The sequence below is a fragment of the Tursiops truncatus genome, chromosome 13, assembly GCF_011762595.2.
Source record: "Tursiops truncatus isolate mTurTru1 chromosome 13, mTurTru1.mat.Y, whole genome shotgun sequence".
Classification (NCBI taxonomy): domain Eukaryota; kingdom Metazoa; phylum Chordata; class Mammalia; order Artiodactyla; family Delphinidae; genus Tursiops; species Tursiops truncatus.
This window is the reverse complement of record NC_047046.1, coordinates 27,006,950-27,917,008: the sequence shown is the minus strand read 5'-3', so window position 1 is coordinate 27,917,008 and position 910,059 is coordinate 27,006,950. Positions and strand designations below refer to the sequence as shown.

General features: G+C 46.3%; 12 protein-coding genes, 3 long non-coding RNA genes, 2 other non-coding genes and 2 pseudogenes across 58 annotated transcripts; 11 read left to right on the top strand and 8 right to left on the bottom strand.

The window, feature by feature from the left end:
- Window positions 1-10,095: 10,095 nt before the first annotated feature.
- Window positions 10,096-28,618, bottom strand: CEP76 (centrosomal protein 76). 4 transcript variants are annotated; one of them, XM_004320375.4, is made up of 12 exons: window positions 28,358-28,618; window positions 27,514-27,669; window positions 26,373-26,454; window positions 25,525-25,749; window positions 24,219-24,404; window positions 22,241-22,338; window positions 21,516-21,644; window positions 19,253-19,441; window positions 16,298-16,464; window positions 14,928-15,261; window positions 12,628-12,845; window positions 10,096-11,847 (listed from the first exon to the last, which is right to left on the bottom strand). In XM_004320375.4, exons 1-12 carry the CDS (start codon window positions 28,418-28,420, stop codon window positions 11,709-11,711), a joined length of 1,986 nt encoding a protein of 661 aa, XP_004320423.3. In that variant the 5' UTR covers window positions 28,421-28,618; the 3' UTR covers window positions 10,096-11,708. The 4 variants fall into 4 exon arrangements, with proteins under 4 accessions (XP_004320423.3, XP_033693409.1, XP_019776328.1 ...); XM_033837518.2 differs by lacking the exon at window positions 28,358-28,618 and adding an exon at window positions 28,079-28,334; XM_019920769.3 differs by lacking the exon at window positions 12,628-12,845.
- Window positions 28,619-28,740: 122 nt separating this feature from the next.
- On the top strand, window positions 28,741-46,042 carry PSMG2 (proteasome assembly chaperone 2). Its single transcript, XM_004320377.4, has 7 exons — window positions 28,741-28,912; window positions 30,365-30,536; window positions 33,224-33,282; window positions 41,211-41,329; window positions 42,187-42,360; window positions 44,790-44,910; window positions 45,743-46,042. The coding sequence occupies exons 1-7, from the start codon at window positions 28,856-28,858 to the stop codon at window positions 45,833-45,835; spliced, it is 795 nt and encodes a 264-aa protein (XP_004320425.1). The 5' UTR covers window positions 28,741-28,855; the 3' UTR covers window positions 45,836-46,042.
- Window positions 46,043-56,156: 10,114 nt separating this feature from the next.
- TRNAK-UUU (transfer RNA lysine (anticodon UUU)) lies at window positions 56,157-56,229 on the bottom strand. Its single transcript has one exon. It is a non-coding gene; the product is annotated as a tRNA-Lys (tRNA).
- Window positions 56,230-68,307: 12,078 nt separating this feature from the next.
- PTPN2 (protein tyrosine phosphatase non-receptor type 2) lies at window positions 68,308-145,300 on the bottom strand. 5 transcript variants are annotated; one of them, XM_019920753.2, is made up of 11 exons: window positions 145,116-145,293; window positions 119,082-119,172; window positions 103,422-103,522; window positions 96,809-96,907; window positions 92,263-92,400; window positions 85,105-85,314; window positions 83,767-83,919; window positions 78,650-78,831; window positions 75,126-75,227; window positions 74,255-74,339; window positions 68,308-68,675 (listed from the first exon to the last, which is right to left on the bottom strand). In XM_019920753.2, exons 1-11 carry the CDS (start codon window positions 145,275-145,277, stop codon window positions 68,613-68,615), a joined length of 1,386 nt encoding a protein of 461 aa, XP_019776312.1. In that variant the 5' UTR covers window positions 145,278-145,293; the 3' UTR covers window positions 68,308-68,612. The 5 variants fall into 5 exon arrangements, with proteins under 5 accessions (XP_019776312.1, XP_019776313.1, XP_019776311.1 ...); XM_019920752.3 differs by lacking the exon at window positions 68,308-68,675 and adding an exon at window positions 69,306-71,129 and having other exon boundaries at window positions 145,116-145,300; XM_073790475.1 differs by lacking the exons at window positions 68,308-68,675; window positions 145,116-145,293 and adding exons at window positions 69,306-71,129; window positions 138,832-138,978.
- LOC101331186 (prefoldin subunit 4 pseudogene) lies at window positions 75,794-76,198 on the top strand (annotated as a pseudogene).
- LOC141276169 (uncharacterized) lies at window positions 145,198-146,863 on the top strand. The gene is made up of 2 exons (XR_012325291.1): window positions 145,198-145,333; window positions 145,507-146,863. It is a non-coding gene; the product is annotated as an uncharacterized lncRNA (long non-coding RNA).
- Window positions 146,864-185,923: 39,060 nt separating this feature from the next.
- Window positions 185,924-207,271, top strand: SEH1L (SEH1 like nucleoporin). Of its 2 annotated transcripts, none has more exons than XM_019920760.3 (9): window positions 185,924-186,165; window positions 188,707-188,757; window positions 191,856-192,002; window positions 194,811-195,022; window positions 199,585-199,683; window positions 201,193-201,333; window positions 202,206-202,363; window positions 203,584-203,734; window positions 206,585-207,271. In XM_019920760.3, the coding sequence occupies exons 1-9, from the start codon at window positions 186,055-186,057 to the stop codon at window positions 206,787-206,789; spliced, it is 1,275 nt and encodes a 424-aa protein (XP_019776319.2). In that variant the 5' UTR covers window positions 185,924-186,054; the 3' UTR covers window positions 206,790-207,271. The 2 variants fall into 2 exon arrangements, with proteins under 2 accessions (XP_019776319.2, XP_019776318.2); XM_019920759.3 differs by lacking the exon at window positions 206,585-207,271 and adding an exon at window positions 204,985-206,458 and having other exon boundaries at window positions 185,925-186,165.
- Window positions 207,272-209,758: 2,487 nt separating this feature from the next.
- LOC141276168 (uncharacterized) lies at window positions 209,759-210,451 on the bottom strand. The gene is made up of 2 exons (XR_012325290.1): window positions 210,147-210,451; window positions 209,759-210,067 (listed from the first exon to the last, which is right to left on the bottom strand). It is a non-coding gene; the product is annotated as an uncharacterized lncRNA (long non-coding RNA).
- Window positions 210,452-210,579: 128 nt separating this feature from the next.
- CEP192 (centrosomal protein 192) lies at window positions 210,580-304,577 on the top strand. Of its 10 annotated transcripts, XM_033837514.2 has the most exons (45): window positions 210,582-210,688; window positions 210,960-211,128; window positions 216,835-217,005; window positions 217,690-217,815; window positions 225,774-225,949; window positions 228,496-228,545; window positions 230,634-230,754; window positions 232,236-232,384; window positions 236,224-236,584; window positions 237,013-237,156; window positions 242,981-243,045; window positions 243,612-243,821; window positions 246,006-246,132; window positions 246,739-246,857; window positions 250,695-251,520; window positions 251,610-251,736; window positions 257,568-257,739; window positions 258,769-259,642; window positions 260,594-260,742; window positions 262,170-262,400; window positions 263,763-263,888; window positions 264,081-264,224; window positions 264,326-264,389; window positions 264,811-264,950; window positions 265,050-265,142; window positions 265,695-265,813; window positions 266,736-266,912; window positions 268,208-268,298; window positions 268,491-268,667; window positions 271,752-272,012; window positions 272,270-272,385; window positions 273,912-274,021; window positions 276,689-276,839; window positions 280,944-281,119; window positions 281,733-281,856; window positions 283,290-283,395; window positions 283,833-284,040; window positions 286,269-286,348; window positions 287,440-287,535; window positions 294,470-294,589; window positions 294,982-295,103; window positions 296,549-296,678; window positions 297,112-297,170; window positions 303,519-303,700; window positions 304,130-304,266. In XM_033837514.2, the coding sequence occupies exons 3-44, from the start codon at window positions 216,839-216,841 to the stop codon at window positions 303,688-303,690; spliced, it is 7,356 nt and encodes a 2,451-aa protein (XP_033693405.1). In that variant the 5' UTR covers window positions 210,582-210,688; window positions 210,960-211,128; window positions 216,835-216,838; the 3' UTR covers window positions 303,691-303,700; window positions 304,130-304,266. The 10 variants fall into 10 exon arrangements, with proteins under 10 accessions (XP_073646575.1, XP_033693405.1, XP_019776317.2 ...); XM_019920758.3 differs by lacking the exon at window positions 303,519-303,700 and having other exon boundaries at window positions 296,552-296,678; window positions 304,130-304,577; XM_033837516.2 differs by having other exon boundaries at window positions 296,552-296,678; window positions 303,519-304,272.
- TRNAV-UAC (transfer RNA valine (anticodon UAC)) lies at window positions 269,801-269,873 on the bottom strand. Its single transcript has one exon. It is a non-coding gene; the product is annotated as a tRNA-Val (tRNA).
- A 16,593-nt stretch (window positions 304,578-321,170) lies between the features above and the next one.
- On the top strand, window positions 321,171-632,996 carry LDLRAD4 (low density lipoprotein receptor class A domain containing 4). The gene is given in 8 exon segments (XM_019920721.3): window positions 321,171-321,613; window positions 365,305-365,396; window positions 470,061-470,523; window positions 511,214-511,354; window positions 612,186-612,337; window positions 625,037-625,087; window positions 626,176-626,643; window positions 626,645-632,996. Coding segments are annotated over 6 exon segments (969 nt in total). The 5' UTR covers window positions 321,171-321,613; window positions 365,305-365,396; window positions 470,061-470,426; the 3' UTR covers window positions 626,705-632,996.
- Window positions 623,012-676,535, bottom strand: FAM210A (family with sequence similarity 210 member A). 23 transcript variants are annotated; one of them, XM_073790463.1, is made up of 10 exons: window positions 676,314-676,535; window positions 658,227-658,285; window positions 650,855-651,368; window positions 644,545-644,656; window positions 642,297-642,592; window positions 637,578-637,726; window positions 637,261-637,357; window positions 629,887-630,594; window positions 626,718-628,372; window positions 623,012-623,911 (listed from the first exon to the last, which is right to left on the bottom strand). In XM_073790463.1, exons 3-5 carry the CDS (start codon window positions 651,325-651,327, stop codon window positions 642,359-642,361), a joined length of 819 nt encoding a protein of 272 aa, XP_073646564.1. In that variant the 5' UTR covers window positions 651,328-651,368; window positions 658,227-658,285; window positions 676,314-676,535; the 3' UTR covers window positions 623,012-623,911; window positions 626,718-628,372; window positions 629,887-630,594; window positions 637,261-637,357; window positions 637,578-637,726; window positions 642,297-642,358. The 23 variants fall into 23 exon arrangements, with proteins under 23 accessions (XP_073646564.1, XP_073646565.1, XP_073646566.1 ...); XM_073790464.1 differs by lacking the exon at window positions 658,227-658,285 and adding an exon at window positions 654,517-654,696; XM_073790465.1 differs by having other exon boundaries at window positions 676,322-676,535.
- A 202-nt stretch (window positions 676,536-676,737) lies between these two features.
- On the top strand, window positions 676,738-702,800 carry RNMT (RNA guanine-7 methyltransferase). The gene is given in 12 exon segments (XM_073790449.1): window positions 676,738-677,036; window positions 678,878-679,336; window positions 681,733-681,868; window positions 684,970-684,995; window positions 684,997-685,096; window positions 687,559-687,674; window positions 688,721-688,902; window positions 689,429-689,593; window positions 692,572-692,689; window positions 694,068-694,169; window positions 695,097-695,130; window positions 698,260-702,800. Coding segments are annotated over 11 exon segments (1,434 nt in total). The 5' UTR covers window positions 676,738-677,036; window positions 678,878-678,919; the 3' UTR covers window positions 698,298-702,800.
- Window positions 702,801-709,453: 6,653 nt separating this feature from the next.
- MC2R (melanocortin 2 receptor) lies at window positions 709,454-710,450 on the bottom strand. Its single transcript, XM_019920793.3, has one exon. It carries the CDS (start codon window positions 710,448-710,450, stop codon window positions 709,557-709,559), a length of 894 nt encoding a protein of 297 aa, XP_019776352.2. The 3' UTR covers window positions 709,454-709,556.
- Window positions 710,451-715,500: 5,050 nt separating this feature from the next.
- On the top strand, window positions 715,501-716,795 carry LOC117307679 (PRELI domain-containing protein 1, mitochondrial pseudogene; annotated as a pseudogene).
- A 34,679-nt stretch (window positions 716,796-751,474) lies between these two features.
- LOC117307678 (uncharacterized) lies at window positions 751,475-762,664 on the top strand. Its single transcript, XR_012325289.1, has 3 exons — window positions 751,475-751,681; window positions 761,333-761,545; window positions 762,517-762,664. It is a non-coding gene; the product is annotated as an uncharacterized lncRNA (long non-coding RNA).
- Window positions 762,665-771,352: 8,688 nt separating this feature from the next.
- LOC101321828 (DiGeorge syndrome critical region gene 6 like) lies at window positions 771,353-779,812 on the top strand. The gene is made up of 5 exons (XM_033837506.2): window positions 771,353-771,510; window positions 771,597-771,757; window positions 777,699-777,799; window positions 778,666-778,806; window positions 779,338-779,812. Exons 1-5 carry the CDS (start codon window positions 771,401-771,403, stop codon window positions 779,419-779,421), a joined length of 597 nt encoding a protein of 198 aa, XP_033693397.1. The 5' UTR covers window positions 771,353-771,400; the 3' UTR covers window positions 779,422-779,812.
- Window positions 775,988-799,402, bottom strand: PRODH (proline dehydrogenase 1). Of its 3 annotated transcripts, XM_033837503.2 has the most exons (14): window positions 799,120-799,402; window positions 795,231-795,439; window positions 791,467-791,501; window positions 790,943-791,092; window positions 789,068-789,132; window positions 788,752-788,868; window positions 788,251-788,330; window positions 787,621-787,702; window positions 786,448-786,540; window positions 786,214-786,360; window positions 785,511-785,686; window positions 784,820-784,918; window positions 780,993-781,081; window positions 775,988-780,914 (listed from the first exon to the last, which is right to left on the bottom strand). In XM_033837503.2, exons 1-14 carry the CDS (start codon window positions 799,390-799,392, stop codon window positions 780,727-780,729), a joined length of 1,803 nt encoding a protein of 600 aa, XP_033693394.1. In that variant the 5' UTR covers window positions 799,393-799,402; the 3' UTR covers window positions 775,988-780,726. The 3 variants fall into 3 exon arrangements, with proteins under 3 accessions (XP_033693394.1, XP_073646549.1, XP_033693395.1); XM_073790448.1 differs by having other exon boundaries at window positions 775,988-781,081; XM_033837504.2 differs by lacking the exon at window positions 799,120-799,402 and adding an exon at window positions 798,415-799,034 and having other exon boundaries at window positions 775,988-781,081.
- A 26,655-nt stretch (window positions 799,403-826,057) lies between these two features.
- On the top strand, window positions 826,058-850,384 carry RTN4R (reticulon 4 receptor). The gene is made up of 2 exons (XM_033837502.2): window positions 826,058-826,332; window positions 848,681-850,384. The coding sequence occupies exons 1-2, from the start codon at window positions 826,311-826,313 to the stop codon at window positions 850,102-850,104; spliced, it is 1,446 nt and encodes a 481-aa protein (XP_033693393.1). The 5' UTR covers window positions 826,058-826,310; the 3' UTR covers window positions 850,105-850,384.
- Window positions 850,385-910,059: the final 59,675 nt, after the last annotated feature.

Here is a 910,059-nt window from a genome sequence, read left to right as displayed (position 1 = left end):
GGTCTTTTCGGGTTTTGCTCACTGGCTTCTCCCAAGCGCACAGATCAGGGCCTGGGGTACAAGCTTGTTGCAAACAATCTGCAGACGTTCCCTCGGATTCGCTTGTGACGTTTGTACAACTCTTCACCAAGATGATGTTCCCAGTGACCACACGCCTCGTAGCCCAGTTAACCCAGTCTATTCATACCTCATAGAACCGATAGGACAGGGGCAAAACTGAACTGGGGCATTCAGCCATAGAATAAAAGAAGTCCTCCTAGGCCTGGGCCTCGCTGAACTCATTAAGTGCACAATAAAACACATAATTCTTAGATAAAAAAATCGCTCATTGGCAAATAAGTTTAACTGGTAACATTCCACTCTGAGACTAGTCCAGTATGAGAACCTTAGAGTTGAAAGCATCAACCAAGTAAGAAATGGATCTATACTAAGTACCAATAAACCTTCTAAGGCAGTTTTATGTGCAGTATTAATATTGCACTCTCAACAACTGCATCTTGCCATAGAAATTACAACGGTCATTGTAATGCCTAAGACACCACAGTACATACAGCAGGAGCGGGGAGAAGAGAGGAAAGCAGAAGGATATAAGAGTAAGAAATTGAAAGACGGGAGGAAAAAGTTTCTCCCTAGGCACCCTATTATAATTTCATTACAAGAGATACAAAAAAACCCTTTAAAGTAACATCACTTAATTATGTGTTCATAATCCAATTTGTGAAAATGCATATGTGTGCCACATACCTGACGAGAAAAGGTCTAATGCCTTATATGATATAGATAGAATAGATAGATATAGATATACAAAACCTCTTGATTAAAAACATAGAAACAATTACTAAATTTTTCTAGTTTGCTTAGGCCCTGTGTGAATTTTGAAAATACAAACGGCTTTAAAATACTGACTTTTTTTGGCATCTTAGTGCCCCGACCAGGGATAGAACCCGAGCCCCCTGCAGTGGAAGAACGGAGTCTTAACCACAGGACCGCCAGAGAAGTCCTTAAAATACTAGTTTGAACAATGTAGTAAAACAGCGGGTCTACTTTTATAGACAATAGCACCATCTTCTGGCCTTATGGGATATTGCTGCAGTGTTGCGCTTGGACAACAACAGCCAAAAATCACTAACATTTTTGTCCTTTCCTCACCCCTCAAAAGACAAGCAAATGATTTAATCAGCTGAGCAATCCATGAGCCAGACACCTGCTACCCCTGGCACAGGGCAGCAAGTAAATCTCAAGTAAAGATAACGATGACAGGAAGAAGGAAGGGAGTGGAAGTGAGGAAAAGAAGCCCAAATTTTATCTCAAATGTTATCTTTAAAACCAATTCACAACAGAAGGATGTTTTTCCCTTCGTAAGTGATAATTTTTTTAAATATGAATACATTTTAGTAAGAAAAATACTTTGGTACTGACTCACAGGAATATACAATATTACATACAACAAAACGGCTTTTGTTTTGTTTTTGCCAAACACAAATTCATGACTAATATACTGTGTTTAAAGTAAACTTCTTGCCTTTGTGAGCTTATATGGAATTAAGTTGAGGCAATATGACAAGTTAAATGTTTGATCCCTCTGTATACAGTAAAAATAAAAGGTAAATCCTTAAAAAATCCTAGCTATCTTCTATTATATTGATAAATCTAGTCAATGTATACCCTGAACCCTTGATGCTTTTTTATACAAAGACAGTATAATTGTACTAATATTTATATGATTTTCAGAACCCTTTATAATTTTGATAAGCCTCACTGTCCACCACCACCACCACCCCCAGGACTCTTAGAAAGTGACTGCTGACAGCTCAAAGGCTCTCAGAGGCTGACACGATCTCTGCAGGTCCAAGCAACACTGTGGGATAACCCGGGACCTCCCCATTTTCTCATTTTCAACTCAAAATCGAAGATTCAAATACCTTTATGTACAGTATACTTTGTTCCAATTTCTGTCATTGATTTTGTTTTTGTATCCTGTGGCTTCACCACCCTTAAAAAATTGCTCTGTGTAGTTAAAATATCTGAACAACTCAAATTAACGTTTGAATGCTGTCTTCAAAGTGCCGTGAGGTCTGTGAAAAGTCTGAATATGACTTTAGTTTTCGTTGATTTTATTGTTGTATTTATTTAAAAAACAGAACCCTTGAAATGTTGTCTTATATTTAATTATCATTTTTGCAGAATAAATGTACTTCATGCTTCACACTCTTGATGTGCCAGCTGAGCTGCTCCGAGTCTTTCGGGGAGCACACTGCCTGTGCAGCCCAAGCTTATCCCAGACACTCCCAGACAATTGCTCCTAAGAGGCACATTCACCTAGAAAAGTGCACCAAAAAGGAAAAAATAGAACAGCATATTTTTTTCAGTGTTATAACCTAGATTTTTCACTGCCTACAATTATAATACCTTATAACTTTACAGTGATATTTTATACTTTCAAAGTGCTTTCTTCAGTTATACAACTTGAAGATCAGATATTATTTATCTCACAGATGACATCGTACAGATGACAAAATACAGGGCTGGTAATGAAAGATGTAGACTGGGATCCAGGCCTCCTGATCAGCCCAGCTCTTTCTGCTACACTAAAACGTCTCTCAACTAGCCCAGAACAATTTAAAAAGTCCTCACACTTCATCTCATCCTGTACCAAGCAGGAGTACAGTAAAAAGCAGATGCTTTAAAATTTGTACATACCAATATGATCGATTAAACTTCTGATAGTTTAAACACTTTAAATAAATGATGTGATGCCCCATCTCCCTTGATTGGTCCTTGTGAATTCATTAGCACTTAAGTTTCACCCCAGCAGTTATCTCCCCACAGTAGTACTCATCTTCAAAGCAATCTATATGACTTCATCCCCATCAAAGGGCTGTAAATGATCACTCCTCTAAGGAGGTGAATTCCATCAACAATCCTAAATGCAATTTGAAACTCATCTCTTGTAATCAGTTATCAGATTGAATATTAACCAAAATCTTTAAAATCTGTCATGAAAATTAGCATGTAACCTTATATGCAGAACTAGAAGTACATAGGCCAGATAAGAACACAACAGAATTGGTTTCCTCAAGTCTATAAACTTGTAAAGAATTAGCTTTTTTCTTATGGCAAGGATACATGTTTATTGGAAAACATTTAGTAAATATCCATTAATGCCCTTTTACTAAGTTATAACCTAAACCAGTGTTTTTCCACATTTTCATTCTGCATCATCTAATATGTAAGTTTACCTATCCTACCTTGATTAGATAAATTTATATACCTATTGATAAAAATTGAGGAAAAGTAGAGGAATGAGGTAAAACATATGAAGAGTAGCATATCGGTATGTCCATGGGGGACTCTGGAAAATCATAGGCCAAACAATAGTCATGTTTCAACTTCTTAATGTGATTCTCCTTTGAAACAATTATTTTAAAACCAACAAGGAGAGATGGTATTCTCATCCTGAATATAAGTAAAATTATTAGCTTCAATTAGTTAAGAAGATTTGATTTGGAAAAATCTCATAGATCTAAATTTTAAGCCAAGCCACTATTTTACTCTTAGAGAAATTTGAGTCTGCAGGAGATATGTGATTTACTTTAAATTACTGCTAGTCGCCGAAAGTAATTCAAATATACTTCCTATAACATAAGCTTTCCAGATGCTCTTTTTTAGCCATATTGCCTAGTTCTCATTGGATTTCAAAAGTTAGGATAAGCAGTAGTTTACTTCTTAATTCCAATGGGAAATAGAAAATAACATAAGGCACAAATATATCATAGAAAAATGTTGATGTTTAACAATAATTGCTTGAAAATATAGATTCTCAATAAAACTTTTAAGAGACCAGAGTTTTGGGTTGTTTAAGGTAAAGAGACAATCCATTTTCAGGCCAAACTCATACCTTATTGATGAGACAAAGCTAAACTATTTTTTTCAAACCTCTGTTAATTTCTTTTTATCTTTATACCAAAAAAAGAAAATGAAAAATGGCCCTTTCTTTTTGCTCAAAAAACCTTGTCTTTTTCCCCTAACGTACACAGGTAGAAGTCTAGAGCTGCTCTCACATATAGAATTCTACTCCGACCCTGTGAAAGGCTCATTTCTCTTCCAAAGTCAACATGTAACCAACACACATGTGGCTCACCTTCTAATTAAATAAGCAATGAATTAAGCACCTTCTAGTTAACCTCTAAGGCTTGCCTTGGTAATTTTTGTGGAAGGTTATAGGTACGGCTGTACTCATATTTATTCACTCACTGTTCTGTGAACCTGAATTCCTGTGGCCTCTTGATCCTTTCTCAAGAGTCATTCATGGAGCACATCTTTCTCCTATTTGTTATGCATGCTCATTCCTCTCAAGAATTGAAAGTTGTAACCCTTGCTCCTACTTTCTGCCTAGTCATCATAATCCTTCTAAAGAGAAGAAAATCATTGACATTGAAATTCATAAAGACATGACTCCCAGATTTCAACCTGAAGCTCTACAATATTTTAAACAAACTTCCTCACTATTCTTTTAATGGTATTATTATTCCCTTGCAAGATTTGGTAAGTAATGGTCATTCTTCAACTGTAATACTTTCATAATGCCACTGACATTTTCAGTTTTAACTAAATTATATACATTTTTTTCTTTTTAGCAGAAGCAAATTTTAATTTTACTTATGTTACAGGATTATAAATATTGGGCCAACTTTCCTCAACCACAGCAGGGCACCGAAGTAACCACCCAGATAATGTAGGCCAACTATTCACAACTTTTATTCTGATTTAACACATAAGATAGAAGGCATTCATTTATATAACAATCCTACAAGCATATCTAGGGATATTTGAAATTCTCAGCCACCTACCTATTTATACTTCCACCGATTTCTCTCCACTCAAGAAAGCATGTCATTATGCAAGACAATGAACATGACAAAACTAAACACCTAACAGCATAGGCTTAGCACCTTAAGTTTGCCTTAATTATTCTACAGTAAATTAACACATTAATATTTAAATGAAATTCTTTCAAAGCACCTAAAAATGTGTAAAATAACTAAGAAGAACTTATAAAGTAATAGAAGTGTATTAAAAGAGATTACCCACAACTCCAGGCAGGTCCCCTCTCATAATCTCATTTTACAAACAGGCAAATGAGGCCTGGCCCAGAAAGATCAGCCTGCTGCAGTCCTGTCGTTATCAACTCAGATATAAGACCGCAGCTGGCCATCAACTTTTACCTGTACAGACCACAACACGAAAACTAGCATTTTTCAGTGATTAAGTAAAGTACGAACTGATTGGAATCTCTATTATACATATTTTAGAACAATAATATAACATGTGAAGACATTCAATATCTCAAAAAGACTTTAATTAATTCTGAATAAGTCTTTGAAAAAGAACCTAATATTGCCAGGGAAAATTAAAAATAAGTAACTGGGCTTCCCTGGTGGTGCAGTGGTTGAGAGTCCGCCTGCCGATGCAGGGGACACGGGTTCGTGCCCCGGTCCGGGAGGATCCCACGTGCTGCAGAGTGGCTGGGCCCGTGAGCCATGGCCGCTGAGCCTGCACGTCCGGAGCCTGTGCTCCGCAATGGGAGAGGCCACAGAAGTGAGAGGCCCGCGTACCGCAAAAAAAAAAAAAAGAAGCAAAAAGAAGTAACTACTGAATTAATTTCATCTACCATATTTAAAACAACCTCTACTTGTAATATACAAGCTATTTAACCAATTCTTACAATCAGGTTTATTAAAAACTGAAGGTTCCAATTTAACATGTTTTACCTAATCCAAAGACACTAGTTTTAGTAATATAATGCCAGAAAAAAGTAATCAAGTTTGATTTGAAACATTATTTACAACTTTAGTTTAAAAAATTAAAAATTCCATATATTTAACAATCCAGTCAAAAGGCAGAGTGTAAAAAAAAAACAAGATTCTACTATATGCCATCCATGGGAGATACACTTTATGTTGAAAGATACAGATTACTTGAAAGTTAAAGGATGGAAGAAGATACAATCATGCAGACAGCAACCATAAGAAAGCAAAACAGAGTTTAAAACAAAAATATTATTATACATAAATAAAAATATTATTAGAGATAAAGGGATATATGCGTATAACAATTATAAATATATATAACAGAGCACCAAAATACATGAAGCAAAAACTGACAGGAATGGAGACTTCCCTCGTGGTCCAGTGGTTAGGGCTCTGCACTTTCACTGCTGTGAGCCTGGGTTCAATTCCTGGTCAGGAAACTAAGATCCTGTAAGTGGCATGGAATGGCAAAAAAGAAAAAACCTGACAGGAATGAAGGGAGAAATAGGCAATTCAACAATAACAGTTGTTGACTTCAATATTCCACTTTCATTAGTGATTGAACAACTAGGTTAGAACCACTAATGGACAGATCAGCAAGGAAATATTTGAACAACACTATGCCCAGCAGGCATCTAGAGAACACTCCACCCAACAACAGAATATACATTTTTCCCAAGTGCACATGTGAACATTCTCCAGGATAAGCAGTATATTATAAAACAAACCTCAATAAATGTAAAAGGATAGAAATAATACAGAGTATGTTCCCCAACCACAATAAAATGAAATTAGAAATTAATGTAGCAGGGGAAAAAATTGGGTAACTCACAAATACATGGAAATCAACACATTCCTAAATAGCCAATGGGTTAAAGAAGAAATCAAATGGGAAATCAGAAAATACTTTGAGATGGAGGAAAATGAAGAACAACATACCAAAACTTATGGGATGCACCTAAAACAGTGCTTAGAGGAAAATTTATAGCTGTAAATGACTATATTAAGAACAATCTCAAATCAATAACCTGTGTACCTTACACTAGAAAAAGAAGAGCAACTAAACCTAAAGCAAGAAGGACACAAATAACAAAGATCAGGGTGGAAATTAATGAAATAGGGAATAGAAAAACAAAGAAAAATCAATAAAACCAAAACCCAATTCTTTGAAAAGATCAACAAAATTGACAAACCCTTAGCTAGACTGACCAAGAAAAAAAAAAGGGAGAGAGAGCAGACTCCAATTACTAGAATAAGAAATGAAAGAGAGGACATTACCATTGACCTTATAGGAATAAAAAGGTATAAAGGAATACTATGAACAATTGTATTATACATCAAAATTAGATAACTTAGATGAAATGGACAAATTCCTATAGAGACACAAACTACCAAAACTGCCTTAAGAAAAAAAATAGACAATCTGGATAGACCTATAACACCTGAAGAGATTGACTTAGTAATCAAAAAACTACACAACGTAACACCCAGGCCCAGATGGCTTCCAAATTCTACCAGTTAAAGTGAGAAATGACAAAAATTTTTCACAAACTCTTCCCCAAAAATAGAAGCAGCGGGCGGGGGGCGGGGAACACTTCCAACTCATTTTGTGAGACCAGTTACTCTGATACCAAAATCAAAGACATCACAAGGAAAGTAAACTACAAACCAGTATCGCTTATGAATATGGACACAAAAATCCTCAACAAAATAGTACTAGCGAACTGAACATAGCAACATATAAAAAGAATTATACACCTTGACCAAGTACAATTTGTCCCAGAAATTCACGGTTGGTTTAACATTTGGTAATTAATTCATGTAATATGCCATATCAATAGAATAAGAAACAAAAATCACATAATCGTCTTAATAGACACAGAAAGAGTATTTGACAAAACCCAGTACCCTTTTGTGATTAAAAATTTTTTAAAGGAGGAGTAAAATGGAACTCCCTCAACCTAATAAAGGGCATCAATGAAAAAACCAGTTAACATCACAGTTAATGGTGAAAGACTAGATGATTTCCCCTGAGATCATGAATAAGACAAGGACGTCCGCTTTCATCACTTCTATTCAACATTGTGCTTGGGGGTACCAGCCAGGGTAATTAGGCAAATAAGTGAATGAATAAGTAAATACATCCAGATCAGAAAAGAAGTAAAACTATCTCTCCTTGCAGATAACTTGATTGTGTATAAAGAAAATCCTAAGGAATCCATCAAAAGAAAAAAACTATTAGAACAAATAAGTGAGTTCAGCAAGGTTGCAGGATACATTAATATACAGAAATCAATTGTATTTCTGTACACCTTCAATGAACAATGCAAAAATAAAATTAAGGGAAAAAATCCATTTACAATAGCATCAAAAATAATGATAGGAATAAATTTAACAAAAAAAAGTACAAAACTTACACTCTGAACACTACATTGTTGAAGGAAATTAAAGATTTAAAATAAATGTGAAAACAACCCAAGCTCATGAATCATAAGGTTTAGCATCATTAAGATGGTGATACTACCCAAAGCAAGACACAAATTCAAGGCAACCTAGAATCCTGCCTGCCTTTTTGTAGAAATTGACAAGCTGATTCTAAAATTCATATGAAATTGCAAAGGACCCAGAATAGCCAAAACAATCTTGAAAAAGGACAAAGTTGGAAGACTCTCACACTTCCCAATTTCAAAACTTACAACAAAGTAGTGATAATCAAAATGTATGGTACCAGCACAACAGAAGAGACCAGGACAACAGGAACATGCATTTGTAATTATAACTGAAGTTGTGCTCTAGATGCAGAATATGCTATAAACTATATGTTAAGGTTCTTCGAAATTGGATGGCTTCTAGTTCATGTGTTTGGTTATTTTGTTAAGATTTTACATACGCTTTGGCTAGTCTCAAATGATTTCTTAACTACCAACTGCTGGAAAGCAATGCTACTTTCATTGATATAACAGGTAGGTGCATGTTAAAAAACAGATCTAACTCCTATACTTATCTACTTAAGTAGAAAGTAAAAAATTGTTATCTGAGTTAAAAAAAAATTATGAAACTGCAAACTGTAGTCTAACCTAAGCTATTTTCTTGTTTAGTAGAGCATGAAACCAGAAGTTTGAATTAGTTTAAGCAATTCATGGTTCATAACTAATGTCTTCCAATGGTGAGATATCTGGCACAGGATACTACTTTATGAGATATATTATTTTCAGATATAAGCCTTCAGTTCATTTGGCTCAACTCTTATCTTTGTTAAGAAGTAGAAAAATGGGTTTCAAATGTGTGTACCTTCCAGAACTGCCAGGTTATAGATGCTTTTGCAGATCATAGCTAAACATGTATACCTCAATACTAGAAAATATCTTAAAGGCACCTGGAGTGTTCAGTTAGTTGAAACTGAATTTAGTTAAGTTTTATTCAACAAGTTCATGCTTGACTAATGAAGCTTCTAGGTTTCTGATATTCTATGAAATAAATATACCTATTATATATTACATATGTAGAGAGAACTATGTTAGTGTACATATTGTCAAAAAGAACACATTAGGGACTTCCCTGGTGGTGCAGTGGTTAAGATTCTGCGCTCCCAATGCAGGGGGCCGGGGCCTGGGTTCAATCCCTGGCCAGGGAACTAGATCCCACATGCATACATACCATAACTAAGAGTTCGCATGCCACAACTAAGGAGCCTGCCTGCTGCAACTAAGGTGCCAGCGAGTTGCAACTAAAGGAGCCCACCTCCTGCAACTTAAGACCCAGCACGGGACAAAGTGAGAGAGTGGCATGGACTTATATATACTACCAAATATAAAATAGATAGCTAGTGGGAAGCAGCCGCATAGCACAGGGAGATCAGCTCGGTGCTTTGTGACCAACTAGAGGGGTAGGATAGGGAGGGTGGGAGGAAGACACAAGAGGAAGGAGATATGGGGATATATGTATAGCTGATTCACTTTGTTATAAAGCAGAAACTAACACACCACTGTAAAGCAATTATACTCCAATAAAGATATTAAAAAAAAAACAACCCAGCACAACCAAATAAATATATAAATATTTTTTTAAAAAGAACACAATATAAGCATTATATTTTAAAAAGTTTACAATTTTAATAGAAAAACAATTTTTATGACAGAGCTAAATATACAAGGTAAATTTAATTTTTAAAAAGAAAAATTAGTAAGAAGAATAGCAGAATTCTAGTGATAAAAGGACTGAAATAATATTTGGAAATAAACCATCTTTAAAGGAAAATATTAATTCATGCCAGACTCTATTAAAGTGCATAAAAAGGAAATTTATTTTAGAATTTACACCAAAGGCGCATTACAAGTACCTGTGTTACTCTGGCACAATAAGGTAGAAAGCCCAGCCTCAAAGATAACACGGCCTTGATCTCATATATTATACAGTCTGCCTCTTAGTACGTGCCTCATAAAGAGTTTGTTCCAGAAGTTGCAAACTACAAGCCAATTTCTCTGTCAATAGCTTTGTGAGTAATTCCAGCAACAGAGTAAAAGTCTAACTCATATCTCTCTAATCCTCTAAAGTCATGTCAATCTCTCAAGAAACTCCTGATTGTTTTCAATAAAAATTGATACAGGAGAGATATTTTCAGATTTTTTAAATAAGTGAAATCATAAATAGTTATCATATGTAAAAATAAAACAAAAAGTAAATTTTAGGATATCTTTAATTTTTAAAACATTAAATCATCTTATTTGTTATGGTGAATTAAAGTGATGAAAAGAATAACTTGCACAGCCAACAGTACACAGTCACTTTCCTAAGAAGCCCGGCGGGAGAAGGAACTGAACCGAGAGCTGTGCAGAGAGGCTGACGGACCTGCAAAGTAATCCGTCAGGCAGCTTCTTACAGTCAAACTGCTACAGCCTCTTTCTTCAACGCTCACTGTGCTCAATTTAAAATCAAACATCGGCATGGAGGCGCTCACAGAGGCTTATTTTTCAGTGGCCTCACACACAATTCTGATTTAGATTTATCACATATACATCGATGTTTTTACCACAAAGGGAAAAAGAAAGAAAGAAAAACTGTGGTTTCAGAAGACGGACTCCATGAGAGGCTAGTAATGAATCCTCTGACCACAGAAAATCAGCCAGCAACAGACTGCCAATATTAATTACAGAAAACAATTTCTCAACATCATAACAAAAGGGTATGATAAATTTTTTCTAAAATACCCAATTCACTTTTATAATGAATCAAACTAACAAATATTTATAAATTATTTGTGTACTTTCAAGTGCAGTTTGTTTTGTTACTAATATTTATGCTTTTCTGGTACTAGTTTTTTCCCTGCTCCTGCATCCATATCTTCCCATAACTCTCTGGAAAGCCACAAATATCCCTATGGTTATGGGTAAACCACAAAAGTGGTAAACTCATCAAAATGTATTTTCATCTATGTAATAAATAAATCTGTTGTGAAGTTAAAGTCTCCTAACTTATATAAAATAATCCCATTAATCTATGAAAAATAATAATCATATTAATTTTACTATGGCTCAAACCCTTAGACAAATAACGTTCTGATTACCTGCTAATGTAAAGAAAACTGAGTAAATTTTATATTCATATTTAAACTACTGACTACCTATAAACAAAGTAGCATTTATTAAAATAGGATACACACTTAATTTATACTAACTTCCACTCAGATTTATATAAGTTTTTCATCCTTAATTTTTAAATACACACATCATGATTTTTTTCAAACATTATTAGTCAGGTATATACAAAAGTGAAATATGACATCCAAGCCAGACTGTGATTTTTAAAATAATGAACCTCTAAACAGCTAGTAATGTATCAATACAACGTGTAAAATTCCAATAAAATACAGGTATATTCTTATAGAAATGTTAGTTAGTCCTATAGTACTGAGCGATATTTACAAGCAAACATGATCCAAACAGCACATGCAGATTCAGGGTAAGTAAACACTCGGACACGAACTGCCAGTCGCACCTGGTCTCCACGGCAACAGATTATTTCTTCACAGAAAGGAGACCTACAGAAGAAAGAAAATGTATTCAATTAAGAAATGAATTTAGGTTTTACTTTCTTATTCCCAAGAAAGTCAGTATTTAAAATGATTTTTAGGGATAGGGAGGGTGGGAGGGAGACGCAAGAGGGAGGAGATACGGGGATATATGTATACGTATAGCTGATTCACCCTGTTATACAGCAGAAACTAACACACCATTGTAAAGCAATTATACTCCAATAAAGATGTTAAAAAAAAAGATTTTTAAAAATCCTGTCTCTGGGGCTTCCCTGGTGGCGCAGTGGCTGAGAGTCCGCCTGCCGATGCAGGGGACGTGGGTTCGTGCCCTGGTCCGGGAAGATCCCACATGCCGTGGAGCGGGTGGGCCCGTGAGCCATGGCCGCTGAGCCTGCGTGTCCGGAGCCTGTGCTCCGCAACGGGAGAGGCCACAACAGTGAGAGGCCCATGTACCACAAAAAAAAAAAAAAAAAAAAATCCTGTCTCTGCTACCAATGGCTCTATAATTTTGGTAAAACTATTCAAATTATAAACTATTTCCTAATGGTCTATAAATTTTTAAAGTGACGCTATATAAAATCAGTGATCCTCAACTAAATTGCACCAAAACCATTGGGAAAATTATCCCGAACTCTCTAGAGCTACATTCCGGTCCTAATGAATCACAACCTGTGGCAGAAGGATGTATCATAAGAGCTGCCTGTGTGACTCTGAACTCATTCCTAAATGAGAACCATACTGATGGCTGAGATTAAGTCAGAAACATCTATGTTACAATCCACCTACCGAAGACATGTGGCAAAGGTGCGCCGCGCATTTCTATACACAAAGTGTATCGGGAACCCTTTAAATGTGTGACCATCAGGTACAGCCCTCCTGATGGCGTCCTGAAATTCTTCATTGCCCGCAGATATACTGGTTGTACGCTCAAATTCATAAGATGCCAGAGCCGGTGATAAGAGATAGGAAAGCTGGTCTTCCCAAACAGTAGTGAGGCCAAGATCCTACAGCAATCGAAAGGGAAATTGATTATTTTATTGATTTTAATAATTGATTATTTTACTGTATGCCAAGACATTTTTAAAACCTGTCATAATTTTCTTAGCTTCCTATTATTATAAGGATACACAGAAGTAAAAATTATAAAAGGAACCTCAGGTATCAGGTTTTACTTCTTAGAGAAACAACAAAAATCGGCCAATGCAATGTTAGTGAAGGCTCCAAATCCTGTACTTCCTTAATATCCACAAGACCATAAGGAATCATCCTACCGCGGAAGACAGAGTGTCACTGAATTCTGAGGTCACATTTTTTTTTTTTTTTTTTTTTTTTTTTTTTTGCGGTACGCGGGCCTCTCACTGCTGTGGCCTCTCCCATTGCGGAGCACAGGCTCCAGACACGCAGGCTCAGTGGCCATGGCTCACGGGCCCAGCCGCTCCACGGCATGTGGGATCTTCCCGGACCGGGGCACGAACCCATGTCTCCTGCATTGGCAGGCGGACTCTCAACCACTGAGCCACCAGGGAAGCCCCCTGAGGTCACATTTTATTTAACTTTAAAGAGTTTAGCAAGGTTGAATCTGCTTAATTTGATTGCTCCCACCATAAATTCAACTGTAGTATGGGAAAAAAGTCAACAAACAATTGCATATATAATTAAGCTCAAATATTTACCAAGCATTTATTCTGTAAAAGGTACCGAAGAGCACAGGCTTTAGGCCCTCAGGGAACTTAAAGCATGTTGAAGGCAATTCTAATGTCATTTATAATATCAAATGAACTATTGCTATCTAGACACGTGATTTTTTTTTAATGTTACAAACAAACTCAAAATTCTAAATATTTTGATTATCATAACAGATCTAATTTCACATTCAGTTACAACTGGTTTCAAGTGATTCCAAGGTCTATGATCACCTATACTTTTCCTCCGAATCCCACTTGCCGGTTTACAGACACCATTAACTTAGCTAGTGATCATCAATGGCATCCAGCTCAGTTTTGTTTTCTTTTTCTATACAAAGTAACTCTTACAATGTAATAAAATATCGGTTTCATTTGTGAACAGGAGCTAAGAAAACTAAAAGGCAATACAAGCAATGGAGGGCACAAGTCAGGGGCTTTGGCTTCCAGCAGTGCAGTGAGCTGGGGCCCTGACCCACCTATTGCTGCAAACACACTACAGATGCCACATTAAATACTTCCCAAAACATATTCCTAAATGCTTTGAGGAGTTGGCAAGTAGGTAAGATTTTAGAGGCCAAAGCTAAGAGTAATTGGGAGCCCAGAGAACATGCTTGATAATCAGCTTGCCTTTGATGGTCTCAAGGAACATGAGTATCAGGGCTCACCCAAGGTGGGGAGTCTACTAGGGAATCCCAAAAGGTGAATTAGAAATCAATCTTCTGTAGAAGTTTTGGACTCTAGTCTTTTGTTGGTTATATGTGTGGCAAATAACTTTTCCCACTCCAAGGCTGCTTTTTCACTCTCTTAATGATTTCTTTTGACGAACATAAGTTCTTAAAATAAGTTCTTAAAATATACTAATCTTTTCCTTTATGATTAGTTCTTTTTATGTTTCCTTTAAGGCCCTTTACAAAAGAAATCTAAATGACTAATAAGAAACTTGATCTCATCAGCAATCAGGGAAATGCAAATTAAAGACACAACGAGGATACCATCTTACATCTACCTACTTTAATGTAATAGAAAAACAAAACAAACTAAACAAACCTGGAAAAAAATGAATATGAAAAAAATTAACCCAATATTTTCAATGGGGAATGATGTGAGTAAGTACTTTAAAAAGAGGAAATCCAAATTCACAAAAGTCTGAACAAGTCCACCGTTCTTCATTTCTAGAAGGAAGCAATAAATTCTCGAAGTATTGGTGAGTTTAGAAATTTTTGAATCTCAGAACTTTATTCTCATGATTTTCAAAACTACAAGCTTCATAAAGGAAGGGATTGAATTTGCTTTGTTTAGGGCTAGAATATTGATTGGCACTATTTTACATGCCCCCCAAATTATTAAATACATAAACAAATGAAAAAACTGCAGGAAAGCACAAACATCAGTGTTAATTACCTTCCTGTGTTCCGACACCAGTAGCCTGAGCTGCATTTCAATTTCATTGCTTGTTACCGAAGCATCGATCGTGGACGCACACAGCGGAGGGAAGGGAGGGAGGGACGTGGTGGCCCCTGGAGCACAAACGGATTTAATTGCTTCCTCACTCATGGGTTTCCATTTGGACTCATCATTCAAATCAAATACACAGCTTTCTACTGAGTCAGAGGGCTGACAGTTTCCCAGGAACATCTGATGATTGAAAACACAACCGATTGTTCTATACGGGTACAACGGTTTGGGCTGTTCAGCAGCTGAAGGCTCATCAGGACTCGTAGGTTTGTGGAGGTACCTAAAAAAGGTTAATCATAATTTTATATAATAAGAACTTAAAAAATAAGACAACAGCAGCTTATTGAGGAAAAAAATTATTCTAACACTTAAGGTCATAACTATTTCCCAAGAGTACAGTTTAATACTTGTTTTTCTTTCTTCTATTTCCACAATTTGATTACTCTATGTTAACTGTATGGCACATCTTATGATATAGAACCAATTTTATTCCTTTAACACAAGAACATATTCTGTGTATAGCATTAAGATCAAAAACATTTATCATATAACAAAATAATTTAGTTACACATTTTTAGGTACAACTAATTAAAATGATTATCAACCAAGAAAAAAGAAAACCCAGGAAAATGAGAAGAGGGCCCAGGGCTGTGCCTTCAGGAATTCTCACATTTGAAGATAAAATGAAGGAAAACAGAGAACAGCCAAAGAGGAATAATGAAAACTGAAACACAGTGCTACGAGAGAAGCTAAGGAAGAGAATGTTCCAGGAAGGAGGGAACATTTCGCTCTTTCAAAATCTGATGACACTGAAAAAAAGTACAGTGGATTTACCAACACAGAGTTGGTAACCACATCAAATTTTCAAAAGAAATGATTTACAACTTGTATTTATTTTTAGGCTTAGGGACGATCATCAGGAAAAACATATGCCAGGACATCCCTGGTGGTCCAGTGGTTAAGACTCCACACTTCCACTGCAGGGGGCGCGGTTTAATCCCTTCTCGGGGAACTAAGATCCCGCATGCCACGTGGCACGCACGGCCAAAAAGAAAAGAAAAGAAGAAACATAAGCCAATTACACAAAATTAAAAATAAACATAATTCATTTTTTATTAATATCATGTTGGTAAAGAACATTTTAGGTGTACAAATTTTCTTAGAGTTTAGTTCCTAGCTATCTTACTTGAAGTAATTTTTTACATAACCAAAATTATCAATACGTGTCTTTGAGTATCATCAATACAAAAAAAGAACCTATAGTTTACAACATTTACACCCTCATGTTAATATCCTTATAAACTTAGTTGACAAACCTGTGTCCTGTTAAACTCTCCCAAAAAGTGATGGTTCCATCAGTCCCACACGTCATAACCCACGCGTGGGACACTCCCTTGGCCTTTGTCCCGACACAGACAAAGGCTTCCAGCCCATATCCGAGAAGGAGGCTGCACAGGAGGTTGGCATGGTCTTCACAGTCTCCCTGGAAATGAAAGGAAGTAAAATTAACTATTTACTCCTTCATATTGTTTCCTCTTTAAATACAAAATTGCAAATAAAAAGTATTATTAAATTTTCACTTTTAATCATTAGTCCAGTGTTAAGCTAAAACAATGAGGGAAAAAAAGAACATACAAATTTTAAAAGCACCTGTTTTACAAAGTCAGTGCCTACAAATCTGATAGTCATCAATATGTACACTCTAAGATTCCAAAGTTTATAAAAAACTCATACAACATAGAAGGAAAGCAGTAAGAATTTAAAGATAAATAGCTAAAGGGCATGAACACACAAGCTGACAAATCATATAGTAGGAAATGAAAATAAACAGGAAAATACTCAAACTTAAATTAAAACAATGAATTAAAGTATCTATACATGATCGTTTTAAGGAAATACATACATAGAAAAAAATGATTGGATAAAAGAACAACAGAACACCAACAATAGCTACAATTAGCGTAGATTATATATATATAGTTTCCCCTTCTCTTGTCTAAACTCTCTTTGATAATGTTATATTACTTTCACAATTTTAAAAAATTATGAAACAACAAAAATAATAGAAAATATCTGATATTTTCTGTGAAAAAAGTATTAAAATTAATTAAACAGTAAGGCTATAATTATATGAAAATATTTAAGTGTAGGACTACAGGTAATATACAAAAGCAAAAATAACTATTGAGGTCAGTGTTAGAATGAGGGATGATTTCTTTCCCCCCAAATTTTGCATTAGTGGCTCTACACTGCTGTCTTTTAATTAACAATAATAAAACAAATAGCACCTTATAATTGTTAAATTGACTTTTGAAAAATATAATATCCAACCTTTTAGACCCAGTTATTTCTATACATGAGATTTTGTATTAGAAAAAAATTTCAGAAGAAAAATAACAATATAACCAAAGACATTCAATGCAAAAATTCATTCGCAGTGATATCAAAAAAATTGGAAGCAAGCCTAACTTAGCCAAAAGAAACAGTTCCTATGATGGCAAAACAGATCCTATGACAACAAAACAGTTAAGTAGATTTTGTATATCAACTCATGAAAACTTTATTCAGCCATTAAAAGATGGAGATCATAATGACTGTAGCAACACATAGGAAAATGTTCAAAACATAATGCTAATTTATAAAAGCAGGGCACAAAATTTTATTTATATCAATTATAATTATGGAAAAATCATATATACACAGGAGAGAAACATAAAAATATAAAATAGATGAAAAATAGAATTATGGGTGAAATTTCACCTTTACTGTTGTAAAGCTATTGTTTGTGCAAGAAAAATATTTTAAATAATTTTCAAACTTCTAAGTCAAGCTGTGCTATCTCTTCAAATAAACTCAGGTAAAGAAAATAAAACAGAGAATCAAAGGGGGTGATTATTTGTTTTACAAAAGAATTATTTAGATAATAATTTAAAATATGTACCATTCCTACTATATTTGAAATTTTTATTTTAAGTTTAAATCCATACATACAACTTCTGGGAACTACAACTTGGGAATAAATCAAAATAATTTTTTTGATAAGTAATGTTTAACTGTTTTCAATTGTCTTTAAAAAGCTTTCCAATTGACAAATCAATCTCTAATCTAAATGGTTTCTTCCAATGTATAAGCTTTGCCTTGTGAATACCCATATGTACTATTTACACAACTTCAAACTAAAAATTATTTCAAAACAATAATACATTAAAGAAATTTATTTTTTCTGTTGTGTTTCAACAGAGTTGGAATGCTAAAGATAGTCTTGTTTTCATAATATCATCAAAATTTTAGAACACAGAAAATTAGAAAATATACCATAATATATAAAACTAGTTTACTGAAATCATTTACGTTCAACATCAATATATATACACAAATTCTTAAATATATACTTATATTTGGAACTAAATACCGTGCAATCCAACATTTTTTTTTCCATATTCAATTTGTAACTGCCATTTTCTCTTTAAAAAAAAAAAAAGTACCGGGCTTCCCTGGTGGCGCAGTGGTTGAGAGTCCGCCTGCCGATGCAGGGGACACGGGTTCGTGCCCCGGTCCGGGAAGATCCCACATGCCGCGGAGCGGCTGGGCCCGTGAGCCATGGCCGCTGAGCCTGCGCGTCTGGAGCCTGTGCTCCGCAATGGGAGAGGCCCGCGTACCGCAAAAAAAAAAAAAATAAAGTACCATCTAAGCAAATTTTAACCCATAAATAGTACTAAAAGACCATGGTTCTGGTCTTGGTGCTATATCTAATTCACTGTTTACCTCTCCACCTTGGTTTCTGACACTATAGTGCTTGTAGGTCCCTACACCTCACAAAAATCACATTATGTTAAATAAGAAATTACTTGAGAAAATAAAGATGTGAAGTTTTTTTTTGTTTTTTTGTTTTTTTGCAGTACACGGGCCTCTCACCGCTGTGGCCTCTCCCGTTGCGGAGCACAGGCTCTGGACGCGCAGGCTCAGCGGCCATGGCTCACGGGCCCAGCCGCTCCGCGGCATGTGGGATCCTCCCGGACCAGGGCACAAACCCACGTCCTCTGCATCGGCAGGCCGACTCTCAACCACTGCACCACCAGGGAATCCCGTGAAGTTTTTTTTTTTTAATGTACTGACATTTAAATGTTAAGGAAAATGATGAAAACAAGATCGTGACTTGTTCAAATTGACAATACGTACTTTTTTCCGAAGTTAATTCTTTTACAAATATACCATAAACTCACAATAACTATGATGTACTGGTTTTTAGTTCTATTATGTGTGTAGGATACCTTGTTTCTACAGAGAAAGGCCAGCAGAGTGCACCACTGTTCCTGTTTACCTCCTCCTCCGATAACAGGGGCTCTTTCATAACCAAGGACATTAACAAATCTTGCTGCTTGCCTTGGAGTATCCAGAAGCCTCCCAGCTCGAAGTGGTTTAACGTAAGAACAGACTGGTCTATTTATCCCATTTTCATCCTGGAGGAGAAGGGGAAAACATTATCTGTAATGACAGGTTAATCATTCCCAATTTTAACACTTTTTCTTAGAATACATTAATAAGAGGAAGTAATTCTGGACACCACTTCTTGAGTGCTCACCTGACATGCAGCACTAGGCTACTGAGTGTTGTGCCTGCAATTTTTCTTTTAATCCTCATAACATCTCTTATTATTTTCATTTCATCAATAAAGAAACTGAAGCTACATGCAGAGCAACTAAGCCCATGTGCCACAACTACTGAGCCCTCGTGCCACAACTACTGAGCCCTCATGCCACAACTACTTAAGCCCACACACCTAGAGCCCATGCTCTGCAACTAGAGAAGCCACCACAATGAGAAGCCCACACACTGCAACGAAGAATAGCCTCCGCTCGCTGCAACTAGAGAAAGCTGGCGCACAGCAACAAAGACCTGACGCAGCCAAAAATAAATAAATACAATAATAAATAAATAAAGTTAAAGAAACTGAAGCTACAGCTATTACACAACAGAGCCAGGATTCAAACAATGAGCCATGTGACTCCAAAGCCTGTGACAGTAAGAACTTAAACCATCGTACGACCCAGCAATCCGACTCCTGGATGTACATCCAAAGCTACTGAAATCAGCATCTCAAAGAGATACCTACACACCCATCCCAGGTCACTGCAGCATTATTCGTAACGGCCAAGTTATGGAAACACCTAAGTGTCCATCAAGGGGTGAATGGATAAAGAAGGTGTGGTGTGTATGTATACACAACAGGACATTATTCAGTTCTTCCCTGTGTCATTTCTCTGATCCACTTCCTCCCTCCCTCCCTGTGCAGGTCCCCCCTCTGGTCCGGGATTCACAGGGCAGTGAATAACCGCACCCTAGACTATATAGACAGCAGGGAGCCAGTTATACCTCAACTGGTTTCTCTTCACCCTTGTCCTGACGTCACCTGCCCAGTCATTCAACGTATAGACAACGCTATTGGAAAGTCAGAAGCCACTTCCCGCATTTCCACCACCAGTCAACTAGGTTTCCCATTCTCAAGCTCCTCACCTAGAAACTGAACCATTTTTAGTCTGTTCTAAAATCTAGGGAATGTAGGTTAAAGCTAGACAAATGTATAGGATCTGAGAAATACTACCCAAAATACACTATACTCCTATGAAAGCACCTACTCGAGGCTGAATACATATAAAATATTTGAATGGTTCCTCAGAAGCTGTAAAAAAAAAAAAATGGATGTGATCATTTATCTTATGTTGGTTCATTAATAAGAGAAAATGGGCTTAGGATACAGAAAAAGTAGCGGCAGAGGGACTTCCCTGGTGGTCCAGCATTTAAGACTCTGCGCTCCCAATGCAGAGGGCCCAGGTTCGATCCCTGGTTAGGGAACTAGATCCCACATGCTGCAACTAAAGATCCCGCGTGCCCAACTAAGACCTGGCACAGCCAAATAAAAATAAATAAATATTTTTAAATTATAATAAAAATAAACAACAGAGGCAGAGATACATAACAAAATTGCTGTAAAATATTGCTGATCACCAGCTTAGAGATATGGGTTAAATAAAATTATTACATGCAATATTGTTTGCCTTAAAAAAGTACCCTAACAAAAAAATACATGCCTACACTCCCAATTCTGCACATGAAAGTTGAATTTATATATAAATTGCAAAGTGTCCCAGTACTTAATTATTTAGTACAAAGTATCTATCAAGGACACACTCCAAGTTAAACAAAATGAGTTTTCATCTAATTTAAATCAAATATATTCAAAAAAGGTTTAGAAAAACAATTGAAAAAGAAAACCAAAATAAAACAAAGATGTGTTATGTCACTCACCTACTTACTACTGTAAGAGAGTACTACAAATTCAGCATTCTATTTTATAAATAAACTTTCATTTGTCTGGAATAAATACATTTTACAAATTCAAGTTAAATGAAATTTACATTTACAACAGTAAATCTCAAATAAATACATTTTACAAATTCAAGTTAAATGAAATTTACATTTACAACAGTAAATCTCAAATACAGGTGTGAAGCTTTTCTCATACAACTTACAAACCTGTGCAAAAATCTTAACCAGCCGTGAATTGTGTGAGGGTCGAATTTGCAAATATTCTCTCCACCACTGCTTAGCATACACAAGAAATAAACGCTCTTTCTCTGCAGTTTTCTGACGTTCCAAAGCAAGCTTGAAATTTAAAAAATATATATCAATTTATATTCATTCTGCTTAATTAATTACTTCAAATATGTAACAAATCTCTGCATTTCCTCCATCGTTACCAGTACCCTAATCGAAGACACCACCATCGCTTGTCTGTAAGGGCCTCCTAACTGGTCTCCCTGTTCTCACACTTCCCAGGACAATCCAGTCTCCATACAGTAGTCAGAGCCACCATTTTTTTTTTTTTTTTGAGGTATGCGGGCCTCTCACTGTTGTGGCCTCTCCCGCTGCGGAGCACAGGCTCCGGACGTGCAGGCTCAGCGGCCATGGCTCACAGGCCCAGCTTCTCCACGGCATGTGGGATCCTCCCCGACCGGGGCACGAACCCATGTCCCCTGCATCGGCAGGCGGACTCTCAACCACTGCGCCACGAGGGAAGCCCCAGAGCCACCATTTTTGACCCCAGACAAAAATTTTTAAATAATGATTCATATTGTCCTTCTCTTGCTTAAAACTAACAAATGATAATTTTCTAAAAAGAGAACACTTTCTACAATTAACAGGTAAATATACTACTATGAAAACACACACACAAAGAAGAGAAATTCAGGATTATTTACCTGTGTGTTCACTACTTCCTGAGATAATGTTTGATTGAGTGGTGGGTACATCTCAAGTTTTATATTTAAAATTCCCACAGAAACTTTTGATTCTGTGCCTGTAAATGTAAATAAATGTAACTTCAGAAGTTTTAATACTATATATATTTAGTCAATCAAAGTTCAACCAAAATAATTTAAGAATTTTTGTACTTTACCATTTACATGAAATAAAGATAATATTTAATGTCATCTTTAATATTCATATTAAAAATGAACCAAATCAAATTAGTTTTTATTTTGTTCAAAGGCCTTTACCTAGTTATAAGGAGATTACCTATTTTCTTAGCTTCCAAATCACATTTTAAAGGACTTTCCAGACCTAAAGAATTTATGATTCTTGATTTTTATCTTCATTAAAAACAAAGTCAAAGCAACTGGGTTTTTTTTCTTCTTCTTTTTTTTAGTATCAATAATGTATATGTGTCAATCCCAGTCTCCCAATTCTTCCCACCCCCCCCCCCGCCTTGGTATCCATACATTTGTTCTCAACATCTGTGTCTCTATTTCTGCTTTGCAAATAAGATCATCTGTACCATTTTTCTAGATTCTGCATATATGCATTATTACACGGTATTTGTTTTCCTCTTTCTGGCTTACTTCACTCTGTATGACACTCCCTAGGTCCATCCACGTCTCTACAAATGACCCAATTTCATTCCTTTTCATGGCTGAGTACAAAGCAATTGTTAACACCTCATTCTCAGAAAATATTTATACATTTTGTCACATACAGTAAATTTCCATTTATCCCTTCCCATTTTTCACATTACATGTGCATACAAATTTTTAATCCATGCCTGGATCTAAAGAATTAGAAAACAAATATACTTCATACCAGAACTATTTAATATTTCTTTGATGAATCAGAAATTTCCAGGTCATTCTATTACTATTGTGTTAGGTCTATATTTGAAAACAAATAATAGGTATCTCTTTTGAGAATAAATATCCTGGGACTTCCCTGGTGGTCCAGTGGTTAAGACTCTGCACTCCTAATGCAAGGGCCCCGGGTTCAATCCTTGCTCAGGGAACTAGATCCCGCACGCTGCAACTAAGACCCAGCGCAGCCAAATAAATAAATAGATATATATTTTTTTAAATCTCCTACATAGAGCTTTCTCCCTACTATTTACTTATGGAAAAACGTATTCTGGGTTCTAACTTATCAAAATCTAAATTACTAAAGCTCTATTGTCCACTGGCCAAGTTTAACTCTGTAACCAAATTTCAATACCACAAGTATTGGGTCGGCCAAAAGGTTCGTCCAGGTTTTTCCATAAGATCTTTTTGATCAACCCAGTAATTGCATAATATGTAGTGTTTAAAACAGTGCAGGTTTTATTTTGTTTTTCATTCCACTAGCAAATATGTATTACGTATCAGGTAGCATGCAAGAGTCCAGGAAAACAATGGTGACAAGACAGGTACCATCTCCGTTCTCAAACAATACTACAATTGATACTGACATTGAGCAAATTAGCCCTTCTTTGAGCCCCTTTCCCACCTGTAAAAGGGTAGAAGAATACCTACTCCATGTTCTGCAAGAACCGCTGGTACAGGAAGGCCCTGGCACTGATGGGATGCGCAGTACTCTGGGCTGTGCTAGGATGGAGGTTGTCACGTATGGGTGAGTGCGTTCGTGTGTGTGTGAAGAATCTTAACTTTCTTTATAGCAAATAAATTTGGAGGAAAAAAACCGTCAAGATTTCTTTATGCATCTCACAGAAAAAAAATTTTTTTCCTTTAGACAAGGCCAGAGTGACTGTGAAGTTCTGTAACTGTAATTATAGAACTGTAATTACAGAACCACTGTAATTCCAATGAAACTCTTTTTACATGTTTCCCCCTTGGCTTACAAAGGCATTTTTAAAATGTAAAATGTATTTACAAACCAACTGTGGCTATAAAAAGGTAACAGTGATATTAATCATCATACCTACACCCATAAGTTCCACAGTAAGATTGGTCACTCCATTTTCTGAGCCCAAAACCGATCGCCATTCAAGAAAATAGGATGCTACTAAAGTGGTCTCGGCAAATATGTCTGTTTTGATTAGCACCATATGAACTGGGTCACTTATTGATAACATTGTTGTTGAATCAGCCATTCTAGTTCCATCACCTAGTAACATAAACAAAAAAATTACACCACATTACATATCCAGTTAGACCAATGTAAAAGAATACATTCATTGAAAAGGATACTAATAATAAACAAATAAAATCAAACAGAGCAAGTTGGCAATGCCTCAGGAAGCATGCTACACAGACTGGGAATAAAAGTACAGTCCTATTTGTATCACTAACTTTTGAGAGGACTGGGGGAACTGTGACAAGTTACTTAGTTACTTAATGCATATTGGTGTTTTCTGACCTCTAAGAGGTAAGTCTGCTCTTCAAAAGTACATAAATAATATATGCTACCACAATAAAAGGCCTTCAAATATGTCAACATTCCCCTTTAATATTTCCCTTTAATAAAGGTACCATTATACCATTATTCCCCTTTAATAAAGGTATTTTAGGAATAAAATACCTTTATCCCAAAGCCTCTAGAAACAACCACTGTATTACCTACACAAAACTGAAATATCCAGCACCTTGGAGCTAGCAATTTAAGCCATTAACTGCCTTATTAAGGTAACATTTTTCACCGGGTAAAAAGTAACAAAATTTTAGTAGTGCATTAGCCATCTCAGTAATCTAAAATTCTGAACGTATAATTATAAAACTGTTAAGTTTACAAATATGTTATAAGGATTTTGATACTGACAACTAAAATATGTAAGATACCTTTACAGAAAGAAACAATGTAAAATAATTACAGTAATCAAGCATCATAATTTTAAAGTCATAAAAATGAGTAATAGATTCACATCTAAACTTTGATTGTAAAAGTTATGTGACATCATAAATCTAGCCATCTTTCATAAATGAGAAGGATCCTGTCTCATTCTCCACCTAACAAGCATTTAAATTTTTATTACTAAAGAACCAACCATTAAAACAGTCAAAAAATAATATTCAGGGAAAACTAATTTGCAAAAAATAAAGCAAGAAGGTAGGTGTAAGTAGTTTAAGTAGAAAAAAGCAGCGAGGGAAAAAAAATAAAACAAAAGACTGGGAGATTCATCCATTATAAATCTCTCCTTAAGCAGAAGTTGTTTATTGCAGAAGTTGTACTGCAATAAAACCTAACAAAGATTTACAAAATTAAATGGCAATTTATTATTGCTCCTTACCTAAATTTTCTCTGTGTACTTCAAGTAAAAAGCCATCATGAAAATCTGGTTCACAGGCACATGGAACAGGTTTAGAACGAAAACGTTGGTTTCGAAAATGTAAACATAAAGTAAAGGTTGAACAAGCTTGTCCTGGTAAAGGCTCAGGTTCTTGCAGATGTTCCAAGAAAGCTTTTCCACCCAAAACCTGAAGGTAAAGATACCTCCGTGTTGGATCAATATTAGCTGTAAAGTGTAGCAATATATATGAGGAAACTGCCAATTAACTTAAGCAATGTGATCAAGACAATAGGAAATAATAACTTGACAGAAATAAAACCAAAGACTAAATAAAGAGTAACATATTTACTAGATACCAGGCCCCTGTGTACCCCGCGAAGAAAAGATACCCAATACGATATCTTTTTCTGAATTTACACTCTGGCTACTTTCTCCCAGCTAGAAAGGAGTCAGAGCCAAGGTTTAGGATACCTTTATTTTTTAGTTGATTATCCAACATTCCTTCACCTCCACAAAGCAATTCAGTCAATTACCAACTCAGCTAGTATACTTGTTAGATAATTACATTGCCATTAAAAAAGCAAGGCTGTACAATTTATAAGATATATCAATAAAATATGAGAAACAGGTGGTCCTGTTTTTGCTTCCACCCAGCTATACATTAAATCTTCTGATATACTTCATGCAAAATAGAATCTAAGTTTTTTGGATGATTAATCACAAAAATATAAGTATCTCATTCTGGAAAAAAAAAATCGAAATGTTTTCTATCAAATACCAAACAGTACAGCCCATCAATATGCAGTACTATCCACAACTAAATTAATGTTAAAAAGAAATATACATACTTTTTTTTAACAACGTTGATTGTCTGTCAGTAAAGCCAACAGGTTGTTTTGGAGAGGAAGGGAGTTCTTGATCAACATTATCCTAGAATGGCAGAAAAAAATCAAAACAAATTAGAAAACAAAAATTATAGTTAAGCAAGGAAATGCCAATAATGGGACTAAGAACTGAACCAAAAGTAGATAGGATAAAATCCCCTCAAAATGTCCTTACTTTCCTAGCATAGTTAAAATAATGAAAAGCCTGCCAAAACAGTAATGCAACTGGTCACTCCTAAAGTCTAACACGAAGGAATTAATGTTCAAGCCATGTCCACAGAATGCTAAAACAAATTCTTAACACTTTACAAAAGGTTAAATTTTCTCCAAACCTCATATAACATCCGGCTTGTGATTCCACCAGGACCAGAACTGATTTTAATAAGGAAGTGACACATTCACACAGCAGAAGCTGTTACTAGGTCAATTTTTATAACAAATGAGTTTATAAACCTCAAAAACCAAAAAAGGATGCTGTACTAAAACACTTATTCCCTGGTGTATTATGAAGTCCATCCAATTTTCACAATATATTACCTAGGTATTGAGGTCACAGTCTCTCATTATTGCCTCAGTTTCAAAAGAAGACCTACTTACTAATTTGTGTACTGAGAGGCTATCACCTCACTACTGACCTATTTGTATGAAAAGATTTGAAGGTTCTTATGCAGACAATTATTTTCTTAAAGAAACTGATAATTTGTTCATCTTAGAAAACACAGTGCCAAAAGAATGTGTTTATTTTAAAAATAAGCTTAATCTAGAAAAATTATAGAATATTAGTAAAAAAGAATTAGGTTGGAGTGAACTAATTTGACTAATATATATACTTAAAGTTACAGACCTAGAAAATAACAAGAGAAAACTCTCACCGCAAAGGGAATAATCAGGTCCATAACTCCAATTTCACTGAGGCATAATCCTACCTGCTCCATTCAAGAGTAGAGTAGCTCATACTTGAGACAAGGATATTACTAGACAAAATGGTCTTATTTAAAAAGTAGTTTTACTAAAAGGAGAGGCCCCAAATATGGACCCTACGAGCAGCAGTAAGCATGAGAATATACTTAGACTCTCAAATTTTTTCCTCTAAAAGATTACTCACAGTAACAAAATTAAGTTCTTTCATCACATCATCAATGATTCCCCGGCGTCTAAGGGCTTTGATCAAATCTTCCGTTGATAACTGTTGTTGATCAGGTGCCAGTTCTTCCCGTATGGTCTCAGCAAGGATTTCTCTTATCCTGCCATGGACATCCATCTATGCAGAAAACTCGCATTACGGCTTACAACGTTACAAATCAATCAAAGATTGCCAACTAGCTAACCTCTTTCTAAAATACTGACCCGCCCCCCAAAAAATAATCATAATGAGAGTGTAGACTAAATTTAGAAAGACCTCTAAAGTAACAATAAATGTGAAACTGTCACCGAAATTCACTGAGAATAAAGATAACGTTTTTAAAAGGAAAAACACGTTTAAAGATGAATTTTTTAGTACGAATTCTAAAAATAAGCTCTACTCCTTATCTATTACCTTTGCTAGCATTTCCCCACAAATAACACTCAACCGAAACCAATTTTTTGAGAGCAGAGACCTGCAGGAGACGATCAAAGGCTAAGTGTCAGCTTTCAACTTTTTAGATGTGACCGTGAGTTAACTGACTGACCCTTTATGAATCTGGGGGACACAATGCCGAGTCAAGACCACGGCGGGGCTGAAAGACGCCGACACTCGGCACAGGCACGCGGCGGGCGGGAGGCGGCTGCTGCGGGGCCCCAGCTGAGCCCCAAGGACCGGCAACACTTCCACTCCAGAGCACCGGCAGCCCCTCCGCCGCCACCTCCCCGGTGAAGCGACGGCCTGCTGCCCCACAGCTGTGCTCGACGCGACTCCGCAGAGCTTGCCTCTCGCCCCAGCCCGGCCCCCGCCGCCCGCCCCGCCTCGCCTTGCTCAGCTGCTGGTGGATGAGCTGCTTCAGCTCGGACGCCTTCTCCGGAGGCAGCGACATGCTGGGCTCCCCTTCGGGCTCCCCGGCCGCCGCAGCGTCTCCGCGGCGGAGCGAGAGCCCGCGACCGCTCGACTCGCGCGCTCCCGGGCCGCCGCGTCTGGCCGGCGGGGAAACCTGGCGGCGCCAACTGCAGTTTCCAAACGGCGGCCGGGCTGCCCCCGCGCCGCCTGTCAGTCATCTCGGCCAGCGCCCCCCGGTCGGCCCCGCCCGCCGCCTCCGCGCGGTGCCCGCCGGCTCCCTGCGGCGCCGCCCCTGCCACCGCGCCTCCACGCAGGCCCTGTCGCACGCCGCCTCGGCAGGCGGTGGCACGGGCACCTCAGGACCCCGTGCCGTAGGCCTCGAAGAACCCCGCGCCGAAGGTCTCGTAGGACCCCGCGCACCGCCTGTCCGCATTTCCGGCCGCAGGCTTTTCCCGCTGTAGCAGCCGTCTAGACCATGTTTGTCCCCTGCGGGGACTCTGTCCCCGACCTCGCGGGGTGCACGCTCCTGATGGTGAGTCCGGCCCCGAGGGAGGGGGCGGAGTGGGGGTCCGAGCGGCGGTCCCCGAACGCGCGCGGGTCTACGGCCCCGAGTCCTGGTGGCTGAGAGCGGAACGTGCTGGGGAGTGACCTGTGCTTGGCTAGTGTCGTGCGGGCCACTCGCTTTACATTTCATCCTGGAAAACCTTTTCTCAGTTAGTTCGGGAGTCAGGTTCAAGCTAGCGAATCGTTGTCATTAGCCAGGAAACTACAGACGGGTTGCTAAAGACTTTGGCTCACTCAGTGAGCGTTCTGTGGTGTCAAAATGTGACAAAAAAGACTAGATTCCTCAAGGATTTTGCAGTTTAGTTGGAAACACATGTATATAAATAAGGTTAGAACGTTGAAAAAGGTACAGAAAGGCCCTAGGATTTATTGGGAGGGGGAGGGACACAAGGACCTCTTAAGAAAAGCTTCATATTTGGAATTAAAAAAACAAACAAAAACTTATAGATACAGAGAATGGATTGGTGCTTGCCAGCAGGGGTGGATAAAATGGGAGAAGGGGGTCAAAAGTACAAATCTCTAGTCAAAAATAAGTCCCGGGATGTAACTCAAAGCATGATGACTATAGTTAATACTGTATTGTACATTTGAAAGTTGTTAACATGAGTAGATCTTAAAAAGTTCTCATCACAAGAAAAAAAGGTTTTTCTGACTGTGTGGCATTGGTTACTAACTAGACCTGTTGAGGTGATCATATTGCAGTATGTACAGATGTCGAATCACAATGTTGTACAACTGAAATTAATATAATGTTATATGTCAATTATATTTCAGTTTTTAAAAAGGATGATGGTAATAGAAAAGTTACTTTTTGATAATTTTCATCATAATAGTGCACACAAGAAATATTAATGGGGACTTCCCTGGTGGTCCAGTGGTTAGGACTTCACCCTTCCACTGCAGGGGGCACGGGTTTGATCCCTGGTCCAGGAACTAAGATCTCGCATGCTGCGTGGCCAAAAAAGAAATAAAATGTCAATAAATGCTTAAATTAGCATGTGATAGTGTACTGAGAAAGGAAATTAGACTTCATTTCAAAGTATCTCCCTGAAAAATATTTATTAATCACAAAAAACAAGAAGTGTTTTTGCAGGAGATACCTGGCAAAAAAAAAAAGAAAAAGAAAAATGTCATAGAGAAAGTAATGTCCAAAAGATACTAGGGGTACCCTTGACAGTGGAGTGGTGAAGAGGGAAGCCATGTTAGGTTGAAGAAATGGAAGATTCATTCCATTGGGGTATTTAGTAAGTGTTCAATCAGTAGTCTGAAAGGTGGAGCTAATGAAGGGGTCAGAATCCAGCTGTGATTCACCTGAGCGTAAGCGTGCAGTACCAGTGCTGTGATTGTTGTCTTCTGACTAAACTTTTTAAAGTGCTGCTAATTTGGTTGACTTAATGAATATATTATTTTACTGTTTCAGCCAGCAGTATCTGTTGGAAATGTTGGCCAGCTTGCAATAGATCTGATTATTTCTACACTGAATATGTATAAGATTGGTTACTTCTATACTGATTGTCTTGTGCCGATGGTTGGAAACAATCCATATGCAACTGCAGAAGAAAATTCAACAGAACTCAGTATAAATGCTGAAGGTGTGTTATATTCTCCTACAAGGTAGAGTTGTTTTAAATCAGAACCAGACCCTCCCAGTATGTCCTGCAGCACCTGGCACCGGCTCTGTGCAGAGTTCAGGACACTGTGTTCTCCTCTCCTGCATACACCCTGGTTTAGTCCTTAGCCTTTCCTAAATGGCAGCTCCCTTGAGAGATGTGGTTGTATTTGTATCCTTGGATGGAATTTGAGATACCTATTTGTTTAACGTGGGGTTTTTCCCCTTTTATCCTCAGTTTTATTTTCTCTCCTTACTGGCATGGGTAAGCATCACTAATATCAGGGAGAGAGAATTCCACTGGGCTCAGTCCCGTATGTTTAATATACGCTACCTCACACAGTCCTCTGCCATCCTGTCACGTTGTAGAATCCGTCGTAACACTGACGAGGCTCAGAGAGGCCGAGTTTCCTAACACTGCAGTAGGTGTGGGCTCTTCCCACGCCGTACGTCTCCACAGTTCCTTGTTGGACTGTCAAGCTGGGTTAGTTGGGGCACACAGTTTACAGCCCCCAACCACTGTGTTCATGATGAGACTGCCCCTCGGGAGGAGAGGAAAACAAAGGGGCCTCCAGTTACTTCGCGTGATGGGCAGCTGCTGCCTTGGCCTCTCAGTCTTCGGTTTAGAAGCCAAAGGTGACAGGAGCATGAAAGACCGTAGGTGGACCGAGAAACAAGTGAGGAAGCATTTTGGGTTTTGTCAGTCTTACTAACCATGTCATTAGCTTGCAATAATGAAAAACACTTTAGAAAGATGGTTTTATTAACACTAGATAATTTCAAGTATTGCCTTGAAGGACAAAGGACTATAAATGGTAGAACTAGAATTTTTATATTTAGACTAATGATAACAACTGTCATTTGTTGAGTATCTCCTCTGAGCTGAACACTGTGCATTTACATGTGTTAATTCACTTAATGCTCACAACTACTCCATGGGTGGTTTTATAGATCAGGGAACCAGTGCACAGGGAATCATGGTCCCATGATTAATCGAGGCAGCCTGACCCAGAGACCTGCCTCCCCGTCACCTGCTAATGCACCTTCGCTCCAGCAGAAGACCCACTGGCTTTTTCCTCTGACACAAACTGGCAGCAGGTCCATTGGAGACAGTTCTTTAATCCACTTTTTTATTTTTTAAGATGAGGTGTCTTTTTGAAATAAATTATAGACATCACAACATTCCACCCCCAAATATGTAAGTATGCACCTCTTATAGTACATTTTCTTACATAGCTAAAACACCATTGCATTTAACAAAATTAGCAATATCTTCCTATACCCTATCCAGAGAGGCCCAGTTTACCCAAAACTGTCCTTTAAAGTTAGTTTGTCCAGACCAGGCCATAGTACTTCTGATTATCGTGCCTTTGAAATCTCTTACCCTGCATAATCTCTTTTCCTTCTTTGCAAAACTGATTTATTGAAGGAAAAAACTGGACACATTGTCCTATAGAATGTCCCACCTTCTACGTTTGTCTGATTGCTTCCTGTGGTGTCATTTGCCACGTTCCTCTAGTTTCTGTATTTTCTGAAACTGGAGTTAGGAATAAAGGCTTGATTATTTAAAAGTAAATATTTTTAGCCAGAATATGTGAAAGGCGATGTTACATCACCTGACAAGAAAAAGGATCTGGAAAACAGGGTCTTAACAACAAAAAAAAGACCTTCGTGATACACTGGTGGAGAACACAAGTGTTGCTGTTGTAGAAAGTGGTACATCTTATATTTTAAAGCTCAGCCTGCCCTTTTCCCTAATTCCTAGACCTGCTCTAGCCTCCTTTGCCCCACACATACCTGGTGGTCAGCAGACTCGCTGATGGAGTACAGCCGTGGCCACCCCACATGCACCAGTCCAATGAGACAACCCCGAAAAGACCTGTATAATAGGAGAGACGTGATCCACCAAAGGCTGTGCCCAAGTCTAGGGTTATTTGTAATCTTTTTACAGTAACTGAAAGCTTACCCCTTGGCACAGTGGCCTAATCACGTGTCCTCAGGCACTCTGTATTTTGTCCTTGGGTCATTTTGGAGCATCTCATTCTTGGAGGTGAAGTTGGGCAGGACTTCTTAAGCGTCAGTAAAGTAGGCCCCTTGTAGAATCTGATGAAAATTGTGGATCCTTTTTGCAGAAAAAATTCACACACGTCGACTCACAAAAATTTTTGCATGTTATTTCAGGTCTTTCAAAAACTCCTAAAGAACACATGTACCTATTGCAGGTATTTTATTGCCCAGCTAACATTCGCTGCATTTTATTCTTCCTTGTTCTAATCCCAATGACTGTTGCCGTTCTCTAGAGAAAAGAGGAAAGAATATCAGAAACCAAAAACGATCTTAAGAATGATGTCATTTGTCATAATGCTAGAAATTTCCAGGGGAATACTTCTCTGGATTTACAGTCAAAGAAGAGAAATAATTTTTGATAATTTTCTTACAGTTAACTTTTCAGCACTGAATGTATTCTGTAGAATAAAGCCCACAGGTGAATTCTGAGGTATTAAAGTGTTTTGTTTTAACTAAATGATACAGTGCATATGTTCTATATTTTAACTATCGAAAACATTTAGATACAGAAGTTCTCCTAGTTCAGCTTTTTATCATTATAACTTCACTTGTATGACTCCTTCAATTTAACTATCATTTGGTTTCATTTTCTTGGACTTGCAGTGTATGCATCGCCTTCAAAGAAACTAGTGGCTCTTCAGTTAAGATCCATTTTTATTAAGGTTAGTATGTTATTTTTGCCTTCTTAAGTTTATTAAAGTGCAATATAATGAGAAAATACTGAGTCATTATCATTAAGACTCAAAAATCATTTCTTTGTTTATGTTTATACAGTTAAGCAAGGTCTGATTCTATAGAGAAATACTCATAAAATTTCAGAGTTGTTAGTATTGTTTCATGAATATATTGAAAGGAATTGGGACATATAGCTTGGGTCTTATATATTCCTGATTCAGGTAGCATTGGTGAAAAACTTTAAGCATATAAATATTACAGGTTTATTCTATTTGAGTTACATTTCAAACCAGTGGCATCTACATAAAAATTATATATATATGAAAATATTTTCTGAATCCAACTTCTTTCGTCTTCTGCTGCCACCACTCCAGTCCAGCCACCCCCTCCCTCATGCCCTGATTCTGCTCCTGCACCACCCGCCCCGCAGACAGCTCTACCCGTGATCCTTTAAATCTTAATCAAAGCACGTCACTTCTGCCTTCCAAACCCGCCAGTAGCTTCCCATCTCAAAGCGAGTTCACAGCCCTCACCACGGCCCGACAGGCCCTACATCTCTGATGTGGCAGCCACTAGACACATGTAGCTGTTTAAATTTTGACTCATTCATTAAAAGTAAGTAAAATTAAAAATTCAGTTCCTCTGTCCCAGTAGCCACATTGCAAGTTCTCCACAGCCATGCGTGGCGAGCAGCTGCCATAAAGAGCATTTGGTTACCATGGAGCATCTGCGGGGCAGCTCTGTCCCTGGCCCCACGTCCAGCTGTCCTGCATGCCTGTCCCCTGCTCCCGCTCTTGATTGCCCTGCTCCAGCCACACTGGCCACCCTGTGCTGTTCAAACACATTAAGCTCATCCTGTCTCAGTCCTCACAGTAGTTTCTCTGCCTGGACCACTTCTCCACTGGACACCTGAATGGCTCACTTCCTTTAGTCTTTGCTTAGCTGTCCCTCATCAGAAAGACCTCCCCCCAGCATCCTTTCTCTTATCTTATCCTGAGCTAGTTTTCTTCACGACTCCTCACTTCCCACCTGATAGAATGGAAGTTCCTTGAGAAAAGTGACAAGGTGTCATTCACTCCTGTATCCTCGGCTTCTAGACAGAGCCTTGGTGTAGAGTGGATTGAGGTACCACCTGTTCAGGGGGGCAGAAAGGTCTCCCCTTCCCGGGGGCCCCTCCACACACACCCACAGTCACCATGTTGTAGGAGCAGGATCTCACGGGTGCACTTCACGTCTGGCCTCCTTTACTCCACATTCTGTCTGCTAGGTGCTTCCACATTGTTGCAGGTAGAGGTAGTTACTTCCTTCTCACCTCTGTGCATGAATCTGTTGTGTAAATAAACCATGATTTACCCATACTGTTGATGGAGCATTTGATTTTTTTCCAATTTGAGGCTATCATGAATGGAGCTATGGTTATTTTAATATTTATTACTCTTTCCTTAGTTAACAATATCACACAAAAAGTTTGGCAGTGAGAGTTGCTAGCAGTTTTACATTGTGCCACGTGGCTTTTTTGTTCTCTTCCTAATATCTGTAAGTTCGAGAAGTAAGATGGACAATTCAGACACTTCTAAACGAATTTTTAAAAATTAATTAATTAATTAATTTATTTATTGGCTGTGTTGGGTCTTCGTTGCTGCATGTGGGCTTTCTCTAGTTGTGGCGGGCAGGGGCTACTCTTGGTTGCGGTGCACAGGCTTTGGGCGGGGGCTGCTCGGCTTCTCATTGCAGTGGCTTCTCTTGTTGCAGGGCGCGGGCTCTAGGCGCACAGGCTTTGGTAGTTGCGGCACACAGGCTCAGTAGTTGTGGCTTGCGGGCTCTAGAACACAGGCTCAGTAGTTGTGGCGCACGGGCTTAGTTGCTCCACAGCATGTGGGATCTTCCCGGACCAGGGCTTGAACCCATGTCCCCTGCATTGGCAGGCAGATTCTTAACCACTGCGCCACCAGGGAAGTCCCTGAAATTGTTGATAGATGTAAATAAAGAGTGATTTCAAAGTAGCAAACATTTTTTGAGCATAGATTCTTTGCACCAGTAATACTCTAAATACTTCAAGCATGTTGCTCTACTCAGTCCTCACAACAATCCTAGGAGGCAGATGCTAATTATCTTAATTTTACAAGTGAGAAATCGGAAACACAGAAGCTCAGGCAGCTTGCTCAAGCCGTGTGGTTCATGGGTGGAGCCAGCATTCTAGACCCGGCAGCCTGTCTCTGGAGCTGGCCTCTCTTAACCACGACACAAACTGCCCTTCTGTTTTTAAAAGGTAGCCATTTCTTACCTGCATTTTATATTTTATTGAATAATTATTTTATTAACAGTCTCTGAAAAGAGTTTCCATAAAATGGGTTTTCCCCCCAAATTTTATGACCCAGATCAGTCATCTGTTCACATCTTGCCACACCTGCCTGATTCTCTTTGCACAAGTACACGCAGTTTCCTCCTGCCAAACAGTCCAAAAGGAGGCTGCTGACATCATGCTGCTCACTCCATACAAGAAGGAGACTCTCCTTCACACACAACCTCACAACCACAACACTGCCACACACCTAGAAAGTCAGCATTTAGTGAATTATTAAGTACTAGCATTCGGCATATTCAAATTCCCCAGTTGTTCCCCAAATATCCTTCAATTCTGGATCCAGGCAAGGTTTGTGTGTTGCCTTAGGCTGTTATATCTTTTCAGTTGGGGTTCAGTGTAGAGCTGCCCTCCTCCTTCTGTGATTCACAATATTGACTCCTCTGAGGGACCCAGGCCAGATGTTCAGCCTTCTGGATTCACCTGTTTCTTTCTGATCAGATTTAGGGCAGAAATTTCTGGCAAGACGTCTCATAGATAACCGCATGGTGGTTTTTGAGTAACAATAGATCACTGAAGTACAGAACTGGGAAACTGAAATCTAGATTCCTCACACTTAGCTTATCTCTAGTTGTAAAGATAAAATAAACAGTCATTGTGGGGTGCCTTCAAGATGGTGGAGGAGTAAGACGTGGTGATCACCTTCCTCCCCACAAATACATCAAAACTACATCACTACATCTACATGTGGAACAACTCCTACAGAACACCTACTGAATGCTGGCAGAAGACCTCAGACTTCCCAAAAGGCAAGAAACTCCCCATGTACCTGGGTAGGGCAAAAGAAAAAAGGAAAAACAGAGAGAAAAGAATAGGGACGGGACCTGCACCTCCGGGAGGGAGCTGTGAAGGAGGAAAAGTTTCCACACACTGGGAAGCCCCTTCACTGGCGGAGACGGGGGGTGGCTGGGGGGAAGCTTTGGAGCCACAGAGGAGAGCGCAGCAAGAGGGGTGCAGAGGGCAAAGTGGAGAGATTCCCGCACTGAGCATCGGTGCCGACCAGCACTCACCAGCCCGAGAGGCTTGTCTGCTCACCCGACGGGGCGCATGGGGGCTGGGAGCTGAGGCTCGGGCGTCAGAGGTCAGATCCCAGGGAGAGGACTGGGGTTGGCTGCGTGAAGACAGCCTGAAGGGGGTTAATGTGCCACAGCTAACAGGGAGGGAGTCCAGGGAAAACTCTGGACCTGCCTAAAATGCAAGAGACCATTGTTTTGGGATGCACAAGGAGAGGGGATTCAGAGCACCACCTAAACAACCTCCAGAGACGGGCGTGAGCTGCGTCTATCAGTGCGGTCCCCAGAGACAGGCATGAGATGCTAAGGCTGCTGCTGCAGCCACCAAGAAGCCTGTGTGTAAGCCCAGGTCACTATCCACACCTCCCCTCCCAGGAGCCTGTGCGACCCACCACTGCCAGAGTCCTTTGATCCAGGGACAGCTTCCCCGGGAGAACACATGGCACGCCTCAGGCTGTTACAATGTCACGCCAGCCTCTGCCACCACAGGCTCGCCCCACATTATGTACCCCTCCCTCCCCCCAGCTTGAGTGAGCCAGAGCCCCCTAAGCAGCCACTTCTTTAACCCTGTCCTATTTGGGTGGGGAAGAGATGCCCTCACACAACCTACACGCAGAAGCAGGGCCAAATCCAAAGCTGAACCCCAGGAGCTGTGTGAACAAAGAAGAGAAAGGGAGATCTCTCCCAGCAGCCTCAGGAGCAGTGGATTAAATCTCCACAATCAACTTGATGTACCTGCATCTATGGAATACCTGAATAGACAAGGAATCATCCCAAAATTGAAGCAGTGGACTGGTAGCAACTGTAGACTTGCAGTTTGCTTTCTGCATCTAATTTGTTTCTGGTTTTATGTTTATCTTAGTTTAGTATTTAGAGCTTATTATCATTGGTAGATTTATTTATTGATTTGGTTGCTCTCTTTTTTTATTTTTATATATATATATATTTTTTTTTTCCTTTTTCTCTTTTTGTGAGTGTGTATGTGTATGCTTCTTTGTGTGATTTTGTCTGTATAGCTTTGCTTTTGCCATTTGTCCTAGGGTTCTGACAGCGTTTTTTGGTTTTGGGGTTTTTTTTTTAGTATAGTTTTTAGCGCTTGTTATCATTGGTGGATTTGTGTTTTGGTTTGGTTGCTCATGAGAGATTACTAAAAGCACCTATATGCCAATAAAAGGGACAACCTGGAAGAAATGGACAAATTCTTAGAAAAGCACAACCTTTCGAGACTGAACCAGGAAGAAATAGAAAATATAAACAGACCAATTACAAGCACTGAAATTGAAACTGTCATTAAAAATCTTCCAACAAACAAAAGCCCAGGGCCAGATGGCTTCACAGGCGAATTCTATCAAACATTTAGAGAAGAGCTAACACCTATCCTTCGCAAACTCTTAGAAAATATAGCAGAAAGAGGAACACTCCCAAACTCATTCTACGAGGCCACCATCACCCTGATACCAAAACCAGACAAAGATGCCACAAAAAAAGAAAGCTACAGGCCAATATCACTGATGAACATAGATGCAAAAGTCCTGAACAAAATACTAGCTAACAGAATCCAACAGCACATTAAAAGGATCATACACCATGATCAAGTGGGGTTCATCCCAGGAATGCAAGGATTCTTCAGTATACACAAATCAATCAATGTGATAAACCATGTTAACAATTTGAAGGAGAAAAACCATATAATCATCTCATTAGATGCAGAAACGGTTTCGACAAAATTCAACACCCGTTTATGATAAAAACCCTCCAGAAGGTAGGCATAGAGGGAACTTACCTCAACATAATAAAGGCCATATATGACAAACCCACAGCCAACATCATTCTCAGTGGTGAAAAACTGAAACCATTTCCACTAAGATCAGGAACAAGGCAAGGTTGCCCACTCTCACCACTATTATTCAACATAGTTTTGGAAATTTTAGCCACAGCAATCAGAGAAGAAAAAGAAAAAGAAGGAATCCAAATCGGAAAAGAAGTAAAACCGTCACTGTTTGCAGATGACATACTATACATAGAGAATCCTAAAGATGCTACAAGAAAACTACTAGAGCTAATCAATGAATTTGGTAAAGTAGCAGGATACAAAATTAATGCACAGAAATCTCTTGCATTCCTATACACTAATGATGAATAATCTGAAAGAGAAATTAAGGAAACACTCCCATTTACCACTGCAACAAAAAGAATAAAATACCTAGGAATAAACCTACCTAAGGAGACAAAACACCTGTATGCAGAAAACTATAAGACACTGATGAAAGAAATTAAAGATGATACAGACATATGGAGAGATATACCATGTTCTTGGATTGGAAGAATCAACATTGTGAAAATGACTCTACTACCCAAAGCAATCTACAGATTCAGTGCAATCCCTATCAAACTACCAATGGCATTTTTCACAGAACTAGAACAAAAAATTTCAGTTTGCATGGAAACACAAAAGACCCTGAATAGCCAAAGCAGTCTTGAGAAGGAAAAATGGAGCTGGAGGAATCAGTCTCCCTGACTTCAGACTATACTACAAAGCTACAGTAATCAAGACAGTATGGTACTGGCACAAAAACAGAAATATAGATCAACAGAACAGGATAGAGAGCCCAGAGATAAACCCATCCACCTATGGTCACCTTATCTTTGATAAAGGAGGCAAGAATATACAGTGAACAGCCTCTTCAGTAAGTGGTGCTGGGAAAACTGGACAGCTACATGTAAAAGAATGAAATTAGCACAGTCCCTAACACCATACACAAAAGTAAACTCAAAATGGATTAAAGACCTAAATGTAAGGCCAGAAACTATCAAACTCTTAGAGGAAAACATAGGCAGAGGAAAACATAGGCAGAACACTCCATGACATAATAAATCACAACAGATCTTTTTGACCCACCTCCTGGAGAAATGGAAATAAAAACAAAAATAAACAAATGGGACTAATGAAAGTTAAAAGCTTTTGCACAGCAAAGGAAACCATAAGATGAAAAGACAAACCTCAGAATGGGAGAAAATATTTGCAAAGGAAGCAACTGACAAAGCATTAATCTCCAAAATATACAAGCAGCTCATGCAGCTCAATAGCAAAAAAAAAAAAAATCCAATCCAAAAATGGGCAGAAGACCGAAATAGACATTTCTCCAAAGAAGATATACAGATTGCCAACAAACACATGAAAGGATGCTCAACATTACTAATCATTAGAGAAATGCAAATCAAACTACAATGAGGTATCACCTCACACCAGTCAGAATAGCCATCATCAAAAACTCTACAAACAACAAGTGCTGGAGAGGGTGTGAAGAAAAGGGAACCCTCTTGCATTGTTGGTGGGAATGTAAATTGATACAGCTGCTATGGATAACAGTATGGAGGTTCCTTAAAAAACTAAAAAGGACTTCCCTGGTGGCGCAGTGGTTGAGAGTTCGTCTGCTGATGCAGGGGACACAGGTTCGTGCCCCGGTCCAGGAAGATCCCACATGCCGCAGAGCGACTGGGCCCATGAGCCATGGCCGCTGAGCCTGCGCTTCCGGAGCCTGTGCTCTGCAATGGGAGAGGCCATAACAGTGAGAGGCCCGCATACCGCAAAAAAAAAAAAAAAAAACTAAAAATAGAACTAGGATATGACCCAGCAATCCCACTATATATATACATATATATATGTGTGTATATATACACCTTGAGAAAACCATAATTCAAAAGAGTCATGTGCCACAATGTTCTATGCAGCTCTATTTTCAATACCCAGGACTTGGAAGCAACGTAAGTGTCCATCGACAGATGAATGGATAAAGAAGAAGATGTGGCACATATATACAATGGAATATTACTCAGCCATAAAAAGAAACAAAATTGAGTCATTTGTAGTGAGGTGGATGGACCTAGAGTCTGTCATACAGAGTGGAGTAAGTCAGAAAGAGAAAAACAAATACCGTATGCTAACACATATATATAGAATCTAAAAATACAAAAAAAAGTGGTCACAAAGAACCTAGGGGCAAGACGGGAATAAAGACAAAGACCTACTTGAGAATGGACTTGAGGATACGGGGAGGGTGAAGAGTAAGCTGGGACAAAGTGAGAGAGTTGTGTGGACATATATACTCTACCAAATGGAAAGTAGATAGCTAGTGGGAAGCAGCCGCATAGCACGGGGAGATCAGCTCGGTGCTTTGTGACCACCCTGAGGGGTGGGATAGGGAGGGTGGGAGGGAGACGCAAGAGGTAGGAGATATGGGGATATATGTATATGTATAACTGATTCACTTTGTTATAAAGCAGAAACTAACGCACCATTGTAAAGCAATTCTACTCCAATAAAGATGTTAAAAAATAAAAATAAAAAAATAGTCATTGCTCCTCATCTTTCACCTTCAGTCTAAGGATGGTAAGTAGATGTAAAAATAATTATAATTTTAGTATATATAAACTATATATCATCACATAACGTGGGTGAAATACTATATAGACTACTCTTATTGTAACTCTAGGATCTAACTTTTCTGTTTTTGTTTTATTCTTTGAATGGTATACAAAGTATAAATCAAAGTCATTCTGTGAGAAACTGCTTTTCTGGGTGAAAAGCAGCAACTGTGCCAAAGTTGTTGTTCTTTCAAGCAGCCACTCGTATCACCGTAATGACTTCCAGCTCCGCAGGTATGTCTGTGTCTTTGGAAAAGTATTTTGCTATGATTTATACAGTTATTAGGATGATTTCTCTATTAAAAGGTTAAAATAAAATTTTAAAGCCATGCATATCCTTTCCTGTCCTCCCTGCAATTTAGAAAGAAGGAGGTAAAGAACATGAGCTAGGAGGAGTAGAGGTGGGGGGCCCTTGACATTCCCAGGGCTGCGGCACTGGGATCCTAGGATAAAGGTGGGAATGGTTCTGGGGCTGTGCTCTGTTGTGTGGTATCACGTGCCTGGCAGCGCCACAAACCTCAGCTGATGAAGGGAAAGAAGAAAGGGTACCTGATGTTTATTGGTTGATCGTTTTTCAAAGACTGGATTGATGTTTCTATTTATTTCCATATATTCAACCATTTGTATTTGCAGAAATACAGTTGCCTTTAAGTATAGCTCCCAGGCATGTCAGATTGAATTCTTAGGTAGAAGACAAAGTATCCAAGACTTAGAAATCTAAACTAGTTTATTGCATTATCATTTCTTCACCTGTAAAATTCTGACGAAATTATTAGCCAAGAGTAACCTTTCAAGACTAGACTTAGTTTCTGGGATTCTCACAGTGGGCCTGGTGGGAGCGTGGCTGTGGACATCTTCACGCTGGCCTGGCCTTGGGTTAAGTTTTCCTGTCTCTCCGCTCTCCCCTAAATTTGTAAATAGCAAGTCAGAGCAATATTTTTACATGTTGCTCTTCCATAGACTGCTGAAACACGTGTTTTGCTTTGTGCAGCAGAATATATGGAGAACAAGATAATTTTTGCTAAAAGAACTGTTAATTGTCTTAATGTACGTATTTGTGAGTTTTTAGTTAATTATATGAGTGTTTCCAGTACTCCCTTCAGGTACCTACTTACACCTTCCACGAAAAAAAGTGTTCAGAATAAAATACAGAGCCTTAACTGGGAAGAAATGGAAAAAAGCCCATGCATTCCTGAAATAGACGATTCTGAGTTTTGTGTCCGTATTCCTGGAGGAGGTATCACAAAAACACTCTATGACGAAGGGTGAGCTTACCTGTATATTTGCTGCGCATCTTATCTGAAAATGAAAGTAAGATAACTGGGATAGTGTTTGGAGTACTTACTGGAACTCTGAAAATGTCTTCATTAAATAGGTACCGTGTTACATTCAGGGGAAAGATTGAAATGTGGTTATAGAATTGGTTCCTGAAAAGCCATATTTAATGCTTTAGTATGTGTGTCATGTTAGGGGTCCTGATACATATTCTGTGCAACCTCTGCAGTCAGTCCTCTTTGCAGTGGTGGTGGTGGTGAGGTGTACATAACATTAAATTAACCATTTTTAAGTGTACAGTTAAGTGACATTCAGTACATTCATTGTTGTGTACCCATCACCACCATCCACTTTCAGAACTTTGTCATCGTTCTAAACAGAAGATCTGTACTCATTAAATAACTCCTGTTTTATACCTGAAAATCTATGCTCTTATTAAAACCATCATTTCCTTCAACTTTTCTTTTTTTCGTAGTCTATCTTCCATTCGTGTTTTCACTTCTTTCCCTGTCTAGCTTATGCCCTTTAGTATATTATTTCACCTCTTTTCTTACCACAGCCTAGAAGCCCTGGCCACCTGGTTATTCTCCACACCTGCCCTGCAAACCACCAGCTTTGAATCATTCTCTCGCTCCATTCAGGCCACATCACCCGTGGCCTGCACTTCTGTCAGACCATAGACTGCGGGGCTTAAACAACAGAAATGTATTTGCTCACAGCTCTGGAGGCTGGAGGTCAGGGTGCTGGCCTGGTCGGGTTCTGGGGAGGGCCCTCTTCCTGGCCTGCAGACGGCCACCTCTGGCTGTGTCCTCACGCAGCAGAGAGAGAGCTCCTTCTCTCCTTGTAAGGCCATGGTCCCATCGGATTAGGGCCCCCTCCTGTGACCTTTCACTGAATTACCTCCTAAACCTCCTGCCTCCAGATACAGTCGCCTGTGGGTGAGGCTTCCACTTGTAGACCCTGGAGGGACACAGTCCAGGCAATAGCAGCTGCTGTCAGGGTCTCTTGATCGATCGCCTACTGTCTCATTCTGACCTGCCCTGACCACCTCAGCAGCAATGCTGGAATTAACTTTCTAAAATGCAAAACTGATCACAAGACTCCCTGAGTAAAAATCCATCAGCAGTTTTACTTGCCTTTTGCGGAATCTGGTTCATCCTCCGCAATGTGCCATCCAGAGCCCTCCAGGCCCCTCTGGCCTGGCCCCCTGGGTGCGCTCTGCACAGATGCTGGCCTCCTGGCCCTCACAGTGTCCCCAGAGCTGTCGCATTCTTCCTTGCTTTTTTTCCCTCTCCTTTTCTCCTCGTCTCCTTTGCAACAACCTGCCCAGTTTGCCAGAGTCCTACGTCGCTTCCTGTTTGTCCTTGCTGGTCTCGCCCTTCTCCGCAGGGGGAGGGGGATTCTGCTGTCTTCGCACTCCCCCCGCACTCTGCCCCTTCAAACTGACTTCTTGCTTCTTTGCAAGTCAGTCTCCTAGCTTTGCTTCTGACCGTGTCAGAGTAGCTGATAGCAGACCTGCCCTCCTGCCATAAACAATGGGAAACTGGACAACATTAATGAAACAGCTGTTCATCAGACATTGGACACCATGCAGCACACAGCTGTGAAGCCTGGGAGAAAGCAGTAGAGTCCTGCTATTGCCCCAGCTTCCTGCAGGACTGCAGCATGGGGTGGGGGGACCCAGGCAGAGTGCAGCCGTCTTGCTAAGTCGAGGGGACTGGAAACCAGAGTTGGGGTGGCTGACACAGCTGGAGAGTATGAGGCAGAGAACCAGAGGGACACAGCTGCTGGGAGAAGAGCCCTGGGGCCTGCCTGAACCCTCCTCAACCCTGAGCTCACAAGTATAGGGTGAAACCGTGAGGGCAGAGAACAACCTCTGGGCAGCTGTTAACTTTGCCCACAAAGTTAGCAACACTAGACAAAATACTATGAAAGACATGTTCCTCATAGAACATTTTGAAAATGTAGAATAGTCAAAAGAAACAATATTTTAAATATTGACTTCTGTCACCCAGAAGAAACTACCACTACTAATTTCTTGGTCTGTTTTCTGTTTTGAATTAAATTCTGTTTTGAATTAAACATTTTGAATTAAATGTTTGTATCTGCAAGATACTGCAACTCTACCATCTGTAGCTTTAAAATTCATGCTATTTACAGATATTTCTCACAAAATTGATGTTCTTTTAATTTTCCAGCACAAATCTTGGTGTGGGGCAGGAACATTCATGTGCCCAGGGTGGGTGTTACATGGCTCCTAGTTTTGTCCCTACAAATAGAAGGTACATAAGTGATCTTGTGATGTGACATCTCCTTGCCTAAAACCTGGCAGATTATCTCAGCTATAAAAACAGGCACACTGGAACCATCATCTTGTATCAGTAGAAGAATATCTAATTATTCTTTTTAATTGTTGTAGCTGTTCTAAAGAAATCCCAATGGTGATTCTGCTGAAATTCGTTTCGGAAGGAGACAATATCCCAGATGCCTTAGGTCTTGTTGAATATCTTAATGAATGGCTTCAGATAATCAAACCATGTGTAAGTTTCACTAAAGCTTAAGTCTCTGATTTCTCTGGTTATGTATTCATCAACTTGCATTTTTACATACTATATAAGTAGACCAAGTAAGTGAAAGTTTATGTTAAATTTAGACGTCTTTATATAAAATTTAAGTTAGCTGAACTTTTCAAAAGAAGACAGCTAAGCAACCTGTTGTCTGCAGTTGTTTCATTAAGGCTGATTTTCAAAAAAAAAAGGAAAATCTTAAATACTTCGTTGTATTCATTCTTAGTGTTGCATTAATTATACCAGGCAGCTTTTTATAAGGATAAACAAGTCCTCTTTGGAATTCAGGTTTTTCTTTTACTTTTAAGCAAAAGGTATAGCTTTGTGAGCAGTACTTTAGCTATCAATATGCATTATAATTAAAATACTTTTCTCTATTATGAAATAAGAGCATGACACCTGGGGAAATCAGTTAGCCTTTAGGCATAACAAAAGTAACCTAAGCCTACTTACAAGGTAGGTGACTGTCTTTTTAATTCATGCTTTTTTGAAGAACAAATTGATACAAATCACACAGCATTGATTTTTTTTTTAACCACTGTTTCTTTTGAATTTGATTTTGCTCCATGGACTCTATTTATAGCCTTTCTGGTTCGTATCTTTATGGCTTGGAAATTGAGGAAATTTATCTTCAGCTGATATAAAGACACAGAAATGTATTACTTTGTTTTTTCCTTACAATAAATCACAGCTAGAAGTGTCAAAACCAAAAGGAACAACAACAAAGGGAGAGTTTTATAATACGTGTTAAAAAGAGATTTAGTGATAAAGTTGAAGGATTACATATTTTGTTCTTCAATTGCAGTGTGATGACCCCTCAGCGTCTGCCTTGCCATGGAAAATGCCGAGTTCCTGGAGGTTACTCTTTGGCAGTGGTCTTCCCCCTGCACTTTTCTGATCCGTTTTCAGTTTTATACCTTATGTCCCAAGACACTTATTACCAACACAACTGTTAAACAACTATATAAAAAGAATGTATTAGGAAATCTTTACTTTTCACAGAAAAATCGCGAAGAAAAATGGATTAACAAAAGGTTGTTTTTGCCATGCTTTTCATCATATACAACAGATGTAAATTTTGTGCAATAAAGTGTTTCCTAAGTAATTTTATCTGAATGTATTTTTTTTTTAACTCAGACTTCTATATTAGTTTCCTATGTCTGCTGTAACAAATTACCAGAAACTTAGTGGCTTAAGACAAAATAAATCTATTATCTTAGAATTCTGGAAGTCAGAATTCCAGAATAGGTCTCACTGGGCTAAGTCAAGGTGCTGGCAGGGCTGCGTTTTCTCTGGAGGGTCTTGGAAGAATCCGTTTCCTACCCCTTTCCAGCTTCTAGAAGCTGCAGCATTCATTGGTTCACGGCTCCTTCCTCCATCCAGAATAATTTCCCGATCTCAAAAGAGTTTGAGTATAAGAGAAAAGGTTTTCATTTTTGAGTGCCTACTACATACCAGTCACTTTTTACCTGCTATTTTGTTGTGTTACGTCTGTGCCTTGGCTTTCTCATCTGTAAAACGAGGGCTTATAATATTAAGGGGTACACCCTACTCCATAGCACTCAGTAAATGATTTATTTCTGATAAATTATTCTGGGTTCTATAGCCTGATGTGTTTCCCTTTGGGAAACTATTGTCGGGTCGGGATGTCAGCCAGATGATGGGATAGGAAGTCCTAGCCCTTGACCCAACAGAGACACCACTTACAAATCAAAATACCTTTATGGGAAGCAGAAACCAGTTAAAGAGTTCCAGTTCCCCAGGCAAGTCCAGAGTTGAGAACAGCTGCACTGAAAACAGAAGAGCGGTTTCACTTTACCCCCAACTGTCCCTCCCTCAAGCCAACAGCTCAGCATGTTGGGAGAAAGTCACCAGCTCGAGGCTTCTGGGCGAATGGAGGGGTAGGGAAGAGGGGACTGCATCCAACGGGTTGGCTTTTTGCAGGGCCGCTGGAGTGGCTGGTTTCTGCCTCGACTGACTTGGAGTCCTGATGAAACTGGCAGAGTTTAGATGCAGGGGGGCCACTGAAAGCAAAGGTGGGGTTGGGGGGTGGCAGGAGTGGTGTGCTGCAGCCCCAGAGAGCCTGCAGTGCCACAGACAGGCCAGTAACATCTCTACACAGTCCAAAGGCACCCAATTGGAGCGAAAGAGAAGAATAAAGTGTGGGTCCAACAGTCCAGCTTCTCAGAGGGCTGTTGAGGGCCCAGTATCTGTCTCACCTGACTCAGGATGCTGATGGGGAGACAGCATACTTTGGATGCCTGGGGACTGCTGAGGACAAAGGGGAGAGTGGCACCTTGCTGCTGCAGCACCAGAGAACAAGCCTTGGACACCACAGGGAGCAAGAGATGACAAGCACCTGAAAAAGAAACCTGCAATTCGAACTGGGAAATTACATGCACAAGCCCAGAGAAATTACGTCCTCCAAAAAGGATTTCTGAGGCCCCCAGACTCTCCAGCTAGCCCAACTGGTGAAGGTCTTCCCTGTAAGAAGACTGAGAGAGGTGGCTGTTTTATCAAATACATAAAACTCAACAACAACCACAAAATCATGAGGCACAAGAATAAACAGAAACATAGCTCAATCAAAAGAACAAAAGAAACCAATCTCCAGAAACCAATCCCAAGGACACAGAAATCTATGAATTATATGACAAAGAATTCAAATTAATTGTCTTAAAGAAGCACAGTGATCTAAAAGAGCACAGACAACCAAGTGGATTAAGAACAATGCACGAACAAAATGAGAATATCAACAAAGAGAAACTATTTTTTAAAAGAACCATACAAAAATTCTGGAGCTGAAGAATATAATAACTAAATTGAAATATTCACTAGAGGGGTTCAACAGCAGACTTGATCAGGCAGAAGAAAGAATCAGCAATTCTGATGATTGAAATTAACCAAGTCAGAGGTATAAAAAAAAAAGTGATGAAAAATGGACAAAGCCTAAGGGACCTATAAAACAGCATAAAATGGACCAATATGTATTATGAGAGTCCAAGAAGGAGCAAAGAGAGACAAAGCATATTTAAAAAAATAATAATAGGGACTTCCCTGTTGGTCCAGTGATTAAGACTGTGCTTCCAATGCAGGGGGAATGGGTTTGATCCCTGGTCAGGGAACTAAGATCCCACATGCCAGGTGGCACTGCAAAAAAAAAAAAGGCTTTTCTAATCTGAGAAAGGAAATGGATTTGAGAAGCTCAAAAGACTCCAAATAGGATGAACCTAAACAGCCCCCACCTAAGACACCTTTTAATCAAAAAACTGTCAAAAATCAAAGACAGACAGAATCTTGAAAGTAGCAAGAGAAAAGCAACTCATCACAAGTGAGTTCCCGTAAGATAATAAGCAGATATCTCAGCAGAAAACTTAGAGGCCGGAAGGGAGTGGGATGATATATTGAAAATGCTGAAAGGAAAAAAAATGTGCCAGTCAAGGATATTATCCTGAGGCTTCCCTGGTGGCGCAGTGGTTAAGAATCCACCTGCCAATGCAGGGAACACGGGTTCAAGCCCTGGTTCAGGAAGATCCCACATGCCTTGGAGCAACTAAGCCCATGCACTACAACTACTGAGCCTGCGTGCCACAACTGCTAAAGCCCGTGTGCCTAGAGCCTGTGCTCTGCAACAAGAGAAGCCACTGCAATGAGAAGCCTGTGCACTGCAACAAAGAGGAGCTCCCGCTCACTGCAACTAGAGAAAGCCCACGCACAGCAACGAAGACCCAACGCAACCAAAAATAAATAAAATAAATAAATTTTAAAAACTTAAAAAAAAAAAAGGATGCTATCCAGCAAAACTGTCCTTCACAAATTAAGAAATAAAGACTTTCCCTGGTGAACAAAACCTGAGGGAGTTCATCACCACTAGATGTGACTTACAGTAAGTGCTAAAGCAAGTCCTGCAAGTTGAAACAAAAAGATGTTAGACAGCAACGTGAAAGCATATAAAGATATAAAGCGCTCTGGTAAAATTAAATAGACAAATACAGACTCTAGTAATGGTGTAAAGGTGGTGTGTAAAGCACTTTTAATTCTGGTATAGAATTTAAAAGATAAAAGCATAAAAATGACTATAAAACTATTAATGGATAAATAATATATAAAGATGTAAACAAAGTGAAGGTGGAGAGATATAAAAGAATGGAGTTTTTGTAGATTCAAGTTGTTATCAAAATAGAATAGATTGTTACAAGATCTTATGTAAGCCTCACAGTAACCACAAAGTAAATATCTATAGAAGATATACAAAAGAAAATGAGGAAAAAATTAAAGCATGTCAACACACACAAAAAAATCAATGAAACACAAAGAAAGGCAGCAAGAGGAAAAGAGGGACCAAAAAAAAAAAGCCTAACAAAATAACAAAGTGCCAATAGTAAGTGCTATCATCTGAATGTTCCCATCCCCCAAAAGTCATATGTTGAAATCCTCATCCCCAAAGTAATGGTATCAGGAGGTAGGGCCTGTGGGAAGTGGTTAGGTCATGAAGATGGAGCCCTCATGAATGGGATTACTGCTCTCATAAAAGAGCCTACAGAGAGCAAGCTTGCCCTTTCCCACCACATGAGGGCACAGCAAGAAGGCACCATCTATGAGGAAGCAGGTGCTCATCAGACATCAAATCTGCCAACACCATGATCTTGGACTTCCCAGCTTATAGAATTGTGAGAAATAAATTGTTGTTTATAAGCCACTTTGTTTATGGTATTGCATAGTAGTTCAAACAGACTAAAACAGTAAGTCCTTCACTATCAGTAATTAATTGTAAATGTATTAAATTCCCCAAACAAAAGACATAGAGTGGCTGAATGGACTAAAAAAAATGCAATTATATACAGTCTACAAGAGACTCACCTTACATATAAAGACACACACAGGCTGAAAATGAAAGGATAGGAAAGGATTCCACATAAATAATAACCAGAAGAGAGCAGGGGTGGCTATACTAATATCAGACAAAACAGACTTTAAGTCAAAAACTCTCACTAGAGAAAAAGAAGGACATTTTACAAGATAAAAGTGTCAATACACAAGGATAATATAACAATTATTAATATATATGCTCCCAACATCAGAGCACCCAAATATACAAAGCAAACACTGACAAAATTGAAGAGAGAAATAGACAATAACACAATAATAGTAGGAGTTATCAATACTCCATTTTCAATAATGGATAGAACAACCAGATAGAAGACCAGTAAGGAAACAGAGGACTTGAAAAACACTATAGATTGATTGTACCTAACAGACACATGCAGAATACTCCACGCAACAGCAGCAGAATACATGCTCTTCTCAAGTACACATGGAATATTCTCCAGGATATATCACGTTAGGCCAAAAAAAAAAGTCTTAACAAATTCAAGAACATTGAAATCATACCAAGTATCTTTTCTGACTAATACAGGATGAAACTATAACAAATAAGTGGAAATTAAACAACATATTTTTGAACAATGAATGGGTCAAAGAACAACTGACAAGTGAAACTAGGAAATATCTTCAGACAAATGAAAATGAAAGCACAACATATGCAAACTTATGGGATGCAGTACTAAGAAAGAAGTTTATAATAGTAAACACCTACATTAAAATAGAAGAAATTTCTCAAATCAACAATCTCACATTATACCTCAGGGAAGTAGAACAACTTTAACCCAAAGTTAGCAGAAAGAAGAAAACAACAAATATTAGAGAAGAAATAAAATAAAGAATAGGGAGGGGCTTCCCTGATGGTGCAGTGGTTGAGAATCCGCCTGCCAATGCAGGGGACATGGGTTCAAGCCCTAGTCCGGGAAGATCCCACATGCCGTGGAGAAACTAAGCCCGTGCACCACAACTACTGAGCCTGAGCTCTAGAGCCCGTGAGCCACAACTACTGAAGCCCGCATGCCACAACTACTGAAGCTTGCATGCCTAGAGCCTGTGCTTCTCAACAAGAGAAGCCATCGTAATGAGAAGCCTGCACAGTGCAACAAGAAGTAGCTCCTGCTCACTGCAACTAGAGAAAGCTGCATGCAGCAATGAAGACCCAATGCAGCCAATAAATAAATAAAATATATTTTAAAAAATAAAGAATAGGGAATTCCCTGGTGGTCCAGTGGTTAGGACTCTACAGTTTCACTGCCAAGGGCCCAGTTCACTCCCTGCTTGGGGAACTAAGATCCTGAAAGCTGTGTGGTGTGGTCAAATAAATAAATAAATAACTTTAAAGATAAAATAAAATAAAGACTAGAAAAAAGTCAATGAAAGAGTTGGTTTTTTGAAAAGACAAACAAAATTGACAAAACTTTAGCTAGACTAAGAAGAAAAGAGAAGAAGACTCAAATAACTAAAATCACAAATGAAAAAGAGACTACAGCTGATGCCACAGGAATGAAACAGATTATAAGAAACTATGATGAACAATTATATGCCAACAAATTGGATAATCTAGAAGAAATGAATAAATTCCTAGAAACATACAAGCTAGTAAGACTGAACCATGAAGAAATAGAAAATTTGAAAAGCCTATTTCAAAAGAAGGTTGAATCAATCAGTTATCAAAAACCACCCAACAAAGAAAAGCTCAGGGACTTCCCTGGTGGCGCAGTGGTTGAGGGTCCGCCTGCCAATGCAGGGGACGCGGGTTTGTGCCCTGGTCTGGGAGCATCTGCGGCTGGGCCCGTGAGCCATGGCCGCTGAGCCTGCGCGTCCGGAGCCTGTGCTCTGCAACGGGAGAGGCCACAGCAGTGAGAGGCCCGCGTACCGCAAAAAAAAAAAAAAAAAAAAAAAAAAAAAAGAATCCGCCTGCCAGTGCAGGGGACATGGGTTCAAACCCTGGTCTGGGAAGATCCCACATGTCGCAGAGCAACTAAGTCTGAGCACCGCAGCTACTGAGCCCGTGTGCTACAACTACTGAAGTCCATGTGCCTAGAGCCCATGCTCTGCGACAAGAGAAGCCACTGCAATGAGAAGCTCGTGAACCGCAATGAAAAGTAGCCCCCGCTTGCTGCAACTAGAGAAAGCCTGTGTGCAGCAACGAAGACTCAATGCAGCCAAAAATAAAAAGAAATTAAAAAAAGAAAAAAGAAAAGCCTAGGACCTGACTGCTTCATTGGAGCATTCTACCAAATATTTAAGGAAAAATTAATACCAATCCTTCTCAAATTCTTCCCAAAACTTGAAGAGGAGAAAACACTTCCTAACACATTTTATGAATCCAGCATTACTCTGATACCAAGCCAAAGATACAAAGAAAAAAACAACAACAAAAACAACTATAAACCAATATCCCTGATGAATATAGATGCAAAAGTCCTCAACAAAATACTAGCACTTTAAAAAGATTATACACCATGAAAAAGTGGGATTTATCCCTGGAATGCAAGGATAGTTCAACTTAAGAAAATCTATACATGTTAATACAACACATTAACAAAAAATACAAAAATCACATGATCACCTCAATTGATGCAGGAAAAGGTCTCGACAAAATTCAACACCCTTTCATGATAAAAAACACTCAAGAAACTAGGAACATAAGGAAACTACCTAAATGAAGGTAATTTCATAATGAAGGTCATATATGAAAATCTCACAGCTAACATCATACCCAACAGGGGGAAAAAAAGCTTTTCCTCCACAATTAGGAACGAGGCAAGGATGCCCACTATTGCCACTTCTATTCAACATAGTCCTGAAAGTTCTAACCAGGGAAATTGGGCAACAGAAAATAATGGTATCCAAACTGGGAAGAAGAAGTAAAATTATCTGTTAGCAGATGACATGGTCTTATATGTAGAAATCCCACGTGTGTGAACACGTGTCCTTCTGTGTGAGCATGCCCACATACGCTTATGTAGAGTGTAAAGGTAAGGTGACACACTCAGTTTTGAGCATTCAGGCATGTCTGGTTCTGTGCTGAATGACCCGTTTTCACAAGCAGGTCCGGCACGTGGAGTGGCCATCCCATCCGCACTGGCCTTATTTGGTTGAAAAGCATGGGTGGCTCCCGGACGGGAGCCAGTGCTGAGGCGTCTCCCCACCCTGTTCATCCACCCAGGGGGATTCCCACTCCCTTCAGTGTAAAATGAGGCCACCCAGCATCACTGTGCCAGCACATCCCAACCAGACCATCTTCTCCTCCATCTTCTCCTCTATCACGGCCTTCTTAGAAGTCAGATGAATTTCAATAGAGAGAAATTCATTCTTATGTTTCAATATTTCACTTCTCAGTAATTGGTATTTTTGGTGTTGAGACAAGTTTGAAAATAGTAATAGTCAGTAAATATTTAGTGAGCACCTACTATGTGCCAGGCACGGTTCCAGCACTGCAGACCCCTGCCCTCTTGGGAGTTAACATGGATGAACAGGCCATGAACAGGAAGCACTGTAAAAACGTATCGCGTACTGTATGTGGAAAGGCAGGGGCACGACAGGAAAGGAAGATTGGCCCGGGGTGCAGTCAGGGCCAGCGCAGTTTTTAACGTCCCTGTCTTACTCTCACACTAAACATCTCTGGTACCTCCCTAAGTGTGTCACCCAAGCCTCTGTCCTCTCCCGGCCCACATCCCGCCTCAACCAGGCCGTCTGTGCACATGCAGGCCTGGACCCTCACTGGCTTCCCCGCCTCCCAGGCCCCAAGCCAGGCTCCAACTCCGTCTGACTCGCGGACGGTGTGCCCACCTCTCAGGGGTGGCCCGCTTCCCAAAGGCTTTGGGGACCGTCTTGTGGTCCTCTGAACTCCCTGGTGTTTGCCAACCACTGCCCATATTGAGGCCCTGGACCACGGGCCTCCCTGAGTTGCTGCTGAACCACATCAGTCCTGGAGGGTGAGCATCACCTCAGGATTTAACTCAGCTGCTTTATGGGTACATGATAGGCCCCAGAAAAACCCCTGCTGTTGAATAAGTGAAGTACAAACCACTAAGGAGAGACATGCACACAACTTCTAGATGGTACCAGACCTCCTCCCTGCTCTTAGAGGAGTGAAAGGAAGGATGGAGGCGGTTCTGTCAACCTCTCTGCCAAACACTGGTTTTCAATCTTTGAGCAATTGTTTATAAAACTGATTTGACGTAAGACATCATATTTTCAAGCCACTTATATTTTCTATTACTCTCCGGAACTGTTCTGTGAAAGATTTTTGGTTGCTTGCTTATAAAACTCTAAATTATGGCCTGCCTGGTTGGTAAGCAGTCAGAATCCCATTCAATCAACTCTCTGCCGTTGATGTCAAGTCCAGCAGATTCTGTGTACTGTGCCCAGCCATAGCCAATGCCATACAATAACTCTGAACGTGGTCACGACAATTCACATCCCAAGAAGCTCTTTTTCAAGAGGCGGGAAATGTCAGCAGGCATTTGAGAACATTTCTTCCAGGAATTGCTTTTCGGTGACTGTGTCCATGAAGGACACAGAGGACAGACTCTGCAAAAGGCCGCAGGTGTCTGGCAGGGTCCACATCTGCTCTGGGGCCCCTGGACTGGCACAAGGAAAACGCAGCCCTAGCCCTAAGGTTTTATTGACAGCACCTGCTGGAAACTGCCCTGAACTTGAACACAAGCCAAATATAATTAAAGCACAAATTGATGAGGTTTTAAAAAAAGGTTAAAACCGATCATTTGGAAGCTCCTAGGAGCCAAGTGGACAAAGAATGTTGTCAAAGGCCGAAGTCCACAGAGAGGTCCAGCCTCAGCCCAAACACCGTAAACTCAGGCGAAATGGGGCAAGTGAAACCCTTGAGACTTGGTTAGTAGGACTTACGCACACCGTAGCCTCGTAGGCTCTGTCTCCACCGCTGGTCTGTCCTCCTTCTTCTTCCCTGGACTCCTCATCTTCTTCACCTTCTGACCCTGACCTGCTGTCACTTATTCCAGGGGAATTTGGAGATGGGCTTGGGGTAAACATGAAGCCTGGCTCTGGCGAGTCAGGGGAGGCCTCACGCCAACGGCCTCACTCTTCACACCTCCTGGAGTCTGAGCCCCTGGAGCCCAGGACAGACCCCCTGTGCGTCCAGGCTGCACCGACCCACCTCCCTCTCCGCTTTGGGTCTTTCTTCCCCTCCCCAGGCCGCAGGCCACCGTCTCTCTTCCTGAGTTCCTCCCTGGGCGCCCTCTTCTCCCCGCCAAGGTGGGGAGTCTGCGGGGGGAGCGGGTAGGAGAGCCCATCCCCGGGCGGGTGCGCCTGGACGCAAAGAGCCATCAATCACCAATGAAGAGGAACAACTGAAAATTCTTAGCCTGTGAAGCTTCACCTTAAGAGTGAAGCCCCAATCCACCCTCGCTCTGGTGTTTGGCCCAACACAAGGGACACCTGGTGTGAAACTAGCCAGGCCGACAGGTTCCCTAGCGGGTGGCTGCCAGGTTGTGCCCACCCACCTCGAGCTCCAGGACGCCGGAAAGCAGTCAAATAGAAACCCTCAGGCAAACACAGGGGAGGGGTCTTTGACTCGCCAGCGAGTACGACCAACCAAGGGATTTCTAGAGAATGATTGACACTGATAGGGTTTACTGTATTTTAACTTTGGCATGTGAGTATAGCAGAGTGGAGTGTAAGTGTAATGACAGAGAGCTCAAAATGGCTTAAGAGAATAAAAGAAAATTTTGAGTCAGTAACAGGAAGGCAATCTACACATTTAATGACGTCAGCTGGACTCTGTCCCGCTCCATTTTTTTTTCCTTTTTAACCAAACCGCCTTCATTTCTTAACTGCTTTCTGCTGTGTTGGACTCTTGGCGCCCCCGACCCTTTCCAGTGGGGGTGGGGCATCCCAGCAAGCCCAGGCCAACACCCGCCAGGCTTCAAGTCCAGTGGAAATGCTCCCCTTCTCCACGGGGCCTAATAAAGCCCGGAAACGGGAGCCACACCCTGAACTAATGACTGTGTGTGGGGTTGGTCAGGTAACGCACTTGAGAGATGGGACTTGGCCCCATCAACCCCGCCAAGTACATATGCGAGGGCTGTGCTGTGTAGGACATTTTCTATATTTTTTCAGAATTGTATAATGAAGTATTTAGCAGCACATATATGATGTATGTAATTTATTTCACAATGTTTTACTAAAAACAGATAAAGCAAATATGGAAAAAATAATCCTTATATCTAGCTAGTTGATGGGTATATATTTATACTATTCTCTCTACTTTTCTCTGTAGTACGTAAATATTTCTTTTCGTTTCTTTTCTTTTTTTGTGAGGGTGCTGTGCCGTGAAGCTTGTGGGATCTTAGTTCCCTGACCAGGGATTGAACCTGGGCCCTCAGCAGTAAAAGCACTGAGTCCTAACAACTGGACCTCCAGGGAATTCCCTTAACTATTGCATAAGTTAAAAAAATAAATGCCCACACAATTATTTTCAAGTAAGTATTTTCAAAAATGATTTTTTAAATAAAATCATAACATTTCTACATGAAATTCTGCTAGAACTATAAGGTATCATAGTTTTTCCTTTTTTTAATATATTTATTTATTTATTTTTGGCTGTGTTGGGTCTTTGTTGCTGTACGCAGGCTTTCTCCAGTTGTGGCGAGCGGGGGCTACTCTTTGTTGCGGCGCCTGTGCTTCTCATTGCGGTGGCTTCTCTTGTTGCGGAGCACGGGCTCTAGGTGCGCGGACTTCAGTAGTTGTGGCGCACGGGCTCAGTAGTTGGGGCTCACGGGCTCTAGAGCGCAGGCTCAGTAGTTGTGGTGCACGGGCTTAGTTCCTCCGCGGCATGTGGGATCTTCCTGGACCAGGGATCAAACCCGTGTTCCCTGCATTGGCAGGTGGATTCTTAACCACTGCGCCACCAGGGAAGCCCTCTTATACAGTTTTATCAAAACTTTAAAAATTAAAAACCAGACATTATGCATTCATTTCTTAGAGCTGTGAAAACAAATTATCATAAACTGGATGGCCTAAGATCACAGACATTTTGTCTCTCACAGTTCTGGGGGCAGAAGTTGGAAACCCAGTTGTCCACAAGGCCGTGCTCTCTGAAGGCTCTGGGGAGTATGTTTCCCTGCCTCTTCCAGCCTGCGGTGGTGGCTGGCCACCCTCAGTGATCCTTGGTTTGTAGACTGGTCACTTCAGTGCCTGTGTCCATCTTCACATGGCTTCCCCTGTGTCTCTTCTCCTCTTTTCATAACACCACCAGTCTTGTTGGATTAGGGCCCACTTACTCCAGGGTGACTTCATTTTTGCTTAACTCATTACACCTGCAGTGACTCTAGTTCTAATTAGGGGTCTGGGAGGGACATGAATTTGGGGGGACACTAATCAACCTCAAGAGGTTTATACATTTGCCTGTGGACCTGTTTGGCCAGATTGTGCCAGGGGGTCATTCCTAGCTGTGTTTAGAGTTCCTGAAGGGCAAAGTTGTCCCCAGAAGTACTGAAATAAGGTGCAAACCAATGGCTCAGTGTAGGACCAGAGATGCAGGTTCCAGTTTGCATCAGGTGTAGCTGAAGGTAATCTCTGAATACACTTCTTTCCCTCTTCATATCGGTGTTCTAAGACAAGAAAGCTTAGAGGTTTTATAGTTTTTAAAATACAAAGTATTTTGGTTTCAGAATTTATTTGCTTAGCTACTTCGGAAGGAGTTAATGTCATGTCATCCCCGGGACTAGGTAAGACAGAGCAGATTACACAGTGCACAAATATTTGGTTTTAGGACTGGGAAAAATGGTCCATTTGAGAAACTGAATATGAAACTGTTTGCTCTCAAGTACACAAATGTCCTCTGTGAAATATGACTGCATGGCCACAATTATTAAAATATTATTTCCCTGGATTTTGAGTTTGTCACTGAGTTTCTTGGTTATTTATTTTATATCAGATTTATAAGGTCCAGGAATTTTATTTAATGCAAAGGATTATCTCTGGTTTCATTTAGGTGAACCAAAATGGAATGATAATATGCACACACAACCAGGAGGGTATATAGCTGTCAGCAGATGTCCCCACCTCCCTGCAACTCACTCTCCCAACTGGCTCTTCTCCATGGAACCACGGCTAATCCTGTGATGTCTTTCCCTTCAGACCTTTAACATGAATATTGAAACTACTTATATGTTTCTGTAAGTGAATGTGTGTAGTTGTTTATTTATACATAAGTTGAATTAGATCACATGTATTTTGGATTTTGAGACAACTTGTTATTTTTCTTAACTAAGCTATCCACCGTGGACACACTGACACATCCCGTGTCAGTATATGGTGTTCCATTCTGCATCAATAACCATTTATTTAGTCCACGCCCCTCTCGATGGACATTTAAGTGTCTCCAATTTTGGAAAGCCTCATTTTTACAGGGAGTTTTCAGCTGACAGTACCCTTTTGTTAGCAATAGCTTTGGTTCAGCTCTTTAAAGGAATCTGGGGAAATAAAACACGTTGGGATGCAGCAACAAAGGACAGTTTCTCCATCATCAGTTTTATTGTTGCCACTAACATTAACCAAATATTAAAGAGTGAAAAGCAAAGAGGACTTCTGGTTTCCAGCCCAGCATGGAAGGTGCCTTGGAAGTGGTTACTGTCCTAACAAGTAAAAGTTGAACAAACTGAAAAATTAACAACTCTTCTTAGATGCAGTGGGGTCATAGGGAAAACGGCTGCCCCCCCCAAATTAGAGAGACGGCCAGGCAGATACAGAGAATCACAACTTATCGGGGCAAAAACCCATGAGCAAAAGTTCCCGGAGCAGGAAAACCTGAAGTGTGACCGACAAATTGCTGGAGGCTCGGTGTGGACAGGCCTGAAAGTGAAAAAGCCCAGGGGCCCCAGTCGGGGTAGGGGGGCCATATATTTGTGAGTTTTATCTCCAGGAGCTCTACCAGTGAATATCAGAGAAAAAAATATCAGAGCAAAAAAATCCTCATGTTTCTGACAGGGGGAGGGGAAAACAAGCATTCTGAAGTTCACCAGAGTGTTCTGTTCTTAACAAGGTCTGTCCTCAGGAGGAACTATTTCCCCAGAGCCTAATGTGCTGGGGTTTTATCAGAGCCTACACTCTAGGCTCCTGTCTTTCCTGAGGCCATGGAGGTGGGGCATGAGGGGGGCAGGGAATAAGAATGAGAATCACGTGTGAAGGACACAGTCCCGTCTAAGATCAAGACTTAATCACAGGACTGCAGGACGCTTCCCTATCCCCTCATCTTACTGCCACATCACTAAAGGCCTATTTATACCAGTTCCTTTTACCCAGTACATCATATCCTGCTACACAGAAAAAATTAGAAGGCATACCGAAGGCAAAACACACAATTTGAAGAGATGGGGCCAGCTTTAGAATCAGACATGGCAGGAGTGTTGAAATTTTTAGACCAAGAACTTAAGACAACTATGATTAATATAAAGGCTCTAAGGGATAAAGTATACAGCATCCAAGAACAGAGGGGCAATGTAATGGAGATGGAAATCCTTAGAAAGAATCAAAAAGGAATGCTAGAGCTCAGAAACACTGACAGAAACAAAGGATGCCTTGGATGGGCTTGTTAGTAGACCGGAAACAGCTGAGGAAAGAATCTCTGAGATTGAGGCTATGTCCATAGAAACTTCCAAAACTGAAAAGTAAAGAGAAAAAAGAATAAAAAAAAAAAAAAAAAGAATAGAAAGTCCAAGGATTGGGAGAAATAAGTGAAGGGGGTTAAGAGGTACAAATTTCCAGGAAGTTGCCTGGTGGTCTAGTGGTTAGGTTTCTGGGCTCTCACTGCTGAGGGCCTGGGTTCAATCCCTGGTCGGAGAACTGAGGTCCCCCCAAGCCATGCGGTGCAGCCAAAAAAAAAAATCGTATGGAGGGAAAAGAGGTACAAACTTCCAGTTATAAAATAAATAAGTCACAGGGATGTAATGTATAGCACAGGGAATACAGTCAATAATATTACAATAATGCTGTATGGCGACTGATGGTTTTTAGACTTACCATTTCGATAAATTTGTAACGTATATAAATGTCAAATCACTATGAAACTAATATAATATTGTATGTCAACTACACTTCAGTGAAAAAAAAAGTTTTTTTCAAGAAAATCCAAGAAATGTGAGACAACTACAAAAGGTATAATATATGCATAGTGGGAATACCAGAAAGTGAAGAAAGAGAAAAAAGGAAAAGAAGAAATATTTGAAGCAATAATGATTACAAATTTCCCCCAAATTAATATCAGACAGGGGGATATCTGACAGGGGGAGGGGAAAACAACCATTCTGAAGTTCACCAGAGCGTTCCAAACCACAGGTCCAGGAAGCTCAGAGAACACAAAGTATGGGAAATGCCAAAAAACTACACCTGGGCATATCATTTTCAAACTACAAAAAATCAATGATAAATAAAAAGTTTTAAAAGAAGTCAGGAGGAAAAGTATTTTATCTATAAAAGAGGAAAGATAAAAATTACATCCAGGGCTTCCCTGATGGCAGTGGTTAAGAATCTGCCTGCCAATGCAGGAGACACAGGTTCGAGCCCTGGTCCGGGAAGATCCCACATGCCATGGAGGAACTACTAAGCCCCTGTGCCACAACTACTGAGCCTGCACTCTAGAGCCTGCAAGCCACAACTACTGAGCCCACGTGCCACAACTACTGAAGCCCATGCTCCTACACCCTGTGCTCTGCAACAAGAGAAGCCACCACAATGAGGAGCCCGCGCACCGCAATGAAGAGTAGCCCCTGCTCACCGCAACTAGAGAAAAGCCTGCGCGCAGCAACAAAGACCCAACACAGCCAAAAATAAATAAATTTATATTAAAAAAATTACATCCAAATTCTCAAAAAGCATGCAAGAAAAGCGTTGAATAAAATATTTAAAGTGTTGAGAGAAAAAACACCAATTTAGAATTCTGTTTCCTGTTAAACTATTCTTCAAAAGTGAAGAAGAGGACTCTGGGAAGATGGTAGAACAGGGAGCACCAGGAATCTGTCTCCCCACCCAGACAGCGCTGCACTGGCAGAACCTGCCTGATGTAACTAGTCTGGAACTTGAGTCCATTGAAGGCTTCCAACTTCACCCCACACCCCCAGTTCCCCTGCCCAGAAGTGGCCATGCTTTTTGAGTTTTCCTTTTTGGTGAATCCACCAAAGACACAATCCGCTATCAGATATTAACTGAAGTTCCCTCAGATCCTCCTGCAAGTTACACAGTGACCCTGATGACCCCTTGGGTCAGACACATCCAGTGCTCTGAGAGGAAGGGAACAAGGAAGACCCAAGCTTACTGTGAGACTTAAAAGCCAGGTTTCCGAGACCCACAGCATCATCGCGAAAGCAAACATTTTTTGCTAGCAATGGTTGGGTTGTTTTTATTAAAAAAAAAAAAATTGAGTAATAACATACAGATAGTAAAGTGCACAAATCTTAAATTTACAGCTTGATTTTTACTTATTTATTTAAATTTATTTATTATATTTATTTTTGGCTGTGTTGGGTCTTTGTTGCTGTGCTGTGCATGGGCTTTTCTCTAGTTGTGGTGAGTGGGGGCTACTCTTCATTGCGGTGCGTGGGCTTCTCATTGCGGTGGCTTCTCTTGTTGTGGAGCACAGGCTCTAAGTGCGCGGGCCTCAGCAGTCGTGGCACTCAGGCTCAGTAGTTGTGGCTCACGGGCTTATCTGCTCCACGGCATGTGGGATCTCCCCAGACTAGGGCTCGAACCCGTGTCCCCTGCATTGGCAGGCAGATTCTCAACCACTGTGCCACCAGGGAAGCCCCTACAGCTTGATTTTTAAATATGTGAAAACCCATGGAACCCATCCCCAGACATCCAGAAAGGAGTCAGGCTTTTGAGAAAAAAATGGCATTTTTGAATTCCAAAAGGCTAAGAACCCAAAGGAATTAAAGCACAGAGTTTATACATTAAAATGTCTTCAAAAAGAGATAAAATGTTATTACCTAGGAGAAAAAAAATTGTTTCTCAGAAGACATCCTGCTTCCCACTGAGGCCAAGAATGGGGTTGGTAGGTGTTATGGACCGAATTGTGTCCCCAGATTCATATGTTGAAGCCCTAACCTCCAACATGACTGTTTGAGGAGACAGGGCTTTTCGGGAGGCACTTAGGTTAAATGAGGTCACTAGGGTGGCCCTGGTCTGATAGGGCTGGTTATGTGTTTTGGGGAGGAAGACCACAGAGGAAAAGTGCCCTTCTCATCATATGGTGCTAAGAGTATATACTATCAACACGACTTATCTCTGCTGACTTTGACCTTGATCATCTGGCTGAAGGCCTAATGCATTTTTTATTGCGGTATAAGCAACACATCCTTTAGGTAACAGTAACGTTGATATTAGTGAATATTTAAGAGCTGGCAACTGCGCTAAGCATTTTAGATTCCTTTACGCCTCTCAACAACCCTGAAATACAGATACTATTATTCCCACTTCACAGACGAATAATTAGGGAGAACATTCCCACAACACACACACACACATAATTGTGCTAAAAATACATAAAATTTACCATTTTCATCTGCACAATTGTGACATTAAGCACATTCACATTGTTATGCAGCCACTACCACCACCATCTCCAGAACTTTCCAACTTCCCAATATTATACATTTCTTACCCTTGTTGAGCATCACCAGTCTTTTGGTCTTTCAAAGGTTCAAACGTCTCCAGTTTATCAGGCCCACCTTGAACATTCCTGTGGGTGGAGAGTAGCTCATGTTGGTGCTTCCAACTTGACTTCATCTTTACCTTTTTTTTATAGCTTTACTGAGCTATAACTGACAAATAAAATTGTAAGATATTTAGGGCTTCCCTGGTGGCGCAGTGGTTGAGAGTCTGCCTGCTGATGCAGGGGACATGGGTTCATGCCCCGGTCCAGGAAGATCCCACATGCCACGGAGCGGCTGGGCCCGTGAGCCATGGCTGCTGAGCCTGCGCGTCCAGAGCCTGTGCTCCGCAACGGGAGAGGCCACAACAGTGAGAGGCCCGCGTACCGCAAAAAAAAAAAAAAAAAAAAAGTAAGATATTTAAAGTGTATGCCGTGATTATCTGATGCATGTCTATGTTGAGATCTTTACTTCTTTTGCTCTGAAACGCGAGCATGCTGGACTTGGTGGCATCATGGACGTCAGCCACGCATGCTGTGCTCGGCTGCCTGCTGTGATGTGGCACCACCACCGCTCCCCTCTGAAGCCGAGAACACATTTCCCAGGACCTTCATCCCTGGGTAGTTCCGGTTTAGAGGCTGCAAAGGAGAGAAACACGCACCGAATTTTGTTGTCTCAGCTTCCTTCCTGTGCACCAGACCCTCAGAAGCACTGGGATGTGGGAGTGAGGGGTCCCTCAACTACCCCGTGTCTCAGGCCACACACTGTCCTGGCTCCATCCGGGAGGAGTCAGCTCACTCCTTGGTTTCCCAATTCTCTGTCCCAAGTCTGATCCCAGTGGAGGGGTTTTCACATCCATCCTATTTTAGAGTAGCTGCAGCATTTCAGGTGGGCTAAGAATTGTCAGGAAGAGACCCATCCAAAGACTCACAGGTTACATTAAATTCCTGATTCAACTAAGATAAACTTTTATCAAAAGTAGGTGATCACAAAGGACAGTGGCAGATACAGCTTATTTCAGAGGAGCTTCCCTTGGCCTCCAGAAGCCTCGGAGTGATGTGCCCCTGACTGTCAGAGACCACCGGGTAGGGTCTCACCAGATCTGGAAACTTTGATCCTTGCTTTGATGCTGCCCTTTCCAAACGGGCTCACATCAGCATTCGGAAAGAACACAGGCTAGCAATCTACGCACTGCGCTTTAACCCAACACCTTCAAACACTGGACTCTTCGTATCTTGAGCCAAACTTCTTGTAAGGCCACATCCTTATCCAAGTAGAGCAGCAGAGTGAGGACCCAGAGCTCCTGAACGATGTCTCTGCTTCTGCTTTCCCAAAGCCCGTTTCTTCACATCTAACCCGGTACCTTTTCACTTCCACCATAGTGCTTACCACTAGTTTTAACAGCATGTGTATTTGCTTATTTACATGTGTGCTGTTTGACTTTCCCACAAGACTGCAGCAGACCACAACCACGTTCCCCTCGTCACTGAATATGCAATGCCTAGTACAGCGCCTAGCACGTGTTCAATAAACATTCATCCAACAAATGAATGAACAAGGAATATTCCACTAATTCCAAATGTTTTGGCACAGTTGCAACTTGTGTGCCCATTAAGGAAGACAGGGCGTCACACCTAAAGCACAAGCAACAAAATAAAAAATAAACAAGTGGGACATCAAACTAAAAAACTTCTGCACAGCAAAAAAAGCCATCAACAAAGTAAAAAGACAGCCTACTGAATGGGAGGAAATATTTGCAAACCATATGTCTGATAAGGGGTTAATATCCAAAAATATATAGAGAATTTATACAACAGCAAAATACCAAATAACCCAGTTAAAAAGATGGGCAAAGAACCTGTACAGACATTTTTCCAAAGAAGACATACAGATGGCCAAGAGGTACATGAAAAGATGCTCAATATTGCTTGTCATTAGGGAAATGCAAATCAAAACCACGAGATATCACCTCACACCTGTCAGAATGGCTATTATCCAAAGGACAAGAAATAACATGTTGACAAGGAGGTGGAGAAAAGGGGACACTTGTGCACTGTTGGTGGGAATGTAAGTTGGTGTAGCTACTATGGAAAACAGCACAGAGGTTCCTCAAAAAATTAAAAGTAGAACTACCATATGACCCAGCAATTCCACTTCTGGGTATTTATTTGAAGAAAATGAAAACTCTTAATTCAAAAAGATATCTGCATCCCCATGTTTACAACAGCCAAGATACAAAAATAACCTAAGTGCTATCAATTGATAAATGGATAATGAAAATGTGCTATGCATACAATGGAATATTATTCACCCCCAAAAATGAACAAAATCTTGCCATTTGCAACAATATGGATGGATAGTGAGAGCATGATGCTGAGTGAAATAAATCAAAGAAAAAGAACATATACTGTGTGATTTCGCAAATATGTGGAATCTAAAATATCAAAACTCCAAACTCAGAGAAAGAGAGATTAGATTTGTAGATACCGGGGTGGGTGGGTGGGTGCAGTGGGGCAGGGGAGGGACTGGAGGAAGGTTGTCAAAAGGTGCAGACATCCAGTTCCAGTAAGTCCTAGGGATGTGATGTGATGTACAGCACAGTGACTGCAGCAAACACCGCCGTATGATACGCAGGAATGTTAAGACAGCAGATCCCAAGAGTTCTCATCACAAGGACGAATTTCCTTTTTTTATTGTATCTGTGTAAGATGATGGATGTTAACCATACTTACTGTGCTAATCATTTCACATTATGGTTGACCCTTGAACAACACAGGGCTTATTGGTGCCCACCCTCCAAGTAGCAGAAAATCCTTGTATAACTTAGTTGGCCCTCTGTATCCACGGTTCCACATCCATGGATTCAACCAACCGTGTCATGTAGGACTGTAGTATTTACTACTGAAAAAATTCTGTGCCTAAGTGCACCTGCACGGTTCAAGGGTCAACCGTATCAGAAAATCAAACCATCGTGTTGTACAACTTATACAGTGATGTATGTCAATTATTTCTCAATAAAACTGGGGAAAAAGAAATATATAAATGGACACACAGCAGCCAAAAAGATGAAATGGTGCAAACAGCATGCTGGGGGCTTTGGGGTTTAAAATGGAGGCAAATTTTTCTAAGGTGGCATCAGAGAATTTTAAGGAGGGTAAAACCAGATCTTTACTTTAAATCACTTGTGAGGCAGAGTGGAATGGCAGGAAAGCCTGCTGCCATCCCCCCCACATGCAATGAAGGTGTAAGCTAAAGCGAGGCAGTGGGAGAGATTTGGTGAGCTGACTGGATGTGGAGCCTAAGTGGAGGAACTGAGAATGAACTTCAGGTTTCTGGCACATGCTACCGAATAACCAGGTAAACACGGGAGGAAGATGAGATGGGGATGAGAGAGACCACACTCAGGTTTGGAGCTGAAGCAATTAATGCAATGACCATTCATGGACCTAGATGTATGGGTACAACTCAGCGGTGATGTCTGGCCTGGAGTCGAAGAAGTTGCATGTAGTCAGCACAGAGGTTTTAGATAAAGACTTGGGCAAAGATGAGATCCTCCAATGCTGAAATCAAAGGCCCAAAGACGAGACCTTGGGAATTCCAATATACGAGTCAGGCAGGAGAGAAACAGAGTGAAAAGGCAACCTACTGAATGGGAGAAAATATGTGTAAGCCATGTATCTGATATTAGTCTCCAAATATATAAGGAACTCCTACAACTCAACAGCAAAAAAACTAACCCAGTTAAAGAGTAAAGGACTTACTTAAATAGATACTTCTCCAAAGAGTACATACAAATGGCCAACAGGTATATGAAAAAATGTTCAACATCACTAATCATCAGGGAAATGCAAATGAATACCACAATGAGATATCACCTTATAACAGTAAGGATGCTATTATCAAAAAAAAAACAGAAGACAACAAGTGATGGGGAGGATAAGGTGAAACTGGAGCCCTCATGTACTGTTGGTGGCAGTGCAAAATGGTACAGCTGCTGTGGAAAACAGTATGGAAGTTCCTCAAGAAATTAAAAATACAACCACCACATGATCCAGCAATCCAACTTCTGGGTATCTATCCAAAAGAACTGAAGTCAGGATCTTAAAGACATATTAGCACTCCCAGGTTCACTACAGCACTATTCACAATAGTCAGTATGTGGAAACAACCTAAAGGTCCATTGACAGGAATGGATTAAAAAGTGTAGTATAAAAAAAAAAAAAAAAAAGTGTAGTATATACAGACAATGGAATACTGCTCAGCCTTAAAAAACACGCATGAGCCTTGAGAACGTTACGCTAAGTGAAACAAGCTAGTCAGTCACAGAAAGCCAAACACTGGATATTCCTCTACATAAAAGTATCTAAAAGAGTCTAATTCGTAGAGTCAAAGACTGGAATGGTGGTTGCCAGGGGCTGGTGGGAGGGGGAGTGGGTAGATACTAATCAACAGGCATAAAGTTTCGGTTAAGCAAGATGAGAACAGTCTAATGTCTGCTGGACAGCACTGTAGCTACAGTCAACAGTACCATAAATGTGTCGTATACTTAAAAAGTTAAGAGGGTAGGTCTCGTGTGGTATTCTTGCCACAATAAAAAATAAAATTAAAATTAAAAAAAAAGAGGAAGAGGAGGAGTCAGGCAGGACTGAGAAAACCCAGAGAGAAGTCTTACTTGAGTCTACGGAGAAGCTTCAAAGGAGTTCATTCTGCTGTCGAGAAGTCATTCGAGGGAAGAATTGAAGAGTGTCAACTGCATTTGGTACAGCATGAGCTAAGACAACCTTTACGGGCCATTTTTGGAGTGATGCAAGAGAAAGTCATAATCTTCGGGGACAGTATCGGGAAGTCAGGAAATAGAGGTAACTGAGTGCAGAGAACGCTTTCAAGAAGCTTTGTCGACACACTGGAGGATTATCTTGCTGTACTTTGTGGTACAACAAACTTTCCATGCATGCTTTAGGAAAGATTTAATAGGGATTAATAACGTTTGCTTACTCCTAAAATAGACTAAAACCCCATGGACAACAACGCAAAAAGGAAAAGGGGAGTCATTAAATTTGTTAAAGATGATATAGATTATTCAATGAACGGTGTTACAAAACTTTCACAGTTGTCAAAACAAAAACAACAGTGAGTTGTCACACATTACCGTGATGCTACATGACGTAGACGTGAGTGTCTCTGGATGAGTATCACCAGGACTGAGGACTGAGTGGATTCAGAGCCCAAACCAAGCACATGGTCGGGAAATTAGACAGTCAAGAGGCCAAATGCCGCCGCAGGAAGGAACCTTTGGTCTCTTTACAACAGGCGGTGTTTGGGGAAAGCACAACCTCCAAGGACAGAGTAACACTGTGATTTAAAAACTGCACTGAGGGGGCTTCCCTGGTGGCGCAGTGGTTGAGAGTCCGCCTGCCGATGCAGGGGACACGGGTTCATGCCCTGGTCTGGGAAGATCCCACATGCCGCGGAGCTGGCCGCTGAGCCTGCGCGTCCGGAGCCTGTGCTCCGCAACGGGAGAGGCCACAACAGTGAGAGGCCCGTGTACCACTAAAAAAAAAAAAAAAACCGCACTGAATTGCTGTCCTTATCTAAAATTGATTTAATACCATTATCCATATTAATATTTTTCCAGGTAACAAAAGGGATATTATAACTTTTCTTTTGTTGCATTCACCTAACCTATATTGATAGGGTAACTAAATAAACATCTTAAAAAACCAAGGGGCCAATGTTTTGAATCAATTTCAATTTAAATGTCAGTTGCTAGTTATAAAAACTTGAGAGCAAACCCTTAGGAAAACATTCATTATTTGAAGCAGAGCTGTCCTAAGATAATGCACACAAACCAACACAGTCTATTTAAGAAAAATATTTAATGCTGCCAAAAAGTATAAAAATACAGTAGGAATGGCAGTACAATACAAAGTAGTCTTTCCTAATTTATTTCTTTTACATCTCTCTACATTTCACACACGCATTAAAAAACTTAACAATGCATCAAATGAAAGGGCTCTGCAAAGTCTTCTGCTGGTGGTGCTCTTCGTTCCCTGGATGTAAGGTTTACTTTGTAAACAGACAAATGTGAGGCAATCTACAGGCTTATCAAGCCTCACTTAGTTTCCGGAGTGGGCTCCAGGTCTTGCTTTGCACATCAATGGTTCAAAATTTATAGCTGCAGAATATTCTCAAGTCATGAATATTTAGGTGTCTGTCAATCTTGGCCTAAAATATAAAATAAGAAGTCATCTATTCAATTCATATTTACCAAACACACAGACATACACAGATACACACAAACATAAAAGGACTAACAATGAACTAAAACGGCAACCAAAAAACATTCCAACACATCACACTCAATCACACTGAGTGCTTTGCTGTTACCTTGGTAAAACTGCTTATGTGCTTGATTTTCAAACAGAATTGGTGGTGTGAGGTAGACTCATGTTAAAGCACCGTAACTCTCACTCTTTTACAAGAATTAACAACTATGAATTTTTTTAGGTCATCCTGTATTACTCAAGAAATGACCTCCATGTGAGCTATACTGACAGACAGACAGTTAAAAAAAAAAAGTACCCACAACAGTTTAGCAAGATTTTATGGTATGTGCTAGACTTACCAATACTTTGGAATTCAATGCAAAAGTCTAATCCAATTTGCACCTCCACTGTATCATACTGCTAAAAATATTATGAATGTAATGTATGAACATAAAGTTGGCTTATATCCTTAACTCACGGACTGTTAGCAGCATGCTTTTTGTCCTGAAGGGTAATACTAATGATCACAGAAATACAGAACTGAAGTGACATGATTTAAGTATTAAAAGAAAACACAGACATAAAATAATTGATAGATTTATTGTACTTTAATGCCAAAAAGTAAAGATAAATGAGAGTTTAAACAAGTGATAGAGAGATGAAATAACAACTAATTTAAGGGCAGGTGAGTTTTTAATGTTATTTCACAATATTTGCAAATAGTTGAACTTCTGAGGTGGTAACTGGTATTTCCCCTCAACTTCCCTTGCTCTGACAAAAAAAAAAACCCCCAGATCTAAATACTTGTCATTATTGTGCCTCCACGTGTATAAATAGGAGATATAAACCACACCCACACATTTATCCAAAACATTTAGTCAAAACCCCCAATACTACGAGTTGGCTTCTTCCTGACTGCTGGCTCCTTGGTGTCTCATTTCCAGCACTGACAGAGAAATGTCCAGACACCAAGGAAGCATTCTTGTTAGGTGCCTGTGGTCACAGAAACTGCCACAGGTGCTTCTTGCAGGGACCTGAGAAGCCTGAACCAAAGTGGCTGATGTGAGGAAAGGAGCTTCTGACTGACCCTGAGTGCTGCAAAATATGCATGTGTTTCCCACACCTTCAGAAGTCCCCTTGTTAAAACCAAGGAACTGATCCAGTCAGAGTGAATGAAATAATGGTTTGGTTTAGAGAGTGCTCTGATGTTCCAGTATTACTCTGGCTCAGTGGTAGTTCAAACTGTTCCACAAAATTTTTTGGAGGGGAAAACTTTGATTTGTTTCACTTAAAAAATAAAAAGAGGGTTATTTTGGATTTTAATGGGTAACAGTAGCTGTCTAATGCTTTTCCATTTAAATATTCCATAAAAACAGGTTGCGTGTGACATAATGGGAAAGCGCGAGGCCTGGAGTTACTGGGATTCTACAGACTGGAGTTCAAATCTCAGCTCTGTCATGATCTAGATGTACAACCTTGGGCAAGTTACTTATTCTTTGACTCAGTTTTCTCGTCTGAAAATCGGGTAACAGGATGCACTTTGGAGAGGTGTATCTACTGACTGGCAGAACCGGCAGGTGTTGCCTCCCCAGCAGTGTGTTAAAGACACACTCAGCAAGGATGAACTACCCCTTAGAACAACTAAAAGGTCTTGACAGGGGCTGGCTCCACACCGAAGTAGTTCCTGCCACCGGACACTCATCCTTGCTTTACTGAAAAGAGTCCCACACACTTCTCTGCGGTGAGCAAGGCACTCACTGCCTTACAGACAACATCAATTTACCCAGTGGGAAAATCCCGAATTCACCAAACTCAAAATAACTTCAGGTTTTTTATAGTAGTAATTTGAAATATCAACATCATCATATGTCTAAAAAATCTATGCCAAATTAGAGCAACAATAAAGAATTGATGCTTTTCTTTAAAAAATGGTCTCCATAAAGAAAAAAATTCCCATTCCATTCTCCTTATAGCTCCCCCAATATACCATGTGATGGAAAACCAGACAATAGTATTAAAGTAGACTCTGCAAGTAATATCCTCCCTAAATCCTAAAATTCCCATATTCCACTCTAAATTATAAAACCCAAACAGAAAGAGTACCAATGATTGGATTTTTCATTCTGCCACTGGACTGCACAGAGACGGTCATGGCGTTTGAGAATTCTCGTTGTCAGGTTGTTACTGATAAAGACAATCACTCGACCCAACTAAAAGCCCCTCGGGCTGAGTCACTGCTTAGCCGGGGCAGTACTCTGCAACATGACATCACTCATCCACATTCAGCAGAACAAGAGGACACCTGGCATTTCTAACTTATCTGCTGTTGTAGGGGCTGTGGGTGCTGCTGTCCCAGAAACAGTGCTTTGAAGACAGATACAAGGAAAGATGGAATCAAATCCAAACCAATGAACTAGGGAAAAGATGAAAGACACAGGTCAACTCCAGAATAAATCATCCAGGGGACGACCAAGACCTGTATTTTAAGTCAAAAGAACTTAATTTTATTATGTGAAAAAATACTGAATTTCTGTTTTTCAAAACTTTATTTATAAGATGACTACCATCTAGATAAGTCAACGCCAAACAAGGGTTTCCTGAAGTAAGAGAGACTTGAATAGCTGTGATGTAGAAATGGGAGCCCAGAACACGCCATCCCTGCCAGGCACTCAGCTCCAGCAGGGGATGGACATGGGAGTCCTAACCTCAGCCACCCCGCCCTTGTCCACGCTTTCTACCCCACTAACAAACCCACAGGGACCTGCTGGAACCAGAAATAAGTCAGTGCTGACGGAAGGTGTGATTCTTAGAATCTTGCCTGGGAGAAACGGATGATAGACATAATGGCATTAGGCTTACAATATACTGCATTTTAAAAGTCTCTGTAAGACTCGTCTCTGAAAGTAAAAATCAAGGCAGACTAGATTTTAAAATCTGTACAATAACCAGGCAGTCACTCTGGAAATGTACTCACTAAAAGAGAGTATACAACGGTCAATAAAATATTTCTAACATAATCAGGTTCTAGCCTGTGTCTGTTCACACAGAATCTAGTCAGAGATATTTTTCTAAGAGGGGAACGACTTTCAGAAGTTAAATCTTTCTTTGAGAATTTAATTCTAAAATACACTCTACATGAGAGTCAACAAGAGAGAAGGTAGAAAGGTCAAGTCTCAGGCTGACTCTGGCTCAGCAACACCACCACCTGCTGCATGGGCTTGTTGTGAGGTTACCAGGAGAACACGTGGGAAGCCCCAGCACAATGCCCGGCACCACGGAAATGACCTCTAAGTGGGAACAACCATCAGTGTCAAGGACGCTGAAAGCAAAGACGGAATTGATACGAAGCTGGAGGACTGCTCCATGCCAGAAACTACTTTTTAAACCAGGATCTATTTTTTTTATTCAAACCATCAATTCTAGTTTATTTGAAACAAAGGGGACACACACAAGTGTACATAAAATTAACTTAAGGTCACAATTCCTTCCTCTGATGCACCTGTTATTTAAAAAAAAAATCAACTTTTTAACTTCCTTTCTCTTTTTTTTTCATTCCTTGGTAGAAATACTAATACATAATGAAATGGACCAAAAATATAGAAGAGGATAAGGACTGAGCAAATATATAAAACATCTAAACATGGAAGTGGTCTGTACATTACCAAAGTTCTCTATGCACTTTTACAACATTTTTATGCTACATATGGATAAACTAAATATGGAGAACTGTATTTGTAGATATTCTACACATGCAAGCATAGATAAAAATCAGTAGTAGGATGGCATAAAATGCTTGGCTGCACGTGGAAATGAGTACGGAGCCCATTGGTACAGCCAGAAAAGACGGTGCTGAATCAGGGGTGCTGTCCGTTTATCGGCAGGAGCACATACAAACACAAATGAACTAGGTATTAATCCAGATAGTCTTTCTTAAAAATAATAAAGCTTCTGGCTTTTTTATTAAGAAAATACCAGCACCTCATCGAAGTCAAACCGTACAACTGATTTTCAGCATCTGTTCTAATTAGAAAACATCACGAAGACCTAGAGACACAAGTTCTGGGAAGATGCACACCCACCGTGGTTGCCGACTCCTCTGCTGTTCCCTGAGGGCAGGACCCCGCCTGGCCTGCCCCTCTGACTAGATGCCTTCTTTAATAAAGGTCAGGCACGTGGCCACGCATTTTCAGTAATTAGTATAGGGCACCCACCAAAAACACAATCCCTGGTAAAAATTAACACACTCTCCTCAGGGATGTGCTTGGAAGAGGAAAGATGACTAACGTTTGCAGCAGCAGAAGTTTATCAACAAGTGTCTGCTACACCGGACACTTAAAAATCACCGGATGTGATTTTAAAAATACATTATGGCAAAAAAAAAAAAATAATAAAATACATTATGGCAAACATCTCCAGAAGGACGGGAAGCAAAGAGCAAAGCTGAAGCACTGAGCCCCACGAAGCACGTCCACCCTGCCCGGGGACAAGGGTATCATTATCAGCTTGTGTTTCCCATAAAGTCTTTGCCTTTTATTGAAAGCAAGGCGACCCACGGTTGGAACTGAATAGGTCTACCTGTATTTGACTTGCAGAGTAATATACTGTATTTTAGCAAAGATAAACCACAGCAAATTGGAAAGAAAGATTTTAAACCAATAACGACCTAAAATGTAAGGGTCATGGTGCCTGAACACAGGGGTGATGCAGGCAGACACAGCAACATCCTTCTTACCTCCTTCCATATAAAGGTTACAGGACACAGTGGTGCTGAGCAGGGCGTGGGCACATGTGACACAAACTGTCCTCTACACACAGCACCACCTGTGTCCTGCTCTCATACTCTCAGCATAACTCAACCCACTCGAGAAGGCTATTCGAACCAATTAAAAAGTCTATCTATACCGAAGGTTTTCAAACTGTTGTTTAAATGATCACTGCCCGCTGAAAATAATTAAACCTCGTGCAGCAATAGTACCTAGTACGTAAAGTGGATAAAGCAGAGACAGCCTACTTTATCTGCTGGAAGTAAAGGTTGGCAGCTTGGGGTCCTTCCTACCACCTCCTGGTGACCCCTTAGAAATCCAACAAGCAAAGTTTGAAAACCACTGAAATAATGTGATTTCATTATTTCAGCAGATAAATTTATAACAACTATTTAAAGTTTAAGTAAAACAAGTTAAACACTGAAAGGAATGTTACAATCTGAAGAAAGCTAGCACTCAAATGAGCAGTTAGATCCATTAAACAATATGCTCTAAAAATACCCATTAAGAAGTTAAAGGGACAGTGTAGGTTTGAACATCATTATACTATTTATTGAAGTAGAAGAACTTAAAAAAGTTTTTACTGCAAAACTTCAGTCTAATAAACTGAAATCATGGATGATAAAATGCTGCTTGTTATTTTTATTTCCTAAATTATGGTTTACCCCAATTATAAATTAGGGTAATTACATTGAAATTTTCCTGAAAAATAAACAGTATTAATAATGGGCTTTACAGAAACCAGTTTCTTTACAAAGTCTTGACCAACTGTTACCTGACTACGCCAGTAAGGAGAATTTTCCTTCAAAGATATTTTTAGAGAAAATTTTTGTTTCTTTTTCTTTTTAAAATTGGGAAAACTGTAAAACATAAAAGAAATGCAAATATATAGTAAAAATTGCTTATTCAGAGTCCTACCTGCTCATATCAAACTTTTCTTTAGGAAAATGTATCCAGTACAATTGAATCAACATACACTTTATTATTTTTTTGTGGTAACAGATTTTTTTTCAAATTGAGCTTTTATAAAGTACATTTAACTACAAAAGTAAGATTAAATAGGTACTTATAAAATATATTTACCCTGCAATGGTTAAGAATATAAAATGTTGATGCCCATGTGAACAAGTACATTTATACATTACACACATTACTTAAAGGTCATTTTCTTTCCAGTAATAATGTCCATAAAACCACAATATTTATTGCTTATATCAAGTGCAGGTTAAAATCCAGACAGCCTCCAAAAACGAATCCTCATGATAAAGGACTTCTCAGTCTGGTCAGGTGAAACACTTAACATGTATGAATACAGTTGAAAATGTACCAGTTCTTAAGAAGCATTCAAGTCTTTATTTTAGGGAGCGGGTACAGTGTGGGCAGCGCCTTGGGGGTGCTGAGGTGACTGCACACCCCAATTCTCTGTGGGTGTCTAGTCAACTGCACCGTCTGGTGTCTGAGGAGTTTGCTAACAGATGAACCCCTGTGATTCACGCAACACTGTCAGCTACCAGTGCTGAAGCTTGCGGGGCAAAATTATTTATAGGGCATTTTGTTGAAAAAACAGTGTCCAGCCAACAAAAGCGCCAACCAAAATGACGGACACAAACCCCATCTTAGTGAGAATAGGTTGCCAATATAACCACCTTTTCCTTTTTCGTTCGGTCTCGTTCAGCCTCTGCTTCATCTGCTGCACCTTCTGAGCTGTGCTGGCTTTCCTGTCCTCCCGAAGGCGCTTCCGCAGAGCACTGTCAACAAACAAGAGCACATCAGCAGGGCTGGGCTCAACCACGCAGGCAGAGCACAGCCCCCCCGCCCCCCGCCCACTCCACCCCACTTCTCAACTCATTCAGACTCTGGAACAAAAAGGGGAAAAGCTTCAATACTCTAAATGGTCCAGAGATGCACTCAGGTAATTCAATGACAATTGCTCGTACAGTTTTATGTAAATGAATATTTTTAGTAGGACCTGAAAAGAAGCATGGTATCAGTATTTTTTTCTTTCTTTGCTAGCCAGCCAGCAGGAGAGGGAAGACAGAGGGTCCCCAGGCATCTGATCCCCTTTGGAGCTCATATTTGATTTTTCACAAAGGCCCCTATACTCAACATTTCCTTGAATATTCTGCTGTGCGAGTGCCTACTGCTGTCTGCCCATCCCTTTTCTAGCTCCCATTTTCCTATTCAATACAGAATTTTTGTTCCAAAGGAAGCTCTTTGACTCTGGGACCATGGTCCCGGAACAACACAAAGAATGGCTGAAGGCAACATGAAAACTACTATTTTTTTCCCTTGAAAAAAATCTCACAAGCCTAAGATGGCGGCCACCATGAAGAAGACAGCAGCAGAAGATGTCAATGTTACTTTTGCAAATCAACAAAAGACATACAGATTTGCATGGAATACAAGCAGAATCACAGAGCTGAAGGAAGAAACAGAAGTAAAAAAGAAACAACTCCCAAACTTAGAAGATGCTTGTTAGGACATCATGCTTGCAGACGAGGACCGCTTAATGACACCTCATCAGACTGGTGATGTTTTCATTAGCCATTCTCAAGAAGAAACATGAGAAATGCTAGAAGAAGCAAAGAAAAACTTGCAAGAAGAAACTGACGCCTTACCATCCAGAGTGGAATCAACTCAGTGGGTGCTAGCAGATTTGAGAGTTCAGTTATATGAAAAATTGGGGAGCAACACAAACCCTGAAGCTGATGAAAGCTAAACATTTTATAACACCAAATGATATGGAAAGCAAAACTTAAAAATTTTTTTCACTTATTTAATGGAAACATGCCTATTTCACATCTTGCTTATTTATGTTTTTAAAAGAAGACCGTATTCATCTATGTATTTTGCATAACAATTATATAAAGTGTAGGGGTTTTATGTCATGTTATTAAAATCAGTTAATAAAAAAAAAAATCTCACAAAATCCATCTCCTCTTTTCACTTACTGCTTATATTACAGCAAAAGCCTAACCAGTTTCCATGCCTTCAGAGTAAATACACCCCAGTAATTATTCTGAAGCACAGCTCTGATGGTATGGCTTGATTAAAAATCTTGAATGCCTTTTCAGCATCTACTACATTAAGAGGCAGCTTTTTTCCTGGCCCAAATGTTTAACCTATATCTAATAGTGAAAAACAATCAGAGGAATCCAGATTGTGAGGCATCCTAAAAGGCAACTCATCTATAAGCTGCAATGTCCAGCAACGGGGGAAAACTAAAGGTGGTGGACAGTCCCAGGTTAAAGGAGACTAAAGAACCACATCAACCAAATACAATGCATGATCCTGGATCAGATCTTGAATTATTTTTTTAAATAGTTATAGACTGGGATCATAAAAATGTTCCAAAATTACATTATGGCGATGGCCACAAAACTCTGTACATATACTCAATCCAGTAAACTGTACGCTCTAAATTTTGTGAACTCTATGGTATATAAATTATATCTCAGTACAGTTATTTTCTGTAAAGCTTCAAGGTGGATTTTTTTTTATAATTAGAGAACTCTGAATATGGACTACATATCAGATTATTTTATCAACGTTAAATTACGTGGGAATATTGGCACCTTCAGACATCGCTAGTGGGAAGGTGAAGTGATGCAGCTGCTTAGAAAACTGGCCAAAAAATGCTCAACACGGAGTGGCCACGTGTGGCCCAGCAATCCCACTCCTAGTTACACACCCAAGAGACAAGAGCACGTGTTCTCCCGCCATGTACAACCTCGTTCTTGCCCAAATGTTTTTCTTTTTTTCTGTTCTCCAAGTTTGTTTCCTTCTAAACTAAGAAACCTCTTCTCTCTGGTTCTCTCACCCTCTAGAGCCCTTCTATTCTCATCCTACGGCATTTCATTTATAGTAAATAATTTATGTTGCTCGTCTGGGTTCTCGTTTTGTCCCTTAAGTGTATTAGCAACCTGGGGACTATATTTTGCTCATATCCATATGCTTTGCAGTCTTCCTAATGTCTTTTTCACTTTAACTTATCACACACCCAGGTATCTCTGGCTGTGTGAACTCTACCTGAATACTTCCTACAATGACTTGCAAAAATTATTACTCAGAATTCACTCTCTAGACTGAAAATTCACTATAACAAGTATGTGTGTACCTTCCAATAAAACAAATTACACTGTAGTCAAGATCAGGCAAAACATATATAAAATATATAAAAGGATACAGAGCTCCCAGTATTATTTCCTGACTTAAAACTAGTAAATCTAACGTAGAAGAAGAAACAACTTTATGCTTTAACTTGTAGTCTAAACCACTGAAGCCACACACAAGGAGTAGCACTGCTAAGTCATAATAAACTCTTCAATATGATATATAGCAACTTACTATGTACTGTAATACGCTACCTTTTATAAAATTTCAGGCAATTTTTATATTGGGGAAATACAGAACTGAAGCTATAATGTATAGGAGACCTTAACGATTTTCACAGCACATCCCAAGATCCCACTGTAACAAATATGACTACAGCATAAAATTTTCCACAAGAAAAAGCATATCTGACAAAAAGAAAAGAAAAAAAGTCTTTCAGAGATATTGAAGAGAGGGAGTAAAAGAGCTCATTCACTTTTCTGAGAGACTCACACCTCAGGACACCAGCTTCGTAATGTGTGAGATATTTGGAGCCTGAGAAACGTAATTTTTCAAATTTAAAAACTTGAAGAGTTTACACATTCATATGGATTCAAAACTCAAAAAGTATAGGGCATTTTATGTGATTTTTTTTGAAAAATATTTTTTTCTTCCAATAACAGAATTAAGTTGAAATATTCACTTAATTATTTCATAATGGTATTAAAGGCATATTATCAATTACATTGTAACAGTAGCGTGAACACTATATAACTGTACAAATGGCAGGTATTCATACTCTGTTTTCTGCATCATGCTACACATTTTAGCATCTAATTATACTAACTCTTACACTCAATAAGTGTTGTGTTAAACCATTTTCCAACAGGTTTCCGTCTTTAAGTATTAGCTTCTTTGAGATCAATGATGTCATTACATACTACTTAAATGCCCTTAAGTAATAAATAAATAGTTACATTAATTCAATACACTAAGGGTCTATATATTAGTTCCCATCCACAGAACTTATTAAAATAAAAGTCTCTCTTTTCAAGCATTGTTATTGCAGTAACCTTACCTCTCGCTGTTTTCCTCCAGAGTATCTTGCATTTTAGAGGACAGTCCTGTATACCTGTCACTTGTCAGTTTTTCTTCTTCTAGGCCTATCCTGTTTCCGTTGTATATTTCAGTCATTATTTTGGTTGGTGAATGATCAAAAACAGGACATACATCTTCCTTAGAAAGTTCTTTCCACCGTTTCTAAGTAGGGAAATGAGAAACAAATGCAAACACTAAAGTTTTGACTTTTCTTAAATAAAATTTATGAAACTGAAATTCTATATTTAACTTAAGAAAACCCTGTGATGCTAACATATGAATGAAAAAGAAAAACGTGTTTTGTCATACCACTTCTAGCTACGTCTATTTTAAGTTGAATATTTAATAATAATAAAGTATTTTTAATAAATCTATCTATCTTAGTTGCGTTGGGTCTTCATTGCTGCACGTGGGCTTTCTCTAGTTGCGGTGAGTGGGGGCTACTCTTCGTTGTGGTGCATGGGCTTCTCAACGCAGTGGTTTCTCTTGTTGTGGAGCACAGGCTCTAGGCACACGGGTTTCAGTAGTTGTGGCACGTGGGCTCAGAAGTTGTGACTCGTGGGCTCTAGAGCACAGGCTCAGTAGTTGTGGCACACGGGCTTAGCTGCTCTGCGGCATGTGGGATCCTCCCGGACCAGGGCTTGAACCCGTGTCCCCTGCATTAGCAGGAGGATTCTGAACCACTGCGCCACCAGGGAAGTCCCAATAATAAAGCATTTAATATTGATGCACATCAGTATGTAGTTGAATACAATAATCTTAATAAAATGTAGTGACTTTGACCTCACCAAAATATTGGTCTTAGTAAGAAGATCTTCGCCAAAGTCAGACTGTGCCGTCTCCTAATCCAGAGGCATGTGCCTCTGGAAAAGTGACCAAGATGGCCCTTGAACGTGACCCAGTGTGCCCTGCTCATTGCCACTGTCCAGTTTAGCAGAGAACCAATGGTGAGACCTCCCAGCAGGTTCCTGCAGTGCCAGAGGCCTTCAAGTTGACTGTCCCCACCAGGTACACCAGCAGCCCAGGCAGTTGGCTGGACACTGGGTTGGGAAGACTCCTCAGCACGCCTGGACTTCAGATCAGGCAGGATTCAGACCAAGATGAAGAGACAGCCTATCTTCCTCCAATGAAACAGGACTGTCACCTGCCTTGGGACTTGTTGTGACTAATGAGATGACAAGCTAACGAGTAGCAGAGTCGGAATTTGAACCCCTCACAAGGCTCTGTATCTCGGAAATAATCATCAGTGTCAGACACCAGATAGTTTAAGTATCCAACAAAAATGTTAACTGTCTCCAGAATGCATGCTGGTCAATTCTTCATTGAGATCTAGTTACAGCAACTTGGCCTTATACTTGGACAAAACTCAACAATGTCAATAAACAAGATGATGCCAAAAACCAAGTCTTACTGGACCACTTCCCAGAATATGCAACAAATCCAGAATCTGTCAACAAGAAGAGTCAGCAGGAGGGTGGGGGAGAAAGAGAGATTTAATGCTAGTGAATTTTAAAAAGAAAAAACAAAGGGCAATGTCATTTTGCCAGGTCTCTGGGCAGCAAACTCACTCAACTTTGCCTCCCCTGTGACAAGCAGGCTCCAGGCTCACCTGCCTCGGCGGTGCTGCCGGTGCTGCCGACTGCGAGGCCGGGGACCCAGCACTGCCCCCGGCTCCCATTTGGAGCAGACGGGGCTGCTCACCTCCCCCGACTGCACACTCAGCTGAACCGCACTCACAGACCAATGCCCCCACACCATCCGCAACCCCACCCCCATTTCTCACTGAAGAAAGCCCCTCGAAGGAGCTGTAAAGTGATGTATTTAAACTCGAAACCCACTGTAATTTGTTAAAAGTATATATTTACTTATAACTTTATTAGTTGTGTATTATATGTGATTATCATCACAAACACAGTTACTGGTTTCAGATAACAGTCACTTTATTTTTTATTTTTTTTTTGTGGTACGCAGGCCTCTCACTGTTGTGCCTCTCCTGTTGCGGAGCACAGGCTCCGGACGTGCAGGCTCAGCGGCCATGGCTCATGGGCCCAGCCACTCCGCAGCATGTGGGATCTTCCCGAACCGGGGCACGAACCCGTGTCCCCTGTATCATCGGCAGGCGGACTCTCAACCACTGCGCCACCAGGGAAGCCCAACAGTCACTTTAGATGTGAATATTAACAGCTCTTCTTTGTCCTGGCAGGTTCTAAATCATTTTAAATCCACATATGCCAGAAATCTTCACAGGAAAACTAACATGAAACTGTAGCCAATAATGAAAACACCACTTGTATCCCGTAAATCTAGATTAAGACTGAAGGTGAAGACAGAGGCCCCCTTTAGGAAAAAGAACCAGAGATGAAGCTTGCACAGCATGGGTGCTTCTGGAAAGATGGCATCCCTCACCCCACTGCCATCAACTCACACTCGAAAAGCTTCCTTCTTTCTTCTTACAAATATTAATTTTCCCCAAAAATCAGAGGCAAAGGGGAGGAGGCAGATGTATGGAGAGAAAGACAGGTCCATAAACTGCCTATCACATCCTTGTATGTCCTATGAGACACTTTTTGGGACATGGGACAGAGTCATGCAGTTTGGGGTATCCACATTAACAAAGTAACTCTAGATCTTTGTAACAATAAAGTTTTATGATTTAAGATTTCAGGGAAATTTATTTCTCTGAGACTTCTGGTCTAAGCTAAGGTTCTAGTATAGCACTGTCCAATGAAATGTAATGCGAGCCACATATATAACTTTAAAAATGTCTAACAGCCACGTTTTAAAAAAAGATGAATTTTGACAAGATGTTTTATTTAATTCAACATTTAAAAATATTGTTATTTGAACATATAATCAACATTTTTTAAATTATTGAGATATTTTATACTTTTTCTCCCTATATTTGTACATCTTATACTTTAAGCAGAACTTGATTCAGACTGGCTACATCTCAACACTCAACAGAACACGTGGCTCCAGCATTAGACAGCAGGGTTCCAGAAGGAGAAAATATCTACATAAAATAAACAAGCCCATATGCATAAATACGCAGTCCTGGAAGAATACACACAGGCCTCAATGGTTACATATTTGGGGGGTGAGTTAGCGAGGACTTCTACTTTGTAAATGATATACTTTCACATTCTCTGAATTCTTTTATACTCAATATGTACTAATCAATTATCTAAAATTTTAAAAATTTCACAGCACCATATAAATTATTAGAGCCTTGCTAAGATCATTTCTGTGGAAACTGAGCCCTCCGAAAGGGTAACAGGCTTTCTGATCCTGAGCACTTGAAAAATACAGACATTTCCAACATCCCATCTGGACGGAGGCAGAGGACGCCTGGGTCTGTCTGAATGAGGGATAAAGGTGCTGAGTCAGAGATCTGATGGCCACACCGCACCAGATAAACTGGGGGAGAAAAAGTTCTTCCGAGCCACAAACTGCACTGTCACAACAATAGGGACCACACAAAAGCCCGTCCATAGAACTCACCTCTGTGGGGAAAACGATCTGCACAGGAAGCACATATATATTCTAAAACTAAAGGAACAAAACTTGAAAAAACATTAAGGTGGAGCAAGGGATAGTATCCAAAGGACAGCACACATTCCATAGAGTTAGTCTGTAAGAACAGCCAGGAAATTAGCAAGGAAGCAACAGAAGTGTGTGGGGAAAACCTCTGCATGTAAACTGGCAGACACAAGCCGAGATTAAAGAGAGACCTGTTCCTAATCCTGAACATCTGAGGTAACGTCGGAAGAGGGTCTCGTGCTTCACATACCAAGCACTTCACAGACTGACGTTTCTCTTCATTAAAAATTATTCTTTAGAGGGCTTCCTTGGTGGCGCAGTGGTTAAAAATCCACCTGCCAATGCAGGGGACACGGGTTCAAGCCCTGGTCTGGGAAGATCCCACATGCCACGGAGCAACTAAGCCCGTGAGCCACAACTACTGAACCTACGTGCCACAACTACTGAAGCCCGTGCGCCTAGAGCCCATGCTCTGCAACAGAGAAGCCACCGCAATGAAAAGCCCAAAGAAGAGTAGCCCCGGCTTGCCGCAACTAGAGAAAGCCCAGGCGCAGCAACGAAGACCCAACGCAGCCAAAAATAAATAAATAAATAATCTAATTAATTAAAAAAAATTATTCTATAATGCTAAAGATTTGGGGGGGAACCTTTTAAATAAAACTTAAAATTTTTATTGATAAATACAATAGATTGTCTTGAATAGTTAAAATAACACCAATGATCAGAACAAAAAAGTCAGCTGATAAATAAAATTTCTTAAGAATATTTAAATGTCTGTGTAATCCATACAACACTTAACTACTTATATCTCATTCCATCTTGACAGATGGTGTGATCTCAGTTATAAAGGAGAGCTTATTCAGAATATTCCTGCTTTGGCTAGTAATCACAGAAGCTGAAGAGGAAGCAAATGGTTCATGTAAGAGAAAAATAAAGAATTCCACCTGCTTATGTCCAATTCCATATGATCAGTTCAGACAAGAAACGGGTGTCTGTTGTTACTTCTGTTTCTATTTCACATGTTACGTTAGTACATAAACACAGATTTCTGATAATCAGTCTTTTAACTTAGCTTTTACAAATGTGGAATAAAAATACCTTCATGAGAATACAGCCACCAACCAGAGAAAAATAACATTCTCCTGAAATTTCATTACGTTTGCTGCAAGTACTCAAGTTGCTTGCTCATTGTTATAAAAGATGAAATACCTATGATATAAACTAAGTGTTCTTGTATAACTCCAGATCAGGTTTTTAATGGGGCAAAAGTAGCTAAATTTTCTGGTTATTTTAATGATGAAATGCTTAAACCCTCCTTTACAAGGAACCTTACTTTCTTTAATGAAATTGTGTCCCCACTCGGGCTTCTGAGTAACAGGCAGGATTTAACATGAGGCTGGGGTACACAGGAGGAGGGGGGCATACATTTTACAATCTTAGGGGCCAGCTGGATTCACCACATTAATGTAAACATGCTTTTTTGGAAGGAAGGGAGAAGACACATGCATAAACAGAGTGCAGCTATGTGATGCAAATCGTATTTGATACACAGTTTACCTGTATACTTGAATCTCCCTTTATAAACTTTGCTCCTTCTATTATAGTCATGTATGAAAATCTGAGTTGATCTGGTGTCTGAATCAGCCCCATTCGGTATTTTCTCATATTCAGTAACAGTTGTTTAATATTAATATTGTCTCCTTTTTCCATCTGCAAGAAAGGTAAACATTGTTCAAGCCTTTTGTTGTTAGGAGTCCAGGAAAGAGAAGCAGTACAGGAAAACCGCTAAGAGCAAGTTAGGACAGGTTGCCCGTCTGCCCCATCCAGGCAGCAGAGGGAGGACTCCTGGCCCTTCAGCTAACTCACAGCTGGCTCCAACCAACAGGAATCTCATTCACTCTGGCTAGTGGTTGGTCGAAGGGAGGATTTATGGCCCATTCTGGCTTAATGTAAGGATAAATACATCGAGATTAGTGCCTTTCTTTTTTAAGAACGTCTTGGCAGGAGTAAATCTTTTCGTTCGGCGCCTTCACGTCTGTGTGTGGCAGCCACTTGAGGGTGCTGGAGCAGAAAGGCGGAAACAGCCAGACCCACAAGGACACCGTGGGGCCGCTGCACCAGCTGGGGCTGGATCCACACACCCCCACCCCAACCAGAAAAGAGAACAGCTGTTGAAGTTAAATTTGGCAGGGAACAGGGAAACACACGATCCAGTTTTAGTATTTACCATTAACAGAACAGATGCTTAGAGTTCTTAAACACGTCAAAGTTAACATAACAAGCCGCTTTTGACTGAAGTATAGGATATTAGGCAGAGTGGTAACACAGTAGACGTGCTAAGATACCCTCCCATCAACCTAAAGGGAGGAAAGGCACAGGCCGGTACCCAGGCTGGGGCTGGGAAGGCTGGTGGAGAAAGAACACAGCCCTCAGGCACAACAGGAACCTCAGGGAATGATATTAAAACCCACACTCACCGAGGGCTTAGAAAGTGTTCTAAATGCACTCATCCACTTAATTCTTATGACAGTCCTGGGAGGAGAATACTCTCACTCTCTGCAGTTTGTAAATAAGGAAACTAAGGCAAGAAAGAATTCAATATTATCTACCAACTGATGTTTGAAAAATAAGAAGGGCGGGGGAGAGAACCCATCATTTAGGTAACAAAAGCTACCAGGAAAAGTCTCCTTCGAGAGCTCTAGAATTATCTTGGATGCAGCCCCACCAGTCACAGCAAGAGGCAGCTGAAAAGATGTGAATGAGAGTTTTTGGTTTTTCTAAAAGAAGGCAGAAGTTCAAGTTTGAAAAACACAGTTCTGGGATCCTGACAGTCGAGCTTACTTCTGCCAGTGGAAACAATAAAAAGGTACAGAAGACTGAAACGAGGTCACTTACCAGAACAAGACAAGTGTCCACCAGAGAAAAGGTGCCTGACCGCCCGATGCCGGCACTACAGTGGATCACCGCAGGCCCGTGTTCAGGATTCAAAGAGCCAGACTCTCGCACTTTAAATAAGAAATTGAGAAATGAAGCTGGTGATTCAGGGACTCCGAAATCTGGCCAGGTAGTATAATGAAAGTGAGATATTGTTCTGGTTTCACCACTCTAAAAAGTGAAAATCAAGGGGGGAAATGTTAGTTCTGAGTTTTTTCTTTTAACAGCCTACTGCAGAAAGATGTGTTTTGTGTAATGTACCATGATTTTTCATTTGGTTTTTGATAATCACATACACAAGTATGGGAAGATTTTCTTTAGGAGAATTTGGAATATATTAATAATAACTAACACTTCTGTAACACTTATTATTTTATAAGCATGTTTTAGGCTTTTTATGTATTAACTCAACCCATACAACAATCCTATTAAAACCTATTTTCCAGATGAGAAAACTGAGGCGAAGGGTTAAGTAATGCACCCAAGGTCACACATCAGAAAATGGCAGAGGCAGGATTAGAGCAGCACTTGGGTTCCCAACCACTGACCTGCACCATACATGCTGCCAGGATTTTCTTTAATTCATACATCATGATGAGTGGATTCTATTCTATTTTTTAAAATCTCTACCAGTTTAATTTTACATTCTTTAATGGTTTCTTTTTTAAGAATTTCAAAGTTTTAAAAAATATAATGTTCCCCATTATATGAGTTATCTTTTAGATTCTGCTATCCAGGCACAGAGGAACAACTCAAGAATTAATTTAAAGAAACAATCTTTACATTTTTAACTGAAATTGCTCTCCTAATTGCTGCTTTTCCCCATGGTAACAATTTCCAATCCTAGAACTGCTGACACGGCTTTGCTGATGTGCGAACATGATTTACCAACATGCTAAGTGTTTCCTGTCTCGTAAAGCCTGCCTGGCACTCACCACCACTTCCTGGACATTCTCAACGACCTTTATTTCTGACTAACTCATTATGAAAACGTTCCTTGGCTTTTGCCAAAGGCCCTCTGCCCCCAGGAGCACTTCTCTGCCTTCTGCTCTTCATTCACAGAGGGAGCGGCAACCGCTAACACATCTTTGCACAATGTTTCAGCTTTAATTACAGGACTATTTTGGAAGAAGGAGCCACAGAAGCAGCATAAAAAACCCTGATTTTTTTAACGGTTACTTTTACAGCATCTACCTTTCAATACAAATTTACAAAATTAAACTTAGCTTTCTTTTTTTAAAAAACAGTATTTCCCTTTTTTCAGTACAGATTAAGACTCCTAAGTCCCAGACTCAGTTATATGAGGTACAGCACTGATAAAATACAGTGCAGAAGTTAAAAAAAATTTTTAATTATACGCATTTAGTGACTAATTTTTCTTGACATCCAGCTTTCATAATTCCAAGTACACTGTGATCCATAGGTTCTCAGTACACTGAAGGCACTAGAAGATTTCTTATTACTAATTAAAATGCTCATTGCGATTATTAAAATTCAAAACATTTCCTTTTAAATTCCAAATTAATTATGCTAAGTGAAAGCAACAGACTCTAAAGGCTGTATACTGTACGATTCCATTTACATGACAGCATGGAAAAGACAAAATTATAGGAATTGAAACCAGCCCAGTGGTAGCCAGGAGCTGAGAGTGGGGCCGGGCTGACTGTACACAGGCAGCATGAGGAACGTGCGCATGCGCATGCATGCGCGTGTGTATCTAGGGGATGGTGACAGAACTGTTCTTTATTTTGACTGGGCAGGTGGTGACACGAATGCACTGTCAAAACTCAGACCTATACATCAAAAAGATTGTATCTTACTGTATGTAAAAACAGCGTTTAAAACATTCCAAATTAAGGAGGCTAAACTGTAGCTTCCTTCTAGAAAACCGTAAATGGCAGCCATCTGATACCCACACAGGACTGGGGTCCTAAGTCCTTTCCTCCAACAGCCCAGGCACACGGTTAACTCAACCGCATCTTCCTTTAAATGGGGCCTCAGATTCCAGTGGGTGTCTTTAACCCTCTCCCCCGACAGCAGCCCTGCTGCAGTCCTCAGCCACCACGCTGTGCTGACCATACACAGAGGCCCAGCCCTGGTCCACATGGGCCTCAGCCAGGTCCAGGTGGACCTGCTGGAGGTCCCAGGCCTAGGAGGGGTGGTGCCAGGGCCCTGCTCCCAGGGAAGTGTTCCCTAGGGTGTGGCCTATACAATGTAGGTTCAACTATGCATCACCTCCTGGCCCAAAACCTACAGTTACCCCACAATCCTGGGCAACTACTTGCTTTTTCTTTGCTTATATGGTTTTGGCTCAAGACTAGTGGCCTCTATTTCTTTCAAATTCAGGTCACACTGTCTGGGATGCTCAAAGCCAGTTTCCAGAAATGCTCACCACTGTATAATACAGTCTTTCTCATGAATAGATTTTTGAAAATCCATCTTTTTCTTCCGTGTAGGACCAGACTAAATAACTTCTTAGAGGTTAATTTTGTATTAATTCACTCCTACTGAAACAAGATTCAAAAAACTTAGTTCACAAAAATCACATAATTCCCAAAGGGCCACAGAAGTAATAAGATCCATATGTTTACTACTCTGGTATAAAAAAAAGTTTATATGGGGCTTCCCTGGTGGCGCAGTGGTTGAGAGTTCATCTGCTGATGCAGGGGACACGGGTTCATGCCCCGGTCCGGGAAGATCCCACGTGCCGCGGAGCGGCTAGGCCCATGAGCCATGGCCGCTGAGCCTGCGCATCCGGAGTCTGTGCTCCACAGCGGGAGAGGCCCGCGTACCGCAAGAAAAAAAAAAGTTTATATGAAGGATTGGATACCTTTTCCCTCTTTTTCATGCTTGAAAAAAAACGAGAATGGGGGGGAAAGGGTTCCAAAGCATACAGAGCTAAAACAAAATTCATCTTTATTCCGAACAGTCTCTACATTTAGACTCTACAGTTTCTGACAAACTCCTAGTTTCAAACAGCAGACTCACCCTTCCCTCCTGCTCGGTCACCAAGCCCCTCAGTCCTGCTGTGACAACCAGTCAGCTCCGTCCCTTCTCACTGCCAACCCTCACACCCCACTCCAGCCGGTCTGCACACACCTGCCCAGTTTTCTCCATAAGGCACTACATCATGGACACCACCCTCTGCACAAAGATGTCAGCAGTTCACCATTCTTCTTAGGGCAAAATCTCATTTACATTTATTTGAAGAATTTTAAATGTAACGTCTTTGAATCAGATGACAAGCTCATGGTCCATGGAGGCCAGGAAGCTAAACTATGAGCTGAGTAGGTACAAGAGCTGAGAGCCTGGGGGTAATTTAAGTGTGCGCTGTCTAGAGCCATTCAAATGCAAGTTAACTATAATTGTTATCAATATGAGTAAGACTATAAATGTTCTAATTATTACTTAAAAATCTATACAGCTCTACAGCCCTAGGCCCAATTTTCACACTTTAGGCACAGAAAGAAGGTAGCAAGATTGTTTCCAAGAATTTCACAAGCCCCAGTTCCATCACCTGTAAATGGGGTTTAAGAAAGTACTGATCTCACAAGGCTGCTGTGAAGGGTAAACAAGGCAACACCTGCACGTGGTGGCATGTGAAGAGATGCGGTGATCTCTGACACAATGACACACTCGCTGCTGCCTTTACCGCGGCCCCTGATCCGCTCCCATCAACTGTAACCTCTCCACATTTCCAACCTCCTCACCTGTGTTTCCGCTCCACCTGGAGAGAAGCAAGCTTGTCGACCCCGCCTCCCTTGAGGTCACTGCCCTAGTTCAGTCCCTCACCAGCTCCTGCAGGATCCCGTACTGGCCGTGTTAAATACGTGGTCACCATAACTCACTCTGGAAGATGACCGGAACTCCCAGGTGGGGAGGGGAGGAGAGCACCAGGGCAGGGGGCAAGGGGCTTGGGTTCTAAGCAGGGGGCAGGGCAACGCCCAAGGCATGGTCGCGAGAGGCAAGCCGCGGGCCGGCCGGGGACTCCTGTACTGGCCACGGGAGGGCTTCCCAGACCCCGGTGGAAGGACCAAGCCGTGTTTCAGGACAAGCACTCAGGTGTGGGGTGGTGAACAGGGTACTTGGTGCAAATGCAGAGGGGGTACAAGGGCAACAGGTAAGGACCCTGCCCATGGGGAGCTGAAAACCTTGTTATGACGTCAAAATGTACACATGCGCAAGTGCTGCACAAGCTGGGAAATGGTAAAATTTAAATTATGAAGAGAAGCATAAGAAGATCCTAGCTGTTAGGAGTGAATGCATCACAGGTACATTAAGTGACTGAAGTGAGAAATGGGCACAAGCTGGACAGAAGAGTGCACAGGACATAAACAGACAGGAGAGGAGGACACCCGGGTGGCATCTAACCCTGCTCTGGGCAAATCTAGAGGCAGAGAAACAGAACTCAGCATGAAAACAGCCTTCCTGGAACTTGATACACATAAAGCTGGTCGAGGACACTACTGAAAATGGTGAAGGCCAACTAAACAGAAAAGCCCAAAAGACAAGTTCTCCAGATGACCTGGGATTTTAAAAGCCCCTCAAAACTATCTTCATAGCTTAAGCCACAAGGCCCCTTTTAAAAGCAGACATGGAATCTCTTCACGTGGGGCCAGAAGTTCAAACTCTGAGCTCTCATCACGACGCTGGAAAGGGCAGCTGGTGCTTTACTGCCCACCAGACATGAAGTCTCTATGGAGCAGGGCCTGACAGGAGGCAGCTCTGGCCCCAGATCTGTTAAAAGGCACAGCCAGACTCCTTTAGAAGCAACCTGGTCCTCTGAAACTCAGGAACCTCCACCCAGACCTGCAGGTGAGGCCGGCTGTCCCTCCCCTACTTCATCATCAACTTCTCTCCTGCAGCGCGTCCTCCGCTGCCCTGGCTCCTGCAGCCCTTCCCAACTCCAAGGGAGCCGCTGACAACAGGAGACCCCACACTGAGTCTGAGGCACTGTCAGAGCATTAATTCACTCGATCATCGTAACAACCCTACAAGGCAGGTGCGTCATCATCCTCGTTTTGCAGATGAGAAAACGGAGGCACAGAGGTTAAATAATGGGACCAGTCACACAGCCAGGAGTGGTAGAGCTCGGATTTAAACTCAGGCCACATGGTTCCTGAGTCTAAATACTTAACCAAATGCAATTCTGTCTCTCCTACTGAAACGCTACTTTATTCTTCTAACACAACCAAATGCAATTCTGTCTTTCCTACTGAAACATTACTTTATTCTTCTAACACTCCTAGCTTTTACTAAAGATTGTAAAATAGAACATAAACTGTTGCTATTTAATTATGGTGTACTCTGAACCCAGGGCAGTAAGAAATCACACAATTGCCAGCAATTAAAACGTAGGGGTTGGCCTGCTCCCAGGGCGGCCTCAACTTCAGAAACTTTAGAACCAAGGATCTTCCTTTACAACAATCAGCATCTTTTTCAAAAGACTTGGTCACATCTCATTAGAAGTTAGGAGATCTGGATTTGAGTTCTGGTTTTTCACTTATTAACTGAGTAATCTATTTATGGAAAAAAATCCATTAACCTCATGGATTTTCAGGTTATTTTTTTTTTAAGTATGAAAACCAGGGATATTAAGAATATTTACTCTGTCCACATTTTAGGAAGACTGTAGGACAAATGATACATATGTGAAAATACTTTGCAAAGTGATAAAGAAAATACAAAAGTTATTCTATCTTATTATTTGAGGTGTAATCAATGCTCAGGACAGAGAAAAACACCTATGCCCACCTCCTTCTAAATCAATTTTAATGCCACAAGCAGAGGAGGTACCTGGGATCAGTAAACACCATGAGAAGATGATTCCAAGACCCATGAGAACTTTATGGAAACGCAGCTCTGTTTCTGGGAATTAGCACTGGACAACCCAGGACCAAGTAGTAGCTGATGTATTTCAATGCAGCTTAAGATACATGCAAATGTATGTATGTTTGTATGTATGTTTGGAATCACTGGTGCAAAATAAATACAGTGAGGAGATTCATAAAGAAGCCTCCTCCCTGGATGACCTAAGAGATCCCATAATAAGCTTAGCTATGAAAGTCATGGAAGCTGGACCTGGCCCGAAGCACTCGGCACACATCTGTACTTATAGTACGTAATAAAAAACAGAGAGGTGTTTCAGGAGATCAACCATAAAAGGTACTTCTGCATATCTAAAAAGTGTATATATCTCCCTTCGCTACAAAGCTTTTTTTTTTTTGGTTAATGATCACACGTTAATCACTCAATTCACTTAATAGTTAACTAAAACAGTATCTCACTTTAGACTAGATACATTCCCGAAGCCATTTTTGGGCAAACATTTTCCTATTTTGTAGTTTTTCTAGTTTCTGAGAGCATCTCAGAATCACTCTTATTTCATATTTTCTAGGCAAAGACGTAAGTGGGAAGAGGGAAGAAGTATCTCAATCTTCAGCCTGACAACAGCAGGCTCACAACCCACCCTGTACCTGTATCTCAACCAAGTACCAGGAACGAGTCTTATATTTCTGGAAAAAAATCCAAGTAAATGTTCTTGAGACCATATGGTAAATTTACTTCACCATTTTCACCAGTTCAATAAAGACAAATTTCCGTGTGACTAATCCCTTGAATTAACAACACTCTCAACAGTAGTAAGTATCAGAGCTGGCGTTTACAGGGTACCTGGTCTGTGTTAGTGCCTCTGCACACACACCCTCACCCGACCCCACAACGGCCCTGAGAGGGAGGCACCACCATCTCCATCCCGCAGATGAGGACAGACTTCAGGAGGTCTGGGAGCAGATACACTAAGTAGCAGAGCTGGATGTGAATCCAGGTTGGCCTGATTCTAAAGCCCTCTCTCTTAATCCCCGACTAATTTTAGTAAGTTATTCTGAATCCTCAAATATTTACCTGAACTTTAAAATTCTTAGTTTCTAAGGTTTCTTGAGAGTCCTCAGAGAGCTACCACATACAGGAACAAAATCTATAAGGAAAAGGTTATGGCTGTACACTATTATAGGTTATTATTGAAATGAATGGACTGCCGCAAACTTCATATCTAAGAACAAGGAATAATCCTTAAAATCATCATATAAAGCCCCATAGTTTGGGCATGAAAAGTCTTACATTGGTGTTTCCTAACTGCAGCAGATGGACTGTATAATAGGACTTCACATCTTCCGACAGGAACTTCACACTGAAGCCTGTTTCCTTAAACAGCATCTCTCGGTCATCCTTTGTCGGCCAGTACTGTGCACATTTAACCTAAATTTAAGAATTTAGGTTAATGCATATGACTTTTTTTAGTTTATAGACATAATGAAACCATAAAAAGCTGGAAAGGAAAACAAACTACACACATGCTATATATTTTTCAAGTACCCAAATCTAAGAACAGTCACACTACGTTTGATGTTTAATGTATTTTAATAAGATTGACATCTTACAAAAGCAGGTTTGTAAAATGTTCCTCTAACTTATACACTAAAAAAAAACCCATAAACAGATATCATGTTCATAAAATGAAAATCAATTAGTCATTTCTAAAGCAGGGTAACGTATATTTTATCATCATACTGGCATTCACACTATTTTTCTATAAATATCAAACTCTTACAAGAATCTTATCTTCAATCAGTATTGAAAAGGCTTTATTTTACAAGTATTTTCCATAAATACCCGTTAATCTGCTACTAAATACTACTACATATCTAGAAATAACATTACATACCTATTTACTAAAATTAAGTCGGGGAAAGAATTAGAAGATAAGCTCCCTTTACCTAGAGTTGTTACCTTTTGGCAGAACTATTGACATGGAATTTGTATTTGTGACAATAAAAACATCTTCCCAAAAGCCAAATTATGAGGCCAGCAGGCTGAGGTAAGGTGAGCTAGAGTCATTTCATTAGGAAAAAACACCAGAAAAACATCCTTGTAAAATATGGCCATTTCTCCTTTTCGAAATCACAAATAGCTACAAATAACAAACAATAAAAATGCTTCCAAAACAAATGAATACTATGAGCTGACACTTCAAAAGGTCAGCTTAAAGACATTTAAAAAATGGCACAAGAAGTGAAAGAGCATAAATTTGAACAACTCAGAAATGAGGTGACAGAAAAGAAAAAAGATTCAGAAATAACAGAACACATTTCATCAACAAAGACTAATTAATTAAACTAGGGAAAAGAGATGTGACTAAGCACAACAGATGATGCCTTAAGAGAAAAAGGAGGACATTTTTAAAATAAAAAAAGAAATGAAGAGAGAGACAAATAGGATTAGAGAAAATGTGACAACCATAAAAAATAAGCAAGAAAATCTAACACATGTACAATAGGAGGACCCAAGAAAAGAACACCAAAGCAAGCAAGGGAACAGAATAAATGTCAATGAGTATAATTAAATAAATTTTTCTTTAAAGAAAGAAAAAATGTCTGAAATCACATACTGAAAAAGCACTCTATGCCCCTGGACAAACTGACCCAGAACGACCAACACAGAAATATTTTGGTAAAATTATTGGGATTTGAAGGAAAAAAATCCTTTGGGTAACATAGGTAAAAAGAATAAGTGATTAATAAAGGAAATAAAGATGTCCATTTGACTTTGACAGTAATTTGTAATGCCAGAAGAAAATGGAGTAATACATTTAAGTTGTTCAAAGAAAAGCAAATATGAGCCAAAGATTTTATATTCTGCCAAACTGACTGTTAAGCACTGAGCCAGCAGATGAACTGTCATTGGCACGTAAGACATCAGGGACTATGGTGCCCATGAGTCCTTCCTCAGGATCCTCTGGAGTATAACCTACAGACAAAATGACTGGAGAGACACCTCAACATATACAGACTTACACAAAAGGGACATAAGGGACAGAGTATAATGTGCTATAAACTCTGACAATGTACATAAAGTACAACTTTAAAAAAAACAGAATGGGAAAAACAAAACATTTTAAACTTTTTTTCAGTAGTTATTTTGGTGATGGAGTTGATTTTGTTATTATGACTATTTTCTGTGTGCAATATCAGACAAAGTAAAAGAGTCACTATAAGATATTTGATATCACTAGTGTCTTTGAGAACCAGAATTCATGGTATGGAAAACACTGTAACAGATATAAAGGATAGAAAGGCTTGGGCCAACCCCTATAGGCCTAAATTTGAATCAGAAATATCAGTATGATATTTCTAGCGCTGTGTTATCTTAACACAGAAACGTATTTTTCCTTAGCTCTGTTCACTGAAAAGACCAACCCAGTGGCAACAAACATCCCTATTTTTGTTGTGACCCTGAAATACCACTGACCACTGAAAGAAATTAAGGCCTCTTAAAGAAATGGCTGATTCTTACACAAGAGTTTAAGATGAGCCTGCAATAATGGAGTCATTCCAGACAGCAAGTAGCTATGAAGATTCTTGGGTCTGTGTAAAAGAACTCAGGGCCCAACTTGAAGAGCTTCCTGCTGGCCAGTGAAGGAGCAATCTGACTACAAATAAGGATAATAACTGCCATGGAGTGAAATGAATCAAAGATGTTTGAATCCGTGACTTCACAGTACCTGATGCCCTCCCGCCCTGCCCCCACACCAAGAAAACCTAAGTGGTCACATGTTGAGGACACTAGGGAATCAACTTCTTTTGAAAACTGCTTTTCCTATTTAAAAGTGGCCAAGGGGCTTCCCCGGTGGCACAGTGGCTGGGAGTCTGCCTGCCAACACAGGGGATGCGGGTTCGAGCCCTGGTTCGGGAGGATCCCACATGCCGTGGAGCAACTAGGCCTGTGCGCCACAGCTGCTGAGCCTGCGCTCTGGAGCCTGTGAGCTACAACTACTGAGCCTGCGTGCCACAACTGCTGAAGCCCGCGTGCCTGGAGCCCGTGCTCTGCAACGGGAGAAGCCACTGCAGTGAGAATCCTGCACACCGCAAAGAAGCATAGCCCCCGCTCGCTGCAGCTAAAGCCTGTGAACAGCAATGAAGACCCAACGCATCCATAAATAAATAAATAAACAAATTAATTAATTAATTAAAAAAAAATAAATAAAAGTGGCCAAGTAACAAGAGTGGGAGGTTGTGTTTTTTTTTTAATAGAAGTATTCCAACAAGAGATCCTGGAATATCACTATTTTATATCCCCTAATTAAGGAGCTAAACACCGACCAGCAACAGCTGCCACCATCATTACGCTGACAAACATGTCCCCACCCACAAGGTGACCTTCCCCCAGACAATTAAATCTGACTCTAGATCCAACCACCGTAAATATGATTTCTGGTGGAAGTCTTTTTTTTTTTTTTTTTTTTGCAGTACGTGGGCCTCTCACTGTTGCGGCCTCTCCCACTGCGGAGCACAGGCTCCGGACGCGCAGGCTCAGCGGCCATGGCTCATGGGCCTAGCCGCTCCACGGCATGTGGGATCTTCCCGGACCGGGGCACGAACCCATGTCCCCTGCATTGGCAGGCGGACTCTCAACCACTGCGCCACCAGGGAAGCCCTGTCTTATCTTTTTATTATACTAATTATACTGCAGAATGAGGGATGACATTTATAATCCTCTAGTTGGCAACGCTGCTCAAAATGTCCCAACTGATAGAGCCCCCATCACTTGAAGCACGAAAACCAGTGTAAACGACTACGCTGACATTGCTGGATACTCTGGTATGTTAACGCCACTTCAGATCTGAAACAGACTAGAAAAACCTTCACCACCATTGAAAACTGGCAACTATTAATTTAGAAAAAAGGAAGAGGGATTTCCCTGGTGGTGCAGTGGATAGGAATCCGCCTGCCAATGCAGGGGACACGGGTTCGATCCCTGGTCTGGGAAGATCCTGCATGCTGCGGAGTAACTAGGCCCATGTGCCACAACTACTGAGCCTGTGTTCTAGAGCCCATGTGCCACAACTACTGAGCCCATGTGCCACAACTACTGAGCTCGCAGGGCTAGAGCCCATGCTCCACAACAAGAGAAGCCCCCACTCGACTAGAGAAAGCTCGTGCGCAGCAACGAAGACTCAATGCAGCCAAAAATCAATAAAATTAAATCTTTTTTTTTTTTTAAAAAAGGAAGAATCAGGAACCTGAAAAGCAGAGTAGTCTAAGACCTCAGGGCTGAAAGAGACCTGACAGACAATACTTTCCAATTTGCATGTTTGACAGAAGAGGACCCTAAAGCCACAGAAGCTGAAAGACTTACCCAACGTCACACCACTAATTAGCACTGGGTTTAGACTGCACTTCAAATGTCAATGAATTTATACATTTCCATACTTACTGCCTTGTGACCTAAGAGCCAATGGTAATTTATAAAGGTTTTAGAAACCTGTCACTTTAATCTTTCATAAAATTTCCAGGATTTTGATAATAATAAATTGTAAAGATTGTGATAAAGCCTACAGATTCCAAAGATCTAAATACCACTACTAGCCAATACTGGCTCCATTATACTTATATTTTGGAGGGTAGTGGTCCGCAATTGTTATTTAAATATTTAAGGTAAAAAAGGAAAAGGATACATTAGCTCTTCTGGTCAGAATCACCCTGACCACTAGCCTTTAGCAATTAAAGGCCAAAACTAATGAATGAATATCCCAAAAGAAATAAGAAAATATTTATAAGTTAACAATTACAGGCAGTACACTAAGTTGTAAATATCAAGTATTACTCACCGATTCTTTCTCCACAATTCGGTTTAGCATGACAACTGCTTTGGTCTTTTGCTGCCAAACCATGAGCCAGAAATGACAACCTGTATTAGGAAGTGGACCCTGTAAGAACAGAGAAGGGAAAGTGGGTAAGAGAAAGGGGACAGAGTAAGGCTCCGAGGAAACTCCTTCAGGGAAGCTTCTCGTCTGAGAACAGTGTATCGGATCATAAAGAGTAAATCGAGACTTTAAATCCACTTGAACTAAAAACAGGTCTGTGCTAGTTAGGATTACTGATTATCAACGATCAAAACTGACTTTTATTTACTTAGGCAGAAAAGAAAAATTTTCAGGCTCTCAGGTGACTTTCAGAGTTGAGGGCTGGAGAACCAGGCTTGGGTAGGAACAAACGTCAAGACAAGATTTTGTCCAAAGAGGAGTGGGCTTGGGACAGTACTCCCAACCTGTCACTAACATCACCTGCTTTGCTGGTACTGCCATCCTAAGGTGGCTGTAGTACTCATGCACAACCTGTAAGCAAACCAGGGTCAAAATCGCAGGCACCAAGTTCTACGGGTTGTATTCTAGCTGTAAAGGAGGCAGGCAAAGGCGATTTCTGTCCCCTCCAGTCTCTGCCGCAGAAAGAGAGGCCCTGCCTTCCATGATGAGGGCAGCCCTGCAAAGGAGGAAGTCTGTGCCAGCACTGGCCTGCAACCAACCCAAGTTAGTTACAAAGAGAATTCCAGAAAAAGCGGAAATTTCAAAGCACCTGAACCACTATGAAACTGTTAATCTACAAAACCAGAGAATGTGTAACCTCAAGAGCAGAGTTAAAAGGGGTAACGGTGCATATCACAATACTGCCATGGGGAAAAAAAATCAAATCATATTATGAATTTCCAATTACCTTCACATTTTGATTAATGGGTAGCACAGGGCAGAATAAAGGGCAAACAAGAGATGAGAAGGCCATGCCCAAACTTTAACTATTTTAAGTGAGTAAAGATTAACATCAACAAGGTTTGACTGTACCTCCAGTAACTCAACAAGCATTCACCTTGCAGGACACTGGGAGGCCAGATCTGACTAGAGTTTCAGCTCCACATGGAAAATAAGGCAATTCAAGTGGTGCTACACTGAAAGCAGCTTTAGGGCAGTTGTATCCCTGGTGTGTAGTGGGTGTTGGGTAAATATTATTTGAACTAATAAACTCTAAGCTCTAAGTTATACAAATGCTAGAAAGGGATTGGGAATCCTGAGGAGCTGCACCCTCAGGTTTGAGGGACTGTTCCCCTCCTTTGGTGCATGTTATCCAATGCTTGAGTTACTTCCAAAACCAAACAGTGTGAAGGTAAAAACAGCAATGAGAAGAACCCCAGTAAAATGAATGCTGTTTCTTTTGTCTAAAAAAATGGACAGATCAGTTCACCAACGAAGTTGCTCCTTAGTGTGTTCACGCACATGCACGCGTGCGCGCACAGACACACACATACACACAGACACACACACACACACACACGCACATTCTGTTAGTGGTTCTGAAATGGGAGAGGGTTTCTCAGCCCTTCCACTTACCAGCAATACTACCTATTTTTCTTGTGCAAAATGGAGATCTATACCAAGGGACTGATATATACGTTTTTAGTTTTCATAAAACTCAGAGGGAAAAGATGACAAAAATAATAAGCAACAAAGGAAAACGAGAACAACTGCAGTTTTAATAAACACTTAGCATCTCTGGTTTTCTCTATCTTTTGAAATATTTTCTGTGCGTGTTCTCTGTTCCAACGTACTAGATACAAAGGCAAAAGCAGTCTCAGATGTCAAAGAGCTTACGACAGAGGCAAGGAACGGAAACACATCAAGCACCACAACAGTAAGGGGTAAACCATCAGGTCTGCAGGAGTAGGAAGGATACTGGCGCAGAGCCTTAAAAATGAGGAGGGCACTGACATGGGGGAAGGAAGGGTAGGGAATCAGGATCCATTCCCAGCATAAGGCAAGGCATGTGCAAGTTTAGGAGACATCTGGGAAAAGACAGTTAGATTGCTGAGGGCAACATGGAGGTACATGGTAGGAAACTGCACCTGCAGAACGGGAGGGTCTCGAATCCAAGAAATAGTCACCGAACTCTTCTTTAAGGAGTAAAGGGATACGACCAGATCCGTATGTCACAAAAAGTAAGTCTGGTGGAATTGTTAAAGATGGATTAGGGAGGACGGACTGGTGACAAGGAAATAAGTTAAGAAGCTACCACTTTGGTGCAGATAAAATTCAAGAGAGCTCTGAAGAAGGGCAGGACAGCAGAACAAAGGAAAGCAGAACAAAGGACACATGAGGAGGACAGCTTTAACCCATATGAGAAAAATAGGAAGGCGGCTGGCATGGTTTAAAAAAAAAGAAAGAGTTTGACATAGAAAATGCAGAATTTGTGACATCAATTGGTCACGTGGGTAAAAACACCCATATGGATGTTGAAAAATATAAGGCAGGGGGTGGAGGCAGGGGTGGGACTCTGTCAGGACACAAAGAAGCTCTCCAACATGGACAGGAGGTTTAAATGAGATCACTAGGGTATGAGTCAGGCATTTTCTTTTACGTGATGAGATTTATAATGTTTTATAAAAGGGTTATTACTATCATTACTACTACCAATAAAAAGCAGTAACAAATGCCACAATAAATACTCCATGGACTACTCACCATAGTACCAGGCACTATATGAGTTTTTATCAGCATTGTTCTATAGATAATAGAGATATATATCAATAATATAGGTACACAATTGACTCTTGACGGGTTTGAACTGCGGGGGTCCACATATAGGCAGATTTTTTTCAATAAATATACAGTTGGCCCTCTTATCCATGGGTTCCGCATCTGCAGAATCAACCAACCTCAGATGGCAAACTTAATACATGATCCGTGATTGGTGGAATCTGTATATGTGGAATCCCAAGGACAGAGAAGGACAACTATGCACTTGAGCACCCATGGGTTGTGGCATCTGCAGAGGATCCTGGAGGCAAACCCCCCACAGATACCAAGGGACGACAGTACAGGCTTGGGGAATAAGTAATGTGTCCAAGGTCACACAGTAGTTTCAAGGCAGCAGATCTGAATAATTAAGAGCAGAACCATGCAGTCTATGGAGACCGTGTAGCTTCACATCCTGGCCTCATCCCACTTGTTGCATGGCCTTGGTAAAGTTTTTTGAAGTTCCTTTGTCTTTTTAGGTGATTCCTCGTGTTAACATAAGGATAACAATAGTATTTACCACAGAGGGTTATCCTGAGGCTTAAATTATACAAAACATAAAATATAGAACAGTGTTAAAAACTGCTAGCTGTTACTATTTACAACAGCCAAGACATGGAAGACATCTAAGTGACCATCTACAGATGAACGGATAAAGATGTGGTACATATATACAATGGAATACTGCTCAGCCATAAAAAATAATGAAATAATTCCATTTGCAGCAACATGGATGGACCTAGAGATTATCATTCTAAGTAATTCAGACAAAGACAAATACTATATGATATCACTTACATGTGGAATCTAAAATATGATACAAAAGAAATTATTAAAACAGAAACAGACTCACAGACAGAAAACATACTTACCGTTACCAAAGGGGAAAGGGGAGAAGGGATAAATTAGGAGTTTGGGATTCACAAATACACACTACCATCTATAAAATAACAGGATTTACTGTGTAGCTCAGGGAACTATATTCAGTAACTTGTAATAACCTACAACAGCAAAGAGTCTGAAAAAGAAGAGATATAGATGTATGTGTGTGTATATAACTGAATCACTTTTTGTACACCTGAAACTAACACAGTACGGTAAATCAACTATAGTTCAATAAAATAATAAATAAAAGATTGCTAGGCCGGGGACTTCCCTGGTGGCACAGTAATTAAGAATCCGCCTGCCAATGAAGGGAACACGGGTTTGAGCCCTGGTCTGGGAAGATCCCACATGCCATGAAGCAACTAAGCTCGTGCGCCACAACTACTGAGCCTGCGCTCTAGAGCCCGTGAGCCACAACTACTGAGCCCATGTGCCAAAACTACTGAAGCCCGCATGCCTAGAGCCCATGCTCAACAACAAGAGAAGCCACCACAATGAGAAGCCTGCGCACTGCAACAAAGAGTAGCCCCCGCTCTCTGCAACTACAGAAAGCCCACGTGCAGCAACAAAGACCCAACACAGCCAAAAATAAATATATATATATAAATTAATTAATTAAAAAAAGATTGCTAGCTGTTAATTTTACTTCCCACTAGGATGTGAAGTTCATAATGGCACTTTTTTTTTTTTCTTTTTTGCAGTACGCAGGCCTCTCACTCTTGTGGCTTCTCCCATTGCGGAGCACAGGCTCCGGACGTGCAGGCTCAGTGGCCATGGCTCACGGGCCCAGCTGCTCCACAGCATGTGGGATCTTCCTGGACCGGGACACGAACCCACATCCCCTGCATCGGCAGGCGGACTCTCAACCACTGCGCCACCAGGGAAGCCCCCATAATGGCAGTTTTATGAATGGCTGTTTTATTCAAACGATGCTGCCACAAAGTAGGTACTCAAAGCTTTGCTGGATGAATGAACATCCAACGAAGCAGCCAGACTGGGATTCAAATACAGATACCATGAATCCAGAGTTTACCCTCTTTCTTAAGATACAAAGGTTCAAAATGTGGTCCCAGGGAGTTGAAGTGATGAGTGTAGACTGGATGGAGGAAAAAACCTAAGTCAGAATCTTGAGAAACAACTGCATTTTTAGAGACTAAAGATGAGAAAGAGGAATGGATAAAAAAAGACTTGAAAAAAAGAGAGAAAGAAAGGGTGTGATAAGGAATCTAGGTTAATTATTCTTTTCTGTTTTTTTATCATTATGGCTTTTCCAAATAGAAAGTAAATGTTTTTAACTCTAAAAATGAGTTTATTAAAAACATGAATGCACATAATACTTCAAATATTACAGAAAATGGGAAATTAAAGTCTCTCTTTTTTCCTAATTTCCAGAAATAATCAGTAAGAAGAGCACATGTATAATTTATTTAGCCAGCCCCTTGCAGACTGCTTCAATTCTACTATTTCTGGCCCTATGCTATTAAAATGAAGTTGTAACAAACATCCTCACATGTATCTTTCTGTCTTTACGTATTAGACCCCTGAGTATTATAAACTTTTAAATCTCTGCTGATCTGACAGGAGAAAAGTGGTAACCGATTGCTGGTTTAAATTTATATTCCCTAATTACTAGAAAAGTTGAGCATCTCTTCATATGTATATTGTCTATCTTTATTTCTTTTCTTTGAACTGTGAATTTATGTTCTTTGCCAGTTTTTTTCATGGACTGTTTCTCTTTTTCTTTTTGATTTACAGGAGCTGCTTTACTTCAAGTAAAAAAGAGTGATTAGGGCTTCCCTGGTGGCGCAGTGGTTGAGAGTCCGCCTGCCGATGCAGGGGACACGGGTTTGTGCACTGGTCCGGGAGGATCCCACATGCCGCGGAGCGGCTGGGCCCGTGAGCCATGGCCGCTGAGCCTGCGCGTCTGGAGCCTGTGCTCCGCAACGGGAGAGGCCACAACAGTGAGAGGCCCACGTACCGCAAAAAAAAAAAAAAAAAAAGAGTAATTAATTCTTGTTTCCTGTGAATTAGAAATAGTCTAACAGTTCATAGTTACATTAATTTGAATATCTTCTTACCATTTTCAATGGTTTTCACTTTCAGTAACAGGTTATTCTGATCTGAAATGGGTTCTTTAAAAATCTCAAACATTATAAATATACAGCTTATCTTTTTTAAAATTTAAGTATAGCTGATTTACAATACTGTGTTAGTTACAGGTGTACAGCAAAGTGATTCAGTTACATACATATATTTTTTCAGATTATGCTCCATTATAGGTGACTGCAAGATACTGAATAATACAGCTTATCTTTTGAATATTTAAAATTCATTAACTGAGGGAAATGAGAGCACTGTTAATTAAATCTATTATTAGATAAACAAAAGGTAGCTGGTGTGGATAAACCAAAATCATTTCTGCTATCTCAGAGTGGAAGAAAAGTGCTCCTGGAACATGGGTGTGGCTGGTGTGCTGAGACGCAATCGGGCAGGAGGCCAAAGGGGCAGCAGGCTCTTGGGCCGCCCTGTTGGTTGTCTGGGCACCTGGCTCACACCCTCACCTGCCCTGACATCCAAGGGCTGTCCACATTCTGAAAATACACGCCAGGGCGGGGCAGAGAAGAGCTTTCAAAGGGCCTCTCTTTCTGATTCAAGTGATGTAAAGAGAAGCAGAAAGTAACAAAGCATCAACAAACCAAGGCTTTGTACCAAATATTCAATATAAAGCAAGGAGGACAACTGGCCAGAAGAGAACCGGCCTAGCCAAATTTCATGAACAACTTTCTTTCAGAGAACGTGTAACATTGAAGATTACTTTTATCTGAAATATACACAGCTGCAAAACATTATAACACCATTCATTACATAACAACAGAAAAAACTGAAATAGCGTTTCATCTCCAAAAGAAGTCAGGACACACTTTTTGCTGGTGTTTTAAAGAAGGCCAATCACAAGAATGGCGGTCAGGCATCGGCTGCACATCACACCACTTGCCTGTGTTAAGATGTAACTCCTCTGCGCCTCTTCTATGTCAACTAAGCTGGCATTAATATAATCATTTTCAGCATTTTGCAGTTTAACACGACTGTGATCATCTGAAACAGAGCATGACAAATCATACCGTCATTTCAAACTTGCATTTCTTTTTTATTTTAATATTAATTTTCTGGATATTTATAAAATGATAGAAGAGACAAAGAAAAATAAATTGGCACCCCAGTAGAGTCAAATCCCAAATTACTCCCCTTTTTACTATTTTTTAAAAAGATTATTTATTATTTTTGGCTGCCTCAGGTCTTAGTTGCGGCACACGGGATCTTTGTTGAGGCATGCAGAATCTTTCATTGCAGTGCACGGGCTTCTCTCTAGTTGTGGCACGCAGGCTCCAGGGTACATGGGCTCTGTAGTTTGCGGCACACAGGCTCTCTAGTTGACGCACGTGAGCTCAGTAGTTGTGGTACATGGGCTTAGTTGCCCCGCAGCATGTAGGATCTTAGTTGCTTGACCAGGGATCGAACCTGCGTGCCCTGCATTGTAAAGCGGATTCTTTACCACTGGACCCCCAGGGAAGTCCCCCAAATTACTCCCTTTTTTAAAAGAAAGTACAAAGATGAAATCCTTTTGTTTGTTACTGTGTGTTAGAAGGAAGTGCTTCTGTTAGTGGTAGTTTAGCTGTTGTTTAACTAGAAAAATTGACCAAAGAGTAAAACATAGTAAAAGAAATAAAGCACCTATCTTCCTAAAAGTAAAAGGATGGTTAAGCTTCTTGATGCCTAAGAACTAATAAGTCTACCTACAAAAAACAATGGCCTTGGGCTTCCCTGGCGGTGCAGTGGTTGAGAGTCCGCCTGACGATGCACAGGACGTGGGTTCGTGCCCCAGTCCAGGAAGATCCCACATGCCGCAGAGCGGCTAGGCCCATGAGCCATGGCCGCTGAGCCTGCGCGTCCAGAGCCTGTGCTCCGCAATGCGAGAGGCCACAACAGTGAGAGGCCAGCGTATCGCAAAAAAAAACCAACAACAATGGCCTCAAATAAATAAGACCAGATCCCCACAGTAACTACATTTCATTTTCTTCATTCAACAGATGTGCATTCAACTATATATAAATAATTTTTAGCACTTAATTATATAATTAGATCAAGTGCTAAACTATATTTAACACACTTGGAATATTCCAATTCTTTAAAAGACAACTAAAGATACTTCATTACTTAGATTGTGTTATAACATTTTAGATATACTAGTTTTTTAAAGTGAAAATCTCACAGATTTAGAATTGATGCTAATTTAAATACGTGGAGCACAAAACTTTACCTATATCATTTTGGAGGGAAGGGAAGAGAAGACACTGCGAGAGGAAGCACACGTATAATAACAGAACTAGTGTTAACTCAGAATTCTAAATATATGACAGGCAGAGGCATATGACTGAATTATAACCTACATGCATGTTTGATGTCTAACTAGAGAAAACGTTCTATTGTAAACTGCTCCCCTCAAGGCAATACCAAACAACCATTCTCTCCCCCACTTTTAAAGTAAAAAAACTGTTCACCTTACCTCCATGTGAAAGAAAATGTTAAATGGCTTTAGTTCCACACATCAATTTATGTGAGATGTTTCTGCTGGATTGAACCCAAGACCTCTGTAAATATTACACGTCATGTGCAAACAGGAAAAGCGAAGGTCTTGTTATAGTAAATCACTTATACTAGTGTTCTCGGAAAGATGATGTCAACAGTCACTTTTTTTTTTAACAGTCATTTTTTTTTAACAGTTTGATCACTCTTTAACTGTTACGTGAGAGAGTAAAAAAGTCAGCTACATAATTAACAAAATAAAGACCATACACCTCCTAGATAACACTTATCAGAAGAATAATGCATGCTTTCAGAATGCTACACAATCCCTAAAATTCAAGTTCCGCCAAAATATAATACTAAAGGAACGTATTTCCTCATGCTGTAATCACAGAAAGAACAGAAACCCCGGAGACTAATCATATCTATCTCACAAGTGAAAAAAGCAATTTGGCAAAAGAAGCAAGAATCCATAGGCACTGGGAAGGTTCCCCTACAGGGCGCTGGGAATTCAGTTATCCGGCAAGTCATCCAGACCCTTCCATAAGCCTGGAGAAAGACCTCAGGGGTGTTTTAAGGGTATCTGACACCCTGCCTTCAGGACTTTGAACTGGGTTCACTGTTATTTTCTCTCCAGTGTTAACATCTATACCTGGTGTCACTCCAGCTCATTAAAAACATGAATCACACACCCCCAGACCCGTTCCCTGGAGCCCGCGTGCTGACCAGTAGGGGAGCAGGGTGTTACCTGAAAGGCACCCCCCAAAAGGAAGGTAATCCTTGGGAAAAGTCTATCTATTTAGAACTGGCTACAAGTGTTGGCTGAACCTATGTTTTCTCCTCAGGACTGATATTTTTAAACTTTCAGCTACATCTAACATCATTTTAATTCTTCTGTTCCATTAAGAAGATTAATAAAAAATGCAAAGCATGTAACTTTTTGATTCAGAAGAGAATCTGTGTAGAGTAAAAAACGTAAGAGTTTCTTGTGTTAAATAAAACATATCACTTTAACACTATCTACCAAGTTAAGTATAAACATTTCAGGAAGTGAAACTATCAAAGCCTTTTTATGAGTAATTGTGACTTAATGATTTATATTCTCTGGCAATGATAACAAAGAGAGACAAAGCCTCTTTTCCCACGAAGAACCACTTACTGTCTGGTCTGAAATATCTGTGAGGGTGACATGGGTCCCCTTAACACTTGAGGTCAAGTGTCTCCTCTCCCTGCCCGTCACGACTGGTCAGCCCCAAACCTGTGAACGGTTCACTCCAAACCAAACTTCCGACTTATGAGTTAGAAAAAAACCCAGGAAGTTACAAGCTTTCTCCTCTCCCCAAAGCAGTTGATCCTGCCTAAGAATCTCTGAAAATGAGACTACCAGATCAGAGTCCCACAACATCGGGGCCATCAGCACTTTATCATCATTCTAAGTGTATGGTTATCCCCCTCTTCCTTATCTTTTAAAGGATGCAGCAAAGGGAGAAAATGAAGATGATTCAAACTGCATTGCAGGAGAGGCCAAAAAAGCAGCCAAACCACAACTCACAGGAAATCTGATTTCTCAACATCTAATAACACCACCAGCAGGACGATCAAGAATGCATACTTTTCTCCACAGTGGCATCATCGGGGTGAGGGAAGAAATGCACACCCCATGGACTGTGGCAATGAGCTGGATTAGGCAAACTTCCAACCATGAGTCCCCGCACCTCCCACCCGCAAACAGCCTGTTTTCTGAGAAATGGCTTCATCTGTCAAGAAATGACTGGCTCTAGCTGTGGCCTGAGCTGACAACACAGATTAGCTTCCTCTTTCAATACTGTCACAATGAGCTTTTTTCCCCCATCCCACCCCCCCAGCCCCCCAGTTTCACGTTTTTTCATTATTGTAAAGACATCTCCTTATGGAAAGTCTCCCAGGTCAAACAGGAAGGGCTCACATTTATGCCAAGGCAGAGATCAAGAACAATGAACAGAAACTGGGCAGAAGACTGACTATCAGCACAGCTTTAACAGACTTCCTGCTTCAGGCTCCATTCTCAATGGGGGACAGTAAGCGTTCGGCACTGATTTCCACACCATGTGGCGCTTCCCAGCCAAGAATGTAAGCATCTGACAGATGTGTCAACTCTCTTTAATTCTACAAGTAGATACTGGAGGCACAAATAACACGAATTTTCTCTCATAAATCAAGCAATGAGCCAGAAGCAAAGCTAGGGCTAAACCCCCGTCTCAGCATTGGCGTGGCCATGTCAGTGGAGAAGCAACAAGCCATCGTGCAGAGGGTCAGCATCTCAGCTGTCTCCTCAGCAAAGTAAAACCATACGAGCTGAACGGTTCCTTTTCTGACGACATAACCAACCACAACGGCTGTGCAGGACTTTTCACTCCTGGGACGTGTCAGGTGCTCGCTGATCTCCATCCTCACCCCTCATACCCTGAGTCGTGTTGTGCACGTTTTGCTGACACTCGGGCCAGTCAAGTCATCAGCCTCGATCACACCCTAGAGAAGCAGCAGCAGAGGCCCAGAGACGCCCCAGATCCTCCCCGGCATCGCCGCCCACCCTGCTCTTTGCCTCAGGGATGACTTCCACCTCCATCTCTTCACACACACCTCACCTCTTGAAGGCCTGGCCCAGGACTTCCCTTCTCTGATGGAAGCCCCCCTCCTGCACATCCCGCCCACCAGACGATGTGCTCTTTAAACTGACCACCTTCCACACTTGGTCAACACATACATGCCAGGAGCCAGGCAACCAGGACAGAGAGATAAGACATTATTTGTTTCAAGCTTTTTAAAAGAAAAAAAATCCTATCGGGAAATAAGTCCTAGTGCCGTACCGTGCTGCGCTGAGTATGGTGGGAGCAGGCCAGGGTAAGAGGAGGGGAGGGGGCTTCCAGCAGGAGGAGCAGCAGGAAGAGGAGCACAGGGGCTGCTGAGAAGGACCAGGAGGAGGAGAGGCCCTGGCAACTCCGCACGAGCACCTGAGCTTCGAGGAAAGAACGAGCAGCGGACAGAGGACGGGCTGGAACGAGGAGGACGGCCTGACACTCAGGCAGTCCCATCCATCCGGGCCCGTGGCACAGCCGCATGGACCGGCCACCAACAATGCTGTGTGGAGCGCACAAGTGGGCTCAGCCTCCTCCAAACGAGGGGCCAGCTGCCTGCACATGTCCATCTCTCTGAATCCATCATGATTCCAAGTTCCTAAACTTGACAGGACAGTGTTAACTGGTTAAATTCTGCCTCCACACATCCCCAAACTGAAAAGGGCACCTTGAACCCACCCCAGAGTCTCTGAGATGGAAAGACTGGGAGGTGTCCTTACAAAACGGGTAAAAGTCACCACTGTCGCTTGAACACGGACACATTTCCTCTTCGACAACATCTATAAAACAAGACATGGGACTTCCCTGGTGGCGCAGTGGTTAAGAATCTGCCTGCCAATGCAGGGGACACAGGTTCGAGCCCTGGTCCGGAAAGATCCCACATGTCGTGGAGCAACTAAGCCGGTGCACCACAACTACTGAGCCTGTGCACTAGAGCCCGCGAGCCACAACTACTGAGCCCGCGAGCCACAACTACTGAGCCCGTGCTCTAGAGCCCACGAGCCACAACTACTGAAGGCCGTGCACCTAGAGCCTGTGCTCTGCAATAAGAGAAGCCACCACAATGAGAAGCCCATGCACCACAGTAAAGAGTAGCCCCTGCTCGCCGCCAACTAGAGAAAGCCCACTTGCAGCAATGAAGACCCAATGCAGCCAAAAATAAATAAATAAATAAATAAATTAAAAAACAAGACACACCACGCTTTGGTCTCACACAATCAGTGAGCAGCTCACCACTTTCCTTGAAGCTCAGATCTCTCCTTCTAGGAGAAAGGAAGGGAGAGGGGGTTGGGGGACGAATGGTATTTCCCTTTCATCCACAAACCCAGGCCCCTGGAACCCATCCACACTCCTGGGGAGCTTACCTTCTCGCAAGGGAGACAGCAATAAGCAAAATAATTAAGTATTTTTATCACGTTATACAGTAATAAACCCTATGGGAAAAAAGAGCAGAGTAAAGGGCAGCTGTGCTGGGAAGGGGGGCAGGTTGCAATTCTAAACAGGTGGTCAGGTTGGGCCTCACTGTGACAGTGACACTGAAGCAAAGACTTAGAGGAGGTCAGCCACATGTATATTTGGGTCAAGAGTGTGCCACGCACAGAGAAGAGTGAAGGCTTTATGATGGGTACGTGCCTCACGTCTGGGGATGGCGACTGCGGCACAAGCCCCGTGAACGAAGGAAAGAGAAGCGCCTGAAACTTAGGTTCAGAGTTGAGAGATCCTGTACTGATTCATTAGTCTAAACTCCTAAATCCAACTATCAGAGAATAGAGGCTTCTACTTCCGTGTTCTCGTAGCACCTACCAGCACGGTGTCATAACAATTTAGGCTAGCAAGTGGTCAAGAATTGTTTATACAATGAATTCCAGAAAATGTTCATATTCAAACTGTTAAGCTGTGGTAGAATTTTTTTAGAATGACATGTCACTATTAAAACACTCTAAATGTCAACAGGAGATGAAACTACAACTGACTTGAGGAGTAAAGTAATTCAGCAAAAAACAAGAGCTCAGAAAGCTTCAGGACTTTTTAGTAGGGGCAACTGGAATCATGTGGCCAGATGAGAGAGAACAGTGAGGGAGGCGAAGGGGCGTGGGCGTGGCCCTGGGGTCTGCTCTGGCTCCATTGGTCCCCATGGCCGAAGAAGCCGCTGTGACCTGCACGGAGCAGGGCGGCCCCCGGAGGTGCGGGCCCAGGACCCGAAACCCAGCACTGGTCTCCTGGGCCTCTTTCTCATCCGTTAAGAGGAAACAGCCAGACTACACTCGTCCTTCACCACTATTTCTACTGACTGACCCTCATTTATACCCTAAGCGTGTCAAGTACAGAACTCCTCAAAAAGTCCTATTTTATCTTAAAAATTTACAGAAACTTAAAAATTCTACTTTGCTATGTATCTGTATTTTAATATATCAACCACTCCTTCCCCCAATGCCCGTTCTGAGTACAATGGATGGTCCTGGAGGATGTGCCCGGCTTCCTCACTGACTTAAGGGCTCTCCCTGCAGCCCCGGCGCAGCTCCAACACCAGAGCTGTCCACATGACGCGGTGGCTACAGGTGGGGCCTGCCGTGACGAGGCTCCAGCCCGCTCAGCGCCCAGGCCTCAGCCATCGGCATGGCCAGGGACCCTGACAAGTTCACTGCATCCCACCCCCGCCTCGCACAGTGCCCTACCCAGGACCCGATTCAGGAAGGCTGTGAAATCCAGAAACCTGGAAAAACACTGGAATAACCCTCAGACCTGATCCCCGTCTCTTCTTTTGCAGGCATCACTCGTGTGGAGCGGTTTTATCGCGTGTGCAAACTCATGCACCCACCACCACAAGCTCCTCTGTGCCCCCTTCAGAGTCTCTCTTCCCCGGCCCCATCCTGACCCAGTGATCTGCCCTCTCCCGTAACGGCGGCACCATTCCCAGAACACTGTATAAATGGAATCACGCAGGAGGTAACCTTGAGACTGGACTCTGCTCAGTGGGAGTCCTCTGGGGCCCACCCAAGCTGCTGCAGGGCACAGGGAGCTTCCCACGGCAGGAACAAAAGAATCACGGTGTGTTGACCACTTACCCACTGATGGACACTTGGGTCGTTTCCAATTTGGAGCTCTTACAAACAAAGCTGCTCTGAACACCCATGTTCACATTTCTGTGTGGACATAAGATCGCAATTCTCGGAGATAAATGTCCAGTAGTGCAGCGGCTGCGTCATATAAGGTAATCAAGAAGCTGCCACACCATGTTCCAGAGCAGCCGCACCATCCACCGTCCTCTGTTCTCCCCGCTGTGTAGGAGATCCAGCTTCTCCACATCCTTGGAGTCTGCAGCCCTGTCATTTCAACTCCTCTAGTATGTGTGTCACAATCACTCACCACCATGGTTTTAATTTGCTTTTCCCTAATGGTTAGTGATGTTTTTCGTGTGCTTATGTGCCATCTACGTTCATCATCTTCTGCCCATTTCTGAACTGGACTGTTGTGGATTTTTACTGCTGTATTTTCAAAGTTCTGTATATATTCTAGATATGAGTTCTTTGTGGTTTATAAATATTTTCTCCCACTCTGTCCTCGTCTCTCCATCCTACTAACGGGGTCTTTCACAAAGCAAAAGTTTTAAATTTTGGTTTAGTCCAATTTGTTGATATTTTTTCTTTTATGGATTGTGCTTTTGATATCATGTTAAGAACTCTTCACCAAAAACTAAAAACGGAGATAGAACCAAAGGTCAAAATCCTAACAGTTAATGAGAAAACTTTTAAGTAAAAGAGCTGTCTACACAATGGATTTTGAGAATAAGTGCATTTAGTCTTTATTTTTTAATGACTTTTTAAAAATTAATTAATTAATTAATCAGTTTATTTATTTACGGCTGCGTTGGGTCTTCATTGCTATGCGAGGACCTTCTCTAGTTGTGGTGAGCGGAGGCTATTCTTCCTTGCAATGCATGGGCTTCTCATTGCAGTGGCTTCTCTTGTTGTGGAGCATGGGCTCTAGGCACACGGGCTCCAGGAGTTGTGGCACTCAGGCTCCAGTAGTCGTGGCACACGGGCTCAGTAGTTGTGGCGCATGAACTCAGCTGCTCTGTGGCATGTGGGATCTTCCTGAACCAGGGCTCGAACCCATGTCCCCTGCACTGGCAGGCACCAGGGAAGTCCCACTCTTTATTTTTAAACTTTAGATGTGATGAGGAAGAATGTTAGCAAATATTTACAGAACAGTTACCATAACATTTAAGTTATATCTATACTTATTCTGATTACTATTATACAATAGTTTTTATCTAAGTGTGCTTAGCAAGAAAGATGACAAACACATTCTTGTCATGTATAAAAATCTGTTTTCATAAATTGAAAGTCTATTGTCTTGTAATTCTGAGACTATCAAAATGTTTATTAATTACTTGTCTGTGAATTTTCTGGATTATCTATGAAGAAAAAAACCATATAATTCATAACTGTAGTGGTTTTGAAACATGCCCACAGTTCTTTGTGACAACTCTCCCCTCTTGAACCCGGATGACGTGGTACCTCGCCCTAATGAACAGAATGTGGTGCAGGTGATGTGTGACTTCAAAGGAGAGGTGACACAGGCAGTGCAGCTCCCGGCTAGACTCCAAGGATGCTCACTCCTGCAACTCAGGGGCTACCGGTGAGGAAGTCCAGGTCACATGGAGATGCCATGTGCAGGTGTTGCAGCTGACGGTTTACCACTGGGTGAGGGTCCAGGCGACCCAGCCCGGCCACCACCTGAGCTATGCTGCCTGGGAGATGGTGAGCAAGACCTGCCTGCGTCCAGTCAGCCTCCCGATTCCAGACGTGGCGAGTGACTGTTAGGGTCTGAGGGGGTTAGTTAGACAGCAGCAGTTTCCAATCCTTATGCCTTCGTTTCTTATTCTTCTCTTACTGTAGTGTCTGGGACCCAAAGTACAATGTCAAGTGGAAGTGGTACTTGTGGGCACCCTTGCCTTCTCCTCGAGTTTTAAGAATGTTTGTAACACATTATCATTAAGAGTGATGTGACTGTAGGTGTCCTCTCATGTTAGTTACAGAAGTTTCCTTCTGTTTCTAGTTTAATACGTTATTTGTTTTTAATCAGGAGCAAGAACTGACTTTAAATAATCTTTTTGCATCTATCGAGATATTCATATGGCTTTTTCTCCTTTGCCTTGTTACTAAGGTTAATTACATTTATAAGACTGTCTAATTCTAAGCCACCCTTACATTGCTAAAATAAACTTAATACAGACACTACTGTATTCAGTTTTCTAACCTTTCTTTAGGATTTTTACATCTACATTCATGACGTAGATACGCCTGTAACTTTTATTCCTCTCACTAAACTTTTCTGGTTTGGACATCCAAATTATCTAATAGCCTCACAAAAGGAATTGAGGCGTATTCTCTTTTTCTGTTCTCGGGAAGAGTTTTTATTATTATTAAGACACGCCTGTTGGGACTTCCCTGATGGTGCAGTGGTTAAGAATCCGCCTGCCAGTGCAGGGGACACGGGTTCGAGCCCTGGTCCAGGAAGATCCCACACACTGCGGAGCAACTAAGCCCGTGGACCACAACTACTGAAGCCTGCGTGCCTAAGAGCCTGTGCTCTGCAACAAGAGAAGCCACTGCAATGAGAAGCCCGCGCACCGCAATGGAGAGCAGCCCCCGCTTGCCGCAACGCAACTTACAGAAAGTGCCGCGCAGCAACAAAGACCCAACGCAGTCAAAAATAAATAAAATAAATAAATAAATTTATTTTAAAAAGACACACCTGTTAAAGCATCTAGTCCCAGTGTTTTCTTAGTGGAAACATTTTTTTAATTAATTTAATTTATTTAGCTGTCACAGGTCTACTTAGACTCTACTTCTCCTTTAATCTGTGTTGGTAAATTCTATTTTTCCAAGAGTCTGTTCCATTTCTTCTAACTGATCACATTTATTGCCATAATTGTTTGCAGTACTCTAGCTTTTTAATTCCTTTTACATCTGTATTGATGTTTCCCTTTTTTCTCCTAATGCTGTTTATATGCACCTGTCTCTGTCTTTCTGGGGTTTCTGTTTTGTTTTTAAATATTTACTGTATGTATGTATGTATGTGTTTGTTTATTTATTTAGCTGCGCTGGGTCTTAGTTGTGGCATGCAGGATCTTTGTTGTGGAATGTGGGATTTTTTTAGTTGAGGCATGTGGAATCTTTTTAGTTGAGGCATGCGGGATCTAGTTTTCTGACCAGGGATTGAACCCGGGCCACCTGCATTGGGAGCATGGAGTCTTAGCCACTGGACCACCAGGGAAGTCCCTGTCTCTCTGGTTTCTATGTTTGTTTTATTTTTCTTGCCCAATCATGCCAGTTTATTAGTCTTATCAAGGAACTAATAATTTGGTTTTGTTTGGTCCTTTGATTTCTATTCTTCTTTTATTTTTGTATTATTTCCTTTCTGCTGTTTTTGGGGGGAGGTGGTTTTATTCTGTTACTTTTACTCTAAATTGGGTTAGACACTTAGCACTTTAATTTTCAGCCTTTTGTTTTAATACAAACATTTAAGACAGCATATTTTTTTGCAGTACTCTTTTTGCTGCTTTATGCAAGTTCTGATAAGTAGAATTTTACCTATTGTTCACTTTTAAGTTTCCATTATGATTTCTTCTTAACCCATGAATCATTTAGAAATCTTTACATCTCCAAATTTATAGGAATTTTTATCTTTTTATTAATAATCTATAATTTAATTGCATTACGGTCAAAGAACATGGCCTGTAAGACAGTAATTCTTAAACTGTTTTAAGAGTTACTTCCACAGCCTAGTCAATTACAAATATTCCATGTAAGTCCTAGAAGAATGTGAATTCTCTAATTGTTGGAGAATAGGTTCTATATATAACGTCTTATATATTTTTCTTATTAAATAAAGCTTAACTGTGTGGTCCAAATCTTCTACTTCTTTACTAATATTTTGCCTTAAGAAGTCTGTGAACGGGCTTCCCTGGTGGCCCAGTGGTTAAGAAACCGCCTGCCAATGTAGGGGACTCAGGTTCAAGCCCTGGTCCAGGAAGATCCCACATGCCGCGGAGAAACTAAGCCCGTGCGCCCCAACTACTGAACCTGCGCTCTAGAGTCCGCGAGTCACAACTACTGAGCCCACGCACCACAACTACTGAAGCCTGCGCGCCTAGAGCCTGTGCTCCGCAACAAGAGAAGCCACCGCATTAAGAAGCCTGCACACTGCAACGAAGAGCAGCCCCCACTCGCCGCATCTAGAGAAAGCCCACGCGCAGCAACGAAGACACAACACAGCCAAAAATAAAAATAAATTAACCAAATAAATGAAAAAAAGTCTGTGAATATAGAATTGTCAATTTATTTCTGTAATTCTATTCATTTTTGCCTTATATACCTTGAGACTATTTTATTAGGTGAATACAAATGTCACAGCTGATACTGCCATGTGTATTCAGAGTAGCTCTGCCATTTGCTGAAATCTTTTTTTAGGAGGTGGGGAGCACAGAAAGCCTGAATGTCTTCCTTACTTCCTCCCCACCTAGCAATTTATTTAAAAAGTGTGTTTATTGAGAATCTTCTTGTTTTGTGGCAGTAAGAAACTATGGACTATCTAACCTGCCACATTACTGGAATCAGAAGTCCATGTGTTACTTTAAACACTGATGGATGAACCTTGAGGGCATTATGCTATGTGAAAGAAGCCAATCACAAAAGAAACACTATATGATTCCATTTCTATGAGGCACCCGAAGTGATCAGACTCTGAGAAAGAGGAAGTAGAATGGTGACTGCCAGGGGCTAGGGGAGGGGGGTAGGGTTTCAGTCACACAAGATGACAAGAGCTGTCATACAACAATTGTGCATACAGCCAACAACACCGTGATGGACACCTAAAAACTGTTAAAAGGGTAAATTTATGGTATGTGTTTTTACCACAAAAACAAAACAAAAAACTACTCTTTCACCTCCTTTTAGATCAAATAGTAAACTGGGATTTCTACGTGCAAAGCAAATATAGTAAGGAATATTTCAAACTCTGGCAGCTGTCTCTAACAGTACAAATACAATTCTCAAAGTGATGACTACAACCTTTCTTTTCTCAACCAACCACCTTCTGGCCAATCTCTTCTACAATTACCTCATGGTTAAGTGAGACAAATAAGGCATCTTTTCAGTCATGGCAATTATACAAAGACCGTAGACTTCTTAAAATTCTTTCTATTTCAAAATACCCCTCTTTGGGACCTGCCTGGCTATCCAGAGAGTTAAGACTCTTGAGCTCCCAATGCAGGGGGCCTGGGTTCAATCCCTGGTCAGGGAACTAGATCCTGCATGCATGCCACAGCTAAGAAGCCCACACACCACAATGAAGATCCTGTGAGCAGCAACTAAGACCCGGCACAGCCAAAATAAATAAATAAATAAATAAATATTAGAGGAAAATAACACCCCACAAAATACCCCTCTTTGAATATGTACCTCATATTCATACCTTCAAATGTAGTTTCAAGCTGGGCATATAAGAATCACGTAAGGAGTTTGTTTAAAAATATATTTCCAGACTTGATGAATCAAAATCTAGAAAGATCTGTGATTCTGAATTAAAAACAAACAAACGAAAAACAATTCCTTTTGATTGCTTGCAAACATGTCATTGTCTGCTTTGCACTCAGTATTATCTATGTTTATTTCCTGTATGGATGTTTAGAAATTCTTTATATGAAAAATAACTGCTGGTTTAAAAGACTATTTTAATAAAGTAAAAAAAAAAAAAATTATCTTAAAAGCCGCCCCTAACTCCTTAAGCAGAGCTGAGTGCCTCTTCTCGGCTCCACCAGCACTGTGCCATCTCCTGACACACAAAGCACAGCAGGCACGTACACACACACACACCCCGCCCCACACTGCACGTATGTTGTTGGCAGGCAGGGCGTGTGGACTCACAGTCCTCTCAGGCACAGCACAATGGCGGACATGCAGCTAGTTTTCAATACACGTTTTCTGAACCAAGCCAACAACTGTACAGGACTCTGTATGGAAATGATCTAACGACTCTCAATCAAGAAAGGTATACCAGCATCACCTCAGGAACTTTGAAAAAATACCTATTCCCAGGTTCACCTGGATTTAGTGGAAGTCACCAGCTCCATGACCTCCTCTCCTGTATGAGGATAACACCCCGGGAAGTGGTTGTTTAGATGGTATTTGGGGGAAGAGGACTTTGAGTGAAGTCGGTCAAAGAGAGAGGAAACCTATTCCAAACGGGAATGACATTCGAAAACTGTTAAAAACAGGGCATGTTGGTGCCAAGTGAGTCACCAAAACAAACAATTTGTAGGAAAATGGCTACAAAAGGCCTTGTGTGGTAACGCTAAAGCACTTTAACTTTTCATAAAACTGAGGAGCATGACTGAAGACAGGAGTGGAGGACAGACTTGCATCACACAAAGATTGCTCTGGATACCGTGTGGGGTTCGGACTGAGGTGGGAACAGAATAGAGACCAGTTAAGAGGCTGCTGTAATAACCCAGGCCTGAACCAAGCCAGTATGAACAGAGAACAGATTTGAAATATACTGTGGAAATGGAATTATAATTACTTAGTCACCAACCAGATGTGGGAGCTGAATGAGGGAAGAGAGGTCTGAGTTTCTAGCTGCAGCAAGTGTGCGGCTAGTGGTAGCCCTTATGAACATGGGGATAAAGCAGAAAGAACAGATTAGGGCTGGGACTGAGGGACTGTGGGGAAGGAATTCTGAGCCTGAGGTGGCTACAGCACATCAAGACAGAGAAGTGCGTAAGTGGGTCTGTAGCTGAGAATAGAGACGTAGGCTGCAGATGAGATCTGGGGTCAGAAGCAGAGAGATGGCAACTGAACTCACAGAAAATGAGGCCATTCACACAAGTAGAAGAGGGGGAGACACAGGCAGAGACAGAGCCCTGAAGACAAAGGCAACTGAGGAAGAGAAGTTCTGAAAAGGCGTGATCAGCCAGAGAAGTAACAGCAAACTCAAGAAAAATATGGACTTAGGGAAGGAAGGCACGGTTGACAATGTCGGAAGTCACAGAGGGCTAAGAAAAAACACCGATGGAAAGTCCCTCATTGCATTAGAAAACTAGAAAGCGCACAGTACTTTAGAATAAAAGTCTCAGTGGGGAGGCTGGGGTAGAACCACGGCTGAAGAACGCGTGGGTGATGAGAGTGGAGAGAGACAGGGTGGTGCACGCTTCTAAGATTCTGTGTGTGTGTGTGTGTGTGTGTGTGTGTGTGTGTGTGTGTGTGTGTGTATGTGTGTGTGTGTGTATGTGTGTGTGTGTGTGTGCGCGTGCACATGCCTGTGTCTGTGTAGGTGACAAAGCGATAGCTGGAGTGCGATATGGGGGTTGAGGTCGGAAGAGATTGGAGCACATCTGAATAATAAGGGAAGAGAGTTATTAGAAAGAGGTTGAAGCTATGAAGAAGAGAGGTGATAGTGGAGCGTGAGGCCCATGAGGAAGCACCTGGCATCGAACACAAATGCAGCACACCAGCAGCCCTAAAGAGGATGCCTACGCTCACCCACTGAAACCAAACATGCGAATCCTCTGAGCAGTAAGGCAGCCTAATTCAATATCTGAAGGTGGGATCGATCAGAACAAAAATAAAATCACTTGATGAACACATTTTTAAAGCCCTGGTGTTATAACTGTTCACAAAACCCTGTGTGTGTGTGTGTGTGTGTGTGTGTGTGTGTGTGCGCACGCGCGCACGCGCATGCACATACATGCACACGCACAGCAGAATCTAAGTCCAACCACAGGGAACTGTTACATAAAGATTGACCTGCCCAAAGCCACTGTGGAAGCCACTAAAAGACTGTTAAGGACAGGAAACGTCTACAACATGCAACCACACGGGAGAAAAGCTGCAGGTCAGTGCGTGCAGGATTCCAGCTGAATTTAAAAGAATGTACATACACATTTACACAGACAAATACCAAAAGAATATAAACCCAATAGTATTTGCTTGTTTTTAAATGATGAGAGTTTTTTCTTTACACATTTCTATGTTTTAAAACTTTTAAAACTTTTCAAGTAGTAGTGAATACACACTACTTTTGTAATTCGGGGGAAAAGAATTACACCAATAAATATTTTAAGTAATACTTATAAAAGCTATGGAATAATATGAAAAGAAGTAGATATATATGACTACACATATATGATTACAATTATTTTGAAAAGAGAAAAATCGTGTGTAAGAAAAAAGGCTGGTAAGAAATACATCAATTAATGTGTTGGAGGAGGAAATAATTATGGGCAATTTTCCTTCCTTCTACTATTTTATGCCTTGAAAATTTTCTTTAAAGAACATATATTACATTAGTATGAAAAAAAAATCACCATACTTACCAACCCCGACCCCAACCTTTTCCACCATGTCCCGCCTCCGACGACACACACACCCACACCCCCCACAAGTACTTACATGGGCTTACATCTCTGTATCTGTTTCGATTTCTGTTTTCTGGAAACTTGGCCACTCTATGAGGATAGTCATGGGACTCACTGCGAATTTCCTTAAAATAACAAAAATATATTTTAATATTTCTCTTAAATTTTATATAGCAAAACAGATACTTTCCCAGCCAGTATAAAATAACTTTCGGGCTTCCCTGGTGGCGCAGTGGTTGAGAGTCCACCTGCTGATGCAGGGGACACAGGTTCGTGCCCTGGTCCGGGAGGATCCCGCATGCCGCGGAGTTGCTGGGGCTGTGAGCCATGGCCACCGAGCCTGCGCATCCGGAGCCTGTGCTCCGCAGCGGAGAGGCCACAGCAGTGAGAGGCCCAGTACCGCAAAAATAAATAAATAAATAAATAAATGAATGAATGAATGAATGAATGAATGAATAACTTTCACTGAGCACTTAGTATAGGTCAAGTACTATGCAAAGCACATCATCGACGTGACCTCATTCAGTTCTCATAACACCAGTGGGAAAGATTATCTTCCCCATTTTGTATGTCAGGGGTGACAGGCTTTCAGGAGTTAAATGATCTACCAAAGGTCCCACAGCTAGTGAGTGTGAGACCCCAGGACTGAACCAAGGTCCTTCAAGCAGAAGGCTCTGCTCTCATACACGTTCACTGCCCTGCCATGTTCAACACCTACAGCAACGTTAACAGTTCATGTGACAACTGATGCAAAGGAGGAAGCTAAGGTTACCACATCATACTCAAATTTCCAACTAAACTCTCTGAATATTATCTACCTATATTTCAGAGCTTCTATCTTAAAATTTTAATCTATTTCTTTATCTTCATGCCATATAACTGTTACTTTATTCTGAGCCCCGGTATTCTCAAATTTTATTTCTAGAGCTACAAATGCTCATTTTAGGACCCTTATGGTTCTTGGTATTCCACTACAGAAGAACTTCTGTGCCAGTATGCCTGCACTAGGCACTCAGCTACTTGCTGTATCCATCATGACCAGCTTTTTCTCCCAAATGGAACATTATTCTAAGAATTCAGATAAAAACAGAAACAGGGGCTTCCCTGGTGGCGCAGTGGTTGAGAGTCTGCCTGCCGATGCAGGGGACACGGGTTCGTGCCCCGGTCCGGGAGGATCCCACATGTGGAGCGGCTGGGCCGCTGAGCCTGCGCGTCCGGAGCCTGTGCTCCGCAATGGGAGAGGCCACAACAGTGAGAGGCCTGCATAACGCAAAAACAAAAACAAAAACATAAACATACCAAAAAAAAGAGTATGCATTAACAGCATACCCCATATGCATACCCCATATGCATACCCCATATGCATTAACAGCATACCCATACCCCAAAGAGTATGCATTAACAGCAAAAATTAATTTGGGCTTTTGCTCACACTACCATGTCTGGAGAAACAGTATTTTAAAAGTTAGGCACCAAGACTTCCCTGGTGGTGCAGTGGTTAAGAATCCATCTGCCAATGCAGGGGACACAGGTTCAAGCCCTGGGTCCAGGAAGATCCCACATGCCGCAGAGCAATGAAACCTGTGTGCCACAACTACTGAGCCTGCGCTCTAGAGCCCGTGAGCCACAACTACTGAGCCCACGTGCTACAACTACTGAAGCCTGCGTGCCTAGAGCCCGTGCTCCGCAACAAGAGAAGCCACCGCAATGAGAAGCCCGCGCACTGCAATGAAGAGTAGCCCCTGCTCGCTGCAACTAGAGAAAGCCCGTGCACAGCAACAAAGAGCCAACTCAGCCAAAAATAAAATTAAATAAATAAATAAACCCATTAAAAAAAAAGTTAGGCACCAGGTAATTTTATAAATTAAGCATAAATAAGTTATTCAGGTAATTTTCCTACCGTCCTGCCTGCCACCACCCAACAGCCCTAGGACAGGTAACTTTCTAGCTCATATTTTTACCCAATGGGCCTTCCAATACCCAAGAGTAGGGAACAGAGACCACCTCTCGGCGCAAGAAATCACAGCCTCTTTGTGCAAAGAGCATGGGGGTTCAACATATGTTGGTGCAGTCCTTTTGGAAAATGCAATCTGCCACACACACAGGAACAGAAACACACACATACACATGTTACAATTGTTGCTACTGACTTTTTTTTAAATTTTTTTTTATTTATTTATTTTTTTGCGTTACGCAGGCCTCTCACCGTTGTGGCCTCTCCCGTTGCGGAGCACAGGCTCCTGACGCGCAGGCTCAGCGGCCATGGCTCACAGTCTCAGCCGCTCCGCAGCACGTGGGATCTTCCCGGACCGGGGCACGAACCCGCGTCCCCTGCATTGGCAGGCGGACTCTCAACCACTGCGCCACCAGGGAAGCCCGCTACTGACTTTTTAATGCTACTCTCACACCCAGCAATCTTGCTAAGCTCTCTAACATTTGGTAGCTGGTTCTGAATCTCTCGATACCAGCAAACAGTGATAATTCTGTCTCCCTTATACTTCGTATTTCTCATTCATACCTCTTATTTCTTTTTCTTATCTAATTGCATTGGCTAGGACCTCTTATTCAATCTCAAATAGAAATATTTTTTCCCTGATTTTGAAAGAACTGCTTCTAAGGTTTAACCACTAAGTGTAATATTTGCTTTAGGTTTCTGGTGGATACCCTTTTCAGGTTAAGAAGGTTCCCCTCAGTAACTTCTAGTTTACTAAATGTTTCTTTCATCATGAATGGGTGTTGAATTTTACTCAATGTTTACCCTGCATTCATGGATATTTAACTTTTCTCCTTTAATCTGGTAATGTATTGAATTACAATAATAGATTTTCATTTAGATATGCATTTAAGGTTCCTCCATGTCTTTTCACGGCTTGATAGCTCATTTCTTTTTAGTGCTGAATGATATTCTATTGTTTGGGTGTACCACCATTATTTTAAGATGTATGTATCTACATTTTTAAGTTGAATTGACCTCTAATTTTCTTGTCCCATACAATTTATTCAGTTTTAGTATCAAAGCTCTACTAGCCTCATACAATAAGTTGGACAGAAATATTACCTTTTAGCTTCAAATACTTTTCCATGAAAGCATATCATAACAAATTACTGTGACTGGATGAAAAAATAAATAAAGCTTCATTTCCACTGATTAATTATAGAAGTTTTTAAGTGTCAAATAATAAGTTTTATAGGTAAAGTCAAACACATTCAGGTCTTGGCTTTTATCTGTATAATCTCAAACACTTCAGAGTCGAAACACTACAGAGTTCAAGTAATTTTATATTCCAAGTTAATAATTGATATAAAAGAAAAACATTAATTTAAAACAATACTAAAACATGCATGTTGAGAGATCTTCTGCATCAAATGCAGAGAAAATAATTGACAAGAATAAGAAATTCTAAGAACATCAGGCAGGTGAGGAGAGTGAAGAAGTGCTCCAACACTTTGCTGCAGAGCGCATACTGCTGTAATGTTTCTGTGAGAACAATTTGATAAGGTTATAAGTTTGAGCCACCAATTTTGCCTCCAGGAATTTATATCGCATACAGCCATATACCTGTGTGTACCAGGATGTTCACTGTACGTAACAGTGGAAAACTGGCAGCAACCTCAGTGCCCTGCAGGAGTAAAGCAGAGGTGAGGGGAAGCTAGGGGGACAGGAGGGAACCAGGAAAGGGACACAAGTGCTGCAAACACTTGTGTGGGCTGGTCTCAAGGACACACTGTGAAAAAGGTATGAAAGACGTTGAGTAGCTCCCAACTCCATCCACTCAAACATAACTATGCCTGAGAACACAATGAATAATTCTAGAAGGAGTCAAAATACTAGTAACTTGTGGGGCAGAAGACTGGGGGACTGAACATCTAGGGGAGGGTAGAAATTTATATAACTAAAAATTTGCTTTAATTATAAAATATTTCAAACAAAAAAATATAGATAATAGGACACCCCATGTTCCCACCAGTGAGATTAAACATGTTACCACTTTTGCCATATTTGTTTCAAATTTCTTCTCTTAGAAAAGGTATAAAGTACATCAGACACAGCTTTTCTCTACCCTGCTCCTCTCTGCTTTCCAAAGTAACCTTCTGTCATTCTAACTGCTTTTTATTGGAAACCTTTTGTGCCATTTAAATTTTAAACCATACATTCACATATTCTTTAGTTTATATACTACTTAAAAATAAACTAGCTAAAATAGTAATAAATACTAGTGTAATATCAGTCTTAATGCTAATAAGTAGTTTTAAAATCACATCAAAAAGTTGTTGCAACACACAGATTGTGAGAAAACAGTTGCAAATCATATATCTGATAAGGGATTAATATCCAGAATATACTTTTTTAAAAAACTCCTACAACTAAAATATAAAACAATTTTTAAAAGGGCATTAAACAAGCCCTTCTTCAGTACTCCTGTTATGCTTATACACCCATTTTCCACAGTTAAGTCCAACTGTTGGTTGCTGTTTCCAATTTTTAGCCTAAAAAACATTTTTTTTAATGTACAATATAACTAATCATTACTGATATTGCAGAAAAAGAATAGGGCAGGGCCCCAAGTATTGGGGTAGGGAAAAGATCTTAATTTACAACACCATAAAACAGATACATTTTCTCAGTTACTTTTTTTTAAAAGAGAGAATTCTTACAGAGTTCATTTTCTCAAATTTCTAATGTTATCATTATTATTTGTTCTCCTTTACCTTTCTTTAATTTCAGTGCATTTAGGAAGAACCCCAGTACTTTAGAAAGTGGCTCCAGAGCTACGTACTAGTTGCCTATTCCAACATCGATTCTTTCTTACTAAAGGTTTCTGAATGTATTTTCTGACTTACAAAGAGCCCAACTAAGAGCCTGTATTTCCCAGCCTCTTGTACAACTAAGAACAGTCATGGGACACAGTTCTGGCCAATAATGGGAATAAGCAGAAATCACTAGGTTGGGATGCAGGAGAGCTTTGATCAAAAGGGCTGGCTCAGTTGAATACAGGCTCTGATGTGGGGGGCGAGGGGTGGGAAAGGGCAGGAGCTGTCTGGTGACCCCAAGGTAAAAGCACATCCTGAGGAAGGCCAAGCAGAAATAGAGTAGACTGGGTCATCTATGACTTGATGGAGCCACAGTAACAGCTCTGGACTCCTATCTCCAGAATTCTCATCACATGAGAAATGGAAGTCCCTGTTTGTTGTTGCCTGATTTTCTTTCCAAGCAGCTAAATGCAGGTCTCTAATACACACAGTAGAGCCAAATCTCAACAATAACTAGATCTGACACTGATGAGGCATTTTCAGGACCACCCAAGACACAAAAATAAACAATTTTATAAGCACTTTATGTGAGCAATAAAATACAAGGTGTTTCTCAAAATGGGGATGGGAAAGGCAAGCGTTGAACTATTCCCTAGGTCTATCATATTCGGCAAAATAAGGCTCTACTGATGTTCTGATGCTGAAATGTTCCCCTCCTATAGCAGAGAGAACCCATAAACACTGGCCCTAAATACACAAAGGATGTCTCTGTTAGCAGTAAAACCTGTCAACCTCAGCAATGCTGACATTTGGGCTAGATAACTAACATTGTTGCGGGCCCTCTTGTGCCTGGCAGGATGTTTAACAGCAGCGCCAGGTCTCTACTTGTTAGATTGGCAGTAGCACCCCCTCTCCCAGATGTGACCACCAAAATTCTCTTCTGACATGTCCCCGGACAGCAAAATCTACCACCAATACACCCCACCAACACCCAGCTGAGAACCACTGTTCTAATCTAGTGCCCACTCCCACCTTTAATTAAAGCTAAATTTAAACGGGGAAGATCTTTGTTTTAAAAAATAATTTAACCAAAATAAAAATTTTAATCCTATTGATTTTTATATGATTTTTGCTCAAAAAAGCTAGGAATAATTGACTCACTAGTTATTTCTTTCTTAGTGGCAATGATCCAAAACGTAGCTAACTCATGCACAAGTGTCTTTCATGGAGTTATTTATGACACTGAAAGGCTAGAAATAACCTAAATGTTCAATGTCAGGGAAAAGACTGGTTGTACAAATCATGGTGCATCCAAATGAATACTGTACAGTCATTTAAATGAAAGGCACTCATGCCAGTGGTCGCATAAACTCATACAGTCTCCTGGAATGGTAATATATGACATAAACAAAGGCATTAACAAACCAATAAATGGAACTGAGCTGCTATTTGGGAGAATAATTCATTCAGCTCCTCAGCTGTATTTGAAATTTACATACATGTGTGAGGTGACTATATTATGATTGCCCAACACCTCCTTTTCCTAAGGATCTGGAAAGGAACTCATGCAAATCTGACTTGTTCTTCCCTAAAGATAACTTCTCTTGCTTTTTCTTTACCCTGAATACTTAGAAAACTCATCAGGGGCTTCCCTGGTGGCGCAGTGGTTGAGAGTCCGCCTGCCGATGCAGGGGACACGGGTTCGTGCCCCAGTCCGGGAAGATCCCACATGCCACGGGGCGGCTGGGCCGGTAAGCCATGGCCACTGAGTTTGCACGTCCGGAGCCTCTGCTCCGCAACGGGAGAGGCCACAACAGTGAGAGGCCCGCATACCACAAAAAAAAAAAAAAAAAAAAAAAAAAAAAAAAAAACTCATCAGAACGCATCCTGGTTTTTATGCTTTTCAAATATATTCCTGGTGGAGACTCTGACCTTGAGACTCAAGGTGTTCCTCAGCTCAGAGATGTTCTTCCACTATTACTTCAGTTATTGCTTCATCTGCCTCTGCTCTCTCTTCCAGGAACTCCGATCACAGATTTGAGACCTTCCTGCGTTTTTTGTTTTTTTTTTTTGCGGTACGCGGGCCTCTCACTGTTGTGGCCTCTCCCGTTGTGGAGCACAGGCTCCGGATGCGCAGGCTCAGCGGCCACAGCTCACGGGCCTAGCCGCTCTGCGGCATGTGGGACCTTCCCGGACCGGGGCACGAACCCATGTCCCCTGCATCGCCAGGCGGACTCTCAACCACTGTGCCACCAGGGAAGCCCCCTTCCTGTGTTTTAAATGCTCTCTTACTATTCATTTAAAGTACCTTTTTCCTAAATTCTGCAAGGTTTTTTCCCAAGCTAACTTGGTATTGTGCACTATCTATTCTGATAGTGAGTCCTGAATTTTTTAACACATTCTATAACTTCAAGAACTCTTTCCTGTTCTCAGCTTATTTTATTTTTACAATCTGCACTTGTCATATTGGGAATCTGAATTCCACTTTTCTCTCTTTTTTATACTATTTGGCATACTCTAAATGATACAGTCTCATTTTCTTCAAGTGCTGAGTTTTTCGTATGTCTAGCATTTGTTTGTTCATCTTTACAGAAAGGATCAGCCCTTACCCAAGGTTTTGTGGATGCTCATACTGTTTACTATCAAAATCCTCTGAGTCTCAAATATGTGGGTGGGACCCTTCTCTATAGTGTCAAATAATAATGTGGATTTTTTCTTATTACTGTGTTTTGGGCATTTCAGTGATCAATAAGAACAACAAAAAAGCTTCTACTGCATGGAATTAAAGACCTAGAAAATTATATCTTTTTCTCATTTTCTATTACTTTTCTTGCTGCCAATTTTTACTACTATTTGCACAATTGTCTCTGACAATTTTCTCTTTAAAATCAGACCTCAGAATTTTCCTTGGAACTATCAAGGAGCCAGTCTAATAAGTGGCATAAGAAAAACATGCTCACATTTAAAGTAAACACAGGAAGAGAATTTATTTTTGCCTGAGGGCATAACAGTGCATGAACAGACCTGAAGGATGAGCAAGCAGATGTCAGGTCAACAAGCTAGGAAAGATGGGTCCAAGCAGAAAAAGAGCTGTGCAAAGCCAGAAAGATGTGAATGTATGTAACAAATGAATGAAAGAATGATTAACTGATGTCTTGCAAGAAGTATATAAGCAACACAAGACTTGTGGTACATGAGAGACGGAAATGCAAGACATGAGGATGAACAGGTGGAGAGAAATCAGATTATGCAGGCATTTGTTCATGCTTCACTCACCCAACACACATACAAGGATTCTGCAAATTATGAAGATGGTGTTGCAAATGGAGGGGCAGGGGGAAGGAAAGATGGATTATTCTACAAACAGTAGGATAAAAGCAAGCAGTTATTTAGGAAAAAAAATTAACTGATCAGGAACAAGACAAGGATTCCCACTTTCACCACTTCTATTCAACATAGTACTGGAAGTTCTACCTGAGCAATCAGGCCAAAAAAACCCAGTAGGCATCCAAGTTGGTAAGAAAGTTGTTAAACTATTTCTATTTACAAATGAAGTGATCTCATGTGTAGAAAACCCTAAAGAATCCACAAAACGACTGTTACAGCTAATAAACAAATTCAGCAAAGTTGCAAAACACAAAATCAACACACAAAAATCAGTTGTGTTTCTATACACTAGCAATGAGCAATTCAAAAAAAAATGAGATTAAGAAAGCAATCCCATTTACAATAGAATCAAGAATACTTAAAAATAAACTTAACCAAAAAGGTGAAAGACTTGTACTCTAAAAACTATAAAACGTGGCTGAAAGAAATTAAAGACAACCTAAATAAATAGAAAGGTATCTCATGTTCGTGGATTGGAAGACTTAATATTAAGATGATAGAGCTACCCAAAGTGTTATACTGATTCAATGTAATCCCTATCAAAATTCCAATGACAATTTTACAGTAACGGAAAAACTCATCCCAAAATTCATATGAAAAGTCAAGGGACCCTGAAAAGCCAAACAATATTGAAAAAGAATAACAAAGTTGGAGGAATCACACTTCCTGATTACAAAACTTACAGAGCTAGAGTAATCAAACGCATATGGTATGGCATAAAGATAGACACAGATCGATGGAATACAACAGAGTTCAGAAATAAACCCTCAGAGGGACTTCCCTGGTGGTGCAGTGGTTGAGACTCCATGCTACCAATACAGGGGGCCCAGGTTCGATCCCTGGTCAGGAAACCAGATCCCACATGCGTGCTGCAACCAAGAGTTCGCATGCCACAACACAGGAACCGGCGAGCCACAATTAAAGAGCCTACGAGCTACAACTAAGGAACCCACCTGCCACAACTAAGACCAGGTGCAACCAAATAAATAAATAAATATTTTTTAAAAAAATAAAGAAAGAAACCCTCAGATCTATGGTCAACTGATTTTCAACAAGGGGGCCAAGACCATCCAATGTGGAAAGGACAGTCTTTTCAACAAATGGTGTTGGGAAAATGAGACATCCACATGCAAAATAATGAAGTTGCACTATTACAATACACCTTACACAAAAATTAACTAAAAATGGATCAAAGACCTAAATGTAAGAGCTAAAACTATAAGAAACTCTTAGAAGAAAACATAGGGATTGAAAATCTTCATGATCTTGAATTTGGCAATGGTTTCTTAAATTATGATACCAAAAGCACAGGCAACAAAAGAAAAATAGATAAATTGGACTTCATCCAAATTAAAGACTTACATGCATAAAATGACACTATCTAAAGAGTGAAAAGAAAACTCACAGATTGGGAGAAAATATTTATATACCGTGTATCTGACAAGATATTAATAACCAGGATATCTAAAGAACTGCTACAATTCAACAACAAAAGGACAATTAAAAAATAGGCAAAGACACTTGGGACTTCCCTGGTGGTCCAGTGGTTAAGATTCCATGCTCCCAGTGCAGGGGGCCTGGATTCAATCCCTGGTCAGAATCCGCATGCCACAACTAAAACCCCGCATGCTGCAACTAAGACCCGGTACAGCCAAAGAAATAAATATTTTTTAAAAAAAGATAGGCAAAGACACTTTATGAATGGCCAAAATCTAAAACACTGACAACATCAAATGATAACAAGGATGTAGAGCAACAGTAACTCTCATCCTCTGCTGGTGGGAATACAAAATGGTCTAGCCATTCTGGAAGACAGTTTGGTGCTTTCTTACAAAACTGCACATACAATCCAGCAATCATGCTCCTTGGTGTTTACCCAAAGGAGCTGAAGACTTATGTCCACATAAAAATCTACACATGGATGTTTATATCAGCTTTATTCATAATTGCCAAAACTTGGAAGCAACAAATGTGTCCTTCAAGGGTTGACTGGATACATAAATTGTGACACATCCAGACAATGGAATATTAATCAGTGTGAAAAAGAAATGAGCTATCAAGCCATGAAAAGACATGGAAGAACTTTAAATGCATATTACTAAGTTAAAGAAGCCAGTCTGAAAAGGCTACATACTGTATGACTCCAACTATATAACATTCTGGAAAAAAAAAAAACTACTGAAACAGTAAAAGATCAGTGGTTGTCAGGGGTTGGAGGGATGACAAGGTGGAGCATAGAGGATTTGTAAAAATACTCTGTATTATGCCATAGTGATGGATACATATCATATAATACATCAGTCCAAACCCACTGAATATACAACACCAAGAGTGAAACTTAATGTAAACTACGGATTTTGGTGATTATTATCTGTCAGTGTAGGTTCATGGGTTGAAACAAATGTGTCACTCTGGTGTGGGGTCAGGGGGTATATAAGAAATCTGCCTCTCAATTGTGCTGTGAATGTGAAACCACTCTAGAAAAGTAAAGTCTTAATTAAACACAAACCAAAAAAAGGCAAAGGACTTGAATAGTTATTTCTCCAAAGATTCAAAAATGGTCAATAGCACATGAAAAAGATGCTCAACATTCTTAGTCATTAGGGAAATGCAAATCTAAACCACAGTGACATACCTACTACGCAGGACCATAATTTTTTTTTTTTTTTTTTTTTTTTTCAGTACGTGGGCCTCTCACTGTTGTGGCCTCTCCCGTTGCGGAGCACAGGCTCCAGATGCGCAAGCTCAGCAGCCATGGCTCACGGGCCCAGCTGCTCCGCGGCATGTGGGATCTTCCTGGACCGGGGCACGAACCCGTGTTCCCTGCATCGGCAGCCGGACTCTCAACCACTGCGCCACCAGGGAAGCCCGACCATAATTTTAAAAATGGTAAATAACAAGTGTTAGAATGTGAGAAAAGCAGAAACCTCAAACACTGCTGGCGGTAATGTAAAACGTTGCAGCCACTGTGGAAAACAGTTTAGCAGTTCCTCCAATGCTAAACACAGAACTACCATATTATCCAGCAATTCCACTTCTAGGTCCAAACCAAAAGAATTAAAACCAGGGACTCCAATGAACACTTGCACAGCAATGTTCATAGCAGTATTATTCACAATAGCCAAAAGGTGGAAACAATCCAAACGTTCATTACCAGAGAAAAAAAATATGGCATACCCATACAAAAAAAAATATCAGTCAGCCATAAAAAAGGAATAAGGTTGTTACAGACGACAACATGGCTCAACGTTAAAAACATTATGTTAGGTGAAATTATCAGGACACAAAGGAACAAATATTGTATGTTTCCACTTGTATGAGGTACCTAGAAGAGGCAAATTCATAGAGCTAGAAAGTAAAGCACAGGTTATCAGGGGCTGGGGGAGGAGGGAATAGGGAGTTATTGCTTAATGGGTACAGAGTTTCTATTTGGGGTGCTGAAGGGGTTTGGGAAATGGTGGTGATGGTTGCACAACACTGTAAATGGAATAAATGACACTGCAGAGAGGGCAGACAGCAGAAGCAGAAAGAACTACAATTCTGCAGCCTGTGGAATGAAAACCACATTCACAGAAAGAAAGACAAAAGGAAAAGGTAGAAAACTATGTACCAGATGAAGGAACAAGATAAAACCCCAGAAAAACAACTAAATGAAGTGGAGATGGGCAACCTTCCAGAAAAAGAATTCAGAATAATGATAGTGAGGATGATACAGGACCTCAGAAAAACAATACAGGCAAAGATCAAGAAAATGCAAGAAATGTTTAACAAAGACCTAGAAGAATTAAAGAACAAACACCTAGAAGACTTAAATAACAAACAAAAAGAGATGAACAATACAATAACTGAAATGAAAAATACACCAGAAGGAATCAATAGCAGAATAATTGAGGCAGAAGAACAGGTAAGTGACCTGAAAGACAGAATGGTGGAATTCACTGCTGTGGAACAAAGAAAAAAGAATGAAAAGAAATGTAGACAGACTAGGACAACATTAAACACACCAACATTTGCATTATAGGGCGTCCCAGAAGGAGAAGAGAGACAGAAAGAACCCAAGGAAATAGTTGAAGAGATTATAGTCAAAAACTTCCTTAACATGGGAAAGGAAATAGACACCCAAGTCCAGGAAGTACAGAGAGTCCCAGGCAGGATAAACCTAGTGAGAAACACACTGAGACACACAGTAATCAAATTGACAACAATTAAAGACAAAGAAAAAAATTTTAAAGCAACAAGGGATAAATGACAAATAACATACAAGGGAACTCCCATAAGGTTAACAGCTGATTTCTCAGCAGAAACTCTACATGCCAGAAGGAAGTTGCATGATATACTGAAAGTGATGAAAGGGAAGAACCTACAACCAAGATTACTCTACCCGGCAAGTACCTCATTCAGAATCGATTGAGAAATCAAAAGCTTTACAGACAAGCAGAAGCTAAGAGAATTCAGCACCACCAAACCAGCTCTACAACAAATGCTAAAGGAACTTCTATAAGTGGGAAACACAGATAAGAAAAGGACCTACAAAAACAAACCCAAAACAATTAAGAAAATGGTAATAGAAGCATACATATTGATAATTACCTTCAATGTGAATGGATTAAAATGCTCCAACCAAAAGACACAGGCTCGCTGAATGGAAACAAAAACAAGACCCATATATATGCTGTCTACAAGAGACCCACTTCAGACCTAGGGACACATACAGACTGAAAGTGAGGGGATAGAAAAAGATATTCCATGCAAGTGGAAATCAAAAGAAAGCTGGAGTACCAATACTCATATCAGATAAAACAGACTTTACAGAATGTTACAAGAAACAAGAAAGGACACTACGTAATGATCAAGGGATCAATCCAAGAAGAAGAGATAACAATTATAAATATATATGCACCCAACACAGAAGCACCCCAATACATAAAGCAAATGCTAACAGCCATAAAAGAAGAAATTGACAGTAACATAATAACAGACGCGGACTTCAACACCTCACTTACACCAATGAACAGATCATCCAAAATGAAAATTAATAAGGAAACAAAACCTTTAAATGACACCATAGACCAGAGAGATTTAATTGATATTTATAGGACGTTCCATTCGAAAACAGCAGATTACACTTTCTTCTCAAGTGCACACGGAAGCTATTCTCCTGGATCTATTCTCCAGGATAGATCACAACTTGGGTCACAAATCAAGCCTCGGTAAATTTAAGAAAATTGAAATCATATAGAGCATCTTTTCCGAACACAGCGCTATGAGATTACAAATCAATTACAGGTAAAAAAAAATGTAAGAAACACAAACACATGGAAGCTAAACAATACATTACTAAGTAACCAAGAGATCACTGAAGTCAAAGAGGAAATCAAAGAATACCTAGAGACAAATGACAACGAAAACACAACAATCCAAAACCTACGGGATGCAGCAAAAGCAGTTCTAAGAAGGAAGTTTATAGCAATACAAGCCTACCTCAAGAAACAAGAAAAATCTCAAATAAACAATGTAAACTTACACCTAAAGAAACTAGAGAAAGAAGAACAAGCAAAACCCAAAGTTAGTAAAGGAAAGAAATCATAAAGATCAGAGTAGAAATAAATGAAATAGAAGCAAAGAAAACAATAGCAAAGATCAATAAAACTAAAAGCTGGTTCTTCGAGAAGATGAACAAAATTGATAAACCTTTAGCCAGACTCATCAAGAAAAAGAGGGAGAAGACTCAAATCAATAAAATTAGAAATGAAAAAGAAGTTACAACGGACACTGCAGAAATACAAAGCATAAGAGACTGCTACAAGCAACTCTACACCAACAAAATGGACAACCTGGAAGAAATGGACAAATTCTTAGAAAGATATAACCTTCAAAGACTGAACCAGGAAGAAATAGAAAATATGAACTGACCAATCACAAATAATGAAATTGAAACTGCGATTAAAAATCTTCCAACAAACAAAAGTCCAGTACCAGGTGGCTTCACAGGTGAATTCTATCAAACATTTAGAGAAAAGCTAACACCCGTTCTTCTCAATTCTTCCAAAAAATTGCAGAGGAAGGAACACTCCCAAACTCTTTCTATGAGGCCACCATCACCCTGATACCAAAACAAGACAAAGATACTACAAAAAAAAGAAAATTACAGACCAATATCACTGATGAACATAGATGCAAAACTCCTCAACAAAATACTAGCCATCAAAATCCAACAACACATTAAAAGGATCATATACCATGATCAAGTGGGATTCATCCCAGGGATGCAAGGATTCTTCAATATGCAAATCAATCAATGTGATACACCATATTAACAAATTGAAGAATAAGAACCATATGATCATCTCAAAAGATGCAGAAAAAGCTTTTGACAAAATTCAACACCCGTTTGTGATAAAAACTCTCCAGAAAATGGGCATAGAGGGAACCAACCTCAACATAATAAAGGCCATATACGACAAACCCAAAGCAAACATCATTCTCAATTGTGAAAAACTGAAAGCATTTCCTCTAAGATCAGGAACAAGACGAGGATGTCCACTCTCGCCATTATTATTCAACATAGTTTTGGAAGTCCTAGCCACTGCAATCAGAGCAGAAAAAGAAATAAAAGGGATACAAATTGGAAAAAAAGTAACAGTCACTGTTTGCAGATGACATACTATACATAGATAACCCTAAAGATGCCAATAGAAAACTACTAGACCTAATCAATGAATTTGGTAAAGTTGCAAGATACAAAATTAATTCACAGAAATCTCTTGCATTCCTATACACTAAAAACAAAAGACCAGAAAGAGAAATTAAGGAAACAATCCCATTCACCATTGCACCAAAAAGAATAAAATACCTAGGAATAAACCTACCTAAGGAGGTAAAAGACCTGTACTCAGAAAGCTATAAGACACTGATGAAAGAAATCAAAGATGACACAAACAGATGGGAGAGATATACCATATTCTTGGATTGACTTGAAAATGACTATACTATCCAGAGCAGTCTACAGATTCAACACAATCCCTATCAAATTACCAATGTCATCTTCTACAGAACGAGAACAAAAAGTCTTAAAATTTGTATGGGGACACAAAAGATCCCGAATAGCCAAAGCAGTCTTCAGGGGAAAAAAAGGAGCTGGAGGAATCAGACTCCCTGACTTCAGACAATACTACAAAGCTACAGTAATCAAGACAATATGGTACTGGGACAAAAACAGAAATATAGAACAATGGAACAGGATAGAAAGCCCAGAGAGAAACCCACGCACCTATGGTCAACCAATCTATGACAAAGGATGCAAGGATATACAATGGAGAAAAGATAGTGTCTTCAATAAGTGGTGCTGGGAAAACTGGACAGCTACATGTAAAAGAATGAAATTAGAACACTACCTAACTCTATACAGAAAAACAAACGCAAAAGGGATTAAAGACCTAAGTGTAAGACTGGACACTATAAAACTCTCAGAGGAAAACATAGGAAGAACACTCTTTGACATAAATCACAGCAAGATGTTTTTTGACCCACCTCCTAGAGTAATGAAAATAAAAACAAAAATAAACAAATGAAACCTTAAAAAATTTAAAAGCTTTTGCACAGCAAAGGAAACTATCAACAAGACAAAAAGACAACCCTCAGAATGGGAGAAAATATGTGCAAATGAATCAATGGACAAAGGATTAATCTCCAAAATATATAAACAGCTCATGCAGTTCAATATGAAAAAAACAAACAACCCAATCAAAAATTGGACAGAAGACCTAAACAGACATCTCACCAAAGACATATAGATGGCCAAGAGGCACATGAAAAGCTGCTCAACATCTCTAATTATTAGAGAAATGCAAATGAAAACTACAATGAGGTATCACCTCACACCAGTTAGAATGGACATCATCAGAAAATACCATAAAACTGTTGAAAAATACCGGAGAAAATTTTTTGTAATCATAGAGAAGCTCTCTCTGAGCCATGGCACAAAAAGTTAGAAAAAGTTGATAAATCTGACTTCATAAATATTTAAAATTTCTACATGAAAAACCATCATAAACGAGGTCAAAAGATAATCCATAAATTGAAAAAGTATTTAAATATATGACAAACACTTAACTTCCTTAATATGTAAAGAGCTCTTACATATCAGAAAGAGAAAGGAAATACAAATGACTTTTAAAAATAAAAACTGTTAAACTTCATTCACAATAAGAGAACTGCAAAATATAACAAGAGTAAGACCATTTTCCACCTATCAGACAAAGATTAAAAAACTAGGTAAAGGTGTAGGGAAACAGGCACTTTCTTATACTATTTATTGATGGACATGTACAACTTCTTTGGAAGGTTATTCACTGCAGCATTGCTTACCATAGCTAAAGACTAGAAACAACCCACATGTCCATTATAGATGAGTGCTTAAATAATGAATACCATTCAACTGTTAAAATGAACACATGAGATCTAAAAGGAAGGATTTTCAAAATATAAGTGAAAAAAGCAAGGTGCAATACAGTATGCTGTTTGTTTCACAGGGTTTGGATAAAGAGAGAGGGAGTGAGAAGGGAGAGAGGAGAGTGATCACCTACAGGGAAGGAATGAGGGAGCATGGGGGCAGTGACTTACTTTTCCACTACACACCCTTCTGTACTGTTCTCATTTTTGCCATGTTCATGTAATCCTAACCAAATTACTTATTTGTGTATTAAACCACAAGCTCTGGGAGTTCTCTGGTGGTGCAGTGGTTAAGAATCCGCCTGCCAATGCTGGGAACACGGGTTCGAGCCCTGGTCTGGGAAGATCCTACATGCCGCGGAGCAACTAAGCCCGTGCACCACAACTATTAAGCCTGCGCTCTAGAGCCCGTGAGCCACAACTACTGAGCCACGGAACGAAGAGTGGCCCTCGCTCGCCACAACTAGAGGGGGCCCGCACGCAGCAACAAAGACCCAACGCAGCCAAAAATAAATAAATAAATTTATTTTTAAAAAAAAAGAATAAAATAGCATATCTTGACTAAACTCTTACTTTGTATCACGCAAATGCTATTTAACTCATTTGTAGGTGGCTACAAATGAGAAAACAGAGATTCAACTTTTCCAAATTTATACTGCAGTTAAGCAGTAGATCCAGATAGGAATCCAGGACTGAATTTTAGAGCTTGTGTTTGTTTGTTTGTTTATTTATTTATTTATTTATTTCTGCATTGGGTCTTCCTTGCTGTGTGCAGGCTTTTTCTAGTTGCAGCGAGCGGGGCTACTCTTCGTTGCGGTGCGTGGGCTTCGCATTGCGGTGGCCTCTCTTTGTTGCGGAGCACGGGCCCTAGAATGCGCGGGCTTCAGTAGTTGTGGCACGCGGGCTCAGTGGTTGTGGCTCACAGGCTCTAGAGTGCAGGCTCAGTAGTTGTGGCACACAGGCTTAGTCGCTCCGCGGCACGTGGGATCTTCCCGGACCAGGGCTCGAACCCATGTCCCCTGCATTGGCAGGCGGATTCCCAACCACTGCACCACCAGGGAAGTCCCTATTTTATTCTTATCAAAGTCTTCTCCTCACAGAGGAGGGCCTCTCAGAAAGAAGTGTGATACATAGCAGAACTTATTCCACCAGGAATCTTATCTCCCCAACCAGCGATGGGTATAATACGAAGGACCATGACCAACTGAACACCCTGACACATGCAACATATTTAGCTTCCTACTTCACTGTGTCCATCCACAGGATCTTTATACAGAGTATATACACAAAGATTTGACTAATAAAACAAAGTGAACACTTAACCATCATATAATTGAGGATTCACTTAGGGACCTTAAGTATAAAGAAAGAAATTTCAGTATTTCTCCCATAAGTAGAAACTATCAATTTGGGATTACCTTAAAGTCCTACTTTTTTCTTATAAAATTAATATCTCTTTTCCAATTTCCTAAATTCTTATTTGCTGTTCCATCACAACAGTTCGAGGTAGAATATTCTAAAGTACAACAAGGATATAACGTTTTCTGTGTACTATATAGAACAAAGCTATGTACCAAACACTAAAGTATTATTTAATATTATATCATACTAAAGTGTTATAACTATCTCACCCTGACAATGTTACAGTAATAGAGATTTAAAAAAATAAAAACTTAAGATTTGAAATGTGAAACTATGTTTTCACTGGTTGAGGCATAAATCAGTTCCCGCTGTCGTGGAGTACCACCTGGATGGTCTAAGGTCCCAGCCTTGACTAGGAGGAGTGGGCCACCCCTGGGAACTTTACCCCAGACTGCCTCAAGAATTCCTGGAAGCACTACTAAGTAACCTGTCAGAGGAAATGATAGCTTTCAGAGTATAAGGTTGTTTGAATACAGTGAAAGAAGAAACAAAATAATTTAGTATGAGATTTTCTTTAGAGGAAGGAAGGCAGTTTAACACAAAGTTATCAGTGATCAGTGACATGACCCAAATGAACTAGGTGACAGAACAAAGAGCACATTAAATCAGAGTCCTGGGTTGTGAAAGGAATAGGAGCACATAAAAACAAACAAACCTCCCAAACTGAAAAAGATACCAGAAATCCACAGATACAAGCTTCCTGGAGGTCATCAACCTCAACAGTCCTTAGGGATCTATGATACCCTTCAAATCACATGCCAAATGTGGGGGAATTGTATGTATGTGGGCATGTCTCTTGTTCACAGGTTTCATCTTAAAGGTGTCTAAAGGTGTCCACAATCTTTAAAAGCAAGGATTTCACTGTTAAGTCAAAACAGCTTCCTGAAACATTACTACTACTGTACCATAAATAGAACATTAAATTAGCACTACATTAAATATATTTAAAATAACACTACACTCACTTCAGACAACAGCCCAGCAAGGTACAACAGCATTCCAACTAAGAATGTAACAGAAAAGTTTACTATTCCACTCAGAACAGCAGAGTCAGAACTTATATGCTTTAACACTTAGCCTGCTGAACTGTATCTGTTCCTTAGTTATCAGCTGCTATGTTTTAAGTTTATATGCTAAGTTGACTTAGTATACGGTTAGTCACTATTATCCAAAGTAACAAAGGGTATTATCCAAAGTTCTAAATTACTAGTTGGTTTAAATATTCTCTGCCCCTAACAGTTCACCAATAAGAAATCATTTTAATGGCACCACCAACAGGGAACAGAGCACGGAGAATCTAGATAAGAATTTGCAGAGGAAACAAATCATATGAATGCTTATCTGAGAAAGTGAAGAGCACACTTATGTTAATTTTAATTCTGCTCTCCTAGATCTTATCTGTCCATATCTCTGGTTTACTCTTTGGAAGAGTGAACAGAGTAAGAAAGCAAAGCAACCAGACAGGGTGTCTGAACCGCAGGAGACTGCAAGAGCTGTGATAGTTCTCCAACTGGGAACAGAGAATTCTTGTGGATACTAATGATCTGGGAGAAGCCAAAAAGGGCTATTGGAGATTCTGGTTAAAATAAAAAAACTGAACAAGAGGCAAGCTAGAAAGAGTAGGGGACAACACAGCTATCTGGATTTCCATGATTATAGGTATCAGTAACCTACAGAACCTGTCAAAGGCAAAACAGTATTATTTCGAGTTCTATATTCTTCACTGGAGAATCATTCCCCCAGCTGCTTTTCCTTAAAGCAGTGGTTCTTACCTTCTGAGGAATCACAGAGCTCCATTTAAGAATCTGACCAAAGCTGTACTTCCCTGGTGGCGCAGTGGTTAAGAATCCGCCTGCCAATGCAGGGGACACGGGTTCGAGCCCTGGTCCAGGAAGATCCCACATGCTGCGGAGCAACTTAAGCCCGTGCGCCCCAACTACCGAACCTCCACTCTAGAGCCTGCGAGCCACAACTACTAAGCCAGCATGCCACAACTACTGAAGCCCACACACCTAGAGCCCGTGCTCTGCATCAAGAGAAGCCACGGCAATGAGAAGCCCACGCACCGCAATGAAGAGCAGCCCCCGCTCGCCACAACTAGAGAAAGCCTGTGTGCAGCAATGAAGACCCAATGCAGCCAAAAATAAATAAATAAAATAATTTTTTTAAAAAAGAAAGAATCTGACCAAAGCTATGGAATCCCCCAGAAACTACATCCCCTAGGGCATTCATACAAGTTAGCACAGTTTCAGGGGACTTGAAAATCCCTTTCCAGTCTGATCCATGGATCCCAGATGCTGTTTTAAAGGCCTCCAGTCCCAAAATGACCCAACCTATTATAACATATTCTACTCTCTTCTTGCCGTCAAAAGTGTAAATGATTCTCTCAGTACCATTAATCTCAAGTAGATCATAAGAAGAAAGCAAATAGGCTGTCATGCTGGTCAAGCAGGACAGTGCTGCAGTGAGAATCACAAGGACAGGATTTAGGTCCCTGCTGTATCACTAATGGATATGGTAACCTTACAGAAGTCACAACCTCGTGCTGGACGGTGTCTCCTCAGCTGTGAGTGAGGGGTTGGAATAAACCAAGGTGCTGACATCTTACAAAGGGAGCAGTACTCTTGTTTAGAGAATACTAACTGAGCATCTAACACACTGCAGGCCTACAGGCAGATGGTGGGGAAACAAAGGAAAATGAGGCAGCCCTCAAGGAGCCAGACAGACAAGTAGACAGTTATGAAGCAATGTGACTGGACTTCCCTGGTGGCGCAGTGGTTAAGAATCTGCCTGCCAATACAGGGAACATGGGTTTGAGCCCTGTCCGGAAAGATCCCACATGCCTCGGAGCAACTAAGCCCGCCTGCCACAGTTACTCAAGCCCGTGCCTAGAGACTGTGCTCCACAACAAGAGAAGCCACCGCAATGAGAAGCCCACACACCTCAATGAAGAGTAGCCCCTGCTCACCACAACTAGAGAAAACCCACATGCAGCAACAAAGACCCAACATAGCCAAAAATAAATAAATAAATAAATTTATTTTAAAAATAAAACAATGTGACTTATACTCTAAATAAAAGAATATAGAGGGTTCAGGAATCAGAGAAGGAGCATATAACTAAAGTCTAGTCTTGCAGACACTTCCCAGAAAATAACGTAGACACAGATTATGTCCAACATGTGCAAAGACTCCAAGGTGTGAGAAAGCAGGTGATTCTCAAGGAAATTCAAGGAGTTTAATATGGCAAGCACTGAGAACTTAAATTAAAGGCTGGCAGGAGAACGTGCAACAGACACTGCAAGGGAAGTGTTTTACAATAAGATAGCTTTGATTTATCCTCCACACTGACTGCTCACTGTAAGTACTAGAATAGAGTTCATTTGATATTTAACTTCTAAAAATTAGTTGAATCACAAATGGTAAAAACTGCTCTTACTCTGACAATATTTGAACTACGAATTTCTAATAAAGAAAAATGACCAGTCAGTTAAGAGTTCCACAAAGTCTGATTAATCAACCAAATTCCTTCTGAGCTACCACTTACTAGAAACATTATTCCATGACTTAGCTTTTGCCATTTCCCTACAGTTTTACTCTCTTCCCCGAACGGCTCACAGTACTCCATTCCTTTCCTCTGCCCTTCTAATGCCCCAGCCTGATTCAGACAACAATCATCAGCAACAAAGGAAAAGCAAAAAGCAATCATGAACATTTCTCAAAAAGCCAGAATTAACCTCAGACTACATTAATGTTATTAGTCTGTCGCTCAGACAAATTAGACTTTTCCAGCAATCTCACTTCTGCCAACCATGCCCGTTCAAGGCAAGTCTTCTGCCGTGTGCTCCTGATCCCATCAGCTCCTGCTTCCTGAGGTTTCTGGCTCCAATAACCTTCCCTTCTCTTTCTTCAATCTCCAATCTCTTTAGGCTTCCCCCCTCCCCAATCATGTGGACACATCAAGTCACCCATTTGTGGTAGGAAGTCATGTTCAGCAAACACATATCAAGTGCCCACTAGGTGCCTGAATCTGCACAAGGCGTTGGCACAGCCTGCAGGAAGGCTAATGAGGCCAAGAAAAGATAAAGAGTCAGCTCCAATCCAGTCATTCATTCCCAGAAACCTCCCATTTCAAAAGTTATGTTATAAGAGCAACTGTTCAAAGGGGGTAAAAAGAGTAAGGGGCCAGGGCTTCCCTGGTGACAACAGTGGTTAAGAATCTGCCTAGCAATGCAAGGGACAGGGGTTGGAGCCCTGGTCTGGGAAGATCCCACATGCCACAGAGCAACTAAGCCCATGTGCCACAACTGCTGAGCCTGTGCTCTAGAGCCCTCAAGCCACAACTACTGAGCCCATGTGCCACAACTACTGAAGCCCACGTGCCTAGAGCCCATGCTCCGCAACAAGAGAAACCACGACAATGAGAAGCCTGCACACTGCAATGAAGAGTAGCCCCCACTCACCGCCAACTACAGAAAGCCTGCGCACAGCAACAAAGACCCAATGCGGCCAAAAATAAAAACAAATAAATAAGAAATTTTTTTTAAAAAAAGGGTAAGGGGCCAGAGTATCAGTCTCAAAATAATACATTCCCTTTTCCTACATGACTTTGAATAATAAGGTATAAAGCAAAAGTCCTCACACCACTAAGCAAGTCTAGCTCTTAGTTATATTTAGCTTTTTTGCTCAGGAGCAAAACCTTTCTTTTCCTAGTCAAATTTGTATCGCCAAAAAAAGCATACCTCTTCTCAAATGTTATCATCAATATACCCACTGCTGTGACCTACAAAGAAGAAAGCCCACTGTAACACTTTTTCCTACTCAAAGGATAGTGGTTTGCTTAACAGAAACTGTGGTCTCAAAGTCCTGTGCTGCTGTATCACATCCAATGCCCTGCCTTGAAAGGGGAGGCCATGGGACACTATGGGTACATACCAGGGAATTCAACCCTGCAAGGGAGGGCCGGGAAGCTCCTCCCACCGCCTCACCCTGAGGAAGTGAGACTCCAGGAATGAGGAGGTAGTTAAGCAAAGGGGGAAAGAAAAAGGGAAAGAAAAGTTGTGCTCAGGCAAAGAGAACTATATCTACAAAGGCCTTAAGGGAAGGACAGACAGCACATTTCAAGGAACAGAAGAACCCAATGACAAAGAGGGAAGAAAGTCATATGGGGAGGCAGGACCTGTGGTCTTGTGAGCAGTGGCAGGGGTTTGAAGTCTACATGGTGAGCAATGGGAAACCACTGAAGGTTTAAAGTAGGGAAGTCACATACTCATGCTTCATTTCAGCCACCATTCCCCACTCCATCCCACATCTGACTTCCGTATTCCTCTCAACTTGCTCTTTGCAAGGAATCTGTTGATCTTCTAGCCATTAATTTAACGGGCACTTTCGGTTTTGACCTTGGTGCCCCTGCAGCACGTGCCTGCTGAGCATCAGCTCCCTCCACACCCACCACCAATTTTCCCCCCACTTCTATGGCTATTCCTCTCTAGCCTTTCTTTTTGCAAGCTCCTCTTTCTCTACCTATGCCCTTAAACATTGTTATCTGTCAAGACTTTGTCCTTGGCTTTCGGCATTTCCAAACCCTCTCTGTTTTCCCTAAGTGATCTCACCTGCATCTAGGACCTCAAATACCATCTGCATGCTCATGATGTCCAAAATCATTTACAACTCAGACCTCTCCTGAACTCCAAATTTACATATTAAACTATTCCCATTTCGATGTCTTACAGGAAGCAAATTGAACAGTTTCAAAACCAAACAAATCTATTCCCTTAGCATTTCAAATCTGTATCTCCCCTTCATTCTTCCTGCCACTGCCTGAGTTCAAGAGCTCAACATCTCTCCTTAGGTTGACTCCCAAAGAGCCCCCCTCCCTGTACCAGCTGCCCACAGTTAGCCACACCCAACCCACAGCTAGAATGGTCTTGCTAAAGAGTGAAGAGAATATGATTGTGGTACTTCCAAGCATCAAATTCCACAGTGGGTGCTATCTACTAGCTCACAGTCCTCAGACTGATCTACAAGGGCCCACGGGCTCTGTCTTACTGTCTGGCCTTGTCCCCCTGGCACCTCAACGTCACACCGCACTCTGCACCAGGCTCAGCCGTTGGCAATTCTCTTGGTCTTCTATGCTCTGTGTCTCCGCACACATTTCTTCTTCCTCTGAACACTAATTCTCTCCCTCCCTCATTCTCCTCCCCTGGCCGACTTGTTCTTCAAGACTCAGGCAAGGCCCTACCTCCTCCAGGAAGCTGTGCCAGGACTCCCAGATGCATCCTGTGGGGGATGCACAGCACACTGTGCTTAACACGAGCTTCTGCGTTCTTACTCTCATGTTCTCATCTGCTTCCCTAGTTACCACTCCCCACTTGGCTGGATCCTGGAGAGCAGGGACTCCGTCTAACATTGGCACATTTTAAGGTGTTACAAGTGAGTAAATGAAAATATGGAATTGTGATGAGGCCTTCAAGAGACCAAGTCCCAGAAAGTGAGTGCCTCAGGAGCAGGAACCTGGTCAGCGGCTCTCTGATGAATCCCCAAGGCTCAGGGCAGGGTGCACAGCACAATCTGTAGAATGGCTGAGTGGATGTTTAGAGTCAAAAGAAAACACTCAGAGTCAAAACTCTTTCTGGACTTGCTTTCCATTTTTCCTGGTTTGTGACCAACTTTAAACAAAACACCAGTGTATATTGCATGATTTGCACTGACCGAACAAATGCTCTTGTTCTTCCACTAGGAAAAAAAATAATAAGAGCTTTGACCAATCCAGTAAAGGATTCCTAGGCAGAAGCCCATGGAAAGATTTCCTGAACTCTATGAAACTGAATGCAATTTTCAGTGGATATAAATGCATTTTTCTGGTGAGATGGATTACACTTTTCACTGAATGTTCATGGATATTAATGATAACCAAAAAAGCCAAACTACTTAATCAAAATGTCAAGCTGAATTAAGCTGTAGCATGCATCGTTTCCTCTCAAACCTGTATTTTGATAAACCACTCGCAACCTGGGGACAGCAGCCTCTCCTAAAACAAATGCAACTGGAGAAGACACAGCTGGCAGGCTCTCACACAGAGCTTCCTACGAGAATTTGCATTTAAAACTTTCTATAATTGGGAAAGTCCTTACCAGCATTCTCTGAAGTTAGTACCCTATTCTAACACACTCTGACCCACGTGAATCAGGGTATTTATTACACGTCCTGCTAATGTGCTCAAGAAGAAAACGTTACATTACGAACATAATGACAAGAGGAACTGTCATCTAATTAAACGGGAAGGGGAAAAGCCCGGGAGCATCTAGATTTACAGGAAAGCCCTTTTTTTGTCGTTTTACTGTACACAGAGCGACCTGACAGCGGGAGCAGCATTTAGCTCACAACCACTCACTGCAATCCTGGAAATAACATGCAATAATTAGCAGTAGGAAGCAGACAACTAGGTCACTTTAAAAGAGATAAAATTAAGTTCTGCTCGATCGAAAGGCTCCATGGTTGACCCAGGAGACCGTCCCAGGGCGCGTCTCCACGAGGCGACCAGAAATCACGCCGGGCGCCCGCGTTCGGGGAGCTGCCTCACGACGCCCGGAGACCCGAGCCCCTCAGGCCGGGCCCCGGGGCGTGGACGACCCCTCGGCGCCTACCCTGACTCACCGAGCTCCTTCCAGAAAGCTCTGAGGGGGCGACGGCGTACCGGGGACGCTCGGGCCGCGAGTGTCCGGACGCCCCACCGCGGCTCGGCGACCCTCCCCGGCCCCCCCGACCCCCCGACCCCCCGACCCGCCAGCCGCCCCCTGTACCGTCGCGTCCACGCCCACGCCCGCCCCCCGGCACCGCCCCCCGGAGCCCACTGCGCCTGCGCGCACGCGGCCGCCCCAACCCCGAGCGCCCGAGCGCCGAGGCCCGGGCGGCGCACGCGCGCCCTGAGGCGGCCCGCGCGCCGCCACTTCCGCCCCAGCGGGAGGCGGCGGAGGCGGCGAGTGCCGGAGGGCACCGGCGTGCGCAAGCCAGGTCCTCGGAGGGGGCGGCGGCGGCTGCGCGAGCCCGCCACTCACCAGGTACAGCTGCTGCCAGCGATTCTGAGCGTCCAACTCATCAAACTCCCGTTCGATGGCGGCCGACATGGCGGCGGCCGCGAGCTGGCGCGAGGGAGCCTGCGCCGGCGGAGAGGCTCGGGCCCCGCACGATCCGGGCAGCGCGCAGCCGCTGCTGCGCATGCGTGCTCCAGGCCCGCCACGCCCCCACGCCGCCCCGGCCGCAGGGAAAGTACCTGGTTCGTGACGTCAGCGCGCCGGCTGCGCCGTGCGGGGCGGGCGGCGGGGGAGTCGTGGTCCAGGCGGTGCCCAGGTGGAGGGGGCGGGGCCTGGCGGCGCCAGAGGCAGGACTCCGGGGAGACCAGCAGGTTGAGTGCTTGGGGGTTTGATTTTTATTTTGAACCTTCTCTAGGTCAGCTTAACGGCCTGTGCCCCACTTTCTCCTCTCGGAAAATGTAAACCAGGACTGATGCCCGCTTCTGGGCGCCCGCGGGTTTTGTGCCAAATAAACCGCTGCAGCAAAAGGAGAAGCAACCTCTCCTGGAGGTTGGAGTCTACAGCTTGTTAAGTAAACGTTACACAACTTAAAAGTTAGTGTTACCTGTAAAAAGAGCAAATCGTCTGTTACCAAACAAACGTGCTGATTATGGAAATCATCTCGCTTCACATAGGGAAACTCATGTGCTTAGGACACCTTATAATCTTCAGGAAGAAATGTGAAGGGTTAGAAAAACGTTAGTGTGCTGTCCAACACTGAAATTTAAATTTTACTTAAAATTAAATGAAATGACAAAGATTCTCTCCTTGACCAAACTCTACTCAGGATCCTCTGAGCTCTTTTTCAGCTAAGTCTCAACTTTTGGGCTGCCCTGTTTCTCTCTGCATTGTCGAATTTTAGCAAGAATCCTGGTAAGTCAGTTAACCAGAATCCCCCATTCTCAGTATCTGGTTACTCTTAATTTTTCTTTTCTTTTTTTCTCTTTTTGGCCACACCTCACGGCATGCAGAACTTCCCTGGACCAGGAATCGAACCTGCACGCCCTGTAGTGAAAGCATGGCGTCTTAACCCCTGGACCACCAGGGAAGTCTGTGATCACTCTTGATATTTAACCAGGTTCTGCATCTTCTGCCGTCCCCCGGGGTGACATCTGATATCCGTGGCCTGCCTTCAGCTAGAATCCTATTAGGCTTACCCAGAACCCCCCGTGCTTCCTCTGTTAAAAACAAGACTATAGGTCTTCCCTGGTGGCGCAGTGGTTGAGAGTCCGCCTGCCGATGCAGGGGACGCGGGTTCGTGCCCTGGTCTGGGAGGATCCCACGTGCCGCAGAGCGCCTGGGCCCATGAGCCGTGGCCGCTGGGCCTGCGCGTCCGGAGCCTGTGCTCCGCGGCGGGAGAGGCCACAGCAGTGAGAGGCCCGCGTACCGCAAATAAAACAAAACAAAAAAAAAAAGACTACAGGCCCAAAATGAAGTCGCTTGGGAAGCCCCGTGTCACCAAACCTAAACTTGATGGTAGTTTCAGCTCTCACAGAAATGGAACTTAAAGGAGTAAATCAAGAATCACTAATCACCACTGGTTAGGTGATCTGCCTGATAGACCCCTGCCCTTGACCCTGCAGTAACCAGTTCACTTCTCTGCCTGGGATAACTCCCTTGTTCCAACTCCCTACTGCCTGTAAGTCTTTAGTTTTGTGTAGCTTCTTGGAGCTCCTGTCCATCTGCCCAATACATGAATCGTTTAATAAAGGCAATAAGATCTTTAAATTTTACTCAGTTGAATTTCATTTTTTAACACCTCTTAGTAATTTTCCATCCACTGACACCCCCCCCTTCCCCCAGCTTGGCTATAAATTCCCACTTCCCATTCTGAATTTGGAGTTGAGCCCAATCTCTCCCCCACTACAAGACCCATTGCCATTGTCCCTATACCTGTCACAGTAGTCGCCCCACACACACCTGAATAAAGTCTTCCTTACCTCATCATCTTCTATAAGTGTCAGGAATAATTTTTTTCTTTAACAGAAATTGAGAATTCAGTTCCACAGTTGAATTAGCCACATTTCAAATGCTCAATAGCCACATGAGCTAGTGGCTGAAGTATTGCAGAGCATACAAATCATCAAAGTTCTGTGGAACAGAGCTACATGAGGGGTTTAAAATACTTGGGGAAAAAAAAGTGTCCTTACATAAAATAATGAAAACACTGATCAGAAAAAACCAGTAAGCTGTGGGAGCAAGAAGAAACTGTAATAAAGAAAATTAAGCAGCCAATCAGCCTTTCTACTTACAGAGTATAATTGAGGAATATATAAGATCTCCCTCCAGAAGTGCCCCACAATCTAATTGTCCTGGTTTCTGAAGTTCTGTCCTTGAAACTGATTATTTAGATTAAAGGCATGGTATCTCCTGGGATACCCCATGATTCTTAGCATCAATCACCTCATCAAATCTTGATCTCAAAGCAACAGTTCTTGTCACCAGATGCACACCATCCTTCAGGAACTCACTTGCCAACCCCCAGTTGGGGAAGCAGCGCTGGCCCTCTAACAGTTTGTCCTAGTTTGCTGCAAGCAGCTAGGATTCTAAGGCAGTGGTTCTCACCCCAGCAGCATCTGCATTGACTGCGAGCCATGAAATGAACAGAGATGAACTACATTCCCCACGTGGCACCGTCTACCTCATTCCATGGGGGAGATGGGTTGCCCTGGACCCTCCAGTCTCCCTAGAGAGGCTCAGCATGGCCTCCAGCGGTTGGTACTCCTGATGGTATCTTTCAGTTGTGAGACACATGGGAGGGGCAGAGAGCAGAGGAGGAAATGAATGGAGAGAGAAGCACGGTGGTGGGAGAATTACTGCTTCAGAGACAATGAGGAGGTATTTTTATGACCACAGGAAATTTGAGAAGAAGGAGCAATGTCTACAGAGGATTTCTGGGATGTTTCTGGGGTATATCCTGTGAAAACTCCTGAAACAAGACTTGAAGAAAACTGATAAGAAAGATCTAAAGTATTCTTCAAAGCTTGTGTAGTTGGATTTTTGTTTCTTTTGAGTGAAAGTTCATGCAGACAGGAGTCCAGGAGCCTGGCTTGTAGAGTCAAGTGGCATGAGGGTCCACAGACGTTAAATAATGTTGAAGCAATCTAGTAAAGCTCAAACTCAACTTATTCAAATCTGAACTCAAGACCTTATTGTTGAGACCTGCTTCTTTTTCTGCACTCTCTCTCCCATCACCCATTTACCCAAGCTAGAAACCTGGACGATATCCTCACCGTCTCCCCATCCTTTCTCTTCTGTGTCTAACAGGTCACTTGGTTCTGTTGATTCTTCCTTCTAAGGACTCTCTCTCTCTGCTCCACTCTGTCCCCCACTGCTGCTCCCTTAGTTGAGGTTTCATCATCTTCCTGCCTTGTCTCCTGTCCCATCTAACTGTATGATGTTCCATTTGCGAATCCCACGTCCAGCATAGTGCCTGGAATACAGTAGATGAAAAACAAATGTGACTGAATGGATCTCTGTTGGACATTTAGATTGTTTCCAATTTTCCTGCCATATAAAAATGCTGCAGGGCTGCCCTGGTGGCGCAGTGGTTGAGAATCTGCCTGCCAATGCAGGGGACATAGGTTCGAGCCCTGGTCTGGGAAGATCCCACATGCCGCGGAGCAACTGGGCCTGTGAGCCACAATTACTGAGCCTGCGTGTGTGTCTGGAGCCTGTGCTCCGCAGCAAGAGAGGCGGCGGTAGTGAGAGGCCTGCACACGGCGATGAAGAGTGGCCCCCTCTTGCCACAACTAGAGAAGGCCCTCGTACAGAAACGAAGACCCAACACAGCCATAAATAAATAAATTAATTAATTTTTTAAAAAAATGCTGCAATATCCTTTTTGGATATAACTCCTCCCTCCTTTTTAAGGATTATTTCCTTTGGATAAATACCCAGAAGTGGAATTATTGGGCAAAAAGGTATCACTGTTATCTCCATTTAGATTTTCCCAGAAGCAAGCCCTGAGAAGGAGATTTGAGTGCAAGTATGTTATGTGGGAGGTGATGCCAGGAAACCCTGGTGAAAGAGTGTGGAAGGGAGGCAGGGACAGGGAGGAAGGAAGCCGTAAAGGGTTTGTTAACAACCCGTTACCGCTGTAGGCAACTGGACCTGGTTCCCCTGGAGAGCTCCAAGAGGAAGTCCAGAACTACTGCTGAGCTATCCAAACCGAAAGGCAAGGAAGCTGGGGTGTTACCACGAACTCCCCACTTGTTATGGTTTGAAGAAAGCTTCTAGAGGCTCTTGGTGCTCTGGCACTCCAGCTTGCCCTGGTGTAAGCTGAGCGTGTTCCTGCTGTGGATGCGTGTCTACTTCTCCCCCTGATTCACATGTTGAAATGGAGGGGACCTTTGGGAAGCAATTTCGTCACAACGGTGGAGCCTCATTAAAAGAAACCTCAGCGAGTTCTATTGCTCCTTTACTGCTGCACAGGGGGAAAAGGCAAGAAGAAAAAAAGACGGCTATCCATGAGCCAGAAAGCTGGCTCTCATTAGACACTACATCTACTGGCATTTGATCTTGGACTTCCCAGCCTCCAGAACTGTGAGAAATAAATGCTTGAGCCAGCACATCTATGGGATTTTGATTATAGCAGCCCAAATGGACAGTTCCCATGGCCAGAACATCTTTAAGCAGAAAATAACCTCTAAGAGTACAGGTGGCTGTTGAGGGGATATGGGCAGGGCACTTAGAGAATCTACTAAAGATATTTTTGTAGCTTTTGAAATGCAATACTAATTTGCTTTATGAAGGAAGAAAACCAATGTATACTACAGGTAGACATCTAAAACTATATGAGTTTACCCACATCCCTAGTAACATTAGCAATTATCATTATTCTTAAGAAACTTAGCATATTTGAATGCACTGCATTTTTTTCCTTTTGCTTTTTGTTTATCTACAGCTGCTCCCCACTTCCTATTATTTTATGCTTGTGTGTAAATTGGGCTGCAATTTACACTTGAATTACAACTAAGTTAATATAAAAACACAAAGGAATTGTTGTTGCAAAAAGCTTTTTCTGCCAGGTGGAACAGAGGCTCTACACAGTTTTAATTAATATTTTTTTATTAAAAATTGTTTATGAAGTATGTTTTTGCTATGGAAAACACATTCAAATCCCCAGATCTTAATCAGGTGCACTCAGCGTCATAGCAGTATGAATTCTGTCTTTGAGCACCTCTCCCTTCTTGCCCTGGGGTTTCTCTGATGCTGACGCATGGCACACCCTAAAGAACCCACTGTTCCCCCAAACACGCCTAACTCAGAAGGTCAGGGAAGTTAGCACGGGTGGAGTCACCCTTGACCAATGATGATTTCTTCTTTTACCCCCAGGCACATGGTCCTGAGATACATTTCTTAAGGTTTCTTGTGGGGCCCCAGTGGCAATGAGCACCATTTGTCCCTAGTGGTGGCCAACATGATAAGGCATCCTACCGTCAGCATTGTCTCCTTACCTGTTCCACACCCCAATCCTATACCATTGCCCCCTAGAAGCACTTTCCCAGATTCCTGCACATGAGCCTTTGTCTCAGACTCTGCTTTCAGGGATTCCAGCTAAGATATTTAGTCTCAGAAGTGGTCCTAAAAACAGACTTTCCAGATGGGATTTTGGAGCCGTGGCACACAGCAATCCGGAACACATTGCTGGAGGTGAGTGGCTGGCGGTAACATCACAATTGCTAAGCATCTCACCTGCGGTGCTTGGGATGAGGTGCAGCTGGGAGGATGAAACATGGGGCTGCATGGTGGCTCTAGCACCTAAATGGATAAAGATACTGGAGGTGGCTGGACTTGTCAAATGCTTTGGAAGACTTGAACAAGGTAAAAGACAGGTTTTGATCGCCATCTATCAACTCGAGTCAAGTCGTGGAGGCAGCGGAGCCCCTATGACCATGTTCAAGGAGACAGCTCCTTAGTCCCAAGAGTGTGCTGGATGAAAATCAGGCACCAAACCTGTTGTAATGAAAACAGAGATGCAAAGGGGAATAAATGCATGGCCATAAAAGTTCTCATCATCAAAATCAGAGACACAAGAAATATTTGGGTGCATGACCCTGAGAATCTTGCAACTCCAGATCTTTTGGACCCTCCAGGCACACCCCTCATTCTGGCTAGATTTGCCTGAAGAGGTGTCCCAAAATGGTGCTTCTACTTCTCCAGATTTACCCTGCACCATGTGTTGCCTCTTAACTGATAATCAGGGTCCACTCTCAGTGCAGCTTGAGTTGGGAAAAACAGTTCATACTTCAGGAAGAAAGCTTATACAATCAAAAGAATTGAAAGGCCTGGCTCATATGCACCAATAGAAAGGAGAAGAAAATGGGCAATTGTAAATTTTAAGGTGTTGAATGGAGAAGGAGGGAAGTATGAGGATGGGTAGAGGACAATTTATTGATACAGGAACACTTTGGTGATTTGGGAGTCCTTGTGATGACACCTGCATCCACTCCTAAATCACTGCTAGAATAGCTTCTCAAAGCGCAGACAGGATGATGATCCACAGTGAATGAGGTGAAGTTTGAACTTCGTTGGCAGAGTACTAGAAAAGCTCAGGAAGCTTATGTTAGAATGGCTCCACTCTGTGGGAGCAGAGACCCTACCGCCTGGCTGTGTTCCTTGGAGACTTGAGAGGAGTTCCCTTCCTAAAGCACAAGGAGTGCACTGGTGAGGGAGGCACGGTCATCTCTGAGAGGCTGGCGGGACACGTCCTTTGTGGGCCAGAGCTGACCAGTGGAACGTGCTGCCGACGGGGTCCTGGAATAGCGGTGGAGGGAGAGATGCACCAGATGAAATGGCCAGAGTAAAAGTTCCTGGACCTGTGAAGTTGTGCCCTGGTGACCAATAGATCCAGGGGCTCTGCTCTGGGGGTGAGAGACAGCAGCTGGCCAACTAGGGTCCAAGTGTTGGAAAGCTGAAGTTTGAAATTAGCCACAGCAATGGAAAGTCACAATCTCTCATTCACTGTCCAAAGCCAAATCAAATCACAGACCTGAAAGCACAATGATTGAAGGGAAGGCTGCCAAGGCTTCCCCTTGATGAAGGACGCTGCAACACCACTACAATGGTAAAAATGATAAACATGACCCACCCCTTCCCCAGAGGAACCTACAGCCACATGTCAGGATAATGGTGCCCAAGCAAATGGGTAGAGAATCTGGGTTGAACTGAAATACTGTCATGTTCCTGCAGTTAGTTGGGCTTATGAAGGCAGGTGAGGATTGGAGTTCCGATCCAAGAACACCCTGCAGCGGGTCCACTGGGTCCACTGGGGACCTGCCTGGGGTTATTTCCCAGTTCCACATATATAGTTGGGATGATACATAGTAGTTCGCAGAATCCTTACAAGGATTTCCTGACATGTAGAATAAGAGCCATGGGGAGAAGTCACTGAAACTGCCCCCAACCCATCAAGATAAAAGTTAGGAGCAATCCTAGGAGGAATTGCTGAGAGTAATAACCAGAAGGGACATCAGGATGGAGGATGGTGGTCTTCATCAAAAGCCAGAAGGATCGTGGAAGGTAAGGGTGGATGCGTGTAAACTGAACTAAGTAGTAACCCAATCATAGGTGCCTGGCCCAACGCAGTGCTAACTGAGCAATCAGTGGTTTCCAGCACTTATTACATGGCTGTTTTCCTCAACATCCATCAATAAAGGGGGTCAGGGCTTCCCTGGTGGCGCAGTGGTTGAGAGTCCGCCTGCCGATGCAGGGGACATGGGTTCGTGCCCTGGTCCGGGAAGATCCCACATGCCACAGAGTGGCTGGGCCCGTGAGCCATGGCCGCTGAGCCTGCGCGTCCGGAGCCTGTGCTCTGCAACAGGAGAGGCCACAACAGTGAGAGGCCCGCGTACCGCAAATAAATAAATAAATAAATAAAAAATAAAGGGGGTCAGAAGCAAGCTCTCACTATCTTTCCCAGGACTTTGACTTCCTGTCATAGTGTGGTCCTCTGGGATCGCGATCTTCTTGGCATCTGCACTGGTTCACTATTTGAGCTGCTCATCCCAGGTGAATCTACTTTTGATTCTCTTTGTGGATCCTCCTCATTGGCATAGATGGCTGACTTCGGAAAATACACATATGTATTTTCTTGAGGCCCCACTTGAAATTAAGACTTCTGTATCACTTTTTAAATTGGTAATATTTTATTTTTAAAACTTATATTAAGTAAAATATGACATGATGTTCATATTTGTTCATTCCAGGTGGTAGCTACATGGATATTTGTCTTATTATTGTGTTGTTTTGTTTTGTTTTGGGTATCTTTTTTAATGTGGTAAAATACAACACAGAATTTACCTTTTTAATGTGTATAATTCAGTGATGTAAAGTACATTCACCATGTCTGTCACCACCACCATTTCTAGACTTTTTCATCACCCTGGACGAAATCCCCATACCTTAAATTATTTTTATAAATAAACAAATTATAAAGGTTAATAAATAATTTTTAATTTATTTTTATGTTTTTTTATTGACATAGTTGGATTGCAGTGCTGTGTCAATTACTGCTGTACAGCAAAGTGATTCAGTTATACATTCTTTTTCATTTCTTTTCTGTTATGGTTTATCACAGGATATTGAATATAGTTCCCTGTGCTATACAGTAGGACCTTGTTGTTAAATAATTTTTTAAAATATTTATTTATTTATTTAGGCTGCCGGGTCTTAGTTGCGGCACAGGGGATCTTTGTTTCGACATGCGGCATGCGGGATCTAGCTCCCCCACCAGGGATCAAACTGGCCCCCTGCATTGGGAGCGGGAGTCTTACCCACTGGACCACCAGGGAAGTCCCCTTAAATAATTTTTTTTTTTTTCGGTACGCGGGCCTCTCAATGTTGTGTGGCCTCTCCCATTGCGGAGCACAGGCTCCAGATGCGCAGGCTCAGCGGCCATGGCTCACGGACCCAGCCGCTCTGTGGCATGTGGGATCTTTCTGGACCGGGGCACGAACCCGTGTCCCCTGCATCGGCAGGCGGACTCTCAACCACTGTGCCACCAGGGAAGACCCCCTTAAATAATTTTTAAGAACGGAAACCGGAGCAGAGTTTTTCTTGGAGGATGTCAACCGTCGGCTCAGCAGGGAGAGGGGTGGGGCGCATAGGCCACAGTGTGGTACCCAGAGGCCTTCACCATCTGAGTCACACTGAGACCAGAGCCCCGTGAGCTCCGTCATCCCATCACCTGCTGCTCCCTCCCTTTCAGGTCTCCTCGTTTCTCTGGGAAGTCGGTCCTGTGCTTTCAGAGTGAGCGGTACGTCCCTCCTGTGCTGTGAGCGGCCCCAGCGATGCCACCTGGCACCTGTTACAATTTCCTGCTGGTCTCGCCTCTCAGGTGGCAGCTCCTCGGGGACGCGGCTGCAGGACTCCATCCTCCTGCTGCCACCAGCACCGGCCCAGCTCTGAGAATGCTCCTCCTTCCCTTGTTCCCATGCAATCGCAGGGACGCAGCCCTGAGCTGGCATCTCTGCGGGCAGATGGCAGGGTGGACACCTGCGGACGCCAGAAGGAAACTTTCACACGACTACCTACTGGAAATCATGTTGCCTTATGCTGAGTCTCATGAAAAGAAAGTAAATTCCCTTAATTTAAATTTAGAAATACAACAGCTGACCTTCAGGCTTCAGTTTAATTTTCATAGTTCCATTGAAATGTCTCACTACAATTTGTTGAATCAATCCTCTACTTTTGGGCATTTAGGTTGTTTCCAACTTTTCACTATTATAAATAACAGTAAAATAATGCGTGTTGCCACAGTTCCCTCTAGAGACGCCATCCTAATTCCCTTCCCCTGTGTGACCAAAGCCCGGGAGCCTGGAAATACGAATTGGCTGTGAAAATCCAGGATGTGAGGTGCCCTAGACAAATGGATACAACTTGTCTTAAAACAAATGTATGCACAGCTCGTTTTAAGAATATATTACAGGGGTCTTCCGTGGTGGTCCAGTGGTAAAGAGTCTGCCTTCCAATGCAGGGGACGCAGGTTCCATCCCTGGTCAACGAACTAAGATCCCACATGCTGCGGGGCAACTTAGCCCGCGGGCCACAACTACTGAGCTCTTCGCCTCAACTAGAGCCCACATGCTGCAAACTACAGAGACCATGCGCCACAGCTGGAGAGAAGCCAGCCGGTGCATAACGAAAGATCCCGCCTGCAGCAACTAAGAACAATACAGCCATAAATAAATAAATAAATGATAAATAAATCTTTTCCAAAAAATGAATGTATTACAAAATTCATACATAGGTCTGTGTGATGTAAATGGATTTATTGATAAAGATTTAAAATAGCGGCCAGAGAAGAGACACGTCCACACCTGTTTGCTGTCCATCAGGGCCTGTGAAGGTTCTCTGTGGTGTCCTGGCTTCCATTTGAGAGAAAGCAGCCACGTGGTGGCTGCTTGCAGTGCGTGGCCCTGGCACCTGTCAGTGCTGCCCAGTGGGGACCGTCCTGCCACTGCGCACCATCGCCTCAGGGGCTGCAGCATGGGGTCTGCACACGGGGGTCTGTGCCCTGGCTTCCATGGGGCCCCTGCGCTCCACCGCTGTGCCCCCCGCCACGGTTACCCAGAGTGAGCAGGAGCATGCAGGCGAAAGTTCGTTTTCTGGGGGTGAAGGTACTGTTTGGAATCTTACGGCACAAAGTAGAACAACCTCCCAATCACGTCTTTTCTTGTCCTCTTTAAGCTATAATCACCACACTCTTAGAATGTGATTCCCTCCAGGATCGACTCCACCCTGGCTTCCCCACCTACCACCAGCTGGGGGGGCTTGGTGTCGATAAGGAGAGGTTCATCCTGAAGGACTTGAGACTGACCAGGTAAAGCAAGACATCATCACAGTGATCGGAGGCAAGAGGCCATCAGTGGAGGTCCTGCCTGGATTGGAGAGCAGAGGTCATGCAGGCCCCCAGAGGTAGGTGTGTTGTGGCCACTTTGGGTGTCAGCCCTCTGCCCTCAGGGGCTGTGGCCAAAGCAGCATCCAACCCAGATAGGCCACGTGGAGCCGCACACATGGACCAAAGTGATGGAGAGTCGCCCAAACCTGTGTGTTAGCACCGCTGTGGACCCCATCTCTCAAGCCTCTCTGGGAAAGAAAGATTGTACCAGCAAGGGGTTGTGGTCCCCTTGTCGCCGCCCCCCCGAATTACCCCACCAACAGAGACCTGGGTCCCTCCCTCCTCCCCTCTACCCCTGCCAGCTCGTTGGGACTAGAGCAGAGAGTCCATGTGTGCCCTGAAGGACAGGGCTGGGCTGTGAGATTCTGAGTGACCTGGCCTGGGACTAGTGTGCCCACCCAGGTGGCCCCGCCTCAGGGGGAGGCAGAAGATGTTGAGAAATGCAGGACGCAGGGAGCTTCTGGCTCCAGATCCCCCATCTAAAGGCATAGCCCAGGCTACCACCCACAGCAGTAACTGAATGATGGCTTTTGCAGTATATTCACTGAGAGGGAGGATTATTTTTATTGCCACTGTCAGTGGTGAGTCTAATACCAGCCAAGCAAATGTGGAAAGTCTCATGCCCTCCAGTCAGGGGCACCCCCGTGCTCTGTTTAGCCAGATTGTTGGAAAATGTACAGGAATAGCTTATAAAGGAAGGGAGGCAAGTATGGGGACACATAGTTCTTATCAACTAAAGATAACTTCTCATGCTGATTTTTTAGTATTCCTCTTCCAGCTACAAGTCTGCTTCATAGGCTATTGGATCCCTTACTCTCTTTAGCTAGGCTTCCAGACTAACTTTTGTTAAAGTGTCATTGCAAGGAAGCCTAATGTTTTCACAGAGCCTGCCAAAATAGATAGGAATGACTTAAAAAAAAAAAAAAAAGTTCCAGGAAACAAGTAATAACCTTTTTAAAACAAAGATTCAGAGTTTGGATTTGTGAAAAATGCTGTATCAACTCTCCTTTTAATATTCCGGGGATTATTTTAAAGCAAAAGTAAGGGTTTAATTAACAAAAATATGTGGCTTAAAAGACTGTGGGAGTTTGGGGAATTTTTTTAAACTAATTTTTAATCTTTTATGGGCTGGTAAGAACCTTCCTTGTATTGTGAGAGTGAATAATTTTTTCTTCATTGCATAGATTTTAAACTTGGTGAAACTTTTAGTCTTTAACCATCCTGCATTCTCTAGGATGTCACATTAGCTTTCAAATGAAAAATTTACATAAGTAGTTCTGCCTTTTTGATTCTCTTCCAGGGAAGAAAGAAAAGAAGAAAGGGAGGGAGGGAGACAGGAAGGAGAGGAAAGAAGTGGGGGGAAAGAGAGGAAGAGAGAGAGAGAGAGAAAAGGAAGGAAGGAAGGGAGGGAGGGAGGAAGAAAGGGAGGGAGGGAGAAAGAGAGAGAGAGAAGATAGAAACTTCTGGGTTCACAGTTAATGGGCCATCCATCTAATGACATCCATTTGTGTCTATGTTTGAAGGTCATTACCAGCAGACAGTCCCTTCCCCCTGAATTCTCAGTAGTGCCCCCTTGCAAAGCCAACCTGTTGTATTTATCTCTGGTCTACATGACTAGGTTGTTTGGGGGCAGGGGTTGATTAGAATCGTTTTGGAAAACTGACTTCTCTCATTCAGATATAGCTTTTCCGGAGCAGAGTATTTTCAGAACACTTACTGGCAGCATAACATAGATGATATCACAGAAGTAATTCCCGCACTGCTGAGCTGCTCAATTCCCCAGTTAAACACTGCTCTGATGTCACCAGCCTCCCGCCAGGAGGGCTGCCAAAGTCGTGTACACTTAAAACGCCTTCTCACCACCCCAGGAAAGCTGCTATTCACTAATATTAATTGCAAATAGCAATTTTTTCAAAAAATAAATTTATTCATTTATTTTTTTATTTTTGGCTGCATTCGGTCTTCGTTGCTGTGCATGGGCTTTCTCTAGTTGTGGCGAGCGGGGGGCTACTCTTCATTGCACTGTGAGGGCTTCTCATTGCGGTGGCTTCTCTTATTCCAGAGCAGGGGCTCTAGGCACACAGGCTTCAGTAGTTGTGGCACGCGAGCTCAGTAGCTGTGGCTCCCAGGCTCCAGAGCACAGGCTCAGTAGTTGGGGCGCATGGGCTTTGTTGCTCCGCGGCATGTGGGATCTTCCCAGACCAGGGCTCAAACCCATGTCCCCTGCATTGGCAGGCGGATTCTTAACCACTGTGTCACCAGGGAAGTCCATAATTCTTTTACCTAATCGATACTTTGTGTATTTTAAGTATACAGATTTAGACATACTTAATTTGTTGTAGAGATATGCAAATTTTAACCAAAAATTTAAAATTTCAAGTGATTGAGTCTGATCCTCACAGTACACCAGCATCACAGAGTCAGGGATATGAAAAGATATGAAGTTGCGGTTTCTATATGTTTGCTACACCTTTGTCCCAGGCAATAGGTGGCATAAAAATACAGAAAAACCAGGAACATTGGCATGGTGCAGGAATGCATAGTCCCTGCTCACAGAAAGACGTCTACAAAAGATGTCTAATCCTCTTGTGTTCTTGGTCCCAAGTTTGGACGCCTGCAGGATGTAAAATGGCGTTTGCATGATGACCTCTCTGCCCTTTGTAGCTCTGTTATTCTAGGAACCCATCGATGCACCAATGCGGAGAATTCCTGCTTCTGCGAAGGAGGGAGGTGAGCAGCCAGGGAAAGCCTCACGCCCTCACAGTCCGGCTCCTGTCCTGCTGTCGCCCCTCAGAGATGTGTGAGGCCGCAGGGGCTCTGTGGTCACCGGGTTGAAGAGGACTGGCACCGGCTCAGTTAACCAACCCCAACAAGCGTTATAGTCATATCCCCACAAATCACAAAGCAGAGGGCACCATGGCTGGGATCCCAAAGAGGTCCCCCAGGGATGCTGAGGGCCCAAGACTCATAATAGCAGGAAGCTAAGTGGCCCGAGCCTGTGTGTGTCGGGCTGGCCCCCGCCCTGGCCCCAGCCCTGGCCCCAGCTCAGATCACACTGCCCACCAGGGGAGCCAGGCCACCAGCTCACCTAAGCCAGCCAGACATTCCTTCTCAGGAAATGGGACTTTGCAGACAGAGACCAAGCCAGTCATACAGAGGGAGACCCTACAGCTCTAAGACCCTGGGGAGCTGCAACCAGTTGAAGGCAGAAGCCCAGCGCATCACGGAGGAATCTGGTCTGGAGAGAGGAGGGTCCATACAGAGCCGTGGAAAGTGAAGACCTCGTGGCCCCAGAAACACAGAGAGAGGCGGCCTCTCGGATGGCTTTGAATCCCCAGTGTGGCCCAGATGCATTCTTTCCAGTCCTTAGTCATCAGGGACTTAGGGCACTTACACCCGCTTAAAGAGACCAAAAGTTTCCTGAGACACCACTAAACATTCAGCTAGTTTGTGAAGCCTGCAACATGTTTCATTTTATGAGTTAAACCAAGCATAGCTTATTTATAAATTCCCCATTGTTTCCAATATTTTGCATTAGAAGCATCCTTGTAGTTGAATCTCTGAATACATCCACATTTTTTTTCTAGAGCTGAATTCCAAGAAGTGTAATTGCTGGACTGTGTGGATATTTTAATGTGTATTGCGTATTGCCTTCAACTAACTTGTATTTGGACGAGCAGTGTATGGCAGTCCCTGTTTAAATCCATCCCCCCAAAACTTACTATTTTTTGTCATTCTTATTTTTTTTGTCCATGCCAATATGTTGGGTTGAAAATAAGTCCTTCATTTAAAATTTTCATTTTATTGATTGAACTTTTTCTCAGATATTGATGGGCACTAATATTTGTGTGTGTCCATGTGTATGTGTGTATGCACGCACCTTGAGTTCATGACCTTTGCTTATTTTCCGTTGCTGTGGTCAACATTTTCTTATTGATCTGTAAGAGATTTTCAAGTTAACCCATTATCTGTCACCATGGCTTAAATTTTTTCTGGTTTATTGTTTGATTTTAAAATTTTGTTTGTGCTTTTTTTTTTTGCAGTATGCGGGCCTCTCACTGTTGTGGCCTCTCCCGTTGCGGAGCACAGGCTCCGGACGCGCAGGCTCCGCGGCCATGGTTCACGGGCCCAGCCGCTTCACGGCATGTGGGATCTTCCCGGACCGGGGCACGAACCCGTGTCCCTGGCATCAGCAGGCGGACTCTCAACCACTGTGCCACCAGGGAAGCCCTATTCTGTTGTTTTAAATATAACTTATACACATATAATTACTGTTCTCATTTTTTAAAAATTATTAATTATATAAAATTATAATTAGACTGTGATGGTCTAAGATAAAAAGAAGTGAGAGGTGTCAAATATGGCATGAATTTCTGTGGTGCTGCACTCTTAAAACTTTTATCTTGGAGTCAGCATCTTCATCATTATGTGTCATTTTACTACAGTTTGAGACAGGGAGGTGTGATGTTGTCTGAAGGTGGCTTCTGAATCCATGAGTTTATGAATGTTTTATTTGATTCTCGAAAAACGTTAATTAATTTTTCAGTGTAGTGAGAATAATATCTCAAAAGAACATTATATGGACTACTGCCCTGCCCCGAAAGTATTTCCCTTTACCTTTTTTTTTTTTTTTTTGTGGTACGCAAGCCTCTTACCGTTGTGGCCTCTCCCGTTGCAGAGCACAGGCTCTAGACGCGCAGGCCCAGTGGCCATGGCCCACGGGCCCAGCCGCTCTGCGGCATGTGGGACCCTCCTGGACCGTGGCACGAACCCGTATCCCCTGCATCGGCAGGCGGACTCTCAACCACTGCGCCACCAGAGAAGCCCCTCCCTCTACTTTTAAAGTCTATGTTAAGCTGTACGAAGGCTTTATTTCAAGCTGTCTCATAAACCTTACCCTTCTCATTAAAAAAAAAAAAAAATTTTCCGTGCTCAACTTGAATTAACTCTGTCAGTACCCAGGTAGAAATTAGGTTACTATCCAAAACAGAAAATAACAATGGTTGGTGAGGATGCAGAGAAATTCAAACACTTTTTCACTGTTGGCGGAATGTAAAATGGTGTAGCCACTGTGGAAAACACTATGGAGGTTCCTCAAAAATTTAAAAATAGAATTCCACTTCTGGGTACATAACCAAAAGAATTAAAAGCTGGGTCTTGAATAGACATTTGTACACCCATGTTCATGGCAGCATTTTCACAATACTAAAACATGGATGCAACCGAAGTGTCCATTGACTGATGAACGGATAAACAACATGTGGAATATTCATACAACTGAATATTATTCCATCTTAAAAAGGAAGGAAGTTCTGCAATATGTTACAACATGGACAAATCTTGAGGACTTAAGTGAAATAAGCCAGTCACAAAAAAGACAAACACTATATGATTCCACTTTTATGAAATACTCAAGTAGTCAAAATCAAAGACAGAAGGTATTACAGTGGTTGCCAGGGGCTTAGGGGAGGAGATAATGGGGAATTAATGCTTAATAGGTATAGAGTTTCAGATTTATAAGGTAAAAAGAGTTATGGGAATGGGTGGCAGTGATGGCTGCACAACAATATGAATACCACTGAACTGCACACTTAGAAATGGTTAAGGTGGTAAACTTTGTTATGTGCATTTTAATACAATACAAAAATTAGAATTAAAAAATTTTTAAAGATTTAGAATCTACCAGTCATTTAAGTTATTTTACTTTATATAGATACATAGGAAAGGTTGATCTTACTGAATTAAGGCAGGTCCTTCTGTGTAGATAGAAAGCCTGAATGTAGCCAATGGTATTTCCAATCCACCTCTGTTGAGAATAACTTAATAGCCTTCAGTTTAGTATATGCTTGTAAAGTTTGTTAAATTTAGATAAAGAAATTTAACTCTTTGGTTTTGGAAATTCATGCACACACACTACTAATGTAGAGAAAGGGGCAATGATCTATGATAATATAAAATGTTACCGTAAAGAACCATTCTTTTATAAATTTAATGGCTTTTAGTAAAAGCGCCTGAGATCACCCTGACTCCATAATGAAAGAGGTGATGTGTCCCTCATGCCCATTTGTGAGCTTTGTGCCAAACTAAATTTTAACAAGAGCCATAAAGAAAAGTCTTGCTGCCAAACCACAAACTACGCTCAAAAAACACAAAACAGCAAAGAAATAAGAAGTTAAACAAAAACAAACAAGTGTAGGGCTTTGTGAGGCCAGAATAAACCACATGTCATAGAAAAGTCATCATAGACAGGGAATGTCAAGGGATGGGGAGTCTTGGGTCTCAGTCTCAGGGGATGCCATCCCCCTGACATCTCTCACGGCACCCAGAGTCTCCCTGCAGCTGCGGTGGCCTCTGCATCGTCAACGAAGATCATCCAAGTAACCGACTGCTCAAGCAACTTCGCCAAATCACGTTTATGGGGCACTTGATACATAGAGGTTTATTATTTTCCAACTGGATAGCACTGATTAGGAAAGGAGGAAAAGACTCCATTTCAACATCAAGCTGCCTCTTTTAGAAAAGTCTTTTAAACATTTTAACAGCAAATAGCCTGGTATTTACCTAAAAGCTCTTTTAAGCATGTGAAATGTCACATTTTAGCTGCTTAAGAAAAAGATTCTTACCTAAGGGACACTTTGTGAACCATAAATATTTTGTTTTAATGGCTGTTTTTCATCATTCAGGGGAATGAAGTTTAGTATTAAACAGTTCAGGATCAGATTTTTTAAATCCATACTTAAATAAATTCTACTCATGAAAAACATGATGTCAATAAGCTTAGTAAAGAGGGGGACTTTCCTGGTGGTCCAGTGGTTAAGAATCTGCCTTCCAATGCAGGGGATGCAAGTTAGATCCCTGGTCAGGGAACTAGATCCCGCATGCTGCGGGGCAACAAAGCCGGTATGCTGCAACTACTGAGCCCCCATGCTCTAGAGCCTGCATGCCACGACTAGAGAGCCCTTGTGCAGCAACTAGAGAGCCTGCGTGCGGCAACTACTGAGCCCATGCACCACAACTAGAGAAGCCTGTGTGCCACAATAAAGATCCCGTGTGCCGCAACTAAGACCCGACACAGCCAAATAATAATAATATTAATAATAATAATAAGCTTAGTAAAGAAGTGTGCATTGAAAAAGTACTCAAGAAAGTTGGGCTGTTCTGTGCAAACCCACTGTTCAGGGCAGGGAAGTAACACAGGTAATTCCAGCTGTGCACCAACGGGTCAATACTGTCTTATTTACATGTGAGCGCAGTATTGTCATTGAAAGATCGCTGAATTGCTACATTCTACCAAATTGTTCCAGCTTTGGCCCTGGGAGCTCTTCCAATTGGCTCCTGTGTCCTTTGAGGATGATACTAGAAACCAAGATCTGCCTCAGGTCCTGCTCAGCTGACAGAGCAAGGAAACGTGTGCTTACTAATATCTAGAAATATTTCAAAACATAAAAATCTGTATCTGTATTAAGCAATAGTGGAGTTCATACTGACGTTTCCAACTCTACTTCATTACCATAAAAATCATTCTAACCTTGCCCCTTTTCTTTCTGTCTTTTTTTTTTTTTAATTTATTTATTTGGCTGTGCTGGGTCTTAGTTGTGGCACGCGGGATCTTCGTTGTGGCATACAGGATCTTTAGTTGTGGCATGCAAACTCAGTTGCAGCATGAGGGATCTATTTCCCTGACCAGGGATTGAACCCGTGCCCCCTACATTGCGTGCGCAGAGTCTTAGCCACTGGACCACCAGGGAAGTACCACTCCACGCCTTTTCTTATCTGTGACCTCCTATTTCAACATTGAGGAACGTGGTTCCCACCAAATATCTTCCATTTACTAAATTGTTCAATATATGTGTAGCAGTTTCACAATTGTTGACCTGAATCCCTTAAAAGGAATTTTGAGGCAGGGTAGAGCAACTAGAGAAAAAAGAGGTTGGAGAGGAGCCAGAGGGGCCAACAATCCAATGGGACTGGGGAGTAAGGGGGCCAGGAGAACGTTTCTGGTGACAGAGTTCCAGACTTACAAGAACAAAGAGGTCTCCAGCAAATGTGGAGAGATGTACTTCCTCACTTAGAAGGCGAGAAATGCAGAGTTAAGCAGTAAGGCCACTGTTATTTATCACGCAAGGAAAAATGGAAAAGCACAATGATACTCCAGGACTTCCAGAGGGTATGGGGATGTTGCTGGTGAGGCTATGACCGAGGCGACATTGCAAAGGGTCCATCCAGTCAGAGCTCACAGTGCACCTGCTCTGTGACCCAGTGGCTTCACCAGGATGCTCATTATGCACTGTGTGTAAAGCAACAAACTGGACCCAAGTGTCCACCAGTGGGAGACTGGTCACAATGCCCGGCACATATAAATGCTCACTAAATGTTTATTGAATGAATGAATGCATATGTACATGCATAAAATGAAACATTTAGAGCATGTTAAATATATATATATACATATATATATATATATGCACATACACATATACCTAAAAGAGGGCCAAGATATAATGTTGAGTGAAAAAAGCAAATCACAAAGTAATCTTATTTATAATAGGATCCAATTTTTGAAAAAATGTATGTGCGTAATAAATTTCTGGAAGAATACATTTTAAAAAACATAATTCTGGTTATTTCTGGAAAGCAGAAAAGGAAGAAGGGAGAAAGTGCTAAAGGGGTATTTATCTTTCCCTTTGTTTTTTGAATTTTAAAATCATGACCGTTTAATACTTTTATATAATAAAAAGAGTAAACAATCTCATTTCCACATGACTTCCTTTGTGTTTATATAGCTTTTTGTCTGTGTTGCTATTTAGAGTAAATTGTTTATACAAAGGTTAAACAAAATCAAAGGACAAATATGTCTGGTATTCAATTTTAAATGGTATTTATGTGATGTATATGTCCTCCATAACCCCAACGCTTCACTGAACTTTGCCAGTGACTTAGATATTTTGTGTGAATTTATTTTAGGGAACTTAATCAACACAGCAAAGGAACCCGGGTGCGACAGAGGTTGAGGATTCATGGCAGCCGAATTTGGAAACAAGGTGACTGGGAGGAACGTCAAGCCCCAGTGAACAGCGTAGGACTTTTGAGGGGGGGCCCAGGGTAGCTGTGTCAGCCGTCCTATAGGGATCTTAGTTTGAGCCATATTTCATTTACCTTTGAAAGAAAGGCTGACCCACTGAGACTTAGGTTGCAAGTTTACCTTTGAAAGAAAGGCTGACCCACTGAGACTTAGGTTGCAAGGCTGTGAACCACGGCTTCTGGGAGCACAGAGGAGAGAGTGGCTGTCATCTGTGTCCATGTAGCTGGGAAACTTCACAAAGGACAGGATGCTTATGCTGCACTATGAAGTGAATAGGAAAGTTTGCTAGGAGGAGGGGTGGCAGAGGAGCACTTCAGGAATAGGACAAACTATCCTCCTGGCAGCCTTGTAGTTAGCCAGTGACCAGTTCTGTCTGTTGAGGAAAAATTCATCAATAGTCAATCTAAGAAAGAAATGGAGAAATTTATTCAGCCAACCTGAGGATTATAACCTGGGAGACAGTCTTTCAGAAAGCTCCGAGGACTGTTCTGCCCATTAGAAGTCAAAGCACAGTTATACACATTTTTGAGGCAAAGGGTTATACATCAAATGACGTATTGACAATTTACCTAGTCCAGTTCTGCACATACAAAGTGAGTAGTGAGTCATTGTGATACCTTAAAGCATTAGGAAGGAATGTTATCTCCTAAGGAGGTCTGGTTAATGCAGGTGCACAACACACACGAAAGGGGAGGAAGGAGGCACAAACAGGCAGAGAAAATTTTTATGTTTAAATTTTTCTTGTCTTGCCATAAAATATGTATTTTACGTTATCACGTCCAATGGGTCATGAAAGAAAGTGATGCATGTCAGTTGCAGATTGAGGCAATGAGATGTCCTTCCAGCCCTCGAGCTCTCCCTGAACCTCCCTGAGATAGCCTGGGAGCTGCAGGAGGTAAGTGGACTGACGCCCCGAGTCCCTACGTGGACAGGAGCTGTCCCAGGGAGCACTGGCCTGAGGACCATTGAGGAAGCAAGAAACGTATCCTGATCAATTGACACATGCTATCTTCTTGGTAACACGCAGCTGCCTTGTGTGCACCAAACCGTTCCTATGGCCTCAGCTTTGCTACAGTTTCTGCTGCCTCCAAAACTCCAGGTCCCGCCTATTTTCCAGGTTGGATCGTCTAGCCTCCTGTCGGTTCTGTGGACCCCAATATCTCTCCATAAATGCTGCTTATGTTTAAGGTGGCAACCAAGAAACCCAATGGATATACACTAAATGCGGTAAAAAACCAAATTAACTTTATACCAAATGCCATTTACAGTAAACAGTACAATATTTCAGTTCCAGCATAATTATAAAAGTACAGATTTTGAATCAGTTTGCTCATTTTCTGATATACCAAATCCCAATTCAGCCCATAAGTGGTTTAATAAAATGAGATCCTATCACTTGACATGCAACGCAGCACAGGAATTTGGACGGCTTCTGGGAGATCATGAATTTCCCACATGAACAAAGATGCACGATGGTGGCGACAGTTGAGGCGCACAAGTCTGGGCGCAGCAAGTAGGTCAGCCGAGCAGGACACAAAGAAACTGCAGAAACACAGGGGTCAAGACGAATGGACAGGAGCTGTCTACTGCAGGGCTCAGGACGTCATGGGGAGGAGGGAGAGCCCCGACTGTACTGAGGGGAGAACAGGTACAGCAGGAACATGATGCATTACAAAATGCTGTTGTCTAAATAACCTGTATTGAATCTTCAAAGAACCCTCTAAGGGGGGGTATTACCCCATTTTGAAAATGGGGAAACCAAGCCTCAATCAAAGGAATCCATTTTTGCCTGGAAGGCCCAGAAGGCAGAGCCTGGGGCAAAGGGTCAAGTGCTCCATTTTTCAGGGGTGCAGCTGCAGGGAGCAGAGGTCAAGGCCGAGGAACCAAACCAGAAGGAAGAAGAGCTGGCTGGAGACAGCGGTTTGGAGACAGCGGCTTGGAGTCAGCACTGCTGAGTGCAGGCGACCATCCCTGGGACAGTCCTGCAAGCGGCTGAATAACTGGACCTCAGAACAGCCGCCAGCTCCAGCATCCTGGGCAGAAGATCACCTCACAGGGAGTTAACGCCCACATAGCACATGGGCACTGAGGGTGAGTCCACTCATCCCATGCCTCCTTGTCAACTGAGAGCCTGGGCAGGAGGCCAGAGGGACAGACGGAAGCCAAGTGCCGTGAGATGGCACCTGCCTGAGGTCAGTGGGAAGCAGAGACAAGCACTTGGAGAAGACCAGAGGTATCTGGCGGCTGTTGGTCTGGACTTGGAATTTGTTCCAGGCCTTCTGTTACAGTGAGTGAGTGAGCAGAGGTAAGTGAAGGTGGGACTTAAGTTACATCCCAAGTTGTAGACAGTCCGAGACCCTAGGGGCTTATTTAGTTTATGAGAATCCCAGGAATATATTTAGTATGATGTAGAACTTTCTGTTAGTCTTACAGGCAGAAACAGCGTAAATTGTTCATGGATATGAGTATGATTTAAAATTTTAGCATGAAAGAATATATGGAGCTGATTTTCATTTGTTTACAATTTGAACAAATACATTTGCGCCTGCCAATGTATTAATCATTCATTCCAGGTGGACAAACTATGATCTAGGTATAGCGAGTAATGAAATACCTTGGCAGTCAGTGCTCCTTGTTTCCCAGAGATGGGAAAATTGTTTCTAGGTGAGAGTTCCTTATTCCAAATCTCTCACCTGGAAGTAAACTTCTATGGATATAAAATTTCCCATCTCACTCCTGTCTTCCAGCCGTAGTATAAATAAGGCTCCCCCATTAAAAAACACTGTGGATGTGATGTGAGAAACGGAATCAATATAATGATGGATGAATCACAAACATTTATGTAGACTGAGGTTTGTTTTTGAATTGGATTTCATTGTTACTTCAGATTATTCAACGGATACTGAGTTATTACTAGCAAGTTCTATTAGTTGCCTGGAAAGCATCCGTCACCAGGTGGTGCAGCCCTGACCAACGGGAATAGATGCAGAAGAACCATGACGTCGTCCTCCAGCATCTGCAGAGGAAATGTCCATCTGCTAATTCACTGAGAAGGTCTGCGCTCAACAAGGACTTTATAAATAGCAATGTCAGCATATCCATTCATCAAATACAGTGGCTAATATGTGTTTTTCAAGCAGCTTTCTAAGAATTAGCATTTACTCAGATAGAAAACTGTCGTTTACTCTTGTTGAAGTTCTCATCTATAATCATAAAAATCAATAATTTCATTTGAATTTGCTTGCTTTTCTTACCATCATGTAAATCATTATTAAATGAAACCAAATGATAAGCTTTTACTCTCTAAGTGGAAGTGCACATGCAGTTTATTTTAAAACATTTTGCAAAGCAACATCACTTTCCGAAGACAGTAATTGCCTGGCAAGTTATTCTCTGATGGCCCAGTGCTATTCTTGTCACATTCAGGAGCTTCTTGATGCAGGAAAGCCTCAGGGGACAGAATAAGCAACGTCCTTGCTGCTCTAAAGATGGGTCAAAGGGAAAGAGGCCCAGACTCCTTACTCTCTCCAAACTGAGGGGTTAAGTGAGCTCAGGTCCTGGCTCTCTGAGCACATGTGTGGCACAGACACAGAAATGAGAGGCTGATGGCAGCAGGAGCCCAGGTACAGGTATGGCTCTGCCCGCAAAGCCTGTGCTGAGCTTGACCCTCCCTGGTCCCCCTTGAGAGCTGCTTGTACTTCTGCATCCCCAGGCCCAGAGGAGGCATGAGAAATGTGGAAGAGCCAGGATGGACGCCCATCCGCAGGCTGAATGGGGGCTTCCCAGTGAACCGTCTGCCCTGCTCGAACTCCCGCCCTCCTCTGGCCCCTTGATGTTTCCAGGTACAAAAGAGTAGGCAGAACATTCCAGGAGATGTGGCCTTGGGAAGGAGATGTGGGAGCTGTGTTCTGATCTGGACCAAACCAGGGTAGGAATGTTATCGAACCCAAGTCCATGTGCCTGATGCACTGAACGTTGGAGCTTGGAACAGAGAAAGGTTTATTGCAAGGCCAAGCAGGGAGAATGGGCAGCTTGTGCGCAAAAGACCTGAACTCCCTGATGGTTTCTGGGGAAGAGTTTTTTTGTTTTTTTTTAAATAAATTTATTTATTTATTTATTTTCGGCTGCTTTGGGTCTTCGCTGCTACTCGTGGGCTTTCTCTAGTTGTGGCAAGCGGGGGCTACTTTTCATTGTAGAGGGGGCTACCCTTCATTGCAGTGTGTGGGCTTCTCATTGTAGTGGCTTCCCTTGTTGCAGAGCACAGGTTCTAGGCATGCGGGCTCAGTAGTTGTGGCACGCGGGCTTCAGTAGTTGTGGCTCGCAGGTTCTAGAGCACAGGCTCAGTAGTTGTGGTGCACAGGCTTAGTTGCTCTGCGGCATGTGGGATCTTCCCGGACCAGGGCTTGAACCCGTGGCGATTCTTAACCACTGTGCCAAGAGGGAAGCCCCTGGGGAAGAGTTTTTATAGGCAAAATCCGGGGGGAGGTCTGCAGGGTGTGTGGCCTTCCTCTGATTGGTTGATGGGGAGGTATTGAGTGATGTTCCAGGAATCTCAATCATCAGCCTTCTGGTTCCAACCAGTCTAGGGTCCACATGCTTGTGCTTGGCTTGAAGTGACCATCCTCCACCTGGGTGTGGGCCTTAGTTGCTATAGAAAGTCTCAGAGATCTATATCAGATGGTTACATGCATCCCTTAAGGGGGAACCAGGACCCTGCCCCATCCTGCTCTATGTCTGTGAGTGCTCCTCCTTTGTTTCTGCCTCCCCTCACTTCTCTAATTGGTAACTGAATCTGCCCCTTGGAACTCAGGGAAGGTCTAGGAGGCTGAAGCTTTTTTCCCACAAGTGAGAAACAGAGGACTTGGAAAGGCTTTTGTACCGGGGAGGCCCCACAGGGTCCTCTCGGTTTCAACCCCCCTTTTGAAACTCCTCAGTCTTGAGGGGAACAGGTGTTGGAATCATAAATTCAGCAGAGGAACTCAGTTTTAGGGAGACCGGGTTTCAGGAGGAGCCTCACGGAAAACAGCAGGAAAAAGGTGAAATGCCAAGAAAGGGGAATAAAAAAGGAACAGGGACACACACAGGCACCTGCTGGTGGGACAGCCATCAGGGACTCCTTGGATCCCGCCTGGGTCCTGCCAGGTAGTGGGACAGTGGCCGGGCAGTAAGGGCGCTGGGCTTCCAGGGACCATCAGGAGCATTCAGAGGGCATAGGCCCCTCAGGACGTCCAAACGGTCTCCCTGTGCCTGACATGCCCTCTTCCATGAGCAAGTTTTAGTGGCAGCTGCATGTCCCAGGAGGATTCAGGAGTTCTGGGACCCGCATGTCCAGCCAGGGGTACAGGGGGCAGAGGCCACGTTATTTCCTCCTCTGTGTCACCTTCTTGGTGTGGAAAAGTCTCTGTGTCCTTTGCTTTTAGAGAAAACTATGCCTTTTTATTTTGTTTGCATCTTTTTATTAATTCCTGCCTGTTTTGACACCAACATACATCCTCACACATTCGCAGGAAGATTCCAGAATGAGAATGGTAACCTGCATGCACTTCTGGCCACAGGTCACATCTTCTCTACCATTTCCCACTTCCTCCCAGACAGAGCTCCTGTGAGGAGTGAGGCCCTCTCCTGCCCCCTCTCCAGGCAGAGCTCTTGGCAAAGTTTAGGGTGACACGTTTGTGGCACAAGGAGCTTTTCATCACCTGGATATGTCCTCTTGCTTTATTCCCCTAGTTCATCCCAGAAAAGGAGGAGCACAGCTAAGGGAAAACTACAGTGGTTTGGTGATTAGTGAGGCTCCCCCTTGGATGGTGGTCCTGGCTGGAAGCTAACCTCCATGAGTCTGCTTAGAGGGCAGCAGCATGGGACCATGGCTTCTGGACATGCTGACTCCTTGAACGAAGGGTGGTGTCATGCCTGCCAATCAAATATGGTCCGGGGGTCAGTGTCACCATCACCTGCGAGTTTATCAGAAATAAAGAACCTGGTCCCACCCAGGCCCCCTGAGCCAGAATCTGCAGTTCTCAGACCTCTAGGCGACACACCTTAGAGTTTGGGAAACCCTGGTGAAGGGGGCAAGGCCCTGGGCTTGGAACTGGAAAACCCGAGCTCTGGTGCCAGGTCTGAGTTTTACCAGCTGCGTGACCTCCGAGTCCAGCTCCTTGTGTGCAGCTGCAGACAGCATGCCATTCCTTTCCATCCCTTCCACAAGAGTATCGCAGTCAGTTAACCTAACATAAAAACAAAAGAGCATTCTCTAAAGTGTGCACACTGACTAAAGCTGCTTCGTCTGTGTGTCAAGGCTCACGCAGTGCCGGGTAGACATGAGCCTTGGTCGTGAGATTGACCTGGTTCAGCTCTATGAATCGTTGACATGCACAGTGTCACCTTCAGTCTTGGAATTTTGCATTTAGAAAAAACCTGCAAAGCCAGACTCTGTGTGACTGCCAGCCGCTGCCGCCTCCTTTCCTGTCCACTGTCAATTGGAGAATCTGATGCACAGGTGTTTGGAAACCAAATACGCAGTGGAGACATTATTTTCAAGGATTTCCTTATGTATCTAAAGCGTTATAACCGTCCCCTCCTCCCTCACCAGGCTTTCACGCAGGGTGAATATTGGTGACCTGGAAATTTTGCCTAAGATTCTGCGTAAATATGAGAAATTCTGATCTGAAGCCCTGACACTGTCCCGAGAGCCAGTTAGCACCAAGGGTTCTGCATTTGATTGCCTTTAATTATTGCCACACTCTTCCTAGTGCTATTATTAACTCCATTGTAGTGGTGAGAAGAGGAGGTACAGAGCTATTAATTGACTGGTAAAGTAATTAAACACGGAGGCTGACAGACTGGATGGCTGCAATGCCTTGGCAGCCCACATGAGCAAACCCACACCAAAGCCAGAGTCAGGGCATCGAATCCCAGAGGACGAAGCATCAGAACAACCACAGACAGTTCAACTCTCCCAAATAGAGCCCCGGCGTAAGCTGCAGCCAAGCAAATAATTCCCTCGCTTTGTTTCTGCGTCTTCTCTATAAAAACCTGACCTCGCTCCGGCTGTGGAGGGCTCCTAACCACATTCCAACTCATGCACTCAAATAAACTCTTGAAATGTTTAATGTGCCTCATTTTATCATTTAACAGGATTTGCCGAAGTTCACGAGGCAGGCTGGGGTCGAAGCCACGTCAACACCAGGCCTTCTGACTCCAAGCCCTGCCCCATGGACGCTGATCTCGTCCTCCAGAAAACAAAGGAAACAAGCACCAAGTGAGTGGTCTCAACCTTGGCATCACCTGGGCATCGTAGGGAGATTAAAAAGTAATAATGTCACATAGACCTGGGGGGGAGGGGTGTAAATATCCCCAGGTCATTTGTCTGAAAAAAGCATTGCATCCAGAATATATAAGGACTTCTCACAAATGAAGAACAAAAAGACAAATAATCCACTGTTTAAAAATAGACAAAAGACTTGAACAGATGCTTCACAAAAGTAGACTCTTGAATAGCCAATAAGCACATGAAAAGGGGCTCAACACCAACAGCAACAAAAGGACTGAAAACCAAAGGACAATGAGTGTCCTTTCACACCCACTGGGGCGGGGTGGGGGTGGGGGTGGGGGCTAACAGCAGAGTGACAGCACCAAACGTTGAGCAAGGATGTGGAGCAACCTGGTACATCACTGTTGGGTGTGTAAGTAGCCCAGTAACATTGGACAATGTTAGCAGATTCATATAAAGTCACAAACCCATCTAATCTTCAATGTAGCAATTCCACCCCGACATACTTAATGGAGAGAAATGAATGACTAGGTTCCCAAAAGAGACTTTTCCAAGCCTTGTTCCAGTAATCCAGTGTGACTGAAAAACCACCCCCAAAGCCAGCAGCGTATAACCACCATTGCTCATGCTCATGGATTCCATGGTCAGGAGTTGAGAGGGATACAGCTCCCCCACCACCCCCCACCCATGGCCAGGCCTGGCAGAGCCACCCACATGGCTCCTCACTCTCTCCTGGCCCTGGAGCAGGGCTGGCTGAAGTCTGGGCTCAGCCATTGTCCACGGTAGCCTTTCAGGCAGGGTGGGCACAGCATAGCCAGACTGCTTCCATGGCAGCCTGGGCTCAGAGGCAAGTGTTCCCCGAGAAATGTCCCAGCTTTGCAAAGCTGTGTGGCCTCTCATTTATAGCCTCAGAAGTAACGTAATGTCTGTGATAGTCTGCTCAGACCGCCAGAACAAAATACTGCAGGCTGGATGGCTTAAACAACAGACATTTATTTTCTCACAGTTCTGAAAGCTGGAAAGTCCAAGATCAAAGACTGGTGTTCAGTGAGGGCTCTCTTCCTGGCTTGCAGATGACCACCTTCTCACCATGTCCTCATGAAGCCTTTCTTCTGTACACAGAGAGAGAGAACTCTGGTCTCTCTTCCTCTTTTTATAAGAACACCAGACCTATCAGATCAGGGTCCCTCCTCACAACCTCATTTAACCTTAATTACTCCCTATAGGCCCTATCTCCAAATACAGTCACATGGAGGGGGGAGGTTAGGGCTTCAACATATGAATTTGGGAACACAACTCAGTCTAGAACAATCTCACTTCCACTGTCTTTATTAGTCGAAGTAGCTCCAGCAGGAGGGGATGTGAGGACCACTTTGTGACCATCCTTTAAAATCACTATGTAATTGTTCATAATAACCCCAAACCGTAAACAATCCAAAAATCCATCAACATCAAAATGGATAAATTGCAAATATTCATATAATCAAATACTATTAAGCAATAAAAATGAATGTACAACCACATAGATGAATCTCAAAAACATTGTTTTGAAAAAAAGAAGCCACACCACCAAAAAATACACACTGTGTGATTCCACTTATATGAAGTCCAAGAACAGGCAAAACTCACTATGGTGATATGGTGATAAAAGTCAGAAAGTGGTTGCCTCGGCGTGGGGAGTGGTCAGAATTCACTACAGAGGGGTGATCTCACTTTCTGTTGTGATGGGAATTTTCTGTATCTTGTCTTGGGTGGTGGATACATGGGTGTGTACAATTGTGAAAATGCTTTGAGCTGAACACTTAAGATATGGACATTTTGTTGTCATGCGGACTATTTCTCTATTTAAAGAAAAAAGTGATGCTGCTGCTGCCTGGGTGCTGGTACTGCCAGAGATTGTGGCTCAGTTAATCTGGGGCTTCAAAAGTTCCCCATGTGATTCCAGCATAAAGCAAAGATGGGGGCATCTGCACCAGGCCCGAGTCTGTCCTTGAGGGGAGGGAAAGGCTTGTGTAATTCCCTTCGATAGAACCCAGTGCTTGCGCTGTGTGTGTTTCCTACGGCTGCTGTAGCAAATTACCATAAATTTTGTAGCTTAAAACAACCCAAACTTATCCTCTTACAGTTCTGGAGGCCAGTAGTTCAAAATGAGTCTTAAGGGGCTAAAACCAAGGGCTTGTTCCTTCTGGAGGGTCCAGGAGAGCATCTGCTTCCAGAGGCGCCCACATTCCCTGGCTCTCAGTCACTTCACACTAGACTCTGCCCCTCATCACATAACCTTTTCCTTTGATGTTGACCCTCCTGCATCCCCTTTAGAAGGACTATATTGATTTCATCAGGCCCTCCTGGATAATCCAGGGTAATCTCCCCATCTCAAGACCCTTAACTTAATCACATCTGCCCAGTTCCTTTACCATGTAAGGCAACCTCTTCACAGGCCCTGGGGATTAGGACACAGACCTGAGGGACCTTTAACCGGCTACTCAAAATGCAGTTTTTCAGATGTCGGAGGGAGACCTGACCCCTCGTCTGGAATCTTGGAATGCAAAGGGCTTGGGAATTTTCCACAGCCATCTCCAACGATTCTGAAAAGTGACCTGCAAAAGACTTCCCCATCTCCCTAGGCTCCTCAGCACTGCGCATCAGCATCCCAAATAACCAGCTGGGCAGTGATAGCATGAACAGAAAACTCCACTTTCTTTATCAGGTCCCAGGACAAGCCCCATGATGACATGAGAACTTGAAGACAGGACCTGCCCTGCGTTCCAAGCGGAGAGAAGTTACAACGTTACTCGAGAGAGGGGGAGAGTTAGAGAGAGACGGGGGACACAGAAGCTCAGCCCCGCCTCTCCCTCGGCCTGAGGACTGAGTGGAGACCAGCTGCTTCTTAGAGTAGCGTGTGCCGGGACCCGTTGTGAGGTGCCCCCTCCCACTCTCTTTCCTCCTCACTCTCACCCTCTCCCTCTCTCATTTTGTTGCCTAAATTCCTGACAAGGAACATCAGAGAGTATCCTTCCTTCACATCCCAGTTGAGGACTCCGAGGCCGCCGGGTCCCGTCCACACTGGCTCCATCCTCTGGTCACCCCTCCACCTCCCACCCGGCCACGCCCAGCCACACCAACCTCCTTTCGCCCAAACTCCCCAGACCCGTCTGTTCTGCTTGATCCCTGTCAAATGACAAACATCCTAAGGGTCAGATGTGTCTGCTGGCAGAGGGCTGGGCCCCTGGAGCCCAGCCATGGATACCAGTTAGGAAACTACTGGTCTGGGCCCTCTCTGAAGTCCTTTCCACCAGTAGAAGTCCATTATCCTGTAATTTTACTCCTACTGTGTCCTTTTAATATGTAATACAAATTAGAGTGGGAAGAACAGCTCCTGGGGGTGTGCTTTCCTTACACCCAGCAACGCAGCCACCCTGGTCCTGAAGCACAGAGCCTTCTTGGCAGTTCAGTCCAAAGCTGCCCTCTGAACCCTGTGCAGGAAGGAGGCTGCGTCCTTCATCCCAGCCCCAAATGCTCTTGCTTCTACACCAAGAGGGAGGCTCAAATGGCAAGGGTTTCCCTCTGAAACCTGGCCGGTGTTCTGGAAACAGGCTCTGTTCTCACCGTACCTTAGCTGGGCCCTCCAGGCTTATCTCCCTCTGCCCTGCTCAGCACGGCTGTTGCTCTGCTCTCCTTCTGCCCCAACCGAAAGGAAAGCTCGCCCTGGGCTCTCTGCCCCTGGATTAGCTGGGCTCCCCTTTCCCAGGGTCAGGGGCTAGAGAAGCAGAGGACACCCGCCTGCAGGACCGCTTTCTCCCTAAGGTGCTGCAGAGAGATGGAGGGAGGAGGCCACCTCTCAGATGCTCAGGAGGGGACACATAGAAGGCCACACCCAGCCAGCATCTCTCCTCAGATGGCAGCCTTTGGCCCCGAGGACTGAGGATGTCGTGCTTGGAAGCCACCTGTGAGTCCAGAGGTGCCCCTCTTTCTCCTTCACCCAGCCTCCCACGGGTGACGCCATCTCTCGCCCCCACGCCCCTCCTGTCGGAGCTGATTTTCCATGGGTCTTACTTTTCTGTGTGTCTTGCAAGCAAGGCACTGGCTTCCCTTTGTTTTGCTTTATTTTTTTGATAACATTTGTACAGTGAGCAGCCTTTCTTCAGAGAAAAGGCAGTGTGCCCACACCCTTGGAAGGTAGAGAATAAGCAGACTCCCTGCTCGTCATCAGATATCCAGGGTCCCCGGGCTCAGAGATTCTTCTGAATCGGGACTCCCGGTGCTCCTGTGACCCCTGGCCGGGTGGTGTCAGGGCTCCGGGAGGTGGTGCAGGAGGATGCAGGTGCTCTCGCTGCTGTTATTGTTGTGGGTGATAACAGGTTCCTCCCAGCAGGAGACCCAGGGCCACTGAACCCAAGAGCCTGCAGGACCCTTCCCAGTCGTGGCCCCCTCCCTGGGGCTGGCCTCAGGGCAGCTGTGCCCCGGCCTCTGAGTCCTGAGCTCTTCAAGTGTATTCAGTCAATGAGCACTGAATTTAGAAACAGGAAGATTTCATTTCCAATTTGGTTATATGCTGTCTGCTCTATTATAAACCATGGAACATTTCAGACGTTGCCAACAGCTAGGAATCTGCACAGTTGCCATGCATTTCAAAGTTCTGCATGAGGTGTTTTAGTGCCACCTACAGGTCACTGTCTCAGGAGGCGCTGCAGACGGACAGGTGGTGTACCCCACAGCCCACCCAATGCAGTGGGGGACCATGCAGAGCAGCGGTGAAGCTCACCAATATAATGCAGAGAGAAAGAAGCTAGATGAAAAAAGTACATATTGTACAATTTACAAAACTACAAAACCAGGTGGAACTAATTGTATTAGAGTTTTACAGAGAAATAGAACCAATAGAATATATATTATTTAAATCCCTTTTATATAAAATAATATATAATAATTTATATAAAATAAGTCCCTATATGTAGGCATGGAGAACACCAATATATATTTTTATATAATTTATATTTAAAGGGATTTATTTAAAGGAATCAGCTCACGTGACTGTGGGAGCTGGCAAGTCTGACGTCTATAGGACTGGCTGTCAGGCTGGAGACTCAGGCAGGATTTCTGTGCTACAGTCTTGAGGCAGAATTCCTTCTTCCTTGGGAAACCTCCATCTTTGCTCTTAAGGCTTACAACGGTATGGATGGGGCCCATCTGCGTTCTCTAGCATCTGCCTCGCATGATACAACGAACAACCTGGGAACAGGGATACAACAAACATCCTGGGAACAACCGAAAAACGCACTGACTCTTTCCCCAGGAGAGGATGCAAAGTCCTGGAGTGATGTTTACTCCTCTTGATGTCTCATAATTCTATGATGTAAATTAATACTGTACTCTTATGTCATATAATAAGGGAATAAGAGGGGAAGAAGACAAAGCTATTTACCAGATAGATCTATCTATCTATATCTATATCTATATATCTTTATTTGTAACCAAATAAGGAAGAAATATTCATGTAACCACTACATGTAACCACCACATCCTCAATTCCGCAACTGATCACTGGTGGTTGTAACACACCTTCCCCCACTACCCATCCTGTATTCCCTTTGCCCTTAGTAAGCACCTTAGCCGGTCATGGTTCTTTCCTTGGTGGTGTGACATAAACCTTCATTCCTGCCATTAGTAGTCCTGCCTGGATTGGGTTGTGGTCCTCCCCTGGTTTTAATCACAGGGCATGGTAATTCTAAGAGACAGCTTAAGGGCTCTCCTGTATTCCAGACATACTCTTCCTTAGCTCCACTGAGGAGAAGCAGCCCAATCTCGCCTTGGGAATCAGGCCCAGTCACCCCAGACAGCACAGTAACTCCTTCTTTGCCTGCTGATTCACAAGAATGAGGAACCTGAAGTGGATGAGAAGCAGTCTTAACTTCCAATTCAATGGACTCATTGTTGTGTCTCCTGATGGAATTAGGACCTTCAGGCCAGCAGAGCAGAGGCAGAGCAGGAACAGGAAGCAAAAATGTCGCTGTGGGTCACTAGGGGCAATGGTGAGTGGTGGCCCTCCCATTTCTACCCCTTGATTCCTGACTTTGAGAAAAACAGCACCATGTATTGGAGAACCCTGCCCCAGCCCTGCAAGGGACTGCCACCTAGCTGTCACTGTAACAGAGTCTTTCAAAAGGCCATTCCACCATTCTATCACGACTGCTGCTTCAGGACCGTGGGGAACAGAGTAAGACCAGTGAATTCCATGGGCAGGGGCCCACTGCCATACTTCATTTGCTGTGATGAGAGTTCCTTGATCAGAAGCAATGCTGTGTGGACTCCATGATGGCAATCTGTAAGTCCATGGATGGGAGTTTTGGAAGAAGCACTGCATGAGGGAAGGTAAGTCCATACCCAGAGTAAATGTGTCTTCCAGGAAGGACAGAATACTGCCCCTTCCATGATGGAAGTGGTCCAACGTAATCAACCTGCCACCAGGTAGCTGGCTGGTCACCTGGGGAATGATGCCATACTGGGGACTCAGTGCTGGTGTCTGCTGCTTCAGACTGGGCACTCAGTGGTGGCCATAGCCAGGTGAGCCTTGGGTGAGTGGAAATCCATGTGTAACCCCCACCCCTGCCCCTGTAGCCACGTTCATGAGCCCACTGGGTGATGACAGGGGTGGCTGGGCGGTGTCCATACAACGGGTCATCCTATCCACTTGAATATTGAAATCCTCCTCTGCTGAGGTCACTCTTTGGTGAGCATTCACATGGGACACACATATCTTCATGTTTTTTGCTTGTTTTATAGGGAGGTCTATACACATATCTCTCCCCAAATTTCCTTGTCACCAACTTTCCAGTCATGTTCCTTCCAAGTCCTTGACCATCAAGTCACAGCCCAGGGTTCGGTGTACAGTTGTACTTCTGACCATTTCTCTTTCGAGGAACAACCAGGTGTACTGCTGGAAGTTCTGCCCACCAGGAGGGCTTCTGCTCACCGCTGTCCTTTGAGGGTGTCCCAGAGATGGGCGGCAGTGCTGCAGCTGGTGCCTGCAGGCCAGGCAGAACCGTCTGTCTATCTGGCCTGAGTTTTCTCTTCCTCAGTCAACTGATTGAGGGCAATGCCCCATGAGGCCACAGGCAGGGACTGAAACAGAGAAGATAGTGTGGTCGGGGGGCAAGGACTCCACTCACAACTAGCAGTTTTCTGTGTCACTTGGTAAATGGGCTGGAGTAGCACTCAAGTGAAGAATATGTTGCCTTCAAAGTCCAAAGAGGCCACCAGGCATTGTGCCTCTTTTTTGGTTGCAGGAGGGGCCTTGGAAGGGCTATCTTGACATGCCCCACACCACTGGAGCCCTAGAAATTCCACTGAGGCAGACGGCCCATGAATTTTTGTCAGATTTATTTCCCACCCTCTGACACACAAATGTTTTGCTAGTAAGTTTGGCATAGTTGCTACTTCTCGCTGACTAGATCCAATCAGCATAATGGGCTGATTATGGAATAATGGGCGAGTGTGGTATCTTGTGGAAGAGTAAGGCAATCAGGACCCCTGTGAACTAAATTATGACACAGGGCTGGAGAGCTGATACACCCCTGAGGTAGGTCAGTGAAGGTACAGTGCTGGCCTTGCCAGATGAAAGCAAACTGCTTCTAGTGGTCTTTACTGACAGGTACGGCAAGAAAGGCGTTTGTCAGGTCAATAGCTGTATACTAGGTGCCAGGGGATGTGTAAGTTGCTCAAGCAATGAAGCCACATCTGGTACAGCAGCCGCAATTGGAGACACCACCACAGTGGGCGTTAGGGCTTCAACAGATGAATTTGGGGACCCAGCATGACTGTATTTGGAGATAGGGCCTGTAGGGAGGGAGGGAGGTTAAATAAGGTCAAAGGGTGGGACCTAATCTGGTAAGACTGGTGTCCTTGTAAAAAGAGGAAGAGATGTCAGAGATCTCTCTCCTGCACACAGAGGAGAGGCTGTGTGGGGACACAGTGAGAAGGTGGATGTCTGCCAGCCAGGAAGAGTGCTCCCACCTGAAATGAAATCTGCCGACACCTCGATCCAGGACTTCCAACCTCCAGGACTGTGAGAGAATACATTTCTGTTGTTTAAGCCACTCAGTCTGCGGTATTTTATTGTGGCAGCCCAAGCTGACCAAGACAACTGTGAAAGTGCATGGCTGGCCAAGGTTGCTGAAAGCAAACTGTTTCTGGTGGAAATGGTAATTAGCAAGTATTGAGGAAAAAGCATTTGTCAGACCAACAGCTGCAAACCAGCTCCCACGGGATGTGTTCATTTGCTTGAGCAATGAAACTGCATCTGTAACAGCAACTGCAATTGCAGTGACTGTCTGGATAAATATACGATAACCCACTGTCAATTCTCCAGGATCCACCTGTTTTCTGCACAGGCCAAGTAGGTGAGCTGAATTGGGATGTGATGGGAATCACCATTCCTGCATCCTTCAAGCGTTTGTTGGTGGCACTAATCTCTGCAGTATTGCTTTTGGTTTACTACTTTCCTCAGTAGAGGCAGTTCTAGTGGCTTCCACTTGGCCTTTCCCAAAAAATAGCCCTCCCTCCACAGGTCAGGGAACCAACGTGAGGATTCTGCCAGCTGCCTACCTCAACCACATCCCAGAACTGGGGAAATAACCACAGCATTGGCTTGGGGACCCGAGACACATGAGCTAAAACTCCTCTGGTCAGCTGACCTCCACAAGGCCTACTCTGACTGGTGGACCACAATGATGCTCTGGGTCATCTTGAATTAGGGTCAGTTCGGAGCTAGTGTTCAGTAATTCTTGAAAAGTCTAATTATTTCCTTTTCCTCAGAGCATAATCACTGTGGTAAAAGGCCCCAGACCCCGAGGGAAGGCTGGGAGGAAGATTCAGTGTCTGTTTTTGCCAGCACAGCAGGGTCTTTCCTCAAGGGGATCTGGCCTCCCCTTTATTCAAGTGTTTTTGGGTCTGTAAACTGGGTCAAGTCTGACGTTGACTGTAAGGCCGTATGACACAAGTTTGTGCACTTGACCTAGAACTCTTCCTGTGACACAGAACAAGTAAGAATTTAGTAGACTGCCCACCTCTTTTCTTCTAGGGACACCATGATCAAACTGGTCAGTGCCATAGGTCTCTGCCAATAAGACTATGCTAATTACTGCTTTGAATCTGCTGTACATTACGGTACCTGGCTCCACCTTGTTTTTGGCAATTATCCTGCTCTCCTTGGATCCAATTATTCCCATTTAAGAATCCCAGTTTGGTGGCAGTTCCCACTGTAATTTTGTGCCTACAGGAAGGAGTGACCACAGGAGTTCTTCAAGGATGCTCGGGCTCCCTCACAAATGTATTTCTCACAGTCATGGTGCAAGGTGTGTCCTCCGGGCCCTCCTGGAGTGGGTGAGCAGGTCCTACATGATAAATCCACTCTCACACTCCAACCTTCCTAGGCCTTTTGGGTGTATCCTCATGATAGACCAAGGCAGGTCTGGCATGTCTTCATTTAGTGTGGGTTACCTTTTGGTCAGTGTCTCACCTCCCCAAACGAGCCCTTTCTAACCCCGTGAGTTACAACACTATATCCAGAATCTCTGCTTAGTGGGTTCATATCAGTAAATTCAGCCTGATCCTACTTTATTTACTTTCCACCATTATCCCACACTCTTTACTTATTTGGCTGTGGCGGGTCTTAGTTGCAGCATGTGGGATCTAGTTCCCTGACCAGGGATTGAACCCTGGCCCCCTGCATTCAGAGCGTGGAGTCTTAACTACTGGACCACCAGGGAAGTCCCCTATCCCACACTCTTAATATCCATTCCCACAGATATTCCCCAGAATTATGTCTGCATAAGTTAGAAAAGTAACACTTCTTTTGGAGCATAGTACACCTCCTCATGGGTCAAACTTTGTGCCTCACCCTTTGGGCTTACTGGGACATGTTTTGCTATGGGTCTGGAAGTAAAGAGGGGTGCCCTTGGCCAGTCTTGAGGATGATCAGCAGTATCTTTCAAGGCAGTATCTTACAGGCTCCTCAGGCAAAGCAGGATCACTGTCCTCAGATGGAATGGAAGGGTTGCTTCTACTGGCACTCACAGAATTTAGGCCTCAGCGTCCCCAACTTCATCAGGACCTGCCCCTATGTCCCCATTCCAACTGTTTCTTTTCCCAATCCATGCCCTTTAATAGCAGAGGTTGCCTGTGAGGCTGGGTTTCAATCTGTGCTGTAATGCAACCACTTGTAGATGCCATAAGCTGGGATGTCGCTGTTGCAGCAGGGGCTCCAGGAACCTCGGTTGTGCAGAGCTTGTATCCCTTGCTCCTTTGGCTGTGGCTACTGCTGGACACTGGCAGGGTCATCCGGGGTGCTGGCTCCCAGCTTCCTGCCAGTTGGTGGTGAACATTCCAGCACCAGCAGCCCGAGGGTCAGTAATGCCAGGCCCTATTTTCCCTTTCACTCTTCCTGCCCTGGTAGGGGGACTGTTTCCTGCAGTTATTAATCTCTGGGTAACCTCACGTGTTCCCTTTATGCTCTTAATTTTTGCTTCCAACATATTTATAATAATAATTATAATTTCCTGTGTTAAATTCCCTGTTTCAAATACTTGTAGTGGATACTATTTTTGTGATCGAATGCTGACTGATAGAAAATATCTGTAACTCATTATTAGCAGCTCGTATGATTTTTAACCCAAGAGAGTCAATGTAGAAGCTAAGTGAATTGAGTCCATTAAGGGAACAGACACAAAATAAATATAGCAACATAGCTGTCTTACAAACAATATAGAAAAACAGCCCTTCACAATAGTATTAAAAACTATTAAAACTTTTAATAAACCTAATACATGTAAAATTGTATGAAGAAAACCTTTAGAACTATAAAAAAGCACATATAATAAAACCTATATGAACAAAGAAATAAAGCATGCCTATGGTGATCTTTACAGGTTAGTACATTAGCAGGAGAATGGTTAATAAACCACAATTGGTCCGTATTCGGGAATGTATATGTTAAAAAGGGTGAAAGAGGGCTTCCCTGGTGGCACAGTGGTTAAGAATCCGCCTGCCAATGCAGGGGACATGGGTTCGAGCCCTGGTCCGGGAAGATCCCACATGTCACGGAGCAACTAAGCCCGTGCGCCACAACTACTGAGCCTGCGCTCTAGAGCCCGCGAACCACAACTACTGAAGCCCATGCGCCACAACTACTGAAGCCCGCGCGCCTAGAGCCTGTGCTCTGCAACGAGAAGCCACCACAATGAGAAGTCTGAGCCCCACAACAAAGAGTAGCCCCTGCTCACTGCAATTAGAGAAAGCCCGCGTGCAGCAGCAAAGATCCAATGCAGCCAAAAATTAAATAAATGAATAAATATTTTTTTTTAAAAAGTGAAAGAATGAACTAGACCCATGTGGAAAGGTGTCTAAGACATACGAGACACTTTTTAAAAAGCAAAAGCTAGTAAATTTACTTTAAAAAATCCAAACAAACTTTCTGATACTAGGTACACATGTATGCTTTGTATTCTATAATCCCACAGAAAATGTGTGGAGGCATACACAGCAACAATCATATTCTTTAGGCAGGGAGATTAGATTGTGGGGTGAATGGGGACTTTAACTTTTTCCTTTGTATGTTCCTGTACTGTAAAACATTTCTTACAGTAAACAGCCTAATAATTATGTAATAATTATGTAATTTTAAGAAATGGTCAAGAGGAGAAGACACATCACAGACTGGGAGAAAATATTTGCGAAAAACAACAACAAAAAACTTCTGATAAAGGACTGTTATCCAATATATACAAAGAACGCTTAAAACACAACAGTAAGAAAATAAAACCACCTGATTTAAAAATGTGCCAAAGACCTTAACAGATACCAAAGAAGATATACAGATGGCAAATAAGCATATAAAAAGATGTTCTATATCATGACATGAGGGAGATGAAAATTAAAACAAACAACTATGAGATACCACTACATGTCTCTTAGAATGGCCAAAATCTGGAACACTGATAACACCAAATGCTGGTGAGGAACTCTAATTCATTGCTGGTGGGAATGTAAAATGATTCAGCCACTATGGAAGACAGTCTGGAGGGTTTTTACAAAACTAAACATATACTTGCCATATGAGGAGGCTATCATGGTCCTTGGTATCTACCCAAAGGAGTTGAAAATTTATCTCCACACAAAAACCTGCAAATGGATGTTTGTATCAGCTTTATTCTTAATTGCCAAAACTTGGAAGCAAACAATGGGTCCTTCAGACGTTGAATGGATAAACTTTGATACATCCAGTCAATGGAACATTAATCAGGGTGAAAAAGAAATGAGCTATCAAGCCGTGAAAAGACATGGAAGAACTTTAAACGCATATTACTCAGTGAAAGTCACCAATCTGAAAAGGTTACATACTGTATGATTCCAACTATATAGCACATTCTGGAAAAGGCAAAACTATGGAGACAGTGAAAAGATCAGTGTTTGCCCAAGACTGAGGGATGGGGGTAGGGGAGGATGACTAGGTGGAGCACAGAGGATTTTTAGAGCAGTGAACCCATTCCGTACAACCCTACCACGGTGAATACATGTCCCTATGCATTTGTCAAAATGCACGGAATGTACAACACTGAGAGCAAACCCCAAGGTAAACTATGGACTTTGGGTGATAGTAATATGCTATGTAACAAATGTACGACTGCGCTGCTAATACTGAGTGGGGAGGGTAGTTGCCTATATGAGACCTCTATGTATTTTCTGATCAGCTTTTGCAATGAACTTAAAATTTCTCTAAAAAAATGAAGTCTCTTAAAAAAAAAAATCCCTCCTATTCAACCTCTCACCCGGATAATCTCTGGCAACAACCGCTGTGTTTACTGTCTCTAAACTTCACTTATACAAAGTTTTTTAAGGTTTCGAGCTTTTATAAATCTATCAAACCTTCACAGATAGTGAGTACTTTCTCTGGAAATGAGTGTCTTTGACCTCAGAGCAGTTACAGTAGTTCTTAGTTATCATACCTGCAGCTCACAGGTTTGGGAGTTTGCCTCTGAAAGTACCAATAAAATCTTACTATTTTTAGTGGGGGGCGCAGGGGGGAAGGCAAGTGAAGGAACTAACAGCAAGGCTAAGCCATTTCCGCACCTCCCGGGGTTGGTGTGGGGGGCGGGAAACGGCCGGGGCCACCCGCTACGTCTGGGAGCCTGCGCTCCGGCCGCCCGGAACAGCCCCGGACACACGCCCCGTCCGCACTGCCCACTCTCCGCGCCCACTCCCGCCCGGCCCGCCCCGTCTCCCGGGGACACACGCCCAAACACGGACGAGACTGACTCAGGGCCGAGGCCCGCAGACGACAGTCTTAACCTTCGCATTCTCCCCAATTTCCACACTTGGTCAGAGAGTCCTCTAACTCTCCTCAGGGTACAGGCAGCGCCGCATCCAAGAGACTGACCGGCGTCCCAAGTAGTCCAGTAGCCACGGCCGCGCGGGGTATGACGGGGCGGGGGCGGGGTCCCGCAGGGTATGATGGGCCGGGGGGCGGGGCGCGCCGCAGCCGGGGCGCGCCGCAGCCGGGGCGCGCGAGCGGCCCGCGGGAAGCACAGCGGTGCGCGCCCCGGAGCCAGGTCCGGGTGGGCTGTGGTCCGCGCGCCGCCGCGCCGTCCTGTTGGAGGAGGGAGGGGCTGGCGCAGCCATGTTCGTGGCGCGCAGCATCGCGGCGGACCACAAAGATCTCATCCACGATGTGTCTTTCGACTTCCACGGACGGCGGATGGCCACCTGCTCCAGTGACCAGAGCGTCAAGGTGCGCGCGGGGCCGAGCCCGGAAGGAGGCGGGAGGGTGCGCGGCCCGCTGTCCGAGCGGAGGGGCGCGTGGAGAGTGGACTCTTCCCGACTTGAGGCGCGCTGCGGACACGAGGTCCGGAGCCCAGGCCGATTGGCGGGCGCCCTCCTCCTAGTTATTGTGGAGTCAAGGCCGCCTGGGCCGCCTCCGCGCGGCTGCGGGGGCGTGCGTGCGTCACGGGGGCGTGCGTGCGTCATGGCGGCGTGCGCGTTCCTGTCGCGGGGGAGGCCGAACGCGCGGGGCAGGTAGACTCGCCAGGGCCGCCCGGCTGGGCCCCGGGTGCCATGGCATTGCTCTTCGTTGGTCAGGCTGGGACCCGGGTCGCGGGGGCGCCGGCACAGTGGGTGGGGTGAGCCGGCCCCCGCGCACCGCGGCCCCTCCATCCGGAGCGGGGTCCCGGGACCCCTCCCCGCCGTCCGCCCGCTCCTCACAGAAGTGCCGGGGCGGGGGGAGCCGCACGGCCGGTCTGCTCCGTACGCGACGTCCTCGCGGGCGGATCGGAATCCACTTCCCGGGCTGCAAGTGTTGCGAGGCCCAGGTTTTCTCACCCACCCCTCCGCCCGCCCCGCCGTGGGAGTGTCGCAATAATTAGCGTCCGTTAACCGAGTGGGTTTCCTTATCCGAGTAGAACTCAGCCTCCAAGTCACTAGGACCTAGTGGGTCGTCCAGTACGGAGCTTTTGTCTGTCGTGGTGTTGCAGTGAAAATCTTCGTTAACCCAGCTTTTTATGTTTTCTGGATGATTTCCTTAGGCTCATTACAGTAGAGAAATTAGTGAATATTTTAAAAGTTTTTGAGAGTAATTGGCAAATTAGCTTTTTGCAGGTTTGTACTATGTTACAATACTGCTGGTGAAGAGTATCAGTGTGATAGTTGTCCGTGTCGGGCATTATCATTGCAGTTTTTTTTCTTTAATTATTTTTTATTGTGGTAAGGTACACGTAACAGAATTTATTACCTTAACCATTTTTAAGCGTACAGCTCAGGGGTATTAAGTATGTTCATATCTTTGCCTCCATCTCCAGAACCTTCTCATTTCTTACTGTCCCCGTTAAACATAACTAGCCGGTCCCTCCGGCCCCCGCCCCTGGCAGCCACCCTTGTACTTTCTGTCTCTGAATGTGGCTATTCTAGCGGCCTCATTTAAGTGGGATCTTACAGGATTTGTCTTTTTTGTGACTGGCTGATTTCACTTAGGATAATGTTTTGAAGTTCATACATGTAGCATATGTCATAATTTCCTTTGTGAAAAAGGGAATGTTTAAACTTAAAAACTTTTTTAAAAGGCTAAAAATATATATTGCATATACCGCATTTTACTTATCACTCATCTGTCAGTGAAGTTGGGTTTCTTCTACATTTTAGTTGTGAATAATGCTGGTATAAATGTGGGTGAACAAATATCTCCTTGAGGCCCTGCTTTCAACTCTTTGGGGTGCAGACCCAGAAGTGGAATTGCTGGATCACATGGCAATTCTATTTTTATTCGAAGTTTTTTGAGGAGCCACCATACTGTTTATCATTACACTTTTTTAACACAGGTTAAAATGTCTTATTGTAATCTGTATTTTTTGTTGGTAGTAATGTTGAATGTTTTGTTTTTGTTTGTTATATATACAATTGATCCTCATTATTTGCAAATATTGTATTTGTGAATTTGCTTATTCTTTAAAATTTATTTGTAACCCCAAAATCAATGCTTATGGTTGTTTGTTGACATGAGCTGGGTAGCAAAAAATATTATAGAGTTGTCGGATGTGCATTCCCAGCTGAGGTTGGACAGGTGACACTCTGCCTTATGATTCAGGCTTTCATAATGTAAACAAGCATCCTTCTCATTGTCTATTTAGTGTCACATTTTTCACATTTTTGTTCTTTTTTTGGTGATTTCCACTGTCTGAAGTGGTCCCCAAGTGTAGTGCTGCATAGAGTTCCCACAAGCAAGAAGGCTGTGATGTGCCCAATGGAGAAAGTGTGTGTTAGGGAAGCTTCATTCAGACGTGAGTTATGCTACTGTTGGCAGTGAGTTCAGTGTTATTGAATCAATAATGTATACCAAATACGGTGTTTTTAAACATACACACATAAAACAAGGTTATGTATCGATTGGTTGACAAACATATTGTGACCAGATGCTCCTGTGAATCTCACCTATCAGTATTTTCCTCAGGAGGAGTGGTTTGGTATTCGCCAATTTACTGCTTACAGTGACATTCTAGGACATAACTAGGACATAATGGCTATAAGTAACCAGACTTGACTGTAACTGATATTGTCTCCATTAACTAGTAGAGCAAAGGTTCCTTGACCCCAGTGCTCAGCACAGTGCCTGACGTATCCAAGTTTCTCAATAAATATTTTGTTGAATGAGTGAATGTTTACTTACTGATTGTTTTCTTTTGTGAATTTATGTTCCCCTCCTTTGCCCTCATAGTGACTAATGTTTATGTTTTTCATATTAATTTGTAGGAATTCTTGGTATAAAATATCTTTTTTCTTACAGGTCTGGGATAAAAGTGAAAGTGGGGATTGGCATTGCACTGCTAGCTGGAAGGTTAGTATTTATTTTTACAGTGATTTGAAAGAATTGAAACATTTACTATTTAGTAGCATTAGTGACTTGCTGTTCAGCTTTGAGAGAATTGTAAAATTTATATCTTTTACTTACATTTTTTTCACTATTAAAGTAACAAATACACTTCAGAATATTTAAGAATAAGAAATTTGAAATTCTGTATCATTCTAACCTAATTATTTTTTGCATCTCAGTATTTCTTACCTTTTTCCTTTATATATTTTTTAATAGTTGTGATGTTTTGTACATAGTTTTATTTCTTGTATTTTAGAAGTAATAGCTTTACCCAGGTACATTTTTATGTATCTTGAGAATCATCAATTTTAAATGTACAGTTCAACGAGTATTAGTAAATTTACACGGTTATGCAACCATAACCATAATCTAATTTTAGAACACTTCCGTCAACCCTGAAGTTTCCCTTGTGCCTTTTGGGGTCAATCCTCGTTCCCTCGTACTCCCCAAGTAACCACTGAACTATTTGTATAGTTTTACTTTTTCTAGACATTTCATATAAATGGAATTCTACAGTATGTAGTTCTTTGTTTCTGCCTACTTTCCTTAGCATGTTTTTGAGGTTCATTGATGTTGTGGCATGTGTCAGTGGTTCGATCCTTTGTAACGCTGAGTAGTATTCCCTTGTATAGATGAAGCCACATTTTATTTATTCATTCACTATTTGATGGACAATTTGATTGTTTTTAGTTTTTGGCACTTATGAATAATGCTGTTATGAACATGCCATACAAGTCTTTGTGTGGACAAACGTTTTCAATTCTCTTAGATATGTAGGAATAGAATTGCTGGGCTGTGTATGTTTTAACTTTCTTGAAAACTGCCAGACTCTTTTCCAGAGTGCCTGCACCATTTTATATTCCACCATCAATGTATGAGGGTTCCAGTCTGTCTTTTTGATTATAGCCATCTTAGTGGGTGTGAAGTGGTGTCTCACTGGGTTTCAATTTGTATGCCCTTAATGATTAATTATGTTGATAGTGTTTTCATGTGCGTATTTGCCATTCATTTATCTTCTTTGGTGAAGTGTCTATTCAAATCTTTTGTCCTCTCCCCGTTTTTTAAATTGAGGTGAGAGTCACACAACGTAAAATTAGCCATTTCAAGTAAACAAATAAATGTGAATGCATTTATTACATTCACAATGTTGTACAATTACTACCTCTGTCTAGTTCCAAAACTTATTTTTATCACTCCAAAAGGAGACTCGTATTTCTTGCTTTTTAGTTTAACAGCATGTTTCATAAGTACTTTGGTTTGTTTTTAAACATAACTATAGCAACAAAACAAATATAACAACAAATATACCCTATTTTGTTTAGCTGATGGATATTTAAGTTGTTTCCTTTTTATTGTTATGAACACCTTTGTGCAATCCTTATTCTTTAGTTAGATTGTGCTTTACTGGGAATCTAACATTTAGCAGAATCTCAGTGCCCTAGTGCATCTTTTACTTAATAGCCTGTAAAAATAAGAAAGGTGAAATGAAAAAGACTGGACAGAACAAAGGATAAAAAATAAGGGTGCAGGGGCTTCCCTGGTGGTTGGGAGTCTGCCTGCCGATGCAGGGGACGCGGGTTTGTGCCCCGGTCCGGGAGGGTCCCACGTGCCGCGGAGTGTCTGGGCCCATGAGCCGTGGCCGCTGGGCCGGTGCATCTGGAGCCTGTGCTCCGCGGCGGGAGAGGCCACAATGGTGAGAGGCCCACGTACCGCAAAAAAAATAAAATAAGGGTGCAGGGACTTCCCTGGTGGTCCAGTGGTTAAGACTCTGTGCTTCCACTGCAGGGAGCATGGGTTAATCCCTGGTCGGGGAACAAAGATCCTGCATGCCGCATGGCACGGCCAAAAAAAAAAGGGGGGCGGTGCAAAGTTTACCATTGGATGATGACACTGTTACCATGTAGAAATTATTGGATTATGAAAGTGTTCTGAGATTATTGAGTATAAAAGTGTTAGATTGAAACAGATTTTGTAAGCATCATTGGTGGACTGGTGCTTGTTGTCATACATTATTTTTACTGGAAAGCACAAATGAATTCTGTTGATGTGAAATGCTTTAAGACTTTTCTGCCTTTTTTTTTGTCAACAAAAAGTTGGATAATAGAAATTTGAACTAATTTGACATTTTTCATCTAAAAGATAATGCTATTGAACTTTAAATTATTTCCTCAGAATACAAGGATTTGGACTTCTCTATATTTGTTCTCATTGCCTCTTTTCCTAGAATAGTCCATTGTCTAGCCAGACATCAGAATCATTTAAGCATTTTGTTGCTATGGTTTCTTATACTGTTAGGCTTTTGGAGCATATAATTTTTTTATTTTATTTATTTATTTATTTTGCGGTACGCAGGCCTCTCACTGTTGTGGCCTCTCCCGTTGCGGAGCACAGGCTCCGGGACGCACAGGCTCAGCGGCTATGGCGTACGGGCCCAGCCACTCCGCAGCATGTGGGATCTTCCTGGACCGGGGCACAAACCTGTGTCCCCTGCATCGGCAGGCGGACTTTCAACCACTGCACCACCAGGGAAGCCCTGAAGCATATAATTTTGATTACTCTTATTTATCAGGTGGATGTTTCCTATAGAGGAAATTTGCAAGTAAAAAAAAAAACAGTGGACTGATAGAATCTCTGTTTAAAAGCTTTGTTAGGCTAAACTCTGAACCAAGTCTCCAACTATCATTAGCACGGAAAGAGGTCAACTTTATCCAGCTGGATTTTTCTTTATTAGTAAAATGTTAGAAGAATTTGACTCTAGAAGGGCTGCAATCTTAAGTACAGAGTATCTTCTAAACGTTAAACGTGCTAGAATTGAACTTTTTTTTGGCTGCGCTGCACAGCATGCAGGCTCTTAGTTCCCCGGCCAGGGATCAAACCCATGCCCCCTGAAGTGGAAGAGTGGAGTCCTAACCACTGGACCACCAGGGAATTCCCTAGAATTTAACTTTTTAAATGTTAAATTGAATAGCTTTCTCCTTTTGTTGAAGTAAAAATACCTGTATTCTGTTTCTTCAAGTGACTAAACTCAGCTTTTTTCATTTTTTGCTTTTTTAATTCCTCAGACACATAGTGGATCTGTGTGGCGTGTGACATGGGCCCATCCTGAATTTGGACAGGTTTTGGCTTCCTGTTCTTTTGACCGAACAGCTGCTGTCTGGGAAGAAATAGTAGGAGAATCAAATGATAAACTGCGTGGACAGAGCCATTGGGTGAGACATTTGTTAGTGGTGGGTTGGTGGGTGGGGAACATGAGCACCCGAGGAGCAGTGGTCTTTCCAAGAACACTTCGGGGTGGTAAGATTTTCAGTCCCACCCACCCTGACCTCCAGGGAGGAGAGAGGCGCTGGGGATTGATGTAGTCACCAATGGCCAATGAGGTAGTCATTCACGCCTGTGTAATGATGTCTCCATAAAACCCCTATAGCAGCTGTCCTCAACCTTTTTGGCACCAGGGACCCGTTTCGTGGAAGATGGTTTTTCCACGGGGAGGGCAAAGGGGAATGGTTTCGGGATGATTCAAGCACGTTACATTTGTTGTGCACTTTATTTCTATTACTATTACATTGTAATAATAAAATAATGAAATAATTATACAACTCAGCGTAATGCTGACAGGAGGCGGAGCTCAGGTGGTAATGTGAGCAACGGAGAGCGGTTGTAAATACAGACGAAACTTCACTCGCTTGCCTGCTGCTCACCTCCTGCTGTGCGCCCCGGTTCCTAACAGCCCACAGACCGGGACTGGTCCATGGCCCAGGGGTTGGGGACCCCTTCCCTAGAGGACAGGGTTCGGAGGCTTCTGGACTGGTGAACACCTGGAGATTTGGGGAGAGTGGTGCCTGGAGGGGGCGTGGAAGCTCCACACCTGTCCCCAGCCTTGGGTACCTGTCCCCAGCCTGTGCGTCTCTTCCATGTGACTGTCCCTGAGTTACACCAGTCAGTCAGAAGCACAGATAACAACCTGGGTTTTCGACTGGCATCTGAAGAAGGGTGGTCTTGTGGGACTGAACTCTGAGCTCGTGGAATCTGACGCTATCTCCGGGTAGTTAGTGTCAAAATTGAGTTGAATTCTCCTTGGACACCCTGCTGGTGTCAGAATTATGTGGGGAACAGCCTCTACCCCCCACCCCCACCGGAATTGGAATTGTTACCAGAAACTTTTACTTCTTTAGGGAAATGTCTCTTCAAGTCCTTTGCCCATTTTTTTTTTTGTTGAGTTGTAGGTAGGGGTTCTTTAAGTATTCTGGATATTAATTCCTTAAGAGATATATGATTTCCAAATATTTCCTCCCATTCTGTGATTTGCCTTTTCACTCTCTTGATAGTGTCCGTAGGTGCACAAAATTTTCATGAAGTCCAGTTTATTTTTTTCTTTTGTTTCCTTGTGTTTCTGGTATCATAAATCATAGACAAATTCATTGTAATGGAGACTTTTCCCCAAAGTTTTCTTTTAAGAGTGTTGTAATTTTAGTTCTCATGTTTAGGTCTTTGATTCATATTGAGTTAATGTTTGTACGCGGTATAAGGTAAGTATCTAACTTCATTCTTTTACATGTCAATATCCAGTTTTCTAACACCTTTTATTGAAAAGATTGCCTTTTCCCCATTGAATGATTTTGACATCCTTGTTGAAAATCAAGTGACCATATATGGAGAGTTTATTTCTGGACTCTATTCCATTGGTGTCTGTCTATTCTTAGGCCATAACAAATTGTTTTAATTACTGTAGGTTTGTAGCTTGCATACTATTCATATTGTTTGACATTTTTTTTTTCAAATGATGGGAGGGGTTGGCCTCATTGCCCTTGCACCGGGGCCTTCCTCAGGCAAACAGTTGCTTAAGGGCAGGGGAGCAGAGACATTTCTTGAATAGAAAGGATTTTTCTAGCAGTCAGTCTGAGATGGATCAGTTAGCATCCTATAGGTTGGGTTTAGGAGTGGTGGCATAGAAAGGATTTTTCTTCGAACTTAATTATTTGTCTTTAGTTAAATCCACTGTCATTAATACATTTAATATTTCAGCATTCGTGTTATTAATTATTCAGTGGTGTTTTTAGACAAAAGTTTGCAAAGATGCTCTGCTATCTTTGAAGTTTGATATTCTTTTGATATTCAGACACCTTAAGATGTATTTTAGTAACCATAGACAGTAAACTCTTGATTTCTAAATTTTATTGACATTTTCAGTCAAAAATCATCTCATCTAGGTGCCAGACAGTAACTGGTACATGCTATGCTGGGATTCTCTAATTACCAGAATGCCAGCTTCGTACCATTCGCTTGGTCTCTACTACATGCCTTCTTTTAAAAGTGGATGGTAGCGGTCTGAGTAGGACTAACACTTACATTTGATGGAAGAAGTTTCACACCTTCCATTCTGCTGTTAAAGAATCTTAATTCTTTTACTTTGCGGCCTGCTTTGTATGACAAAACTGCTCATATGAAAATTCTAACATTTTCTGGTTTACTGACCTATCTGCTTAAGAAGAGAGTACTTAACCTAATTTAATAAAGTTAGACTTCGTAAGGCCTTCTTTCTTCTGCCATAGAGGGAGTAATTGATTATAGGTCACTGGTTTGTTACTGATTGCTAGCTGTGTATGTGGTACTTTGTTAAGTGCTTTGGAGGAAATTGAGGCCCACACAGGTTTTGAATACCTTATTCAAGGTTATATACCTAGTAAGTGGCAGAGGAGTTCTGTGTGATTTCAGAGCCTGTGTTCCTTCCACTCTGCCATCCTTTTTTTTTGTATTTAATTTATTTATTTTAAGATGTAATTTATTTTTTTTAAATTTTTGGCTGTGTTGGGTCTTTGTTGCTGCGCGAGGGCTTTCTCTAGTTGTGGCGAGCAGGGCTACTCTTCCTTGTGGTGTGCAGGCTTAGTTGCTCCGCGGCATGTGGGATCTTCCCAGACTAGGGATCGAACCCGTATCCCCTGCATTGGCAGGTGTGTTCTTATCCACTGCGCCACCAGGGAAGTCCCTGTATTTAATTTAAATTGTTAATTTTTTTTCAGGTCAAGAGGACAACACTAGTGGACAGCAGAACATCTGTTACCGACGTGAAATTTGCTCCTAAGCATATGGGTCTTATGTTAGCAACCTGCTCAGCAGATGGTATAGTCAGAATCTACGAGGCACCAGACGTCATGAATCTCAGCCAGTGGTCTCTGCAACATGAGATCTCATGCAAGCTAAGCTGTAGTTGTATTTCTTGGAACCCTTCAAGGTATGCTTACACAGCAATCCTCTGGTGATATAAGCCTAGTAATTATTACACTTAGCATCAGATGGTTTATTTTTTTTGAAAATGCTTTTCTTAAGTAGTCTTGTTCATTATTTTTTAAAATGTATATTATGTAGAATAAAAATTCTCCTTTCTCCACCCTGTCATGTGTCTTCTACCCCTATTTCTACTCCACAGAAGAAGCCAACCACTGTAAATATTCTGGTGCGCCTTCTGGACTTTTTCCATGTATATAAAATAAATATTTAATAACAAATATTTAATTTGTGTGTTTATAAACACACAAATATATGCAAATACAGGTATATGCTATCATGTACAAGTGGACACAAAACACACAGACATGTTTAGACATAACATTTTCCTTTCATGCAATTTGCCTTTTTCACTTACAGATACATCATGGGCATTTTCCCATGTGTTAGTATAATTAGTTCTTCCTTACTCCTTTAACTGCTGTATAGAGTATGATTCTAAGACTGTATCATAGTTGATTTTTATTAAACTTTTTAAAATTAAAAGAGTAATGAGTCACCTGATAAAAAAATTCAAATAATCTAGAAGAGTACAAAATGAGAGGTAAAAGTTCCCTTACTCCCTAAAAACAAATGCTGTTAGTAGTTTTGTTTTTAGATTTTAATTCTGGTAGTCACTATTTTATTTTTAAATGATTTATTTATACCTTTGGTTCTTGCTGTGTTATCTTTAGACAGTATTTATACTCATTCTGTGAAAGATGACTTCAGCACATTTACAAAGCTTTCCACTTGTGAAGGTATGACAAGGTATTTTATTTGTGGAAGTGTTAATAGTTGTTTAGTTGTATTGGTAATTATCTTAATTTTAAATATTTATTTCTCTAGTGATTTATCAATTTTTAGACTATATATTGACTCACCTCTCTTTTAAAAAAGGGGAAATCAGCTTTTTTTTGCTTCTACCACACATTCACCCTCCCATTTCCTAATATTTTGTTATATTGCTTATACAGTGACAAGATTTACAATGTTTGTATTTATGTTTTGTAAACATTTAATAATATTAAGTTATATGTGTTAAGTACACATATAAGTACTTTATCTTTTGACTACAAGTTGATTCTAAATATTAAGTAGCAACCAAATTTATAAGACTAGATTATGTAAATATTCATTACAGACATAAATGTAATCTGTTTCATGAAAACTTTCGTTCACACAGAATAATATGGCATTAACTCCTGATGGGTGCTCTTTTCTCTTTACTGATTCCTTTACTTTTGGGTTATACTTGGCTGTCACAATTTTCGTATCACAAGTTGCCTTTGGATTTTTTGTTTTCATTTTGGTCACATACCTCTTAAAGTAACTTTTTTTCCTATATGGGATGGATGGCAAGCTTTCTGAATTCTGGCATACCCAGAAATGTCTTAATTTTTCTCCATGCTTAATTATAGTTTGACTAGTTTTAGAACTTCGGCCAAGTTCCAAATGTAAGAATTTCAAATTACTATTCTTCAATCTTTTAAACTTTAGGTGGTGAGATGTCTGAGGTCAGTCTGATACTGGATCTTTTGTAGGAAGACTAGTCTTTCTGGAAGATTTTAGGATTTTGCATTACTACTTTGAGTTGCAAGTATATTCTCCGAGTTTGTGGTTTGTCATTTTGACACTATCATGACTTTTGATAGTCTGCAGAAAGTTCTGAATTTTAATATAGCCACACTTAACAGTCTTTCTATATTTGTTATAGTGCTTTTTGTTTTTTTATTTGAAAAATTCCCCACCTTGATGTTGTCAAGTGTATTCTGAAAGGTTTTTGGTTTTGCCTTTCACACTTGGGTCATTAAAACTCCTGGAATTGCTTTGTATGGTTTAAGGTAGTAGAATTCTAAAATTTATATACCAGGATGTTTTTTTTTTGCGGTACACGGGCCTCTCACCGCTGTGGCCTCTCCAGTTGCGGAGCACAGGCTCCAGACGCGCAGGCCCAGCGGCCACGGCCCGTGGGCCCAGCTGTTCCACGGCACGTGGCATCCCCCCAGACCGGGGCATGAACCTGTGCCCCCTGCATCGGCAGGCGGACTCCCAACCACTGCGCCAGCAGGGAAGCTTGGGGGTCATTTTAAACAGTGAAATCATCAACACAAAGAACAAAAATGCAGAAAACATGATGGTAAATAGAGTGCAAAGCAGGCACTGGTTTTTCAGCATAAAGCTGAAACAGGAAGGCCCATGAATGCCCCAAGTATTGGATTTTTGGTTTTGCAAATAAATTTTAGCAAGTAGGTCAGTTTACAAATGTAGAATCTGCATATGATGTGGACTGTAGGCTGTTTTATATTTTCTCAAAGATCTATTTCCTCAAAGAACTGTTTGTATGCCTTGGTCTTTAACTGTCACACTCCTTCTTTTTCTCAAGTGCATGTTAGTCTTTGCTCATGTATTTGTGAACAGGAGACTGTGATGGCTGCTAGAGAGAACTGGTGTTGGTATTTTTCTCCTGTTAGATGCTGTTTTCTTAACAGCTCATTCTCTTACTTAGGGGGTTGGCTGAGTTTTGACTAAGTAGGTGGAGTGGTTTGGCAGGGTTTCCTTGTAGGGCGACCAAGACGGAGCTGGCAGGTGGGCATTACCCCCAAATTGCCAAAGTCAGGAGGTTTTGACTTGGGGGATAGAGCACTTTAATGTATTTTCTTCTTTCTTGTCCCTCTCCCTGCCGGCTTTGCAGTGCTACTTTATTTCAAGTTCATATCTCTCCTCATAAGTTCTAATCATCTCACTAGGATCCTTCTCAGATTTTATTTAGCCTAGAGCAGAGTCAGCTGCCAGCCATGGGGGTCTTCTGATTGCAGATTATTAAATGAATCAATTCATGATTGCCCCATTACTCATTACTATTGGTTGATTGATTGATTCGTTATTTACTTATTGATTAGAGGTTGGAGCTGCTAGAATTTCCTCCTTAATGATAGTTGTTGAGCTCTTTTTCCCTTAGCATTTTAACTGTCTGATCTCCTTTTGCTTCCTGGAATCCTCCAGATTTCATGATTTCTGATGGCACATTCTGATTTCTGCACTGTTACAGTGTTATTTTTTCATCATTTCCATGGAGGCGTAGGAAGGAGATGCAGGTGATCAGTCTCCTGTATTCAGTCAGAGTTGGATGGTTTTGCTCACTGTTTAATTATGAGTCATATTTGGAAAATGGTTTAAATGTGATCATCTTATTTATGGATATACAAATGAGATAATCCTTAATTCAGGTTGTTATCTGGATGTTTCACAATTTAATTTTTAGAATATTTTAAAAATTTATATTTTCAGTAATTTTAGAATATATTACTATAAATGTACTTGTCCTTGATCAAATAAATCCATTTGTGGAACATTGAAAAAAGAAATTTTGTGAGATATAGAAATTACTATAATTTACATCCCTTTGAATAGCCAAGAATTATAATAAGTAACTTGTAATTTTATTTTATTACTATAGGACTTTGTAGTTTACCTGGTATTTTTTTTTTTTTTAATTAAAAAAAATGTTTGTTTATTTGTGGCCGTGTCGGGTCTTAGTTGCAGCACTTGGGCTTCTCTCTAATTGTGGCGTGCAGGCTCCAGAGCACGTGGGCTAGTTGCCCCAAGGCATGTGGGATCTTAGTTCCCCAACCAGGGATCGAACCTGTGTCCCCTGCATTGGAAGGTGGATTCTTAACCACTGGACCGCCAGGGAAGTCCCTACCTGGTTTTTTCCTTATATTAGGTGATGTCGTTATCAGATGCTTTAGTAATAAACACCTAAACGTTTTTTTTTAATTATCGCATTTTGTTTTCAGCTTTATGAAATTGGCAGATCACAATATCAAGATCAAAGGTTAAACAATACCTCTATGTCATGTTCATAGAGGTATTACTTAATCTGGATGGGGGAGGCAAAGGAAATCAATATCTAGGACATTAGACATAGAAATGAAAAAAAAAGATTCAACCTAGAGTCAACGTCAGTGGAGTTCACTCTCTTATTGCTTATCTTTTGCCTTTGTCAAAACGCAGTTGACCACAAATGAGTCTGGAGACTAGAGAATGACAGGCATGCCTTCCTGAGGGTGGTCTTTTTCTACTTTTCCTTCTCCGTCGGGGTGGGGTTCTTTTTGTACGAAGCATGTAAAAATCTTTTTGCCATGAATTTGGTCACCGTAAAATTACTTTTCATTCTATAGTTAATGACCAGATCTTTTAGAAAGAAAAATTCTAACGCCTCTTAAGTGTCTTTAAAAAAAAAATCTATTGACTGCTTGAAGCCTTTTGTTTTGGGAAAAGGACTACTTTCTAAGCCATAAGAAAATGTGGTTAAAAACAAGGTGAAAGCCCAGTGTCCTCAGTCCCCAGGCTGAGAACTCAGGGGTACCCCTCCTGGGTGTGTGGTGCCGGGCGTGGCAGGGGTCTAGTCCGCAGTGACACGCTGACTGGTGGGTTGCATGGCTGCTGAACGCATTTTTAATTCTCTGAACTAAATGTGCATTAACTTTATAATTATGTAAAATATCTTTTACTTTTCCTTTCTAGCTCTCGTGCTCATTCCCCCATGATCGCTGTAGGAAGTGATGACAGCAGCCCAAACGCAATGGCCAAGGTTCAGATTTTCGAATATAATGAAAACACCAGGTCAGTACTGCTTTGGTTAAGTTATTGTTCTGAATTGCATTTAATTTTTTAAAATGTTATTTCTTTATTCATTAACTCAGTTACGCATTATTTGTCACATATTTACTGATTTCCTATGATACGCTAAGTTCTCTGCTCTGGTAATATAAAATTGAGTGGTGTAGAGGAAAAGGTAATTGATCTCCCAGTATGTACCGTCATGAAGGGAAAACAAACAAACAAAAAAAAGGTGAAAAATGGTGATGAATTTTATAAACTGGGAGAATCAGGATGTTCAGAGATTATGCCTAGGGGGAGGGGGCCAGGAAGATTCATTCAAAAGGAGACCCATAGGGCTTCCCTGGTGGCACAGTAGTTGAGAGTCCGCCTGCTGATGCAGGGGACATGGGTTCGTGCCCCGGTCCGGGAGGATCCCACATGCCGTGGAGCGGCTGAGCCCATGAACCATGGCCGCCGAGCCTGCGTGTCTGGAGCCTGTGCTCCGCAACAGGAGAGGCCACAACAGTGAGAGGCCCGCGTATCGCAAAAAAAAAAAAAAAAAAAAAAAAATGGAGACCCATAGAATGAGTAGAAATTAGCCAGACAAAGAGGGCAAAACATTCCAGATGGAGAAAACTGCATGTGTTGAGAGAGAGCCAATATATTTTCGCTGTGTTTGGAACATAATAGGTAAAAGGGAGTGTGATGAGAAATCTGGAAGGCTTATACCTGCAAGACCTACTGTTCAACGTTTAATTTTTATCTTAAGGGTAATGTGAAGCCATTGAAAGACTTCTCAGTTGGAGAATAACAGGATCAGATGGTAGTTTAACACTCCCGAGGTGTGGAAATAGACTTTGTTGTAGCTTCCTTTATCATCACTTAAAAAACTCAATTCTTGCTGTTGTCAGCTTAACTTTTTTCTTTACACTCAAATTTTAGGGAATTCAGGTACCCTTTTTCTTAAAAAAGATGTTAATGGCTAACAAATCAAGATCTCATTCTAATTAAGTTTTAGTTACTCTGTTTTAAGCTAAACTTAAAAAAAAAATTAAAGGAAGAAACCTGGGAGGTTATATTACATTCCTAGGGCTGTCAAAGCAAATTACTACAAACTGGTGGCTTAAAAGAGATGTTTCTTTTCAGAGTTCTGGAGGCCAGAAATCTGAAATCAACGTGTTGTCAGGGCTGTGCTGCTTTCAGACTCTTTCCTTGTCTCTTCCAGCTTCTGGAGGCTCCAGGAGTTCCGTGGCTGAGCTGCATCACTCCAATCTCTGCCTGTGTCTTCACATGGCTTCTTCTCTAATGTCTGTTTCTCTCTCATCCTGAGATCCTTAATTGTATCTGCAAAGGCCCTTTCCGATAGGTCACATTCACAGTTTCTGGGGATTGGGGCTGGACATATTATATATTGCAGAGATAAACGCTACTTCATTGTGAGCAAGATGGAGAAAATGGAGATACCTAGACATGTGGATTTTTAAAATTTTCATTTCTGATAATTCTAACGTAAATTGTTTTTTCATTTAGGAAATATGCAAAAGCTGAAACCCTCCTGACAGTCACGGATCCTGTCCACGATATTGCCTTTGCTCCAAACTTGGGACGGTCTTTCCACATTCTTGCCATAGCAACCAAAGACGTGAGAATTTTTACATTAAAGCCTGTGAGGTGAGTTTTTGAAACAATTACTAATTTGAAAGTTCTCTTACCTCTTGCTTATTTTCATTTGTGGAGGAGAGTGTAGAGGCAACAGTGATCTGAAGAATGGATTCTTTTTTTTTGGCGGTTCGCGGGCCTCTCACTGCTGTGGCCTCTCCCGTTGCGGAGCACAGGCTCCAGACGCGCAGGCTCAGCGGCCATGGCTCACGGGCCCAGCCGCTCCGCGGTATGTGGGATCTTCCCGGACCGGGGCACGAACCCATGTTCCCTGCATCGGCAGGCAGACTCTGAACCACTGCGCCACCAGGGAAGCCCAAGAGAGGAGATTTATGTTTTCTTAGTTGTGTTTTATTTAGGCAGATACTAAAATGAATTGGATCCTCTGAATATAATTGCACTCTATAAATGTTTGAAGGAATGAGAGGTGGCAGTCTACTTAGGGAAAATTAAATTAGAACTGAGACATTCTTGTGAATAATCTATTTAGCTTTAACTTTGGAATTGTGAGTTTCTGTTCTTTTTCTTTTCTTTTTTCCTTCTTCTCTCCTCCTATTCTTCCCTTCCTACTACTTTTTCTTTTGAAATTAATCATTGTCATCTCTTTTATTCCTCAACTTTTTGGGGGGAATAAAATCCTCTTTAGTCACTTAATATCTTTTATGTGGTAGGATCATGCCAGGTACTGGGGAATCAAGTGAAAGTGACATGGCCCATCTCTCAGTAAGCTATGGAGGTTGGGGGGCAGGTATGGATATGACATTGATATGGCGTGTATGTGAGACCATTTGTATTTTTTAATTTAGAACGGTGAGTGTGTGTGTGTGTGTGTGTGTGTGTGTGTGTACACTCAGAATTCCTCAGGAAAATTTTTTTATTAACAGGAAAGAACTTACTTCCTCTGGTGGGCCAACAAAATTTGAAATCCATATAGTGGCTCAGTTTGATAATCATAATTCTCAGGTCTGGCGAGTAAGTTGGAATATAACAGGGACAGTGCTGGCATCTTCAGGAGATGATGGCTGTGTCAGGTTGTGGAAAGGTAAGATTTCATTGGAGGAATTGTTGCTTTATGATGCTACTTTAGAATTTTCACTTAGAAATGTAAACTCTGAAGTATTTTGAAAAAAATTATCTTTCTACAGTTACTTTTAAATTAATGTCTCATATTGTGTTGAATCTTTATTATTCTACCTAGTTCATAGCAGTAATTGACTAATTGAATTGTTTACGTTTCCATGTGGAACAAAGTAAAACTAACTGTAACAGAATATACACTACCTCCAAAGATACCATTTGCTATGTGTGTAACTTGTGGGACTTCTCTACAAACCCAGGATATAGTCATCTCTTATTTGATTAAACAATTGCTTTAGCCAACAAGCCCTTAAGAGAAGAAAAATCCAGTATCTTCCCCACTTCTTCTCTACAGCTCCCAAAAGTTAGAGAATCTTGAGGCCACTGATTCTAAAAGTTTCTTACAAATGCCAAGCAGAGGAAGTGGTCTGGACGGTCGACACAGACTGTGGGTGCTGTGGCGTGGTCTGCACTTCTCCACGGATGTTTATCCACTGGCTCTGTGTACCACTCTAGTCGGTGGCGTCCCATCTTTAGGATTCGAAGTTACAGCTTCGTTCATTTCCCCTGAGGAGTTACTGTTCCCAAACTGCAGTTTGGCTGAGTCTCCTGTGGTCAGCTTTAGGCTGTGGTAGAACCAGCCCAGGTGTCCCTTTCCTCAGGGTCTTTGCTGCCCCGTCCTACCTAACTTGGATTTCCTGAGCTCAGTGTCTGCAGTGACCAGTTTTGCATCCAAACAATTAGGCCAAGTTGGATAAGCCACTCAAACCCCAGAGGTTCTGTTACCTACATCCATGAGGACTTGACTTGTACTCGCTGAACTGAGAAGGTGACTCCGTTACCCACACATCAGAACTGAAATTCATTATAATGAAGACAGAATTTTATTTTGATATTAACTTAATGTAATAATGTGGTAGCTTAGAGAATTGTCTCTGTTAATATTTATCTAGTAAGGAAAGGAAATGGGTGGTGAGAGCTTTGTTTTTAAATTAGTATTTCTTTAAAAACTTCAAAAAATAATTGTTAAAATTGAGATATATGTGTTTCATTTAAAAAAATGTCTTTACCATTTATCCTGAGAGATATGTAGCCTGTAGGTCTCTTTTATTTCTTTAATTGTAGATTTGTGCCCTGGAACATAGGTATTAGTCATGTTAATGAGTTTGACCATTTTCCTTTCAGCTAATTATATGGACAACTGGAAGTGTACTGGTATTCTGAAAGGTAATGGGAGCCCTGTCAATGGGAGCTCTCAGCAGGGAAACTCAAATCCTTCTCTAGGTTCAAATATACCAAATCTTCAGAATTCATTAAATGGATCTTCTGCTGGCAGGTAGGCTGTTTTGTGAGAAAACTAGAAATTATCTTCTTCTTAAATCATTCTGGTAGCCATACTGAAGGTGTGTTATTTCATGGATTTTAAGATTGAATCAAGAAATTCACACGTAACTGTGGCACTAGAAGAGAAGGAGGCACTTTGGTAGCTCTGTATTTGGCTTATTACTTGGTCATAATATTTACAGGTAGGTTCTGAGGCCGTTAAACAAACTCAATTATATGCTGAAATTTAGTGGTCTTCCAGAAACATATATAACTTTGAAGTAATGAGATGAAGAGGAAGTTTGGGACAGTACTGAGGATCGTAGTCCCAGATGAGCATTAGTGTTGCTAGTGCTGGTAGGGTGGCCTTTGAGTCAGGTTAAGCTGAAATTTTAAATAAAACACACAAACTAAAGCTTTGTAAAAGTGAGTAAATTAAATGTTTTTTGTGTGTGTGTTTAAAATTTTCATGGAGATTGTAAGAGGATATGGTAAATTCTGAGTTCTTGATTTTTAGAATTTTTAGTATATTTTAGATTCTCAAAGAATGTTTAATGTTATCTAAAGAGTTGTCCTTTTGTTTTCATATTCAAATTTCAATTTGTAAGGTAAAATTATTTTAATATGCCTTTGTGAATAATTTGGAATACTATTTAGGAAACTTCAAAGCATAGCCTTAACAAACTGTCACGTGGTTGTCCTGTTGTCAACTTAAATGAAAGAAGAGAATTGTATTTTAAATTTCCTCAACTATTTTTTTTTTTTTGCGATATGCGGGCCTCCCACTGTGGTGGCCTTTCCCGTTGCGGAGCACAGGCTCCGGACGCACAGGCTCAGCGGCCATGGCTCACGGGCCCAGCTGCTCCGCGACATGTGGGATCTTCCCGGACCGGGGCATGAACCCGTGTCCCCTGCATCAGCAGGCGGACTCTCAACCACTGCGCCACCAGGGAAGCCCTCCTTAATTATTTTTGTATTGTTATATTTTTATAAAGGAGTCCTGCTTTTTGATTTTTAAGTATTTGCATGAAAACAACTTCAGGTCACCATAGAAGATATCAGATTATAAAGATTATTCCATGAAGCAAAGATACTAGTGTTAATTTTTTTTAAAAAAATCTGGTTTTTGGTTGCTGCCTGTACTGCACACTTTCTTTTGTAAAGAGCTTTGAAGTTTTGATGTGTTCTTATTGTGCCAATAACCATGTGTGTTAGATCTGTGATGCATTTTCCCTTCTCCATTTGTATTATGTCCTTTAACAGAAAGCACAGCTGAGTACCAGCTAACTGGAGTAACTTTGCTGTTTTGCTGCTTGTTGCATGCACACAGGAATGGGAAGCAAGCTCCTTTTCCCCTTCCCCAGCGCCGTTTGACCTCTCCCAAGATACACCAACAGCCTGCTTACTACTAAACGCAGTCCAAAAGGCCTTTAAAAATACAGTGTATATCATTTTTTTTGTGCTAGCCAGTTTATTGACATTATTTGAAACTTTTGAAATATAAATGGAGAGGCTTTTTGTTGAGACATTGTCACCAAAACAATTTTTTGAAATGTTTCTGAAATGAACATGGGTTTTAAAATTAAAGGATTGTTACCATCCTCATTGCTAGTTGGGAGGAGGGAAAATATCACTCTATTCCATCTGGAGACTATATATAGACTTATGTCTTTTATTTTCTAAAACAGTAAGCTAAAATGAATTTTTATAATTTTAATTTGAAGATTGAATATTTTTCATAAAGATTGTTTTGAGTGCTAATTTGTTTACCTTTTGTAGAATTGGTTTATACATGATATTATTCAGTACAACTCTGTTATTTCTTTGTAATGTTTAAAAAGTATTAGTGAAGGAGTGAGAGAAGTAGTAGTGAAAGTAACTTGACTGTACAGTTTGTAGCCGAACAACATTTGGTATTGCTTCATTTATAATTTAGAAGTAAAATGAAAACATCTTTGTAAGTTTTCAGTTCATATTCACTAAAGAGATAAATGTTTCTAATATGTGCTTGTATATTTTTATGGTGTGATTTCATGGCTTAAGGTTTCCTTCAAGTCAAAATTTGGAAACATAGTATAAGAAGCAGATAAAACTCTGCTAAAATTGTGCATGCATGTTAACCTCCACATTCCATGTCCCAGGATTTTCTTAATTTTGTTGGCTGCTTCATTTAGTTCATATCCTCTGATAACAAAGCTATAAATCTTTTTTTGAGAAAATGCTAAAGTATTACGGGTAAGTTTTAAAATGGCAGAAGAATAACAATAGGACATATTTTTGAGCCCTTTTACTTATCAAAATTTTGTACTAGTCTTTTTGCAGAAAAACATCTAAGTACATTCAAAGATTGTGTTTCTTCAAAAGTATGTTGCAATAGCTGGCCATACTATGTGAAAGTCTATCTGAATTGGTCCTCAGTATCATGTATGCACTAAAAAATGTGCTGCTGCTACAAGTGAAGTGTTGCTTAAAGAAAAAGCTTACTTGATTTGTAAATTACAGGAGAGCATCAATATGTTTCTGAGAGACTAGAAAATGTTTTAAATTATAAAATTAATGTCTTTTTTGTAACATTCATACTGATAATTTTTTTTAACATTTTAAGTTTAACAGATTGTATTTCTTTTTTCAAGTTTCTATACTTGCTTAAATGAGCCTGATTTGAGTAAGGGTCTTGATTTTGCTATTATGTTCCGTTAGTTTTGGCATGAATATAGTAAAGCTTTTTTTTCTAGCATGTGTTTTTTCCTCTTTGGTTCTCTTTGTATTTACTATTTTTCTCTTTTTCTTCTGTTTTTTCTTTTTTTTTTTTCTGTTGTTTTTGTTTTGTTTTGGTGTTTTGTTCCTGTCTTCATTGTTTCAGGTATTTCTTTCCCCCTCTGGATTCCCCACGGGCTGGATCGAGATGGTCCAGTTATGCCCAGCTCCTTCCTCCTCCTCCTCCTCCTCCTCCTCCTCTGATAGAGCACTCTTGCGATGCTGACACTGCCAGCCTCCAGTATCCTCACCCTCGCAGACGATCTCTCTCTCGGCCTCTTAATCCCTTACCTGAGAATGAAGGGGTTTAAAAAACACTGATTTAACACTTAAAGGCCTTATTCAAGTGCTTGTAAATGCTTTCATTCCTGGCTTTTTGTTTTTCTTCATTTTCTTTCAGAAGATTTTTCTAATTTAGGGTCTGTCTTGCATGTATTACAACCAGAACATGGTGTTTGGAACCTAAATGTGTTTGTGCTTCTGCATCAAAGGAATATTTGCTTCATTGGTTGATAACCTTTGATGAAATATGAGATGTGTACACATAACATTAACTGTGAGAGTTACACACAATAGCTGACTTCAAAGTGCCTGTTCTGTACATTTTATTTTGAACTGTTATGGCGTTAAGTTTCTTATGGTTTGTCATACTGGTTAATGTGAAAGCATATCGTTATAGAGTTAACTTTGCCTTTGAGACATGATAAAAAATGTTTTTGATTTTTACAGGCTAATGTTGCAACTGACTAGTTTGTAAAATAAATCATTCCTGTGTATAAAGCAGCAAAACATATTATGGACTGGTCTTTTTTTTTTTTTCTTTTAAAGGAAACTGCCTTTCACTACTTGGAATTATTGTTTAAAGCTTTTGTAATTATTCTCCAAGTAGATTATTTAATAAAATATATTTTTAAAGATATGAATCTGTTGCCATATAAAAATAGAATGTAGTTTATTTGATGGTTGGTAAAGCTTATTTATATCTCCTTAAAATATCATATTGCTAAAAAAAGATCCAAACAATCAGAAATTAGGGGATGATCATGGCATTTGTTTAGAAGGTAGAAAGTTAGTATGCAGACTAACATCTAGAATCAACAAATGTCTACTTGACATTTGAACTGCTATTTGAACAGCGTTTCGTGTGTCTATCAGCTGATCACAAAGATGGTATAGTCGTTATAAATATATATTATAACTTATAATCTAATTTTCAAAGACACTCTCCTATCAATAGACACTTTCCTGTCAAACCCCTAGAGCTTCTTAACATGCAAGGGATAAAGAGCTTATAAAGTATATTGTATTTTAATTTAAGGCAAGGTCTTCCTTCTGTTAAAGGACTTGTTTTAGACCGGTAGACTAGTCGAGTTTCAAAGCAAGAGGTCTCACTTTAAGTCTGGATCTAGCTCAGAATTAAGAATTCAGGTCTTTTAGATTTCAATCATTATCAAGGTACGTGGGGTAGGATGGGGTAATGAATTGAGACAGGCCCTCCCATTTAGTGAACATTGGGCATCTTCTATATGCAAGATACTGTGCTAAACACTTTGGGATATGTAAAAAAAAAAACAGAAAGGTAGTCGGCACACATTCATTCTAGTGGGAGAAGGCATTTACAGAATTTACAAAGGGTAGTGAGGATTCAGCTTCATAAAAAAGGTTGAACGGTACAGGAGGCATTAAAGAAAGTGATTTATATGTCAGCAGGATTTGGAAGGGATGTGGGATTGTGACATGTTGGAGTACTTAAAGTGGAAGAGGGCGGAGTCCAGGGTGATGGCCCAAATGTAGAAGAGAACAGGGCGTGTGCAGGCAGAGGATTAAGTTTTAGTCCAATGAAAGAACAAGGTTCATTTGGGGAGCTAGTGGGAGATTAACCTGGACGCATACCTTGTGGTCACACTGTAGAAGGTGCTGGATATTGGAGGTTGAGGTGTTACCACTCAGAGCAGTTGGTAAAGGGAAGCCATGTGAGACGTCCGCCTTTCCTAACTGGACGGGTGTCTCTTCTAATTCCCCGGAAGGTACCCTTGGCCATGGGGCCACTTCAAGCTCTTCCTGGAATTGGAGATTTGGAATTCACTACTTCTTCCTTTTCAGTTGGTCAGATAATAGCTAATGTTGCTGAGTGCCTCCACGTGCCAGTGCTCTTCTAGATGCAAGTTAACTGACTTCATCCTCACAGCAAACTCTGAGGCAAGTGCTCTGATTATCCCCGTTTTACAGATGAGGACACCTGCAGGTTTAAGCTCTTTGTGCGAGGCTGCACAGTTAGGAAGTGAGAGCATTGAGATTTGGGCAGTCTGGCATCTCAGTGAAGGCTCTTTTCCTGCAAATACTTTGGAGTGTAGATCCCTGTCACTGTCAGGTTGCTGGGTGCCATGGGGAGACCTCCAGTCACTCGATCTTTATGAAGGAAGGACAGTGAGTTGGGTTCAAGGGATTCAGGGTGAGTGACAGTCTGGAACAGTGGACACATTCCAGCAGTTCACTGCCAGCGTGTGGCCATGGTGTAGGCAGAGCGTTGCTCATTACACTCAAATAGCATCCTTTCAGCTCTAGAGCTAAGGATTTGATTTGTTTCTCAAGATTCAGAAAATATTGAGATTTTCGCCATTTAATCTGTGTTCATTGAGTTTGGACACAGGTAGAACAGGCGTGGTTAAATGCCAAGGCTGGAAGGTTTCAAGAAGAGATGTCAAGATAACTGCGGAGACATCACTGAGTTTGATGGGAGGCCAGTCCTGATAAACTAAAACAAGTGTGGAAGTAGTACTCAGGGCCAAGCCAGAAACAGAATGAGTGACAATGAGGTGTGAAAGGAGGCAGTTAAGGATAGGAGAGACAGAGTGGTCTTTGTGTGATAAAATGGAATCAAGGAAGGGTGCGTGTCTTATTCATTTTTAAGAAAATTTATTTGTTTTATTTATTTATTTTTGGCTGCATTGGGTCTTTGTTGCTACGCGTGGGCTTTTCTCTAGTTGCAGAGAGCATAGGCTACTCTTCGTTGCGGTGTGCAGGCTTCTCATTGCGGTGGCTTCTCGTTGCAGAGCACGGGCTCTAGGCGCGCGGGCTTCAGTAGTTGTGGCTCGTGGCCTCTAGAGCGCAGGCTCAATAGTTGTGGCGCATGGGCATAGTTGCTCCGCGGCATGTGGGATCTTCCTGGACCAGGGCTCGAACCCTTGTCCGCTGCATTGGCAGGCAGATTCTTAACCACTGAGCCACCAGGGAAGCCAGGGTGTTTTATTTTTTGCAGAGAGATGCAGAGTTTCCAAAGGCAGAAAGGAAGAGAGTGAAGAGGGCATCCAGGAATGATTGTTGAGCAATATTTTGGAGGAGGTAGAAAGTTGTGATAAGCAGATGTCTTTTCCTACCAGGCTAAAATGAGGAGTAGGGACTGCTGAAGTCCCAAGTGTGCATCGTCAACATTCAACAGCTATTCTATGGATGCAGTTAAAGAGTTAACTTTGTTAAAGAGGAACTGTAGGGAAGAAATTCTGAGATCAAGAAAAGTGAAAGGTGTGGTTTCAGTAAAGCAGTAGTTAGGACCTCGTGGTGAGCAGGCGTTGGTGATGGGACTCGTGGCCTAAGGAGAACGGGAAATAGAGGAAGATAATTAGGGACGTACCGTCTCATCTCCTCGCCCCTCTTCACCCGGAACCAACCTTACTGCGCCCCATGGGCGACTTGGTGTAGCGCGGACCCCGGGGATGACTTCCTAACCGCAGCACTGTCAGTGTAAACGTGCGGCAGGTGACCACACGTCAGCATCCGCTCCCGTAGGGACAGTGCCAACACTTCCGAACTCGGGGTGTGTCAGATGCCTGGTCCACCCGAAGTAGTTCTCTGTGCTCTAGGCGAGTGCCGCTGCTCTGCAGCACCAGGTAAGAGAGGCGTGGCGTCCTCCAGTGGGCGAGGCGCCAGGCGCGGCGCCTCCGGGCCGGGCGCGGCTTCCCGCTTCAAATCCGGGATGCCCGCCCTCGTCCAATCAGCGGGCTCGTCCCTTCGCGCCGTCCAATCCAAAGCTGGCTTGGAGTCCCCGCCCCTCGGTCCGTGTGGCGAACCGACGTAAACCCCAGGGGCGCACCGTACGGCCGGCCGCCTTTTGGGGACGCGCGCACGCGCACTGGCAGAGGCGCTGGACGCCGGACCTCTCTTTCGCGGACTTTCTGCCGGCTGGGCGCTCGCGGCCGGCGTCGCGGGCTCGGTGAGGGGTCGCCGGGGGGCGGGGCGGGCGAGTCGGGCTGCCGTGAGAGCGGGGCCTCCGGGACTCGGGTCTTTTGTCCGGGTCCTGGTCCCTGTCTCCCCAACGCGGCGCTCCCCGCTCGCGGGCCGGGCCAGGCGGGGGTGACGCGCTGCTGACCGGCGGATGCGGCCGCGTCACCGTGGCTCCCGGCCTCTTGCGGGTCGTTTCACGGAAAAACGGGAAAGGTGACAGTGTTTGAGGTCGCTTTGCTTTTGTTTTTTCCCGACGGCAGACTTTGTTCGCTGAAGCATGAGGTCCCTTTCGAGGCCGTCGCCTGGAGGACAGCTGTTTTCATGACAGTGTTTTCACTCGCTGTTATCATTTTGAGGTCATTCGACTGGAGTTTTTACTGCTCCAAGGTCAACTTTTTCTCCGGATTCCAGTTTTTAGGGCAGTTTACGGTAAGCTTTGAAAACTGTTATGCTAGATGCCTACCTAATGGTAAAGCGTATCTTAGAACGTTGGGGAAGTTTGACTTTGGCTTTTTCCCACAGCTCATACTTTTAAGTGTGTTCAGTTGTGCACGTAGGCTTCCAGTCGACAACTACAGCAGATGATATTTTATGTATCCAGGCATGAAATTAAAGCAATTAAATATCAGTAAACTCGAGCAGGATGTTTTGAAGTTACTGCTTTAAGGACATACCAAGAGGAATCCCAAAGCTGGCTGCTTAGTTCAAGTGCAGTAAAAGGAAAGATAATATTGTATTGTCCTCATTTTAGATGAGGAGGAGGGCTGGGTAATGCAATAGGGATGGAAGTTAGGGCATCTTCCCTTCTAGGAAAACTTTAGGAATGTGGCATGTCCATAGATGGCTTAGAACAAGTGTAGTCCTTTCTGGAAAAGAGAGACTGGGCGGTAGATTACATCTGGAGGAATCTTCCCCTGGATTGTGTTACTGTTGCACCCACAGCAAAGCTCTATTCCTGCACTTAGTACTGTATCATAGTGGGTAGGGATTGTCAGCTTTCTGAGGGGAGCCACCTTATTTATTGTTGCTTCACACAGCCAGGCAGAGTGTCTTTCACCATTTGTTTTTGATAATGATTGTTGCATGAATGATCTTTGCTTGATATCTGGATTTTCTTAGATGTGATTCTTTCTAAGTGGAGATAACCCTTAAAGAGATGGTATACATTTTGATGTGGTATTATATATTTTTAAGTGAATGAGTAACTTAGTAACTACAAGACTAGATGTGGGGAGGCTACTTGGAAGACTTGTGTAGGAATTTATTTTATTTTATTTTATTTTTTATTAATTTATTGTTTTTGCTGTGTTGGGTCTTCATTTCTATGCGTGGGCTTTCTCTAGTTGTGGCAAGCAGGGGCCACTCTTCATCGCGGTGCACGGGCCTCTCACTATCGCAGCCTCTCTTGTTGCGGAGCACAAGCTCCAGATACGCCGGCTTAGTAGTTGTGGCTTACGGGCCTAGTTGTTCCGCGGCATGTGGGATCTTCCCAGACCAGGGCTCGAACCTGTGTCCCCTGCATTGGCAGGCAGATTCTCAACCACTGCACCACCGGGGAAGCCCTATTTCATTTTTTAAAAATATTTATTTATTTATATATTTAGCTTCACCAGGTCATAGTTGCAGCATGCGGGATCTAGTTCCCTGACCAGGGATCAAACCCGGGCCTCCTGCATTTAGAGTGCAGAGTCTTAGCCACTGGACCACCAGGGAAGTCCCCTGTGCAGGAGTTTAAAGATTGATGGAAAGATAGGCAAAGTTTCTGCTCTTAGGGAGAAATCTTTTTAGTGGAAGAAGACAGACAAATACAAAAACAGACAGTGATCAGTGCTGGCAGAAATAAAAATGACCATGGACTCTAGGGTACATTTGACTTCACGATAAGGGATCAACTCTCTTAGAAGGTGAGCTTTGAATTGAGGTGAATGTCAGGAAGGAGCTAGCTGTACAGACATCTAGAATAGTATTCTAGGCCCCGAGGTGGGGATGGGCTTCAGTATTATAGGAACAGAAAAGCCGTTATGTGGTGAGTGAGGCTGGGGTGTGCAGATGAGGTGGCTCACTGAAGTTTTCAGGAAGAGTATGGTACTTGGCTTATGGTTTACGATCCCTTTGATTGCCATGTGGAGAATTAATTGTAGAGTGGCAAGAATTGGACTGTGGAGACTGGTTAGGAGGTTTTTCAGTAGGGTAGGATGGTAGTAGAGTCAGAAAGATGTAGAATGACTCAGGGATTGTTTTAGACAAGGCCTGTTTTGCCTTTAGGAATAGACTCCACTAGATGTGTTTTGATTGGCAACAGTGTTTTTACTGTGTTTAGATGGGTTCAGGTGGAGTCTGTATTTTCCTGTTGTCTGACGGTGCGTGTTCCTGAAGGCATTTGAGTTTGAGATTTGTCTGTATAAGATGTGCACTGCGTGATGGAGCTGAGGTCAGGATCCTGGGTGTCTCTAACATGGAAGGGGAGGCTGTCAGGTGAGATGCTTGGCTGTGAAAAGGAGGTGAGAAGGTGGTGCAGGGGTGCAAAGGAAGGGTGGGGATAGGTTTTCCACCTCCTGTGTCCTGGTGTGAGAGAGTTTGAAAGTGTTTGTAGAAATCGAGAAGAGGAAATGTAGATAGTTAGACATGTCAAAGAGAGGAAAACACTGGGCTGTGGTCTGAGAGGATGGTGCTTACGTGATAGCTGGTGATAAGTTTGCTGGGTTTGACCCAGTTTGAAAATCTTCATTCATTCAGCAAATTTATTGAGGGTCTACTCTGTGCAAGGCACTGCTCTAGATTCACTGGTAAAACAGGTCAAGTCCCTGCCCTCATGGCACTTAAATTCTAACGTGGTGTGGGGAATATAGTTAAACTGGTGAACTATATAGCACTACAGAAAAAAGGAAGCAGGGCAAGGAGATTGGCATGCTGAGCCTGACTGTACACGCTGGTGGGAAAGTGGACATTTACACAAAGACCTGAAAGAATTGAAGGCACAGGAGCCTCCGTGGGTTCCAGGGACGGCAGCAAGGTCAGAGTGGCTGGGGTGGAAGGCGCAAAGGAGAGGAGCAGGAGGTCCCAGGTCAGAGTTACTCAGTCCCCCGTTGCCAGCAAGACTGACTTTCTCAGTGCGATGGGAAGCCAGTGGAGTGTTCTGAGCTAAGCAGTGAGTGTTTGGCGTGTTTGACTGGGTAACCTGAGTGTGTGGAGGGTAGTCTGGGGAGGAAGATAGAGGGTCTTGCAGGGAGGGTCCCGGTCGGAGAGGGTGTGTCTTGACCATGGCGGTAGCAACCAGGAGTCGTGAGAAATGGCAGGTTCTGGTTATATGGTTGTGGTGTAGCCATTGGGATTTGCTGAGGGATTGCACACTGATGGTTTGATCTGAGCAACTAGAGAATGGACTTGTCGTTTTCTCTGTGGGGAAGATTGAAGAGCAGGCTTTTCTTGAGGGGGTTGCAGTGAGATGGAATCAAGATTGATGTTTTAGGTGCTTGTTAGATACCTAAGTGAAAATGTCAGGTAGGTAGTTGAACATCTGAGGTTCAGGGGAGAGACCCAGGCTGGAATACAAGTTTCATATGGGATTTAAAACTTTCAAACTGAGGGCACTCATCCAGAGAGGCTGGGTAGATGGAGGAGACCCAGGAGCCAGCCCTGGAGCCCTCGCTGTGTGGAGGTCCAGGAGAGAAGGAGGAGGAAGAGCCGACAGCGGTGCTTTGGAAACCAGGTGAAGAAAGTACTTCTGTGAGGGAGGAGTATGAATTCGATTCTGTTAGGTCCAAGACAAGGAGGACTGAAAATTGACCGTGGGGTTATGGGTTTGGCAACAGGGAGATCAGTGGTGATGTTGACAAGCCCTTGGTGGGGCGGTGGGACGGAAGCCAGCTGGGAGTGGGCTTGGATGAGGGGTGGAGCTGGGTGGCCGGTAGTGACTCGTATTGGAGGTCTGGGTGGTAGAGGTAGTGCGGATATAGGTGGCAGTAGCTGTGGGGGGTTTGCAGGGCTGAGGTCAAGGAAGGCTTCTTGTGCTCATGGGGAGGACTGCCCCGAGAGATGCAGCAGTGTCGAGGAGGCGAGGTGGGTGTTGGAATGGGAGGGCTTGGCTTCTACCAGAAGTGTGGATCCTTCATCTGTGATCAGGTAAGTTTAGTAGGTTTCTAGTGGTCTTAAGGCTTTTCCTACTTTGTAGAGTAAATTAGCCCATAATGTCTAAACTCACACGTCAGTGATTTGCCACTGACCCCAGCACAGTCCTGCGTTGTTGTCTGTCTCATCAGTAGTGGCAGCTCTTAGAATATCTGTCCAGGCACTAAGCCCTCTCCCTTCTTCTGCTTTCAGCTGATGGGATCAGGCCAGACTTCCTAATACACCATTTAAGGCTTGTAGGATCTGGCTCTGTGGTTTTACTCACCCGTTGCCCGAATATGGTGGAGCACCTGCTATGGCCACCACACCCTCAGCACTTAGAGCAGAGTTTGGAGTCATACCTGGGCGCGAATCTTACTAATTGCACAAACTTGGGTCAGTTTAGCTAGTTTAGTCTCTGAGTTTGTTTCTTCTTTTGTAAAATGAGGATAAGTGAGTTAAGGTAGTAGGTATGCAATAAATTTTAATTTTCCACCATTGCTTACGTTTATTTGTCACCTTTAAAAGCCCTCTTATCTCATACTTTGCCTGAAATGTCCTGCTCATTCTTCAAGGTATAGGGCCAATATCCTCTCATTTCTTGAGTCTTTCCTGATTTAATTATTTTCTTCACTGAATTCCACACAGCCCTTACATGATAAGCACTCTGAAATATTTTTAAAATTGAGTAATGTGTCCTGAGTTCTGAGATCAGGGTCCATTGAATGAGTGGCCAGCATGCACTGTAGGTTCTCTATTAGTAGTACAGACTGTGCCAGTGTTTTCCAGACTTAGCCTTTGTGCTCCACTTTTACCATTTTTGCCTTGTCCATATGCCAAATATACCTTATTTTTATCTTTATTTATTTATTTTTGGCTGCGTTGGGTCTTCTTTGCTACGTGTGGGCTTTCTCTAGTTGCGCAGGCGGGGGCTACTCTTCATCATGGTGGCTTGTCTCCTTGTGGAGCACTGGCTCTAGGTGCGTGGGGTTTAGTAGTTGTGGCATGCAGGCTCAGTAGTTGTGGTACATGGGCTTAGTTGCTCCACGGCATGTGGGATCTTCCCAGACCAGGATTGAACCCTTGTCCCCTGTGTTGGCAGGCGGATTCTTAACTACTGTGCCACCAGTGAAGTCCCCAAATATACTTTATGTAACTTAAATTTTTTCTTTGAACAGACTCACTTTTTTTTTGGTGGTGTTGGCTGCACCACACAGCTTAGTTCTTAGTTCCCTGGCCAGGGAGATCTTAGTTCCCTGGCCAGGGATTGAACCCGGGCCCTTGGCAGTGAAAGCACCGAGTCCTAACCACTGGACCACCAGGGAATGCTGTAGACTCACTTTATTTATTTGTTTGTTGAATTTTTTGGCTGCGTCAGGTTTTCGTTGCTGCGTGCAGGCTTTCTCTAGTTTCGGCGAGCAGGGGCTACTCTTCGTTGTGGTGCAGGGCTTCTCATTGCAGTGGCTTCTCTTGTTGTGTAGCATGGGCTCAGTAGTTGCAGCACTCGGGCTCAGTAGTTGTGGCATGTGGGCTTAGTTGCTTCAAGGCATGTGGGATCTTCCCCGGCCAGAGATTGAACTCATGTCCCATGCATTGACAGCCGGATTCTTAACAACTGCGCCATCAGGGAAGTCCCTAGATTCACTTTTTAAACCATTTACTCATCCTTAATCTTTGAAATCAGGGACTAGATTTTGCTAGTTCTATTTATTCTATTCCCTGTTAGAATGTGTGCCCAGCTTGTATGACGTCCAGAAATTGTCTGTATATGCCATTAGTGTGTGCCTTCTTCGATTCTTTATTCGATAAATTCAGAATCCAAGAGTAAATTAAGCTGTTGTTTCATTATTATGTTAATTATAAGAAGATAGTTTGATGTTTATATTCTCAGCTATAGTATCCCCTCTTAGAGCTGTTCCAAAAAAAGGATTTTATCAATTTTCTAAGATTTATGGGACTTGTACTCTTAATCGTTTGAAAAAGTTTTATGGTAATATATGATTTATAAGAATACTTTTATTGTTGCAGTGAGATGGAAGATTTTCGAGGTATAGCTGATGAGTCATTTCCAAGCTTTTTAACCAATTCATTACTTGGTGGTAATAGTGAGATTTTGGAAAATGTCACTCTTTCTTCCAATCTTGGCTTGCCTGTTGCTGTTTCAACGCTTGCTAGAAATAGATCCAGCACTGATAACAGGTAAGAATTGTTTGAACAGATGATTTTTTTTAGATTCTTAAAGCCTACTATATACTGATACTTCTGTGAAATTTTTCAGCCAAGCTTGAGCTTTAGCTTTATCTGAGGCAGATGACCATTTATATAAAATCAGCATAGAAGATAAAACCATCTCTTTCCTGTTCAGTCGCTTATCAGTGGTGGGTGGGTAGGTTTGGGATTGAACGCCAGTGACCTTTTGGCTTACCAATGGTCTTTCTGTCCGTGGTATATTGGCTTTTATTAGTTCAGACTCCTGGTGGCTGGTGATTTGAGCTACACCCCCAAATGTGATGTGTATAGTTCACTCATCTTGTGTAACTTGTAAAGTTTATCTATGCCTGAATATCTAACCACTTTCCCGTCCTCCTAACCTAAACATTCTGTATGGAGCACCATCTTTACCTTTGGAATGAAGGGGTTGGATTAACTCTTTAAAAACTTTTGGCTTTAAGATTTCCACAACTCTCTTGTTTAATACACACATTCTGCTGCTGCACAGGTTTTCAGTGCTTTGCACATAAGGTGATGGTTTTGAACATTGGGGACCCTATTTGTTTTTACCCCCTGGTGGTTGGTTTTACAGTCATACAGTCCTATGTCATGGTGAATTTTAAATGTGTATAATTTAGTTATTAACAATTAAAACAAAATTTTTGTGTGTAGGAATTCTGATGTCCAGGCGTCTTATTTAGTGGAAGGGAAGTTTTCAATTCCATCAGAGTCGTCTCCCAGTAGCCAGAGTGAAGCTGAACCAAGAGAGAGGTTACAGCTTGTCTTCCCGGATGATGAGTGAGTTCTTACTTCATCTTGCTTTCACTGTGTTAAGAGCGAGTCTCACGTAGTCTTGTGGAAAAAGAACACGTGATTGTGTCTCTGATCGTTTATAAAAATTTTAACAGTTTTCTTTGTATGATATTAATCGCAAACAGTTTTAGTCTTTCAAAATCTTTTTCTGATTCCAAGAGTAATACATGCTCATTGAAAAAATTATAAAATACAAGCAATTATAAGGCAGACAACAAAGCCCTGTCATCCCAGTAAGACATTGATTATCTTTTTATTTAGTCTGCTAGACTATTTTCTATGCACATGTACATATGTATTAATTTTTTAACAATAATAGGATTAAACTGTACATACTGTTTATAACTTTTAAATATTAATGATTGTGTCATCTTTCCATTACAATTAATGTAGGTATGTATCATAATGTTAATGGCTGCACCATGTTAGGCACTTAGATGATTGGAATTTTACTATTATAAATTTAGTGAACTTCCTTATTTATACATACATTTTGCATCTAGTAGGTTATTTTATTCAGATAAAATCCTAGGATCAAAATAGCTGAGTTAAGAATATTTAATTTTAAACACCACTGCGGATTACCACATTGCTCTTTGGAAGGTTTGTACCAGTTTGCATTCCCGTTAGAAGATGTGCATGAGAATGCCTGCTTCTCTGAGCCCTCCCTGACATTTGGTGGTGTTATTTTGTATCCTCAATTTTTAATTAATTAATTAATTAATTTCTTCCTTTTCTTTCTTTCTTCCTTTCTTCCTCCTTCCGTCCCTCCCTCCCTCCCTCTCTCCCTCCTTCCTTCATTGGGTCCTTGTTGCTGGGCTTTCTTTAGTTTCAGCGAGTGGGGGCTACTTTTCTTTGTGGTGCATGGGCTTCTCATTGTGGTGGCTTCTCTTGTTGCGGAGCATGGGCTCTAGGTGCACGGACTTCAGTAGTTGTGGTTCGCGGGCTCTAAAGCACAGCCTCAGTAGTTGTGGCACACGGACTTAGTTGCTCTGCGGCATGTGGGATCTTCCCCAACCAGGGCTCAAACCCATGTCTCTTGCATTAACAGGCAGATTCTTAACCACTATGCCACCAGGGAAGCCCCTGATCCTCAATTTTAGAAGTAAAAGAATTTATACACATGCCTAAGTGAATAGAAGAAAGTCTGGAAGGCTTTACACCAAAATGTAAATGGTGGTTATGTCTCGATGGCGGTATTACAGGCAGTCTTAAAGTATTCTGTTTGAATTCATAATCGAGGATTTATGGGATCGAACATAATTTAATGTTTATTCATTACTTATATTTTTGTTGTGAATTACCTCTTGATGACGTTTAGATATAAGCACTTTCTGTATGTTAAAGTTGTTAACTCTGTGTATTCATTTTCTCAACGTGTGTTTTTTGTTTTCGTTTTATTTATTTTTAACATCTTTATTGGAGTATAATTGCTTTACAGTGTTGTGTTAGTTTCTGCTGTATAACAAAATGAATCAGCTATATGCATATGTATATCCCCATATCCCCTCCCTCTTGCATCTTCCTCCCACCCTCTTATCCCACCCCTCTAGGTGGTCGTGAAGTACCAAGCTGATCTCCTTGAGCCATGCAGCTGCTTCCTACTAGCTATCTATTTTATATTTGGTAGTGTATATATGTCAATGCTACTCTCTCACTTCGTCCCAGCTTACCCTTCCCTCTCCCCATGTCCTCAAGTCCAGTCTCTACATCTGTGTCTTTATTCCTGTCCTGCCCCTAGGTTCATTAGAACCATTTTTTTTTTTTTAGATTCCGTATATATGTGTTAGCATACGGTATTTGTTTTTCTCTTTCTGACTTACTTCACTCTGTATGACAGACTCTAGGTCCATCCACCTCACTACAAGTAACTCAGTTTTGTTTCTTTTTATGGCTGAGTAATATTCCATTGTGTATATGTGCCACATCTTCTTTATCCATTCATCTGTCGATGGACACTTAGGTTGCTTCCATGTCCTGGCTATTGTAGATAGAGCTGCAGTGAACGTTGTGGTACATGACTCTTTTTGAATTATGGTTTTCTCAGGGTATATGCCCAGTAATGGGATTTCTGGGTCATATGGTAGTTTTATTTTTAGTTTTTTAAGGAACCTCCATACTGTTCTTCATAATGGCTGTATCAATTTACATTCCCACCAACAGTGCAAGAGGGTTCACACCCTCTCCAGCATTTATTGTTTGTAGATTTTTTGATTATGGCCATTTTGACTGGTGTGAGGTAATACCTCATTGTAGTTTTGATTTGCATTTGTCTAATGATTAGTGATGTTGAGCATCCTTTCATGTGTTTGTTGGCAATCTGTATATCTTCATTGGAGAAATGTCTGTTTAGGTCTTCTGTCCATTTTTGGATTGGGTTGTTGGTTTTTTTTGATATTGAGCTGCATGTATATTTTGGAGATTAACCTTTTGTCAGTTGCTTCATTTGCCAATATTTTCTCCCATTCTGAGGGCTGTCTTTTTGTCTTGCTATGGTCTCCTTTGCTTTAGGTCTTTAATCCATTTGGAGTTTATTTTTGTGTATGGTGTTAGGGAGTGTTCTAATTTCATTCTTTTACATGTAGCTGTCCAGTTTTCCCAGCACCACTTATTGAGGGGGCTGTCTTTTCTCCATTGTCTATTCTTGCCTCCTTTATCAAAGATAAGGTGACCATAGGTGCGTGGGTTTATCTCTGGGCTTTCTGTCCTGTTCCATTGATCTTTATTTCTGTTTTTGTGCCAGTACCATACTGTCTTGATTACTGTAGCTTTGTAGTATAGTCTGAAGTCCGGGAGCCTGATTCCTCCAGTTCTGTTTTTCTTTCTCAAGATTGTTTTGGCTATTCGGGGTCTTTGTGTTTCCATGCAAATTGTGCAATTTTTTGTTCTAGTTCTGTGAAAAATGCCATTGGTGGTTTGATAGGGATTGCATTGAATCTGTAGATTGTTTTGGGTAGTATAGTCATTTTCACAATGTTGATTCTTCCAATCCAAGGGCATAGTATAACTCTCCATCTGTTTGTATCATCTTTAATTTCTTTCATCAGTGTCTTTTAGTTTTCTGCATACAGGTCTTTTGTCTCCTTAGGTAGGTTTATTCCTAGGTGTTTTATTCTTTTTGTTGCAATGGTAAATGGGAGTGTTTCCTTAATTTCACTTTCAGATTTTTCATCATTAGTGTGTAAGAATGCAGGAGATTTCTGTGCATTAATTTTGCATCCTGCTACTCTACCAAATTAATTGATTAGTAGTTTTCTGGTAGCATCTGTAGGGTTCTTTGTGTATAGTATTACGTCATCTGCAGTGACAGTTTTACTTCTTCTTTTCCAATTTGTATTCCTTGTTTTTCTTTTTCTTCTCTGATTGCTGTGGCTAAAACTTCCAAAACTATGTTGAATTACAGTGGTGAGAGTGGCAATCTTGTCTTGTTCCTGATCTTAGAGGAAATGGTTTTAGTTTTTCACCATTGAGAATGATGTTGGCTGTGGGTTTGTCATATATGACCCTTATTATGTTGAGGTAGGTTCCCTCTATGCCTAATTTCTGGAAAGTTTTTATCATAAATGGGTATTGAATTTTGTCAAAAGCTCTTTCCTGATCTGTTGAGATCATCATATGGTTTTTATCCTTCAATTTGTTAATATGGTGTATCACATTGATTGACTTGCATATATTGAAGAATCCTTGCATTCCTGGGATAAACCCCACTTGATCATGGTGTATGATCCTTTTAATGTGCTGTTGGATTCTGTTTGCTAGTATTTTGTTCAGGACTTTTGCATCTCTGTTCATCAGCGATATTGGCCTGTAGTTTTCTTTTTTGTGAGATCTTCATCTGGTTTTGGTATCAGGGTGATGGTGGCCTCGTATAATGAGTTTGGGAGTGTTCCTCCCTTTGCTGTATTTTGGAAGAGTTTGGGAAGCATAGGTGTTAGCTTTTCTCTAAAAGTTTGATAGAATTCGCCTGTGGAGCCATCTGGTCCTGGGCTTTTGTTTGTTAGAAGATTGTTAATCACAGTTTCAATTTCAGTCAACATGTGTTTTTGACTGAGTGCCTGCTGTGTGCCAGCTACCTCTCCAAGGGCTTGGGAAATAGCAGTGGACAAAACAGACATTACACAAAAAGACACCAAAATACACCAGTTTTACAGTATATTAGAAGAGAAAAAGTGATAGGAAAAAACAGAACATGATAAGGAGGGAAGTTAGGAGGGATGAAAGGTGTTGTCATTGTGAGTCTCCTTGAGGAGGTGTGAGTTCAGAGCAGAGACTTGAAGGAGATAGTCAGCCCAGTTGGCCTCAGGAGGAGGAGGGTGCAGCAGCGGGAGGGCACTGAGTGAGAGCATCCTTGGTGTGTCCATGAGCAGGAAGGAGCATGGGGTGGTCAAAGCTTCTGACTCCGGGTGAGGTGGGAAACCCACCAAGGGTTCCATCTCAACTCTGATATGATTAGCCCCCTCTGGCTACCAGTGAAGAATAGACTGCTGGGAAGCAAGACTGTAAGCATGATGACCACTTGGGAAGGCGGGTTCTCAAGGGGCCGGTAGGTGGAGGAGAGGAGGGGAGAGGAGAGGAGAGGAGAGGAGTGGAGGAACAGAGATCAGAGGTGGGGAGCACACAGCCTGGCGGGCAGGCTGGGGTCTTTGGTAAGTGCCAGGTGTTCAGTGTGGTGTTCTTGGCCACTCTACTCTGCACAGGCGTTTCTTAGGCCTTAATCTGGAGAAGAGCCTTCTTCCTGGGTGCACAGGGTCGTGTTGGCACTGCTGATGTACGTGGGTGGGTTGGGGAGCAGAAGTGGAGGGCTGTCTGGGATGGTTGCCTGAAAGACTTTTGCTTAAGATTTAATTTGAAAAATGTTGATGGGCCAGTAAAAACAATGATAGCTGTAGGTTTGAGGAAGTCGAGTTTTGAGGGGGAGTGATGGTGGTGGTTAATTTAGAGTGCCCTCAACTGTCTCTGTTGTCCTAAAGTTTTAATGGTCACACTACATGTCTTTCGAGGGGTGGGGAGTGGCAGGGGGAGGTTTAAGATATGAAAATTAACTAAATGTCCTGACTTCTTTATTTCATTTTACCATCTTGCTTCCCCTACCAGCACCCCTTTTCTTAAAAATATGTTACATAGAGACCTTTATTGTCTTTTTGTTTCCTCATATTCTCATTTTATTTATTTATTTGCGATATAATTGACATGTAACATTATATTAGTTTTAGGTGTACAGCTTAATTTGATGTTGGTATACATTTGGGAAATGTCACCACCATATGTCTCGTTAACATGTCACCTTACGGAGTTACAAAAAAATTTTTTTTCTTGTGAGGAGAGCTTTTAAGATCTACTCTCTTAGCAACTTTCAAATGTACAATACAGTATTAACTACAGTCACCATGCTGTACATTACATCCTTCAGGACTTATTTTATAACTGGAAGTTTATACCTTTTTTCCCCCTTTACCCATTTCTCCCCCCACCCCTGCCTCTGGGAACCACCAGTTTGCTCTCTGTATCTATGAGCTTGGTTTTTTTGTTTGTGTGTTTTTAGATTCCACTTATAAACAAGATCGTACAGTATCTATCTTTCTCTGTCTGACTTACTTCACTAAGCTTAATACCCTCTAGATTCATCTGTTGTGAATGACAAGATTTCATTTTTTTTATGGCCAAGTGCTATTCCATTGTGTGTGTGTACACACACACACACACACACACACACACACACACACACACACTACATTTTCCTTGTTCATCTGTTGATGGGCACTTAGGTTGCTTCCATATCTTGGCAATTGTAAATAGTGCTCCAGTGAACATAGAGGTGCATGTATCTTTTCCAATTAGTGTTTTCATTTTTGGATAAATACCCAGGAGTGGAATTGCTGTATCATATAGTAGTTCTATTTTTAATTTTTTGAGGAACCTTCTTGCTGTTTTCTATAGCGGCTGCACCAATTTACATTCCCACAACAGTGTAGGAGGGTTCCCTTTTCTCCACATCCTCATCAACACTTGCTGTTTGTTGTCTTTTTGATGATAGCCATTCTGACAGGTGTGAGGTGATACTCATTGTGGTTTTATTTATTTATTTATTTTTAATTATTTATCTATTGGCTGCGTCGGGTCTTCTTTGCTGTGCACGGGCTTTTTCTCTAGTTGCGGCGAGCGGGGGCTACTCTTCGTTGTGGCGCGCGGGCTTCTTATTTTGGTGACTTCTCTTGTTGCAGAGCACGGGCTCTAGAGTGCAGGCTCAGTAGTTGTGGCTCACAGGCTTAGTTGCTCCGCAGCATGTGGGATCTTCCCAGACCAGGGCTCGAACTCGTGTCCCCTGCATTGGCAGGCAGATTCTTAACCATTGTGCCACCAGGGTAGTCCGTCATTGTGGTTTTGATTTGCATTTCCCTGGTGATTAGCAGTGTTGAGCATCTTTTCATGTACCTGTTGGCCAGCTCCATGTCTTTGGAAAACTGTCTATTCAGGTCTTTAGCCCATTTTTTAATCAGGTTGTTTGTGTTTTTGCTATTGAGTTGTATGAGTTCTTTGTATATTTTGGAAGTTAGTCCCTTATTAGGTATATGACTGACAGATATCTTCTCCCATTCAGTAGGCTGCCTTTTCATCCTGTCGTTTCCTTTGCTGTGTACCACCCCACCACACCTCTTTTTCTGTTTCCTCTACCACGTGACTTTGTATCCATTTATAGCCTTTCCACCCGCCCCTGGCTTTTGTCTTTTGTTTTTTTAAAAAAATTAATTTATTTATTTTATTTTTGGATGCGTTGGGTCTTCAGTTGCTTTGCGCGGGCTTCCTCTAGTTGTGGCGAGCAGGGGCTACTCTTCATTGCGGTGCGCGGGCTTCTCATTGCAGTGGCTTTTCTTATTGCGGAGCATGGGCTGTAGGCGCACGGGCTCAGTAGTTGTGGCTCGCAGGTGCTATAGCACAGGCTCAGTAGTTGTGGCACATGGATTCAGTAGTTGTGGCTCACGCACTCTAGAGCACAGGCTCAGTAGTTGTGGCACACGGGCTTAGTTATTGTGCGGCATGTGGCATCTTCCTGGGCCTTGGCTTGAACCTGTGTCCCCTGCATTGGCAGGCGGATTCTTAACCACTGCGCCACCAGGGAAGTCCCCTCTGCCCTCTGTTTTACTTACTTCTGTTTGATTGGGGTGAAGCTTTCCTATACCTGCCTGCATATGCACCTTTGGATTAAGTGATTGACTCTCTGTGTATTACAGCCGCAATAAAGAGGTGGAGAAACTGGGAGGAAAGTTAGAGTTTGCCTCAGGGGCAGAGGGTTAGGACTTGGAGTCTGTGTAAGAGCCATTTTCATTTAATTCATCCTGGCCAGATTGAAGTCTGGCCCTGGGTTTGTCACATGATGAATTTGTTGCATTTAGCAGCTTTTTCCTGAAGTTCCATCTGCTGGTGAAATGGCTGTGGTGAGCGGGGACAGACTCAAGAGCTTTTGCAGTAGGTTGGGTGGAAAGTTGCCTTTAAGGAAGAACCTTTCCATCCATAGAAACAACAGAGGCAAATGGAAGATGATGATAGAACAGTGGCAGGGGCTAAAGTACAGCTTCAAAGCGTTTGTAGTTCCGAGCAGTAGCTATTTGGCAAATATACAGTAGTATCCTTTAAGTCTGTCTTGTTTTTTGAAAAGCCGAGGTTTTCTCTAGATGTGGTAGATTCACAGATACTTACTTGGGAAAGAAGAAAACTCTGCCTCTTATCACTTGAGAGGCAGAGTAGCAATATATTTGACTTCGGTAGATGTACATCACTGGACCCAAAATGATGGTATTGTTCGCAGGACGCCTGGCTGGTCCCAGAAATGTTTCTTTTCACTCTATCCATTTTTTCTTTTTAAGAAATAACTGATTAAAGGATATTTTATAGATACACCTAAGATAACTAATATTTCATTATTATTCTGTTTCCTAATTTAAAAGTTCTATCTCTAAGAAAAAGAATCAGACAGAAGGTCGACATTTGTCAGGTGCTGTCCTCAAAGAGTCAGCTTTTCAAAGTGATAGAGGAAGAACGGAAGAGGAGCATGTTAGAGCTGCAAAACCTTTTCAGAGCCAAGATCCTTCTGATGGGATTTCACCACTGGAGCAGGAGCGAGGTACTAAACTATTAGAAATCATTCCTTATTGTATATATTTTAATTTCCTTTTTAAAAATCTTTTTATAATTGAAGTATAGTTGATGTACAAAATTACAGAAGTTACAGGTGTGTAGTATGGTGATTCACAATTTTTAAAGGTTATACTCCATTTATTATAAAATATTATAAATATTGGCTATATTCCCCATGTTGTACAATATATTTTTGTAGCTTATTTTATACCTAATAGTTTGTTCCTCTTAATCCCCTACTCCTGTAATGCCCCTCCCCTTCCTCTCTCCCCACCGGTAACCACTAGTTTTTTTCTCTTTGTGAGTCTGCTTCTTTTTTGTTATATTCATTAGTTTGTTGTATTTTTTAGATTCCACATATAAGTGATATCGTACAGTTTTAATCTCCTTTCTTATCTTTTGGTCTTTGGACCAGTGTTTATCTTAAACTATGATACTATAAACTGAAAATGCTTTGGTTTGGCACTTACCTATTAATGCCATGTTTATAATACTTTTATAGGAAAGGATCTCTTAATCAATCTCTTAATTATCCATACTGATTAAGCTGAAATCTCCTTTCCTGTGGAAACCATGCTGTCTGATGGTCACAGCACACTTCATGTTCAAGACAAGGAGGCTGTTTCTAATACACCTGTCATATTTCCCCTACCAATTACTTTGTATTCTTGTCAGCAGTCATTTTTGTTCCTAAGTTAAAATTTTTACGGGATGTTTGTATTTCTCTTGATGAAAAATGTACATGTATGAAAGTAGACTAGATTAACTCCTCACACAAGAAATGAAAGAAAGTAAGACAAATTGGGCTTATTCAAAATTGAAAACTTCTGTGCTTCAAAAGACACTTTTGAGACAGTGAAAAGACAACCCAAAGATGGGAGAATATGTTTGCAAATCATATGTATATGATCAGGGAGCAGCATCCAGAATATGTACAGAAGTGTTATAGCTCAATAAAAAGACAAATAACCCAGTACTGTAAATGGCAGAGGCTGTTCAGTAGACATTTCTATAAAGAAGTTGTACAGATGGCCAATAGACACATGAGAAGATGCCCAACAGCTGTAATCATCAGGGAAATTCAAAACCAGGAGAGATCAATTCACACCCACTGGAATTACTAGAATCAAGGAGATGGGAAATAGCAAGTATTGGTTGGAAACTGTGACGCTCATCCATTGCTCGTCGGGATGTAAAATGGTGCTGCTGCTGTGGAAGATAGTTTGACGGTTCCTCAAAACATTAAACGTAGCATTACCCTATGACTCAGCAAGTCCTAGGCATACACCTAAGAGAAATGAAAACGTGTGTCAACACTAAAACTTGTGTACATGAATGTTCATAGCAGCATTAGTCAGAGTAGCCAGAAAGTGGAGACAACTCAGATCGCCATCAGCTGATATATGGATAAATAAAATGCAGTATGTCCATACAGTGGAGTGTTGTTCAGCCATAAAAAGGAGTGAAGTACTGATACCTGTTGTAATAGGATGACCCTTGAAAGCATGCTGAGTGAAAGAAGACAGACTCAGAAAGCCACATTTATCTGAAGGTGAATCCATTTGTCCATTTATCTGAAGGTGAATCTGTAGGTACAGAACAGGCAAGTCCACTGAGACAAAGTAGATTAGTGGTGCTAGGGCCTGGGGGGCAGGGAGAATGGGGAGTAACTGTTTATGGGTACAGGATTTCTTTCTGGTATGATGAAAATATTGTGGAATTAGTGATAATGGTTGAACAGCTTTGTAAATATACTAAAACCCACTGAATTGTATACTTTAAAAGGGTGATTTTATGGTATGTAAGTTTTATATCAGTTAAAAAAAAAACTTCCCCATATACCTCTCTCACAGTTTCAGTTAGTATAAGATTTGTCACACTTGCTTAATCTCTTCTGTTTTTCTATTACCTTTTTTCCTGATATTAAAAAATTCCAGACATCATTTTATTCCTACATATTTTAGCTTGCAAATATGGGCATTTGCCCGTAAAAATACGGGCATTTTCCTACATAACCATAGTGATGTTAATACTGTTAACCAACAATTCTGTTATTATCGTATAGTACTCTGGCCCATATTCAGTTTACTAATTATCTTGGTTGGTTTGCTTGGATTGGGGTCCAAGGAGGGTTCCATTGTATTTTGCTCCATCTGTCGTGGTGTCTCTTAGGTCTGTCATTCTGGAGCTGTCCTGCTGTTTGGCATTGTCTGTTTGATCACTCATGGTGTCATTTTTCTTCTCTCTTCCCCACATCCTCTGTAAAGCAGAAGTTAGCTTTAAAGCCTTGTCAGATTCCTATTCAGGTGTTTTTGGCATATGTATAATTTTTTAAGCTTCCCCACCCTAACAGGTTTTTAATTTAACTGACCAGTGATGGGCTCCTATACCATCATTTAAAAGTGCTCTATTCTATTAAAAGGGAAAAAAATGTATAGTTCATTAATTTGCTATTTTTGAGTGTTATTGGGTATTTAGTTGATAAAATATTAATAATTTGGTCTTAGTTTTTGTTTTTGTTTACTTTAACAGACTCGCCTATTGATTTTTGTTCACGATCCTGGATGAATAAGGAGAACAAGGTAATCTTTTATATGTTATCAATTTCTAGTATTAGGAGAGTGAAAGTACCTACTTCACAAATATGAATGAAGTAGTATTAATATTACCTAGAAGTCTTCTATTTGTAAATAGGAGAAATCCACCTTACTGCTATGAGTAACCGGGAAGCTGACAGTAGGGCTGGTCTGGGGCTTCCTGTGTCTCCAGGGCTGTCTGCACCTCTGCTCTGCTTCACTCCACGCCGACTCCTCTGGAATGTTGGTTCCGTGGAGTGAGGGTTTCTCTTTGTTTCGTGTGTTGCATCCTGAGTGTCCAGCACATAGCTGGCACTTGATAATCTGTTGAATGATAGGGAAGCTGAATTCATTTGTAGGCAACCCAAGTGTTGTGATCAAAAAAACAAGAACATGAAAAAAAAAAAAAAGCACAATTCTAATGCGCTCACTTGGGTCCATCCTCCCCTCTGTAAATCACTGTGCCAACGGATGGGTTGGGATAAAACTCTGATTTATGAGGCTGGACCCTACGTCCACTTCTGTGTGTGTGTGCATGCGTGTGCATCAGTGCATATATGTGCATAGATAGAGGGATGTGACTGAAACCACCCACACCCCACCCCCCGGACCACATGAAGTGAAAAGAGAAGGGCTCCTCAGAGGACAGGCACTGAGCAGATAAGCAGTTTGTGTTCAACATAAACCGTCTCATGAGAGTTGTTTATAAAGTATGAACCAAGTATTGATACTTTTAAACTTAAAAAAAGGAAATGCAATTTTTATTTTATTTTACTTTCGTAAGAATTTTTAACATTATTTTGTAAAATGATTAAAAGAGGTCTAAAGTAAGAGTTGTTTCCGTGTGCCAGGGGTTGGCACACTCTAGCTCATTGCCCACATCCAACCTGCTGCCTGTTTTTGTGAAGTTTTATCGGAAAGTAGCCGTGTCCATTTGTTTCTTTATTGTTTATGGCTGCTTTTGTGCCACAACAGCTGAGTTGAGAAGTTGTGACAGAGACTGCATGGCTAGCAGACCCTGAAATGTTTACTGTCTGGCCCTTTGCAGAGAACGTTTATTGACCCCTGCTCTGTACACTTGCTTCCTCTATGTAACCACTAGTAACTTACATATGTGAGTGATGCTTTTTAGAGGAACTTCAGGTGTAGTCAACTTGAAATTCAGTCAGAAGGCTTGATTTCTTGAACACTGAGAAAAATGGTTTCTAAGAGAGAGATCATAACTTTTTCTGTGATACGTAATTTTATTTCCCTAGGATGGTTGGAGAATTAACTTCCTAAAAGTATTAGAAATCATTGATAACAAAGAGAAGGACCATAAAACTAGAAAGCAGGAAGACAAGTATAGACACATGAGATACTTGATACAAAAGGTGAAGAAGTAAGAGCAGGGGGAAAATAAATACACTAGATAACCTAGACCAGTGGGGCCACCACTGCATTGGCCTTGGGTTTAGCATGAGCTGTCCTGGCAGCCATGGCAGCGATTGTCCAAACTGAGTGCATAACTCAGCACTGTGCTCTACAAGTGTGTAAATGGGTTGAGAGCCCGTGTTTTTCCCCAAAATGTTAGTGCGCATTTTGCAGTCTAATTCTTGAGATGGTATTATTTGATACATATTTAATATGATGGTGAAATAAGATTGACACTTGAGGAACTTCACATTTTATTCTGGGTCTTGAAGTGTCCTAGCAAACTGCCATGTGCCTTGTGGCCCCTAGTTGGAGCAGGGATGTCCACTGCCCAGGGTGGGCTGCAGAGTCCAGCTTTGCTGTTACCTGCACCTCCTGTCCAGGCCTTGAGCTGCCCCAGTTCATTTGTGTGTTAGTACACGAACTATATTACCAGGTCCTTTGAGCGTGTGCACACAGTGTGAAACCTTGAACTTTAAGGATGTCTCATTGGGTGGGTCAAGGGAGGGGGGTGACATGGGGGCAGGAAGAAAGTTATTAATATGTGTAAAACAGCTAGCCCTTCATTGCCTGAACTGTGAACCACAGACCTTGAGCACATTGATGGGCCTTTCTGCAGCCTGTGCTGTGGTCTTCGCAGTAGTGAGTGTGCTGCTCTCATTGCAGTTTTATTTCTTATAGGTTGTTGTTCCTGATGCTGGAAAACATTTTGAAGAGAGGAATCCAAACAATGACTTAAGCCATACTAGTTTCCTAGAAAATGAGAAACTGATGTCACTTGCCAGCTTGGAAGATTCTTCTGGTAGCATCACAAAGCTCAACTGGTGTTTTCCTTGTCCTGACCTTGCCACTCCGCGTATCTCTGCTGCTTTGTTGCCGTAGTTATTATGCACCTTTTTGTTTCTCTGCCTTCTCCTTTACCTCTTACTTACGAGCACTCAAGTGGCCACTTGTGTTAAGTGATGGGATTTTAGACTTATTTCTCTATAGCAATCCTGATAGGATTATGCTTATCCCTCAGTTGAGTATCATTAAGGTATAAAGTATAAAGCACTGTGTTAAGAAATTAGGGGACAGTGAACTATTTAGCCCCTGCTCTCTGAAAGGACTGCATGTGGCAAGAGAGATGCATAGTTGACCTCCGATTGTGAGAAGTGTATCTCAACGGTACAAGTTGTGTGGGAGTCATAGGAGGGTGACAAGTTAATTCTGACTGAGGAAGGTATCTGTGAGGCTTTATTGAAAGAGGATACAATTCTTCCTTCTTGAAAAGGAGGCCCGTGATAGGCCCTAATGTAGATACCAGAAGAGAAGTACATTCAAAAAGCAGGAACAGCTTCAGCAAAGACACTAAGGTGGGGCATATAGACCATGTTTGGAGAATAGCCAGTGCTTTTGTGTGGCAGGTTTATAGCACCTGTAGGACTATGAATTGGGGAATAAACCCAGAAAATAGGCAGAGACCAAATTATACATGGCTTTGAAGGCCAGGCTGGTGAGCCAAGTGGGATAGATAGAAGCTATAAAATCAGGGCAGGTTTTGCTGCTAGTTTTTAGGTATTTTTAGATTATGGAATTGTTGATGAGGAATTGTTGACCTGAATTTATGCAGATCCTTGTTTTAGTAGGCTAGATTCTCAGAGATGATTGGAAAATTATCCTCTTGAAAAGGCTTACAATACCGTTATAAGTGATTGAGTGTTCTAATTTTGTCCTCCCTTGCTCGGCTGGGTGTTAGAACAATGAAAAGCACTGCCATTATTGTTTTATTTGTCTATTTGCAACTTTTTGGTTTTAGTGGAGGTGGAAAAAATTTTTATCATATCTGTGAGTATTCAGCTTTGTTATATCTTTCTTTGTTTCTTCATTTTCAAGATCAGATACTGTTTGAGGTTTCATTTTACAATTAATTATTAATTCACCTGGAATTTGGTTTTACTTCTATGGCAGGCTTATCTTTTCTTTTTTGACTCACTTGCCACAGTACTTTCTGAATAATCTGCCCTTTTCCATTGCCACACTTACTATATTCTAACTTTTGATGTATGCCAGGACTTGCTTCTGTGCTGTCTTCTCAATGAAGGTTAAATATTAGTTTATATTAGAATGCTCATGATGACTTATAGACTGAAATTACAATGGTTTTTTTCATGTCAAATGTTAAGGCAAAATCATGTAGACTATTGACCCATGTGTTTTATCAACCTTTTTGATTATATATTATTTACAGTTCAGTCACTACTTTAAAGCCTGTCCTATTTTCTCCTCCATTTTACCAATTAGATGATGATATCGATGATGAAGAGTTTTATGATGATCATTTGGAGGCTTATTTTGAGCAACTGGCAATTCCCGGAATGATGTATGAAGGCCTAGAAGGACAGGAATCTTCAGAAAATTATTTTAAGTTACCTGCAAGTGATCCTAGTCAGGTATATTCCAAACTTTTTGGTTTTTCAGAAATTTGACATTAGAAAATCATTACTGGACTCAATGGATATTAATAAAACTTAAGCTTTTGGTTTTCTTTGGATTCTGTTTTCCCCAGATACAAACTGATGAGAAATACCTTTCCTGTCCTTTCCTGCTACTGCTTACCTTTCCCTCACCTATAGAAAAATTAAAAGAATGGTGCACTGAACATCTGTATACCCTTGTCCAGATTAGCCAGTTGTGAACATTTTTTTTTGCCATCTTTGTGTTTTCTTTGTCCCTCCATAAGTACTTTTTTACTGAGTCATTTAAAAGTAAGTTGCAGGGCTTCCCTAGTGGCACAGTGGTTGGGAGTCCTCCTGCCAATGCAGGGGACATGGGTTCGAGCCCTGGTCCGGGAAGATCCCACATGCCGCGGAGCAACTGGGCCTGTGTGCCACAGCTGCTGAGCCTGCGCCCTAGAGCCCGTGTGCCACAACGGCTGAAGCCCGCGTGCCTGGAGCGCGTGCTCCACAACGGGAGAGGGCACCACGGTGAGAAGCCTGGGTGCCGCAGCAGGAAGTGGCCCCCGCTTGCCACGGCTGTGGAAAGCCCACGCACAGCAACAAGGACCCAACACAGCCAAAACTAAATAAATAAAATAAATTTATTTTTTAAAGTAAGTTGCAGATATTATGACATTTCACCCTAATACATCTGCATTTACCTCCTGTGAATAAGGACTTTTTCCTACATAATCACAATTCTCTTATCTAACTTTGATATTGTGATTTAAATTAATATACAGTTCATATTCAAATTTATCCACTTGTCTCCAAATGTCCTTTACTTTTGTTGTTTTTGATCCAGGCTTTAATCAGGGATTACACTTGTATTTGGTTGCCATGACTTGGAGTTCTTTCATGTCATTAAACTTTTTGTAAAATCTAGGCCTGTTGTTTTGTAAAATGACCCATATGGTAGATATAGCTGACTGCTTTCCTCCTCCTGATTAGATTGAACATTTTCCCCTTGAACAGATTGACTCTAAACATAAGCATTGTTGTATACTCTGTGTCCCATTGGGAGGCCTGTCAGCCCACTTGTCTCCTGTTGGTGATGCTGTTGGACCATCTTGATGAATATGGTGTTGGCCAGATGCCTCCTTGACCCCCTTTGTTATCAGGAAGTAGTCTGTGGGATTTCAGTTACTTTCGTTGCCTCCTCCTGAAACCCCACCTCCTAAGAGACCTTTGGATTGCTTTTATTTTTCCCCTTCTCCTCACATTTCCTAACTCTCAAGTTTTGCTGAGTTACACTGTCCAAGTGTAGACAGAGACCTATTTTTATTTTTTTTAATTTATTTATTTGGGTGTGCCAGGTCTTTGTTGTTGTTGCGTGTGGGATCTTCCTTGCAGCATGTGGGATCTCTAGTTGTGGCACTTAGGATCTTTAGTTGCAGCATGGGAACTCTTAGTTGCAGCATGTGGAATGTAGTTCTCTGACCAGGGATCGAACCTGGGCCCCCTGCATCGGGAGCGTGGAGTTCTAGCCACTGGACCACCAGGGAAGTCCCAACAGAGACCTATTTTGTGTTGAGGTTTCAAAACTATCAGAGCAGCTGTATACCCCCGACTCGCCCCCCTCCGCTTTTTTTTGCACAAACCCTTGTGACTTTCAATAGCAGCGAGGGAGCTGCTCTGCTCCGTAGGAAACCCTTACCTGGAATTGGTCACCAACCAGTGGCTTCACTTCAGGTTTCCTCTGCCTCCACCTGGGAGGGTTGTCGCATGGCCATGGTCAGTCACAGTCCCACAGGTGGTAGCTTCGCCCTGTTGGCCTGCAGAGCACATGGATTGTCTGCATTCTTTATTCAGTGTTTTCAGGTGCTTTGCAGAGGAGAGAGCTGGTTTCCTATGTTCTGGTTCTTTTTAGTCTTTGTTAGTATCCTATGTGAAAAATAGTTGTCTAATTTAAATGTCAGTTCTTTGTCTCCTTTGTCTTTTTTTCTATTGGGATATTCATATTTTAACTCTTGTTTTTATAAGCTTTCTGTGTTAAGGAGATATTTTGATCTTTATTTTTTTATTTTGATTTTTGGCTCGGACAGGAGACATATATCTCCTCACAGTTCTGGAGGCTGGGAGTCCGGATCTAGGTATGGGCAGGGCTGGTTCCTCCTGAGGCTTCTCTCCTTGGCCTGGAGACGGCAGCTTCTCCCTGCGTCCTCACAGGGTCTCCCTTTCCTGGTCCTCATGTATTTCAGGCTTTAGTGTTTTTGTTAGTTTCCTAGGCCTGCCAGAACAAATTACCAGAATTTTGCTAGCTTAAAACAACAGAAATTTATTTTCTCACAATTCTTGAGGCCAGAGTCTGAAAACAAGGTGTTGAAAGGGCTAAGCTCCCACCAGAGGCTCCTTCCTGCCTCTTGCAGCCTCTGGGGCTCTGGTGTTCCTTAGTTCAGGGCAGCGTCACTCCAGTATCCACCTCCATTTTCATGTGGCCTGTCCCTCTCTCTCTGTGTCCCTCTGAGGTCTTCCTCATGGGGTTTAAGGCCTGCCCCAAATCCAAGATGATCTCAAGATCTTTAACTTAATTGCATCTGCAAAGACCCTGTTTCTGAATAAGGTCACAATTTGCAGGTATCACCTGGGGGTAAGACTTGGACACATCTTTTTTGGGAGATTCAATTTAACCCACAGAAATTTTATACTACGAAGATATTATTCACTGAAGAATATAAAGCTATCCATCTGTATTTCCTCCTAGTACTTTTACATGTAAATCTTTAAGTCATCTGGAGTTTTATTTTGAGATAAGGTAGAGATTGTTTATTTTTTGTATAACGTTGTTGCAAAATCACCCGGTTAATAAATGGTGGCACTGGAATTTAAATGTATGATCTTATTTCAAAGTCTGTGTCTTGTCTTTTATATAGAACTACCTCCTTTTAGTATCCTAACTTTGAAAAACCTTGCCTATGAGGCTGTTTTTGTTGTTAATACATCTTCTAGCAGAAAAGACTGCTGTTTTAAGGCTTCATTGGCACTTGAGATAGTGGTGGCTGAGTGTCTGAGAAGAGGGTTGTGGGCATGCAAGTCCCTTTCAGCAGTTGTTATTTTAGGAAAGAGTGAGCAGTGCCCTTTGGGAAGGTATGTTGGAGAGCGTGGTTTTGAGGCACTGGCTTAATCTGCCGTGTTTGAGGCAGTTGTTCTTGAACTCCTCAGGGTTGTTTGTAGTATTTGCTGTTTTACTCCTATTAAAAGTTATTAAGGGACTTACCTGGTGGTCCAGTGGTTACGACTTCATGGTCCCAATGCAGTGGGCCCGGGTGCGATCCCCGGTCAGGGAACTAAGATCCCACATACCACAGCTAAGCCCGCGTGCTGCAACTAGAGAAACCTATGCACCACAACGAAGAGCCTGCGCAGCCAAAAATGAATGAATGAATAAATAAAATAAAAATAACTTAAAGTTATTAATATTTGTGTTTTCAGAGTCTGTTAATAATATTAATTTTATGAGTCTGGCCACACTGATGGGCTTCCCATCCTTTTAGAGACTTTCAGTGATAATTACAAAAGTTAAACTGACATTTCTAACATCCTGTGCCGTAGTGAGCATATTGGCCCCACTTTTGGTATCTGAATCTGTTGGTGTGTGTTTGCCATGACCACATTTTGAATTTTGGTTTTGGTAAGTTCCTTACGATTGGTCCACATATAGTCTGGAAGAATATTGTGTAGTCTGTTCCTTTCTAGAATAAATACATTATGTCAACTGTATAACTTTTTTGGTTGTTTTGGAACGAGTTATGAAAAACAAAACTTATTTCTGGTCTGTTATTTAATTTTTAAAGGAAAGCGGAAGAGAAGAAGTTCTGGCGAAGACTCTCAGGGCTGCTAATGCAAAACTTAACCTGGTTTACTTTCACGACACAAATGCCAGTAAAGGTGATTTTGGATTGATAGACCCTTTAAAGCTGGATGCAGGATCTCCTCATCAGAATAAGCATTTGGCGTCAGACTCAGAAACAGTTTTGCCTGTGGATAGATTTTTAGACACTGAGATGCCTCAAGTGTCCATTCAAAAAAATGTGGATGTAGCATCTTTGAAGTCTGTTAGTGACAATGCATTTAATTCCGCTGACGCTCTGTGGTCACCCACTAGTGAAAGGCAAACGTGTGAATGTTATGAATCCGTTGGAAAGAGCAAGGACCGTAAGTGGGCCTTTTTTTTTTTCCAAAATAAAAGTAAGAAATATGTAAAAATGCTTATACACATTTTGAATAGGATATATTTCCAAGTGAAACTTCCCTAATCTTTCATATTAAAATATTTAAGTGTTCTGTGGATTAAAAAATGGTGTCTTTACTCACAGATCTGGTGGAAATGTGCCTTCCTAACTATTAGTCATCTTTTCCTTCCTCCCTCTCCTCCATGATGGACTTTTACTGTGATTAAGGCTGGATTTTTCACCATCAGAGAGATACTTTTCTTTTGGGGAAATGGATTTTCCTTTAATTAGTTTTGGGCAGATTTCAGTACTGTTGATAATTAAGATAAGTCAACTAAATAAAATTAAGAATATTGTATCATTTTATTTGTTGCATGTGTCATTGGATGTCTCTGGAATTTTATTTTCTAGAAACGGATCTATCACAGAGTGTGGTCTATCAGAATGAGGAGGGCAGATGGGTCACTGATCTTGCCTATTACACCGCTTTTGATAAAGAACAAGATGTAAATGTGTCTCTAAGTGATGAGATGAATGAAGACTTCAGATCTGGCTGTAAGTGTATTGATAGCCTCTGCTCTGAACCATTTTCATTTTCTGACGGTGTTCTGAGATTACCATGTACATCTTGGTCGGCCGCATCAAATCCCTTCTGGATACGTACTTAGCACTTCACTTGTTTCTCTAGGAACAGAGGCTTGAGTCAGTCATTGCTAATCACTGGACTGAGCCGAGCCTTTCCCTAAGTAAGGACAGTGAGTCACTTTAGAGCATGTGTGTTGCAGTTAGTAGCACCTTAGGCTTTACTTTCTCACTTTATAAATTGTCTTGAACTATTTATAGTTCTATTAGTTCTATATATTGAGAACTATAATAGTTCTATTAGAACTATTATAGTTCTCAATAGTTCTAAAAGAACTATTCTGATAAATGAGCAGTAACAAAAGCCAATCCATTTTAGAGTAAAAGCTCAGTAATGAAGAAATGGGAGAAAAGTGTCGAGAAAGATAAATGAAATCTCAGAGGATGAGAGCATTAGGAACCTCAGTTAGATTTGTTAATTAGCAGAATCTCTGACCGTGAAAGGAAAACGCTGCAGAACGCACAGCATTGTGAGCCTTGGCCTGTGGACATTTGCTGTGCCACTGAGGCCTCTAGGGCCTGAGCGCCTCTAAACCTGGAATGAGGAAAGACAACAAGGAGCCTGTCAAGCCCAGTCGTACTTTTTTTTTTTTTTTTTTGCGGTACGTGGGCCTCTCACTGTTGTGGCCTCTCCCGTTGTGGAGCACAGGCTCCGGACGCGCAGGCTCAGCGGCCATGGCTCACGGGCCCAGCCGCTCCGTGGCATGTGGGATCTTCCCAGACCGGAGCACGAACCCGTGTCCCTTGCATCGGCAGGCGGACTCTCAACCACTGCACCACCAGGGAAGCCTCCCTCAGTCTTATTTTTAATAGGCTCAGAAGGTGCCAGAGGAAGAAGTTACTCTAACAGCTGCTTGTACTAAGCTGTTCCTAATGTCCATTGATGTGGAAGTACAGAGATCAGTCGATAAGGCATGTTTCCAGCCCTTAGGAAACTGTCCATCAGCTAAGAGGGATAAGATGAGAATACAGAACAACAGCATCGTTTGGAGTTGAGAGGAGGAATAACTTTTGCATGAGTGGGTAGCAGAGGATTTTATATAGGAAGTGGATTCTGAGGTAGAGTTTCAACAGGTAAATATTTTGGGCATGAGAAGTTCCAAGTGGATAGAAAACCCAAAGAAAGAGGATGAGATGAGGAAGCATGGGCGTGTCTTGAGAATGGTAAATAACCCAGCGTGGCTGGCATTTACGGCAAGACATGGGAAGGGGAGAGTAACGCGACATGGTGAGATGAAGCCAGAGTGGTAAGACTGGGCCAGGGATCGGGTGGGGCTGGACTGCATGCTGAGCCGTGCCTGGTGGGCACTTGGGAGCCTCTGAAGATGCTTGTCCAGCTTGCTTTGTGAGTCTCCCTCTGGCCTCGATGGTCGGTTAAATGGTAGGTTCCTTAGGGTGTTGTAGAAATCGGGGTGTCACAGTGAGAATGAGAAGAAAATAGCTCATGAGGGACGTGGAGATAAAATTGCTAGGATTTGGTGACTGGATTTCAGCAGATAGTAGAGAGGTAAGTAAAGATGGGGGTTTGGGGTCTAAGTTATTTTGAGAAAATGGCAGTACCATTAACTGAGATGGGAAAAATCAGAAGACATGGTAAAATTTTGGATGATTGTGGTTTGAGGTGGGGATATTCAGTAGTTGGAAATATGAGTCAGAAATTGGAGGTTAAGTTATAGTTGTCAGTGATATCTTGATTTACAAAGGACAGTAGTCACAGGCTGGACACTGGTTAGGGACCCTGTCACTTGAAAAGTCATCAGTTGTGGAATTTTCATGTGTTGCTGGTGAGAGTGTGAATTGATAAAACCATTTGGAACTTGTTTGGCAGTATCTTATGAAGGTGAACTTCACGAACTTCATAGTTTATGACCCAATAATTCTACACCCAAGTATATACCCAGTGTTCAGGGTGTATATATTCACCAAAAGACATACACTAAAATGTTTGTAGCAGCACTATGTGTATTAGTCTCAAACTAGAAACTCCCAAATTCCCATTGACCTTGGAATGGATTGTGTTTATACCTACTTTGGAATGCTGTGTAGCAATGGGAATGAAGGATGTGTAGCTACTTGCGGCAGCGTGATGAATTTCACAAACATGTTGAATGAGATAAGGCTGACTAGCAATATATGCCGTGTATGTAGCCAGCTCTGTGGAGTAAGAAGCAAGGATAGTGGCTACCCTCGGGTTGGCATGCCATGACAGGAGGCAAGCTCAGGGGGCGTTTTGGGTGCTGGCATGTTTTCTTTCTTGATCTGGGGTGTTGATCTGGCAACACAGATGTGTTCAGATTGTGAGAATTCATTGAGTTGCACACTTATGTACACTTTCTAATGTATATTATACTTTGGTAAAAAGTTTTTAAAAGTTAGTGATGAAGCTGAGAAAAAAATTTGCAATTCATATTACAGAGTGAGGACCCATTTCCCAAATATGTAAATTGTGCTAATAAACAAGAAAAAGACCAACTACTCAGTGTAGAACTGGGCAAAGGGTGTAAACAGCTTATAGAAAAGGAAATTAAAAGTCAGTTCCCCTGGGAACTATTCTTCAGCTACACCTGCACAGATATATAGGATGTGTGTGTACATTGTTCATCATCACAGAAGGTTGGAAGCAACGTGGATGTACAAAACAGGGACTAATTAGATAAGGTACATCCATACGAGGGGGTACCCTGTGGCCGTAATAAAAGGAAACGGAGCTCTTTAGGTACTGGTAAGGGAAAGATCACCAAAATAAATTATTTAAAATCTTATTCCAACATTTGCATAAAGAGGTGGAAGAAGGGAAGACATACATATTTGTAAATACATACAGTGGAAAGATTAAAAAAAAGAAACTAATTACAGGGCTCCCTAGCTACTTGTAGAACTCAAAGGTCAGTAGGTTCTCAACTAGTGAGGGGTTTCACGGGGTGCTGCATATGTTGGTTGCTTCTGGAGGTATGGGAAGTGGGGCCAGTGATGAGGGAGACTTGCAGTATTGTATTCTGTTACGTCTTTTGGTTAATTTCTAAGAACTCTTTTTTTTTGCGGTACGTGGGCCTCTCTTGTGGCCTCTCCCATTGCGGAGCACAGGCTCTGGACGCGCAGGCTCAGTGGCCATGGCTCACAGGCCCAGCCACTCCATGGCATGTGGGATCTTCCCGGACCGGGGCATGAACCCGCGTCCCCTGCATCGGTAGGCAGACTCTCAACCGCTTTGCCACCAGGGAAGCCCTAAGAACTCTTTATTGAAGCAGAATGTACCTATGCCTTCTGCATTTAGAACTATGTGGGCATGTTACTATTAAAGGAGAAATATGATAAAATAGATAGTGGAGGAATTTCATGAAACCATCTGTGTGGTTAGGGAATGAACAGAAGCTGAGTAGGAAAGGATGACTAGCACTGGTGGTGAGGAAATGGAGAAGATGATTATTGAAAACTATGGAAAAGTTTGATGGGAGGAACAAAGGATGAAGTAGTCAAGGGGAATTGGGCTGGGGGAGCGTGAATGGAATGGGAGACTTTATACGACGGGAAAAGAAATGTTGAAAATGTAAGAGGAGATACTCAGAAGAGGAAGCTTGGACCAAGGGCATAATTTTATAATAACAAGGCAGTTTTATTTATTTATAAATGAATAATTTAATTTTTTGGCTGTGCCGTGCAGCTTGTGGGTTTTAGTTCCCTGACCAGGGATCGAGCCCATGCCCCCTGCAGTGGAAGCACGGAGTCCTAACCACTGGACCTCCAGGGAAGTCCTCAAAGTAGTTTTGAATGAAACTTAAAACTTCCCCATTCCCACTTCCCCATTTCTGCCTCCCCCTCTCTGACAGCTCAGCCATGTGAGCTGCCACTTCTGCTTGTGGCCTAGGATTTAAACATCGGGCAGGGGATGGGGAACGGTATTGCTGCTTCAGAATTTAACAACAAAAGCGTTCAGGTGGCACTGGAGAGGACTGTGGTTGCAGATTTGGCAAAAAATTGGGCAGAGATTCTTGTAAGAAATGAAGTTCTGCTTTTTTATAATCTGTGAGTGATTTCTGATGAGCATACATGGTAACAATGTCACTGTAGACTTTTCTTTAATTGAAGAGTCTTAAAGTCCAGAGAAAAAGTACTCAGGAGTATAATAAAATAGCATTTGGAGCTGTTTACTTAATGATTTTAAAAATACAATATTTTAACTCATTGAAGTAAATTAAGTTTTTCTGGGTTACCTTCTTACGATCTGATTTCCTATTTACCCTCTCCTGGCTTTTAGATTTGGTTGGTTGATACTTTTCACACTTTAGAGCAGTGGTTTTTAACACTTTGAGTCATGGACCCCACAGAGAATCTTCATAGAAAAATATTTCCTGTGGAAGAAGGAAATATTGTGACTTCTGGAGCTTCCTGGCTCTCCCGATGCTCGTTCATAGACTTGTAGGCTCAGAACGTGTTTATGTGGGAGGTGGTGGGATCGCAAAGTAAGGAACCAGCACTGCCCTGACAAGTCAGAATCCTGAGCTACTTCTGGTGGGTGTTCTCCTCTCCCTGCTGGAAACAGCCTCCTGTGTCTGTTCTCATTTTGTCTCTCAAGGTGTTAGTGTTGGGCCCTCAGGGCTTCCAGAAGGGTAGTTTGGATTGGGTTAGAGTAGGGACATCTATCTTGTTTGGGCCACGAGTGGACTGTCCCTTCTGGGTTGCTGTTCACTCCTCCCCTTCCAGCCACTGTCTGGAAGCACCAGGCAGAGGTAGAATGGGTAGCAGATGGGAAGTCCAGAGTCTAACCTGCAGACTTTTCTGATTCAGCCAACATGTTTAAAATCCTTTTAAATTCGAATGCCTTGAGCAGGATCATTTGCTGTTCAGCCTGCCTCTGTCCTCTCTCCCCATTGTGTTACACCTGGCCCTCTGCTCACTTACCACAGCCTTGTGGCCTTGGCCTAGAGATGGAGGGCTGCGTGCCCATTGGTTTCCCTAAGGTGAACTGAGTTGCTCATTCGGAACTTTGAGGGCAGACACTGGGTGAACACTTGTTCCTGTTTGCCTAGGCTATGGGGTTTGCTGGGATGTGGGATATTTCCTTTCAAAAACTAGGACAGGGGCTTCCCTGGTGGCGCAGTGGTTGAGAGTCCGCCTGCCGATGCAGGGGACACGGGTTCATGCCCCGGTCCGGGAAGATCCCACATGCCGCGGAGCGGCTGGGCCCGTGAGCCATGGCCGCTGAGCCTGCGCGTCCGGAGCCTGTGCTCCGCAACGGGAGAGGCCACAACAGTGAGAGGCCCGCATACCGCAAAAAACAAAAACAAAAACTAGGACAGTCCTGGGTGCTGGGACAAACAGGTAGTTGGCACCCCAGCAGACATCTTCATGACAAATTTACATAGTGGCTTGTCCATCTGATGTTCCAGATGAAATTCCATGGGTATTCATGGGCAGGTACCTTAACTCATGTGTGCCAAACTGCAAGGCTGAAGTTAATGTGAATCTTTTATAAAAAGCTTACATTATAAAGCCCCATTAGTAAGTTAGGACAAGTTAATACCTGATGAAATCAATCACAGTAGGGTGTTTATTACCAAAAGTTTCAGAACCACATGCTCTTATTGTGCTTAATACAGATGCATCAGTTCTGTGATGGAAGTACTTCTTTCAGTTTTATTTCTTTAATATTTCATTTTCCTAACTATGTTATATTTATATGCTAGTATTTAATTAGGCATCAGTGCAATATAATTATAAAACTTATTCTTTTTTTAAGCTGATGCATTGGATTTGATTGCACAAGATGAAGAAGAATTTAATAAAGAGCATCAGTTTATGCAGGTTTGTATTTTATTGACATTAACCAAAGTTTAGAGTTTTTCTTGTATTTAAATGTAGGCAAAATGTTCATTTCTTTCTGAAAAGATACATAGTGAGTATAGAATTATATCTTGATTTTTCTCATGTTTAGACAATTTCTGCCTTTTCCTTCAGACTCTAAATTATTAATTGAGAAAAAGCTGGCATACTGAAATAGTGTTTATTAGTTCACTTAAAATTGCCTTAATAGGCTTCAAAGATATTGTTTTTTACCATGTTTTAAAATGAGGGAATTTAGTGCTATTCGTTTTTATTTGAAGATGTACTCCTTTCTAAAGATTTGTATTAATGACAATCAGTCTTTGACTTAAGCAATATGTTAAAACAATGCATATCATAACTCAGGTATTAAAAAATTTCTCTTTTTCTGGACTTTATTACCTTTATTAGCTGCTTAAGCTTGAATTTGTCCACATTTTAAAAAATTTTAAATATTTAAATTTCCTTAGTGAAATTTGTATTTTTATATATTAGAAAAACAGAAGGCTTGCTGGAGAAATGAAATGAAATGATGACTTTCTTCCTAGGAAGAAAATATAGATGCCCAGAACACTTCAGTTGCCCTAGGGGATACATCGTGGGGAACTTCAGTCAATTATGGTCTGTTGAGGAGATCACTTAGCACATCAGATTTGGACAAAGACGATGCCACTTATTTACGTCTGTCTTTAGGAGAGTTCTTTGCTCAAAGGTCTGAAGCTCTCGGTTGCCTTGGTGGTGGTTACAATGTGAAAAGAGTAAGTACCATGTGTTCTAGAAGTGGTTAAATTCACTTGCCCTTATGTTTTGAAGGTTATGATGGTGTAGCTAGATCAGAGTATCTTTAAAGCAGAGATAGGATAGGGACTGCATGGTGGAATAGTGGTAAAGAGCTTCAGTTTTTTAGTGGCTGTACCCTGACTGCAGTCCTAGCTCTGTCCTTTAACTAGTTCTGTGGCATGGAACAATGTATTTAACTCCTCTGTGCCTTGATTTTCCAATTTCTAGAATGGAATACTGCCTTATAGAGTTTTGGGGGGGGATACTGTGATAGTGCGCGTACAGTGTTTAGCACGGCCTCAAGTGCATTAAGTACTCCATCCCTGTTAGTTGCTGTTTCATTGGTTGCTGATGTTATATCATTGGTTGTGGGAAGAATTCAAAGATTCATTTTTTAAACCTCTGGTCTAAAAACATGTTTTGAAATATAGGAGTGTTTTGGTTTTTTAAAATGTACATGTAAAAAGTTTTAAATGCAAGTGATAGTGGTAGATTGTATGAAGGAGTGAGGAGAAGCTGTGTCGCCTGTGAGGGTCAGAGTGGTGTCTGAGGAGGGGCACTGGGGTGGTGCCCGAATGGTGGGGAGGAGGCAGCGTGTTCCCAGAAAAGTCTTGGAGGTGGGAGCTGGAGGGTATATCGGAGAAGCAGAGAGTAGGCCCACAGCTCGTGTGAGTGGGCTTCGGGTCGGTGGTCTGATGGCAGAAGTAGACAAGGGCCAGGTCATGAGGGGCCCTTGCAGGGCTCGGGTTCATCTCAAGGAAACTTGCTTGGAGGCAGGGTGCCTGGCCCATCTCCAGGTGTGACAGGAGCCGGGTGGAGGAGGTTCCTGAGCTTCAGAGGAGGAGAAGCAGGCAGAGGCTTAGCACGTGGCGGAGATGCCATGAAGGCCGAGGCCTAGGATGGCAGTACGGAAACAAAAGTTCTAGGGTTCAGGATTTCCTCTGGAGGTAGAGTCGAAGGACCTGTTGGTGAATTTCATGGAGGGACATAGTGCTGTCGGAGGGAGTGTGTATTAAAGTAGGATTTCACTAAGAGTATAATTTTAAACAGCTAGGGTGTTAGAAGTTGACTTACAGGAAAATTTGAAACTGAACTGCGGGTCCTGTCTATGCAGTGAATTAAAGAATGAGAGTAAATACTTAGGCAGATTTTTCTGCCTGGATGGATTGGTTTTGACATTATAAGAGAAGTTGAAGCATAACTGAATTCCTTTCTGAACAGCTGGACAAAACACCATACAGTGGAAAGATGGATCTGTCATTTTGTATTAGTTATGAAATGTTACTTGGTTCAAGTTGCTGGATCAAGGGAGGAAATCCTCGAGTGAAGATTGATCAAAAATTGAGTGCATTAGTGAATTTGCTTTTCAGGTCTATCATGAGAGCTCTGGAAGGAAGCCAGGTGGGAATTCCCTGCCCTTGAGCAAGGTCCGTGAATGTGACCTTCTGAACGCTCATCTAGGGCAGTAGGAATGTATCTCATCTTAATACAGATTTTCAAGGACATACTTATTGTGTAAAATAAAATACGCTTGTAAGTACTGTAAGTTCCAGGAAGGCAGGAAGTTTTATATCTTTTTTCTCACTGACATGTCACTGATGATTATTACCAGTGCCTGACACATAGCAGGTGCTCAGTAACAATTACTGGAGGAACAAAGTATCATTTCTGGGTTGTTTTAATTTGGATTTCTTAGTAAGGGCAAATTATTTGATAATATTCATTCTGATGATTAAAGATAGCTAGCAGTAAGGAAATAAAAGGTCCTGTCTGGACTTGTAAAGTTCATTTCTAGTAATTTATGTTATTTTGTGTTTTTTTGTTTGTTTGTTTTTGGCTGCGTCGGGTCTTGACTGCAGTGCGCGGGCTTCTCTCTAGTTGCGGCATGTGGGCTCAGTAGTTGTGGTGTGGGGTCTTAGTTGCCCCATGGCATGTGAGATCTTAGTTCCCTGACCAGGGATCGAACCCGTGTCCCCTGCATTGGAAGGTGGATTCTTAACCACTGGACCACCAGAGAAGTCCCAACATACGTTTAAATGGAAAAATCAGAATCATTTTGTTGAAATCAATTTTAGCTAGGTTACCACTATTAGGATAAAATAGTCTAGAATTTCTCAAAGCAGTTGAAAACTAAGGAAATAATTGGCATGTTTATTTTGTAGCCATCATTTGGTTATTTTATTAGATCACCAGAGAAGAGAGAACCTATTGCTCTAATAAGAAAATCAGATGTATCAAGAAGTAATTTGGAGAAAGAAATGGCTCATCTTAACCATGGTCTATTTTCAGGTAATGGATTAAATGAAGTTTTTTTTTAACCTGTAAGTTAGTGGTTGTGTGATCATGTTCTTTATGTGGAAGAAAGTAATGTATATACCACTTTGAATTTTTTGAGTATTAGTTACAGATTTGATTTTTATATAACTTCACATTGCCTTTTCAATCTAAAGTAGAAACAAGTCAGCCAAAATTCACCTAAATCCTTTTGTAAAAACAAAAGTAAATGAAATACAATCTGTTCAAGTGGTTGGGTTAACTTTGGCCTATTAAACTGCTGAGTTAATGAATTTTAGCTATTATATTTATTATTTAGGTGGACTTTTAAAGAGAAGTTCTCAGATTTGGACTGTGATAGTATAAATATGATAAATATTGTGATGAATATTTAAAATCAGACTTTCTTGGTTAACATAACAATTATCAAGCAGCTACTTTTTGCTAGTATAATGCCTCGTGCATTGTATCATGAAATTGTATAAAATGTGCTTTAGTCCTTAAAGAGCCTATATTCCAGTGGGGGGTGGGGGGGTTGGGATATTTAGTGGTCCTTATCCCACGGATTGTTTCTGTGAGATAGTATATAGATGTAAGTTGAATATTACATATTTTCTACAGGAGATTTAAAGGCACAGCTAAGTGAAGGATCAGTTACACTTCAGGCTGAAGAACTGGAGAGTATTTCACAAGTGGATGAAAATGATGTGACATTAACTGCCAATAAAGGGAAAACAGAGGTATTTTAAGCCTTTCATGAAGGAAAGCTAAAACCTCACTGTCATAATTCTCATACAAGATCAAGATAAAGTCACATGTAAAAAATGCATAACATTTTTCTTACTCAATTTTATTACAAGTATCCTTTAAATATTATCAGTGTACAATAAATGTACGAAGAGTTTATAAAACAAACTTACAGTCAGTGAGTTATCACAGCTTATACACCCATGTACACCCCAGGTCAGGAAAGAGAGCGTTGCCCACAGCCCAGGAGCCATTTTTTTGTTCCTCCTGAACACTACTTCCTCCTGTCTGACCTATGACACTGTATCAGTTTCACCCGTTTGTGAACTTTATACACAAGAAATCATGTAGTAGCATATATATATATTTTTTAAATATAAATTTATTTATTTGTTTATTTTTGGCTGCGTTGGGTCTTTGTTGCTGCGTGCGGGCTTTTCTGTAGTTGCAGTGAGTGGGGGCCACTCTTCGTTGTGGTGAGCGGGGGCTACTCTTTGTTGCGGTGCATGGGCTCCTCATTGCATTGTGGTGGCTTCTCTTGTTGTGGAGCACAGGTTCTAGGCACGTGGGCTTCAGTAGTTGTGGCTTGTGGGCTCTAGAGCGCAGGCTCAGTAGTTGTGGCGCACAGGCTTAGTTGCTCCGTGGCATGTGGGATCTTCCCAGACCAGGGATCGAACCTGTGTCCCCTGCATTGGCAGGCAGATTCTTAATCACTGTGCCACCAGGGAAGTCCCAGTAGCATATATTTGTCTTCGTTTTTTTCCACTTAGGTTTGCAAGATGCAACTGTGATAAGTATAATAGTTAATTTTCATTGCTGTATTGTATTCTATTACGAATATTCTGTCATTGATATATTCACCCTACTGTTGATGGATATTTGGGATCTGTCTTATGTCAATATGACACTGTTAAAATAGTGTAGTTTTATAGTAGGTCTTGATATCTAGCAGAATAAGTCTTCCCCTCTTATTTTTCTTTAAAAGTATCTTGGCTGTTCTTGTTCTTTACATTCCCATATATATTTTGAAGTCAGATTGTCACCTTTCACAACCAACTAGCAACCCTGCTGAGCTTTAAGTTGGGATTGTGTTTAATCTGTAGAACGGTGAAACTGACATCTTTATAATATTGAATCTTCTAATCCAAGAAGATTACAGGTCCCTCCATTTAAGTTCTAATTCCTCTCTGTATTTTTTTTTTTTTTTTTTTTTTTTTGAGGTACGCGGGCCTCTCACTGTTGTGGCCTCTCCCGTTGCGGAGCACAGGCTCCGGACACGCAGGCTCAGCAGCCATGGCTCACTGGCCTAGCCGCTCCGTGGCATGTGAGATCTTCCTGGACCGGGGCACGAACCCGTGTCCCCTGCATCGGCAGGCGGACTCTCAGCCACTGCGCCACCAGGGAAGCCCTCCTCTCAGTATTTTATGGGGCTTTTTTTGTGCAGAGATTTTAACACATCATTTGTTAGATTTCTTTCTGAATTGTTTGAAGTGGTGTTTTAATATTATCTTTCTGAACTTAATTTTCCCTTTGTTGTGGCTAAACAGAAATACGTGTTTTTTAATATACTTACCTTATATCCAGCAAGCGTGCTAAATTCATTTTTATTTATGGATTCTTTGGATTTTTTCTGTATATGCACTTACATTATCTGAGAATACCAACAGTTTTGTTCCTTTCTAATTTTTATACCTTCATTTCTTTGTCTGGCCTTACTTGACTGCATCTTAGAACAGTGAATAGAAGTGGTGATGTTGGGTTTCCCTGACTCAGAGGGAAAATTTTCAATAGTATTTTGTCTTTAAATTTGATGGATGCTCTAGGTTTTTATTTATCATCAGGTTTTTTAAATTCCCTTCTAATATTTGTTTGCTAGTTTTATTTTAATTGATAAGGAGGTTGAATTTTGTCCAGTGCTGTTTTGCATCTATCTAGGTGAACATGAGTTTTCTTTTGGTGATGTGGTGAGTTACATGACATGGTTTTGAATATTAAAGCTGCTCTTCTCCACTTGGGTCATGATACATTATCATTTTTATAGATGGTTGGATTCAGTTTGATAATAATTTATTTAGAATTTTGCATATGTGTTCACAAGTGGGTTGATGCTCTTTCTTACCATGTGCTTGTTTGGTTTTGGTACCAAGGTTTTGCTGGTCTCATTTTTCTTATTTTCTGGAAGGTTTTTGTAAGACATACTAATTTTTTTTAATTAATTAATTATTTTTGGCTGTGTTGGTTCTTCGTTGCTGCACGCTGGCTTTCTCTGGTTGCGTTGAGCAGGGACTACTCTTCGTTGTGTGCGGGCTTCTCCTTGTGGTGGCTTCTCTTGTTGCAGAGCATGGGCTCTAAGCACGCGGGCTTCAGTAGTTGTGACACGTGGGCTCAGTAGTTGTGGCTCGGGGGCTCTAGAGCATGGGCTCTAGAGTGCAGGCTCAGTACTTGTGGCGCATGGGCTTAGTTGCTCCGCAGCATGTGGGATCTTCCCAGACCAGGGCTCTAACCCGTGTCCCCTGCATTGGCAGATGGATTCTTAACCACTGTGCCACCAGGGAACCCCCTGTCCATTGGATTCTTAATTTTTCATTGTATTTTTTAATTATAGAATTTACATTTAGTTCTTTCTTGATAATTTCTAGTCTTCCGTTGAGTTCTTAATGTTGTTTTTAATTCCTTAAGTATGTTTTAGATTTAGATGTGTTTTAGACTCTGATAATCCACTGTCTGCAAGCCCCACAGTTGTGTTTTTCTGTGATGTGGGCCACATTACCTTGGAACATTGTGTGTCATTCATTGATAGAGGAGTGGACTTTTACAGGAAAAGTTGCTGAAATATTTGAGGCCATGGGAGATCTTCCAGGCAGGATTTTTGGCTGCTTCTGAGCGAGGAACAGTAGCAGTCTCAGGTTGCTTTAATTCAGCTATTGGGATTGAGCTGATTGGAGCTTGGCCTCCAGTCCCCCTGAGGGCCACCTTTACTCCTAGGGAGTAGCCCTCTGTGGTCTCGTCCTAAAGCATGGATGTTTACCATGGTCACCGCCTTCCCCTCATCACTGGCAAACTCTGAACCTGATTTTTGTACCCTTACTCCCATAGAGCAGCTTTTCTTAGCTTCTTTTTAAAAAATTATTGTTTCAAAAAAGATTTTCTTAGCTTCTTAAGCTTCCTGATGTCTTAGCAGTAGCTTCTTCCTAAAGCAGCTACCCTGGGGTGGAGCATCCCTGGGACTGGGCTCACCTCTATGGGATGGTCTCTTCTCTTGGATTTTGGCCCCATAGTTTTTTATTCCTTTTTTGGCTCTCCAGCGCCTTCTAAGAGATGTTTTCGGATATGCTGTCTAGTTGCTGTCAGCAAGAGTTGGTTTGCATCACTTAGTCTGCTATTACTAGAGGCAGAAGTCTTAATTTGCATTTTTTAATATTGCTTTGCTGTTGGTTCCATTTCATTATTTTACCCCTGGTTTCTATTTATGTCTTGCTTATAAATCTAACAATTGAATGAGATTACCAATAATCATAATTGCAGTCACTGTGGCTCAATGGCTTCTCAATTTCAGTATTTCAATTTTTTGGTTTTAAATTATTTTCTGATTCAGTTTTAGCATTTCTTTAACTCCTGAAGGGTTTTTTTTGAACAACTGATGAACCGACTTTGTAAGTGACCGAGTACTCTACAAATCAAGTTGATAGCAGCTATCTTTTTTCATTAGGAGGTTTAACTGGTATACCATTAATTTCTTGTTGCCGTCAGATCTTATGTAGCACTTACAAATAAAGCTTAAACTAATATGTGCTTGTCCATGGAACTGATGTGAACTTTCTCATTTCTAGGACACTTTCCTCATCAACAGCAAACCCCAGAGACGCACAGGCGAACTGCCTAGCGGTGGTGATTCTGTGCTGAGGATAAGCACCATTGCTTCTGCCATCGCAGATGCATCAGTGAACGCTGACCCCTCCCAGCTCGCTGCCATGATCAAGGCACTTTCAAATAAAACCCGAGAGAAGACTTCTCAGGACGATGGTAAACAAAAGCACTGTTCGGCTGTGTCTCATTTCTTACCTAATGAGCTGGAAAAAAGTAATGGATCCAACGCATTTGATATGGAGAAATACCTTAAAAAAACAGAAATTAGTAGATATGAAAGTGGAATGGACTTTTCAAGAGCTGGTGTGTCTGATGCTTGGGATTTATCTTTGTCCAAAGAACGGACTACACATGACATCCATGCAGTGGACCTGGGTGCTACTAGCATAAGTGTAAGGGAGCCAGAAGAAGACACAGCAGCTGGTTTTTATGGTGAAAATGGAGAGAGCGTGGACCAGGCATCACTGAGAACGATAAACTCTTCAAATTCAGTTCTTACAAATATGGGAGAGAGAGAGGGTACAGGGGTTGATGTGAAGACACATTCCATTGACCATAAATCACCAGATTCTGGTGATGGTGAAAAAGCTGCCTCCGTATCCATTCCAGCCCTTGATAGCTCATTAGTCAGGAACCCCAGGGTAGTATCCCTCTGGCTGTCAGAAGAGCATGAAGACACACAGAATAGTAGAAAATATCAGAGGCAAAATGAGTATGATAGTGAGACAAGTAACAGTGAAAAGCATGTGACTTTTGAAAACCATTCCATAATCTCACCTAAAAGTGTTGGTAAGTGTCAGAGTAATTGGTCACATTCAAAAAATTACACAGAGTGTTTTTTTTTTCTGTTCTCATTGGAAAATACACCTTTCTGGTAGATTTGAAAAATCCCTCTCCTGAGTGTGGTGGACGTGGCTCGGAGGATGACCAGGATAGCTTCCGACCTTCCACTTCTCCACTGAGTCATTCTTCTCCTAGTGAGATTTCTGGAAATAGTTTATCAGGGTAGGTGCTTAACCTTTTTTTTTTTTTTTTAAGTAATAAAATACATGCTCAGTGTAGGAAAATTGGAACAAAGTGTAAAGAAAATTAGTTATCTATAGCTTCGTCTCTCAGAAGTAACTGTTATAAATATTTTGTGAACTTCTTTCAAGATAGTTTTCTTTGCAAATTTTCATACCCTGCTTTTTTCACTTATTAAAATAATTCCTACATTTAAAAGAAAATTAATGTTATAGACTGCATAATGAATCTGTCACATTTTATTTGGTGCTTCTGGTCGATACTGGTGATACTATATTTTACCTTTTTTGTTTGTTTGCCATTTTAATGATACTGAGATGAACAGCTTTGCTTATAAAATTTTTCCTGTGTTTTAACTGATTTCCTCAGAAGTGAAATTACCAAGTCAGGGATAAGAATATTTTCAGGCTCTCTGGATTAGCAAACTATTTTCTAAAAGAGTCTTAAAGACTTGCACTCTTACCATCTTTGTTTGTTGAAGGTGTGCTGTTTTCTTATCAGCATTTTAAATAACTTTTAATTTTGGATTTTTTTTTATCTTACAGTATTATTTGTGTTTTTAATACTAATGAGATTGATAAGTGCTTTTTCAAAGGTTAGGATAAGAATCCTAATATTTTACATGTTTTAGCACAACCTGTAGGGTAACTTAAGCTTCAAGTTATAAGATCTTTTTAGTTTTTCAAAAATGCCTTAAGTCAACATTGTTTCAAAAGTTTACACATACACAGGTATATGTGTGTGTCCATAGAACTTTGAACAGTGTGAATGTAATGCTTCATCAGATGTGTTTGTGTATTTGTGTATAAATGTGCACGTGTGTGTGTTTCCCTCCATTAAGCTCATTGTCTGCCTCGTTCTCCAGTCCTCTAACCAGGAGCTGCTATTGCTGGTTTCTTAGGTTTCCTTCTGGTCTTTGTTTGTGCACATACACAGATATGAGTGTATATTCTTATTTTCATCCCTCTTTATAGTCAATAGAGGATCCTTTACACACTTCTTATGTTTTGCTACACAAGGTTACTTATCCCAGCCTTATCTGTATTACTTTGCACGCATGCAGATGTATTACAGGATAAATTCTTGGAAATGAGATTGTTGGGTCGAAGAGTATATGCATTCACGTTCCTATTTAAATTAGTACAACCCTCTGTAGAGGTTGTGTTAGTTTAATTTTCCACCAACAGTTTAGGAAAGAGCTTGTTTCCCACAACCTCACCAACAGAATGTTTATCAAACTTTTTGTTGACAGTCTGATAGGTGAAAAAAAACTATTTCAGTATAACTTTAAATCATGAGTGATGATGAGCATCTTTTCCTTTATATTTCCTTTTGTATCATATATCTATTCATGTTTGTTGCCCATTTTTCTCATGAACTGTTAGTCTCTTTTGTCTCCATTTCTCGGAGCCCTTGACGTATTAGGGAAAGTGGGTAGCCCTTTGTTTGTGACATGAGTTATACAGTTCCTAGTCTTTAGAAAGTTTTTTCCTTTCTTGTATTTTTTGCTCTCCCGGATACTTAGCTCTAGCTTACCCACACCATTTCTGATGAATATGCAAAATCCAGGAGCATCTTGGGAAACACATAATAGGTAACTTGGATATCAAATATAATTTCAATTTGTTTCAAACTATTGAACATTTATGATAATTTCACTGCTTAGGTAAAATTTTCTGCTTATTAAAATCTTTCCATAGAGGAACATATAAAAGATCTTTTATAAAGCCATAAAAGAAAAAATCCATAGATTTAATAAAATAAACTTTCTGTATGGCAACAGTTTTTGCCTCAGAATTGACTTGATCTTTTTGTAAGCTTTATGCCAAAGATGCTTTCAAGTCTAATAAGATCTTTCAAGTCTAGTAACCTTGTTAGGCTATGTCTCTATGTTGACCTCATGGCCACCTTGCCCTGTCACACAGCACCCTTTCAGTATGTGGAGTCAAGCATTCTTTTATTTAGGAAAGGTTTTTTTTTTAAATTACTTATTAAGATATTGGTCCTGACCCCAGGAACTCTAGTCTTGCATATGTGGGATCTGCATTTATTTTGTTTGTAATCCTTTCTTTAAGAACTTATTTTAGAATAATTGTAGATCCACGGGAAGTTGCAAAGATAGTATAGAGAGACCCCATGTCCCTCCCCAGCTCCCCCAGATGCTGCACAGAATCACCACTTGTGCAATCACTTGTCCTGGGCAGGGCAAGTGGGTAGAATTGTGTCATTTTATCACAGGTGTGAATGTGTGTAACCACCTCCACAATCAGAGACATAGAACTTTGCCATCACCACAGTGACCTGCCTCTTTCTTACTTTTTCATTTTGTTTGCATTTCACATTTCTGATTTCTAGATTCCTTGTAGTATTTTCTTTTTTGTTTCTTAACCCCCGTGTACTTTCCAGTTTCATCTTGTTTTCTATGATCTTGACATTTTAAAAAATTGTATATGAAGGCATTTAATAACAACTGTAAGTGCTCTATAAAGACATATTGTTATGATTTTTTTTCCTTCACCTGCCCTTTACTGCATGATCAGAGACAGAATGCTGGGCTGGATGGTCTCAGTTTTGGACCCACCTGTTTTTTCTTTTGCCCCTAAGAAAATACACTTATTCATTAAGTGTAGGAAACATATCTTAGGGGGATACTGAACTTTCTCATGAACTTGGTCAGATATTTTGAATGAGAGCGTCACGTTGACCTTTCTAAAGTGACTGTTGGTGGGCTTCCTTCTCCCTACGGGTCAGCCACCTGCACCCACACCCCCACCTCTCAGCCACGGCCAGACTGCAGCCTTAGGGGGAAAGAAACTGGACACCAGCAGATTCTGAGGTTCGTTCTCCTGTCCCTTCTCCTGCTGCATGATAGGCGTTCCTGCCGAGGCCGAGCATCCAGCTCCATTTTATCTTCCTGCTTTCGCTCATCTCCTTTTTTTCTCATCAGCTTAAATGAACATGCTGGCGTCTTGTGGCTGATTTTCCTGCGCACAGTTCTCTCTTCCACTGAGGAGACTTTGTTTCCTGTTGCCTGTGACTCCCTCCTCCTCCTGCACCCAGCAGCTGGTACTGCCTCTCTGGGCATCCATGCTTGTTTTCTTTTTCCTCATCTTTGTGCTTTTTTTTTTTTTTTTTGGTCTGTTTGTTTAAATTTTTTTATTATTTTATTTTCTGGCTGAGTTGGGTCTTCGTTGCGGCACGCAGGATCTTTTGTTTTACCGTGCAGGCTCTTTATTGCGGCGTACGGGCTTCTCTCTAGTTGTGGCGGGCAGCTTTTCTCACTCTAGTTATCTCGCGCGGGCTCGCATGGGCTCTGTAGTTTGCGGCACATGGGCTGTCTGGTTGAGGCACACAGGCTCAATAGTTGTGGCGCACAGGCTTAGTTGCCCCGAGGCATGTGAAATCTTGGTTCCCCGACCAGGGATCGAACCCACATCCCCTGCATTGGAAGGCGGATTCTTTACCACTGGACCACCAGGGAAGTCCCTCATCTTCGTTTCTTTATGTGTTCTCCCTGTGTTGCGGGGTAGCCGAGCTGTTCAAGTGTTTATCCTTTATATCACTGATTTTCTGTAGCATCAGCTATGCTTTCATGGCTTCCAATGTGGACATTCATTTTGTATTCATTTCTTTTTATTGAAATCCTTCTTGTACTTTTGTATTATGGTAAAATGAGTTTCATGGGTTTTTTTCAGGTTTTTCCAGTTCATTAAGTTTTTTATGTAATTTTTTAAAATATTTATTTATTTATTTGATTCTGCCGGGTCTTAGTTGCGGCAGGTGGGCTCCTTAGTTGTGACATGCGAGCTCTTAGTTGCAGCATGTGGGATGTAGTTCCCTGACCAGGGATCGAACCTGGGCCCCCTGCATTGGAAGTGTGGAGTCTTAACGACTGTGCCACCAGGGAAGTCCCATACTCATTAAGTTTCTTAATATTCACGGTGAAATGTTGGTCAGAATGTTGATCTGTTGAGTGGCCACATCTTTCTGGTGAGAGCCCTTTATCTACTGAGTTTGCTGCTCACCAGTTTTCCTGCTGGCTGGTCTTCCAGCGTCCAGCCAGCTTCCAGCAGGTCCATAGTGCTGATTTAGAGCTTCTAATTCCAGAATTGCCTTGAGGTTCTGTGTGGCTGGCACCTTGGCAGTTTTTGGCTTCCTTTGGAGTCTGACATCTGGACTGAAATTTCTCTTCTTTTGTTTGTGTGTTCTTACAGTTCACTTCTCATTGCTTGAAGTAATACAACCTAAATGCATTCGTTCATTTCGACCAAAGGAGCTAGACTCAGCACGTACCCCAGTACCCAGAACTCTTTTCCTGCTGCCCCATGGTGTCTGTGTGAGTATGTGTGTGCATGTGTGTGTGCGCATGTGCATACAGAACCCACGCAGGTGCATGTAATTCAGTGACTAAAGAGGACCTGAAGCAATTTGGTTAATATTTTGTCTCCATTGGTTAGAGATTCACTAACTAGTATTGTGTCAGGGCTGTCTTGATTTGGTCCTTTTAAAAATCCAGAATTCAAAATAGGATTTTCTCTCTGTGTCCGCTGGCCACCTGAGTATTCTGAACTTTGTGCACAAAAATGATGGGTAAAATTCAGTCAGATTAAGGGCTGACTTGAAACTAAATGGCAGAGTATTCAGGGGATGCGGCAGCTGTTTCCAGAGGCGGCTGTGACGGTGTTTCCCACCCAGTGTGATTTTGCACTCTGCCTTGAGGGGCAGCTTGGCCCTCTCCTCTGTTGGGCTGGCCTGGCCCTGTGCTGGGGACTACCTGACAGAATATGGCACATGTATTAAATAGATGCAGGAGCTTATTATTTATTGCTTTATAACTTTTTTTTTACTTAATATATTCTGAACATCTTTCTGAGTCAATGGTTAGTAGTCAACAGCATGATTTAAAACAGCTACATAGTGTTTTATTGTGTGTCTGTGCCATAATTTCAATAGCCTCCTTTCTCCTACATGACGTTTAAGATTGCCTACGTTTTATTGATAGTGATATATGATGTATCCTTTTAGCGAATCTTTATAATTAGCACTAATTTTTTTCTTAGGATTAATCTCTAGATGTATAACACCTGAGTCAAGGGGCTTTTGCTATGCATGCTTGATAGCTCAGCCGAGAGTTGCACTGCTCCTATTCCTGCCCGTGGTGTGGCTCTTCCCATCTCTTTGATTGTTTTCATCTTTGCTCTTTTTTTTTTTTTTTAACAATCTGTATCAAAGATCTTTATTTATTTTTGCGGTACATGGGCCTCTCACTGTTGTGGCTTCTCCTGTTGCGGAGCACAGGCTCCAGATGCACAGGCTCAGCGGCCATGGCTCACGGGCCTAGCCGCTCCGTGGCATGTGGGATCTTCCCGGGCCGGGGCATGAACCTGTGTCCCCTGCATCGGCAGGTGGACTCTCAGCCACTGCGCCACCAGGGAAGCCCCATCTTTGCTCTTTGAGGGCAGGAATTGGCGAGTGCTCTGCTCATTGCTCTATATCAGGTATTCAGTAAACTTTTGCTGAATGAACAGCTAACAATGTTATGTGACTGTATATGAAATTTATTAATGAAACTGCCAAACATTTTTCTTTTTCAGTAGCTTACCAGATACTTCATTCAGTAGGACTATGATTTACAGTTTTAGATAATTAAGGGTGAAAAGAATTGAGTCTAGGGTTGAGTTGTATATGGCAGCTGGGACAGACGGTAGTGCAGGTTGACAGGGTTGTAGGCAAGCAGGAAGGGCTTTCTGCCAGTGTAGACGATGTTAAGTGAAGGGATGGACAAGTCCAGGCACAGGTGTTCTCTCTTCCAGGTGTGCCCTGGAGTCTTTCAGTTCAGCAGCTCACCTGCAAAAGCACCCCTGTGAGAGGGAGTCATCCCAGCTGACGAGTCCACAGGCCAGCATCAGCAGGCTGACTTACATGTCTGAACGAGAGAGCACCTGTCCCGCCACGGCCTCAGATCGTGGCCTTAAGGACCACCAGGTGGGAGCACTTTTGTTATTTCTTTACTCAGGCTTCTGGAGCCGAAGTCTTACTGATGTAGGACTCAGACTTGAGTTCAGGCCTAATTTCTGTTGCTCTTTTAACTTTAAAATAAGTGTGTGTGTGTGTTTTGCTCGTGCTGGGTAGGCACTACAAGTACAAATATTTTAGCATCTGCCATCAAAAAGCTCTCAGTCTGGTGGAGGCCGTGCAAGACATGCCGTGTAGTGAAATGCACTGTGAGAGATTCAGGAGGCGACTGATAATCTGACCAGGTGGCGAGTCCAGTGAAGCTTGGTGGGAGGACTGTCTGGAATCAGGCATGGGGGAGGCAGGGAATTGCAAAACACGCTGCATTTGAGAGCCCCCAAGAAGTTTGGAATGGCTTCGGTGAATCATCTACATGGAGGAGGGGAGGCCAGACCACGACATCGTGGATGTAACATTTGGGAGTTTGAAGGCTCTTAAGTAGGACACAGACCTGCTCTGTGTTGTTTTGAAAGCTCCTTGCAGTGGAGGAGGCACTGAGGGGTGAGGTTAGAACCAGGAGGATTTGACACCAGACGGCCGGAGTTGTCAGGCGAGGGGCAGCACAGGCTCAGGCCAGGGTCATGGCCATGGGGGTGGGAGGGAAGCAGAGAGGTCTGAGAGATTTGTGTGGGAGAAGCTAGAATTTTACTACCTAGGTGTGTTTCGTGAACGTGACAGTGTTCAGTTTGTAATGAGCTGCGTATGACTTGCGGTGTGCAGTGCAGGCCTCCTCCGCTAAGCTGTGCCTAAACCTACCCACTAAGTTACTAAACAAAACCACTCGTTTCTTGTCCTGTAAATTAGGAAGAACAATGAATGCAGATTTTCTAACTTTTAATCCTGCATTTCACAGCCACTGAAGTACTTTGTATAAGCCGTCCTTTTTTCGGAGAGGTAACATCATGTAGATCTCTATTCTTTGAGAGTATATCAGCATGGTTTGCATTTGTAGTACTCACTTTATCTGTGGATAATTTCTAAACATTTTTTGTCACACAGAGTGATGTCCCCAGTACGTTGAGCACCACAATTATTCAGGCCAGTCCAGTTCCATCTCAGGAGCAGGCTCCGGATAAGTTGAGAGAAAAAAGTCCATTTCAAAGTAGAGGAAAAGGAGCGTTACCGTATATTATCCAGAAGAACTTGGACACAGAAAAAGAAACTGAAACTGCTTCTCTGAGTAGTGAACTTGAAGATGTAAAACCGAACTTTAGATCGAGAAGAGAGCTTTCCTCCAAAAGCGAAGATCTGTCAGAAACCACTGTGGCAGGTGTGACCTCAAATCCCAGTGAACTGGACCAGGTCAGCCTGGCTCTGCCAAGGGAGTTGGGCCTTGGCCAGTGGGCCCTGCCAGCCACACCGTGCCTCCCCGTGTCCCGCCAGGGGCCTGTGCCCGACAGTGGACGTGTGACTCCTGTAGACACGTCTGCTGCCGACAGTGCGTTCGTTGGCCAGGGCCCTCCCCAGACCTTCCCCAGCACCGAGGACTGCGGCCCTGCTCCCTCAAGGCAGCACGTGCCCACCTCGGGCCCCGCGCTCTCAGCACGCCGTCCCCTCCCAATGGCTCCCTGTGCCCAGCTGAGCTCAGGAGCACTGCCTCGGTGCCAGGCCGGCGGCGCCACAGCCTGTGGGCTTCCGGGAAACTGTCATCCTGCTGTCGTCACAGCAGAGCACATCCAGAACTCTGTGGCCATGGGCTTTTGTCTTGGACAGAACATCAGCTCGGAGTTGTTGGCTGCCTCTTCCCTTTGTAACCCGTATTCTAACGCCTTCAATCAGAGTCTTCTAAGTACAGCCAAACCTTTTACTGTGCAGTCTCTTGGTCCAAACTGTGGAATTGATCCATGGGATTCAGGAGTGATGTCAGGATTTGGTAAGATGCTTTCTTCTCTGCTACTGCTTGTTGGTTGCTGCTATTTAAAAACTGAATTTTCTCAATTGGGACCATAAAACTAGTTTGTTTTAAGGAGATACTGATTAGCCTGAATTGCTTGTAAACTTTTCTCTTTATCCTGAATTTGGAACACAGACCATAACGTATTTCTGTGCAAGGGTCCCTGAGTGGCCTTAGAAAAACATAAAAACTTAACGCGGGTAAAACTCCCACTGCCTTTGTCTTTCTGTTTCTCTCTTGTGCTCCAAACTTGGAATTCTATTGTTGGTTCAACTAGGAAACGTCTAGTATAGAATCACCCCCCTGAAGGAGGGAGTCTCCTGCCAGTTTTTAAGTCTTCAGGGGTGACTCGTGTGGGAGTGAGAGGCAGCACCCTTCCACTCCCGCCTGTAGTGGCTGAGCTGCCTGTGCTCGTGCTGATGGTCACTCTTGGGAGCAGAGCTTGGTGCTGTGCTTTCCTGACACGGTGCTCATGGCCACTGCAGCACGATCAGTTTTGCCTTCTTTTTCTTCTGAAGGAAATTCCACAGTCACCCCATAAGAATGGTGAAAAGCTTGGTCATCATGTTAAAAATCAGTTAGAGCCTCCATCATTTCTCATTAGGTTAGGCAGTGGCTTATATTTATAGGAGAAAAAGGGAAGAGATTACTGATAGCAATAACATCTAAGAGTTGATTAGCTGTAAATTTTTTAGTTTGATCAATTTTGATTGTTTTTCTTCATGGGCTGGTTGCCTCAGGAGAAAATTAGTGACCAGTCTCTGCTGAGGCGTATGCAGTGTTGGGGACTCCTATTTAGATCTGGGGCACTTTATAAAACCATAGCTCTCGGTGTCAACAGGTCGTCTTCTGTAAAAATTTCCATTTAACCAGTTGTGCTTTTGATGGGGTGTTGGGTATGCATTTTGACTCTGCTTTAACTCTACCCAGGGAAAGTAAGAGTGCCTGAGGAATTGAAGTTTCCTCATGCTTGCTGTATTGGCATCGCGTCACAAACCTACCTTAGTGTCCTGAATCCCGCCGACCGCTGGCTGCAGGTCAGCATCGGGGTCCTCAGTGTTAGTGTCAACGGTGAAAAGGTGAGCTTTCTGTGTCTTTCTCCTCTGACTTAGCGATTGCAGTACAATTAATGCTGAAGCTCTCCTTTGCCTAGTATTAGTACTTCCTTTTATACCAGGGAGCATGTCCACCACCATATACTTTGCACAGAATCGTTGGAATCGTATCTTTTTCTTGGTTCCCCTTTTGTTGCAGTACTTCCAGTGAAAGTGAAATCTGAATGTGTTTCTCAGATTTCATCAGGTGTTACTATTTATTTATTAACCGTTATGTTTCATTGTTACTTGTTTATAAAATCATGTAAATGTGCTTTTTGTGCTGTCGGCTTAAACCACTGACTGGAGCTCCAAGTTTCTGGTCTCTATGCGTTGTTTTTGTTAAATGTGATTGAGTATAAGTTATTGTCGTTTATTCCAAAGGAAAAAAAAAAAGAAACAAGTTACTCTTGCAACCTGTGCCTTCATTTAGTAAGTTAATTTATCTGATCATGTTCTTACATGATCTTTTGAAATACCTGGAAACACAGTTTTAACATTAGAGCAGGCGTCTCTTGCATGATCAGTTAAAGCTGCTGAGGTTCTAGACTCTAGACCCTGTGGGCCTTGGTGAGTAGGGAGAGTGGGAAAGAAGGTCAGCAGCTTCTTGCAGACAAACATTGGTGGACGGGTTTACTCTCCCCTCTTACGTCCTAGTGATAACCTTGATTTACTTGATAAAATAAGACTGTCTTCTCTCCCTCTCCCTTTCCCCAGCTTTTCCCCTCTGATCCTGAGGGTAGAGGAAAGGCAGGTGGTTGGAGGAAAGGGTTGAGGGTGAAAGGTGGTGAGATTGGAGGCCTTTTTAGGAGTATGTAGGAAGTAATGATGTCTCTGGAAGTGGGAGTAGAAAAGAAGATCCCTGTTCACAGTGAGGAGGGAGAGATTGGAGTGAGTCAGAATCGTAGACTTGGAGGCCTGACAGTGAACCTTGGAGATCAGTCTAACCCCCTACGTTACACAGCTGCAGAGACCAGGTCCCAGGTGATGTCCAGGGTGGGAGACAGGTCCCAGGGTGATGTCCAAGGCTGGAGGTGCTGCCATTTTCAGCACCCTTTTCAAAAAAAGTGAAGGTAAAAATAACGTATCTTCAAAAGTCCTTATGGGAGTTCCCTCGTGGTCCAGTGGTTAGGACTTGGTGCTTTCACTGCTGTGGTCCAGGTTCAGTCCCTGGTTGGGAACTAAGATCCCACAAGCTGTGTGGCATGGCCCAAAAAAAAAATTCCTTATAATTTTGACTAACTGTATTTTCCAGGTAATGAGTTATGAGGCCTGGGTATTTTTCAAGAGCTAACATATCTAGATTTGGTAGTTTGAGTGACTATGAAAAGGGATCTTAAACTAGTTGGTTCTTCTTCCTGATTTTCATTGTGAAGTTATTTCTTAACGGACCATGTGGCTCTTCTTTTAAGGTGGATCTTTCAGCTTATCCTTGTTTAGTTTTCAAGAATAAAGTCATCATAAGACCTCATGCCACAGAAGAGATAAAAGTGCTCTTCATACCGTCTGATCCTGGGATTTTCCGATGTATATTCAGCATTGCTTCTTGGCCGTTTTCAGCTGACGCAGAGACAGTGGCACAGGCAGAAGCACTGGCAAGCAGGGTTGTCCTCACCGCCATTGCCGAGACCCCCGTGATCGAGGTGACTGTTTGTAAGCAGGTCTTTGTCATACCTGGCATTTTAATGAGGCTGTTCAACCTTAGAAGTAAAATTTGGGTAAAATGAATTTGTGGATGAATGTGCCAAAAGTTATAATTGAGCTAAACATTACTCTTAATATTTTCTTATTCCAAAATTTAAAATTATTTCTGGAATTCCCTGGCGGTCCAGTGGTTAGGACTCTGCGCTTATACTGCCGAGGGTGCGGGTTCAGTCCCTGGTCAGGGAACTAAGATCCGGCAAGCCGCACAGCGAGGCCAAAAAAATTAAGATTATTTCTTTTGTTTTATAGAAGCACAGATATGCTCGCTAAGATGTTTGTAAGCAAAGTATAACGTTAAACCCTATTTTCCAGCTGGTTTCCATCATATAGTTTGATGTGTGTGGAGGAAAACACCACATTCAGATTATCCTCTTTTCTGTACCTGAAGACTGCTCACTGAAAAATTTCCTCTTGTACAGTTGCTCATTTTCTGGAAGTGAAAGAAATTGGGTCTAGCCAGGTTGGGGCAACAAAATGCTTGTGGGATTGCAGGCCTCTTTAGGACACTGGCTGTCAGCCCTGGCTGCACATCGGAATAACTGGGGTTTGTTTTTTAAAAAAATTTTAATTAATTAATTTATTTTTTGGCTGCATTGGGTCTTTGTTGCTGTGCGCAGGCTTTCTCTAGTTGCAGTGAGCGGGGGCTACTCTTCGTTGTGGTGTGTGGGCTTCTCATTGTGATGGGTTCTCTTGTTGCGGAGCATGGGCTCTAGGCGTGCAGGATTCAGAAGTTGTGGCACAACAGGCTCAGTAGTTGTGGCTCTCGGGCTCTAGAGCACAGGCTCAGTAGTTGTGGCACATGGGCTTAGTTGCTCCGAGGCATGTGGCATCTTCCCGGACCAGGGCTCGAACCCGTGTCCCTTGCATTGGCAGGCGGATTCTTAACCGCTGCGCCACCAGCGAAGTCCCTAGATATTATTGTAAACATTTTCAGTGTTGTCAGAGTTTGGACTAAATCCAAAAATGCCCACATATGTTTTGGAGGGAATTGAGAAGTCGGTAGTATAACAGTAGAGCTAGTGGAAGGGAGGCTGTGTGTTTTGTAAAGTTGTCAGTTTGTCTTCTCACAGTAACGCAGCTAAGCTGTTGCTTTGTTCTGTAGTGTATTTGGGTACGTGGACTACCTCAGAAAAATAATTTACTTGTGTTGAAAATAGGAATTGTAAAATAGCCCCAGGAGTCTTAGGTAAGTTTACCTGTAATGTTGACTATTTGTGGCTGGAAAGGGCAGTGATGTGAACATAAGCTGTGATATTTATTAATATATTGTTTTTATAAATCCCTTTTTTCCCATAATTTAGGTAGAAACAGAAAAGAAAGATGTTCTTGATTTTGGTGACTTGACTTATGGAAGCTGGAAAGCTCTGCCTTTAAAGCTGGTAAACAAGACGCACGCCAACATCCCAATTAGACTCATTATTAATGCTGTAAGTACTGTGCTTGGGGAGGAAACCTTTACAGAGCACACTGACTTAGAGTTGTAGATGCAGCTAGTAGAATCCTTGGCTAACTTCTCTTAGGAAAGTAGATATTTTTGTTAAGGATCTTTGAACAAATTTAGCATCACACCAACATGACACCATTGGCTCTACTGAAGCGGCTTCTCCTGTTTCTGACAGAACGCCATAGCCTGGCGCTGCTTCACCTTTTCCAAGGAGCCCATCCACACAGCTCTGAAAGCTGTTCCTTATGCCCATGCGATTGCTCAGCTGGCCGCCCCCTCGGTGATCAACCATCTGATGCCTGCCAGCGATGACGGACAGGTGAGCTGGGGGATTGAAGGACTGATTTAGAATTAAGGAGGAAGTTAAGTTTCCAACTACTTTTCTTTCACTGTGTATGAAAATATTTTTTTATTTTACAGGATCCAGAATTTCTGATAATTTGGGTTCTTTTCCATAGTCCAAAGAAACAGATGACTTCTTCAGGTATCATGTTTACGTTTTATGGGATTTTCTTTACTCCGTAGCTAAATAAACTACAAAGTTGAGGCTTATTTCTCCTGTCAGTAAATTGTCAAATATTTATTGTAATTTGTCAGATATTTTATGTTGTTTTCAAGCTGGGCAGAGAGCATGCTGTTTTGGGTCAAACCCATCCAATTCTGGATAATCCAAGCAAGTACCACTGAAAACGTTTTGGGGTCTTTTCTGTTAATTGATGTTACCTCCTCTACCAATTAGATGTTTTCTTCCTTTTTCTCCTCCACTCATTTCTGTTCCTCTCTGAGTTCTTTAAACAGTCATTTTAAGATTTTTTTGTGCCCCCTGATGGCATAGTGTTGGGCCATGTGTGGCATTTAGAATTAAATAACTCTGGTGTCTGAACTAAAAGAATGACCTTTTACAGAGATTCTAGACTCAGCAGAAGAATTCTTGGCAAGAGTTGATATAGAAGTTGATAGTCCAAACCCTACACCAGTCATTAAAAGTATCAATCTTCGAGCAAGAACAGGAATAGCCAGGATACACGCTCCGAGAGACCTACAGGTACCCTAAACTCCTCACTTTGCTGTTACTTTATGTTCAGGTTGATTTCATTCCAAGTGTGACATTTTTAAAACATGCCTGTTTTACCCCATCCTCTAGACTATGCACTTGTTTGCCAGTGTGGCTTCCTCAACAAGGCAGTACTTACCTTTGAAAAATGCTGGGAATATTGATGTCCACTTGGACATCAAGGTAAGAATTTGTGTCTGAGGCTGTAACTTATTTCCTCGGGCTGAGACTGTGAGTGTCTCCTTGGGTTCTGAAGGTTGCTCTGCTGTTGACCTTGTTCAAGGGCTGGGGGCATTGGCAGGGGTGGTCAGACAGAAGAATCTGAGCCCGGGCTTTCAGAGCTGGTGTTACACGAGCATAAAACAGATGGTTAGGAAGTTCAGCTGGGATGTCTAATGTAATAGGTACAAGAACCAAGCTCTAGATTAGTTCCTGAAGACCGAGTCATCCTGTGGCTGGGTGGAGGAGAGGGAGCCACATGTGTAGACATCATTTCTGAGTTGTGTGGCTGAGTGAGGGGGTGTTGGTGGCCAGGAATTAGGGATGGGACAGGGGATAGTTTGTTATGGAAGAGAAGAAAGATATATCCTTTCCAAGAAAGTAAGATGGCGGGGCATTGCTGGGCAGGGAGGGAGTAGAATACCCAGTTGTGGTCAGTGAGAGAGACAAGGCACGTGAGTGTGTGAAAGCCATGTCTGCAGGTCAGCGTTGACTTATAATTATGTAAATACTTAGATCCCAGATCAAGGAAGTCACTTTTCAGTGGATCCAGAGAAACTATTCCTTAAACCTGGAGAAGAGCACGAAGTTATAGTTTCATTTTCTCCAAAGGATCCCAAAGCCTGTGAGGAAAGGTAACGTAGGACTGTTGATCATGGCGAATTTGTGCTTATTTAGGTGTGCTCCGGTCCACAGCCTGAGGGACAGAGTACACGCCTCACCTCGCCTATACAGCACCGCTTCACCTCTTTCCTTTAGCCTCAGATCTTTCTGCTTACTGAAAATCTCCTTTTAAACCAGCTAGCTGACTAGAAAGTAAGAAATCACTATTTTCAAGTATATTCTAACAAAAGTAAATAATAACACGTCAATCTTGATGTTTCTCACTAACTTCTTCTCTCTCACCAAGGAAATCTTCAGTTGACCTTGTCAGTTGTTAAAGATACAACTGACAGTTGTATCTTTTCCAGGCCAGTGACTTTTTGGCACCCAAATCATAAGTGAATATCACTTTACAGTGGTCGGAGCACCCTTGTCACCAGCTTTTGAACTTGCTTGATAAATGTAGCTTAGCCCGCTGTCCTCAGACGCACGTGGCCCATCCCCTGCCTGATTGCCGAGCCCCCTGCCTGATTGCTGAGCCCCCTGACTGGTTCCTGAGCCCCCGAGTGCCTCACTGTCCTCCGCCTGCTTGGCCCTGGGTGCAGAGGTGCTGGCTGCTCGGACGCGAACACTTGTGCCGGGAGGACTCGCCTGCACCTGCCCACCGGGGTAGCACCCCCACCCAGGAGGCTTTCCTCATCCCTTCCCAGATCCCTCCCTGTCTCCTGTGACCCATACACTTCTCTCCCGCTGTGCTCATGGCATGGGCCTGTGGCATGTACCCGTCTCCTTCTCTGTCTGTTTTCTCCTCTGGAATGTAAGCTGTGAGGGTGAGAATGCAGTGTAGCCTCAGCACCGACCAGCTCAGTCTCTTGGACGAAGGAAGCGCATAGGACAATAGTTGTCAAAAGAATTGAATTCTGAATATTGAACTTAGATGGTTTTCTTTGTTAGGATCTTGAAAATATTTGTGCAGTCGTTTGGCCCTCAGTATGAAGTGATGTTAAAAGGTGAAGTAGTTTCTTCAGGAAACAAGCCTCTGACGCCTGCATCTTGCTGCTCAGATATTCCTTTGATTTTATCCAACAAGCAGTTTCTGGCGTGGGGAGGTGTCCCCCTGGGCAGGACACAGTGAGTATACACTGTAGCTGTTATCACATAATGCTAGTCTTCCCTGTGTTGATGATGACCATGTTAATGTTTTTAGAATTGAAATAAAACTATCATATTCATTATTCATCCCATCATGAATACAAATTTTTTAGTAAATTTTTAACCTATTTTTAAAATACAAGCCAAAAAAATTAGGTTTCAGTTTTCTTAAGCTCTGGTGAATTCTGTGCTGATGACCAAACTTAGGCAATTAAGTGTGTCTTGGTTCCTTCTCTGGAAAGCCCTGGGGACTGGTGGGAAGAAGAAATAATCAGAGACGTTGCATCTATTTAAGGAGTTAGAGTCTAGTTGATGAAGGGGCATGTGTTCTTTACGCAGCTCTCAGTGAAGACCCCTCTCAGCTAGGCTCCTGAAATGTCCTGCATGGCCGTGAGTTTGAGGAACTGTGCCCTCCTCAGTAGCTCCTATGCCCGTGCAGTCAGTCCATCTTTAAACATTGTACTTGGTTTTAATTGGCTTTGTTTTTATGAAAAAAATATTTTTCAGAAAGTCTTTCCCAACCATTGTACTCAGGTGTGCTGATAACCAAAGGTCTTTGATTTTATTCTGAGGTTAAACTCAGCAACCTTTCCCTTTTAACACAAATGCACAAGGCATAGACCACAGCTTAAATAATTTAACTGCCAGTCTTCAAAATTTGAGTAAAATGGAGATTTATTCATGTATTCTGTATTCTCTAATGAAGAGAGGATTCATATATTTTCAAAGACTGAAGGATTTTCATCCTGTGAGCCAGTTGCTATTCATACATCCATTCTACTTGCACTGTAAGTTTTTTTAAAGTAAGATTAGTTCAGTATGCTGTTTAAAAGACTACTTTGTGCAAATGAGTCTCTTAAAGTAAAAAATCTGAGCAATGTGCTTAGGACCCTTGTTTCCACGAAAGATAGGTTTTGGAGCTGAGGATGGTATTGACTTTAATGACTTAATGAATTTGGTAATCTGAATTTTCATTGATTACTATTTTATAAGACAGATAATTCCTATACATAGAGAATGAATAATAAGGGCAGCTAAGGAGCTATAACAGGAGAGAGACTAAACCCAAAATCTTCTCTGATAAGGTGAGTCTTGAGCATACGTTCTCACAAATGTAGAGTTCTGGGACTGTGGAGGCACTTCCAGGCTGCTCAAGGGGCCTGTGCAGTCAGTCCATCTCCAAACACTGCAGTCAGTTTTAATTGGCTTTGTTTTTATGATTGTAGCAATATCCATGGAGGAAAACCACATTTAAGTTGTGTCATTGTTTCTAGGCTTCAGAAACTAGCTTTAAGAAATAATTCCACATCTTCAGCCCAACATTTACGACTGCTCATTAGAGGACAAGACCAGGACTGCTTTCAGGTTTGTGGAGTGCATGGCTCTGTTCTGTTTCACGTTCTCTCTAGATCCAGGACACTTAACACTTAACATCTAGATACATGACACTTAATGTAGGCCATCTTGTGTTCTTAATCTTCGAGGAGTTCATGTTAATGGTATGTTTTATTTGTGCTGCTGCTCTGTTTAATGCAGAGATTTTTTTTTTAATTGTAGTTTCAGCACACTTTTGGTTCAGAAGAGCGATTGACCAGTAACTGTGAGATCAGGATTCGTCCAAAAGAAGACATTTACATCTCTGTGTTGTTTGCACCTACTCGATTATCTTGTATGTTGGCCAAACTAGAAATTAAACAACTTGGAATTCGATCACAACCAGGCTTTAAGTTCACGGTAAGATAATTTTATAGCTTTTTTTTCCCTCCCATGGAGTTTATGACATGTTGTAACTATTGGTTAAATATTGGTAAATTACATATACTCTGCTTTTTATAAGTCAAAATATGTGATTACCTAGATTTACAAACAAGTTAGGGAGTAATTATATACCTTGTAGGATTACCCTATTTTAAAAGTAGCCACCAGAGTATTCCTGTAAGTAATGGTCTTGTCTAATGCTTGTAAGTTTCATTTCGGTTTGAAAATTTTGAAATGTACTCAACTTTTCAGAAATCCATTTTTTGGTAAATCCAGATGGAAATGTTTAAGATGTTGACTTTCCAAGTAAATTTTATTCTTTCAATTCAGCAAAGTATCTATTGACGTCATTTGTTAGACTCTGTTCCGTACACCAGGGATACAAAGACAAGAGCTTTTCTATTTTGTTTCTTCCCAGCATAATTTCAAAAGATTTCAAGTCATTTCTTCAGCTAGATTCAGGGCACTAAGAGAGAAAAATGATGAATCCTGGAGGAGAGGAAAGAAGGATAGGGTAGTCGGATGAAGCCTGAGCTCCCTGAAAGTAGCTAACATCCAAGCAATTAGTTGGCAGTGGGGCTGGGACTACGATGTTGGTCGTTTCCTAGTGTCAGAGTGGATGTGTGATAAATTACAAGATTAACAACACCTAGAAGTTTTTTTTAAAAAGGATGGATATTTATGGCAAATTTACCTTTATTTGATGCTGGAGCTGGACACGCTCTCTGTGGAGCTCTTCACATGGCCCCATGAGCTTTGGTGGGGAGAGGTGTTAAAAGGTGTAAATGGCCATTTTCAGAATGAGGCCTGCAGAGCAGCGGTTCTCAACCAGAGACTGTTTCACCATCCAGGGGATACTTGGTAATTTCTGGAGACATTTGTGGTTGTCACACTGGAAGTGGGAAAAGATACAACTGGCACCTGGTGAGTAGAGGCCAGGGGTGCAGCCAGACACACACACTGCACAGGGCTCCCCATGTCTAATGGCGCAGCCCAAGGGCCATTGTGCCGAGGCTCAGAACCCTGCTCTAGATGGATTTTATTTTATTTTATTTATTTTTATTATTTTATTTTATTTATGTTACGTTACGAGGCTTGCGGGATCTTAGTTCCCAGACCAGGGATTGAACCCGGGCCCCCGGCAGTGTAAGTGCAGAGTCCTAACCACTGGACCACCAGGGAAGTCCCTGAGAAGTCTGCTCTAGAGCAGCAGTTTCTCTGGTTGAAACTTTGGGTCAGTGGGCATTAGTCAAATTTCATTTTATTTAATCATTCTTTTTTTTTTTTTTTTTTTTTTTTTTTTTTTGCGGCACACGGGCCTCTCACTGCTGCGGCCTCTCCCGTTGCAGAGCACAGGCTCCGGACGCGGAGGCTCAGTGGCCATGGCTCACGGGCCCAGCCGCTCCGCGGCATGTGGGATCCCCCCGGACCGGGGCACGAACCCTTGTCCCCTGCATTGGCAGGTGGACTCTCAACCACTGCACCACCAGGGAAGCCCTAATCATTCTTTTTCTTAACCTTTTAGTCAGTAATTATTTGTGACTCCCTTAGACTTTTTTTTTTTAATTTATTTATTTGTTTGTTTTTATTTTTGGCTGTGTTGGGTTGTCGTTGCTGTGCGCGGGGCTTTCTCTAGTTGTGGCAAGGGGGTGCTGCTCTCGTTGTGGAGCACGGGCTCTAGGCGCACAGGTTTCAGTAGTCGTGGCACGTGGGCTCAGTAGTTGTGGCTTGCGGGCTCTTTAGCGCAGGCTCGGTACTTGTGGCGCATGGGCTTAGTTGCTTCGCAGCATGTGGGATCTTCCCGGCCTAGGGATCGAACCCATGTCCCCTGCATTAGCAGGCAGATTCTTAACAACTGCGCCAACAGGGAAGCCCCCTCCTTAGACTTTGAAAATATAGGAAGAACACTGATTTTGAATTTTTTCAAAAGCTGACTTTCTCTGTTACTTTCTATTTTCTTGCCTAAGATTTACTTGCAAATCTCTGTGGGAAAAGAAAAATTAGAAACACTTTTGGCTCTTGGAACTAGCAGAGCTCACCCTGAATGAGGTGGGATTTGCAGGAACTTCACATCTGAAGCCCTTTAAAAATGCTGTTAATTTGTACTAAGGGGCAAGCAATACTGATTTTTGATCAGCCTGAATTTAATTTTTCAAAATGTTACTTAGTACATAACAACTTGAAATAAGCTACTGATGTTTTTAAGTTTGCAAAGGATTCTTTGGAACTTATTTCAATAATTAGGAATGAAAGCTCATTTTTAAGGGAATGCATGTCAAAGGGTATGAAACGTTTGTTTCCTAGCAGGGTACCTATTTCTTACATTCCTATTCATAGAGTTTGTTCTGTGAATCCTTGTTTCCTGGTAGTGCTGAGCCCCCTGGGAGCCTTGTAGCTCAAGGGTGGCCCTGGTCAGCACTGGAGCCTCCACTCTGCCCCTCGCTACCGGGTTGGCTGTGCTCTGAGGCTTGTTTGAGTTCTGGGCTTCTCTTTGGTCCCTTTGGTACAGTCCTCTGACTCTGCTAGACCGGAAGTTAACAGGATTATATGCTCATAGATATTTCTGCCCCCAAAACTTTTCATATTGAAAATTCACAATTATTGGGTATTTGAAAGAATTACATGGTGAACACTTGCATGCCCTACCACTTAGATTCTACAGTTAACATTGTGCTATATTTCTTTTATCACATATTTAACCGTCTATCAATTTATCTTATTTTATGCATTTCAGAGTAAATTATAAATACCAGTGTCTTTCATGCTGAACACTGCTTAAGCAAACATATCAATATTAATCTTTTTATTGTTCTTTTATCATCTAAGCTTGGCATATTGGAAGGTAAATAATTTTGTAGCTCATTGATTTGTTTTTCCCTTAAAACATAGTCCTTACTATAAGGCTAGAGATTGACTGTGGGGAAGCTACTAGCCAAAGTACACAAAGCTTAATAATTTTAATTGTAGTAAATCTGTTTTTATTGTCTTCTCTGTCCGTAATTTAATCTATTTTCTGCTTACATAAAAATAATTTTGGATGTATGTGTTCTGTATTTTTAGATACCTTTGTCTGGATATGGAGGCACAAGTAACCTGATTTTGGAAGATGTTAAAAAGTTATCTGACAGTTACCTGGTAACAGTGAATGACTTAGTGCCTGGCAAAGAAAGTAGAATTGTTTTTTCTGTTCGTAACACTGGCTCTCGAGCAGCTTTTGTTAAAGCTGTAGGTTTTAAGGATTCTCAGAAAAAAGTTTTGCTGAATCCTCGAGTATTAAGGATTTTTCCAGACAAATTTGTGCTCAAGGAAAGAACACAAGAAGTAAGTATGAAAGTCTCTGCACTAAAAATATGAGCTTATTTTTAGGTTAAAGTAATAATTATGTATTTTATGGTGGAGAGCTAAAATCATATTTGAAAGGAACGTAGGAGTGGAAGGACTTATCTGATCTTGGAAATACTCTTCATGTGCATCTTTGTCTATAGTGACTGTTTGTGCTCCTGTGACAGTTTATTCAGAGTGAAATGACTTACTCAGAAATATTTAATATTCACTCCTGATTTTTTTCTTGGCATCAGGATGTTACTATAATATATAATCCATCAGACAGAGAAAACAATTGTAAAAACACCACAGAACTGTCAACTATATACTTTTTTGGTGGAGATGAAATTTCAAGACAGCAGTACCGAAGGTGGGTCACTTACCTTACATGATGGTGGGGACCATTCAGTGGAAATAAAGAGGCTGTGACAGTGGTTTGGGATTTGGAATTTATAGAAGATGTTTCACTACTTTTAGTGAACTGGCAGATGAAAAATCTTGGTAAAATTTGTGTGACCGATAAGCTACCTGTAGGAGAAATACAGGTAGAAATACCTGTAGGAAACTCGTCTGCAGGTTTCCTTGCAGTATCCTTTTCTGGACGTATATAGGGGCCTCTGCTCCTTTGCTCAGAGAGGACCTTGGACTTCATCGTAGGACGGTCTTTGTAATGATGGCAGATCAGTTTCAGAAAAGATTTAAGAACTACTGAAAAGAGTATATTGTGTAAACGCACCTGACTTGGAACATTTCTGGGAGTGTTGAGAATCATTTCAGAGGATCAAGCCATATTTTAGACATGTGTAGGGTGTCTAACTCTAGCTACTTAAGCTTGTACTTGTAAAAAATTTGGTACATCTGATCTAAATGTAGTTTAATATGCTGGAATGTTATCAACTTTATATTTAGGTCTAGGTGTGATTTAGACATTCTGTGTGTTGAATTCAGAGTTCTTGTGTCACAAAATCTTGTTTCCTAGCCTAAAGCTGAGTATGAGGTAAGTGAAGCTCCTGCCAGTTCATGGTTCGCAGGAAGTCATTGCCTCCCGGGAGGGCGGGCGTGTGTGTTGGCCAGTCTTTCCTTCTTCCAGTCCTTTGTGCTCTGCTGTGTTTTATTCTGATACACAGTTCAGGAAACTGTTTTATTTTTAATCTGTGAAAGACTGTTAGAATATTTAAGAAGAGTTTAGTGATGAGTTGCTACATGATGATAGCACAGACCTGAAGTGAAGAGCTCAACTTTGAATGTGGTTTTTTCTCTCAGTTGAGTATTTTAGAAATAGAAACTGGCATTTAGAGAAATTAGATCACAAGTTTTTTGGTTTTTTTCCTTTCTTTCTACTGGGATATAGAAATCAGCGTACTCCTTTATAACTCCTCTTTGCCATTAATTTATAGTAATGAGATTTCTTTCGTTTGTGAACATCTGTGTTTTATAGAGAAATTTACTTTTTAGTTCTCTCACCTCAAAATTCTCTAGAAGAGGTCAAAGTAACAGAATTACATGGTAATTTAAATATTCCCTTCTGATGTTTTATTTGTATCATTTTCTTGGCTTATTTTTTCTGAGACAAATTTCTAACTGACCAAATTTTCACAAATAATGAAAATGTATGACCCGAAAAGAATCTAATTTTATCTTTTTTCTACTCTTCTGTTAGGAAGTGGTTGATTTGATGTGTTTAACTGAAACTGATGATTGTACTACCATGTATAACTTTTAAGGGAATTTCCAAAACAAGGGTTTTTTTTTTTCAATTACTTATATTGGGATTTAGGACATAATACCTATGAAGTAATGTATCATGTTAGTGGGATTTTCCAGATGCATGAATAAAATCTAATTAAGGTTATTTTGTATGTATAAACGACTTCTGAATAAAATCTCTACTGGCAGAGCCATGCTGCACACACCAGGGGTGAGGAAGCAGGTCCTTCCCACCCAGAGCATGCTGCAGAACATCGACTTCGCGGAAGCATTTCAGGACGAGCTGCTCGTAACTGAAGGTAGGAATTTCAACGTATTTTAAATCTTCTGGGTCCAGTGTGTGAGGAGGAAGAGTGTTAGCTTAGATGTGGTATCAGGCTGAATTTGAGTCACAGCTTTACTCTATGACTTTGGACAGATTACATCACTGAAATTCAGTTTCCTTAGCTGTAAAATGAGAGGAATAATGTCTGTGTTCTCTACACAGAGTTCTTGTGAAGATCAGATGAGAGGGCTTTGCCTTGTAAATGTTAGATGTTATTAATATGTTATTGCACCTAGTCTTTGGGTGGACTTGTGAATAGAGGAGGAGAACGGTTATGATTAAACTCAAGTTATTACGTTTAAGATTTCATGATTGCAAACTTACACTCATTTTGAGATTTCTCTGCTCTTGTGACTGCTGTGCAATTTATGGAGGATGTGATAGTGGTAGTGTGACTCTAATCTAGATGTTTAGCCCTATTTGAGCTGAGCAATTCAGGTATTTAATGGTATCTATGACTCATACAAAATATAAGAATGGAAACATGCAAATTGTGTAAAAGTATGTGTACAGATTCTCACCACAGTATTGTTTATAATAGGAAGAAATTAGAAGTAACCTAAAGGCCCAAGAGTAGGGGATCGTTTAATTATGCAATAGAATATCTTCAAGGCATTCAGACAATATGATTCTATATCAAGTGACATGGAAAGCTCCTCAATTTATTAAGAAAAGAATTATTTTAAAATTTTGCATATAAGATCACCTGTCTCCCCCTTGGCCTGTGAGCCCCTAGAGGCAAGGGCTGCACCTTCTACCCCTGTGACTCATGCCCTGCACTCCCCACCAGCTCATTTGGTAAAAATAATTTAATGTCTTATTTATAGTTACCTAGGTAAAATTGCAGGAGTATACACACCAAAATATTAACAGTGGTTATATTCTGGTGGTAGAATTTCAGGTGGTAGTATCTTTTCCCCCCATTTTTATTTTCTAGTTTTTTAATGATGAAATACACACTCCTGAAGTGGGAAATGATAAAGGAAAAAGATATTTATGCCTATGTACAGGTGATATAGAATAGTTTATGATCTTTTCAGCAAATTGGGAGTCTAGATCATCTGCTTCAAGGGTGGGTTAGTTAAAAATAATGAAAAGATTTGAAATGGTTGGAAAGAACGTTGGATTTGGAGCTGAACCTCAGTTCATAGCCCATCTCTGCTACCTCAGCTCCTCCGAGCTTCACCTTCCATATCCCTTCCTCAGAGGAAGGATCCACGTGAAAGAGTTAACCTGAACTGTGCCATGGAGATGGACCCAGACACGTAGCAGCAGCAGTGAAGTCTAATGAGAACTAGGCAGCATGAGTGTGCAGCCCTCGCAGCTTCACGACTCTATGGCTGAGTGGACTTGGTGGGGAGTGCAGGGCACGAGTCACAGGGGAAGAAGGTGCCGCCCTTGCCTCTAGGGGCTTACAGGCCAAGGAGGAGACAGGTGATCGAAGTATAGCATGAAAGTGCTGTGACAGAACTGTCCTTAGGGACCTGGGGGCCGCGGAGAAGTGGCACTCTGCTGAGAAAGCGGGGAGGGGGTTGACAAGGAGGAGAAGGTGTGGACCAGGGTGGGGGAGGGTATTCAGGCAGAGGGAGCTGCATGTGCAAACATTCAGGAAGTGGGTGTGTTAAGGGTTATGTTGACAAACCTGACCAAGCGCTCAGGTGACCTGCTGAGACCCCCCTGTGATGGGGTTGAGTGGGGGCTTCAGGTGGGTCCTTGGGGCCAGGTTGCACATCAGGGAGTATTGGGCTCCTGGAGGTGGTGTGCATGCTGTCCAGGTGAGGGGAGGAAGCAGCCCCACTTGGTCTTGTGCTGGTTGGTGTAATGGATCCCTATAAGAATGTTGCGGTTGAACTTTTTACATGATGATTTTGAAAAACATTTGAGCGTATTGCTATTAAGCATTCATAGCGATCTTACTTTTGTAAAATGTATAATTACTGTGGCAAATAATTTCACAATTAAACTTTTATAGTCAGATGTATTTAATATAAATTTTAATTTACACTTCCTGTGTTCTTTCTGAGTTTCCATCTTAAAAATACTTAATTCTTAATATCTAATTTATATGTAGAATACAAGCATGTTCTCTAAAATTTCTTGTATATATAAATTCAGGTAGGTTTATCTTTGGATAAACCTCGAGCACTGTCTGATCAATCTAAATACATGTAGTTATACTAATACTGCCTGTTTCTGGATTTACTTAAGTTTTTATGAGACTGCCGCTTATGAAGTGTGTGCTCTCAGCCTCTGTGTTTTGGCCCCTCATTTGGGGTGGAGGTGATGATGCCTCGGAGAGCTGTGGAAACTGACCAGGTTGGTTTATGTTGGGGGTCAGAACAGTGCCCACAGCCCTGAGAGAGGTTGTTACTCGTACTTCCCGTGAGGAGACTGAGGCTCGGACTGGTGAAGGAAGCTGCCAGAGGTCCCAGGCTGAGCGTTGGCGTGGCTGTAATCCAAATCCAGGGCCAGAGCCTGAGCTGCCAGTCATTGATGCTAATCCGTAGTGTTAAAAATCCAAATGTCACCTACCCCCAACTAAGAAGATACAAGAAAATATGTAAATATATGAGTGCCTCTGTTACTTGGTGGTGTGATTATGTGAAGATTCATGTATTTCAAACATTATTTTCTATTTCAGTATATGACCTTCCCCAGCGGCCCAATGACGTCCAGCTCTTTTATGGAAACATGCGTAAAATTATACTTTCAGTAATTGGAGAATTTAGAGATTCTGTTTCTAACAGAGAGTTTCTTCCACCTTCTTCCAGACCTAGCTTGGAATCTAAAAGGTAAAACTAACAAAACATCTTTTATCTGAGTTGAAGATTATTTGATTCACACTGGAGCTGATCTTTTACCTGTGCTTTGTTGGGTTTTTGTCTCAAACTGTTTATTTCATCTTTATTTTTAAGTTGAAAGAATTCCAAATTTACAGAAAAGTTTAAAAACAATACAGAGGGACTTCCCTGGTGGCGCAGTGGTTAAGAATCCGCCTGCCAATGCAGGGGACAAGGGTTCGATCCCTGGTCTGGGAAGTTCCCACGTGTTGCAGAACAACTAAGCCTGTGCCACAACTACTGAGCCTGCACTCTAGAGCCTGCGTGCCACAACTACTGAACCCATGTGCCACAACTGCTGAAGCTTGCGTGCCTAGAGCCCATGCTACACAGCAAGAGAAGCCACTGCAATGAGAAGCCCGTGCACGGCAATGAAGAGTAGCCCCCACTCGCTGCAACTAGAGAAAAGCCCATGTGCAGCAATGAAGACCCGACGCAGCCAGAAACAAATAAATTAATTAAGTTACTTTTATAGAGAACTCCCATACGCTATCTGCACCGAGATTTCGCAGTTGGTAATGTTTTACCACATCTGCCTTATGGTCTTTCATGTATATACAGGTTTTTCTGAACCATTTAGGAGTGACTTGCAGACATGATGACCAGTAGCCCTGAACTGGCTGTAGATGCTCCCCCTCATAGGCACGGCAAGCCCGTCAAGGTTAGGACACTGATGCGGCGATACAGGACCACCATCTGGTCCACGGAGTCTCCCGGTGGTGTCCTGTGTAGTTAAGGCAAACAGCAAACAAGAAACTGCCTCTTTCCACTTCCTCTTTGGTCCAGAATCTAATCTGAGATCACACGTGCGTTTGGTTGGCTTGTCCATTTACTCTCTTTCAATAAAGAGAGTTCCTCAGTCTTTCACAACAGAGAAAACACACAAGGTTTGCTTATCAAGTACGATCCACAGAATCAAAGGTATTTTCCAGAATGAAGCTTCAGTACTAATTTGGGGTGAAACACAGAGAAACCTGGGGTTGCCCATGGTACTTTCTAGATCTACTTTGTAACATCAGCACTCCCCTCTGGCTTAGATTTAACACAAGGTCCATAAGTTGTGGGTGTGTTGTGTCACACAAGAGACTATTTTGATCATGAAAGGTATTTTATGCTTTGATAACTATGTAACTTATGTGATGCTTTTCAAACAGCTGTGCCACATAAATTCGTAAGTTTCAGATTTCTTTACCACAAGCAATGTGAGACAGACCAGGTGCTGCCTGTTTTAAGGACCCCAGTGCATTTGCTGTGGTATCCGGCATTTGCAAGATTACAAGGTGATTTAACCAACCCATCTTTCTTTTTTTTCTCTGGTCGTTTCTGGTAAAAAGGGAAAAGTAGGCTGCAGGCCAGCTGCTAACTCTTTCTTACCAGGTACCTTGATGTTTTTATACAATACAGGCCAGTTACTTTGTAAAATATTCTCGATTTCAGTTCACAGCTTCAGGACCTGCAGAATGATGCTGTTGGTCTCTCAGTGAAGCTTCCTCAGTGGTGAACAGTGCTGATTTGTCCTGTTACTAGCAGTATTTTTATCACTTTGTTTAAGTGGTGTTTGCCAGGTTTCTCTGCTGTAAAGTTAATAAATATCTTGAAGGGATATTATAATACACAACTTGGAGACAATGAATGATCTTGTTTCTCGTGAGACTTTGAGTACCCAGTGAGGATTGCTTCCTGAATCATATTATGTCTGTCTTGGTTACTAAATGGTGATTTTCTTATCCCATCTTTCTGCATTTATTAGTTATCTTTCTACTTTGAGGAAGGAATTTCCTTTTTCTTCTTATTCACATATATTAGGACCGACTCGTGGATTCAAGATTAATCCTTGTTGTCATTATTTAGTCCCCTGACCTGCTCCTTGGTCCTTTGCCTGTGCCCACAACACCTCTGGGCACCTCCTTATTCACAGGTACAGCAGGATGGTCGAGGCTCGTCCTTCACTTGCCTGTCCAGCCTGGAAACGAGGACACGGGCAGCAACGTGCTCATTGCTATTGAGGTGTCCTTGCTTCTAGGCCCGCTCAGTGGACAGAGCTAGGAAATATATGAGTTTATATACAAATCCACGTGCAATTTATATCTACTTCTGTTTATAAATGTGTTAAAATCTTGAGTTTACACTGATACCTCCAATTCTAATCTAACATAGCACATGGATTCCTTTCCTCCTTCCCATAATTGTACCTTTTTTCTCCAGTACTGAGAAGCCTGGCCCCATTATTTTCAATATGTTTACGTTTTACTCAGTCTCCCTGTTTTCAGCCAATCTTGTCTTCACATGGTCTGTCTCCCTGGGCCCAGTGTTGCCAACTCACACCAGCAAGTCTTAGTGGCACCACTTGAGGGCTGACTCCCCCCATCACCATCACCCTAGTGCCTCTGACTCACGCCAGCTTGGTTTCTTTAATCCTTATGCTGTTCGTGTTAATTTTTTTTCTAAGATAGTTAAAGATAGTATTAACATGTATTAAAAATTACCTTGAGGGCTTCCCTGGTGGCGCAGTGGTTGAAAGTCCTCCTGCCAATGCAGGGGACACCGGTTTGAGCCCTGGTCCGGGAGCCGTGGCCGCTGAGCCTGCGCGTCCGGAGCCTGTGCTCCGCAACGGGAGAGGCCACAACAGTGAGAGGCCCGCATACCGCAAAAAAAAAAAAAAAAAAAAAAAAAAAAAAAAAAATTACCTTGACAGTTACTTCAGTTGTGAGGAACTTGTTCTTAGGAAGCTAAACAAACAGTAATCAACTTTGTTTTTTAAATTGTTTTCTGATGTTTGGCTGGTGCCCCCTTTGTTTCTCTGGGGCGGTATAGGTCTGATTGGAAAGGGGGGTGGTCAGAGGGCAGTGAATTAGCGGTGAAGAGAGGGATTTCTCTCTGTCCGCCAAGTGTTGACTGGAGTCCAGGTGTAGCCCTGCTGTGTGGTAGGTGAACTTGGTCACCGCACCAGTGAACTTCAGTTGTCATGTGTTCACGTGATTACGAAATTTAGTTGAATTACAATTTTTTAGTAATCTAAGGCTTATTAGAAAACCCAATTTCAACACTTAGTAAAAAAAACTTCCTAAACTTTATTAGCATTTCTTAACTGTAGTTTTTTGCCAAGAAGATTTTGTTTTAAAGTTTTTTGGTGTTAGCGTTGTAAAGCCAGTTATCATTATTCAGTTATAGATACTTGAAGAGTTTTGTTGTTTTTCTTAAATTCTTAATATTGGGTAGGTTATTTTTGTTTTTTTTTTTTAAGGAAGGAAATTCTTTTTATTTATTTTTTGGCTGTGTTGGGTCTTTGTTGCTGCGCGCGGGCTTTTCTCTAGTTGCGGCGAGCAGGGGCTACTGTTTGTTGCGGTGCGCGGGCTTCTCATTTGCAGTGGCTTCTCTTGTTGCAGAGCACAGGCTCTAGGCGCGCGGGCTTCAGTAGTTGTGGCACGTGGGCTCAGTAGTTGTGGCTCACGGGCTCTAAAGCCCAGGCTCACTAGTTGTGGCGCATGGGCTTAGTTGCTCCGAGGCATGTGGGATCTTCCCGGACCAGGACTCGAACCTGTGTCCCCTGCATTAGCAAGTGGATCCTTAACGACTGTGCCACCAGGGAAGCCCTGGGTAGTTTTCTAGTAAATCTTCTTTAAAAAACATTTATTTATTTGGCTGTGCTGTGTCTTAGTTACGGCACGCCGGATCTTTAGTTGTGGCATGAGGGATCTAGTTCCCTGACCAGGGATCGAACCCGGGCCCCCTGCACTGGGAGCACGGAGTCTTAGCCACTGGACCACCAGGGAAGTCCCTCTAGTAAATCTTTTAAGAGACCTCAGATGGCAGCAGAAGTCAAGGCAGGAAACAAATCATTGCAGATTCTAATTAAAGATTAGTAACATTTAACCTATACTGTACTTTACTTTTTATACACTTCTTTAAGAAAACCCCAATGTGAAGGATTCTTATTCACTGAAAAATATATAATGCACTTTTATTTTTATGTTTTCAGATTTATGAATAATTAATATAAAAATGTGACACAGTCTGCTTTATCATTTTAAATTTCTTTTCTCTCTCTCTCTCTAGTGAATCTGGCAGTTGTGGGACACATGGTGGTAACATTTCTTTGGATGTTTTACCAGTGAAAGGTCCTCAGGGGTCTCCACTTCTTTCACAAGCTGTTCGCCCACCTCAAGATAAATCGGCCTCGGAAGAAGTGTGGGCTGTCCAGCCTGAACACTTGATTTTAGTCGCCCCTTCTTGTGAGTATGCCCCCAATGACAGGACAGAAAGTCCCTCTGGGGCCCGGGCTGTACTTGCTCTGTCCTCAGGGCTCTCGTAGGACAGACCTGGGCTCCATGCAGATGTGGCTGGTGGCTTGCCCAGGCCTCCCCTGCCTGCTACAGACCCAGCCAGAGTGTCATCCTGACACGAGGCCTCGGACCCCAGGCCAAGCTCCTGTGTGGCAGAGCTGCCCATCCGGGGGTCTTGATTCCTGCCCCCCACGCCCCCATCCCCCACTGAGAATGCAGTTGGCACTTGGCCTCTTTTACCCTTAACGTTGATACCCTTGGTCCAGAGTAGGAACAAATCTAGTACCTATGTCTGTGCCCAAGACAGGGAGTAACAATTACCAGATTTCCTTTTTCTTCTTTGTTCACTACTAAACTTTGTTCAGTGTCTTTGTAGTTTCCAAGAGTAAATGAAGGTCTTGCTTTACCAGGAATTTGAAATTTCTGTAATTGGGCAGTTGGGAAAACAAAATGAGTTAGTATGGTAGTGTTTTTATTTAGGATTTATTTTTACTATTTATTACCCTTCGTCTTTTTCACAAATGCTAAATGTAAGTAACATTTTATTTATCTGCTGTCATAGGTGATATGGCAAAAACTGGACATTTCAAGATTTTAAACAATTCTGTTAGGTTACTGAAATTTGAGCTGTACTGGCCAGCACACTGTCTTACAGTGACACCACAACATGGGTTTATCGCACCAGAGTAAGTATGACCTCCCTTTCCCCTGGGTGTTATTTAGATGCTTTAGCATGGTGACTTTTTAAGGATCAAGTAATAGGCCATTTTAATTTATTCAGTAGAATTTTGCAGTGTGCTGACTCTGTAAAGAGCACCATGCATGGTTCTGTGGGACCACAGTGAGTTCAAGACTCATGCTTCTTAGCGGGTGGAGACCATGTCCACAGCCAGTTTACGGTATCAGCCTAACAGGGTGGAGAGACGTGTGAGGCGGGGGAGAGTTGCTGATGTAGCTCTGCCTACAGAATTACAGCACAGGGATGTGGCTGTGCACATGATGAGGGTACTGGTCTCCAAAGCTCCGGTGGTCTTGCCTTTGTCACCTTGGGTCTAGCAGCTTATTCTGCTGGTTTTCTCTAAGGACATTTTACAGACACAGATTCCTGGCTTCTGATATGTCTGAGCCATAATCTAGTTTGCCGTTTTCTACAAAGGATATTTTAAGGTAAAAAGAAGTCTTTGGGGGCCAGATGGTGATGAGCAACTGCCCTCTCTGTGCAGCTTAATTATTGGGATATAGCCTCAGCTCTGCAGCTTCTCAGGGACTGTGTCTGGGTTGGCACAGAATACGCACATCTGAAAGTTGCTTCACATTTGGGAATAGCAACTTTGCACAAGAGCAACATGAAGTTTATTTGCTTTTGCAAAATGATGGCATATGCGTTTCAGGAGAGTTGATTTGACCAAGACCGGGTTAAGGTATGGTTGGGGACACTCCAGAGAAAGGTTCCTAGGACCAAAGCAGTCAATTAAATGTTTGTCTGTTAATGGGTGAAAAGCTGGGAGACGACTGGACAGGTTATTCAGAGACTTGTCCATCACCCTGCACCTTGAGCTTTTAGCAGTGGGAGGTCATCTTGGCCATTTTGGACGTGGGTACTGACCTCTCTTTATAACTGGTGGTTTCTCTTAAGTCACAAATCCAGTTACATCGTCCACATTTACGTCTTTGACATCCCATAGCTCTTGAAGAGAACAGTGAGCACAGAAAACCTGACTGACCCCCTTTCCCACCCTCTCTTCCCTTCCAGTTACGCTGTGTGACCGTGACGGCTCGTTCTTTATCAGTGGCGGCTCAGAGCCTTTGTGTTACTGGTCTTTTGCTCCAGAAATGTTTAACTTGAATTGCTGTTTAGATGGCATTTCAGTGATGTGGTCCATTTTCATATGAGCTTTGCCCTTAGGTTCTTGGGTTCACACCACTCAGCTTTTTGTCAGCCACTGGGTTGGGGTTGAGGCCAAATCAGATGCGCCTGGTAGCTTACCTCTGTTCTCTGCTCTTTCTGAGCAGTGAGGAAATAGTTGGTGACTGACAGGACAGTGTTTGTAACTCTTGTGGTTACTGCTGTTCCAGTACAGGGTATTCTTGGTTCTCAGTGTTCAATTCTTCTTTCAAGGAGCAACCTACAAATTCTTGTGAGTCCTAATTCCTCCTTATCCACAAAACATTCAATGTTCCCATGGAGTGGCTTGATCTATATACACTGTGACAATGGACAGAAGGTAATTTTTTAAACTTTTTTTTGATCAACATTTCTCTTTTTTTGCAGTTTAAGTTTTGTAATCCTCACTGATAGCACTTAACATTTCAGAAATCGAATTGAGGTGTCCTTTCAGCCCAAATAGACTTAATTAAATAGAGTAGTTAGTGCAGAGTTTTTCCACTAGTGAGCTGAACAAGTGTCCTGGGTGGGCAGCAGTGGAGAGTGGGGCCTGGAAGCCATCATTAACTTGAAGATTTTGCTTTGGAAAAAAGAGGGGAGTTGGGAGAAAGGATAAAGTCGAAGAGCTACTTTGGGATCTGAATGGACTTTAAATTCACCAGTGTTTCATTTGTTTGGCATTACTTTTCTCTACCATAATTTAAAAATAGGAATTTTTTTTAAAAAAAAAAACAACAGCTTCACTTGCATCTTATCCCTTTGTTTGGGTCATTTCAGAAAATTGTGAAGGTTCAAATTCGAGAAGACTTGACCCAAGAAGAACTTTTCACTTGTTTGACCTCCAGCCCATTTAGAATCCTTTCCCCAGAAACAGAGCCTTCAGTTAATCATCTGGTAAAACCAGTGACAAAACCACCTTCCACAAGAGTTGAGATAAGGAATAAGACTGTTACTTTTCCTACAACAGAACCTGGCGAGACTTCAGGTATTGTATCACAAGGTTACGTAATTCAGACTTCTGCTAGTACGTTGGATCTAACGCTCTTAGTTAACTGTAGTTTGTGATAGGTGCAGATTTCCCGCTACTTCAAGAGAAAATCAATTAGTCACTGGAAATCTTTTCAGTTATGAGCTGGATTTGCAGATGCTTAAAAATTGTACCGTGTTGAATTTAGGCCTTTAATAACTCTCTGTTCCAGGAGGCTTAGATTTTCTTATCAGAACCATCCCTCCCTGACTCTCAATAGGTCTTTGACCAGAGTTGCTACTAAGTTAGTGGCTGAAGAGGAGAGGAAGGTGGGTGGAGCCTGGCTCTGTCAGTTACTCTTCGACTACAGGCTCCAAACTTGCCCAGCCTCCCCAGCTGTGATTAACACCCACCACCCAGGGCCTGGGGATGGTGATGCAGTGTGTGAAGCACCTCTGAGCTTCCTTGGGCCGGAGTAGTGCTTTCTGCCCTGTGGGCACTCTCCCTGCGGCCTCGGGGTCTAGGATTGCACATGGACAACTTAGATAGGGTTTGGGGCCACCTGTTGCCTGGCCCCCCAGCTCCTCAACTCTCGCGGGCTGTCTTCCACTGCAGGTCAGTCTCCTGCCCTCAGGGTCCCTCCTGGATCTCATCGGCACCAGGATCTGTACCGTGTTTTCACTCAGTTTCAAGCCTGTCACTTCTGCCCATCACCCCCTCTGGCTCTTCCCAGCTCACTTACTCCAGGGGTCAGCAGTTGCCTGACCACATTCAGACCTCCAGGCCTTTCCCCTGCCCATCGCCCCACCCACAACGCACTTCTCCCCTATCCCTCCTCGACTTCTGTGCTCTGTCCCTGTAACCCCTCACAAACACTCGTGACTGCCTTGTGCCCCTCACCCTCTGCATTCCCGTCTGGCAGAATCCCAGCCCTGGTTAAACCTGACTGTCTCCCCGGCCCTGTCTCTGCCCCTGAGTGCTGCGCAACTTGGGCCCCTAGACGCCCTGAGCACAGGCTTCCCCAGCGGCCCTTGCAGCCCTCCTCCCTGCTTGCCCCCGCCCCCAGCAGCTGAGGCTTCTCTGCCGCAGCCCCCGCTGCCCCCTCCTCCCTGCTCCTGCTCTTTCCGGCTCTTGCCTTTGCCTCACACATGGTTGAAAATCTAGAGATCATCCCAGGTGACTCTTGCGCTGGGAACCTGGGCCCACCTGCTCCTGCCATCTCAGGCAGGGCTTCCTCGGGCCCTCCTACCCCCTTGTCAGCATTTCTTCCTCTTTGCCAAAGCGTCTCCATCAGGACGCAGCATGCGTGCCGTCACTCATGGACAGGGTGCCCTCGGCCCCTCGCCTTGCTGCGGCTGCCCTCCTCCCTGGCCCCTTCCTGCCAGGGTTGTGCTCCCACCCTCGCTTCTGCTGCCACCAACCAGGCCCTGAACTTGCTCCCATCAAGGTCACTAGAAAGCTTGATTTTGCCAAATCCAGGGCATCTTTTGTGTGTCTGTGTCAGTTTGACCTTAGCACTGGCAGCCACTCCTTCCCCCTTGGAGCAGCTCTCGGGGCTCACCTTGCCTCAGGGCCCCTCCTGAGCCTGTGCTGCTCCCTCCTCCTCTTCCGGCTCCTAACGCCTGCATCCCGTTCCTTCTCTCTGCTCGCCCTGAGCCCCAGATGTGCACCCCACACATCCACGAAACCTGCTTCTCCAGCCTTTCCCATGTTAGCAGTGGCACCACTGCTTGTGCACTTGGTTGAGCCAAATCCCTACAGTTGATGTCTCTTCCCTTCTGTTCACCTGTCCCGTCCGTCAGCACGTCCTTTGCAGTCTGTCTTCAGAATAAACCCCACATCTGCCCGCGGACTTTCCTCCCTTGGCCATCACCAGGCCTGATGCATGCAGGTCACCCTGTGCGGCATCTCGGCCGAGGGCCGCAGTGACATGGGCCAGGCTCTGCCCGCACTCTGACCCCGTGCAGCCTCTTAACCTGTGCAGCACCAGGGGTTCATGCATGGTGAAGACCCTGCTGTAGTTCTTCAGTAGCTTTTTGCATTGCACTTCCATTAAATACAAGATAGGGCATCTGTCTGACAGGACTTCGTTAGAAAATAATGTTATTCCTGTTGGACTCCAAGGGATCTAAGTGTATTTTTTCCCTGTGATGAGGTCAACACAGTATTTTCCACAAATTATCCCACGAATCTGCTTGTTTATTTACCCCTCAAAGAGTTTGAGTTGTTAAATGTGTTCCTTTTAGGAAGTTACCTGGAACTTGAGAATCACGGTGACACAGAAGTGAGGTGGCACCTGTCATCCTTAGCCCCACCTTACGTCAAGGTCAGTAATAATTGCCTCAGATATACTCATTTTAATGTTTAACTTTATGCAGGATGTTTCAAAATCTGAATTATGAGCATATGTTGAGATTACTGGTTTTTGTTCCCCTGCTTCATTTACTTAATTATGTTTGTAAGTGGGGCTAACCTGCCCAGTTGTGTTCACAAGGTGGTTTTGAGAGTCAAGTTAGAGAATGTATGTGAAAATACGTGCTTGCTCTGTTTCATGCTCTCTCCTGCAACTCTGCTTTTTATCTGAAATAACTATTTTGAAAAATATATATAAGTTTTATACCAGGGCATTGTGTGTGTGCTTTTCTATCCTGAGTTCCAAGTGCTGCTGTGTGTTTTCACCTAGTGGGAGCGAGTGCAGAGACGGGATTGAACCTTCCTTGCCAGTGAATCTTAGCCTGTGTGCCCTGCAAGTGGTGTCCGCCACTGGGCACCACCCGAGCCAAGTGTGTGGTCACGTGTGATGTGGCCGCTCTGCCCTTTTCTTGGTTTGACCATCGTGGTTATGAGCCATAATGTTAACAAGACATGTGTAAAAGATAGTGCTGGGGGCTTCCCTGGTGGTGCAGTGGTTGAGAGTCCGCCTGCCGATGCAGGGGACGCGGGTTCGTACCCCGGTCTGGGAGGATCCCACATGCTGCGGAGCGGCTGGACCCGTGAGCCATGGCCGCTGGACCTGTGCATCTGGAGGCTGTGCTCCGCAACGGGAGATGCCACAGCAGTGAGAGGCCCATGTACCGCAAAAAAAAAAAAGATAGTGCTGGGCCCACTGACAAAAAATGAAGCACAGGTATCGTATGGAGTGTTGAAACACATGCTCAGCAGGGTCTTCAGGGTCTTTGAGGAAATGGCAGTCCTCCGATGCGGGAGCAGCCTCCTCTCCTACAGAGCACTGCCGCCAGTGGTGGGATGAGGGTCTGCGTCAGGTGAGGCCTGGTGTGAGCCAAGCCCAGGGTGCTCCTGGCCCACCATGAAACAGGCTGGTTTGACCTCAATGACCGTGAAGGCAATGGTGTCACTGGAATAGATCCGCTTACTTTTTTGTTTTTTTATTTGATTGTTTAAACGGTGTCTTTGTAGGGAGTTGATGAAAGTGGAGATGTTTTTAGAGCTACCTATGCAGCATTCAGATGTTCTCCTATTTCTGGTGTACTGGAAAGCCATGGAGTCCAGAAGGTGAGTTCTGACACCTTTTCACAGCCGTCTGGTAAGAACACAGTGTTGGCTGGCCAGGAGTGCCTCATTGTTTCCACCCAGAAGAGTTCACTCCACCTGGACCAGTGCTGCTCACAGCCAGGCTGCTGCAGGAGCAGCTGCAGCACAGGTCAGCGCTCTGCTTCTTCAGCGGGACATCTTGTATGAAACAAAACACCGTGCTTGGTGGTGCGGTTGGTTTACATTCTGGTGTAAGCACTTCAAGTGGCCTCAGGTTGCCAGTGCTTAGAACACGCTTCTGGTAGCGTTGATCTAGACAGTGGTTTTGTTCACCAGCTGTAGTCAGAAAACTCTACCAGTGTTGCAGACCACTCAGTGTTCATGTGGGGTCAACAGTGTGTCTTCAGGGGCAAGTGTGACAGGTCCCTTTAGTACCACTGCCCTGGTAAGTTCTGTTTTGTTTGTAGCCCTGACCTGGCCCCTTCATGTATCTCGCAGGGATGCTAGTTGTTCACGTGGCCTCAGTAATACACTTTTCCTTTTTCATTCTGATAGCCAAAACTCATTTAAACTATAGCATTTACTTGATATGGGTCCAGTTCCTCAGAGATTCAAACTTGTAATAAGGTTTATTAGAACATAGTTGTGAGCTTGCAACTGACCATGAGAGAATTTTTGAGCAATGACAGAGTCACAAACTCTGTGTGCTTCACTGGGTCTGTGTAACAGGTTTCCAGAGGGTTTCTGACTTTCTTGTAAAGACACAGAGTTCTACCAGCGTAGTTTATTTCACTTCCCAGACCACAAGCAGCTGAGCAGGGAGCACACGTTGCTCAGCAGAAGTTCTGCATCTGAAAGGAAGGTGCAGAGAAGCCCCAGCAGGAAAGTCGTGAGCTGTGCGTGGATCAGAAGACCTGATGGTATTAAAACAGCAGTGCTCCCTAAACTCATCTACAGGTCCCAATGAAAATCCCAGCTTGTTTTTAAGAGATTGACAGGCTGGTCCTAAAATTCATGTGGGTGTGCAAGGGACCCAGAATAACCAAAACAATCTTAGAAAAGGATAAAGTTGGAGGTTTCACACTTCCCATTTTCAAAACCTACAAAGCTACTGTAATCAAAACAGTGTGGTATTGACATAAAGATAGACCTATAAAATATGTGATGTAGATGTGAAAGTCCCAAAATAAATCCTCATATTTATGGTCAGCTGATTTTTCAATAAGGGACAATTCAACAGGGAAAGAATGTTTTTCAACAGTGGTGCTGGGACAGCTGGATATCCATGTGCAAAAGAATTAAGTTCAACCCTTATCTCACACTATATATAAAAATTAACTTGAAGTGGACCATAGACCTACGTGTAAGAGCTAAAGCTGTAAAACTGCTAGAAGGTAACTGTTGATCTTCACCACTTTGGGTTAAGCATCGGTTTGTTAGATGTAACACCAATAAATCTCAAGTAACAAAAGGAAAAATAGATGAATTATCAAAGTGTAAAACTTTGTGCATCAAAGGACACGATTAAGAGTGTGAAAAGAAAACCCAGAGTATGGGAGAAAACATTTACAAATCATGTATTTGACAAAGTACTTGTATCCAGAGTGCATCAAGTGTATCCAGAGTGCATCAAAGTACTTGTATCCAGAGTGCAACAACTCAATAATATAAAGACAAATACCCAGTTTAAAAAATGGGCAGAAACTCTGAATAGACATTTTTCCAAAGAAGATATACCAGTGGCCAGTAAAGACATGAAAAGATGCTTAGAATCACTAGTCATTGGGGAAATGCAAATCAAAACCACAGTGAGATCACTTCATACTCACTAGGATGACTGTGATTTTAAAATAATAATAATAGTAATATCAAGTGTTGACAAGGATGTGGGGAAATTGGAACCCTTATACACTGCTGGTGGGAATGGAAAAGGGTGCAGCCACAGTGAAACCAGTTTGACAGTTCCTCAGTAAGTTAAAGGTAGAGTTACTATATGGTCCAACAATCACACTTCTGGATAAATACTCAAAAAAATTCAAAACCAGTGTTCAAACTTGTACACAAATGTTCATAGCAGCCTTGTTTACAATAGCTCAAAAAGGTAGAAATAACCCAAGTGTCTATCGACTGATAAGCAAAATGTGGTGTGTCCATACAATGAAATTTTATTTGGCAATAAAAGGAATGAAGTACTAATAACATGCTATCACGTGGATGAACATGCCAAGTGAAACCACAAAAGGCCAGATATTGTAAAGTTCAATTTATGGGAAATATCTAAAATGGTAAATCTGTAGAGGCAGAAAGTAGATTAGTGGTTGCTGGGGCTGGGAGTGAGGGTGGAGAATGGTGGGCAACTGCTCATGGCATGGGATTTCTTTTGGGATTGTTGTGAGTATTTTAAATTAGATTGTGGGCATGGTTGCACAGTTCTGGAGATACACTAAAAACCACTGACTACACCTAAAATGGGTGAATTACGTGGTATGTGAACAAAGCTGTAAAAAAAAAAAGAAAAATGAGGACTAGATTGTCTCCCAGGAATTTCTCCTCTTATAATAGTTGACATGGAAATGTAACCTCCGTGAGGTCTCTGGTTTTTGTTTTGTGCGTCACTGTGTATCCTGGACTGAAGTCGCTGCTCACCACATTGTCAGATCACATCTCTCAAATGCACTCTAGGTCTGGATACTTAATTTATGTGCACAGCACATCCCTCTGGGACCCTTTAGGGAAGTATTACCAAAGAGCACAATTGTGGTTGTATAGAGTACTGATCCAGAAGGAAAAAACAATTAGTTCGTTATGACTGAGACACCATAATTGTGTGAAACGTTGGTCAGTGTGAGATGAGACTAAATGAGCCTAAGGCATGTTAGGGCTTGTTGTAGAACATGCAGTAGTAGTGGGTTTTCCCTCCTCTGTTTTTTATTCATTGGTGTTAGAGGAAGTGTAAGTGGGGTTTGTAGGAAGTGTGGTGCTGTGGTTCCAGTGGCTCCAGATGGTTGTGTGCTTGCACCATTCAGGGCATGGTTGTATCCATCCTTTCTGAATCCTCCCATTGCCCTGTCATCCATGTCCCCCACCCCGGTAGCTCCTGCCTCTGTGCTCCCAGCCTGCAGGCCCAGTTGTTTCTTAGATTCCGTGTCCACAGAAATTAGGTCAATGAAGCATTTTAATGTTAAGTCCAGACTCAAAGATACTGATTTATTGTTACCCTAACTAGGAATCAGTATTTTTAACACTAAACATTTAATTAAAAAGCTCTTAACGCTGGTAAAATTTATAAAGTACTGTTTTAAAATACTTCAACTTCCTCATTGTTGACCTTTGACATGCTGCACACAAAGATTTCGTGTGTTTGACTTGGAGCTGTGTGGTCGGGGTGATGTTCTGAAGTGAGTTAGGGTAAGAGCTGCTCTGGTGGGCACAGCATCCTGGCTCCTCTGCCTCTGCTCCCACACCCACCCCTTCCTTCCTGTGGACCCTCTCGTCCCCTGCAGTCAGTGAGGTGTGAGGCCTTAGTCCTTCACCACTTGGCCAGCAGTGGGTCCCATAAGCATTTCCATGGAAGTCTGCATTGTATTTTGGGGGGTGTCAGACCTTCCTCATTTAGGTCTTGTACTCTAGAATTTTTTAATAACTTTTTTTAAGAGTTTGCATTATTTTAACATTTTATTTCTATTTTTTGAAATATTGTTGTACAATAGCATATGTTACAGGTGTACAATATAATGATTCACAATTTTTAAAGGTTATACTCCATTTGTTATTGTGCAATATTGGCTATATTCCCCATGTTGTACAATATATCCTTGTAGCTTATTTATACCTAAAGAGTTAGTACCTCTTAATCCACTACCCCTATGTTGCCCCTCCCTGCTTCCTTTTCCCCACTGGTAACCACTAGTTTGTTGCCTACATCTGTGAGTCTGCTTATTTTTTATTTGTTGCATTTTTTAGATTCCATAGATAAGTGATATCATACAGTATTTGTCTTTCTTTCTCTGACTTTTTTCACTTAGTAAAATGCTTTCCAAATCCATGTTGCTACAAATGGCATGATTTTATTCTTTTTCATGGATGAGTAATATTCCATTGTGTGTATATGTATGTGTGTGTATATGTATACATATATATATATACACATATATATATATACACATATACACACACATGTATATTACTACATCTTCTCTATCCATTCATCTATTGATGGACACTTACATTCCTTCCATGTCTTGGCAGTTGTAAGTAGTGCTTCTGTGAACATTGGGGTGCATGTATCTTTTCAAATTAGTGTTTTTAGTTTTTAATTTTTTGGGTAAATACTCAGGAGTGGAATCACTGCATCATATGGCAGTTCTATTTTTAGTTTTTTGAGAAACCTCCATACTTTTCTCCATAGTGGCTGCACTAGTTTACATTTCCACCAACAGTGTACTAGGGTTTCCTTTTCTCTACATTCTCGCCAATATTTGTTATTTGTGTTCTTTTTTTGATGATAGCCATTCTAACAGGTGTGAGGTGATATCTCATTGTGGTTTTGATTTGCATTTCCCTGGTGATTAGTGATGTTGAGCATCTTTTCATGTGCCTGTTGGCCATCTGCATTTCCTCTTTGAATAAATGTCTATTCAGTTCTTCTGCCCATTTTTTAATCAGTTGTTTGATTTTTTTGATGTTGAGTTGTGTGAGGTTTTTATATATGTTGGATATTAACTCCTTACTGGTCATATCATTTGCAAATATTTTCTCCCTTTAGTAGGTTGTCTTTTCATTTTGTTGATGGTTTCCTTTGCTGTGCAAAAGCTTTTAAGTTTAATTAGGTCCTATTTGTTTATTTTTGCTTTTATTTCCTTTACCTTAGGAGACAGATCCAAAAAAAGTACTGCTATGATTAATGTCAAAGAGTGTTCTGCCTTTGTTTTCCTGTAGCAGTTTTATGGTTTCTGGTCTTTAATCCATCTTGAGTTTATTTTTGTATATGGTGTTAAAGAATGTTCCAATTTCATTCTCTTACATGTAGCTGTCCAGTTTTCCCAGAACCACTTACTGAGGAGACTGTCCTTTCTCCATTTTATACTCTTACCTCCTTTGTTGTAGATAATTGACCATAGATGGGTGGTTTTATTTCTGAGCTTTTTGTCCTGTTCCATAGATCTATGTGTCTGTTTTGGAGCCAGTACCATGCTGTTTTTGATTACTGTAGCTTTGTGGTATAGTGAATTCTACCAAACATTTAGAGAAGAGTTAACACCTCTCCCTCTCAAACTATTCCAAAAAATTGCAGAGGAAAGAACACTTTGTAATTCATTCTATGAGGCCATCATCACCCTGTTATCAAAACCAGGCAAAGATATCACACAAAGAAGAAAATTACAGACTAATATCACTGGTGAACATAGATGCAAAAATCCTCAAAAAAGTACTAGCAAACTGAATCCAACAATACATTAAAAGGATCATACACCATGATCAAGTGGGATTTATCCCAGGGATGCAAGGATTTTTCAATATCTGTAAATCAGTCAGTGTGATACACCACATCAACACATTGAAGAATAAAAACCATATGATCAGGGACTTCCCTGGCAGCGCAGTGGTTAAGAATCCGCCTGCCATTGCAGGGGACACGGGTTTGATCCCGGGTCTGGGAAGATCCCACATGCCGTGGAGCAACTAACTAAGCCTGTGCGCCACAACTACTGAAGCCCACGTGCCTAGAGCCTGTGCTCCGCAACAAGAGAAGCAACCGCAATGAGAAGCCCGTGCACCACAACAAAGAGTAGCCCCTGCTCGCCGCAACTAGAGAAAGCTTGCGCACAGCAACGAAGACCCAAAGCAGCCAAAATAATTAATTGATCAATCAATTAATTAAAAACAAAAAATATATATGATCATCTCAATAGATGTAGAAAAAGCTTTTGATAAAATTCAACATCCGTTTATGATTTAAAACTCTTCAGAAAGTGGGAACATACCTCAACATTATAAATGCCGTATTTGACAAACCCACAGGTAACATCATACTCAACGGTGAAAAGTTGAAAGCATTCCCTCTTAGGTCAGAAACAAGACAAGAATGTCCACTCTCGCTACTATTATTCAACATAGTTTTGGAAGTCCTAGCCACGGTAATCAGAGAAGAAAGAGAGATAAAATGGATCCAAATTGGAAAAGAAGTAAAACTCACTGTTTCCATATGATACGATACTATGCTTAGAAAATCCTGAAGATTTTCTATACCAGAAAACTAGAACTTATTAATGAATTTGCTAAAGTTGCAGGATACAAAATTAACATACAGAAATCTGTTACATTTCTGTACAGTAACAACAAACTATCAGAAAGGGAAAAGGAAACAATCCCATTTACCATTGCATCAAGAAGAATAAAATACTTAGGAATAAACCTACCTAAGGAGGCAAAAGACCTGTACTCAGAAAACTGTAAGACACTGATGAAAGAAATTAAAGATGACAACAGATGTACTGTGTTCTTGGATTGGAAGAATTAATATTATTAAAATGACCATACTACCCAAGGCAATCTATAGATTCAGTGCAATCCCTATCAAAATAACAATGGCATTTTTCACAGAACTAGTACAAAAAATTTTTAAATTTGATTGGAAACACAAAAGACCCCAGATAGCCAAAGCAGTCTTGAGAAAGAAAGATGGAGCTGGAGCAGTCAGGCTTCCTGACTTTAGACTGTACTACAGAGCTACAGTAATTAATAACTTTTTTTTAATTAAAAAATTTACATTTTGAGGAATATGTTACTTAAAGCCTTAAAGAAAAGTATACTTGGATCTGATTAGTGGCAGAATTAGCCAAAGCAAAGACATTTTTCCCTTCAATTTTTTCATACCACACTTTGAATTGGTAATCTAACTGCATGTGTGTAAGGTTCCGTGTCTGAATTTCTCTCCTGGATGTGTTGTTTGTAGGTCTCCATCACGTTTTTGCCCAGAGATAGAGGGGACTATGCCCAGTTTTGGGACGTTGAGTGTCACCCTCTTAAAGAGCCTCACCTGAAGCACACCTTGAGATTCCAGCTCTCTGGACACGTGAGTGTTACACTGAATTTAAGTAAATTATTGGGTGTGTTTTTTTAAAGACACCAAGGGAAACTGACATGAAAAACTGGCCTGTTGTTTTTGGTATTATTGTTATCCCATTAATTCTGTTATAGATTCTTATCATCTTAGTTTTCTTATGTGTCTTTATTGATTGGCTCTATGAAATTTGTTTGCCTTAATTAGGTAAGATTGTGTGTTTGTGTGTGTGTGTGAGAAAGAGAGAGAGAAAGAAACAGTGCAAGATAAAGCATTTTGTGATTAAAGGAATTTAGAAATCTTAAATCTCCTTTTTAAAAATTAGGAAGGAAGTAGTAGAATTCAAATAGGTAAGTGTCCACATGTTTATTTCTCCTCCTCCACCCTGTGATTTTTTTATACAGAGTGTCAAAGCAGAACGTGAGCTTGAAAATTCACGCATTTCCACAAATAGCCTCATTAAAATAGATAATTTACTTAAGCCCCGAAGACAACCTGTATCAGAGGCGTCTGCTCTCATACCTGGGTATGTTGTTTCTGTCATTCTCATGAATTTTTCCCAGGGCTTTATTGAGGTATAATTACATTCGGTAAAATGCCCAGTGGCTTACCTGTGATTGACGTACGTCACCCCCACTGCAGCCAGGTAGAGACCGTTTCTCTCTCCTGGAGCGTCCTCACATGCATGCCTCTCTGCAGCCACCCACACCCTCACCCAGGATTTGTTCTGTTCCTGTGTGTTGCCATAGTTTTGTGGAATTTCATGCACATGTGCACTCAAGTTGTGTCTGGCTTTCACTTAACGTAGTGATTTCGGGATCATCCGTGTTGGTGAGTGTACCTATGGTTTGTTCCTTTTGTTGTTGAGTTCTCGTGCCCCATCATAGGAGCACATCACGATTGTTTCATTTTCCTTTTAGCATTTGGTGGCTTCTGACTTGGAGCCCTTGTGAATGTGAAGGTGCAGTGAATATTATTATATGTGTATTTCTGTGGACATATTTTTTCATTTCTTTTGGGTAAAAATATCTAAGAGTAGAATTGTTGGGTCATACGGTAGAAATTTATTTAACCTTAAACTGCCAAAGAATGTTCCCAAAGTAGCTGTTCCAATTTACATTCCAAAACACAGTGTATGAAAGTAGATTCTTAAAAACTTCGAAAAATGTATGTTATACCAGCAGCTTACAAAGCTTTAATGATAGTATATAAATGTTTTACCTAATGAAAAAAAAAAATTTTTTTTTCAGGGATATGTTTCTTTTTTTTAACTTTTTTTAAATTGAAGTATAGTTGATTTACAGTGTTGTATTAATTCCTGCTGCACAGCAAAGCAATTCAGTTATACATACATATACATTCTTTTTTTAATATTCTTCTCCATTATGGTTTATTACAGGATATTGAATATAGTTCCCTGTGCTATACAGTAGGACCTTGTTGTTTATCCATTCTCTCTATAAAAGCTTACATCTGCTAACCCCAACCTCCCACTCCATCTTCCCCCACCCCCCTCCCTCTTGGCAACCTCCAGTCTGTTCTCTATGTCCATGAGTCTGTTTCTGTTTCTTAGATATGATCATGTGTGTCGTATTTTAGATTCCACATATAAGTGATATCATATGGTATTTGTCTTTTTCTTTCTGACTTACATGAAAATGTTTCTTACAATCTTTAGTTAACTAACATTTAGGTCTAACTTAGTTGTGGAGGAAGGTGCTTGTAAGGAAAATATGTTAAGTTCCTCTCAGGGAGGAGGAAGCGCTGCTGCTGTCTCAGCTGCTTCCCCGCACCCCTGGACACTTCCTGCCGCCAGCAGTTTGTCTTAACACACATTAGTCAGTCGCCTTTACAGAGCTACTTTAACTGAGTTGCGGGAGAAAACAAAGCCACACTTCATAATGTAATATATACAAATAGTTTAAGTTACTATGGATTTTAAATAGTTAACCTTCAGGCCTATCTCCATAGCAGGCAGCGTGACCTCACCCACCGTGGAGTTTATGCCCCAGAAGATGTGTATCGGTTTCTGCCAACGAGAGTTGGGGAGTCAAGGACGTTGAAAGTCAATTTGCGAAATAATTCTTTTATTACACACTTGGTAAGTTGGAAATCTTGCTGTGGGTTTTGGAAAAGTAAGTGTATTCTACTATTTGATAAACATTTTCCTGATAATTAGAAGCTTGTTTTATAGATTAAGTTATAATAGTTAAGTTTTAAAATGCCTTAATACTGTTATTTGAAAAGAAACTCAAGGGAATTTCATGATCCTTTACCTGAAAATTGAAAATTATTTAGTATTTGTTTTCATATTTTCATTTTTCCTCTTGTTTTCTTCTGTACTATCACACCAACATATTTCTGGATAACATTTACTCCAGTTAGAACTAGAATAAACTCATTAAACTTCCCCTAAGTGTTTTCATGAGCATTTATCGTTTTACCTCATTTTGTGGCTATACGGTATGTTGATTTAAGTATGCACAAATATCTAACTTGTATAACTTCATAAAATGTTTCATATTAAATTCCAGCTCAAGTTTTTAAGTCCCAGAGAACCTTTCTACGTCAAACATTCAAAATATTCTTTGAGGTGAGTTTATCATAAATCAAAATGTTCTCATCCTAGTGCAGGTCTTTGTGTTCAGGAGCCTGAGATTGCTCTTGGGGGTTAGGACTGTGAGGTCTCTCTCTGTTGCAACCCCTCATCCTCCTCACCAACACCACTGAGCACCAAGCACGTGGTGAAGGAGACAAGGAACCTGCTAGGGAAACAGTCCGTGACCTATGGGTACGTGTGGCGAGTAGCAACTCAAACTTGCGCAGTGTTTGGACTTAGTGCGTGACTCCTGTTTCCCAGTATTTTGACAGCCATATACTTACATAGAACCTTAATTATCTTGTGATTAACTTTAGAGTGATTTCTGTGTCACATGTTATTTTCACTACACTGAGAATCAGGGATTTAAATTTTAACTAATTAGGACAAAAACCTTCCCAGATTAATTGGGAAAATTTTATTATCTTATTTTCCAGTTGTTATTCTTCAAATAACCCTGTATTGTTCTTAAATCAGGGCTACATTTTCTTGTCATCCTTGCTTATTTTCTTTTTTTTAAAATGTGTTTGTTTTTATTTATTTTTAAGGTGTATGTATGTATATACTTTCAGTTTTATTGACATAATTGGCATACAGCACTGTGTAAGTTTGAGGTATACAGCATAATGATTTGACTTACATACATGATGAAATGATTATCACAATAAGTTTTGTGAACACCATCATCTCATATAGATACAAAATTAAAGACATAGAAAAAATTTTTTTTCCTGCGATGTGAACTGTTAGGATTTATTCTCTTAACAACTTTCATATATAATGTACAACATGTTCAGTATATTTATCGTGTTGTACATCACATCCCTGGTAGGTACTTAACCTTACAACTGGAAGTTTGTACTTTTTGACTGTCTCATCATCCAGTTCTCCCTCCCCCAACCCCCTGCCTCTGGTAACCACAAATCTGATCTTTTCTATGCATTTGTTTTTGAAGTATAATTGACCTACAACACTGTTAATTCCTGTATTTCTATATGTTTTTATTTCTATACGTTTGAAACTGATCACCACACTAAATCTAGGATGATACATTACCACACAAAGATATTACATAGTTATTGACTATATTCCCCACGCTGTACATTTCATACGTGTGATTCATTTATTTTGGAACTGTGGACGTTTGTATCTCTTAATCTCCCTCACCTATTTCTTTCTTCCTCCTACCCCCATCCCCTCTGGCAACCACCTGTTTTGTCTTTGTATCTATGACTCTATTTCTGTTTTGTTATGTTTGTTCATTTGTTTTGTTTTTTAGATTCCACATGGAAGTGAAATCATACAGTATTTGTCTCTCTCTGACTTATTTCACTTAGCATAATATCCTCCAGGTCCATTCATGTTATTGCAAATGGCAAGATTTCACTCTTCTTTATGGCTGAGTAGTATTCCACTGTGTATCTACACCACATCTTTATCCGTTCATCTGTTGATGGGCACTTGGGTTGCTTCCATATAATACCTTTTTCCATCCTCTCACTGTCAGTCTATGAGTGTCTTTGGATCTTAAGTGACTTTTGTAGCAGCATATATACGGGCCTTGTTTTTGTATCCATTCAGCTGCTCTTTTTTTTTTTTTTTTTTTTTAAAGAAGATGTTGGGGGTAGGAGTTTATTAATTAATTAATTTATTTTTGCTGTGTTGGGTCTTCATTTCTGTGCGAGGGCTTTCTCTAGTTGTGGCAAGCGGGGGCGACTCTTCATCGCTGTGCGCGGGCCTCTCACTGTCGCGGCCCCTCTTGTTGCAGAGCACAGGCTGCAGACACGCAGGCTCAGTAGTTGTGGCTCACGGGCCCAGTCGCTCCGCGGCATGTGGGATCCTCCCAGACCAGGGCCCGAACCCGTGTCCCCTGCATTGGCAGGCAGACTCTCAACCACTGCGCCACCAGGGAAGCCCTCAGCTGCTCTTTTGACTGGAGCATTGAATCCATTTACATGTAAAGTAATTATTGATAGGTATGTACTTACTGCCATTTTGTTAATTGTTTTAGGGTCTTGCTAATTTTCTTTTTCCATATGATGTACATAAAGGCTGAAATCTCAAACTGGGTTGTCACTGTTATTTAGAATTTTAACAGTAGAGTTCTGTTGCACTTAATACTGAAAAATAATTTTATCTTCATCTTTGAATCTTTAATTAAACAATTTAGTTATTATAAGATCTTTCATTTTAGCATCAAGAGGCTGTCCCAGAAACATGTTATATTTTGTGAAAACTTGGCCCACTTGCAGGCATTCAAGGACTGTCTCTGAGTTACTAGCCCAGGAGCACTGACTCAGAAGCTTATACTTACCTCTAGATACTGGAAGATGAGTCGTGGGGACCGTTCTCTCCACCTCTCGTCCTTTCTTCCCCTTCTCGTCCCCCCTCCCCCATCCCATGTGCTATGAAACCTGCCTCTCAGGAGCCCAACCTAAAGGCACGAGTTGTGCAGAGTCAGCAATGAATATACCTAGAAAGCTACCATGGACTTAACTTCTCTGAGCCTCAGTTTCCTAATTTGTGAAATGGAGATGAAAAGCCACTGGCAGCCTGGACTCGTTACAGGAGTATGTGAGAGGTGGTCCTGGGGAGCCCCAGCAGGACCCACAATGTCGGTAGAGCATCACGGTTTCTGTCGGTGCTTTCCCAGCCAGTCCCTTCAGTGAGAACATGGATGAGGGGGGCCTGGGTTTACAGCACTCCTAAGGCTGAGCTTTCCCGCTTTTCTGCCTTGAGCTCTTGTCTGTGGGTCCCTCCCATGACGGCCTGAGACTGGCGACATTCCACAGTCAGTAGAGTAGGTTGGCTCTGCTGAACTGAGGCAGAGCTGCAGAAACAATTCACCTATTTAAAAATAGGTTGTTTAAATTCCCAATTGTGACACTTTTTAGTAACAGAGTACAAATTGATACTGAGTAAGTGATCTGTCCTGAACACCGTTATTATCTGAATTTGAACTTTATCATAACGGCCTTATTAACTCTGCTTCCCGTTTACTCTGTGTCTCGTTCACATCCCTGAGCTTGGTCAGCGTTTTGCAGGTGTGTGTCTTTAAACGTGAAGCAGAGGGGGTGGAATACTTATGTGTAGACCAGTGTATACCTGTCACAGCTTACTGGATGGGCTTCAGATTTTTGTTTCAAGGAGCTTTTATCTTTAAAAAAGTCTTTTTAAAAAAAGTTCAAGAAACCTTCAGATTTAAAAAAAATTCCCTTGAAGAGCCTAGCAGCTTTTTAAAAAACACTGTTTGCATTCAGCTCATCTACAGTTTTGGTAAGGACTCATTACTTACAATAACTTGTTAAATTACTTGGCTTTATGTCACTTGCCCATTTTATGGCTGAAGGATGATGCAGTCAACTTACCTGGAGATAAACATTCCTTTTCCAGCTTTCATCATTAAATACACTGTAGTTTCAAATTCTCTTCTGATGTTATGTTCTTTGCTTAATTTGCTTTCACAGATTTTTAAAAATTGAATTATATTTTAGCTGAAATTTGTAAATCAGCTCCTTCTTGATCCTTTGTAGAAAAAGAACCTGTTTGTGTTCGATCCCAATAGCATTACATGCGGCAGCCTCTGGCCTAGCAGGGCTGTAGGGACCAGCCAGCTGAGTGAGGCCCACAGGCAGTTTGTGGTCACCAGTGAGCTGTTAGACCTTCACAGGAGACCACACGACCTAAATTGAAATGTAATTTTGGCAGTTAACATGTCAGAGTATTTTCATAATTGCCACCTTCAGTTTCCTCCTCCTACCCCTGTGACCAGCGGGTAGTGTCCTCCTTCCTCGTGCGCCTGGGTGCCCATCTCGTGTCCCAGCAGCACTTCCTCCTCCTCATCACGCACAGCTCCCTGCAGTGCTGTTGACATGACAGGCGTGATGCTTAAAGCATTCCTAACAAGGAACCTTTATAAATGAGATGGCGTTTTGCTTAGTTTCAACTTGTCTAAAAACCAATTTTAAAATATAAAATGTGTTCATTCTAGTAATCTAAAAGTAGACATTTTTATAGAGTTGAACTTGGTGACTTGCCATTCCAGTGCTAGAACATTTTAAGCTGTCCTGAATTAGACACTCAGTGCTTTTCTCTGCAGCCTAGGTCATGTCACAACATCTAAGAGAACTTAGAAACATGAGAAACTATTTTGTAATTAAGCAAAATTCGGGCAGTTTACATAAGCTAGCATTTAAAATAGCATCACAAGATACATTTTGTTTGCTTATACTCTTCAAACATATTATTTTAAAATGTTTTTAACTTTTTATACTTTGCAAAGAAATTTAAATAAGGTAATTTTATACTTTATTGGTGGCAGGTAAAGTTATTCTGATGCATTTCATTATGGAACTTAGGATAAATATATAATGTTACAGATTCCAGCATCAACTTTAATAATTAGCAACTCAGTGTAAACTTGATGAAATATGAATAAGAAAACCATGCGTGCAAAGCAGTAACTTTGATCTGTTCAACAAGGTGAAGTAAACTCTAAGTCGTAGAAAAGTCTTCTCTCATGACATGTCCGTAGGCTTAAGTCTTAAGTCTTACGTAAAGGAAGGTGGGAAAGCTGGTTTTTTCATATGTAAGAATGACTTCTTTCTATTTCGGAGAAGTAGCGGTTTGTCAGCTCTCTTCAGTGTCCACTCTCCTAAAGTGGAGCTCACCTGAGAATTCTTCCGCAAACTGAGGCAGGGGCTGCTGTCAGTGCAGGCGCGGAGGGCTTTGTACCTGCCCCGAGAACGAGACTGTTGGACCCTGGACGGGCTCATGAGCTGTAGGGGGCCGGTATGGCGAGGCTGGCCTCGGCAGGTAGACAGTCTGTGGCGGGTAGACAGTCTGTGCCGAGGATCCTGGGGAGCCCCTCCCTGTCCCCTGTGGTCACGTTCTCTTCCTCAGGGGCCGCTTGCCCTGGGACCCGTGAACCCCACTCCCCAAGTAGTAGCGCGGCTTCCGTCACCTCGGGTACGCCCTCCCAGGAGGCCCCTCTCCCGGGCTGTCCTCATGCGGTGGGGACTGTCAGCTGACTGCAGATCAGTAGGCGGGAGCCCCGCACGTCCTGGGGGTTTTGCCTTAGGCGGATGTGCTGGGGGAGGGTGTGTGTTGGGCAGGTTTATGTCATCCACGGAAAGCGGTAGATTGTGAAGGAGCTAATGGAAAAGGAGCATTAATGAGCAGTTTTTTGGTAAAGGTTCTGTCTTGGGCTCTAGGTGATCATCTCTTTCTCATGTCTTTTTAAGAAGAATTTGTTGTGTTTCCACTTACCCCCGAAAGCATCCTCTGTTAACTTTGTTCAAGTCTAATCTCTGCTGAGACATTGCAGCTAAGGCCCCGTCTGCTGGGCTCACAGCAGCGCATGCAGGTCCTGGTGAGCCAGCCCCTGCGGCTGAGCGGCCAGGCCCTGCTGTGTCCTTCAGAGTGAAGCCAGGGAGCAGCAAAGTGCTCGTTTTAAGTTAAAGAAAAAGAAAAATTACGGTTGCTGTAATTTGTAGGTTCATGGGCATGAGGGGTGAGGGGGTTCCGGGCACCCCGCCGGCCCTGCCTCTGTACCTCCTGCTGCTTGCTCTGGAGCCTCTGCTGCAAAATTCGTCATTGGATGGTAGGAGGTTTTGAACTAGATCTCTGTGTTGTGTCTATGTGCTTTCCTATTACGTGTTCCCGTGTGTGTGTGTGTGTGTGTGTGTGTGTGCGCAGTGTGTTTATATGTGTGTGGTGTGTGTATGTGAGTGTGTGTGAGTGTGCATGTGTGTGGGGTGTGAGTGTGTGCTGTGGGGGGGTGGGAGTGTGCATGTGTATGTGAGTGTGCATGTGTGTGGAGAGAGCGTAAAGCCCTCTTGGTAACAGCACAGTCACTGCTTCGCCGCACTGCTGGTGCTGGAGTTGTGTGAATCCGTGGTTCTTTTTAAGTTGCACCCCCCATTTATTCAGTGTCTGTAAATCTAAAGCAGGGGATACATGTTTGTCATAATATGTTTTTCAAAACCCTTCCTCAGTTAAATATGGGTTTCTTTATTCCATGTTAATAATGAGATCCTCTAGAGATTTACTTGGGGTATTTTAATGCTTTTAGTAATTCATAAGTTAAAAAAGCCTCTTAGGTTGGCAGATTGTACTACGTCATTCTGAGGATTGAGATGCTAACATAAAAGAGAAAATTGTCCTTTGTCAGTGCCATCGAAAGGTACCAGTTTTTTTAAAGGCACCTTAACTTTGATGTGGGGAAATGAGGTAAATGCATTGGGGGAAAATGACCCAGACTTTAAATATGTATATTCTGCGTTATCAGTTACGTGCAGGAAAAGGGCTTTGAAATACTTAGACTGTTTTCTGAATTTCTAGCCCACTGTGCTGGGTTCATCAGGAAACATGCTGGAAACAAAAGCACAGGTCAGATCCAATGGCTGATCCTGAACACGTGTGGTTGAGATCAAGGGCGGGGCCCCTGCCCTCTGAGGAGAGTCTGAAAGCTGTAAAGTTTCACTCAAAAATGATGAAGACAGAAAGTTGGTGACATCACACAGGTGTGGGAAAGTGCCTTTGTCTCATTCCCTGGGAATAAAGGTGTATTTTTGAAGCTTTTGGGACCTCGTTTTATGAGCAAAAACAACCCCCCGCCCATGTACTACTTTTAAGTACAGGGCATTCATTACCTGCTTGGATAGAATCTGAAAATAAATTTTCAAGAAGACTTTTGGAAGGTTTCATATGAAATTTGGAGCAAAACCCACCAGCCCTGTAAATGTTGGTCCTGCTGCCCCGGGGGCGGTTGGTGGCACGTGCTCCCTGACCTTTCGGGGGCCGGTGGCCTCCTGCTTCTACAGATGCAGCACCAGGCCCTGGGCCTCTTGGCTCCTGCTTACTTGACCGTGTTTGCTCTCCGCCAGGCATCGTGAGGCTGGAGGGGCTCCGTGTACCGTGGCCTTGGTGTTGACACCCCTTTCTCTCTGCAGAGCCCAGCACTACATCAACATGCCTGTGCAGTTCAAGCCCAGGTCTGTGGGCAAGTTTGAAGCTTTGCTCGTTGTTCAAACCGACGAAGGCAAGAGTGTCGCCGTTCGACTCATTGGTGAAGCTCTTGGGAAAAGTTAACTAGAGTCCACTTTGTGTAAAGTAAATGACATAAGTTATATTTTGGTAACTTCATTTTTTTCTATACTACAGTTACGCCTTTGTATATATTTTGTATGATAAATTGGATGTCTATAACTATAGATTTGTTCTTTTGAGAAGCTAATACTGAAGACCTGACTAAAATAATCATGTAACTATCCTACAGTATTGTATTTAACTTTTACAGGGGAGAAGAGAGTTCTATTTTTGCATTGATTATGATATTCTGAATAAATATGGCATATATTTTAGTTGGTATATCCAGAAATAAACTTAATTTCCATTGAATTTGGTGGTTTTTTATATGCTGTCATGTAGACATTAGAATATCACTTTATTCTGCTAATTATTTCCAAGCGCCTTGGTCTGTTCTGTGATTTTTCTCCTCCATTACAGTTCTGTTTCCCTTAAGAAATTCCTTCTTGGTTCCTTTGTCTTTTAGCTAATTGCCCAGAGTAGAAAGGAAAGCTTCCTTTCAAAGAAATTGTCTTTCTCCGGAGTGGGGCAGGCTCCACGTTCTGTGCAGACACATTGGAGAGGTTGATGGTATATTTTAAGAGAGCGTTTATTGAAATTAAAGCTGGATGGGACAACTCCAGAATCCGGTGTAGAAGGGCACTGCCATCAGGTACCAGAGGGACCCGGGGCACAGGGAGTGAGGGCAGTGAGCCGCCCGAGGGGACGGAGTGCTCTCCTGCTGTGATGTTCCCTGGTTCTACCAGGAGAGACGTGAGTATTAATTGCTCTGTGGCCATTGCTGGTGAGTGGTTGTGCAGCAGCATGGGGGTCGCAGCCGGGTATTATCGATGGAGCAGAAGGACCTCGGAGGGTGTGCAGAGCTGCCAGGAGGGCTCTAACCCCCAGCATTTACAACCGCGACAGAGAAACACTCTCCTTCCTGAGCACAGATTTAAGACAGTCTTATACGTATGTCTGCCACATGGGTCAGTAATCACAGGTGAAGGGTAGAGGCAGTCCCACAACTGTTGATCCCTCTGTGATTAAAACTGCTCTCCTTCAGTGTCAGCTCTCTTCAATGTCCACACTCCTAAAGTGGACACTTCCCTGTTTTGTTTCCTCTTCAGATTTTTCATTTCATGCCCAGGGAAAGATCTGGGACAGGGGATCCTGTAAGTCTTTAACTGCGCCCTGAGCCCACTGAGCACTGGGCCGTGTTCCCATCTCTGACGCCCATGGACGCTCGTGCAGACAGGAGGGGTGCGGCGGGGACGCCCCGCAGGGGCAGGCACGACCTCGGAGCAGCACGGGCTGTGACACGAGGTGAGGAGAGGCCGGTGGTGAGAGTGTGGCTGGAAACGCAATCCTCCCAGGGGTGTTATAACCATTACTTCTCCTGCGCCCGGTGCTGACCCCAGAAGATGCACGGACGCATGTGGAGGTGATTGTGTGTTTGCTCCATGAGCAAGGCTGACCCAGGCCCAGGGCCACTGTTGTGCTGACCTGCCCTCAGGTCGGTGGGAAGCCCCACGCTGTTCGCTTGAGGAGGTCCTCCCTGCGTTTGGGATGACCCACAAAATGGCTGTTCTGTGGGGTCGGCCTGAGGAAATGCCACCTTGTGGACTTGGCTGCATGTGAGACTTGCTCCCTGAGAGCTGTGAGGCCAGCAGGCACAACGCAGACCCCGCCATGCCAGATGCCAGGGCGCCACCCACAGCTGCCACCATTGCCCTTGTGCTTTCGGGCACAAGGGCGACTCTGCGTCAGCTTCTCTGGAGCCATCTTCCTAAACTCAGGGGAGACCCGTGTGCCACCAGAGCCGGGCCAGCTCGGATCCTCCTCCTTGGCCTGGTCCCCCCTCCCTTGTGCTTCCACAGGCCTGTCCTTCTTGGTAGGGGAGGGGCACCTCCCAGCACTGCCCCTCCATGGGGCACCTTCCCTACCTGCCTTCCAGGTGCTCGAGGAAGGTGCCCAGCTGACTGATGGGCACCTATGCCGAAGGCGGTTCACCTCTGAAGCCTCAGTGGGTAAAGTATGGGGGTGTGGGGGAGAGGGTTCATGCTTTGAACAAGTGGATGCATCCACTGAGCTTCTGTGTCTAAGTATTTCCATGGAAATATCAAGAGCATATGGATAATATACTATCTTACAAATGGATGACAGGTTGCTTCACACAATAATGTTTTTATATCTCAAGTCAAAAGCAGGTTGTGCGAATGGAGAAACGCTGGAAGGGCTGGTCAGGAGCAGGCCGGGACTGCTCAGCCCACTGCTGTATGAGGCATGGCCCTGGGGGCTGCCCAGCGGCCAGTGAGATAGACAGGGAGGAGGCGAAACGCACAGGACAGTGATGTAATTGTCGACCTGGGATTCCAAGAGGGTTTCCTTTAAAGATCATAAAAAGAATTCGGTAATGTGACTGGATTACATGACTGATACACAAAAGTCAACAGTTTTTCTATATAAGAAAATAGTCATGGAAAAAATAAAACCCCTATGAATAAACGTATAAAGAAATGTAAAATTTACGTGAAGAAAACTTTAAAATCTCACTGGAGGTTACAACAGGTTTGGGCAGGGGGTAACGTGTCCACATTGCTGCCGGGTGCTCCTCTGTAGCACGAATACCCCTTGAGATCTTACTAACGACAGGACTGCAAGTAGCTGGGTGAGACTAGCATGTGCAGGATGAATCCGAAAGCCCCAAATACATACAGAAATTCAGTTCAAGGTAAAAGTGGCACCTCAGTGGGGAAAAGATGGGTTATCCCAGATTAGCTTCCGGGTGAATCATAGGTTAACAATGAAAGTATAAAAGTCCCAGGAGAAAATATGGAAAACAATATCAGTTATTAATTTCTAATTTTGGAATAAAAACTGACAGTCACATAAGAAAGAGATCAACTCAATGACATACAAATTAAAATTTTCTGGGTGGAAAAAGCATAACCAAAATCAAAAGATAAATGACAAACTGGGAGTCTTAATGGACACATTGGCCATTTCAGTCTTTCTGCTGCAAACAGTGACACAGACTCTCCATCTGCAGCTGTCACTTCATGTATTTCCAAGGACACCTGTCGGGTAAAGCACTGCAGCATGGACAGCGGGTGGAAGGCAGGGCAGGGGCAGTATAATTTGAGTGGACATTGCTGACTCGTCTCCTGCCTGTTTTTCTACATCCTTGCCAAAACAACGTTAGCAAACTAACTTTTCCTACTCTAGTAAGTGAGTAATTGCGTCTGGTCTGATGTGCGCTGGCTCTGACTCTGTGGGCAGAGCCCACCTAGGCAGGTGCAACGGGTGGCTGCCAGGAGCCACCCTTCCCCTGCTTCTTTTGGGAGCCTCCAGCAAAGAGGGTGGACCTGCTCAAGGCCGCTTTCTTGGGGTCCCCTGCAGCTGAGCCCTGAGGAGACCCCTGTGGAGGGGACCCACCTTCCTGTGGACACCAAATGTGGACAGCAGATGGCTCTGGGAGTGGCAGGCAGAGGGTGACGCCCGGGCCCCCTGGGCTCTGTCCTCACAACCCTGCCCTGAGGCGGGAGGAGGCCTGCCTTCCACTGGCCTGTCTCCACTTCCCACCAGGTTCAACTATTAACTGTTTTTGTAATAAAAAATGTTTTAAAGAGGTAAACATAACAAAGGAATTGTTTTAATAAGAGATTTAAAAATCCGAATATCACTTTTTCTGCCAATATTCAGTAAACTTAATGGAATATCACTTATTAATTAGGGTATTGACAGTAGTCTTTCTCAGAAGGTTTTGAAGTGACACCTCACAGTAAAGTTCTACCTTTCCTTCTGAAGAAGCTCAGGCGTGGAGACCCTCGAGGTCCTTACAGGTGTCGCGGCCTCTCAGCAGATGCTCCTCCTCGGCTTTGCTGTGACGTGTGTTTCAGTTTGGTGTCCAGGAAGCAGGGCCGGTCCCCCAGGGGGCCTTTGTGGAGTAGGTGCCAGCGGGTCTGAGGTCTGAAGGTTTCCCGTCAGCCTCACCTGTAGGGCTGCCGCCCGCACCTGCCCTGCCTCTGGGAGGAGGAGGGTTAACCAATCCTGTGCCTTCTGTTCACTTGGGATCACTTGGTCCCACTACAAGTTTGCTTTCCCCTTTGTTATTTAATGTTGATGTTAAAGCCACTAAGAGGGTTGCCTGTTTCTACGCCGAAGTCACTGGACATGAAGAGAGCCCATTTTTATATTTTATATAAAATATATAACATAAATATGTATTTCTGTATTTTATAGGTTTATTTAAGTATATTTTAAAATTTCTATATATACACATATCAGGATAAAGCAAATAGATTGAGGTTGTTAGCAACCAAGGTTTTTAGTAGAAGACAAATGTGATGTTATAATTCAAAGATAAGTCAAGATATTAAGTCCCTTTGAAGTTAAATTTAAATCAGAAATGTTAGCTTGCACTCATGATTTTTAAAAAATCCATATTTCCATCCTTCTGCACTGAAAATGCCCAAAACAGTCTTAGCTCATTGGCAGTAGCGCCCCTGGAAAGAGACATGGGACACGTGTGCCGTGGCCACACGCCTACAGTTGTATTATTTTAATTCTAATCTTGTTCTGTTAAACTATGAAATGAAGAAAATTAAAACATGAGGTTAATATTCAAGAGTGATTATGTTGTATATACAATATAAAAATTGATCTGTTGTAAGTTAGTGAAAGTAAATAATCCAAGACTCAACACTCATTTTTTTGCGGTACGCGGGCCTCTCACTGTTGTGGCCTCCCCTGTTGCGAAGCACAGGCTCTGGACGCGCAGGCTCAGTGGCCATGGCTCACGGGCCCAGCCGCTCCGCGGCATGTGGGATCTTCCCGGATCGGGGCATGAACCCGTGCCCCCTGCATCGGCAGGCGGACTCTCAACCACTGCGCCACCAGGGAAGCCCAACACTCATTTTTTATCATTCATACTGATTAATTGGCAAAACTCAACTTCATTTTGGTTACGTAAGTGCAGACTTTAAGGAAAATACTCTTCATCATCTGTTTGGAAGAGTGCAAGTTAATTATCTAAAGGATAACTTCACTGGACATGATTTAATTTATGTATGTATATGTTTGTTTATTTCCCTAAGAAGAGTGATTAGAAGTCCTCTATCAATTATAGAAATCTCATAGTCTGCTCAGAGAAAATAACTTGTTGACTTTGGTAGAAAAACAGCAATTTCTAGTTATTACATAAAAATAAAGTCAGAAAATAGATGTAGTAATGGAAATAAGGAGAAATATCAAAATGGTATAATTGACAAACAGCTGGAATACCACTACCTCATACCATATGTACAAGTAAATTCCAGATGGATTGAAAATTTTAATGTAAAACCTATAAGATTAAACTGTATTAGATTTTATATGTCCGTAACTTTGGATGGGAGTGAACTTCCTAAGCAGGAAAGGAAACCCAGAAGTTATAAGGGAAAGTCAGATAAATTTCTTTTAATTGTTGTAAAATATGCACAACATAAAATTTACCATCTTAACCGTTTTTAAGTGTACAATTCAGTGGCATTAAGCACATTCACATTGTTGTGCAGCCATCACCACCATCCATCTCCAGGGCTTTTCCATCTTCCCAACAGATGTATTTTAACACACAAGTTTAACATATTGAACAGCAAAAAGACACCATAAATAAAGACAAGAGACAAACCATATGTTGGGCAAAGACGTTTAACAACACTTTATTTCTAGCACCCCGAGTGCTAGAAATCCTATAAATTGGTAGGGAAAGGCAATCCAATAGAAATGTGGATAAAAGAACATAAATAGACATTTCACAGAATGATAATTTTAGATGGCTAGTAGACATCTGAAAATTGGTTGAGAAAATGCAAATGAAAGCAAGAATGAAATACTCTTTTTTTTTAATCCATGAGATTGAAAATTAAAATGTGCCATGCATCCCTACATTGCTGGTGAGTGAATTGCTGGAAATTGGTATGGGAAATGCTAATTATAGTAATAAATATCATTTTTTTAAACTCATCAAATTGACAAAAATTAAAACGAATAAGAAATATCCTTTGCTGGTAGGAATGCAACTGCTAAAACTTTTGGGGGATGTAATCTACAAATACCTACTAAAAATTAAAATCCTTTCACCCAGCAATCAACCTTTGGGAGTCTATTTTATAAAAATGAAAGCACCATTACATATAGCTATACGTATGTATACATATACATATATGTATGTACGTTAATACCACGTAAGAGATGCAAATACAGTATCCTGAAAACATCCTACCGTGAGAAGCTGTGGAGGTTAAGAGCCCTGTCGGGAGAGAGAGGCCACAGGCCCTGCAGTGCCAACAGGTGAGCAAGAAACTGTCTTGCACCTGGGTCATCCTGGCTGAGTGCTCCCCAGATTCCTGGCCCACGCAAATGTGCACAAAATAATGTTTTAGGGTACTTTGTTATGCAGCAATCTTGGTTTCTATAAGGAAAAAGTCTCTTTCTGCTATTCCCTCACATCATTTAGTTCCTTTTTATAGAACATGTTAAGGTACTTTTTTTAAACCAAAAATCTCTCTCTATTTACTAATGGAGTCAAATAAGCAATTTACATTAGGAAACAAAGGAAAAAGTTATTAAGTTTTATGTAAAAAGTATTATAGTATTGATATTTGGGGAAAAAAACTCATAACCAGAGGCAACAATCTTCTTTTTGCAAAATAAGCTACATGGCCTATTTGGTAGGCAGTACATTGTAATTGCTTTGTTTTTATTATCCCTTTACATGTTTTAAAACTTTGCCAGTAAAGCTTTTCTAATAGTGCTGAAGAGACGTTTTTCCTGCTTACTTGGCAAAGTTTGCTCTGAATAAAATAAAAAGCAAAAGTTGTGTTGATTCTCCTCCTCTCTCCTCTTGCTCCTCACTCTTCCTCTTTCTTTTTCCCTCCTTACCTCTCTGCTTTCCCCAGAATCAATCAACCAGAGTTCTCATTTGCCAGCAACAGGACTCCACGCCGCACTCAACACAGCGGGGATTTGTTGGTGCATGTTCTCGTTGGCGGAGCCAGAACTAGGCTTGGACACAGACAGGGGGCCTGGGCACAGGGAACACAGCTGGGGCCCAGCAGACCTGCCCCTTCTGTGATGAACTGGACATCCAGTTGTGTCCACTTCCTTAAACCCGCATGTAAGCCCCATGGGAGCATCTGATTTGCCTCACCTGGGGTAAGTGTCGCCCCCATGGTGAATGGGGTGGGAAGGGAAGATCTCCAGCAGCAGGCATGATGAAAGAATATCCAAAAAGGAGATGGGGCTGCCGGTAGGAAGGCACACAGATGGCCACTAAAAACGTAATTTCATCAAGGTTCTGCTTAGAAAAAAGCAACCAGAAATTGAAGATGAACATAACTTAAGACCCAGAAATCCCATTCTAAATGTCTATATACTGCGTGTCTAAACACTAAGAAGTCTCCCACCTGTGTGCAAAGAGACATTAACAAGGATGTTGATTGTAGTAATGGAGTAAGAGTGGAAAAAAATGGCAACTCTTAAATGTCATCAAGAAGAATGTGATCTATTCACGTAGTGAAATACTATTACCAGTTAAATGAACTAAAACGATGTGTCAACTTGAATTTTTTTTTTTTTTTTTTTTGCGATACATGGGCCTCTCACTGTTGTGGCCTCTCCCATTGCGAGGCACAGGCTCCAGACGCATAGGCTCAGCGGCCATGGCTCACGGGCCTAGCCGCTCCGCGGCATGTGGGATCTTCCCGGACCGGGGCACGAACCTGTGTCCCCTGACATCAGCAGGCGGACTCTCAACCACTGCGCCACCAGGGAAGCCCAACTTGAATAAATTTTGACTGCGTAAATGAGTGAAAAGGTCAAATGTACACTATGATAGCATTTATATAAAGTTTAGAAACATACAAAGCCATATAAGCATGTATATAGTTTCAGAATATGTTTATATGCAGCATAGGTATAAAAACCTGGATGGAGAGGAATGGACCGATGTCCAGAGACAGTTCTCTGACTTTCTACATGTCAGCACATCTTGCAGGCGAGGCCCTGCCTGCCTTGTGTTCTGCACTATCTTTAGAAGGATGTTCATGTAGGTAACAGACTTGCCAGACAGAGATGTGTCTCCTTCAGCTCCTCTCCTGTAACACAGCCCACTGTGCTGGCAGGTGCCATCTGGCCCTCTTGGCATGGCCCTGTGAGAATTGGGGCTCAGAATATTGGTGCAAAAATGCTAATACTGCTATTGCTGTGGGCAATGAATGGTCCCTTGTCTCTGACCCTGGAGTTGCATGCCTTCTGCCAGCATCCAAGAAACTGTAACAGGCGATAGTATCAGCTTACAAATGGGGTAAAATTTCAGATTCTTCATAACTGTTGACAATTACCTTCAGGCTAAGAGTTGTCTCTAGGAAGGGAGGAAGGGGCGTGGAATAAGAGGGGTCAAAGGGAGGTTGTACATTTCATTTCTCAAGAAAAAGCTCTGAAACAAACATGGCCATGTGATAGTATATATGCCCTTCTTATATTCTCTATATTTTTTGGTATGTCTGAAATATTAAATTAAAAAGTGAACTTACATTTTAAAAATCCCAGAGAAATGAGATTTTTTAAACAATAATGAGTTTTCTTTCTTAAACTTGTAATCTATAGATTGGATCTCCTTTCTTTTTTCCTTCGAATTACTTTTCATCATGTTCATCTCTGTGTTTTTTCCTCTACTTTAAAAAAATTTTGCTTCAATTTTCTTGTTGAGATGAAATTTACATAAGATTAGCCATTTTAAAGGGAACAATTTAGTGGCATTTGGCACATTCACAATGTTGTGCAACCATTACCTCTATCTAGTTCCAAACTATTTTCATCTTTCCAGAAGAAAACACTACTTACTAAGCAGTTACTCTTCTCCCCTTCCCTCAGCTCCTGGAAACTACCAATATGCTTTCTGTTTCCATGAATTTAACTACTTTGGATACGTTTTAAAACAGCATCATGCAATATGTGACCTTTTGTGTCAGGCTTTTTCCATTTAACATAATGTTTTCAAGGTTTAGTCACATTGTGGGTTTGAATTTCTGTCTGGGGTCATTTGCTTTTAGTCTGAAGAAATTCTTTTATTATTTCTTGTAAGGTGGGTCAGCTGCAACAAATTCTCTCAGTTTTTGTTTATCTGGAAATGTCCTATTTCATCATCAGTTCTGAAGGATAGCTTTGCTGGACATAGAATTCTTGGTTGACAGTTTTCCTTTTGAGCCCTTTGACTATGTTATCTCACTCCCTCTGGCCTCCATTGTTTCTGCTGATAAGTTAGCTGTCGATCTCATTGGGGCTCCCTTGTAAGTGAAGAGTCGCTTTTCTCTGGCTGCTTTCAATATTTTCTCCTTGTTTTTGACTTTCAGCATTCTTGCTATAATGTGTCAGTTTGTGGATCTCTTTGAGCTTATCCTACTTGGAGTTTGTTGAGTTTCCTGGGTGTTCAGTGTTTTTTTTTTAATACATTTGGAAATATTCAGCTCTTTATTTCTTCAAATATTTTCCACTCTTTCTGATACTCCCATTATGCATAAGTGGTTTGCTTAATGCTGTCCCATATTCTTCTTAGGCTCTGTTCATTTTTCCTCATTTTTTTTCCTCTCCATTCTTCAGATTACTAATCTCTATGAACCTACTTTCAAGTTTGCTAATTCTCTGTTTTACCAGCTCAAATCTACTGTTAAGCCCCTCCAGTGAAAGTTTCATCTCAGTTATTGTACTTTTCAACTCTAGAATTTCCATTTGGTTGCTTTTCTTAATATATAATTTCTATCTGTTTATTGGTATTTTCTATTTGATATGACAATGGCATCATACCCTTCTTTACTTCTTTTTTTAATTAATTTATTTACTTTTGGTTGTGTTGGGTCTTCGTTGCTGTACACGGCCTTTCTCTAGTTGCGGCGAGTGGGGCTACTCTTTGTTGCAGTGCATGGGCTTCTCATTGCGGTAGCTTCTCTTGTTGCGGAGCATGGGGTCTAGGCACGTGGGCTTCAGGAGCTGTGGCACGCGGGCTCAGTAGTTGTGGTTCACAGGCTCTAGAGCACAGGCTCAGTAGTTGTGACACATGGGCTTAGTTGCTCCACAGCATGTGGGATCTTCCCGGACCAGGGCTTGAACCTGTGTCCCCTGCATCGGCAGGCGGACTCTCAACCACTGTGCCACCAGGGAAGCCCCTGCTTTCATTTTTAATCTCTTTCCACATCCAGTGCAACACGTCCTCAGGACCGTGTGAGGGAACATCTTTATGGTCCTACTGTGCTGACTCTTCTAGAAGCCCCCAAATGTCAGTGCCCCCATCAGGCTGCCCGGGGGCCTCGTCCTCCTTTTGCATCACTCTCCAGATCCCATCCTGCTGCCCTACACGAAGTTGTTGTGGACACATCAAGGCTTTGAATTGGTTTCTGTCAAAAAGGCTTGCCTGCAGAGTTCAGAGAAAGGAAATCTTCACTTTGTTAAAGGCCACTGGGTCTCCTGGGCCAGCAGCTCGAGCCCCTGGCCCTCCTCTAAGCTGAGCAGCTTTGGGGCTGCACTCTGGATGCGGGGGGAGCGGCGGTGAGGTCCCAGCATCGCCCTGGGGCTCCTCTCACACCCTACATCCGATCAGAAGGACCTTGGAGTGGCATAGTGAGTCCTCGGGCATCCGTTGTAGCTTGTGCTTCCCGCCCAGTGTCCACCAGCTGGGTCTGAGCTCCAGCCTCCCTGCCTGGGCCTCTCACAGTGACCTGGCCCAGCTATTTGTCGGCCCCTCTCCTGGTGGCTCTCAAACACTCGGCCGCATTCCCCCGGCCCCAGCCCCGCCCAGCAGCCTGAGCCCGGATGGTGCCGGTTCCTGGGCACCTGGGTCAGCTGACAGCAAACCAATCTCTGTGTTGGGACGAGTGTGTGAAGAGTACAACACAAGGCGGGTGAGGACAGGGGTGAGGGTGCCAGGGGAACAGGAGAGGGGACTGGGCAAGAGCAGCCTGGCTCCGGAGCCAGAGGCCAGGGTGCCGGGCTGGGGGCAGGACTTTGGGTTGGGTCCCAGGAGATGGGAGCCCCCGGAGCTCCTAGTATGGCCTGGTCAGGCTGCCCATGGGGACTGAGCACAGAGAGGAGGGGGAGGTTCGGGGCTGCTGGTGGGAGAGTCGGTGGCTTGGACGAGGGAGATGGGGGTTGCTGCTGAGGAGCACGCGGATTCTGGATGTAGCCACCTGAGTTTCCATCCAAACTAAGTCCACAATCCAGCCAGGGGAAACTTTTAAAACTCAGAAAAATAAAACCTGAATCATTGCACATCACTTCCTCGTTTAAAACTGGGCAGGAGACTGGGGTGTGGGGAACCCCACCCACAGGGCAGCAGCAGTCAGCTCTGGCCCTGCCGCCGCTGGGAATGAAAGGTTGAGGAGCTAGGTCTTCGCATTTCTCCGGAGAAGCAGAAATTTGAAATCTTTAGGTGAAATCTTCCTACTTTTACCCTTTAAAATAATGGAGGTCAAATGACACATGTTTTGAGGATTTGACTTCTGCTCATAGGAGGCAGTCACGAAGTTTGCTGGATGGAAAAACTGATACTCCTACAGCTTAGGTATCTTTATTATTATTGTTGGTCTTCAGACTTTCCCCCTTGACACAGCGGACGGAAAGTATATGGCAGTGGTGGTGGTTATGAGGGGAGGGGTGACGGGGAGGGAGGTGGGGACGACCCCAGGGTGGGGGATGCTTCAGATCCTCTGCCATGGGCTCCTTGCTCCGTCTGCAGTCGCTGGGCCCTGTCCATGCCTGACTCTAGGAGGTGAGGATGGGGAAGGGGTGGTGGTGAGGGCAAATGACTCTGGAGGGACTGGACTTGCAGCCCGGGCTCTAAAATGATGGGCTCAGAAGATGTTCCTGCTCCTGGCCCCAATCTGGAATCAGACACTGCTCGTTGTGAATGACCAATACTGAAGCATCCACAGTGGTTTCAGCAGCAAGTTATTTTATTGGTTTTAACCGCTTTTTCTTCCAATAACATTATGCTACATGTGTGTGTGTGAGGGGAAAGTGATACCCCAGCGTTGGAGACGCCAGGATGGGCAGCCACTATGGACGGCTGTCTTCCAGCCGTGGTGTGGCAGAAGGACCGAGGCCCAGCTCCCCGGACGTGGTGGTCATGTGATTTGACACATCATTTAATATACGTGAGATCCAAGGTTTGCTTTAAGGATGAAATAAGTATGTAACTTCTGGTCGGGGTGCCTCTGTGCTCAACAGAGGGCATCGGCACAGAATTATTTTAACATAATGGACCTATTTCTTCCTCTTGTACAACAAAGACTCTTACCAGAATTCCCAAATTCTACTTTGATTTCGCACTGATACTTTGATATACTGTAAATAATATGCTGTCAGCCATTGAAATATGAACCTCTCAGCCTACAATTCACCCTGTCCTGAGTATTTATAGGACTAAGATGAATTTTAGGACTGCTTCAGAAGGGCAGCTGCTCATGCCCAGTGATTACGGGAACATGAGGAAGTTTGCCGAAGAACCTTTCCAATCAGTTTACTGACACCTGAAAGGTCAGAAGGAGAGATTAATTTATTTTTGTTTCCTGTTAATCAGTCTCCTTGGATTAAACTTTGCAGTCATTTAAAACCTTTCATTATGGTTTTAATTTACATTTCCCTAATGAGAGAGTACCTTTTCACGTGTTTACTGGCTATTTCATACCTTCTTTTGTAAAGTACCTTTCAAATAGTTTGACTGTTTTGGGGGGACACCTTTCCTTAAAGAAGCTAGATTGGGGGTTATGTTCTCCACAAACAGTTGATCTCTGGCTGAGACGGGGAGATACCCTGGCCCACGATTCTGTGTCAGTCAGGGTTGGATCACGAAAGCAGAACATTTGTAAGTGACACGGAGTCGGTACTTACTACAGGCAGTAGTGGTAGTGAGCAGCGCACGGAAGGGCACTGAATCAGGGCCTGGCAGGACTGGCAGGTGGGCAGGAAAACTGGCTGTGAAGGGGGGGCAGGGATAGACGGGCACTCACAGCACCACTTGGGCCCACAGAGCAAACAAACCCTGTCTGTCTTTTGTCCCTTCAGCCTAAAGGACACAGGCGACTGGCAGAAGGTGCTGGCGTCCTTCGCCACAAGGCTGTGAACGCACCCCTGACCCAAGACAAGGGGACGAGGGGACACAGGGAGAGCAGGTCAGGGGTGTGCGGGCTGCTTGGTGCCTGGCGCCCTGCGTTCCTGGCAGGTCCTGGCCACTGCTCGACCCCTCCTTCCGCGTCGCCCACAACTTTCTCTATGGCATCCCTAACCTGCCTTAGAAAAAGACTAAAGAGGACAATTCAGGTAATACAAACTTTAATGTTTTATGAAGTGGACCTTTTAAATTGCAAAATGGGGCAGAAGGCAAGAAGCTCTCACAGGATAAAGAATAGAGAACGAAGAAGAGACAAAGAGGAAGCACGCAATCAGTGGGGGCTGCAGAGCCCGCCTTGTTTGGGGTGAGGAGGCCCAGAGCTAGTAGTGCATCTGGGGACGGCTGGCTGGATGCCCTGCATTTCTGGTCAAACGAGTGCTTGTAGGACATGAAAGTCATCTACGTTTCGGTGTGCTGACAGGTCACCCCAGGCATGAGTGTCTCCATCTTCGGCCTAGAAATTTATTTCAACACTTGCAACCCCAAGGAAGGGAATTCCGGGGAGCACGGACCCCTGTGGCTAAGTTGACCCAGTACAAAGTCACCGGAGAGCCTGTCCTTGCTGGCAAGGATGAGAAAGGGTGAAGGAAGCTGATAGTTACTGAGGACATTTTGGGCCAGGTTCTGTGCTGAACACTGAACTCACTGACCATTTGTACCCCGCTGACTGACCGTGTGTCAGAAAGCAGTGTGCTAGGGTGGGGGCTGCAGCAGCCACCTTCTACCCAGCTGCTGGTCACTGCAACGGAGAGCAGGCCCCAAACTCAGCAAGGGACCAGCCAGCCCTGAGGGGCTCTGCTGGACATGGGGGAAGTGGACGGGGGTCACCACGGCACCAGAGGAGGCAGAAGCTGTGAACTGTTGTGGCTTTAACAGACCAAGGAAACTTCACTACACTTTACTATCTGCAGGTGGTTTGAAAATAACGTTCATCGCTCAGGAGTTGTTCCATCATTTTTGATAACTGATGCGTAGCAGCCACACCTAAGTGCATCTGGATGGACAGTCTTTGAGGTGATTGTTTACATCTTTTACTTGCCGTATTCTTCCTTTTCCTATACCCGCTCCCCTTCAAAGAGAGAGAACAGATGTTTTTTGTTTCGCCCAAGGAGAGTATTGCAGCAAGGCTGAAAGCAGAAGTCGCCTGCAAAATATTTTCCTTTCTGTCTTTGGTGATTTAAAATCTACACTCATAGAGGGGGGAGTGAGGTTTGTGGGTCCTGGAGCAGTGGGGGCAGCCAGATCCCAGAGCGGGTATTTGCATGGAGATGCGGACATGGCCAACCTCACAGCAGATCAGGTGAGGAGGGAATTGTTATCTACAGTTTACAGATTGGACACTGAGACAGTTTGATGGTGCAGACAGCACAACAAAATGTGCCCGTGACACGGCTGAGACACACGGGACAGAGGCCTCCCTCCTGGAGCTGAGCTCATCCGTGTCCCGTCCCGTGTATTTATCTGGATGGGGTTTCGCTTCCCCAGCAGAATTACCCTCAATGCAAGCATCTCTCACTTCTTCTCCATTTCTTATTAATTTAAAAGGTACAGCGAGTAGGGTGGATCTTTTTTGGATAGCTTGAGTCCCATCCAAATGTTATACATGAGATCCAAATAACTGAATTATATTCTCCGATTCACATTTATCTTGCGGTTGGTTGGGGCCCTCAGAATCTTTTTTCAACATTTGCTCATGGTTACCCTTGTATTTTTGTCTCCTTGGATGACTGACCTTCTTCTGTAGACTAAGTACAGTCGGGATTTAATGGACACCAGGTAAACTGCAGTGGATTTATACTGAGAAAGAATGTTTCTCACATCCCACTCCTTGAAACCATTTTCAGTTGATTTCCACCCAGTTTAGTGATATTTTACCTCAATATTATTTCTTGTCCATCACAATACGAGGCTCCATTCATTTCCCCGATCTCTCTGGGGCCCTTCCTAAGCAGCAGGTGCAGTTCTGGCCGCCACGGACACATGTGCTCCACTCTTCGGAGCAGAAGCAAGTGCTGCTCTCCTGGCCTCTGCCTGGGCCCTTGGCATGAACACAAGAGGTTACTAACGGTCAGGTGAGCTGGCGGATTTTACAGAGAGCAAACGTGCATCCAGACGCCTCTGGCTCTGCCACTGCTGTGGCGAGTGTGTGTGTGTGTGCAGGGCTGTGGGAGGGGGCAGCTGAAATGCAGAACAAATATGAGGACAGCGTTCCTCCCATAGCTGTTTTCCAGAAATAGAGACCTGCACTTTCTAGTTATAAATTAGGGAAGACAGCAAGAAATGGGAATGCAGAATGAATTAAGATTCATCATAAATGGTAAAGCTGAGGCTAAGATGTAAAATTCGGGTCTCAATTTAAGAGGGTTAAATCGTACGCAAGGAAATGATGCCCAAGTGAAATAGAAGAACAAATTGTTTCCTGTTCTTGGAAAAAACATTTTCTCCACTGTCCATGGGCAGTTTCAGGTTTAGAAGGAAAACGCCATTTCTCTGTTGACCTCAAGAGGGCAAGAAAACAGTTTCTCCAACCCCATAGCTGCTGTTAGTTGGCACATTAAATATAGGCTAGCAAGTAGATGCTTGTCAAGATTCAGATTACCTGTATTAAGCACTGATTAGCTCACTTCTCATTTAAAGAAGTTTTCCGTGGAGGCCAGATTCAAAGCTGTCCCACTGCTGTAGACACTCCTCATTTGCCTGGGGCCTGGGACTCCCTGGGAGCTGGGCTGAGCTGAGCAGGAGGGATGTCAGCGCGGCTGTAGGTGGCAGTATGGTTCAGCTCCAGCACTGTGCATAGCCAGTTCGGGATTTTGTGGTCTGGAGACAAGTTAATCTTTCACAGCCTCAACTTTCTCATCTGTGTAATGGGGAAGACTAGCTGCCACAGTTGTCCTGAGGATTGAATTAGATAATCTCCGTAAAATTCCTAGCACAGGGCCTGGCACAATAAATGGTAGTTAATATTGTATCACCTATGAGCACTGATCAAATCCTACACAGCAGTTACCATCATAGCTGAGGACAGCTGAGGACTGTTTAAAGGAAGTTGAATTAAGCTAACATTTCACTAACTAAAATGTTACTGATAAGTTAATGTAGATTTCAAAAGATTCTTTTCTCTGATATTATGGAAGCATGAGCTGGTCAACTTTTGGCGGGGAGGTGGAGACATTGAAAATTAGCTGCTTTAATTAGCTGCCCTTCTGTTATACCAGGCCTGAAACCCCAGACTGGTATATTTTGATATGTCTGCTGGGGAGTTAATTTTGGCAATTAATTTGTCTAATTTTGGTGGCTGTAATAAAGCTGGGTTAAAATGCCCGTATGCTGTGGCAGTGACCAAACCCCTATCAAACACAGTCAGGTTGGCCAGTGTGAATGCTAGTACTTCTGGAAGACAACATGTATACTGTCCGCACTCAAGTGGAGTTTAAGTCCCAAAGGCCTTCCTAGGAGAGATGTAGGTCCTCCAAGGAGAAAGGGTCGCAGTGGTAAGAATCCACCTGAACTCCCCATCTGGGAAGGGGCTGACTAGGTGGGGATAGAAGGATTCATCCGTCCCACTAAAGGCCCTGCAGCCCTACTGTGCATCTCAGCTAGTGCCAGAAGGCCGGCTGCCCGCGGCGCAACCCCACCCCCCACCCCCCGCCGCCGTCGTCTCCCGGCTCCGGGATGGAGTTCCCCGTCCGGCCGGCGGTGGGCGCACGCCCAGCGAGGCCGAGCCGAGCCGCGTGCGCAGCCGGGGGTCCCGCGGCCCGGGCGCCCGCTCGCCCAGCTCGGTGCCCGCGGCCCGCGGAGGTCAGCGCGGCCCGCGCGGGGTCCGGCCAGCCCACCCCGCCCCCGCCCGGCCGCCGCCGGTCCAGCTTGGAGGGGGATGGGGAGAGCGGAGAGGCCGGCGGACAGCGAGGCAGACGGCGCGGAGGCGGAGGCGGCACCCGCGGCACCGTCTCCCGCTTCCCTGCTCGGCGCAGCGGGCCGGCCGGCCGGCCGGGCCGGGAATCTCCTGCGAACGGGGGGGGAGCTGCCGCCGCCAGGCCGGCTGAGCGTCCGGGGAGCGTGGAAGGGGAAGAGGAACGCGGGGAGCCGGGGCCGATCCCGGCCCTTAAAGCAGCCCCCCCGCGCCCTGCGCGCCGGCAGCCTCACTACAGAGCCGCGGCCGCAGGTGAGTGCCGACCCAGAGCTCCGGCGTCCGGCCAAGTTCGGTGCCGCGCGGACCGGGGGCGCGAGCGGCAGGACTGGGCGCCGGAACTGGACGTCCGCGAGCCAAGCCGTCGGCGGGCCGCCCCCCACCCCCGCGAGTCCCGGCGGCGTCGCGGTGGGCACGGCGGCGCCCGGGGCGCTCCCGGGGGCGGGCGCAGGAGGGCGGTCCCCACCGCACAGTCTGCTTCCCGGTGCCCTGCACGGTTGTGCGCCACCGCGGCGGGGGACGGCGTCTGCGGGCAGGTTGTGCGGGCATTGCCAGAGTTTGCGGGGAGGGAGGCGCAGAGCGGCGGGACCCTGGACCCCGCGTCCCGGGCACCCCGCGTCCCGGGCACCGCGCGCGCTGAGCAGGGCGCGGGCCGCAGGGGCTCCAGCGGCGGCTGGGAAGCAGCTTGTCCCGGCGCCGCTGGCCCTCAGGCTGAGCCCCGAGCCCGCAGGAAGCGGGCGTGGGCAGAATTTCTGTGACCCTCACGGCGGAATAAACAGGAAGCGACGAGCACCCAGCCCAGCCGCCCTGCCTTTGTTGTGCGGTCTGCGGGGCGCAGCGCAGAGGACGCCTCCCGGGACCCCCGCCGGCCCCCCGGGGGCTAGGCGCGCCCCGTAAGTGCGTCGCCCGAGACCTGGGCTCGGTGCTGGGCAGCTCGCCGCGCTGGCCCCGAGGGCAAATCCTTGGTTTTAAACTTTTTTTTTTTTTTTTAACTGGTAAAGGAGGAGGCTTCCGATTAGGCGGAGGTTTCTGGAGGACGACGGGGACCGCGGCGGGGTGGGTGGCACCTGGAGAAGGCGGCTAGGTCGGGCCGCTTCCCGGGTGAGCGCGCGCGGGTTGGCACAGCGGGAAACTCGTAGCGAGCTGGGACCCAGACGCAGGAGTGATTACTGAGTGCTGGTGGACACATAAACTAGCGTAATTTTTGTTTTCCCCAGAGACTCTTTTAATTAACTAAAATTGGATAATCCTGATTTGCTTCTTTTCTCTTTCTCTGTGTTCCATCTACTCCCTTCTCCTTCTCCTTTCTAATTTTTTTTTTGGCAACTTCTCATTCCTGGACCCTTCGCTTGTAGTTCAGTGCTGCTTTCTAAATGTTAGTTATGATGGTGGTAATATTTTTGGATGACCTACTGTGTGTAGGTGTTGTGGGATGAGGTGAGGTAAGCTGCACCGTGTTGATTCCAGAGCTGCTGTTCGTAGGCTTCTCGCAGTGGAGGTGGGTGGCGATGGTGAGCCACCCTGGCTCTTGGAAATATGTGGTCCTGTGGCTGGCATGGAGGTTGGTGCAGCCCTGGGGGCTAGACCAGGAAGATTCCTTTTAAAATGGTCCTTCCGCCTGTTTGGCTAGCTAAGAGGGTGTTCTCCTAGTCTGTCTCCCCTGAAGCTGCAGGACAGTGTGAGTTACAGGACAGGTCCTGGAGGATCTGCACTGAGAAACTGCCATTGCATCCAGTCAGGTCTGCATTTGCATAGGAGTGTTTAGTCTTACCAGGACTTATATTGCTTCTACTGTCACCTGTACATTTGCCCTTGTACTCTGCACTGTTCTCTTGAACATGTTCTTTATGTTCAGTGAAGGGTCATGTCAAATTTGAGTCATTGTACAAAGGAGTAGATCTGATTATTATCCATGTACATGTATTGAATTATAATAGTTGGTTTCCTATCCTTGGATGCTCTTTGATGGCTCTTGCAAAGAAGTGCTTTTTAAAACATGGGGGTATATTCCTCATTATCTTTGAGAGCTTAATTCTTTTAAGAGCTTCACTTTGCTATTGACATTGAGCACACTGTTAGGAATTAGGGCTGAGACTGTAAGTGCCAGTAAGGGATTTGCTGCAATGGACTTGTAGCTGCCTTCCTCCCTTATTTTAAAAGCCCCCTCTAATTTCTTAACATTCTGCTGTTACCCTCGAAAGAGTCTTTGCTGTGGTTCTAGTTTGTGGAGGCTTGTATTTACGATGGAGAAGGCTTTTCCCAGCAGGTATTAGGGCTGTCTCTAGAATCCTCTCTGGGGCCCTTTGCATGACCACAGTCCTGCAGAGGAACCCAGCCAGTGCCAGCTGCTTATTAAGGGATTTTGTGCCCATTTGTTGGCGTATTGTTTGAGTCAAAGTCTCCTGCCCCCACTTGCCAGAGTATATAGACAAATATTTATTCCCACCCCCCCAATGCTGACAGTGCTCTAAGAATAGTTTTCTTGCCTGGCGCTGGGAGCAGGACCCGCCCGCCTGCAGAGGTGTTTACAGTTTGGGCCTGGGCTGCAGTGTGGGTTGACTTAGCAGCCTGGCATAGCGGCCCGCATCTCCTGGGACGTGCTTGGCTTTTCCTCAGGGCTGTTGGAGGGTTGCCTCCCAGCCTGACAGGAGCATAGGGAGGTGACGGTGACTTAGTGCCCTGGGTGCGGTTCCTTGCCTGTGGTCCAGCAGAAACCCCTAAGCTTGTCCAGATCCCTGTGCAGTCACCCCCATGGTCTGGGCAGGAGGTCATGGCTTTTTGTCATCACGTAAAACCAACCACTCAGCGCTCAGGGCAGGGACACTGGCAACTGTGACTGTTCAGATCTTCCTGGCGGCCCTTTGCAAGTTTATTCCTATCTTTCTTCTGTGTCTGGGCTTATGGCGTCTCTGTGATGTGTCTGTTCTTTTGGGTGAGAGTTAATAGAGAAGGAAGAAAGAAATGAAAAGATCATTCCATGTTAACCTGGAAAATTTTTAGAAACGTTTGACGTACTTCATATAGATTTGTGGCTATTCAATGTAAACGGTGTGGAATGCTACGGGGTCCCCAGTGCCCTCTCTCCCTGCTTCCACCCCCTCCTTTTTTAGGTCACAGAACACTCTCCTGGAAGCCAGTATTTTCTCATGTCAAAGTGACTTTCTGCCTACATGGGATTTGTTAGCTTAGAGTTACACCGTGACCTATACCATGGGTGTGATGGAAAGTGAATCTTCAGTTTTTAAATAGCAATGTATAGCTTCTGACTCCATCTGAAAATTTAGGCCACAAGACCTGCCATGTATTAGGGAGATTTTTTGGTGGCGTTATTAGCTTTATTTTTAGGCAGCTAGGGGACACAGGTGAGCACCTGTACTATTAATTGCTGTAGAAATATTGGGTTTGTATTTCCCATTAATACTGTTTTTCTCTCTATCATAGGAGGACTTGAAAATAATGTTTGTGTTGTCTCCTATCCATGTGATTTGAGTATGGATTGTTTTTCTTTGAATTTCCACTAAAAATGGTACTTTGGCCTTTTAAGCTGTTTTTGTAAGGACTTTTCTTTCCACCAGGCTTGTTTTCCAGATAGGTCTTGGAAATTACGAAGAACATAGCTATAATTTCTCCCTTGATTGGCAGCAGAGCGCTTTCCCGGACAAAAATAAGGCTGCTCTGTGCCAAATGGTTGACTTTTCTAGAATAAAAACTCTAAAGGGTTTGCAAAGAGTCCTCTGGTTAATATATTGGCATTCCCAGAACCCACTAAAACCCCGGCAGCCTGCCAGACACCACTTAATGAGGACGCAGAGTGTCTGGCTCAAATCCCCACGAGCAGAAGCGGGTGGAGGCTGCTGTCCACACCCTTTATTAATTTTTAATGACCGTACTTTTGTTTTGCAGATTTTGCTCTGCACCCCCTCAAGACCAACAGACACGGGTGCCACCCCTCCCCCACTCATTTACTCATTTCCTTGGCATTGGAAAAGTGTTGAGACTTTCAAGGTTTAGAATCCTGCTGAGGGATCATTTCTGTTTGCATGAGTTCTTTTGTGGTTGGCTTTCTTTTTTTCCCATTCTTTCTCCCCCAGCCCTGCCCCCACCCGCCTTTATTTTGGAAGAGGAAGAGAGAAAAGGAACAGAAAAGGAGATAACTTTTTTTCTTATGATGCTTTATTGTCTGCTGGAAAAAAGAAGCACTTATGAAACTTTAAGTTTGTCAGACAGTTTATATGACAGTGCAAGTTGGTGCTTGCCAAGCTTCAGACAGATTGCTAACGTTACATGACGGGGATAAATAAATTACCGCTGTGAGCGGTGGGCAGGGCCTTGGGCACCCAGGAGCATGCAGGATGTGCAGTACGTGGGTGTGTGGAAGGTCTCTGCGCGCTGCCTGGAATTCTGTGACTTGCTTTGGAAGCGAAAAGGGTGTGTCTCTTGCTTTTATTTTCGCCAGGGCTGCAGGCGGCAGAATCCAGGGAGCAGCTCTGTATTTTTCCCGGCCTGGTGGCCCTGCCTCTCGATGGCCCCTTACCCCCATGTCTCCCCTCCTCTGCATCAGGGGACATGGCACCTCGTCTTCCATCCAGGGTCCAGCTTCCGATGAAACTAAACTTTGGCTGCTGTTCTTTCTGCAGGTGCAGGCATTGAGAACAAATTGTCTGACATAAGTGTGTGAGCTGCCTGGGAGGGGGCTGGGTGACACTCCTTGGGCACAGTGTACTTTCATCCCTGGCGTGTGGATAGTCAGCTGGCAGAGTGACAGGTGTAATGAACTTAATGGTCTTGCTCTAGTTGCTGGCGGACACACTGCTTGTATTACAAAGCCACCTCCTAAGTTGGGCCCTGGCCAAATGACTCGCAGGATCTTCTCTGTGCAGACAGGATTCAGAGCCTGGACTGGCTAGGAATTGGGTGGGTGTGAGCGACATGGTCCCTAAATGGACCTAGAATTTCTCTTTAAAGTAAGCCTGGGGGCTTACCTGCTGGCGCAGTGGTTGAGAAGTCCGCCTGCCGATGCAGGGGACGCGGGCTCGTGCCCCGGTCTGGGAAGATCCCACATGCCGCAGAGCGGCTGGGCCCGTGAGCCATGGCCACTGAGCCTGCGCGTCCGGAGCCTGCGCGTCCGGAGCCTGTGCTCCGCGACGGGAGAGGCCACGACAGTGAGAGGCCCGCGTAACGCAAACAAACAAAAAAGAAGTAAGCCTGCTCTGTCCAATTTGCAAAAAGGCCCCATCCCATCCTCCCCCCCCACCCTGCTATCCAGCCATATTGTGGGGTGTGGCAAGGTGCCCCCCCATCCCTGGGGTTGTGGATTGCAGGCTCCCAGTGCTGCCTCCTTGGTTCCCCAGAAGTGGACTGGGCCTCTGGTGGCCGGTCCATGGCCCTGGGACCAGCAGCCTCTGCACAGAGTTGGGAGGGAATTTCGAGAGTGAAATCCCACTGTTCCAAAGGCGGAAGGCCAGGCCGTGCTCGGGAGGGCTCCCCCGGGCAGTGGTCAGAGCGACAGCAGCACCGCCCCTGTGCCAGGCTGTCCTTAGCGTTATATTAGCTGATTGAAGCCCCCCAGCAGCCCTGGGACGTGGGCACCGCCACCATGCCATTGGCACACAGGCAGCAAGAAGCCTGAAATGCCGGAGTGAAGAATTGCTGTCTCGTGAGCAAAGGTGGAGGTGGCCATGTCACGCTGGGGCCTGGGCTGTGACCCTGGGGCTGGCCCTTCCTCAGGGACCACTCACAGCGGGCGGAGGGAGACCAAGTCTCTCCTCGTCCCAAGCAGGGCCCAGGGCTCCTCCTTCTTTCCTACCTTTGTCCATGGCTCTGATTTACACCCCACCTCCTGGCCCCACCCCCATTTCTAAACCCTGCTCCTGTGCCTGTCCTGCCTGTGCTCACAGCCTTGGTTTCAAGAATTGGGCCATTGGTGGCTCTGTTTTGTCCATGTTGAACCTCGTCATCCCAGGAGGAATCAGCCAGAGAGTTGATGCCTGTGGTCCTGGGCTCTGTGGAACCACCTCCGCTGGTCTTCTCTGGGTGAGGTTTGTCGGATGCCGGTCCTGTCTTCCGAGGGGTACCCGAGGCCTGCGGGGCTGGACTGAGGTAGCCCAGGCCCTCCCAGCGCAGCAGGATTCAGCAAGTCCCTGAAAGTGGGGTGAAATGAAAAGATGATACATCTCTCAGATTCTCTGTCTCACTCCGAGGGGGCGTGGATTAATCAACCACATGTATCTGCGTGCAGTTCTTGTGTTCATCCCAGACAGACCTAAGTGTTTGAGGTTATGGGGCCTGAAGTGAGGCCGCAGGAGGTGCGGATGTCCAGGGTCCTGCAAGACGGCTCCCCAGCCCTTTGCAAACCTTCCCACGGCAGCAGGTGGGACCTGGCCTCTTCACACCCCTGAGTGGCTGCGTGATGCCGTCCCCTCTGAGGGGATTGTGGTGGCCACACACTGTGGGGCCTGGTGGGCCTCTGTCTAATTTGGTCCCTGGGGTGGGGTTGGACGGGTGCTCTTTTGCGTTGGGGGCTGCACTGGCCTGGGAGAGTTCCTGTCTGGTCCCCCTGTCAGGCATATAGGGGCCCGGGTTGGCCCTAGACCGGGTTCCACCCTCTATTTGAACCTGACTTTATTCCAGAGATTCTTTCAGGCCTGGCTGAAACCAGTGTCATGGATCTAGTCTCTGAAATCCTTTTTTTTCCTGATTATATACTTATTGAAGATAATTAGGAAACTATGAAACGAAGAGGAAAAAAAAAAAGAAACAAGAAGAAAATAAAAATGACTACAATTACCTATAATTCCACTACCTTTAGAGATGACCTCTATTTACAGTTTTGTAGATTCTTTCCAGACTTAATTATAAAATCATGCATCAAACTTGTATACTTTTTATAAACTTAACGTTCCATCCTGAACATATTTTCATGTAATTTAAATATTCTCCAAAAATACCACTGCTGATGACTATTAAATTCTACTCTGTGGTTATATTGTTTTTTTTTTTTCTAAGCCCGTTTTGGGACGCTGAGGCTGTTAGCAGTTTTCCCTATTATAAATAATTCTGCACTGGACATTCTGATTACGTCCTTTGGATAGCTTCCTCAAGGAGGAGGTGGTGGGTATAACTTTTAGAGGCTCCTCCAGAAGTATTACCAGTTGCTTCTCAGAAAGGCTGGGACACTGCACACGGACACGGGGGTGACTGTAGTCTTGCCAGTGCTGAATATTGTTATGAAAAAAATCTTTTCAAGTTTGGCAATGAAATGGTATGTTTAAATTTTTCTTCCCATTCTTCTGTTGTGAAAATCAGGGCGTGGCATCTGGGGATACACAGGTGAAGAGAGTTTTGCTGTTGCTAGAGCTTTGATGTGGGCAGATGCAGTGATTTTAGTGGATGCTTCCAGCATGGAGATAAGACCTTTGTGCTGTTTTAAATTCGAATTAAATGTACTCAAGAACTTTGTGCTATTTTAAATTGGAATTAAACCTGCTCAGGTAGGTTAAGGGCACGAAACAGTCTAATAATACATTTTAAAATAAAATTACGGGATTTTATGGCCAAAGACTATGCTTGGTCTTTCCCCAACATCCTCACCCTAACCGGCTGGGTAACGTGGGCCCCGGGTGGAGGGATGAGGTGGGGGAGGGGTGGCTCGGCAGCAGCTGCTTGAGGAGCTGTGTGACACTTCCCTCAGTCCTTCCTCTCCCTTCTCAGCGATCGCTTTTTGAGATCAAACTCTTCCCTGGCCTTTTGCCCAAGGATACCAACATAAAATTCATTTTCTTACTGTTTCACTCGATGGCTGACGGGAGACACCTGGCCTGGATGCCCTCTGCTGGGAGCCTCTCCCTTGGTCCCCTCTATGCTTTCGCAGACTTCTGTTTCCAGCCTGAGGGTGTTGGCGCCCACGCTGGCTGCTCTGGAAGCTCCAGAGAAGGAAAACCATCTCAGTATCTTCAGTATGTTGCAGTTAACTAAAGTTGGTTTTGTTTTCCTCGAAAGGCAGCCTTTTTGGCTGAAAGGTTGGGAACAGCTGGAGGGAGCAAGACATGACACCTGCATCTTGAGGTAATTGAGCCCCAATTAGCTTGTTCTGGTCACACACACCTTCGTGCGTCGGTGCTGGGGCAGGTGTGGGTGCTTACCACGCCCCGGGGTGCATGCTGGGAGCGCCCGGCACTGTCGGGCGTGGCCTGGTGAGCAGAGAGTATGGTCCGAGGGGCCCAGGTGGGCGCTGGTGCTTGGGTGAGTGACCCCGGCCCTCCAGGCACAGCCTGTGGGGAGCACCCTGGCCGTTGTCTTGTCTGCTTGGTCCCCCTGCTGGCCATGTGGGCAGCCACACCACGCTTTCCAGGTGCAAACACACCCTGCACGTGGCTAGCAGGGCAGACGGGGCCAAAGCCCTGGAGGTGGAGCGAGCAGAGGAGTTCCCAGGGAGTTGGTCATGGAATAGATGTCATGGAATAGGTTGCTGACACCCCTTGTGTCCCTCCGCGTTGTTTGCTGCTGGCTCGTGTGTGCGCGGCTCACACACTTGGGTTTAATCCAACCTGGTGTGCTCCTTCAGCAGGATGATAGAATGCTGGAATCTTCCAGTTGGAACAGAGGGCCTTTCTGGACATAATGCAGCATGATTTCAAGGTTGGGTAATGTTTACAGCTGGATGGCTTGGTTGAACTATTATATTTCTATTACTTTGTCTATTAAGATAAATATTGCCCCCTTCAGAACTTAGCTTTCATCCTACTGGTATTTAAATATAAGAGTCACAATTTTTTACTTCCAAACTAGAGGTAGGTCCTGGGATTTAACTTTTTTTTTAATCTGAAGAGTAATGTAAAAATAATAAATATATATACACAGTCATAACTATATCACTTATGTAGTAAATTTAGTCCAGAGAAAACATAGTGTTTATTTCTGATAAAAGAAGTTGGCTGTTCCGTGGATTGGAGATTTTGTTATTTGATGGACCTCTGTACTGAGTGCTTCGTGTGAATGTTCACGCTTTTATTGTTATAACGTGGTTCATACAATGGATTTTAGGAATTGGGGCACATTTATGTGCCTGAGGGAACGGCTCCCGTTGTGTCCTTGGCCACCCAAAGAAGCAGCATCAGGGCCGTAGTGTGGGCCTGAGCCGCCCAAGGGGATTTGTTGTTCATAGCGCGCATACGCATCACCTCCTGGTTTTGAGGAAAGTTTTGCTGTAAGGGGGTTGCTTTTGTCTGTGGCTCACAGCCCCCCTGCCCAGCCAAGCCCCTGGAAGGCTTGTGACCTTGGGGAGGTCAGTTTGCCCTTCCCTAAAACAGCCATTTTCCTGCCTCTTAGGTTTGCAGGGGATCAAACGAGATAAGGCTCATGTAGACCAGCAGGGAGGGGCCCAGCGCTGCCTCAGTGAGAGCTCGGTAAAGTGTGGCTGCCTCCAGTCAAAGGAGCATTTGGGAAGCACCCACCCAGCCTGTGAGGCGGGGACCCCGCTCCTTCCCCCAGGACTCAAGGAGCAAGTAGTCTGGCACAGGAAGCAGCCAGCAGTGAGGACAGGCACTTGTAGCCAAGCCCTGGGTTTAAGAGCGGGAAATGCCATCTGAGCCGTTCGTTCATCGGGAAAGATTGTGTACCTGGGGGAGGGGGGGGCAAAGGCCGCTGGGCCTATGAGCTCTGACGGCCTCACGCGCCCTCCCTCCCCTCGTCCTCTGCTCCACGGGGCCCCGCGATGTCCGAGCACACGGTCCGCTCTGGGCAACCTAGGAGACTTCAGGGAGAGGCTGGCTTTGGGCTGAGAGGTGGCCAGAGACCGGTTTGCGGGGCAGACAGCAGGGAGAGGGTTCCCCTGTCCAGGGCTCTCAGAGCTGTGCACGCTGGGGTCTAGAAGGCACAGACAAGGGCGTAAACCTCAGTACAGTGTGTGCGGGGCCCTGCTTCCGTCCTCACGTGTGTAGTTTATAATCAAGTATGCATGACCTGTGTGTGCTGCCCACACTTCTTTGCTCATAGGAGGACGTGTGTGAACAGTTGGGGCCACTGTTGGCAGCGGGACCGCGTGTTCAGGACCTGCCGCGAGGGAGCAGCTGTGGTGGGGAGGGCTGGCACCGCGGGTCCACAGTGACCATGTGGCTCCTGTGTTTAGGGCTCTAACGCACCCCTGCGGGAGGGCGCAGGGAACCCTATGCGGTGGTTCGTGTGTAAGGGCTGGCGACACAAACTCCATGGCCCCTCCCCCAACTTTGCAGCCCTGGCTCCTGTGTGTGGCCCCTTTTCCTGAGTCTCCAGGCGGTGGGAGCCGGGCGGATTTTGACGCGATTTGGTAATGTGCAGTGCCGGCAGGACAGATTTGTCGAGAGCTGACCGTCCAGAAGGTGAGATGATTTACTCAGTGGAGCAGGTCAGTGAGTACATTGGGTTGTAAGGCCGAGAAACGCTGGTTCTCGTCCTGCCCAAGCAGAACGTGGGTTGTGGCTGGAGCTTTGCTGGTGAGACCCCATCTGGACAGGCGGCGGGAGTGGGTTTGGGCTGATGTGGCGGTAGAGGGGGCTTTCGGGGGAGGGGCACAGGTGGTGGGAAGAAGTGGCACTTGACCCGTGACCGTGATCTGCGTGGTGGAGGGTGGAGAGGCAGGAAGAGGGCTTGCGGATGAGCATGAGCAGAGGTGGGACTCGGAGGCGTGTGCGGCGAGGCGCCGTCACTGTCACCAGTGGGGACAGTCGTGGTGCTGCGGAGAGGTTGGCAGACTGAGTCTCTTGCAAAGTTTCTGCCCATCTTTGCTGAAAACCGAATCAACCAGCCATGTCGGTGAAGAGAAATGGGTCCCTCGGGACACCTGATTGTTTGCCCTGGGGGCCCTGTCCTGGCCTCAGCTCTCCAGTACTGGGTACTTGTTCACATTTCACAAAATGCGAAAATGTTCGTGCTCCACGCAGCTCACACCAGGGGGCCAGGCTTGTCACTTTCATATGGTGACAGTAGTGGCTTCTATTTGCAAAACACTAACTTTTTAAAGCTCTTCACAGACAGCATCTAATTTCATGATCCTTGGCTTTAAGGAACAAACAAATAATGAAGCGCATGTGGAAGTGTAGTTGATCTCTAATGCGGCTGTTTGCTGAATGTGGGATTCAAATCAGAGTGTATCTTAATGTGCAAAACCTCCTGGGAAGAGGTGGCTGGCAGTCGTTCAGGCCGCACGGCGGGTGGTTTTTTGAAGGGACAAGGCTTTGCAGCTTGCTGGATGGGCAGGAACCTGGGCAGCATGATTTTGAGAGGTTAGGGCAAAACACTAGTCAGACTCAGAAGTACAAGGCCATTTGAGGGCTGTGCTGAGCAGTCGTTTCCCCGTGGTTGTGCAGAAAAAGACATGGGGTGAGGCGAGGTGCGTGGGGCAGCCGCTCTCACCTCTGTTCTTAGAGGAAGGTGTGCTGGTGGCCCTTTGTGGCACTTAAACTACAGCAGGTCCTGGCAAACCTGGAGTGTCGCCCGGCGGTCGCAGTGGAGCCGACGTCCAGCAGTGTGTCCAGTGTCCTTCAGCCCTGGCTTCTTTTCCCTAACATGGCGTGGCTGCTGTCCTGGTGTCCGTCTGTTCAGCTGTGGATGCAAGTTACTGCCGGTTCTGTCTCTCCGCTTCTAGCAGAGTAGTTTTCGTGCTGCGTTGGGGCCCTTTTCAGGTGACATAAGGCAGCCCCAGCCCTCACGGTGCCCGGCCTCCCCTGTGCCTCGGCCTCCGGCAGTTCTTCTCCACTCAGTTCTCCTCTTCTATGGGCACCATGCGTCCTGTCCCCTTCTTGGACCCCAGGCGGAAGCCACGCTTGCTCTGCAGTCTTCTGCTCTCTCGTCTGCAGTTCCCAGAGGTGCCATGTTTCTCCCCGAGTCCAAGTGTGTCCCAAGCTGGTGATGGAGGCAGAGGCTGCAGGGTCTCCTGCTTGGACACCCACTAAACCACTAATGAGGGGTAGGTGTCGCTCAAAGGTTTAGGCAGGAAGGAAGTGCTTTCCGCCCTCCTTGGGGTACTGAGTCTGTGGGATCAGTAACTACTGCAGAGGGTCAGCAGCCCACGGGGCATTTGGGGGACGGCCCGACCCTGAAGGATGGTGCGGGCAAGATGGCCCCTCCTTGCTGAGCCAGGCGCTTGTCTCCTGTGTTGTTTGGATGTTCTCTGCTGTTGGGTGGAGTAGTGACTGTGGAGAGAAGGGGGCAGGCGGTTGGCGGGCGTGACGGGGACAGTGAGCAGAGCCTGGCGAGCCGGCGGGGGGACCGAGTGCCCCTTATCTGAGCCCTCCTTTCTTTGACTCTGCCACTGACTCTGGCGTGGTTTTATTAACAACTGCCTTGTGACAAGACGTGGTTGGGTGCTTGGTGATGTGGCCAGGAGTTGGGGTTGGTGTCAGAGTGGCCCTCAGTGCGGTCCCCCCCTCATCTGTCAGTGGGGAAGCTTTCTGACCCCAGAACCTCCCACCCACGCCTGGAAAGCTTAGAATTCTGTTGTGTGGATTGAAGTGGGCTCTGTATTATGTGGAGGCTCTTGCCCCAGACTCTGACTTCACACTCATGCCCGACTGCCCAGTGGGGATCTCCAAGCCTGTGTCTAGAGCCATGTACTTTCCCCTCCCCACCCAGTGATTAACACACACATCTTGGAGCCCTCCTGGGCTCCCCCAAATCTGGTCACTTGTCACCGTCGCTAGTAGCTCAGTGTGTCCCTTCCATGGCCTCATGCGGGGCCTCCCGACTGGCCACTCGCCTCCCTGCCACACAGTCTGCTTTCAGCCCAGCGGCCGTGTGAACCGGGCCAGGGAACCTGGGATTCGGCTGCTCCGCCTGGCCCGGGGGTCTGGCCGCCATCCCCTGAGGCTACTCACCATCCAGCTTCACCCACAGGACCTTGTGGTTGCTGCTGAAACCCACCCGCCAGGGCTGTGTGTCTGTCTCTCACTTCATTCAGGCGTCTGTTGGGCATCCTGCCCATACGCTGTCCTGGTTTCCTCTGTTTGTGCAGGGGGAGGTGCCCAGGACCGTGAGTGCAGGACTGGGGAGCGCGTGCTGGACGCGGCAGGACGGCAACTCCTGGGGGCCAGTGTGGGCACCGGGGGTCCCACCACAGTCGTCAGGGGTCAGGCCGGGCCTCCCTGCAAACACACGGTCCTGCCGGAAAGGCTGAAGCAGAGCTGCAGGCTGGGGGGTTGAGTGGGGTCTGGCACAGCTCAGCATCCACATTGTCCCCCTCCCCTCGCCCCTCAGGTGTTTCCTCACCTACATTAACTTTTATTTTACCATTTTCCCCCAAAGTGACCTACCCGAGAGAGAAGCGATTGTTTGCCTGACCTGATCTCGCTCCCCTACCCGCCCTCCCCGCCAGTTTAACCCGCTGGCCAGATAAACTGCAGACGAATGAAATATTATCTATTTGTTTCAAGCAAATTAATCAAACTATAAAAGATCATCAGACTTGTTAACTTTATTAAGATCATCATAGGTAGAGATTTTCCCTTTAGACAAAGTGTCTTTATTATTTTCTTGGTTCTCCTTAGCTGTCTTCTTCTGTTCTTGGGATCCGGAAAAGTTCAAAGTAGAGAAAATTATCATCTGTGCGTTGTTTTTCCATCTTTTCAAAGAAGACTAAGTCCTTGACAGGTACTTGGGAGCCTGACTCATCCTCCAGACACCTGACTGTGCTTTTATTCTGGTGTTAGATACGTCTTCTTGAGTTGTGTTTTGTTGCCTTGGATTTAAAATCCACAAGGATGTGAAAACTAAGTATTTAGTGGAACAAGGAAAAAATCCTGAATAAGACAAATTCCAGTTAGTGGCAAGTAACACTGTGGTTCATTTCCGCTGATGGATTTCAGCCCGTGTGATGTGTCACCACACACTAGCTGTGCCTATGGTGAGGTGGGGGTCTCCCCACGTCCAGGGGACACAGCTGCGGTCCTGCCCCGACCAGCGGGGGTGGGTTGTCTCGAGTACCGATCTCCACTTTCTGCCTCCATTAGGAATCTGGTTGGACTGATGCGGGCACACGTGCCTTCCTCTGGAAAACAGGCTGCAGGGAGATGCACCAGGACCTTAAAAATGGATGTCTCCATTGTAGCCCCGAGGGAGATTTTGAAATCCCATCTTTTTACCTTTTCCGTATTTGCTACAATGATCTTTTTTATAGCAAGAAAATCACCAGTGAACTTGATTTCTTCAGGCCATGGAACAAAAAGTCAGTTTCTGAAAAACTGTGGAAAACAATGTGATGTGTGTCTTTTTAAGCATCTTGGAAGCATGGAGGGAGTTGCTATGGGGACGGTGAGGTTTACTCTAACGGAGAGCGGCTCCATCTGGCACCACACGTGCCCCCAGCGCCCTACGTACAGCGGACTTTCTCCTTGATGTGAAAACAATTACATGCAGAATCATGATTCCATCTTTTTCCCTCAAATCACCATTTGGCTTTGATCTAAGAGCAGCCTCTGCCTGCTCTGTGCCTGGGGTCAACTGGGGTCACCTGCGAGACCGCCCTGCCTGCCGTCTGAGACTCCATCTTCGCTGCTGGAGCGTCCTGACTGGGTGCCCAGCGTCCGGTGTGGGTAGAATTAGCTGCTGCTTCTGCCCCCGTGCTGGCATCTGCACCCCTCTCGCAGCTGCTCAGAACCAACATGGTCCCACCTTGATCTAGAGAGATGGTTGTAAGTGTCTGTCCTGGGTCACGGTGGGGACGTCGTGACTCGAGCAGTAAAGTTGTTTCCTGTTTGAGGGAGAGCAAGGCAGAGCGACACAGAGAAGGGGGAGGGGCGTCCACAGCTGCCCCAGAGGAAGAGGCTAATGAGCAGGTTGGAGGCGGGGGTCCTAGAGCCCCGGTGGGGGACTCCCTGCCCCCCTGTGTTGGGGCTGTGCTTGCTGTCCATGTGGGGTGTGGTCTTAGGTCCGGCTGAGTTCCGGTTCCCCCTCCTGGAAGGTGGGGTGATCGTGACCCTCAGGCGTCTGCTTCAGGGACTGGGGACTGGGCTTGTGGGAGGCGCCTTGCCCCATGTCCTGCCATCGACTGGTCCTGTGCTTCCGCAGTGTCCTCCCCATGCAGATGCCCTGGTGGCACCCACTCCTCTCGTCTAGACGCCATCTACAAAGGAAGGCCGTGGTGACCGACGGGCTGGGGCAGGGACTGGCCAGCATGCCCTGTCCTCCTGCCTTGGAGACGCCGTGGTAACTTCCTTTGGAGCCGCAGGGTCTGGTGGAACGAGGGTGATTCTGCTTTAATGGGAAAAGCAACTGGAAGACATTCAGGAAATGTGGCTTCTTGCTCCCAGCCCCTTCCTTCAGTGGACACTATTGCTCGACCACCCTGGGTCAGGCACCAGTCACTCAAGACCTCTGGCCTCAGTTTCCCCACTGAGAGCCCCGTGCCAGCCTCCCCCCAGCACTCCCCACACAGGATTTCTCTTGATGGATTTTGTTCATTTGTGGGGCTGCGTTGTGTGACGATCATTCGCATTTTACAGATGAGGGCACTGAGGCCCAGAGAACGTTAGCAACTTGTCGAAGGTCACATGTTGTTAAGATCTGTCTCCAAAATGAGCGGCTGCCGTGGAGTCTGGTGCTCCCCGGGGAGCCTGCTTCCTCAGAGCCCCGGTTCCTGGGCTGTTTATGTAGGAAAAACGGGTGTCGGGGCGGAGCTGCTCGTGCTCCATCCTTGCCCGTGCAGCACGTGCTCTGGAAACCCACCCAAACCCCAGGAACTGCTGGGAGGTGCAGACATGACAAGGCTCCCAGTATCTGCCTTTCCCGAGTTGGAGGGGCTTCTGGTCACGTTTACACTCAAGCACGGGATGGATCCAGGGTTTCTGTCATTATCTGGGGCAGAGACCAGAGGCAGAACTCTGAGGACGCCTGCTGAGTTCACAGAGAGGCAGAGACTCCGCTGTCTGGCTCATCCCCAAATGTGTCACGTCCTGTCGGTACCTCCTTTGCTCACCTGGGAGGACACTGGAGTTGCCTTGCCTGCAGTCCTGGATGTCCGTCTCTGAAGCTCCTTTGGATGGAACCGAGTTCTTTATTTGGGTGGCAGATTTTCACACAAGAGGAAGACTTCTGTATCTTTGCTGAGTTTCCGTGATAAACTGGGATGTTTCAGAGTTGGTGGTTAGTCAAGAGCAAAGGTGAGTGAGAGAGACCTTGAACCAGCGGGCAGTGCGAGGGGGCGGCGCGGGGCCCACCGACCAGGTTCCCGTCTGTGGAAATGCACACCCAAGGTGCGGTACTTTAAGGGTCCTGCAGAGACCGAACAAGAAGACCTCTGGGGTGGGGCTGAGACCGAGCCTGTACTAGGAGTGTGGACCCAGCGCTGCCCAGCACAGCTCCTGAGTGTGGATGAAAGGTGTGTGTCCTCGACTGGCTGGCTGGCGGGGGGGCCTGGGGGAGGGGAGCAGGGACTGGAAATGTTGACGCAGCTAATCCAGTGAGAACAGCCTCCTGGGCTATGGGATTTGAGGGAATAAAGAGTATTGATGGGACCACTTAGAAGTTTAAACAGACTCAGTTCTCCTTTTCCCCCATGTTTTGTGTAAGGATTTTGGTGGCTTCTAAATGAGCTGCCCTGAATGGCATTGACGCCCTTGTAAATTCTAATTAGCTGGTGAATTACTTAGTATGAATTTTGATTAGTTAGGATGAATTATAGGTATTAATGAGCAAATGAAAGTTCTGGTGTCCAGTGGGCTTTGAATAGTCTCAGAAAGGCTGCGCTCTCTTTGCACACTGCGTTCTTTACCCTTAGAACCCAGCGTGGGGTGGGGATGCCTCCCTCTCCTTGCTGGTTTGCGGGGCTCCAGAGCCCTGTGTGCCCCCCGCCCCCCAGTGTGCCGCGTTGGGGGGCTGCTTCTAGTGGGCTGGTGAGGAGAGCTCAGAGGGTATCAATCTTCCTTCGGCCTCGCCATGTTCCAGACAGCCTTGCCCTGTGTTTAAAGAGGAGTGGTTTGAAAGACCCGACCCAGACCCATTTCAGTGATGGAGACGGGTCCCATGCGTGGCCAAGGAAGGAGTTCTAGGAGGTCAAAGGTTCATTTACACGCAGAGCAGCTGGGGCGGCCTTGTGTGGTCCAGTTGCAGGTGCTGGGGGCGCAGGCTCCTTGGCCCGGCCCCTCCCACGTGCCCTCTGCAGGCTCTCACTCCCCCCCACCGCCCCGCCTTCCTTTGCGTTCTCTGGGAGGTGCTGCCTCCCCGCCCCTTCCCATGAGGTGCCCCATGTCAGCATCCCAGGCCGGCATGTCCCCGCCCTCCCCTGTGCTCAGAGTTTGACCATAGTGTGTGTGTGCACGCCTGCTCACACCGTTGTTTCCCACTTGACTGTTCTCATACCTGCCTTCCGCACAGACCACGACCTCTGAGCCCTCTTCTATATTCCAAGTACCCGACGCAGGGCCTGGCGCGTAGTGTGTTTGCAGAGATGCTGGAGAACAGATGGAGGAGACACGGCCAGCGCTGGGGATCAAGGCAAATGGTGGTTTTCTCGTGATTTCTGCCAAAGAAAGCATCAGCCTTGCTTCAGGCAGACCTGGTCCGCACTCCTTCCTTCGTAACCCTGTTCACACCTCACATGTGTAGTGACCCGAGGACAGTAAAGTTCCATGGGGGCCACAGCGGGTCCTGTGTAATTTCCCGCCGTCTGTGGTTGGCGAGCTCATCCTGAGTGCTCCTCAGGGGTGAGTCCCAGCAGGTGTCACATCCAGCATCAACCTGACGAAGAGGTTCTGATACTTAGAGAATTCAGATGGGGCAGAGATCCCACCCAGGGATGGAGGTGGCAAAACCTTGGCAAAATTGACTTCCTTGTGGTCAGACGGTGTCTCAGGAGCAGAGCAAGCAGCCGGTGGATTCAGGCCCTGAGGGCTTCCTGCCAAAAGTCTCTGGGTCTTGATGGTCAGCCAGCCTTGCAGCTTCTCACCCCAACCGACTGGTGGGCAGGTGCAGGGGCGACCCTCGGAACCTTGGGGTCCCTTCGAAGTCGGTGCCAGCAGGGGCAGTTCCTTCAGATGCCTTGCTCCATCCTGGCCCCCGTTCCCCTCACACCGGGCCTCCAGAGGCTGGTATCCTGGGACCTTACTGAGCACTCTCACTGGGGGCCCAGGTTACAGAGATGATCACCTGCTGTCTGCTGTGTCTCCGTATTTTACTGTCATTTAACATGAATGTTGCAGGGGTCATGATTCAGACTCTCATGTCCACAGAGGTAGGCTGGGCTCTGGGGACATGGATGGGTATACACGTCCCGTCCGCTACCTGCAGGAGACAGATGTCCGGAAAGGCTCCCGTGGCCTGCCGCCCTCTGATGTGGGCATAGGGCTCAGACCCTGCAGTCTAGCTGGGGAGTAGCTCGTGTCGTGTCTCTAGAGGATGCATTGCGGAGGTCTTGGCCTGTCCCTCTTGCACTGGTGGCATTCTGTTGATTTCCTTGTGCACGCCCAGCTTCTGCTAGGAGTGATTTAAAGATAGCTACAAAAATACGCATAAACTTAAAATCGTAACAAAAGATGGAAGGTTTTAGGGAAGAGAAAATATGAGTTTGAATAAGCAAAGTACTTCAGACATGTTGACTTGCAGGAACCCTTTATTTATGACTGTCTGGGAAAGTCCATTGAAACAATTCTGTTTAGGATTTTGGTATTTCAAGTTTTACTCAAGAGAAGGAAATGTCAGGTCACCGCAGCACCAGTTCACATTTCTTCTACAGTTTAGGAATTGAGGTTTGAGATGCAGAGGCCGTTTAATTCCTTCTGGTGTTGTGGTTTCAGGCCTGGAACTGTTTGGGTGATTAGTGATGTCTGATCATGATGGGTGGGGGCACAGAGAGGCAGGCAGGAGCTTCATAACTTTATTCAGATGCAGAAGCACCTTCAAGCACTTCCTAATGATTTTCATTGAGAAATGGATCTTTCAGAACAATGATACAGAGATTGTTAGTATTTTACCTTTAAAATATGGTAGTTGTGGCAGAGATGTCTTTTATGTGGTAGGTAGAAGAAGTGTTTTACTTGACTCTAATAAAAGCAGCTTTCCAAGTCGTTTAGTTCAGTCTCTGGCCTTTCACTTGGCTTGATACCCGGTCGGAGCCCCGGTCGCCCCCCTTTGCTCAGGGAGCAGCAGCCCCAGCCCCCATCCCCGAGTGAGGCCTCGTCTGCCGTCTGGCGGCCCCTCTTCCGAACCCTTCACCTTTGTGTCTTTGTCCCCACACCCCTTGTTCTGAAGCCCCTCTTTGAGCGGCTTGGGGCTGCCCTTTACATCTGAGCACTTTGTGTCTGATCCCAGCAGCTCATAATTTCCCAACCACTTTACACCTGGACTTTCTAAGGGGCGAGGCCGCCTTGCTGAGGGCCAACTGTCCTGGCTTCTGCCACCTTCTGGCTCTTAACCTTGGGTGCACTACTAACTGTCCACTGGGCATAAAACCATCTCTCAGACAGTGTGGAGGAACAATGAGACAAAATATGGGCACAGCCCTTGACACTATGTCAGCATCCATCCATCCAGTCCACCCACTTAGCTAGCTATCGCTTATTAAACTTAACTGCCATAAATTAAATTAATGTTATGGTAAAGGCCCCAGTTTTCTCTATTACCTGCCCATTCTCCTCTTTTTGTTATTATAGTTACTAATTGACCTTTGAAATCTTTAAAAATTATTTATTGGTCCACATGGAGTGTATTGTGGTTAATACAATCACTTTTACACCTTCAGGAGTTGCCATCAAAAGCTTAGGGGTGTCTTCCTGATACACACGTACACACACATGCAGACGCATACATTCATGTGTATGTTTAGATTCACACACACATACACACACACACAGTTGCGCACACGCACAGCAAGCCTTATGTGTGAGTGCTCCTGTGTGGAGTTTGTACTTCTTGCAGAGCTCACGGGTGGACCCTGTGGTTGGGATTCTGTAGAACTGGTTGGAGTGTTCATTTAAGGTTACATTTAATAAGTTTTTAGAAAGCATGTATCATATGCCTCACTAGCAATTTTGTTAGGCATCCTGGGGAAACAAAAGAATGAAAGCTCATGAATTATCCGTGTCCCCTGGACCTTCTCATTTTGGGGGCTTTCCTCTCATGCACACGAGGTGCTGGGGCGGTGCTGTCGCTGGCTCACCTCCGTGGACCCCCCCCCACTTTATTGGGTGGACTCTGGGGGTCCCGTAAGTGGAGCTGTGCCCGAGTCAGGGCCTCAGGGGAGGTGTGGGTAAGGGTGTTGGGCGTTTACTTCCCTGCCCAGGAAGAGCCCCGTGTTGTACCCGCCCCCCTGCAGTTCCACACCCTGCAGGGCTGACTGTACTATGGCCCCACCACGGGAGGGGGCCAGCCTGATTCTACCCAGCCCACCCCTGGTGGGTCCTCGGTCAGTGCCAGTCTCTGTGGGAGGTTTCAGGTAAGACAGGCCAGTGAGGGAGACAGGCCCACGCGTTGGATTTAAGCCATGTCAGTTTTGGGGCCACCTGAGTTTTTTGCTGAGTTTCTTCTGGCAGGAAGTACTACTACCCCTAATTAACATTCACACGGGCCTTGGCCAAATGCTTACTGCACGGGTAGCAAGTGTCGTTATCCTTGCTTCCAAATGAGGAAACTGAGGCTCAGGCTGAGTGCCTGCCCCATCTGCCCTGCCTGCCTCCCGAGGAGGGATGTTCAGCAGAGTTCCTGCAGGTGGGATGGGAGCCAGGCTCCCACAGGGGCTGAGGGACCGAGCCCTGACAGCTCTGCCTAGGGTGCGTGGGGCTGGCTGGGAGGACCGGGAAGGGGCCCAGAACCCAGGAGCTGTGGCTATTCTGCCACAGAGTAGTTCTGCCTGGATTACGAGGTAGGTGCCTGCAGTTGTATAAGTAGATGCTCAAGAGCGAATTAAAAATGCGTTGTTGAAAATGGGTTCAAGTGTGAACAAAGATGGGCATGAAGGTCGGTCCCTGTATTTTTAGAGGCTAATTAAAGTGCGTGAACAACGATAAATCCAGATAACCCATATCGTCTAAAATCACCGTTAAGCATTCACTGAAGAACTCACTGCATAGGACACTGTGCTGGTGACCCGCAGAGAGTCCTGAGGTCGTGGCCGTCATGGCCATCAAGCCCTGCATGCTTTTGCCCATGCTGAGAGCAGACTGTGTCCAACAGCTGGCCCCGGGGATCTTCGCTTCCCACACTCGTGCATTTCTGCAGCCCTGTGTTGGGACACGTGTGGGCTCTCCCATGGCCGTGTCTGAACCACTTGCAGAAATCTGTGGTCAGGTGTCTGTAAGGTATTCCCTTCAGTCCCCCACATAATGCAAAACACAAATGCCTCAGCCCCCGCTGGACAGCTGGCCGCTGCTGACTGGCTGGCTTAGGCGTAAGAGCGGGCTGGGTTCTGTAAAGAAACGTGATCCACAGTGACAGAATCCCCGTTTTTGTCAGTGACTTGGAAAATTGGCCTCTGGAGCTGAGCCGTGGAGGGAGCTGTGTTAGGGACTGTCGTCTCCTAGTGCAGTGTTTGGCCAGTTTGTTCGGAGGCCCAGGTGCACTCCTGATGTTCTGTTAGTCACACTTAGAAATGAAAACATTTGCACTTAACCCTCAGGGTTAAACAGTCCTGCAGGTAGATCACAAGTGATGTCGAGATTTTAAAAACTAGGTTAGCTTTGTTCCTGAAAGTCTGTGATGCCTTTTTATCCACAAGCTCTTAAAAATTTTTCCTAACAGCAACTGCTTATTCATTGCAGGCAGGTACAGTGATGACAAACTCAGGATGAAAAAGGCCCAGGGAAACCCAAGGTCTCCAAACATCGTAACTGGAAACACATCCATTCTCACCACACAGACTTTCAGATTCCAACCTGGGCAGCTTTTTTTTTAAGATTTTTTTTTTTTTTGATGTGGACCATTTTTAAAGTCTTAATTGAATTTGTTACAATATTGCTTCTGTTTTATGTTTTGGTTTTTTGGCCAGGAGGCATGTGGGATCTTAGCTCCCTGACCAGAGATGGAACCCACACCCCCTGCGTTGGAAGGTGAAGCCTTAACTACTGGACCACCAGGGAAGTCCCCAACCTGGGGCAGCCTTTTAGGTGCCAGGAGGTAGTAGGAATTATGGGTTATGTTTTTAGGATGGCTGCAGGGTTTTAAAAGCCACATCCCTTCCCTTTCTACCATTACGCCTCTGCTTTTTTTTTTTTTTTAAAGCTTTCTATCAATGACTTTGCAGTAATTGTATATTTACAGAGGAGTTGCGAAGGCGATGCAGAGTTCCTCTGTACCCTTCACCCAGCTCCCCTCAATGTTGGTGCCTGATACCACATCAGGCCATGGTGATTGCGTCACAAGGCACAAAGCGGCACAGGCTTACTTGGGTCTTAACCACTTCTTCTACTAAACCCTCTCTGTTCCCAGACTCAGTCCCATATGTGTGTGGCATTCAGCCACTGCTGTTTTTCATTCTTCCAACCGTCTTATTTTCAACTTCTTACTACGGTAAAATTTCAAACTGAATGTAGAGAAGAGCAGTGAGTCCGAGTTGGTCCCCTTTCTCAACTGCGATCGGCATGTGGTTTATCTCACTTCTGTCCCCATCAGTAATCATGTCCTGCTGGACGAGCTGGCCTCAAGCGAGTGACTGTGACCTCAGGGGTGCCCTTCCCGTGTGTGCGCAGGAGGCCTGTGGAGTCTGTGCCTGGCCGCATGCTCCTCGTGTGTCATCACGGGGCCCCTTCCTGATGCTCTGCAGTTGCTCCTGAAACACCTTGAAGTGAGAACCGGGTCGGATCCTTCCCTGCTTTCAGCTAGTTTCCAGGAAGAATGCTCTGAATGGGAGGGACGAGCAGCACGGTTTGCAGGCAGACACCCTCACTCCAGAGCCTTTGCCACGTTCAGTTTACGTTTGTTGTTCGGCGTGAGCACCCCCAGCTCCACGTCACTCCACTGTCTCAAGTTGTGTGATTGTAGGCGCCAGACCTCAGCGCAGAGAGGAGAGGTTCTCTCTTTAACGGGAGAACCGTGGCCTGGCTTCTGTGCCCACCTTCACCAGGTGCCGGGGATCCCTAAGTCACCCTGATGCCCTTGCTCCGATGTGCTCCTTTTTTCTTGTGCTTTTCCCCAGTTATTGGCTGGTGCCTGACACAGACATCTCCCCCATTAGCATTATCTGGTAATTGTTTGTTGAGTGAATGAATGAACTATCAGCCTATCAGTAAATAGGTCTATAGGTTTAACTGCTAAGCTACTTCACACCAAGGTGGTAATAGCGATAGTGTTATCAATGTTGATCCCTTGGGGTTATTTACATTTTAAGGAGATGTAACAGTTCCTTTACCCAGTTGTGGAATTCCAGACCTTGTGCCCAGTGCCTGGAGGAGGCCAGACGCTTTTCTTACTGGTCTTTAAGGCAAGTTAGTGTTTGTATGAAAACTCAGCCCTGGTGACCAAAGAAGGCAAATTGAAAAGAATGCTTTTCTTGTGGATCCATAGAAATCGGATAGTCTGAAGGGGACTTGGGTCTTCCAGCAGGGAACAGTGCGTGTTGATGGAGTAATAGGTCTGCTGTTGTGAATGAAGTTTGACGAAAAGCTGATGTCATTGCTGAAGCTCATCTGCAGATGTGCGTTCGTCCCTGCTGTGGTCACTTACTGTGCTGGGGACCTGGGCAGCACCCCAGCCCTGTGCTGACTGGGGGACTGGCCTCGGGGGCCTTGGATGCCCACCGTGCGCTTTTGCAGGCCCTGCTGATGTTGCAACTGTGGGTGGAAACCCAACCTGGTGGGTCCTAGTGCATCAGGAAGGGGGCGACAAGGCCCGGCGTCTACACTTAATCATCTGAAGTGTCAGGAGTTCCTTATGGGTAGATGCTGAAGCATCTGTCACATAAGTGTGGGTCACACTGTCCTCATGGGACCGGGTCCACACCCCACAGGGTGGAGCCTTGGACGATCATGAGGCGTGTGGCAACCACTGAACTACATGGGGCAAGGAACTGCGATGCCATGGGCTGGTGTGTGAGTCAGGCGGGGTTGGGGGGGGCCCTGCATGGGGGGTGGGGGTCTGCAGGGGGGTCTGTGGAGGGGCTGTCCTTGCTCCTGGCATTGTGTCGTGTAGTCCTGTCAGGCTTTTCTTCTGTTTATTTTGTGTCTTGGCATTTTGCTCATTTTCCAAACCTCTGCCTGGGCCTCGAGGCCTCAGGGCACAGATGGTGTAAGACCAATGTGCACCCGGGGGTCCAGGGCCCAGGGTCCTGGCCTGCACGCTCCTGGCCACCGCCTCTTCTGGCCTGGGCCCCATCCCAGAGGGGTACCGCCTGGATGCACTGTCGGTGCCATAGGAGAAGGACGGAAGGAAGGAAGAAGCGATGGGCATTGCAGCCTCGTGGACTCAGGGAGCTGCCATCCTGGGGAAGTGGCCTCCCCTGACCGGAGGCAGCCTCTGTGGGGGAGGCAGACAGCCTCCTGTGTCTTCTGCCATCTCAGCAGGAACACGCTCAGGTCTTCACTGACGGTGTCATTTCCTCCATTTCTTTTTAGAGACTAATGTGGATCTAGAAAGAGGGATATTTAAAGCCCTTTCTTTCTTCTCCTTTTCCCCACTCTGTGAAGGAATTCCCAAGCCTGCAGGGTAAACTGGCATCAGGGTGTCTGAGACATCTTTCTTGTGACTGATTTGTTTTCAGCAGGCAGATTCCTCTGGGTTGATTATGACTGGTAAGGGGAGGTGTGGTGTGTTGCCCTGTAAATCCTGCAGGCAGGAAGGAAAGAGGAATGGATTCATCGAAAACAGAACACCCTGGAATTCAGAATAGTCTTTCTAATATTCTCCTAAAGCCCTGCTGATCAGAATCTATCATGTTTTCATTTTCTGTAGGAATGAGCACACTTTCTTGACTGGGCACAGGGCTGTACCTGTCCCTTTACGCTCTGTGAGCTCAGCCTGCCTCAGAGCTGACCGTCAGGTGGGGGGGCGTGGTGACCAGGCAGTACTGTGAGTAAAGGTGGACCTGCCCCTTGGGAGAGCCGGGAGGGCATGAACATGGGAGGGGTCCCCTGGTTCCCTGGGAGGGATGTGCAGTGGGGGAGAGCTGCCTGGGTGCCGGGCTGGCTAAGGGTTTCCCCTCCTGAGACTGTGCAGTGGATGATGAACTGTTTTCTCTTGGCCGCAGTGGGGAGACTGGCAGGGGGTGTGGGGAGGCTCTCCCGGGCACAGAAGAGGGAGGCCGGGTGCAGACAGGGCCAGGCTGCTTGGGGGCCGCTCGGCTGCCTGGGGCAGAGCCGGGCCTAGAACTCCAGCCGTGGAGTTTGCTCTCGCAGCCACGTCCAAAATTGTCTTTCCATTCGTGGCTGGGATGGAACAGGATGTGCGCTACTCTAGCCAGAGTGACCTGAACCAGCAAACATGCTCACAGGTAACGAGATGAGAACAGAACATTTAGAAGAAAACCCCCTGATTCTTTTAACTTCAAAACCTCTACTGTTAAACATAAGGTGGGTTTCCATGGCTGGGGGTCAGGGCAGGCCTCCTCAGTGAGGCGGCATTTGAGCAGGGACCCCTGAGCGGCCCAGATGGCATTTGGGAAGATCCTAGGCCGAGGGAGCTCTGTGCAAAGGCCTGGAGGCCAAAGCTTGTCTGAGTGTTGCAGGTTGTGCTACGGGAGAGGAGCCGGGAGGGCGCCCAGGTGCGCGTGTGCAGGCATGTGTGTGTGCATGTTTGTACGTGTGCACTTGTGCATGCATAGTCCTGGATGGCCCCCAGGGCTCTGTGGAAGGAGCCGGTCCAGGCTTTGGGACAGCAGTGTCTTGTCTTAGGACTCACGGGGCCTCTGGGTGATGTCGGGACAAGGGAGAGGAGGCTGTCACAGTCTCAAGTCCAGGAAAAGGGCGCCATGTTCCCACACAGCTCCAGAGCCCTGCGTGCTGTTGGAATTAGAGCAGCGGTTATGTGTCAATGGGACAGAGATCCGGGAAGCGCCCCGAACAGCAGCGGGAGGCTGGGTGGATCTAAGTCTGCTTCCTTCCTCTGGAACCTCCTTCTCTGTTTGAGGTGGGGCCTCTCTGTGTTGGGAGTAGAAATCGCTCCTCTTAAATTCAGGCCCCTTTCCTGCCTCTGTTATCTGAGTCACTGATTAGAAATGCACATTGGTCCCCACCCCTACCCACGGTCAGAATCTACCTCCTAACAGGGTCCCGGGGACTGGAGGGGCTGAGTGAGGCAAGTCCTGCTTCGGGGCAGTATCTCCCCAGGGATCCAGGCTTAAATCCCCTGGATGCCAGCGGGTCGTAGGGCTGCTGTGAGCAGGGACCCCCACGGCATCTCTGGTGGCCTGGCAGCCACAGATGCTTTGAGCCTGGTGAGCCGGAATGGGTGTTGGCACGCTGGAGGGAGCCCTCTCTCCTCTACGGAAAGGGTCAGGAGGGGGACTGCCCAGGGGGAGCCCAGGTGTTGGCACCTGTGTCGCAGCTGCACCTGCTGGGGTGAGAGGAAATTGCTGAAATGCAATAGCTGTTTGACGAGTGTTGGTGCGCTTATTTGGAAAACCTTGCCCATAGATCTCAGAACTGTTTGTTGCGCTTTCCTTAAACGTTTCTCTTGTCAGAATGATGAGAAAATTGCCTGTGTGGGAGCTCAGAAGTGCAAATTTGTTAATACCTCCTTTGACAGTGGTTTGTGTTCAGAGCTGTTTATGAGCTGTCACAAATCATTTCTAGTTAAAGGTGCTTCTGCTAAGTGCAGGAGCAGCGGGGAGCTGTGGGTGGGGTGCGGGTGACCTGCCGGCCAGGGGCCGGGCCCCAGGCCTCGAGGCCTAGTGAATTGAATGGTAAAGAGTGAAGAGGCCTGGCTCCTGTGGAAAAGGACTGTTTTGAAAATCTCCCTTTTAGCGGTCCCCAGAAGCCCGGTGTGAAGGCATGCATTTGAGATGCAGCCCTTCTTCTGATGGCCAGAGAGGAATCCCACGCCTGCCTTTGTTCCTTTATGGCCGCGTGTGTTAGACTGGCCTTTGGTAGAAGGTGCCACTCATGGTGGTGGATTTGCCCTGACCCACCCACCTGTTCATGGCAGGCATCTGCAAGATAACGTCCTGGGGTCCAGAGTGCAGCCTGGGGCCTCGAATGGTGAGAAACTAAGCATCATGAGGGGTGCTTTTTGTGGCTCTGGAGGCTTTATAACACAGATCCTACTGGAGGCGATTTTCCCTCCCCGTGTCAGGAGGACATCTTTGGTTGTCGTAACTGGTAGTCGGGACGTGTTCCTGGCATCTGGTGGGTAGAGACCAGGGAGCCTGCAAACGTCCTACAGTGCACAGGACACACCCACAACAAGGAATTATCCAGCCCCAGATGTTAGTACTGCCGAGGCTGGGAAACCCTGCTCCAGTGCTGGTGGCAGTTTTGACAGATGATAGCGAGTAAAAGTTAGCACACACTGGGCTTCCCTGGTGGCGCAGTGGTTGAGAGTCCGCCTGCCGATGCAGGGGACACGGGTTTGTGCCCCGGTCTGGGAAGATCCCACATGCTGCAGAGCGGCTGGGCCCGTGAGCCATGGCCGCTGAGCCTGCGCGTCCGGAGCCTGTGCTCTGCAACGGGAGAGGCCACAGCGGTGAGAGGCCCACGTACCGCAAAAAAAAAAAAAAAAAAAAAAAAAAAAAAGGTAGCATACATACATTGGCCAGGTAGCAGCTGAAAAGATGTGAGAGCTCCAGTGTCTGCTTCTATTCCTTGTTGTTTACTTAATATTCAGAAAAGAAATTCCATTGTCCGAAACCCATCTTTCTTTTTAATTTTAAAAATTTTTATACAATTTTTAAAGGTTACACTCCATTTACAGTTATTATAAAAATAATTAGCTATATTCCCGGTGTTGTACAATACATCCTTGTAGCCTGTCTTATACCCAATAGTTTGTACCTCCCACTTCCCCACCCCTGTGTTGCCCCACTCCCAAGCTGGTAACCAGTCACTAGTCTGTTCTCTATATCTGGGAGCCTGCTTCTTTTTTTGTCATATGCACTAGTTTGTTGTATTTTTTTACATTCCACATATAAGTGAGATCATATAGTATTTGTCTTCCTCTGTCTGACTTTACACAAATGTTTAAACATGACTAGAGGGAAGTTCAGGGTATGGACTCTGTCACGGGCGCCCTCAAGGTTAAATTCTTTCTCACAATTGCCTTTCCTTTCTTTTACCAGGTCCCTTAAAAGCTTTTGTGATCTGATTACACCTCATAGAAGTTTGCAGTTGATAAATTTGTTGTTCATCAATTCAGTATTTAGGCCAATAATATTTCTTTCTAGCCTGTTACTAAGGCCGTGGTTTGGTCTGTCCAGAGGCGTATTTCCTCTTTCCTTAGCTGGATACGATAGTGTTCAAAGGAGGCAGAGAAAGGATTGGGTCAGAACCACTGGCCTTTTAACCTCTGTAAAACAAGGTCCCAGAAAATGCTCTCTGAAGGAGACTCACAATTTTGTGCAGAAAGGGCAGGTCTGCCGCTGTTCACCCCTAGACACAGACAAGTGACCCCTGGGGCAGGGGGGTTGCAGTTTGTCATATTATCCTCAGATCAGGATGACCGTGTGTTCCTGAAATGTACTCTGGTTTTGGAGGCTGTTGTTTTCCTGGAGTGCTTGTATAATCCCATAACACCTCCTTCAATGAAAGGTGAATTTGCATCGTTTGTGGGTACTTCCTAATTTCTAATTGACTTTTGGGTAAAATGAACCTTAATACTGAAACGTCCCACAGTTGTAGCTCTTAGAGGGGCACTAAGTGAAAGGAACCACAAGCCTTAGAATGTTCTGTTAAGTGTGTCCTATGTTGTTATACACTTTTGATTCATTTTCTTCCAGTTGTTTCTTTAGCTTGTTTTCTGATTTTATATCTAAGTCATCTTTATCATCTATTTATATCCACCTTCTGTCTGTTTATCTATCAATCATCTCTATCATCTTTATCTGTTATTTATATCTATTTCTGTCTACTTATCCTGCCTGTCTGTGCTGTTCACACAACTCAGGGGGTACTCATTCCATCTTCCCCTCTAAGAGAAAAGGCTATACTTTATTTTTGAATAACCTCCTGAGAGCACATGCTGATTTTTATTGAAGGTCATTGCTTGGCCGTTGAGCGGCCCCTGTACTACAGCCGGTAGATGTGTCTTTGCTGCCTCAGCTTCTTTTTTTTTTTTTTTTTTTAATAAGGCTTTTTTGTGTGTGTGTGTGGCTGCTTTGGGTTTTTGTTGCTGTGTGCGGACTTTCTCTAGTTGCAGTGAGCGGGCTACTCTTTGTTGCGGTGCGCAGTGACGCGGTGGCTTCTCCTGTTGCGGAGCACGGGCTCTAGGTGCGTGGGTTTCAGTAGTTGTGGCACGCAAGCTCAGCAGTTGTGGCGCACAGGCTTGGTTGCTCCGTGGCATGTAGTTTCTTCCCAGACCAGGGCTCGAACCTGTGTCCCTTGCGTTGGCAGGCAGATTCTTAACCACTGCGCCACTAGGGAAGCCCCTCAGCTTCTTTTGAGCACAACAGCTAACGTTTTCTCCTGGCTGACGCCCCTGGATGTCTGTGAACAGGGCACGCCCCCAGCTCTTCTTTGCCCAGGACCCAGGCTTGGTCATAAATGGCTAACATGGATTAGAGCACTTGGCAAATCTTTCTCAAATTTGCTTGACGAATGGCTGAGTAGTAGTGGTTTTACACAAACTTGTTACACAAACACAAATTTGCACATGACAATAGTGGCAAATGGCGAGATGCTCCGTGTAGCATCTTGGACTTGGCCGATTATTTGTTGCTGCTCTTCTTTCTCCCACGATTTCCTTCCCTCTGCAAAGATGTCTTTCTCTCCAGGACTTGCCTTGTCTTTTTTGACCTTCTGCCTCATGGACAGGAGTCGTCACCTGCACCATCAGTGTGACGTCCCTCTGTCCTGTCACTTGACTAAAAGGAGCCCTCCAGCCATGGCTGGAACCTCCCTGCCGATGGGGAGCTCATCACCTCAAACACCGCCCCTTCAAGGCCAGTGCAGATGGGTTGAAACGTGCCTGTGATTCAGAGCAGGTTGGCTTTCCTTCCACGTGGGTCCCACAGCCGTTTGCAGGCACCACTGAGGCCCCAGTGAGCCTCCTCTTCTGGGCTGGGTGGCTTGCCCTCCCCGTTCCTTCTCTGGCTTCCTGACGGCCCTGCGAGCTCTCTTCATGGATGGCTGCGCTCACAGATAGTGGGCCTCCAGCCAGGCGTACTGCGGCTCAGCATGGCGGGCACAGTGAGGAGGAGGCAGGCCTTATGGTCCTGCTGGTCCCAGCTAAGCCGCCGAGGGAAGGATGCGGCCTGGAGACTGGATGGCTTCCCAGCTCCCTGGAGTCACATCCTCAGAGTGGGCCTTGCTCCTCTTCAGAAAGAGAATATTCAGAACATTAGACACACCCAAATTTAATGATAAGTGTAAAATCATTTTATAAAGCCAGAAATGAATGATTTTTGAAGTATTTGCCATTGTTCAGTTACACAGTGTCCTTCATGAGTGTAGCTAATTAAGAATGGACGTTTTTTATACATATCCTGAGCCCAATAACTTGGGTAAATGACATTCTTGGGCAGAGAAGCCTTTAACATGTGTTTTGTATTAGACAATGTGCTGTTTCCTTTCTATTCAGAATTAGGGTGAGTGTCAAGCATTGTTTCCTACTTTTCTCTGCAAGTGGCTACACTTGGATTGTGTGAAGTTCTGTAGCCTTTCTCTTCTTCCAAGACTGAATCTGGATTGATTTCTGTTTATGAAGCTTCTCGAGATCCTTGCTGGAGAATGTAGCTGGAGAAGACACCTGAGTGCGTGTCACACCTGTGCTGTTGTATAAAAGCATTTAAAGTACAATCTTCCTGAATCTGGAGGATCCCAAGGTGGCTTGTAACAGACTTGAGTATTTCAAAGTTGAGGCAGACGTTGGCAGGACTTGTCTGTGCAATGACATAAAAGCTTTCTTTTCTTTGGCCTGACCTAAAGCTGGGTACCCTAGCCAGGCTCTGCCCCCTCCTCCCTGCACGTCTAGTCTATCTCCGTGTCACCAAGTCCTGTGGTTTTACTTCTGAGTATTTTTTCACCTGACCATTTCCATTCTTACTCGTTACTGCCTTCGAGTCCCAGTGTTTCTTGCTTGGACTTTCGCAACAGCCTCGGGACAGACCACTGTGCCTTTTTTTTTTTTTTTAATTAATTAATTAATTTTTGGCTGCGTTGTGTCATTGTCGCTGTGCGTGGGCTTTCTCTAGTTGTGGCGAGCGGGGGCTATTCTTCATTGCGGTGCGCGGGCTTCTCACTGCGGTGGCTTCTCTTGTTGGGAGCACGGGCTCTAGGCACGTGGGCTTCAGTAGTTGTGGCTCACGGGCTCTAGAGCGCAGGCTCAGTTGTTGTGGCACATGGGCTTAGTTGCTCCACGGCATGTGGGATCTTCCCAGACCAGGGCTTGAACCTGTGTCCCCTGTATTGGCAGGCAGATTCTTAACCACTACGCCACCAGGGAGGTTCCAAGACCGCTGTGCCTTTGACCTCTAGTTTTTCTCTCCCCTCCTTGAGTGTCTTTTATGTGCTTTAGCGAGAGGATCTCAGATTTCAGTGTGTGTCAGAATCACCTGGAGGGCTCCTTAAAATGCAGTTTCTGAATTGGCAGGTGGCGAGTGGAGCTTGAGACTTTGTTCTCATGTGTTTCCCAGGGAAGCTGATGCTCCTGGTCTGGGACCCCCAGAGCGACACTCAGCTGACCATGCGGTCACAGTGGCCTGGCTTGGGGCTCTTTCTCTGGGCCCCGCTCCCTCTGCAGCCTGTGGCACCCTGTTTCTCTAGCGCCACCCAACGGACCACACCCTTCCTGGCCCCTCTGTCTGGAGGCCACCCTCCTTGGCTGTGCAGCCGCATGTCGCCTGGAGAGGAGCGTGCTCCTCTAGGCTCATCTTCAGCGGCTGGAATGAGCTGCTCCAGACACTCAGGGCAGGGCAGGCCTCTTCTCTGTTTTTCCAGAGCAGTTACATCACCAGGAAAGGTAAGAGGGCCTCCCTCAGTCATTTGGGGATGGAGTGTGTACCCAGGATGTGAACTCCCCCCTCCCCAGTGGCTTCCTCGGTCTTTTGTGGGTCCTGGGGTCACCCAGGCGGGGTGGCTCGGTGTCAGTCCTCACTCAGCTGCCCCGAGCCCCGCATCTCCTCCCACCTCTGACTGCTAAGCTGCCTGCCTCCCTCCCTCCCTCAGGTCAGTTTAATTTGGGTTTAGACCTCTGTTTTCCACATGTCGGTATGTTGATGAATTATTTGGTGAGCTTGTTGAAATTCAGATTCCTAGAGATTCTGACTCAGGGGAGCTGAGACAGTGCCCAGGAGGTGGGGTCCGGGCCGGAGGGAGTAGCACTTGCCCAGACCCCACCCCCTTCTGGGTCCCTTTGGACCCAGAAGCATAAAAGGCCATTTTGCTACAAAGTGTTAAATCTTCCTGCTACTGGCTGGAGGCTGGAGACTCCCAAGCAGATGGTGGGCTCCCTGAGGGCAGGACATTTGCTTTATTCTTCTGCTCAGATAGTCTGGGCAGTGCATGCCACAGACTGAGGAAGGCCACACACTGGGGCTTTCGCCTTTTCTTTTCTTTCCTGCGTGATGGTGCTGTGTCCAGAGGCCGGAAGAATTATGAGGGTCTGCGGTGGCTGCCGACTCCAGGTCTGGGCTTCTGCTGGGCGTGGCTGAGAATGAGATGTTTTTAAATTGCCAAACAGTGGTCTTAGATCAAAGGAAAGCTGCCGAAGTGATGTTCACATTGAGATGGTAGCTGGCGACAGCTTGTACATGGAAAGCAGGGAGCTGCTTTAAAGTACACTCAGCCGGGAGGTCCTGCAGGGCTCCTGGCCCCTCCCTTCTTGGGGTTGCCTTCCGGCATTATCTACAGTTTCATCCCAACCCCAATGGGTGGGAGTCACTGACTTGGTTGTAGAATTGACATGAACGGAATTCTGAGTAAGAGCAAATCTGACTGCAATTGTTCTGTTTCAGTGAGATTGAAAATCTTCTGTGCTTACTGCCCAATAAATCCTCTTGCACATGGAATAACCTCATCTCCCGAGTCCTGGCCGAGGTCTTGGCCGCAGTCAGCAGGGTGCCTGTGGCAAGCGGGAGGCTAGTAGAAGCTCCTCGGACTGCAAGTCTGAGTTACAGAGATGACTTCTGAAATTGAGTCACGGTCTTCAGTTATACCTGTATTTGCAAAAAGACCCCAATAATTAAGTGTATTTGAAACAGCTTCTGCATGTGATCATGTAGAGTCATGCACTTTTAAATTATCAAAGAAATGTTTGTTACTTTTGGAAACTGTACTTGCAGCCCCTGGAGGCGTGTGCGCACACACAGGCCTGCAGCACAACAGTCACCAGAAGGTGGTCTGTCTCGCTTGTTTGGAAGCAGCAGCACCAGTCCCCCTTCACACGTGGTGGGATTTGAGCAGAACAGGGACAGTTTTCTCAGGAATTGTGGAGGTTTCCAGGGGCAGCCTACGCATGATAATTCACTTTCTAAAAACAACCTGTGCAGCTCACATGCCTGGGATGCTTCCCTGCGCTCAGACCTGGCTCCTGTTGCCTTGTAGCTTGAGACCAGCCACCCTCCCTTCAGACGTGGGTGCCCCTCAGCCTCGTCCCCGTTCATCCTCGTTGTCTGTCAGCTCTCGGGAGGTTGGGGCCACCCCTGTGCGAGCAGCAGCGTCCAGCGGCAGTGCTGGGGCCCAGGTAGTGGCTTGCTTTGGATTGTGAGTCACTAACTGTCGGTTTTTTGTTTTGTGTTTTTTCATTAAAATATAGGTGACTTACAGTATTGTGTTAGTTTCAGATGTACAGCACAGTACTTCGGTTTTGTTTTTGTGGTGTTTTTGTAGGTTATATTCCATTATAGGTTATTACAAGACGGTGGCTACAATTCCCTGTGCTAATACAGTAAATCCTTGTTGCTTACCTATTTTATGTATGGCAGATTGTAACAAATTTATGGATGTCAAAGGGAAGAGGGAGGTGGCGAAGTATGGGATTAATGGATGTAAACTAACTGTCCTTTCTGAGTTTGGGTTTAAGTCTCGTGCAGACCAGGGCATTCTTTCACCAGACTTTTTATTCTCGTGCTTTTCAAGCTGAGCCCCCAGCGTCACGATGATTTCTGTGATCTTCGTCAGTGGCAGAATACTTTGTGCCTCTGGGGATGGGTGCAGACAGGGCTGACTCCTGGCCTTTCCCCTCAGTCTGTTCCTCTCCCTATGCCTCAGTTTTCTCCAAATGGGGGCATCTGGTCCCTTTCCTGTGGCTTTCTGCTCTTGGCTTGGCCCTCCCTTCCTCTCCCCTCTCCCTCCTGGTCCTGGCAGCCACTGTAACTGGGAAGTTGGCCAGTCGTTTTGTGTGTTAAGGTCTTGTGGTTGTAATGATTTTCCTTCTCACAAAAATTCCAATTATTTGAATTTCTCAGCTGTTTGGGTTCTGGCTAAGTGGATTTAATTTCATCTGAGGATCTGAAAACTTGGTGCTTATCTGAGTTTACTGTTGAAGACGCTGAGGAAGGGAGATTTTTGATAAGTCAGTGGATGCAAAATGTTATGCTTTCAAAACTACTCTTCCTTCTGGTACTTCGCAGCTGAAGCATCCCGCACACATCGCATCCTGCCCTTGGCTTGATTCTCTGTAACTAGCGTTGCTGTGCTAAAGTCACTTCCTGCTTTCCCTTCTCCCCTCCCCTCACCTATGTCATTCATCTTAGCTTGTACTGCTTTGTTAAAGGCTAAAGTAATGCACAGAGTAAAACTCTAAAACGTTTAGAAGCTATGCAGTATTATATTGTAAACCTGTATAAATTCTTAACAAAGTTAGTGGTTTGGAAGGATTTTCAGGAGAACTCCTTCAGCTAAAAGGTAGTAAATTCCTTAAAATAACTGAACTTTGGCTTATAACAAGGTCATTGTTTGGCAGTGTTCATGTTTTTAAAGCTTTCCAGAACTCAGAGGAGGAAATGATCTGAGACAATGTAGTGATTAAAATAATAAAGGTAATAAATTAACATTTGCATTATTTGCCAACGATTGATTTCCTTTCTTCCAACTTTTTACCCCACATTCTGAATAAATTGGACCATGTGAAGAACTAGAAGATTAGCTTTACTTTTTTTTCTGGTTGAAATCGGTTTTGCAGAAGTGGAAATTTGGCAGCAAGTATGGAAACTAGCAAATCAGTTTACAGTGTCCTGTGCTTAGTTTAATGAAACCCGCAAGAACGATGAAAGACTCCATGGCCTCAAATAAGAGAAGGCTGAATTGTGTAGGTTTTCTGGAATTTTATTTTTATCCTTATTAATTCAGTAGCATGTAGAACAGTATGTCCAGGCTCTAGTTGGTTAATAGTTGCTTCCAAGTGGGTAGAATTTCAACTTCAATAGTTATTTTTTGATGATCTCATGGAGAAAATGTTGGGAAATATTTTCTAAGAATAGTCTAAAATGAAGAGGAGTGTGGTAATTTTTTAAGAAAAAACTGTGACCTAATGGAATATAAGCAATTGGCTGATGACCAACCAGTCTTTACCACCAGACGTTGACCTCTAACGAACTTGACCTCTAATGAGGTAGTAGAACCATGTATCTATTTTCAATTAAAATGATTGATTAACATGGGAGTATTGGGAGCATCTGTATTTCTTTCACATAAAATGGGGTAGATGGTCGTTTCTTTGAACAATGGTTTCATCATCAGCATACGTTTTCCAGCTGCTGCAGCTCTCGCGAGCCCATCTGATGGAACGTGGCTCACGTGTAGTGTATCCGAGTTGTTGTGTCTGAGTTACTTACAAACAGATGTCTCTTTTCATTCTTGGGCGGTTTATAGGTTTCTGCACTGGGCCTGGCCCTGCATTCTTTCACTCCCTCACCTGGGTGCTGACCTCCACTCTGGCCAGGTGGCCCTTCCATCACCGTCAGTGGTGCTCCCGTCACCTGAAGCCAACATGAACATGCTGTGGGTGTCACCTGAATACCTGCCTTCAAGCAGGTGCTCTCTGCTGAGGGGTCCGCTGTGCAATGAACACATATTATTAGGGGGCTAAGGGGGGATCTTGACCTGACAACGACCAGGGCTGTCTAGTGCTTTGTTACTGGGTCACCGCAGTGGGACCCCTGGGAGCTTGTAAGAAATACAGACTCTTGGGGCTCACTGCAGACCAACTGAGTGTGAATCTGTCCTGTTCTAGGGTACAAAGTAGTGCCCATGCTGGGCCTATTTTAATGACCATTTACAAGTTTATCGAAGCATTGAAAGCCAAAGGCAAAGATCCTTTAGCAGTAGAATGTGTTTTCATTAAGTTATTTCAGGATACTGGATCCCAGACTTTATGTGAAGAGCTTATGCACAGATTATGCAGATGGGTGACTTCTGTTTGGCTCCTTTTTGCTTTCTGGTTAGTCTGCAGGGCTGTGCTGTGAGGGATGGTTCTTCAGGATACCCTAAAGTTTTCCTGGTAGACTGGAGTTTGCTCTTCTCTGTGGGTTGGGAGGGTAGGGGGGACAGGAGGGGACAGCTGATGTTGTGATGAACATGGGGTTATTAATTCATTAATAGTCATTAATTAAGTGCCTTAGTTATTTAAGTGCCCAACCAGGGTTTGAGAACTACCTCCCAACTAATTGGCAGGTCATGAACTCATTAGTTCACAACCAGCAATTAAAAAAAGTGACTTGCAGTGGAAGGTGGAATGTAGGTCACATAGTAAGGCTGAGTAGTTTCAGAAACTTTTAAGCTATACATGTGATAAGTATATATAAATATTTACTATCACATATATATGCATGTGTATTTATATATTATGCATGTGTATATAGGTGTGTATGCATATACATGCACACATATATTGCATTAAAAATGAAAGTACAACGTGACTAATATTATGGAGGGGTTATGGAGGAAGTATTACAAGATATAGTCTATGTAGTTTAATGAAGGAGAAAGACCAAGCATAGATGTTTATTATTGGCTCAATTTACCAAAATGACAAATTCGTATCTAGATAGCAGTGAACAGTAAACATTTTTTTGCTGTTCAGAAATGTTGGGAAATAGGATGTTATGATTTTCAAACCTTTGTAGTTAATATAGAACTAGCATAACTACCGTTGATAGACTTAAATATTTAGAATTCAGTTAGGTATAGTCAAGACTAAAATGATCTTGAACTTAATTTGCTTCATGCTGATTTGGACACCTTTAGGACCTCCTGTATCTCTGGTTGCGGTGAAGGCTCAGCATCTGTATGAGTAAAGGGTGGAGAGGAGCCAACAGGATGCTGGCTCCCAGGCCCCCACTACTCAGCCCACTGAATAGAGACCGTAGCCGCCACTAAGGGTGGAAGAGCCTGATTTTGCCTCTTCCCGTGGCCTCAGCCATCTGGCCCAGGGCCCGGTTGTTGAGGTGTGGAAGCCCTTGTGGAATGACGGCTCCTCCTTCCTCTCCAGTCAAAGCCAGTCCCTACGACTGCATACGAGCCCCGGGCCCACGGCCTCTCCGACTTCATCTCCGGTACCTTCGTCTGCGTTCAGTCTGATCAGCACCTGTCCTTGTTCTGGAACCTCGTCCCAAGACCCCCCGTCAACCTCTGGCCTCCTTCCAGCCTTGCGGGGATGCGCCCGCTCACCCCGCCTGCACGGGCGCCTCCACAGCCTGGCCACCTCCACCCCCAGGTGCCCGGGGGTGGGAGTGAGGCTGAGTCGCATCTGGCACTCGTGCACCTGCCTGCCTGATGCTGGTCCAGGGGTTCGGGTGGGTTTGGACGCGCTTGGGTTGCTGCTTCCCGCCTCCCGTCTCTTCCTGGTGTTGAGCATCCGCTCCCTCCCAGGACCAGGGACCTGGCTCATAGGAACAGCTCTCTACCAAGAACTGGGTTTGTTTTGGATGTTAACTATTAACAGAGGTCGGTAAAAAGTGGAGGACAGTTTTTATCTCTGGCTTATGAAAACCGGTCTTGACATTTTATTATGACAGCACAGGCTTGCTTGTGTCTGTCCTGCTTCCCGTTACATTTTGGGTTATCAGGGGAATGACAACCTAGGTTTTCCTTATTTTCTGAGAGCACGTTGCAGGAAGTTTGGGACATAAGAGGTCTTCAAAATGCCGCTGCTTCCCCAGCCTGGGTTGAGCCTGCTGTGGCCCCAACCCCACCCAGCCTTTGGGGGTCAGGACTCTGGCCCACCCACGTGGTCCACAGCATCTGCATTTGGATGTGTGCAAGGCCTCTTGTACAGAGGACAGCTGGACGAGAGGTCCTTCCAGGAGGCCCGGACACCAGACAGCACGGCTCCAGATCAGAGAAGGACCTTGACGTCCTGCGGTCCTCGTCACACTTTCGTTCAAGTGCTTGGTGATCTTTTGTGGAGGCGTCGGGCTTTGCCTTTCTTCTTCCCTTGAGTTTGGAAATCAAGCTTCTGGGGTTGGGGTGCCAACCCGCGAACTACCCCCGAAACAAAGGGATGGACGGGTAACGGCCCAAGGGCAGGAAGATGAACAGTTTGAGTGGAATCAGGACTCGGACCCTCCTCCTTTTGATTCCTCACGCTGTGACCTCTACTCCAACACAGATTTTCCCCCACACTTAGTGACCTTAAAGATCTGTAAAGAGGAAGCTGGAAAAAAACCCCACATTTGAGGGGACCTGCCGCTCAAACCCCTGTTGTTCAAGGGTCAGTTGTAAGCAGGAAGCTAACCCCCTTGGACCAGAACATCACTTAAAGGAAACCAGCATCTTTTTTGATGTTTCCTTAAGGTGCTCTTTCTGGCTTTGCTGAAAACTTTTGTTCTTCTGGCTTCGGAACGTTTACGTATGGCTTTTGGGATCTGGAAGGCTCCGCCCTAAGGGCTTTTAAGACCCTGCTGCGTGTGCGCAAATGCGTGCGCGCCCCCGTGTGCGCGCTCCCCTGGGGGCGTGCGTGTGCTTGCGTGCTTGCGCGCTTGCGCACGCCTCAGAAGCACCGCACGGCTGCCATGTCGGCCATGGTGTGGCTTCGCAGTGCAGCGTTTCCCTGGTGGCCATGGCCTGGTTCCCTAACGGGTGGTTCTGGCCTGTGTAAGGTTGGGCGATGGAGCTTCTGAACAGCTCAAGGCAGTCGGTCCGGAGCGGAACGGAGACAGGACACCATCCTGTGCAGTTTCGCCTCAGGTGACCGGCTGTTTGCTCTGAGAAGGCCCGACATTTCTCTGGAGGCAGCTCCGGCTGTGGGCCCGGCCTGTGCAGGGGCTGCCCTGGGCTCGGCTTGGCTCCTAGGAGGCCGGCACCACCTCTGTCCATTTGCTCTGGAACAGCTTGGCCCCAGGGAGAAAACGACCCTTGCGTGGTCAGAGGACCGGATGCGGCCTGCGCCTGGTCCTGCGTCCGTTCGGGCCGTGCCACTGGCCGCCTCTGCCTTCCGCGACAGTTTAGGTAGGAGAGGCCTTCTGTTTCCCTCATCTCTCCGTAACTGAAGTCCACACCTACGGCTTCGTGCTCGTCCCCGTCCCACAGACCGGCGGCCCATGGCGGAGACCCTGCCCTTGTACCCGGGGACGTCATGTTCTCAGGGGCCCCTCGTCCTGGGGCCCAGGATCCGCGGCCGGGCTTCTCTCCCAACCTCAGTATTCTGTTACCTTAGAGAAAGCGAGGAGGTTGTGAGGGTTAAGAAGGATCGTGCCTCACTTTCCCCGTGAGTTCAGCCTTCTGCCCCTCGTGTGGGCCCCTCCCGTGCGAGGGGCTCTGTCCGCGTGCTCCTCAGCAGGGATACCAGCGCCCCGCCGCTTCTCGCCCTGCTTCTTACCGGCTCCCCAGCTGTAGCCACTGACTGCTGGAAACGGGTCAGGAGGTGGCTTTCAGGAGGCGGTTTGGGGCTGGTGATATCCTCAGCCCCGCAGGACCACATGCAGGTGATCGGAGCACGGGGCATGGTACAGGAGGACCGCCGCCAGCTCCTTGTATGAGCGCCTGTGCTTACTAATTCTCTTGAGTGAACCACTCTCGCAAAGGCTTAGTTTCCTGGGTGTGGGCGTAATATTCTTGCGCAGTTTTCTTTCTCTGAAGCATTGGGCTTTGTGTGGAGCTGTGCTTTGTGAGATGATGGAAAAGGCCTGCACTTAACTAGAGATGAGTGTGGAGGGAACTGGGTGGGTTCTGTCCTCTGGGCCTGTTTCTTCCTCTGCCTGGGGAGGGGTTGCTCAGTGACCCCTCCTGTTCCCTGCTGTGGGTCATTGGCTATTTTCACACATAGAGATGGGCCCAAGAGAGTTAAAATTATGCCGAGAAGTGGTGAGTTTATTGAAATTCTCTGCCTCATATGTCATGGAACTGGTGTTTTTAGTTTTTCTTGGCTTGAGTGTGAGCATTCTGCTGCCTGAGAGGCTGAGCACCAAGGGGTAAACGTTGGAGATAATGTTCAGGTTTATTGAGTGATTTATGAGGGAGTAGGAATATATAATAAGATTTCTTTTTTATAATAAGATCTTGAATATAGATTTTAAGAGAGTATGGTGTGCTTCTGTAATGAATGGAGTTTTTATTTTGTACTCCCTTCAGTAATTTAACTGATTTGAATATTTTAAAATCTCTCTTTTATTATACTAGTTCTTTTGACATCTAAAATAGACACAACTTGAGTTGCAATATTCTTTGTAATTAAAAAACCAATAATTTATCTCTCGAGGATAGCAAAAACTGGATGATTTATGCATTCAACTTTTATTTTAAGCAGAGCTTAAATAAAATCTTGCTTAAAAGAATTACAAATCAGCAGTTTAAAAATAAAAAATCTTAAAGAACCTTTGAAATAGGTTGTCATGAAGTTGACGTTAGCATTTTGTTTCAGAATTAGAGTCAGGGGATTTGACCTACACAGGTTTTTCTGTTGTGGTTGGGAATGAATTATCAATACAAATGGAAAATTAAGAGTGATTCACATGGGCTTCCCTGGGGGCGCAGAGGTTAAGAATCTGCCTGCCATTGCAGGGGATACGGGTTCAGGCCCTGGTCCGGGAAGATCCCACATGCCGCGGCGCAACTAAGCCCGTGCGCCACAACTACTGAGCCTGCACTCAAGACCCGGCAAGCCACAACTGCTGAAGCCCGCACGCCACAACTGCTGAAACCCACGCTCCACAACTACTGAAGCCCGTGCTCTGCAACAAGAGAAGCCACCGCAGTGAGAAAAGCCCGCGCACCGCAACGAGGAGCAGCCCCCGCTCGCCGCAACTAGAGAAAGCCAGCGCGCAGCAACGAAAACCAATGTAGCCAAAAATAAATAAATAAAAATAAATTTATTTTTTAAAAAAGAGTGATTCACACATTTTTACTTCGGAAATTTTCTTAGGGAATTTTTTTGTTTTTAACCTTCAGCTGATAGCTAAATGCCCAAGAAGGGGCAAGGATATTTGGCTAACGTGGTAACTGCAGAGCAGAATTTCTAGGCAGTGACTCAGGTTCACAGGTAAAATGACATAACCAGTCCCGGAGAAATTGTCCATTCATCATTTGGGGGTAGAATATGAGGCTTAGTATCTTCCACCTATTTTGACATTAATTTTGTGGCTCTGAGCTCTGCTTTGAAGGATTGCACAAATTCTATTGTTTTGGCCTTATTGCAGTAATGAGAGATTGACAAATCATAACTTTTTTTTTTTTTTTTTTTTTTTGCGGTATGCGGGCCTCTCACTGCTGTGGCCTCTCCCGTTGCGGAGCACAGGCTCCGGACGCGCAGGCTCAGCGGCCATGGCTCACGGGCCCAGCCGCTCCGCGGCATGTGGGATCTTTCCAGACCGGGGCACGAACCCGTGTCCCCTGCATCAGTAGGCGGACTCTCAACCACTGCGCCACCAGGGAAGCCCCATAACTCTTTTAATTTGGCTTATTTAAAAAATATATTAAGGGCATCCCACGTGCCACATACTCTTCACAGTCTTGGTGATGCCAGGGTCATGGTGATGTTGGTTCTTGCCCACAGAGAGCTCATAGTCAAGTAGGAGAAATGAGTTTTTGCTTATGGATGGATGAGGCAGGTAGGGAGGGCTGTTTTGATGTGTTAGTTATGTGTGCATTTAATATATACATATGTGTTTTATATACTCCTATATTTAATTAATTGCCAAATTAAATTTATTTGCCATTGCTGCAAAACAAATGACCAAAAACTTAATAGCTTAAACCAATACTCACATATTATCTTAACAGTTTCCATGGGTTGGGAGTGTGGGAATGGCTTAGTTGGTTCTCTGCTCAGGATTTCAGAAGGCTGCAGACAAACTCTCAGCCCGGTTGTGTTCTCTTCTGGAGGTGTGAGTGTGGTAAGAATCCACTTCTAAGCTCATTTAAGTGGGTAGAATTCAGTTCCTTGTAGCTGTAGGTCTGATGTCCCTGTTTCCTTGCTGCTGTCAGCTGGGGACTGTTCTTGGCTCCTAGAGGCCCTTGCACTTCCTTGCCATGTGGCCTCCAGGCCCTTCAGACATGGTCGCTCACTTCTTTAAAGCCAGAAAGGGAGTCCCTCACTTTCTAGTAGGCTGACGTGGAGTCTTACATAGCGTAACCTGATCAAGGGGATGGCATCCCATTACTTTTGTCATGTTCTTTTGGTTCATCCCTTTACTTTTGTCATGTTCTTTTGGTTCTGCCTGCACTCAACAGGAGGGAATTATGCAAAGGTGTGGCCCCACTGGGGGTCACCTTAGAATTCTATCGACTACATACATTTCTGGTTATTCCACTGACTTCTGTTCCCTCAAAATCAGCATTTGAATCTCAGGAAGACTGATGAGAGTAGTCCCAGTTGAATAATAAAACTATCATCCGGAAAGTCAGAAGTGGGTTGTTTTCTTCTCTCAGTATAGGTAAAAGTCAGGAGGACAAAGTAATGTCTGTAGGTTCACCACTTTGGTAGGAAGGAGTTATATAAAAACAGTGGGGTGTCTGGCTCATATGTTTGGGGTGGATGTCCACAGGAATTTCACAGGGGTCCTCTGGCTAGACGCAGTCATTTTTTATCTGAATGTCTTAGCATTGGCTGATCACTCAGGAGTGACATATGGCAGGAACATGCTTCGGGGGGGCAAGTCTCCTGGAGAGTACATTGCAGCACACAAACTAGACAGATGGTGGCTTATTCACCCTTGGACCAGAGTGTAATCCTGCACATTGGCCAGCTGGGTGCTGAGAGGTGCTTGTGCCATCTGAGGCAGAGCCAACTGAGTTTACCTGGAACTGCTTTGTCAGGCATGAGGCGGTCACCTGACATGACCTGGAGTGGCGAGAAGGACAGTGTACTCATCAGGCTGAGAGGAGGATGCTGGTGACAGGTTGTGTGAACTGGAACCAAACAGAGTCGGGAGGACGTCCTGCCAACGGGGTGGAGGGCAGGGGTTAAGATAGCCTAGCAGACACAATCACGGAAGTTGTCACCTTAGCTAGGTCTTCACTAAGCAGGGGTCACTGTTGCTCCCACAAAATTAAACATGTGTTTCAGGGGAGGAAAAAGTGCTGCTGGGCCTGCCTCCCTTTATAGTTAAGGATCGGTGGATCCATGTGGTCGACAAGATACTTTGGGTTCTTAAGACAGCCATATTTAGGATGTCTATAATTTAAAAAATCCCTAATCCAATAAAGACATTGTCAATTACATGTTCATGACCCCTCGTTGAAGAAAAAGCGTGTGACTTTGAAGGAACAAGTGTGTGTCCTTTGATTGGAAGCTGAGAACCTGTGGCCCTCTGGCTGCTGGAGAATTTATCCCCAGTTCAGTCATACCCCGTACCCAGATTGTGTGCTGGGGGTCTTCTCTCTTCTGTTTATTATATGATGCTTATTTTATTCATTTTGGTATCTGTGCCTTTTATTGTGACAGTCCTCAAGTATTTTTCAGAACTTGGAGAAGGGGATGGTACACTTAAAGAAACCAAGAAATGGTTCACTGGAATTCTTTATTTTTCCTTTCAGCAGTTCAAGCTCTATATCTGTAACATCAAAGTGCCGTCTCCTGATTGGACCGTTTTCAGGAACTCGCATCAGTTTTCATAACAGCTTAAAAGGTGAGTAGAGCTTGCGACTCTTCTCTTTGATAATGTTTGTGAAGCAGAGCTTGTCACAGCACTGACTGTTCTGAGATTGTGTCCCTCTCAAGAAAGGGGTCCCAACTCCAAGGTGCAAAAACTATCTTCCCAATGTAACTTTTTCTGATTGGAGGAAAGTTGCATGATATCAGATTAAATGTGACTTTTCTTTTTTGTTTAATACCCAAGTGTATTCATAGTGGGCTGTGAATGTATATAAAATACATATTTCTAGATTTACTAGAATATCTGAAGGAAAATAATCTTACTATTCAATTTCTATTTATTGCTGAGCCTGAGCATTTAATACCCAGATGTTTAAAAACATTTAAGATTGGTGAGAAACGGGATTCTTTCTTTCTCATTCTAAATTTTTTGTTCTGCTTGGCTTCCAACTTCATAAAATGGGAATAATCACGGGATTGCCGTGGGACGTGATGAGCCACCATGCTTCATACAGCACCTGGCATGTAGTGCACACTGAACGGATGTCAGCTTCTCTCTCTCCTGGCTGTTGTAACAGCAAGTGAGCAGGTTTTCCTCTCTGTGTGTTGGTAGCACACGTGATCTGTACTGTAGGGGAGCGTTGACCTCCTAATTTGCTGTGTTTGTGTTCCTGTGTGTTTCTTCTTGAAGGGTGGGGAGTAAGTGGCCTGGGGTATAAATTTCAGGGTATCTGGAAGTAGAAGCTTAGATGACACACATGTTTTGGTCACCTCTGCGCATCCTCAGACCCAAAGCCCAATTCAGAGCCAGCCCCAGTTGGGGACAGTTAGTGAAGGTGCCTGGCGGGGGGTGGTACCAGGAGCATCCTACCTGCCTCAGCTTACCTGCCCAGCTTTACCCTTTAGCATGTCTCTTCACCTCTCTTTGCTTCTATTTTGTCAACTCTTAAGTATTTTAGTGATTCCTGTCCTGCCTAATTGCCAGGCTGTGGAGAACATCAAATGAAGAAATATATGAGAGTCTTCAGCAAAGTAAAAACATTCTATACAACATAAGGTTCTTTTCCCCTAAATTTTTAAAAAATTTATTTATTTTCTTTATTATTTTTGGCTGTGTTGGGTCTTCGTTGCTGTGCGCGGCTTTCTCTAGTTGTGGAGAGTGGAGGCTACTTCTTGTTGTGGTGTGCTGACTTCTCATTGCGGTGGCTTATCTTGTTGCGGAGCACGGGCTCTAGGTGCGCGGGCTTCAGTAGTTGCGGCACGCGGGCTCAGTAGCTGTGGCTTGCGGGCTCTAGAGCGCAGGCTCAGTAGCTGTGGCGTACGGACTTAATTGCTACAGGGCATGTGGGATCTTCCCAGGCCAGGGCTCGAACCCATGTCCCCTGCATTGGCAGAGGGGTTCTTAACCACTGCACCACCAGGGAAGTCCCTTCCCTAAATTTTTAATGTGCCAGGCATGACTCATTGTTTATGCCATATTCCTTACTAGAATGTAAGCTTTATAAGGGCAAGAATGTCCCTCCCTCCCACTTGTTTTTTCCTCCAGGGCTTGAAACAGTGCCTGCTAACTAGGAGGAGTTCAATGAGACTTTTGTCAGAGGAAATGATTGATGGAGATCCCCCGGAGGCTTTCAGAGCTTACCCAAGCCTTTTTATTCATGGTGGTTGTTGGAAATAGATGAGGCAGTTGGAGAATCACGAGGGATTTAATGTGCTTCCTCACTAAGGCACACAGACCCTTGAACTTATGTGGACTTTTCACAGGTTGGAAGCTTCCTGAAATTGTAGGTGCTCAGAACCATGCTGTACTTAACAGACTCCCTGAGTCACTGTTGGGTGCAGTTCCTACGTAGTTCTTTCCTGAGTGGATTTCACAGTCAGGGATATGCAAATGTGGAGCCCATTCAGTAGGGTCTCACAGGGTCGGTGGTAAGCTTCTGTGGGGGGCACTCAGGCCGCACGCCTCGCCAGTGGTCAGTGACTGATGGAACACTTTTCGTTCACATGGTTCTTCATTACCTGACAGGACAGTGTGATGTTTGAGAATCCCTTACCTTCCCAGACATGGTATTGCTGAGGTGCGCCATTTTTCTTCCATAAATTGGCATACCCACCACCAGCTTGAAGCAGGAGGTGGCAGCTTGTCTACACCAGAGCCAGAGAGAGTGTGGGCACAGCGTGGTTTCTCATCATCATCTCAGATGTAGTCCTCTTTGACTTTGCCCACCACAAACTAGAACTGTCTTCATGTAGAATTCTACTGGGTAACTGAACACACCACTGATTCTGCCCCTAAGGACTATGCAGCTTGATTTGCAGAATTTTGACAGAAGTAGAAATCTTGCAAATTACATAACTACCCTATTCTCTCCCGTATATGGAGTTACCTCATTCTGTCAGCTATTTTAAGCAACTTTCAGAATTGGTAATGGAAAACTTTTTCTTGACTACATTACTGTATATGGATTTTAAATTAAAAGTAAAGTGCATTGCTCCTTCTGAACATAACAGTGGTTAAGAACAGATTCCTTTCTGCAGAACTGCATGTCACCTGGTACAGTACAGGTCATTTCCAGGTACATACTTGGGTTCAGAGGTGTTGTAAGAGCTTTCGCACCTCTAAGATAGGTTCTTACAGCTGATTGTCCTGGAATTTATATTTGTTCCGTTACTTGTAAAATTCTGTCCCTTAAAGCTCACAGCTGGACCGGGAGACATTCCTACATGCTGATAGGACAGACTGGAGGCATTACCACTCTGCTCTGTCTGCTGGGATGGGAAGGCCCAAGGAATTCTGGGCTTTTTGTTAACTGCAGAATGTGCCTGTCTTACTGTACAGTGGATTTTTTTGGACTTGGTTTTAAAATCGGGTTGGGTCCCCATGTCTAGGTTGTTATTAAGTGTATTTCAAAAATTTGACCTCCTTGATAAATATGAAGACAGGTCCCTCTTTGCCTTATCATATCTGTAAGGTATATTTGGAAACATGGCCTTTGGCCCGAATTCTGTGCTTTTACTCACTTTGTTACTCTGGCAAGTCCTAACCTCCTCTGAGTCTCAGGTTTTCTCATCTTTAAGTAGGATAGTAATTGTTTTGTGGAATTGTTGTGAAGATGCCTAACTTAGCATTCAGTGCGTAGTAGGAGCTTGATGAAATGTCAGTTATTGTTTTCCATCGAAATGCCAGCTCTTACCCAAGGACCATGGCTGGCTGGATCCGAGGAAGAGAGCAGGGGCGGAGCTTTCTGTCCTCTTGCAGGACTAAGGAGGTTTGCTGAGTAATTTCATGGGGCATCTTGCTGGAGTCAGGTGGGTGGAGTGCCTGTGCCCTGGCCAAGCACAAAGCGGCTGGGATGGAGGTAAACAAACCATTAATTAGAGCTTTTTGCACCTTTTCCTGTCCTCTTTGTGAGACTTAGACCCGGTTGGCTCTCAGCACAGATGTGAAAGGTTCAATGGGGAAAGTCCCATCTCTTTTTTTGGTTTCCTTCAATGTCCTTAAGGGATCTGAAGTGGATGGTGAGGACCAGGGAGCCAAGTGGGACTCCCGCATTGTGAGACCTGTGGTCCCAGTGGGGAGATGCTCTAGCAGTCAAAAAATAACCGTAGATACAGGTGATGCAACCTGACCTGAACTTCTGTCTTCGTGTTAAATTTAAACTTTCAAGGTACATCACAGAGGATCAGTAGTGTTGCGAGAAGCATAACCTCTGAGTGTAGGTCTCTGCTGTCTACACTGTCTACAGGAATGCTTATTTTCTCCAAATGTATTTTTGCCAGTGTCCAGTAAAGTCGATTAAACCATGAAAGGTTTGTGTTGGGAGTTCCCTAACTTGAAGGAGGATTTAAACTCTGCCTCACAGTTAGGTTGGGGTCATTCAGAGGCTGCACCAAGACATACTGGCTGTGTGAGAAGCTGGGCAGTGGTGGGTTGGTGCCTCTCTGGCCTTCCAGGTTGTCATCAAGGAAGTCAAGGTGAGCACATTGAAACCAAGGTGACACCAAGGTTTCCAGTGGGAGGGGTCCTGGGACAGATCCCAGGTAGACTAGTTCCAGGGTCCCTCTTGGCTTGTGATAGAGTTTCTGGGTTCTCTAGGCCTCATTCAGGCCCTTCCACCTCCTGCTTCCTCTCTCTTCTCCTCCTCCTCCCTTCCTCCTGCCCACCCCATGTCTGTGCAGCGTCAGGGGATTCAGATCTGAGCCCCATCTCACTGCTTTTCCCTCATTCTTCCACTTTAAGGTTAAGAGTGGCACTGAGAAAAATTGGAACTCAGCAAGGGCATCAGGGATGCCATGTGCTGTGTTTGAGTTAGGAAAACCCAGCAATGCAAAGAGGAAGGCCAGCAGGCAGGACACCACTTAGAGGCTGGGAAGAGAACCTCGTTACCTCTGCTGTTTCTGCCTGTGGCCTGGGAACTTGGGAATTTTCTCTGCCTGTGTGTTGGACGCTGTCCTTCTATTGTTAGACTATATTATTTTGTTATTAAGTAGACATTCAGAGTTGTATTAGAGAAACACCTTTATGTTTCGCTTTAAACTGAAACACAGCAACTTCATCAGTCAGTGCCTAGCACAGCGTTAAACTGCTAAAAAGCTAGCAAATTTTCCACCTAAAAATTTTGTCGGGGAGGTAAAGGTGGGGGGCATGGGGGAGAGTATAAAAATAAATCTTTCAGAGATCCTGGGTTGCTTGGTGGCGTGTGTATTTTTCCATGGTGCAGGAGGTTAGAAATAGCATTGCTTTTTATGGGATTCTCAGCAGCAGCTCAAAAATGTGGCTTCGTGGGCTCAATCTGTGTGTGTGGGTGAGACGGCTCCTGCAGCCCGTGGGGTGGGGGCAGCGCCTATCTGTCTTCCTGCCCGTCCGCCCCGGCGGGTGTCACCCGGGTGAATGGCGCTCACGTGTGAATGTGCTCGCCAAGGTCAGGCTCTTGTGAGGATGTGCCTGTGGCAGCGGATGCCAGCTGTAGCAGACGGAGCCTCAGTGATCCCCACAAAGTCACACTGGTGCACGTGCGAGGGCAGGTGCCAGGCACAGGGGTCGTGATCTGGGAGGGCGTCCTCCAAGGCTTCTGAGTGTCTGACTGGCTGGGCCTCCTGAATCTCTGTGAGATGGCCTCCCCTTCGAGCCTTAATACCAGCAGGTTTGGTGGGCCACCCCTTCAAAAGGAGTCCTGAAGGATTCTTGACATTTGTTATAGTTACATAATTCTTACAGATGGAGGTCGGTTGCCCAGTGTTTCTCAGATTCAATGCAGGAAGGAAATGGAAGGAGGCAACCACTGGGCAGAGGCTTTTAACCCCCACGGGACCCAGGACATATGTGAATTCCTGGAAATTGTGCCTGTTCCTGCAGAGAAGGCCAGGGCTTTGATGGGATTCTCGGTAAGATTTTGACCTCCAGAAAGGTTAAGAGCTTTTGCAATAGAGCATAAGGTAAAGTTCATTTAACTCGGGAAAATCATTTTGGAAGCATAGTGAGTGTCGGGAGAGGGAGGTGTTGGCAGGATTGAAGAGGACGGGCAGAGGAGGAGAGGGGTCCGCTTAGTAAATTGTGTGACAACACAAGAGGGGACCCCATCTGCTGGGGGTTTTCTTTGTGGGCTTTCTTCTTGAACTTCCTGTAATATTGTGTTGGGGATGGTTCCTGCCGAAGGCCGCTTGCCAGTGCTTGGTTACCTTCGCAAGCTTGGTGCTTGGAAGGGGGGCCGGCTGCTCGCAGGTCATCTGGGGTCTGTGTGGATTCAGCCCAGCATTTAATCAGCAGTTTCCCCCTCTTTCCCTGGATCTGCTGTGCCTTGTTCTCTACAGTTTTTCTGGCGACTTGCTTGGGGGTGATTATGATAGGCCAGCAGCTGTCCAGAGGACAGTGGAGGAAACCTCAGGCAACGAGTGCTTCACCTCCTCATCCACAGCTCGCCGTGACTTTGGTGCTACTCAGTGGTGCCCACTTCAGTGCCTTCTGTCTGAGTGGCCAGTCGCCTTTGGGGGACAGGATCGCTGGATAAGTGTGCAGATCACTTGCAAACACAAAGCGTTACAGCTGCCCGAAGACCATGTGGGCGAGAGTGCCTCAGCCAGGTCAGGGGTGGTGCCCCTGCTGCCTGGGCCTCACGGTCCACCAGGGGCAGAAATGTTTCTCTTGAGTCCTCGGGTGGAGCCGGAGGAGCCAGGAAGGTTACCCAGGCACCTCTCTTTCGGAGCAGGATGTCAGGGGTGCCCTGGAGCCAGAGCGAATTAGAGCAGGGAGGACTCGTCCCAAACACGACCTGTGTCTACTTTTGCTTTTTAAAAGTTCCAAAGTTGCTACCTGATATGCAGGTTCTGTTCTGTTGTAATATTTCACCTATGCAGTTATATTCCAAGAATAATGATGCTTTTGGCTTTCTTTATTTCTCTGCTTGGATTGATCCATGTTTGCCCAGTGCAATGACTGGGCAGGGAGTTCTGCTTCCTGTGGTGCTAGTCTGGCAGCTGCCACATGTCCTGTCACCTCAGTCCCTATCTCTCGGTACCCCTGTTGACTTCATAAAAATAAGAGAATGTGCTGAGATTCTTCAGTCATTTGAGAAAATTTGTTTTACAGGTTCAGGTGGGTTTGTGAAGTATTTTTTAGTACTTTGCAAGATAGAAGGATGCTTTTGAGTCATCATTAAAAGAACTTTTTACCACTTAGTATTGTGGTATTTAAATCAGTTGTCTATTATTTGATCTTTAATTGGTTCTCAAACATCCTGCTGCTCCCCTTTTTCAAAAAGTGTGGTGGAAAATATATAACAGAGAATTTGGAACCCTGTTGGTGGTTATGAAAGGTAGTGTTGCTGTGGAAAACAGTATGTTTTAACCATTTTAAAGTGTACAGTTTAGTGGCATTAAGTACATTCACATTGTTGTGCAATCATCACCTCCATCCATCCCCAGAACTATTTTCATCTTGAAAAACTTGAACTCTATTCCCATTAAACACTAATGCCCATTCCCCCCACTCCCAGCCCCTGGCAACCACTTCTACTTTCTGTCTCCAGGAATTTGACTGCTCAAGACCTGATACAAGTGGGATCATAGAGTATTTGTCCTTTTGTGACTGGCTCACTTTACTTAGCATAGTGTCCTCAAGGCTCATCCATGTTATTGCAAGTGTCAGAATTTCCTTCCTTTTTAAGACTGAATAATATTCCATGGTCTATATAGACCACATTTCGTTTATCCATTTGTCCGTCAGTGGACACTTGGGTAGCTTCCACCTTTTGGCTGTTGTGCTAAACATGGGTGTCCAAATATCTCTTCAAGTCCTTGCTTTCAGTTCTTTGGGTATCCTCATTTAAAAAAAATACTCCCCAAACTTATTTTTAAAAGCACACTCTCGATTAGACACCATTAGGAATCCAAAAGAAAGATATGCTGAAGTATGGAGGTGATCTTAAAATTACAAGATTTGAAAATGTGAACTAATTAAAGGGAAGTGAAAGAATAGAATTGAGAACTATCCTTTCCTATAGAGGTAATAAATATTATTCGGGCCAGCAGGCCTCTTGTACATGTTCTGAGTGAAGCATTATTCCTTACACAAGACTCCAGGTAGGGCCAACTTCCAGGAACAACGCACTCGGCCTGCATGTTGCTCTTGTGTTGTCAGGGGTGCTGATGGGGAGACAGACAGGAAATGTGAAAAAAAAGGAAAAACGGGAGAATTTCTGGTCAGACTCTTGTTTTTCCTGAGAATTGGAAAAATTTTAAATTGTGACCTTTTATGGATAACAGTACATTATTTGTGATAAGAATTCCACAAGACTTTTACTGGAATGACTTCTAGAATCCTGTGCAGTGGGAAGGTTTTCTACAGTGTTAGCGCCGTCTGTGTGCATGGTGGGAGCCTCACCCTCCCTCCTGCGCCTCCATTGTCTTTAGAGCATGAATTGCCTGGTCAAATCAAGAAAGAAAGCTAACAGGTGAGAGGATAGGGAAGTTCGTCTCAATCTGGGCAAACCTTGGCTTTCAAAAGTGTGGGAAGACAGAGAAGCTGTTATTGGAAGAGGAGCAGTGGGACAATGAGCAGGGTCACCACCAGCTGTTGGTGATAAAGTTTATCTTTAACCCACATCAGAGCTCCAGCTGTGTGCTGGCCCTCTGGGGGGCTTGAGCACAAAGATGACTGGGAAACAGGCCCTGCCTCACAGAGGGACTCGTGATCTGATGGAGGAGACCCACAACATGTCCCTGGTCACAGTCCACAGTGACTTGCGCTCAACACGTGGTGCCGAAGGGGCCCAGGGCAGAGAGGGCCGTGTACACCCTACTGGGAAGGTTTGTGGATACACTCACGGAGGTGGTGACGTGTGAAGTGGGTCTTAAAGCACCCATTGTAGTCTGCAGGTGGGCAGATTAAACATTTCTGGGTGTGTCTGTGAGAGTGTTTCCAGATGAGTCAGACTCAGTAGATGGCCTCCCCAGTGTGGGTGGACATCGTCCAGTCCGTTGAAGGCCTGCATAGAACAGAAGGCGGAGAAAAGGGGAATTTGGCCCTCTTGCTTCCTGCCTGCCTGCTTCAGGTGTGACATCCTGCCCTCGGACTGGGGTTTACACCGTCAGCTCGCCTGTTCTCAGGCCTTTGACACCACTGGCTTCCCTGGATCTGCAGCTTGCAGACGGCAGATCGAGGGACTTCTCAGGCACCATAATTGTGTGAGCCAGCTCCTCATGATAAATCTCTCTCTCTCCTCTCTCTTTGTGTGTGTGTGTGTGTGTGTGTGTGTGTGTGTGTGTGTGTGTCCGTCCTTTTGGTCCTGTTTCTCTGGAGAATTTTCAGCAGCTTCTTCATTAATCTGATTATGTTTATATTCTAAGTCTTCTCCTACTATCTCAACATCTACTTCTTCGCATATCTAACTTATTTTGGATAAAATAATCCTGAAGCCATTAGAATACTATCCAAACTTGGCTTGGCTAGAATTGATAACTAATAAAGATTCTATTTATTTGCTTTCTACAGTTTTATCATTTTCTTTATTTATTCTCCAGGTAAGTATTCTTAAAAAAAAAAGAAAAGGGTTTGTTTTAGGCATCTTTTTATGCCTTATTTCTGTATGACTGTGTGTGTATTTTCTTTTTTGATAAGAAGCAAAAATCACAGTATCTTGAAAGAGTTCTGTTGTCTACCATCAGATGTGTGACCTACTGCTTATTCGTGGGCAGCAGCAAAGCACTTAGTGAGATATAAAACTAAGTAAAAGTCAAATGCTGTGTATATTCTAAGAAGTTACAGTATACCACACAAATGAAAAAGTCTCTTATTCCTAAATTTAAACCGTAGCTGATTTATACCAAACCTTTGCCTCTAAGGTAGGCCTGTAAGAATATAAGAGGGTACAGTCACTGGCATAAGGACTGTCACTGCTAGCATCAGTGGGCAAATCGGAGGCCTCGCTCTGCACTGCGGCCCCCTGAGAAAGTCAGCCCACGCAGGGGCCACATCTGGACCTGTTGTGACACACAGGGATTTTAATTTCCTGAGGCTAACTAAATTCTGAAGTATTTTCTCAGTTTCCAGGCAATAAGAACCTAAACAAAACTGAAAGGGACCGTGTATCAAGCCTGGATGGAGTTTGGGCCCCTCCAGGGAGTATGTGTGAGCAGGTGCGTGAACACCCTGCTCCTCCTCCTACCCCAGCCAGTCTGTGTTCACAGAAGTCCTCACACCTCGCAACTCAGGCTCAGCCTCTTGTGCTCCAGCAAACAGAATGATGAACAGTATAATCGGCAGCAGAGCACCTCTGCCACCAGGAAAGGCATCTGAAGGCAAAATCGGCTGTTAGTTTTTTCATTCTTTTTATATGTTCACTCATGCATTCACTCAGCAAATAATTACTGCGTACTTGATTGAAACCATACAGTATTAGTCCTGGCAAAGGCCTTTTACAAATGGAATGAAGTGGTTAGAGAGGCTGTGGCTCCGGCAGGTGCAGCGATTTGCTCACGGCCACAGCGCCCTCGAATGGAGCTGCAGGGACCTGGCTCAGGTATCTGGGGCCCTCGGGCATCTTTTGCCTCACCTCAGGCTCAGCCCTTCTTTCTCCCACAGAAGACCCTGTAGACTGGCCTGGTCTGAATCGCAGCTGCTCTGTTCCAAACCTTAGCCACTAAGATCTTAGGATTCTTGGGAACAGTGAGCATCACATTCAATGTAAATGTGGTTTATCTTTAAGAATTACTGAATTTTGACAAAGCAGTGTTTCTGAGGAATAGAAATGTGTCATCTCATGGCCAGTGTAATTTTCTATTCCATTTCTCTTACAATTCTGTTTTTGAAAATCGTGCTTTTTATGCTTGAGGTGGACAGGGTGTCGCCAAGTAGAGGCCACAGCATAGGGCATTTCCTGTTTACCAGGGAAATATTGCCCCAAGATCTGTTGGTCTAGCTGATTATGGTACTTTTGAGCCAATCAGATGAAATTTTGGAAAATATCCAGTAAAATAAAACTTTCCCTTCTAGGGTACCAAAAAGAAATGCTCAGCGTTGGGTGTTTTAGTTTAGTCAGTCCTCATGCACTAGTTGTGTGCCATCAAGGGCTCAGCAGGTGATAAGGAAGTGCGGTGGGGTTCAGAAGTTTCCGGGCCTCAGGGAGCTATTTGGCTGCTGTTTGGCTGGATGGTAGAGTGGATAGAGAGAATAATGCAGCATTTCTGAAGGCCTGATGTTTTCCTTGGCTCATTGTCTTCGGTGTTTCAAAAGCAGATGGCAAACAGTAACAACAGTGTTGGGTGCGAACATAGGTGATCCGTGAGTAGGCTGCTGACATTATTCCTGGGTGTGTTCTGTGTGTATTTGTGATTCTGTGACCCATACTCTATTCCTGTTGTTTTCGCCAGCCACTTCAGGTGATCATATGGCTTGAGATGAGTATAGATGATGGAAACTTGAGTTATAAAACATTTTTAGCATCTAGAAATGTCCTTAGACATTTGACTTAGGATCAACAGTCTTGATCTAAGATTTTTTCTTTGCTACCCCTTTGCTTGTTCCCTGATCATTCCGGGGTACAAAGACCACTGGAGAGAGATCTGGGATCTTTCCAATTCAGGGGCCACTTGGGAATGGGATGACAGTGGAGGCAGTGTGGACTCTAGGAGGTCAATTCTGGGCATTGGTGGGGTGGCTCCTGAGGCAGATGCTTTGGTTCCTGGGCATTGGTGAGGTGGCTCCTGAGGCAGATGCCATATGTGCTTTGGTTCTGGGGCTTGGGCACCCCATCAAAGGAATACTGTGAACCTTCATTGCTGACTTCTTTTAAGGTAGACACATAATGAAAATGTGAACCTGAAATCACTGGTTTAGGTCTTGGCAAAGTTACGTATTTTTTGACAAGTTGGCATGGGTTGGCATTTCTTGTAATTCAATTTTACATCCTTTCTATGGTCTCTGTAGAAGTAATCAGTTTTCCAGTTCTGGAAACCTGGTCTTTTTGTGGACAGAGTAATTTGGTGGAGAGAAGACATTATTTCTAGGTTGCTGCTGGGAAGCTGTTGCCATGTAGACTACAAACTGTAGCTGATCCTATATGTTGGTGTATGTGTGTGTGCATTTTCTCTAAGTCGGCAGTAGTTTGTGGCATTTTACAGATATGGAAATTATTTAATTAAATTTAGATGCATGGGGACTTCCATGGTGGTCCGGGGGTAAGAATCCGTGCTCCCAATGCAGGGAACCCGGGTTCGATCCCTGGTCGGGGAACTAGATCTCACATGCATGCTGCAACTAAGAGTCCGCATGCTGCAACGAAGACCCAGTGCAGCCTAAATAAATAAATATCTTAAAAAATACTTAAAAAAATTTAGATGCATGACGAGAACACCTACTCATGCAGAAGTTATGCAAATACATGCAAATCCTGTACAAATGAGCTGGCTTGGCTGGACTGGAATATTGTTTCACACCAGTCCTTCATTGTATCACAGAAGAAGAAATATGGGAGTACAGTTATCTTATGGTTCACTTTTGGATTAAATCATAACTTTAGGATACTTTTTCTTTTAAAAAGTGACTGCCTAACTAAGTAAGAAGTCTTAGATGGATGTCACCTTCCTTCTTCATTTTTTTCACATTGCATGTGAATTTTCAGGTGTCAGTATTACCTCGTTAGTCATTGTCATCTCTCCTGATCACCTTTGAAGCTACTTTTAAAATTTCCTTTTAAGCATTTTTAAAAATTGCATTTTACCTTGCTTTCAGTCCCAGAAAATCACATGTAAATTGTTGGAAGCTTGCTTCCACGTGCACTGTTGGAAGCTTGTCCCATCCTTCTTAGGGATCTTGGAGGAGTCAGGCTCACAGGCTGGGGGCTGGAGGAGTCCTTTAGAACAAGTTCATTGCTAGCTCTTTCTCAGTTTACACTAAATGATTTCTGAGGTTGGAATGACAGATTTGTCCTAGTGGCTCTACTTTTAACCTCTGGCTATTTAATTCTATGAAGTAAGCTGAGGAATATACATGTTAAACACTAGTTTCTGCCCATGCTGAAAGGGCTGATGATGGTCAAGGTGACTGTCACTTTGAGGCTCTAGGCTGGGAGCACATCAGAAGGATTGGACCAGAAATGGCTTAAATAGGAGATAATTATGACAGATGGTCTCTTAAAGAGTCTTAATAACTCAATCTAAATACATAGCAAGAGATTTTTCTCATCAGAAGGATGAGGTCTGTGGTATTATTATTAACTGGAAAGGAAGTTATGTCTTTTTCTTTAGAGGGAAAGAGACCACAGCTATCATATGTATTCAGAAACTTCATTTACAAGTAAGGAAGTGGAAGTCACAGACCTTAAGTGACTTGCCTAAGGTCAGACCCTTAGTAAGTGGTGGAGTAAGCCTTGACGTGAGAGGCTTCATTGCAGCCTCTGCCCTTGTAGACCCCATCCTACACTGGAGGATATGGATGGAGGATGTTGTAAGGCCAGCTGAAAATGGTATTTTTTTTTTTTTTTTTTTTTTTGGGTTCGCGGGCCTCTCACTGCTGTGGCCTCTCCCGTTGCGGAGCACGGGCTCCGGACGCGCAGGCTCAGCGGCCATGGCTCACGGGCCCAGCCGCTCTGCGGCATGTGGGATCCTCCCGGACCGGGGCACGAACCCGTGTCCCCTGCATCGGCAGGCAGACTCTCAGCCACTGCGCCACCAGGGAAGCCCTGAAAATGGTATTTTTAATGGTTGCTAGGAAAATTCTGGTTACACTCTTTTTTACATTGTAATTGACGTTAGAACAGCCTACCTACTTGTCTGCGTGCCAGCCCATTGTTTAGAGTAGTCAAAAATGTGTATCTTTTTAGTTTGGTCTTACATGGAATAGCTGTGAGATTGTCAGTACTCTCAAGGGATATAAAAGTGAATTCTGTCAGATTTGTTCATTAGTTATTAGAAAATGCTTAGGAGCAAAGAGCATTTTGGTAACTGGCTGGTCAGATTTGGGACATGCATAAAAATATAGTAATCAAGCACAGTGAAAATCAAGCATTTGATTTGTAGGTAAACCTTCCTTCCCTTAAAGAAATGAGCTGTGCAATCTTTGTTTGCAACTGAGGAGTTAAACACCAACGCTTTTCTAAGGGAAGTGGCTTCGACAGAAGCATCAGCAGTAGTGAAGCCCCTGTTGGCATCTGGACTTTGTAGAAGCTCGAGACATTTACTCTCTCGCTTGGAATTTTCCCTCATACAGGGGACCTTCCCTCAGCACCTGTGACCTTGCGTAATGTGCCCAACATCCTGGGGAGCTGTGATGAACCTGGTGACTGGGGAAACCTAGAAGTTGACCCTTCTGTAGACTCATCCCCCCGGAGGTGCCCGAGCCCTACCCAGGAAAAACCAGCGGCTCCTGCCTCTGGAGTCCAAGTGTGGGCACAGGGCAGCCTGTAGCTGGGATTTCACTCAACATGAAACATAGCTCCAGATGGCTTGTATGTGAGCTTAGACCTGTAGAAGTAGAATGAATTTTAAAGGATCAGCTGACACCTTGAAGTGGTCAGCACTGTATACTTAGTACACTGTGGAGGGGTGGGGGTCTGCTGGCTTCTAAGTGGGTAGAGAATCTTTATACTGTTGTTTCGGGTGATACCTGTTCTTGAATATCTGGAACAAAGGGCATAGCCACTGTTGTTTAATATACATATTCTTATGAGGCTCTAAGACTTCCCCAGTAAAAGTGAACTCTAATGTATATTTTGGTGTGTGTGCTTTTAATGATTGTACAAAAAGAGTTTAATTTGTGTTTGTGTGGAAGATTGAGCACTGCACACACTGACAAAGGCAGACATTATAAAATTAAAGTTTCAGAACTTGAAGTAACTGTGAAGGTCACCGATTCCATCTTTTGCATTGTACAAAGAAGAAAACCTGAAGCCTAGAGAGGCTGAGTGAGAACTCCATCTGATCAACACATTTCCACGGCTGAACACCTCTTCTAATCAGAGATGGATGTGGCAAGGAACAAAGTGTGGTGGACTGGCAGCTGGCCACTAGTTTGAGCTCTGAGACCAGCCAGTAATTATCTGCATGGCTTTGAGCCGCTCACCCCTCAGAGTCTCAGAATCCTCAGCCGTGAGTGCCTGGAGGCCCGTTTGTCTTCTCCATTTTTGTGTCCTCAGCAGCCACTGTGTGCCTGGCTGGAATGGGTGCTCAGCAGATGTTTGCTCGGCAGTGAAGGTGGCTGGAGAGCGTGTGGCACTCAGAGGAGTACTGGTCTCAGGAGGTGGCAAAGAGAAAAGATTTCTAGTCCATCAAGTTTATAAAAGTTGCCTGTTAGATCTCCTTCCTGGAGATTCTTAACGTACCTTTAGCATATTAGAGGCTCGGAGAAGTTTGATGGAAAAGAAAGCTGTAGTGTTGTTTAACCCAGAATCTCCTAAATTTCTCTCTCTCTCTCTTTTTTTTTTTGCTGCACTGCGTGGCATGTGGGATCTTAGTTCCCCAACCAGGGATGGAACCTGCGCCCCCTGCATTGGAAGTGCAGAGTCTTAACCCCTGAACCGCCAGGGAAGTCCCTCTCCTAAACATTTTTGACCCAAGAACACTCTTCCTATGGCTTTGTTAAACCTGGGGGAACTTTTGCTGGAAGAGATGAGCTTGAAGGAGACTTCCTGCTGGAACATTCTGAAATTTGAGAGCCGGGGTGGGAGGATGGGACATATTTAGAGGCATAAGGAGGTGGCAGTAGGTTTGGGGCAGGGGTGGGTTGGTCTCTAAACAGGGCTCAGACTCCAAATTCTGCAGTTAAACCTGTAGGCTCTGCATCCATAGCACAAATAGGAATCTGGGGTGAGGTGTTCATCCCTTGAGTTGCACTCACACAGGGAGAGGTGTGCATCTTGTCCTTAGGGAACCGAGGGCAGTGGCATGAAATGACCATGTTTCTGTTGTGCTCTTGCACTTTCTCCTGTTTTTCTCTTTAGCAGATTGTTTCTTGAAAGCAGGACTCTAATCTAAATTCTGTAAAACTCGCTAGGCACCATTGCTGCTCATCCACCTACCACTCGGAGTAAGTGCTGAAAGTGCTGAGACACTTTGTCGAGATGTGGTTACCTTTGCCCCCCTCCTTTCTCCATATGATCTGAGATGGGCTCCACTGAGAGAGCAAGCAGGAGGGTCCCTCTCTGTCAGCCACACTGTTGGTGGGTTTGGTGATGCCGGTAGACGTGCCTAATCACGGCTGGTCAGCTCTCCCCTGGCCCCCACTGCTGTCTCTGGGGACCCATGCCCCAGCCCCCAAGGTTTGTCTCCACCTACTCCCCCTCCCAGATAAGTACATATAAATGTGATCATGTTTAGAAGCTGAAGCATTTGAATAAATCAGATGCTTTTGCCCAGCCCTAGAATAAAGGCTGTAGTTATTTTAACAACAACAACAGCAAAAATCCTGCAGTCTTCAGCTATTTCTGGAAGTAGACTGGTAATTAGCATGCCATTTGTAATTCATTGCTGTCTCCCTGCTGTTTGTTTCCTTGTTCCAATGCAGCCCAGTTTGGGAGACTGGGTTTATTTCATTTGGAAATGCGATTTTGTTGAGACCTCCAAATGCCATAACGAGATTAATGGTTTTCTGGAGCCGAAGTTTGCCAAACCTGGTGTTGGCAGCTTGGGGACTCGTTTCCAGCAGCTCTGCGGAGGGGAGTAACAGCTTGCTTGGGTGGTATTGACTTTCCAAGAAAACTGTTAGAAGCAACTGCTTCAGGATGGTTTGATGCTACCTGAGGAGAGTGATTCTTGAGGAGGAGAACAGGTAATTTGGGGGTAGGGTAAAGAGGCTTACATTGTTTTATTTGCTGCACTGTTATTCCTGGGAGATGTTTCACATTTGTAGTTTATATATTTACTGATGTTCGTGGAGGCCAAATGCAGATGAGTGCCTTTTGGGATTTTGTTCTCTGGAGTGAAAGGAAAATGTTTGCAGTGGTTCCTTGGAAAGGGGCAGGCGGGCAAGAGGCTCCTGCGGGGCCCCTGTGGCCTCTCCCTCCGGACTTCATGCTAGCCCTCCAGCTGCAGAGGGAAAAGAGGAAAATATGAAGTGACCGTTTCTATTTTGGAGTGCTGGGATCTGACTATAAGAGAACTCAGCCATGGTCCCAAAGGAAAGCTTTTGGTTCCTTCTTTTTAGAAGATTTGTTGGGGTAGTCTTTAATGAATAAAGGGGTTCTCTGGATTTCTCCAGGGTGTGTGCTGTCTTACTCTGCCTGCTCTGTTGACCCCAGATTTGCCAACAGGACAGACGGGCGGGAGTAGAGCACAGAGCGAGCATGCCTTAGGCCCAGCTGTCTTGGGGGTTCCCATTTGTCTTCTCCTTTCCACTGAGAGGGAAATAAAGTAACTTTGCCCTCTGAGGACTTAATTCCTTTTTTCATTCATCAAAAGCTATTTTATGCATGAGCTAAATCTTTCTAAACTGACCCTCCTGCCCTTACTCTCCCCGACTCTACAAAAGAGGGAGTAAGTTAAAAAACAAACAAAACTCTCTTGTGAAAGGGATGCATATGTATTGTTCTGTGCAGCTCTTGATAAAACGGTTTAGATGTATGGGCGCTAGGCTCTAATAGTAAAAGAATTAAAATGGTCCTAGTTGTTCTGTAGGATACGATGATAAGAAGGAGCTAGCTTAGATTGTACAGAGGCCATAGGCAAAAACTATGGCCTGAAGTGTTGTTAGACAGTGCAGTTTGCCAGCAGGGAGAGTAGTTTCTGGGTTTTTAAGTAAAGGTGAATAGTTGGAAAGGTTTGAGTGCAGTTCTGTGGTGTGGGGGAAGATGTAGGCACCTGCGTCCTGGTGGTCGTCGTGGACCCCAGTGCAGAGGCTCTCCCACTAGGGGTGTGGATGGCTTCCAGGTTTCTGTGCTCAGCTCCAGTCTTGGTTGACATTGTTCAAGGCATTGGACCTTACATGTCCCTGAAGGTCAGCACGGTGCAGGCTGTGGGTTAGAGCTCCTGGAAAAGTTCTGGGTAGGATGGGTGTCTCTCAGACTCACTCAGTGTAAGGAGATCAGCCAGCTGCTCTCACGATTAACCCAAGAGGGTTCAGCTCTTTCAGGTTTACCTGGTGCAGGCTTAGGAAAAGGGATTCCTTCTGTTTTAGTTTCAAATTATGATATTCAAGAATAATTTATGTTTTCTGAAAATCCTTGTCATAGAAACAGACTTGAGGATAGAGGACTGGCAAACCAAGTACTGTGAAAGGATGTTAAGGGTCCCCTGCGGATGGGGGGCTGTAAACAATGTGGGAGACAGAGGGTCGTCTGAGGAAGGTGGACTCATTCGTTTGAGCCGCAGCTTGCTGATGTGGAGTCTGGGTTGAAAGACAGCTATCATGTCATGTGTAAAAAACTATTATTATTATTTCATTTTCAATTAGGCAATATCATCTCATGGTTCAAAAATAAAATCAGTTGTCAAAAGGTATTGATTTGGGACTTCCCTGGTGGTCCAGTGGTTAAGACTTCGCCTTCCAATGCGGGGGGTACGGGTTCGATCCCTGGTCAGGGAGCTAAGATCCCACATGCCTCACGGCCAAAAAACCAAAACATAAAAAAAAAAAAAGCCAGGAGCAATATTGTAACAATATTGTAACAATATTGTACAATATTATAACAATATTGTAACAAATTCAATAAAGACTTAAAAAGTATTGATTCAAAGGTCTACTCTGTCCACTCTGTGCCTGTCCTGTCCCACAATCACTGTCATTAGTTTCTTACGTATCTTTCTAGAATCATTTTAATCATTCATGACAGACTTGAAAGTGTGTTGACCATCACCACCTCTGTTTATCTAGAACGTGTCACACCCATTTTCCTGCACCGCTTTTTATACTTAACATGGTTTGGAGACCCTTCACATCAGCACACAGAAAGCTTCCTTCCTCTCCTCTCTCCTCCTTTCCCCTCCCCTCCCTTTCCCCCTATTTACAGCTGTCTGGTGTCCCATTTAATAGATGCACCATAATTTATTGAACCAGTTCTTTATTGATGAACGTTTGACTTATTTCCAAATTGCTTATACAAACAAAATACAGTAAATATTTTATTTTGCTTAATTTCATTGTACTTAATTATGTGCAAGTGTACCTTTAGGATAAGTTACCAGAACTGGAATTGTCAAGTCGAAGAGCAGGTGCATTTGTGGTTTTGGTTGACATTGCCAGTCAAGCTCCCTGAGGTGGCACTAGCACACCCCATCACTCAGCAGTGGATGAGGGTGCCTGTTTTACCACATCCTCAGGAATAGAGCATGTTACCACGGTTTTGGAGTTTACCAACCTGTTAGGTGGAAAATGTGATCTAAATGTACTTTTAACTTACATTTCTATTTTTATGAGTGAGTGTGCATCTTTCATATGAGTTTTAGAGCCGTTTGTATTTGTGGGTTGTTGTACTTTTTTTTCTCTCTTGGATTTCTAGGAGCGTTTTATATGTTAGAGAAGTAGATTTTGTGATGAAATTTGCAAATACTGTTTCCAAGTTTTTGTCATTTAACTTTGATTTTTACCAGGCTGAAGTTTTTGATGTTTATGTGGTTATATTATCAATCTTTTGTGGCTTCTGGATTTTGAGTTATCGTTAGGAAGGAATTTCCAATATGGCTGTAGAACCACCCTGTTGTTTAGGATTAGCTGGTTTTAGATATTTTGTTGGTTTCCCCAAAATAAGACAGGTTATTCAAGTTATATTTGCTTTTTGTTTCCTGTATACTTTGCTTTTGTCCTCTCTGCTAGACTTTATTTAATATAGTAAGATATCTTTGCTGCATTTTTCCATTCCCCATAACTGGAAAGAGATTGTAGTTGCCACCCAGAGTAGAAACGCTCTCAGTCTGGTGGATTAGACTTGTTGGTGTACGTGGCCAGGAGGCCTGTGAGTGACTCGCCCTGCCCTCCATGTGCCCCCTGGCGTGGACAGTGCAGTGTCACTGGAGAGACCGTCAGCTCTGCTGGGGAGTAGGCTCTCAATGTGGCTCTTGAGGCCTCAGAATGCTGGTAACAAATACCTAACAAGTGGCTTTGGGAATTGATAAGTTGGATGAGGATGATTTGCCAATGAAAATCTAATTCCAGGTATGTTGTTCTCTGTGCAGTCTGGTTCCAGTTTCTCTTGCAAGTACTTATTAGATGTGCCAGCCTGTTATGTTTATTACTTATAATTTTAGTTTTCTCTCTGTGAGTTAACTGAGGACTTGGGAGTTGCTTTGTGGGGATGAGTCTCATAGGACATAGCACCCCACCTCCAGCAGGCTCTCAGCACTCTTTATACTATGTATTAAAGATGTTAAGGACCTTAAAAAACAAATTAACATCAGTCGGAAAACTGTTTAGATCTTGACCACTTAAAATAAGATCTTATGTAGGATCTGTCTCTGTGGAGTAAGCATTTTCTGCGACTTGGAATGTTAGATGAGAGTTGGGTCTCAGGGACACAGGGAGGGATGTGGGAGAGATGGGAGAGATGGACTTTGGGATGATTGTATTTAAGACTTGAAAAACACTGGGTGGTCCCGTGCCTGCCTTTTTGAAGAATGATCTGTTGAGGACTCAGCTTGTCCTTGCTGGGGCTCCTGTCAGCCTGTCCTGGGCACTGTTGTGTCACCTGTAGTGAGGTTCTCTTGCTGTGCTTGTCTGTTAGCAGGCGGCCCTTTTAACTGTATATCATTTAACCAAATACAATGACAAAGCAACAGAAGGTTGTTTCTCAGTGTTAGGCTTTGAATTCCTACCACAGGACAGCCAGAACTAAATTTGTACACGGTTGAATGTCAGCCGTGTGGTGCAGTTACACGGGTGTAGTTGAGCAAGCCTCTGGTCCATCCTCTCCTGCTTCCTCCTTCTCTCACTCCCTTCTTCCTGCTGTCCAGGTAGCATTTCTCCACTGGTGAGCAAATTTAGGTAAAGTCAGTAAAATTCAGCAAGGATGATTTTGCTGAGGACAGCACTCCAGGCAGCAGCAAATTTTAGGGGCTCGGTGGAGGAAAGATGCTGGTGAGGGTGTCAGAGACGCGGATGATCAGAGGGAGGCGACATGGAGTCCTGGTGACTGTGGAGGGCCGGGCAGGTGCTGTCAGCGCATGAGGTGCTTCTGAGAGGCACAGGCGACGGGGACCTGATGAGGCTCTTTGGGTTTGGAGTTTCGGAGGGTGCCAGAGAGCTTTGCCAGAGCACTTCCAGAAGCCTGGCTGTGGGATGAAGGCTGAACATCCTGCTCAGTTTCATGATTTCCTGCCTCACAGACACTGTTGAAAGGAAAGGCTGACCCGTGGAGGCCATCGTTCATTCAAGAGTGTCCGTGCCTGCGAACTACTCCGTCAGTGCTCACAAAGTTGTCATTGGGTCTGCTGGTGGAATGTACAGTTCCCATGTGATTTACCTCCAACCAACTGCCAAACATGGAGTTTAAAAAAATAGCTTCTATTTGAGATTTATGAGGACACCCAGGAGTGAATTTGGGTGGATTATTGCCCTTTGTCATGGCCTTCACTCTACAGGATGTATATTCTCCAGAGAAGCCCATCACTGAACTTTAAACCATTGATAAAATGATGACAGGTCTCTGAATGATGCATCAGGACACGTCACAGAGCTAGATAAATGGCCAAGATGATAGTGTTTGTGGTCTTCAGACTGGCATTACCCACTTCTTTACTATCAGAATGGAGAGAGGAGCTGAGGGTAGGCCCACTTGGGCTTGCGGTCAGGGCAGAGGGAAGAGCAGGACTGTGTTTGCTCTAATAACCAAAAGAAAGCATAACCCTTTCAGTTGCCAGCGAGCACTTCAGGTCTTTCTTGCTTTTACTTTATTCGATTTGCTTACAGAGTTCACCATTCATTTATTCATTTGCTAATTCTAATCCAACTGTTTTTGAACATTTGTGATATGTACAGTGTGGTGATAGATCTGGTCAGAAAAAATATATAGGTAGAAGACACAGTTCTTACCCTCAGAGATTTTACAGTCTGATTTGATCAGAGAGGCCATGGGCACTGGTGTGGACCGATCAGTAAATTCTCCCTCAGGGAGGGTGGGCGGAGGCAGCCTTAGCCATGCTCCTTTCTCATCCCCTAGATTCTTCCTCTTCATTCGCCCAGACCTGAGTTCTTCCTCACTGGGCCTGAGGTTTCCAGGCTTCAGTTGCTGTTTCCATCTGGAATAACAGCTTCCAGATGGGCTTTTTTTTTGTGTGTGTGGTACGCAGGCCTCTTACTGTTGTGGCCTCTCCCGTTGCGGAGCACAGGCTCCAGACGCGCAGGCTCAGCGACCATGGCTCACGGGCCCAGCCGCTCCGCGGCACGTGGGATCTTCCCGGACCAGGGCACGAACCTGTGTCCCCTGCAACGGCAGGAGGACTCCCAACCACTGCACCACCAGGGAAGTCTCCCAGATGGGTTTTGATCTAAGTTTTGTGTTTTGACATGTTTTGGTTTATATTATTTACAGTGGACAGTATGAGAAATATTTTTTATTCTGAAATGAACATATTTACTTTGCTTATTCTTTTGTTTTACTTGGGAAACTTTGCAGAGTCATACTTTCATTAAGACGATTTGGTATATTGGAAAGGTGCAGGTTTTGGAACTAGAGAGATATAAATTCACATTTGTGTTCTACCCCGTAGCATTACTGTGGCCTTAGACAAATTATGTAACTCACTGAACCTCAGTCCCCTGCTCCACAAAATGGGGAGAGCAGTGCCTACCAGGAGGGCTATTGTCAAGATCGGAACAAATTAAAAGCTATGACTATATTTTCGGGGAAGGCAGAGGGTCCACATGACCTTTCCTGTTTTACATTTCAAATCCATTCATTCATTTATCCATTTTACTGTTGAGTCAGAGTTTATGGGGAGCTTCCTATATGCCAGGATCTGTGATGGGTGGGACACAAACACAAATGAAATTCCCACTGACAAATAGATACTCAGGGGACTGACTTCAGTCTTGTCAGCGTGGGTCAGTGGAGTCCCCTCCGGGCCCTGAGACACTCTCTACCTGTAGAACCCTCCTTCATGGGGGAGGGTCCTTGTGTGTCCTGGTGACAACACCAGGCAGGGTGGCGGCGGCGAGAAGCTCTGATGTCCATCAATTCTCGTTATTCTTCCCGGTCATAGGTGGCACTCCTTGCATTGGCCAGCGGAGGTGACTTTTACTCCAGTGTCATCCTCAGGAATGCAAACCACTGAATGGAATGCTGTTTTCAGTTGGTTATTACAGTGTTCTCAGGGGAGATTTCAGAATAACCTTTATGGAGGTCTTCAAAAGCTGACTGTGTTGGCGCAGTGACAACTGGCAGTGTGTCTGGTTTCCTTGTCACACTCTGTAGGGAAGGTGGTGGATTAGCCTGGTGGTGGAGGAAGTGCTCACAGGCCTGTCCAGAGGGAGTCCTGCATGGTCAGGTTGCTGTGAAAAAATCCTCCTAGTCGTTCAGGCTGCCTGGGCTAACCTGAAAATAAAAGTCCATAGGAATAGCTGTGTACTTAAAGGAGCTATGGGAGAGCATCATTTTAAAAAATTAGTTCAGGGGCTTCCCTGGTGGTGCAGTGGTTAAGAACCTGCCTGCCAATGCAGGGGACATGGGTTCGAGCCCTGGTCCGGGAAGATCCCACATGCTGCAGAGCAGCTAAGCCCATGTGCCACAACTACTGAGCCTGGGCTCTAGAGCCTGCGAGCCACAACTACTGAAGCCCAGGTGCCTAGAGCCTGTGCTCTGCAACAAGAGAAGCCACCACAATGAGAAGCCCGTGCACCACAACGAAGAGTAGCCCCTGCTCGCCGCAACTAGAGAAAGCGCGCGTGCAGCAATGAAGACCCAACGCAGCCCAAAATAAATAATAAATAAATTTTAAAAAATGAGTTCAGGGTTAAAGATAACACTGCATAAGTTTCCCATTACATTTATATGAATGAGATATCTTAAATAATCATAAAACCACTGGGGAAAACTCTAAGCCTCAGTTGCATTATATGTGTCTTATAAGACATTTTTTTTCTGCGGTATGCGGGCCTCTCACTGTTGTGGCCTCTCCCGTTGTGAAGCACAGACTCCGGACGCGCAGGCCCAGCGGCCATTGCTCATGGGCCCAGCCGCTCCGTGGCATGTGGGATCTTCCCATACCGGGGCACGAACCTGTGTCCCCTGCATCGGCAGGCGGACTCCCAACCACTGCGCCACCAGGGAAGCCCACAAGACGTTTTTTGACTGTTTAAGCCTAGAGCTTGAAAAAGATGGTAATAAAATAACACAAAATTCTGTTTGTGTTTTTCATTTTTGTTTTTTACCTATGATCTTTTTACTGACTTGGTTAACAATGGTGGGGGTTGGTCTGCTTTGCATTCAGCTGCAGGGCTTGGTCTACACAGGGAAGGATTTTTGAAGGCTAAGTGCTAAAGAGGGCCACGTGCCTCATAGAATTTTGGGGCCACTGGAAGGGATCTGTTACTGTGTTCATTTTACACCACCTCTAGTCTCTGGAGGGAAGGACAAGCTTGCAAAGCTTTTTGTGTCCTTATTTGCACAGAGACTGAGTGAGTCAGCGTGTGGTGTCCGGCCTTTCTGTTTGGGTTAGGACGCTTGCCTTGCTAGCCTGGCAGCAGAGACTGGAGTCAGTTATTCCAGATTCTTACTGTGCCATAAACAGCCAGCTAGCAGGCAGCTTACTGAGTCCCCCGGGCCTCAGCTGTGCAGTGAAAAGGAGGTGGATGTGGGCTGCAAGTACCGTTCAGACGTGGCCTTGAGCCGTTTTCTTCCTGTGTCAAGAGTGCAAATTTGGGGTGTTTCCATCTCTGGGTGACCCTGATTTCCCCGAGGTAAACAGCTGTTTAAAGGACTGCCTTCTTCCCTGTCGGGGAGCATGAACTTAGTTTCCTTGGCACTCTTGTGTGCATTTCATTTGAACAGGAACATTTTGCACCTGTTGATGTACTGCTTTTTAATTGTTCACAGCTGTTTTCTTTGAATTTTTTTCCTCTCCTAAACCACAAGGACTTTGAGGACAGTGACGGTTTGTGACGGTTTCATGCCAGTCTGCATGGCCGTGTTCTTAACCCAGCTGCGTGCTGGGGTGGCCCGCTCCTCTCCTCCCTGCATATTTCAGTGCTTGGGTTCAGGAGAGTTGTTTCTTTTTCCAGTTTTTATGTCTGAGAAATCAGAAAGGGAGGAAAGCAAGAGAAATCATAATTGTTTTACTGTGAACTAAATGCAACCAAAAAATGTCTTTCCACTGCTCTCTACCCATGCTTTAGTAATGTGGCCTGAAGAGATTCAGCCCAAAGTCAGTATTTAAATGTCTGTTATCAGGTGAAGAAGCAACACCTTCAGGTCTTCTCTGTAATGATTTTGGGAATCAGTGGGGCTGAACGGGAAATATCTTGGGTTTTGTTGCATTTTCTAATGGCTTTGGATTTCTCAGTCACCAGTGGTTTGTCCCAAGGGACACTTTAAAAGAGACTGTTTTGACCTGACTCAGTGGAATGTTTTATGAATTAGAGGTAGCAAAGAGCTGTGAGTTGTTTTCTGGAAAAGTTCTAAGTAATTGTTTTTATATTGTTCAACCATGCCAAATAATTTATTTTAAAAGTGCTCTCTTAATTTTAACATTTCTGTGACATGGCTGTTACTCTTATAATAATATATATGTATGTGTGAGGAATAAAAATTACTTAACTGTATTTTTTTAAATTTAATTTTGTTTTTATACAGCAGGTTCTTATTATTTTATACATATTAGTGTATATATGTCAATCCAAATCTCCCAATTCATCCCACCACCCCCACCCCCACCCATCCCCCCACTGCTTTCCCCTCTTGGTGTCCATACGTTTGTTCTCTACATCTGTGTCTCTATTTCTGCCTTGAAAACCAGTTCATCTGTACCATTTTTCTAGATTCCACATATATGCGTTAATATACGATATTTGTTTTTCTCTTTCTGACTTACTTCACTCTGTATGACAGGCTCTAGGTCCATCCACGTCTCTACAAATGACCCAGTTTTGTTCCTTTTTATGGCTGAGTAATATTCCATTGTATATATGTACCACATCATCTTTATCCATTCATCTGTTGATGTGCATTTAGGTTGCTTCCATGACCTGGCTATTGTAAATAGTGCTGCAATGAACATTGGGGTGCATGTGTCTTTTTGAATTATGGTTTTCTCTGGGTATAATATGCCCAGTAGTGGGATTGCTCGGTCATATAGTAGTTCTATTTTTAGTTTTTTACGGAACCTCCATATTGCTCTCCATAGTGGCTGTATCAATTTACATTCCCACCAACCGTGCAAGAGGGTTCCCTTTTCTCCACACCCTCTCTAGCATTTGTTGTTTGTAGATTTTCTGATGATGCCCATTCTAACCAGTGTGAGGTGATAGCTCATTGTAGTTTTGATTTACATTTCTCTAATAATCAGAGATGTTGAGTAGCTTTTCATGTGCCTCTTGGCCATCTGTATGTCATCTGTATGTCTTCTTTGGAGAGATGTCTATTTAGGTCTTCTGCCCATTTTTGGGGGGTTGTTTTTTTTTTTCATATTGAGCTGCATAAGCTGTTAATATATTTTGGAGATGAATCCTTTGTCCATTGATTCTTTTGCAAATATTTTCTCCCATTCTGAGGTTGTTTTTTCGTCTTGTGTATAGTTTCCTTTGCTGTGCAAAAGCTTTTAAGTTTCATTAGGTCCCATTTGTTTATTTTTGTTTTTATTTCCATTACTTTAGGAGGTGGGTCAAAAAAGATCTTACTGTGATTATGTCAAAGAGTGTCCTTCCTATGTTTTCCTCTAAGAGTTTTATAGTGTCCAGTCTTGCACTTAGATCTTTAATCCATTTTGTGTTTACTTTTGTGTATGGATATAGGGAGGGTTCTAATTTCATTCTTTTACATGTAACTGTCCAGTTTTCCCAGCACCACTTATTGAAGAGACTGTCTTTTCTCCATTGTATATTTTTGTGCCGGTACCATATTTTCTTGATTACTGTAGCTTTGTAGTATAGTCTGAAGTCAGGGAGTCTGATTCCTCCAGCTCTGTTTTTTCCCCTCAAGATTGCTTTGGCTCTTCGGGGTCTTTTGTATCTCCATTACAAAATTTAAGATTTTTTTGTTCTACTTCTGTAAAAATTGCCATTGGTAGTTTGATAGGGATTGCATTGAATCTGTAGATTGCTTTGGGTAGTAGAGTCATTTTCACAATATTGATTATTCCAATCCAAGAACATGGTATATCTCTACATCCGTTTGTGTCATCTTTGATTTCTTTCATCAGTGTCTTATAGTTTTCTGAGTACAGGTCTTTTACCTCCTTAGGTAGGTTTATTCCTAGGTATTTTATTCTTTTTGTTGCAGTGGTGAATGAGATTGTTTCCTTAATTTATCTTTCTGATCTTTTGTTGTTAGTGTATAGGAATGCAAGAGATTTCTGTGCATTAATTCTGTATCCTGCAACTTTACCACATTCATTGATTAGCTCTAGTAGTTTTCTGGTGGCATCTTTAGGATTCTCTATGTATAGTATCATGTCATCTGCAAACAGTGACAGTTTTACTTCTTCTTTTCCAATTTGTATTTCTTTTTCTTCTCTGATTGCTGTGGCTAGGACTTCCAAAACTATGTTGAATAATAGTGGTGAGAGTGGACATCCTTGTCTTGTTCCTGATCTTAGAGGAAATGCTTTCAGTTTTTCACCATTGAGAATGATGTTTGCTGTGGGTTTGTTGTATATGGCGTTTATTTTGTTGAGGTAGGTTCCCTCTGTGCCCACTTTCTGGAGAGTTTTATCATAAATGGGTGTTGAATTTTGTCAAAAGCCTTTTCTGCATCTATTTAGATGATCATATGGTTTTTATTCTTCAGTTTGTTAATATGGTGTATCACATTGATTGATTTGCGTATATTGAAGAATCCTTGCATCCCTGGGATAATCCCACTTGATCATGGTGTATGATCCTTTTACTGTGTTGTTGGATTCTGTTTGCTAGTATTTTGTTGAGGATTTTTGCATCTATATTCATCAGTGATAGTGGTCAGTAATATTCTTTTTCTTGTAGTATCTTTGTCTGGTTTTGGTATCAGGGTGATGGTGGCCTCCTAGAATGAGTTTGGGAGTGTTCCTTCCTCTGCTGTTTTTTGGAAGATTTTGAGAAGGATGGGTGTTAGCTGTTCTCTAAATGTTTGATAGAATTCACCTGTGAAGCCACCTGGTCCTGGGCTTCTGTTTGTTGCAAGATTTTTAATCACAGTTTCAGTTTCATTACTTGTGATTGGTCTGTTCATATTTTCTGTTTTGTCCTGGTTCAGTCTTGGAAAGTTATACCTTTCTAAGAATTTGTCCATTTCTTCCAGGTTGGCCATTTTATTGGCATAGAGTTGCTTGTAGTAGTCTCTTAGGATGCTTTGTATTTGTGCGGTGTCCATTGTAACTTCTCCTTTTTCCTTTCTCATTTTATTGATTTGAGTCCTCTGCCTCTTTTTCTTGATGAGTCTGGCTAAAGGTTTATCAATTTTGTTTATCTTCTCAAAGAGCCAGCTTTTAGTTTTATTGATCTTTGCTCTTGTTTTCTTTGTTTCTTATTTCATTTATTTCTGCTCTGATCTTTATGATTTCTTTCCTTCTACTAACTTTGGGTTCTGTTTGTTCTTCTTTCTCTAGTTCCTTTAGGTGTAAGGTTAGATTGTTATTTGAGATTTTTCTTGTTTCTTGAGGTAGGATTGTATTGCTATAAACTTCCCACTTAGAACTGCTTTTGCTGCATCCCATAGGTTTTGGATCATCATGTTTTCATTGGCATTTGTCTCTAGGTATTTTTTTTTTTTTTTGTCTAGGTATTTTTTGATTTCCTCTTTGACTTCTTTAGTGATCTCTTGGTTATTTAGTAACGTATTGTTTAGCCTCCATGTGATTGTGTTTTTTACGATTTTTTCCCTGTAATTGGTTTCTAATCTCATTGCATTGTGGTCAGAAAAGATGCTTGATACGATTTCAATTTTCTTAAATTTACTGAGGCTTGATTTGAGACCCAAGATGTGATCTGTCCTGGAGAATGTTCCATGTGCACTTGAGAAGAAAGTGTAATCTGCTGTTTTCGGATGGAATGTCCTGTAAATATCAATTAAATTTATCTGGTTTGTTGTGTCATTTAAAGCTTGTGTTTCCTTATTAATTTTCTCTCTGGATGATCTGTCCATTGGTGTAAGTGAGGTGTTAAAGTCCCCCACTGTTATTGTGTTACTGTCAATTTCCTCTTTTATAGCTGTTAGCATTTGCTTTATGTATTGAGGTGCTCTTATGTTGGGTGCATATATATTTGTAATTGTTATATCTTCTTCTTGGATTGATCGCTTGATCATTATGTAGTGTCCTTCCTTGTCTCTTGTAACATTCTTTATTTTAAAGTCTATTTTATCTGATATGAATATTGCTACTTCAGCCTTCTTTTGATTTCCATTTGCATGGAATATCTTTTTCCATCCTCTCGCTTTCAGTCTGTATGTGTCCCTAGATCTGAAGTGGAGCTCTTGTAGACAGCATATATATGGGTCTTGTTTTTGTATCCATTCAGTGAGCCTGTGTCTTTTGGTTGGAGCATTCAGTCCATTCACATTTAAGGTAATAATCGAGATGTATATTTCTATTACCATTTTCTTAATTGTTTTTTTTTTTTTTTTTTTTTTTTGTGATACATGGGCCTTTCACTGTTGTGGCCTCTCCCGCTGCAGAGCACAGGCTCCGGACGCTCAGGCTCAGTAGCCATGGCTCATGGGCCCAGCCGCTCTGTGGCATGTGGGATCTTCCCGGACCGGGTCACGGACCCATGTCCCCTGCATTGGCAGGCAGACTCTCAACCGCTGCGCCACCAGGGAAGCCCTCTTAATTGATATGGGTTTGTTTTTCTAGGTCCTTTTTTTTTCCCTTATGTTTCCCACATAGCGAAGTTCCTTTAGCATTTCTTGTAGAGCTGGTTTGGTGGTTCTGAATTCTCTTAGCTTTTGCTTGTCTGTAAAGCTTTTGATTTCTCCATCAAATCTGAATGAGATCCTTGATGGCTAGAGTAATCTCGGTTGTAGGTTCTTCCCTTTCGTCACTTTAAGTATATCATGCCACTCCCTTTTGGCTTGTAGAGTTTCTGCTGAGAAATCAGCTGTTAACCTTATGGGAGTGCCTCTGTATGTTATTTGTCATTTTTCTCTTGTTGCTTTTAATAATTTTTCTTTGTCTTTAATTTTTGTCAGTTTGATTACTGTGTGTCTCAGCGTGTTTCTCCTTGAGTTTATCCTGCCTGGGACTCTCTGCGCTTCCTGGACTTGAGTGGCTATTTCCTTTCCCATGTTAGGGAAGTTGTCAACTATAATCTCTTCATATAGTTTCTTGAGTCCTTTCTCTTTCTGTTATCCTTCTGGGACCCCTATAATGTGAATGTTGGTGCATTTAATGTTGTTCCAGAGGTCTCTTAGGCTGTCTTCATTTCTTTTCATTCTTGTTTCTTTATTTTGTTTCACAGCAGTGAATTCTGCCATTCTGTCTTCCAGGTCACTTATCCGTTCTTCTGCCTCAGTTATTCTGCTATTGATTCCTTCTAGTGTATTTTTCATTTAGTTATTGTATTATTCATCTCTGTTTGTTTGTTCTTTAATTCTTTTAGGTGTTTGTTGTTTAATTCTTCTAAGTCTTTGTTACGTATTTCTTGCATCTTGATCTTTGCCTGCATTCTGTTTCTGAGGTCCTGGATCATCTTCACTGTCATCATTCTGAATTCTTTTTCTGGAAGGTTGCCTATCTGCACTTAATTTAGTTGTTTTTCTGGAGTTTTATTTTGTTCCTTCATCTGGTACATAGTGCTCTGCCTTTCCATTTTGTCTGTCTTTCTGTGAATGTGGTTTTCCTTCCACAGGCTGCAGGATTGTAGTTCTCCTTGCTTCTGCTGTCTGCCCTCTGGGGGATAAGGCTATCTAAGCGGCTTGTGCAAGTTTCCTGAAGGGAGGGAGTGGTGGTGGGTAGAGCTGGGTGTTGCTCTGGTGGGTGGAGCTCAGTAAAACTTTAATCCTCTTGTCTTCTGATGGGTGGGGCTGAGTTCCCTTCCTCTTGGTTGTTTGGCCTGAGGCGACCCAGCACTGGAGGCTACAGGCTCTTTGGTGGGGCTAATGGCAGACTTCGGGAGGTCTCATGCCAAGGAGCACTTCCCAGAACTTCTGTTGCCAGTGTCCTTGTCCCTGCAGTGAGCCACAGCCACCCCCACCCTCTGCAGGAGACCCTCCAACACTAGCAAGTAGGTCTGGTTCAGTCTCCTGTGGGGTCACTGCTCCTTCCGCCTGGGTCCTGATGCACACACTACTTTGTGTATGCCCTCCAAGAGTGGAGTCTCTGTTTCCCCCTGTCCTGTTGAGGTCCTGCAGTCAAATTCCACTAGCCTTCAAAGTCTAATTCTCTGGGAATTTCTCCTTGTGTTGCCAGACCCCCAGTTTGGGAAGCCTGACAGGGGGCTCAGAACCTTCACTCCAGTGGGTGGACTTTTGTGGTATAAGTGTTCTCCAGTTTGTGAGTCACCCACCCAGCGGTTATGGGGTTTGATTTTATTGTGATTGTGTCCCCCCCCCCATCTTATTGTGGCTTCTCCTTTGTCTTTGGATGTGGGGTATCTTTTTTGGTGAGTTGCAGTGTCCTCTTGTCAGTGATTGTTCAGCAGTTAGTTGTGATTCCGGTGCTCTCGCAAGAGGGAGTCTTAACTACATTTTAAAAATTAACATAGGGCTTCCCTAGTGGCGCAGTGGTTAAGAACCCGCCTGCCAATGCAGGGGACATGGGTTCGAGCCCTGGTCTGGGAAGATCCCACATGCTGTGGAGCAACTAAGCCCATGTGCTGCAACTACTGAGCCTGTGCTCTAGAGCCCACGAGCCATGATTACTGAACTCAAGTCCCGCAACTACTGAAGCCTGCACGCCTAGAGCCTGTGCTCCGCAAGAAGAGAAGCCACCACAGTGAGAAGCCCGCGCAGTGCAGCGAAGAGTAGCCCCTGTTCGCTGCAACTAGAGAAAGCCTGCATGCAGCAACAAAGACCCAATGCAACCAAAAATAAATAAATAAATAAATAAATAAATAAATAAATAAATAAATAAACAAACATAAAACCCCATATATTTGATGGAAAAGTGTCATGAACTGTCGGCCCAGTGCACTTTAGAGCTGCTTGAATGGTAGCTCATCGTGTTGGGTGCACGTCACAGAGATGACCGTGAAATCAGCTGTTCAACTTCCCATCAGAACGTTGTGCCCTCTGCGTCTAGGCAGCAGAACTTTGCTAAGTGGGGCACAGACTGGCTCTGTGTGACCCAGCAGAGCTGCTCACCTTCCTGGAGGATCTCACAGCGTCTTAGCTCACTGGCTTGGATAAAGCAAGCTTCACCGATTTTTTCTTGTGTATTTTCTTCAGGCCATAAGAGTTACTAATGAGGCACCAAGCCTTCAAAATACGAGTCTGCTGACTCCCAAAGTCCCATAGAACTCCTGTTTCTGTGATGTGTAAGGCAGGCTTTGTAGCCAAGTGTGTGCACTAGTGTATGTGTAGCACAGTGGGTTCACTAGCAGAGGGAATGGTGCTTGGAGCAATGGACCACAGGCTTGTGTGCCTTGGAGTCCATGGGGAAGAAGAGACCTGCTTGAGGGGTGTAAACAGGTCACTGCTGCTCCCCACCCCTCCCAACATTGAATTCATAGGAACACGTTCTCTGAGGCTTCTAGGTGGGTAGCCAGAGTCTGGAGTCGTGCGAAGTGTCCACAGCCTCCCTCAGGGGGAGGCTGTGGACCCTTTAGCTCCCAAGCTCTGAGACATTTCTCTTGCCAGGAGCTTTTTCACCTGGCCAGAAGGGAGTTGGATTCATATTCAGTTTTAGTTCCTTCCCTTTCCAGTGTTCCACGTGTGAATGTGGACCAGGAAATGCATTAAAAAATTCTCACTGTTGTCTTATGTCTCAGGGCTCCCCCAAATCTTCCCTTGGGATTCCTTCTCCTTTGCTTTTTCAACAACTTCAGAACTGGGGCCATATCTGCCTTCCCTGGCAGGTGGTGGTTAAACTTTGAAGACCTTCTTCCTTCCCTCATCTTTGGGGTTGATGTTAATTTAATGGTACGGCTGTTAGGAGGCTCTGAATGACTTTCAGAAGGTGTTTTGCTATTTGTCCAGTCAGCTCCGACTTTAGCCATCTGGGCCTTAAAATAATCCAGTGGCTGTCGTCTTCCAGATATCTTCCTGCATTTTGACCCTATCTGTAGGTAATTTTTGTTTTTCCTTTGGAATCCTCTCAGTACACACATCTCTTAGGCGGAGGGTTGTCGATTCACTTACCACATAGATGGTGACCTTGGGTACTAAGGGTGTCAGGGCAGCAGTTGTGTCCACTGATTTATAGAAAGTAAACATTGTCAAGTCCTTAGGAATAATGTCCTCAGAAACATTTCATAGATAAAGAGGCAGCGATGTGCTCAAAGTGATAAGATCAGTGACAACTGCTCAGCACAACTTGTTGATTAGAAAGATCCCTTCTTGGGTCAGAATTCAGAGGAGCTTCTTACCTTTGAGTAAATGTTTTCAGCCTATGGCTGACCTACCAGTGCTATTGTGTTGGGAAGTGAAATAGGTCGTATCGCAGTATATTGTCTGTCACGAGCCTTTCTTATCAAATTTGGATTGTGGTCTTTGGAGAAATAGGAATGTGTTTTCTCTTATTTTACCCAAACCTCAATCCACAGTACCTAGTAAAATAATGATATACTCTGATTCTGTTTTTAAAGGTGTTTAAATTGATTGCAGAGCAAAGTCAAGACAAACAAATCGCCAGTTTTGTGATAGTGTGGCCTCGTTTATGTTATACAATAAGTACCTTCAAGTATGCACACCTTACCAACAAGGGATTTCTGTGTACACAGAGGAGAACCTTCATGTGTCAGACTGAGATGCAGATTGTGATTAACTTTGCTTAATTTCAGATTAGTGAGGGGCACCAGCCTTACCACAGAAAAAGGGAGAGAGAAGTCCTGGGCATAGTTGGCAAAAGGTCGGTTCCAGGAACGTACGCAAATAAGACCCTCAGAGAGCTTATTTTATTCTCCTTCCCTTCACCTCTACCTGTATATATAGCAGCCTGGAAGGACTCTCACTTGAGAATCACCCTTGCTTAAAGGATCCTGTGACCCTGTGATCCACCTATATAGACCTCAGGCTGCGGTTGTAGCCTTCTCAGTGCAGCCAGCATGACGAAGTGGCCTGCACATTTGCCAGCAGCGGCAGCCTGCTCCTTGCACCCTGGGGAGGTGACACCATGTCACAGCAACTCTGAGGAGTTCCTCTGACAAAGGCCCTTGTCCCCAGACAACTTTGTGATATTGAGGACCTAAAGCCAACTTGAATCCTTGGGCCTTAGGGATGAAAGTCAGTCCATCAAGTTATTCCCATATGTGTAAATGAGGATTTCTGCCGTGGTGGAGGACAGAATCGTGCTGAAACGACTGCTGACTCCCTTAAGTTCAGCTTCCTGAGCAGTTTATGAGAAGACCCCCCCAGGTGTGGGATACACTGAAAAAGTCCAGTCTTGAAAAACAAAGAAAATAAGGATTAAATTTCTCCATTTATTAGAAAATGGCATAGTCTGCCTGTTAGATATAAATGGGAAAAATTTGGCAAACCTTAGAACACAGTTGCTATGTAATATATGGGTTAAAATATTTTTGTATGTTAAATATTACTGGTGCTAAAATCAGTGTTATTTAATAAGCATCAACTGTGTAGTATATTATGCAAAATATGAAAGCACATATTTTCTAGGCTCAAAAATGCCTTCATTCTTAAGACAAAAGTATAAATATATTTGTTTTTATATTATATATGGTAGGGGGAAAATACAAGATTATTTTTATCTGGCTCTGGAATGCTCATGTTTTTTTGGAGGGAAAATGTAGTGACTTTTTCAGTTTATAGTTAATGTTAAAATTAATTTGTGTTTCTTTTTATACCCCAGTTGTTAGAGTCTTTCATTTTCTTGGTGAATGGCAGCCAGAGGGAAAAAACACACATTATCTTAAAGAGGCTATTATAAGACTGACAGCTGACATTTCAGAAAAAATCAGAAGACAATGAAATGATTAATCTTTTAAAAATTTGATGTATATTTGACTTAAAATATATTAGTTTCAGATGTAAAACAGTGATTTGATATTTTTATAGATTATTCACTGTACAAAGTTATTATAATATTATGACTGTATTCCCTTTGCTGTGCATTACATCCCTATGACTTATTTTTTTAATAACCGGTAGTTGGGACCTGTTAATCCCCTTCACCTATTTCACTCATTTCTCTTCCACTCACCCCTCTGGAGACCATTGATTTGTTCTCTGTATCTTTGAATCTGTTTCTGTTTTGTTTACTCATTTGTTTTGTTTTTTTAAGATTCAACATATAAATGAAAACACACAGCATTCGTCTTTCTCTGGCTTAGTTTAGTTAGCATAATACTCTCTAGGTCTGTCCATGTTATTGCAAATGACAAGATTTCATTCTTTTTATGATTGAGTAATATTCCATTGTATATATATATATATATATGTATATGTATATATATACCACATCTTCTTTAGCCATTTATCTATTGGTGAGCACTTGGGTTGCTTCCATATCTTGGCTGTTGTAAATGATGCTGCAGTGAACATAGGGATGTATGTATCTTTTCTAGTTAGTGTTTTTGTTTTCTTCCGATAAATGCCCAGGAGTGGAATTGCTTGGTCATATGGTAATTCTGTGTTTAGTTTTTTGAGGAACCTCCATACTATTTTCTATAGTAGCTGCACCAATTTACATTCCCACCAAAAGTGCATGAGGGTTCCCATTTCTCCACGTTCTTGCCAACTCTTGTTATTTCTTGTCTTTTTGATAATAACCATTCTGAGAGGTGTGAGGTAATATCTCACTGTGTTTTTTATTTGCATTTCTCTGATGATTAGTGATGTTGAGCATCTTCTCATGATGTGTCTGTTGGCCATCTGTATGTCTTCTTTGGAAAAATGTGTAGTCAGATCCTCTGCCCATTTTTTAATTGGGTTGTTTGTTTTTTGATACTGAGTTGTGTGAGTTCTTTATATATTTTCAGTATTAACCCTTTATTGCATATATTGCTTGTAAACATCTTCTCCCATTCAGTACGTGGCCTTTTCATTTTGTTGATAGGTTCCTTTGCTGTGCCAAAGCTTTTTAATTTGATGTGGTCCCATTTGTTTATTTTTGCTTTTTGTTGCCCTTGCCTGAGGAGATAGACCCGAAAACAATATTGCTAAGACTGATGTCAAAGAGCATACTTCCTAAGTTTTGTTCTAGGAGTTTTATGATTTCAGGTCCTACGTTTACGGCTTTAATACATTTTGAGTTTATTTTTGTATATGGTCTGAGAGAGTAGTCCAGTTTGATTCTTTCGCAGGTAGCTGTCCAGTTTTCCCAACGCCATTTGTTGAAGAGGCTGTCTTTTCCCCATTGTATATTCTTGCCTCCTTTGTTGTAGATTAACTGACTATATAAGTGTGGGTTCATTTTTGGGCTTACTATTCTGTTCCATTGATCTATGTGTCTGTTTTTGTGCCAGTACCATACTGTTTTGATGACCATAGCTATGTAGAATGGTCTGAAGTCAAGAAGCATGATTCTTCCAGCTCTGCTCTTCTTTCTCAAGACTGTTTTAGGGTATTCAGGGTCTTTTGTGTTTCCATATAAATTGTAGAATTATTTGTTCTAGTTCTGTGAAAAATGCCACTGGTGGTTTTTGTTTTGTTTTTGTTTTTGTTTTTGTTTTTTGTGGTACGCAGGTCTCTCACTGCAGTGGCCTCTCCCGCCGTGGAGCACAGGCTCTGGACACGCAGGCCCAGCGGCCACGGCTCACGGGCCCAGCTGCTCCGCAGCATGTGGGATCTTCCCGGACCGGGGCACGATCCCGCGCCCCCTGCATCGGCAGGCAGACTCCCAACCACTGCACCACCAGGGAAGCCCGCCACTGGTGTTTTGATAGAGATTGCATTGAATCTGTAGATTGCCTTGGGTAGTATGGTCATTTTAATGGTATTAATTCCTCCAGTCCAAGAACATGGTATCTCTTCCCACCTGTTTGTATTGACTTCAATTTGTTTCATCAGTGTCTTATAGTTTTCTGAGTACTGGTCTTTTACCTCCTTAGGCAAGTTTATTCCTAGGTATTTTATTCTTTTTGATGTGATGGTAAATAGGATTGTTTCCTTAATTTCTCTTTCTGATAGTTCATCATGAAAAAGAACACAAATAACAAATGTTGGCAAGGATGTGGAGAAATGGAAACCCTCGTACACTGTTGGTGGGAATGTAAATCGGTGCAGCTACTGTGGAAAACAGTATGGAGGTTTCTCAAAAAACTAAAAACAGAACTACTATATGACCCAGCAATTCCACTCCTGGGTATATATCCTGAAAAAATGAAAACACTAATTTGAAGTGATACATGCACCTCAGTGTTCACAGCAGAATTATTTACAATTGCCAGGATATGGAAAGCAAGCAAGTGTCCATCAACAGATGAATGGATAAAGAAGATGACACACACATGTATACAATGGAATACTACTCAGCCATAAAAAGAAAGAGATTTTGCCACTTGCAACATGGATGGACTTGGAGGGTATTATGCTAAGTGAAATAAGTTAGATAGAGAAAGACAAAGACTGTATGGTAACACTTATTTGTGAAATCTAAAAAATACAACAAACTAGTGAATGTAACAAAAAAGAAACAGACTTACAGATAAAGAGAACAAACTAGTGGTTACCAGTGGGGAGAGGGGATGGGAGAGGGGTGGGAGAGGAGGTGGGAGAGGGGGTGGGAGAGGGGGTGGGAGAGGGGGTGGGAGAGAGGGTGGGAGAGGGATGAGAGAGGGATGAGAGGGGATGGGAGAGCGGGTGCGAGAGGGGCTGGGAGAGGGGTGGGAGAGTGGGTGGGAACATATAGGGGTAGTAGATTCAGAGGCGCAAACTGTTACATATAAAAGAAGCTACCAGGATACATTATACAGCACAGGGAATATAGTGAATATTTTATAATAACTGTAAATGGAGTATAACCTTTAAAAATTGTGAATCACTGTATTGTACACCTGTAACTTTTATAATATTGTACATCAACTACAAAAAAATTTTTTTTTAAATCAGACAATAACCTTATGGAGTTTACCTTGTATGTGACTGTTTGTTTTTCTCTTACTGCCTTTAAAATTCCATTTCTATGTTTCACTTTTGCCATTTTAATTATGATTTGTCTTGTATCTCGTTGGTTCATCTTGTTTGGGATTTTTTGTGTTTTCTGGACCTGGAAATCTGTTTCCTTCCCCAGGTTAGGGAACTTTTCAGCCATTATTTCCTCAGATATGTTTTCTGCCCCCTTTTCTCTCTCTTCTCCTTCTGGGATCCCTGTAACGTGAATGTTAGTATTCTTGGTGTTGTCTGAGAGGTCCCTTAAGGTAATTTAAAAAATTCTTTTCTATTTTTGGTGTTTTGATTGGGTGATTTCCACTATTCTGTCTTCCATATTGCTTATGCATTATTCTGTATCACCTAGTCTGCTGTTGACTCCCTCTAGTGTACTTTTCTAATTTCAGTTATTGTATTCTTCACCTCTGATTCGTTCTTTTTTGTGTTTTCTAATTCTTTGTTGAAGTTCTCACTAGTGTTCCTGTGTTCTCCTGAGCTCATTGAACATTTTTTTTTTAATTTATATTTTTATTGATGTATAGTTGATTTACAATGTTTCAAGTGTATAGCAAAGTGATTTAGTTACACATACATACATATATATATGCATATACATATATACACACACACTTTTTCAGATTCTTTTCCATTGCAGGTTATTATAAGATATTGAATATAGTTCCCTGTGGTATACAGTAGGTCCTTGTTGTTTATTTAGTTTATATATATGTGTATATATATATATATATATGTAGTGTCTTTTTTTTTGGCTGCGTTGGGTCTTTGTTGCTATGCGTGGGCTTTTCTCAAGTTGAGGCAAGTGGGAGCTACTCTTCATTGTGGTGCACAGGCTTCTTATTGTGGTGACTTCTCTTGTTGCAGTGCGTGGGCTTCAGTAGTTGCAGTATGTGGGCTCAGTAGTTGCAGCACGCGGGCCCTAGAGCACGCGGACTTAAGTAGTTGCAGTGTGTGGGCTCAGTAGTTGTGGTGCACAGGCTGTAGGGCACGCAGGCTTCAGTAGTTGTGGCATGCAGGCTCTAGAGAGCAGGCTTATCAGTTTTGGTGCACAGGCTTAGTTGCTCCGCGGCATGTGAGATCTTCCCGGACCAGGGATTGAACCCATATCCCCTGCATTGGCAGGCAGATTCTTAACCACTGTGCCACCAGGGAAGTCCTTATGTATAGTATCTTTTAATCCCAAATTCCTAACTTATCTCCCCCCTACCCCTTTGGTAACCATAAGTTTGTTTTCTGTGTTGGTGAGTCTCTTTCTGTTTTGTAAATAAGTTCATTTGTATCACTTTTTTAATGGTAAGTGATATAATATTTGTCCTTTGTCTGACTTACTTCACTTAGTATGATAATCTCTTGGTCCATCTGTGTTGCTGCAAATGGCATAATTCCATTCTTTTTTATGGCTGAGTAATATTCCATTATATATATATCTATATATCTATATCTATCTATCTATCTATATATATATACCACATCTGTTTTATCCATTCATCTGTAGATGGACATTTAGGTTGCTTCCATGTCTTGGCTATTGTAAATAGTGCTGCAGTGAACATTGGGGTGCATGTATCTTTTTGAATTAGAGTTTTCATCTTTTCTGGATATATGATATGACCAGGAGTGGGATTGCTGGATCATATGGTAACTCTAGTTTTAGTTTTTAAGGGATCTCCATGCTCTTCTCCTTAGTGGCTGCACCAATTTACATTTCCACCAACAGTGTAGGAGAGTTCACTTTTTTTTGTTTGTTTGTTTGTTTTTTTTGTGGTACGCAGGCCTCTCACTGTTGTGGCCTCTCCCGTTGTGGAACACAGGCTCCGGACGCACAGGCTCAGTGGCCATGGCTCACGGTCCTAGCCGCTCCGCGGCATGTGGGATCTTCCCGGACCAGGGCACGAACCCGTGTCCCCTGCATCGGCAGGCGGACTCTCAACCACTGCGCCACCAGGGAAGCCCGAGAGTTCACTTTTTGATGAGCATTTTTATGCCTGTTGCTTTGAACTCTTTATTAGGTAAACTATCTCAGTTTCATTAGGGTTCCCCTGCCCCCCGTAGGTGTTTTTTTTTTGAGGTATAGTTGATTTACGATATAAGTTTCAGGTGTACAACAGAGTGATTCACAATTTTTAAAGGTTATACACTCCTTTTATAATTTTTTTCATTTATAATTATTATAAAATATTGGCTATATTCCTTGGGCTATACCATATATTCTTGTAGATTATTTTATCCTAATAGTTTGTACCTCTTAATCCCCTACCTACTTTCCTTGTTCTTTCATTTCAAACACATTGTTCTGAAATGATTAACCTTTAAAGTGATGAAGAAAGTGTCAACTTAGAATTCACTTCCTTCTGAAAATATCTTTAAAAAATGAAGGCAGGACTTCGCTTGTGGTCCAGTGGTTAAGAATCTGTCTTGCAATGCAGGGGACGCTGGTTCGATCCCTGGTTGGGGAACTAAGATCCCACATGCCGCAAGGCAACTAAGCACCGCCACAACTACAGAGCCCACGTGGTCTGGAATCCACTCACCACAACTAGAGAGAAGACTGTGCCCATGCACCACAACTAGAGAGAAGCCCGTGCACTGTCATGCAACTAAAAAGACCTGACGCAGATGAAAATAAATAATTAATTTAAAAAAATAAATCAAAATAAAAAATGAAGGCAACTGAAGGCCATTTTCATACAAACAAAGGCAGAGAGAATTTTCAGAAGACCTGTGGGAAAAGACATACTAAAGAAAATTCTTCAGACAGAGGGAAAAATGGTCCTAAATGGATGCATCGAAATGAAGGAAGAAATGAACAGTAACACAAACAATAAATATGTGGATAATTCTGCATGAATATTGAACATAGAACAACAACTGCTATAATGTCTTGTGGGGGTGTAATATGTATGTAGACTTAAAATACTTGATAATAGCATAAAAGATGAGAGTGGAGTTGAAGGCACTTCCATTGTTAAGAGAAGTTGTTAATGTTGTAATCTCCATCGTAATCACTATGATAATCATGTATAATTAAGGTAGTAATAGAAGGGAAATTGAAATGGTAGAAAGTACTTAATCAATTCAAAGAAAGTAAGAAAGGAGAGATAGAGAAACAAATAGTGTGACTGAACAGAAAACAAATAGCAGCATGGTCCATTTTCACTCAGACATGAAATGCATTTGGACTAGATACTTTGTTTACTTGACAAAGATTGTAGATCTGGGTATTTAAACAAGCGATTGTTGTTTAGTATAGGTATACCTTAAATAAAAGGTATTTGACACAGAAGGATTTGACAGTAAAAGGATGGAAAAAGATACACTATGCCAGTACACCAGCCAAAACAATGTTATAGCTGTACACTAATGCCAGATGAGGTAGACTTTAAGGCAGTGAACATTGCTAAAGATAGAGACATTTTATAATGATAGAAGGTGAATTCCCAAGGAAGATAATTTAACCTAAAGGCAGGATCTGTAGCCACAAAAGGATAGTCCTTAAATTTCTCCCAGATATACCCAGCTCTTAGGGACAGTTTCAGTCAGTAAAGGCTCCCAACTTCTTCAGCCTTAGGCATAATGCACACATCCCTAAAGGCAATTTGGATAGAAGAGACTTGCCTGCTCAGCTATTGAGATTATTTATTTATTTTTTTTAAAGGAGAAAGAGTGTTTCAAGTGTGTCTGAATTCATTTTGATGGATTTACAAACAGCATTTCTTCACTGGGAGGCATGTATCACTTAAAAAAAGTTAACAATTGAAATTGGTTATCCTCTATCTTTTTAATAAATTCACAACAATTAGAGATTGGTTGAGTAAACCTGTGTCTGTTCTGTGGCACCGCTAGAAAGACCTTACAGTATTGTTGATGTGTAATCTTTGAACATGGAAAATGTTAAAAAAAAAAAAAAAGCAAGTTACAACACAGTATGTACACTGTGATCCCACTTGAGTTAAAAATGTGTCTGTTATATTCATGTAGAAAAAAATCTGGGAGAATGCACCAAAATAGAAATAATGTTTCTCTCTGAATGAAAAGATTATGGGTGATTTTATCTTCCCTGTTTTCTGTACTTTTATATTTTTTCCAACAAACATTTATTACTCAGGTATTAAATATAAAAATTATTTGAGAAAAAAACACTTTATTATATGACACCAGCTATTTCTACCAGGAGAATCTGTCTTCTTTTAATCTTTATTAATGTACATAGTTAGATTTCACATTGTGTTAAATATTTTTCTGTTAATGTCATTTGGAAAAATAGAATATTTTGTATTACCACATAGTTGAATATCTGCTGTTTTGAATGAATTGACCCATTTGTACAATGTACCTGACCTTTCCTCATGTCCCTTGCTAAGTGGCTTGTTCCTTTAGCTGTCAGTGTTAGGAGTTTTCTCTGACACAGGAGTGGAGCCCCTCAGAGGTGAGGCTATGCCCTTGTCTGTAGCTCCCAGTTTATAGCACCACTCCTGCCTTCCCTTCTGCCTGTGGCCATCTGCGTTTTGAGGCATGGAGCTTTAATTCTTGGTGGATCTTCAGTGTGTCCTCAAAAATTAGAATAAATGCCCATCAGTAAGGCTAAAAGTTCTTATTTTTTCTTCATCTGACTGTTAAATGGACCTGGATGAAAATGGGAAGCTTCGTGCTACTTTTTTTTTTTTTTGCAGTATGCGGGCCTCTCACTGCTGTGGCCTCTCACGTTGCGGAGCACAGGCTCCGGACGCACAGGCTCAGCGGCTATGGCCCATGGACCCAGCCGCTCCACAGCATGTGGGATCCTCCCGGACCAGGGCACGAACCCGCGTCCCCTGCATCGGCAGGCGGACTCCCAACCACTGCGCCACCAGGGAAGCCCTGTGCTACTTTTAATATGATGTTAGGTGTTCCAGTGATTCCAAACCAATGTGGTGATGTGGTGTCACAAAGGCCACAGACCCAAGGAGGATGCTGCGTCCTGAGTTGTTGCTGGAGTTGTTGTCAAGTGGACTCGTGGGTGAACATGGGCAGTGCTATTGCCACCCAGGTTAGAAAAGCCCTCTTGCTTCGGACTAAATCAGGTTTCTTCTCCATCAAGGATAGTGGTCCCCTCTTTTCTCTGGATTCAGTGTCCCCGTTTATCTCTGGGGGGACATCAGAAGCTTGTTTTTCCTGGTTCTGGTTACTGGTTCTGGGTGCAGCTCCCCTGCAATCGCATCTCCTCCGGGCAGCTGGAGTTCCACACTTTCTCCCGAAGAGCTCAGTTTGTATGCAGAGAGAGATGGCTGAAGGAACGTCTCTTCATTTGAGCATTAACGGCTTTATTGATTCCTTAGCCTGGCCCTGGCCCTAACAGTCACCCATCTTGGCTTGGAGTTGGAGGAGGACTTGACTATTGCACAAAGTTCTCAGGGTCTAAATGAGGAAAGCCCAGAACTAATAGGGAAAAATGCTTGCAAGAATTGTTGGTGGACTCGGGTCCTACTGCATCTGTAACACATCAAACTTATTAGTGTGTGAGGTCATTCACTGGTTGGATTTTTTAAAATGCTGTTGCTGCTCTTATTCTTCATAAAGCCCTTAATGTTGGTTAAATACTTTACATGTATCGATTAATCTGTTGCTACTCCTCTCTGCAGCACCACCTTTTGTTTGTGTGGGCTTTATGGTTTATAAAAGCATGAATTGATCCTCACAATGAACAACAGCCCTGTGAAGTAGCGATGGGAGGTGTTATTAGTCCCAGTTCACTGACAGGAAACAGGTGTGCGGGGGTAGAATGGCTTGTCCAGGGTCCTACAGCCAGGAGTAGAGCCTGAGTTTTCTAGTTTTGGTCTGATGATACTTTGTTTACAGATATCAAGCTGCTTCTGGACCCCCGGTGGATCGGGAAAGCTGGAGTGTTAGAGGTTGAAGGAAGCAGGAATTGAACGCTCTCCCTGCAGAGAAGCCAAGTTCATTATTCATTTGAGACACTTGTTAACATTCAGTTTAAGTGTTTCTTCCTAAAAGTTATTACTGGATTTTTTTTTAATTAATTAATTTTTTTTTGGCTGTGTTGGGTCTTCGTTTCTGTGCGAGGGCTTTCTCCAGTTGCGGCGAGCAGGGGCCACTCTTCATTGCAGTGCATGGGCCTCTCACTATCGCATCCTCTCGCTGCGGAGCACAGGCTCCAGATGAGCAGGCTCAGTAGTCGTGGTTCACGGGCCCAGTTGCTCCATGGCATGTGTGATCTTCCCAGACCAGGGCTCGAACCTGTGACCCCTGCATCAGCAGGCAGACTCTCAACCACTGCGCCATCAGGGAAGCCCTACTGGATTATTTTTTTCATTGTTATCTATTTTTAGATTTGCTTTTAATTTATGACTGGTGATACTGGATTTCTGTTTATGGTACTGATAGACAGCTCCCTTTTTTTGGTTTTGCAGCCAAGATCTTTAATAGAAACTAAATGAGGAAAATGTCTCCCTATGCGTACCCTGCCCTCCCCAGGATTAGTGGTTGGTGAGGATGGTTCTGAGCAGTCCTCAAGTCACAGGCAAACCCAGTGGTCACTGCTTCTCTGCTCCTGGCATAGGAAGTTCTTAGGGGTATGGTTGGAAGAGCTTGACTTCCTGTGTGGACTCAAAGCTGTACTTTCCTAGGAGCTCAGGATGAGAAGTCCTGTCCTTGACATCCTTCTTGAAGCAGATGCAGCTGCTTCCGAAAGAGGGGTTCAGCCTTCACGGGTGCGTCTGTGCTCACTGGGGTGCGTAATTCACGCAGGGCTTGAGGCTGAAGCCAGTCAGCTAGGGCACCACTAGCTCCGGGAACAAGAACTCTTCTTTTACATAATCTTATTTTCAGCCAGAAAGCGATTAGATTTATAGTAAATAGTACAGTTGGTCTGTAGCTATTGTAGAAACAGAAAAGAGGGCACCCAAGTGACTCAAATTTTGGGAACCTTGAATGAAATGACCTCTCACTGTATGTATTTCAGGACGTGGTTGGTTTCTGGCTCTAAAACTGATGTGGTTTAATGCTCAGATCAGGAGGCATTACTCAGGATCACTATGTTGAATTGTTACTATTTTTTTAATGATAATTTTACAAATAAAAGAATTCTTGACTTATATTCCCCAGTGAAAGAGGGGATGAAGAAGAAAACAAGACCAAAAGAGCTGTATATGGCTAATTCATGGGCCATAAAAAAAAATATATATATATATATTTTTTTTAAATTTGGTCGCACTGCGTAGTTTGCAGGATCTTAGTTCCCTGACCAGGGATTGAACTTTTGCCCTTGGCAGTGAAAGCATGGAGTCCTGACCAGTGGACTGTTAGGGAATTCCTGAAATATTTTTGTTTTGACTTGAAACAGTGGTGTCCACATTGTTGCAGAATCAGTGTTACTTCTTATGCTATCCTGGGATATCCTGTCCGTGACACGTGATTCTTACCCAAAGTCCTTAGTTTACATTACGGTCCACTCTTGGTTTTGTACATTCTGTGGGTTTTGATAAAAGTATAATGACACGTGTCCACCATTATAGTACCATACAGAATAGTTCTACTACCCTAAAAATGTTCTGTGCTCTGCCTATTCATTCATTCCTCTCACCAATCCTTGGTAACAACTGATTCTTTCATTGTCTCCATAGTTTTGTCTTTTCCAGAAAGTCATAAAGTTAGAATCATACAATATGTAGTCTGTTCAGATTGGCTTCTTTCACTTAATAATACACATTTAAGGTTCTTCCATGTCTTTTCATGACTTGATAGCTCATTTCTTTTTAGTGCTGAATAATATTCCATTGTGCAGATGTACCACAGTTTATCCATTTATCTACTGAAGGACGTCTTGGTTGCTTTCAAATTTTGGTAATGTTGTATAAAGTGGCTGTAAGCATACATGTGCAGGTTTTTGTGTGGATATAAGATTTCAACTCATTTGAGTATATACTAAAGAGTGCAATTGCTGGATCATATGGTAAGAGTATGTTTAATTTTGTAAGAAACTACCAAACTGTCTTCTAGAATATTGTACCATTTAGCATTCCCACCAGCAATAAATGAATGTTCCTATTTCTCTACATCCTCACCAGCAGTTGGTGTTGTCAGTGTTTTGGGTTTTGGCTATTCTAATAGATGTTTAGTGATATCTCATTGTTGTTTTAATTTCTAATTCCCTAATGACATATGATGTCGAGCATCTTTTCATATGCTTATTTGCCATCTGTATATTTTCTTTGGTGAGGTATCTGCTCAGGTCTTTTGCCCATTTTTTAGTCAAGCTGTTCATTTCTTACTGTTAAATTTTAGGAGTTCGTTGTATATTTTGGATAATAGTCCTTTATTAGATATGTTTTTTACAAATATTTCCTCCCAGTGTCTGGCTTGTCTTCTCATTCTTTTAACAGTGTCTTTCACAGAGAGAAGTTCTAAATTTTAGCAGAGTCTAGCTTCTCAATTATTTCTTTCATGGATCATGACTTTGGTGTTTTGTTAAAAACTCATCACCATACCCAATGTCATTTAGATTTTCTCCTATGTTATCTTCTAGGAGTTTTATGGTTTTGCATTTTATATTTAGGTCTATAGGCCAATTTGAGCTAGTTTTTATGGAAGGTGTGAGGTCTGGATCTAGATTTATTTTTTGCATATGGGTGTTCAGTTGTTCCAGCATCATTTGTTGAAAAGAGTATTTTTTCCCCTCCGTTGTATTGTGTTTGCTCCTTTGTTAAAGGCCAGCTAACTGTATTTATGTGGGTCTATCTGGGCTGTTTATTCTGTCCTGTTGATCTGTCTGTTTTTTCTTTAATCAGTATCACACTGTCTTGAGTACTATAGCTTTATAGTAAATCTTGAAGTCAGGTAGTGTCTATTCTCTGACTTTGTCCTTCTCCTTCAATATCATGTTGGTTATTCTAGTTCTTTTACCTCTCCATATAAACTTTAGAATCAGTTTGTTGATGTCCACAGAATAACTTGCTGTGATTTTGACTGAGCTTTAATTGACTCCTTAGACTGAGCTGGAAAGAACTGACATCTTGACAATATTGAGTCTTCCTTTCCAGGAGTATGGACTATCTCTCCATTTATCTAGTTTTTAAAAATTTCATTCATGAGAGTTTTATAGTTTCACTCAAATAGATTTTGTACATATTTTGTTAGATTTATTCCTAAGTTTTTTATTTTGGGGGTGCTAATCTAAATGATATTGTTTTTAATTTCAAATTCTACTTGCTTATTGCTGGCACTAGGCAAGTGATTGACTTTTATATATTAACCTTATGTCCTGCCACCTTGCTATAATTGCTTATCAGTTTTCAAGAGTTTTTCATCTTTTTTTTTTTTTAATTTTCTACATAGACAATTTTATTTCTTCTGTCCCAATCTGTTGACCTTCCCCCCCCCTTTTTTTTGGTCTTAGTAAATTAGCTAGAACTTGCAGTACAATGTTGAAAAGGAGTGATGAGAGAGGACATCCTTGCCTTGTTCCTGATCTTAGCAGGAAAGCTAGTTTCTCACCATTAAGTATGATGTTAGCTGTAGGTTTCTTCTAGATGTTCTGTATTAAGTTGAGGAAGTTCCCCTCTATTCCTAGTTTGGTGAGAATGAGTTGAATTTTGCTTCATGGCCTCATCTGAAAAAATTTTAAATTGGTGAATTAAGTTTATTTACTTTGTATTTAAGTTCATTATTGATATGATAGGTATATTTGGTTTAAATTCTGTTCCATTATATGTTTTTATGGTTTTCTTTAAGTCGTTTTCATGTGACCTATTTATTTATGCATATATGTTTGGCCTGAGTTCTGTCGTGCTATTTTATGTTTTCTGTTAAGAAAATTTTAAGTCTCTTGTTATGGGGTCTTTTTAAAATCTATGTTTTATTTTTTGATATTTACAGTTGTTTGTATCTTTTTCTAGTAGTAACTTTTTTGATTATAACTTAATTAAATGCCATCACTCCTCTCTTTTGGAGAGAAACTCCTACTATGAGCAATGACGTTTAGCACCTGTCTTCCTCCTTCTTGTCCTATCTGTCCCCTTCTGTGCTTGATGTTAGTCAATTATATTATCTTATTAGTATTTATTTTCATATTGTTACCTATGCTTATCTGTCTATTACTTTTTTGTCAAATTTAAATATCTTTTGATTCTCAGCCACTAGGCAGTGGCATTACCGTGTCTCCTACCATCTTTCACTGCTCTCCTACACTGTCATAATTTTTGTTTGTTGTATCATTTTTACATTATCACACATTGTAAAATTTACATTTGGCTTATCACTTTAATCTTTATATTTGTTTTAATCTTAGTTCTACAGTGAAGTGAATTCAGTTGCCGGTTCTTTTGTCTTTGCTTCCCCAGTTGTCTTTTGGGTTCAAGGGGACAATAGTTTCTGAGTTCCAGTGTGTTCAAAACTATTAGTCTGTGGTCTTTATACTTGAAGGAATACCAGGCTGGATATGAAATCCTTGGCTCACACTTTATTTTCTTAAGTATCAATATTTTAAGAATTTTGAAGATTTATTCTACTGATATATGGCATTGTATATTACTGTGAAGAAGTATGAAGCCAGATTAATGCATTTACCTCTGATAGGTGACTTGATTTCTTTCTTTTTGCCCAGCTGCCCCAAGGAGTTGTTTCTTATTTTGGAAGTCCAAGCTTAATAAGTCCAATTTTACTAGAATATGTCTGGATCAGTTAAATTATTCTGGGTCAGTTTCCTTGTCACATGGGATGTCCTGTGTGCCCTTTCATTACATGGATTTAAGTCTCCTAGTTCCATTGAAAATGAAGTTTGAGGGCTTGCCTGGTGGCGCAGTGGTTGAGAGTCTGCCTGCTGATGCAGGGGACGTGGGTTTGTGCCCCGGTCCGGGAGGATCCCGCATGCCGCAGAGCGGCTGGGCCCGTGAGTCATGGCCGCTGGGCCTGCGCGTCTGGAGCCTGTGCTCCGCAGCGGAAGAGGCCACAGCGGTGAGGGGCCCGCGTACCGCAAAAAAAAAAAAAAAAAAGAAAGAAAATGGAGTTTGAAATTTCATACAACTTTTTTTCATTGTCTTTTTCATATTCAGACGAAATAGGAAACAGTTTTGTTTCTTTTATTCTGGATAAGGAAAGTAGTTTCACAAACATTAAGTAACTTGATCCTTTCAGCCAGCAAAAGGCAGAGTGAGGATTCAAAACTGAGTTTAAAAGCTTATGCTCTGTTACTGTACCATGGTGTTTCTTTAGGACTGGAAATATAGTCATAGAAGAGAGCAGTTATATGGTCAAAGGAACCTTAGTCTCATTGGATATTTGTCACAGAGGTAGATGCATCTAAGTAGCAAGTGATGGTCCTGGAACATTTTTGAAATTTCATTTAGTGGACCACTGAGAACTTCATGGTCTTCTATAGCTTCAAGTTTCCTCTCCTCTCACCACCCGCCCCCACCCCCACTTTCATTTTTTCGTTCCTTCTGTGTGACCCAAAAAGGAGACTATAGGTAGATAAAGCTCATTCATTCTCATCTTCTATTTTTTTTTGATTTTTCCTTTTTCAAACTGGACTCATTAATATGTGTTCTCCCTTTGATTTGTTAAAGGGGAACTCCAGTCAGACTTTCTGTGGAGCTGCGGGATGAGTGGGTAATATCAGATTTCTTTTCTTGTCTGATTTCACAAGTTTAGAGTGGTTGAGCTTCCTGAAACAGAGAGATCTAAAAAGAGTAACTGCTGCTGTTGACTCTGACAGGCTTCTCAGCCCTGAACATTGCTGTGCCCTTCTTAAATACAGTGCTGGTGGATTTGTTTGTGAATGTTTCTGAGAGTATAAAGGTTACTCTCACACATATGTTTACTCTGTAAAGATAAGGTTCTGGTGAAAATAGAATTGGACTGTGCCATGTTCTCCATCTTAGTATTTCTGTGAAGAACAGTCTAGTTTTCAGAGACTATTGGTGGTTGTTACTCTATTTTAAGAAAAAAAGGCTTAATTGCTAACACTTAGGGTCATTGTAGGATCAGACTTAGTTAGTTGTACGTACGGGTCCTGTATACAAATTTTGGCTTGTGTGTTTTTTTGTTTTTAGCTGGGTAGATTTGTGAGAGACTCAGGGTGGACAGTAGACAGAGAAGATGATGGTGTTTCAAAACCATGCTTTCCATTGACTTTGTTTCCTCTGAAGAGGACAGAGGTGAGTCTAGGGTGTTATTATTTTTTGTGGGTATGAGTCTGTTTTGGGACTGGACGAGGGAAAAGACACAATTTTTAAGAATTCATAAAATAATTTAAAATTTTGTTTATGCTTAATTTATAATACTTATGACATAGCTGCATATATCGGTAGGTAAGAGGGAAACATTTGATAGTTTTATTTCCCATATATCGGGGACTGCTTTCCATTGCAGCTGAGAATAACATTCACTGATGAAAATAATGGGTTTTTAAAAATTAATGCATTATATGGTGAGCATGCCATCTCTTTAAATCTGTTTTCCTTTTATATATCTATTTCTTAATTTTGTGCCCTTTTCGTATATAATGGTAAAAAGTTAGCATAAAAACATAAGTAAAGGGTTTCCCTGGTGGCGCAGTGGTTAAGAATCCACCTGCCAGTGCAGGGGACACAGGATTGAGCCCTGGTCTGGGAAGATCCCACATACCACGGAGCAACTAAGCCTGTGCGCCACAACTACTGAGCCTGCTCTCTAGAACCCGCGAGCCACAACTACTGAGCCCGCGTGCCACAGCTACTGAAGTCCGTGTGCCTAGAGACCATGCTCTGCAACAAGAGAAGCCACCGTAGTGAGAAACCCACACACCGCAACGAAGAGTAGCCCCCGCTCGCTCCAACTAGAGAAAGCCTGCGCGCAGCAATGAAGACCCATTGCGGCCAATAAATAAATTAAATAAATTAAAAAAATAAAACTACATATGGCTAGAAAAGATACAGTGCCAAAGTGTAATGCTGAAATTTTTTTTTTTTTTTTTTTGCGGTACGCGGGCCTCTCACCGTTGTGGCCTCTCCCATTGCGGAGCACAGGCTCTGGACACGCAGGTTCAGCGGCCATGGCTCACGGGCCTAGCCGCTCTGCAGCATGTGGGATCCTCCCAGACCGGGGCACAAACCCGTGTCCCCTGCATCGGCAGGCGGACTCTCAACCGCTGCACCACCAGGGAAGCCCTGAAATTGTTTTTTAAAAAGCAATGAAACAAAACAAACAAAAAAAAAAAAATGAAGAAACAAACAAAGAAAAAAGCAATGAAACAAGAAGGTTTTTTCTTTTATTAAGATGATAATAAAAGATTATGAAAACATTTTGAAAATAGAAATAAACGATTTTAAAAAGGAAATAATCTTACTTCTTGGAGGTAACCATCAATGTTTTTTAAATTGTTAATTTTTTAACATTGTGATTAAATATACATAACAAAATTTACCATTTTAACTTATTTTATTTTTATTTTATTATTTATTTTTGCGGTACGCGGGCCTCTCACTGTTGTGGCCTCTCCCGTTGTGGAGCACAGGCTCCGGACGCGCAGGCTCAGCGGCCATGGCTCACGGGCCCAGCAGCTCCATGGCATGTGGGATCTTCCCGGACCGGGGCACGAACCCGTGTCTCCTGCATTGGCAGGCGGACTCTCAACCACTGCGCCACCAGGGAAGCCCCATTTTAACTATTTTTAAAAATATTTATTTAATTAATTTATTTTCCTTATTATTTATTTTTTTGTTTGTGTGTTGGGTCTTATTGGTGGCACTCGGCACATGGGATCTTTGTTGACGCATGTGGGATCTTTTTTTTTAAATTCTATTATGGTTCACGGTCTGCTCAGGTTTCTCTCTAGTTGTGGCGTGTGGGTTTTCTCTCTCAAGTTGTGGTGCGTGGGCTCCAGGGTGTGTGGGCTCTGTAGTTGTGGCGCATGGACTCCAGAGTGCATGGGCTCTGCAGTTTGTGGCACGTGGACTCTCTAGTTGTGTCTCATGGGCTTAGTTGCCCCGCAGCATGTGGGATCTTAGTTCCCAGACCAGGGATCTCACCCATGTCCCCTGTGTTGGAAGGTGGATTCTTTACCACTGGACCACCAGGGGAATCCCCCATTTTAACTATTTTTAATTGTATAGCTCCATGACATTTAAGTACATTCTCAGTGTTGTGCAAATACCACCACCATCCATCTCCAGGACTTTTTCTTCTTCCCAAACTGAAACACAGTTTCCATTAAACACTAAGTCCTCCTTTCCGCCTCCACTAACCCCTTGGCAAACACCATTCTTCTTTGTCTCTATGAATTTGACTACTCCAGGGACCTCATCTGAGTGGAATCAGGTAGTATTTGTCCTTTTGTGTTTGGATGTTTTACTTAGCATACTGTCTTCAAGGTTCATCCATGTTGTACCAAATGTCAGAATTTCCTTCTTTTTCTAAGGGTGAATAATACTCCGTTGTATGTATATACTATGTTTTGTGTATCCATTCATACTTTGAAGGACACTTGAGTTGTTTCTACCATTTGGTTACTGTGAATAATGCTGCTATGAACCTTGGTGTAGATATATCTGTTCAAGTTTCTGCTTTCAGTTCTTTTAGTTATATACCCAGAAGTCAAATTTCTGGAGCATATGGTAATTCTGTTTAATTTTTGTTTTTAATAGATTTTATTTATTTATTTATTTATTGGCTGCATTGGGTCTTCCGTTGCTGTGTGCAGTCTTTCTCTACTTGCCACAAGTGGGGGCTACTCTTTGTTGTGGTGCAACGGCTTCTCATTGCAGTGGCTTCTCTTATTGTGGAGCACAGGCTCGAGGCACACAGGCTTCAGTACTTGTGGCATACGGGCTTCAGTAGTTGTGGCGCACAGGCTTAGTTGCTCCATGGCATGTGAGATCTTCCCAGACCAGGGCTCGAACCCGTGTCCCCTGCACTGGCAAGTGGATTCTTAACCACTGTACCACCAAGGGAGCCCCTATTTAATTTTTTGAGGAATTGCCAGACTGTTTTCCACAGCTGTACCATTATTCATCCCTACCAGCAATGCACAAGTGTTCCTATTTCTCCATGTCCTTGTCCACACTTGTTACTTTCTGTTTCATTGTTTTCTCTTTTTTTTAACATCTTTATTGGAGTATAATTGCTTTACAATGGTGTGTTAGTTTCTGCTTTATAACAAAGTGAATCAGCTATACATATACATATATCCCCATATCTCCTCCCTCTTGTGTCTCCCTCCCATCCTCCCTATTCCACCCCTCTAGGTGGTCACAGAGCAATGAGCTGACCTCCCTGTACTATGCGGCTGCTTTCCACTAGCTATCTATTTTACATTTGGTAGTGTATATATGTCCATGCCACTCTCTCACTTCGTCCCAGCTTACCCTTCACCCTCCCCATGTCCTCAAGTCCATTCTTTACATCTGCATCTTTATTCCTGTCCTGCCCCTACGTTCTTCAGAGCCATTATTTTTTTTTTAATTCCATATATATGTGTTAGCATTCGGTATTTGTTTTTCTCTTTCTGACTAACTTCACTCTGTATGACAGACTCTAGGTCTATCCACCTACTACAAATAACTCAGTTTCGTTTCTTTTTATGGCTGAGTAATAATCCATTGTGTATATGTGCCACATCTTCTTTATCCATTCATCTGTTGATGGACACTTAGGTTGCATCCATGTCCTGGCTATTGTATATCTCTTTTTTTTTTTTTTTAACATCTTTATTGGAGTATAATTGCTTTACAATGGTATGTTAGTTTCAGCTTCACAACAAAATGAATCAGTTATATATATACATATATTCCCATATCTCTTCCCGCTTGCGTCTCCCTCCCTCCCACCCTCCCTATCCCACCCCTCCAGGCGGTCACAAAGCACCGAGCTGATCTCCCTGTGCTATGCGGCTGCTTCCCACTAGCTATCTACCTTACGTTTGGTAGTGTATATATGTCCATGCCTCTTTATCGCTTTGTCACCGTTTACCCTTCCCCCTCCCCATAGCCTCAAGTCCATTCTCTAGTAAGTCTGTGTCTTTATTCCTGTTTCACCCCTAGGTTTTTCATGTCATTTTTTTTTTTTAAATTCCATATATATGTGTTAGCATACGGTATTTGTCTCTCTCTTTCTGACTTACTTCACTCTGTATGACAGACTCTAGGTCTATCCACCTCATTACAAATAGCTCAATTTCGTTTCTTTTTATGGCTGAGTAATATTCCATTGTATATATGTGCCACATCTTCTTTATCCATTCATCCGATGATGGACACTTAGGTTGTTTCCATCTCTGGGCTATTGTAAATAGAGCTGCAATGAACATTTTGGTACATGACTCTTTTTGAATTATGGTTTTCTCAGGGTATATGCCCAGTAGTGGGATTGCTGGGTCATATGGTAGTTCTATTTGTAGCTTTTTAAGGAACCTCCATACTGTTCTCCACAGTGGCTGTATCAATTTGCATTCCCACCAACAGTGTAAGAGGGTTCCCTTTTCTCCACACCCTCTCCAGCATTTATTGTTTCTAGATTTTTTGATGATGGCCATTCTGACTGGTGTGAGATGGTATCTCATTGTAGTTTTGATTTGCATTTCTCTAATGATTAGTGATGTTGAGCATTCTTTCATGTGTTTGTTGGCGCTCTGTATATCTTCTTTGGAGAAATGTCTATTTAGGTCTTCTGCCCATTTTTGGATTGGGTTGTTTGTTGTTTTTGTTATTAAGCTGCATGAGCTGCTTATAAATTTTGGAGATTAATCCTTTGTCAGTTGCTTCATTTGCAAATATTTTCTCCCATTCTGAGGGTTGTCTTTTGGTCTTCTTTATGGTTTCCTTTGCTGCGCAAAAGCTTTTAAGTTTCATTAGGTCCCGTTTGTTTACTTTTGTTTTTATTTCCATTTCTCTATGAGGTGGGTCAAAAAGGACCTTGCTGTGATTTATGTCATAGAGTGTTCTGCCTATGTTTTCCTCTAAGAGTTTGATAGTTTCTGGCCTTACATTTAGGTCTTTAATCCATTTTGAGCTTATTTTTGTGTATGGTGTTAGGGAGTGATCTAATCTCATACTTTTACATGTAGCTGTCCAGTTTTCCCAGCACCACTTATTGAATAGGCTGTCCTTTCTCCACTGTACATTTCTGCCTCCTTTGTCAAAGATAAGGTGACCATATGTGTGTGGGTTTATCTCTGGGCTTTCTATCCTGTTCCATTGATCTCTCTTTCTGTTTTTGTGCCAGTACCATACCGTCTTGATAACTGTAGCTTTGTAGTATAGTCTGAAGTCAGGGAGCCTGATTCCTCCAGTTCCTTCTTTCGTTCTCAAGATTGCTTTGGCTATTCGGGGTCTTTTGTGTTTCCATACAAATTGCAAAATTTTTTGTTCTAGTTCTGTAAAAATGCCAGTGGTAGTTTGATAGGGATTGCATTGAATCTATAGATTGCTTTGGGTAGTAGAGTCATTTTCACAATGTCGATTCTTCCAATCCAAGAACATGGTATATCTCTCCATCTATTTGTATCATCTTTAATTTCTTTCATCAGTGTCTTGTAATTTTCTGCATACAGATCTTTTGTCTCCTTAGGTAGGTTTATTCCTAGATATTTTATTCTTTTTGTTGCAGTGGTAAATGGGAGTGTTTTCTTGATTTCACTTTCAGATTTTTCATCATTAGTATATAGGAATTGTCCTGGCTATTGTAAATAGAGCTGCAATGAACATTGTGGTACATGACTCTTTTTGAATTACGGTTTTCTCAGGGTATATGTGCAGTAATGGAATTGCTGGGTCATATGGTAGTTCTATTTTTAGTTTTCTAAGGAACCTCCATACTGTTCTCCATAATGGCTGTATCAATTTACATTCCCACCGACACTGCAAGAGGGTTCCTTTTTCTCCATACCCTCTCCAGCATTTACTGTTTGTAGAGTTTTTGATGATGGGCATTCTGACTGGTATGAGGTAATACCTCATTGTAGTTTTTTTTTTTTTTTTTTTTTTTTTGTGGTACGCGGGCCTCTCACTGTTGTGGCCTCTCCCGTCGTGGAGCACAGGCTCTGGACACACAGCCTCAGCGGCCATGGCTGACAGGCCCAGCCGTTCCGCGGCATGTGGGATCTTCCCAGACCAGGGCAGGACCCGTGTCCCCTGCATCATCAGGCTGACTCTCAACCACTGCGCCACCAGGGAAGCCCCTCATTGTAGTTTTGATTTGCATTTGTCTAATGATTAGTGATGTTGAGCATCCTTTCATGTGTTTGTTGGCAGTCTATATCTTCATTGAAGAAATGTCTATTTAGGTCTTCTGCCCGTTTTTGGATTGGGTTGTTTGTTTTTCTGATATTGAGCTGCATGAGCTGCTTATAAATTTTGGAGATTAATCCTTTGTCAGTTGCTTCATCTGCAAATATTTTCTCCCATTCTGAGGGTTATCTTTTCGTCTTGTTTATGTTTTCCTTTGCTGTGCAAAAGCTTTTAAGTTTCATTAGGTCCCATTTATTTATTTTTGTTTTTATGTCCATTTCTGTAGGAGGTGGGTCAAAAAGGATATTGCTGTGATTTCTGTCATAGAGTGTTCTGCCTTTCTTTTCCTCTAAGAGTTTTATAGTGTCTGGCCTTACATTTAGGTTTTTAATCCATTTGGAGTTTATTTTTGTGTATGGTGTTACGGAGTGTTCTAATTTCATTCTTTTACATGTGGCTGTCCAGTTTTCCCAGCACCACTTATTGAAGAGGCTCTCTTTTCTCCATTATATGTGTTTGCCTCCTTTATCAAAAATAAGGTGACCATATGTGCGTGGGTTTATCTCTGCACTTTCTGTCCTGTTCCATTGATCTATATTTCTGTTTTTGTGCCACTACCATAGTGTCTTGATTACTGTAGCTTTGTAGTATAGTCTGTAGTCAGGGAGCCTGATTCCTCCAGCTCTGATTTTCTTTCTCAAGATTGCTTTGGCTATTCGGAGTCTTTTGTGTTTCCATACAAATTGTGAAATTTTTCTTTCTAGTTCTGTGAAAAATGCCATTGATAGTTTGATAGGGATTGCATTGAATCTGTAGATTGCTTTGGGTAGTATAGTCATTTTCACAGTGTTGATTCTTCCAATCTAGGAACATGGTATATCTCTCCATTTGTTTGTATCATCTTTAATTTCTTTCATCAGTGTCTTATAGTTTTCTGTGTACAGGTCTTTCGTCTTCTTAGGTAGGTTTATTCCTAGGTATTTTATTCTTTTTGTTGCAGTGGTAAAAGGGAGTGTTTCCTTAATTTCTTTTTCAGATTATTCATCATTAGTGTATAAGAATGTAAGAGACTTCTGTGCATTAATTTTATATCTTGCTACCTTACCAAATTCATTGACTAGCTCTAGTAGTTTTCTGGTAGCATCTTCAGGATTCTGTGTGCATAGTATTGTGTCATCTACAAACAGTGACGGCTTCACTTTTTCTTTTCCAGTTTGGATTCCTTTTATTTCTTTTTCTTCTCTGATTGCTGTGGCTAAAACTTCCAAAACAGTGTTGAATGATAGTGGTGAGAGTGGACAACCTTATCTTGTTCCTGATCTTAGACGAAATGGTTTCAGTTTTTCACCATTGAGAATGATGTTGGCTGTGGGTTTGTCATTTATGGCCTTTATTATGTTGAGGTAAGGTCCCTCTGTGCCTACTTTCTGGAAGGTTTTTATCATAAATGGGTGTTGAATTTTGTCGAAAGTTTTTTCTGCGTCTATTGAGATGATCATGTGGTTTTTCTCCTTCAGTTTGTTTATATGGTTTATCACAGTGATTGATTTGCATATGTTGAAGAATCCTTGCATTCCTGGGGTAAACCCCACTTGGTCATGGTGTATGATCCTATTAATGTGCTGTTGGATTCTGTTTGCTAGTATTTTGTTGAGGATTTTTGCATCTATATTCGTCAGTAATAGTGGTTGGTAGTTTTCTTTTTTTTTTTGTAGTTTCTTTGTCTGGTTTTGGTATCAGGGTGATGGTGGCCTCATAGAATGAGTTTGGGAATGTTCCTCCCTCTGCTATATTTTGGAAAAGTTTGAGAAAGATAGGTGTTAGCTCTTCTCTAAATGTTTGATAGAAGTCGCCAGTGAAGCCATCTAGTCCTGGGCTTTTGTTGGTTGGAAGATTTTTAGTCACAGTTTCAATTTCAGTGCTTGTGATTGGTCTGTTCATATTTTCTTTTTCTTCCCGATCCAGTCTTGGCAGATTGTGCCTTTCTAAGAATTTGTCCATTTCTTCCAGGTTGTCCATTTTACTGGCATAGAGTTGCTTGTAGTAATCTCTCATGATCTTTTGTATTTCTGCAGTGTCAGTTGTTACTTCTCCTTTTTCATTTCTAATTCTATTGATTTGAGTCTTCTCCCTTTTTTTCTTGATGAGTCTGGCTAATGGTTTATCAATTTTGTTTATCTTGTCAAAGAACCAGCTTTTAGTTTTATTGATGTTTGCTATCGTTTCCTTCATTTCTTTTTCATTTATTTCTGATCTGATTTTTATGATTTCTTTCCTTCTGCTAACTTTGGGGGTTTTTTATTCTTCTTTCTCTAATTGCTTTAGGCCCAAGTTTAAGTTGTTTATTCGAGATGTTTCCTGTTTCTTAAGGTGGACTTGTATTGCTATAAACTTCCCTCTTAGAACTGCTTTTGCTGCATCCCATAGCTTTTGGGTTGTCGTGTCTCCATTGTCATTTGTTTCTAGGTATTTTTTGATTTCCTCTTTGATTTCTTCAGTGATCACTTCGTTATTAAAGTGTATTGTTTAGCCTCCATGTATTTGTATTTTTTACAGATCTTTTCCTGTAATTGATATCTAGTCTCATAGCATTGTGGTTGGAAAAGATACTTGATACAATTTGAATTTTCTTAAAATTACCAAGGCTTGATTTGTGACCCAAGATATGATCTATCCTGGAGAATGTTCCATGAGCAGTTGAGAAAAATGTGTATTCTGTTGTTTTTGGATGGAGTGTCCTATAATTATCAATTAAATACATCTTGTTTATGTATCATTTAAAGCTTGTGTTTCCTTATTTATTTTCATTTTGGATGATCTGTCCATTGGTGAAAGTGGGGTGTTAAAGTCCCCTACTATGAATGTGTTACTGTCGATTTCCCCTTTTATGGCTGTTAGTATTTGCCTTACGTATTGAGGTGCTCCTGTGTTGGGTGCATAAATATTTACAATTGTTATATCTTCTTCTTGGATCGATCCCTTGATCATTATGTAGTGTCCTTCTTTGTCTCTTCTAATAGTCTTTATTTTAAAGTCTATTTTGTCTGATATGAGAATTGCTACTCCAGCTTTCTTTTGGTTTCCATTTGCATGGAATATCTTTTTCCATCCCCTCACTTTCAGTCTGTATATGTCTCTAGGTCTGAAGTGAGTCCCTTGTAGACAGCATATATAGGGGTCTTGTTTTTGTATCCATTCAGCCGATCTGTGTCTTTTGGTGGGAGCATTTAGTCCATTTACATTTAAGGTAATTATCGATACGTATGTTCCTATTCCCATTTTCTTAATTGTTTTGTTATTGTAGGTCTTTTCCTTCTCTTGTGTTTCTTGTCTAGAGAAGTTTCTTTAGCATTTGTTGTAAAGCTGGTTTGGTGGTCCTGAACTCTCTCAGCTTTGCTTGTCTGTAAAGGTTTTAATTTCTCCATCAAATCTGAATGAGATCCTTGCAGGGTAGAGTAATCTTGGTTGCAGGTTTTTCTCCTTCATCACTTTAAATATGTCCTGCCACTCCCTTCTGGCTTGCAGAGTTTCTGCTGAAAGATCAGCTGTTAACCTTATGGGGATTCCCTTGTGTGTTATTTGTTGTTTTTCCCTTGCTGCTTTTAATATGTTTTCTTTGTATTTAATTTTTGATAGTTTGATTATATGTGTCTTGGCGTGTTTCTCCTTGGATTTATCCTGTATGGGACTCTCTGTGCTTCCTGGACTTGATTAACTATTTCCTTTCCCATGTTAGGGAAGCTTTCATCTCTTCAAATATTTTCTCAATCCCTTTCTTTTTCTCTTCTTCTTCTGGGACCCCTATAATTCAAATGTTGGCTCATTTAATCTTGTCTCAGAGGTCTCTGAGACTGTCCTCAATTCTTTTCATTCTTTTTTCTTTATTCTGCTCTGTGATATTTTCACTATTTTATCTTCCAGATCACTTATCTGTTCTTCTGCCTCAGTTATTCTGCTATTGATTCCTTCTAGAAAATTTTTTTTTTTTTTTTTTTTTTTTTTGCGGTACGTGGGCCTCTCACTGTTGTGGCCTCTCCCGTTGCAGAGCACAGGCTCCGGACGTGCAGGCTCAGCGGCCATGGCTCTCAGGCCCAGCCGCTCCACAGCATGTGGGATCTTCCCGGACTGGGGCACGAACCCGTGTTCCCTGCATCGGCAGGCAGACTCTCAACCAGTGCACCACCAGAGAGGCCCCCTTCTAGAGAATTTTTAATTTCATTTATTGTGTTGTTCATCATAGTTTGTTTGCTCTTTAGTTCTCCTAGGTTCTTGTTAAACGTTTTTTGTATTTTCTCCATTCTATTTACCAGATTTTGGATCATCTTTACTATCATTACTCTGAATTCTTTTTCCGGTAGACTGCCCATTTCCTCTTCATTTGTTTGGGCTGGTGGGTTTTTGCCTTCCTCCTTCATCTGCTGTGTGTTTCTCTGTCTTCTTATTTTGTTTAACTTACTGTGTTTGAGGTCTCTTTTTCGCAGGCTGCATGTTCGTACTTCCCATTGTTTTTGGTGTCTGCTCCCAGTGGCTAAGGTTGGTTTAGTGGGTTGTGTAGGCTTCCTGGTGGAGGAGACTGGTGCCTGTGTTCTGGTGGATAAGGCTGGATCTTGTCTTTCTGGTGGGCAGGACCGCGTCAGGTGGTGTGTTTTGGGGTGTCTGTGACCTTATTATGATTTTAGACAGCCTCTCTGCTAATGGGTGGGGTTGTGTTCCTGTCTTGATAGTTGTTTGGCATAGGGTGTCCAGCACTGTAGCTTGCTTGCTGGTCATTGAGTGGAGCTGGGTTTAACATTGAGGTGGAGATCTCTGGGAGAAATTTTGCCGATTGATATCACGTGGGGCCAAGAGGTCTCTGGTGGACCAATGCCCTGAACTTGGCTCTCCTACCTCATAGGCACAGGCCTGACACCGGGTTGGAGCATGAAGACCCTGTCAGCCATATGTCGCAGAAGAAATAGGAGAGAAAAAGAAAGAATGAAAGAAAAAATAAAATTACTAAGATAAAAATTTTTTAAATTATTAAAAATAAAAAGTTAAAACGTGATAGAAAAAAGAACGAGGATAGCAACCAAACCAAAGAACAAATCCACCAATGATAACAAGCTCTAAAAACTAAACTAAAAAAAAAAAAAAAAAAAAAAAAACCGGACAGGTAGCACCCTAGGACAAATGGTAAAAGCAAAGCTATACAGACAAAATCACACAAAGAAGGATACACATACACACTCACAAAAAGAGAAAAAGGAAGAAAAAATCTATATATAAAAAAAAAGGAAGAGAGCTACCAAATCAATAAACAAATCTGCCGGTGATAATAAACTCTAAATAGTAAACTAAGGTAAACATAAAACCAGAAACAAATTAGATGCAGAAAGCAAACCCCAAGTCTACAGTTGCTCCCAACGTCCACCACCTCAATTTTGGGATGATTTGTTGTCTGTTCAGGTATTCCAGAGATGCAGAGTGCATCAAATTGATCATGGAGGTTTAATCCGCTGCTCCTGAGGCTGCTGGGAGAGATTCCCCTTTCTCATCTTTGTTCGCACAGCTCCTGGGTTTCAGCTTTGGATTTGGCCCTGCCTCTGCATGTAGTCGCCTGAGGGCGTCTGTTCTTCGCCCAGACAGGACGGGGTTAAAAGGAGCAGCTGATTAGGGGGGCTCTGGCTCACTCAGGCCGGGGGGTGGGGGTTGGGGGAGGGTGGGGTATGGAATGTGGGACGAGCCTGCTGCGGCAGAGGTGATGTTGCATTAGCCTCAGGCTGCCGTGTATTCTCCTGAGGAAGTTGTCCCTGGATCACGGGATCCTGGCAGTGACGGGCTGCACAGGCTCCCGGGAGGGGAGGTGTGGATAGTGACCTGTGCTTGCACACAGGCTTCTTGGTGGCTGCCGCCGCAGCCTTAGCATTTCATGCCCGTCTCTGTTTTCCGCGGTGATAACCGCGGCTCACGCCTGTTTCTGAAGCTCATTTAGGTGGTGCTCTGAATCCACTCTCCTCGCGCACCCTGAAACAATGGTCTCTTGCCCCTTAGGGAGGTCCAGAGTTTTTCCCGGACTCCCTCCCAGCTAGACGTGGCACACTAGCCCCCTTCAGGCTGTGTTCACGCAGCCAACCCCAGTCCTCTACCTGGGATCTGACCTCCGATGCCCGAGCCTCAGCTCCCAGCCCGCACCCACCCCAGTGGGTGAGCAGACAAGCCTCTGAGGCTGGTGTGTGCTGGTCGGCACCAATCCTCTGTGTGGGAATCTCTCCACTTTGCCCTCTGCACACCTGTTGCTGCACTCTCCTCTATGGTTCTGAAGCTTTCCCCCTGCCACCCCCAGTCTCTGCCAGTGAAGGGGCTTCCTAGTGTGTGGAAACTTTTCCTCCTTCACAACTCCCTCTCAGAGGGGTAGGTCCTTTCCCTATTCTTTTGCCTCTGTTTTTTAGTTTTTCTTTTGCTCTACCCAGGTACGTGGGGAGTTTCTTGCCTTTTGGGAAGTCTGAGGTCTTCTCCCAGCATTCAGTAGGTGTTCTATAGGAGGTGTTCCACATGTAGATGTATTTCTGATGTATTTGTAGGGAAGAAGGTGATGTCCACGTCTTACTCCTCCGCCATCTTGAAGGTCTCTTTTCTTTTTGATAATAACCAATCTGATGGGTGGTGAAGTGGTGTCTCATGGTTTTTTGTTGTTGTTTTGGGTTTTTTTTTTTTTTTTTTTTTTTTTTATGGGATCAAGCAAAGGCTATTTATTCAGAGCTTGCCATTACAAGTGAGTCAGCCACCCATCACTTGTGTTTGGCAGAGTCTCAAAAGCAGGCAGAGGAGAGGGAAAGCTTTATATAAAGTGAAGAAAGGTGTGCTGGAAGGAGGAAGTGTTGGCTTGGGGAAACTGTAGGTGGGCTAACTAGAAGCTGTGCATCATATGTGATTGGTTAGGCATATTTTGCTTTCCCAGTTGTTCCTCAGTTGATGTCAAGGGCAAAAATTAGCAAAGCTGTCAGTTATTAATCAAGTCCTGGCCATTTTGTGTTGATTGCTATTGGGGTTGTTTGGCTTCCTGGACGATTGCTGCAGACTGTAGATCGGAGTTGTATTTTTATTTTTGGTCTGGCTATTGTCTGTATATTCAATCTCTTGGTCCCTGCTTTTGACCATTCTCTCATTTCCTGGAGGTTGACGAATTCAGGGAAAGCCAAAGATCCAGATCTTCAGTGCTTGGAGTTTGCTCAGCTGTCTTCATGGTCAAATGTATTGCAAGATCTTCTTGCCCTTTTTGTTGTATCATCATGGAGATCATCTAGGATCTTTTCCACTTGCTCTATGGGTGGGTCAAAGTCCACCGGTTTACTGGTGCTCTCCTTTTAACCAGTCTAGAAGGATGTGCAGGTCCATGCATGCCTGTCCCGTGAATATAGGTAAATCCTCCCCTCCTTCTCCTCCTGAGGCAAGGCCCCTGCAGTGTACTGGTGGAAGCTGGATGCCACAGCCCCTCAGAACCCGGGAAGCCTTTGGGTGGCCCCTGAGCTTTTTTTGGCCCAGGGTTTGGGTCCGTTCCGGGGTGGCCCACCCCCACAGCCCAGTATTAGGCCAGACCCAGGCCCAGGTGGCTGGGATTTGTGGAGAGCGCACCTGCTGCCTGGCGGATGAACCCCGTGATGCTCACTGTGGTTTTGATTTGCATTTTCCTAATGATTTGTAATGTTAAACATCTTTGCATGTGCTTATTGGCCATTTGTATATCTTCTTTGGAGAAATGTCTATTCAAGTCTTTTGTTCATATTTTAATCAGGTGGTTTGCTTTTTTCTGAATTTTTGAGTTGTAGTGTTCTTTATATATTTTGAGTATTGTTAAAAAAGAGACAACAGGCCTAAAGTGGAGTCACTTGTGCTTAGTCCTCATCACCAAACCAAGACTTAATATCTAAGTTAATTACAGTTTCAGCCTCTCCCAGGAGTGGAATCTTAAACTAGCCAATTTTGAATTATCTGAGGTAATCTGACCAGTAGACCCCTGGCACCCCTAAAGTAAGGGAAGCCCTGTACCACACTGTTTTAATTACTGTAGCTTTGTAGCTTGTTTGGAAATCAGGAAGTGTGATGAGATCTTCAACTTGGTTCTTCTTTTCCAAGATTGTTTGCCTATTTGGGGTCCCTTGATGTTTCATATGAATTTTAGAATAAATTTTTCTATTTCTGCAAAAACTGTCATTTAGAATTTAATACTGATTGCATTGAATCTGTGGGATCACTGGATTATATTGACGTCTTGACAATAATAAGTCTTCTTGGGACTTCCCTGGTGGCGCAGTGGTTGAGAGTCCGCCTGCCGATGCAGGGGACACGGGTTCATGCCCCGGTCCGGGAAGATCCCATATGCCGCAGAGCGGCTGGGCCCATGAGCCATGGCCGCTGAGCCTGTGCGTCTGGAGCCCGTGCTCTGCAACGGGAGAGGCCACAACAGGGAGAGGCCCGCATACCGCAAAAAAAAATGAATAATAATAATAAGTCTTCTTAAAAATATTAAGTCTTCTAATTTATGAACTTAGTATGTCTTTCCATTTATTGGTGTCTTTCATTTCTTTCAGCATTGTTTTTTAGTTTTCAGTGTACATCTACTTGGTTAAGTTTATTTCTAAGTATTTTACTATTTTTAATGCTATTGTAAATGGAATTTTTATCTTAATTTCCTTTTTGTGTTGTTCATTGTTAGTGTATAGATATGTAACTGATTTTTGTGTGTTGATTTTGTATCCTTCAGCTTTACTGTATTCATTTATTAGTTCCAGTAGTTTTTCTTTTTTGTCTTTATGTGGAATCTTTAGGGTTTTCTACATGTTAGTATCATGTCATTTGTGAACAGAGATAATTTTACTTCTTTTCCAATTTGGATGTCTTTTATTTATTTTTCTTACCAAATTTCTTTGGCTAGGACTTCCAGTAGAAGTGGTGAAAGTAGGCATCCTTGTCTTGTTCCCAGTATTAGAGGAAAAGTTTTGTTTTCAGTCTTTCATCATTGAGTGTGATATTATCTGTGAGTGTTTCATAAATGGCCTTTATGATGTGTGGTATTTTCCTTCTGTTCCTAGGTTTGTTGAGTGGTTTTTTTGTTTGTTTGTTTTTGTTTTGTTTTTAAATCATGGATGGGTGTTGAATTTTGTTAAATCCTTTTTTTCTGCATCAGTTGAGATGATCATGTGGTTTTTTCCCTTCATTTTGTTAATGTGTTGTATCACATTGATGTTTATCAATTATGTGAATAATCTTTGCATTCAGAGAATAATCCTACTTTGTCACGTTGTATAACCTTTTTAATATGCCGTTGATTTTGGTTTGCTAGTATTTTCTTGAGGACTTTTGCATCAATGTTCATAAGGGATATTAGTTTGTAGTTTCCTTTTTTTTTTTCTTATAGTGTCTTTGTCTGGCTTTGATATCAGTAATTCTGTTCTCATAGAATGAGTTAGGAAGTGTTCCTAACTTCATCTTCAATATTCTGGAAGAGTTTGAGAAAGATTGGTGTTAATTCTTTAAATGTTTGGTAGAACTCACCAGTGAAGACATCTAGTTTGGGACTTTTTATTTTAATGGGAGCTTTTTTGATTAATGATTCAGTTGTCTTACTTGTTATATGTCTGTTTAGATTTTTTATTTCTTCCATGATTCAGTCTTTGTTAATTATGTGTTTCTAGGAGTTTGTGCATTTCTTCTGTGTATCCAATATGTGGCATATAATTGTTCATAGTACTCTTTTATGATCCTTCTTATTTTTGTAAAATTGGCAGTAATGTCTCCACTTTCCTCTTTTATTTTATTATTTTGAATCTTTTCTTTTCTTGGGTAGTCTAGCTAAAAGTTTGACAATCTTGGTGATCTTTTTGAAGAACCCATTTGGTTTCATTGATTTTTTTTTTGCTGTTTTTCTATTCTCTGTTTCATTTATCTCTAATCTTTACTGTTTCTATCCTTCTAGCTTTTGGGTTATTTTGTTCTTTTTTCCTAGTTCTTAAGGTGTAAAAGGAGGTTGTTGATTTGAGATCTTTTTAAATATAAGTATTTATAGCTATAAATTTCTCTCTTAACACTGCTTTGCTACATTTCACAAGTTTTGATACGTTTTTTGTTTGTTTGTTTTGGTTTTTTTTTTTGTGGTACACGGGCCTCTCACTGTCGTGGCCTCTCCCGTTGTGGAGCACAGGCTCCAGATGCGCAGGCTCAGCGGCAATGGCTCACGGGCCCAGCTGCTCCGCGGCATGTGGGATCTTCCCGGACTGGGGCACAAACCCGTGTCCCCTGCATCAGCAGGTGGACTCTCAACCACTGCGCCACCAGGGAAGCCCTTGATATGTGTTTTTATTTTCATTTGTCTCAAGTTATTTTCTAATTTCCCTTATGATTTCTTCTTTGACCTATTGGTTGTCTAATAGCATGTTATTTAGGTTCCTCAGGTTTGTGAATTTCCACTTCTGGTATAGATTTCTAGTTTTTTCCCACTGTGAGCAGAAAGATATCTTGAGTGATTTCAGTCTTTTAAAATTCATTACCTTGTTTTCTGGCCCAACAAATGTTCTATCCTGAAGAATATTCCATGTGCATTTGGAAAAATGTGCATTCTGCTGTTATTGGGTGGAGTGTTTTGTACATGTCTGCTAGGGTACAGTTGGTCTGTAGTGTTGTTCAAGTCCTGTATTTCCCTATTGACTTCTTTGTATCTGTTATTGAAGAGGGGTATTGAAGTCTTCTGTTATTGTAGAGCTGTCTAATTCTTCTCTTCAATTCTGTCAATATAGATTCATATTTTTAAGCTTTGATGATTGGTCCATATATGTTTATAATTGTTATATCTTCTTATTTTATTTTATTTTTTAATATTTGTTTTATTTTTTATTGAAGTATAGTTGATTTATTTATTTATTTGGCCACACCTCGTGGCATGCAGGATCTTAGTTCCCTGACCAGGGATGGAACCGGTGTCCCCTGCATTGGGAGCTTGGAGTCTCAACCACTGGACTGCCAGGGAAGTCCCTCTTCTTAGTTTATTGACCCTTTTATCATACGTAATAATGTTCTTTGTCTCTTGTAATTGTTTTTGACTTAATGTCTATTTTGTCAGATACAGCCACTCCTATTCTCTTTTCATTTGTATTTGCCTGCAATATCTTTTTCCATTCTTTCATTTTCACTCTGTTTCCTTATATCCAAAGTAAGTCTCCTACAGACCGAATATAGTTGGATCTTGTTTTTTTTTTCTTTTTTTATTCCAAACTTTGCCAATCTGTGTCTTTTGACTGGGGAGTTTAATCCATTTAAGGAAGGACTTATTTTTGTTTTTTTAAAATTTGTTTTCTGTATGTCTTACAGAATTTTTGTCCATTATTTCCCTTTGTGTATACTCTGTAGATTTTTTTTGTCAGTACCATGGAGATTACATAAAATATCCTCAAGTCATAACAATTTATTTTAAATGGACATGAATTTAACATCAATTGCATATAATTACTCTACTCCTTTGTATCTCTGCTCCCCACTTTGTTTTTTTTTTTTTTTTTTTTAGGAGATGGAGCAGTCTGCTCTCTCTCTTTTTTAAAATTAATTAATCAATTTTATTTTTGGCTGTGTTGGACATTACTTGCAGCATGTCGGATCTTTCATTGCAGCACGGGCTCTTCGTTGTGGCATACAGACTTCTCTCTAGATTTGGCGTGCAGATTTTCTCTCTCTAGTTGTGGCGCATGGGCTCTGTAGTTGTGGCACGTGGGCTCTGTAGTTTGTGGCACCTGGGCTGTCTCATTGAGGCGCACAAGCTCAATAGTTGCCCTGCAGCATGTGGGATCTTAGTTCCTTGACCAGGGGTCGAACCCGCGTCCCCTGCATTGGAAGGCGGGTTCTTTACCACTGGACCACTAGGGAAGTCCCAAAAGTTTTATCTTTTTATTGTAAAATAAAACAGATAAAAAACATATAAAACAAACACATAGTTTAGTAAAATGTTCTCTGGTGATTATGCCTGTAACCACCACTGAAGTCAAGAATAGAACTTTGCCCCCCACCCCGAAGAAGCCCCTATAGGTGCCCCTTTCCCATCACATCCCATTCCTCCCCTCTTCTTTCCGAAAGTAGCCACTAGTGACTTTTATAATAATGACTTCCTGATACTTCTTTATGATTTTATCATCCAAGTTTAATCTTTCCCAATTAAAAAAAGTGCTGTGTCTTTTAAGTTTCTTTTAATATACAGGTTCTCTCTCTATCCTTTTGTTTTCCTTGAAGATTATTTGTTAAAAATCTGGGGCCTGATGACCCATAGTTTTCTTCACTCAGTGTTGTGCTACCTGCACAGCCCTAGTGCAGTTGCACATGTTTCTTTTACCTGTAATTCTTGTAAATTGTAGCTGTATCCAGGAGCTTGATCAGAATTTGTTCACTTTGGCAAGATTAGAAGTTATGCTGTTTTTCTTTCATTAGGAGGCATGTAATGTCTTTGTGTCCATGTTTTTATGTTATGTTCCTTGGTCTGTTATTTATTGGACTATAAACTGGTCAAGTTGTAATTCCGTTATTTTGGTTTTTTATTAGCCGGAGCATTTTTGTAAGGAGATGCTTCCCCTCATTTACCCAATGGTATAGGTCATATAAATGCTTGATATTCGTTTTAGCTACCAAGTTTTCCTGTCATCCTCAAAAGATGACTGATTAGTTTTTAAAGTATAGTAATTCTGAACTTATGGATTTAAACAAATGGTTTCAATCCACTATAATTATTACTGTTATTAAAGTCCAAACAGTCCCATGCTTGACCAGTGTGAACCTCTTCCAGTTGTCTGCTGAGTTCTTTTGATGTGACTGCAGTGATCTTTGGTGGTTTCCTTGTTATCTGGTATGACAAGATGTTCTAGGCTCATCTTGCACATTTTGCAAATTAGACTTGGAAACAGCCATTTTTTCCAAAAATCCCTGGTTTCTTTTAATGGAAAATTGCATTTCAAGAGCATATAGTTTGAGTACTAGGGATACTCACTATACTAGGTCATTGTTTTTAGGCCTTTCCAGTGGACAGAGCTGGGCATATATACATATCACAAGATGAAAGATCTTAGGAATTCATATTAATGTACTCAACTTAATTTAGGATTTCACGATTACTGGGTTTTTACCTAAGCTTTTCTGTATTACATTTATCTCCTTCCTTCTCCTATTATCAGTGGAGAAAAAATCGCATCTCAGAGCCACTTTGGAAACAGGTTTATTTTAGGAATGAATATCCTGTAGAACTTCTTTGGTCAGAAAAATGTGTTTTCTGCCTTCAAGAAGGTTGTAATCTAATGAGGGATATAGGAAGGTAAATACAGGTGAGGAGATATACAGTATTACACTGTACCCAGCAAAGACAGGTACTGGCCTTTACCAGTGATGATCCTGTTGAGTTGTTGCTCTCTGTGCTATCGTGAGTTTCATTTGGTTGGGTCTTGGGCCTCTGTTACAGATATCAGCACTAAAATCAGTCAGTATGCCAAAAGATCTGTGAATTTTTAAGTCATGGAATTTCCAGGTTACACATACAAAATGATGGTAAATAGTCATGGAAAGGATATAAGTCAATATAACGTGCAATTTTCCTACCTTTAAATGTACTGGCCATCTAAAGTTATTTACAAAGATAATTTGACCCAAAAAGAAATGACTAGTATCATGTTTCAAAAGGTGAAAAGGCCACTGAGAGGCAGGGCAGTTGGACAACTTCTCACACAAGGCCTCTCAGGAGTGGAAACTGAGCACAAGAAGAGATGGTAGTACAAGTGAGAGGGGTGTGGAGGTGTCCGTTCCTGGCCCTGGGGAGAACTGGTTATTGTTCTATGCCACCATTTCTGCCATTTTCTCCCCACTAAATTTGGTCCCTTTTTCCCCGGAGGAGGAGGCAGATGGGTGGGAGATGAGGATAGCAACCCCACTGAATTTTGCATTAAGAGTTGCCTTTAAGGTTTGCAGCAGACATTTGGGTGTTGAATGCGTTGTAGATACTGGCTCGTAGAGTGTGGGGGAGGAGTAGGAGTGCAGGTGTACACTTCTGGGCAGCAAGCAACCCTGTGAAAGGAGCCCATTGCTCGTCAAGAAGATCTTCACTGAGGCCACAGACTTCCCTTCTGTAGTTCACTCAAAATGGGCCTCTGAAGGTACATTCCCATTTCTTCCGTCGTTCTGGTGTGTGCTGCCTGCCAGCCTTCTTGGGGACACTTTCTACTAGGGGACCCTGGGTTTGAAGAGGTGTGTGCACTTGCTGGGGCACTTCCCTTTGGGGGGTGTCTCCATGGCTCTAAGGACAGGCCCCAGGCAGGACAGCCATGTCGCCATGGCCCCAAGCCTCATCCACTGGGAGATGAGGACGTCAGCTCTCTGGCCTGATCTCTCAGGCCGTCTGGATGCCCCTGTGCTGCCTCCCCATGTCAGGTGTGGTCGCGGTGATGAAGGCCACACGGTAGGGCTGTGGAGCCTTGGTGGTGGTCCGGTGGGTGAGGAGTCAGGAGGCACGTATTTCCCATTCAGGGCCTCTCTCTGCTGACGTGGTGTGAGCCGCACACCATGCTGTCCTTCCTGGGCTTCGCCCCGTCAGTTGTGGGGGCAGCGGGGGTGTGTGTGTGTGTATGTTGTGGCAGAACCAGACCCCTGCCCCCATGCTGTGGCGGCAAGCTAATGGAGTAGGCTTGTGTTGACCACATATGGTCTAGTGGGCAAGCAAGGCGTAAACATGTGCTTGTTTGCCCACAGAGGTGTGTTTGGACTACAGTGTGAGCAGAGGTGTGAGGGAAGAGAGGCCGCTTTGGGATTTGTTGTAGGTACTCTGCCTGATACACGAACTTGTGCTAAGGCTGCTTTCGGGCTGTGCTGACGTGTGTAGTGGGACCGTCAGGCAGCAGTTCTAGTCCGACATTCTCACGGCTTGTCAGGGAACATTTCTTGGGCTCTCAGCATGTGAATCACAATTTTACTTTCATACATTTGTGTCAGGTTAGTGTTCTAGTGACCTTATCATTCAGAGTCTTTTGCAGGCCCAGTAGACTTATGCTTGGAGCTTTGGGATGTGCCAATAACATCTGTGGGTAGAGAGACTGACACATATGAGATCAAGGTGCGATTTGGAGCTGCTGTTTAGGAATAACCCAGAGCCGACCTATTGTGGCCGTCTGGCTCTGAAGCCACTGTCCTGGCGGGACATGGCCCAGAGGACCTTTGGGCCTCGATCTGCTTGTGTCAGGTATGCTTCCTCATGTTTCCAGCTGGACCTTAGTAGAAATGTGAACACACCTTAGAAGACAAATGGAATAAAACAAGTAAAAAATTCAGAAGGTGAATATAGCAGAAAACAGCTTGACAGATCTAACTGTATGGAAACCAGTACAATATAAATGAAAAGGCGAACGCAAAGATGATAAATATAAATTATTCTTGAGTGATATTTAGTTTTTAATTGTGTTAAGGGCAGGAAGGTTCTTTCTGACTTCCATTATGAAAATTACATGAGAAACTGGTGAATCACTGTGTTTGAGCTTGCTGGATATTTTATGCCTTCAGAGAAGAGCTTAATTGGAAAACTACTGTTTTTTTTTTTCTTTGCTTGCGCTACGAGAGACCAACTCATCTTTTGGGGAAAACTAATCATGTTTCTAACCAGTTCTATGTGCTGTAGTTATCAGGTTAACCATAAAAATGCCAACTGGCAGGGCTTCCCTGGTGGTGCAGTGGTTGAGAGTCCACCTGCCGATGCAGGGGACACGGGTTTGTGCCCCGGTCCGGGAAGATCCCACATGCCGCAGAGCGGCTGGGCCCATGAGCCATGGCTGCTGAGCCTGCGCGTCCGGAGCCTGTGCTCTGTAACAGGAGAGGCCACAACAGTGAGAGGCCTGTGTACCGCAAAAAAAAAAAAAAAAAAAAAAAAGCCAACTGGCAGAAAGTCTTGAGAATAAGAATAGAGAATTGGGGTGGGTAGTGGACAGGCTGCAAGTTACTTCCCTTAATGAAATTCTTTAGGACTGAACCAGAGGAAGATGATAGTAGAAATTAAAATGCAGATTTCCCAAGTGTGTCTGTGTGGTTTAATTATTCCAGCATCAAAAAGAGCTTTGTTCAAACAGAACAAAATCTGCTATGCATCATGTCAGAGGAGTCTAGGAGTCAGCTCTGAGGGCTGTTTTGCATTTTTTTTAACATTTTTATTGAAGTATAATTGCTTTACAGTGTCATGTTAGTTTCTGCTGTATAACAAAGTGAATCAGCTATACATATACATATATCCCCATATCCCCTCCCTCTTGCATCTCCCTCCCACCCTCCCTATCCCACCCCTCTAGGTGGTCACAAAGCACCGAGCTGATCTCCCTGTGCTATGCAACTGCTTCCCACTAGCTATCTATTTACATTTGGTAGTGTATATATGTCCATGCCACTCTCTCACTTTGTCCCAACTTACCCTTCCCCCTCCCCATGTCCTCGAGTCCATTCTCTACATCTGTGTCTTTATTCCTGTCCTGCCCCTAGGTTCTTTAGAACCTTTTTTTTTTTTTTTTTTTAGATTCCATGTATATGTGTTAGCATACGATATTTGTTTTTCTCTTTCTGACTTACTTCACTCTGTATGACAGACTCTAGGTCCATCCACCTCACTACGAATAACTCAATTTCATTTCTTTTTATGGCTGAGTAGTATTCCATTGTATATATGTGCCCATCTTTTTTATCCATTCATCTCTGTTTTGCATTTTTAACTATCGTGTTGCCTTCGACTTAGTGTTGACTTATGACCTTGGCTTTCAGGACGTGTTTTGGCAGCTGACAAAGATAATAGTAGTTCTCATTTCTATGATAAAATATGTAGTGTCAGGAGTAGTACTTTAATAAAAATAAAATAAATATTGGTTCTGGCCTCATAGATACCTTAAGTCTTTATAATTAAGTATCATTTTAAAAAATGTGAAACATTTTAATTGCCAAATTAACAGCACTGGAGCGCTCTTTTAAGTGGAGTCATTATACAGCTCGACACTTCACTTTTTGCAATGCCCGTCAGTGTTGAAGTTCTCTTAGTAGTCATGTACTGTGCCTGTTCTCTACCAAGGCCTGGTCTTGTTATCAGCAGCGAGTGAAGATCAGTTTTACTCTGAATTTTAAAAGTTTGTCCTCAGGACTTCCCTGGTGGCGCAGGGGTTAAGAATCCACCTGCCAATGCAGGGGACACTGGTTTGATCCCTGGTCCGGGAAGATCCCACATGCTACGGAGCAACTAAGCCCGTGTGCCACAACTACTGAGCCTGTGCTCTAGAGCCTGTGAGCCACAACTACTGAAGCCCACATGCTTTAGGGCCTGCGTGCTACAACTACTGAGCCTGCGTGCTGCACTACTGAAGTCTGCCGGCCTAGAGCCTGTGCTCCGCAACCAGAGAAGCCGCTTCAATAAGCATGCGCACCGCAACGAAGAGTAGCCCCCGCTTGCCACAACTAGAGAAAGCCCACGTGCAGCAACGAAGACCCAACATAGCCAAAAAAAAAAAATAAAATAAAATAAATTACAAAAAAACAAAAAGATTGTCCTCAAATATACTGAGGTCATATAAATGTTCTGTTTCAAAGAATAATTAACGTAGAATGAGTTTAAATATATATTAAATGAAGACATTCTACAAGTCTATAATATGATACTACTTTTGTTAAAAGTATATGTATTACACACATAGTTAACTGAAGGATACACGTCATGATACTAATACTGGTTAGCTTTGGTGATGGGATTATATGTATTCATTTTAAAATTTATCTGTTTTTTTCCATTGTTTTCCCCACTGAACATTATTGCTTTTTTAAAAAAAGTGTTCTTTAACGACAGGTATTATTTGATTTTTTGTGTTGGAGCACATGTTATACAAGTAGCAAGTCCATTTAAAAATCCTCAGCAGAGGCACTTTGTTCTGTTTCCTGCATTCCCACAGATAACGGTACTTTGAATAGTACTGTTTATGTAGGAGTCTCTCAGTAATTCCTCATCGGAGGAAGGTTGGGAGTCCGGCACGCAGGCCTATGGAACTGTGTGCTTGAAGTGCTCACAGGGAGTGGCCGCAGAGCATGAATGAATGTGGCGCAGCTCTGCAGGTGGCGGCCGAAGGTGAGGGCGTGGAGTCCCTGGGAGTCAGCTCAGTGTCCAGAAGTTCAGAGAGTTACTAGGGTGGAAAGTTCTATTAACCAGATCTGGGTGCTGCCTTTTTGTTGACCCAGGGAAGACGCTGTCCCCTCCTGCATCTTCACTGATGCCACCTGAGAGTGGATGTGGGGTTGTGGGAAGCAGACGGATCATTCCCACACAGTCATGCCGCTTTTCGTTCTGGAGTCACTGTGACAGAAATGAGCACTGTCAGGATTTGTCGTACTCTGTGGAGGGTGGTGAAGTTCATTATAAAGAACGTTTTTCACCCTTCGCTTGTAAGAATTCAGCAGTGTCGCTTAGAAGACAGCCTGTGCGTATGAATCCTTCCCACGGACAGTTTCCTCTTCTGACAACACCCATTTGTATCTAGCCATGGGGAAATATCATAAGAGTAAACTGATAGAACACTGAAATGTACTTATAGTAAAAGTCTGTTAGATTGAAGTCGCTTTGTTCGAAGGCTGTCTGTCTCAAAGTGACAGAGATTCCCTGGCTGGGTTTTATTATTTTTTTGACCATAAGGATACACTGATTACTTGAAATTCAAAGTAAAAATCTGTTCCTGTAAGTCCTGGACTCACAGTAAATTATGTGTTTATCTCAAAGCCAATGAGTTTTCTTTCTTTTTTTTTAATAGATCTTTATGGAGTCTAATTGCTTCACAGTACTGTGTTAGTTTCTGTTGTACACCAAAGTGAATCATCCATATGCATACATATGTCCCCATATCCCCTCCTTCTTGAGCCTCCCTCCCATCCTCCCTATCTCACCCCACTAGGTCATCGCAAAGCACCGAGCTGATCTCCTTGTGCTATGCTCCTGCTTCCCACTAGCTAACTATTTTACATTCGGTAGTGTATATATGTCGATGCTACTCTCACTTCGCCCCAGCTTCCCCCTCCCACCCTATGTCCTCAAGTCCATTCGCTATGTCTACATCTTTATTCCTGCCCTGCAACTATGTTCATCAGTACCATTTTTTTTTTTTTTTTTTTAGATTCCATATGTATGCGTTAGGATACGGTATTTGTTCTTCTCTTTCTGGCTTACTTTATGACAGTCTCTCGGTCCATCCATCTCACTACAAATAATTCAATTTCGTTTCTTTTTATGGCTGAGTAATATTCCATTGTACATATGTGCCACATCTTTATCCATTCATCTGTCGATGGACATTTAGGTTGGTTCCATGTCCTAGCTATTGTAAATAGTGCTGCACTGAGCATTGTGGTACATGTCTCTTTTTGAATTATGATTTTCTCAGGGTATATGCCCAGTAATGGGATTGCTGGGTCGTATGGTAGTTCTATTTTTAGTTCTTTAAGGAACCTCCATGCTGTTTTCTATAGTGGTTGTATCAATTTACATTCCCACCAACAATGCATGAGGGTTCCCTTTTCACCACACCCTTTCCAGCATTTAATGTTTCTAGATTTTTTGATAATAGCCAACCAGCATGAGGTGATACCTCACTGTCATTTTGATTTGCATTTGTCTAATAATTAGTGATGTTAAGCATCTTTTCATGTGCCTCTGGCCATCTGTATGTCTTCCTTGGTGAAATGCCTATTTAGGTCTTCCACCCATTTTTTAATTGGATTGTTTGGTGCTTTGATACTGAGCTCCATGAGCTGTTTGTATATTTTGGAGATTAACCCTTTGTCTGTTGTTTCATTTGCAAATATTTTCTCCCATTCTAAGGGTTGTCTTTTTTTCTCGTTTATGTTTGCTGTGCAAAAGCTTTTAAGTTTAATTAAGTCCCATTTGTTTATTTTTGTTTTTATTTCCGTTACTCTAGGAGGTGGGTCAAAAAAGATCTTCCTGTGGTTTATGTCAGAGTGTTTTTCCTATGTTTTCCTCTAAGAGTTTTATAGTGTCTCGTATTACATTTAGGTCTTTAATCCATTTGGAGTTTATTTTTGTGTATGGTGTTAGGGAGTGTTCTAATTTCATTCTTTTACATGTAGCTGTCCAGTTTTCCCAGCACCACTTATTGAAGAGGCTCTCTTTTCTCCATTGTATGTTCTTGCCTCCTTTATCAAAAATAAGGTGACCATGTATGCGTGGGTTTATCTCTGGGCATTCTATCCTGTACCATTGATCTATATTTCTGTTTCTGCGCCAGTACCATACTGTCTTGATTACTGAAGCTTTGTGGTATAGTTTGAAGTCTGGGAGCCAGATTCCTCCAACTCCATTTTTCTTTCTCAAGATTGCTTTGGCTATTTGGAGTCTTTAGTGTTTCCATACAAATTTTAAGACTTTTTCTTCTAGTTCTGTAAAAAATGCCATTGGTAATTTGATAGGGATTGTATTGAATCTGTAGATTGCTTTGGGTAGTATAGGCATTTTCACAATATTGATTCTTCTAATCCAAGAATGATATATCTCTCCATCTGTTGATGTCATCTTTGATTTTTTTCACAGTGTTTTATAGTTTTCTGAGTATGAGTCTTTCACCTCATTAGGCAGGTTTATTCCTAGGTATTTTGTTCTTTTTGTTGCAATGGTAAATGTGATCATTTCCTTAATTTTTCTTTCTGATTTTCCGTTGTTGGTGTATAGGAATGCCAGATATTTCTGTGCATTAATTTTGTATCCTGCAACCTTTCCAAATTCATTGACTAGTTCTAGTAGTTTTCTGGTGGCATCTTTAGGATTTTCTATGTATAGTATCATGTCATCCGTAAACAGTGACAGTTTTACTTCTTCTTTTCCAATTTGTATTCCTTATATTTCTTCTTCTTCTCTGATTGCTGTGGCTAGGACTTCCAAAACTATGTTGAATAATAGTGGTGAGAGTGGACATCCTTGTCTTGTTCCTGATCTTAGTGGAAATGCTTTCAGTTTTTCACCATTGAGTATGATGCTTGCTGTGGGTTTGTCATATATGGCCTTTATTATGTTGAAGTAGTTTCCCTCTATGCCCATTTTCTGGAGAGTTTTTATCGTAAATGGGTATTGAATTTTGTCAGAAGCTTTTTCTGCATCTGTTGAGATGATCATATGGTTTTTATTCCTTAATTTGTTAATGTGGTGTATCACATGATTGATTTGTGTATATTGAAGAATCTTGCATCCCTGGGATAATCCCCCTTGATCATGGTGTATGATTAATATGTGTTGTTAGATTCTGTTTGCTAGTATTTTGTTGATGATTTTTGCGTCTATGTTCATCAGTAATATTGGTCTATAATTTTCTTTTTTTGTGATATCTTTTTCTGGTTTTGGTATCATGCTGATTGTGGCTCCATAGAATGAATTTGGGAGTGTGTCTCCCTCTGCAATTTTTTGGAAGAGTTTGAGAAGGATGGGTGTTAGCTGTTCTCTAAATGTTTGATAGAATTCACCTGTGAATCCATCTGGTCCTGGACTTTTGTTTGTTGGAAGATTTTTAATTATGGTTTCAATTTCATTACTTGTGATAGGTCTGTTTATATTTTCTAGTTCTTCCTGGTTCAGTCTTGGAAAATTGTACCTTTCCAAGAATTTGTCCATTTCTTCGTGGTTGTCCATTTTATTGGCATATAGTTGTTTATAGTAGTCTCTTGTAATCCTTTGTATTTCTGCAGTGTCAGTTGTGATTTCTCCCTTTTCATTTCTAATTTTATTGATTTGCATCCTCTCCCTTTATTTTCTTGATGAGTCTGGCTAAGGGTTTACCAATTTTGTTTATCTTCTCAAAGAACCAGTTTTTATTTTTATTGATCTTTGCTATTGTTTTCTTCATTTCTCTTTCATTTATTTCTGCTCTGATGTTTATGATTTCTTTCCTTCTGCTGACTTTGGGTTTTCTTCATTCCTCTTTCTCTAGCTGTTTTAAGTGTAGGGTTAGATTGTTTATTTGAGATTTTTCTTGTTTCTTGAGGTGAGATTGAATTGTTATAAACCTTCCCTATTAGAACTGCTTTTGCTGCATCCCATAGGTTTTGGGTTGTCATTCGTGTTTTCATTGTCATTTGTTTCTATGTATTTTTTCATTTCTTTATTGATTTCTTCAGTGATCTCTTGGTTATTTAGTAGCGTACTGTTTAGCCTCCATGTGTTTGTGATTTTTACAGTTTTTTCCTGTAATGGATTTCCAATCTCATAGCACTGTGGTCAGAAAGGATACTTGATATGATTTCAATTTTTCTTAAATTTTCCGAGGCTTGATTTGTGACCCAAGATGTGATCTATCCTGGAGAATGTTCTGTGTGCACATGAGAAGAAAGTGTATTCTGCCATTTTTGGGTGGAATGTTCTATAAATATCTATTAAATCTATCTGGTCTGTTGTGTCATTTAAAGCTTGTGTTTCCTTATTTATTTTCTGTTTGGCTGATCTGTCCATTGGTATAAGTGGTGTGTTAAAGTCTCCTACTATTATTGTATTACTGTTGATTTCTCCTTTCATGGTTGTTAGCATTTGCCTTATGTATTGAGGTGCTCCTATGTTGGGTGCATAAACATTTATAATTGTTATATCTTCTTGGATTGATCCTTTGATCATTATGTAGTGTCCCTCCTTATCTCTTGTAACAGTCTTTATTTTAAAGTCTATTTTATTTGATATGAGTATTGCTACTCCAGCTTTCTTTTGATTTCCATTTGTGTGGAATATCTTTTTCCATCCCTTCACCTTCAGTCTGTATATGCCCCTAGGTCTGAAGTGGGTCTCTTGTAGACAACATACATACGGGTCTTGTTTTTGTATCCATTCAGCCAGTTTATGTCTTTTGGTTGGGGCATTTAATCCATTTACGTTCAAGGTTATTATCTATATGTATGTTCCTATTACCATTTTCTTAATTGTTTTGGGTTTGTTTTTGTGGGTCTTTTTCTTCTCTTGTGTTTCCTGCCTAGAGAAGCTTCCTTAGTGTTTGTTGTAGAGCTGGTTTGGTGGTTCTGAATTCTCTTAGCTTTTGATTGTCTGTAAAGCTTTTGATTTCTCTGTTGAATCTGAATGAGATCCTTTGCTGGGTAGAGTAATCTTGGTTGTAAGTTTTTCTCATTCATCACTTTAAGTATATCCTGCCACTCCCTTCTGGCCTGCAGAGTTTCTGCTGAAAAATCAGCTGATAACCTTATGGGGATTCCTTTGTATGTTATTTTTTGTTTTTCCCTTGCTGCTTTTAATAATTTTTCTTTGAATTTAATTTTTGTTAGTTTGATTAATATGTGTCATCTGTTTTTCCTAGGGTTTGTCCTGTATGGGACTCTCTGTGCTTCCTGGACTTGGGTGACTATTTCCTTTCCCTTCTTAGGGAAGTTTTCGACTATAATCTCTTCAAATATTTTCTCAGACCCTTTCTTTTTCTCTTCTTCTGGGACCCCTATAATTCAGATGGTGGTGAGTTTAGTGTTGTCCCAGAGGTCTCTGAGATTGTCTTCAATTCTTTTCATTCTTTTTTCTTTATTCTGCTCCTCAGCAGTTATTTCCACCATTTTTGTCTTCCGGCTCACTTATTTGTTCTTCTGCCTCAGTTATTCTGTTATTGATTCCTTCTAGTGTATTTTTCATTTCAGTTATTGTGTTGTTCATCTCTGTTTGTTTGTTCTTTAGTTCTTCTAGATCTTTGTTAAACATTTCTTGTATTTTCTCAGTCCGTGCCTCCATTCTGTTTCCAAGTTTCTGGATCATCTTTACTGTCATTACTCTGAATTCTTTTTCAGGTAAATTGCCTAGTTCCTCTTCATTTATTTGGTCTTGTAGGTTTTTACCTTGCTCCTTCATCTGTGACATATTTTTTTGCCATGTCATTTTTTTTTTTTTATTTTTATGAGTCGGATTGTGTTCCTGTCTTACTGGGTGTTTGGCCTGAGGCTTCCAACACTGGAGTTTTTAGGCTGTTGGGTAGAGCTGGGTCTTGGTGCTGAGATGTAGACCTCTGTGAGACCTCACTCCGATGAATATTCCCTGGGGTCTGAGGTTCTCTGTTAGTCCAGTGGTTCTGACGTGGAGCTCCCACCACAGGAGCTTTGGCCCAACCCCTGGCTCATGAAACAAGATCCTGCAAGCCAAGTAGGGTGGGCAAAAAAAAAAAAGAGAGAGAGAACAATAATAAAGCAAAAAATAAAATTAGACTAGGAAACTAACAATTATGTTAGGAAGAATATAAAAATAAAAATATAGATGAACCAATAACCAGAAGGTACAACAGTACCAAAATAGTAAAAAGAGGAGAAGGGAAAAGAAAAGAAAAGTGGGCGGGGAAAAGCCTTGGCTGTGGAGGGTGGGGTGTAAGCAAGGGCGAGGTTTGGGTGGTGGGCGGGGCCAATGCTTAGGACCCACAGGGCTGGAAAAGGCCCTGGGGGCTGTGGGGGGTGGGGCTTAGGCTCAAGGAACAGAAGGGGCCCAGGTGTGCCCCCTACCCCTGGTCTCAGAGGGCGGGGGACCTCACCTGGGAGCCCAGCAGGCTTCCTGGGCTTGCGTGGGTGGGGCAAACGGCCTCCATTCCTCCTCTCCTCCCCGGCTCCTCCTGGATGGCTCCTGATCCACTTCATTTATGCTATTTCTCTAGGCACTTTCTTGTACGTGTTTTGGGACCAGGTCGTTTAGGAGCACCTTAAGTTTTGGAAGGCCTGTTTGAACTTTATATAGACTATTGATAAGTGCTTTAATTTGCGCTGTCCATGGATTTCTTCTTTCATGCATTTTGGGGTGGAAAGGACCTCTGACAGGCTTTCTAGTTCCACCTGGCCCTTTACCTGGGGGGACACTTGAAAATAGAGAAGTTGGCTTCATTGTCAAGGTCACGGGGAGGGTGGCAGGAGCCTAAGCCTCAGTGACCCGTTGTCTGCACTCCTAACCTGACAAGTGCCTTCTCCCTCTTGCTTGCCCCCTCTTTCACCTGAATTTGTTTGTCCAGCAAAGTGCTAGGACTTTCTTCCGTGGTTTTTTTTTTTTTTGTGCTGTTCATGCTGTCTGGACTACTTTAGTTGGAGAGGTAGAGGACAAACTGTATGTCTTTCTTGGTTTATTTCTCTTTATTCTTTGTTACTGTGGGTGTTTGGCCAGCTGCACAGCTTCTGCGTAGACATGGTCGCCAGGGGTGTGGAGTGCAGAGGCTGAGGGCCTGAGTCCCCCGGGCAGGGGAAGGGCTCTTATTCTTCTCTTTTGTGGTGGGGAGGTCATGAGGGTGCTGCAGCCTGGTCCTGCTTCTCTGGAGAAGCCACGCTGGTGTGGTCCAGAGGCTGGCTTTCCAGTGGGAAGAATCCTGTAAGTTGAATCTTGTGACAGTCTAACCTTGCAGCCTTCAGCTTTCTGACTCTGGTCTTACCTGTCTATAAAGGAGAGGTGGGTAAAATTACTTGACTGTGGGGAAAGACCAGCCATGTAATAGATGTGAAACAATATTACAGTGTAAAGAAATACATACAGATAATCAGGTATTATTTTGTTATTATTTGAAATGCCCATCAGAACTTAGAAATGACTCAGGGGTCTTCTTTAAGATGAGGTGTTTGACACCTTGAAGTTCTGTGATTCAGGGAGTCTGTATGGGGAGCGTCTGGGGGTAGGTGACTGGAGGGGGTCACCACAGAGGCGGGGACTGGGAAGGAGCGGAGCTTCTGCTGAGCCCCACGGAGTGCATGTCCGCCTCACCCCGCACTTCCCTCCCCACCCTGGAGGCAGATGTGGCAGGAAGCTAGGTGGGGCACAGGGCAGGAAGCTCTGAGATGCCCTAGCCCTGCTGATCATGCTGCTGCTGGTGTGCAGATGGTTTGTAGCCGAGTGCCATCCTGAACAACCCCCTCTCCCTTTCCTTTGTGAAAGCTGGCAGGGGTTAACAAGGGTTCCTAAGTGCTCTGAATCTCCATGGATAAGTGTGCTGCAGCAGGGAACATGGTGTCCAGGCTCTGACAAGTCACGCACTGGATTAGACACACTGAGTTTTCACCTGTGTTGGGGGTTTGTCAGTCCCAGCTATGGGGGCAGCTCCTGTTCCTTCTTGTCTTCTTGGGTAGTAATATCCCCTGTCCTTAGGAAGAAGCAGGCAGGGTTTCCCCTGTGGGTTGGGACCGGGCCAGAAGGGTGGGCTTGGCCCATCATGAGCGAGAAGATAAGATTTACTCTCTTGCTTAAAAGTTCTCCTGTTTCAGAGACAAGGACCAGGAGCAAGGCTCTCCTGTCCTTTAATCCCACGCAGTCCTTCAAAAACAGGTCGGATTTGCCTTCCTGCCCATGGCCCACCCAGGTGAGTGAGTGGCATGGCTGAGCAGGTGTGATGAGTTTCCGCTTCCCCAGAATGTGGGCAGAGGAGGCTCGTCACGGGTGAGAGTGCCATTGGGAGCACGATGGCTGGGTGGAGTCATGTTGCGTTGTCCCCAGAAGCTTGCCAGATACAGGTTTGGGGTGTTTTTCAATAATGGCCTTGTCATTTGTAATGGCTGCTGTTTCTAATGTTTATTATAACTTCACAAGAGTCAGTTGTCTGTTGGATTTTGGGAATGAATTTGTCATCTTGTTGAGATGAACCTGGTATGTGTGACTCTTTCTCCCCAAGCCATGTATTAATTCATCATTATTATTATTTTAAATTTATTTATTTAGTTATTTTTTGTTGCTGCACGCGGGCTTTCTTTTTTCTAGTTGTGGCGAGCGGGGGCTACTCTTCCTTGCAGTGCACAGGCCTCTCATTGCAGTGGCTTCTCTTGTTGCGGAGCATGGGCTCTAGGTGCGTGGGCTTCATTACTTGTGGCACGTGGGCTCAGTAGTTGTGGCTCACGGACTCTAGAGCGCAGGCTCAGTAGTTGTGGCGCACGGGCTTAGTTGCTCCATGGCATGTGGGATCTTCCCGGACCATGGCTCGAACCCGTGTCCCCTGCATTGGCAGGCGATTCTTAACCACTGTGCCACCAGGGAAGCCCAGTTCATCATTATTGATGGGTATGTTTTATCTCTGTCTCCACACACTCACATACTCACATAATGCTCTATGTATATAATACATAATGTACAATATATAACATGTATAATTTGTACATAATATACTGTCTTTATATGTCAGGAAGATGTGTTCACCTGTTCCCTGTAACAGTTCTTACCAGCTCAAGTCCTTATCTCTGAGATGTGTGTTGGCCTTAGGAGCTGTCTGTTCTCTTTTCTGGTCACCCCATTGGTGTGTGTTGTGACTTTCTCTCAAGGTGGGGCAGAGGGTCAGTGGAGAAGGAGGCCACAGTTCTTTCTGTGAGAGAGAGCTCAGTCAGTGCATGTGTGTCCAACAGTGAGCTGGACATCAAGATGAAGAATGGAGACCAGCCTGGCCTTAGGCCAGTGGACATGAACTGGATGCTGAGGCCAGGCTCACACAGGCCGGGCACGTGTGGACTGAGGAATGGCAGCCGCTCACCCTCCTTCTCAGGGTTTCCATTTGTTTTTGTTTGTTTGTTTTTAACATCTTTATTGGAATATAGTTGCTTTACCATGGTGTGTTAGTTTCTGCTTTATAACTCAGGGTTTTCATTCTGCTCAGCATTACAGAGCACCTGTTATCACTGGAGCCCTGTGTTTGGTGCCGGGGACATAGGAATGATGTGTATTTCTCGCCTTCAAGGAGCTACCCTGCCTGGTGGAGACCGAAAAGTGGAAAGTGAAATGGGGTAGCAGTGCTGTAAGAGAGGGCTGCGTGTGATGGGAGCCCTGCAGGGCAGAGGCCCAGGCTGACGGTGGCGTGGGGGCCAGGTCCAGGTGAGGGTATTGCTGGCAGGGGTGCCTCGTGGAGATGCTTAGGATTGGCTGGAGCGTGGGGGTCGCAGTGGGAGTGGAGGGAGATGAGAACCGGAAGGGAGGCAGCGGCTGGACTACAAAAGGCCGTGGATGCTCCCGAGGGTGAACTACATCCTCAAGACAGCGGGGAGCAACTGAGGAACATTGAGCAGGGAAGCAGCCTGATGAAATTTGCATTTCAGAGAGCCACTTCTATGCCCCAGACCTTTGATAAGTGCTCTGGTTATCTCTTAATAAGTACTGGAAATGAACTTCATGTTCTGTAGATAGATAGCCTTTCCTTGAGTGTCTTTTCCACTGATGTCAGACTTCTAATAAACACTGAATAGGCTTGTGCAGCCAGACTGCCTCATTTTCACATCAGGGGTAATTGTGAAGATTGTCCCTTTCAGCCCAGCTCTGCTGCCTAGGGGCAGGCTCAGCCTTGGAGCTCTGGAGGTTCTGGGGCATTTCTGAGCTCTTGTCACTACACCGTGTCCCCATTAGTCTGGAGTAGTTGGTGCATGGACATCTTTAATACTCAGCCAACACAGTCATCAAATTCCTGATTGTAAGTGACTGTTCACTCAGGGATCTGTGTTGATAACATAGTATTTATCAGTGAGAAATGAGTTTTATATCCTGACCAAGATTCACAGTAAGAAATAAATGTTATGTTGTGACCCAGTGCGCACATACCAGTCCCCACATACCCACCACTGGATGGAAGTTCCTTCCTTCCTTCTTCCCTTCCTTCTTCCCTTCCTTCCTTCCTTTCTTCCTTCCTTCCCTCCCTCCCCCCTTCCTTCCTTCCTTCCTTCCTTCCTTCCTTCCTTCCTTCCTTCCTTCCTTCCTTCCTTCCTTCCTTTCTTCCTTCCTTCCCTCCCTCCCTCCCTCCCTCCCTTCTTTCCTCTGCATTGGGTCTTAGTTGCAGCATGCAGGATCTTTGTTGCTGCATGCGGAATCTTCATTTCAGCATACAGGATCTTTTAGTTGTGGCATGCGGGATCTAGTTCCCTGACCAAGGATTGAACCCGGGTCCCCTGCATTGGGAGCGTGGAGTCCTAGCCACTGGATCACCAGGGAAGTCCCCTGGATGGAAGTTTCTTGAAGCAGTCCTCACTCTTACTTACTAAGATGTACTCTTTCCCTCTGTTAGAAAGTATTGGTTATGATCTACTTCGTTAATTTCAGAGCTCACTAATGGATCATAACCCAAAGCTGGAAAACATTGTCCTGTGGGACAAGGGTCCCCAACCCCTGGGCCATGGACCAGTACAGGTCTGTGGCCTGTTAGGAACCCAGCTGCACAGCAGGAGGTGAGAGGCAGGCGAGTGAAGCTTCATCTGTATTTACAGCCACTCCCTGTCTCTTGTGTTACCGCCTGAGCTCTGCCTCCTGTCAGATCAGTGGCAGCATTAGATTCTCATAGGAGTGCGAACTCTACTGGGAACTGTGCATGAAAGGGATCTAGTTTGTGCGCCCCTTACGAGAATCTAATGCCTGATGATCTGAGGTAGAGTTGAGGTGGTGATGCTAGTGCTGGGGAGCGGCTGCAAATACAGATTATCATTAGCAGAGAGGTTTGACTGCACAGAGACCATAATTATTCAATTACTTGCAAACTCATATCAAAACCCTATCAGTGAGTGGCAAGTGAAAACAAGCTCAGGGCTCCCACTGATTCAGCATTATGGTGAGTTGTATGATTATTTCATTATATAGTACAATGTAATAATAATAGAAAGTGCACAATAAACAATGCATTTGAATCATCGCAAAACCATCCCCCTGCCCAGGTCTGTGGAAAAATTGTCTTCCACGAGACCGGTCCGTGGTGCCAAAAAGGTTGGGGACTGCTGCTGTAGGAACGTACAGTCCTGGGTACCGGACACTGCTGTGGCGTTTCCTTGTGTGTGTGGGCAGAGCAGAGGATGTAGGGGGACATGTGCATCCGTGTTAGATATCACGGGGAGTCTGAGTTGGGGCTGAATGCAGTTGTCAGTGAGCCCACGTGAACACATTTGAAAACAAGTTTTCACTTTGCCTTTATTCACTTGAGTTGACCATGTAGACTGTCCTGGATGATTCCTGCTGTGCTGATGCTCGGTGTGATAATAATACTGCCGAGCGATTCCTGTCAGGCACTTAACGTAGACCCTATGTAGTTTAGTGTTTGCATCAGCCCTATAGGGCCACTTTTATATATTATTCATAATGAAAGTGCAAGAGGCGATGCTCTGTCCATTTTCTCTTCTGCCAGAGTGGCCAAGAGAAAGTTTAGAATGGTACATGGAGCTGTCTGCTTTCTGTGACATCAGGACTTGCCTCATTTTTAGTTGTGGGCAATGTCTCCTTCATGGTTTTTGGTCCTTCTACCTTTTCTCATCAGAATATGCTACCAAGGTGTTCAGACTAAGCTAGTGGCACCAGGAAGGTTTTGCTCTCCTTGAGAAACCAGGTTTCAATGGAGGAAGTAGAGATGGCTGTTGGGGAGGCTTTCCTCTGGGGTTTGGATGGCTCCTGAATTGCTGCCTGTGTTCATCTCTCTCTGATGCTTATTGGGAACAGTCTACAGAGAAATTGATATTGAGGAGCCAGGTCTGTGAAATGCAGCTAAGACACGGGATGGTGTAGTATGCACTAAGATCAGGGCCGTCCCCAGCGGCACAGCATTCCATCCCTGCTGCAGCTGGACCCCAAGCCACAACTTGATGTCATCTCCTATGCTTCACTGCGGACTGTCCTAATCCCCTGTGGAAACACTGCCTTCCAGTAGGCAGACCTAGTCTGTCAGAACCTAGATTCAAGGAACTGCTCAGTCAGGGAACAGACATCTTTTTACTAATGCATATGTTTTTATTTTATTTTATTAAAAATTTTTTTATAAAGTATGAATTTTAAAATTTTTAATTAATTAATTAATTTTTGGCTGTGTTGGGTCTTCATTGCTGTGTGCGGGCTTTCTCTAGTTGCAGCTAGCAGGGGCTACTCTTCTTTGTTGTGCGTGGGCTTCTGATTGGGGTGGCTTCTCTTGTTGTAGAGCACAGGCTCTAGGCTTGCGGGCTTCAGTAGCTGTGGCATGCGGGCTCAGTAGTTGTGGCTAGCGTGCTCCAGAGCACAGGCTCAGTAGTTGTGGCACACGGGCTTAGTTGTTCCATGGCATGTGGGATCTTCCCAGACCAGGGTTCGAACCCGTGTCCCCTGCATTGGCAGGCGGATTCTTAACTACTGTGCCATCAGGGAAGTCCCTTAATTTTTAATTTAAAAAAATTTTAAAATTGAAGTATAGTTGATATACAATGTTATGTTAATTTCTGGTGCACAGCAAAGTGATTCAGTTATACATATATATACATTCTTTTTTTAATATTCTTTTCCATTATGGTTTATCATGGATATTGAATATAGTTCTCCATGCTATACAGTAGGACCTTGTTATTTATCCGTTTTATATATACTAGTTTGCATCTGCTATTTCCAGCCTCCCACTCCATCCCTCCTCCAACCCCCTCCCCCTTGGCAACCACAAGTCTGTTCTCTATGTCCATGAATCTGTTTCTGTTTCATAGATAAGTTCATTTGTGTCATATTTTAGATTTCACATATAAGTGATATCATATGGTGTTTATCTTTCTCTTTCTGACTTGCTTCACTTAGTATGATAATCTCTAGTTGCATCCATGTTGCTGCAAGCATATGTTTTTATTTATGAGGGGAGATTCATTATAGGATTCCTTAAGACATCAGGAATTTCTATACAGGCATACCTTGGAGATATTGCAAGTTTGGTTCTAGGCGACCACAATTAAGTGAATATCACAATAAAGCAAGTTGCATGAATATTTTGGTTTTGCAGTGCATATAAAAGTTATGTTTACTCTAGACTGTAGTCTATTAAGTGTGTAGCAGCATTATGTCTAAAGAAACAAGGTATATAACTTAATTTAAAAATACTTTATTGCTAAAAAATGCTAATCATTATCTGAGCCTTCAGTGAGTCATAATCTTTTTGCTGGTGGAGGGTCTTCCCTCAGTGTTGCTGGCTGCTGACTGATCAGGGCAGTGGTGTTCAAGGTTGGGGTGGCTGCGGCTATTTCTTAAAATAAGACAGCAATGAAGTTTGCTGCATTGATTGACTCTTCCTTTCAGGAACGATTTCCTTGTAGCATGCAGTGCTGTTTGACAGCATTTAACCCACAGTAGAATTTCTTTCAAAATTGGATTCAGTCCTCTCAAACCCTGCTGCTGCTATATCAACTAAGCTTATGGAGTTTTCTAAATCCTTTATTGTCATTTTGACAGTCTTCACAGCATCTTCACCAGGAGTAGATTATATTTCAAGAAACCACTTTCTTTGATTATCCATGAGAAGTAACTCCTCATCTGTTCAAGTTTTATCATGAGATTGAAGCAATTCAGTCACATTGTCAGGCTCCACTTCTAATTCTAGTTCTTTTGCTGTTTCTGCCACATCTGCAGTTATTTCCTCCTCTGAAGGTTTGAACCCCTCAAAGTCATCTATGAGGGTTGGAATCAACTTCTTCCAAACTCCTGTTAACATTGATATTTTGACCTCTTCCCATGAATCATGAGTGTTCTTAATGACATCTAGAATGGTGAATCCTTTCCAGAGCGTTTCAGTTGACTATGCCCAGATCCGTCAGAGGAATCACTGTCAATGGCAGCTATAGCCTTATGAACTGAATTTCTTTTTTTTTTTATCATTTATATTTGATTTGATTTGATTTTGATTTAAAAAATTTTTTTAACATCTTTATTGGAGTATAATTGCTTTACAATGGTGTGTTACACAATGGTGTATTAGTTTCTGCTTTATAACAAGGTGAATCAGCTATACATATACATATATCCCCATATCTCCTCCCTCTTGTGTCTCCCTCCCACCCTCCCTGAATTTCTTAAATAACAAGACTTGAAAGTCGAAATGACTCCTTGATCCATGGGCTGCAGAATGCATGTTGTATTAGTAGGCATGAAAACATTAATCTCCTTGTCTGTCTCCATCAGAGCTCTTAGGTGACCAGGTGCATTGTCAATGAGCAGTAATATTTTGAAAGGAACCGCTTTTTCAACAACTGGCTTAAAATATTAGGTAAACCATGTTATAAACAGATTTGCTGTCATCCAGGCTTTGTTGTTCCATTTCTAGAGCATAGGCAGAGTAGATTTAGCATAATTCTTGAGCACCCTAGAATTTTCAGAATGGTAAATGAGCATTGGCTTTAACTTAAAGTCACCAGCTGCATTAGCCCCTAGCAAGAGTCAGCCTGTCTTTCGAAGCTTTGAAGCCAGGCAATGACTTTTCCTCTCTAGCTATGGAAGTCCTGGATGGTACCTTTTTCCAATAGAAGCCTGTTTCATCTACATTGAAAATCAGTTGTTTAGTGTAGCATCTTCATTAATGATCTTAGCTAGATCTCTGGATAGCTTGTGGCATCTTCTATATCAGCACTTGTTGCTTCACCTTGCACTTTTATGTCATGGAGATGGCTTCTTTCCTTAAACCTCATGAACCAGCCTCTGCTGGCTTCAAATTTATCTTCTGCAGCTTCCCTACCTTTCAGCCTTCATAGAATTGAATAAAATTAGGGCCTTGTTCTGGATTAGGCTTGGCTGAAGGAAATGTTGTGGCTGGTTTGGTCTTTTATCCAGACCCCTAAAAATTTCTCCATATCAATAGTAAGGCTGTTTTGCTTTCTTATCATTCCTGTGTTCCCTGGAGTAGCACTTCTCATTTCCTTTAGGAGTTTTACTTTTGCATTCATAGCTTGGCTGATTGTTTGGTGTAGGAGGCTAGCTAGCTTTTGGGCTCTCTTGGCTTTCTCCATGCCTCCCTCACTTAGCTTAATCATGTCTAGGTTTTTTTCTTTTGCAGTACGTGGGCCTCTCACTGTTGTGGCCTCTCCCCTTGTGGAGCACAGGCTCCGGACGTGCAGGCTCAGCAGCCATGGGTCATGGGTCCAGCCGCTCTGTGGCATGTGGGATCTTCCCGGACCGGGGCATGAACCCGTGTCCCCTGCATTGGCAGGCGAACTCTCAACCACTGCGCCACCAGGGAAGCCCATGTCTAGCTTTTGATTTAAAATGAGAGATGTGTGACTCTTCCTTTTACTTGAATGCTTAGTGGCCATTGTAGGGTTACTCATTTACCTAATTCTAATTCTGTTGTGTCTCAGGAATTAGACCTGAAGAGAGGGATGGGGGAACAGTGGAGCAGTCAGAACACACACAGCATTTACCAGTTAAGTTTGCCATCTTACATGGGTGTGGTTCATGGCGCCCCAAAGCAATTGTAATAGTAATATCAAAGATCACAGATCACTGCAACAAATATAATAATAATGAAAAAGAGTGAAATATTGCAAGAATTACCAAAATGTGGCATAGACACGAAGTGAGCAGATGCTGTCGGAAAAATGGTGCCAATAGACTTGCTTGATGCAGGGTTACCACAAATCTTCCATTTGTAAAAAGTACAGTATCTGCGAAAGCACAATAAAGCAACACGCAATAAAACGAGATATGCCTGTGTTATGTTTAAAGGGCATTGGATTTAGCCCAATTTTATACTCTGTTCTAGACTCAGCTCTGCATGACTTGTGATATCTGAGCTGTAATTTCTACTTACATGGGACGATGAGTTGAACTGGATGATATCTTAGAGCATTTTCTCTTCCCAGATCCCACAGTTTTGTTCCAGTGTATGAAGTCAGATTAGTTCACCATGCAGTTCCCCCTCTACGTGTGTGTTGTTGAACTCAGGGGGTGTTTCCACGAGCAGTAGCCTCAGGGCCTTCACAGGGTAGGCCTGCCATCATCCTCTGCCGCGGGTGCATGGGAGTCAACATAAAAGGTGGTGGTGTTTTTTTCTGTTTAGCCGTAGTTTTACCTACCCTTTGAGAAGAAGGGAGAATTTGTCAGCAGTATCTTTTGCTGAATATTAGGCTAAATTTGGAGGGAAAATGCAAATAAAAAAGCCTTGCCCTTGAGACTGTTAGAATCTGTGAAGGAGATGTGATAAATGAAGAGCACAGAACACGGCAGACCATCAGATGTCCGTCAGTAGAGGCCGCGCAGGGCTGGGGTCCCAGGGAAGCGCGGGGACACTCGGGCTCCTGAGAGCCCAGGGGCTCCTGGGGCAACGGGAACCGGATCTGAGACAGATCCAGCAGCCTCCCCCACCCTCCCCGTACCTGAAGCTGTGATGAGGAAGTCGAATGAGACATTCCCCCCAAAGAGGCAGTGTGCCGTCAGAGGCCATGGCCTGGCCGCTGCTTGTCTGACTGAAGTGAGTCTCCCTGTGACGCATCGAGCTTGTGCTGTGTGGTCTGCACTGTGAAGACAGTGTTGGGTGTAGGGACAGAGACTGCGGGCCCTGCAGACCAGTTGCAGTCCGGCCATTCACAGGAAGTGTTGCTTCTTCACGTCAATAGGGAGTAAACTCACGGACCCAGTGAACACCACCGCGGATTCTCTGGCCAGTGTCTTGGACTCCCAGGGTTCAGGAAGCAGGGTGTGAGCATGTCTCTGCATTTATTCCCAGCTGTTCTTATCCTTTTTAATGGCGCACTTGATAGCCCACACCCCAGCGGTGTCCTCTACTGTGGCTGTGTCACCCGTGGTTTTGTGGGGGGGTGTTTATTGTCTTTTAAGCAAATGCAGAAATCCCTATTTCTGACTTCATTTTCTCATCACAGCACTTGTCACACTGGCTTCATGTGCTTTGGGAACTTTACTAAAAACAACTGAGTCTCGAAACTAACTCATGTTTATTTTAAAGTTTATGTGTGACATTATACATGCATGTATAAATAAATATATGTATATTTTTGCCTCATGGGAATGAAAATGTGTGTCACAGACTGTGTGTGTGAAGTTTTCTTTGGCGGCCCGCAGTTACAGGGCTGTGCAGACGCTGAGCTCTCTTTGTTGCTTGTGTGCTGACTAATCAAAGAACTGATTTTTTCCCTTTTACATGTTTAGAATTGGAAGATTACTTTTCAAGTAAGCTACAACATAATTCAGTGATTTATAGCTGGATTCTTTGTTCATATTTTAATTTTCAAAGATTGGTATATGTTATGCTTTTCTTTCTTGGCCACGCCGTGTGGCATGCAGAACCTTAGTTCCCCGACCAGGGATCAAACTTGTGCCCCCTGCACTGAGTGCAGAGTCTTAACCACTAGACCTCCAGGGAAGTCCCTATGTTATGCTTTTTTAAGAATGTATTAAATGAAACAAACTGAAAGCTCCCTTTTTATATATAAGCAAAATGGAGATTTCTTAAAATATTACAGAAAATCAGTAGCTTGCTTTTGAGTAACACACTGGCATTTTATGTGGTTTAAAACTATTTTGTGGGTTCAATATTGAAATAAATGTTACTTTTGATTACTCTGCATACTTTTAGCTGAAAAGTGAAGTCTGGCTTGTTTACTCTGTCTTTTTTTTTTAGAATAGGGATTTTAAGGCTAGCTGAGCTACTTTATAATAATTGTACAGTTTTTCAAAATTTTCATTTCTTTTAAAATATGTGAACACTTCCATTCTTCTTTGATGATACATCTATATTTATAAATATTCTAACTATTTACACATTTTCCACCACTAGTGTAATCCTCAACTATGCAGAATTTGCTTTTACCTTTCTTCGAGGAATCAGATTTAGAGGAGGCAATCATGTTTTCCCTGATGATTGTACATAAATTTTGACTATTCTGTTACCTTCTTATCCACACAGGATTGTCTCTGGAGGCTGAGAAAACAGGCAGAGGGAGGGTAATATGAAGCATGGCTCAACTCCTCTGTAGGCCCTGACCCCAGAGCTGTTTGCCTTTGCGGCCCAGCCCAGTGTGGACTGATGGCTGAAGATGGGAATAGGCTGCCCCATGGGAATGGCTTGAGTCTTGGGTCTGTGAGAAGGTTCTAGAGCCAGACTCACTGGAGTCTAGATCCTGGCTACTCAGATGTGGCCCAAGGACCAGCAGTATCAGCATCCTCTGGGAGCTGGTTCGAAATGCAGACCTGCAGACCCAGAATCTGCGTTTCACCAGGGTCCCCTCGAGTTGCATGACTGCCTTAAACTTCAGGAAGCTCAGGTCCAGATCATTGGTGTCCCAGACGGCTGAGTATCAGAATCACCTTTGGAGCTGGTTAAAAACTACAGAATCCTATTCCCAGCCCCCTGAGAGATTGATTCAATAGGTCTGGGGTGACCCAGCCAGATGTGGAACTGCTGGTCTGAAATGGATCACTCCTGGCTGGTGAGGGCCCTTTGAGAGAAAGGGTGAATCACCTTCTGAGTGTGCGTTGGGAGGGACCCACGTCTAGCCTGCTGTGAGCTTCCCTTTCTCTGGGCCTCCATCCCTGAGTGGACGTGTCACTCCTGAAGAGCCCTGGAGGCCTGCAGGCCACTGGACCAGCGTGCCAGCCACCATGTGCAGCTCACCTAATGGGAACACAGATTTACAGGCACTCCAGCTACCCAGCCTCCATCCCCTTCTCTTCTAGTTCCTATGGAAACAGATTGCAGGGAAACTGGGCACAGTGCTATCTTTACTCTGTTTTGGGGATCTGAGGTCTGTTTGTTACCATGGGAACCAGAAGGGAAAGGGATGATAGTGGAATAGCTAGACTGCTTTTCAGTCTCAACAGCAGCCTCGTCCTCACACACAACCCTCTTCTGCCCAAGTGTACCTCTGGGCTCAGGGCCTATGTGGTTGAGTGTGGCTGGGACTCACCCGGGGACGGTGGGTCAGGGAGGGGAAAGACAGGGCTCATAGAACACCCTTGAAGGTGCCAGTCGCTTCATTTTCTCCTAGGCCACCATTTCTAGGTGTTGGTTTAAGTTACTGAAGTGTCACCCTTAGCTATTATTTCTTGTATGGTTCTGTTGAACTTAACAACATGTTTTTATTCAGAGGAAGTGAAGAAATGAGTCATTTCAATAGTGGTGATTTCTCTGATGTGTGGAATCCCTACGGTTGGTGGATGAGCTGTGAATGTTGCCTGGCTCGTGTGTTGGGGTGGAGATGAGGGCCTCGTGGGGTGAACAGCAGGGCCAAGTCAGATGGAAGTCTTGACCTGTGGTAAGGAAAAAGAAGCGTACCTGATGGCGACCTATTTAAATAATTGTTTGAAGATGAGAATGTTAAATTTCAGTCTAGCACGCCCTAGATTTTAACTCTGAGTGGTCGTCCATGGAGTGGCATTCAGTGGACCCCACCCGCTTACAGCCCAGTCGGCTGACCACACCATCTACACGGCTCCCAAGGGTCTGACATCCAGGGCAGTGTTGCCCCTGCCCTTCTTCCCTGCTCCCCTTTCCTCCCTTTGCTGTGTTTTGAGGGCCTGTTGGGTGTTCTGAGGCTGTGTCCATGCTGTTGTGTATTTTCTCAGCACCACTGCCTTACAGCTACATTAATGTCCCACTTGACAGATGAGGAGACTGAGGCTCAGATAGGCTGTGTAGCCTGCCCGGGTAGGGTGGCAGGCTGCTCAGCAGAATGGTCATTCTGAGCCCCGTCTGTTTGACCCCAAAGCTGTGCTTGCTCCTCTGAGCACAGCACCTCTGTGGAGTGAGCAGCTGTGTCAGAGTTTGTCAGCCCCGACCCTCATTCTCTCTCTATCGTGGCCTCTGACCCCAGCCCAAATAAACAGGCAGCTCCTTGCTCTTTGACATTAGTCTTGTGTATTTACTTACGGTTATTTTCCTATTTCAAATGTATTTATCAATGGATTCAGTTTTTCAGTCAAAACAGGCAAAATTTAGTTTTGATGATTGCATGTTTCCTCTAGGGACATTAGGGGGAACACTGGCTTAGAGAGAGTGTTTGGGTTAAAAGCAGTAATAGCTTGCCCTTCTGTGAGGAGCACGATCACATCCTCCTCCTCACTGTTAGAGGGCACAGTGGGGGCCAGGGGAACGGGAGGTGCTGCTGTGATTGTGGTGAGGCCTCCTGTTGCCCCCCCCCCCACCTCCACCCCACCACTGCCAGAGGCTCCTGAGGGCCCACTGCAGAGCAGGAGGGAATGGGTCACTTCCTACTCATTGGCTCCAGAGGGGAAGGGAATAAATAAGGGCTGGTTTTAGAGGGAAAGGAAGAACTGAAAGAAGATGCTCTTTTCAATGGGAAGAAAGTTGCCGGTCATGCTGACGGGGCCACAGAGTACTTAGTCCTGCAACACCATCAGACACTGGCCAAGTATGGGGAGTGATGAGAACAGGAGCAGTGATGTCAGGCTCCAAACTTTGTGCTTAAAATTTCCTCCTGCAAGGGCTTCCCTACTGGCGCAGTGGTTGAGAGTCCGCCTGCCGATGCAGGGGACACAGGTTCATGCCCCGGTCCGGGAAGATCCCACATGCCGCGGAGCGGCTGGGCCCGTGGGCCATGGCCGCTGAGCCTGTGCGTCCGGAGCCTGTGCTCCGCAACGGGAGAGGCTGCAACAATGAGAGGCCCGCGTACCGCAAGAAAAAAAAAAAAAATTTCCTCCTGCTGCCCAGAGCCCTGTGGTTTTCTTGGGTGGTTTCATAGGAACTCTCTTGTCCAGATCTGATGGTGGACACGTTAAACAAACAGCTTCACTCAGTGTCAGGAACACTGACGTGGGCTTGGTGCACTGTTCAGGGTGGGGTGGTTTCTGTAGCGGTGGTACGTGCTCTGAAGCTGCGGAAACTCAGCGGACTGCAAACACACAGGCCTAGGTGCTGCGGGGCACCGTGTCAGGAGGGCCAGTCCTGTGTTACAGGAGGTACGTCTCCCCCACTGGGGACGCTTGGTGGGACACATGGTACCTGCGGTGGTGGCTCCCTCATGAATAACACCTGTTTGCTTCTGCTGTGACAAGCACACGCGTGGGCCTTTGTTACCAAGGCAGCGGAAACTGGTCTGATGAGCCCTGTCTGCTTGGCTGGAGGCCTCCAGACACACGGGGTTGGGTTGTGTAGTCCCATTACTCAAATACCACTCAAGCTCTCCCCTGAATTCTCTGCCCCTTCAGCAGCTGCTCTTCAGGACAGGTGCACTGTCATGGCCCTGCCCCATCCAGCCTTCCAGGAGGCCGGGAAACTCTCTCAGTGTTTCCCTAACGGCTGTGGAGTTGGGCACCGCTCGTCTGTGGCTTAGTGTGCTGGGGCCTTTCCCAGAGTGGGAGCTCGCTCTTGTGCTCCACTGCCACCCAGAGCCCCTGTGTCACACTCTCGGGCCAGCTGCTGCAGTGACATCAGCTCCAGGGGCCAACCTCAGACTGTACCATTTTGTGTTGTATCCTTGGACGTCTGCTGAAATATGTCCTTGGGCTTCTGTGATCAGACTGAGTTGTTCCACCAGTGCTGACTGGGCTAAATGAGTTCTGCTTCCAGAATTTGGCGTGGCTCCCGTGGTGGCTTTCTGGGTTGAATTCCACGTCGTCTTGGGAGGCTGGTCCAGAGATGATCTTTGAGTTCTCTGTGAACCTGTGGTCTGTCTGGGGCAGTCACAGGGTCTTCCTCCTCCTCGGATGGTGGATACGTGGCGTGTGCTGCTGCTTCTGCTTCCCTTAAACGAAAGAGGCAGCGGGGTGGTTAAGTGGAAGGAAGTGCAGGTCCTGAGAGGGTGCAGGTGGGTCCGCGTCCATGAGCTCTCTGCCCACCTCCTCTCTGCAGAGCTAAGCGGGCTCCTCCTCGGTTTCGTTGTCTCTCTGCCAGGGCACCGGTCACTAAGCAGCCCTGTGTGTGTGACCTTCAGTGCACCTGTGTTAAATTGGCCTCTGGTCGGAGCCTCGTGGGCCCCAGTGTGGGCAAGTGCCTATCAGGGCTCACAGCACGCATCTCCCTTCTCCCATGTCTGTCCCAGACCATGTGGACCTTTCTTTGGAAACATCTAAGAAGAATATTATTGGAGTGTTCAGTCCACTACCACCCACCTCAAACAGGTTATTGAATTGTAATATAATGTGGAAAGTTTTCTTTTTCCTAGAGAAATATATTTTTCAGAAAATGAATATGAGCATACAAGGCAAAGCTACTTGATGAACGTTTAGGTATCCACTGTGTGATTAGAAAGCAGATGTGGAGCTGGTCTGGGGCTTCATGCACAAGGGACACTTAGGAAACGTTTGCTAACACGAGTGCTTGGCATTGTGCAGATGGTTCGTTTCTGTAGGAGCACCGGCTGTTTCATTGTTGGTCATTATATTAGCTTTTCAGGTGCCAGTGGCCCTGTTCCAACACTTCCTGTCATGCAGAGGGCACTTGGTGAGATGTCCTCTCTGTGCAGAATTTCATTCTTGAGGCCTTGGGAAAGCTTCAGAAATATACGTAAAAGGACTTAAAAAGTCAGCACTTTACAAAGGTACAAACCAAACAGGGTGAAGGACAGAAGAAAGGCAGATTGGACCCTGCTTGGTTATTTTCTAGTAAGGAGATGTAAAACCTGGGTCAACTTTATTTATTACCATCTATTGCTGTTTTTAAAATTTGATATTTCAATATGTAAACATTTAGAAAAATTGAATATCGAGACTCTTTTTCCTTTTAAAGACGAGTTTCTTTTTTGTCATTTGTTTAACTAAATAATAATAACAAAAGGTTATTCTACCACATTTCATACCAAATACCTCACCTACACATTTTCTTTACTTTTGTATCCTTTCCCTTTTCTTCCTTTTATTAACTTTAGCTGACGTAGGGTGTTTGTGAGCTTTGTGAGCTTAGATTTTTATCTGTCAAGAACTTAAAAAATATCAAGACAAATCATGTGAGGAAATACGAGGTCGAACGCTCTGTCGTGTCCGGCTGGGTGAGATGGAGCTGGAGGAGGGAGGGTGGGCCATGCTCTCCAACCCTGCATCAGGCATCTGCCCAGGTGCACTGTTCTTTAACATTGATTGGAGACCAGTGTTTTGTACATGGCCCCTCATTAAATGCACAATAAATCTATGAGTGTCATTGTTGCTTCCACTCTACAGATGAGGAAGTTGAGGCTCAGAATTAAGTAACTGCCAGAGTTGCATGTGGCCTAGAATGAGGTGCACCCAAGGCGGTCTGCCTCAGAGTCTGGCCTTCTGTCCTCTGGCCTGTTTGCATAGAAAGCTCTCCTTCCAGTGTGTTTTAAGTGGTGGAGGGTTGGCCTTGCCTGTGCTCCAGACGCCCAGCCTGACCCTCCCACAAGGAGCACCCTCCCGGTGTATATGCCCTGTGGCCAGCAGCCTCCTTGGTCGCAGGCCCTTGGTGCTTCGTGCAGCTGAGGCAGGGCAGAGAGAGTAGAGTGACAAGGGGGTGACCCAGCTGAAGCTCAGATGTGATTCAGTGCAATATAACCAGCATTTATTGGGTACCTGCTGTATGCTAGTCCCCATGGACAGTGCTGTGGATGCAAAGATTAGCAAGAAAAGGTTTCCGTTAGAAATACCTCCATAGACAGAGATAGGAGAGTGCAGGCACCTCAAATAGTGCCGTGCTAGAGTAGTGACCCCACAAGCAGCTGGATGAGAAGATGCAGCTTGTGTGGTATTCTTTAGGCCAGAGAGCAGGAAGGAGGTCACGGGCAAGGCACCGGGGTGCAGGCGCTGGCCCAGCAGCCCTGATGGGTGACGGGGGTGCCAGGAACATGTGCAGGGAGGGTGGAACTGTGGGCCCATGTTCCCTTCTGCTCTCAGCCCCCTTTCCTTGCTGTTCATACTCGTTACCCCTGCAGGCCCCCCTTTTCTTGGCCTGCCATGCCCATTGTAAGCTGGTTTTATCTGAAGAAAATTGGGGTGGAGGAGAGTGCTAAGTGCTAAGCAGAGCCGGCCTGTGTCCCTCACACCAGGCTGGGAGGAGTGACCTCTGCTCAGCTGGCATCCACTGTCGAGGTGACTGTGACGTGCTCAGACTAGGTCAGGGGACCTCCGGTCAGTGCACGTCCGCCCAAGGACTCTGACTCTGCCCCTGCCCCAAGGCCCTGGCCCTTCTGCGCCTTCTCTTTGGGGTGTATTGGTGTCATGGGCATGGCCCGATCTGGGCCTGGGAAAGTGGGTATCGTTTCAGGATCCCCTGAGCCCCACAGGCAGGGGTCCATGTGTGCCCTGTGCCCTTTCTCAGCTTCTTCCTTTGACCAATTTGCGTCTATGGGAGAGCCTGGAGCTTGGGCCCAGACTGACACCTGGTTCTGGTCCAGCTTTGCCCTCATCCTACAGTGTATTCCCTCTCCTCCCTGGGCCACCGTCTCCTCCTCCATGAAATGAACGGCGACCCCATGGGCGCCCCCCCCCCCCCCCCCAGCCCATAGGTAGTGTGAGGAGGTAGTGGTACCTGTACTGATTATTAGGGGCAGTTTTCCTACTTAATTATCTGGGGGAAATGTTCTCCAGCTTGGTTTGAGTAGAGCTCAGACTGTAGATTCTTCAGGTTTTATCAAGTGTCAGATTTTCGAGGTGACATTTTAAAGGATGGTCTAATAGAATTGCTACCTTCCCTGTTTGCATCTTGTGTGCATATTTGAAGAGGGTTTTAGATTTTGTACTTGCTTCCTGAAGTGGTGACCTGAGTACCTGGAGCCCATTGAGCTGCCCAGGGCTCGATGGCTTTGAGGTTGTGTTATAAAAGCTGCAATTGTCATACACCCCAAATCACAGAAATTAAGAGCAGTGAGAAGGATCTGTACTGCTGTGCAGATGGCCCTTTGTCTGAGTTGTTCTCAGACTTGGTTTCTGTGCAGATTTTCTGTGCTGGTTCACAGTGTCCTTTTCATGCACATTTGTCCTGTCTCCCTTGATTGGAGACATGAGCACTGGGGCCTGCTCAGATCAGAAGGGACCTCGAGCTCTCACCCCTCATGGTGCATGAGGATGTGGTAGCCTGGCTGAGCCTGGCCCAGGGCAGGGCAGAGCCAGTGGCTGCCATGAGGAATACCTAGACTGACCGGCACTTCCCAGGTCTGTGTGTCTATCCACAGGGCGGAGGGCTCCAAGCTCGGGCAGAAGCAGACCCTCAGGTTTCTTGTCCCACTTTTCCTCACCTCTGTCTCGCTCAGAATCCATTGCCACTTTGACCTTAGGTGAACAAGGCAGTAGTTGAGTTTTTTCCAGTAAGCAGTGTGGCACACTCTCAACCTATTTCTGTTTTCTGAGTTTTGCAACAGTGTCATGGTTTGTCGGGGTTGGGACCATCCCTTCACCTCTCCATGCTCCTTCTTCCGAGGGTGGAGCAGCGCCCGTCCTCAGACAGGTGGGACCTCTGCGGCCTGGAGCCTGCGGCTGCTCGGTCTGGCCATCACCCAGGTGGCTGTCACCTAGGTAACCAATGTACCAGCGAGGCAGTCTGTCCATGGTGCGAGGAAATCAGAAATGAAACTGCGGTATTGATTTTTTTTTTTTTTTTTGCGGTACGCCGGCCTCTCACTGTTGTGGCCTCTCCCGTTGCGGAGCACAGGCTCCGGACGTGCAGGCTCAGCAGCCATGGCTCATGGGCCCAGCCACTCCGCAGCATGTGGGATCTTCCCGGACCGGGACACGAACCCGTGTCCCCTGCATCGGCAGGCGGACTCTCAACCACTGCGCCACCAGGGAAGCCTACGGTATTGATTCTTTATGCACTACACTTATACTAGTGTTACTAGATTTTGAGAAAAGGTTGTTTGACTTCTCTGTTGAGTTGACCTCTGTGCCCAGCGTGTGACCCTATGTTTCCTGAATTGCAAGTCTTTCTGCACTGAACTTTCATGATAGGTGTCATCTGTGGAATGCAGTTCTTTTCACTCCCCAGTGATTCTAGAGAAGCTGTGTGTCGTATGAGTTTTTGTGAACAAGTGGTAAAGCAAACGTATTCCTATACAACTTATTTGGTTAGGTTTCGTGGGCGTTCATGTTTTTAAGAACGTCCCTTGTTGTGGGGGTGTTTTTCCCTTTTGTGTGGTCTATTTTCTTAGTAACTGTTGCTCCATTATGGGAGGGACTTAACGACATGTTTCAAGTGCAATATTGAATTAATTTATTTCCTGGTTAGTCCTGCCCATCTTCCCAGTGTAAGTAGAACATGTGTGTGTGCGTGTGTGTGTGTCCATATGTCCATGACAGGATGGTGGTAGTGTGCTTGCTGTAGAGGGGCTCTTGAATGGGTTCAGGGTTACTCTGTGACCTTGCATCCTGGGTAAGTTGCCTCTTTCTCTCTTCATTTTTCCTCTTTTCCCCCCTAGATTTTCCTGATTTGAGCATTACCAGCGTTAAGGCACTTCGGTTTAGGAAACTACCTGAGATTCAGAAGTAGCATGGGAATAACAGTGGCTGGAGGGGCAAAAGACCAGGTGTTAGTCCCAGTTCCTGAGCGCTAGTTTGGGACTAAGTCATGTAACCTCTGTGGGGCTAGAGTTTTCTCTGTGGCTTGAGAGGATTTAGAGCAGTGACCTCCATGGTCCTGTGCTGGGTACTTTGCTGTGAAGTGTGAGTGCAGGGGAGTCACTGCTCGTTATCCTTGTCTCACCTTGACTAGTGGGGTGGTAGCAAAAGCCTTGCCAGTTCAGAGGCTCAGAGCCAGAGGTGTGAACAGCCTCTCAGCCCAGGGATGGCATCCATCAGCATGGCTCGGGGCAGTGGGTTGGTTTGCAGGGTCTGCCGAGCCTCTCTGTGCGCCTCGTCCAAACACCAGCAGCCTTGGTCCACCCATCCATCGTTCAGTAGACTCGTCCTACTGACGTCCACTGGGCACCAGGCAACGCCTTAGGTGCTCAAGGGAAACGTCCCCGTGGGGCTTACAGCTCAGCGGAGAGATGGTGCTGAGCGATCAGCACCCCTGCATGCAGCCACAGCTGCGGCCAGGGCCAGCGAGCCAGGTTACCGGGCTCTGCATTTAGTCCCAGGGGTGGGCGAGGTGCCACCTCTGAGACTAGAAGGTAAGCAGGGCCCTCGAGGGTGGGAGGCAGGCAGGACAGCGATGTGTTCAGCTTCTGCGCCTTTTTCCTGACTCTTGGTTGGCTGCCGAGCTGTGAAAGCCGACATGTGGTACCTCTGCCAACTCTAGGTCCCAATTACCCACCTGTTCTCCAGCCTGCTGGATCATCTGTACTTTCCTCCTGAGCATGGCTGCCTGGCCCCGTTCCCTTTGGTCAGTCCCTCGCTGAACAAAACAGACTCCAGGTTCTGGGGACCCGCTCCTCTTTTTTGTGTGTTTCTAGAAAGGGTATCTTATCTGTGTTGTTAGTGGTGAGAAAAAAACATTTTATGGCAGTTACAGGTTCACTTTCACTTGAAAATTGCATATTAAGGAGACTCCAAATGTATGTAGGAATATGCACGTCATCAGTTAATGAAGATAATTAAAATAAATTTTGGCCCTTCAGCCTGTATTGGGAACCACACATGTCATGCTCTAAACATCCAGGCCAGGACCATGCCCAAGACCTCAGGGGGAGCTGTTACACACCTGTCGTCTTCCCTCCCTTTTAGAAGTAAAGTTAAGTATTGGTGAGTGTGACAGAGACAGTAAGAGAAAAAAAAGAAGAGTTTGTTGTTTCTTCTATTTCTATCCACATCAGCCTCAATCTTTCCCATAGCCTTTTGAAATGTATAGCTTGGTTTTTTAAAAAATTGTGGGAGCATGCCTTTTGCAATGAAACAAGATAATTAAGCAAAACCCCTCAATAAAACAACAAAAACATCACCACACTTTAGTTTGTCTTTGAGTTCAGGAAAAGAGAACAAATACAGTCTAGTATTTCTGTGCGTTGAAAGCATCATAGAAAGAGTAAAGAGAATCAAGGTTTTAGGGCAGGTGGGCTTTTATTTTTAACTGGCAATTCCATTCCCTAAAGTAGATAACTACAGTGCACATGGTCCTTTACTCTGGATGTTGGTGTAGGACTTTGGGACATTGATAACTGTACTGGTCATTTGATACAGAATGTTTAAATTCAGAGAACAAACATTTTCTCACATTTTCAAGCACTTCAGAACCACCATTTACATAAATGATTTTTAATTAAATTTTTTACCTATTCATTAAACTTGAGGACTCCTACTGGGCTGCACTTTATTAACTGAGATTGTTACTGCAAGTACGTGAAGGCAATGCAGTTGAATTTCTTTCTTAATGTAATTAAGGTGCTTCCTTAATCCAGTAGGGCTTCCTTCCAATTAGTCTGTATTAGTGATGTTTTACTTTATTACCTTATGTTTACAGCAAGAGGGCTTTAACAGAGGGTTCCGTTCTGTTATGTGCTGTTTTCTTAAATTTTTTTCTTTTCTCTAGTTTGATGGTGAAAAAGAGGAATAAAGTTACATTTTTTAAAAATTAGCTATAAATTGTTTAGGATGAAGTGATAATAATGGAAAAGGTTCCTTTTCTCTAATACCAGAGATTCATATTTGGGATTCTATTTTAAAAGTCTGGTCCTATGTAGAGAATGGACTTGAGGACACAGGGAGGGGGAAGGGTAAGCTGGGACAAAGTGAGAGAGTGGCATGGACATGTGTACACTACCAAATGTAAAACAGATAGATAGTGGAAAGCAGCCACATAGCACAGGGAGATCAGCTCGGTGCTTTGTGACCACCTAGAGGGGTGGGGTAGGGAGGGTGGGAGGGAGACGCAAGAGTGAGGAGATATGGTGATGTATGTATATGTATAGCTGATTCACTTTGTTATACAGCAGAAACTAACACACCATTGTAAAGCAATTATACTCCAATAAAGATGTTAAAAATAAATAAATAAATAAAAATAAAATTGAAAAAAACAAAAGCCTGGTCCTTGGGCTGGTGCAGTGGTTAAGAATCCGTCTGCCAATGCAGGGGACATGGGTTCAATCCCTGGTGCGGGAAGATCCCACATGCCACGGAGCAACTGAGCCTGTGCGCCACAACAACTGAGCCTGTGCTCTAGATCCCACAAGCCACAACTACTGAACCCACGTGCCACAACTACTGAACCCACGTGCCACAACTACTGAAGCCCATGCGCCTAGAGCCCATGCTCCACAACAAGAGAAGCCCCTGCAATGAGAAGCCCGTGCACCACAATGAAGAGTAGCCCCCACTTGCTGCAGCTAGAGAAAGCCCGCGCACAGCAATGAAGACCCAACGCAGCCAAAAAAAAAAAAAAGTCTGGTCCTTTGGACTTCTAACATTCTTGTAGTTAATGTTGCTAGTATAACAACATTAAAATATATGATAAGTATTTGTAAAATGCTTTTATTATTATGGGATATGTAATATATATGGAACAGTTTATATTGATAGATTAAATTTGCTTTTCCTTCCTATTCTTTTAAAAAAATTATCACTGACCTTTTCTTCCCACTTAAGAGTCACTTTAAAAAATATATTTATTTATTTATTTATTTGGCTGCACCGGGTAAGACCGGTTGGGGCATGCAAGATCTTTAGTTGCAGCATGTGGGATCTAGTTCCCTGACCAGGGATCGAACCCGGGCCCCCTGCATTGGGAGCCCGGAGTCTTAGTCACTGGACCACCAGGGAAGTCCCAAGAGTCACTTTGTGAAACAGCTCAACCCAAGTCCTTTCTGGCGTGCTGACAGCAGTGGGCATGAACCTCAGATCCCACTTGTAAGACCTCAGAAAACTGCTTAGGAAATGGATTTCTCCTTCAGGTGTCTGTGGCCTAGGGTAGCCTGGGGAGTACATTTGAATGCGTGTGACCTTTGTAACTGTTCCTAGAATGGCTCAGAGCAGCTGGCCCCATCTTGTTTTGGGTGCAGGAGTCCCCCCGGCCCCCCACCCCTTCTCGGGCAGCAGGAGAAGTGCTACACATGCCCCACTTCCCACACAGTGTGGTCATGGGCACAGCTCTGGGGGCTGCTTCTTTTTCTTTTTTGGCTTCTGTGGGTCTGCTGAGTTTCATGTTCTACTGGTCATCAGGAAAATGATCTCTTTCTTTTTAATTTCAGCAAGGGGAGAGGCGAAGCATAGAGAGCTGCAGATCAGACCCTCCTGAACCCCCCGGAGCAAGTGAGACCCCTGGAGAATGCTGGCTTCCAGGCGGCTGAAGGGGTCCTTCCTCTGAGGTGGGTAGGCCGGTGTCCGTGGGACAGCTTCCTCGCTCCTGGGCCCACCATGGCCTCCACTCTCTGGCTAGACGGCTGATGTGACCGGTGCCCCAAGCGTGCACACTGCTGGACTGGGTGCCGTCCCAGCTACCACCTGCTCTCAGAGGCTGGGAGCAGGGCAGGTTGGTGTCCGATGCTACCAGAAACCAGACAGGCAGAGTGATGGCCTCCTGCAAGCTGAGATGGAGGTGACCTGAGGCCTCCTGGATGTTCCTGGTGACGGGACAGCTGACAAGTTGGAACACAGGCCTGCCGGGGAGCAGTATGCAGGAAGCTGGCTTTCAGGCCACAAATGCTTTCACAGGTGAGAATCTGCCACTTAACTGAAAACTTTATTTCATCTCTTAGTCGATAGGTAATAAGATACCAAACAACTCTATGAAATGAATATATGCCTACATTTAGGAACTGAAGCCCACACAACGTCAAGGGGCTCAGGCTGCCGTGGTGACTGATTTTGGCAAAACTTTGGCATGTTCTCCTTTTCTGTAGAGAGGAATTTGAAAGAGCATCAGACATTTTACGATTCTGCTTTGTTGAGTTGTAGGGCGCACATAGTATCTGGCGAGCCACCGTTCCTTGAAGAAAATCCATCCCTTGCAGAGCGGTGTGTTGGGTTGTCTTTCTGTCCAGAGCTGGGAAGACTTGGAGGGAATAGTTATGGCTGATGAGTAACCTTTCCCTCCGCGTCGTTAGTTTTCTTCCTGAGACTCGCTCGTGTGCAGACGGTAGTGGGGTGGCGACTCTGAGCACTGACCTTCTCCTGTAAAGGACTCGTGGAGAAGCCCCGTGTCACTCTTCCACGTGGATGTTCTCCCCCCAGGTCTGATTTGCTCCCTTCACAGGGAACCACTCAGTCTGGCTGGTGCCCAGAGCCAGGGCTTGAGCCACGGAGCTTTTGAATTTGGATCCTGGTTCTTTGTCTGATTCACTTAACATCCCAGGAAGCCACTAATGCTTCTGGGCCTCTGCCTCCTTATTTATAGAATGTGGGCCGTGAAGTTGAAGGACCTCGTGGAATCCAGGGAAAACAATTTTATGTAAAAAGAGTTTTGTGTTTTTTTTTTAAAGGAAGGATGATAGGAAAATTACAAGAAGTGCCTGTATTCTCTGGCCCTGTGAGTCCTAAAAGTTGGCAGGTTTTCCAGTCGTGTGTAGCGGGCAGCTTGGGTTGCTGGGGAGAGAGCGTGGGGCTCTTCCTCCCTCCGGCTGGAGCTCTGCTCCTGATAGTCACGTGTTGTTCCTGCTCCCCTGGCTGGTTTGACAGTGAATGTGGTCACGTGCAGCTCTCACAGGAGAATGAGGGCTGGAGGAGCCGGGCATGTGTAACAGGGGACCCCCCTCCTGGGGGCCAGTTGGGGAAGGTCCCCCAGAGTGGTCAGGGCCCAGGAAGACGAGTGAGATGGCTGTTTCAGAAGAGTACGTGGAGCCCAGCTCTCTAGGCCCTCCTCAGCTGGCCAGCCCAACCGGAAACCCCCCCTCCGGTCCTCCCTAGGGGTCGTGCCTCAACTGTCCATCCCAGGAGCTGCAGCCCTGGGACGCAGCTGCCGAGAGAGTTGCCTGTGAGGCCATGGAAGGCAGCTTGTAAAGCAGCTCCAAGAGGAAGAGGGAAGAAGAGAAGGAAGAGAGGGTGGGACAGAAAGAACCTGAGGAGGGGCACGCAGCTCACAGTCCAAAATGTAGACGAGCCTGTCCCCACACTCCTCAGCTGTGTTACTGCCCCCACAGGGGTGAAGAGCGTGCACTGCCTAGCTCCCGAGGCTCCCAGCTCACTGCCGGTTTCTCCTAGGTGGTCAGCTCTTCTGCCCCCTGGGAGGGGAAGCCCCCAGCCCGTCGGGGGGCCTTGGGATAGTAGGCGCTAAAGAATGGAAAGCAAGAATGGTTCAGCCTGGAGAACTGGGGGTAGTTAGGACAGTGCCTGCCCCGTTAGTTCAGGCCCAGGTAAGTGGTTGCAGTTGTGACTGTTCCTGCCCCAGTTGTGGGCCATGCACACTGCCCTCTGTCAGCTCTCCACACACTTGCCCTGAGCCACCCTCTTGGAGCTCCTCCCCAGCTCTTATTTTCTTATCTGCTTTTAACTCATAGTTTTCCCAAGAACTCTGTTTCTTTACAAATTTGGCCTTGTCCCAGCTGTGTCAGCCCACCTGAATAATAATCATACTACTGGCAATAGTGAAACGATAACTGTGGCCGACCTAATGTTCTAGCTGTGTTGCCCCGCCCTTCTTCACCGCAGCTCTGAGGCCGGTGTTGGTGTGCCGGTGTCACTGCGCAGGGGGCACACTCAGAGTAGCCAGGAGTTAGATTGAGCCGGTGGCCTTTCCAAACCTCCTAGTGGTATGTGCGACCCTGGCTGCACACGGGGGTCACCTGGGGAGCCTTACCACTGACTGGGCCTCATTCTCAGAGATGGGAAGCTAACTGGTCTCTGCTCACTTAGTCCTGCTACGTTAGGGCTGCATCCTAACAAGAGCTCAGGTGCTTGGGGCACAGGAAAGTCTGGGAAGCACCGGGAGCATCGTGGGGCAGGTGTCAGAGTTGAGGGGCAGGTTCCAGAGTCAGTTCTTGATAAAAGAAACCGACTTGTCCTTATTCCTTCAACAGGAATGATTGAATTAACTAATCGGCCCACCCTTCAGAAAGCTGTCGAGTGCTGACTGTTATTTATCAGAGCTGGGTACACCGGGGCAGTGGTTTTAGCTTCCCAGTATCTCTAGGAAGTAACAAGTGATAAAAGGAAGGAGACCTAAGTGATGGCCTTCTCTCGGGGTGGGTCCCTGGGGACTCAGCTTACGGATTTGTTCTCTGTCTGCTCTTCGTCATTCTTTGTCCACATAGTTGGTAACAGTTACTTACGGTGGCGTAGGATGAAGGGGCTGAACCTGCATCCCTGCCCCGTGGGTGGGTTGAGCTGTGGTCTCAGATGGAGGTGAGCAGGGGGCTTCCCCTCCCCGCCTGATTTACTGTTCTTATGTTTTTTGACTTTAGTCTTTCTTATCCCAGGGCAACTGAAAACTATCATCTTAGCTTCTGGAATTGAAGATGCTAATGAAAAAAGTCTTGCCTTACGTATCTTAAATGATAAAGGGGTTAAGGCATTTTTCCTTGGCTTAAATCTTGTTTTTGCTAGACAAAAGTCACTATACAGTTAACCATACCTCCACTGAAAAAAATTTATCAGTTTGTATTTTATGTTCTGATTCTCTTGGAAGTAGGGTTGGGAGGGGCTCCAGATTTCTTAGGATGTAAGGAAGGGCTTAGCGGCTGCAGTCTGGCTGGGAGGGAGCCTGGGAGGCCTGTGTGAAGCTGTGTTTGCATGGCAAGTCCATGCTTGTTTGGAGCGTGTGAAATTACCTTGAAGGTGGTAGAAGCTGGGAAGTCCCCTCCCCCATGCACTGCTGGCTGCCTGCCCGCCCACGTGGTTAGAAGTCCCCTCTATGTCTTGCTTCCTGTGTGCATGCAGGTGTACCCACATGGATACGTACTGTAAAGTCAGCTTTCTAATTATGATTTTCTTTGGCTAATCCTTGCATACAGGAATTTATACATTGTTTTAAGTTTTCTCAGCACATGTAATTTAGAAATTATTTTAATCACTTAGATACTATTCTTTTTAACAAACTCAAGTTTTTCCTTTTACAAGTAATGCCTGCTCATTGTAAGAAAATTTGGAAAGCACAGAAAAGTTGAATGAAGACAAATACTTGGCCACACACAGTCCTGCCGTATGAAGCTTTCCCATTGTTAACATTCTGGCTTGTGTCCTTTCAGTCTTTCCTGTGCAAGTTTCTTCTTACAGAACTGTGTTCATAATATATATTCAATTTTATAATCTGCTCAATCCCTTTTAACTTTACATTATGAGCATTTTCATTATAAGTTTGATTTTAAATTGTTGCATAATATTCTTTTATGTAAGTGTACTTGAGTTTCAAAATTGTGCTCTTATTGTTGGATATTGCAGTTTTGGACAGCTTTTATCCTTATAAATAATGCTTTGGTGAACACCTTTGTGCAAAAAGCTCTTCTGTATATTGGGCTATTTCCTTTGGATAAACTCCCAGAAAAAGAATTATTGGGTCAAAGATGTGAACTTTATTAAGGTGTGTGATTGAATTTCTGAAGGGATTGGTTGGTCCCAGCTTCTGAGGCTGGCTGAGCTCAGTCCCCAGGTGCCCGTCCACAGCGGCTGCAGCCTGTCCTGAGAGTTACACATGTTGGTGACTCTGTAGCATGCCCCCCCCAGGAGGGTCTCCTGAGTATGGCAAGGCCCAACGACAGTGCTGCTATTTCATTCAGGCAGGTGACCTGGGGTCTCTGCTTTGGTTCCTCCCACTGAGCTTTGGTTCACGCAGGCAGTGATGTAAGTGGATAGACTCCTGTGACATCAAACCTGCAGCGCCTCTGGGCAGAGAGAAATGGAAATCCTTCCAGCGGGGTACAGCCAGCCCTCTGCTGAAGCGTCCCAGCCGTGGGAGATTTCCTCTGATGTTCACTGTACTCTGGTGAGTGGAAAGCATCCCGCCTGGGTTGTCACCTAAAGCTGATGCGGGTTTGAGACCCTGCTCCTCCCTGCCCCCAGGGCCGCCCTTAGATGCTCAGTTAACCTTCTGAGGCTCTGAATCTTTCCATTCAATGCAGAAAGACATTCAACCTTGGATAACTGGGTAGATGAACCAGATTTCTGCAGAGTTTACAAGTCTTTCTTGTGAAAAGGATAACCAGACCTAGTTGTTAAATAAATTAAGGTTATTTTACTCATAAAGGAGAAAGATGAGAGTGGATATAAGTCTTCAGGCATCTGAAAGAGAGCCATTCTAGGATGCTGCTGACCAGGTTTTCTTAGCCTAATGAGCAGAATGCAAGAAGCACTTGAACTGAGCTGCTGGGATGCCTGTCCGCACCCCCACACAGTGGGATTTTTCTCACACCAGCAGGAGCGCGGGACCCTGCTGGTGGCCTGAACAGGTCTGTACTGTTCCAGGCGTGGAGCAGCCCTGAGGGATCCTGACCACCCGCTTCCCATCACCCTGACCTTCAGCTCATTACTCAGCCCTTCAAGGCTGCCGGGTTGGTTATTAGCCCATGCTTTCCAAAGCTGCCTGGAGGATGCTAGTTTTAGGAGATAGAGAGCTGTTTTTCAATAAAAGGGGTTGATGGATTGATGGCCAAATTCTAGAAGAAAAATTGGTTTCTTTACTGTATAACTTTTTTCAGTTCTTTATTAGGAAAGAGACTACAGTATGAAAGTATGAAGGTTCCAAATGGGCAGCCAGTGGGCAATATTTCCCAAGTGACAAGACCTTGAAGGCTTTTTAGAAAGAAAACCATGGAGGGACAGCTCCCCACAGCATGTGCTTCTCTTTGTGTCTGTAGTTCAGGCGACCCTGTCCTGCTGGTGCTGGGCCGTAGGGGGGCTGCTTTTACCCAGGCCCGTTCAGGGAGCTCTTGCCAGACGTGTGTAGGTGCTGCCAATAGGACCCAGGCAGCTTTACTGTCTCCATTCTCCCCTGTCTGAGTTCCGCCTATATTCTTGAAAGTGCAGCTTTAATTATACCTGCTCTTGCCCCCAAACTTTCCGTGGCTTCTTCTTGCTTCCTAAAGAGTCTAGACTCCTCAGCCCGTAGTTCAAGGCCCCCTGGTGATGTCTTTCTTCGTTCTCTTGCTGTGACTGAAGTTCTGGACAAAGTGGACCCCTTGTCCATCCGCAGATGGTTTCTGCATTTTGAAATACCTTGATACTGTTAGTGATGCTTTCTCATCCCCCTAATGAAATCGGAGGGAAGAGGGCAGGGCACAACCTCTAAAAGAATGACATAGCCCTTGAGGGTGTGACATAAACTGGTTAGAACCAATTAGGTCCAACTTGTAGTGGACCTTGAACTCACTGTAATACATCAGCTGCATGACACACCCACCAGTGCCTTGACAGTTCTGAGGCCAACCAGAAAAGGCCAAAAAGTGGGTGGTGGCCCAATTCCTGGAAATCCCCGTCCCTTCCCCAAAATAGTTGGAAGAATCCTCCCACTCGTTAGCCTATGAAATAACCCAGCCTGTAAAAACTAACCACCCCTTGGGCTTCCCTGGTGGCGCAGTGGTTGAGAGTCCGCCTGCCGATGCAGGGGACATGGGTTCGTGCCCCGGTCCGGGAGGATCCCACATGCCGCAGAGCAGCTGGGCCCGTGAGCTATGGCCGCTGGGCCTGTGCATCCGGAGCCTGTGCTCCGCAACGGGAGAGGCCACAACAATGAGAGGCCCGCGTACTGAAAAAAAAAAAAAAAACCCCCAAAACCCTCCAAAACCCAAAACTAACCACCCCATGTTTTGGGATTTCTCGCCTTCTGAGATGGCCTACACTCTGTCTGTGGGGTATGTTTCTCCCAGGGCTGCTCTCACTTTCTAAGATGACTCCATACCCTAGGGCTGCTCTCACCTTTTGAGACAGACCACCTGTCTGTGGAAAGTGTTTCTCTCTAAATAAATCCACTTCTTACCTATCACTTTGCCTCTTGCTGAATTCTTTCTGTGATGAGACATAAAGAACCTGAGCTTCATTAAGTCCTGAGACCAGGTGTATGATCTCAATTAAAAGACAGTGGGTTCAAGTCCCAATCTGGGTTGTGCAGTTTCACTTAGACTCTGTCCTTCTGCCATCTTCCTCTCTGTCTCCAAGGTCTGTCTCAGGTCCATGGAATCTTTTGTGATGTGCATGGGAGAAGCCCAGGTGATCTTCTTCATTGTGGTTTAATAGATGTAAAAAGATAGATGACAATGGCATTCTGTAAAATCTCACATGCTCTGGCTTGAAGGAAGTGAGTTTACTGAGAGATGTCAGAGCACACTGGTGCGTGCCTGGTCTTAGGTCACCCCGTATAGGCTGGCATCTGGTCCTCGGTTACAAACCTGCCCCTTCCTTAATAACGTTGTTTCTTTGTGTAAATAACATAATTTACAGTCCCAAACGCAGCCCTACTGTCTTCCCTGTAAATCATTCACCACTGTTCCCAGGGTTTTCCTGCTGTGACAAGTGTGATTATCTTCTTTTCTAGAGGCATTATGGTATTACGGTAGCCTAATGTCTGAGGAGAGTGTGCATACCCGTTTTAAATAAGGATAGGAAGAAATTGCAATGTTGCCTGAAATTGTATTCATTTTAAGGTTACTTAAATATGTACAACATAAAGATAATTATAAACTCCTTATTTTTATAGCTCTTAAATAGCTATAACATTAAAATAAATATTATAAGGATTACAAGGTCAAAAACATTCAAATTATTATTTAGTCTGACAGATGTTTTTGTTTTGCTGAAACCTTCCATTTTCTAGTTCTTTTTATTTATAACAGTAAATCCTAAAGGGCAACTCTAATCTAGCAACTCCTTGCTAGATTTTAGGATATATACACAAAAGTCAGGGCTTTTTACTATCAGTTAAGTTAATCAGTGTTGGTTTAAGATGAATTCCTTGTCGTTGGATATCCAGGGTCAAAAATGACCTACAAATTTCACTGGGTTCTTGGAAAAATGTTGGCTTTTGTCCATCATATTTCTGAAACTTGGATGTCAAAGTTACCCCTGAAGGGAGCCATTTAGCTTGGGAGAAGTCAGAGACGTGTGCAGAAGGCAAGCAACTGCTTCACCGTGTGGCCTCCTGAATTTTTTTCTTGGGTCCTAGACTCTTGCTTTGTTGGTGCGCAGGTGTTTCTAGAGTCTTCACGTGGACTCTCCCGTGCTTACTGTTGCAGGACGAGCTCCGAGGCCAGAGAGGGCCTGGCTTCCAGCAGGAAGGTCCTGGGTAGTCCTCCCCCCAGTTCCTGCTCTATGACCTTGACAAAGTGGCTGACCTCTCAGAGGTTCACTTTTTACAACAGCCAAGTGGAAATAATAATAAGTACAAAGTAATGTTTTGAGAAGGATTGAATGAAGTGGCATGCAAAGTATCAAACATAGAGCCTGGCATATAGTTGTTGCTCAGTAAATGTTCTTTTTCTCCCCTCACCACCTTCAAGAGGTTAGTTACACATAAAGACCTTAGAAAAACTGGGGGCTCATTGAGCCAATGTTTGGTGGGAGCTCACGCCATACCTGTGGGGGGTTCACGACCGGCGCTCGGACGCCTCTCCCTGAGGTGCCCGCTCTGATGGCATCCTGAGCTATACCGTTACCTGGTGCAGTGCAGTCGTGTCACGTGCTATCCTGGAGCTGGGAGCATGGTCCAGAGGGCTGAGGAGTTTGCTCAGACCCCAGCCTCTGCTCCTGGAAATCTCCAGCGCATGGCTTCCTCTCTCATTCACTTATATTCCATGTGGTAGGGTTTCTGCCTTCACACTCGGGACCCTCGACCTGCCTGTGCTCAGAGATGGCCATTGGAGGATGGTTTCTCCTCCAGAGGCCTTGGGGGCAGTGACCCTATACAGGTGTCACACAGGCTGAGGGTGTCATGTGCCTCGTTGGGCCTAAGATGGGGTCACAGATCTCATCTGCTACTTTTTGGGACACCATATTCAAACGTGAAAACCCAGAAACGGGATGCAGAAATAAACACGTTTACTGTCTGGGTGGATGTTTTGTGGTTCCATTTTAAAATTTGAACCAACAGCAATGAATCTGGTAACAGAGAATAATCACTTTGGTATTATTCTAGAATGTTTCCAGAATAGCGTAAGGAAGGCACCTCTTGGCTCCAGATGCAGGAGGGCAGTGGATGGTCCACACCTGCTGGCAGTGTTTGGGCTCAGGCTCCTTCTGCCAGGAGTAAGACGGAAAACTGTCTGAACTTGTTTTCCTTGCCCTTTTGGAATTATGCTCTCATTGAGCTCAGATGTCATATTTCACAGGGCTGATGAGAGTGAACATTAATTGTCACGCCAGGTGCTTTCACACACGTGGTCTCATTCACCTCCCTTGTGACAGCCCTGGGAGGTGTGCATAGCGACCCAGGTTTATCAATGAGGGAGCAGCACAGCCTGAAGCAGGCCTGCTTGAGGCCACGTGGACCAGCGGCCGCAGCTCTGCCCGTGATGGAGCTGGATCCCGGTGTCTCCCACCTGCTGCCTCAGCTCCCCCGAGACTTGGGTCCTTCAGAATCCAGTGCAGAGTGGGGTGGTGTGGGGAGAGACAGGTGGTGACACCCCACGCTGAGCTCGCTGGTGAAGCACTTGTCAGTGTTGTCTGTGTTCCATCTTGGAAAACACAGCCGCTTTGTGGCTGCCTCCTGATGTGGTCTTGCCAGGCCATGTCCTCCTGCTCCTGCAGTGCTGAGGGGTGGGAGCAAGTGTGGACCAGGGTGGTGGTGACTGCCCAGCCTGTGAACGTGCTTAGTCCACAGGGTGGTATATTCCTGAAAGTGGTGAAAATGGTACATTTTGTATTATGCGTATCTTGCTACAATAAAAACAAAAAGTTATGAAAAAAGAATCAGTTCTGGCTAGTGCTGCCCCTGTCCTGGTGACTGAGGTGCTGGGACCCATAGGCAGACGGGGTGAGGGGCTTAGGTATGGATGCATTTGACGGGCAGCTTTGTCTCTCTTAAATCCATCCAAAGTGGCTGATGGCCCCACAAAGGAGCGACTCTCCTCTGGCTCTGAGTATTGAGGAGTAGTGTCTCTCCTCTGGGCTCTCCTGGCCTGTCTTCACTCTGCCTCGTCAGCAACAGCCATGTGTGAAGATGGCTTTCTCAGAAATAAAGGTTTCTAGTCAGTGAAGCATTTGTAACTGGGAGGTCAACTCTCAGCAACGAGATACGGTGGGAGTGGTGCTGACCCACCATCGCAGCATCCTGGCCCCAGACCAGCTGTGGCGGTGAGAGTGGGGTCCACCCCTGTACCTCAGGGGTTTGTCAAAGTTCCCAGCAGAATGCCTTGCGTAAGCACATGTGTGTGCAAGTAAATGTTAGTTGGAATTAAAGTTTGTTTTTTTTTAACGTTAAGAATTATAAGCCAGGGCTTCCCTGGTGGCGCAGTGGTTGAGGGTCTGCCTGCCGATGCAGGGGACACGGGTTCATGCCCCGGTCTGGGAAGATCCCACATGCCGCGGAGCGGCTGGACCCGTGAGCCATGGCCGCTGAGCCTGCGCATCCGGAGCCTGTGCTCTGCAACGGTAGAGGCCACAACAGTGAGAGGCCGGCGTACAGCAAAAAAAAAAAAAAAAAGAATTATAAGCCAAACTATCCACTAGGTAAGTATGATGTTCCACTTTGACTGAACTGCTGAATTGGGTGCCTGGTCATGAGTAAGGGGAGAGGCAGCCGAATGAAAGTGCCAAGGAGTTCATCACGAACCACAGAAACTGCTCAGTTTGTTTTTGCTTCATCAGCAGAGGCCTTGGTCTTGCTTCAGTGCCTAGTGCCACTGTTTGCTTGTTGCCGGCCTCTGTTGATCAGCTGTGCTTGGCCGGAGACGGAGGAGCAGTGAGGAGAGAGAACCAGCACAGTGGACAGAACAACTGCAACCTGAAGCAGAAGGTTCCGGGTGCGAGGCAATGCCCTGATGCGGCTCTGCGGGCTCCTGGGGGCTCAGGGAGGAGGAGGGGAGCCCGGAGCCCTGAGAGGGAGATGCAGGCAGGAGCAGGGCAGGCACGTGGAGGCGGGCTCGGGGTTCATTCAGAGACGAGTGAAGAGCCTTTGAAGATGTCAGGTGCAGTGACTGTCTCAGAGCTGCCGTGGCAGCCACATCCCCAGAGGGCACAGGGATGGAGCCCGGGCAGGAGGGAGGAGTTGCTGCTCAGCTCGGGGGCATGTTTCTGTTCCCATTCACCTCTCCTCCACGTTCCTAGGCAAGGCTCAAAGCTGTGTCTCTCCATCTCAAAGGCACACACTTCTGAGTGTAAAGAACCTGTTTTCCCTCTTGCTCAGAGCCAGAGCATGACTAAGATTGGTGAAGATCTGTCAGCATTCAGAGAGTGGTCAGGATGAAAAACAGTTAAGATACGTACATCATAAATATAATTTTCACCCCGAAGTAGAATAACCTGCAAATAATAAGTTGTATAAGTTTAGCTAATAGAATGGAACGCATTGTCTTAAAAGCACCTTTTATCTGGTTGTTCAGGTGGCTGTGAGATGGCGGACAACTCTGGGCGCTTCACTCAGCTCAGTGTTTTGGAAGAAGGAAGTGGGACGGTCAAAACCAAGTTGGAATTAATGTTCCTTTTTTTTTTTTTTTCCTGCGGTACGCAGGCCTCTTACTGCTGTAGTCTCTCCCGTTGCGGAGCACAGGCTCTGGACACGCAGGCTCAGCGGCCATGGGTCACGGGCCCAGCCGCTCCGCGGCACGTGGGATCCTCCCGGACCGGGGCACGAACCCGTGTCCCCTGCATTGGCAGGCGGACTCCCAACCACTGCGCCACCAGGGAAGCCCAATGTTCCTATTTTTTATTGGTAGACTTTGTGTATCTTCCTTAAAAAGACAATTGCTCAACGAAGTTATCAAAATATTAGAGGCTCTCGGTGGAGAGAGGACTTTCATATTGAAGAGTATGTGTGTGGCCTCAGCTCATCCACGTTAAACGCCACTGGGAACGGTGGCTGCACGTAGGTAGCCTGGTGAGGAGGGGTGACCAGGCTCCCCTCTGCTGCAGGGGTGTGCAGGTGTGTAGGGTGTGAGAGAGGTTGAAGAGGGAGACTGCTCCCGTCCCCATCACCCTGTCCAGGCTGCGAGGCTTAGCTGGTAGGGTCAGCTGCACAGCATCAGGGCATCAGGGAACAGAGTTAAAGGTAGGCCTTGACCTAGTGAGGGAGTGGGTGGGGTAGGGGGATCCCGGGAGGAGCAGAGTTTGCAGGGAGGTAGGCTGTGAGCAGGGCCAGACCTTGCTGGCGCTGGGAAGAAGGGGCGTGAGCGAGAGACGACCAACTCTGGGGCAGGCGCTCATGCGCAGAGACTGCCTGGAGACGGCTACGAGGGAGAGGACGTGCCAAGGCTGGGGCGAGATGTCCAGCTGAGCTGCCTGGAGGACAGATGGGGGTCTCCTGAGCCAGGTGGGACGGGGAGGACAAAGTGTGGCAGGGACGCCTCGTATAGTCACGGTTGAATTGAGTCGAGGTACTTCGGGACGTGTTGGTGGAAACGTTGGGTGTGTGGTAGGGTGTGAACCTGCCTGTCCAGTTGTTATCAAGGCCGGGCGTGGGGTTTGGGATGGGCAGTGTGTGGCTGAGCACTGTGTGCACCGCAGAGGCCTGCTCCTCCCCCCACCCCCCACCGCCTCGATGTCTCCCGCAGGTGAGCCTGGGGCTGCCCTCCAGCCGATGCCCATGCTGACCAGCCAGCCGTTCTCGCAGAGGTGAGGCCAGCGCTTTACCAATGACTGCAGGTAGCGGCTGGAGCTACAGAATAGGAGGAAAACATTTACAATGCACACTGAATACATCAAATAAGGAGATCTACAGACTTAGGCAGAAAAGCAGGTTACACACTTCACAGGTGACCCTCTCACGGGCACAGCCTCCTCCTGCTGCCTCCTGTGTGGACACAGCTCTGTCTCTACCTCTTCAGAGAGATGTCTGAGGCCTTCCCTGTAAAATGCCTTCCTCCCTTCCAGGAGACCCCGCTTCCTGCTTCCGTCACCCTGGGATCCACCCCCCTCATCATGGAGCAGGACCCACGAACTCCACCGTCAAGTGGAGCCTTGCCGCCAGGTCCCTGTGGGTGGTGCCCCAGAGCATGTTCCCCCGTGGTCTCGGGGCCATGGGAGCTGACGCTGCGTCCCCATTTCTCCCGAGTCCTCGGCTCTCCTTGCAGCCATGTGCACATGTGCGCACACTGAACGTCTCCCGAGGACCCTGCATTTACCGCCCAGAGACCGTCAAGCCCATGGGCTCTGTTGCTGCCCATCATCACACACATGCTTCCAGACCTCGCCCAGAGCCCACTGGCATCTGAGAGGTGGAGCCTGCGCTGGGCCTTTCTGAAAGAGACGTCCACTCCATGGGCCTCATCTTGGATAACACGCTTCATAAGCTTCATCTTATTTCTAGTACTTCTGCATGGAAGCAACAGGGTACTTTTCATCGGGTAATCAGTGAGGGCAAGAGGGGATGAAGTTACAGAGCGATGGCTCAGAGCCAAGGAGAGAGGGGCTGGGGTGGAATGTGCCCCATGGAGGGTTCAGCAGGGCATGGGCCGTTCAGGGCAGCTGCCAGGATGCGGCCCAAGGGGACTGGGTGGATGTGGGGCTGGGCACTGAGGAAGCAGAGTCAGGGAGTGTGCACAATGCTGTCTCTTGAAGTTCAAAGCCGCAGGAAGGGCTGAGGGGGAGGGCTGGGTGAAGGAGGTACGGGGACCAGGCTGCCAGAAAGCACATGTTAGATTCAGACACACGGGGTCGTGGGTGCCCTCAGAGCAATTGGCGGCCAGATCGTTGCCTCTTCCCACCTTCGCAGAGGAGGCTCCACAGGGGAGCAGCATGGCTGTGAGGTGGAAATGAAGCCCCTCCCTAGGCCGGAGGGAGAGAAAAGACCAGATTCTGGGAGGGACTGAGACCCTCCTTCCCAGCGTTCACCTCACGTCGTTGGCAGCTCGTTGGCAGACAGGCAGGCCGTCTGGCCTGGAGCAGGAAAAGGAATTCCGTATCGGTGCCCCGTGTGTTATTCCAGCCCAGGCAATCCTTGGCTGCCTTTGAAGTTAGCAGAGAGTAGCCTTTGTTTCTGGGGCCCCCCATTCAACCCCTACAGCTGCCACAGCCTCCTCACTCTCTTAGGAAAGGTCCAACCAACCGGACCTGACCGGACTCCTCAGGTCCACGCCTTGGTTCTGAATAGCTAAGGAGAGGTTCCGTGTGTGGCCACGTGTGCTGGAGACAACCCACCAACCCCTCTGGGTCTGGAGAGAGAGGTCCTGGGCCAGCTCTGCCCTGGCACCACCACCTACCGGCCCCCCCCCCCCCCCCCCCCACTTCTCAGCCCCCAGTGACTCCAGCCGTGGTGGACAGAACCACTGTAGAGCCGATTCATGGGAATTCAGCAACATGACAACATGAGGTTGGCAGTCAGGCAGTGTGGGGTAGGGGGAGTTGTTTTTTCTTTGTTTAGTGTATTTTTTCCTGAAAGATTTGCATTATACTGGAAATATTTTCAAATAGTGTTTATGGAAAGAAGGGCATGTGTGTATGTTGTCCAGTCAGTTGTTAGAATGTGTGGACTTCTGTCTCTTTCCCAGCACCCATTCCTCATGGGCGCTGTCCTTCTGGCCCTCTGCCTGGTTCTAGGGAGCTGTCAGCCACGGGCCCCAGAGACCAGCTACGCCAGAGCGGTCAAGAGCACAGACATGCAGGCCGGGAAGGCAGTTAGAACCAGACCATCTGATGGCAGCTCCTGCTGTACAGATCACCTCAGTGCCCGTGCCTGGCTCTTCAGCCACCAGACCATAAATCCACCTGGCCAGCTTGCTTGTTCTTTCTTTTTTTTCTCTTTCCTTTCTTCTGTCCTTTAGTTAGCAACTGAATTTGTTACTATTGCTTGTAGCTAAGGAATACTGATATCTGTATTATTAAGCTTCTTGTAATATTTTTCCTCATAATATTTTGAAAGTTTATGTACAGTTGGCTCCTTGTCCATGGCCTCTGGATACTGAATCAAAAGATGCAGACTCCTGACTGTGGGACTTGAGCATCTGCAGGTTTTGGTGTCTGCTGGGGTCCTGGAACCAGTCCCACGAGGATATGGAGGGGCGACTGTATGTAGATCATTTAGCTACAAAGAGGACAGTGGGCTTAGCTTGGTGAACAGAAAAACATTGCTGTGTTTGCCAGAAGTAATGGTGAGAGGATAGGACATAGGGTTTTGTTCCTATTGTTTTATACCAGAAACTGTCTCTTCCAGCACCAACCCCAAACCTAACCTAACCCTGATAAAATCTCTCCATTGGTATAACATTTTGGACTCTGAAATGAGGGAATTTAAGAAAAGACAAAGATTGATAAACAGTGAAAGGAATAGTTAGAGAGGAAAGAAGAGAGTGAAAATGAGAAGGAAAGTATGAATCAGTTATATCGAGGGCAGACTGCACCCACTAGAAGCGCGTGTCTGGTAAGGCTGTGTTAGCTCGGCCAAGGGGGACCAGCCCCTTTTCACCACAAGCCTGTAGTGGGAAATGGTATAAAATGTGTAGACAGTATATATATTAACTCTCTCTCCTCACTCTATGCATCCACATACAAACACACACACGCCATATATATAATGTCTGGAAAGTCAGTTAACACATAACTGTCTTTATCCATTCATCCTTCAGTGGACACTTAGGTTGTCTCCATGCCTTGGCTATTGTAAATAATGCTGCAGTGAACATTGGGGTGCGTGTATCTTTTCAAATTAGTGTTTTCACTTTCTCTGGATGAATACCCAGGAGTGGAATTGCCGGGCCATATGGTAGTTCTATTTTTAATTTTTTGAGGAAACTCCATACTGTTTTCCACAGTGGCTGCAGCAATTTACTTTACCACAGCAGTGCACAACTGCTCCCTTTCTCCACATCCTTGCGAACACTTGTTATTTCTTTTTCATGATAGCCATTCTGACAGGTGTGAGGTGGTATCTCCTAGTTTTGGTTTGCATTTCCCTGATGATTAGTGATGTTGAGCATCTTTTCATGTGCCTGTTGACCATCTGTATGTCTTCTTTGGGGAAATGTCTATTCAGATCTGCCCATTAAAAAAAATCTGATTGTTCTGTTTCTGTTGAGTTGTATGAGTTCTTTATATAGTTTAGGTATTAGCCCCTTATCAGATAAATGACTTACAAGTATTTTCTCCCATTCCATAGGTTGCCTTTTCATTCTGTTGATGGTTTCCTTTGTTGTGCAGAAACTTTTTAGTTTGATGTAGTCCCACTTAATTTGTTTTTGCTTTTGCTGCTTTTGACTTTGGTGTCAGATTCAAAAAATCATTAACAAGACTGATGTTAAGGAGCTTACTGCCTATATTTTCTTCTAGGAGTTTCATGGTTTCAGGTCTTGCATTCAAGTCTTTAATCCATTTTGAATTGATTTTTATGTATGGTGTAAGGTAGTGGTCCAGTTTCATTCTTTTGCATGTAGATATCCGATTTTCCTAACATCATTTATTGAAGAGATTATCATTTCCGCATTGTATATTCTCAGTTCCTTTGTTGTAAATTAATTGATCATGTATGTGTAGGTTTATTTCTGGGCTCTCTGTTCTGTTCCATTGATCTGTGTGTCTGTTTTTATGTCAATAAATACCACATTGTCTTAAGTAAATCTTTGTAATATAGTTTGAAACCAGGGAGCATGATGCCTCCAGCTTTGTTCTTCTTAAGATTGCTTTGATTGTTTAGTGTTTCTTATCTGCCTATAAGATTGGTCATGCTAATTCTCACAAAACCAGGATGTAAAGCCCACCAGTGAGATGGTGGCTAGATTCTTGGCCGCCTTCTCAGGAGTCTCACTGGAAGAAGAAAGAGCTCTTTCTACCCACTCCCCAACCATAACATACACATATCTCATTTATGACCCTTTTCCACAAGGTATCTAAAACTTTGATATCTAAATCAGTGATATTCTAAGTAGTAGTCATCTTAAGTCATGCCGTGTATGTGTGTGTGTGCGTATTTTATTTTTCTTTAGAGAGAGTTAGGACAGTAGTGTGCTTAAACATACGTGACCTCTTTTCCAGACTACCTGGATTCAAATCCTGGCTCTGCCATAGCAGCCTGTGTGGCATGGGGTGAGTAACTTAACCTCTCTGTGCCTCACTTTCCTCACATATAACATGAGAATAATGATAATATTCATTATCATTGTTGTTTGGAAAATGCATGAGTTTATGCAGGTAAACACAGACATATGGTAAATATGTGATAAATAGTTACTGTTATCTCAAGGATGCTGCTGTTACTCAACACCTGACTGTACGGCAACAGGCAGTTGTTAGCTGTAGACTCATCTCATTTACACGACTTGGTCTCCAAATGAATTTTGCTGCCTCTGAAAACCTCAACCCACTGTCAGTGGAGTTTGCCTATGGGATCTGAGGACACTTCCAGAAGAGCTGTTGGAAAGGGTTTTGAATGATGGCGACGGTATTGAAATTTGTGGTGTGAATATACCATGTGAATATATGCCTTTCTAGTTCATTTGCTAAGCAAACCTCTGATCTTGGTTACTCCTTGTAAGTTGAACTTAATATTCTCACACAATTAATTGTCCTGAATGAGTTCTATGAAGATGGATTCCCCCCACAGTGAGAACCTTTAGTACATATTTGTCATTTAAATACATTTTTGCTATAGTTTATAATAAAGCATAAATGTAATTTAAACATACATGCTGCTAAGCAGTTTAGATTCTATATCTTTCCTGTTACTATTCTTCCTGCTTGATGTGCAGAAGAACATTCCTGGGTTGGAGAGCCAGCCCATCAGCGCTAGTTCTCTCATTGATTTTTACTGAATTTCATGCAGGCACCAACCTAGGCACTGGGACTATAATGGCGAAATGACTTACAAAACAGGACAACGTTTTATTTAATAAAAGCACTGTATAGTTTACTTGGACGCAGGCTTCTCCTGGGCAGCATGCCCATGTCATATACGTTTGTACAATTAAGTTATTCTTAACTGCGGAAAGAAAGAGAAAGAGAAGCATGCACGATCTGGTGATTTTATTTCTGCATTTTAAAAGAGCGCCATGAGGGTTTTTATGTACTTCCCTATGTCCCTTTAAGATCCTGGAGGCCTTTAGGAATTTCCGTTTGCAGCAGGAATTTGGGCTTGGGTCAAAGTCCAGAGGGGTGAATTTCGGGTTGCACCCCCAGGAAGCTGGTACTTGGTGTGGAGCCCAGACTTGCTGGCACCGGGCGAGTCCCTGTGTTTAAGTAGCATCGTTCACAGGTGAGCAGACAGGACTCTTAAGTGTTATAACAGGGAAGGAGACACTCCAAGAAAAGAGTTTTTACAATGGGAGCCCATGGCTGGAAATGAACCAGGTGCTAACAAACCCAGTTGTGTTCACCTGTATTTTTATAAGTTGATCAGGATTGAGACCGTGTGTGGGAGCAGATCTTTCTTCTCTCGTACGTTCTCTGAAATGCTTTGACCAGGACAAAGCCCTACTTTGAGGGATGATGGAGGAATGGGCTGTGACTTACTTATGGGTCCACAGCATGAGGCTCACTCTTAGATTTATCTGTTTAACACATGTTTATTGAGCACTTGCTGTATATCAGGCACTGTAGTTGTACTGAGGATACAGGGGTGAACAAGACAGAGAAAGTCCCTGCATTCAAGGAATTTACCAGTTGACCAGGGAGACAGATAAATAAGCAAATCATGTGATTTCAGGTGGAAAATCAAGTGGGGAAGGAGATGAGAGATGGTGAGGAGTGACCATTACTGAAGGGGTGACCAGGGAAGGCCTCCCCAAGGAAAAGGGAGGGAAGGAGTTCTGGGCGGAGGGCTCGGGGCACTGTCCTCTTCAAATGCGGGTGAGAATCTGTGGATTTTGGCTAGCACTGTTTGCTATATGTTTAGTACATTTAAATTATGTCTCATTTTGAATCATTGCTGTTTAAATATTGTCCATCTCCCAAACACTGAGTTCACTAGAAGGACTTATATATTCGAAGTCAGTTCTTGGCCTTCAGTCTCTATTTTCTGGCACTTTCCAAGCACACTGCTCAGGCAGTGTTGGTACAAGTGTGAGATGAACAAGCGCATGTCGAGGCTCGGCAGTGTCTCTTCAGTCCCTGAGACATGGGCGTTAAGACGCTCGTGAGGGCTGGGCAGAGGCCCAGGGGCAAGAGGGCCGGAAAGACACTTTGATCAGGCCCAGAACCCCAACTTTGTCCCTCAGGGGCAGGGGCGTCATTTTGGACCAGATAGGTGGAGAACAGGATTTGTTTCCAACTCTGGTTCTCTTCCAAACCGGGCCCCTCAGCCAACACCAAGGCTGTCTCATTATGCCTCCTTGCAGACGCCACCCTGCTGGCAGGTAGCACCACCAGTTCACACTGGATGTGTTGCTCTTGGGCTGCTGGACTGACCTCACAGGCAGTTTCCAAGCGTAGTTTGTCCTTATCCGGGGAAACGACATCATAAAATAGTGATGGGAATCAGCACCAATGGACTTTGCCAAATCCGTTTTTAATCTTGCCATACTTTGTCTCTTTTCAGTTAAAATGAGAACATCTGATGCACTTTTCATGATATTTTCAGGATTAAATACTGCCTTTTAAAGAGATATGAACCAAAAATATTCTTTGTCCTTCTCTTCCAGCTCTTCTCTCGAGGCTTTTGGCTCTTGGTTCCTTTTTGCCTTAACCATGTGAGTTTCTTTGTTTCTTTGAAGAAGTCGCTACAGCTTGTTGCCCTTTTTTCAAAAACAAAGCTGTAGCTCTGGTTACAGGACCTTGCTACTGTGGTCTGAATTCATGCTTTCATATAATCACCCATTTCCAGAAGCTCATGGCTTAGCAATGGTAGTTGCCCAATAGCTAAATCTTGAATTATAAGATTTTTATCTCTAGTAACTTGAATGATTTTAATAATCTAGATATGTTTCCAAAACAGTTTCTGGCATTGCAGGGATATTTTTTAATCAAAAGACGTTTATGAAAAAATTTTTAAATCTCTTTGATTTTTAAGTGAAATACATTATAACTTTTGGAATGCCAAATCTGGGTGTATTTTTGTGATCAGGAGCCATAGAAATTCTCATTTATGTAAGTATTCCTGACACTTTGCAGACATTTTTATAGCTCCTATGTCAGTGCTCTTTATAGAGAGCAGTTAGTACATATAGTGAATGAATGAAACACCAGATACTTGTCATGATTGGGGAACTCTTGCATAGTTTGAATTCCTAACTGGTGATCCCAAAGCATGTCGATGAATGAATAGCATCAACCAGGCAGGGACTCTCTAATGGCTGCATCCCCATGCTTTCGTCAAGCACTTGGGCGAAAGTGATAAAAAACATGCTTATCAGATTTGCAGATGACAGGAGACTAAAAGGAATTGCTATCACTGGTGACAGAATTGAAATTTAGAAACATAGCAATATTAAAATATGATGAACCAGTCCCAGAATAGCACATGGTTAAATAATAATGGTACGTCCTTATGATGAAACTCCCTGCAGCTATTACAAAGGATGTTTGAGCAGAGTATCTCATGTCCTGGAGAAACACTTATATTTTTAAGCAAAAAAAGTAGGTCATAAAGCAATATGAAGAGGATGATCCTTTTATTTTTTTATACTCAAGGAACAAAGACAGTATAGATGGATGTGCACCAAAACATTACTAGTGGCTACCTCTGAGCGATAGCATTAGATGTGAGGTTTACTTTCTTAGACTTACTTATCCATATCCTCCAAATTTTTTTTAAGTAAAAATAAAAATGCTTTACAAAAATAATGAGCCAGTAATAACTGTTCCTTTGTGGTAAAAAAACAATCATTTGCATGTGCCTAGTATAGTTTAATATTATTGCTTTGTAATATTATTATTATTAAAAGAGTACGTCTGAGAACAGATACTAAAACCCTGGCTGTTTGCTTTGGGACCGGAGGACAGTGAGGGGTATGTTGGCAGTTCTTTTCTTACATAGTTTTGTGAGCTTGGGTGAGTTACCTAACTTCTCTGGACCTCAGTTTCTCTGTGAAATCAGGCATTAATATGATGGTGAACTGTGTGATTTGTATGATTCTGTACCACTGTGTCCCGACCTTCTGCAGTTGTCTTTCATTGGGGGATATCTTCCTGCTGTGCAGAAACCTCACGGCTGTGTCTTTATAGGACCCGGAGTATAAGCAGCAGAGCTTAGATTCTTCCTCATAGGTTTTATTTCTACAAGAAAGGCATGGGGAGTATGTGGCCCTAAAGTGGGTTTTGCCTGTTGTGTGTAAGCCCAGGATGACGGGAGAGTGGCAGGGCCCGGGAGGAGGACGAGGACGTCCGGGTACAATAGACTGGCCAGCCTTGGTGCTGAATGCAGGCTGGTGGCCAGGGCTCGGGTTTTTGTTGGTAAAGGAAAGAACTCTTCTGTTTTCCGTGTGTACACACAACACTCACACTTCTGGCCGCCACATGTGTGGGTGTTTCCCACACCAGGCAACTCTGCGACACAGCTGGCTGTCCTGCGACTTGTCAGTTCAGACCCTGTCTGCCCGGAGTGGCCTGGACCCCGCAGGTCCGGGGCTCGGCTCCACAGCACTGCCCCCTTCAGACTCCAGTCGCAAGTCCGGGTTATCACCTGTGCTTCTGACCAACTGGCTATAAATTGGAGGCTCCTATGGCCCCTCCTCAGATTCGATAAATTTGCTGGAACAGCTCAGAGAACTCTGGAAAACAGTTTACTTACTAGATTACTGATTTATTTTAAAGGATGAAACTCAGGGAAAAACGAGGGCAAGGTAGTATAAGGAAAGGGTGCAGAACTTTATGCCCTCTCCAGGCACCACCCTCCTTAAATCTCCCCCCTTCCCCCCACCCCCGTGTTCACCAACCCGGCAGCCCACCCACCCTGTCCTCGGGGGGTTTGTGGAGGCCTCATTACACTAGCAGGAATGGTGAGCTCACTGGCCATTCGCGACTGGCTCAGTCTGCAGCCCCTCTCCCTCCCCAGAGGCCTGGGGGTGGGACTGAAAGTGCCAACCCTCTCTGATCACAGGTGGTTCCCCTGGCAACCAGCCCCATCCTTAGGGGCTTCCAAAAAGTCACCTCATTAACCAGGGCCTTTTTATGAATAACGTAGGATACCTTTACGGCTCTTATCACTTAGGAAATTCCAAGAGTTTTAGGAGCTCTGTGCCAGAAACTGTGACTAAGACCAAATATATATTTCTTATTATAAATCTCAAGGTCACAGTCCCAGCCCTCACCCCCATGGTTAGTGTGGTCTGGGAAATGACTTTTACTTCCCCTTCTAAGTATATTTTACTAAGAAGCCAGAGATTTCAAATTCTGTTATTTCTTGATCAATGTCCTGTAGGGTTGAGAGGTGCCTTGGAGACTGGAATCCATTCTTGAACATTTTGGATGTGTGATTTTACATTGTGAATTGAACCCTCTAGTCAGAGGTGTGTTCTGTGTCTTAGGCAGCTTTGCTGTCACTTTGCTCCGTATCTGCACTGTTTGCTGTGCCCCCTAAAGCCGTGTCCAGATGTCTGAGGGCATGGGGTGCAGTGACCTGTGCCCTCGACCTGGGCTCAGCATTGGCACCCTCCCTGGCCTGGCTTGTTCACGAGAGCGTCCACTGTGCCAGGCGTGGAGCTGGTCATGGTGTGAGTCAACGGACATGCTCACCTGTCAGAGCATGGTCCACGGGAACTGTTGTTTCGCAAGATTTTCTCCCAAAAATCTACGTTTAGTTGTTATTTTAAATTTACGGGGCTTCCCTGGTGGCGCAGTGGTTAAGAATCCGCCTGCCAATGTAGGGGACACAGATTCGAGCCCTGGTCCAGGAAGATCCCACATGCCGCAGAGCAGCTAAGTCCGTGCGCCACAACTACTGAGCCTGCACTCTAGAGTCCGTGAGCCACAATTACTGAGCCCGCGTGCCACAACTACTGAAGCCCGTGTGCCTAGAGCCCGTGCCTTGCAACAAAGACATGTCACCGCAATGAGAAGCCTGTGCACTGCAGCGAAGAGTAGCCCCTGCTTGCTGCAACTAGAGAAAGCCCGCGCGCAGCAACGAAGACTGAACATAGCCAAAAACCAATCAATCAATTAATTAAAACAAAAAAAAATTTACGTTTAGATTTTTTTAAAGTAATTATACAAATTCAGGAACTATTGAAATGTTCATTTCAGTTGTCTGTAATATTTTAGAAATGCATGCAAAGAACAGAAATCACTAATACATGGGTTATAAAAGTAATGAAAGAAAAATGTAGTGTGAGAGAAACCTAGTGAAGACATACTTTTATTTGATATAAAAGTAGATGTGGGCTTCCCTGGTGGCACAGTGGTTGAGGGTCCGCCTGCCGATGCAGGGGACACGGGTATGTTGGCAGTTCTTTCCTTACATAGTGCCCCAGTCCGGGAGGATCCCACATGCCACAGAGCGGCTGGGCCTGTGGGCCATGGCCGCTGAGCCTGCGCGTCCGGAGCCTGTGCTCCACAGCGGGAGGGGCCATAACACTGAGAGGCCCGTGTACCACAACAACAACAAAAAAAAAGTAGATGTGATGTAGCAGCCTTGTTCTTGAAGGATGGTACTGCCACTCCTGATGCAGAGGGAACCACTGGGGAAATTGCATGGATGTCTTAACTGTAGCTCCCAATTTGTTTTTTGAGGTGATGATAATGATAATATCAAATATGTTGTTATCTTCCATTTTATTGTACATGTGCCATGGGTCAGACACTGTACTGGGCACTGCATGTATAGTATTTTGTTTAATCTTCGCAGCAACCTTAATAAGTAGGTATTTCATTCACGAAAAAAACTGAGGCTTAAGGAGACAGTGCAGTGCAGCTTGTTGATGGCAGAGTTGGAATTTGTATGCAAACCCATAACCTTAACTAGTATATACGATGTTCTGAAAGAATGGAGGCTATAAACTCACAAGAGGGTGTCACCACCTCTTTAAAGACAACTCTGTCACAATAATTTGATCTCAGCCACAAGTCTTTTTCTCTATCTCATATGTCAGTACCATGGGCACAAAAGTTACTTTGAGTGAGAGAATGTTGGTGTGTGGGTTTGTGAGTGTTTCACCATTGACCTGTTTGGCCTTTGCCCACCTGGAAGGTGTGTTATGGTGCCAGGGTGGGCATGAGCACCCAGGTGCTCCTGGACCCTCTTCCGTTGACACTTCTTTTCTTTCCTCTAAAGCAGACGGTTTACTTCATTGTGAGAGATGATTCCTCCCTAAATCCTTTTCTTTGGACTGAGTGAAGGTTTTGTGATGATCCTTATGCAACTTTCAAAACACCAATTTCACGTGTCTTTATGGCAGCTGATAAAGTCGCCTCTGGTTGTACAGCACATTTCATGCTGTGGTCTGACTGGTACCCAGATAGACCCGCCTTCCTGACCACTGACACCTGGCGAGTCCCCAGTCCCCAGGTGACCTCGAGACCCCAGCTGGTGAGGATCGAGTGTCTTGACTGGGAAATGGTCCTGAGGTTTTGTGGTTTTCTGAAATGACAGTGGCCTGTAAACCCATATTTATTAAGAGGTGACACGAGCAATGCCAGCGGGACATTTTCTTTGTTACAGGGACGACGGAAGGTCTAGCATTGTGCAAAACCCAGACAGCATGGTATATTGAGAGAACACTGTTGTCCGTCCCACCCACGTTGGGGAGCACATGGAGACCTTGCTTTCTGGGGAGCGTGCTTTCCTGTAGTGCTGGACCTGCCCACCCTGGAGCCCCAGACGCGCTCAGTTGTCCTGCTGCCCCGAAGGGGAAACTTGCGTGGGGCTGGGGCAGAGCCAGCCACAGAGCCGCCACTCTCTGCAGTGACTCTCGCCTGCCCCTGCTTGCCCTGGGACCTCAGGTGCGGTCCCCACGTGCACTGGCGAGGGGACATGTGGGAGGTGGCTCACAGGGCCAAGTGCGTGTCCTCCAGGCCGTCGGTCTGTGAGGTGAGTTACGATTGTCAGGGTGCTAAGGATCAGGTGGTGCAGAGATTGAAGGTGGATTTGAGTCCTTGACCTTTGGAGCCCAGACACTGATTCAGCAATAACAGCAAGTGACTGTTTATTAATGGCAATTTCAGGCCAGGACTGTTGGCCTCTGCTCTTCCATGTGGCTCATAAATTTAACGTGGTCTGAAGCACTGCGGAGGATAATAAACAAAGCTCGTGGTGCTGTGGATTTTAAAGACTCTGACTGTTTTTCCTCTGAAGAGGTTGTTGGAGAATCTGAGAACAAGTGTGGGAGAGAGCTCTGTGGACGGCACCCAGGCTTGTTTTAAACGCATGTGTTACTGTGCATCACTGCTGTACATCACCTGCTTACCATGAAGGCCGACCTGAGTGTGGTTCCACAGCTGCTCTAGTTTCATTTTTATTAGAGACATACACGTAATCTAGCTTACAGGGAAATGCCACGGTCCCCCTTCTGGTAACAGTGGGTTTATTGAGGGTGGTGGGGTTGTCTTGGGTAGTTTTGACCCAGTTTCTGCAGCACTCCGGCAGTGCTGAGGCTTTGTGTTAACCCTGCGATGGGCTACACAGGTGTCTCCAGTCACCCTTCTCCATCCCCGGGAAGGGGCTATGCCAGCGTCTCTGTCCACGGTCACCCTCCTTTGGTGTAACTGGCCAGTCAGAGGTCAGAGGGCCGCTCTCGGGCCAAATGACAGGAATGCAGCTGGCCACCAAACCATTTTTTCTACTTTGGCATGATGGCCTAAACATATCTCTTTATTTGCAAATAATTTAATGATTTGAAATATTTCAAACTACACAAAATCATGCCCTCATTGCAGTTGCCTGGAGGTGTCAGGACTCCTTTTAGCTCAATTCATTTATTGTAGGTAATTTTTTGTGTGTTTCTTTTTATCTACCTTCTTTACTGTACGTTTTACAACATGCCAAATCCTGATGCCACTGGCCTGGTCTGTGTTGCTCGACCACACTCACCCACTGAGGAGGAGAGGCCTCGGAGATGAGAAGCCTTTGCAGACCTCAGCTCACCTCTGTTTAAGCATCGGTAGTCCTGGAGTTCTGGCTTCCCAGATGGTTAGGAGTCCTGTGTCCCCCGCTGAGCCCTGGCACTCCTGCTGGTCGCCCGAGACCCTCACAGTTTTGTCCCACCCCGTCTGTAGCCTCTTCCCTGTGAGTCTCTCCTCCGCCACCCAGCCCAGCCCTGGGGGTGCTCGTGGTGTGGGGGGCAGGCTCCATGGTACTCTCCATTCCTGGCCACTGAGTCTGTGCTAGGACTGCAACCCTGCCTGGACACTCGCCTCCAGGGGCCAGCTCGGTTCCATCTTTATTGGTTCCAGGCACCTGGTTCCAGTGACTCACAGGCCCTGTGCTCCATCTGACTTGCCACATGGGACATGGAGGCTCACGCCATGGGACCTGGCCTGAGACAGGCCTCTTCCAGATCATTCTTTCTGCCTGAAGGGCCCTTAAAACTGTGTCTTCCATTGCTGCTCTGGATGTCTTCTCATATTTTCTCTGTCCCCAGCCTCATGTCTTATGGTTCTGGGTCTTTCGCTGCAGGCCCTTGTCCCTGTGGAGAGCCCTCAGGGCTAATGTGGTCAGCTTTAGAATAAGCTGAACTCCTGCACATTGCATGTTGAGGCCCCTAAGCCACCTTTGGTGTGCCAGGTTCAGAGTTTAACAGCAGCTGATGAACACGCATTTTGAGCATGGTTTGCCAGCATCCCCTGCCAGACAGCAGTTTGGTTTCAGAAGCATCTATTCGTGGGCCAGAGATGGTGTGCAAGCCAGTCACACGTGACTCCCACCTCGGGGCTCTCAGTCCAGCCCTAACGCCTTCAGACTCTGTATGGGTCTCAAGACCAGAAAATAGAAATTTTGTATAAATGAAAGCAAAGATTATTGAATTCAGTAGTGGCTTGATTGTATGACAGAAAAACTTCCTCATGTACTTTTGTTGCCAACAGTATAAACTTGCAATAAATGTTTCAGGTGGAATGTGTTTTATTAGCTTCATAAATTATCTTAGGGCTTTATTTATAGAATCATTGTCTAAAGGGGTCCCTTAAAATTTTCAGTTATACTTTGCTGCACTTTATTGGGGAAATAATATGCTATAGTGGTATTTGGGAATACACGTAAGTTGTGGGGCAAGGACCTCTGTATACAGACATGAGTAACATGGATATACGCTTTGATGTTCAGTCTTTGTGTCATTTTACCACGTTTGTGCATTATAAGTGATGATCCAAGTAGAAAAGCAGTTAGCCTGGAGGTCATTGAAAAATCAAAGTTTTGGATCATGGTTTGGCCCAAACTTCATTTCAAGTATAATATTGTGTATCTGGGGGGTCTTCTAAGTTCTTTACATGAATTATATAATTTTATCCTTAAAACATTCCTGTGAGGTAGAGACTGTGGTCTGTATTGTCCAGGCATGCAGACTGTGACCTAGAGAGGTGACCCAGCTTGCCCAAGCTTGCACAGGTGAGAAAGGTCGCTCCGGGGTTTGAGCCTGGCAGTTTGGTTCAGTTTCACCGTGTTCAGCTCCTCCCTTCTTTGGGCCTGAAAGTCCTCATGTCTGAAGTGAGGGAGTTGGGTTGCACAACTTCAGGGGCTCCTTCCAGCCCTGCTGTTGTGGTTCTCAGGGGACGACGGGCCATTCCTTTATTCATCAAATATTCATCATTATCGAAAAACACCTCAGCGCCCTGGTCCCATGGGGCTCTCACTGGTAGGGGAAGGGGAGAGCCACAGTTAGAAAGGGGCTTCTGGTTCTGATCTTCGGTGACCTCGGCATATGGCAGCTTGAAGCAGAGTTTCAATTCCTAGCCAGAGATTGAAGTCAGGCCGTGGCAGTGAGAGTGCTGAATCCTAGCCACTAGACCACCAGGGACAAGGCCCTGGCCCATCAGCTGAATAGAAATGAATTTCCACATAGAGGCAGAAACTACTGAAATAAGTAAAGTGTTTGTTAGGAGGAAAAAGAGTACATGTGGATAGACACATTGGGTGGGCTCAGAGAGAGAGTAGCGCCCTCGTGGTGGTCTGAATCACTTATGTGTGGCATTTCTTCCGGGTTTCCTTTGGCCAGTGATCTTGCTTTGCCTGGTTCTGAGTCTGTATTTGGTTTATCTCAGGTTCTTCCTCTGTGTGCGCACGTATGCACTTAAGTTACCTTCTAGTGTCTCTTGGCTCCTGGTTTGGACATGAAGTGCAGAGGAGGCGTGGATGCTAGTTTGTGTGATTACACAGCTCTGACCCCTCGGATTATCAAAGACAAATGGCCCTGCTGGTTCAGCCTGAAAGTTGTGGCGTGGGGCACATACTGCTCTCTTGACACCCTTCTCTTTACCTGGTGTGTCTGTGTGGAAGGACAGATTTCAGGTGAAAGAAAGAAAACTGACCCCAAAGTGCATTTCTCTCTGCCCCGCCCCCCATGCTCTTGATTCAGTTAAGTCAAAGCAATTGTTAATTACCTACTGTGCTAGAGGTGAGGTACAATGATGTCATGTATTCTGGGCTCTGGAGGTCTTGCCGTGGGTGAGACAGACAAATAGAGAAATAATGACAGCCATGTGACAAACGCTGTACTGGACGGATGCACAGGTTGCCATGGGTGCACAGAGGCAGCCGTGTTTAATTGTGGATGGGGTGGGGAGGTTGGGGAAGGTGTCACAGACACGCCCCCCCTTTTTTTTTTGGCTGAAAGGTCGTCAGCATTTGTCAAGTGGGGGGAGTGAGTCACTCTAGGCAGGAGCAGTAGTGTGCACTAAGGCACTGTGAGGAGCTGTATGTGCTGAAGATCGTCCTTGTGTTCTGGTGTGTCTGGCTTCCAGGGCATGTGTAGAGGAGCTGGAAAGTAAGGTTGGAAAGATGGTCAGGTCCATGTCAGGAGGAAGGCTCTTACGTGCCCAGCTAACACAAACTACGTGCTGAAGGTTTAAAGTAAAGGGATGACATGATATTTATGTTTTAGAAATAACAATTGATAGAATAAGCTTTCCTTCATCCACCAAAAATTTTTTTAAATGTATAATTAAAGTCTGTTTTTTTAAAAAAATATTTATTTTATTTTTGGCTGCGTTGGGTCTTCGTTGCTGCGCACGGGCTTTCTCTAGTTGCGGTGAGCGGGGGCTACCCTTCATTGCGGTGCGCAGGCTTCTCCTTGCGGTGGCTTCTCTTGTTGCGGAGCATGGGCTCTGGGTGCATAAGCTTCAGTAGTTGCAGCACACAGGCTCAGTAGTTGTGGCTTGCGGACTCTAGAGCGCAGGCTCAGTAGTTGTGGCACACGGGCTTATTTGCTCCGCAGCATGTGGGATCTTCCCGGACCAGGGCTCGAACCCGTGTCCCCTGCATTGGCAGGCAGATTCTTAACAACTGTGCCACCAAGGAAGTCCCACCAAATGTTTTTTGAGAAGCTGTTACATGCAGACGTTCTAGGCCTCAGGAGAGTAACAGTAAACAATAAATGCCCTATGTACATTGAGGTGAACTTATAGTTTAGTGAGGAGAGACAGTGAGCAAAACAGAATAATTATGGGATTTATTAAAAGGTGTTAAGTGCTACGGAAAAATAAAGCAAAGAATGTAGATAGGGAGTCTTGGACACAGGTGATAAGGGGTACGTTTTTAATCAGGGTGCTTTGTTATACTTGAATATAAAGAAAAATTACTTTATTTTGTATTTTTTCAATGAATTTTTCAGTGTGTGTTTTAGAACTCAGATTCTACCCACATTTGTCTCTTTTTCACGTCCATTCTTCTTGCTGTTTTATAACCATGTTTACAGAAAAAGTATTGGGAAGACCTCCTCTACTGGCTGTAAAATAGAATTAGACCCTGACTCTGTGTCTACTTTGTGTGTTTGCTCCTTCCAGTGATGTGGACAGGATGACAGGTTGGAGTCTGGAGATAAGAAAGCGGAACTGTGTTCGAGGGAGGAGTTTTCAGTCTGGACAAGCTATTCTGTCTGCATTAAGGACAGAACAGGATGGAAAGGGCTTGCTTCAGTGGGAGTGTCGAGGCTGGAGTGAGGACAGACGTGTGTTGTCTACACAGGAGTGGGTGGTCATGCTTCCACACTTAGGGGGTCACTGTGAACTGCTCTGGTGACCAGTTCAGCTGATTGGGGCTCAGCCATAGCAGCAGTGAGTGGGTCCCTGGAGTTGGGCATAGAGGTATTTGAGGCCCGTCCTGTCACAAGGAGGCCAGCAGGGAAGCCGGGTGAAGGTGGAGCGTGGTGACAGCCTGGGATGGGACACAGATCCAAGAGGGCGGTCGGCGGGAGGAGATTTGAGACCAGATGACCAAGAGCAGCAGGATGCCCAGAGCTCTGGGTCCTGGGTGTCAAGTCACACCACCCATGGAACAGGACCCTGCTGGTGTGCCGTCGGGAGAGGTGAGCAGAAAGTCAGGTGGGCTGTTAATTTCAGAAGGTAAGAATGTTACCAGCACGTGCTCTCCACTGGGGAGGGCAGGTTTAAGACCCTGGTCCTGATTATTAATCAGATTGTTCTGAAGTCTCCTACATCTTCTACCAGAAGCAGTCTCTCTGGTTACTGGGGAGACGGGCAGAGGGGTTCCAGAAATCCTAGATTGGCCCACGGTGCTGTAAAGAAAAGTTCTTTATGAAAGGCCTCAGATGAGCATGTTCAGGGCACAAAAGTCTTGTCCTTGTGAATGTGGGATTCTAACCTGGGCTAGATCATCAGACATAGACCGTTTTCTCCAGTAAAGCAGTGAGCATGGGGAGGGGGTGGTGGAGTGCAGGGCCAGAGGGAGCCTCTTCCCTCTAACGTGTGGCATTCAGGGAGTATAGCAATGGCTTCCCACCCACACTGATCCCTGACTTGGAGTTTGATTAGTTATGGAAACCAAAGGCCATTATTTTCAGTATTTGAAGGTCTCCCTTGGGGGACGAAGGGACAGCTCTGTCTACCAACATCCCTGAGGGCCGTGTGTGGTGGGGGAGCTTGGGGACTTGGCTGGGTGGGGCGCCATCAAGAACATGCAGCCGTCAGCGTCTCCTGGGGGACAGGAGGGCTGAATAAGGCCTGAAGTAGGAAGTTTATCTGAGGGGACAAAGAAGGGCTTCTAAGGAACCAGTAGGGGAAATAAGACAAAACGGGGCAGGGGAGTTCTCCTCGCAGTAGAGTGCCATGCTGTCCATCGGAAAGCACGAGGATACCACCGCACACCTTCAGGTGGCAGGGAACACAGGGGTTCATGCAGCACTTGGGCAGCCAGGTCTGATTCTGTGGAGTTCTCCAAAGGTGGACGTTTTCAAGAAGGGAAATTCGTAAAGGGCGAATTTGATGGCAGCTGGAGAACCCAAGGCAGACAGCCACAGGAGGCTCAAGGCAAGAAGGTGAGGCGGTTTTCACCCAAATAGTAAAAATAGCTAGGTGGGATCACCTTGAGGACGACGCAGGGTCAGCAATGCTATGAATCCTAAACACCTGCCTTGCTCCCCGGCCCCCGAGCCTGTTTGTGGCAATTAAAAGTAAGACATGCGGTGGCGGGCCGGTGGGGGCGGGGGTTGGTGCCCACGCCCAACTCTCTCTCAGAATGCTGGCAGCTGTGTGTGAGGGGCTGCTGCTTCCTGGGTAGACAGGCCAGTGCTTCAGCCAGAACACATGGGTTGCCCTGAGAGGGAACTCTGTGATTTAGGAATTAAGCCAGAGGACAGGGAAGGGACAGATGGGAAAAAGCCTAAACGTTTATGACATTGACAACTAGAGAGAGATTGCTTCCATCAATGAAGACCACAGGTAATTAAAGATCTATTTTGGCTAATAATTTTAACTAACCCTTTGCTTTAAAAATTCTCGTGTAATTTGCTAATGATAGATTTGAATTTTATTTTCATCTTTTTGTCTTCTTTCTACCTCATTTTTCATATGTACACACACACACACACACACACACACACACACACACACACACACACACACACACACACACACACACACACACACACACACACACACACACACACACACACACACACACACACCCCCCCCCCCCCCCCATTGAGGATATATGTGCAGAGAAAACTTTTCGCACTCAAAGGGATAGCAGTAGTAAATTGTGGTTCCTGGAAGAACTTCCTGACAAGCTTTTACTTTTGCTCATTGATTTATTTAACGAATACTTATTGAATGCTTACTGTATATCAGGCCCTGTTCAGACTCGGAATTCATCAGTAAAACCAGGCAGACAAAAATCCCTACCTGCCCTCATGTTCTAGTGGGAAAAAAAGGTAAGAAATGTTATGCATGTCATTAGATGTAGTGTTAGATGGAAATAGAGAGCTGTGGAGAAAAATCCAGCAGGAAAGCAGGATAGGAAGGGCCAGGAGTAGGGGTGGGGTTTTGGGGAGGGGATCCAACTTTAAACAGAGTGGTCAGAGAAAAGCCCACAGAGATGTAACGTCTGAGCGTGGGCCTGACGGAAGTGAGGGAGTTATTAGCATAGCAGATTCCTCGGGAGAGAGTGTTCCAGGCAGAGGAACAGCGAGCCCGAGTGAGCCGGGTGTGTTCAAGGGACAGTGAGGAGGCCCGTGTGCCCAGGGCCAACTCGGGGACAGGAGAGGCCAGGGAGTGGATGGGGCCTGTTGATGGGAGGTTGTGTGGGGTTCATTGTAGGTACCCTGGTTTTCCCTCTGAGTGAAATAGAAGAAGCCATTTGAGAGTTTTGAGCAGAGTCGTCCTGGGTCCCCTTTCGGGACCAGACTCTGGTGGGAAGGATACGGGGAGCAGCTGGGGGGCTGGTCAGGAGACTGTTGGGGTCATCCAGGTGAGCGGTGATGGCCCTTAGACCAGGGTGACTGTAGTGAGATGGTGGGAAGGGGCCGGTTTCCAGACATATTTTGAAGGTGAAGCTAACAGAATTTCTTACTGGATTAGAGAAAGGAAAGAGTCGCAGGTGACTGCACTGTTGTTCCCTGAGCAGCTGGGGGGATGTGTTCTTGAGACATGCGGGGTTGTGAGCAGAGCCAGCTGGCACGGGAAATGGTGCTTTGGGCTAGGCTGTGGTGAGTTCAGGTGTGTTACACCACCTGGAGATGCCAACGGGTGACATGTGGTCATCGGCATGGAGAGGCTGGATGGCTTGAGACCACAGGGCCTGGGTGTATGCAAAGAAAAGAGGGCAGCAAATCAGGGAGGGAGGGGGATTGGTGAGGGGGTAACATGTCCTTGGACCCACCAAGCACTTGGTTCCAGGCGGTAGGAGTGGCTGGCTGTCAAAGGCGGGTCTAGTGAGATGCGGCCTGCATGGCTGCACTGGAGTTAATGACATGGAGGTCATTTCGCGGCCTGGAGAAACAGTTTTGGCGCAGTGATGGGGGGTGTGCAGTGATGGGGCCAAAGCCTGCACAGCTACAGGCTTGAGCCTTGGGAGTGGAGACATGGAGAGTGGGGCCCAAAGCATTTTTATTTTAAAGATGGGGGAGGTTATAGCATGTTTGTAAAGCTGATGCGAAAGATCCCCTAGAGGTGGTATTGATACTCAGTGTGTAACCAAATGTCCAGAACTCAGAAACTTTGAAAGCACCTGTTATTTGGATAATCATTAGAATAATCAAGAGTGGACAACAGAAGTGCCAAAGGGCTCAAGTAGAATTTCTTTCTTTAAAATTTCTTTCTTAAAATTCTGTTGAATCATGGATCCTAAGAACTGAAAGGACTTTTAGAATGTAAGGCAGTAGGTAGCTTTCAGATTTTTTAGCTGGGGGATGCTGTTTTCCAGTGCAATCTCACGGAAAGGTACCCTGCACACAGATTTAGCAATCCTGCAGGGACTCCTCACTGACCCTGCAACCCACCTCCTGCTGGAGACCCTGAGTCCTCAAGGGGTCCCTGGGGCTGTCAGGGAAAGATGCAGAACTACTGCTTTAATCCAGGTACCACATTTACCAGGAAGGAGTTTAGAGGTTAAGATTCTTATTCTTGCCTGAGGATAAACACAATATTTAGTTTAAGAGCTGGAGGAGAAGCCAGTTTCCTGAGTCTTAGGACAATGGACTGTCTATTCTGTCCTTGGCATCTGTGGCCATGCTCCTCGCTAGAGCAGTGGAGGACTCTTGAGTGAAAGAATGAATGAAAGAGTGGCTTGAGGGGAAGAGTCCCGAGGCTCAGCAGTTTCAGTACCTGAGAATCTATGCCACCCTTTCACCCCTGTGGTTCCCCCTTGGGGTCCAACTTTGTGCAGTAAACACCTGTACATCCATCTAGGTGGGTCCTGCAGTGTGGTCCTCACGGTCGTGCACCTCAAACGTGTATGTCACTGGACAGCTTAGAACTCTTGTTGCTGCTCCGTGGAGCTGTATTGAGCGGGGTGTGCAGGGTTAGTCTTTACAGGTGTGCATTAAATGCTCAGGGCTGTGCGGTTACATCCTGTTCAGAGGCCTTTACTTAAAGCCTGTGGATGGAGCACTGGGCCTGCTCCTCAGCAGGGTGTCCAGGGCGCTCCATGACCGCACATCTGGCCCTCGGCCTTACTTCCACATTGTGGGCTGTGGCTCTGTGGGACTGGCCCCCCCACCCCCCAGAGCTCCCCCAGCAGGTCCTCAGGTGGGAACTGCCAGCTGGTGTGTGTGCTGTTACTGCTGCTCCGCCCGTGGGGGTGTCCCACATGTGCTTCGTGCTGAAATGTGACTGAGATAGTGGGGCTGGAGCTGTATGTCTGGATTTCTGTTTGGATGACGTCGTGGGGAGTTAGGTACTTCATTATGGTGGATTTAGAGTTCTACAAATATTTGGTTTTCACAGAGATTTCCCTCTTTAAAATAGGCTTTTTATTTTCCTGATTATAAAATCATACATAAAACTCACAAGGAACTACAAATTACTAATGATCCCAGCACCCAGAGGTATCATTGTTTGTATTTTGCTCAGCGTCTTTTCAAAGTATTTTCCCATGTGCGTTGCATATATTGATACACCTTTTTGTTCTGCAGAGTACTTTAAGGTGTTTCTTACCTGCTTCCAGTACTGTTCTAAAAAGCTAATTGAGAACCCCTCTTCGCATTTTATATACAGAAAAGCGCAGAAAAGAATTCATTCATTCAATGCCTTTAAACATAGAAAAGAAATAGTGCTATTTGCCAATTCAAGTCCTAGAGGACTTCTACTGACTTTTAAAATACCTGATCGTTCTTTGATGAAAGTTGGGTAAGTTTTTCAAGCTGCTCTAAAGGATAATTTTAAGACTGGAAGTCTAAAGCCAAAGTACCTTGGACTTTTAAAGGCACATTTTTCACTCATGGTTGTTAGAGAATTTTAGACACATTAAAAATGTTTTCAGCACCATCTTTCCAGCACCATAGTGAGAGCAATAAGCCACATCATAAAATGGATTGAGCTAAAAACAATTTTATTACTACCTTTGATGGGAGATTCTTGTCTGTTAATCTTACTATATGGGCAAATGTCCTTTTATCATGTCACAGTCATCTTTCTGGAGGATAACTATGGTTTCAATAGCACCACTTAAGATACGACTTTTATTAAGTGCTTGTTAATTTAATTCATTACATAGAATGTAAACCTTCAAATTAAATTCTCCTTTGTTTCAAATTTATGACCGGCAAAGTCAGCACCGTCTTTGAGTGAGGGGAGCACGTTGTTAGTGATGCGCAGTCTTCATGTGTGGCCTTCGGTGTGCCGCTCAGGTCACCGTGTGATGCCAGGTGAGGCACCCACAGTGTCTCAGACGTCTTTCCTCAGACGTGCATGGAGATCAGTGTTGATGTTATGCGAGATACTGAGTCTCTTACGGGTTACTCAAAATATATTCCTTGTGTTGAAAAATGTTGCAGAAGAACATGCATTTATCATCCATCTGCCTTTCACATGCTGTCAAAAGCTGACATTTGAGATGAATAGCCCTAAGGATTAACTTTTCATTTCTGAAGAGTCTCGAAGCTTTATCTTCATAATTTGCTAAATAGCTACTTTCTGGACCCTGTCATTCTGGCTCCTTCAATAGAAACCAGTCTAATATTCCAGCCTCACAGGAGGTCACACAGGAAAGAACAATCTGAGGAGCACTTTTCCCTTTTTGGACAAAGTTGGTGTCGAGATTACCTCCGTGTTGTTGTACAGCGCCCTGTAATAAGAAGAGTGATCCTCTCAGGTCTGAGAAGCAGGAGAAAGTCTGTTTCCGACTGACTGCAGCGCCTCCTGCTGTGGGCCAGTGAGCGCTCGCCACCGGTCCTCTGGTCTCCACCGGTCCGTGGCAGCCCCTTTGCTTGGAGCTGGGTTTAGTGACTGGTCACTAGAGCTCTCTACGGTCACAGGTTTCCTCCGTCGCCTGCATTTCTAGGTTCGTGGTTTTTGTCTTTTACTCACTGTTTTCATTTCTGTGCAACTTTGCTTTTATGGTAGATAATCTTGTGCCTTGCAGGGGAGTAGGCAGTGTATGAATAAATCAATAAAAGTATTGTCATCGCGATAGTAGGAAACTTATATTGGTCGTGGTAAAATTATTTGTGCTAATTTTAGAACCTTATTAGTCCTTCACTTATAGGTCCCTAGCAGCTAAGTTTAGTCTCTGTTATCTACAATGTAAGTATATTAAGAAGGCCCCATTACTGAGAGCAAGTTCTAGATTTAACATCAGAAATGTTGGAGCCAGAATCATTCCCAGTTTTCTGGTGTGTGAGTGACGGACACGTGAGCTGAGTGAGCCCATGGTGCTGTATGAACTCTCACAGAAATAGCTGCCGTGGACCGCTTTGCCTGTTCACAAAAGAGGCTGATTCTATGGCTGTGATGCAGTGCTGCGTTACTTTGTGACTGAGGTCATATCTGTGAAAACTAAGGCTTTAAAAAGGGCATAGGAAAAATTGAGAACAACTTTTTTTGCCCTTTCCCCCAGCTTTATAGAGATGTGATTGACGCACAACATTGTGTAAGTTTAAGGTGGACAACGTGATTTGACACACGTGTATATTGCAAAATGAAGACCACAGTGGTTAGCTGACACCTGCATCATGTCACCTAATTACTATTTCTTTTTTTGTGGTGAGAACATTTAAGATTTATTCTTAGCAACTTTCAAGTACCTGTTTTTTGCCTTTTAACTAATAGAATGTTGACTCTACCAAGTGGATTAACTTTGGCTTCTGAGATGCAGATTTGTTCTCCTGCAAGTCAAGATTGAGTATTTACCCCTGTCCAAGTTTAGTTTTAGAATATTCAAATTGTTAAGCTACTGGTCCTTAAAAATTTTCTTTAATATAGTTTTTTTTTGTGTGTGTAAAAGTTTGGAATTTACAGACCACTCTAGGATATTCCATTTCTTTCCTGCTTTCAGGGCTCTTAAAATTGCTTGTTTTTTTCAAAGGTAATAAAATTCAAAGTAACAAAGGAAATTCTCTTAATCATTCTTTTCCTTTCTCCTTTTTCACATGGTATACTCCAAATGGTTAGTACTAGTTTGTACCTAATAGGAATGACATTTAGGACAAAAAGTGTTTTTCCCCAAATTCGGTAGAAATTGTGGGTGTTAAGTTCCATTACAGGAGGTTTGTTCCCTGACTTTGGGTGAGTCAGGAATTCTCTCATCTGTGACCTGAGAGGGCGGTCCACTGTGTCTCTAGGGCCTTCTCAGCGCTAGAATTTTATGCATCTGTGACAATTTAAAGTCACTGAAATTCATCAGAAGCTTAATGTAGGAGTGTAGAGAAGCTAAAGAATTCTCCAAATTTGGAGAAAATTCTGTATTACTAAAAGCAAATAAAGTGATCCTAAAATCTATTGCTGATTCTAGATTTTTAAAAATAAATCAAATAGAGAATTTGGCAGAAGGGAATGCCATTTTCTTTACCTAAAGAACCCTGACTTTAAAGAAGAGGAATTATTTAAATATTACAAATTTTAAAATTAAATATATAGCTCTTGCAGGAAAAGCTGGTTCCTGGTTGTTGATTCTATATTCTGTTCCAATATTATACATCTGAAATCACCATGAATTTGTAACCAAAATGTTTCTGATGTTAACAGTCTTTGCTTTCCTTCAACTTCTTGCTTAGCAGGAATACTCAACAAGCTCCACAAAGAATGGACAAAATAAAAGAAAACATTTGGAAAAATTCTTCTGTCTTTTTTCTCTGACTTGTTTTATTTCATTGAGGATGACTCCTGGCTCTATAGTGTGTCAAAATGTACTTTGCGGGTCATACTTGTAGTCCCAAAGTTTCTGAAATATCCCATTGACAGTACAAAGTTATAGCAACCAGGCCCTATATCCTGGAGTCGTCAAAATACCTGCCCATTTTAAGATATTAGGTGTTTTTTTTTTAAAGTAAATTAGCAAATACCAACTAAACATTCCAATACTAGCTACACAATACTATTAGCTAGAGTGAGGGCTTCATATGAATGAGTTCTCTGCTTCTTACAAGGCAGTGGCTTTTCTTGGCTGCCCATCAGAATCAGTCTAAGGATCCCTAGGAACCACCCACTATCCAGGCCACACTTCACGCCAGGGAGCACAGTGGTCCAGGCTGGTGTTGAAAGATCAGCCCAGGGATTCCATAGGCGGCCATGGTTAGAGCCTCTCATTTGGGGTTCTTAGTTTGTTTGAACTATCACAATAACCTAGTTACTAGGGACCACCCCTAATGTCTGAACACACTGGGCTTTGGGGTAGAAAGTGTGGTAGAGATGATCTTGCAGGGTGAGTCAGGACTGAGTTGGAAGCCTGCCTTGATCAATACAATTAGGTTACCTTGGACAGACGTTTGACTCTGGTCTGCAGTTTCATTCCAGCTTTAGCATTAATCTTTAACACTTAATAACATTATAGCAGATTTCTAGATATATCAAGAAGCTGAAGTTGGTGCAAAATTTCAATTCAGTTGTTTTGATTCAAGTGGCCATGAGATGGAGAGATTTTTTAGTTTGATATTCAGCTAATGACTCACCACTGAGAAGATTTAGATATTATGAAATTGAAATTCAGTGGGTTGATGTTGGTATTTCCATTATCTAAGAACTAAAAGCTTTCTAAGCACATCAGTAGCACAGGCCTTTTTAATGCATTCTGAGTAATGTTAAGCCTACTTAAGATAAACTGTTTTGAGAACTTTGTTACATACATGTCATCCTCATTACAAATGAATTTTGCACATTCATGAAAACAGATTTGGAAACTGAGAGGCAGCAATTAGAGAGCCTAAGACCAGAGGTGGTGGATCTGGACACACGTCTGCATTTTCCCATTTATTCGCAGTTTAATTATGGGCAGGTCACTTAATCTGAGTCTTAATTTCCTCATCTGTAAAATGGGAATAATAGTATCTACCCTAATAATTTCACAGGGTTCTTATGAGGCTCAGATGAGGTCATGTGTTTATTCAACAAACAGGTGACTCACCAAGGGCCCGTTCCTCGCTGGGCAGCGGTCTCACTGTGAGGGACACAAAGAAGGAAAATGGGTCCTCGGAAGGAGTGAGCACATGTGTTAGTTGCTGCTCACATTTACAAAAGTTCGTGTTGTAGTCCTTTGAAGAGGGCTTGCTCTTTCATCTCTGTGTTTCTGTGTCTCTGGGCCTGGCAGTGAACACAGAAGGAGCTAAAATACTGGTTGTATGAATAACTGAATCACATAATTCATTTCCTTGAAAATATTTTGTAACTCTAGACAGGGTCTCCTTTAAACAAGCTGAGATCAGAGTGAAGTGTGGATGTGGTTTCGTTTCTGCGCTCGTTTAAAGTTCCACACGAACTTGAACGTGGGAGTTTAACCTGGGATCCTTTCAAACCGCAGCGGTGCTTAACTTTTTACTTGGAGTTCGATTCAGTTTAGGTTAGTGTTCCCTTCTTTCCAATCACTGTTTCAACAACATCAGGAGTACTGTTTTTGGCTACTGTCCTTTTCATGTTGGGTAGTAATCCAAACTCCAATATTTCTTTTGGAAAGGAAGATAAATTCTTTCCTTGACATCCATTTTCTCCATTAAGTTAAAAAAAAAGAAAGTCACTTCATCAATGTAATTTCAAGCAGCTGGATTTGAGTCTGTGCCACTTATGGCAGCAGAGTTGGGCTTCAGCAGAGCTCCTGACATGTGGCCTGGTTCACAGTCAGCACATGGAATTTTCACCTGGACGTTGCAGCCAGTCACCAGCTGTGGATGTGCATTTGGGGGGTGTTTACGTGTGGATCTGAACTAGGTTAGGGCTTTGGTTGTTGTCTCTTTCTAGACTCTGTTAGGAAGATGTGAACACAGAGAATTGTGATGGCATTTTCATACTGGGTTGCAGAAATACTGAGGATTTAACTTGTCTCTTTACTGCAGATAAGGGGTTCTCTTTGCAGCCCCTCTGTGTCGTTAGCATAGTGGGTGGAGGTCTTGTGTGCTGATGTCTAGCTTTTTATTATTTATTTGAATAATGGAATTTTAGAGTGGAAAGGACCTGCCACCCATGTTCTAGACAGACAAAACCAACGAGAAATGAAGAGGCTGTGATGGTCAGTGTCAGTGGGGGTCCTGGTCTCTTTCTGTGGGGTTTTTTCTACTGGCTGCTCACTGAGTGGGATGTCCTGTGTGAATCCCACCAGCTTCTGTGGGTGCTCCTAGGGAAAAGCTCTCGGTCAGAATTAGGGTGATAGTCGATGTAAGATATACATAGATGTTTATGCGCCCATGTGTATGTAATTTCCTTTATCCTTAATTGCTTAAATTTATAGTAATGTGTTAAGTTTGCAAATTTATTTTGTCTTATAAAAGTAAATTCTATTTTCAAATACTGATTTGCACAGGTTGCAGACATCCCATGCTCAGTGAAGCCTACAGGCATTGGGTTGGGCTCCATCCTGTTCTTTAAGTCACTTACGGGGCCCTTGGTACGGATGCTTCTCAGCAGAGGGCACATGTTGTGTTCCCATGTTTTATGTTATAAAGTCAGTGCTGCCCCTGCCTGGTAATAAACCTGGTTCTTCTTAGTCATGAGATGAACGAACACCAGTGAGGTTAAATGTTTTGCCCAGAGCCTCACAACATCCAGTGACAAGTTGGAAATAAAATGTATGAGCCTCCTTTTGTCCAGCCTGAGCTCCTGAGTCCTGCTGCCGCCCGGGCTGCTGCTGCACTAGCTCCCTCATCCTTGGTGGCGGGGAAAACCGCCAAGGATTTTTTCAAGCAAAGGAAGAGTCCCATAGTCATGATTTGCTGGGCACATCATGTTACTATTTTGTGGGTCAGAAGCGTGGGGTGAGTGAGGTATGGCAGGCCCCGAGTGCCCCTGAGCTCTTAACGGAAAGAGTCCGTGTCTGCGTTCTGTTCCCTGGACTCTCCAGGTAGACTGAGTGCCCAGACCATCACGGCACACAGATAGGGAAGGAGAAGTAGCAGCTGAAGAGCATCAGGCTGGCATTGACAACTGCATGCTTTATATTGTGCTTTTTCAGAGTGCAAATTCACCTGCACCAGCGGGCAATGCTTGTATCTTGGTTCACTGGTCTGTAACCAACAGAACGACTGTGGGGACAACAGTGATGAAGAAAACTGTCTCCTGGTGACTGAACATCCACCTCCGGGCATCTTCAGCTGTAAGTCCCTCCCGCTCACCTTGGTATCATTCAGTTGGTTGTGTTTGGGGATGGTTAGGAGGCAGCGACCTGGGGAATTGGGAAGGATGTTGTTTTTTGGTTAAGAGAAGAGGTTTGTGTTTTCACAAAGGGAATGTTTTCTTTTAGGATAGAAATATGGTGTGTCTGAGAGTCAGAAGTTTCTTCCACTTTGAGCGGCCTGTGTTTTGGTAGAGGCTTTCTACTGCTTATCTTAGAAGCAGTGACTGATCCCAAGAAATAATATATTGACTTAGTATTCTTCCTACTGGTTTTGTAGAATTTTTTAGAGTAATTTTAAACAGTAATTTAAAAATAATTTTAAATAAGCAAAGAAAGGTACATAGAGGGTCCACAATTAAACTTGTAATTAAAATAAGAAAATAGAAAAAGTTTATATGGGACTTTTAAAAAAGGTTGCGATGATGTGTTTTTCTATTTGGTATTGGATGGAAAGCAACCTGAGTGAGATGTTTCCCTGTGTGAATTCCCAGACTGAGGCTGTGAGCATTTCTTGAACTGGAAGAAGGTGAAATCTGAGTACAAAGTTCATTCATTTTTGATCTCATGGCTTTTATGAAGCGGAAGGAGCAAGAAGGTGGTTTGGAAACACTGCCGAACTTCTCTTAGGGAAAACTTCTCGTAGGGAAGTGGCTTGTTGCCTCCTGTGTTTCCTGGGCTGAGGGAAGCGGGTTGCGGTCACGGATGTTTTACAGCACTGACCCTCGTCAGGGGTCTTCCCACTGAGATCATCTCAGGAAATATGTGACTTCTCTCCCCACTTTTACTGACATTATTGTGAGAAGTTATATTTGTTTTTATTTACAGATTCTAAAATTTTTGTTCTAGAGATCAGACTATGTAATACTGATCCTATAATGTGAAATGGGAGGGGATTTTAAAAGAGAAGCAGTTTTCTCTATTCCCACTGTGTTTTTATGTTGGGGGAAAGCTGTGAGTTTTAAGCCTGCTACTTATTCCTGCTAAATCGGGAGTCTAATTGTGCTGTCGTTTCTGTTGTGTCAGTTTGCATTTTCTTATATTGAGCCTTCTTATAGAGTCCCATCTTGATACTTTGAGAAGACAGTTTAAGGTGAGCTGTGTGCTTCCTTGGTGTTTAGTCCATATGCTTCCTCTGGCGATGTTTTCTGCAGTAGCCTTTGTGGTCGTCAACACTGTAATTTGCTCAGTATGCCTGCCTAGACCCAGGGGAGGAAGGGACCCCTCAGTGGCCCCGTCCGGCAGCTCTGAGCCTCATCTGCATGGAGGGTGTGAGGATTAAGTGGGATGGTCCACAGGAAGCACTTAGAGTCTGGTTGGTACCGAGCACTTGATACAGGCCAGTCAGCCTCAGGCCGGGGTCTTAGAAGGAGAAGAGCAGAGTGGAGGCAACATCTCACTTGTGTTCTCTAGACTTGAGTAATGTACACACTTACACAGCAAATGGTGGGTAGGACATGAGGACCCTGCGTGGGGTCTCGCCTGGTCGGAGCTCCTGTGAAAAGCAGGCAGGACGCACCTCTGGCCTCTGCCCAGGGGCACTTCCCGGAGGTGTTTCCCCTTCACGTAGGTCGTGCCACTGCTGCAGTCCTGCGGTGTCCCTTCCTCCCAGCCTCTTCCCCTTTCTCATCAGTATTTCCTGGTTTATAAAGCGGATTTCCAGATCTCTTTTCCATTCATTTTTTAAAATGTGAACACTTTAATTTTGCTTAGAAGCCAGGTGAAGCCGTTACATCTATAAATGGCTCAGCGTTGCCCAGGGAGCTCTGAGAGTCTGTATAGTTGATTTACAATGTTGTGTTAATTTCTGCTGTACAGTAAAGTGATTCAGTTGTACATATATATATTCTTTTCCATTTTGGTTTCTCGTTTCTCACAGGATATTGAATATAGTTCCCTGTGCTGTACAGTAGGACCTTGTTGTTTATTTTTTTTATATATAGTAGTTTGTATCCTAATAGAGGAATCTTAAGATCCTGTTGGCAAACTATTGGTCCCTAGTGTTCAGATGTAACTAGGCTTGTGCCCTTGTAGCCAAAATGGGAGGCTGTTTACAATATGCTGTCTTTTAAGAAGATTGGAAAGTCAGGAGACACAATGACAAAGGGCAGGATGAGGGCTGTGGCTTCAGGTTAACCTGGGTTCTAGTTCTAGCTTAAGGAAGCACCTGAACCCCTTTAAGGCTTAGTTTCTCTGTCTGCAAAATGAGAATAATTTCTGCCATATAAGGTTGCTATGAGGATTTACATGAAATAACACACATGAAGAGTGCGGTCTGCATCATCGTCTCATTGCTGTCTTCGTCCCTGCTTGCCGTTTGGGACGTCTTGGGGAGGGGACCTCCGTGACTGCTGCCGTCTGTCTGCACGGCAGAGCCTCCTTCAGGTGGAGCATGGGTTCCAGGCATCCACAGGCGAGTTCATCCTCAGAGGTTCTGGGCATTTCCCACTTCCTCTGCCCCTGCAGAAGGCCTGCTGGGGAGCCGCCAGCTGAAGGGGGTTTGCTGGGCCTGGCCCACAGTCCTCGCTCCCCTGCTGGCTCAGGGGCCTCTCATCACATATGGGTTTGCTGTGGCTGCTCTGTCCTCTGTGCTGCTGGAGGGTGATTGGGTACCGAATGACTGTACTCTCCTTCCCTTGGTCTGCCAGGCAAGAGCACAGAGCAAAGGCTGTTCTACTCCTCCTCAGCTGCCCGGCAGGGCTTGGATGCTCTCCACTTGGGAGGGGGTCTGCAGGGCCCACCAGCCTGCGGCTGCAGCAGGCGTACCTCTGTTGGGGGCGCCACTTCCTCCCTGCCTTGGGAACTTGGAATATTACAGGACTTCTTGTCTACAGACTGATGCATTCTAAGAAAACAAAGAGTGCTTTCTCCTTATTCCTGTCTAAGAACAAGAGTCATTTACTTGATCTGCTTTGTACCCAAGTAAGGGAAACACTCAGTGTTCTACTCTTTGATCGCACTTAGGTTCAAGCAGGGTGGAATCAGTTTTCTGCCTGTGTTGTTGGCTGTGGGCATGCGCCCTGGCTCAAGTGTCTTGGTCCTCTCTCTCATTTCATATTTGCTAAAATTTAGAATGAATTAAGGTTAGAAAGAAAATGTCACTGTCATTTGTGAAGGCAGCAGTGCTAATGATAATAGAAGCCCTTACAGTAGCTGTAAGAAACTTTTCCTTCCTGAGTGGTCTCACTGCTTCTCCGCCTTGCTGATCCGTGGCCTGAGGTGAGGCCCTGGTTCAGTGGGCCCCGAGGCCCTGCACAGATGTGGGGACGGGGCTGTGCCGAGTGTTTCACAGGGAAGGCGTCTTGCTGGTTCATCTTTTTACAGAAGAGGGGAATGCTGTGGCCAGCTTTTCCCATGTCTTTTCTGTTCCTCCATCAAAACACTGTACTTCTGAGGGACTTCCCTGGTGTCACGTACAGTGTACAGAGACATCCGCACAGCGAGTCACTGAACATCAATGCAGGGGGCATGGGTTCGAGCCCTGGTCCGGGAAGATCCCCCATGCCACGGAGCAACTAAGCCCGTGCGCCACAACTGCTGAGCCTGTGCTCTAGAGCCCGCGAGCCACAACTACTGAAGCCCACGCACCCAGAGCCCATGCTGTGCAACAAGAGAAGCCACCTCAATGAGAAGCAGTGTCTTTTGGGGAACTGAAAGACACTCGTACAAAGACGACTCAACATGAACACAGGCTGCCAAGCCGAGTGGTCCCAGCAATTCGTGGTCCAGGAGTCCACAGAGGACCGTTCTGCTGGGACGTGGTCACGGTGGCTTCGCAGAGGAGGTGTGCTGGGTGTCAGGGCCAAGGACGGTGGAGTGTGGGTGAGCGAGGCCTTGGCGGGTGGCTGGAGGCAGAGAGTGAGCCAGTCACGCCACACCTCCTGCCCTTGTCACTGAAGGGACGGACCTCGGATCCCCAGCTGCACAGCCTGCCTGTCGCCTGTGATGCTGGCCCTCCTCACTGGGCTTTGGCTCCGCAAATCCACTACTCTTTGAAGCCCCTGTGCCACATCTTGGTGGCGGGAGCAGTTTCTCTGACTTCTGAGAAGCAGGCATTGAGCAGCCTTGAAGGAACCATGTGCTTTGAAGGCATTGGCAAGAGCAGGCCTTCCTCAGTCACTGCTCAGGAGTCATGCCCTGGAGCTGGTGAGCACAGAGGGGTCCCTGCGACAGCTTCACCTCCAGTGAATGAGGGGGTCCGACATGGGGCGGGCGGTGGGAGGAGAGGGTGGCACTCTCACCGTTACTGGTGGCTCTTTGCTTCTTTCTTCATTGGTGGCCTAGTAAACCTAATCTCAAAGTCAGATGAGCAGATGCTAATAAAGTTCCCCGATTCAGCCAGGATTTTAACTTCAGGACTTTTCAGAAGGAAACTGTTTTTTTTGCCCAGGGCTGTTTAGGGTAATAACTACCAAATAAGATAAACTCAGCACATTAAAATCTGAGCTGAGTGTCTTTCTTCCCAAACCAGCTCTCCAGCTCTTCCCACCTTCGTCAGTTTTTTCCAAAGGGACTGGCACTCTCCTTGTCACCGAGCTGTGCTCCCCTGTGCCCCATGTCTGGCTGTCTGCTCCCCGCCTCCCCAGGACTTTATTCCTTCACCCACTCACTCAGCTTTGTCAAGATAGAGTCGACACACAGCACTGTGAGTTCAAGGTGTCAGCGTGACATCTTGAGTCGCGTGCAGTGTACAGAGACATCCACACAGTGAGTCACTGAACATCAGCACTGTGTATTTGGGACCATGTTCGTAACCATGTAGAAACCTATTCACAACCAGGCTTCACAGAGACCGGACCTTTATTTTTTCTGTTTATTTCATTAACGATAATTCTCTAATAACATTCATATTCCTCCAGCTGTCTTATAAATTGTTTTGTTATGTTTACAGTTTGTTTTGAAGCAGGATCCAAAGGGGCCCTAAGCGTTGTTCCAGGATGCTGTGCTGTCCCCTGAGGAGTGTTTCCTATCTGGGCCACGCGCGCGTGCACACACACACACACACACACACACACACACCCCAGCCACCGCCTTGATCTGGGTGGAAGGTCTGGACTGTCTAGTGGCAGTGTCTCACGCTCCAGATTGTGCCCCGCTTCCCCGGGACGTGTGCTCACCACCTCTCAGGCTTCCTGTCTGTCAATGGTCGGGTCTCCAAGTTTGGGGAGGCTCAGGTGTGAATGAAGGCACTCTGAGGTCCTGCTGTCCACTTCGGGGGGCTCGTTCTGTTATGTGATTATCGTCAGTCATTGGGGGGTTGCAAAGCAGTCATGACCTAATTCTGCCCTTTTTTCTCCATTTACTAGTGGGGATACTTCTATAAAGAGAAACTCCCATTTGCTATGTGATTACCAGGAAGTAGATCTCATATTGCATCAGTTTTCTTAATAACGAGAAGGTTCCCTCTAGCGCTTCAGAGGTGATCAGTGTCATTCTGAACGGATGAATTAAAATGTCTAGTTGTGTACATGGAACCTTTTTAGGAACAACCTCTGCTGCACTTGGGTGTGACCAGCTCCCAGGTTTTGTCACCGAGTCCGAGCTCGCTCTGCTCACCACATGACAGGCCAGTAAATTGGGAGACGAGGTGTTGAGGCAAGGAATACGACTTTATTCGGACAGCCGGCAGACAGAGAAGATGACAGACTAGTGTGTCCGAAAACCCATCTTATCGGGGTTTGGATGCCTGTTTCTTTCATAGAACAGAGAGGGGGAGGAGATGAGGAAGTAAAGTAAAAAGGCCGTAAGTTTTGCAAATATCTCCTGGAATGGCCAGCCTTGGGGAGGGGATGTGTTAATTTCTTCTTCCTTGCAGCCATCCACAGGTGGACAGGGTCCGAATGCTTCGCTGAATAAAGGCACTTTGGTTTAACATTCAGGCAGAGGGACAGGGTTCCCTGAGGCAGGCCACTGTGTATAGACAGTATCCTTTTTTTTTTTTAACATCTTTATTGGAGTATAATTGCTTTACAATGGTGTGTTAGTTTCTGCTTTATAACAAAGTGAATCAGCTATACATATATCCCCCCATATCTCTTCCCTCTTGCATCTCCCTCCCTCCCACCCTCCCTATCCCACCCCTCTAGGTGGTCACAAAGCACCGAGCTGATCTCCCTGTGCTATGCAGCTGCTTCCCACTAGCTATCTATTTTACGTTTGGTAGTATATATATGTCCATGCCACTCTCTCACTTTGTCCCAGCTTACCCTTCCCACTCCCTACGTCCTCAAGTCCATTCTCTAGTAGGTCTGCTAGACAGTATCCTTTTAGTGAACAAAAGCAGCGGGCAGCAAAGGTTAAAGTAAAAGAAACAGATCCAAGATGGAGTCAGGATTGGCTCCTCCCTGTTACAATTTTATCTAGGATTCTGTGATTCTCAGTGGCCTGTTTAACTTCAAGGAAGTGAGACTCCAGGAGTGCAGAGTCCTGTTCCCCAGCACTAGGGGTCTCACCAGCCGCTCTGTCACCTCCCCTGGCTGATCCTTCCTTCTCCTCCAGGCCCCTCACCTTCACCTTCCTCCCTCTGACTTCCCCAAGTGCCTTCTGACCGCCCTGTGCCTCTGAGCCCACTGCCCGCTGCTGCATCAGCCTCGCAGACCCAAGGGCAGCGTGGCCTCTGTTAGGAAGGGCCCGAGCAGCCCTCAGGTCCTTGCCATTCCTGGGTGGAGCCCTCCCCTGCCCTCCCCTGCGCTTTTTCCTCTGGCCTTTTCTCCATAGTCGGTAAGGTTTATCATCCCCTCTTTGAGATTCTCCGTTCCCTTAGGGTCCAGGTTTCCCTGGACACCTCCAGCTGCTCCTTCTCTGTGGCGGCTCCTCTGTCCACCAGGTTCCAGCCTGGTCCTTGCCCTTGTCTGTGGGGTTCTAGACACCACTTGCCATCAAAGCCACGCCCGTATTCTTATCTCCAGCTCAGACGAAGTATCCAACTCTGCTCGTAAGGCTTCTCCCAAACCTCTCCAACTCCTGAGCATTCAAAGCTGAAGCAGTTATTTCTTCCTCCACCCCCAGACCAGACCGTCCTTTTGGTATTTTCTGTCTCTTAGTGTTTTGCCAGTTACATCAGGTTGGTCACTTTCCTGATTGGTCACTAACCCTTACCAGAAATAATTTCTCCTGCTTGGAACCCTACAACATCTTGTGTCCCTCTTAAGGTGTTGACTGTTCTGCTTCATCATCACATGTGGACAAGAATGATTTCAAGTGTTAAGCTCTTTGAAGACAGGGGCTGTGCTCACATCTTTGGAAGCCCTGACACTCCTAACGAAGCATGGACTGTACATGTCGGCACTTGAAAAGGATCTGTTGAATTGAATTGAAAACCATTTATCCTTCCTCTGTTACTTCCCAGCAAGCTGTCAGCATGGCCCTTAGTTGAACAGTGACTACAAGGGTTTCAGCTGTAGCCTTAGTGCCTCCCATAGTGCGTGGCATATATAGTATACGTTGCATGGCATATATAGTATACAGTGTGTGGTGTATACAATATACAGTGAGTGGCCCTGTAAATACGTGCTGAGTGAATGGATGAATGTGATTTTTTTTTTTTACTTTATGTTTTTTCAGTTGGCTATATATCTATCTTTAAACAGCTTTTGTGGAATAATTGACACACAGGAAAGTGCACATATTTAGCAATTACAATTTGGTAAGTTTTACATAGGAATATACCCATGAAACCATCACAAGTTAACCATGGTGTGTCCATCTGCCCAACATGTTTGTCACTCTCCTGTGGTCCCTTCCTGTCTTAGCTCCCTGTCTGCACCCCAGGCAACCACTGATGGATTGGTGTCTTTATAGATTGGCTTGTATTTTCTAGAGTTTATATAACTGGAATCATAATGTGCACACTCTTCTGTTTGGCTTCTTTCATCCAGCATAATTATTTTGATTTTCCTCTGTGTTATATGCATCAATAGTTTAGAGATTATGTAGCATTGCTATTATTTCTTCTTCAAATATTTTATAAAATACACCATTGAAGCCATCTGGGCTTAGGGTTTTCTTTGTACAAATGCTTTTAACTACAAATTTAATTTCTATATTAGCTATAGGGCTCTGTTCCTATTTGATAAGCTTTTTAAAAATTAAAGAAATTTTTTTATGCAAGTATAGTTGTTTACAATATTGTGTTAGTTTCAGGTGTACAGCATAGTGAATCAGTATTTTTGCAGATTATTGAATGTGATTATTTTTGAAAACTCAAGTCGGACCGGAGGATGAAAAAAAACTTGTGTTTTGCGTGGCCTAGTGCCCTGCAAGTAGACCTGGAGGGTGAGAATACTTATTCAGCCCTGGAAGCCTGCGTGATAGGACACAGAGAGAGGGGACATAAGGTCTGTTCCCCAAATTGTCATTACGGTGTATATTGGTTACTGCCAACACCCAAACTCACTGGAGTATGTCCCTACTCTAGTTGGGGTTCATTCTGTGGCCAGCAGTGTGGCAGGATGCCCTGTGCTCTACTGGAGTCTCGGTTTCCCAGTGCAGAGCCCCTGGGAGACAAGCCCTCCTGGGGCACAGGAAGGGCTGGTTTGTGCGGGGCCCAGAGGTGACTTGACTAGATTAGGTGCGCGTGTGCTGGCACGTGTGGGTGTGCTGCTTGTCGCATCAGTGACCTGGTCAGTCTACCAGCGCAGGTCCCGCTTCCTGCCAGTGTGTCCCTGGGACCGGCTTTGTACTGCTGCTGGCTGTGCTGTAAACAGCCCTGCAAACGGTGCTGGGCCTGCAGTTTGTTCCAACTAGAAAATCCAAGATGAGGCCCTGAGTTACAGTCTACAGTCCCCACTCACTGATTGTGGCTTTAGGCAAGTTGCTTAACCTCCTTATACCTTGATTTTTCTCCTGTGTGAAACAAAGACAATAATAGTATTGGTATCTCCCTCAAAGGATTGTTCTAAGGATTTAGTAAAATAGTTTAGGTAAAGCAGTTAGAATAATGCCTTGCACGTAGTAAGTTGCAGGCACCATGTCTCTTCACCCAAAAATACTTAAATGTGTATTTCCTAAGAAAAAGACATTCTCTTCCATAACCATAGTATAGTTACCAAAGCCCAGAAAATGTAACGTTGACACAGTACTACTTTCTGACAGACAGTCCACATTAAACTCTTGCTGTTGCCCTCAATCTTGTCTTTCGAAGTAGTTCGTGTTTCTCAGCAAACGCCCCATGGAAGAGTAGCCCGAATGCTGCTGCGGAGGGCGCTGTGCTGGGCCAGCCCTCCACTCCCTCCTCATCTTATATGTTGACAGCCGGGCGCCAGGACGCACCAGCCGGGACTTCACCCGCTGCTGCTTCCCACTCATCTCATCACCACTTACCAAAAGCAAAGCAGCAACATAGCTGTACTTCTCTGATGATTAGCGGTGCAAGGAGTTTATCTGAAGGCCTGTGGCTTCTTAGGATGGGGATGAGGTGGGCAGAGAGCTGCCATTTGCTGAGTGCCGGCTGTTTACATGCATCATGTAATTTATCTCAAAACCTAGAAATCTAGCCTAGGGAACAGTGCTCAGAGAGGTTAAGTAATTTATTCAGGGTCACCCAGCTAGAACATGTTGAAGCGAGGAACTAAATTCAGGCTATGGTTTTTGTTTGTTTGTTTTTGCTTCTAGGTGTTTGTTTTTTGTTTTTTCATGATTTTTTTTAGTAGGATAAGGATTTACGCATCAGTTTTTAAAGGTTTGTAGGGTGGAGATCAAACAAACAATGTATTATTATGAAGGCCCATAGAAGTGAGGGCTCCAAGAGCAATTGTTTATATGGCAGTTTTTAATTGATATATAGACGATGGTAATCTTCGTTTCATCCTGGATTTTCAAGTAGATTCCAAAATATTAACCCAGGATCCCTACTGTATCAGGGATCATTGGTTTTGTTGAGTTCCTTCAGGTTTCCTCTACAGATTGTTGGAGTAATTGATCCCTTCTTCAGTTCCGCCCGGCTGTGTCCTATATATATATGACCTGCAGGAAGTCAGTTCCCCTTTCCGTTTTCCTTTCTGATCAGGAGGGTGGAAATGTGAACACGGGAGCTGGTGGGATCCAGTGAACAGGGTGCCTCCATTTCTGCCACTGCTTACTCCCCTTCACCTGCTGTGAGCACAGAGCCCCCCCTTGGTCAGACGTGGACTGTTAGCCCTGTACCCCTGATGCACCGCTGGGTCTTGTGAGCTCTGTGGCCCCTCCAGATGCCCTCAGTGGATCACACTCTGATGTGGCCTCCACAGGGAGGGTGGGATGGTCTCCCAGTGCGTTGTGTTGCCCCAGGGCAGGGATGTTGGTGGGGTGGCTCCTACCTTGGTCAAGGTCAGTAGTAGAGGCCGCTCGGCTTGAACCAAGCTGTTCTGCACAGCAGTGTGTGTTCTTTTGACAGGGCTGCCCACCCCTTTTTCAACTTAAAAAAGGAATCCATGGCAAAACAATTACTGGCTTGTGTGTAAATGACCCAGGATGGCATTTAAACAAGGTCAGGGTGCAGCAGCTACCCCGCCGCCCACAGAGGGGCAGGCTCACCCTCCTCCTTCATGCCAGAAGGGCCCCTCCCCGCCCGCCCCTTTGGTTTGTGCCTCTGTTTCTCCAAGACGGTTTTCTGTCAATTAAAATCTTGTAAGAACTTGGAAGGCAACTCTGCCTTTTCAAATAAACAAAGGCAGAGAACAAATGGGAGGGACTTTCAGTAAACCCTAGGCTTCCTTTCCTCCTGCTGTGACACTAAATTTACTGGATAAAAACTACCTCTTAGATTTACATTTTGATTCTGTTACTGCTTTCATGTGTACGGGGCTGTCCCACTTCAGATGAAATTTATCCACTTCTTTAAATATTTAGTAGTCTAGCGTGGATGTTAATGAAAGTCTGGCAGTGCTATTTTGAGAACTGCAACAATGATAGTAATTTTCAGTGTCAGATTCCTGCTTTGCAAAGGGAGAGCGGGCGGGAGGCGCGGCTTCAGTTCTAATAGAGTTTGCCGTCCGCAGGCCTGCCAGACAGATGGGTCATGAATACTGTCTAGACGGCCCTGCCTGAGCGGAGCCCGGTCTCTGAGGACACGCACTGAGACGCCGGCTTAAGTAACGGGAAAGTCAGGGCAGGCCCTCGTGTAATCAGACAGAAATCAATGCGAGTCTGCTTCCTGGGGGAGGGGGATGCAGTGTCGGGGGAGAGAAGAGGCCCTCTCTTTCGGATCAGTTTTCGTACAAACTCAACTAATATCAGGCATTAGAGAGAGCGTGAAGGGAGAGGTGTAAGTGGATGGTGCTGTTGATTTAGACTGCGCTCCACCGCTGCAGGATGCCGAGTGATCTCACCCAGACACGCCCTGCCCTGAACGGTGGGACGCAGACGAGGGACCGGATCAGTCGTGTGTGTTGCTGAGCCTGGTGCTGCTCTGGTTGACACCGTGTGTCCTGACTGTTCATTTCCAGGGTTTAGCTTCTTAATTAGGGAGGGTTTTAGAGACTCACCTGGCATGCTTTCTTTTCTGATGAATCTCTGAGAACGTTCCAGAGCTGGCTCTTTTGACCGGCCACTCTGCTAATGGTGCTGGAGGCAGAGAGGTGGAGCCCTCACGAGCACCCACTTGGCTGCACCCTGGGACACAGCACCTTCCGATGGTCGCTTTGCTCAGTGTTTCCCCAGTGCTAGGAGTGGGATTTATGTGACACAAGTAGTGACTTTATACCCATGAAAACTCACAGTCTGAATGGGGTGGGGGCGGGGTGGGTCTGTGCTCTCAGGATGAAGTTATGGGGGGAGGGGCACTGACAGGCGGAGCAGATACAGCTCACCTGGGAGGGGCCTTGTTGTTGGACTCCATGTCCTTAGTCATGTATTTGCCTCAGAAAAATTACCCAAAAGGGTCTGCAGTAAAACTTGGAAGGGACCCTCTTTGAGGAACTGCAGAAATAGAACTGAGATTCAGTCATCACAGCATGTATCCTGTCCTGCAGAAGGTACCCCCCACCCCCCCGCCCCGGAGGCCCAACCACAGAATCAGCCACCTGGCTTGGAGCTCTTTTAGTTACGTCTCAGAGCAGACGCCAACATAGGCTTTTGGTTTGGAAAAAACTCCCAGCAACCTAAGTTTAGCAATAATCATTTTTTCACTCCTTCATCCATTCTTGTCATGTCCCAAGAGCTAACAGCAGCGGGAAAGCTAGGTGGTCTTTGCTTCATCCTGCCTGGAAAGAAAAAGGAAATCAAAGGTGAAAACTAATCATGAAGCACACGATCCCTGGAAAAGAAGAAATGAGCTCTTGTGTTCGGGAGCTGGAGCCACAGGCAGCAAGCGAGCCGACCTCCCAGAGTGGCTCTTAGAAGTGTCTTCTGGGTCGTCCCGAAGGCATAGCCATCTCTCAGAGATGCTTCGCCCTTCCCTGAATCTCTTGCCTGCCATCCCCTCAGCTACATGTAGGGCATAAATTCTCCCCATTTTGGACAAGCTGCAAGGAGCGCTCATCGTGGCATCTGGGTGCCATGCGGGGTGTGATGCCAGCTGACAACAGCCTGGGTGTCTGGAGAGTGAACCGCAACACCTCTTGGTTCTGTTCACGTCATCAGAGGAGCAGAACGTTGTCTGCCCGTGTCAGGGGCCCCCGAGATTTCCTGGGGGGACTTGGCTGGAACAATGAGGTGTGGTTCCCCTCTTTGGGAAGAGGCCCCACCCTCACATTGGCAGAACCTGTTTCCGAAGGGATGCCTGGGCGTGTTGCCTCCTTATCTTTATCCCTTCATCTTCACTGGGGCTTCTGGGCTTCCTTTATTCACTTATTCTAAAAAATGGGAGAAAAAGGAACTTGAACTAACCTCTGACCCTTTTCTCCTTAGATCTCTGGGGGAACCCAGGTGTTGTTCCTGGGAACGTGCTCAGACCGGCAGTCTCTCCAGCCATCAGGGTTGGAAGCAGGCTGCTCTCCCTGTCTTGGGAGGTGCGGGCGGCTGAGCCAGGGAAGGACAGTGATATACCTTCTGTGACTTGATTCAGGTCTATGTCTGTGACTTGATATAGTTTCTACAGAAGGACAACCAAGAAAGTGCAGCCCCTTCCTGTTATGTGTGCTTGGAAGATAGAAATTCCGAGTGTCGTCTGCTTCTTGCGGAGGGAACTTGCATGAATCCAAGTTCTTAAAGGCCAGTCTGACCTTAAAAAATGGAGAGGGTTTTAAAGATGTCCCAGGGCACCTGCAACCCCACAAGGCCGCAGGAGCAATGGCTGCTGCCTCCTCAGTCCCTTGTGGCTCTGCATTCGTTCTCGTGTCAGGACATTTAACCTGGAGTAACAGGGACTGATGGACAGTGCAGGTAGCTTCTCCCAGAAAAACCAGGTGCCAGGACTAATTTTCAGAACAGGACAGGGGGCTGGAGAGTGCTCTAGAGAAAATGTGTTTGGGGTGGTTACTCATAGAAAATGGTACCCTAAGTAGTAGCAACACATCCTTTTGGGGGGTATATTTCGTGGAGAGTATTTTTGTGAGTGTTGAGCATGTGATGGGCACAGGATGCAGAGTATGGGGGGGTGCCGGGGTACAGGATGTGGTCTTCATCTAGTGGTAAACTGGTGCCCTTGAGAAGATCCATAGAGGTTTGGGGCAATTTCTCCAGTGCCAAGTGTGGGACAGCACTGGTGCGTGGGTGCACAAGGCAGACCCATCGTGGGTGGGGGCCTTGGAGAACTCTCTTTCCTGAGCAGCCTGGCATGTGGGGGAATGGTCACAAAAAGCCAACTTGCTTGGAGGTCAGGGCTGATTTTAAGGAGCATTACTAGAAAGGTAGATTGGGGCCAGATTACAGAAAGCCAGGATGTCGGGCCAAGTAGTTTTTATTCTCTATTCTGAAGGAAGTCATTGAAGGGTTTTGAGTAGGAGAGTGAGGCTCTGAGACAAGGCAGTTATACCCATGCAGGTCCTGAGAGAGCACGTAGCTCTGAGCCCCACCTTATAGGCAAGGGAAACTTATAGACGGAGAACAGAGGGGGAGCCCCTGGAAGGACCCTGCCTTGTCCACAGAGCAGGTGGCCTTCAGGTGAACTCGAAGTTGCCATCTGAGACACTACAGGGAAGGTAAAGGGTGGAGGGGTCTGGCTTTTCAACAGGTTTTGAGAAGAGTCTTATTGCTGTGATATGATTATGTAAAAAAAGAAAAAAAAAGAGTTTGAAGGAATGGGTGTGAAATCACGTCAGGAGTTGAATAGATATATAGTCAGAGCTGCACCAGCTAGGAGGGGTCCCCCCCCAGCCCGCCCCCATTCGGGGGTCTCACTGCTGGGGAGTGAGGGAGGGGAGTGTGGTTATTTCAGGGCGGAGGCTGTGGAGTGGAGTCACTGGAGGGTGATCCAGCCTCCGAGGGGAGAGGCCTGATCCCGGGAGACTCGGGCAGACGCTTAGCTCATGGGCTGGGGGACGAGCGGAGCCCCCAGGGAGCTTGGGTCTGGGGTCTGCGGTTATCAGTCAGCCAGGGCTGGGAGTTGAAGAAACACAGTCAGAACAGTCAAAAGTCATGGTTGTACTTTGCAGCTTGCTTTAAATTTTTTAAAACATCAGCCTTATTGAGGTATAGTTGACAAAATTGTAAGATGTTTAACGTGTACATTGTGGTGATTTAATATATGTACACATTGTGAAAGGATTCCCGCCACCTAGTAAATTACCACATCTATCACCTCACATATTTACCGCTTTTGTCCCTTTTTTTTTTTTGGTGAGAATATTTAAGTTCTACTCTTAGCAAAAGTTTCATTTGTACAACAGTGTTGCCACCTGTAGTCACCGTGTTGTACGGTAGGTCCTCAGACCTTGTTCATCTTACAGCCGGATGTCTGTTTCCTTTACCAGTTAGTTCCTCCCTGTTCCCCTCCTAACTCCTGTGGTGTGTGTGTGCACACGCATGTGTGTGAGCACGCATGTGTGTGAGAGTGTGTCACAGGGTTTTATTGTGTGTGAATGTTAACATTTGAATAACAGCAGGGGCTGTATTTGAGGAAAGATACACGGTCCAGTTCTTTTCCCTTTGGAAACAAGTGATGGACTTTGTTTCGCTGCTGCCGTGTGTTCAAGTGCCCACATTGTAGAGGTAAGGAGGCCTGGGAGTTGTTGCAGTGTGACACGGTATCATGGTGTTACTTGGGAACTTTGGGTGTGACGTTTGCAAGGGGAAGGACCCTTAACGATATTTTTTTGGAGGCCCAGCACTGAAACTTGTTTTTATCGTGGATGACAATAGATTTGTGCATTGCTCCTGTCACACGAGTGGCTTAGAATCAGAGTCAGAGGCTCTGTCTGCTACTCTGGGCAGTGATCTTGGTTCGTTACCGCCTTGGGCCTGGGTTTTCTCCACCTGGGCAGGGAAAACGATTGTGATCCCTGGAATCCCCGTGGCTCAAAAAAGCACCTGAATCAGTGACTTTATGTCTGTTATTAACTTGAATGAGATAAATATTGGACACAACATTTATCCAGAAGAGGTGTTTCTTTGTAAATCATGTGATTATTTTCAGGTGTTTGCTGGAAGTCACCAGGCAGACAGCATTTCCTGGTGTCACACAAGTGCCTCCCTGTGCCCCTCACTCCGGCCGTTGTCACCGGGTCTGCCTTTCCCACTGTGACCCCTTTCATCACTTGCCAGCCCCTGCCCGCAGTGTTCTTGTGTAATCTGTTCACGGGGGACAGTCAGGATGCAGTGTGTGAATCCAGTCTGGCACCTAGCTGCACACTGGCGGAGATGGAAATCTGTGATCGCAGCAGTGAAATACGCTCAAGCCGCGGGGGCTCGGGGCTGCTGTGGCTCGAATGGGGCCGAGCAGGAGGGCGCCACTCCCGCCCCACGTTGGGTGGTGGGTTCTGTTTACGTGGTGGTGGTCTCTGAAAGGGACCGCCCAGCTCCTTGATGAGCTGTGCTGCCTTTCTGGAACTACGGAGACAGAAGAGCCTCTTAGTACGACTGTTGGGGCTGAAGGCAGTTGACGGGGAGGAGAGATGTTTGCAGTGGCGACAGGAGGTGGCCTTTTGACCAAATAGATCAGTTTCTGTCCTGTTCGTGGTTGATGTTTCTCTAGATGACATGTTGATCTGAGTTATAGAAAGAGGTTCTAAATGTGTCACTTAAATGTGCAAAAGAATTCCAGTATACCAAGTTTAAAGGGATGATTTAAATGCCGTACAGTAAATTAAATATATAGAATTTTGAATTTCTGCCTTGCAGTTTTGTCCTGGCTCCATATTAACCAATGACTCCATTCTGTTCATAATCTTGAACACCAAGATGCACCCTCCCCTATTTTCTTGCTTTCACTTTGCAGTAGTCAGTCAGGTGAAAGACACCCGAGTGAGTGGGCGACAGCCAGGGCTTGTCTGCTGAGATCGCTGGGTCTGTCGAAATTGGAGGATGGCTGTTTCTGCGGGGAGGGTGCAGGAGCCCACCTGGCCCTCCCCAGAGCTCACCTGAGCCTCAGGGCCTGGCACCTGACAGAAGTGAGGTGGGCAGGGTGCCGCGTGCATGGCATTTAGGGCTCGGGCATACCTGCTGGGGAGTGAGGAAGCCCTGCTTTCGTACAGCAGCCCTGAGGCCACAGCTACAGTCACGATCACCTGTGGGTCACTCATCCATTCATCAGGTATTCCTCTTGGTGCACTTTGCTGGGTCCCCAAGGCACGCATAGGGCATGGAAACTCGCAGGTATCCCGTCAGTGTTCAGTGAGTGGGTTCGTGTGCACCCGTCACTGTGCTGGGCGATCCAGGTTCTGTTAGACTTGGTGGTCCTCACCTGCAGAGGATAGAAAGTAGACTGATGCTGGGTTACCTGTACACACACGCACACACACACACACACACACAGCGGAGCCGGGCAGAGGACCCTTCAGCTGCTGTGCGTCCTGGCTCCAGGACCCGGGTTTCTATCCGAGCAGGATGCAGGCAGAGAGCCTGGAGTCTCCCACCTTTTCGAGGGCCCATGCAAATATCGGAAACAGGGAAAAAATGATACTGCCCCACGAGAGGAGAAGACAGCTGCAAAATGGAAATGAACACATGTAACGAAAGGTCACAGGACTCAACAGCACATCAACTAGTCAACCCCAGCCATCGTCTCCCATGGGATGTGGTGTGGCCCCCGAAAGTGCTGGCGTGGCCCTGGGCAGCCTGCAGTGCCACCTGCTCCCTAGGGAGGAGCTGCCCAGCCCCTCTGGGCGGGCATCCAGGCTTCTGCACAGCTCCACCTGCCCAGGAAGGCGTCCTGGGTCCCAGCACCCAGCCCGGCCCAGGCACACATCAGGGGGTGGGAGAAGGTGCCCCTTCACCTGAAGAGCAGGGACAGAAAGGGGCCACTGCCAGCCTGGGTCTGTGCTGGGAGCCAGCTCTTCTGGAGCATCTCTCTACAGAGAGCCCCACCTGGAGTCAAGTCACTACTGTAGTTGAGGAAACTTTTTATAGGGCTCTACTGTGTGTGGGAAACTCATCGTGGATCCTGGTCAGAGCCCAGGCACCCCTTCTCCAGGCTCTCCTCACACATCTTCCCAGTGTTTTGGGAGGAGGTTTTGCTACAACACGTCTAGTTTTCTGCTTCCTACCTTCCTGCACCAGAGTTAAACTTCGAAACACACATATATTCCCTCATCTTTTTCCTCTTCCCTCTCTCCCATCTGACTCTCCCCTCCACTTCTCTCTCTCCTTCTTTTCCTTCTTTTTTTCTTAAATGGGATAGTGATATCTGCCATCTGCACTTTGGGCTGTTTCAAACGAAATGTGTAAGGAGGGCTTCAGCAGAGGCGTCAGGGCACAGGGGTAAGGGGAGATGCCCAGAGGGTGTGCGGCCCTGTATCAGTGCTCCTCAACCTCCAGGGAAGGAAGTCGGCCCCAGGAAGCCCTGCGCCCAGCCTGCCCTGTCCATGGCCTCTGTCCTTTTAGGATCTTCTCAGACACTGTCAGTCAATAAATACTGAGAAGTGAGGTATGGTCTGAGATGAACATGGCCGCAAAGCACAGCAGGGAGGTGGTCCAGGAGGCCAGGCAGACTGGGTACTGGTGGCTTTTCAGGGGCGGAGCGGAGACAGTAAGGATGTGGCCAGAAGTACAGAGACCCCAAGCAAAGCCCCATCCAGGAACTCCTGTCCATTGAAGGAGCCAGAGGGCTCAGACCTTTTGGTGAACAGTTCTCTGCCAAGACTGGAGGAGGGCAAAGGTGCTCTCTGGGGGGAGATCCTGGGGGATCTGTGTGGAGGTGGGCTGCCCTGAGGGCCTCCCTGGTTCTTGGGGGGCAGCTGACAGGCAAGTGCAGCCCTTTGGCGGCAGCCCGAGGGTGACTTGCTGCCCTCAGGCCCGTCGCCTTTCAGAATCTCTGAAGTGATTGATGGTTCCCTGCAGACAGCAGTTTCCAGATTCAGTGCCATGTGTGCTTGTTGGGGAGGGCTGACCTCTTCCTGGACCTGCATGGGCAGGACAGACTCTCGGGCCCTCCTTTCCCCAGGCCTCTATTTGGTCTCCGAAGAGAACGCCTTTCTCTTCCTTCATCTATGGAAGGGCACAGCCTGCCAGGCCCCGCCGTCCAGTTGTTGGCACCATCCCCCAGCCTGGGTCTGGAGGAGCCAGGCAGCCAGCGGCCGCGGGACTGAGGACGAACAGGATGTACTCCCTTTCTTGCCTGTGAACAAGCAGCTCTGTTCTGTTGTTTTATTTTATATTCAAACAGGCTTAAAAACACTTCTTGACACTCATCTCCCAAACTGTCATTTTTTTTGAGATAGTTGACGAGCATACATACACCGTGTCTTCCAGAGACTCTGATTTACACCCTGTGGTGGGCACTCCCAGCACAACTCTGACGCTTGATCCTGACTCGGCACGGTTCCCTGACACTCCTGACGACCACTGGCAGGGTGCTAGGTTTCAGACCATCCTGACAACTGCCCCTCCATCCTGGCGAAACACAGCAGCTAAGGAAAATGTGCTGCAGAATAAGAGAAAAGGACGCATGATCTCTTCTTTTAAAAATGTGTTTCTCAGCATGTTCTCTGGCATAATTTCTGCACTTGTGGATAGTGCCTCTCAGCCTTTCATGAAATTTCTGCCTCTTACAAATGTGGAAAAAGTAGAGGCTACTTTAAATTATAAAGACAAGCTTTAATCTAGTCCAAGAAGCTGGGGGAAATAGACTGCTTTTCTTGCTTTCAGCCCCATTTCCCTCCCTAATGTTAAATACGGGTTTTTCTCCCATTTTAGAGGGTTTTCTTTGTAGAATATGAATGAGTTATTTACTGGGTAACAAAAAAACAAGCCTTTAAGTACAAATGGAGCTTTGGAGATCTCTCAGTTTGAAAGACTGATCTCTGCATAAACACAACTGTTTCTCCATATTGCTGGGAACTCTGCATCCAGCTGTTGGGCCACAATTTTCTATTACGATTTTTATAATATGAAACACTGGCTAATAGCTCAGCAGAGAAGTGTTTGGGCACAGTAGCAATAGGGAAGTGTTTACATTGCCTTATCTGTGTTGATGAGCAAAGAATAGTAATTTTCTATAGAGTTGCTCTAATCTGATTAATAAAATTAGGCATTGCATATTTTCATTCACCTACATTTTTTTGAGCTCATGTCAACCAGTAGCCTCATTTCGGTGCTTCAGTTTTCCTTATTAAATGTCTGGTTGTACTTGTTGCCTTTTAAAGCGCAAAATCTTAACAGCAAGTCTTTCTTTTCTCTGTGTGTAAATGAACGACGTAACCAAGACTGTCTGCCACGGGGATAGTTTGGAGGTCACTGTGCACCTAGGGCCTTCCACTCGGAGTGACCGGCTGTGGAAGGATGGAGCCATTACCTACAGAAGTACCCTTTGGGGCCTTCAGAGCCGGACTGCTTGAGGTGTACATCCCTGTAGATGGGGCCTGTAGATGGGGCGTGTGAAACCCTCCTTCCCGTCAGCCCCACCCCACCCCAGGGTTTTAAGACAAAGCTGGATTAGTGAATTCATGGCCTGACGGGCTACACTTCACATCCCCGCGTGCACCTGTCCCTGGCGTCGGCCTGGCCACGGGGCTGGGAAGTGCAGTTTCCTGTTGCTCATGGCCCATCCTGCCTGCTGTGATGGGAGAGAGGAGAGTGAGCTGGAAGAGGCTGAAAGAAACATTGCTCAGATGCAAAGTCAGATGATTGTCTTCTCTAGGAAGCTCCCTATTAAAAATCTACATGGCTATTGAGAAGTATGCTGCTGTTTTGTAATTGAAGTTAGGCCATGTTTAACCTGTATAATATCTGCTTAAAAACCCTGGATATATTTTCTGTCTATTTCTGTGATTCACTTAATTGGCACTCCGTTGCAGCTTCCATGTTAAAATCAGTGTATCAAACAGCATGCCTGCTCTTCATTCTCATGCTATATTTTTCATTTATTCTGAAGGTCAGATGAATATGTTCAAATTCTGTTAGCATGTTGGAGTCAGAAATGAAAAGATGACTTAACTTTTTATAACTTTAAAAGAATCATTCAGTGTCAGGAAACTAGCCTGTGGGAGTTACGGACAAATGCACAGTCCTGAATATTTTCAGCTATTAAAAATAAGTAAAAGGGATGACAATTAGAAGGGTGGGTTATGATTTTGGAGACCTACTCTTTTATCACTTGATGGATTCTGCATCCTTGTTCTGGTTGTGGAGGGCAGTATTTTGTGCCATTTATGCCCTCACTGGCTCACAACACACAAAACCCACATTATATTTGACATCAGGCTCAGTACCTGTTGGTGGAGGACATGGAGCCAAAAGGAAATGGGATTTCCTAATAAGGCTTTTGGCTTGGCAGGGGATTTTTGTGGGAAAGACACTACATTTGTTGAGGCAATTTCTTCCTCTTCACTAAGAGCGTTTTTCTCTATTTCTCAAGCAGTGCTGAGTTATGGACATGTTTGTAAACTGTAATGTTGCAAGTTAGATAGCCCTCTCTATCTAAAATCTCAACCTCGTCATGCTCTCTGCCCCCTTTGCTGCTTTATATTCTTTCCTTATCACTTGTACTAATTAACATACTCTGTATTTTACTTATCTTTCTTATTTTGTCCCCTCTCCCAGATGTTACTCCAGGAGGGTAGATATGTATGTTTAATTTACTGGTGTGAACTACAGTCAGTACTTAGAACAGTGCCAGAGTGTACAGTTAACATGTGTTGAATGAAATAATGATGCTCAGAGCATAGTTTTTATATAGTAATACATCTTTTGAAATTAATTATCTTTTTAAGAAATAATGAAATTGTAGTTCAACATAAAGAAGTCAACCAGTGTAATACACCACATTTTAAAAAATGAAGGAAAAAAACACGCTTATCTCAATAAACAACAAAAAAGGCATTTGACAAAATCCAGCATCCTTTCATAATATAAACACTTAAAAAACAGGTGCAGAAGGGAACTTCCTCAACGAAATAAAGGACGTTTATTAAAACCCACAGCTAACACCATACTCAATGGTGAAAGACTGAAAGCTTTCCCCCTAAGATAAGGAACAAGACAAGGATGCCAGTTTCACCACTACTATTCAGTATCGTACTGGAAATTCTAGTCAGAGCACTTAGATAAGAAAAAGAAATAATAATCATTCGAATTACAAAGAAGGAACTAAAACGATCCCGATTTGCAGATGACACGATCCTGTTGCAGAAAATCCCAAAGAATCCGCACAAAAGGTACTAGAGCTAATAAACAAATTCAGCAAAGTTGCAGGAAAGAAGATTAACACAGAGGAACCCATTGTTTCTATACGTGTGCAGTGAACAATCTGAAAGGAAATTAAGAAAGCAATTTTATTTAAAATAGCATCTAAAAGAAGAAAATAACTAGAAATAAATTCAACCAAGGAGGAAAGACTTGTACAGTGAAACCTATGAAACACTGCAGACAGAAATTTAAAGAAGCCTTAATTAAATGGAAAGACATCATCACATATTCATGGGCAGGAAGACTTAATATTGCTAAGATGTCAGTACTACCCAAAACGATCCACAAATTCAGTGTAACCCCTACCAAAATTCCAGCAGCCTTTTTTTCCCACAAAAGCTGATCCTCAAATTTGTACAGAATTGTAAGGGGTCCTAAATAACCAAAATAATCTTGAAAAGGAACAAAGTCAGAGGACTCACACTTCCCAATTTCAAAATTTATAAAGCTACAGTAATCAAAACAGTGTGGTACTGGTATAAGGATAGACATAAATTCTATTCTCAGTGGAATAGCATTGAGAGTCTGGAAATGTATACCCATACATCTATGGCCAACTGATTTTTGACAAGGTTTCAAGTCCATTCAATGGGGAAAGAATAGTCTTTTTAACAAATGGTGCTGGGACAACTGAATTTCCACATGCCAGAGAATGAACTTGGAACCCTACCTCACGCCAGATGCAAAAATTATCCTAATAAGAGTTAAAACCACAAAACTCTTAAATGAAAAGATAGAGGGAAATCTTCATGATCTCGGATTTGGTAGTGAATTCTTAGATATGATACCAAAAGCATGAGCAGCAAAAGAAAAAATAAATTGGTCTTCATCAAAATTAAAAACTCTTGTGCATCTAAAGACATTATCAAGAAAGTGAAAAGACATCCTACAGAATGGGAGAAAATATTTGTAACTCATATATCTGATAAGGGCTTACTATCCAGAATATATAGAGAACTACTAAAACTTAACAAAAAGACAACCCAATTTAAAAATGGGCATAGGACAGCAAAGAAATGATAAACAAAATGAAAAGACAACGTACTGAATGGGAAAAAATATTTGCTAATGGTATATCTGATAAGGGGTTAATATCCAAATGTCCAATATAAAGAACTCATATAATTCAGTAGCAAAAAACCCAAATAATCCCATTTTAAAATGGGCAAATGACCTGAATAGACATTTTTTCAAAGAAGATATACAAATGGCCAACAAGTACATGAAAAGATGCTCAGCATCACTAATCATAAAGGAAATGCAAATCCAAACCACAGTATCACCTCACAGCTGTCAGAATGGCTATCATCAAAAAGACAACAGATAACAAATGCTGACGAAGATATGGAGAAAAGGAAACCCTTGTGCCCTGTTGGTGGGAATGTAAGTTGGTCCAGTTTCTATGGAAAACAGTATGGAGATTCCTCGAACAATGGGAAATAGAACTACCATATGATCCAACAATTCCACTTCTGGGAATATATCTGAAGGAAATGAAAACACTGTGTCAAGGAGATATCTGTACCCCATGTTTATTGGCATGATTTACAGTAGTCAAGACATGGAAACAGGGGCTTCCCTGGTGGTGCAGTGGTTGAGAACCCACCTGCCAATGCAGGGGACACGGGTTCAAGCCCTGGCCCGGGAAGATCCCACATGCTGCGGAGCAACTAAGCCCGTGTGCCACAACTACTGAGCCCACGTGCCTAGAGCCCGTGCTCCTCAGCAGTAGAAGCCACTGCAGTGAGAAGCCCACACACTGCAACGAAGAGCAGCCCCTCACTCTCCACAACTAGAGAGAGCCCGTGCGCAGCGACGAAGACCCAACACAGCCCAAAAAAAAAGTCATGGAAACAACCTAAGTGTCTATCAACGGATGAATGGATAAAGATAATGGGTGTGTGTGTGTGTGAGTGTGTGTGTGTGTGTGTGTGTGTGTGTGTGTGTGTGTCTGGAATATTATTCAGCCACAAAAAGAAGGAAATCCTGCCATTTGCAAAAAGATGGATGGATCTTGAGGGCATTATGCTAAGTGAAATAAGTCAGACAGAGAAAGACAAATACTGTATGATTTCACTTATATGTGGAATCTAAAAAAGAAAGAAAGAAAAAACCCTCAACATAGAAACAGAGATCAGACTTGTGGTTGCCAGAAGCGGAGGGTGGGTGGGGGAATGAGAGGGAGGTGGTCAAAAGGTGCAAACTTCCAGTTATCAGATAAATAAGAACAAGGAATGTAATGTACAACACGACTGTACTTAACACTGCTCTATGGTTTATATGAGAGTCGTTAGGAGTGTAGATCCTAAGAGTTCTCATCACAAGGAGAAAAACCATTTTCTTTTTCTGTTTTTGTCTGTGTAAGATGACAGATGTTGGGCTTCCCTGGTGGCGCAGTGGTTGAGAGTCCGCCTGCCGATGCAGGGGACACGGGTTTGTGCCCCGGTCCAGGAAGATCCCACATGCCGCGGAGCGGCTGGGCCCGTGAGCCATGGCCGCTGAGCCTGCGCGTCTGGAGCCTGTGCTCCGCAACGGGAGAGGCCACAACAGTGAGAGGCCCGCGTACCGCAAAAAAAAAAAAAGTGCAGTTGCTGTGGAAAAGTTTGACAGCTCCTCAAAAGCTAAATGTAGAACTACCATATAACCCAGGACTTCTGCTCCTAGATATAGACCCCAAAGAGTTGAAAACAGGAACGTGAACACATATTTGTATACCAGTGTTCATTGTAGCATGATTCACAACAGCCAAAAGCTGGAAACATTCCAAGTGTCTATCAACTGATGAATGGATAAATAAAATGGGGTATAAACTGGGATATTACTCAGCCATAGAAAGGAATGACATTCTGATACAGGCTACAATATGGATAATTCTTGAAAAACTTCATGCTAAGTGAAATAAGCCAGGCACAAAAAGACAATTATTGTGTAATTCTACTTATATGAGATACCTAGAATAGGCAAATTCATAGAGACAGAAAGTAGATTAGAGGTTACCAGGAGCTGGGAGAGGGGAGAGTGGGAACTTACTTGGTTGCAGAGTTTCTGTTTGGGATGCTGGAAAAGATTTGGAAACACATAGTGGTGATAGTGGGACAATAGTGTGAATGTAATTAATACCACTGAATGTATACTTAAAATGGTTAAAATGGCAAAATTTGTTATATATATTTTATCACAAAAGATTAAAAAAAGAACGAAATTATTTGGAATGGAAATAATAACATTGAGTTTTATTTCTCCTTCTCCAGTCTGTCTCACAGATCTGGGGATCGAAAGAGATTGAATAATAAACTCCTTCTGCTATGACTGTATTTGACAAGAAAGTAATATTCTGTAGACCCTCGACATCTGAAGGGATGTACCTGAAGACTTTTGCAGATCTCCGAATAGGAGGCTGCAGAAATGTTTGTAGAGTCTCCTTCTGTCCAGAATTTTCAGAGAAATAAGTGTTTCCTGTGTATTTTCTCACCCTCAAGTTTAACGGTCATGTTTCATGAAGAAGAAACATTTTCAGCATTTTGCAAGTGTGTGTAAGGATGGTTAGAGAGTAAAATCGTCAGGTTGAAATGCAGGTCCCAGCCCTCCAGCCACTCCCTCGCCAGCCTGGGGTTTGAGCACAACCCTCACAGCTCACGACTCGGATTCAAGCTGGAGCAAAATGGCCCAGCCTGAGGCCCCTGGGTCGGAAGCTCCACGAAGGATGCGGTCACCTTTGCCCCGCTGGGCGTGGGACATGGAGGTACCCATGAGTGAGTGGATGGCTCCTCGCTCTCGAGGAGCTGAAACCTCAGCCCTCAATCTGTGCCTGCTCGTGGTGGTTCTGTGCAGGATTACTTTCCAAGGTTCTGAGTGGAAATTAGGAGTGTGATCTGAAAAGCTCAGTGTTGCCGTGGGGACACAGCTTCTTGCTTCTGTCACCCCATGCCAGTGCTGAAAGACAGGGTGTGAGGAGGTCATGTTCCCCTCCCCCAGTTGACGCCTGCCCCTTGGCCGCAGAAGCATCTTCCTCACTGGCCGGTGCTGACCCTGCCTTCAGCTTCCATCTCTCCCCAAGGTGCTGGGAGGCCAGCAAGCCCACTGCGACCCCTCCCGGGACACGTGCCCCTTCCTCTTGCTGCTGACGCTGCAGCCATGCTCAGTGCTGCCAGCTCCCTGCCCCCTGCCAGGCTGACAGGCGGAGAAGCTTGTCTGCACGCCCTCCTCCGGGGTGCTTTCCTGAAGGTGCAGAGCTTTGTGGGAAGTCCTCTGGATCACTGACAGTGGCATCATGGGTATGCAGCCCTTAGTGTGTTCCAGCGATGGGTGCTGGTCTCCCTGTGGGCTGATCTGTGGCCTTTCAGTGGGTCCTATGCCTGTGTCTTACCACCAGTGTCTGCCGCAGACTGAAGGCTGCCTTTTGTAGCCTCAGAGGGGCCCAGCATAAATGGGCATCTCTAAGACTCAGGCTCACGACCTTGATCTGGTTGAGGCCAGGTGCAGTCATCATAGAACGTGGATCAGGATCCCACCGTAACAGTCTGTCGCTGCATGAGTGCCGCACGCATGAGGGTGTGAAGCACTTAGCAGGCTCTCCCACAGAAGGCGGCGGCGTCACCATCAGGAAGAAGCCAAGCACTGCTTTTCTATTTTAAGGGGGAGAAAGAGGGAGGAAAGGGCTGAGGCATTTTGGAAAAAGGTTCTCCAATTTTCCATGCATCAGCTGACTCCATCCTCTGAGATTCGGAAGACCTGGGATGTTCTGAGCGTTTGTGTTTCTTACGAGTCTGCAGATGCTGCTGCTGCCGCCACCGCCATGTTGCAGGGACCACGCTCGACAGACTACTCGGCAGAAGGGCAGAAGCACGAGGGAGCTGGGGAGGCAGCAAAAGAGGGGGTGCCCGACGTGTGGCTTCCATTCTGCCCTGTGAGACACACTGGAGTCTGAACAAAGCAGCGGCGCCATGGAAGCTGCAGGAGCCTGACCTGCGGAGGCTGGAGACGAACCTGAGGGTGTAGGCGCCCCCGACTGACGCACAGCCCCTGAGATGAGATGGGCTCCTCCTCTGTTCCCGTCCTCACTGGCTTCTTACCTAACATGCACCTGCCTAGCGTGCCGGACCTGAATGTTGGCAGGAAGGGGATGGAGAGGGAAGCCCATGTCTACCTGTTTTTAAAAAATATTTGGGGAAAAAAAAAATATTTGGGGGCTTCCCTGGTGGCACAGTGGTTAAGAATCTGCCTGCCAATGCAAGGGACACAGGTTCGAGCCCTGGTCCGGGAAGATCCCACGTGCCGCGGAGCAACTAATCCCATGCACCACAACTACTGAGCCTGTGCTCTAGAGCCCGCGAGCCACAACTACTGAGCTTGCATGCCACAACTACTGAAGCCCTCACACCTAGAGCCTGTGCTCCACAACAAGAGAAGCCACTGCAATGAGAAGCCCGCACACCACAATGAAGAGTAGACCCCGCTCAGTGCAACTAGAGAAAGCCTGCACACAGCAACGAAGACCCAACGCAACCAAAAATAAATAAAGAAAATAAATAAATTAAAAAAAATTTTTTAATAAATAAAAATGTTCAAAGATAGTGTTTTTAATTTACTCATAATCTTAGCATGTCATTAACGTTCTCTGAACAGCATTTGTTTGTAGAAATCAACATTAATTAAGCTTCCCAACTGAAATGAAAATACTTTACAGGAGTATAGCAAATGCCCCACCCCACCCCATCCCCGCCCCAGGGCATCAGATGGATTTAAACACTTGAAGGCAGAATATAGTTAATGAAAACCCAAAACTAATTATAGCTTAATGATCATATGACAGGTGAGTTGTCATCTTGCCCCACTTGCAGCCCTGGGTGGGAAGGGACGCGCATGCTGCCTGGGTGCTTCCTGCCCTGTGCCCTCTGCCCTCTCCGCCTTCTCTAGTTTTGTTGTAGGCACTTGTCCATCGTCGGGGGTTTCTGAATGAATGCAGCATCCCAGACAAATTCAAACACTTTCAGGGTTTTGGCATCCATAGGTCAGGCGGGATGTGTCTGACTCAGCATATGCTCTAGCGGTTCTGAGGACTCAGGCTGATCTAGGAAATGAGTGACCGGGGACTCCGGGTGTGGGGTTGGCTCAGGATTCCAGTTGAGTCTATTAATTGGCAAGAGTATGGGTCCTGTTTGGTCTGGGGTTAAGGGGTTCATGGTCTTTGGGCAACCGCAGTTTTGGGGCCTGAGTTTGCCCTGGGTCTGCCATGGTGCCTTCTGGTTTCTGGAAAGTCCCTAACGTTTAGACCAGTCAAGCGCTCACCTGTCTCCAAAGGGAAATAGGGCAGGTGGGTGAATCCAGGGGCGTGGACGTGGTGCTGTTTTCAGTTCTGTGCTTTGCACTGTTAACCAGACCTTTTTCACATGGGCTGGACAACTCTGCCTCCCACTTGAGGGAGTGCCAGGTTAGCTGTGGCTGATCTCTTCTGGGTTAATTAACGTCGTGTGTTTTGGGACTCATGTCCCAGAGGCCTTCATGTCATAGGGTGCATGTGGATCCTTGTTACCCTCTTAAAAAACATGAGACCTTACGAATGGCCATCTAGACCTCGCCCCACCACCCAGAGCTCACAGCTTTGTCAGGAAAGAATGAATCCACGTGAAACGTCCCAGTGGATCTGATGAGAAAAGGTCTGTTTACCGAGGCGTCATGGAAAACTGTGTGATGGTACCTCACGACTGGAGGTGGGGAGAGACCACTTCTGGGAACAAAACAGTATGTGGGGAGGAACAGAGTTGGAAAGGAGGACGGCGTGTTGGTGGTGGTGGAAGGCTGGTTTCACCAGAATGGAGTTTGTGGGGGAATAGGCACCATAAATTGGATTAATCCGGGGCTCAGACAGTGAAGATCTTCCAGCGCATGACAGCATTAACCCTCGATGTGGCCACTGGACGTGGCTTCTGAGGATGGGGTCGCTTTGTTGTGAGAGGCTGCACACTGGCCTCGGGCCACTTCGGATCCAGACACGTGTTTGGTTTACTGTATATGCTGTTGTCTCTGAGGGTTTTAAAAATTATGAATAAACTGTCAACATTGAAAAAATTAGGAGATTTAACTTTAATCTGGTCAAATTTCTCTTTTGAAAAATGGGCAGATGTAGTAGCTGTTGGGCCAGCATTGTTGGTGGTCCTGGGTGGGGGTTGAGGAGCAGCCGGTTCTCCTCCACGTGAACGACAGAAGCTAAGGGTGGGTGTCATGGGGAACATGTCCTCCTGTTCCCTCCCACCCAGCGCACCTCACTCGCTGAATCGCGGGCCGGACAACTGGCAGTGAGTGCATCTGGCCCTGCATGTGTTTGCCTGGCCTAATATTTCAAAATAAGAGAATGAAGTGATGTGGATAGTATTTGTTAGATTAGATCATGCCTTATATCAGAAAGGTTCTCTACTGACTAACTTTTTTTGTCTTATCCTTTTGGACGTATCAAGTAAAGTTGCTTATGCAAAACACATGAAGGGGGTCAAAATAAATAAGTCCTTGGATGTAACACACAGCATGGTGACTGCAGTTAACAAAACTGTATTGTGTACTTGGAAGTTGCTAGGAGAGTAGATCTTAAAAGGTCCCATCATGAGAAAAAAAATTGTTGACTGTGTGTGGGGATGGATGTTAACTAGACTCACTGTAGTGATCACTTCACAATAAATACAAATATAGAATCACTGTATTACACACCTGAAACTAATGTTACGTGTCAACTGTGTATCAATCTTTAAAAAAGGTTATTACTTAAATCAATTTTTACAGACATGTTTGAACTTAACCCCACAATTGGACTAAGCTTTTTAGGAGACTAAATTTATATTAATGCTTTAATAATTTGGTGGAGTTTTTCTGAGGTAAAGAATAAAAGAAGGAACACCAGGAGTGAGAAACCCTGATTGTGCCCTGATTTTCCCCAAGAGGGGAACCCATTTTGCCTTCCAGCAAGATGGCTATGGTGTTAGATTTCCTTTCCTCGGTCTGGGTGAAGCAGGGGCTCTGATGTTCCCAGGAAGAGGTGTTTGTGGATGGGAAACAGGCCTGCCTGGGAAAGTAGCACCGCAGCTCCTCCCCACCCACCCATCCACCCTTAGAACCAGTGCGGAAGCAGGAATGCTTCTGGGGAGAGTAGTTTGTGCACCACCTGGAGGCTGAGAGCTGTGAAGCCGACTGAGCAGGCAGAGCAGCCTATGGGTGGGTGCTTAGGGCAGGGGGGGGCTTTCGAAAGCTTTAGGACTATGGACAGAGGACTGGAGGCATTTTCTAGTCCAGCCCCCCTTTTTTCATAGCTGAGAAAAGCTGTGGTCTGGAAGCGAGGTGGTGAGCCCAGGGGCTGTTCAGGTACAGATGTGATACCACTGTTCTGACCATCAGGTCATCATTCCTCTTGGTGAGCTTATGCGCACATTTAGGAGGGAGAAAGGCACACGCCCTCCATGAGGGGCAAGCTAGGGCATCCTTCACATCAGTGCAGGCACTGTGGTTGGGGGGACGGCAGTGGCTTTTCCTTGGTCCCTGGCTCTGATGCCCCGTCTCAGGCCAGCCAGGGGCACCAAAGGCGCGTTCCCTTCATCCACTGTTCACAGACCCCCTGGGCTCCCTCTGTCCTGCTCTGGACCCACTTCTAAGAATCGGGTGCAGGGGAACAGCATAGGGACAAGGCAGTGTCCCCTCCTCCCTGACTGCCTGGGCTCGGACTGTGCGCTCTCTCCCCGAGGCCTGGTGGCTCTGTGTCATCTGAGAACCTTGTTAGGAGCCCGGAACCCTGGGCACCCCCCTCAGACCCACAGCATCCCACTCCTCCCTTGAACATGGGCCCCGGTGGTGAGCATGCACATCCAGGCTGAGATATGCCACCCTGGGTGAGCCCCCAACTCCTGTTTTCCTTCCATCCCCTCTGACCATCAGCCAGGGTTCTGGTTGGAAAACAGTCCAGCTGTGCCAGTTCCTCGCCTGGAATCCTCACCAGGCTCCGTGTTGCTTACCACACATGAGCCCCTTGGCAGTGGCCCCCACCTGACTCCCCGGCACCCCTCATCCCTCTGTGATCTCCTGAGTCCCTTGCACTGATTGGCTTATGGAGGACTCCCCTCCCCCCACCCCTCAGCTCAGCACCCATCCTGCTTCGAGGCTTTGCTCAGACTTCACCCTCTGGAGCGCCATGCCCTCGTGGGCTCTGTGCCTGCTGTCCACGTGGCCCTCGGGCTGCTGTGATGCCAGCATGTATGTGCTTTCTGCAGGGTCACAGGCTGCTCTGAGGGTGTGGTGACAGCCCCCATAGCCGAGTGGGCTGTTTCAAAAGAGCCACAGCAGTGGATTATTAGACCCCAAGTTCAGCATCAGGTTTTCCGCGAGAAAAGCTTGGGAGTCACTAGTGTTGTGCATCCCTCTGCCTGGAGAGCTGCCTGGGCCTTTCAGAGGTTTCTGGATGAGGATCTTCTGCAGTGGCGCTGGGTGGCCTGGCCTGCCTTCATGATGCTGGTTTGAGTGGCGACCAAGATAAGCCAAGCCCCTGAGCTCGGAGATTCCGGGAAGTTCTTTGTAAATGTCTCACCTCCTAACAAGGTCTAAACCAATATCCTCTGATTTTGCCTTTTTAAAAATAGAAACTTGGGTGCCCAGACCTCAGGAGGAAGGAAAGAACTGTTCCCAGAGCTTTGAAGGCTGTGGTTGGAGTAGAGTCTGATGTGGCTGCGGGTTTGGGGTCATCCGGGGACTGAGGAAGGAAAGGGAGAGAGGCTGGGCCTCGGAGGGGCAGCTCTGTGTCATCATCCCTGATGCTGAGTGTTCAGGGAGCACAGAGGCCCGCGTGGAGGGGACGCGTGCAGACAGGAGCTGCGGACTCACAGGAAGCACAGTAGACCGATAGGTGTCAAGGTGAATGACTTAAAGAGTGGACTTCATCATATAGTACTTTTCAGGATTTAAAAAACTAAAGATTTGTTCTAACAAGCAGGGTTAGGTGCTTTTTTGGCTTCTTTATTTTAGGGAAAATAATCTCTCATGATGAGATTATATGGCTTCCTTGCCTTGAAAGTTACTTGGGGTAAGACACTGTCAAACCACGCAGGCACTCACTTCGGCTCTCATGGCTGGGTCTTCTGGGTCCAGCCGACTGTCCCAGGCACATGTATCACCTCACGCGGGGGCTCCGGCCATTTCTGCCCCTGGGGCTAGAATGCCATGTGCAGTGTTGTTGCTGTGGTTATTGATTTCTATTTCAAATGAGTCTGACATATAACTATGTAATTGTAATTTGGAAAATCAAATTAGGTTTCTTATTCTCATTGGGGAATTATTTGATTACTTTGGCAAAGGAGGGAATCATAGAGTAACTTATACCAAAATAAAATTACTAAAAATATTGTGTAAATATTTACTATCATGTAAAAGTTCAGTATTTTCAAATTTTTCCTTTTTTTTTTTTTCAAATTTTTCCTCTTAATTAACAACATCCTGAATAGAGCTTCATAATGTAGAATAATTTTTTTTAAGTTAGATTTGGGCCATGACATGTGATGACACGTGTCAGAAACAAAGGACCTGAAGTAGAACATAGAAAGTCACTTCAGCTGCATACACACCCACATCCCCTATGTCCAGGCTGTCGCCACGTCAGCCAGAGGGGCGCGGCCAGCATCAGCATCCAAGGAAGAACACACAGCGATCACCTGAGCAGAAATCCAGCATTTGGTGAAGCCCTGTCAGCCTTCCCAGGAGATCTGACCTGGACGCAGTGAGTGCGGGTCTTAGGGCCAGAGGCAGACGTGTCTTGCCGGCGGGGAACTGGCTTCAGTCCTGAGCATGTCCAGCTGTCCCCCGACTCCTTCCACAGCCGTCCTGAGCTGGGTGGGCTCACTGCCTCCGGGGAAGAGGGCGTCTGGCTGAAGAAGCGTGGACGAGGAGACCCTAACCCATGACTGCTCGCTGGACAGATGAGGTGATTTGCACGCAGCCCTGAGGAGCAAGGTCTCTGCAGATGGAGGCTGAGGTTGGACTCCGGCTGTGCTCCCGCAGTGGCCTGACTTCTTAGGTTAACCCTGGGGTTAACCTGGCCCAGCACGCCTGGGTGCCCTGCCCACTCACTGGGTTCTCACTGCTGACAGGCTTAGGTGCTTCAGTGCTAGAAATGTAATAATTTTCCCCATACGTCAGAGAGTACTGTGTGATATAATTTTTATATTAAGGACCCAGGATAAATAATATCACCACAAAAAAGAAGAACAGGAATCATCAATTGTGATTGAAAATACAAAAAGATAAAGTCTTATTAATTGCTTTAAAGGGAGCCTTTTCCCTTCTTTTCTCCTGGCTTAGTGTTGTAGTAATCCAGAAGCTGCCTCTGCTGAAGTAGCTGTTGATAATTACCCAGGGTCTGGAATGTGCCAGCCACTTGGAAAGATCAAGAACTAAGAAGTAATCCTGGAAACTGAATTTTAACCTCACTATCTGCTCTCCAAATACTAACCAGATGGAGCTTTGGAGACCATCTAATGAGGAATTAGTTACCAAATACACACCGTTATTTCCCCAGGCACCCTGAGCACTGTTAGCATGGCCAGTGCCAGGTATGAAAGCTCTTGCATGTTGCTGACGTAGTTCCTGGGGATATGTGACATTATAGGTGATTTTCACATACAAAATAATTTTGCTACACATTTATTTTGGTTATTATTACTTTTTTATGAGCTGTCCCTGAACTGAATGAGACAGTTTGCTTTCTCCAAAGAATTGGACGTGTACTTGCAGCTGACTGAAAACAAAAGCCGTGTGGAAAAGGTTGCAGATGGGTTTTGTCACATGCACAGAAAACCCATAAATTGTTCAGGAGAAGGGATATGATGTAACCAAAAGTGACCAAAGCTTGTTCTGCCAGGGAGAGTGAAGAAAGGACAGAGAGATGGCAAAAGAAGAAGTACCGCATGTGCCTTGTCCCCGTCTGCAGTAGGCGTTCTCCAAGGGCTGGAAGCAAGGAAAGAGCCCTCATTCCCATTTTGTCTCTCTGTTTTTAAATTTTTTATTAAATTAGTGTATACATTAGAAAAGTGCATATATCAAACCCTGTATTTTTTATACATTGAATACCTGTACTAAATGCCACTGAAATGTTCACTTTAAAGTGGTTAATTTTATATTAATGTGAATTTCACCCCCCAAAAAAAAGCAGTAGCAGAACTGGACCAGCCACCTATGGAGCTCCCTCGAACTGGGTTTTTCTGGGAATATGGGAGCAGAATTGCGGGGGCCAAGTGGTGTCGGCGTCCCCTGGGGCGGCAGACGCAAGCCGGGTGGCACCTGGTGTCCTCAGGCCTCATCCTTCAGCCGCTAGTGGGGGCGGCAGTGGTGTTACACTGAGGCTTCATTCTGCATTTCCTAGATGACTTAGTGACTATTTCCTATGTTTATTAGTCATTTTAATTTTTGTAATTCTGTTTTAAATAAAGACCTTTTTTTCCTTTGTAAAATTTCTACGAGGGCAGTCATTTTTCTTCCATTTCCCAGCCAGACTCCAGCTCAGCAAACTTACAGACTTTGGTCCCCATCTCCAGGAAGCATGGCACCGGCCTCCATGGTGGCCTGGCGCCCATCCAGCCTGGTCGGCCGTTCACCCCTCTTACCTGCAGGATGCCTGCAGGTGGGCGTTTGGCTGCAGGCATCCCTCAGGCTTTGCTGCTTGGTTGGAGCTCAGAAACGTGGGGGAGAAACACGGAGATTCACCTTCTGAACGAACACCTGGGTCTCCGAGAGTCACCCCCACCATTGAAGGAACATAAACATGACCTTTTCCTGGCCAGATTTGGCCTGTGGGGCCGCGAACCTTACAGAATGACGAACTGCATGTCTGAGTCCTCCCTGGATGCCTGTCCACCTGTATTCACTCTGCTGTGGACTGACAGTGAATCGGGGTCAGAACTATGCAGCAACGTCAGTGATCTCTATTGTGTTGTTATATGCATAAAAGATAGTATGCGGTGCTTGATACAGCCAGTCAAACCACTGGCCATCCACAAACTGGTGGTGGAAACACCTCTTTTTCTCCGTCAGTGACTAATGCAAGCCCCTTTGTCCTGCACAGCCAGTGACCCAAGAGCACCAATGTGCTCATCAGCTTTGGCTGAGAAGGCACAGACCTTCACACTGTCCCCTAATACTGGACTGAGAAAGAGGAGATCCATTTTCTTGCCCTTTAGTTCTAGATCCTATTTCTTGTCTGTAAAATGGGTATAAAACTCAACCTTTGGGCCCTGTGACATTAACTTTATTACTGCCTATATACAAACCTCGGTACACTCCAGCACTGCTTCTGCTGTAAAATCAAAGGTTAGCATCTTAACCACAGGTTACTATATTACACTTTCCACACTACTGATCTTTAAAGGAAACAGACACAAATTAGGTTCTTTTGTTTTTTTTTAAATAAATTTATTTATTTTTTAAATTTTTGGCTGCGTTGGGTCTTTGTTGCTGTGCACAGGCTTTCTCTAGTTGCGGTGAGCAGGGGCTGCTCTTCGTTATGGTGCGTGGACTTCTCATTGCAGTGGCTTCTCTTGTTGCAGAGCATGGGCTCTAGGCGCACAGGCTTTAGTAGTTGTGGCACACGGGCTCAGTAGTTGTGGCTCGCGGGCTCTAGAGTGCAGGCTCAGTAGTTGCTCTACGGCATGTGGGATCTTCCCGGACGTGGGCTTGAACCCATGACCCCTGTATTTGGCAGGCGGATTCTTAACCACTGCGCCACCAGGGAAGTACACGAATTAGATTCAGTGGTTTTCAAACATATAAAGTACTGATTCAGCTTTAAATGTGTCTGTCTTAGGGCATCTGACCAAAGCCTCTGTCTTCAAGCTGGACACACACACATGCTTGTAAGTGAACATGATGGATGCATTCTATGAGAGTCAGTGACCACCAGCCACCAGGCTTGGGTCCCAGAAAAAATAATTCTTGGAATTTTAAAATTATCCCAGGTGCCTTCCAGGTAGACATTTGTAACAAAACAGTCTCATATCAACACAGCACATCTCGACCCTTCATCGTTAACGTCCCTACATGGTGTGCAGCAGGCTGGACAGGGTCTCTGCCTTTTCCATTGTGGGAGGGGAGCCCCACAGGGAATGAGGGACGCGCCATCTGTGAAGCACAGGGAAATGAGTCCTGAGTCCTGAAGACTGTCAGGAATTAGAGGAGATTGTTAAGATCGTGGGAAAACAACCACCTTAAAGTCGGGCGGCCTCCCTACCCAGAATGAGTGTAGTGGGGTCTTTGTGTGGAGGTCGGGGTGACCCAGGTGCCCCCCATCCTCACTCTCAATTCTAGTAAAAGATTTTCATGGGCTGAGGTTTCACAGTCAGTAGTGCAGCCTCATGCTTCACAAGTCTTTTGTTGACCTTTCCATCCGACCTGAATCTTTCCTGTGGAAGTTAAGCCATGTTTCCAGTGGAGATAAAGAATCTAGGAGATAGAAATTCAGCTTTAATGTGTCCAGTTAAATTGGGGGTGTTTAGAGTTAGGGGACTCGAGTCCACACTGAACTGGGTCCCATCATGTGATGGTCTCAGAGAGAAAGACATCACACGAGTTTGACTCTTGGTTTTGGTGTTCGAGTCGAGGTCTCCGTGTTGAGATCAGTAAAGGAATTGGGAGTTCGGGGGAGAGTGTGATTTCAAGGTTTGTGGTGGTTACGGCCACGCTGCTGTGTTCCATTGGCCCGGGCTGAAGCCGGTGTGTAGAAGGTCAGGTGCACAGCCACCTGCTCCAGCACGTCTGGAGGCGGCCAGGCCTGCAGCACCGCCGGGACATGGTCACCAGGCAGCATGGGATCCAGCCTCTTCATTAATAATCTTAGGACTGTGTTTTTATTAGTTTAAAAAAACATTAAAAATGTGCATATGTTCAGGAAACGCAGTTAAGTAGGATGAAACGATGAGTTTTAAAGCTCTAATGTTCAATTAATCAGTAATTTCCATCCAGCCTGTCGCCGCCTCATACTGGGTGTTCTCCGGTCTAAGTAAAGTTTAGGCTCTCAGCTCCTGGGAACTTCCTATCGCTTCTCTTCATCACTGCTTTAAAAAGGGGTCTTTTAGCATTTTTAAAAGGGTGAATGCTGTACACTTTCAACCTTTCTTGTCATAACATGAGATCAAAACACATTTGGGGAGCCTTAATTTTCTTTCATGTGGCAAAAGTCCCCCTCTGGGGAAGAAAGGAGGATGACTTCTAAAAACCAAAGCTATGATGAGAAGTATTTTGTCAGCTAGGGGGTTGGAGGTGGGGGCAGGAGAGGTTCTTTCAGCTGTCAGGATAGAGGAAGCCCTGGTGAGGGGGCCATTGAAGAAACCCTTCTGCCCACGTGCCTTCCCAGCCATGGGGACCCTCCTGGGCCCTTCCTCTTTCATTCTCAGCTCTCCTTCCAATGTTCTTCTTGGGACGAGCAGCCAGCTCTCTGTTCTGCCAGTGACGCAGTCGTCCCCTTTCATCCACAGGTTTGCTCTCTGTGTTTTCAGTTACTGTGGTCAACCGTGGTCCAAAAATATTACATGGAAAATTCCAGAAATAAACAATCTATGAGCTTTAAGTTGCGCACCGTTGGAGTAGCTTGACAAAACTGTGTGCCCTCCTTCCCAGGATGTGAATCACCCTCTGTGCCCCTGTCCTGCCTGTTAGTCACTTAATAACCATCTCAATCAGATGGGCTGTCATGGTATCCAAGTGCTTGTATTCAAGTAACTCTTATTTTACTTAATAATGGCCCCAAGACACATGAGTAGTGATGCTGGTAATTCGGATATTCTCTTACTGTGCCTAGTTATAAGTTAAACCTTATCACAGGTAAGTATATATAGGAAAACACAGAGTATTTAGGGTTCGGTGCTATCTGCGGTTTCCGGAATCCACTGGGGTCTTGGAACATATCCCACTCGGATAAGGGGGGATGATGTGAAAGACAGCACCTTAGTCCCGTTGCTTCCCACCTCCAGTTCCTGTTCCCGTTGACAATGGATTACCTTCCATTACTTTCCTGATTCATAGGGAAGTTTGGTTTCCCACTCAGAGGCACACCTCTGGTGTATAGACATGTTGTCCAAGACTCTGAAATTTGGACAAGTTAGGAATGACTTGAGACTCTTTCTGTATGGAGGATGTTTTGCTCTTTTAAAAAACATTCAGGAACCACTGTGCACGTGGTCTTAGCAGCTGGCTGGGCTGGGCAGCCCTGACCAAGACCCTTGGCACATGTGGGGAGTGGGCTCCTGGCTCCCTCTCCCCATGCGGCAATGTAGGCATGTCAGAGTGCAGACGCAGATGGAGGGTTTCGGGCCTCAGGTGTTTGTTCCTGCGGTTCACACACAAATTGCCCTCAGTGCCTTTAGGGGAAGATTTTGCCTCGATATCACACTTTCTTGCCCCTTCCTGGAATAATACCTGTGGGAGAGGAACATTATTCCCCACTCTCTGGTGAGCGGAGGTGAGACTGGTGAAGGCTTTGACTGTGCCTTGTAGTGGGTCCTTCGTGAACTTGTGTGAAGATGGGCACTTAGGTGCTGACTCCCAGAGCAGAAGTCCTGTCTTTTTAACTGAACTAAGGCTGATGTCAGAGGCCTCATCCAGTAACAACAGGGAACGTTTAAATTAAAGAAGCCTTGAGCATTTCTGCCAATGCTTCTTCTCTAAGCTGATCTGCTACAGCAGAAATGTGCATTGTTGACGTAACCGCAGAGATGGACCATCAAGGGAGGCCCGTGGGTCCCCGCACTGTGGTGCTGTAACTTGTGAGGCCATAAAGCAGGTTGTCAAAAATGGATGGTGGAGCAGATTTAGATTGTTTTCTGGACAGGAGAAGAAACTTGGCAATCTGCTGTGTTTCCAGATATTACAACTATCAAAGCAGCTTGAAGTAGGTTTCAAGACCCTCTCCCATTCTCACCGAGAGGATGAAATGGAGGAAACCCCAGCAGTTTCCAGATTTATAGCCACTAGGACAGGCAGTTGCAGGCAGGGGGAGAGGGGTCTGTGTGCGACCCAGGGTGTGTGAAAGGGATTGCAGGAGGCCAGAGTTGCCTCCCTCATCGTTCAGGGAGACTGGAGGGTAGGGAGTGGGGCGGGAGGCTGACTCTTTTCCTCCCATACCTGCTAACGTGGTTTCAGCAAAACCCTGACTTTCCCATCTTCAGTCTTAAACAGGTACAGTGGTTAAGTATTACTATTAATGAGCATAATAACAATAATAAAACTGGCAGCAGCATCGAATGAATGTGGTCTCCTGTGGTAGAAATATTTACCCAATGTGTCCTGCCAGTTAGAGAGATTTTGGCAGTAAACCTAGACATTACCTCATCCTCCTGGGCAGACAGCCGATTGCGATGCTAAGCAAGTCTGCAGAAGTGAAGAGCTGCGTGTACCTGCCTGATTGGCTGCATAGCCCAGACCCTGGTGGGAAGCTATTTCTTTGAGCGTCTCTGTCTGTCTGTCTGGGTCTTACCCTTAGTTCCTTTCTTTCTCCCTCCAGCCCTCCTTAGGGTTGTCATTGTCTGTTTTCAAATTGCTGATTTTTTTTTTTTTTTAATCTTGAAGGGCACATTTTTTTAATCTTGAAGAGTACATTGTGAAAAGATCTGCCAGCCAGGTGGGCAGGTATTAATACACATAGAGAGCTGAAAGATCAGAATTAATGGGAGGAAAAGTGAAGTACCTGTGTGTGTGTGTGTGTGTGTGTATGTGCATGTGTGCTTGTATGTGTGTGTGCAGACGTCCCCACACTCAGGCACATATGCTTCTCTCACTTTGTAAGAATCAGAGACAGGTTAATGAAACAGGTTTCTTGTTTTGTTTTGGTTTGTTTTAATTCATGATAAATACATGGGGCATTCCACAATGAAGGAGGTTTAATTTCAAGATAATTAGCAACTAAAATAATATTTTGAAACATTTGTAATTATACTAAAATGTGTTTTTGATACTTCTAAGAAAACATAACAGTTAAAATAATTTATTCCACTGGCCTCAAACCTCTCTGAAATTAGTACTGTATACTGTATAGAAGTTCTAGGTAAGCACAGTAGGCAAATCTGAGCTAGAAAGTAAAATCTTTGGGTAATATTGAAAATATTGAGAAGCCTTTGAACTGTCACTAAAGTACCAAATATTTTGTAAGTTTTCCAAAAAGGTTATGGAAAAACATGCTTCTGCTCCTAGGACCAGCTTGCCTTTTGTTTTCTTTAGATCTTGACTCAAACTTTCACATCACATAGGTTTTGTGCTATTACTACTAAGTGACTTAGTTTTATCAGTTGGTGTCACATCTTCTAAAATTCCTAAATCGCCTCCGTGTTGGCCCTGATTATTAACCAGCTCTTAGGACTGTATTGAGGTGCATTTTGTGAAAATTTTTTATAAAATGCTCTTATTTGAGTTTAAGTTGTACTAATTTCTTTACACACCCACAAGTGAAGACTAATTATTGGCCTGAGTATTACCAAATTTTTGTGTATGAGGTTCATTCCGGCCACTAAATCATTAAAAAAAATGTTAGTAATGTAAGTACTAAGCTCATAGATATACAAGATGGCCATCTAGTAAATTCTTATCTCATCTTTTCTTTTTTTTTTTTTTTTTTTACTAAGTCTTAGTGCATGTGAAGGTACATATGTTTATACAGATCCATTCACTGACAGTATTACTTTTTTAAAAATTTATTTATTTTATTTTTGGCTGTGTTGGGTCTTCGTTGTGGTGCATAGGCTTCTCATTGCGGTGGCTTATATTGTTGCATAGCATGGTCTCTAGGCGTGTGGGCTTCAGTAGTTATGGTGCGCAGGCTCAGTAGTTATGGCTCATGGGCTCTAGAGCACAGGCTCAGTAGTTGTGGTGCACGGGCTTAGTTGCTCCGCGGCATGTGGGATCTTCCCGGACCAGGGCTTGAACCCGTGTCCCCTGCATTGGCAGGCAGATTCTTAACCACTGCGCCGCCAGGGAAGCCCATAAATTCTTAATTCTTAATCACTCTTTACAGAAGACAGATATATCTTGGCGAAAAGATGAAGTCACTTCCTGCTGTTGGCAGAGTGGGCCCAGCTCTGGAGCTCGCTTCTCACGTGTTCTCGGCCATCTTGGGAGGGACTGCCCGCGGGGAGGGTTGCCAGGCCCAGCCTGTGGAGGTGATCTGCTTAAGGAACAGGTCTTCCCGATGCTTCGGGCGGATTCCGACTTCCCCAGGGGCCTCCGAGAGCTAGCTCAGCTGTAGGACATCGTCCCTGGAACGGGTGGTCGTCCCTGGAGCGGCCCCAGGTCCACAGGCTGAGCCCCAACCTCCTCAGACGGCTCCCCAAGGCCCCATGGGGTGGGTCCTTTCTGTCCTGCAGGGACTTCATGTCCAGATGGTGGTTGTCGGTCAGTGGACACAGCAAGCGTCTGCTGTTGTAGAAAGAATTTGGAGGAACTGTGTGAGAATGAAGGGCAACAGCAGAGTTTGGTGTATGAGTCAGGGTTATTTGCTTGTATTGACACGAGTGTGAGTGCTGAGGGTGTTATGTGGAGCTTTAAATTTTGGCTGTGCGTGAATTCTGTTTCTGCGTTTATCTGTGGCCACTATCAACTGATGATGTGTGATAAGAATGTTTACAATTTATATACTGGAAAGGACACTAAGAGGGTTTTTGTTTAAGTTACTTTACTCCATGGTTTTTCCCCTCAGTTACATGGAACATGGTGCAGCATACTGTTATAAATGGTGTTGTTGAAGAACACTGAACCTTGTGCTCCGGCACTATTCCTGTTCTGTGCAACCTTTGGAAACCCTTTTCTGCAGACGGTTGGCAACATGCATCCCATCACCAGGTACCAGAACACGAGCCGACACGTGTGAGGTTCCCTCTCTAAGTAAAAATGTCTTAAAGACTCTAAATGGGAATTGAGACTTTTTAATATCTTCTGCATTTTTCTTCTTTAAGTATCAGATAAGGGAAACAGATATGAAAAGGAAAGAGGAAGAAAGATCAGAAGGGGCTTTCTTGCTGCAAAGGAGACTGTGGGTTCAGTTTAAAGCAGCTCCACATAAACAGAAGGATCGAAGGTGGGGGGAATCCATGTGGGCTGGAGGGACCAGACAGCAGAGCCTGGGCTGAAGGGGATTTTGTTTCATTCTGGGAGAGCATTGTAGACTATGTCAGCAGAAGATGACAAAGGAAAGGCCATGCTTTAAAGCAGAGTATCCGTCGTCTTTAAGTGAGCAGCTGCGTACTCAGAGGTAAGGAAACTGTGTAGAAGACAGATTTTTTCCTTCTGTGAGAGGCAGGAGTGTGAGACCTGGCCTGGCTATGGGTTAATAATCCGGTGGTGATGTTCCCATGAAGATGCCCCGTTCCTTGCCGTTGCTCTTTGTGATGGATTCTGATTTGGGAATATCCATGCTTCCTGCCAGAGGATTGGGCTGGCTGTGGGCGGGTGGGCAGAGAGGATGGCTTGGAGTCTGGAGAACTGGCTTTGGATTCCAGCTCCACCATGTGGCTTGGACAAGTCTCCGAGTCCCTGTCTCACACGGACACGGTGAGACCCGGACATGGTGGGGACTCCAAGGTATGGTGGTTTCTTCTGAGTAAAGAAATGGAACAGTGTCTCTCTGTTGCCTTAGGCAGTAGGAGCAGGTCACTCCTAACTTCTGTCTTGGCTTCTGCAGTTGTCCCCGACCCCTTCTCTGTGACGCCAGGCTACCTTGGCGGGTCCCTCTGGCTGCCCGTCTCCCCGGCCCCCGCAGCTGTTTCTTCTGTGCCTCCGTTTATGGTGGAGTCACATCTCACTTCAGGCATGGTCACTTCCATTTGCTTTTATCTTAGTGGCTGGTTCTCTCTTCTGATTACCCATCTCTGGGGAGCATCTTGTGTGTCCCTGGGAGGCGGGCACAGCAGCTACCGCTCGGCTGTTTGGGTGTCGCGGCGGCTCCCAGAAGTGCTGTGACTGGTCCCGGTCATCCTCCTCATCGGCTGATCACACAGCGACCTGTGGGCCCAGGAGCTGGCTGTCCGCTGGTGCTTCCTGCAGGTACAGTTACACACCCTGACGGCTGCAATCTGAACCCTGTTGCTAGGCATGGTGTTATTTAACTAAACTGTGGTCACTGAAGTTTCTTCACATCTGAACTGTGTAAAGCAAGGGCAGCCTTTCGGTGTCCGTGTGCAAGAGAGTCACTCGTGTACCTGCCATGAATGATGTTGCTGGGATGCGGGGATAGACAGTTGTGAAGTGTTTTCCAAAGGGCCTGTGCCAGTTTACACTCACCAGTGGTGAGTTCCTTCTGTGCCTCGCCAGCACCGTGAGACTCTGATTTTGTCAGGCTGTCGAGGGTGAAATAATGACTCACTGCAGCTCTAATTGGCATCTACCTGCTATGTTTATTGGTTCTGGTTTTTCTTATGTGAAATGCCTCTTCAGGGCTTTTTGCCCATTTTCTTGTGGGTTGTTTTGGTCAAGATCTGTGAAGAGTCTGAGTTCTACTGTAGTCACCAGTTTTAGGGATGCTGGCAGAAGACCCCAGACTCCTGGGTTAGAGACTTTATTGCTCATAGAACAAAGAGCATGAACCTCGGCAGATTCTCAAGTTTTCCTCATCTGGGACCCCCGGGGGTGACCACTGTTCACTAAGTTCAGGGACAAATTTTGTTCCACTTTTTCTAGTTGGATGACTCCCCTTGTAGGATCCATGTAAATAACATACCGGTTACTCCTCCAAGAAGTCCCCTGTGTAACCCAGGGAAGCTTCATCTTGGAGAGAACCTGCAGGGACCTGAGGGTTACAGGATCTACTGCTGGTGTTTCCTTAGACATTCTGAGGTCTCCTACGGCCACCTCTAAGGGGCAAGTGACAGTTTTGGAGAGGGTGGCAAGAAGCATAGTCCTGGAGGCACATGAGGGGCCCCTGGAAAGAAAGTGGTGTTTACAGTTGTTGGGCAGTTTTTCTCTCCAGCTGTTTTTAAGGTCTTCATATATGATACTCTGTTCTCCCTATAATACATCTGCATAGATTCCTTTTCCTCAACCTCCTCCTCTTCCTCCACTCCTGCCTTCCCCAGCACCCCGCCACACACCTTCACCTTCTTTTCCTCCATGTTTTGTGAGATTCCCAAATCTGTGGACTGATGTCTTTCAACAGTTCTGGAAAATCCTCAGCTTCTGCCTCCCCACGTACTGTCCCTGCCTTGTTCTTTCTTGTTTCCGGTTATTTGCTGTTATTCCTTCTGACTCTGTCCTCCATGGCTCATCCTCTTCTGTGTTTTTCATTTTTGTTTTTCTGTGCTTCATTCTGGATAATGTCTTCTAGTCACTCCTGAGCTGTGTCAATATATTACTAAATCCATCCAATAAAGTTTTGTTTAATTTATTATATTTTTCATTTTAGAAGTTTTTTTGGGTACTTTTTCAAATTGGATTGGTCATTTTTAAAAATTATGTCTTGCTCCTTATACAGAGTTTCCAAATCCCTTCTTTTTAACATACTAATTTTACCTTCTGGATCTGATACTTTTCATTTCTGAAGTCTTTGTGGGTCTTATTCAACTTTATGCTTCTGCTGGCTATCATTCATAGAGCTTTGTTTCTTGTTTGTTATGCAATTTTTTTTTTTAATGTGAGCTTATATTTCTTAGAACTGTATCTGTGGGAATTCCTGAGGCCTAGGCTGAAGGTGGGTTCTTCCAGGGGCTACATGCATCTGCATCCTCCAGATACTTCGGTGCACCCTCACTCAGCTTTGGATCGTACTGTTTTTTCATTATCATGAGCTCCAAGTTGTTGTAAGGGTATTTTATAACCAAGTATTCTTGTGCAAAGTAGATATCTGGAATCTACTAGGTAAAATGAAACGTGCTAGCAACAGGTGATGAATACATGGGAACAGAGTAGGAAGGGTGTATGAGTTTGAAAACAAAGAATAGTCCTTAACTGTAAGTATCCTCTAAAGGCCCTATAGTTTACCAGTTCTTTCTGAAAATACACTTATTAGGAGCTTGGGCAATGAAGTAAGCTACTAATAATCCCTCAGAGGAATTCAAGAGGATGAGTCCAGGTTTCTTAACCGTTAAGTTGGAGGCAGCTTTCCAAGTCTGCTAAGTACTGTCTTCCAGTGTCAGTGGAAAGTGGCCCAGTTGGGTTTCTCTGGTGACGAGAAGCATGAGCTGGACTAGTGGTGGAGACAGAGTGGCAGTCAGCACCTCAGTAGTTCCTGTCTGGGTTTTCCTGAGCTGTGTCCCACCAGCCTTTAGCGCTGTTTGCTGACGTGTTAATAGGTTTCTCCTGACAAAGGAGTGCCATATTCACACAAGGTGGGGACAGTGGGAATGCACCCAGCTGCTCAGGAATGCCACCTGGGAAATGCTTAGGGGTGGCTATTCTTGTTTTTGTATAAGCATATTTATCTTTTTTCATAAATGATACACTATATATAGTGTTCTACAGCTTTTTAAAAATTGAGGCATAGTTGAGTTATAATATTATATGTTTCAGGTGTACAATATAGTGATTCACAATTTTTAAAGGTTGTACTCCATTTATTATAAAATATTGGCTGTAATTCCTGTGCTGTACAATATATCCTTGTAGCTTATTTTATACTTAGTATAAAATATGGGGTGACTTAATCTAGGAGTGCCTTTTCTTTAGGACAGCAACTGAAAAATGCACTCACATAGAGCTTTACATGAGACTAAGAAGACAGTAATTTGGCAAAAAACAGAGAGGATGTTGCTGATGGGGAATACGCACTCCCCTCGGCCCCGTCCCAGCCCTGCCTGCTGGCGGCGCGTGTATACAGGGTCTCACTGGAGCCAGACTTGGGACGAGCATCCTGCACTTGTGCCCTCCCCTCCCGGCATCCTTTTTTTACTCCCTTCATGTGCCTGTGATGGATCTGGATCCATGCTCTCCACGCAGGACTGACCCTTATCCTCAGGTTCTGCTTTTGTATCAATAGATTCCAGTGTTTCTGTGGTAACGAGATAGCGAGAGAGAGAGAGAGAGAGAGAGAGAGAGAGAGAGAGAGAGAGAGGGAGTGTGTGTGTGTGTGTGTGTGTGTGTGTATTCTCTGAACCTCCTCAACGGAGCTGTTCTGTGTCTTAACTATGAATCCTTGTTTAGGAGATTGGTTGGGAAGATGGATTCTCGTCTTGTGAAACACACTGACACCAGTGGGAGACGTTCCGCAGCCTTGAGGGCTTTGGCTCCTGCTCTCGTCAGAGGTGGGAGGCGCTAAACCAGACCAGGAGATGGCAGGTGCCCGCTAGTGCCTCTGTCCACCTCCTCCATGAGTCCTGTGCTGGGCCTCCTGCCAGGGGCATGAACGGGGTGGTGGGAGCAGAGTCACCAGGACACAGTCACCCTTGGTCACTGCTCTGGTGTATGGTGAGTGGGCGGGGGGCAGGGGGGGCCTCTGGTCTGGGGCCGTCCTTGCCCCGGGGTCCACAGCAGTGAACACACCACCAGGAGTCATATGCGTTACCTCAGCCCTGTTGCTTACTTGCTCTGTGTTTTGGACTTTTGAAAATACCTTAAATTTGGGAGATAACTTAGGACAAGAATGAGAACTGTGGAAAAATTAAATTATAAAATAGTAACAGTCATTCCTGGAGCTGTAATTTGAAATTGCGTAGCCATCCTGCTTTCTCTAAGGCTGGCAAGGAAACCTCTCTGACCCGGGGCTTCGTTTCTACGGACCATGCCCTGGCCTCCTGTCCCTCCTTCATGGGGTCACAGGCAGTGGCTCCCCTGAAGCCCTGCTTGCTCCTGGCTCTTTCAACACACCAGCAAATGTTACCTGTTGATTATGTTGGCTTATGTCATTTTTACCTAAAGCAGGGGAAAAAAGAAGATATTTCTGATCCAGTTCTTTTGTTTGAAGTAAGAAATGCTTCCATTTTCCTGTCTAATCTACTCTTTAGCACTGGTGGCACCAGGCTGAGTTCTTGCTCCCTGGATAAGCTTGTCTGATGGCCGTGCTGTGACACAGAACGAACGGGCCTCTGATGCCACTGCCCAGGGAGCCCCTTGAGATGGAACATTATCCACAAATGGGTCTAGCCAATCTTCTACAACAGACTAGTTTTTTATATTTGTGTAGATGATACTGCACTTAACAGCATGTGTGTACACATCCTATTTTCCAAGATACTTGGAGGGCCAGTCCTCATGTCTGCACTGGGTGGTACTGAGGGCTGAATTCCAGTTAAGAAATTACTGTGCAGATGAGATGTGTGTTCTGAGGCGTTGGGGAGCAGGGCACCTGCTGGAAATACTCACCGGTCCTTGTCGACGTCGTTCAGGTGGAAGCTTGCCCAGAGCAGAAAGGAGCCAGTGATGCGACGTCAGCCACAAAGCCATATCCTGTATGTTTAGACCTGTCTTCTTTATCTGGGCCAGAGGTAGCTTTACTTCTTTGAATGAGCCCAAGTTCATAAAAACCCAGCAGTGAATTCTAGGGTGCTTTTCTTTGGGGGGGGGGATACGCGGGCCTCTCACCGCTGCGGCCTCTCTCTTTGCAGAGCACAGCCTCCGGACGCGCAGGCTCAGCAGCCATGGCTCACGGGCCCAGCCGCTCTGCGGCACGTGGGATCTTCCCGGACCGGGGCACGAACCCGTGTCCCCTGCATCAGCAGGCAGACTCTCAACCACTGCGCCACCAGGGAAGCCCTCTAGGGTGCTTTTGATTTTAGTTTTGGTTTTGGAATTTTAGTAAGAAACTCATTACCAACCTTTTTTGTAAATAATATTTTACAATATTATCTTAAATATATAAGGTATAGAACTATGTGTTTAATACATTTATTAGGTGTTTAAAGTTCAGAAGCATAAAGAAGAAAACTAAACGTCTTCTAAACCCACTGCTTGGGTGCAGGATTGGACTCAGATCTTCATCTGGTTTCTCCACCTTCCTGCTTAGGTGGAGCATCCCCTGCCTCTTCATTTTCAGGCAGTAAACAGGACCTTGGTCAGTCACAACCAGTGGTTGAAGGCTATACCCATCCCCTGCCCTGCCAACCCCCCCCCCAGCTGGTGTGTGTGTGTGTGTGAGTTGGGGGCGGTGGAGGGAGCATCTATCCTTCCACCCCCTGCCTGAGCACATGGTGGGGGGGGCGGGGGCGGAAATGCCCTTCTTGCCTGGCGAGGCCCTGGGATGGTTTGCAAGTTGCACTCTTTGGGTCTCTGTGTGTTTATAGCTGACTCTTTTGTGTGCTTTCATGGTATGTGAGGCAGATTTCTGAGATGGTCCCCAACATTCCTGCCTCTCCCCTGAGTGTGGGGTGGGGGCTGAGACCGTGACAGGATTGTCACTCCCGTGATTGGGTTATAGTAGTTGGCAGATGTGAGGAAGGTCCTGTCTGAGCCTGGTCTCATCAGATGAGTCCTTAAAAGAGACAAGAAGCAACTTGAAGAAGTGAGATGAGTGAGGACCTTAGTCCTGTGACAGCTGGGAGCCAGCTTTTGCCACTAGTGTGGAGGAGTATGGAAGGGAGTCCTGAGTTCCAGCCGAGAGGCGGCCTCAGAGACCCTGAGCAGAGGGCTGGCCTACAGCACCGTGATTTGAGAGCTAAGCACCGTGTTTTGGAGACTGGTTGTGCAGCAGTGGGAAGTCGCCCCGCTGCTTCTGCAGGCCCCACTGGGAGCCTTCTCCTGCCCTTCCTTGGTGTGGCCACACCCCCGCTGTTTGGATGACCCCCCTGCAAGTGGACCCTTTCTATCGGGATCCCGTTGCTTTTCCGGTTGGACTGTTTGGGGAGCATTTAATCCCTCGTGACCCTCGTCTTTTGCTTTGACAGATTGGGAAACCCTCTGCCCCACCCCAGGCAGCAGGAGCAGCTGTTTTCCTTCCCTGCCTCCAAAGCAGCCAGTCAGCCCGGTTCTCTGTCTCTAGATTTCTCAGGTGGGAACCAGGCAGCAGTCCACTGAGCCTCCCTGGCCTGTTGGAAACTTTCTGGATGGTCCCATGAGCCTGTGCCCTGGCAGGGGTCCTAGTGAGGCGCACGGCACACGTTCTCCAGAGGAATTTCTCTTCTCGGAGTTCTTCCAGAGTCAGGGCCCCTGGATTAGTCTGGACCCGGCGCCCCCTCCTCTTCCCCTTCGAGCGCCAGAGAAGCCTTCCCAGTCGATGCTGTTGGCCCTTCCGTGCTTTGGTGCAGGTGGGCGTTGAAGGCTTTTGCAGCTGTCTGGTGCTGATTGTTTATTTTTAATTTATGCTTTCCTTTGAAAATATGCACTTGATCTGTACCCTCCCTTTGACATATTATTGCATCTTGATGCTTCATTCAAAACTTCCAATTTCACATCCTGTCATACTTGTTTAATTTTTTTTCTAAAGAAAACTAATATAAGTTTCTTGATGTTTCTAAAAAATGAAGCCAGTTAAATAGAGGCATATCTTCTGATTCGTATTTTAGCAGAGTGGTTACTCCTGTTTGGCAGTAGTCTGAAGAAGGCTGGCCCTGACTTGCTGAGTCGTCTTAGTGCTGGAAAGGGAAGCTTCTGTCTTCCAGCATCAGCATCACTTAGCTGGTACCTCAGTGATACCACGTAGCAAACCACTCCAGAAACCCTGGGGCCGGGGCTCATAAAAAAATGATCATTTACTATCACTCAGTCACCACCCCCCCCCCCCACCCCCGTCTTCATTGCAAGTCCTGCTCATTCCAGCAGGAGCGGTGGCATTGGATCTGGGGAGAGGACTGTGTAGCACCTCACTGGGGGCTGCTGATCGATGCAGGACCTCTGTGGTTGAAGCCCTTCACTCTTTAAGTCACAACTAAGCCCACGATTTTATGCTCAGCTTCTGAAGCTTTAAGTGTGACTTGATCTTCTTGATGTTAAAGAGAATTAAAATGACAGTTAAGTTGGCTTGTGTCGCTCTCCACCCTGTCCCAGTTCTAAATTAAGGCTGCCCTAGTTACAGCTGCTTTTCCTCCCGTGACTGAGTATCGGTTTGAGAGGATGAGTGTGCCTGGTTTGCATGGGTGCATGCTCGTGGCAAGCATGGACACACTGGTGCTCAGGTGCACTGAGCTGTGTTCCTCTGGAAAACAGTGTATGGTGGTAGAGAGAGAGTGCTTTGGGAGTTGGCAGACCTGACTTCTTATTTTTGTCCCTTTCAGCAAGTGACTTAACATCCAAGAGTGTTCGTGTCCCTGTCTGTAAAATGGAGACACGGACATCAACGTTGTGTTTTGCTGGATGATGAAGAGTGTAGTGTTCAGTCAACCCTTGGAATCTCCCATTGAAATCTCAAAATTTAAACACTTTAGAAGGTCTGCCTTTGACATCATCCCAGTAATCCTGGACAGCTGGAACACTAGCCAGTCAGGATCCCCAGGCAAACATATTCCCATAAACTCGACTGGTCGCAGAGAAATGTTACCAACACCATTGGAAGTTAACGGGCTAAAGAAGCATGAAAGGGGTAGGTGGATGGCATTGGAGTAAGGACATTTGTCCAAGGAATTAAACAGTCAGGCAACCAGATGACCTTGATAACTAGTCTGATCTCACCCCCAGATTTTGATGCTTATTGCCTCGAATGTGGTTTTATGTTCGTGGAGAAGACTCAGCCGCTGGCAGACTTGGCAGAAGCAGAAGAGAGGTGTGTTCATCAGTGTAACATCTTTAATAGCAGGAGTGCTTATAAAACATTTTGGATTCCTAGCCCCTAGGGCATAGCCCTCTTTGTGCCTGGGTTCCTACCACGCAGTGGCACACTCGGCCCTGGGCCCCAAAGCCAGGGCCAGTGGGTCCCATCCTGGGCGGGGACGGTAGCAGGAGCCCTTGGTCAGGAGCTCAGAGTCCCCCTGTCAGATCTGCTGGCTGGAAAGCAAAACAAAACAGTGAAATAGAAGTGAGCTTCACTTGACCAAAATAGTATGCATCGTGTTTTTCTTGGTTTTGGTTAATAACAGCTATTAATTCATCCATTGTTTCCATTAATTCATCCATCATGTTTTCTGAGCAACTACTGTGTGTCAAGGATTAAGGGATAAGCTGGTGAACAAGGGCCCCTCTAACGCTCTTTGTTCTAGTTATGGGCTCAGGTTTAGTATCAGCCAGAGGAGCCTCTGTCTGAATGAACTTGTGTACATTAATCTGCATAGAGGGATATTTTTTTTTTTACCAAAATTGATTTGTCAGAGTGATAATCCATTCATTTTGATACATTTTTGGTCCCCAACTGTTGTCAAACATTTGATTGCTTAGCTCTCCATGATTTCTTTGAAAGAGTAAGGAAGGAAGGGAAGATAAAATAACATTGAAATTAGTAGATTTGGGGATTGTGGAACATCTCAAGGAGAAAAGGCTTAATGGGAAAGAAAGTAGAAACAGAATTAAATATTTACATTTAGCTTATGATCTCAATTTTCCACATTTTTTGCACAAACTAGAGCATTTCCCCACTATGCCTAGCAAGTTTTTAAATATCTGGCTTTAATTTGAATATTAATTTTATTTATGGGTGGTACCCCCAGTTGCCCATGACCATTGATAATTTGGAAGGGATTGTGCTCTGATCCTTACCATCAAGTAGTATTCCATGTATCTGAATTTATATAATAGAGGCTTAAAAATGTCTATGTCTATAGCTGGAAGGAGGGAGGGAGGGAGGGATGGGTAGGCTTTTTTTCAATTGAGTTTAAAGACTTGCCTCAATGATGTTCTATATTGGGGATTAAAGGGACTTCTCAGTTTCTCTCTTGAACATAATGTGTCTTTCCCTGAACTGAGGGAAGTCTAAGGAAACTTGCACAGCTCTCTTACTTGACAAGAGGCAAAATGGAATGATGCTGTAAAAACTGTATGAAACACAGTAATTTAAAATGCAGTTTTAAGGTGCATTTAGTTTGAGTGGTCCGTGAAGCTGTTGGGTTCCTGTTTGTGTTTGTGTTTAGTTCCCTGGAGTAACTTCAGGTGTGTCTCCTGGATGTCCAGCTGCCTTCCTCCTTGTAGTTCCTGTGGATTGTTAGGACCAGCCATTACCTTCTGGTTTCTGCCACTGAAACTCCCGGCGTTTTTATACTTTGCTGCCTTCTTTAGTTTTTATAGATGATTATTTCAAGGCAGTTCTTACCTGCACTTCCCTGTAACTCTCTTTCTCTTTAATGTAGCATCTGCATGAATATATCAACACTTTTTAAAATCAAAGGGTAGTTGGCTCACTGCAAGTCTGGGTATGTTTGCTATTTGGGCTTCCTGGTGATGCTCCACGTGTCAAATTTATTTTCAGAAACCTGATTAAATTTTTAATGGGACCCATAGTTAAATTACCCTGTAAACAGAAACTGTTTATATTTTTTGTAAAGAGGAATGTCATTTTTTAGCCTAAATAAATGAGAAGGTTTGCTTATATTCCTTTGCAGTTTGAAGGAAAATACCCTGAAATAGGGAAGACTTCAAGAAAGAGGACTAGAAAGTTTTATGATCTCTCTTGAAGAGCAGCAGAAGTGCTCCAGCAACACCTCTGATGGTTGAGGCTGGAGTCGATCCCTGTCTCTGCTTGGCTGCTCCACACGGGTCCAGTCGAGCCGAGGGGGAAGTGGGGCAGCTGGAGGCATGGCTCGCTCTCTCCGTGAAGGCGTCAGGCCTGCTGGATCCTCATCTCTTTTAGTTACATGTTAGTTGGCTCCTTTAAAGGGAGGAAGGGTAGGCAGAGAGACAGACATAAAAGCCTCTGGTTAGCGTTGAGAAGCCACCCTGTTCACTGAACACTCCGGAGACCCCCAGAGGGTTACTTCCTTTGCTCTTGACCGTGGAGACTGTCACTGACTGAGCAGATGGGTTTTTAACCACAGTGGTCACTGGGCCAGTCAACACATACGTGTTTATGTTTGCTCTCTGCCTTTGTACTCACTTCCTCCCCTGGCCCCAGGCCACTTCTGATCTGCTGTCTGTCACTCTCTTTTTTCCTTTTGTAGAATATAATATAAATAGAAGCATACATTATGTCATCCTTCTAGTTTTACTGCTTTCATTTAGTATGACATTTTGAGGTTCATCCATGTGATGGTATGTATCAATGTTTTTTCTGTTTTATTGCTGAGTAGTGTTCCATGGTACGGCTATGCTGTAATTTGTTTATCCCTTCATCAGTTGATGGATATTTGAATTGTTTCCAGTTTGGGGCGATTATGAATAACGCTTCTATAAATATATGTTTTGTGTGGACATATATTTTCATTTCTTTTTGGTAAATACCCAAGAGTTGACTGGCCAGGTCCTATGGTAAGTGTATGTTTAAGTATATGTTTTTAAAAAAAGGTAATGCCATACTGGTTTTCAAAATGGCTATACCATTTTGCATCCCAACCAGCAATGAGGGAGAGTTCCAGTTGCTCCACATTCTAACACTTGACATGGTTAGTCTTTTTACTGTTAGTCATTTTGGTGGTTGTGTAATACATCAAGCTGTTTTGGAACACATTTCCCTGATTGAGCATTTCTGATGTTGAGCATCTCTTCATGAGTTTATTGGTTATTTCTGTATTTAGTTTTGTGACGTGTCTGTTAAAATCTTTTGCTCATTTTTATTTGGGTTGTTTGCTTTTTTATTGATTTGTAAGACACCTGTCTATGCTCTGTATATAAGCTTTTGTCAAAAATATATTTTGCAAATAGTCTCTCCTAGGCTGTGGCTTGGATTTTTGTTTTCTTAGCTGTGTTTCAAAGAGCAGAGTTTAATTTTTATGAAGTCTATTTTATAATTTTTAAAATACAGGTTGTAGTTTTTGTGGCTTATGTAAGAAATATTTGCCTAACCTAACGTCACAAAGGTTCTCTTCTATAAGTTTAATAGTCTTGGCTTTTGTGTTTAGTTCCATGATCCCTACTGAGTTAATCTGTGTGTGTGGTGTAAGAGTCAAATTCACTTTTATCCATACATTTCCATTTGAAGAGTCTGTCTTTGCCCCATTGAAAAACCATGGCACCTTTATTGAAGCTCAGTAGGCCATATAAGGATGGGTCTTTTTTTGGACACGCTATTCTGTTCCATTGATCTGTATATCTATTCTGACACTAAATACACTTTCTTGACTACTGCAGCTTTATAAGGCCTCTTGAAATTAGGTAGTACAAGTCCTCCAACCTTACCCTTTTTCACGCTGCTTTTGGCTTTAGGTCCTTTTCCTTTCCATATAAATTTTCAACTGAGTTTGTCAATCTGTTCGAAAAAGCATGCTAGGATTTTAATTGTAATTGACTGAATTTAAATATTAATTGGGGAAGAATCGCTATCTTAATAATATTGAATCTTCCAGTCTGTTAGCATTGTATATCTCTCCATATTATGAGGTCTACTTTGATTTTCCTATGTAAAGTTTTCAGCATACAGGTCATTCATTAAATTTACTCCTAGGAATATTTTATGCTATTGTAAATGGAATTGTTTTAAAATTTTCATTTCTAAAGTCAATATTGCTAGTTTAAAGAAATACAATAGATTTTTGTACATTAACCTTATACCCTGGGACTTGGTAAATTCATTTGTTTGTTCTAGCATCACTTTGGTGGATTCTGTAGAGTTTTCTCTGTACAAAGTTATATCATGTGCTCAGAGAGGCTATTTTACTTCTTTCTTTCCAACCTATATGCTTCCCATTCTTTCTCTTGCCTTATCACACTGGCCAGATCTTCAGTACAATGATGAATGACAGTGGTTAAAATAAAAAAAGGACATCCTTACCTTATTCCAAATCTTAGGTAGAAAGCACTGAACCTTTCACAACTGAATATAAAATATTAGCTGTATGTTTTTTCTAGACACTTTTAATCAGGTTGAGGAAATTCCCTTCTATTTCTACTTTGCTGGGAGTTTATTTTGTTTTTTAATCATGTATGGATGTTGAAATATGTCACATACTTTTTCTGCATCTATTGAAATGGTCATACGGTTTAAAAAATGTTATTCTATAAATGTGATTAATTACATTGATTTTCAGATGTTAAATCAACCTCCCATTCTTGGGATAAACCCCGTTTGGCACTTTGTTATAAAGCAGAAACTAACACACCATTATAAAGCAATTATACTCCAATAAAGATGTAAAAAAAAAAAAAAACCATTTCGGCAGGTGTAGTATTCTTTTTATATATTGTTGGATTCTATTTGCTAATATTTTGTCAAGGATTTTTGCATCTGGGTTCATGAGAAAAATTGACCTATCATTTTCCTTTTTTTGTGATGTCTTTATCAGGTTTTGTATTACACTAATATTGGCCTCATAAAATGATATGAGAAATGATCCCTCCTCTTTTTTCTGCAATAATTTGTGTGTGGTTGGTATTGTTTCTTCTTTAAATATTTGATAGAATTCATCAGAGAAGCCATCTGGGGCCTGGAGAGGGAGGGCGGGATGAGGGAAGGGGGGAAGGGAGGGAAGGAGGGAAGGGGAGAGAGAGAAAAGGAGAGAGAGAGAGGGAGGGAGGGAGGAAGGGAGAAAGATATTTAATTACATATTCAAATTATTTAATTGATGTAGGGCTCTTCGTTTTTTCTTTTCTTTCTTGCATTCATGTGTCATTCAAGAAATTTGTCCCTTTTCATCTACATTGTCAAATTTATTGGCACAGAATTGTTCATAGTGTTTCATATTATCCTTTCAATATTTGTAAGATCTGTTAGTGGTATTTCCTCTTTAATTCCAAATATTGGTAATTTGTGTCTTCTGTCTTCTTGACCAGTCTAGCTAAAGGTTTATCAGTTTTATTGAACTTGGGACTTCCCTGGTGGCACATGGTTAAGAATCCGCCTGCCAATGCAGGGGACACGGGTTCAAGCCCTGGTCCGGGAAGATCCCACATGCCGCGGAGCAACTAAGCCCGTGTTCCACAACTACTGAGCCTGCGCTCCAGAGCCTGCGAGCCACAACTACTGAAACCTGCGTGCCTAGAGTCTGTGCTCCGCAACAAGAGAAGCCCGCACACCGCAACAAAGAGTAGCCCCTGCTCGCCACAACTAGAGAAAAACCCGCATGCAGCAATGAAGATCCAACGCAGCCATAAATAAATAAATAATTTTATTGAACTTGTCAAATAACCAGCTTTTCTCTTCATAATTTTCTGTTTTTTATTTCATTGATTCACTTCTTATCTTTATTATTTCCTTCCATTTACTTACTTTGGATTTAGTTTGTTCTTTTTCTGATTTTTTAAGTGTGAACTCAGATTATTATTTTTATATCTTCTTTTTTTCCATTTTTTTAAACATCTTTATTGGGGTATGATTACTTTATAATTGTATGCTAGTTTCTGCTTTACAACAAAGTGAATCAGTTATACATATACATATGTTCCCATATCTCTTCCCTCTTGCGTCTCCCTCCCTCCCCCCCTCCCTATCCCACCCCTCCAGGCGGTCACAAAGCACCGAGCTGATCTCCCTGTGCTATGCGGCTGCTTCCCACTAGCTATCTACCTTATGTTTGGTAGTGTATATATGTTCATGCCTCTCTCTCGCTTTGTCACAGCTCACCCTTCCCCCTCCCCATATCCTCAAGTCCATCCTCTAGTAGGTCTGTGTCCTTATTCCTGTCTTACCCCTAGGTTCTTCATGACATTCTTTTTTTCTTAAATTCCATATATATGTGTTAGCATACGGTATTTGTCTTTCTCTTTCTGACTTACTTCACTCTGTATGACAGACTCCAGGTCCATCCACCTCATTACAAACAGCTCAATTTCGTTTCTTTTTATGGCTGAGTAGTATTCCATTGTATATATGTGCCACATCTTCTTTATCCATTCATCCGATGATGGACACTTAGGTTGTTTCCATCTCCAGGCTATTGTAAATAGAGCTGCAATGAACATTTTGGTACATGACTCTTTTTGAATTATGGTTTTCTCAGGGTATATGCACAGTAGTGGGATTGCTGGGTCATATGGTAGTTCTATTTGTAGTTTTTTAAGGAACCTCCATACTGTTCTCCATGGTGGCTGTACCAATTCACATTCCCACCAGCAGTGCAAGAGTGTTCCCTTTTCTCCACACTGTCTCCAGCATTTACTGTTTCTAGATTTTTTGATGATGGCCATTCTGACTGGTGTGAGATGATATCTCATTGTAGTTTTGATTTGCATTTCTCTAATGATTAATGATGTTGAGCATTCTTTCATGTGCTTGTTGGCAGTCTGTATATCTTCTTTGGAGAAATGTCTATTTAGGTCTTCTGCCCATTTTTGGATTGGGTTGTTTGTTTTTTTGTTATTGAGCTGCATGAGCTGCTTGTAAATTTTGGAAATTAATCCTTTGTCAGTTGCTTCATTTGCAAATATTTTCTCCCATTCTGAGGGTTGTCTTTTGGTCTTGTTTATGGTTTCCTTTGCTGTGCAAAAGCTTTGAAGTTTCATTAGGTCCCATTTGTTTACTTTTGTTTTTATTTCCATTTCTCTAGGAGGTGGGTCAAAAAGGATCTTGCTGTGATTTATGTCATAGAGTGTTCTGCCTATGTTTTCCTCTAAGAGTTTGATAGTTCCTGGCCTTACATTTAGGTCTTTAATCCGTTTTGAGCTTATTTTTGTGTATGGTGTTAGGGAGTGATCTAATCTCATACTTTTACATGTAGCTGTCCAGTTTTCCCAGCACCACTTATTGAAGAGGCTGTCCTTTCTCCACTGTACATTCCTGCCTCCTTTATCAAAGATAAGGTGACCATAAGTGCGTGGGGTTATCGCTGGGCTCTCTATCCTGTTCCATTGATCTTTCTGTTTTTGTGCCAGTACCATACTGTCTTGATTACTGTAGCTTTGTAGTATAGTCTGAAGTCAGGGAGCCTGATTCCTCCAGCTCCGTTTTTCATTCTCAAGATTGCTTTGGCTATTTGGGGTCTTTGTGTTTCCATACAAATTGTGAATTTTTTTTGTTCTAGTTCTGTGAAAAATGCCAGTGGTAGTTTGATAGGGATTGCATTGAATCTGTAGATTGCTTTGGGTAGTAGAGTCATTTTCACAATGTTGATTCTTCCAATCCAAGAACATGGTATATCTCTCCATTTGTTTGTATCATCTTTAATTTCTTTCATCAGTGTCTTATAGTTTTCTGCATACAGGTCTTTTGTCTCCTTAGGTAGGTTTATTCCTAGATATTTTATTCTTTTTGTTGCAATGGTAAATGGGAGTGTTTTCTTGATTTCACTTTCAGATTTTTCATCCTTAGTGTATAGGAATGCCAGAGATTTCTGTGCATTAATTTTGTATCCTGCAACTTTACCAGATTCATTGATTAGCTATAATAGTTTTCTTGTAGCATCTTTAGGCTTTTCTGTGTGTAGTATCATGTCATCTGCAAACAGTGACAGCTTTACTTCTTCTTTTCCGATTTGGATTCCTTTTATTTCCTTTTCTTCTCTGATTGCTGTGGCTAAAACTTCCAAAACTATGTTGAATAAGAATGGTGAGAGTGGGCAACCTTGTCTTGTTCCTGATCTTAGTGGAAATGCTTTCAGTTTTTCACCATTGAGGATGATGTTGGCTGTGGGTTTGTCATATATGGCCTTCATTATGTTGAGGAAAGTTCCCTCTATGCCTACTTTCTGCAGCGTTTTTATCATAAATGGGTGTTGAATTTTGTCAAGAGCTTTCACTGCATCTATTGAGATGATCATATGGTTTTTCTCCTTCAATTTGTTAATATGGTTTATCACATTCATTGATTTGCGTCTGTTGAAGAATCCTTGCATTCCTGGAATAAACCCCAGTTGATCATGGTGTATGATCCTTTTAATGTGCTGTTGGATTCTGTTTGCTAGTATTTTGTTGAGGATTTTTGCATCTCTGTTCATCAGTGATATTGGCCTTTAGTTTTCTTTCTTTGTGACATCCTTGTCTGGTTTTGGTATCAAGGTGATGGTGGCCTCATAGAATGAATTTGGGAGTGTTACTCCCTCTGCTGTATTTTGGAAGAGTTTGAGAAAGATAGGTGTTAGCTCCTCTCTAAATGTTTGATAGAATTCGCCTGTGAAGCCATCTGGTCCTGGGCTTTTGTTTGTTGCAAGATTTTTAATCACAGCTTCAATTTCAGTGCTTGTGATTGGTCTGTTCATATTTTCTTTTTCTTCCCGATTCAGTCTTTGCAGGTTGTGTATTTCTAAGAATTTGTCCATTTCTTCCAGGTTGTCCATTTTATTGGCATAGAGTTGCTTGTAGTAATCTCTCATGATCTTTTGTATTTCTGCAGTGTCAGTTGTTACTTCTCCTTTTTCATTTCTAATTCTATTGATTTGAGTCTTCTCCCTTTTTTTCTTGATGAGTCTGGCTAATGGTTTATCTATTTTGTTTATCTTGTCAAAGAACCAGCTTTTAGTTTTATTGATGTTTGCTATCGTTTCCTTCATTTCTTTTTCATTTATTTCTGATCTGATTTTTATGATTTCTTTCCTTCTGCTAACTTTGGGGTTTTTTTTATTCTTCTTTCTCTAATTGCTTTAGGCCCAAGTTTAAGTTGTTTATTCGAGATGTTTCCTGTTTCTTAAGGTGGGCTTGTATTGCTATAAACTTCCCTCTTAGAACTGCTTTTGCTGCATCCCATAGGTTTTGGGTCGTCGTGTCTCCATTGTCATTTGTTTCTAGGTATTTTTTTATTTCCTCTTTGATTTCTTCAGTGATCACTTCATTATTAAGCAGTGTATTATTTAGCCTCCATGTGTTTGTATTTTTTACAGATCTTTTCCTGTAATTGATATCTAGTCTCATAGCTATGGTCAGAAAAGATACTTGATACGATTTCAATTTTCTTAAATTTACCAAGGCTTGATTTGTGACCCAAGATATGATCTCTCCTGGAGAATGTTCCATGAGCAGTTGAGAAAAATGTGTATTCTGTTGTTTTTGGATGGAGTGTCCTATAAATATCAATTAAGTCATCTTGTTTAATGTATCATTTAAAGCTTGTGTTTCCTTATTTATTTTCATTTTGGATGATCTGTCCATTGGTGAAAGTGGGGTGTTAAAGTCCCCTACTATGAATGTGTTACTGTCAGTTTCCCCTTTATGGCTGTTAGTATTTGCCTTATGTATTGAGGTGATCCTATGTTGGGTGCATAAATATTTACAATTGTTATATCTTCTTGGATCGATCCCTTGATCATTATGTAGTGTCCTTCTTTGTCTCTTCTAATAGTCTTTATTTTAAAGTCTATTTTGTCTGATGTGAGAATTGCTACTCCAGCTTTCTTTTGGTTTCCATTTGCATGGAATATCTTTTTCCATCCCCTTACTTTCTGTCTGTATGTGTCTCTAGGTCTGAAGTGAGTCTCTTGTAGACAGCATACATATGGGTCTTGTTTCTGTATCCATTCAGCCGATCTGTGTCTTTTGGTGGGAGCATTTAGTCCATTTACATTTAAGGTAATTATCGATACATATGTTCCTATTCCCATTTTCTTAATTGTTTTGTGTTCGTTATTGTAGGTGTTTTCCTTCTCTTGTGTTTCTTGCCTACAGAAGTTTCTTTAGCATTTGTTGTAAAGCTGGTTTGGTGGTGCTGAACTCTCTCAGCTTTTGCTTGTCTGTAAAGGTTTTAATTTCTCCATCAAATCTGAATGAGATCCTTGCAGGGTAGAGTAATCTTGGTTGCAGGTTTTTCTCCTTCAACACTTTCAATATGTCCTGCCAGTCCCTTCTGGCTTGCAGAGTTTCTGCTGAAAGATCAGCTGTTAACCTTATGGGGATTCCCTTGTGTGTTATTTGTTGTTTTTCCCTTGCTGCTTTTAATATGTTTTCTTTGTATTTAATTTTTGACAGTTTGATTAATATGTGTCTTGGCGTGTTTCTCCTTGGATTTATCCTGTATGGGACTCTCTGTGCTTCCTGGACTTGATTAACTATTTTCTGTCCCATATTAGGGAAGTCTTCAACTATAATCTCTTCAAATATTTTCCCAGTCCCTTTCTTTTTCTCTTCTTCTTCTGGAACCCCTATAATTTGAATGTTGGTGCGTTTAATGTTGTCCCAGAGGTCTCTGAGACTGTCCTCTGTTCTTTTCATTCTTTTTCCTTTATTCTGCTCTGCAGTAGTTATTTCCATTATTTTATCTTCCAGATCACTTATCCGTTCTTCTGCCTCAGTTATTCTGCTATTGATCCCATCTAGAGTATTTTTCATTTCATTTATTGTGTTTCCATCGTTGTTTGTTTCATATTTAGTTCTTCCAGGTCCTTGTTAAATGTTTCTTGCATTTTGTCTATTCTATTTCCAAGATTTTGGATCATCTTTACTATCTCTATTCTGAATTCTTTTTCAGGTAGACTGCCTATTTCCTCTTCATTTGTTAGGTCTGGTGGGTTTTTATCTTGCTCCTTCATCTGCTGTGTGTTTTTCTGTCTTCATTTTGCTTATCTTACTGTGTTTGGGGTCTTCTTTTTGCAGCCTGCAGGTTTGTTGTTCCCATTGTTTTTGGTGTCTCTGTGTCCAGTGGCTAAGGTTGGTTCAGTGGGTTTTGTAGTCTTCCTGGTGGAGGGGACTGGTGCCTGTGTTCTGGTGGATGAGGCTGGATCTTGTCTCTCTGGTGGGCAGGTCCACGTCTCGTGGTGTGTTTTGGGGTGTCTGTGGACTTATGATTTTAGGCAGCCTCTCTGCTAATGGGTGGGGTTGTGTTCCTGTTTTGCTAGTTGTTTGGCATAGGGTGTCCAGCACTGTAGCTTGCTGGTCGTTGAGTGAAGCTGGGTGCTGGCGTTGAGATGGAGATCTCTGGGAGATTTTCGCCGTTTGATATTATGTGGAGCAGGGCGTTCTCTTGTTGACCAGTGTCCTGAAGTTGGCTCTCCCACCTCAGAGGCACAGCACTGACTCTTGGCTGAAGCACCAGGAGCCTTTCATCCACAGAGCTCAGACCAGGTACGTGGGGAGTTTCTTGCCTTTTGGGAGGTCTGAGGTCTTCTGCCAGCATTCAGTAGGTGTTCTGTAGGAGTTGTTCCACGTGTAGATGTAATTCTGGTGTATCTGTGGGGAGGAAGGTGATCTCCGCGTCTTACTCTTCCGCCATCTTCCCGGAAGCCCTATATCTTCTTTTCTAATATAAGCATTTAAAGCTATAGATACGCCTGTAAGCACTGCTTTAGCTGTATCCCACAAATTTTGAAATGTTTTATTTTTATTATTATTCATTTCAGAATATCTTCTAATTTCCCTCATGATCTCTTCTTTGACCCATGGATTACTTAGAAATAAATTGTTCAATTTCCGAATATTTGGGGCTTTCCTAGTATCTTAATGTTGTTAACTTCAAATTTAATTCCATTGTGTTCAGACAGTGTATTTTGTATGACTTTGGTGTTTAAAATTAATTGCTACTTGTTTTTAGGCCTAGCATATGGTCTTTCCACATATACTTGAAAAGAATGTCTATTATGCAGTTTTAATGTCTTTAAAAGTCCTGGCGGGGGCTTCCCTGGTGGCACAGTGGTTGAGAGTCTGCCTGCCAATGAAGGGGACACGGGTTCGTGCCCCAGTCTGGGAAGATCCCACATGCCGCAGAGCGACTGGGCCCGTGAGCCGTGGCTGCTGAGCCTGCGCATCTGGAGCACGTGCTCCGCAATGGGAGAGGCCCGCATACCGCAAAAAAAAAAAAAAAAAAAAAAAATCCTGGTAGCTGATAGTGTTTTTCAGATCTTTTATGTATTTGCAATTTTCTTCTTCTTCTTCTCCTTCGTCTTCTCATTTTTATTATTAGTATTAGTATTAGTTTAGGAGTAAGAAAACTACAGGGCTACATGTATCCTGCTGCCTATTTTTATAAATAAAGTTTTATTGGAATACAGCTACACTCATTTTTTTATATATCATCTCTGGCTGCTTTTGCACTACCAAAGCTGAGTTAAATAGTGACAGAGACTGTATGGCCCAGAAAGCCTATGATATTTACTGTCTGGTCCTTTATAGAAAAAGTTTGCTGGTCTCCAAGTTGTCCCAGTGACTGGTGAGAGGAAGGATTAAAACCTTATTTTAATGATAGTTGGAATCATCTCTCTCTCCCTTTGATTCTGTTTTTGCTTTGTGTGTTCTGTTTTTCTTTTTTGAGCTGCATACACATTTATGATTGCTGTGTTCTCCTGGTGAATTGACCTTTTATCATAGTGAAATTTCCCTTTTTATCTCTGATGATACTTTATGTCATGGAGTCCATGTATTTGATATTAACATTGTCCTTCCAGCCTTCTCACTATTTGTGTTGTATATCTTTTCAGTCGATTTACTTGAAGCTGTTGTTTATTTGTGATATTTGGTTAAAGAATTAGATGGGGTATGGAGAAAAGTGAAAAGTGTCTTATGGGAATGGAGACTGAGAAACTGCCTGGAAACTGAGGGAAGTGAGAACCGGCATTTTGGTCAGGGTTTTCTTTTTTTCTTTTTCTTTTTTAAAATAACTTTATTTATTTATTTTTGGCTGCACTGGGTCTCTGTTGCTGTGAGCGGGCTTTCTCTAGTCATGGCAAGCAGGGGCTACTCTTCATTGCAGTGCGCGGGCTTCTCATTGAGGTGTCTTCTCTTGTTGCGGAGCACGGGCTCTGGGCACGCGGGCTCAGTAGTTGTGGCTCACGGGCTCTAGAGTGCAGGCTCAGTAGTTGTGACACATGGGCTTAGTTGCTCCGCAGCATGTGGGATCTGCCCGGTCCAGGACTCGAACCTGTGTCCCCTGTATTGGCAGGCAGATTCTTAACCACTGTGCCACCAGGGAAGCCCACGTCAGGGTTTTCTGGACCAAGTTCATCAGGCATCCTGGTTGCTGCAATCCAGGATAAATATAGTATGTGTAATCTTGATCATACTCTTGATCCTTGATTTCTTCACCTGTGAAGTGAGGATAAGAATACATTTGTATTTATCTCAAACCAAATTCATGTATGTGGGTAGTTGTGCAGATTACCAAGCACCATTAAAGAATTATTTTAAAGAGTGGGACAGTATAGTGTAAATGGGAGCAAAAGACAGCTTTCCATTCATAGATTTTTTTTTATGTGAAGGGTGTCATTTAAATTTCTGATTTCTTTCTTTGACTCTTGTTGTGACTGTGAAAAGCTTTCTTTAGGGAAATTTGGCTCTGGTTAGTGTTCAGGGCCGTAGAGTTTATCCACTTAATGAAGCCTTTGAAGGCGTGATGACTCATCTTTTCCTTATTTGTCCCTAAAAGGTACATTGAGGTTCTTAATGAGAAATTCAGTTTCCTTTGGTGTAACTTTGCTTTGGTTTTAATTCTCCTCCCCTGATCACAAAGGGGAAAAAAAAGCTCAAGTGGTTCCTGCCACATTTTTTCTCAAGGTAGATTACTCTTACAGGTCTGTTGGAGTAGTGAAAGCCTTCGTAATGCCTTCCTAGCAGCACTTTATTTTGAGGCCTCTGGAGGGATTTGGGGTCCTGAGTGCATGTGGGGGCCTGTCTGAGGAATGAGGAGCTGAAGGAGGAAGTTTAGTAGAGTAGTTTTTCAGTCACTAAATGCAGTTCAATTTCATCTTGTTTTATTGGCATAGAAATAGAGCTACTCAAGGGAGGGACCAGAGCTTGAAGAAGCTTGAGTTTTGCCAACAGGAAACGCAGACTCGAGCTCTTCTGACTCAGCGTCCTTCACTGTAGAAAGCTCTGTGTGTGCTGCAGATAAACAGAGATTATTTTCCACCCCGGTTCACCTCTTTAAAGACAATCTATATTACCTCTCCCACCTCCACCTATTTCAGTATTCATCACTGTTAGAGTATTTGCATTTTCTTTTTTGCCCAAATAGGAATAACACATGAATTAGATATTGTGATCGCTGTGTCTTGTTGGAGGAAAGAAGTGACATCAGAGATTTATGGGACTAACATCAGGATTAATATTTGCGTGTTTGCTTAGTCATGTCCTGGATTTAAGTGCATGCAACAGGTAAAGAGTCCACACTCTAAATATAATTCTTATTTCAAAAAGACAATCTCAGGTGCGTGAAAAGGAAGTATAATCAGTGTCCTACTGGAGAGGAAGAATAGGTGCTGAGATGGTAGACAGATGTCCTGATGTGAGGCCAGGCGGCTGTGCCCTGGGCTTAGCTGTGGCCTACTGGGCCCTTGAAAACCACGGCCAGGCCCACTGGGACAGCTCTGGAGGCCCTGACATCCCTGAGGGGTGTGGGAAGACCGAATGGCAGGCATCAACATGCTAGGGTTCTTTCTGGCCCAAGAACAAGGAAATAAGAAAAACACAATTGAAAATTACACGACCAGCTACCAGTGGAGGTTACGTAAAACAGGGTTGGTTTTTTGGTTTGGTTTGGTTTGGTTTGATTTTTTGGTTTTTGCACCAGATCTTTCTGATTTATCTGTATTTATTTTTTGTTAAAAGATATAAGTTAAAGAAAAACTGGTAAGAGCCCTGGGCCAAGAAACTGAGAACTCCATAATTCTTTGTTTAATCTCTAAGGTAAAGCAGATCTGTATCTAAAATTAAGTGGACATTGAATAAACTTAGTGTGTGTAAGGGCACTCATGCTTGCAGATGTCTGCATCTGTTAAGGGCAGGGTAAGGGGAACTGGGACTTGTATTTTTTCTGGAAGAAATCGGCATTCCAGATGTGTCCCATAGAGTCTTTTTTCCTTCATGTATATTCCTAAGTAACAGTTTCTGAAAGAGATTCAGTCCTGGTTGGGGGCTGGAGATGTGTTTATGCTGTGGGTTGTTAAATATATTTACAGCTTTCTGAAAGTTCAGTGGGGCTTCTACAGCTGGGCTTCAACAGCTGCTGGCTGGAACTAAACCAGTATGATTCTTGGGAACATTGTAAATCGCTTCAGACTGTAAGGAGCAGTAGGAAAGGTAATTTGAAGGAAACTGCACATGTTGTTAGTGTTCTTAGTTACAGTGTGTCAGGAGAAGGATCTAAGATGGGAGTCTCTGTCTGTGTCTCAGCACGGTGTTTGCTCTTACTCCGGGGCTGCCGGGAGATTTGCCCACTCTGGTTCCGTCAAGTCTGTTGACGCTCCCACCTGGGGACGGGGCAGAGGCAGTGCTGGCTCCTGTTCGTGGGCGCTGCCGCCGCCTGTGCATGGGGTGGAAGGCGCCTGTGCATGGGGTGGAAGGCGTGAGATGCACGGGGTCTTCACTGTCCACTCTTTGTGACGGGCTTGCCCCTTGGGGTCCCCCTCCAAAGGCAGGGAGCCGAGGTCTCTCCCTCACCTGCAGGACCAACCTGACCCAACAGGCATTCCCACCAGGGTATAAACTGGGGCTGCCATTTTTGAAGATTTGGGGAAAGGTGTAGCAAAATGTAAAATATGCAGTTTAGACCAGTGCAAAAAGATAAATATTTAATGGTGCTTGTTATAACAGTTTAAAATGGTTCCCTTTAAATTACTGAGAACTCATATTCACACACCAGTGCCAACAATGGGGACTTGGTTTAGGAAATTACAGAAAGAGATTCAGCACAGATTGTTGAGTGGAAAAAAAAAAAAAGGCAGCAAGAGCCCTTTGATCTCTTATGTAAAAGTGTGTGTGCACACAAGTGTGCACAGAGATGTGAGGAAGAATAACCACCAAACGTGGGTGGTGGCTTTTTCAGGTGGTGGGAGTTCCTGGCTTCCTCTGAGATATGAGCTCACGGAGACCTGCACTGATGTTTCCCACTGGAAGTGCCCAGTGGCCAGCGTGTTTCCAATTGACACTGGGCGCTGCTGCAGCTGAGGTGTCTCGGGACACTCTCCCACCAGCACAGTGCCTGGAAATGCTCTCAGTCTGTAAAGTGTGCGCTACCTTTGGACCTCGTCTGCTTTGAGAAGTTTAGCATATGCAATATAATGTGAAAAAATAATTTATCTCAAATCCTACCTCCAACAGTAGTGAGGCTCTACTCACAGAACTGATGTTGTGTGGTTTACATTGGGGATTCAGTTAGTGGTTTAAAAAGTTGTTTGATTCAGAACGTGAGCCAGTGTATTTCGTGGAGAAGTTCTTTAACAGCCACTTTGGACCAGGCCTTGCCATCCACAGCACCACCTCCCTTGCTCCCTCTTGTCCACTTGCTTCCCAGGCGCCTCCCCTCCACCCCATGCACCTCTTTCCCCCAATGGGATCGGGTCCCGTCCTTGGCAACACTGTCTCTGACCCTGCAGGCAGAACCGGCTGGTTCCTCCTCGGTCTCCACGGTGTCTAGGACGATCCTGGCACCGTCTCCCTCCAGACCTGTGCTCTCCGTGGCAGCCTCAGGAACAGCTGGGGTGGGGGTGAGGGTAGGCGTTCTGCTCCAGAAACACAAAACCCTTTCCATCCTCCTTCTCGTGTTGCTCTTTCTTGTGAGTCCTTGGTGTTTTTAAACAAAACCTCTCCCTGGAGTTTTCCTTTGGCCAGTGAGGCTGGTTCGAGCACAGATCTGCTGGTTCTCTGTGTTTGCAAAGAGAGAGGCCTCTCGTGCGTCCAAGCTTCAAGGCATAGAAGGTGCCTCCCTTTTCTTTGCCCGTACCCCCTCTGAGTCCCTCCTGATGTTGTTCCCCTTTCCATTTAGGCTGGTTGCCCAGGTGTTAAGGGAGAATCACTTCTCTGGATGGATCAGGACCGTTACCTGGATGATAGGGCACCCCTGCTGTGCTGGGGGGGTGCTCATGGAGGCAGGTCAGGGATCATGCGTTTATGTTCCTTGCAGGTTTATTGAGTGTGGCTCTTCCTATTCAGTCCTACCAGTTAAATCTCAGTCCCCCCTTGGAAGCTGTCGGATGAGGGTACAAGTGTACAGGCGAGCAGCAGATTCCTGTGTCCTGGTGCCCTCCCGAGACAAGCACAGGTCTGAGTCAGGCTGGAGCTGAAGGCCTTGGGCACCTGCTCTTAAAATACCTCCACCTGCCTCTGCAGCCTTCTCCTGTTAGGCACACTCCCAGCAGCTGGGAGCCTTCTGGGTGCGGAGCCATGTGAATTCCAAGATCATCTGGCTCTTTCCTTAGGGTTTTATCCATTTGCTCCTGAGCCCCTGGACCGACCATGTGCAGCAGTGCTTTTGTTTACTGAATGTGGGCGGGTGGGGCCAGGGGCCAGGGACGTGGGTGGTTAAAGGGTCTAAAAGGTCTGAGGACCTTGAAGGAGGCTTAACAGACTGAAGAAAGAGACCTTTTTCAACTGGAGAGAATTTGCACTTTTGCATTATTGTTAAACTTAGTGTCCCATCCCTTGATGAGCATTTATAAGCTGCCTTTGTGCCTTGACCCTCTTGGTCTGTGTTACATCAGGTCTCAGAGCTGGATTGGTGGAGTCACCTGGAATTTGTTGGTGAGTGAGAGGCAGCCTGTGGGGTCAGCCAGACCCTGGTTCAAATCCAAACGCGACCCTTTATCATCAGCTTTGCACCCTTAGGGAAGTCAGTTAACATTTCTGAGCCACAGTTTCTTCAACAACCTAACGACTACCTCCAGCAGGGCTGCTGGGACGGTAGTTAAGGAAACGTCTGTGAGGGGAACCAGCGCAGCCCTGACATGGGGTGGGTGCCCAGGGAGGCGAGGACGAGGCCGGCCGAAGACGCCGGCCCACGTGCGCGCGCACAGACGTGCGCGCACAGACGCGCGCGCGCTGGGAGTCGCCATGGGACCAAGCCCAGCCCCGCGCACCCTCAGTCCTGGCCCAGAGTCTAAATTGCTGGGCCTGGACGGAGCCACGCTGCTCCTCAGAAGTAAAAGTTGGGGAGGGACTTGGTGAACTTTGGTGAAAATGCAATCCATTGTTTATTTGAGTAGCATCCATTTAGAACACATGGTTCTTTATACCTTAAAGTTGGAATTACATATTCCGGTCTTTGAAAACTACAACTATCTGAAAAATTAACTTTCTGCAGAAGCTACTCGAGCATGAGAACAGTTTTAAACTTGTTGGAAAATCCATCAATGTCTAGCAGTTAGTCTGTGATAAGTCCTAGATGGCATCGTGGAGGGAGTACTGCATGCTCCCCTTTCTTCTTCCCCAGTTGGGGCTCTCGTAAGCATTTCCAGTCTTAAAGCAACTTCCTGAATTTCCCCCAAAGCAAGCAGCCGCCTAGTTGAATTTCACTGTCGTTGTAAAGTGGTGCTGAGGCAGTCACATTTGGGGGGTGCCTGGATGGGAGAGCACGGTGGTGCCTCAGAGAAGCTGAGTCTAGATAAGAAACATTTGCATCAAGGCACAGAGGGAGGCACCATGCAAGCCTCTAATTCGCTAAGGTCCCTGCTGGCAGTTTTTAATGCCCTGTTGATTTTATTAAACATTTATAATAAGAAGTTGGAGTTTTGTTTAGGCTAAAACCATAATGATAACAGCTGTCTTCATCTCTCAGAAGCAGTGAAAGTCACACGGTGGAGGAATCAGCACTGGATGGGGAGCCGGCACAGGCTGAGATGCAGCTCCTGGGAGGTGCTGGGGGTATGTCTGGCCAGGGCGCCAAAGGGCAGGGGATTTTGTGAGTAAAATTCAAAAAGACCAGTGGTTCTGTTGAATTTATTTTACTCACAGAGAGGTATTTAAACTGAGGAACAAATACATAATTGTGTTTTTACGCATCTAAGCAAAGGGAACTGAGTCTGAGTATTTGGGCTGGAAGAGTGACACATTCAAAGGCTGTGGCCGCGAGGCTCTGTGCAGCCCCGGGGGACAAACTTAGGAGGGCGAGGGCGTCCAGGTCAGCCGGGGTGCGGGTGCTGACAGTGCCCTGGTCAGGCAGGGCTGTCATGGGTTAGCCTGTGGACTTTCACAGCTCCCAGCTTTTCTAGTTCTTGCTTTTTGGGTTTTTCCAGTGGAGCCATCAGCAGGGTGGTCAAGAAGGCAATTTTGCTATCAAGCAAAACTAAGTTCAAATTTGGGCCCTGCCCTTGAGAAGCCAGAGAACGTGGGCAAGTTTCTTAATTTCTCTGGGCTGTGTTTACCCTGTAGGATGGAGATGCTATGACCTGCCTCGTGGGTAGTTCTGAACTGTTGCCGTCATCCAACCAGCACCTCTTCATTATTCAGACCTTCCCTTGGGACTGTTGGCCATGTCCACAAAGAGAAATCAGATACCATTGCTGCCTTCAGAGGGCTTATTATCTACTTAATGTAAGACTTGAGAACAGTTTACATCAGAAAGTGAGAAAGACCACATAAAAGGTTCCAACAGAATGTTGTGCTGGTTCTGTGGAGAGTAAAGCATGGCTATGCGAGGAGCTAAAAACACAGCCCTGAGCAGAGACTCTGCTCATTAACAGGGGATGACTTCACCCACAGAATTGTTTAATTTCTGTAAGAAAGCAAAAGCCAGCAAAAGAAAAGCTTCACCTGATTTGTGTTATGCAAATTTTGATGGATGGAAACGAAGATCTGGAACCTGTAATGGATCTGTGGAGGGATTTGATGCTGGCATAAGTCAAAGCTGGTGGTATTGCCCTGTGGGTTTTCTTTCCCTGAATTTATTTCTCTCTTGTTAAGAAAAAGTAAGAGTTTGCTGTGCCAAAAGGACATGGAGTTAGGTTGAAACTAACCATAATCATTTTATTTGTTTCATTTACTTTATTATGTGGATTAGTTGAGAATTCACCCATTCTTAAAATATTCTTAAGAAAGGATTGAAAAATGATAAAAGGTTGGTATTTTGTTATTTTATATTTTTAGTAAGTGTGGTGTTCTAGTTAAGTCTAAGACTTGGAACAGTGTTGAAATTGTTTATGAGTGGGAAATAGATGGAAGTAAATAAAAAAGACTTATAGTTAGTGATTTGTTCAGTATCACTTAGCAACATCAATATTTTTGTCCACAAATAAAGGTCCCTTGTTTTGTGCATGTTGAAAATATTTGTACACTGAAGTGTTTATGACCTTGTGTACACACTATATAAGGCACTAGGACATTTTGGTCATTGCTGGGTTTGCAGTACTTAATTTGGGTGTCTAGACTCTGGTTATAGTGACAGAAAACCGTCTGAAAATATGAGACAGGATTTTAAAGAATGACACTCTTAAAATATGTCTGCAAACTGCCTCTTAACACAGAAGTAAATTAAATTACAGACCTAGAAATATCTTAAATTAAAAGGATTTGTGTCTTCGAAAATAATTATTTGCATGGTTTGAACATCACTTTTTCCTCTTCTGAAGCTGAAACATTATGTTCCGTGAGCTGAACCAAGAACAGGGGCAATTACTATTAAAAACATGGAAATTGATTAATCTTCAGTTCTCTGGTACCTTGATTATCTGGATCCTGACCAGCTCAGACACAGTGGCTCTACTCCATTTCTCCTGCTGACAGCAGTGTCCTTCAACATAAAACCACAGCCTGGGTGTCAAGACAGGTGGCAGTCCTGGCTGCTCTCATGATGTGGTCTTGACCTGGGGGCAGGTCAGGTTAGCTGATCTGTCCCTTTTGTAAGTCTATCTGGTATTTGTTCACTGAAATTGCCATTCATACGGCAAATTACTGAGTAAGTCTCACCGTCCAAGGCTCTGTCTGGATGTCTCTGCCTAGCCCATTTTCACCCCCAGGATGTTTTATTTCTTCTAATTATTCTAGTCACATGGCTGGAATTTAATCCCATTATCCCACTTGTCTGTCTTGTGCTTGAATAGATCATAGAATTGCCTTATTTTTCTCTGCTTCCCTGAGCCTGGTGCACAGTGGGCGCTCATACACGAATGGTTATTAAGCCAATAGACTGATGGACGGGTCAGAGACTGTGCAGGCATTACATACATTCTGTATTCCAGCTGTTAGCTCAACATCAAGTGTTCGAACTTAAAAACATAATTCCCGTGTAAAAATATTACAAATTATGGCCAAAATTGAAAATTAGACCATGGTAATGTATATAACTGAGAATGTAACAGATTAGTTGTTTATGTGTTTTTCTAAGTCAGGAAGCCCATGTATGTTCAATAAAATAGTTGTACATTTTTAGTGCTATTTCAAGCATTTAGTTTCAAACATGGCTTTAAACGGGGCCTCTTCTGTTGATAGTTCACCTTCAAGTCTGATTTGGAAAGGGAGTGTGTGGGCTGTCTGGACACCAAAGGCTCAGGGGCCAAGGACACCTGCAAATGAGCTATTTAATTTTTGCTACAGTGAACTATTGCCCTTTAATATTATTATTTCCTTTAGGGAAAACTGATGTTCAGGAACATGATAACAATTTAAATTTTGGTACCTTGACCACTAAAAATAATATTTTAATGAGTAACTTGCACATATTTGCAAAAGGTAATCAGTAATTTATGTAAATGTTGCATCCCCAAGGATGGAGCCTAACTCCTTACTCCTTAGGGAGGGGCTATATGTACTGCCTGCCTTCCAAGTGTGTGGCACACGAAGGGGGAAGAGGAACTTCACGGTGGAGAGACCTGACAGCCACAAGCTCGGCCAGGGCAGGATGGCAGTGATGAGGCATGTTGAGAGCACTGGCTTTTGATATGACATGACAGAGATGACTCTGGGCTTTTATGGTCTTCCTCCACAAGACCCAAACATGCATTCTAATCACACAGGGGAAAAAAATCAGACAAATCCCAGTCAAGGGGAATTCAACAAAATACCTGACCAGCCCTGCTCAGAACCGCCGAGGTCATCAAAAACAAGGGAAGTCTGAGAAACTTGTCACAGCCAGGGGAGCCTAAGGAGATGTGGTGACATAATGTAACATGGTGTCCCGGACGGGGTCCTGGAACAGAAAAAGGACATTATGTAAAAAAGGAAATATAAATACACTGTGGACTTCAGTTGATTTTTCTTTGAATTGTAATCCATAAGAGGAAGGCTGGCATCCAGTTGAGTCCTGCTGCCTTTCTGAGCTAGTTCGGGACGCAGCATGCAGAATGGTTGCGATAAGATCCGTCGTGGCCCGCCTCCTCCCACCTCCTCCTCATCTCTTTCTCTCCTCTTTCTTTTTTAAGAAATTATTCTGCTAGATTACTTCTGGTGAAATGTCTTGATGTTCTCTTACCTGTGGGATGCAATATTAGATAAACTGCTGATTTTCAGGTTACTATTTTCATTTGAAATGGGCTAGAAGATAGTAGACTCTAAGTGTCTAAATTTTGTTGTGTGGCTCAGTAAGATGGAAAGCAGTTGTTACCTTAGGGCACAAAGAAATGTAGATGAGCTGGGTTTTGAGTTGAAAAATTACTTGGTCTGTCCTAATAAACAAGCCAGGCATGCCTCAGAGAAACTCACTGTTTTCAGACAAAGACTCAGAATTATAAGTTGAGAGAGAAGCTTATAGGGTATATAGTTGAATTATCTTACTTCATAGGTGGAGTAAATCCAGAGTTAGATGATAACGTAGAGCTTGTTTGGCAGTTGTATTATCTTCTGAGAAGGTGGGTAAGTAGTTTTTTGTGTATGGATTAGTCTCTTGCATCCTGTTTTAATAGCTTCATCAGAGTCTTCCTTGTGGCTTCATTATTATAGAGAGAGCGTGAGTCTGTGTTAAGCGTTAGACTTATTACCCATCTGGCCTGAGGCAGATGATGGTTTTGGAAAGCATTCCTGCCCTATCTGGTCAGTCACTGAGAGCGATAACTTGCATACTCATAAACTGGGTAAAAACACCCTATCTTCTTAAGCATCAGTGTATGTTGTTTTCTATAATTCGTCATGTCTGGAAACTTGATTTAAGTATGAGCTATTTATTTTCACTTTGAATTTCTGAAACTATTGGTTATCATTTCAATCAGGGAACATTTTTAGTGAGCAGAGCTTTCCTTCTTGTGATGGGGTCATCATCCTTTCTTCATGTTGTCAGGAGGTTACAGGGCCTCACTGGAATGAGTACGTTTGAATTGGCAGAAATTAGATAGGTATAAACCCTGCTTTCAAGAACTTTGCAGTCCAAAGAAGCACATGATTACTTGTAATATATGTCTCCTGAAGCGTGTGAAATACATAGGTGAAGAGTAACGAGGATGCTTTGGGAGAGGTGGGCTTGGCTCTGCCTGAATCAGATAAGGTTTTCATAAGAGGAGGAGTTATGGGCCTAGATCAGATGGCCACATAGGGACTTCTTTCTGAGAGCAAGGATGGCTCTGTGGAGCCGGTGGCCTGGAGGCTGGGTCTTCAGTGTCAGTAGGTTTCCAGAGGTGCAGGATGCCTTTGGAGAGAAAGGAATTTCAGCTGTTAAAGAAAGACATACCACTGGGGAAAGTTGAAATATATTTGGAAAATTCCATGATGGGGGATTGGCTGTTGCTGAACCTCCTAGTCTTCGTACATCAGATCAAGGGTGATATTGCCAATGTGATTTATGACTGTGGATGCTGGCCCTCAACCTGGTTGAGGTCGTGTTTGTCAGCTCGCTTCACTGTAAAGTTACTGTCTTCCCCTTATCCAAAGGGAGCCACCCTTTAAGGGGTGGTTAATGCTCTATAAAACATAGGTATTATCAACATATTGTGATGAAAATCATGGATATTCCAGACCAGTTATCAGGCCTAAGAAAATAGTAAACAAACACTAAACTTTACGTACACTTTGAAAAAGATCCTCATCTAAACTTGACCTTCTCAAAAACTAGTACCTAAAGGTAGTTTCCTTTAGGCAAGGTTTGTTATAGGGAGACCAGAAGTTGTTAAAGAAATGAGTTAAGAAATGACACTTGTCTTAGCGACTGGTGTGGACTCATTACTGTGTAAAATGTCAGGCTTCATTTCCAACATCACCTTTATCATTATCATCATCCTCGCTCTCATTGAATAGCTGAAGCTCCCAGATACTGGACACCAGCATACCCAAATTCTTGATAACTAATCTCATTATTTCCACTTTGAATTTGAATTTTTAAAAAAGTTTTTAAACAAAAACAAAATCTAATCATTTTTCAAGGTATAAGGTATTTCATATGTTGAAGCCATTCATATAATGAATGGTTTTTGCAAACTTTGGCACTTTAAAAGGTGTTGGTATAGGCCACTCTGGGAGATTGCCTGTTGATTGCACTGTTAATCAGTTCCTAACCAACCACTGCCAGATTTATCTGCACATCATACAACTTGTATGTTATCCAAGCTGGTTGAAATTTTTACCCTTGTACAAATATAGACCAGGGAGAATGGAGCAGGACTGCACTCAAGCATACCTTCCAGGAGGCGTGTCTCTGGAAGAAGAAAACAAGAAGCAATGAGTTCTCACGAGGAGGAACACTCCCTGGGAGACCACCCCAGGATGGGCACTGCTGTGGCCCTGCTTCTCAGTCCTCACCCGGCTTCTCTGGCCAGCGGGGCAGCTGCTGAAGTGCTGGGGAGAGGCGCTGCTCCTGGGGAATGCGGTTGCCTCTGCTGTCGGCAAGGCCGCCGTGAGCTCTGTAGCCGAAAGGAACCCACGAGTCTAGACGGTAAATCACCAATCGTTAGTGGCTCTGAAGGTCTCTTGAAAAAAAGAGCGAATCCCTACTTTGATTTTTCCTCAATAAATAATTGTTGACTAATTACTAACGAAGGGTTCCTCCAGAGCCCAGTGGTGATTAGAACAACAGCAGCTTCACGACAGGGCTCTGAGGCGTTGCCAGCTTCTTGTGGGAGTCACCCCTGGCCTGGGAAGGGATGAAGGAACAGCAGGGACCTGGGAATGGCACCTGCCTTAAAACAGCATTCATGGAAAATGTCTAGATGCTTCAGCCAAGTTATTTTTATAAATTGTTAATTACATATGAAGCCCAGTCCACTAAAAACTGCAACAGGAGTATTAGCCTCTATTTGTCTAGAATTGGAATTTCTAAATATATATATGTGTGTGTGCATATACATGTTTGTATGTATATATGCACATATGGATAAACACGTCTGTATATATGTGTATGTGTGTGTACGCATATATGTACATATAATCTACATATTACTTCCTCGAAGTCTGGATACCAAGGTCACACTGCTTGAGCATCAGGAAACTGAGTTCTCATAGCAGCTCCACAAATTACTTTTTCAATGATCTTGGCTAAATCATGCCTTTTCCTGGCCTCAGATTCCTCGTCTCAGGAGCTGATAGAGATCAGTGAGGCCTCTTCTAGTTCCAAGATCACATGGTTTTTGAGATTACTCCTGTATCTGGGCAGCGCCCTAATGCCCTCTAACCAGGGCAGGGTGTCAGTCTCTGCCTGTGAAATGTCCAGTTTGCCATTCGGAATCTACCGGGTTGGGTGTTGAAACCTGCAGCAAGGATCCCTTGACCAGTCCTTCCGTCTGATAGTGTTCTCATCTGCTTGGCACTTTCTAGCTTTTAGGTTAAGTGTTAGCAGAAAGGGTAGAACTCCTCAGTTCCTGGTTTGGTTTTATTTTTTCTTTCCAAAATCATGTTGTTCAAAACAAATAGAGGAACCAGGGAATTATCTTCAGGGATTTGAAGCCCTCAGTAGGTGAGGTGATTGCACGAGTGTCCCTTTGCTTTTGTGTCTGTTGGCAGGTGCCAGCCACGTCCCCAGATACTGTAGGCCAGGCGGCTACAGCAAGAACCCCAAATCACTAAGAGTCTGTTTGGCTGCTGGCTTTTCCTCTGTGGCTTCTGAGCAGGTTTTCGGAAGTGATAGGTAACTCGGCACAATCTCAGAACCAAAGGGAATCTGGTTCTTACTTCCTGGGCCGTGATTCTGTCTTTGCCAGCCCCCAAAGAGCCTGCATCTTAAGTACTGTCTCTGGACTGGCAGGAAGAAGTGGGGCTCGCTCCTCTTCCAGGGGACCCCTGAGGACGTGCATTTCACATGACCCAGCAGGACTAAGTGGGTCATTAAAGTGACAGGATTTTGAAAACAAAAATTTTTTTTCCTCTTCCATGAGTTTTGAATTTAATCTTTTTTCCCAAGACAAGAAATCAGACAGTTTATCTTCTTAGCTTGTCTGTGAAAGGGTCTTAATGAGATCAAGCCTCCTTTTTCAATCTTGACCTTTTATTTTGAGAATAATATTTAAAAAAGACTCCAACCTCAGCATTGATGTGCAGGAAGCAGCAGCTCCTATTGATGTGGTTGATGAGATGTGGGGCCTAGAACGTGGAGCTGGGGTTGAAGTTACCCGTCAGAGTCTGCGGGTGAGCAGTGAGCTGGTTGGTGCTGTAACTGTGGTCTCTTGACACAAAGCTGTCAAGTATGTGTGGAATAAAGGAAGACCATGAATCTCATCCTGTGTTTCCACATGACCTGTATGACCGTAGGAGAGTCCAGAGAGCTCTGTTTTCTCACTTGTAAAATGGCTTCTGATTGTGTCCTGTGCCTCAGGGGTGTGTAAAACACCCCAGTTTGCAGGTCTTACCGTCTCAGGGGACGTCCCAAGTAGGTATTAGGGGCCCTGCTATTCTTTAGGTTCTGTGTTTGAAGGGCTGAAAGACTTTAGGGTTTTTAACTGGACATGAACTGGTAAAGTTATTTAGGGGACAATAAGTAGATAATTTGTTTTGTTTGTCCTTTTGAAATGGGCCTCTTAGTGTACCTGTTGCACTTTACCGTTTCCTTAGGGCACCACCCACTTATGTTTCCTCAGGTCATAGAATTTGGAATTCTGAAAATTTCTCAATGAGAAATAGATGCACACTTACAGCTCCTTAAGATCTTGTGCTTGTAATTAAATTTTTGAGCACCATTTTTATATTGGAGTAGATGAGATAATTAAGATTTTTCAGGAAGAAGTATATGAGAGGATAAGCGGTTTCTGCCATGTGATTAAACAGGGCGGCTGAGATACTTGATGAGCAGAGGAGGTGTTTTTGGAAGTGCACTTCACCACCATCCCAAGGGCTGTCCTAATGGTAGTTCAGGACAGCTGTCCAGAGACCTAGAGTGTGGTGACGCCCATTTACGAGCACATGCCGTGAAACTTACCTTTATTTGATGGAGGATTTACAGTGATGGTCCTTGGGCCTTGTGGGAGATCAGGCATGAAAATGTGCATGGTTTACTCTAGTGATCCAGCATATTAGGAGGATACACTATGAACTTCAAGGTTCTTCTGACTGTCAAATCCTTGTGTGATTATAAATAATTATTGTTTTATATACTAGAAAAAACTTTAAAACCGAGGATGTACAACAGCGAATAATAGTAAGAAAGAAAAAGTAGAAAGTCTAAAATATCTAGTGAGCGTTATATACGTCCTTAATTTTACTCAGCTGTCTGGCATCACCTCTGGGATGGCAGAGTGATTGAAAACCTTGGGGTTAAGGAGATTCAGGCCCCAGATTCATGACTTTGTATGCCCTCAGGCAAGTTGTTTGGTACCTGTACACTTCTGTTTCTTCATCTGTGAAAGGTGACAGCATGCCTGCTTTATAGGTAGTCTGCCGTGGGCGTCGATGATGATGAGCCCTGTGTTTGGTCGAGGGGCTGCCCTGAGCGACATCATCCCTGGCCCCCAGACTGGCCACCTTGGGACTTTGAAACTGATGTAACTCAGTTCAATCTGAGCTCCTCTCATTTCTCCACCCTCTTAATTATGTCCTTTCCGTTTCAAATTTGTTTTCAATGAATTTCAATTTAAAAAAATTTCAGTAAAGGCCATTGACAGGATGTTGATGAACTTATGAGAGATGCAAATTCTGAGTTGGCGCCCCCCGTGCATGGAACCCCTGTTTCTCCCAGGCTGTGCCCTCGTGTGTGAGCTGAAGGCGGGAAGTGGCACTCTGGCTTCTGGAAACGTTCAGCTGCCAGGTTTCCTGTGCTGCAGACTTAAAGTAGATGAGACTTTAGTAGAGTGCCCTCTAGACTGAGACTGTTCCACTTGCTCTAGTGTCCCTAGCACGGTCATTCCTTGGTTAGGAGTGGAGGAAGCTTAAACCCCAACTTCCCATTTCTGACTGTTTGGGCACAGACCTGATGGCTTACCCTGGGTACCTGAAGGGTTACTGTTTCTGGTCACTCTGTCTTTTTTAAAAAATAAATAAATTTATTTATTTATTTATTTTTGGCTAAGTTGGGTCTTTGTTACTGCACACAGGCTTTCTCTAGTTGCGGCAAGCGGAGGCTACTCTTCGTTGCAGTGCGCAGGATTCTCGTTGTGGTGGCTGCTCTTCATGCGGAACACGGGCTCTAGGTGCGTGGGCTTCAGTAGTTGTGGCTCGCGGGCTCAAGAGCGCAGGCTCAGTAGTTGTGGTGCACAGGCTTAGTTACTCCATGATACATGAGATCTTCCCGGACCAGGGCTCGAACCCGTGTCCCCTGCACTGGCAGGCAGACTCCCAAACACTGCGCCACCAGGGAAGCCCCTACTCTGTCTTTTTTTTTTTTTAAAACCATGATAACTTCTTTTTTATTGAGAAATAACTAATGTATAACATTTTATTAGATTCAGGTATACAAAATAATGATTAGCTATTTGTATATTCAGGCATACCTCAGAGATATTGCAGGTTCGATTCTTGACCACTGCACGAAAGCAAATATCACAATAAAGTGAGTCATGAATTTTTCAGTTTCCAGTGCATATAAAAGTTATTTTTACACAATACTATAGTCTATTAAGTGTACAGTAGCATTATATCCAAAAAATACATAATTAATATACCTCATTGCTAAAACATGCTAACCATCATCTAAGCCTTCAACAAGTCACAGTTTTTTGCTGTTATAGGGTCTTGCCTCATTTTTGCTGGCTGCTGACTGATCAGGGAGGTGGTTGCTGAAGGTTGGGTGGCTCTGGCAGTTTCTTAAAACAGCCATGAAGTTTGCTGCATTGATGGACTCTTCCCTTCATGAACGATTTCTCTGTAGCATGCAATTCTGTTTGATAGCATTTTACCCACTGAGCTTCTTTCAGAATTGGAGTCAGTCCTCTCCAATCCTGCCCCTGCTTTGTCAACTAAGTTTAGGCAATATTCTAAGTCCTTTGTCGTCATTTCAACACTAGTCATAGTATCTTCACCAGGAGTAGGATCCATCTCAAGAAACCACATTCTTTGCTCATCCTTAAGAAGGAACTCCTCATCTGTTCAAGTTTTGTCATTAGATTGCATCAATTCAGTCACATCTTCAGGCTTCATTTCTAATTCTAATTCTCTTGTTGTTTCTACCACATCTGCAGTTACTCCCTCCACTGAAGTCTTAAACCTCTCAAACTCATCCTTGAGGGTTGGAATCACCTTCTTCTAAACTCCTATTAATGTTATTTTGAACTCTTTTCATGAATCATGAATGTTCTTAATGGCATCTAGAATGTAAATCCTTTCCAGAAGGTTTTCAATTTACTGTGCCCAGATCCATCAGAGGAATCACCATGGCAGCTATAGTCTTACGAAATGTATTTCTTAAATGATAAGCCTTGAAAGTCAAAACTTACTCCTTGATCCTTGGGCTGCAGAATGTATGTTGTGTTAGCAGGCATGACAACAACAGTGCAGAGCTCAGCGGTCACCTGTGGCTGAGGCAGTGAGACGTGACGCATCCTGTAGTTGTCTGACAAACGCACACGTGTTTTATTTGATCTTTTATGACACTCGTAGTGCATGTAGGGGTGATGAGGAAGAAGGTTGTGTGACTCATGCAGGTCAGACTATCATCAATGTATTTATAGTACGTTTCCCATGAAGATGCAGTTTTGGGGAAGAAGCTGACTTACCTTGTTTAATTGGGAGAAATGAAATACTTGAATAGTCAGTTACTTTTTCAATGGGTACCTTTCAAACTTTTTTAACCCTGACCTACAGTGAGAAATACATCTCTTATCCCAACCCAGTTCAAACACAGATGCATACATGCAGAGCCCAAGCATACCTTCCACAGTGCTTATCCTCACTATTTGCTCTCTGATATTTTCCATTCTATTTTGTGTCTTGAAATGCACTATTGCACTGACTGCCTAGTGGATAGCGAGCCTGGGCTTAAAAATCACTGTTCGGTTTCCTTTCTCTCTGAAGGCCAGAAGGGTAACCCGACGGTTAGGGAAGGGGGTGAGCTGTCTTCCACAGCCACGTGGGAAGATGTGCTTTGGGCCAAAGCATTAGTAGTATTTGGTAGAGTGTATAAGATGTATTGTCACTTGTATGCTTGATGGGCTTGGCACTGGGTGGTCAACTAGGCTTTTAACCCTTTTAAGGAAAATTCTTACACGATAAAGAGTGTAGGTATGATTTTTCCAAGGTGGGATGATGAACGGCGTGAGCCCTTCAGTTTTTAATGTTACATTTAACTCTTGGAAATCCAAGATGAGAAACAGGGCCACAAAAGATAAAATTTATAATCTACAAATAGTTTAGAAGGAATTTAGTTTCTTCTGGAAGTCATGGTTCCCAGTTGGAGTACAGAAGGAAACCAGAACTTGGTGAAGTGATCTAAGTTCGAGTTGTTTCTTATGAATTTATTATCTGACTCTCATAGTTTAAAACTTGGTTGTAGGAATGAGCATTTACATGTAGAGATATTTTTAAACTTATGAAGTGCTATTTGCAAAATAATAGTATTTTTTAAAATTTCTCTAATAGCTTGACTTTTTTTTTTTTGGCCTAATATTGTTTCCCCAGCAAGACTATGAGGTTTTGTGAGCTCGCCTGGCCGTGGCAGTTCCTGTTCGTCCACATGCTGCACGGTGGTGGTTACAGACCCTGGGGGTCTGGCCTATAGGCAGAAATGGAGGAGGGTTGTGCAGGAGCACAGGGTGGGGGCATCGGCAGCCTTTCTACATTTTTCTTTTCCTTCCCAACTTCCTTATACCCTGATTTTCCATCACTGACCTCATTTAACCTTCGCCCATATCGTATGTGCACACCTGTCCCAGGGTCCCAGAGAGCCTGTATCTCCAGAGCGGTACTGGGGGGCCGCTCGCCCCTCCGAGGCAGCTCCTGGTTCCGTCCCTTGGTCCGTCTGCCACTCAGCTGACACTGCCAGCCACCACGGTGGATTCTGACCCTACTGGTTCAACTAGACCTTCCTCTAAACAATGTTGTTTAATTTAGACCCTTTGTGAACCACTGGTTAACAAAGAAACACTAATGTTGAAATACTAGTGAGGATGTTAAAAATCATAATCACTCTGCAGATTTCTTTCAGTGTGGTCTCAGGTCTCTGTGTTCCATGATACTGGTAATGGAATATCAGAATAATGATACTATTCTGGTTTTTCTAGTTTTGGGTTTTTCAAAATTTAATGTTAAAGAGGAAAAATATGTTGATAATTATATGCAGGTTAATTTTATATTTATTGAGAATAAAGATCATCCACAGCTTAGAAAGATGCTCGCAATCAATGGCACAAAACAGAAATATTACAAAAACAAGCCCATTGATTATTAAACCTGGAAATACAAAAATTGTAAACATCAGTGAAAAGTGATTGTTAATTGTTAGTGTTTAAAGTAATTTCATTTCATAGTTCTTTTTTATTATACCAGCATTATTGAGATATAATTCACATATGCCATACAATTCCCCCATTTAAAGTGTACAATTCAGTTGTTTTTAGTATATTCACAGAATTGCACAACCATCACCATGGTCTAAATTTAGAACATTTTTGTCAGTCTAAAAAGAAACCTCAAGCCCATTACCAGTCATCTACCTTTTCTCCCAAGCTCCCAGCTCTAGCCAACCACTCATCTACTTTTTGTCTCTGTAAATTTGCCTATTTGGGACATTTCATATAAATGGTGTTTTGTGACAGGCTTCTTTCACTTAGCATGATATTTTCAGGGTTCACTCATGTGGTATCATGTATCAGTGCTTCGTTTCTTTTGATGGCTGAACAATATTTCATTCTGTGGATATGTGACATTTGTTTATCCGTTCACCTGTGGATGGACATTTGAGTTGTTTCCACTTTTTGGCTGTTATGAGTATTACAGGATTTGTAAGGACATATGTGTTCATTTCTTTTGGGTATATACCTAGAGTGGACTTGCTGGGTCGTGTAGTAACTGTCTGTCTAACTTGGTGAGGAGCTGCCAGACTGTTCTCCACAGCAGCTGCCCCGTTCGCACCCCACACATGATGCAGGAGGTTTCCAGTTCTCCATGTTCTCACCAACACTTGTTACTGTCTTTTGATTCTCGTCATCCTGGTGGGTGTGGAGTGGAATCTCAATGTGGCATTGATTTGCATTTCCCTGATGAGTAATAATGCATCTTTCATGTGCTTGTTGACCACTTGTACAGATTCTTTGGAAAACTATCTATTTAGAACCTTTGCCCATTTTTAATTGCACCTTTTTATTATTGAGTTGTAAAAGTTTTTTATATATTCTTCATATAAGTCCCTTATCGGCTCTATGACTTGTAAAAAAATTTTCTCATTCTGTGGGCTGTCTTTTCCCTTTTCCTTGATGGTGTCCTTTGAAGCACAAAAGATTTTAATTTTGATATAGTCCAATCTATTTTGCTTTTGTTGCTTATGCATTTTGTGGAATAACTAAGAAGGCTTTGCCCGATTACAGATCACAAAGATTTACTGGTGTGTTTCTTTCTAAGAGTTCTAGTTTTTTAGTTCTTCCATTTAGATCTGTGATCCATTTTGTGTTAGTTTTTGTGTTTGGTGTGGGGAGGAGACTCAGCCTCCCTCTTCTGAGTGTGGACATCCGGTTTTCCCGGCACCATCTGTTGAAGAGACTCTCCTTCCCCAAAGACCGGTCATGGCACTTTTGTCAAAATGAACGAACTGTAAATGTGAGGGTTTATTTCTGGACTCTCAGTTCAATTCCATTGATAATGCTCAGCATTATGCCAGTACGTCATCATTGGATTACTTGTTTTGGCTATTCTGGGTCCCTTGAATTTCCATATGAATTTTAGGATCAGCTTGTCAATTTCTGGGGGGAAAAACAAAAGCCAACTGGGGTTTTGATAGGGATTATGTTAAATTTCTAGATTAATATGTGAAGTATTGGCATCTTAGCAACATTAAGTCTTCCAATCCATAAGTATGGGGGATAATCCGTTTAATTGGGTCTTCCTCAGTTTCTTTCAATGATATTTTGCAATTGGAAGAGTATATGCTTTATACTTCTTTTGTTAAATTTATTCCTGAGTATTTTCTTCTATTTGGTGCTATTGAAAGTGGAATTGTTCTCTTAATATCACTTGCAAGTTGTTTATTGCTAGTGAATAGAAATATGCTTGGCTTTTGTCTATTGAACTAATGTCCTGCAACCTTGATGGGCCTATTAGTTTTAACAGTTTTTTAGTGGATTCCATAGGATTTTTCACGTACAAGATCATGTCATCTGTAAATACAGATAGCTTTACTTCTTCCTTCTTAATCTTGATAACTTTTATTTCTTTTTGCTGCTTACTTTCCCTGGCTAGAACCTCCATTAAAATGTTGAATAGAAGTGGTAAGAATGGAGATCCTTGTCTTATTCCTGATCTAGTTAGAAAGCCAACTTTTCACCACTAAGTATGATATTAGCTATGAACTTTTTATAGATGCCCTTCTATTCTGGGTTTGTTGAGTGTTTTTATGATAAAAGGGTGTTGGAGTTTTGCCAAATATTTTCTCCATATCTTTTGAGATGATCATGTGGTTTTTGTCCTTTGTTTATTGATAGTAGTGTATCACTTTAATTGATTTTTGGGTGTTAAGCCAACCTTGCAGTCCTAGAATAAATCCCAGTGGGTCATGATGCATAATCCTTTTTATATATTGCTGGATTCAGTTTGCTAGTATTTTGTTGAACATTTTTTTTTTATAATAAGAAAAGCAATTTTATTTTTGTCTCCCACTGATACTTTTTTTTTTTTAAACATCTTTATTGGGGTATAATTGCTTTACAATGGTGTGTTAGTTTCTGCTTTATAACAAAGTGAATCAGTTATATATATACGTATGTTCCCATATCTCTTCCCTCTTGCGTCTCCCTCCCTCCCACCCTCCCTATCACACCCCTCCAGGCGGTCACAAAGCACCGAGCTGATCTCCCTGTGCTATGCGGCTGCTTCCCACTAGCTATCTCCCTTATGTTTGGTAGTGTATATATGTCCATGCCTCTCTCTCGCTTTGTCACAGCTCACCCTTCCCCCTCCCCATATCCTCAAGTCCGTTCTCCAGTAAGTCTGTGTCTTTATTCCTGTCTTACCCCTAGGTTCTTCATGACATTCTTTTTTTCTTAAATTCCATATATATGTGTTAGCATACGGTATTTGTCTTTCTCTTTCTGACTTACTTCACTCTGTATGACAGACTCTAGGTCTATCCACCTCATTACAAATAGCTCAATTTCGTTTCTTTTTATGGCTAATATTCCATTGTATATATATGCCACATCTTCTTTATCCATTCATCCGATGATGGACACTTAGGTTGTTTCCATCTCTGGGCTATTGTAAATAGAGCTGCAATGAACATTTTGGTACATGACTCTTTCTGAATTGTGGTTTTCTCAGGGTATATGCCCAGTAGTGGGATTGCTGTGTCATATGGTAGTTCTATTTGTAGCTTTTTAAGGAACCTCCATACTGTTCTCCATAGTGGCTGTACCTTTGTTGAACATTTTTGCATCTAATTTGTGATTTTCTGTTCCTGTGATGTCTTTTTATGGTTTTGTTATCAGGGTAATATTAATCTCATAGGATGAATTGAGAAGTGTTTTCTCCTTTTATATTTTTCAGAAGAATTTGTAAAGACTTAGTGTTAATTCTTCTTTAAATATTTGGTAAAATTCACCAATAAAGTCATTTAGCCTGGGCTTTTCTTTGTGGGAAGTTATGAAATTACTAATTTAATCTCTTTTTATAAGTCTATTCAGATTTTCTATTTCTTCTTGAGTCAGTTTTGGTAGTGCCTTTCTAGGAATTTTTACGTTTTATCTGTTGTCTAATTTGTTGGCATACCATTGTTTATGTATATTCCATTATAATCCTTTTTACATTTGTAAGATAGATACTTAATTTACTGGAGGGCAGGTCTAACTTAACAGGAAGGAAATGCTCACGGGTACAGTTCATTCTGCGTCCAGCACTGTCTCCCCTGAGGTGTGCAGACTCCCTTCTCCACTGCTGGAGGTCAAGGTTCTGTCTGTGCAACTCCAGCCCACTCAGGAGCCTGGGTCTCAGAGGGGTGATTCATTCCTTGAATCTTCTACACGGGGCTTGTATACCAGGGCCCTTCTAAAAATAGGATTTGGCTCAGGGGTCATCCTGGGACCTGCCATGAGCAGAGCCATTCTGACAAGTGGTCAGGAGTAGATGCCAGGGGGGACTTCTAGTTCAGGTCCCAGCACGGCCACAGTCACTGTGTGACACCGGGCAGGTCACACGTTCTCTCTCTGTGAGACGGGCAGTCACGTGTCCTCGGTCTCCTGAGACACTCGTAGGGGTTCCCTGGCTTGATTAAACGAGTCGAGTGCATTGGAACACTGCCTGACACAAAGGAAGCACCGTACCCGTCGTGCGGGGTTTATGTGATTGTTTAGGTTAAGTGTCCTGCTTTGTGCTGCTCCCACGGGACCCTCACCCACCCGCCCACTCACCTGGACAAGGAAGAGGACAGCTGTGTCTCTCTTTGTACCCCTGTCCCCTCACACTGACTGGTGCGTGGTCACTGCTCGGCTCTGGACTGACCTCCCGTTTTCAAAGGTGACTGAGACCGGAGAGCCGTGCTTCTTGTCTTGGAGCATCTGTGTGACGGGCGGGGCTGGAGGAGCCGAGGGTGAGAGCAGAGGGCAGGTGTCCAGTCTGGGGAGACTGAGGTTAACTCGGTATTTTGGCCTGTGATTTTTCCAGTGTTTGGCCTGTGCTCTAACACAGTAACTAAAACCCTGGAATGTGCCATGACTTTATCTCAACTTTTGAAGAAATTAATGCTTTTGCCAAAACCAGGAACCTAAAAGGTCTCAGAACTGTCTGGATACGTCCCAGAATTTATAAGCAAGATGAAGAGGAGCCCCAGAGACAATTGCGGGCACCTCTCTCCACATTCAGATCCTCCGAGAAAGGCTTGTGGTTGAGGAGTGACCACTGCCTTAGAATCTTCCAGAGTAGTGATCCCAGCGCTGCTCTGTAATTTAGCAACAACACACACCAAACGTGGACACGCGCGTGCCACAGCCGTGTGTGCAGAGTCACAGCACCCACGTGGAGTGCAGGCTAATGCAGTGGGTGCCGGCTCTCCAGGGACAGTCGGAGTTCTGTGGGAACTGGCATAGTTGTGTCTAGGATCTGAGTTACACCATAGTTATGGCCCGCCCAGACTTGTGAAGGTTTTTTAGCCTTCCAGCTTTTGGATGAAATTGAGAAATGTAATATATTTGAAAAGCAAAATAAAACATTTTTCTGAATAGCCACTTTGAATATTTTAAATATTAAAATATTCAGTGTGTTTTAAACTACGATACATATACCTTTCACCTGAAATGTGAAGTGGCAGAGCAGACCATTTCCACCACCTCTTGAAAGGGCCTCCCTTGACCCTGGTGTCAGTTTAGAGCCTCCCTTGACACTGGTGTCAGTTTTGTGAGGGCACCACCACGCAGCCCTGCTGGTGGGGAAGGCAGCTTGGGGGTGCCCTGAGCTGACCACTGGCAGAACGCATGCAGCAGACGTGGAAGCTGTTTCTGGAACTTTCCAGCCAGGACTCTACTTTCCTGGCGTCTGGCTTTCTCAGGCTGGGGAGGCTGGTGAGAGAGCTAGGCCGGTTCAAAGGGGGGGACCGATGGCAGCTGCATAATTCTGTCTTTAGAAAGAGTCTGCTTCTGGCAATTGAGTTTTTCCAGAGGCAAAATTGGAATTCTTTCTTCTTCCCTGAGGGACTTTTGGAGTTCTTATGAAGAGTGCTAAATATCCCAGAAATTGTATTCCGACACCATAGCCTCTGTTACCACAAGCTGGTTGGCTGTGCCGTTCTCGTGAGCCCTGACAGCACCGTCCGCCCAAAGGGTGTGATGGGTCAGCACGGTGGGAGGACAGCGGGAAACACCTGCCCTGTGGAACAGGGCTGCCCTCGCAGCATGCCCAGTTTACACGTGTGCACACAGACGTGTGTGTGTGCTGAGCAACACTCTTGAAAATTGTGTTGAGTAGCAATCACTTGGGCCCTGATTCTGGCTCGTTTCCTCTGTGTGGTGTGCACAGGTCACAGATTCTCCGAACCCCAGTTTGCTAATTTAATCCAAATGAGGAGTTTGGATTGGTCCAAAGTTTCAGAAGCAACCTGGGGGTTTTGTTTAAACGCATGCTCTGGTTGAGCCAGGGTAGGGGTGGTGCCCGAGATCCTGCATTTCTAACCAGCTCCTTGGACCACACTTTGAGTACAAGGCTTAGATGGGTTGTTTTATTTCACCTTCCCAACGGCTGTTTGGTGGAGGACTCTTAACCTCATTTTACAGATGAGGAAACGGGCTTCACAGCTGATAGAGTCAGGTGGCAGGACTGGAACCCAGACTGGGGTCTAACTGCCCTGAATTTATCCACTATAAAGACTTCATACTGCTTTCCATTTTCTTCTGGGTTTGCAAGAGTAGCTGCTGTTCTCACAGGAGTAAAAGCCGTTTAGTAGGGAGTAGCTTAGCTGTTGTGAAAATCAATACTGCCATAAACGCAGAATAACAGTAATTTTTTTTTCCAATAGAGGGAAAAAGTACCATAGTAGCATCGACAGTGTGTAGGTAAACTCCATGGTCTGTTAATATAGGGGTAACGTTGCATGTTAGGAAACTATTTAGGGCTATTTAATTTAGACTGATTTATTTAATAAATGCTTAATCTGCCGTCAGCTTGCTAGCTCTGTCATGCTGCATGACATTTCTACAAAATGAGGGGCGTCAGGTGCTGTGGTCGGAGCACGTATAGGGCATTCACATTTCTATATAAGAACTTCTCTGTGTTGCAGTTTTTTAAGCACTAAGAATACATTAGTGAATTATTCCCTGCTATAGGCTGACATCCACAAATATCAAATAAACTATTACTGTGTTTTGAGTCTGCAGGAATATAAAGTTTGTGTTCTTTTAAAATCCTCATTCATGACTTTAAGTGTCGCAAACTTACTAAAATGTACTGTTTTGTTTTTTAAAGGCCAAATTCCAGGGCTTAAGTTTTATGTGGAAAATTTCATCTCAGGGCAGAATTTTACAGCGTAGTCATAAACCTCAGAGAACGGGAATTTGTAATGGACAGAGGCATCGACTCTTACTGGAGTCGTGTTAACAGGCATACGAGCCACGTAAGTGGCTCCAAGGGCCTCTGGCAACATGTAGAGATACAGAATCTTTAACATGGTTTTGCAAGTTAGTGCCTCAAAGGAATACAAGTAAGTCCACAGCGATCTGCTGACCTCCTCCGGTTAGTGTCAGGGCCCTTCGTTTGTGGTTGGGGAATTCTGAGCTCCCAGCCTGCCTCTCGGCAGCCCTTGAACCTTGGACAACATGCTCACCTCCCCGAGCCTCGCTCCTTCCCCTGTAAGGTGGGAATGAGGTGACGTGCCCTGCTTGAAAGTACCTAGAACTGAGCAGTGCCTCTTCCTGAAGGTTTACAGATGCTAATTTGCTATGCAGCCACGTAAAGACATTCCTAACTCTCCAGATGGTGTTTACCTGTGAAAGTCTCTGTGGGACACCCACGGGGTGTAGAACTTGGTGGGGACACAGGAGGCAGGGCCGAGACGCCCATGGTGAGTAAATGGGAAGATTGGACCAGGCTGGACGCCGACCCAGGTTCTCTGTGACAGAGATTCTGGCCTAGCAGAGCAGCTCTTTGCCACCCGAGATTTTCTCTGAAGCTTATGAGCTCTGAGGTAAAATCCCTGCCCTGTGCTGCCTCGTTTGGCGATTCAGGTCACTCCGCTTGTCATGTTTGGATCTTGGCTGGAAGCCAATGCCTGGAGCTTATTCAGTTCCTTAGATCAGCAGTTGTCTGCAGACAGAACCCAGGACGAGTCCACCCGACAGCGAATGCCTGCCTGTCAGTCACGTTCAAGGTCCATACGTTTCCTCCTAAGGACTGTCCACGTGGTGTGTATGTGTCACACGGATCAATGAATGGAGGACCTTTGCAGAGGGAACCTTGGGGATGAAGGCAGAGGCTTTGGTCCTGGTTGCCATCGCAGCCCCTCGTGAAAGTGTGTGTCTTAGGTGCCCCTTCCTGGCACCGTCTCCAGGGCCTCGCTGCACATAGGCAGCCTCAGGCAGCTCGGAGACATTTTGTCACATTAGTGAAATCAGCCCATCAGAGCACTCATTTTAAAGATGTACATGTACAGTGAGGAGGGAGGAAAGAGTTCTTGGCCGCGTGTGGTTTTACACTTTCCTGCTTGTGTGTTTGTGTTCAGCTGAGCACTTTCCCCACACCCTTCTCGCATGGGTGCTGCTGTGTTCTCTGAGTGAAGGGAGAAGAAATCCTGGCACCTGTCAGCTAAAAACCTGTTGTCAGGGTCAGCGGGAGTGAGTGACTGTTAGGGCCGGACTGCTGGATCAGGTCAGGCAGTCCTGCGTTCCTCCCGAAGCGTCCTCCTGAGGCCACTGCTTAAAAGGGCAGAGGAACAAAAGTGAGACCAGTTCCTGAGGCTTAGCCCTGCCAGTGTTCACTGAGGCCAAGGAGCGGGGCCAGGCCCGCATCAACCAGGCAGCGAGGCTCACAGGCCAGACCGGCCCTGCTGGGCTCCCCTCAGCCGGGCGCAGCCAGACAGCGTGCACCTGCTCTGGGGTGTGGGTGCCTGCCATCCATAAAGACAAGCCTGTTTAAGTGATTTTTAAACGATTAAACAAAATGCACAAGGAGCTTAATTTAGATAGACTCCCCTGCCTCCAAATGCCCCGTGGTGAGGAAGCCAGCCCAACAAGTGGGTGTGTAAAGGCAGAGGGGGCCCAGCAGCCACCAAAAATGAAAAAATGTTGATTGTTTTGATGCATGAAATATACATCTTAAATAATGTTAGGGCTTCCCTGGTGGCGCAGTGGTTGAGAGTCCGTCTGCCGATGCAGGTGACGTGGGTTCGTGCCCCAGTCCGGGAGGATCCCACATGCTGCGGAGCGGCTGGGCCCATGAGCCATGGCCGCTGAGCCTGCGTGTCCGGAGCCTGTGCTCCACAATGGGAGAGGCCACAACAGTGAGAGGCCCGCGTACCTCAAAAAAAATAATAATAATAAAAATAAATAAATAATGTTAAACCCCAAAGTGGACTCTTTGCAACCATTTCAACATGCAGTTATGTCCCTCAGCAAAGGACAGGTTTTCAGGTCTCAAGTTGATGAAACCCCTACTTTTCAAGAACCAATTCACTTGGGGTCTTATGAACGTCCCTGCCTGAGCTGACCAGAACTGCCGGCCAGGACCTCAGCTGCAGGGACGGGGAGGGTCCTCACCCAGCCTGTGACTGCGAAGAAATCAGGGAAAGTGTAACACAGGGAAGGGAGTTACGTTTTAGGATTTTTGCTCAAGAAAAGTCAGGCTGGGGCTTCCCTGGTGGCGCAGTTGTTGAGAGTCCTCCTGCCGATGCAGGGGATGCAGGTTCGTGCCCCGGTCCGGGAAGATCCCACATGCCGCAGAGTGGCTGGACCCGTGAGCCATGGCCGCTGCTGAGCCTGTGTGTCCGGAGCCTGTGCTCCGCAACAGGAGAGGCCACAACAGTGAGAGAGGCCTGTGTACCGCAAAAAAAAAAAAGAAAAGTCAGGCTGTGTTGAGTGGCACGTGCAAATGTGTACAACTGTTAATTTTCCTACTGAAATTCCCATTTGTTTTATCCACGTGAAATCTCTGAAAAGTCTTCTAGATGATCCTTTTGTACCTTCCCTGCCTGTCCCCCAGTAGTTAGAACAGAGGGGTGGTGTCTCTGGCCGACCCGGGACCGGTGGACATCAAGCCCCTGACGGCTGACCATGGGGCGGGGCCGACTCATTGTCCTGTTTCTCTGCTGGTTGTTCCAACAAAGTTTAGTTTTGCTTTGACCACACGTCCTATGGCCCACGTGCCATCGCTATTTACCCTAAATAAGGAAAACAGAGGCTCTTCTGGGCCCCGAGCAGTGCTTGTGGCGGCGTTACTGGGCGGGGGCTGGCCTGATGCCCTTTCCCCGCAGCCCCAGGGTAGCAGAACCACTGGAGGTATTTTCTGTGCATGAAACAAGCTGTCTAGACCCTGGGGAGAGGGAGAAGTCTCCTCCGGGGACAAGGTCTGCTCTTCTCATTACCTGTGGTTCTTGTAAAGTAACACTGGGTAGTAAGGAGAGTCCTCACTGTATCACTTCTCTGTGGTCTATTTGTGCTCCCTGAGGCGGGGGTGGGGGGTGGAGAAAGGAGAGAGAGAGAGAGACACACACGCGTGGCGGGGGGAGGGAGGAGGGGGTGGTGGGAGGCAGCCAGTGAGGGTTCCCTGCTGTGGCCCTGACTTTGCCAGCTGGGCTTCGGCTGCCAGAGCTTAGCCGCAGGGGCCTTACAGCTGCTCTCAGCGGCGAGCGGCCCTGGGGCACGAGGAGCCGGTTGGCCAGGCTCTGGGCTGCGGGAGGGATGCGTGCTCACGCAGCCAGGGGACCCAACTTGCCAAGGTTAGCGCTCCGTGGGCGCTCTCTCCACTTCTCCAACTCGGCGAGCTCCTAGCGGAGATCAAGGGCAGGAGTGTGGTATTTGACGGGCAGGTTCCCCCTTTTCTGCCATGTCTGGCCTGAGGGAGGTCAGGAGGCTGGTACAGGCGGGTCCTTGCTTTGTGTTGTCAGCCTGTCGCCGGGTGGTCAGCTGCCCCGGGGGGCGGGGCGCTCCGAGACCCTGACACCCTGCTTCCTGCCACAGTCCTGATTCCTGGGCGGCTGTTGATAATTGGTGGCCATGGCCTGTGGTTGGAGCCACAGTGCTTGAGTCTGGCACCCGGGCTGGGCGCCGATATGATGTGATGAGGTGAGGCGGGGACAGGTAGACAGCTCCCTCCCTGCCCGCCCGCCGGCTCCCACTGTAGCTCCGAGAGGCGAGGAGGCGGCCTGGAGCCGAAGGGATGCTTTCAGCCGGGGGTAGGGGGCTGCGTCAGGGCAGGACCCCCGGCAGAGGACTGATTATGTCCACTGAGCCCCTGGGCAATGGTACCCTGAAGGAAGCCCCATTTAAAAACCTGGTCTTGAAAAAAGGTACATTCCAGACCAGCCGGGGAGGCTGCTCTTGGGCTTGCGGTGGTTCTCAGAGTTTGGTCTGAGGACAGAGCTGAGAAGAGTAGAAACTCTTTCCCGAGAAGCTGGCGTCTGCCTGGAGGGTCTGTCGCCCTGGGAACCCTGCAGGGCGGGCCCACCTGAGGAAGGTGTGCTCTAGGCTCTTTGGTTCCTATAGTGGGAGGAGCGCAGTGCACACGGTTGTCAGTTTGGAGTTTTGTTTGTTCAGATGCTCTGTGCCTGAGGCTGAAACCTCCCCTGGAAATTCTGTCACTTGCTGCCACACGTGTGGGTACTGTTTTTTTCACCCTGACTCTTTGAAAACAGCATTTTAAAGGAAAGATGCATTTCTCAGGATGTGGGGGGTTATTGGGCAGTTTCTCAGGTCAGCAGTGCAGTAACAGCAGAGGTTAGGAAGGAGAACCGTGACCCTGACAGGGAGAGACGGACAGACAGATGGATGCCAGCTGGGGAGCCCTCAGACGCGACTGCTCTTAACCGTGAACGAGGCGGTGACTTGTGCAGCTGTGTTTCTTCCTGATACACTTTCCTAAATTAATGATGTGGGGGTGGAGGTGAGGGTGGATTTTAAGTGAACGCTGTGGAGGAAATTATGGTTTTATGTATGCATTTTCCCCTATTGATAGCAAAGGGATAGACGTTTAAAAGGTTTGTAATTGCTTAGTCCTCTTCTGTGTTTTCAGAAAATCCTGTCAATCATCTTTGATGGGAACATATTTAACTAAATTTCTTTCTGAAGAGATCATGAAGCTCTAGATTATAAAATGCATGAAGAGCTGTATTGGGTGCCTGTTTGGACCTCAGTAGATTAGAAAGATGCTCTTCTAGCTGGATGGACTCGCAGTGCAACTGTCACCGCCTGCCCGCTGGTGCGTCCATGTCCCCCAGCCTTGGCCTGGAGTCAGCAGGTGTGGTGCGGGCACACCTGCCCCAGAGGCCCTGTGCCATCCCTGTGCTCGGCTCCCCGCTCTCCTCCCACAGACAGTAGGTGTCATTTCCCACTTCTATTATCAGGCAAGACATTTTAGGTAAACATATGAATAGAAACAGTAACTTTTATTAACCGTGGGGGTCCCGCGGAGTAGTAACAGCATAGCGGGATGGCGGGATGGTGGTTACAGGTGAGAGGCTTTAGCAGAACCTGAGCAGCACGGAATTTGTCAGCGAGGGTTTGGTGGAGTGCGGTTCTGTGCCAACACTGTCCAGAGCAGGTGGCATTTCTTCCTCGCTTTGTCTGTCACAAGCCCTGAGGTGTGCTGCCTGCCGGGGACCCCACAACAGAGCGCGATGTGTCCCAGGGTCACTCCATGCTGGCGCTGGGCCGGAGCTGCAAGTCCGCTTTTAAGGGGCCGTGAGGGGGCGTCTGAAGGAAGCGGAAGCCAGGGTGGCACCGTAGCTGGGGTTTATGGGGGTGGCTCTTTGCCCCTTGTGTTGTTCTACTTGTCGTAGGATGGATGAGAATAGCCAGCCCACCCCAAGGAAAAGAAAATTCAAAGTATGGAATATAATCATCCTGAAGATGGCTCTTAACTGTTTTGCCTTCTGAACTTCAAACTGTGAAGTTATTCATATAACACAGGCTGAATTTCCCTCCTTGACCACAGTGTATAATGAGTATGAATTTTCATTCAGCCGCTAAGGTCTCCAAGAGTATTTTTATACTGAGTTCACAGACTTGAGGCAATTTTAGTCTGTAGACTCCACCCCCTGCTCCCACAGTCTTCCTGCCCCCCACTGCCCCATGTCTATAGGATCTGGGAAAGAATTCACTGGCCTTTAGGAACATCTAGCACTTTACAAGTGTCACAGAGCCATAAGAGTAAGACACCCCAAGGCTGTCATCACCACACCCATGCCCAGGGGGACAGGGCACAGTTCCTGTGCCCCAGTGGACACGGGGGCCTGGGAGAAGCCACCTGGAGGGTATCCCTGGGGTCTCCACGTCCCTGTAGGTTCCAGCACTTGGGGGAGCGATGGGGGTGCTGCCATGGGGGGTGGGGACAGCAACCCCAGGCCTTGTGACGTCACCATGTTTTGTGTGATGCCTCCTCTGAGTGAGGCCGAGGTGTCCGCCTGCCCCCCACCCCATTATCAGGGCTGTAAGGGCATAAACTATACATCTGGGGCTTCAGAGTAGTTGACTGTTGAGAAGAGGGCATGTGTGGAGGATGATGCGTTCATTGGGGGACAGGCCTCGTGGAATGGGGGGTCCACCCTCCTGAAAGCAAAAGCGAGTGTCGTGTTGGGAGCCTCAGGCAGCAGAGCCAGGCCCCGCGTTCTTTAAAAATAGCTCAGACACTCGTGCCTCTGGCAGAGTCAGCCCAGCTTCTCCCTGGACAATGTGCTTCTCTTGCTGCTGGAATTCTCCGCGCAGCCTGGAGTTTCTTGGAGACGTCTCCATAAAAATAGGGAGATGCCATCATCACCTTGTCCCTGTCACTGTGAGAGATGAAATCAGGGTCTGAGATGTCTTCCTGTGAACTTGAGACGCGATGCTGTAAAACCCCTGGTTGGGTGGCAGTGACTCATCACTACAGCATCATCAGGCTACAGCCCCTGGAAAGCAGGGGGCGTAAACATTTGACTTTGGTCTAAAAGTCTTCGGCCTGCTTTTTGGCTTCCTTCTGCTGATGTCGGTAGTTGTTGGAATCAAGAACTGCCCAGTGGGCTGTGTCCAGACTCCATTTTGAAAATTTGGAAACCCTGAGGGATCCTATTATTTTCTCAGAATGCTATGGTTCCTGTATACTTGTTTTAATAGTTCTTCCAGAATTCATTCTCTTCTTCCCCTGGCCTCCCCACCCTTCCTTTCCTTGTACCCCCATTGCACATCCCCTCCCCCGCCACATCCTGCGGGGCCGGGGTGCGGGCGGACAGGGCGGGAGAGGCAGCAGGGCCCCACCTGCCACACTTCTGTGTCACCTGGGCCCAGGGCTGGGTGCCCCCTTGGTTCTCGGGAAGCCGTGGTGAGCTCGAGTCTGTCCCATGGGTGCAGCTCTTCAGGGCCTGTTGGGAGTTCAGCGGGGGGCAGGTGACAGGCCTCACCGCACCTTCTACAGCGCTGTGCACAGCCGGCACCCTGGGCCTCCCGGGCTGGGGGGAAATTGGGGAGAAATGAATGCGGTGTGAGGTGGCGGGGGTGTGTGTGCGCCCGCGTGGGGAAACTGCTCCTGAGGAGGGCGGTGATCTCAGAGGACGCGGGGAGCCCTGACTGCAGTCCAGGGAGTGGCTGGGCTTCGGGCCCCAGAAGCCCCGCAACGTCTGTGGTTGAGACCAGAAGTGAGAAATCTGGAGACGGACACCGTGACGAACAGGTGTGCTGAATTTCATCCGATTCTTGCATTCAAAAGTGGGGAATGCAGGGCTTTGTTTTTGTTTTTTAATGTGAAGCTTCTTCTACTTGTTCTGTGGAAGTTATTTTCTTGAGAAGGTGTAAAATCAGGCCATTGGCGACAGAGCCACATCTGGGGGGCTGGTAAACACTTTGGGGCTGAGTGCCTCTGAGCCGTCTCCACAGCGGGGTGGCGGGAGGGGGAGGGGGGCTCAGGAATCGTGAAGGAAGAGGGGACAGGAGTCACTCATCTGTCACTGTTACTACAGAATGTATGTGGGGGTAGCAGCTGGCTTTGGGGGTCTCTGAGCCCCTTCCCACCTACCATCCCAGCTTCAGATGTCCTGCCATGTGTGGTCTTTACGTAGTTCGCCTTTTATGAGGTGTTTTTGGTAGGATGTTCCTGCTTAAAGTGAAGGAGGCCGTGGAAGGACAGGGGTGCCCACACACCCCCTGCTAAGCTCGGAGGGGCTGTTGGTAGCACAGGACCTGGGTCTGGATGACACCGTGCTTCTCCCCAGGAACCGTCTCTGTTTCCTCCAGTTTTCACTCTGGACCACTCTTGGGGGGGAGGGAGGGGGAGTATGTGTGGCCCCAAAGAGAGTAAAGCGTCGCACTTTCCAGTCATTAGCGTTTGAAAAAGCAGTCTGTTTTCATGGGCTGGTTCACCCAGAGTTCAAAGTGAAGGGCTTCTGTCACCCAGGGCTGCCGGCCTCAGCTAGTGGCACCCTGGGGGCCGGTTCCTGCCATCCTGTGCCCGGGCTCCCAGGAGCTGCTCTGAGCACATCTCGAGTCCCGGCGTTAGCATTTGTACTAGAGGGCCTGTCATCAGTCCGTGTGGACCACCCGTCCTCCAACTGTGGCCACAGGACCCCCAGGAACCCCAAGACCCTCCCAGGGGTCAGTGAGGCAGGACCTCCTCCTTGTACCTCAGCCACATGTCCCGCCGGTGCAGGTGAAGCAGAGGGGAGGCCACTGGGAGTAAAGAGGTGAGCACTGTGTAAAGTGTGGCAACGGGAAGTTATTTTGTTACATGTGTTAACATGTGGTGAGTTTATTTTTTAATGAATAAATATTTAACATCTTCAAGTTTTAATTTCAAATACGGTAAAGACTGGTAGACGTCATCCACACAGAGCTCTTTGGGGTAATTGGTCATGTTGGGGTACAGAGCAGCGCTGGGACCAAAGCCCTTGAGGGCAGCTGATCTCAGAGCAGGAGGGAGGGCCTGGGGAGGAAGCTCTGCCAGTCTGGACACGTGGGGGCGGGGGGGACACTTCTGGTGCTGGCGCCTCAGCAGGGACGCAGCAGGGCCCAGGGCACAGGGCACGCCGACCACAGCCTGAGAGCAGGTGGTTCCCTTTGAAAGAAAGGTGGGAGCTTCTATAACAGTTTCCCACAGCTGAAGTCTGTCTTACCCTTGTTTGTGCTGAACTTTTTAGTTTGATATTAGATCAGAAGATTCATGCCTATCAGACAACATAAAGGGTTCTACATGCTGTCTCAGACCAGAAGAAATAAAATCCAGAGCAAGTGAAGATCTGAACAGAAAAATCTTAGAAGAAAAATATTTTTAGAGTACTGGAGAGAAGACCTTCCTAATCAATGGGAAGCTTAGAAGCCATAAAGGAAAAAGATTGTGACAATATTTGATGACATAAAAATTAAAAAAATTTATATCATCTACAGAGAAACTCACACCAAAGTTTAAAGAAGTGACAGACCAGGAGAAAATATTTGCAACGCATGTAGCAGATAAAGATTTATAGCCATAATATGTAAAGACTGCTTACAAATAAAATAAATGAAAAAACTACAAATAAACTAATATGAAAAAGAAAAATACAAATTTACCAGTAATCATAGGGAAAGATCACAATCACTAGTAACCAGGGAAATACAAATTAAAACAAGATACGTGTTTTTGCCCATCAGATTAGTACACGTGGAAAGGACCGAGGGTCTGGGGCCATGAGGCAGGAGACACCCTGCCCTCTCCTTGACAAGAGGAGCATTTACAAGGTTGTATCAGTTTTTGGAATTTTTTCATAGGGATGCTTACAAATGTGGGTCACACACAATCTTTTGGTCACGGTAAAAAAAAAAACAAAACCCAACCACCTAACACCCATCGCTTGGAGAATGCAAGTCCCAGTGTTCTGTGTTTAGGAACTGGCAGCACCACAGGGGAATGATGTTGGTTCACGTATTTTCTTGTTTAAAGGTGTCTGTGATGTATTGAGTGGAAAAAAGAACAATATATTTGTACAGTGATTCCATTCATTAAGAAGAAGAAAGCCCTTATTCAACAGGCAACACACAGATACACACAACGGGTGAATTGTGCCCCGGACGGCGTGGGTGCGGGAGTCGCAGTGAGAGCTGCTGGCCTGTGCAGGGGAACTTATACATTATACACTATTTCCATCTATGTTCTTTGAATTTTAAAGAAGTCTTCATTATTTTTATAATAAAAATGCTTTTCAAATGAAACACATATATACCCCCAAATGTGCATAGAATTATGAAAATGTAATTTGATTGTTTTGCTGCAAATGGTCATCTGCATAGCCTTCTATATTCAGGAAGAGATGACCTAGAATGACATCCTCCCAGTGAAGAATTAACACGCAAAGATGTGTGCGGGGCCCCTCGTCGTAATCGTCATCCAAAAAGCAAAGCAGTTTTCTTAAGAAGAGGAAACATTTGTCAATTCCAGGGCACGATTTAACCTGAAAGGCAAGTTTTGAATACTCTGCTGTTCATTCACAAAATAAAAATAAAAGTTGGTAAAACAAAGCATTATTTTGGGTTCAGTCTTCATGCTGCATTAGTCGCCCTTGACTCCCTGCTTCCTATCTGCTTGTCCCTGGAGCAGGGGTCCGTGGGTTGGTGGCTCACCCTCCATTCATCTCCTGAGATGCCCCCTTGTGCTTGGCAGCCAGGGTGGGCCTCACCCCTGCCTGCAGGAGCCGTCCTCTAGGTGGGCACCTGTGCAGTGGGCTCCAGAGCCTGTCCTCAGTCCACCTCTTCATGATGACGCTGGGCCCACCCATGCCTGATGCCAGGAACACAAGGTGATGGAGGCAGGTCCCTCATCGCTTACGCACACAGCCTCATCCTGTGTCGCCGATGACGAGGTTTGGGGTCCAGATGCGTGGGCACCTTGTGACACAGGGTGTCCTGGACACGGGACAGTTGTCTGCAAAGGCAGGGGGTTGTGAAGACGTGTTTCTCCCTCACAGGTGTGTCACACACCCCATAGCGCATGAGGATAAATGAGGTCACGCTGGTATCTGTACTCCAGCTGCAAAGTCCCAGCCTAGACCTTCCGACAGAGAGTGATTTCAGTTTCCAGGAGACTCCACCTTGAAGATTCTGATCGTCCCTGGGAGGTACTTGGGTGGCTCCCTGGGGGCTCCCTCCCCAGAGGAAGTACAAGCACAATCTCCTGCCCATCAGTCACGAGGCCTCTGGGTGTCCAGAGCAGAAAACTATGGTGGGGAGCCCAACGTGTGGGCCCAGCGGCCCCGCCCCTCCTGCTGCTGGGGCTTTGCCTCCTGCACCTGCTCAGCCTCCAGCCAGGGGTGCGTCCAGCACACCCGCCTGGGCCCTGCTGCTCCCCACGGGGCGCTGTGGGGTCCTCAGGCCTCACACTCATCATCTGTTCTGCAGTGCACCCCCTCCCCTGCCTGGGGCCACTGGCCTTCCCGCCCAGTCCAGCAGGCATGTTTGTCAGTCTTTGTCCATCAGGTGTGCGGGGTGGAGGGCTGGGGTGGAGGATGGCTCCACAGGACAGGACACAGTGGGATCCAGGAAGACCCTCCCTCTACCCCAACAGGGTGGATGTGGGGCGGCACCCAGCCCCTGCCTGCATTGCGCAGGTGTGAGCCTGCACTTGAGAGCAGTGTACCCACTGGCCGGTGGCCTGAGCCCTGCTGCAGCAAGAGGGTGTGCCGTGCGTGCACATGTGTGTGTACGTGTGTGCACATTCGTGTGCCCGTGTCCACACGTGTGTGCATCCCAGGCAGCACCACCGCAGACAGGGCTGTCCCCCTCTTGCCCTTCCTGCACTGTGCCCGCCCCCTGCACAGCCACCTCCGCTCCAAGTGTGGGGAGAACAGGGCAGCATTCGGCCCGGTGGGAGCGGGAAGTCTGGACTGACCTTGGCCCTGGGCTCCGCTTCCCCTGAGAAGCCGAGGGCTGGCACCCTCTCCTCGAACTGCCCGTGAAGGTGCCCAGTGGGGAGCACGTGGTAGCGGTTTAGACAGGCTTCTGTAACGGTGTGGTCAGAACCCAGTGGTGCCACAGGACTGGAGACCATGGGGATGCGTCTCCTCAATCACCTCCCCTGGTGGGGCCTTCTCAGAGCGGAGCTGGGGCTCTTTGTCAGCGTGTTTTCCCTCCAGTGTGCTACATGGCCCCTGCGTGGAGGTGCTTTGGGAATCATACTTTCCACCCCCCTGGGGGTTGGGGGATCTGGCAGGGATGGGGCCCCAGAGCTTCTTGTGTCCCAGGAGATGGCACCCAGGAGCTGCCTGCCCTGGGGAAGGTCCCTGTGTGATGGCTGCCCATGCTGTGCACACGGGGCTGGACCTGGTGTCCTGTGTGATGCCGGCCCATCACGGCGCAGCCCTTCGGGAGGTCCCATGGGGCCAGTGGGACACGCTCGACCAGGCCCTTCTCAGGACAGAACCGCAAAGATGAGGTCTGTCCGTGCAGCCGGGCCTCCCTCCATCATCTGCTAGCCACACAGTGGGGCTCTCGGGCAGCAGGCCTGGGGGAAGTCGTTTCTGTCCCAGGAGGGTCTGGGGAGCAGGGTGGCCCTGGGCCTGGCTGACGCAGTCTCCTCTTCGTCACAGCGGAGCTGGAGTTCGCCCAGGTGGTCGTCGTGGTGGTGGTGGTCACGGTGATGGTCGTGGTTGTCGTCTGCCTGCTGAACCACTACAGAGTCTCCACCCGGTCCTTTATCCACCACCCGGGGCAGGGCCGGAGGCAGGACCGGCCGCAGCCGGTAAGTGTGGGCTGAGCGGGGCCGGGAGCCTGGGTGCAGGACGGCCCTGGGCTCAGCGTGTGAATCCCACACACAGAAAGCCCAGTCCGGGGGCCCGACCGTGAGGCCAGTCCCCCACCCCCACCCCCCAACACAGTCACCACTGCCTGGACGGCAGTCAGCACACTCATTTCTCCTGCTCTGAACTCTATGGACCGTGCAGTCCCTGCCCTTCCACATCTGGCTTCCTTCCCTCAGTGTCATACGTGTGAATTCCATCCATGCTGGGACATGGCCCAGGGTCAGCGACACATCCTGCATCCCCACCTACGCCCATGAGACGGGGGCTCAGCGGGGCAGGACAGGGAGGGGGTTGGACCCTCTGGGGCACAAGGGTGGGCAGGTTGTGTGGGCCTCACAGAACAGCAAGGCTCTTCAGGTTGGTTTTTTTAAAAAAAAAATTCCTAGCTACTTCCTGCCCTGAATCACCACCCTCTTCTGGGAAATAAAACACTGATATTCAGCTAAACTGCTCTATGATCTAACTCAGGAGCCCAGGGGCCATGGAAGGTTCAGATCCAAGCTGGCTTTGCTGTCTGTGGTTCCAGTGGCTGTCAGTGAGAGCTTGGGGACACTGAGTTTAAACAATTATATATTCTTGGCTTCTGTGGTGGATGGAGGAGGCTGAATCCCCAAGCGTGTTGGGACCAGGGCTGCCTGGTGACTGGCCTAGGGAGGCTGCCCTGAGTGTGGGGGCAGCTGTCCTGGGGTGACCCCCTCACACTTCATCGGGGCCAGAATCGCTCGGCCAGCCTTCGGGTCTGCTGTCCCCATGGGTAGAGCTGAGGTTTGCCCAGTGTCCTGTGTCCATGGCAGGCAGAGCTGGGGGGAAGGGTGAGGCTGCTATGTGCCGCCCCCAGACCCACAGGGACGAGATGGGTGCTGGGGGCTGCAGCTCAGCCCTGAGGAAGACGCTCTCTCCCTCTGGCTTCCCCTCATCCTCCGCCGTCCCCTCCCTGCTGTTTCCTCCGTGCGGCCCGGCCAGTGCAGGGCAGGTGTGTCCCGAGGCTTGGGTTTTCCTTCTGATAAAATGGGAGTGTGGATACTGCTCACCGAGGTTTCACGAACTCATGATGTACTTTTACACGGTGACCAGAGACAGTTTAGGCGCAGGCCGGACCTCCATTTCATGTCTAGTCCAGAGGAGAAGCCTCACTCTCCTGGACAGGGACATAGATCCAGATCCCAGGAGCACTAGAGGTCACTGCCTGGGAACGTGCCCCCCACCGGGCTGGGCTTCTTGCCTCCTAAGTACCTCCTCCTCCCTCTCGATTTCTAAAAGATGCTGCTTCCCTTCATCACGCTCTGGGAGAGCAGTGTGATCCTTTCTTTCATACTCATTGTTCCTGTCCAGGGGACCTTCGGCGATGTGGGGAGATGTTTTTGGCTGTCATAGCTTGGGGACGGTGTTGCAGGGATGCTCTGAACGTCCTCAGCTTATGGGGCGGCCCTGCCCTCCTCCCCGGGGGCCCTTCAGCGTGAGACGGGGATGCTGTTAATACACGTGGATCTCATGGCAGGCTCAGGGGCGTCAGCAGAGTGAAGAGAGCCCTTGCTGACAGCTCGGTGGGGGTGGGAGGTGTCCACAGGGAACCTGCCCCATCAGACGGTTTTGGTCTGGGCTCTGTGTTCCTTTGCTCACTGTCAATCAGTGGATATGAGCCTGGCACCCACCAGACAAGGAAGAAATGATGCAGCGAGCCCCAGCCTCTCCCCATCAGCAGCGCCCACCTGGCTTGGTGGTATTTTCTCAATCTAGGGGAGGCCAAGGGGTCTCCAGGGGCCATTTGTGTGGGGGGAGGGGTGTACATCAGGAGGCCGTAAACCGTAGAAGGGTGTGGGGTGGAGCAGCTTCAAGGTGCCCTTCTGGGTGGCCCCCTGCCCCGCTCCCAGCATCCAACCAGCCTCCTCCCGAGGGGCTTAAGAGGGGCAGGCTGCCCGTGGCCTCGTGTGGTTTGTGCTCTCCTAGGGAGAAGGTGGCCAAGGCTGGAGGTGCCTGGGGTCGCCGTTGTCAAGGTGGTTCCATGTCTGCTGTCAGAACATCCCAGGAGCTGCTGTGCCTGCTGTTTGGCAGCTGGTGGGTGTGGGGTGCCCCCTGCCGGCCTCACCGTGGATGAGCATCCATGGCTCTGAGCCTGTGCGTTGCTGGGACCCCCACACTTCTGGGGGCCTTTTGGCCCGTTTGTTCCAGAACTGTGTGAGGTCTCCACAACCATGTCAGTAAAAAGTGTGTTTATTTTAAACTGCTGTGAGAAGGGCTGGGCATCTAATTTGTCAGCTTCTAGGTGATCTGGCTTAACACTATTGGTTAAGGTTACTTTTATGTATTTCCTATGGAAGACTTGATAGTCAAGATGGAAAAATATAGGACAGTAATTGGGATTTTTTTTTTTTTTTTTTTTTTTTTTTGGCTGTGTCAGGTCTCAGTTGCAGCACACAGGGATCTTCGTTGCAGCACGCGGGCTTCTCTAGTTGTGACACGTGGGCTCTAGAGTACGCGGGCTCTATAGTTGTGGCTCACTGGCTTAGTTGCCCCACAGCATGTGGGATCTTAGTTCCCCGTCCAGGGATCGAACCCATGTTCCCTGTGTTGGAAGGCGGATTCTTAACCACTGGACCACCAGGGAAGTCCCTGGCCTTTGTTCTTGAGAAAGAGGCTGAACATGTAGATGTTCTGATGTGGTTGAGGAAACATGACTCCCTCTCTGCACTAATGGGCTTTCCCTGGTTCCCAGGGAGAGTCCTCTGGAAAAAGGTGGGTTGGACCAGTTGCCCCTTTGGGCCCAGCTTGCTTTGATTCGGGGGGTTTGCTTTGTGCCGTCACAGCCCCTTCCTCACGTGGCCCCTTGCCACCTCCATTGCCTGTGGGCGGACACACTTCTGTGCCAAGGGAGGGACGGATGGAGTCTGTGTTGGCCGAGGCCAGTCGGCCTGTATCACCACAGCGTCCCTGAGACGCCATTCCAGGGGAGGAGGGCGATGGGATGGACCGGCCCTGAATTTGGTGGAAGCAGCCACTTCTGGATGAAAATGAAAAAGAGTGATCCGCTTCAGTTAAGTTACGACAAAAGTAAATGCTTAAATAGTGGCAGCAGCAGTGAGTGGGTTTGTGATAAAAAGCCGTACGTGTTCTTTCTGAGGGAGCCTTGCCTTAGTGTTTAGAGCCTGGCTTATGTGAGTTCGGCACTTTGAGACTGTCTAGGTTTCTTTTCATCATCTTAGACCACCAAGTAATAGGAAAACAATAAAAGGGCATAAATATTCCAGACACAGCCCTGAGAGATGTTCACACACGTCGCTGGAGCCTTTCTTTCCCGAGCCAGGGGAGGCCCGCATGGCCTTTTCTGACAGCCTTGCCTGTAGGCCACCCCGCAGGGCCCACCAACCTGCCTGGACGGCAGGCAAGGCGGAGGTGGCCGCCCATCTACTAGGGACAGCAGAAGGATGGGAACGTTTTACTTAGTTTGAATCATATAAAATTGTGGGTGTTCAGCCATTTTGACCTATAAAAGCAGCAATTTCAATTTTAAAAATCAACAAAAGGAGTCACATCAGGCATTTTTCTTCATGACCAAATGCTACAGGAATTAAATCAATTGTAAAAGTGCGGTGCCCGGTGCCCGGCCTCCCTGGAGCCAGAGCAGTGCCTGGCGGGCAGTGGGTGCATCAGCCCCACGGGGAGGGACGGGTCTGTGGTGCAGAAACTCAGGTGTGGGGGAAGTCCGGCCCAAAGACCCTCCCTGCAGATGGCCAGACCTGGGCGAGGGTGTGGCCAGTGTGTGTTTGGTTCCCCCCGCAGGGTGTTTTGACAAAACTTGATCCAACTTGAAAAAACTGAGAGATTTCACGTAAAAATAGAAATTTACATCTTTCCTTGAAAAGTGAGCATATCAGCCACACTGGCCTGTATTCCCGCTTGGCTCCCCCAGGCCAGGGCTGCCAAGCAGCCTGTGCTCACCTTCCGCTGTGGTCCCAGCCCCTGCACGGGCCTCAGAGGTGGGCCGGTTTGCACAGAGGTGATTGTTTTTGGAGCAAACATTCTTCTGCATTCATGCCTCTACCACAAAGGTGAAAACAGATGGACCAAGGGGGCCACTGGCTTCCGAAAAATGGGGAAACTTCTTTGTGGAAGTAAAGATCATTCCTATGAGATGAGTGGTTCGGCCAGGTGAGGTGAGTCTGGGTCACAGGACGGTGTGTCCCGGGCCTGCTGACCAGTCCCGCGCTCGGAGCAGGGCCCTCCTCTCTGACGGGGTCTGGGCTCCTCTCCACTGGCCCGGACGCCTTGCGAACCAGGGCCGGCAGTTCCGTGCAGGTGTGTCCTGGGGCCCCACACAGCTCACTCCCACTGTGGCTGAGAGCCCGGCAACTGCGCACCTGCCTAGTCTCATTTCTACCTACTTCAGCCTGTGTTAGGAAAGCATTTCTAAAACGATAGGAAGGAACCATTTTCAGGAAGGCGCAAAAAATGAGCTGAGGGCCTGCCTGATAATGCAGGTGGAGCAGGCGAGTCTGTGACAGTCTGGAGTGTAGCATCGGCTGGTCCAGGGCGCAGGCTCCCTGCGAGCAGGTGGATTCTTGCTGCACTGTGAGACTGGGGGGTGTTCCTGCCCACCTTGTTTCATGAGCATTTCCAAGTGTCCAGAGGCCACGGGCAGCAGGTCAGGCCTCCTTTAAGCATCAAGCATGGGATCCTACTGTCTACCTCCTGTTTGTCTCAGCAGGAGCGGGGCGTTTGCAGACTGGCCATTTAAAAGGTTTTACCCTTGAAGCATTAGAAGATAAACAATTTTAACAGCTTGAAATGAGAATGTCTCCTTCAAGTAAGAGAAAGGAGGCCAAGTTGCTGGCGAAAATTGGATAAGGATCCTGGGCCATAGCTGTTATACAGCAGAATCTCCAAGATCTTTAAAGCTAGTAACTTAGATCATCCTTCTGCTGTTGATGGTGCTCAGAAGAGTTTTTAAATTACCTTCAAAGCTTACAGGTCATTTTTAGTAAAATTTTCAAGAGACATTTTAAAAAAATTCTCAATGTTGGCAAGCCTTCCTTTTTTTACTTTGTTCTCTGAGGCTGGGTTTGATTTTTGGTACCAGCCAAAATCCATTTAGATGTAGCTCATCAAGTTACTGATACAATTTTGGTGCAAAGTCAAGTGTGACCATTAGTAAGGCTGATGTTGTTTACGCTGCAAGCTGATGGTGCAGAGAAAGGCCAGGAAGGACCCAAGAAGGGGGAGGTGGACAGAGGGGCTGGTCTGTGTTGTTAAGGCTCTTGTGATGAGGATGTGTTCATGCATTACTTTTGCAATTGAAAGACACACTATGCTCACATAAACTGATGCTGAAGACAGTTTCAATAACATTCTGAGCATCTGTAATCTGTAGACTCCCAAGGTAACGCATTTGAACACAGCTGGTATTGTGACAAAGGTATGCTAAAATCAGATTTTTTAATAAAATTGATAAAAAATTTCATAAACAATTTTTAGTAACCTTCTAAATAGGCATTAGCATTAATAATTTAATGGTAAAGTTTGTTTTGTTTTTACTTAGTCCTTAAAAACTGGTGTGGTTTGTTCTGGGGGGAAAAAAAGGCTCTCTAAATTACCCTAATTCTGAGAGACCCTTGCTGGGGAGGTGTACAGGGCCGTCAGAGACTGCATGGGAGGTAGCTGGGATCCGGCTCTGTTACTCCCCTACCAACTCCGAGACCGCGGGGAAGGCACTTGTCTTGTGCCCCTCACGCGTGAAAGGAGGCTCACAGTGTGTGGTTCCACGTCGCCCTGAGCTTTCTGATTCCAGGCTGCTTTCTCTTGAAGCCTGATTGCTCACTCTCCCCCACCACCAACCCCCGGAGGCATCACATTCCTCCTTTTCTGCTTGCTCTTAGGGGCCTGTAGGCCTCCCTGAGCTATTGATTGTTGTGGAAATATAAAGGATTCCCTTTCTTTTCTTCCCAGCAGAACTTCCTTCTTGATTTGTCCTTCTCTTAAGGGACGTGCCCTAGATTGAGTAGAGTTGGGAGGGAAATAGTCTTGAGAAGTCTGATGATGGAATCCCAAGGAGGATAAAGGGGAAATGCTGGAGAGAAGAGTCATTGGCATCTAAGCTGTTACTGCTGTCAAGGGTGGAAAAGGGAGAACTACTAAAGCATCTGGATGGTGGAGAGGTTGCCTGGGAAAAGGGAACAAACAAGAGAAAAGTGATTTTATCAGAAGGCAAAGATGTTGCTGAATATCCAAACATCATTTTTACCTATGCTTTAAAATTCACCCTGGGAAAGGGAGTAAAATCGATTTTCAAATATTTGAGGCCATATGATATGTTCATTCACTGGGAAGAACCCTTGGGTAGAAGCCAAAATATCCAGCAATGGCCTTGCTTTACACAAACTGACCATGTCACCTCCAGTGAGTCGTACACCCTCCTTGGGCTTCAGTTCCCTCCCATCCAAAATGAGGGAGAACTGGCTTAGATCAGAGACCTTTCAGATTGTTTCTGACCCCTCTGACCAAATGTGTAGGAAACACATTTTACATCACAATCCACAATATTCACATGCAACTGAGGCAGAACTTTCACCAAACAGTACTTAAAATGTACTCAAGATGTTTTCTGTCTGTTTTATCTCTGGAATGCTGGCTGTGACCCACCTAAATTGATTTTCCAGCTCTCTAAGAGGCTGCAGCTCACAGTTTGAAAAACACTATATTGGGTCTTTCCAGTCCCCAAATCTGATGATCCCTGCGGTCCTTTGTGTGTGGAAAGGAGAGTTTAGCAGCTGAGAGCTAAACCAAGAAAGTTCAGAGCATGGGGTGCTCTCACATGTGGTGCCCAAGGACCCAAGGCAGCAAGCAGGCTTCAGCTGCAGCTCACAGCAGAAGCCCGTGAGTCATGGTCACAGATGACTCTCTTTCAACGCTCTAAGCATTGTATCCTTCGGGTGGAAAAAGATCTAAGAGATACAGAAATAAAGATTATAAGAGTACTATGAGCAATTGTATATCAACAAATTGAATAACCCAGATGAAATGGAAAGATTCCTAGAAACACACCCTACTAAGACCAACTCATGAAGAAATAGAAAATATGAATAGATCTGTAACTAGTAAGGAGATTGAATCAATAATCAAAAACCTCCCAACAAAGAAAATTCCTAGACTAGATGGCTTCACTGGTGAATTCTACAAAACATTTAAAGAACTGACACCAGTCCTTTTCAGATTCTTCCCCAAATTGAAAAGGATGGAACACCTTCTAACTCATTTTATGAGGCCGGCATTACTCCAATACCAAAGCCCCAGACAAAGACACAACAGGAAAAGAAAAACCAAAGACCAATATCCCATATGAATACTGATGCAAAAATCCTCAACAAAATACTAGTAAACTGAATTCAGCAGCATAATAAAAGGATTATACACCATGACCAAGTGGGGTTTATTCCTGGAATACAAGGATGGTTCCACATTATGAAATCAATCAATGTAATGCACCTCATTAACAGAATGAAAGGAAAAAAACTACATGATCATCTCATCGATACAGAAAAAGTATCTGACAGAATTCAACACGCTTTCATAATAAAAACATTCAACAAACTAAGATAAAAAGAAACTACCTCAACATAATAAAGGTCATCTATGAAAAGCCCACAGCGAACATCATACTCAATGGTGAAAGACTGAAAGCTTTCCCTCTCAGATCAGGAAAAAGGCAAGGATGCAGGCATGCTTTCACCACTTCTATCTAACATAGTATTTATTGTAAGTTTTAGCTAGAGCAACAAGGCAGGAAAAGGTATTCGGTTAGAAAGGAAAAAAAGTAGAATTATCCCTCTTTGTAGATGACATGATCTTATGTGTAGAAAATCCTAAACATTCCAATTAACTAATAAACACACAAAAAGCTCCACTAGAACTAATAAATTCAGCAAAGTTGGAGGACACAAAGTCAGCCCCCTAAAATCAGTTGCATTTCTTTACACTTACAATGATCAATCCAAAAAGAAATTAAGAAAACAGTTCAATTTACAATAGTATCAAATAGAATAAAATACTTAGGAGTAAACTTAACCAAGGATATGAAGGGTTTGTACACTGACAACTATACAGTGTTGCTGAAAGAAATTAGACACAAATAGATGGAAGACATCTTGTGTTCATGGACCTGAAGACTTGATCCTGTTAAGATGTCAGTACTACCCAAAGCAATCTACAAAATCAGTGTAATCCCTGTCAAAATCCCAATGATGTTTTTCTGCAGAAATAGAAAAGCCCATCCTAAAATTCATGTGCTATCACAAGGAACCCCCATCCCCACCTACAGCCAAAATAATATTGAAAAAGAATAACAAAGTTGGAAGTTTCACACGTCTTGATTTCAAAATTTACTACAAAGCTACAATAACAAAACAGTGTGGTGCCGGCATAAAGACAAACATTTAGACCAACAGGATAGAATAGAGAGCCCAGAAATAAACTCTCCGATGTATGGTCAAATGATTTTCAACAAGGGTGCCAAGACCATTCAAGGAAAAAGGACAATCTTTTAAAAAATGGTGTTGGGAAAACTGGATATTCACTACAAAATGATGACATTGAACCCTTATCTGCTACAATATACAAAAAATTAATTCAAAATGTATCAAAACCTAAATGTAAGAACTAAAACTATTAAACTCTTAAACAATAGGGCAAAATATTCATGACATTGGATTTGGCAATGATATCTTGGATCTGACACTAAAAGCACAAGCAACCAAAGAAAAAAATAGGTAAACTGGACTTAAAAATTAAAAACTTTAACTTGTCAAAGGACACTATCAAGAGAGTGAAAAGGCAACTCATAGAATGGGAGAAAATATTTGCAAATCAGGTATCTGATAAGGGATTAATATCCAAAAAATATAAAGAACATTTACAACTCAGCAACAAAATAAGTGAACCTAATTTTCAAATAGGCAAAGGACCTGAGTAGGTATTTCTCCAAGGAAGATATACAGATGGCCAATAAGCACATGAGAAGAGCTCAGATCACTAATTGTGATGGTTAATTTTATGTGTCAACTTGACTGAGCTAAGCAATGTGTCTATGGGAGTAATTCCGGAAGAGATTACCATTTGACTCAGTAGACGGAGTGAAGAAAATCTGCCCTCGCCAATGTGGATGAGCATGATCCAACCCCTTGAGGGCCTGAGTAAAAAAAAAAAAAAAAAAAATGGAGGAAGGGCAAGTTCTTTCTTTCTCTCTTTTCTTGAGCTGGGATGTCGATTTTCTCCTGCCTTTGGACATCAGAGCTCCTGGTTTTTGGGTCTTCAGAGTCCAAGACATACCAGTGGACACCCCCCCCACAGTTCTCAGCCCTTCGTATTTGGACTGAATTATACCACTGCCTTTTCTGGGTCTCCATCTTGCGCAGAGCAGACTGTGGGACTTCTCTGCCTCCAGAAACAGGCAGCCAATTCCTATAATCAATCAATCAATCTCCTATTGGTTCTGTTTCTCTGGAGAACCCTGACTTAATACACTAATCATACACAAATCAAAACCATAGTGAGAGGGGCTTCCCTGGTGGCACCGTGGTTAAGAATCCACCTGCCAATGCAGGGGACACGGGTTCGAGCCCTGGGCCGGGAAGATCCCACATGCCGTGGAGCAACTAAGCCCGTCCACCACAACTACTCAGCCTGCACTCTGGAGCCCGTGAGCCACAACTACTGAAGCCCACGTGCTTAGAGCCCATGCTCCGCAACAAGAGAAGCCACCACAGTGAGAAGCCCGCAAACCGCAACGAAGAGTAGCCCCCGCCCGCCACAACTAGAGAAAGCCCGCGCTTAGCAACAAAGACCCAACTCAGCCAAAAATTAATTTTTAAAAAAAACCATAGTGAGATGCCACATCACACCCACTGGAGTGACTATTAGCAAAAAACCAGAAAATAACCAGTGTTGGCAAGGATGTGATGAAATTAGAACCGAAATGGTACCACTGCTATGGAAAACAGTAGTGGTTCCCCCCAACCCCAAATTAAACATAGAATTACCGTATGATCCAGAAATTCTACTTCTGGGTGTATCCTCAAAAGAATGAAAAGCAGAGATTCAAAGAGATATTTATACACCCCTGTTCATAGCAGCATTATTCATGACAGCCAAAAAGGGGAAACCACCAAGATATCTATGAATAACAAAATATGGTATGTACCTGAAATGGAGTATATTAGCCTTAAAAAGGAATGAGATGCTGACACAGGCTGCAACATGGATGAATCTTAAAGACATTATGCTCAGTGAAATAAGGACAGTATTGTATGATTCCACTTAGACAAGGTTCCTAGAATAGTCAGATTCATAGAGACAGAAGGTAGAATGGTGGTCACCAGGGGATGAGGGGAGGAAGGAATGGGGTGTTAGTGTTCAGTGAGTACAGCGTTTTCAGTTTGGGAAGAAGACAAATTCTGGAGATGGATGGGGGTGATGGGTGCGTGGCAACGAGGATATACTTAATGCCACAGAACTGTATGCTTTCAAATGATTAAAATAGTAAATGTTATGTATAATTTACCACAACTTTAGAAAAGACAATTTTGATTTTCCACTCACCACCCAGCCCACAGAAAGTGCCAAACAGATTTAAAAGGAAAAACTCCAGTCATTGTGTTCCAGGTCTGCAGACGACACATCTGGATCGTTGGGATCATAAAGACAAGCACTTGGAAGAGCACGTGATTTTTTTATCTTTAATGCAGACGTTTTAGTGTCAGGCAGATTCAACTTATGGGAAAATTTTCTGGCCACGCGGCTGTTTACCATTCAGAAGGGGGAAAATACAATGCAGATTCCTTGAGGGTAAAGGAACCTGAAAATGCACATCTTCAAGCCTGTGAGATCCGGAGTTGTCCTGTGTCCCTTTTTCAGAAGATGCAGATTCACTAGAGCCCCTCAGCGTGGCCCAAGGCTTTTGTGGGCCTGGATCTTGGTGGCCATGCTCCCCGGGGCACCCACAGGGGTGTCTTCAGGGCCACCAGGAACGCAAGGGCGCCGGAGGTGCTCTGTGGACGCAATGCGGCATGAGGGAACAGTTCTCACAAGCAAACAGCTACGAAAGACGCAGTGTGTATGGGCCCGCAATAGTGATACTAGCAAGATTTTGTTCCTGTTGCTCAAAACTCTGTGAGCTGCTATCTTATTTCCCAGCTTATTCCGTCGTGGTCAGAGGACCCGGCTTCCTGCGAAGGGTGGTGGGGTGGCTGGGCCCTGGTCTCGCCGGGCTGTTTCTGGTGCACCAGAAGAGGCCAACCTCATGGCCTCCCCTGCGAAGCCTGAGCTCAAGGCAGCCGCCAGCGAGCAGCTGAGTGAGCAGTAGGGGCGGCGGCCGAGCGGGTGCGTGCCCTGCGGAGGCTGTGGTGGTGCAGACCCATCCCGTGACGATGGCCCCTGAAGAGGAGGGGGTCCCTGCAGAACCACAACATTCCACCTGTGCAAGGCTTGGTGTGGATCTCTTTTAGGCACTTCTCCAGTTTTGCTAATTTCTAGGAAAATAAAGCCATTGAGAATAGTTATTGCGGTTTTCAGAAAACGTGCTACTACCCCTCTTCTGGATCCCTTCCTGCCCACTTCATTTGGTGCTGTGATATCTGGTTGTCAGGCTGCGCCCTGTGTTTTAATCTGCTGTTGCCAAGGGTGGAATTCTTAGGAACAGTGGAGGATGCTCTGTGCTGTTCTCAACGCGGGAGTGACGTCGCCCTTGACGCAAAGGAGCACTGCCTAGGGCTCGGACACCTGGTTAGAGCCACTCTGTTGCCGTTACATAGTTGTATAGTCAGATCTAGGGATGCCACCTGCTCACGGCGAGGGGGGGCGTGGTGGATGCCCGCCTACAAGGAGCAGGGGAGGTCGCTTTCACTTCTTAAGACCTGGGGCTGTTTGACCTCCCAAGTCCACCGGTGGGCACTTTCAGGTCACAGGAGGCCATGATGGCAGGAGGTCGTATGTGCACATTCCTGGGAATCCAAAAATACAGGCACTTCTCTACCCACCACCCCGTTCTTCTCTTAGTAGTCACAAAAGCCCCGCAGACCCTGCTATAGCCTACAATTGGGGTTCAGAAGGGATACCACACTGAAATGCTCTGTAGACAAGTTTATGGTGTTAGAAGTGATCCTTAATCATGCCTACTGTTTGCTCATCACCTTGCTGGTCTGGCTTTTTTTTTTTTTTTTTTTGGTTGCGCTGGGCCTTAGTTGTGGCTTGTCAGCTCCTTAGCTGCGGCATGCGAACTCTTACAGGAAAGTCCCTGGCCAAACACTTTTGAAAGATTACTAAGCAACTAGATGTCAGGTTCCACACTCCTCGTGAGCATTTGTACTGAAGAATCAATTCATAAGAAGATGCACAGAGGGCTCTTAGGTTTGGGAAACTCAGTCTGAAAGCCAGCGGTGTAGATGGGCACACCATTCAAGGCTACTGTGGGGAGACCCGAACTGTTTGACTTTCCTGCGGCCACGACTCCTCTGGGGGTGCAGGTAACAAAAGGCTGGGGCTTTGTGGTTCCGGGTGTTAAACAGCCTGCGCTCAGCTGAGTGTGATCCCTTGGCTTTGGGTGCTGCTGCATGAAACTAATGATCTTCCTGTGATGTCCCCCACCCCCCAACCAGGATGGGCGCCTGTGGCCTTCAGACAGATCTGGACCTCAGCCCACCTCAGAGGTAAGGGGTTGGACACAGGTGGGGTGTGGGTGGCAGGAGATGCATAGAGGGGGATGAACAAAATTGGTGGAAGGGTTGAACGTGTCAGCACAGAAGAAGATCAAGGCCTGTGCCTGTAACTTGGTTTAAGAGGTGCGGGAGGGGTCTTCCCTAGACTCTCCCAAGGATTCTTTGTGCCTGGCCAGAGCTCCTTCCGGAAAACAGGTCGAGAATCCAGGATCTTCACTTGATGCCTTAGGCTGCTGATAATGAGGTGGTGGCTGTCGGTGTAGCTTATAAACATCACCGCTTGATTCACCCCATCTCCCAGTTTAATAGTATGATTGTAAAAATAACGGTTTTTGCCTTTAAGTTAAAAACATGGCGTGAGAGAAGTTGACAGATGGATATATATCTTTATATACATATGTCCTTCCTCTAGAAGAAAGTGAGATGGTGGAATAGATGAGAAGCTATGCAAGAGAGTACCTGGATTCTTTTGGGGGGAAAAAAGTATAATTATACTTACTTTGGAATATAAAATAGTTTTCATGTCAGTTGCTAAAAATAACTACAGGAAACTTTTATCCAGAAAGAAAAAAAGTCACTTGTTTCATATTTTTAAGTAATTGATAGGGCAACAGCTCCTATAAATAACTCATAAATTGACCCAATGTCTTGTACCTGCTCCAAGTACCATCCTGTGAAGTTACAACTTACATTTACAATGAAAATTCTTCACCCTCTATACTCCTCTGAATCACAGGAGTGGGGCCCAGAGAAGGTCACATGGTGGGCAGGCCAGGGTGGGGGTGGGGGGGCTCCTGTGTTCTCCTTGACCAGTGGGAAATGTACACAATAACTCCATTAAACCTACATTTTCAGGTAACCGCAATTATCCGTTGCTGAACCGTCCTGGGTTTGGCAAGGTGAGTGATGTAAAGTCATTAGGAACGAAAAACCTGTTTTTCTGGAATAGCCTTTACATGTGTTTTGGGGGGAAAGGTTTTCAGATGGGTGAGAACAGAAGTGAATTTCCTTGCTGCCATCACGTCCGTGGTCATCACTGTGCCAAGAACATCTCCCAGGTGTTGCTCTTTTCCCTGCAGATCATGTACGCACCGCGGTCCAGGAATGGGGGGACTGCCCCAACCTTTCTCCAGAGGGATCGGTTCAGCCGCTTCCAGCCCACCTACCCCTACGTGCAGCACGAGATCGACCTTCCCCCCACCATCTCCCTGTCGGACGGGGAGGAGCCGCCTCCTTACCAGGGGCCCTGCACCCTGCAGCTCCGGGACCCCGAACAGCAGATGGAACTCAACCGAGAGTCTGTGAGGGCCCCACCCAACCGAACCATATTTGACAGCGATTTGATAGACGTGTCCGTCTACAGCGGGGGCCCACGCCCACCGAGCAGCAATTCAGGCATAAGTGCCAGCACCTGCAGCAGTAACAGGAGGATGGAGGGGCCACCCCCGGCCTACAGCGAGGTGATGGGCCACTGCCTGGGTGCCACTCTCTTCCACCCCCAGCACAGCACGCACAGGGGGAGCAGACTGCCACTCCAGCGGGACGGCCCTGGGGGGCACCAAGCTGCCCGTTCAGGGCAAGGACAGGAAGCCCGGGAACCTCATCTGACCTGCGTGCATACCTGACTTAAGAAAGGAGGAGGGAGGCGGTGGCACTGCCCCTCCGTCCCCAGCACAGCAAGTTCAGTAAAACAATGATTCCTTCCACAGGAGCCGCACGCAGGCTGAAATAGTACAAACCTCCTCCAGTCTGGCCGCAAACGGTGTTCATCTGGGGCAGTGATAGGAAAGGGCAGGTTTTGGCAAAGGGTGGGCATGAGAACACAAAGGGGTGCTTTGAAGACATTATGAAATAAAACCCACGGAGGCATCTGACTTGACTATGAAAGCAGAGGCAGCAGGGGAAGAGGCCAGAATGGCCTGTTTTACAATTAACTGAATACAGAGGAAAATGTTGTTTTGTTATACATTATGGGGAAGAATCGCCAGTTTGCTTCCCACCCCCAAACTGTGGAACTTTTTTATTTTAAAAATATGATTCTAAATTCCTGTTTTGTGTGCCAAGGTATAAAGTGGAGAAGTCAGATGAATGCAAGGGGTTAATCAGTGTTGTGATGCTGTGTTTTAAAAGTTGCACTATCTTCATGTTTAAGATAATGAGGAAGCTTTACTCGAAGTTCTGTATGTTGTCTTTTCACCTGTGGATTATAATTAGGCCCCATAATCATCTCCCCCATAATCATGCAGGAAAGGGTGTTAGGGGAGGTAGCCTAACGTACACCACTTACTTACATTCACCAAGAAAGTCACCACACAGCAGTGAATGCGTCACTGAGGCACCTGGAGACTCTGGATGGAGCAGAGGAAACTCCTGCATCCCTGGTGTGTTGAGTCCCTCCAGCCTCAGGCTGCGTGTTTTACACCTGCATTTACACACCACGCAGTGCTGCCCTGGCCCTCCAGCAGTGCAGTTTCTGTGGTAATTTAGATTTTTTTCACTGTAGCATGAAATATACTCAGATAATATACTATTTTATGCAATAAATGGTTTAAAATGCAAGGTGGCTATTTTTATACTGTTGAAACACATGACTTCAGTGTGTTCCTGCGGTCTCTCCTTCCCTGGATAGTGGAGTTCAGGCCTGGATGGCTGGTCAACAAGACTCAGCAGTCGCTTCTGTGCAGCCCACCGCCCTGTTATGTGCGTGACACTGGCTGCAGATACTGTGTAGAAGCCCCTGGGACTGAGGAAGGGACCCATGTGGCCAAGTATGCGGACCAGCACCCGGGAGGAATGCAGTGCTCAGAACCAGATGCGCTCCCAGGGGTCACTAAGCCTCTGCAGTGGAGGCCAGAACTGGGCGGGGAGCAACTCAGAGCACAGGGTAAAAAGCACAACTTGCAGCTAAAATCAACTAGAAAACTAACCTTAAATATTGTAACATTCATTCTCACCTAAAGTAACTTCCTTCACAGAAGCATCTGCCTTTGCTGCACCCGGGTGGGGTGCTTCTGTGCAGCCCCTGCCTGCTCTCACAGGGACCGAGGGCTGGAGGGATGACTTGGGACCCTGACCTGCAGTTCCGGGTGTCTGCTGTTGTGGTCTCGGAGGTGGCTGCCCGGTGAGGTGCCCTCGTGCTGCTGGCAGAAAGCTCTCAAACTGCTTTCTGCTGCTCCTTTCCAAGGCTCCTCTTGGTTGGTAGGTCCCTGGGTTTTGTTTGGAGAACTGGAATCTTCATCCATTTCACACAGTAACATCCACACAAGTAGTCAATCTCTTAAAAGAAGATGGTGGTCAACAATTGTCACTCATGCTTCAGACCCTGTTGAGCAGTGTGCACGCTGAGGGCCATGGCAGGAGCTCTGGGACGGGCAGAGTCCTGGGGGCCTGACCAGAGGACACCCACCCACCCACCGTATCAGATGGCCTCGACCTCAAGCCTGTGCTTAAAGGAGGCTGGGACTCTGCGTGGCGTGAGGTTTCCCCTTGTGTTGCTGGTGAAGGTGGGAAACTGCCTGTCCTCCCCATCTTCGGGCAGATTATCGGTCAGGCGTTCCCCTTAGGTGCAGAATGAGGAGGTTGGCTGATGGTGTCATCATTCCAAACCTCACCTGCACTTCTGGTAGAGTGGGTGAACACACCCAGTAGTTCTAGCTCAAAATGGTGAGTTATGCTTAGAAACTTATAAATTCCTTAGTCACTTTGCAAGCACCTGAACATTTTGCAGATGTTCACAGTACTGGTAAACAATTATTTAATTCAAATAACTTCAATTGTTCTTCAAAACCGAGACTGCTCCCTTTTGGCCACCCTATTAGATAATTGCCTCTAATGTAAATAGTTATTTAATGATGCAGACATATCAAACCATGACCTGAATGGTCTCTGAGGCTGGGGCTCTGTAATGAATTAGTTTAAAAGCCAAGGTCATAAATTGAATTAATAGTCAATTTCCCTTCAACACAGGAAAAAGGTAATTTAGACCTCTGTTTTTTCGAAGGTTGTGGCTGACATGGTGTGGAAAGAGGCGTGACTGTGAAGCTGCAGCTTGATCAGTGGGGTCTGAGGGTCCAGGTTAGAAACCAGAGGGTTAGGGGATCAGTGAGCAGTGGGTGGGGAGCTGGGCTCCATCGTCTTAGCGACTCCCTGGATATGAACCCCAGGCACCTTGAGTCCCACTTATAGGAACACTCATGTGTCTGTTGGCTTTTTCAGCAAGGCTAGTGTTCCTCAGACACTAAGGTTGTCCTTTACTACAAAAGAGATTTTGCTGAAGAAATTGTGCATTTACTGCGCTGGCCAAAAAGTTCGTTCAGGTTTTTCCATGTTACAGAAAAACCTGAACGAACTTTCTGGCTAACCCAACACGAAGTTCTATCTGGGACCAAAATTCAGTGTTAAAAAAGCTTGACAAGCATATACCCTCTGTCCTCCGTACCACAAATACACGTGGACACACAGCTCAGACAGCAGAGGAAAATGTGCAAAACTTGGGAAGGTTTGTCATGAGGATGACACTTAAGTCCACTAATTGCAGCTGGGAGAGGAGGACACAGGGGCCAGCAGGAAGCGGGGGGCCTTCAACCCCAGCATAGGGACCTGTACTCAGATAAGCGTGTCTCCAGCTTCAAATTATCCCCCTCTTCACCTGTATTTTATCATCATTAAGAATGAGAAGGGCTCAAAGGCAAGCACTTTTCGAAAGCAGCTCAGATCTGGGAGAATCCATTCAAATCCCCGCCCTCCTCAGAACCAGTGGCTGCATCCTGACAGGTGGGCCTGGATCTTACCTCCACCTGCTCTTCTGTCCAGAGAGTCCTTGCAGTGACTGTCCAGGTCCACGAGCCCCTCCAAAGCAGCTTCCATTTGCTGCTGGCCACCAGGCTCCCACACTGGCCTGGCTGCAACGCAGCGGCTAGGGGCTGTTCCCCAAGCCTTGTGTTTGCTGTGCCAAGGCTGCTGCTTGAGGTCTGCTGCTTAGAACAGCAACATGTTAGTGTACGGTTCATTTTTCTTAAAATTTCCAGAGCTGAGCAGTGTCTGTGAAGGAAAAACTAGGAAAGATAGTTGTGCTGGGCGCGGGGCCTTGCGGTGACAGCCCCCCACCCCCACCCCGCACCTTGATGGAGAAGCAGGGACCAGGCTCCCCTTCTGCACGGTCACCTTGGCCTTGGCGAAATGGAGATGCATTGGCAAGTCCCCCCAGTGTAAGGACGCTGTGTCTAAAGGGGCCCAACAAAAGCAGATGAAAGACCTGCTCTCACCCCGACCGCAAGTGGGTCCCAGTAGCTCACCTGAATTGTGTGAATTCCGCAGGAATCAGGATTTCAGCTTTAGCTTATTTTACTCCCCAAGTGCTGCATCTTGCACAGTTCAAGTTTATGTTCACGGCCAGGGTTAGACGGCCACTTGCTGCTCCTGCCTTCAGGCTGGTGTGCAGGGAGGGACGCCTTGTGAGCAGCGCTGTCCTCAGTGTGTGTGAGGTGCTGGGGTGAGAGCTGTACAGAGATGCAGATGGTGAAGATCCACGTCCTTTCATAGAGCTCAGCGTGGCAGTAGTTTTTAAGTAGCCAAGGTGTTTCATGTTCTAACTTCTGCAGATGCAGGAACCCAGCCCCCTTTGTTGCGCCTCACTCACAATGGTGCTTTCAGTGTCTGTCAGGCGTTCATTTGTAAGGTGCTGTATATAACTTGACTATATTACGCACATAATCCTACCCAATGGGTAGAACAAAACTTTGTTAATACTGCAATATAAGGTATAGATACCAATTTTAAGAGAAATGGCATAGAATTTGTGAATGCCTATGTGCTTTGTCCTCTTTTATAAGGAAATGTGCGAATGGATGCATACAGATAAAAGTCTATGTAGTTTATTAATAAATATCAGTATTATAACACAAGGGAAACAAGTCTGAACAAGCAAGCACAGCCTATGAACAACATATGCACAGCAATCAGAGTTGCATCTTTGCTGTGAAAACACTTAAGAAATAATTTTTTAAAATACCACAGCCTTTTGGAGCCACCAGATGCTTATTTTAATCCCTTCGATAATGTTCAGTTGGACCAGTATTAGCTATAATCAGAAAAAAATGTGGATCTTTCAACTTGCTTTATGAAAAAATATTCTGTTTCATGTTGTAGAATGAAGAGGGCAAACCCAGTGAAGAGTGCACTTTTCACTGAAATTGCAAAACTTAGGTCAGAGTGAGCACATTAGCGTGCAGCAGAGGACTGTGCAGTCCAGACGCATTTGTGACCATCTGTCTTTCTGTGCCTTTTTGACAAACGGAAGCTGTGGAACCAATGAATGAACAGTAGCATTTGCAGGAAAATAACTTAGGACAAACCAGTCCACTTGAGAAGACCCCAGTCTCAGAAAGATTTGTTATGGGTTATAATTAGCAGATTGGCAATCAGCCAGCCGAGTGAATTCTTATGTCCTGTCCCTTCCTTTTGGTGTCTCCTGGTGATTACGACCCCAGAAACAAACTAGGCTTTGCCACTGACCAGGGACCATGTCACACCCCCTGACTCAGCATCTACTTACAGCTCTGTCTTTAGTGTCTGACGGTGACCTCTGCATTTATCTTCAAATATTCTAATATTGAAAATAGAAAAATGAAGAGCCTGTGACAATGTTCATTAAAACCATGGATGAGGGGCTTCCCTGGTGGCGCAGTGGTTGAGGGTCCACCTGCCGATGCAGGGGACACGGGTTCATGCCCCGGTCCAGGAAGACCCCACATGCCACAGAGCAGCTGGGCCTGCGCGTCCACAGCCTGTGCTCCGCAACGGGAGAGGCCACAACAGTGGGAGAGGCCCGCGAACCCCCCCCCCCAAAAAAAACACAAAACCGTGGATGAAATCGTGGGTGTGGGCATCCTTCCCAGTGCCATCCAGTTTCGTGAAATTCTGCCCACCTGATCCCTATTTCCAGTTTATTCTGTCATCAGAGGATGTAAATTCTAATAATTCCTTGTTTTTTATTTGTTCCGTGGTGTATGTTTTGATTTTGAGAATCACGACGGAGTCATACTCTTGTCCTCCACAAAACAATTACTGATTATCCTTAAACTGAAAACACCTCTGCAACTCTTGATGCTAATGGACCAGAGGTCAGCCCTTCTTTGATTGTGCTTTGCAAGGCCACAAGAAGATGAGGATCTGTGTTTTCTGTACCCACTGCCCCCGCTGTCTGCTCACTGCCAATGGCAGTGGCCCTGGTGGTTCAGGTCAAGGGTGGAGGCTCCTCCCTGTTAGAAAAACTCCCCCAGGCTTCATCTCTTGGGAGGACTGCTAAGCAGGAGTGTCATGTGAGGACGTTCTGGACTCAAAGGCACTAAATTTGTTACCACGTCATGGCTTTTCTACAGGACTAATAGAGGCTTAAACTTTACTGTTAATTATACTGGTTCATCTTAATGTGCTTGCTGGTATATTGCTATTCTTCATTTCATGGCTTTCAAAAATCACTTTCTGGTGTAAAAGCTATTTTTAAATATGTACAATACTATTCATAGCATTTAATTCACTTAATTTTCACTAGGCTGCTTTATAATGAAAAAGTACAACTTTATCTGAACTTTTCAACAGTTGTTCACGTGATCTATAATAATCTGAAGTTGTTAAAGTCTTTTTTTTAAACAGACATTTGTGCTTACTGTTCAACATAATTCCCACTTATACACAGAGAAAGATTTCCAGCTGTCATGTATCTGCCTCTTTAACTGAGCGAGGGGATGTAGTTCTTAGACCCAAGGTCTGTAACCGCAATCCGGACTTTTAAAGGAAGATGTTGCTCTAAGTGCTGTGTGTTATGAAATCAGCCTCTTCTACTTGTTCTTAATGCTGTGTTCAAACCACAGCTCAAAATCATTAAAAAAGATCACTGATACACGTGTCTCCTGTTTTTTTAAAAAAATATTTCACAGACAAAGCATATGTTGGGGGGTGGGGGGAAAACTACTTGCATTTAAAAACCCGTCTCAGAAACGGTTCTTACGGTTCCCCAGGTAACCGTCCCATTCAGTTCTTACTCACTCTGACTTTTCAGAAATCATTATATTTGCTATAAACCCTGGCAGATCACATCATACAGTTCTGGGTTCTACACAGAACACTCAGGGATCGTCACCTGAGTTGAGGTGTCACCTTCAGGCTTCTGGAAGCTGTCACAGACAAACTGAGTCAACTCAGCCCAAAACGTGAGCAAGACTTCTAAAGAGAATTGTTCAGCAGACACCCTCAGAGGCTAATAAGGTCATTGGCATCAGAGGTTTTCAGTTCGTGATGATGGAGCAAAAGGAATCTAAGTTTCCTTCACTGAGAGATTAGAATGATATCTCTAAGCTCTAAGTAAGTATATGGATTCACAGATTACATAACTGTGAATGTATAAAACTTCATACAGGGCTTCCCTGGTGGCGCAGTGGTTGGGGGTCCACCTGCCGATGCAGGGGACACGGGTTCGTGCCCCAGTCCGGGAGGATCCCGTGTGCCGCGGAGCGGCTGGGCCCGTGGGCCGTGGCTGCTGAGCCTGCACGTCCGGAGCCTGTGCTCCGCGGCGGGAGAGGCCACAGTAGTGAGAGGCCCGCATACCGCAAAAAAAAAACCAAAACAAAAAAACAAAAAAACACTTCATACAACCTACCAAACTACTAGAATAAGTGAGTTTAGCTTGGTTACAGGAAATACAAATAAAATATTTTTGCATTTCTATATGTTAGTAATGAACTGTGGAAACAAATGAACTTTGGAAACTGAAATCTTAAAATACCATTTAAATAACTGTATGGGCCCCAAACTCTAGTTATAAAACTTTTTTTTTTTTTTTGGCGACACCGCAGCAGCTTGTGGGATCTTAGTTCCCTGACCAGGGATTGAACCTGGGCCACGGCAGTGAAAGCGCCAAGTCCTAACCACTGGACCGCCAAGGAGCTCCCATAAAACCCATTTTAGATTCTGAATTAATTTTTTAAGACAATTTTGGAAAGGGGATTAGAAAGCTATAAGGAGGAAAATAGCTGTAAGAAAAGGATTTCTTTCTATTAAAACAGCAAATAGTCACTGATAAACCACATTATGCTCTTGAATAAATTCTATAATCTCTTATTCAGCAGATATTTGAGAAATTTTGAAGAATATTCCCCAAACTTATATCCCTCAGTGAAGGTAAGACCAGTATAAACTTTCGTCACAGAAGGAGAGGAGATTCCAGGCTTGATTCCTACTGGATTGGGTTCAGTAAACCCATTTCTATATGAGGTCGCCTGGTTGGCTGGGTCTGGGTGCAGGGAGGTTACTTGGAGCTGCTCTGAAGGAGGCAGGAGATGGTCAGGGTGGGCCCACTGGTGTCCATCTGGGCAGCGGGGCTCAGTGTGGCACTGAGAAACCAGAGACTGCACTCTTGCAGGACAGGAGGCGGGACACTGATCTCCACTGTCGGGGGCCTGTGGGACCCCTTCCCACAGCCCTGGCTGTGCACTGAGAAGGCTCTGAAGACTTCAGAAGAAGCCCCAGGCCAAAAACAGACAATAGGCCTGGAGGCTGCCCGTGACCCAGGAGCTGTCCATCAGGCTGGAGCTGAAGTGCCAAAGGCCAAGGAGCCCCTGTGGGCCCTCGAAAGCCGAGGCACCGCCAGCCAGGGAGAGAGACGCCAAGGTCTGGACCCACTGTTTTCTGCTCAGGCTACACTCAGCACAGGACATAACAGAGGCCAACACCTCCCTCCCTGGCGATAGGTTCCCTGCTGACCCACCTGGTACATGGGGAGCCCCCACTGCACTTCAGGGCCTGCACCGGATCCCATACCCCACCAGTCTCTGGCTTTCTTGGACCAACTTCTGTTCATTGGATCGTTTGTGAAACAGCAGAGCTGCCAACAGCTAAGATGGACTAGCAACTCAGGCAGCCCTCTCCCTGCACCCTCGAGGACATCTAGAAAAGCAGTGTGCTTGAAAGAAACCTCCAGAATCCTTCAGAGAGCCACTCACAGTGGCCTTGGAACAAACACTTATTTCTGACTCTCCATGATGACACTTGCACAAAACAGTTTATAACGAGCCTGTTACTTAAAACATCATAATTTCTCTCGTTACACTGTTTTGACGTTTTGCTTTGAATGGATTCTAATTAAAATACATGTTTTAAAAATAACAGCCAAAAAGGTAAAAGTTGTGCATTTGTAAATTTCATTGTTTTGATGGCATGTGTCTGTCCAGACTTTGGGCTTTTGTGCTAATAATGTAAACCTCATTCACCTTACTTTAAAAAAATCAAAAGCTACAGTCTTAGTCATTTGAACACAGCATGGTGTTAACTGCAATACAGACTTTCAAAAGGCTTTACCAGGAAGCAGTATATATACATTTACACACACTTGTGTATAGTATACTGCTCCTATATGACTTAACCTGTTTACAAAGCCATTTGCATTTATAGAGTTTACTGTGGTACTACCACCAGAATCTGGAAGCACAAAATATTCTAGCAGTCTACACTAGCAGACAGAGTAAGCATGCTTTCAAATCAAAGTGCTGACTTTGGCCTCTCCCACGTGGCAGGCCAGGGACCCATCCCCTTGGCCCCACCTGAGCCAGGCTGTGTCTGCCACCCTGGCTTCGGTGGGGGACCCTGAGGTCCTGCTTGAGATTTCCTGCTTACAGTTCAAGGGCAGCACAGGCTTTGGAGCCTACAGACCTGGTGGCCTCAAGTATTAGCTCTGTCTCAGGTTAATGTCTTCAAATGTCACGCATACAACAGGGTCACCTGCGCGAAGACTGGAGGAGAGGGTGTGCTTGCCACATGCGGCCCCCACAGAGGGAGCTGTGCTGCTCAGCTTTCACTTTCCAGGTTCACCCAATTCCTACAGACTTGTAAATAGCACTCTGCCTTGGCATGCTCTCTACGCTAACACTGCAGCTTAAAACGCCAGTGACAGAAACGGGCCAAGTTAGTGCCAAGGGGGTTGGAGCACCTGTGTCAAGGCAGAGACTGAACCACCAGGACCCAAACCTCCTCGCCATGGTTTTAAGTAAAATACATCTGTTTCTTTTCTCATTACTCTAGATGTGGACAGTATTTTTGGTTAAAAAACCATGCTGTGTGTGTGTCGGGGAGTGTTCTTACAACCTTAGCAATAAAATGTGAAAATCTGAAGGGAGAATAGTTTTAAAAAAATAACTTCCCACCTTGCCCCCATTTTTTCCTTCTCTGGCTTCCTTTCTGTGAGGGGTGGGGGAGCTAACACTGATCTGAGCGCTGTCACAGCCTCAAGGAAACCGCAAGGACCCCAGGCTCCTGGTGCCGGGATCCTGTACCACGTATGCATCCTCTTCACCAATGCTGGCACACTCCCTTCCTTCCAGAACCATCCACGAGCACATGGTTTTGCCTCACTGTCAACCTCCCGTAAACCTCCCGCACACACATTCTCCACTCCCAGAGAGGCCAGCCTAACAGTTCTTAGTCGGGGATACACTGAACTTCCCAGTGAGAAAAGTAACCACAAAAGCCAGCTCCTGATGCTTCAGATGTTCCATCGATTGACCCCAAGGAAAAGGAAAATTCCAATCTGAGCTGTTCCAAGTGTCGCAAATGCAGGCTCAGGTGCTGTGACCACCACCATGACCCTCCACACAAGTTCAGTAGGAAAAGCAAACTCACTTTCTTACCACGGGAGGATGGGGTATTTTCTGAGGCTGAATCCTCTTTGGATAATGAAATATCACTCTAAAGAAAGAATTAAAGAAAATTATGATGCCACGGAGCAACTAAGCCCGTGCACCACAACTACTGAGCCTACGCTCTAGAGCCCGTGAGCCACAGCTACTGAGCCCACAAGCCACAACTAGTGAAGCCCGCACACCTAGAGCTCGTGCTCCGCAGCAAGAGAAGCCACTGCAATGAGAAGCCTGAGCACCACAACAGAGTAGCCCCTGCTCACAGCAACTAGATAAAGCCCGTGTGCAGCAACGAAGACCCAACGCAGCCAATACAAACAAACAAATAAAAATTTATTTAAAAAAAGAAAATTATGAAGTTAAAAGGGAAAAGATGATAGAAGTCACCAGAAGAGGACAGAGGATTAGGAATATTCATAAATTGGCTTCAGCTCCAAAAATACAAAGAATTTTACAAGTTCCAAAGCAGGTACTTACTTTACCTTTCTTAGTTCCTGGATTTGAACGTCTGGCCCGGCTCTCCTGTGCCTTTCTTCAACTACAGCTACTGGCCTCAACATTCTGAAGTGACCCACTAGAGGGAAAATTGGGTTTATGACTGAGAAAACTTCTATTAATCTAAAATGCTTCCAAAATAATGCAGTTACAAAATGATCTAGATTTCTCAACAGAAGTTGCATTAGGTTTTGTGGACAAGTGTTTTACTGATAATAATATTTTCAACTTTTTTTGGAAAGTAAAACTTGTCCCTTATTTCCAAACCAAAAGAAGTGAGGAATGCAATTACAACCTACCAGTATCTTCCATCTTCTTCAGGAGGGGAATAACAAGCACATGGTGATGGAGCACGATGGCAACCAAGCCCTGTAATTCTACCTCCAGACCAAGGTGAATGGCAGGGCAGTCAGTGTTTGAGGACTGGACAAACTGTGCCTTTGGGACCCTTGCAAAGAGAGAACCCAAACAGCCACTATTCTTAGAGAAGTAAAGCAACAGCCATAATTAAGTCGCAAGATTGTATACAAAGAAAATACTGACTCAAACTCAATAAAATACAAATTAGTCAAAATGCGCTTCAAATCATTACAGAATCTCAAATCTCATACTTAGAGGTGCATACAAAATAACAGCTTAATATTTGTGTATATAGAGGAAATGCTGTATGTTCTTTTTTTAAAAACAAACAAACCCTCAATTAGTGTTAAGGAGCTGAAACATCTCATTGTTTTACCCTATTTAGATTATATTAGGTAGATTTCATGTAGATTATATTAGATATATTTCATATATGGTACACTTAAAAGTAATCTTATGAAATTACCCAAATGGAGTAAAAGGCTGACTTTCAGCAGGTACCTGATTAGAAAGTCAGGAAACACCTGCAAGCTTTCTGTCCCTCTCTTACTAAGGAGTGGGCCATAGCGCCTTCCCACCAGAGGGAGGGAGAACCACATACCGGCTACCGCAGGACAACCAGGCACGCTTGCATGCAAACTCGCCTTTTTCTTTTTCACTTCAAAGAGAGTTTTCTACCATTTAAAATGGTCAAAATTCAAAGCAGAAAAAGCTGGACATAGGGAGGGAGGGAGAGGTGAGGAAAGAAAGAAGAAAGGTTCTATGCATTCCTCACAGCCAGGAAGAATGAGAATATATTGTGGCTACACGTGGAACATCTCTGACCTGTCCTACAACTTCTGCTCTTATGGACCATGCTGTCCCAGAGAAAACGCAACGTGAAAGTGCTTTCTGTTCGTCTCAGGCTCCATTACTTGTAGAGAGAAAACACAAGTGCTGAGGAGGACTTTGGGGCTGCCTGTGCACTTCCCACGAGCACTGTCCAAGTCAGCGGAATAATGTCATACTCTGCCTTGAAGGCTTCTGAAGTCAAGCCACATTCTCTCTGCTGAGAGAATCATTCTTATCAAAATAGCCAGATAACTGCCACAAGATAATTATCATCTGTCATCATTACTGTTGGTGGCTGCCAGCGATTTACGGGGAAGAACACAGCTTGATTTTCAAAGCCTAACCCCGAAGAAACAAGACAACCAAAAACTTGTTTTAATGAGCTAAAATGAACCAGCTTGACATGGAAGTCACAAAGGAAAAAAATCTCAGAGGGAAAACTATACCCAATCGGCACAAACTTAGCATTTCTCAAATGTAAGTTACAAGCTCAAAATGCAGGACAAATATCTTTCAAAAATCAGAAAGCCAGGCCAAAATTCACGGCTGAAGACAAATTCTGGCCAAGTCTCTAAGAGAAGGAGAATTCTTGCCTCTATTGTTCCTTTGGGTCAAGGAGGCAGAATCTTTTGGGTACTCCGTAATATACAGATGGACCAGGAGACACCAAACAAAGCTCCTATTTGCGGAATGAATAATTAAAAGCACCCACCTCTGGTTCTGCAGATTTCTGGTTCAGGTGGTTAAATTCCAAGGCAGTAGAGAGGCCCATACTTTTTATGAACACTCCTGTGCAACTCCGGCCTCTAGGCCAATGTGACTGGACGCACCGTAGACCATGGCTTGGGAAAAGCCCACTGAGTAAGCATCTAATACCAAAAGCCACTTCAAACCAATGTTGGTAACACTTAATCTAAATGTATTTTACTTTCTTCTAAACTAACTCCATATCTTCCCTATGAAGATTCAATTTTGAAAATCTGAAATAAATGAAGGTCCCCATTTTAAAAAGTAAGATGTAGCCAACAGAAGAAATATGTCTATATTACCATGAAAGCAAGTATTTTTCAGACAGAATCCTTTAATAATTCAGAAATGTATATCTCACCAATGCATTTTATAAAAATGGTATCATCTCAAAGGTATCAGGAAAGATGCACGTACTCTTTCTGACTCATTTGCTAAAACATTTTCTGTCCATTTCATTACCATCACCATACTCTACAATCTTCTACAGTGGCTTTGTTCAGAACATCTGAATTTGGATAAGAAATCCTGAAGATGAACCAAGTGGAAAGAACACAAGAAAGAGCTAGATATGTCTAACATACAACTTGCTTCTTTTCTTCAAACACCTCTTCTGCCCAAACTGTTAAGATGTTTATAAAATTCCTGGAATTACCTCTGAGGTCACTGAAATAAGACAGCCAATAGCTCCACTGCTTCCTAGAGCATAAAGGACTACAGTAACGTCTTCCATCTGTAAATAAATGGAAGGCAGATTCCATAACAAATAAGCTGAAGATTATATTTGAAGGCATAGTTTTGTTATTTTTACTAGTGGCAGGAAGGTGACCTTAATACATGAACTCTTTCTCCTTTGTTGGAATCTGCAAATAGCACCCTACTGTATGCAAAATGTTGGTTCAGTAAGAGACATTTTTGTGGTAGTTTAAAGGGTTGGTTTTGCTATTTTTCTTGAATAAACTAAGTCTTTTTTTACCTATTTTTCATTTCAATTGTTAATTTGCTGAGCAAACACTTTTTATCTACTTTATAGGTGTTAAATTAAATCTCAGCCATGGCTCCGTCTTTACCCTGTCAAAAATCCTACTTAAATACAGATGTGCACACCAGACACAGCAAGTATAAGGCTTATTGTAAATGAAATGGTTATGATATTTACCACACACACACACCCGGATAATTTAACTCAATGCCCACTATGTGCTGCTGGCCTGCTATGAATACTCCACACGCATATTCCAGGGGTCCCCCTTTCGGCTCTTTGTAGCTTCCCTTAAGGACTAGGTTAGCAAGATGAGAGCAGCAGCATTTGACAAGATCAGATATTCCTGATACCAAATAATGACAAAAGAACTTCTTACACCTTCAGAGAATGTTTTACTAGAGAATTTCAAAGCACTCCCTATTATCTCACTTTCTGTAACTGGACAAACACAACACAATTATGAAACTGGATGGCAACAAATCTCAAACAGGCTGAACCAAAGGTGGAAACTCAGGGTTATTAGTGCTTCTAAGACCCACAATTTATCCTCATTGGAAAACACGCCCTATGCAATGTGAAAAGTAAAAAGAAAGTTTCATATAACACATGATTTTAAACCGAGCAGTCTCAGTGGTTAAAAATAAACAAACAAGAAATTTGTTAATATCCATCTTAGCATTTAATATATGCAAAAATGTGAATTATTTAATAAACAAGCTAAAACATGTTCACTGTTTTTGAATTTGAAAATGTGCTGTCAATTTGAAATCACACGTTTGATCTGTATCAGGAGACAAACCATCCTGCCTGATCAGGCCTGCATGTGGCAGAGTGAGCCCTGCCCCCTCACCACTCTACCCACCCCCACAAAGAAGAGTCCAACCACAGCACAGCCAATATAATGATGAGACATATCAAATGCAAACATTTTTTTCCCTTTAAAGTATTCTCTAAATTTGGCCAAACTCAGTATTTAATACGAAAACCCTGCCTCACAGCAGTGATGCCTGCGGCCTTATCAGATCACTCACAACAAAGACAATCTAGAAAGAGGCCGTTCCCTCTTTCAACTCAAAGGTTAGAACTGAAGTAAAGGCAGTTAGAGCAAAAGGAAACACACAAACACATCCTCAAACACACCCACACAAGTTGTGGCAACTTTCACATCTGAAAACAACTGAATTTCATTCCAAGCAGGTTTTAATGACAGCTTTGCTATTTAAAAAATTCAAGTAAAATGCTCAAGTAAGGATGTTTCAATGCAAGAGGAAAACAGCAGCCTACAATCTTAAAATTTTACTGCATAATGGAATCAAAACCGACTCTGGCTGGTGGAGACCAGGTGGCAGGGACAGGCAGGTCCCATCCTCCCAAACCTGCACTGCCAAGAACCACAGCTGCAGGCACTGCTAAGCGTATCTGATCTCCACCATAAACTTAAGGTGTGATGATTTTCCCTTTTCCTCTGAGAGATCAGTTGGAGAGGACATGATGCAGGAATAACAGTTTTACATTCTGGGTGAGAAAGTGCTATGACCGCACAGATTTGCTTAAAAAATTTGATTATGGCAAGCTTCAGGTAAGAATCATTTTTAAAGGGTCAATTTTTCATTTACATATAACCAATACATCTTATTTACATATATATGACCCAATTTTCATTCAGCTTTCTTTATATGAAGTCTACATTTTAACTGGTATGTAACCGTTATATACTATCTTTAGAGAAAGACTAAATATCCTCTTATTCACAGGCAGTTCTGATGATAAGTTTGTCTCCACATTGAGAAGTGAATATCGTTAAAACCTCAAATAACAAAAAAGATGAAGACCTAGTGTTAAATCTGTGTAGGGCCGCACCAGCTATTCAAGGAGTCAGCAGCTATCTAAACACAAAGCAAGGATGACTGAAGACATGGACCACTGCTTAACGCTGCTACTGACATGAAATTCTTATACTGGGTTCATTTTTTCTTTTCAAAAAACACTGATTTTTCTAGTGATGTTCAACTTTAAAAAGTTATCTTAGTTCTTTAACCCTCAGAGAACTGCTATATTTAGGCCGCTAACCAAAAAAATAATCAAGAGCATGTACCTTTGTCCAGTCCCCAGGGGTTAAAGTGCAGGAACTGTCTATAACCTGGTATATAAGGCACCCTATTCCACTTTTTTCTTAAAAGAAACCTTTCCTTTGGTTTCTTGCAGTTTTTCAGTAAGTCTGTCCTTTGTCTCCTCCATTTTCTCTGTGAGGAGCTCCTTTGTCTCCTCCATCCTGTCCTGCAGATACTCCTTCACAGGGGGTGGCGTCGACATATAGCCACGGCTGCGCAGATACTTCACAGTGAAGGAGGTCCCCCCCAGGGTCACAGTGTACCGCGCAGGCGTTGCAATCTGTGGGAAAATGAAATGGACAGATCAGTACTGATTACAACTGTTGTCTAAAGCAAAAACAGTGTGACGTTAAAATTCTTGTTAATAACCAAACTATCAATTACTTTATTGCTTCATAAGGCTGTTACATCCTATATGGTTTTCCCTCCTAACATTCCGTATTTGTCACCTAGACACTGACCCAGGATTAGAGAACATTCACAGGGGCAGCACCAAAGTTCTGTACCCATGTGCTAGTGAACCTGGGGGGCAGACTCACTGAGAACCAGAGGGAGGGCTCAGGACCCTCCCTATAACAAAGGCACATGCGTTTCCACTCCCCAGAAACCCTGCCGACCTGCACACACTATTCATCTAAACCGGAACCAAACTGAGGGGCAAGCACGGGCCAAATGTTTATTCTTCACTGAGTTTAGTTTAGTTTCACTTCCAAATCTCTTTTCTTTGGCTTTTCCAGGCTTTATGCTACTTCTCATTACAGTCCATGCTGGGCTTGGCATCCCAACCAGGAACTTCCATGAGGCCAAAAAGTGGTAAAATGGCACACATATAGGAGACATGTACACATGTCAACTGACCAGAGGTTTAAGGTCCCAAACTAACTAGTAGATGAAGTGGTACAAAGGGAGAACTGTAAGAGCACAGGCTGCATCACATTCTGAGGCAAGAAACCTCAGTGTCTGCTGCTCTACCTGAGAAACCAGGTTACAGAAACCAAACACCCAGGTGGACCCTCCACACCTCTTTCCTTGTACAGGAACATGAGCAGAGCCCCTGCTGACGCCAGCCCACCTGCGTGCCAACCTTGTGTTTCAATTCCAAGCAGGCCAACAGGCACTGAGCACTGATGTGCCTCCAGAGCACAGCACAGGCACAGTGGAAATACAAAGAAAGAAGACATAACTCTAAATTCCTAGGAGCTCATGATCAAAGACAACACACATTAAAAAAAGACTTAACACACAGACTGTGAAATGAGAGCATGGGATAAGGAACAGTTATAATTAGGGAAATGGCTTCAACCATCATGACAGTTGGATTAAGGTTAAATTATATACACTGTAACTAAAAACTTGACAATTTATTAATTTAATAAGTTTTAATGTTGAAAAACTCAGCAATTAAGTTTTAGCCCTCTAGTCAAAATTATCATATAAGAAATCTCCCAATATTTCAGAGGATTTTAATGAGGATGACAGAATAAAACAGCATTATTTTTGAATACTACTATAAACCCATAATTCTAAGTATTTTCATAACAGTAGTAAAATAACATCTAGTTTCCCAATCTCTTCTACCTGTTTTCTTAGGATAAAGCTACATAGAACCTAATTTTTTGTCAGTTGAGAAAAATTAGATTAATATAGCTAAATTCCACAATTTACAATATGAGTCTTCTCTTCCAAAATAAAGACCCATAACTGTAAAAACTATCTGTTTACAAAGATGTCATTCTCTGAATCCAGACAACAACTGTAAAGACAATGAACTCCAAAATGAAACATACATTACATCAACAACTAAGTCTAAGGTTTATCACATAAAACAATTTGATTAAACTTTACTATTTTACTTTTTAGAAAGATAAACTATTATAAACAGTAAAATAAATGCTAAATTTTACTAACATGTCAGGTGGCATGTGGATCTCTGAATAAGGAAAATTAATGTACTATCAATAGGAGAAATGTCACAGAGACAACCTGTTCATTAGAAATTCAGAAGTCTCACTTTGTCTCATCACAGCAGGTTATGAAAAACCTACCTATTCTTAAGGCAATTCTTCCTAAACCACCATTTTATTTACCCTTAAAAATTTTAGTTTACTTTTAATCATTAGACATGTAAGAGATGAAATATGGTATTTTAAGTTACAAACGTAACCCTGGGAGCAAGCACGGAGTGTTACAGAGGTTCAGTGTGAGGAGCCATCTACCCACAGCAGTACCTACCTTAAACAGGGCATATGCTGTCAGTGCATTTCCACTCTGGGAATTTTTCAGAATGTTTACTACGCTGTCAGGTAACCCAATAAGTTCTAGAAAAGGAACGACATTCACTCCTCTAAGAAAGAAACAGAAAGTAATTTATATATACATATAGATAAACTTTTAGGGATAAATATTTTCAAAACATTATCTGAAAACATCAAAACCAAATTCTGTTTAAAAGTCAATCCTGCACCACCAAGCACTCTAATTTCACTCTAAAGGAACAACATGTGCATGAACACCAGCGTCCTGCTGTGTCTCACTGTTCACAGCTTCTGTTCATGGACATCCCTAATTAGCACACTGAGAAAAATAGAATCATTTATCAGAGAAAAATTAATAGCATTAAGTAACCTAAGAGAAATGATCAGAAATGATTCAAATCATTCTCCTGATCTTATAATCTTTAGTTCCTTAGAATGATCCAACTCAAAGTTTAAGACCTAAGATTTTTTACCTCTAAAATTACATGTCAAACTATACTATTATCATAAAAACAAGTGATATTATAACACCACTTACTGTATTATGCAAAAAATAAATGATTCTATGGGTTTCATGAAAACTTCAATTATTCTAAAAAGATGCTTCTATTATCAGACTTAAAAGGCAGGTAAAGAAGCAATTACCATGAATTGCAACAAATTTTTGGAGGGAGGGAAAGAAGGCAGAAAAAGTCTCTAATCCAACTGGTAAGCCCTAATTTCTTTTTAGTTTCCCTGAGTGTCAAGTTTGCCACGCCGGAACACTCGTGCTCTCCCACTGTCTCCCTCATTGCCTGTAGTTTTGCAGACATTGTGAGCCTTCACCTCAAATCACAAGGTTCTTGTTCTGTGCTTCTCCTTCATAAACATAATATAATCATCACAGCCAGGAAACTTAACATGTAGGACAGTATATAGTTAATACAAAAGTACGTTATTTAATGTTAAAATTCCCTGAATTGGGGCTTCCCTGGTGGCGCAGTGGATGAGAGTCCGCCTGCTGATGTAGGGGACATGGGTTCGTGCCCCGGTCTGGGAGGATCCCCACGTGCCATGGAGCGGCTGGGCCCGTGAGCCATGGCCGCTGAGCCTGCGTGTCCGGAGCCTGTGCTCCACAACGGGAGAGGCCCGCGTACCGCAAAAAAAAAAAAAAAAAAAAAAAATTCCCTGAATTGTCCGGTGAGTCCCTTGTCACTATCTTGTCATGTCTTCCAGTTCTTCTCCAGAAGCGCTGCTCAGCACTTTCTGTTGAGGAGGAAGGCAGGACCTCTTTTTTGATGCTGAGATTTTTGAAACTCCCAGGCCAGCTTTGTGGTAGAACAGTCTTTCATTTGGATTTGTCTGATTGTTTCCTCATGATTAAATTTGAGGTAAATGTTTTCAGACAGGAAAGCTGCAGAATTGATTCTATGTCCATCTCAGAGCATCACAACAGGAGCCACACACTCAGTCTGTCCTGTGAGTTTGACCTGGTGTTTGACTTGTGTGAGTTTGACTTGTGGTTAAGGTCGGGTCCACAGGTTGCTCCTCTGTACAAGTACTCTTTCTCTTTGTAATTAAGAAAGGGAACAGCCTGGATCCATTATTATTACAGTAGTAGTAATCTCCTAGTTTATTTTTAATATTAAAAAATAATTTGCTTAACTGGGGAAAAGTTGTCCCTCTCTGATTTCACTATAATACTAGGAGATCAGAGACTAATCTCAATAGATACGGATGATCATCACCAGGAATTACTGGCCATCTATACAAGAGGAAACCAGATAACTGAAGGAAACTTTAAAGAGTTAGATTTAAAAATCAACTACAAGTCCAATCCAGTTTCTTTTATCTCCACCCTCATTTCCTTTTCAAATCTCTTAAACAACAGAACCCCACTGAAGCAAGACTTAGTACTACAAAAATTTAGCGATTCTGTGGATCTAATCAAGTCACTAGGTACAATAACATCCTACCATAACATGCTAATCATCTCTTCTGGTACCCGTACAATTACCAAATTATTTCATTAATCATTTCTTAGTTCAGACTAAACCCTGTATGTAAAATCTACATATTTAACGGCAATCATGCAGGGGGGAAAAAAGACAACATGTGGCTAAATATAAGACCAAACTGAGTGATTTAAAAACACAAAAAAACAACTGGGACTTCCCTGGTGGTCCAGTGGTAAAGAATCTGCCTTACAATGCAGGGGATGCGGGTTCGATCCCTGGTCAGGGAACTAGGATCCCACATGCCACGGGGCAACTAAGCCCATGTGCCACAACTACTGAGTTTGTGCGCCTCAACGTGTAGCCCATGTGCCACAAACTACAGAGCCCACACGCTCTGGAACCCGTGTGCCACAAACTACAGAGCCCACGTGCCCTGGAACCCACACGCCACACCTAAAGAGAAAACCCGCAGGCCACAACTAGAGAGAAGCCCGCACACCACAACGAAGAGCACTCGCACCGCAAGGAAAGATTCCACATGCCTCAACAAAGATCCCATGTGCTCCAACTAAGACCCAACACAGCCAAAAATAAATAAATAAATGAATAATAAATCTAAAAAAAAACTATCATAGGGCTTCCCTGGTGGCGCAGTGGTTGAGAGTCCGCCTGCCGATGCAGGGGACACGGGTTCATGCCCCAGTCCAGGAAGATCCCACATGCCGCAGAGCGGCTGGGCCCATGAGCCATGGCTGCTAAGCCTGCGCGTCCGGAGCCTATGCTCCGCAACGGGAGAGGCCACAACAGTGAGAGGCCCATGTACCGCAAAAAAAAAAACTATCATAAAAACAAACAATAATGACCAAGATATCTTGCACAAGTATCCTGTGTAAAATAAAGAAGCAACTATCTGGTCCCACTTTTTTCTAAACTATTGATTTGATGACTTAACTTTTAAAAAATAACTTTCATTTCCTTTGGAATTACTAAATATGAAGCATTAATGAGGGTCTGATCCAAATAGTAATATCCACTCTTGTCACAAAAGTTCCCTCAGCCTGACAGAAACCTGTGCTTCACAAACCACCAGCTTTATGGATGTTCCAAATGATGCAAAAGTATATCCACAGTCTGGATGAAGTGCAGTGAAAACCAGTCAGGACTGTGCCTCAAAATGGATCTGTAACTTTAGAAATTTGAGGCCCAAATACAAGGCATCTAAACGTAGAGACAAAACCATCCTCAAAGAGCTTCATTTGACCAAACAGAGAACTTCTTGTTAGAAGATGAAAGATCTCTGCAACTTTTCCAGAGAAGCAACAACAAAGCTTAGTTTAACATAAAATGTATGGACTTCCCTGGTGGTGCAGTGGTTAAGAATCCGCCTGCCAATGCAGGGGACACGGGTTCGAGCCCTGGCCTGGGAAGATCCCACATGCTGCGGACCAACCAAAACTAAGCCCGTGAGCCACAACTACTGAGTCTGCGTTCTAGAGCCCACAAGCCACAACTACTGAGCTCACACGCCACAACTACTGTAGCCCGTGCGCCTAGAGCCCGTGCTCCGCAACAAGAGAAGCCACCACAATGAGAAGCCCGCTCACCGCAAGAAGAGTAGCCCCCGCTCGCCGCAACTAGAGAAACCCTGTGCGCAGCGACAAAGACCCAATGCCGCCAAAAATATAAATTAATTAAAAAATAAATAAATAAATAAAATCTATGAGGACGCACAATTTAGATCTCCCTGAAATAAAATGTTTCAAAAGCCTGAGATCTTCATCACTGTGTTAACTAAATACAGAATGGCATTTTGCTCTGTGGTGCTGAGAGGCAGTAATGCTAGTTGTCCCTCAAGTTACAAACTATGTTTTCCCTTTTCTTTTAATAGTAAGTAGGCAACAAGCAAATAACAGAGAACTTTTTTCAGGTAAAACCAAATAAAATAAACCCAGCCTCTAGTCAGTTGAATTGAAAACCTGTATTTAACACAATCAACTCCAATATCACAATAAAATCATCTCACAGTGAAAGATACACTGCCATTCAAGCATAAACTAATATTTTCTCAGTATCACTTCCCTTAGAACAAATCAACTTTCAATTTCTCAAGCATTAAGGACTTAACAAAACATTAGGGACTGTTCTGGAAAGCAACACATTCTACCTAATATAAGTTAGCTATGTGATGCTGTAACAGAACTGGACCAGTGGTCACGGTGGGGCAGTAGAGCTGGGTCTGGGAACCAAATTTCCATGCTGACAAAGAGCCAAAGGCAGGCGGTGATGGATGAGGTATACGACTTTAAAGTGGACAGTCCCACCACATTTACACACAGGCATTCACAGAAAAAAGAGGGGGAAGGACAAAACCAAGAAAGGTGGACTCCACAGGGGACAGCAGAACGTCACCACAACTGCATCAGTGCAGACACCACCAAAAGCGTCCTAAGTCTAATTAATATTACTAGGTTATTTGAAGGTCTGCTTTTTTGGTTATAGAACTCTTTTACTGAAGGCAAGGAAAAGTAAAAGGAACAAAAGTACTCTTTTTAATAGTCCAAACAAGAATCTCATATTCAATTATTAAAAACTTAGATTTCTCCCCGAGGCCAGGAGGCTGAATGCTTATTAAAGGCAACCTAGCAAAGGCAAAAGAAACATGGAAGAAACTCATCATCATCCACAACACCGAATCAGAAAAATCCTAAATGGCTCAAAAAAGAAAATTCAATATGTAGAAAACTATTCATTAAATAGAAGAACTGAATGCCTATGAAATTTTTATTCAAAATGGTACACGATTTTAGGCTCTGTTAAAAAACTAAAGGCAGTTCTGAAGATTTCTATAAATATTTTTATACATGTCCAGAAAATGTCATTAATAAAAAGATAATTCCATAAAATGCACATATAAGAATCTCTGCAAAGAAAGGAATTCTTAAAGAAAATAATGATACATAATGAAGAAGGAAATAACTGAATAACAAGAACTAAATAGAAAGACATGAAAAGAAAAAGAACAGCATCAATTATACAAGGTTAAAAAAAAATCCTTTTATTCAACAGAACTTTTGTAAAGAAACATTTCTAATCCCATGTTTCCCAAGAATAAGAATAGTCTCCATTCCATCATCTTTTAATTTAATAAATAATAAGCTTTTTCCAATGAGTGAGCTTTACATTAAAATATTTAATACCTTACTGTCAAACCATTAAATATAACCCAAAACTGAAAATCAGTGGACTTTTGGAAAGTATAAAATAATTCTAAACCCATTAGAGGAGTTTACAAAAACATCAAAGTGGTCTTCACTGTGCATCTCATTGCCTGCAGGATGGTGAACATACTGTTCATAGGTCACACCCAGGCCACAGCAAGAAAAGCCACACAGCACTCGGGACAGGCACACGCTGGCACACTCAGTTCTGCTGGTGGCAGAAAGAAACTGGAAATCACTGATAATCTGTTTCTACGTGTACTCCTGCTCCTAAAACAGTGTGAATGATACAACTCACTTTAAAAGAAAGGAACAGTAATTAACAAGAAAGGTACATTTAGAAATTCTACGTTTTATAATACCTGGAGGCTAGGATCACTAAATTAACTTTTTAAAAAACATTTACTTTATTGTAGTAAAAAATACCTAACACGAGATATACCCTCTTAACAAGATTTTAAGCAGACAACAAATCAACTTCTGATCAGAACAAAAGACCTTACCTTGACATTCATCAGATGTAACATTAAAGCATAAGTCTGCAATTTGTTCATTTTTGTGTCTACAACAGATACAAGCCAGGCTTTGCAAAATCTTACTAATTTCCAACCAAAACCATACACATGGCAAAATAAGTTATCTTTTCACGCTGATAAACACGGTAAGAAACATATAAGTACAGAACTAACTCACAGTGCTGCCAAATCTCTGGAAACTGTAATTTTATTCCTATGCTATCCTATATGTTGATGGGACACAAGCATAGTGATTAAGGCTTGAAATCAGACTCCGAGTTATTTTGGGAAAAACTAAGTTATTTTGACTTATTCCTGCTTAATCTGTTTTCTCATTAATAAACTGGGAATAATTGCACTACCTGCTTCATATGGTTGCTGTGAGAATTAAATGAGATGATACAGTTATAAAAATTTTAGCATAATACCTGCTGTACACAGTAAGCGAATGTTAGCTACTGTTATTAAAATGTGGAAAACTGCTATGAAAAATAGTCATCCTCTATCAATTGAAGACATTAAAGCATTTAAAAAACTACTTAAAGGCTTTCATTAGTACAATTAAGATTAACATTCTGATAAAACAGGGAAAGGCGCTCAATCAAGCAAAAACTTACTTTATGGCTGCATAATAAAACGTTCCAAACCAAACACCAGAAGTTATTAGATGCACTGGAATCAAAACTTTTCCATATTGTCTAAATGTTTTCTTAAATCGTTGATAAAGACTAATTGATCTGTCTTGTAAAGGATCAGGTTCTTCCTTTTTTTCAGAGGGAGTTCCTGGGGATGTAGCACTGGATGACAGAACCCTCTTGGATAAGATATCCTGCTCCCACTGTTTATGAAGGATCCCTGGTTGGGGTGGGTGAGCAATGAATGGCTTCCTTTCCTTTGCAACACACTGGGCAGCAGGTAAGTGCAGCCATCGTTTCTGAGGGCCCTGTACCCAAACCACTCTGGATTCTGAGGTATACAAAAGTAATGGTCCCTTCATGTTTTGACAGTGTCCCAAAAGACCAGCTTTATCTGGTTCCATGCATGTCCTATGTGCCAGTCGGAATACAGTCTTTGGTACGTTCCATTGCATTTTGAAGAACGGAGATTGATGGATTTCAGCTTCTACAGAGACTAGATTAAAAAAAATTAGATTATACATAGATTTCCATTATAAACCAATCTACTTCAACATATATCATTAACTATTAAGAAGTAAAAGGATAGACATTGTTACCAAATCCACAGAAATTAATGTTAAGGTATATAGTTCTACCATACCAAATTTTAGAATTTCATTAAAACACATCATTTAAATATGATATAGTAAACCAGTCCAACAGACATCATGGACGGTAAGATTTCCGGGCTATTTTACTGCCACAAAAGGCATATTTGTAGGGCTTCTGTCATTCTACAAAGAAGCAGTATAGTATAACAGAAAAATCAGATCTGGAAGCTAAAGAGCTGGGCCCTAATGTTTTGGGGTCATAATTCTATGCAACTGTCTTTTAGATTTGAAGCCTAAACCCACTAGTAAAACAAGGATTACTTCATAGGTTTTTACAGGAATTATATGAAATGTATGATGAAAAGAAGTGCTTCTGTAAACTAACAAGCATCATATAAGTGTTAGTTATTAAAATATTAAGGTCTGATGAACAGTTGACATCAATACCCTTTATTCTATAATGCTTTTAGACTAAATTATATAAAATTGTAAATTACATATGTTATTAACTGGTGAGAACAGACTTTTCCAGATAGCTACAACTTTGTTAAAAGACAGGATAGAAGGGCTTCCCTGGTGGCGCAGTGGTTGAGAGTCCGTCTGCCGATGCAGGGGACACGGGTTCGTGCCCCGGTCCGGGAAGATCCCACATGCCGTGGAGCGGCTAGGCCCGTGAGCCATGGCTGCTGAGCCTGCACGTCCAGAGCCTGTGCTCTGCAATGGGAGAGGCCACAACAGTGAGAGGCCCGCGTACCACAAAAAAAAAAAAAAAAGACAGGCTAGTATAATTTTTAAAAAACATGGACTTTGAAATAAGATGGGCCCAATTGAGTTAATAGTGGTATTATTTTGAGCAAATTACTTAGCATCTCTAGACACAAAGTTTCCCCACTGGTAAAATAGAATTATTGTATGCATTATTATATAGCAAATCAGCTCCCTTCCCTCAACATCAGGCAGTGCCACGTAACCCCTAATCTTCACCCGCACCTTGCAACAGCTACCTCTCCAATTCTAATACATTGAGAATAGATGATCTTATTTTTTATAAATTGTGTACTTAATAAGAATCACAAGTTTTGAGTTAGCACCTCAGTAAATTAAGCACTCCAACAAATACAGATACACCATCTTACATGAATGTTTGTTACCTGGGATACAAAGCTGTCATTTAAAAACAACTACTAACAAACTGTCTCCTTATAAAATTAATCCCAGACTCATCCCTTCCTAATTAATAATTAACTTAGCTTCTATCAGGCTCTCACAGATGATCCAACAACACAAGGCAAATGGGCTGTGAAATGAAACTGCAAATCTTCCAAAACAAACAGGCTCCCAGGAAGCCTTTAAAGGTGATATTGGAGATGGCTGAATCAAAGCAAAGCCAGTGAAAAGTGACAGAAGACTCAGACCAGTTAATAACCAAAGAGAAAAGCTACAGGGTAATGACATGTGCTTCAAATAAAGAATGATTTAAACACTAAATGACTAAGGCCATTCAGAGAAATGATTAAGTCTGTAATTATTTTTACAAAACTGACTTATTTTTTTGTTGTGAGTCAGACAGTAAGTAAAGGATATCTTACTGTGCTCGCCTACCACCCCTATTTTATCTATAAATCCATGCCATGCCTACGCCAAGAGGAAAAAACACCAACTAGTTATTTATTCTAAGAATTAGCTCAGTTGGAATTATAACCTAAAATCTGTCAAATATAAAAATTCATTTAGAAACTTTTACTATGAATTTTTTGGTCTCTATTTTAGATGAATTTATTTTGAGGCTTTTCTCCAGCACCATTCATTACCTTTGAATGATTCCTGTCCCTGGCGTTAGTACAGGTGTTTTCTGAACTCAGAAGGCTTTCTTTTTTCTCTTTTAAACTTATTTCCTTTACAGGGCAGTTTCCCAGGAGGTGAAGTTCCCAGAAGTCTAACTTTCAGATAACTGGATTATTATGTGTTTGTGTTAGTGAATAAAAAGAAAAAGGATTTTTTTAAAAGGCTCTTTCCAAGCTTCCAGTTTGCATCCTTTCCCCCGGTTTCAAATATTCCCCTCCCATTTTTAAAAACATCTTTATTGATATAATTCACATAATATACAAGTCACTTATTCAAGGTGTAAAATTCACTGATTTTTAGTATATTCACAGTTGTGCAACCATCGCCACAATCTAAATTTAGAACATTTTCATCACCCCCAAAAGAAACTCCAAATCTATTGCAGTCACTGCCCATTCCCTCACCCTCCCAGTCCCAGGCAACCACTAGTGTACTTTCTGTCTCTACACTTGTCTATTCTGGACACTTCGTATAAATGGAATCACACTATGTTATCTTTTGTTCCGAATCATGGGGAGCTGGGGATGTTGTGGGGGGAGTGGAGGTGGTTTGAAAATAGATTCCTGGACTCTCTTAGACCCAATAAATCAGAATGTCCTGCAGTCAAGTCACACCTGACAATATGAACTTAAGAACCATTTCTCTAAGCCCATCAAATGGCTTCAGTGCCAGATGCAGCATGGCAGCAAAAATACCATCCATCATCACCATCATCATCATAATGGTAAGATGTTTTTGATTTTGAGCCCTTACTATGTGGTTGGTGCTTTACAAACATTTTACACGTATTAACTCGTTTTATTTTTGTAACAACCCTATGACGGAGGGACTACTGTCATCACTTTACATTTGAGGACACTGAACCAATAGCTTGCCCAATGTCACTCAACTGCTGAGTGGAGGAGCTGGGATTCAAACCCAGTTTAATCCCAGGCCCATACATACTGGGTCACTAAGCTAACATGGCCACTTCTAGAAGGAAGAGACAGTGCCAATTTTCAGCAAACCAAGTCATATAAGACACATGGTCAAAGCTCTCTAAGGAAACACAGGGCCCAAAAAATGAGTCAAATTTTACATTAAAAACTAAAATTAAATCAATTTAAATTTAAATGGGTGGGTGATGGCTAGACTCCCAAAGGTATCCAATCACAATACTGGTGACATACACATTAAGACTCATGCGATTTCAAGGAACAAACCTACTTCAGATGAGTGCAAATAAAAGTAGAGGGCAGGGGCTTCCCTGGTCGCGCAGTGGTTGAGAGTCCGCCTGCCAATGCAGGGGACACGGGTTTGTGCCCCGGTCCAGGAAGATCCCACATCCACAGAGCAGCTGGGCCCGTGAGCCATGGCCGCTGAGCCTGCGCGTCCGGAGCCTGTGCTCTGCAACAGGAGAGGCCACAACAGTGAGAGGCCCGCGTACCGCAAAAAAGAAAAAAAAAAAAAAAAAAAAAGTAGAGGGCAGGCAGAGACTGAGTAGTATATTCAATATTCTGGAGTGAACAGGCTTCAGGAACATAAAATGACAAAGTAGAAATTTTCTTGTCTCACAGTCAGCACCTGTGTATAATGGCCTCAGCTCGCTGGCAGCTTCCATTTCTTGATTTTACTAGTCTGCTCATATTTTCAATTAAAGATAAAAGTTTCTGGTTACTGGCCAATAACGGTGGCGCCATTCCTCTTAAGCCCTACCCAGATCAAGTCAGCTATATCTGGACAGGTGAATGAGTGGGCCTGAAGAAATTGTGAACTAACAGGCACCTAAAATATTTCTGATACACAGGGAGAATCTGGAGAACTTAATCTTGAATTTCTTCCAGTGAAATACAGTAATTCCAGTAATAAATATTTAAATCATGAGACTTAGCTTATTTCCTACAGAACGGTGACACGTTATTTTCCTGCTCCAGCAGCATGAAACTTTCATGTCTAGAGATGAGGGCACTGTTCTGAATTGCTTAGAATAATTTCTAAGTAAAGCCTGGTTCTTTTAATGACCTACTTAATTTTAGTAAGCAGGCTATAGCATCTAACTTAAAATGGAAAGCTTGGAATCTGAGAGGTCAGACTGCCTGGGTTCAAATTCTGAAAACCTTATTTATAAACTATGTAACCTTTGGACAAGTTTATCAGCCTCCCTATGCCTCGGTTTCCAATTTGTAAAATGGAGTTAATAATAGAACCTACTTCATAGGGTTGTTGTAAGGATAAAATGAATGAATACATGTAAAAGGTTTAGAAAATACCTAGCATGCAGCAAGTGCTCAGAAAATGTTACAAGTTATTATTATAAGTAAGCAAAATAGCCTATTGCCCTTATTTGCAGTGGTAAAGCCTGAGGATCAGTGCTTGAGCCAAAAGGAGGTTCTATAGGATAAACAGTTGCTTAGGATGGGTCTGGCCCAAAATTTAAAATTTATATGAAACTGTAACTAATCAATTCTCTAATACCTAACCTTTCAGAGACAGGGCTCAGGACCAGGCATGAGGAAGCAGTAACACACATGTCTGAAAGTCAGGAGCCTCTCATGTAGTCCTGAGGCAGAGCAAAGTAGAGTGAAGACACAGTGGTCAAGAGTAAAGGCATAGGGGCTTCCCTGGTGGTACAGTGGTTAAGAACCTGCCTGCCAATGCAGGGGACATGGGTTCGAGCCCTGGTCCAGGAAGATCCCACGTGCCGCGGAGCAACTAAGCCCGTGCACCAAAACTACTGAGCCTGCGCTCTACAGCCTGCGAACCACAGCTACCGAGCCTGTGTGCCGTAACTACTGAAGCCCATGCACCTAGAGCCCGTGCTCTGCAAAAAGAGAAGCCACCACAATGAGAAGCCCACGCACCGCAACAAAGAGTAGCCCCTACTCGCCGCAACTAGAGAGAGCCCGCATGCAGCAACGAAGACCCAACACAGCCAAAAATAAATAATTTTTTTAAAAAAGAAGAAAGGCATAAGGAAGCAGTGGGAACCATGAGGGAGAGGGAGAGGGAGAGGGAGAGGGAGAGGGAGAGGGAGAGGGAGAGGGAGAGGGAGAGGGAGAGGGAGAGGGAGAGGGATGGGGAAAGGGAGAGGGAAGCTAAGTTAAAGGAATGAAGGGGAGGGTAGATGGACTGGAAACAAATGCCAGTGAGAAAGCACAAATATTAGAGTGCTGTTGGGATTCTAGGGCCACTATATCCTGAAATTGCAGTTCCATAAGGCCAAATGAGTTAGTTTATGAGACTCCTTTCCTCCCTCTATATCCTTACCATACCCATACTGCTCAAGGTTATATGAGCATGTTTCTGTTCCTCACACCTGGAAGCCTAAAACATTCAAGCAGCACTAGAAATACAATAGCTGCAAAAATTAACTAATTTATACTCTGTTCTTACATAAGAAATAAAAAAACAATGACTAAAAAGTTAGAGTTGAAGCAACAAATTTCAATAGCAGAAGCTGGTTGTCTATTATGTGAATTCAAAGTAACTCTTTTGTCAAACAAATTCTTATTTGGAAGTCCAACAAAGGAAATAGCTAGAAGCAAAGTTGCTCAGATTAAAGCAGGAGTGAGAGGAATGGAGCCTCTGGTTTGCCCCCACCTCCTGCAGCTCACAGGGCACAGCCACAGAAGCCCTAACAGTGAAAACAAAATCTCTGTGAATGTTGGTCCTACTTTGCCTAATTGCCAGTTTCCCACCAGTCACAACATAGGCACTTATTCCTACTGAAGCTCCTGAGCTCCACAGGCTAGATAAGAAACTCCAAGGAAAATTGAACCGATATTGGAATTTTCTTGGGGCCTGCCCACTAGCAGGACAACACAAGCTTTGCGACACCCCAGACCCCATACCCAACCGTGTCAGGAACCAGCCCCATCCACCAGCTATCTGACACTAGCTCAGAGACCCCTGGGCCCTGCAACCAGATTCCAGGACCTGGCTCTGTCTGCCAATAGGCTGGCACTAACCCCAGGACCTACCTTCACCCACTAGTGGGTGAGCAGCAGCCCCAGAGTCTCCTGGACCCTGACTCCGCTCACCAGTGAGCCAGCCCTTGCCCCAGGGCCCCCTGGGTTCTGCCGTCAGCCACCTTGTGACCTGGTCCTGCCAACCAGTGGCCAGCAGCCTCCACACAAGGCAGGGCCTGGCAACCAACCAGACCAGGGGCCAACCAAGCCTACCAGACTGCCCACACAGCCCACTACAACAGAAGGACCCATGCAGCCCTCATAGGGGGAAGCCCTAGAAAGCTAGGGTGATGAAAGGGAAGTGCATTGCTGGGACACATTGGATGACTCCTACAAAAGGCCACTTCTCCAAGGTCAGGAATGTAACTAACTTATCAGTTATGTTACAACAAAAACAGCAACTTAGGCAAAATGAGGCAAGAGAGGAACACATACCAAATGAAGGAACAAGATAAAACCCCAGAAGAAGAACTAAAAGTGGAGACAGGTAATCTACTTGACAAAGAGTTAGGACAGACAGACTTCCGGGAAGATGGCGGAAGAGTAAGACTCAGAGATCACCTTCCTCCCCACAGATACACCAGAAATACATCTACGCGTGGAACAACTCCTACGGAGCACCTACTGAACGCTGGCAGAAGACCTCAGACCTCCCAAAAGGCAAGGAACCCCCCACGTACCTGGTTATGGCAAAAGAAAAAAATAAACAGAGACAAAAGGATAGGGACGGGTCCTGCACCAGCGGGAGGGAGCTGTGAAGGAGGAAATGTGTCCACACACTAGGAAGCCCCTTCGCGGGCGGAGACTGCGGGTGGCGGAGTGGGGGAGCTTCGTTGGCGGAGACTGCGGGTGACGGAGTGGGGGAGCTTCGGAGCCGCGGAGGAGAGCACAGCAACAGGGGTGCGGAGGGCAAAGCGGAGAGATTCCAGCACAGAGGATCGGGGCTGACCGGCACTCACCGGCACTCACCAGAGGCTTGTCTGCTCGCCGGACGGGGCGGGCGGGGCTGGGAGCTGAGGCTCCGGCTTCTGTGGGAGCAACGGGAGAGGACTGAGGTTGGCGGCGTGAACACAGCCTGCAGGGCGTTAGTGCACCGCGGCTAGCCGGGAGGGAGTCTGGGGAAAAGTCTGGACCTGCCGAAGAGGCAAGAGACTTTTTCTTCCCTCTTTGTTTCCTGGTGCACGAGGAGAGGGGATTAAGAACGCTGCTTAAGAGAGGTCCAGAGACGGGCGCGAGCCGCGGCTAAAAGTGCGGAGCCCAGAGACAGACATGAGACGCTAAGGCCGCTGCTGCCGCCACCAAGAAGCCTGTGTGCGAACACAGGTCACTATCCACACCCCCTTCCGGGGAGCCTGTGGCAGCCCGCCACTGCCAGGGTCCCGGGATCCAGGGACAACTCCCCCGGGAGAACGCACGGCGCGCCTCAGGCTAGCAACGTCCTGCCGGCCTCTGCCGCCGCAGGCCCGCCCTGCACTCCAAGACCCTCCCTACCCCACCCCACCCCCCCACCCCACCCCCACCCCACCCCCCCACCCCCCCACCCCACCCCCACCCCACCCCCCCCACCCCCCCCCCCACCCCCCCCACCCCACCCCCACCCCACCCCCCCCCACCCCCCGCCTGAGTGAGCCAGACCGTCCGAATCAGCGGGCTCCTTTAACCCCGTCCTGTCTGAGCAAAGAACAGACGCCCTCCGGCAACCTACACGCACAGGCGGGGCCAAATCCAAAGCTGAGCCCCTGGGAGCTGTGAGAACAAAGAAGAGAAAGGGAAATCTCTCCCAGCAGCCTCAGAAGCAGCGGATTAAAGCTCCACAATCAACTTGATGTACCCTGCATCTGTGGAATACATGAATAGACAACGAATCATCCCAAATTAAGGAGCGGTGTGGATGAAAAGCTCTTGGTGCTGCAGCCAGGAGTTAGTGCTGTGCCTCTGAGGTGGGAGAGCCAACTTCAGGACACTGGTCCACAAGAGGCCTCCCAGCTGCACATAATATCAAACGGCGAAAATCTCCCAGAGATCTCCATCTCAACGCCAGCACCCAGCTTCACTCAACGACCAGCAAGCTACAGTGCTGGACATCCTATGCCAAACAACTAGCAAGACAGGAACACAACCCCACCCATTAGCAGAGAGGCTGCCCAAAATAATAGTAAGTCTACAGACACCCCAAAACACACCACGACACGTGAACCTGCCCACCAGAGAGACAAGATCCAGCCTCATCCACCAGAACACAGGCACTAGTACCCTCCACCAGGAAGCCTACACAACCCACTGAACCAACCTTAGCCACTGGGGACAGACACAAACAACAACAGGAACTACGAACCTTCAGCCTGTAAAAAGGAGACCCCAAACACAGTAAGATAAGCAAAATGAAAAGACAGAAAAACACACAGCAGATGAAGGAGCAAGATAAAAACCCACCAGACCTAACAAATGAAGAGGAAATAGGCAGTCTACCTGAAAAAGAATTCAGAATAATGATAGTAAAGATGATCCAAAATCTTGGAAACAGAATAGACAAAATGCAAGAATCAGTTAACAAGGACCTAGAAGAACTAAAGATGAAACAAGCAATGATGAACAACACAATAAATGAAATGAAAAATACTCTAGATGGGATCAATAGCAGAATAACTGAGGCAGAAGAACGGATAAGTGACCTGGAAGATAAAATAGTGGAAATAACTACTGCAGAGCAGAATAAAGAAAAAAGAATGAAAAGAACTGAGGACAGTCTCAGAGACCTCTGGGACAACATTAAACGCACCAACATTCGAATTATAGGGGTTCCAGAAGAAGAAGAGAAAAAGAAAGGGACTGAGAAAATATTTGAAGAGATTATAGTTGAAAACTTCCCTAATATGGGAAAGGAAATAGTTAATCAAGTCCAGGAAGCACAGAGAGTCCCATACAGGATAAATCCAAGGAGAAATATGCCAAGACACATATTAATCAAACTGTCAAAAATTAAATACAAAGAAAACATATTAAAAGCAGCAAGGGAAAAACAACAAATAACACACGAGGGAATCCCCATAAGGTTAACAACTGATCTTTCAGCAGAAACTCTGCAAGCCAGAAGGGAGTGGCAGGACATATTTAAAGTGATGAAGGAGAAAAACCTGCAACCAAGATTACTCTACCCAGCAAGGATCTCATTCAGATTTGATGGAGAAATTAAAACCTTTACAGACAAGCAAAAGCTGAGCGAGTTCAGCACCACCAAACCAGCTCTACAACAACTGCTAAAGGAACTTCTCTAGGCAAGAAATACAAAAGAAGGAAAAGACCTACAATAACGAACCCAAAACAATTAAGAAAATAGGAATGGGAACACACATATCGATAATTACCTTAAATGTAAATGGACTAAATGCTCCCATCAAAAGACACAGATTGGCTGAATGGATACAAAAACAAAACGCATATATTTGCTGTCTACAAGAGACCCACTTCAGACCTAGAGACACATACAGACTGAAAGTAAGGGGATGGAAAAAGGTATTTCATGCAAATGGAAACCAAAAGAAAGCTGGAGTAGCAATTCTCATATCAGACAAAATAGACTTTAAAACAAAGACTATTAGAAGAGACAAAGAAGGACACTACATAATGATCAAGGGATCGATCCAAGAAGAAGATATAACAATTGTAAATATTTATGCACCCAACATAGGAGCACCTCAATAAATAAGGCAAATACTGACAGCCATAAAAGGGGAAATCGACAGTAACACATTCATAGTAGGAGACTTTAACACCCCACTTTCACCAATGGACAGATCATCCAAAATGAAAATAAATAAGGAAACACAAGCTTTAAATGATACATTAAACGAGATGGACTTAATTGATATTTATAGGACATTCCATCCAAAAACAACAGAATACACATTTTTCTCAAGTGCTCATGGAACATTCTCCAGGATAGATCATATCTTGGGTCACAAATCAAGCCTTGGTAAATTTAAGAAAATTCAAATTGTATCAAGTATCTTTTCCGACCACAACGCTATGAGACTAGATATCAATTACAGGAAAAGATCTGTAAAAAATACAAACACATGGAGGCTAAACAATACACTACTTAATAACGAAGTGATCACTGAAGAAATCAAAGAGGAAATCAAAAAATACCTAGAAACAAATGACAATGGAGACACGACGACTCAAAATCTATGGGATGCAGCAAAAGCAGTTCTAAGAGGGAAGTTTATAGCAATACAATCCTACCTTAAGAAACAGGAAACACCTCGAATAAAAAACCTAACCTTGCACCTAAAGCAATTAGAGAAAGAAGAACAAAAAAACCCCAAAGTTAGCAGAAGGAAAGAAATCATAAAAATCAGATCAGAAATAAATGAAAAAGAAATGAAGGAAACGATAGCAAAGATCAATAAAACTAAAAGCTGGTTCTTTGACAAGATAAACAAAATAGATAAACCATTAGCCAGACTCATCAAGAAAAAAAGGGAGAAGACTCAAATCAATAGAATTAGAAATGAAAAAGGAAAAGTAACAACTGACATTGCAGAAATACAAAAGATCATGAGAGATTACTACAAGCAACTCTATGCCAATAAAATGGACAACCTGGAAGAAATGGACAAATTCTTAGAAAGGCACAACCTGCCAAGACTGAATCAGGAAGAAATAGAAAATATGAACAGACCAATCACAAGCACTGAAATTGAAGCTGTGATTAAAAATCTTCCAACAAGCAAAAGCCCAGGACCAGATGGCTTCACAGGCGAATTCTATCAAACATTTAGAGAAGAGCTATCACCTATCCTTCTCAAACTCTTCCAAAATATAGCAGAGGGAGGAACACTCCCCAACTCATTCTACAAGGCCACCATCACCCTGACACCAAAACCAGACAAAGATGTCACAAAGAAAACTACAGGCCAATATCACTGATGAACAGAGATGCAAAAATCCTCAACAAAATTCTAGCAAACAGAATCCAACAGCACATTAAACGGATCATACACCATGATCAAGTGGGGTTTATTCCAGGAATGCAAGGATTCTTCAATATACGCAAATCAATCAACGTGATACACCATATTAACAAACTGAAGGAGAAAAACCATGATCATCTCAATAGATGCAGAGAAAGCTTTTGACAAAATTCAACACCCATTTATGATAAAAACCCTGCAGAAAGTAGGCATAGAGGGAACTTTCCTCAACATAATAAAGGCCATATATGACAAACCCACAGCCAACATCATCCTCAATGGTGAAAAACTGAAAGCATTTCCACTAAGATCAGGAACAAGACAAGGTTGCCCACTCTCACCACTCTTATTCAACATAGTTTTGGAAGTTTTAGCCACAGCAATCAGAGAAGAAAAGGAAATAAGAGGAATCCAAATCGGAAAAGAAGAAGTAAAGCTGTCACTATTTGCAGATGCCATGATACTATACATAGAGAATCCTAAAGATGCTACCAGAAAACTACTAGAGCTAATCAATGAATTTGGTAAAGTTGCAGGATACAAAATTAATGCACAGAAATCTCTGGCATTCCTATGCACTAAGGATGAAAAATCTGAAAGTGAAATCAAGAAAACACTCCCATTTACCATTGCAACAAAAAGAATAAAATATCTAGGAATAAACCTACCTAAGGAGACAAAAGACCTCTATGCAGAAAATTATAAGACACTGATGAAAGAAATTAAAGATGATACAAATAGATGGAGAGATATACCATGTTCTTGGATTGGAAGAATCAACATTGTGAAAATGACTCTACTACCCAAAGCAATCTACAGATTCAATGCAATCCCTATCAAACTACCACTGGCATTTTTCACAGAATTAGAACAAAAAATTTCACAATTTGTATGGAAACACAAAAGACCCCGAATAGCCAAAGCAATCTTGAGAACGAAAAACGGAGCTGGAGGAATCAGGCTCCCTGACTTCAGACTATACTACAAAGCTACAGTAATCAAGAGAGTATGGTACTGGCACAAAAACAGAAATATATATCAATGGAACAGGATAGAAAGCCCAGAGATAAACCCACGCACATATGGTCACCTTATCTTTGATAAAGGAGGCAGGAATGTACAGTGGAGAAAGGACAGCCTCTTCAATAAGTGGTGCTGGGAAAACTGGACAGCTACATGTAAAAGTATGAGATTAGATCACTCCCTAACACCATACACAAAAATAAGCTCAAAATGGATTAAAGACCTAAATGTAAGGCCAGAAACTATCAAACTCTTAGAGGAAAACATAGGCAGGACACTCTATGACATAAATCACAGCAAGGTCCTTTTTGACCCACCTCCTAGAGAAATGGAAATAAAAACAAAAGTAAACAAATGGGACCTAATGAAACTTCAAAGCTTTTGCGCAGCAAAGGAAACCATAAAGAAGGCCAAAGACAACCCTCAGAATGAGAGAAAATATTTGCAAATGAAGCAACTGACAAAGGATTAATCTCCAAAATTTATAAGCAGCTCATGCAGCTTAATAACAAAAACAACAAACAACCCAATCCAAAAATGGGCAGAAGACCTAAATAGACATTTCTCCAAAGAAGATATACAGATTGCCAACAAACACATGAAAGAATGCTCAACATCACTAATCATTAGAGAAATGCAAATCAAAACTACAATGAGATATCATCTCACACCAGTCAGAATGGCCATCATCAAAAAGTCTAGAAACAATAAATGCTGGAGAGGGTGTGGAGAAAAGGGAACCCTCTTACACTGTTGGTGGGAATGTAAATTGATACAGCCACTGTGGAGAACAGTATGGAGGTTCCTTAAAAAACTACAAATAGAACTACCATATGACCCAGCAATCCCACTACTGGGCATATACCCTGAGAAAACCATAATTTAAAAAGAGTCATGTACCAAAATGTTCATTGCAGCTCTATTTACAATAGCCCAGAGATGGAAACAACCTAAGTGTCCATCATCGGATGAATGGATAAAGAAGATGTGGCACATATATACAATGGAATATTACTCAGCCATAAAGAGAAACGAAATTGAGCTATTTGTAATGAGGTGGATAGACCTAGAGTCTGTCATACAGAGTGAAGTAAGTCAGAAAGAGAGAGACAAATACCGTATGCTAACACATATATATGGAATTTAAGAAAAAAAATGTCATGAAAAACCTAGGGGTGAAACAGGAATAAAGACACAGACTTACTAGAGAATGGACTTGAGGCTATGGGGAGGGGGAAGGGTAAACGGTGACAAAGCGAGAGAGAGGCATGGACATATATACACTACCAAACGTAAGGCAGATAGCTAGTGGGAAGCAGCCACATAGCACAGGGAGATCAGCTTGGTGCTTTGTGACCGCCTGGAGGGGTGGGATAGGGAGGGTGGGAGGGAGGGAGACGCAAGCGGGAAGAGATATGGGAACATATGTATATATATAACTGATTCATTTTGTTGTGAAGCTGAAACTAACATACCATTGTAAAGCAATTATACTCCAATAAAGATGTTAAAATGAAAGAAAAAAGTTAGGACAGTTATCATAAAGATGATCAAATAACTCAGGAGAAGAATGGATGCACAGAGAGATAAGTTAGAAGCTTTAAAAAAGAATTAGAAAATATAAAGAACAACCAAACAGAAATGAAGAATACAATAACTGAAATGAAAAATACGCTAGAAGGAATCAACAGTGTACTTAGTGATACAGAGGCATAGATCAGCAAGCTGGAAGACAGAGTAGTGGAAATCACTGTTCTGAACAGGAAATAGAAAAAAACAATGAAAAGAAATGAGAGCAGTTTAAGAGACCTCTGGGACATCAAGTGGACTAATATTCACATTATTGGGGTCCCAGAAGGAGAAGACAGAGAGAAAGGGGATGAGAACATACCTAAGGAGGTAAAAGACCTGTACTTGAACACTGATGAAAGAAACTGAAGATGACACAAACAAATGGAAAGACATACCATGTTCATAGATTGGAAAAATATTTTTAAAATGACCATACTACCCAAGGCGATCTTCAGATTCAATGCAATCTCTATCAAAATACCAAGGGCATTTTTCACAGAAATAGAAAAAATAATTTCAATATTTGTATGGAAACACAAAAGACCCCCAAATAGCCAAAACAATCTTGAGAAAGAACAGAGCTGGAGGAATCAGTCCCTGACTTCAGACTACAATAATCAATCAGTATGGTACTGGCACAAAAAGAGCCACATAGATCAGTGGAAAAAAATAGAGAGCCCAGAAATAAACCCCTGCACTTATGGTCAATTAATCTACAACAAAGAAGGCAAGAATATACAATGGAAAAAAGAGTCTCTTTAGTAAGTGGTGCTGGAAAACTGGACAGCTACATGTAAAAAAATTAGAACATTCTCTAACATCATATACAAAAATAAACTCAAAATGCATTAAATACCCAAATGTAAGACCAGATAGTATAAAACTCTTAGAGGAAAACACAGGCAGAACACTCTTTGACATAAATTGCAGCATTATTTTTTTGGCCCCATCTCCTAAAGCACAGGAAATAAAAGCAAAATAAACAAATGGGACCTAATTAAACTTAAAGCTTTTGCACAGCGAAGGAAACCATCGGTAAAATGAACAAGACAACCTCCTGAATGGGAGAAAATATTTGCAAATGATGTGACCGATAAGGAGTTATATCCAAAATATATAAATAGCTCATAAAACTCAGTATCAAACAACAACAAAAACTACCACAACCCAATTACAAAATGGGCACAAGACCTGAATAGACATTTTTCCAAAGACATACAGATGGCCAACAGGCACATGAAAAGATGCTCAACACTGTTAATCATCACAGAAATGCACAAAGGTTGGCGAGGATATGGAGAAAAGGGAACCCTTGTACGCTGCTGATGGAAATGTAAATTGGTGCAGCCAATGTGGAAAACAGTATAGGAGGTTTCTCAAAAGAACTAAAATTGAACTACCATATGACCCAGCAATTCCACTCCTAAGTATATATCTGAAAAAATGAAAACATGAAAAATATTGAAAAAATTCAAAAAGATACATGCACCCCAACATTCACTGCAGCATTATTTACAATTGCTAAGATATGGAAGCAACCTAAATGTCTATCAACAGATGAATGGATAAAGAAGATGTGGTATATATAAATGGAATACTACTCAGCCATAAAAAAACAAAATTTTTTCATATGCAACAACATGGATGGACTTGCAGGATATCAGGTTAAGTGAAATAAGTCACAGAAAGACAAATACTGTATGGTATCACTTATATGTGGAATCTAAAAAGAACAAACTAGTGAATATGACAAAAAAGAAACACAGAGAACAAACTAGTAGTTACTAGTTGGGAGAGGGAAGGGAGGAGGGGAAAAATAGGGGTAGAGGATTAAGAGGTACAAACTACAATGGATAAAATAAACTACAAGGATATCCTGTACAACACAGGGAATATAGCAAATATTTTATAACTATAAATGGAATATAACCTTAAAAATTGTGAATCACTATGTTGTACACCTAAAACTTACACACTACATCAACTATACCTCAATTTAAAAAAAAAAAAGAAGGAAATCTTCCCATTTGCAACAACATAGATAAACCTTGAGGGCTTTATGTTAAACAAAGTAAGTCAGAAAGGAAAAGAAAAATATTGTATGATCTCACTTATATGTGGAATCTTAAAAACAACAACAAAGACCCAAACTCAAATTTGTACATACAGAGAATGGAGTGGTGGTTGCTGGGGAGGGCAGGGGGGTGAGGGAAGAAGGCCTGGTGAAATGGATGAAGGTGTTCAAAAGGTACAAGCTTCCAGTTATAAAATACGTAAGTAGTCATGAGGATGCAACGCACAGCATGGTGACTATAATTAATGTTGCATTGTATATTTGAAAGTTACTAGGAAAGTAGATCTTAAAAGTTCTTATCACAAGAAAAAAATTCTGTAACTATGTGAGATGATGGATATTAACTAGACTGTGGTGATCATTTTGCAATATATACAAATATCTGAATCATTATGTTATACAGCTGAAACTAACACAATGTTACATATCAATTATATCTCAATTGAAAAAAAGATGTTCATGCTCATCAGCATGTCTCTAGAGAATTGCAAATTAAAACAAGATACCACTACACATCTATTAGAATGACTAATATCCAAAACACTGACAACAAATGCTGCGGAGGTTGTGGAACAACAGCAACGGTCATTCATTGCTGGTGGGAATGCAAAATGGTACAGTCACTTTGGAAGACAGTTTGGCAGTTTCGTATAAGCTAAACGTAGGCTTACAATGAGTCAGCAATAGCACTCCTAGGTACTTAACCAAAATGAGCTGAAAATTTACATCCACACAAAAACCTGCACACAAATGTTTACAGCAGCTTAATTCATAACTGCCAAAAACTGGACATAACCAAGAAGTCCTTGAATAGATGAGTGGATAAACAAACTGATATATTGTATGATTCCAACATTCTGGAAGAGGTGTGACATTCTGGAAGAGGTGAAACTATAGAGATCAGTGGTAAAAAGATCAGTGGTTTCCAGGGTGGGGGAGGGAAGGGATGAATAGAAGGAGCACAGGACATTTTTAGGGGAGTGAAACATTCTGTATGATACTGTAATGGTGGATAAATGTCATTATGCAATTGCTAAAACCCACAAAAATAAATATACAACACAAAGAGTGAGCCCTAATGTGAACTATGAACTTTAGTTAATAATGTATTGATATTGTTCATCAATTCTAAAAAACGTACCACACTAATACAAGATGTCAATAATGGGGAAACAGTGTGTGGGTGGGTGGGGTGGATAAGGGGGGAATTCTCTGTACTATCTCTGCGCCATGTTTCTATAAACCTAAACTTCGCTAAAATAGTCCATTCATTAATTTCTTTAAAGACAGTACACTGTGGCCTTACCCAATACAACTGATACACAGTATAACTTTAACTTGAAGTACAGGTATGAGAACAGGATAAACGTAGAACTCATCAGGTTGAAACATAATAAAAAGGATAAATGAAGGAAAGAACTGCCTCTACTTATACAAAGTCCTCAATTACAATCAAACAGGAGGAAATTCGAATTTTCTCCTTTCAACAGATTAACATTCTAATTTATTCATTTTGATCTCTCTCTTAATCACACCTTGACTGCTGTTTCAAATCAAATTGAGTTTGCTGTTTAGAAAAAGTAACAGGATGCAAATTTATTTGCAGCACTTTCTGGGCTGTTACTTTCCTGCTCCATAAGGCACTGGATGGCTTCAACTTAATTTCTATTATATAATCCATCTTCTTCCATCTATTCTGCTTTTAAGCTTTCTATTACCAAAATTGAGCCACTAAAGCTGTGGCAATGATGAAGCCATTGTTAAATTTCTAATCTCCAGAAAAGGTTAAATTATGCCCCCTAGTGAATTCCCAAGGAATTTCATTAATGACTCATTGATTTCCCCAGCTTGTAAAGAAAATCAAATTTTCCAAAATTACTACACAAATATCTTAATTTACACAAAATGTTTCTCTTTTTTTATCTCTTTTCAGAGGCTCTAAGTTCAACAAGGCAAGTCAGGGTGATTTGTTATGGTAACACTGGTCCAGAATCCACGTGGTTCCAGACTTCCACCCACTTCCCTTTTGGGCTGTGGCAGGTGTTATCCCATTGCAATGGGAAGAATGCAAGCTTTACAGTCAGAAAGACTAGTTCCGACCCTTTCTGGAATTACTTTACTTAGCTCTTTTCCTCATTCCTAAAATGGAGTTAAATACACTTTTATCATATTGCATTTATATGATTAAATGAGATAAAGTATAGTATCTAGCACTTAATATGCTGGATCAATAATTAATTCTAGCTTTCTTTCTTCGTCGTCTCATCTACTGACCTGGTCAAACCAAGCTCATAGTCTTCCTTCATCTAAACTTCTGCCATTATTCCATTTGTTTGACCCATGCAAAATCCCAGCCTCTCTAGCAATACACTCCACTGGTCATACCTTTGTCACTGAAATAATCTGTTACTGACCCACAACTGAAATCCTCAAACTATACTATCCCACTCTCTTCAGCCTCTTCTTCTTCCAGCTTCCACTCCTTTACTCTCTCTGGACTCTAGTTCCAGGACCTTGTCCCACTTTACCCTCCTTTTCCTTCAAATCCAACAGCTCCTCCTGGTTTCACTCTTAAGTCTTTATCCAGCCTGGATTCTACAGTGCATTACTTGAATCACTACTTTGTCCTTCTGCAACACCAGACCACAAAATCTAATCCAGAGCCAGTCCAACCATCTGTTTTTCCCACAACTACATCCCACAATCATAGCTAAGCACTAACAAAAGCCACATAACTGAGTAAATTAGTACCAGCATACATTGATGGTACATCATTCTATCTCAGAAAGGCTCTGAATGCTGTGACAACCGATGATGGTTTCTGATCAGATGAGCTTCCTCCACCATTCCTCACTTTTCCCAATCTCTTCAAGCCTCATACTTCACTTTCAGATGGCAAAATATAAAGTATACATCAGATCATGTCTCTCCTCTGTTTAAAGCTCCCCAATTTCTCCCAAGGTAAGTCCTTACAACTGCCTACAATGCCTTACACCAGCAGTCCCCAACCCTTCTGGCACCAGGGACCCGTTTCGTGGAAGACAATTTTTCCATGGACTGGGGGCGGGGCATCGGGGGTGGGGATAGGTGCAGGTGGTAATGCGAGCGATGGGGAGCAGCAGATGAAGCTCTGCACCGCTGCTCACCTCCTGCTGTGTGGCCCAGTTCCTAACAGGCCGTGGACCGGTAATGGTCCGAGGCCAGGGAGTTGGGGACCCCTGCCTTACACAACCTTCTACCTTTCCCTCACTGAATACATCACCTACTCTCAGTCTGTGCCTTGCTCACTCTGCTCCAGCCACACTAGCCCCCCTACAGCTCTTCGAACATGCTAAAAAGGCCCCTGCTTTAAGAACTCTGCATTAACTGTTCCCTCTGCTTGGAAGAGTCTTTCTCCAGATATCTGCATGACTAACTCCTTCACTTCCTACAAGTCTTTGTTCAAATGGTACCCGCTCCATGGGGTCACTGCTCCAAATCCTTTCTCTTCCAGCCCTGTCATCCCAATATTGCTTATCTTGTTCTATTTGTTCCTTTTTCCATAGCACTTATTGTCTAACACCCTACATGATTCACTTATTTATTATTGTTTTAGGATAATTATTATTCACTTATTATTATCATTTAAGTCCATTTAAGGACTGACAAGGACAGAATTTTTTTTCCCGTTTTGTTCACTACTGCATCTCAGGTGCCAACAACAAAGGTTGGCTGGCACATAGGAGGCACCTAATATTTTTTAAATGAATAATTAGATAAAGCTATCCTTCACTTCCCCTTAAAAATGAACCAAAATTATTAGGGGATGAATTTTCTCAACTTCAGCCTTCTCCCTTCCAGTTACCTGCATCCAAACCCACCTCAGGGTTAGTTAACTGCCTCCTCAGAAAATGAACTAGCCCTCCATTCAAAGCCCATTCCTCCATCTGTGTTCTAGATCTAAACTCTTCCTGTGTCTTCCAAGAATTCTGCTCAACCAAGTTTTCCTTGTATTTTTCTACTGCTATTCTTTTTCCTGTACTCCAACTGCCCTCTCCTCTGGCTTCTTTCCTTCAGCATATACATATGCAATTAAGAAAACATGTCTCTCTATAGTATCTGCCCAATTTCCAATTACCTTCACTTCATTTAAGGATCCCCAGTTTAGTGGCAGCAAAGTCACTGTAATTTCTGACCCACAGAGAAGAGCAATCATAGAGCTCTTCATGGATGCTGGGGCTCCCCTCACAAATTTAATTCTCCCAGTCATGGTGAAAAGTTTCTCTTCTGGACTCCCCCAGAGGGGGTGAGCTGCTCTTATGTGTTAAATCCACTCTACCAGTCCAGTGTCCCTAAGCCTTTGGACCCCTTCCTCTTTAGTGTACCAAGGCAGGTCTGGCATTTCAACTTCATTTAGCGTGGGTCACCTTTTGGTCCATGCTTCAGCCAACCAATCAAACTGTTGAGAGCCCTTTCTAACCCCTCAAGCTATAAAAGTGAATCAAGAATCTCTGCTTAGTGGGCCTATATCAGTAAATTTAGCCCGGCCCAACTTTATGTTCCTTCCACCATTATCCCACATCCTTAATATCCATTCCTAAACATATCCCCCAGATTTCCATGTATATAAACAAATAAACATTCCTGCCATTTTTTAAGAGTATGGCACACCCCCTCAGGTCACACTTTGTAGCTGACCCTTGAGGGCTTGTTAGGGTGGGAATCTAGTTATAGGTCTAGAAGCAAAGAAGTGTGGTAGAGGTAGTTCTTGAGGAGAATCAATCAGCAATGTCTAGCCTTCAGGGAAGGTCATTACAGGTTAACTTCCTCAAACAGGAGTGGAAAGACTGCTTCTACTGCCAGAGAAGACTAATGAAAACTTAGGGGTTCAATACTCCATTCCAAATTTGAGGATCTCAACCTTCCCCAGTCAATGCTCTCATTTTAACAGCAGACACCCTGTTAGAATGGGAATTCATTTTGCATTGTAATCCAGCCACTCTGCAGGATAAGAGTTTGGTTTTCAGCAATCTCAGCTCTGCATCTATGTGAGAAGGGCAAACATAGAAACTTTCTGGTCATTTATACAGAGCTTGAGCTGGGAATTTCAAGACCTGAGCTCATCACTCTCCACCTCCTACCCTCCTTTCTCCGAAAACAGAGCAACCAGTCAGTCTCATTACACTTGTTCATCATCTGGGAAAAATGTTTTAAATCTTCAAATACATGATCACCCAGAACCTGGTCTTTCATTAAGTATCTGAGTAGTAGTATCCAATGGTGGTATTTTGCATATCTCTATTGTCATATCACATCGTGGGCTACAGTGCCTGCCTTCTTTACCACTGAAAATAGTCAAGGGTGCCTTTAAATCTAATCAGATTAGAGAACCAATTTCAGGAATGCCATAACCAATCCAGAAAATTCATCCTTAAGATTCTGTTCCTCTAGAACCACTCTCAGTACCAAAATCTGAATCAGACAGGGTTCTCCAGAGATACAGAACCAACAGGAAAAAACATATACATATATCTATATCTACCTATTGGGAATCTATTATTAGATTGTTTATTTAAATAGATATATTTATTTTAAGGAACTGGCTCACACAATTGTGAGGGCTACACATCTGAAATGTGTAGAGTGGATTTGCAGGCTGGAAACTCATACAAGAGTTGACGCCACATGCAGTGGTTGAGAATCCGCCTGCCAGTGCAGGGGACACGGGTTCCATCCCTGGTCCGGGAAGATCCCACATGCCGCGGAGCAACTAAGCCCGTGCACCACAACTACTGAGCCTGTGCTCTAGAGCCCACGAGCCACACCTACTGAGCCTGCATGCTACAACTACTGAAGCCCGTGCGCCTAGAGCCCATGCTCCACAACAAGAGAAGCCACCACAGTAAGAAGCCGTGCACCACAACGAAGAGTAGCCCCAGCTCGCCGCAACTAGAGAAAGCCCACGTGCAGCAATGAACACCCAACACAGCGAAAAATAAATAAATTAAATAAATAAATTTTTAAAAAAAAGAATTGATGCCACAGCCTTGGGATTTTTTTCTTCTTGAGGCACCTCAGTTTGAAATTTAGGTTTTCAATTGATTGAATGAGGCCCACCCGTATTATGGAGGGTAATCTCCTTAAAGTCAATTGATTACAGATGTTGACACATTTTCAAAATACCATCACAGTATCACTTAATAGGTACTATAGCCATGTCTAGTTAACATATAAAACTAATCATCACACATATAAACTTACAGATTTCTCAAGCAAATCTTTACTTTCTATTACAGGAAAAACCTTTTAAACAATAATATCTTATGTGTTCAAAAAAAGGCAATAAAATTTCAGTAGGGACACTTCGGCTGAGCGGACTGAAGGAATGAACAGTTCTTCCAAAACTATTTGGAGAAACACAGCTTCTACAACCACCTCTCTTTCCTACCTCCAAGAACACTATCATTCCTAGGAAGCTATAACATTGTATCTACATTTTAAAAACAATTTTTATGTTTCAAAAATGTGATCTTCAACTCCACAACAGAAATGACACCTTAAAATTACCCACCTCCGAGTGCTCTCACTTTAAGGGATGGTATCTATTGAAACTGTTGCTTGCCCTTAGTCTGACCAGAAAACTTACAAATTACTACTTCATTTTCTCTCACTGACAAAAGTATAACATCTTATGGAGAAACCCAAACGAACTTTTTGGCCAACCCAATACAAACCAGGAGAAATCCAAACCAGTCTGGGTGAATAATGGACCAAATAATCAAAACAGCACATAAAGAAATCTTATAAATAGGCTGAAATAAATCCTGCATGTCCTTTCAAAAAAAAATGGGATTTTTAAAAACCTCTCTAGGCTATTCATTCATCCATTACCACCCCACTATGTGCCAGGCACTGCTCAAGGCACCTGGGTTAAACCACTGAACAAAATGATGATCCCTGTCTTGCTAGAGTTCATACGCTAGCAAGACAACATCCTAATCCAGCTATTTTCTCTCTGAACATAATAACCCAAGCATTAAGAAGTATCAAAACATTTTCTGAAAATCTACTATGTTTCAGTCAACTTCCAGTTCTGAGTCTGGCCTTAAACTGGCACTGTTTCATCATTAGCATAGAGTCTGATTTCTGGAGTCAGGCTGCCTGGATCCAAAACCTAGCCCACCACTACTTCCCAGTTGCATAACGTTGGACAAGTTACTTACCCCTCACCTATAAAACAAAAATAATCATAACAACTATCCCACTGAAAATGTAAGAGTTAAATGACTTCAAATGTATAAAGCACTTAATTTGGCACACAGAAGGTACTAAACTATCAGCTATTATTATTTTAATTCAACTTCCAGAAAACCATTTATTACTCAGGCAATTGTGGGAAACATAACACCAATGGTAACTTTTAAAATATCTTATCTAGCCCATTTACTCTCTCGATCACTACTACCTTCAAGAGTTCATCCTCTATTCTTGAAACCAGTGGGTAATCATTAAATCCATTTCACCTGTAACCTGCCTTACACCCTTTTCCAATCACCTTTCCCCACACTCCCACCTCAGACAGCCCTACTTCTTTATTCTTTATCCCATAAATACCCAGAGCCCTTCGCTTTAGGATAGATGGACTAGTTTTCCTGTCTCCTCACTTGCTTGCCTTGTGAATAAACCCTCTCTTTGCTGTGAACCTGAGCATCTCAGTGTTTGGCTTGCTGGGAGTTGGGCAAAACGAACCTGGTTCAGAAATACTCTCAACTGAATCTACTTGACTTCTAGTTAACTTTAATAAAAACTACAAAATGTGATCTCTATATATCTCATTCACAACATCAATTCACGGTAGAGTTTGTATAAACATATAGTTAGGAGGCTTTTAATCTAATGAGAAAATTTCTTCAAAAGTCAAAATTAGATTCCTTTTCCATAAAATTACAACAGCAACTATCATAAGAAACTTTAGCATTGGAACCAGCATATATGGATATGTAATTAGCCAGTTCTAAATGCATGAATACGCAATAACACATTCAATCTCTAGGATGACCTTTGCAGTTGTCAATAATGATGAACTCAGGTGGAGAGCAAAACAACCTACTATAAAAATAAACAACAGAGAAAAGTAAAAATATGCCATGTGGAAAAATGTATTTTCCCAATACGCTGTGAAAAGTAACAAGTACTACTAAATCACACTGAGAAAGAGACATTTCGTCATAGTGATTTTCTACACGTCAGCTGTGGCAGGCCACTAATTTATGTTTAGAGAAATAAATAAGGATACATTTAGCTGAATTTTTAGGTTTGATGCTTAAACTTTCTTGGAAGGATGGATCACTGGCTATTTTGTATGCATAAAGAGTATTTACAGACACATATTCAAGTAATCTTACTTGTGTTATGAGGGCGGTAAGTATCAAAGGTGCATGCATCACTATGGTAAAAAAAAAATCAACCTCGAAAAAAAAATAATGAACTGGTTAATTCTCAACTTAGTTCACTGCACATAATAAAAAAAAATACAAGTACAGTCATCTGAAATGGATGGTTCATCCTCATTCATTAAAAACAGACTTCATTCTTGGTCCAAAGTTTATAAGTGGTCAACAACCTCAGAAAGGTTAGTGCCCACAATTTAGAATTTTGACTCGATTGTAAAGTACATGCTGCGAATGTTGCTTTCCCCCAGGCGAAGTCTAGTGGCTAATATAACTGCGTCTACTGACAAGTATGCAGGCTAGTGAACCTATTTCCAAAGCTGCTTTTAAACGGATCAATTTTCATGAAGAATAATGGAAAACGTATTTCTGATCCCGTTTTACACCCTTCAGGTGGGAGGTGCTGAGGCACAAAGCATCAACAATTTTAGGTCCACAGGCACAGTTTTGACCCTAGTCTGGGGTGGCAAGCAGGTACCTGCGACTCTCCAGTAGATATTTAAGGGAAAGGACGAACAAAGCGTGTTGACTCCCCAACCATCCCATACCAAAATCCAGAAAACACAGATACTATCAGGAAGGCGTTTCTCCTAAACAGGTGTGGGCTGCCCCTTCCTTCAGAGTCTGACAGATGAGAACGGCCCTCTCGAGAGAAGTCTAGCTGAACCTCCCGAATGCGGCGGTAGGGAGCGACACGCGGTCCCCGGGGAGAAGTAGGGCGCCGCGCGTTTCCGAATCAAGTCCGAGCGCGGGGGCTCTCAGGCCCCTCCCGGCCGGCGTCCAAGTAAAGGCAGAGCAAAGGGTGAAGGTGGCAGAGCGGAGGCTGGAAAACCGCCCCACAGACAGGGTTTGCAGGACACCGGCGCACAGCGAAGGCCGGGGTGACCTCTGTCCGCCCCGGGGGCGCTCACCGCCGCGTACTACGTTGAGGAGGCCCCGCCGACTGCCCGGCCCCGCCCCCAGAGGCCTCGACCCAGGATACCTCAGGACCTGAGGCCGCCGCCGCCGCCGCCGCCGCTCCCCGCCGTGAGGCCGCTTGGAGCCCCCGCCGTGTCCCTCCGCAGAGCCACCAGCCGAGCGTGGGTCAGGGCGCCGAAAGCCGCGTGCTCAGGCGACCCGGCCTCCGGCCTGCCCGCCCAACACACCGGCCCCACCAACCACTGGCTCGCACCGCTCTTGCCGGCGCCCTCAGCACGGCGCGCGCGGCACGCCGGGACTCGGGGTTCCGGGACGCATGACCCGCGCTCTCCGGAAGTGGCGTCACAGCGTGCGCGTGGCGCGGAGCCGCTTCCGCAAACAGAGTCGCGGATGGCTGGACGGTGAGTGTGTGGTTGCAACGCTGGGTTTCGTACTCTTTGTGTGTAGCCGCGCCCGACCCGGTGGAAGAGGCCCTCAGACCGCTGGCAGTGCCGGGTCCGTGGGCGCTGACGCCCCTCCGCGCAGAGCCGGCCCGGGTTCGGGAGGCCCTAGAGCGGCTTCAGGCCCGCCGGGCTGCCGGAGCCGGAGCGGCCGGCCGCCTGGCCTGCGTAGTGGACTGGAACCTGAGCCGGGCGGCGCCGGGGCAGCTCAGTGAGTCCTTGGGCTCGAAGAGACCCGGCCCGCCGGCGGGTTGGGCGTGGAGCTCACCTGCTTGAGCTCGAGTCCCCGGGCCGGCGGTTCCCGTGAAACCTCGGGTGTGACTGCCGCGCAGGTCACCGAGATGCAGGTGTGGTCGTTCATGCGCATCTGTGTTATCTGTCGACTCTGTACCTGAGTTCTTCCTCGAGGGTTCCGAAGGACAGCCCTCTTGGGTCTGGACCTTACTCTTTGTTCACCTTAGACGTTCGGCCTCAGTCTTATCCATCTCTGGGTTCGTTTGGAAATCCGTGTCGTTTATTCTGACCGAATTGTCTTTAGACCATCTCATCTGTGGAAATATCACAGATAAATATAAATAAAATTAACTTTTATTCCCAACAGTGAATTTAGATATTACATTTACATTTAAAATTATTTATAGCTAAGGATAAGTTACATTGGTTCATTTGAAATTAAAACCAGTTTCTATTTCCTTATTAAGAAATAAATGGTAGGGAGGAGAGGATAGGGACTTGATAGTTTGGTGGATAGTTTTACTAGATAATCATTTTAAGCAGTATTCATAAAATTACTTTTCTGGGTAATTTTTTTCTCTCTGATTCATTTCTTCCTGTTTTGGCACGTCTTGGTATTTTGTTACCTCAAACCTTGGGTAGTGAAAGTTAATATCCCTTGAAACCCTTACCGGTTTAGAGTGACTTGTTTTTACCCATTCCATTAAGCGACTTTATTTCTTTTTCTGTTTCTTTACAGGGAACACCCCCCGCTTCATAATTTTCAGGTTCTGAATTTGCTGAATCTCACTGATTTTTGGACTTTTGCTTTTTCTTTTACATTTGGTTTGACTAATACAGCCTAACATTTTAATAGTATATCAGCTGTAAACTTCTTGAAGACTAATTCACATAGTGTCTTATTGAGCTTCTCTGTAGTAGGCGTTCACTCAACTTGTTGAATGACTTAATAAATTCCTGTCCAATAAATAGCTCACTTATTTTTCTCCCCCTCCCATTTCACACATAGGCTTAAGAACATTTGAAAGAGACTAATGGTCATTAGGTTGCAGGCTGGGTCTTGAAACTTCTTGTCCACCCATTTCTACTTTCTTCACTTTCTACCTAATTCTGACACCCATTACAAAGTAAGGATTTTAGAAGTCAACTGTAGGTTCCCAGACTTCTCCTGTTCTTGGCTTTCAGTGTCCCTAGGCCAAAAGAAATACCTAGCAGTTTCCCTTACTAAATAGTTTAGTCCAAACAATTTAATAAGCGTGTCCTAACAACTTTGTATTTAAAAATAATGCATGGATTGAAAAAAATTGTGTTTAATTCTTAGCTAACCACGAATGCATACTAGTGGAATATGTACATCTGTTGAGTACTGGATATCTTCTCAAGCCTTGAGATCGGATTTGACATCAACTTCGTTTCCTGTTTTACACTGATTTTCTGTGGTACCACCAGTCTCAGCTTCACAAGGTTCTGGTGTCATTTAAAGAAATGTAGTGCAATCTACTCAGTTAAAACTATGCTCTATTTGAAGCTGTATCTGTGATATTTTCCAGATGTCAGATGTCACTACCTTTGCCTTAAATTTTGAAATATTCTCCTGTGTCCATATCGGTTTGTTATAGTGTCCATCGCACATTTGGGGAACCAAGGCTGTAGGGTAAGGATCAGGATAGAAATGGAACTGACTTCATTTACCACGACTTCGTCAGTTTTAATGCCAATGGTGACTTTTATGGACAAGATTGTAGAAGTGTTCTGGGATTATAATTAGTACTTCCACATTAGCATTTTCAGAAATTCATATGCAATATATATCAATATTGTTTTCAATATTCTTTAATGAGGTTTTTTAAACTCTTAGTTGATCGCTGAAATTAAATGACTAGTTTCTGGTTTAAATTGTTTTTAAAGTCTTAGCATTACGTTTACAAGTAATATGAAATTTTTGCCATTCCAGTGTTAGTTCATGAAGTTTTACCATCTATTTAAGTAATCAAAAATGGAAAATTCTGCAAAAGCAGAGGAATGTGAAAAGATCTCTCGTGAAGAGGCAAAAACATCAATAGATTCAGAAACAGAGTCTTCATGCATTGTTAATGAAAACACAACCTCTCCTGGGACTGGGCTTTCTGAAAAGGCTCCTACTTGTGGGCAAGTAGACACTCCAAAAAAGAGAAAAATGGAGTTTGAAGATGATCTTGTAAAGGAAAGTTCTAGTTGTGGGGAAGACACTCCATCCAAGAAAAGAAAACTTGATGCTGAAATTGCCCCAGAGGAAAAAGGTTCTGGTGGTGATGAAGGCATTTCAAGGAAAAGAAGAATGGAAACTGATGGTTTTCCAGAAGATGAACCTACTGGAGATGGCACTCAGAAAAGGAGAAAAATAGAACTTGAAGATGTTCCTGAAAAGCAAAAGGTATTTTGAGTGTATTTTCTTTTATTCATAATGGAATATGTCAGATTGAAATCTGGAGCAGTTGTGAAATAATACCTTTTTTTTTTTACATAATTTTAATAACTTAAGAATGTTCTTTTTTTAATTTAATTTTTATTTTATATTGGAGTATAGTTGATTTACAATGTTGTGTTAGTTTCAGGTATACAGCAAAATGATTCAGTTATACATATACATATATCCATTCTTTTTCAGATTCTTTTCCCATATAGGTTATTACAGAATATTGAGTAGAGTTCCCTGTGCTGTACAGTAGGTCCTTGTTGATTGTCTATTTTATATATAGTAGTGTGTATATGTTAATCCCAAACTCCTAATTTATCCCTCCCTCCCACCTTACCCCTTCAGTAACCATAAGTTTGTTTTCCAAGTCTGTGAGTCTATTTCTGTGTTGTAAATAAGTTCATTTGTATCATTTTTTAGATTCCACATATAAGTGATATCATGATATTTGTCTTTCTCTGACTGACTTCACTTAGTATGATAATCTCTAGGTCCATCTATGTTGCTGCAAGTGGCGTTATTTCATTTTTTTTATGGCTGAGTAATTTTCCACCGTATATGTGTACCACATCTTCTTTATCCATTCCTCTGTCATGGACATTTAGGTTGCTTCCATGTCTTGGCTATTGTAAATAGTGCTGCAGTGAACATTAGGGTGCATGTATCTTTTCGAATTCTGGTTTTCTTTGGATATATGCCCAGCAGTGGGATTGCTGGATCATATGGTAGTTCTATCTTTAGTTTTTTAAGGAACCTCCATAGTGGTTGTACAGTTTGTACCAGTTTACATTCCCACCAACAGTGTATGAGGATTCCCTTTTCTCCACACCTTCTCCAGCATTTATTGTTTGTAGACTTCTTGATGATGGCCATTCCAACCCGTGTAAGGTGATACCTCACTGTAATTTTGATTTGCATTTCTCTAATAATTAGTGATGTTGAGCATCTTTTCATGTGCTTTTTGACCATCTGTAGGAATGTTCTATTTTTAATAGATATCATCTTAAGATAGAGTAGGGTTTTAACTCTTGTAATTTAGTTATTTTCTATGTAGGTACAACTTCTACTAATGAGATAATTTTTATCTTATTTCGGAAATCTTATTTAACTAGAAACTTGAAAGGTAGTTTTTATAGTTTGCTTTTTCTTAGTACTTTCAAAAACACAACAGTGTAAGGTCCAGATGATTTAATTAGGTGTTCCTAATTAATTTTTAAATTTTGTTTCCCTTTTAACTAGGTGTTCATTTTTTTCCCTTTTTAATTAGGTGTTCATCTCTTTTTTTTTCTTTTAATTAGGTGTTCATCCTCTTTTTTTTCCTTCGTAATTAGGTGTTCATCTCTTTTGTGTCTGAAGTATTTGAGATTATCACTTACAATGATAAATATCAAGATGATACCCAGCTTTACATTCTTTTCTTAATGTAATTCCTTAAACTATGGTGTTTCCACTTCTTATTAGGGTAGTTACATACAATTTTAGCTAAGCCTGGTATTTAGCAAGAATATTATAAAGCAAGGGATAGCAAGTGATTTTCATCTGGAAATACTATATTGTGGCGGGATCTGAGTTGGAATCTGCATTACTCAATGAATGAGTAAAATTCTGCCATCACTCCTCAGGAAGAAAGTAGCAGATAAGCCACATGTTTGTCATTGGTGGAATGCAAATCTTTGTAACAGAGAGGAGCTTGTATCATAAATGTAGTTTTTAAACTTTTACTAGCAGTGGAACCCTTTTTTCAAGTGAAAATCGTAAACCTTTTACCTATTTTACATGTCAGATGAAACACTTTGGTTGAGCAGGGGAGTGGGGGGATCTGAAGCCCTTTACCTTCCTGGCATTTTTGCAGAATGCTTAGGGTCTTAGATAGAGAGCACAAATTGAAACTTGAATTAGGTTAATAGCAAATAATAGAAATCACTGACACTGAACATAGCCTGTTGAGTTCCCATCTCTTTGTGTATATTATCTCACTTAATGCCCACAACAATTTTATAGTAATATAATAAATGTATTATTTCTATTTTATATTCTTGTAGGAGCTTCATCCACTGACTGACATTTACTGAATTGAATAAATCAGAACTCTGGAAAAGTACTGGTTTTATTAATACATTAACACCAAAATTCTATAGATGAAAATCAAGATGAAAATTTTTTAATGTTTTTAAAAATAGGGAACAGGGGAAAATCTTCCATGTGATTACAATTAGGATTTCTGTGGTTATGCCATTGCTGAATGAAGTTTACCAATTTCAGTAGTATTTTATCCGTATATAGGTCAGATGCTCTTTTAGACTAATTTTTTTCATGTTCAGCTTCTTAATTTTATTCAATTCTTTTATTTTCAGAACTTGGAAGAAGGACACAGCTCAGCAGTGGCCGCTCACTACAATGAACTCCAGGAAGTTGGTTTGGAGAAACGTAGCCAAAGTAGAATATTTTACCTAAGAAACTTTAATAATTGGATGAAAAGTGTCCTCATTGGTATGTTTGTTTTTTGATTTATAGTTTTGAATTTTTAATTTCAGCTTATGTCTCATTTTTACTCCCCAAATGGTTAATCATACACAAAGCTACTAGGTCTTTAGTTACTATTCATTTAATCATCAAAGCTTGGCTTTATAAGACTGGAGCCAAAACTGAAACTAAGCCTTTTAGGTAAATTTTTTTCATATTTACTTATGATTGACTACATAAGATAGCAATGAGTGTTTAATTAATATTAAGTTGATGAGTTAATCAGGCTTTCAGAAGGCAGCGTGCTTTTACATTTAGAATCAAGCTAACCTAGTGCTATTAAATAATCTATTTTACTCTAATAGTTTTGGAGCAATGATATATTGTTGAATTAAACATTTGGGTTCCATTAGGTCAAGAAAATGGACAGTGCCATGATCTTTTATCTCTAGGCCTTTAATGAGTTGGTAAAGGTCATCATGTGTATTGATTGTCCATTGAACTTGTTTTTTCTTCTGGGGAGAAATAAAGTTTACTTTGAGGATTGATGAAGACATTCAGCTTTTTAGACAGCATTTTATGTATGGAAACTCACCTTTGATATTAAAATGGAAGTCAGTGGAGGAAATATGATTCAGAATATATTTATTGCTTTGTGTACAAGTATATTAAATAGTCACTTACCTGAGATTAGAGAATTTTTAAAAGCCAGTAGATTTTGGAGTTCTTCACAGAAAGGTTTTTTTTAAATTTTGGTTTCTGTTTTTGTTTTCTAAAAAGCCAACCTCAGAAAAAGTGAGAATGCTTTCATATTTACACTGAAAAGAATAAAGTGCTAATTATGGCTACTTTCTACTAGTTTTAACAATAATTTAGTAATTTTAAAAGATAAATTATCCGTTCTGAGAAGTGTCAGGAGTGGGAACTAGACTCATTATTTCGAACACATTTTAATATTTTTCTTTGTTTTATTATAAAAATAAGACTTATTTGACTCTGCTACTTGTCAGCCAAGGTAAATGAATAAACGAACTTCTTTTTATTTATTTATTTTTTTTTTAGGTTACTTATTATGGCATTTTTGCTCTATACTCGTAATCTTTGGTTGCTGTTCCTAATTTCTTTTCAGTTTTTCTCTTCCTTTCCTCATCATCCTCAGTAATGCAGATAAGTTATCATTGAGTATTTTTCCTAATGTGTTGTTTATTTATGTATTTATTCATTGAGTAAATATTTTTAAGTTCACTATTTTTCACATTGTTAGTTGTATTATTTTTATAAACAGGGATATGGGTAGTTTTTAAAAACACGTATGTCAGACTTGGCAAAAATTTATCTCTCAGCATATTTATGGTATTATTTCTTCTTCAGCTGTTCCAGCAACTCTCTCAATGGGTGCTTTGCTATCTGCACCTGTCTTTCTGGTCCTGCTGTAATCAGTGTGGTCTGTGCCAAATTCCCTTGCTGCCTTTTTTCTTTTTCTTCTCAACACCCATTCTTTGTCATTCATTTTCGCTTCCTTGTTGCTACTTATAGCTAGTGATAGTTGAGTATGATGCTTGAATGTGATAAAGATATCTTTGAATAATGTTTCATGAAGATTTCCCCTCTCATTAATCTTATGTGGAAATAAAGAGATTTTATAATTCTTATTTTCACTCTTTCCGTATTATATTTTATGCTGTTTTTTTTTTTAAGATTCATAGCAGAAAGTTGAATATGGAACACTTGTACTTCTGTGACAGAGAAAGGCAGAAGTACTTATACAGAATATTCTAGCAGTCAAAATAGTACACATAAGAAATAGAAAACATTAAACTCAGAATGATAGACAGGAAGAGTAGATCTAGGATTCAGTATTTTATCCAATTTTAGAATTGCTGAATATTTCATTGTCTAAGAATATTAATATGCCTTTAACTTATGTTTGAACCATTTGGCTATTGATGTAAGGGACATGCTAATGTTATTCATTGGATCTTAATGTGATTTTTGGTAGATTGGGATAAAAGACTCCATTTTTATTTCAGAGTTTTTAAGAATTCTGATGATAGTAAAATTAAGAGGTATGTATAGTTTTTTGACTAGTTTAGAGGTAAGCTTGACATCTTTTATCAAAACCAAGGTCTCTTGTGATCCCATAATTGTTACATGTATAGTAAGCTAAACACTTAGCTTTGGAAAGAGAACTACAAAAAATTATGAATAATTTTTTTCTTATCATGAGCAAGTGTTGGGTATTCTTGTATTAATTAGAATTTAAAATGTTTGCTATTGACCCACCAAGGTCACGTGGCTTCTTTGTACTATTAAACTTCTTTTTAATAAAATGAGAGAGAAAAAATAAAATGTTTGCTATTTAATGTTGAATCAAATTCTGAAAATAACCTTCAAAAACCTGTCTTAGCTTCTAAAATACCAGACACATACTCTTTCATCTTTAATGCTGAAGGATCAAGTTAATTAACTCTTAGTCAAATTTTGAAATATTTTCTAGAAGTTATGAATTAATTACATAAATGAATGTGTTTATATTACACTAAGTCCCCTACACAAGAACGAGTTTTGTTCTGAGAGCATGTACATAAGTCCAATTTGTTTGTAAGGCTGACAGAGTTAGCCTGGGTACCCAACTAACACAATTGCTTTATAGCACTATACTGTAATAGGTTATCATAACTTCTCACACATATAATACATAAAAAACAAACATAAAATATTTTTAAACTTACAGTACAGTTCCTTGAAAAGTACAGTAGTACATTACAACAACCCGCGCTTCTTAGCAGTACCAGCTACATCACCACTGCTTTTACAATAGCTTCTGGACCTTCGGGGCTTGAAATAATACTGTACTACTGTACTCTGTACAGTACTTTACCGTAAAATACACAAAAGCACAATCACTTGTAGAGCATGCATGTGACAATGTACGCCAGACACATGAACTAACTTACGTGATTGGACATAACGAACACACATTCACATCTTTGAAAGTTCTCTAGTTTGAATGTAGGGGACTTACTGTACGTGTCAGGCAGAAGTTAGTAGGTTATTAGGAGTAACAGTTTATGCTTTAGTAAAAATGGAGAAGAGATCATTTGTTATGACTTAATTTTCTCTTTTAGGAGAATTTTTAGAAAAGGTGCGACTGAAAAAAAAAACGTGATATCACTGTTTTGGACCTGGGATGTGGTAAAGGTGGAGATTTGCTCAAGTGGAAAAAGGGAAGAATTGACAAGCTCGTTTGTACTGGTAAGACAGATAATGGCATGGGAAAGAATAATTTGTGGTCTGTCAGGTAAATGTAAATAAGAAAGACCTCATTATGGACATAATACCAAAATACCTTACCACAAGATGTCTGGGGGCTAGGCATGAGATGGGTGTTTTCTAAAATGAGTAATGAGACTTTACTGATGGTGTTAAAAACAAGGATGATTGGAGTCATGTTGGACTCCATGTTTGAAGCATAAACTTGGAAAGGCTTTCACTGGTCAAAGATAGGATATTTTCTTCATTAAAAAAGAGAGTGATTACAAGGGACTTCCCTGGTGGCACAGTGGTTAAGAATCCGCCTGCCAATGCAGGGGACACGGGTTCGAGCCCTGGTCTGGGAAGATCCCACATGCTGCGGACCAACTAAAACTAAGCCCGTGCGCCACAACTACTAAGCCGGTGTGCCTAGAGCCCGTGCTCCACAACAAGAGAAGCCACCTCAATGACAATCCTGTGTACTGCAACAAAGAGTAGCCCCCACTCGCCGCAACTAGAGAAAGCCCGCGCACAGCAACAAAGATCCAACGCAGCCAAGATTAATTAACTAATTAATTAATTAATTATTTTAAAAAGACAGTGATTACAGTGGATTGAAACATGAAATAAAGGGGAAAAATCTCGTTCACACTTGGAGGGAGCAAGGAAACTTACTCATTCTGAAATTCATAAACTAAGGGAGGAAGTGGCGAGTATTTATCTTCTCTAACCCTGTATAAACCATATTTCAACGTAACCAAATGGTTGAAAAGAAAAATACCTCTTTACTGAAAAATCATGATGAATAAATTTTTCCACTCTTGGTAAAATAATAGATCTAAGCTATTAGGTGAAAAGTTGATAGGAACTTAACTGGATGAATCAAGTGCCTGAATCTGCTGGTCAGTCTTAACCCTGAAGAGGGACAAGATGATGTCATGTTCCTTGCTGTGGGAAGTGCCCAGCACCACCTGTGGAGTAGTATTGCCTAAATCGGCACTTGTCAGAGTTTTTGGTTTTATGACCACAGTACATTCTTAAAAATGATTGAGGACCCCAGAAAGCTTTTGCATATGTGGTTATATCTGCTGATTATAGAAATTAAAACCAAGAATTTAAAAAATATTTATTACAGATAAAATGTAGTGAGAAGACTGGCATTTTAAAAGTACTTTTGCAAATTCCTTTAGAGTCTGGAATAATAGAAGACAACTGGATTCTCACACCTGTTTCTGCATCAATATGTTTTGATGTGTTATTTTATTTGATGAGTAGTTGTGAAATGGAGTATTTTAATAGCCTTTTCAGATAATTGAGGATATTCATCTTTGATACTACATCAAAATTCGGCAAGTGGTAGTTCCTTTAAAGGTTAGTTACAGCGTGGAATCTGAAACCATATTGGTGAACTTTTTGTGTTCCGTTATATTTAAATCCATTGGTCTATCTTGCACTTCGCCCTGCAAGATTTTGTAATATTTGGAAAATAATGTTCACTAAAGTTATGCAAATCTTCTAAATGTTGACATCAGGAAATCACATTTGTTTAATATCACCATCGGTCAGAAAAGTCTTAAGTATTGGGAAGATGCCCAGCCGGTGGTGGTAGATAAAAGTTTGTCAGAGTTGGAACTTTCACTTGAAAGCTCAAATTTATCATTGGTAACAAATACAGTCCGTAGTTTTCATGAAATGACAGGCTCATTTTTTTCACTATGAAGAAAAGGTCTGCCAAATTCCAAAGTCTGAATAACCAGTTTGTCTGTCAGTGGTTCTTTAAGTGAAACAATTTTGTGTGAAAAAAGTGGGCAGTACAGCTTACAGTGCAGTCACACCAGTCCTGTTCAGGCAGACTTTGTTATGTAGCAGAAATGTTTTGAAGATTTCATAAAATTAATTTTTACTGCTTATCAAGGACATTCTTAAATGAAATTGGATTTTTTCCCCCTTTTTTCTTTCTGTGCTGGCTTATAGCAGTGAAGAATATATCAAGTATTACCAGTACCTTTGGTGCCCCTATCTTGTATTCATGACAAAGTACCCACCGTTGCTTTTGTACCTGCAGTGCAAATCTCAACACTGGGAAAAGGCAAATAACATTTTATTAAGAAACTATAAAGAGCTGGGCGTATAGTGTTAGGTTTTATAATCCAAATTGGAATTTAAACTTTCTGCTTTTAACTTTGAATAAGCATTTAAAAATCATGGTAGAACTTTTCTGTTGTCACTACCTATTGAGAAAGTGGTTAATTCCTTTTGAAAAATAAGAGGGCATTTCCGTTGGAACAAAAGACTTTCTTCTCTTTTGTTTTGAAGGAAATAGAACATTTTTGCTTTTCTAAGGCTAGATTCGCTGCCAAAGTTTAAAAGTTGAGATGAAGTCTAGATTTGTGCCATTTTTGCATTTCCGTTTTAACTCTGTGGGCCTTTGTTGACATTACTAATACCCGTCCCCCTTCCAGATATTGCTGATGTTTCTGTCAAACAGTGTCAGCAACGGTACGAGGACATGAAAAATCGTTGTCGTGATAATGAATATATTTTCAGTGCAGAATTTATAACTGCTGATTGTTCAAAGGTATGTTTTTTTTTATTTGTTTTTATATTTTAGTATGAGTAAATGGTTTGCTTTAAAAATCAGCTCATTTTTTAAAAATTTGCTTTGAAACATTAAAAATCTTTAGGACATGGATTTTGAGTTTCAACTAGAAATTCCATTAATGATAAATTTCCTTAAATGACCCAGTGAATACTTCTGGGAATTTTTAGCTTTTAATACTTTTACTTTGGAAATCATTTGTTGCTTCTCTGTTTGGACACGATTTATTTTCTAGTATTTTGAAATAGATCTGCACTTCATTTTGTTTACCTTGTAATTTGTTTGGGTGGTTTCCCAACATATCACAGTCTGGTGACACCTGTTTCCAAATCTCTTTAACAGCTGAAGTTCAAGACTATAGAGGCACTCGAAATGCTGGAAGTCCCCCCCTTGAACATTTCTTTTCTGACTCCTTAGCTCATTGAACTATTATAGATACCTGTAACCCTACACATTTTGTTTGCAGTTGTGAAAGTGGAAGGAAAAGTGCTAGAAAGTTGGAAACCTTTAAAAACACTTCTGCGTTTTAAAAAGGTGTCCCAGGGAGTTCCCTGGTGGTCCAGTGGTTAGGACTCAGTACTTTCACTGCCGTAGCCTGGATTCAGTCCCTGGTTGGGGAACTAAAGATCCCGCAAGCTGCATGGCGCAGCCTAAAAAGTAAAAAATGTCCCAAAGACCAGCTTTGTGTTTTTTTTTAAACCCAAGTTACTGTTCAACATCATTTTACTTCAGTTTTCAAGTAAAGCCAGTTAAAGGTTCAACTCCTTTAAATGTCATGTTTGATATATTTTTTAGCATTATTTCAGAATCTCTAGTTTTTAAAATTACTGTGAAAATGGGAATCAAATTCTATTGAATCAGAAAGAAAGAACGTTTTTATTATGATCTTTATGATATGTAATGAGAAGGAGTAGGTTGGTGGGAGGTCATGTCTACTTTTAAGGATCCTAATTCTAGAAATTAATTCACTAAATTTTTATGTCGCAGCCAACTTCAAAGTCTTGACCCATTTTAATTTGTTTCAGGAACTTTTGATTGATAAGTTTCGTGACCCAGAAATGTGCTTTGACATCTGCAGTTGTCAGTTTGTCTGCCATTACTCATTCGAGTCCTATGAGCAGGCTGACGTCATGCTCAGAAATGCATGTGAGAGACTGAGCCCTGGAGGCTATTTTATTGGTACCACTCCCAATAGCTTTGAATTGATGTAAGTACTTTTATATGTTGTGGTTTATAAAATACTCAAAATTAAGCTTATTTTAGAGTAGCAAGTGTTTATTAGGAATAAAGTTTACAGAACATGCCGTGTTGATCTTATAAGGGCTGAGCACTTTGATAATGTATTTGAGTAGATACTCAAATTTTAAGTTAAAAAGTTAGATTTGCAGATGAACCTTTAAAACATCTTTCTGTGTAAGTTGGAGATTGATGTTACCTCCAGCCAAAAAGCCAGAGGTGGTATTGCTAGACAAACTCCAGATCAGATGTGAGGCATTGGGACTTAACCAGCTGTCATGATAGTGAAACCTACTTCCAGCATAATTTTATTAGTGAGATTGTTAATGATCTTTTAGTGTATCGCTTCTTAAAAGTAGCTCAAATCCAATTAAAAGCTAATCTTTATAAAATTGCATCATGTGTGTGTCCCCCTCCCATATTTAATCTGATCAAAATAAATTTGACCTAATAACAAATTTAATCTTTTTGTTTTGGTTTGGGGATAACTTTTATAGAAGACGCCTTGAAGCTTCAGAAACAGAATCATTTGGAAATGAAATATATACTGTGAAATTTCAGAAGAAAGGAGCTTATCCTTTATTTGGCTGCAAATATGACTTCAACTTGGAAGGTGTTGTGGATGTCCCTGAATTCTTGGTCTATTTTCCATTGCTAAATGAGTAAGAATGTCATTAATCTGTTAACTATTCTCTTTTTACGTAAGAGAGAAAGAAAAGGAAAAAAAAATCAGTATTTATGTTTGTTTCTTATTTTAAGTGGAATCCTAAGAAGAAGTATAGCCTTATTTAAAAAAAATAATAATAATAACTTCAAATCCAGGGTTGGTGGCATAGGTCTCTTGCAGCCTTACTCATTTAGTTTCTTTTATTCCTGGAATTATTTCATCCTGTAGGCAAGAAAGGGAGCCTGTTGCCTGCGAGTTGTGGAAGAAAATAACTGACACTATAAATAGCAAAAGACTTGTTTTTAGGTAACTGCTGGTACTTTGGTAACATAAAATGAGTCTTCCCAAAGTAGAGATCCTCCTTTTGACAGGGATAGGTATTAAAAGTTGTTTTATATTTCTCTATAGTTTATGAAATGGCCTCTGTCTCACGGGCAATGGCAATAATAAATTGATTATTCAGGAATGAGTAATCAGGAATTCCTGATTCAGGAATGTATTCACTCATGCACCTGAATTCCTAGGAGTCCTGGCAAACCACAGGCACAGGGAAAGCTGAGGTTTCAGGTAAGGCCCCAAGGCCTTTTCTTGGTCTTGGGGGTCTCCCTGATAGGGAACGTGGAAGAGTCCAGTTAAATGCAGGCCATGTCACAGCTGACCAAACATTTCCTTCTTTTTAAAACAAAGCCTTTATTAACTGAGGAAGAGGAAGAGCTTTACTTTTTTACTTATATTTGGCTGCTGATTATTTGAATTGTGTCTCAGGCAGCTTGTAAAATTATGGGTGTAGGATTTTCAGGAGTTCTACAATATATAAAAATGATATACAATAATATGAGAAAATGAAGTAGCATGTGACTAAACATGGAAAATACTATGCACAATATAAATATGAACTATAAAATTAAAAAATTTATATCACATTTTCCTTATAATTAGCAAACTTTGGGGAAATGTTATGCTCTTCAACTTTATGAAAGAAAAATATTAAACATTTTTAGTATGTTTTATATGTTTGGTATGTTAGCTTGGTGTTTGGGGTTGACAAAGTTGGTGATTTAAGTATTCACCAAAATATAAAGAATAAAATGAAAGTTTTTTTTAAAAAATGCTAGGCATACACTAACAATTTTTTTTGCTTATATTGCCTAATGATTATAAACATATAAAGTCATAAAGTATCACTTTAATATTTTAAATTTTTTTTAATTATTTAAGACAGGTATTCATTCAGGGAGACAATCAGAAAATGCATAGGGATTTTGAGATACCCTTCTGCCATTTCGTTAATTAGCTTTTACATGGCAAACCTATTCAGATTGGTCAAATTGAGTCTCAGTTCTTTGTAATTATGGTATTTCTTAGGGTTAAAGCTTGGTTTCATTTGTAAAGTCTCATTTTGGATATTTATGATAGAAAATGAACTACCTGGAATAGAAGAGGCTTTTATATTTACTCATGTTGTCTTTCCAAGGAGCGCTAATGCTAATTACAGGGACTCCTGCCTTACGTATGCCTCTTAAATGCAAATCCAAGTGGCCCGCAAATGTTTCCTTCACTCTGTCCCCTCATCTGTCACCTCACAAGTCCCCTTTCAGACTTTTTCCCTTTCTTCCTCTCCTTTTGTGCTACCTGAAATCATCCTCAGGTTCCCTTTTGTTGTCTACAGCTACATAGTAATCAACTTCAGCAAATGCACTCGGAAAAAATAACACACGCAAAGCATAACGGGAGACCTAATGTCATTGAGGATTTAAGGAAGCCACCTTGGAAAAAGTGATGTTTAAGTCAACATCTAAAGGCTGTCTAGTTGGCCAGTTGGAGACTGGAAGGGAGAGTGTTCCAGGCGTAAGGGACCCCGAAGTGGGATGGACAGAGCTTGGCTAGTTCAAGGAGCTGAAGGAAAGCCATTGTGACTGGGCCTTAAGGAATCAGGGCCCAGCTGGCTCAAGATGAGGCAGCACTCCTGTATAAATGAGTGCCTTAGAGGCCATGTTAAAGGCTTTTGAATTGTGCCCTAAGTGTGCTGGAGAGCCAGTGAAGGGTGTGAAGGAGGGACGTGACCTGTGCACTGCTAAAAGCATAATCTGGCTGCAGTTGGAAAATTGGTTGAGGGAGGGTAAGAATAGCAGCGAAACGAGCGAAGTGGTACAGCTGTGTGGTGATGGTGTTGGAGCAGGATGGTGGCGAGTGACGGGGTCAGAAGTGGGCCTGTTTGAAGTGTGTTGTATAGGTAAACGGAGAGGACATAGTGGTGTGCTGAACACTGGGCATAGAGAGGGGAAGGCGTGGATCATTAGATAGATTTACTGAAATAGCAAAGACTGGCAGAAGAACAGGCTAGTGGGATTCAGCCCTGGAGGTGGAGAGTTAGAGCACCCCTGTGACAGTCCTGGTGGAGATTTCTAGGGAGCAGTGCAGTGACAGAGGCCAGGACTGAGCTACCGTAGCTGTTGGCAAGCTGTATACATCAGGGAGTGACAGTGAGCAAGGTTCTGGGCCACACTTTTCAGAACCATGACATTTGGAAGTTGGGAAAAGAAACCTGTAAAACAAACTGTGAAGAAGCAGTTCAAGATGTAGGATAAAAATTAGTAGTGTGTCTTGCCAGGGAATCCAGTAGATGAAGAGACTATTTTAAGAAGGAAGTTGGCCACTATTTTCAATGCCACTGTGAGGGATCAAGTCAAATGAAATGGAGTTGGTAGAAAAGTGTTCCTTACAGCCTGTGGTCCCCATCTCACAGCCTTTCATTTCATTTCCTGGCCTGTTATGTTACTGGAGTTCCCTGTGACCCAGTGAGATTTAACTGCACATTTCCTTCAGGTCAGTGGTGTGTTGCCCTTCACTCATTTTCCATGGTCCTCTTGTGAATTTGTAAAGGTTTTTAGTTAAGCCCAGAAGGTGTTACTGTTGCGTGTGGAATTACAAATATTTTGGAAGCCTTTTCATTAAATCATCTTTTTTGGACAGAATGGCGAAGAAGTACAATATGAAACTAGTCTACAAAAAAACATTTCTGGAATTCTATGAGGAAAAGATTAAGAACAATGAAAATAAAATGCTGTTAAAACGAATGCAGGCCCTGGAGGTGAGTATTTAGAAAAGGTGTAAAAATTCCAGGTGGTAATAAACTTGTTTGGCTGTCTCTGAGATTTCTTTCAAGGCCATGTACACACTCAGTATTTATATAAGTTACACAGCTTATTGGTGCCAACTCTAGACTCTTCAGCACCTAGGACAGAGCTTTTTTTTTTTTGGCGGTACGCGGGCCTCTCACTGTTATGGCCTCTCCCGCGGACGCGCAGGCTCAGCGGCCATGGCTCACGGGCATGTGGGATCTTCCCGGACCAGGGCACGAACCCGTGTCCCCTGCATCAGCAGGCGGACTCTCAACCACTGCGCCACCAGGGAAGCCCTAGGACAGAGCTTTAACATAAGAGTTCTCAACCTCAGGACTGTTGGCATTTGGGGCTGCTCTGTGCCCTGTAGGATGTTCAGCAGCACCCTGGCCTCTCCCCACTATGGAAGTCCAAAAAACTAAATACTTTTTAAACAACAAACACATAGCTAAATTTCTAATGTCTGATCTTACTGTAGGATACTTATAAAGGGGAAAAAGAAGATAGCAAAGTAAACATTCCTGGATCAGTTTCTTAAAAATTCTTCAGGAAGATGTACATCTAAAGTGGTTCCTTGCTAGCTAGTTTGTTGTAACAGGGCAAAGAAAGGAATTAAAAGAGTATATAACCTTTACAGAGCAGATGGTTGCTACATGAGTGTGTAATTCATTGTTTTTATTTACGTGCATTACAAAGCACTTTGTAGCATAAAGAGATGTTAAAATGGATTAAAAATAGTGCTCAAAGTAATTTGAATAAACATTTGTCCAGCATACCTTTTAGAACAGCATTGTTTTGAGGCCCTTCTTCAGATTTTATGTAAATATGGAGACAACCTGTATTGGAGGCTGGATATTTTCCTTCTCTTCTGGAACTCCCAAGGTTCTGTTGACTGAGCATTTCGTTTGTATTATTTCCAGTTGCTGTTCATACTTCCATGGCTGCTAAGTCACCATAATGTTCAAATGAATGTTTAGCCCTTCTGATAACTTCCTTCAGCTTAGAGTCGTAACAGAAAAAGCCTTTGACCAGGAGTCAGGTGGGTAAAGGTGTTTGCAGCCAGTGGTCCTTGGTGGCAATTCAGGATGCTATTCAGTCCCTGTGTAGACTCTGTGATTGTAGATACTCTGATCATGCTCATTGTTGACCATGGCAGCTGCTTTGTTCAGAGAGGATTCCCTTCACTCCTTTTTTTTTTCATATTTCAAAAGTATGTGTAGTTTGTATTCCTGAAGTAATACTTAAAGATTACTGTCTTAATTATTTTATTTCAGTGATTGTGTGTTTAATTCTGAATTGTAAATTTCAGTGTAATGTCTCAACTAGGAGTTTCACTTGCTTCCCTAGCCATATCCTGCAAACGAGAATTCCAAACTTGCATCTGAGAAGGCGGATGACTATGAACATGCAGCAAAGTACATGAAGAACAGTCAAGTGAGGTTGCCATTGGTAAGTTTTTATTTTTTAACATGCTTTATAGAAAAATGGAAACTTAGGAAATTATTTCACTGATTTATAATACTTGAGTTCACTGAGTTGCAAATCAGATATACAGTAGTCTGTTTCCCCTAAGTTGTGATAACTTTTTATAACTGTAGAATATAGAATAAAATGTACTTTAACGAACTGAGAATGGAGGAAATAAGGATGGGAGAAAAGTTATAGGCTTGGCTTGAGAGTTTTCTTGCTATACCATTGTATCTTTACCTGGACACTACTGACTCGTGGTGTTCCATAGATAAAATTCAGGGGCTTATGAACTTAGATGGGGAAAAATTACATCTTCATTTTCTCTGACTTCTATGTGGAAGTTCACATTTTCCTTAATTATGAATGCTACATAATTATCACTTCTTCAAAATTATATTAGTCACTAAACTTACCACTGTATATCTTGTTACTCAGTGCCTTTGCAAAGTAGCAAGTACATCACTAAATACAATTTATTTCCTTTGTATGATACATACTTTATTTTGTGATTTCCTTTGTAAAAACACAAAAATCTTATTCCCTCCTGCAGTATTATTTGATGTTTCAAGATAGGCCTCTTTTTTTTTTTTTTCCATTTTCCAAGTTAAAAAATGTAAGCTAGATAATTTTTCCAGTTACACACGAATACCCTCTTTATGCAGATTCACCCTTTGGTTGAGACTCAGTGGTTTAGAGAATTGGCAGGAGCGCAAAAGTGGTGAGAAGATGGCATTAAAGGTTAATCTCATTGATTTATTTTATATTCAGATCACAATAATATTAACAGTAAATTGTATGTGTATTTATAATGAAGTTAGGGTTTTGGAGACCTCTGTCCATTATTGAAAAATAAGTATATATGTACTTGCATATTCAATCTGAAATTTTCTTTTTTTTAAATTTTAGGGAACCTTAAGTAAATCAGAATGGGAAGCTACAAGTGAGTATATCATCAGTGTAGATTTACTGACATTTTCAAAAATTGCTTCAAAGTGATTGTTAAAATCTGAAAACTTTAGAATTTTTCTGACATATATTAATTTGTATGAGGGGGTGATTGTGTTATACACAAAATTCCTATAAATGTCTGATTCCCCATCTTGCACGGCTATTTAGTGCCAAGAGAAAATATATGCAGGATGTTCCTTAACGTAAACTTTGACGAGCATTCTTAAACATTTTCATTGTCTACTTGTTACCGTGAAGCCATCTGTATTTGACATCTTTACCTTACATTTCTGCTGGAAATTTTGGCTTATGGAGCAGTTCCATGTATTTTATTTGATTCTGGCCTCTCTGGCGTTGACAGTGAGGTCATAATAAATACTAGAACATTTAGTGAAGCAGCACTGAGCAGGATGTTTTAGAGGGTGTGTGGTTGGGAACAGCCATGATGTAGAGACATTCTGAAGTGAGGCACCTGTCTTTGGAGGAGAGGTCAGAGGCCTGGCCAGTCTGTGAAGTCCCAGAGCCTCCCTGCCAGGATGTGATACCCTTATATGGTTGCTCTGACGACTTAAAAGGTAGTTCCCACTCTTTGGTTAAATATTTGTTGATTATGTTGAAGGAAAAATCAAAGGTAATCAGAGATAACCCATTTGATAAACATTTTGAATATTAACTTACATAAAGATCTATGAAAGGGCTTTGGAGGATAAAAAAATAAATGTTACCTCTCTGCCTTCCAGAAGTGTACTATCCAGTAGAAGAAACAGACATAAATAAGTGACTTTTGGGCACACTGTTTTACATGCTGAAGTTCCTGTAATGGGGAAAACAGATGAAGGAGAGATTAATAAAAACTAGTGAAATCTGGAAAATAATAATAGTTCATATTACTGAGTGTTTAGCTTGGGCCCAGTCGCTGTTCAAAACTTTTCCTGTGTTATGCCTCGTTTAATCCTCACAGCTTTGTCAGTAGACTACTATTAATTCTGTCTTCTTTTCACAGATAGGAAAGCAGGCAAATAGCTTGGCTGAGGTCAGAGAGCTAGCCCAGGTGCTCCACACTCGCAGCCATGGCCTCATGGACACCCACGGAAAGGAAAATTCTTAGAACTTGCTGATTTGGAGAGAGAGGAAAAGGGAAGAAGGCACACTTTGATCCAGTTTCAGAATATTGGTGACCTCGGTAGAAATGGGATTGGAAGATACTAGAGACGTAATCTCTGGCAAACGTAGAAATATGTGCAGAAACCGACACATTTCTTTGGTTTCCCTGGAGTGGAGATATGCCAACTACCTTAGATGTCCCACCAGTTCCAAAGTGCTGTGTAACAGAACGACCTATGTCAAAGGTCGTGATGGTGGTGCTGGCTGCAGATGAGCACTGTATTTTTATATTAAACATGGACTTTAGCAGTAATATACAAGTGAAGAATTAGATGCTCCCAGACAGTTGAAGAAGAGGTGGGTTAGAGAGGAGAAAAGCAATAGGAAAGGAACAATGGCCAAAGGGCAACCAGGGTCAGTGTGTCAGGGTCCATCTGCCCTGTGATGAATTACATTTTTCTAACCTGGAGGGCTTTGTGGGCTGGTGCCACAGTCTAAGAAGCTATATTTTAGACTCCTACTGGTCTAATCATTTAGCTCGTATTACCAGAGCCTGCTGCTCCTCTAGAAGATGCTTTAAATGTGGAAGAAAAGAGAATTGTTGCTGATCTGCTTTTAGAAGTGGTTTAAGTTTCTTTTGTTTAAATCCCAGTTGAAATGCTGGCACAGAAGGTGTTTTATATAATTAGTGAGACTTCCAGAATTTTTGAGTAAGAAAGGAGAGAAAGTTATTCATTGCTGATCTGAAATTAAGCACTGGTTTTATATGACCCTAGATCCAGGCAGGTCAGGACTGCCAGGTTATCTGCAGTGGGTATAGATGTGTTTGGGGTGGGTTTGGCAGCGTTTGCTGCAGAAAGAGCACTTGGAGTGCACGGCAAGCTCAGCAATGCCAGCCTGTCCTGAGCCTCAGGACTTGCCAGTGAGTGCTTTAGGCTGCTCTGCTTCCTTCCCCTCAAGAAGAATCCACAGTGTTGATGATCACCCTGCCTATTTTCTCCCCATCTGTCTATTCTGCTGCCAGCCATATTTATTTCTCCTAAAAGACTCAGGAGCTAGAGAATGAGTAAAGAATAGCATGACCAGAATGATGTTAGGGGAGACTGCCGTGGTGCTCCTGTGCAGGCTGGGTTGGAGAGGCCGAGGACTCGAGGATTGGGAGGCCCTTATGTGGTCTGCTGTCCTTCATCCGTCCCCTGTTCTACAGTTGACCCAAGGGGCGAGGCCTCCTCATCACGTGGCTTCTTATCTCGACTTGCTGGGTGAATGTTCTAGTGAACACCCTGAACATTTTTGTGATGTTTTGAGGATTTTTCTTCTCAGTCGTTTTCATAATCATAAAATCTATCAGTATCTTAAAAGAAGATATAAGAAGTTTGAACTTCATTGTGGTTCAGAATGGGGAACCATAGATGCATTTAGATGTCTTTGAGTGAACACATCAAAGCCGGAAACCTTATTTAAGGGAGAATGCTCTTGGGGCTGGGACTGTCGATTATCATGTGGCTTTTGGCTCACTTTCCTTACCAGGCCCTACGACACAACCACTGGATAACTGGATGAATTTTAACATGCACGTTATATGTGTTCCTTACCATTTTTATTAGGGTTTTTTTCCCCTCCTGAGTAGCAAACTTAGATTACCCCTGCACTCATAGTAGTGCAGTTATTCCAGGTAAAAAGAATTAAATCGTAAGGTTTTCCAGTTTTCATTTTCTTTGCTTTTATACTTGTTTTTTTTCCTCAAACGGTCAGTAGAGATTTTTAGAGCTGTTAAATTGGTTTTCTCCAGGGCTGTGATGTCACTATTACAGTAAGTGGATATTTGTGTTCAAGTAAGCAGATATCCCATATCTGCCTAAGTATGACTCAAAATTATTGAAGAACTCCGAGAAATAATGGAACTTTTCCTTTTCAAAAGCTGCTTGAGAATTTTCACCAAATTATGAACAAGACCAAGATTGTTGCCCTGAGGATGTGAGAAACCAAGCTCTAACTTTAATTGTTTTCTTTTCAGGTATTTACTTGGTTTTTGCATTTGAGAAGCAGCAGTGAGCACATCACATATGCAGTAGCACCAGAACAGCTGTGTTCTTTCTTGTACAGATTTGAATGGTCCATCTTCCATAGATCTGACATCCTTGTTTAATTTAATTATTCTCAACGTGCAGGATGCTGCTGGAAACTACAGTGTATAAATTCAACATTTGCTGTCTGTGACAGATGAACTTTGTGTGTGTATATAAGAGTGAGTCGGGACCTTTGTCTTTAAAAATCTATTTTTAAGTAATGTTCTAAGAATTCCATTTGCCTCCACTCTCTTAGCTCATAAAAATTATAAAATGACTTGTTAAAACCTCTGAGTTCTTTCGCCAGTGCTCTGCTTTGTCCAGTGTTTATTTACAGTATTAAATTTATTGCAGTTGTAGAATTGGTGAGAGAGTGTACTGATTCGGAGGTGTGTGTACTTATTTCCTTAGTTTTGTTAGTGTTTTTCAAGATTAAATGAATTGCGTTCTGTACAATTGAATGTAAGTGTTCAACATATATTGCTAAAATTATAAGTTTAAAACTAAATTTTAGATGGTCATAAAAATTAATTACCTAGAATTTTAACCAGTTATTAAATTTCATTATAAATAATAACTACTTCATTTGCTAATATGATGCAGTTTTAGAACTAGATAGAACATTTCAAATTCCAGCATAAAATTGTTTTGGATTTGGGGAGCTTTCTCTTAAGAGTTTCTTACAATAGCAATGACTGTTTCTAATTATCAAGGATGTAATTCATATCTTTACTGAACCAAAATGCCGTAGGTGCTTTTCTCAATGTTTGGTGAACCTCTCCCATGTGAACCTGTTTGCACATTTTCTTCAGCTTTATATATGGAACTGCAGTTGGGGTGGCGGGGTGGGGAGCGGGCGGCAGCGTGGTGGTAAAGGAAGCTGACTGAGAGACTTCGTAGGAATTCACCCTGATGATGGGTCTGGGTTATGGGTGCTGCATGCTGTAGATCCGTTACCCCCTTTGGCCCAGAAACAACCAGTACCTGCTCCTCTGTCACCACGTTGTACTTGGCACAGTGGGTCTGGCGTCTCGTCCCCATTCACAATTTGCATGTGCCATTTCAGAACCCTTAAGAGTTATCAGCCCTGGCTTCTTGTGTGACTCTTCGGAAACTGACACCAGTGTGAATTGTTTTTCTTAATTTATCACTGTTTAGAAAACTTGCCAGTTTTTTATATGTAGTGAAAAATTTAAAGAGCAAAGCAGAGTAATTTATACATGCTCCTTTAAAAATCACTTATTTCATGCATGGTTTTTAAAGACATTTCTTTCTGTAATTATCCAGAGAACTTGTTAAAAAACTGTAGTCTCTTAATTTGTTTATGTGTGTTGATTGTTCACGGTGTTAGAGTAGCAGACCTTCTAGCAGGACAACACAGGTTACCTAACTTCCATTCCTTCCACATCTGTCCATCTCCAGACTGTTACCAGTTTGCAGAAATGGTCATTTGCCTTAGTGGTGGTTCACCATAAGTCATTGGGGAAAATAAATAGTAGCAGTTCTGCCTGGTGGCTGCCATTCACCAGCTGCAGTTTGGTGCTGGTGCTGGTGCTGGGGAGGTAGGGGTGGTGAGCTCTTGGTGTTACATGCCCAGGTTCATTTCAGTTCTGGGGGAGGTGCCAGAAAGTATTGTGATAGTTTGGGTAGAGTATGAAAAACTTCTCTGTTATTTCCTACCACTGTCCTCATGTAATGGTCTTAGTTTATTCTAAGCAAGTCATAAGGCATATTTTTAACCTTCTTCTGCTCTCTCCTACTCCATGGGTAATTTGGGAGAGAGAAGAATCCCCAAAGGATGGAGTAATTTGTGATGGCAAAACCAAGAGGAAAGGAAGGTGGGGTCCCCAGGCCTTTAGTGGATAGAAAGGTGCACAGAGAGCTGGAGTGGGCTCTCGGTCTGAGCGGGCTGGCATGTGTGGAGGGGTGTGTGGAGGCTCGCCAGCCGTTGCCCTTCGAGCTTTGGTGGCCTTGTTGCCTTCTCTGCTTTTCCTCCCTGACGTCTCCTGCTGCAGTTAGGTGTCTGGGCAGTGATTGAAGAAGAACTGCCATCACCAGGGTAAAAGCTTGTGGGACGATTCCACACACATCTGCAGTCTAAATATTTGGTGATTTTCTATCCAAGACTAGTGGAAACTGTTAGGAGTGGTAGGATGGCTTTTCATTGTCAAGCCAGTGATGTAAGCTGCTCTTGGAAGTGGCTCAAGGGCATTTTCAGACCTGCCATTCAGTTTGTCCTCTGAGGATGAAAGTAGAAGTGAGAATCAGCTACAGCATTTGTGGAAAGAAATCGTGAGGAATGGGCTGGGAACCTGGCTGGTTGTGGTGTAACTGAGAGCACACAAATGGAACTCTTTGGCCCTGGAATCCAATAAAGCAAGGGCCCCACGTAGCCAGTGTTCACAGAGAGAACCTGGCCGTTTCCCACTGCATTCTAAGGGGGTTGTCGTAACCTGCGGGTGGTGACTGTGCACTTGGGCCACCAAGCCTCCACTCCAGTGTGACTCCCCAGAGAAATTTGCCTTCAGAGAGAGAAGGATTGATTAGAGACTGTGACTTAAATTAACTAATCTTTGTGATGACTCTGAAAGGTAGATTATCAGTACAGGGTTTCCTAGCCTACCCCTCCCCAAACTTGGAAATTGAGGAAGTATGATTGCTGCCTGAATTCACGTTAATAGTATTTATAGGGCATCAGAGCAGAGTGGTGGGGTACAAGTGAGATGGGCTTGGAGGTGGGAGTGATGTGCATCAGCAGAGGAGAGACCACAGAAGCATTGTCAGCTGTCAGCTGTCAGCTGTCCAGATCTGCAGTCCCTTTAGCTCTTCTGGGTATTTATTCAGCCTGTCTTAGTTTATTGCATTATGTTATTTTGATAAGTCTTCACGTATCCTAATGAGGATTTGGCTTCTTGTGCAAATCTGCCTGTGGGGAAGTACTGCCAGTGTAAATATTCTAGCTACTGAACATGATTAATAAGAAGTGACTTTTTGTTGTCTACCTCAGGTTTTCAAAGTAGAGGCCAGACCCAGGGACCACAGCCCTGTAGTAACAATTGTACCGTAATGCCCATGGCCGTTTGGTCAAACAGGAAGCATGGATGTATGATATCACCACCTCCCTGGTCGATGTTACATCAAATGCTACACACCTGATAGGAAGTTTCTTCATTTCTCACCCTCTGACAACAGCATTTCTTTGAAGGCAGTCGATAACAGTGGCTGATGCATGCATTTATTTAATGATAGACTTATTTAGTAGATATACGTGGGGCTGGGGGACAGCCAGCTCTTCTCCACCTCATGTCCTTCCCAGTTCCTCCTCCGTTCCCATTTAGCCCTGGAGCATGTGTGCCTGCTTCTCACTGCACTACCTAACAAATATAGGGCACACAGGAGTACTCTCCTGGGTTTGCCTGGCGAGACTCGGGTGAGCTCCAAAGCCCTCTGCTACCTAGACTTACCCTAGGCCGTGTGTTCTTGGGGACAGTGTACCCTGGGTAAAGCCATGTTGACAGCTAACATTTACTAAGTTCCTCCCTTATGTCAGTCACTTTTCTAAATGTATTATATGTGATCCTTAAAACAACTGTGTGAGGTAAGCACCATTATCCCTGTTTTAATGATGAGGAAATCGAGAGACAGAGAGGACACAAAGTTGCCCACGGCAAAGCCAAGATTTGAACACCCCATAACCCCCAGGTCGGGCCTGCACTGCAGTTGCACATTACATGCCTCCTGGGCGTTAGGCCTAAAGGACTCCTTGCTCATCTGCTACCTGCAACTGGAAACATTAACTATTGGAGCTCCATCCTTTGGGTGCAAAACTGATACTTACTTAAATGTTCCCTGAGAGGAGCATTTACTCCTGAGTAAGGATTTGGGGCAGAGAGAGCAGGAGGGCCCTTGAGTGTACTAGGGAGGAGGGTAAAAAGTGAATAATTCATAGGCAGGAAGGCAGAGGTTTAAACTGGGATTTCACATTTTGGTAGGCCTATTCCTTTAGCAGCCAGTCCTAGAGCAAATCTAGTTTGTTAGGGGCTGACACCATTTGGGAGTGGCAGTTAGGAGTTAAGAGGATGGCGGAGAGGAATCATCTCTTCAGTCTGAGCTGATTATCCAGGCAGAGGCACATTATTTTGTTTTAACTTTTTATTGAAGAGTAACATACATATATATATAAGTTGGTGTTTTTCGCAAACGGAAAACGTGCATATGGTCAGCACCCATATCAAACAATACAGAAGCCCCTCCCGCTCCCTTACAGTAGCTGCCTCCCAAGGGTAACCGCTATCTCAACTTCTAAGAGCATAGGTTACTTTTGTCTGTTTTTGGATGTTATATGAAAAGAATCAAACAGTATGTATTCTTTTGTACTGGCTTATTTGGTCTACAGTGTGTGAGATTTTTGTTGCATGTATTTGTACATGGTTCTTTTTCATGGCTGTATAGTATTCCATTGCGTGAATAAACCACGTTATTTATCCAATGGATGTTTGGTTCATTCCCAGTTTGGGAAATAGTATTAATAGCACTGCTTCAAATATTCTAGTCCGTGAACTTTGGGGCACAGGTACTCCTCTCTGCCTAGGAGTAGAATTGCAGGGTCATAGTACAGACATCATGCTAAGCTTTATTGGACTCTACCCAACAGGTTTTCCAAGTTCCAGTTGTCCCACTTTTCACCAACACTCAGTAGTGTCACATAGTGGTATCTCATTGTGGCTTTAGTTTTCATTTTACTGATTCTTAATGACATTGAGCACTTTTCATATGCTTATTGGCCTTTGTCCTTTGTGAAATATCTGTTCAAGTTTTGCCCATTTTTATATTGGGTAGACTATCTTTTTTGTGTTGACTTGTTGGTTTTTAAAATATGTTTATTCTGGATATGAATCCTTTGTGGAATGTATCATATTGTGAGGATATATTTGGTGAAAAGAAGCTCTTAATTTTAATATACAATTTACCAATGTTCTCCTTTATAGTTGGCACATTTTGTTTAAGAAGTCTTTGCATATTCCAACCAAGATCATGAAGATGTTCTTCTGTGTTTTCTTCTAAAATCTTTTTTGTTTTACCTTTCACTTTTAAATCAGAAATCTTACTGAATTTATTTTTGTTAATAGGATTTAAGGTAGAAGTTTTCTCTTATGGATTTCCAGTTGTCCCAGCATTATTTATTGAGAAAAACCGTCCTTCTCTTACGATACCAGTTTTCCACCTTTGTCATGTAAAAGGTGATCATATATGTGTGAATTTGTTTCTGGACTCTTCTGTTTCACTGATCAGTTTGTTTTTCCTTGTACCAGTACCACACCATTTTAATTGTATCTTTATAATGGATCTTATCAATAACAGAATACAAGGATAGCTTTAGCTTGCTAATTGAGTTAATTGAGCAAAGTGGAGAGTGGTACATGATGAATGCATAGAGATAGGTAGGAGTGGGAGAAATCTGTTATTCTAAAGTCAGTAGAAAGCCACAAGAGGATTATACGAATGAGGTCATTTATTCTATGTTTTTAAAAGATAACCCTGATCCAGCAAGGGTACAGAAGACTTGGAACAACCCTATCAACCAACTTAAACTAAATGTCATCTATAGAACACTTCGCCCAACAACAGCAAAATGTACATTCTTCTTAGGTGTACATGAAATATTCTCCAGAATAGACGATAGAACTAATATCAATACAATTAAAAGGATTAAAACCATACAAAGTATTTTTACTACCACAGTAGAATTTAATTAGAAGTCAACAGCAGAAGAAAATTTGGGAAATCCACAAATATTTGGAAATTAAACCAAAAAAGATTTTAATAACTTGTAGGTCAAAGAAGAAATCACAAGGGAGATCAGAAAATATTTTGCACTGAATGAAAATCAGAACACATCAGGATGTATGGGATGAAGCCAAAGCATTGCTTAGAGGAATATTTTTGGCTGTAAACACCTATATTGGGAAAGAAAACAAAGATCTCAAGTCAATAACCTAAGATTCCACTTAAATAATGAGGGGGTGGGAGAACTAAACGCAAAGTAAGAAGGATGGAAATAAAGATTAGAGGGGAAAATAAATGAAATAGGAAACAGAGAAACAATAGAGAATATCAGTGAAATAAATCCTTTATAAACAACAAAATTGACACACTTGACCAAGAAATAAAAGACAAGTTACCAAAATGAGGAATGAAAGGAACTTACTATCAAATTTACAATATATAAATGGATTATAAGGGAATAATATGAACAATTTTATGTCAACAAATCAGACAAATGGACCAATTCCTACAAAGACAAAAGGACCCCAAATACTGAAACACTCAAGAAGAATTAGAGAATCTGAATAGTAAAGAAATTGAATTAATACTTAAAAATCTTCCACAAAGAAAAACTCAGGCCCAGATGACTTCACTGGTGATTTCTATCAAATATATAAAGAAGAAATAATGCCAGTCCTTCACAAACTCTTACAGAACACAAAGGAGGGACTACCCTGGTGGTCCAGTGGTTAAAACTCTGAGCTCACAATGCAGGGGGCCTGGGTTCGATACCTGGTCAGGGAACTAGATCCCACATGCTGCAACGAAGATCCTGCATGCCGCAACTAAGATCTGGTGCAGCCAAATAAATAAATAAATATTTTTTATAAAAAGAACACAGAGGAGGAGGGAATACTTCCCAGCTCATTCTTTGAGGCCAGTATTTCCCTGATACCACCCAAAGCCAGGAAAAGACATCACAAGAAAAGAAAAGTACAGACCAATATCTCTTATGAATATAGAGATTAAAATCCTCAACAAAATACTAGTAAACAGAATCTAGCAGCATATAAAAAGGATTATACACCATGATTAAGTAGGATTTATTCCAGTAATGCAAGGAAGGTTTAATATCTGAAAATCAATATAACACTATTAATAGAATAAAGGAGAAAACAGCGTGAACATTTCGATAAAGTATTTTAAATCCAACATCCCTTCATGATAAAACTCTCAACAAACTTGGGATAGAAGGGAAACTTCACTGTGATCAAAAAGGCATCTACAAAAGCATAACATTATGCTTGTTGAAAGAATATTGAGAATAAGGCACTGATGTTCACTCTTGCTACTTAGGTTCTAGCCAGTGTAATGCAAGAAAAAGAAATAAAAGGCGTTCAGATTGGAAAAGAATAAGTGAAACTGTCTTACTTGCAGATAACTATATATAGAAAATTCTAAAAACTCCATCAAAAAACTATGAGTTCAGCGAAGTTACATAATATATGATCAATGTACAAAAAACAGTAATATTTCTGTGTGCTAGTACTGAACAATTCAAAAATGATCTTAAGAAAAAAAATAAAATGCCTAGGAATAAATCTAACAAAAAAGTATAGGTTTTGTACACTTAAAACTATAAAATATTGCTGAAGGAAATTAAAGATCTAAGTAGGGCTTCCCTGGTGGCGCAGTGGTTGAGAGTCCGCCTGCCGATTCAGGGGACACGGGTTCGTGCCCCGGTCCGGGAAGATCCCACATGCCGTGGAGTGGCTGGGCCCGTGAGCCATGGCCGCTGAGCCTGCGCGTCCGGAGCCTGTGCTCCGCAACGGGAGAGGCCACAACAGTGAGAGGCCCGCGTACCGAAGAAAACAAACAAACAAACAAACAAAAACAAATAGTACACATGGAGCTGGGATTTGAACTCAATGACGTGAATTTTGAATCGTTCTCTTACCTCTCATGACTGTGCTTTTCTATCTGTAAAAGGAAGTTCTTGCCACTTTTAGACATATTCTATGAATTTACTTGATCAACATTTTAGCTTTATTGGTATTGGGACAATTTTCAATGTGTCCAACACTCTTGGGTTGGATATCATCAAAGAATCAGGAGAAAGGGAGCAGGAGAAAAGTTTCACCGCTCTTCAGCAAGGGCTGCAAGGGGTCCTGCTTAAAGTCTGTATGACATCACAGTCTTGTTCAACAAACTCCAGACTGCTAGAACCTGTAGAAAATTGAAAAGGATTAAGTAGGGACAGATAAAATGAAGACTTTTAACAGATTTTAAGCTCATGGGATTTGTTATCTCAGATATAGTACAGCTTCTACTGACATAAAACTTTCTTAAAAAAATTAAATTAGGTACATTTATTAATATCCTAATGGAAACAAGGGACACTCACTATTCTGAAGGGTATTCTTAATCTTTTGTGGGTCCTCCTGCTCTCTGCCCTCCTTATTTTCAGAGTTCTGAGGAACATGGTCGAAGTCTGACCTGAGACATTAGGGGATGTGACAAAATATGTGCTTTCTCTGCACGAGGGTATATAGGTATTTAGGGGCTCTTAACATACTATCAAAAATTTTAATTGTAATACAGACTACACTTATGTGGATAAAGAAACATGTATGTAGGGCTTCCCTGGTGGCGCAGTGGTTAAGAATCCACCTGCCAACGCAGAGGACAGGGGTTCGAGCCCTGGTCCGGAAAGATCCCACATTCCGCGGAGCAACTAAGCCCGCGAGCCACGGCTACCGAGCCTGCGCTCTAGAGCCAGCAAGCCGCAACTACTCCGCGCGCCCGGAGCCCGTGCTCCGCAACAAGAGAAGCCACCACAATGAGAAGCCCACGCACTGCAAAGAAGAGGAGCCCCCACTCGCTGCAACTAGAGAAAGCCCACGTGCAGCAACAAAGACCCAACACAGCCAAAAATACATAAAAATAAAATTTTTTAAAAAGAAACATGTAGATTTGCAAAGAGGAGTTAACTGGATTCTTTTTTCAGCAATACTTTGCAAATAATAGATCTTAAATATACAACACATGTTGGCAAAATAAATAACAGTTGTTTGCTGTTTCTTCAATGATCATATTGTAATGTCAATGGGAGGTTGTCACCCTGAGTGTGAGAATTTCTAACTACAAACTGTTGCATGTGTAGCAAATAGGGATCTGCACAAAATAGATTTTAAAAATCACTAAATATACGTAAAGGAGTAGCCAACTAAATATTCCATGTATAATTTCTTCTCCTTTATTTTAAAGGGAATATTTATGGAACCCACATATCTGTTTATTTTTTTGGCCGCAGTGCACAGCTTGCAGGATCTTACTTCCCAGACCGGGGATCGAACCTAGGCCCTGGCAGGGAAAGCCCTGAGCGCTAACCACTAGACAGCCAGGGAATTCCCTCAAAACCACACATCTTGAATCTGTATTTTTTGGTACTGTTCTCATTTTTCATAAAATTCACTAGAGGTCATTCATGAAATATAAATTAAATTATATCATTATAGGTAATTTCAAATATGTAAAAGTATAATTCACAATAAGTTGTTTGTCAAACAGTATATTTTAGCTTTGTAAATATGACCATGGTTGGTATACTACATATCAATCTTCATTTGAAGTTTGCAAAGATAGCCCAACTGTTAAAAATCTATTAATGTGATATACCACCTTAAGAAATTAAAGGAGGAAAAACTGATCATCTGATAGATGCTGAAAAAGCATTAAATAAAATTCAACATTGATTAGTGATTAAAAATTACTGTTAAGAAACTAGGCAGAAAAAGAACATTATTAACTTGATGAAAGGTAATTTTCAAAAAGTGAACTTATTGGTGAAATTTTTAAAAGCATTTCTATTAAAGTGAAGAAAAGCGTAAGGAATCCCTCAATCTTTGCTTCTTTTTGCCTTTGTCCTGGAGGTTCTGCCAGAGAAATAAGAGGAGAAAAAGGGTATCATCATTCATTTGGTGAGAGGGAAGGACCAAAGAAGGATTTCTAGAGAATGGAGGACCAGAAGACACACTGTGGGTTTCACCTTCAAGCTGTGTCACAGGCTTTCTGGACACCTGCCCACAGCTGCCTTCCCTTTAACTCTGTGCTTTCTCTTCTGCTTCTTAAGCCCCTGTCCCTTCCCACACCTAATATCCAACCCATCACCCAGCCAGCAGTCCTGCTTGTGGCTTGCTTCTCCTTTCAGCAGCTCAGGGAAAACTCTGAGGGCCAAGAACTGCCTCATCCCAAGACGCTGTCCCTCACTGTGGATCCTGAGCATTTCAGCTCCATGCACCTGCAGACCTGGCCTCTTTCTCTCTTCCATCTCAGCAAGGACTTAGGATCAGAATTTGCTTCCTCTTTAAACTTTATCTTTAGCTATTAAAAACATATGAACTTGCAGTTTATGCTTCCTTTACCCTACTTGGGATGTTGCTTTTCGATATCTGGCATCTTTCCTGTGGATGATGGTAGGATGAAGTTCTCCAGTGATGTTATCTGCCTCTCAGACTCATCTGTGGAATGAGTTTAAGTGTTTTTCATCACTCTCTGGCTTGGGTCTCAATAATAGCACTGTCTTGAAGTATTGTTTTGGTCTTGGTTTCCCCCATAGTCCAAAAACATGGTGAACACACACACTCTTGACTTAGTCCACAAAATGCATATTGGGGCTTGGGACGTCTTTTCATTTACTTCTGTGTTTGGACAGATACACAAGGATTGATTATATCTTCTACAAACTTCACAATTTTCCTCTGACCTTTATTTATTCCTACATAGGAACCAAATGGATTAAATTTTTACTTCCTCCTTTGAAATTTATTCTCCTAAAGCTTGAGGAGTTTTAACCAGGAAAATGCTTTAAGGCCAGTGGGATACTGAGTTAGCAAAGAAGACTAACAGAGAAGGTTTCTTTATTATTGGAAACTCAACACTGGTTATTTGACGTTTATAATGTGCATCCTGCCTGCTTCCAGAAAGATCTGAGATGGCATACAAGAAAGCAGGCAGGCAGAAGGAAAGCAGGCGAGCAGGGATTCTGTGTGGCAGTCTGGGACAGGCAAATTCAGCTACAGCAACTTAATGGCACCTTTGGCTTACAAAGGCCCTGTAGTTTATACACTGAGTACTTGTCCTAGTACTTTGGAAAGGCCACCCCAGTGATAGGCTAGCTAGATATCTATAGAAGAACAACTTCTTCCTCAGCCCAGAGTTCTCATATGTGTATTGCTGCATGTGCTTTGTATCTTGTCCTTCTTTTTAGTAAATATTTTGTCTCTCTAGCTATAGAAGTTGTACCTACAGCAAGGCTGTGCACAAGGAACTGAGCTATTACAACACAAGTCAGTGAGATTCTCCTCGTGTGCTTTAGGGAAGGAAAGGACAGTTGGAGCATTAGTATTGTTGGTATGTCACGTTACTCTGTCCCTTGACAGTATTTCCCCATGGCTCCTAAAATCAGGGACCAATAATTCTACTGGTACCTGTTGCAGAAGGTCATCTTTTTGAATGCGTCCCTGAGCTCTGGGCTCCGGAAAGCATATATGAAGGGGTCAATGACGGCGTTACACATGATCAACACACCGTTCACCTGGAAGAGGGACATGTAGCAGGCACAGTAGGGGTCAGCTGGGCAGAATGTCATCAAGAGGACATGAAGGACAAAGGGCGCCCAACAGAAAATGAAGACCCCGAGCAGAACAGTCAGTGTGACAGCCCCTCTCATGTTGGCTCTGGGAAGCGTGGAGGTCCTCCTGGCGTGGGAGCGGGCCAGCAGGAACATGTGCAGGTAGAGGCACAGGATGAAGGCCAGCATCAGCGGGAACAACGCTGTGAAGGCGATCACCGTGGGGACATGATGGGAAAAGGTCACGATGGTGATGCCGCTGCCCATGCAGCACGTCCAGATGACCATCAGGACGACAAGGGCACGGCGCGGGGTCACGATGCAGTGGTACCTCAGAGCGTGGAAGATTGTGATGTAGCGGTCAGCGGCGATCACAGACAGGCTGCAAATTGAGCCAAGGAGGGAGAGGATGAACAGGGAGTCCACCACGTCGTCTGCTGTGGTTTCAAAACTGCCTTGAGGCTCGAGGTAACCCATGTTTCTGAACATGATCAGGATGTTTTCCAAGATCTTGTACAGGCTGCCCAGCATATCGGAAATAGCCAAGCTGCAGATGAAAAAGTACATGGGCGACTGAAGATTCTTATTCTTGATCACAGTCAGAAGGACCATCAGATTCTCCAAAACCCCAACAATGGATATTGTGAAAAATATCTCTTCTGGCAAAACCACAGGAGGACAGTCTGAATTATTTCTTGCTGTACTGTTGATGCTTTCATACAGGTTGATAATGTGTTTCATCTCTCCTGCACGTGGTTAAGACAGGGATGTTACTGGGACTTGACAGAAAATTTGATTGATTCTTCAGAATCTTTTCTTCTCTGTAGTTCTTGCTGAAGACCTGAGGTGAAAACCACACAGTCACCTAAAAAAGTGTATGTAGGAATATCAGTTGTAAAATAGATCACAAAATAAAAACAAGCCATGTTAGCTTTGAGGAAGCTCTATTGCCTCTGCAAAATATAATGGTGGAATATTTAAATAAAACAATTTACTGGACCCTCATCTTTTTAAAAATCTTTCCTAAATATATTTTTATTTTTAATTGAAGTATAGTTGATTTACAATGTTTTGTTAGTTTCAGGTGTACAGCAAAATGATTCAGTTATATATATGTGTGTATATATATATTATTTTTCATACTCTTTTGTTTATTTTCTATATAGTAACGTATACCTGTTAATCCCAAACTCCTTTTATTCCTCCCCGCTTTCCCCTTTGGTCACCGTAAGTTTCTTTTCTATGTCTGTGAGCCTGTTTCTGTTTTGTAAGTTCATTTATATCATGTTTTTAGATTCCACATATAAATGATATCATATTTGTCTTCCTCTGTCTGACTTACTTCACTTTGTATGATAATCTCTAGTTCCATCCACATTGCCGCAAATGACATTATTTCATTCTTTTTTATGGCTGAGTAATATTCCGTTGTAAATATATACCACATCTTTTTTATCCATTCATCTGTTGATGGACACTTAGGTTGCTTCCATGTCTTGGCTATTATAAATAGTGCTGCTATGAATATTGGGGTGCATGTATCTTTTTGAATGAGAGCTTTCATCTTTTCCAGATATATGTGCAGGAGTGGGACTGCTGGATCATATGGCAACTCTATTTTTAGTTTTTTAAGGAACCTCCATACTGTTCTCCATAGTGGCTGCACCAATTCCCACCAACAGTGTAGGAGGGTTCCCTTTCCTCCACACCCTCTCCAGCATTTATTATTTGTAGACTTTTTAATGATGGCCATTCTGACTGGTGTTAGGTGACACCTCATTGTACTTTGGTTTGCATTTCTCTAATAATTAGTGACGATGAACACTTTTTCATGTGTGTGTCAGCCATCTGTATGTCTCCTTCGGAGAAATATCTATTTAGGCCTTCTGCCTATTTTTTGATTCAGTTGTTTGGGGGTTTTTTGCTATTTAGTTGTATGAACTGTTCGAGGTTTTTTTTTGGCTGCGTTAGGTCTTCGTTGCTGCACATGGGCTTTCTCTAGTTGTGGCGAGCGGGGGCTACTCTTCGCTGTGGTGCGCAGGCTTCTCATTGCAGTGGCTTCTCTTGTTACAGAGCACGGGCTCTAGGGCACGAGGGCTTCAGTAGTTGTGGTGCACGGGCTTAGGTGCTCCGCGGCATGTGGGATCTTCCCAGACCAGGGCTTAAACCTGTGTCTCCTTCATTGGCAGGTGGATTCTTAACCACTGAGCCACCAGGGAAGCCCTGTTCGTATATTTTTGAAATTAAGCCCTTGTTGGTCATATTGTTTGCAAGTATTTTCTCCCATTCTCTAGGTTGTCTTTTCATTTCGTTTATGGTTTCCTTTGCTGTGCAAAAGCTTGTAAGTTTAATTAGGTCCCATTTGTTTATTTTTGCTTTTATTTCTTTTGCCTTAGGAGACTGATCTAAGAAAGAATTGCTACAATTTATGTCAGACAATGTTTTGCCTATGTTCTCTTCTAGGAGTTTTATGGTGTCATGTCTTATATTTAAGTCTTTAAGCCTTTTTGAGTTTATTTTAGTGTATGGTGTGAAGGTGTGTTCTAACTTCATTGATTTACATGCATCTGTCCAGCTTTTCCAACACCACTTGCTAAATAGACTGTCTTTTCTCCACTGTTTTCTCCTTTGTCAAAGATTAATTGACTGTAGGTGTGTGAGTTTATTTCTAGGCTCTCTATTCTGTTCCATGGATTCATATACCTGTTTTTGTGCCAATACCACATTTTTTATTACTGTAGCTTTATAGCATTGTCTGAAGTCTGGGAGTGTTATGCTGTAAGCTTTGTTCTTTTTCCTCAGGATTGCTTTGGCAATTCTGGGTCTTTTGGGGTTCCATATAAATTTTAGGAATATTTCTCTAGTTCAGTGAAAAATGTCATGGGTAATTTGATAGGGATTGCATTAAATCTGTACATTGCTTTGGGTAGTATGACCATTTTAACAATACTAATTCTTCCAATTCAGGAGCATGGGATATCTTTCTATTTCTTTGAGTCATCTTTAGTTTCCTTTATCAATGTTTTATAGTTCTCAGCTTGTAAGTCTTTCACCTCCTTGGTCAGGTTTAGTCCTAGGTATTTTATTTTATTTTATTTTATTTTGGACACATATTTAAAAGGGATTTTTTTAAGTTTCTCTTTCTGATATTTCATTGTTAGTGTAAAGAAATGCAACAGATTTCTGTTTGTTAATCTTGTATCCTGCTACCTTTCTGAATTCACTTATCAGTTCTAATAGTTTTTGTGTGGAGTATTTAGGTTTTCTTTACAGAGTGTCCTGTCATCTGCATATAATGACAATTTTACCTCTTCCCTTCCAATTTGGATATTTTTAATTTCTTTTTCTTGTCTAATTGTTGTGGCTAGGATTTCCAATACTATGTTGAATAGGAGTGCTGAGAGAGAGCATCTTTGTCTTGTTCCATAATTTGGTGGGAAGGCTTTCAGCTTTGCACCATTGAGTATTATGTTGGCTGTGGGTTTGTCATAAATAGCTTTTATTATGTTGAGGTATGTACCCTCTGCACCCACTTTGGCAAGAGTTTTTCTCATGAATGGATGATGAATTTTATCAAATGCCTTTTCTGCATCTATTGAGATGATCATGTGGTTTTTGTCTTTTGTTGATGTGGTGTATCACATTAATTGATTTGCGTGTGTTGAGCCATCCTTGTGACCCTTGGGATGAATCCAGCTTGATTGTGGTGTATGATCCTTTTTATGTGTTGTTGGATTCAGTTTGCTAATATTTTGTTGAAGATTTTTGTGTCTGTATTCATCAAAGATATTGGCTTGTAATTTTCTTTTTTGGTAGTCTCTTTGTCTGGTTTTGGTATCAGGGTGATGGTGGCTTCATAGAATGACTTTGGGAGGGTGCCCTCCTCTTCAGTCTTTTGGAAGAGTTTGACAAGGATCAGTATAAGTTCTTCTTTGTTTGTTTGGTAGGCTTCCCCAGTGAAGCCATCTGGCTCTGGACTTTGTTTACATGGAGGTTTCTTTTTTTGCGTTATGCGGGCCTCTCACTGTTGTGGCCTCCCCCACTGCGGAGCACAGGCTCCGGACATGCAGGCTCAGCAGCCATGGCTCACAGGCCCAGCCGCTCCACAACATGTGGGATCTTCCCGGACCGGGGCACGAACCTGTGTCCCCTGCATCAGCAGGCGGACTCTCAACCACTGTGCCACCAGGGAAGCCCTACAGGGAGTTTTTTTTTTTTTAATTACAGATTTTATTTCACTTCTAGTTATTGGTCTGTTCAAATTATCTATTTCTTGATTCAGTTTTGGTGGGCTGTATGTTTCTAGAAACTTGTCCATTTCTTCTAGGTTGTCCAATTTGTTGGCATATAACTCTTCACAGTATTCTTTTTTGTTTTTTTGTATTTCTGCCATATTTGTTGTTATTTCTCCTCTTTCATTTGTTATCTTGTTTATTTGGGTCCACTATTTTCTTCTTGGTGAGCCTGGCCAGAGGCTTGTCAATTTTGTTTATCTTTTCAAAAAACCACCTCTTGGTTTTATTGATCTTTTCTGTTGTTTTGATCTCTTATTTATTTCCTCTCCAATATTTATTATTTCATTTCTTCTGCTGACTTTGGGTTTTGTTTGTTCTTCTTTTTCTAATTCTTTTAGGTGGTCATTTAAGTTGTTTATTTTAGATTTTTATTGTTTTTTGAGGAAGGCCTGTATTGCTATGAGCTTCCCTCTTAGGACGGCTTTTGCTGCATCCCATAGATTTGGTATGGTTGTGTTTCCATTATCATTTGTCTCAAGGTATTTCTTTATTTCCTCTTTGATTTCATCATTGACCCATTGGTTTTTTGGTAGCATGTTGTTTAGTCTCCATGTAATTTTTTTTCCTCATTTCTCTTTCTGTGGTTGATTTCTTGTTTCATGCTGGTGTGGTCAGAAAAGACGCTTGAAACAATTTCTAGCCTCTTAAATTTGTTGAGGCTTTTTTGTGTCCTAGTATGTCATCTATCCTAGAGAATGTTCCATGTGGACTTGAAAAGAATGTGTATTATGGTTGTTTTTTATTTTTGTTTTTATTTTTTGGATGTAGTGTCCTGAAGATGTCAATTAAGTCTAACTGTTCTGTTGTATCCTTTAGGATCTCTGTTGCCTTACTGATTTTCTGACTGGAAGATCTGTCCATTGATGTCAGTGGGGTGTTAAAGTCTCCTACTATTATTGTATTCCCATCAGTTCCTCCCTTTGTCTATTAGTATTTTATGTATTTAAGTGCTTCTATATTGAGTGCATATATGTTAATGAGTGTAATATCCTCTTCTTGTATTGATCGTTTTATTATTATATAGTTGGACCCTCATCTTAACTGCTCTGTGAAAACATATTTAGTGGAATTTTGAGCCTAGAGATAAAGATTATCCTGTGCTTCTCCCCTTTCGCTCCTTATCTTTCTGCTGAATCCAATTGCATGTAAAGTGGGTTAGAACAAGTAAAGAAGTAAATATTCAGAACAGGAAAGCACACGGTCACCCTTCCTCAACTTGGAGGTGGTGGTGGGTTCCATGAATTGACAGGATGTTTAGGTCCTTTCTTTCCACTGCTTGCCTTTCTGGGTCACTGCCTGACCCTACAGCTTATGGAAAAGGCAAAGATGTTGATGTACTATTCCCATAGTTGATGGTGCAATATGTGTTTCACTTCTGTTTCAAAGGGAGAACTCACAGATTTCATTTCCATATTTTAGGGTAAAAATATATTTGATTTGGTAATACTGTTTATAAATTTGTTTTCTAATTTGGTGGAGACATAGACTACTATGGATGCTCAAATACTATTAAGAAACTACCCCAGGGCTTCCCTGGTGGCACAGTGGTTCAGAATCCACCTGCAGACAAATCTTCATGGCGGCGGTGGCGCCTGTTTGGGTGCGGCGCTGGAGTGACTGAGCTGCTAGCTTGGCGGCCGAGCGTCGAGCTCCAGCCCGGTCTCCGTGTGCCCCCCGGGCTCCGCACCCCTGATGTTGCGCGGGCACTGAGCCCGCCCGGCCTGGACAATGGTGAAGTATTTCCTGGGCCAGAGTGTGCTCCGGAGTTCCTGGGACCAAGTGTTCGCTGCCTTCTGGCAGCGGTACCCGAATCCCTATAGCAAACATGTCTTGACAGAAGACATAGTGCACTGGGAGGTGACCCCTGACCAGAAGCTCCTGTCCCGGCGACTCCTGACCAAGACGAACAGGATGCCCCGCTGGGCTGAGCGACTATTTCCTGCCAATGTTGCTCACTCAGTGTACATCCTGGAGGATTCTATTGTGGACCCACAGAACCAGACCATGACCACCTTCACCTGGAACATCAACCATGCCCGGCTGATGGTGGTAGAGGAACGATGTGTTTACCGTGTGAACTCTGATAACAGCGGCTGGACCGAAATCTGCCCGGAAGCCTGGGTCTCCTCTAGCTTGTTCGGCGTCTCCAGAGCTGTCCAGGAATTTGGTCTCGCCCGGTTCAAAAGCAACGTGACCAAGACTATGAAGGGTTTTGAATACATCTTGGCCAAGCTGCAAGGTGAGGCCCCTCCCAAAACCCTTGTTGAAACAGCCGAGGAAGCCAAGGAGAAGGCCAAGGAAATGGCACTGGCAGCTACAGAGAAGGCCAAGGACCTTGCCAGCAAGGCAACCACCAAGAAGCAGCAGCAGCAGGAGCAGTTTGTGTAGCCAGCCCAGGCCCTAGGGCCGCAGCACAGCAGACCACTTGCTCCAGTCCCTGTGCTCTTTCCTCCTTGTACTTTATTATTAAAAGTCAGCTTCCAGTCCTGTCTACTGTCTGGGTGGTGGGCTGGGGGTGGGTGTGTTGTTTGGCCTCTCCAGCACACCAGGCCGTTACCCATGTCTGAGCTGGGCCTGCTTATTCCTGCATCAGGTGGCTGAAGATAGAGGTACAGTGACTTGCGCAGGGTCACGTCCAGGTGAAGTGGTCATAAACGCTAGACTGTAAGCTCCATGAGGGCAGGGACCTTTGTTTTATTTTCTGATGTGTCCCAAGTACCTGAAACAAAATCTTGCACATAACAGGCACTCAATAAATACTTGTTGAATTCAAAAAAAAAAAAAAAAAGAATCCACCTGCCAACGCAGGGGACACGGGTTTGAGCCCTGGTCCAGCAGATCCCACATGCCACGGAGGAACTAAGCCCGTGCACCACAACTACTGAAGCCTGCGTGCCATGCTCCGCAATAAGAGAAGCCACTGCAATGAGAAGCCCACACACCACAAGGAAGACCCAACACAGCCAAAAATAAAACTAAATAAAATAAATTAAAAAAAAAAAAGAAACTACCCCAGTTTAACATTCAATATAAGAGGTAAAGTTAAATTATTCTTCATAATAGGAGAATATAATGGGTGTTTTAAAAGTTTTGGCTATTTCTTTAAAAAAAGGAATGTGTCTGGTAAACATTAAAAGCAAAACAACATTAACTATTTATAAGATCTTTAGTAGAAAATGAAAACAATCCAGTTTGTGCTCTTTATCACCTAACAAAATAGTATAACTTCATTTTTCAGATTCTATGGGAAAAAAGTACCAAATGGGCGATTCTTTTCCAAATTAATAGTGGAACTCTTACATTCCTTGAGACAGCAACCATCTTTACTTTTCCCACTTGTCTCTGAAAATGCCTTTTAGACCATGGAGGTCTGGACTTCAGTGAGCGCTGAATCATGGCTTCAATGCCACTGCCAGGGAGGGTGGTGCTCCCCAGAGTGCTTTCAGTTGGTGAAAACAATTGCTAAAATGATGGCCAAAAAAGCATTTTAGAAAATGACACCAAAAATTATTATCCTGCAATAAAGAGAGAATCAATGTATTCTTAAACCAGCAGGTGTTTTGGTTTTGATTGTGTTTTTTTTTATTTTTCTTTTTGCTTCCTGCTGATTCTGGCCTTGCTATGAGTGTGAGGTTGTCAACTGATTAGCTCTTGTGCACACCCCCAAGGAGGTCACACTCAGTGTGGAGCTTGACGGTGGCCAAGTCTTGGTTTGTAGAGTGATCTTTTACATTTCAATCCTTCTTACATTATTTTTCACCTCCAGGATTAATTCCTTGTCTGAAGACCAAGCTCTTTGATCTTGAGCGTCAGTAACCAGGGTCTAGAAGTCTCCATCTCTGTCTGTGGTGTTGCCCTGGGAGTCATTGAGGGGGAAGGGGCATAATGGAGGAGGACCAGAATCTGACCCAGCAACAACTTTTGTTCACTCATTTGGCTTGAGGGGTAGGTTTTAGGCACAAAGAAGAGAATTGGGAGCAACAATAATCATAAGGACCACAAAAAGCAAAACTGACTTCTGGTTTTGGGCTGGGTCTTGAGGAACACAAGTCACCAGAGTTAATGGCATCACGGGGCAAATGAATGTGGCTCCAACAACTGTTATGCGGCATAACTGGGCCGATGTTGTTTGCAAAAGCAAAGGGAGCACGGGCAACTGTAAAATGAGATTTTTATACTGATTATTGTCTTTGACCAGAAAATGTAAAAAATCTAATTTTCATATTTTTGCAGGGCTCTAAGAGAAAGGAGAAGGCTTTATTATTTGTTATTAAATTCCTGTTATGTGCCAACCGGTACAATGCCACGTGCTGTGCATGGCATCTTATTTTAATCCTCTTGTCAACAGTATAAGGTAGTCTTATTTTCCCCAATTTGCATCTGAGGAATTGAGGCAGAAAGGCCAAGATACTGGCTTGAAGTTCCATAAGCTATAAGAGGCAGAGTTGGAATTTAAATCAAGGTCTGTTTGGCTCCAGAGATGAGTATCTGCTAAAAGAAATCACTTAATCTTAGTGCTTCTATAAATATTTATCGGATAAGGAATTTTTATTGGCTTTAGTAGAAATGAAAATAAAATAACTTAAAAACCTTAAACCTGTACATATGACCAAGTCAGGATTGTTTTTCCAATTCTCTCTCAAAGATTATTAAAGAAATTCAGAGAAGAGCAAGGCCCCGCAATCCCCTCCTTTAGTTGAGAAGGGAGAGTGATGGCGCGAGGCCTTGAGTAGAAGGGCTGCAGGCATCATGGAGATGGCGGGCAGTTTGAGGGGCTCCCCTGAACCTTTCTGGAGACAAGTCAGCAACACTGTGCCCGTGTTCTCTGTGCTCCTGGGGGTTGTTGTATGGCTCTTTGGGAGAACAGCTGGGAAGGAGGGTAACATGGCTTATTTTTCTGTTGAGTGGATAAGTGGTTTTTGTTATAGGGCTTCCAGGCTTTTCCAGCTGATGGAGTTTTAGAACCTAGGCTTCAGAGAGAGCCAGTGAGGAACTGAGGTCTGGGTTCCCAGGAAAGATTTTTCCCAGAAACTTTGCAAACCCCCTCCTCTTGGGTTTTTAGGGAGGCTTCATTACACAGGCACAGTTGATTGAATCACTGGCCATTGGTGATTGACTCAACCTCCAGCCCCTCAGGGGTGGAGTTGGGTTCCCTGGCAACTAGCCCCCATCCTTAGGTTACCAGCTTTCTAAAAGTCACCTCATTAACATAACAGAAGACAACTTGATTGTTCTCCCCACTTAGAGAATTCCAGCTGTCTTATGAGCTCTGTGCCAGAAAAGAGGAGGAAGACCAAATGCATGTCTCTTATTATAAATCACAATGCCACAGGGCTGCTGTCTGCATCCCAGGTCTGTGCTGCCCTCTGTTTTCACTAGATGCATGTAACATTTTTATTTCATTCTTGAATAGGTACTGCAGTCATATATATTTATATACGTATATTTGTGTATGTGTAGATATGCATAAATAGTAAAAAGTCTCCCTCCCAACCCTCTATCCTGTGTGCCATTACCACTCCTCAAAGAGGTGATCGATCTTCTGGAGTTTCTTTATGCCCATAAAAGAAAATAGGAGTATGTGCATCTTCTCCCAGGTATTAGTTAGGGTGAAGGGGAGAGGCAACAAGAGCAACAGGGGAGCCTTCAGGCTGTGAGGCAGGTCTGACTCCTGGGGGCAAATAAGAGGAAGAAAGGGGGAGTCTCAGACCACAGCACAGATCTGGGAAGTTTTGACCTGGCCAGTGGGGAGTCCTTGAGCCAGCTGCCAATTAGAGGAATCCTAGCTCCAACAGAAATAGACTGTGCCCAGTCATGGAATGGGGGCAGCCTGGAGGAAATAGGACCTCAGTAGGAACATGGTGGGATCCAGACACAGAGCGCTGGGCACCAGTCAGCCCTACTTCCCACAGCAGATCTGAGAGGCCCATTTCCATGGCCAGCATGATCCCCTGCCCTTTGTGTTCAACAGTCAGTGTATTGTACATAGTGTTTTGTACCTTGTTTCATCTTGGAGACTTTCCACAAAGTAGATGGATCACTTTCTCATTCTTTCTCCTCCTCCTCCTTCTTCCTTTTTTAAAAAACCACTACATGGTATTCCATTGGGTGGATATGTCCTAAGTTATTTAATCTGTGTGTATTGATAGTCACTTGGGTTGTTTCAGACATTTTGCTGTATAAAGAATGCTGTAATGAGTAATCATGTAAGTATATGATTTCTCATGTGCATAATGAATCGGATAAGTTCACAGAAAAGGAATTGTTGAGTGAAAGTGTATATGCATCACTGGTCTTCATAGATATTGTCGAACTGCCTTCCAGAGGGGTTGTGTCAATTTACATCCTCACCAGCAGAGCACTTCCCCCCCATAGCCTCCTCAATACAGGGTTATCAAACTTTTTGATCATTGCCAACAAAACACCTGGTAGGTTTTCGTCTACATACTTGCCATGCATGTTGTTACCTCCCTCTGTGTTACTCTGATATCCCATCTCGGGCAGACTCTCCACTGCTCTTGTGCTCTCAGGGCATTTGAGACTTTCTGATCTTACTTCCTACCTCTGTCTCAGTGCCGACAAACACAGCAGACCCATCCTCCCTCGACATGTGGCTGAAAGAGCCACCCAGAATTTCCTGTTTGGGTACAAACTGTCCTTATAACTGATTTCTATTTCTTGGTCTTAAATTCAAAAACAGAAGAAAAAGAGTGGAAAAAATGAGTAGTGAAATAAGTTAAAGATGATCCAGTAAAAAAAGAAAAGATGAAAAATAGGGGGGAGGGGGAAGGGTAAGCTGGGACAAAGTGAGAGAGTGGCATGGACATATATACACTACCAAATGTAAAATAGATAGCTAGTGGGAAGCAGCCACATAGCACGGGGAGATCAGCTTGGTGCTTTGTGACCACCTAGAAGGGTGGGATAGGGAGGGTGGGAGGGAGGGAGACACAAGAGGGAAGAGATATGGGGATAAATGAATATATATAGCTGATTCACTTTGTTATAAAGCAGAAACTAACACACCATTGTAAAGCAATTGTACTCCAATAAGATGTTAAATAAAAAAAAAAAGAAAGAAAGAAAAATAGGAAACAACAGTAAAATCTTAAAAACCAACATGCAGGAACAGGTTAGGTTTTACATAAATTTAAAGTAGCTGAATGGTAGACTTTGTCTTGAATGGACCAGTTTACCTTAGTGTTGGGTTGTGGGGGGGGGTCAGTGTCTTCTGGCATGTTCTAAGTATTTTGAATATTACTCTGATTGCATGTTAAGATGAAGCCCATTGAAATGTTGGAAGCCACTCTTCCGAAAGGGAAGAGTTATTTGGATTTTCACCAGAGCTTAGTGGCTCTGGCTGAAACTTAAACCATGGAGGGTGAAGCACAGGAATGGGGCAGGGTGGAGGATGTGGGTTGGTCCGGGAGCTTCCTGCTTCCCCTCGAGCAGACTCCCCAACCTCCCTGCTGCCCAGCACCCAACTCCACTCAGCACTGGCACTCCTGGCAGGAGTCTGTGTGATGGTTGGAATATGTGTAACCTATCAGCTGTCTTGCCAAGGCACTTGCCCGCTTGCCCCAAGGAGCTGAGCACCTGCCAGTCCACACCTTCAATCCCAGGTGTTTGACTTGAATAGAGCAGAACACTTTGAAGGACAAAAGTAATTGAACTAGTGAACAAATTGAAAAGATTCAGCTTTTTGTGAGGGACTTTGTAAGTGATGGGAATCTTCAGTCTGTGTGGTGGGTACCCCTTTCCCCTGGCACCTTTCTACTTCAGTGACTGTGCCTTTTATCTTCATTTGCATTGTATAATGTAACTGGAGAAAAATCAATACTCAATTAATTAGTTGTGTGTATAAAACTCAAAATCTCCTATTTTGTTAGTAATTCAATTGAGTTTTCCCTGGCCAGCGAGACAACACATTTATATCGAACTCCAAAGTACATAAAAATGGTAAGGACAGCCAAGTGACAGTTGAGACTAGGTGAGATTACTGTTACCTTAAAGGGGAGGAGGGGGAAGCAAAAGCTATGATAATTAATATAAAGCCCCCTTTTTTTCAACTGATGGGAAAGACAAGCAAAAAATATCTCTTAGTGAAAACATTCTCAGCAGCATACCTGACAAGCTTAGGTGTCTCCAAGGCCCTTCTGCTTCAGCAACTCAATTCTGCTGCTCATTGTAAATACTGATAGGGCTCTAAAGTAAAGTTAGCAAATCAAGGAGCTTCAACATGGAAGTTCTCTACGCTTCAGGTGATTCTAAGGGAAGAAAATGCACACTGGGAAAGAATCACTTCTCTGACTTTTAGTAACAGTCCTAGCATTCTTCAGATTCCTCACTACCCCACACACCTGCAGTGTAACATGCATCACTTTGGGCCATCTGTCAATCATACAAATAAATTAATTCCAGAAGGCTGCAAAGAATTAAATCAAGTAATAAATCAGGCTAAGCCTTCACAAACCACTCCACAGCAATCAACAGTCTTCGTGTCTAAAAAGCACCAGCTCAGTGTCAGTGGAAAGGCTGAATCACTGAAGTGGAGGGGCTGAGTTTGTAGGATATTTAGATCTGCCACCTTGTTTAACTATATTCCAGAGAAATGGTGCACTTTTCTGGCAAGAGAGCTAGATATGTTCATAAGAATACAGTTGAAGACGCTCACCAGAGAAATAATCATCGAAATCAAGAAAAAGCATCAAAGAAATAGATATCCTTAAGCTTTGTCATATTCAGCTCCCCCACATGCACGTGGGGACAAGACTACTTAGTTCAGAGCTCTTGCGTTTGGGTTATATATGACACTACATGTAAATTACCCAGCCCAGAGCCAGGCATGCAGTGTGGGCTCCATAAAGGAGTTCTCATTGTCTACGGAATAAAATCCCATTTTTAAAGGACTTGGCATTTACGGCTGTCTACAATCTGTCCCAGGCTAATGTTTTCTTGCCATGTTTCCCGGTATTCTATGTAGAACCCACCTTCCAGCCCAGTTTTCTTATCATCTCCGGAAGCTTAGCACATTTTTACTTCGACATTTTTACTACTGTCTTCCCTCTAGAATTCTGCAATCTCTCCTCTAAATCTCACTTTTGTTTTAGCCCCAAGTCAAGACCAAACGTCTAGAGTGTCTCTGCCTACCACTCAACCCAGGTGGCCTTTCTGCTCTCACGTCCTGAAGCGTGTTTTGTTCTTGCCTTGCATTTGTCATGTGGCACCCTGTGCCCGTTTGAAAGGTCAGCTTCTGGTGTTTGTGTTGTGTCTCCTGAGCAGCAGGTAACCCCCTGGGTCGGGGGCTGGTAGGTTCTCCCTCCTCCTCTCTGATCCACTTCAGTAACTCACTGAAGTGCCCAGTAACTATTTTTGATGTGTTAGAATGTGAACATCATCAATTGAATAATCAACAGTTTGTGTTTCTAGAAAGATATGTTTGGGGGAGGTATATAAAATGTGCAAGAAACAGAGTTAGTGGTTTTATTTTTTCATTGGCAGACCAAATTTCAGTTCGAATTTTGTGGGAAAATGAATGCTTCTGCTAGAGATTAATTTTTTGGTTTCCTCTTATTTGAAGTAGCGCCTGTAAAATGAACAGCCTCACTCTCCTCGTAGAAGGGGTGAGGGACCAGCTTCCCTAGAGTCCAGGAAAACAGCTTTATCTGCAGGAGCACGTGCCTGGCCAAAGTTCTCCTGGGCAGTAAAAACAGAAAATAATGAGACGTTTTGTGCAGGAGAGAAAGGAAGAGGGTTTTTAGAAGGGGCAAGTACTAGCCTTTGTCAGTAGAAAGGAGTTGAAATCAGATGTCTTACTTGTTGAAAGAAAAATTGCCCAGCCTCTGGGAATGTTTACTCAGAGAAAGAGAAATTGGAGACATTGGACAGTCCTTCTCTAGGAAGAGAGAGGTGAACGTCAAATCCAGTTTTGTCCCAGAGCTCCGGGGTGGCTAGTACTCCGGGGGCTGCTGTGATGGGGTTGAAGTGCTGAGGACCTCGGGCGGTGGTCTGACAGTCCTGGGAAGCAGGCTCCGCCCTGGTTGTCCTGGGAACCACGCCCACCAGGACCAGCACCTCTGCAAGCAGGTGGAGCAGTTCCTAACAGCGGCACCAAGTGGCAGTGAGGAGTCCAGACAGTACTAGATGGACCAATGCCAGGCTCACTGTTCAGTTTAGGAGTCCGTAAACCACTGGGGTTTTAGAACATTCAGGATAGGAGGCAGCCCAGAGGAAGATACTGGCCTTTTTTCCCTACATAGCAGGCTGGTGCTTGAACATTCAATTCAAATATCAAGAGATGCGACTATTTTTACCATTACTTTGTGGAGCAACCCATACTTGTTACATGAGGTCTATATTAAAATATGACTTCTATGAGATATTCAGGATAAAAAGCACTGTATCATTCTAATGAGTAAAAGGAAATATATACTGTGATCAAAAAGTATAAGCCCGATATTATCAATGTAATTTCAGATTCCTGGGGTTCCATTTGGTTCAAATCAAAAGGTAGGCAGGTGAGTTGAGAAAGGCTTCTCCTAGAAGCAGGTCAGCCCCCTCCTTCACTTGGTACCAAGTTCTTTTCATACAGGAGAAAATACTGATAGTTGGCTGGAGTGAAAGTTGGAGGAGGAAAAGAGAAATACATGGTTAAAGCAAACAGTTTTCTATTAACATTGGAGCCTAACTGACCAATGACACTTCAGAGAAATAAAAATTGATGAAAAGATGAAAAAAGAGTTATAAATGAAGGTGTTGTGAAAGATCATGATCACAGCTGATTTATTTAAGTTTCAATAAATATAAATTGCTCAAAATCCAGGTACCAAGTTTTGTTAAATTTAGGTGTCTAGTACTACTTCAAACCCCTGAATTAGAAAATGTGTCATCACTAAAAATCTGAGGATCCTAGTCACACACTCTAGCCCAATAGAAGGTGACAGAGAGCTCCACTCTGCCTTTAGGACCTACAAACCTGACTGAGCTGACTCAGTGGCTCTAAACAAATCATCAATGATACGAACAAAGATGTACATACAATGATGCTCACTGTGTATACATGTTAATGATAATAGTGGGAAACTGAAAAACCATACATATAACCGGTGACTGAGGATCGGTTAAATAAATTCGGGCAGGCCCATGATGTAGAGCACTACTCTATGGTTAAAATCATGGTTCAGTGGTGCAGAGTATATATACACTCATGCAAAGGCATAGAAAAATCTCTGAAAGACATATGTCCAATTTTAATTGGGTGATGGAGCTATGAACATTTTTTTAAAAAAATAAACTTTTTATTTTAGAACAATTTTAGATTCATGGAAAAGTTACAAAGATAGTTTAGAGAGTTACCATACACAGCACACCCAGTTTCCCATATTATTAACGTCTTACATTAGTATGGTACCTTAACCACAATGAACAGTACAATATTGACACATTATTACTAGCTAAAACCCATATTTTATTCGTATTTCCTTAGTTTTTACCATATGCCCTTTTCTGTTCATGCCCACATGACATTTAGTCATCTTTACATTGAGTATGTTTCATTATGCTCCTCTTGGCTGTGACAGTTAGACTTCCTCTGTTTTTGATGACTTTGACAGTTTTGAGTACTGGTCAGGCATTTTGTAGAATGTCCTACAGTTGGTATTTGTCTGGTGTTTTTCTCATGCTCAGACTGGGGTTACGGACTTTGAGGGGAGGAAGACCACACGAAATAAAGTAATATCCTCATTATGTCACATCAAGGGACGTATTGTCAACACGACTTTTCCGGCATCACCCGGCCGAGGTCGTGTCTGTCTAACTTCTCCCCTGCCCATCTGCCGCATGACCTCTTTGAAAGGAGGTCAGTATGCACAGCCCACACGTCAGGAGTAGAGAGCTGTGCCTGCCTCCTGTGAATGGAAGAGCCACGTAAATTATTTGGGAATCTGCACGGGAGATTTGTCTACTGTCTTCCATTTATGATTTGTTCAATCATTGGTTATCAGTATGGATACATGGGTATTTATTTTATACTTTAGGTTATAATCCAATATTATTTTATTTATTTTGTTGCTTAAATTGTTCCAACTTTGGCTGTTGGGAGCTCTTGTGGTTGGCACATACCCTTTGAACATACCCTCACCACTGTGATTTTGGGGAACAATTATTTACCTTCTGCACTGCAAGATGTTCCAGGCTCATCTTGTTATTTTGTGCTATCGTCACGGAATCAGTCATTGTTCCAAGGATCACTGACTCCTTTTATTGGAGAATGGTGTTAAAAACCAAGATCTGAGGGCTAATGTGTATGTTGTTTCTGGGGTGCTGCTGCTCCTGAGCCCTTTCCACTAACAGAATAAGGAGATACATGTGTATACACTAAGCCATGTGTGTACACACATCTACAAATACTTCTCTCTCCATCTGTATCTACATGAAGCTAAGTATGAGCTCATCCTGAAGTTTCCAACTCCAGTCTGTTGCCACGTGGAGCCTTCTGACCTCTTCTCCTTGCTTACCTGTAACCTCCTGGCCCAACAGTGAGGAACTCAGCTCCTGCCAGGTGCAGGGCATCATTTAATTGCTGGGTCCAGATGCACACTTCCAGTGGTTTCAGAATTGTTAGGCCACATCCCTGTGGTGAACCGTATCAACTAGAGAGCAGATTGCCTTTGTCTTACAGTCTCTACTCATTTTCAAAGTCACTTATATCAGCACCTTTCCCCCACCGCATGCATTGAGGTTCTTTCATGTATTTATGATACAATCAGATTCTTTGGTTGCTTCCATCCTGAGACATTCTAACCTCCTAAATGACTTTTTTTTAATTTTGAAAACCTAAGATTTGCACTTTATGCTGTAAATTTCTATCAGTTTTGACAAATGCATGGTGTCATATATTCACTATTACAGTATCATACAGAATAGTATCACCACCCTAAAAATCCCCTTGTACTACATCTATTCAACCTCAGTCCCTTCCCAAACCACTGGTAATATCTTATCTATTTACTGTCTTATAGTTTTCCTTTTCCCAGAACGTCATATAATGGTAATCACACAGCACATGGCCAGACTGGTTGTGTCACTTAGTAATATGCATTTAAGTTTCACCCCTGTCTTTCTTAGGCTTTCTAGCTAAACGATAGTTGAAGGACTTCTTGGTTGTTTCCAAGTTTTGGCAATTATGAATAAAGCTGTTATAGACATCCATGTGCAGATTTTTGTGATGAACATGAGTTTTCAACTCAGGTAAATACCAAGGAGCACAATTGTTGGATCATATGGTAAGAGTCTGTTTAGTTTTGTATTAAACCACCACACTGTCTTCCAAGGTGACTGTACCATTTTGCATTCCCACTAGCAAGAAATGAGAGCTCCTGTTGCTCCACATCTTCACCATCATTTGGTATTGTCAGCATTTTGGATTTTAACCATTCTAATAAGTATTTAGTGGTATCTCATGGTCATTTTAATTTTCATTTCTCTAATGATAAATGATAAGTATTATTTTTATGTTTATTTACCATCTGTAGATCTCCTTTGGTGAGACATCTATTCATATCTGTTGTTCATTTTAAAATTGTATTGTTTGTTTTCTTATTGTTGAGTTTAATATTTCTTTGAATATTTTGGGAAAAAAGTCATTTCCAATATGTATTTTGCAAGTATTTTCTCCCAGCACTATCTGTTGAAAAGTCTATCCTTTTTCCCTCGCATTGCTCTCACACACTTGTTGAAATCAGTTGGCTACATTTGTATGGGTCTGTTTCTGGGCTCTCTATTCTCTTCCATTGATCTTTGTCTATTCTTCTGCCTTGATTTCTGTAGCTATATGGCTTTACCTAAAGCCGTATAGGATTCGTTGTCTCCTGCGCAGGGCCCAAAACGTATGTTTAGCATTTTAAATTAATATTTTAACATATAAAAGAGCAAACTCCCCAATACACCAGCACATCCTTAAAATCTGTACTTTAAAAGCAGTCTGATTTTGCCCTGGCTTCTCTTACAATGGTCTCCATGTCAAAGGTCAGAGACGGTGCGGGGTGAGAGGTGTTCTTCAATGCTCCAGTTAAATATGAGGGGCACATTCTATTCCTGTTCCCTGCTCTCCCACCCGTTTCATAAATAAGAAAACTAAGGCTCAGAGAGGGACTTGCTCAAGGTCACTGAGCTACTGAGTCTGTCTTGCTCCAAGGCCCCACACGCATCGCTGGCACGTTGCCAAGTGCATGTGGCGCCCTGAGTGTAAATCTTCTTCTGAATTTTTGTATCATTTTAATATCAGCCAGACTTCTTGAGATGACACCCACGCCCTTTACACACCTTCTTGTCTCTCAGCTCTCAGAGCCTCAGGGCCACCTGGCCCGCCCCCCACCCCCGCCCCAGAGCGCTCCCTCCTGGACCCCCCTTCTCTGGGCTGCCTTCCCTAAGCTGCCCCACCTGTGCTCCCGCCACCTGTCCTTACGTCCTGGCCCCGGATGCCACCCCCCAGCACAGACCTGCCAGCGTTTTTATGACAAGGCAGACGGATCTCACATGAGGTTAATTAGCCATTAAGTATTCAGGTGGGAAACATGCCTGGAAAACTAATGAGGTGAAGGTAGTTTGGCTTTTCTTTTTACGCTGAGCTGCCTGACGTTGCCCTGAGGAATGAGAGGGTGATGGTGCTGGAGGGGGACACCCACACCTCCCCCCCTCCCACGAAATCCGGGCCACTGAAAAGCCAAGGTGCTCCATGGTGTCCCCTCCACTCGCCGCGGGGTGTCCTACCCCATCTGCTGGGGACCCCCTTCTCTGGGCTCCCACAGCCCCGTGGGGGCTCTTCTCGAGGACTGAGTGTGACCTGCTGTCACAGCCACAGCGGCTTCGTGGTCGCAGGCCTGGTGCCTCAGTGTGCATGGGCCTTTCCGGTCAGTGCGTGAATCAGTGAGGCTCATGACCAGCCCTCTGCACACCTGCCCCTCCCAATCCTGCTCAAGGCCCTGCTCTCAGCGTTGGCCTCTCATCACTCTTTCAGTTCTTTCCCCCTTGGCTTTGCATGTGTGCGCATGCATGTATGTACGTACAGGTATATGCATGTGTGTATGTGTGTGTACATGTGTATGTGTGTGTAAGTGTATGTGTTTGGGAGGAAGACGAGTGGTGGGATCATCTCAAGGCAGCTTAGGGAAATAAAAATAGGAAGAATAGCTGCTTTTGTGAAAAGACTGAGCCCTCCGTTTTGGGGAATACATATTCCCCGTGACAGAGCCAACCAAGCAAAGAGTGAATGTCTCAGGTCTGCAGTGACTGCATGGCTTTCTAAGTGACAATCACTTTGGAGGAGTATGTGATCATGAATCTTCTTTTAATTCTCGTTTATCCTACACCCTGTATTTTTGCCAAGGAAGGAAGAGGACTATTGAACTTGTAGATGAGAAAGGCAGAGTGTTAATTGCCCCAGAACCACAGAAAGTCCACATGTGTATGTCGATGGCAGAGATGCTTATGTACCAGTACCAGAATGGAAACAGGAGGTTAATCAGGTAAAAGGGTGACTCTCAGGAGGTAAAAGAAACATGACGTTTTCTGCTCCTAATCCCATTAGGAAAAACCTGCTTGTAGTCCTGAATAGAGCTTGATGATGATGTAGAGACTAAAACTGTAGAGAAGCTAAGAAATTCATCAGGAGGGAAGTTTGCTTTGGTTAGACATACAAGTAAGAGATTTTGTTATTACAGTTTAATTAGAAAATAATGTACTCCCAGAGGAAGATGAAAGACCATAATTTAAAAGATGAGCTATTAGGAATTCTGAATAGAATCTTTTCTCAAGATTTTTCCCTAAGTGTTCTATTTATGATCCCAAAGCACTTAAGAACCTGAGAAATTAGTAGAAAATGTACTTACTTTCAGCTCTGAAGCAGGAACTTTCTGGCCGAGATGACGGAGAACGAATGAGGTTTGAAAGAAAAGCAAGAGAAGGGCCTTGGGCTGGGACGCACAGAACAAATGCATCACTGGAGAGACAGTTGTTTGTTGTCATAACCTTGGATAAATGTCATTCGAAACGCACTGCATACTTCTGGAAATGCGAAGTCAGAGAAATGAAAAGAAGCGGTTGGATTAAGTCACAATTTCCATGGGCTCAACTGAGCAAGGCTGCTTCCAATGTTCATGACAAGGTTTATGGCAGACGGCAGACCCTGTGACCTTGCTCCTTTTTTTTTTTTTTTTGCGGTACGCGGGCCTCTCGCTGTTGTGGCCTCTCCCGTTGCGGAGCACAGGCTCCGGACGTGCAGGCTCAGCGGCCATGGCTCACAGGCCCAGCCGCTCCGCGGCATGTGGGATCTTCCCGGACCAGGGCACGAACCCGTGTCCCCTGCATCAGCAGGCGGACTCTCAACCACTGCGCCACCAGGCAAGCCCCCTTGCTCCTTTTTAACATCATTTTAGAGTTAGTTTTCAAACAAGGAATTCAATAAAATTGGATTTTGAGGAAATGGTTTTGGAAGAATTTGTTTTAAAATTTTCAGCAAACTACTCAAGGCATCTTGCAAACATTTAGCTCATTAATCTCTTTAAGAAGAGGGGAATAAGCCCATCATCCATGTTTCACAAGACCAAACAGTGAGACAGGGGCTGTGTGCCCAAGGCCCCGCAGAGCACGGGCTGCCACAAGAAGAAAACCTCGTGTGCTGCCGATTCTCCTTTGTCATTAAGCTTCACAGAATCCACCATCCAGAGCTCCATCATTCAAATCAAAATTGTTCAGTTTAAGGGTACAACATTGTTGGATTTCTGTTTGCCAGTGCCTGCAGGGGAGGACTCCTGTTGGTATCAGGCACATTGATGTGAGTATTTAAATGTGGCCTGGGGCCAAGTCAGGGTGGACCTGGGGCTTTGGGGCTGAGTCCAAAACAGTGGCCATTTCTGAAAAGAGCAGCTCCAGCCCTGAGCTGAATGATGTCCCCACGTGAGTGGTCTGGAGAGGACTGAGGACAGAGGTCTGACTCTGATTTCCCAGACAGGGAAACACTTTTTTTTTTTTTTTGGTGGTACGCGGGCCTCTCACTGTTGTGGCCTCTCCCGTTGCAGAGCACAGGCTCCAGACTTGCAGGCTCAGCGACCATGGCTCACGGGCCTAGCCACTCCGCGTCATGTGGGATCTCCCCGGACCGGGTCACGAACCCATGTCCCCTGCATCGGCAGGCGGACTCCCAACCACCGCGCCACCAGGGAAGCCCAGGAAACACATTTTTATAAACCGTCTTTCCTCTGGCCTGTCCCTGAGGTGAAGCATGTTCTCCTGGGCGCTGCCGGCACCAGGGTCATTCTAGGCCTCAGAGCATTTGTGAACAGTCCTGAGCCCCACAATGGCCCTGGGGCCCACACGAGGCTGTTCTGCGGGCCTCTTTCCCACCAGAGCCACGCAGTTGAACAGTATGTAAAAGCTGGGCAGTGCCCCCAGAAAGCTACCCAGGAAAGAAGAGACACCTGTCCTCAACCCTCAGACCTGCTGTTTCCAGAACGTTTGCCAAAGATCTGATTAGCTAGTTGGGAAAGCTGGTGGCAGGTCAGGGAGCGGGCCCCAGGCAGGTTGGCAGAGGGAGCGATGTTGGAGAAGGCAAGTCTTGGGGGTGTCCCCTCCGTGTAGAGGCTTGGGCGGCTCCATGTAGGAGTGAAGAGAGATTTCAGGGAAGGTTTGCTAAGCCCTAGGAAAGAGAGGAGGTTTTGCCATTTTAGTTCTTTCATTTTTTTCTTTTTTGGCTCATCTCCCTCTAATTATGCAGGAAAATATTTGGATCATGAAAAACCTTGTATGCCATATAAAGGAATTTGATTTTTTATTTAGAGGAGCGTATTAAAAGCAGGTAAGAATTTTGACAACATGAGTAGCAAGAAAAAAAGTGCCTTGCATAGCGAATCCTTCAGGACTGGCCTTTGTTTGTCGTGTCCTGTTCTTTGACTGGTGTGTATGGGCTGGCAGGGGGTGGGTACCAGTCACACCCTGAACTGAAGAGTGTAAGAAGGATCACGTTGATTGATTTGGGGAGGGAGATGTAGGGCGGTGGCTGTTTTTGAAATTTGTTCCTGAGCCCCTCCAGGTGCAGGGCACTGCCCTCAGGGTGGGGGACTTCACAGAATACAGTGAAGTGTGAGTAGGTCATAGCTGCAGCGGCATGGGCACTGGGGAATCAAGTTAGAGCCCTCCTTGTTTCCTAGAGGATGAAACTGACCCCAGAGAGGCTGACTTGTCCAAGGCCAAGTGGATGTCAATCTGCATCTCATCTTGCCCCCTGGCTCAGTCTTCAAGGGGCCCAGGCCTGATGACTGTCTCCCTACCTTCTTTTCTGCAAGGAGCCCTCCACTGTCCCACCTCTCACTTCATCCCAGTAACCACTTATTCTCTCCTCTTCTTGAACTTTTCTGGTATTCCCACATCCCTCCCAGATTACGGAGCTTCCGTTAGACAGGGAAACTGCTGTGGTCCTGGAATGGAGGCTCCATCAAATGGGCTATTTGAGAAGAACTGAGTGAAAGGACTGTTTACAGAGCATGTAGGGAACCGCGGGGAGCACAGGCCCTGGGGACACACATGCCTGCTTGTGCGTCTGCAGCCCTGGGTCTGAGGGGAGAGCGGAGGATGTGATGACTGTCACCACCCCACGGGAGGAGCTGGGAGGGGGCCCATCCCCCTCTCTCCTCCTCCCTGATCTACTACTGGGTCTCAGGGCCCAGGGATGGGAGGGGGGTGGGGAGGGGTCACACAGAAGCTTTCCTTCACAGACACACAGGTCCAAAAGAAGCCGGCTCGGGAGGAGTCTGCAGAGTGGTCAGGTGCGTGCCCCCAGCCATACCGGCCCAGCCTCCCAGCACAGCACCTGCATCTCAGCCCGTGTCCAGGGCTTACTTGTCTTTTCTTGGTGCCCCCTTTCACTCAGCGAAGCTCAGTGTGTCTGTGTCTCGCTTTCATCACACAGCAACAGGTGGTTCTGTAACAAGGATGCTTTTTGATCCTTTAGCTCAACATCACGGATGGCGCCTGAGTGGTCTGCAGCTGGGACTAGGGCAGTTTCCGCTCTTAGAGGATGTTTGGAGAGTGTTCATGCTTAAATTGCACAGCATCCCAGGGTGCTCCTTTTGCCCTTAGCCAAATTGTCTGAAATGCTTCTCTTAGCACTACCTGTCTTCACCAGGGAGAGATTATTCCTATCAGAAAGCACAACCTACCTGTGTTACTTTATAGGGAAGAACAATATGGTTCCCCAATTAGTAAATGCCTGGTTCTGGCTTGGGCATGCTGTCAATCACTTTTGGTTTTGGATCTTCCCCTGAAAAGGAAAAAGTAGGCATTTGGCTTTGCTTCAGAGCAAGTCCATATGCCCAGGGCCAATCACTGTTGCTTTTAATGAAAAACCTCTCACACATCCCAGACCTCAGAGCTGGAAAGGGACCCAGAGGTCCTTTGGTTTAGAAACTTTGATTTGCAGTTAAGGAAACCAAGGCCCAGGGAGGTGAGATACTCTTCCAGTGTCATTCTGTTAGGCCGTGAGCTATCTTTCATACCTAAAATGTGTTTGATTGGAGGTCCAAATATAAAATATTAAATAATATTAAATATACAAATAAATTACTTCAGCTACCATTCTGCGATACTGTCAGAAGTCTGGCTCCTTCCCCAGTTCCTGCTGGGATTTCGTAACCAGTGTTCCCAAGGTTGCTGCCAGCCTCCACTTGCTCTGAGCTGCTGCCTCCAGCATCTCATCTTTGCCTCGGCCTGTCTCGAGCCGAACTCTCCTGCACTGCTGGGAGCAGAGGGCGGGCAGCGAGTCCTCACCCCCCAGTGCAAGGCTCCTGTGTGGGACGCAAGGCTTGGGAAGAGCAGAATGGAAGCAGGAAAGCTCAGCTCATCAGCCAGGCTGCACTATTTATTCACTCATTTGTTGAGAGCTTCCTGTGTGACCAGCAACGTTGTGGGTGCCGACAGTTTGCAATTAACAAACAAAGTGGCCACCTTTGTGGAGTTTCTGTTCTAGGGCTGGTCCCCTTTACCCAAAAGACCCCTTTGTCTCTCCTTCCCCTGCCTGACACCACCTTGGTGCAGGGCTGAGCCCTCAGAGTAGAATTCTTTATGTTACGTTCTTTGCAGCTTGGATCCTTGGCCTCCTCAAATTCCTTTTATTCTCGGTGGGTCAGAGAAAAACAGAAAATCTCCTTGAACAACCAAAAAAAAAAAAAATCTGCCCAAGAAAACCCCTCTTTGCTTGGTTTTGTCGAGCAGTGGTTCCTAAAGCTGGTCTTCAGACGAGCATGACCTGAAAACGTGTCAGGGACGCAGGGATCCGGCCACCCGAGTCTCACAATCCCTCCAGCTGGTCCTGATGTCCTGAGGCTTTGAGAACTATGGCTGCAGAGTAGCTTAACCCCCACCTGTCTGATCCTCATGCCCCTCCCAGGCCTGGGCTTCTCATTAAATGAGCAAGGGATCCAATGAAGTGTTTCCCAAAGGAAAAAAAGTTACCCTCAGTAAGTGCAGAGAAAAAAAAAAAGATGTAAAATTTCTTACTTTTAGGAACACATTTTTCATGTATTTTTGAAAAGGGATCACAGGGTAGATATCAAATTGTATAGCATTTAGACATTCCTGGATATAAGTGATGTAACGTTTTTTAATGTCAATATGTACAATATGCCAGGAATTATACTTTTTGCAGTTTCTTAGGCACATGATGAAAAATGTTTGATTTCCCATGAGAAATGCACATGGGGATATAGGATTTCAAAGTCCTTTCAGTGGGCACGTGAGCAGAAATGTTCCAAGACTACTGATCCATAGCATGAAAGCTGCGCTTCTCCATGGAAATGCCCTTTGTGGTGTCTTCTCTTCCCTCTCCAGTTTCTGGGGTCTGGGGCTGGCACAGTCACCCAGCTCCACCCACCCTGAAATGCTCTCTTCCCACCTTCTCCTTGCTCCTGTGCAAGCTTCCATGTGGCCACCTCCTTCCTTCTGGAGGGAGGGGAGCACCCCGGCCACATGGGACACAGCACTTACCTCCCTGTGTTGTGATGATTTGCCCGAAGTTTTCTTGACTCTGTTATAAGCTCCTTAAGGGCAGGTGCTGTGGCCTCCTCATCTCACCCCCTCTCACCTGTGGGTGTTTTTGTTTGAATTATCCAGTAACCAGTTTCAATTCACCCTGGTGGCAGCTCTGTTTTTCTAGTTCCTAAGATATCAGTATACATCACACTTTGTCACTTTTCTATGTTTCTGTGTAAAAGATGTACTGCACATTTGTCGAAGTAATCAATTTTAGTGTGAAAGTATTTCTTTTGCTGAATGTCCATAATAAAGTTGGCATGTGTGCTCCAGTCTCTGCAAAATCTCTGACTAATCTTTGATTAGTCAGGCACTCCTTAAGCTGGAAACAAAGAGGTTCCCAGCCAGCCACAGACAAAGATCTACACTTGGATGGAAATTCCACATACCACTGGGGGGTGATTTTCTTATTTGAAGGTACCAAGCAAAGAAACATTTATGTTTTAACGTCCAATGGAGTAAACTCAGGTGACAAAATGTGTTTGTGGATTGTTGTCTGGAGGTATTAAACCCTGCATCTCTGAAGTTCCAGCTCTATAGCTGGTGGTGTTGACTCGGGGATGGGCCCTTCTTTCCGTGCAGGTGTACATGTTCTTTACATATGTGTGTAGTTACAGGACAACCTCAGATCCCTGTGGTAATAAGATGGTGTCTAGGGTCTTAAAGCAATGGCACATTACTTCCAAGCCATGATGGGTGTTGTGGCATGCCCTATGGGACTGTTTGCAGTTTGATGTCATTACTTATGTCCTGAGAGAAGTGGACCTCAGGGGACATAATATGGTTTTCACGGGAGGTGCCTGGGAAGGAGGCGGAACGGATGTGGAGAGAAGGCCCTGAACGAAGGGCCACCAGCAGGGAGCAGCTTGTAGCTTTGAAGTAGGTCATAACTACTCACCTCAACTACTGTTGTGATGTGAATGCAGCCACAGGAGACACAAAGGAATGAGCATGGCTGTGTTCAAATAAAACTTCATTTATAGACACAAACATTTGAATTTTATATAATTTTCATGTTTTATGAACGATCCTTTTTTCTTCTTTTTTTTAACACTTTCCAACAATTTAAAAATATAAGGACCAGTTTTAGCTCACAGGCCATGCAAAAATAGAATCTGGCTACAGCTGTAGTTTGCTATCTGATATAGACTATTGTGGTAGATTGTATTACTGTTCAAAATATTTTCTGCCCCCCCCCCCCGCAAAGGACCCTTTCTACGGTATCCCCTAGTCACTCTTCTCTAAGAGAGGGATGTATTTCCCATCTACTGAAGTCTGGCTTGGCCACATAACATGCTTTGGCCAATGAAATGTGAGCTGAAGTGACACGTGTGGCTTAAGAGACAGCTTTACAATCTGTGTCTTCGTTCCACCAACATACCTTTCTCTTTGCACAATAATTGCAACTTCTCATTTGGGAACAAGATGCCAACTGTCTTCTTTATATTCCTATGCTGTTTCCATAGGCCTAGTTAATGGGATAAGAGAAGATAGTAAAGTATTGAAAGAGATAAAATATCAGTAGTTTGCCTTTGCTGATATTTTATACAGAGAAAATTCAATAATAAAAACTTACATAATTATTATGGAATTCTGGTGAGGTGATTGGATAAAAAATAAATATGAAACACTTTTTTTTTTTTGGTTAACCAGCAAAAATAAGTAATGAATTGAGATAGGAAAAAGAATTCCAATTCATAGTATAAAAAATGAGGAAATGATTAGGAATTAAATTTAATACTAAATTATAAATGCTATATGAAGAAAATAAAATCTTTTTGAAGGATAAAGCAAGATATGAAAACATAAAAATATTTACTATGTTTTTAGATATGAAGACAATGTGAGCTTATCAGTGATCCCCAAACTAATAAATAACTTTAATGTAATTCCAATTAAAATCCCAATTTTTTTGAATTGCATAAAATAATGATAAAATTTATGTGGAATAATAAATATCTGGGAGTAATCAAGAAAACGGTTAAGTGTGAAATTACTTTGCTAGCTTTTTTTTAATCAACTTAAGAAACCTGGAAGGTATAAATATATTTAAAAAGCATCTGACCTCTTTAAAATTTGTAAGGAAAAAGATCCCATAAAGTAAAATGACAAATTATAATTTCAGATAAAAATTTTTTTAAAGCCTAAGTCAGGTAGAGACTGCCTCGGGCATTTCCCAACTCTTTCTTGGCCTTGCCTTTCCTGCAGCACAACTCCATCAGACATGAGGTAATTTGCTGACCATCTGTCTGTCTGTCTTCCCACATCCAAGTGGAAGCCACGTACAGGCAGAGGTTTTTGTCTGTTTCTTCAGTGCCTGGAAGAGCGCCTGCTCTAGTATGTATTTAATAAGTACAGTTGGATGAACAAATATATAAAAGTATCTTACAAGCTGGTAATAAAAAGACAAACAATGTAATAAGAAGGAGGTCAAAGATTGTGAACAGGCCAATCGCAGAGGAGTAGACCTAAGAAATCAGTAAATATATAAAATGTTTTGTTCAGCCTCAGTCAGGGAAGTGGAAAATAAAGGCATAATTGGATTGGTGAAAATAAAAATGGTCATAACTACTATTCCTGTTGGGAGTATGTGGAAAGGACAGTCACATGCGTTGCTGGAGGAAATTAGAATTGTTACATCATTTTGAGAAAACAATCTAACATCTAAGGTATCGATTGCAGTATTGGTTGCAGTAGCAACAAAGAGAAAATTAACGTACATCAAGTGAGAAATGATTTTTAAAATTATGGTGTGTCCACATCACAGAATATTTATGGCATTTTGGAATGGAATAACCCAGCTATTAAAAAGAATGAACTACAGCTAAACTAGTTGATATTTCCTGATATTGTTGTGTCAGAAAAGCAAGATGTAGAAAACACCAAATTGGTAAAGCACGCAATGGAAAAACTAAACATATGCATGTGTGTGTGTGTGTCTGTGTCTGTGTCTGTGTCTGTGTCTGTGTGTGTCTGTGTGAGTGTATGACTGTGCTGAAGAGGGTGTGAAGGAAGGGAATGAAAATAAAAGAATTCTGTAAATCTGTAACATTCGGAAAGAGCAAGCTGCATAGCAGTATATACAATTTGCTTACGTTTGCACTCAAGACACACATCTATGTGTATGTAATACACACATGGGGTGTGGTGAAAGATGCCACACAGCAGTGGTGGACACCAGGGAATAATCGTTTATGGAGGCAGGTAACGAAATAAGTTTTCTGTTGATTTCATACAGGTTTTAAATGGTTTTATTCCTCACAGTGATAGCAGGTTACATTTACAATAAATTTAAAAAATCAATAGTGAGGAGTGGGATTTGTCTTGACTCATAGTTTCCCATCTGGCTTTAAGATCTTAGGAGTTCTGTCTGCATCAGAATTTTCTGGGTTTCGTCCTCTGGTTTGCCAGTTTTTGACCGGGTAGATGTAGGGGGAGGACCACGCTGTGTGGACGTGTTTGGGTGTGATTGTGCATGTGGGTAAATGGCTGGGACTAGCGGTACAGTAGATAGTCACGTCTGAGTCAGATTCTACAGGCCCTATCTTCTCACGGGTGTATTTAAGGAAATGCAGCTCTCCCTGGGGCCAGCCGTGTGGAAGAAACGGCTCAGTCCCCATGGATGACAATTGCAGTACCTTTATTGTATGGCACAGAAGTAATCCAGGGTGGGAAGGAAACACTCACACATCTGTCTTTCTGGTAGAATTGTGGGTTTTGCCATTAGACTGTCATTGTCTGCCTGTCAGCCCCTCCTGATTTCCCAGGAACTGCTGCTCAGGGAATCTGGGTAGTCATGGAGCCCTCCTCCTTAGCCCAGCTCTGCTGGTCATCTCAGGGTTTCACATTAATTCTGGCTGGTGTTTTTGGCAGTTAGGGCACAGGGCAAGGCTCAGAGGAAATGCTTACTCATTTACACATCGATTTTCTTGTTTATTCATTTATTTGTCCTTCCCACTACCCACGTATCAGAACATTTATAATTGACCAATATTTATGAAGATCTGTGTGCCAGTCTTGTCCTCTGGCTGAAGTTGTAACGAAGAATAAGACCTATATCTGCCCCATGGCACTCATTAGCTAGGTCTGAGTCAGACAGAGTCTGCTCTCTACTGGAATGTAACATGCACCATGAAATAGATATGGGTAAATCAGACCAGACAGGGCTGTGGGATCCAGGAAAGCTTCCTGGAAGTGATGTGGCACGGGATCTGGAATGAGGAGTAGGAAACTTCCAAGCAGAAAGAAGGCTGCATTGAATAAATGGGGTGGGGGGTGTTGCAGAGGATGGGAAGGGGCACCAGGAAGGGGAAGGAGCATGGACAGAGCATGAGGCCTGGATCACAAAGAGAGCCCAGCGGTTCTGAGCTGTACACCTGCGGCTGAAGGTCAAGGCTGGACAGAGCTCGGAAGGCGAGGGTGGTCACTGAAAGACTTTTGGTGAGAAAGTGTTGTGATCCAACCTGCATTTAAGAATAATGAAAATATAACTAGCACCATTCCTGTCTTGTCACCCCACTTCACTGTAATTTCCTTTGGTAAGATTGCTGTATAATATAAAAACGGGACCACAAAAGCATAAGTTGGCCTAAGATCATTATATGAAAATGTTGTCTTGCTTAGTTTATGGCAGTGACAAAATTTCAAGAAGGACAACTTTCTACACACATTTCAGCACATCCGAGAGAGTTTGTGTTTCTCATCTGCTGGTCAAGATGGCTTTTTTCCCAAGGATCACCTCATTTCAAAAGTGAAAAAACAGAAACAAACTGGTTACCACTGCGAACACTTTTGATATGCAGAATAGTCCAGAGAACATTTTGAAACTTTGACATAGATCCAGGTCTCTTTGGTTTTAAAAGTGAAGTGTGGTGGTTTTGCACTACATCAACTGGGCTAAATTGGAACTGTGTCTTTCAGAACCCCCTTTACTGTGTGACTCCAGGTCAGAGTTGGCTAAAGGAGAAAGTTACATGGGATTGAGAAGTAGGCAGGGACTGTTCTGAAGGTCGTCCTGGCCTTATCTCTCCCTTGGTGTCAGGCCTTCATCCTGACTGCTGGTCTGGCTCTCCCCCAGTGATCCAGGCACATGGTCAGGCCAGATACAGAGGCCAAGCTTACCATTTACTAGACTCGTTGCCTGTTCCCTTTGGTGACCCACCCTGGCAGCCTTCAGGAGGGCGGCTTGTGACTTCACTCTGGTCTCCGACTCCCCTTCAGATTCCTGCTTCTCCAGCTTTTTCTGAAATTTTGTAGGCTCTTTTACTACAACACATCATAATACTCCTTAATACTCATAACGGCTTTCCAACTCCGATTGAAGAATTTGATAGCTAAACATGGGGTGCTCAAGTAACAGAAACCTAAAAAAGGTGGCTTTCAGTCGGAGTGGTGGGCAGAGGGCTGAAAGTTTCCAAAGAGACTATTAGTGAAGGCTTGAAGGACAGAGAGAAAATTTTTATAAGAAGAATGGGAAAAGGAGATCCACGCGATATGGTGGTGGAACATTTGCTGAAATTGTGGGCCTCAGCAACAAGCAAGTTAGAATAGATACTGAATGAGCTCATGGATCTGACTAAGGAGGAATTTGAAAACGCTGACTGGCTCCTTTCAGCTGTTTGTAATAAAGTACAGGGATAGCTAGATGGGCAGAGGCAACTGTTTACCTTTCAAGCAGAGTTTAGAAGAAATATAAATGAGCCAGGATTTACCATGTTGGAAATAAAACAATTTCTCATGCTCAGCCTCTCCAGATAGCAAGAGATTCTGAAAGTAATAAATGGCCTTAAGGAAGAGGTAGAATCCAGAGCACCTCCAGTATAACATACCTTCAGAGTCAAGTAGCCTTAGATCAGACACAAGAGACTTAACGTGGTGCCTTTACACTGCACCAAAGTTCTAAGAATATCAAGGGCATGCCTGTACAGCTGTCAGCTAGACAAACGGGCTTCTAAGAATCTCAAGGTCTTTCTTCCATATCAGTTTCACATGGAGCTCAAGGTAGAAAAAGCACCTTTCTCAGAAAAAAATGTGGCATGGCCTCTGTCTAATGGAGTGTGGTCGTGACTTTTGTCTAATTTTATACATAAGAAATGAACAAATGTTTTGAAGAAATTGTATCATCTTGGACTGAAAGGGAAAATTTATACAGTTTATAATAAAAAGGGGACTCTGGGCTCTCAAGCTCGTATCAGCAGGAAGCAGGCTGAGAAATTTCTCGGCTCCAGCATGGGCCATTTCTTATGGGAAAGGAAGGATGATTCAGAGAATGGAGCCAAGAATGACAGAGAGCCACCCCTGGGCGGCAGCACTGGGTCCTAATCAAGGAACTGGTGCCGTGAGTCCAGATGGATTTCAGGGTGGCTCTGGACTATGTGCTTCCTCCCTCCCCCTGTCCCCTTTGGAATGGGACACCCTCTGCCTTTCTCACATTGGGAAATTGACAGTTTGTATCCTTAGCTCTCAGGTCTTCAAATTAAGATAAACTACCCAAGAAGTTGCATCCAAGGAACCACAAAGGAAGAGATTTATCTTGAGATTTGGATCACAAGATCCTGGAATTAGAGTTCACGCCTCATGAGGACAAGACTTCTGGGATTTGGGAGGGGTTAGTGTGTTTTTTGTATGGGAAGGACTTGGATTGTTGTGGCTAGAGGGAGCTAGTGTCCAAAAATAACCTTAAAAAGTCCTTTCTTCCCCATGGGCACACAGTGCTTCTCTCATGGGGAGCTTATGTCAGTGTCCTTGATTCTGGGGTGGGTCTGTGACTGCTTTGACCAATAAAAATATGGAATTTTGGAGTTAATATTTAAAGAATACCTGTAGCTTCAGCTTCTTGCCTTTTGAGAAAGCCGTTATGCTGGGAGGAGGGAGGCTCTGGCGGTTACTTGAAGAGGGCAATGTGAAGGAAAAGTGAGGCCCCTCGCCATGGCCCCGCTGACTCCCCCACAGCCAGCGCTGACCTGCCAGCCACGGGAGTGAGCTGTTTCTGGAGCAGCCGCTACAGGCCCAGTCAAGAGACTCTGACGCCAGAAGAGCAAAGGTGAGTCCCCACTATGCCTGCTCATGTTGCAAGACTATGAGCAAATAAAGGACTCCTTTTGTTTTCAACCCCTAAATTTGGGGATGGTTTGTTACACAGCAATAGATAACCTACACTAGAAGTAAATTTCTCTCTGAGAATTTCACTTATTGCTAGAAATTCTCAACAATGATTTAAAAACGGAAAGCACTGATGACTAAGAGGAGATTGCAAAGAGAACTAGATTTAAAAACAACTAGGGAATGGAGGCAGGTAGAGGCATGTCTGAGTATGGTTCTAGAGCAGAATATGTTTTGGAGCTCTTAAATGTTGAATATAAAATCGTAAAATCTGAATTTGATAGGTTGAGACTTGTGATTCATTTTAAAGGAAAAATCTTTGAAAAGTATGGGAAATATTATCATTTGAAAGAAAACACATGCAAAATATAAGGTCTTCACTGAGTATAAATCACAAACCCAGAGAATGGAAGAGACTGATAGCGTTGGATCCAGAACTGAGAGTACTTTTCTTATTTCAATGCATATGGTTCTGTATTAGTTCAAACTGTAATCTTAGCAAAGCAAAATCTGCTCATTTTGGTTATGTTCATAGTTGATTCTGAAACTAGGCTGAATCAACCAAGTGTTGAGTTACGGGAAGGACAGGGATCTCTTTTCATTTTATACATTTGGATAAAGCGGAAAGTGAACGATCAACATCCCCACTGCATAGAAACTAAGGTTTATGGGGATGCATTTCAGCACTTCTACACCCAGGCCAGGGCCAAAAGAAGGTGAACATTTTGGCAGAAAACTAACATATTCGTATAATTGGGGATGAGGGTGTTTTAACTCAGCGCCTAGTGCCGCCCGCCTCTCCAAGTGCCTTCACAACTTCATTGAGAAACACTTATTCTTGCTTTGTATGAGTCAAGTTCTCCAGATGAAACTCTTGGAAAAACGGCAAAATAACTTTTGGAATAACCAATTTCCTTCTTGTCTTATTCTCTCCAAACCCTCTAACTCCCTTCAGACAATGGAAAATAATTTGGCTTCATAATTACCCCAATTTGATGTAATTTAGAATCACTGAGAACCATTGTCTTGTGTGGACCTGATCTTTGTCCTTGATTTCACAAACAGATGTCCTGCCAAGTTTGAGAGGGGAGTGTCTGGGGCTACCCGGCAGCCAGTGTGTGGGAGGATATGCACTTTCATACGGTAGCAAACTGTCCACCCTCACTCACGCGGGACACCTGCCTTGAGGGTTCTGACTAAAACTTGTCTTCCCTCATGGACTCTGTACTGAGGATTTAGAATATTCACTTTGGCAGGAACTATACCTATTTATATGCTGTGTACCCCAAAGGCATATAGTTATAAAATTTCCAATGATTTTTTTAACAGTAAAATAAGGAATGAGGAGTGAATATGGGAACTCCATAAATCTTAATTATCAATGGCAACCAAATGCAGGGACCATCAACCAAAAGTGTGGGGGTTGGCTTCCCTGGTGGCACAGTGGTTAAGAATCTGCCTGCCAATGCAGGGGACACGGGTTCTAGCCCTGGTCCAGGAAGATCCTACATGCCTCAGAGCAACTAAGCCCGTGCGCCACAACTACTGAGCCTGCGCTCTAGAGCCCCCGAGCCACAACTACTGAAGCCCACATGCCTAGAGCCCATGTTCCACAACAAGAGAAGCCACCGCAATGAGAAGCCCTCCCACCGCAACGAAGAGTAGCCCCCGCTCGCGGCAACTAGAGAAAGCCGGCCTGCAGCAACGGAAGACCCAACGCATCCAATAAATAAATAAATAAATAAAATCCATTAAAAAAAAAAACCACAAAAGTGTGGAGAACTCTGGCCTTGGCAGCAGGGTGGTGGCAGTGACAATGGTCAACATTTGGTAAATTCTTTTCGTAAGTGGAAAAGTTCCCACGCTAGTTGTGGGTCTAGAGGCCCTGAAGATTGGGAATAAGAAGAGTGCTGCAGAAGCTGTAGTTATGCACAGTCTCCCTATTGTCAGGTGAAGAACATTGTTAAAGAATCATTCATCAAACCAGCGCTCACCGGGATCTATGTACCAGATACTGTGCCTGGTGCCAGGGTGCAATTTTTCTCTGCCCCAAGCATTCATTGTCAGATGAGTTATAAGTATATCATTTTTTCTAATGTGGTTAAGAATGATGTTTAAATGTATATAAATATTTGATAAAACAAAGGTCATGAACAAAAAATATGGATCGTTACCTGGGTATTGTTTTTAGAGCTTGAGGACTGGTTATCCCATTGCTCATTAATCATCTTTTCTTACTATATCTCCTTCCAGCCATATAAGAAAGAGACTTTCTACTGAAATTTTCCATTTTCCTTGTTTCCTCTACTTACGTTATAAAATAATAGACAAATAATTGCCCAAGGTACAGCCTGCATGTTTATGGGGTGGCTTGAATGGGGGCAACATGGAGAGAGGGTTGGCACAACACAGTGGTGAATTTTGGGGTCTAGAGTCATGCTAATTTGTTTAAAAATATATTTGTGCAACTTAGTGGTCTTGAGAACTTGGACAAATTACTTTGTTCTCTAAGCCTCAGTTTTCTCACCTATAACATGGAAACAATAATGATAGTATTGATCTCCTAGAGTTGTTGTGAGGACTAAAGAAAATAGGTCTTGTGAAGGGTTTGCAATGGTGTCTGTTGTAAGCAACCCATAGATGTTCACCCTTTTATTTGTGCAAGAAAAATACAGGAGGCAACAAAGAGAACTTTTGTGAAATAGGGAAGTTTGGTGGAAAATTTAAATATTTTTAAAAGACAATTTAGAATAAAGACTTAGAAACTATAGCACATTAAAATAGAAAAAGTCCCTAGAAAAGTTCAACCATTTCATTTTTAAGCTTCAAAGAACTTAGAGTGAGGTGCCCTTGGTCACAGAGCTGGTGGGGGCAGAGCTAGAACTACAGCTCGGCTCAGGTTCTGGATGATTGTCCTTATCTCCCACCAAGTCTGTACTGTCCACTTCTAAAGGGATGCAACACAGGACCGTGATATCAGATGTTCCACTGTTGTATATGGGCCTCCATTTTCTGGGGCTGGGTGCTGTGTCTTGTTAGTCTCTGCTTTACTGTGGCTACTTTCTGATGGTGGACCTGGAGGAGGAGAAAGCCCTGGAATGTGAGCTCCAGGACTGTAACATGTTACTTAGAAGGCAGCTAAAATTTTGACTGACTTTCAGGAAGAATTGTCAGAGTAAGTTGTATCCATCAATGATGGAGCAAAAGTACACAGGTTTTTTGGCCCTAAGTTGGAAACTGGCACATCATCACTTCTCCCACATTCTATTGACCACAGTAAGTCTTAATGACTCAGATTCAAGGGATGGGGGAACAGTCTCTACCTCCTGAAAAGAAGAGCTTCAAAGTCACGTTGCAAAGGGCATAGAAGAATTGCCACTGTTTTTACAATAAATCTATCCTAGTTTGTATAATGAAGACAACATAGATTTTGGAATCAGATCAATATTTGATCACTTATTCTCTGCTTTACTAATTTTATCACCTTGGATAAGTTGGCCATAACTAAACCTGTCTTATAAATGGCACATCATAGATACGAATTTCCTTCCCATGTATGCTTTGTATAGAATAGATTATGACTTTCCTTGTATTATGTGTTATGGACTGAATCATGTCCTCCCAAATTCATATGTTGAAGTGCTAATCCCCAGTGTCACTGTATTTGGAGATAGGGTCTTTAGGGAGATAATTAAGGTTAATAAGGCCATAAGAGCAGGACCTTACTCCAATAGGACTCATGTTCTTATAAGTGGAAGAGACACCAAAGGTCTTTCTCCCCATCCACACAGAGGGCAGGCCACGTGAGGACACAGCAAGAAGGCAGCCATCTACAAGCCTGGAAAGGAGGTCTCACCAGAAACCCACCCTAAAGGCACCTTGATCTTGAACTTCCAGCCTCTGGAACTGAGAGAAAATAAATTTGTTGTTTGAGCCAGTCTGTGATATTTTGTTATAGTGGCCTGAGCAGACTAATATGTAATGCATATAATGCATTAAAATATAAGGTGTTATATCTTCCTTTGATAGTCTTTAGGTACCATTAATATTTACATCTTATTGTGCCTTAATATCATTGTTATGAGCATTGTTTTTCCTGTGTTGTAAGCATGTGGGTTAGTTAATGAAGAATTTTATTTCACAGAATAACTCACAAAAATGTGTAAATGCGTTTGATAATGATAAATGACCAATGTACATATTTAACAGTACATATATGTATGTTTACTCTTACATGTAACACACATATATTTAATAACAGTGCCTAAACTCAATGTACTACACACAGTATCTACTCAAAACATTTGTTGAGGTCTTCCCTGGTGGCGCAGTGGTTGAGAGTCTGCCTGCCGATGCAGGGGACACAGGTTCGTGCCCCAGTCCGGGAAGATCCCACATGCCGCAGAGTGGCTGGGCCCATGAGCCATGGCCCCCGAGCCTGCGCGTCTGAAGCCTGTGCTCTGCAACGGGAGAGGCCGCAACAGTGAGAGGCCTGCGTACCGCCAAAAAAAAAATTTTTTTTTGAATGAAAAATGAGTAAATCTTGTATACTGATATGGAAGGGAAGGCAGTTTTCCCCTTCCAAGGGCTGTCCCTCCCAGAGGGGTAGCTGCTGAGGTCTCTGTCCAGCATCTAACAGGCTTCCGGGTCTGCTCTTTTGGTTTTCACAGGTTTCTCCCTCTGTGCTATTTCCTGTGTTCTCTTCGTGGCACCTTGGATGTTCTTAGCTGGAATATCTTGCCTGTCTCCCCGCCTGACCTAATTTTCTACTTCTTCCTTGTGTCTTCCTCTGGAAGAACCATGTGATGAAAATTGGGACTTGCACTTGTAGCTGCTCTCGGTCTGAGCAGGATGGGGTGGCTCTCTTGGCGAGTGACCAGACAGCAGGACAGCTACAGCCTCACTGGTCTTCTTCAGGACCAGATCCCAAGGTTCAGGGCCTCCTCTGACAAGCTCTATTGGCAGCAATAGCCTTTAAAACCAACCACAGCATGTGGCGGCATGCTTCTCTCTTACCTGGAAATGTAAGTGCTTTAGGGTTTCAGCATCTTGTGCCTGAGCGTTGGAGGCAATGCAGGTGAGCCAGTGTCAACCGGGGTGGAAGACATGGCTTACCGTGCTGAGCTGGGTCCAGGGAGGGCTCCCCCACCTTCAGTAGGGCTCACATGAGTCCTGATCGGAAGAAAGGGGGCTGCTGATAAGGGTGAGCTTGGGCCAGTTTCCAGGCAGCTGGTGGAGCAGTAATGGTTGCCATAGCCACCTGCAGGGCTGCAGGCAAGGTGAACTGAGTCTGGGTTGATGAACAGAAGTCAGGGTCTGGAAAGGGCAAAGCAGGGTCTGAGACCAACTTGCAATGTGCCTCGATGGTCCATGGAATCTCGCAGCCAACAGGGTGTTTCATTTGCTGCACCTGAACACCTTCCTGGGGGGCAAATCTGTGCGAGTCAGTCCTCCTTGGCCTCATGGGGCCAGGAATCCAGGGACGTTTTGGCAGCTCACACACCAGGCCGTCTTCTCCATGTCAGGCTGGTCCTCCCATGGGGACAGCTCTGGTTGGCCTTCCCTGCAGGATGGTGGAAGCCAAGCACCCTGGTCATGGGCATCGGTGCTGTCTTCCCACCCCTCCTGCCCCGTCCCCGTCCCTCACTCCGGGGCCTGCAGGTGTCACAGCTCCAGTCCTCCAGAGGGTATGTTTCAGACCTCAGAAGGCAGGAAGGACAGGCTGTGGTTGGCAGGTTAGCAGTGAGGAGAGGAAGGAACATGGTGACAGAGCTGGTTGTCTTGGAGGCAAATGTGGCAGGAAGGGGTCTTCTCCGTTCATGGCTGGGAGCATCCTCAGTGCCTCCTGCATGATGGCCCCTCCCAGCGCTCCTCTTCCCACAGTCACAGAACCCGTCGACTCTGACATCGCAAGGGGGAGGATTCAGGGTGGTTAGGGTTAGGGTCAGAAGTTAGAAGTTGTAGAAATGAGACTCAAATCTAGACCTGCCTCATCCTAGAAGCCCTAATCTCAATCTGTGCCTTCATGGGACCCTGGCAGACAGCTCAGCCTCATGCTAAAGCTCGGTCAGGTTCCTGGGGGGGCAGCAGCTCTTATTTTCACCTTGAGTTTACCCTAGCCTCAGGCACTTAGGAGATTGGGGCTCTTGTCCCCAAACCGAGTGAAGCAGAGTGATCCCACGCTTCTCCAAAGTTCTTTCTTCGTTGTCAGGGGAACGCTCCTGACTCCCTCCTGCTTTGCATCCCGGAGCTAGTAAACCTTCCTTCCTGCTGGCTCCATGTGCCCCAGGTGAGTACTTTCTCTTTAGTCAGATATGACCCCTCAGCTTTAATTCCGTTTACACATCGAGGAAGGGTTTACCTAGACGCTGTGATGTGCTTCTTGGTGTTTGACATTTTGTATTGTTTTACTTAGTAGCATTTTAGAAACTGAAAGGGCCACTGCTGTCCACTTTCAATCCAGTTTGGGCTTCAGAGATATGTTATGGGACTAGGAGCAAATATCTATGTGCCTCAGTTTGTATATCAGTGAGAAGAAAGGAAAAATACAAGAAAAATAGTCTGTGTTTTGGTTAAAGGCAATGCTTACCTCTGATATGTTAAAGAAGATGTGATTCCCTACCCAGTTGTTTTAACTTTCCTCCCAAAGGCTATTTTTGTGCCGAGCCCCAATATCATTTTCCCAGAGTAATCAAAGCTCAGGACCATGTTCTATGGTGCATGAGAAATGCCATTTAAGGGATATTCAAAGACTAGCCTCTGTGAGGTATACCTGGGGTGTTAAGCCAAACAATATTGACAGATTACAAAACTGAGAACCTATTGTGTGCAAAGTTTATCCTCTAGAGACAACATTAAGTCCTGGACAAGAAAAGCAGGGGGTCTACGATAATCCTAGAACCACATGGCTTGTGTAGATGAAGGATTCTGCAGAGGGGCAGATCAGCTCAGAGTGGGGTTGTTAGAAGGTTTAGGGAAGGTGGGAAGAGGCATGGGCTTTAAAGGGTGGAAAGGAGGCCCTAGAGCGTTGTAGTTCTGTGGAAAGGCATGAGGGGAATGCAGCACCAAGTCCCTGGGATGGGGCTTCATGCTGGGCCCTGTGGTTCCTGGAAGGCCCTGGAAGGCCTTCGAGGGTTTCATAACCTCCAGAGATTGTTTGTGAACTACCCTCCATATGTGTGTGTATGTATTTTCCTGTGAGAGGGCCCAGAGCTTTCATCAGATTATCTGGGGATCTGTCTGTGGCTCAAAAATGATAAGAAACATGAATTATCTAGGATCTGATTCAAGATGCCAGTGTAGGAAATCCTAAACCCACCTCCTCCTGCAGACACACCGACTCTACAGCTGTACATGGAGAAGTTTTTTCTGAAAAAAACCTAAAAACTGGCAGATCGACCCTTTCCCATCGGGCAAATGAGAGGGAAGGCACACTGAAGGGGGTAGGAAATGCAGAGACACGATCTCTCCATTAACTCCACCTGTGGCCCAGCAACCCACAACCGGGAGGGAACTCAAAACCTGGTGCTTCTCCCTGGGGAGCTGAGAGTTCTACCCGACATCGGCAGCCCAACTGTTAAGATGGGCTCCTGAGAGAAAAGCCCCCAGCATCTGGTTTTGAAGACCGGCGGGGCCCAGCCAGCTGAGGAACGGCTCTTACAGGCCCGCGTGCAGACTCCCGCACCCCAGGGCCCAGCGCAGAGGCAGCCCTTTGAACAGTGCCCAGACTTGGGTGTGAAGGAGACTCATTCCCTAGTTAAAAGCATTGGTCTGAGGGGCAGAGGCCTGGTGGGATTCTCTCCAGGAATGGGAGCTGGCAGGCGCCATGTTTTGGGTTTTGTTTTTCTTTTTTCTTTTCCTTTCCTGTGATGCCATCCCTTTTATTCCTAGTTTGCCCAGGAATGGATGTTAAATTTTGTCACATGCTTTTTTGTGTCAGTTGAGATGATCATATGGTTTTTCTTTTTTAGTCTATTAATATGGTGAATTGCATTGATTGATTTTCAAATGTTGACGCAGCCTTGCCTTCCTGGGATAAACCTGAGTTGGTAATGATGTGTTATCCTTTATATACATTGTTGAATTCAATTTGCTAATACTTTGTTGAGGATTTTTGTGTCTGTGTTTATGAGGGATATTGATTTTTTTTTTTTATAATATTGCTCTCTGGTTTTGGTGTTAAAGTCATGCTGGTATCATAGAATGAGATAGGAAGTGTTTCTTCCTCTTTTATGTTCTGGAAAAGATTTGTAGAATTAATACTATTTCTATTTTAAATGCTTGGCAGAATTCACAGATGGCGTTTTTTTTGTTGTTGTTATTTGTAGGTTCTCAACTGTGAATTTAAATTCTTTAATAGATATAGGACTATTCAGTTTATCTATTTTCCTTTAAGTTTTTATTTATATCTTTCAAAGAATTGGTCCACATCATGTAAGTTTTTCAACTTATAAGTATATATTCCTTTATAATCCTTTTAATGTCTGAGAGGACTGTAGTGATGACCTTCTACCTTCCTGACACTGGTAATTTGAGTTTTGAGGTTTTTTTAATATAAATTTATTTTATTTATTTATTTATTTTTGGCTGTGTTGGGTCTTTGTTGCTGCACGTTGCAGTGGCTTCTCTTGTTGCGGAACATGGGCTCTTGAGCACAGGCTCAGTAGTTGTGGTGCAAAGGCTTAGTTGCTCCACAGCATGTGGGATCTTCCCCGACCAGGGCTCCAACCTGTGTCCCCTGCATTGGCAGACGGATTCTTAGCCACTGCGCCACCAGGGAAGTCCCTCTTCTAATTTTCTGAATGAGGTTTTCCACCCAGTAGAAATCTTTAATTTTATGCAATCCACAGAATCCCTTGTTTTTCTTTCTGGGTTGCTTGTTTGTGTTGTGTGTTAAAACCACAAAGCTTGTGAACTATATGATCAAACCCAAGCTCATGTCAATTTTCTTTTATGCTTTCTTCTATAATTTTGAATAGTTTTGCATTTAAAATTTGTCCATGAATAATTTTGAGTGAATTTGGTATAAGTTGTAAAGTTTGCGCCTACATTTATTTCATTCCATATGGTTTCCAATTCATTGTTCTTTAACTATTTTTAGAAAAGTTATGGGATATTGTCTCCATTTCAGTTTGAATTTCCACAGTGTAATGGATTCAGCCGTTCTGCCAGCAGGGGGTGGCAGTTCTGCCAGTGACCTGGGAGGGAGGCACGGCCTGCACTTCCCCCACTGACCACAGGGTGGCGCTGAGCTCGCGTCTCTGACCCACAGCGCATGCGCGCTCTCTGCCGGCTCGGCTCTGAGCGCAGCGGAGAGGAGCTGTGTCTCCGCAGGCACCACGGGAGCTTTGGCTGGGGCGACGGGGTCAGCTTCTCTGCTGATAAGAGCTCAGTCTCCTTAGGACTTGCTGGGGTTTCGGCTTCAGGACAAAGTGGAGCTGCGTCCACGCTGACGGGAGCTGGGTTTCCTGACGACCCAGACGATGCTGGGAGGAAAAGGTGAGAAAAATTGAGAAGTGAGGAGAAGCTTCCTGTGGGTGGCTGACTGCTGAGGGGCGGGGGTCTGTTTACAGACGACCCAGAGGGGCTTGATGTGGAAAGCTGGTGTGCAGTGTAGCCGGTATGCAGTGTGCAGTGTAGCCGGTTTGGTGTGCAGTGTAGCCGGTATGAGTTATGGGGTGTCCAGTTTTCCCAGCACTGTTTATTGTGGGGGCTGTCCTTCCCCTTGGTGTGTCCTTGGCCCTTTGTCATAAATTAATGGACCCCACCCATATGGGTTTAATTCTGGGCTTTCTGTCCTGTTCCTCTGGTCCCTGTGCCTGTTTTTGTGCCAATTCTGCACTGTTTTGGTGACTGTAGCTTCTCAATAGACTGTGAAGTTAGGGAGGGAGATGCCTTCAGCCTGTTCTCCTTTCTCAGGGTCGCTTTGGCTATTCGGGATCCTTTGTGGTTCCACACAAATATTAGGAGGATTTGCTCTATTTCTGTGGAAAATAGCATTGGAATTTCAGGAGGGCTTGCATTTACTGTGTACATTGGTTTGGGTAGAATGGGCATTTTAACAACAGTAATTCTTGCATTCCATGACCACGGGGTTTCTTTCCATTAATTTGTGTCTTCTTCAATTTCTTCATCAATGTCTCTAAGTTTTCAGTGTACAGGTCTTTCACATCCTTGGTTAAATTTATTCCTTGGTATTTTGTTCTTTCTGATGCAATTGTAAATAGGGTTTTTTTCTCTCTTTCTGATGGTTCATTATTAGTGTTTAGAAACGCAATTGATTTTTGTGTGTTGATTTTGCATCTTTACATTTATTATTTCTAATAGTTTTTTGGTGGAATGATGTGGAAAATTGGAATTCCAAAATCCCACTGTTTCTACCACATCCAGGTCATCCACAACAGGGAAGAAAGGGAAGTCCTTTATATTGGGAAGTCCTAATATAGTTTCTAAATTACATGTGGACTTTGGGTGAACTGGATCTGGGTAAGGCTTGGCCTCTATATGGAAGTTTGATGTTTTCTCTGCTTTTCTGGCATTGTTTTGACATAGTGTTTTGAAAAGTAATTTACTTTCCAATAATTTCAAACATACAGACAACTTTAGATACATAAAAGCAAGTCTTGTATCTTGATTAAATATATTCCTAAATATTACTGTTGACACTATTTTAAATGGAATTGTTTTCATAAGTTCTTTTCAGATTATTTATTGCTAGTATATACGTATAAGATACGATTTTTGTGAATTGACATTTTTTTCCTATAACTTTGCTGAATTATTGACTAGTCAGATAATTTTTTGTTGTTATAGGAAGTTTTATATATAAGATGGTGTGATCTGTGTTCTGTGAATAGACAGTTTTAATTTTTCCATTCACACATGGATGCCTTTTCTTTCTTTCCTCAAAACTCTGGGTAGAACTTCCAGTACGTTATTAACAGTGGTGAAAGCCAGCTTACTGGGCTTGTTCTTGATTTCAGGAGTAAATCTTTTAGTTTTTAGCATTGAGCGTGATGTTTGCTGTGGCTTTGTATACTACTCTTTTTCATATTGAACAAATTTCCTTTTATTCCTACTTTCTTGATTGTTTGTGTCATGAAATAGCACTGGATTTTGATTATAGCTTCTTCTGCAATAATTGATATGATCATGTGTTTTTACTTCACACCTTTACAGTTGTTCAATACATTGCATAGTTTTGTTTTTTTAATTTTATTTATTTTTGGCTGCGTTGGTCTTTGTTGCCACGTGCAGGCTTTCTCCAGTTGTGGTGAGCGGGGGTTACTCTTCGTTTTGGTGCACAGGCTTCAGTAGTTGTGGCACACGGGCTCAGTAGTTGTGGCTCACAGGCTCTAGAGCGCAGGCTCAGTAGTTGTGGCGCACGGGCTTAGTTGCTCTGCGGCATGTGGGATCTTCCCGGACCAGGGCTTGAACCCGCGTCCCCTGCATTGGCAGGCAGATTCTTAACCGCTGCGCCACCAGGGAAGCCCTTCTTGATATTTTAACAGGGTTTAGTCCCACTCTGTCCCTGCCATAAAAATGTCCAATGTCCAGTTATTTACCCTATTTCTGTTGCTGGTTTTTTCGAGGTGCAGATCTCGAAATATAGACAGGAGTCCAGTCATAAATCTGTAGTCCTGGAGCCCGTTTGTCTCTTGCTTCAGGAAATGTAAACAGGGGGCTGGTAATGAATGTCTGGCCTGGAGCCCATCTTCTTCTCACCCCAACAAGTGTGAACAGGAGGCCAGTTGTAAATGTCTAGCCTGGAGCCCATCTATCTCCTGCCTGATACTCTTTAGGGGTAGCACTGCCGGATCATACGGTAGATCCTTTTTCATCTTTTATAGGCACTTCCATAATGTTCTCTGTAGTGGTTGTAACCATTTACATCTCCCTAGGACCATAAAAGTATTTCCTTTTCTCCATGCTTTCTCCACCGTTTATTCATTGTCGATTTTTGATGATGCCCTCTCAGACGGGAGCCAGGTGATCCCTCATTTTAGTTGTGATTTGCATGTCTCTGCTAACCGCTATGTTGAGAATGTTCTTATGGGGTGTCTATTCATAATCAGGTGAGTAGAATTTACCTGTTGAAATTGCCTTCTTGAAAGTGTGCCCTGTTTTCAGTTATTTTCGAACATTTAGGCCTGGACATTGTTTGAGGGCAAGTATCATTTAGAGCACAGCAGGCCTTGTGAAAATTAAGTGCCCCCAACCAATCGCTTTCAGGTTGCTTTTGTGAGAAACGGCCACAAGGTGGCAGAATTTCCTTGGGCCCAACTCTGGTTGCCCCGGCAACCAGAGCCTTAGGGGAAATCCTGTTGGGGGTTGTAAATTAGAGTGGAATGTGCCAGAACAAACACCCAAATCTTGTGTCTCATTAACACTTTTTAAATTAGATTAATTTTTATTTTTTATGGCAGTAACATCGATATACAAGGTTGTGTTTGTTGTAGGGCTAGAGAATATTTTTCTGTTAAACATACATACATCTATGCATGTTCGGCTTCTTTTCCCATAATGGTTATTAGAGAGTGTTGATAGACTTTCTTTGGTATACACAGATCCTTGTTGAAGATCTGTTTTATATGTAATAGTTTGTATTTGTTAATCCCATCCTCCTAATTTATCCCTTGCCCCTTTCTGTCCCCTTTTGTAACCATATGTTCGCTTTTTAAGTCCCCGAGTCTGTTTATCTTTTCTAAATTATTTCAGTGGTGTGTCTTTTTAGATTCCAACTATAAGTGATGTCATATAATATTTGTCTTTCTGATTCTCACTTACTTAGTATGATTATCTCTAGTTTTCTCTACGTTCCTGCAAATGGCATTATTTCATTCTTTTACATGGCGGAGTCATATACCATTGTATACATGTATCACACCTTTTTTATCTGTTCATCTGTCCATGGACATTTTGTATGTCTCCACATCTTGGGTATTGTAAATGGTGCTGCAGTGCACGCTTGGGTGCATGTATCTTTTTGAATTCTGGTATTCTCCGCATATAGTCTTAGGGGTAGCACTGCAGATCATATGGTAGATACTTTTTTACATTTTCAAGGCACTTCCATAATGTTCCCTATAGTGTCTCTTACCATTTACATCCCACAAGCAACATAAAAACATTTCCTTTTCTGAATGCTCTCTCCACCATTTATCATTGTCGATTTTTGATGATGTTTATTCACACCGGTGCCATGTGGTCCCTTGTTGTAGTTTTGATTTGCACGTCTCTGCTTATTGCTATATTGAGCATGTTCTTATGGGCTGTTTTTATTCATAATCAGTGTGAGTAGAATTTACCTGTTGAAATTGCCTTCTTGAAAGTGTGCTGTGTTTTCAGTTATTTTTGAACACTTTGGCCTGGACATTATTTGAGGGCAAATAATATTTAGAGCCCAGCAGTCCTTGTGAATATTAAGTGCCCATAAGCAATCGCTTTCAGGTTGTTTTTTGGGAAAGGGCTACCAGGCGGCAGTATTACGTCGGACCCAACTCTGCCCCGGCAACCAGAGCCTGAGGGGAAACCCTGTTTGTGGCTTGTAAATTGGAGAGCAATGTGCCAGAGCAAACACCCAAATCTTGTGTCTCATTACCAATTTTTAAATTCGATTAACTTTTTTTATTGGAGTGACATTTATATAGACTGTTGTGTATGTTGCAGGTATACAGAATCATTTTCATTTATACATATACGTATGTCTGTGCATGTTCAGCTTCTTTTCCCATAATGGTTATGAGAGTGTTGTTAGCCCTTCCTTGGTATACATAGATCCTTGTTGAATATCTGTTTTATATGAAATAGGTTGTATTTGTTAATCCCTTTCTCCTAATTTATCCCTTGTCCTCTTCGGTCCCCTTTGGTAACCATGTTTGCTTTTTTTTTTTTTTTTTTTTTTTTGCGGTATGCGGGCCTCTCACTGTTGTGGCCTCTCCCATTGAGGAGCACAGGCTCTGGACGCGCAGGCTTAGAGGCCATGGCTCATGGGCCCAGCCGCTCCGCGGCATGTGGGATCTTCCCGCACTGGGGCACGAACCCGTGTCCCCTGCATCAGCAGGCGGACTCTCAACCACTGCGCCACCAGGGAAGCCCCATGTTTGCTTCTTAAGTCCCTGAGTCTATTTATATTTTCTAAATTATTTCAGTGGTACATATTTTTAGATTCCAACTATAAGTGATATCATATAATATTTGTCTTTCTGATTCTGACTTACTTCACTTAGTATGATTATCTCTAGTTTTCTCTATGTTCCTGCAAATGGCATTAATTCATTCTTTTACATAGCGGAGTCAGATACCATTGTGTACATGTATCACATCTTTTTTATCTGTTCATCTGTCCATGGACATTTTGTATGTCGCCACATCTTGGATATTGTAAATGGTGCTGCAGTGCACGCTTGGGTGCATGTGTCTTTTCGAATTCTGGTTTTCTCCGCATACTCTCTTAGGGGTAGCACTGCCGGATCATATGGTAGATCCCTTTTTACCTTTTAAAGGCACTTCCGTAATGTTCTCTATAGTGGCTCTTACCATTTACATCCTCAAGCAACATAAAACCATGTCCTTTCTCCACGCTCTCTCCACCATTTATTCATTGTAAATTTGGGTAATGGTGTTTTAGACCAGTGCAAGCTGATCCCTCATTGTAGTTTTGATTTGCATGTGTCTGCTAACTGCTATGTTGAGCATGTTTCTTGTGCTGTTATTCTTCATAAACAATGTGAGTAGAATTTACCTGTTGAAATTGCCTTCTGGGAAGTGTGCCGTGTTTTCAATTATTTTCAAGCATTTAGGCCTGGACATATTTTGAGGACAAGTGTCATTTAGAGCCCAAAAGTCCTTGTGAATATTAAATGCCCATAATTAATCGTTTTGAGGTTGCTTTTGCGGGAAACAGCCACAAGGCGACAGAATCTCCTCGGGCCCAACTCTGGTTGCCCCGGCAACCAGAGCCTTCGTGGAAATCCTGTTTGGGGCTTCTAAATTGGAGTGGAATGTGCCAGAACAAACACCCAAATTTTGTCTCATTACCACTTTTTTTTTTTGGTTGCATAGAACTGATTGGCTTTTATTCATGTTACAAAGAGTTGTTTTCTTTACAAAAATTATCTGTCTTTTTTCTTTTTAACATCTTTATTGGAGTATAATTGCTTTACAATGGTGTGTTAGTTTCTGCTTTATAACAAAGTGAATCAGCTATACATATTCATTTATCCCCATATCTCTTCCCTCTTATGTCTCCCTCCCTCCAACCCTCCCTATCCCACCCCTCTAGGTGGTCACAAAGCACCAAGCTGATCTCCCTGTGCTATGCACTATGCTATTCCCACTAGCCATCTGTTTTACATTTGGTAGTGTATATAAGTCCATGCCACTCTCTCACTTCGTCCCAGCTTACCCTTCCCCCTCCCCATGTCCTCAAGTCCACTCTCTAGCAGGTCTGTGTCTTTTTTCCCATCCTGCCCCTAGGTTCTTCATGACCTTTTTTTTTTTTTTAGATTCCATATATATGTGTTAGTATACAGTATTTGTTTTTCTCTTTCTGATTTACTTCACTCTGTATGACGGACTCTAGGTCCATCCACCTCACTACAAATAACTCAGTTTCGTTTCTTTTTATGGCTGAATAATATTCCATTGTATATATGTGCCACATCTTCTTTATCCATTCATCTGTCGATGGACACTTAGGTTGCTTCCATGTCCTTGCTATTGTAAATAGAGCTGCAGTGAACATTGTGGTACATGACTCTTTTTGAATTATGGTTTTCTCAGGGTATATGCCCAGTAGTAGGATTGCTGGGTCGTATGGTAGTTCTATTTTTAGTATTTTAAGTAACCTTCATACTGTTCTCCATAGTGGCTGTATCAATTTACATTCCCACCAACAGTGCAAGGGGGTTCCCTTTTCTCCACACCCTCTCCAGCATTTATTGTTTGTAGATTTTTTGATGATGGCCATTCTGACTGGTGTGAGATGATATCTCATTGTAGTTTTGATTTGTATTTCTCTAATGATTAATGATGTTGAGCATTCTTTCATGTGTTTGCTGGCTATCTGTTTATCTTCTTTGGAGAAATGTCTATTTAGGTCTTCTGCCCATTTTTGGATTGGTTTGTTTGTCTTTGTGATATTTCATTACCACTTTTTAAATTACATTAATTGGGCTTCCCTGGTGGCGCAGTGGTTAAGAATTGCCTGCCAATGCAGGGAACATGGGTTCGAGCCCTGGTCTGGGAAGATCCCACATGCTGCGAAGCAACTAAGCCCATGATCCACAACTACTAAGCCTGTGCTCTAGAGCCGGTGAGCCACAGCTACTGAAGCCTGTGCACCTAGAGCCCATGCTCTGCAATAAGAGAAGCCCTCGCAATGGGAAGCCCGCACACTGCAACGAAGACCCAACTCAGCCAGAAATAAAATAAATTTATTTAAAAAAATAATAAATTACATTAATTTTTATTTTTTATTGGATTAACACAGATATACAATGTTGTGTTGTTTGTGGGTATAGAGAATCTTTTTCCTTTAAACATTTACATATATCTATGCCTGTTCGGCTTCTTTTCCCATATAGGTTATTAGAGTTGATAGCTCTTCCTTGGTATACATAAGACCTTGCTCCATATCTTTTTTTTTAAATTTATTTATTTTATTTATTTATTTTTGGCTGCATTGGGTCTTTGTTGCTGTGCTCAGGCTTTCTCTAGTTGCGGCGAATGGGGGTACTCTTCGTTGCAGGGTGTGGGCTTCTCATTGCTATGGCTTCTCTTGTTGCGGAGCATGGGCTCTAGGTGTGTGGGCTTCAGTAGTGGTGGTGTGTGGGCTCAGTAGTTGTGGCTCACAGGCTTTAGAGTGCAGGCTCAGTAGTTGTGGCGCACAGGCTTAGTTGCTCTGCAGCATGTGGGATCTTCCCAGACCAGGGCTTGAACCCGTGTCCCCTGCGTTGGATTCTTAACCACTGTGCCACCAGGGAAGCCCTCCATATCTTTTTTTTTTTTTTTTCGGTACGCGGGCCTCTCACTGTTGTGGCCTCTCCCATTGGGGAGCACAGGCTCCGGGCGCGCAGGCTCAGCGGCCATGACTCATGGGCCTAGCCGCTCCGCGGCATGTGGGATCTTCCCTGGACCAGGGCATGAACCCGTGTCCCCTGCATCGGCAGGCGGACTCTCAGCTGCTGCACCACCGGGGAAGCGCCATATCTTTTTTATATGAAATAATTTGAATTTATTAATCCCATCCTCCTAATTAATCCCTGACCCCTTCTGTCCACTTTGGTAACCATATATTTTCTTTTTAAATCCCTGAGTGTGTTTATATTTTCTCAGTTATTTCAATGGTGTTTATTTTTAGATTCCATTTATAAGTGATATCATGATATTTATCTTTCTGATTCTGACTTACTTTATATAATATGATTACCTCTAGGTTTATCTATGTTCCAGCAAATGGCATTATCTCATTCTTTTACATGGCGGAACGATACCATTGTGTACATGTATCACATCTTTTTTATCTGTTCATCTGTCCGTGGACATTTTGTATGTCTCCACATGTTCGGTATTGTAAATGGTACTGCAGTGCATGCTTGGGTGCATGTGTCTTTTTGATTTCCAGTATTCTCTGCATATAGTCTTAGAGGTAGCACTGCCAGATCATATGGTAGCACTATTTTTACTTTTTAAACGCAGTTCCATAATGTTCTCTGTAGTGGCTGTTACCATTTACATCCCACCATCACCATAAAAGGCTTTCCTTTTCTCCATACCCTCTACACCATTGATTCATTGTCAGGTTTTGATAATGGTTATTTACACCGGTGCCAGTGATCCCTTGGTGTAGTTTTGATTTGCATGTCTCTGCTAATTGCTATGTAGAGCATGTTCTGATGGGCTGTTTTTATTCATAATCAGTGTTGAGTAGAATTTACCTGTGGAAATTGCCTTCTGGAAAGAGTGCCATGTCTTCAATTATTTTCGAACTTTTAGGCCTGGATCTTTTATGAGGGCAAGTATCATTTAGAGCCCAGCAGTCGCTGTGAATATTAAGTGCCCATAAGCGGTCATTTTGAGGTTGCTTTTGAGGGAAACGGCCACAAGGCGGCAGAATTTCTGGGGCCCAACTCTGGTTGCCCTTGCAACCAGAGCCTTAGCGGAAACCCTGTTTGTGGCTTGTAAATTGGAGAGGAATGTGCCAGAACAAACACCCAAATCTTGTGTCTCATTACCAATTCTTTAATTTGATTAATCTTTACTTTTTATTGGAGTAACAATGATATACACTGTTGTGTACGTTGCAGGTTGACAGAATCATTTTCATTTATACATACACGTATATCAATATATGTTCGGCTTCTTTTCCCATATAGGTTATTAGAGAATGTTGATAACCCTTACTTGGTATACATAGATCCTTGTAGAATATCTGTTTTATATGTAATAGTTTGTATTTGTTAATCCCGTCCTCCTAATTTATCCCTTGTCCCCTTCTGTCCCCTTTGGTAACCATATGTTTGCTTTTAAGTCCCTGAGTCTGTTTATGTTTTCTAAATTATTTCAGTGATATGTATTTTTAGATTCCAACTATAAGTGATATCATGTAATACGTCTTTCTGATTCTGACTGACTTCACTTAGTATGATTATCTCTAGTTTTCTCTATGTTCCTGCAAAAGGTATTATTTCACTCTTTTACATGGCAGAGTCATATACCATTGTGTACATGTATCACGTCTTTTTTATCTGTGCATCTGTCCATGGACATTTTGTATGTCTCCACATCTTGGGTATTGTAAATGGTGCTGCAGTGCACGCTTGCGTGCACGTGTCTTTTGGAATTCCGTTTCTTTCTGTGTATATTCTTAGGGGTAGCAATACTGGATCATATGGTAGATTTTTTTTTTTTACATTTTAAAGGCACTTCCATAATGTTCTCTACAGTGGCTGTTACCGTTTACATCCCACCAGCACCATAAAATGATTTCCTATTCTCCATGACCTCTCCACCATTTATTCATTGGAAAGTTTGGTGATGGTGTTTTAGACCAGTGGAAGCAGAGCCCTCGTTGTAGTTTTGATTTGCATGTGTCTGCTAACTGCTATGTTGAGCATATTTTCATGGGCTTTTTTTCTTCAAAAACAGTGCAAGGGCTTCCCTGCTGGTGCAGTGGTTGAGAGTCCGCCTGCCGATGCAGGGGACACGGGTTCGTGCCCCGGTCCGGGAAGATCCCACATGCCGTGGAGCGGCTGGGCCCGTAAGCCATGGCCACTGAGCCTGCGCGTCCGGAGCCTGTGCTCCGCAATGGGAGAGGCCACAACAGTGAGAGGCCCGCGTACCGCAAAAGAAAAAAACAGTGTGAGTAGAATTTACCTTTTGAAATTGCCTTTTTGATAGTCTGCCCTGTTTTCAATCATTTTGAACACTTACCCCTGGACATTTCTTAGGGAAGGTATCATTTAGAGCCCAGCAGTCCTTGTGAATATCATTACCCATAAACAATCTTTTTGAGGTTGCTTTTGTGGGAAACGGCCACAAATAGCAGGATTTCCTCAGGCCCAACTGTGTTTATCCCGGCAACCAGAGCCTTAGGAAAAATCCTCTTTGGGCCTTGTAAGTTAGAGTAGAATGTACCAGAACATACACCCAAATCGTCTCTCTCATTATCATTTTTAAATTAGATTAATTTTTATTTTATTTGGAGTAACATTGATATACAATGTTGTGTATTTTGTAGGAAAGAGAATCTTCTCCGTTATGCATGTACATATATCTATGCATCTTTTGCTGCTTTTCCCATGTAGGTTATTAGAGAGCATTGATAGCCCTTCCTTTGTGTACATAGATACTTGTTGAATATCTGTTTTATATGAAATAGTTTGTATTTGTTAATCCCATCATCCTAATTTATCCCTTGGCTTCTTTTTTTTTTTTACGGTTTTCTTGGAAAGGTTTTTTACTGTATTTTTATTTAAGGTATGTATAACTCTAAATTATATAATTATAAATTTCACCTATTCTATTACATGGTTCTACCTATTTTGACAAATGTATATAGTTATGTAAAAACCACCACAATCAAGATATAGAACAATTGCATTATGCTAGGAAATTCTCCCATACTCACTTGTAGTCAGTCCCTCCCCCACTTCTTAGCCACTGATCTATTTTCTGTCCCTATAGTCTTATCTTTACAAGAATATTATATAAATGGAGTCATACAGTATGCATCCTTTTGAGCCTGGCTTCTTTCACTTAGGATACTATGTTAGAGAATCATTGTGTGCCCTTTGGTAACCATATGTTTGGTTTTTTTTTTTTTATTCAAGACCCATTTATTCTCTAGTTCTGCCACAGGGAGACACCCTCCTTGAAAAGGCGTTAAATCCTTCCGTTCACTTTAACACCTTGTGCTGAAAACACGTGTTCCAAGTTTTCAGCTATGAGATCCACATTCTTAAAGCACTAATTCTTAAACCTCATCTAGATTTCTCCCCTTGGATGGGGGGAGATGACCCAAACACAGCGAAGAACAGCTCAGAACTGTGAGCTCTGCTCGCCCAGAAGACTTTGCAGCTCCCCTGACCACCCGGCTGGAGCCAGGATTAGGGCCTTGAGACGAGGAGCACCTGCTGGGCTGCCGCCACTGCCACCAGCCCCCTAACTCCTGTCCTCTTCACTGGCTTGCTGTCATCTCTAGTTTCCCTGGAGCTTGGGGATTCCAGACGGTCTCTGCTCACACTTCTGCATCACACCTGCTGCCTCAGCACTGCTGATCCACACCAAGGGGGAAAAGCACACAGAACTGCTTTTCAACACACCAATGTTCCACATAAAAGTTATTTTATAAGCCTGCAGGTTCTTTTTCATCAGAGGACATTCCCAAGGGCATGACTTCCCCCAGCTCCCCACTGCCCTTGCCGGCAGACTGGGCATGCTTGGTCACGGTGCTGAGTCGGGCACACGCCCCGGCTCCACTCAGGCGCACTCTCCTGGAGAACTGAGGGCAGTGCCCTGGGCTCATCAGCAGGATCTGTCCTGAAGCCAGTCCGAGAGTGACAAGAGCCACACCTGCAGGTCTGTTCCACTGACCAGCCGCACAGGACCGAGCTGGGCCCACGGACCTTGGTCTGGATTGTGTTGGCTGGTCATTCTTGCCTAGGTTCACAGACCAACAGCCAGTGTTCTTCCTTTCCTGCTCATCACTGCACCAGCGGCTCACTCCTACCTGCTGCCGTCACACGCCTGGCAACCTCGTGTTCCGGGGCCAGCCAAGAACTGAGACCCCAGCAGGCCCCTAGTTCCCAGCAGGCAAATTCCCCACTAAACTACTGCTGCCTAGCCGTGTTCTCGAGGCTTCAGAGCCGGGAAAGTGCGGAGAGCGTAGCAAGCCGCGGCGCCCCCATCCCCGGACCTGCGATGCACCGCGGAGGCGCCGGAACCTCGTCGCACCGCACTCCCCGCCCCAACACAAGCGACATCAGCGCCCACCTGTCCCGGGGACCTGGGCGCACCTCCGGCCACCGCGACCCTGGACGGAGACGCGGGCGCAGGGCTCGGCCGGCGGCGGGCGCTGGGGCGGGCGCTGGGGCCGGCCCCAAGGCTTTGCGGACCCGCCAAGCCCACCTCCGTCCCCGCCGCCCGGGAAGCTATATGTAACTTTTTAATACCATTTTCTAGTAAAAGGAACCAGAGCTCTTCGAAGAAATGGCTGACACTAGGACTGAGACAGTAAATATATGAGCCAGGCCAATCTTGAATCTTGTATCAGAAAGGAATTACCAAGAAAACAAATCCACAGGATGAAATGATGTCAAAGGAAAACAATGGAAAGAGCTCTCAATAGCCAAAGTGGGAATGAACTTAGCAACCAAATCTGGATTGCTGGATAATAACACAAAATTTAAAAAATAAAAATAAAAAATCTATCCATAGGTGTCCATGTTGGTAAAAATAAGTAACTGCATAGGGTTTTTTATGAATGGGGTTGAATAGAAATCTCCTATGTAGAAGAATTCCAAATAATTGATGTAGACACTCAGCCATCCACGGAGTGTGGAGGTGGAGCTAACTCCTGCCTCCATAGGTGCTGGTTCCCAGTGTGACTTCCTCCTAAGGAAGACACACAGTATGGAAATGGGAAAAAAATTAACTTCATTGTGGGGAAATCTGACAAGCACTACCTCAGGCAGGTAACCAAAGTTAATATTAACAGTGATAAGTTGCCTTGAGAGCCTGTTCCCTTGATATAAAGTGATGAGAAATCACTTTACCTCTGTGATCTGCTTACTCAAAACCCATAACTCAAGCCTAATCATGAGAAAAACACCAAGTAAATCCCAGCGCAGGACAGTCTACAAAATACCTGACCAGACCTCCTCACCAATGTCAGTGTCATAGAAACAAGGAGAGTCTGAGAAGCTGTGAAAGCCCAGAAGGGCCTAAACAGACATGATGAGTAAATGTCACGTGATACCCTGGATGGCATCCTGGAAGACAAAAAGTTAGAATGAAGGAAACCTAAATGAAATATGGACTTCAGTTAATAATAAGGTATCGATATTTGTTCATTAATTGTGGCAATTCTATAGAAAACACTCTCTTGCAGTGTGATCTGGTCTCTCGCCAATCCTTTGTCCTGCTTTGGGGTGGCCCCATTCACAGGAACAGTCTCTCTCACTGCATCCAGGGCCTCCTGGAGCAACTCCAGGCTGATACCACTCAATGTCCATTTTACCAGAAAGGGTCTCTCCTTCCCATGAAAAGCCATGGTCTAAAATGCCTTTGGCTTGGGTCACATTCTCATTCTTGAACCCATCAGAGCACCAAGAGGATAGAACATAGGATTGGCTAGATGTGGATCAGAAGCGCATCTTCAATGTGGGTGGAATGTGGGGTCTGCCCTCTGGAAATGTTTGGATTGAAAGCGGGTAACAAGCAGTTCCCCCAAGGAAAGCTGAGCTGCTGGACTTGGCCATGAGAACAGATACCCAGTCGGGGAAAGCAGCTGCTTCTGTTTCACTGACAGATCACTGCACAGCTGTGGAATCTGAAGCCCAAAGAAGGAAGGGGTTCAGTTAGGGTCAGGGGCTGCAGCCACCCATCAACGGCTCTTGCTGTCCTCCCTTGATGGCAAGAAGCTCTTCTACTTGCTAAAATAGCAACTTTTCTATTGGTGGTAAACTCCAGGCTCTTGCTTTGGGCATCGGGTCCTCACATCAGAGACTGGCCCTGATTGCCCATGTGCCTCAAAAGGCACACAGACTTCATTCACGTCCCTGGTGGGGGGAGCCCAGGAGTCACACCTGCCCCCTGGCCACATTAGTCACCCATTCCTGAAGAACAAAATTGCTAATGTTCCAGTCTCTTCTCTCTCCTTTACAAAGAGCTGAGACCAAATGCTGGGTGGTAAGTAAACTCTTGCTCAGTGAAGCAGTGGGAGCTTCAAGGGTTATTCCATGCCACACAATCCACAGTTGGCAAGCTTTCTGGAGGACACAGGGGCTGAGCCCTAAACTCACATGGCTCACTGAGACCATGTGGCCTCAGTGAGAAACTGCCCATTGGGAGGCCCAGTGACCCTCATATCTTTGAGTCTTAATGAGTATGAGTGTCAAAGTTTATTACAACTGGAAAGCCAAATAATTTTAGGGTAATAGTCTGCTGTTTGGATGTTGTGAGCAGGGCCACACTCCATGTTCGGAGGGTTATTACCTCTCTTGGCCGGCTACGAGGCTGTGAGGGAAGAGACACTTCTCTCAATCACATGGATGTAGGGAACGGAAACATCCAGGGGGATGTCTACGCTGCCCAGGTAGCTGTTCAATTGCACAGCTGCATGGTCAGCTCAGTAATTGGCAACAAGAGCTTGACAGGGCCCAGGCTGGCCTGAGCTGGAGAACCACAGATGCCTGCCTGGATGCTCAGAGGTCAAGGGCTATCCTGTCTGAGACTTGATTTTCTACTGATGCCCACTCAGATGGGACAAAAGATTCATCAAGTCCCAGGAGGGCCTCAGTAGCCCTCAAAAAGGCAGCACCTGAGGGCCAGCCAGTCACTGTACCCAGTCCTGAATAAATCCACACATGTCTTCTGAGTGCCCTCACGTCAGAGCTGTGCTGGAACCTAGGTCTGCCCAGGCAGAGTGGGGCCAGCACCATCCTTTCCAGGCAGGAGGGAAGGCTGACAGAAACTGCTTGATTTCTGATGCCCTCCACAACCCTTGACTGAGGTTGAGTTGGATTCGAAACAGAGACAAGTACAGACATTCATTCTTCTCTCAGAGCCCAAACACAATGATACAGCTCACCTACCTGACTAATGTGTGACCTTGGGAGAATAATGTCCATCCTGGAAGCCTCAGAGAAGGAGAAGGGGGACGAGGGTGGGTTATGCTTAAACCTAAATCTAACCCTAACACCACAGCCTATAACCCTAACCCCTAACCTATAACCCTAAACCTAACAACCCTAACCTTGGACTCTAGACCCTCGATCCTGACACCTAAATTCTAATCTCTGACCCTGACCCTTTAACCATCACCCTCTATCCTGATCCTCCAACTCTGACCATAATCCTAACCCTAACCCTGACCCCTAAGCCCTGACACTGACTCTGACCACAGACCTAAACCCTAGCAAAGTGGATACCGAGGGATGTCTCTATAATCTCTCAAATAAACCAAGGGAATAAATCTTTATCATCTTACATTTAGTAATAGTTTCTTAGATCTGACGCGAAAGTACAAGCAATGAAAGAAAAAAATAGATACATAGGATTTCCTCAAAGTTAAAAACTTTATCATATCAAAAATGCTATCCAGAAAGTGAAAAGACAGCCCACAGAATGGAAGGAAATGTTTGCACATTTTATATCTAATAAAAGTCTATTTTTAGAATGTATCAAGAAACTTACCAGGGACTTCCCTCCTGGCACAGTTGTTAAGAATCTGCCTGCCAATGCAGCGGACACAGGTTCGAACCCTGGTCCGGGAAGATCCCGCATGCTGCAGAGCAACTAAGCCCGCGTGCCACAACTACTGAAGCCCTCGCGCCTAGAGCCTGGGTTCCGCAGTAACAGAAGCCACTACAATGAGAAGCCCGCACACTGCAACGAAGAGTAGCCCCCGCTCACGGCAACTAGAGAGAGCTTGCGTGCAGCAACAAAGACCCGACACAAGCCAAAAGAACCTAATTAATTAATTAATTAACTTTTTAAAAAGAAACTTAACAACAAAAACACAAAGAACTCAATTTTTACAACGCACAAAGGACTTGACCTGAGTCTTCTCCAGACAAGATATACAAATGGTCAGCAAGGACATGAAAAGATGTCAAACATCAGTAGTCATGATGGAAATGCAAATGAGTACCACGATGCAATACCCCTTCAAACACACTAGAATTGTTATTGTCAAGAAAAATAAAAAATAATGAATATTGGCAACAAGGTAGAGCAAATGGAATTTTTTTTTTTTTTTTTTTTTTTTGCGGTACGCGGGCCTCTCACTGTTGTGGCCTCTCCTGTTGCGGAGCACAGGCTGCAGACGTGCAGGCTCCGGACGCGTAGGCTCAGTGGCCATGGCTCATGGGCCTAGCCGCTCCACGGCATGTGGGATCTTCCCGGAACGGGGCACAAACCCGTGTCCCCTGCATCGGCAGGAGGACTCTCAACCACTGCACCACCAGGGAAGCCCTTTTTTTTTTTTGCAAATGGAAGTTTTAACCATTGCTTGTGGAAATGTAAAATGGTGCAGGCTATATGTATAATATTTTGATATTTCCTCAAAAAGGTAAATGTACAGTACGATATGGTGCAATAGTGTAACTCCTAGTTATAGACACCAAAGTATTGAAAACAGGGGTTCAAACAAAAACTTGCACATCCATGTTAAGGGGAGTGGAATATGACACCCCATATATGCCTCTTTGGCATAAGGATTATTTTGAACCAATTAATTTAGAAAAACAGACAGGAGAATCTCTGAAATTCGAGTAGAAGTTACCCTTTTGGGGAGGGAAATTTACATTTATAATGGAAATCTACATTTATAAAGGTGTCTCCCTCTCAGTACCAGGAATAGAAGGGTGACTATCTCAAGAAACTCTTATCAGTGGAGAAGGCCCGGACTTAAATCTGCATAACAACCATACTCTTTTTTTACTGTGCTTTGCCTGATAACCTCCTTTAACCGGGTTCCCCCCTCGCCTAACACCTTTCTTTTGCTTTTAGCGGAGGATGGCATTTGAGGAGCTGGCTTGGGCCATTTCAGGGACTTACTCAGTTTTCCTGGGTATCTCCCAAATTCACAGGATGTATGTACGTTATTAAGCTTCTGATTGTTTTTCTTTTGTTAATGTATCTTATAGGAGTGATCTCAACTAAGAACACAGAAGTATAGAAGTAAAATTATTTTTCCTCCCATACACATGCAATTAAATACTATTTAGCAATGGAAAGAAATGAACCATCAACCTATGCAAAGACATGGATGAATCTTACATGTATAATGCTAAGTGTGACAACCAAAAAAAAAAAAAAAATTGCAGGAGACTGCAAACAAGAAAAGGGTTTATTTGGGATCTTAAGAATTGTGTTTGGGAGTGTCCACTGGGAAAAAAAAAAGCACAACGTGAGAGTTGTGAGTTATGTTTTATTTGGGGGCAAAATGAGGACTATAGCCTGGGAGACAGCCTCTGAGATAGCCCTGAGGAACTGCTCTGAAGAGGTTGGGGTGGGGATGGGGTCAGTATATATGTGATTTTGGTGAAGGGAGATACGTGCAATCAAGCACACATGTTGGCAGAAGATTGCAGCTGGTCATGAGGCGGTTGCTGCTAGTTACAAGGAGTGGATGTCTCAGTTAATGATTTTAGTGCTTTTCTTTTTTTTTAATTAATTAATTAGGCTGCGTGGGGTCTTAGTTGCAGCACGTGGGATCTTTCATTTACAGCGTGTGGGCTCTTCGTTGCAGCACACGGGCTTCTCTAGTTGCAGAGTGGGGGCTCAGTAATTGCGGCGCGTGGGCTTAGTTGCCCCGTAGCGTGTGGGGTCTTAGTTCCCCGACCAGGGAATTGAACCCATGTCCCTTGCATTGGAAGGCGGATTATTAACCACTGGACCACCAGGGAAGTCCCGATGCTTCTCTCGATATGAGAAAATGCAAGAAATTGGGCTCATAAAATCTCCTGTCTGAAGACCTGTTCTGCCAGTTTTCCCAGAGCAGAGTGCCTCATTCCTGATCTCTACCCTGAACTCCTTTCAGGGTGTGTTTTGAGACTGCAGTGGCTGGTGACCTCATCCTTGCAGAGCCAGATGGCGAGTGACAATTTTTAGTTGGCAGGAGACACAGATTCAGGTAACCCTTAAAGAGTGTTCTAGGGAAGAGAAAGGGTCAGGGGCTTATAAAGACAAAAAGACACAAGGTGGTTAAAAGTTGCCTGGCAATAATTGTTATTGACTCTGGCGGGAGTCAGAAAATATTTGTCCTTAAGAAATCACGAGTCTTGGGGACTTCCCTGGTGGCGCAGTGGTTAAGAATCCGCCTGCCAATGCAGGGGACAAGGGTTCGAGCCCTGGTCCGGGAAAATCCCACATGCTGCGGAGCAACGAAGCCCGTGCGCCACAACTACTGAAGCCTGCGCGCCTAGAGCCTGTGCTCCGCAACAAGAGAAGCCACCACAATGAGAAGCCCGCGCACTGCGACCAAGAGTAGCCCCTGCTCGCCGCAACTAGAGAAAGCCTGCACGCAGCAACGAAGACCCAACACAGCCAAAAATAAAAAATAATTAAAAATAAATAAATAAATTTAAGAAAAAAGAAATCATGAGGTTTTTTTTAGGGTAAGGATTGTTGCAGCAAAGCTAAAAATGAAGTTTTCCCTCTCCTAAAAACAAGGAAAATAAAGGGAACAGTGAACAGGCTAGAGAAGAAACATAACCTGGCCTGAAAGAGTTAATCCTAGTTTTATTTTAACTGTTACTAATCTGTAGTGTCTGTAGTTAGAATTGTCCTTCACAAAGCTAACCTGTCACCCCAATCCTTTGTAATTTACATTCTGCACCTGGTATTTGCTCCCCCTGTAACCTCTTGTAGCAAATCGCCCCTTGTAGTTGTTTGCATTTCAGAAAGGAGGTCGCAGACCGATAACCCGGGCTGGGGGATGCAGTTACCGGGTTGCTTGACTCCAGCGGTGACTGTTTTGAAATAATGCAAGAAGAATGCATGACCTTCACCATTTTGATCCTTGTCACTTACTTCGGATTGCGAGCTCCCCTATAAGAATCCCTGTAATTCCCCAGGAAGGTTGGTGGGATGGGGCACAGTTCTTGAGGCACTAGCCTACTGTCTTCCCTTTGCCTGGCAAAGAAAATTAAGCCTCGCTACTTCCTATCTTCCAAACCTCTGTCTCCATATTTTTATTTGGCATCGGTGCACAGGGAGCCAAGATTTTTGCAACAGGCTTGGGATTTAATCCTTGTAGAGGTAGATGGCAAGTGCCAATTTTTAGTTGGCGGGTTTACTGTTACCATTTTACTCTAGCCTTTGTGTAAAATTGAAAAGTCTGAAAAGAACCAATGTTTTAGAAGAAGCAGTGTCACTTGTAAACATCCTGCCACCTAACAGGACAGGCTCTTCTTCTCCACCCATGACTTGATAAAACAGGAAGCTCTCAACACAGGCCTGAAGAAGGTGGATTTCACAAGTCACTGTGAATTAAAACTGTTCTAATGCAATGGAGCTACTAAATACATATGCTTGTTCTTAAGAAAAATTATAAAACTAACAAATCCTTTACTCCAGATATAAAAAATAAAATCTATTAATCACTACTGTAATTTGATTCCAGAAAAATAGCCAACTGAAGCAAAAAAAAGCACAGGCTGCCCATAGCACAGTCCACAATGTAGGGCGGGGGTGGGGGCGGGGCCTAGGTCCACGCCCACCGCACGGGCGGGGGAGAATTCTCAGAAATCTCGCGATTTTGAGGCTGTGGAGTAACGCCTCCGAGGTCGCGTGGGCGGGGAGGCAGGGTAAGGGGCGGGGACAATGCGGGACGCTCCCCGGTGGGGCAGAGACAGCCTGCTTCTGGGTGACGCAAAGGCGGGCCGCGCTGTGTTCAGAACTGTCGTGAAAGGGGGCGGGGCGCGCCGCGCTGGGGACTGACGTAGAAGCACGCGTCGCTTCGGCGGCGGCTGGCGGGGTGCGGGCGCCATGGAGCGGTACTCCGGCGCCTTGGAGGAGGCTGTGGACGGAGCCCGGCAGCAGGAGCGGCACTACCAGTTGCTGTCCGCACTGCAGGGCCTGGTCAAGGAGCTGCCCAGGTGCGCGGCCTCGGGGCGCGCGGGGTGGGCGGGGCCGCGGGCAGGCGGCTCGGCCCCGCCCCGCTCACCGCGCCCTCCTCCCGCAGCTCCTTCCAGCAGCGCCTGTCCTACACCACGCTCAGTGACCTGGCCCTGGCGCTCCTCGACGGCACCGTCTTCGAGATCGTGCAGGGGCTGCTGGACATCCAGCACCTCACCGAGAAGAGCCTGTACAACCAGCGCCTGCGGCTGCAGAACGAGCACCGAGGTGCGCGGGGGCGACGGGACGGCCCAGCTCCCCGCGCGGGAGCTCGGCCTGCCCGGGCAGTTCCGGTCTCTGCGGGCGGAGGCCTTCGGCGGATACCGTTCGAAAGAAGCCCTTGAAATTGACCGGATCGAGGGCGCGGGGCCACTGATGACAAATGGGTCAAGTCGGTTTTACTTTGTCAGTTGCAAAGTCATATTTTCGCAGGACATCCAGAAACTCCCTGCTCGCGCTCCCGCGTGCCCTCACTCCCCTTCCAGGCAGGATGGCCCGAGGCCTCTGTGCTTGGTCAGCCCACTGGCAGGTCTGGTGTTGGCGGTTGGCCGCCCGCAGTGATGCCCCGCAGTGTTGACAGCTCTGCAGCGCCCTTTAGTGTCAGTTTCCTCTCCGCAGCGCATCAAGTTCCCTTGCACTGATCCCTGAGGCACCCTCCAGAATCCGAAAACTTTTCCACTTGAGCCACGCGTTTGGCCAAAGCCTTCGGAGCCTTGGCCCCTCCCAGGCATCCCTACTGGGAATGGGAGGGGCTTCCGGAGCCCCTTCCTGCGAGGTATGCTGGTCAGCTCTTCCCGCCCCCTCAGATTTCCCACCTTTCTTATTTTATTTTTCCCCAACTTTTTATTTATTTGAAAAAGGTTAAGTATTTAGAAAAGTTGGAAGTATAATATAATGAATACTTATACGTTCTCCAGCTACACTCAGTAACTGAAGTTTTGACAAAGTTCTTTGTGTCCGTAAGTGTGTGCAACACCACAGGGCTTCACCAGGGGTCCTCAGCATTCCTCTAGACCAGGGTTTTCAACAGCAGCGCTGTTAGCATTTGTGGCTGGACAGGTTTTTTTTTTTTTCTTCTTCTTTATTTATTTATTTTTGGCTGCATTGGGTCTTCGTTGCAGTGCGCGGGCTTCTCATTGCGGTGGCTTCTCTTGTGGAGCGTGGGCTCTAGGCGCACGGGCTTCAGTAGTTGTGGCACGCGGGCTCAGTACTTGTGGCTCGCAGGCTCTAGAGCACAGGCTCAGTAGTTGTGGTGCACGGGCGCCGCGGCATGCGGGATCTTCCCGGACCAGGGCTTGAACCCATGTCCCCTGCTTTGGCAGGTGGATTCTTAACCACTGCGCCAGTCCTTGGACAAGTCTTAATGGTTCTTTGCTGAATGTTTAAAAGCATCCTTGGCTTCTAACTACTAGATTATAGTGGCACCTTCCCCCAATAATGACAGCCAGAAATGTCTCCAGATATCCTTGGGGGTCAGCCTTGGTCCAGTACTGAGAACCAGCGATCTAGAACAAGAACGCTCTCCTCTGTAACCACAATGGATAGAAATGAATCATTCCAGGGTGTGTTCTGACATTGAGTCCACGGTCACATACCGAAACTTGTCTCAAATTGTCAGTCCCTTTATAAGGATCCAGTGTGTGGTCATGCATTGCCATTGGTTACTTTGGTCTCTGCTTCTGAAACAGTTCCCAACATTTATTGTGGCACTCACTTTTTGAAGAGTCCAGGGTATTCTGCCTTAGAACGTCCCCACTGTGGATCTGTTGGATTGCCTCCTCGTGTTGACATTTTACCTCTTCCTCCATTTTCTGTGTTTCCTGTAAACTGGACAACATGACGATACACACGTTAAGCGTTTGTGGCAAAAATTTCTCCTAGTGATGTGAGGTCCCTTTCCTGTGGGGGCAGATGATAGACATCTGCCCCAGGATTAGTGTGTTTCTATCAGGAATGGATGTTGGGATTTGTCAAATCTTTTTTCTGCATCTATTGAGATGATCAAGTGGCTTTTTGGTTACGACGGTGAATTACATTGATTTTTAAAATTCCTGGGATAAACCGCATTCCTGGGATAAACCTTACTCAGTCATGATGAAGTATTCTTTTTGTCTATGTTGGTTTGATTTGCTAAAATCTTAAGAATTTTTACTTCTATGCTAGTGATGGACATTGGCCTGTAGTTCTCGTAACATTTTTGTCTGGTTTGAGTATCAGGGTGATACTCGCTTCACAGGATGAGCTGGGAAGTGTTCTCTTTGGTTTTCCAGAAGAATTTGTGTATAATTGGTACTACTTCTTCCCTAAATGTTTGGATGGTTGTCTTTGTACATTTTTTTTTATATAATTATATTTTATTTATTTATTTTTGGCTGCGTTGGGTCTTCGTTGCTGGGCACGGGCTTTCTCTAGCTGCAGTGAGCTGGGGCTGCTCTTCGTTGTGGTGCCTGTGCTTCTCATTGTGGTGGCTTCTCGTTGTAGAGCACGGGCTCTAGGTGCGCGAGCTTCAGTAGTTGTGGCACGAGGGCTTAGTAGTTGTGGTTCATGGGCTCTAGAGCACAGGCTCAGTAGTTGTAGCGCACGAGCTTCATTGCTCCGCGGCATGTGGGATCTTCCCAGACCAGGGATCAAACCTGTATCCCCTGCATTGGCAGGCAGATTCTTAACCACTGCGCCACCAGGGAAGTCCCTGTACACATTGTTATTGAGGAATGAGATGCATACTCACAAATCCAAAGTACATAGCTGATGCCTTTTAACGCTCAAATCATGCCACATTTGGCCAGTGGAAGAACAGTGGGCTGGCTCCTGTGTCCTTTTGATGTGTCCCCATCATTTTTGGAGCACTTCTTGCTTTCTGGTACAGGAAGGTGTTCAGGCTCATCTTTTCTTGTTCTTTCCCAGCCTCAGCCCCTCTTCTAACAGCCTGCTTCCAGCTTCCCCACACCAACAACCTTCCATCACAATGGACCTTTCCCCTTTGCCACCGTAAAACTTTCCCACTCCTCCTGTCTTTGACTGGGTCTGTGCCAAATGCAGGCTGTCAGTAAGTAGTATTTGCTCTCGTTTTGGTGATTTTTGTTTATCTCCAGAGCTTAGTAGCTCAGGGAGCAAATCAGGCGCTCAGAATAATTTTTTTAAAGGGAGGGGGGCAGCAAGGGAAAAAGCCATGTCTCCATGGAGCCCTGGTTCCTTTTAGTGGGGAGTTTTGATAACTCTTCAGACACTTCGCTTCTTGTCCTTTGGAAGGTTTTGTGCTGTCAGCAGCGGGAAAGTGCCTGTGACTTTCTGCTTTTCCTTCCTCTGACTCAGCAGGTGGTGGTTGGCTGCCATTGCTTTCCTTGGTCATTGCAAAGGCCAGGCCCCCGCCCGGGCAGTGGGTGCAGCTCTCTTTTTGCCTCTGGTTGCTCACCCTGTGGAATCTGGAAGGTGACCTGAGATTTGTAGCGAAGTTGATAAATGGGGTGAAGATGACATTTCCCTGCATTTATCTGTTTCCTTGCATCCTGCCTCCACACATTGTAAATGTTAACTGGGGAGTGTCTTTCTCATCTCTTTGTTTATGGAAATGTCTTCAGGGTGGCCCTCAGCTTCAGACTCACTTAGTGTGATAAATGCCATAGTCGAGATGTGCACGCAGTGCGAAGAAACAGGAGATTGGGGAACCTCAGGGGTCCTCCAGAGAAGGGCTGTAATGTGAGGTCTCTGCCGAGGACCGAGTGGTGGCCTTGTGTCTTATAGCCAGGACCCCTCCTCACAGGGGAGATCTGGCCACTTGACACTTACTAGTCTAGGATTTTGGCTGCATAGTGTTGAGTGTTCTGTTTTGTGATTGGTTTCTTTCTATCCCATGCTACCTTTCTCTTCTGTCCAGTCCTGTACAATTAGTGGGGACTGTGGAAGCTTTCCTTGGTGGTCGTGGTGGCCCCTCTTGGAGCAACACAGACTCCCTGGCACATGGCCTCTGCCGGCTCATGCCATCTATTGAAAAATTAATCAATAGTCAATCTAAGAAAGAAATGGAAAATTTTAGTCGATCCAACCTGAGGATTCTAACCTGGAGACAGTCTTTCCGAAAGCTCTGAGGACTGTCCCAAAGAGGTGAGGAGGGAGGCCAGTATATATGTGATTTTGGTGAAGGGGTACATGTAACCAAGCATGCAGCTTGGTAGAAGGTTACTGCTATTCACGAGGAACAGATAGCTTAGTTAATGGTTTTAGTGCATTTCTAAGTATGGGAAGATGCAACAAACTGTATTCATAAAATTTTCTCCTGAAAATATCCAAGTGTCTGAGGGCCAGTTCTGCCAGTTTTCCCAGAGCACAAAGTGCCTCATCCCGATCTTCACCCTGAATTCCTTTCAGGTAGGTCAGCGACTGCAGTGGTTAATGACTTGATTCTTGTAGAACTGGGTGGTGGGCAACATTCTCTCTGTTACAGTCCCTTCTCTTTCAGTCTTTTTTTTTTTTTTTATCAGTGTTACTTTATTCTTTTTTTACAATTAATTTATTTTTGGCTCTGTTGGGTCTTCGTTTCTGTGCGAGGGCTTTCTCTAGTTGCGGCGAGCGGGGGCCGCTCTTCATCGCGGTGCGCGGGCCTCTCACTGTCGTGGCCTCTCTTGTTGCGGAGCACAAGCTCCAGACACGCAGGCTCAGTAGTTGTGGCGCACGGGCCTAGTTGCTCCGTGGCATGTGGGATCTTCCCAGACCAGGGCTTGAACCCGTGTCCCCTGCATTGGCAGGCAGATTCTCAACTACTGCGCCACCAGGGAAGCCCCTCTTTCAGTCTTAATTTCGACCAGGGTTTGGGAGGCATTTCATGACCAATTTGTCCCATGGTGTTAGGAATGCTCATTCCCAGGTCAGGCGAGGATTTCCTTGATAGGCCACTCAATGTGCTGTTACCAGACTAGACCCTGTTAACTAACAGTAGCCCAAGGCCTCCGGGCTGCCTGTCCTACTAGTCTGTTATTGCCCTGTTGTTGCTTCTTCCCACATCTAGAGCTACACTATTACAATCCCTGATCTTACAGAACTATATATTTGGTCAGTTGTTTCAGGTCTTATAGTCATCATTATCTTTATTGGAGGCTTAGCCACACATTTGGTCATTAAAGAAACAATAATCTTGTAAAATAGGCAGAAATATAGCTAGTGACATTAATAAGGTCATCAGTAAGTATTTAAGCTGAGAACTCCAGCCCAGTGTCTCCCCAGGTCGTCTGACCAGTCTGTTCTGCACCAATCGCTGTCTTTAAGGGAAATGATATTGTGGCCTTGTCCATAAAGTCCACCAAAGACATCTGCATGTACAAGGCCAGTGGTGGGTCATCATGACCCCTTACAGGACTGAGAAAGGAATGTTACCTCCTAAGGAGTTACATGGCTGGCACCAGAAGGAGAAAAATTGATCTTTGTGGTTGAGCAGGTATTTCTGCCATTGGGGATTCTGGTTCATGCTTAATGCAGATGCACAACGTTCAGTGGAGGGAAAGGAGGAGGCTCAAATGAGCAGAGAAAAAATTTTATTTAAATGTTGCTTGTCTTAACTTAAAATATGAATTTTATTTCATCACATCCTTGGGCCCCTCAGGGTCTGTGCCCACCCTACTCCCTCTAGGAGCTGTGGATAGGGTACAGGGTGGCTCTGCACCCCTCACCACCACCAAGGGCAGCACTGAGGGGGAGTGACTGCCACACCCCAGGGCAGAGGCCACTCTCCTCGTCCTCCTTTCCCAGGCCTTTGCCTGGGTGGTCTTTTGGATGTCTCAGTGGATGTCCCTTGGATGATGGCAGGTCACGCTGGACTCCTGGCCTGTAGCCAGCATCTGAGCCTAGAAACCTCTAGACCGCAATCTCCTCCCTCCCTATCCACAATTCTCTGAGCTCAGGCTGCAGCCCTGGCTCCACCCCCATAACCATACACTTGGCCTCACCCTTCTCTAGTGCCCTGGAGCCCTGCTGCTGGAGAAGGGCCGTACCCTGGGTGAGGGCCCGCCTGAGTGGGCTGGGGGCTGGGTGTCCAGAGCTCCACCCGGCTCCCAGTGCAGGCCTCCCTCACGTCCACGCCTCTGCCCTGCTTCTCTGTGGTGGTGGGACAGCTGGAGCAGGCCCCCTCCTTACCCCTCTGCCACCTGCTGATAACCCCTCTGGTCTTGTCCCCTTCCAGTGCTCAGGCAGGCGCTGCGGCAGAAACACCAGGAAGCCCAGCAGGCCTGCCGGCCCCACAACCTGCCTGTGCTCCAGGCGGCCCAGCAGCGCGAGCTAGAGGTAGGGGTGTGGGCAGGGTGGGCACCACCTGAGCTCTGCTGAGAGGGCCGTAGAGGAGGGGCTTCGGGTGGCTTGGGAGCCACTGGCCAGCCTGGGCCTCAGCCTGGGGTGGGCCGCGAAGGCTCCATGTGCCCACATGTGGCTCTTCACTGTCGGGGGTTGGGGTGTGCTTGGAGTGGATGGAGAGTGTGTGATCCCCCCACTCCCCTCCTCCTGCTCCTCGAGACAGCAGCTCCTAATGGGCTGGGCCTGTACAGGGCAGGTGTGAGTGGGGGCCATTGTGCCCCATGGCCTTGGGGATGAGGGCAGTGGTGGGATGATGGAGCCAGCAAGTCCTGCTTCCACGTTGCCTGGGAACAACGCAGAGGCCCACCCATAACCAAGAAGCCACCAGTGGTGGGCTGCATGTGGAGGCGTGTGCAGGGTCCCAAGGCAGCCCCAAGCCAGGGCATGCAGGGAGGAGGTGCTGAGCCGGGCTTGGCCGCAGCTCCAGTGGGGAGGAAACATACGCAAAGGCCCAGAGATGGTGGCCAGCTTTACAGTCAGCAGAGGTGGAGCCAGCATCTGGCCAGCTCATGGTGGTCCTGGGCTGTCAGGGCTGGGCGAGGCCTGGCACAGCAAAGGGAGGACACCTGACAGGAGGTGCTGGAGGAAGGGCATTTGGGGCAGGTCATCTGAGCCCCTCTGCAGGGTTCTGTGTGGCTAAGGAGGGACGGACCTGGGTGCAGTACGGGATCCATCCATAGTCTGGGAGCTGGATCCACTGGGAGGTGGGGAGGGGCCAGAGGAGGTGACAGGCCAGGAATGTGTGTGTGAGGCACTGATGGGCAGGAGGCTGAGCCCCTGAGCTGCCTTCACCGTGGCAGGCGGTGGAGCACCGGATCCGTGAGGAGCAGCGGGCGATGGACCAGAAGATTGTCCTGGAGCTGGACCGGAAGGTGGCGGACCAGCAGAGCACACTGGAGAAGGCAGGGGTCGCCGGCTTCTATGTGACCACCAACCCGCAGGTCAGTGGCACAGGCCTGCCCCGGCACAGCCCAGGGGATGTTGGTCCCCAAGGCTAGATTCCATATGGGGTTTTAGCTGGTCCCTGGGAGCCCAGGCCCAGGGTGTGTGGGGACAGGGGACATGGTGAGTTAGGGAGGCTCCAGGAAGGGTTTCTGCGTTGTGCTCAGCATGGAGGCCGGTCACACTGCCTCCGCCACAGGAGGGTAAGCCATGTGACTACAGGGCATTGCCCACCTTCCCTGGGTTCGCTATGCCCTACAGGGCCTCGTGTGCAGTTCCCCTACATCCCTGCACACACCTCCACTTATGCCAAGCCAGGGCAACTGCAGGCCCTGCCACAGGTGGAGTCCCAGCACCTGCCCCTTTCTGGCAGGTTGTAGCCAGGCTTCACTGGAAGTCAGCCCCATGGGCTCAAGCCTGGTGCTCTCTAGGTCCTGGTATCTGCCCTGGGTCCTTGGGTAAAGGAGGCTGCTTCCTGGGGCCTTTGCCAGGGCTAAAGGGGACCTCACAGTGGCCCCTCTGCATCCCAGGAGCTGACGCTACAGATGAACCTATTGGAACTCATCCGGAAGCTGCAGCAGAGGGGCTGCCAGGTGGGGAAGGCGGCACTATGACCAGGCAGGGTTCCTGCCAGTGACCCGCTGCCCATCTTGGCTGGGAAGACAACCCTGTTCCACAGTCACCAAAGGCAGCAGAAAGCTGAGTGGCGCTCATCTTCCTGAAGTCTGGCCACCACCCTCCCAGCTGCTTGCAGGAGGGGCACCCCGTGAGGAGAAGCTAGGTGGACCTGGGCTGTGTCTGCCACCCACCTTCACCTGGGTTTTTTGTCCAAAGCTAGGGTGGGAAGGTAAAGGGAAGAGTGGGCCCAGCCTTCCGGCTGTCTGCCCCAGGCTTCCGATGTGTTCTGCTTTCGGCCCCTCCCTTGGCAGGTGCAGCCCCCGAGTAGGAAAGGCTCATGAGCTGCATGTGACCCCGAGAAATAAAGACACCTTAGCATGGCCTGCACGTGGCTTGCATGACAGCTCTGTGGTGCCTGTCGTGACCAGGGCCTAGCTAGGGCCCTTGCCTGTGGGCTCCGTGGCCTACAGAGGAATCAGCAGAAGATGGCCCCACCCCCATGTCACAGACGCCCCTCCCTGGGGCAAGTCCGAGGGCACTAGGGCCACATCCAGTCTGCTCTGTGGGGCGGTCAGAGCAGCCAGAGCCTGGTGTGGGTCACTGGGGCCGCTGGGGTGAAGGGCACAGAGCAGCAGGAAGGGTCTGAGGGAGGAAGAGACTGAGGATGGGGAAGCACCAAGCCCACTCTGGGGAGTGTGCTGTCTGCATTGGTCTGAGCCCCAGCTGTGGGGTTGGAGGTGAGGGTATCCAGTGCCCTGCGTGGCTGGGTCTGCAATACGGCTTGAAGGCAGGTGTTGGTGGGTCCACCCTGCCCAAGGTGTGCCGGGGGCGCGTGACACAGGAGAGGCCGAGCATGAGGCTTCTCGGGCCATCGGAGCCACTCCCTCTGCCACTGACTGCACGTGAGGGCTCTGCAGGGAAGAATATCGTGGGCCTGGAGTCAAGGGCTCTTAGCTGCAGAAACAGTGGTTTATTGACAGGCCACCTTTCCCAGCCAGCCACTGCCCACCTGTGGGGCTCAGGGCCCATGGGTTGAACCCTGCAGTAGGTGGTTCTTCAGGCCCAAGGTCGTGGGGGTGGGCAGAGATGCAACCATGCTCGCTCACTGGAGGGCGGTTTCTGACAGTTCCCAGCAGCTCTGGCAGGTAACGGAAATAGCCCGCACCAGGGTGCCCACGGGCAGGGGCCAGCGGGGTCTCACAGTCTGGGGTGTAAAAGGTGTTGTGTGTGAGGTTGGGGTCGGGCTGTAGCCCTGGGTGGTCGCAGCCCAGGTGAGGATGCGTTGGGACGTGGCCACAGCACTAGGCCGGGCGGTGGAAGAGGCTGCCCGTGCGGAGCCTCCGCTTGAGCTCCTGCCAAAGCAGCTGCCACTCCCTCTGGGCGCCCTTCATGACTCCGCTGTTCTCTAGGGCTCGGCGGGACAGGTAGGGCAGCACCTCCATCACAGGGCCGTAAGGCACGTACTTGTACACGGGGTAGCCTGCCTGTCCTGCACATAGGGGTGGAGGCGGTGAGTCCCAGCACCTCCGCCCCTGCCCCCCGCCCCCCCACCGGAAGCCCAGCTCACCTAGCGGGAAGCTTATCTGGTCGCACATACCCAGAAGCTGTCCAAAGTACACCTGGCAATCGGCGGGGTGCAGGCCCAGTTCCTCCATCCTGTGAACAGGCAGGGTGGTGGGTAAGACCCTCCCTCCACCCCCAGATCCCCACCCACAGGGTAGGGCGTGGGCATAGGCTCTCTCCTGCATAGACCAGGCCTCTTCCCCGCTGCTGCTGCCGCTGCCTCAACCCAAGGCCACCAAGTGCCCCCCTTCCCCAGCCAGCCTCCCTCTTGCTGTGCTTGCTCCCCGATGGCCCCTTCCCTGCTACCCACTATGACCCAGCAAGGCAGATTCACCCAGTGGCCAGCCCTTGGTGTGGCCTGGGAAGCTCTCAGCCCTCCCACCATCCCCTTCTCAAACCCCTCAGAGTTACGTTGCCTCTGTGTTTCCAGCCCTGCGACCCCACCTCCAGCTTCTCATCCTCCCCTTGCTGCCTGCCCTGTCCGTAAGGCAGTCACCAGGTACTGGTGGCAACTGAGCCTTTGGAAGGCGGGTGGTCTGAATTGAGGTGCACTGCAAGTGTCAAACACATGGGCTTTTGAAGACAGTGTGAAAACTGAATGTAAAATATCTCACTGTTTTTCTGAAAACATGTTTAAATGGTACTATTTTGGATATGTGGGGTTAATTAAAATGTGTATCAAAATTAACTTCATTTTTTTTAACGTGGCTATGAAATATTTGGGGTTAAAAATGTGGCTCGAATTTCTATTAGTGCTACTCAGACGTTGAGGTGGGGGCCCCCAAATCTGTCCACACCCTCTCCTATCCTCACACCTCCCCTCGTAGGATCTTTAAAAAATTCCCAGGGTTTGAAATATCTGTGCATTGATGATTCCCACGTTTTTACTTCTGGCTTCCTGCACGTGCAGATACAGACTCAGCCTATCAGCACCAGCAGTCTATAGCCCGCCCCCATCCTTCCACCCCACAGGGGCGTGTTCCACCTGGGTCCTCACACCCACCCAGGCTACAGGCTGGGCCTGCTGGTCCCCATCCCTGCCCTTGGAGCCCCTCTCCCTTCTCACTGTCTCAGGACCCCACCCCAGGCTTCCAGAGCACTTAGCGCCTCTTACCCTGGGGCATCCCAGACCGTTTCTCTCCTTCCCGCAGGGCTAGGCTCCAAGGTCGGGGCCCCAGTCTGCACAGTGTTGCCCAGTGTTGCCCAGCTTACATGTCTCTGTCCCCCGTGAGAGCAGGGCTGCCACTGTGTTGCTGCCTGATGGTGGTGGGAACACTCATGTGGCGTCCTGCAAAAACTGACTCCTCCCCTGCTGCTGCCCCTTCCCTGCCAGTGTCCATGCCTGCTGCCATGTGACTGTAGCTTTGCCCAGCACAGAAAGAGGTTCTCTCCATCTGGACGGCAATATCTGGGCTGAGCATGACTTCCTTTAGCCAACAGAACGATAGCAAATGTGACATGGGCAGAGGCTTGCCCCCTCCAGGGCTTCTGGTAGTCTGAGACCACCTGTGGAGAAGCCTAAGCTGGCCTGTAGGACACCCAACATGTGATGCAGTGCGCTTTGCTGTCCCAGCCACAAATGAGGCCATTTAGGGCCAACCAGACACCATGTGACCACGGATGCAGGATAGGCCCCAGGCAAGGCCAGCAGAAGCAGCCTGAAGCAGAGCCCAGCCCACACTGCTGGCTCACAGAACATACTGTGTTCAGACGTCTGAATTTTGGGTTGGTTTGTTAACTCAGCCAAAGCTAATCTGACTGAGGTCTCTAATGTGTGGCATCAGAGGCCCACACTGCTGCCCCTGGGAAGACCAGCCCAAGGTGTTCAAGGCTCTGTGGCCCCTGAAGCAGGTGCACAGGACCTTGGCCTGGCATGGGCCGCGGAGCCTGTGAGACGGGCAAGCGCTCAGCTGGCACTCAGCATGGGGGGAGCCGTGTCTAGGGCAGGAGGCCACCGCGGCCAAGATGGGGAGGCCACACGTGCTCCCAGTGGCAAGATCCAGAAATCAGGTGAAAGGAAGCCCTTCTGAGGGCAGGTTATACCTTTAGACGTTTCACTGTCCTCGCCTAGTCAGTCTGAGTGGACTAACCTGTGACAAAAACCTATAACGGGGCAACCACAGGCTGCTGAGATGGTGATGGAAACCTCAGGAGGTCGGCACTGCCAGGCAGGAGCCAGGGCCTCTCTGTGCACATCGTCTTGGGGTGCACCCTGGTGCCGCACGGACCACTTCTGATCACGGTTCCATCACAGAATTGTACTTTTAAGCCTAAGTGAGAGCCAGCTTTTAAAATTTTCAACTCAGCCCTGTGTTCCTTCAAAAGTCAAAGAAGCCAGAACTGGGGTTTCCCTGGTGATGCAATGGTTAAGAATCTGCCTGCCAATGCAGGGGACACAGGTTCGAGCCCTGGTCCAGGAAGACCCCACGTGCCGCTGAGCAACTAAGCCCGTGCGCCATAACTACTGAGCCTGCGCTCTAGAGCCCGTGAGCCACAACTACTGAGCCCGCACGCCTAGAGCCTGTGCTCCACAACAAGAGAAGCCACTGCAGTGAGAAGCCCGTGCACTGCAACGAAGAATAGCTCCCACTCGCTGCAACTACAGAAAGCCCGCACGCAGCACCGAAGACCCAACGCACACAGCCAAAAATTTTAAATATAAATTAAAAAAAAAAAGAAACCAAAACTAATCTTCCCTGAGCACAAAAGGTGTCCCTGGCCATCCCACGTCCAGGGGTAGGATGGGGCGTCCAAGGAGGCCCCAGGGATGGAGGGAAGAAAGCGAAACAGTCCACCCGGCTAGGACGCCAGTCAGAGCCAACCACCAGCAAGGAAACAGCCTGACCCCAGCCCAGCAGGACTCCAGAGGGAGCCTGGACACAGTCTGACCTCCACCTGGCAGCCCTGCTGGCCTCAGCGCTCCTGTTCACAACCAAGCAGCTGCAAATGCAGAGCATTAGAAATCGTGGCCTTTAGTTGCAGTTTCACACCATGAAAAAGCAGCCCCAGCATGAGAAGGACAAGCACGACATTAATGAATGGTTTAAGACGACCAGAGTCACCCTCCAGGCAGAGCCTGCAAGTGCCTCTGGGTGCACGCCCTGCACCTTCACTACTCGGCCCAAGCCTTGGGCTTGGGGTGCCCACTGTAGGAGGGGGGCCCCTGCCTTGCTCCTGGGGAAGGCAAGGGCCAGCAAGGCCACTGCCCACCCAGCTTCCTGTGGCGGGGGGATGGGGGGTGGGGGTGGGGAGCTAGGACCCCTGCTGTGGTCCAGTTTGGGTTAAGATATGAGATAAAAGAACGTGGTGATTGGAAATTCCCTGGCAGTCCAGTGATTAGGACTAGGCGCTTTCACTGCCTGGGGCCTGGGTTTGATCCCTGGTCGGGGAACTCCCAGAACACGGCCAAAAGAAAAAAATGTATATTTATTTCACCTCATTCCTATAACTGACTTATAAGGATGCTCCATGGGACAAGCATTTAAAGAGAAAACAGACTATCTTAAATTCTAAACACAGTTTAAAGTGTTGAGAAATTGTCTATAAATGAGGCGACACATGTGAGGGCTCCAACATTTCACATTTAAATTTCACCTAATGAAATTTATTTTTTAATTTGAAACTTTAGTAAGTCTGGTATTAATGTTAAAAACCCAAGTAACTGCAAACAGCCTTTTGGCTACTGCAGCACAACGCCCAGCCAGCCTCAGGGGGTCTGGGGGCCCTAAAGCCGCCACTTCAGCTCGTTCCACAGATGTCCCCCCAAAACCCACTGCCTGCCCACGCTTCCTGCCCACCAGGAGCACCCAGCGGGAAGGGGGCGGGGCCAACCTGCACAGCGTGAAGCGCACGGTGTCCTCATTGTGCGAGGCCACCATCACTGCAGCCCTGGCGTTGTGCTTCAGCTCCTCCAGGACGTAGTTGAGGCACCTGGGGAGGGTGACGCGTGAGTCAGGCCTGCACAGCCCCTGCAGGGGCAGAGGCAGAAGCAGGTGCAAAACAGTAGACGATCCTGGCGTGGAATTAAAAAGCAAACAGGGGCTTCCCTGGTGGCACAGTGGTTGGGAGTCCGCCTGCCGATGCAGGGGACGCGGGTTCGTGCCCTGGTCCGGGAGGATCCTACATGCTGCAGAGCAGCTAGGCCCGTGAGCCATGGCCGCTGAGCCCGCGCATCCGGAGCCTGTGCTCCACAACAGGAGAGGCCACAACAGTGAGAGGCCCACGTACCATCAAAAAAAAAAAAAGCAAACAGGCCTCGTGCCATTTGGGGAGGGCTGCCGGGATACAGCTTTCATCTTTATCAACCCAGGCAGTTCAGTAAGTAGACTTTTATATTAAAAAAAAGAAAACCTTAATGGTTTTGGAAAAAGTAAAACAAAGGCAGAGGAGGTATTGGTTCTGACCCCCGGGTTGCTCCCACGTTGGACAGGGTCACGTCGGGTCAGCTCCAGCCCCTTCCCGGTTTCTCCTCCCACCCCCCCGGGAAGCTCTGAGGCTCCAGGAGCCAAAGGGGGCAGCGCACCTGTGGTACATGGCGTTGGTGGCCTCATAGGTGGGGTTGATAGGGTCCTCATACCCAATCTCCAGGGCGCGGGCACGTTCCTGGGCCATGTATGCACCACGCACCAGCTTGGCCCCGAAACACCAGCCCTCTCGGCGAGCCAGCTCCACATCCAGGGTGACATTGTCGTAGGTGTCCTGTGGGCCAGAGCCGAAAGTTGAGGATGACCAGGATGGGCCCCCCTCCAGCCTGCGTCCCATAGGGCCTCCCTAGGGCCCGGGTGCCCCCCAGTGTGTAGTCAGCAGGGGCACTGGGGCCAGCAGCTGTGGTGACTTGGGGGCTGTCAGCACCTGCCTGGACCCCACGCACCCACTTCCCCTTGTCCCCGCAGCCCCTACACCCACCCCACCCTGAGTCCTCCAAACACCTGGCTGGTCCCTGAGCGGCCGCCAGAGTTTGTGCTCAAGGGTCCCTGAGGCACACGCACGAGGCTGGGGAGGGGCCCAGAGCCTTCATCAGACCCTTAGACGGAACCAAGCTAAAAAGGGCGGGAGTAAACAGTCACTCGAAATCTGGCGATTAAGGCACGTTACATGGACTCCAAAAGCTCCTTCATCGTCCTCCTGCCCCTTCAGCACCCTGTCTGGGGTCTGAGGCCCAGGGGACGGGTCCGCTGGCAGCTGGTCCTGGGGGCCTGTCTCCCTGCAGCAGACGCTGGGCGCACCTTGAGGTAGCACTGGTACGTGTTGAAGATGAGTGGCCTCTCCACATTGAACCTGCGCTGCATCTCCAGCGTCAGGCGGCTGATGGCCGGCTGGAAGTAGGTCTGCTCGGCATCCACCATCAGCCGCACGCCCACCTCGCTGGCTTTCTGAGGGGCACGGCGGGGAGAGAGGGTCTGTCTGGGTCCTGGGTGACACGGGTGCCCCCCACCCCAGCACATCCCAGGGTCCTCGACCTTGGCCAGGACGTCCATCCTCTGCAGCATCCTCGTCATCTGCCGTTCCTCCTCCTCAGTGAACCGCAACAGCAGAGGCTCCAGCTGTCCTGTCTGAGGGGGCAGCGCAGTCAGGCCACGGCACAGCTCCAGACCTGGGCTCTCGAGGCCAGCGCTCCCCCCCTTCCCGTGGGCAGCCTCTCGCCCCTGGTGCAGGGCCTACCGATACCCAGTGCCTGGTACCCGGGACCAGTGGGCCTCATCCCCGCACCTCCTTCTCCATCTGCCACCCTGTTTGTGCATTAAGGTCAGTGTCCTGTCCAGGGTCCTGCTGGCCACACAGCGTCCCATAACCGTGCTGCCCACCAGCACACCCTTCCTCACGGGGCTGGCTGCCCCAGGTCAAGCCTGCACCCAAGGAGTCGGCTCCCACGGCCTGCAAGGATCCTCACGATGGGTCCCCCTTCTGTTCCTGTGCAAAGTTCAGGAAGTGACCCTTGACCCACCCAATCACCTGGAAAGACTCAGCCCCTAGCAGGCAGAGGACATGGAAGAAGAACTGTGCCTACAGGCAGACTTGGTTGGCCACACATCACAGACTGACATGCAACAGGGGGACGGAGGCATCGGCTCCAGATGGTGGCACTCAGGGCGCTGGGCAGGTCAGCAGTAGGCACCCACCCTGCAGGTCCGTGAAGCACAGGGGGCCCTCTGCTCGCCCCGCTTGCCCACTAACACTGCCCAGGGCACTCCCGGCGAGGCCTCAAGCACACCCCCCCTGGGCCCTCCGTCGCCAGGCTGGAGCTTGTGAAAGGCAGCGTCTGTGGGGTGTTTCCCAAGGCACCTCTACTGCTTCCTCCCATCCCAGCTCAGTGGTGCGTTCAAGCACGGCCACAAATGCCCCATCACCCTCCCAGGGGCAGGTGGAGTCTCATTTTTCTCCCCCGAACACAGGCCAGTCCCTTTTAACAAACAACAGCGACTCCCTTTTAACAAACAACACTGGGCAGAAGGGACGGCGTGGGTCTCCTGAGGCTCGACTAGAATAGGTAACAGCTTCCGCCTGGCTTGTGGGGACACTCATCCTGGGGACCCAGCGCCACTCTGAGGAAGCCCTGGCGGTGTGAGCGGGGACCCTCCGTGACGACCCTGCGAGAACGGTGAGGTGGGGGGCACAGACGTGCACAGCATCACCTGCATGTTGGGGACCACCAGGTGCCTGGAGAGCTCGGTCCTGCTGTCAATGAGGCTGCCCCAGTCCAGCAGGTCCAGGGTGCTGTGGGAGAAGGTGCGTCAGCATGTGGACACACGGCCTCACCACGGCCCCAAACCAGCCCCCTCCCTGCAGGAGCACCCCCAGGCCCAACCCCACAGAACCTGCCTCAGTGCTCAGTTTTGAAAGACTAGTAAAATGTAAACATGGTCCTCTGCTTAAAAAACAGAAACCAAAACATGAATATTCTTACATGAGGGCCGAGACCACCCAGGCCACATCAGGCTCGGGGAAGAGCTGGACGCGGGAGACCAGGCAGGAGGGGACGGCACACTGCCGCCAGCCCCCAGCTCCTCACAATGAGGCTTGGAACCCTCCGGGATCTCAGCTGCCCTCACCCTGCACCCGCCTGCCAGATGGGTCCTGGGACGGCTAGGTGTGGCACCCTCACTCCACAGCCCAAATAATTCTGTAAGAAGCCCTAGGGTTCAAGGGGGCCCATGCCCTGGAAGAGGGCGACCAGGATTGGAGGAAGGCGTTGGGGCTAAGCCAGAACCTTGGCTGAACCAGGGCGGCTGCTCCCGAAATCTCAGCCTGGGGGCTACTCTTACCCGGACACGCCAAGGGTCTCCACAGTGAACCAGTTCTCAATCTCCATCCGGGACGTGATGCCCATCTTCACCATGCTTTCCTTCAGAAGCAAGAGGGTGTTGGTCCCACTGCCATCTCCCAGCCCTGCTCACAAACATCTCCTGCCCCTGCCTGCTGGCCTGTGATGCTAGGCTGACTTTATTATGCCAGTACTGAGACTGGCTACACTTCTGCCTTGGGTTTCTGCTCCAGAGATAGTCTCTCCCTGCTGCCCACCCCCCCACACCTGCCCATCCCTGCGGGTCCACAGAGCTCGGCTACTGGCAGGGCCAGCCCCGCTCCAAGCCTCCCACCCAGCACATCCTCCATCTCTGCTCAGACTCCCTCCCCACCCACCCAGCAGCTGGGGGCTGGGCAGCAGGCCCTGGGAACCCACCTCGGACACTGCCTGGCCAATTCCTTCTGGGCAGGGCTCCTCCCTGGCCCACCTTCTCACACCCACCACGGAGCGGCGGACTCACCTGCAGTGCAGCCACCTCCAGCTTCGTGTCCATGGCAGCCAGCCCGGCCTTGCCCTGCTCTGCGGCCATTTGGTGGAAGAACCGTCTCCACTTGGTCAGCACATCTGAGAACCGCAGCTGCGGATGCGGGCCTGAGCTGCCATCCCAGGCGCACATCCAGCCCCCTCCCAGGACCCCCACGTAGCCCGAGCCACCCCATGCCACCCGTGTGCCTGGCTCCCAGGGCCAAGGCACCAGCACACGAGCTTTCACTTAACGCTCACGGCAGCCCCAAGTTCTTACAAACTCCCTGTGGGTGGAAGGTTTTGACACTTACCAGAAACTGGGGTCTCCCCAGTGCAGTGAGCTTAATGGCTGAGAAGCCATCCTTGCTGGCACCACCTATGAGAAGCCGCAGGAAGAGCCGTCAGTGCTGGGGGGTGTGTGTGGGGGACCCTGAGCCTGCACCCGGAATCTGTGCCACTCAAGAGTGAGGACACTTCTTGGGACGTCCTGGTGGCACAGTGGTTAAGAATCCACCTGCCAGTGCAAGGGATGCAGGTTCAAGCCCTGGTCCGGGAAGATCCCACATGCCGCGGAGTAATTAGGCCCGTGCGCCAAAACTACTGAGCCTGCGCTCTAGAGCCCGCAAGCCACAACTACTGAGCCCGTGTGCCACAACTACTGAAGCCCACGTGCCTAGAGCCCGTGCTCCGCAACAATAGAAGCCACTGCAATGAGAAGCCTGCGCACCGCAACGACGAGCAGCCCCTGCTCGCTGCAACTAGAGAAAGCCCGCATGCGGCAACGAAGACCCAACGGAGCCAAAAAGAGAAAAAGAAAAAAAAAAAAAAAAAGACTTAGGACACTTCTCATCCACATATGACAGACTTCAGGAGGCAGGCGGTGGCCGTTCTTCCTATTAGTTACCTACAACACATGGTACTGGGTCTACCTTGCACCTGGGCCCTGAGACCCCCAGAGCACGAACAATCCAGCCACCCGATGAGACGGTGCAGTGGCACCAGCGCATCTTTGCTCCCTTGCCCACCAGGCCCGAGCAGGCCCACAGTGGCCATGCTTCCCGGGCAGGCTGCCTGGCCCTCAGAAGCAGCTCTGGTGGCTGCCTGGCAATCTCAGGCCGAGGGGTGTGGCAACAGGAGGGGAGAGCCCACCGAGGACCCAGACGCCTGGGCTGGCTGACCACCCATGGCAGAAGGACAACGACCCTACGCCGCCCGCAAACACCCTGCACTCGGCTGCTCCAGATGCCCCACCCTGCAGGTGGGAACTGGTGACTCAGCAGGGTTTGAGTTTGCCACGTGGGTCCAGGAATGCAGTGGGCAAAGGAGCTGGTGATGCCTGCCCACTCAATCCCTGCCTGTTTCCTCTCCAATGCCCTCGGCACCCGGGGCTGCCCCTAGGGGTTCACCAAACACAGACACGCCCAGCAGAGCACAAGCTGGAGGCAGAAGGCACTCAACCACCGCCGCCATTCTCTCCTCTGGCTTCCGGAAGCCCACGACACATATCTTTGCTTCTGTGGGGCCCTCCCCGTCTGTCTGCCCCCAGGCAGAGTGGGCAGGGAACCGAGAAGACGCCCCTGGCACTGGACACTGGGCAGCCGGGTGTCTGCCTGACCACCCGGGGTGCCCAGCGCTGCTCCTAGGAGGCTGCCTCCGGGCGTTGCTCACTCCCACTCCTTAAAGTGTTCAGAAGGTGTGGGACCCACTAACAGGAGGGCTGCTGGGGACCTGATGGACGCTGAGGCCTCTGTGCCCTCGTGGCTTAACTCACCTCCCTAGCAGGTGTTCCCACCCAGAGGCCACGCGGGGAAGAATTCTCTGTTAAAGAGGACGTGGCACCAGCTCCCGGAATTGTGTGGCCCTCGGCAGAGCCAGGGGTCATGTGACAAGAGTCAAGCCCCTGCCTGGGACTGGGGGCCACTTGGCCCACTGACAGGCCCACATCTGGACACCTGGTACCCAGGAGGGGGAGGCGCCCTCCTGTGGGCAGCCAGGCTCCTCAGGAAGGAGCTGGACTCAGGTGTGAGCCCAGGTCATCCTCAGGACCAAGGCCACAGAGATGGGAACGGAGCCCTGAGCAAACACTCCAGGCCCGGCCTTGTGTTCCCACACCAGCATCTCCTCGAGTGGAGGTCAGCCCAGGCTGGGCCTGGCGGGTGGCAGGCCAGCGACAAGCAGGACCCCACCTGAAGCCTCGATGCAGTGCAGGAACGTCTCCATATGGCTGTCACACTTGGCCTCGCTGGCGTAGAAGTAGGTGCGGGTGCTGACAACGCCATCCCTGCGGTCTCCGAATGCCCGGTGGGCCTGGAACTGCTTCTCCCTCTTACTGGTGCCTGGAGAGGTGGGCATCCGGCCTGAGCCACCTCCCCACACCCCCAAGCCCGCATCCCGCCACCAGCGCCGCACTCCAGCTCCAGCCCCATCCCACCCCGAGCCCACGGCCCCCTGCCTGTGCTGCTCCCCAAACCCGCCCATCCTGGCGCCCACTCTTCCTTCTCCTTGGGTCACCCTAGTCATGTGGCAAACCCAGGGCAGGAAGGCAAAGCCCAGACCCACCGAGGGCCGAGTGCACCGGCCCCCCAGGTGGGCCGTAAGGATGTGTCAGCCACTCATAATGACGGCCTGGGTGCCCAGGGACACGGGGAGGAGCCGGGGGTGTGTGCGGGTGGGGAGCGGGCTCGTTCCTGAATGGCTGCCTCCCACTCACCATGGCCGTCCCTCTCCGATGCTGAGGTACAGGACCTGCAGGAGGGAAGAAGAGGGAGAGGGTCGCGGTCATGCCACCTCAGGTACAAGTGACAAACGCGTACCATTGAGGAGGCACAGGTGGGAGGAAGTAGAGGCTGAGCCCTGACCCTGACCCAGGAGGGCTGAAGAGGAAGGCAGGGTCACCTGGCCAGGTAAGAGTGACTCACGCCACCCCACCCGCCCCCAGCCTCCGGGGTCACCTTCTCTGAGCCTGGCAGCCTACAAGCCCTGCTCCGGAGGAACCTGGGTCTCCCCCTGGGTGAGGCCCCCTCCCTACACTGGGTGAGGAGGAAATAAAGCAATACACAGCCCAGGGCGTGGGTAGGTCCTTGAGGCCGGCTAGCCATGGGGTATTCCTTCCTGTGAGGAAAAGGCGGGGCGCGGGCCAGTCAGGGCTGAGGATGGCGGAGAGAGGGAAACCACCAGCTTCCTTATCCCCAGAGCCAAAGAGCGGGGCCCCTTGCTCTGCCCTCTGCCCACAGCCGGCCCCACCTCCACCTGCGCTCCTCAGGATTATTTTCAAACCAGCAACCACAATTTATTTTTTTAATGCAAACCCTCCCCTGGCCTCCCCTGGCCATCATACCTGAATATACCCAGTCCTCATGAGGACAGGACAGAGAGGGCACCTGTAAGGCCCGACGCAGGCTGCCCCGCAGCTGTGGCCCACTGAGGTGGAGGCATGACATGGCACCCACCATCTGCACCAAGGCAGGGGCCTCATCCCGAGGTTGGCAGCTGAGGAAGGCTCGGGCCTGCTCTGTCACCACACAGCCCATAACCTGCAGGTATCCACCTTCTAGGCAGACTGCCCTCCACTGAGGGGACACCACTACCCAGAGGCCCCCAGGGGCCCGGGGCCGTTCCACAGCTGGCCTTCTACCCTCCAAGCCCCAGCCCAGCTCCAAAGGCACAGGGGAGCCAGCCGGCCACACAGCCACGTGATCAGGGGCAGTGGCCTATCCCAGAGCAGACAGTACTTAGCATGGGCGGGGCTGCACTCTTGACCAGGCCCGGTGAGTGGATCACCAGGAGACAAAGATGGCAGTTACCAGGCTGGGGGGAAGGGGAGTGTCGTGTCACCACGAAGAGCAGAGCATGCTCTGTACACACACACACGTGCAGACACATGTGCACACACGTGCAGACACATGCGTGCACATGTAAGTGCACGGGCCACGATGTGGAGGAGGGAATGGAGTGCCCCCGGGGGCAGGGGGCAGGAGAGGACCGCAGGAGCGACCCAGGGGCTTGCGGGAGTGGCAGGAAGACCCCAACCATCCCCTCAGCCACCTCCAAGCTCAGCTCTGCATCAGGTAATTTGTTGGCTGGACACCTTTTAGAAAAAAGTGAAAAGTGAGGGGAGACCACGCCGGCCGCCCTCACACCAGCTCTCCCCTAGTGAAACGCAGGAGGCAAGAGAAGAACACAGAAAAGCCTGTGGTACCCCAGGCCCTGGCTCCAGGCAGCACCCAAGACGCTGCGCACACCAGTCCCAAGGAGCGGCCTCCACCCTGGGGACCAAGGCCCAGGCCTCGCCCCCAGCCAGCCCTGGGTTTGCACAGCCAGGACACACACACCTGCTAGCCACACTGTCCCCAGCCATCCTCATCACAACCTCATCACAGCCAATCATTGAGAGGAACCCAGCCCTGCGCCCTCTCCCCACGGCCCTCAGCCTGCTGGGGGGACCCTGCGAGGCTCCTCTCCTAGAGTTAGGTTCCTGGCCTCTGCCTTCTAACAAGTGTTCTGGGAAACACCATCCCACCCCCTCCCTGGATGGCTATTCTCCCTCCTGCGCCTCTGGCCTCCTACCTCCAGCTTCCTAACCTGGGGAAGCCCCACGGACCCCCTCCTCCCAGGGCCACGTCCTCAGGGCACCTGCTGGGCCTCTTGCATGTTCAGACGCCCCCATCTTTTCTGTGCCTCTTATGGTTATGCCTGGGGCAGGGCCCCACCGCCTGTGCTCGCTCCCCGCCCCACCCCACTCCACTCCTGTGGCTTTAACTTGGGGCAGTGGCCTCTACATCATTCCCCAGAGCAGGGTCTAGGGGCTCCGCTCCCCACACAGGGGCTCCTGATGGAGAATGTGTGGCATCTCGACGGCGTGGATGTTCGATCAGTGCCTATGAGCCTGGTTCTGCACCCTCAGCCAGGCTCCACGGAGCACACAGGGCTGCCTAGCAGCAGCCCTGCCACTGGCATCGGACGGCGGCCACCAAATTTGGACAGGAAGGGACTGCCGTTCACGTCCCAAAGCCCACAAAGCAGGGCTCCTGCAAGACAAGGGGCACCAACAGCAGATTGGCCCAGGGTCACAGGTTCCAGTGCCCATGGTAGGGCGAAGCCGGCCCTCCTCCCAGTGCTCCCCTGCAGGGCAGGGAGGAAGCCAGGCGGATCGCCCTGGGAAGGAAGTCTTTTCATACCAGAGAGAGAAAATCCCACTGTGAAACCACCAGCCCTCACCCAGACCCAGCGGGGATACAGCCCATTAGTTATTCAACAGGCAGCCTCAGTGCAGGCTGCAGCCCCAGCCCACAGCCGCCCTAGGAACACCGGGGCGCTGAGCTGGAGAACCCTGCCTTCAAGACAGCAAATCACAAGGCAGGGGCTTGGCTCCCCAGGCCAATCCACCAGCAGCTCAGCTGGGACATTCGGACATTCCGTTCCCAGGGCAGGAGCCTCATGTGACGCCTTCCCCTCCCCTCCGTGCCCCTCCCCTCCCCTTCCCTCCCCAGGCCAGAGCAAACACCAGAGCTTGAGACAGGGCAGGTTACTCAGCAAGCCTCCCAAGCCTCACACGGTCAGGCGCGGCTGCTGTCAGGACTTAGAGGCCCAGATGCCAGTGAAGGGTGGAGGGGTGCAGGCACCAGCCCAGGAACTGGGCGTTTTGCAAAGAAAGGGCTGGTTCTGCCTGGATCTCCCATGAGGCTCCTACTTCAGGAAGCAGAGGGTGAAATGGTCCTCGAGTTCTGTCCTATGGCCCAGGAGGGTGGGTCGGGGGATGCCCATCTGTCCCCATACTCACTGCCCAGAGAACGGGCCCTGCAGCCAGTTGGTGACCTCGGCAGGAGCCGCTGGGCTCGCCTGCCACACGTGTGCTCCTGGCAGCACATTCCCTTTTCCTCGGACCCCCAGGCAGTCTCCACACCCACCAGGTGGGGCCCACCTGCTAATCAGGAAATCATCTCAGGGGCCAGGCAAGGGTGGGACAGTGGGACCTGCCCAGTAGGTCAGAATCCCCAGAAGAGATGCTGCAGGAGAGCAGGAAGCCAGAGCACCTCCAACACCAGTGTCAGCAATCCTATTTTGTAAACTGCTGGGTAGCACCCAGCGGCCACCATTGAGTCACGGACACTCAATTCTGCCCCTGTAGGGTGAGAGCACTTTGAATTTCACATAATTTTCACGTGTCACAAAACATTACTCTTGCTTTGTTTCAACCATTTAAAAATACAACAATGATTCTTAGCTTGCAGACTGTACAAAACCAGGCTGACCGGGCAGGGGACCAGAGTCTGCTGACCCCATCCTTGCCCCTCCTCCAGCTTCGGCACACAAGGCCTCGGTGGAAGCCCAGAGCTGTCATCCTCACGGGGCAAGAACACAACCCCAGGCAGACCCAGGAGGGCTGCCGTTAGTCAGGTGGACAGAGCTCTCCCAGCCAGGCCCAGCCCAGCCCCGGTGTGCTGGGGCTGCCAGCAGGTGCCACGTGGGCCTTACTCCATCTCCTCGCGTTCGGCCTCCTCGGGGGTCAGGTCCTCCTCCACACCATAGTCCAGGATAGAGCCCACGCCGAAGGCCCTGTTGTGCTGGATCAGGGGCCGGATGGACTCCTGGTCCTCACCAGCCACAAACTGCCCGTAGAAGGTCATCTTCATCAGCCTGTCGAACAACCTTTGCCCCAGAAGTCTCCTGGCAAGACGGAGCAACTGAAAGGTAAAGGGCAGCGGCTATCCTGGGCCACCTGGCCTCCCATGTCCCCAGCAGGACACTCCTGCTCCCCCGCCCGCCCGTCACAAAGCCTTGACGTGCTCTCCCCAGGGCCAAACTCGGCTCATGGCCTTGGTTTTACGGTGACACCACCCGAAGCAGATTGCTTCTCTGCTCACAGTGACTGTCCATGCCCCACTCCTCATGCAGGGTGGCCGGTCCTAGGCGCTGCTCTTGCCTCCCTGCCCTGCACGCTCATGGGTGACCCCAGTGGCACATGGCAGTCGCCTGACTACCGCTCGGTGGATAAAGAAGTGAACGGCAGCTCTCTCTGGGAACAGCAGTGGGCGTGTTCATAACATTCTCTGTATCCACACCTCTGCAGGTTATGCTGGGGAAGAGGGGGATTTGGTGTGAGTTTCTAGAAGGTGAGAACCCAGATTTTTCAATGTTTTGTTCACTGCTTATTCCAAGTCCCTAAAACAGTGCCTGGCAAGGGGCCGGCCCTCCAGTGGGTGCTGAACGGATGAACACACAAAACTCTGAGTGAGTATGAGTTCTGCCGGAGAAAGCATAGGCTAAAAGTGAGCCAGGTAACCACCCACAAAGGTCTGGGAGATGACCATCCACCCGGGACCAGCAGGGACTCAGCACACTCATCCAGGCCGCAGCAGGCTGGCAGCCCGAGAGTACGTCCCCCAGGGGAAGACAGCCTCCCAAACGACTCAGCTTTCTCCTCCAATCATATCTCGCCACACCCCAAATTTCTGCCATCATCATTCAAATGTCCCAAGCAACTGCCTCCTGCCCGACACAATTTTAGGGTGAACAAAACAGATGACAGGGCTCCCATCCTAGTAGCAGGGAGACCCAGAAGGAGGGAGGGGCAAGGTACCTCCATGGAATTCAGAATGGGGGTGAGGGAGTGCCGGCCAGGGCAAGGGCGGGAGGTGTTTGCTAACTTAGATCCAGGGTGCAGGGCTTGCCTGGCTAGGAGGTGACGCGGTGCTCCTGCACTGGGGACAGTGGTGGGAAGGAATAAGGTCAAGGAGGGGCAGGGGGATGACCACTGGGAGGACACACCCACCACCTGTCTGGGAATTCCTGTGTGTCTACTATCCGCGGCTCCAGCTCCAAGGCAGGAACAGTCTAAGGTTTCTCAAACCCAGTGAATAACAGAACCCCACTTTTTTGTGAGGAACATCTCTTGGGATCAGGGCCTCAGGGAGCAATCTCTAGTCTAAGCAAAAGCATAAGTCAGTCACACACCTTCATCCACAAACCAGTCCCAAACAGCCCAAGCCTCTCAAAGGCCGACACACCTGAACTGTGGCTGGCACCCAGACGGAAATTCTTAAGGAGCCGTGCGGCAACACGAGGGAGGGTGAAGGTTTCCAGGCCATCACCTGTCTGTGCCGTGTCTGATTTTATTGCATCTCATCATTTTTATAAAGAAGAAGAGAAATGGAAAGTAGAAGTGCCAACCCGGGAGACGGGCAGGCCTCCTCCACCTCACAAGAGCCCTAGCCAGCAGTCACGAGTCTGTGGGTCAGAGCACCCTAGCAGGAGGAAAAGCCAGGTCTTGGATATATCAAAGTTCACCCCAGAGGCAGGCGAGGCAGAAACAGGGACCTGAAAACCAGCATTCAGCTCTGGAAAAACCCGGACATCATACACGTCAATTCTGAGGACTGTCAGAAACACAGTGTGTGTGGAAGTGGGCCAACTGTCTACTCTAGGGCCGGAAAACTTTCCCGCCCAGGAACACGTGGTAAATAATTTAGGCTGTGCGGGCCACCCAGTCTCTGTCATAACTACCCAACTAGCATGAAAACAGCTCCAGCCAATGTTCATAGAAGGAGCAGGAGCAAGGCTGATGCTGAGATGTGGTCCAGGGGTCATGGGCTGGTGACCTCCCACTCCCCTCCTGTTCCCCTATTGTCAGAGGGAACAACAGTGAAGGCCACCCAGGTAACCTGAGCTGGTCACCGACCCTCTCACCCTGGCAAAGGGGAGGTCAGCCTGTCAGAGGGCTATGGAAGCACATGGTGCAGGGCTGGCAGTTTTAAGCCAACTCCAGAGCAAAACAGCCCCTTTAAAACCATCCTGGCATCAGGCGTGCCCTGGGGTGGCACTACCTGAGAGCCCCACCTCTTCCCCAGGTAGGAACATCCTTCGTGGATTTAGAAACTTGCACCAGTAACACAAACACCGTAAAAGACTCAAAGACATGTCTGCAGAGCGAGGACGGGTAAAGCCGGTTCTCTCCCCTCCCTGACTGCCCCTTCCCCCACATTCTCCTGCACTGGCTCACACCCAAGCACAGAGGCTTTCATCATGGAAGACCTTACTTTTCTAAACCCTTCTCAAAAAGGCCTGCCTTCGGGCAAGTGCAGGCCCCCACTGGGCCCTGAGCCAATGCCACAGCTCAAACTGGGCTCCTGCAGGCTGACACTCCCTGGGGCATGAGCTGCACAGACCTGCACTGGCTCAGCAGGAGGAATTTTTGCTGCAGGCCAGAGCACAAGAAGGACCAGGTTCTGGTGAGCGGCCCACTACTCTGAAGTCTGGCCACTGCCCCGTCTCCTCCAGCACCTGGCACCAAGGCCACTGTCACCAGTGGGACCACCAGCAATGATGACAGGGGGAACAGGTCCCACGGAAGGCAGGCAGAGCACACCACACAGTTACCAGGCTCCTTAAGGATGTCCCCAGGGCACAGGTAGAACAAAGGGGAGCGTGGGAGAAGTCTCCTTGCTCCTCCAGGCACCCACAGCACAGTCACAGTGCACTGGCACTTGCCCCAGGCAGGCACCCAAGGGACGGTGGAGCTGACATGTCCCTCCCATTGCTACCCATAGTACCCGAGGACCCACAGCTCTGCTGGCTTCTCTGCTGGTTTTGAACCTAGCCCCTTCAGAGCCACCCAACTCTAACTCTGCCCTCATCACCCACCCACCTTTGGTGTCCTCACCTTCATGTATGCCCAAGGTGTGGCTTGGTGCTCCTCCTGGGTCCAGTCTCCCTAGCCTCTGCCCGGAGCTAAGGTGCGCTCAGCACAGCCTCACTGAGAAGTCCACACCACCTGCTTGAAGCGCCTTCAGGACCCTCAGCACCAACTGGACCCTTGCTTTTAAACTGTTCCCAGGATCACTTTGACCAAGAGCGGCTAAGACACTTCTGCTTTTCACTTCCCCAAAGCCGTCACACTTTTCAATGTAACTGTGTTAAAGTTTCAAAAGTCGGATATTTGAGCAGCAAGCGTCCCATTCTCCCTCAACATTATCTGTTCAGAGTGACCATGTCTGGGGATCCCCTGGGTCACAGCGTCCAAGAACTCCGGGGTCCCAGGCTATGAGCCGCTCAGTACGGCCAGGCTTCCCTTTGGGCAACATAGACGACACTCAATTTTAAATTTCGGGTGAACACTGTGTATTACTGCAAGCAGCATATAGCTTAATATTTAAACTAATCTTTGTTTTTAGCTGCCAGTAACTGACACGTAGTAAAATTCACGGGCCCGAAAGGGCGTGCAGGATACACCTGACTTCCCGGCCACAGGCGATGCTCCAGAGGCCCCGCTTTCCACTTTGAAACTTCATAAGGGCTCCCAGGACCGGCGAAGGCCCGCGGAGCCCTGGCCGCACCCCACCCCCAGCGTCCCCGAGCCCCAGCACACCTGCTCGTGGCGCGCCAGCAGCGCGGGCGAGGCGCAAAGGCGCAGCACCAAAAGGCTGCGCGCCAGCTCCCAGCTGCGCCGGCTCCGGTATGCCTCCTGCGTGTTGCCGAAGTCCACGGCGGGCACTGGCGGCCGCGCGGCCTCGGCCGCCCCGCGCCCCCGCACGGCTTCCAGGCCCGCGGCGTGCTGCTCGCGGGTCGCCGGCGCTGTAGACAGCGGGGCTCGGCGGGAGAGGGCGGAGCGTAGCACGGGTAAGGCTCGCCTAAGACTCATGGCTGTTGTGCACGTGCCCCTGGGCTGATTAAGTACGCGCCGCCAGCCCCGCCCCGCGCTCGGCCCCGCCTTTTCGCGAGAGGCCCTGCCCCGCGTTTGGCCCCGCCCTCGGTCGCGCCCCACCACACCCCGAGCTCGAGCCTCGCCCTCTCCCCCGGAGGCTCCGCCCCGCGAGTTCCTGAAAAGTGTGGGTCCCCTGGCAGGCCCCGCCCACCGAGCGGCGCCACGTGCGCCTGTACCCCGCCTTCTCAGCTAGTGGCCGCCCCCCCTCCCCCGAGGAGACCCCGCCTACTTGGCTGACCACCCTAGCTCCGCCTGCTCCGCTAGAGGCCCCACCCTCCCCGCCCCCCGCACACCTGTACACCTGGGCGCCTCCCTGGGCGTTGAGCTGCAGGAAGTCACAGCTGAGGCCGGGGCTGCGGAGAATCCGGGAAGGCCGAGCTCGATGCTGCTCCTCTCGTGTAAAGGGGCTTTGGGAAGCCCTCCGTCCTCTCCTCTTCCACCGGCCTCCCTTCACTCCTAAGGACCTTCAGGGCCTTCCCACCCTCTGTCCCTCTGCCTTGGATTCACGTCCTTCCAACATCATGCTAGGCCTGCTGTCCCAGCCCCAGATTTCATCTCCTGGGAGGAGCATGTCTTGACCACCCTCCCCATCACTCCCCCTCCCCACACCTGCATCTCCTCAGGATGTTCCTGCACACCCACGGGTGCTGGGTCTGACTGTGTGTGGCAGCCTCACGCCATACTTTGCCCACCTGTTTCACCTGGTTCTCTGGGTGCTCCACGCATCTTGGTGCATTGGACACCCTGACCTGTTTGGCACTTGGGACTGAATAATTGTGCGTTGAAGGATGTTTATCAGCATCCCAGGCTTCTACCTGCCAGATGGCAGTAGCATCCCTCCCCCAGACCTTGCTCATGTCTCCTGGGGGATACCAGCACCACGCCCTATATTGAGGGAGGCTTCTTGACATTGTCATGGGCCTCTTGCCCCCCTGCCCCCTATTGGAGTTGAAGAGAAAAAGGGAGAGACACAGGGGGCAGGTGAGTCAAGGCCCAGGGACAGGAACTTGGGGGTCCCTCCAGCAGCTCAGAAACTTAGCTCCCCAAGAGTAGGCCAGCCTTGACAGCTGGCCATGGCCACCAGACTCTCCCATTTTCCTGTCATGGATAAACTTCCCTCCTCCTGAAAACCCTTCAGGGACTCCCCGCTGCCATCTGGACAAGGCTGCTGGTTCAGCCTGGCTCATTGGGCCCTCAGTGGCCAGGCCCCGCCTACACCCACCTTACCTCTCACCGTGCTAGTCAATCTGCTGGCCCCTCCTCTGAGCTCCAGGCCACTTGCACACTGCTCGCTGCTCTGGGGCACCTGTCCCTCCCCTTGCACCCCAGCCCCCACCCTCCTCCTCCTCCTCAGGGTCGGCTTGGTGGGCACATTCCCAGCTGGGCATCAGCTTGACCACAGCTCCCTCTTCTTGCACTTGACTCCCAGCCACCTGCTGTGTCCCTCCCCGACTGCCTCTTGATGTGTCTTTATTGAATGAAGAAAGGAAGGAACACATTCGATGTGGGAAGTTTGATGCCAAGCTCTAGGCTGGTGACTGGGTTGGAGATGTCCTCCAGGCCCCGCCCTGAATCCTGAGTCGCCCTGGACCACACCCAGCCCTTGCCTAGCACCCTGGCTCCTGCTTTACAGGCAGACACCCCGTTGGTGCCATGTCTCTCCTCTGCTGGGCACACAAAGCTGGCCTGGGTTGCGTTCCCCCAAGAGCGTCTGCACCTGGTTACCAGGATCGGACCCAGGTTCCCAGCCCTCAGCATCATGTGTCAGGACAAAGTGCAGTTCTGTGGGCACCTGGTGACGCACACACCAATCGGTGTTGGTACTTGGTCCCAGCTGACACACAGCGCTGGAGCTGACCCTAACCCCAACCCTTCCCACCAGCAGCCAGCACTGCGCTTGGCCCATCTTCAGGATAATCTTGTTGATCTCATCTGCCCCCGCCAGTGATCTCCCTCTAATGCACTCATATAAGGGGCCAGGGTGGGGGGTACCACAGCAGCCCCAGCTGTGCCACGGCTCACTGCACTGATAGTGAAGAATGCTGGTAATCATCCACGTCACACACACTTTTGGCAAAATGATTGTGCATGTGAAATGCCAGGTCAGCTCGTGGGCTGACCTTCCCACGCACCTGTCCTCCGACATCTCCAGCCCTGCTCTGACTCAGGGAATAGAGGGTGGAGTCTAAGCCAAAACACAGCTGACAAGGTCAAGGCAAGGTCCAGGCAAATCTCACAGACCAAGCAGCACAGTCGTGGTCAGTGCTGGGCCCAGCCTGATACCGCACTCCAGCCAGGGACAGTCCCCAGGGGCATGTTCAGCCCTGCCTCCTGTGTGGGAGGTCACACTGGGTTCCTTGCCTCACATCAGCGCTGGATTCCTGTCCTCCAGCTCAGGAGACTGAGACAGATCTGAGAAGGCCAGACCTCTGGGGTCTTTGCCATGTGGCAGTCACCTGCTGGTCACACCTGGATGACGGCGAGTCAGCAAGGGCTCCGAGGAGGAAGCAGCTGAGCGGCAGACCCTAGTGGACGGGTCTGTCCCACTCAGTGGACTGACCCATCTCAGAACAGTCACTGACCCACTTTTGCCACAGTCGTGTGGCCCAGTTCTTCCCAGAGAGCACACCCTCTGAGTTCCCCCTGAGCCTCGTCTCCTACGGATACCCGGTAAAATGTTTGTTTTCACCTCATTGGTGAGCATGACATTGGAACTCTGTCAAAGTTATTATTTTGCCATGGGCCGTATTTCCTGAAATATTTGTCTGCCCGAATCGTGGCTCCCTGTCAGAACACATTCTAATTTATTACAGTTTGCTGCTTGCTCTATACCCATTTTCACTGATATATTTGCTCTGTCTACACACAGAGGAATTCATTCACATTTGTTTAATTTGGGGATTGTCTTCCTGTTATCAGCCTGCACCAAACACAGGCCAGTATTTGCCCCCCCGGAGCGTAAATTCCCTCATGGGCACATCATCCCCTTATCCACTCCCTGCCAGTGTTCATAGACTCTGCCCGAGCTCTGTTTAACTCTGTGATCTTAGTCATTGTTTTTCAGAGCTAGTAAAATATGATTGCATTCCCTGACATTAAGGTTGTCTGCTCGATCGCAGAACACGCTGCTGTGTTTACGTGGATGCCATCACTCTTCACCACACAGGCCGCTTTGTCTGGTGACTTTCAATACATGTGAGGAAAGGCATTCAGATTTCCCCCCCAATTCTTTCTCTGTAAAATCAAAGTGTCCTCTGTGTGCTGACAAGCGTGGCTGTCACAACCTTCCCCCTCGGGAGCTATGATTGCTGACCCGGTTTATGCAGGAGAAACTGAGGCCCAGAGGGGAGGAACAACCTGCCCAGGGCCCACTACAGGATTGGAAGCCTGGGTCACTGTCCCCAGAGCCTTCTTCCACCTTTTCTGGTTGTCAGGCGTGCACTAGGTCCACGGAGCACACGACCCCGTGACGCACGTGGCCGGCACCAGGCTGGGGACCTGCAGGCCAAGGAGGCAGGAATGTGGGGACCCCGGCCTGGGCTCAGGCCTTGAAAAGGGGCCAAGCCCAAGGGACCCGCAGCCCCTGGTGACAGAAGGGAGGGCACGACAGCAGAGTCGAGGCTAAATAAGCCTGTGCATCTGAGGTTAGTGGAGTGGAATCCTGCCCACGAAGAGGGCAGTTGGCTGGGGGCTCCAGACGCCTTTAACGGGACAGAGCAGGCACATGTCATGTGAAGGCCAGAATGACACAACAACAGGAACAGCAGCCCACGGCAACCCAGTTCAGGTTGTGTCCTGGGCACACCCACACCTGGAGTGCAGGGACTGCAGAGGGAGGCCGCGGACTGTGGCTCTGGGCCAGAGAGAGTTTGGGACCACTTCCATGGGGAGATGAGAACAACAGTAATCGCCCCCAGCGGTAACTGCCAACAATCAATGGGCACTGAAGGCGTTTAGCACGAGCCCTGGCACCCACCAAACTCCTGACAAACCAGAGCTCTGCTCTCGCCAGCTGCGTGGGGCACCTGAGAGGTGCGGGGAAGCCTCAGGAGGCCAGGTCTCCCACAGGCTGGAAGGGGGCCCCAGGGGACCACAGGACTTGACAATGAGCAGGTTGCAGGCAAGGATCCCGTGTGGAAGCGGATACCCTGCTGGCATCTGTCCTGGGGACACAGACATGGCAGTCCCCTCACACAGAGCTTCCTGCATGATGGTTGTTCCCTCGGGGGGCGGCGGCAGGTCACCAGGGCCCTGGACATTGAGGATGGCCAACAGGTCCTGGGCCAAGTCTCAGAAGCAAGGCCATCCTGGGAAGCTGTGACTTTGGTCCTCCTGCCCACAGCCCTCCCTGGGTGACCCACACACACCCTGTGAGTCTGGGTGGGATGTGAGAGACATGCCACCCATGGTCCTCTGCAGGCAGCTAGAAGCCAGGACTCTTGGTGACACTGGGCCAGCCATACCCTCTCTGCTCCAGCCTGGTGATGGTGGCACCCCAGCCCAGGTGGAAACCTCCCCGGGGAGCAGGAGCCAGCTGCCCCATGTGGCTCCTTTGGGGCATCCACCTGGCTTCTCCCTGAGGCCATGGGGCATGATGCAGGGTGATGCCTGTGGTCTCTGCATGTGCCACGGGCCCAGCAGGGCCTCCCGGGAGAGTGTGGTGGGACAGACACAGTCACTCGTTCCTTTACACACCTGTCTACTTTGAGCTTTTTAATCCCGACAAGCAGGTGTGACTTCTGTAATTAAAAAAAATATTTTTAAAGTGTGTAAATAATAGCCATAGAAAGAAAAGGCAAAGCAGGGGCTCTGGCTGAAGTCCTGGATGTTCGTGAGGAGCTGGCTCAAGGCAGGGTTACACGACCGGCCTTTCATGCCTTCGGACACAGGTGGAAATGGCCCTGGCCCTGCCAGGTGCCTCGCACACGTGGGACTTGCACAGCTCCCTGTCCCTGGCGGTGTCTCTCCCAAGGTGGGAGGCCCTGGTATGCAGGGATGAGCTTGTCCAGAGTCCCCAGGGCTTGGCCTGGCTACGTGTGCCAACCCGGCCACCAGCAACGGCCTCAGCGCTGGCCATGCTTCCTGGGCACCCACGCAATGACTGGTTGGCTTCCTGGAGGAGGTGACAGCTGAGTTGGAACAAGGAGGACCCTGGACTGGTAAGGGAGAGCTGGGGGCTTCAGGGGGTCACAGTGAGACTTGGCCCGAGATGCGGAGGCTTGCAGTCCTCCTCTACCAGCTGGATGCACCCTGAGCATCCTCCAGCCTGCGGGGCTCCTGGGGTCGGCTTGTAGCCTTTGCTTCTGACTTCTGACCCTTCACCACGGGTGCCCCCACGCCCCTTTGTCTGCCTTCAGCAGTACTGGGATGAGCCCCCGCCACCAGCTCCCATCAGTCCCAGCTCCCGAATTAGTGCCAAACCACAGCCTCTCCTGGGGGTCTCGGCATGGGGGGAGGTCGGGGGTTCCCTGCCCTGCCCCTCCCCCAACAGTAGCTACATCAGAACTTGCACCGGGGTCCCCAAGATGGGTTCCCTTCGGTAGGGGTCGGGGACAGATGGGGGCTTCACAAAGCATGACTGAGGGCCCCAGTTCCTCCTGCTGCCCCAGCACCTCTCGGGGACTTCAGGCCTCCTGCAGAGCCATCTCCTTGGGCTGCATGGAGGCATTTCGGCCCAAGGTCTTGCTGGGGGTTGCTTGGCGGCAGGGGCAGGGCTGGCCTGGCACACTGGGTCCTGGATGAGGTCTTGGGCTGGGATTTCTCACAGAGCCCCCTGATAAAGAAGGTTTGGGACATCCTTAAATGTCACCACAGGGGTTGAAGGGCTGGGAGCACCTTGGGGCATCCACATGATGATAAATGAGTGTCCTCTGTGTGTTGGCCACAGTGACACATGTCCCTAGTACACGGGAGTGAGGAAGGCCTGCACAGGTGAGGTTGCGTGCCCACAAGGGCCGCAGAAGGGGGTGGGAGTGGGGCAAGAACAGGTGAGTCAGGGAGGCCAAGACTCAGTGACTCTTGTGTTTTACAGTAATGTTTTTGTATCAACTGCTCTTTTATAAAGAGTTGCCATCATTCTTTTTCAAAAGTTATAACATCATAAAATAACCTTACAGTTTACTTTGTAACGTGTAATAATCAGGGCCAGTCAGAGACGGAGACGAGGCCCCCAGGCTGACCCCTCACCAGTGTCCTTCACCCAGTCCAGGCTTGCCGGGACTTTTTGGAGATTGGTTCAGCTGGTGTGGCTGGAGCTGGCCTAGGGCGTCTCTGGATCGCTGTTCAAGGCCCTCGGCTTCTCTCCAGATCCGCCCCAGTGCGTGGTCAGCAGTTCTGCTCCAGCTGGGCCAAGAGCCCGACCACCCCCAGGGGATATCCAGGGCCCAGGTGGACGGGCTCCCGGAGTGCTGTTCACCTGGCCGCCCCTTCCCCAGGTTCCCATGGGAAGTGGAAAGGCACAGGGGCCTGTGGAGCCGGGGTGGATCTGGCGCCCCCAGCCCTACCCCCAACCCTGTCCCCACTCCGCCCCCACCCCCATCCCTGCAGCTGCGAATAGTCCCTCAGCCCAACATTGATTTTCCTTCCTTGCTCCAGCCACACTTTGAAGTTGGTACGAGCTGTACGTCCAGGTGCTCAGCGATGCTGACCTTGGCCTCCCTGCCCCTCAGCAGAGCATGCTGACCTTGGCCTGCCCCTCAGCAGAGCACGCTGCTTTGTGCATCCTGCCGTCCTCCTGGAGAGGCAAGGCACGGACGACCCGGCCCCCTGGCAGTCCACGTTGGACCCCGTATTGCAGAGAGCAGCGCAGATGGGCCTCCCCCTCCTCTGATTAATGTTTAAACACACGTGTGGGGGAATGTGGTGCGGGGCAGGGGGCCAAGGGGGAGAAGAGCTGTGTCCTCTGTCCACTCAGATGCTGCTGCCTGCTGAGGCTGAAGGGGAAGCAGGAGGCCGTGGGCATTGGGGGTTACATGCCTTCTCTGGGGGCTGAGCCTGGGGAACGAGGGTGCCCACCCCAGGCGAGCCCCAGCAAGTTCCCTGAGGGCCAGGGGTGGGTCTGGAAGGACTAGGTTGGGCGTCCTGGGGCAGAGCAGACTGTGGGGCACAGTGGGAAGGCCCCACCTCCAGGCCATAAGGACATCAGCCAGGCGGGCCTGGTGAGGACAGGGCCCAGAGGTGCAGGGTGGCTGGTGAGAAATGCAGCACACAGGGCTTCCCTGGTGGCACAGTGGTTAAAACTCTGCCTGCCGATGCAGGGAACACGGGTTCTAGCCCCAGTCCGGGAAGATCCCACATGCCGCGGAGCAACTAAGCCCATGTGCCACAGCTACTGAGCCTGTGCTCTAGAGCCTGCGAGCCTAGAGCCTGTGCTCCACAACAAGAGAAGCCACCGCAATGAGAAGCCCATGCACTGCAACAAAGAGTAAGTAGCCCCTGCTCGCCGCAACCAGAGAAAAGCCTGCGTGCAGCAATGAAGACCCAACGCAGCCAAGAATACATAAATAAATAAATAAATAAAAATAGAAAGAAATGCAACCCCCACACACACAAACACACACACATAAACGATACTAAAACAGAGCCCTGTGGGTCCGCCGAGTCCCAGTGCAGCCCCGCTTCTGCCTTAGCTGCCCTGCCAGGTTCATGGAGCCTCTCTCTGGACCACCTGACCTTACCCTTAGCCTCTCAGAGAACTTCATGTGCTTTGAACACTGCCTGATGTTTTGAAAAAGCTGGTTTCCTTTCTGATTATAGAGCTAGCCTGTGCTTTCTGTAGACATCTTGATAAACATATGGAAGGTCAACAGACAGAACAGCACTGTCTGAGACCCCAAACACAGGGCTGGAAGCCAGGGCTGAAATTCAGGCGTGTCTCTCTCCAATCTCTTCTTTGCAGGTGTGACACGTGTGCACACGTGCACCTGTACCCGAGGCACACTGGCCCCACCCCACGCATGTGTTCATGTGTGCACACCCACCCTCCCTTCTGGAACTTCCTGTCCCGCAGGGCTCGGGGCTCCCGTGCTCCCGGTGCTCTCAGAGTGTCTGTGTCCACACAGGGACCTGCCACGTGGTGCCTCAGGACGAGTTCTCTAGGCGCCCAACGGCCCTGCACCAGCTCACAGCAGCTCAGTGGGTGTAGAGGCCCCACAGAAGCCGAGAGACGCCTTCAGCTCTGTCCCCCCAGCAGCCTGCGAGGGTGGGTGGACTCAGGAGCAGCAGCACTGAGGGCACGAGACTTGTCACCCCCACCCCCCGAAGAGCAGGGCAGGTTCTGAGTGATGTCCCCGGGGGAGCGGAGCCTCGGGGCGCTGAAGGAAGTGGGGTGTGTAGGGGGAGGCCCCGGGGCACTGAGGGCTCTTAGCAAACGGAATCGGCCCTGAGCCCTTCACAGCCCCCGGTGATCACAGGTGAAGACCTGGCCTCAGCTCAGCCCTGGGCTGGGCACAGGGTCAGCACCAAAGTCACTGTCCATCCAGAACAGTCCACTGGCCTGTTTTAACCACGTATCAAACTCCATTAGGATTGATGGAATTCATTACCTGTGTACAGAGCTCTGGGGCACACAGAGGAAGGTCTGCCATGAAGAGCGTCTGGGTGGTGAGCGCCCTCTGGGAGGGGCTGGGGGAGTCAGGCCACGTTCAGGGTGATGTTGGGGGCAGAAGGGGTGGATCCCCTGCCCTTAGCCTCTCCTTAGATCTCCCACCAAGGGCCCAGATGGGGAGCCACAGTGCCAGGTGCTTGGGGTGGGGCTTCCGGTCCTCCTCCTGGTGGCAGGGCACCTGTCAAGCTGGCCCCTGCTGTCCTGAGACCTTGGGTGGCAGCCCAGCCTTTCTGAGCCCTTTCCTCTCGAGCCACTGTGGGACAGTGGTGGCGGACCCCAGGCTGTCCCATGGAGTCCCCCAGGACCTCCTGCCCCAGATGACGCTGGGCACAGGGGTCGGCACAGCCTCCCAGCCCCCTCAGACCTCAGCAAGTCAACTCCATGCCTGCCCCTGGCACCGCCTGGCCTGGTCTCTTGGGGTCCATGCCCTTGGGGGTGTTGGGGAGCTGAGGGGCTAGGCCCGCAGTGACAGAGCTGGCCAGCAGAGGGCAGCAGAGGGCCATGGAGCCCCCTCTATAGAGCACGCCGCCCCCCCAAGGGGCCTTACCCCGCCTCTAGGACACCCAGACCCTGACCCTCATCTGCAGAGGGAGATCAGGCCTCACCCCTCCCCCACCCCAGGCCACCTCTCCTTCAGGCCTCTATCCTACCGCCTGCCCCCAGCACAGAGCTCTCCCCCACTGCTCTCACCAGCCCCCACGCACGGGTCACCCCCAGAAATTGTCCTGGCCCATCCCAGAGCCCAGCACAGGGTTTGCCTCCTGTACCCCTGGGCCCCCAAGGACAGGGTGAGGCTCCAGAACATTCCAGGCGGCAGCCCAGGGGCCATAAAGCACGTTTGTGTTGCCTCTGCACCACGCATCCTGAAAAACCCACCTCCCAGCAGCTCAGAGACCCCACGTGCACCCAGCTGCTGAGGCCACAGATAGGGAGCACCTCCAGGGAGCGAGACTGGGCCTCCAGGGTCTGGCCAAGCATCCTCAGGGGCCAACTTCTCCCAGTGCGGGTCCCGACAGAGGTGGCTGTACCCTGCAGCAATGTGAGGCTCCCTGGACCCAGCATCTTGAAGGCTGCAGAGCCTTGTTGCCTCAGTGGGTGGTCAGTCTCTTTGTGTCCTCCAGTGACAGGGAGCTCACCCCTTCACGGCTGCTGGTTCCAGAACCTCCACAGCTCCTTCCCATAAGCTCAGGTTTGGTGGTATCAACACCCTCGGCCCCATGGGTGATGTTCTGAATTTCCATCAAGCCCTCCTCCTCCCGCTGCTAGATCCGGCCTCTGGCCTGGGACCCTCCCTTCACTGTCCACCTTCTTTCTCAGGTGAATGCATTGGTGTCTTGGCTGTAACTATAGTCCACAATGGTCCTCCCACCAGCCCAGCCACTCCCAGGACCCACCCATGGGCCCAGGCTCCCACTGTAGGTGCCACACAACTGACCCTCCTCAAACAAGCCCCGACCCCATCCCCCCAGCCACCACATGGCACCACTGGCCCTAGGACATCGACCCCCCCATTCTTCTTCACTCACCCCAACTTCTGTCTCCCTCTCCCTCCTTCCCCAGCCCACTTGCTTGGCCCCATCCTGGACAGAAGTTCCTAACTGCCCTCCTGCCCCCAGCCATGCCTGAGAAACCTCCCACGGCTGTTCCATGCACTCAGAACCAGGCCGGGCTACCCTCCACCCCCACCCCTCCCCAGCCACACTGGCAAGAATCCCACCCCACCCCCGGCAGCTGTGACCTGGCTGGGCCTGGCCCATTCCCACTGTGAAGACTGGGGCCTGGCTGGCTCAGGTTGTCAGCACAGACTTGTACCTGCCACAGAGGCTGATCTGGACCAGGCTGTGGCCTGCCCTGGGCATGGAAATGGGGCAATGAGGGTGGAGCCGAGGGTGGCTGCTGGACAGCTGAGGTGAGAAGTGCACTGTGGGCTTCCAGGAAGGTAAGCAGGCACACAGGGCAGCATGGCCGAGGGAACCTCTAGGAGCAGAGCGGCACCTGAAGCTTACATCACTGCAAATCTTCTCAGTTACACAAGCCCATGAGTTCCCTTCACAATCCAGCCCAGTTTGCAGTGGGTTTTCTGTTCTTTGAAGCCAAAGGCTCACTGTGGGTGTATCACCACTGTCTATCCCACCTCGCCCCCACTGCAGCCCAGAGTTTCTCCCCACAGTCTTCCAGGTATGTGTGGCCGGCTCGCCTGAGGATGATTGGGTCCCCACAGCAGCCCCTCTTCAGGCCCTCCGCCTCCAGAGGAAGCCGGCAAGGAGCAGGCTGGGTGGCACCTACCGCAGAGTAGTCACGCTGGCCCACAGTGAGCCCCAGAGACAGAGACACCCGGTGGCCCCCAAGGGCCAAGGGCCAGCCAACCAGGATGCCCATCTGGAGGGGCAGACAGGTGGAGGGCATGCTCCCTGGAGGTCACTGTGCCAAGGAGGAGAGTGCCCCCAACCAGGACACTCTGGTCTGGACTCTGGGGGGCTATCTCCCCCAACCCACCCCATCACCCCTAGGCCTGCAGCTTCTCCAAACCCCACACCATGTCCACACACAGGGTCTCCTGCCCCAGCCCTGCCCACTGCCCCACACGGTTCCACACCCTCACCCTCTGGGGCCTGCAGTCCCCCAGTGCCCGCAGCCCCACGGTGCCCTTTGTCCAGCCTCCCGAGCCCACACTGAAAGTCGCAGCCTCCTACCTGACACAGAGGCACCAGGAAGATGGGCTAGGTCTGACGTGCCCTATGTGAAGAGCTGGGTGTGCGGCCGTGGCCTTGGCCGGGCGAGAAGCTGGTGAGACCTACGAGCTCCCACTGGGAACGGGCCCAGACTCCAAAGCTCGTCTCCCTCTTCAGAGTGTCGGGACAGACACCTGCCCAGGGTACCAGCTCGGGTGCTGAGTAAGTGACAGCCTGAACCAGCGAATGAGCCTTGAGCTGCCCCTCGTGGGGGCTCAGCCTGGAGCCCTGGGCCTGGTGACCGCAGGCCCCGTGTCAGCCAGGGGGCGGCCCAATTCTGGGCACCGTTTTCAAGGAGCAGCCCCAGGGGCTGAGGGCTGGCCGGGTGGGTGTCTTAGGCCCACTCCACCAAGGACAGACTTGAACCTGCCTCACGTTTCTTCTCCCGAAGCACATTGTCTTCGAGGATGGGGCATTTTGTAACGAAAGGGTTTGATGATCAATGGGAGCAACTTCCCCCTTACAAAATATTGAATGGATTGTCACAGCGTTGTTAATTGTCTATACTCCAATATAAAATAAAAAGTTAAAAAAAAAATTGAGGGACTTCCCTGGTGGCACAGTGGTTAAGAATCTGCCTGCCAGTGCAGGGGACACGGGTTCAAGCCCTGGTCCGCGAAGACCTCACATGCCACGGAGCAACTAAGCCCGCACACCACAACTACTAAGCCTGCATTCTAGAGCCCGCAAGCCACAACTACTGAGCCCACGTGCTGCAACTACTGAAGCCCGCGCGCCTAGAGCCCATGCTCCACAACAAGAGAAGCCACCGCAGTGAGAAGTCCATGCACCGCAATGAAGAGTAGCCCCCACTCGACGCAACCAGAGAAAAACCCACGCGCAGCAATGAAGACCCAAAGTAGCCAAAAATAAATAAATAAAAATTTTTAAAAAACGTTGAATAGAGCCACTTCCCCAGGCCACAGCCCCTAGCTCCTTCCCATTCAGAACAGAGGCCTCCTACCTGGCCCAGCTCTCTGGCAGGGGTAACCCTGCCATTGCCCCATCTGGCTATGTGTCCCCCTATACCACCAGTACCAGCCTGGGATCTCCCATCCTGTGACTGGGTTTCCTCGATGTCTTCACCTCCAGTGTCCCCGGGAGTGGCTCCCGCTGTGCCCTGCTCCATGGCACCCACTGATTCAGGCTGCCAAGGGGGCACTGGGGTCTCCAGCAGCCTTGTGCCCTTTCTCATCAAGGTGTAGGACAGGGGCCACTACTCCCAGCCTCTGAGGGAGGAAAAGAAGCATGTGGGGGCCTGAGGCTGTGTCCGGGGAGAGTCTGGCCACACAAAGGTCGGCGGGGGTGTGGCAGGCCCTGGGTAGCCTGGCCTGAGCTCCGTCTCCCCCCGCCCAAACTTCACTTTGCTGCCCCTCATCTCTGCAGGGGAGGTGATGTGGATGAAATGGGAGCGTGAGACACGTCTGGGGAGAGGACGTCCCCAGTGGGGTCGGAGAGGGTCGATGGGGATGGGGGGAGCAGGTGGCAGCCCCCAGCCCTTTTTCTGAGCATCAGGAGGATCTGGGGCTTGTCTGGGCTGGAGCCCCACAGCGGTGGGCAGTGGCCGCAGCGGAACATGCCATTTGTTGCCCCTGACAACGTGGTCTTGGAGGGGGTGGTGGTTTGAGGAACAAGCTCATCCGGGCTCCCTGAGCTGGAGGGTCATCTTTGGAATGGGGAGTCCGGGGCTGTTCCAGACATGGTTCCCCTGGGGAGAATGAGCTCTGAGCCGGCCACCTGCTCCCCCCAGGCCCCCTTCCTCCCACTGTGTGTGGCTCTGTGCTGGTCCAGCCCTTGTCCCCTCCCTTCACCCTCAGTCCTACCTGGTTCCCTGGAGCCCTCACTCTCCTGTCTCTGGGCTCAGAACCCAAAGTTGAACTTGGGGGAGACAAAACTGAGCCAGACCCCACCAGGAGAGAGGCAGCCTGGCTCGGGGCAGAGGTGGCTGTGACGGGGTGTTGTTTTAAGATGCGATGGGAGGAAACAGCACCAACTACCCTAAATTGCCCTGAGGCTTGAGCACGGGGTGCCAGGAGCTGTGGGAACGTGCAGGGGACAAAAACGCAGACGTACAGTGTGGGTCTCGGGACGGGCCCCAGGCTCCTGGGGACAGAGGGCTTGCAGCTTCCCAGGCAGGCCCGCCAGATCTCGGGTGGAGGGAATGCGGCATTTCCCACAAGCCCCCTCAGCCCGCGGTTTGGCTGCTCGTTAACATCTGAGGACTGCGGTCGTGGGCACTCCAGCATCCCTCCCTTGCCTCAGAGGACATGCGGGTGACTCGTTGAACATGCTGGGTTTGAATTTCCAGTTCGGTTCTCCCAGTTTCATAAAATATTGACCCAATCTCAACATTTACAAGGAAAGGGCATGCTGCTGGGAGGCGCGACGGGCTGTTGTGGGATGGGTCTGGGGGAAGTAACCGCAGGGCTCTGACACTCACGCCCGTCTCTCTCTCTCTTCAATCTGGCTCAGATATTTTAAAAAGGGAAATAAAATCTCTGCTTCACGATGGTGGTTTCTGCACTGCTTCCAGGTCTCTGGGTCAGAGTCCCCCTTGTGCACCCTGGGTGCAGTTCCCTGCATTTGGGGGCTCAAGGAACAGGGTGTCAGCACTGAGGGGAGGAGCTCGGGAGAGACCGGGCTGGTGGCTGGAAGCCAAGAGTGGACGGTGGCGGCACCAGAAGCAGGCAGGACGTATGCCTGGCGGCCCCAGCCAGCATCAGAGGCCTGGCGCCCATGGCCAGGTGGGTGGGGGGAGAGGCTGCAGGGGGCCGGTCTGCCCCCTCAGGCTCCTGGCTTCCTGCCTACCCTTAGATTCCCGCAGGTCTGTCTTGCCTCAGGGGCTTCGCACTGATGGTTCTTTCTGCACATGCCTGGCTCTTTCTGGTCTCCTCTTCTGAGAGGACCTTTGGTAGCACCTGAGTTTGGCCACATTTCCTCACTGCCTGCACCTGCCCTAGCACCTGGCATGCACCTGTCCTAGCAAGTGTGCCATACAGACTAGGGTGCAGGGGAAGGAGGAGGCTCCCTCACCCCTGGGGGCCTCTGGGGTTGCTTCTCAGGCTGGATGTGTGCTGGACTCTCTCCAGCCTTGCCCTCGATTTGCCCACGCTCCATCCTCCCAGACTGACCACGTTGCTCGGGGGTGCCGGGCAGGTGCTGGCTCAGGGGCCCTGGCTATGGGGCAGAGGGCAGAGGCCTCAAGACCTCGGTCTGGCCACAGGCATGGGCGTAGCCCAGCTCCCCGACGCCCTGTCCCCACAAATAAAAGATTCCCTTCCTCCTCCCAGCCTTGCACAGCCGCCTGCAGCCTGCTCAGGCCCGGCCCTTTGTGCCCACACGTTGCCATGGAGACGGCGATTCAAAGGCCTGGCACTTCAAGGCTTCCCTCCTCTCTTGGCGGGCTGGGCGGGGGTAGCTGGGACGGTTGGTGGCAGGTGCTGCCTCCTCTCTCCGTCCAACTAAACGCCAGGCTCAGCCAGGACTGGCACCCACTCCCTCTTACCCAGGGACAGGTGCACTTTTACTGGGATCTTATTTGAAGTTGTATATAATGAGGGAAACTGAGGCCTGGTGGCCCCTGGCTCCTTTGGTCTCTCTGCAGCCCAGTGTGGTGCCGGGTACATGAGGGCTGCAGCGTACTACACGGCAGCCACAAGACTCTGCATGTGCCTTCTCCACTCCCCGGCCAAAATCACCATCTGTGCAGTGGGCTGTTCTCAGCCTGAGTGCCCACAGGGTGTCTGAGCCTCTGGGACCCAGGCCCAGGCAGATGCTGCCCCTCCCTCCATACCCACAGCACCTGATGGCCCTGGGACTGACAGGCAGGGGGTGCTGCAGGGGGCTCCTGATCCAGTACTAGTCCATCCTCTCCTTGTCTCCACGTCCGCCGTCTGGTGTCTGTCTCTGAGTCACCCCACTGGGGGTGTCGCGGGGTTTTTGAGGCTCTTGCGCTTTCTCTATGCCCTGTGCACTACTCACGCTTTTTATCTCCCCATAATCCACCCTTTAATCATCTCAGACTCATGCAACTAAAAAAGTCTACAGCAGAATCTTCTGGTTGCAGCCACTGCCTTCCCACCCCGTGGTGTGGCAGAGGAGGGATGACCATTTGGGGTGTCACCCACTCACTGTGGCGCGTGGGGGCGTGTGGACCAACTTTGAGCCTCAGTTTCCTCTCCTGCCTAATGGAAGCAGCCACCTGCTCTTTAACACGTGTCCCCAGATGTCTGGGGGGCTGGGCTCTTTGGGGGCCTCATTTCTTTGGGGGAGACCCTTTGTTCCAATCCAGGAGCTCTGGTGAGGGCAGCCCATCCAGACCTCACTCCCCTGCCCACGTTTCAGAGCAGGCCGGGCCAGTGAGGGACTTCCTGGGAGTTTCCTGATGGAGGGACGGAAGCCAGGGAGAGGCAGCAGGGCTGGCTGCACCCCAGGCTGGCTCCATGAGGCCCAGGCTTTGCACCTGCCTTCCTTGGCCTGGACCCCTTTTCACTTGAGCAGCTTGGCCCAGGGCAGCCCTCACCCTCGCGGGCTGTGCCCATGGAGCCATGGTCCTGGTTTCTGGAGCAGGCAAGTGTTGTGAACACAAAGAAAGAGTATACAGGCCAGGGCCCTGTGACAGGGCACAGCAGGAGCCGGACAGCTTCACTAGGTGTTGCCCCAGCACAGCATCTAGGTGTCCCTCTATATTTTACGTTAAACTCCTGGGAGCGGGTACTCCCTTCTGGAAAGATGCTGGCGATGGTCTGGTGTCCCTTTTCAGTAGAGAGGTTCCCATGACCAGTCAGCGTCCTCACACCCCATGAGAAGCTATGAGACGCAAGTTTGCGGGATCTAGTGACATATCTGGACCCAATCTTAGCAGAGGAGGGGCCATGGCCACCCCTAGGTGCTGCCCCTTAGTGTCCCCAAATGGGAGGTTTTAGTGGATGTGTGTGCCTTGGGGCTGTGTCAGGGCTCCAGGCTCCCAGATGAGCCCTGGGTGAGTCCTTGGGCTGTGTAAGGAGAAGGAGGGGCAGAGGCTGGAACTGATGGAGCCTCTGGCGTGGTGGGTGCAGGGCCTGGCACACAGAGGTCAGTAACAGAGCTGGGCCCTCCACCCCATCCTCAACCTCTCGTCGCTCCTGGAGATGAGCACATGGACATCACCTAATTTGGACTAATCTGGGCTCCCCAGCCCAGTAGAGGAAACACCTGCCACAGGCAGAGCCCTGCTTGGCCCCTCGTTGGGTGGGCACAGTTAGCTGAGGACCGCTGCCCATGTACCACCTCCCCAGAGCTTAGCGGGAGCTAACTGGTCCCTGTTCTATCACAGGAGCCCCAGCCTGGCAATGAGGTCACTCAGCTAGGGAGGGATAAGGCTACGGGGGTTGGGGTTGAACCCCGCCCGTCTGACCCTCAGGCCTGGGCATCACCCACCTCACTCTTTTCTGCAGAAGAAACTGAAGGGGGCCACAGCCTCACGGGAAAGGGCCAGCTGGGCCCCAGCCCATGGCCCCCACACCCTGTGAGCTCAGATGGGGCCACCCCCTCGTCCCACCTGGAAAGGTGGCCGGGCCAGGTCCTAAGTGCAGGAATACTCTCTGCAGAGTAAGAGCCTGCCTAATTCAGAACCCACTGCCACGTCCAACCATGTGGGGTTCATGGATTACACCCATCAGGCCTCACACGGCCAGGAAGAGGGGTTCAGAGGGTGTCCCAGGCGGCGGCAGGCATCGGTGAGGGGAGAGCAGGGAAGGGCAGCACAGGACTGGCCCGATGGGGTGAAATGGGCACGCACGGCCTGGGTTGTCACTGGAGGGAGGGTGTCCTCCTGCTCCATTCTGTATATCCCAGACTTCTGCTGACAAATCCATCTCTTCTTCTCCTTTTTTTTTTTTAAATAAACTTTAAAATTTTAGAACAGTTTTATATTTACAGAAAAATTGAGAGGATAACCTAGGGAGCTCCCATCCCAGTTTCCCCTATTGTTAACATTTTACTTAGTATGTGTAATTGATGAACCAATATTGATAAATTATTATTATCAACTAAAGCACATACTTTACTCCTCTTTCCTTCGTTTTTACCTGATGTCCTTTTTCTGTTGTAGGATCTGCTTTTTAGTCATTGAAACTTCCCAAGAACAAAGGGACACAGAGGTGTGGTTTGGCACCTGGGACCCAGCCCACCGGGCATCCAGGGGACTACCCAGGAGTCAGGCCTGGACAAGGTGGAGACAGTGACCCACCACATATCTGGCTGTGGCCCTTCCCCACTCCTTACTTCCTGTACCACAGAGACCCTCCTAGACTTCAGTCTCCTTATCTGTGACATGGGCCCAAGCTGCTGCCACGTCCACACCATGCTCCACACCCGACAAGCACATGGAAGAGCCTTTTCCCCAACTGTGGCCAGATGCTCTCGGGGCTGGATGCCCCCCTCTCAGGAGCCTGGGTCCCCCAGATGGGGTCTCCCTGTCCTAAGACCTGGGTGGGACAGGGGCAGCATAGCCTGCTCCCTGAGGGGCACACAGGAGGCGTTTCTGACCCGGCAGGCAGAGTGGCTGCTGGAGGTGCCTCCCCCCAGTTCTCACCCCACAAGTCTCACTCCTCCACACCCGGCCCTGCTGCCATCCTCCCACCTCCAGTCAGCCTCAGCTGAAAAGATGACCTTTTCCCCAGAAAGCTCTGCCAGGACAAGACAAGCTGGTGAGTTATGGGGCAGGAGAGACCCATGCTCTGCTTCAGTGAAAACAGCTTCCGCCTCACTCTGGTCCTTGAAGCCCAGCCCCAGGGGCTGCCCAGAGCCCAGGCTGGTCAAGCATCCCCTCCTTGGTCCAGGTGGGGGGCGGGGAGGCAAAACTAGGCAAGTGGGTCCCTAAGGAGTGGACAGTCAGCCTTGGTTGCCCTGGCCCAGCACTCAGGGACCAGCTATCTGCCTCTTCCAGGGAACCCTCCTGGATTACCCACCTCTTCTCCAAATGACTGTTGTCTTTGCACCTCCCACATGGACATGTCTAGGCAGGACCTGCAAACTCAGGGACCCCCAACCCACTTTGGGACCCTGGGAGAGATGCTCCTCCCATGTCCCACCACTCCTGCCTTCCCTATTCTTGTTAATTCTACCTCCTAAGAAGTAGGTCTTACCCCATTTCACCAACAGGGAAACTGAGGCTGGGAGGGGAAGGGACTGCCCAGGGACATGTGGCCAGTCTGTGAGAGGCCAAGGATCTGCTAGCGACCTGTGACAAGTGGGGATAGCTGGGGTATGATAAAGCAATGTGGGTGAAGCTGACTGGACCCATGAGGAGGGGCAGTGGAGCTTCTGGTGACGGGCTGCAGTGGGAGCCGGGGATCAGGGCCCCTGTGCACCCCTGTTAATCTGGCACTGCTGCCGAGAAGCAGGACAGCTGGACGACAGACTAATTAAAGCAGGTCTTGCTAGCACAGCGTCAGTGAAAACGAGTGTGGGGGGAGGCTCTTCCAGGTGCCTGGTGGCAGCTCCGCACAGGTGGGCACCAGGAGAGTCCCTGCCTGCCACCTTGTCAGTGGTGGCAGCCAGGAGGGGATGGGGTCATTTGTTTTCTTTGTAAATAATGCTTTATTTCCTGTTTTGAGTGGATCCCCAACCTGTAATGTAGATAAAAGGGGCACAAGAGTGTGTCTCACTCTCACCCCATCTCCAGCCTTCTGACAATACAGCCCTACCTGCAGGTGCCCTCCCTCACTCCCCATCCCTTCCTACAGGTGTCCCCCCACCCTCCATCCCTACCTGTGGGCCCCCCCCCAGCCCCCATCACTACCTGCAGGTGTCCCCTCTCTCGCAGAGTGAGTCCCCCAACCTTAATGAAATCTGTTGCCCTGTCAGGGGGTGGGGGTATTGCATCTTACAGCAATTTAAATTTGCATCTTTCTTATTTTGAGTGAAGTTGAGCCTGTTTTGATGGGTTCATTTCATATCTTGGTCATTTTTCTCTTGGTTTGTTGGTCTTTTTCTCACTGATTCGTAAGAATTTGTTATATGTAACAAGAAGTGGCCTTTTGTGAAATGTCTCCGATACTCCCACAGTATGTTGTTTATCTTTTTATTTTGTGCCCCCCTCTCACTGCCATGCATCTGCCTTTTATTTTTATGAGGTTGAATATATCCATCTTGTACTTTATGGCTTCTGGTTTTTGTATAATTCTTAGAATGATTCAAGTTTACAGTTTTTTTTTTTCTTCTTCTAGTAGTTTTATGGTTTTTTACTTTTTAAAGCTTTAGTCCATTTGGAACTTATTTTAGTATCGGGAGTGAGGTAGGGAATCCAAAAATTTCCCCCAAACGTCTGTTTAGCTGTCCTAAGATGATGTATTTGTTATGTATTTTGAATTATTTGTTGAATAATCCATTTTTCCTCCTGGATTTCACCTGCTCCCTTCTCATATTCGCATTGGAGTCTCTTTCTGGGTTTTCCTTCCCATCATCTGACTGCCCATGGGCTGTGTTAATTATTGTGGTTCTAGAATATATTTTAGGATCCCACATGGCCCGTCTCCCTCGGTATGCTTATTTTAAAATTTTGCCTGGGTTTCTTTGCTTGCTCAGAATTGCTTTGGCAAGGCCTCTTGATTTAGTCAGAGAACCACCACTCAGAACTCCAGCGAGGCCCAGGACGCGCCCCAGGGCCCAGCGCCCGGACCACCTCCTCTGACCTGCGCCCGCGGCCCCGCCCCATCCCGGCCCCGCCCTTGAGGCAGAGTGCGCAGGCGCGGCGCTGTCCAGCGTGCTGAACAGTGGTTCTGCCCCCTGGCCTTGGAAAGGGAGTGTGCCAAGGGAGTGGCCCAAGCGGAGGACATTCTTTCTGGGTGTCCTCACTTGTCTATGGGAAAGGAAGTGGTCCTGGCCGAGCCGGGATGCTCTGCAGGCCCAGCTGTGGGCCCTTCTGCTCATATGCAGAGCCAGCCCACCCTGTAGGACAGGCTGGAGAGACCCAGTGGCCAGAGCAGGTGGAGAGCACTGGGCAGGGATGGCCGGGAGGGGAGCTAGGCCAGGGGCAGGTGGCTATGGCCACTCTGCTGACCAGTCATTCCAGAGGAGGCCTGCAGGCAGGTGGGAAGCAGCAGACAGTGGGCCCTCAGGCCGAACTTACACATGCTTAGCCCAGACCCTGGAGCCCAGACCCTGGGCATTGATTGAAGACTCCCAGAAACCCATCTCTCAGGCTGGTCAAGAGTGGTGGCCGGGAGCCCAAGATTCAGCACATAGGCAGCCGATGGCTCTGCTCCCAGTCTCCCTTCACCAGTTCTCAGCTGCACCCTCAGGGCCCAGGCTCAGTTCCCAGAATGCCTGACCTGGGAGAGCCTCCCCTGGGAGAAACTAGCCACCTGACTGGGAAGGGCTGCAGCTGGATGGGCTGGTGGGGCGGGGGCCCTGAGCCGGGCTGGACTTGGGTGGCAGACCCTGAATGTCCTGACGCAGGCTGGGAGAATTGCCTCTGTGGCTGGCAGCAAACCTCGGCCAGCCTGGCCTGTCAGCAGGAATCCTGGCTAAAAATACCCCAGTCTCAGAGGCCTGCCTGCTGCTGCAGCCGCCTCAGAGCCCCCTCCTCATGCCAGGCATTGCAAACGTGCCCTTCAACCCCTGTGAAAGAGGCTGGTGATAGGGCCCACTGAACAGATGAGAAAACTCAGAACCTGCACCTGGTGAGTCCCAGCCCAGGACACTAGTCCCCAGGACTGGCCACAGAGACCTCTGTCTCACTCGAAGGGCAGGTTTGGCACCTGTCCTGCACCCTGCTTGGGACCCTGGACAGGGGTCAGGGGGAGGCTCAGTCCAGGATAAGCTGGGGAATGGGGCATGGCTCTCTGTCCCATGGCTCTTGGGGTGCAGAGCCACTTGCTGGGGGGTGGGGGAAGAGCCTCAAGACCTTGGACTGAGCCACCCCAGAAGAATGTGGGGCACCAGGTGAGTGCCAAGCCATCTCTGTCCCATTTGCCTGCCCCACTGTATCAGACCCTGTGGGCTTCTGGGGGACCACTCGGCATGGGCACACCCTTTGTTTTGGGTTCATTAGCTGACTGACCCCAGGACAAGGCTGTCTTCCCTGGGGCTAAATTTCCCCATTTGTACCCTGTGAGGGTGAGAGGAGTCGAGTCCATATAAGCGTGGACTGGAAGCAGTCTTCCAATGTGTTTGTTGAATGACTAAGTGACTGAGCAAGAGAGCAGATGAAGGCATTGAGGGGAGGATGGCCAGGGGGTTCTCCACAGTACTTTGGGTGGGATTTCTGAGCTCCAAGTTGGACTGGCCCTTCTCTGCCCTCAGCCTCTCCATCTGAAAAATGGAGCAAATCTTCATGCCCCGTGGATCATGGCAGCCCAGAGAGGGTCTCAGGGGCCCAGGGAGCCCTGGGAAAAGCAAGACTGGGCACTAAGCCTGAGTTGGCCCAGCAGGAGCCTCTCACTGTGACTTCGGAATGGGTTTGCAATGCCCACCCTGCCCTCCACTCCAATCTACTCCAGCTGGCAGCCATGGCCACGCCTAGGCCCGCCTTCCCCACCCCACTGGGTGCTTGTGGGTCCTCTAACCAGGTGCCCCCCTCTCCCGACCCGGTTTTGACCGCTCGCTGGGCTCCTGCTGTGAACAGTGGCTCCCAATTTAGCTGTCACTGGCGGGTGGGTGGCTCTGGAAGGATCCGCATTCCCTGCGGGGGTGGGGGAGGGGCATGAATCAAGTGCTGATGCCTTGGGCACAGCCTGGGGACCCTGCCTTCCAGACTTTTGGCCCTCAGGGACCAGGAACGTCCTACTCAGCCCTAGGCCCTCAGGGACCAGGAACGTCCTACTCAGCCCTAGCCCCGGTCTCAGCCAGTGCCCAGACAGAGGCCACCAACCTACACTCACTGAGACAGGACCCTGAGCCCACCCCCCAGTGACTGCTAGGGAGCCCTGGGGACTCACCGCATCTTCTGGGAGTCAGCAGAAGGGGCAGATCCAGCCTTGGGTGCCATGTGCCAGTGCTGTGGGTCCCACTCAGCCTGAGTTCCCTACCCTCTCCAGGCTTAGGTTCCCATCCTGGAGACCGGCCACTAGAAGCGGGGATGGGATGTGCAGTGAGGGCCACCACTGTGTAATGCACACACTTCCTCGACCATGCCCGGCAGCCTCCCAGAGGTGGGAGGTGCTGGCAAAAAGAGCATCCAGCATAGCAGAATCCAGGATGCCATCCTGTGGGAGGAAGCCTCTAGTTGGTGTGGAGATCGGAGGCATTTGGAGATGGGCAGCCCAGTGGGATTCTTGGGGATGCTGCCAGGGATTGGGCTGTCAGCCCCTTCCCTGCATTGGCCCCCATTGCTGCTGTGTGTGGCTTTGATGAATAAGAGATGAAGAAGCAGATTAATTATGGCCTAATATGCACCAAAGGTGGGCAGAGGGACTCCTCAGAGGCATTCCTCAGGCAGGCCTAGGCGTGGCCATGGCTGCCAGCTGGAGTAGATTGGAGTGGAGGGCAGGGTGGGCATTGCAGACCCATTCTGAAGTCACAGTGAGAGGCTCCTGCTGGGCCAACTCAGGCTTAGTAGTGTATGTGGCTTTACTGGATGGGTGTAGTGGGTGTCCGCAGGGGCACAGGGCTGATGACAGAAGGCCAAGACACCCTCTGCAGTCCTGAGGTTGGGGTGATGGGGGGTTCTGGGTGAAGTAGTGGCTGTGGGCAAAGGTCATCCTGGGAGGGGCTGCCAGGATGTGGGTCTACGTAAGTTCCCCTGACCTCCATTTTCTTGTCTGTAAAATGGGTAGTGGTGGTACTGTCTACACCATAGGACAGAATGGGATGTTGCACTTAGCAGGCCTGGCACAGAGTTCTTTTGGGCCTTGGGCAGACAGCTGCCCTGTGCAGAGAGAGCAGATGGCAGGCGCCCCCCAGCTCCCTGGAACTGCGACCACATTCCCAGCCACCCACTCAGAGTGCTGGGAAAGGTCACATTGGAGCAGCACCTGGGTGGAAGCAGGTTTGCTGCATGCCCTTGGAGCTAACAGGTCCTTTCTTGCACTGCCTTGGGGTGGCCCAAAATGTGTGCAGCAGAGGCCATGCCCCTTATTCCCCCATCCCTCCCTGGGAGGGTGTCAAGGGACCACATGCCCATGGGTACCACATCAGCTGCCCAAGCAAAGCCACCACAGGTCTTTCTGTCCAAGATGGAAACAAGCCTCTGGGAGCATCTGAGCAGGTTGACTCCTGTCCCTGTCACCCAGCACCAGCCACAGTGGAAGGGTCCCCTTGTCCAAGCTGGATTCTACCTCCAGTGGACCTGGAGGTTTGAGTGAGAATCCACGTGCCCCCTCAGGGCCTTGTACAGGCCTCTCAGGGAATAGGATAGGTTGGGCAAAGGAGGGACGGCGGCCAGTTGATCTATCCCAGGAGGTGTTAGTGTCGGCCTCATCCACATGCTGCCCTGAGCTCAGAGAGGGCAAGGGGCTGGACTGAGGTCACACAGCTGGGAGGTCCCGCTCATGCCTGACAGGCTGAACTTGGAGGCTGGTCCCCAGGGAGGAGGGGGGTGAGGCAGCCCTGTATGTGGCTTTACTGGATGGGTGTAGTGGGTGAGCTGACAGAAGGCCATTGTGGTGGGTCTGAGGGGGACAATTCAGGCAGAAGCCCAGGCCAGGCAGGGGTGACAGGATTGTTCAGCCCCAAGAGCAGAGCTGTCTGCTGTCTCCAGGCCAAACCCACTCCTGATCCCCAGAGCTATGTGTGCAGAAAGCCTGGAGAACTCAGATCAGTGTGGCCCGAATGGCCTGTCATCTCTCCACCCTTGCTGGGCGACCCAGGGCCTGGTCAGCAGTGTGCAACCAGGCTCTCCCCACGGTGTCTCTGGCTCCAGCCCTGAGCACTGACCCCTAGGGCTGGCTGTGCTCCTGGACCAGAGGCTGCAGCCCCATCCCTCATGCTTTCCTGGACCTGCCCACACCCTGATAAACGTGGCTTACCATACCCCTACCCCACCCCCGCCACTGTCTCCAGCCTGAGGAGACAGCTGCATCCTGCTGGAGGCCAACTGACCTGCCACCCAGCCCTGCTCAGCTCCTCCTCTGCCTGCCATGGGCCCCCTCAGTGCTGGCCCACACCTACCTCTCCCTCCCCCCAGCCAACACCCACAGCAGACATTCAGGAGTCATCCTACAGGCTGGGCTTCCAGAGAGGAGGGCGCTGGCCAAGGTGCTGACTGGGGCAGGGGGCAGACGAAATCTTTCCCACAGCCTGCAGTGGCTGGCTTGCAGGTCTCAGCCCTACTCCCACCACACAGAACTGTAGGCCCAGCCCCAGGCCAGAACAGCCAGGACATCCGGGCTTGATGGATGAAACATGTGGGCCTGTGCCCCAGAACGGCTGCCCCCAGCTGCTGCAGGAGGGGGCTTTGAACCTACAGGCAGGCGGGGCACAATCTTTAGCAGTGGTGGGCCAGCCCGGGGTCCTAGATCATTATAGCCACCCAGGAGCATGGGATCGTGGTCCACACTAGCCCTGAGCCGAGAATGATGGCCAATGCCACATGGCTTGTCATCTGGTCTGAGGTGGCCCTGCGGGGAGAACTCTTCCTGATCTGGGAGCTCCTGCATGCAGGGACCTTGGGGGAAGAGCTGACATGGGGGACAAGCCTCAGCCTCCTGCTGGCTCTGTGAGCTTGACCTCATGTTCCCCATTTACACAATGGGGGACACACCTCCATGTGGCTGTGGGGGGGATTCACTCGTGGCACACAGCAACCAGTACCCACTGGGGAGGTGGCTCTGGGTGCATGGCCGGGTGCAGGCGCAAGTGCACAGGAGCTGGGGGTCTTGGTTCCCCCTCAGCTCCCATGTGTCTGGGAATTGAATGTACTCCACAATGACCTGGTAAGCCAATCCTGGGACAAGGGTGACAGGGACGCAACAGGCAAAGGTGTGGTCAGGGCCACAGTGCAGCAGCCAGAGGGGTCTGGGCAGTGTGGCCTGTACCCTAGGCCAGAGAGTTGGCCTGGCACGGGCACCATTATTGGTCTCCAGCCCACAAGGCTGCCTGTGATTTTGTGCTCAGATGGGAGCACTGGGCTCAGAGAGGTCCTACTTGCCCTTAGTGAGGCCAGCAGGCCTTGATCCCTTTGCTCTGCTGACGTCTCCCAGCCACATCTGAGGTCAGGAAGCCTGATGGGGAGGCAGAATGTGCCAGGCCTCCCAGTCACCAGGTCCCTCAGCTTCACATCACTGGAACACTGGCTGGGCTCCCAGGGAGACCACCAAACTCTCAGCCAGGATGCTCCAGTCACAGGGAGCCTGCCAGCTCAGGGCCTGCCCTGGGCACAGCGTCCTACAGATTGGAACCAACTCTCTCAGCCAGTCTCCATCCACGTGGCCCTCTTACCTGCCGGGCAGGCTCGGAGAGGCCCAGATCTGGCTGATCAGCTCCCAGCCCTCCTCCATGTGCAGGGCAGCCTGCAGGGACGCTGGCCTGGCAGCTGGCTGAAGACTCAAGAACTTACCTGTGAGGCCAGGTAGATCCCCGAGCAGCAGAGGGAGGTGGGACGCCTATGCAGATGTGCCTGGGGTGTGAGTGTGTGTCACTGGGTTCTCTGGCACTAGAGCCTGGCCTGGCTTTGAGGAGGGTGGGGTACTAAACAAGTGGGCTCAGAGGGGAACTCCTGGGCTGGAGACCCCATCCCACGGGAGGGAACAGGTGGGGGGCACCTGTGGAGGTAGGGGCAGGCCCGTGCCTGAGTCCCCTCCCTGGGTGGTGCAGAGAAGGCCACAAAGACAGGTGGGGACCTGGGAAGTCTCCTAAGCTTTAAGCCTGTTTTCTAACTGAAAAATGGAGCAATGCTACCCCAGCAAAGGGTTGCTGGGCAGGGGGGTTGGCCTCCAGGGTTTACTGAGGAGAGGAAGGGCGTGGGCCAGGCAGAGGCGCACCCCGCATTCCCAGGCCTGCGGACCAAGCCCTGCCCGGAAGCTGGCCGCTCGGGGACCCCCAAAAGCCTCCAGTCCGGGCCGCCACGCCCTCAGCCCGCGCTCTTAGCCGACTCGGGCCGGGCCGCCATTCCCGTCGCCGCCTGCAGGGGCCGCCGCCTCTTTAGAAACGCGCCGCCTTTGTCCTGGTCGCGCGGCGCCGCTGCACCGGGCGGGCTGAGCGCCTCCCGCGGCCCGGCCCGCGTCCCTGGCCCGCGCCCCGCCCGCAGTCCCGGCCCGGCCCGGCTCAGCGAGCTCAGGTGGGCGCCCCGCCCGCCGCCAGGCCCCGCCCAGGCCCGCCCCCGCCCCGCCTGGCCCGGCCGGCGGGGACCCGGCGGAGCGCTCGCGCGTCAAACCACATGATCCCATAAAACATTCATCCGCTCCCGGCCGGCTGCCCTCGCCTCCGCGCCGCCGCCCGACAGCCCAGCCAACCGGGCGGAGCGTGCAGCCTCGTCCCGCGGCCGGGCCGGGGCCGGGCCGGAGCTGCGGCGCCTGGATGCGGACCCGGCCGCGGGGAGACGGGCGCCGGCCCCGGAGCGACTTTCGGTCCCCGACGCGCCCTGCCCGACCCCTAAGATGAAGAGGGCGTCCGCCGGAGGTGAGTGCCGCGCCCGGGCCGGCCGGCGGGCGGGGACCCGGGCGCCCCTCCCTGAGCCGCGGGGCGCGCCCGGGCTGCCGAGGCTGCGGAGGGTTACCGCGCGGCCACGAGGCCACCGCAATGCTGCCCGGCCCCGGGAGGGCGGAGCCCGCGGCAGCAGGAAAAGTTGCCGCTTCCCTGGAAAGTTGGCGGCGGCGGCGGGGCTAGTGTGGGGGCTGCTGGCTGGAAGGGTGGGGTCCTGCCTCTGATCGCCCGTCCGCGAAGGGGTTAATAAGCAGGTCTGAAGAAACCCGGGTACCGAGCAGAGGTGGGGGGTGTCCAGCCGCCTCCATCCTCGACCCGCGGACTCAGCTCAGGACATCTGGTTTTTCTGGGGTTAGACCGCAGCAGGATGAATGGGGGCGTTGGCGACAGTAGAGGGCGTGGGGGGCGGGGCTGGCCCAGAGCTGTCCCCCCCAGGGGGCGGGCGAGGAGAGGCGCAGCCAAGCACCCCCTATCCGCAGCCTGAGGGTGCCTGAGAGCCCCTGCGGGCTCCGCTGAGGGGCACCAGAGGTGGTGGGGCTCCAAGCACCCCCTCCCTGGCAGCTCTCATGGGACCCTTCCCCCCTACCTGGTGTGAGGTGCTGGGGGTGACCTCCTGTAGGGGGAGTTGGACATGCCTTGCCTGGAGGGTGCTCCCACCGTCCCCCCCACCCCCCCTTGCCCCAGGGTGCCCTGCTTATTTCCAAGGTGCCGCAGGCTGCACACGTTTCTTTGCACGTGCACATGTCTACAAGGGCTGCACAGTTGCACACCGCATGTGCACATGCATGCCAGGCTGCCCCGTGTGCACGCGTACACACACACACACACGCTGTGGGTGCACATCCATGTCCTCGCCCCCGCCTGCTCGCCCACGACCATGCGTGCACATAGCGTGCCTGCTGTGGTCTCCACGCTTGGCGCACGCTGGGTCCCCTCCGAGGGACCTATTCTTGTGCCTACATGCACGTGTGTTAAGGGGGAGGCCCTGGGCAGCCTGAGCTCAGAAGGGTGAGAAACCGGCCACAGGATCCGACCCCCGTGTCCGGGATTCTCCCCTCCCAGCCCCCTGGGGCTGTGTGTGTGTGAACTCGGTATGCGTCTGCACATGTGTCTCTGTTCTCATGACCATGTGTGCCTGTGAGCATATCGGCATGTGTCTCTTTGCCTCCGGACGTGGGTGCCCCTGTGTGCCCAGGCAGCCCGTGGCCAGGTTCCACCCAAATCTGTAGCAGAGGCCCAGGGAATGTGTGTTGGGGGCCCAGTGCCCCAGCCCAGGGTGTGAGGCCAAAGGAGTGTCTGATTCCCCCCCTCCCCCCAGGCTGGGGCAGTGGTGGCTGATGGGGGCTGGGACCCACCTAGGCAGGGAAGACCCATTTCACACCTCCAGGTCAGCACCGTGACACACAGGCCAGACCCCCGGCATGCTCTGCAGTCTGCCACTAGGTCCAGCTCAGGGTAGGAATATGCCCACCTCACGGCTGACCCAGGGTGACCTCAGGAAAGCTCTGCCCCCGGTGCCTAGGGGGTGCCTAGGGGTCTCCACGGCGAGAGCCTTCTTGATGAGAGGTTCTGTGGTGTGTCAGCTGCCTCAGGTGCTGTGTGCAGTCTGAGGTAAGGGTATTGGTGACTCGCTCTCACTGTGGTGAGGAGGACCCCAGGCCAGGGCTCAGAGAGGCAGGGCCACACCACCTGCTCTCCCCCGCACCCATCAGTGTCCTTGTCTGTAGAATGACGACAAGTAGGTCATCCTTATAGGCTTGAAACAGAGGGGTGGGTCCCACGACAGGGTGGGCAGTGGGGCTGGCCACTCCCCTTTTCTAAGCCTCAGTCTTTCTATCTCTAAAGTGGGTATCATCACCGCTCCCACTTCTACTCCAGTTGAGGTGAGGAAGGAACCAGGTCCCTGCAAGGCTGTTCACAGACCCTGATTCCTGGGTGTGGGGTGGCAGGAGAAGAAGGGCCTGGATGTGGGTCCTGGTTCAGCCACCGATAGTGGTTTGACCTTGGGTGTGCAGTTCACCCATGCCTTAGTCTCCTTACCTGTGACATGGTCAGTAATTGGGCCTCCCTCAGGGGTTGTTGGGGACACTTAAAGGGTGAGACCCCCACAGGGCTCTGACCCCAGTGCTTCTGCCTTCAAAATACTGAAAACACCACCACCCTGCCCCACTCAATGGTTCCCACACAGGGAAGTCCCCCTTGGAACCCTTGCACTGCCAGCTGGACCCTCCCTCCTAACCATTTGCAGATGGGAAATAAAGGCCCATCGAGGTCACTGGGGAGTTGGAGAAGGGGGTGGGCAGGTGGGGAGGCAGAGAGGGAGAGAGGGCCCTGTGGGAGGTGTGAAGTGGCCACCGATGTGTCCCCCACACTGGGGCAGCATCTTTACTCTGCCCCTTACCAGCTGGAAGCCTGCAGAACCCCGACCCTTGGTTTCCCTATGTGAGGACTAACGGTCAGCTGGGGGCCCTTAGGTCAGAGCTGGCTTTCTCCCTGTGGTCATGGAGGAGAGCCTGGCCGAGGGGGTCTCAACAGCCAAGAGGGCTTGTAGGGGGTCCGTAGGAGATGTGCTCGGGCTCTGGAAGGCAGGGGAGGCTGAGGGCTGCCCCAGGTCCTTGGTGGGACCCAGGGTTTGTTTGCTCTTGTTCATTGTGAGTGACGGGCGGTGAGGGGCCCGATGTGTGCAGCTGTCCCCACCCCCACTCTCTAGACTCCGACCTCACCCTCCCTCCGCTGCCCTCAGGACAGCCGGCACGCTGGGCTGGCCCCTCAGTGCTCCCTGCCCCGGCCTTGAATTCATGGCTTTGTGGCATGGAGGCCTGTGGCAGCTGGGGCAGCACCAGGAGGGGCCCAGCTGGTGGAGGCAGGAGGAACTCACCCCCACCACCCCAGGGCTGTGTTTCCTGCTCTCCTGGGCCTGTAGCCAGAAAGTCTCCGTGGAGACTCAGTCTGTGCATCCAGAGAGGGGTCAGGAGCATGAAGAACCAGTGAACTGAGCCAAAGGAATGGGAGAATGGGGGTCTCAGTGAGCATGGGGAATAGGTGTGAGTGGCACTCTGGCCCCCGGGCCCCATCCTGGGGTTCCTGACGGCTCTTGGCCCCGCACAGTCAATGAGGTTCAGGCTGCCCTGTGCCCAGGGCTCTGACCTCTGACCCCTAGGCTGGGCTGCCTGACCTTCTGTGGCCCGCCTGCTCCTGCCCCTTCCAGCGGTCCATTTCCAGATGCCACGTTTGCTTTCAGGAACCTGTTCGTTCACTCACTCACTCACTTATTCCTGGCCTGTCAGACTCCCTCTGAGCCAGGCAGGTGAAGGGATGTGGTCCTTGCCCACCTGAGTTTATAGGACTAAATGCTTTAAAGGACAGGTGGCCATGGAGCTGAAAATGGCAGCCCAGCCAGAGCAGCATCCACACCCCTGCATCTCCTGGTGCCGTTGCTGGATCGTGTGGGCCCAGCCGGGTGTCTTGTGCTGCAGTTTCTTCTTTGGTCGCTGTATTTTAAACATTTTGCACGTCGGAAACTGTTCTTGTGTATCATGGGTTTGCGGGTGTGTGTGGAATCCCTTCCCGAGGATGCGCCATCATTTATTTATCCAAACCTGCCTCGGCCTCTCACACTGCCCGCGCTTGTGCAGCTGGACAACCAGAGAAGTGTCCCTGGTGCAACCCTGCTATGTCCCCCGGGGGCGTGGTCAGGTGCCCCTCCCCCAGTAGGAGGCAGGGCCTGATCCCAACCCTTCCCAACCTTTTAAGTGGAGCAGGGCAGAGCCCTCGGGCCTCTCCCATCCCTGGGGTTGCATTTCTGCTACTCACAAGAGCAATCTGTTTCCTGGCCTTCATCAGGAATCCGGCTCTGCTGCTGGTCCAGCCCTAGTGCAGCCCGCGGCGGCGCTTTGGGGCTGTCTCTCTCCTGCCCCCTTCGCTTAGCCTCCGCCCTAGCCCCGCAGTGTCCTGACAGTCCTGTCTCCTAGTGGGCCCGCTGCCTCTCCCTGCCTGGGGATAGAGAATGGGCCATGGCGGCCCAGTCCTACAGCCTTGCTAGTGCCCCCCCCACCCCCGCCGCCAACCCAGGGCAGGAGGTGGAGCTGAAGGGCAGGGCTGTTGGAAGCCCTCCCAGAGGGGGAGGGGCCATGGGGAGGAGCTGTGCTTGTCTAAGGCTGGCCCAGGTGGGCCTGGCAGGTGGTGAGCCCCGGCCAGGCCCTGGCACGTGGAGCTGGGCTGATGGTGACACGGGGAGCCCAGTGGAGGAACCGGGGTGTCAAGAGCTGACTCAACTTTGTTCAGGCAGCCTCCTGGTGCCCCAGGGGGATGCTCTTTGGCCTAACGCCATCACAGATCATGCTCCATGGAACTGAGGTTCCACGGAATGTTGGTGGGGCTTGGACAAGTGTTTCGTGGTCAAGCGAATTTGGGAATGGCTGGGTAAGAGGTGCTGACAGAGCTCCTTTACCACCCCTGTGTAACACACTCAGGGTCTAGTGTATCCAGTAACCTATTTTGGGAAACAGTGGCTGAGGTCCTTTGGAGGGCCTGGGTCCATCAAGGGCTCCAGGGTGGGTGGGCCATCCCACACAAATCCTGCAGCCAAGTACCTGGTGGGTGGAGGGACCATGCTCTCCTGGCAGCAAGGCAATGTGCAAATTTAACCTTTGGGTTTATGGCTCTATTTCTTTGCAGCAAATGTCACGGGAAATGTCAGGCTAAGGCTGAAGCTGATGGGTGAGGGGCCCATCGAGGAAGGGGGTGGAGTGCTGAGGGGCTCAGGCCAAGGCAAGGCTCTAAGTTCCTCACCTCCTCCCGGGAGCCCTCTCAGATTGCCCCTCAACTGCTTGGGCCCAGCACCATGTGCCCGGTCTGTCCCAGCCCTTGTGACCTTGTTGAGATGTTGCCTTTATTTACCTCCTGCCAGAGCCCAGATGGGGTGGGCTCAGGGACCTGCCAGAATTCTCCCTGCCCTGAAGTCTGGGCAGCCGTTGGATCAGCCTCTGCAGTACCGGCTTGCTGTGTGGCCTTGGGCAGCACTGCCCTTTCCTGGTCACCAGAGACCTTGTCCGTAATCCACGGCTGTCGACCAGAGGTGGGATTCCCACTCGATGCCTTCATGGGTGGGAAAACCCTCTGAGTCTGAGGTGTGTGGGGTGCTGGGCTCTGGGGGTGGTGGGGGTGGGTGGCTGGCTCATGGCATCCTGTGGCAGCTCCAGGCACATAGTAGGTGCTCAGTATATAGGGAGGGGCAAAGAGTGGACATGGTAGGCAGGGGAGGGCTCGAGGCCGGCAGGGAATCCACAGCCCCCAGACTTACTGGCCTCCTGGCCTGCCTGGCAGGGCCAGCTCTGAGGCCTTAACCTGGCCTGTCATGGAGTTCTGTCTGGCCCTTGCATCCCAGTGGTTGGTTAGCAAACGTTTGTTGCCTCCCGGCTGTGTGCCAGGCCTGTGCAGCTGAGTGGGGGTCTCAGGCTCCTAGGTTGCCCCCGCCCAGCAGCTCCACACCACTTTCCCTACACGTGCTGCTCTGCTCCACTGGGTGTCCTGGGTCCCTCAGATTCAGCCTGTCTGGTGGTGATCGCCCTTATACCACCTGCCCCTCCACCCCCTACAACTTGGCCAAAGGTCCATAGTCCTGGCCACCTCCCTCTACCCTTCCCCAAAGTCCAGTATCAAGTCTGACCCCTCCCTGCCCGTCCCCTTTTATCCCTCATCAAAGGTCTGCTGTGGACTAGCCCCCCTCCTGGGCCTGTGGCCTCAGACACCCATGTCTCCTTGTCCACCATCTCATCCTCCTTTCAGGCTCTGAGATGCTTTCCTAAAACATGTTGCCAGCCAGGCCCCTCCTGACTGAACTCTCCTGTGTCTACCGCCCGATGAGGCCTGGACCAGGGGGTCTGGTTTGGGAATGTCTCTTCCACTCTGGCTCCCTGGCTCCAGTGCCTGGCACACACACCTGTGTCTGCCTCCCCACGTCCATGTCCCTGAGTCTAGCTCAGGCCTGGCACCGGTGTGCAGGGAGCCATGAACGGTAGGGTGGCCTCAGGCAGTGCCCTGAGTCAGCTCCCAGGGTCGCAGGAGCTGGTGGTCCTAGCCCTCAGGGTTGGCCATTGGCCATCAGGCGCAGGCCAGTTGCCCAAGGTGGCTCAAGAGGGCGGTCCCTTCCAGGGCACAGGTCTGGAGAGAGAGCAGAGGTGCCAACCTGTGGGGGAGTTGCTCTAGCCGAGGGCCAGTGGGGCTTGCATTGGGAGCCCAGGACTTCAGCCCAGAGCCAGCTGTGCACCTGGCAGGCCACTCACCCTCTGAGCCTCCATGTCACACAGGAGATTGCGAAGGGGGGTCAGTGGTGAATGATGCCCACGGGACAGCCCCTGGTGAGGGCTTGACTGTCCCAGCTTCTGGGGCTCCTTCCCATTCAGGTGGGACCTCCTGCCCTGAGCTGGAACTTGCCGTGGAAATAGAGGCTGTGATGGGGCCTCGTGGGGCCCCCATGTCCCAGGGGCCTCCTCAGATTCCCAAGTCCTTCCCTGCCCTGGGGACATCATGGTGGCACTCAGGCAGGTGTGTGATGGGTGTGGGCCCCACTGTCCTCTCTGGAGGAGGAGCCTCTGCTGAGCGCATAGGAGGAGCCCCTGTTGGGGCCTCCCTCCCCCCACCAGCCCTTCTGCATGAGGTCCTTGCCACCCGTCCCAAGGGGGGGGTCTGTGACCTATTAGTTAATGCCATGGGGACCCAAGTGAGAAATGGGGCTGGGGGGACACGGTGGGATGGGGGTGGGAGGTGCAGGCCCCAGGCAGGGCCAGCAGCTGGGGGAGGGGAAGTTGGCGCCCTCATGGGGTGTCTGCCTTTCTCAGTGAGAGGCGGAGGCCCAGCGGGGGCCTGGGGCAGGTGGGTGCTGAGCCGGCTGCGGTGCTGACTTGGAAGGAGGTTCAGGGTCTCCCTGCTTCACCACGTGGGTGTGAAGCCTTGCCCCACAGCTCACTTTGCACCAGCCTTCTGGTGTGGCGAGAAGGAGGCCAGTATTCCTGCCCGGTCCTTGGGCAAGACGGGAACTGGGCAGAGGGAGGGTGGACCATCTGCCCCCTGTGTGGCCTCTGGCCCAGAAGCATCTCCTGTTCCCAAAGATGTGCTTGGAAGCAGAATTCCAGAGAAAGACCAGTCCTGGCTGGCCACAAGGACGCACTGGGCATCAGAGTGGTCTTGGGAGGGCTGTGGGTCCCAAGGTCACACAGGACACCCCGTACCCAGCTCTCTCACCTGCCTCCACAGCACACCCCAGCCAGGAACCTGCGAGTGGGCTCTGGTGTCCTGGGCCACCCTCACCCTTCCCAGAGCCCTGCTGTGATCTCTCCCATGCTTTCCACTGCCTCTTCCCTCCCTCTGGCCTGGCTGAGGCCTCCCTGCTCTCTCGGGACACGTCCAGCCCCCACTTGTCTTCAGAGAACACAGAGCTAGCCAGTCACACCCGTCCAGTCCCAGTTTCCAGGCTCCCCAGGGCCTCCCAGAGGATGAGGCCATGTAAGGCAGTGGCTGATGAACCTGGTGGGGACCATGCTCTTAGATCTCCTTGGGGGCTGAGGCTGTGGCCCCCAGGGCCATCTGAGGAAGCAGCAGGACTGTCATGTAGCCCTGGCAGTGAGCAACCCCCATCCCACTGCGTGGGGACTAATGGAGGGCGGAGGGGGGCCCTGGGGCTGGGGTTCCTGAGTATGGCCTAGCAGGTGACCCCCCTCCCTTGGGGAGGGCCCTCCTCACCCCTGGTGGGGTTAGCCGTGCACCACAATGCACAATGCAGGTGTGGGTATGGGGATCCCTGGACAGGTCCCCGAGGGCCACTGGCTTCCACCTCTGTTCCCCTGCAAGTGCTTTCTAGCATTACTTTCAGGCCAGCCCCATGCCGGGCAGCAGGGACCTCGAGATTCTTGTGACATATTCAGCCCTCCAGGTCCCTGGGAGACACCCCAAAGCCCACTAGGTACCCAGGGGAGAGAAGTGAGGGCATGGGTGCTGGCAAGCTGGTGAGGAGCCTGAGGCCTGGGTCCCCCACTGGGCCCTCACCGAGGCCACCCTGGGCCCACGTCTTAAAGAGGCCCTGGAGCTGCTGGCTGAGGGGGAGGGGCTCCTGGTGTGAGCAGAAGCCCAGAGACTCCGGGACAGCCCAGTGCGTGCGCCGGGGCCCCTGGGGTGGGCTCAGGAGGCCCTGGGCAGCAGGGTGGAGGGAGATGGGGTTCAGATGAGGAGATTGTGGGACCAAGAGGGGTGCAGAGGGAGGGGTTCGGGGAGCTCAGGCTGGAAGGATGGGGTGGGGGCCGCAGAGGTGGATGGCGGCGTGCCCCAGCAGGAGGCCAGCCTGCTGCTCTGTGCTCCAGCCATGTGACACGTGGCCCCTGCATTCCGGCCATGTCCAGGCTGTCTTTCATCTCCCTGCCTCAGCCCCAATTTCTGTCAGGCAGAGGCTGACACGGGGACAGGTGTGACAAGTGTCTGGCTTCCTTTTCGAAAATTGGCAAAAGAAAAACTCTCGCCATAAAGATATTCCATCTACACACCTCCTGGATGTCACCGAGAGGGCCCGTCATGGCTGAGACAGATGGTGGCCCTAATGGACTCTATTCTTCACCTGCTGCTGGAGTTGTAGCCCATCTCCCAGGCTGGCCTGACGTGGGTGGTGGTGGCATGGGGGGGTGTCAGTACCTCTACGGAGCCCTCCCGACGCCGTGGCTGCGTCCCCTGACCCCCAGATCACAGGAAGCCTGATACAGCAGGACCATCCTTGTCAGTACAAGGGGCTCTGGTGGGGCAGTATGTCCCTGGGGTGGGTGGTGGGAAATAGGGAGGTAGGGCTGTAGGCCTTCACGCTTTGACCCCCGCAGCTCATTTCCTGCCGGGTGGCCAATGTGGACTCTGGTGGGTTCACTGTCCCCACGTTGCCCCGAGGCCCAGGTGGGGTCAGGCCCTGCCTGGCATGTCATGCGCACAGGGCCCCTCAGGCCTAGCTGAGGCCCCTTCCCTGCCGAGAGCCCTTGGTGGGAGCCCAGGGACCGAGACCCCGGCCAAGCTCCATGCACTCTGCTTGTTCGCCTACTCCCTCAGTGGCACCCTAGGGGCTAAGTCCAGGTTTCGGGGCAGGGCTGTGGTTGGGGAGGGGAGTAGGATGTGCGTGGTGGGACTCTGGGAAGAAGAGCCTTCCGAGGGGGGTGTCTGGGAACAAGGTGGGGGTGCTGCCTGAGCTCAGGTCAGGCCAGGTCAGGTCAGGCTAGGTCAGGTCAGGTGCCATCATGCCCTTGGTAGCTATAGCTTAACTTCCCCTCCATCGGGGGGACGTGGCCCCTGCCAGGGGCAACATGAGGTGCTCCCGTGGGGCGGGCGGGCCGGGCATTTCCTGTGCATCCACTGTGCGCACCAGGCCTGCGTGAGCTGTGTGGCTTCAACACCCTGTGAGGTGGGGCCTGTCGTCTGCACTTTTCAGCCAAGGGAATGGGTTTGTAGAGGTTGGGAGACCGGGCGGGGACCCCACAGCACGGGGCTCTTGAAAGGGACTCCCACTGCCTGGGGTTGGCCTCACTCACCCTACCCTGGGCCAGCTTCCCCATCCAGTGTCAGCACATGAGACCAAACGGAACAAACTAAAAACTCTTCTGATTTTACCAGTTCATGTGCATTGTAGAAAAATCTGGAAAAATATACTGGAGTTTTAAGAAATTTGTTGTACTAATCAGCTGAAGCTGTGATAGCAAAATGCTACAGACGGACACTCAAACCACAGAAATGTATTTCGCACAGTTCTGGAGGCTGGAAGTCTGAGATCAGGGTGCTGGCAGGGTCGGTTCTGGTGAGGGCTCTCTTCCTGGTTTGTAGACAGCCGCCTTCCTCACGTTGCTCACAGGAAAACAGGCTCTCAGGTACCTCTTCTTATGAGGGCACTAATCCCATCATGGGGCCCCACCCTCACAACCTCATCTAAACCTAATCACCTCCCAAGGCCCCACCTCCAAATACCATCACATTGGGGGTGAAGCCTTCAGCATATGAATTTGGGGGGTGGGGCACAGACATTCAGCCTGGAACAGAAGTGAAGCTGCCCTTGGCATCAGGCACTGCTGCCTCGCCCTGTGGGGACATCAGTGCCCTATGGACTCTCCTGGGCCTGGACACCTTTGGGACAGCCATCTCCACAGCCTCACACTTCTTACATTCACGTGACGGATGTTTATGGAGCATCTCCTGTGCCGTCACCAGCCCTAGTCCTGCCCCAAGGAGCCCACGGCCCGGGGGTGCAGAAACAAGCAAGGCAAACCTGCCAAGTTGACCATTGAGGTGTGGGGCAAAGGGGGCACCTGGCAGTGGACAGAGGTGGGGGTTTCACGGACCCTGGGAGTGATTTGTCAAGTTCTCAGACATAGCCTCCCCCTTTTACAGATGACAGACCCGGCTCTGAGAGGCGGAGGTTGCTCGCCATGCCTGAGCTGAGCAGGGCGACGTGTCTGGGCTGGGGTGACCTGGCTCATGACGGGGGCAAGCCTGTGACCAGGGAACAGTAGGAGGGTGGGCGAGAGGCAGCTGGCTGCCTGCCCAGTGGGTTGCTGGATTTTTCTGATGCGTCAACAGAAGAGGTGCAGGGGCCTGGGCCACGGGGTGCTGCTCTGAGCAGGCGGGGCCTGTGAGGGCCGTGGGCACCAGCCAAGGGCACCCCATTCCCTGCGCGTCTGCTTCCTCCTCCACACCGGGCTCCCCTGGCCCCATGGGGCCACGCGGTGAGGGGTCAACTTGAGGGAGGCCTTCGGGGTGCAACCCTTCTTTCCTTGGCTCAGTGGTTATTGAGCACCTGCTGTGTGCAGCCCCTCACAGGCCATCTGCAGGTGAGCAGGCCGAGGGCCTTCCAAGGGCACTGGGTGGGGAGCAAGTCTGTCTGACCCAGGCCTGGGCTCGTGCTGGGGACACTTGTGTGTTGGGCTGAGTGAGAAGGGAATGAGGATGTGAATTCGTTAGGAAAATTTTTAGGGAAAAGGCAAATGCCTTCATCAGGCTTGGTGAAGTCAAGCCGTGCCGGCCTGGGTGGGGAGGCAGGGAGGCCAGCTGGGCGCTGGGTATGTCCTCTGTCGGGTGAAAGGCTGGGCTGCCTGGGTCCTCAGGTTTACACAGAGGGGATGAGTGGAGTGTGGCCTGCAGATGGCCCCCTGCCTCCCGATGCCTGGCCACGGCAGTCCCCAGCAATGCCTTGGACCTTCAGGGACTCCTCCCCAGCCTGCCCGTTCCTCTGCCAGGGGCATCGGTGCCCTGGGTCCAGTGAGGCGGGGGGTGGGGTGGGAGAGGCCATGCTGGGAACCTGTCCCGGGGGCTGGTGCTGAGGAAATGAGGCCACCCTCCCAGCCCCGCCCCCAGGGCAGCCGACCCCCTTCTGCTGCCAGGAGCGCCTGGTGCATCAGCCTCAGGAAGTAGCCGAAATACACTGACCTGCTTTTCCAGGAGGCAGCGGCGCGCCTGGTCCTCCCACCCTCACTGGTGAGAAGCCGCCAACAATTTCCATCCCAAATTGATTTCAAATAAGGAAGAGTTATCACACACAATCATATAGGAATAATTTATCACTCGTTAATAAAAGAGCAATTACTTATTCACGTCACCCCTGCCTGCGTGTCATGCATTTGGATGCAGAAACGCGATTGGGGCTCTCATAGAGGCCAAGGTCAGGGGAGCCCTCCCAGGGGCTGCAGACCCTTACCCGAGGGCCCGGATTTATCCGCTGGATCCCCTGCTCCTGAGGGTCCCCGGTCTGGGGTCAGGGTGTCGGATCTGTGACCCCGGAGCAGGCAGGGCTGAGGAGGGACAGTGGGAGGGGCTGCCTGGAGGTGGTAGGACTGTGAAAGGCCCAGGGCACACATGGATCTTCAGGTTGGAAGCTGTCCCTTCAGGAGTCTGGATTTCAGAGGCCCCTGGAGCCAGGAGCTTGGAGCGTCCCCGAAGGCCGGGGGCGTCCTTGGCCACCCTTGGCTGAGCAGCCGCTGAAGAGCAGCCAGACGCTGGGCTGAGCACCAGGAGGCTTCGAGAGCTCTCAGTCCCGCTTTCTCTTCCTGTACCTTGGAGACGCCTGCTGCTAACCCACGTTCGTCTTCACCTTCTGGCAGATATGCTTTATTTTCTTCTTTTTATTTATCTCTGTTTCTGAGATTTCATTGCCAAGTATGCAGTCTTTTTAAAAAGATAACACTGTGGTCGGCCATATCTTGCTCAAAGTGAAAGCCTGCACCCAGCCCTCAGAGGCTGGTCTGGGGCATTGGTTTGTAGCCCTCCTCCAACCCACCTGCTGTTGCCGTGTTCCCTGTTTTTCCAGGTGGTTACCTTCACATTTCCATGTCTCCTACCCCAGCCCCCTCTTCTCCAGCACACTCCCCAGTGTGGCTGTCTCACTACCGACAGTTAAATTCATAACCAGTGTTTCCTAATCCGGGTCACATGAACGCTTGTCACTGCCTGACTACAGGGGTGACCCTCTCGCTCTCGTCTGGCCTTTTGTTTCTCCTGGAGTTTACAGTTGACTTTGTCTTTTTTCTCTTGTCCCATATGCCACCCTCACGTGCTTACTCTTCTCTGTGTCAGGCATTCTACTGGGTGTCTCGTTTTCCCCAGGGGAAGTCTCCCTCTAGGCCTTTGTCCTGCTGTCCCCTCCTGGGCTGGGCATGCTGGGGCCCCTCACAGCTGCCCCTGACTGCCTTTCATCACCCAGTGTTTCTTGGGGTTCGTGTTTATGTCCTGTTTTAGGTGAAGCACATTCCCAGCTAACCATCTAAGGAAGGCACAGTGAAGAATCATTCTATGAGCCCTTGAAGGTTAGCAAATCTATTCAAGCTGGATTGGCCCAGTCCAGAATTCCGGGTTGAAAATAGTTTCCCCCCAGAGTTTTGAAGCCGTTGCAGTTTTGTGGTCTTCTGGCGTCCAGTGTGCTGTGGAGAAGTCTGCTGCCGTGTTGCTGTTCCTCTCTTGACCCCCAGAGACCTGAAATCGCACTGTGAATGTCACGTGTTGTGCCAGGCACTCACCCAGGAGAGCCTTCAGCTCTGGGAGATTTTCGGGTATTATTTCTTTGATAACTTTTTCCCTCTATTTTCTGTTTTCTTTCTGGAATTACCTAAGACAGGTGTTGGATCTGTATTTGTCTTCTGAATCTCATCATTTTTTCCCTGTGTCTCTTTTTGTTTTTCTTTCTGGAAGACTTCCTTAACCTTGTTTTCCAACCTCTCTATTGATTTTGGGGATAATTTTAGCAATTCTATCTTTAACTTCCAGGGACTCTTCTAGTTTTCTGATGGCTCCTTGTTCATAGCACCCAGTTCTTGTTTTAAATCCTCTTCTATCCCTACGAGGACACTGATTAGATTTTCCCTAATTTTTATCTGTTCGCTGCACTGTCTCTGCTTCCTCTGGAGACATTGCCGTGATTGCCAGCATTGGCACCTTTTCCAGACACCTGGTTTTCTGGTAGCGTTTACTAGGGAAGCATGGGAAGTGGCGGGATGCTCTGCTGAAAGTGGGGCTTGTCGACTGGCAGGTGTGGGTGGTCAGGCAGGAGCTGCTCTGGACACGCCGGAGGCCACGGTGGAGATCCTTCCTCTGGACGTTTCTCCGGGGGAACAGCCTCATCACCCTGCTCCCTAACCCCTCAGCGAGTACTGCATCACTGTCCTGGGTCTGGGGTGGGATGAACACAGGTCTCTGACACGGGTGGAGGGTGGGCACAGAGGGGCCCGCCGAGTGTGCCCGTGCTGCGGGAGGAGCAGCAGTAACTTGTGAGGCCATTCCATCTGTGCTGGGCTCCACGCCTGTCTCCGAGCCTCCTCCCTCCACTGAGGCTGAGCTCGGTGGAGGCAGGGAGGTTGCCCTAGGTGTGTTCGCAGCATGGCCTGGCTGCCGTGCCCTCCTCCCACCCAGACGCAGCCTCTCATGGACAAAGCCGGGCTACCATGCCAGGCAGGAGGGGCCTCAAGACAAGTAGAGCGATCAGCGTGGCTGCGATGCCACCTGTGAGCCGTGGGCCTCTCCTGCCTGGACTCCTCACCTCAGACAGGGCTGCCCAAGGTCAGAGCGGCAGAGGCCCCCACACCAGCCCCTGGAGAGGCAGGGTGTTGGCCACAAAGCCAGAGCCTGGGTGGAGGTGCTCAGGGGGGTTCCAGGCTGGAAGCATCTTGGGGCCCCGGGGAGGTGGGTCCTGGCCTGTTGTCATCCTCATGTCACTGCTGTAGAGACAGCTTCCCCAGCCTCTTGGTGAGGGTGTACAGAGCTGGCATCTGAGCCCAGGGCTCCTGGACCCTGGGGTCCACCTCGGGCAGCCCATGGAGCAGAAAGCTTGGGGTCAGAGAGCCCAGAGCATGTGTTGGGGGGAGGGGCTCAGCAGCTCACCTGCTGCAGTGGGGCTGCTTCCCCTTTTTGTTATCTGGGTCACTTGGGGCTCAGGGCCTGCCCTGGTCACTTGATGTGGCAGGAGGGGGCTCTTGGACCCCGTTCCCTGGTCTTGCTGGTTCCCTGTGGTCACCACGCCTTGATAAGGCTCAGTGCCCTTGTCTGAGGAGTGGGGTTGATGGTCATCTCCTCGTTGTGCTGTGGGATGTAGCGAAACCTCCAGGAGGGAGGGACATCTGTGACTTGGGCGTTCCAGGGAGGTGAGGGCCCCCTCTCCCCCAGCTCTCCCCTCCACTGGTGCTTGGTGCTGTGTGAGGCTGAGATGTCAAGGTGGATGGACAGGGCCTCCCTGGGAGACAGGCTCGACCAAGAAGGCCCTCATGGCCTCAAGGCACTGCTGCTGGAATGCTCAGGGCTGTCTCGTGTCTGCCCAGCGCTGTCCACCCACTCACTCACCTCTGGGATGGTGGGGGTCTCTCCTCCTCAGGACCCCACACCCTCTTCTTTGGCTCTGTGGCCAGGTCACACAGGGGTTGGCTCGCTGGCCCACTAGCATCACACTGTCCACTTGGCTGGGAGGAGGGTACACAGCAAGTCAGTTTTGACGCACTTCCCAAGATGTTAGGATTCAGGCCTCAGCTGACAACTCTTCCCATTTAGGAACAAATAACAAAGGTGGGACAACTCGGTCCAGGAAAGGAGAGAGGCACTGGCGTGCAGGCCGCCTTGCCAACAGGCTTCCCCGGACCATCCTGTGGACCCACGGCCCCTGGATGCAGAGACCTCAGCCGGTGGTGACTCAAATGGGAGCGTCTCAGGCTGAGGGTCCTGGGCCCTGCACTTGCCTCTGGCCAGGGGTGCTCAGCAGACCATGCTGGTGCTCCGCACGGTCTCTCTTGGCGAGTGCTGCCCCCCACCCTCACTCTCCCAGCTCAGTTTCAAAGCCCCCAAGCACCCTGCCCATGTTAACCCCTTCTCGGGGCCCAAGCCACCCTGGTCGGGAGCGTTTGCGAGAACTCGGCTCTCCTGGGACAGCGAAGGTGGGCTTCAGTCCAGCTGCTCCCTCCAGACGGGGCTAATGCGCAGCGGCCCAGAGGCCGGATGGGCTGATCCCCAAGGGTGAGCCGTCGAGGGCCTCCGGAGACCTGCATTTGTCTTTCCATAGCCAAATAGATGCTGCTCGGGCAGAGGCCACCGCCTGCCTTTTCGGTGATGTTGACAAGTGCCAAGGGCTCGGGAACACCTGGGAATGTGCCCACCCATCAACTCCCACCACAGAGGAGAGCAGAACCCCTCGGCCTGGCTCCTGGCTCCTGGGTGGGGCTCCCATGTCTGCCAGCCTCTGCACAGCAGCCCCTCTGCTGTTTGGCTGGCTCGCCTCTGTGCCCTGATCACGCGGGCCCCAGCAGCACAAGTTCCAAGAGTGCGTTCCTATTGTGTGTGCCCATGGCGTGCACACCCCCACCCCGTGTGTGCACCCCAAGCGTGGGCTCCTCCACTGCATTTGCCCTGTTGGAGGCTGCCGTCAGGGCCTCGCAGGAATGGTCAGCTTCGTGTTGGCGGTAGATGCAGGGTCCCGGGAGGAGTGTGGGATGGATTGCGGGGAGGGCAGGACCCATGTTGGCCCTGCCAGGCTAGGCGTCCAGTCCTGGACAGGAGCTGGCAGTGGACGGGGATCTGGGCAGGCGGGTGGGCACAGTGGTAGGCGTGTGGCGGTAGGTCCCAGGCCCTGGCACAGGGAATGCCCCTTCTCTGAGCCTCCCTGGGGCAGGGGCATGTCGGCCACTGGCCAGTTTCTCATTAGCATCCTCTGGGGACTCGAGCCTATACTGGCTGCCAGATTGAATTAGCCTCAGGACCCTGGTGAGCTGGTCGTGGAGACAGAATTCTCCAGGTAATTAGGCAGTGGGCGTTTGTTGGTGGCCTGATGGAGTGGGGGGTTTGCTGGGTGTCGGGGGGACAGGGCTGTCCAGCCTCTGGGGGGAGGAAATGCTGGCTGAGTCTCTGCTGCAAGTGTGGGTGTGGCCTGCATGGGCAGGGTCCTGGGGCTGGACGAGGCTTCAGATGCTGGTGTCATGAGCCCTCCATGTGGGGCTCCTGGGTGGGAGCCGAGGGAGGTGGGCTCTGGGTGAAGAGCATGTGGACTGGACAGGGTGAGGCTCCAGAGCCTCCAGGCTGGCAGCCTGCCCTTGGCCAAGGATGGATTCCTGAGGCCTGCTGGCTGGGCCCAGTGTCCTGCCCATCAGAGGGTGTTCTTGGACCCGCACCCTGGCAGTGAGCTCCAGGGCTCCTCCCTTGACGTCTGCCTGCTGACCGGGGCCAGCTCAGGGCTCTTTGGCCCCTTCAATCCCCCACGTGACACCTGTGGTCAGCCCGCTCCTGGACCACAGGTGTCACAGCCAGGACCACATCCCGACCACAGGGCGCCCCCTGGGGAACACGCTAGTGGGTGGGCTCTGCATTCAGGGCCTCCAGCTCCCAGGCAGGCCAGACCCTCCCCCGCCACTCTGTTTCCTTGCCTTGTAAGGGCCCAGAGCTGCCTCCCAGGTGCTGTGTCGGCTGGAAATTTGGGGTTCCAGGTGGGGCTGATGGGTGAGGTAGGGGTGGGGGAGCTTTAACTTTTTACTGCCCAGCAAGGCTTTTCAGCAACTGGACACCACAGGGCTGGGAATCCAACCGGCTCCTGGGCTGTGAGCAAGAGACGCCCGCCATCCCCCACCAAGCCTCATTCCCTCACCTGTAAAACGGCTAAATACACTAGCCCCTGGGAGAGCTCACCAGACAGAGGGACCTGGCCTGCTCACCCTGGGTCCACCCGTGCACAACACAGTCAGGAGGCCGGCTCTGCCCACAGTGGGCCTCAGTTTCCCCCACTGCACGCAGCTTGGCCTGGTGTTTGGAACTGCTCAGCCCTGTGTCCAGTACCCTCCTGCCACGGTAGGTCACCTTGCCCATTATCCACCTGGCCAGCCCGCCCTGCCCTGCCCCGCAGCTGCGCCCTGAAAAGATCAATAAGGAGGGGGCCTTGAGGGGCACAGCCGGGCAGAGAGCTGGTAGCCACACCCCTGGAGACGCAGGGCTCTATTGAGGGTGGGCTGCCTCACGGGAGCGGCTGCCACCCTCCTCCCTGGCACCTGAGCCAGAGAAGGGGACCAGGAAACGCCCTGGCCACGTGTGCTGCCGCCACGCATGTCTATGCCTGGAGGACGGACGGAAGGTGGGTGGTGAGTATGAGAAACAACGATGACCAAGGGGGGACAGATGGACGACGGGGGTGGGTGGTGAGCCCATCGCGAGTGGGGGGCTGGCAGGGATGGGAGGGGTATGGGTGCAGCCGTGACGGGTGCCTTGACCCTCTGCAGTGTGTGGACGCCACTGGCTCCCACCCCCGCTCGGAGCTATTTCTGGCCTGGCTGTGCTGACTATGGCCTCCTGTTCTGCCTTGTAACTGCGATCTGTGACATGACCCTTCATGGGACGTTCTTGGTGTTCGAGAGGGTCCTGAGCAGACTGATGTCCTAGCTATGCTACGGCGGTCTGGCCCCTCCGCGGACGGCTGACCCCAGCCTCCAGGGGGGTGTGCAGCAGCTCAGAACCTCCCGGAAACGTCCCCTCCCAGCCACCAAGAGCACAGGAGGGAGCTGCCCACACTCTCCTGCCGTGGCCGCATAGTGGCCGCTCTTCAGGCTTGGGCTGGATGTCCCTCCTGCCCCTTCTGGCAGCTCTGTGGCTCCTTCTCTTGCCCACCTTTCCTCCTGGACCGGCTCTGAGTGGGAGCAGGCCATGGTTTAACTGCTCACTGCCTCGGTTTCCTAATCTGTAAAATGGGCTCACGACACCAAAAAGAAAATTGATTCTTATGCAGCTCCAACTCATGCCTCATCATATCGGCTGGTGGACCCTTGTAATGACCCCCAAAGGGGGTGTTACAGCCACCCCATAGCCGCAGGGAGGCATAGAGGCCCGAGGGCACTGAGCCCGTGCTCTGGGCTTCCAAGGCTGCCAGCCCTGTGCCATCTCTTCGGCCTCGCTTGTGGGGGCAGAGGCATCCCCATGAGACCTCAGGGGAGCTGTACTCCTGCAACCTCAGCCCAGGCTGGGGGGCCCCGGGAGAGGCAGGGGCCAGGGAACACACTGAAGACCTCCCCGTGCCTGCAGCCTCCAGCACGCCCTGTTTCTGAGCTGCTGACCTCAGCAGCCGCCTGCCCACTTGCCCACTGGCTCCTGCGGCTGCTGGTGACTCCCCAGAAGCCTCCACCCCTCCTGGCTCCCCTCCCTTCTGCTCCCCTCTCCTGCTCCCTCCACCTTCCTCCCCGCCCCCTGCAGTGGCCAGGAGCTGGATCAGGGTGAGCAATGCAGATGGCCTTTGAGGCCACACGCAGGCCTGATGCCCCCCAGCCTCCTGGGCCTTGTCAACTGGCCCGGAGGAGAGACCCTGAGCAGAGTCTGGTAGCTGTGCCCCCACCCCCAAGGCCGGAGTGGCTGGTCCTCCACCAACCATAGCCCTAGTGCCCCTGCCCCAGCTCCAGAGCAGACCAGGGCTAAGGTGGGGGCTCCTAGCCATGACCCAGGGGTCCCCTCCGTGGGGAGGGCACTAGAGAAAACCCCTGACCCATCCATTCTGTGCTGAGGCCCGAGGAAAGAGGAGGGATGGCAGGGGAGGGGCCGGCTTGGGTTTGCAGGAAGCTAGCTGAGGGGGCCTGGTGGCCTGGTGTGGGACCAGGACCCTGGTGTGCCTTGCGATGATTTCTGTGTATGAGAGCCGGGCGGGGCAGGGCTGTTTTCTCACCCTGTGTGCAGGAGGCAAGCTCCCACTGGACCCGGTGAGGCTGGGCGTGACTGGGAGGTGGGGCCAGGGGAATGGGCCGCTGTCTGGGGCCAGTGGGAGGGTTGGGGGGGAGAGAAAGGAGAGACAGGTGAGGCAGGGTGCAACCTGGGGGCCTCTGATGAGTGGGCAGGACCAGCGAGTGCAGATCTGCAGGCCAGAGAGGCCTCAGGCTCCGGACTGCAAAGCCAAGGAGGATGGGTTGGGGGGTGGGGGCTGTGGGATGAGAGGATGGGCTGGGAGGACAGGCTGGGGACGGGGTGGGGGGACGGATGGGGAGGACTTTTAGGGTTGGGAGGGATTAGGTGAGTGATAGGGTCCAGGGGGTTGGGCCAGGGTACACCCTCCCACTACCTGGTGGGGCCTCCAGGCCCCTGCTGTGAGAATGAAAACATGACACAAAGTTGGGTTTGATTATCTCATAGAAAGATACCCCCTCTGCTTGCTCAGCAGAGGGGTTGCCATGGAGACCAGCAGGCAGGCCCCAAGGGGGCCAGGCTGGAGCCAATTACTGTGGCTGAGGCGAGGAGTGAGCCCACCGCCGGCCGCAATGCTGACAGCAGGGCCTGTGCTGAGGGACCAACCATCAGAAGTTGGTTTCCAAAAGGCAGTTGCCTCAGCGAGAGAGGAGCCATGTCTTCGCGCCTGTTGCCCACTTCCTGGCAGGGCCGAGCCACATGGCTGCTCTGCCACTTTCCCCCATGCGTGGCTCAACACTGGTACCTATCTCAGGGCATACATAGAGCGGGCACGGCCCCAAGCCCATGGCTTATAGCCTTCCGGGGGCCCCGCTTAGCGACGGCTGGAAGCTGGAGGAGCCGGCCGGTTCCAGTGGTCAGCTGACCCCAACCCAGCCAAGCTCACAGACCATGGCTGCAGGCCTGGGAGCCAATGGTCAGGGTGCAGTGCTAACAGTGCAGTCGGTGATGTGGTGGGTATGGTCATGATGGACGGCCACTGGCAGCCAAGTTGGTGGTGTGGCCCAGCCCGTGGTGGTGAGGTCCAGAGTCTGGCCTGATGAGTAACTGGAGCCCCACCTCACCCTGCCCCAGATTGTCCTCTGCCACAAGGTCTCGGGAGCAGGAAGTACTGTTTTCATAGCACAGTCACATCCCGTGGCAACAGTGAGATGCCGTGGGAGCTGGCTTAATCAGGCCCGACTTTCCAAAGGAGGCCCATAAGGAGAGAGCCAGGAGAGGATGCCAGCAGTTTAAATAGAATAGCTGAGATGCCCCCTCATGGCCTCCTGTGTGCAGCCAGCCCAGGGAGAGGCACCCAGGGCTTGGGCAGGGGGTGGTCCTGGGGCTGTCATGTCCCCAGCAGCCAACAATGGCCCAGCCTCAGTGGCCACCAGAGCACAGGGGACAGAGGAGGCGCCTAGGCTGTGGGGACGGTGCTCCCAGTCCCGGAGGACCAGAGTCTGGGAGGGCGTATTCCTTGTGACCGCTGGACATGCCCGGCTTGCTGGGCCTCTGGGCTTGGGGCAAGCGTCTGCACTGGCCCTGGCAGAGAGGACTTAGTGGGGGTTCGGGGCCCAAGGTCATGGTTCTGGGTTGGGGAAGGTGGCCTGTGGGCCCCTCCTTTCTCCCTCCTGGCTCCAGCCCCAGCACTTAGCCGGCCTTATGTCTGCAGAATCCTGCTCTCAGCTGACTGCCAAGGAAGGTGTTAGCTGTCAACGCAGGTGTTAGCTGTCAACGAAGGTGTTAGCTGATAACTCAAGTGTTAGCTGATAAGCCATAACCCTCCCAGGGGGATTCACATTTTAATAGACTTACTCCTGAAGGCGGAAAGAACCTTCAGCATTCAAAGCAGTGGCTCTAATGGTGGGATGATAGGCAGGGAGCTTAGTATTGGGCCTGTGGCCCTGCTGGTGAGCCCAGCCTGGATACAGCACCCCAGGAGGGGTCTCCTACCCGGTCTAGGTCTTTGGTGAGGCCCTGAGACGGGGGAGGGAAGAGGGGAGCTGCAGCCCCCTGGGCTGGGGCGGAACCTGCTGGGAGCGTGTCTTGGCAGGAGGGTTGGGGGCAGCTGGACTGTGCAGAGATTGGCCGGGAAGGAGTAAGCTCCTCGCCCAGGGAGGAGACCAAGCAGAGAATGAGGCCGAGGGGAGGAGGCTGCAGGAGGTGTTCTGAGCCAGGCCAGGAAGCAGTAAGCGGCAGTGAGGAGGGCATGTGCAGGAGGGAGCAGCCTGCCTGAGGGGCTCACGGGGCAGGACTGCAGTGCCCCCAAGCCCTGGACCTGCCTGCCCTGCTACGCCTGCCCTCAGGGCCTAGGCTCCTGGTCTGTGTTGGCAGAGTTGCTCTGGAGCCTGGGGCTGCTGTGGCAGTTTCCTGTGTCCTGTTGGTGGGACCAAGACTCCTGCAGGAGGGCCACTGGGGCTGTGGCTCCCGGCTTCACCAAGGCCCCTGCAATTTCTTGGTTAAAGCACAGCTCCCTGAGGTGGGGAGGCTCCCTCAGAATCCAGGCAGGCCTTGGCCCCAGGGGCTCTGGGGGCCTGGGCAGGGCACCAGGTCTGAGTCACAGCCCCACCCTTCCTGCAGCCCGAGAGGACCCTCTGGGAGGGCTGCTGCGGAAGCTGCCAGGAGGCAGGCCTGGCCATGATCCTTGGCCCAGGGCTCCTCTGCATGAGTGGAGCTGGCCTGGTGCTCCAGTGTTTACCGGGGCCTCTCTCTCTGCCTGGCCTGTGGGCTGATGGGACAGGGACAGGCTGGGTCAGTGCTGGGATGGACAGGGACAGCGGGCAGGCCCACGGGGGCTTGGTGTTCACTGGAGTCCGAGAAGGTATCTGCAGGTGTGCATGTCCATCCCAGGAGGCCTTCACTTGGGCCTTGGTGGTGACCTGCTAACCCCGAGTGGCGGCGGGTGCGGGCGTGTTAGCTCGTGTGTTTGAGTGCCAGGCAGGGTGACGTGGGCGTCTGCAGGCGACGTTTCCTGATGTGGAGCTTTCGATCCCTTGGAGGGCTGTTGTGCAGCAGCTTCCACCTGGCGGGTGGGGCAAGGATCACAGCACCTGAGTTCCCAGGGGCGGCAGCATATCCTGGGCCCAGCCCCAGCCCCTCCTGCACAACCCCAGCCTTGCAGGAGCCCCTGCCCACGAACTGCCCTCTGCTCTGCCCACAGGGAGCCAGCTGCTGGCCTGGGTGCTGTGGCTGCAGGCGTGGAGTGTGGCGGCGCCGTGCCCGGGTGCCTGTGTGTGCTACAACGAGCCCAAGGTAACCACAAGCTGCCCGCAGCAGGGTCTTCAGGCCGTGCCTGCCGACATCCCGGCTGCCAGCCAGCGCGTCTTCCTGCACGGCAACCGCATCACATACGTGCCAGCCGCCAGCTTCCATGCCTGCCGCAACCTCACCATCCTGTGGCTGCACTCGAACGCGCTGGCCCACATCGACGCCGCCGCCTTCGCTGGCCTGGCGCTCCTGGAGCAGCTGGACCTCAGCGACAACGCGCAGCTGCATGCCGTGGACCCTGCCACGTTCCGGGGCCTGAGCCGCCTGCACACACTGCACCTGGACCGCTGCGGCCTGCAGGAGCTGGGTCCCGGCCTGTTCCGCGGCCTGGCTGCCCTGCAGTACCTCTACCTACAGGACAACGGGCTACAGGCGCTGCCCGACGACGCCTTCCGCGACCTGGGCAACCTCACGCACCTCTTCCTGCACGGCAACCGCATTTCCAGCGTGCCCGAGCGCGCCTTCCGCGGCCTGCACAGCCTCGACCGCCTTCTGCTGCACCAGAACCGTGTGGCCCGCGTGCACCCGCACGCCTTCCGGGACCTCGGCCGTCTCATGACACTCTACCTGTTTGCCAACAACCTCTCTGCACTGCCCGCGGAGGCCCTGGCACCACTGCGGGCCCTGCAGTACCTGCGGCTCAATGACAACCCCTGGGTGTGCGACTGCCGGGCGCGCCCGCTCTGGGCCTGGCTGCAGCAATTCCGCGGCTCCTCATCCGAGCTGCCCTGCAGCCTGCCCCCGCGCCTGGCTGGCCGCGACCTCAAGCGCTTGGCCACTGCCGACCTGGAGGGCTGCGCTGTGGCCGCCAGACCGTCCCGTCCCTTCTGGACCGGCGGGCCTGCCGATGAGGAGCTGCTGGGGCTGCCCAAGTGCTGCCAGCCGGACGCTGAGGACAAGGCCTCGGTGCTGGAGGCCGGGAGTCCGGCCTCCGCTGGCAACGCACTAAAGGGACGTGTGCCATCTGGTGACAGCCCGCCAGGCAACGGCTCTGGCCCACGACACATCAACGACTCCCCATTCGGGACCCTGCCTGGCTCGGCCGAACCCCCACTGACCGCGGTGCAGCCTGAGGGCTCCCAGCCACCGGAGCCCCCCACCATGGGCCCTCGCCGGCGGCCAGGTTGTTCCCGCAAGAACCGTACACGCAGCCAGTGCCGTCTGGGCCAGGCGGGTGGCGGGGGTGCTGGGGCTGGCGGGGCTGGTGGGGTGGAGGGCTCGGGTGCCCTGCCTGGCCTCGCCTGCAGCCTCGCCCCCCTGGGCCTCGTCCCCCTGGGCCTTGCGCTGGTGCTGTGGACAGTGCTCGGGCCCTGTTGACCAGCCACTGAGCGCAAAGCCTCTCTCAGCAGCCAGGTGTGTGTACATACGGGGTCCCTTCCCACTGCCAGCCAGCCCCGGGTGGCAGGCCCTCCCTGACGGCGCCTCCCGCCTGCCCACCTGCCCGTCCCATCTCCACCCCGTCATGTTTACAGGGCGTGGTTGGGGCGTTTGTTCCAGAACGCCGCCTCCCGCCCGGATCGCGATATATAGAGATATGCGTTTTATTTTACTTGTGTAAAAATATTGGACGATGTGGAATAAAGAGCTCTTTTCCTAAGCTGTGGCCTCTCAGGCTAGGGGTTGCTGTGAGCCGTGAGAGACAGGTGGGCCCTGGAGGTGCAGCCCTGCCCCCGTCATGGCACAGAGTCCCAGGAAGGGAAGGCAGCTGCCTGGTGGTATGGCCTGAGCTGCAGGCAGCTCGACCCTTTTCAGCCCAGCACTTGTGGTGGCCATGAAGACTGACCTCAGTGTGCCTTGGCTCCCTCCCTCCCGGCTGGGCTGACAGCGGTGTCTGAGAGAGGTATGTGTCCAGCACAGACCATGCCCAGCCAGACAAGGCTGCCTCTGTGAGGACATCTGCTCTGCGGTCACACAGAGTCCCTAGAGGTCCCAGCCTTCCAGCCCAGCTTCGGCTGCCCCCCTCTCCCATGTGGGTTGAGGTGGTCCCAGGAGGAGCCTGAGGTCCAGGAGGACCCTGTGTGGGTGGGCTAGGGTGGTCCTGATGGAGTGCTGGGTGGTGAGGCTGACCCCACCTTCCAAGGCCTGGCAGGGGCCATGTGCCACCTTCATACCACTGCCTGTGGTCTCATGCCAGTGCTGTGGCCATGCCTGCTCTGGCGTGTGCCCAGGGTGCCGCATACCTACAACATACCGCACACACGTGCACGCACAGGCAGGGCAGGGACCACTTGTGTGCACACATAATGCATGTGCACGCGTGCTCACACGCAGCACAGGCAAACATGTGCACATGCACATTTTCTCAGTCCTTACTGGGCATGAGGACTCAGTAACAAAAGAAGCCACGTGGCCATCCCACCATCCCCCTCGGGACAGGGGCCTGGGGGAGCAGGAAGAGGGAGGAACACACCGTGAGTTGGGCGAGGGAGTGGGGGAACGTTGCTGGTGGAGCCAGATGGCCGTGGGGGCGGCCAGGGCTCCAGAAGCCCAGGGGAGGGGGGAGGGGAGGGAGTGTGCTCAGCAGCCAGGCCCCGCTCCCCCACCTGGCCCCTCTGTGCCCATGGTGGGAGCTCAGACCCTCCCTGCCCCAGCCCAGGGCAGAGTCAGGGCACTGCTGGGGGAGGGTCCCTGCCTCTACTGTCCGGCCCCTCCCCCTCCTCAGCCGGGTCCTCCCACATGCCCCATTTCTTCTTGTAAGGGACCCTTGGGCCTGGGGCCCCTGGTACCCCCGTGTGAGCCCTGGCAGTTTGCCCCTCAGCACTGTGGACACGGGTACATCTGAGTTTCAAGACCAGGCCGCACTGCCCCCAGGCTCCAAGTGGGCAGCATGGGCAGTCCCCTTTGAGCCAGGAGACCCCATCACCACCTTGGACAGCCTCCACACACACAGCTCCGTGCCGTCTGGTGTGGAGGTATAGGGCAGCCTTGGCAACCATCAGCACCGCCGGACACCGTCCCTGTGACTGCACAGCCAGGCCGGGAGTCTGCCAGCCTGCGCCTGGGCGTTGGTGGGCAGAGGGAGCGTAGGCAGGAGTTTCTTTATCCAGTTTTATCCTGAGCAGCCCCTGCCATGCCCAAGAAGACACAGCCAAGCTGCTAAATCTGGAGAGGGTGCAGGGTTCTTGCTCAGCATGGTGGCCCCTGGGCTCCCACCACCTTCCTGGCAGCCAGGAAACTGCAGACACGCATTTGCGAAGATCTTTGAGGCACACCTGAGCTCCTCAGCTTGCACACCTCCTGGGATAGGGTGCTCACTACCTCTATTGAGCCTGCTTCTTACTGAGAGACACCCATCTGCCCTCAGGGCACTTTTCAGGCTGACTGTGCCTGTCACCACCAGCTGGCCCTCAGGTGGGGCCTGGGAGCCCCCAGCAACTCAGGAGGCTGCAGGGCCCCATGCTGAGCTGGGACTTGGCTAACCCCCAGATGCCATGGCTCCATGGCCACATGCTCCTCCTGGCACTGCCAGAGCCCCAGCCCGTCCTTTGGGGCCCCGCATCCTCCCCTCCCCCAGGAGAGGGAAACCCAGGCCACAGTGGGGAATGGGGACAAGGGGCCATACAGGCCTTCTGAGGGTGAAGCAGGTAGACCTGGGGGTGGGGTGGGGTGCAGATCTTGGGGACTTTGTTCTGAGGTGCAGAGATGGGTTCTGATTTCCTGAATAGACCCATCTGGCCTCTGCGAACACAGTGAAGACTTGTGAGTGGGCACACAGGTCTGGCCAGGCCCAAGGAGGGTCGGGTGGGGGACCAGGAGGGCTGTGGCTGTGTTTGAGTTGGACCCAGCAGAAGGCAGAGGTGGGCAGGGCTCCCAGCGTCTGTGCTGAGCAATCCGTCCCCGAGGTGGGGGCCCCCAGAGGAGCAGCCCCCGTTGTCAAGGCCCAGGAGACATCTGGGTGGGGGTGTCGCGTGGGCTGTGCAGGCTGAGCTCAGGAGAGGGGCCCGGGCTGGAGGACAATTTGGGAGTTGTGAGTTTGGGTGATATTTACAGCCCAGGAAGCGATGACATCACCAGCTGGCACTGGGCCTGGGGCGGCAGGCTCAGCTCCTGCCTGCCCCACCCAACCCTGACCCCTACCTTTCACCGGACGTGCTGGTCCCCTGGGGTCAGGCGCACTGGACCCAGACAGGAGGTGACCGATGTCCAGCCTCAGTCTCCCGGACCCTTGGACCTGGCTGGGCAGGAAGCTAATTCAGACCACGAGAAGCGCATTGGGAGTGCCCACCTCCCCAGGCCAGCCGCTGGTTTACCAGGATGCTCCTGGCCCTCAGGCTACGATGCCAGGCCAGCCACAGGGCAGCCTGTGCACGGGATCCTTCCCAGCTCACAGGTCCATCTGTGTCACAAGCCCGGCCAGGCTGGTGCTACCGAGAGGAGTCAGTGGAGGGTGGCACCTGGGGCCTGTGCTTGCAGGGGTGAATGGGAGGTGAGCAGCGTGCTGGGCTCAGGCTGGGTTCCTCCCAGGTCACTTCTCTGCCAGTCCTGACCCTGGGGCCCTGGGAGGGCAGCGGGACATGACTGCATGCCCACTGGGGACAAAGGGGCCCCTGGGGCCACCCTGTCCTGCCATCTACCTGCAGGGTTGGCCCAAGTCCTCGGACAGGAAAATCTGCCCCTGTCTATCTGGTGCCCAGGGCTTTGCACAGTAATTGGTAGAATTATTTTTTAATCCTTAAATTAGTGCTGAAATAATAGAAGCAGCAGTATATTCAGCAGCTGATTGTAGACCGATGTCCAGTGAGACTGAGAACGTGTCGGGAGTGTGTCTATGGAAAGGAAGTATTTATTTGTTGGATGAGCTGGGGCCCAGGGGCTGCAGGGCAGAGGCCCTTCCTCACAGCCAGGGTGACCCAGCCCACCCTCACCCCCCACGACGCCCTCGCAGGAAGAGGCTGCTGACGTCCCCTGCGTGCACACAAGTGCACTGAGGCCCAGAGGTGTGAAATGACATGTTTGGAGCATTAGACCTGCCTGAGGCCGTGCTCGCTCAGAGCCACCCACGGCCAGCGTGGCTCTGCACCAGAGCGCCATGTGGTTCCCTCCTGAGCCTCAGTGTCCTCACCCCAGTGCTGGGCCTGCACAGGCCTGGCATAAATCTCTCCTCCTTGTGCCAGTCAGCCTGGGGGTGTCCCTCTGCCCAGAGCATCACTTGACATGGCACGTGGATGCATCCTGACCCCACTGGCATGATGTGTCGCACTGTGCCTGGCCCCTCTGGCAGCCTTGCCTTTGGTCCTGCCTTGCCCCCCTCTTTTCCCACCCTGCGCTGGGCTGAAGCTGCCCTAGAGCCCTGGACAGCTGGCCCGGCCGGTGCACGTAACAGCCCAGGGGCTTGGCCGGGCTCTGCACGTGAAGCCTGGGCAGCCCTGGGGGGACAGCAGCATTCTGGATGCAGCCCACCCCACGTGGCCAGGCTGGAATCCTGTGGGAATACAGGGGCCCTGCCCCATTCCCCCCCCACCACTACTGCCCACCCCAGCTCCCAGCCACAAAGTGCCGCAGGATCCTCCACCCAGCACCCTCTATTTATTTCAACACTCAACTCCGACACAAACCCCTCCTCCAGGAAGCCCTCTGTGATCCCCCCAGGCTGATTCCCACCCAGCCAGGCAGTCACGGAATGGATCCACAGTGCCCAGACCTACACGGCCAGGGCTTGGGGAAGTCCACGATTGGGTCCTGGGTCGGGGCAGATCACCACACCTCACTGGTCCTCGGTTTTCCTTCCTGTCATGAGGAACGAGTAAACCCTCATGGCACGGGTCCCCGTGGCTCATGGAGCCGCTGTGAGAAAGGCTCTCAGCTTGGACCAGCACCAGAGGGACTCCCAAGCCTCTGAGACGGCTGCAGCCGCCGGTGGAGAAGCGGATGGGATGTTCCTGCCACACCATCCTGAGGTCGTCCCTCCAGCCAACCCCCCCCAGCCTACCCCCCACAGGCCTGTCTTCTTGGCCCTCAGACCTCGGCACAGAGCACACAGTTGGATTCCCAGGCCGGGCGGCATGCTGTGGGGCCAGGCTGGGCCACCTGAGTGCACCTCGCCCTCGGGGCTGCTGGAGCTGGCGGCTGGGAGCACCCCAAGAATTTCCCTTTCTTCCTGCAGCCTATTGCACACCCCAGCCGGGCAACGGGAAGCAGACAGATTCACAGCCAGCAGCCACTGTCGGATGAAAGGTGGGGCCTTTCATCCTGGCATCTACCGACTCATTGTGTGTTTATTAGGCACCTACTGTGTGCTGGGAGCTGGTAGTGGTGCTGCTGGGCTTTGGGCTTCCACCCCCTGGGCCACTAGGGAGATGGGGCTGCCTGGGATGGAACGTGGGGAGGCCGGTTATGTGGTCTGGCGTGTTGAATCCACACAGATGGAGCCCCAGCCTCTGTCCCCTAGAAGAAACCCGGGGGCGGCGGAGAGCCCCTTCCCTTCCTCTGGGGGGAGTGCTAATTAAACCCACCGCCGACAAACACTGGGGAGCAGGAGGCCTCCGATCTGTCTTCACAAAGGGCTGTGCAGAGATTTATGGACAATAAAGGAACATTCATCTAGGGGAGGGCAGAGGAGCAGCAGCCGGGAAGGATGGGGGGAGGCAGCCCCCTCCCAACCAGCACAGCACAGGGGAGGATCACCGAGGAGGGAGAAAAATTAATGTGAGCAATCAGGGAACGATGAAGGCCTTGCAGGGGAAACACCTTGACACACACATCACGTGAGGCCAGCCTGGGTGGGCCTGGGGACGAGAGCCAACAAACCCAGGTCAGGGACAGCCTGATGCCACACAATTATTTTTGAAAAATGATGGAACAGAGAAAGAGCAGAGGTGGGGGTATGGGGGGTGCTGCAGGCTCCAGGATACCAGGGGCTTCTGGGATGCAGTCGCTGTGCCGCAAAGGGGAGGAGGGTCTCAGGGCCTCAGGAGCTCAAGGGGCTCAGTCTTAGGACCACTGGGGCTCCTGAGAACCAAGGGGGACTTCATGGCTGAGCCCTTCCTGGGGCTCCTTTGCCCCCCAGGAGTGGCTGCAGCCACACCTGCCCACCTCCAGGCTCTCAACCACCACCCATCCCTGATTCCCATCCTGCCCCTCCACCCCAGGACCCCTCTGCTCTCTCCCCTCTACTGGACCCGCCCATCAGCATCTGACTCTCCCTGACTGCTGAAGGCCCCGTCCACACACCCGTCCACCTGTTCTCTGTCTGGCCCACTCTGTCCAGCCACACTCCTCTGCTCTTCCCTCAACAGGCCCTGGTGGGGTGGGGTGGGGGAACGAAGGCTCTCCTATCCCCAGGTCAATGTCACTCAGGACACACACCCTGCTCCAGCCCTGGACCTCTCCAGACCTGCAGAGGGACACACTGGCCCCAAAGCCCTGTCCCGGGCCAAGCCTGACTCAGAGTGACCACCCAGACCAGGGCAGTGTCACTGTCGCCCCCATGCCTTCCGTGCCCAGGGAAGACTGTGCACCGCCCCCCATGCCGACTGCTGGATCTGGACTGTTCAGGGGCCCAGGCTGGGGACATGCACCTTGTCTGTTGGGGACTGGTGTGCCCAAGTAGTGAGATGGCCCGCAAACCCACTCCTTCCGTGCAGGTGAACTGAGCACAGCGACGTTTGCAGGTTTCCCACACATTAGGCGTGTTCTGTGGAAACCAACCCTAATTAACACCACCACACAGAAGCACCCAGCTCTGTACTCCAGAAATAGGACGTGCACCGGGGTGAGAACTGCCATGCGGTGAAGTGAGGGGGCGCCTGGCATCCGCTGTCCCCACAGCAGCATCTCAGCGAGCCTCTGTGTCCTCGCCGGCTGTTGTGGGCATCCAGGCAGCAAGCACGGTGTCTGGCACTCAGCATTCTCCACCGTGATGAGTCCTATGGATGCTCTAACACCTGGATCTGGGGCCACCTCCTCCTGGAAGCCGGCCCAGACTGCATCCACCCAGCCCTGGAGTCTGAGCCCTCACCCGCCTCCTGAAAGAGCCCTAACTTTGTTAGGTCTTGACTCAACCCCTCCAAACTTGGTCTGGGGTGACCCCGTCTCCTGCCTGTGACAAGCGAGCATCAGGCATGGGCTGACCCCCACTCCCCAGAAAGGCTTCCTTGGTCTGGAGAGGGAACGTGGGAACAACTGTGATGCCTGGAACAGCACCTGGTCCCTTCCTGGGACCACAGGGCAGTCTGAGGCAGAGTGGAGCACCGACGACGGACAGCACAGCTGAGGGGGCCTTGGCCTCCACCAGCCTGGAGCCGCCTACCACCGTACCTGCCGTTTGCCTGGGCCAGGGAGGGTCTCTCTCCTGCAGCCCCTGGGCTGGGCCCCACCATCACCGTCACCGTCACCGGTAGGGTACAAGAGGGGACTGGGACTTACAGAGGAGGAAAGGCTGGGGAAGGCAGTGGGGGTCAATGCCTCTTGGACAGGAGAAAGCTCACGCCCAGGGACCTGGCACCCCCAACCCCTCACCTTCCACCCACAACGCTGCCAAAAGCCAGAGGGGCCAAGGAGCAGCTGAGCCTTCAGTCAAGGAGATTCCGGCCCTGGAGAAACTAAAAATACACTCAGCCCGGTGGAGAGCCATGCTGTGGCAGTGGAACCCTCTCCTGCTGTGTCTCAGCTCTCAGTCCCTGAGGGCACCGTGGAAGGGGCACTCTCCCCCTCATACCCCACACCCACCCTGGCTGAGCAGGTCCTGGCAGAAGGAACAGACTGTGCGGGAAAGCAAGAGGCTGACCTCCTACCCTGAGCTTGAGCAGCCTGGGTGGGGCCTGGGCTCACCTGTCAGGCTTACCTGTAGCCCGTGAGGGGTGGGGGCAGGGTCTCCCCAGGGAACCCAGTGAGGGGTGCTAGGCCGGGCAGGGTGAGGCTGAGGGCAGAGGGAGGTGACCCTGGGCACCCGTGGATGAGTCTGGAGGGTTTGCTGCACCTGCCTCTGGGGTCCCCAGGCCCCCATCATGGGCGGCTGCTGTCACGTGATGCCAAGCCTTCCCTGTTCCCAGCTAGCCTCCAGCTCAGCTGGCTGCATATCAAGCTAGGGACTCAATAATGAAGGATTTGACTTGCAAAATCGGCAAAACAGTGCTAATAAGAGGACGGGCTCACATGGGGTGGGGGCAGGGACTTGAAATCCAGGCATCAGGGCAGAACACCCAGGTCTGGCCCGGGTGCTCGTGAGGGTGGAGAAAGTGGGGCTCAGGGGACCCTGGGCCTGTCACCTCGGCCCCTGCCTGCTCAGGGCCAAGGACAGTGTATTGTGAGTAGGTAGGCAGCCCAAATTGTAGGGACAGTGCCCCACCTGCCAATCCCAGAGACTTAAGTAGGCCCAGCCCTTCCCTGTGCCCTTGTGGGAGGGGTCTGGGGTGGGGGTTCTTGCCTGACCCCTCCCATACTCCATCTTGGCTCTGGGGGCCTCACAACAGAGTGTGGCTCTGAGTGTGGCTGTGACTGCTGTGGCCCTGAGTGTGGGTGGTCCTCAGTCCTGAAAATAGCAGCTCACCCCCCCCTTCTGGGTCCCCCATAGGGACTCAGAGCTGGCAGGGTGGGCCTGAGGGGACAGAGAGCTGACAACCTCAGCAGGGGCTGAGCTGGGCACACAGACGGAGTGACCCGAGGGTAGTGTGGAGGGCATCAGGGTTAGATGTCTCCACAGAACAAGCTGCAGCCACGAGGCTGGGGGCAGGGTGAGGACCCCTCCCTGGGCCCTGTGCAGGGCAGGGCAGGCCTTGCCCGAGTCGGGGCCACAAGCCACAAGGAGCTGCTTCGTGCACCCCTCCAGCGTGGGAGGTCTGTGGGAGGTGCCAGTGGGAGGAGGATGGAGGGAGGAGGGGGTCAGCTGGGGACCCTGCCAAGGCCTCTACCTTCCCAGAGCGTTCACATCTCAACGCCAGCAACATGGCTCCACGTGCCCATGAGGGCACAGTCCAGGCTGGTCGCTGTGGCCCGCTGTTCATTTATAAGGAAATTCCCCAGTTACAGCTCTGTCACTGAGACGGGCTGGCGAGCCTGCTGCGTGCATGTTGCCCAGAGGGGAGCTGGGCGGGGGCGCCAGGGAGCAAGATGAGGAGGGACTCGGCACCTGGGAGAGCTCTGAGCCCATGAGCGCTTTCCCAGCAATGCTGAGTGGGTAGGAGGGGGGTCCCTGGCCCCCAGTGCGGCTGCCCACAGGAGGTCCTGGTCCTCCTGTGTCCGCCCAGGGACGCCGTGCCCACCCTCCACCTCCCCTCTGCACCTGGCTGGAGTCTGTGCACCCAGGTCCCACACCCAGAATGCACTCGGACACACTGGCTTGAGGGTCTGGCAGGCGTGGTACCAAGTGGGCTCCTGGGGAGAAAGGCTCCCTCTCCAGTGCCCAGCATTGTCACCACAGGGTGTGCTGTGCACCCGCTGGCACTGGTAGCTGGTGGCCGCGTGTGGCCGCCCCTGGCAGGCTGGGGCTGAGGGCTCACCCACTCTTGGCCGGGCCTGCCTCGCCCCCACACTTCCCCTCTAATTGGGCCTTGTCGGGGCCCACGCGCGCGGCTTGGTGCCCATTCTGTCAACGTCGGCACAATCTTTGCTCACCAAAGTCTGGCAGAGCCGAGAGGCCAGTGCAGCCGCCGTAGCTCCTGGTCCCTGGGAGCCACGGAGCAGGAGGGGCATGGATCCCAGGTGTGGTGGGGACAGCCTGGGGCCACAGACGTTGCCTGGACCTCCCCTGCTCAGGCCACTGCGCCAAGCCAACGTGCACGGTTATGGTCTCTGGGCACCTGGCCTGAGCAGCAGGACACGAGAGGCCCCAGGATCAACTGCCCTCCTGCCTGCTGGGGAAAGCACAGACAAAGGCTCCGAAGGGAGCACAGGGGGCAGCAAGGAGGCTGGGCGGGGCCGACAGCCTGGCCTCCCGCTGCTGGGGGACCCTGGGGGCCATTTCACCAACCCAGGCCTTGTTTTCTCTTCTGCAAAATGGGGTGATAGGGAGACCTCCTCAGGGAATCACCAAAAAGCCCCGGACCTGCCCTCCTCAGCCCAGCAGCGCACACTCTCCAAGGAACTCACTGCGTGCATGGGCTGTGCCCGGGAGGGGCCTGCCGAACGTGCACACGGACTCTCACGTGTGCACACGGACTCTCATGTATGCACACGTGTGCACAGTGCACAGAGCACAGCGCCCACACGTCACCCAGCCCTCCAGCTCTCCACCCTCTTCCGAGGATCGCGTATCCGCGTCTCCCCTCGTCCAGCCTAAGGCCTCCTCCCATCGCCCCACAGCCCACAGCAGCTACTGACAGCAGACGTATCGTCAGCCCAGGGACCCCCCAAGCCCTGAGCTGCCCAGGCCTGACCACGCAGCCCTGGGAACAGCCCTCGAGCCCACACTGGGCACTGTCAGCTCCAGACGCTCACTGGTGCTCAGCCCTGGGACACGGTGCTGGGCGGGAGGCCACCTCATAACCTGACCCCAAGCAGCTGCCCTCAGGCTTGGGTGGGTCTGCAGTGTCGCCCTCCTTCTCCTTGGAACCACCCACCCAGCTGTGGGATACCTGCACCCAGCTAAGGGAGCGAGGGTGGCCTGGAGGGGCCAGGGCTTCTGCTCCTAGCTCACTTGCCCCTCATTGCCTTGTGGCGGGTTGTTCACAGTTCACTTGGCATTAAGGTTACAAGCTGCTGCTGAACCTCAGGCAAATCGCTGCCCCAAAGGGCAGTCGCTTCAATGAGCCGGGAGCGTGGTGAGAGGGGCTGGATGGGTTTGGGGCGGGTGCCCAGCTGCCAGTGTCCACACCCAGAGCCTCCTGAGAGCTTAGGGCCTCTCCGGAGATGAGCTCAGGAGCAAGTGCGGTGGGAGTGACCTGGGGCCATTGCGCACAGGGCTCACCCGGAGAGCAGCCCAGGACTCCAGGCAGCAGGAGACCCCGCGCATGCATGGCCCCATGCTTCCCAGTCCCATGTTCCACAACTGTCACTTTCCAAATTCAGCAAGCATTTTTTGAGCACTTACCTTGTATGCACACAGTTGAGGGCGGTGCTGTGTAGCCCTCGTGGCAGGTATAGGCTGTGGAGCTAAAAGAGCCTTGGCCATGGCCAGCGTGGACCCCGGGCCTTTGCACCCCCACTGCACTCCCTCTGGGCGCAAGCTCCCTCCTCCTCTGGGCCAGTGCTCACAGCCCACTGTCTTGAAGGGCCTCCCCGACTCCCCAGCTGCACCCCACACTCTCCCCAAGGCAGTCCAAGCCACAGAGTGCTGTCCGCGCCAGGACGCTTCCCAGAGGCCTCGGCTGAGGGGAAGTGGACCTGGGGGTTCTGAGATGCCTCAGGGTCATGGAAGTGGCCCAGAAGGACATGGCCTGGCCCCCTGTGGCATCCTCCACCCCTCCTGAGCCTCAGGCCCATCAGGGCCCTTCCTCACACGTGAAGCCAGGAAGCCGAGGGGAGGCTGGCTCTGGTAGAATATCCACCCCAGGGAGCAGCTCAGACATGCTGACTGTAAACAGCTGTTAGTCTCTTGGAGAACAAAATAAATTGTTTTAACAGCAGAGCCGTTATTCTCTGTGCAGTTTGGGGCTGAGGGCCTTGGGAGTTCCACGCCCTGCTAGCTGGCCCTTGCCCTGGCCCCGCCCCTGAGAGTGGGGCAGCCCAGCCAGCCTCGGGGCCTTGGGTCAGCCTGTCCAGCGAGTGATGGATCCTGCCCAGGCCTAGGCTGAGTCCCCAAGACCCTCACAGGGCCCGAGCCAGGCCTGGAGCCCTATTGTCTCCCTGCCATGGGCACATGGTCCTGGCCTGCAGCTCCCTCTCTTCCCCTCCATCTACACCCCTACCCCACCACTGCTGTGCTGGGGGATCTGGGGACATGGGAGCTGGGAGGTCTGGGCATGCCCCACCTCGGGGACCACACCACACAGTCCCACGTCCCAGGCTCCTGCTGCGGGGGCTCCCCACAGCTCCCAAGAACACTGTCGGGTGGGGATGGGCTCTCAGAGCCCCCTCACCAAGCTGCAGGCTGTGGTTGCCCTTTGGTTTTGGAGAGGGTGAGTCAGGCCCAATTACCAGGGACCAATTATCGCTGCAGCAGCTCCGATGCCTGCCCAAGGCTTCTGCTGTCCTCACTTCAGTCTTCACAGAAAGTTTTGTGTGTGTATCCATGAACTCGCTACGTGAGTGGGCACACCTGTGAGGTCGTGGAGTCAGCCCTCCTGGGCAGACACCCGACTGTGGTATCTGCCCAGTTTCCCTTTTCTCACCCCGTGTCCCCACGCAGCACCCCAGCCTTCAAGTGCAGGGGGCACTTCCCCCAGGGGCCTGGTCGCAAGCTGCCACTGCACTGTCCCCCACATGGGGCCACATGTGCGCCAAGCTCAGAGATTGTGTCCTGGTCACCCCAGCTCTGGAAAGGGCTCTGCGGTGGTGCCCTGGGGATGGGCAGAGTGTCCTAGCCGGGAAGGGGTCTGGGCTGGACAGCTGCCTGCACTGCAGGGTGGCGCTCGGTGCCCATGTTGGGTGAGGCTTCCCCGAGTCATGGGCAGAAAGAGGAGCCTGAGTTCTGGGCAGCTCACCCCACCCGGCCCTCCCCTCAAGAACAGAAAAGCATCCCTGGGCCGGCCATCAGCTCAGCGCCTGCTCACAGCACATTGCCTCGGCGAAGACAGGAAATCCATACTGGGCTGAGCAATGCTTCCAGCGAGGTCAGACCTGTTGGTTGGGGCGGGGGAGGCGGAAGGAAGAGTGGGCCAGGCTGCCTACTCTCACCCGCTCATAGGCTGGAAGCGTCTGTGCAAGCGCCCGACGTGCTTTCTGTAGACTAAGCTGGGCCGTCCTAGGGCCAGGACCTGCAAGGCTCCACCTGCCCTTGGGGGGCACCCGGCATATGAACCCTGGGGTCAGGTCCTCGCAAGCAGGCAGCAGATCATAGCTACCACGCCACTGCCTGCCCCAGCACAGGGGCACCAGGACAGGGCCCTGGCAGGCCCCTCCTCCTCCCCCCCCCCCCCACTCCACGGCTGGCAGATCTTCAAAGGCCCCTTCCAGGGTCCCCCTCCATTGCCGCCCAAGGCCACATCTCATCTCCACAGGGAGCCGTCACCATAGACACCACCTGCACCGCCTGTGCTGTGAGTGCAGCTTGAAGATGCTCCTCTTCTGGCCCCCAGGCCCTTTGGCCCAGAGGGGTGGCCAATGGGATTAGCACCCTCTATCCTCCAGGGGACCCACCTACCCAGTGTGAGCTCAGGCTGCGTGGTGCTGGGGGCTCAGGGGTGTTTGTGAATGAATGAATGGGGAAAAAAAACAAATCCCCAGGGATCCTCCTGCCCTAGGTGATAGCAGGATCCAAGAGCTCCAGGGCCCCACAGGTGGGGGCTCCGTGGAGGGCCCTGAACCCAGCTTTGTTTGGGGTTTCTGTCAGTACCTGCTGGCCACTGCAGGACAGCCGGGGCCTCCTGGGTCCACCCTCTGTACCAGGTGGGCTGGATACGCTGTGTGGCCTGTGGAGGGCAGAGTCATGCTCCCCAAGCATTTCCCATCAGCACCTTCCTGCCCAGGAGGCTGGCCCTTCTGACAGGGTGACCCTGTGTGCAGTTCTGGCCAATCTGTGAGCAGGAGCAGGTGGAGCACATCGGGGTTGCGTGCAAGGCCTGCAGGTTACCTCTCTCCCTCGGCCGGGATCCAGTGACGTCCCGGGTGGTGGCTGCCCGTCAGCCTGGGCCAACAGATGATGTAGACCTGGGTCCCCCGCCAACCATGGGTTTCATGTGAGAAGGAAACCATCCTCTGTTGCTTTAAGGTTTGGGGCTGTTTGTTACATTTGTCAGCTTAACACGTCCATCTGATGGATACAAGGGACAAGCACAGGACGTAGAAACAGGTGACAAGCAGGGTCTGAGGCTGCCAGGGGAGGCACGGGTGTAACGCCCCCTCCCAGGCAAAAGTCCGAGCTGATCGGCCAGCAGTCTGCAGACTTGAAGCCCATGAAGGGTAACTTGATGGGCAGGCCAGCAGCACGGACTGCAGCCACAGTCCCCTGGGCCTTGCAGGGCAGTGAAGGGCCTTGGGCTGCAGCTCAGTGAGGTCAGTCTCTCGCTCAAGAGGCGCAGCCCCGTGGCCCAGCCGGGCCAGCTCAGTGGCACATGCACCCAACTGTCCTCGGGGCTGAATCATGTGATCAGGACGAAGCTACCGGCCTTCATCCCCGCTTCCCTCCTCCCCCTCCAGGTCAGACCCCTCCCTGCTTCCCTGACCAGACTGTGGAAGGGTGGGGATCCTGATGACCAGCACCCACTGTTCACTCCTCCAGGCCAGGCTGTCTGTTTTGTCTCCTGCTGGGTCCTGAGTGCTAGAGCAGCCGTGCCTGGCACACAGTAGGTGTTCACTAAACAGCCTTGAGCGGGTACCTGGTCCCCTCATTTTACACAAGGGGACACCGAGTCTCAGGCCACCTGCCCCAGCCCCAAAAGGTCTGCCACACCGCGGCCATCACCCCAGGGCCCTTGCCCTTGGCCAGGCTTATCTGGGAGCCCTGAGACCCCATGAGGGGCATGCTGCCTACAAATGTATGTTTTCATTAGCAAGAGATGAATAATTAATGCCACAGCACCTTTGAAACTCTTTTGGTTTTTATTTTAAATCTTTTTTTCTATGTATAGAAACAGCGCTTCCGTTAGGCACCAAATTTATTCTTTAATAAACACGGCAGTTATTTATTCAATCCCTAGGCTCTCTGAGGTGGCCTGACACAGGGGCAATGTCAGCCCGCACCCCACTGGCCCAGCCTCCTGAGCACACAGTGGGGCAGGGGGCAGAGGGCAGAGGTCACGGGAAAGGTGCACACTTCCCAGAGCCCCCCCGGTTCCTCTCACGTCCCCCACTGCAGGCCCGGGATGGGGTGATAGGTGTGTGGAGGGAGCCCAGGGCCGGGTGGCCCCAGCAGAGTTCCAGGTGGGGGCTGGGCATCTCCTGGCAGGACAGCACGTGTGGGGAGCGTGGGCCAAGCAGGTCTTGGGGATGTGAGGCCACCGGCCCCCCGGCGAGCCCTGCTTCACGCCACGTGTGAGGCCTGCCTTCCTACACGCACCAAGCCTGGGACCGGAGCTGGTGGCCTGGTTGATTCAGCTTCGTGAGATCCTGGGCCAAGAGTCCGCGGGCGTTGATTTCTCAGCTCTGCAAGTCAATCTTCAAATGCCATTACTTGATGCTTTCTCGGGGATTCAGTCAGAAACACTGATTTCTTAAACTACAAACCACGGAGCATTCGGGCAGCAGAATAGTCTCCAAAGGCACCTTCCCTGGTCTGAGGCTCTGCTGGCTGAGTGCCAGCACGCTGGAGCCCCTCGGCCTGCCCACAGCCGGAGTCAAGGGGTGGATATCACAGCCTACACCCTCATCCTGCTGCCCAGCTCCCTATCCTTAGCTAGAACATGATGCTGAACCAAAGAATTAGAATGTAGATATTTCTTTTCTTGCAAAAAGTCGTCATTAATTTTTTAAAGTGTGCAATATTGTCCTCAAGAAAACACATGAAAAATGAGTTGTCTGGGGCTTCCCTGGTGGTGCAGTGGTTAAGAATCCGCCTGCCATTGCGGGGGACAGGGGTTCAAGCCCTGATCCGGGAAGATCCCACATGCCACGAGCAACTAAGCCCGTGAGCCACAACTACTGAGCCTGTGCTCTAGAGTCCATGAGCCACAACTACTGAGCTCACGTGCTACAACTACTAAAGCCCATGTGTCTAGAGCCCGTGCTCTGCAACAAGAGAAGCCACCGCGATGAGAAGCCCGCGCACCACAACGAAGAGTAGCCCCTGCTCGTCACAACTAGAGAGAGCCTGTGCGCAGCAACGAAGACCCAACGCAGCCAAAAATTAAAAAAAAAAAAAGAGTTGCCTGTTCCTAATAAATATTTTCTAGATTAAGTATTTGTAACTCTATCAATTATTTATCTCCATATATGGAGAATACATAATTTGTAATAAAATGCAGAAAGGGTTTAATTTTTCTTCACAATATATGAAATTGAATTTTTGACTAATACGTGAATAAATTGACTCTAATCCCTTCCTGTCATAGTGTATGGTATTGTTTTAGGTATAACTCTCTTATTTTATAGATGTTTTCAAAAAATTAATCTCCAGTATTTAAGGATCAGTGTAAATCTCCGTAACGGGGCATTCCAGCGGATTCCCATTCATAAGGCTTGTCGTTTCCACATGCCCCCCAACCCCGAATCATCAATGGCACGTGCCAAAGTCACACCAGGGCTCCCCAAACACTCACAAATGTTCATAATTTACAAAACAGGTGCCGACTTGGTTGTAATGAGGCGACCTGGGCCCATTGGTGGCAGGAGGAGCAGCCCGGGCCCCGCACTGCAGGCCAAGGGCTCCACGCGGCTCCAGGCGCCCAGCCTGGTCCCGACGGGCAAACAGGAGGCTGGTCCATCCCTGCAGGCCTGCCCCACACGTGAGAGGGTGGCAGCTGAGGAAGCAGGGCTGGCCCGGCTTGTGTGGCCCTGAGGCTCGAGGAGGAAAGACTGGTGGGAACCTGGGAGAGCCAGCCTGCGGCTGGGCACAGGCCAGCGAGGGGATGACAGCAGGGGGCAGCCCAGCCACAACCATTGCTCTGCTGGTCACTTCACAGTGACTGGGTGGAGGGAGAGTCATATGACCCAAGCCAGGCTGGCTGGGAACACAGACGGGGCCAAGAAGCAGTAAATGCCCCGAGTCAGATGCTTCCCTGGAATTTTTCGCACTGAAGCAGGAGGTGGAGACCCTTTCTCCACCTGGTCTGGAGGTACAAGCCTGGCATTTCTGGGGCCACGGGTACCCACTAGTCGGGAAGGTTGACCGTGGAGGGAAGTGGCAACAGGGGCTGGGGGCACCTTTCGGGCACTCTGTGTCCTGAGGCCGCCTGGAGCCCACACCATCCTGAAACACGTCCCTGGGCCTGGGGGGTTCACAGCAGAGCCTGAGCTCTTGGCCCACGAGAGTCAGCTCAGAGGTTCTGTTAACTCGGGAGCTGGGCTGCAGAGGTGCCGGGCCCAGGGACTCCGGCTCAATCCGGATGTTGTCTGGGATGTCATTCCAGAGTCTGCAAGGTGGGAAGTCGCAAGAATCGCCTCATTACACATGCCTGATAATTGAAGAACCAGAGAGGCAGGTGTGTGTTTGAAAACCGAGACCTGAGTCCTCGAAATTAAGAGCAGGACATCTGTCTGCCTCACCACCCGTGGCTGCAGGACCCAGAAAACCCAGGTGCCAGGCAGCAAAAAGGCATGAAACAGACGGGTGAAATAGGCCAGACACCAAAGGACCAATGCTGCATGACTCCACTCGTATGAGGTCCCTGGAGTCTTCACAGTCACAGAGACAGAAAGTAGGATGGAGGTTGCCAGGGCTGGGGGAGGGGAGGGGGACTCAGTGTTTAACAGGGGCAGGGTTTCAGTTTGGGAAGATGAAAAGTTCTGGATGTGACGAAGGTGATGGCTGCAGGACAGTGTGAATGTCAATGCTGCTGAGCTGTGCATGTGCACTTAAAAATGGTTAGAATGGGGCTTCCCTGGTGGCGCAGTGGTTGAGAGTCTGCCTGCCAATGCAGGGGACACGGGCTCATGCCCCGGTCTGGGAAGATCCCACATGCCGTGGTGCGGCTGGGCCCGTGAGCCGTGGCCGCTGAGCCTGCGTGTCCGGAGCCTGTGCTCTGCAACGGGAGGGGCCACAACAGTGAGAGGCCCACGTACCGCAAGAAAAAAAAAAATGGTTAGAATGGTAAACTTTGTGTTATGTGTATTTTACCACATTAAAGAAAAAAGGAATGTCCTCCCTCCAAAAAACCCCCAACATTGTAAGTCTGTATGTATGTATTTTAAACATTAACGTTTAAAGTACGTAAAAATAGTTCTATGCTTCATTCGAGGTTGACTGCGCAGGATCACCTGCAGAGAAAATGTCCTGGTTACGCAATCTTTCAACACGTGGGTCATCTCAGTTGAAGGGGGAGAGCATGAAACGGGGCCCTCAGGACTGGAGACCAAAGCGGACCTGGCACCACAGTCCACAGCAGCTTCCTGGAAGGAGGACACCCTCAGAAGGGACAAGCCCTCGGAACGCCATCCCCACTGCCTGCACTGCCGTGGGGAAGGGTCCCACGCGGTGGAGTCGGGGTTGGTGGGGGGACATGCGGGGCTTCATCCTGAGAGGCCTCTGCGGCCACACTCGTGGTAGGCTCCGGGACACAGTGACTAATGGGGCAGACAAGACATTCTCAGGGGGACACAGATGGGGCCAAGAAGCAGGAATGCCCCACGTCAAAGAGTTGCCCTCCGAGGGGACAGCTCCTCCTTCTCATACTTTTTTTTTTTTTTTTTTTTTTTGCGATACGCAGGCCTCTCACTGTTGTGGCCTCTCCCGTTGTGGAGCACAGGCTCCAGACGCGCAGGTTCAGCGGCCATGGCTCACGGGGCCAGCCGTTCCGCGGCATGTGGGATCTTCCCGGACCGGGGCACGAACCCGTGTCCCCTGCATCGGCAGGAGGACTCTCAACCACTGCGCCACCAGGGAAGCTCTCTCATACTTTTTAAATTTCCTCAAACAAAAGTTGTAATGAAAAGCCACAATAACCAGAAAGCACGTGAAGATAGGTCAGCCGGCTGCCAGGAGGTACCAGGCCTGAAACAGGGGGCCAGTCCTCGTGAGGCCCTGCCCCCCATCCCAAACAGGTCGCTGGCCCTCAGGGATTCTAGCGGGTGACAGGCCCAGGTGGCTCAGTGGGGTAGGCAGCCAGGGTGGGCCCTGGGGTCCTGGCAGATGGGAGCCTGGGTGTCAGCAACTGCTGGCCACCCCCACTCCCTGCCCTTGGCTTTCCATGCCTTTTATTTTCTGTATTTTTTAAAAAATATTTATTTATTTGGCTGTACCGGGCCTTTGTTGTGGCATGCAGGATCTAGTTCCCTGACCAGGGATTGAACCCGGGCCCCCTGCATTTGGAGCTCAGAGTCTTAGCCACTGGACCACCAGGGAAGTCCTTATTTTCTGTATTCTGATGCTTTGTCATCCTGGTCCTTGCTGACCCTGGAGGGACTGCTCGTGCCCCAGGCTAGCCAGCTCCCAGCCCTGGGAAAGAGCAAACGTGCCCCGGTCTGCACATTTCATGCACAAACCAGCCGATCCAGAGCCCACCCCCAGCCCTCCCCCGCCCCAGGGCTCCCACACTCCAGGCCACTTCCCACCTGCCCTAGTCACCCAGGGCCGGTGCCCCAGAGCTGACCCTGAGCCTGCTCACCTGCTTCACAGTTCTTTCACTCAAAAGCGGCAAGACAGGGTCCTGCCCACAGCTCCCCCGTCCCTCTGCCTCACTGACCCTACAGCTTCCCCATGTGGCCCCCGGAGCTGGTGTGCCCCCTCCTCTTGGGATCTGTGAGTAACAACTCTCTTCTCAATGACGGCCATCTCCTGATCTGTTGACTTTGCCATGCCTGAATAATATTAATAACAAGACCTACTTTTGAAACCGGCAGCCCACGACGACTCTCGGGTCAGCCAGGTGCAGGGGTGGGCAGGGGCACGGGGGGCCCCATCCCTCTGGGGCAGCTCCTCCCTCAGGTGGGGCCTCCCAGGGACCACCAGCTCCCCAGGGTGACACAGATACTAGTGGGCGTGGGGCTGCTGGAGGCACCCAGACTTCTGCCAGGCAGAGTGTCTGTGTGTGGGAGGGGGTGGAGGCCATGATGTGCCCTGGGCACCCCACCTTCCAGGGACAGACGCCAATCAGCTGCCCTGTTGGTCTGGTCCTCCCATGTCTGCCAGGCACAGGCGGCGTCTCTGAGGCCAAGGACGTGGTGGGCTGAGTAGAGTAATAACCATTGGGGCTATATAGCCTCGATTTTCCTGGGGGCCTCCCCATCCTGGGCTTGACAGGCAGGAGAATCTGTCTCCACCACAGTGTCAGGCGGGTGGAGCAGCCAAGGCAGAGCTGAAAGGAATCGGTGGGAAAGTCAGTCATCAGAGAAGCCAGGGCCAACGGAGGCTCGGGGGCAGAGCCTGGGCACTTGGGGGCCGAGGGCTGGGGAGGGAGGTGGGCAGGAGCAAGTGTGGATGTGCTCCCCCCTCACCTCAGGCTGCTGGATGGGAGCATGTTTGACAGCAGGGGACTCTGCCCGAAGCCCCAGTGGGCTGAGACGAGGAGGTGGGGGATGCCCAGGGCCCAGGCTCAAGGACAGCATGGGGCTGGGCCAGAGCTGGGACAGAAGGGAGGCCGGGCTGTGAGTGGGCAGGAGAGGTCAGGGGACAAGCTGCTCTCGCAGGTGCACCTGACCTGGCCCCTGGCAGCCTCTCAGAGCCATGGTCTTGGTGGTCAGTCCCCATGAGGGGTCTTGGGCAGGGGAAGGGGCGCCTGCAGCACAGCCGACGCAGTGCAGGGAGGCTGGCCAGGAGGGCAGGCTGTTGGGTGGACCTCCAGGAGCTGAGCATGTCCCTGGGCCTGGTGGGCACAAGGGAGACCCCACTGACTGGCCTCATTACCTACAGGGTGGCTGGGTGGACAAGCAGTGGGGTCCGACTCCTGGGGTGGCCCTTGAGTCTGTGGCCCAGGGGTCTCTGTGTTCAGCGGCACTCAGCCCTCAGAGCCCTGGCTTCGCTGGGCCCAGGCCAGGTCCATCCCCAGACACTGCCCCTCCTGAGCTCGGGGATCCTCCACCAGGCCTGAGGCACCTCCTCTTTGCCTTCTGCCCCTGCTGGGCAGGCAGAAGGACCCCTGCCATCCCCAGGCCAAAGATGGGATTCAAATCCCTGATTCGGACTCCAAATCCTGACCCTATGGGCTCCCTGCCTCCGCAGAGACCACCTCGGGCAGAGGGAGGGCAGAGGGAGGGCCGGGCCCAGCCCAGGCCAGCCCCAACCCGCCACCAGGCCTGACTTCCCTGGGCACCGCTGGCCAGTGTTCCCATCTGACCTTCCTGCCACCAGCCCCTCGTGTGTGTGAGTGTGCGTGTACATGCACGTGTGTGCACATGTGTGTGAACAGGCATGTGAACGAACATGTGTGGGTGTGCAGACGTTTGAACCGTGGTGGCTGCCCTGAGGACCAGCCCCAGGAGAGGCTCTGTCCCCAGGTCCTGGTATCATCATATACTTGGAGCATCGTGGGAACGGATTCCTAAGTGGGCAGAGGTCAAGGCAGCCCCGCACTGGCAAGGCGCCCTGCCTAGCCCGGGTGCAAGAGGACAGAGGCCAGGCAGGGCCCCCTCATCCAACACCCCAAGTCCAAGCTTGAGGCCACAGCACAGGCAGATGTAACCAGGCCCTGGGAAGCACTTGAGCTACGGATTCTGTCACTTGGGGAAGGACAGGTACATCCTGTGTCTGAGGGAGGACCCCACCTCAGAAGACAGTAGCCCTGCCCACCAGTGAAGCAGGTCCTGGACCCCCAGATGGGCGCCTTGCCTGCTGGGGGTGACAACACAGGACAGGCAGAAGCTAGAAGCCTGGAGAGGGTGGAGGGCACAGAGTGATGATGCCCCGTTTAATGAGGGGAAACTGAGGCTCGACGATGGGGGTCTTGACCGAGGAGCCAGGAGCTGCTGTGGAACCTCAAATGGGACCCCTGCTCTCAGAGCCCCCAGGGAGGGCTGGGAAGGCTCATGACCCATGGCAGGCTCCCTTACCTGCGGAGACAAGGGTGGTTGTAGAGAGGCCTCAGAAAATCCAGAAACTGCACACATGTCACCCTGGCAGGGTCCTGGGGGAGCAGGTACCAGGAGGACACTGAGGCTGGGCAGGCAGTGAGGCCCCGGATAGCGCGGCTGCTCCGTGGGAGCAGTGGGATTCGTGCCCAGCTACCCGCAGGCTCGGTTCCAAACCCTTGTGGACCCCTGGGGGACCCGGGGCCAGTGCACCTGCTCCGGTCCCAGTCGTGTGTGTGTGGACAGCTCTGCATCCAGCCTGCCGCACGTGAGAACTGACAGGCACTGCTGTGAGCCCCGAGACCATCCTCTTGCCGTTCAAATCAAAAGTGCACATAGCTGTGATTCTGGCTGACTGAGCACCGGCCCGTCAGATCCCTGGCCACACAACTAAAGCTGAGTGGTCCTGAGTCCCTACTAGGCCTGCAGAAAGGCAGGCACTGCAGGGCCAGGCTGGACACGCCTCCCCATGCTGACCCACCTGGGCCCCAGGCCTCAGGCTACCCTCTCCTCCTTGTCTGGAGCCTGTGGACACATCCGGGTGGTCAGCCACAGGGCAGGGTGGAGGCACAGCCCAGCATCCCACCCTGCGTTCCCCGGGCCCAGCATCTGTGGCCAGTCTTGCCCTTGGCTCCCTTCCCGTCCCCTGTGGGACTGCGGTGCTGGCAATGCCCCAGGGGCTGCAGGGTCAGCAGTGCCCCCCCAGCCACTAGTCTGATGAGCCAAACAGCACCCAGCTGTGCCCAGGCACATGGCTTTCATGAGGGTGAAGCTGAATACTCCTCCGTTTCCTAAGACTTCTCATCACTTGGCTGGTGAATCGCCAGTGTCCCGTCTGCCCTTGCCATCCTTTTCCTTCTACGTCTCAGGAGCAGAGTGGAGCTCACACCGACCTGCGAGACCCTCAGACATCAAGCTCGTGGACCTGCTGTGCCCTGGGTCTTCCTAACAATCCTTGTGCTCCGACAGCCTTGTGTTCTGGCAGACCAGCCCCAAGCAAGGTTGGGAGGTGACAGAGGACACCGTGTCCCCCCCACCCCTGGGGACACTGCCAGAGGCTGCAGGCAACATATGGCAACAGAACAGAGTCTGGTAACAACCATGGCTGCATGGTTACCACGAGCCGCAGCCAGCCGTCCTGGTCTCTCCTCACAGCAGCCCGAAGACAGGATATGAGGGGGATCCGAGCCAGGGCCACATGGCTGGCGGGAATGGTGCCAGGATTCCAACCCACCTGGGCTAACCTCCTGGCCTGGGCCATCAGGCAGCCCACCTGACACGCGTCCCACAGGCAAAGCCCCTGCCCCAGGACCAGCATGGGGCCCAAGTCCCCCAGGGGCCGAGATTGCCTCAGGGCCCCACCCACCAGCCCCTGCCACCCCCCGTCCCCGTCACTCTGTGCCCCCCCAGGCTAGAGCTGGCTCCCCGAGTGACAGCAATTAGGGCTGCGGCTGGCAGAGCAGCCCGCTCCCCCCAAAGCACCTGACGTGGCAGCAGCTCCCAGGGGGGCCGCTGTGCTCCGGCTTCGGCTTCGGCTTCGGCACTTGGATCTGCTGCTTTCTGCTGTAAAAATGGAAACATCCCCTACGTGAGACACAAGCTGGTGAGGAGACACCACCGCAAAATCTTGCACCGAGAAGGGCGGGCGGCGGCCAGGCAGGAAGGCTGCAGGGGGAGCCAAGAACCTGGGGGTGCAGAGGCGAGGCGCAGACCCCCAGCCAGACAGCCCCGCCTCGAGCGGCCGTTTTCCAAAAACGCCCATGGAGCCAGCCGCTCCCGGCTTTCGGCACCTGCCAGGATCTGCTGGAATAGCTGTGATGGAGGTGGGCGTGCGAGCACAGGCGGGGGACGGGGTGGGGGGGGGACATCCAAACTGGAGGGAGAGCGCTCTCTCCCCACCCCCACCCCCGGCACCCAGAGACACAGCTGGCTGGGAGTCCAGTTCTCCTGCCTGGTGGGGAGGGGGGTCAGCAATGTTGTCTAGGCTGCGAGGCAGGCCGCAAGCTGCGCCAGGCTGTCCCAGCTGGGCCGTCGGAAGCAAACACACAAGCCAAGTGCACACAAGACCTTGGCCCGAGCCCCCCAGACACAGTCAGGCCCGTGTGAGGCGCCCTGATGATCCCACCTGGCAGCACAGGGTCCTCCTTCCTGGCCCCCAGGCACTGCTCAGCTGCAGGCTCTGCACCTCGGGACTGAGATCTTCCCGCCGGCTGAGCCAGTGCCTGCCAACACCCACTGGCTCACGGAGCCATGTTGTGTGTGTGAAACACCCCCACCCAGCGGCTGCTCTCGCCCCCCCCACCCCAGATTCACAGTGAGCTCAGCTCAGTGCCTGTTTGCTCTGCAGATGGTGGACAGGCCCTGGGCTGTGTGTCCCTTGGGGGGCCAGGTGTGGAGGGGAGTTCCCGTCTGCCCTCTGGGGACAGGGAAGATGGCAGCCACCTCTGTGGGGTGTGGACAGGGCACCTGTGGCAGGTCCACCCTGTTGGCACTTTCCCTGCGAGTCACCGGTTATCAAGAGGCCCAGTGGAGGGCAGGGGTGTGGCCTCCAGCCCCGAGGCCCGCGCCCTGCTCCAAGCTGGTAATGACCTGGAGGCCCCTGTCCTCCTGGGCATGTCCTACAGGGCCAGGAGCCAGATATTCTGGCCTTAAGACAGCCCAGGGGCTCGGCTATCCCATGGGCTCGCTCAGCTTTCAGAGTCCATTCCCAAGAGACCAAGGCCATGCAGATGTAAGACCTGGATGGCCCTCACATCTGCACACAATACAGGCTGACTTACACGCTCATCACACTGTCTTGCTCACTGTCTCACGTGCACGAGCACACGTGCACACGGACATGCTCTCTCACGATTCACACACACGCACAAGCACAGTTTGTCCTTGGTTCTCTCTCAGACTCTTTGCACAGACCCTCCCTGGCCCTCAGAGGCAGGTGTCCCCCCGGGAGCTGCTGCCAAGTGCCCCCTCCCAAGTGTCAGGTGAGCAGCCACAGCGCCCCCTCGCCTCCAGACCCTCCCCTGCAGCCCAGGGACCCCAGGTCTCCCCTCCCCTCCGAGAGGCCCTGGGTGACGGCCCTGGGTGGGGCTGGCAGCCAGCTGGCATGCCTGCTCAGCCGGATGCCGTGATCCTGGGCCCTCTGGAGACCTCCCTGGACTGGGGCCCGGGCGGGTGTGTGGGGGAGATGGGGCAGGCAAGGACCTGGGCTCTGCCCCGTGGGACTCAGAGGGCAGAGACAGGCAGCAAGATGGGGGCAAAGCCCCTCCCCTCATGAAACTCACCTCTGAGATTCCTAAAGGCCTGGAAGACACCCGATTCAGAGGTAACAGTGTGATGAGTGGCCCCAGAGGGTGGGAGGAGATGCTGGGTGGGGAGGTCCTGGGCCAAGACAGGGCATGGGTCACGACCCACCGTGGGGCCCAGGCACAGGGAGTCAGACAGAGGGACACCGTCAGGTGGACAGAGTGCAGGGGGGAGTTGTACTCAGACCCCCTGCCTGGGGGTGTACAGCCACGGGGAGAGGCAGCAGACCCCCTCATCAGCAGGTCTGGGGGACCAGGAGGACCCTGCCCAAGGGCTCGAGGTCTGAGTTTGGGGAGAGGCTGGTTGGGGTCGGGAGTCTGGGGACTCTGAGGCCCTCTGTGCCTTTGCCTGCCAGTCTGAGATGACTTTGAGGGGGACGGCAGCTGGGAGGCCCTCCGGGCCAGATGCTGCCATGGAGGGACAGGCCTGGCAGGCCAGCTTTCCCGAGGCCCAGGCCACAGCCCTGACCACGGCCAAGGCCCAACCAGGAGGTCTCCTCCTCAGCCGGCGGCAGCCCAGCCCCTCCATGCACTGGGCAGGAGCCCCATGGCAGCCGAGCCAGCAGGGCAGATGGGGAAGGGGTGGGTTGGGCAGGGAGGCTGGGACCGTGCTGATGGTTGGCTGTCTCAGGCAGGGTCCCCCAGAGCAGCCATGAGCGGAGGGGACACTCGGGGAACGTGCACAGGAGGGAAGCCGGCAGAGATGCGCCTGGTCTCGTGGGGGCGTCCAGAGCTGTCTGACCCTGGGCGGGGCCAGCTCTGTACCCTACACTAGTCAGAGACAGATGGCTGGTCATCTTGAGGGCAGCCCCTGCTCAGACCTGAGCCCCCTACCACCTCTCACCTGCTAGCCCTTGTCCACACCTCAGCGGCCCCAAGCCCTTGGTGCCGAGCAAACAGGTTTGTTTACCACATTTGCACTGGGTTTGATCAGGGTCTGGGGACCCCCACAGCTGCCCACCTACAACTTCAGGCTCTCTCGTCCATCCTGGGCACCGGCTCAGGTGGGCAGTGGGCAGCTCCACACTGGTACCCCATCCCAGGGAGCCCAGCCTCAGCATGCCCTCTGCCCTCCTGGGTCAGCACTTCTCCTGTTATCCATGGGGCCACTGGGAAAGGTCAGGGGCCACAGTCCTTTTGAGCCGCCCCTGATGACAACTGGGAGGAGCTGCCAGAGACCACTGGGTAGGCGGTGCCCAGGGGGCTCTGTCTCACCCTGGGCCAGGGTCAGCAGCCTGGGTGTTTAATCAGGGGCTCGGACAGCTTTGCTGCTTCATCACACCCCTATGCTCGCTCTGCTGGTCGGGTTGCCGAATACAGGGGGAAACCGAGGCCTGGGCATAACTGACATTCCCTGGGATCCCCACCAGACCCTTAGAGATGGACCTGGTCTGTACCTGGAAACCTGGGCTGATGGCTGGGTAACTGGCACCAGGGTTTTATTTGAGGGGCAGAGTGTGTTGGGGAGTGTCCAGTGATGAATTTAACCCTCAGAGTCACCAAGGTCAGTCGTGCTGACACCACCCAACAGCCCCCAAACCACAGGGCACGGGAGCGCCTTCCTCTCAGGCGGCGCCTTCCAAGCCTCCTGAGGACTCGCCTGCTGCCTCCCCAGCCCCTCACAGCCTCCTGGGGTCAGGCCAGAGTGGGATGGCACGGAGACCAGGCCCAGTGCTGGCTCACCCTCTTTCTCAGCCAGGGTCCAACGTAGGGCACAGTGGAGAAAATGCTCAGGAGCCGTCCTGAGCCCCAGCCTGGCGACCAAAGTCCCAGGGCCAGCTGAAGTGCCGCGGGGTCCCAGACATATTTTCAGGCTCAGGCAGCAGGAAACAGAGGGTGGCTGCCCTGCCTAAGTCGATCCACACAGGGCCCTCACAGCGCAGAGGGGTGGGAGGGCCAGGCCAGGGGCCGCAGAGCAGCAGGCAGAGGGGGTGTGTTTGGGTCCCTCCATGCTGAGGCCCCGCACACCCGGCTGGGCTGTCAACGCTGCTGCCGTGCGTCCCGTGGAAAATCATCACCACCCTCTGCCACAGGGCCTGGCACGTGTGTGAGTCAGTGAGTGAGCAAATGGTGAGTCTCCCCCTACACACACACCCAGTTACACCAAGGCCACCGAGGCTCAGAGGGGCTGGGACCGGCCTGGGGTCCCCGCTCAGCCAAAGGAGAAGGGACTTCACAGAGTGGCTGGGCTGCAGCCCGGCCCCACCTCTGTCCCCAGGGCTGCCCCTGCCTAGGAGTTGATGGCCTGATTGAGAGCAACGTTTAAGTGCCCAGGGAAAAAATCAATTCTCCTGGGTCCACTTTAATCCATCAGTTCCTTTTCTGATGAATTTCCTGGTGCCCAGCGGAGAGTGGCTGCCAGGTTAGGATTGCGAGGTGACTGGGGCTGTGCTAGCGGTCCAGGGCTCACCGCCCTGCAGGGGCCACTCCAGCCACTCGCCTCAACCTCAGCTAGGAGGGTGGCAGGGCCTGAGAAGCACGTGGATGCCCCTCCCTCTGCTCAGGTGTTTCAGGGACGCTGCTCAGGCTGGCCCCAGAGTGTGGCGTCGGGGGCGCTGAGGCTGACATCTGACAGGGAAACTACCCCAGGCCCCGTGCAGACCTGGGTCAGACTCCACCCTGCCATGGTCCCAGCCCTGAGCCCCCACAGGCACAAGGGGTTCACATGTGGCCCAGCAGAGGTGCTGGGCCCTGGGACCCTCCCCTTCTCAGCCCCTCTCTGGCCTCCTCCCCTCCACCTCAAGCCTGGAAGCCACACAGAGCATGCAAGTCCTGGACAGAACGTCTGAGGGGCAGAGGTGAGTGGCCCAGAGAAGAGGAGCTGCCAGGAGCAGGGGCAGGAGGGGCCTAGAGCACAGCCGTGAGCCCAGGACATCGGGGTCTATCTGCAGCAGAGAAGGGACCCTCACCAGGGCTGGCTTCGTCCTGGTCTCTGTCCAGCCACCCAGCCCTGCTGAGGTGCCCCACGCGGGCCTGGACTCTGGGCAGGGGCTCACCCAGCTTCCCCCAGGGTCCAGGCGGAGCCCCCGACCCCTCCCCAGCATGGTCCCCGACCCACCCTGTGTGGCCGGAGCCCCCCTCCCTCCCGAGGCACGTGCCATGGCTGTGGGGGACTGACCTGGCACAGAGGTCAGACCCCAGCTCCAGCCCCACCTGCCAGGAGCCTGGCCAGGCCTCAGCTCCCTCCCCGTGACCCAGCAATATTGTTACATCGTCAGGGCCTGGATTAAATGGGTTGATTCGGCTGCCACGCTTGGCGCCTCAGAAGAACAAGCTGGCACCAGGGGCAGTGGATTAGAGGGCGGTCAATATTTGTGGAATTGAATTGAATCCGTCTCCTGGGGGCTGTGTGTGTTCTAGTTAGTTTTGTCGTTTCTGCCACGGGTGGGTAACCCAGCAAGAGAGCCCTCGAAGGCCCCAGTTGGAGCCTGACCCAGTGTCCTCCAGGCATGGCCAGCTAGGCTGGGTGGGCCGGGGGCAGAGGCCAAGCCTGGCAGAAGTGGGTGAGTCAGCTGGGGTCTCAGGCTGAGGGGGTGTCTGCCCTGGCCCCCGTGGTGCTGAGGTCCCACCGCACAGGCCCTACCCCCAATCCTGGGTCCCTCTGTTCCTTCAGGAAAGGGGTGCATTGGTCTCCCAGCAGTCAGGCCGCAGGGACACACCGTGCACCATGCTCGCTGTCATTCAGGGCAGGCACACAGAGGGACGGTAACATGAGGGGGGCAATGGCACAGGGTGGAAGGCCTGCTCTGCCTCGAGGGCATCCTCACAGGGGTCCTCTGCCGCTGTCAAGTCATGGGGAGGGGACTCATGCCAACCCAGGCCCCGCCCCCTCCCAGGTGGTCTGCTGGCCGGCGCTGTCCACCTCCAATCCCCAAAACCCAAAGTGGATTAGTTGTGTTTGGAAAGCGGCAAAGCTGCTTATATTTGAGCAAGTGCAGATTATGCTGGGCCAAGAGGGCGCCATGCTGCGTGAAGGCGGATCCGACGGGGAAACGGCACTAAAACAGGTGTTAATTGAAAATAAAGTCAAGGGCATGGTCTGCCTCCGCTTGGTTCAGCTCTGGGGACCACAGGGAGCAGGCACTGTCAGTCAGAGCTGTCGGCCCTCAAGGCCACACCTGGGGCCAGGATTGCCCCCAGGAGAAGGGGAGTTGGTCGACATGCAGCAGCTGAGGTCCCCTCCTGTGCCTGTGACCCTCCGGAGGGCCCAGGACCCGGCACGAGGGAATGTGGTTTGTGTTCTATTATCACATCCATTCCAGCATCTGGGAAGGCCGAGGTCCCGCAGGCCAGACCCCGTCTCGGGGCTTTGAACACAGGCCTGGGCCTGGAGGGGACACTTAGGCAGCACCGGGTGCAGCCTGGGGGTCCTTGGAGCCTCCTGGCTGATCCTGGCAGCAACGCCCAGGGGGACCTCTTGGCCTCACCCTCCCCGGCCCCCTGCCACAGGAAGTGACTCACCTGTGCAACCCCTCCTGACCCCAGGCCAGCCGGGAGGGAGGTTGACAAACTTTTATTTAATAAAAATGTGAATAAAATCCCTCCGTTGTAAACAGCCCGGCTGGCTTTGGGAGAGCAAAGTGAACTAGAGACGGGAGGTCAGGTGGGTTTGCAAGCCCCCCTTCCTGGAGGATTCCACCTTGGGTGCCAAACATGTGGTCACAGACAGCCCTGTCACCAGGAAAGAAAGTGGCTCAGTGTGGCCTGGGCTCCGACCCGGCGGCCTGTTGGTCCTGGCGGTGTGGCTCCTGCCCCCAGGTCCTGGCAGCTAAGCTCGGCCCCCCATCCCCACCCGCTGGCTCCTTGGGGGCTCACTGCCCTTGGGCAGGGGAATGGTCCCCAGGCTGCAGGAGATGGGGGGGCAGGCAGAGACAGAGGAGAGAGAGTCCATGCCGATGAGGACAGATGTGCACAGTGGTGGAGGGTGGTCTCCTCAGAGGGAGGCCAAGGCTGCCCGAAAAGGGGTGTTAAGGGATACCGCAGCCCACCCTCACAGCCCCCTCCAGTCATCTCCCACGGCTCACATGGCTGAGAGAAGTGTCCAGGGGCCCGGCAGGGATCACATCCAGGCCTCCGTCAGGGTGGTCACTGGGCTGACGGAGCTGCGAGGTTGCAGGGGGGGTGGGCGGGCGCGAGTGGGGAGGGGAGGTCACCCTGGGATCCTCTGAGCTCTGTTCCTGGAGACACGCGTCCCAAGGCGTCTGTGACCCCTGGACCCCCAGTCGGGGTCCCCCAGCCCTCTGGCTGGTTTCCCAGCTCTCCGCAGTCAACGCCCAACCACCCTCCCTCACGTCCGGCCTGGCTGCCTCTCTGAGCCCTCAGAGCCAGGTCATCAATTATTTAGCTCCTGCCTCTCAGCCTCTCTCTGCTAGTACCTCGTATAGTCGGGGAAGATAAATCTCCTCTCGGCTTGCTTCCCCCGGCTGACAGGGAGCAGGCGGTCGCCAGGTGAGGGCAGCCGGAGCCCCAGCCACCGGGCCAGAGCGGAGAACCCGGGCTGCCTGCTGGCCCTCTGCTATTAAACCCATCATTCATCGCGAGGAGATGCATCCTGGGCCATGGCAAGGAGAGTCCGCCCGCCACCATGGCTGCGCTCGGCTGCGAGGGTGACTTCTCGGGATCCCCAAGTTTCAGGAGCTGTGTTTAGATCCAAGCCAGTGGAACGTTCCGGATGAGTCACGGAGCCTGGCTCACAGGGGAGGACCTTGAGAGTTCTTTGGGGCGGGGCAGCCTAAGAGACAAGCCAGGGGTGGGGACGCCTGGGCAGCCCCTGCACACCCTCTGCCACACCCAGGGCAGGGTCACCAGGGAGGAGGCCGTGCCTTTCAAAAGCAGAGCCATCCACCATGCCACCATAGTTAGCTGCCTGGGCAGCGGGGAGGGGGGCCATTCACAGCCCCAAACCTCCAGCCAGGCATGTATCCCAATGAAAACAGAAGGATGATTATGTCAGTGGGGGTTCAGCTGCGTCCACCCCCTACACAGCCAGAACAGCCCCTGACCCACACTGGCCTTGGGGTGGCCCAGCGGGAAGTGGAACATGGGCCGGGGTGGGGGGCAGTCGCAAGGCAGGACAAGGGGGGCCGGGGAGGGGTGGGGTCCATTCTCAGAGCCCCTCCCGACGGACCCTCTACTCAGGGGGTGACTCTTAAACCCCTTGGGCTCAAGGCAAGACAGAGGCTCCGAGTCCTGGTGATTCCAGGCCAGTGACCTAAACGTCTGCTGAGCAGAGCAGCCTGGCCGCCCGGAGGTGGCGACTGGGCTGCTGAAGGTACCGCATTCCCCTCCCCACCCCCACAGGACAGGGGCTGAGGCCCAGGTGACAGAAGCCAGAGGGGCCACCCAGTCCCCACAATTAGCGGTAATGAGTGACCGGAGCCCTTGCTGGCCACAGGTCGAGAGTTAATGGAGACTGATAATGAACTCGGGGAGGCTGGGAAGAGGCCCAGACCCTCCTCTCTGACCATTAATCCTCTGCACGTGGCTCTGGCCCTGCCCCAGAGGTAACGGGGCTGCATCTCAGCTGTAACCACAAGGCCATTGAATGAGGAGAGGCTGGGGGCTAGGGGCCCCCAGAACCAGCCCCCAGCCCCAGACGGCCACCCTGCCCTGCTCACTGGCTCCCAAATCGGCCATCTCACACCCCTGGGGTGGGGTACCCCGGCAGGCTGTCACAGTCCCGTGTCACAGCCAATCGGACACGACAGCCTCCTACTCCCTCCACGCCCCCCGCCAGGGTTGCCTCCCTGCCACTGGCCACCGCACAGGGGCAGCTCTCCTCTTCCCCCGCCCTTTGGCCCAGGCAGCCACCAGGCCCATGTCCAGCTTTAGGTATAGACCACTTCGTACCTGCTTCTGCCGCAGCTTCAGGCCCCTGTCCACCCAGCAGACCTGTCCCCTCCCTCCCTCTAGGCCCCGACCTCTGTTACTATGGACAGTGCTGGTATCTGAGCCAGCGTCCAGCCACACTGGGGACTCATGGGACTTTGTAGCCTGATTCTGAGTCTCCTTCTCTGTGACCGGCCAAGCCTGCCTCTCCACCTGACCCTGAGTCATGGGTTTTGTGGGCAAAGACGAGACAGTCCACCATGTCAGCCCCATCTTGTCCAGGCCGTGCGCAGACCACGCCTTGTGCCCCCGCACCCTGGTTGGCTTGGTAACACCTGTCCCCAGGCATCTCTGCAGCATCCCCAGGAAGACTCCTTCTGGCTGTGGGATGGAGCTCCCTCTTGGGGGCTGGTCCATGTCCTGAGCTCACTCCTCGCAGGGGCCACAGCAGCTGTGCCATCCCTCTCGCTGTCATCAGCTGAGGCTGAGCCCACCGGGTCCAGGCTTGTGTCCCAGGCCCCCCACACGTGGCCCCCCAAGGGGCAGGAACGAGGCCTCCCTCCTGCTCTGCCTCCACAGGCCCTGCCCCCGCCAGCCCCACGACCCTGCCGAGGTTGGCTGGGAGCCTGAGCTGCGTGGGGCTGAGTTATGAGCGGGGAGGAGGACGTGCGCTGATAAGGCATGGGTGTCTGCCACCAGCCACACTGCAGGGAGCACCGGAAGGAGAGGGTGGGGGCTCTAGAGACTGTCCCCGGCCTGGACAGCACGGAGCCTACGACAGAGGGGCCTCAGGAGTCCTTGGTAGGAGGAAGTCCTCCCAGAACATCCTGGGAGTGCCTCTGTGCACCAGGCCCCGGGCTGGGCAAATCCTGAGTTTCCTCGATGCCCACTCATTCCATCATGTGGGTGCAGAAAGTGAGGCTCGGCTGGCACCACACACGAGAGGCAGAGCTGGGATTCCAGCAAGGATGGTCACCCAGCTGTGCCTCCATCGGCTGCAAACAAAGTCAGGGTCTCGTCCCCAGAAACCCTCAGGTCCTCACAAAAGGGGGCAGAGGCCAAGGGAGCCACGCCACGCAGGAGCATCAACTGGCCCCCTGCCTCGGGCCCTCCCTCTCTCCCTCCATCCACCTCCAATGGCTCCCTGTCCAGCCCCCCAGCTCCGCCACCTCCCCCCACTCCAGGTGTCCCAAACACCTGACACAGGGACAAAATGGGCCTGCACAGAGCACCGTCCACCCCCTGCCACCTGGCCGAGTCCTGCCCACCCCGTGGCGGTTGTGGCTCCAAGGGTTTGTGGCATCCCTGGCTCGCCCCAGCACCCTCTCCTCCAGCCGCCTGGCTCCGACTGCCCCGTCCTCAGTCCTGACTCCACACCTGCCTTCTGCTCTGTGCATCCGTCCCCTTAGTAGCTGCAACTCAGGCTGTGGAGGAAAGTTTCCACTGGGAGGGGGGTGGGAGTGGCGATGGGGGCTGCCCGCTGACAAGGCTCTGGAGCCACTGAAAGGAGCTGAAGCCAACAGACAAATATCGACCGAGTGCCCCAGTGGGAAGAACTTCCTAAAAGCAAAGGCAGGGACACCGGGAGCTAAACTTTCAGGGGCTCAGACGGAGCCATACGCTGAAAAGGCAAGAGATGAATCCGGCAAAGTTCTGATGCTAACGTGACAGAAACATTGACACAGCACGAGCCTAAGCGAAGCCGGAGCACAAAGGACGCAAGCAAACTCAGGGGAGGGAGTGCCCTGGAGCCAGGGGAACACCCGCCTCCCCAGAGGGGAGCCCCTCCAACGCCCCAGCCCTGGCCCACCAGCCCGCCCTCCGGGCAGCACAGAAGGGCCCCATCTACCATCCACAGGGGCGCGCTCAGTGGGTGGGACGTCAGCGTCCTGAGTGGTGAGAGGCTGAGCCTTCACCTGCAGTGGCCCTTCCTGTGTGGAGGGATGGCCAGGTTGACGCATGAACGGGTGGAGGGTTGGAGGGATGGAGGGGTGGATGTACAGACGTGTGCGGAGGGATGGCTAGGTGACTGGATGGGGGAGTGGGTGGGGGTCTCTGGCGTGTCAGACATAGCCACTGACCCCTCCCCAAGCCTGTCCTGTTGCCCCTCCCTCCTAGGGGAGGGTCCACCTCTTTCTGGGGCGCACACACTCCCTTTGCTGTGGCCTCTACCTCAGCACCCTCAGACCAGCCCCTTGCCTGGGGGCTGCAGGCTAACCCTCTGCCTAGAGCCCAGGTCCCAGGTGCTGCTCCTCCCCTCTGCCCCACCGCTGGGCTGTTCAGGGTGCAGAAGGACAGGCCTCGGCCTGGCCACCATAAATCTTGCTCCCATCCTGCAGCCAGCCAATCACTGACCAGCTCCAAAGCCCCTGGGTGTCTCAGTGCTCGGCCTGCATGGCAGCCTGGCCTGGCCGTGGGAGCCGCAGCGCCACCGGCTTGGGGTGCCGTTGGCTACATTTATTGAACCTGAAGCATTGGATTACATGTTTGTTCAATAGCAATAAACTCCCAAAGTTTTATGGGGTCATAAAACCGCTGTCTTGGCTCCCACTTTGGCAGCGCAGGGCATCATGTACACGGGCCGGGTTCCTTGCTAATGGGGTGGCGCGAGTGATTCGGTTCTATTAGCTGGAAACATCACATCTGCATTTCCCCAATTCTCATAAATACAGCCGCCCGCCAGAGCGCACCTGACCTAACCTCAGAGTCCCAGGAAAAGGAAGGAAGCAGAGAGGGCTGGAGACACAGAAATGCCTGGGCGGTGGGGAGGAGAGGGAAGGAATGTCCCTGAGACAGATGGGGGCAGGGTCAGGCACCCACCCACCCAGGTGGCCTGGAGTTAGTCCTCCCCGCCTCCCCCCTGGAGAGACTCCGAGGGGATCCTCTGAGGGTCTGGGCCCCAGTTCCAGGCAGGTCGGAGCTCAGAGGAAGGAGGGGGAGGTGTTGAATGGTGGGGAGAGATGGGGGGGGATGAGAGCTCCAGGCCAAGGGAGCAGCACATGCAAAGGTACCGAGGGGTGGCCAGGGCCCCGGGAGCCCCAAGGGCCAGCCAGGGATTCAGACTGGTTCAGGGAGGAAGTGATCAGAGCTGGAGGGGCCAGAGCAGGCAGAGGCTGCCCCCCGCCCCAGAGTGTGCATTTGGGAAGGGGTGCCACGTCTGGGGCCCTGGTCCATCATGAGGCGCTGCTGCGGGCAGTGATGGAAGAGGCAGCTTGTGAGGTAGTGAGCTCCCTCTCGTGGGGGGCCATGCCACCAAGGGAAGGAGAGCAGAGGCTGCAGAGAGAGCCCTGAGGCAGGGTCCTCTGTTGTGGCCTAGACCCTCAACCACCAAGCACAGACCTGCTCAGGTACCAACGGGAGACACCCAGACAGGGGTGGCATGAAGCAGGCCCCTCGGCCTTGGCCAGGTGAGGGCCAGGGACCGGTACCTGCCAAGCTCCTCCCCTCCCCTCAGGTGGACCCAGCCATTGGCACTGGCCCCTGGATGGGCGGACAGCACTTTTTTGCCCATCCCTTCCCCCAGTCCTAGGCTCAGCGAGGACACTCAGTGGGTGGATGACTGCCCTGATCCTTGTAACTTTGCTATCGAGCTGGGTCCTCAGAAACACATCGATTTGCCTGAATCAATATTTATTGCAGCTTCAAAGGCTGGGGTAGGAGAGCTGCAGGCTGATGAATGGAGGCCAAGCAGCCAGCCAGTGGCCACCCTCCCGGCAGGCCTCGCCTACCTCAGCTCCTGCCCTGCCCACACCCAGGGATGGAGCACGGTCACTGTGTCTCAGGCATCCTGGTGTCCCGATCCCTAGGGCTGTTTGCTTGTTCCCATGAGCTTCTGAGGAACCAAGGCCTCTTGCAGCCTCAGACATCCTGGAGTCCTGATCCCTGGGGCTGCTCAGGAGATGGCGTGCACTGGGCAGTTTCTTGGGAACGGTGCACTCCTTGCCCTCCCAAGGCTGACGTGTGGAAGGAAAGTCAAGGCACAGTCGGTGTTGCCACAAGAGCCATGGAGGAGGTGCGAGCAGTGCCCGTCTCAGGCGGGTAGAATCTGACGTCTCTAACGCTTACTGTCCCAATGCAGCACCCAGAACATCTGCCAGAAACTCAAGATACTTACTGGACACTTACCCTAAAACAACTCATGACAGCCACCCCTTAAAGACAAAGGGGCTCTTATGTCAGAGCACATAAGGCTTTAGCCTTTATAAGCCCCTCTCGGCTTCCCAGAAAGCTCTTTCTGTTTTACCACAATCTGTGTCTCCCGAATAAACTCTTCTTTTGTGCAGCTTGGAGGTCCAGGTCTGGAGGCATCTCTGGGAGGCTTCCTGGAGGAGGAAGCCCATCCCTGGCCACTCCTGCACTCCTCTGATCCCGGGCCAATCTTTAAAGTAGGATGAAAGTCAGGGAGGAGGCCAGAGCCCGGCAGACCATCTGCTCTGTAGCTGGGTTCAGTCTCAGCCACAGCAGAGGCCCTGCCCTTCCCTCCCACCTCCTTCCAGTGTGTGCCAAATCCCTCCTTCTGTGCGGTCCTTGGGGGCAAATCTCCAGCTCCACTACCTGCTGGCCCATTATTATTAACACCCTGTTGCTTGTGCTCCAAGCATCTCAGCCTTCCAGATTAAATAGAGCTGTACTCAGGGACTCCTTCCAAAAAGCCAGGAATTCTGACACCTCCTTGGCAGGGGCTGGGAGCACAGCCAGGATGGCCTGGGAGGTGGGACCCCACTCCAGGGATGCTGGGACCGAGGGGCCGCTGTGGGCAGAGGAAGGGGCCGTGCAGGTGGAGCAGCATCCGTCTTCAGGGCCGCAAGAGGCAGCCCCACAAGGAAGGCTGGGCGCCCAAGTGGGGCCAGGAGGTCTCAGGATGGATGGGGAGGGGCCTGGGCAAGATGGGGGCCTTAGAAACCCCTGGGAGATGGCAGCAGTCCAGCTGGACGGGGCAGCAGGGGGACTGGGCAGGCGGGCCACCGTGCACCCCCAGCGTTGCTGTGTGTCTACAGGAGATGCCCTCGACCCCATCCCCGTTTTACAGTGGACGCTGTCTCCATCCATTCCAGCTGCTATAACAAAATGTCAGGAACTGGGCAGTTTATCAACCATGGGGCTGAATCTCTCGCAGTTCTGGAGGCTGGGAGTCTGAGATCAAGATACAGGCGGATTGGGTGTCTAGTGAGAGGTCCCCACGGGGTCCTCACATGGCAGGAGGGGTAAGGGAGTTCTGGGGCTCTTTGATTAAGGGCACTACTCCCATTCATGAGGATTCCACATTCATGACCTAATCACCTCCTGAAGGCCCCCCCTCCTGATACCATGCCCTGGGGGTTAGGATTCTAACACTTGCATTAGGGGGACAGAGACATTCCTTCTACACCACCCAGCAGGCACTCAGCTCACAGAACTCACAAGCTGGGGGACTCCATGCAGGCCCCCACCTTTCAGAGCCTGGCTTGCCCACTCCCAGGGTGCGGAGGGTGCCCGAGAGGCTCCACTGCCCTCATTCTCCAGGCCGCTGGCACCTCCCTGGTTCCACGTTGGGCACCAGGCACCGGGAGGCTGACTGACCAGCCAGCCAGAGTCTGCCCCACACCCACTCCCACTTCTGACAGAGGCACCAGCTCCCGAGCAGGGGGGCAGGGCGGGGGGACACAGAGGTGGGGTCCTAGATGGAGCGTGGGGGCTGCAGGGGACCGAGGAGGCCAGGAGCCTTTCCTGGAAGCTGCAAGCAAGCCATGGGCCCAGGAGCACTGGGAACCTCCTGCAGGAGATTCCCAGGAGGAGGCCGGTGGGAAGGTGCATGCCCCATGCCCCAGGCATGCCCCGTGCTGGAGTGAGAAGGTGCTGGGATGGGGTCCCACTGCTGCCTCTGGGGAAGCTGAGTCAACCTCACGTTGGGCACCAGGCACCGGGAGGCTGACTGACCAGCCAGCCAGAGTCTGCCCCACACCCACTCCCACTTCTGACAGAGGCACCAGCTCCCGAGCAGGGGGGCAGGGCGGGGGGACACAGAGGTGGGGTCCTAGATGGAGCGTGGGGGCTGCACGGGACCGAGGAGGCCAGGAGCCTTTCCTGGAAGCTGCAAGCAAGCCATGGGCCCAGGAGCACTGGGAACCTCCTGCAGGAGATTCCCAGGAGGAGGCCGGTGGGAAGGTGCATGCCCCATGCCCCAGGCATGCCCCGTGCTGGAGTGAGAAGGTGCTGGGATGGGGTCCCACTGCTGCCTCTGGGGAAGCTGAGTCAACCTCACGGTGCAGAGGGAGCCGGGCCCCCCACCTCCCGGAGCCTGATCAGGAATGTCTGCGCTGGGGGAGGGGCGGTGACAGGATGGGTCCACCTGTCAAGAGCTCTGTTGACCCTCCCGCTGACATTGCCTCCCGCCGGGAGGCCACCATGAAGGGCATCTCAGGTCTGTGCTCCTTGATCTTTGGGCATCGATTTCCTTGTTTCCAGCAGAGCTGGAACTAATATGTGGCATTTGGTTGTTTAGGGAGGAAACAGCATCAATATTGTCTGTAGGGCATCATTCCCGGTCCCTCAGAGAGGCCTGCTCCCATGCGTGAGCCTGGACAACAAGCCCGGTGTCTGACCGCCTGGCAGAGAAGCATGAGGACCCTGGAGGCTGGGTGACCTGCCCAGTGGTTCCCACAGAGCCAGTCATGTGGTGTGTCCCCAGGGCCCCGACTAGCATCTCACTCTCTCGCCTGATAGCAGCATCCCCGCACCCCCAGAAAGGACCCTTACTCCCTCCCCCTCGCACTGAGCAGGGACCACCACGGACATGGGCTCAAAGCAGGAACAGAGCCCATCAGGGTGTCTGGCCAGCCCTGATTGGGGCCAGGGAGAGTGCCAGGGGAGGCAGCTGCCACTGATAGAGGACACAAACGTGCAGGGCAGAGCTGGGGGTGTCCCCTGCCTCATTCCCCTGGGGCTCACATGGTCTCCGAGACAGGACAGTCCTCATGGCCCTACTTACGGGGAGGTGCACTGACCATCCCAAGGCCACCAGCCAAAGTGGTGACCAAGACCAGCGTCCTGAACCCTTGTCCCCAGAGAAGCCTGTTCTTCATTTCTGCCCCTAATTCTCATATGATCAGCCTCAGAGGCCAGCGTGGAGGAGGTGGTGATGACCCGGGAGAGGCCAATGGGCACGGTCAGGGGCCTGTGGAGGAGGGCAGACCTAGGGACTCGGGAGGCCAGGTGAGGCAGCAGGGCTCCTGTGTGCCGGGGTGTGAGGCTTCAGGAGGCCTCTGGGCGGCCCACAGACTCCACCGCCTGCTGCCCCTGCCCACTGCCCCCGCGGCGGGTGCTGAGCGTTTGCAGGGACAGGTTTGCACAGGGAAATAAACAGCTGGGCTGGGATCCACTCACTAAGGTCCCTCTCAGACCTCCCTGGGCTGACCAGGGCTCAGGGAGCCAAGGTGGTGACAGTAAGCCCTATGTCTCGGTGGGGCCCTTGGGTTGCAGACCCTGAGTGGCAGCTGGAGGTCGGACCAGGAGTGTCCTGGCCGGGAGGGGGAGGACGGGGTGGGGGGGTGGCCCAGGGCTGACAACAGGCCCTATCCTAAGGTTTAAGTGAAAGGTAGGCACACAGCAGGTGGTTGCAGGCCTCTGGCAGGGAGGCAGGCAGTGGGCAGCGCAGAAACACCTGCTTGAAGGTCAAGGCTGATCCAGGCTTGAAACAGGGCCGCATCCGGCTGAGAGCCGGCCCCTGCCCCTGGGAAGCCCCACCTTCCCAAGGCCCAACCAGTGCTCAGAGCTCACACGCCAGGACACACAGCCAGGCCCAGGGGTGACCTTCGGTCTGGCACAGGGGCCCTGGACCCCCAATGGGACACCATGAGCACCCAGCACCTCTGGGACCCCTGTGTCCCCACCCCACCTAGGATGACCAGGCCTGATTCACAGGGAGGCCATGCACCTGCAAGAGCCTGGCACACTAGATGCTCACGGGCTGCCTGGCTTCACACGCCTGACACCCTTTCCAGGCCCTGAGATGGGAGGGGTGGTCCTAGGATTCTGGGCTGGGTCTTCAGGAGCTCTGTGCTGTGAGACGCCCAGAGCCCAGCACAGCCTCAGGCAGAGTGCCTGCCCCAGAGGCCACGTGTGGGTCTGCCCTATGGGGAGGGGTCAGGCAGGCTGGGGGCCCTGAGGGGCATGGGTGAGGCAGGGTTGCCAGTGACTTCCTGCTCTTTATTACAACACATCCTCTGTTAATCCTCACACCAGCCTGGTTCCCAGGCTGGCTCGCAGGGAGCCCCTGGGTGCCCCCACCCCTGGTGCCCTCACCCCCTGCCCCCGCCCAGGGATTATAGCTTGTCTGGCAGTGCTCTCAGCTGGGTCGGGAGTCCATGACCTTCTGGAAAGGCCCCTGCTTGCGGGGGATGCCCCACGGGGCGGCCTGGGGTCGACTGGTTGGCAACACCTGCTCGAGCGTCTTGTCATGAAATCCCGGAAATGACCCCAGGATTGGTCTGGCACAGGACGGAGCAGCGGGTGATGGGGCTGGGGGAGGGTGTCCCAGGAGGGCGTGGCCTGGATAGGGGGTGCACAGTGGGTCTCACCCACGAGTCCCAGTGGGAGTCACCCCTCAGTTGGTGGGAAGAGGATGTTGGGCCGGGTCTCCTTGCGGGATGGGGGGGACAACTGGAGTGAGGGAGTGAGGCCCAGACAGTCGGCTGCAGAGCCCACCACTACCCCCATCCTGTCTGTACGGAGAGAGGGCGCGGGGCCGAGTGCCACCAGGGCTCCCCAGCCCACTTCTTGTGAACGTCCCCTGGGCTCTGCAGCCCCGGCCCACCACGCCCACAGACCCTGGCGGAGGGGACAGCTGGGCACACGGAGGCCAAGCCCTGCCTGTCCTCGCCAAGGGGCAGCCAGGTCAGGACTTAGACCCAGGCCCACAGATGCCCCACAGACGCCCCAACTGTGCCAGGCCCCCCTTCCTGCCCCCATAAGGGGTGTCCAGGCCCCGACAGTGTCCATCCTGGACCCTGCTCGTGTGAGTTCACCAGCTGGACAACGTGACCTCTGGTGACAGGTCCAGCCCGTCCCGCACCTCATTACCCACCCCACCTCTGCTCCACAGGCCAGGAAAGTGTGGGGAGAACAGGGCGACAGCTACAAAGTCCCAACAAGCAGTTCCTGGATGGCCTGCCCTGTGCACAGCCTCGCAAGCCCTCGGTCGGGGGGTTGGTGAACAGAGGTCAGGGCCTGTCCTCCGAGCCACACACCTCGGGCAGGGGCAGCACCCTGGACCTCAGTTTACCCCTGCGAAGAGGGAGTGTGTGGGGAGGCGGGACCTTCCACTACGTGTGTGAGTCCACGCGCAGAAGGGCCCGACTGAGGTGGACTCTGGGAGCCCCCTGCCGACTCAGGGCACCCTAGACTCCCCCAAACACTCCTTTCCTGGGCACCTTCCTGATGAATACATATGCTGGAAGGTTAACAGGCAAAAAAAGTACAGTTAGACACAAGTTAAGGGCACAAGTGGGTGTGAGATCCAGGGGAGTCCAGGGCTGGACAAGCATGGCCACGGCCACTTCAACACGCAAACGGCCAACGGCTCCACGGCCTCAGGACAGTGGCCAATGGGGCCCAGCTGGCCAGGCAGCAACAGGGGGGTCCCCAATCCCTCCCCACCCTCTCCCCAACACCTCCCTGCCTGCAACCCTCATCCTGCCCACCACCAAGGCCCACCACGCTCTGCTCCATCCTGCACCTGCCCGCCTGCTTCACTATTATTTACTGGAGGGTTTCCTTCAAATGGATTTTTTTTACTTAAATGATTATATTTTGAAAGGAAATCTTACAGCACCACTGGAAACGGAAAACAAGCATTGCAGGCGACAAATAGAAGGTATCCATACAAACAGAATGAAAACAAAACATGTTCTGAAACCCCGCGAGGCCCGGACCCGCAGGTCTGCAGCCCTGATCTGGCAGCTCAGCTCCACGCAGAGCCAGGAGGGACACTGGTCCCGACGCATGGGGGGGCCCCACAGGAGGGTCAGAAAGCTGTTCCTTTACCCAAGCGGGCACCTCCTGCAAGCACTGTCTAGTGAGGACATGAAATGACTTAATCTTGGCACCAGTTCAGAGGACGTGTCTGGGGATTGGGATCCCCACCTCCCACTGTCCTGGGCAGTCCCAGCCTCACCCCAAGCCCTTGCACAAGGCCCAGGGCAGAGCAGGAAGACGGCAGCCCCAGCCTGGCAGCATCCACACACAGACCAGGGCAGAGCCAGGAAGAAGGTCCCCCGGGGAACTCTGGGTTAAACAAGGTTAAGGGGTCCCCTGCAGGACTTCTCTGTGCCTTGTGTCTGTGTCCAGAGGTGGCCCTACCCAGCTCCAGCCTTTGGCCGTGTGCTCCCTGCAGGCCTTATCAGCACCTCGACTGACGTCCCTCTATCTGAACCAAAAAAGGAGAGAAAAAACATCCCACTCCTGCAAGGAGTCGCTTCCTGGGTGGCAGGCTCTATCTCTGGAGTCAATGGGGCCCAGTTGGTGGAGTGGCACCAGGGCCAACACTCCCCACCCCAGCCCTGAGCCCATGGGAGCCCCTGAGAATCTCAGCTAATTGGCCCTGGCCGCTGTGTGCTGCTCAAACAATTGGCAGCCTGTCACTGTTTTACGTGGTTTCCAAGGTGTTCCTGGGATTGGGGACGTCAGGTTTTGGACCCAGAGTGCAATGGAGCTGCCAGGCCAGGAGCCAGCTGGGCCTCTGGGGTGTCTCCAAGCACCCCACGGGGACTCACGTCCCCTTGGGTCCAGTCCCAGACCTCAGGACTCCCTGCAGAGTCTTTCCTCTTGGGATGGGCCCCACAAGGGATGCTCCAGGTGAAGGCCCCAAAGGCACTGCTGGGCTGGCAAGGGCACCTGGGGGCTGCGTCCGTGATGGCCCCATGTGGTGGGAGATGGCACGGAGCCAGCAAAATTTTTGCTTCCCAGGGGCAGTGTCGGCAAGGCACTGGGGACCGGTGATCTGCCAGGAATTGACCCCATGGAGGAAACAGACACACTTGTGCATTCCTGGACTTCCCCTGCAGCCCTGCACTCCTGGGTCCCAACCCTACATGCACATCAAGCTCCAGATACCAGCACCAAGAATCCCCGGTATCCTGGCCACCGCGGGATCTGACCCCTCTGGGTCTGCCGGAAGCTGTGCTCCATGCCAGCAGGGGGCAGCTGGCCCTGAAGGGTGGGGGCTCCTGTCCTGCCAAGAGCCATCTGTCCCACTGTGCACCTGGCACCCCAGGTGCGATCCTGTGCCAGGGACTTCAAAACAGCCACCTGTCCCCCCTGCCTAACCCTGAGCCCTCGAGGGGCCAGGGGCCTCCCAGAGGCCCTGCACAGAGGGCTGGGCCTTGGCTGTGGACCCTGGGCCAGGCTCAGCTCGACTCGGAGCCAGTCACTGTCCTGAGGGACCCTCGAGTCTGACCCGGGGCAGAGCCTGGGCCAGCTCGGTATGGGGGACGGGGGGCACTTGCCGGGGGCCACATGGGGCAGACACGGGGCCAAGCCCAGCACATCTCAGAGTGGCTGGACTTGAAGGCTAGTCCCACCAGACATGGCCAGCCTGCCTGAGCAATACAGGCAAGGCAGCTGTCCCCAGCCATGCGGCAGACAGGCAGACGGGGGTACGGAAAGGGCCAGGTGCACAGGAAGCATGCTGGCCGGGACCGGGCCCAGGTCAGCGTCGTTACAGTGTCCATGCACTTGGAAGATCCCACGTGGCCCAAAGGCTGAGCAGACGCAGGCTTCTCTCTAGGGTGGACACATGAGTCCAGGAAAAGGGGACTTTGTCACCCAGAGGAGTGAGAGGTGGAGAGTAGGAGTGGGAGGGGTAGAGCGCGGCCCACATAACCCATTGCATGGAGGAGGGGCCCGCGGTCACAGGCTGACAGAGCCCTGGCCTCTCCAGGGAGAAGGGCCACGCGGAGGTCCCGTGGACCATGATGGTGAGAGTGGGCTGAGGTCCTGCCCCTCATCACTGAGCCGGCCCCATGGGGAAGCCTCCTCAGAGCCACCTGCCAGGGACTGGCCCCTTCCCAACCAGGGCCGTGGCCCGGGGGTGGGTGGCCCTCCCTGGGCTCAGGAGCAAGGGGCTCTCCAGGAGGGCCTCCAGGGAGGGCGCTGGGGCCAGGAAGGTGGCGGCCATGGGGCGGTGCAGGCGGGTTGGTCGGCCAGACTGGGCAGCAGAGCACGGGGACAGCGGTTCTGTCCTGCAGGGGCCTCCCCGGGGCGCTTGGTTCCCTGTCACTGTGTCCCCCGGTGCCCCCATCCCATAACCGCCCCTGCCCTCTCCCAACACAGACCCTCCCACCTGCCTCCTGGCAGCCCACGGTCCCCGGTGCCCCTCGTCACAACCCCCATGTGCCTGACAGCAAGGGGCCCGGTGACTCGGTGACACCAATAGGCCTCCCTCAGACGCCTCAGCCCCAGGGCACCCTCACTCTTTGACCAGAGGCCTAGCAGGGCAGTAAAACCATGGGGATGGGCCTGGTCCCTCAGCAACTACAGCGGCCCCAGAGCTCCAGCAGCACCCCCGTGGTCTCTGGCGAAGCCCCCTGCCCCCAGCCTGACATTTCCGGACAGGCTCCCAGGGCTCCAAATGTCAGTGCAGCTGCCTGGGCGTGGCAGGGGCGGGGGGAGGGCCAGGGGACAGCAGGCACCATGACACAGGGCACCTGGGAAAGGGGCTCCCAGCTGGTCTGCCAGTGCAAGTGTGATGAAGCCACTGCCTTCTTGGGCCAGAGCTGCAGGGGGCCCTAAGGCCCCTCCCCCACGGCAAGTGGCAGCCCTGCCCCCAACCCCTGTGCCCAGAGCAGCCCCTCCAGGGACCCAAAACCAAGGCACCTTCACACTGGAGGATGAAGCACAAGACTGGGAGGTGTGGGAATGTCCATCACTCACCTCACCCCTCACCTCACCCCTCACCTCACCCTCACCTCACCCCTCACCTCATCCCTCACCTCATCCCTCACCTCACCCCTCACCTCACCCCTCACCTCACCCCTCACCTCACCCATCACCTCACCCCTCACCTCACCCTTCACCTCACCCCTCACCTCACCCTTCACCTCACCCATCACCTCACCCCAACACCTTGCAGCCCTTCTTCCCTCTGAGCTCCCAGGTCACTGCCCCTCTCATTCCCCAGGAAGATCCCTGCAAGGTTTGGCCTGGGCATCTGCATAGCCCACCTTCCACGGGGCCCCCCAGTTTCCTCCACCCTCCACTGCCCGGAGCTCACAGGAGGGAAACCAAGGCACAGAATATCTCCAAGGGGTTCAGGAGCTGATCTGGGGCTCCATCCCCACCTAGTAGCTCCCATCCCTCGTGCTGGTCCTCAGAAGGCGAGTCGAGGCCCCCTCTGTCGTTTGGACACCTCGCTTCCTGGGTGGTTAGGTTAGGGTTAGCATCACACAGGACACACGGGCTTCCTGTGTCACAGTGTCCACGTCCACAACGTCCAAGTGCAGACCCCAGGCTCCTCCAGGCCGGGCCGCTGACCCCAAAGCCTCTCGGAAATGGAGCCAGAGATGGTGACTGGGGTCCCACACAGCTGCCCTCCCCTCCGCACCCGCCAGCCCTGAGGGAGCCAGTCAGTGCTGATTGATGGGTGATTGTTTCACCTCCGACCAGTCTGAGCCCTGTAACCCGGGGTGTAAATCCCAGCCACCGGGCTTGGCTGACAGGGAATGACATGCAGAATTAAATGGAGGCATAAAGATTAACAGCCCGTCAAAGTGTCCTGAGTGGAGCCCGGCCCAGCGGGACGCTAGTCTACATCCCCTCCAGGGGGTCCTCGCCAGGCCTCACAGTTCCAGTGGGCCTCTCTGTCCCCCCAGCCCTGCCCTGCCCCACCCAACTTTGCCCCCAAACCAGCCCCTGCCACCAGCCTGGGGTCAGGGCCGCTCTGGGGGATCCACAGCAAGACAGCGGCTAGCGTGCTCCCTGCGTGTGCAAGGACTCACGTGTCCTGGTGTCCCCCTGTGGCCATGCTCCCTCAAGTCTCCGGGGGCCCACCTCTCCCAGGCCGAGCTCCGTCACCCTGTACCCTTGGCCTGAGGGGTCTGGGGCTCATGGGGAGGGAGCCCGGCCTTCTCCTGGCCTCCCCCTGCCTCGGCCTCCTTCGCCGGTCAAAGGAGCAAAGCCCTCCCGGGTCCCTGTGGTGTGGACCGAGGTGAGGGCGGGCACCCATGACCCCTGGGCCTGGAGGCCCAACAGATGAGCGGGACCAAGGCTCAGCCCCTGCCAGGCCCTGTGCTCTGAACAGCAGGACCCTCTCCTGGGGAACACCGCCGAGGCCCTGCCTTCCCATCATCTGAAGATGAGGAACCAGCTCCGAAGGGCATGACCACACCACCCGCGGGAGCCCTCCTGGCCTGGGGAAGGACGCCTCCCGGGTCCCACAGGGGTTGGATGGGGACCCTGGCGCCTGGCCGCGGGCTTAACACCCAGACATCTTACTGGAGCAATGCAGAGTCCACCGTGAGAATCATCTCAATAAAAATCCCCTTCCAAGTTTCCCTGGTGGCGCAGTGGTAGAGAGTCCGCCTGCCGATGCAGGGGACACGGGTTCGTGCTCCGGTCCGGGAGGATCCCACATGCCGCGGAGCGGCTGGGCCCGTGAGCCATGGCTGCTGAGCCTGCGCGTCCGGAGCCTGTGCTCTGCAATGGGAGAGGCCACAACAGTGAGAGGCCCGCGTACCACAAAAAAAAAAAAGCCCCTTCCCCCGCCATCAGGAATAGTCAAATGGTTGCTATAACTTAATTGCCTCAGAGCTCCCTGTTTTGTAACTCAATAATTGTGATTTTGTTTCCTTATTAATGTCATTGTTTTAAACTTCCTCCACCACATTCTGTACTGGGCCTCCAAGCGCAGAGCAGAGGGGGACTCCACTAAAGAGGGGGATGTGGGAACAGTATCTTAGGGGTGGGAGAAACTCCAGCTGATGAAGGCCGGGGGTGCTTGCGGCAGGGAGATGGAATGCACGAAGGCAGGAGGCGTGAGCATGGGCGCCGAAGGGGCTTGGATGTTGTCGGGGGCGGGAGGATTGGGGGCCACAGAGTCTGCACTGCCAGTGGCAGGGGGAGGGGAGGAGCATGAACTTGACCTTGGATGTGTCACGGTGAGTTGGAGGGGAGGGACGTCCTGTGGTCCAGGGGACAGGGAGCAGGGAGAACCCTGCCAGAACAGGGGTGGGTGCTGCCTACAGGGACATGCACTTGGGGAGGCCACCTGCAGCCCCAGGCTCTGGGCCCTGAGGCACCCCAGCCTCTCCCCAGACCCTCGGTGAGCTGTGCCGGCATTGGGAATTCGGAGCAGGTCCAGCCTGCTGCTGTGTCGGAGAAATGCAACACGATTAATTAGCCCCTAAAAAAAGCGTTTGAAGTGTTTATTGCAGGACGGCGCTCCTGGTTTTATAAGCAGATGGGGAAATAAAGTGGTGGGGATGACAAGCCGGGAACAGCTGCACAGGGACCCGGAACCTAATTCATAATTCAGCGGACTAATCAGAGAACATCTTCTGCTGGCACCGTAACGAAGGGACGTGAGGCCGCAACTGATGAGCTGCACCCGTGCCCTCCGCCTGCTGGGGGGCCCCGCCGAGGCGCCAGCCCAGCCCCATCACGGTTCCAAGTGCCAAGCTCTGGACAAGAATTTTCTCAGCAACCACATTACTCATATACCCTCTTTCCAGGAGAGGAAGCTGAGGCCCAGGGAGGCTGAGCCTGAGGAATGGGTCCTGGTGGGCGCACAGCCCCCACTCCCACCCCCCACCCCCGGGCCCAGGTCCCCCAGCCCTGTAACAGCGGAGATCACCCAGCCCCACGGCAGGGGAGAGAAGTGGGGGGGTAATGGGACAGGTATAGCATTCAGAGCTCACCAGAGCCCCTGGGAAGGCAGGTGGGGGCCAGGGTGGGGATGGGGCTGAGACAGAATCAGGGGCCTGGGTGGTACACAGGGCAGCTCATGGGCCCCCCATGGGGACTGGGATCATTGAACATAAAAACTCAGGCATATTCTATGAATCTTCCAGCTCCGACAGAAGCCCAGAGTTCGCAGCAGCCGTGGACTGTAAAACGCGCAGGAGGAAGTATCTGTGCCGGCTGGAAAGTCCTTGTTTTCTCCTCAGCTGCTATTAAAACAACGGGAGGTGAAGGGTGGGAGCCGGGTGCCCTGCCAGCCCCGCCAGCCCCGCCAGCCCCTGCCCCTCCCAGGGGGTTGGTGTGTCCCCCCCGCCCCGACCAGGACCTTCACCAGCACACTCTGTATTCTCGTCCATGTGTCCCTTGTGTGCCTGGCAAGATAGGGGACCCAAGCGCCCTGAGCAGCTCATGCCCTCCCAGGCAGACAGACCAGGTCAACTAAACCTTGCACAGGACTTTCCTTAAACACTTAAAACCACAGAGTGGTTGGTGCTGTAGCAGAGGAAGGCATGGGTGCCATGATGCCCCAATGGGGGGAGTTGTGGAGTTGGGCTTTGAGGCATAAGTAGGAGCTCGCCAGTGTGAGAAGCATCTGTCACCATCCTCTGTGCCACCGGTGCTGGATGGGATCCAGACTAGGGTTAGAAAGGGAGCTCTGAGTCAGACCCTGACCCCAACCCCCCTTGGACCCCCAGGCCGGCCTGACTGGGGACTTTTTCAGGAGGCCAGGCTCCTGAAAAAGGGCTTTCAGCCCTTGGACCAGTCACTTCCCCACAGGCTTTGAGGGGAAGTCAAGGAAAGGGGAGAGGCTGTGCCTGGTTACCTTCCACAGGTGACAGACAGACCCCATGCCTCCCATGTGCTCAGTTTAGGGGTCAGAATCCAGGCTGGGCTGTGGGGGCTGAGTTTCCCTTTTGTGTGACGTCCACTGGGTCCCTGGGTGCCACTCAGCACATTCCTGGCCTTGGCGGGCTGGCTGCCTGGCCGGGCTCAGCAGGTCGCCCCTCTCCACGTGGCCATGCCAGTGGTGAGACTCCTTATGTGGCAGCTCGAGGCCCAGAGCAGGAGGCAGAAGCTCCAGGCTCTGAAGGCCCAGGGCCCAGCTCAGCATCACGTCCACCCTCCATCTGCGGTCAGAGGTATCCCAGGCCACCTGGGTCCAGGGAGGAACAAAGACCGAGGTCATGGAGGATCAGGGACCTCCTAGGGTCCCCACAGGCCCTCCTCAGACCAGAGTGCCGGGGCAGGCAAAGGGGCAGAGGCCCACCTGGACCCCAGACCCCTGGAAAATTCGTCCAACGGAAGCTCCCGAGGTTCTGGGCAGATGCCCTCGTGAGCTCCTTTCTGGAAAAAAATGAACAGAAACGTCCCCAAGACTGTGGGTAAGAAGCAGCCCAGGGCCTCCTAGTCCTGAGTGGATCAGGTGTGTGGTAAACCCAGGACCTCAGCAGGTGAACCCTTGCCAAGATGGGGTCTTGGTGCTGAAGTGGGATTTGGGCTCAGAGGCAGGGCCGGCTGCCTTCAACGCCTGCTGCCCGGCTGCTGTTTGCCGAGGATGCCCGGGCAGCCAAGCTTAGCCAGCATGTGGCCCATCATCCCAGAGGCTGGTCCTCACCCACTGGCTCAGAAAGGAGACACACCTGCCCAAGGTCCCCCGGCCTGTAAATAAACGGCAAAGCGAGGAGGTGAGCCCTGTCCCTGGCTCTAGGGCCACATTTTGGCCACAGGCTGGCACTGCCCCTCCCCACAGCCAGGTCCCCAGAGTCCACATCTGCTACCTCTCACTCTTCCCGTACCTGCCAGTGGGCAGGCTTCTCTGGGTCACCCTCCCCCAGGGAAGGGGGCTGCTCCTCTGACTTCGGGCCCAGGGCCAGGCCCCTCCCTGGGCAGCTCAGAACCACGGAGACTGGACGAAGGGCTGGATGTGATGGACCACTGGGCAGGGACCCGCTTGTGCGGGTCCAGTGACCCACGGTGGTGGCCACCTCAGGACCGTGCCTCCGGCACTCCGGGCTGGCTGCAGGGTGCGGGCAGCGGGCAGCGGGCAGTGCTACCCTCAGGCCACCACACACACGTTCCCTGCTTCGCGTCTGGCGGCAGAGGCAATCTCACTAAACAAACATGCCCCGGATTAGCTCTGTGCAAACAGCAGCAACGCCACAGCACCAAAGAGGGGCTTGGAGAGCCAAACACACAGTGGGGCTCTGGGGGCCAAGTCCTTCGGGCAGGAACATGGCAGGAACACCAAGCCATGGGGTGTCCCTGGGTTGGGGACATGGGACATCTCCTAAGACACACGCCCACCCAGCCCTCATGTGCACCGAGCTGGACACTGAAGGACTGTAGGGGCAAGGTGGACATGGCCCTGGCCTCAGGAGGGGACCAGACAGCGTACGAGCTATAGAGGGAGTGCCCAGCCCTGTGGCACCACCAGCCTGATGCCAGCCCAGGCCCCCACACCTGTGCCTACCCCACCACTGTTGCAGCTATCCCAACCCTGAGCTCTGCCCTCCGGCCAGGGCCGTCCCTACTTCGGGGGTCCCCCAGGCCCTATGTGGGAGCCCAGACCTGAGGACAGTTGGCGCCCACATAATGACCTCCATGGAGCTGCCCAGAGTGGCCTTTCCTCTAGTCCACTCCTCACCCCACCCAATTCCTCCTGGAACAGAACCAAGACTCAGGGGTGACAGACCAACCAGGCAGGACGCCCCTTGGCCCCTAACAGAGCCCTCACAAGGGCTGCCCTGGTCAGCGAGGCCATCAGGGTAGGAGCCCGGACCCCCAGTTTGCTCCCGGCCCTGCTGCCCTCCTGCCCAGGGGTCCTTCTGGTACGGCCAGCTCCTGGGGTACAGGGCTCCTCCCTACCAGCCTCTGTGCCCACAGCCCACTCCTGGGACCCCTGCCCCAGCCCCCAGCCCCAGCTGCAGAGGAGCCCAAGGCAGGAAAATGGGCACCTGTTTTTGCAGTTTCCCTTTTCTCATGTTTCTGCACTTGCAATTTTTCTTACATGGGCACGAGTTTCTCAGGTAATCAGAACAGAGAGTGTCAGCAGGGAGAAACCAGGCTCCCCTCGGGCGGTGGAAGCTGGAGGCCCAGGGCCCCAAGGGGGTCAGGCTCCCTCGGGCTGGGCCCCCACATGTGCAGCCCAGTGAAGGGCACCCTCCCGGGCCCAGGCTTGGTGCCCTCCCTGTGTGCCGCCATCCATCATCCCGTTGTGTTCTGGGCCCCTCCCCGGGGACAGGCCAGCCTCATTGCACTGCCACAGCGACGCTTGCATTAACTTGTATCTAATGGGACACATGGACATGGAGCGATTCCAGTTTAATTAGGCGTCAGGAAGCTGGGCATTAATTAAAGTAACAAAGACTCAGCACAACACGGGCGGGGCCCGGCTGGAAAGGCTGTGGTCAGGTGGTCAGGGGAGGCCAAGCATGACCAGCAGGGATGGCCCCACGCTCGTCCCGCAAGCTCTCGACCCCCTTAGCCCAGCGTCCTCTAATCATCTCCACCATGGCCCACACGTCAAAGGCCATTTGGAGCCTCGTGTCCTGACCTCGCAGGGCCACATGCGGTCTGGGGAGGGGGCAGGGGACACAGAGACAAAACACGGATGCTGCAGCCAGCACTGGCCAAGTCCCCTCCATCTCCCTCTGCCTGAGTCCCCTCACCTCCCAACCTCTCACCCCTGCCTGGCCTTCACCCCCAGCACCCTGATCAAGAATCGCACGAGGCTTGAGTATTTGCTGCATTTATGAGAAGCGCTTTAGCCGACTTTTTATTTTAAGGGCAGGAGAGTTGAGGGTTTATATTTCTTTCTCTAAGGAAAAACAGAAAACTAGATTAGGTGGCTTACTCTCCCACAGCCTGACTGTCTCCCGGGGTTTCCCTCTGCCCTGGGCTGCCCTTGAGGCCTCATGGGTATGCTGCCCCTCGGCCCCAGGACAGGCCCAAGGGTCCCTGGTCTAAGCCACTTCTCCCAGCCCCACGCAGTGTCACCTCCTTCCTCCTGGATATCTACCTCTGTTGATGTGTCCTGCTCTCCATCTTCTTTCCCCTGCGGAGGCTGAACCCAGGGGTTTGAACTAAGGGGCACAGAGGCCCAGGTGTCCGATGCAGGTCGCTGGACAGCTGCTGCCCAATGGGCTCCAGGCCTCAAAACCCACTTGAGTGAGAGGGGTTTCTGTCAAGGCCATGGGGCTGATTGGGCAGGAGCCGTGGACCCCAGTGAGACTCAGCCAGGGGTCCCCACTGCAACAGCAAGAAGACCGCAGCCACCTCCATGGAGCCACCCCAAGATGCACACTTTTCAGAAACTGTCAAGCCGGCCAGCAGCTCCCGTTTCTGTGAGTGCCTGGAGCTCAGCCAGCAGGGCATGGACGTGGATGCCAGCCGGGGAGTGACAGGGCCATCCCTACCAGAAGGGCCCGGACGGGGGTTCTGAGCCAGGGCTGAGTGGCCTGGGCCAGAGCGCAGTAGGGCCCTGGCCAGCTCTGTATGGAGAAGAATGGTCGATGGCCTAATATCGATGTTTCCCATAATGATGATCATATTTTCCCCACCGGTCAAGACCCGAGTCAATGACATCTGAGTAATTGGAGCTTGATTTTAATTAAGTCTTCGAAGTTTTGTGACTGTACCTGACAGAGGACTCCTTTCTGTGCTGCCGAGGGGACGGTGGGAGCAGGACTGCGGCCGGCCTGCCCCAGAGGTGGGCAGGGCTGGCACCTGGGCGTCCTTGGGCCTTGGCCTGACTCACCTGTCACCCCCCCAGAGCCACCGTGTCCTCTGTCCTCAATCTGCTATGATTCTCAGCCCGTGGGCAGAATTGGCCTGGTGGGGATTGGATCCTGGGGGAAGAGCCTGGGTGGGTAGGAAGTGGCCGGTGCTGGGTGCCTCCCCACCCGACCCATTTCCTCATCTGTCCCCTGCCCCGTGGCCCAGGCCCCGCTCCACAGGAAGGGCTGCCATTACTTCTATCCATCATTTCATGGGATTGCCCCAAACATGTGCTCCAAGCCTCCTTCCCTCCAAACCTCATCCTGTCGTTTCCACCATCCCCAGGCTTATGCCCCCAGGGCCTGGGTCACCCCAGCCATAGACCACAACCCACACCTGCTGACCACAGGACGCAGAGGCCTCACCTGGGTTCCCTGCCCAGCCCCACCCACCCTCCAGAGCGTCTCATGACAATGCCGGGAGCAGGGACCCCGCACACAGCCCCACCCAGCCTCCCCCAGCACCCCACCCCGGGGGACCCCAGGCCTCCTGGCTGCCTCCCTCTACCCACCAGCCCACTGACAGTTTTAATGTCATGGAGGAGAGAAGGTCATTAGCAGGAATGGATTATTAATGAGGAGGCCTAATTAGGCAGACCACTGAATCACCAGTCTCACTCCGAATCCCTGAAGACTAACAGGGAGTCATCGAGCCCTCAGGGGCGTCCGCCAGGCTGCAGGGGGGTGGGCCCCTGAGCACCGAGGACCCCAGTGGTGTCCAGGCCTCGGGGCAGGGGCCCAAGTAGTACCCACGCCATTGCCCTGGGGACCCCCAGCTCCATCTGCCTCTGGCTGAGCCACACGTTTTACCAGCTGAGCCTCTGCTGCTGGGCCAGGGCAGCCGTGGGCAGCACCCCACCCCCAGCCTCTGACCCCAGCAGGGGAGCCGAGGGGGGTTCCACAGCACAGGCACTGCCCACAACAGATGTGTCCGAGTATGGCCTTGGTCCTCTGCCCTAGGGGTCTGCGCTGACCCCTACTGTCCACCCCTCCCCTGGGGGTAGAGGCAGCCTCTGCTCCGACCTGGGCCCACAGTGGGACTCGGTCTCCTCACAGTGAGAGGGAAGCTGGGGACCCCTGCCCCAGGGCTGCGTGGAGGCTGCCCTCAGGACGGCTTGGGCCCCAAGGACTCTGGGAAACAGAAACTTCAGCATCAAGGTCAGTGCCTCACGGCTACCCAAACCCACTTCACAGACAAGGAAACTGAGACCCGGGGTAGGCAGCCCCAACTACAGAGCAGAGCCTGGGACCAGGCCCCTCCCAGCCCCCTCCTGGCTCCTGGGATTGGTTGGGGTGCATCCTGGGACAGCCCGGCCCAAGGTCATCAGTCCCTTCCTGGCTGATGCAAGGAGCCGGGGGTGGGGTGGTGACAGGCAGAGGCGGGAAGGGCGGGTGGTGGGCAGACTCGCCCACCCCACTGTGTCGCCCATGGGTCAGGGCCAAGGCCACTGGGTGCTCGCATGGGTGGACAGCCAACGCCTGCCCTGGGAAGGTCATTCGCCAGGAGCAGAAGGAGGGTGGGCCCGTGGAGGAACCTTAATGAGCAATTGAGTTTGGAGGAGCTGCGATCCCACTAATGGCCTCAGAGCCGCTGAACTCAGGAGGGAACCATGACGGGCCTAATGAGGGGACACTGAGGGACACTCAGAGCAGTGACCCCAGGCCAGAGGTCAAGAGGGTCTGAATATGAGGGCCTGGGCTGGGCGCAGGGCCTTTGGGACCTTGGGCAGCCCTGAACCTCTTGGGGCCTCAGTTTACCCATCCAGGGGTGCCCTTGGAACAGGGCTGATGAGGGAGGGGAGCGCTCCACAGCGGGGGACGCGGAAGCCAATGCCAGGACCGCATCTGTCTGCTTGTCGCGTGTGGTGACTGTCTGTCTGTGCTGAGTGACAGGGGTCCCCACCCAGCCCTCCCTGTGGGGCTGCCATCTTCTCTTCGTTCCTCCAGCTGCCACCTTTTCCTAACTTGTGCTTTGAAAAACTTTAAACCCTCACAAAAGCTGCAAGAGCAGTTTAAGTGGCCATCTGCCTGCCCAGAGCAGGAGCTGGGGGACCTCTCTGTCCCACCATCGCCTTGTGGCAGGCTGTGCAGAGACAGTACTGGCCCTGGCTAGGGCACAACATGGCTTTGAGAGCTCTGGGAGCTGTGATGACTTGGGGGAGGGGCATAATTAAGGTGATCCTGCTTTGAGGCCAAGGTGAGGGGGCTGCAGAGTGCTGTCAGCTGGTAGTCTCACCAGGTGGGGCCAGAAACCAAGATCAGAAAAAATGACTGACATGAAGGGCAGCAGGTCCCCAGGTCCTGCCCCTACCAGGGCTCTGGTCTTCCTGACATGCTGTCCAGGGCTGAGATAGTCCAGAAACTCAGGGCAGACAGTACCAGGCCTCCTTTGCCTGGAACTGCCATATTCCTCTCCCTCAGGTGAAGGTTTCATGAGACTGCAGGCCTAGAGGATTAGGGCAGCACTGAGCAACCACTCACACTTTAGTGAGAATTGGTGGGCTGATCCAGGAGATGGCAGGGTAAGTCTGATAGCAGAGGGGTACTCCTAGGGCCCAGAGGGTCTACAGGCCATGGGAGGACCAGGGATCGGCCAATGGGGGCAGAGGATGTCCCTGCCTGCCAGCCCTGAGACCCAGGACACCTATAGGCACAGAGCAGAGACTCATGGGCTCACTGAGGCAACCCTGTAACCACTCCACTAGCACCCAAGGGAGGGAGACAGGCTCCACCCACCAGGCCCAGTGATTGGGCAAGACATCCCTCTCTGCAGGCGAGTGTGGGGTCCTCACCGTCTGTGTGTGGGTAACATCCAGCCTTGGGGTGCAGGCCCGGGAATTGGGCCGCTCAGGGGTCCAGAGAAACCATACGTGGCCCAGATGACTTGTCCACCCCTCCCCCACACCCCAGCACCAAGATTCCTGCAGTGTGCAGAGCATCAGCAATTCTGATGGGTTTTCATTTAAGTTTTTCTTTATCACAATTACTTTGAAAACTATTAAGTGTAATTATTAATCATTAAGTAATTATTATCTGCTCTTATATTAATTTTCTGGTCATCGGGAGTGTCGCAAAGATTTAAGATCTTTGATTGTTAATAATATTTCCCAAGCACAAGGAGGTTTAATGCACCTCGATATATTCCCCCCTGCCTGGATGAGGCAGGGAGGGGCCCCCCCCAGGCCGCCCTGGCAGGGTTGCTCCCCCACGCGTGTGTCCTGGGCCCCAGGCATGACCCAGCCCTCCCAAGCTCCCCTTAGGGCCCCCGAACACCTGGACAGGAGAGTGGCCCACTCCTGGTGTCCATGCCCACCCCACACCCGCCAGCCTCTCTGAGGCCCTGGCACCAAGGCCAACCAGGAGGGTGCCCATCACAGGTCAGGTGCCACTGAGGGCCTTGCTCTCCCAGGTCAGCTCCAGGCCTGTGTGTCCCCGCAGGCCTCACTGACCACTCAGCCCCACCACCATCCAGTGTCCCCAGGAACTCTGGCTGCAGCCCTGTGACCAGCAGACCAGGGAGGAGCCACCAGCAGCGCCTCTCTCGCTGTGTGTCGGCTCTGAGGGCAGGACAGTGGTGCTGGGGATCCCAGCGGGGACAGAGCTGGCAGTGTGCGGCAACATTATGTGACACCAGTGACCTAGAACCACAGTGAGTGCGAGCTCCCCGCTTACTTCCCGCTGTTCTCAGCAAGTTGACACAGTGAGGCCGCTGGCTAATGCTGGTCCACGGCCCCTCCTGCTGCCCTTCATGGGCATCTTCCCACCCTGCCCTCAAGGCCTGCTACATAGAGGGCACTGTGTCACCCCATCTCACATGAGCAAACCGAGCTCAGAGGCAGGAGACTGGTCCAGCTCTGGCTCTCTCGCCCAGGGCCACCTCTGCCCAGAGCCCGGCCCCTTGGCTCCCCAAGCACTGGCTGGGGTCTGAAGGAGAGGACAGCTGGGCATCTGGTCCAGGCCTCCTTTGCCCTGGGGAGGCCAGCCTGTGTGACGTGGGTGTGGACGGACAGAAGGACTAGCACTTCCTCTGCCCCCATGTGGCCAAAGACAGAATGTGGGTCAGTGTTGAGACAGGAGGGGGCACTGGGAGTGTCCTTGGGCTGGGGTCCCCCAAAGCCCGAGTCCTTCAAGATCTGCCAAGCCTGCCTCTCTCCCGCTCCACATGTCCCCCACAGACAGCCACATCCAACCTCCCCTCAGGTGTGATCAGAACCGCATAAAGGTGCCTGTGCTGGAGTGATTAGTGCCGACTGATGGAGGCTTGAACCCACGATCGGCTTGTCAACACGGTGCTGTGACAGTGATGCTGATGGCACAGGCGCAGTGATTGCAGTCATGGTGGAAGTGACGGTGGTGGTGGAGTTGGTGTTGGTGGAGGTGGTGTTGGTGGTGGTGGGGGTGGAGGTGGTGTTGGTGATGGTGGTGGTGGTGGTAGTGGAGGTGTTGGTGTTGGTGGAGGTGTTGGTGGTTGTGGTGTTGGTTGTGGTTGTGTTGGTGGTAGTGGTGTTGGTGGAGGTGGTGGTGGTGGTGGTTGTGGTGTTGGTATTGGTGGTGTTGGTTGTTGTGGTGGTTGTATTGTTGTTGGTGGTGGTAGAGGTGATGGTGGTTGTGGTTGTAGTGGTTGTGGTGGTGGTGGTGGTGGTGGAGGTGATGGTGGTTGTAGTGGTGGTGGTTGTGGTATTGTTGGTAGTGGTGGTGGTGGAGGTGATGGTAGTGATGGTGGTGGTGGTGGTGGGGGTGGAGGTGATGGTGGTTGTAGTGGTGGCGGTTGTGGTATTGTTGGTAGTGGTGGTGGTGGAGGTGATGGTGGTGGTGGTGTGGTGGTGGTGGTGGAGGTGATGGTGGTTGTAGTGGTGGAGGTGAGGGTGGAGGTGATGGTGGAGGAGGTGATGGTGGCAGCTGTGGAGGTAGAGATGATGATAATGATGGTCATGTTCATGGCGACAGCAGTGGTAATGAAAACTGATTCTCCAGGACCCAGAGTTTCCCAGACAAACAATGTCTTGACCACTGTCCCCACCCCAGCCACTGGCCCCATCCTTGCCTGTGGGCTGTCCCTAGAGGCAGCAGGTAAGAGAGCCTAGACCAGACCTGACAGCACAGTGGTATATCTTGAGCTGACAGACAACATTTAATCTTAGTTAAAAATAAATAAGTTCAATTATTGGAAAGGAAAAAAATAACCTAGTATTTACTGCAAGTGAATCAAAGGTGATTACTCTGGGAAAAGTCCCCTTTTTGGATTCTGGGCACCGCCCCCCCTGCTGTCAGGGTCACCACTGGCAGGTAGGGCCACCTTGTGGGCCTGGTGGGAGGGAGCCCAGACTACCCACCCCACAGGCTGGGGCCTCCTTCCAGCCCCCTCCCTGGTGTGACTGGCTGGGCCAGCCTTGCCTCCCCTCCCTGGCCCCTGGTTGGGTGAGGTCACCTCCCCAGAACGGGCACCAGGATCTGCTGAGATTAGAGGGACCTGGCAGTGACCCCAGCCCCGACCACAGGCAGCGTGGGTGATGAGCCGCTGTAATTAGCGTGAAACTTGCCGCCTTTGCCAGGGAGGACAATCTCACCTCAGAAACACACGTAGGAAGCAAGTTCAATTTCACCCGAGGGGCCATAAAACCCTTTTCCAATCACCTGGAGCTGTTGGCTGCCAGCACCATTAATCCTGGAGCTGTTATTTAAAGTCAAGACATCACTGGGGGAAAATCAAGCCCAAACCCCACAAGTAGCCACTTCTGTTCCCACAGAGGCCCTGGGAGACAGAGGAGTCCCGCCCAGGGGCTGGGCGGGGAGTGGGCGTCCTCAGCAGCCCTAGGATCATTTCATCTTGCTGCGGGCTGGCAGGGTCCCAGATGGGCCCATCTTGGGTGGAAGACTGAGGCCAGCAGCCCAGCCCCACTCTGCCCACCTGCCCGCAGCAGACACCATCCTTCTCCCGGTCCTCAAACCAGCGAACGCCTGGCCCGATCCTCCCCTCCAGATTCCTATCATCCCACAGACTTCCTTTAAAAATCGTTTCCTTGATTACTGAGGGTAACAGTGAAATCACGTAATTGAATCTCCAAGAAATTACCATTTTTATAACTTGCGCCCAGTTCCTGAGATAAATGAACGTCTCCCTGTATGGCGGGCGGCTCATGGCACATCAGCAAGGGGTGATCCTGCCCTTTATCACTGACGTGGGGCCTTCTTAGGAAGAATGCCTCACGCTGCCTCCCGGGAGGCGCCTGGGCTCCACCGCACAGTCCGGAGTGGGACACGGTCGGCTCGGGAGGTGTGTGGGCGGTGGGTTCCTCTGCTTGGAAGCTGTGGGTGGTTGGTAGGGGACCGGAGTCGGAGAGGGTTGAGGGAAGGGCAGCAGAGAGCAGGCCTGACAACAAGGGAGGGGGGTTACCCACCTGCCCCTTCCTGTTGACCAAAGCTGACCCCAGCAGCTAACTTCCCACTGGGCTGCGCTGGGCACCCAAGGGTCCTGGGGCATCTCAGGGTCAGTGCCAGAAGGGAGGGCGGAGTAGGTGACAAGTGTTTGAATGGTCAGTAAGTTTGTGAGCTGGTTAGCTGGTGGGTTTGGTGGTCACAGTTGGCTGGTGGGTGCAGAAACGTGCCTCTTGCTGGTTGGGTGGGTGGGTGGCCTTTTGGGTAGTGGGGAAGCTGAGGTGCCCAGACAAGAGACTGAGTTTGCTACAAGTGTTGGCCGCTGTGCTCAGCTGAACCACCTTCAGACAAAGGACCCAACAGTGAGACTATTCACAAGAGAAAGCTGGGGGGTGGGTGCTGGTCTCTGCTCTGTAGGGAGGGGAGGGGGAAGGCCCCAAATCAGTTTCCACTGTGGATGTCTGGGCGGACTCTGGCCAAGGGCTACAAGCTGGGGTTGCCAGGGGCCTGGAATACTGGCCCTGGAGGTCCCACCTTCCCCTGAAGCTGAGCCCTCTGGAGGACCCTGGAGGGGACCGGATGGGCAGCCAGGGAGGATGATGGAAGCCCCGTGCAGGTGGGTGGATGGACGACTGCACCCCACAACTATGCGCCTGCCTCCTTTCCATCCCCCACCGGCTCCCCCCATCCCCACCGCTGTGGCCCTGCAGCCCAGGCTCAACTGGAGGCTCTGGTGGTATGGTCGGTGTTGAAGCCCCAAGGTCAGGTGCACAGTGTGACCTCGGTCCACTTCCCAGCTGTGTGTCCTGGGCCAGGCCAAGGGAGGCTCTGATACTCCCTCATCACATCTCCCCATTCATGCAGGAATTGTAGTTAAAGGGACAGCCTGCCTGGGAAGGAAGCCAGGCTCAGGCCCCAAAAGCCCAGGGTTGAGAGAGCCTGTGTCCCCTCCAGCCTGCATCTCCCAACCCAGGAACCCCCAACTCATGCCCCAGTCCTGACCCACTTCCCTCCGACTTCTGAGGCCCACCCCCAGAGCCCAGACAGCCAACTTCACCACCCCAGCAATTGGTCCCGCACCCCAAAACCCCATCTCACCAGGACAGAGCCCAGACCCCTGGCCTGGCTCCAAGAGTAGGGTGGCTGCCCAGGGGACTGAAGGCCTTAGAAAGGGCTGGGCCCCCCCAGGGCTGAGGCACGGACGCCTTGGGGGTCCAGTCCCAAGTCCGGAGAGCCTGCACTGAGAACCCATCCAAGGCCCTGTCCCCAGCACGCAAGCAAACGTCCAGTGTGTCCACCTTGATGATCTTGTGGGAGGCAGAGATGGTTCCAGGCCTCTTCTCTGTGCCAGCACCACGTGGTCACCCCAAAACAGTGGCTGTGCCCTGCTGCCCGGCCAGCCCGTCACCCCAGGGCAAGGCTTGGGGCGGCAT

Excerpts from the sequence above, each read along its gene's own strand:
- PSMG2 (XM_004320377.4), top strand. The coding sequence starts at position 28,856 with ATGTTTGTCCCCTGCGGGGACTCTGTCCCCGACCTCGCGGGGTGCACG. Across the intron at positions 28,913-30,364 it reads CGGGGTGCACGCTCCTGATG|CCAGCAGTATCTGTTGGAAA; the intron begins GTGAGTCCGGCC and ends TTACTGTTTCAG. Across the intron at positions 42,361-44,789 it reads AAAACACTCTATGACGAAGG|CTGTTCTAAAGAAATCCCAA; the intron begins GTGAGCTTACCT and ends TAATTGTTGTAG.
- MC2R (XM_019920793.3), bottom strand. The coding sequence starts at position 710,450 with ATGAAACACATTATCAACCTGTATGAAAGCATCAACAGTACAGCAAGA.
- SEH1L (XM_019920760.3), top strand. The coding sequence starts at position 186,055 with ATGTTCGTGGCGCGCAGCATCGCGGCGGACCACAAAGATCTCATCCAC. Across the intron at positions 192,003-194,810 it reads TGCGTGGACAGAGCCATTGG|GTCAAGAGGACAACACTAGT; the intron begins GTGAGACATTTG and ends ATTTTTTTTCAG. Across the intron at positions 203,735-206,584 it reads AATGGATCTTCTGCTGGCAG|GTATTTCTTTCCCCCTCTGG; the intron begins GTAGGCTGTTTT and ends TCATTGTTTCAG.
- PRODH (XM_073790448.1), bottom strand. The coding sequence starts at position 799,392 with ATGAGTCTTAGGCGAGCCTTACCCGTGCTACGCTCCGCCCTCTCCCGC. Across the intron at positions 786,541-787,620 it reads TGGTGGTCCCCAACATGCAG|ACAGGACAGCTGGAGCCTCT; the intron begins GTGATGCTGTGC and ends CTGCCCCCTCAG. Across the intron at positions 786,361-786,447 it reads GGATGGACGTCCTGGCCAAG|AAAGCCAGCGAGGTGGGCGT; the intron begins GTCGAGGACCCT and ends CGTGCCCCTCAG.
- PTPN2 (XM_019920752.3), bottom strand. The coding sequence starts at position 145,277 with ATGCGCAGCAGCGGCTGCGCGCTGCCCGGATCGTGCGGGGCCCGAGCC. Across the intron at positions 75,228-78,649 it reads CTGGAGGAAAACAGCGAGAG|TGCTCTGCGGAAGCGCCTTC; the intron begins GTAAGGTTACTG and ends GTTTGTTGACAG. Across the intron at positions 71,130-74,254 it reads CTCCTTACTGGCGTAGTCAG|TTCATTGGTTTGGATTTGAT; the intron begins GTAACAGTTGGT and ends TCTTTTCCCTAG.
- RTN4R (XM_033837502.2), top strand. The coding sequence starts at position 826,311 with ATGAAGAGGGCGTCCGCCGGAG. Across the intron at positions 826,333-848,680 it reads GAAGAGGGCGTCCGCCGGAG|GGAGCCAGCTGCTGGCCTGG; the intron begins GTGAGTGCCGCG and ends CTCTGCCCACAG.
- FAM210A (XM_073790463.1), bottom strand. The coding sequence starts at position 651,327 with ATGCAATGGAACGTACCAAAGACTGTATTCCGACTGGCACATAGGACA. Across the intron at positions 644,657-650,854 it reads TTTTATTATGCAGCCATAAA|AGGAGTGAATGTCGTTCCTT; the intron begins GTAAGTTTTTGC and ends TTTCTTTCTTAG. Across the intron at positions 642,593-644,544 it reads CAGCATATGCCCTGTTTAAG|ATTGCAACGCCTGCGCGGTA; the intron begins GTAGGTACTGCT and ends ATTTTCCCACAG.
- LOC101321828 (XM_033837506.2), top strand. The coding sequence starts at position 771,401 with ATGGAGCGGTACTCCGGCGCCTTGGAGGAGGCTGTGGACGGAGCCCGG. Across the intron at positions 771,758-777,698 it reads GCTGCAGAACGAGCACCGAG|TGCTCAGGCAGGCGCTGCGG; the intron begins GTGCGCGGGGGC and ends GTCCCCTTCCAG. Across the intron at positions 777,800-778,665 it reads CCCAGCAGCGCGAGCTAGAG|GCGGTGGAGCACCGGATCCG; the intron begins GTAGGGGTGTGG and ends TCACCGTGGCAG.
- CEP76 (XM_004320375.4), bottom strand. The coding sequence starts at position 28,420 with ATGTCGCTGCCTCCGGAGAAGGCGTCCGAGCTGAAGCAGCTCATCCAC. Across the intron at positions 26,455-27,513 it reads AAGAACTTAATTTTGTTACT|GATAATGTTGATCAAGAACT; the intron begins GTGAGTAATCTT and ends CTGCCATTCTAG. Across the intron at positions 24,405-25,524 it reads AGTACACAGAGAAAATTTAG|GTGATGGAACTAGAATGGCT; the intron begins GTAAGGAGCAAT and ends TTATGTTACTAG.
- CEP192 (XM_033837512.2), top strand. The coding sequence starts at position 216,839 with ATGGAAGATTTTCGAGGTATAGCTGATGAGTCATTTCCAAGCTTTTTA. Across the intron at positions 294,590-294,981 it reads GATTCCAGCTCTCTGGACAC|AGTGTCAAAGCAGAACGTGA; the intron begins GTGAGTGTTACA and ends TTTTTTATACAG. Across the intron at positions 295,104-296,548 it reads GCGTCTGCTCTCATACCTGG|CAGGCAGCGTGACCTCACCC; the intron begins GTATGTTGTTTC and ends CTATCTCCATAG.